The sequence below is a fragment of the Thamnophis elegans genome, chromosome 10, assembly GCF_009769535.1.
Source record: "Thamnophis elegans isolate rThaEle1 chromosome 10, rThaEle1.pri, whole genome shotgun sequence".
In the NCBI taxonomy this organism is placed as follows: domain Eukaryota; kingdom Metazoa; phylum Chordata; class Lepidosauria; order Squamata; family Colubridae; genus Thamnophis; species Thamnophis elegans.
In genome coordinates this window covers 21,274,468-22,189,778 of record NC_045550.1, presented here as the reverse complement: position 1 = coordinate 22,189,778, position 915,311 = coordinate 21,274,468, and the positions used below count along the sequence as shown (strand labels likewise).

The 915,311-nt window shown below is 40.0% G+C and overlaps 13 protein-coding genes and 1 long non-coding RNA gene across 28 annotated transcripts in view; 7 read left to right on the top strand and 7 right to left on the bottom strand.

Annotated features, from left to right (window-relative positions):
- The window catches only part of PDCD11 (programmed cell death 11), a 34,179-nt gene extending 1,919 nt beyond the window's left edge, over positions 1-32,260 (top strand). The window contains exons 2-36 of one of the 2 annotated variants that reach the window (XM_032225053.1): positions 1,724-1,835; positions 4,054-4,185; positions 4,653-4,820; positions 5,213-5,374; positions 6,349-6,472; positions 8,409-8,590; positions 9,703-9,810; positions 10,264-10,470; positions 11,259-11,383; positions 12,130-12,190; positions 12,533-12,679; positions 15,349-15,600; positions 16,409-16,552; positions 17,187-17,381; positions 17,803-17,973; positions 18,557-18,776; positions 19,455-19,607; positions 20,484-20,599; positions 21,312-21,823; positions 23,859-23,921; positions 24,620-24,719; positions 25,035-25,124; positions 25,283-25,385; positions 25,759-25,936; positions 27,039-27,095; positions 27,266-27,388; positions 27,774-27,896; positions 28,182-28,338; positions 28,423-28,536; positions 28,645-28,779; positions 29,391-29,641; positions 29,877-30,045; positions 30,837-30,990; positions 31,419-31,584; positions 31,869-32,260. In XM_032225053.1, coding sequence (XP_032080944.1) covers positions 1,734-1,835; positions 4,054-4,185; positions 4,653-4,820; positions 5,213-5,374; positions 6,349-6,472; positions 8,409-8,590; positions 9,703-9,810; positions 10,264-10,470; positions 11,259-11,383; positions 12,130-12,190; positions 12,533-12,679; positions 15,349-15,600; positions 16,409-16,552; positions 17,187-17,381; positions 17,803-17,973; positions 18,557-18,776; positions 19,455-19,607; positions 20,484-20,599; positions 21,312-21,823; positions 23,859-23,921; positions 24,620-24,719; positions 25,035-25,124; positions 25,283-25,385; positions 25,759-25,936; positions 27,039-27,095; positions 27,266-27,388; positions 27,774-27,896; positions 28,182-28,338; positions 28,423-28,536; positions 28,645-28,779; positions 29,391-29,641; positions 29,877-30,045; positions 30,837-30,990; positions 31,419-31,584; positions 31,869-32,040 — 5,436 coding nt within the window. In that variant the 5' untranslated portion in view covers positions 1,724-1,733 and the 3' untranslated portion in view covers positions 32,041-32,260. Of the gene's footprint in view, positions 1-1,723; positions 1,836-4,053; positions 4,186-4,652; positions 4,821-5,212; positions 5,375-6,348; positions 6,473-8,408; positions 8,591-9,702; positions 9,811-10,263; positions 10,471-11,258; positions 11,384-12,129; positions 12,191-12,532; positions 12,680-15,348; positions 15,601-16,408; positions 16,553-17,186; positions 17,382-17,802; positions 17,974-18,556; positions 18,777-19,454; positions 19,608-20,483; positions 20,600-21,311; positions 21,824-23,858; positions 23,922-24,619; positions 24,720-25,034; positions 25,125-25,282; positions 25,386-25,758; positions 25,937-27,038; positions 27,096-27,265; positions 27,389-27,773; positions 27,897-28,181; positions 28,339-28,422; positions 28,537-28,641; positions 28,780-29,390; positions 29,642-29,876; positions 30,046-30,836; positions 30,991-31,418; positions 31,585-31,868 lie in introns of both variants that reach the window. The other variant, XM_032225052.1, reaches the window with a different exon arrangement.
- Positions 32,261-34,133: 1,873 nt separating this feature from the next.
- On the bottom strand, positions 34,134-47,349 carry CALHM2 (calcium homeostasis modulator family member 2). Its single transcript, XM_032224878.1, has 3 exons — positions 47,183-47,349; positions 36,124-36,752; positions 34,134-34,617 (listed from the first exon to the last, which is right to left on the bottom strand). The coding sequence occupies exons 2-3, from the start codon at positions 36,664-36,666 to the stop codon at positions 34,201-34,203; spliced, it is 960 nt and encodes a 319-aa protein (XP_032080769.1). The 5' UTR covers positions 36,667-36,752; positions 47,183-47,349; the 3' UTR covers positions 34,134-34,200.
- Positions 47,350-53,136: 5,787 nt separating this feature from the next.
- Positions 53,137-56,790, bottom strand: CALHM1 (calcium homeostasis modulator 1). Its single transcript, XM_032225631.1, has 2 exons — positions 56,242-56,790; positions 53,137-53,601 (listed from the first exon to the last, which is right to left on the bottom strand). Exons 1-2 carry the CDS (start codon positions 56,788-56,790, stop codon positions 53,137-53,139), a joined length of 1,014 nt encoding a protein of 337 aa, XP_032081522.1.
- A 4,680-nt stretch (positions 56,791-61,470) lies between these two features.
- On the bottom strand, positions 61,471-64,176 carry CALHM3 (calcium homeostasis modulator 3). Its single transcript, XM_032225628.1, has 3 exons — positions 63,890-64,176; positions 62,926-63,187; positions 61,471-61,887 (listed from the first exon to the last, which is right to left on the bottom strand). The coding sequence occupies exons 1-3, from the start codon at positions 64,174-64,176 to the stop codon at positions 61,471-61,473; spliced, it is 966 nt and encodes a 321-aa protein (XP_032081519.1).
- A 12,765-nt stretch (positions 64,177-76,941) lies between these two features.
- NEURL1 (neuralized E3 ubiquitin protein ligase 1) lies at positions 76,942-278,759 on the top strand. The gene is made up of 6 exons (XM_032225715.1): positions 76,942-77,026; positions 221,295-221,536; positions 222,862-223,183; positions 265,182-265,862; positions 276,018-276,164; positions 278,399-278,759. Exons 1-6 carry the CDS (start codon positions 76,942-76,944, stop codon positions 278,638-278,640), a joined length of 1,719 nt encoding a protein of 572 aa, XP_032081606.1. The 3' UTR covers positions 278,641-278,759.
- A 12,105-nt stretch (positions 278,760-290,864) lies between these two features.
- On the bottom strand, positions 290,865-594,851 carry SH3PXD2A (SH3 and PX domains 2A). Of its 7 annotated transcripts, XM_032224775.1 has the most exons (15): positions 593,931-594,851; positions 549,655-549,735; positions 506,592-506,667; positions 478,918-478,994; positions 475,385-475,476; positions 407,249-407,277; positions 390,309-390,353; positions 374,006-374,137; positions 325,210-325,323; positions 322,531-322,614; positions 312,080-312,197; positions 304,468-304,802; positions 303,244-303,293; positions 300,665-300,784; positions 290,865-300,530 (listed from the first exon to the last, which is right to left on the bottom strand). In XM_032224775.1, the coding sequence occupies exons 1-15, from the start codon at positions 594,000-594,002 to the stop codon at positions 298,635-298,637; spliced, it is 3,321 nt and encodes a 1,106-aa protein (XP_032080666.1). In that variant the 5' UTR covers positions 594,003-594,851; the 3' UTR covers positions 290,865-298,634. The 7 variants fall into 7 exon arrangements, with proteins under 7 accessions (XP_032080666.1, XP_032080667.1, XP_032080668.1 ...); XM_032224776.1 differs by lacking the exon at positions 390,309-390,353; XM_032224777.1 differs by lacking the exons at positions 475,385-475,476; positions 478,918-478,994; positions 506,592-506,667; positions 549,655-549,735; positions 593,931-594,851 and adding an exon at positions 464,587-464,808.
- LOC116513623 lies at positions 479,270-480,019 on the top strand. The gene is made up of 3 exons (XR_004256020.1): positions 479,270-479,516; positions 479,649-479,774; positions 479,978-480,019. It is a non-coding gene; the product is annotated as an uncharacterized LOC116513623 (long non-coding RNA).
- A 6,651-nt stretch (positions 594,852-601,502) lies between the features above and the next one.
- STN1 (STN1 subunit of CST complex) lies at positions 601,503-626,561 on the bottom strand. Its single transcript, XM_032225443.1, has 10 exons — positions 626,479-626,561; positions 619,469-619,616; positions 618,185-618,280; positions 615,421-615,492; positions 614,664-614,834; positions 614,414-614,525; positions 613,143-613,311; positions 607,132-607,254; positions 605,863-605,935; positions 601,503-604,650 (listed from the first exon to the last, which is right to left on the bottom strand). The coding sequence occupies exons 2-10, from the start codon at positions 619,599-619,601 to the stop codon at positions 604,493-604,495; spliced, it is 1,107 nt and encodes a 368-aa protein (XP_032081334.1). The 5' UTR covers positions 619,602-619,616; positions 626,479-626,561; the 3' UTR covers positions 601,503-604,492.
- On the top strand, positions 626,509-672,195 carry SLK (STE20 like kinase). Of its 3 annotated transcripts, none has more exons than XM_032225440.1 (20): positions 626,509-627,010; positions 627,322-628,140; positions 640,984-641,148; positions 642,285-642,333; positions 642,934-643,083; positions 644,468-644,540; positions 644,754-644,948; positions 645,211-645,292; positions 646,745-646,873; positions 647,897-649,354; positions 656,535-656,665; positions 656,929-657,052; positions 658,083-658,262; positions 660,093-660,185; positions 666,048-666,177; positions 666,876-667,000; positions 667,109-667,297; positions 667,670-667,795; positions 668,343-668,456; positions 669,525-672,195. In XM_032225440.1, the coding sequence occupies exons 2-20, from the start codon at positions 627,991-627,993 to the stop codon at positions 669,669-669,671; spliced, it is 3,810 nt and encodes a 1,269-aa protein (XP_032081331.1). In that variant the 5' UTR covers positions 626,509-627,010; positions 627,322-627,990; the 3' UTR covers positions 669,672-672,195. The 3 variants fall into 3 exon arrangements, with proteins under 3 accessions (XP_032081331.1, XP_032081332.1, XP_032081333.1); XM_032225442.1 differs by lacking the exon at positions 626,509-627,010 and adding an exon at positions 630,431-630,544 and having other exon boundaries at positions 628,054-628,140; XM_032225441.1 differs by lacking the exon at positions 660,093-660,185 and having other exon boundaries at positions 626,579-627,010.
- On the bottom strand, positions 671,428-739,573 carry COL17A1 (collagen type XVII alpha 1 chain). Its single transcript, XM_032225439.1, has 55 exons — positions 739,516-739,573; positions 738,644-738,688; positions 737,462-737,560; positions 734,436-734,567; positions 733,959-734,006; positions 730,405-730,440; positions 728,432-728,479; positions 727,803-727,946; positions 725,207-725,362; positions 723,822-723,893; positions 721,854-721,925; positions 721,352-721,426; positions 718,833-718,997; positions 716,557-716,643; positions 715,545-715,589; positions 714,524-714,673; positions 713,922-714,101; positions 713,200-713,229; positions 712,715-712,741; positions 711,939-711,956; positions 711,117-711,170; positions 710,851-710,955; positions 708,217-708,279; positions 706,936-706,989; positions 705,627-705,662; positions 704,654-704,689; positions 704,155-704,217; positions 701,618-701,653; positions 701,144-701,215; positions 700,006-700,032; positions 699,243-699,278; positions 697,680-697,715; positions 697,499-697,579; positions 696,721-696,756; positions 696,155-696,232; positions 695,198-695,260; positions 694,206-694,247; positions 693,814-693,867; positions 693,547-693,606; positions 692,310-692,336; positions 692,183-692,224; positions 691,362-691,430; positions 691,012-691,053; positions 689,369-689,482; positions 688,025-688,156; positions 687,590-687,664; positions 686,934-687,071; positions 685,998-686,087; positions 684,947-685,057; positions 682,992-683,144; positions 681,526-681,882; positions 679,034-679,165; positions 678,619-678,681; positions 677,422-677,484; positions 671,428-676,959 (listed from the first exon to the last, which is right to left on the bottom strand). Exons 1-55 carry the CDS (start codon positions 739,568-739,570, stop codon positions 676,910-676,912), a joined length of 4,374 nt encoding a protein of 1,457 aa, XP_032081330.1. The 5' UTR covers positions 739,571-739,573; the 3' UTR covers positions 671,428-676,909.
- A 52,851-nt stretch (positions 739,574-792,424) lies between these two features.
- SFR1 (SWI5 dependent homologous recombination repair protein 1) lies at positions 792,425-795,639 on the top strand. 5 transcript variants are annotated; one of them, XM_032226041.1, is made up of 4 exons: positions 792,425-792,522; positions 793,297-793,406; positions 793,492-793,896; positions 794,978-795,639. In XM_032226041.1, the coding sequence occupies exons 2-4, from the start codon at positions 793,314-793,316 to the stop codon at positions 795,167-795,169; spliced, it is 690 nt and encodes a 229-aa protein (XP_032081932.1). In that variant the 5' UTR covers positions 792,425-792,522; positions 793,297-793,313; the 3' UTR covers positions 795,170-795,639. The 5 variants fall into 5 exon arrangements, with proteins under 5 accessions (XP_032081932.1, XP_032081934.1, XP_032081936.1 ...); XM_032226043.1 differs by having other exon boundaries at positions 793,294-793,406; XM_032226045.1 differs by lacking the exon at positions 792,425-792,522 and adding an exon at positions 792,529-792,734.
- On the bottom strand, positions 795,332-860,733 carry CFAP43 (cilia and flagella associated protein 43). The gene is made up of 39 exons (XM_032226040.1): positions 860,643-860,733; positions 859,352-859,605; positions 858,323-858,419; positions 857,207-857,374; positions 853,094-853,244; positions 849,858-850,017; positions 848,757-848,810; positions 845,662-845,741; positions 843,496-843,627; positions 842,268-842,384; positions 840,783-840,863; positions 840,006-840,157; positions 838,499-838,602; positions 837,221-837,361; positions 835,829-836,002; positions 834,484-834,620; positions 831,753-831,883; positions 830,437-830,605; positions 829,897-830,016; positions 828,302-828,379; positions 826,593-826,718; positions 824,440-824,544; positions 823,374-823,490; positions 821,743-821,949; positions 821,177-821,383; positions 819,736-819,825; positions 819,561-819,641; positions 818,026-818,151; positions 816,226-816,345; positions 816,037-816,144; positions 815,524-815,610; positions 813,661-813,749; positions 812,674-812,881; positions 812,273-812,385; positions 810,227-810,386; positions 809,638-809,802; positions 797,669-797,749; positions 796,427-796,580; positions 795,332-795,931 (listed from the first exon to the last, which is right to left on the bottom strand). The coding sequence occupies exons 1-39, from the start codon at positions 860,708-860,710 to the stop codon at positions 795,756-795,758; spliced, it is 5,088 nt and encodes a 1,695-aa protein (XP_032081931.1). The 5' UTR covers positions 860,711-860,733; the 3' UTR covers positions 795,332-795,755.
- Positions 860,734-863,901: 3,168 nt separating this feature from the next.
- Positions 863,902-878,012, top strand: LOC116514334 (glutathione S-transferase omega-1-like). Of its 2 annotated transcripts, none has more exons than XM_032225876.1 (6): positions 863,902-864,619; positions 866,574-866,682; positions 868,077-868,299; positions 870,884-870,985; positions 875,152-875,258; positions 875,462-875,650. In XM_032225876.1, exons 1-6 carry the CDS (start codon positions 864,541-864,543, stop codon positions 875,556-875,558), a joined length of 717 nt encoding a protein of 238 aa, XP_032081767.1. In that variant the 5' UTR covers positions 863,902-864,540; the 3' UTR covers positions 875,559-875,650. The 2 variants fall into 2 exon arrangements, with proteins under 2 accessions (XP_032081767.1, XP_032081766.1); XM_032225875.1 differs by lacking the exon at positions 875,462-875,650 and adding an exon at positions 877,530-878,012 and having other exon boundaries at positions 863,914-864,619.
- Positions 878,013-885,450: 7,438 nt separating this feature from the next.
- LOC116514175 (glutathione S-transferase omega-1-like) lies at positions 885,451-898,969 on the top strand. The gene is made up of 6 exons (XM_032225647.1): positions 885,451-885,718; positions 886,926-887,034; positions 888,539-888,761; positions 891,968-892,069; positions 895,725-895,831; positions 897,252-898,969. Exons 1-6 carry the CDS (start codon positions 885,571-885,573, stop codon positions 897,403-897,405), a joined length of 843 nt encoding a protein of 280 aa, XP_032081538.1. The 5' UTR covers positions 885,451-885,570; the 3' UTR covers positions 897,406-898,969.
- Positions 898,970-915,311: the final 16,342 nt, after the last annotated feature.

Below are 915,311 nucleotides of genomic sequence, written 5' to 3'. Positions count from 1 at the left end.
TCTTGGAAAACCAATTGTGTATTGGTTTCATCTTATTATGCAACCATTAATGACTTGGAGATTTAGCTAAGCACAGAAGTTTTCTAATTGTATAGGAATCAATAATATTAATAAAGAGATGAGTAGGAGCCCAGAATCTGAACCTTACAAAAAAAATTGGGCCTCTTAAAATCCTGCAACCCTATGCAGAAGAGTGACTTTATAAGGTTGAATTGTATTCTGCCCAACAATTTATTCTGTTTCAGACTTTATTTGGTGTTCTGCTTCTGTGATGATAATAACTAATGGATAATGTATGTAGCCAATAGATAGTATTAACTAATAGCTAGCAGGTAATACATGAATAATAGTGTTCTGTGCGTCTTCGGTGTTTAGTCATGCCGGCCACATGACCACAGAGACGTCTTCAGACAGCGCTGGCTCTTCGACTTTGAAACGGAGATGAGCACCACCCTCTAGAGTCGGGAACGACTAGCACATATGTCTGAGGGGAACCTTTACCTTAATACATGAATAAGACTAAGCGTGTACCTGAAAGACCATTCCAAACAGTGAACCAATCATATATTTTTATAGGAATGCATAAAAGCATTTTGCAGAATGTTTGTTTTAGATGCCAAGTGCTTTAGACATTGTGTTTGCTCAATGTTTTCTGTAATATGCTGAAAACAGGATCCCAGGTTTTTTACTTATTTTTTAAAATCATGGAGACAATGCTTAGTGGTGTTTGCTTTGGGTTGAAAAAGATCTGTACAAGAAAATAATAACAATGTTACTTAATGCTCAGAAATATAGTAACAAACCAAAGTAAATGTTAATTTTAGAATAACAGTTTTTATTGCAGTTTTATGCTGATAGTGAGATATAAAAATAGCTAATTAAATGTTTGAGAGGCAAACAGGTTAAAATAATTTCTTTGAAGCAGACATATAGCAAAGATATAACTTACTTTCCTTCTCTGTTACAAATTCATATTTATTTTTATTGGACTATTATTTCTATAGATAATAGTAATAGGGACACTGTGATGCTGTGCCAGCAATTTCAGGATCTAGATTAACTCTTCAGAATTTCCAGAATATTGTTTTTAAGAAAGTTATTAAGAAAATGAGCTTTTAAGAAAGCTCATTTTAACTACTTTTGCAAAATGAATTCAATCATTGACTATAAATAGTTATTCAGTTGAAACTATTTCCATACCAAATTGAAAAGCTTTAGTTTAATAAATCATAGAAAAATCATCTGTTAATCTTGACAACTAGCCATTGTGAAACTATAGCTCACTGAAAAAAGAACTTAAAATAGTCAACCTCTGCTAAAACAGTTCAATTTTAGAATATTTGTATGATGCAGTTAATTAAAATGTCTATGATCCCTCTGGCCCAGGACTTAGTTATTGATAAAGAATGAATCTTGATTATCTGTCCCAGAATTCATTGGCCTTCTCTTATCTCATGTCTTTTGGTTTTTCTGAACTTCCCATCATTACCCACTTAACTTACCCAGAAGATGACATGGGTATCATATATATATTTGGATGGTTCCAATTTTTGACACTGTTAGAATGGCTAAAGAGCTAATAATTTAATAAAATGAGTCAAATATTATATATTCTTATGATTTAATGTCTGTCATCTCATTCCTAAAATGAAATAAAACTTATGTTGTATGATTTTATCCTGATGATTTATAAACTCTAATAGTTTAGTTTCCTTTCATAAAGAAAGACAACCATGTCATCTGTGGAGGAGAATTTTCCAAGAGGTGGTACACAGAAGAAAGGACAGGAAGAAAAAACAGTCAGACAACCAACGGTAGATGACAATTTATTCAAGGTATGCAAATTAGGAACATTTAACTTCTGTTGTCTCAGACTGTTGATTCCTCCCAACTACAGTAGTTTTGTGACTGATATTAATTGCCTTATTCCTTGACTTTCTTAGAATCACAGGGCTGGATGGGATTTTGGAGGTCCAGTCCAATCCCCTGCCTCCTTATATCATACCAGACAAATGGTTGCCCAGTCTTTTCTTGAAAACGTCCAATGATGAGTACCCGCAACTCCATCAAGCAAGCTTTTCCATTCATTCATTGTTGCCACTTTTAGGAAATTTTTCTTTATTTCGAGATTGAATCCCCTTCTAATAAATTTCCACCCATTGCTTCTTGTCCTGCCCTCAGGTGTTAAATGGATGCCCTCTTCCCTGTTATAGATTGCTGTCATGTCTCCCCTGAGCCTTCTCTTAAGCTAAAGCAGGGGGTCCCAACCTTTTCTATACCTTGTACCCCTAGAATGCTTCTGATATATTCTCTCACCCTTAAAAAAATAAACAATGTGCCTATAATTATACGTATACATTATAATCTTGGTTTGATTTATTGGATTTATTGGATTTGGATTATAATATTGAAACTTCTAAACCAAAGTTTTAGTACCACTTTGAATATCGTCTCGCACCCTCAGTTGGGAACCCCTGGGGTAAAGCATACCTTGTTCCTTTAACATTCATCATACCCCTTATCATTTTTGTTGCTGTCCTCTGCACTCTTTCTAGGGCCTCAGCATCTTTTTTAAAAATCTTGGTTACTAGAACTGGATGAAGTATTCCAAATCACTAGTATAATATAGAACAATAGTATCATTTCCTCTGATCTTGATGCTATCCTCTGTTGATGCAGCCTTGGACTGTGTTGGCTTGGTAGCTGCAGCACACACTTAAAACGGTTTGTGTGTTTTAATGGGACGGGATATAACATTTTATATAAATAACTTTTAATCCAAGGAGATTGCTATGTTTTTAGCCATATATCATATGTATTCATTCCTGGATGATTCCTGTAATAACTGCCAATTAATAAAATCTTGTATTAGAAACTTTTATGTTTGCGCTGTATAAAAGTTCAGTTTGAGTATGTTTATGGAGCAAGTTTAATTCAGTTTGGCCCATAATTCAGCTTGTTCCAGTCTTACATTGAATCATTCACCTTACCTCTTCTGCCTTGTATAAGAGGAGGCAGCCAGAAGCATATACCTCCTAGTTAAGTTAACTGTTGTGTATAGATCAGGTAAAATTAGTTGATTTAAGCTATGCCTTACTAAAACGAACCAAGATCATTTCTGATCTGGGGTGCATTGGATAGTTCAGGGATAGTGTGTGTATGTTACAGTCTCTTTAATTAAGCAATGCCATTTATTGCAACCCAGAAAACATACATTCTCTCTCACAACACCTGCTTGCTGGAACAAAGCAACCAGGGATTTGTATGGCTCCTATCCCATGATGTAAAATATGTTTTTGGAAGTCTGACTATTCCCCATCCCTTTTGGATTAGGATAGACGTCACATCCCAACTGAATTCTCCAGTTGGTCCAGAGTTACTTTGGATACTGAGATGGGCGGCATATAAATTTAATAAATAAATAAATTGTAATTGATTATGGGTTGTTTTTCCCTGAATACACATAGTTTGTGTTTTTACTGTTCTAATTTACTGTTCTTAATTTTGTAAGCCACCCAGAGTATTTTGGAGTTCAGCAGCTTTTAAATCTTATTCATTCAATTATTCATTCATAATAAATAAATAAATAAATCATTTTAGGTTAACTAGAAAATCCATGTTTAGTTAACCATAGTTTCTCATTTTATATTGATAAGTTATGATTAATTAAAAATGGAGGTGAATATTTTTTACTTCTCTGTACGTAGGAGATAAAAATCAGAAAGAGTTGGCAGCACCTTTATACTAACAGATTTTATTATGATGCATAAGATTTCATGAACTGCAGCTCACTTCATGACATTTTTGGTTACCATATCTTGACATAGCTTTGCTTCTACAATGTAAAAGATAATATATTATTTATAGCCCAAGTCTCCAGTGATACATTTTGATAATATTGTGCTGAACTTTGTGGAAACCAGCCATCATCTTTTAACTTTTTTTCTATTTCATTTCCTGAACTTTGCATTGATATGTTGCTTTCCTCTCCTAGTTACTAATCTGTATAGAATTGGGGAAGCAACTTTTGTATTTTTATGTAATCTGTTTTAGACTCAACATGAAGAAGTAACTCGGAAAAGAAAGAAAAAACATGAAGATCAAAAGGAGCCAAAAAAACTTAAGTCTGAGAAGAAAGCTGTTTCAAAAACCAGTATTAAAGATTTTAAACTTTTGTCAGCAGAGGTTGGTTGGTAATTTGTACTGTAATTTATTTGTTGTGCTGTGACGTACAATTCTACTTGACTATCCCAATTGATTTTATTAGATGATATGTCACCATGATAAAATAATTCCTAAGCCCAGTTTACATGGCACAATAATTGAATGAACATCAGTGAGTTAGATTTGCACAAGCTACTAAGGACACAAATAAACCACATGTTGGTAGAAAGACAGATGTTTGAATCCAGCCAAAGTTTGATTATGTATACTTAAGATCAGTATAAGCTCTCAGTATAAAACAAGTTACAGATCTTTGATCTTGAAATAATGATTTGGTTTCCTTTCCACCTAAATGGATTTTTTTCTGGGTGCTTTGTTGCATCTCCTTAAATTCATATATTATCTGTACTAACAGAAGCTTAGTGTGCAAACCTATGTAAAAGTATATCTGTGATTGTTGCTTATTAGTGTTTGCTTGTCTTCAACAGTCTCTTACAGAAGGAACACTGCTGTTAGGATGTGTGAAAAAGAGTAATCAATTTGATCTGGTGATCAGCTTACCAAATGGTCTTACTGGGTTTGTGAAAATAACGTGCCTATGTGATGCTTATAGTGAACTGCTAAATAAGCAGGTGGCCACTGATGAGCCTATGGAGGTAAGATGATGAATTGATAGCTGAAATCTATGAAGATCAACAAAGCAGGCTTTCATAGTTGCCTTGTGATTTCCTTTGCTTTTAATCAAACCACATTTGAATCTGCCAAGTCCAGGTCTTGAACACATAGATATGGATGTTTGTTTGCCAAAAGAGTTGAAGACAGCCATTGGAATTAGCACATATGTACCATTTTTGAACTTAATCTTAATTGTGACATATTTTGCTGTGAGTCCAGCTTGTAACACCATTTGCTAGAATGTCAAAATACATTCAATTTACTGAATATACTCAGGGAGGGGGGAGTGTTATGTTACTTGCTTTGAAAGCTAGAAAACACCTTGCCACATTTTTTTTCTTATTTTTTCTACTCCCTCTTGACTTTTTTGCAGGAACTGAATTCTCTCTCAGACTTGTTCCCCCCAGGAATGTTGGTGAGATGTGCTGTGGTAGGCACAGAGAAGAATGCTATGGGACATCAAAAGATACACTTAACCGTTAATCCAAAAGATGTCAACAAAGGTTTGAATCCTACAGTTTTGAAAGAAGGCATGGTAAGTAACTCAAGATTTTCCTCATCTTATTTTTCATATTCCCAAATTGTTTGAGACAAATAGAAAAAACATTTTTGTTAAACTGTAAGCAAAAGAGTGATTACAAATGACAGCAGTGCACTTAAAGGAAACAAAGGTGGGTTAGAAAAAAAGTCAAATTCCAAAATAACATTTTTACTTGTAGAGCTTTGCAGGAAAATTCAGAGAAAGCATTAAAGACAGTACATATTGGTTTAAAATGCTGAAATATACAAACAAGTTTATAAGGTAATGAACAAGTGTCACACGTGACATCTAAGAAATAGGTTTCATGGGAATGGCCTCAACCTCACACAGATACTTAAAAGTTGCTGTTATAAAATGGATTTGTCTTGAATATGGCTACTCCTCAACTTATGACCAAATTGGGCCCCAAATTTCTGTTGCTAAGTGAGACATTTGTTAGATGAGTTTTGCCCCATTCTATGACATTTTTTGCCATCACTGCAGTTCTTAAATGGGTACATTAAAGTACCTATCCCAAGGCCATTGCTACTCTGAACAGCCTTTAAAATTAAACAATTGATTGTAAATCAAGGATTACCCGTAACTGCTGCATTCTGTCTTTCTGTGTGAGTGAGTGTGTGTGTGAGTGAAAGAGAGAGAGGGAGGGAGGGAGAGAATATATCTTGGATATAGCTGGATAGGTAGATAAATAGATAGACAGACACAGACACAGAAGTATTTGTTGCTAGGCATGCTCATTTGTCACCTGTTGAAGGATCCCAATGGCAATTTTGTTGTATAATACAATGACAATATTTTAAACTCCATTAAGATTTGGGCAATTAGCAATGAAGGTCTTGTGAAAGTCAATGGCTTTTTTCCTTTTCAGTGCAAACTTAGTAAATGAAAGATAGGGGACAAATAGCACTATGAATAACTCTATATAGTTCGTCATATATATTTAATTCAACATTTTTTTCTTTGAACAGCTACTCTCTGGATGTGTATCTAGTATAGAGGACCATGGTTACCTTATTGATATAGGTATTCCTGGAACAAAAGCATTTCTTCCTCGGCAGAAAGCCCAGGGCTCTCTGCAATCACTCATCAAAGGTAAAACTTTTTATAGTTGTTTTGAGTGTAGCATTGGGGCGGGGCGGGGGGGAGGCTGGAGGAGGAAGTAGGTAAGTCTAAGGATTATGAAAGCTTAGCTATGAAAATGAATAGTGACAAAAATCATTAAAAGCTCTGTGTGTCTATGTATGTGTATATTTAAATCAATGTACAATAACTATTTTCCATATTTGGAACCTAGGTTTTTTAATGAGATGCTTGTTTTTTGGTTATTTAAACATTCTACAGTGGGGCAAAAAGTATTTTGTCAGCCATCAATTGTGCAAGTTCTCCCACTTAAAAAGATGAGAGAGGCCTGTAATTGACATCATAGGTAAACCTTAACTATGAGAGACAAAATGAGAAAACAAATCCAGACAATCACATTGTCTGATTTGGAAAGAATTTTTTTGCAAATTATGGTGGAAAATAAGTATTTGGTCACCTACAAACAAGCAAGATTTCTGGCTCTCACAGACCTGTAACTTCTTCTTTAAGAGGCTCCTTTGTCCTCCACTCATTACCTGTATTAATGGCACCTGTTTGAACTTCTTAGCAGTATAAAAGACTCCTGTCCACAACCTCAAACAGTCACACTCCAAACTCCACTATGGTGAAGACCAAAGAGCTGTCGAAGGACACCAGAAACAAAATTGTAGACCTGCACCAGGCTGGGAAGACTGAATCTACAATAGGCAAGCAGTTTGGTGTGAAGAAATCAACTGTGGGAACAATAATTAGAAAATGGAGGACATACAAGACCACTGATAATCTCCCTCGATCTGGGGCTCCACGCAAGATCTTACCCCATGAGGTCAAAATGATCACAAGAACAGTGAGCAAAAATCCCAGAACCACACGGGGGGACCTAGTGAATGACCTGCAGAGAGCTGGGACCAACATAACAAAGGATACCATCAGTAACACACCACGCCGCCAGGGATTCAGATCCTGCAGTGCCAGATGTGTCCCCCTGCTTAAGCCAGTACATGTCAGGGCCCGTCTGAAGTTTGCTAGAGAGCATTTGGATGATCCAGAAGAGGATTGGGAGAATGTCATATGGTCAGATGAAACCAAAGTAGAACTGTTTGGTAGAAACACAACTCGTCATGTTTGGAGGAGAGAGAATGCTGAGTTGCATCCAAAGAACATCATACCTACTGTGAAGCACGGGGGTGGCAACATCATGCTTTGGGGCTGTTCCTCTGCAAAGGGACCAGGATGACTGATCCATGTACAGGAAAGAATGAATGGGGCCATGTATCGGGAGATTTTGAGTGCAAACCTCCTTCCATCAGCAAGGGCATTGAAGATGAAACGTGGCTGGGTCTTTCAATAGGACAATGATCCCAAACACACCGCCCGGGCAATGAAGGAGTGGCTTCGTAAGAAGCATTTCAAGGTCCTGGAGTGGCCTAGCCGGTCTCCAGATCTCAACCCCATAGAAAACCTTTGGAGGGAGTTGAAAGTCCGTGTTGCCCAGCGACAGCCCCAAAACATCACTGCTCTAGAGGAGATCTGAATGGAGGAATGGGCCAACATACCAGCAACAGTGTGTGCCAACCTTGTGAAGACTTATAGAAAACATTTGACCTCTGTCATTGCCAACAAAGGATATAACAAAGTATTGAGATGAACTTTTGATATTGATCCACCATAATTTGCAAAAAAATTCTTTCCAAATCAGTTGTTTTCTCATTTTGTCTCTTATAGTTGAGGTCTACCTATGATGTCAATTACAGGCCTCTCTCATCTTTTTAAGTGGGAGAACTTGCACAATTGGTGGCTGACTAAATACTTTTTTGGCCCACTGTATCACTCGTGATGAAATTGGTGAATCAATGAAATAGCAAGTGCTGAAAAGTATGATAATAACAGAAATGTTATAGCAAATAATTACTGAGGAGAGATTTTATTTTGTACGCTGGATTTATAGGGACTGAACTGATGATAGGCCAATATCTGAACTGCCTTATTGAAGAAGTAAAGAATGGTGGAAGAATAATCCGCATATCCATCAATCAGTCTGAAGTTGCTTCAGCCATTGCCACAGAGAAACAAAACTGGTCACTTGCCAACTTGCTACCTGGGCTAGTGGTGAAAGCCCAGGTTCAGGAGGTAAAAACATTTCTCTATTGTCTATAGGCATAGATAAAAAAATGTATTTATAGTGGGCATAGTTCATCCATATTGAAGTTAAGAACCAGTTTTTGATGTATTAATCCAAGAGTCTATGTAGCAGATAACTGCTTGATTGCAATTTTCATTCTTCTAGATTCAAAATGATTTTGGAAAGTGTGTAGGCAGATACAAACCCCCCTACTTAAATTTGTTAAGCAACAATTCTATATTAATTTCATTTCCTTCAAAGTGGGGGTGAGTTTTCAAGTGTATCTCATTTACTTCCCAGAATCAAGAGTAGCAGGAATGCCGATTCTCCTCCTTTCCCAAAGTCTAGTTCCATTCACTATTGGTTAAGGAGGAGTGATTGAAACTAAGCCGCCTGAACTGTGAACTCCCACAAGACTTGATCCTCTCAGTATTCCTATTTAATATCTACTTAAAACTGTTCGACAAGTTCCTCTCTCATCATGAGATCAAGGATCTGCTGATGATAAAATTAAATATCTTGACCCAGGCCTACTAAGTGAATCTGTCAAGATTCTGTTGTAATAGTGTGAGGATGTTGGGATCTAGATGAGAAGGAGCAACCTAGGATCAATTCTAGCTAACCTGAATGGCTGGGAAGTTATGGGCCATTTCTCTCTTGGGATTTTTCAATTTTAGTTCTAGAAGGAACTAGGACCCAGTTTGCAATTGGTCCTAGATTCACAGCTCTTCCTCAAAGAGCAGGTGGCAGCTATGGCTAGGAAGGTATTTCATTGTATTATCTTATATATCAATTGCTCCTTTTCCCATTTAAAACCCAGTATAACATAAGGATAATTACAAAATAAAATATTTTTGTTGGCAAATATACATACATGTTACTAACTTTCATCTTCTGGCTGGACTTTTAAACGATATATAATTTCACATATTCAGTAATACATGCAAAATTAAATTTAATTCAAACATAGTAGAAAATAATTAATAAAGCCAAATATATGAAAGTTCTAAAATGTCAAAATAAATACTTTGAAAGTTTTGTTAAGTCTTACTTTTCCTCTAGTTCTTTTAAGGAAATCCATCCACAAGAAGAATTTTTGTTCCTTTTACATTTTTTCCAGGTGACTACTTCTGGAATTTCTCTAAGTTTTCTCTCTTCCTTTACTGGAATTGTGGATTTCATGCACACAAACTTTCTAAAAACAGGGCACTTATCACCAAATCAGATGGTAAGTTGGTAAGCAACTATGTTTAAACTATGATGAAAATGTAAATGAATTACGGCATTTCTAAATAGTAGTTCTTCATATTCCTGGATTCTAGAATTTTTTAAAAAGTAAAAGTGATATTTTTAATGATCTTAGAAAGTGGCAGCATTTATCCATCCTTGTATAAGCTTAGAAATTCAGTGGGCATAGAGTTGGTTAATACTTGGTTGGTAGACTACCAAGTTAGTCTGACAAATTGATAAACTTCTTTGAAATAGTTAATACTTCTGTGTCACTTGTAAAAAAGACTGTATAGATGTACCCATGAAATCACCTGGGTCAAGAGTTTTAATATCTTTACTACATTCTGACAACTTGTAAATATATATTTTTCTATATTCCTTCACAAACCGATATCTTGTAGTAAATAGTAAATAGAATTAAAATACTTTCTTCCGCTTTTCCTCTTTCCAGGTGAAAGCCTGTATTCTTTCAAATAATCCTGCCTCCAAGGCAATTCGCCTTTCTTTGCGCCCAGTTTTCCTTCAGCCTGGCATCCAGCTTGGCCAACTTTCCAATGATCGGATTGGTGTGGTAGTGACGGACTCAAAAGTAGAGATATTTCTCAAAAACATTGGTGCTGTTTTCACCCTGGATGATGGCAGTCATGCTTTTTCACATGTAAGTAACATGATGGTAGCTTCATTAGTCAAAAACCATCACAGAATTAAATCAGAGTCCAAGGCAAAACTATGCTTTTTGTTCCAATTTAATAAGACAGGCATCTTAGGCACATCTGTGTTAATCCCAATACTGGAAATGACATCAGAATTCCACCCAGTTAAAAGTTCATGATCTTGTCCCCACACCCACAATCCATCACATGGTCCAATCTTCTTCCTCCACGCTGGCGTCCATGCCCAGCTTCTTCCAGTCAGGTGTGAAAGTGCGGAGACAAAGGATGACCTTGACTTCTAGCAAAGAATGAAAACAATACATTCCACAATTCTACTTCTAATCCCACCTCCCATTGATTATACTTAAAGAAACAGCATAATGAAATAAGAGAAAGTGTAGCAGGCCAAAATTCTAAAAGGAATATAAATGCAGGCCTGACAGTGTCCTTTTATAGGTATATTCTTCACTATGGTCTTCTGACCCTCCCAGGAGTTTGGTGCCCTCATTTTTTCAGCATCACACAATTTTTTTTTCCTCTGCTGCAGTTTAGACACCTGGTTTAGAGAGGGAAATTTTAATATGGAATAAATATTATTGTTACATGTATTATAAGGTTTTTTTATGTTTTGTTGTTCATTTTATTCCACAATCCTTAAGATATTTGTTGACTAAAATAAAGTCAGTATGGAGTTTTTGAATCTGGACAAGCATCTAAGACATCATTTCTTTTGTGTTATAGGAGGGTTGATGGTATACTAGAAATTGACCTAATCTTTATAATATATTTATAGATAAAGTATCTTCCAAAGACTTCCAAATCTTTCAAAACTGAGGTGTTTAAGCGTGGAACTAAACATACATGCCGAATTATTGACTACAGCTTGATAGATGACATGATCGTGGTGTCTCTCAAAGAGTAAGGTTCTTGTCTCATTTCATATATTTTGTTTGTATGGATCAATGATTTAAGTTCTGAACATAGTCTAAATGTATGTCCATTTCTGACACTGCCCAAGGCAGGAAGAACTCATAAATATCTGATACATTTCCGTTCCCTTGAGTGATGAACTCCCATTGCTTTCAAAAAGAAATACATAGATTGATACTTATGCAGACTTAACTAGCTATAACTATACATTCTTACTTTAACATCAATTTTATGTATTTTGAACCTTTGTATTTTAATTCAAGAACCACCAGTTTGGTAGAATGCTGAAAAAGACTAGCAAAGTGACTCACAAATTATTGTGTTTCGTTATTTTGATACAAATATCCCAGTTTTGCTGTTTACATGAGAAAAATTATGTTACCTGTAAGCAATTTATTAGTATAACATTTGAAATAAAGATGGTTGCAATACTGTAATAAATCATTTTCACCACTATAGGACACAGTTGCAGAAGGCTTATCATAGTTAATAATGCAATTTTTCGTCTTCCAGGAGGCAATGGTGGGGGCACAAAAAGAAAAAGAGAACATATGTTTGGTTAGAATTTTTAAGCTCTGAAGCAGCTGTTATTAGATGAGTGATATTAATTTTCTGTAGATTTAGATAGTTAATCTGAAGCCAACTTGATCAAATCATCATATCAACTTTTTACAGCATATTGTAAAATTTAATCACACCAAAAATAATTATTTTCTTTTCTTTAATGCTTGTAGACATATTGTTAACGCTCCATTTCTGAGATATCATGATATACATCCTGGGCAAGTGCTGGAAGTAAGTTCAATAAGAAAACAAATTTGTTTCTATATTTTCTGTGAATCAGTTATCATAACTAAACAAATTTCAGACTGAAAATGTTATTCAAGTACTTCTGAAAAAATATTAACATTTTTTGGTATATATACAGTATTTGAGTCCAAACTTTATATAACTCTAGTAGAATAGTGTTATTTTGTTCTGTTACATTTATTTCATAGATCTATTAGGGGAGGTATATAAATATCACTATGATGTCCACTAGGCGAGTTATCAATTGTTGCTGTGCTTAAGAAAAAAAGAAATGTTTATGCCTTGATTTTGATTTTGAGTTACCTGTTGTCCATTTTTGACTCTTAGGGAAAAGTGCTGACTCTGAAGCCATTGGGCATGCAGGTGAAGTTCACTGAGAGTATCAGAGGCTTTGTCCCCAATTTACATCTTGCAGATGTGAAATTGAAACAACCAGAGAAGAAGTATAGCACGGGGACTACTGTTAAGTGCCGGGTAAGATTTTTCTGTAAAACTCTATTTTAAATATTTTAAATTTAATTTTCTTAACTGTTATTAGTGTTTCTATATAACCTTTATTATTAAAGCTGTTGTGACAATGTGGGTAAACTTTCAAATGGATATGCAAACTTTCTGAGCCTTATTGCTTGCTAAGTACCTTTAAGCAAATTGTTATGCTTTATTTATATATATATATATATATATCCAATATATATAAATAAATAAAACAAATAAAAAAACACAAATATAACAAAGGCAACAGTAAAAATATTGGGTTTCTGTCATGATGGACTCTTATGACGAGCCGATTGACAGATGATGGAAGCAGTTAGCTTCCTCCCATAATTGGGGCTTACCAGGGGTTGTGACTCTAAATATATATATCAGCTGATAAGGAGGAGACCTGTGGCATAATGGCTAAGACGTTTGCCTGAGATGCAATACAGCACAGGTTCGAATCCCAGTAAGGGTATGGCTAGCTGATGAGAGCTAAATAGCTTGAAATAGATCTATACTAGTCTCCCTTTATTTATTTATCAGCACAAATAAAACACACACACACACACACACACATACACACACACACACACACACACACACACTACTATACTACTACATATATATATATATATATATATATATATATATATATATATATATATATATATCGTGTTTCCCCCAAAATAAGACAGGGTCTTTTTTTTTTTTTGACCCACGAAATATGGCCTTTGGCTTATTAGAGGGGGAGGGCTTATTATTTTTCAGGTGCAGGAAGCAGCAATCCACCAGCCCCACCCTCTCCATCCCACCATCTGCTTGCCTGCGGCCACAATGACCCAAGTTCTCCTTGCATCCTGCCTCTCCCCGTCAGTTTCACAGACTGAAAACAGGATAAGAGACAAAATCCTTCCTCCCATATGCCTTCAATCCTGGAATCCTGGATAATGTGAAGAATCGGAATGTGGCATTTTTCAAACCTCTTGAAAATGGGGAGGGGGGGATTTCATCTCTTATCCTGTTCTCAGTCTGTGCTGACCTTCAGAACAGGGGGGGAGGCAGGAATATCTCCCTCCCCATTTTCAAGCCATTTGCAAAAACGCCCCATTTTGAACTTTCAATGTGAATATGCAGGTGAGAAGCGACCTCCTGTAGGCATTAAAAGCCATACACTTGGGACATCGGCAGAAGCCCTGCAAGAAGACGTTGCTGCAAAATTGCAGGAAATCTTTCTCCCCCCCCCCCCCCAAACTTGCAGATCATCCTTTCACCAGGACGAAGAGGTGGCTGAAGGCAGCGTTTGTGTCGCCTTCATCCTGGTGAAACTCCTCTTTGAAAGGATGATCTGCAGGGGGGGGATTTCCTGCACTTCAGCAGCAGCGTGTCCTCGCAGGGCTTCTTCTGATGTCCCAGGTGTATTGATTTTCATGCCTTCTTTTCCTGTTCTGTGGACGGAATTGCGAGCTGTGACTGTCACCGTTAGACAAGGAGGGTATGAGGCATTTGGGTTGTGTTGCTTGGCCTCCGGCTTCTTTTGCAGCCGCAATTGGCTGCAAAAGCGACCGGCGTTTGCTGGAGGCAGAGGCCTGAGCGGCATCCGCAAATCAGTTGTTTTGTGAATGGAGCGGCCCAGCTGATCCGATTAAAGGGCCAAGAAGCCATGAGGTGACCAGGGAAGGGCTGCCGCCTGTTCTGGCTAAACCCACCCCTTCACTGGGGCTTATTTTTGGGGGAGGGTTAATATTTTTGTCCACCGCGAAAATCTGGCATGGCCTTAGTTTCAGGACATGTCGTATTTTCGGGGAAACACTGTAAGCTTCACTAAAAATAAATCCTGATACCTCTTTCTTATCAGGTAAATATTAATACACTACCTATGTCACAATCTTGTGCATGCTTTCTTAATACAGATTGCCTTTGACTTACATCCGTTCATTCAGTGACTCTTTATGGCACACTGAAAAAAATGGTGAATCAAAATTCTGGCCTTCATGGCCTCTATGTGATCACATGATTGTGATCTGGAGACTTGGTGTGCAGCTCATGATGAGGAAGTTACAGGGAACCGGGTATCACATAATTGCCATTTGTGAACAAAAGCCAATTGAATAGTTAGCCTTCCTTGTAGGCCTCCTGCATCTCCCTGTCATGGCCCTGCGCTCCTTATCTGGGACTCATACCTAGCCACCCACATAGCTTTGGTTTATGACGCCAACCAGGACTTCTGAGAGTGTCGTCTCTAAGTGATACAGTCACTTGAGTCACACTTTATGATTGCATCATTTAATGATGACAATCCGGATCCATCGTAACTCAAGGATTACCTGCACAGTTAAAATCTATTGACTTTGTTGACGGTCATTTCTAAGTAGGCAAGTGTAAAATTATTCCAAAGTATCTCAAAGGTACCAGTTGGGGAAAAGTTTCTCTGAAGGTTAATGATTACTTCCATTTAAAATTATTTACATTCAGAGTTATTTCATTATTATATTTATAATGTAAGGAAGTACATTACTTCCCAGTTTTCTTCCAGCTTTAGTGACACTAATATTTCTGAATTTAGGGAGTCCATCAATTGCATTTAACTCCTATTGCATAAATTAGTCATAACCTGGCTTGAAACTATTTTTGTTAACGAACATGAATCCAATCTCTTGCTTTTCCAGGTACTTGTCTGCAATCCTGAAACAAGGAAGCTTATTCTGACTCTTAAGAGAACCCTTGTTAATTCCAAGCTCCCTGTCCTTGACAGTTTTGAAGATGCCAAGCCAGGCCTGATCACTCATGGTTTTGTTGTGTGTGTTAAGGATTTTGGCTGCATTGTGAAATTCTATAATGATGTGAGGGGCTTAGTACCCACTAATGAACTTGGTTTGCTCCCCTTAACTGCTCCTCAAGAAGCCTTCTATGAAGGCCAGGTATGTGCTTAATAGAAGTAAAAAATACCCTTTAGTATTGCACTTAAAACAGCTACCTGAAATGCATATGTTTGTATAACAGGCTTGACATGCGTGCAATAATATTTTAAAATCTAAATAGCAATGTAGAATATTTTTATCTTTTTTAAAAATAGCACTTTTACGTTATCATTGTGTGAAAAAAACCATTAAATAGTAAGTAAAATCTATACAACTACACAAGTCCAAAGAACAGTTGTGGAATTTCCAAGTAAAGAAGTTGCTAATACAATAGAGATAGGATGTAAAGGGAAGCTTAAGAGCAATTATATAATGCTATCATTACGGAATACATAGCAATTGTGCATTTAGTATGTATAAAATATTAGTCAGAATCTAATAGCGACTATAAATGTGGTGATCAGTTGATGCTGGATCCATTGGTACCTGATGGCTCTGTCCACAATTAGTTATACAATTAATAATCCATAATCATGGTTTGGTTAGGCTAGCTAAGCTAAGCCTGTGGTATTAAAACAGGAATCTGATTTCTTTTGCTTAGAAGAAACTAGAAAATGACATCTTAAGTTGCAACATTTCTCTGAAAGCAATCAGAGAATGAAGCAGTATTTTTTAGTCTGTACTTTGTTTAGTCTTCATTCTCTGTTCCAAATGGATTAAGCTAAGGGTCCTCATTCATATCCCGCCTCATTGTGGATTGGTTCACAATTGCTACTAAAGCAGTTTCATGTGATTGGCAATTGCTTCTCAGTGTATAGACCTGGATATACTTAACTATAACGATTTTCTTTTTTAAAAAAAATCACAGGTGGTCAAGGTGACAGTATTAACATGTGAGCCTGAGCAGGAAAGATTGTTGCTGTCATTCAGATTGGAAGAGGATGCTGTTGCAAAGAATGCTGGAAGAACAGAAATTTCAAAGGATCGTGAAATGGCATATAAAACTGGACAGGTAATTTTCTAAAATAATTATTTTCTATTACTTGAGAAGCATGCCATTGGCAAACCATAAAGCCATCAGGGATAATTCAAGATATTTTTTCACCCTCTGATATGTGTGGGAGGAAAGATTCTAATTTCAGCAACCCTGACAAAATTATTAATTTTCTAGAGAAAAAAAGAAAAAAAGTGAGGGAGAGTGAGTTTTGAATAGTGACATGGAATTCAATTTTGATCCTTTCTCCCACATATCACTTTAAAAGATTAAAATATTTTTCTCGTGTAAGGAAGCAATCGAGAGGGTGGGATTTTGATTAACACAACCAGCTCTGGTATTAATCCATTTTCAGTTCCCTTGTTTTTATTTCTTAATTTCCAACAAAGAAACATGCACACAGGAAGTGCTAGAATGCCCCTTTGCTTCCGTAAAGATACAGTAATGTATCTTTAATGAGCTAATGTTGAGCTGCTTGATGAATAAAATAAAAATAAAATATGAGATTCAGTAAAGATTCTTACTGCTCCTAGACATTTATTTTTAAATAGCTAAACCCTGTTTGTTATTTCCATTGGGATTCTGGGTACTGCATTATTAACTGAAAATGGTCTAAAACCTCTGGTTTGTTTTTTTTAATTATGCTATTTAGATTGTAGATGTAAAAATTCTGAACAAGAAAGAAGATGGCTTAGAAGTTGCAATCCTACCCAACAATGTTTCGGCCTACCTTCCCATGGCACAACTTTCTGATCATGTGTCCAATAGCAGGTTGTGGTGGCACTGGCTCAAGGAAGGTGATGTTCTCCAAAAGGTTATATGCCTCCATAGCAAAGGAGGTCACATTGTATCCTTTTAATTCTTGCCAAAACTTGATTTAATCCATTTCCTACCGTATATAGTGCGATAGCATGTACCTAAAGTGGGTTCCTACAAAGCGTTGTGATTCCCAGCCAAATTTCTGGGTGGGTGAATAGAATTGGTTGGTTTCTCCTCCCATGGCATCTGACTTGTATTCAATTGGCTATCTGCATCATGATTTATTTCATATTTCCCCAGTCTCTTTTGTCCTTCAGATGGACCACACTAACTGGGAATTCTGGCTCAGTGAAGACATTAGATAAAAAAAGACTGATCAATGCAGGAAAGTGCTGTCCACTATAGCACTTTTTAAGCTTGTAATACATTGATAGTCTTGGGTGGAATGTTTTGTTTCTATTATCTAGTACAAGATATTTTTTTAAAAAAACCCTTAATTCATTATGTAGCTTTTGAGTAGAAAGCCAGCATTGATTTCCTTTATGGAGGATGAACATGTAGTGAAGAGTTTTGCTGATATCCAGCCTGGAATACTGCTTACTGGCTTTGTGAGAAACGTCATGTCTTATGGTGTATTTGTGGAGTTTCCCTATGGTTTGACTGGGCTGGCCCCCAAATCGGTAAGACTCGTTTCAGTATTCATTACAATGATGGCTTTATTCAGATTTGTTAACACAAATGTCATATTATTCTTCATAAAATCATAGAACTGGAAAGAGACTTTTAAGCCATCAAATCCAACCTCACATTAATGCAGAGGAACATTTGTTAAAGAGAACCCCACCATATCTTTGTGTTATTGGTTCGACTGTCAATTCAACTTTAGGAATTGAAACTTTTATTTTGAATGGCTTTAATATAAAAATTATGAGTAGAGACAGAGCTTGGAATTCTGCAGGCAAGGTTTGCATTCAGGAACCAAAAACAAAAAAATGCCAGAATTTCAAAGTATATAAAATTATCCAGCTTGGAATGGGATTATGCAACTTTCATTATCTATTAAATGTAAAGCATGAGCAAGCCTGTTGTATGCTGGTACATACTGTGGAGTAGAAATAAGTCAAAAGGCATCAGGTAGAAGAACAACTACTGCAGCAATTCATAGAATTTGCCCTAATCAGCCATTTGGGTTGTATTGCTGCCTTCTTAGAGACCTTGGGGTGGATGTTGATATAATTGTATCTTGTCTCCTTGTCACTGCAGGCAATGAGTGACAAGTTTGTGACAGACACCAAAGACCATTTTGTGGTAGGTCAAACTGTACTTGCCAAGGTGACCAGTGTTGATGAGGAGAAGCAGCGCATCTTATTGTCCCTGAAGATGTCAGAGTGCTCTGTTGAGGGGTCGGTTCCTGAAAGCTTTGGCCTACTGGAACAGTACTTTAATGAACTGCAGGAGATTATGAGTTTCATGAGCAATAGAGGTAAGAGTGTTTGGAAACACAAAGGTGGCATGTGAAAGTCTTGTATCTGCACTTGCTAGTGCAGTGGCTGCATTGTGAAGCTATGCAAACATTTATATATTTTTTTAAAATAATAAAAATTGAAAGCCAGGATTCTGTTTCAAACAAAAGTTGTTGCCTGATGACTTTGACCCCCACTCTTTCTAAAGAAAGAGAGAGAGAGGTTCAATTTAGCAATTTCTGTTTGCATTTACAATGAATTTTGACAAATCACAAAAAAGAAAATATCTCAGTTAATCTTTTGCATTTATCTCCATAATAAGTTAAACACAAGAAGCCAATTTTCAAGGGGCTTAAATGAATCAGTATTAAGCAACTTGTGGTCCACCAGGTGGCGCTACCTTTAGCTTGCTTTCTCCCTCACTGCTAGGAATTAATGCTTTGCCCTTTCAGCTCTTATGAGTACTATCCATATAGTGCCCTGCTGAATACTGTAGGGAGTTGAAAGGGAGTTGGAGGCCACAGATTTGTCTTATTCTGGGAAAATTAGCTTAAGGAAATTTTTTAGAAGAACTTAATTGCTATGACATTGAAACGTTTGTCAAAAGACGAAGGTAAAATGTACATTAACTTTATATACTTTCAGAATGAAAAACCAACTTGCAAATAAGATTTAATTCATGTTTTCCTTATTGGCAGATGATTCCAGTGTGGCTAAGAAACTCTCCAAATTTAAAGTGGGACAGAGGCTAGAATTGGTAGTTACTGAAGTTAAGGCTGATGGTTCAGCAGTTTTTAGTAGTCCATGTGTTTCTGATTTGATTGTAATAGCCATTCACAGCCAACTTGGAGGTACAGTATTTATCCCCCCCAGCTCTTGTTTGATCCCCTCTATCTTGTTTTTTACCTGGAAATGAATCACTGATTACCATAGTTACATCTTTTCAGAGCAAAAGGAATGAGATAAGAGCACACAAGTGATCCAGTTAATGTTGGATTTCCCTCCCCTGTGCTATAGCTTTTTATAGCTAATTATAGCACAATTAGATGGCAGCAGTTTTCCAATTTTGGCTGAACTCAAAAAGCTAAGCAGGGATGGACCTCTGAGTCCACCAGAAAAGCCCAGTGCATAGAGAGGGAAGTAGAAAAAAATCCTCAAGAAAATAATAGCTAACTACTTCCATATTGTTGCCGAATGGGTTCCACCACAAAACCGCGGTGGACTAAAGCGCGCTCGCCGAAAGCGCGTACGTGACGTCATCACAGCATGACGAAAACAGCACGCTGTGAGCGGGAAGCTTAAAATTAACGCGTAAATCTAAACCTAACCCCCCCAAACCTAACCCTAAACCTAACCCTTAACCTAACGCTAAACCTAACGCTAACCCTTAACCTAACCCTAACGCTTAACGTAACCCTAACCCTAACCCTAACCCTTACCTTTATGTGAATCGGCTTGCTTTAAAAGCACTTTTTAAAGCGCCCTTTTTTTTTCTTGTCACGCTGCTGATGACGTCACGTACGTGCTTTAATCGGGCGCGTTTTAGTGGACCGCAGTTTTGACGTGCCATGGCCAAATAAACTTATGTTTCTGAAGTCACTGGGAATTGAGCTTGTTCTTTATGTAGTAAGGATATAATTTAGCTAATTTATTAGGGCACCATTAATTGTTGCTTTCTTTAGCTGAACATGGAACAGTTATCTTCATCTAAGTATTGTCTTTTTAAGGCAAAAGTATTCTTGAAGGTCAAAAAGCAAAAGCTGTAGTTCTCTGTGTTGATCTTCTGAAATCAAAAATCTATGTATCTCTTCGAGAGGAACTGCTGTCTCTCAAAGCCAAGAAGGTATGATATCCTTATTCTTTTTTATATAGTACTTAACTCTAAAATAGATACATGCTTACATTAGTAATGATAAAACTACAGAAAATGCATTACTCTTTAACAGTTACAGATATGCACAAATCTATACAATGGAATGCTTGCGTAGGTTATATAATAACATCTTTTTAAAGATGTTATAAGATACTAACAGAAACGAAAAAAAATATTGGTTCTTTCTTATGTCTTAAAGGGACTTAAAAGTAGTGGTTGATTTAAGTTACAGTATTTCACATATTATTTAATCTTTAGGCACATGTTAGAATAAATCCAACATAGATGCCTGCCTGTAAATATCCTAAGGGCATCCCTTCATCGAAAACCTCAAGCATTTGTTGCGAGTCTTGAAAAAGATACGACTTTTTAGTCATATCTGGAAATTTATTAGAATTTTGTAGCATATAACATTTGAAACTTTTAGGCTACAGAAAAAGATCCCCCAAACATTAAAGATTATTATTTTTAATGTTTGTGGACTCTTTTCACAGCTTAAAAGTTGTGAATGTTATATGCTAGAAAGTTCTAATAAATTCCCAGAAATCACTAAAAAGTTGTGAAATTCCTGAAGCTTTTTCAAAGAAGGGTAAAATGTAAGTTTGAATAAAGCAAAGCAAATATATTACATGTAAAACAGACTTTTCTTTGGTTTTCTGACTGTAACTTCTATATATTCCAGTTAATCCTGAATTCTCAGTATGAGGCTATTGTTTACCACGTGGCTACAGAGCATGCAGTTGTTTCCTTGTTAGGAACAGGTCAGCTGACTGCAATTCCTGTGGCTTCTCACTTGAATGACACATTCCGATTTGATTCTGAAAAACTGAAGACGGGACAGTCTGTCAAAGTGGTTCTGAAAAGCACACAGATTGGTGATCATGGGATGGTACTTGCGATGCAAAGTTCAGGGAAGAAGTGTGTAATCAGATCACGTCATGAATCTGAGACACTAGAGGATACATCACTTGCAACAAAACAGTTGCCAAGCTCAGGAGACATAGTCAGGGGAATTGTGAAGTCTGTCAAACCCACCCATGTCTTAGTGGCGTTTAATGATCGGTTGACTGGCTCCCTTCATGCGTCCCAGATACTGGATGATGTTACCATAGGTACTTTTCCAACATCATTACTAAAAGTTGGACAAAAGATTACTGCTCGGGTGATTGGAGGAAGAGGCATTAAAAGTCACAAGTAAGATAACATTTTATATATTTATTGTATTGTGGTTAACGGTTATTTTCATTGTTGCTCAACAGGCTAGCAAGTACAGCATTTCTCATGCATTTGCTGTTTTGTTTTTAATTTTTACTCCTAGTTCCAGAAAATTTTCTTGTTAAGTTTACTTATTAGATTATTTACCTCTCCCAATTTCCTTCAGGAATACATACATACCTGTCTATCTCCTAATTTTCCCCAGAGCCATGCAGAAATACCAAAATCACCCAGTCAGCTACTATGAGTTTGGATTTAGACCCGAGTCTTCTCATGTGTGGCCCTGAGTTTTAAGTGCTGTGATCTCTATTCCCATCTAAGTACCACCCATTTCAATCTAGAATCATGATTTCCCCTCCCCTTCCCATCTGTATTAGAGTCACATCTTATACATAATAACATTGCTTGGTCCCTTTTGTATGGAGAAAATTCCTTGTGGCTGTTTATAAGCTCAGAGTCAGGGTGTCTTTTTAGGAGAAAGCAGAGATAAGGATTGAAAATCTGTCCACGTGATCACAATCAGTTGCCATGAACAACACTTGTAAAGCTTCAGTCGGTGTTTTAAATTTAAATGTGTTTTTCTGTATTTATGTTTTATATATTATAGAAATGTTTAAGAAACATTTCTTTAGTGTTTCAAATGTATCAACTAAATTAAAAATGTTGAGATTTACCAAAGAAAGAAATCTGAAATGTTTGTATTGTAATGTATTTATTGAGATTCAGGGTCTTATGAGCCAATTTGGTGTACTAGTTAAGGTACCAGGCTAGAAACTGGGAGAACATGAGTTCTAGTTCCACCTTAGGCACAAAACCAGCTGGGCAATTTTGCATCAGTTACACTCTCTCAACCCTAGCTAGGAAGGAGGCAATGGCAAACTACTTCCAAAATGTTGCCAAATAACTGCAGGGACAGTCTTACAATGTATGTTATATATGTTTCTGCAACCTGGAGAATAACTGTCAATGTGTTTGACAAATACTGGACATGCAAGCTTTTAGATTCTTGAAAATACGTTTTATATAATTGAAGAACAATTTTCCTTCTGGACAAAAATCAGTGTTTCAGATAGGGATAAGTATAGGAATTTCTTGCATTGTGTATTTTTTTCTTTTATTTCTTGCAAATGGTTTATTTTCCCTTTTAATCGTTTCCCTGAAAATGATTAATGTAATCTAAGATTAACAGGTGAAAAGCTATGGGATGGTGTATTTATTAGTGTGTTAGATGAATGCATTTGCTGTTCTATTTTTCAACAGATTTTTAAAATTATTTTTTCCCTTCTACAACACCTTACAATCATTACATCAACATTTTTATGTCATTATACCTGTACATGTATATAATATTTCACTTCTATATTTACACACTTTATACACAGTTCTATATATATTTATATATATTGTTTTTTGGCTTAATTAATTTTGTTCCTGTTTTGCAGCCATTTGTACCAATTGTTCCAAATTTTATAATATTCTGACTCTTCTTTATCTTTTAATTTCAGTGTTAATTTGTCCATCTCTGCACAATCCAAAGTTTGTTTTATCACTAATTCGTCCGAGGGGGTATTATTTTGTTTCCAGCATTGGGCAAATGCTATTCTAGCTGTAGTTAGCAGATGTGTTAATATGTACTTAATTTTCTTTGTATATTTCCCTTTGATTATTCCCAGTAGAAAGATTTCGGGTTTGTATTTTATCTGTTCTGCTGTAATTTCTTGCACCCATTTCCAAATTTTTGTCCAATATTTTTGTGTTTCCGTGCAGGTCTACCATATGTGATAATAGGTCCCTTGTACTTTTTTACACTTCCAGCAGGCTTCATGTTTGTACATTTTAGCCAATCTTGTTAGTGATAAATGCCAACGATAAAACATTTTGTATATATTTTCTTTAAGTGCTGCTGATTGTGTTAGTTTATAATTTGTGTTCCAAATTCTTTCCCAATCCAATGCTGTTCTATTTTTCATAATTCCAAATGATATTAATATGGTCATATGCTCTTAACTTACAGATATTTGCCCATCACCCACACCCACTTCACCCGTACATTCCTAGAACTCAGCATCCGACCAAGGTAAGGAAATCTTTCAATACAGTGCTTAGTCAGAACATATTTAAAATATAATCCATTCTGTAAACTTTCCTTTCTAGCCATTATTCATAGATTATGGTTGTGTTTTCTAATCTGAACAAGTATTTCTAAATAATCCATAATGTTAGATTTAAATAAATTTGTAATACAGGTAAGTCCTAGACTTACAACAGTTCATTTAGTGACCATTCAAAGTTGCATTGGCATTGAAAAAAGTGAATTGTGACTGTTTTTCACACTCACAACCTTTGTAGCATCCTCATGATCATGTAATCAAAATTCAGTTGCTTGGCTACTGATCCATACTTATGACCATTGCTGTTTACCAAGGTCATGTGATCAACCTTTTGATAAGCAAAATCAATGGGGAAGTCATATTACCTTAACAACCATGTTACCAATTTATCAATTACAGTGATTCACTTAACAACTGTGGCAAGAAAGGTAATAAAATGGGGCAAAATTCACTTAAATGTCTCACTTAACAACATAAATTTTGGGCTCAGTTGTGGTTGTAAATCGAAGGCTACCTGCACCTGTCTTGGGATTCGAATACACATGTGGCCTTGCAGCTGCTTGTTCCTAAATATGAACTAGAAGATACTTTGCCGAAAAGGAAACTATTGGAATGCCAAAGTAGAATGCCTGGGCATAACTATTTTACTTTCTCTCACGATCAGTGAACTGAAAGGAGAAAGCAAAGCGACCTTGAATGCTGAAAAAGACCGTCCAGAAGAACCACTGAAACCTGGGCAGACGGTGACATGCTATGTTAAGAATGTGAGATTTAGAATTTCTCAACATCTGTACCCTGGATATTTTTTCCTCTTACCTTTTAACTTTTGAGTGAAATACAGTGAGAAGTCTATAGTTAATTTTTAAAAAAAAATAATTTGTATCTTTTCCTCCAAAATTATTACTTTGAAGAGTTAAGAGTTTTACTTTTTGCTTTGTTTTATGTGCATATGTGTGTGATATTAAGTGCAGGTAATGCTGAAATTCTCAAAAGGTTTTTAGAACCTGTTGTTGGAGGTTACGTTGAAATTATACGTCTTTCCAATGAAATGCTGAAGTCTGTGTTGTATATTTTCTCAGTACAATGTGTTAAAGAAACGGCTGGAGGTGGAGATTAGTCCCACCATCAGAGGGAGAATTTTGCAGCTGCTGCTTTCTTCGAATCCCAAGGTAATTGCTGAAGGATAAGAGGATCAGTACCCTTAAGCACATCTTGGGAGGCTACTATGAAAATTTATCATTTTGTGAGAATCAATACCTTTAAAATATTTTACAGCAAGTATTGTGAGCACTTTTTGATAGTCATGTCTATATTTCTTTTTCTATAGGATATAAAACATGCCAGGAAATGCTTCAAAAAAGGACAGGCATTGATTGCAACAGTGATAGATTGCGATATTTCTGGAACCAAACTTGCTTTGTCACTAACAGGTATACTTAAATAGTGATCAATGTATTAAAATCAGATAAATAGGTATTTCCGTGCCAAATTGCAATAATTGGGTATGGTGCCTGGAGCCAGGAAAAAGCTGCCAAGTCTGGGATTAACTGGGATTAAATGCTACGGAGATTATAGGATATTTTGTTTCTGTTAGTGGTAATTTGATAGTCTTTTTGCACACTATGGTAGAACTTCTAGCACTCATAATTGGAAATGGATGAAACCTTTGGTATTTAGGAGTTGATCTAAGCTAAGGCATGCTTGAAAATTAAGACTAGAAATCCACAGTCTCAAATATCTTAAAGGTATAAGAAAATGTACTCTATAACAATTATCTGTAGTATCTGATCTGGATTTCCTCAGGCACTCGTTCATTGGAGAAAGGAACAATTGTACTGGGCACTGTGAAACGAGTGATTCCCCATGTTGGTCTACATATTATCCTTCCATTTGGGAGGATTGGCAGAGTCAGTCTTTTCCACCTAAACGATTCATACACAGAACAACCGCTTGAAGACTTCGGTGTTGGAAAAATAGTCAGGTAAGAGCCTTCTGCAAAAGCTTTAAATAACTGAAGGTAAAGATCTTTAGCAATGATCTTGTCTCCTGATTATTCCTTACTTTTAGCATGGAAATTTTATATTGTATTTTGGCTTGTAAAATACATCAGTGTAATATCAATGCCAAACAGCTTAAAATTAACCAGTTCATCTTGAGATGTGTGTGCTAGTTGCTTAGAGCAGTCTTCTCCAACCTGATGCATTTCAATCTGTTACGACCTTAACAGATGCAACCTTTAGAAGCCTAGGAAGGAATTAAGCTTCCAGAATACATGAAGGATGCCAAGTTGTTACAAACCTACATTTTGAATTCCCATTTTCAGATCATTGATTTTCTTAAGCTACTTTGAAAACAAGTCTTTTGTTTTGACTGCCAATATTTCAAGATGGATCCTTGCTCAGGAATAATGTTAGAAAATAATTCTTTTATTTTAAACACTCTGTGCTTCCCTAAAAAAACAACTTCAAGGTGGCTGACTATAAAAGGGAAGGGTGAAAGCATCAATTCACAAACTATTAGAATGACAACAAAAAATAATAACAGCAATTTCATCTGTGATTTTAAATATATAATTTTTAAAAACCAATTTTGAAAAGTTCATTAAAAGAGGGAGAATTTTAACCTTTCCTGGAAGCAATTTCCAAACCTTAGATACATTCTTAAGAAAATTCCGCTTCACAGTCCCAAACAGCTGGATTTCCATGGACACTAAGAAATGTAAGAGATTCTCTGATTATTATTGCAACAGCTTGAATTAGAAAATGTGATACTTCAACCACCCCAAGTCTAAACCCTTCCGAGTGCAGATATCATCCTTGGATTGCCTGAAAAGAAACAAATCAAAACTAGAGCATGAGTTTTAATAAAGGCATTGCATGATCCTTTAGACAACATTTGATAATTTTGCCACTTTATTCTGAACCATGTCTTCCAAATACCTCCAAATGCCAATAGCCAATAATTACAATGTTTTGGGATGCTCCAGCATGATACATCTAAGGCATATATAGTGTAATCAACTTTTTCTTTTAGTAGACATAATCACATCTGAAGTTACTTTCTTCCTCCCATCTTCTATATAGATGTTACATTCTTTCCATTGAAGACAATGCTGTAAAAGTATCCCTCCGACCATCCAGGTAAGAAAATACTGCCTCATCTACACTCAGAAGAGAAACCTGCTCTTAGTCCTAATACAATTCCATTGTATTATAAATGTGCATTTAGAGAAGAGTATGGGGTTTGTCATTCTAATTTATTTTGCCTATGCAGGAAGAAAGTTCTTTACTCATTCTCCTGTTTATTTTAGGATAAATCCTAAAGGCCATCAGAAAGTTGAGGATCCTGAAATTGCTTCTCTTGATAACATTCAGAATGATCAACTCATCAGAGGCTATGTCAAATCCATTACAGCATCAGGCATCTCTTTGGGGTGAGTTTTGTTTGCGATCATAAAAGTAAATAGAGATATTATTTCACTTCTGTGTATGCCTCCTTGTGTGTGTCTGTTTGACTTACCAGATTTAATTAATATGCAGATATATTCCTTAAAGCAGGAAGATTTTTACCGTCTCTTTTTGGAGAAAATTGTTTGTGCTTGAAAAAACACTGTTCCTTCAACCCCCTATGGCAACCAGAGAAATATAGACTTACATCCTTCAAATATATAGCATTCCCCACATAAGTGTAGCTTCTGTATTCTTGTTATGGCCATGGACTAGTTGTATTTTTTTAGCCGTATCATAGGCACCATTTCAAAGTGTGTATTTTATCTTTTGAAGTACACTTGAAGAAGTTACAGTCTTCTTTCTTGACAGGTTGTCTGATTCAGTGGTGGGTCAAATTTCCCTCCAATATGTCACCCCATTCTTTGTGCCAGATCATTCGCTCTGTATGAAGTACATACATACAGATCAGCTTCTCACTGCCAAAGTTCTCAGGTAAGTAGGGTGTTTTCCCAAAACCACGGTTCCTCTGAGGTGGCAAAATGAATGGGCCTTGTGAGCAATAAAATGTATAATTAAGAGAGGGTGTGGCACTATGGTGAATTGTGTATGTGTTTTATTTGATGTTAATCATTTTATTAATCATACTGCTACCTTACTGAAATGGCGTGAAGCTGAACAAATTAAAAATGTAAAGCATTTTAAGAGGACACTATAGACTGCATAATTATGCTGGTTCTTCTTTCTCCTATCATTTCCTATGTTCTACTCGTTCTACAGCATAAATAGACGGGAGAACCTTGTGGAGCTTTCTCTCCTTCCTGAAGACACAGGGAAGCCAAGCATTATTCCATGTGATGAAAAGCCATGTAGTGAAACGGATACACCCTCCCAGAAATCAAGAAATCAAAGGAGGAAGCGCTCTGAAAGCGAGCAGGTATCTATTCTGGAAGAGATTTTAGGCTTGATTAGGAAACATTTTAAAAACCAATGTTTAACACTTCCTTTTCTTCAATGACAGGAAGTAACGCCAGCAAAAAAGAGAGCTTATTGTACTGAGGAGGGTGATAGTGGTGTGGAGGTTTATTATCGGGAGGAAGAGGAGAAGGAAAAGAAGCATAAAAAGAAGTCTAAGGTAAAAGGCTGCAAGAAAGAGATAGGTCTTTTGGCATGGTGGAAGCCATGTTTTTGTACTGAGTGGGATGGTTGATGCGAGTATATATTTCTGATTGTTTATCAGCAGGGAAAAGAAGTTCCACGACTGAAGGTTTCAACCAGCTTTATGTGGGAGGAGGGCTTAAATGTGCTGGATGGAACCACATTGATTCCAAAGGAGCAGAGCTCAGACAGCGAAGAAGAAAATGATGCCGAATCCATGGTACAATATTTCTGTATTGTTTGCTCTTGGGATTAATTTCTATGCAATAGCAGTTAGTATGTAGTTGCCCTTCAGTTAACCTTTTGGTAAAAAGGTCCATCTAGTTGAAAGAGTGTGTGAGATACACACACACACACAAACACACACACGAGGGGGAGGGAAGAGATATTCCTTTCTTTATAATGTTAAATGATCATGGTGAAGAATGTCTTGGATAAAGCATTTCCATGCACATTTACATAATAAGATGTTTTGTGGTATGTAACTATGAAAGGAGAATATTTTTGTAGACATAGTTATTTTTATGTCAATTTTTTTAAAGTGCTGCATAGTTTTCACAACACTAAAAAAAACAAATGAAAAATTGGGACTCTTGTGGCACTACTGGTGCTAAGAATAGCTTAGAAAGAGACAGAGTGTCATCCTTCTGTAACAACAATAGTAAAATTCTGAGTCTCTAGTCTAATTGAGCCTGCTAAGTACCCCAAAGGCCCTAGAGTAGTCTCTGGTTCTTGGAGGCACCCCACTTTGTCTTATAGTATGTTATCCTGCAGCACTACAGGTTTTCCAGTCATGAAGGCCTTTCTTTTTCTCCCTTTTCTTTCTTTAAGGCCAAGAAACAAACAAAAAAGAAACAGGAGCTGGAGAAGCAAAAAGCAGAGAAAGAACTCTCTAAGCTGGAAGCTGCCCTGATGGATCCCAAGCGACAGCCGCAGACAGCAGATGACTTCGACCGCTTGGTACTCGGCAGTCCTGACAGCTCCATCCTTTGGTTGCAATTCATGGCTTTTCATCTCCAAGCTACAGAGATCGAGAAAGCTAGAGCTGTTGCAGAAAGGGCACTAAAAACTATCTCCTTTAGGTGACTTGTTTTTTTGTTGATTTCATTTTCCTTGGTAACAGTTCATATCCATGCTATCTTTTGCTTGGTGGATCTTAAAATACTTGCTGCGTAAAGGGAACATGCAACTTTTTTCTCTTACTTTTCTCTAAATACACAGGTATCCTGTATAAACCAGCCACAAGGAATATCAACATCAAAGGCAAAATCAAGAGCTTTGATCTTTGTAGTGAATGTTGCTTTCTTTCTCCTTCAGAGAGGAACAAGAGAAACTGAATGTGTGGGTCGCTTTGCTGAACCTGGAGAACTTGTATGGCACAGAGGAAGGACTGATGAAAGTTTTTGAAAGAGCAGTTCAGTACAATGAGCCTCTGAAGGTCTTTCAGCAATTGGCAGACATCTACAGCGCGTCTGAGAAATATAAGGTGATGCCAATTATAGCAGCATGGTAAAGAGAATGATCACTTTTATTCATCTGTGTGTATGACAGGAAGGATATCTGTTTTATTTCAAGAAAGAATGCACCTAGTCTGCTCTGCCTTGTCCTAGACTTCCCTTAACATTTTGGACTTGTGGATGCTGCCTCTGTTTGGAGCAGCAGAAATCTTCTCTCTGTGTGGTTCTTTTCAATGTCAGATTATTGCTCTCGTCCAGATTATTAAATGCAAAATGATGCACTCTTAAGACCTATGAAATCTATATTCTAAAATTGCAGAATTGGCAGTTGACAATGAAGAAACAGGACATGTAGTTGTATATTTAGCCTGTGTTGAGTGAAGCACCTTGTTGAATAAGGTACACAGGCTTAATGTATATTTTTATTTTTCTACATATGAGAGAAGATTTAGCCTTCAACTCTTTGGAACTGAATTTAGAATTTCTGGTCCAATTGTAGAATGGCAGTTAGCATTCTGAGCCTATGTTGAATAGGCTCAGGTAACATTATTATAGCATAGAACTTTTAAGGATGAAATAAAATAGAAGGCAGCTATTTTCAAGCCATGCCTATTTAGCTTCATCCCCACATAAATATCTAAATCTCCTAGCACAAAAGTAGCTACTACCCATTTCTATAATTATGGTAAGATAGGATTGGAAAACTAGGGGTATTTATGAGAACAAAAGCTAGATTATCCTTTGTAATTTAGAAGCAATGAAAATAAAAAGATTTTGCATATTTAGGATGATTCTTTATCCTTTCTTTTGATGTATTCAGGAAGCTGAGGACCTATATAGTACAATGCTGAAACGCTTCCGTCAAGAAAAGTCTGTGTGGGTAAAGTACACCACTTTTCTTCTGAAGCGTGGTTTGGTGGAGGCAGCTCACAGACTTATGCCACGGGCACTGAAATGCTTGCCAGACAAAGAGCGTAAGAGTTATTTGTTTTCCTTCTTTCTTGAATAGTGCTCTCTATATCTTCCTCATTGGACTTCCATTTAGATTGGAGTAGATTAATATCTGTATTATCTATATTCTATAATCATTCTTATCTTTGTCTCTTTCAGTCATTTTCTTCCATTTCCATTTCTTCACCTTCATTTCTTAATAAATACATCCTTTTTTCTTTCACGCCAATAGACAGAAACAAATTCAGCATCCCAAGGAACAGGACATATTTCACAAAAGAGTAGACCTTTCCATCTTGTTCGCTAATCTGCTCTGAAAATTCTTGTAGTGAGGATGTAGCTAACCATATATTTCTAAATAATAGTTACACCTTCAAACTTCAGGCAGAATTAATAATGACTGCTGGAAATAATCCTTTAAATAATCCTTGCTTCTTCTTTTTTGTTGCAGACGTGGATGTGATTTCAAAGCTGGCACAGTTAGAGTTTCAGTTTGGTGATGCAGAACATGGCAAGGCCATGTTTGAAAACATGCTGAGCACATACCCTAAACGTACAGACGTCTGGTCAGTGTACATAGATGTAATGATAAAACATGGAAGCCAAAAAGAAGTCCGGTGAGTACTAACACATGTAGGAAGGTTAGGATTCTTAATTTCCAGCAAAGATGCAAATGTAAGCTTGGGAATGTGTATTAGCTTAAAACTAAAGCACACAGAGTGACTTGATTTTGGCAAGGAAACATTATTAACAATTAACAATGAGAAGCCTAAAGAATTTGCTCTAGAAATATATCTCCTACACATAGGAGAAAGCAATCTAACAATTTTAGTCATTTTAAATAGAAATAAAATATCAGATTAAAATTGTTATTCTAAACATTATTTTGGATTTTTCATAGGGATATTTTTGAAAGAGTGATTCACCTAAACTTAACAGCAAAGAAGATGAAGTTCTTCTTTAAACGCTACCTGGAGTATGAGAAGAAGTATGGCACCGTGGAAACCATCCAGGCTGTGAAGGCAGCAGCATTGGAGTATGTGGAATCCAAGAACAACCTTGCTGAGAGCTAATAGACTTCAGGGTCTTGCTTACCCAGTATGTTGAGAAGGGAAGTGGATATGCCTCATCTGTAGTACGAAAAGCCCTCTTGCTTTTTTGCATTTCCCAACGAGCTCAATAACAGATTGGAATAGCCAGGACCACACATTAACAGTGTAAGTGATGTAAATGTTTTACAACTTTTATATCCCTCCCCCCAAACTCAAATAAAAAATTATATTTATAACCTTATTTGTCTTCAATTCTTTTTAAAATATACAATTCATAATTAGGAGAAAGCAACCAACTGCTTGGTTACAGTAGCAAGTAAATAGTTCTTCCCTCCCTAAAATATTTTGTATTCAAGTATAGGCTTAGAAGATAATACCACCGCTGCTTTCTAAGCATCCTGTAAAATATATTCAAGGCTTAAAGGCTAAATTAAAAGGCTGTTGTCTGCAGAAGCAAGGTTCTGCAATTCCATTTAATTAGCCTCATCATCATAGCTTAAGTATAAAATACTCCGTTTTTATTTTATACGCCCTATCCTGTTCTACATCTGCAATTCACAGAATTCTGAACTTCTTATAAATATGCTAAAATTATCAATGTTAAATATACAATGTCTAAACAATAAGCAGTTTCCATACATTTTTCCATCTGTTATTTTACAACCCAGTGTTCCTGATTCATTCTCCTACAGAAGACTATAGTCATTGCCTAAAAATTGCAGTGTCATGGCCTTTGCATAGTAACAGTACAAATGTCATGCACTGCCAGGAAAATAGGCATAATTTGTTCTTTTGCACTTAATTCCAATAACTGACAGTCATGCACCTTGGAGAAAAATGGTAGGGCATGTATATTTTGGCATCTGATATTTGACTAATTTCTTATTCATTTATTTTATAACCTGCTTTTTCTTTATGAATTGAAGGCTGTGTACATAGTATACACAGTACATAGTATACATTTTTGCCTGCATCAACAGCCCTATAAAGTTGGTTGGGTTTAGAGATACTGGCTCAAAATTATGCATTGAGTTTGTATGCCTGAGGTGGGATTTTCCCCAGTTCTAACCCAATATTTGACCATTATATCACTATTAGTTTTGACTTGCCATCCAACTCTGTAGCTTTTCATATTTTAGTCACTGATAATCCCACATACATCCCACAACAACTTAAAGGTCAAAGTGAATGTTAATAACTATTATGATTTCTAGCATTTAGTAGTGTTAAGACTGAGACAACAAATAACCTTTCAGTGTTTAAAATTTTCATTAACAAATCGATCAAATGTATACGGAAATGAAAGATCTTAATGACCAAGAGAAATTAGAACAGATTTTACAAATAAAATATTTTGCCAACTTAGTGTTGGCAGAGGGCCCAGCCATCAAAAACTTCAAACCGAAATCATAAGGAACCCTGGGGAGTCCGTTGTAACTTTGAATCTAAACAATCAGTCAAAGCAAGGACCAAATGTACATGTTTGCCAATTAGCACACTTTCTGAAATTATACACTGATGTTCAATTGGACAGATTTTTGGAAAAATATGGTCTCCCAATATTATTTGATACCAGACTATTAAACTGTAATATTATGTAAGAATATATCCAACTGAGCTTCTTAGGCCTTATTTCTGATGAGACAGCAACAATAGATTTGTATCACATGTGACATAATTCATTTGAAATCTATCAGCTATATATTTTCTGAGAGTTTAGTCAAAGTATAAAATCAATTATTGGATGCTTTCTAGCATAGTTGTCTTAAGTGCTCAAAATGATTTTTGTTAAGCTTGTAGGACAGCTGTTGAGTAGTTGCAGGTAGTCCTCAACTGATTACCACAATCGAGCCCAACATTTCTGTTGCTATGCGAGACAGTTGTTAAGTCAGTTTTGCCCCATTTTACAACCTTTCTTGCCACAGCTGTTAAGCGAGGAACACAGTTGTTAAGTGAGTCTGGCTTCCTCATTGATTTTGCTTCTCAGAATATTGCAAAAATATATGACGGCAACCGTCATAAATACATGCCAGTTGCCAAGCATCTAAATTTTGATAATGTGACCATGGGGAAGCTACGATGGTCATAAGTGTGAAAAATGGTCATAAATCACTTTTTTCACTGCTGTGATAAATTTGAACGGTCACTAAACAAATGGTTGTAACTTGAGGGCTACCTGTATTAGGTAGCTAGGAAGGCTGTTTCCTGGCTATCAGGATTAGAGGAGTTTCCCATTACATTTTTGGCCCACTTATGGAGGCGGCTATAGAGAGGGTAGCCACTATTCTCTCGATAGATGTAGACTCCAGTGATGGCATCCCATTGTGACCGGGGCTGAACATTGTGCACATTATATGCTTGGACCAGTTCCTGGTCCTCTTTATCTAAGTGTACAAAGCCAAAGAAGTTTTTGACGTTGTTGGCAGCCACAATCTTGGAATGTACTTCTGCAGTCCGTTGGAACAGCCTAGCTTCACTAGAGCGGTATTGGTTCCAGTAGGCTTCTTGGCGGTAGCTGAGTGGTGAGCAGCAATGCTTTAGGCACTTGGTGATGAAGACAAGAACTGCAACCCCACCAATGAGCATCCATCCAAAGAGCTGAAGGGAAAGAGAAAATATGAATAGAACATGGCTTGAATTGGTTTGATTTTTAACAAGTACGCTTTTTTAAAACCTACTTTTATTTTATTTCTTTAAAGTAAAAATTGGACCCCAAAGTATAATTGAAACTCTAATCAAGTTCAGTTACATTTGTAAGTGGATAATGGTGAAAGCAATAATTATAGTGTACCTTCATTTTTTCTGGTTAATAACTGCAAGGTTTGTGTTTAACTGCTAGTTGAGGATTTTTATGGATTAAATATCTGAAAATAATCAGTTTTGTTTGAGTGGACTTCCATGCAATCAACAAATTCCACTGTTTCCCGAGCACTCTCGTACTTGCTCTGGAGGCTACTAAAATTTAGGAGATATTCTTACAAACTAAATTAAAAACTTTTGGTAAAATAAAAACGGTTCAGATAGATAACCATTTGTCTTGCAATGAAGAATAGCATCTACCAAATTATGCTGTTTAAGCAGGCTTTTACAGGGGATATGCTATGGAAGATTTTTATTGTTATTCTTTGGTTTTTACTGTGGACTGAGCCAACATTCAGTTTTTGTTACTTTTTTCATTTTGATTATTTGTTTGTAGCATGTCATGTTCTTAATCTGAATTAATGAGTATTGGAGTTCATGTTTGGATTTTGTTTTATGATTATAGTATAGTATAGTCATATGTCAGCTCTCAACTGCTTCAAAACATGTCAAATTTGGTATTCAACGTGTTTTGAAGCAGAAATCTTGTCCTACCATTCGTCTTTCACCCAGTGAAAGAACTTGCTGATCATCTGCCTCATGACTTGCTATTTCTTCTGGGCGAAATAACAGGTTATGTAGTAAGTCACGTGGTCTTCTCACTACTCCATTTTAGTATTCAATGTGTCTTCCAGAATGAATTATTGACGAGGACCGAGGTACCACTGTATATTATATGTACATTATACATACATACATACATACATACATACATACATACATACATATATATATATATATATATATATTAATATGGTGTTTTTCCAAAAATATGACCTACCCTGAAAACACCCGTAGCCCGATTTTCATGCCTGCATGTAAGATAAACCCTACCCCAAAAATAAGAATGCCACCAGGCTCATCGCGCCTGGTGCCACCACTCTCAGCAGAATGTTGCAAGGCTCCTTGCACCAATGTCGTCACTCGCGTGCACAATGGCACAATGCACCACACAGCCTCCTGCAAGCGGCAGCACTGGTGCAATGAACCCCGTGCATCCTACTGTGAGTAGCGGCAATGGCATGCTGAGCCACGTGGTATCTGGCTGCAAGTAGTTGCAGAAGAGGTTTGGCAGCAGTGAGACAGTTGTTGGTTCGTGGGAGGTGTGGCTGCAGTAGTCCTAAGGTTAGCAGGTAAGACTCCCCCTGAAAATAAGATTGAGTGCTTATTTTGGGGCCGAAAAGAAAATAAGACTGGGTCTTATTTTCAGGAAAACATGGTATTTTTTATGAATAAATAAATTACCTGTGACTCGTATCTTAATCGTCTTGTAACTTCATCCTTAAAACGTGTCATGTTGGCTGGCTGATCTTCACAAGGAAACCTGGCCAAGATATCTGGTCCATAGCCAAGTGGGAAATGATCCAGGGAAGTGGGATCCACAAATTCACTTAAGGCACAGACATAGGCTTCTCCACGAAGCAGTGAGATCACCGACCATGTGACAGGAGCCACTGCAGCTCTTCCCATGACAGATCCAAAGATCAAGAAATTAGCTGCTGCAGAAAAGTTCTTGGTTCCTCGCTTGTGACACTCAGCCACTAAGTTCCAAGTGTGGTTGTTCCAGATTACACCGATTACGAACAAGGCCAGAGCAGGCACTCCTATGGCAGCCAGACCGTAGATGTAATTCCGAATTGGGGAACATGGACAGTGAAATGCAACCACCGAGAACAGTTCCTGGCTTCCAACAGTGCCTAGAGCCACCAAGCCATTGAAAATCATCACATCTTTACTTTTAAAGAAGAGTGAAAGAAAGCGGAAATTTTCAGCAATAAGAGCAGCCATTTTAATAGGGTTCAGTTGGAGCTTTTAATATTTTAATGCAGATGAGATGTCTATAGACAATCTTGGTCTTCTCAACTCTTCATTTACTGTAAAAACAATTGTGGATTTAATAACTCCACAATGTCAAAGATCACTAGGCATCCACATATATTTCAACTATATATATTTTAATAAGTAAACTAAACTGCCTATGAATCTTGTATTATAAAATAATGCATCCAGTTTACAATTCATGAATGCAGGGAATATCTTTCAGCATAGTTTTCTCATGTGCTAATTATACTAAAAGCAGGTAAAATTTTAGGAAATAAATTTGTAAATATTAATTATAGAAGAATTTATGCAACTTCAGTGTACAATATGCACTCTATTTTAAATGGTTATACATTTTATTACATATAGCCCCACTAAAAGTATTTATTCCCCATTTATGTACTGAGAATGTATAATAATAATAATAATAATAATAATAATAATGCCAAATCCGGCGAAACAACTGGCCGCTGTGATACAATTGTATAATAATAATAACAACAACAACAACAACAACAACAACTCCGCCATTGCCGGTCCCAAGCCCGGATGAGAAAGGAGGAGGGTTGGGGTCAGGTTGGCATCTGGTCCCGTAAAAACAAACCCGCCAACCCATACAATATGGTGAAAAAAACAAATAAGAATTCCATACCGCATCGGTCATCGCGTGGGTTAACAAGGGCCGCGGCGGATGTTGGGGTCCCTGGACATCCGTCGACAAGTGGGCTACAAGTGGACCAGCCAACAAAACGACAAAAATATAGTGCAGATGAAAACCGTGCCATAATGGCCTGTTACTACAACTCAGAGCCAGAAAAAAGAGGTTACTTAAAGCGAATGTATGAATTATGGAAAGAACAATATCCAGATTCAAATGTTAGTGAACAACGACTAGCAGATCAAAGGCGATTTATTATACGGAATAAAGTTTTTAGTGAACTTGAACATGAGGAAATTCAGGCAAATTGCAAAACCAAAAAAACAATATCACAAGCAGAAATAACTGATATTCAAGACACAACTAAAGACATTATAGTAGAACTCCCAGAAGAAGCTCTCGGGGAGGAAATAACATCACCACCACTAGAACCAGTTATCACTGAACCAACTGATGAACTAACTCAAAAACAAAAAGAATTGAAGGATAAGATCATGGAGCATTTTCTGCTTAATGAGGAAAGGCAACGTTTACCATCACTAAAAACTGTGCCTAAGAAAATTTTGGCCCCTATCATGAAAATGGTTAATGCAATGTTTTCAACAATTGAACCTGGATCCATCTTGGAAACAAACCAGTTAATGTACAGCACAGCTGTAATAGTCACTAATGAACTAGGCATTAAAATTAAAGTACCTAGTCACACAACAGAAAAAGCATCAAAGCCAAAGTGGAAAATCCGTTTAGAACAAAAAATCAAAAAATTAAGGGCAGATGCTAGTAACTTAAAGAACATGCATGAGCAACGGCTTAAAAACAACAAAATCATAGATCGGCTAATCAGAAGATATAGATTGGATACAAGAAACATCAATGAAGCTGTGGAGATTGTAAAACAGCAGATAACAGCAACAGCTAGAAAAATTGAAAGATATGAGGCACGAATCATCCAATATAAACAAAATCAGCAATTTCGATCAGACCAACGGCGTTTTTATCAAAGTCTTAATGTGAATGGTGACACCAAAAGTGAAAACCAGAAAAGCAGGCCACAGTTGAATTCTGGAAAGAATTGTGGGAAAATGCAAAGGATTACAACAAGAAAGCAAAGTGGATACATGACTTTGAGAAAAGCATTGGCAACAAACAAATGCAAGTATTAGAAATAACAACTGAGATGGTCAAAAATCGAGTTAAAAAGGTAAAGAATTGGACATCACCTGGAAAGGACCAATTACATGGTTTCTGGCTCAAATATCTGACCAGTTTACATGCAATATTGGCCAGGCAACTGAATGAAATTTTACAAAAGGGCCAAATTGATGAATGGTTGACAACTGAAAAAACATACTTGATTCAGAAAGATGCAACCAAAGGAACAACACCTGAAAACTACAGACCAATAACATGCTTGCCAACAACCTTCAAATTACTCACAGGCATTATTGCAGATAACATGATGGATTATTTGGAAACAAACAACATCTTGCCAGTAGAGCAAAAAGGCAACAAAAGAAGGAGCAGGGCACAAAAGATCAGCTTCTAATTGATAAAATGATATTAGAAAATTGTAAGAACAGAAAAACGAACTTGAATATGGTCTGGATTGATTACAAAAAGGCGTTTGACTCACTGCCACATAGTTGGATCGTAAAATGCTTAGAAACAACTGGCATTAGCAAAAATATTACATCCTTTACTGAAAAGGCAATGAAACAATGGAGAACTGAGTTAGCGGTAGGGAATGAGCTCTACAGAATGGTTAATATCAAGCGAGGAATTTTCCAGGGTGATTCACTTTCACCTCTTCTCTTCATCATCGCAATGATCCCACTATCAGTAATCTTAAAAAAAATGAAATTAGGCTACCAAACAGCCAAAGAAGCTGAAAAAATTTCGCATTTACTATATGGATGATTTGAAACTCTATGGAAAGTCAGAAATAGAAATCCAATCATTGACAAACACAGTCCAAGTATTCAGCACCGATATTTCAATGCAGTTTGGCATGGAAAAATGCGCCACTTATCCATAAAAAGAGGCAAAATCACTACATGTGAGGGAATTGAAATGCCCAATGGCCAATTAATTAAATGCAATGAAAATGAAGCCTACAAATATTTAGGCATTCTGCAGTTGGATAACATCAAGCATGGAGAAGTAAAAACTATTGTCAGGGGAGAGTACACCAATAGAGTTAGGAAAATTTTGAAATCTAAATTGAACAGTGGAAATACAATCAAGGCCATAAATACCTGAGCAATACCAGTTATAAGATACACAGCTGGTATAGTTAACTGGACACAAGCTGATTTGGACATTTTGGACCGAAAAACCAGGAAACTAATGACAATGCACTACAGTTTACATCCACGTGGTGATACTGATAGACTATACCTGCCCCAAAAATCAGGTGGCAGAGGATTATTACAAGTGAAGCAAATAGTTGAAGAAGAAAAACATGCACTGGCTGATTATTTAAAAGAAAGTCAAGAACATCTATTAATCGAAGTAAAGAACAAAAATCTATTGAAGGTTCAACAGATGAAACAATACAGAAAAGATGTGATAAAATCAAGAATGGAGAGTTGGCAGAACAAAGCATTGCATGGCCAATTTCTGGAAAAAATAAAAGATAAAGTGGACAGTGAAAAAACTTGGTTATGGTTAACAGCAGGTACATTAAAGAAAGAAACAGAGTCACTAATCCTGGCTGCGTAGGAACAAGCTATCCGCACAAATGCCCTTAAGGCCAAAATCGAAAAATCCTCTGATGATGCCAAATGCAGACTTTGCAAAGAAGCTGATGAAACTGTTGATCACATACTCAGCTGCTGTACAAAAATCACACAGACTGATTATAAATTGAGGCACAATTCAGTAGCACAAATGATCCATTGGAATTTGTGCAAAAATTATAATATTAAAACAGCAACAAACTGGTGGGAACATAAGCCTGAAAAAGTCACCGAAAATCAGATGGTCAAGATCTTGTGGGATTTTCGCATACAAACGGACAAAATACTGGCACATAATACACCAGACATCACACTGGTTGAGAAAAATAAGGTTACAATCATAGACATCGCAATACCAGGTGATAGGGTTGACGAGAAGGAACATGAAAAAATTGCGAAATACCAGGACTTAAAAATCGAAATTCAACTATTATGGCACAAACCAGCAGTGGTAATTCCAGTGGTAATTGGCACACTGGGTGCTAATCCAAAAGCACTGGAATTACATTTAAAACAGTTAAAAATTGACAAAATCACCATCAGTCAAATGCAAAAAGCCGCACTGCTTGGATCTGCACGCATATTACAAAAATACATTACGATGTCCTAGGCCCCTGGGTGGGGCCCGACTAGTAATCAATGCCAAATCCGACGAAACAACTGGCCGCTGTGATACAATTCTGTTTTTGCAAATAATAATAATAATAATAGCAGCAACTTTCATTTGTTCTTCCATTCCCTTCCCGGCTGTCTCTCAGCTGCCTGCTTGTCTATCTTCATTTTCCATCTTATAAAACAATAGTCAAGTGTGCCTTACCTTTTCCATGAATCTTGGATTCTGACTCTTCTGTTTTGCCATGTGATGCTGAGATTCTCATTTTTTCATGTCCCTACAACTAGGATATTATCAGCATTAAATAGTTAACCTGAGTTTGCCGTATTATTGTGAATAATTTGGGCCGAGTTTATAACATTTGATGAATTACAGGAAGTAAATAGTTACTGTCTGACTAACTTGAATCAAGAGGAGTAACAAGGACAACTTGAATTTACCAGCTTTGGTGACATGGCTCAGTGGCTAATATCTACAGTCACTGTTCATCTTCGTTGTAATGTGTATAAGATATCACTAAATGTTATTTATTGACAACATTAGCCGCCCGGAGTCCTTCGGGATTGGGCGGCATATAAATATATTTAATAAATAAATAATAAATAAATAAACATGAGTAATGAGGTATTTTTATGGCAGAAAAAAAGTCAAGGGAAAGAATCCTAGTTAGGGACTTCTATGTATAACACAAAATTTATTCCTTGCATTTCAGATCTTAAAATTTCAAACTGATGAAAAGTAACTGCTTGGAATGGGTAGTTTGATTATATCTTAGTTCAGGGAAAATTCCATGTCCTTCTTTCCTTCCCACTGATGAAACTTTTGGGGGGAAGAGTAATTATATTAATATTTAACCAAATGAAATTGATAAGATTTTCACTACTTTTCCATCTACAAGTGACTCAGAGGAATTATTGGAGAGTTAGATTCAGTGGTTTCTTTTATTGTATTTTTTTTTAAAGTTTCATTATAAAATAAAATACCAGAATTTTTTTTTAGAAAACTAAGAGAAAGAAAGGGAAAACGCAAAGAAAAAAGGAAAAAAGTGGTGACTTTTGATTTTTTTTCAACATGGTAAACTACAAAAAGAGAGGTCGTTTAAGTTGTATGATTACAATACCCCCTTTAGCTCTCCCCCCCACCTTGCTTGGGACAGCCGGAATTGAGTTAACCCAATAGCCATCTAACTGGATCTCTGTGGAGGCCCAGGTTTCCTGCAAGAAGAGGATGTCAAATTGTGATATATAGTCAAAAAAGAGTTGGTCTTTTGACGGGACAGACCAACCTGTTATATTCCAGGTTGTAAGGGAGAGTGGGTCAACTTTTGGAGCTCATCAGGAAACTTGATTTATACAAAGGGAAGTTGCCTGGTTGTTACCATGGATTGAGGTGTCCTTGCACACTGAATTGGTCTTCTTTAAAAATAGAGAGGACCCATCTAGGTCATGTGTAGACTCTTGAGAAACTTGTTCAGGGTAAGAGGTTTTAGCACCAGCTAGCAGAGCTTGCCATTCTGAAGCTTCTTCTCTGGTTGTAGGACAAGGCGTTATTATAAGGTGACCAGATTTTCAGATTGGTAAAGAGGGACACCATTGACCGGGGGGAGGGTTTGACTAAAAATTTTATATTTTGTCAAACATGACCCCAGGACACTGAAACCATCATAAATACAAATCTGTTGCCAAACATCAAAATTTTGATCACGTGACCATGAGGATGCTGCAATGGTTGCTAAGTGTGAAAATGGTCGCTAAGTGTGAAAAATGGTACTCAGTCACTTTTTTCAATGCCATTGTAACTTTGGTCACTAAATGAACTGTTTGAAAGTTAAGGCTAGCTTGCATTATAATGCCTTATGCTAGCTTATATTTTCAAGAGAGAGAAGCTAAACTCCTTGTTAGAATTGAAATAGAAATGAATAGAGTAAAGTAGAGTAAAGTAGAATAGAATAGTTTATTAGCCAAGTGTGATTGGACACACAAGGAATTTGTCTTTGGTGAATATGCTCTCAGTGTACATAAAGAAAAATAAAATAGTAGGATAGTGGGATCCTTGCTGCACCAAGCTCAGAAAGCAGCGATCCCACCATCTCCCCCACACCTCCTTGTTCTGAAAGAGGAGGTGGGGTGGGGGATCCTTGCTCACCAAGCTTAGAAAACCTCCTCTTTCTCCCTCTCGTTCTCTTTTTGGGGGGAAGGAGGAGAAAGGACAAAAAGGAGAAAGAGGGAGAAATGGCTGCAGAGAGAGCGGCGCCTGAGAGAAGCGGGCAAAAAAAGAGAAAGAAAAACCTTCCGACGGCTGAGCTACTTGGCCCGGGATCGGGCCTCCTCCTCGCCGCACTGCTGCCGCTGCCAAAAACCCGTCGCTTTCCCTGCAGAAAAACGGCGTGCGTCGGCACGCACACGCACAGGAGGGGAGGGAGCTTCGCCCCTCGTCGGGCGCTGCGAGTGAGCCGAGCGGAGAGAGGGAAACCACTGCCCTCTAAAGGCCACATCGGGAATGACACTTCAGAGAAATAAAAACTTTTTTTTTAACGGCATCCTTTTTAAAATAGTTTTCTTTCTTTTGGAAAATCGGGACTTTTTGAACATACTGCTCACATGTTAACCCTTTCCTCACCAAAGACACTGATGGGAAAGATTTGGAAGGAGGCTAAAAATGCCTTCATCTTGAATAACATCTGTGGTATGGTGGGCTGTTTGAAAGACAGAAGGATCCGCTTCCAATTTGGGGCCTCAGGTAACCACTCCACAGCACGGAGATCAGTCATGGTCCTGTGATAGTGAAGAAGCTGAAGTCCGTTGAAATGGATTCTAAAAGCTATCCTTTGTGTTTGTAGTGAGCGATGTGATTGTTGTAATTGAGGGAGGGATTCTTTCCTGATTTCTTCTTTATTGATACCTTTTCCTCTCATTGCCTTGTCTGGGGGAGGACTGTTTTTCTGAGAGGACTGCTTCCTTTTATCTGTCTCTTTAACTGTTTCTCTGGCTCTTTGCTCTATTTCCTTTTTCTTATCCTGCAAATGGAGTTAATCAAATCTTCTGCCAGAACTTTAGTGGGAGTACTTGGGGCCTGATATTGTATTTGAAGAAAAACAGCTAAATCTTTTTTCAATGACTCTACATCATGTTGGATGGCAATTAATTGTTCAAATATTGAAACCACCATTTGCACTGTGAGAAGGCATTGCTTTGCCATAAACTCAGTTGAATTTTCCCAGGGTAAACTCTCCATACTCTGGATTATCTGGTTGTTCTTTGCCTTTTTAGTCTTTAACTTAGACTCCATAAAGGAAGTTATTGGACTAGTTGTTTGTGATAAGAGCTGGCTTTCATTTTGTCCCGTCCCCCCCCAGATCGGAAAAGTCTAGTAAATGCTGATTTGCCATATCTTTTTGCCGGTCCTGTTCTAATCTCTCCAGATTGTTGGAGATGGTGGGGTTAGTTTTACTTACAGATCTCTTGCCAACAAAGAACTCCTCAATTCTTGGTTGTTTTGCTGTCTTCACTGGAGGGACAGATCCTGGGCTGGTGCCATGGAGTTTCTTTCTTTTTCCCATGCTTATTTAATTCTTTGGCAGCAACAAAAGTTTTTGTTTGTATTACGTTCTACGCTGTTATCTCCACCAAAAAATGTTAATTAAATAAAAAAGAATCCAGTAGGAGTACTAAAAATTGATAAAATAAAATAAAACCGGGAGGCACTACTGCAAACACGCTCCAGCTGCACCGGCTGCAGCTCCGACATTAAGTTGTATGATCAACCTGCCCCTTTAAAAATGAAATGGTGTAAAATGCCAAGTAGTTTCCAAAGAAAATCATCCCAGAGAACAGGGATGCCTGTATAAATATTGAAAAGCATTAGCTATTCTGCCTTTAATGTATTCTTCAGTATGGGAGTTATTGCTCTGGCTGTGATTACTGCATCTTGGATACTCTGATGTAATCATCCAATTCAAACTGGATTTTAAATACTTTACCAGTATACTTAATGGAACTGCTTCTCTTGTATGGTTTAATTTTTATCTCTTATCTCAGATTTGTAAAAATGTTCCATGTATTCCTCTTTTTTTGCTCCCTAATTTTTAGCTATAAAAATATTTCCCTGGTTTGTTTTACTGTTATTTTATGCAAAAGCACTGCAAGATACTGAATTGCAAGTACTTATATTCATTCAGCTTATATAGCTTCAGCAACATATCCCTAATGCTTTATTTGCTTGCTCTTATACTACAGGATATAAGGCTGGCTGAAGTTTCTACCCTTTCCTTTTCCATTGGCAAGCTTTCTGCTTTTTCAAGAGAGTCATTTTTATTTTTATTTTCCTTTTACTTAGCATGTTATTTTTAACTGTTCTAGGGCAAGTTCCTGCCTTTTCTAGCTAGAGTCAGTTACATTGTTCTCTTTTGAAACAAGTACAGTATAGTACACTTGAAGACCCATAAAACAGTATCTCAGCTTTCTTTCAATTTATCCTCTCTTCTGGAAGCAGCAAGAAAATTAAAATAATGTTAAAACACCATTTCCCTATTTTAGATGTCTGTGTATGGAAAGAATTCACCGTCTCCAAGCGCCTAACTAAAATTGTGACTTGCATCAGCTCAAGAGTGCCTGCTTAGCATTAGCTGAAATTTCCAGAAGAAAAGTTTCATACGTACATGTTTTCTTTGGACTATGGGAAGCCTTCCACACACCACTGCGTATCCATGATCAGCAAGCTCAATTAAAGCCGTCCTGGAGTAATGCTTACATTCAAGACATACACTATTTACTAGGCTTGCTTCTTCATTTAAATATTTAAGTGACTCATCTGCTATGTAAATGATTAAAACATGTAAATATGTATAATACAGACACTTCAAAGTGCACTCTTGCCAAAGAGAAGGAACAATGAAATAATATGTAAGTTGTAAACCAAAGATAAAAGAAGAAAATTTAGGTTTATTACCTATCTACAGAAGGAAAAGCTCTTGCTGTTTTATTTTCATTACAAATGTAATGGAACAGAATCAAACTAGCCTCAAAATAAACTTTCAATCTATCAGGTATGAACGTTGGCAGGATTAACCTAGGACAGATGATTTAGTATGAATGAAAAGGATATGTATAGTATATGGAGGCATTATGGTGAAGCAATATAGAAGCTTCCATTAGCAAAGAATTATCTGCTTTAGCTATGCAACTTATGGTGATAAAGGGTTTGGTTTCCCAACTCATCCTATTATTAGGACCTGGTCACCTGGAACATCTTTTTCACATGCATTAAGACTCCAATGTGTTAACCCTGCAAGAGTACATGCTGACTAAGAATTCTGGAGATTGAAGTCCTAGGAGATCTGGAGGATTCTTGCTCATAGTTATACAGTGAGCCTGAACTGTTTATATTTTCTTTTTCTGAGTAGCAACCCGGATAGAGTGGGGAATATTAAATAATCAGGCTTCTTTCAAATGTGGGTACCTCATAATATTGCTCCATTGAATTTGTTATCCTTGATTGAAATTGTACTCCTACCAGTGTTAGCTAGATAACATCTTCATTTATTATCTACCCATTAAGAGCTGTAATCTATTTATCTGTTTATGTGCCTGAAATCTTGTACTTGAAATTCAGTGTACACAATCATAATAATTTATACAGACAAACTCCTTTCTACAAATTAATATATATGCCTGAGTCACGTTCTCTTGAGGCTCAAGGACTGAAGCCAGATCAGTTCTCTTTTAGGCAATACTTTCAACTTTTGTTGCCTTAAATCTCCAATAAATGTGGAGACTGTAGGTTGGGGGAGTGAAAAGTGTAGATCCATTGTCCGTATCTCTACCCACATCCACATTTGTTCCTTGTTCATTGCAGTGGAATCACTACAATAATTAGTAATGTCATTTAGGACACATGCCAAGAAAAGCACATGCCAAGCGTTTCATGTGTCATCCTAATGCAATAGAGCCCCACCCTTAGACTAATGCCTAAAAGTTAGAAACTAGCTAAAATTAAAACCAGAACAAAACCAAACAAAAATCCTATCATGTCCATGATTCTAATTTGCAGATTTGAAAATATTTCATTTTCATTATTTTAAAGCTGAACAACATTGTAATATGCTAAGTGAATGGACTTAACACTTTGTTACTGCTATAACAAAGTCCTTCAGGATTGGGCGGCATATAAATGTGTCTAATAAATAAATAAATACATATAAAAAAAGCTTTAGTAACTCTTGATGGTTTGGGGGAAAAAAGAATCTGATCTATTTCTGACATCTGATAGCTTCTCAAACTAATTTCTGCCTAAAAATAAAGCTATCTTTATATTAAGGTGCAATACTTTATTTTCAGTAGGTGGAGATGGGTTTGTATTATAAACTGGTACACTTATTTCTCTGTTGTTCCTTATGTTTTTACTGTTATTGTAAAAAGTCTTGCTTTTTCTAAAACTGAAATGAAACATGATGAAAAATAATCTTTTAGCACTTACTTCAGGGGGTGGCTAAAGCAATGTCCGGGGCTTCTCTAGTGACCATATGGAGTCTGAATTTATTCCAGGTTTATCCAGATGTCCGGCACTTGAGCTGGGCATTGGGATGAGAGGCAAAAGTCGCTGCTGTCCGAAGATGGGTTAAAAAGAACGGGTGTGTTGATTTCTAGCAGTTTCCTTTTGCTCAGAAAGGGCCTTTTTTTCATTTGAGAGGGGAGGAGAAAGTTTTCCGTCAGGGTGGAGATTATGCATGCAGAGAAGGAGAGGAAAAAAAGGGGGGGGGGTTTGCTTCATTCTGTTGCTTTATGAGGAGAAAAATAGAAAAATTATTGGAAAAAATGAAACATTCCATCACTAAACTAAGATGACTCATAAGCAGAAGGAAGGAATTCCGTCCTTCAGCTGCCTCAAGATACTCAGTTAAGAAATTGAATATCCTCTTGTTTTTCTAAATAATGTTTGATCAAGAATGGATTTTGAAGTGTGTCTCTCCCTCTCCCTCCCTCCCCCCCTCTCTCCAACATTGTTTAGCTACTCCCATGAGAACCAATTATGTTCTCAGTTCATTGTGACATTTGGTCACTCGGAATCTACTACATCGTGCCACTTTTTGAGCCCAGCTCCTCCCTCTGGCAAGCTACTTAAAACAATACGCAGCCTTCAGACTGAAGAAGTTGGGAACATTTGTTATGCAGAACCCATAGCAGATTGTTAGAGGAGAAACTGCATACAAATAAAGATATTGTTAGACTCTGTCCCTGCTTATAGTTGACTGCATTAGACTCGCCTCTAACAATGAAAATTCCCCTCTTGTCTTCACAGTTTTGTCTTTATTTCAACCCTATTCAATAAGTGAGATAGTTATACATAATCATTACATTACATTACATACACAATATTTTTTCCTAAAGCCAATATTATTAAGATGTGCAAAATCTGTAAAGCTTTATTTCGCAGAAGAAGTTGTGGGTGATCTGCCCGAGGTGGAACCAGAGATATGTTTTGCGAGTCTTGGAAGATACCATTTCCTCTCTGGTCACTAACTTTTGTCCATAATTGCTTTCCATTTGTTTTCCCTCCTGACTTTTTTAAAAAACATCTATTGCCTTTCCATCTCCAAACTACTTTTGATGACAATGTTCCTCTAACCCAGAGGTCTTCAAACTTGGGAACTTTAAGACTTGTGGACTTCAAGTTGAAGTCCACAAGTCTTAAAGTTCCCAAGTTTGAAGACCTCTGCTCTAACCTTTTTCTCAAGAAATGCTATTTAACTCAAAGGGATTTTTTTGGTATAATTTTCTTCCAACCAGGTGAAGTGCTAACATGATGTCAGAACTCATTTTGACTAATTTAGATAACTACCTTGCACAAAATGTTAGCAGATTGTTAGTTACTTCAATTATCAATATTGTTATTGTCAAGGAAAGAAAGAGGCACTTCTAGAGTTGTCTGTTTTAGTGCAGACCTTTTGGGGTATAATGCAGTTAAATGTCAGGTGGTTATATGCAAGAATCTGTAGATGCTATTTGCTACTTTCACTCAGGCAGCAAAATGTTCTGAACTGACTCTGTTTTGACCATTTTCCCTGTATGCAATCATAAAAATCAATTTTCCATTTATAATCATAAAAGCAGATGAGACACTGATGCAATATATCTTGTCCAATAATTGCATTTGACTTCTATCATCATCATCATCATCATCATCATCATCATCATCATCATCATCATCACTTTGCCATTACAGGTTTTTTTTATTTATACAGGAAGAGGTTCCTAGTTTCAGTATGATTGCAGACAGCTGGAGTAACAGATAACAACTTAAAAATAAAGTCCCAGAGGTTTGTATTACATTAACTGTCACCACAAAAATAAAAAGAGAGAGCAAGAGATAAGAGCCCTTAGCCAGGGGCTGCCATGTTTATGTGGTTAGAACATTGCAGATAGCTAACATCTGCTATGATATTTGTGTCAGCAATTAATTAAAGAGTCAGGAGTATGTTTAATATCAAGATTAGTCTTGCTATTAGAAAGTTGCTAGAGAGAGTGAGAAGAAATGGCGGTAGTATACACTGGAAACAGAGAGAAAAAGAAGGAAAGAAAAGAGATGAAAAGCAGAGGGGTTTTTTGTATTTGAGCTAATTTTGCAGGCAAGATGTGATATCCCTAATATATGGTTGATATATGTTCTTGGAAGTGCAAATTAGGCTTGTGATTAATGCTTTACTTTACTTATCTTATTTACTATGCTTATTATCTTATTTTGTTGAAATAAAATAATTTTAAAATGAATTTGTATGATGAAGATATAGCTTTCCATTTCCTTTTTTAGAACTATTTTAGAAAGCGAGGCAGGAAGCTTTGCCAACCAATGTTGGAATTCAGACACTAACTCATAAAACAATTTATGTTCTTCTCTTTTTTTGGGGGGGGTAGTGGTGATTACCCTCTCTTGCAAATAGAGAATAGTTATGATGATAAGCTTTTGCATATTCAAAACCCAATGCATTTACTAAAGTGATAAGCAAAATTAAATGGCCATGCAATGAGTGATTACATTCTCATGTTGATTCAACCCCCTTGCAAAACTTGTTATACTGTACAGTAATTCATGGGTTCATTAGGAACAGAATGGATATGTGCCTCTGTATCTATGATCAGATAATTCTGCTCTGATAGCACTCTTTAAAAAATGAACCCTAGGGGTTATATATTGGATTTTTCAGTTATATTTCAGCTAAACTGATGGATACCACAGGCAGTCCTTGACCTTCGATCACAATTGACCCAAAATCTCTGTTGCTAAGTGAAACAGTTGTTAAGTGAGTTTTGCTCCATTTTATTACTTTTCTTGCCACTGCTGTTAAGTGACTCACTGCAGTTAAGTTAGTAACATAGTTATTAAGTGAATCTGGCTTCTCCATTGACTTTGCTTGTCAGAAGGTCACAAAAGGTGATCATATGACCCTGGGACACTGCAATCATCATAAATATGAGTAAGTTGTCAAGCGTTTGAATGTTGATCATGTGACGATGGGGATGTCACAATGGTCGGTAAGTGTGAAAAATGGTCAAGTCACTTTTTTCAGTGGTGTTGTAATTTCGAACAGACACTAAACAAACTGTTGTAAGATGAGGATTACATTATCTCTAAGAGAAATTGGTGTCAATAAAATTTCTTTCAGTGTTTTTTTCTCTCTTACATAATTACAAAGTTGATATGGCAATCATAATGAAGGTGATGATTAATTTCTAACCTGGCCCATAAAATTGCCAAGACTCAGACATGTCTGAATGGATAACATCATCACCTTCTTCATAATAATCAAATAGTCAACATTTTCTTTATGGGTGACAGGTATAATTGCATTTTTTGAAATATACATTTCATTATATAGAAAATTTGGTTCCTCTTGCTTAGGAAAAAAGGTACAGCCAGAAGATACAGAATTATTTTCACTTGGTAGGAAATATTAATAATAACAATAAACTATCAACAAAATGGTTATAACCAATAGTATGATATGTCAATATTATGATCCAATTAGTAAGCAAAAGTTCTAAATATACAACAATAATATCCTTAATACTGTATAGAATGTAATAAAAATGTTTGTTTATGCCAGGTTTTGCATTTTTTCTTGCAATGCTTTAAACTGTGGTTGGATACTTAATGATTAATTGTCATCAGCAAAACTTCTCTTTGATATTACTCTACTTACTAAGAAAAAAGTGATTCTGTGTATTGACAAAAGAAGCAAACCATTTGGAATACATTTTAATATTTTAATTTGTGTTATTAAATAAACAAACCATTAAATAAATAAACTTGGAGTACACTCTCATACTTCAATTTATTTTGCCTCATGCACATATTCTGTAAGTTAGACCGTATGATGTACCTTGAAACAAAAATTGTTGACTAATGATGCAACATTTTGCCCAGTTAAAAGTCACAACAACAAGAATTTGGGTATATAAATAGATTTATCTCTTACTGCAAAGAACTGTGCTGGAAAGCATAGTATCTGTGTTTGTTTCCTTGCCTGCATATTATTGGCTTATGGTGAGATGCCTGTTGTTGGATGTTGAGTATGCATTGAATGTTGAATGGACATGAATTCATTGAAAGATTTCCTGTACCTTTGAGCATTCCTGTAATACCAGCTGAACCTGTACAAATATTATTCTGAAGATCACAGCCGGTAGCTTTTTAGGAGAAAGGAGCGTATACAATATACTTAAAAAAAAGTCAGGAAAAACACATTCCTGTGGGCCTACTATAGCTTCAACCACTATTTATCAGTGACATCTCTCTCAAAACAAATTTCCCATCATTGTATTGATCAAAAGTAAGTCTTTTGAAGATCACCTGGAAAGCCTTAGCTGCCCATAATGAGGATGCTTTTGTGCTTAAATAGCAGGATTTGTATTGTAAAATCACCAAACTGCTGGGAACATTGAACATTTACTATATGTTGTGAAGTGCAATTCAAGGTGCTGATGTAACCTATAAAACATTAGATGGTGCTTAAAATGGCTCTATCCCTTTCCAGAGATACCTGTTGAAGGTTCCCTCCTGTTGTGTGATTTATTGCCTTTTTGATATATTACATTGTTTATGTAGACTAGTATTTGTACAGTATTAATTAAAATATTCTATTGTTTAGATAACTTGGAGTATTAATTTAGCGTGTCGATATCACAAGCATAAAATTATTTGACTTTTCATACAAAATTAAATATAATGTTGAAATAAAGAAACTTTTGGAAATTATTTCAAAATGTTTGTGACATAATGTGGTTTTGGTCTAGAGATGATTACTTGGTACTGAAGGCATTTCTTACTGGTTTATAACACCCTCTAGTGTCTTTGAAATATGTTTCTGCATTTGCGTAATTTATGCCAACTCATGAACATTTTATGATATATATATATATATATATATATATATATATATATATATATATATATATATATATATATATATATATATATATATATATATATATTAGTGTCACAACCCCTGGTAAGCCCCAATTATGGGAGGAAGCTAAGTCTCCCTTTATTTATTTATCAGCACAAATAAACACACACACACACACACACACACACACACACACACACACACACACACACACACACACATATATATATATATATATATATATATATATATATATATATATATATATATATATGTAGGTCTCTAGTTGTTCGGGTTTTCTCCCGCGTAGAATTGGAGATGTCTTGGCGACGTTTCGACGAAGTCTCATTCGTCATCTTCAGGCTGCTTCAGACTACTTCAGGTTTGGTGTTTCCAGGAGTAGTGTGAGATCTTGGCTGTTTGTTCCTTTTAACTGCCAGTAGGGGATTAAATTTTAACTGCCAGTAGGGGATTAAATTTTAACTGCCAGTAGGGGATTAAACTGATTGGGTGGGGGCTTGGCTGTGTCTTGATTAGGTGGAGGTGTGTCCTTATTTGGTGGAGGTGTGTACTGTTCTGATTGTTTGGGGGGTTGTGGCAATGTTCTGTTTGGCAATCAGAACAGTACACACTATATATGAAATGTCTGACAGTGTTAAATGGTAATATTATTTACTATGTGTTGCCCTTTATAGGTAAAATGTAAACATATATCAGTTATATGACTTTTTGATGCTTGCTGGAAATTCAGTATACAACCTTTCGATAAGTAAATAAATAAAAAATAATTTTTGGGACCATATGTAATAAGACCTTCTGCTCCTATTAATGTGAGAAAGTAGTCTACAGCTTGTTTAGTAATATAAAAACATTTCCAATAAAATAAACTATAAACTGTTGAGTGGTGGGAGGATGTGACTTCTAGCTATACATTTGGAAAAATGGCAAAATCTAGTCTACAACAGGATGCATCCAGAAACTGTTCCCTGTAATGATTTTGTGTCCTTTGTTCTCAGCCTATCTGTCTTCAAACTTTGCTGTAATAGACTGCATACTCTTTCTTTGAGGGGCAAGGCTGTGCAATTTCTCTTGTCCAACTGGTTCCATTTTGCATCAGCTCTTGATTGAGACACAAAGGGGGCTTACAGTTGTGCCAGTTCTTCAGGAGCTTGTTCATGGTTCCTTGATCTACGATGCCCAGCAGTTGTTCCTTTTCTTCCTCTGAGTCTGATGGTGCCTTCTCAGGAATGTGCATATGTGTGTGGCCCACAAAGGGGTCTTTGTTCATGTTCTCAAAGAATTGCTGGACACAAACTTTGGCAAAACTCTTGGCATGTTTTGTACATGTCTCTTCAAAGAGTTTCCGCTCAATGTCAATGTAGTGGGACCAATATTTGCTCTTCAAAAAGGCAGATTGAGTAAAGCAGGGACGTATGGCTCGGGCAAGGAAAGCCAGCAGAGTTACTAGCAGCACAAAGACCCAACCTGTTGCCTGCAAAGGGAAAGAAGAGTCATAATAATATACTAAGCTATTAAAGTGGGTAAGCTAGGGGTCCATCTTGATTTTACTCATAATTCTAAAGCTATGTATTTTGTTTAGTTTCCATTTAGTGTCTTTCCTGTTTTACACCTAATTACTTCATGAAAATGTCCTGGCAACATCATTTTTCTTCTGAATCTCTATGACATTGTCTTCATCTTATCATCAGCCTATGCGTGAGGTAGTCTGAAGTTCCATTAAGTTGGAGATAAAGTCAAGGGATCAGTACAAAACAATGCTAATTAGCCATTTTAGACAAATGCAGGAACATGCCCTCTCTCTAGTCTAGTCCAAGCTCAGCCTATCTGGCATATCTGCCCTTATTCTCATGTCATCTCTGAAAGAACTATGCCAGTGCTATATATTAGTAGCTTATTAGAATTGTACAATAGAGGTTCAATAGTTAGTACTGTCAGTATGTAAATAAAAGCATTTACCAGTTTAGTGCGAAGTGAAATGATGAGACCACAAACCTAATTACCCAGAAAAATCTGAAATTTAGCCTAAAAGAAAACAAAGAAAGATGAGACAAACCCTAAGTCCTACTTGTGACTTGATTCCCTTTGTGACTCTAATCTGATTCACCTTCGGTTAAAACAGAATGGACTATGGGAGGAGGAGCATAGGAGAGCTGATAGGCAGAACTGTATAGCCAGAACTACCCCATTCCTATGGCAGGTGGAATAATGTGCAAACCAAACCAATGTGTGGCTTTGTAGTGACAAACTTGATTGCTTTGAATTCTAGATATCTTAGGTTAGGGTTACACTAGAAGCCAGGTTTGTATTGCATGGTGATTTCATGTACAAAACAGCATCTCCATATAGTTGACTGTACAATTGCAGAGATTCCTATTAAGACAAGGCTTTCTTTAGGGTAGGGTGAAGTGGGTTGGGGTGAGAGAAGAGGACGGCAGCAAATGTTCTGTGTCCCCTTCGTGATAACAGAATGGAGTATTTCCTTTCTAATTCTATAAAGATCTGCTGCAAAATGCATTCAAGTCATATGAGCAGGCAGTATTCATTATGTGCGAAAAGCAATATGCTTTAATATGCAACATAAGAAGGATTAAGGCCTTTAGTGCCAGATTTTAAAAGTTGATAATGTCCTTATGGGTTGACTACCTGGAAGTAATTTGTATCTCATAAGAGGTGCAGGAAATGTGTGTTGACAACAAACAACAGAATATGCTTGCTCTGGCTATAAGGTGGAATCATGGATTATGTTAAACTTCTTTTGCATGGCAAATGAAATATGGAACAGGGAAGGGTAAAGTAGGAGGCAACATCCATTCTTTTATTAGCTTTGAAACATACATAAAACCATTAAATTGGGAATTAGTTTGTGCTTTGTAGCGCATATACATAGTTGAATACACAATCTTTCTTCTAATCCTCATCTGGTACAAATATATCTTCATTTTATTCTCACAAATATAAGTAGATCACTATGAAGAAAATATGTACTATAATAAGAGTAATTGGTTTCATGAGAAAAGAATCTTCATGAAATATTTTATGATTGCTATAAAGCTAGATCTAAAAAAAGATGAAGGCAGGGTGTTATCTCACTCAAGGCTTAAGTGTGGCTTGCCAGTTGATCTTTGGTTGTATATAACTTGGGAAAATGCTGAAATAATTGAAAATCTGTAATTTAGATCTTGCCAGATGGCTTCCTCCACAACCACACTTCAGCCATAAATAGTCCCAAAGTTGCTTTTTTTAGGAGGCAACTGGACTTTCCTGTTTTTTCCTTGAAGATCTTTCGCTTCTCATCCGAGAAGCTTCTTGATGAGAAGTGAAATGTCTTTAAAGAAAAAACAAGAAAATCCAGTTGCCTCCTGAAAAAAAAAGCAACTTTGGGACAACTATGACCTGGATGACTGAGAATCTTTACAGATCTTTATCCATAAACATTGGTTTTACCCTGCTATGCAGGACTTATCTATACTCGTCATCTTCTGTTGCTTAAGCTGGCCAAGGCTGCTGTCTGTAGTTTGTCAATAGAGGAGTATTAAAAAGGACAGCCAGCCTCAACTCCTTCTCATCAATCCTTCAGCCCAATTTCTTATCCCAGGTTGAGAGGAAAAAATTGCAATGGTCACAGAGTGAGGAACCAGTAGTTACTTTTTATTGTACAAATGAGATGACTATAAGCTTAATGATGCCTTGTCCTCTCATGGGGGAAGACAACCCTAAGAGTTTCTACCTATGGAAAAGTCCTTCCTCTGCAGCTCCAGAAGAGTAAGTTGATATTAATCATCTCAGTTTCCAACCCTTTGATTCTTTATCATGATGATTGGAGATGTGTCAATTTAAAGACAGTGCTGCCTCCTTATGTAAAAATCCTCAATGCCTTAGAAGTTATTTCAGAGGCTGTAGATAGCTAAGTCCAACTTCTAAGTCTTTGGAATCAAACACAACAACCTTTCCCATAGCAGCCTCCTCTAAACGTGTTCCTATAGCATTTCAACCCCCATAATCTGGCTGGGGGTTTATAGAAATTGAAGGCCAACACAGTAGGAAGGCACAGACTGGGTATTCTATATGAGCTAACTTGAATAAATTTCTATATTCATTATTGTTTGCTTACCTGTGAAATGCAACGTAGATACCTGATTGCCACTTCTCTGGCAATCAGTTCTTGACCAGTGTAAATATCATTGCAGGGTATCTGGGCTAAAATGTTCCTGATCTCCTTCTCAGGAAGGTGTCTATAACTGCTGTTTCCAAGTTTGTGCATGGGAACGGAGGTACTGAATGCACAGATAAAACATTCCCCATGCAACAGTGTGACTGAGATCCAAATTACAGGAGCAATTATAGCCCGCTGAGCCATGGAGCAGAACATGTAACGCAAGACAGCTGGGTCTTTCTGCCGTTTCCCTATGGGTCTTTTCCATTCTTCAGCCAACATGGAAACATTGTTATTCATCACAAAACCAAACAAGAACAAAACTAAGGGAGGCGTAAACAGGATACCCATCCCATAAGCCATATTGTAACCAGGTAGACATGGGCACTTGAAATCAAAAGCCACATAGATCTGTGCACTCAGGAGAGCCATAATGCCACATATGCCATTCATAAAGGATTCCTGGTTGGACTGGAGGAACTGGAATATCATTCGGAATTTATCCATCTTCTTTGTTGCTTTATGAGCACTCTCTTGTAGAAATATCAAAAGGGTCCCTCAATTTTCCAGACGTTACAAAGAAAATGACAATAAGTGTAACATCCAACTTTTTGCTTCTCCAGCCATTTTTTCATTATTCAGAAAACATGCCTCTTCAGTTCTCAATTGCAGTCTATAAAAAGTTACTTTACCTTTCACCTCTGTTCTTCCCAGGATCTGGAAGGTAGTGTATTAGCAGCTCTGAACCATCAGTTCTGGACCATTTTAGATAAATCTTGGCTTAATACAAGGAAGGTTTCTTCTATGTCTCTCTCCCTTCCTATCTTTTTAGTAGTCTAATGGTGCTTCTTTCTGGAGAAAGCAGATGTTTTGATTCTGTTTCAAACACTTTTCATTTGTATCAGGAAAGGCATCTCTCTGATTTTGGTGAAGATGTTTGCAAGATGGGCTCCTCCCACAGCCCCTAAAAAAACAGGATGCTCCACTTGCAGAAAGAAAGAAGAGAGCCTATGCAAAATGATGGGTGGGATGGATCCATTCTGCATAGACAGATTCCTAGGCAACAGAAATATTATTAAGTGGCTTTCTCTCTTTCTTTTTGGTACTGTTTTGAAATTGATAAATCAACCTCTCCTTGGTAGGGGAATAGGGTGGGCTGGTATTTATGGTTCATGAAAAAAGAAGTAAACGTACATACTTTCCCCCCCTAAAAATAGCTGTCAATAAATCAATTTCACTGAATGGAGACCAAAAAAACAACAAAAACCCCAACCACTTCAAACAAAGCCAAACAACATGCATGTAGCTCTAACGTGCCTGGCACTCCACTACTGCCTTAAAATAACTCTCTTGGGCCAGCATTACCCTTGGGCAGAACAAAGGTTTGTGTTGGGCTTGGGGAATCACAGAGCTATGTGCCATTCAGCCTTCCCTATGGCCACTGGGATAATTTGCTGGCTTTTCTTTGGGCCTTTTTCCACTGCTGAAGTGAAGCATAATATGCCAGTCCTTGAGCTGGTACTGTATCAGCATAATGTTGGGTACTTCTGCTTCCTCTATAATCACTCACTGCTCCTAAATGATAGGGTCCATAGTATAGAATCATAGGGCTAGAGGGACCTTAAAGGTCTTCTGCTACTGTGTACATGGCACATTGAGAAAAAGGATTAGTCAGTTCCTTCTTTTCCCTTCCCTTTTTTCCAAATAGTCACCAATCACTTCCCTTAATGTGGGAGGTGGATGGGGCTTAGGGTAGGGATGATTTCTCACACATGATGGCATCACATAGAAATAGAACTTCAACAGGACTAACAATTCAAATAAATAGTTCAATACATAATATAGTAACATATATAAGGAATCTAATTTACGTTTAGCTTCATGATTTTCTCTTGAAACTCCAATCCTTCTCCAGGTTAAGGTGCATTTCTTATCTGATAGGAGCCAGGCTAGGAAACTAGACACCCTGTTATTATGGAAGAACAAAGACAAAACAAGGTCCCCTTCCCTTTAAAAGTTTATTTGATAGAAAGGGAAACCTTCCAGCTCCTGTTTGTTTGCCCCGAGTTCAGGTATTCTAGTATCTGGTCTCAGTTTAGAATGAAAGATTGAGCTAGTTTCCCATATTTTAGCCTCTTGGGATACTACTACTGAAGCATTAATAATACATTCAGAGGAACAATGATTTAAGTCTAACAATAACAATGTCACTATCAGAAACCACTCTCAGTATATTTCCATTAAAAAAAAAATATTCTGCAATGTCTATAACAATGTAAAAATACCCTTTCAGGGAAATCAGTATGCAAATACAATTGATCTCCATGGGGCTTGTTCATCCTCAGTTTACTTTAGGAAATAGCCAATTTGATTAAAGCCCTTAGTAAATATGAAAGTTCAGGTTCATAATTTTTGTATTCACTGTGTGAATGTAATTAAATTAGAACAATCCCAAGATGCATAATAAGCTATTGAGCTGAATAGATTGGGATAGCTGTAGTTAAAGATGGTTTCATTCATTGCTGACCTACTAAGAAGATACGATGGTCCCGAGAGAAAGTGTATGTTTGATTCAGGCCCTTTAAAGCAAGTTTTAAAAATATTTATAGCTTGTTTAACTTCTTTTGATTTTGAATATCTGTGTAATAAATGTACCCTAGTTGGCAACAAGATGAATAATGCAAAATCTGTTCTGACAATAGTCAAAAAATAGATACAGGCATCCCTATTTTAGCTAAATTTGCACATTATGCAAAGTTGTTATTGGTTTAGTTGTGGTTTATTGACTGAAGTTAAACGTCATAGTAAACCATAACCTGGAGAGTTGCCAAAAGCTAATGGATATAGAAGCTTTTATCCTCTGCTCTTGCTAATTAATGTCAAGAATAATAGAGCTACATTTTTGGATATCTAGATTCCAAAAATCCTGACAACTAGCAGATGGCTGCAAGTTATATGGGAAACCTTCACCTGCAAGTGACAATTATTCAAAGTGCAATGCATCAACCTGTGAATGAATGAGAATCATCTTTCATCTCCATTTCAAGGGCCATTAAGCCAGTACTATCTAAAGACATTTCCAAGGTCATGTGGGCAATTATTTTCCTAATGAAATGGTACTTATTTATCTATTTGCATTTGCATGCTTTAGAACTGCTAGGTTGGCAGGAGCTAGTGCAAGGACAAGAGGTCACCCTGCCACAGGACTTTTGGGCCACGAACCTGAGCTGTTGGTTTTCAGCTGACAAGCCCAGTGTCTTAGCTGCTCAGCTATCATGCTACCCTTCACAACCATTTTAAAGAATACTAACTTTGCAAATCTCATTTTCAAATCATTTTGGGAAAACTTCTCATTAACTATTTGTAAACTATTTGAGATCTCCAGAATTAAAATTTCGAATGGGCCGATTGAGTTTACCTAATCCTGAATGAAAGAAAAATTTAATAACAAGTTTAAGAATTTTAAGAATCTGAAATAAAAAGCAAAAAGCTAAATAAGGCTTGGATCCTAGAAAGTTATAAACAGACTAAGGATACAGATAAAATTGGAAGATTGAAACTATATTTGGTTCAGACCTTAAAAATGTAAAACAATAGAAACTCTTTTTGAAACAGTACCATTTAGTGAAGAAGAATAGTTCAGGACAGAGTTGAGTAACACAATATATGCAGTCTTTACAACAGAAAATGCTAGTTGTATATTTATTTATTTGGTGCCAAACAACATGGAAATAGCTGGCAATTAGAACTATACCCTCCTAATTCCTGCATTGACATTGAATTAATTATGGACAGAATCATTTCAAGCCAGACTGATCTGTCTTCCCTGGGAGAAGAAATATTGCATCCCATTTCTTTTCCTTTCTATTCTAAAGTTGGGGGGGGGGAGTCTTTATTTTTAAGAGCGTTAGTTAAACAACACCATCTAAATAAATGGCACTTTGCTACTATGAGGAGCCTGCTAGGCTAAATGGCTTATTAACTAAAACAGACTCAGAAAAACAGCGATGGCATAGATAAACAGAGGAAGTTCAGCAAAAATACAGCACTTTAATAAAAAACCAAATAATCAAAAAATACAAGTTAAAGATAACTAAAAAATAAGCATGTTATTACAAAACAATTTTCTATTAACAGCATAAAGCAACCTTACAATTTAGCAGCCTCTCTCTCTATTTTCAGTTATTGTAAGGTCTCAGTTGCCCACTTCAGGTAAAGATATGCATTATTCTCTTACCTTTCACTCTAGTTTAAATGAGAAATGATTATTTAAAGTAAAAGATAAGCAAAATTCATATATAGACAGTCCCATACAGCAATAGCACTTAGACTTATATACCGCTTTACAGTGATTTACAGCCCTCTCTAAACAGTTTACAGAGTCAGCATATTGCCCTCAACCATCTGGCTCCTCATTTTACCAACCTCAGAAGGATGGAAGTCTGAGTCAACCTCGAGCCGGTGAGGATTAAGCCCCTGATGGTCAACAGAATTAGCCTGCAATACTGCATTCTAATCACTGCACCACCACAGCTTATCTCAAAAGATTTGTTTTTTTATTGCATGTTTTCATTATTCACTAACAATTACAATTGTTTTTCTAATAACAAAATGTGCTTGCTGTATTTGTTTTTCTGTTGGATAAGACTATCAATTGAAATAAACAAACATATTATGTCTTGTGCCTTTACAAGCAATTCTATTGCATCACTATAACTCTACCACATTTTCTTGTTTAATTCTGGTTGATGAACCAGATATTCACCGTGGGTGAGTTCCTGCATTGTACTAAGCCATTTGATTTTGTCCATTATTGGATTATTGCTTAGACAGTGGATAAACCCAGATAGTTGGGACTGCAGTATACCATAATTTTAAAAATTGTGCCTCTGAGTTATGTGTAAGCCAGTCTTATCTGAGAATCAATACCTCTGGACCATTTTGTGTTCTGTCTGATGATCTATGGACAATGTAGAAACAAAAGTGGTAAACTTGATAAAATAAATTCAATTATTTAAATAATTCCAGTTGCTGTTTAGAAAAGTTCAGCTTCTTAGTGTTGCAGATCAAGGCAGTAGACCCCTGTTGCTGTCGGGAACCATATGACTTGGGAATTTTCTAAGAGTGAGAAGCCCCTGTTTCAACTTACTTTTAAATATCTGTTTGATTGGCTGGGGATGGTATCGGTTAATTGTTATGCCTGCCCAAAGCAAAGGTATCATCTCTTTGCCTGTAGGCTTGGTTCAAATCCAGTGGAGGTTTTCTATTGTACCAGGACAGAAGAAATTTGCTTATTTGTTCCTCGCTAGTGATGCCCCTCAAATGAATATTTTCCTTTCCTTTTTCTCCCTTTTCTTTTGTGTAAGCATTAAACCGCCTGAGTTTGATTTCTGTCTGCATGCTCTCAAAGAAATGGAGGATACACTTATGTGCAAAGTCCCGCGTTTGTTCACAACAGGTCTCTTCAAATATTTTTTGTTCAAGATCAATGTAATTGCTCCAGTAGCGGGTCTGCAAAAAGGCGGCTTGATTGAAGCAGGGCTTGAGAGCACGAACAAGGAAGGCCATCACGATGATGATTAAAAAAAGACTCCAACCAAAAGCCTGGAAGAAAATGACAAACAGATAGAGAGGCTTTGGATTTACAGAAAGAAGATGGAAACCAACCCTAGGTTGACTCTACATCAGGGGTAAAATGGTACCGGTTCAGAACAGTTTGCCCGAACCAATAATAAAAAAAGCTACCAGTTCACCCGAATCAGTAGTAAAAAAAATGCTACTGATTCAGGCGAACTGGTATTTCTGATGATCAGCTGTGACGCATGATTTATATTAGCCAGAAAGCAGGATTTCCTGTTTTCTAGCTAATCTAAATCATGTGACATAGCGGATTCCCCCCCCCTCGCTGTTTTACTTACCTTTGCAGGTATGCTCAGTAGCAGACCCACCTTCTCAGACATAATCACCTCCATTTTTGATGCTCTGCGCATGTGCAGAAGGACACGCACATGCACAGAGGTGCACGTGCGAGCAGAGCAACCACGCATGTGCACTCACATTTGCGAACCAGTAGCAAAGGTAAGTAGATTTCACTCCTGCTCTACATCCCTATGCAACTTCAAGTTTCACGACAGTTGCCAGAGTCAATCCATACCATAATAACATAACTTTGTTTGAATCAATCTTGAGGAGAAATCACTTTTTGGTCAGGAAGAAATCCTTGCAAAAAAAAGAAAAAGAAAAAAGGGAGGTGCAGAATAGAAGCAAGGTGGTATAATATAAGTATAGAACATCCGTCTGAACCTGATGAAATTGCAATGGAGTTACAATTATTAGAACATCTAGGTTTCCAGTAGCAAATCTGGGAGTTGTAATTCCAACATGTTTGGAAAATCTGGTGCAGTGAATGGGGACAATGGAGTTTGACTCTTTTGAAAACTTACAGTCATTTTAGATATAGTTTTTATTTATAAACTGGAGTAAGTATCGTCTTCCAAGGTATTTTATACAGTTTTTTTAAATCCCCATTTGGCAGGAAGACGAGGAATGAAGGATTTGTCAGGAGCTCAATGCATTTATTGGGTGCTAGATTGGAAGAATATTTCTCACAGAACCCAATGCCAATAGATGCCCATTACTTACTTGGGAACAGCATTTGAGATACCTGGACACTGTCTTGCGGGAAGTGTTATTCCTCATCAACTCATCATTTTTGCATGGGATTTTGGCAAGGAAGTGTTGCAAGGCATCATAGGTAGTGATGTTGGCAGCAAAATCTGGAAATTTCTCAGGATCAATGGAATTGCTGAAGGCACAGACAAAACATTTCCCATCAAGGAGGGTGACTAGGATCCAAACGGTGGGTGCTATCATAGCCCGTTGCATAACAGAAGAACACATGTACCTGTGCATTGGACAGACAGGAACAGACTTGACTGTTATACCATAAACTGAAAACAACATAGGGGCCTTTACAAGAAAAGTGATAGAATCATCGAGGGTTATCATGAAAAAAAGAATGATATGCAAGTTAATACTGAATATGTTGATTATGCTATTAGTTTTGTCTGCATGAATCTAGTTTGCTTATGCATATTTCTGTGCAATCCTTCTAAAAAGACCAAATTATCTTTCTAGAAATTGGAACCATGTAACAGAAATAAACAAAAAGGTATATGGAGACCAAACAGAAGAAAAAAACAAATAGAAATGATAAGTTATAGAATGAATTTCCAGAAGAATTATAAAATAATGGTTTACCTAAATATTATTTTACAGATTGGTATATTAATGTCTTCTTGTATAAACAAATGCCAAAGGAGTTTAGCTATACAAAAACATAAGGCAAAGTAAAATTCTTAAAACCCTCCTCTTTCAGTCCTGATCTAAAAGATCCCTGCCAAATATGTTTAATTTTAAAAACATAAGAAATTTTATTTCCTGGAATATCTAATATAATATTCCAGGAATTAAAGTTCCAGAAAAACCATGGCAGAGAAAGAAGAATGTGCTTTAAATTGAATTATCTAAGTACTTTGCATTTTTAAAATAAACACATTATTTAAGTAATTGGATTCTTGCAGTAAAAATCATTGGAATCTCTCACCTGATAATTGATGGTTTCTTCCTTCTATCTCCAGTTGGTCTCCTCCACTCCTCAAGCATCATAACAAATTGCCTGTTGACAATGAGCCCACAGAAAAAAAGTGCTACTGGTGGGATAAACATTATTCCCAAGCCATATGTCATGTTGTATTTAGCAAGGCAAGGGCAATTGAAATCAAAGATGGTGTAAATCTTCACACTTGCCAATGCTAATAGCCCACAGATCCCATTTGTCACTGATTCTGAATTAGACTGGAAGTACTGGAAGACCATCTGGAATCGATCCATGCTGTTCGGGATATTTCCCTGAAGAAGGGCTGAAATAGTGTCAAAGGATTTCAGCACCAGCAAGCTCTGTTTTCCTGACAGTCCTCTTCAGCACTGGTTAGGAAAGCTCTACAAGCTCTTAAGTTAGTAGGACAATGGACAGGAAGAGCACAGTAGAGTAGATAGATTTTCACAGATGGCCTTTTTGGTTGTCCTGAAATCTCATTTTCATTAATATGACATTTTGTTGTGCCCTTCTTGTCGGTGTATTTAGAAGCCTTCTTAGTCAGTCCTCATCAGAAAAGTTGTTTATCTATGTGTTGTTGGATTATTAAAAAAGACTTCTCTCCACTATCTCCATTTAAAGAAAAGGGAGAAAATTACAGAATTCTTCTATATATCAACAAGCTACCACTACAATACCTGCAGGATTTCCTATCAGTTGCAGGAACTGTAGCTGGTGCACTGTAAAGGGTGTTTAAATGATCAGAGCTGTTTTTTCCCCTTTTCCCCAGCGGTCCCTGTGCACAATGGGGAAGCAGGATAATCAAATGAGAGAGTTTGTTTACAAGTCTCCTCCCTGTTCTTCTCAGAGAAGGTGCTGGAGGATTTCTGCAGCATTAACACTACGGCTGCATCCCTCGCATGAGCTCTCATCTTTACTTGCCTCCTGCTCTCACCATTTCACTTTTTAATACTGAATAGATAAATTTTCTTGTTTCATCGCAGAAACAAACCCATAAGGCAATGCCATGGATTGGGGCACATTGAACAGCATAAGGAAATGCTTTTCAATTGTATAGCACAAAAGACAGGGAAAACGAAATACAAGATTAAATACAGAAATGGGAATTCTGTGCCTCTTCAATGTTGCTGGACTGCTTTTCCTAACATCTATCGTAACCAGTCTATACTAGTTGAGACTGAGGAGAATTACACATCCTAATATCCAGAGGATTATAGGATTCCTACTTCTGATGTAGCTCTAGAAACATAGTTCTGTTCCCTCCATTCTCTTTCCAAGACTTAAGGCACTAGATGGAGCCCTACAGATTTTACAAGACTTGCCCAGTACACTTCTAAAAAAATTATTTTCAAAGTTGAATATGTTGAATTTTTGCTGCCTTTTAATAGGATTTTTATTTTCTGGATTTTATTTTCTTTTTCTTTTTGTATTTTATATAATAAAATAAAAATGATGAATGATGAATAGCTGTCTGGATTTTTGAAATGCAGATTTTACTAATGAACCTTTTCCAGAAGATTCTCCAAATCTGGGCTACAAAATATCTTCAGAAAATCAGCTTTGCCTTTTCTTTGGGAACTATTGCATGATTATCTGCCTCTCCAATTTCAAACCTGCAATTATATATACACAAACATATCTATCAAAAATGATTAATGAAGCATCTATCCTTCTTAGTTTCTCTTAAAGACTGGATATAAACTGAATTAAGGTAAGTTTAATATCTGTCTTGGCAGCAGGCACAATTATGTTTCTGCACTAATTCCAGCCACAAGGAGGCAGTGTCCAACCTGTATTGTTAGACTTTTCAGCAATAATTTATTGTTGTTGTCCATGTATCTTTATTTAATGTGAATAATTCTGTTGTTTAATTTACTGGTCATTTTAGAATTGATCCTATAAATTTTTATAGTTGTCATTTCATGAGTTTTAACTTTTCACTTACACTTCTCAAAATTAAATTTCTCATAGAGTGAAATCATTGCTCCCCCACCTCTAATGCATATAGATGCAAATTTGTGTTTCTCAAAATGATGCCTCAAATCCTGGTCTTGTGTCTTTTAGATCTGTTTCATTTTTATGGATCAAGGGCTCAAGCAATGATCCTTGGTGGGAGATTGACTCTTTTTATTAGTATGTGTTAGTCTTCCCATTTTTATCTGATAAATATTTTTGTTTTAAGTTCTTCTGATTTTTACCTAAGGCAGCTTCCTCAGTCTGTCCCTTTCCAGACTTCAGTGGCATAACCTCCATCCAGTATTGTGGCCAGTTCTATCTTGACTCTGCAGTGAGGTTCATAAATGCTCCTTTTCTTCCCAAATCACTGCAGGACAATTTAAAGGAAGTGATTGGTGGATTTCTTGAATTTCATTTCCCCTCTCATTGAGCATTACTTACTGGTGGGAGAAAACATTAGCAATTACTGTCCTTAGTGTGTGGTGTAATGGACTTGGGCAAGGATGGGCTGATGCTAGAACAGAAGATTTAGCCACTTTTCAACTTGCCTGTGATATGTGTGAGATCATTAACCTGTTTATTGTGCTATTTTTGAACAGGCTTTCCTGATCAGAAAAATCAGTAAATGCATGTTCAGAAATAGTCCAAAAGACAAGTCAGTGTGTTAGAAGTGGAGTCCATGGCAAAATGGCAGGAATGTCATATAATGCATTGAAAGAACTCCATCTATCCTGTCCTATTTCATCCCGGACACATCTTTTAGCCATTGACTATCAATTGACTATTCTGAGAAACTGTCTTACTGATTTTCCAGAAGACCAGTAGATCCTCTTCAGAAATATTTTAATGACATGTCAGAGTGCACTGGGGAGACTGCAAGGAGAATCAAGAATGCTTCCTTCCACATCACAACCTACACTTCAGCTATGCCTATAACCACAGACTAAAAAGGGAAACTGATAGATTTCAAAGCAATTTGACCGAATATCCCACAGAGTACAAATAATAGCATTGGTATAGGCAAAACAGTGTGTTCAGAAGTAAAAGAACTATGAAAATCCTGCCAGCAAAATCTACAGAAAATTTGTAATGGGCTCATTTAAAAGACATCTACACAATCATGTCATTCTTTCGCAGATTATTTCTGCCTTGGTGTCTGAGTCTCTGTGTCTATATATAGCTTCCTCATATTCTTCAGCTTTTTAAAATTTATTTTATTGTTTTTTTTACTTAATAACAAAAAGTAGAAAAAAAGCAAAACACAAAAGGTAATAGTGACGTGATACATACGGTGTCAAAGAAGAGAAAAATGAACACATAAAAGTGCTTTAACAAAAAAGTGAAAGAAATATAACTAAGAAAAAAAATCTGATACATCATTAGAACAATAAGCAGTTACAATTCTGTATATATATTTGTCTAATGCAAACATGATTCAAGTTCATACATATTTATAATACATTTATATAGATCGGTTTTTAATCTACTGTTTTCTGTATAAATGAGTTCCATATTTGCTTATACTTAACCACACAAAATCTATGTTCATAAACAATCTGATTATAAGTGGCAAGTACAATCAGTCTTCAATCCATTCAATAAATGGAGACATACATTTATCTTCCTGCAATATCAGTCTTTTAGCCAGAGAATCCATTTACATTGTTTGGTTGTCAGATTCTAGGTATATAATTCAAAAGAATACTATCCTCTGAAAATGTTAGCAATCCTATTTATATAATCCACTGTTTTGTCCCAAAGCTTGGTAAGTTTGTATTATAGAAATATTTTCTTTAAAGAGTTAATTTATTATTTGTGTGTGTATAGATTCATGTTTTGGTTGTGCTGTTGTATGTGTGTGTAGTTATGAGTTAACAGACAAGCCAGTTGAAGGAAGCCAAGGCTGAATCATGCAGCTGTGCAAGTAGGTGCAGTGTCCAGCTATTGGGGAACCTAAGGAATATTTCTTTTATAAAGAATGCTACTTCAGATGTTTTATCCTACTGTTAAATAATCAGATTTTGTAGGTGCAATAGTTGCCTTTTCACTACTTACCAAAAGCAACAACCTTGTTATAAGTCTTGATGTTTTTAAAACTCAATCCTTAATCTTTTCAGAGAGTTCTTGAGATAGTTGAATTGAGATGGGCCATGGTAAGGGAAGAGGAAAAAATATTCTATTTTTTTCCTGTAGTTATTCTTCTTTCAACCAACTGGCATGAAGCTTTAACACTTTTGCTGGTCATACAGTTACTAAAGGCTCACTGAGCATTCACTGAAGTGGAAATTTTCAGAGAATGCTATTAGTTTAATAAACTACAATATAGGAGTGAGGCTGGAGTACAATGACATGTAAATGATAAACTCCAGAAGAGAATTGCTGATCTCTAGCAAAGCTGGCCTGATAATTGTATGAAGGAGAAAGATGGTCCTTTTTTATTTTTACATCAGCAAAGTGTTTTTCATTTCATTGCACTTCTGTAATGAGGAATAAGTGAAGAATAAGCTAACTGAATTTAAGACTCAGAAACAGTTTGATAGTATCTTTTCAGACTAACACATTTTATTTAAAGGCATAAGTACTTGTGAGCTGCATTGTACTTTCTCAGATGCACGGAGTGATTCCGTGATGAAATGAGTTTAGCTCATTAAAACTTATGCCTTTTAATAAAATGTATTAGTTTGAAAAGATGATATCAGACTGATTCTGATTTTTCCCTACCATTGACTATCATGGCTCTCCTCCTATAATATATTTAAGAACAAACCTAATAAAAGAATGTGAAAGTTTGATCAATCTTACCTGGTTTTACTTTATCTTTGCCTCAATTTTTCCATTAAATTACCTACATATTTCATTAAGATCTTTGAAACTTGGCCTGTATGGCTTCAAGTCGGTATTGGTTCTTGGCAATTACCTGGATAAGTCCCTGCAGTTTTCTTGGCAAGATTTGAGAAATGACTTTCCAATGCCTCCTTCCTAGGTCAGGCAGAATGACTGGCCCAAGGTCATCCAGCTGGCTTTGTGCCTAAACCAGGACTGGAACTCGGGTTCTCTTGGTTTTTTAATTGGTGTTTTAACTGTTGCACCAAAGTGGCTCTTGTTAAGTTCTTTACCTTATCTATATACTATATGTATGTCCCACCTTCTCATTCCGGAAATGTAAGGCAGCGTATGTGGTGCTCACTCTTAGATCCCCCTCCACCAGCATAACTCTGTGAAATAGGTTAGGCTCAGACAGATTGGCTCAAAATATCCTAATGGTCAAGAATGGTGTAGCACCTGATCTCCTTCTAAGGCCAACACTTTAGCCCCTATACCACACTAAATAGCCCTTTTATATTCTTTTTATTTTCATGCACTATTGCTTTTGGCAGCTTGGGAACATGGAAACAGGACTGTCTCACCCAAGTTGGTGGAGAAGTTTGTGGATTTTTAAAATATGAGACAGTGTTCTTTAACTGAAGATTTTCTTTGGTTTCCTATTGAAAATCAGCAGGAAACTGCTGCTAAATTTCAGAGGTACAGTTCCAGAAGGCCTTGGAAACTGCTACAAAACATACATTTGAATGCCATACAGAGCCAGCAGTTGTGCACCCTATACTATTTCTTCTGCATGTTGGCAGGAAAGAAGTTTCAGAAATAATTCTGAATATGGAAAAAATGGAGATGGATGGTGTGCTTGCAATATTGGCTTTCCCTTGTTTACACAGAAAGCATAATGAAGGAAGATATATTTCTCTAAACAAGCAGCAAATATAGGTATTAAATTTTCCAGGTGTATTGACTTTGTAACTTCCTGAATTTGCAAATTCTAACCGGCAGGCCAAGCCCATCATCAGGTTGGAGAAAGGGATTATACAGTTCTAGAAACCAATATGCAGTTAAATGACTTTATGTCAATGTCCTTGTTAAGTTTTCTCCCCATCTGCTTCTTCTAGCTTCTGAGTTTCTCAATCTGAATTTCCCTGCTTATGTTACAGGACCCTGCATGATATTTGAAATAGTCATATATCACATAGCTTAAAAGTGATGTCAGGTTCATACATGAGATAATCTGTTAAATTCCAATCTCACACAATATATATTTTATTCCTCCCCCGACACTGTAACACTAACTATAATGCTTCAGAGAGAGATTTTGCTGTGGATTAGAGTGGTTTTGATATAGTCTTAAAAATAACTTATCCATACTTACTATTTTTTTATGTGCAGATCCTGATGGATATGATGGATGACAGCGTTCCTAACATAAAGATCGCAGTCAAATGTTGATTACAAGCACCATGCTGCCAGTGAACATCCCGCAGGGACTGCTTTTCATGACTCAATACAACAATGTTGGCAAACTGATAGAAAAATGAAGGTGGCTTTATACTGCTTAGGTGAATCTGCAAGGAATTATATCAAAGCAGAAAACTGTAAAGAGATTTATTTTTGTACAACTGAAACACTAATACTGATTTTTTTAAAGTGTCATATGGAATGGATCTAGGGACTACCAATAGAATACAACCAATTTTGTTGTATTTAATTAAGTACAATGACAATAAGGATTATACTTAGAAGAAATGGTGCTTCTGCTTTGAAAGCTACTACATGTGAGCCCCAGGAGAACCTCATGGATCACAGACCACAACCTTATGTGTGACCTTGCCCAGTATCCTGATAGAGCAGGTACAGTATCTTGAAAACCTCTGCAAGAGCTTGTGTTAAGAAATGGTTCAAAGGCTGAGAGAAACATATTGACAGGTTTCCGTTCTTTTAAGCAAAACGATTGTTCTAAATGGATAAAAGCATTTCCATTTGCAGAAGAAGCTTTGTTCTTGGAGAATGGGGGCCCTGCATTCAACCTGATATTGCTTTTAAGCGTGTTGAATTTGAGAACTGCAAAAATGCATTTACTTATGTGGAACTGTGTGAGTTAGTTCCGATAGATGTGCCAAATCCTACTATCACCAAGGGAATCTGTCCCTGATTTTTTTTCTCTATTGGAGTTCCTCATTACGTTGAACATATTAGTCAAACTTAATAGGCACATTAGGTATGTTTCACTGCCAAACTACAACTTCTGCTATTATTATTTGTCATAACATTTCATGATCTTGATTTACCATCCCTACCTCTTCTGCAGTGTTTTTTCCCCCCTGATTTTGGTTTTAAGATTTGCTTTTAGGGGTAACTGTGAACATTTTGGATACAAATTAGGAAGATGAACCAGCGGGGGAAAATGTGGCTGAGATTTAAGATTATTGGGTTGCATAATTTATCCAGAAGGCCTGGAATTTCTGGGTCTGACTGAATCAGACCCAGAAAGTAGGGTGACTTTGATGATATTCATTTCTTTTCCTGTAGTCCAGATTGGGTTTCTGGCAAGTTGCAATAAGAAATAATTGAGTTGTGATATTTTTTTAAAATTGTATTTATTATTGTTCGCATGTCTGCATCCATACCTTTGTGCCAAATGTTGGCTAATATATTTACTTGAAGTAAACATTCACCCTGTGCATGCTTTGACATTTTTAGCAAAAAGGGCATCAGATTCTGCATGATCAGATGGACCTTACATCTCTATGAGTTAGGAAGGCAACTTCACCTTTCCTTTTGGCTTCTGCATGAATGTGAAGCAGAAATGCTGCTATTTTAAGGAATCAGTCCCCTAAAGATAATGTGACTTTAAAGCACCTCCAATTGTTGGGCTGTTTAATGAATAGCTGAGAGGTGGTATGCTTTTATGTGCTTGGAAACATTTCCTCAAAATCATTTTTAAAGTGTGCTCAGTGAAGCCTTAGGCCTAATATAAGACATAGCCTTAGGCCTAATGTGAAAGCTCTCCACAATCTTCAACTAGGATTTCTAACAAGAGAAATATGCATGAGGATAAAAAGCCTGCTATGTGAGACTTAACAGAAAACAAGAAAAGAGAAAGAAAATGGGGCTTTTGTCCCATTTCTTGTTGTCTTGCATTCTGCCCTTCATTGAGTTTCAACTTCTGCTATCCTCAGTTTGCGTATACAGTAAGCTGTCTTAGAATGATAAGTGGTAATATAGCATGTCTGGATGGTATGAGCAGAAGACAGGCAACATACAAAGATGAGGAAATACTTTACTTTAAAATTAACTAAGAATAGTTTATTGAAAGTGGCTTATTTGCCCTTTTGCAAGCTAGTGGGCACATTATACAGGATGTACAGGACCTACTTACTGGTCTATTTTCATGAAAGTATGTTAAATATCAATATATTGCTTTCAGTAATACCTACCCATCCTGTTAAGATCCTGCAGGAGAGACATACTCCATATCTCATCTTCTAAGGAGTCTTGGCTAGTAGAGCCCAGGAACAGAGCCTCATCTGTCATAGTGCATACTCTCTGAAACATTGTTCCTCTGGATGTTAGATTGGCCCAATGCCCCTGCTTCTTGGCCTTTCCTAAGACTTGGCTCTGTGCTTGAACCTGGGTTCATAATGGAGCCCAGTTCTTGCCATATTGAAGGTGATTGATTTCTGAAATATTTTCCCTACTATATGTATACTTTTTACTCTTTTTAATATTGTTAGCAGCCTAGAGTCATGTACGTGATGAACAGCCATATAAATTTACTAAATGAATGAATGAATAAATAAATAACACAATTAATATCTTTATCAAGTAATTATTTATACCAGTTTGAAAACACTTGATTGAAGTGAACATTCAGGAAAACCAAACCAAACCAAACTTCTTGATCAAATGTTGCTATTCCCTCTTAAACTGAACCTAGGAGCTTTCTACTACTTGGCATGGTAGATCTTGAGAATTCGGAGAAATTTCTGCATTAACACATTGTACATATTAATTTAATACTATTAATCAAGACACACTGAAGAAATTTTGTTGAGGATTTACAGAAATAGCAACACAGTAAGAAAGATTTTATTGTTTCAGTATAGGATAGGCAGGAATAGTAGATGTTCACTTTTGATTCCATGTTTCTACACATCTTTGTCATATATTTTCAGTGGTTTTAACTGTTTTTCCCTTCTCCCATTGGTTTCATTTAACTAAAATATAAATAATGGTCTGGACTTACAACATGGGGAAAAGAAACTCTGGGGAAACAGTAAATGATATGAAGTGAATCCCTCTTTCTCCTCCTTCTATTTTTTTCCATGGCACACTTCCCTCCCAGACAATTTGCAGCAGGATATGGTTGTTGGACAGTGATGGAAATTAGAGCTACTCCATCTAATTTTCTCTTCAATTTCAAAATGATTTACTACTGCATTCTTCTGCCATGAGTTTTAACCTTCCACATCCATGTTGGGAACATTGTCCCCATTCACCAAACTACGTTCTTCCTGGTGCAGAACAGAGGATAGATCAATTGCTGCCTTATTTTCTATCCCTAGTCTGCTGTTATTAAATGCATAAAATGTTTAAAGTTGGAATAACCACTGAAGGCCACTTACCCACAGAACTGTATCTGATGGTTCTGAAAAGTCCTGTGAAGCTGTGCATACTTAATCAGCAAGACGTTTGGCTCAGAATTGGCACAAATTTTGTGAAGTTTCATACTTCTGACCTTGAGTAACAAGATTAGAAGCACCTTCCTCTCCATTTTCCCCCCAGAATTGGGTTGAAGAATGCAGGCCTTGGTAGAAGAGGTAAGAATTTTTCCAGGCAGGAGCAGATGTATCAGGAGATTCAACTGACTGTGGCAGCCTAGAATAAATCTATTTTATGCACGAAACCTCTGTCATGAGACTTTAAATTACTGCCTCCCTGTCCATTTTGTAAAAAGGACACTCCTCCCTATAAAATGGTTGTCCATTATGTTTTACTTTGATGATAAATGAAGGAAGGGCCATCAAACAAATTAATAGAGTTGTTGTATCTCCTAATTATTCTTGCAGATGATATAAAATAGATAAGAATTGTGACATAACCTGTTAGGGATAAGCAATAGATAAAACTAGACACCTTCCTTCCTTCCTTCCTTCCTTTTCTTCCCCTTTAAATCTTGTTGCAGACTATTATGATTAGTCTAATTGTTTATCACAGTATGCCACTTTCATACCTTATAATTCCAGTTAGTTAAGGATCATGTTACTTGTTCACCTTCTTTCTATTCTCAGCTTTTCCCAAAGGGAAAACTATAGAGATTGAAATAACTGATAAAAAAAAGTTCTAGGGAGAAACAAATATGCAAAAATAAGTCCTAGATTTATCTCTCCCCTAGAATAGCCCTATAGAACTGGAGCCACCAAAACAGAGTTATAACATTTAGTTGCTGTAATGCTATAACATGAATGGGTAGTATAGGATCTATTAGTACAAAATTTACCACATTGGAGAATTTGAGTGTTCAACACATTCAGAGGGCAACACCTAAAGATGCCCAAACTAGATAATAACAAAAGTTATTCACAATGTTATCTAATGTAAACGATGTGTCAGCCCTTCATTCAAAAATCAGGAAAGAAAACCACAGGACTCCATTGGTAGAAATCAAGTGTACTTTTACTAATTATAAATGAATAGAAGTGAAGCTAAGCTAAGTCTAGTTATTTAGGTGCAAAAGCGAATAATATATTGTATAATTCATTCCCCTCCCCTTGGCATCCCGTGCACTGTCCAATCATAATTCTCCCAAATATCAGGTGTGAGATAACTTCGAAAGGCATCACCAGGATGGAATGCTGGTCTGTTGGCCTTGGCGGGAAACACTCCTCCTCCACATGCGCAGTAAGGTGGACAGTTCAAAATCTAGAATCTTCCTCCAGCACAACAATGAGTCCCCTCCCAATTACCATGCCCCCCCTCCCCGTTTCAATGGCAGCCGAAGCAGTAGCAAAGCGGAGGCTGACACGATGCGTTTCAGATAAGAATGGATGGAATTTTCAGATATTAAGAAATAAGTTATGAAAGTCAGTTATTCAGCTAGCCTTGGTAGATACTTAGGATATGAAACTTCTTTTGCTATTCCTTTGCAAAGTTATACATCAAGCAATGTTTCTAAAATTGAAAATTATTTCTCATAAACTAAAACTAGCACGTATCCAATTGCATAAATCATAAATGGTAAATACATTCATTATATCATAGAGAAAACAAAGGAAAAAATAATAGAAAAAAGACAATGAGGAAACACTATGCATGTATAAACAACTTAATTTTAAGCACAGTGTTAAAACCTTGACCACATAGAGCAATATTGATCAATCTTTCCATGACATTGATGAAAAACCACTTTGTAAGCAGAGAACAAACACATATCATCAATCTAAGATTGTACATCTGGGTAGCCCTATCTTTCCATCACAGAAGCAATTTCTTTTGCTTCGAGTCATCTGGAATTATTTATATTCACAAGCTGAAATGCAAATACACCTGTTCTCAGCTACTTACAGAAATCTCATTTATATGAAGAAGTATGAAGTTTGGATAATTGGGTAGTCTTCATGTGTCTTCTGACTGCTAATTCTAAGTATTAAGGTGAAGTATATGCCTTTTCAGAATGCCTAATAACTATATAAATATTTTTTTAAAAAAACCTGGGAAGGTACATCACTATGTAGTGAATTGCAAACATACATTGTAATAAGGTTGTGTGAAGTTGAGACACATAGAAGCAGTAATAAAAGTGTGTAGTGTCCCCCCCCCCATGTTTATATAGTACATTTCATGTTTATGTAGTGTATATTAGAGGTGGAGAGCCTTTGCAACAAAATTTCATTCTAATGTATCTTGATTAGTGTGGATTCAAAACGACAATAAAGTTTTCGAGCCAGCATATTGGCGGGCCCCAGAATCTCAGTTCCTGATTTAATCCAATCAACTCTAAAAAAAAGGGTGGGGGGACAAATGGGTTAGCAGGGAAATATTTTCGGGACGTGCCCAGGACCACTCCTGTCCCTCATCCCTACCGTACTACCGAAAACATACACTGCTAGGCACTCGCTTCACCTGCCGTTTCGGGACTCGCGCCTAGGGCACCGTTTCGGTTTCCACGTGTAAAATTATTCGCCCCGCCGACCCTCTCCTCCGATTCCTCCCGCGGCAGCAGCCCGCGCCCGCATTCACCCGCTCGGCTGCCCATATTTTCCCCCTCGGGTCGACCTTTCATCTAGCCAAATAAGTACGCCGCGCCCGCCCTTTTCTCCTCAGCGTCCACCTCTGGAGCTGGAGGCGAGGCGGAGCTTTCACCGGCGGGGTTCTCTCCAAAAAGATTCGGTGTCTCCGCACCACGCCCGGTGTACGGCCAGGTACCTGTGGACCAGGTGCCGTGAAAAGAAAGAAAAGAAAAGAAAAGAAAAGAAAGAGAGAGAGAGAGAGAGAGAGAGCGAGAGAGAGAGAGAGCGGGAAAGGTCGCGCGCCTCACCGGCCGGCCTCCCGCTCCAGAGGTGGCACATCTGGTTGCCCACGTGACCCGTCCGGTCCCTGAAATGCCGAGCCTGAGGAGACAGCTATCGCCATAACAACCAGATTAGAAAGGGGCGCCACAGCTACCCTCCCCACCCCCGATAAGGAAGAAATGCCGAGGGAGGAGGAAGAAGGTGCCGGGGGGGGGGGGGTGATCGAAGGATGAGGGGACGCCAAGTTTCAGCAGCAGCTGATGGCTGAGCGAAGGCGGGGCCAGATGACATCCCTCCTCTTGCTTTGCCTGGGCAAGGTAAACTAGACGGAGTGAGCCAGCGGGAAAGGAGAGGAGGCGAGAAGGAACGCCGAAAGGAAAACGGGACTCGGAGCGAGGATTTGATGGGATCCGAATCCACCTGAATTCCCCGAGGGATACAAAGCAGAGCGCCGCAGAAGCCTTCCAGGCTATTAGAGCCAAGGCGGGAGACAGCTTCTTGCCGTTGGTTTCCCCATGACAGCCAAGGCGATGTGGACTTAGCTCAAGGAAAAGCATCATTGATGGGGAAAGAAAGACAAAGGAGATCTTAAGCCGAAGGGGTATCCAGAGAGAGGAGGAGGAAGGTCCGAAGAGGGGAGGGGAGAGACCAGCGCTTTCCTCCCCCACATGACCCCCTTCCTCTGGCCCAGAACAACAAACCTAGAGCCTTACAGTTCTTGTCACCCCCTCAGCTGCCTTTGGTGCCATGGGGAACAGTTTCTCCAGTATCCCAGCAATGCCTAGAGGGAACCCCAATCGCTTCCACAGGGTCCATCATCAACATCTCAAAGGTAAGAACTTCATCTGATCTAGAACTTAGTGTGTAACATGAAATGCTGACCGAAGCCCTTGAAAGTTTGGATATTATACGAGTCCTCGGTCAAAGCTTATACCCAATTAAATATCAGTCTCTAAACCCACTGACCCTCCTCTCCATTTTGTAATACATCCCAGGATGGTTAAAGTCACCCAAAACCCTTCCCCAATAAGAACCTTTTTTTTTGTTTTGCTTTCTCTCTCTCTTTTCTTTTTACTCTTGTGATAGAGAATCTTGTTGCAGAAATAGAAAAATCTCCTTGATTTCTTTGCTTGGGTTTGCAATCTTGTATCTGGGTACGTGGAAGTCAATGTTTTTCCTTGGAAATAAATCTCATTGGACTTTACTCCTGAGTTATTGCAGGGAAATGGGTTTATACCTCTCCAGTATCTTTCTTCAATTATGAATTGGGTGAATAACACATTAGGATGGCATCAAAAAGGAAAGAGGAATAACATGTCTTAAGGAACTAGGCGATATACTTCTGAATGAGTGTGCTACAGCTCCTGTTGTCTTGGTAACCCCAGAAATGTCAGCTTTTTGAGTGGGAGGATCCATTTTAGGAATAACAGATTTTATGTGCATCAATGATGTTTGTAATTCAGATTTGATTAAATATTACAATCCATTTTAGTTGCTGTTATGTTTAAAAATCTTCAGCTGGCACTATTGACATAATTCCCAATAGATTTGTTTACAAATCTAAATACCCAGCATATGAATCACCTGAGCTCTTTTAGTATACTGGACTCCTAGGCATTGCACAAAAATATCCTGTTGGGTCACAAAACATGTAGCTCGAGTATACTTATTCCATAAATTGTTTGGGACTAAATGGACATCATTTATACAAAATTAAGTTATTTCTCAATCACGGGAACTGTCTTATTTTAGAAAGTATTTCCATCTATTTATCTATTTACTTATTTTGTTGAACGATCTAGAATAGCAGGTATATATTGTATGCATATTACATTCACTCATTCAGTTTTAAAATAAGACAACCAGGGTTGGCTGTTAAAAAGACAATTAAAGAAAAATGAACCTTCTGCATCCTGTGTTTTCCAATCTTTCATATTTGCACTTTGGTTGCTTCGTTTGTTTACAACATAAGATGAAGTGATTAGGTATAGGACAATGTACAGATTGACAATGAAAAATGTTTGAAACCAAATTATCTATTGTTATTTTAATGAAGCTCCTATGTAGTTTCAAGAGTATTTTTGTCTAGTTATGCAAATGATGGTCAAGAAGGCAATTCCAACATGGACTGAGTCAAAGAGAAATCAGGGCAAGCAATTGCTCTGTTTAAAATTAGATGTGTAAAAAAGGAGGCAGGCAAATGAATCTTTCCCAGAACCATCATTCTGTATCAGTGCTGCGTTAGTTAGGATTCTGTTTTAAACTGCCAAGAAAGATTTATCATTAGAACAAGCTTCTCAACTGGGAATTATTCTGGGATAAATTTAAATTATAGAATCCATAGGCTGACTCCATATATCCTCATAAATATTATTAGCTTATACTTCTGGAACACAAATGCAGCTTGGAATAACCTGTCTTGAATTGCTTTCATATGACATGATTTTGGGTGCATTTCATCTTTCTTCCTGATCCCCAGTTAAACTGGGTTTGGTTGCTGGCTGTCACTACTTCTGGCAAATAAACAAAATGGTCCTTGTATAGTTTAAATGCTAGAGGACTGAAATCACTAAAACTAAGTGTTAACTAAGCTTTCTCTCGCCTTGTATTTTTAAAACAATCGTGCCAAGTAACTCCCAGGGACATTATGTGTTTTTTCCAATTTTTTTCCCCAAAACGAAGATTGCCTTAGGTCCTACATTTATATGAAGAATAAACAAGTTTGATTGCATTTGACAGATTCCTGTAAAATGCTTTGGAGGCATAGCAGCACAAAATTATAAATGTGACACTATTTTATTACACTTGTGGAAATAGATTTTAACTGAAGATGTATTTTATTTCAGTCTATTTTCCGAACAATTTTTCAAATTGGGAGGGATGCAGAAATCCTCATAACTTTAATGATGTCTGTTTGTCTTTAAAATGGCTTCCGGGCGTTTCACCAGCCGAGAGCCCAGGGCAAGGGTGGGGAGGGTGGCGATGGTTATTAGGGAAAGTCTCAGACCTCAGGAGGTCACTGTGCCTCAGGTAGGCGGGTGTGAATCTCTTTTTGTGAAATGGGGACTTGGAGTTCAGGTGTTTTTGTTACGTACCTGTCTCCCTGCTACGTTTCATCGGTCCTGCCAGAGCTGCTGGATGTGTTAGCTGGATTGGCGGTTGATTTCCCCAGGCTTATGATCCTGGGGGATTTCAATCTGCCTTCCATTGACGAGACATCTGAGTCAGCTCGGGAGTTTATGGCTTCCATGATGGCTATGGACCTAACTCAGTTAATTCAAGACCACACCCATAATGGGGGACGCACGCTCGACCTGATTTTTGTCTCTGGGCAGTGGATGAATGATCTAGATTTAGGGGATATTTCTATCCAACCCTTGTCATGGTCGGATCATTTTCTCATCAGGCTTGACTTCCATACTGCTACCCCTCACCGCAGGGAGGCGGAACCGACTAGATGGTTCCGCCCCAGGTGCCTGATGGACCCTGAAAGGTTCCTGATGGAGCTTGGGACTTTTCCTGAATCCCTTGCTCACAACTCAACTGAAGCCCTAGTGGAAGCCTGGGATAGGGCAGCCACTGGGGCTTTGGATCGTGTTGTGCCTTTGCGGCCTCTGACCCGGTGTCGATCCCGGGTAGCCCCCTGGCTTACCAAGGAGCTCCGGGAGATGAAACGCTGGAAAAGAGAGTGGTTGGAGGGCCAGCCGGTCCGAGTCTGATCGAATTTGTTCAGTATCTGCAGGATAAAATTGCTCAGATCTGGATAGGCTTGGACTCTGACCAGGTAGATTTGGGCGAGTAAACGGGGATGAATCTTGTGGAGACCATCTGGGATGAGTTTGATCCTGTGACCCCCAAGGGCATGGACAGGATTATGGGGAGACTCAGTGCTGCCACTTGTGTGCTGGACCCATGTCCCTCTTGGTTAGTTTCCGCTGCCCGGGAGGTGACACGAGGTTGGCTCCAGGCGATTACGAATGCTTCGTTGAGAGAGGGTTCTTTCCCACCGCCTTGAAGGAGGTGGTGGTGAGGCCCCTCCTTAAGAAGCCTTCCCTGGACTCAGTTTCTTTAGCCAACTATCATCCGGTCTCCAACCTTCGCTTTGTAGCGAAGGCTGTTGAGAGTGCGGTAGCACGTCAGCTTCCCCAATCCCTGGATGAAGCTGCCTACCTAGATCCGTTTCAGTTGGGTTTCGGGCCCAGATACAGCACGGAGACGGCATTGGTTGCGTTGGTCGATGATCTCTGGCGGGCCCGGGACAGGGGCTGCTCCTCTGTCCTGGTCCTATTAGACTTCTCAGCAGCTTTCGATACCATCGACCATGGTATCCTACTGCGACAACTCGGGGGGTTGGAAGTGGGGGCATCATTTTAGGGTGGTTCTCCTACCTGTCGGATCGGTTGCAGTTTGTGTTGACTGGAGGGCAAGGATCGACCCCGAGGCATGTCACTTGTGGGGTGCCCCAAGCGTTGGTTCTCTCACCCCTCCTGTTCAACATATATATGAAACCACTGGGTGAGATCATCCGTGGTTTTGGGGTACGGTATCATCAATATGCTGATGATACCCAAATTTTCATCTCTACCCCAGACCACCCAAACGATGCCCTCGACATGATGTACCGATGCCTGGAGGCTGTGTGGATCTGGATGGGGAGGAACAGGCTCAAGCTCAATCCCTCCAAGACGGAGTGGCTATGGTTTCCATCATCCTGATTTGTGCATCTTGTTCCATCTTTGATGATAGGGGGAGAAATTTTAGCCCCCTTAGAAAGGGCCCACAATCTGGGCATCCTCCTGGATACGCGGCTTAGTTTAGAAGAACACCTGACGGCCGTGACCAGGGGGGCCTTTTACCAGGTTCTCCTGGTATGTCAGTTGCGCCCCTTCCTGGATCGGGATGCTCTGTGCACAGTCACTCATGCCCTCATCCTTTCTCACCTGGACTACTGTAATGCTCTCTACATGGGGCTGCCCTTGAAGAGCACCCGGAAGCTTCAACTGGTCCAGAATGCGGCTGCGCGGGTTATCATGGGGGCACCTAGGTGCTCCCATGTTACACCCCTTTTAGGCAGCCTGCACTGGTTGCCGGTTGTCTTCTGGGTGCAATTCAAGGTACTAATTATGACCTTTAAAGCGCTCAATGGCTTAGGCATACTGCCACTGATAGCCTCCCATCGTCCAGTGCAATCCCACAGAATTGGCCTCTTCAGGGTGCCGTCGGCCAGACAGTCTCGGCTAGTGACCCCCAGGGGGAGAGCCTTCTCTGTGGGAGTGCCTTCCCTCTGGAATGAGCTGCCCCTGGAGCTTCGTATAATCCCCGACCTCCGGTCCTTCTGATGCGCCCTAAAAAGTTGTCTTTTCCAGCAAGCCAGCCTGGCCTGAACAAAACAAAATACAGTATTGATCACTGTTAATTTTAATTTTAATTTTTTTTAAAAAAATGTATTGTCAATTTTAATTGGGTTTGGGATATTCCATTTAATTTTTTTAAAAACTTTTATATCATGTGTTTCTTTTAATTGTTGTAGGCCGCCCTGAGTCCTTGGGAGAAGGGCGGCATATAAATCTAATAAATCTCAAAATAAGGATTTCTTGCTCATCTTTGTGAACAGTCTTCTCTAAAAAAGATAGTGGTACTAATACTAAAATTCAGAGTCCATAAAAATTATATCTGGAATTTCTTAGTCCCATATTTATTTTGTATATAATCGATCCATTTTTTCCAGTCTCGTTTATATCTCTCGTTTGAGTGGTCCTTAAGATATGCAGATATTTTAGCCATCTTGGCTAAATTTATGACTTTCAATGTCCATTCTTGAATTGTAGGCAAATCTTCCTTCTTCCAGTATTGCGCCATTTAAGTTGTAATACACCCCTTTCTAGGGTAAGAAGCTGTCTGTAAGTAATTATATCCTGTTTTTGTACTATGTTCATATTTTCTATTGCATGTCTAGGAATTGCCCACATGGGTATCTTATCATTTAATTTGTATTGATATTTTTTCCAGACCCGCAGTAAAGCATTCCTTAAAATATGACTTTTAAAATTCTTGTCCACTTTTTTGTTATATAGCAGGTAAGCATGCCAGCCATATACCAGATCATACCCCTCAATATTAAGTATCCTATCATTTGTTAAATTAATCAAATCACTAATTACAGATAAAGCTACTGCGTCATAGTATAGTTTTAAATTGGGTAATTTCAAACCTCCCCTCTCACGCACATCTTGCATTATTTTTAGTTTTACTCTTGGCTTCTTCCCTGCCCATACAAATTTATTAATACCCTTCTGCCATTCTAACAGGTTCACATCTTTTTTAAGTATAGGTAGCATTTGGAAAAGAAATAAAAATTTAGGTAAAATATTCATTTTCACTGCTGCTATTCTTCCCAGCAAGGATAACTGTAACTTTTCCCATTTTTTCATCTCTGTCTGTATACTATGCCAAAGTGGTTCATAATTATACTTATATAACTTCCTGTTTGAGGTTGAAATATGAACTCCTAAATATTTGACCTTTTTAACTATTTCACATCCTATCATTCCTTCTAGTTCTTCCTTTTGTTTAGTATTCATATTTGTAGCTAATATTTTTGTTTTCCCTATATTTATTTTAAATCCTGACACTTGACCATATTGATTAATCATATTCATTAAGATCATACTAGATTCCTGCGGTTGGGTTAATATTATAACCAGATCATCCGCAAAAGCACGCACTCTATATTCTTGCTGCCCAATCTTAATTCCCTTTAGGCCCTCCGAGCCCCGTAATTTATTCAACAATATTTCCAAAGTTATAATTAACAGTAATGGGGACAAGGGACAACCCTGTCTTGTACCTTTTTCAATTTGAAAAGAATCTGTTAAACTTCCATTAATTATAATTTGAGCTGTTTGCTGTTGATATATTGCTTTAATTGATTGTAAGAAACTTTCTCCTATTTGCATTTTTTGCAGTGTTTTCAACAGGAATTGCCAATTAACTCGATCAAAGGCTTTCTCAGCATCCAGAAATATGAGCGCAGCAGGAATTTGGTTATTCTTTCCCAAATATTCTAGTGCATTAACGATTAATCTTACGTTACTTCTCATTTGTCTCCCTTGAATAAAACTTGTTTGATCATTATGATTCAATTGTTGAATAACCACCATTAACCTATTTGCTAGTATTTTAGTAAAGATTTTATAATCTACATTAAGTAGTGATATAGGTCTGTAGTTTTTTGGCTGGGTAATATCTTGGTCTTCTTTGGGTATCAGGGATATAAAAGCTGTCTTCCAAGATGGAGGTACCTTACCTTCCATTTGAATCTTATTAAATAATTCCTTAAGAGGTTCTACCATTTCTAATTGTAAATTTTTATAGTAAGCCGCTGTCAAGCCATCTGTACCAGGTGACTTCCCTGCCTTTAACTGCTTAATTACCTGTAAAATTTCCCCCGAAGTTATTGGTTGATTCAATCTTTGCCTCTGCTCTTCTTTAACTATGGGTATTTTTTCTTTATCCAAGTATCTCTCTATATCTAGACCATTAATTTTGTCACCCTTGTACAACACTGTAAAGAATTCACGGAAAACCTTTTGAATCTCACCCTGTTGAAACACTTCTTTCCCTCTGTAGTGCAATTTGGCTATGTTACAAAATTTTTGTTTTTTCCTAATCTGATATGCTAACCATCTACCAGATTTATTTGCATTGCAGAAAGTATTATGTTTTGCATATAACAGACTAGTGGCTACCTGATCTGAGATCAACATATTAAATTGGTCTTTTAATAAGGTAATTGCTTCTTTAATCTTTATATCTCCTGCTTTTAAAGTTAACTCTTGCTCTTTCTTCCTAATTTCATCTTCCAGTTCTGTTCACTTTCCCCCTTGTTTACGTCTATGTAATCTATTTAGATTTATCAAAGCTCCTCTCATATACGCTTTACTTGCATCCCATACAATTTCCATAGATGTACCCTTATTCATATTAAAAACAAAGTATTCTGTTAACAATTTTTTACATTCATTAGTATATTTCTCATATCTAAATAAATTTTCATTCAATCTCCAAGACCTTCTTGCTTGCGTCACCCCTCCCAACTCCATCCAAACTGGATTATGATCTGATAAAACTCTGGCACATATCTTTGTCTTCTTCACCCTAGAAAGCAAATCATTGGTAGTTAGTATGAAATCAATTCTGGAAAAGGATTTATGTCTATCAGAAAAGAAGGTAAAATCATATTCTTCTGCATTTCTTTCTCACCAAATATCTCTCAGTTCGAAATCATCCATCATATCGAAAAAGGACTTAGGTAGTTTCGCTCGGATTTGAGTATTTGGGCGAGAAGCCTTCTTATCTTTCTTAATGTCCATAACACCGTTCCAGTCACCCAATAGTATGCAGGACCTATAATCCCACTGTACTAATTTAGCATGAAGCTTTCTATAAAATACATCTTGTTGTTGATTGGGAGCATATATTCCCAGTAGCAATGTCCTTTTCCCTTCTAATACCAAGTATTGCAATATATCTTCCGTGGGGATCTGCTTCGATTAATTCAGCTTTCATATCCTTCCTTAAATATATACATTTTTCTTCTCTGTAGCAGAAGCTATAAAATGTTGTCCAAATCTTGTATTAATCAGATATTTTTGATCAGTTGATCTAATGTGAGTTTCTTGCAAACAAATTATATCATTCTTGAACTGTTTAAGATAGTGATATATTTTCTTTCTTTCCTATGGAGAATTTAATCCATTGACATTCCATGTTAGAAACTTAGTTGTCATCTTTGGCTCCCTGAAGCTTTTTTAGAGCCACCTGAACAACCTGGAGTTTAACCTTTGGTCTGGCTCCTCCCACTGCTTCTAAGTTGGTGACTGGTAGTATCTTGACCGGTAACAGGTGTTTGTTGTGATTGTTGCTTTTTAAATTGTTGGTCCATTCGTCTGGTAATCACACGGGTTTGTCTTTGTTCCTTGGCGCCTTGTGCTTCTGAAAGAGAAAGATGATCCATCCTTGTTGATAATTGTGTAGTTTGCTGTCTATCTTGTCCTTCTTGTTCCCTTTCTCTACGTCCAGGTGGGGCGGGGTGTGTGGCCTTCAAAATATTATGGTAAAAATCTTGGGCCTTCCATACTGAATTAAGATGGTATCTTTGTCCCTCAAAAATGAGTGCTAGCCCAACTGGTGCATCCCATCTGAACTGTAGCTGACAATTTTTAAGCTCTTCAACTAAAAAGGCATAGTTTTTCCTAGATCTTAGCATTTGAGGTGGTATCTCTTTCAAAACTGTCACTTCCTGACCCCCAATTTGAAGCTTGGTTTTATAGGACTCTTGCATTATCATATTCCTCATGTCTCTTGTAGTAAAGTAAATCACAATGTCCCTTGGAAGATGTTTCTGTCTTGCCAGCCAGGAGTTAACACGATAAACCTTATCAATTTGCCAACCAAAATTCCCCCCTGGCCTTCCCATCAGACTATCGAAAGCTTCTGAGAGAATCTGTTTCAGATTTTCCTGGTTGTTTTCATGCAAACCTCTTATTCTTAGTGCAAGTTCCATTTGTCTATACTGTAACATAATAATTTCTTTTTCAGCATCTCCAACTTTTTGTTGCACCATGTCCATTTTGGATACCAAATTAATATTAGAGTCATTAAGATCTTCTAATCTGCTTTCAATTCCGGACACATAATCTGAAAACGAATTAAGAACCCCCAACATATCATCCCTGATCTTCTGAACCCGGGTCTCAAGTTTATCAGACAGTTCTTTATTAGCAATGGATATCTCCTCCTTAATTTTTGTTTCCATCGTAACTACATGATTTTTAAATCCTTCAGCCAGTTCCTTCTGAAAAGTTTCTTTAGTTAATGGCTCCCCTGTGGGGGGAGAAAGTAATGACTGTAGTTTTGTGCCAGGGGCGGGCGAACTGCCCGCACTTTTTGAAACCGGGAGGGGGGGAACCTTTTGGATAGGGTTTTGCTTAGAAGCCATTCCAAGTTTTAATCTTCTTCAGCCAATTAATAAGTCTCTGCTGGTCGATTGTGCAGCTGTTGCTATTTAATTTAGTATTAAATCACTCCTTTTCTTTGAAGTTTTAAACTCCGTAGAAATTAAAAGCCCGATCAGTGTTACGAAGCGCCATTTTGAATATCTCTTTAGCAAGTAAGATATCAGAAGGAATTCTTGTAAAAATGAAGCTAAGGATTAATACAAACAATTAAAACTTCACGTGTATAGGGTCTGCTCGTCTTGAATTCAATAAATCAAAATTTTGTTCTGAGGAAGGGAGGTTTGCTTTGTGTTGCCAATAAACAACAGGAATTCCTGGCACGGAGACAATTCTGCTCTCGGGTGCCCCTTCCTCCCCTCCCAGAGTCGATCTGAGAGAGTTAGTTGGCGCGTTGCCCAGCATAATTAGCTCACCTTATCTCCTTCACCCGAAGAAAAGGTAAACAAGCTGTCAGACGGCTGATGGATTGCTCATCAGACAGATAACGCGTCCAGGATTCCAGAGCTGTAACGACCAGCTCCCATCAGCAAGCCCCTCCCCCACCGGAAGTCAAGCTATCTCTCTTGCTTAAAGTCCATCTATGCCAATCTGTGGTCTACGAAATATGTTGGGACATTTTGGATCATATACTACTAATGGACCTAACCCATCTGGAAGAGATCAGATTGGGAAAGGTTGCTATTGTACAAATAGATACAATATCATTTTTCCAGCTACATCTTACTTATCCAAATTGTTTTAAAGAAAGCTACCTATACTCACATTTATAAGTTCAGGTAAATTTGGTGAACATCATCATTTTTTTGTTCTCAAAACTTTTTTAAAAGTATAAAATACAAAAAAAGAAAAAAAAAAGAAAAAAACACAATTAAAAATAAAAAGAAATGGGTAAGAAAGGGAGAGTGGGGAATGGAAACAGAAAGGAACAAAAGCTATACAAAAAAGTATAAAGTCAGTTTGATGTTTCAAATTGCTGTGGTTCAAATAGATTGACATACCTTTAGAACTTTTATGCTTTTGAATGTCGCCCATTGTAAATACTCATTGTATTTGTAACTTACAAGAAACATACAAATCGTCTGAAAAGTACCATAGCCAGGTCACGTATAAACATGACCTTGATGGGGGACTTCAGAGAGCTCATGGGGGCTAAGAAGGAAGCGTGTAAAAGCAATAGAACTGAGTGTGGGATTTTTTAAATTCAGTTTCTTGAACAATAGAGACATATCTGCTGTGAAAGACTGTCTTTATTTTTTCCCTTTGCCTTTACCTTATCCCAATGCTCTTCAATATGGTAGCATTCTATTGTGATTCATCACATATTTAAAAGTAAGATGATCATTTCAGAACGAATTAAGTAATAATAGTATACAATCAAGTCATTTTACAACTTGGCAAGTGGCTAGAAATGAACAAAATATGCAGCACTGAAAAAGGCCACCAAGATAGCTTGGCTTCCTATAGGGATTCAGAAATGCTCTTATCATTTGGAGATTCCTGAAATCATCTTCTCCAATCCAAAAATGTATGTAAAACTCTATATAGAGTATATACAGCATACCACCTAATACTCTTAATATGTAGCTTTTAGGGAAGTAAGGACAGAAATAGACCTATAAATAAAAATCAAAGTTGCTTTTCAATTTCATTAAATATATCTTTCCCTCTTTCTCTGTGTCATATATTATATGTATGTATGTATGTATGTATGTATGTATGTATTTTGTCATGTTTATATAGTGTATATTGGAGGTGGTGACCCTTTGGAACTGTATGCAATGACATTTCATTTAATATATGCTGATTAGTGTACATTCAAATTGAAAATAGTTATTATTCTATTCCATTCCATTCCATCCCATTCTATTATATTGTCTTTATTTTAGAAAGAAATAGCTTGTAAAAATAAATTTGGGGAAGACGAATTATTTTTGTAAAATTGGCTAAGTTTGAAATCCACATAGGTGTTTTCTGGCACAACCTGGGTTTATTTGTATTCCATTTTCCCAATATGGCATGTCCATTACAATTATATAAACACACACACACACACACACCTGCATACACTAAACAACACATAAATGTATAACAAATAAACAACATACAATTAAAATATCCATGTTAAAAATTAAGAAACTAATACTTGTACAAAATTAATGACTAATAATAAAATGAGATAGCCAAGGTATAAAATCAAAACCAATTAATTTGAAAAAAAGATGATAAATTTTCAGTTTCAATGAAATCCACTAAGGCTAAGAATATCAACACTTTATTAGACAACATGCAAAGTAGTTTTCCTTATCTCAGCATTTTGAAGCAAAACAATAATGAATGATTCACTTTCTTTTGTGCACATGCATGAATATACTTTTGGACTTCCTTTTCAGTCTGTTCCCAATTTGCTAACTAAATCTCCTTTGAGGATTTATGCTGTAGCTTGCAGAACGTCATTAAATATTCACATAACTTTTCTAATAGCAAAGCAAGGTGTTCATTGGGTGAAAAAATTGGGTGAAAATAAATAAAAAAAGAGAACAGAAGATACCAAACCCAAGATATATCAAGGATGTACACTTTATTCAGGGCACATACTTTACTGGACAATTTCTCATAGAATAAATTGCAAAGCAGAAAATCTTATAAATGTTAATGAACAATTCAAGAAAATGATTGAAAGAAAACAAGTCTCATAATTTAGAATATTTGTCACATTAAAAATGAATTTTGCCCTTGGGGAAAATTGCATGTTATGTGTAAAATTATAATAAATGTGAAAGTTGGATAATAAATTGCTTGGACTTGGTTTACGTTGGTCAGAGGTAGGTTGCTGCCGGTTTGGCCTGGATTGGGCGAACAGGTAATAGCAGCAGCAGGAGGTTCCACCCACCTACCCGGATGCTTTTGCCCATGTGCAGAAGCATCATGCGCGAATGGGAGCACGCACAGGAGTGTGTCCAAACCGGTAGTAAAAAAATTAGCAACCCATCTCTGGCCTTGGTGCTTCTTTCTTTGATAATGATAAAAAGAATATGATAAAGTACACATGAACTTAAATAAAAACAATGCCCAAACCTTCCTAAAATTCCATGAATGAGACAGATTAATTAAAGAATTAATGTCTCACTTGGAATCACTCTAAAATTGTGGGCCATTATTTCAGTGTTTGGGGAGTCACAAGAATAACAATTTTTCCACTTTATGCAAAGCTGATTATTTACATGAATTTGCCTTTGGAATATATGTCTATTGGGTTATACCAAAACCAGAATATGGCGTTTGATATTGTATGCATATGATTGGTTTGGAATATGTACACATTGCAAAATTATGGTCTCAGTACTGTATTTCCCATGTGCACAGACCCCTGAAATGGTAGTGGAAATAGGCCTTATGTCCATGTATGATCATGATATAACAAACTAAAATTCTTTTTCCTTTGTCACAGCTCAGAATCTTTGCTTTTATTTAAGAATTCTGAACATTGAATAAACATGATTCCAGGATAAAAAGAAGTTCAAAGCTTTATGTTAGCTATGATAAATGTATTGTGCAACTGATCTGCCTTTTTCCTGGTTCTAATAAGGTGTTTTTTTTTAAAGATACTTAAAAGTCAGCACTGCATTGTTTCATACCTGGTCTATATAATATTTGTGCCTAACATGTACCAACACCACCTAGATTTATCCCATATGGGTTTCCTCCAACTGTATGTGGGACAATTGCTGATAGTGGGATCCCAGCTGTTCTTTCCATTTGACCTTGTAACAATGTGCTTCGAATATTGTTTCTTGTCTCATTATTATTCTATTACTGTGAGCACAGCTTTAATTCCATTCTTTGCTTATGGTGAAACAAAACCATTCTTCTACCAGGTCTCTTGCCAAGAATCAAGAACAAAGAAAAATCTAAGGTTCCATTTCATAATGGGAATGAAGATAAAAATTGCAGAATTTTTGTTGCAGTTTTTATACTTTTCTAGAGTGCAAATTAGGCAAATTAGTTTTTAATTTCAAGAAACAAAATTTTGGGACAGGCTAATCATTTTCTCCCCTTTCCCCAAAAATTGGTGCCAATCAGAAGCAGAGTAATTTTTCAACATGGAGTTCCATCTATTTCTTCAAGCCCCACCAAGGCAAGAAAGGACATTCACTTACCTAATGCTGCACTGTGCTTCATATGTTTTTGAAAGTAGTAAAATGATTGCATTAAATGCATAAAATGATTGTAGTATTGCATTTTACTGTGACTGCACACCCAGGAAGAGTAACAGGAGCCAGGAAGATGGGGAGGGATGTTTTTTCCTGTTCACTGAATTCTCAATGGGTGGACAGAGATAGCCATCCTCAATCAAACACAAGGGAAACTACCCCAATTGCTCAGGGAAGAGGAGGTGTTACTTACCAGAAAGAGTAAGGTTGCCTTGCATTTCATATAATAGTTGAGCTATCTTGTTTTTTCAATGTTTCCATGGTTGGAGTACAGTAGCTACTAATTATGGGAGTATGAATGTGAGAGATATAATTTCCATTCATTTAACATCCACCTGCCTTCTGCCACCTTGCTAATTTTCACCTCCTGTATTTTATTTCAAGGCTGTAGCTTTGTTTTTTATTTATTTAACTGATTTGTATAGTTAATATCATGTTGTCCATAAGGGGGGGGGGAAATCCTCACTTTAGATCAGTCTGACAAGGCACACAGAAATTCACACTCCATTCCATTTTTGTGTGTTTCATATCTGGCTGGTAAGTACTGTAAGGCTTTCTGTTTCACAGGGCTGTAATTATTGCCCTTTTATTTATTTTATTCCTCAGTTTCTCTTTTTCCCTTTCCTTCTTCCTTAAAACCTCTGATACTGGGTAATCAGGGTAAAGGTTACTCAAGAGATTAAAGATGTTATTAAAATAATCCAGCATAGGAAAGACAGCATCTGTAAATCAATATTTGAGTGGCAAAACTGAAAGGTTAGAGAGAATTATTTTTCCCAGGAACTGAAGTAAGTGTCAGCCTCTGCTTTGCTGCTTGCTTTCAGTTCACCAGTTCACCTCTTTGTTTTGGAAGGAGTTTCTGAAATTAATTGGCTCCACCCAGGGCTTAAGCTCCGCCCACCACCCTCAGACTAATAGTGCTTGTGAGAGGACCAATTCTGTGCTGGAACATTATCTCCGCTGTTTCATCAACTACCAGCAAGATAATTGGGTGGAATTGTTGCCTCATGCTGAGGTGGCATATAACAACTCAGTGCACAGCAGGACGGGATTTACGCCCTTCAGGATGGTCTACGGACATGATTTTGTGCCTATCCCCGAGATTCCTCATGAGAAACCACAAGTATTGTCCCTTTCCGAGTGGAGTGACCGACTCCGGGAGAGGTGGCCTCTGGCTTATCGGGCGCTGGATGCTGCACATCAAGCACACAAGAAATAGGTGGATAAGAAGAGGGCAAAGCCGAAGGAATATAAGGTTGATGATCGTGTATATTTATCCACCAAGTTTCTTCAGACCTCTCAAAAGTCTAAGAAGTTGGGTCCCAAGTATGTTGGCCCATTTCCAATTATCAAGGTTATCAACCCTGTCTCCGTCTGCCTCCAGTTGCCTAAATATCTCAACCATGTCTATCCTGTATTTCATGTTAATCTCCTAAAGCCGGAACGCACTTCTCCGTTGAGGGCTCCTTTGATGGCTCCACCTGCCCCGCTCCCGATTGAGGGTGAGCAACATTTTGAGATCAAGGAAATTTTGGACTCTCAAAAACAAAGGAACCGTATTCAATATCTTGTGGCTTGGAAGCATTTCCCTCCCTCTCATGCTGAATGGGTCGATAAGTCCCATGTGCGGGCCCCTCGGCTTCTTCGCAAGTTCTACTCTGCCTACCCACACAAACCCTGACCTCACTTGATGTTTTTCTTATTTCCCCTTCCCTTTTCTCTTCTATGTCATATTGTTTGTTTGTTTGTCTGTCTGTGTTCTTTCTTTTCTGCAGGCGTGAGCGTCCTTTCTGGAGGAGGGCTGGATGTCAGCCTCTGCTTTGCTGCTTGCTTTTGGCTGCCATTGAAACGGGGAGGGAGGGCATGGTATTTGGGGAGGGAATCATTCTGTGCAGGAGGACTGTTAATTGGGGGTTGTTCTCACTGTCTGTTTGCGCATGTGGAAGGAGGGGAGTTTCCCACTGAGGCCAACTGTCCAGCATTCCAACCTAATGATGATTTTTGAAGATGTCTCTCACCTGACAGTTGGGTGACCTATGATTGGACTATGGACTGCGGTACCAAGGGGAGGGAATGAATCATGTAATGATATCTATTGCTTTCAGGGGTTTTTATTCAGATTCAGCTTTGCTTTGCTTCTCATCATTTATAATCAGTAAAAGTACACTTAATTCTGAAGCGGTGGACGTGATGAACCGGGGTCTCGAAGCCGTTAAAGACTGGATGAGAGCAAACAAGCTGATACTCAACCCAGACAAGACCGAGTGGCTGTTGTGTTTTCCTCCCAAAAATTTGACCAACATACCATCACTCAGGCTGGGGGGACAAAACTTACACCCCTCAGAAAGGGCCCGCAACTTGGGAGTCCTTCTGGACCCACAGCTGACTTTTGACCACCATCTCTCAGCTGTGACCAGGGGGGCATTTGCCCAGGTTCGCCTGGTGCGCCAGTTGCGGCCCTACCTGAATCGGGAGGCCCTCACAACAGTCACTCGAGCCCTTGTGATCTCCAGGCTGGAATACTGTAATGTGCTCTACATGGGGCTGCCCTTGAAGAGCATCCGGAGACTTCAGCTAGTCCAGAATGCGGCCGCGCGAGTGATCGTGGGCGCACCACGGTTCGCCCACATAACACCGATCCTCCGTGAGCTGCACTGGCTACCTGTCGATCTCCAGGTGCACTTCAAGGTCCTACTCACCACCTATAAAGCGCTCCATGGTATTTGAGAGACCGCCTTCTGCCAATTACCTCCCTGCGTCCCATCAGATCGCATAGAGTTGGCCTCCTCCGTATTCCATCCGCCAGTCAGTGCCGACTGGCGACTACTCGGAGGAGAGCCTTCTCTGTTGCGGCTCCGACACTATGGAACAATCTCCCCGTGGAGATTCGTACCCTCACCACCGTCCAGGCCTTCCGCACAGCCCTCAAGAACTGGCTAGCCCGTCAGGCCTGGGGATAAGTCTATTTTCGCCCCTCCCGAATGTTGAGTGAATGTTGAGTTTTATTGTTTAATTTATTTTTGTTCACATTTCTTTTTGTACTGTCCTACACTCCCTTTCCTTTTTGATTGTAAGCCGCCCTGAGTCCCCTCAGGGAAAAGGGCGGCCTATAAATGTCCAATAAATACAAAATACAAATACAAACATGGAGTTGAGTGGTTTCTTTCTTGGTTATTAAATGAAGGGGCAGTGACAGTAAGAATCTTAGCAGTTTATTATATGCCCCAGGCATTTATAACCTGTTAGTGCCTTTCCTAACTGGATACCTTCCAGCTGCATTATTTGCAGAATTCTCAGCCAGATGATCAATTTGGGGGTGATGCTATTCCAATATATTTCATGAGCACATTTTGAGAAACACAGGACTACAGAGATCTACATTTAGTGGAGATTTTGTGTACTGCTTTGTTTGCATATTTGTCAAATACAAGTAGTAGTCTGATTGTAGCTTTATTAAAAATAATAGCTAAAATTGATTCTACGGTAACTTTTATTTTCACTTCAATGTATTTGTAGGCATCTGCAAAAGGTGAAGGGAACAGGAGATTTTTTGCAGATTCTGTTCCTTATACACTAGCATGCAACGTTGTGACCAACTACAAAATTGTGGAGCTTGCTTCGTGATGTCATGTTGCACATTTCGTCATTTTGCTGCCATTGTGTTTGGCAGCATTGTATGTCTGGGATTGAATTAATATTGGTGATGGCTAAGAAAGTAAAGGACAGGAGAATGAAGAAATTGGGGAGCCGAAGAAACTGTTGTGTGAGGGTCAGGAAATTGTTAGATCTGTTGTTAGAGTTTTCCTTTAAAATACAGAGAGCTCTTTAGTCTTAAGAGTTTTGTGCTTTGAAGGCTGTTCTCAGATATTTTTATGGTAAACGTGATACGTATTTATGATCTGTGTATTTCTGGATGTTATAATGCTTTCCGGTTGGTTAGTGTATTTTATTATTGTAATATTTGCTCTTTTATTGTAATACTATATTAAACTTGATACATTGTATTGTTTTAATAGTACTATTTATGTAATATGTTACGAGCATTCTATTATTTAGAAAGCTTAGAGTATTGAAAATAAAAAGAGAACAATTAAAATTCTGCTTTTAATTGAAGTGTAGGATATCAATATTAAAGACATACGTTTATTTGATTTGTAATCCAAAGTTAAGTGTAATATAAAAACAAATGGTTGCATCAAAGTATTGGATTAGTTATATAATAATAGTTTGGTCTTGAATTAATTGCTTAAGATTAAGATCTCCATTGTATTATTACTTAATGTGTGTGCATTGTATTTCAATAAGAAAACAGCTTATTCATTGCTACTATTTCCTGATGTATGAATAGTATATAGATATTTTGTGAATGGGATCATATATAGGTAATCCTTGACATAACCATTCATTTAGTGATTGTTTGAAGTTACAGGATGCTGAAAAAGTGACATAATCATTTTTCACACTTACAACTGTTGTAACATCCCCGTGTAATCAAAATTTGGGCATTTGGCAACTGGCATGTATTTTCGACAGTTGCACTGACCTGGGGTCATGTGATCACCTTTTGTGACTTTCCCAGCAATGGAGGAATTCAGATTTACTTAATGACTCCTTGATTCATTTAACAACTGCTGTGGTTTTCTTAGCAACTATGGCAAAAAGAGTTGTAAAATGCGGCAAAAATCATTTAACAACTGCCTTGCTTAGCAATGGAGATTTGGGGCTCAGTTGTGGTTATAAGTCAAGGACTACCTGTAGCTATTAAAATATAGTCAAGATGACATCTATTTGTACTTTGTACATTATGACTCTATTGACTTTTGAATTCATTGCTGTTTCTTGGGAGTTGGACTCAGGCTTTCATTTAAAAAAACAACAGGGATATCTGCTAATATCCTAAACAAAATATTGGTAAGTGTTGAAACATTGTACAGTTACCCAAACAGACTGAATATTGTTAAGGTGTAACCAGGGAGAGAGCTTCGTGATAAGGAAGGGAAAAAACCCTAATATTATTTTGTGCATCTATGCATTTTTATTATCCTTTTATAAAGGACAACTGTAGTAGAAAACGCTCACCAAAATTCTTGTTTGTTTGAGTGCATATAGATTTTGGTGATAGGCTATGCTACAGTGTTGTCCTTTTTAAAGAATCTATCTGAAATGCATAAGAGATTGCTGATCAAAATTCCTCCTTCATGAACAAGGTGAGGCAGTGTAATAGTTTCATATAATTAGGAACAGAACACAATTCCCACTAAACCTGAATATAGTATATTTGTTCATATGATAGTTGTTGAACCATCTGATGACATTTTAATTTGATCTATTTTTTAAAATTTGAACACATTATAATTTCTTGTATTTAAATATTTTCCCAACCCACGAATAATAAATTTTAGATTTCCTCATCTTACATGAAAAAAATAGGTTGGAAAAGAGAGAACATGTAAGGTTGATGTGGCTTGCAATCACAACCAAGAAATTGAATTCATGCTTATGAATCAAACCATTCTCCCGAGAAACATATTTAAAAACAAGACTTGTGCTCCATTTATTTTAGTGTTTCAAAGATTTTCACAGCTATCTATGATCTTGAGTATCTGAAGAACAAAATATTGTAATATGCACAGTTGCTTAATGTCCAAGTTTAGTTTATACAAATCTGCTGCAGATGAAGAAATGAAGTTATAAATGGACTGAAGATCAAATAGAATGCAACTAATAAGCTTTCCTAAGATGTTTTCTGAGGGGGTTGGGGTGATGTCATTGATATTTGTGGGATGATTATTTCTTTAATCTTATTTCCCATGAGAAATTGAAGGGTACAGTTGAATATTGTGTTGCGTCCTCTTGACGCAGCCGGCAGCCAAGCCATGCCTTGCAGGAAGCTGATTGGCTGTGGTGCGGCTGCCGGCTGGGGGGAGAATTGCGGTCTCCCCATTGGACGGCCGCCTGACAGCTATCCGTATAAATAGCTGTCAGGTGGCGCTGTCCAGCGCGCGTATTCTGAACTTGTTGTTCGCATACCTCTGTTAATAAAGTTCTGGTTAATTTACCTCAGTGCCTCCTCGTACTTAAAACTTGGTAACGAGGATGAGCGACGTCGACCCAGTGCACGTCCTGGCCCTTGCTGCCGCTTCTTCTTTCTCGCCTTTCTGTCCAGAGGCTGAGAGTTGGGATGCCTTTCTGGAACGATTTGAAATCTTCCTCCAGGCTCTCGGGCTCACCAATCTTCCTGAGGGACGGAAGAGAGGGGTCTTCCTCCATTATTGCGGGGTGGAAATGTTTGCCACTGCTCGCGCCCTGTCAGCTCCTTTGCCGTCACATTCAGTTCCATTCGATGTTCTTCTGTCACGCCTCAAGGTTCACTATGAACCAGCTCCCTCCCACTATGCCAGGCGCCAACATTTTCATCGCTGTATCCAGTGGGAGGGCCAGTCCATCACCCAGTATGTGGCGGCTCTTTGCACCGCCGCCATCGACTGCGAGTTCCTTGATTTGGACGATGCGCTCTTGGAGGAATTTATATACGGCCTCCAAGACTTGAATCTCCACCGCTGCATCCTTTCCCACTTGGAGCTGTCAATGAAGATAGCCGCTGATGAGGCTCGGGCGTATGAAATGGCCGGCCAGTCTATGCTGGATCTTTGCCATTTTCCCCCTTCGGTCACGGCTTCTCTTCTTCCTGCTTCCATTCATTGCCAGATGGGCCCGGACGAACCGCAGTCCGACTTCGACCTCTTCGTGGATCGGCTCGGTCCCTCTCCTTCAAAGATGCTGGGGCCTGACTCAGTTGCGGCGGTCGCCATCCATGATCCTCCTGCCGGTTCCGGGCTGCACTCTGCCGCCAGTGTGGCAAGAAGGGGCACATCGCCGCTGTGTGCCGCTCCCCTGCTTCTACGCTGTGACCTGCCAGAGCTCCTGCCGGCCGCCGGCCTTCATCTGTGCCTTCGTCTTCCCAGTGCTATGCCGTCTCGGAGCCCGAGGGGCTCATGCCCGAATGGCTGCTGGACTCCACTTTGACTGCTTCAGGGGGCCGGGGTAAGATGCACCTCCGCGTCTTACTCGACAGCTGCCCCTGCATCATGGAACTCGACATCGGCTCCTTGAGATCCATCATCTCCTGGGACACGCTGAAAAAGCTCTTCCCCCGCTTCAAGCGGGATCGACTTTCTTCTGCCCCTTGCCATCTCAGGGACTATCAGGGAACTCCCATCCCTGTCCCCAGGTGCCTCACAGTGCCGGTCCAGTATGGGCAGTTCCAGGGTCCCTTGCTCCTCATCATGGTCAGGAATTCCTTGACCTCTCTCCTGGGGCTGGACTGGTTCCAAGCTTTTGGCCTGTCCATCGCCGGCGTTAATTCCCTCAGGCTGGCCTCCGATCTGGATCTCCTAATTTCAGAATTCGCTGATGTGTTCAGTGATACCCTGGGCCGTTATAAAGGCACTCCCATCTCTCTGAGTTTGGATCCCCTGGTGGCACCCATTCAACTCAAAGCTCGCAGGGTGCCTTTGGCACTGCGGGCTAAATTCGATGCTGAGCTGGATAAGCTCATCTCCCAGGGCATTCTAGAACCAGTGGATCATGCCCCTTGGGAGACCCCTATTGTCCTGCCCCTGAAGTCAGATGGCTCCCTGAGGGTCTGTGCTGACTACAAAAACACAGTCAACAAGGCGCTGCAGGCTCACCCCTACCCAGTGCCCGTCGTCCAGCATGTGCTGCATTCCTTGGGCCAGGAGTTTTGCCAAATTGGACCTGGCCCAAGCATATCAGCAGCTGCCAGTGGACGGTGCCACTGCCACCGCCCAGACCATAGTCACGCAATGTGGGGCATTTTGCTGTAAGCGCCTACAATTTGGCATCAGCGTGGCCCCTGGTCTTTTCCAGGGACTCATGGAGCTCCTGCTCCATGGCATCCCTGGCATGATGCCATACTTTGATGATGTCCTGATTGCCGCTCCGGACCAATCAGGACTCATCTCCACCCTCTGGACTGTCCTCTCCCGATTCCGCGCCTCAGGTCTCCACCTGAAGCGCTCCAAGTGTCAACTGGGAGTTCCCTCCGTTGACTTCCTGGGCTTCCGCATGGATGCCCGTGGCATCCACCCCTCTCCCGCCAAGGTGGAGGCCATCACCAACGCCCCCACCCCCTCCAGCAAGGCAGAGCTTCAAGACTTTTTGGGGCTCCTTAACTTCTATGCTGCCTTTATCCCACATAAGGCATCAGTGGCGGAGCCCCTTCACTGCTTGTTGGATTCCTCCGCGCCCTGGGCCTGGACCAGCCGTGAGGCACATGCGCTCGCGGTTGTCAAACACCTCTTGACAGCTGCCCCCATGCTCGCACAGTACGCCGAGCATTTGCCCCTCCTTTTAGCCCCTTATGGCGTGGGTGCTGTCCTGGGCCACTCATTCCCTGACAGCTCAGAAGCACCCATCGCCTTCTATTCGTGCACCTTGTCCAGGGCTGAAAGAAATTACAGCCACCTGGACAAGGAGGCTCTGGCGGCCATATCTGGGGTGAAGAGGTTTCATCACTACCTCTACGGCCACCCGTTCACCCTCCTTACGGACCATAAGCCCCTTCTCGGCATTTTAGCGGGGGATTGCGCCACCCCCCATCCTGTCACCCCGCATGTCCTGCTGGTTCGAATTCCTAGCTGCTTATTCCTACCGGCTGCACTACCAGCTGGGTAAGCATATGGGCCATGCAGACGCCTTGAGCCGCTGTCCGCTGCCCGCCCAGGTTTCCGACCCCGCCCCAATCCGTGGCCTCCGGCGTCTTCCTTGTAGACGAACTGGAGCTGTCACTCTCCGCTTCCGATATTACCCAGGCCACCTCCTCCGATCCCCTCCTTCACCACATTTTGGATGCCGTTCGCTGGGGCTGGACAGTGGATTCTCGGGCTCCCGAGTTCCTGCCTTTCCTTCGCCGCTGCACCGAACTTTCCATCCTCCAGGGATGCCTCCTTTGGGGCTCCCGGGTGGTCGTGCCACCTGCCCTGCGCCAGCTTGTCCTGTGTCGCCTCCACGAGAGTCACCCAGGCATTGTCCGCATGAAGGCCCTGGGCCGCGGTTATGTCTGGTGGCCCTCCATGGACACTGACATTGCTGGCTGGGTGCAGCGGTGCCCACCCTGCCAAACTGTACGGCCTGCCCCCCCTCCTTCCCAAGAGTGGGAAACACCCTCTGCTTCCTGGAGCCGCCTCCACGCGGACTTCTTTGGTCCGGTTGATGGGCGCACCTTCCTTCTTATAGTGGATGCCCTCTCCAAGTGGGTGGTGGTCATCCCCATGCGCTCTTTAACATCTGCCGCCACCATTCACACTCTCAAGTGCCTTTTCTCGACCCACGGGTTACCGGACATCTTGGTGGGGGACGAGGTATATGCCCGGAACTATTCAGGTGAACCAAAGTGGGTACCAGCCGTGATACAAACACTAACAGGGCCCTGTTCCTACAGGGTCCAACTTGCCGACGGCTGAGTTTGGCGGCGCCATATAGACCAGTTGAGCCGCCACGTGACCGCCCAGCCGGCCAGACCACAGGCCCACGCTGCTCCGGCCGCTCCACCCAACACTGGCCTCCAGCCGCAACCACTGCAACGCAACCAGCCAGGCGACCTGCCACCAACTACCACCGCCGCCGTGAACTTATCTTTAAATTCCAGCGCGAGGCAAGGGGCTGGGCCTCCGATTCCGCTCCGCCACTCCAACAGGTCTCCTCCTCCACCTCCGACATCTTCGGCGACCACACCCAAACTGAGGCGGTCTCAGCGCCTGCGTAGTCGGCCAAAGTACCTGGACAACTACACATGCACTATCCGGGGGGAAGAGGTGTTGCATCCTCTTGACGCAGCCGGCAGCCAAGCCACGCCTTGCAGGAAGCTGATTGGCTTTGGCGCGGCTGCCAGCCAGTGGAAGAATTGTGGTTTCCCCATTGGATGGCTGCCTGACAGCTATCCGTATAAATAGCTGTCAGGCGGCGCTGTCCAGCGCGCGTGTTCTGAACTTGTTGTTCGCATACCTCTGTTAATAAAGTTCTGGTTAATTTACCTCAGGGCCTCCTCATACTTAAAAAATTGTAGACAACATAAATTATTACTTCTACTCCCCATCATTTGCTAGATGAAAACAGCGAGAGAATTCGAAGTGGCCCTGTCTGGAAGTGTTATTGAAATGAACAGGATATTTATAAAAAATGTATGTAAACTTTTTTCATATGTAAACAACTTTTCTGTAAAGGAAAAATATACTTTTTAATGATTGCTGTTCCATTAACTCTACTCAGAGGTTTCAAACTCACAGTCTGCGGATTGTATGCGTCACACGCTTGCCATGCCTACCCCCATTTTAGTGAAGGGGAAAAAAGTCATGATACGTCATGTGACAAAAATGTGACGGCTTCAGTTTGAATCCCCTGCCTAGAATAAGAGGCAGAAATTAAACTAATGCTGCTTTTTTATGGTGCCTCAAAAAAGAGAACTATTGTACCTCTGTTGAATTTCTGTCTAAGTTGAAGACTTAGGCGCTCTAAAAAAATAAACTGGTAAAGCAATCTATTCAATATTCAATAATTCAATAAAATAATTTGTAGTACTTTTGTTGTAGGTAGCTTTTCAGACAGCATGATCATTCTGATGGGGGCATTACAAAAGTTGAAATCATGAAATCTAAAAGATATTATAATCATATTTGCAGATAACATTAAGCTGGTAGGAATAGCCAATACTCCAGAAGATAGGCTCAAGATATAGAAGGATCTTGACAGACTTGAACACTGGACTCTATCTAACAAAATGAAATTCAATGTAGAGAAAAGTAAGGTTTTTACATTTAGGCAAGAAAAAAACAAATGTACAAATATAGATTAGGGGGTATCTGACTCAACAACAGTAATTGTGAGAGGGATCTTGGAGTCCAAGTCACTTGAATAGGAGCCAGCAGTGTGCTCAAGCTGTCAAAAAAGCCAACATAGTCCCAATCTGCATTAATAGTGTGATAGAATCAAGACTACATGAAGTGTTAATACTACTTTATAATGCCTTGATAAGACCACACTTAGAATATTGCATCTGGTTTTGGTCACCACTATATAAAAAAGATGATGAAACTCTAGAAAGTGCAGAGAAGAGCAACAAAGATGATTAAGGGATTGAATCAGGGGTGGGTTGCTGCCAGCGTTACTTCTGGTTGGCTATGTGCACGCTTTGCACACATGCACATCCGAACAGTTGCCTATACATTTTTCTGTGCATGCACAGAACATGAAAAAAGAACTAGAAAACATGCCAGCAATGGCATCAGTGACCGGGGAACTGGTTTGGGGGCATGGCCAGCCTGCCGTACCCACCAGTTTGGTGACCCAGTCACAATTTCCACTACTGGTTTGCCTGAACCGGTGCGAACTGTTAGCAACCCACCTCTAGATTGAATGCTAAAACATATGCTGGAATTGGGTATGTCTAGTTTAATGAAAAGAAGGACTAGGGGTGATATGATAGCAGTGGTCTAATATCTAAGAGGCTGCCCAAAGATGAGGGGTCAACCTCTCTCCATAGCATCTGAAGTAGGACAAGAAGCAATGGATGAAAACTAATCAAGGAGAGAAGCAACTTAGAACTAAGGAGAAATTTTCTGACAGTTAGAACAATAAACCAGTGGAGCAACTTGCCTTCAGAAATTATCACTGCTCCAAAGATAGATGTTTTTAAAACGAAATCGGACAACCATTTTTCTGAAGTGATATAGCGAACCAATGGCATGCGTGCCACAGGTGCCCTGATGGCAAACCAATGGCATGCACTTCGGCCTTCTTTTGAGGCAGTTTTTCGCCTCAAACTAACTTCCAATTTGCCCATAGGGCCATTTTTTTGCACTCTGGAGGCTTCAAAAATGGCCTCAAAAGAAGGCTGAAGTCAGCTGGTCAGTGCACGCATGCGTGCTGGCCAGCTGACAGGGCAATGCCTCGCGTGCCCTGACAAATGGCTCCGCATGCCACCTTCAGGACACCTTCAGGAGGCTTCCCTGAAGGTTCCAGAGGTCAAAAATCGGCCCTACGGACAAACTGGAAGTCTCCTGCTTGCTCATAGGGTTGATTTTTGCCCTCCTGAAGGCCCCTGAAGTCTCTGGAGGATGAAAAATGGACCTAAGGAGAACCCGATGTTCGGGAATGGTGACTTCTGGTTTTTCTGTAGGCCCGTGTTTCGCCTTCCAGAGCCTTCAGGGAAGCCCCCTGAAGGCTCCAGAGGTCAAAAATTGGCCCTGAGGCCTCCAGAGGGTGTCCAGGGGGCAGGGCAGGGCAGGCTGTTTTTGCCCTCCCCAGGCTTCTAGAAAGCAAAAGCGTTCGCTGGTCACGGACATGTGTGCGCGTGAGGGCAGGTTGCCTACATAGCATTATGGGTGTGACACGCCAATGCATGACCCCCCCGGGTTCCCCCCACTTTTAGCATGGCAGTCAAAAAAGGTTTGCCATCACTGGTATAGGGTTTTCTGCTTGAATAGGGGATTGGACTAGAAGACCTCCAAAGTCCCTTCCAATTCTGTTATTCTTTTATATTCAGTGTGTGCTTGTGCTAATAACTATATGTTCTTTTGTAAAATAATAATAATAATAATAATAATAATAATAATAATAATAATAATACAGAAAAGATGTGATAAAATCAAGAATGGAGAGTTGGCAGAACAAAGCACTGCATGGCCAATTTCTGGAAAAAATAAAAGATAAAGTGGACAGTGAACAAACTTGGTTATGGTTAACAACAGGTACATTAAAGAAAGAAACAGAGTCACTAATCCTGGCTGCGCAAGAACAAGCTATCCGCACAAATGCCATCAAGGTCAAAATCGAAAAATCCTCTGATGATGCCAAATGCAGACTTTGCAAAGAAGCTGATGAAACTGTTGATCACATACTCAGCTGCTGTAAAAAAAATCGCACAGACTGATTATAAATTGCGGCACAATTCAGTAGCACAAATGATCCATTGGAATTTGTGCAAAAATTATAATATTAAAACAGCAACAAACTGGTGGGAACATCAGCCTGAAAAAGTCACCGAAAATCAGATGGTCAAGATCTTGTGGGATTTCCGTATACAAACCGACAAAATACTGGCGCATAATACACCAGACATCACACTGGTTGAGAAAAATAAGGTCACAATCATAGACATCGCAATACCAGGTGATAGCAGGGTCGGCGAGAAGGAACATGAAAAAATCGCAAGATACCAGGACTTAAAAATCGAAATTCAACGACTATGGCACAAACCAGCAGTGATAATTCCAGTGGTAATTGGCACGCTGGGTGCTATACCAAAAGCACTGGAATTACATTTAAAACAGTTAAAAATTGACAAAATCACCATCAGTCAAATGCAAAAAGCCGCACTGCTTGGATCTGCACGCATATTACGAAAATACGTTACGACGTCCTAGGCCCCTGGGTGGGGCCCGACTAGTAACCAATGCCAAATCCGGCGGAACAACTGGCCGCTGTGATACAATTGTATAATAATAATAGGCAGAATAATTATTGGGAGAGTTGGCAGAACAAAGCACTGCATGGCCAATTTCTGGAAAAAATAAAAGATAAAGTGGACAGTGAACAAACTTGGTTATGGTTAACAAGAGGTACATTAAAGAAAGAAACAGAGTCACTAATCCTGGCTGCGCAAGAACAAGCTATCCGCACAAATGCCATTAAGGCCAAAATCGAAAAATCCTCTGATGATGCCAAATGCAGACTTTGCAAAGAAGCTGATGAAACTGTTGATCACATACTCAGCTGCTGTAAAAAAATCGCACAGACTGATTATAAATTGCGGCACAATTCAGTAGCACAAATGATCCATTGGAATTTGTGCAAAAATTTTAATATTAAAACAGCAACAAACTGGTGGGAACATCAGCCTGAAAAAGTCACCGAAAATCAGATAGTCAAGATCTTGTGGGATTTCCGTATACAAACCGACAAAATACTGGCGCATAATACACCAGACATCACACTGGTTGAGAAAAATAAGGTCACAATCATAGACATCGCAATACCAGGTGATAGCAGGGTCGCCGAGAAAGAACATGAAAAAATTGCGAAATACCAGGACTTAAAAATCGAAATTCAACGACTATGGCACAAACCAGCAGTGATAATTCCAGTGGTAATTGGCACACTGGATGCTATACCAAAAGCACTGGAATTACATTTAAAACAGTTAAAAATTGACAAAATCACCATCAGTCAAATGCAAAAAGCCGCACTGCTTGGATCTGCACACATATTACGAAAATACGTTACGACGTCCTAGGCCCCTGGGTGGGGCCCGACTAGTAACCAATGCCAAATCCGGCGAAACAACTGGCCGCTGTGATACAATTGTATAATAATAATAATAATAATAATAATAATAATAATAATAATAATAATAATAATAATAATAATATTTTGCCTATTTCCCCAATCCAGTTTAAGATTGTAATAGGGAAGGCAGATGGTATTTTTTCATGCATCTTATATCCTAGTTTTTCTCAAAAACTATTTGGATTATATATTTAATATTGAGAATTAAATTTCTTTATTGGTTTGCATAGCTTGAGCAGGCTATGATGTATTGGAAGTATGAAACTTATAATTAATTATTTGTCACACCTAGAGCTGGGAAAGACTGATATGGACAGGTAAAGAGAGGAGCGGAAGGCTGACTACTCTACACCATTGCATTAAATGTAGAAATCCAATAGACTTTACTGCTGTGACAGTTTAATTTTTCTACCAGCACAAATGCATGTGAAGATTAAAAGCACAGTACCTAATTTAATCATGTTGCTTTAGCAACACAATGTGGGACAAAATAGTCTCCTTGGCAACACTCTTATCTGTTTGATTAACAATAGTCATAAACATGGGAGTTGATTTTAATAAGAAGCAGAATCATAGATAAGTTCCTTTTATAGCTACAGAGGTTATGATCTGATACAACATCCAATTCTGAAATGAATGGAAACATGATTATCTGTTGGCAAAGAAGTCATGTGGCTCCAATGGCGATCTCAGCTTATTTAAATTTGCTCTTAAAATAGGGGTAAAAACAGTTGCTTTGTGCCATAATAATATATTGTCCCAATTCGGTGGATATTTTTTTCTCTCTGAAAGTAAACCCAAATGAATAAAATAGACCTTATTTTGGATTGTCATATATAATATTAACCTTTTTGTTCTTTCTTTTAAAAATTGGAATTGATGAATATTTCATTAAAAAAATTTAGAGATTTTTTTAAACTACCAGTATTAACTAAAACATTTTAATATTTTAAGCAGCTTTTTATCCCTATTAGTGTTTTGTTTTCAGTCACTATTTTGTTCCTTATCTTTAAACTAAAATCAGTAGTTCAACTATATTGTAAAAATAATTAGCTATGGTAGATGGTCACAACAGTGTATGCCACATTAAAATTAATTTATCATTGGTGGGGGTGATAATTGCTCCAATGAAAACAAAGGATCCAACTATATCTAATTAGGCATTGCATTACAGTTACACAATATCAAACTAAACTAAGGCGTAGTCTCATGTATGCTAATAATAGTTAACAAAAGACGAAAATTATCACACTGGCTTGTGCAGTGAAATAACAGATCTGTGGCCTATACCACCACCTAAAACCAGGCACAACTCTTGTTCAAGGAATTAACATTCGTTGAATAAGAGTTTGGCCCTGGAACATTTGGATGAACAGCATATTCAGATTTGGAAATTATGATTATCAATATACCTCAGGTTTTAAAAAATGTTTAGATTAATTTAGGTCTATTTTTTAAAAAAATGGGAGAAAAGAGACATTCAAATAGAGCATCAGACAAAACAGTGTTCTGAATGTGCAGCAACTATTAAGTTCACACCAGAGGTGGTATTCAGCAGGTTCTGACCAGTTCTGGAGAACCAGTAGGGTAAATTTTATGTAGTTTGGAGAACTGGTAAATACCACCTCTGACTAGCCCTGCCCCCATTTATTTTCTGCCTCCCGAATCCCAGCTGAATTTTGCAGTAATCTTCCCCTGGAGTGGGATGGGAATGGAGATTTTACAGTATCTTTCCTCTGCCATGCCACACCCACCAAGCCACGCCACGCCACACCCACCAAGCCATGCCCACGCCCCGGTAGTAAAAAAATTTGAATCCCACCACTGCTTCACACATAATATGTTTTGGTAGTAAGTAAGCACAATGTAATTGTGACAAAATAACTTCACGATCATAACTTTAAAGGTTTGAGTTGATCCACCTTAATTAAAGCTAATTCTGTAGACCCACATTCAATTGTTTATGTTCCAAATGTTTTTTTTTCCCTGAGATGACATGGCATGGCTAACTATTCTGAAGAATTGTAGATATGTTTTCACCAAAACATTATTTTGCCTTTGGATCTGAATCAGTGCATGTCTAATAAACAGCTTTAAGACCCAGAGTGGAAAGTGAGGGAAGACAGTTCTTAATAATTAGTCCCTTGCATGCAAAAGTTGTTAATTTAGAAATTGAGCAAACCAATTGAACAAAACAGAGATAATCAAGAAAAACTGTTTTTGGAAATGAGTGCACCCGGCTGAAAGGGAATGGGTGTTAAGCTTTCATTTTATTGTCTTGTCTTTCCATATTATTTTACAATATGATTCTAAAGTAGATCGCCAAATGAGATTTCTCTACTCACTTTAGTTTTTGCAATGGTTTTATTTGCAGTGTCAACAGTGATCCTTGTACCAGGCAGATAATTTGATGAAAATACCAAATGTTGCAGTGCTATTAGCTTTAATTTGTGGTGTTTGCTTTTATTGTGAAACTGAGTTGTAACTCTTAAGTCCTGATCTAAATGTGGCAGAGGAAAATCCCTTTCTTTAAACTTGAGCCTGTTTGGTCATGTGTAAAGCATGTGTTTAACTGAAAATGCCTTCAGGGTGCACATATTGAAAGAGCTGAATTTAATATGTTGCAATTTTGTCCTCCTGACAAGCACATGAAATAAGTTAAGCTAAACCATAGTGACTGGCTTGAGGTTACTTGAGTTTCATGGCTCAGTGGAGATTTGAATATTACCCTAATCCAACAATGATACATGGCTTTGCCATTCCCTCCCACTGCAGTTTTCCATCATTTCAAGACTGCTTTTAAAATGTTGTTAAATCTGCTGTTGCTAACTATGCTCTTACAGCAGACTCTCAGAAGAACAGAGAGCTGATTCTATAGAGGAGAATTCAGTCGTCGCTGGAGCCCATGATAACAAGATAATTCAGGGGATCAAAAATGTAGCTCATGGTTAATATCCAGAGTACCAAAACCTACTAAACATTCTACCTTTGCCTTCCTATAACAATTTTATAGTTTTTTTAAAAAAAATTCCCACCTCTAAAATGATAAACATATACTTTTTGAAGCAAAACATACAAAACTAGTTAACTTGTTCCTCCTGAATATCCTATCCTTTCAAAATTATAATCCCATTTCAAAAAATAATTCAATAAAACAAAACAAAAACATATTTTTGTGTATCTATATATTTATACCTATTGTTAATCTTTGTATGTGTATGTGAACAGATGGATATATTAAAGGTTTTCTTCTGTTCATAGAAAGGCTATTGTTCACAATTTTCATAACTAGGATCAGAAGCAGTCTTTTTCTTTTTGTTTGATATAGGTTATGGTGATTAAATCATAGAATATAGGTTCATCCAAAGATAGCTTCTTCTTTTACAAAATGCAAGCAATTTTGCAATTGTTATGCTTTACTGGAGGATATTGTGCATTTTCTATATGTATATCCTATTATGTTCCATCTATTCCACTGCTTTTATTCATTTTCCATTATTTAAAAAGATTGTGATTTTAACTTGAAGAAGAGTGATTTACTGGGCAGCTGAAACAATGTTTAACATACATTACAGCCCTTCTGTAATTGAGTTCATCCACTCTGCTGCTTATTATCCATGTCTCCCCCCCCCATTTTCCAGTATTGAAGACTTCTCCAGAACCTTGCACAAAATGTCCAAAATACAATAGTTTGTACTTCGAATGATTTGTTCATTTGTTTGCTTTCCTGGCTATTCATGATATTCTCAGGAGTCTCCTCCAATACCAAAGCTAAAAAAATGTCAATACTCTTCTTATCCAGCATCTTAAAAATCCAACATTCACTTCTATAGAGTTTCACAGGGAAAATCATTGCTGCACAATTCTGATCTTTGTAGCTATGGACACACCAGGCATTTGAATGTGTTTTCCTTCATTGCAACTCTACCAAGTGGTAACTCTGTTTTCCTTGCTGTTAATAATTAATCCAAAAAGGCAAAAGCTCTCTACTATTTCATGTCAGTATCTTAATTGTCAATTCTATACTGGTTGTGGTATTGTCATCATTAATTTGGTCTTCTTTATATTTCATCTTAATTTCATTGCTTTCCTCGGTGCACCTTGATTTTATTTCTAATGAACTGCCCTTATTTGCTTAGCCTTAGGGCATTTTATTACTTTGTATTCAAGAAGGTTGACAGTCTGTTTCTAAAACATACAAATTTCTGGCAAAAGACAAAATCATATTCAAGTCCCATTTCTAATTTTTCCTGGGTTCAAGGTTAATACAGCTTTCTTTTCAACAAGATTTCATTCTCAAGCAAGTTTTGTGTTACTTGATTCTTTTCATTTATATCTTTTATCTTTCGTGCCAACTCTCATTAAGTATAAGAATTAATGCTATACTATATATAAAGCATATCTTTATGTAATAAACATACTTAAAAGATACAGTTAAGAGGTCATTCTTATAAGATCAGTATATCAATGACTTCAGCTTTTGAGAACAAATTACCAAACAGCTATTTGTTTACTTGAGTCCTAGGGAGAAATTATGATTTGGAATCTTGCACTATAACCTAAAACACTGACTTTACATTCTAATGCATTCTCTGTCTGTAGGAAACATAAGAAAACTTTGGAGGATTTTTTCTTTGTACCTCTTTTTTTCTTGCTTTCTGTGGCCAAATTATGGCCTTTCTTGTTTTATATTATTGTTGTCTTCCTATGATTGGGGGAAGACTGGTTTTAAAACGTAGTCAAAATGTATTCTTTTCTTTTTTCTTTTGAAGAAAACATTCAGAAGACTGATATAGACTTTAATTAATTGCTACTACTCTTGAATTGCTAATTTAGTATTGCCCCAAAGTGATTCATTATAATAAATGTAGGTAGGAGGTTAGTGAATGATTGTTTTTCATCATCAGCAATAGTCATGAATATAATTGACTGTGAGTACACCTATCCCCATTCTGGCTTAACACAATTCAGCCCTATTTCCACTGAAATTAAAATTAAAGTTGCATATTCTACTGTTCTGCTTACCAGAGTTTTTTTTAATAGTTTACAAATCTTGGAATAAGAACAGGCATTTAATAATTCTGAATGTACTGTTCTTTTCTCTACTGAATCATTTTTCATGGATTTCCCTTCTGCTTCACACTGTTTTTTTAATCAACAGTCTGTTAATCCCTTTTTAAATGTCCCCTGGATTGTTCCAAAATCATGTTACTGAAATTTGACAACAACCATTGTAAAATTGGTGTACCCTTTTCGGTATTTCAAAAAGAAAACCATACAAAAAATAGGCAACCTAAAACTTTGGTAAGCTTAATATTTTATTTTGAACTCCTCCAAACTCTGCAATATATTTTTTATAAAGAAAACAAAGTTAGCTTATATAAGCACTCAAGACAGCTTATAATAATAAACAGCATATAATAAAATCAATATAATTGGAAAAAGTTAAAATAAATGTAGGTAAATTCAACAGATGGTTGAAAGTTTAGAAAAAGACGTATTTTTTGCCATTTCCCTAAGTACTATGTGGGGTAAGGTGACCAGACGTCCCGCTTTTGGTGAGACAATCACGGTTTTTAATAATTTGTCCCGCGTCCTGGGGCATTTTTAAAAAGTCCCGGTTTTTGCAGAAAGGGTGCCCCACCCCTTTTTTCGCTCCACCACATGGCTTCCTCTTGCAAACATTTTCACTCATTTTTCCAAGTCTATCTTTCTCTATAGACTAGTGGCTGTGCGCCGGGAGGGCAGCCTGCAGGGCTGGAGGCTGCGTGGCAGCTGCACCCTGCCGAGCACTAGCAGGAGTCGCGGGGCAGGCTGACCGAGTGGCCTCACACGCAGCTCGCCTCGCTGCCCGATGGAGGCTGCCCGGCTGCTTTCCCTCCACCCTCCCCTTTTTCCTCCCCTTCCTCCTCCTCCTCGCTGCGATCTGGATGCCTGACGTGCCTTCCTTTCCTCCGCGTTTGGCCCTTTCGCGCGGAGCCGCAAGATTATGAGCAATGCGGGGTTGCTACGCTAAGGGTGCCCGGTCCCAACTGGGAACTGCTGCTGCTCCTGCCGCAGGGACCCAGCGGCACCCGATCCCTGCAGCAGTGGATGGCTATGCTCCCGGCCGCGGGCCCCTGCTGCGTCCAGTGCGTCTTTAACAGCAAGCGGACTGCCCACCTGGCTCACTGCCACTGCCCCTCTGTGGCCGGGTCATCCCAAACGCGCATGACCCGGAGCTCCCCTGCGCCTAGCTGAGTTGCACACAAGCGCGGGCATTCAAGGAATCCAACGTTTTTTTTAAAAAAGAATCCCGATCAAGCCAATCGCTCTGGCTCTTCCCGCCCGGATGCTCGCAGCCCAGGAGCCACCCGAAGCCTTGCAGCCCGCCTGGGGAGAGTCGGCCGCGGTGCAGCCGGTGGTGGGCAGGAAGAGCCAACGAGGGGGTGGCAGTGGCATCTTCGGTGGCGGAGCAGAGTCGCAGCAGCGCCAGCAGCCGGGTAGCCTCCATCAGGCAGATGGAGATTAGAAGCGGGGCGGCTGCTGGGGCTTTGGCTGCTCCTAGCTCCCGCGCCTCTTGTTGGCTGCCCTTCGCTGCCCTTGCATTGGAGATGGCCGGGATGCAGTAGGGTGTTTGCAGAGAATCTGGAACCTTTAAAAAAAATGAGCGATCGGGTTGATCGGGATTTTTTTTTTAAAAAAACGCCGGATTCCTTGAATGCCCGCACGTGTGCGCAACGCAGCTAGGCAGGGGAGTTCTGCTTGGGATGACCTGGCTATGGAGGGGCAGGGGCAGCAAGTCGGGCAGGCAACCTGCTTGCTGATGAAGATGTGCTGGACTCGGCCGGGAGCAGAGCCATCCACTGCTGCAGGGATCAGGTGCCGCTGGGTCCCTGCAGCAGCAGCAGCAGCAGCAGCAGCAGCAGCAGCAGTTCCCAGTTGGGACCAGGCGCCCTTAGCGTAGCAAACCCGCATTGCTCGTAATCTTGAGGCTCCATGCGAAAGGACCGAATGCAGAGGAAAGGAAGGCGCGTCGGGCATCCAGATCGCAGCGAGGAGGAGGAGGAGGAAGGGGAGGAAAAAGGTGAGGGTGGAGGGAAGCAGGCAGAAGCAGCTGCAGCAGTAACAACCATGCTGCCCGGGATGGGCATGTTTGGCACCAGCCTGACCGCCCGGGTCATCATCCTGCTTCTAAAGGACTAGGGCTTCATGGTCAAGGCGCTCTGGGGCTGCACTCAGGAAGAGGCAGAAGAACTGGCCAAGGAGATTAGCATCCCCTTCTACACCAGCCAGATAGACGAGGTCCTGCTGCACCAGGATGTGGATTTGGTCTGCATCAACCTGCTGCGTCCCCTCACCAGGCAGATCGCGGTGAAAACTCTGGGTGAGTCTCCGCGGAGAGCTTGGCGGGCAGCTGGCTGGACTTCCAAGAGGTGGGGGGGAGAAGGAGGCCGTGGAAGTAGCAGCAGTGCCTTGAAATGGAAAAAGGCCTGCGTTGCGCACACGCGCGGGCATTCAAGGAATCCGGCATTTTTTTTAAAAAAATCCAGATCAACCCGATCCCTCCGGCTCTTCCCGCCTGGACGCCCACCGCCCAGGAGTTGCCCAAAGCTTTCCAAGAGGTGGGGGGGAGAAGGAGGCTGTGGAAGAAGCGGCAGCACTTCGAAATGGAAAAAGGCCTGCTCCCCCCCCCCCATCAATGGTGTCCCGCTTTACCAATTTTAAAATCTGGTCACTTTAATGTGGAGAGAAGTACTATGTGGGGAGTAGTCACACAAAAGAAAATTCTTTTTCATACATACTATGTAAATAGCCAACCTTTGGCACAGGGGCATCTTCAGAAGGGTAACTGGGTAAGTTCAATACTGGGGATTGCTTGGATGGACAATTACTAAACTATTACTGTAAGTGCTTTAAATGTCAAGATTAATGCCAACATTAAATTGTAGCCAATTGGCAGCTAGTGCAAATATTTCAATTCAGGAAATATGTGACCCTATCATTTAGTGAATGGGCTGCCTCTTTTGCATCTCTTCAATTTCCAGACACCTTTCAAGGGTAGCTTCACATATCATGCATTGCAGGAGTTAGTAACTAGGTTAGTAACCAAGGTATGGATAAGTATTGTTGGTCTGACAAACTCAGAAAAATAACTGCAATTCTCCTCACCTACAGATCAGTGATAATTGGGAGTGAAGAAACAATCCTAAACCGAAACTACTTTTAAAAAAAGCTATATTTAAGCAAAGTAATATAGAGGCTCATCATTTCACTATTTCAGTTCACTGTTAAAATCAAAGCATCCAAGAAAGTTGTATGTACTGACTCATTTGCATTAGTAATGTGGTTCTTTGATCTACATGTTGGGAAAACAACATTAATATTGCTAAATAATAACAATGTTTAAATTTTAAAAAGAAAGTATTTTACACAGAGAACAGTTTACAGTTTTGGAAAAAGAAATTCTGAAATTTGACATAGATCTGTCTTTCCACTAAAAATATTTTGCAATAGGGGTTGACACTAGAATGAACAACTGATTCTTCAGTTTCAAATTTTGTAATTGTTTTGTTTCTTGAGGACTGCTTCATAAGTTACATTTCTACAGCTGTCTGTCAAAGTATTTTTAGATGCACATCTTATAATATATGCAATATATTATATAATATATAATATATATTATATAATATGCAATTAGCTGATATGGCAATATCATGGGGAAAACCTACTGTGCCTTATCAGTATTAAAGGTTCTGGCTGTCTCTGATCAGAAGATTGTATATGAGTCAAAATATCCCTAATATTCCGTATATCCCTAAAAAAACAAGCATATAGTCAGCTATCATTTCTGGTGTGGGAAAATAAAAAAAGAGGGAAATGAAATGCAGAAGGAACAGAAAGTAGAAATGTACTTCTCTGTGAACAGTTACAAAATCAGATTTGCCTTATCTGAATCAGATAAGTATGGTTTAATGTTGCATTGGTGAGCCAGTTAAGATATCTAATAAAATAAAAAACCTCATTAAAATATCAACAGAATAAAGAGATGAATCTAGATCAGTCACTTCTCACATTGGAAAGTCAACATGTTGCTCCATTTTTTTTTCAATATTGCACTTCTAAATATAAGATTTCTGTTGTCCATTTATCTGAGGGATAAACAATCTAATGGACCACAACTTCCACAGACACATGCCATTGTTCATGCAGGGCGCTAAAAATTAAAACCCAGAAGATAGAATAATTTTTGTTATTATTCTCAGCTTTTGTATACTATTGGAATATTATATTTGGAATATTATATGAGTATGGAGAGAGAGAATAGATATTATTATTTGATACTTTTTTTTACACTAATAGGACTTCTTTAACACTAATTAAGTCAGTCTTGTTGAAATCCTTGTTGTGCATGTCTCTGAAATATTACTGTCTTTCCTATTTTTCTTCTTAAAGTCTTAAACCCCAAAGATCTGAGCCCAATCTTCAAAGATCCTGTCTAGGAAAACAGCTGTACCTATTTAACTTGAAAAATATTTTGGTACTCCTGTTTTTTCAGAATTTTTACACAAATCTGTCAATGATTGCTAGACATGACAGCTATATACTCCCAAGTCAAAAGCTTGTATCTCTGGATTTCATTTTCTAGATTGAAAAGCTAGAAGATTTTGCTGTTGTTCTTGTGCCCTACTTTCCAGGTTAGTCATTGGGGAAACTGGATGCTGAACTTTGATTTAGTACAGAAAATGCTTACATTCTTTTGAGTGCTGCCATCTGGTCAGAATATCATACACAAATGCTTTTCCCTACTCTTACTTCTACTGTTTGGTGTAAGCACTATGCCTTGGCCTTTCAAGGTATGATTAATACATCACTCACCTTGTTACCATAGCACTACTGCCTCCAGGTACTACTTGCACCTAATGTGAAATACTTCAATGATCTGACAATTTAATTTTTCATAATTATGTTGTCTATTTTAGAAAAGAACTATTTTTATTCAGTGGTCATTTCTGTGGACATCATGTGCATTAGTTTTCAATCTCTGTATTTAAAGTATGTCTTCAAAAATGATGTGTTTATGCAGCTCTCTGTAGATAGTGATTCAGAGTCAAAATAAAAGCATTTAAATTGGGAACAAAGGACATTGTACACTTGTTTTTTTAATTTTATCTAGCTTGTTGTTCTCTACCAAATCTTTTTATATAGAGAGACAAAGGAATATACCTGTGATATGTTCTATCACTGTGTTGTTATGTTGTCCATTGAACTGTGATGGTAACAATGTATTCAATAGATCACAAGTGTCAAACTCAATCATGTCACGTGATGTATTGTGATGTATCATAACATTTTTTGCCTTTGCAGAGCCAGGGTGGGCATGGTCTGCAGGTGACACATCCAGCCCACAGGCCGCCAGTTTGACAGGCCTGGTCTATATGGAGTACAGGTAAAGGGAATTGAAATCCAAAACATCTGGAAACCTTTAGGTTGCTAATCCTGTGGCGATGTCAGCCTCTGCTTTGCTGCTGCTTCGGCTGCCATTGAAACGGGGAGGGGGGCATGGTATTTGGAAGGGGAATCATTATGTGCTGGAGGAGTGTTCTAGAAGCTGTCCTGACCATCTCTTTGCGCATGTGGAGAAAGGGAGTTTCCCACCAAGGCTAACTGTCCAGCATTCCACCCGGATGATGTTTTTGAAGATATCTCCCACCTGACAGTTGGGTGAATTATTATTGGACTATGGACTGGGGTGCTAAGGGGAGGGGATTGAACTATACATGATATTCATTGCTTTCGCGCCAATTTATCCAGACTCAGCTTTGCCTTGCTACTTATCATTTGTAATTAGTAAAAGTACACTTAATTTCAAGAATGGAGTTGAGTGGTTTCTTTCCTGATTATTAAATGAAGCAGCACCTGACAATAAGCTGAGTCTCACCTCGCATCCAACCCGGAGCGAACACCTTCTGAGGGGGGTGCCCTCACAGAAGAAAGAAAGGATGTCTCTACACGATAGCAACCAGGAAGAAGAAATGGGAGCAACGGCAGCACCATCAGTGACAGAAATGCTGGCCGACCTGAGAGTTGAGGAACCTACTGTTCAACCCAAGGTGGCACAGTGGTTAAATGCAGCACTGCAGGCTACTGCTAGATCAGCAGTTCAGCGGTTCAAATCTCACCGGCTCAGGGTTGACTCAGCCTTCCATCCTTCCGAGGTGGGTAAAATGAGGACCCAGATTGTTGGGGGCAATATGCTGACTCTCTGTAAACCGCTTAGAGAGGCCTGAAAGGCCTATGAAGCGGTATATAAGTCTACTGCTATTGGGTAGTGGGAGAGAAAGAGGATTCTGAAGAGCCACTAACTGGAGTCACGAGGAGGAGGCCCAGGAAACCAGCTGCTGACTGGCGTGGCTTTAAGGATGAAGATTACAAAATGTCCCAAGCCATGAAACTCCTCGAAGGGCATGGGGTGAACGCAGAGCTCAAGAGAGTGCCGAGAGAAAGGGACCTGGTGGAGGAACTAGAGAGAAGGTACCCGTTACTTAGCTTAAGGGAGACTGGGGGGGCCAAAGGGGAATGTGCACAAGAAAACCCAGCACTGGCCTCTCCCCCTGCAGCTAGAGACATTCTGAGAGCAGGAGAACCTGGCAGTTTGGGGTTGTTTATAATTCAGGTCTGGAATTATATGCAAATATATGGGCCTGATCTGGACTCTGATGAATCTAAAGCAAGAATAGTGTTAATGGCTTTAGAGAAGAAAGCAGCTGACTGGATGGTCAGATAACATAATAGTGACTCCCCTCTCCTGAGGAATTTTGATGAGTTTATGGCAGCAATGAGGAGGCGTTTTCACAACCCTCTCACTGAGCGCCGAGCTAGGCTGAAATTTACGACCTTCAGACAGGGGAAAAAGACTGTGCCTGAATATGTACAGGAATTCCAAGAATTATCGGTTTATATGAGGGAATGGTCTGAAGAAGCCTTGCTAGATCGATTCGCAGATGTCTTAAACAGAGATGTTTACCAGCAGTGCGTAAACAGACGAATTCCACGCTGTTTAGAGCCTTGGTACATGTACGCTGCAGATATTGAGCTTGATTTGGCTAGACTTCATTACAAGGAAGAGGGAGAAGTTGAGGATTCCCCTCCCCCCACTAAATCTCCCCTCCCAAAGGTGCAGAAAGGAGGAAGGGGAGGTTTCACAGGCAAGCCCAAGACATCTGCTTGCTTCCGCTGTGGGAAGGAGGGGCCACCTTGCTGTGAATTGCCGAGTCAAGCTGACCCACTCTGCTCCGCCCCCCCGGAGGGAGAAAAAACCTGAGAAGCCTCTCGGCAAGAAAAAGGAAACTGCTCTGAGAGGGGAGGAGACTTCTCAACGCTTCGAGCCAGAGGAGGGGGAGAGCGGAAGTCCCAGTTCGTCTGACGACAGTGACTATGAAGATGCTGACCACTGGATAAATTCCCACTCGGGACCCATGCTTATCCCAGTTGAGCTTAGAGTGCCCTCTTCTCACACAAAAGAGAAAATTCTGGCTTTTTTAGATTCTGGTTGCTCACGGTGCATTATAAGCCCTGAGATAGTTGAAAGAATGGGCTTGAAACTAAAGGCTTTGAAAATCCCTATTGCATTTTGCCAATTAGATGGCTCTATTGCGGGGGGCGGTCCTGCTCATTTTTCCACTGAACCCATTGAAATGTGGCTGGGAACCCACCAAGAAATGATAACTTTTATTGTAGCCCCAGGAATGGACCGGCCCCTTACTTTAGGACTCCCCTGGCTCTGTAGATGGAACCCACGCATTAACTGGAGAGATGGGTGGTTGCGGATTTGGTCTGCCACACACCCTGAAGGGAAAACGGAAGCTCCAGGGGCTGATGATGTTGTCCCCAAACTGGCGGCCAGAGGGCAGGAGAAAATAGAGGGGGAGGAAAGAATTCCGAAGGAATATTGGGACCTGAAAGATGTTTTCAGTGAAAAATCTTCTGATAAGTTACTCCCTCATAGAGCCACAGATTGCATCATTGATATTTTACCTGGGGTGAAGCTCCCAAAACCCCAAATATATTCAATGACCCCTAGAGAGATGGAGGAAATGAGTAAATTCATTGATAAAAACTTGGAAAGGGGCTTCATTGAACCAGCGAGGCCCAAGGTAGCTGCGCCAGTATTGTTCAGAGAAAAGAAAGATGGCTCCTTCAGATTATGTGTGAATTTCAAAAACTTGAACTGCATCTCTGCCCAAAACCTCTATCCTTTACCACTAATGAAGGACATGCTGGCCCAACTAGGGAAGGGGAAGATTTTCACTAAATTAGATCTACGGGAAGCATACTATCGGGTCAGAATTAAGGAGGGGGACGAATGGAAGACTGCCTTCAACTGCCTCCTTGGTTGTTTCCAGTTTCAAGTGATGCCATTTGGCCTCCAGGGGGCGTCAGCGATCTTCATGCAACTAATTAATGAGGTTTTGCATGACCATCTTTACAAAGGCATGATGGTCTATTTAGACGATATCCTTATTTACACGGAAACACGTGAAGAACACATGAAGCTTGTTCGCACTGTTCTGAAGAAACTCCGCGCTGCAGAACTTTATGCCAAATTGTCCAAGTGCGAGTTTCATCAAGAAAGGGTTGATTACCTGGGCTATAGGATCTCCCACAAGGGGATAGAAATGGACCCAGCTAAGGTCAAAGCTGTCACCGAATGGGAGGCCCCACGTACGGGTAAGCAACTACAGGGGTTCATGCTGAAGTGGCTTACAACAATTCAGTGCACAGTAGCATGGGCTTTACCCCTTTCTGTGTAGTATACAGGCAGGATTTTGTGCCCATTCCAGAGATTCCTCGTGAGAAGCCACAAGTGTCCTCACTCTCCGAGTGGAGTGATCATCTTCGGGAGGTGTGGCCTTTGACGCACCGAGCACTGGATGCTGCACACCGCACACAAAAGAAACATGCTGATCAGAAACGCTCTAATCCCCATGACTATAAGGTTGGTGATCGGGTCTATTTGTCCACCAAGTTCCTTCAAACAACTCAGAAGTCAAAGAAGTTGGGCCCAAAATATGTTGGCCCGTTTCTGATTATAAAAATCATCAACCCTGTTTCCGTCCGCTTCCAGTTACCTAAGCATCTCAGCCGAGTTTATCCTGTTTTTCATGTTAACCTCCTGAAGCCCAAACATACTTCTTCATTGAGGACTCCACTTCCACCTCTGCCTACCCCGCTTTTGATTGAGGGAGAGCAGCATTTTGAGGTCCAAGAAATTTTGGACTCTCATAAACGAAGGAACCGTATTCAGTACCTGGTGGCTTGGAAGCATTTCCCCACATCTCACACTGAATGGGTTGACAAGTCCCATGTTCGGGCTCCTCGTCTGCTCCACAAGTTCTACTCTACCTACCCTGACAAGCCCTGATTTTTGTATGGACTGCTAATTTTCCTTTTTCCCTTCCCCTATCTCTCTTCTATGTCATGTTGTCCGTCTGTTTGTCTGTGTTTTTTCGTTTCTGCAGGTGTGACCGCCCTTTTCTGGAGGAGGGCCGGATGTCAGCCTCTGCTTTGCTGCTGCTTCGGCTGCCATTGAAACGGGGAGAGGGGGCATGGTATTTGGGAGGGGAATCATTATGTGCTGGAGGAGTGTTCTAGAAGCTGTCCTGACCATCTCATTGCGCATGTGGAGGAAGGGAGTTTCCCCGCCAAGGTTAACTGTCCAGCATTCCACCCTGATGATGCTCTTTTAAGATATCTCCCACCTGACAGTTGGGTGAATTATTATTGGACTATGGACTGGGGTGCCAAGGGGAGGTCATTGAACTATACATGATATTCATTGCTTTCGCGCCAATTTATCCAGACTCAGCTTTGCCTTGCTACTTATCGTTTGTAATTAGTAAAAGTACACTTAATTTCAAGAATGGAGTTGAGTGGTTTCTTTCCTGATTATTAAATGAAGCAGCACCTGACAGACACATTCTTACACAAAACACCATGGTATCTATCCCTCCCATCTTTGAATGGAAAAGGAAACAACCTGGTAACCTCCATATATTTTGGAACTCAGCTAATTATACTGACTTTGTTGTTTAAAACATTTGAAGGGGATCATGCTTTATTGTTGCCATGCAGTTATGGCTCACATATATATGTCAAATAGCCATGGCTTTCTGGTGTGCTTATTGGAGTATGTGTGTGCATTTAGCATAAAATATTACAATTGTGCATGATGATATATTTGTGGTTACTAGTTTTGCGAGCATTTTTCATATAAGAACTGTTTGAATCGTATGAAATTCATGAAATTATGCATTGAGTTTATGTGCTATATTTAGAGAATAACTAAACAATGTAATTCTATAAAGTGCATGTATTACACATACATTTCCATCCAAAATCTGAGCAGTTTTGCATCCAATATTAACTTCTGAGAAGTTGTTTAGCTGAAACTGTGAGAAATCTGTGAACTCTGATCTAGGGGAACAGTATAGCAAACTGATAGAGGTAATTAGCATTGGAAGCACATGTTGTTTGACAATCATTTTGCAAGTGCCATTTTAATGCAGATGAACTCAGTTCCTTACCCCTGATGAAAAAGTTAATTAAAGTTCATTGGACAATTTATTTGCATTAATATTCTGTCTTTTAATATCTGCTCCTGAGATTTATCTTTCTTCTTTATAAATTACTTTTGGGCCACTTTCATTTAAATAATGAGAAAATATATTTCTTACTCTGTGTTTATGTCTGTGTGTATATACACACAGAATTTTCTTGATGATATTCTTCATAACTTTTAATTTTCACTTAACTTCAGCACTAATTAATTGGGCTCCATGGGACTTGCAGGAGTCTTCTCCAGCACCATAGAATAGAATTCAAATTCAATTCTTTGGCACTCACCTTTCTTTTTTTTTTTTTTGGTCTCTTTTTAGTTTTGAAAAATGTTTATTTCCATTTCATTCCATACAATCACATGTATACTGTGCATAACCGGGGCATATAACATTGAATAATAAACACAGCCCTCCCTTTTATAGACAATACCCCCCAAAATACAAACCCAATATACCACCTTGACCCACCATACACCCTCTTTCACCCCCTCCAACTTTCGTTCTTCCTTCCAACATTCCCCTCTACTTCCTACTTCCCCTCCCCCTCTATCCCTCCTCTCTCCCAATACATTCCCTCCCTTCCTTCTCCCCCTGCCTCCAATCCTCTCTCCCACCCTCTCTACCCCTCTTTCTTCTTTCGCTCTACTCCTCCCTTCGGTGTATTTCTATTGTCTATCAATATATTCAGCTTGTCCTATTTTTACACTAACATTAAAGAGCCACAGTATACGAGTGCAATCATGTGCTTTAGGATCTAACACATATTATATTTCCCCCCTCCCCCCCTCCCCCTAAAACCCCACCTCCCTTCCCTCCCCCCGACTTCCCAGAGCCCGTACACGGTATAGCTTTTTAACAAACACAGTTTAAAATATCTTAAAACAAAGGAGATTAAAGAAAAAAAAAGTCGATAAGATCTCTACGTTGGGCTCAGCTTCTTACTGTTACCCAAACTTTAAACAGTTTAACTTATTGCTAATCTTAAGCATAGGCTATCTGGAGTTTCTTAGTCCCATATTTGCTTTGTGTATAGTCAATCCATTTTTTCCAGTCTCGTTTATATCTCTCGTTTGAGTGGTCTTTAAGATATGCTGAAATTTTTGCCATCTCGGCTAAGTTTATAACTTTCAAAGTCCATTCTTGAGTTGTAGGCACGTCTTCCTTCTTCCAGTATTGCGCCACCAACAGTCTTGCTGCCGTTATTAAGTACAGAACCAAATTAGTCTCTACCGCTGTAAAGTCAGTACATATACCTAGTAGAAATAACTGAGGGGTGAATTTTATCCTTCTTTTGAAGATATTTTGCATGATCCACCACATTTTTATCCAAAATGCCTTAACCTTTCGACATGTCCACCATATATGAAAATATGTAGCATCAAGAGAACCACATCTCCAACATTTAGGCTGTACATTTGGATACATAGAAACGAGCTTTTTGGGATCTAAATGCCATCTATAAAACATCTTATAAAATTTTTCTCTCAAATTTTGTGCTTGTGTAAATTTCACATTTCTTACCCATATTCTTTCCCACATGTCCAGCATTATTTGTTCCTCAATATTCTGAGCCCATTTTATCATACAGTCTTTAATCAATTCCGTTTCCGAATCCATCTGTATTAGTACATTATATATCCTCTTTATATGCATTAAGCTTTGATCTCTTATTTGTTTAAACAGATTATCCTCAACTTTGACAAAACCAGTTTTTTAATCTATTTTCCACGTAGCCTGTAATTGGCCATACTGGAACCATGTTTGAACTACCTTCTCCTCTTTTAGTACCTCTAAAGATTTTAATTGTAACACCCCCCTTTCTGAAGTGAGAAGTTGTCTGTAAGTGATTCTATCGTGTTTTTGTTCTGTATTCATGTTTTCAATTGCATGTCTAGGAATTGCCCACATGGGCAACTTATCATTTAATTTGTGTTGATATTTTTTCCAGACCCACAATAAAGCATTCCTTAAAATATGATTTTTAAAATTCTTATCCAATTTTTTGTTAAATAACAAGTAAGCATGCCAACCATATACCAAATCATGTCCCTCAATATTCAATATTCTATCGTTGGTTAGATGGGTCCAATCACTAATTGCAGATAGTGCCACTGCATCATAATATAATTTTAAGTTAGGTAGTTTCAATCCTCCTCTTTTACGTACATCTTGCATTATTTTCATCTTTACCCTCGGCTTCTTTCCTGCCCATACAAATTTGTTGATACCCTTCTGCCATTCAAAAAGATTCGCATCTCTTTTAAGTATTGGTAACATTTGAAAAAGAAATAAAAATGGCACTCACCTTTCTTATGGTCCAATTTTCACAGCCTACATTGCAATTGGGAAAATCATAGCCTAGTAACTAGTTAGGTAATGTTAGATTGGTGGGGATTCTGAGGATAAATACATTTAACTTACTGGCTGGATTCACGAGCTATGTGTGGTTTTGGCTTAGAATATTGTATGAATTTGAGTGTCTGGTTTGTAAACCATGACTTGGGGCTTAGCATGCTGAATGAACAGATCAAATATTACAAGCTGCGTTGTTAAAATGGCTTAATGTATGTGACACCAATTAGTGTATCTAGAATGCAGAGAAGTAACTACAAGGAAAATATGACATTGGAGAAAGAATCCCTAACCTATTGGGGCTTGGTGGTCACATGGATAGTTTTGAGAGCATATACTTTCCAAAATGTGGGTTGGGAGGGGTTTGTCCATTCACAAGAGCATTGACAGGGGAGACTTAATCAGATACAAAACATAGCTGTGTGCCATAGTCAATCTTATGCAACATGCTTATGGCTGTTTAGAGATATCTTTAGAAATATTCTGAGGACTTTATAATAAGCGAGCTTTTTTAAAAAAAATCTTTAAATTGTAAATAAAATGAGTAGGAAGTCTTGTGGGCATCAAAGGAATTATCATGGACACCCTGTAATTTCAGGGGCTACATATAAATATAGAGCAATACAAAACATTACAACAAAAATCCCACACAAGGTTACTTTTCACTCCATATTTTTCCGTGCCAGTTAAGTGCAACATTTCATGTACTTTTTTCTTTTGTTTCTCATTTTATTTTCCCCCCTTTATAGAGTTCTTGTTTTGACAGATAAGCAAAATATACTATTCTGACACAGCCAAGCAAATTGCTAACCAGCAATCATGGAATCACTTTCTATATTCTAACTCTTGTATGCAGAGATTAGACTCGTGGATAAAGTATTCATTTGTAATTATTTAATTATTAAATCTTTGTGCTGCCCATCTTTCTGAGGCAACTGCAAGAAGATTACAGTTATACAATTAAAATTACATATAAACATTAAAACAATAAATAAGACCCATAATTTAAATTTCAGTTAAAATTCAGTTAACCAAGATGGAAAGGAAGGGAGCAAAGAGAGCATGGGGAGGAGGTGAGGTCTGACTAATCCATTAACCACCCCCAAGATGCCACTGCCTATTGGGGCCATAAGCCAGCTGGCAGAATCAGATATTCAAGCCATTTCGGAAGGCCAGAAGGATCTGCCCTTGAGGGGGAAATACGTTCCACAGAGTAAGTGCCATGGCAGAAGAGTCTCTCTTCCTGGACCCTATCAGCCAAAATTCTTTGATTGACCCAGTCCACAGCATGCCTCTTCTGCTGGAGCAAGTGGGACAGGGTCATCCCAATGGAATGACCTGGACCCATGCCATGAAGGGCTTAATAGGTGATAGCCAACACCTTGAATTGGACTCAGAAGCAAACTGGCAACCAGTGCAGCTCATGGAAGAGTAGTATAACATGGGCTGTCCTAGGGCCCCCAAGAACTGCCTGAGCAGCTGCACTCTGCAACAGCTGAAGCTTCTGGATACTCTGAGCACGTAAAGTATGAATAAAGATGGGAAAGAGAGGTCTATGTCCAACTCATTTGTGGTGCTTACTAATCATTGGTGAGTCACTGTTCCTTTGTATAAGCAATCTGTTAAGATGTGTGAGGAAAAAAAATGGAGAAAGTTAAGTTACACATCTAATAAAAAGAGATGAAAATGCAATTACTTCTTTTAACCATCATTACACAGGTCTTGTTCATATTTTAATTATTATTTTGTGGAAAGATAACTTTATTTTGTGGAAATAAGCAGTAGTATTTTAATGTCAAATTCATGCTTCTCCTGTCATGAATAGATTGAAACATTCTTCATGATTTAACACAAGGTCTTAGGGAAATCAAAACTTATGGATATGGATCAACTACAACTCCCCATATCTTTTGCCAAGCATCGACTGATGGTCTTTTCATTTGAAAACTGCTGCTAATTCATCTGGGATGTTCAAAATAGCATCAGGTCATCTGTTAGGCAGCAGACTGTTGGTGAAGCAGTTAGGTAGAGGAAAAACTGAGATGTTTACTGCTATTATTTTTTGGTGCTGTGGCATTATGAAGAAGGTGATCCAGTGTCAATGTAAGAACTAAATATGACTTAATTTCACCAGAAGAAAACTTGTAAAAAGATGCCTCCCCAACCACATACGTCAACTGTCAGTGTTCCAGCTTGACTACAGATGCAGATTTGTTTGCCTGCCATTTCTCCATAAGGTGAAATTAATGGGAGAGTCCCAATTGGCTGTTTTAACACTGACATTCACAGTGCTGTCACTAGATGTCACTCTGGTTTCATTTAGATACTGCTAAGAACACCATTTGTCCAGCAGTGAACTACTGTTAGGAGAAATGAATAAAATAAAGAAAATTTTGAAGGGTATGGATAATATTACACCCCACTTCCTGCTCATTGTGGTGGTGGGAATGTTCCTGGATGGGATGAACAAAGAACATTGGGAGTGAATGCCAAGGGTAGATACTCACAGTAGAGTCACCAATGCATGAAGTTCATCCTAGTTGTCCATCTAAAGCAAGCAGGTACCTTTATATGGCAACAGAGATACAGGAAGATGCTGAAGACAGATGATGACTTTAATAACAATGGCAATAAAGGCAACAATTCCTATTGCATGGGAGAAGACAGTGGTAAACCATCCCTGTATTTTTTTTATCAGGAAAACTATATGGGTAGAAAATATAAAATCATTGAACAGAAGGCATTATTACTGATGCCTTTCTCAAAAATTGAGAAAGTCAAAGAATACAAAAAAGAAATAAGTTTGTACTTCATTGATTATTAAAAGAGGTTTGATTGCATCAACCATGTCAAGCTGTGAAATGTGCTTTAAAAAATGGGAATCTCAGAGAATTTCATTGTCGTCATGAGAAACCTATACCACTATCTTGGACTTATGACCAAATATGTACCCAAAATTTCCATTGTTAACCAAGATAGTTGTTGAGTGAGTTTTGCCCCATTTTATTTTCTCTCTTGCCACAGTTTTAGTGCAGTAGTTGTTAAGTGAATCTGGCTTGCCCACTGACTTTGTTTGTCAGAAGGTCACAAAAGGTGATCCTGGGGCACTGCAACATGCCAGTTGCCAAGCATCTGAATTTTGATCATACGACCATGGGAATGCTGCAACAGTCATAAATGTGAAAAATGATCATAAGTCACTTTTTCAGTCTCATTATAACTTTGAACAGTCATTAAACAAATGGTTATAAATCAAATACTACTTGTATATACTGTAGATCAGGAAACCTGCATACAGAACACGGCCAAATCTGATCTGAGGTTCACAAAGGAGTGATACAAGGTTGGATAGTCTCATCTTATTTATTCAACCTATATACTGAATACACATTAAGAGAAACTGACTTAAAAGAAGATAATTATGGTTTTAAAACTGGAGATAAAAAACACCAATAATCCAAGCTATGCTTATGTCCTACTCCAATAGCCAAAAATGCAAAGGATCTACAAGGAACATAGTAAAAAAAATTAATTGCAAGAGGTACAACAACCAACCTTAGAATTTGTAATGAAAATATTGAAGTGATAGAAAACTAGGTTTAGGATCAACCATCAACAGTAAAGGAACAAGTAATCTCTTTATACTAGCATTTGGTAGAACAGCAATGAACATATTGAAAAAGATATTGCTATGATGAGTCTACATTTATAAAGAATAGAAGAATGCAAGCAATGATATCCCCTGTAACACTCCATGGAAGAGAAATAGGTCTTTAAAGAAGCAATTTAGGAAGAATATTGATGCTTTTGAAATTTGGTGTTGAAGAAGACTCCTGAGAATACTGTGGACAGCCAAAAACCAAACAAATCAACTCAGAGTGCTCATTGGAGGAATAAATTATCCTATTTTGGACACATTATATGAACTTCTAGCTTTCTAGAGAAGGCTTTAATGCTGGAAAGGTAGAAGGAAAAAGAAGAAGAGGATGGCAGCGCAAGGTGGGTAGTCTCTGTTGCAATAGGTGCATCATTTGTAGACCTGAAAGTTACAATTGGGGGAAGATGTTATAGAAGAAATCTATCTATGTGGTCTCTAAGAATCAATACTGATTGATGACACATAAGACTAACTGCCAATGCTAACAATAGATCTTTGGACCATGAATAATTAAGTGGATAACAAAATACAAAAGATCTCTCTCATACAAAATGAATCCTTTAAAAATTAGAATAAAATATTTTTTCCCACGCTTTGAGAAATATATTTGCATATTCCTCACAGGTTGTGATTTATTGTTCAACTGACTTTTTAAAGTACCTTTAAAAATAGTTTTAGTCTGAGACATTTTTATTCCTTTTGTTGATTTAGTGCCATTTTAAAAGAGCTGCCAATCTATGAATATACTGATTTACTATACATGGTAAAAGATTTGGTTAAGGCAATCTTACTTCATGTTGCAAAGATCACCAGTATTCCATTTTCAATCTTTCCATCACAAGGCTAGAAGGATACAGGAGAGTAGCAGTGTTTTCACTGCTTGGCTTCCTCTTCATCGTAGCTTTGGAATGCTTACATTTATTTTGTATTTTTATTCTAACCAGAAACATGTCCAAGAATGGATCTTTACCTGATCCAGGGCTGGACCAGTGGTTACTTTGGAGCTTTGTCTAAGAACAGGAAGGTAGTATACTATATAATGCCATTCTGTGCTCCCTTTGGTGTGCTTTTTTACTATCCCAATGTCAGAAAAGAATGCCAGTGGACATTCTCATGTTAGTTGAGAAGTGATATATGCACTCAGATCTTGTCTTCTGCAATTAAAACTTTTAGTTCTAAGGCTGAGCTCTTCCTGAACAATTGAGAGAATATGCTAAAACCTTAGTGGTTTTAATAAGAGAGACATTTAGGATATACAATACAATACAATAAAATGTACCTTCTTTAGAAAATAAATGAACATATCTGACAAGAAGCCTTTTATATGCTATCTTTTAAAAATCTTGATTCTGTTTCTTCTGTTTCTGTTTCTGCTGCCAAATTTGGTTTTGCTTTTCATCCTGTTACAAAATTATTTTTTTTGCTTTGCTTTTCCTTTCTTTCTTTCTTCCCTTCCTTTCTTTCCTCCCTCCCCCCCCCTCTCACATGCACACACAAACACCTACCTACCTACCTTGATTAGGTTGAACTCAGATAATTCTCAAATTTTGATACTTGGTTGGTCTGAATCACCCCAACATTATTTAGGATTAAATCTTAATTTATGACATGAAGTAAGCCTGCTGAATAATACTATATGTAGTCTAATTGTAGACATTGGTTTCAAACAGCAACCTATTTATTGTACCACACAGGAATTCATTGGCCACCCATAATTTTACTGGAATTCATAAACTCTGGTCTGTAAGGTCAAGGAAAACAACATTGAACGATTATATTTTATTCAGAGGAGGCAAAGATAATTTACAACTGTCATCTATTTAGATTATACTTTGATGTAAATCATTATCTTTTCAAAGTAGAAAATGATGAACTGGAAAAAGAACAGCACATCTTTTCCACATATAATTAATTAACTAAATTGGGACTATTTAGACTATAGTCACATATCTTTTGCTATTTGCATTGTGTTCATCTATAACTTTGCCATGGGGGAAAATCTTGTTTTTATTTAGGTGTTGGTTTGGTGGCTACATCCCCCAAAATATTAATTAAACACAGGAACACCCACAATAATGCAGAAATTTGGGCAGTATTGTATTATGCTGGTTCCCCTACTTCCTCCAGGACCAGTTCCAGTCGGTGTTGATAGAGAAAGAGAGGTCTAGCCTGTTACCCCTACTTTAGGGAGTGCCCCAGGATTCTGTTCTCCCTCCCTTTCTTTTAACGTTTATCTGAGGCCACTGGGTGAGATGATCCATTTGTTTGGACTGAGATATCATCAGTATGCAAGTGACACCCAGCTTTATATCTCTATCCCAAGCCCCTTGAGTGATGCTGCAGAAATCGTACTCCAGTGTCTTGGAGGCAATTGGAGACTGGATGGGAAAAAATGGGCTCTAACTCAACCTTAATAAGATGGAGTGGCTGTGGGTATTTGCCCCCCCCCCCCCAGACATGGTTTTTCATCTCTTGAAAGAGATAGAGCCGAGGTGGCACAGTGGTTAAATGCAGCACTGCAGGCTACTTCAGCTGACTGCAGTTCTGTAGTTCGGCTGTTCAAATCTCACCGGCTCAGGGTTGACTCAGCCTTCAATCCTTCCGAGGTGGGTAAAATAAGGACCCGGATTGTTGGGGGCAATATGCTGACTCTATAAACCGCTTAGCGAGGGCTGAAAGCCCTATGAAGCGGTATATAAGTCTAACTGCTATTGCTATTGTTCTGGATAGGTTGCATTGCCCCAAACGTGCCAAGTGTTTAAATTAGGCGTCCTCCTGAACTCACAGCTCCTGCTTGAAGAGCAGTTGGCAACCATGTCTAGGAGGCGTTTGCACACTTTGGGTGGTGTGGCAGGTGCGCCTGTAGTTGAACTGGGAGGTATGGTCACACCTTTGTAACCTCTAGATTAGACTATGGTAACATGCTCTACATGGGGCTCCCTTGAACATCATCAGATTTTGTTGAATCTGTTGTACTGAGAATTGAGCATGAGGGAGAGAACAGAGGAGTTGCCGTTCAAAATATCTGAATGGCATCAACTTGGGAAAAATGATATATCAATTCAGGAGGTACAAATGTAAAAGTTTTCAGAAGAATACAAGTTGAATGATCTTGTCTCCATCTGTGAGCAGAATGACTATTTCTGTTTGTAGTAGAAAAATAAATGAATCTTGAAGCTCCTCTAAATGTAACATATAAACTGTTTCTATTTTACAAGGCTGTTTACTGCTTTCAACTGATGAAGTAAGTGCTAGACCATGCAAACTTTTTGCATTTCTTTAGCTAAAATGGACCAGTGAGAGTATTTTTATTCTGTGTTTATGACAAATTAATCTGCAGGTTTGTTGTAGTAGGCAAACTCATGTTGTAGCCTTATCTAACAGGATAATGTGGCTGTCTGTAGAGCCAGTAGCCCCTGTGAGCTTGCATCTGATAAAATGGAGGAGGAAATGAGGGAATTTTAGACAACTATCAGAATGAGATCATCTTATCCCCCCCCTTCCTTATTTTTGCCAAATTAAATCTGTTTCTTTTATGGTGAAACTTGATAGGCTGAGTGATATAGTATTGTAAGGTCCAGAAAATACTTCTGGGAAAATAAAACTTTTCCACTTTCCTCCCTATTTCTTTCCCTCCCTCTGGAAACAAACAAGCAACTTTTCACTTTTAGTGGTTAATACTGAAAATATGAAGGTCTGTTTAGTCTTGTCTCACTAACATAAACCAGCCAGAACAAGGCAGCTTCAAGGAAGTCTGAAACAAGTTCCCTTATTTGGAATAAGAGCCATTGTTTGAATGTAACTTGTGTGAACCTTGTGTTGGGGGAGAAACATTCTGGATGAGAGAAACATTAGAAGCCCAAGAAGCAAGATGAGGAATCTTTCCAAGTGATCATTTTTAGAATATTTTTAGAAAGTAAAAAATGTGACTCTCTAACCTGCAGATGGATGTGTTGTGCTATATTAAAAAAAAGTATGTACCAGAGAAATGTGAGCACATTTTCCAGGTTGTAAAAGTTAAAAGTGGAGAAGGGTATTGCAGCAATCTGAGAGCTTAAATGTCTAGTTTCAGCCTGGTTTCATTAATGTTCTCTTCATTGTCAAAAAGAATGTAAAAATAGCCCCCGTGATGACCATGACCAAAATCATAGTCTCTTTCTTTTATTGCTTGTGAAGAGCCTTATATTCAACTCTACTTCTTTTTGCATCCAGTGCAGTATTTCTCTTTCCTCATTATGGTGACATATTTGAAAAACTATCAGTAGGAACATAAATACCTGCCTTATACTGAATCAGATCATTGGTCTCTTTGAGGAGGTTTTCCAATTTGATCTGGAGATGCTGAAGATAAAACCTGGGTTTTTAAGCAGGTAACACAGGTGCTTTAGATAGCAATAAAACATATGTATACAGAACAGCATTCACTGTGAACATAACTGACACAGAAATAGGGGAAAGGCGTGCAGCCTCCCACTATTTCAGGGAAAGAAATTTCTTTGTGTTCCTTTTTAAGTCTCTATGTAATTATCACTTTCAATCACCCCCTGTCAGCTTCTGCTTTGCTGTTGCTTCAGCTGCCATGAAACGGGAAGGGGGGGGCGTGTATGTGGGAGGGATTTAATTGACGTGCTGGAGGAAGGTTCTAGGATGTACCAGTCGTTGGGAGTACGCATGCGTACGTGTTTCCCGCCTGCATCAACGGCCTACACATTCCATCTTTGGCCTGTCTGTTTGAAGTTATCTCACACCTGACATTTGAAGGACTTATGATTGGACTGGAGCTTTGATCCTAGGGGGGGGAACGGGTTTCCCTATATATCAATTGCTTTCGCGCCATATTATTCAGATCTTGCTTCACTACTGCTCGCTTACCATTTATAATTAGTAAAAGTACTTTGGATTTCCAACCCATGGAGTCTCTTAGTCTTCTTTCCTAATTATGGAGTGGAGTGGGCCCTGACAAGAAGCAAGATCTGAATAATATCCCTTTCCAGGAGATTTACGTCTACCGAGAAGGGAAAGAATGTCTTCTCCGACCAGAGAGGAGGAGGGCGCAACTGGAGGGGATTCCAGTGAACTAGGACCTCCCGACCTTTCTTTACACCAGCCCAGCTCGTCTGACCGACCTTTGCACGAAGATTTATTTCAACTGCAAATTTCCAGTCAGCCTGAACCTTCCCCCCCACCCCGTTGGTCAATTTCCGCGGGGCAAAGAGAGATTGAGACAAGCTGGAATGCTGGGCTCACCCAAAGACCACCTCCACAAACTTCGCTGGAGCCAGGTGCTGTGAGAAAACCTCAGGCGAGTGAAGTCCCTGACTATTGGAGCCAAAGGTACTGTGGGGAAAGCAGAGGGGGCGATGAAGGAGAATGGAGAGGCTATCAGCACCGGGGCCCGATGAGAAAACCCCAGCGGAGTGAATTACCTGATTATTGGGGTCAAACATTTTTGGAAGAGAGAAGGGGGGAGGAGGAAAGAGACTGGAGAAACTGGCAACGTTACCCACGCCAGGATTCTCCCCCCCCCCTCGGCCCGTGTCTCCCCCTGCGGCTAGAGGTTTCGCTGATCAAAGAGGACCTCCCCCCCAGCCTCCCCCCCGAAGACATCGAATGGCTAAAATCCCTCCCTTGCCTGTACGTTTTAAGGGGGATTCTACTAGCCTTCCCTCCTTTCTTATGCAAGTGTTTAACTACATGGAAATTTATGGCCGGGACTTTGAATCTGACACTTTAAGGGTCAGAATGATTCTTTTATCTTTGGATGGTGAAGCGGCTACGTGGTCGACTGCTTTGCACATGTCTGGGTCTCCCCTCTTGGGGAATTTCAAACCGTTTTATGGAGGCTTTCCGTCAACGTTTTGATGACCCATTAACTGAGAAGCGGAACAAATTGAAGTTTTTAACCTTCGACCAAGACGATAGACCTGTCGCCCAATACATCCAGGAATTTCAGTGTCTCTCACAATACATGAGAGGATGGGGGGAGGACGCCCTTCTGGACAGATTTGCCGAAGGGTTGAACGCAGACATTTATCAACAATGTGTCAATCGTAACCTGCCAAGACGCTTAATCACGTGGTTTGAGCATGCTGCAGACGCCGAGCTTGACTTAATCCGTCTGCGTTATGCCACTGAAGAAAGAAGGAAGCGGAAGGAGAGGGCTGCCCGGTCCCTCCCCCCTCCTACTCCGCAATCGTTCTCCAAACGACGAGGCGACGCAAGAGGGCCCCCTTCTGGCTCCTCCAGACCGTTAACATGCTTTCGTTGTGGCAAGCTTGGGCACACCGCCCCCGAATGTCGGGCTAAACTGCCTCTCTCTGCCCAACCCCCTCCCAGACGTGATGACAAGCCTGCCAGAGGCTCTGACAAGAAGAAGAAGGAGACAGCGTTCGCTGGGGAAACCAACCCCCCTCCTTTTGCCCAGCCATTAAAGGGTGACGCAGATGCTAACTCCTCTTCTTCTGAGGACTCTGATGACGACACATCGCCTCGCTGGGTGAGTTCAAACAAGGGGCCCCTTCTCATCCCTATTGAATTAAAAGTTCCTCCTGAGGGGACCCCTGCCACCCTCCTAGCGTTACTTGATTCTGGCTGTTCCCGATCCATGATCAATCCCGCCATGGTAGAAAAATTGGGCATCAAATTGCGCACTTTGAAAACCCCGATTGTGTTTTGCCAAATAGATGGCTCGATTGCGGGGGGGGGCCCGCCCATTTTTTTACTGAGCCTTTGGAAATGAAAATGGGTACCCATACTGAATTAATCTCTTTTGTGGTCGCGCCTGGCATGGACAGACCACTCATTTTGGGCATCCCATGGCTCCGGAAGTGGAACCCTCACATAAATTGGCGGACAGGCCGCTTGCGTGTTCGCTCGAAGGTGCCTCCAGTGGGGGAGGGCTCTCCGGACCAACCTGAAGTCACTGACGTTCCTGAAGTAGCCGCTAGAGGGCAGGAGAGGATTGCAGGAGAGGAAAAAATCCCGAAAGAATATTTGGATCTTAGGGACGTCTTCAGCGAGCAATCTTCGGACATTCTACCCCCCCACAGGCCTACTGATTGCTCCATTGACATTTTACCCGGGGTCAAACTCCCAAAACCCCGCATTTACTCCATGTCACCCAGGGAAATGGAGGAGATGCGTTCTTTCATTGACAAAAATTTGAAACGTGGGTTCATTGAACCGGCTCGACCCAAAGTGGCTGCCCCTGTCCTATTTCGTGAAAAGAAAGATGGGTCTCTTCGTTTGTGCTGTGACTTTCGCAACCTTAACGCAATCTGTACTCAAAACCTCTACCCACTACCATTGATGAAGGACTTGTTAGTGCAACTGGGGAAGGGCCGCATCTTCACAAAATTGGACCTGCGGGAAGCTTACTATAGAGTACGCATTAAGGAAGGGGACGAATGGAAGACCGCATTCAACTGCCCTCTTGGTTGTTTCCAGTTCCGAGTTATGCCTTTTGGCCTACAGGGGGCTCCTGCTGTGTTCATGCAATTCATTAATGAGATCCTCCACGATCATCTCTATAAGGGCGTTATCGTCTATCTGGACGATATCCTCATTTATACTCGCTCTTACGACCACCACGTCAATCTGGTGCGCACTGTCTTGAAAAAACTCCGTGCTGCCAACCTATATGCCAAATTGTCTAAGTGTGAGTTTCACCAAACGACTATTGACTATCTGGGCTACCGTATCTCCTCGGATGGCGTTGAAATGGACCCTGAAAAAGTGAAGGCGGTCACTGAGTGGGACGCTCCCAAAACTCGTAAACAGTTGCAAAAATTTTTGGGTTTCGCTAATTTCTACCGTCAATTTATTCCCTCTTTTGCCAACATTGCTCTCCCTATCACTAATTTACTCAAGACTAAAGGCGACCCGAAGCCTAAACCCAATAAGCCTTTGGACTGGACCATGGAATGCCAGGCGGCATTCGAAAAACTTAAACGCCTTTTTGCCGCTGAACCAGTTCTTAAACATCCTGATCTCAACCAGCCTTTCGTCGTCCAGGCGGATGCCAGTGATGTCGCTGTTGGGGCCGTTCTGCTACAAGCCAATGACCAAGGTAACTTACAGCCTTGCGCGTACACCTCACGTAAACTCACTGACACAGAGCGGCGCTGGGCGGTTTGGGAGAAGGAGGCTTTTGCGGTCCGTTGGGCCCTCGCTACTTGGCGCCATTTCCTCGAAGGCTCTAAACACCCATTTGAAGTGTGGACTGACCACAAGAACTTGGAAGCGTTACGCACACCTCGTCGTCTCTCCCCCAAACAGATGCGGTGGGCCCAATATTTTAACCGTTTCAATTTCACTCTCAAGTATATCCCGGGCGGAAAGAACTTCATGGCCGATGCTTTGTCCCGATTACCTCAGTATAATTGTTCCAAACTGAGTATCGTCCAACCGCTCTTGGCAGCTCCGGTACTCACACGTCAACAGACCAAAGCTCAGGAGGTAGTGCCTCACGATCTACTTTCTGACCTCAAAGCGGCTCTTCATCGGGACGACTGGTTCCTGACCCATCGGGACGAGTGCACCATGAGGGACGATCTGCCGTGGATTGGTGCTAAATTATACGTCCCCGCTTCCCTACGACTTGTCGTCCTTCGTCGCGCTCATGACTCCAGGATGGCGGGTCATTTTGGGTTCGTCAAGACTTTGCACCTCCTGAAGAGACAATTCTGGTGGCCTTCTTTAAAAAAGGACATTGAACTTTATGTGGCCAGTTGCCCAGTTTGCGCGGCCACCAAAAAGCCGCCGGGGAAACCGCAGGGACTTCTACAGTCTGTTGCCCGCCCAGTTGCACCTTGGAAGGAGATTTCTATGGACTTTATTGTTGAGCTCCCCGAGAGCCAGGGCCACACCGTCGTCTGGGTAGTCACTGATTTGTTTTCCAAGCAAGTTCATTTCGTCCCTTGCCACAAAATTCCTTCCGCCAAGGCGTTGGCTAAATTGTTTCTTTCCCACATCTACCGGTTGCATGGGGTTCCCGACCGTATTATCTCCGATCGTGGAGTCCAATTCACATCTAAATTTTGGAAGGAGTTCCTTGCACGCATTGGTTCCACCCAAGGCCTTAGCTCCGCCTACCATCCTCAGACTAATGGCGGCTGTGAACGTACTAATTCCGTCCTTGAACAGTATTTACGTTGTTTCATCAATTATCAACAGGACGATTGGGTTGACTTGTTACCACATGCTGAAGTGGCCTATAACAATTCGGTTCACTCCGGTACGGGCTTCACCCCTTTCCGGGTCGTTTACGGCCAGGATTTTGTTCCTATTCCCGAACTGCCTACGGCCCAACCTCAGGTTCCTTCCGTTGCAGACTGGAGCGAACGTCTCAGTCGCCTTTGGCCCCTGACTCTTTCCACCTTGGACGCTGCCCATAAGGCTCATAAGAAGCAGGCTGATAAGAAACGCTCTCAGCCCTATGATTACCACGTTGGAGATTTAGTGTATTTGTCCACGAAATTCTTGCATACTACACAAAAATCGAAGAAATTGGGTCCCAAGTATGTTGGCCCTTTCCCAATTGTTAAAGTTATCAATCCTGTTTCGGTTCGTTTGCAATTGCCCAAGCATCTGAACCGTATCCACCCGGTGTTCCACATTAACCTCATCAAACCAGTTCGGGTATCCAACCTCAGGCCCACGGATGACCCTCCGCCTGCTCCCTTACTTGTGGATGGAGAACATCATTTTGAAATTCGTGACATTCTTGATTCCCGTAGGCACCGTAATCGCATCCAATACCTTGTGGCTTGGAAACATTTCCCCCCCTCTCACACGGAATGGGTTGATAAGTCCCACGTTCGTGCGCCCCGCTTACTCCAGAGATTTTATGCTTCTTATCCCGACAAGCCTTGACTTCCCTCCCCTCCCTTTTTCATTTGTTTTCTTATTTGTCTGTTTCGTTTGTTTTTTCTTCCAGGCCTGACAGCCTTTTTCCGGGGGACGGCCGGATGTCAGCTTCTGCTTTGCTGTTGCTTCAGCTGCCATGAAACGGGAAGGGGGGGGCGTGTATGTGGGAGGGATTTAATTGACGTGCTGGAGGAAGGTTCTAGGATGTACCAGTCGTTGGGAGTACGCATGCGTACGTGTTTCCCGCCTGCATCAACGGCCTACACATTCCATCTTTGGCCTGTCTGTTTGAAGTTATCTCACACCTGACATTTGAAGGACTTATGATTGGACTGGAGCTTTGATCCTAGGGGGGGGAACGGGTTTCCCTATATATCAATTGCTTTCACGCCATATTATTCAGATCTTGCTTCACTACTGCTCGCTTACCATTTATAATTAGTAAAAGTACTTTGGATTTCCAACCCATGGAGTCTCTTAGTCTTCTTTCCTAATTATGGAGTGGAGTGGGCCCTGACACCCCCTCTCCGTAAACAGATAAGTAAATAATGGTAGCTCAGCAGCTAATCAATTTCAGTTCTGCTTTACTGTTATACCGCAGTCTGTCCCTGGAGGAAACGGCTTCTCCAGGGTGGCACCTGGGCACAACAATCAAGGGGGGTCACCCACGAAGCCAATCCTAGAAAGAACTTGAGGACACGAGATCTCTCTGGGTGAAATGACCACTTTATTATGTAGCAAAGCTGAATATATAAACTTTCATACGCAAATGAGGTTTGCAAACCTTGCAAATGTCATTGGTTACAAATTATGCATCTAGACCAATAACAGAATTAATAACTGCGTGCTTCCTAAGTTTCACGTGTACCCTACCTTAGCGTTTTCAAGCAAGTACAAAACAAGCAAATTCTACAGGTGTCAAGAACATTTTGTGGTTGGCTATATCCGTCCTGTGTGGCTAGATGTGCAGACTCTGCAAGTCCTATCTAGCTACCTGTCTAAACCATTTCCTATAGAAGGAGGCATGCAAAGAAAGGCATTCTCAGAGAAATAGGATAGCGACACTTTACAGACTCTAGTTGGTTGCAAAATCCTAGCAGGGTTTGCCTTCTGCTAGGTGTCTTTTCATATATTTCTACATTTCATATTATTTTAAACTTGGAATATGTCTAAATAGAGCGTGGCAGAAGGAGAAGATAAGGAGAAGACAGGCTGAGTCCAATTTGGACCCAATCTTCTGAAGTGCCCTCATTGGGGAATATTTTCTTCTCTGACTAGTGATCTGCTGAACAGGAATGATACGATAGCAAAGCCAGAGGAGAAAACTTGTCTGCTTACTTTTATGAATTGCCACCACTTATCAGCTAGAGATTTAGAATAGTTACACAGAGGCAGGGTAAGGATTGGCAATGGGAACAGCCAATTCCAGGATTCCAATCTGTTTTGTGCTGAGTCAAGGATGCCAGAAATCTCCTACCCAGAATTTCCTATGAGCAGAGGGTCAGGGGAGGTTGCTGTGGATCCTGTTGCTAAATTTGGAAAGAGGGGAACGGCTAAGAGTCAATAGAAAGGAGAATTGCATGATCATAAAATCAAACTCACTTCAATATAGTAGAACGGCTCTTTTAAAAATACCTTACATGGACCCCTGTGACCATGTAAAACATGTTGGCAAAATGAAACCAGAGTTATACAATCTTCTTTTATTTATAGTTATCACATGAGATCTACTCCCTCTATGAGTTCAATACATTCCATTCTTCAGAGGCACATTTTTATGTATTTATTTATAGGTCACCAACTGGTTGCCGTAAGGCTGAAAGGGAGAATTTTTTTATAGATATTTGCCTCCCTTATCTGTTAATTGAACAGTATTAGAGGTGTAGAAACTGTAGTTTGAAGCAACCGCTTGCTGTCCTTGTCTCCAATTTGTATGCTCTGGTAATGAAGAGTTAAAGGGCTAAAAGAAAACACTCCGCTTGTGAGGAAGCAGATTAGGAATCTGTTTAGGCTGTTCTTATTTAAGCCTCACGCAACCTCAGCCATCTGTCACACATGGTCCAGTTCCTACACACGGTATAAGAAGGAAAAGACCTCTGTCCTGTGCTAGCTTCTTTTAGTAGCCTTTCCATGTGGTAATCTATCAATGCCAGTAATCAAAATATAATGCCTATTTAAGCTGGCACTTAGGAATGTACCTCTGAAATGTCTCTAGGTGTGGTTGTAAAAACAGGGCACTTGGCAGTTGGTGGGATTCCAATCTTGATTCGGTTGGTGTGAGGCTTATTCTCTATCACTGCACTACGATTGTGTAGTGCAAATCAGTACAAACTGACCTTTTTATTGTTTGCATTGGTACAATAGGTTTTATTTCCAATTTTTTAAAAAGGCTATAAAAGAACTATAAAAGCAACACGCACACATGATTTTTTCCCCAGAAGCTTTTCTGAATAATTTCTCGATAGGCATAGCCTTTTATGCAATTACCCTATTTTCCAGATATCATTTTATAATATAATTTTCCTCAAAGCAAATTTTTAAACATATATTTCTCCAATGTGTAAATGATTTCTCTGCATTGCTCTGTTTTTTAAAAAATAATCATTACTTTTGTATGCAGCTTTCAGAAATCCTTATTTCTTGGATATATCTTTGTGTGTCAATATTTGTGAGAAAGGAAGAAAGAGATAGAGAACCTTTGACTGGAAAAAACAAATGCTAATTCCATGCAGTTCTGCTCTGTGCTGTGGCAGAATCTATTTTGGCCATTCTTGTAAGTCCTTCCCTGCCAGAAATGTGACAAACTTCTTTTAAACCCTCACTTCATACAGGCCACTTCATGAAACTTGGAAATTGTGAGCAAAATAAAGAAGATTGAAGTCAAACTATAGTATCTATAGTATCTTCTTGTAATATTTCTGGATACTATGGTAAGGTGACCAGATTTTCAGATTGGTAAAGAGGGACACCATTGACCGGGGGGGGGGGGAGGGGGTTGAGTAAAAATTTTATATTTTGTCAAAAGGTTGCACAAGGCGATTACATGACCCCCAGGACACTGAAACCATCATAAATACGAATCTGTTGCCAAACATCAAAATTTTGATCACGTGACCATGAGGATGCTGCAACGGTCGCTAAGTGTGAAAAATGGTTGCTAAGTGTGAAAAATGGTCATCAGTCACTTTTTTCAATGCCATTGTAACTTGGGTCACTACACCCATTATACCACCTTTCTTGCCACAGTTCTTAAGTGAATAACTGCAGCTGATAAGTTAGTAACATACGTGAATCTGGTTTCCCCATTTGACTTTGTCAAAAGGTCACAAAAGGCGATTACATGACCCCAGGATACTGAAACCATCATAAATACGAATCTATTGCCAAACATCAAAATTTTGATCATGTGACCATGAGGATGCTGCAACGGTCGCTAATGTGAAAAATGGTCACTAAGTGTGAAAAATGGTCATCAGTCACTTTTTTCAATGCCATTGTAACTTTGGTCACTAAATGAACTGTTTGAAAGCTAAGGCTAGCTTGCATTATAATGCCTTATGCTAGCTTACATTTTCAAGAGAGAGAAGCTAAACTCCTTATTAGAATTGAAATAGAAATGAGTAGAGTAGAGTAGAGTAGAGTAGAATAGAATACAATACAATAGAATAGTTTATTAGCCAAGTGTGATTGGACACACAAGAAATTTGTCTTTGGTGAATATGCTCTCAGTGTACATAAAGAAAAATAAAATAGAATACATTCATCAAGAATCATAAGCTACAACACTTAGTGATAGTCTCTCTCTCTCTCTCTCTCTCTCTCACACACACACACACACAGACACACACACACACAGACACACAGACACACAGACACAGACACAGACACACACACACACACTCCTCCTCTGGATTCACTGGGACGTTTTTAAAATTCCCTCTCCTGTGCATACACACTCCTTCAGGCTCGCTCTCTCTCTCTCTCTCTCTCTCCCCTTCTCCCCTGGATTCACTGGGACATTTATAAAATTCCCCCTCCTGTGCATACACACTCCTTCAGCCTCTCTCTCTCTCTCTCTCTCTCCTCCTTGGGATTCATTGGGAAGTTTATAAAATTCCCCTTCCTGTGCATACACACTCCTTCAGCCTTTCTCTCCCCTCTTTCTGGATTCACTCCAGAAAGTTTTTAAAATTCCCTCTTCTGTATAGAGACCAGGTTATCAGCTATGTGAGACATACGCTGTGTTTCTATGACACACCCACTCTCTCTCTATGCAATTACCACTTTCTCAGTCTCATAGTTCTCTCTGGACTTTTCCTTCTAGTAATCCCTTCCCCAAACAACACGCAATGCCAATTTAGAAGCCCCGAGCAGCCGAGATGAAGCAGCAGCCCGGGGGGGGGGGGCTGAGCTTTGACAGCCTCAGAGGCAGCCTGCCAGCTGAGAGAGAGAGAGAGAGAGAGAGAGAGAGAGAGAGAGAGAGAGAGAGAAGTAGGGAGGGGCTGCTCAAAGCAACAGAAGAAGGAAAAATCAGTGAGGGAAGCCTGCGGTCTCCACATGGAATAAAGTCTTCTCCTCCCTCAGCCATTGGCAACAGCTCCCAAGGACGCGCGGGTGGGAATGCGCTCGGCTCGAAGAATATACACTCCCAGTTGCTAGGAGAGCCTCAAGGCGGCTGGAGGCCTTTTTTTTATATAGATTTTATTTGTCTTGTATGCCGCCCATTCCCGAAGGACTCCGGGCGGCTCACAATAGACAAGGGAAAGGGGGAAAACTAGACAAAGACAACACTTTAAAAACAAAACCGCAACATTCACAATTTCCGTGGGGCTGGATATTTCACAGGCCCCCTGGCCTTTTCGTAACTTAAAAAAAATCGGGACTTTTTAAAAAAACCCTGGGACTCGGGACAAATTGTTCAAAAGAGGGACTGTCCCACCGAAATCGGGACGTCTGGTCACCTTATACTATGGGGAGTTTAATAGTCTGTGGACTGTAGGGAATCCTTTTTCAATTCTTAAGCCCCCCAAATCTGAGAGCAAAATTGCAATTTTTTTGCATCATGATTCCTCCTTGAAAAAATGAATTCCTAAAATATTGCAGATGTATTATGTTTTTAATAGGCTTAATAAAACAGATTGTCCTTGCTTGCCCCCTCCCCCCATCAACCTCAAAAACGAAGATTCCTTTTCTTTCTAGTAGCAACACTACAGTATATTACCACTAGGCTTACTGAGTGGACCGATCCAAAAACAAAATAAAAATGGCTGCATTTCTATATCTTCTTCTGTTAATTATAATGATTCATGAACTAGCCAAACAAGCTAAATTTTTATAACATGCTACAGTTCCAAAAATCTAACCAAGGATAAAACCAACAAATGATTGTGCAAATGCAGTTGCTAAGTCTTTAACATGCCTAGATAAGCTTTTATGTCTCCAAGCAGAGAGAAATGGATTATTGCTGTTTTACTCTATTTTACACCTAATATCCTGCATTTAAAGGCACTAGCAACTCCAGCAGGTACCTATTTCCCTGCCACTGTGATGCTTCATGTCTCATTTCTTCCTGACTGTATGTTTTGCTTCAGAGTGTCTTTTAACATGACAATTTCCTTAAGAGACCAAGAAATATATCCGTGTTTCTAATATAAGCTTCATTAGATTCATTTCCAGACACTGCATTGGCTATTCATTTGTACAATACAAATTAATGTGTGTGCATTTATAAAAATGAAGGTGGAGAGATTGCCAAATAAGGTATGGAAGGAAATAGGAAAGTGGGGTCCCGCCCTGATACTCAGGTACTCCTGGTGAAACTAGTCAGCAGCAGAATGGAAATAGAAAAGTCACTTCAGAAAAGGAAACAAAAGGAAATAAAGCAACATCAATTATATTTATCTTGTCCCAGGATGCAAATATTTTATTTCAAGTTTCTTAAGTATTCTTGAGAACTATGGGTCTTTAAAAAAAGTCAGTTTACAGGTGCCATCATGTTTCAGCAGTCTGGATAGTAGCTTGGCAGGCAGGCATTTGCACATATTTTCAGTTCCATGGGAACAAGTCCTTTACATTTCCTCCACAGAGGAATTGTACAGACCATTTGGTTCTGACCTGTTTGCAGCCACCCAGGACATTCTTCTCTGTTCTGGCTAGCAACCTTCACGGTTATAGCTTGGATTCCTTTTCTAGAATAGACATTTTTTAGCCAAGATGCCATGGTATCATCAACAAAAACACGAAGAACAAGATACACGTGTACAGAGAGTTGGCATGTTCCAGCTTGTCTGAAGCAACATTCAACCCCCCCTCGTTTTATCCTTCTTTTTTTTTAAGTTCACGAGAAAGAATTGTTTTCTCTCCAGGACAACAGTCTTCAAAGCTGCTATCTTCTGAGACATTTCTATAGTGAATTAGACTGATTCATTTCACTACCCTGAGTCTGAGTTGTCCAGTAGGAGTTTCAAATGTGAACATTGCCTTATAGGCATAAAAATTATTATCACAAATCTAATTAGCCATAAAAACTGCTCTGTTCCCTTTCACCAGGTCAAATTTAACCCTGACCTAGGGCTTTGGCAACTGCTGCATCAGCTTCCAATATGTCTGACTCAATAAAAAGCTACTGTCCCTTTCCCCACTGTGTTTCTCAGTTGCTAAGGTCACTTTTATTCTCGCAATTTTTTTTATTGCTTGTGGTCAAGGTTTTTAATGTTAGGTTCAGACACTGACTCTTGTTTCAATTGTCTTATATAAAATAGACATTCTGAAATATTAAAAGCTGCCCTTGGTTTGTTATTTTTCAAGGAATGATGGTGGCAGTTGTATCCCCAATGTGACCAACAGAGATTTTAAGAATATTCTTTTCTTTTGTTCAGTGATGGCTGAAGTAAATATAAATTTGCCAGCATTCCATGAATTCAGGGATTATCACCCTCTGTAAAGGAGAATAAACCAGAAAATGGGTCTCTGTGTGTAAGTAGATATGTTAAAATAAATAGTTCATTACTATCGACTCTCTTACATGGAATTCATAGATTGTTCTTATGAAACAGTGATTCTATTGTGGCCATAAGATTAGCAGCCACTTGCTAGTCCTTCACCTTCCAAGGTGGAGTCATTAACCTTTGGAGTTGGATCTCCTCCCAGTCTTCACATTCACATGGTTACTGTTCTGGAATGAGTATATTGTAAGGAATTTGTACATTTCACAGCAACTGCAACATGAATTCAAAACCTCTCAGGTCATTCAAAACACAGGATTCCATAACTTTTTGTGAGTTTAAGATTTATATGCACATAGAGAACAAAGACAATCTACCAGTCCTACATACAATGTTGTGTTCTGAGCCCTTTGGAATGAATTCAGTATAAAATATATTAAGGAAATTTTTTTTGAGCTTTTAACAGTTATTGCTTTTTCAATTCAATCACAACTGCTAGAAATACATTTGAGACAAGTGGAGAATGTTGGTATTATAAGTGATAAAAATCTTTGGAATTATTACTCTTAGGTTCAAATACCTTTGTGTATAATAAAGTCAATTTTGTATGTATATTTTAAAAAACAATTTTTCATTTTTTCTGTTTTGAGAAGCTCTAAGCATGTGACTATGAACCTCAGCAAAAAGAGATATCTTAATAGTTATCTCTAGTCAAAATAATATGCAAGAAAACATAATAAAGTAGGTTTTTTTAAAAAAAAATCCTACAGCAGTAGGAGATAACCTTCAACCAGCTGGTTCCTAAGCTACTTTAATCATAATTCTAAGTAAAATCCTCTTTGATTATAGTATTACAGTCTTCTCTTTGACAGGTGGTTTATGGCTTGACTTCTGTCATCTGCTTTGTGGACCATTTATAGTTCTGTACAAAAGAATGTGCAGGTCAGAGAAGCAAAAAGTAGAGATACATAGAGATATAGGAAAAACCAAAGAAATGAATTCAGTTTATCAGATAGATGAGCCAAGCAGAATCCCAGTTACTGAATGTAGGTACAGAAAACAAACTCTTTTGTTGAGAAGCCTGGCCTAAGGTGATTAAACCTTGGTCATATCAGTTACAGCATTTTCAGTGTACAAAATTTTTCATAGGCTTCCCCTAATTATCTTTTTTTCTCATATTCTGCAGTAGAATGTTGCCGGTTGTAAGTGGATATTATAGTCTCTAAGGATCAAATTGCAAGCAAATAATGCTATCTTAAGAGTTGCTGCTTTTGTGCTGAGGACCACTTTTGGCTTTTCAGTGGTTGCCTGTGCTCCAAAAATATTAGAAGTTAGGCAGGTTGAAATATTTGTTTACATTTAACTGTTATTATACTTAAAACCAAATATGACTTCTTCTCAGTACTTAGTAATTACTCTATCAAATTTCAGGAACCACTTTTAGAAGGACTTTGAGCCATACCTAAGGATTTGGGAAACAGTAAATTGGGCCCTCCTGCTCTAGAGGCAAATATGACAGCAGAGGGTTAGTTCCAGACAGAAACAGAGGGGAACTACAATTTGCACAATGAGCCTACAAAGCTATGAACATGAAACATATTTTTATGATACAGCCAGATAATGTGAAGAAATTAAATTTAGCCAAGTTAATACTGGACACTTATATGAAGAGACAAGTTACCTGGGGGGTCGCCACTCTCGGGCAGCTCCCACTTGGTGCTGTGGCTCTCGATTGTCTCTGTGCCGAGCGGCGGTGGCGATGGCGACGCAGCGCTGATGGTGGCGCCTCCAGGTAGTGCCTTCAGCGTTTCCAACGTTTCCGGCAGTTTCAAAGGCAGCTGCAATGGCAGCTTTTCAATCGTGAGGAGCCTCGGGATTTGCGTCGGGCTATCCAGCGCCCCACGGAGAAGGCGATCAGTCGGGGACTATACTGGGTGAGAGGGGGTGACTGTTTTCATCTATAGCCATTACAGCTTTTCTGGACACTCCCCCCTCCCACTTTCCCTTCAGCTCGGCCTCTCCCTTCGATGCAAATTCTCGGGTGGCTCCCACTAAGTGCTGTTGCTGTTGCTCTTGTCTACTTCTGTGCCGGTTGGTGGCGGCGATGGCAGCGTTGCGCTGATGGCGGCGCCTCTGGGCAGCGTTCCCAGTGTTTCCGGCATTTTCAACAGCATTTTTCTAACTGTGAGGAGCCTTTGGGCCTGCGTCGGGCTGTCCATCACCCCCCCCCCCGGAGAAGGTGGTCAGTCTGGGATTATACCGGGTGAGAATGGGCAGCTGGTTTCATCTGCCACCATTGCGGCTCTTTTGGATGCCCCCCCCTCTCTTCCCTTCGACCTGGCCTCTTCCTTCGGTGCAAATTCTCCTGCACTTTGCCGTCGCTGCTATGGGGCCTCTCATTAACTGTCACCTGGCTCTTTTCAAACGTGGCTTTTGGACTGTATTTTTATTTTCATCTATCAAGCCCACCGCCACCCGAAGCTGTCCCAAGCCTGCGGCCTCAGATAGCGCCCCCACTTAGTCCATCTTACTTCTGGCGCTTCAAACCTTGGATAGGCGTGGCACTCAGAGACTGGCTGAACATCTTTCCCAGTGACCACCATCCCTGGCCCTGGTCGGAGCCTCCTCGACTTCTCCTTCTCTATGTTCTTTCTCACTTCGTCTTTTCAAGAAAAGGACGTTGGTCTTACCTGAACGTCTATTTTCAGAAGGGGGAGGGAATGGTCACACGTGGGTCATTCTCAAAGCCTGATTGGTCCAAAGACTGAGAGAAAACGCTTAAATACTGGTGCCTTCCAGTCCTATCCCAGTTTCCTCGAAGGCGAACGGTAGAACTGAAATGACAAAACACAAACACACAACAAAACCCCCGGGAACCACCCGGGCCCTCCCCTTGGCCCCGACAGAAAGGTCTCAGGGCGGGTCGTGACCATTCCCTCCCCCTTCTGAAAATAGACGTTCAGGTAAGACCAACGTCCTTTTTCCAGAAGAGGGGGAGGGAATGGTCACACGTGGGACATACTCAAGCTACAGTCCCAGGGAGGGAGAACGAGAACCACTAGGGCCCAAGGGGAGCCTCAACCGCCACCCCAGTGGAACCTACCACCAAGGACACACTCGCATCCTTGAAGGCCTCCAGACCAAAACGCCGGAGGAAGACGCCAGTCAATCAAGTGGCCGCGCGACAGACGGCCCCAACGGGCACCCCGCGGCCCCCGAGGCCGCGCTCGTGGAGCTCCTAAGAGACTGGGCCGTGAACTCCAACGGGGCCAGCCCGTCGACCCGAATCTCCGTAAGCATCTGCAATGGCCCGACGCAGCCGACGCCAATGGTAGCTGCAGACACACTTGAACCCAGCAACCCCCAGCTTGAAGAATCAGCCTACAAGGAATCGACCTACGGACCCCTCGGTCCGCCGGAGATGGAACCGCAGGGCGCGGTGCACGTCTGATCGATGCCAGAGCCGCCCCCCATCCTAGGAACGGGCCCGGGCTTGGCCGAGCCGGATGAACTCCTGAGCCTAACGAAGGGAAGTGGCTACCTACGGGAAGAAGGTATGAGCAAGGCGAAGCATCGCCCCGCCCTGTAGAGATGATGGGGCAACCTCAGAACAGGGTGCCCCACTCCATGTACACCGGGCAGAGACAACCGCCACAAGGGAGCCTGCAGACGAACCCCCCGAAGAGATTTGAAAGGGGCCCCCTTCAAGCCCTAAGCACCAGGGGAAGAACACACAGGGAACCCGTGGACAGAGGGAGACCCCAGAAGCCGCCCCCTACCGCGAAGCTTGATCAAGGGGACCTGAGAGGGGAAAAAGAACCCCACCCCCTCCAGGGCCGAAACAAAACCGCCACCAGGTGGCGCAACTCTTGTGGAGGTCCGACGTCAGGTCCCTCCTTCAGGAAATTCTTGACGTTAGGGAGAAAGGTGCCCTGCCGGGTGAAGCCAGGCGGAAACCCCACCGGACGACACGCAGGTGGAAGAACAGCTGCGGGCCGTAAGGCGCCCAGGCATCCCAAGTCGTGAGGGACCCCAGAGACCAGGCCAGCCCCCAACAGCTGCCGGACAAGAGTCATGGGACAGATGCAACCCCATGGGCCGGGCGAAGCAGGACCCCCCCCCCCGCTGCCAGGCCAAACCCCTCCCGCGGGAGCCTCCGCAGAGGGCCACCGACAGCCGGACGAGGTCCGCGAGCCAAGGTCCCTAGGTCACAAGGGCCCACCGCCACGATCGGGGCCCCCATGCCACCCCCCTATGGGGAGACCCGGAACCAGGGAGAAGGGGGGAACCCATACCGAAGGCTCGCAGGTCACCTCCTCTCAAGGGCGCTCGCGCCCTCCACAGACCAGGACAGGAAATGGGTGAAACCCCGGGGAGGAATGGAACACGCGGGCGAGCGAGTAGACACCCAGGGAGTGCAGTAGGCCCGCACCCCTGGTAAGGACCGCCCGATGCCGTCGAGCCGCCAGGAGGCAGGGGAGCCCGGGGAGAATCTCGACTCCGAGGGCAACCGGGGCCCCACCGCCCAGGTGTCCAGGACCAGAGCAGCCCAGCAGAGGGCCGGAGAAGGTCCCCCCCTGACAGAAGTGAGCCTCAACGGTCACCGTGTCCAACGGGAAGGCACGCAATGCCCCAGCACCGGGGCCCAAGGGAGCGCGGAGCCCAGCGTGCCGGCACTAGTGCCATCCCAGAGACGAGGGGTAAGACCCGAAAGCGACCACCTGTCTTGAGCGAACCGGGAGCCCACCGGGGCCTCCCCCGAACAGGTCCGCGTCCGTGATGACGTACACTCTGTCTGCCCCTCGAATTAGAAGTCCCGCTGAGTGGCCGGGGCAGACCCACCCCAGCGAGACCCGGAGGGCCCGCAGAAGAGTGTACCGTCGTCCCCCTGACCAGGACGAGGTTCCCCCGGAGAGTCCAAGGGTCCGGCGTGCGGGACTATCCCTGCGCAAGAAACGACTCGCCCAAAAATCTGATAGAGGGAGGTTGAAACCGAACGACCTCATCTAAGGCCCTTCGCCAGCAGATGTAGGCCGTAGCAGGGCTCCCTGGACGGACTCACCCCCTCCCCCGACATGGAGCCTATGACCGATGCCAGGCATGTGGAAGGGGAAAGGCGGTTGCTGGGGAAGCCCGCCAAGGAAAAGACGAGACTCTGAAGCTTCCAAAACGGGCGTCAAATATCCGAAGACCCGAATAGGCTAGCCCCGCCAAGGAATTGGAGCCCCCAGGATGGGGCGTGGACGAGCCCCCCCCCGGGCCGACAGGGCCTTCACGTAGGTCCGGAGGGCGGAGTCCAGTCCAGAGGGAAGGCTCTGTGGGGGGACCCCAGGATCCTGCGATGACCGGGCCGAGTCGCGTAACGAAGGTAGGCCCCTGAGAGAGCCACCGACGCCAAGGAGCCTCCTGCCCGATACCCCGAAGGACGGGAAGGAGGAGGACGCTCTCCTCGCCTGTGCATCACAGCAGTGCAGATGTGTGAGGGCCCGCTACGCCGTCTAGCTACCCGTTCGCAGCACGGACAGGTGGGAGAGGCGATCCAGGCCCGGGCATCCAGAGGAACCACCTGCACTGCCTGAGGGCCGAGGAGAAGGGTGATGGCCTGACTCCCAGGTAGCGCCCCCCCCCAGGCACCAAGCCGGGGGGAACCCCGAAGAGAATCGGTGTGGTGGAGCGAACCACGCGAGAGCGAGGCAAGCAGAGGCCGGTGTCCAAGCGTCCGACACCGACCGCCCTAAGGACTCGCCTAGCGGGATGATGGCCTCCGAAGGGACGACCCGAGGTCAAGCCCCTCCCCTCAGGGTAAGGGGCGCTCCCCCCCTTGTGATTGAACCACCTGGACTGGAGGAGGGAGCCGTATCCGCTCCAGAGGGATGAGCTGCGGAACTGCTAACAATAGAAGAGCGCAAGATTAATGACATAAACAGAACCCATACTGGCACTATGACAAGAACGAGACTCAGAGCCTCAGTGGCTATGAGTGGACGAACTGTCCCGTGTCTCACCCTTGGACTGGGACGAGGGCCTCCCCCCCCCAAGGGACCAGGCCCCTCGCAATGGTATGGCCACCCAGGGTAGGTGGGCCGAGCCGGCCCCAGCCATTGATGTCGTCACCGGAGCCCGGGCGGCATGACCGAGGAGGTCAGTGACCTGGACGCAAACGTGAGCGAGCCCCGGTCGCCCCAGGGAGGAACAGGCGGGCCGCCTTGAGCCAGAAGAGATCCAGGCGGCGGCGCTAGCCTGGAACGTGAATGCACTCCTGGCGCTGCCAAGGTCACATGGCAAACGGGAGGACATCTAAGAAGCTCAGCACGCCCGATGAACCAGGGCAGCCACCAGAAGGTGACGGACGGCAACTGAAACGCCCAGGCAAGGGCCCAGATTACTCTATAGCCAGTTGCCCAAGCCTCCAGAGCAGAAGTCGGAGGAAGGTGTCCACTGTATAGTCAGCGCCTCCGTGCCAAGGGAGGAGCCGAGATCTCTTTCCAGACCATGGCCGTGGCAGAAACGAGGTCATGCCAGGATCCCTAGGTGGAGGAATCAAGGACCCCCCCCACCTAGCCATGCACCGAGCCTTGCCCCAGGGCATAGCAAACTGTCTGAGCCAGGACGCCCCGAGAAATGGGCCCATCCAGGGGGCCACACCTCCATCACCAAGAATGAAATGTTTACAGATCTAAGTAGGCCAGGATAGAACCCCTGGCCTCAATGGAAGTAGTTTTTTTAAAAAAAATTTTTTTAATTTATTTTAATTTATTTTATTTTATCTTATCTTTAATAGTCACCGCTGACCAAGTAGGGGGGAGCATAGCCCAACATTGGGCGCGGCCCAGACCTCCATGTTTGGAAGGGGCGGAGAACAATCCAATCCTCCGTACCACCATAGGCAGAACCAGGCCCCGGGAGAGCCAACCTGCACACGGGTTAAGACCCCCGACTCACCCCCCCTGGATCCCCTGAGTGGGGGAGGGAGAGAGGGACCCCACTCTACCTGGAAGGAAGGGGAAACCTGCCTGGGAACCCCAGGGCAGGAAAAAACCAACCCCTAGGAATGATTTGGGGAAAAAAGACCTGAGGTGGGACCAACCCCAGACCCTGGGATAAAGGCCAAAGGCTCATACATGTAGATCTGAGGCATGTCCCCAGAGAGGTGCATGGCCCTCTGTTGGGCCCCACAGAAAAACAGTTCCCAAATGGCTAACCTCTGAAGGAGGAAGGCAGAGCCAACCCAGAGCAGGCCCGGGTAGAACCCCCGGGTGCCAGTAGCAAAGGAAAACAAAGGAAGACTAATATTGCAAGCCCTTAAGCTCTCATCTGCTAGTCATCCCTTACTGGCATTGAATTAAGTACAGTTGTAAAAGTGCGTTTGTGTGTGTGTGTATGTATGTGTGTGTATATATATATATATATATATATATATATATATATATATATATATATATATATATATATATATTTGTATTTGTGCTGATAAACAAATAAAGGGAGACTAGAATAGTCTATTTCAATCCATTTAGCTCTCATCAGCTAGCCTTACCCTTACTGTTAATTGCCATGTGAAAACCTCTGAGCCACAAAATACTGTTCCCGCACAATGCAGCCCCTGACCCCCTCCCACGAGAAGGACTTCAGGGCAGAGGAAGACATGGGGGGGGAACACCCTCCCCCTCCTCCTGCAAGGGCTTTCTCACCTGCCGCCAGGTCTGCCACCTGGCCCTGGGGAAACTCCAAGCCCCCCTCCATTTCCCCACTTACGCGTCCAGCCGGAAGGAATGGAGGATTCCAAGCCACTGTAGGCCCCACCGGGACCTGGGCCTGCTTTCTCTGCTGCCTGCCATGCCAAAGGAAGAGACCGCACCAGCCGCAATGGACCTGGGTCGAGGCCCGGTCCTCGCGCACGTGGCGACCAAGCCAACATGGCCGCCGGAACTTTCAGTTTCAATCTCGTGGCTCCGACGGCCCGCTGAAAGGCCGTGCTGAGGCAGGCAAGGACGGGGGAGGCCACGCGGCTCCCAGGCACGCTCCACCTCCCCCAGGAACGCTCGTAGCGGTCCGAGCCAAAGAGAGAACGCGGCAGCCGCCCGAATCAAACGGCGGCTCCGCAAGCGGCTCACACGGGCCTCCTGGCACTGCTGCTGCATCTCCTGGCTATTTAAGGGAGAAGGCAACCTCTCCAGCAGCTGAAAAGAGAGCTGGCACCCCCGCACCCGGGGACGGGCTGAGACTCTGGGCCTGCGGGGGGGAGGCAGCATGCCCCACAGGGCCCTCCCCCACTGCCTGGGGCAGTAAACTGTCCCTTGGGCCGCAGCTGCTGAATTTAGTAATTTAGAAACCTTTTAAAATGCCCAATTAAACCAAATGAGACCAAATTGAATAAAGTAAATCCTACCAGTAATTCTCAACAGTTCTTGGACCAGAAAAGACTGAGAGGAAACTGGGATAGGACTGGAAGGCACCAGTATTTAAGCGTTTTCTCTCAGTCTTTGGACCAATCAGGCTTTGAGAATGATCCACGTGTGACCATTCCCTCCCCCTCTTCTGGAAAATACCATCACTGCAGTGAACATGAAAAAGCTTTGTTATACTGGTAACAACTGCAGCTTGTTCCCTATATACAGACTTAGGACCTTCCGCCTTGGGTGCCTTTTTCGGGACCTGGAGGAAGGGAGAGGGACGGAGCAGCTCTCCCTTTCCTCCCCGCACCATTGACTATTTTATATCACACTTGCGCAGTGCTCCATAGATTTTAGGAATGTGGTGTGAATGGTGTACCTGGTTGATGTCTGTACCCACTTTTTAACTTCATTATCGCTGTATTTTTTGTGTTTTAATTGACTTACGTGGGGAATGCATGGATGAGTGGCTGTGTATGTATGAGAGGATTGAGAGTACAGCCTGGTGACTCCTCCACTGAGTGCTATTGCAGAAGTGGCAGGGGGCCCAGGCCTACCTCCCATCCCAGAATGAGTGTCATGAATCGCCTGCTGGATGGAGCGGAGGCTGTGGGAGGGGATATGGGGTCTACGGGTGCGGAGGTGGGCCGGAGCATTATGGTAACTATGGGGAGAGGCAGGTATGACGGGAACTTCAGGGCTAGCCATTACCAGGGAAGGAGGGTTCGCTACGTCACAGAGATCCCTCCTTCCGGCCCTGCTAGTTCCACTCCAGGGCCAGATGGCGAGAACTGTCAGGGCCCTGGTCTCAGGCTGTTGTTGCTAAATGCCAGGTCTGTGGTTCACAAAGCTCCCCTTGTCCAGGACCTAATTTTAGACGAGGGGGCAGACCTGGCATGTATTACTGAAACCTGGCTGGGCCCGGAGGGAGGAGTCCCCATCACTGAAATGTGCCCAGAAGGATTTCAGGTGCTTCATCAGCCGCGACCTCAAGGAAGGGGTGGGGGAGTGGCTGTCATCGTCCGAAGGTCTTTAGTTCCTCGTAGGATCCCTGCTCCGGAGCTTGTCGGGTGTGAGTCCCTGTTGATGAAGTTGGACCTTGGAGGTCAAGTGGGTTTGTTGCTAATGTACCTACCTCCCAACAGCGTTGCAACAGCCTTCCCCTCGCTCCTCGAGTCAGTAGCCGAGTTGGCTGTAGAGTTCCCCAGGCTTATGGTTCTGGGGGATTTCAACCTGCCTACACTTGGTGAACGCTCTGATGGGGCGCAGGAGTTCATGGCTTCCATGACAGCCATGGACTTGACCCAAGTAATTTGAGGTTTGACTCATTCAGCGGGTCACACACTTGACCTCGTATTCCTCTCGGAGCAGTGGAGACGTGATCTAGAGTTGAAGGGCATTAAGACCTTGCCCTTGTCATGGTCTGATCACTTCCTACTGAGGCTTGACTTTTGGAAACTAATCCCCCACTGTAGGGAGGTGGAACCGATTAGGTGGTTCCACCCCAGGCGCCTGATGGACCCTATGGGATTTCAGACGGCCCTTGGAGAAATACCTGACACTCTCGTCCACAATCCGGTGGAGTCCTTAGTCGCTGCCTGGAATACAGCGGTGGTGGGGGCTCTAAACCGGATTGCACCTTTGCGACCTCTCCGAGGCAGCGGATCCAGGAGGGCCCCTTGGTTCACCGAGGAACTCCGGGAGATGAAGCGCCAAAAGAGACGCCTAGAGCGCCGCTGGAGGGCCAGTAAATCTGAGTCAGACTGAGCACTGATGAGAGCCTTTATCAGAGCCTATCTCGTGGCAATACGGGCGGCGAAATGTTTGCATTTTGCCGCCCTTATTGCATCCGCTGAATCACGCCCAGCCGCCTTGTTTAGAATAACCCGCTCCCTCTTGAAAGGGAGGGATGGGGATGACCCTTTACAAGGTAGAGCTGAGGAATTTGTTCAGTATTTAACGGATAAAGTCGCTCGGATTCAGACAGAGCTGGACTCCAATTGCACGGTACCAGCCGAGGTACCGGGGGAAGGTCTTGAGCATATTTCATGGATCGAGTTTCAACTTGTCTCTCCTGATGAAGTGGACAAGGCCATGGGAATGGTGAGTGCCTCCACTTGTATACTGGACCCGTGCCCCTCCTGGCTGGTCTCAACCAGCAGGGAGGTGACACGCAGCTGGATCCGGATGATAGTTAACACCTCTCTCCGGGAGGGAATTTTCCCGCTACTCTTAAAGGATGCAGTGGTGAGACCCTCCTGAAGAAACCATCTCTGGACCCAGCCATTTTGAGCAACTATCGTCCAGTCTCCAAACTGCCCTTTGTAGGGAAGGTTGTTGAGAAAGTAGTGGCCTCTCAAGTCCGACGGTCCTTGGATGAAACCGATTATCTGGATCCCTTTCAGTTGGGTTTCAGGCCTGGTTACAGCACGGAAACTGCTTTGATCGTGCTGATCGATGATCTCTGGTGAGCCAGGGATAGGGGTCACCCCTCTATCCTTGTGCTCCTTGACCTCTCAGCGGCCTTCGATACCATCGACCATGGTATCCTTCTGCAACAGTTGCGAGAGGTGGGAGTGGGAGGCACTGTCCTTCGGTGGTTCTCCTACTACCTCTTGGACAGGTCGCAGTTGGTGTTGGTCGGAGGGCAGAGATCGACCCCAAGGCCCCTCAATTATGGGGTGCCGCAGGGTTTGGTCCTGTCCCCCCTCCTCTTTAACATCTACATGAAGCTGCTGGGTGAGATCATATGCCGGCACAGGATTAAGTACCATCAATATGCGGATGATACGCAGCTGTATCTGTCCGCCTCGTGCCAACTCAGCGAAGCAGTGGAAGTGATGTGCCAGTGCCTGGAGGCTGTTAGGGTCTGGATGGGAGTAAACAAGTTGACACTCAATCCAGACAAGACCGAGTGGCTACTGATGTTCCCTCCCAAAGATTGGCCAAATATTCCATCTCTCAGGCTGGGGGGTGAAATTATACGCCCCTCAGAGAGGGTTCGCAATTTGGGAGTCCTCCTGGATCCGCAGCTGACTTTAGAACACCATTTGTCGGCTCTGACCAGGGGGACCTTTGCCCAGGTTCGCCTGGTGCACCAATTGCGACCCTACCTGGATCGGGAGGCCCTTCAGATAGTCACTCACGCCCTTGTGACCTCAAGATTGGATTACTGTAATGTGCTCTACATGGGGCTGCCCTTGAAGAGTGTTTGAAGACTTCAGCTGGTCCAGAACGCAGCCGCGCAAGCAATCGTGGGTGCACCCAGGTACACCCACGTTACACCTATCCTCCGCGAGCTGCACTGGCTACCCATTAGTCTCCGGACTCACTTGAAGGTGCTAGTCGTTACTTATAAAGCCCTACATGGCATCGGACCTGGGTATCTGAGAGACTGCCTCCTGCCAATTACCTCCCTAGACCGATCAGATCGCACAGACTAGGCCTCCTCCGGATCCCATCTGCCAGCCAATGTCGGCTGGCGACTTCCCAGGGGAGAGTCTTCTCTGTTGCAGCTCCAGCCCTCTGGAACGAGCTCCCCGTGGAGATCCGGATCCTTACTACTCTCCCGACCTTCCGCAAAACCACTAAGATTTGGCTGCTCCGGCAGGTTGGGGGGCTGTTGAAATAGCCAGCCCCACGGTAACTATGAATGTTGTGTATTTTAAATCGTTGTTTGTCTATTTGTCTATTTATCCCCTTCCCTTGTTTATTGGAAGCCGCCCGGAGTCCTTCGGGAGTGGGCGGCATACAAGACCAATAAAATACAAATAAATAATACAAATGAAAATAAAACAGGACTTCAAAATAAAATAAAGCCGGATAAGGAGTTAAAGTATGCAGTGTCCTAGGGTGATGTATTTTTTGTTTCAAATGTTTTAAAGCCAGATTCCCTCTGGAAATGGTGACTTCGATTAATAGTGGTAAGAACAGCACTGGTTACTTTGATTTCTATAAATAGCTACCTCTACACTTCCACAGATGCATTGTTTGGAATGATTCATATTTACTGTCTTGGTGTGTTCTGGTCTTTTGAAATTGGACAGTGGCGCCTCTCTCTGATGAGCAGTCATGCACCACAGAGCCATATTTTAAGATTATAAACTCTAAAAAAGAATATGGTATAAAGTTTGTGTGTGGAAATATCAACATTATAAATGACCTGAGAGGAATTTAGCCACCTATAAGGCATGCATACTCTGACTCAAACATAGACTATGGGGAACCAACATATCTGGTAACCCACCACAAGAGGATAGAAGCACCAGAGCATTGTCTTGGTGATACTGGGAACCACCGTAGCATCTCAGCCACTTTTATGGCACCTCAAGACAGTCATTTCTTGACTTTGTGTTATACATTTATAGTTTTTTTAAAAAAGAATGTGAGATGAACCAAGTGGGATTTAAGCCAACACTGATAGAACAGATGAAAGTTTAGCCTCCCTCACTTTCTCTTTTTTGTGTGTGTGCCTTTGAGTCATTGTTGACTCTTGGCAAATGTCTGAATTAGTCCTTGTGGCTTTCTTGGCAAGGATTTTTGGAAGTGATTTACTATTGTTTGATTTCTAGGGCTGAGAGGGAATGACTGGTCCAAGATCACCTAGCTGACTGCGCCTAAAGCAAGATCAGAACTTGCAGTCTCCCAATTGCTAGCTTGATGCTTTAAGCATTGCAGCAAACTGGCTCATTACTTTCCAATTATTATCCCATACTTGCTTACGGGTCTGAATAAGGAAAAAAGAATAGTAAGAGCTCAATTTTGCCTTTTGTTTCCTGACTGCTGAACATTTAATGAGAGGGCTAAGTTAGACTGGAATACTGCAACGTGCTCTACATGGGGCTACCCTTGAAGAGTATTCGGCGACTTCAGCTTGTCCAGAATGCAGCCAAGCGAGGGATCGTGGGTGCGCCTCGGTTCACCCACGTAACACCTATCCTCCGTGAGCTGCACTGGCTGCCTGTTGATCTCCGGGTACGCTTCAAGGTGCTAGTTGTCACCTACAAAGCCCTTCATGGTATTGGATCTGGGTACTTGAGAGACCGCCTACTGCCAATTACCTCCACTAGACCAATTAGATCCCACAGACTAGGCCTCCTCCGAATTCCATCAGCCGGCCAGTGTCGACTGGCGACTACCCGGAGGAGGGTCTTCTCTGTGGCTGCTCTGACCCTCTGGAACGAACTCCCCGTGGAGATTCGTACCCTCACCACCCTCCAGGCCTTCCGCACAGCCCTTAAAACCTGGCTGTTCCGACAGGCCTGGGGCTAAAGACTTGCTGCCCCACTTCGAATGGTATGACTGTTGTGCTTTTTTTTTTAAACTATGGTTTTATGTTTTCTGTAACTTTGTTTGTTTTTCCCTCCCTTTGAGTTGTGAGCCGCCCTGAGTCCCCTTAGGGAAAAGGGCGGCATACAAATAAATTAAAATGAAATGAATGAAATGAATGAAATGAAGCTCATCTTCTGGGTCTGCCCAATTGGATAATCCAGAAAAATGGGCAGTAAGCTAATAGCTAACTATGAGTACAGTGTATACTAAAGGCACAATATTATGTCACTCTAGGCTTTTAAATAAATAGCTTTGCTTAGCATGTCATGTGTCTGATGGACTGAATGAGTAGGGGGTCTTACTCATTCAGTCCATCAGACTAAAAAATTATATATAACTTATCTCATAACTTTTCATATTTGATTATATGCACATATAAACTGATTTTTAAAAACTGCCTTAAATCTTTCCTCAGTCCTCTGTGATTGTAAAATGTGTAAAGAAATTCATGCTTTTCTCAGTTCTTTCTTTTCAAGTAGTTGTGGCCTGTAAAAAATAGAAACCAAACTCAGCCTGATCTTTGCTTGGAGAGTTTCTCTGAAATACTTAATACTTAATGATGCAAACAGGAAAACTTCTGTTGAAGGTATTTCTTACAATTAAGGTTTTTTCAATGAATAAATCAGTATTTATTACATACTTCCTTTATATCTTTTTTCCTAGTTATATATGTGAGATATATTTGTAAGCCACTTGGTTACTCTTTAGTGCTCATGCTTTTCTTTCTAATTATTCCATTCAGTCTAGTGATCCCATGTTTTAAATTCATATTATTACTTGATTTTTCAGTCTAGCTTGTCTCTCAGCATCTATGCAAGAGCAATTGGAACTAATTATATTTTGAAATATATTTTGGAAGAGGGTAGGACCAACTGACTGGTGAGAACTCTTAACAGGACCAATCCATACTTGAAGGATTAGATAATTGTTCCTTTTGTCTTTGGGGATTGGAGAATAAATTAAAAAATATTATTCTTAGCCCATAGCACTACTTCTTGAAGACAAATGACCACAAGCATTTTAATACAGTTTAGGGTCATTAGGATGAGATAAAAGAAAATTATTTTGGGACCACATTGAATCAAGAACTCTGAAAAAATCTATTTTTCCTTTTTACTGAAAAAGGCATTCATTTTTTTCCTGGATGGGGCTACTATAATGTTTCTCTTATTAACATTTTGGAAAACGTAGATGATTGGGAGTGGAATGGGACAACTCACCATGACTGATTCATGCCATCCGTCTTGCTACAGCTGACTCACTCCAGCCAATGCACCCGTTCAACTTGCCATGAGATAAGACACTGAGCTGACTCACCACAGGACAACTTGCTGTGGGACAAGTAGAATTGGAGCTCATCCTAGCCTAGAGGACTTCTATCTTGAGAAGATTCAAACCTAAAACAAGACAAAGGCGCTGCAATTCACTTGTCCCTCTCTTGAGTTATCTCTCATTGAATTGTCCTGTGGTGAGTTGTTCTGTGATGAATTGGCTGATGTGCGTCAGCCGGGGCAAGTTGTCCTAGATATTTTTGTGCTTCTTCAAATTAATCTATATTTGATGCAGTAATATCAAATGGATTATTTAAAACATATTTGAAACCAAATTTTGTAAGATGCAACCACTGGATTTTTCTTAAATCTCAGAAAGACAACTTGATGCCAAATTATAGGGATAAAGCACTTGACAGGGCAGAAATTTTATAAATACACATTTAAATAAGGACCATAATTTTACCTAATTAGGAAATTTTTGCTGTTTATCAGCTTGACTTTCTGTGAGCATTTCCACAACAACCTAGGCAGTTTGTGCATTAGAATTGTAATAGTTTTGAAAGTCATGAAGAAACACAACTGGATATCAATAGGGTTGAAAAGAAAGGGACTCTATTGCAGTGGAGAAAGTCAAATCAGAGTGTCAAACCAGACCCACAAACAGGAGAAAATATATTCCTGCTAATATCCATAACTGCTTTTCTCCCCTCTGTTTGTGTCTTTTCAACATGGCTCTAAGCTTATCTAAGCTTCACATCCTCTTGCCTCCATTGCCAACCATCTAGGTTTGCTGGTCAAAAATAGCATCATAGGTTGTTCCTATCTAATTAATGTTGATAGTCTGTGCCAAAATTTTGTCTTAACCCAGTATCTGGCCAGCCTAGAGTAGATAGACTAAAGAATGTTAATAGCCTCAATATTCAGTTGATGCTCCTCTATCAAGAAAGGTCATCTTTTAACAATTAGTTCCTTATTAAAAGACCACTTTGGAATGTGCTAAAAAGATAGAAAGACATTTTGGGGGAAGGTGACACATTCCTTCCATCTGCTTTGGAGGTAGGGGCAAGCTAGGTGTGAACAAAAAACAGTAAAATTGCTTTGGCAGATGGGCAATATGGAGAGACAGACTAGAAGAGATATTCAGAAGTTGCTCATCTTAGCTTTGAGCTAATGGAATAGCCCTTTTGTCAATGATGAAATGTTAAGATGCAATTCTGCTTATTGACAGTTTAGAAATAATAAATAAAACATTCATTACAGAAATAGCCTAAGGATCTCTTCCTGCAAAGCAGTTCAGCACCCTGTCTCTTTGTCAGCAGAATAATTAACTGAAAACAACAGCAACAAAAAAGATTGACTATATTCTGGAGGAGAGAAGTTTTAAAATGGATTGAAACCAGAAAATAACCTGTGACAAAAGCAATGGCAAGCAAGATCTCTTGCCAAGAAAACTGCAGTTTGCCAGAAGGCACAAATTGGAAGCATCTGATTTTTTAAAAAGAAAATAACAGAGATGGCAAAAAATGCATCTGAAAATAAGATTATTTATAATTTTGGATAACGTATTATATTGTCAAACTCAAAAGGCTTTTGATACTTAATTGTCGTCGTCGTCGTCGTCATCATCATCATCATCATCTCTCTCTCTCTCTCTCTCCTCCCTCTCCCCCTCTCAGAGGGACTGTCATCCCTTGTGGAAAACACAACAAGGAACGCCTCGGCTCCTTGCTCCCCCCCCCCCAAATCTCTTTTTTTGTTGTTGTTGGCCACTGGTGGTCACCACATATGGACCTCGGTGATATGATCTTGCCCGCCACCCCTTCGAAACACGCAAGGATGGAACAAAACGGCGTGGATCCTTTTATTAAAATGCCCTGTATTACAAAGGCATTTTAATAAAAAGATTGTGATGACGTCAGTGCCTCACCAGCCATAAACCTCACCACACGTCACTGGACATCATCCATCTTTCAGCTGATTTTTTTTCAAGATTTGGATGACTCAGAACTTTCCAGGATATCTTCCACACCAAATTTCACAGAGATTTTGCTTTGTTTTATGGGGCATAATATTCCCATGCTTTAAAGAGAATGTAACCATAGAGCCACTTACGCAGCTTTGTAGGAGAGCCATGTAATCATTAATAGCCAAGAATCAGAAGGGCTCCCAAAGTATGTTTTCAGTCTAACAAACTATATTAGTCTGAAGTACATCTAATAAAGTGATATGTTAATCTGAAAAGATGCTACTGGACTCCTGATTTTATGTGGCATTATAATGTAAAGCCAATTATAACCATAAGCCAATTGTTTTCCTCTGTCTTTCAGCACTGTGTTAAAATAGTGATGACATTTCAGTGTTAGTAGTTCATTCAGTGAAGGTTGTGCAAAGTTCAGTCCATTACCAGTTACTTAGCTTATCTGTGCTGAATGTATTATCCCCATTCATCAAATTGTTTCCTTCATGATGCAGAATGTGGGAGGGCTTAGCTGGTATCCATCTGCTGCCATTATGTAAATAAAAGGGATAAAGTTGGAATAATAAAAGTTGCTCCCTTCGGGGCTTTTCATGGCAATTATTTACAGTACTATTCCCAATGGTTCTGAAAAGATGGGTGTCTTTTTGATGTGGATATACAGTAGATAATATAAATTCAGGCCAGCCATGCATGTTTCTCTCTTTCCTTGCTTTTGTCTACATTTATCCCATTTTACTAAGTAACTGCTTTTTAAAAAATGTTTGCAGATATTTAAATAAATAAACAAATGTTAAGCTATATTTTTGAGTGGCATATTTGCTTGTTTTAATCTGTAATCATTTGTTATGGGTCATTATTTCATTTTCTAAAACTCTAAGCAGAACTTGACTGAACTAAGTTGTTCAGAACTGAAGAAGTTTCTTAGATGACAAACAAACCGTCTTCAAGAAAAACAAAGTCCAGTTGCCTTTTGCAAAAGCACCTTTGGGACATATACTTGTGAGTTAATATTTCTTTGGCAAACATAGCCCTATTATGGGGGGAAAATACCTGTTCATACACTTCTTCACAAAAACAGGCTTGATGTGGTTCTTGAAGGATTTTTTCTGGCCGTATTAATTTCCTTTCATTTACTGTAGCTGATATAAACTCAATGGTAACATTATACTAGCTAAATCCTGCAGACGAAAGTAATGCTTCCTCATTATATTTATGCTTAGCTGATACTTTCTGACATAAAACTGGCTATGCATCAGGAACAGTGGAACAGTATGCCTGCAGAGTATCCAAAGGGAACAAGTTTTCTAACAAGAATATTGCTGTAGTTTTCATATTAGCACCTGAAGTGCACCTTAAACAGTAAGCCGATAAAGGTTTTGAATAAATCATGTTGTGTCAAAGATAAGATGCTCAAAGAGCTGTGATAAAGTTCAAGCTGAATCCTGTTCTTGATACTACCGTATTAGCTGCTTAATGACTACAATGGCACACTGAAGCCTCCATAACTGAGTGATGGAATGATGCTTTCAGAAGCTTAATGAACACATTATTCATATAAAAGTACAGATTCTTAGTTGATAAAAATAAAATATAATTGTTCCTGAAAGTTATAGGTATTTAATTTTGTTCAATTAAATATACTTTATACTAAATGCAAAAGAAGATATCAAAACTCTCTTCTACCAGTAAGTAATGGCTTTTATTTCCTAAATTTTCATCTGGATCAAAAATGCCTTTATTTTGTAATCTGGGAAACAGAGAATTATGTTTACATTAATCTACTAGATTAATTGCAATTTAAATCTTAATAAATTAAACTGACTAAAATAATTGGCAGCAACCCTAAATTTTGGACTGTAAACATATATTGTGACTTCTAGGGGAGAGATAAAAAGGGGAAGATTTGTGAATGGTAAATAAAACTGAACCCCTAATTAACATTTAAAAAAAAATAAAAGCAGCAATACGGTCTCAACTTGAAGTCCTTTGGAGAGTAGGTGTAAAAAAAAAGATAATTTTTGCACATCCTGAGCCAGGTATCATTTTCTAATAAACATTCCATAAAAGAGGGAAGCAAACCAGGGACGTGCACTCACTAGAGGCAGGGGAGGCGGGGCCTCACCAGTCTCCTCAGGAAAGGAAGGAATTTTAAAGATTTTTTAAAAAATAATTAAGGCCAAGCTAGTTGCTACCAGACTTCAACTCACAGTGATTTGGAGTGTACATAGTGTTTAAGTATAGGAGGAGGCCAGAGAACTCAGGGCCTCCTTTGCATAAGGATTTTTTTTTGCCTTTTAAGGGTTAACCAAGGGTTAAAAAGCAAAAAAAATAGTATGCAAATGAGGCCCATAGTTCTCGGGCCTCCTCCTGCAGAGGGCACGTAGTGGCTTTAGGAGCCACTATCCTAGCCTGCCTGGCCCTGGAGCCTAGCTAGACCGAATCTGGAATTTTGGCGTAGCTGGAAGGTATGTTGGTCAGAGGGAGGGGGCAGGGGGGAGGAATTCAATTTATTTGTAATTTAAGTAATTGTAATTTGTTTTTATTGTCTCTGTGTGTGTGTGTGTGTGTGTGTGTGTGTTTCTTTCTTAACTTCACTCAAACAAACGCTCTCTCAATTTGAGAGACAGTTTGCTTGAGAAGAGAGGGAAGGAGCAGACGCAGGGAGGGGAGCCTTGTTTGTTTGAGAAGAGAGAGGCAGCCCTCTCCCCCCCATCCTGCTCCTCTCTTCCTTTCCTCTTCCTCCTCTCCCCTTTCTTCGCTGGCTGCCACCTCGCCCCCCGCCTCCTCCGTCCCCCCGCTGTGTCCACCAGGCGTCTTGCGTTTATGGCGGGCATAAACACAAGACGCCTGGTGGACACAGAGGTGGGGATGGAGGAGGTGGGGGGCGAGGAGGAACCGCGGAAGTGAAAGGCGAAGAGGGGTGGGGGGGTGTTTGCAGCCCTGGTTCCGTCTCCCAGCAGCTCCAGGAGGAAACGGCGAAGAGGGGTGGGGTGGGGTGTTCCAAGAGGCCCCCTCCCCTTTTGGCATTCCGCAAGCCAGGCCTGCAGTGGCAAGAGGATCCGCTCCACTTCTATCACCCCCCCCTCCGCTCCAGAGAAGCCAGCCGGGCAAGTCTCTGCAGCCCCGGTTCCGTCTCCCAGCAGCCCCAGGAGGAAACGGGCCAGCCCCGCTTCCCTCCCCCAACTTTATGGCAGTGGAGGACAGCATTCCGCTCCCTCTTCCAAGCCCCGAGTGGCCAGCCTTTTGCCTCCATGGCTCTCGCTCCAGCCTTCTCTGGGATCCTCCTCGGCAGGCCTGCCGGAGCTCTGGGAGAAAGTGGCAGGAGCAGAATGCTGTCCTCTATTGCTGGATAGTCCGGGGAGGGAAGCGGGGCTGACCCGTTTCCTCCTGGGGCTGCTGGGAGAGGGAATCGGGGCTCGTGGAGACTCGCTCGCAGCCGGCTTCTCTGGAGCGGAGGGGCGGGCGATAGAAGTGGAGCGGATCCTCTTGCCGCTGCGGGTCTGGCTTGCGGAGTGCCAAAAGGGGAGGGGGCCTCTTGGAACACCCCACCCCTCTTCGCCTTTCGCCTCCGCGGCTCTCGCTCCAGCCTGCTGTGGGGAGGGGGGGGGCAAAAGCCACTTTCTTTCTTTTTGCCTCACCATCCAGAAGCTTCACCGCACGTCACTGAAGCAAACAGTTTTGGACTACGATCTTCAGGTGTTTAAAAGTAGTTCTCATTGCTCCAAAATACAATAGAGAGTGCATTCAACAATTACTGTTCTGAAACATGCATTAAATATACAATACATAATGATATAAACATAGTCTGCATTGTATGCAATGATCTAACAGCAAGGAAGCACATTGCCCTAGAACAGGTTTCCCCAAAGTGGTCAATATCAATACCCAAGGACTGAGGAGACTATCCAATATGTTGTTATTATTTGTAGTATTATTGGTAAAGTAATGTTTATTACATTATTTTCATGTGATAAATATTTTAAGATCAATGAACAATCTGAATCATTAAGAGGTTGATGAACTGAAGAGTTTGGAGACCCCTGTCCCAGACCCATTTAGGTAAGGCCACCATATCTAGTTTGCCAAATTTCAAGTGACCAGTTGATGGCAGAAAAAACATTAACAAAAGTATAATTCTATACTGCTATCTATCAGTCATTTGAGTTTTTGCAATTTAGATGTAGCCATACCCTCATGTAATGAAAAAAACACCCTCTTATTCAGTACAAGCCAATGTAGAAACAAACAAATAGAAAACAAAAAAACTGAAACATTTTTAAAATAGGAAATGAGGAAAATAAAAGAGAATGGCAGAGGAAATTGAAAGAGCTGAAGAACTGCAGATAGACTGAAAATAAAGGCTATCAGGGATTATACATCAGAGAGATAGACAAGAATAAAGTAAAGACAAAGATTAAGGGGTATGGCTTTTGGAGAAAGGAGTAGTTAGAATAAATCTGGTTGTCTTGTTCTTCCTTTCTTTTCTATTGGATCCTACTTAAATACTTTTTAGCAATCTGCAGACCAGCAATTGTCCAAGTGACTTAATAGACAGTGTTTGTGAAGATGATAAAATTCATTGGTTGTGTCAGATGCGACTTCATTTAATAATCAGGAAAGAAACCACTCAACTCCATTTGTTTGAAATCAAGTGTACTTTTACTAATTATAAACGAACAGTAGCAAAGCTAAGCTGAATCTGGTTAATTAGGCGCGAAAGCTAAGAATATCATGTATAATTCAATCCCCTCCCCTTGGCACCCCAGTCCATAGTCCAATTATAATGCACCCAACTGTCAGGTGGGAGATAACTTCAAAAGACATCACCAGGATGGAATGCCAGACAGTTAACCTTGGCGGGAAACTCCCTTCCTCCACATGTGCAGTAAGGTGGTCAGGTCAGCGTCTAGAATCTTCCTCCAGCACATCATGATTCCCCTCCCAAATACCATGCCCCCCCTCCCCGTTACAATGGCAGCCGAAGCAACAGCAAAGCAGAGGCTGACAGGTTGGCTAAGATCAATATAAGTGATCCCTTCACATTCCTCAAACTCTCTCAGCTCTGTCTATCTGTAGTAAGAAATTTGCAAAAAAAAATTGAGTCCATAAGGTCAGAACAAGCATCCAATCTCAAAATAGCCTATAAATTTCTCCAAATCAATTTTATGGGGACCTGATTTGAATCAAAGAGAGAATTTGATTAAATCTTCCTTAAAGTGAATCCTCTTTTTTAAGCCTAATATAATTAATTGTCAAGTAATATAGGTCTTCACATTTGTCTCTTTCTGTTTACTTGTGGCAATAGCTATGCATGCCTCCTGATATTTAAGCTATATCTCTTGAAGTGGTTTGCGTTTCATGTGATTTAAGAAATTGCTTGACTGAACAATACGGATGTAACTGAATTGCAGTTGTAGAGAAATTAGCAAAACTCTAATTGCACCCTCCAGGCACAACAATTTAAGATAAAAATACATGTTCTTTAAAACTATTGTATGCTGTTTTGATATTAATAAGTATTTATCTCTTCTAAGATCAAAACATTTCCAAATACAAACCTTCGTTAGGTTTTAGTAAATTAAGCTTTCAGCTTCCTTCTCCTCTAATAACCTCCCATTGTGTGGTATTTATTGTACTTAATGAGTAAAAGTAAGAATATGCACTATTTGAATGTGACTATGGTACAATTATGATCAAAAAATAATTTCCAAAACTAAGTTTTTAAAAAATGAAATTTCATGATATTTTTTAATTTAGCAATATTAGAAAATACCAAGCATGGGAGTGATGAAGGAATTGAGGTATTTCATGAGATATAGTGATGGTATTTAGAATCAGAAAAGGCTGCTGAGTCTCTTATAAGAAAACGAATACACAAGATAACATTCGGCAGAGGTTACCAAGATGAAACTCTAGGGCAAAAGTGTTATCTTTCTAAGGGGAGTATTAAGAATGACAATAGAAGGTATTGGAACCAATCTATTTATTTGTCTCCATCCTTGTCTTCATCTATATATAACATTCTTATTGGCATTACTGGGTGAAATGGTGCAATGATTTTTTGACCAAAGGGTGTCAAATATATAGAATGTATCCAAAATTGGAATTCATGGTTCCTGGGCGAATGAGAAAGTTATGGGGGCTTGTGCTGTGGTCACATAACGGTAATTTTGAACATTGGTGACAGTTTGCCACTGTTGTGATCTCTCACTCCCTCTCCTGCCCCCCACAGCAAGGAATTAACTCATTATGTGGATCTTATAGAAGCAACAACTTTAAGGCACATAAAGAAAGGCCTGAATATTTCTATTGCTCTACATGCCCCTTCTATGGCACACAAACATGCACCTATATCTATATCCATAATTATCCAATCTTCATTTAGGAAGTCAAGACATTCACAGTGCTCCATTCTCCTATATTACTTAACAACAATTTTTCAAGGTCCATTGGGTGAAATTCACAAAATGAACTACTATGGCTGCAGATGGAGTAGAAATTGTATCTCTCTGATGTTAATCAAATACTTTAGCAGGTATTCCTTAGTCCTTGCCCACGCTGTTTCATTTTTTCAGCAGCTTCTGAAACTGAGAATAGATCAGTCCTCTTTTGGCTGATGGAGATAAGGTCCTGACCTAGCCCTCAGGAGGTTACATGATCCTATTTTTAAACTATCTCTGACAACTTCCTACAACTGAAAGGAGAAGCTGTCAGGCCTTCTGAACTGTTATGAGGTAACAACTATGACACTCAACATTGTGGTAATAAAAATGAATTAAAATAAAATATCATCAGCATAATTATGTCATATGGAAAGGAAGGAAATCACAAGGAACAGTAGAGAATAAAGAGACAAGAAGAGATGGAGGAGGAAAGGAAAGATTAACTCAAGAATATGTGGCAGACATTAAATTCTGCAAGAGTTCCTCAGCATAATTCCTGCCTTCAACAGCAATACTTTAACTGAGAAAGAGTGAGGCAAAATGCACAACTTGGACGACATAATATTTTTGATGATATTGGTGCCTTGGCCAAAGTTGATCCTCACTGTCATGTGTTTCTATTCCCTGGAGCCAATTTTTGCTTTATGAAGGGAAAGGTCAGGATAGGCAATTTGTAAACTCTGCCTAATGAACTCCTCAATTTAAATAGCAACGATGAACTCATTACAGCCAAGTTTAGGTATCAGAGAATGCAACTTCCTCTAACAAGTGATATATTTTAGTGCCAAAGAAATCCTTTCAATGAAGAACGAATGGACTCATTCTGTGATTATTCAAGGGTAAATCCAGAATTACATTGGACATTTAATGCCAGACTCAAAACAGCAAGCCAAATTTATTTAGATTTGATCCTGACAGTGTCGAATTAAGAATGGGTATGTTCTGTAAATATGGAATTCACAGTCTGTGCACACATACACACTTCCAGCCAATCTGCCTCTTCCCTCTTCCTGGATTCACTCAGGCTGTGAGTTTTAAAATTGTCTGAGTGAATCCAGGAAGAGGGAAGAGGCAGAGGGGCTGGAAGTGTGTATGTAAGGTGGTCAGTAATGTTGAAGACCGGCAAGGACAGCAAAATTTCCTCTGTAAGTAGCTGTTTTATTGTTTTGTGCACTTATTTTATTCTTATTTAAATAGTAAGCGCACAAAATAATAAATTTCCTTTTTTTATATCTTCTTTTTGTAAGTCATTCTTTTGGGTAAAGAATTCAGTGACATCCACTCCCAGCCAGTCACATGACTGCTAAGCTACTCCCACCTGGTCACATGACCACCAAGCCATTCCCACAAAACAGGCCACACCTACAGAATAGGTTCTAAAAAATTTGAAACCCACCACTGGATTATATGTATTAGATAACCGTTTTCTAAAATTTAATTATTTTAATACTAAACCTAGAAATGAATTCCTTAACTCTACTAGGGATGTGCTGGTCTGGATCATAATATATTTTCTGTTTCTCCCTTTTTCTCTCTAAAGTCTTTCTAGGTCTGAGGTTTTAAAAATGTTGTGGCAACTCCTTTGTGTACCAGAAATTATGAGAATTTGTCAGTCTTCTGTAAGTAGATAGGAGATGCCAACGGGACTGGGCCAAGTCAAACAAGTAAAAAGAAGTTTTCACCCATTTATATGTTTACATAACATATTAATAGGACTAGTATTTGGTTGTAAAATATTTGCCTTTTGAACCATTGTCTTCAAAATCAAAGACAGAACGTGAGAAACTTGGGATAATTTTTGGTAGTTAACTGAGAAAGAACAAGTAGAATTTTTCTGCAGGACTCTTAATCTCTTGCCTTGACTTTAACATTCTTTTTTTAAATATTAACTTGAGCTTTCTGTCGCTTTTAACTGAGAATACTAATTAGTTTATATGGGTTTATCCAACAGGAACAAAAGAGCACTGCTTTGTGTTTCCTTTATCTCCTGAGCATGATAACCAGGACAAAATTATGTTAACCAATTCCTCTGTCTTAATATGTGATATCCAAATATAGAGTGTCACACAACATAGTAGTAGATACCTGATTTTGCTTATCTGTCTGAATTAATAATCAATAATCAAAAGTATTAATCATCATCATAATAACTACACACTTGGTATGGAATTTTTTTATTGTTTGGATTTTTTTATTGTTCAGCAGTTGCATTTTAATAATATAAAGGAAATAATAATAATAATAATAATAATAATAATAATAATAATAATAATAATAATAATAATAATTATTATTATTATTATTATTATTATTATTATTATTACCCCCCCTGGGTGGGGCCCGACTAGTAACCAATGCCAAATCCGGCGAAACAACTGGCCGCTGTGATACAATTGTACAACAACAACAACAATAATAATAAGCACAAATGATCCATTGGAATTTGTGCAAAAATTATAATATTAAAACAGCAACAAACTGGTGGGAACATCAGCCTGAAAAAGTCACCGAAAATCAGATGGTCAAGATCTTGTGGGATTTCCGTATACAAACCGACAAAATACTGGCGCATAATACACCAGACATCACACTGGTTGAGAAAAATAAGGTCACAATCATAGACATTGCAATACCAGGTGATAGCAGGGTCGCCGAGAAGGAACATGAAAAAATCGCAAGATACCAGGACTTAAAAATCGAAATTCAACGACTATGGCACAAACCAGCAGTGATAATTCCAGTGGTAATTGGCACACTGGGTGCTATTCCAAAAGCATTGGAATTACATTTAAAACAGTTAAAAATTGACAAAATCACCATCAGTCAAATGCAAAAGCCGCACTGCTGGGATCTGCACGCATATTACGAAAATACGTTACGACATCCTAGGCCCCTGGGTGGGGCCGACTAGTAACCAATGCCAAATCCGGCGAAACAACTGGCCGCTGTGATACAATTGTATAATAATATTAGGAAAAGGGGGGATTTCTGTTCTTTTTTTTTATGTATTTATAACAATTTTTTCCCCTACAGTTGACAATATACTTGAAATTGCTTTCTTACCATCCCATAACTCCATCTTATCTTACAACATTCCTACTTCTTCTTCCTTCCTTCCCTCCTTCCTTCCCTCCTTTCTTCTCTCCTACTCTCCTTCCTTCCCTCCTTGCTTCTGTTCTTTTACCAGCTTTCTCTCTTGATAAGAATATATTTATACTGGAGTTTTGAATATATGTTCATTGCAGACTTTAACAGTTATGAGAAATTGACCAACCAAACATCTATGTAGTTTATTTAGCTGGTTTATTTAGTAATTTCATTTTGTATATTTATTTTGTTATATTTTAGCTAGTTTATTTAGTAAATTTATTTGTGTAAGTTTATTTAGCTATCTTGCTGTGGAACTTCTTTAATTGCTTATATATTTTAATTACTGATTTATTTTATTTGGTGTTGCTCCTGTACCAGTTCTGAAGATGGTATAATAAAAGATGAAGTAAAATAGTGTCTAGTATGAGACTTATGGCAGTTGACAAGAGCAGCATTGCACTATTGCTGATTTTCTGCTTCTTTAAGAACATTTATAAATTGGAATTAGCAGGTCTCAAGATAGGACACAGAGAACTGTTTTCCTTGTGCTTAATCTATTTCTTCTATATCCACTTAATAGCCTACATTTTTTATTGGTCTTCTCTATCAAGTGTCCATAATTTAAAGCTACAAACTACCCATATTACTGGTCTCCAGATGTGTTATATAATAATTGACACAGATAAAATGAGTTCTAGATCAAAATACGTGGATGCTATTATTGAAGTTGCCATATATGTGGATTTACCAAATATAAATGTGGGGATTTCAGAATCTGGCACAAGTGCTTGGATGATCATGGAGAAACCTTCTTAAAAGTTTGTCTTTCACTGTGAACATGGTTAAAAGATTTTGAGACCCAGTTTTTTTTAATGTTCTCATTTTAGTCTCAGTTCAATAGGTAGTCCTTGTTTAGCAACCTTTCAGTTACAACTGCGATAAAAATACCTTTGCTTCCAATCCTCACATTTATAACCTTTGCAGGTTTGAAAAGTAAAGTAAAACTGAAGTAAGATAATAAGCAAAGCTGTGGTCACTAAATGAGGACTATCTATAATAAGAATTATATTGTATCTGCTGAACATTTCTGAATCATTTGAATGTAACTTGACATAACTTGGCATAACAACCAAGATGATTCTGTCTATACACAACTATGTATTGTCTTTTAAGTCCTAAAAAGTTTCATATATCTCCAACAAATTTTCTTTGTGGTTATTCATTATGTTCACTTCAGAAGCAGAGGATCTTTTGTAGTTCCATTCTGGGAAATGTTTTGAGGGCCATATTCTCCCCCCCCCTTAAAAAAAGGGTAAAATAAACTGAATAGCCACAGGGGAAAAAGGCTTTTCCAGTGCAAGCAAGAACATCAACTAGATTCTCAAAAGTGAGAATCTAGTCTCAACTAGATTTAGTGTATCCTATTGCCAAATAATCTTATGTAAGATGTAGCCTCCTTTTAGGGAACGAAGCAATAGATTTGCTATACAAATTATTACATAGCAGCCACTTCTATCTATCCCTTTCTTTCTGGCTAGTTCAATATTTGACTGATTCTGTTTGAGTGTCAGCATTCCAAATATCATCCAAAATTAAATCAGAGTCCAAGGCAGAACTTTCCTCAAACTTCCAATTTATTATGAGAGACATGTTGGTACATCTGTGGAAATCTGAATTTGAGTTCCCTGGGTTACCCCACCCAGTTGAAAGTTCATGATCTTTCCCCCACACCCACAAGTCCATCACATGGTCAAATTTTCCACCTCCACTCTGGCCGTTCCACCCATCCAGTTCTCGTCAGGCTCAGCGGTGCAGAGACAAAAGATGACCTTGGGCTTCTGGAAAGGATTTTTTTATTTTGACAACAACACATTCTACTCCTTATTATTCCCCCTCCCAATTCCCTACTAATGAAAAAGCATAGTAAAATAATAGAGTGCGGCAGGCCAAAGATCCTAAAAGGAACCAGCTGCAGGCCTGACATTGAGATTGGATCATTATTGTCTTTTGCTTTAAATGCCTCTGAGTTCCAATTAATTAAGGCAGTGTTGAAGGAAAGTCCCGCAGGAGAGAGAGAGAAAAAAATGTTCTTGCCTTTGCCTAAGCTGACCTTTCTCTTTCTCCATAATGGGGGGGAGGAGTATCCAGACTGGGTTGACTTCATCCACTCAATGATTGGACTGAGACTGATGAGACTTTTAAACCACGCCCCTATTTCCAGGCAGATCCCAGCTTCGACTCAGTCCTTTAATTTGGACGGTTGGTCATCTAGTTTCTCCAGAGAAATTTTCAGTGTAATTGTGTTTGTTGTAATTTAATGGTATTTTCGAATCTGCCTAATTGTGAGTATTTCCCCAGTTCACACCACTATCCCTACTGGGGCGGTGTCCGTCTGCCTTTAACCCCTTGGGGGAGTGGCATAGGGAGCTGTTAAGGGGCTGTTAGCCTCATTAATGCACTTTGAGGGAAAGTGTCAGTTCCTGGTTTTCGGAAACAGCCCTCGTTACTTCCAGCCGCAAGCTGCACTCGGGGCTTAAAGTGTTAAACTGTCAAAGTGAATATGTATTGCAGCCGAAGAGATATTTGACAGAAGTGCCAGAGCGCTCAGCCGCTCCCTCTCAAGGTTGAATGGCGACCGTGGCTGTTTGAACTATCGTGGAGTGCCCGCATTTTTTAAAAAATAAACAAACCGGCTGGGAGGCTTGAAAAGGCAGAGGCGTGCGGCAACTTTACTGGCTTAAGCTGCGGAGGCGCTTTAAAGAGAGAACAAGGAAGCTGAGGCGTGCGGCAGCCCTTGAAGGCTCAAGCCGTGGTGGCGCTTTAATTATAGTTAAAGGAGAATCGCGTGTCAGCCATTAGAGGCTCAAGCCACTAGGTTGACAGACCGTTACTTTTGACAGTTGCTTTTGGCGTGAAGTGTCTTTTTGAACGAGGTTGCAGCTGCAGGACAACATGGCGGCCATAAGTGACAGCACGGATGCTGCAATGGATCAGGTCCTCACAGATGCAACCACCTGTCCTGAGGGAGGTCAGAGAGACCTCGTGCCTACATTGAGTCCTGCTACTCAAGAACCACCACCAAAGGCAGGGGACGCAAGGCTAGCAGAAAGACCAAATACGTCTCTAATTTGCCCCAGGGCACAAAAGCCTCTAAGCCCAGTTCCAAGTTTGAGAAAAGGAAGCATAAGGCTCTTGAGCGCATATACAAAAAAGCTCTTCTGCCCCATCTTCTGCGAAGTGGTCCTCTTTAGGACAACTGATAGGCACTCCCCCCCTGAGAGAATGACAGAGACAAATCCTTCTCTCAATCTAAGAATCCCATTTGACACTTCAGGGATCTGGGGGTCTACCCAGGGATGGAAGTCTCCCCCATGCACCACACCTTTAGCATATCAACCTGCCAGGGACTTAACACAGGATAATCCATCCACCTCTGCGGAGGTACCACCTGTGTAGATGCTTCCAATGGGTGTCCCAGATTTCCAAGTGAGGATCACTAGAGCCTTTCAGCAATGTCTAGCTGCTGCCTTTCAGCATCCTCAGAATCAGCCTCCCAGAGTGGTCCTTTCAGCACCAGCAGCTGTGGTTGAGGCCCAGGAGCAGGAGCTGCTTGACTCCCCTACCCAGTCCGAAGAGGACATGGATTCTGAGTCTGAGGAAGGAGAAATCAGAGAGGAAAACCACTCTGAGGATGAAGGCATGCCTTCCAAACCTAAGTTCTCCGATCTTTTCCAGCTTTCTCTATTCAAGTCAATTTTGTTCAAAGCTAAAGCCTCAGCTAAATTCAGTGACAAAATCCCAGACACGACTGCTCAACCACAAGGGATGTCTGCAGAAACCATTTTTGCTGAGCAGCCCATTGAGGCAGAGGCAGTGCCCACACCAAAAATCTTTCTAGATCTTGTAAAAAGACAGTGGATGACCTCCAATTTGGGGCCTATGCCGAATTCTGCCTATGCCTATGTTGAAGTATCCAGCCCCACTTTAATTGTGAATGTTGTTGTAATTTTAAATTGTTGTATTGTCTTATATATCCCCCTCCCTTTTTTATTGTAAGCCGCCTGGAGTCCTTCGGGAGTGGGCAGCATACAAAACCAATAAAAAAAAAAAAAAAATCTACAGATAAGACTTTCTTCAATGTAGATAAGGAAATGGCCCAAGTACTTCTACTTCCTTCTACCGATGCCCCAGTGTCGGTCTTGCATACGTCTGCTAATATGCCAGGGGCTCCCGACGACATACTGAAACCAGAAGACAAGAAGGCGGACCTTACATTGCAAAGGGGTCATCAGGCAGCGGCCTGGGCAGTGAGGGAAGCCACAACCACCTCCTTTTTTAACCTTTCTAGTCTACTTTGGTTACAGGATTTGCAGCAGAGAGTGCCCATTGCGGATGTCAGGGCTCACCAGGACATTAACAAACTGGTAGCTGCCATTCAGTTCTCATCTCACCTTATCAGCAGCCAGGTTTGCCTCCAGGTCCATAGCGTCATCTGTGGCATCCTGTAGACTGCTTTGGCTATGTCAGTGGCAGGCTGACGTACGCCACAAATGGCGTTTGGCCTCAGCGCCCTTCACTGGGGAGGTCTTTATTTGGGGCTGCTCTCGACCCCTTCCTAGTGGAAGGCAAGGACAAACGGAAGGTGCTTCCCACAACTCCAAAGAAGGGCAATTTCTGGGCGGTGCCCTACCCCTGGTGCTCTACCTTCCGTGGTCAAGACTATGGGTCCTCATTTTGGGGTCAGGACTATGGCTCTTATTTTAGAGGATCAGATTTTGGGTATTCTGGCTTTAGGCAATATCAGGGGAACTATCCCTCTAGGCGAAAGTACCAGACAGAAAGGCAACAAAGGGGCAGGCAGCAGAAGCATCCCCTCCTTTTTTATGTTAAAATGTTTTTATTTTCCATTTTTCATTTTCATACAGTCACATATATACTGTGCATAACCGGGGCCATACAACATTAAACAATAATCACAGCAGTTCCTTTTGTCAACAATACCCCCAGAAATATAAATAAAATAAAACTCAAACTCAAACTCAAATAGAAACCCAATATACCTCTTCCGCTCTCCATACACCTCTTTCTTCCGCCCCCTCCAACTTCCTCTCTCCCAGTCCACTCTCTCCCTTCCTTCTCACCCTCCCTCCCATCCTCTCTCCCGCCCTCTCTACCCCTCTTCCTTCTACCCCACTCCTCCTCCCCTTGGTGTATTTCTACTATATGTCAATGCATTCAGCTTGTCCTATTTTTACGGAGAAATTAAAGAGAAACAGTATACATGTGAAATCGCATTATGTTGAAATCTAACTCATAGTATATGTCCCCCCCTCCCCTCCCCTCCCCCCTAACACCCCACCTCCTTCCCCCCCTGACTTCCCAGAGCCCGTACACGGCATAGATTTTTAACAAACACAGTCTAAAATATATTGAGACAAAAGAAATAAAAAAAGAGGTTAATAACATCTCTACATTGATCTTAGCTTCTTCCTGTTACACTAACTTTGAACAGTTTAACTCATTCCTGATCCTAAGCGTAGACTATCTGGAATTTCTTAGTCCCGTATTTGTTTTGTATATAGTCAATCCATTTTTTCCAGTCTCATTTATATCTCTCATTTGAATGATCTTTAAGATATGCTGATATTTTAGCCATCTCGGCTAAGTTTGTAACTTTCAATGTCCATTCTTGAGTTGTAGGCAAGTCTTCCTTCTTCCAGTATTGCGCCACCAACAGTCTTGCCGCCGTTATTAGGTGCAGAACCAAGTTAGTCTCTACCACTGTAAAGTCAGTATATATACCTAGTAAAAATAACTGAGGAGTAAACTTTATCCTTCTTTTAAAGATATTTTGCATAATCCACCATATTTTTATCCAAAATGCCTTAACCTTTTGACAGGTCCACCATATATGAAAATATGTAGCATCGAGAGAACCACACCTCCAACATTTAGGCTGTACATAGAAGCCAGCGTTTTAAGATCTAAATGCCATCTATAGAACATCTTATAAAAATTTTCTCTCAGGTTTTGAGCTTGTGTAAATTTCACATTTCTTACCCAGATTCTTTCCCAAGTATCCAACATTATTGGTTCTTCAATATTTTGAGCCCCCTTTATCATACAATCTTTGACTAATTCTGTTTCCGAATCCATCTGTATTAGTACATTATATATCCTCTTTATATGCATTAAGCTTTGAACTCTTATTTGTTTAAACAAATTATCCTCAACTTGGATAAAACCAATTTTTTGATCTATTTTCCACCTGGCCTGTAATTGCCCATACTGGAACCATGTTTGAACTACCTTCTCCTCTTTTAATACCTCTAAAGATTTTAGTTGTAGAACCCCACTTTCCAAAATGAGAAGCTGTCTGTAGGTAGTTCTATCCTGTTTTTGTACTGTATTCATATTTTCAATCGGATGTCTAGGAATTGCCCACATGGGTATCTTGTCATTTAATTTATATTGGTATTTTTTCCAGACCCGCAGTAAAGCATTTCTTAAAATATGACTTTTAAAATTCTTATCCAATTTTTTGTTGAATAACAGGTAAGCATGCCAACCATATACCAGATCGTGTCCCTCGATATTCAGTATTCTATCATTAGTTAAATGAGTCCAATCACTAATTACAGATAGCGCCACTGCATCATAATATAGTTTTAGATTAGGTAATTTCAAGCCTCCTCTCTCGCATACATCTTGCATTATTTTCATCTTTACCCTCGGCTTCTTTCCTGCCCATACAAATTTGTTGATACCCTTCTGCCATTCTAAAAGATTCGCATCTTTTTTAAGTATAGGTAACATTTGGAAGAGAAATAAAAATTTTGGTAGGATGTTCATTTTCACTGCCGCTATCCTACCTAACAAAGATAAGTGCAATTTCTCCCATTTTTTCATCTCTATCTGTATACTATGCCAAAGTGGTTCATAATTATGCTTGTATAATTTCCCGTTTGAGATTAAAATATTAACCCCAAGATATTTGACTTTTTTGACTACCTCATATCCTAGCATCCCTCCTAGTTCTTCCTTTTGTTTAGTATTCATATTTATAGCTAATATTTTTGTTTTTCCTAAATTTATTTTAAAACCAGACACTTGACCATATTGATTAATCGTATTCATTACACCCATACTGGATTCCTGCGGTTGTTCCAATATTATGACCAAATCATCCGCAAAAGCGCGGACTCTGTATTCTTGCTGCCTAATCTTGATCCCTTTTAGACCATTCAAGCCCCGTATTTTATTCAACAATACTTCCAAAGTTATAATAAACAATAGTGGGGACAAAGGACAGCCCTGTCTTGTACCTTTTCCAATTTGAAAAGAATCTGTTAAACTTCCATTGACTATGATTTGTGCTGTTCTACATGGGGCAGCCCTTGAAGAGTATTCAGAGACTTCAGCTTGTCCAGAATGCAGCCACGCGAGCGATTGTGGGTGTACCTCGGTACACCCACATTACACCTATCCTCCGTGAGCTGCACTGGCTGCCTATTGGTCTTCGGATACGCTTCAAGGCGCTAGTCGTCACTTATAAAGCCCTTCATGGTATTGGACCTGGGTACTTGAGAGACCGCCTACTGCCAATTACCTCCAATAGACCGATTAGATCCCACAGATTAGGCCTCCTCCGAATTCCATCCACTGGCCAAAGCCGACTGGTGACCACCCGGAGGAGGGCCTTCTCTGTGGCTGCTCCCGCCCTTTGGAACGAGCTCCCCGTGGAGATTCGGACCCTCACTAACCTCCAGGCCTTCCGCAAAGCCCTTAAAACCTGGCTGTTCTGACAGGCCTGGGGTAATGCGTTTTTGTCCCCCCTCAAATGGTATGGTTGTTGAGTGTTTTAAATTGTGGTATTGTTTTGTTCGTGTTCTTTTTTCTTATTTGTACACCCCCCCCCCCCGACTTGGTTGTGAGCCGCCCTGAGTCCCTCCGGGGAATAGGGCGGCATAGAAATATAATAAACTCAAACTCAACTCAACTCAACTGTTTGCTGTTGGTATATTGCTTTAATTGACTGTAAAAAGCTATCTCCTATCTACATTTTTTGCAATATCTTCAACAGAAATTGCCAGTTAACTCGATCAAAGGCCTTCTCAGCATCCAAAAATATGAACGCAGCAGGAATTTGATTGTTCTTTCCCAAATATTCTAATGCATTAATAATTAATCTAACATTACTTTTCATCTGTCTCCCCTGTATAAAACCTGTTTGGTCAGTGTGTATCAATTGTTGAATAACCAGCATTAACCTATTTGCTAGTATTTTAGTAAAAATTTTATAATCTACATTAAGTAATGAGATAGGTCTATAATTTTTTGGTTGGGTAGTATCCTGATCTTCTTTGGGTATCAAAGATATAAACGCTGTCTTCCAAGATGGAGGCACCTTATCTTCCGTTTGAATCTTATTAAATAATTCTCTAAGAGGTTCTACCATTTCTAACTAAATTTTTATAGTAAACCGATGTCAAACCATCTGTACCTGGTGCTTTCCCTAACTTTAGTTGCTTAATTACCTGCAAAATTTCCCCTGAGGTTATTGGTTGGTTCAATTTTTGCCTGTGCTCTTCTCTAACTGAGGGTATTTTCTCTTTATCTAAGTATTTGTCTATATCTAAACCATTAATTTTATCCCCTTTATACAATTCTGTAAAAGATTCCCGAAATGCCTTTTGAATCTCCTCCTGTTGAAACACCTCCTTCCCTCTATAAATCAGTTTGGTTATATTTTGAGTTTTCCTTTTTTTCCTAATCTGATATGCTAACCATCTGTCAGGTTTGTTTGCGTTACAGAAAGTATTGTGTTTTGCATATAATAAACTAGTGGCTACCTGGTCAGAGAGCAACATGTCAAATTGAGATTTTAATATGGTAATTGCTTCCTTAACCTTTGTATCGCCTGGATTCATTGTTAACTCCAACTCTTTCCTCTTAATTTCCTCTTCCAATTCTGTTCATTTTAGCCCTTGTTTATGTCTATGTATTTTATTTATATTCATCAGCACCCCTCTCATATATGCTTTGCTTGCATCCCATACGAATTCCATAGGTGTACCCTTATTCATATTCAAAACAAAATATTCAGATAACAATTTTTTACAATCATTAATGTACTTTTCATGTCTGAATAAGTTTTCATTCAATCTCCAAGACCTTCTTGCCTGCACTGCCATTCCCAATTCCATCCAAACTGGGTTATGATCTGAAAGGACCCTAGCTGCAATCTTTGTCCTCTTCACCCTAGAAAGCAAATCATTAGTGATTAGTATAAAATCAATCCTTGAAAGGGATTGATGTCTATCAGAAAAGAAGGTGAAGTCATATTCCTCTGCGTTTCTTTCTCGCCAAATATCTCTCAATTCAAAGTCGTCCATCATGTCAAAAAAAGGTTTGGGTAGCTTAGCTCGCATTTTGGGCGAGAGGTCTTATCTCTTTTAGTGTCTATCACACCATTCCAATCACCCAGTAATATACAAGACCTATAGTCCCACTGTACTAATTTAGCATGAAGATTTCTATAGAATCCGTCTTGCTATTGATTAGGAGCATAAATTCCCAAAAGTAATGTCTTTTTCCCTTCTAAGATTAGATCTAGTGCGATATATCTTCCAAAGGGATCTGCTTCAATTAGCTCAGCTTTGATGTCTTTTCTTAAGTATACGACTATACCATTTTTCTTTTCCATAGCAGAGGCTACAAAATGTTGACCAAGTTTTGAGTTAATCAAATATTTTTGATCAGTTGATTTGATATGAATTTCTTGCAAACAAATTATATCATTCTTAAACTGTTTAAGATAGTGAAATATTTTCTTTCTCTTCTGTGGAGAATTCAGTCCATTGATGTTCCATGTTAAAATCTTAGTTGTCATCTTTGGTTACCTGAAGCTTTTTTAGAGCCTCCCGCATGGCCTGTTTAACCTTTGGCCTAGTTCCTCCCACGGCTTCTGAGCTTGTTGCTGTAACTCCTTGATTGATGGCCGGTGATTGTTGAGGTTGTTGCCTTTTAGCTTGTTTTTCCATTTGTCTGGTAATCATATGGCTGGGTCTTTGTTCCATAACACCTTGCCCTTCTGGGGAGGGGAGATGATACATCTTCTCTGGTAGTTGTGTGGTTTGCTGTCTGTCTTGTCCTTCTTGTGGTCTTTCTCCAGATCCAGAAGGGGCAAGGTGTCCCACCTTCAAAATATTGTGATAAAAATCTTGGGCTTTCCATACAGAGTTGAGACGATATCTTTGCCTGTCAAATGTAAGTATAATACCGAATGGCGCGTCCCATCTGTACTGTATCTGACGGTTTCTGAGTTCTTCCACTAAAAAAGCATAGTCTCTCCTGGCTCTTAGCATTTGCGGTAGTATTTCTTTCAAAACAGTCAAATCCTGGCCCCCAATTTGGAGCCTAGTGTTATAAGACTCTTGTAGTATCATGTTTCTGAGCTCTCTTGTAGTGAAATATATAACTATATCTCGGGGGAGTTGCTTCTGTTTTGCCACCCAAGAATTAACGCGATAAATTTTATCGATCTGCCAGTCAAAGTTAGACCCCGGTCTTCCCGCCAGACAATCAAAAGCTTCTGAAAAAATCTGTTTCAAGTTCTCCTGTTTATCCTCACGCAACCCCCTTACTCTTAATGCCAGCTCCATCTGCCTGTACTGTATCATAATAATTTCTTTTTCAGCGTTTTCAACTTTTTGTTGCACCACCTCAGTTTTGGATGTCAAATTGGTATTAGCTTCATTAAGATCCTCTAGACTATCTTCGATTCCAAAAACATGTTCTGTCAGTACAGTTACAAGTCCCAGCATATCATCTTTCATTTTAGCAACCCTGGCATCAATTTTTTCATACAGGTCAGCCTTAAGTTCTTTTATCTCCTCTTTTATCTCCCCTTTTATTTCCTCTTTGAACTCTTTCAGTTTGTTTTCCACTTTGTTTATCAGTTTGTTAGTCAGCATGTTATGAGCTTCGCTCATTTCTCTCAGAAAGAGTTCTGTCGTTAGTAACTCTCCAGTAGGGGGCATAGAGGGCGGTGGCTGTGACTTTGTACCAAGTATTGGCGATGTACTTCTGGGGGCTGAGGAAGAGGGTGGTTTCAGATTAGGATTTGGTTTTGATGCCATTCAAACTTTATCTTCAAGCAATTAGGAAACCTCTACTAGCCCGCTATACAGTTGTGGAATGAGGTACTTTTTTTTTTATAAACTTCGTAGGACTTTGCAGAAGGTTTGCAGAAGGTTTCAAAAAATAAGCATTGTAACGAAACAGTTCAGCATATTCACCACTGTTTTGAATGTCTCTATATTAGCAAAGAGTCTTTTAAAACTTTAAAAGTGAAACTAATTAGTAAAGATCTGTTGGCCGGCTGTGAGGCAAAATAATTCTTTCTTTGAAGTTTTGAAACTCCGTATAATTAGATAAACATTGTTACTCAGCAATTCAATTGGCTCGTCACCATTTTAGATGCCTCTTTAAATAGATAAAATAACGGAAGAGGATCTTGTAAAAAAGAAGCTAGGATTTAAATAAACAATTAATGCTCTTGCATACGAATTCTGCTCGTTTTGAAATCAATAGCAATAGCAATAGCAATAGCAGTAGACTTATATACCGCTTCATAGGCCTTTCAGGCCTCTCTAAGCGGTTTACAGAGAGTCAGCATATTGCCCCCAATAATCTGGGTCCTCATTTTACCCACCTCGGAAGGATGGAAGGCTGAGTCAACCCTGAGCCGGTGAGATTTGAACCGCTGACCTGCTGATCTAGCAGTAGCCTGCAGTGCTGCATTTAACCACTGCGCCATCAAGTAATTCAATCTTTGAACTGAGTGGGAGGGAAGCTTACTTGGGGCTGCAAAGCAGCCGGAGAATTCCAGCATGGAGCAGTTCTGCCTTCAGCTGGCCCCCCTTCTCTTCACAGACACAGAAGCTGCAAAGATCAGAAAGGCATTTGCTTGACAAAACTTCTCTCCTTTCCCTTCTTTTCCCGAAGAGTAAGGTGTCCGTCAGATGTCTGATAGATGATCATCTTAACAGATAATGCGACTGGTAACACGGGAGCAGCTATGTTTAGCTGCTACCATCAGTAAGTCCCGCCCAGGAAGTCCCAGAAGCATCTCTTTTGAGGGTGGAGGAGGTGGCGGCAGGCGCTCCTATCACAAGAACTAATTCTAGGCCCAGCTCTCCTCCCATCGGGGGACGCTTGGCGTATTTCGCCAACCATTGGGATTCATTTTCCTCCGATGCATGGGTTTAGTCCACCATTAGGTCAGGTCTCTCCATTGAATTTCTCTCCAGCCCCCCAAGCTTTTTTTGGATCTGTCTGGTTTCCAATAACCCGACCTGGAGGCAGCTGATGCAGGAAGCCATTCAACACCTATTGGGCATAAGGGTTATCCAATTGGTGCCTCCAGACCAACAGGGCCAGGGTTATTATTCCATTCTTATTGTGATCCCCAAAGCCTTGGGTGGCTGGAGAGCTATTCTTGATCTGAAGCGGTTAAACCGGTTTGTGCGCTATTGGAGGTTTAAGATGCACTCGCTGCATTCCATTATTACACAGGGAGATGTCCTCACTTCCCTAGACCTCAGAGAGGCATACCTGCATGTACCCATAGCCCCTGAACACCGACAGTACCTCAGATACTGGAGGTCACCTACTATCACCAAGGGGGAATACACAAAGGATGCCAGTCTGTTTGAATGGGGTGCCCATCTACAGGCGCACATGGTGCAGGGACAATGGAGCCTGACGGAACTACTCACAACATAAACTGGTTGGAACTCAGGGTGGTCCGCCTGGCTCTCAAGCAATTTTGTCATCATGTCAGTGGCAAACATTCTGGTCCTCACAGACAACATAGCCACCAAGGCAGGGAGGAACCAGGTCAAAGGCTCTGATACTGGAGGCCAAGAGACTGGGGCTTTGGGCCAAAAGGAACCTACTTTCTATAACGGCAGCGCATATAGCAGGGTTTGACAATTTCAGGGACAACTGGCTCAGCCGGACCGAGGTGGACAATTCGGAGTGGCAGCTGCGGCCAGCAATTTTCCAGGCAATTGTGGACCTTTTTGGCCACCTGGATGTTGACCTATTTGCCACCCCTCTCAATGCTCAACTCCTGAGGTTTTACTCCCAGTTCCCATCACAGAATGCAGAGGGGGTGGACACTCTCCGCTGCACATGGCCCCGGGGACTCCTTTATGCCTTCCCACCTTTGCCCTTTATTGCCAGGATCATACAAAAGATCTTGTAGGAGGGGAGAAGGTGGTGATGATTGCCCCAGATTGGCCTTGGCAGCCATGGTTTGCTGCTGGAACATCTGGACCCTCAGTGGCTCCAGTTGACTGCCTGGCACTTGAGTGGAGCATCCTGAGGGAGGACAAATATTCCTTCAGGGTCATACAGACTACTCAGGCTGTGCGCAGACCATCAATGGAGCACATCTATAGTGCTACATGGCGCTCCTTCTGCACATAGTGCGACACTAAGAGCTTGGACCCAGTAACAGCTACAATCACACAGGTCTTGGACTTTCTTCAAGTGGGCCTGGACAAAGGGTTGGCTCCTAAAACTATTAGGAGACAGGTAGCTGCAATCTCTTCTGTGCTATTGTGCGGTAGGTAACAAACACTGACTCAGCACCCTATGGTCAAGTGATTTCTCAAGGGTGCTTCTAATCTTAAGCCACCCACGGTACATAGGTACCCTTTTTGGGATTTACACAAGGTGTTGGACACTTTAACAGGTGCCCCCTTTGAACTGCTGCGAAAAGTAGATCTCAAGTTCCTGACACTCAAGGTGGCCTTTTTTTGTGGCCATCACTTCTGCTAGGTGGATATCTGAATTACAGGCATTGTCTACCAGGGCTGATTTATGTGTATTCTACCAGGATAGAGTAGTTTTAAGGCTGGACCTCTCCTTCATACCCAAGGTGTGCTCTTGATTTTATCTATCTCAGGAACTGATTTTGCTCAATTTCTGTCCGGATTCTTCTCATCCTTTAGAGAAAAAAAGGAAAGCTCAGAGGATTTATCTCAAAAGAATATTGTCGACCAGAAAGACAGAAGCATTGTTTGTTTCTTTCCAGCCGGGATCCCTGGGGAATAAGGTGACATCTACTACCATAGGCAGATGGTTAAGAGCCTGTATTGCTACCACCTACCAAGCACAGGGGGTTCAGATACCGGAGTCTATCACAGCACATTCCACGAGAAGTGTGGCTACATCAGTGGCCTGGGCTATGCAAGCTTCTTTGACTGAGATTTGTAGGGCTGCTACATGGGCATCTCCATCACCGCAGGGTGTTACAATTTCCCAAGGGACAATATGGCTTTGTTATGTTCCAGTCTTGTCCCCCCACTATGGAGAAAGGGTGTTGGTTCTTACCTGATATGCCTATTCTCATAGTGGGGGACTATCCAGCCCCACCCTGGAATTATCATGGTTCCTTGAATGCCTTATTGCTGTTACTATTTGATATTTTTGGGTGGGTAATAAAAGAAGGTATTTCACTGCAACAATCATCTGGAGAAGATGACACATCGATTCTGATAGAGTCATTCGTTGAAGATGGGGTCTGCCTGGCTATAGGGGCGTGGTTTAAAGGTCTCATCAGGCTCAGTCCAATCATTGAGTGGATGAAGTCAACCCAGTCTGGATATTCCTCCCCCACTATGAGAATAGGCGTATCAAGTAAGAACCAACGGCCTTTTCATTGCCAACCTTTAAAAAAAAGAAAAAGGTTAATGTTTTTTCCTTAAAATCCTGGCATTGATATTTGTCCATGTGCTCCAACATGTGATTATACCAGACTTGCTTCATCTCAATATCTTAATTGGATACAGTTCAGATCTAGATGCAGATGATAAGTTTGAATTTTTTCAGTCTTCACATACTACTAGCATAATCAATGCTTAAATCTGGGTAACAATTTAAAATAAAGAATAGCAAAACTTATTTGGAATATGAAGAAAATATACCTATGCCCTAAATATAGATTTCAGATAAAAATACAAAGAACGTTTAGTAAAATGTGTTCAGAAAATCAAAAATGTGATTTAACCATAATATGAATATAAGAAATGTTACTCATATAACATACTTTTTAAAAGTTATTTTCCTTTTTTAATTTATATCTGCTCAAGGCAGCATATATAAATAGTATTCTGTCCCATAAATTCCCTAGCAATAGCAACCTTGTGCTATAGGTTGAGATTGGCTCAGGATTGACCAAAATTATCCAAAAAAACTTCCATGGTTAACAATAGAACTAGGGAAACATAGTTTCCCCTATTTCAGTCAAATACTTTAACCACAACCTCATATTGACTCTGAACATTTTGGTTGCAGAATGCATATTTTTTCAGAAAAGGTTGGGAATTATTTAAGCTGCTATTGATTTGATCACAGAATTTGTCTTATTGATTGCAGATTGCTTAATACAAATATGGGCAACCTGGTGTTCCTTCACAGTCCCTTACCTTTAGTGATGCTGATTGGGATTGGTGAATGTGGGATCCAAAATCTGTAAGACACTTATTGTAATGTGATTTGGAATTGGCACATGTTGCTATCAATCCTTTGCAATTTGCACCTCCCTGCAGAGAGGCAAAACGTATTCAAACATTCCTACTGGGCCCTGTTGGTTCCAGGAGAAGCTTGGGATTGTTTCTGGGACTCTGATATATATAAGGTTTGACTGAGGCAGGGGTGGGTTCCTCCTGGATCGCCCCGGTTCGCACGAACCGGATGGTCGGTGAACCCAGAAGTAATTAACTTACGGTACGCTCCCGGCCCCTGTCACTGCAAAGCGCCCTTGCCGACAAGGCAGCACGACCCGCTCGACATGTAGAAACAGCAAAAGAAGGAACAGGAGAGGAGTTCCAAGCCGGGCTTTTCAAACAGCTGAACTCCTCTCCTGTCCCTTTCTTTTGCTCTTTGAACAACCAGTGCGGGTTGTGTTCCCTTGTCTTTCATAGCCAGCTCGTTTCCAATTGGGGTGGGGATCCATGGAGAGGGATGGAAAATTTGTTTTCTTCCCCCCTCCCCCAATTGGAAACGAGCTGGCTATGAAAGAAAAGGGAGTGCAACCCACACTGCATGTATAGACAGCAAAAGAAAGGGACAGGAGAGGAGTTCCAAGCCGGGCTTTTCAAACAGCCGAACTCCTCTCCTGTCCCTTTCTTTTGCTGTTTGAACAAGCTGTGTGGGTTGCACTCCTGGTTCTGGGGATTCCCCCCCCCCCCAAAAAAAAGACTGGCTGCCCGTCTCTCCAGATCTTGTGCTTTTCAGGATTTTCTTTTTAAAAAACGCCTCTCCGGGTGATCTTGAAAACCTGCAAGGTTGTTTTGGAAGGGGACAGATGGGCAGAATTTCCCCCTGCCCCCCTCCCTGGGTTCCTGAAGCCTCGGAGCCTGCAGCCTTAAAGCAAGCCTTTGCACAGTAAAGAAAATCTCACAAGCGAGAGAATTTCTTAATTGCCTTTACTGTGCAAGTTGCTGCAGGCTCTGGGACATCCTGTGCTGTGCCCTCTTCCGCTGCCGCCACCTCCGTTCCCAAACGCAACTGTCAGCTGCGAACAGGTGCCTGAAGCTGCTGCTTGCAGTCATTTACGGCTGCAGATAGATTGTCCCTGTAGCGGGAAGCCCTTCGCCCTGTTAGAGATCCTCTCCAGCACTCCTAGTTTGGTAACATCATCAGTGCTAGAAGGGAGTGGGGTTGGGGGGGGGGGAAGAGAAAGGACAAGCAGGAGAAAGAAAGAGAGAAAGAGGAGGTGGGGATAGTGGGATCCTTGCTGCTTTCTGAGCTTGGTGGTTTTCTTACAGGCATTTCATTACCAAACTAGGTAACATCATCAGTGCTAGAAGGAAGTGGGGGGGGGGAGGAGAAAGTTAGGACAAAAAAGAAAAAGATAAGGAGGGAGAGGACTGTGGTGTTCTCTGAAATTGGTGGTTTTTAATTATTTTAGGGAAATTTTATTTATTTATTGTTTATAGAAAGTTTATTACAAGAAATGTTATTCCTTTTTGCACCACAAACATATTTGTGATGCAATATGTTGCTTTTAAGTGTTCAGACAAGGTTTATGTGTCTCAAAGTGGCTGCTTTTCTATGGGCAGACCAGCTGGTGCAAGGCAGCTTTGCCAGATTTAGTGTGTTTCACCTTCGTTGTTTAGGTAATTCTGAGGTGGTTGATGGTTCTGTGAGCGCCTGTCCTTTGTAATTTTCCACATTGCCTTGATGGTTTTTATTCCAGTGACTTTGTCTTTCCTGTCCTTAGGTTTAGGAAAAAAAAACTGGTTTCATTGGCAGTCTTTTTTTTTGGGGGGGGGGGATTCTTATTTTTTTTGTGTTTTCCTGGCACTGTCATAGTTTGTGTGTGTGTGTGTGTGTGTGTGTGTGTGTAATGTCCCGCAGTTATCTATGCATTAATAATGATCCAGTAATATTAGTAATATCTAGTAATTAGTAATATCTAGTAATAACATAATCTTGGCCACTCCCACCAGGTCACATGGGTGGCAGGCCACTCCCATCTGGTCACATGGGTGGCAGGTCACCCCCATCCGGTCACATGGGCAGCAAGCCACTCCCACAAAAGAGGCCACGCCCACAGAGTAGGTTCGAACAATTTTTGAAACTCAACCCTGGACTGAGGTCTTGGTTGCTACTTGGAATGAGATAGCAACCTTGGCCTTGGATTGGCTTATGTCTGTGCTGCCTCTCTCTGCAGGTGGATCCCAAAGGGCCTTCTAATTTTTAGAGTAGCTTTGAGTGATGAAGTGCCATGAGATGTACTTAGAATATTGCTGGAGGAAAACAAAGAGTGTTCTTAACCAAGCATGTACTCCAGGGGGTAAGAGTGCTTCTTCGGGAATACTTCATTGTGATATGACTCACTCAAATATAGCTATTTCTCTTCCTTATGGTGTCCACAGAGTGCCAAATATTGGCCCTCTTCAGAGTAACCTGGTCCATCTTTAGTAAAACGAGTGTGTGGGAATGCCTACGGGGCCACTGTGAGAATTATCCTAGCCATCTGTCAGATAAAGATTCTTGGATTAATGCGGAACTGGAACCTGTGGGACCTGATGAAAAGACAGGTTCCTTGCTATGAGTTGGCTAAATCACGTGTTTTAAATTTCTGTCCCTCCTGCTTAATTAATGTCACCTAGGAGATGGCAGGTCCAGGCATGGTGAATGCATCTCTGTGAAGAGGGTTAGTTTCATTCACCTTGAAGGAAGCTGTTGCTTGCCTCCATCTTAAAAGACCATTGCTGGATCCACCATCCCCCCCACCCATTTTCAATGCCCACCCATTTTCAATGCTCCCTTTTAGGGAGGCCCTTTTAGGGCCTACTACTTCAAAAGACTTTGGAAGGATTATCAAGACCTTTAACAGTCAGGATTCAGGGCTGGCTATAATACTGAGGCACATTCATTGTTCTTGTGAATGATCTCTGGTGATTTCAGGATTGATATAGTATATTTATAAGAGAGCTAATTTCAATAAACTTAGAGAGAGCTTGGGAAAATTCCATGGATGAGAATCCTCAAGAAACCACAAAAGAAGCTTGGGAAATTTTGAAAAATGAGATTACAAAATCCCAGTCTAGCACAATACCAATGAAGAAGAAAAATAACAGCTCCCAAAATAAACCAGCATGGCTGCATAAATAACTCTCTGACAAATTGAAAGACAAAAAAGATAAGTATAAAAAGTGGAAAGGGGGGGACATAACTAAGGCAGAATATCAGCAAATAGCCCGATCATGTAATGATGAAGTGAGGAAAGCGAAGGCTCATAATGAAGAAAGGCTTGCCACAAAAGTAAAAAATAACAAGAAAAGCTTCTTCCAACATGTTAAAAACAAGAAAAAAGGTTAAGGAAACAATTGGTCCATTGCTGGGAGAAAGTGGCAAGAAGGTGACAAGCAACAAGGATGAGGTGACCAGATTTTCAGATTGGTAAAGAGGGACACCTTTGACCGAGGGGGGGGGGTGTTGATTAAAAATTTTATACAGAGCAACAAAAATTTTCATATAATGCAAAAATAGTATTGTAATATTTTTTTTATTTCAACATAACTACAATTTACAAATATAAATTGTAACTGTTGCCAAACATCAAAATTTTGATCATGTGACCATGAGGATGCTGCAACAGTCGCTAAGTGTGAAAATGGTCGCTAAGTGTGAAAAATGGTCATCAGCCACTTTTTACAATGCCATTGTAACTTTGGTCACTAAGCCCATTATACCACCTTTCTTGCCACAGTTCTTAAGTGAATAACTGCAGCTGATAAGTTAGTAACATAAGTGAATCTGGTTTCCCCATTTGACTTTGTCAAAAGGTGATTATATGACCCCAGGACACTGAAACCATCATAAATACGAACCTGTTGCCAAACATCCAAATTTTGATCGCGTGACCATGAGGATGCTGCAATGGTCGCTAAGTGTGAAAATGGTCGCTAAGTGTGAAAAATGGTCAAATTTGCAGATGACACCAAGCTGGCAGGAATAGCCAACACTCCAGAAGACAGGCTAAAGATAACAGAAGGATCTTGACAAACCTGAACATTGGGCACTATCTAATAAAATGAAATTCAATGATGAAAAGAGTAAGGTTCTACATTTAGGCAACAAAAATGAAATGCACAGGTACAGTATAGGTGGTACCTTGTTCAACAGTAGTAACTGTGAAAGGGATCTTGGAGCCCTAGTGGACAACTATTTAAATAAGAGCCAGCAGTGTGCAGCAGCTGCCAAAAAGCCAACACAGTTCTAGGCTGCATAAACAGAGGGATAGAATCAAGATCACGTGAAGTGTTAATACCACTTTACAATTCCTTGGTAAGGCCACACTTGGAATACTGGCACACTTGGCACATGAGGGTAGAACAAGAAACAATGGGTGGAAACTGATCAAGGAGAGAAGCAACTTAGAACTGAGGAGAAATTTCCTGACAGTCAGAACATTTAATCCGTGGAACAGCTTGCCTCCAGAAGTTGTGAATGCCTCAACACCGGAAGTCTTTAAGAAGATGTTGGATAGCCATTTGTCTAAAATGGTATAGGGCTTCCTGCCTAGGCAGGGGGTTGGACTAGAAGACCTCCAAGGTCCCTTCCAACTCTGCTATTGTATTATTATATTGTATTTATTCTGATATTCTTTGATTTCTCAGAAACTTTCAATACCATCAATCTTGGTATCCTTCTCGCCTGGTTTAGGAAATTGGCAGGCATTGTGTTATAGTGATTCTTCTTCTTCGAGGTCGGTCCTACTTGGTCTTTGTAGAGAATGAGAGGTCAAGCCACAGGCTCCACCTGTATGGGGTGCCTCAGAGTTGTACATTCTCATCACTCTGTTTAACATCTACACGAACTTTTTGGGTGAGATATCTGCCAGCATGGGGTACAGTATTAGCATCATGCTGATGCATTTCTACCTTTTGCTAACTAAGTGATGCCACAGGGGTCTTTTCCCAGTGCCTGGCGACTGAAGGTCTAGATAGGGGAGAACAGGTTTCAGCTCAACCCTGGTAGGAATGTCTGTGGATCTAGAAGTTTTCTACTTTTAATTCTGCTTGGGAAAGCACTTCCCCTGACAGAGTCAGTGTACAACTTGGGCTCATGGGTCTTACTTAAAGAGCAGATGCAGCCATGATTGGGAGAGCCATTGCTCAGGTTTGGCTTGTGCACCAATTTTTAAAGGGCAGAGCTTATACAATTGCGTCCATATCTGGATTGGGAGATCCTCCTAATGGTGCCTCATTCCTAAGGTGACCAGATTTTCAGATTGGTAAAGAGGGACAGCTTTGACCGGGGGGGGGAGGGAGCTGGCCGCGGCGGTTACTGCCAGCCCGCGGCCTCGCTAGGGACGTCTGGTCACCTTAATTATACACATCCACTCTCTCTCTATCCATCCATCCGTCTGTCTGTCTATCTGCCTGCCTATCTGTCTATCTAGCTATGGTATCCCTCTCCCTCTTTCCCCCTCTCTTTCTCCATCCATCCATCTATCTGCCTGCCTACCTATCTCTCTCTCTTTCTCTATATCCATCTGTCTATCTGCCTGCCTATCTGTCTATCTAGTTATGGTCTCTCTCTCTCCCTCTCCCTCCCTCATCTCATTATCATCTATCTCAGTGTTTCTCCACCTTGAAGACTTGAAAGTATGTGGACTTCAGCTCCCAGAATTCTGGGAGTTGAAGTCCACACACTTTCAAGTCTCCAAGGTGGAGAAACACTGATCTATCTAATTAATATAATTATTCCTCCCTCTCTTTTTCACTCTCTCTCCAGCGCACACATGCAAATGCATAGGGCAGCCCACCTCACACACAGGTAACTCCGGGCGGCTTACAACATTATGATGCACGTCTCCCCATAGGAGAGGAGATGGGGAAGCCGGGGGCCCAGAGATCACACGGGGGATGCCGAGGATGCCCCAACTCAGCCCCTCTTCCCGCTCCAATCATGTGCCGCTACTTCCTCCGAGCGCGGCACTTTACTCACTCCTCGGAGCGTTCGCAACTTCGCTCCTTCCAATTTCTCGGCCCGGGAGGGTCGCCGGGCTCCGCCTACCCCGGGCCCCCATTGGTCCAGCGGGCCGAAGAACACGAGAGGGGTGTGGTTGGGAGGGAAAAGCACTTGGCGCGAAGAAGGACTTTCTTCCAACCAGCGGAACCCCCTGGTGCAATCGGGCTGCGATCGGCGGGCGTCCCTGCTGCAATCCGCGCCGCCCACCGCATCAGCGGAATCTAATTCAAGAGATCTTAATCTTGACAGCGTTGTTGGTGTCTGTGGGTGAAGAAATTACTTTAATCAGTGGGGTAAAGTTCTTTCTTTCGCTCGCCCGAGCTCTGATGAGGGGGAAAGAGAGGACTTTCTTTACACCCGCATCAGAGCTGGGGGGGGGGGAGAAAGGACTTTACCCCATTGATTAAAGTAATTTCTTCACCTGCAGACCCTAACAACGCTGTCAAGATTAAGATCTCTTGAATTAGATTCTGGCTGATGCGGCAGGGGCTGCGCTGGCGGGGATGGGCGGAGGGGATGGGACTTGGAGCCCTACGATCTTGGCCAGTGGGGAGTCCCACCCCCCCCACCCATCCCCACCAGCGCAGCCGCGCTGCAATCGGTGGTCGTCCCTGCTGCAATCCACGCCGCCCGCCGCATCAGCGGAATCTAATTCAAGAGATCTTAATCTTGACAGTGTTGTTGGGGTCTGCGGGTGAAGAAATTACTTTAATCAGTGGGGTAAAGTTCTTTCCCCCCCCCCCATCTCTGATGAGGGGGAAAGAGAGGACTTTCCTTACGCCCGCATCAGAGCTCGGGTGACCGAAAGAAAGAACTTTACCCCACTGATTAAAGTAATTTCTTCACCCGCAGACCCCAACAATGCTGTCAAGATTAAGATCTCTTGAATTAAATTCCGGCTGATGCGGCGGGCGGCGCAGATTGCAGCAGGGACGCCCGCCGATCGCAGCCCGATTGCGCCAGGGGCTGTGCTGGCGAGGACGGGCGGAGGGGATGGTACTTGGAGTCCTACGATCTTGGCGAGTGGGGATTCCTGTGATGGGATTTGGAGTCCGATGCCCCTGGCGATTGGGGGTTCCGCTGGTTGGAAGAAAGTCCTTCTTTGCGCCAAGCGCTTTTCCCTCCCAACCACACCTGGGGCGGCCTCCCTAGGGAAGGCCTTCGCAAGGGAAGGCCTTCCCTTGCTAAAGGCTGCCGCCGCCCACCCAAAGCGGCACCCTTACTCACCAGTTAAGCAGCAAGAAACGGTGAAGACGAAATGAAATGGAGACTCGTGTGGCGTGCTAAGCGTGCTTAAAATTTTCCATCCCAGCCAGCTCACTGATTGGCTGGAGTCCAGGCCAATCAGTGAGCGGCAGGCTGGGCTGGCTTAGATTTTTAGTGTAGAAGGGAACGAGTGAGCGAGCTAGCAGATGATGGGCGGGGGAGCGAGCGAGCTGCGAGCACAAAATAAAGCAGGTTTTTTTGAGAACGGCCCAGGACGCGGGAAAAATTATGAAAAGGTGTGCCTGTCCCGCCAAATGTGGGGCGTCTGGTCACCCTACTCATTCCTTAGTCAATTCCTGTTTGGATTACTATGATATACTGTACATGGGGCTGCCCTTAAAGAACACGAAGCTGTAGCTGGTCCAGAATTCAGCGGGATATTTTCTTTTGTCTCTTGCAATACTGCTACTCCATGCTCCACTGGCTCTCAGGCTTCCAGGTGCATTTCAAGGTGTTGACTGTTACCCATAAAAGCCCTGTATGGCACAGAGTCAGGCTATTTCAGGATCATCTTTCTCCCATTGTTTCTGCTTGCCACATTAGATCTAGCAGAGGGGCCTATTTTGGGTCCCTTTCATTAAACAATGTGACATTGTTAGACCCAGGACTTATACTTTCTGTGTGGCAGTGCTTGCCTGTGGAACAGTAGTCCTCTCAGAGAGCCAATAGCCCCTACTCTGCTAACTTTTTTTAAGGCCCTGAAAGTATCTGGATCAGGTTAGGAAAACTCTGTTGTACGTGGGATTTTACTTTTAATGATTGGGTTTGTTTTTAATCTTTGTATGCTATTCAGTGATGGGCAGTCCTACAAACAAACAAACAAACAACAAACAAGGCCTGCTGTTTGATTTAATCTGGAATTTTCTAGATCTAAAGGGTCTATCAAAAGCCAACCAAATTTTCTTTGTTTTTTCGTGAAGATGGCTCACTTGTCACCCAACTGAACTCTTCTTCAGTTCTGACTGATTCTCTTCCTGAGAATCATTGAGGCCACTTGGAGATTTATCTGTATTCTCAGGGTCACCTAAATAATGCAAATGGCTGTGCATTTTTGTTTTTGTTTTTTGTTTTGTTTTTTCTTCCCTGCCTTGTCTTTTGTTCTTTTTGTCTTTTATTTTTATTTTTTCTTTTCCCACTGGTGTGGGCATGTATTGTTTAAGATTATTATTTTTATTAATATTTTTAAATAATAATTACAGTCAAATGAAAATGGATATATGATGATGGTGATATTTATGAATATTTGAGTTAAAATGCTCGAGTTAACATGAGTTATGTTTGTTGACTGTGGAGGAGATGCACAAAAGTTTATTTGTGACCGACTGACACACTTTCTATAGCATGTAAAGAAAGATGTTGTACTTGTTTTAAATTAAAAATTAATAAATAAAAAAAAAAGAAAGAGTGCGAATGCCCACCTGACTGCAAGGAACATAAATCCTTCCATTCAGTCAGAAATGCAGAGGTTTCTTGTATGGGCAGCAAAACGTCTTCAAGGAAAAACAAAGAAAGTCCAATTATCTTCTTTTTAAAAAGCACTTTGGGACAACCATGACATAGATGACTGAGAATCTCCATAGACCTGTGATGGCAAACCTATGGCACATGTGCCACAGGTGGCATGCAGACCCATATTTGCCAGCATGCGAGCCGTCAGGTCCAACACACATGTGCATGCCAGCCAGCTGATTTTCAGCCTTCCAGAGGGCCGGGGGAGGCAGGTTTTTGCCTTCCCCCAGTCTTCAAGAAAGCCTTCGGAACCTGGGGAGGGTGAAAATCCGGCCCAATGGGCCAACCGGAAATTCATTCCCAAACTTCCGGTTTGCCCATTGGGCCTGTTTTTCACCCTCCCTAGGCTTCAGGAAAGCCTCTGGAGCCTGGGAAAGGCGAAAAACGGGGCCAATGGGCCAACCAGAAGTTCTGAAGCAATCCACTTCTGCCTTCCAGAGATCCTCCGGGGGGGCAGGGGAGGCAGTTTTTTGCCCTCCCCAGGCTTCCGGAAAGCCTCCAAAGCCCGGGGAAGGTGAACCCCCCTGCACATGAGCAGATAGGTGGAACCCATTCCATTGTGGGTATAGGCACCTACACACAATTTTGGCATGCCTTTACAAAAAGATTGGCCATCACTGCCATAGACTGTTCTACATTATCCTTCACTGCAGCAGAAAGGTCAATTGTTAGGTTATGTATGGTCAGGATTCTGCTTGTGTTTTAATTATAGATCTATTTCTTAATAAATATACATCCATAGATTTGATTGATTTAATTGCTTTTTCAGTGCATAAACTTCAGTGTACTCATCCAACTATAGGGGATGACTGGGCAGGTTTTATGCAGGATTGTCACATTTTTGACAGTATTAGATTTATAGTTGATCTAATTTGTGTGGGTTTTATGCAGGGTTGTCACTTTTGTTATAATCTCAGATTTATAGTTGGTTTAATTCTTGTTTTAATTCATTTAATTCATATATAAGGCTGTCTTGTACATTTTGTACAAAAAATATAAACTGTCATATTATGCCTTTGGTTTTAATCTCTTTATGTCACCTAATATCATCTTGATGAGATGAGTGACTATATAACTATTATAAATAAATAAATAAGTTAATGATGCCTTATGTTTTTTAGAAAGACCAGAAATCCCTATTTCTAATCTCATTTTAATAATACCTAAATTTAGTATCCTGTCTTGTTACTCTACATATTGAAGTAAATCCAAAATGATACTATATTCAGGAAATAATTCAAGAAATAATACCTAGGGTGGGTGGGCTTGATTATGATCTGACTCTTTCACCTGGTAAATTTGAATTTATCTCCCTTGATGCAAAATGAAATATGACCTAAACAGATCTAGAATTCTTTTATCTAGGGAAGATAGAAATATGGTTAAGATGAATGTAACTCAGAAGTTGATTTGCATTTGGGGACGCCATCCCACATTGATTCTATTCTATGATTTTAAATTTACTGTATTTACAGGATGCTGAATATATTTCTTTGGCAAAGACATCATGTGTGATTTCTACTGCACAGTTTGTAATATCAGATTGAGGAAGGTTGATTTAACTTTCCACGTTTTTCAGGCTTATTGCTGTGTTATTTTTCTAGCTTTGGTTATTGGCTAGTATAAGGAATTTTAGAATCCACCTCTTTCTGGAAATCTTTTGCAGAAATATTATTTGACTTCACTGAAATCCTGGCATGTACTGAAATCTGTTTATTCAGGTATTGATGTCAGGTCTACACATAATGCTGAAAGACTTACATGGAAATGGTTAGGCCACACATATTATTTTGATCCTTTTTATAACCCCCATCTTAAATTATATGATAAACCCATTTTTAAAATGGCATTTACATCTTTTTTAGGGGAGAGAATGATCTGGATTTCTCATAATGTTATTACTTTGGATGAACTCACTTCTGATGAAATCTTTTAAAAAGCTTTTGCAGAATTAAAAAAAAGTTTGATTTAACTCAGAGTGCTTTTTGGTAATCTATTCAATGTAAACATTTCTTATTCGGTTTATTCCACATCTAAAGTGGTCAGAGGTTTTGAAAGAATTGACTGGCTCCTAGCTAGAAGTCTTATTAAAATAGGAAGGTAATAAAACTGATATCGGACAGCTGACATGACCCATAAAATAAGCTTATATCTCATATCCACATAAATCAGTGCAAGTTTCCTTTACATATGGAATTAATGTTGTATGATCTTAAAATGAGATTACTTCAACAACACACACACAAGTTTCATCTATATTAAACATTTCAGTTAACTGTAAAAGGAGTTTATTTACTTGTTTTACATGATACACATCTACTGAAGGGTGGTGAGCAAAATTAAAAATGGAATCAAAGCCACTATTCATTACATGAAAACAACAAAAAATAAATCCTAAGTAGGGTGTATCAAAAATTCAATAGCAGCAAATTCAATAGACACAGTTGTGGGCTGCTGCTGGTTCAGACTGGTTCAGGTGAACCATAATTCTAACTGGCGGATGGCTGCCCACGCGCCTGGCACTATTTCGGCCATATATCACCATTTTTGGAGCCAGGTACATGCGTGGAAGGCTGTTTACATGCACAGATGGCACGCATGCTCACATTTCCTGGTTGAACCGGTTGTTACATTATATGATGCCCACCTCTGAATAGACATAACAGCATCCTCATCAGAGATCCATTAACACAACAGCCAAGTTCTCATGGCCTTATGAAAGGCCAACAGTCAGGATAATCTCTATCTCAGCCAGGAAGCAGGCACAACAGAGAAGACATGGTTCTTAGGACTCGCTAAGTTCACTGCTTCACCAATGGGTGAACAATGCATGTTTTGACCAAACTGGTGGAAAACAGAAATCAAAACAAAGAGACATCCCATGAGTAATTTAGCCACATGCCGCAGAGGGTTTTAAAGATGACAAGCATTCTGGGAATCAATGTACTTCAGGTAGCAATAATGTTATGTGGATGGTGTACCCAATGCTGCACAGATGCTATGATTTGTACCAGTTGAAGCTCCAAAGGCTCTTCAAAAGTTGGGCAAATGTGAACTCCTCACCTAATGACAACCTGATCCTGGCTTAATGACTGCAAGCAGGAGTACCAGAACTGCTGTTGCTAAGCAGTATGATCACTTAGCAATGGAAATTCCAATGCCAAGTAGGCTTCCTCTATAGAAAATGGACAATGGCTGTCTGTGGTTGGTACAATTTTGATTTCTGGAATCAAGGAAATAGATCCTAGGGTACATGTTTGAAAACAATAGAACTGATTGGTTCCTATTTGGATTATTTTGCTACAAATGTGCCAAATTCTGACCTATCGTCCAGGGACAGAAGCTCAGGTGCTTGAGCTCTTCCTGCCCCCAAATCTGCTACCATAGTTTTGTACTTTTAATAATTATTCAGCAGAGATAATGGACTAAAGTGGAGGCTGCTTTCTGCCTGAGTTAAACTGCAGTCCTACCAAAAAAGCCAGTTTGAGAATATGTGTGCAGAAGATAATGTTTCTGCTGTTACCATCTAGAATGAATCATGCTGCATTTCAGAAAATGCTTTCTTGCTCTGAAATGTTGAATAATTAAGCACAGAGGAATCTGAGCCAACAGTGTTTGGTAGTGTGAATATTTAGAACTCAGTGTTACTGCAGCAAATATGTGATAAATTGATCCTTCCTTCCTTCCTTCCTTCCTTCCTTCCTTCCTTCCTTCCTTCCTTCCTTCCTTCCTTCCTTCCTTCCTTCCTTTCCTCTTTTCTAACAAAAATCTTTAAATTGCACAATGATGGAGGTGGATAGCAAGTTTAATTGACAGCCAGACATTTGATTTATAAACAAATCTGGTTTATATTTACAGTGAAATTTGCAGAGGCAGCAATTTTGTTCTGCTTAGAAACTAGAATACCTTTGGGTAGAGGAGCAGGCACACTGCCATCCCTTTGCCAACCAAGAAATCCACTCTATTTCACCCAGTGATTTATCTGAAGTGTGACCCCAAGTGAGGGGAAAGAGAATGGGCCTAGGGTGTGTTGATTGCCCTTGACTCACTTCGGGACTGGGATGTATTGTATGTGTAAAATGCTTTGAGCCGCTGGAGCTATTTCAGAGTCATAAGTCTCCTCCTTATGTAAATAATCATGACATATGCCTCTGCTTACTGCTGAGCCTGAGTGGGGTCGGAAAGTGGGTGGAGGCTGATTGCTGGCTTCTGTCGTATGTTCATGAGTATGTATTTATGGAGAGTCGTTCAATCCTCTCTCCTGTTGGAGGATCCATGGCTCTCGGCTGCCGACAATACCTGCCTGCTTAGAGTTCTGCACCTCCGTCCTGTGAAAGAGAAAGCTGCAAGGTAGCCAAGCCACCTTGCGCAGTACGATGGGGGGACAGCTAACGAGAAGCACAATATACGGTAAGGAGCTGGCCAGCAGCACTGATGGTTAGGCAGCAAATTCTTAATGTTGGTAGATTGATTGCCTTTTGCCTGAGCCTTCTGCAGCAAGGGACAATATGGCTCAGAAAGGTAAGTGAGTTATAGCAAGGAGCTGCAGTCTCCCCTATCTCCTTTGTACTCTGTGCCTTTTCTTTTAGAGACAATCTTTCTAACGAGAGACTTTATTTAATCCAGAATCCACAAGGGTGGGAGGAGAGAGAGAGAGAGAGGGGGGGGGGATGAATACCCATGTGCCTCTTTTATCTGATCGTATGCAATATGCTGCTTTTGTTTTATTAGACAAAAATATTTGTCTAAAGAATATTGCTTCCTGTGGGTTGACAGATATCCTGAATAGGAAAAGAAAAAAGAAAAGAGCACTGGGAGTGTTTGACAAGACAGTCTGAAGGCACAGAAGATGCATCCACTTAAGAAATGGATCAGAGTTTTATCTTAACGATTTCCTGGATAGTGGGAGATGGTTCTCTCTGGCTGTAATGGCATTTGCTTTACAGTACAGCTTGTTAAGAGCTGATCCATTGTAAAGCCTTTTAGCACAGAATGCTGCTTGCCTTGACAGGATCATGGAGAAGAGTACATAAGAGAAGAGGGAGGGGCATTGCAGGGACAAAAGTTTCAAGATGATGAGCAAGATGGAATATTCTCTGCATGCTTGTAGTCCGTGATTTTGGCACACATTAAGGCATATCAGCCTGAATAATTTCAATGGAAAAGTTAAGCATTGCTTCACACTGATATCAGTTAGGCTGAACAGTGGATGGAACAGAATATACTTAACATAGAAATTATTTATTCTTCACAGCTGTTCTCTGTTACTTTTTTATATTACATAGGAAACTCTTTTATTTTAAAGTATTAATACAAATGTCCATATTTCAGCTTACAATAGAATGAGAGTAGATTCCATGGATTTATTTTTGTTTATAAATATGGTATTAATGTGGAAGGTATCATTTGTTTTCCACAATGTTATATGTGGTAGCGTATCTAAGATGCTTGCATTGATTTTTTTATCTTTACAGTTTGCTAATTAAAGCTCAAATCAATTATTTGTCAAATGATTAGATGTTTAGTGTCCATATTTTATTCTCAACGTGCAATCATAATATTTTAGAATACAGCTGGTACCCATTTTTATAAGCATATCACATGTTACGTACTGTTTGCAAAATAACTTTCATGTATTTTCACAACAAAACTGAGGAACCCAATAAAAAGTGCTGGGTTTTCTTCAGATTTTAAAGGCTATGTGGAGCTGTTAATCTAGGTGAATAATTACTATCATGAATCTCTCTTAAATCTTTGCCCTAATTGTGAAAAAAGAAAATGGAAATGGGAAAAATTAGAGTTTAAGTCACAGATACATTTCTGCATGCTATGTCATTTATTGTGGAGCACCAAATTATGGTCAGCATGCAAATGCAAGTAGATTAATAGGTACCACTTTGGTGGGAAGGTTACCGCATTCCGTGCACCTTTGGTGCTAGCCATATCACTACAGAAATTGTCTTCAGACAATGCTGGCTCCTTCAGCCAAGAAATGGATGAGCACTGTGCCTTAGAGTTGGGCATGACTGATAGGGAAACCTTTACCTTTTAATGAATTACTGCCACAAAATACCAACTTTCTACTTTGTTTTTCATTGCCATGAAAAAACCTAGTTTTGCTTGGAATAAACAATTTTATAGCATAAAGTCTTCATGCATATTCCCCATGGCAGACTTGACACATAATTTTTATGTATACAGCTAGCCTAGCTGGTCATCATACGTTCTGGATTTGGTAACTTCATAACTTTCATTTGGGATATCCTGTTTTCTTTTCATTGATGCATGATTTGAATCTCTAGAGAATCATTGATTCATTTCTCTGCCAAATGCATTTTTAATGGAAGTTTGTCTGGGATTATGCAAATTATGCTGGAAGTTTGCCTGTTTGGTCTTCAGCTTCTTCCAAATTTCTTAAAACAAGATTTAGAGATTGAATGGGCTTTAATATACTGCAGTTATAAAAGTTCTTAAAGCAATATTTTAAAATGAGAAATTATGATAGGTTGATAGTAGTTGATCCTTCCTCCCTCCCTCCCTCCCTCCCTCCCTCCTTCCCTCCCTCCCTCCCTCCCTCCCTCCCTCCCAGTGTTGACTCCTGGTCATTGCAGGGACTAGTCCCAGCAGTATTCTTGGTAATATTTTCAGAAGTGTTTTGCTATTGTCTTGCCATTGCTTTCTTCCTAGAGCTAAGTGAGAGTGACTAGCCAAAGTCTCCTAGTTGGCTTTGTGCCTATGGTAGGGCTAGAATTTAATATCTCTCAATTTCTAGTCAGATGTCTTAACGACTACACCAAACTGCCTTGATAGGTCTCATAATCAGGACTAGAAAATTATATTATTGTTTTGAAACGTTACTGAATCACATAAAAAAGGAATACAAAATAACAAAAAGTATTGGAATCTTATACTCCTGAAGAAGATAATTTGCATTCATTCTTGGAAGTTATATCCATGTTATTGACTGGAGATTAAGTCTTGAATCTTCTCATTGTGCACAGAGCAGATAAACAATGGACAGACTATTCAGAGTAATAATACACTAATTTAATTTTATGCAAACAGAAATTGTCCTTTTCATATGCAATATGAATCAAAGTATTTTCTAAAAAAACCCTCAACAGAAGTGGTTATTTTCTTAAAATTAGGCAGTCAGTTGGGTCCTTTCTTCCCCTTTCTATTAGATTATCCTGAATTTGTTGACTAAATCTACATAACATACATATGGTATTGATTTGAAGTGTAGTTGCATGTATAAGTATACATTTAGGTTATATTTCAGAGTAATAAAAATGGGCACTGTTTCTATCATAGCTGATGTTTTATCTTTCTATTATTTAGAGATAAAGCCGCTAATTTACAAGGAGTTTGATTTCTATCAACTTTTCTTATTTGTTTTAAGGAGATGTGTATAACAATTCATGGACAACTCTTGCTTTTCAAAAAGGGTTGAGACCCATGACACCTCTTTTTAGAGGAAGATTTCAATTAAAAGTATGAAATACAAGACTTAAAACATCTGTTTTATCTCCCTTACAAACTCCAAAAGGGCAACAAAACCAAACCCATTCTATAATGTTTTACCCAACCACTTAAGGAAGATCTGGCAGAACTCATAAAATGCATGATTAGGGGCTATGCATAGTTTTCCGGAGCAAGGGACAGGAGGCTCCAATGGATGGTATTAACATGCCCAATTGGCCATGAGACTGGGATGAAGCTGAAGTCATGCCTCTGTGCTCCACTCTTTCCTTCCAGTTTCATCTCAGCCCAGCCAAAAAACGAGACCTATTTAATTTTTCTTCTGCGAATTTTATCTCTACTGAACTCTCCTTGCCTCTGTAGCCTCTGGAAAATATCTCTCTCCTAGGGCCAGTAAATACCTCTGTGTGGTTTCCTTCCTAGCCATGAGGGAGATTGATTTGAATTGCTGGGGGCTGGGAAGGCTCAATCGGCATTGGGGCAGCCATTTTGGACTTTGCAGAGCACATGGCACCGGTCTCTGCCCCCCTGGGCGATTGGGAGGCTTGCGGGTTCGGGATTTCCAGCCCCACGGCCTCCCATCACTCAGTTACACTGGCTGAAGTCTTCGGGGCTGGATTCAAGCCACGGCAGCTCCAGAGTGCTGGAAATGGCACGAAGAGGGTTTTTTTGAGGTTTTTGGAGCCACGGAGCTGTGGGAAGGCATGTGGGCATCCGGGGCTGAAGCAAGCCTTGGCGGACGCCCCTAAAGCACACCATGCTCAGTGTTGACATAGGGGCTGCCTGTATGGGAAGTTCTCTTTGCCCTCTCCATTTCCTGTGCAGCTGAAGAGGGAGATTTGGAGGCTTCACAAGGAAGGTGAGCACTATCCCATGTGGCTAAGACGGTGGAGGAGGCGGGAAGGTCCCCTTCACCCCCATGTTCCCCTGGGGAGGGCCCATCTTCCAGGCAGCTGCCTACTGCCTCTGCCAGGGCTTCTCGTACCTCACATGCCACCCAGAGGGATGAACTCAGGAGGCATAAAGGCATTTCCAAAACCTTCTCTAGAACAGAGAAGTTGAGGGCCCAACAGGGTAGGCTCAGTACTTCTCCCCCTCACTCTAGATCCCCCTTGGGGGTGAGTCTCATCCTGCCCCCTCAGGCTCTCCGGATTCCCTAGGAAGGTTCTTTGGGGGGATTTCCCCATCACCACCCCTTTCCCTGGAGGAACAGGAAATGGGCCTGGAGGATTCCTGTATTTATGAGGATCTCATAGGGGATAAGGCCTTGCCTAGGCCTATTCTGGCTCCCCAGGCTGAGGCAGCTCAGGATCCTGGGAATTCCAGCTGGGATTCCCTGGATGTGGATGATCTTCCCAGGGGGTTGCAGAGCCTTATTGAAAGAGTTATCTTCTCTGGCATTGTGGCAGGCATCCAGCAACAGGCAGCTAAGGCCCAGGTAGTGGATCAAGGCAAGGCCCCTAGGACTAGCTCCTCTCAGGCACACCCTCCCCCTGCTCCAGTGAGCTGTCCCATCTCCTCTTCCTTGATTAGTGAAAGTAAGGTGACCAGACGTCCCGCTTTTGGCGGGACACACCCGCCTTCCAACGCATTTTCCCGCGTCCCGCCCGCCTTTTTAAAAGGCACGCTTTTTTTGGCGCTCGCAGCTCCCGCCCATCAGCTGCTAGCTTGCTGGGCTGGCTCATCATTCTGTTCTCTATCCTACCAGATGAGCCAGCCCAGCAAGCTAGCAGCTGATGGGCGGGAGCTGCGAGCGCCAAAAAAAGCGTGCTTTTAGCCTTTTACCTACTACCTACAAATTTAAGCCAGCCCAGCCTCCCGCTCACTGATTGGATTGGCCTGGACTCCAGCCAATCAGTGAGCTGGCTGGGATGGGAAATTTTCAGCACGCTTGCGCGAGTTTCCATTTCCTTTCTACAAAAGACGAAAGAGGTTGCAGCTGCGCTGACTGGTGAGTAATCTAATTCTAATCGAATTTTCCGCTCGCCGCGGCAGGAGCAGAGGGTGGGGGCAGCTGCAGCCGCCCGCGGCAGAGAAGTTCCATGCGGTGCAGGGGCTCCCGCCGCCCGGCAGAAGCCCCTGAACCGCGTGCGGGCGGTTGCCCCCTCCTCCTCCCTGTCCTCCTGCGGCCGCGAGGAGTAGTCCGTTCGTGCAGAAATTGCCCGCCCTGGCTGAGTGAATTGGGATCGCCTGCGGCCGCGAGGAATACTCCGTTCATGTAGGAGTCCTCGCGGCCGCAGGCGATCCCAATTGAATTCACTCTGTGCGGGCGGCAGGCGCTGCGCCCACGAGGAGCTGCCTCTTCGTGAATGGGATCGCCGCCTCCGAGAGCATGGGCGCAGCGGCTGCCGCCCGCACAGAACGTCGTGCGGGGGTCCCGCCGCCCGGCAGAAGCCCCGGGACCCAGTGCAAATTCGCTGCGCAAGGTGAAACGGCCGGCAGCAGCCTCGCTCTCCTGCTGCGGCTTCTGTTTCAGTAGGGAAGAAAACTTCCTTTCGCTTCCCGGGCTTCTGCCGCCCTGCAGAAGCCCCGGGACCCAGTCAAATTCGGGAAGCGAAAGGAAGTTTTCTTCCCTATTGAAACAGAAGCCGCAGCAGGAGAGCGAGGCTGCTGCCGGCCGTTTCACTTTGCGCAGCGAATTTGACTGGGTCCCGGGGCTTCTGCCGGGTGGCAGAAGCCCGGGACCCAGTCAAATTCGCTGCGCAAGGTGAAACGGCCGGCAGCAGCCCTGCTCTCCTGCTGCGGCTTCTGTTTCAATAGGGAAGAAAACTTCCTTTCGCTTCCCGGGCTTCTGCCGCCCGGCAGAAGCCCCGGGACCCAGTCAAATTCGGGAAGCGAAAGGAAGTTTTCTTCCCTACTGAAACAGAAGCCGCAGCAGGAGAGCGAGGCTGCTGCCGGCCGTTTCACTTTGCGCAGCGAATTTGACTGGGTCCCGGGGCTTCTGCCGGGTGGCAGAAGCCCAGGACCCAGTCAAATTCGCTGCGCAAGGTGAAACGGCCGGCAGCAGCCCTGCTCTCCTGCTGCGGCTTCTGTTTCAATAGGGAAGAAAACTTCCTTTCGCTTCCCGGGCTTCTGCCGCCCGGCAGAAGCCCCGGGACCCAGTCAAATTCGGGAAGCGAAAGGAAGTTTTCTTCCCTACTGAAACAGAAGCCGCAGCAGGAGAGCGAGGCTGCTGCCGGCCGTTTCACTTTGCGCAGCGAATTTGACTGGGTCCCGGGCTTCTGCCACCCAGCAGAAGCCCCGGGACCCAGTCAAATTCGCTGCGCAAGGTGAAACGGCCGGCAGCAGCCTCGCTCTCCTGCGGCCAGCGTCCGTTTCAGTCGCTTCCCTTGTCCGTCTTGATTGCTGGAAGCAGTAACAAACGGCGCGTCCGCTCCGCATCGCCCTGACAACCACCCCAGCCGGCGGCTACCGGGCCTCGCTGGAGTCAATTGCAAAACTGCGTTCAGCGCTTTGAGGACCTGAGGCATCTTGGGAAATGTAGTTCCCTATCAGAAAGAATGGAGTAGCTGCGAATTTGTAACAACATAATATAACTTGGTGCTTCGCAGGTTACGAAAATCTCGTTTGATTTGCACACTGTTTTTTAAAAGTTAGATAAAGAAATTATGCTGTGAAAGCGACTAGATAGCCCCCCTCCCCTTCCTGTGTGTGAGAAAGGGAAGGAGAGGAAGGAAGGAGGGAGGGGGGAGGAAAAGAAGAAGGGAGGGGGGGAGAAGATGGAAGGAGAAAAGATGGATGGAAGGAGAAAGAATGGAAGGAGAAGGAGGAAGATGGAAGAAGAAAGGAAGAAAAAGAAGAAGGGAGGGAGAAGGAAGGAGGTAGGAAGAAAAGGGGAAGAGAGGGAAAGAGCAGAAAGACAAAGAGGATGAAGTTGATAGGCAAGAGGAAGGGGGAAGGAAGGGAAAAAAGAGGGAGAGAGGAAAGAAGAAAGGATGGAACTAGAAAGGAAAGAAGGGAAGGAGGGAGGAAAGGGGAAGACAGGGAAAGAGAAGAAAGACAGAGAAGGTGAAGGTAGATAGGCAGAAGGAAGGAAGAAGCAAGAAATAGGAAAGGAGGGAAGGAGAAAGGAACAAAAGCAAAGAGGAAGGGAGAAATGGAAAGAGCAGAAAGACAGAGAAGGTAGATAGGCAAAAGAAATGAAGCTGAAAGAATGGAAGGAGGAAGGAAGAGAAAAAAGGAAGAAGGGAGTGAGTGAGGAAAGGAGATGATGGAAGGAGAAAGGAAGGAAGAGAGGGAAAGAGCAGAAGATGGATATGTTGGCATGAAAGGGATCCGGGCACAATCTCACCTGTTCCAAGTAAAGTTGCCTTTTGCAATTGGCTACCGGTAATCCTCGACTTACGACCAGGATTGATCCCCCAATTTCTGTTGCTAAGGGAGACGTTTGTTAAATGATTTTTGCCTCATTTTGCGACCTTTTATTGCCACGTTAAGTGAATCATGGTGGTTGTTAAGTCAGGAACATGGCTGTTTAGTGACCAAAATTACAATGGCATTGAAAAAAGTGACTGATGACCATTTTTCACACTTAGCGACCATTTTCACACTTAGCGACCGTTGTGGCATCCTCATGGTTACGCGATCAAAATGTTGATGTTTGGCAACAGATTCGTATTTCTGATGATAGTTTGAAATGGTGACAGTATAAATTATTGCTGGTGTAATACTTAACAATGGTTTTTAAGGATTTCTTTTATTTATAGAATACCTTTTTTATTATTTTGGGGGGATTTTTACTTTTAAATTGTTTATAAAATGTATTTACTACAAGAAATGTTCCTTTTTGCAAATGTGATCTTTGCAAATCTTTGTGATGCAATATGTTCAGACCAGGTTTATGTGTCTCAAAGTGGCTGCTATTCTATGGGCAGGCCAGGTTGGTGCAAGGCAGCTTTGCCAGATTTTGTGTGTTTCATCCTCATTGAATTTTATATCGTATAAAGAATGGAAGGAGGAAGGAAGAGAAAAAAGGAGGAAGGGAGTGAGTGAGGAAAGAAGAGGATGGAAGGAGGGAGGAAGGAAGGAAGAGAGGGAAAGAGCAGAAGACAGATAAGGTGAAGGTAGATAAGCAAGAGGAATGAAGGAAGAAGTGAGGAGTCTCGAGGAGGGGGAAAACATTTAGTGACCAAAGTTACAATGGCATTGAAAAAAGTGACTGATGACCATTTTTCACACTTAGCGACCGTTGCGACCATTTTTCACACTTAGCGACCGTTGCAGCATCCTCATGGTCACGTGATCAAAATTTTGTTTGGCAACAGATTCGTATTTATTCTGGTTTCAGTGTCCTGGGGTGACCTTTTGACAAAAAAAGTTTTTTTTAACAACCCCCCCCCCCCCCCCCCCCGGTCAAGGGTGTCCCTCTTTTCCAATCTGAAAATCTGGTCACCTTAAGTGAAAGTTCAGTGTCAGGGGACAAGGCCCAGAGGGATCATGACCTGTCTGAGGTATTCTGATCTCTTCTGTGCAAGACGCGTGACACTGCACAGGTAGAAGAGGGGAAGGGGATTAAGGAAGCAGCCAAGAATGAGGCTAAGGAAGGAGCTACAGAGGGGTCTGCAGCAAAGAAGCCTCAGGGGCCAGTTTTGTCTGAGCCCAAGGCTGTTAAGGAGAATATTCCTGCTCTTCACTTCTTCCTGGAAGTGGTGAAGAAACAATGGGAAAAACCCACAGCTTTCCCTAACCCTGGCAGTAATGATAGGCATTTTTATAACATTGAGCCAGATTTTTCCCAAGCCTTGCAGCTACCCACTGGGGACCCATCAGTGGTCGCATTGGCGTCTCCTCCTTCTCTGGTGGCAAAGGATGTGGCTGACAATCCGCACCCTCACCACGATCCAGACCTTCCGCGCAGCCCTCAAGATCTGGCTCTCCCAGCAGGCCTGGGGATAGGCTTCCAATTACCCGCCCGAGTGTTTGATTGCTGAATGAAAGTTGTGTTTTATTATTTTTCTTTTGTTCACAAAGTGTTTGTTTTGACCTTGCACTTCCCCTCCCCTGTGGTTGTAAGCCGCCCTGAGTCCCCTCAGGGAAAAGGGCGGCATATAAATCCCAATAAAACCTAAAACCTAAACCTAAACCTGACAACCTGAAGGCAGATGACAGAAAGGCAGAGATGACGCGCTCAGGAAGATGTTCCAGTCTGCAGCCTGGGCCATCAAGGCTGTGGCATTGGCTTTATTCTTCAATCACATGGCTATCTTGTGGATGGAGAAGCTCCAGGAGCGCATTCCCTCGGAAGATGTGCGGCTGTACCAGGACCTGAACAAGTTAGTGGTGGTGGCTGAGTTTTTGGCGGATGCCTCGTTGAATGCCATGAAGTTCGCTTCCAGGGCTATGGTGTTGTCCGTCACCTCTCGGCACCTTCTTCGGCTCTGGAGTTGGCAAGCGGACAACAAGTCAAAGTGGCAGCTGGCGTTGGCTGACTACATGGGGTCTCCCTGTTCGGAGCTGCTCTTGACCCGCTCCTCGTGGAAGACAAGAACAAGAAAAAAGTCCTACCCACCTCAGCAAAGAAGGCGGAGCAAACGTCTACTCCCTTCTACCGCAAGCCCTCGTACCGGCCTCAGGAACAGGAAGCTCAGCAGAGCAGGTACTCTTGGCCCAGGTCAGAGAGGCAGCCCGAGCGCAGTTACAACGGTTTCAACAACAGAGTAAGTGTCCCTTTCAAGGGGGAGGTGGTCACCCTTACCGCCGGGGCAAATAGGTCGGTCCCAATCCCACCCATTGGTGATCGCCTGGTTCTCTTCTCCAAGGCCTAGACAGAAATTTCAACAGATGCCTGGGTACTCAGTACAATCACCCATGGCCTTCATTTAGAGTTCCTTTCCATTCCTCTTAATTTCTTCCATTTCCCCCAGCCCAATGCATAGAAAAATGCAGGTAGATGCATCAGGCTATTAAACATCTGCTTGACATCGCTGCAGTGGAACCGGTCCCGATGGACCAGGTGGGTTGGGGGTTCTATTCAAATCTGTTTCTTGTACCCAAGTCTTCGGGGGGTTGGAGAGCTATCCTCGACTTGAAGCTGCTGAACCAGTATTTGGTTTACCGCAAATTCAAGATGGCCTCCCTTAAATTCATTCTGGAAGGTATTTGGGAGGGGGATTACATGACTTCTATAGATCTTACGGAGGCTTATCTCCATATCCCCATTCTTCCAGATCACAGGTGTTTCCTCCGGTTCTCCTTTTGGGGCACCATTATCAATATAGGGCCCTGCCATTTGGGTGGTCTTCTGCACCCAGGTCTTTCACCAAGGTGCTGGCGGTAGTGTCAGCATACTTGAGGGGGTTTCCCATTAGGTTACACTGCTACCTGGATGAAGTCCTCGTCCTGGGGGTTTCCCCGGACCAGGCGAGGGTGGCCCTTTCGCAAGTTATAGACACACTACAAAGGTTAGGGTTTTCTGTTAACTTTGAAAAGAGTTCTCTTTCCCTATCCACTAGAATCCTCCACTTGGGGGCAGTTATTGATTCCCGTTCAGGAAAGGTTTTTCTCTCCCTGGACCGTAGGTCCAGTTTGGTTAAAATGGTTAAGCAGGTCCACAGGGACCATTATGTTCCCATAGCCCTTCTCTCCAGCTTGTTGGAAAAACTCATATCCTGCATCAAGGTAGTGCCGTGGGCGAGACTGCACGCCAGGACTTTGCAGTGGCGACTCCTGTTGTTCCAGAGAGCCAACACCAGCAGCTTGCCAGCCAGGGTCGAGGCTACCCCCAGGTATTGATCTCTCTCAAGTGGTCCAGGGTGTGACTTCAGGGACCAGGAGTGCCTTGTCCTCACCATGGATGCCAGTCTGTTCAGCTGGGGGGCAATCCTGGAGTCTCAGTTGGTGTAGGGTTGGTGGTCTTGGTGGGAACTTCGACACAACATCAACTGGTTGGAGCTCAGGGTGTTCCATCTGGCTCTTCGACACTTTCGAGCCTCCATCGAGGGTTGTCACATCCTGGTTCTCACCGACAACGTGGCAGCAAAGGCACATATCAATCGGCAGAGCGGCACACATTCTAAAGCACTGCACGCCAAGGTGATGGTGCTGGGCACCTGGGCAGAGAGGCACCTGTGGTTGATCTGGGCGGAGCACTTCATAGGGGTCAACAACCATCAGGCCGACTGGTTGAGTTGAGAGACGGTGGACAACGGAGAATGGAGCCTCTCCCAGGAGCTGTTTCAGAATGTCTGAATGACCGGTTCGGATGACCAGTGGTGGACCTCTTTGCCACTCGGGCCAATGCTCAGCTTTCCCGGTTCTTTTTGGTTCCCAACTTGGGGAATGGAGGGGGTCGACACACTTTGCATGAGGTGGCCAGAAGGGCTGTTGTATGCTTTTCCTTACCTCCCCCTCATTCCTGGGGTAGTTTAGAAGCTAGTCAGGGAACAGGCAGAGCTGATCCTGGTGGCACCGCATTGGCCGCGAGGGCCTGGTTTGCGGATCTCATGATTCTGTCATTCTGGCCTCCATGACAGATTCCAGAGGGGGAGATAGAGCTGCGCCAGGGGAGGTTAGTTCACCCAGAGCCATACTGGCTACAACTAGCCATGTGGAGATTGAGCAGCAGCATCTGATGGAAGCTCACTTGTCGCTACGAGTGATCAGGATCATAGAGGCTTCGCACAGACAATCCACTAGGAGGATCTATGACTCCACCTGGGCTTTCTTTGTGGCCTTGTGCCAGGCCGCTCAGGTAGTGCCCACTAGTGCCTCCATTCCACAGGTCCTGGACTTTGTTCAGGGCAGATTGGTTAAGGTGCTCTCCCTGGACCCCTTGCATAGGCAGCTTGCTGCGCTTGCTACAGTTCTTCCAGGTGAGGGCCCTGTTTCCCTCATCCAATTACCCATTGTTAAAAGGTTTCTTAAGGGGGTCTCCAACTTGCGATCTTCAGTGATCCATAGGTTCCGCACATGGAACCTCCCTACTGTGTTGCGGGCCCTCATGGCTAAACCCTTTGCGCTCCCTTGCTCCGCCCCGCCACCCGCCTTCCCTATCTAGGGGCTCCTCCGGCAGAAGTAGCAGAGTCGCATCGAGCGCCGCTCTGCCTTCCTCCGCGCTCTTCTCACCCGGATGCCCAAAGCCTCCCAGCCCGCCCGGCCCGTGGTGAGTCAGCTGCAGTGCAGCGGGCGGCGATCCCACTACCATCCGCCCGCTCACTCGCCCTGCCCGTCACTTACTCTGAGTTCGGAGAAGAAGCGGCGGCCCCAAGTGGCTCTTTTCGCGGAGGCTTTCCCACGGCTTGTCCGGAAGTGGAGTGGAAAGGCGAGCTTGCTTCCCTGCCCATCCGCCCGCTCACTCGCTACGCTACCCCGCCCATGCGAGCGGCAACGGATGGGCGGGGGAGCGAGTCGAAGAAGGCGCCAAAATTATGCGGGATCTTTTGGGAATGGCCCGGGACGTGGGAAAAATTATGAGAAGGCATGCCTGTCCCGCCAAATGTGGGACGTCTGGTCACCCTAAATTAATCACACTTGTCAAAGGCCTGCACAAAGAGCCAGCTCTTCACCACACCAGTAGTGTTTGAATCTCAGTGGAATCTCTGATTCAGGGCTATCTGAATCTCTGGGGAATGCCCTTTCAGAGATCTAGCTCTGCTATACAGAAGGTGTGTTTCTGGGATCCTGATAGATGCTCAAAGGAACCCAAAGTGTGCCAAAACCAAATTAATAAAGACAGGACTTCTTAAACCATTTCCAAATTCAATTAAAATCTGTTTCTGGAAGATACAGCAATGAAGCCAACCTGAGCAGTTTTAAAGAGCATTAGGAAAAACAAAAAGGAAATTAATTTTTCAATATTATTTCAGTGGTGGCCCCCGGGCACGATTAGTTACCTTGAGATCAAGAATATTGAAGTAGCTAAGTCTTTGGTCTTATATAGCACAGCAATTATATACTCATCTAAAATGAACATAACCAGGTGATTTCAGCCTTTCCGAAGGCTGCCTAAAGATGCCAGCTCCTTTATAAGTGTCTCTCATACTAATAAAAGCAAAACGATACATAAAACCTAACCAGCTGGAGGAAGAAATAAAAATGACCACAAATGTTTTTAAGAAGAATGACTTTTTTGTCAGATGTAAAAGGGATTATTATTTTTATTATGATATCAGATATAATAGCAATTGCAGATAATAAGAATAACATGGACTGGCTACCCTAAAAAGTAGCATTCATTCTTGGAGCAAAGCGTGCTGCAATTCTATTATACTGTTTATAGTAATTGGCAACCAGTTATTGTGCAAGACAGCAGATGTCCATAATAAAATACTGTATGCATGGAGTTCAATATAATTATGGTGAAAACAGCATAAAGAGAAGGGCACAAAAGTTTCAATAGTATCAGTTCTGTATTCTACCCACAAGAAAAACATCATTTCTTCTTGAACATTAAAAAAAAGACTGTCTTTCAGTTATGTGATACGCTTCCTTTAAGAGTATTTTTGTGTGGATAGTTTTTTAGAGAATAAATGTTTGTAACACAGATTTCTCAGAACAAGTCATATAGTATGAAAAAAGCAGATTAAATAGCTGAATCTCTTTTCTAATTATATAGTTATATGACAAGAAAATCACAAAACTCCCTTACTTTTTTCCTTTGTTACCTACATATATACTAGATAATCCACAACCAAAAATATACAGCTTCAAGTTTTTCTTCATTTTTATAATGGAGAAAGGGAATTTATAGTAGTAAATGAGTAATCTTTTAATGAAAGATAAAACTGAATAATATATGAAGAGCCCTGCTGGATCATATGCCAGTTAGTCCCAAATAATGTACATAAATATGTTTGAGAAGCTCACTGATTTTTATATGGGTATTGTACATTTTTTAAAATGGAATTTTAAATAGAGTGGGAGTGATAAGAAAAAAGGTGCAAAAGATAAGTGAAAAAATATTGAAGGGTTACTAAAGGGAGACAATGTTATTTCAGCATCTATTATATTGGATGATCCAAAACTGATTTGAAGCATATATATTTTATTACATTTTCATTTTGTACACTAACTGTATCAAATCATATTAACATTTCTCAATTTAAATGGGAAATGTCCTATTTAATTCTATTAGTCTCAGATGTATAACTAGTTGTTTATATCCATATTCAACAATACTATTTCCATAATAATTTGGCTTTCAAACACCCAAAATGGGAACAAGGATAGGCTAAGACAACACTTTATTGAAATTGACTGTGAAAACTTGAAATGCATATGTGAAAACACAATCTTAGGGTTACACTTTCCATAAAGTTGAGGGAGAAAGCTAGTGCAATAGGTTATAATTCTAGGTAAAGATATAGATACAAGAATTGCTGCTCAGGGATTACATTCTCTAAAGGAGTGCTGTTTGTTTACTTTTATAAAAACTAATTCATGCCTCAACTGGATTAATCCATTGTCTGTCTGTCTGTCTGTCTGTCTCTCTCTCTCTCTCACACACACACACACATACACACACTAATATAGTAGTAGCATTTAGGCTTATATACTGTCCCATAGTGCTTTCCAGCACTGTCAGGGGAGCTTACAATGTAAGCATTATTTTCATATTGCCTTCAACAATCTGGATCCTCCTTTTACCAACCTCGGAAGGTTAAGTCCCACCAGAATAAAACTCCAGGTTGTGGGTAGAGTTTGCCTACAATACTGCACTTTAACCACTATGCTACCAGGGTCCATCTATAATCTATCAATCTATCATGATATAATGAACTTGCCTAATTAAAAAATTCTGATGTTCCCTTGAGTTGAACAGCATTACATTTTCAAGTAAGATTAATCAATATCACATGTGTATTTTGGAGCTTATCTGACAGATGTGTTAAAGAATAGTCTGCTTCCAATCTAACATTTAGGGTAATTTTTGCCATTCAACACTTCTTCCTTTTCCCCAAATACCATAGAAACTGAAAAAAAGGCACAATAGCATTTTCACCAAAACTAGACAAGCGCATATGCTTTCAGTTTTCTAGCAACACTTTCTTCCCATTCTTAAAAAGAATTGCACTTTTTATCAGTCCAAAAAATGATTCTTCATTTTCTCCAAACTGGTCTGATACTCCAGTACAATAATTAAACTATCCTCAAACAATCTATATATGAAAGAAAAACCTGCCACTATCCCTGAGTTTATCCTTCACTTTCTTGACAAAAGAGATGAATACACATTCATACCAGTAACAGAATTTATGGGGAAAATATGTTTTGCAAGTTGTTTTCCTGTGCCTATAAGTTGTGGAAATACCGTATTTATCGGCGTATAACACGCAGTTTTAAAACTAAAATTGCAAGCTTAAACCCTGCCTGCGTGTTATACGCCGATACTCCGGGTGGCAGAAGCCCGGGACCCAGTCAAATTCGCTGCGCAAGGTGAAACGGCCGGCAGCAGCCCTGCTCTCCTGCTGCGGCTTCTGTTTCAATAGGGAAGAAAACTTCCTTTCGCTTCCCGGGCTTCTGCCGCCCGGCAGAAGCCCCGGGACCCAGTCAAATTCGGGAAGCGAAAGGAAGTTTTCTTCCCTACTGAAACAGAAGCCGCAGCAGCAGCCTCGCTCTCCTGCGGCCAGCGTCCGTTTCAGTCGCTTCCCTTGTCCGTCTTGATTGCTGGAAGCAGTAACAAACGGCGCGTCCGCTCCGCATCGCCCTGACAACCACCCCAGCCGGCGGCTGCCAGGCCTCGCTGGAGTCAATTGCAAAGCTGCGTTCAGCGCTTTGAGGACCTGAGGCATCTTGGGAAATGTAGTTCCCTATCAGAAAGAATGGAGTAGCTGCGAATTTGTAACAACATAATATAACTTGGTGCTTCGCAGGTTACGAAAATCTCGTTTGATTTGCACACTGTTTTTTAAAAGTTAGATAAAGAAATTATGCTATGAAAGCGACTAGATAGCCCCCCTCCCCTTCCTGTGTGTGAGAAAGGGAAGGAGAGGAAGGAAGGAGGGAGGGGGGAGGAAAAGAAGAAGGGAGGGGGGGAGAAGATGGAAGGAGAAAAGATGGATGGAAGGAGAAAGAATGGAAGAAGGAGGAAGATGGAAGAAGAAAGGAAGAAAAAGAAGAAGGGAGGGAGAAGGAAGGAGGTAGGAAGAAAAGGGGAAGAGAGGGAAAGAGCAGAAAGACAAAGAGGATGAAGTTGATAGGCAAGAGGAAGGGGGAAGGAAGGGAAAAAAGAGGGAGAGAGTGAAGATGAGGAAGAGGTTTTTGGTTTTCCAAAAAGCAGTGATTCTGATTAAGTTCTTTTGCTCAAAGAGGTGTTTTTTCATTTCATATTTGCCTTTTAAGAGGAGTTAATGTTATAATTCATGTTCTAATGTTATAAATTTTAATCCAACATTAAGTTCCGAGCTTCCAAGTCATTTATTTTTAATGAAAAAAATTTTTACTCAAATTTTTGTGTTAAAATGGGGGGTGCGTGTTATACGCCGGTGCGTGTTATACGCCGATAAATACGGTAATTGAAAAGTTGGTACTGGTTGAATTTAGTTTTATTTCAACACTTCTAAAGGAATGACAGCAGGCTAGTTGGGGGCAAAAGCTGAATGGAGCATTTTCCTGCCTCTGTCTGCCATCTGAAATTGATGCTTTTAACGATAGCTCTGCCCTTATAAATCTATATCAGATGAACCTAGAGAAATACACAATCTCACCACACCTCTTCCTCTTCTACCAGATGAATTTTTTCTACTACAAATATCCCTAATGAGATTCACTACACATGTATGAATTACAGGGAGTCCTGGATTTACAACAGTTTGTTTAGTGATCAAAGTTATAATGGCACTGAAAAATGTGACTCATGACCATTTTTCGTAGTTATGACCATTGCAGCATCCCAATGGTCACATGATCAAAGTTCAGCAGCTGGGCAACTGACTCATATTTATGATGGTTGCAGTGTCCTAGGGTCATGTAATCACCTTTTGTGACCTTCTGACAAGCAAAGTCAATGGAGAAGCAAGATTCACTTAACAACCATGTTATTAACAGAAACTGCAGTGATTTCCTTAACAACTGTGGTGAGAAATGGGGCAAAACTCATTTAACAACTGTCTCACTTAGCAACCAAAATTTTGGGCTCAGTTGTGGTCATAAGTCAAGGATTACCTGTATAACTTCAACAATTTGCAGACAGTGGGAATGGTAATCCAAGATCTTGAAAACATCAGGATTGGAAAGGCTGAATGCTATCCATAAACTGAAGAAAGAGACAAAACCCAGTCAGATTGTCTGTTTTGTAAAATTTAGATTCAACAGTTTGTGACACTAAGTAGAAAAGAAGTAAAGGCATGTTGGTAAAAAGGTTCTCCACATATACTTACAAAGACTTTTGATATATGTGTGACCTCGCCGAGACGTTGCCAAGACAATCTCAATCTTACATACTTATTTTGGAAATGCTGCAAAAGTCTTCTATCCTGTTGATAGGTTTATTTACGAAATGCTTGATTTCTTGTGTCTTTATTTTATTTTATTTTGGTGCTTTCAAGACAGCTTATAACTCCTGGCGATTGCCTGGAGAAGATTGTGCAGTTTTATTGACAAGATCTTTCAGAAGTGGTTTGTCATTGCTTTCTTCCTAAGGCCGAGAGAAAGTGACTGGCTCAAGATCAGCCAGCTGGCTATGTGCCTAAGGCAGAACTCAGGGTCTTCCCATTTCTAGCCTGGTGCCTTAGCCACTACATCAAAGTGCTTACTTTAAAGTTTTACTGATGCATAACAGGAATTCTAATTCTTTATTCACTAATCGACCCTTTCTCAAGTAGGATAAATTTTATGCTGTGGTATTGTTTTTTTAAAGCGGAACTTGAAGATCCATTAACCACACCTTGGTACAAAACAATTGTATTTATATTTAATTTCAGAACTGAATAGAAATTTTAGCTCTTCTTAACAAAATTCCATTCCTTGTTATATCAGGCATCATTCATTTTAACAGGATAATTTAAGGTACTGTGCATATGATTGGGATACTCTTTTTCTGCTAATATTGGAAAATTCAAAATCAGAAACTTTTGCTAATAACATTAGAAAAATTAATAAATAATAAATGTAGAAATACTCTAATTCTACAATCTACATTTACTCAAATGTATTACTGGTTCCTAACCTACTATCTGCTTTGCCAAAATCAGGAGAAATGAGTTTAAAAATGAAAGTAATGTTCATTTATTATTAAGCTTCTATGTCACCCATCTCGCCAAGACAAGTTATGTTGATACTGCTTTAGACTAATCTAAGAAGAGAATGGTAAAAATAACCCTGCTTCTTAATTACCTGAAGAGAATGCTAATTCATACATACATATTTCTCTTGCTACTTTCTTTGGGGGCAAGCAATATATACAAAGCAGAGGTGGGTTGCTCCTGGTTCAGCCCAGATCGACCGAACAGGTAGTGGTGGCGGTGGGAGGCTCCACTCACCTGGACACTTCTGTGCGAGGGCACAAGTAAGTATGAGCGAATCAGTAGTGCTGGGATTTGAAACCCACCTCTGATACAAAGCACAAAAAAAGTAAGAGCAAAACCAAGAATAAATCAAAACAGAGAAAGACATGGTTAGCTCATCTTGTATCTTGGCATATTGTTGTAAAACACTTGCTTTCACCATTTTTGGACATAGGTTTGCATGCCTTTAAATGTCATCTCTCTGTTTAGAAATTCATGAATTAAATAATTATGCTAGCTGATAGTACTATAATTATATTAATCTCTATGTATAAACTAAATTGTTTTCAAAATGACTCCATTTTAACTTGTCAGTTTTTAAAAACTGATTTTGCAAAAAGAATATTGGAAAGGTTGGACATGTTTTCTGGATCCAAAAATCAGAACACCCACCATAAAGAGGCCCAGTTTTGTTTAGTGGTTAAGGCACCAGACGAAAAACTAGGAGACTGTGAGTTCTAGTCCCACTTTAGCTGTGAAAACCAATTGGGTAGCCCTGGGCCAGTCACTCTCCTCTTCTGCCCAAATATTGCATGAATTCTTAGTCTTCAGATAAAAAGATCCACTTTAATAATAGATACTTTTGTTAGAGGGTCATATATAAAAATTATAAATAAATAGTTATTATAATTACCGTATTTTTTGGTCTATAAGACACACTTCCCTCTCCCCAAAGTGGGTGGAAATGTCTGTACGTCTTATAGAGCAAATGTTGTGGAAGCCCTGCCCACCCACCGGCTCCCACCCTTCGGCCTCTGCCTCTTAGCAATTTGCTTCCTTGCAGCAAACAGCCTGGTCAGCTTAAGCACAGGCTGATTTAACAAAAGTAGCTGATTGGCAGTTGTATTGGTCTCCCGGAATACCGCTGATCCGCTTTTCCAGGCTGTGGGGATCGCTGCTGCCGCCACCATCTCTGAGCGGAGGCCGAAAATGAGGCATTGGAGGCTGAAAATGGGTCATGTGGAGGTGGCAATAGGTAGAGGTGGCAATAGGCAGCGATGGTGGTGATAGGTGGTGGCGATCCCCGCAGCCTGGAACAGCTGATTGGTGGTATTCTAGGAGGCAGATCCAACCGCCAATCAGCTGCTCATGCTAAATCAGGCTGTGCTGAAGCTGACTAAGTTGTTTACTATTTGCTGCAAGGAGGCAAATTGCTGGAAGGCAGAGGCAGATTTTTTTTCTTGTTTTCCTCTCCAAAAGCTAGGTGCGTCTTATGGTCCAGAGTATCTTATAGTGCGAAAAATATAGTATTTTAAAATAGAGAGCTAATTTGGTCTAGTGGTTATGGCACCAGGTTAGAAACCAGGGGAGTTCAAGTCCTGCCTTAGCTATGTCAACTGGATGACTTTGGGCCAGTTACTCTATCTCAGCCTAATTCACCTCACCAGGATATTGTGGGGAAAATAGTAGCAGGAAGGTGCATTGGATAAGTTTGCTGCCTTGAATTAGTTCTAAAACTAATAAAGATGAAATACAAATAAATAAATAAAAATAATTTTTCATTCTGCAGTTAAACCTAGAACACACCCTATTAAGTATCTATTTTTGAGCAATCTTCTTGGGCAGTGAAGAAAATCCAGAAGACTATATAATTTTTCTAATTTTTCTCTCCAAGATAAAAAAAGGGTTGTAGCCTCAGAAGGAAAATTTGACATGGCAGGTGAAGCATTTAATCTAAGAGATGTACTTTTAGCAGCACTAGTTGTTTTGAATGAAAAAAAATGAAAGGGTCTGGAGAGTTCTAAACATCTTCAACTTTAGCTATGTTCTTAGCCTAGAAGAAAACATAAACCAAACATTCATTCTCTTCCATTGTTTCTCCCTGAAACAGTAAATAAATACCATTTATTCTGGCACCAGAAGCTCTGAATGAAACAAGGTCTCTTCTCAAAATGCTTCGTAGCTTATCACAGATATTAGTCCTTCATTTTTTTTAGCAGAATGCAAATATCAGTTAAGAAGATTTTGCTCTTAGTAATCTTTCTTCATTATTATTTTAAACTACCATATACACAGTAAAATATATAAATATGTAGGTTCTGTACAGGTCTGTATCCCTTAACAGAGTTTTCCCTGTCATGTTCTAGTGGTCAGTTCAAAGTTTCTAGCACTCTGATGTATTATATTTATTTATTGCTTGACATAATATTTTGAGGAGTAAGTACTCCAAATATTAGTTCCCCTTCCCTTAAAATCTTTTTGCCAGAATGTCTATTCCCTCTTGTCTCCTTGATTTGGGCAATAAAAAAGATTTATTGAAACATAGAACATATGTTAAAATAGAAAATAAATAACCTTGCAAGAAAATTTTCTTGCTCTTTAAAACTTTATTGGTTCTCTTCTATCATTTGGGACTTGTTTATTACTTCTTTACGTTTATCTCAAGTTAGATTATTTTACATTGAAATAATTTCTGGAAGAGTTCATTTTCCCAGAAATATAAACATTTGCCCTTTTGCTTTCCTTTTCTTCTGAGAAATTCAAGATCCCAGTTTTTTTTACTTATCAATATAATTCCCATTGTGGTATTTTTGTTCATGAATAGATCAGTAGAACCATTCACATATATTTCTTGGTTCAGGACTCTGCTTTATCTTTGAATAGCATGTTAAGGACCATGCTATGAACTAGTGAGTGGATCAGAATGATTGAGACCAATAAATGTATTATTTATTTTTGTGCCTTAACAAATTATTCAGCATTCAATGTAATTCCAAAAGACCTCATTATTTCTTTTTTGGTATGCACTGTCGCCAGTAAAATTCATAGCTGTTCTTGAATTTATACACTGCACCATTGTCATGTATTTCTATATGAATTCTTATTAAGGTTCTTTATCATTTCATATCTTCCTATTGTTCCTGGCTTCTTCCATCTTTTCCATCTCTGAACCAAATTCTGATTTATAATCTTGTTGAAATTTAATAGGATAGCTTCCAAGTTACAGCAATCTGCATAGAAAATATGCCCGAGATAAGCTTTCCATTACATTGTAATTAAACTAGAACACTGGCACTTTAAAAAATATTCCAGAACTAGATCCCCAAATACTATGACCAGCATTTTTTCTTTCTTTCTTCCAAAAGATTAACTGTTAGTTTATATTTAGCAACAGAGTGATTTTTTTAAAAAATCTGCACTACTTGAGAGGCCTATTGAAGGAAAGCAGACAACATTCACATTGATTTGTAGACCACGGAAATAAACGATGATCATTAAATATTCACAACTAGATTCTCCTTTTACATGGCTGGTGTTTCCAATGTCAATTTCTGTTTACACTCAGTGAGAATTCTACACTAATGAAAACTGAAGGTTTAGCGTATCTCTATTCATCTGCACAACACTACTGGACAGGAAAGAGAAACAAATATTAGGTATCAGTGTTCAATACTATTTACTTTCAAATTGATTTGCCATGGTATTTCCTGTATTTAGTGCCTGACCTAAAATTCATTACTGTGTGCAGAATTCAGATCAATGTGCAATGCTTTTTTTAATGAACCACTGAAAATCACTGAAAATAGGCTATATATTAAAAAACATATGTACCACATCACGAAAACATTGCATAGCTTCAGCAGACTTGTTGGTTCAAGGAAAGAGAATACTGCTTACCATTTTGAGTCAGATCACACTGACATTCAACTGTCTGCCATTCCATTTGTAAGTATGAGTTGTCCATAAATTGAATGTTCTTAATCCAGGGACTGCCTGTATGTCATATTGTATTTGGTTATCCTAGTGTTATTTCCAGGTTTTCATGGCAAACCATAAATGCTATCCATTCATTGAACTATGGAGTCCTTGGTGCTCTTTGAGCTTCGTTGTAAACCTGAAGACGTTTCACTACGCAGCTAGGTAACCTCATCAATTTACTTTGTATTTTTACTATATACTCTTATATATTTTCTATCAATTTCTAGATTTAGTTAAAATCTGGAACTAATTGCTGACAAATACAGTAAATACAGAAAATGCAGTACACTTATTCTTTCCCTTCTATATGTAGTTTCAGCTAGAATTTATTTTACAAAATTTATTCTGAATTACTGATATTAAACAATTGTCACCAAAGAACATTTTGCAATCTACAAAAAGTGTTTTGAATGCCATATAGTCCCTTGGCTTAAATATGTATAGTTATATTGTGGCTATTTATGTTGTTTATATTGTAGTTTATGTTATACTGCATTTTTTATAAGTTGCAATAGTCTCATAGCTAAGCAATGATTTCAGTCAATGTTTTTTACCAATAGTGGTTCATTTTTGTTTTATTTAAAGATCAGATCTCTCTCTCCTTAATTTTGTCTAAGATTCCATTGGTGGGTCCTTTCCTGCTTCTTCTCATCGATGCCACCACAAGCAAAAGCACTGTCTACCCATTTCACAGTGTGGGACTCTCTCGGTCAGCCCACTGCTTTTCCATCCTCGCACCAAGGGATCACAGATCATCATGGATACCACTCAGAAAGTGGTCAAGCGACAGGCAAGTTTCTGCAACGCCATCACCTTCAGCAACAGGCCAATAGTCATCTATGAGCAAATTAGACTTAAGGTGAGTTGGTGCTTCTTTCCACTTTCTGTATTTATAACACAAACATTGGCTTGATATGCCAGTCTTTGCAGTATTTTCTCATATGTTTCCATACTGAAGGAGATTTCGTATTTTGCAGAAGCAATTTGATTGGTGAAGTTGGTATATTCTGAGTTCTCTCAATTTAGCAGGAAGCTGTCCCTTCTCTGTTATGGTGCCCATCCCTTTGAATGAAGTTGTCCATGAGACCTGGAAAAATCTTTTGTTTTTCTTCTCTTTCTAAGAGAAAAGATGGAGCATTCAGAGATTCAACATTCTCTTCAGATAGCAAACGTTCCTCTAAAAATTATTATCTTGAGAAAAAAATTAGTTTTAGCAAATTGTACTATCAATTCTGGTCTTGAATCAAGATTGTATCAAAATTTTTATTCTTTTTCTCCTCTATATTTCAATAACAAATTGAATTAGCTGGGAGTATGATTTATGTCTAGAGTTGATGATGCAGCAATAAATTATTTGCTCAGCTAAGGAACTTTACTCAGCTACAGATAATAGTATTGTGGTACCAATAGCTGGACTTTCTTCAAATAAAATCTCTATTTGCCCATTTTCTTTTGAGTGCTGGAGAGGAGGGCTAGATATGTTTTGTTTCTCCACATCTGTAAGCTTTATTTTAAAATGTCCTAGCACATGCTATTTTCTGTGTGTGTGTGTCACTCTCTCCCATTAAAATTTTCCATTATAGATGTGAAAAAGGATATATTATATTAAATAAACGTGGAACCACTAATCATATTTTGTTGAATGATGCTTCAATAACAGTAAAAATCTTTATTCAAACAAGTGCTCAAGCAATGAAACAATGCCATGCTACTTAAGCATTCCCCCCCCCCCCATTACTGCATTTTCCAATTTCTGCAGCCGGGTGTTATTTGTGCATGGATGGGACAGCAAAATATATCCCCGGATTGCATTAAGTCACCACATTTGCCAGGAACAGGCAAGTTAGATTTATAGACAAAGATTGCATTATATGGATTAAATCATGCTAACAATGGAATTACTGTGAAATTGCCTCTAGACATCACCATGATGCTTGCGAACGACACACAACCTATTGTTACAATATTTTGTATCACATCCTCATTCCTTTCAAAATAGATTTCATAACATATTGTATTCATATTTGCACACTTTATGCAAGCACAATTTCTTCCTCTGTATATCTCCACCATCAGATTGTTAGATATGTTAAACTTCCTTATGCATTCATATTCCTAATCCTATGCATACCTAATAAAGAGGCCAAGTAATTATATTGTTCTTGTTCTGTTTTTCCCTTTTAGATCACAAAGAAGCAGTGTTGTTGGAGTGGAGCTCTTCGACTGGGATTTACGTCCAAGGATCCCTCTAGGATTAATCCAGAAACTCTGCCCAAGTATGCATGCCCAGATCTGGTTTCTCAAAGTGGATTTTGGGCAAAGGCTCTTCCAGAAGAGTTTGCAAACGAAGGAAATATCATAGCGTTCTGGGTGGATAAAAAGGGACGTGTATTTTATCGTGTGAATGATTCTGCTGCCATGTTATTCTTCAGTGGGGTAAGGACAACTGAACCATTGTGGGCTTTGATTGATGTCTATGGACTCACTCGTGGAGTGCAACTCTTAGGTAGGTACATAGCTGTAAACAATATAGCATTATTATGAGTTGCTACAGTACATCCTTGTATTCTTGAGCAGAAATACTTTAATTCTTGCCTTATCTGGATTATTAACGATTCTCCAGTGGCTGAACAACAGAAACAAGCCGTTTCTAGTGATGTAAGTTTCTGAAACAATATAGCCACCCATGCATTTTTATCTCTTGATTTTTCCCCCTAACTCCATATCCTGTTATGCTTATCTTTTAGACACTGTTTCTTGTTCTAGTTCCAAAGGTCAAGAAGATCACAAGCAATACAGCAGATTGTCAGTACACCTTAAAACTGTTTGTTCTGGGCATGAACTGTTAATGAGCTAAGGACTCAGCTGGCATGATAAACTTTGTATAGAGTTATTTCAGGCCTTTTCCATTTTATTGTCATTTGACTTTATGGCACACAGAAACAAAGAAGACTTCTTTAATCCATGCCAACCCACTTCCATATGGTAGATATGGAGAATGTCCTTGATTGGACTATTATCTCAAAAGTTGGAAGTGAAACACTTTTAACTTAACTGACTAGAAAATCTATAAAACGTTCTTTTTTAAAAAAATCCAGCTGGAAAATAGGTAGCTCAATAATGGAAAATCTCTCTTCCCCACCCACCCAAGTGTGTGCACACATGAGTGTGAAACAATTTGTGTCAGATTTCAAAATAGGATATTCTGCATGTCAAGCAAATGTCATAAATGGCGAGGCACTCAGAAGCTTCATCAAGCCATTTTGAAGGAAACGAAGAGAAATGAGATAAGACTGTTCCTACCTTTGTGCAGTGGCTAATCAAATTAAAGTGGGTTGCCTAAGACAATGTAAAACCCAGCATGCAAACTGAACTACAGAACTTGAGCCAGCATAAGCCAAAAAACATTATTTTCATCTTGACATAGGAAAATACAGGCAGACATTCTATTTACAATGAATTGAAGGTGAATAGAAAGCAACATCATTTATTCCTGCCCTCCAGAAATGGTTGGTGGCCCAAACTCATGAGAGGCAAATGTGGCCAATGTCACCCTAATCCCTAGGGCAGGTTCTGTCACTGAGGAGAATGCAGGCTAATGTCAGTCTCTTTAAAGTTATTGGTAGACAACGTCTGCATTATTTTTATTGAACCTGTTATTTTCTACATGCAAAACTCGTGCTCTTTCATTGATACCTAAAAATGTATCATCATATAATATACAATCTCCAAATACATTTCTGTAGTATTTAAATCATACTTTGCTTGAACATACATAATTGGGGTGGGTTACTGCCGGCATTGCTGCTGGTTTGCTTTGCACGTGTGCCAGACATGGGCAGCCTGCGCATGCGCAGTAGACTTCAAATTGTTCTGCACATGTGCAGAACATGAAAAAATGACTAAAAAACAAGCTGGCAGCGGGAACCGGGGAACCGGTTCGAGGGCGTGGACATCCCTACTGGTTCAGCGACCCAGTCCCAATTTCCACTACCAGTTCGCCCGAATTGGTGCGAACTGTTAGCAACCCACCACTGAACATAATGAGACGTACCAGACAATAACAGACAATATTAAACCACATTTGTTGTTAAAAATGATGCTTGGTGCCCTTTTTACATGTTTATATTTTGTTTATAAGGACATCCAAGATCAAGCAAACATTTCCAGGATTTAAACCAGAAATTACTATGAAAATAAATATCATTAATAAAATAATTTTTATGACGGGCCATTGGTGCATATTTTAAAATATGGAATGTACTTTGTTCATTCCCCATGTATTGCATATCTTTTTTACAACTGGGATAGGGAAATTAATTTCGCACTGCACCCACAAAAAGATTATTGGTTATTGCTTTATATAAATCTTAGATTTTAAGTGCAATTACTGATGTTAAAACTACTAGTTTACCAATTTTGAATCTGTTTATTCAATTTTGGACTCTGAAAAAAAAAGTACTCTTCTGCTTTATTGCATAGTAAAGAAATGACAAAGAGTGCTTCTTTAGTGAAAGTCAGGTTGATGCTCACTTGTGCATTTAAGGAAATAAATGAATTCATATATATTAGGGAATTATATAATTTCTTGTGTTTAATGTGTTAAACAGGCAATTTTCAATGCTATATGAATAAAGAGCACTGAATGACTTAGATTAAAACAGGAGACTCTTTGGGGACATAAAAAGGCAATAGATTGAAAAAGCAAAGAGTAAAGGCAGAGGATTTACTGTAATACTATTGCCTGAGATCCCAAAGAGTCAGGGGAATCACAACTAATTTGCATTCATTTCCATAAAACATTTATTGTTCCAGTAGAGGACATAGTGACCCTGAATGGTCAAAGGCTTGTTCAGGAATGAAAGGAAATAAATTCAAGAATTGATTTCTATAGTTTGTGTGTGTGTGTGTGTGTGTGTGTGTTTGTTTGTTTGTTTAAAATTTATTTGCCACTCATCTTATGTCCAACGACTTAACAGTTATACAGAGAATTTCTCTAGGACAATCTGTCCCTAATGAAGTGCCCATTGACAATATAATTGAGTCTATCTACCTTGCTTTTGGCTTTCTTCGTCTCCTCTTTCCTTCTCCTTTTTTCAGCATCAGAGCCTTCTTCAGAGAACTAGGTCTTTGCATAATGTGTCCAAAACAAGATAATGTGAGCCTGCTAATTAATGCCTCAAGTGAGAACTCTGGTTGGATTTGAGTTTTTTGATAGATTTATTTTCTTGGCTGTCTCATGGTATTTTCTCAACACCAAATTTCAAAAATGCCAATACTCTTTTCTTCAAAGTCTAACTTTTTCACTTCCATAGAGTATTAGAAGGAATACCATTGCTTGCCCTAGTCTAATATTTGTAGATTTAGGACACTGCATGCCACATGGAATGTCTTTTCCAAGGCTTTCATTGGAAGTTCACTGGTGCTACTCTTTCTTCACTAGATTATTCCTTTTCTCCTGATGATTGAGCCTAAAAAGCAGAAGGTATCTATTGCTTCTGAAACTGCTTTAGTATCTTCATTATTGATTGATTGATTGATTGATTACATTTATATGCCGCCCTTTTCCCCGAAGGGGACTCAGGGCGGCTCACAATTCAATCAGGGAAGGGGGTACAGACAGGGGGATAAAAAAGACAAGACATAACAATACAAAATTTAAAAACACACAACAACCATACCATTCGAGAAGGGGGGCAAAAACTCTTTAGCCCCAGGCCTGTCGGAACAGCCAGGTTTTAAGGGCTTTGCGGAAGGCCTGGAGGGTGGTGAGGGTTCGAATCTCCACGGGGAGCTCGTTCCAGAGGGTCGGAGCAGCCACAGAGAAGGCTCTCCTCCGGGTAGTCGCCAGTTGGCATTGGCCGGCGGATGGAATTCGGAGGAGGCCTAATCTGTGGGATCTGATCGGTCTATTGGAGGTAATTGGCAGTTTTATTTGGAGGTAATTGGCAGTAATTATCAGTTCTAAGACTGGTTGTTGTGTTTGTTATCTACAGTATTAAATTATTCCTCTTTGTACTTCATGTTAATCTAATTATTTTCTTACTCCTTGATTTTCATTATTAGAGATTGCAGATCAGTTGCATTTTTGGCTATCAGCATAGCACATGTTCTTGATATTACTTATTTTAAATTTTAAAACGATGTTGAGACTCTAGAAAGAGTGCAGAGAGAGCAACAAAGGTGATTAGGGGACTGGAGAATAAAACATATGAAGAACAGTTGCAAGAACTGGATAATGAAAAGAAGGACTAGGGGAGACATGATAGCAAGGGTTGCCAGAAAGAAGAGGGAGTCAAGCTATTCTCCAAAGCACCTGAGGGTAGGACAAGAAGTAATGGGTGGAAACTAATCAAGGAGAGAAGCAACTTAGAACTAAGGAAAATTTCTTGACGGTTAGAACAATTAATCAATGGAACAATTTGCCCCCAGAAATTGTGAATGCTCTAATACTGGAAGTCTTTAAGAAGATGTTGGATAACGATTTGTCTGAAGTGGTGTAGGGTTTCCTGCCTAAGCAGGGGGTTGGACTACAAGACCTCCAAGGTCCCTTCCAACTTCGTTATTCTGTTCTATTTTACCTTCTCATAAAATATACTCAGCATAAATGTTGAATAGATAAAGGGAGAGTGTACAGTCTTGTTTCACTCCTTTGCCAACTGGAACTAGTCTGTCTCACTGTGTTCTGTCTGTACTGTGGCATCCAGACTTGTACATAGGTTTTGCATCGGAACAATGAAATGTTCTCAGATTATCCTTTTTCTAAGCACATTCATGACTTGATATGACTGACACAATCAAAGACCTTTCTCTAATCATTGAAGCACATATGGGCTTGTTTTGGTATTCTTTAGCTTTTTCAGTTACTGTACCAGTGGGCATTAACTCATGTTCCTGAGTCTTTTCTTAAACCAGCTTGAACATCTGGCATAATAGGCGTATCACTGTTCTGGCATCTTGTCCTACTGAAGAATGCCTTTCCATAACTCCTAGGAGACTAACATTTTTTTTAATTTACTTCACATTTTCATTTCAGAATATTGTAGAATTTATTTTAATATTTTATCATCTGACATTAGGGACTGTCAGTCTGAGATCTGAAGATGACTCTGTCTACCAGGGAATTTCTCTAATAATTTTTGCTCTGATTTATTTTGTCGATATTTAATGTAGTTTACGCCTGCTTTTTTTAAATTAATGTCACAGAGACAACATCCCATCCCAGTAGGAAAGAACATCATCTTTCTTATCACTCTGAGAAAAGCAGTTCTGAGTGTACATCTTAAAATCTTTCTAAAATATTACCCCACCACATCTTTGAAAGAAATTTCATTCTAAGGAAACTTTTCTTTCTATAACTTTACATCTTTCCCAGTTTTATGTTGAGTGATAGTTTATCTTAAAACAACTTTACATTTCTTTTCTTCTCCTTGTCTCAGCTTTGAGATGGAACACTACCATCTGAAATTGTTAATTTGATCAGATAGTAAATATCAGCTATAAAATTAATGTGGGTGAGTTGAATCTCCATTAATAATTTGCTATTTATAGAGTCAAACAGTGTGCCCAAATTTCCTGGCAAATGCTACATCATACAAGAAAATGAGCAGTAGTTCAAGATGACCGATTACATGGGCAAAGCATTAATTTTTTCTAATGTCATATCTTGTCTCTAGTTGTCTGATGTCTTGTCTATAGTTATCTGATGTGTCAACCGATCTCACATATGTGGCAGGCAAAGGTTGAGTACCCAAAGTAGATGCCTACTGTGGGACTGCCACATAGGATTTTACTTCCTGACTTTCTATATATGTTATTCTCTACCTTATCTTGGCTTTGGTATGATCATGAGTTAAGGCTAATGTGGCTTCCAGTGAGACGTACAGTAATTAAAAATTATTATTACCATTTGCTGATAAATTTCTCAGAGGATTAGACCATAGGGACTCCAATCAGCTAGAAATAATATTTCCCAAGATCTGTAGAAGTTTTGAATAGCCAAAGTTGATCCTCCTGAATTGTGTATTCTAAAGCTTTCTGAGGTATTTTATTACCCAGGTACTTAACTTGTATGGCCTGTTGCATCTCATGACCATTTAGTGTACATTTATAGTCTATGAACTTTATGGCTGTGCAATATTATTTTCATAACTGATCTCAAAACATTCTCAGAGCAGAACTCTGAGAAGAACGTAGCCTTTCCCTACTCCTCCCTCCACCATTTGTCAGGATATGTTATGCTTTAATCTAATTAAACAGCTTCCTTTTAGAAGAATGACATACATTTTGTGGATAATATTAAGTAAGTTAATACTTAATCCCAGAACCTTATAACAATCCATCCACTCATTCAATAGCAATAGCAATAGCAGACTTATATACCACTTCATAGGGCTTTCAGCCCTCTCTAAGCGGTTTACAGAGTCAGCATATTGCCCCCAACAACAATCCGGGTCCTCATTTTACCCACCTCGGAAGGATGGAAGGCTGAGTCAACCCTGAGCCGGTGAGATTTGAACAGCCGAACTGCAGAACTGCAGTCAGCTGAAGTAGCCTGCAGTGCTGCATTCAGCCATTGAAGTTTCTGGAAACCCAATAATCAGAGACTTTCTTTCCAAACAAGCAGCCTCCAATTTATTTGCAGTGTCTTTCTCTCACCTTGTAACCGGACCAGATTTCTCTCCCCCCCCCTCAATTATACAGTAATTCCTGATAATCAGTTGTATCTGTTTTTCACCCTGACACTAAAATACAATGCTTATAAGTTTGATATCTATAACATTTATATCCATTGATGGCATCCAAAATCATCTCCTTGCAATATGCTGAGTGGAATGGTAGCCCTGAAGGAAAGGATTGTGGTGAAACCACATGGAGATCTTTTTTATTCATTTTTCCTATTGTTTTTATTGAACTGTGATTAACAAACAGTTTCAAGTCCACGATGCATATGGAGAAAAAAAATTAGAGAAATAAAAAAGAACTATTCCTATATAAACAAAGAGGCAGGTATTGTACATGTACAGATTACCATATGTAAAGTTTACCACATTACTGCTATTGAGGTAAAATCAATCCAAATTTGATAAAATTGTGGTTCTTGTCTAAAACGTTTCATTATTTTAACATTATGATTTTTTTTTCTAACATGGCAATTGAAGAGATTTTATTAATCCACATCTTAAATTTTATGTTACCTAGAGTTTTTCAGTGTCACACAAATATTATTTTGGCTGCTAAAATTAAATAGATAAATACATTCTTAATTTTTAAGCTTGAGGAATGGTCCCATGAATAGCAATAGACTTATATACGGCTTTACAGCGCTTTACAGCCTTCTCTAAGCGGTTTTACAGAGTCAGCATATTGTCCCCAACAATTTGGGTCCTTATTTTACCCACCTCGGAAGGATGGAAGGATGAGTTTGAGCCTAGTGGGATTTGAAATGCCAAATTGAAGTCATCCGGCAGGCAGCAGAAGTAGCCTGCAGTAATGTTGCGCCACCGATAAATAACTACTGCGCCACTGATAAATAGGCCTAACTCTGGGGAACATTCAATTTTTAGCGATGTTATATTCCCTCAAAATTTTATGCCAAAAGTGTTCAGATAACCATCACAAATGAAAAAACAACCCCTAAAAAACCCTTCTCTAACATATGTGCCATTCTAATAAAAATCAATTGCCAGTGATGCATAATCCTCCTTTGCAGTTACTGCATTGTAGCTGAGGTAAATCCATCTTTCCATAATTTCTGCCAATTTATCTCCTGAATGGGATCACCAATACCCCAAATTTACTTTAAACCAAATGGTGGATCTCCTATTTCTAATTGCAGTAATAACCTATAATTTTTTTGTAATTATTCCTTTTGGTTGTTCTTAAATAGTACAGTATTAAATTCTCAAGATTTATGTCCCAAGGGTGCTTTTTCAAAAGGCAACTGGACTTTTTGGTTTGTTTTTTTTCTTGAAAACATTTCGTCATCCAAAAAGTTTCTTCTGAAGTTCGCCTCAGGAACTGAAGAAGCTTCTTGGAGAAGAAGCAAAACATTTTCAAGAAAAAGTCCAGTTGCCTTTTGAAAAAGCACCTTTGCGAAAACCATGACCTAGATGATTAAGACTCTCCATAGACGATATAAGACCATGTTGCTAAAGCTCTTTTTGTTACACAAAAAGATATGATACCCAAAGAGCCATATCATTTATCATCTATTCATTGGTCTATCTGATCTTTATAGAGAGTTTCCTTATTATTATAAAAAAATAGTTTATGAAGATTGGACTATCTCAAAAATTTCATTTTTAGTTAAACCATAATAATTATTCTAATATACATATGTTATTTAAGGAGTTTAAGAAGAATTATCTTTTTTCAAAGCTTCCAAATTTGAAGCATCAATTTAGTTAAAACATTTTCAAGCTTCTTTATTCTAGAAAATATTTTAGATAAAAAAATTGATTTACAAAATTATTTGGTTATAATATAGTTTTAATCTGAATCTGTTGTTTAGAAATGCCTTCCATAATGAATGGAATCATATGTCCTAACTGTGCAGCTTCATAATACATTATTAAATTGGACATGCCTAAGGCGCTCTGTTTCTGAGGCCTATATGAAACCTTTTATTCTCTCTCTCTCTCTCTCTCTCTCTCTCCCCCTCCCTCCCTCCCTCTTCCCTCACCCTCTCTCTCTGTTGCTGTCAGATCCTCTCCATTAGATAATTAGGAAAGAAGACCACGAGACTCCATGAGTAGAAATCAAGTGTACTTTTACTAATTATAAATGATTAAAGGCATAGCGAAGCAAAGTCTGATTATTTAGGCGCGAAAGCGATTGATATATAGAATAGCCCATTCCCCACCCCTTGGCCTCACAGTTACAGTCCAATCATAATTCTCCCAAGTGTCAGGTGTGAGATAACTTCAAAAGGTATCACAAAGATGGAATGTCGGTGCCGTTAGTCCTGGCGGGAATCTCCTACGCATGCGTAGTCCGACAGGCAACTGAACTCCAGAACCTTCCTCCAGCACAATGAGTAACCCCTCCCAAATACCATGCCCTCCCTCCCCGTTTCATGGCAGCCGAAGCAACAGCGAAGCAGAGGCTGACATCCGGCCGTCCTCCGGAAAAAGGCATTCAGGCCTGGAAAACGACAAAACACAAACAAACAGATGAACAACAAAAAACAGAAGAGAAAAAGAGGGGGGGGGAATCAAGGCTTGTCAGGGTAAGCAGAATAAAACTGTCGAAGCAGTCGGGGAGCACGGACATGGGACTTGTCCACCCACTCGGTATGAGATGGAGGAAAATGCTTCCAAGCCACTAGGTACTGTATCTGATTCCGCCGCCGTCGAGAGTCCAATATCTCACGAACCTCAAAATGTCGTTCACCGTCAATCAACAGGGGGGCAGGTGGAGGGTCCACAGGCGGACGTAAAGAGGAGACATGAACTGGCTTAATGAGGTTAACGTGGAAAACTGCATAAACACGGTTGAGATGTTTGGGTAGCTGCAAACGAACCGAAACAGGATTGATGATCTTGATGATGGGAAATGGGCCCACGTACTTAGGCCCCAATTTCTTAGACTTTTGTGTAGTTTGAAGGAACTTCGTGGACAAATAAACCAGGTCACCCACTCTGTACTGGTAGGGTTGCGCACGCTTCTTATCAGCCTGTTTCTTATGAGCACGATGCGCAGCATTCAAAGTAGTAAGAGCCAAAGGCCAAACATGGCTTAATCGCTCGCTCCATTCAGAAACAGAAGAAACTTGTGGCTGCTCAAGGGGAAGTTCAGGAATAGGAACAAAATCCTGACCAAAAACAACACGAAAAGGAGTGAAGCCAGTGCTGCTATGGACAGAATTATTATAGGCCACTTCGGCGTGCGGCAACAAGTCCACCCAATCATCTCGTTGATAATTGATGAAACAACGTAAATATTGTTCCAGAACAGAATTAGTCCTCTCGCAAGCCCCATTATTCTGAGGGTGGTGGGCGGAGCTTAGTCCCTGGTCGGAGCCAATGCGTTTAAGAAATTCTTTCCAGAAAACAGAAGTGAACTGGACACTTCTATCGGAAATGATGCAATCAGGCACCCCATGCAAACGGTAAATGTGAGAAACGAAGAGCTTAGCAAGTGCCTTCGCAGAAGGAATCTTGTGGCATGGAATAAAATGAACTTGTTTTGAAAATAAATCAGTAACCACCCATATGACGGTGTGCCCCTGGCTCTCGGGAAGTTCGACAATAAAGTCCATAGAAATTTCCTTCCAAGGGGCGACAGGGCGGGCTACAGATTGGAGTAGGCCTTGCGGTTTCCCTGGTGGCCGTTTAGTGGCTGCACAGACTGGACAACTGGCAACATAAAGTTCAATGTCTTTTTTCAAAGAGGGCCACCAAAACTGCCTCTTCACCAAATGCAGCGTCTTCACAATTCCAAAGTGACCCGCCAACTTGGAATCGTGAGCCCGTTGGAGAACGACGAGACGAAGAGAGGCAGGGACGTAAAGCTTAGCCCCAATCCATGGTAAATCGTCCCTCATTGTGCATTCACCCTGATGCTGCTGGAACCAGTCATCCTGGGGAAGGGCCCGTTTGAGGTCAGAAAGGAAATCTTGAGGCACTTCTACTTTCGAGCGCGCCTGCTGCCGAGTGACAACTGGAGCAGCAAGGCTGGATGCGGGAACTACAGGTTGAACAATACTCAGCTTAGAGCAGTTGTACTGAGGGAGTCTGGACAAAGCATCAGCCATGAAATTCTTCCCTCCCGGGATGTACTTGAGTGTGAAATTGAAACGATTGAAATGCTGAGCCCAGCGCATCTGCTTAGGGGAGAGGCGTCTTGGAGTCCTCAAAGCCTCTAAGTTTTTATGGTCAGTCCACACCTCAAACGGGTGCTTAGCGCCTTCTAGAAAGTGGCGCCACGTGGCCAAGGCCCAGCGTACTGCAAATGCTTCCTTCTCCCAGATTGCCCAATGCCTTTCAGTGTCCGTGAGCTTACGGGAGGTGTAAGCGCATGGTTGCAAATTACCTTGGTCGTTGGCTTGAAGCAAGACGGCCCCAACAGCCACGTCGCTGGCATCAGCTTGGACGACGAAAGGCTTGTCCATGTCCGGATGCTTCAGAACTGGTTCCGCCACAAAGAGGCATTTCAACTTCTCAAAAGCAGCCTGACACTCCATGGTCCAATCCAGTGGCTTGCTAGGTTTAGGTTTAGGCCCACCTTTGGACTTCAACAAGTTAGTGATGGGAAGCGCAATTTTGGCAAAAGAAGGGATGAACTGATGATAGAAATTGGCAAAACCCAAAAATTTCTGCAATTGTCTGCGTGTACGGGGCGCCTCCCACTCAGTGACTGCTTTCACCTTAGCGGGGTCCATCTCAATACCAGCGGGGGAGATACGATACCCCAGGTAGTCAATCTTCTCCTGGTGAAATTCACACTTGGACAACTTGGCATACAGTTCAGCGGCGCGGAGCTTTTTCAAGACAGTGCGGACCAACGTGATGTGTTCGTCATAAGTCTGAGTGTAAATAAGGATATCGTCCAAATATACGATAACGCCTTTGTAAAGATGGTCATGCAAGATCTCATTAATTAATTGCATGAAAACTGCAGGCGCCCCCTGCAGGCCAAAGGGCATCACCCGGAACTGGAAGCAACCGAGGGGGCAGTTGAAAGCAGTCTTCCACTCATCCCCCTCCTTTATGCGGACTCTATAGTATGCTTCTCTGAGGTCCAATTTAGTGAAAATGCGGCCCTTTCCCAATTGGGCCAACATGTCCTTCATCAATGGTAACGGGTACAGGTTTTGAGCAGAGATACAGTTCAGGTTTTTGAAATTAACACATAATCTCAGGGAGCCATCTTTCTTCTCTCTGAACAATACTGGTGCAGCTACCTTGGGCCGTGCTGGCTCGATGAAGCCCCTTTCCAAGTTTTTATCAATGAATTTCCTCATTTCTTCCATCTCTCTAGGGGACATTGAATATATTTGGGGCTTTGGAAGCTTAACCCCGGGCAAAATATCGATGGAGCAATCAGTAGGTCTGTGGGGCGGAAGCTTATCTGAAGATTTTTCACTAAAAACTCCTTTCAGGTCCCAATATTCTTTTGGAATCTTTTCCTCCCCCTCAATTCTCTCTTGGCCCGTGGCGGCCAATGCGGGGCTGGAGCCAGCAGGCTCTGGGGAATCACCCTCCCTGTCTGGAGCTGTGCTTGTGCGAATGCGCAGCCATCCCTCCCTCCAATTAGTGCGAGGGTTCCATTTGCGAAGCCAGGGGAGGCCTAAAATCAGGGGTCTGTCCATCCCAGGAGCCACAATAAAAGAGATCAATTCTACGTGGGTGCCCATCTTCATCTCTAGAGGTTCAGTATAGAAATGGGCCGGGCCACCCCCTGCAATGGACCCATCGATTTGGCAAAACACAATAGGGGTTTTCAAAGTTCTTAATTTGAAGCCTAGTTTCTCCACCATTGCAGGGTTGATCATACATCTGGAACAGCCCGAGTCAAGGAGGGCGGGAAGCTGTTCTGACACCCCATCGGGCGGTACCCTTAATTCTATTGGGATCAACATGGGGCCTTTATTTGAACTCACCCAGTGAGGCGAGGCGTCGTCATCGGAGTCATCAGAGGAGCTGGCGGTGGCGTCAGCTTCTTCCTCCACGTCCTGTCTGAAGCGTGGGGGGGTGTTATCAGCAGCGAAAGCAACCTCTTTCTTCTTCTTTTCTGGGGCCCTGCTCGTCTTCCCTTCCCTCTTGGCACGGTGCGGGTGGTCACGGGAAGTTTAGCGCGGCAATCTGGGGCGCGGTGGCCTCCCCTCCCGCAACAGAAGCATGTGAGCAGCTTGCCCTTACCGGTGGAGCTTCCCTTTCCTTCACTCTTGATTCGGAAAGGGGGCTTCTGAGTTGGGGGGGGGGTGATTTTCCTGCTTTCTCTTCCCTCGCACGTTGAAGTCTAATCAAATTGAGCTCAACGTCTGCTGCATTTTCATACCAAGCTGTAACGCGCTTGGGAAGGTGGCTGTTAACACATTGTTAATAAATGTTCTCATTTAATCCTAATGCAAACTGGTCCAAAAAAGCATCCTGAGACCAGCCTCTCATATAACAAGAAAGTTGTTGAAACTCCTGAATATACTGAGTCACCGGTCTATCTCCCTGCCTGAGAGTCATAAATTTCAACTTTCCCCGTTTCTCAATTAGAGGGTCATCAAATCTTCTTTTAAACGCAGTCATAAAAGCGTCAAAATTCCTCGGGGGGGGGGAATTGCTTTGGTGCAGGCTGATCATCCATTCGGCCGCCTCTTCCTCCAAAGCAAGTAACACCATTCGCACTTTCATTTCATCTGATTCTAAATCGGGCCCATAAATTTCCATATAGTTATAAATTTGTATAACGAAGAGACCCAGTTTTTTGGGATTCCCGTCATATTTTACAGTTAAGGGAGGGACCTTTGCCATTCTGCGTCTTCTGGGGGGGCCCCCCTGCTCTGGCAACCGCCCTGGCTGGGGGGGGGGAAGAAGCTGTTTCTGGGTTAGTTTGCTCCCATCCTCCCTCGGCCTCTTCACCCTCCCTAAATTTTTGCATAGAGTACCTTTGTTCAAAGTCTTCCGTTTGGTCTCTTTCTCGGGGTTTTCGTTCGGGCAAGATTTCCTCCAATTCGACTGGCTTCGCCCTTTGTTTTCTCCTAGTAACTCCAGCATCCCAACTTTCGCTGTCCTCTTTTTGCCCCACATTTAGGGACCATCGAGGGGGAATCGCAGGGTCCGCTATTCCCAGTCCAGCCATTCTTCCAGGTAATGATGGGTCTGCGCTTTCAATCTCTTCATCGCTTGCTCGCAAAGACATCTCCCTCGTTTCTTCTTGTAAGTACACCCCCCACGGAAGGTTGAAATCTCCTGGTGGGGTGTGAGTGAGACTTCGCTTACTGTCAGATCCTCTCCATTAGATAATTAGGAAAGAAGACCACGAGACTCCATGAGTAGAAATCAAGTGTACTTTTACTAATTATAAATGATTAAAGGCATAGCGAAGCGAAGTCTGATTATTTAGGCGCGAAAGCGATTGATATATAGAATAGCCCATTCCCCACCCCTTGGCATCACAGTTACAGTCCAATCATAATTCTCCCAAGTGCCAGGTGTGAGATAACTTCAAAAGGCATCACAAAGATGGAATGTCGGTGCCGTTAGTCCTGGCGGGAATCTCCTACGCATGCGTAGTCCGACAGGCAACTGAACTCCAGAACCTTCCTCCAGCACAATGAGTAACCCCTCCCAAATACCATGCCCTCCCTCCCCGTTTCATGGCAGCCGAAGCAACAGCGAAGCAGAGGCTGACAGTTGCATCAGAACAGAAGCTTTCTATTTTTCCTCCCAAATGCTTAAATCTTGTTCTGAAATTTCCATTGGGAAACATTAGAATAGAAATTTGAGCCATGAAAGGATTTTCATTTTTACCACTGCAGTTCTCTCTAAAATGTTAACATGTTTTCAAGTACAGTTTTGCATTTCTTACTTAACCTTTTCCATGTTGGTATATAATTATTGGGTAATAATTTGTTAACATTCTCAGCAATTATGCTGCCTAATATTTTTTAAAATTATATAGTGTTCAAATCTCTAACACTGTAGAAATTTGCTTTTGAGTTTTTGGGGGTGTATGAAAATTAAAAACAGCAATGGACAAGTAGTGAATAGAACCAAAGATATAAGTAAAGAGTTCAAACTCTTTTTCAGCAATTATATTTTCAAAGAATCCATCACTAGTAAAAATTAATCAATATTTAAATAAATATTCCCAGAATTAACTTCAGAAGATATATAATTTAGGGAATCACCCTTTTCTATTTCAGAAATTTCAGTGATAGTTAATTCAATTCAAAGTGGAAAGTCTCTGATGAACTGTTAGGGGAGTTTTAAAACTTTTTTAAAAAATTAAATAGTCTATATTTCTATTTTTGGGCAATACTTCGCACAAAGGAAACTTCTTACCAGTCTTACTAGAAATCATCTAAGATAATTTTGAACCTTAAAAAATTCACAAGAATTGATATCTAACAGGCCCACCTTACTTTTCAATGTGGATTATTAACCAAATAATTGGCTATACCGTTAAAAATAATTATGTAGAATTATTCATATGGCTCAATCTGGTTTTACTTCAGATCTAAATAGTATATGTAGCCCTGTCATGAAATCATTAAATTTGTACAAATGAGATATTTTTAAATTCATGAATCTGTGTCTGCATGTTCCAAGTGACCACTCAGCCACATAAATGACAGATATGATGGACATTCTGCTACATGAAGCAGAGAAGTATTCCAGAAATTGTTGTATGTATAGAAAATAATCTGCTTTAATGTAGATATAAAAACTAGAAAGTAGCCAACAAGAAATGATCATAGATGGGTATGGAAACTAGATTATATACATTATTATATTATCTTTAGAGTGACAAAAAGTATAACCATTACAAGTTTTTAAACGCTGTATGTTCTTGAATTATCTCAAAGGACTCTTCTCAAAATGCTTGGATTACTGTTACCTTGTTCTTAATACTGGTCATCTAGTATTTATTATTATCTGTGACACTTAATTTACAATTTGGGGAATTATTTAGGTTCTCATATTTTGATTTGCCTTTGTTTGTGATGTCTGACTATTTCAGGATCACAAGACACATGGAATTTTTGTAGTGCTCTGTTCTGTTTTGCTATTTTTAATTAGCAGATCCTATAACTCTGGAAAACTATCAGGATCATGTAAGGGAAAGCGCTCTTCCTAAACAGTTCATCTTTCCTATGCTGAATACATTTATTCTCCTGTGATCATGGAGACAGCAGCCAGACTGGTTTTACTTCATCCAGTAACCAATTGGACTGAGTTTATACTTATGATGTCATCGGGCCCTTGTGGCTCCTCCCCAGTTCAAACTCGGTCCAACCAGGACTAGCAGTGAGAATTGATCTCTCCTCCATATTTTAGCTTTATAGCATTAATTGGCGATTTTTTACATTTTTTTTCCTTTAAATTGGCTTTTTAAATCATTTTTTTTTCTTCTGACCAAATTGGAAGGAAATTCAAAACTGCTTCCAGGCTGCCTCTCTTCAGCCATCTGACTGCCTGCGGCCATGAGTTCGCTCTGGAAGCCTGCCTTGCAGTCGGATTGGCCAGCTCATGAGCTACGGCTACATAGCTGTTTCTCCAAGGCGCTCCTGGACTCTGGGCACTTGAAGAGACGCGCAACCAGCCCTTTCACACGCAGCAATTCCAAGCGAGGTCTGTAGCCATTCTGTGGAGCGCCTGACCACTTTGAGTGTCGGTGGCCATTTTGCAGGTCAGAAAAGCCCACGAAGATAGCAGTGGCAATTTTGAGGCTTGGAAAAGCCTCGGAAGAAAAAAAGTCAGCCATTTTGGACACTTTGAAAAAGGCCCGAACTCTGCAGCAGCTGTTACAAGTGCCCAGAGACCCAGGATCATTCCAGGTGGACCAGCCATCGGGGGTGAAGAGCAGTAGGAAGAGGCAAGCCAAAGAGGCTCCTTCCTCAGGGGTAAATCCCAAGGTCTCTAAAGCCACTACCAGGGCAGAAGAGCAAAGGCAGAAGGCTCTTGAGAAAGAATTTCAGAGGGCCCAAAAACAACAACAAGTTCTAACTGCCCAGCCCTCCCCTCTTCTCCCAAGGATCTCCAAGTTGTCTCCCCAGATCCACCTGTCTTGCCTCCTATGGGCCCTTGCTCTTCACTGGCAGATTCAGATGGGGAATTGTCTTCTTCTGAGTCCTCTTCTTCTATAGAACCTGACAACAGAGGCAATTTCTTTAATGTCCCTCTCAATAAGGAACGCACCTTTAAGCAGGCTTCCTTCCCTATTGTGCATGATTCAGGGATTCCCCAAGCAATGTATACCTCTCCTGCAAATATGGCAACCATCATTGCTGAAACCATCAAACAGGTCATGGCTGCTGGCCTACAACAGAGCATCCAACCTGCACATAGCCACAAGCATAAATCTTCTGCAGCTGTTCAAGAACCTGATCCCTCTGCTTCTACTTATCAGGCCTCAGTTGGTGGTGAACAAGAAAATCTGCGGGATTCAGATCTGTCTGATGACGAGGTAGTCACCCCAGATGGCCTTTGCCTGATTATTTAAAACTGAGCGTTTTAAGTCCCTACTGCTTAAGGCCATTAAAGCTGCTAACTTACCATCTTCTGCTTCAGCTTCTACTTCACAGGAAAAACTAGTAGAACTGGCTACAACTGAGGGTCCCAGTATTCCATTCACCAAATCTACTGTGGAAAAGGAGGTGATCCCTGTTCCCAAGATCTTCCTGAACGTGATCCAGAAACAGTGGGAGTCCCCCGGCACGTGTCAACAGCCAACCAACCTCGACAAACGTCTCTATAACATTGAACTGAAAGTCACCAAATTCTTCAAGTCTCCCCCAGTGGACGCACCGGTTGCAGCACTTTCATCCCTTACTGCAGTCTCCAGAGCCTCTGAAGAGGTCCTCAAGCCTGAGGAGAAAAGGTCAGATCAAACCTTAGTCAAAAACTATCAGGCAGGGGCCTGGGCCTCCACTTCCTTTTTCTCTAGAGCGGTCCTAGTCTGGATTGAACAGCTTCAGGAGCACATTTCTCCTACTGACACTAGATCGTATAAGGATCAGATTAGGGCAGCCGTTGAATTTGCGGCTGATTCTTCTCTCAATACTGCCAGGTTCGTTTCCAAAGCCATGGCCTCTTCGGTCATGGCCAGGTGTCTGCTTTGGCTCAAGCCATGGCAGGCGGATGTCCATACCAAGTGGCACCTGGCAGCCTCCCCCTTCAGTGCACCCAATTATTTGGTAGCCCTTTGGATCCGTACCTCACGGAATCTAAAAACAAGCGCAAGGTCCTTTCATCCATCTATAAAAAATAGGACAGTTGTCCCGCTCCTTACTATAGGAGGTTGCCATTTTGGCCGGTGAATGGGGGAATATCATTCTCCCATCCACAACATCAGTCCTTCACTCCCAGTCAGGATCTCACCAGGACAGATCTAACAGAAACGCACAGCGTTTTCCCCCCAAGAAGTCTTACCACGGAGAAAGCAATCGCCAATTTTCACAATCTGGACTCTCTTCCGATCGGAGGCCACCTGGCATTCTTTGCCCACCACTGGGAAAAGACCTCAACAGACAATTGGGTACTCAAAACTGTCAAATTTGGCCTCATGCTGGAATTCCTCTCCATCCCCCAGGAACACTTCGTGCCATGCCCGGTCTCTCGGTGTCCTCACAAGAGGGTACTGATGGAACAGGCCATTCAGCACCTGTTGGAGATCTGGGCCATCCAACCTGTTCCTCCCCATCAGGAAGGGCAGGGTTTTTATTCCCGCCTATTTGTGGTACCGAAGAATTCCAGGGGATGGAGAGCAATTTTGGATCTAATATCGTTGAACCGCCATATTGTCTACTGGCTGTTCAAAATGTATTCTCTGCACACCATCCTGCAGGTAGTCAGGAAAGGCGACTTCCTCACATTGATCAAAGCTTACCTCCATATTCCCATCTACATAGACCACCATAAATACTGTATTTCCATTTCTCTTCTGGGGGAGGCACTTCCAGTATTCACAAAGCTGCTGGCTGCCCTAGCTGCCCATATCAGGTCATCTCCAGTTCTGCCTCCTGCTCCAACATTTTCCGAATTACTCTCTGAATGAGGGGAAGGGGTGGAAATGCGTACAGGAGACCTTTGGGTCAATGGCACCTGAGGGCATCTATGCCTTCTGCCATGGGATCCATGAACCGCAAGTAATACCTGGGTACCTGGTTGTTGTCTGCCATCGCAAACAGGTCTAGGACTGGGAGACCGAATCGTAGTGTCAGTCGATGGAAGAGGTTTGGATGGATCTATCCTGGTCCGGCTCAGCCAGTCTGCCTGGATGTTGGAGGCCCCTGAGATGTGCTCTCCCCTTAGAGATAACAGGTGAGATTCTACCCACTGGCACAATAGGTTGGACTTCTGCATCAGAGGCCAGGAACGTGTTCCCCCCTGCCTGTTTGTGTGCCAAATTGGCCACGAATTGGCCACACCGGCCTTGGTATGCCGACTTAGTGACTTTGTCAATCTCCACTCCATGGCACATTCCACAGTCTCTCCTGTCTCTACACCAAGGGTCAGTTTGTCATCCCGACCCCCAGTGGCTACAATTAACCGCATGGCGATTGAGCGGCAAGCCTTAACAGCTGATAACATCTCCCTTAATGTCATTGCTACCATTCAGACATCATGCAGAAGCTCTACTAACTGCATTTACGATGCCACTTGGCAGGCATTCGCACTGTGATATACCAACAAGACTATTGACACACTTGAAGCGTCCATTCCACAGATATTGGACTTCTTACAGAGGGGGCTTGATCAGGGCCTTACCCCTGATACGTTACACCGACAGGTGGCTGCTTTGGCTTCTGTCCTAGACGGTCTTGCCTCCAACCATCTACCGTCTCATCACTTGATCTGGAGATTTCTCTGTGGAGCATCCAACCTGATCCCCCTATCATCCATAGGTATCCGACTTGGGACTTGCCTCGTGTCCTAGAGGCTCTGACTTCCTCGCCCTTTGAACCTATGAGATCCACTTCTTTGAAACTATTGTCCTTTAACACATTATTTTTGGTGGCTATAACATCTGCCAGACATATTTCTGATTTGGCTGCCCTTTCAGTCAGGCATGACTTATGCGTGTTCCATCCAGACCAAGTCGTTTTAAGACTGGACCCGATATTCATACCAGAATAGTGATGGCCCAGCAGTGGCAAGGGAACTAGTTTGTGGGTGTGGCAAGTCTGGGTTTCTGCTGGTTCTCCATAGTGAGGGGGGAGGAGTATCCAGAATGGGTTGACCTTGTTCTCTCATGATTGGATGAGTAAGATAAACTCTTTGGGCCATGCCCCCTGGCCACCGGGTATTCCCCATATTTGACTCATCCACTCACTGGAAAGGTTGCACCACTCTGGACCTCCAGAGGATTAAGGAAAATAAGCTTGGACCCAGCGAAACCTGCCTCCCTACATCGCACACAGCCTCCTCCTGCAAGGACTGGATTGCCACAAGCCCCCTGGGGCGGCACGCTGCCCTGGCCACTGAGTGAGACAGAGTCACTCTGTGAGGACCTTTGCCGGACAAGCAGGAGGACAGGGCACAAGCCTCTTGCAGGCAAGCCCTTGCCGCAGAGGCTTCTCAGGAGCAGGAGCGCTCCTCCACTCCCCTCAGGGGTTGAGCCACGAACCGCGGCTTGTTAAAACGCCCTGGAGAGCCTGCACTGGCAGCAATCACCAGTGAACAAGGTGAGAACCTGAGAGGCTCAGAAAGAGCTGCGGGAGGCAGGGGGAGGCGAGAGAGAGAGCCTCCAACGGCAGCGGCAGCTGCATGGGCAGCCTGCAAAGGCACAAGCCATTTCCATGTGCTCCAGTAAAGAGGAGCCTTTTGAATTTGGAGCCGGGGGCCATCTTGAAACCACGTGGTCCAAGATGGCGGCCCCTAGCAGCTCAGAGGAGGCCAGCAGGAGTCCAGCTCTCAGCCCTGCAGCAACAACATTGGAGGCTCTGAGGAGCCCTTAAAAAGGTTAGAGACCATTGCAGAGGCATTAGCCAAGAGTGGGAGAGGCAGGCAAAGGCCAAAAGGAGGCATATCTCCATCAAGGGGGTTAAAGAGGCAGGCGGTGAATCAATCCCCCCCTCCAGCCTACCTCCAAGATGAATCACAGATGCAGCTGCCACAAGGCCTGCAGCAGGAAGAACCCCCCCTCCCCCCCAACCTGAGAAAATATTGCCACTCGGGCAGGGCGGAAGAAAGGAACTCCTCCCCCCCCAGGCGAGGATCCCCTTCGGCTTTGTCATCTGGTGTTCCAGCAACCTTGCCTCACGATTTATGCAAGCCCTATTTGGCCCCTTCCTGATCCAGAGACTTCTCCTTTAAGAACACTCCCCTTTAAGTAGGAGAAAGAGGAGGGGGGGTGAGAAGCCTCTCAGCACGAGGCGGCAGCTCTTAGTGGAACAAGCTGTGGGTTTCTTTTGTTGCTAATTCTTGAGGGCGGGGCTATGGTATTTGCCCCGCAGAGCATTTGGGAAGAAGGGGGAGGAGAGGCCCCACGTGGCCCAAGATGGCAGCCCCCTGCAGCTGGGAGGACACAAGCAGCTCCAATGGAGGAAGAGAAGAGCCTCCAATCAGGTTAGAGATTACCCCTGAAGGCCCTTCCAAAGGTGGGGGAGACTAGGCAAAGAGCAAAATACAAGGCAATACAATACTATACAGACAATAGTAGAGTTGGAAGGGACCTTGGAGGTCTTCTAGCCCAACCCCCTACCTAGGCAGGAAATCCTATACCATTTCAGACAAATGGCTATCCAACATCTTAAAGACTCCCAGTGTTGGGGCATTCACAACTTCTGGAGGCAAGTTGTTCCATTGATTAATTGTTCTAACTGTCAGGAAATTTCTCCTCAGTTCTAAGTTGCTTCTCTCCTTGATTAGTTTCCACCCATTGCTTCTTGTTCTGCACTCAAGTGCCTTGGAGGATAGTTGGGCTGCCTCTTCTCTGTGGCAACCCCTGAGATATTGGAACACTGCTATCACATCTCCCCTAGTCATTCCTTTCAGTAAACTAGACATACCCAGTTCCTGCAACCGTTCTTCATAGGCTTTAGCCTCCAGTCCCCTAATCCCCTCTGTTGCTCTTCTCTGCACTCTTCCTAGAGTCTCCACATCTTTTCTACATTGTGGCGACCAAAACTGAATGCAGTATTCCAAGTGTGGTCTTACCAAGGCATTATAAAGTGGTATTAACACTTCACGTGATTTTGATTCTATCCCTCTGTTTATGTAGCCTAGAACTGTGTTGGCTTTTTTGGCCGCTGCTGCACACTGCTGGCTCTTATTTAAATGGTTGTCCACTAGGACTAGAAGATCCCTCTCACAGTTACTACTATTGAGGAAGGTACTACCTATACTGTACCTGTGCATTTCGTTTTTCTTGCCTAAATGTAGAACCTTACTCTTTTCACCATTGAATCTCATTTTATTAGATAGTGCCCAATGTTCAAGTTTATCAAGATCCTTCTGTTATCTTTAGCCTGTCTTCTGGAGTGTTGGCTATTCCTGCCAGCTTGGTGTCATCTGCAAATTTGATGTGTTCCCCATTTATTCCCTCATCCAAATAATTGATGAAGATGTTGAAGACTACTCGACCTAAAACAGAGCCTTGGGGTACTCCACTTGGGATACTTCCCTCCATGTAGATGCAGTTCCATTGAGGACTACACGTTGAGTGTGGTTGGTCAGCCAGTTACCAATCCATCTGGTGGTGATGCTGTCCAACCCACATTCTTGTACTTTATCTAGTAGTAGGTTATGGTCTACCTTATCAAATGTCTTACTGAAGTCCAAGTAAACTATATCGATGGCATTCCTCTGGTATACTAATTTTGTCACTTTGTCAAAGAATGCAATAAGATTAGTCTGGCATGATCTGTTTTTGACAAACCCATGTTGGCTTTTGGCTATTACTTTGTTTACTTCTAGGTGTTCGCTAATTTGTTGCTTATCTTTTCCAGAATCTTTCCTGGTATTGAGGTCAGACTGATAGGTCTATAGTTTCCTGGATCTATTTTTTTTCCTTTTTTGAAGATGGGAACCACATCAGCTCTTTTCCAGTCCTCTGGCAGTTCCCCGGTGCTCCAGGGTCTCTGAAAGATATAGTTCAGTGGTTCTGAGATCTCATCTGCCAGTTCCTTCAGAACCCTGGTGTGTAATCTTGTCTAGGGTAGACAGATGCTCACTTACCATTTTCTTCCCTATTTCAATTTGTCTTCCTAATCTGATTTTTGCGGTGCTGTTTTTGATAGGTTGGACTGTTTTATCCCTTTGTGTAAACACAGATGCAAAAAATGAGTTAAATAGTTCTGCTTTCTCCCTGTTGCTTGCCACCTTCTTCCCACTCTCTCCCAGCAATGGACCAATTGTTTTCTTAACCTGGGGGAGAGAAAGACAAGGAATATCAACAGAAGCAATAGATTGCCTAAACCTGTGTGCCAGTGCCCTTGATAAATCTTACTTGCTTGTATGACTCTCCATAGCAACTCACTTTCCGCATTAAACTACTCATTCAGCTGAATAACTGTTAGCGTGGGTGCTAATGGTACTAGTGCTTAGGAAACCTGATGCTCACATGAGGCAGCTATGAATGAGATTAAAATGTTCTTCAGTTGCAAAACAAATAAGTCAAAAGGCTATTTATATATTCATCATTTCTATTTGGCCAGGAGCAAAATAAAGAATCAGCACATTTGATTTTACATGAGCTTTAATCCTTGATGGTCAGAAAAACAACATAATTATGCAGATGTAGATATATATTTAGTACTTGTAGAAATACTGTATGGTAGTAGTTATGGGTTTACTGACCTAAAAATGAAATTTGAGGTATAGTTATTTTCATTGATAAATTCACAAAACTGAGACATATCTCACACTGAAAACATTTTTTAAAATTTTGGTGATTAAATGTTTGGATAGTCAGTTTTATTATGCTCAACAAAAGTTAAAATTGATTATATTGAACATATAATTCTCTGTGGAAATTTTAATTTAGCTTTTTATTTGTTAATATACTCCAAGGAAGTTTTAATCATAAATATGGAATCTACTTAAAACATACTGTATATATTGGAATTTAATTTTAATATTTGGCAGTGATTAAATATAAATCTGAAAGAGTTTATACAACTTTCTGTCTTATATGTTATGCATATAAAAATGGGGGAAGGAAAAGATATTTTAATTTTTTCCTACTTCGTATTTTGCTTACAACATGGTGTTATATGTTTTTGTTTTTTCTTTTTCTGTTCTTGTAGAGGGATTTTTTTTTAAAAGAGTCATTCTCAATTACCCATCAATCAACATATTACATGAATTCATCAATATTTGAATTCTTCAGAATATCTTTGAGCACAAAAAAATACCTATATATGGCTTTTCTTGGTACCATTCTAGTTTTCACTAGACGATTGAATTTAAGTTATCGAATTAGAGCTACTATTTCAGCTATTTGCTTTGAATCTGTTTCTAATGCAAGGAATTCTTAATTTTACATTTAAAAAATAAGATTACCCAATGTTTTTCTTCTTTTACTTGGAATACAGTTTAAACGAGAGCATATTTTTCCTGGTATCATCTTAAACTCTGTAAATAACTGACTAAAGAAATAGGTGACAATTCTCATCATAGATGGTAACTTAAATTGCTTCGGTTTAAACATGTTTGGCTCCTATCCATGTATGTTAAACATCTGATCATACCTTTCTGCTCGAAAATAACTTTGAAAGTCTCAAATGGGCCTTGAAGAAACACATTTAAGCACGTGTAGAAACTTGTTTTCCCATACCTGAATTATAGCCAAATTGATGAAGTGGCATAAAGGAAGTATGAAAACTCCGAACATTCCCTATAGACTGATGTTGGTTGCAAACTAAAAATTCTGAATTATGCTAGCATTCTCTGAAGTGGCACTGAATATCGTCTGATGACATTTTAGTACAATTAAAGATGGTCAGAACAGCTCACATATCTGATATCTGAAGCAGTGGTAGGATTCAATTTTTTTTACTACCAGTTCTGTGGGCGTGGCTTGGTGGTCATGTGAGTGGGTGGTCATGGCCCACTTGATCTCACTCCCACCCAATCACATGACCTCCCCACCCCAGTCACACCTACCCAGGTTTTGTGGCTCCCTGTGTTTTCTGTGGGAAATAGGTCATGTAATTGGGTGGACATGGCCAACTTGATTGGTCTCACCATTAGGAAATTTCTCAGTCCAGCTCACAATAAAATAGCACAATAAAATAGCACTGTTCCAATATTTAGAACAATGTTCCCTCTAAGCTGCAGCTGCGCACATGGCAACAAAAAACCGCGCAGCAGTTTCCAACTGCCGCGCAGTGGGTTTTGTGAGACTCCTTCCACGATAATAGGAGAGGAGAGCCAGCCTGGAAACAGCAATCAGTTCTAGGTCCACAAGGCAGAAAGTAGCTGAGAGGAGTGTGGGGGTTGGGAGAAGGCATGGGATGGGCTCCCAGCAGCGGCTGCTCGGATTTGCCACTTGAGAGATGGGTGGAAGGGGAAGAGCGCGAGCTTGTGTATCCCTCCTTCCTTCAGCCCAACACTCTCACTGGCATCCCGGCCAGACGAGAGGGACTGCAAAGGGTCTCCTCGAATCTAGGGCAACGAGTCATTCGATGGGAAAGTTGCCTCTTGGAAGGAATGACCTGGCTTGGCTCCAGCTTCATTTCTCCTCAAGGTTCAAGGTTCAAGGTTTATTACACTTGTATGCCGCCCTATTCCCGGAGGGACTCAGGGCGGCTAACAAACCGAAGGGGAAGGGAATAATACAGACAAAAAAAGCAAAAACAAACAAACAAAATACGAAAACAATTTAAAAGCAGTCAACAGCCACACAATTCGAGTGGGGATGGGAACTCATCAGCCCCAGGCCTGTTGGAACAGCCAGGTTTTGACGGCTTTGTGGAAAGCCTGAAGAGTGGTGAGGGTCCGGATCTCCATGGGGAGGTCGTTCCAAAGGTCGTTCCAAAGGGTCGGAGCAGCCACAGAGAAGGCCCTCCTCCGGGTGGTCGACAATCAGCATTGGCCGGCGGATGGAATTCGGAGGAGGCCTAGTCTTTGGGATCTGATAGGTCTTTGGGAGGTAATTGGCAGCAGGCGGTCTCCTGCCTTGTCTCTCCTTCCTCTTCACTTCTCCGTTTGGTCGTTGGACGGCAGATTGAAAGCGGGAGCCAAGCCGGGTCATTCCTTCCAAGAGTCACTTTCTTCTGTCACTTTCTCTCTCCTTCTCCGTGTCTTTCTGTTTCTCTTCCCTCTTTTTTCTTCCTCTCTTTCTCTTTCCCACTCTTTTATCACTTTCTCTCTACCACCCAACCTGTCCCCTTACTTATCTTCGACTGATGATCATGTTTGCAATAATTTACCTTTTCTAAATAGGCGCAGTTCCCTTACTGGATCCCTCGCTCACTCAAACACACACACACACACACACACACACACACACGCACACAAAACCATTTTTCTCCATTCCAATTCAGATCCTACAAATCAATTGCTCTGTGAAACATCTGTGAAAAAAAATCAGGTGCTTAGGCATGAAAATGTGCCGCTCAAACACCATACTTTTCCGTACACACTGAAAAAAAAAATAGAGGGAACATTGATTTAGAATAGAATAAAAGCAGGGGTTGGACTAGAAGACCTCCAAGATCCTTTCCAACTCTGCTATTGTATTGTATTGTATATGTTGCAACAGAACAAAGACTAAGTATAGCAGATGGGTGATTGCTGGATTTCCCTGTTGTTTATTGATTTGATTCAGTGTGTACTGGCTGCATTCCAGCTCCAACTGTTAAGTGGAGCTATTAACTGAAGGGAGAGAGAGGAAAAAAACCTCTCTTGCACTTTATTTTTAACCGGTTCTCCTAACTGCATAAGCAATTAACTAACAGTTCGGGTGATTCGGTGAGAAACGGTTGAATCCCACCTGTGATCTGAAGTATATAGTATTAAAAGTATATTGCTATACAGTTATTTGTCTTAGCCAAACAATCATCATATAGCTCTTGTGATCTACTGCACCAAGCGTATCTATTTAAGTAATAGCAATAGCAATAGCAATAGCAGTAGACTTATATACCGCTTCATAGGCCTTTCAGGCCTCTCTAAGCGGTTTACAGAGAGTCAGCATATTGCCCCCAACAATCTGGGTCCTCATTTTACCCACCTCGGAAGGATGGAAGGCTGAGTCAACCCTGAGCCGGTGAGATTTGAACCGCTGACCTGCTGATCTAGCAGTAGCCTGCAGTGCTGCATTTTAACCACTGCGCCACCTTGGCTCTTACTTCTATTACATAGAAGTAATTCTATGTTTCTTTATGTGTTATTTATTTCATTCATATTTCTTTTCTGCACACTTCTGGCAAACCATGGGAGATAACTACATCAAAAATTCTGAATACTACCCAGTAAACAATAAATACTAAGTTTATCTCAGTGGTGGGTTTCAAAATATTTTAGAACCTATTCTGTATGTGTGGCCTACTTTGTGGGAGTGGCTCAGCGGTCATGTGACTGTGTGAGAGTGGCTTGGTGGTCGTGTGACTGGGTGGGCGTGGCCAACTTGGAAAATGTGGTGAAACTCACGTAGTGACGCGCTTGCTTACCAATCAAAATTTGGGACTCAATTGTGGTCATAAGTTCTCCTTCCTTCCTTCCTTCCTTCCTTCCTTCCTTCCTTCCTTCCTTCCTTTTGTCTCTCTATCCTTTTTTGTTTCCTTCCTTCTTTCTTTATTTCTTTCTTTCATCTCTCTCTCCCACTTTCTTTTTCTTTCTTTATTCTTTCTTTTTCTTTTTTCTTTTTTCTTTCTTTTTTCCTTTCTCTTTTTTTTTCTCTATTTTTGTCTCTCTCTTTTTTCTCTCACTCTCCCTCCATTCCTTCCTTCCTTCCTTCCTTCCTTCCTTCCTTCCTTTCTTGTGTGTATCTCTCCCACTTCCTTCCTTCCTTTCTCTTTATTTCTCTCTTTCCTTCACTATTTCTCTCTCTGCCCCCTCTCTCACAAACACACATTCCTTCTAATTATATTTGTAATTATATTCTATGAACTAAAACCACTGCCCAATAAACCCTATGATCAGGGCATTCTGTGTCCTACAAGCCAATTCACAGAGCTCCCAGTTCAGCCTCTTCCTGCTCTGGGGGCTAACCGAATGTGGTTAGTCATCCTGTTATCTCTTGGCCTTGGTTCCCACCTTTTTAGCAGAGTGGCAGAGAGGGCTAATTTCAAACACCTTTTTTTCCTTTCGCCAAAGCCAGATTTCTCTGCCACTTAGTGGGTGACCTGGTGGGTGTCTGAAGGTATTGAGCATGCCACAGAAGGCATGCATATCTCTCTCTCTCTCTCTTTCTCTCTCTCTCTCTCTCACACACACACACACACACACACACCGTACATGCTGCAATGCAAGGCACATGTGTAAGTGGGACTGGATCAGCTGGGAGGCTGGCAAAGAAGCCTCTGTTTCTCCCCTGCTGTGGCTTGTAAAAGGAGGCAGGGATGATGGGCAGCGCTTGCCCCTTTGCTGCTTTCCCGGTCAGCCACCCACCTAAGCAGTGCAGGCAGGGCTGCAGCCGGCAGGCCGCAGAGGTGACGGTGGCGAGCAGTAAGTGAAGTGAGTGCCGGCCAGCATCGCTGCCTCCTTCCTCTGCAAGCGTGGCCAGGGAGAAATCAGGGAGAGAGAGGGAGGAGACAGCTGAGCTTCTGCTAGGGACGACCTTCTCCTCCCTCTCTCCCCCTGATTTTTCCCTGTCTGTACTCCTGGAGGAAGGAGGCAGGGATGTTGGCCAGTGCCCTCCACTCCTGTTCCTTCTTTGACTGCTGGAAGAATCAGTACACGTTTTACTCCCATCCACATAATTCATGGTCCCGTATCGACATGGTTTGGTCAAACTCGGAGCTACTCATGGATACTGTAAATATTGAAATAATAACCAACAAGTGGGCCGATCATCACCCAGTCTTATGGCAATGGAAAGGGAAGGCAAGGATAAAAGCTAGGTGGACATTAAACCAGAACATACTACAAGAGAAACAATTTGTACAACAAATAGAAAAGGAACTGGGCTACTTCTTTAAAGAAAACGGTAAAGAGCAGACCTCAATACAAAATGTTTGGGACACGATGAAGGCAGTTGTGAGGGGAATTTCCATAGCCTATATAATAAGAAGAAACAAAATGCACAGGGAAAAACTTAATACACTGAACAAAGAACTAAGAGAGACGGAACTGCTGACCCAGAAAGAGCCAGAAAATAGTAGACACAGGGAAAAAGGAGAGTTAATTAAACACCAAATAAATTTGATCTCCCAAGAGGAAATAGCACAAAACATTAAGAAAATGAAGCAGAATTATTTTGAACATGCAAATAAAACTGGGAGATGGTTGGCCCACAAAATAAGAAAGGAGAAGGTCAAAAGAATTATTAAACAACTGTATGACGAGGAGGGGAATCTGAAACAAGAAATAGGAGAAAAGAAAAAGATAGTACAGAACTATTATAGGAAACTATATAAACAAGACGAAATTAATGAACAGGACATTAGAAAATACCTTATAAAGCAGAAGCTCCCAGTCTTGTCGGAGGAGATGAGAGAGATGCTCGATAAAGAAATTACACAAGAAGAACTGAAAAAGGCCATTCAAAAACAAAAAAACAATAAAACACCTGGGCCGGATGGGCTCCCGTCGGAAATATATAAAAAACTTCAAAATACCATAGAAGACAAATTATTAGAACTATGTAATGATACATTGCAAAATGGTAGGGTCCCAAAATCATGGGGGGAAGCCTACATTACCCTAATACCAAAGGAAGAGGCGGACAGTAGCAAGGTCCAAAATTATAGACCCATATCCCTGTTAAATGCAGATTACAAAATCTTTGTATCAATATTGGCGGAAAGACTAAAAATAATATTAAATCAAAGTATCCATTCGGATCAAAACGGCTTTCTCCCAAAAAGACATATTAGAAACAATACAAGAATAATAATGGACACCCTGGAATTCTATCAAACAAGATCCGAGAAACAACTCGCATTAATCTTTGTCGACGCTCAGAAAGCCTTTGATAACCTAGATTGGAACTTTCTAATCACTCAACTAAAAATGATGAAATTTGGCGATAAATTTATTAAGATTATAGAATCTATATATTCACGGCAATCTGCAAATATTATAGTCAATGGGGAACTAACGGAGAGGATACAAATTGGAAAGGGTGTTAGACAAGGGTGCCCGCTCTCCCCACTACTATTTATTACGTCTCTAGAGGTCCTTTTAAATCGGATAAGATCAAATCAGGAAATTAGGGGCCTGACCATAAAAAAAGAACAATATAAAGTACAGGCCTTCGCGGATGACATGGTCTTTATCGTGGAAGACCCCTTACTTTCAGGACCGAATTTGATGAAGGACATTGAGAACTTTGGGTGTGTGGCCGGTTTAAAAATAAACAAGGAAAAAACAAAAATGATTATAAAAAATTTCCCCAAAAACCAGATTGGAGAACTAGAGGAAACAATGGAATTAAAGGTAACTAAAAAAATTAAGTATTTAGGGATCTGGCTGTCTGCGAAGTGCTCTTCCATAAAAGAAGACAACTATGATAAGTTGTTACAGAATACCCAAAAGGACTTAAAAACCTGGTCAAAACTACAACTATCACTGATGGGAAGAGTCGCAGTAATTAAAATGAATGTTCTCCCAAAAATCCTCTACCTATTTCAAACGGCACCGGTTAAGCTAGGGGAAAAATTTTATAATGATTTGGACAAAATGATTCGTAACTTTATATGGAATGGTAAAAAGCCCAGAATAAAATATATGCACCTGCAGGATAAAAGAACTCAAGGGGGAATGGGATTACCGGAATGGAAAACATATCATCAAGCAGCAACAACTATGTGGATAAAAGAATGGGTAATGTTAGCTAATAAAAGAATCTTAACAATAGAGGGCCACGACCTGCAATACGGGTGGCACAACTACTTATGGTGCGAGGGAAATAAAATCCACAATTATTTTAGTAGTCACCATTTAAGGGGGGTATTGATTAAGGACTGGCTCGAAATTAGAAGGAGATACTATACGCAACTACCTAAATGGATATCTCCGACGGAAGCCCTGATATACCCGAATTTGATAAACTTGGATAAAATTGTTACCTACCAACAGTTGCTAGACGACCAAAACAAACTAAACCCCAGGGAAAATTTGGCTGATAAGGGAATAAACATCGATTGGTGGCCATATCTTCAAATTCAAAACAAACATAAATTCGATCTAGCACAACCTGGCTTCCAGAACAAGAACCAGGAATTAGATAAAATTTTAATTGGACCAGATGAGAAATTAATTTCAAAAATATACAACTGCTTACTGATTCGAAAAACGGAAGCAGAAAGAGTAAAAGAAGTCATGGTAACCTGGGCCCAAAACATCGGCCACTCAATAGATCTAGACGACTGGGAAAGAGTCTGGGAATGGAATCTAAAATTGACAAAGTCGACGGCCTATAAAGAAAATATATATAAAATGTTCTACCGCTGGCATCTTCCACCGACAAGACTGGCGAAAATGTCTTCAAAAGTTTCAGCCATATGCTGGAAATGTAAAACGGTGCTGGGCACGTACTACCATATGTGGTGGACGTGTCCGGTAGCCAAAGCATATTGGAAGCAAATACTAGGATGGCTGAATGGAATCCTGTCAATTAAACTATGCTTTAAGCCGGAAACTTTCTTATTAGGAATAATAGATCAAAAAATTTGCAAATCTGACCAATACCTCCTAGTCCATATTCTGACAGCGTCAAGGATTGTTTACGCACAGTGCTGGAAGAGTGAAAATGCCCCTACCAACACTATGGTGATGAATAAAATTTTAGAACTAGCAGAAATGAACAGACTGACGATGCGAATTAATGACAAAGAAGACACAGACTTTTATACAGTCTGGGAGAAGCTATACAAATGGCTTGATGAGTCAGTGAAGACCTAGACATAAAAAGAGATAGCTAACTAACCTATCACGATTAAACCAATAACTCAAATGAACAATATACAACAACTGAGAGATAAACGAAAGGAGAAATGTATCAGGGGCGAGAACCCACCGTCGAGCAATTTTGTCACGCTACAATGCTGGGAAAACTTTAAAAAGCTGATAGGAAATTCGCTATAATTACCTGCATGAAATTAGTGATCAAACTTCATTTTAGATGAGGCGAGAAGACGTATAATCCTTGCCTCTTCAAGCAAGGAAAGGGAAAGAGAACCAGATTGTCCTCAGCAGAGGAAAATACGCAAATGTAACAAAGGTTAGAAGGGAGGGAAGGAGGATAGTAGGGAAGTCTGGATGGAGAGGAGAAAGGAGAGGAATAGGAAAGGCAGAAGAAGGGGGGAAGAAAGAGGAGGAAGAGAAAGAAGAGAAGGGAAAGAAGGTGGGAAGAAAGAAGGAGAGAAGAAAGAGAAGAAACTGGGGGAGGAAGGAGGGAGGGAAGAAGAGAGGGTAGTAAAGAGGGAAAGAGGGAGGGAAAGAAAGAGAGAAGGAGAGTTGAAAGGAAGGAGGGAAGGAGGGAGGAAAGGAGGGAGATTAAGAGAAAAGGAAGGAGGAGGGAAAGAGGCAGGGAAGGAGGGAAGGTATGTGTGAAGGAGGGGGGGAGCGAGGGAGGGAAAGGAGGGGGAAGGAAAGGAGAAAAGGAGAAAAGAAAGGAGGGAAGGCAGGGGAGAAGGAAGTAAGGGGGGAGGGAAGAAAAGAGGGAGGGAAAGATACCTAACCTTTGATGTTTATAATGATTTGATAGTATGGGAATATCTCGAAATGTAGTTGTATTGTTTTGTTACAAGTTATGGATGTTGTATTTTCTTTTTACCAATAAAATCTATAAAAAAAAAAAAAAAAAAAAGAATCCCATGCGCTGCGGGTTTCCTTCTCTTTGACAGCCGTCTGGTTTCCAATGTGGGGGGAGAAGAAATCCATGCGTTAGAGAGGGAGGAAAAACACATGGATTTGTTTTCCCTCCCTTTGGAAACCAGGCAGCTGTCAAAGAGAAGGGAGTGCGCGCAATGTGGGCTTCTTCCAACAGCCAAATCTCCTCTTCTATTCCTTCTTCAGCTGTTATAGAAGAAGCCCATGCACCGTGCACTCCCTCCTCTTTGACAGCCACCTGGTTTCCAATGGGGGGGGGGAGAAATCCATGCAGTGGGAGGAAAAACGCATGGATTTCTTTCTCCCCTTTATTGGAAACCAGGCAGCTGTCAAAGAGAAGGGAGCATGTGCCACGTGGGCTTCTCCCAACCGCTGAATACTTTGCTCCGGCAAAGGAAGTGGGTGGGCAGGGCAAGCCTGGTGCAGACAGGCAGGGCGAGAGAGCGAGTGGTGACTGGGCGGACAGGGGAGCAAGCAAGGGGGCAGGCTAGGGGAGAGAGTGTTCTGGTACGGAGCCTCTGAAAGACCCGGTACGCAAATGCATTCTGGATTTCTGGATCCTGTACGCGCATACCACACCATCTGAAACCCACCTCTGGTTTATGTGTATTCATAAAATACAAGTATCATAAATAATTATCTTGTGATCATTAATGATTTTATAATCTTATTAGATCATAAAAATATGTAAAACAGCCTATAAGCAAATAAAAAGCCTAGAATATAAAAGATATTTCTAAAATTCTTCTTAAAACAAAGTTCAGAAAGCAGATCAAGCTTTTAGGGGCAAGAATTGCAAAAAGCTGGAGCTCCCACTAAGAACACCTTGTATTACGTTCCTACTGCGTCCTCTCCCAGGCTGGTACACCTTTCTGTAGCTGGTGTTAGCTGCTTCCTTCAGAAAGTATATGACACAACTCTAACCACTATGTTCTGGACCTGTTGTAATTTCTGAGTTCCCTTCCAGAAGAAGGTATGGTGAACTCCTAATTATTATCCTATGTGGAACCATATTGCAGAATGCATAAGATACAACAGGTTATAAATGAGAGAGATTTGTGGTTTGTGTCCTTAAGGGGATATCTCAGTTAACAGAACTTCAGGATTCTTCCTGAAGCTGATGTGGTTAATTTTATAGTTGTTGAATAGTAAGGAGAGAGAATATACTCACAGTACAATGACTGAGCTGGAGCAATATTTAGATAAATAACCAGACAAAATCTCAATAGTAGGAGCAGTGGAACAGACTTCCAATGAAGGAAAGTCCATCATCTCCTGAGGCAATGTTTAAACATATTGCACGAGATCAGATATGGTCTAATTGTAGATTCCTCATTGGAAAAGGAATTGGACTACATGAACAAAAGACTCTCCAACCTTATATTCTTTGATTCTACTCCAATCTTATCTCTTTATGGCCTGCCTGAAAGCAGCCAGAAATGTATCTAAAAAAATAATTTCATCCATGAGTGCTTGGAATTAATATGCCACTACCTACTTAGCTACACCGACAAGGAATTTTAAGTCCAGCTTATATCTATTTCTATCTATGTACCACTGTCTTTGCACCCTCCTCGATTGAAGCAGTATTAATAATCTAACCAAAATAACCCACCTCCCTCAGTTTGTTCCTCCTGGATAGAATCATCCAATAGGCAGGTAGATCTAAAGTAGTGGTGGCTCAAATCCTTCCAAGTACTCCAAGTCGCTCAACATACACAGAAACCAACTGTATAAGTCAGTGTGTTTGTTGGTCTCCTCCTGATCAACACCCTAAGGAACATCTGCCTCCCAGCAACTATAATGACTGTGAAAAATCCTTTAAAAGCTGTGTGGTGCATAGATCACATTAGGAAGTCACACACAGTAATCTTTCAGAGGATTTTCAGGAGACACAACAGAAGCAACTAAAAAACATTTCTTTTTCAATGACACATTATTGGCCCTCTGTTCCCTTTTCTGTTTTATCACCTATGCCCTTGATATTTGTTCATCTGCTCCATGAAGCACATTTCCTTAGTAAACCAAGATGACCTGTAAGCACATCAAATATGTAGAAGTTGCTTGAGAACCACATAATCAAAACCCTAATCACTCAACCTGCCACCAAGGCTTATTGTGCATATATATTTCTCTCTTCATCTAATCATTCAATTATAACTGTTTGTTCGGATTTGCTTCTGAAATATACGTAGCTTTCTGCATTGTGATATTATACAGACATGCCTTATCTATTTTTATTGCTGTGATCCATGTCCTTGATAATCTGAAGATTATCAGATCCTATTCTACACTTTATGTAGCTATTTCGCAACTGGATTTGGTTTTGATTATTATCTGAATCACAATAACTAAGGAAGTTTTTTGAACTGCACAGGGAGCTACTAATTTCTTACAGTAAGAATATAGAAATAATTCTGGATTATACTGAAATGAAACAAAGATTCTTGAGTTGTTTAACAATGCAGTTGTTTGGAGTTTGTATCTGTGCAAATAACTGAAATTTCTTTTGCATTAATAAATAGTTAAAATATATCATAATTGTAACTGTCCCTTGCGTACTGGAGTATATACCATAGAAACTACAGTTATCACGATAGTATTTATTGTGATGAGATGACAAGACTGAAATATGAAGATATACAATATTTTGGATAACTATTTGCTCAGAATTTTAAAAACATTCCTCAGATAGAAAACGTGAACTAATATTTCAGTCAAGTCCATGTAGTTGATTATCTTTCGATAGTAAAGTGCCTGTGTGTTAAATATATCTCCTTTTGGAGACTAGAGTTGAGTAGCAGAAGGTAGCAAGGAATGTACCGCTAAATAGTCACATCCACTCCAGTTTTAAGTTTATATATCCATTTGCAGCCTATCACATGTTTACCTGAAGGTAATTGAGCATTTTCAAACACTTCTAGATCCCGCAATGACTTAAATTCCCTATCCATTACAGATTGCCATACCTTTTGATCCTCAGTGGGATATGTAGTCATTTCATGGTAGGTAGCAGGCACCTTGTGATATCTGTCAGGTGGCCGAGTTACTCGAGTTGAACGTCTGGGTAACTCAGGGCTTATAGGTGGACTATCCTGTTGAACGTCCTCCTGCTTTATTACCTCCTCCTGCTGAGTAGACTCCTTCCCTTCATTACTTGTGGTATTTCTGTCCTATTCTCATGGTCTATTTGGGAGTCAATGACTACTCCATCATTGGTTTCTAGTCTATTCCACCCAACATTTTCTAGAAATTTAGCGTTAGCACTATGATACACCTTAGTTGTGCCTTGCTCCCCAAACCTATATGATCTGTAGTTAGAGTTATAACCCACAAATATTAATTGTCAAGCTCGATGTTGTCCCTTTAGTCTAACTTGTGCGGGAATAAGAACCCATGCAGGAGCTCCTCCTACACAGGAGGTCCGTGTGTAGGTAGCTAAGGTCAGGTTTCTTGCCATGCAACCTAATAAATGGTAATTCACCAGTAGATGCATTAACTACTTTGTTAAGAATATGGTTACCACACATCATTGCTTCCCCCCATAGTTTGTCCGATAAACCTGAATCTGACAACATTGTCTGTAACATTGCCTGTAATGACTATCCTCTCTGTTCCACAAACGCATTATGTTGTGGCCTATAAGGAGTGGCACATTTATGCTCAATTCCAGTTTGCTTAACCATAGTTTGAAAACTCTGGTTTATAAATTCAGTTCCATTATCAGTTACAATGGTAACTACTTTAAGTTTTTTCCTTTCAGCAAATTTCATCCAGTTATAAAATTGCTGAACGTTTCTATTTTGTCCTTTAGTAAATAGCAGAAACCATATCTAGAATAGCGGTCCATAATACTTAATACATAACGAGCACCTCCGATACTTTGTTTCATAGGACCAATTAAATCAGCAAATACAACCTCTAAAGTTTCTTAGTTTTAAAACAGTTTAGCCTGTTTGCATGAGTAGCCTTACTTTTTTCCTTATTGCAAACATTACAGTTTAAATATTTATTACATGGCTTTAATTTGACTCCTTCTGCTAATTTAGCAGTTTGCTGTAATGGTTTAAAATTAATATGCCCCAGGTGCCTATGTAACAAATGTACACATTCATCATGCGGTTTAACATTTGTATACACCAAATTAACTACACATGCATCAGGCATTACATACAAACCATTTCTCAAATTAGCAGTAACCTTTGTACTTGATTTCTTTATAATACATGTATCTCCCCTAAATGTTATTGTGTAGCCAATATTGACTAATGCTCTTACGGAAACTAAATTAAACTTAAGTCTTGGCACATATAACATATGTAACTGCTCCTCTACGCATGCAGAGTGTGCAATACCTTCACCAGATGCCTTTAGCTTCCATCCGTTCGCCAAAGACACATGTTGTCTGCTGGCGGACATTTTTATGAAATTTCGTCTGTTTCTAGTGATGCACAGTCAATTGCATCCACTATCAATTATCCACAAATCGTGGGTTACTGGTGCATTTCCTGACTTAGCTAAATGAAGGTTAGTATTCTTCCTAGTTTCTCTGGTGTTCTGTGATTTTGCCTTTTTACAGAACCTAGCTATATGCCCGCTAGCACCACAAGCAAAACATTTTTAACAGTATATGCAGATGGAGCTAAACCCATGTTCTCAGGTTGTTTCTCTCTCATTTGTTCTCTTTCCACCCTTCTTCTTGACTCTTCCAACAGTCACAAAGTCACATCAGTTAATGTTAGGTTTTGTCGGATTAGAATCTCAAGAGAAGATACAAACTCATCATAGCTTTCATCCAGCGAAGAAAGAATAATGTAGACCTGGTGTAGCTCAGAAAAAATCAACTCCTTTTCATGTAGCTCCTGGAAAACTGCTTTCATAAAGTTCAGCTGAATCTTCACCACGAATATGAACCAGTTGCTGGTCAACTAATGTTAGTCCAATGATACACATTGCTCATTCCTTGGCACAGTGAAACTCCGCTATCTTCTTGGCATCATCATCATCCTGTAGATCCCAGGCAGATACATTTGGTGGGTTCCGTACAACATCCCATAGTCCTTCTCTACGCAAGAGCAGACTGCACTTCGTGGACCAGGAAACATAGTTTGTGCCATCCAACTGGGTGACCAATGACAAATTTGTTGCTTGTTCGTGCGCCATCTTCATAGGGATAGGTGTAATCACGAACAGCTATCTGGATACAGTAATGTGCAGCGACTCCAGCTCCCCTAGCGCTACTAATGGTACTCAGGGCCCATAACCATTGTTAAGTATATCTCCTTTTGAAGACTAGAGTTGAGTAGCAGAAGGTAGCAAGGAATGTTCCGCTGAATAGTCACACTATCAATCACAGCCGCCGAAGTTAAAACAAGGATAACTTTACTTGCGTTAACAAAAATAAAGTAGAATAAACATTCTCCAAAACAAGCGATAAGTAGTCTTGAATTATATATACAGTCTATGATACGACACGTTGGTAGTTCCTACTCCCTCTTATGGCTGATTAAAGCAACAGCATCCAATTGCATCTCACTTGAGCATTTAAAGTGACAGATACATTATTTCAATCATGGCATGCATATATATATATATATATATATATATATATATATATATATATATGTGTGTGTGTGTGTGTGTGTGTGTGTGTGTGTGTGTGTGTGTGTGTGTATTGCATTTGTGCTGAAATGCAACAAAGACAACAGTAAAAATAATGGCTTTCTGTCTGGATGGTCTCCTGTGATGAGTCGATAGACAGAGAAAGGAAGCAGTATGCTTCCTCCCATATTTAGGCAAACCAGGGGTTGTGACACAATATATATCCAACTCAAGATTAAGATTACATCCCTAACACTGTGGATTAGAAAACAATTCAGATTTCTAAAGAATTCTAAAATGGAATTTTCACTTTGATCATGAAAAATATAATAAAACCAAGTTATAACTAAATCTGTTATATTTGAGACGTGTATATAAATTTAATATATGTAAAAGTGAATTGTAAAACGTTGAGTGGCAGCTAATTCTTAATGTATGTGTCAGACTATATTTATAGCCTTAGGAGCAAAACAGAAGTGTGAACAAGGAAGGGCTGTAATTGAAGACTTTATAAAAGACAGAACCACAATTCAAACATGGTTCCAGTATGGACAGCTACAGGCCAGGTGGAAAACAGATCAAAAAATTGGTTTTATGCAAGTCAAGGATAATTTATTTAAACAAATAAATAAAGGCTTGACAAGGGGTGTTAGATTTTAAAGTAATATGATTGCATATGTATACTATCTTTTCTTATTTTTTCTTTAAAACTAAGATATGTTAAGTATATTGATATGGAAGCGTAAATACCATCAACATAGAATGGAGTTTGCTCAGAAGTTGAAATACACCAAGTGAATGAGAGGAAGAGAGGGAAACAGAGGAGAGAAGAAAGATAGGAAGAGAGGGATAGGAGAGAGGGTAAGGGGGGAAGATGAGGAGGATAAGGAGGAGTGGAATGAAGAGAGAGGAGAAGGAGAAAGGAAGGGTAAGTAGAGTAGAAAAGGATGATGGAGGGAAGAAAGGAGGTAGGAGAGAGGTAGAAGAAAGAGGTGTATGGAGAGCAGAAGAGCTAATAATGGGTTTTTATCTTTCTGGGTGTTGATGGCAAGAGGAACTGATGTAATTACTACTTAATACAATAGGATATTGGCTATGTAATAGTATACATGTGATTATATGTTATGAAATTGGAAAATAAAAAAGTATATTTTAAAAAATAAGACAGAACCACAACTATCAGGAGTCACTTGGGATATATTTTATGGTCCTAACTTTAACAATATAAAAACTTATTAAAAACTTGCAAGATTCACTTAGATAGTGATAAATTTGTATCTGATTCACTCAGATAGAGGGTATCTTTGAAGTACAATCTGGTATTTTGATACAAACTTTGCAATTTGTATCTCAACATACATTCAACAGATAAACTTGGAGAAGCTTAGGTTCCCTAAATCCAAAATATTCTCCATCTTCTAGAACATTCCTAAAGTAGGGAGTTTTTGCATTAAATTTCTTCCTTCCTATTTCAGCAATAAAGGGTCATATTAAATATGCATGCACACCTATGCGCACCAGTGGTGGGTTACAACCACTATGCCCTGGTATGGGCATACTGGTGCCTGTGGGAGCACCAGGTACCATTCTGGTACGATGCTCTGGAGGACCCACCTGCCTGCACTCCTACCGGTATTTAAAGTTTTTGGGGCTTCCACACAGGTGCATGAAGCGCATGGCTCCTGCGTGATGCTCCACCGAGCAGCTGGAGCCTTGCGGAGGTGTCGCAGAGTGTCATGGACAGTACGTACGCATGCGCACGCTGCACGCATTCATGTGGTGGGTGCCCCGCCCCATTGCATCGTACCGGTTGCAAGGGGATCCAGAAGCCACCACTGATGCGCACACACAGACACACATTTAGGAACAGAAAGTAACAGAAGATATTTTCTTATATACTTTTGCTCTAGAAATCATGGAACGTTTCATCATGCCAAATGTAAAAAACTACACACCTTGTAAAACAGATATGGGCAAGCTCTGCTATATATGCTTCATATGCAATATGTGTCACTGCTTTGTAGTACTTTGCAAAAGGTAGCAATAATAAAAGCCATTGAGTAAAAATAGCCCTATATTCTGCTATATTTTAGCAAAATAATACATGTGTTATGCCTCAAATAAACTATCAGTCAAACAGAGGCTGAAAAAATTGCTGTGCCTTCTCAGATGTAAATGTGTCATTTGCTATGACCTTTAAAACTATTATCTAATAGAAAGCTGTTAATTTTTTTTAAAGCATGGCAAAAGTTATATATTAGAACTGAATATTTGTTCTAATTTGAGTGATATTATTTCAGTTTCCTGAGTGTTTTTCAATGATGTCAGCCAGTAAATGTTAAACTAACACAAAATTCATAAGTTTAATATTAGTCTTACACACTCCAGGAATGTCAGTACTTTTAGATGCAATTAGATACAGCTATACTTTGCTTGATTTATGATAAAAAATTATTGGAGAAATCTTATTCTGGTTTTTTATAATATCACCTGCTCTTACTTTATGTGAATGGACCCCTTGACTAGTAAAAAACATTAAAAAAGAATGACTTTTTGCTTTGCTAAAAAGAAAAGCAGGAAATGAGTCTCAGAATCAAATATTTGTTTTGCTTTAGGTTTACTTCAATTTCCTGTGCTCTTTTCGATTAATATCAGCTAGACATTCATTTAATATTGCTGTTATTGCAATATCGAGTTACAGTAGCCATTATGGAAACTTCTGAATAGAATTCTGGTAGAAATTTCAGAAGGCTTTACTGTTCCAACATGTTCAGCTTTGTACTTCATGCTATAGTATTCCAATAACAATGGGACACTTTTTTGGTTTTCTGTGCTTCATGCTTATAACAAGGAACTTTGTGCAGGAAAAATAGAAATCAAATATCAATGCAGGTAGTCCTTAATTAAGCCACCACAATTGAAACCCCGCAACTCAATTGCAGTCCTAAGTAGAAAATCACATGACTGTGACAGTTGATTTTACTTCGGATTTCCCCCTCCGCCCCTTTGAAATGCTCACCCTGGTGCTCAAATAATTAGCAATAAAGGAATTAATATTTGCATTTACCTTCATTGGAGTATAAGGGTTTAGAAGAGAATAAGCAGGTATACACATAAAAATAAATGCATCACTTGTGGACCCAAGCATGTTAGGTTAAAACCAGAGCCAGTGCATTTCTTTAGATGTGAATTCCCCATTGTTGCCTGCTTACTCTCTTGTAATGCCTTACACTCCAATCTTTCCACTCTGTAAGTGGGAAGGGTAAGAACAAAACAGGCATAGAAAATATTGCTTAAAATAGGTAAAGGCCTGACAGCCCTTTAAAATTGACCAGGTCAAGAAGCCACTACAGGGATTCCAAGAATGTTATTTTATTGCTGTAGGGTATAGTAGCAGCATCTTGAATGTTTATTGTAGGGTGGGGTAGCAGCATTTTCTCTTATACTGAACAAAATCAAGAGATGCTATTTTTTTCATGCTTCCTTGTATCTCTGAACTATTTAATCCCTTGTCTAGGTTCTGCCGTAATGACTGATTCCTTCCTTATCAGCTCTCTTATACCTTCTCCAAGGTTACTTCTACATTTCTTTGTAAAAACTGACTCTTCCAGAAAGATTGATTGAATGAACAAATTGTACCATGAAAGTCTTTTATTTATTTAACATATTTATTACAATTGCTTTATTTATATTATTATCTATAAATAGTAGGACTCTATTAATGGATTGATCTTGCTCCAATTTATTTCATTTTTGTCATTTTTTAACTAATTTAATGTCACTATTTAGTGTTTTAACATTGTTTTTAATTATTGTAAGCATAAAAAAATGGGCGGCATATAAGTTGAATAATAAATAAATAAATGGATTGAAGTGATGATAAATGCCATAAATAAACCAAATAAAATATGACCTGAATCTGCCATTTCTATGCTATTGGGATTAAGACATCTCCTCCTTTTCTTAAAAACTTTTAAAAATCCAACTATGTACTCAAATATTCTTGCCACCCTATCAGTGAAACTGGTTCTAAGAACAAATTCAAAGCACCGCTTTCAGGACTGTGCAGCAATCTTCTAAGAGGTTTCACACAGGAGCCTACTTATTCTTGCCCAATGTTGTTCCCTATTTCAGCAATTTGCTGTTTGAGAAGAACAGAAGAAGAGTGACCAAAATTATTTTATGTGTTGTGGCATTAAAAGAAAGCAAGATATTGCATTCCGTTTTTGAACAACTGATAACAAAACTGAAATACTTTCCTCACCTTAGCTTATCTTTTCCTTCTCTTAATTGCAGATAGTGAAATTATTCCTCCTGATTGCCTCCGTCCAAGATCCTTCACAGCTATCCGCCGACCCTCATTGCGCAGAGAGACTGAGGACACCCGTCTATCTGTAAGCCTTTGTGATCTCAACTTGCAGGAGGACAATTTCCAAGTCATGACTGCCATGTGTCCTATTCCACAGAATTCCCTCAATTCTCAGCATTCCCACCTCCTCCCATCTCAACTTGAAAGCGATCTCCGTTTCCATCAGCTCAGGGGAGCCCATATTAAAATTCTGGATGACCACACTGTGGCTCGTCTGGACCATGCTCGAGATGAGAGAACTTTAGTTTTTACCAGCAGATCGCTTAGAATCAGTGAGACTATATTTGTCAAAATCAATAAATCCAACACTTCACGTACTGGAACACTATCATATGGGGTAACCACTTGTGATCCTAGCACCCTGAGACCCAGTGACCTTCCTTATAACCCAGAGTCTTTAGTTGATCGAAAAGAGTTCTGGGCAGTCTGTAGAGTGCTGGTGCCTCTCCAGAGTGGAGACATCTTGGGATTCATGGTGAATTCAGAAGGAGAACTGCACTTGAGTCACAATGGAGCAAATGCAGGCATGCAAGTATGTGTGGATTGTTCCCAACCATTATGGATGTTCTTTGGTTTACATGGAGCGGTGATGCAAATTCGTGTCCTGGGTATGTTTGTCTCTTCTTATATGCATGCTGTTATTTTGTCAGTTAATTAAATGACCAGTAGCACTAAAATACTGTATTGTATAGCAAAGAAAAAGTTCTTTAGATTATGAGATGTGTTAGAATGAGAAGACTAAAAAGGCATATCTGTTTTCCAAGCTTCAGCCAAATCTGAGCTTTGAATCAGCAGATGGAGAAGATAGTAATTATTATTTATTCTAACATCAAAATCACTTTCCAGTCTTTCTTTTCCAATACCAATAAAATCTACCCAAAATAGTTTCATAAAGGACCCATTTTACATACAAGTGATAAGGAACAAGCTTTGAATAAATGATTTTTTGTGACTTATGATAGTTTCTTTGCATTGTACCAATTTTGTGATGGGTCCTATTGCAGTTTCTCACATTTACAAATGTATCTACAGGTATAATCAGGTTAAAGTTACATTTACCCAAAGGAATATAATAACTATGGACTTTTGATACTTGTACAATAATTGGCCTGGAAACCAAGCAATCAAATTCTTATATCCCTTCATCTGTAACTGTAAGCATAATAATATATAAGAAACATATTTTCTATAGGTTAATAATCTGGTGTAGTTGCAGTTGCAGTGAGTAATGTTTTTGCAAGTGGGGTTGGCTTTTCAAAAATATATTTTCATCCTCCACAAATGATACAAATTGGGACAATTGTGTGATGATGTCTTTAGAGTGGTGAATTTGCTTTGCTGAAGTTGTTTCTAAGACGTATGCTAAGTCTAGCAATGGCTTAAAGCAGTGGTCCCCAACCTTTTTATTGCCGCGGACCGGTCAACGTTTGATAATTTTACCATGGCCCGCTGAGAGGGGGACATTGATTGTTTATATTTTAAATTATTTTGATTTAATAATTTTAATTTATTTAAACATACCTTCAAAATAAAATACAGTTACACCAAAAAATGAATATACCGTATATACTCGAGTATAGGCCGACCCGAATATAAGCCGAGGCACCTAATTTTACCACAAAAAACTGGAAAAGTTATTGACTCGAGTATAAGCCTAGGGTGGGAAATGCAGCAGCTACCGGTAAATTTCAAAAATAAAAATAGATACCAATAATGTTTTTGAATATTTATTTCAAAGAAAAACAGTAAACTAGCGGTGTATTCAATGAAATACTTCACTCACCTCATGATGCTGATGTCCCGCTGTGATGATGATGTCCCGTGCAGCCGCGGGAGTGATGTCCCGCCTCCTATGACACACGGCACAGTGATTCCTATCATTGGATCACTGTACCAGAGGAGGTGGGACATCGCTATGTGGCTGCTTGCCATAACAAGGAGGAGGTGGGACATCGTTGCAGAGCGGCAGGAGGGGGAGGAAGGGGAATCGTAAGACAGCCCTGCATTACATTAGAAGGTGAGGAGGGGGGATGGTGCGGTGCGCGCTGCACGGCAAACTGACACAGAGGGAGGGGAAACTCACAGGGGCACTGGGCCATTCACGAGTGTCACCCAGCGGCATGGCCCCGCCCCTTTTTCTCCTCCATTTTGGGCAAATTTTTCACTGACTCGAGTATAAGCCGAGGCGGCTTTTTTCAGCCCAAAAAGTGGGCTGAAAAACTAGGCTTATACTCGAGTATATACAGTAAAGTGATTTAACATTTTAACTCACTAGAACGCTAAATCAATGAGAACCCTGAGCTTGTTTTTTTGCAACGAGACGGTTCCATCTGGTAATAGGAGACAATGACACCCGAAGTGTGTTGCTTATGTCTAGTTTATTCCATTATTTTGTTTTGGTTGCTGTCACTGCAGAAAACCCCGCTTCACACAGATAGGATGTTGGAAATGGCAATAGGGATTTAAGTCCTGTGGTGGCAATCTCAGGGTATTCCTCCATGACTTTAATCCAGAACACCGGCAGAGTTGTTGTCTCGAACGTAGTTTTAAGGCCGCCGTCATTTGCAATCTCCAACAGTTGATCTTCTTCTTGCACAGACATGCTAAATTCGCCTGGTTTATTGACAAATGGGTCGCGGATCCATTCCTTACCAGTTTGTGGGTCTTTTGTGGTTGGGAAATAGCGCTCGAACTCTTAAAAGCAAAGACAGATGATGACCAACTGGGAGAATGAATGCTCAGGCTCAGTCTCGCCTAAAATCCCTGCTAATGTCTGAAACATGTCCAAAATGCCTCTGCTCACGAGCTGTCCCCACAACTCCAGTTTGGCTTTAAATGCAGCTACTTTGTCTGCCAACTTGAAAACAGTTGTCATTTTCCCCTGAAGGGACAGATTGAGTTCATTGAGCAGGCTGAATATGTCACACAGGTAAGCCAGTTTTGCGACCCATACCTTGTCACTGAAATGTGCTGCCAACAGTGACTTCTTTTCTGAGAGAAATCTTTGCAATGACTCTCGTAATTCAAATACTCTGGTTAGCGATTTTCCTCTGAATAACCATCTTATTTCTGTGTATAAGAGAAGGCATCTGTGCTCTGCGTCCATCTCCTCACAAAGCTGCTTAAACAGGCGCAAGTTAAGGGCGTGTGCTTTGATGTGGTTAATAACTTTAACAACATCAATCAATACGCTGTTAAATTCCGGTGACATTTTTCAGCTTGCCAGCATTTCCCTGTGAATGATATAATGCGTGGATTCACTCTCAGGTGCAACCTCCTTAATCCGAGCAGTTAAACCACACAGTTGTCCGGTCATGGCAGCAGTTCCGTCTGCGCATATGCCGACACAAAAGGACCATTTTAGTTGTCCTGATATATAACCATACAGTGACTTGAACAGTTCTACTCCTGTGGTGTTGGTTGGCAAAAATAGTGCACATAAGAAATTTTCATGCACATCCTTCTGATATAGATATCGCACATAAACAAGTAGTATTGCCTTGTTGTCGATATCTGTAGATTCGTCAACCTGGAGTGCATATCACGGTGATGTATTAATCCTCTCCAACAATTGTGTCTCCATGTCTTTGGCTATTTCCTCAATGCGCCTAGTCACAGTGCTAGCTATGGCATATGTGCTATCTTTTCCACAGCAGCCTCTCCTAGAAGTTCATGGCAAATGTCTTTAGTGGAGGGCAAGATCAATTCTTCACCGACAGTGAATGGCTTTTTAGCCTTAGCAATATGATTAGCCACCAAATATGATGCTCTCAGTGCATTCTCCTTTATTGATGTGGTGGCCCTCATAAATTTCTTCTGTCCTTTGTTTTCCCGTTTTTTTCTTTCAAAATACTCCAGGGGCTTGTCTTTTAATCCAGGGTGCTTGGCGTTCAAGTGGCGAAGCAGTTTTGAAGGTTTCATTGCCTCATTAGAGAGCTGGTCGCCGCAAACTATGCAGAGCGGGGTTGGTGTGTGGGAATCACCTGTCCTGATAAATCCATATTTCAAGTAGGACTCATGGTATTGTCTGTTAAAAGTTTTATGTTTCTTTGATGTTGAAGGCTCTTCTTCTGTCTCTTCACTGGGCCTTTTCTTTTTTCCAAGGAAACTTTCTAACGATGTCTGTTTTGTACTCATTTTTGCTAATTAAATTGGAGCAAACATAATATACACATCACCAAGCACTGTTAAACATGAGAAAGTACCAGTGAACAGAGAGAAGAGTGCCCCGATATCACAATATTTTGTGCATGTGCAGTATTGGTGCAGCTTTAGGTGACGTCTCTCAGCTCCCGGTTAACCTCTTGTCCATGGAAAGTCGAACAAACGTGAGAGAAATACACCACAGTAAATAAAATGGAAATAATTTAATGTTCCTTGGGTGGCCCGGTACCATTTGATCCATGGACCGGTACCGGTCCATGGCCCGGGGGTTGGGGACCACTGGCTTAAAGCATAGATTTTGATTATTGTTTACTCTTTTTTTTTTTTTTTTACAAATATGCCATCTATGGACCACAGAAAAAGGATTGCAGTGCTGCATAGAATTCACAAAGTCCGGATTGTCCTCCCTTATTTCAAGTCTTGTAAATATATATAGCAAGAATATATACAACATTTTAGACAAAACCCAGGGATATGTGCTCCTGAGTACTGAGGAACTGGAAGTGTTAATAAGAAAGGGAACAGACCGTGAAAGGCTAGTGCTCAGTTGCACAAAGATGGAGCTTTTTGTTTGTGTCAGATGCTTTTTTCTAAAAGGACTCTGTAGACTTTAAACAACATATTAGTCTTATTGGAGAGCCTGTTTGCTAAGCACATATATCAACTCTTCTCCATATGTAGTGTAGCTGGAGTGTTTTCAGTTGTTCAACAGACAGTCACAGGCGTACTGCTATGGTTATCACTGAAACAGCCACATTTCTTTTAAAAAACCCTGTTCAAGATTGTAAAAGGCCCTTTTAAATAGCAGATTAGAATGACTTCATCACAAGGAGAGTTTGGCAGATACAAAATATGAAGTGTTTTTAATGAATCTCTTTATCTCACATTTTCTTTCAGGTGCTTTCTCTGGCTTTTAGGAGCAATCTTTTTAATTTGGCATTATGGATAAATGGATATGTTGAAGAGACAGAAATTTAATAGATCCATCTTTTGAGGCAATCCAAATGGATTTGGTGGAAATCCATTTCAAAGTAGCTTTCAGAGAATAGGATTCTGGCACATGTCATCTGCCTTTGGTATATCTTAGAAAGGAATTAGCCAAATGTGTGACATACTGACTGACCCCATCCATCAGGCTCATGTTTCTTTGCATGTTAGTCATATATTAGTCAGATAATTTGAAGATACAGATATTTCTAATAAATTTAATCTTCAAATTTCATTATTAATATACATTTGACATTACATAGTGTCCTAAATTCGTCTTCTGTGGCAGCATCATTTAAAGTAACATTACTGTAAATTTGAAGCTGCTTTGTTCTTGCAACAGTAGAAAATTTCCTTTGCAGTGAACCATCTATCTTCTGAAAAAGATTAGACATTTCTTGTTCAATACTGTATTTTTTTTATTCGTTAATTTGAAGACCATATCAACTTATTTTAGTCTGGAATAAGCATTCATATGCTAATAGAAGGTAGAGAGCAAAATAAAGCTTGTTCAAACTAAGGTTCATTTTAAAACATGTATTCAGAAATGCATTTGAGCATAACATTTGAACATCATAAGTGCTGGAATTGAAATAACTAAAGATTTACCTTACTGCAGAATCTGACCTTGAGATTCCCAAATTATCTTTTCCAGTTTTTCAAAGGTAACATGATTCATAAGTTCTTCCTTGGTTGGCATTTTTATATGATTACCCATTTCTCTCTTGATGTTATCTGTGGTTTCAAGAAAATAAATATAGTTCAGCTGCAATTTTAAGCAATGAGCTGCATGTAATAACTGGTTGTCCTGGATTATGCATTGCAAGGGCATCTTGATTAGTTGGAATCAGGAATATTCCTAACAGAGGGTGCTATGATTCCAGAAGTGCTATTTATCAATTACGAATGAGAGCTTGTTTCCACTCACAATTCTTCTTTAATTATTATCATTCAATCTGATAGGAACCATGGTATCATTGTGAAGCATAACTCAGAGACAAGTAAATATGGAAGATCCTACTTCCATAAAATGTCAGGAAGGTCTTTTTCTGACTCTGGAGACTGCTGGTCTTCAGTACAGATTAGATAGTTGGGTTAAGGCAGGTTATAACAGCCACCTCTGGAAGCCCTGAAAAGCTTCTGCAAATAGGTAACCCTCTTCCACCCTCCAGCTTTTAATGCTTGATCCAAGTATTTATGCAGACAGCAGTTGATGAAAGACCCCTGTACATTTCTCCCAGCCAGGGAGAGAAAAGAAATACAGAGGGTCCTCCTCTTCCTTTCCCATCACCAGTTTACAGGGATATGAGTGGAGCAGACCTGATAGCTGATGAAATATTATTAAAGGTAATAATAAAAATGGTAAGTTACAGTAAAGAAATTTTCAACCAGTATATAAAATTTAACTTTTATACCTCTGTGAGAGTAGAAGTGAATAACTTTCAGACTCGGAATAATAAAAATAGCCCTGGTGAAACCAAATGTTACTAATTAGTGAACTTGTTTCCTTAGTGTTCCTGACATCTTATACTTGTATACAATAAATTGAATACAGGGTGATTTATCATCTTTGTAAATTTATTTGTAACTAGTAGGACATATAATGTGTATCTATTTCTTCCATGAAAAGTTGGTTGACTTTTCTTTTGCTTTCTTACAAGAGTGACAGAATAGACTAAACTTTTTAATAACTGCCAAGTTTGTACTTCCAGCAAAGTGTGCAATACGAGTTTAATGTTTAATGAAATTTGTATGCCACCCACTCCCATTGGGACTATAATAACACATTTTTATTATGTTTACATTTCTACTTTGTTCATCTACCTCCTCTACAAAAAAAACTTCTTTGTGTACTTGTGAAATCAAGGATTTTTGAGACTGCACCCAAGCTGCCATTACCTTGATATATTAGGACTGCAATTCCTAGAACTCTCAGCCAACGTGAATCTCAGCCAAATTGGAAAATTACTGCACTGCTATGCCTGATGCATTTTTTTTAAGTAGATCCCTTTAAATTATTTGTGATGCTCCAGAGGTCTTAGTCCATCTTGTACATGCTTGTATGGGATAAGCTTTAGTTGACTATAATCCACCATTACTTTGTGGACAGCAGCACATTCATAAATGATCAGTAGATGTGCCATTGATGAAACAAAATGTTCTTATCATTAGCTTACAAATACCAGACCATTTTAGTCATAAGTAACAACTGTTATGTAAACAGTCACAATGAAAAAAAGACAATTAACACTATTTGTACCTTAAAGATTTTATTTCCTTAAGACCTTATTATTTATTGTTTCCACACAACACTGGACAATGAATGTGCACATATTCTTTCCTACAGAATAATACTTCATACATCTGGTGAACTTTTAAAGTGCATTTTTCTCTTGTTGCAATAAACTTTCACAGTTTATTATATATGGTGCAAGAGGGTACAGAAAAGTGTAACTAGTGGTCTGTAATTTTCTAGCCCAGTTGTGGTGGGCTTATCCTTTTGAACCAAATTTATAATAAAGAATCTTTTAAAGACTTTTCCTATTCCCCTGGGTTTGTGGGGGGGGGAGTTGGGGGGAAGGATTGGGCTTTAAAAAAAAAACATGAGTAGCTCAGGAGCCTCTATATTAATCTGCAGAATTCTCCCAGTGTGATATTAGTAATTAAAACAGTGGATCCAAGTGGAATCATTTTAATTTCTAAAAATATCTTTCTTTGGAATTATTTTGGAAAATTAAATAAGGACTTATTAAATGCACTGTTATCTCATTTAGTCAAATATGATTGGAAGGCTTTTGGTTACATATTTTTGGTTGAACATTTGTAGCTGCTGTTTAGTCTTTCTCTTTGTTGTGTGTATATTAACTGTGATGCAGTCTGTCCCTTGCTGTGATGTTTACAGTATACAGTTTAATTCTTTTCAACTGAACATATTGTGAGATAGGGAGACAAGGATAGGAAGAAAGTGTGGCGGGTCCTGAACGTTTGGATAACACTTGCTGGAGGGAACTGAGCCTTGTTTATACAGGACTATGAATAGGACTGCAGCAAACCATTCCATGAAGCTGATAGGGATAGAAGTTATTTGGAAGCAGTAAGGAAACTATTATGTTGGAGATTATTCTGAGCTGACAATACTGTTCGCATCCTGTAAGAATTTCCCAAATCTCCAGGATAAATTAGTATGGCTAGAATAACTTCATAGTTCATTTCAGATAACCACCATAAGCCTTTTTTTGCAAATGCTCCAAAGCCTCCAAGATAGCGAGCATTGCAACAGCAGAAAAATAAGCATTGTCTGATAATACTCTAGACTTTAAATGCTTGATGTGTGACAATATCTGCAGAAAATTAGGAGTTGAGATCATAATTTCCTTTCTGCGTTAGACACTATGAGGTCAACACAATTGATGCCTGTAGTTGGTGTGCAACCCATTCTTTACTTTAAACTTATGTACAAACAATAATACGCTTGTTCAATAAATCAGAGTTAAAAACCAGACCACTGTATTATATCATGGGTTAATTGGAATTGCTTCAGGAAGTTGACATAATAACTTATCTCACATGCATCTTTGGTTGAAAACTTTATGTATCGGGATGAGATTTTTCTGACTCATTTTGAAACATCTAAACCTGTTCCATTAGTGGAATGGTTTTTGGTGGGTGCAGGTTTAGCTTTAAAGAAAACAAAATGAGATTTCTTGAATATAAGTTGTCATTCTATTGGGACAATGCAAGGTTCAGAGAATATATAATCTAGAACAGGTCAACATTTGCCTGCAAATGAAAACAGACTCTACTCGTGAATTTGGTGGAGAATAGATACTCTGGCTCATATTTTAAGCTAAAGGCTATTGTCTCCCCATTCCTTTCCTCTTTCTCATTATTAAACTGATGGTAATCAGTTAACATTTTAAAATTATCTACAAAAGCAGAGCCAAAAACTCACTGCCAAAAGAAAATAGTCAAGCACTGCCCGGATTGGCCAAAATTTGTTGTTAATGAATGGTCCATTAGAAACAGCTGACTTTTGTCAGAACAATGTCTTCAGTGATCTTGGCATTTTGAGTCGCTTTATTGATTTCATTGCCTTTCCTCTACTGCCTCCTTTTTAAAATGGTAAAATTAAAATAAAGGAATAGTTTTGTGATACATTAAGTAAGACAGAAAGTTCAAATAGTTACTGTAAAGTCAGTTTATTATTGTGAGATCTGTTTCTGAAGAACTGACTTGTGAATGTGATTTGAATATTTAAGTATTTACTGATTGATAAAAGACATTATGGAATATAACTGAAACTGTAAGTTCCACATTAGTGTTTAGATTTGCTAGACTTTAATTCACAAGGCTGCCCTTATATATTATTAAGAGATTCACAGAAAGAAAAACAATTGCAAATCATTTTGTGAAGGGCGAAGTATAAGCATTGTGATCAGAAGGAATGATTTTTTTTAAAGATACAGTGACATTCACATTCAATGAATATAGATTATAGATAACATAGCTGTGAAGTAACCATCCTCTGCTACCATATTGTACTATATTACAACACATAGATGGTGTGATGTTGTTTTAGTAAATACAGAGTTAACCCTTTGGAATCTTGCCCAGGCTGTGTTTGTACCTGTCTGTTTTCAAACGTGTAGTTGACTTTCCCATGTAATGGTAGGTATGCACTTTTAATTGGGAAGATAGGCCTCCAGCTCTCTAATCTTTGCTCCAGGTGTTACTAATGGAATTCCAGTTGAAAAGTGATGAATTGTCTGACTTGCACAAAGTCAAAAACTAGAAGAAAGTTAGACATAGTGTGGCAAGATTGGCAGAAAACATTCCTATTGACTATGAGCAGGGTATTTTTGACTGGAGACTTAACAGGCTGAATTTGAGATTAAACTCAAAACGTTATTCATCAATAAAGTATATGGTTAGCATATTAAACTATGCTAACCATATACTTTATTGATGAATAACATTTTGCCATTTGTTATTCTGTTCATTGAATGTTAGGATGTGAAAGTAGCTAAAGGTTATATAAATACGCTATGTAAACAGAAATAAGGTGATATAGACCAAAAGGACATAAAATCCAGATATTGGATACAGGCTGTTTTCTCTCTCATTTTCTCCCTCCCTCTCCCTCTCCCTTTTTCATACACACACCTGCCTATTTTTGTTCTCATTTCACATATTTTAAGCATACTCTGTTAATATTCCAAGGTTCTCTTTAATCAAAGGAAAAGACAAATAGTAAGAGCAGAGATGAGAGTGGAGTAAACTATTCACCTGCTTACCATATACTTATATATTATCTGCTTCCAGAATAATCAGGCCAGTGTTTTGGAACCCTTTGTTCTAAATCCAGTATTGTTTCCTATCAATTTCATGAATTCATTTCTTACTTATTTTATTACAAAACTTCCCAAACTCCTTTTTTTAATTATAAAAAAGTCATATTTTTTCTGTTTTATCCAAGTGGATTATAGCACTAGGACTGACTCAAAGACAATCCACAAACTTTCTAGTATAATGAGGATGTGAACACACATATGCTCCAATTATAGCAGAATAGGGCTATTTGAACTGCTAAATTATATTACTCTCTTTTACAGGTTCTACTTTCATGGCTGAACACCTGGGGCCATCAGCACCAAGCTCACCCACCTCATCTCCCAATTCATCTTCCATTCTTTGCAACGAGGGTTCTGATCCTGTCCTATGTTTATCTGGTTCTGGCCCACTTGGCAGCTCAATCAGTGGTGAGTATTGCTCCCATAGCATCAAGCTGCATGCCTTCCAGTTCTGAATATTTCATTATCTTGTAAGACTGAAAATCCATATTATTGTTTTCTTTGTGGGAGAACAACCGGCTCTCCCGAAGTGGTGCGAACTGCCTGAATCCCACCACTGATTTAGACACTAAATGTTTTTGTCTTTTAATGACCCTGTGATCCCTTGCAGGATGGAATTGGGGCAACTGAATGGAGCTGAGTGTTTACTGGCTGGATGCCCTTCCTATCACCAATGCAGAGTTCGCAGCAAATATATTCTCATTGTGCCCAGAGAGAGAAATATCTGCTTCTATTAGGATTGAACTCATAGCCTCCTGGTGGTGAGGCGAGAGCTTCACCTCTAGGCCACACTGTTCCCTATAAGGTGCGTGGCTACGCGGCCGCGCACATGGCAAGAAAACCCCGCGCAGCAGTTTCTAACTGCCGCGCAGGGGCCTCAAAAATCTAGGGTTAGCATGGGCGCGGGGATGGCGGCAGGAGCTTACGCGGCACAGCTGGTCTCCTAGGATGTCCTAGGCGCTGGCTGCACCACTCATTACCATCAGTTGCCCCGTGTTCAGCAAAGCAAACATGGGGAAGTCCTTTGCAGGTGGCTAGAACTGGCTGCCCGCAAAGGACCTCCCCAGACTTGTTTTGATGAGCACGGAGCGACTGACGGTAGTTTGTGCTGGCCGCGGCCGCTCAAACTAGTGTCAGTCGCCCCCGTGTTCAGCAAAGCAAGCCCGGGGAGATCCTTTGTGGGCGGCCAATCCTAGCCACTTGCGCCCGGCGCTGCAGCTGAAGTAAACCCCCAAAGCCCCTGCCACCACTGGAATATCTGCTGCCTCCTCCTCCTCCTCCTCCAACAGCACTGCCGGATTTGCCGCCCGACGCTGGGGCTGAGGTGAAGCTGCCAAAGCTCCCGCCAGCATCCCTGCCCAGCTGAGGTGTTCTGAGCGGAGGAGGAGGCACCGCTGCTGCTGCCATGGGCGGGGGCGCCAGCGGGAGCTTTGGTGGCTTCACCTCAGCTGCAGCGCTGGGCAGCAAAGTTATTCTAGTGGCGGCATGGGCTCGTTAGCATCTTCAGCGGCAGCCCTGCCCCCAGTGAAAAAACCGAAGATGGAGCAGATCCACACAGATGATGTCGCCGCAACATGTCTGGAGGAGGAATTCTGGGAGTTGAAGTCCACAAGTCTTAAAGCTGTCAGGTTTGAAGACCCCTGAGGTTTTTTTTCCTAAAGGGTTATGGGTGCAAGGATCTTGTAACTTGACAGCTTTAATACTTGCATGCTTCAATGCCAGAGTTTCTGAGCCAACGTGACTGGAGGAGGAATTCTGGGAGTTGAAGTCCACAAGTCTTAAAGCTGTTTTTTTCTAAAGGGTTAGGGGTGCAAGGATCTTGTAACAACAGCTTTAAGATTTGCGTGCTTCAAATGCCAGACTTTCTGAGCCAACATTTTGGTTGCTAAGCAGGAGCGTTGTTAAGTGATACTAATATTATATAACACTTTTAATTAAGTGGGTACCTTGAGTAAAGATAACTTTGAGTTTCAAATAATACTGATTTCGTTGTTGTCTTAGGTGACATCTGTGAAAAAAATTCAGGTGCTCAGGCATGAAAATGTGCCGCTCAAACATTATACTTTTCTGCTCACACTGAAAAAAAATTAGAGGGAACATTGCTAGGCCGCTGCACCAATCTCTTAGATACTAAATATTTCTGTTAATAATAAATTGATAGCAAAGGAGAGGAAAAATTGTAATTTCATTATGTATTTTGATAGTAAGAATAACATATGGTAGGCACTCAAGTACTTTTCATATACCATAATCCAGAGTATAGTAAATCTGACTGGAAAAGTCATTGTAGAAAAACATGGCATACAAAATTATAAAAACAGTAGATTTCGAAGACTATATGTTGTTTCAGTAATGATATAAGTCATCCAAGAGATAGTAATGTACTTCTGTAGTATTTTGGAAATAACACACACACAACAAACATAGAGAAATAGAATTTAACACTTCTTTTTATTCAAATGTTCTACCTAGTTTAGTATTTGTCTATTGTTGCTCATTAGAGGATGCTTTTTGGAAGTTTTGTGAAAACATGGACATAATCTCCATATTTTAACATTTGGCATAGAAATTCTAAACTAGGGCAGCTGTAAAGCTGATTAGAGTTTAAAATCTAAAAAGTAAAAGTGTCTCTTATTTTGCAGGTACGGCTCCAAACTCTCCAATTAGCATGCCAGAATCCCCCCTTTCCTCTTCCATCTCAGGATCTTGGAATGATGAGTGTACTATCTGTTATGAGAATATGGTGGACACTGTGATTTACTCTTGTGGACATATGTGTCTGTGTTATACATGTGGGCTCAAACTCAAGAAGATGGCTAATGCCTGTTGTCCTATCTGTAGACGTGCCATCAAGGACATAATCAAAACCTATCGCAGCACTTAAAGTTGCATGGCAGAAGGGTACGACCTAGGAAGAGGATCTTCATAAAACTTAACTAGGATAAGGAAGGTGGGAGGAAGTGGTTCCCTTCTTTAAATATGTAGCTAATTTTGAATGTGGTTAACCATGGGTACAGCCTTCTTCCACCTGAAATTCGAGGGCTAAATATATCTTTCCTTGGCATCTAACAAAATGCTCCTGTGAACATTTAATATGTGTAGCCAGCAAGAAAGGCTGGATTTCATGTCTACCTTTCTTTGGCTCTCAGTTGTGTTTTGACTGTGCTTTCTTCCTAGTTGAATGTTACAAGGATCAAAGGAGAAAATAATGTGAAATAAGCAGAGTTTCATGTTATGTTAAGTGAACTAAATGAATACTTGGAAACAAGAGTAGAATAAGGAGAAATCATTTCAATATTAGAACTACTTTGATAGGCAAGAGAGCCTCACATAGGATTTTTTCCCAGTTTTCCTAATCATATCAATGGCTGCCATATTTTACAAATAGTTATAGTGCAGCACATGCTGCTACTAAGGAAGATTATGCTTGGATTGTTTTTTCTATGCTGTGCTGTGCAGAGAGGGCCAGCAGCTAACCATTGACTTTGATTCTCGCCTATTTTTTCTAAGCAGAAGCTGTTCATATCTCAGAAGCATGATATCACTTCCTTCTTTAATCAATTTCTGCTTTTACTGTTATTTCCAAAGTTCATTACACTAGGAAATGGTGCTTTGGGGAAATGATGGCACATGATGTCAAAGCCATAAGGATGAAAGTTGGCAAAGTTTTATTTTTAATTTGTCGTCAGGACATTCATTATCTATCCCAGGTTTTAAAGGAAAGAAAATGATCAGTTGTATAACCTTTTATCAAAATGAATGTGTGTTACAGAGCTGGATTTATATTGTTTGAAGGAAAAGAAATCAGGACCAAAATGGGTTTTATTTTTTATTTGCTTCATTGATTTAATGAAGGATTCATATGAGAAGAATATGTGAAAAATATATTAATTTCACTTACTCATAGAACCATATGTATCCTTGGCATAATTGAATTCTTGGAATTTTTTTCTGGTCACAAGTAATGTCATATTTTATCTTTCATTTTCAATAATTAATTGTTTTCTTATTTTTAGCTGTTCCACTTAACAAATCTTAAATCAGAAATTGCATTTCACAATTAATATATTCCAAGTGAGTTATGTCTGAGATGGTTGATTGAAAAATGACAACAATGTCATACCTTAACTCACAATTTCAGTTCCCCAATATGGACAATCCAGGTTTAGAGAGTGAATTGTTAAATTAAGATAGAAATCTAAGAAAAAAAAAAGATTGACACACCATTTTTCGTCCAGTTCAAATAATAGTGTTTGTACCGAACACTTCTAGTACATATTTTTCATTGCAGAGATTTTGCAGTACTGTATGGTTGACATATTTTATAATTAAGGTGATGCTTCATAGAAACTTTCCCCTCCATTTTATAGGACAAAATAAACCTCAGGATTCAAGAAGTCACATTCTCTTCTCATTTGATATCTCAATAATTAGAGATAAACTGCCATTTGGTTATTTTTCATCATCTATGATTGTGGAGGACTACCCAAATCCTCAATTAATTTTTTTCTATATTTGGGCTTCTTCAAATTACAATAACCATATGGTGTTTAACAGAAACAACTCATACTATGCTAGTCCTACACCCCCACTGTATGAAATTAATGCAAGTGCTGGACAGTTGTTACTGTCACCTTGAATGATTTTCATCAATTCTAAAATGGAATAATTAGTTGTAAAGTATTTGCTTGTTCCAGGAAATTCTGCAAGAATTGTGTCCTAGTTTTTTTTAAAATAATCTCAGAAAGCACTGGGTTATTTAATGTAAACTGGACATTAAATTTATGCCATTTAGCTCAGGAACTCCACCTTGCTGTGCTATTGCAAAGTCCTTTGCACCAAGAGTTTTTGTTCAAGCATCCAAGTAATACAACTGATAGTATATGCCCTATTGCAGTGTTAGCAAACCTTTTCAGCACCAAGTGCCAAAATGGGAATATATGTGTGCGCATATGTGTGCACCGGAAGCCAGAAGAACAGCCACCCAGTGCGCATGCACGCGCCGGGAAGATGATCTTCCCGTTTCCAGCACATGCATGTGCACTGGCCAATTGGTCTTCTGGTTTCTGGCATGCATGTGCACATAAAGATCAGCTGACCAGTGTGCATGTGTGCACCGGAAACTGGAAGATCATCTTCCTGGTGCGTGCATGTGCACCGGTTGGCTGCTCTTCTGATTTCCAGCACTCCCTCGCATGTGAAGACCAGCTGGCTGGCACCTGAGAACCTGAAAGAGCAGTGGGAAGCGGCTCGCATGCCAGAGAGATGGGTCTCTGTGCCACTTCCGGCATGGGTGCCATAGGTTCATCATCACGGCCCTATTGCTTTCAATGAAAAGATCTAAGTAAAGAATTTTAATTTGAGATTGCAACCTTAAGCCACTTGAATTTGGCAGTGTTTCTGCAGAAATCAGTGGGACTTAGTTCTAAATTAGTATTGTTAGGAATAGATTATATGTTTCCTGCAAAATTCATAAAGAAGGTAACATGTTATGTACATTTGTGGAATCCTACAAGTACAAAATAATGTTTGAATTGACAATTAGTTAATGACAATTTTTAAAAAGATAGTATCAATTTTCTGGGCAAGAGTTAAAGATGGCATAAGATTTCATGCAGAACAAATTTGATTTAATGAAATTTCTCTAAAGGAACATGCCACATTACCACTCACAATAATATTTTCAGTTATATTAATGGAGAAAGAAGATCTTCAGACTTTTTCTCAAAAAGGCAGCAAAAAGGATTTTCTGGGCATCCATATTTATAGATTCCTTGGATATAATTGAGGATTTCAGAGGTGAGGCAACAAACCAGCAAAGACCAATCCAGGTAACAGTTGAAGATTATACATAATGTCCATATCATAGGTAAAACCTTTTTTTGCTGTAAAGATGTTTAGGCTAGCATGTTCAACAACTTGTAACATTATTTAATTATCTCCTTTTTATGGAATGCTGTTTTGATAGGATATGATGTTTGGGAAAACTTAACCATAGGTTTTGTGCTTAGCAATTACTTAATATATTATATATAGCTGGTACTATGCATGGGAAAATATTGGCTTCATTTAAAAAATGCTAGGAATTTACTAATTAGGACTGTACAGTATTTTGGATTCAAAGAGAGAAAGGATATTTTGAAGCACATTTAGAAAGTCAAATATCATGTGTGATCAAATCCTTAAAATAGCTGCCTCTTTAAGTAGAGCATGATCCCAGAAAAAGACATAGCTACTTTAATGATACTACTTTAAGGAGTGTTCTGCAATTAGTATGTGAGTGTCCCATGTGCCTTTGGAATCCAACGTGCGGCAAGTTTCATCTTTTACACACTCCCCATACTTTACATAGAGTTTTGGCTATGAAACAATATTGCAGACAAAAGCTAGGGAAAATGTGCAAGAAAGATATTATAGTCCGCTGGATTTCACATTTTCAGTCCAATTTATTTCAGTCTCCATTTGTTTGAATTGTATTGATTTCTTTCTCCATCAAGTCTAATGGAAGATTGAAGTAGTCTTCTGATTCTTGTAATGGTCATGGATATGATTAATTTATGAATATATGAGAGAGACCTCCCAGAATTAGGTCAAAATAATGGTCTTCACTTTACATACTACAATATTTTTTTTAAAAAATGCACAAGCACAGCCTGAATATCAAAATTAAAAATGCATTTTTGCACACTAACAATTTCTCTGCAGTCTTTCTCATCATGTCCTTTGATATTTCTATAAATTATGCACTAAGTTGTTCCTCTACCCATTTTCTAAGTACAAAAGTAATGCTTATAAAACTAAGCAGTTCAAAAAAGTCTAATAAAGTTTTTTTGTTGGTGCATTCTCATTCATTCAAATTCCTATTTCTTCATATCATGAACATGAATGAATGAATGGAGCATGTAGGTGAGATGTGTGGGGTTTTTTTACACCTAAAGTCCAAACAGCTAAAACTATCATTTTTTTTATGTAGCACAAAGAGTAATTTTAACCCTTAATTCAAAATTGTGCATGTGTAAGTCAAGTCCCTTTTGAATTCATGTTGTCTTCTGGTGTCTTCATGGACAATGCATACAGATTATTTTGGTTACAGTGTGGAAGTGGTTTTCCACTGCCATCTTTCTAGATTAAAAAAAATAGTCTAGTTTACAGCCCTAACACTATCTATTAACTTAGTATGCAAGTTTCTGAGCCCAGAAAAAGTTGGTCAGATGCTGCCATCAGTAAGAATGACATAATTTTCAAATGAGTAATTAGTTAACAGTAACCAAAAATCCAAAAGAATGAATCATGAAAAGTTTTTGCCTTATAATAAAATATGTTAGTCTTAAAAGATGTATCAAACTTTTTATTGATTTTTGCCCACTATCGCTTGTCTCTGTTTTAGAAAGAGGGATGTTAGCAACATAAGGCAATCCAAATTTGTTTGACATCAAGATAAAGAAACCTTGGTTTAATTAATTTTGTTCTCTCCCTGTAAACAGTTGAAATACCAATTGTTAACAACTTATTATTCACTGACCCCAAAATATTTCTTCAATATTTTCATAAAACCACTTGTCTAATAGGTGCGGTGCAATTCAGTTCCTTATGTTTAGCTTATTATACTCCTAATGATATCACACCAAAGCAAACATTGTAAATATCTATGTTGAAGAAAAAATGCCAGCTTGTAAGCCTGCCACCATAATAATTAAGAGACAAGGAAAGATTGTTTTAACTTGAAACTATGGCCTGTTTCCCCGCTTAAAAATAACATTAATCCCCTAATTATCAATACCCCCTGTAAATATCTTAACATATTTTTGAAAGACTTAAAAAAAAAAAGAATCCAAGGGTACAAAAGGTATACTAGACACTAATCCTAGCTAAGTTGCTTTGAGGATCTGAATATCCCCCGTTTTGTGGCCTTCTGGAGCAAAACTAAGATATCTCACTGATATTGCCTTCTTCAATCCAGTGTTTCTCAACCTTGGCGACTCTTAAGTCCTGTGGCTGGGGAATTCTGGGAGTTGAAGTCCACGGGACTTAAAGTCGCCAAGGTTGAGAAACACTGCTCTAGTCTATTATATAACTTAAGATCAATTCGGCTTTTTGCCAGAATCATGTAGCTGTTTGTTCCAAGAAAGCATGGGAGGGAAGAATCACCAGAAACTCCAACTGCAAACGCTCATAGAACAGAACCACAGGAAAATAGTAGGGTCCTCTGCTTTTCTCACTTGCTTGACACTGTATGCATATGTAGATCAGAACCCAGTTCCTTAAGCTGCTTTTTCTCCACCTCCTTCCCATCAGCAGCATTTTTGCTCATGGAAACCAAAAATATATTCTCATGGAAAAAAACCAGCTCAGAATGGTACTTGGGAGTGAGGAGAAAGAAGTACTAGAAAATAGTCTTCTCTTAACTATTATTATAAGAGTAGAACTTTATATACTGATGACCAAAGGTGGAATAGGCTAAGAGGAGCCAAAAATGAAGATGAAGCAAAGGCTTTTTGCGCCGGAGAGGAGCACTACACGAGAACAGCAGTAAGCTCAGAGTTTGACTTCTGTTCCTGTGTCCCTGTGTAAAATCTGAAATAATTCCTGTGATTCAATGTTATTGACAAGAACATTTCAACTTTTAAATGCTTTATTTATTTGCATGTTTCTGTTTTCAATACAGATAAAAAATATCTGTTCTATTCAGTGTGACAATTGTGTAGTTGTAAATAAAGTTGATTTAGGTAATCTGTGGAATTTCAGATGTGGGCTGCTTGTGGCATACAAGGTAAGTGTCATGGGATGAGCCTATAAACACAGAGAGCTCCATGTAATCAGTTACCTGGTCATAGGTACAAGTATTTGCATGCACAAGTGTCACATCACATAATTTCAAGGAGTTGAAAATTGTCCCTACTGTCTAGTCACTTCCTGATGTACTTGTATTTGAATTTTTTTTCTGAAAAGCCCACCAAGTATGGAACTAAAGACTATGGTTGCTGTGACTACTGGGCACACACTTTCAGAAAAATAAGAAGCTACACGGAGTAAATTGTGAGGTACTGGTGGGGTCTATGCTGCTTGGAGCCCTTGAATTGCCTTTCATTGAGTAAGGATTTTCAGGTGACAGTACAATATAGAAGCTATTTTTAATAGGAGTTTGTTTTCAATTAATTTACTTCCAAGGCATAAAGAGTCTTATCTTTGTTGTAAAATGACTTTTTTTGGAGGTTTTGCTTCTTAACAAGATAATGCTTTTAGTAGAACAACATATATGTGGTGGCATTTTGATTACTTTCTATATATCTAAATTTCATAGACTTAAAATTTTTATCATCACTTTGACAAATCAGTGCAGGTATTTGAACTGCATGGTTTGGTGTTCTGTAAAAATTAATATATTGATAAATAATATCTATACATGAGGAAGTCTGTGTGAAGGTGTCTAGGGTAAAGTTTCATTTTTGTTTGTTTTATAAATGTATTTCCTCTCAAAACTAATCCTAGCTAAGTTGCTTTGAGAATCTGAGCATCCTCTGGTTTGTGGCCTTCTGAAGCAAAACTAAGATATCCCACAGATATTGCCTTCCTCTATTATATAACTTAAGGCAGCATGTTTTGAGCTCCTAGATGGTTTTCCAGCCATGCATGAACAACAGTTGCTACAATGTGCAGTTAGACATCATCATGTTCTTAAGGATTTCTCAGTATTGCTCTTCTCTTATACCTCATGTCCAAGAGCCTATTGACTAATCTTATTGTGCACTTTACTTGAGATTACAATGAGTTGTGAGTTGTTGACACCCTCCCCCATGCTTATCATCTGGTTTCTTTAAAATTCCTGCCACATATTTTTGCTTCATGCATAAAACCTACAGAACAGGCAAGAAATAACAAAGCAAACATTAATGTTGAATCACTACTATCTAGTGGTTACTTTAATGATTGGCACATGACATTCAGAATGACTGATAAAAATGTTTGAAAATGAAGAGACAAACTATCTATTACATATAGAATATGTGGCACATATCTTGATTTTTTTTCCTCAAAGAAAAGCATATGGAAGGAAATGACTAACTCTGTTGGTTAGTTTCTCTTAAAGGGATTCCCACTAAAACTGATATTATCCCTTCTCTTTCCATAATATGCTAGTTTACTTCAAGCATATGCTAAATATTACAATTTTTGGAATAGCAGCTTGGAGATTTTTAAAATAATTATTACATTTTTATACCACAAATCATCAGAACTGCATGGCAGATTGCAATTAAACCAATCTAACCTAATTGAAAAAAATAGCTTTTGGGTGAAATCTGTTGCATGATATGCAGTATGTAGTTTACTCTTAAATAATTGAGAATTACATTTGTGCTATTAACATTTTCATGTGTTAACTATCACCTACTGAGCAAAGAAAATCTTTGTTGTTGCATATTTGTAACACATAAATAAACTAGGTTTATAAACATTTCCATGAATAAAACCTTTAGATAAGTAGTTCATGTCTTGGTCTCCAAGATGCTACACCACTCTGGATTGAATCAGGCATTTAAATTAGTCATGTGTACACGCATTTCCATTTATTTTCAGTGGATTTATCTAAGTATGACTAAACCTGGATGTACTATTTCATTTATTTGTTAAATTGTTTTTGTTTCGATAGTTATACTTTTATAGACTAAGGTTGTTGTATGCATCATCTGAAATGAAGATTGATTAAAAAATAACCCATGCTATAATAAATCTACTATATGAATATTAAGATGCCAGGAGAAAGCTCGTTTCCCACCATATGTGATCAGAAGTAAACTAGCTTTCTCAGACTTCACCAATGACTGATAATGTGAAAACTTTATTTAAAAATGTTTTGGGCTGTTGACAATGTATATGCAAAGAACACATCTGTATTCATTGGTATACATAAAACAACAAAGCTTTTTGGTAGAATCTTAGACAATCCTTTCTAATGATAATACTTTGCTCTCCCTATGTCAGTATATAAAACTGGCAGCACCATATAGTGCATGCTTCAAAAATTATTTGATGTAAGTCCTTTGGAAATGTAAGCATATTCATTTATTATTCTATGCTATTCATTAAAGCAGTCTTATTTTTTTTATAAAAATGCGAGAATGTATTCATTAAAATCAATACAACTTTTATAGAAGTACTACTGATTTATATCTTTTAAAGTGAAAAAAAATGTAGGGCTGCTTTAATAAATTCTCAGAATTTTGAAATGTGCAGCCATTGAACCACACTATACACAAAACTTTCTTGTGTAAGGAGTGAACACCAAGTCTTATATTTTATAAATAATATTCTATAGTATCAAGTTTATTCAAATAGATCAGTAGTTAACTTGAGTCTGGATATTCTAATGTTTCTAGTCGACTTCAACAGTATCCTGGGAGAGGCAGATGTACCTAGAGATTACTCGAATCCCATAAAAGGTAGGGAACAGATATTTCACCCAGAGTGCCACAATCCTGTATGAAATTTCATGGATTCAATATAATTACTTGAATTCTCCGATCCTGAAATTGATGCCCAAACTTTGGAATGTACCCTCAGACCCACCACACCTTGCAGTTACAGGCTGTCATAATCTTATTTCTGGCCGTTGGTGAAGGATACATTAATCCTTCAGAAACGTACAAGTTATACCTGCAAAGAAAAATAAATTTCCCCAAACGCTAGAAAAAATAGGTTCATCAGTTAGAGGAATCATTAAAAGTGAAAAGGTAGCTTCACATATTCCTACCATTGTCTCATGTATGATGCCACTAAGAAAACAAAGAATTCTGAATTACTTTTAAAAACGTTGCTTTTGAAGATTTCTAAAGATCCTTTCCACCCACACTGCCTTCTTCAAGAAGATTCCCCATGTCATGGTAACCCCATTCACATGCTATTAATGACTTATGTAATATAGGTGAAATATTTTCAAGTCAAGCTTGACTCTTGGTGGCTTCATGGACTCAACAATGTAAGTTCTTTTTGGGAACAGATGGAAAATGAGTCTTCTAGGAGGATTTTTAAAAGTGTTTTATTCCCTCAAGTAACTCCTTCAAATACTCCCTGGTATTTTGAGTCTCCAATCCATGTTTTTACTAGTACTAATCTTGTTTAATTTCTCAGCCCAAGTTAGCTCAATGTCACTTGAAGATTTTAATTTTTTTGTGAATTAACAGTTTTAGGTGATATTGATAATTCATTAAGAAATCACTTGGATGTTAAAGTGAAGATATTAAGATGTTTTTGTAACAAGTTTATAGTTTTTTAATGCTAGAAGAAATGAGTTCACTAATAACTGGAACATAGATGACAGAATAAAAACTTAAACCCTTCTGACACAGCATATATAATGGAAATAACTGGAAATCATAAAAAGAAATACAATTTGCAGTCATTTGAAGGATATGCTTTATTCCTCCCCTTTAAAAAAAAAGAAGTATGGCCAGTTAAAACACACAGTAATGTCTAAATCGTGAATCATTTTTATGGGTTTCAAAGAATCTTTTTTCAAGGGTAAAATCTTTTTTAATTAAACAAGACATTATGTCTTTGATTTTAAAAACAAACAAATATACACACAGGAAAACTCAACAACGAAAAACATAAATATAAAAATTAAAGTTCATATTAGCACCACCTTTGGTCCAAGCAATAAGTAAACTGGGAGATTACTGTGAGGTATAGTTAGTTATCAAGTTCTGTCTTGTGAGACATTTAATATTGTATTGTGTTTTTACATTGCAAGAACCTTGGAATAAAACAAGAGAGGCTGCAGACTAGATTCTCTTGGAAGTGCCTTTAAATGATTTCTTGTATGAATGTATGATCTCAGGGTTGGATAATAAAAGATGCTGGCTGCAGTTCAGTTTATCTTTAGCTGCATATGACCTGAGAGTTGTGCCTTCGTATTCACTAGTTAAGATATAACAAGGGATTTTGGAAGCACATCTCTTAATTTACCTATTCATCAAGTACCTCTAAGGGCTTTCATGGATTTTTGTCCAGTTGGCACCTCACTTTGTTTTTTAAATCGTTGCATGTATGTAGTGTTTTTATTGTATGGAAACTTGCATAATACAGTCTTTATTCAGTTCAGATGCCCTGATGGACACAAGACTACATTTCATGCTTTGCAACATCATTTGCACAATTACTCCACCATGCCATTCCTGCAAATTCCAATGGAGCACTCTGAAAAGATGAATCATAAACCATTAAAAATATAAAGTTGGGGCAAACATGTCCCCAAACACCTAGTTTTCAATGACTGAAACTGACAAATTAACTCAATTGCTAAGCAATACTATTGCCAGGTGTCTACCAGTAAAAAAAATTGTACATATTTCAATAATAATCAAGTATGTGGATGCCAATGAATATTGCAGCACAAAACTAAAAAGATGCAACATTTTTGGTTGAAACTGTACACTTATCTAAATTTCATCTTTGGAAATTAAAGACTGACACTGTTCTTAGAAAGGAGCATTTGACCTTTAGGTATGATTAATTTATATTCAAACTGACTAATTCAATTTAGACTTGCACTTTTAATTCCAATTAGCAGTCTAAATATAGACAATATCCTTTGCTGCCAGTTTGTTTTATATAGGTTAGTGTAATAAATTTATGGCTGACCAATGTCTTTGTACATAATTAATGACTAGTTTGCACTCATGTAAATTGTTTCCCCAAATGGCTCTTACCAATGTGACCAACAATTTTGCAGAAAAAAGAATATGTAAGGATCTAACATTCTTTAACTTAATTATTTTCTTCCACTTTTGAAAACAGTGAATATCTTTGAGCTCTTTTTTTCTTGTTCCCAAAGTGCACTCCAAATAAGATTCCTTTCTGGATCCTTCCTTAATGCAAACAACTCAAAACACCTCAGTCTTCTCTATAAATCAATATCTATTCTAACTTGACCTTTCTCAGGAAACTAAACAAACAACATTAAGCACATCCTCCACCATCCATTTTGATCACACAGCTCAAGGACCAGCCATACATCTTTCATCATCTCCTTGTCAACATACTCTTCTCAGACTTTTAATAATTACGTTCTCTTTATTCTAGATAACAACAATCACAATAAGCCCATTAGAAAGACAGCACTGGTTTCTATTCTTTCATTGGACGTTCTGTAGTGACCCATGACAGAAAATTCCAATGACTTACTTCATGCTAAAAAAAAAGCAGCTTCAGTTCATGTTAGTATTTGTTTTATATTAAAGAGGATAAAATTTGTTTTCGTCAAACTTTTAGGTCCTTACATATCTTACTATTCTCTTAATTTTAGAACTTTTAAAATAAGTAAGATGGTCACTTTTTTGTACATTTTGGTTTTATACAATCTAATATATAACTGCAGTTTTGCAAAGCAAGTTTTAAAATGTGAGGGTAACAGCTGGTTTTATCTTTCATTTCTAATTATTCATTTATTTTGAACAATGCATTGTCCCTTAGTATAAACACTAAGGTTATACGGTCATGCCATTTTCAAATCATTTCATTTTTTCCTCCAAATGTAAAAGACATTACTTCTTCCAATTATAGGCATTCATTAACTAACTTATCATGCACAATATAGAAATATCACATTTGACAATAATTAGCCCTCAACTTGCAACCATTCATTTACTGACAAAAATTACAATGGCACTGACAAGTGACATGAACTTTTTCACTTATGACAGTTGCAGCATCTCTGTAGTCATGTGATTAAAATTCAGATGATTGGCAGCTGACAGTCATACCTGCATGCCAAGGTCATGTGATCACTTTTTGACAAGCAAAGCCAGATTTACTTAATTACCATTACTAACTTAACAACTGCAGTGTTTCAGTTAACAACTGCCGCAAGAAAGGTTGTAAAGTGGGTTAAAACTCACTTAACAAATGTCTCATTTAACAATGGAAATTTTGGATGCAATTGTGGTCATAAGTTAAGGAGTACCTGTATGGGGAAAACATAACAGAGCCTAACATAAAGAAGCATCACACAAATACACATAAAAGGAACTCATAAAATCAAACACTTGGAGGGGGAGATAATGATATACATATGCATATTAACTCATTTTTGAAACTTTTTTTTATTTAATCCAATCAGCCTTTCCTAAATCACAATCCAGTTATTTCTGACCATTAAAGAATACTACATCTATCCTCCAATTTGGTGTCATAATAAACAGGTGTCTCAACACAGGGCAGTAGTAGCTGTTGTATTGGATGTGGAACATGTACAAAAACACCCTTAACAGTGTGAAACTTTCTGTTCATTTTTTCCTGAAAAAGTGCACTCTACAACGAATTTAAACACTTCATGGGCCAGCCCATCTGGAAAATTTAAAGGCCAGATGTATTTGCCTCTGTACCTGCTAGGCCTAAATGATTTTATCACCCTGAAAAGAGGGCTTTGAGTCAAATCAGATTGGGCTGTCTGTCTCCAAAGTGAGGCTCTGAATTCAGCGAAACTGTTCTACCGCCACTTTACTTAACACAATTTATACAAGCCCCTCGCAAAAACTGAGGGTTCTCCAATTTGGTGTTCTAAAAACCAAGTGGAGACTGAAGAATATCAATTCAAGGAACTGGAGTAATTCATGGACTTCCAAGGATGCTTGAAAAAGGTCACGATTCCCAAGTCCTTGATTTAGAATTTACAATTAACTAGATGAACTGAGATAACAGCAGTAATCATACAAGTCTAGAAGGTAATTTTGGAATCTGACCAGCTTTTCATGTACTTCCAATTAATCTGTACACATTTACTAAAAACGTAGGCTACTTCCCCACAATCCTCCTGAAAAAATATTTACAAAGAAATTTATGCTCCACCAATTTGTACCTGTTAAATGCCTAAGATTATGTAAAGTACCCCCGATTTAGCCATAAAATATATGGCTGGCTTTTCTGAGATCTGATTTTGACTATTTAGCAGCAAACTATGGTTGATATTAAAGGTATTGTTAAAGTCACAAATTTTCTTTGCATGTGCAGAGTCTGAATCGGATGAGACTAAAAAATACTACTGTTAACTACAATATTCTAAAAGCAAACCTAACGAGTCCGTTGCACTCAAGTAATCAATGAGAATATAAAAACAAAAAGTGATTTTAGCAAGACACTGATAGCCTGAAGAAAGGCATCCTTGTATCACTTCCTTAATTTAGAAATGCAATTCTAGGGAGGTTCTTTTGTTAATCTATGTATTCCTGTGTTAAAATAAGGTGTCCAGTAGATATGAAGTGGCTAAGTTGTAAGACTATTTTCTGCTTATTCATATTCCATTAAAAAGCTTATGTTGTTTATGGAAATCTATTTTAAAAAAGCATGTTTTATTAAAAAATTGAATAAAATTATTTATATATAAAAGAATTTCAAAATAGGAAAATAACATTCTTTGGGGGAAAATTCAGTGATGTGAAATTCAGACCTGAGTTTGATTTTCTAATCTCACATAGTATAGACATGTCCCAGTTTCGGAAAACTCTTGCTTCTGGAAAGGTTGATTTATAATTCAGGCTCTGTATGCATATTTGACATTTCACTCAGTTCAGTGTGCTGAATTAGATAAATGGATATGATAATTTCCATCAAGTGTTAATGTCAAACATCTGAACATAAGCATTTTATTTTCAATTACAATAAAGCCAGAAATACTTTCATCCAGCCACTTTATTTATATGCTGCCTTAGTGATGATGGGTTAATAAAGTTCCGCATCTTTTCTTCTTTAAGAAAAGAGAGATCAAACTGCAACTTCATAGAAGTTTCTGGTTTTAAACAGTCTAATTATGGAATAGACTATTAAGATACCATGCAATACAGACATACTCTAATTCAAGTATTTACTTCTTGTGTTTCATGCACACTTAAACAGCAAGTACCCTTTGTCAACATGCCTTCAATGTGGCAACTTCTGTCCAGGATCTCTTTCATGCTTCTATAGCATGATAAACAGCACCTACATATCAATTCAGGAGTAAAGTCCTCTGACATCAGTGTAAATCAGATAAGAATTTGGAACTTCTGCTTAAGTTAAAGAGTGCATACGGCTACAAAAAAGATGGAAGAATAGTAAACATTGCAAAAAAAGAAAACAGTACAGTTGAAGAGCTAGGAACCATCAAGTTGTCATACTTGAATGTGATAAACTTCTACTCCCAATATCAAAGTTACACAGCCAATTTTTTTCCAAAAGTTTTCGTCATCCACTTCCTGCTTACTTCTGCGGTTGTTCAACTTTCCTCAATCCTCATGTTTTTTTGTTTTTTGTTTACTTAAGAGTGCATAATAAAAAATGACAGATGTTTAAAATCACACTGTTCATCCACTTCAAGTCCTGGATGAGGGACCTGTTTTTGCCCTTTCAATATTGCACTGATCCTCTATTTGGACACTATACTGAGAATGCAAATATTGGATAAAATGTAACAATAATTAAAAAATATATAATGGACAAATTACTCAAGATGATATAAACTTAAATATTACTATTGCTATAGTAATGCTAGTAAATGCTAATGAAATAATTATTTACCAGTTTCCCTTCCATTTTTCATAAATCACAAAAAGCAGTAACAATTTTTTTTATAAATGGAGAGAAGCAATAAGTATAACTTTAAATTAAAATAAGCTATTCTAATATTCAAAAGTAGTTCTAAAAAGCACAATTCTATAATGCCATCGTCAAAATGTTCAGTGTTGCTTCTGAAAGGAAGACTTTGGAACCAGTTCATTGGAACAAATGCAGTTGCTACCGTAGGATAAATGCATGTGCAGTAGTTGTTTGTTTCAGCTTCTATCAATGGAACACAAATCTGTTAAACAATTAAAGAGTCTAATTTTTTTCATAAAGGTAGATTTCATTAGAGCACTATTGTCCAAATGTGGCAACTTTAAGAAGTGTGAATTTCAACTCTCAGAATTCCCTAGTCAGTGCTGGCTAGGGAATTCTGGGAGTTAAAAACCACACACATCTTAAAAGTTGTCAATTTTTTAAAAACACTGCTCTAGAAAGTCAAAGAATTATGAAACTAATTCCATGAACCCAAGGAATACTTAGACTGGTTTTTCTCAGTCTATATTTCTGTTCCCCTCCTTAATGAATGGATTCAGGAAAATAGAACAATTTCAAATTTGTAAAAAAAAGCACCTGTGGTGGTAAGCCAAGCTTACTACCACATCTTGTGAGGGAACTCATTACTTAAACGTAACTCACCAAAATGTAGAAATTAAGAAAAAAAAGCAAGAGTATTTTTTTCAGGCATTATATAAATCCGCAATAACGAATTCAGAAGTGCTCATTATAATTAAAGTTGCAGTATACAGCAGAAAAAAAGTTTTCATTGTTTGGGTTTTGTCAAAATATCAATCTGCATTTTGAGTTGTTCTTGTTGAAAACCAAGGCAATTTAAAGAACCAGGAAATGACCAGAACGCACTCTTCTCTAAGAGTGCAATCTTTGGCTTAATATTCAATTAGTCCCCAGAATATTGAAAAATTGAGATCTAGATTATTTTGAAAGTACTATATAGTTTTTTTTAAAAAAATTATCAGGCTTATGATCAAAATAATTTTAGAATTAGCAGATAATATTTTGACGGGGAAAGCTACAGCCCTTGTGAGTGGGATTTCAATGTATTTCTTTGTGCATTAGCCTGGCACTGAAATTTGAATTTTCCAATCCTTAAACACCTCCCTAATAGTTACAAGGGCAAGTTATATTACATGTGGGAAACAGTGAAACTGACTAAATTAAGAAGGTGCTTGATAGTGCTCTTTGCTTATCCTTCTCCCTGTATTTGAACCTAGATATTACTTCCATATGCTATAAAACCAGCTACAATGTCCACTACATAAAGGTTCTAGAGATGTGACACATACTTACATAAAGATTTAAAATAAAAAAAAATGAAAAACTAGTTTAACCCAAAAAACTACCTATCCAATTATATTTATGTAATTTTTTATATTATTGGGGCAGTTTTATAGGACAAATCAAGGCTCACTTTTATAATGTGTAAAATGCAAATTGATAAGCAAATTGATTTATTGGCTGATAACTGTTCTAATTATAAAGAGGCACTTTAAGAAACCAGTCCTTACATGTGCCAATTCAATATTACTATTGCATAAAAAATGTAGCTTTGAAAGAGAATATGGAAAGCTATTCTCCTTACTGAAAGTATGGGCAAATCATATTTATGTAACTTTTTTTTTCTTAAGAATTTGCAGAAGCATTCTAGACTTAAAATGAACTCAGTGACTTTCTTACCCCGAAAACCTGCAGCTGCAACAGAATTAGCTGAAGGCTGGGTAGCACTAAAGAGATATACTACTAATCCCAAAATGGCTGGAAATGATTAACCCTTTTAGGGAATCTGTAAAAGATATTTTCAAAATCTCTTGACCCTTTTTGGTTCAATTCTGTACACATAATTCCCCAGTGCTGAGATGATAAAGAATACTACAAACCAATTTGCTTCTGTACAGCAAGAAATACCGATCCCTTCTTGACCAAAAATTTGACTCTGGCTACCTGTATCTCCTGTATTTGAAGAGTCTTGATGGCTCAGTGCAGGATTTTTGGGAGCTGCACTTTTAGCTTTCCCAAGAGATGATGGCATCTTTGGAACAAAACTGTATAGTACAAATTTTAAATAATCATAAATTATTTTAATAAATAGATGTTCTTAAAATGACAATTTATACTGCATCTTTAAATAATGCACTTGATTTTCCTGCATTTTGGTTTAAAATGGTTAAAGTGCACTAATTCAAAAATAATGAACCACTTCATCATCATTATTGTTATTTTTAATCATAAACATTAATATGTGTTGCTAAATCACTAATATTAGTACTGCAATCTAGCAGATAACTTGATGATTTTGCTCTACTTAATACTGTCCAGCAGAAGAAAATAATACTATTTTAAACTCAAGCAACTTTGGGCAGTCTCTTAAATTGCTGCTCACTTTTTAACAAAATATAAATATGAGGAAACATTTGAGATGTAAAGTCTTATGGAAAGGAGCTTTGGGCAAAACCACACCATTTTCAAATGCACTGTGGTGTATGTCTTCTCCTAATGAATTTATTATTACTGATGTTACAGAGGCCTGTTGTGTTTCCTCTTCATCACCAGGCCTCTTCTTCCATGCTATTTCACTGTATAAGCATGGAGAGTAGCAGTGAAGATGCACTGTAATAGATCAGCTTGAAAAGCATCAATCACACAAGCATGGAAATCAATCCCTCAAGTTATTTTTATAATGTAATATACGTAACACAAAAAACGAGGCAAGAATCAAGTGATAATTATGTAATTTTCAGAAATCTAAAACATCTCAAAATATGCTTAATTTTTAATTGTTCAGAAAAAGAGTTGGACCTTATTAAAAATCTTCCGATTCTTTCATCTTCTAGTGGTAGAATGTAAGACTGTGGCTGGAGATAACCAGATTTTCTCCCTAAAAACCCCAACTCTTTTTCTTCATTTTCCATATAAAATATTGGGCTTCAAAGTGGCGATAAATCTGTTGTCTGATTTCCATATTGTTTAAATAAAGGCCTTCTGGTATTGTTGTTGCTGTTGTTTACCAATTACAAAGTTCACTGCAAGGCTAGTAAATGAAAATGCATTAAAATATAAACACACTTTGTACCCAAAGCCTTTGCACAAACCCCAGTGGTTTTAATCTTCATGCTTTTCCACAAAATCTCATTTTTTTAAAAAAGCATCTGAAATCATAAATAAAAAGGCAAAAGAGGATACGTGACTACAGAATTCCTGCTTTGTAACATTCCCAGTCTAATGGTGCTCTGTTCAATCACCCTTTGACAACAGCTATCAGTACAAAACTAACATCCAAGTGAGAAGAACAAAATAATTTGTACTGCTTGTACTTTAAAAAAAGTTGTTCAGAAGATTGGTGTTGACTAATAAAGATCTCTCCCTTCCTGCTCATGTATAAACTAAAACAAAGAATGAAGTTGGTAACATCCATGGCGTTTGCTCATTCCCATTCTGATTTTGAAAACATAAGGCGCTTCTCTGCCAGGTAAGAATCGGCATTGATTGGATATGAAACGAAGAGAAACTTGATGAATCGTCAACATTCAGATGTGCACACATAGCACCTATTTTGACACTCTTCTTTTTATTGCAACATGAAGCTAATTCTGGATGGCCTATGTTCTTCTCAGTGAAGTACTCAAGGAAGAAAATAAATAATTTTCCATAAACAAACATTGTGCTGGATTGGGCAACTGCCTCCTTACATGCTGTTATTTTCATGATCTTGTCTGTTCATATACATTGGTGATACAAATGTTGTAAACATGCCAAACCCTTCCCTTCATAACAAAAGAAGCCAGACAACGTCCCATTGTGTGGAAGCAAATTTCGTTTGTTTTTTTCAGTGTGGGCATAGTTAGCTCAACTCAGCTCCACCATTTTTATTTTTCTCTTTGTGATGGTAATGCTAATTGCCACGATATGTTGAGGAAAGTTCTATTGATTTGAACTGTCCTCTTTCACAAAATGGACATGGTGAGGAGTCACACATAGAACCTGTACAATTGGTTCTGACAATAGCACAGTGAGAGGAGAAGCATCATCTGCATGGTTTCTCTAATGGAACTACGCACCTCCCTCCACTCCTCCCTCCAGGACTACAAGAGCAGGGAGTCCTGCAGGGCTTGGGATAAAGAGCAGCACAGCAACACCAATGCCATGATGAAAGCTGGGCATGTGCAACCCAGTGCAACTCTGCCACAGCCAAAAGATAGAACCTACGAAGAGGAGAAGAAGCAGATGTTTGAGAAAGTTCTTCCCCTCCCTTAGAAAGCTAGCCAAGCCAAGTTGTAACAGGCCATAAACTAACAAAAAGAGAAGCAGGTTGCACTATAGGTTTTCCTCTTCTCATCTTTGAATCTGGATGAAACTTGATTAATTCTTAGTTGATATCCGAAACTCTGAATAACTGAGTTGTCTGGCAAGTACTCTCAAAATAATTACAGTACATATTGTTCAGAAGGCCACAAGAGGAAAGCATTGAAGTTGAAAATGATATGCAGAAGAGGTTGTGTGCAACTCATAGTTTTAGAGTGTTTAGAAACATTAGGGAACCACATAAAATTGGATTAAACTTCAAAGTCCACTAATAACTTTTAAAAAAATACCCCTCCCCATTCCTGACCCAGCTGACAAGTAAGGGATACGAGAAGAAAACAAACCAGGATGGATAGTAGTGGAGGAAAAAGAACAATAAGTGATTCAAATCCAATACCAGAAATGAAAAGAAAAAACCACCTTCTCAGATCTTCAATCTAGAGACCAGAATGCAATCGTTGAGTGATGGTTTCTTGAAAATTTTCTCCACTTGCTCTGTTCCCCACACACCTTGGGTGAAGGGGGGATCAACCAAATACTAATTATGGCCACATCACATGGGAGCAATGAACAAGCAGAGGTTTTTTTAAAAAAATAAAATGTTTAGGTTTGGCATCAAACTCCCAATCAATCCCAAGTAAACCCATAATTCCAAACTAGAATGTGAAAGGCACATATCTGGTTTCTAAGTATTAAAATCAGGAGATAGGGTAATGTACCCTGATGCACATCTTTGGGGGAGGGAGAAAATAAAAGGGCATTAATTCCAGCTGGATTTTCTTGATACTTGCAGAATGAGACCTTTCCTTCAAAACATCCTAAAAGATGGCAGACTTTCTGGGCCACAAGCAAAACTGAACTGTCCTGTGTATGTACATTAGTGTACAAGAAATACATCTGTGTATCTTTTGCCTTTTTCCAAATGTACACCATAGGGAAGTATAAATTAGTGAATTTAAATACATTGCAATACTATTTCTTTTTTTCCAAATAATTGGAGGGCACCCAGCCTTTAAATGGTTTCCCACTGTCCATGATCTGGCAGTACCACCAACCATTTGGGTTCTTTTCCAATACCTCCATGCAGACACCTTCTTGAAACCCAGCACTTTCTTCATCTCCCTCATAATCTGCAATGGAGATATAGATATCCTTAAGGTTATTATGAATGAATTGGGATTTTTCAATGGGCTTGGGCCTGACAGTAGACACTGGAATTCCATTGCGATCTGTTGATATGTAAGAGGCATTATCTGACCTTTCAGAGCCCAATCGACTGTCATGTTTTACTTTAGACTCATTCATTTGGGATTGAACAGCACTGAAAGATGAATTACGACGTACGGCCCTCAAATGATCTGTGGCAGAAAGAGACTCATTCCTACGCAGGGAACAAGGCAGATTATTATCCTTGGGTGGTGGAGAAACAAACACTGACTGTGGTCTCACTGCTAGCTGTCTAACTCCATTTCGCAATTTGACAGGCCCAGATGTTTTGGAGAAGCCACCAGGTGGCTTATTAGGAATAGGGGGTGTTGTTCTTTTGTTCTGGTTGATAGTATTCAGTGCCTGGACCTTCTTTTCTATTTTCTCCAAGCTATTGGATTTGCTTTCATTTCTTCTGTTTCTTGCCTGCGATATGTTGGATGTGGTATCTTCTCCACTGGAGGTGTTTTCTTGTTGCTGGTTATCAAAAAGCATCAGATAATGAGAAGGAGCCCACCCTTCTATTTCTCCATATTTCAAATACCACCATCCACTTGATTGCTTTTCCAATACTTCCACTTCTATTCCAGCAGGGAAACTGATTTCAGAATCTTGAACTTTTTGATAAGAATCCGTAGTTATATACAGACATTTAGAGGGGTTGCCTTCATTTTCTGTTTTGGCTAGCTGGCCGGCATAAAATAAGGTATGGGAAGGGGATGTAATGAATTCTGTAGAATTTCTTCTGAAAGACACTTCTGAGTTTCCAGAAGTTGTCTGAGGTGGACTTTCAGACTCCTCACTTCTTGAACCTTTAAGTCCGCCTCTGAGTTGCCCAGTTGGTCTCAGATGATGACGTAAAGTACTGATGTTCATCATTTCTTGACTTTGAGAATCTGCTTTGTTCAGAAATGGTTTTGGCCTCACCATTGGTTTTGCTCTGCTAGACATGAGCTCTCCAGTATCCCTCTTTGTGCCTGATTTGGGTATACTACTTAGGCCAGCATCTGAAGCTGATCTTGGCTTTGTCTCCTCGTTATGACTGTAATGGGACTTCCCAAAGTTTGTTTGAATATTTTTGGGCTTCAGAAAGGAAGATTTAGGAGAAAGTGAATGTGAAGAATTTATTTGGATCAAAGATAGTGAGGAACTTCGAGAATCAGAATCTCCACTAGATTCCTTGCTTGACAGTGCATCTTCTATGTAAGGTCTAAAGCCTTCATTTTCATATATTGTTTCCTCTTCATGAGTCACATCATCAGAAGACTCTCCAACTCGAAATTTTGCTCTTTGGAGAGATGATCCAGAGAAAGGTTTTGGAAGGTGGAATGAGCTTCTGTCTGAATTACCATCTTCTCCATGGCTCAGCTCAGATTCTGAGTCATGACCAAAGGCAGGCACATCATACTCTGGTTCCTCATACTGCTGCTTATGTGGGGAATCTTGGCCATCTCCTGAAGCTGTGGTACTAGCAGCTGTTACTTCTTCAGAATCCTTTACTTTATTAGGAGGAGCAGGGGGAGGAACTTTGGGCCTGGTCAGAGTACTTGTTCGCCTATTTAAATTGGGTTTCTTCCTTTTATCAATATATGATGCTGGAGCCCAGCCTTCTTTTTCTCCAATCTGGACATACCACCAGCCCCCAGAATTCTTGTCAATAACCTAGAGAAGGATTAAATCATAAATTAATTACAGATGCAAAACATTAATACATTTTTTAATCCAAGCTTCTCTTTGATTTTTGCTCAGTATATGACAACTATCCATCATTGGCTCATTTCCTATTTTAGTCTTACCTCTGCTTTTTGTCCTCCATGGAAGCTTATTCCATCAGAAATACAAGACTGGAACTCTGCAATAGTATAATATTCAACTTCCACTGATGGTGGCTCAGGAGGTTTAGGTAGTTGAAATCCCTGTGGCAATAAACAGTGACATAGAGATTAATTAAACATGTCAGAGAACAAAGGAAGAGAACATCTAAAATCAAATTATTAGAAATCTACTTGCAAGCGACAAATGAATATAAATTGTGGTTGCTAAAACTCCCTAAGCAAGAAAATCAACGTGACATCAGTAGTGGCATAACCAACCAAAACCAGAATTGGACAACTCACTGTGGCCAACTCACCCTGGCTGACACACCCTGGCTGTCTCTCTGCAGACAACTCGCTGTGAGACAATTTGCCATGGGACAATTCAATGTGGGATAACTCAAAGGACACTGCAATTAACTTGTCCCTCTCTTGAGCATGGACATGCAGTCAGGGAAGGCGGGGCCTCACCAGTGTCATGAAGAAAAGAAAAGAATTTTTAAAATAATTAAAAAGGCTAAGGTAGTTGCTGCCAGACTCCAAGTCACAGTGACTCTGAGTCTGCTTAGTGCTAACTGTAGGGGGAGGCGAGAGAATCACGTGCCTCCTTTGCATAAGGAATTTTTCGCATTTTTAACCGTTGCTCAGAGTTAACCAAGGGTTAAAAGACGAAAAATTCATTATGCAAAGGAGGCACGTGATTCTCTCGCCTCCTCCTGCAGAGGGCGCTTTGTTTAGAGGCTTTTTTTAAACAGTTAAGCAGAGTCATTCACATGGTGACTCTAGCAGCAACTATCCTAGCCTGCCTGGCCCTGGCCTGGCTAGACCAAATCTTGCATTTTTGACGCAGCTGGAAGGTATGTGGGTCAGAGGGAGGGGGCGGGGGGGGGAGAAATTCAAAATTATTTGTAATGTAGGTAATTGTAATTTGTTTTTAATTGTGTGTGTGTGTGTGTGTTTGTGTGTGTGTGTATGTGTGTGTGTTTTGATGTGCTCCATCCCGGCGGGCGGAGAAGGTGAGGGAGGACTGGAGGCGACGGGCGGGCGGGCTCATCAGCGCTGCTGCACCAGTAGAACCAGCCTGAGGGACGAGGGGCGGCCGAGCCTCCGTGGCGGCAGGGCCCCGGCGGCAGGGCTTTAAAGTTCCAGTGCTGTCCGCCATAGAGCGGGACCAGGACCTGCTCTATGGCAGACGGCGCCGGGACTTTAAAGTCCTGCCGCCAGGGCCCTGCCACCACTTTAAAGCCATGCCTCCGGGCACCGACTGCTCCAATGAGGCTTCCAGCTCCATCCTGCGGGTGGAGAGGGTGAGGGAGGATTGGAGGCGATGGGAGGGTGGGCGGCGAAGTGAGGCTGCTTTGGAGGCTGAGGCTCGGCCACCCCTCGTCCCTCAGGCTGGCTCTGCCGGTGCAGCAGCGCTGCTGAGTCTGCCCGCCCTCCCTCCCGTCGCCTCCAGTCCTCCCTCGCCCTCTCCGCCCGCAGGATGGAGCTGGAAGCCTCATTGGAGCAGTCGGTGCCCGGGGGCATGGCTTTAAAGTGGCGGCAGGGCGGGCACCAACTGCTCCAACAAGGCTTCCTGCTCCATCCCAGCGGGTGGAGAGGGTGAGAGAGGACTGGACACGATGGGCAGGCGGGCTCAGCAGCGCCGCTGCATCAGCAGAGCCAGCCTGAGGGATGAGGGGCGGCTGAGCCTCAGCCGCCTGAGCATCCTCGCTTCGCTGCCCGCCAGCCCGCCCGTCGCCTCCAGTCCTCCCTCGCCATCTCCGCCTGCCGGGATGGAGCTGGAAGCCTCGCTGGAGCAGTCAGTGCCCGGGGGCATGGCTTTAAAGTGGCGGCAGGGCCCCAGTGGCAGGACTTTAAAGTCCCAGCGCTGTCCGCCATAGAGCGGGTCCTGGTCCCGCTCTATGGCGGATGCGGCGCTGGGGCTTCAGCGGGGCTTTCGCACTTGCCTCACCGGCCATGAAGCTCACCGCACGTCACTACTCTTGAGTTATCCTGTGTTGAATTGTCTCGTGACAAGATGTTGTGCGACCAGTCAGCTGGGGTGTCCTAGACCCATCTAAAAGTCCTACTGGTCAGAATTGGAAATGTTGGTAGTTATATAGAAAACACTGAAGAGCACAGTATTGGGAAAGGTTGTTTTAAATTCTCTTAACTCTGATATATACTAAATTGCCATACTTTTGAATAAAGAACACACAGTAGAATCTGCATACTACAAAATTTATAGATATGAAGTTAGAGCTTCACTTTAGTACTTTGGTTGAAAGATTCAAAATAAGTATAAATAACCCCCATATAAAATCATTAGCAATACCTTAGCTAACTTTATAGGAATCTACCTAACCATCTTCATGGGTGAATTCAGTCACCCAGATCATAATACCTTCCCTTATGATAAAAAAACCTGTAACCTATTAATGTACCACTTGTTTCCATAATTGCTCAGTGGAGAAAACCAAGGGCTGGTTTCCTGTACTTAAGCTCTAAATATTAGGCAATGTGTTTCTGTAATACTAAATATTTAGTGACTTAAATATAAAAACAAGATCACTGCTCACCAAACTAGATTCTCTTCTTGGAGGAGGTTTCATACGCAGATTTGGCGAACCTTCACAAAGAAGGAATGTTTCCAAATTATTGTCAGTCAAATTGTAAGCAAAAGGGAAAAAAGTGATTTACTAAGATGTTTATTAACTCTAAGCCCAAAAGTCCCCCCCCCCCCACAAATATTCTAATAGCCACAATATTTAAAAAACCTGAGCAGATGAAAAGAATCTGCTCTACAGGACATTCTAGAACAGACCATAATAATATACACTATACTGCCAAAAGTATTCGCTCACCTGCCTTTACTCGCATGTGAACTTATATTCGCTCCCAATAGATGTTCAGATGCAATTCAAGTTTCCTGGTTATTGCCTTTAAAGCTTTAGATACCATAGAACCAAGCTACTTGCTCCCCTCAACCTCTGCCTGCCCCACGCATTCCCATATGGACATGCCGCATGCATGGTCCAGATCTCTGCTGATGTCTAATGGATGCTGGAGAAGGAAATCGCTGACAATCTGCAGTACCTAAGATTTTATTTCTGCTGGCACAGCACTTGATCAATCTAATTCTCATCAATTAGTTAAAGAGCTTTCCAAAAGGGGAAAAAAAAACTTTTTGCACTCTACAAACCCCCCCAAAACGGCCCGTTTTTCACAAAAACGCCCCCCCTTTAAAGGCATGAATAGCCTTTGGGGGGGCTTGCAGAGTGCTCTTGTGGGGGTGGGGTGGGGCCAAAAACGAGCAAAAACCGACCTGTTTTTTGTCAAAAAAATTGCATGCATAGCCTTATAGAGGCTTATAGAGTGCTACTAGGGGTGAGGGTGGGGCAAAAAACGTCCTGTTTTTTGCTCATTTCTGCCCTCCCCAGCCCTCAGGAGGTCTCTGAAAGCCTCCATAAAGGTATGCACGGCCATTTTGTGAAGGGGCGGGGCTTGGGGAGGCAAAAAATGCTGTATTCGATGTATAAGACGCATCCAGATTTTCAGCCTCTTTTTTGAGGAAATAAGGTGTGTCTCATACTATGAAAAATACGGTAAATTAAATTTGGAAAAATTAACAGCTGAGAAATATCAGAATGGACAGATGCATTCATGAGGCAATAAAATGTTTAAATCATAAGCCCTCTACCTCTTCCAAACCACTGTCTTCTCAATTTACAGTCCCATTTTATCTGTGTTTCTAAATGATAAGCTTTGGGAGTGGGAAAGTTAGAAGATCATCATGCTCTTACTTATCTGAGCTCTTTGTGGGGCAATCCGTGCTATGGCAGGAGATCCCTGCACCTGCTTCGAAATCTGCTTATCTTGGGTCATCATGAAATTGCCATTGGAGTCATTGCATAAGATGGGCAAGCTTATTTCTTTCTTGGCAACATGGGATTCTGTCGTTTCAATTTCTGACTGAGTTTCCTTGTCACTGGAAGATTTCTTGTTCAGCAAGTTGCTGATCTCCATGATGTTTCCTATAATTTCCACTGGTCCTGTAAGATTCTTTTTCCGAGTGGGAAGCTCATCTTTTGCTTTCTTCAGATAAGACGCTGGGGCCCAGCCTTCTTTGTCTAAATATCTGGAAATACAAAAAATGATGGCAGTTTAGCTGCTTACACCATAATTACACAACGTGGTGCAGAAACTGAGTTAGCATTACAGATAGTCCTCAACTTGCAACAGTTTGTTTAGTGACAGTTTAAAGTTACAAAGGCACTGAAAAAGTTGGCTTATGAATATTTTTCACATTTACAACCATTGCAGCATGGCACATGATCAAAATGCTTGGCAACTGACTCATATTTATGATATTAATTGCAATGTCCCAGGGTCATGTGATCACCTTTTGCAACCTTCTAACTACAAACGTCAAACGGGAAGCAGATTCACTTAACAACTGTGCTACTAACTTAACAACTGTGGTGATTAACAACTGTGCTACGAACTTAACAACTGTGGCAAGAAAGGTTGTAAAATGGGGCAAAACTTATTTAAGAAATTCTTCATTAGCAATATAAATTTTGGGCTCAATTATGGTCATACGTTGAGGACTACCTGTATAAATATGTTTGAAAAGATGATTAAAATGCTTAAAAATAGCTAAACTGTTAAATAATCTAACCTGGTTTCCTCTAATTGTTTTCTTATATTGTACCAGTTTGATGCCTAGGAACATTTCTATAAATGATATTTCTTTGTAACCTCTCTATCATGCTTCTCCTCCAAAACTTTAAGAGATCATAAGAGGTCGCTAAGAGATCATTTTCATCTTATGTATAATCAAGCAAGATATTGCCTTAGTCTTTGTCTCAGGAACTCTACTTTCTAAACTATCAAAAATATAAGCATACAAAATGATAACAGTACAATATTAATATATTACCAAAGATTGGGAAGTACAGATAGTCCTTGACTTATGACCACAAATGAACCCAAAGTTTCTGTTGTTAAGTGAGACACTTGTTAAGTGAGTTTTGCCCCATTTTACAACTTTACTTGCCACAGTTGTTAAGTGAATCACTAAAGTTTATAAGTAACCTGGTTGTTAAGTGAATCTGGCTTCCTTGTTGCCTTTGCTTGTCAGAAGTTTGCAAAAAGATGTTAACATGACTCTGGGACACAGGAAAGGTCACAAATATGAACCAGCTGCCAAACATCTGAATTTTGATCACATGATCATGGGGATGCTGAAAGGTCATAACTATAAAAAATGGCCATGTCATGGTTTTCAGTACCGTTGTAACGTTCAACAGTCACTAAACAAACTGTTGTAAGTTGAGGACTTCCTGTATCAGAGCAGAGAAGCAGATCGTGAGAACACTGCTTATTCAAAATAAAATATTGGTAATTTAAATTAATTCTTAAGTAAATCTTCAAGAATCCCACTCTGAAATAGGGAGGAAAACATTAGTTTTGTATTTCTCACATTTTAAATCAATATAAAAGAAGGACTTATTTTTAATCAAAGCTAAATAGACAGTTCAGCCCCAAAAATACTTCATTCAGAAGCCAATATCAAAGTTTCACGTTTATTAAACACAGAAACTTTAAAAAAGAACCTATTTGAGAAATGCAGAAGAAATTAATCAGAAATTATTAAAAAGCATGTTCAGTTTGCCAATGACTCCTGGCCAACTGAATAATATTGTTTACACTCTGAAAGATAAAGAGTCTTGAAGAATCATGAACACCAACTAGCTTTAGATGACATGATAAAAAGACTCTTTAATTTCACAGCACATCAACAGACTTAACCATAGTTAACTGAGGATACTCGACCAAATTAAATCCAAAGATGCTAGGGAATTCCTAGAAGCTTGGCACTCAGATATATCAGTCATTAGTAACACATAAAGACAAAGAACATTTATATACCATTCAAAAGAAACCATACAAAAGTAAGTAGGGATTAATACCAGGATGAACACCAAACAATTGAATAATGAACTAAACTCTAATCAATGAACCACCAATTCAAACAATCAAGAAGTAAACAAAAGTCTAAAAAGGAACTACCAAGAAGAAAACAACATTCCCACCAATATTGATAGGGCAATCTACTGTATATAAATAGAAAACAAACTCCACACCCTTCTAGCACAAAAGATGTTACCTAGCCTAAGAATAAAATGAATGTCTACAAGAAAACAGCCAAGCTCAGAGAGCACCAAAGACTCCAAAGATAAGAATCAGCAACTCTATAGCAGCCTCTTGACAACTCCAAGGACAACAAGGAGAGATTTCTCTGTAAAAATCAAAGGCCCTGGTGTGAGGTTTATAGGACCAAGGCTGAGAGACAAGGACTTTGGGGAAATGCAAAGTTGTTCATGGGAGACAGCAGGCACTATTTTTGTGATTTTATCTAAAAAACTCCTCACATTTTCTTGCTCAAATCCGTGAATGAAAACAACAGGCTAATGGAAAGTGTCCTCTTACTTCCTGAATTCCAAAAGAAAACAAAACTGTTCTCTTTCATGCAGTGACTATTAACATAATTAGTTTCATTTTAAACATAACTTATGTTGTCAGTGTATATAGACCCGACAAATGAATCAGTCACACAGATTCAGTGAAGCAGCTGTGTTTTTCTTTTGAAGTTTTCAAGAATCTTCTCACTTCAGCTGAAAGACTAGAAACTGAGATCTGCAAAAACATAAGTCAGAATAGGATTTAGGAATAACCCTAGGCCATCATACCCAGGACTAGCACATCTGACAAAGAACTTTTGCAGTCGCAATATTCCTAAGCGGACCATCTAAGCACTAAAAAGCAGCCTGCTGCTCCTTCCATGTTACCTCAGGAAATGGCTGTGCAAGTGCCCTTCCGGTGGCCCTGCAGGCACCAGAATTCTTGTTAGGATCAAGGCACTCTAGCTGTGACAAAATTAAAGAGGAAGATCCAATTTAGAAACCCAAAATTTCAAGGTTCCATATCTTCCTTCTCAGCACAATTCAAAAACGTCCAAGTCTACATGGTGGACAATAGAGCAATCATGTGTGGGAAGTTATCATCCAGCCCTCTCCCAGAAAAATGAAATATCCTAGGAAATATTGAAAAGGCAGAATATTTTTCTGGATATGAAAAGAAACATGTTTTAAAAGACAGAATAGTTGCCTGTAGCTTCCTGCCCATCCCCACTGTTAATGGGCCATTGAGAAGGCCAGACTAGTCACTTTTACATAATAACAACTTCTCCACTGCAGCCCCAGAGGGGATGGGAGTAAAGGCATGATAATATTGGAACTTTACTCAACTGACCACATGGAATCTGAGAACTCATCCATATCTGGATTCAAAACACAGCCTAGAGAGTAGCCCCTGCATGGCCCATGGGAGTCTGACAACCAATCAGAATACATTTCTTACACAGGAACAGGAAACAGAGAGGTGGGACTAAACAGGGTATAAAAAGCCTAGTAAGCCCCTCCTTCAGCCCTTCTCTTCTTCTCCACCAACATTGAAGCATGTGATCACCTTTTCTGTTCAGGGCTCAAGCCATGTGGCTCTGTCCAACAATAAACCATCTTTCCAAGCAGCCTCCATGTCTCCAGTGTCTTTTTCCCCACTTGGAGCTGAACCCAGAAGGACATTTCTTTCATCACATGGACAGCAATATGATGGAGTTAATCTCCCAAAACAGCCTTCTTGATATCTTTCCAATAAATGGCACTGGACACAATCCACCTCGTTTATTAACCATGTGATCTTATTGGACAAATTAGCCATTAGTTTTCATAGCTAGCTTTTATGGAAAACTTGTTGTTAATGCAACAACTATTGGCCAATTTTCTGAACAAGTATAAAAAAGAAAAAAATGAGACAAAAGAGGATTTTTTTCTTGTTCTGAAAGTGGAATACAATCAGAGGACTGCAACAAGGCAGAGCAGAAAAAGAGGGCTAACTATGTTTCTATCCAAAAATCCACTGTTTTAATGCTCTTTGAAGGTAAAATTCAGTCCTCCGAGATTGGGTGGCCTATAAATCTATTAAATACAATACAAATACAATATTCCAACCATAATACTAAAGGAAAAAGGAGAATGGTTAAAATTGCCTCTGTTTGAGCATTTTCTTTCCCTTCTAAAACATCTGCTTTCCAGCTCCAGAACACTGGAATTATTCCAGAGGGAAGAAAACCAGGAAGGGAGTGGAAGGGGGAGAAAAGTGAAAATCAGAACAGAATCAGCATTTGTATTTATGTTTAAGGAGGAGAATATTAAGAGCTTAAGGTGGAACTTGCTACACCATTATTTGTACTGGTTCCTCCTGTGGCACCTCGCTATCATAAAAATCTTTCTTACAAGTACTTATAGCAATTACCCTCCTAGTTAACAGAAATCTACTGATTATCAGTTTTCAAAGCTACTTGTGATGCCACAATGTATGTCCTTTTCAGTGTCCTTATTATCCCTAGCAACATTTAATGTAATCTTTTATGAATCTCTGTAATTATCTGTTTAGTGGATGAAGGAAAGCATAGCAGAGGATTGGATGGAATACAGAGCCACAAGAGAAGATAATTAAGAGTGCAAGAATTTCAGTATTTGTGACTTTACCAGATGTAAGAAATACATAATGGATATAATGAAATATTTACATCCTTCGTATTTACATTTGGGTATATCTGGAATTTGTTGTTTTGGTGCTACTTTTAGAAGCATTACATTCATAATCTAAATAGAAAAGTCCTATCCTTGATTAGCCTATAAAAAAAATCCTTCTCATTAATTCAATTATGACACTAGAGGAAGAAGAGAATAGGAATTTCATATCTCAGAATAATTTAAACAATACGTTCTCATTACCGAGCTGGAAGAAAATGTGAAGCGAAGCACATTCCTCACAGCTGTTCATGAAGTTTATTATATTTGGGTAGCAATGAAGTCTGAGCTGCTGGTCATAATCCAGCATTATGCATAATGGTTAACATTATGCAAAGGAAAGTGGTGGGATTAAACAGATTGAATGGACATCTAACTTCTACATGAATTAATTCTATATAGGCTTTTCCTATCCATGTTATTACAGTCCAAGGCACAAAGTATACATCTTCAAGTCTTGAATAATATGAGCAGTTTTGCCATTTAGCTTCAAACAAACCTTTCAAGTTTTGAAACCCATTAACTATTTTAAAGACCAATAAAAGGCTAAATTAAATCTCAGAAATTATGTGTGAATAAAAAAATATTTTTCATTATAATATTAGGGTAGCTGAAGTGGTGTTTAAGTCATACCAGATGCGACAAACTTTGGCAGGGTGTTATTTGGGGAATAGATTATTTAGACCTTCTCCACCTTCCACCCTCAATTTAGTGATTATGTAAACATCAATCTGTTGAAAAAAATAGTCTGAATGTAAAATTGCCAACATGATAACATTTCATCATGGGAATTTTTAATAAACTAGAAGAATAGCAGCAAAAATATTGGTGTTCTCTTTTTCTTTATATTCTTTGTAAGATATCCTCCTTTTTTTACCGTTTCCTGCAAAAGCAAGCCCTTCCCTCCCCCACCCACAAACCACCAGATATATTGATACATACATACATACATACATACATACATACATACATACATGTATATGTATGTATGTATGTATGTATGTATGTATGTATGTTGTATTTGTGCTGATAAATAAATAAAGGGGGTTGTGACACTATATATATATATTGTGTCTGTCTGTATGTATGTACATATATGTACATACATATATATATCATCAAGCATTCCATCTATATTAGTAGTTAAGAGAACAGGATACAAAATGCCATTCTCTGTGTATTTTCAAGATTGGCATAAGAAAAAGAGAAACATGGCTTATTTTTTAGACTGCAATGGGAACAATAAGAGAGGATGAACATTCTAATTATAATATCTACATTATTATAGTGTAGTCATCTTAAATGAAAATACTGAATACTTTAAAGCCCTCTTAGGTTTAAGATAAAATAAAATTTGCTTGTACAAAAATCAATCTCTAAAAACAAAAGGGGAGTTCAAAAGTAAAATCAGGGAGAATTGAAGACATTGTTTTTCCTCCTGCAAATGTTGTGCACTCTGCTCCTGCACCCTTGGCTTTGGATTAAAGTCCAGAGAATGATTTAAAGAGAGAAGAATGCAGAGTTGACACAAGGCCAACCATTCTCTGCTCACAGTGTTAAGAGTCTACTCCCACTCTATCAGCTTTCCTTTATTGTTGATGGAAAGCTAGTAGTGAAGATGTTACAGTCACTATGTTTACAGAACATGTAGATCTCAGTATGTTTCAATTATTTGAACCAGAGGTGTTGTTAGATGGTCAAACTTCAAAAGCAAATGGCAAACTATGAAACTTATCTATTTTATATGCAAAGTAAAATGAACAGAAAATAATTTGCAGAATCCAGGGGTGAAATGGGTCATCCAGAAGAAGGTTCTGTTAATAAAGGTTCTGTTTATTACAGGTCTACTTAAAACCATTGAGAAACCAGATTTCCTGGCTTCTTGATCAAGCACATTCTTTTTTCCATTTGAATTATAGCGATTTTACTTAATAAACTATTTTACTTTATCACCCTTTGGGAAAATACCCAGCTAAATTCTGTAGGATATTTCAAAGAAAGTAAGGAAGCAAAAGCGTTAGGATCAGTTTGTAAACCTGAGTGTTACAGTTAACATTGAATAATTTTATATTTTGTGTGCTTTTGATCTTTATTGCCTCAACCAGAAATAGGAGTGTATTGTGCTGAGCATAGCAAACGCCTACATGGCATTTAATATATCTAGAAGTGTATCATTAAAAATAAGCCCTGGGTTTCTGCATGGAACTAATCATTTAAAGCTACCAGAAGGAAAGTGTTTGAATTACAGCCAAGATTACCTCTTCTCTGAAAAAAATCAACACATATGCTAGCAGAACATGCTGCTCTTTAAAAAAAAAACTTCTGTTATAGCTGAATGCAAATTACATACATGTATACACACAAACACAGTGTGCTAAAAGCTTTCCATAGTTTAAAATATCATATTACAAACTTATGGAACACTGCTTTAATTGGAAAAACTAGGAAAATCCATAGAAAATTCTCTTGGAAAACCCACTTAACCACCACCCATCTTTCTTTAATGCAAAAACAGCTATACTTGGTTTTAATTGTTTTCTCCAGTTTGTAAGACAGAGGTCTTCTATTCTCTCCCTAGCTGAAGAAATCTACAAACTGTAAATCTTATTTTACATACATTATCAAAATAGTTTAACTGGCTTTCATAACATTATTAGCATTTCTTTATTTGAAACATTTTTGGGTCCTATCTGTGATAGAAATATACAGAATTATATTGGAAGCAAAAGCCTTGAACATGCCTAAATGACATTACCTTATGTACCACCATCCTTCCAGGTTCTTTTGAACGACGTCCACAGTGACTCCCTTGTCGAAACTAATTTCATCCTTTCCCTGGCTGGTATATGACTGAATTGTGACATATTTCTCTTCTAGCAAAGAGAGAGAAGACAACATCAGTTAAGATCAAACAGCTGTCTCTCATTGTGATTTCAAATTATTTTGCAGGCAATTAAAATCCTTGAGCATTGCAGAGGTGGAGTCTTGCTTGTGAGATCATAGACCTATTAATTATCATACTGTAAGCATGCCTGTGTCAGCACCATCACCACCGCCCAGCTCCTTTCATGCCAACAAATGAGACAGGGTGTCTAGAGAAGGGGCTCCCCTGCATTATACATATGGAATTGACAAAAATCAAACAAGCTGCCAAAGAAGCAAAGCAGCACTGGATGAACCTTCTCCAGCTGGCTCCATTTAGCACACACATGATTATAGTAATCCTGCATTACTGGAATCTGTACAGTGAAGCTGGAGCATGACCAAAACTCCTTCAACCCAAGAGGAACAGACTGAACTATCCTTTTCACACTCCTACAAACAATATCATGTTTCAGTACAAAGGAGCCAGGATTGGCTTTTGTTCATTAGATCGTATTCTGCTTTCCAGGTTGTCTCTACTCATAAAAGAAGAGCAAGTGCATCTTTTTAGCCTTTTAAAAAAATGCTAATTCATTGTTAACCTCCTGGATTACTTACTGCAGACTATAAGCACGTGCACCATTAGGAAAACCCATCCCACACTTTAGTTAACCAGGTTCACAGGAATACTCATCCTTTTAGGCCAGCACTGGTTATATCGCGAGGAGGATTTTACATTAATAAGAAGTTGTGGGCCTGAAAGTGGACCTTCCCTACTGAAGGCACGTAGTCTCTCTCTGAAGTATACAGGGCGGGGCATAACCTTTTCCTAGGGGGTCACAGCAAGATCGACAGCAGTTTACAACTTCCGCGACACCTCATTTTAAAGCCCATAAAAAACTGAATTGAATGAGCTATTAAATGTTAAATTTGCTTTAAGAATGGCTGGAAAATTCGATTCGGAAGAACAAAGGATCATTGACAGAATAAAATGCATTGCCTTTCGAGAGGCTCGCGATGCTGGAGCCAGATCTCAATTCGCCAGATCTCAATCCGGCAGAGAACATTGGGGCCATAATTAAGGATGAAGTGGAAGCTCTGATGATTCAGGAGCAAGGTCAAAATCGATATTCGGTTGAAACTTTGAGAATGAATTTGGAAACTGTGTTGAAAAATCTGGAAAATCGAACGGAACTGTTTGAAGATTTGTTGTGTTCTTATCCACCTCGTTTGAATGCTGTTCGAAGGGCTAATGGTGGTCATACTGACTATTAAATCGTGTCAATAAACTCAGTTTTTGATGGGCTTTCGAATGGTGTATGAATTATTTGTGTTGTTATTACAAGTGTTGCTGTGACCCCCTAGGAAAAGGTTATGCCCCGCCCTGTAGTTCTGTTAACCTAAGTATTTCTCACAGACTTTAATAAAGGTATGATTCTGAGAATCCAGAAACACTCCTCCTGATATTGTTTCTGGATTATAAGGACAATTTCTGTCCTCACTTTAATATTTAAAGTGAAAGATCCTTATTTATTATTTGTATACCCTGTTTTCTACTCAGGGAACTTGAAAACAGCTACGTTATATAGTTTTCCAATTCTATAGTTCTTATAAGAATTGAGAGAGGGAGAATAAGCCAAGGCTATAGATAACCTTACAAATAAGATTTGAAGCAGAATTCTTTCACCTTAATTCTAGTTTGGCTTATGCACACAGTTGGTCTGGCAGAAGTGGTTGTCCCTCCCTATTCCATGAACAGCTTTCAAGAGATGCTGTACAAGTGGTGGAAAGGACTCTACTGAATATGATTACTTTTCTCCTAAGACCTCAAAGAGACACATTTAGAGGTTTCCTTTCCTGACAACAATTCCATAAGGAAAGTTGGCTGATCAGGCCAAAGTCACCTAGCAAGCTTTATGGCTAAGCAAGGACTTGGATATGGCCATCCTTAGAAATCACTGCATCACACATTTAAGACTATGTCAGGATGGAGATGAATTTACTCAAATCTCTTATCAGAAGAAGCCTAAATTGTGGAAATTGTATACTGGTACACTGATGCCTATTTCTAGAGCATGTGTCCTAAAAGAAGTTATAGAAGCAAAATATCCCCACATTAACTTAAGTAATACATCTGGATATGGTTGAACACTCTGGATAAGGAAGACTCTAATTGCAATAGACAAAAGAAGATTTCTTATGTAAAATGTTTTTAAAGAAATGAAGGATATTGTTTCAGAGGGAAATAAAGAATTTTAAGGGATAGTATGACATCAACTGGATTATTTGGAGCTGCAGAAATTTGCACACAACAAATTAAAAAGGAGAATAACCCCAAGGGAAAGGGGTTTGCTATTAGAGCCAATAAAGGCAGATAAAAGCAACCTCATAAAAAAGATCATAAATGGAAGGGATGGGGGAAATTATGAGTATCTGGAGTAGATTAGTCTCAGCTGTTTTAAGATTGAAGGATGGTGTGTAGGACATAATTAGATATAGTGTAGTTTGCCAGGACTCATGAGATTTCAGGCCAATTCAGATAACATAAGGGTTTATTGTGGATGCTTAATCTACCATTACTGCTATAAGGATTTCTCATTTTTAGCCATAGAATTGAAACTGGTTTAACTTCTTTTGTAACTTGCACATCAGCAAATCTGGACTATAGTCAGTAGCATTGGTTGAACCTAGGTGCCTAGCATAATTTGAAGAGTCTTGATACTTTATTGAACAGCTGTGAGGTTTTACATATTGCTAATAAGAGGACAGGAGATAACAGCAATGCGGAGAGGATTACTCTTGCTTCCTGTTTACAGACAGTTTTACCATGCTGTTTCAGCAGAGCTTGTGAAATAGCTATTTTCTATTGCTGGTTAAAAACAAGGAAAACTTGAAAGCCTATGTGAACAGAATCAGTCTCAGTTCTGTACTTTCTGACAACGCTGGCAATGCATTTTAACAAACTGACAACTGTGACTCGTTAGAATGGCTGCTTTTGATTTTACATTACAATGAAGGAACTACAGTTACAAGCAGCAAAATTGATAGCTCTGCCCTTTCAAAATATGTATTGTAAACCTCTCATAAACCACCTCTGGGTTTATACAATTTAGTAAACACACAGGTCTTTCCCATATTTTATTTATCAAATTTAGAAATCGCACATCTCCCTCACAGAGATGGTATACAAATAAACATAACATCTATATGCAAATATTCTGGTAAAAATAGTTAAAAATAATAAAATAAAAAGGCAAGGAGGAGCTTGATGCTGTTAATATGGCTCTGCACTACATCCTACAACATCTTGAATCTCCAAAGACCTACATAAGGGTCCTCTTTGTAGACTTTAGTTCAGCATTCAATACCATAATACTGGACATTCTTCTAACTAAACTAAATCAGCTAGCAGTACCTGAACACACTTGTAAATAGATCACAAGCTTCCTAATAGACAGGAAGCAGCAGGTGAAGCTAGGCAAAATCACATCAGATACCTGTACAATTAGCACAGGAGCCCCGCAGGGCTGTGTGCTCTCTCTCCAATTCTCTTCTTTCTATATACCAATGACTACATCTCAAATGATCCATCTGTTAACCTACTGAAGTTTTCAGATGATACCACGGTGATTGGTCTCATTCAAGACAATGATGAAACCGCATACAGACAGGAGGTTGAATAACTAGCCTCATGGTGTGACCGGAACAATCTGGAACTGAACTCATTCAAAACCGTAGAAATGGTGGTAGACTTTAGGAGAAACCCTCCCATACTACCACCTCTTACAATACTACACAACACAGTATCAACAGTATAGACCTTCAAATTTCTAGGTTCTACCATATCACAAGACCTAAAAGGGACACCTAACATCAAAAACATTATCAAAAAAGCACAATAAAGAATGTTCTTTCTGCATCAACTCAGGAAGCTCAAATTGCCCAAGCAGCTGCTGATACAGTTCTACAGAGGAATCATTGAGTCAGTCATCTGCACCTCTATAACTGTCTGGTTTGGTTCTGTAACGCAACAAGACACAACTTTAGAGGATAATCAGAACTACAGAAAAAAAAACTACTGCCAACCTGCCTTCCATTGAGGACCTAATAATAAATAATAAACAAATCAAATCAAACCTGTTCACTGCACGAGTCAAAAAGAGGGCCGTGATCTCTCGCATCCTGGACATAAATTGTTTCAACTCCTACACTCAAAACAACACTATAGAGCACTGCACACCAAGACAGACACAAGAACAATTTTTTCCCAAACGCCATCACTCTGCTAAACAAATAATTCCCTCAGCACTGTCAAACTATTAATTAAGACAGCATTATTATTACTATGCTCATCGTTCCTATCACCCATCTCCTCCCACTTATGACTGCAGGACTGTAACTTTGTTGCTTGCATGTTTATGACATATTGATATTGATTGTTTCCTGATTGCTTATTTGTACCCTGTGACTATCATTAAATGTTGTACCTTATCATCCTTGATGAATGTATCTTGTCTTTTTATGTACACTGAGAGCATATGCCCCAAAAACAAATTTCTTGTGTATCCAATCACACTTGGCCAATGAAGTATTCTATTCTATTCTATTCTATTCTACTATTCAGGGCACTGTCATCTCTAGATACATTTGGAATGATGATTGACCATACTACCTGGAGATGATGAATAGTTATATTCTAATACAATCTGGAAGATCCCACTATAAGGAAAATCTGATAGATATTTCAAATGCAGCCATGTTATAAAACTACAGTGGACCTGTACTAGATCATTCCTCATGACACAAGTGCCCATAATGATACCAATTTGATTCCCAGAGGTAAATGAGTTTATGCAACAAATATAATGAACATACCGTATAGCTCTCTCATCCCCTTCATATGAACTAATGGCATCATTAATATTTCATACAGAGTAAACTGTTTTTCATTATACATGTTTTGGTGGAAAACAGAAGGAAAAATTAATTCCAAACCACTTTTCATGCACAGCCGATTTTGAAAGGTGTGATATAAAACATAAGCACTTTTGATGAATAATGAGGTTATCTATCAAGTGTTCATTTAAATAAAAACATAAAAATTCTTTCCAACAAAGGATTCAGCAGCATTTTAGAGGAGCTACTACAGCTGTTTTAAAGTTCAGAATAAACCAGTTAAACATTACAATGTTTTATGTGACTTGTGTATAATAACATTTTGCCTGCTTTCTAAGCCTCAATACTTAAGCATAAGGAATTGTCTGATTGTGTAGAGGATACAGGAGTATGTACTTCATATGACTACTCTGTGTTGACAGAAAAGATTTGAAGAAAGGCTGTTATGATATTCAGCTAAATGGGATATGAAGTATTTCCCCAAACTGCTGTTTTTGTAATGCACTATCCACTGAGAAGAGCTGAATGATCTGTGGTCTCTAGATTCAAACTGTGTATCTCCAGATTCTCATATTGTCTGACTATTATTACCCTTGAAGAGATGGACTTGGAATGTAAGATTTTGAGGGTTAATATATTTCCCAACTCCTCTTGTCTCATGCCTAATGTCTCGTGCCTAATGGCGCCTGTCAAAACTGCAATATTTGAAAAGGAGGGAGATATCAGGAGCAAGAAGAATATTTTTATATAATTCTTAGCAGATATATTGGAGTGGCAATTTATACCCTTAAATCCAATGTTGTGCTCATAGCAAAAATCCTAAATCAAAGCATTCCAGATGGCAGCTGTATGGTCTCCACTTAAGCATGTCAGCTGAAGGAGAGCCCACCATCTCCCACTATGTTTAGTTCCATTGTTCATCTGCTGTTAACATTTGTTCGCCCTAAAAAACATAACCTACCTCTCTGTAACTTAAATCCATATTTATATGTATTGAACCTTTGGACTAGAAAGCAAAAAGGTTCTGATTCTATGTGACATCCTTTCTATATTTGAAGGGTATTTCCATATTCTTCAATTAACCTCCAGCTGAAACGTATCTTGAACTTTCAATGTCTCTTCTCAAGACATAGTTTCTAGATTCTTTTCTAGGTTCTTTTCTGAAACTTCCATCTTCTCTACATCTTTCTTAAAATGTAGTGTTCTAGACAACTGGTAGATAAAGTTTCTCTGGTATGTTCTGAGCTGCACTCTATCTAGTCAATTCCTATGCAGATGATCCCTATAAAGATGAAATGAATTTTGGGATGAGTTCAAGCATACAGCAACTTGTATATTAGATTCATTTTTATCAATCAAAAACTGGTCTTCTGTATCCCAGAATTTTAGAAATTTTCTTTGTGCTCTGTAGGGTACAAAATGAATTTGAAATAAAGAATCTGAATCAAATTGTTATTGGCAATGTAACAATACATTGTGGTGGTTATTATTAGCTGTACTTCTTGCTACAATTACCAGTTCAACATTTCCTTTGGCAGTTTTATCTTTTTTTTTTAAACTAAGTTTTACGATAAATACACAAATGGCTGAAATAAGCCATATTGCTACAAAAAGCTGACACACAGCAAACCTTGTTTTAGAAGAAGATTCAGATAGTTCAAATAAGGTTTGGGCTTGAAGTCAAATATGCAACTGCTAAACAGCTGAGGTTTGCCCATCACCAAGTCTAGTTTCCAAAGATTCATTTCTTTTGGAAAAATGCCATCAAAAATTGAATGTGAATTCTGAAACATTTTCTTCGTTTATTTAAAAAAAGGAAAAGCAAGGCATAAAAAGACTAAAGGATAAAAGGATGAAATGCTTATAACTGTAAAAGATTAAACTTCTATAGATATTAGAGCTTCATTTATGGTACGGTTATGTGTTTTATTTTTAAGCATTCTAATCTGTAACAGGAAGCTATCATTAAAGTTTCTGTTTGCAAAGTGATTTTGCAGCAAAATACTATAACATTTCCCAAATTACATCTATTTGATTTCTTGCTGTGATGGAAAAGAAGAGCCCACAAACACACATATAAATGAGATTTAGGCAGTGAATTTTGACTATTGGTCTCCTTTTAAAACCCCAAAGCAAGTTGGGATAATCCTGCCTCAAGGCTAATCATGAAAAATTATAATATCAAGTTATGCAAGTTGGCATTTATGGGAAAAAGCAAAAAAAAACCCATTATCATGAGGACCCAGATTGTTGGGGGCAATATGCTGACTCTGTAAACTGCTTAGAGAGGGCTGTAAAATACTGTAAACCGCTTAGAGAGGGCTGTGAAGTGGTATATAAGTCTAAGTGCTATCATTCAGAATGATTGGTATTATTCCAAAGAACTGACTAAAGAAGCTTTAGCAATTCTGAATATGACAATGCTTAATTTAGTACATTTACTTTTTTTCCAAATAAAACTAAAGCCAACAATATGGTCTTTATTGTTCTTAGTTATGTGATCTATTTAGAAGAGATTGTGTGTGTGTGTAAAATCCTTTTATGGCTAATTAATTATATTTTCTTTTAAAGGATATTTGTATATTTAAAGGAGTGATGTTTTCAGCTTCTCCTATGTAGTACTTTTCACTTATTTTCAGACATAACTCCTTCCTTTTTGTCTCTAACTTGCTTACTAACGTTCCAGACAGCATTAACTGTGTACAGGTAGGGAGCTTGCTAGGATCTCATTAGCTTTTGTGAATCCCCGAACTCTTCTGGGTGCTTTGAAATATAAGATTTGCTAAAAACATGGAGATCCAAATAAATTGCTGACAATCTAAGAAATGTTACTTCCTTTCTTCAAACAAACATTGGATGAGGTTCCTCACTTCTCCCACTCACTTTTTAAGGTAAGTGAACACCATGTTGTTATGTATATTACTCTTCTGCAACAAACACAGTATTTAGCCTCTTAGATTTTCTGAATTTTTGCATATCTTTGTCACTGAATGTTATTCGTTGCATGTGAATCTTTCTGATACAGAAAGGAGCTTAAGAAAACAACAAAATTTGGGTGTCTATTTAATAAACAATGTCATCTAACATGGAAAAAAACACTCCATTAGTTTAATCAGTTAAAGTTAAATCAATCAAAGAATAAATAGGTGCACTAATACAAATACTCAAACAGTCAGGACTGATCTGGTCATTCCTTCCCCTAAAAATGTCACTCTGGCTCCCCTCATCACAGTCAAGTTCTTGCCAGGCTTCTTATAGGAGCCTGTCACACCCTGCTCACAATAACATTTTAAACTTCTGTGCTTAGTCATAGATGCTAATCAGTATAGAAAAGGTTACAAAATAATTTCTAACACTTTGAGGGCTTTTACCCATCCACAAATCTTGAAATGGAGAAGGGGTATGACAATAGCAAGTGTCCCTCAAAATGGCCATCGTATCAAATTTGGTCAAAGAGAACAGCATGACATCTCAAAGAAGACAAGAATATAACTTGCCTTGACCTCACATCAGAAAAATACTGGTTCAGAATAGGAAAGTAGGGAAGTGGAAGCAGCAGTTCACCAAGAAAAACTGATGCTCTACTCAAATTTGCCCACAAGTAAATGTCTTCATATAGCACAAACCAACCAACCAAGAAATAAATCTATCTTACATATTGGATTACATATATTCAGCAAATCTAGCTATTTCATCTACACTGATACTTCCTGTTAAAAAAATAATAATAATGCTGGATATACAAACCAATGCAAGTGGCTGCCATACAAAAGCCTATCCACCAAACTCCATCTTAATGATTTTCTAGGTAAACAGAAGAGCTGAAGCAAGGACAAGTATCCACTTGTTTAATTTGTGATGTTGTATCAGCAATGGAACATCACTATAGGATCTGAGAGTGTGTGAAAAGGTTGGAAGAAAAGGCATGCAGTTTAGGGTATTATCTAATTAAGGTTCCCACGCAAAATGCAACAGTTCAAATTCTATGTTTTTCAAACCACAAAATAATTCTCCTTAAACACACTTTCTTCTCAGTCAGCAGTCTTTCCACTCTACTGATTCGTCTTTCTTTAAATCAGTTCATTTAGGCGAAGTTTCTGTACCTAAGAATTGTTTTTCAGCGCTGACCCAATACGAATGTTTTACAACATTTATGATCTAATAGATATTCTTCTATTGGGATCCTTGTGGGGATGTGTCCTTTTAACAAATACATGATTCCAAATGGCATTAAATCTATAACTCCAGGCTTCAAATACATGCAGTAACTATCCTGTTTCTTTCTTAAATGACTGTGCCACAACTAGGAATAACAAATTTCATAACTATAAAAGACTTTAAGTTTTTTTTAAAAAAAGTCATACTCTTTTCTCAAAAGTATAAAGCAAAAGCATTAAATGCAAGAAGTTTATTACTGTATTGCTCTACCCAGTGGTTCCCAACGTGGGGCCCATGCCCCACAGGGGGAGCAGTTTGATTTTTAATGGGGGCAATTTGAACCTTGTTTAAAGTAAGTTAATGGCATTTTAGGCTTCCTCTGCATGAGTATAGTTCACTTCTTGAGTAAAGTAAGAATTATATGTCATGGGAGAGGGGAATCAGAATTTTAAAGATGGTTAGTTAATATAAACTACTAGCTGAAGATTTGGAAACATTTTATTTTTAATCCAAATGCCAAATGCGATAGTTAACTCATTTTTAAAAACAATTTTAAAGTGAATTCTAGATTTGTACAAATTTCAGATGTCAAATGGGAAAGATAAAATGACTTCTGCAATCAAATTGTTTTAGTAATTTCTCAAAGGCAGGTCTTCCCCTTATGAATAATAGCAATGCTTCTAGTGAAAAAAAAACCTGAATTGGAGGAAGTAACTCTTGATCTCTTAGAATCTCCCTAGGGAAGCAAGGAAGGTCAAGGAGGTTACAGATCACAGGAAAGATCATTAAAAGCCTGACCATTCAAACTCACCTACATCTTGCCCCTCTCATAACTGTAAGATTGCCACATACCTTTTGAGAAGGTTTCCAAAATGTACATTTAGAAGAACTCTTAATGTAATGTTAACCGTTTTTTTAAAAATAGAAAAAAGTAACTATATCTTTTTGTATGAAGCTAGAAGAAATATTTATTCTGTATTTGAATAAATACAGAAAAAGATTCTCAACAATCCAAGTTTCAGTATAGATTAGACTACCAGAACAATTGTTTGTAAAAACAGAAGTGTCTTTAATGACTTTAATTGACTCCTATGTTGTAATGTTATCAGCAGGTAACATTACAATACTCTCTATCGTCACTGCAAACAGATTTCTTTCTGCTGCAGGGAAACAAGGCCCTATCAAAGCTTATGCAGCTGCCAGCCATTCTTAGCAGCATCAGATAGCAAGAGAAGCAGCAGCAACCAGCATGTGCATCTTTCAAGGGACCACAGCCCAGAAAATGTTCACCTCGACTCTGCTGCCTGTTGACCATCCCTCCCAGTGTCCATCGCCGGTCCAAGCGCCTCAGATGAGCCTTGCGTCTCTTAGAAACTATTTTGGAAAAATGGATGAAAGCATAAAAAAAGGAAAGAAATATAAAATGTGATGGGATGGAGAACACAAACTGAACAGAAAACAATGATCATTGCATAGCTTCACCTTGCATTAACAAGGATGTGATAAATAATGTAATGAGATTACTTTACAACATGTCATTAAGTAAGGACCTCACATGACCATGGCGTTTGACTTCCTGCTGGCTTCCACATTGACTTTGTTGTGGGAAGCCTGGCGGAGAAAGTAACAAACTGCAATCACATGACCCTGGGATGTTGCAACAACCAGAAGTATGAGATCTTGTTGTGACTAGCACTGTTAGTAGCACTATTACAAGTTTGAAAGATTGCTGAATGAATGGTCATTAAATGAGGACCTCCTGTAATCCTAAGAGGCTGCATGTTTTTGGGTCTCTTGGAAGCAAAATGAGCCTTTAAAACAATGAATATCCAAACTGGTTCTTTATTTAGATTTCAGACATTTTGAAAAAGATTTTTTTTAAACCTAGCATATTGGAAATAAAGTCCTGGAAACAGGTGACATCATGAGGGTGTGAACAGGATAAGGAAGGAACACTCCTGATCTATTCCCAAAACAGATAATTAAAATATTTTAGGTAATTATGAGAGAATAGTGTAAGTAATCTGAGAAAAACATGAACTGAGCCAAAGCTTGGAAGAGTTAGCACACTCAATTTCTATCTTGAGACCAACTTTCTGATTCTTTAAAAATGACATTTAGAGAGATCCAAGGCATTTATATGTGCTGTCAGATATGACAATCTCATCTGTTCAATATGCAGACTCACTTGTGTATAACAAGAAAGGATTCTTTGTGACAGTGTAATTGTTAAAATAGCTGAACACAGAGGACATTTCACTGTTGCTTCTCCCCCTTTCCCTCAGGAAGTAACATGTTTCTTGCATTTATAACTGAATATTTTCAAGTTCAATGTATAAAGAGAAAGAAATAAATCTTTCTTTTACTCAGGACAGATTTAGTCCTGAGTAAAAAAAAATAAAGAATTCATGTGAGGAAAACAAATGTAAGCTTGCATTAAAAGCCCTACTTAAATTTGGTTGTGTTTATTATTTTATTTTTATATTATTTGTATCCTTTTTTATTTTTACAAATAATTCAAGATAGTGAACATATCCAGCATACCTTCCCCTTCCTATTTTCCAAACAACAGCAGCAGAGGTGGTATTCTGCCGGTTCACCTTGCTTCAGGCGAACTGGTGGCGGCGGGAGGCTCTGCCCACCTGCCCAGACATCATCACAGATGCTCTGCGCATGTGCAGAAGTGCCGCGAATGAGCAAAGTGAGTGCATGCACTCCCGGTTCCAAACCGGTAACGAAGATCAGAGCATTTCTTGCCTGAACAGCAGCCCTGTGAGCTGAGCCAAGTTGAGAGAGACTGAAAGGCCCAAAATCACCCAGATGGGCTTCCATGGCAAGGTAGGACCTGAACTTGTGATTTCCCACTTTCTAGCCTGGTGCCTTAACCACTGACCCAAACTGCCTCTTTATAAATCTACAAATGGATTCCTGAAATTCCTAGTCTACTAATCAAACATCATTTTGCCATACCATTGTCTACTATCCAGCATCCTCTAATAGGTGAGCTGAATCTTTCAATTGTATAGATTTTTTCTTCAACTGACTGAAGACCAAGGTGCTCTCCAAGAGGCAAATGCTGATGAATTACAGAAAACTTGCTTTCTGCTCTCCACAACATTTATACTTCCATTTAAACATCGCTGGCTTGAAATTAGAGTATGGACTATGGACTATTAGCTACCTGTACTCCATTATTTTGCTGTTTTTGGTTTTTTATCTCTAGGTATAGTTCAGTGGAATATAATCAGACTGTCACTGCCCTGGGATCCTCAATAAAACTTAATGGCAAGCGTCCTCTATGCACAGTTACTCGGGTTTTAAATGATGAACAACTTATACATGAATGCAATGAGAAAAATATATGCTAAAATGGAGCAAATACATGGGAATAGATGGATTCAGTTAGCACCATCCAAATGAGGTTAGCTAAAGCACTTTTTGGAAAATGGGTATTTGCTAGATTTTATAGCATACTGTAATCAGACAAAAATGCTTGTGAAATAGAAAAGTACAATAACCTTTATATTGCATATGATTAAAGATGTACTTCATTTTTAAAATATTTTAAAATTGAGAGTTTTATAGACATTACATAAAGATTCTCTCAACTATAAGAAATTAAAGAGAAAATTGGAATAAGAAGTTATTAAGATCCTAAATCTCTTGCCAATTAATAGGAATACATTACCAATATATATCACTGTTATAATTATTCCAGCTAATTGCTAGAAGTTTTACATTGCTATTATACAGAATTAACATTTATGTTGAATACCTTTATTAAACTTTCTCAATTTTTTTGTATAAATAAAAAATGAATATTTCTTATATTCCTTATCGACTCCATTCTTATAATCAAGAAGCTCTAGATCACAGTAATAAATTTTTACACTTCCTTGCTTCTTCATTTTCCAGCTGCACTATATTTGAATGCAGAAAAGTGCCTGAAAGTGCATCAGGTTTTCTTACCTTCTCCTCTTTTGGACATGTTAATTTCAGAATCATCTCTAACTCCGCTTTGGGATTCCAAATAAGTTGCAGGGACCCAGCCTTGCTCTTCTGAAGTACTTACAAACCACCAACCTGTAAGGACACAGCAAAATTGTTGTTATAGACAAGCAATTTCTTAGAAACCATCATCATGGGGTAAAATTGATGATAGAGGAGATATAGAAGCCAGATAGCTGTCATAGAACCTGCTGGAAACTATTTTTGTGTATTTCACTTTTAAGGTTCTACAGAGAGATTTAAAAAAAAATGTGGGTTGTGTTTGTTCCTTTCCAGAAGTATTGCTGGAAGCCTTCCTGAGATTCCTTGTCACAATCTCTCAGCCTTAGGAAAAAGGCAGTGGCACATCTGAAAATCTTGCAAAGAAAACTGCAGGGACTTTATTCAGTCAGTTGCTGACAGTCAAGACTAATTCAAGGCATATGTGCACATGTGCACAACGCATGCACATGCGCGCGCGCACACACACACACACTTTTTTTGTGGAATTATATATATTTCCATTCCTAAAAACAGATACTTCTTCTTTAAAATGAACTAATATTTATCCAGAAACCTGATTCCCACTTTAGTTGACTAAAATACGCTGAAATACAATTTATAATCCTTCTTACAGTCCAGTGTTAAAAGCAATCTTTAACTTTTGGCAGGTTTTTTCTGCTTCATTCACCATTAAATATAAAGAAAAGTGTTAGTATTGAGAAGTAAAATATATCATTTGATTACTTTGTTTTATATGTATATTGATCAGTAATTTGTGAATTGGGAGTTGGACAATATCTACTGTTACAGCTATTCAACTGAGAGATGAGGAATAATATAAACCTTCTCTTTTAAAATTCTCTCCTTTCACATACATGTTTGCCAATGCTAGGCCTTTATAATTATGGGGCAAGACCACCCAACTCCAAATTAAGTCGTGGAAATGAATATGAAGCACTATATAGTGTTTATTATCTGATTTATCTTCCAACTTTTAGTCTAGGGTTAGAAATAATTTGACCATAAATGAAGAGGAGCAGTTGGGACATAGCTGGAAAACAAGGCCTGGATACTGTATTTTTCAGACTATAAGATGCACCCTTTTCCCTCAAAAAAGATGCTGAAAATCCGGGTGCATCTTATATACTGAATACAGAATTTTTTGCCTCCCAAAACCCCGCCCCCTTCACCAAAATGGCCGTGCATAGCCTCTAGGAAGCTTTTAGAGAGATCCTGGGGGCTGGAGAGGGCAGAAATGAGCACAAAATCTACCCCCTCCAGCCCCCAGGAGTACTCTATAAGCTTCCTAAAGGCTATCCAGGCCTTTTTAATGAAAAATGTGCCCGTTTTCAAAATAAATGGGCTGTTTTTTGCTTCCCCCCCCCCCCTTTACAGGAGCATTCTGCAAGCTCCCTAAAGGCTATTCATGCCTTTTTTTGGAGAAAAAAAAAACGGGCCCGTTTTGTGAAAAATGGGCTGTTTTGGGGAGGTTAACAGAGTGCAAAAACTTTTTTTTATTTGCCTCTTCAAAACCTTGGTGCATCTTATACTCCGGTGCGTCTTATATTCCGAAAAATATGGTAATTGTGAGGAATCTATCATGTATCTTATTTCATTGTATGTAGTAGTCTCTATAATAAATACATGGTGTGAGGAGGAGAAAAAGATGGTTGTATAGATAAACGGCAACACTTATTCAAAAACATTTGCATATAGTCAAAAAGCAAACTATTATTCAACTTAATAATTTCACCTACCTGACTGGTTTTTGGCATTACTGTGCTTTAGCATTACTTCACTATGAAACGCAGAGAATAGTTTGCAGATGGTACAAATAAAACACAGAGCATAAGAGTGCATGCCTTTAAATTTATAATAATTTGCTACCTCTGACTGATTATCATGTTTAATCCCCTTTTTCTGCTTGCAGCACATTTGAGTCTGTCTGAATTGCTTTGGCTCTACATTGTATTCAATGACACACTGCTACACTGAGTGACTCTACCTTCATTCCACTTATGAGCTCCACTACTTTTTCCCCCCAGTTAGGCCAATCCTATGGTTTTCTATTTCATCTCTCAGGCTTTCCATTTATTTCCTCTCCCTAGAGATCAGCAGAATAAACTATTTATATAAGGAGTAATCAATAAATGTCGAAGTAACACCAAGGCTCCTTGCCACTGTAAGGAGGTAAGGAAGTCATAGTTGAAATCGCAGGAGTTACATAAAACAGGCCATGGTCCAGGGACGTGCAGTCAGGGGAGGCAGGGCCTCACCAGTGTCATGAGGAAAAGAAAAGAATAATTAAAAGGAAAGACTAAGGTAGTTGCTGCCAGACTCCAGAGTCACAGTGGATGACTCTGAGTCTGCTTAGTGCTAACTGCAGGGGGAGGCGAGATAACTACGGGCCTCCTTTGCATAAGGAATTTTTTGCCTTTTAACCCTTGCTCAGAGTTAAGCAAGGGTTAAAAGGCGAAAAATTCCTTACGCAAAGGAGGCACGTGATTCTCTGCCTCCTGATCTGGGAGCAGCAAATCGTGCCTAAGTTGCCTTTTTATTTAAGTTTTTACATTTTCATCATGGCAGGCGGGCAAGAGGAAAGTTGAAATCCACAGCTGGAAAAGGTATGTAGATCGGACGGAGGGAGGGGGGGGGGAAATTCAAAATTATTGAAATTTAATTTGTAATTTTTTATTGTCAGTAATTTGTGTGTGTGTGTGTGTGTCTGTGTGTGCGTGTGTTTCTTCACTCAAACAAACTCTCAATTTGAGAGTTTGTTTGAGAAGAGAGGGGCAGTTCTCTCCCCCCCACTGGGAGCCCCGTCCTGCTCCCCTCTCCCTTTCCTCCTCCTCCTCTCCCCTTTCTTTGCCGGCTGCCGCCTCCCCCCCCCTGCTGTGTCCGACAGGCCAGGCGTCTCGTGTTTATGTCTGCCATAAACGCGAGATGCCTGGCCTGTTGGACACAGCGGTGGGGTCGGAGGATGCGGGGGCGAGGCGGCGGAGCGCGGCAGTGGCAGGGATGTTCTCGCCGCTGTGTCCAACAGGCCAGGCATCTCATGTTTATGTCCGCCATAAACATGAGATGCCTGGCTTGTTGGGCACAGCAGTGGGGTCGGAGAAGGTGGGGGGCGAGGTGGCGGAGCGCGGCAGCGGCAGGGACGTTCTCGCCGCTGTGTCCAACAGGCCAGGCATCTCACGTTTATGTCCGGCATAAACATGAGACACCTGGCCTGTTGGACACAGCGGTGGGGTCGGAGGAGGCGGAGGGCAAGGCGCTGGAGTGCAGCAGTGGCAGGGACAATCTCGCTGCTGTGTCCAACAGGCCAGGCGTCTCACGTTTATGTCCGCCATTGGACTGTTGGACACAGCGGTGGGGACGTTGCTTCTTGCCGCTGCCGCGCTCTTGCCTCACCAACCATAATCCTCACCGCACGTCACTGCCATGGTCTATTAAATCTAAGGGAGACCTTGCTCTCTGAGACTGACTACTTCCAACCATTTTGAAAAGAACTGGATATATAAGGTCTATCTTGGAGCTTAGCCAGACCGATTTTCAAAACTATTTCTAATGTCCCTGGCTGTTATAAAAACACTAAATAATGCATCTCTTTGCCCCTTCATTTTTTTCTGTTGTTGCCATACTTTTTAAAATCATAAACATTGTTACTGATTTATATTTGTATTAATCAAGTGTACATCACTTTTTTCTTGGTACCCTTATCACCTGCAGGCTAATTTTTCCAAGTTCTTAAGTCCTAATGTATAATTGTGAGAATGTATATGACTCAATATTCAGCACTATGGTTTTCCAAATCACCTATAATATACCATAACCCCAAGAAATTTTCCAAAGCTTAATCTGTTTTTCTCTGTTGGAGAATTTAAATTTAATTAGATTGTTACACAGTAGGGGAGAGATTCTCCCAATATGATATTCTCCCATGGCAGCTGTCTATACAAAATAATACTAGAAAGATAATTGACACAGTCACTTTATTTCAAAACAGTTTCACATAGTTTTCTGCTCAAAATGAGGATTTTTTTTTGTGATAGAAAGGAGGGGGGGGGGGACACAGTGAGTTGAACATACATTTGTAATTATGGCACAGAAGTAAATAGACCAGAAGCTGATGTACATCTGATCCTAATTAGATGGAAATGGTCTTATGAATTGTTATTCATAAGCAAATGCTGGATGAGTGAGAAGGTCTGTACTATAGTTAGCACTGAAAACCCATAAACTTTAAGTCTTTCATTTCACTCCACATTTTGGTTTTTTATATATTTCTCAAATGCACTAAGCCAGAAAAGAGCTAAAAACCATTTTCAACTCTGATCAAAACCAACTTATATCTCTTAAATAGACAAGTTTTTCCATTCCATACTAATTTTCTGTAAGGCAGAGCACTCTTAGGAGACAAAATATATCTGACCCAAAGGAAAAATCCTTTTCTTTCCACTCTATTGTAAAACTACTTTGGAGGTCCAGAGGAAAGGAGAGGGAAAGAATCAGTAATCTTCATGATTTAGAATGCCATAATAAAATCAGTCTCTAAAGATATGAAATTACACTGGGATTACTTTCATATATAGCAGCAGACTCTGTGCAATCTTGTTTTACTCCAACAGCTTTTTCTGTTGTGACAATACTCTTGGAATTTCTGCTTCTTGGCCGACAATTGGACTGTGGGTCTTGGACTCACTCAGCCATACAACTGCAAATCCAAATTTGCTAACAGACATGTCAGTATTACTAAATTTTTCCTCATTCAAATTAGAATGATGTCAAGATATAATCCTAAGAATTTGATTAATAGAAAGCATAATTGGAATTTGGAATAAAGCTTAGGATCAATTATCTTAGAACTTCATCAAGTAATTGGCCCATATAAATCAATGCAGAAAGATCTAATTTACATGAGTACAATGAGAGCATCTAGACACACATTTTAAAAGCAGCACATAATTAAAAGGATTAATGCTATAGTGGGGAACCTGATGGGTCTATTTTTCTAAACAGAGTATTATTAGCATTTACAACTTCAGGAAGTATATTGAAGTTAGATTTCTTATTGAATAAACTCAAAAGAATTACTTCTATAAATAGTCAATTAAATATTCACATACTGCAAAATAGAAGAAGCCTTTTTTAAAAAGTGCAGAAGTAATGTCTGGGATATGTTGGGAAGCACTTGTGTGTATGCAACCGATTAAAGACAAAATCAATTGAACCTAAACTCAAAACCAAATGCTGAACAGAGGGACAAATAATCTGAACTTTATGGTGATAATTTTATAAACCATTCAACAGAAGTAAACTCATGGGAATCAAATTAATCTTATGCATTCAACAGAACACAAAAATCCAGCTTAAATGGATACATACCGCAAACATCTGCCTTGCAGGTTGACTCCCAATTGCCCCAATAAATACATAAGTAGGCATCACAATTTGCTTTGTTCAGGTTAAACAAAAGGCACTGTTCTTGAAGCTCTGAAATGCTATTTATCATTTTTAACACTTTGAAATGAACTGTTTGCAACTGAAAACTTTTAATACCAGAATTACAGTAGCTTTCTTGATAATGCTGAAGTCTAACTCCAGGAGTACTAATGTATATACCACCTCAAAACTTTCTATAAATCATACATGCATCTCTGTTCTGAAGCTTTTTTCTCTTTCATAGTGATGAGAGATCAGTGCCCTGCAGCTCTTACTAAAAGCCATAGTTGTTCTCACCAGTGGCATGTTGGCTAAGGCTGCTATGGATTGTAGTTCCACAAGACTTTGATACTTTTATTTTTCCTAACCCCAAACTACTGAAGAACAATTAGGGGCATACATAAAAAGAAGTGTTGTTTAAATTACAGCTTCCCATATGCATGTTCTTATGTACCACAAATTCTTATTGACTATGCCCTGATTGGAACCATACGCCACAATTAGCTACATACCACACAGTGGTTATGCTTGGACCATTCTGCTTGCCTACAAAATTGCATCCCCCTCAGAGAAAATGTTTTCAATAAATAAACATCAGGTCAACTGCCTGGTCCTTCATCTTTCACAAATTGTGTAGCCATTTAAGCAAAATTGTCTAGCTAAGAAGCAAGGATCTAATTTTTCAGAAACCAATATATTTTTTATTTGTTCCTTCTCTCTCATTCTTTCTCCACCCTTTACATCTCCATGCGAACCTGTGCAAAAAAACAAAGACAAAAAAATGCAGGAGATTATATAATTTTTTTTCTGCATGGGTTAATTAATTATGGAGCTTATTCCTGCTTTTCTGTTGATGGCAGCTACGAAAGATAAATGTCATCAACTCTCCAAAATTAGGTTAAGTACACATATCTGCCATCAGATCTATTTTCTTCTTTTAATTACAGAATTAAACAATTTAAAATTATAATGCAGGTCTGCATACCAGTTCCACACACATTCAAAGTCAAATGATAAAATAATTATTAGCTTCACAAATTGCTTAGCTAGTCTATAGCCTTCTGCAGCTGTTCAGCCAGATTGTCACTGTATTATACAAGTTTGGTGGGGAAAACCATTCCCTCTTAAACTACTGTGGTGGATAATCAGTTCTTAACAATAAAGTATCTGCTGAGCCTTGGCCAAGAGAAAGTTCTTCCACTCCAAGTTCACCCTTTTTAAATAGCTGGCTTTTCTGATATTCCCTTTTCCTTACTGATACAAGGGACACATTTTTCATTTTAGATGCATTCAAGAAGTACACAAAATTTCAAAATGCAGTAATTTCACATAATGGATGTTTACATTTCAGAATAATCCTTTTTGTCTGCCATTCAAAGAATGTTGGGTACTTGTCCAAAATTTAAGGGCTGACTAGAGAACATGTTATCTTTTTTAAAAAGATAAGGGAGCCTGGCATAGAGGAAGGTTTAAACTGTTCCTTGTATCTTGGGCAATAGATCAATAATTAAATCTAGCCTGTCTAACAATGGGTCTCTTTGGGGATTTATCCCAGCCATTTTGTTATGTGTGCTTTAGGCCAAATAGCTATTACAAATGTCTCCATACCTCTAGCAGCAATTGCTAAAACTTACTATTAGTAGTAATTGCTCTAGGCATTATTACTTCCTTGTAGAAAGACAATAAGAGGGATGAAACACAACAATGTTTTAAGAAGTTGGTATAGGCTATTATTTCTAAATATTATTATATGTGTTTATTTGCATATTGGCCCTGCTCTGCTTTTAATTTTCGGGTTTCAAAACAACACTGCACAAATAGTGTTTAGATATCTGAACTTTTTTCAAAGTACTTAAATCTAATTGCATTTTATCATAACACAGCATGGTGGATGATTCAGAAACTGCACCCTTGAAAGAATAACATTACACTGCACCTGAATGTTAAGTTCACATCAGAATTAACCCATTTTCAGCTATTCTCTTGCATGAGGAAAACATGCATAAGGTGAAAGGAAGGTTATTAATGCAAGATAGTCAATCATTTGTCTCTACATATCAGCTAAGTAATTTTGGCAAATGATTAGAACAGCTGCAAAGTATATCAAATTGCTGCTTTCTTGTTAAGTTTAATTCTCTGTAGCTACAAAATCAACAACTTAAGGCAGCAAAACTACATACTGTACACATACCATAGCTTAGAGATAGAAAAAAGGATTGGTTGTTACTGTTATTGTAACTATTAAATTCCACCTTTCTTCTAAAAGTGAAGGCTGTGTACACTGTACATCCTCCTATTTCTTCTCAAAACAATATTGGACAGCATCAGCTAAGAAAATACAAACTTTCATGGCTTAGAGATGGACCTAGAAACTGGCTCTTCCCAGTCCTTTTCCAACATCTTAATCCCTGTACTATAAAAGCTCACTGTTCTATTAATATTGAAAACAATAGGCAACATAATATAAAATGCAATTACTGAAAAAAGCTAATTAACATTACTTCTAAATGGAATAAAATATAGGAAAAGAACCAAAATATAATACTAAACAGTAATAAAATATGTGGCAGAAAGACTATAATCTAACTAATGATAAGGCTGCTTCATATAATTTCTACCTTTGCTTTCCTTCAGGCTTGAAGATATTATCTTTTTGATATCAGCTTCTGTTTCCCAGTGTTTGAAACAAGGGAACTTTCCCATAACCTGCTATCTCAGAATCTTTTACCCAGGGATAACAGGGATTGAACTTGGTACTTTCTCCCAGCAAAGTGGGTATCCTGCCACAGAAATACGATTCAAAGTATTTGATTCCAAAACTTTTATATAATGTAAGCTTTTATTTTAAGCTGTTCGTCCAAACTATACAGAAATAGTTCATACTTCTATTTATATCCAAAAAACTGAATTTAAGAAATCACAATATTCTTATTCTTTTAATGGTGGGAATTTCTAATAATTTTCTTTGGGTTGGTATGTTACTAGTATGCAAAGGACACTCTTTTTTCATAGTCTAATCCTAAAATGGTAGTAGAAATGAAATACCCCAGTCAGGAAAGATCTAAAAATGGATGAAGCCTAACAAATTGAAGCAAAACATGAAGCAAAACAAGTATGAAGCAAAGCATACTAGTGTTGTAGGTAGGATAGTCTGGCTATTCTAAATGGGACCATATTTTTTTGAAGAAAGCAAATGCAAAGACTTGTTCAACCACTGTTCCTCTGTTGAAGTAATGGTGTTGCTAATGATGTTATATTAGATTTCACTGATATGTGAACTACAATCTTATCTGCAGATCCATCATCAATGTTGAAATTATTTCTAACCTTTAGTTGGTTTAAAATATAGAGGCCAAACATTTTCAAGTTGGTAATGTGCGATACTAGTTCAATGATCTCTCCGCTGCCTTCATATTTTTCGATTCAAAGTGCTGGTTGTTGTATACATGTGCCACAATACCTTGAAACTTGGAAGGCTGATGGTCTTGAGATTAAATATCCATATTGGAGGAATTCTTTTAATTCCTTTGCAAGCCATTTTGTAATTCTGGACACCCTACCAAATGAAATCCTCATGTGACATTGTTCAGAAAACAGCTATTTTGCTACCTTATGTGTATCTAGACCAGGGCTGTTAAACTCGTAGCTCGTGGGCCAGATACGTCATGCACCAGTCACACCCATGCCGAGTTATAGTGAAGGGGGGAAGTCACAATACGAGGATACCATGATGATGCAAGTTTGACACCCCTCATCTAGACTAAGTTTATTTTTCTGTTTATATTCTGTTAATCTCGCCCGAGGTGTTTCAACAGGAAGAGATTCAAAAGGCATTTCAGGAATTTTTTACAGAACTGTATAAAGGGGATAAAATTAATGGTTTAGATATAGACAAATATTTAGATAAAGAGAGAATACCTTCAGTTAGAGAAGAGCACAGGCAAAAATTGAATCAACCAATAACCTCGGGGGAAATCTTGCAGGTAATTAAGCAATTAAAGTTAGGGAAAGCACCAGGTACAGATGGTTTGACAGCGGTTTACTATAAAAATTTACAGTTAGAAATGGTAGAACCTCTTAGAGAATTATTTAATATGATTCAAATGGAAGGTAAAGTGCCTCCATCTTGGAAGACAGCGTTTATATCTTTGATACCCAAAGAAGATCAAGATACTACCCAACCCAAAAATTATAGACCTATCTCATTACTTAATGTAGATTATAAAATTTTTACTAAAATACTAGCAAATAGGTTAATGGTGGTTATTCAACAACTGATACACATGGACCAAACAGGTTTTATACAGGGGAGACAGATGAAAAGTAATGTCAGATTAATTATTAATGCATTAGAATATTTGGGAAAGAACAACCAGATCCCTGCTGCGTTTATATTCTTGGATGCTGAGAAGGCCTTTGATCGAGTTAACTGGCAATTTCTGTTGAAGATATTGCAAAAAATGCAGATAGGAGATAATTTTTTACAGTCAATTAAAGCAATATACCAACAGCAAACAGCACAAATCATAGTCAATGGAAGTTTAACAGATTCTTTTCAAATTGGAAAAGGTACAAGACAGGGCTGTCCTTTGTCCCCATTATTGTTTATTATAACTTTGGAAGTATTGTTGAATAAAATACGGGGTTTGGATGGTTTAAAAGGGATCAAGATTAGGCAGCAAGAATATAGAGTGCGCGCTTTTGCGGATGATTTGGTCATAATATTGGAACAACCGCAGGAATCCAGTATGGTCTTAATGAATACGATTAATCAATATGGTCAAGTGTCTGGTTTTAAAATAAATTTAGGAAAAACAAAAATATTAGCTATAAATATGAATACTAAACAAAAGGAAGAATTAGGAGTGATGCTAGGATGTGAGGTAGTTAAAAAAGTCAAATATCTTGGAGTTAACATCTTATCTTCAAATGGGAAATTATATAAGCATAATTATGAACCACTTTGGCATAGTATACAGAGATGAAAAAATGGGAGAAATTGCACTTATCTTTGTTGGGTAGGATAGCGGCAGTGAAAATGAACATCTTACCAAAAATTTTATTTCTTTTCCAAATGTTACCTATACTTAAAAGAGATGCGAATCTTTTAGAATGGCAGAAGGGTATCAACAAATTTGTATGGGCAGGAAAGAAGCCGAGGGTAAAGATGAAAATAATGCAAGATGTACGTGAGAGAGGAGGCTTGAAACTACCTAATTTAAAACTATATTATGATGCAGTGGCATTATCTGTAATTAGTGATTGGACTCATTTAACTAATGATAGAATATTGAATATTGAGGGATACGATCTGGTATATGGTTGGCATGCTTACCTGTTATTCAACAAAAAATTGGATAAGAATTTTAAAAGTCATATTTTAAGAAATGCTTTACTGCGGGTCTGGAAAAAATACCAATATAAATTAAATGACAAGATACCCATGTGGGCAATTCCTAGACACGCAATTGAAAATATGAATATAGCACAAAAACAGGACAGAATTACTTACAGACAGCTTCTTACCTCGGAAAGGGGGGTACTACAATTAAAATCTTTAGAGGTATTAAAAGAGGAGAAGGTAGTTCAAACATGGTTCCAGTATGGGCAATTACAGGCTAGGTGGAAAATAGATCAAAAAAATGGTTTTATCCAAGTTGAGGATAATTTGTTTAAACAAATAAGAGATCAAAGCTTAATGCATATAAAGAGGATATATAATGTATTAATACAGATGGATTCGGAAACAGAATTAGTTAAAGATTGTATGATAAAGTGGGCTCAAAACATTGAAGAACCAATAATGTTGGATACATGGGAAAGAATCTGGGTAAGAAATGTGAAATTTACACAAGCTCAAAATCTGAGAGAAAATTTTTATAAGAAGTTCTATAGATGGCATTTAGATCCTAAAAAGCTGGCTTCTATGTATCCGAATGTACAGCCTAAATGTTGGAGGTGTGGTTCTCTCGATGCTACATATTATCATATATGGTGGACCTGCCAAAAGGTTAAGGCATTCTGGATAAAAATATGGTGGATTATGCAAAATATCTTTAAAAGAAGGATAAAGTTTACCCCTCAGTTATTTTTACTAGGTATATGTACTGACTTTAGAGTGGTAGAGACTAATTTGATTCTGCACCTAATAACGGCAGCGAGACTGTTGGTGGCGCAATACTGGAAGAAGGAAGACTTGCCTACAACTCAAGAATGGACATTGAAAGTTACAAACTTAGCCGAGATGGCTAAAATATCGGCATATCTTAAAGATCACTCAAATGAGAGATATAAACGAGACTGGAAAAAATGGATTGACTATATACAAAATAAATACGGGACCAAGAAATTCCAGTTAGCCTATGCTTAAGATCAGAAATTATTTAAATTGTTTAAAGTTAGTTCAGCAAGAAGAAGCTAAGGTCAATGTAGAATGTCATTAATTTCTTTATTTCTCTTTTCTCAATAGATTATAGACTGTGTTTCTTAAAAATCCATACCGTGTACGGGTTCTGGGAAGTCGGGGGGGGGGGGGAAGGAGGAGGGGGTTGGGGGGGAGGGAGGGAGGGGCATACAAAAAAATTGTACTTCGATGTTTTACTGATTGAGGAATGATGAAATATTTGTGTTTGAAAGAAATAAAACTTTTGAATCAAGAAAACTCGTAGCCCGTGGGCCAGATACGTCATGCACCAGTCACACCCATGCCGAGTTATAGTGAAGGGGGGAAGTCACAATACGTTACATGAGGATACCATGATGATGCGAGTTTGACACCCCTGATCTAGACTAAGTTTATTTTTCTGTTTATATTCTGTTAATCTCACCCAGTCAAGCATTGCTCAGTAGCAGTTTCTTCAAAATACCCTGCCCATGTGTTTTAGTTGTTAAATTTTTGAAATTGTACTAAACCACTCAGATGGAAAAAAAGAGTCAATTGCACGAATTGAGAAACACAGTTGTCACAATGACAATGTAGAGTAATTTTGTGAAATCTGTGACCCACCCAATTAAGAATTCAAGCTATTTTATTTAAAAAGCACCTGTCCTTCAATTGCAAATTCCACTTTTTATGACATGATTCCTAGATACCATTAAAAGGTATTGGAGCAACGATGACTGACAGCTTTTCAGCTGTTCCCTTGGAACTTTCTGTTCTCTTGAAGGAAAGAACTACATATCTTAAACAGGACCAAGGTCTTATGAATTAAAGTATCTCACTGTCAGCCTTCAAGGTAGAAGATACAAGAAACCAGAGTTATAAATGCTAATACAACTTTTATTGTAATATTATAGTAATACAATCTTACAAGACTGAATGCACATCCCCCTTCCTTTTTCTTCATGAGAACCAGAGACATCATGTCCGAGATTCTTTCTCAAATTATATTGCTGCTTCAAGCTCAGGTTTTGTTTACCTGACTATTACCTTAGTGGTGGTTCTACCGCCTGTTTCTCAAGGTTATTCCTACTGCCTATTATTCATTTGACATAAAAGAGGTATGCTAGTTGATCAGCAAAATAAAATAAATATGTAAACAATTGCCTGCCATTTGGTTTGGATTTTGATATTGAATGAGGGAAGTGTGCACTCTTTTTGCAAAGCATCTTGGGATAGCTCTAGTATTAGATAACTATCATACTAACTGGGTAGCAGTGGTGGGTTCCGGATCACGTTCCAACTGGTATGTTTGGAACCGGCCTGGTGTCGTCCACATGGACACGTGCGGTGCATGTGTGCCTTAGCGCTTCCATGAGCCTCCAGCTGCTCAGCGGAGTGTCACACAGGTGCTGTATGTGCCGTGAGCATAAGACTTAAGAGACCAGTAAGGAGCTCGGGCGGGTGGGCGGGCCCTCCAAAGCACCGTACTGGAACGGTATTCGGTGCTCTGGGCAGGCTCCGGTACGCCTGTACCAGGGTGTACTGCCTGCAACCCACTACTGCTGGGTAGGATACGTCATTGATGGTGATAGTGGTATTTCTGAACAACAGATATAACAGGAACTCTTCTATCCACCTACTTGCTCATGGAACTTGGACAACTCAGACCTAAGTAGATTTACCTTTGTGTAAAGCATAAAAAATAGTATTACTTGATGTATTTTCTACCTTGCACAGTCATTCACACAAAAAAGGAGATTAGGTTCTAATCTTAACAGATATAATCATAAAAAGAAATACCCAATTTGTCAGACAGGATCATCATTCCAATCGCAAACATACAGGAAATTAAAACTCTTGTTCTTAATTTCCAGGGTTCGGCGAAACAGGACCATTTGAATTTGTCACACACACACACGCACACACACACACAAACATATATATTTGTTATATTTGTGCTGATAAATAAATAAAGGGAGACTAGTATAGATTTATTTCAAGCTATTTAGCTCTCATCAGCTAGCCATACCCTTACCGGGAATCGAACCTGTGCTGTATTGCCTCTTAGGCAGGTGTGTTAACCACTGAGCTACAGAGCTCGACTCCTTATCAGCCAAGCCAGGGTGAAAGGTATATATTTAAAGTCACAACCCCTGGTATGCCTATATATATATATATATATATATATATATATATATATATATATATATATGTGTGTGTGTGTGTGTGTGTGTGTGTGTGTGTGTGTGTGTGTGTGTGTTTTAGTGTCACAACCCCTGGTAAGCCCCAATTATGGGAGGAAGCTAACAGCTTCCATTATCTGTCAATTGGCTCGTCACAAGAGTCCATCACGACAGAAACCCAATATTTTTACTGTTGCCTTTGTTACACATTTTGTGTTATATTTGTGCTGATATTTATTTATCAGCACAAATATCACACACACACACACACACACACATATATATATATATATATATATATATATATATATATATATATATATATATATATATATATATATATATATATATATATATATAATTTCACAAAGACCCCATCATATATTAAAGGGAGTAAAAGGAAGTCAGAAGTGGAAAGGGAGCTATATACTGGCTTTAGTCATGAAGCAAATATCTTCAGTCCTGACAAATCATGGACCATTCATTAGTCAAGCATGCTTTTGTGTGTGAGCAAAATGCCTTTATGCTTCTTCCATGTACAATTGCATTAGACCAGACATTTGCAGGAAATGGGTGGCAATAGATCATCCTTCCTTAAAGAGGCAGTCCAAAGATATTTTCCCTCCAATGACATTTTCAGTTATGTTTTCTGTTCTTCCTGGACATTTTTCTATGCAACCAAATTCAAATGGAAGTGCATTTTTCAGTTGGTGTTATATTTATTTTTGCTGCATCAAAAATGAGGAGGAATAAAAAAAAAACAAATCTATCTGAACTATGTATAAATCAGGCAAGAATACTGAAAATTGGTTTTTGATTATATTTTAGTTGTTTCATAATGTATTTACATGTTTAAATAAAAATAAGAGATGTTTCCATTTTTAGCCTTATGAAGTAGGAATGAAAACATGCAGAAAATGTTATAATCATAGAGTAGAAATAGAGTTTATTTTGCTCAGATGGCAGTTTCTGTTCCTTACTTCTGAAATTGTAAAACTGTCAATCTCATAAACTATTTTTAAATTGGACATGGTTTGTACCAATTTTCTATCTAACACTAACATGCCACTAACTAGAGGCATGTCTATAACACCACAAATATTATTTTATTTCAGAGGCAACCACATTATTGGGCACTACCTAACATGGCCAAGGAACATAGAGAAAGCAGGCATCACTTCTGGGTTTTTTTGGTCCATATTTATTACCAATCCAAAATAGCTTTAAATGCATCCTCCAGATTTTTACCTGTCTACTCACTTCACAAATAGTTTCGTAAAAAGTTCAGATTCAGCCAGGAAGTGCTGGCTGTATCTGATTTTCAGCCAACATCTACCAGAAAAAATGTAACAGTAGTTCCATGTGCCATCCCATCAACACTGTGGCAGAAAATCCCCCTTCATTTCTGCTGATCAAAAATACAGGAAAAACCTTTTTTTTCATATTCTGAGGATTAATTTTGAGAGAACTAGTGAACTGATACATGAAAGATAAAACTATTTCAAAAAAAATATTAATCATGTTATTAGTATAGATTACTCAACCAGTGAGCAAAATGTGCTAGATTTGCTTCACGAAGTTATTAAATTGTTGGCTGATATCAAACTTTTGTTCCTAAAGTGAGGCTTTAATCTTAGTAATTTAGGGTTAACTTAGTACCTTAATAATTTAAGATAAAAATTCTAAAAGCTAGTAAGTTATGTCACTTGGAGATTTTTGTCGATGCAGTAAAAATGAATGAAAATCTAATTTAATAATTATAAAATCTGCAAAAACATAGTAAGTGATTAATACTTTACAGCCCCAAAGAATCCAAATGTACTATAACAGTTCAAACAGTTCAAATATGTTTAATACTAGATTCATATGACAATCCAATAAGTAGTACCATGTGTTTTATCCAAACAAAGCTCCATTATGAGCCAGTTTGTTAATTTTTTTAGTAATCAGACTAAAATACAATTTAATCTATGGACAGATTATCAGGAAATCTGCAGAGTCTCATCAGTATTATTTTACACAGTTTGCATCTAACCCCTTCTCTCAACACTAAAATAGCAGAAAGAAGAGCAGAATACAGCCTACCAAACTGCCGACGCCATTTCTTGAAGCAGCCAGGGGCTCCTTGAACATCCCCCATTCACACACCTCTGCCTCACCTCTATTCTTGGCCAGCAAGCTCAGAGAAGATGGAAGCAGTCCCTTACAAAACTACTCTCTTCTCTCTCCCTCCCTCTCTTTTGCTTTCAATTTTTCTTCCAGGATTGGCTCCTTAAGTTTATTCAAACAACTTCTCTGGTTTGGAAGCCACGCCTCAAGGAACGGAAACAACAGTCAACCATTTGGAAATGTTTCTTAGAAATGAGAAAGCCGCAGAGAAGTCAGCACATCTAGCGAACTGCCAATTAACCAAGAAAGCTGCATTGCACAGAGAAATAAACTGGACGATCAGAGATAGCCGCTCCCAAAAGCAAGACAGTAATCTGAATCCACATTTGCTTCCAAGAATGTACTATTTTTCTAGCCTGATGATTATAGCTGGTAAAACACACAACTAAAACACACCATTACAGAGCATCTACAAATATACAGAGGATAAAGATAAAAAAATGCTTAAAGGAAAAGGCAAATCTTATTTTTAAAAAGTTTAATGTTATGCAAATCTGTTTTCAAACAGCTAAAAATTCTGATCCTGAGTTGATTGTCCATATATGCAGCATTGGTAATATAATGTATGATGTATGATATAATGATTCTCTCTTTGGAAATGTTTTCATGTCCTAGACTGCTAACTACATTCACTTATTTTCATAATTCTACTACAGATTCATGGTTTTACCTTTTCAGATACTTACTGTCTTTTTAATGCTATCTTACATGAACTGAAAGTAGCTAGATCTTAGATATAGTAATGATTAATCCTACCCTTTTATTTATCCATCCATCTCTGCAATATCCATAAGTTTTATCAAAGCTGACTTTCCCCAACCTGACATCCTTTCAGATGCCTTGAGACTGGAGAATTCAGTTCCACCAGAGAAGAGGATAATAGGCAGAAGCAGCTGCCAGGATGGTGAAACTCAGAAAAAAAGGGCTCCAAACATTCGGAGGACAAATCACAAGAAAGCAATGCAAAGGGGGAGGGTTCATATGTTATACAGTTACACTCCTGAAATGAGTTGGGATTAAATTCTGAATTTCTCTGTGTTATGGATTTGCTGCTTGGAAATTCTGGGGATAGGTAAGGAATGTACCTCTGAACATGACTAACATGACAGGTATAGCTATCACTTCAAATGTTTTTTTCTCATACATTAAACAAAAAGAGATTAGATACTTTTGCACTTTTGGTTCACCTTTATCAGTATGTCTGTGTATTTCGTAACATTCAGACAACCTCTGTTTAAATACTTGAGTTTTTCTTTCATCTCTGGCCTCTTTCAGCTCAGGTAAAAAATAACACAGAATTCTGTGACCAGGATCTGTTACTGTGCCAAATTTATGGAAAGAGGCATAAAAATGAAGTGACACTATTTATTTTTCAAGGAACATCAGAAACAAGCTAAGTAAAGCCCCATGGCAATATAATTATTTTAGTTAGAAAATAAATCAGTTGCGCAAGAAGAGTTGAAGTTATATATTTGATCAGAATTATAAAACTGCAATGAAAATGCAAGAGCAGACTGTTGAATGTCTCACAGATAATCATTAGTTTAGACATTTTATAAAGTCTTAAGAAATTATTTCATGTTTTAAGCATAAATCAGCCTATCCATTAGAGCAGTGGTTCCCAAAGTGGGCGGTACCCACCCTGGGGGGCAGTGGGATGACTTAGGGTGGCACTAAGAGGCAAGGGGGCGGCAGGAGGGCTCTAAGAGGCAAGGGGGCAGCAGGGGGGTGCTAAGAGGCAAGAGAGGTGGCAGAGGAGTGCTGGAGGTTGCCCCCTCGCAGGGCGCAATTCTGCCTGGGGCTCTGTTGACCGCCAGTCAGCTAAGCACTTCTGGCAGGGGTGAAATTTAGTCTAACATCCCAAAGACTGGAAGGATTTTTCGCTCGCTCGCTCATTCAAGAGGCATACAAGCATGTCAGGCCGGGGGGAGCCAAAGGGGGGGCAGAGAAAGAAGAGAAGAGCCTTTTGCCTGCATTTCTCCTCTGATACGACTCTGCATGTGTTGTGCACGGAGAAGAGATGCAGGACTGAACGGGGCTGTCCTTGGGCCTGCATTTCAGGGATTGGGAATTGGCGCTGCATTACGCAGCGAGTCTGATGTCACTGCACAAGAGCGCTCGCCTGCCCGCCAGCCTGTCACACTTTTATAAATGGCTTTACTTCTGACTCCCTTTCTGGGGCCTGCACTGCGAGCCGCTTCTGCGAGGATTGTGCCGCAGTGCGCCTGTGCAATGGAGCCACCCCCCAATCCCTCTTGCACCCGCTCCACACGGACACGCCACTCTCACCTATCTCTACCCCTCCCACCTTACAAATGCAACACAGGTAAACATGCGGCGGGGGGGGGGAAGAGAGGCTAGTCACCCTCTGCCTCCTTGCTCCATTCGTAGAGGTGGCCTTAAAAAGCGAGGAGTGGGAGGAAGGGCACTTGGGGTGGTTTCTCAAACTTTGAATTGCAAAGTAATCTCATTGAAGGCTGAAATATAGGGGAGGTTGTGGAAAAGGGATAAGCATTTCCAACATATACTGTTTTTAAAAAAGTAAATAAAAAAGTGGTCTAATTACTGTCTAAAGTTGGATATTGTCACATACAGGAAAAAGCAAAGCAAAGCAAAACAAAATTATGATAGAACAACGTCCCATATTAGAAGAAAATGCTGTCTAAATGTTCTAGTATTCCAAACAAGATGTTTTATAATCAAATGGACACTGCAGTTTTTTTTAATAAAGTGCCCTTCCTATCTTGATATTTATGCACAGTGAGACCTTTGTCACAATAAATCTGGATAATGGCATCACTCATATGTTGTATGAGTACACATGAGCTGCAAGGCTTGTATTTTGCCACAGTATCATCTACAGTCCCATAAGTACTACTAGGGTTTTGACCAGCTGCTGGGCACCAATATATTGAGGAATACGGAAAGACTGATCACATGGAGCAGTCTAAAGAACATTTCTGAAATGGCAGATACCACAAAACAAAGTCTTCTTCCTTCTCTACCCTCATCCCACCCTGTTATTTTGGGGGGGAAAAACAAAAGGCAGCAGTGTGTGTGTGAATGATCAAGCATATACTGTATTACACAGAATTTACTGAACAGTGAAGTAGTTACTAAATTTTACTGAGTTTACTAAGTTACTAGTTACTAAGGTTCTTGATAAATGACTATCAGACTTTTAAAACCTGGTATCACTGGATCATGTTCAACAATTTTGTTGAATTAACATTAAAATGTTTTTAAATTGGATTTTGAATAAATGTGCAATTAATTGTTACAGTTTTGAATTTTACTGTTACTATCTTCCTTCCGTCGTGCAAACCGCTCAGTCACATGACCCCCCCACCACACCCACCAAGCCACACTCACAGAACAAGTAGTAAAAAAAAAAAATTCCATTATTGGGTGGGGGGCACTGAGGATCAGTTTGTAGCACCAAGGGGGCGGTGGACTGAAAAAGTTTGGGAACCACTGCATTAGAGCATCACTCACAACTATGTTTGTAATTTTACCATGTTAAAATATGCAAGTTTTGATAAATTTACACAATTATGGCAATTTTTCCAGCACAGTTTTCATCTATTCTGCTAGCCATGATACTGGAAGGATAGACATTTTCACAACGAAGAGCTTTTCATAAGCATCTTAATGATGGTTGTGGGCTGTAGTTTTAAAATTCTACGTGGGGGAGAATGAGAGATTAATAATCAACCTTAACTCGGGCTGGGAATTGTGTTATATAAATATGCTACCTATGTATGCAGTGAAATCAAATTTAGCAGATGTTTATTCAACTGATTTGAAGAGTTGAATAGTTAATTAACACTGTTTATTCAAGGAAAATCAAGCTTTTTAAATAGGGATTGTGCAATTAATTAGAAAGACTGAAAATGAGTTTGTCTACATTCCAGATATACGGTTCACTGGCCTGGCCTGGCCTGGCCTGGCGTAGACTAGACTAGAACTTTATTGTCACTTTAAATGTACACTAATGCATACAAAATGAATTTTCATTGCATTCAGCTCTCAAAAGATCCTCACTATGCATTTATTCACATACACACACTTATATGACACAGAGAAACATTGCAGTCTTGTTTGAATGTATACATATATATGGAGAGAGAAAAAAAGAATCCTGTAAATTTAGAATGTGGAAAGCATAAGGAACAAAGCTGTTAGATTTCAATTAGACTCTCAAGCCTCTGTTTTGCAGCCTTCAGAACTCCACTGATGTATCATTGTTGAAACTATGCCAGTTTACAGTAAGGAATGAATATGTGCTCAAAGAAGTAAAATAGCTTTGTACATTTATTATCATGCTGATACAACAAGGAGTGATACACTCAAAAATGAATAGCAGATAAATGAATGTAAATGACCACAGATGTAAATGCCACTGAGTATGTAAGAAATACGGACATGCAGAAAAAATGAGTTAGGGTTGAGTCACAAAACAAATAAATGAAGAATGATTGAACTTGTTGAGAAGAAGGAAAACTTGCAGAAAGTTGGAGTTGGGTGGAGCTGATGAGAACCCCAGAAAGACAATGGTGAGAGATATATAAAAAGGCCTACAGTTGTAGTGGCAGCAAACGCTGTTTGCAAAGGATTAAATGTACGTAAGCTATTATGAATGGTGCTCAATTTAAATTAGGTATAGTTTAATTTAGCTGTGCTTTGTATCCCCTCATTTTATCCCTTTAATGTATTTTGCTTATGAGTGTTTATTGTTTTCTACACTTTGGATAAAGTTGTTTACTCCTAAAAGGAATAATAAGATGCATGCATGTATGGTTCAGTTCCATATGCTCGGGACTTTAAAGTGGAGCCAGGAAAAAAGAAAAAAGTTTGATACAAGTTGTTTAAATCTGACTTGGGGGCACATAGTGCCTATGTGGCAATTCATAGTGAATAGAAAATAAGTGATCTTATGCTTCTCCAGAACATTCAAAATACAAGACAAGATAATTGTTGGTCTATGGTCTGAAGTATGGATGAATCAACAATGGGGTATTTGATCCAATTTTAATTTTTGGTTCTTGGTGCCAGACTTGCCTGCATTTTCTCCTCAAGTACACCTCCGTCTGCCAGTGCTTATTTGTTCCCCAACTCAGCTTTCAAATATACTGACACCAAGCCAATAAAGTGTAATTGTTTTAGCAGATTATGTGTTTTGAAGTTAACTCTGCAGATGCTGAAAAGAAAAGTGGAAGAGGCTCTTTTTCCTGGGGAAGATAAAGCTTGTAGCTGCTGAATAAGATTAAACATTTTAAGAGCAATCTTAAAGAATGAATTAATACAATCAGATGGTAATTTGGTTGTCATCCCCAAAAACCAATGAATGCAGGATGGACAAGAAGTCCTTTCCCTAACCATAAGCAGAAATAACCCCTTTCCAAACTTTCAGATGATTTTTTTTAAAAAAAGAACTAGATTCATGTGGCTCATATTTATGTGTTTGAGATCATCTCATTTTCTTCTTCTTCAACAAGGTCATTGTACTGAAATTGATTTGAGAAAAATAATCCCACGCAAAATTTCTAGCATCCACCTTTTTATATGTGCCTTTGGCCTACATATGCAAAATTAATAACATTTATCAGTTATTTCCCAATTGCTTAATTAACAGAAGGTACTCTAGTAAAACTATGATGTTTCTAGTGTATTGAGATATGCATAGCTGAGATCTTGTCTTAAGCAAGACTTATTTTCTCTATGTGTGTCTTGAGGGATGAGATAAATTACATCAGATATTAAGAAGATTTTTGCAAGAATGGTTCTGCCTTGGCATGCCCACCTTCTTCAAAGGGGGAAGCTACTGTAATATGATCCTGCTCTCAAAAGGAACTCCTCCCAAAACTGAATGACAAAACAGGGGTAGAGCTTAAATTTGAATCATAGTGAATTGTCTGGTTACCACAACTGAACAGCAAGCTATTTAAACATTGAAAAATTAATATTATAGTTTTAAGCTATGTTTCTTTCTGATATTTTTACTGCTAGGCTTTTAAAAAGCCCCTTTCTTTTATTTTCAATATTATTGTGCCCTAATCCTGACTGCTCTGGGTTATAGGTCCTTTCATTAAAGGTCCTTCCATTTATTAAGATCAACAAGGTAATAAAAAATGAAGTGTGATCTTGACTGAAGAAAAACAAATTAAATGAACCAAAAACCATGTAAAGTGATGCCTGTACAGCAAACTAAGAACATTCAGCTCTTTGTACAATATTTTGAAATTAGCAAAAGCAGAATAATTAAAGCTACAAGCTCACATATCAAAAATTCAAAATGCAGAGGGGGAGGTTTGAAGCTGCGTCTATTCTCTTTTGCATGGAAGAGTATCAAAAATAAAATAAGAGGTTCTTCCAGTGTCAATGCTCATTCCATGTACAGTAGAAGAACATACATTTTCACTGTATAGACTTATAACAAATGTACACAATCTCTGACCATAATATTTCTCATGTAAAGGCCATAAATCATACACAGCTCAATTTAGAGGAAAACATGTCTGGAAGAAATGGTTTATGAAAAAATACTATCTACCACAGAATACCAGAAGGTATAATGAATCACTCTTTAGTAATTTAATTGCAGAACTCACCAGTCTGTAATAGTGACCCTTTTGAAATACAGACAAAAATGACTGAACAGCCTGAACTATTGTTATAGCCTGAACTATTGTGCTGGGCTCTAATTTAGACGGCCATGAAGATTCATTCTGGTCATAATAGCAGGCTGAAAGCCCCACAATTAATTTGAAGAGGATGCTTAATACTGTATTTTTCAAACTGAACAAAAGAGATGGAATGTGCTGTAACTTTAAGGAAAAATGAAATCAGTTGGGCTTCTTTTCTAATCTTGGATGTCTTTCCCTTGAGTATTATTTTGTCACAATGATTTCTGGCTGCCAAGACACACTCCAGTTTTAAGCAGGAGTAACTCTATCCAAACCAAAACAAATGCAGAGCTCAGATGATACTTAGTCCAAAAGATTACATTGCTTTAAAAAAAATACATGTATTGCTCTTGGGGAAGCACACTTTTCCTCTCTGTTTATTAATATTTGCTGGTCATCTATCTACCCAAACAATCTCATAAATCAGGGAGTATTTGATTTTACTTAGGATATTTATTTACTAAATTTATATGTTGCTCACTTCCCCAGAATGGTAACTCTGGGAGATGAGTCATCATGAACCAAATACTGGGCAAGAATGCAGAGAAGAACCTGAGAGAAGAGAAATTACTCTTAGGCTTTGTTGTCTACACTCCAAAAAGATACAGGTATGCAAGAAGAAGGAACACTTGAACCACTTAATTATGTAACTGTTAAAAACATGCTAAGTGAATCAGTATCTCTCTGATGGTGGAGATTTTTAATTTGTCTGAGAAATAGCCATCTCCTTTCCCTGATAAATGTAGAGAAGAAAACATGTTTTTGATATCTGACCTGTATTATCAAGTCAATTTTCCCCCATTCTGCAATTCATTCCAATCCACATGTATTCCAAGATCTTTTGGTGAGAAAGTAGCATAGAGTTCATTTTGAGTGAACTTATTGACATTATTTGTATATTCATTTGCACTTATTGGCTGGATTCCCAGGTGAATTAAAACAAACTACAATGAATTGGTTTTACATAGAACATTACGTGAAAACTAGAGACAACACATTATGACTTAGTCTGTTATGTCTAACAGGCCTGAGGTAACCTGAAGGCTTTTTATCAAGTTTATTCTTTTCCAAAAATATTCTACCTTTTGGATAACGTTTTCTTTAAAGCTAACCAATATATCAGCTAAGAGAACCATCCATTTTAAAATAGGTTTGCAGAAGTGCAGTGCTAGCCATCTCTTTTATGGCTTTCCCAAACAATTGTTAAAAAACTAATTATTTTGCAGCAATGTACCTATTGTATTTGCATTTAAGGAACAAAACAAGTGCTGTAAGTTTCTCAGATGCTTAAGCACTCTTTTCGTCCATTAAAAGGCCTAAACTTCTGTTACGTTCTCCCGACGCAGAGAACGTAAGAGCTGCCGTCAGAGCCCAAAGCAGCTGATTGGCTCTGACGCGGCTGCCAGCTTGCAGGAAAAATGCAAGCCACTGATTGGCTGCTCACCTGACAGCTGTCAACTATAAATAGCTGTCAGGCAGGCTATGTTCTTCGTTCGCGTCCTGTTCCTAAGTTGTAGTTATTCAATAAAGTTGAGTTCAGATTACTTCAGACTGCGAGTCTTTAAAACTGGCGATGAGGATGAGTGACACGGACCCCGTTCACGTCCCCGCCTTGGTTCCTTCTTCTGTTTTTGCCGCATTCCGCCCTGAGGTGGAATCCTGGGATGCGTTCCTCGAGTGCTTCAAGGTTTTCCTTCAAGCCCACGACTTGTCTGACTTGCCTGAGGGAAGGAAACAGGGCACCTTCCTCCACTATTGCGGCCCTGAAATGTTTGCCACCACCAGGGCTCTTTCAGCACCGAACCCGATGCATACCATGCCCCTTGACATTTTGATGGCCAGACTCAAGCTTCACTATGAGCCGATGCCGTCCAAATACGCCCGCCGGCAGTACTTCAGGCGGTGCATTCAACTCGAGGGCCAATCCATCAGCCAGTATATGGGTGCTCTGAGGGCTGCCGCCATCCACTGCGAATTTGTGGACCTGGAAGACGCCCACCTGGAGCAGTTCATCTATGGCCTTCTCAATATTAATCTTCATCGCTACATCCTGTCCCGCGCCGAGCTGTCCATGAAGATCGTAGTGGACGAAGCCCGCGCCTATGAGATGGCCGGCCAGTCCACCCCAGACGTCCGGCGGTTCCCCGCGTCCGCTTTGCCTGCGATGCCTCACTCTATTGTCATTGCCAGATGATGGCCAACGAGTGTCGCTCTGACTTGGACTCCTCAGTCGACCGCCTCAAGTCAATGGCCATTCGGAATGGCGGTGCTTGCCTCAGCTGTGGCAGCCGCCATTCCAGAGCGTCTTGCCATTTTTGTTCTGCCCTTTGCTGCAAGTGCGGGAAGAAGGGCCACATTGTGGCCATTTCCTGCTCGGCTCCTGGAGACTCTCGCAACCCGAGGCCTCCTCCTCCTCCTTCGTCTGCTGCCTTCCACTGTCCTGCTTCGGTCTCTTCTGCCACACGCTTGGGGTGCTACACTGTCTCTGACCCGGAGGCTCCGTTTCCTGAGTGGCTTCCCGACTCCGCTGCCTCTTCTTCCGGGGCCCGGGGTAAGATGCATCTCTGCGTCTTACTCGCCGGCCGCCCATGCATGATGGAACTGGACACTGGCTTAGCTCGCTCGATCATGTCCTGGGACACTCTCCAGGCCTTGCTGCCGCATCTTCAGCCGAGCCAGCTGTCACCTGCCACCTGTCATCTGAGGGACTAACAGGACAACCCTATCCCCAGCCTGGGTTGTGGGACATTCCCTGTCCAGTATGGACAGTTTAAGGGTTTCTTGCCCCTCGTGATAGTCCGCAGCCCCCTCGCTTCCCTTCTAGGGCTTGACTGGTTCAGGGCTTTTGGCCTCACTATTGCTGGCATTAACTCCCTGTGCCTCGCATCCTCCCTAGACTACCTCCATTCTGAATTTGCTGACGTCTTCTCGGATGCCCTGGGTTGCTACAAGGGCACCCCTATCTCCCTAAATTTGGACCCTATGGTGGCGCCCATCTGCCTTAAGGCACGGCGGGTTCCCTTTGCCCTCCGGGCTTGGGTTGACGTGGAGCTGGGCATCTTAGAGCCTGTGGATCACTCCCCTTGGGAAACCCTTATTGAAGTCCGATGGATCCCTGAGGATCTGCGCGGACTATAAGGCAACCGTCAATAAGGCCCTACAAGCTCACCCCTATCCGGTGCCAGTCGTGCAAAACGTGTTGCACTCCTTGGGCCAGGGCAAACTTTTTGCAAAGTTGGACCTGGCCCAAGCGTACCAGCAGCTGCCTGTCGACGAGGCTACTGCTGTTGCCCAGACAATAGTGACACACCATGGTGCCTTCAAATGTCGCCGACTACAATTTGGCATCAGCGTGGCCCCTGGCATTTTCCAAGGATTAATGGAGTGGTTGCTCCAAGGCATCCCAGGGGTTGCCCCTTATTTTGACAATGTCCTGATTGCCGCGTCTGATCACTCAGGACTTGTCAAAACACTCCGGGCGGTGCTGATGCATTTTAGGAACGCTGGCCTCCACTTAAAGTGCTCTAAGTGTCAGCTGGGTGTTCCCTCTGTTGAATTCTTGGGCTATCTCGTGGATTCCAGAGGAATCCACCCCACTCCCGCCAAAATCGAGGCCATTGTCTCCGCTCCTACCCCCTCCACCAATGCTTAACTTCTATGCCTCCTTCATTCCCCATAAGGGTTCCATTGCGGAGCCCCTTCACCGCCTCCTAGATGCCTCTGCCCCTTGGATTTGGACGGACCATGAGGCGTATGCGCTCACGGCGGTCAAATCCCTCTTGACCGCTGCCCCCGTGCTCGTCCAATATGATGAGCGCCTTCCTCTCCTCCTGGCCTGCGATGCCTTGCCCTTCGGTGTCGGGGCTGTCTTGAGCCATTCGTATCCCGATGACTCCAAAGCCCCGATCGCCTTTTACTCCCGCACCTTGTCCAAGGGTGAGCGCAATTACAGTCAGCTGGACAAGGAGGCCCTGGCTGCCATTGCGGGGGTAAAACGCTTCCATCCCTACCTTTACGGCCACCCCTTCACCCTCCTGACTGACCACAAGCCCCTTCTGGGCATCCTCTCTGGGGACTGGCCCATTCCCCCCATTCTCTCCCCCCGCATGGACCAGTGGTCTGAGTTCCTCGCCTCCTATTCTTACTCCCCCCTCTACTGCCCCGGCAAACACACGGGCCACGCGGACGCCATTAGCCGCTGCCCACAATCCATTCCTGTTTCGGACCCTGCCCCGGCGGTTATGGTTGTCTCGTTAACTGACGACCTCGCTCTTCCCCTCTCCGCATCTGACATCGCCCATGCCTCCCATTCCAACCCCCTCCTCCAGAAAGTCCTGGATACTGTTCGCTGGGGCTGGACGGCGGACACTCACTCGGCTGAGTTCCTCCCATTTTTCCACCGCTGGGACGAACTTTCCATCCTGCAGGACTGCCTGCTCTGGGGTTCCAGGGTCGTTGTCCCTGGGACCCTCTGTCAGCAAGTGCAATGAAAGCTCTTGGTCGCAGCTATGTCTGGTGGCCCTCCATGAATGCTGACATTGCCGCCTGGGTCCAGCGGTGCCCACCATGCCAAGCAGTCTGTCCAGCTCCGCCCCTGCCCGGACCTGGGACGCCCCCTCCGCCCCATGGAGCCACCTCCACCTCGACTTCTTCAGCCCCGTTGATGGACGCACCTTCCTCCTCGTGGTGGACGCTCTGTCTAAGTGGGTTGACATCTTCCCCATGCAGTCCATCACGTCCAGCGCCACCATCCAAATTCTTGATGCCCTTTTTACCACCCATGGCATCCCGGACGTCATCGTCTCTGACAACGGTCCTCAATTTGCCTCCGCTCCCTTCCACTCTTACCTTGCCAGCCTGGGCATTCGCCATGCTCTGGTGGCGCCCTACCACTCCGCGGGCAATGGCATGGCTGAGCATGCCATGCGCTCCGCCAATGAGGGCCTTGCCCGTCTCTCCCACCTGGCTGGCCCGCCTCCGGACATACCTCCTGGGACAACATACCACCCCCTGCCAGGCCTCCAGCAGGTGTCCACCTAAAGTTCTAATGGGATGGCGCCTCCGGATGACCCTTAACCGCCTGCACCCCTCTTTCGCCCCCACTGCCAGCCCTCTCCCTGCGCCCCCTAGGTCTTTCCTGGTGGGTGAGGGGGTTTCGCGCAGAAATATGCTGGAGACCCCAGGTGGCTGCTGGGGGTCATATTAGAACTAACTAGGCCCTGCTCTTAAAGGGTCCAGCTCGACGACAGAAGACTATGGCAGCGCCATATAAACCAGCTGTGGCGCTGATCACCCGTGATCAGCCGGCCACACCAGGATCATCATTACCACCACTGCAGCCGGGGCCTACCTGCCCACCGGCTGCCCAGCCTGCCCAACCGTGGCTCACCAGTTTCAATCCATCTACCCCGCTCTGCTCCGTCGCGCACCACCCACTGCTGCCCCGAACGGTCACCTACCTTCAAACATTCACGCTTGTCCAGGGGCCGGGCCTCCATCTCTGCTGCGTCACAGCAAACAGATCTCCTCCGCCAATGACGATGGACACTCCTCTACCTAGGCGTTCCCAGCCCATGCGCAGAAGACTTCAGTACTTAAATGATTACGCATGCGCAATCTGGGGGAAAGGAGCGTTACGTCCTCCCGACACAGCCAGCAGCCGCCGTCAGAGCCCGAAGCAGCTGATTGGCTCTGACGCGGCTGCCAACCAGTGGGAGAAATGCAAGCCGCTGATTGGCTGCTTGCCTGACAGCTGTCAACTATAAATAGCTGTCAGGCGGGCTATGTTCATCGTTCGCATCCTGTTCCTAAGTTGTAGTTATTCAATAAAGTTGAGTTCAGATTATTTCAGACTGCGAGTTTTTAAAAACCTCCCTCCCAAAGTTTTTGGAATATGTCATTCACAATACCTCCCAAAGCCTGATTGGTTTATTATAGAATGTTAAGCCACTGTAATTAGTCATTCTAGGGTATGATGGTATTCATATTTTGCCAGTCCATAAGATTCATATTTTTGCTACCATGTCCCAGCATTGCTCACTATATGCAGTCCTATAAGTGAAAAGATAAAGTCTGAGTCTGAGTAGTTTATTTATATGCCACCCTTTTCCCTGGGGGGACTCAGGGCGGCTTACAACTCGAAGGGGAGGGAAAACAAACAATTAACATTTAAGACAGTACATCATTAAAAGCACAACATTCATACTATTCGAGTGGGTTACAGTCTTTAGCCCCAGGCCTGACGGGAAAGCCAGATATTAAGGGCTGTGCGGAAGGTCTGGAGGGTGGTGAGGGTACGAATCTCCACGGGGAGATCGTTCCATAGGGTGGAGCTGCCACCGAGAAGGCCCTCCTCCGCGTGGTTGCCAGTCAACATTGACCGGCAGATGGATAAAGGATTCCTCAGCAAACACATCTTGCTAGAGTTAATGTGCTGAGAATTCTACTTAGGATTTTAGTTAACACACTTTTTTCTAGCCCCATTTTCTTTCCTCGGGTGACAGTTCCTGTAACCAATATGCAAGAGAAATCCTAAAAACTAAAGCCTCAAACTAGAGAATTTAATTTATTTTAAACTTTTACAAGTCATCCATCATTATGTTCCTCCCCCCTCCTCCTCTGATGACTCTTAGGCATATAGCAAGACTGGATATTGCTCCACACTTGAAATACAAGAAAGTGAAAGGAGCGGAGGGAAGAATTTGGTGGTAGCATCAACATGTATAATACTACCCTAATCCTCACAGTGCTAGCCTATTCTTGAAAATTAGCTGATGTTTTCTAAAAATAAAGATACTGGAGAATATATGGGGGGAACCTTTTCAGCTTTTTACAGAACTCCCAACTTGGCATATCAATGTATTCAGAATGAGGTACAGGAAAGAATCAGACTTCTGCTCAAACAAGATAGACAATGCTGGTTGCACAAGGGTCCACCAGGTTTGAGAAAGAAGGCTAAAAAGAGTAAACAACAATATCAGTTCTGTGATAATATGTGCAACTATCTTTACTCAAGAGACAGAAGTATTTCCAAACTGTAAAAACCACTTGGGGGGAGAGAGAAAGTCAGACTACACAAAAGAATGAGCAAACCCCTTTTCAGAAGTCTTTGTCCTCTTTCTAGGAGCCTTTCTCATGAGGCAATTCTGTTTCCTAGAACTCCTTAATCTCCTCCTATTGTGAAACCATATTCCTTCCATAGCCTAAGGACTGCAACATCGGAAAAGGCAGCTTAGCAGCTCATGAAAATCTAAAATGTTTACAACATTTACAGCTAAATGTGTAAGGATTTCCAGTTTCCCCATTTTCTAATTCAGGTCTCACAGCAAAAAAAATAAATCATAAGAAATATAAGAAAATGCCCCCTAGTGGAAGTATTTTAGAAATATAACCTTCTAAATAGATAACATCTCATGTATTTTTAAAGGAAGAAATTCTGCATGGAAAAAGATTATTATGGTATTCTTACCATAATAATTTATTACCTAATAACTAAGGTAGGAAGAGGCATAAAAATGTTTCTAGCCTTTGCAGTGTTTGCATGTGCTTATTAATCAGCCAGTTCCATGAAGTTAAGAAAATAGTATTCAAACCCATCATTTTCCATAAATACTTCTAGCCACTTTTATTTCAAAATATGCATTTCAAAATGTAGGCTCAGAGTTAGTTTTTGGGTGCATCTTGGTTAAGTTTCTTGAAATAAAAATTATATTGCAAAATTCAGAGAAATGCAAAAGATAACAGGATGCATATTCATGCTACATATTGGCAAATTAAGTTAATTTGCTTTAAAATGAAAAAATGGAGAGAGACCCTGGAACATAATTACCTATAGCACAGCCTTTATCTGTGGATGACTTCAGAAAATCTCTTTATAAAGGATTAAAAGCCTTTTGAAATCTTTTAGTTGGTACATATCTTAAAACCACAACTATGGTCAACAATTTAAATTCAACCAGTAGTTCTCTGAGATACATGGCATTGGAAAGCCTTGGTAATATTAAAAGTATCCATACCTTCTTATTTCTCAGTCAGTGCAAGACAATGCTTCTAACACTTCATTCACGAACCAAGTTCTGCCACCAATAATTTCCTAAGGAGAACCAGTTAATCTCAGAGGAGTTGCTCTGAATAAATATGGAAATGATGAATTTAAGTTTCATGGCAAGTTCTCTCAGCATATGTAGGTTGCAAATTACGTACATTGTTATGTCAAATTTAATTCTCCTTAGATTAGATATGTTAATTGGAGTTAACTGAAATGAAATTGTGATAGAATTAACCCGAGTTTACAAGGGATAAATTCATACAACCCTACTTGTCTATTTTCTTATTTCCAGACCAACTACTGCAGCTGACTTTAATCTCTTGGCTTCATTCAAACTTGGCTTGCTAGTCAGAAACTAATCTGGACAGCTCTTTGTTTTCACACACCTATCAAGACTTCATTTAGACCCAAAGGCCATAGAGTTATTCAATTAAGTTCTTAAACTGTACTAAGGTAAGAACTGTGTCAAAAACTTCTGAAGAAGCACAGGATTGGAATGGCCACTCCATAAAAGCCAGTTTGACTTCATATCATTCATGCTGAGAAAGGCAAAAATCCAATTTCCAATCTATAACCTTCAAGCATGAGCCAAGATTAAAAACATAGAATTTAGCAACTGAGATGTTCAAAAGATTTATGAATACAGAACAGATTTAACCACTTTGGAAACTGGGGTGAGGTGGGGGTTTCTGAAGACATTGCAGCTTTAGCCATGTGTAGGAAATCTTTGATGGAGAAGTGTGAAAAAGAGACAGCGAAAGCACTGATGTACTGGGCTCAAAAGAAAAAAAAAGTTGGTGCAGAGAACCAGAAGAGAAGGTAAATGGGTGAATGAACGCTTGCTGCTGCTTGCTGAGGCTTCCCAAGGCATATCAAGCAGCTGCAGAGCTGTGGGTTCTGAGGCTGTTTGCCTCCCATGCCAGGCCAGATACAGGGAAATCAAAAAGACATAGATGGAGGCACAGTAGTAGTAAGGAGTGAGAAATTGAAGTGCCCCAGAGGTCTTAGGAGTGGGCATTCTGCCAAGTGTCTGGATTTTAATCACAGGATTGCAGAGGTGCTACAAAGACGATAATTTTGGACACACATTGTAAGTCCATTTTTGAATACTGTATATACTCGAGTATAAGCCTAGTTTTTCAGCCCACTTTTTGGGCTGAAAAAAGCCGCCTCGGCTTATACTCAAGTCAGTGAAAAATTTGCCCGAAATGGAGGAGAAAAAGGGGCGGGGCCATGCCGCTGGGTGACACTCGTGAATGGCCCAGTGCCCCTGTGAGTTTCCCCTCCCTCTGTGTCAGTTTGCCGCGCAGCGCGCACCGCACCATCCCCCCTCCTCACAATGCAGGGCTGTCTTACGATTCCCCTTCCTCCCCCTCCTGCCGCTCTGCAACGATGTCCCACCTCCTCCTTGTTATGGCAAGCAGCCACATAGCGATGTCCCACCTCCTCTGGTACAGTGATCCAATGATAGGAATCACTGTGCCGTGTGTCATAGGAGGCGGGACATCGCTCCCGCGGCTGCACGGGACATCATCATCACAGCGGGACATCAGCATCATGAGGTGAGTGAAGTATTTCATTGAATACACCGCTAGTTTACTGTTTTTCTTTGAAATAAATATTCAAAAACATTATTGGTATCTATTTTTATTTTTGAAATTTACCGGTAGCTGCTGCATTTCCCACCCTAGGCTTATACTCGAGTCAATAACTTTTCCAGTTTTTTGTGGTAAAATTAGGTGCCTCGGCTTATATTCGGGTCGGCCTATACTCGAGTATATACGGTAGTTGCTGAATGAACAGTGATAAGTTGAGTCACATGTAGTCACAAAACAAAGAATACCTAATTATACCATATCAGAAGCATATTATGTTTGAGATGAGAATAAACATCAAATATTGTTCTAGGGTTCACTATCAGTTGCAAAAGAGCTTCTTCCTCTTAATTCATGAAGCTCTTAGGAGTTCAATGGTGATGGGTAGTTATTTCATGTGATTAAAGCCCCTTCCATCAATTTTCATGCAGAGCAAAATGTGTATGGGTTTTGCCTTAAGTTACTCACTACACAGAGATGAGGAACTAGAAAAAAGGTTTTTTAAAAGTTATAAAGGAGCAATATAGTTTGATTATTCCTTAATATAGCAGGTTTGGGTAGAACTATAAATATAAATCTATGGAATGATTTGGAATAAGAACCAAATTGTTATTCCAGTTCTGGGTCTGGGAATATTGCTCTCCCTCGTCACTAATCCCCTCCCCCCCTAAAACCAAAAACTTTTCTGACATAATTTGCATCATTCCAAAGCAAAGGCAAATTTGGCTTTCAGTTGGAAAGGAGATGATAACTTCATTGAATAATCTCACATGTATTTGTGCTTCCTTAAAGATTAGTTTGATATTTAAAAATGATCTAAGGCCCTAGCCACTTTGAACATATTATATCAATTTATACAGCATTAAACCACTCACCCATCAAATACTCCTGTATTGAACAGGATAAATCCTACCCCAAAAGAGCAAAACAAAACATAAACCTGTTAATTAAAATGGGCAGGCATATCATAGCACTCGAACATCAAATTTTGAGACCACACACACACACACACACACACACCCTTCAGAAGGTAAGAGGGTTCAGAACTGTCTGTTTACAGATCAGCTAACAACCAGACAAGGAAATATTCAGATGCTGGAGCTGCAGTCCTGTTAATTACACAGTTTTCTATCACTTCCTACGTCTACCCCATTTGTAAAATGCATGACTTGAAGATACATCCTAAACACAGAAAATCTTTTCCTGTTCTGTTTGTCATATATCCTATATACCAGTTTTAGTTTTGGAAAACGACTTCCACCATTGTGTTTCCACTGTAAATTCTGCCCAAGGGAATGGAACAAGGGGGAGATGAGAGAAAGACAGAATGAATAATTCTGGTTGAAATCATAACCACTCTTAAAATGATTGCAACTTCTATGCATATCAAAGCCTTACTGAAACTGCTTATTTGCTGGGCAGCTCAGGGGAGAATAAAATCAACTTTCCATGCTTTATTATTCTTGTCCTCATCTGACATAAAAATCATCATCATTTTTGTTTGATATTTTCAGAGCAATTTGTCAAAAAAAATATGCAGAAGTCATTAATCACTTCATGTGATTAAACAGAAGGATTGAAAATGAATTGATATATGTTTAACCCACACCGAATACTTTTAGATATTTTTAAAAACGTTCTTTGGGGAGAAAAAATATACACATGCATGCACACAAAATTTTATGATGTAACAAGAGCTTGTTGAAACAATAGCTTTTTTTTGTATACCCTATAAATCGAAACCATAAGGTAATTACCAAAGGGAATGGGAAACCTTTGTAATATCCCTCAGATCTTTCCGGTTATTGCTCTCTCAACAAGACTGCTGAGATAGTGACCTATTTGGCGGATATAGAAACACATTATAACATTGGAGTACTCTAATATAGAAAGCAGATTTTTTCTGGGGAAGCTTCAAGGTCCCTAAGCTGGCAATAGCTCCATAAACAGAGGGGGAAATGTGTAAAGGGGCCTGATGGGGAGGAGGGGGAAAGGTCCAGCATATAATTTTTTCCCTTTTGAGCTGCCAACCTGAGCAGTTAAGGAGTTTTACTTCTCCGTGGGAAGTAGGAAGAATGAGCCAAAAAGCTTGACAATTGGAAAGGGCCAGGAATGAAAACGAAGGGAGAAATTAAAACCAAGTAATGAAGTTTCCAGTTAGCCCTTTCCAACCCAAAATCTGGAAAGCAAAGAGGAAAAATGATAATGGGCTGCCACTTTGTATAGAAAAGGTTTCAAGTTCTACACCAAACTGATCTTGAGTTGCATCTGCCTTTCTTGAAATGAGAGTTAAACTTTTGTTTGTTTTGGAGATAGATTAATTTTCTGTTTATGGAAATGAATTTAAGATGATGTGAATCATCGTTATGTAGAATTGATCAGGAATCTTTCTTAGCCCTACCTAGAAATGCCAGAATTGAATAGAAAATTTTGCATGCAAAGCATATGCCAATACTTTTTGTTAGATTGAAGGCAATTCAAAAAATCTATTACATTTTGTTTTCAGAGTTGCACAATACTGCTAATTTGCCAACCCTAATAATGACTATATGGACAAAGTGCTGCTCACAGCTCTCAATTTCATAATAGCTTACTATGTTTTATTTTAAATATTCCAATCCATTCTCAATGCTGCATGAGGAGGCTGGGTTAATACTCCATATTTAAATCTGAGAATTTTTAATGAATATGTTGTGTATTGCTTATATGTATATAATATCTTGTATTTTTTTCCAGGAAGGAAACTTACAAATTTTCACAACTAGAAATTCATATGGAAACAAGGACTAATGTGTCTTGTTTATCATATTAAACTGAAATGGCCAGGTAGTCCTTGACTTAACAGTTCATTTAGTGACCATTTGAAGTTACAGCGGCATTGAAAAAAATGACTTATGACCATTTTTCATGCTTATGACCATGGCATCATTCCAATGGTCACATGAACAAAATTTGGACACTTGACACATGATTCATATTTATGATGGTTGCAGTGTCCTGGGATCATGTGATTTGCAACCTTCCAACAAGCAAAGTCAATGGGGAAGCCAGATTCATTTAACAATCGTGTTACTAGCTTATCAACAGCAGTGATTTACTTAACAACTGTGGCAAGAAATGTCGTAAAATGGGGCAAAGCTCACTTAACAACTGTCTCACTTAGCAACAGAAATGTTGGGCTCAGTTGCAGTCCTAGGTTGAGGACTACCTGTAATTGGCTCAGCTTATAGCATTATCATTATGCATCCATTCAATAAAAGAATATGGCTATTCACTGACACCTCAGTCCCCATGGGACTATAGCCGTGATGGTGAACCTATGGCACACGTTTCATAGGTGGCATGCAGAGCCATATTTGGTGGTACACCAGCTGTCACTTCCGGCGTGCATGTGCAACTGATTTTTCACACTTCCCAGAGACTGAGGAGGGCAAAAAACGGCCTCAACGGGCCAACCGGAAGTTCAGGTAGGGCAAAACGGCCTCCCTCAGCCCTCGGAAACCGATCAATTCTGAACTTCTGGTTGGCCTGTTGGGACCATTTTTCACTCTCCCCAGCCTCGGGAAGCTTTCCTGAAGCCAAATACATCAGTATAAAAAGCATTAAACACAAACCCAGTGTGTCTTTTCATGAATATGCTTAAAGAGACAAAATCACCAACTGTGCTGACTTGATAAAAACAAAAATCAAGAGGGCAGAATAAATACCTGGCATGGCAAAATAGAAACATTAGCAATTGGGCATGCCAAAATACCTGCCTATTTATGTTCAGAAAGGTTGATCACATGCATTCTGTCCATATTTGAAATAAGATTTTCTGTTGAACCAGTTTTAGATAAAAAGCGTTGATGAAATATAGTGTTATGTTAATTGCAACTATATCTAATACAACATTTCTCTATAAAAAGGCTTTAACCTCTTTGCACTTAAAAAAATCATTTTTGGTCATAAGAATTCTCTTTCTGCTGACAGTTATATAATGTTTTTTACGTACTGTAGTATTTGTAGTAAGTTAAATACTGAGAAAAATAAATTCCCTATTACTTAGCTGATATTGAGATAAGGAGGGATTTTGATCTAGAGCCATGGGCCTAAAAGACTTGTTTTCTTCTTATTGAACCTCTGTCATTTGCATTATTTCAACATCCATGTTCCATGTTCTTCTGAATTCCACTAAAAATCAGAAACATCACAAGATTGCAGCATGACACATTTAAATATGAACAACTATCTTGCTTAAAATTTGACTTTACAATGCCAAGTGATAGGGTCCAGATAGGATACACAGAGTAGAATTTCAAAATTCTGAGATTTACCTTTGTCTAGAGAGAGGTAGCAAAACCAGAACTGCTACTGTACAGATAGCAATAAAGCGTGAACATGTATTTTAACTCCACAGAACCCTGAAGACATAAAGTTTCATGTATGTGCATACTCCTTATAATAATGGGTACAATGATAACGATTGTTCAATTTTCCCTACTACATGTACCTCCCAAAAACGAAAATATGAATATAGAACACTCACTCCTCCCCATAGGAAGAGTACATGAAAGAAATTTTATATGTAATCTTGTCCAATGCTGTACATTATCAGCTAGTGTTTCTATAATCATAGAAATCCTGCCGTAATTTCTTCATGCGACACATTTATATAAGGGTGCCCACAGACACACGCTGCACATGTGTGTACCCACAAAGACAATAGGCCAGAGGCCAAAGTTCAAAAAAAGGGCAAAGCTAGAACAAAAGGAATGGAACTGTTTAGCCTCCCCCTCCCCTTCTGTTTACAGAAAGGACGGACTCAGAAAAGATTTTGTGCTGGGCTGCAAGCCCAAGAATTCATTGCATGTGTTCAAGCACAAGCCAAAGAGCCATCTGACCCTGATGCTTTAACTTGGATTCTTTCACTGAACAGGGGTTAGGACTCAACGGTCCCTTCCAATTCTTTAATTCTAGACTGAGTTATATGGTAAATTTGATTCGAATTTCTGTTTACTACATTTTAAATAATGTATAGACCACTTTGCATTAAATGAAATCACAATTAATCCTGTCAGGCAGCAGGCTGGTTTTCATGCATCCCTCATTCTTCTCTTCCTATAAAGAAAGGAGTAATGTCTATAATGCAGCACCTCTCCATATATAAGAGTCCTCAGGTATTGAGAATCCTGATTTTCCAGAGCTCTTATTTGTATAGAGTGCCTTCACAGATGAGAAATTCTCCTCTGCAACGGTTCTATATCTGGAGGAAAATGAGATGACAGTAGGGCTAGTATATTTAAGACTTAGGAGAAATCTTATCTATCATTTAGCTAAATATGGCATATTGTTTTAAAAGAATAACACAAGAAAATAAGTTAATTCCAAGGGATCAAATATTCAACAATATTCCAGAAATGGTTACTACTTCTGCAAAAGAACATTGGCAGTAGCAATTAGCAAGCCAACATGAGCCAAGGTGGTGCAGTGGTTAGGGTGCAGTACTGCAGGCCACTTCAGCTGACTGTTATCTGCAGTTCAGCAGTTCTAATCTCACCGGCTCAAGGTTGACTCAGCCTTCCATCCTTCCGAGGTGGGTGAAATGAGGACCCAGACTATGGGAGCAATATGCTGACTCTGTAAACCGCTTAGAGAGGGCTGAAAGCCCTATGAAGTGGTATATAAGTCTAACTGCTATTGCTATTGCTAACAAGGAAAGAAATCTGTTGTGACTCAGCAGATGTCTGCTGTGAGTCTTTTCAGGATACAAGATTTATTATGCAGCTGGGGCTTGTGAGAGGCAGGTTTGGAGATAAAAGGACGGATGCTGCCACGCCCTAGTTGCAGGAGTCAACATACGTTCTGTCGTGCGTACAACATTGCTTAATACACTTGGATAAGTGTTTTGGTGTTTCCTATAACCCTGATTCATGGAGACTTTGGAAGAAGTGCATTGCTTGCAAGAGTTTTGTTTTGCATTCTTGTCGGAGACTTGTATTTATGTTATTTTTGGGCTCGAAGCCAGTTTGAACTGAGAACTGATAAAGAAAGACTTCCTTTTAAGTTTGTCTGCTTGCGTTTGTTAAGAGCCGTGAAGGGGGGACAGAACAGATTGACTCCTGCCTGACAAGCCTTAATCTCAGTAATTATGGAAAAGATAATGGCTGAAAGTAAATTAATGGCGCAGCAAATAGCAATGTTGTCGGATCAAATTCAACAGTTGCAGAGAGCTGCAAACCCCCCCCCCCAGCCTAGGAGGAAGTGCCCAGTAGCCATGCCAGATAAATATGATGGGAGTCTGGCCATGTTTGCAGCATTCTTGGGACAATGCCAGCTGTTTATTAGCCTGAGAGTGGAGGACTTTCCCACTGACCAGACAAAGGTGGGATTCATGATCAGTTTGCTCTCAGGCACAGCTGCCCGGTGGGCTACCCCCTTGTTAGTTCAGCAGAGCGCTTTGTTGGATGACTTCCAGGGCTTCTGCCAATATTTCAGACGGATGTTTGAAGATCAGATCAAAGGGGAAACAGCTGCCAGAAGTTTGAAATCACTGCAGCAGGGGACTGGGTCATTGCAGGAATATGTGTCTGAATTCAGGATGCGTAGCCAGGATTCCACATGGAATGAACCAGCTCTAATGGACACGTTCCAGGATGGATTGTCTGAGGCCTTGCAGGATGAACTGGCAAGGGTGGACAGGCCACCGACGTTTGACGCGTTTGTCCACCTGTGCCTCCAAATAGACGCCCGGCTGCAGAGGTGAAAGCCTCGCCGTGTATTCCAGGAGACCACCAGCATGCCAGTTCAGCAAGAGACTGCAGTGGACTGGGAGGAGCCCATGGAGTTGGGTGCTGTCCGAACTCGAGATGGACACTTGGCAGGGTGCTGCCCCAAGAAGAATAGAAGGGTTGTGCGGACTGCAGCCGTCCCTCAGCAACGCATGATCAAGTTGGACAATCAGCACATTGGTGTGGCTGTGATACCCCATTTGCACAAGATAGCGTGCGTTCGGGGTGTGTGGAGTCCCAGGGCGGATGCCCTGCCGAGTAAAGTAAAGAACTCCAATCCTGCGAACTCGCTTCCACCTCGGACTGTTCTACCCATTGCATCCTGCGCTGCCGTTTGTCATCCCGTGAGCATGCAGGCTCTTGTACGGGATGCGCAGCGGGGTGACGACTGGGTGGAGTGACAAAAGGCGGAAGTGGGGCCGGCGTCCCCATGGACTTTGGAAGGGGATCTTTTGAAGTGCTGGGGCTGGTTCTATGTTCCCGCGGGGCACATCCATCAACGGGTGCTCGCGCATTCATTGCGCGTCTGCATCAAAACATTGCGGTTTTGTTCGGACGTTGCGCCTGGCCTCCCGTCAATTTTGGTCGCCCCATCTAAAAAATGACGTATGGAGGTGCGTGAAGTCATGTGCTCAGTGTCATTGGGCCAGGTCTACAAAGAGAACTCCGCCGAGATTCCAGCCATTGTCGACTCCGGTCCCCGCAACACTGGACTTTGTCTCTAGGTTCCCAGTGGGGTGCCAGTGTCTTGGACCATGTTCCGGGGAGGCCGTCACCAACTCTTCTGGGCCACACCCCGATCATCGAAACTGGGGGAAGGGCTCTGCGGGAGGGGATTGCGTGGTGGTTTGGCAGGAGTCGGTAGAGCTGCCGTCAACCTCCGACGGAAAGGGGGTTGGTGGGTCAGCCTTGCAGAGGGTGGAGGACCCTGGACAGGGTGTTAAGGCTCGGCCGAAGTCGGTAGAGCTGCCATCAACCTCCGACGGTAGGAGGGCTGGTGGGTCGACCTTGCAGAGGGTGTTTGGAATGTTTTGGAATGTTTATTATAATTTATAGGCCGCCCTTTTCCCTGAGGGGACTCAGGGCGGCTTACAAAACACGGGGAAGGGGGTACAAAGACAAAAAAACATAAGACAATACATAATATTAAAAATAGAGCACAACATTCATTCATCATTCGGGAGGGGACGAACTAAGATTTTTTATCCCCAGGCCTGACGGGATAGCCAGATCTTAAGGGCCGTGCGGAAGGCCTGGGCGGTGGTGAGGGTGCGGATCTCCACGGGGAGATTGTTCCATAGCGTCGGAGCTGCAACTGAGAAGGCTCTCCTCCGCGTAGTCGCCAGTCGGCACTGACTGGCGGATGGAATTCGGAGGAGGCCTACCCTGTGCGATCTGATGGGACGCAGGGAGGTAATTGGCAGAAGGCGGTCTCTCAGATAGCCAGATCCACTACCATGGAGCGCTTTGTGGAGGACCCTGGACAGGGTGTTAAGGCTCGACCGAAGCTGGTAGAGCTGCCATCAACCTCCGACGGTAGGGGGGCTGGTGGGTTGGCCTTGTGGAGCGTGGATGACCCTGGATGGGGTGTCGACGCCGGGAAGGGCGGAAGGAAACATGGTGGCCACCGGATACCTAAAGAGTTCCGATTCAAGGGGGCTATGCCTCCAGAGGTTTGGGATTCATGAAAAAGGCACCAAGGGAAATGGGCGCGGGTCATCTTGTGGACATGACATTCCCACCGCAGCCAGAACATCGGACCCCGGGGAAAGGGCCCTGCCGTGGGGGATAGTGTTGTGACTCAGCAGATGTCTGCTGTGAGTCTTTTCGGGATACAAGATTCATTATGCAGCTGGGGCTTGTGAGAGGCAGGTTTGGAGATAGAAGGATGGATGCTGCTACGCTCTAGTTGCAGGAGTCAACATACGTTCCGTCGTGCGTACAACATTGCTTAATACACTTGGATAAGTGTTTTGGTGTTTCCTGTAACCCTGATTCGTGGAGACTTTGGAAGAAGTGCATTGCTTGTAAGAGGTTTGTTTTGCATTCTTGTCGGAGACTTGTATTTATGTTATTTTTGGGCTCGAAGCCAGTTTGAACTGAGAACTGATAAAGAAAGACTTCCTTTTAAGTTTGTCTGCTTGCGTTTGTTAAGAGGCGTGAAGGGGGGACAGAACAGAAATCTATGCAAAATGAGTTACATTTTAGTGCAGTATTATAGCAGTTAGACTTATATACCGCTTCATAGGGCTTTCAGCCCTCTCTAAGTGGTTTACAGAGTCAGCATATTGCCCCCACAGTCTGGGTCCTCATTTGACCCACCTCAGAAGGATGGAAGGCTGAGTCAACCTTGAGCCAGGAGATTTGAACCGCTGAACTGCAGCTAACAGTCAGCTGAAGTGGCTGCAGTACTGCACTCTAACCACTGCGTCACCTCGGCTCTTGCCACAGAATTATCAACAGATTGGTATTAAAATGTTATTTTCTGAACATGTAATTATTTGTTTGGCATAGAACAGTAAAACATTAAAAGTGGTAGATCAAGTACGGCAATCTTTTCTAGCGTAGGAAGCAAACTTAAGGTTCCAGAACCCTTGGAAGACACATAGTTGGGAAGATCATAATGAATCTATTGCATTCCTCATGAAATGGGGAATAAATTAAAAAAAAATTTTTTTCCAGGGGCATGAAGATAGTCACTTTCAAGCTGTTTTTTTAGCTATAATAAATGATTATCTTCCTGTAGTCCAACTAAGCACTGAGGGAAGTGGGGATGTTGTTTAGAACCTCAGTGAAAAGAAGGTAAAGACTTCATGTGACATATATGTTTGGGTGAACCAACTTATGATGTAGAAGCAACACTGGATTTTATTTTATTTTGCTTTTGTCCCTTCAATAGCACTGGATCATCCACTCAAGATTTGAAAGTGAAAAGACCAGATAGATTAAAAAAAAAAATTATTCCTTCCTAGTCTCTGTATTTATATGTATTTCTCAGTGTTAAAATGTTTCTCTCACACACATTATGTCAATTGGTTATTATAACATATAAGCACCTAAAATCAATTGTATGACTTGTGAATTAGTTTACACAACTAATTTCCTCTTAAATAACGAATAATCATTTACGACTATACCGTAGTTTATAACCAATATATGATCTGCTATCTTTATCCAATTATATTAAATCATTAATCTTATATTCAAGCTGTCACACCCGTTATTGACTAATTTTACCATTAAAGAATTGATAAAACATTAAGAGAGAAGAGAGAAGAAGAGATACTTTATTTGTATGCTGCCCTTTTCCCTGGGGGGACTCAGGGTGGCTCACAGTTCACGGGGAGGGGAGGACAAACAGAGTACATGCTTAGAGATTTATATTCTTCCATCTATACAGTATATTTTGTTGGTCAAAGATGGGTTAATAAATAAGACTATTGACATGATCTAACAATAATGTCTCCTTGAGTCAAGCTCATCTTCTGATACATTTATGGCAGACAGTTTTCTTGGCAACAGCACAGAATTCGTTGCCAGTGAAACCACTGATATTATTGCTAGCCTTTAAGATTTTTTTTGTCATACTAAGATAGTCAAATAGTCACCTTTTAATAGCTTATCAAGTTGCATGGCTGCACAAAGGATAAGGAATGAAGAAGTGATGCATGGCAGCTCATGATGCTCTTAAATTACAATGTGTAATCTGTTTTTGATTAAGATATTAAATATCACATATCCCCTTCTCTACTTAATACAGAAGAATACCTACAGAAAAATTGTTTGCTGAAATATTTGGTAATGCATCAGTCACTATAATGTGGTTTAAGACATAACTGGAATACCCCTTATCACATCCAGCACACTCTCACTCTCTCTCTCTCTCACTCTCTTTAATATGACAAAGAAACAATATTATAGAAAGAAATTAAAGAGCTAATTTGTATTGTCTATTCTCAATGTGCATGTAAAGATTCTTAAAAAACCAAGTCCTTTGACACAATATAAGGCATCTTTACACATTGATCTATTGGTGAACCTTTTCGGCACTGAGTGCCAAAACAGGAGCGCACACATGCTGGAAACCAGAAGAGCGGGCGCCCGATGTGCATGTGTGCCACCTGGCCTTCCGGTATTTTGCACGCATGCATGTGTGAAGACCAGGTGCCTGGTACGTATGCTTGCACCAGGAAGATGCTCTTCCGGTTTCCAGTATGTACATGCACACTGGTCACCTGGTCTTCGCGTGCATGCATGCCAGAAACGGAAAACCAGGTGGCCCGTGAGCACCGAGGCTAGGCCAAGAATGTATTACATAGATACATCAATCAATCATAATTTTACAAATATTATATAAGAAAAGCTTAGGCATATTAGTACTTCAGTTTAAAGGTTTTTTAATCACTGTAGAGTCACAAGATGTTAGATACACGTAAGACAAATTATACAAAGTAAAACTGATATAATTTAAAAAATTCATTAAAATACTGATTTGAGGAATCAGCAGCATCCATAATCAGCTAATTTACAGGAATGAGATGCTCCTTAAAGAATAAATGAGATTTTAAAGAATAGTTATGGAGATCCATGACAAGAGAATCATTAGAAAGGAAGCATATTTTTACATTAGTAAATATTGGTAAAAGGAGTCAGCTCATATTCAATAAGCATAATAAGTACATTTATCAAGGTGCTATAACCCTAGCAACAGTGACACAAATAAAGACTGTGTTCTGTTTAGTCTTGGCATGTCTATTTGTTTAACATATATAGTCTGATTAAATAAATACAATATTGGTAGATCTTTCTAACAATAAAGCAAACATTAATTAATATTTCAGTAGGAGCTAGTTTGATGTAGTGGTTAAGGCATCAGGCTAGCAAATAGAAGACCAAAAGTTCCAGTACCACCTTAGGAACAAAGACAACTGGGTGATCTTAGGCCAGTCAATCTTTTTCTGCCCTAAGAAGCAAGAAATGGACAAGCCACTACTGAAATCTGGCCAAGGAAACTACAGAGACATGGTCACTAGTAGCCAACAATGACTCAAAGGCACACACACAAATAATGAATAAGCATAATGTAAAAATTATCATAAACCATTCTCAAATTGGGGTGGGAGAGGAATGAAAAAATTGAAACTTACAATCCGTTCCTTTTCTCTCTCCTCCCCTTTCCTTTCATGCAAAAACCTCTCAAAGGGTGATTAACTTACCTTTGGTTTAATAAATGTCTTTACTGTTATTGCAGTACATTTTAAGGAAAATAATGACTTGGCTACTGGAAAACACTACCAATCCAAATGTGCTTTTATCCAAATTAATGGGATTTTCTGAAGAAACCATTCCGAGCCCGGCCACCAAGATTACCGTATATACTCGAGTATAGGCCGACCCGAATATAAGCCGAGGCACCAAATTTTACCACAAAAAACTGGAAAAGTTATTGACTCGAGTATAAGCCTAGGGTGGGAAATGCAGCAGCTACCGGTAAATTTCAAAAATAAAAATAGATACCAATAATGTTTTTGAATATTTATTTCAAAGAAAAACAGTAAACTAGCGGTGTATTCAATGAAATACTTCACTCACCTCATGATGCTGATGTCCCGCTGTGATGATGATGTCCCGTGCAGCCGCGGGAGCGATGTCCCGCCTCCTATGACACACGGCACAGTGATTCCTATCATTGGATCACTGTACCAGAGGAGGTGGGACATCGCTATGTGGCTGCTTGCCATAACAAGGAGGAGGTGGGACATCGTTGCAGAGCGGCAGGAGGGGGAGGAAGGGGAATCGTAAGACAGCCCTGCATTACATTAGAATGTGAGGAGGGGGGATGGTGCGGTGCGCGCTGCGCGGCAAACTGACACAGAGGGAGGGGAAACTCACAGGGGCGCCGGGCCATTCACAAGTGTCACCCAGCGGCATGGCCCCGCCCCTTTTTCTCCTCCATTTCGGGCAAATTTTTCACTGACTCGAGTATAAGCCGAGGCGGCTTTTTTCAGCCCAAAAAGTGGGCTGAAAAACTAGGCTTATACTCGAGTATATACAGTATGTTAGTATTTTTTATTATAAATTATTTTATAACTTGATCATTTTGGTGTAGATCCAGTGTAGATTTGGCATAGTCACAGATTTCTCCCATCTTTTCCTTTAAAAGTTTGAACTGTATATGTATAAGAATGTATAAGAATGATAAATGTAAAGAAAAATAACAATCATGTGAATGTATACTTAAAATGGTATGTAAGAAAATAAAAAAATAAAAAAAATATTTGAAAAAAAGTTTCAACTGTATATAATGAAAAGGCAGCAAAGTAGGGGAAATTGTTCTAAAAACATTTAAGGATTAAAAAGGAGCTTTTCAAATTATATTCAGTGTAAAAAGGTCTCCATTCATTTGTCTCTGCAACTATCCTCCAGATGTGGTTTTTGAGAAACCATATTGCCCTGAATAGAGAGGAGACACAGTTCAGTAAACTGACACCTCCCTTGTCTTAACAGCAGACTCTTTTCCCCCAATTGCAACCAGAGGAGTTTTTCAGCTTTTTCTTTAAGCAAAGGAAATAGAAACATTCAGTTTAATCTCAAGAATGGAATGAAATGAAAAATAGGGGGAGAAACAGACTAGCCCAGACAGAGAACAAACTTGCATGTAATTGGAAAGAAGTCTTATTTCAAAAACAAATCCCATCCTCAAGATATTTCTCATCTTGCCTCCTTAATTAATTCCTAACCTCTTATGTCTTTTATTTTGTAAATATGAGAGCAAGACCCTATTGTTTAGGGAAGGGAATGTAGACACAATGTGAGCTTTGATTTCAGAGTGAAGTATAAAAGTTTTAAATTAAAAATTGTACACTATAACTGCAAAACAGAATCATACAAATGTTACTTAGATGTATATTATCAACTCTAAAACAGCAACAACAAAAAGCACCATGAATAACCTCAAACTTATTTTCTTTGTCTTTTAAGCAAAAGCACAGAACTAGTATTACTCTGCAAAAAATGCTCCACAAAAATACAGCAAACTATAAAAGATGGAACAGAAGAATAACTGTTTGATAGTATTTATTTTATTTTAGTCTGAGGCAAGATCCTGTAAGTGGAGAAAAGATTTATGCTTACAAGTAATCATATATGTTTCAACAACAACAGTAGTAAATCTATTGATTTATAAGAAATCATGTAGGAAATTACACTCCTTTCAAAAGCCAGGTATGTGTATATGCCCCTAGAAGTTAGGTAGAAAATTTCCAAGAAACAAACAATAAAAATTTGTATCTAAGCCTTTGTGTAGCTTAATGCAGTATATCAAAAATGTTCAATCATTGTTCCCAAACTAAAGGAAAACAAAATTTCAACTCTTATACTCTTCAATAACATTATTTCATGTTCAAAATTATTTTAAAAAGTGTGGTTCTGAACTGCTAAGTTTCAAAAGTCAGTTTGTGTTATTTGGAATTCTGGACCTCCCAATTCTTGTTATGTCTGAAGGTAAATAATCAATACAGGAAGGAAGAAGAGAAAAAGACAAGGAAGTTTCTGAAAATGGCCAGTTGGTTGCCAGATGTCCACTCTAATGGAATGCCTGTTGTTTTCCTGGATATATTCTTCATCTGCTCTTCATCATGAGTCTTTCCATGAATATCACATTATTCTCCTTCAGTTTACTGTCCCACCCACTCAGCTGGCTCCCTGTATAATTAGTACCTTAATTATATTCATTTGAAGAATTTCTATGTCTTTTTTTGCTTTTCTTCATTTTACATTCTTGTTTTTGTAATTGTAACCAACCTTATCTCACTTTCAGTCAAGCCATTTTCACATGCTATTCTCAGTGAATGGACCAGTGTTGATTTATAAGTCTTAAATTCTTCTTCTGCACCCTCCCACTACCTTTGAGCCACACATCATAAATCTATTTGTTAAGAACTTATAAACTTCCTACTCCTTGTGATCTGCAAATAGTAATTGGAGCCATGTTTTATCCCTGAATATAGTTCTCCAAAATAATCAATTTAAATAATTATTCATTTATACTTCACAGCATTCCATGCTCTTGACAAGAATTCCATTTGAGAAATATTCTATGTGAATCTATCATTCCATGCTATACTCCTGAACAAGGGATACCTCAGATGCCATCGTCCTATTTCTTTTCTTACCCCTGAAAGCTACCTATTCACCTGACCATCTCATTTAGCCTTTTCACAATAACCCATGGAAAAAGATCCAATGTATCTGCATTTACATCATATCATCCAATGAAAAGTATAGAAGTAAGGGGTTCATGAATTCTTGGTCCATACTAAAGGATTCTCAAAGGATGATATAGAATATTTGGATCAGTGAAAATGCAATTTACCAGACATTCCATAATCACCTCAGATTTTGTACAATTTCCATAAGTAAATGATAGAATTATTGGCATTCATGTATAGTTGATTTAATCCTTTTGACTATGTAGATTTCTTAAGTGGCTAATATTACAATACTGTTTCTTTATATGAAACTTAAGCTGAACCCACAGAATATAGGATAGGACCTTTAATCAACCTATAGTTTAAATATATTCCAATTTAGAAAGATAACTGTAGTTTTCCTGGAAGACTTTACATTGTCTCATAAAATGATCCAATCCTTTGGGGTTGCAAAAGTCAGATGGAAAACTGATCTATACACATGCCCACTCCCAAATCTATATCTATATGCCTTATCTATTTTGAACTTTGATCAGATATTATTCATCAGAGAGTAGAAGGATGTGCTCTAATCAGACCTGTCTCTTGTTAAAATGTTTCAACTTGAATTGCATTTAACATTAAAGATCAGTCTTCCCCAACCTGATGCTCGCCAGATGTTTGACCTGCAACTCCTATCACTGCTAAACAATACATCAAGTTGCTTTTTCATTTCACTCCAACATAAATAATTTTTTAATGAAGATAAATTGCTCTTTGCTAATTAGCATACAGATTGTACTACTTTACTATGTATTGTATTAAATGTCACAATTCACAGTTCTTAAAAAGTATTTTAAATCTTTCATGCCATATAATCTATTACAGTCCACCTTTCCCCTTCAAGTTTGTGACTGACAAAGATGGAGTTACCATGCAAATTTTTCACTCCTAGAGTGAATTGTTTTAAAGCAGCTCATACAATAAATCTTTAAAAACAGTGGGAGGAAATGGAAATAGTGACATTTTCTCCAATAGAGCAACTGTATAATACTAATAAATACATAACATACATCACAGGTTCTCTTCTTTCCCACATCCCCAAAGTTTTCCATTAAAGTACAGTGAGTAATTAATGAAAAGCCGAGGAGAGGTTGTTAGAATAGAAAATCTGGCCCTAACCCAAATCAAATGGTGCAGGAGAGATAAATCTACATGCAATGCAGAAAAATTCAGGAAGACTGACGAGCCTGTGGAGAAAAGAGAGTGTTAAGAAAAAGAAATATATATTTTCCAAAAAGTAACCTCTTACCACTTTCATTCTTCTCTATTACATCCACCACTTCGCCGGCCTGCAGGCTGATCTCCGAGTTCTCCTGTTTCTCATAGTTAGATACCACCACATACTGCTCCAGGATCATAGGCTCAGAGCTAGCGTCAGTACCTGGAGAAGGGAAAAAGCAAGCTGTGAGCCAGCTTCCAGCCATGGCTCCTTGAGAGTCACCTCTGTCCATCCGACTCAGGATAGGCTGACTTGTCACCAAGGCCAAGCCAATCAGAACACAAGTGTGGCTCACAGCGTATCCCCAAATGGCTGGCCATAAAGGAGTAGTTTCCTCTGGCCCACAGCTCAATAGAACAGAGGAACATTGGAGAATGACTGAGGAAGGGACAAAAAACAAAACAAAACCAAAACCCACGCTCAAGTGTTTAACACAACAGCATAATGCAGACATTAAAATGCAGGATGGAGTTTGAAAATAAACCTCTTTCCAACATGGTTCCACACCATACTCATTCCCATTCAGAGAGAAAAATCCATCCCAATCACAGCCAACATAAAATAACAGGAAAAAATGGAAAGCCAGGGCTGCTCTGATAAAACGGGGGGGGGGGGGGGAAGAAACAGAACGGTCTAGTCCTCAATTTCTTCCCCGTATAGACTGAGCTCCTGCTTGCGTTTTACAGGCTTGAGACAAGCAAAAAACGATTGTGGACGCCAATCATATTTGCCTCTCGCTGAAGCCCTTAAATAGAAAACACATGAGCAATGTTGAAAAAGGGAGGAGGGAATGGAGGAAGGGAAGAGGGGAGGGTGCAATGGTCTGTTTACGTGAAACAGAAGAGTTATAGCACAGAGTCCTGCTTACACAGCCCCCCACCTCCTGCTCCACTGTTCACCTTCTTCTAAACACAACTCAAAAGAAGTGTTCCTTTAAAGTAAACTGCAGAGCAAATCTCTTGCTACAACTCTAGCATTGCAAAGTGCTAGCAAAACCTGCTCCCTTATTTTTCCACCACCTCCTTCGATTCCTAAGTCTCCTTCTCTTTGCTTCATTATTTTTATTATGCATCATTTTTGCTACATTTCCCCCAAATTGATTATATGACACAGAAATAATAAACATATTCTGCTACTATGATCAGGTTTTTTTTTTTAATGCTTTCCACAGCACGTTGCAGCAGAAACATGCATGGCCTTTGCTCATCAGTCACTCAGAACATAAACAAGGGCTTAGCCCGCCCACTTCTGAACACCCACAGGAAAATCGACTCTTATACACTGCCCTTTGGCGCCTGCAAGGAAGAAATATGTGCTATAAAAGCATTTTTTTAAACTGGTAACTTTTTTTTTCTTTTTTGAACTCTTACCCCACTTCACAGCATACTGGCATACTTAGGAATAAGCATACTTAGGAACAAAAGACTGAAAACCCCCAAAGAAGCCAAGAATTTCTCTCTAAAAAAAACAACTTTGAAATACTTAAAGTTTGAGAGATGTTTACTAACATATTATATCAATCTAATTGTGCAGATCAAATCCCCCCCCCCCAATTCCTACCGCAACTTTTGGCATCCTTTTGTCCCTTGTATTCTTGCCTACATCTTCAAAGCCATGCTTCTGTATTTAGTTTTTTCCCACTTGCAAGGGTGGTACACATGACCATATATATATTACAGGTAGTCCTCAACTTACAAGTTTATTTAGTGACCGTTCAAAATTACAATAGTACTAAAAAAGTGAGTTGTCACTGTTTTTCACACTTACGACTGTTGCAGCATTTCCGTGATCAAAATTCAAACGATTGGCAACTGGATCATATTTATGAGAATTGCAGTGTCCCAGAGTCATGTGATCAGCTTTTGCGGCCTTCCAACAAGCAAAGTCAATGGGGAGCCAGTTGACTTAAAAAAACGTTACTAATTTAACAACTGCAATGATTTCAATTAACAATGGTGGTGAGAAAGTGTGTAAAACAGCAAAAGTGAAACCAGTGCTTATCTTACAAAACCTACATTCTTAATGCTTCAGAGTTCTTTCAATGCCAAACACACAGAGTATAAAGTATTTGATATGGACTTTTCAAGTATTTTAGGGTAGGGAATTATTATCCCAACCATGAGGTACTAACCAGAAATCTATCATTATTTCCATAAAGCACTTTGTCCCTGATTACAAAGGGATGTTAAAAGGCTTTTAGGGGAAAAAAAACTGTCACTTGATGCCCTAACGGATGCTTTTTCTTCTAATTAAAAAATTCCTTGGGTGGAATTGTAGTGAAAAAAAGAAACACGTGCACAAAGCCAACAATGACGTGCAGTCACTGGAGGCAGGGGAGGCGGGGCCTCACCAGTCTCCTGAGGAAAAGGAAACAATTTTTAAAATAATTTAAAAGGCCAAGGTAGTTGCTGCCAGACTCCAAGTCACAGTGACTCTGAGTCTGCTTAGTGCTAACTGTAGGAGGAGGCGAGAGAACTAAGGGCCTCCTTTGCATAAGGAATTTTTTGCTTTTTAAGAGTTAACCAAGGGTTAAAAAGCGAAAAATTCCTTATGCAAATGAGGCACGTGATTCTCCCACCTCCTCCTGCAGAGGGCACTTTATTTAGAGGCTATTTTAAAACATTTAAGCAGAGTCATCCACGTGGTGACTCTAGCAGCAACTATCCTAGCCTGCCTGGCCCTGGCTTGACCAAATCTTGCATTTTTGACGCAGCTGGAAGGTATGTGGGTCAGAGGGAGGGGGCAGGAATTCAATTTATTTATAATGTAAGTAATTGTAATTTGTTTTTAGTGTGTGTGTGTGTGTGTGTGTGTGTGTGTGTGTTTTACCCGCCTCTGCTGGCGCGCGGGCTGGCACATCTATTTTTATTTTTCATTTTTTCATTTTATTTTTTAATTTTTTAAAGCTATGCCACCTCAGCGCTCCATAGAGCGAAACATGTCCTGGTTTGTGGCCGGGCGGCATGCACTTTAAAGTGCCAGCGTGCCGCCCGGCCACAAACCAGGACATGTTTCGCTAAATGGCAGCCGAGCCAGCCGGCACTTTAAAGTGCCGGCATGCATTACGGGCCGGCCATTCAGCGGGACATGTTTTGCTGAATGGCGAGCGAGCCAGCATGCACTTTAAAGTGCATTTGATCATGCCTTCCGGGCCGGCCATTCAGCGCTCGCACCCAGCGCTCGCATGCCCACTGGACGGCACCAGGGAGGAGAGGAACCGCGCGGGTCCCGCCGCTGACGGTACGGACTGAGGGTTGGCCAGCTGGGGGGGTGGTGGCTGCTGCCGAGGCCTCCAGGCTTGCAATCCTGGATGGGAGAGGCGAAGGTTCGCTCCGGAGCTGCGGAAGACCGTTGCACCGGGAGGCCTCCGCCCTGGGGATCCCCCGCTCTCCCCATTCGGATCACCCCCGAACCCAAAGGAGCCTGGGCGGGTTGCGTTGCATTGCATTGCATGCATTGCACGGCATAGCATCGAGTTGCGCGTTTTGCTCGCCTTTCCAGCGCAGGGGTGCAGGCCAGGGAAGACGGGGTTTGGGGGTGCAGAGAAGGAAGGGGCGATCTCCCCCTCCGTCCATCTGTCCCACTGCAGAGCTCCTCCTGGGGGAGGGGGAGGTGGCGAGTGCGCTTATCCCCGTTTGCAAGACCAGCCCTCCGCCTTCTTGTCCCATTGGGAAGGAGGCATGGGAGACAAGAAGGGGACAGGCTGGCGTTACCGCTTGCATTCCCCCTATTCCCCCCCTCCCAATATAGGTGCAGAGAAAGAGCCAGGCTTCAGAAAGGAAAGGATATTTTTAATAATTTTCTTTGTCTGAATATGATTTCCCATTGAGGAAAAGGGGAGTTTTAATTCCCCACCAGTAAAAAAAAAGTTTAGTCTTTGAAGGGCCCTTGTGTGGCATCTGCCTCTGTGTTTGTGTGTGTGTGTGTGTGTGTGTGTGTGTGTGTGTGTGTGTTTGTGTGTGTGTGTGACATCAGTGCCTCACCAGCCATAAACCTCACCGCACGTCACTGAAAGCCAGACAGCCACTTAGGAAGAATTTATTATAGGATATACATTTAAAAAAACCTCATGACACTCAGTGTTTATTACTGTACTGCAAACACTCTAATCTAAAACCATTCAAGCAAAAGAGAATTGATATAAAAATGGTTTTAAGGTTGCAAAAAAAGTGAAATATGTACATATTACTATGACAAACTTTAATTGCATGTTGTATGAGGAATGATATGTGGAATGAAATCAGGAAGGCATATTAATATGGGAGAAATTACAACTAATGTTGGGGAGAATTTCTGTGAAAAAGTCACTGTTTTGCCAAGAAGGATGTTTTTTTGAATGATACTTATTATGACAACTGATGTACCTTTTAGCAATGGCAGAAAGTTATATACGGCAAAAATCAAGAGTTACATATAAAATACTTAAGTTGCAAAGGAATGGGAATAGGGATCGCTTGATTTGAAACAGTATTTTGCAGGCTGCTATTCAGTCTAAATAAAAGAGTGGGTTTTGCTGAGAAATAAGATAATATTAGAATTAGAAGAGCATGGATCCGAGGTTCAAACGGCATGGTTTTCTATGGTTCAATAAAGTTAAGTAATGTGCATGAAGATTTTCAGAATCATATTAGAAGTGCTATATCAAGACTATGGAACAGGTAAAAAGCCAGACTTGCCTAAAATACCTTTATGGGTCTTGGAGCAAGAAATATTTTATAGGAAAGAAACAGTAATTAAAGAAAAATGGTTAACTTTTCAACAGTTGTTAGAACAGAAAAATGGAGAATATAAGATGAAATCAAAAGAGCAATTGCTTGCAGAGGGATTTAGCTTTTGAGTTTATTGTAATATACAATACAAATAAAATAAAGATCAAAAGGGCGGGAGAAAGAAGTTATGATAGAAAGAAAAAACCAGTGACTTCTATTTTCAGTGCAATAAAATACAAGGTACAATTACAACCTCAACTGTTTGCTTTACATTTCTGATATATACAAACCATTTCTATAACAACAAAGTTAACCTAATCATCAAAGCTAAGATCAAATATTCATATATGTTTTCTGTTTTGAGCATAAAGTCCAAAAGCGGTTTCCAAGTAGAAACAAACTGGAAAAGACCTTCTATCTCATTAAAACAGTTAGCTTTGCCATTCCGATCACTTTTTCCACCCATTTTTCAAAATTCTGAAATCTATTGTGGTCTGAGGGGTTTACTTTTCAATGGTTTGGGCATAGTTAAGACAAAGATTTAAGATAGATAATAGGATATTTGGAATTGAGTAGCAGAAGACAGAATTTGACTACATGCAAAAATAATTGCTAAAGTGTGTACACTTCTATTGAAATTTGAAATGGAAGAACAAATGAAAGAATGTAATAAAATGGGGTAAGAACTTTAGACACAATATACTGACAGCACAGTGTGAAAATATATGGTTGAAAGGACTGAAATTTGCATTAGAACTTAAAAGAGAATCCAAATAGTGTTTATGATGTTTGGATGATTTTCACAAAGTCATGTACCACTGCTGACTTCAGAGAAATTGTCTAGAATGTATATGTGCTGTCCCAACAGTATATAGCTAATTTAAGAATTAGAAGCTGTCTCCTTTAAGCAACTATCTCATGGGAAATGTAACTACCTTATGGGAAATGTAGTCCCATAACATGTGACCACATCTGTGCTCCCTGATTGGGCAATGGGGTATTTTGCCCGGGAAATTGTTTTATTACTGCACACTCACTGAATCGCCATCAGCACTATCAGAAGCAGCTTTGCACCAGCGGCATGGGTTAGAGGAATTAATGTCTTTTTACACTACGTGATGGGACAGATCAGAGATAGTCAGAAGAATCTTAACACTGAACTGTAAGTTTTGCTATTAAGGATTCCTGACAATAAACGTGATCTGAAAGATATTCCCAAGCGTGGAGTTAACTGGCTGCCCGAGCAGAACCTCATTGCCCGGGGCAGAACAGTATAAAATACTTCAAATTTATGCTGGAAATATGCATGACATGCATGGTTCATTTTATCATGCCTAATATACGGTACTTGTAAAAAAGCCATACATTTCTGGGTTCAAATACATAGAACGATACAACAAATTTTACAGATCAACATTCAACTGAAATCAGAAATTTTCTTGCTGGGATTAATGGACAGTCAAATAGAAAAGAGCCATGGAAGATAATTCTCATAAATGTTTACTGTTGTAACACTATTATATGTGCAAAAATGGAAATACTTTGAAATACCCACAATGGAGAAATGTTTGGTGAATATGACTGAATTAGCAGAGATGGCAAAATGAATTTGATTAAAGACCAACAATTACATTTATCAGTGACTGGAAACTCCTTATGCACTTTTGGCTGAAAGTAGAGAAAGATGAACTTGTGATTTATGGGTCTGAAGATTAGAAAGGGTGGTTTATGAAAGAAAGACATTATGATATAACCTTAGAAAACGTAAACTATAAATCCACTTATAACAGCTGTCAAAAAAATTGGATGCCGCTTCTATATAATCTTTTTCCTTTCTTCTTTTTAATGTTTCGTTAAATATTTTTTCTTATTTTCTTTCTAACATTCACCATGCTTTTTATTTTGTTAAAATTTCTTTTTATTGGATATTATTAGATAGTTGAGTGTCCAAATGACAAAGAATATGCATGCTCATTCTAGATCCAATTGTTCTCTGCTTAAGTGCATCTTTTCTCACCTTGCTTCTCACCTGCCCCCCTCCTTCTACTTTTATTTTCTGTTCATTTTGCTTTATTTTTCACTTATTAAGAGTTGGCTTGCTGCAATCTCTCAATCTTGAGCTGTAACCAGCTTTAACTGTGGTTTGGAAAAAAATCCAAGCATACCATCATATTTTTCTGTTTTCAAAGGTTTCACGTTTTTGAGATAATTGCATTTACAGTGGGCACAAAATCTAGCAAAGCAGTGGGATTCACTTACCTTCCCGGTTCACAAATGTGAGAGTGTGCATCTACCATCAGCTGGCCTCACCCTTTGGCCCCTGCCTCCCAGCAATTTGCTTCCTTGCAGCAAACAGCAAACAGCCTGGTCAGCTTCAACACAGCCTGATTTAGCACGAGCTGCTAATTTGTGGTTGGATTGGCCTCCTGGAATACCGCAATCAGCTGTTCCAGACTGTGGGGATCACCGCTGCCCATCGCCGCTCTCACTGCCTCCACACGTCCCATTTTGGGGCTCTGCACGCCCCATTTTTGGCCTATGGACGCCCCATTTTCGGCCTCCCCACATCCAGTTTTTGGCTGTTCCAGGCGGCAGGGATAGCTGCCACATTCAGCGGCAATGGCAGTGGCGATCCCCACCACCTGGAATGGACCGAAAATGGGATGCCCAGAGACTGAAAACAGGGCGCATTGAGGCTGAAAATGGGGCACGTGGAAGTGGCGATGGTGATAGGTGGCGACAATCTCCACAGCCTGGGACAGCTGAATGCCGGTATTCTGGGAGGTCAATCCAATCACCAATCAGCTGCTTGTGCTAAATCAGGCTGTGCTGAAGCTGACCAGGCTGTTTGCTGTAAGGAAGCAAATTGCCTGGCTCTTTCTCTGCACCTATATTGGGAGGGGGGAATAGGGGGAATGCAAGCAGAGGCACAGGCCAAAGGGTGGACACTGGCGGGTGGGTGAGGCTTTGGCAACATGTGTTTTATAAGATGCACAGACAATTCCACCCACTTTGGTGGTGGGGAAGTGTGTCTTATACACCGAAAAATATGGTGCATATTTTGCAAGTTTTATGCAGCCGCATTGAATGTTGTCTTTGATTGTCATTCATGTGCATGCATAAGCCATGCTTCCTACTGGAATTATCAGTAAAGAAAAAAAAAACTGTTCCTTCATTTACATATAGAAACTTTCCAAAGCACCTTTCGGGTGTCCTAAAGACATGGCTGTTTTAATGCTTCAAAGAGAGCTCCTTCATTTGCATTTCCATATGTCCACAGTACTTCTTTTGCATTCTTTGCACAGCTCTGGTTTTGCAGATATTTTTGATAGTCTGTATTCATGAAACATCTGGTCTGCCTTCTGTACATATCTTCAAATAAAATCTATTTGCTAGAATACTAGCCACTACCAGACTGATCTTTTACAGTATTGTTTGCTAATCTTAAAAATTAATCCAGCCAAGGCAAAGTTGAGACAGAGGAAAGGGTGAAGTCAGACTTCTTTCCCCAACCATCTCAATTTTGTGGAAAATTGGCTCAAACTCTACAGAATCCAATCAAGGTTTGCATTGCAAGTTTTTTTTTTAAAAGTCAACGGCATTCCACATACAGGTTTGTGAAACCATTTGGAAGTTATCCAAGAAACTGCCAGACAAAGTTCTCCAACAATTGAAAAGCACCTAAGTGCTTTGCCATTTGATCCATTTCAACTGGCTATAACAATTGTAGATTCTTTAGCTGGAAAGCCAAGAGAGAGCTTGATCTTTTGAGAGAAGGAAACTCAAAAGACATTTCTATAAAGTATCAGTTTGGCTTGCAGAAGTTAAAAAGAATAAAACAATTACACCAGCTGTTCCCTCTTTGGTTAAATCAAGAGCAAAATTATGCAGTTTGGCAGCTACTCACCTCCTGAATCGGTTTTACAGAATCTACAAATATTGGTCCATTTGAAGCATGTTTAATCCTAAGTTTAGTTATTTACCATATTTTTCTCTACAAATGCTTCACTATTTGGCCAACTGCAGACAAGGACATATATACTGTACATACCTATACACACACAGACACAGTATATAAAACACAAAAGTACAGAGAATATATACAAAGGAGCACTATTTGCTAATCAATATTTCCACCTCCCCATATATTATTACAGAAGAAAACACTAATAGAGCCAGAATTCCAATTTAAAAGCCAAAAATCGCCTTTCATAAGTTGCACCTCACTTCCACACATGCCTGGAGTAGTTAAACTGAGTCAGGATTTAAAATGGGACTAAGGGGGTCAAAGGAGAAGACAAACTGGTTATGCAGGTTGCACATGAAACAGATTATGAGTACCTTTTCAATTAACAATTGCAATGTTAAACCCATTGTTATTTTTTTAAAAAGTGCTATCAAATTATTCTGATTTTTGCTACCATAGACTAAGAGAATCTCCTCTTGCGAAGTTTAGCTGAATGTAAGGCAGCCAAATAGCCAAGCTCCCACATTAACTGCTTTTTGGGAGCAGCTGAAATTGAGATTTTCTGGAGGGCATCTGGCACATGACATTTTAGTATCTTGGGTTTGGTTGCTGAGGGTTCCTATGTTTTACATGCATATATTGTATGTTCTAATTTTACTCTAAACTTTAAAAATGTGTTGCTTAATATCTATAAAATGTTGAAAATCCATTGAGATTATATAATAAATAATAAAATCAGCTAGCATTGATGAAGTTATCTAGTTGGGTAATGAAATGTCTGCAAGAAAACAATGAAGTTCAGGGAACATCAAGGACTCCACAATAAAACAAATAAAGAATAATTCTGAATAATGCAGAAGAAATCAAGAGATTCTTCAATGCATACATAATAAAAGTCTTACCCTTCCAAATACTGTATATCCACATACATCCTTAATTATTTGTATACAGTATTACAAAAAAATAAATCTGCCATATTTTAGAATGCAATCTAGTGGTGTGGGGGGAGGAATCAAGATTATACTTTTTGAATAATGCAGATGTACTCAATGTCTCTATGTTAAATAAGCACACTCAATTTTATATGGATCAGTTTAGGGAAGAACGTAAGATGAAAAAATGGCATAAAAAGAAAGAAGCTGCGTTTGCCGTTGATTCCAAACCCCCCCACGTCAGCCAGGCTTTGGAGGGAGAAGCGGATGTCTCCACCAGCTCCTCTGATGACTCCGATGACGACGCCTCACCTCGCTGGGTGAGTTCAAACAAAGGCCCTATGCTAATCCCCGTAGAATTGAGAGTTCTGCCTGATGGGGAGGCCTTTCCGCCCTCCTTGACTCAGGCTGTTCCCGCTCAATGATCAATCCTGCTATGGTGGAAAAACTGGGCCTCAAGTTGAAAACTTTAAAAACCCCTATTGTCTTTTGCCAGATAGATGGGTCCATCGCAGGGGGGGGGGGCGCCCATTTCTTTACTGAGCCCTTAGAGATGAAAATGGGATCCCACACGGAACTAATTTCTTTTATTGTGGCTCCTGGGATGGAAAGACCACTCATTTTGGGCCTGCCTTGGCTTCGCAAGTGGAACCCTCGCATAAATTGGTTACGGATTCGCACGGCCACACCTCCGGAAGGGGAGGGAGCTTCTTCGCACCCTGTTGACTGCAGTTCTGATTTGGCCGCTAGAGGGCAGGAGCGGATTGAAGGAGACGAAAAAATTCCGAAAGTATATTGGGACTTGAGGGGAGTTTTTAGTGAGAAATCTTCCGACAAACTTCTGCCCCATAGGCCTACTGATTGTTCAATCGACATTTTACCCGGGGTTAAGCTGCCAAACCCCAAATATATTCCATGTCACCTAGGGAAATGGAAGAAATGAGAGAGTTCATCGATAAAAATTTGGAACGGGGATTCATAGAGCCGGCCCGCCCTAAAGTCGCTGCTCCAGTGCTGTTCCATGAAAAGAAAGATGGCTCTCTGAGATTATGTGTTAATTTTAAAAACCTTAACGCCATATCGGCCCAAAATTTGTACCCGCTGCCTTTGATGAAGGACATGTTGGCCCACTTGGGGAAGGGCCGTATTTTCACTAAGCTGGACCTCAGGGAAGCGTACTATCGAGTCCGTATAAAGGAAGGAGATGCATGGAAAACTGCTTTCAACTGTCCTCTTGGTTGCTTCCAGTTCCGGGTCATGCCTTTTGGCCTGCAGGGGGCGCCTGCAGTCTTCATGCAATTAATTAATGAGGTCTTGCATGACCACCTTTACAAAGGCGTTATCGTATATTTGGACGATATCCTTATCTATTCTCACACTTATGACCAACACGTCGCTCTGGTGCGCACTGTTTTAAAAAAACTCAAGGCTGCTGAACTTTATGCCAAGTTGTCAAAGTGTGAGTTCCACCAAGCTAAAATTGACTACCTTGGTTATCGCATCTCTCCCGCCGGCATTGAGATGGACCCTGGGAAGGTTAAGGCGGTCACTGACTGGGAGGCGCCCCGAACGCGCAGACAATTGCAAAAAATTTTGGGTGTTGCTAACTTCTATCGTCAATTCATCCCTTCTTTTGCCAAAATTGCACTTCCTATCACTAACTTGCTGAAGTCCAAGGGTGGGCCTAAACCTAAGCCTAGCAAACCTTTGGATTGGACCATGGAATGTCAAGCTGCTTTCGAGAAACTTAAACGCCTTTTTGCTGCGGAACCGGTCCTGAAGCATCCCAACATAGAAAAGCCTTTCGTCGTCCAAGCTGATGCCAGTGATGTCGCCGTTGGTGCCATCTTGCTACAAGCCAACGACCAAGGTAATTTGCAACGATGCGCTTACACCTCACGCAAACTCACAGACACTGAGAGGCGTTGGGCCGTTTGGGAGAAAGAGGCGTTTGCGGTGCGATGGGCTTTGACCACATGGCGCCATTTTCTGGAAGGCGCCAAGCACCCGTTTGAGGTGTGGACTGATCACAAGAATTTGGAGGCGTCGAGAACCCCGCGCCGTCTGTCCCCTAAACAAATGCGATGGGCCCAACACTTCAACCGTTTCAATTTCACGCTCAAATACATCCCTGGGGGGGAAATTTCATGGCGGATGCTTTGTCCAGATTCCCTCAATACAACTGCTCCAAACTGAGCATTGTTCAACCAGTTGTTCCCACTTCCAGCCTGGCGGCCCCGGTGGTCACTCGCCAGCAAACACGTTCAAAGATGGATATGCCTCAAGATTTTCTCACTGACCTCAAATGCGCCCTTCCCCAGGACGACTGGTTCCAGGGGCATCAGGATGAGTGTACCATGAGGGATGATCTACCATGGATCGGGGCCAAACTTTATGTCCCCGCCTCTCTTCGTCTCGTCTTCCTCCAACGCGCTCACGATTCCAAGTTGGCGGGTCACTTTGGTTTCGTGAAAACTTTGCATCTCGTGAAGAGACAATTCTGGTGGCCCTCCTTGAAAAAGGACATTGAACAGTATGTTGCTAGTTGCCCCGTTTGTGCGGCCGCCAAACGACCACCTGGGAAACCGCAAGGGCTGCTCCAATCTGTGGCATGGCCTGTTGCCCCGTGGAAAGAAATTTCGATGGACTTCATTGTCGAGCTTCCTGAGAGCCAGGGGCACACCGTCATTTGGGTCGTTACAGACTTATTTTCTAAACAGGTTCATTTTATCCCTTGCCACAAGATTCCTTCCGCCAAGGCTCTCGCTAAGCTTTTCATTTCCCACGTTTACCGGTTGCATGGAGTGCCTGATCGTATCATTTCTGATAGAGGTGTCCAATTCACCTCGACCTTCTGGAAGGAATTTCTTAAACACATTGGCTCCGCCCAGGGGCTTAGCTCTGCCCACCATCCTCAGACTAACGGGGCCTATGAGAGGACTAATTCTGTTCTAGGACAGTATTTACGTTGTTTCATTAATTATCAGCAAGATGATTGGGTAGACTTGTTGCCGCATGCTGAAGTCGCCTACAACAATTCTGTTCATTCCAGCACTGGGTTTACTTTCCGAGTTGTTTTTGGTCAGGACTTTGTTCCTATTCCATAGGTACCTCGTGACCAACCGCGAGTTTCTTCCGTCGCTGACTGGAGTGAGCATCTCAGCCGTCTTTGGCCTTTGACTCTTGCTACGTTGGATGCCGCTCATCGCGCTCATAAAAAGCAAGCTGATAAGAAGCGTACGCAACCTTATCAGTACAAGGAGGGCGACTTAGTCTACTTGTCCACAAAGTTCCTTCAGACCACCCAGAAGTCCAAGAAGCTGGGACCTAAGTATGTCGGTCCTTTTCCCATCCTCAAAATCATCAATCCTGTTTCCGTTCGTTTGCAACTGCCTAAGCATTTTGACCGTGTTCACCCCGTGTTCCATGTTAACCTCATTAAGCCTGTTCGCGTTTCCACTTTACGTCCGCCAGCAACTCCTCCACCTGCTCCTTTGTTGATTGATGGCGAACAACACTTTGAAGTCCGTGAGATTCTGGACTCCCGCAAGCGGCGTAACCGCATCCAGTACTTAGTGGCTTGGAAGCATTTCCCCCCCTCCCATACGGAATGGGTTGACAAGTCCCATGTTCGTGCTCCATGGCTGCTTCGGAAGTTTTATGCTGCTTATCCTGACAAGCCTTAATTTTCTCTTCCCTCTCTCCCCTTTTTCTTTTCTTTTCTGTTTTTTGTTGTTCGTCTGCCTGATCGCCTTTTTCCAGGGGACGGCCGGATGTCAGCTTCTGCTTTGCTGTCGCTTCAGCTGCCATGAAACGGGGGGGGGGGGGGAGGGCCTGGTATTTGGGAGGGGTTACTCATTATGCTGGAGGAAAGTTCTGGAGTTCACCGACTGAGCGGACTGCGCAGGCATGGGTATTTCCCGCCTGGACTAACGGCACCGACATTCCATCTTCGTGATGCCTTTTGAAGTTATCTTACACCTGACACTTGGAAGACTTATGATTGGGCTGGGACTGTGATGCCAAGGGGTGGGGAATGGGCTATTCTATATATCAACTGCTTTCGCGCCTAATTAATCAGACTTCGCTATGCATAGCCTTTTAGCCATTTTTAATTAGTAAAAGTACATTTGATTTCTACGCATGGAGTCTCATGGTTTTTCTTTCCTAATTAATAAATGGAGAGGAGCTGACACTGTGTTAGTTAAAAATCCATACCGTGTACGGGTTCTGGGAAGTCGGGGGGGGGAAGGAGGAGGGGGGTTGGGGGGTGGAGGGAGGGAGGGAGGGGCACACAAAAAAAATTGTACTTCAATGTCTTAATGATTGACGAATGATGAAATATTTGTGTTTTTTAAAAGAAATAAAATAAATATTTGTAAAAAACAATCAGACAGAAAACATACATGATGTAAGAAGAATTGGGAAATAATCGATGGAAGCTAAGCTATTAACTACTGTATTTTTAGGAGTATAAGACACATCTTTTTCTGTCAAAAGAGAGGGTAAAAATCTGGATGCATCTTATACACTGAATACAGCATTTTTTGCTGTATTTTCCCCAAACCCTGCCCCCTTCTCCAAAATGGCTGTGCATAGCCTTTAGGAGACTTCTAGAGTGCTCCTGGGGGCTGGGGAGGGCAGAAATGAGCAAACAACAGGCTGTTTTTTGGTCAATTTTGCCCTCCCAAGCCCCAGGAACACTCTACAAGCCTCCTAAATGCTATTCATGCCCTTTAAAAAAAAAAAAAAAAAAAAAAGGGCCCACTTTCGCGAAAAACAGGCTGTTTTTGGGAGGTCTGCAGAGTGCAAAAACTTTTTTTTTAAAAAAAATTGCCTCTTCAAAATTTTGGTGCGTCTTATACTCCGGTGAATCTTACATTCTGAAAAATATGGTAGTCTTTTCATTAATTTAAGGAAAACCCACTAAGGGGGGGGGAATACTCTTTATATACAAGAAGTTTCTATATACAAGTAGTTTCTGTATTATGCAAGACCCAATTTGTATAAACTCAAATTTACACAAAGGGTGCAAAAATGTGACTGCCATTTTTAGATGCACACATTTTGATGTATGAAAGAATGTGTAATGATTCCTGCAACAGATTTCTTATGTTACCCACGACTGCCAGTATTTGATACTAAGAAACACTGGATAGGGTTGGAAAAATCAGCAAATCCTAGCACAGCCTAAACTGAAATATTAAGCAATAACAATTTTACAAGAAAAAAATGAATCATTTGATAATATTATTTGTAAATAATATTGGAGTCAATCTAGCAGATCACTTTGTTCCTGGCTAAAGAACATTAGAATTTGCTCAACATATTCCAGTTACTACATCTTGATTCAGAGAAGCAGTCTTCCAAATTACAAACTACTACTTCCAAGTTATTTATATCATTTTTCCCTAATTTTCATGTGTATTTTGCAAAATTACACAACTTTATTTTATTTGTGTGATCTAGAGATACAAGTGGCATTCAGCCATGCAAGGCTAAGCAATAAGAGGTCTGTGGTTGCTTTGGAGTTGGTGGAACAATTTGTCTGGAATAATCTCTAGAGATAGGCTCAACAATTAGCAGTATTACTAGACTTTGCAGAGTGGAAGAGTTCTTGTCCTTTATGATTGTAAAGGAAAGGAACTAAGCACTAGCTGGAAGCTCTTTCTCAGGCCAGTGCATACTGCTCTCTTCCCTAATTCTCCTACACTTCCAAAATCTTACTAAGAAAACTGCAGGGACTTGCCAGGGGTTGAAGGTGTACATGTGTGTGAACAGGGTCTTAATTTCCTTTACAATGAAGAATCCCAGCATTTGTCTCCTCCTCTGTGTTTCTGCTATTTTCATTCTGTCTACTAAGTCTTCCCTATTGGTTACGATCAAGTCAAGGATAGCTGATTCTGTGTGCCTTCCTTACTATCTGAAGAAAAATTTCAAGCCAAGTCATGCGATTTCTTAAAAGGACCATGCTTGTCAGAATTTTCTCCGAACATATATTGGAATAATTCATAGCTCCAATCACAACCATTTTATATCTTTTTAAAAAAATCTACATGTTCCTTTGGATAGGTGATTGGGAATGGAGAGTTTCCAGCAAATGTTTCATTTTCTAAATTATATAACAAGAATGTGTATTTAAAAACAATGCAGTACTGCTATTAGTTTTCAGAGTCACCTTTATCTAAGAGAGACATTATGATAATAATTTTCTCTGTCTAGAACAAAGATTAATCAGAAAAAAATCTATCTGCTTCTTCTGCTGTATGCTTAGTGAATTTAAGAAATCCTCACTTTTGGTTTTAAAGGCAGACTACAAGTAACCCTCGACTTACAACACAACTGACCCCAAAATATCTGTTACTAAGCAAAACAGTTGTTAAGTGAGTTTTGCCTCATTTTAAAAACCTTTCCTGCCAGTTGCCAAGCATCCAAATTTTGATCATGTGACCACTGGGATATTGCAATGGGTGTAAAATGGTCATAAGTCACTTTTTTCAGTGTAACTTCAAATAGTCACTATAAGAATGATTGTAAGTCGAGGACTATCTATAGTATTTTACTTATTATGATTGTAACTACTGTTAGGCAAACACAGCTAATGTTGATATGATTAAATGTAATACTACATACAATCTTGCTAGAATATTTCTACAACAATCACTTAATTTTCTTCATTCCCAGAAAAAGCAAACACAATTTTACATACAGAAATAATGCAATACCTGCTATAGCTTTCTTTGGAGAATCAGATAGGCTTGACATCCAAACTTCAGAGCCAAGAAAAGAAGCAGCAGAGAAACAAGAAAAGTAAAAGAGGGATTAGAGATAGAGAGAAGCAGTTTTTAACCATGCAAATACAGAATAGTTTTAATTCTATATTTGTTTGAACGTATACAGAGAAATTGTCAGCATTACAGTCTCAGCAAGCAAACAATAAAATACGTCGCTAAAGGGAACATCAGTTAATACAAAAGTGTTCCCATGGTAGTTTTGCAAACAACATATGTGTTTGTTTTGTATAAGCATGGAACATTTCTCTTAGTCAGAAGGTTTGTTGTACAACAGTGAAATCATTCACATTTGTGGCAATACCTTGAAACCATTCAAGAATCCTACTTGGTTTTTGAGCGCAGATCAGAGGCTACATTTTCAAAATTGTAAAAGACCAGGACAAGATTAAATCTAATCTAATTTATAATTTATTTAAACTAAAATACAATTAAATACAATTACAGGATATACTTTCTAGGTGTTAGATCATTTCCTCCTTCTGTCTCCTTAAAAATTAAAATGTGACATAAATATTTGGAACATTCTGAAAGCCACACTGAAATCTTGAGGGCTGCATGTTATGTTCATGGTTTGCAACCATTTTTGTTATAAAAGGAGGCGTTCTTGGTTTAATTTGCATTCCTCAGATAAAGTATCACCTAAAAGAACATACTGTAATCAGGTGCTTTATCATTCAATATGTTCTCTTTGATCTTGGCCTGATTACAAGTTAGTATGACTTCTACAACCATGTCTTAGCAGTCATCTCAGAAATTATCTATCATCCATCTCCTTTATAGAGGGGCTATTATAAGATAAAATACAGCACTTTTTCTTGGAAATTACTGGTTTGCTCACAAAATCCATTGTCTTGATTAAAAGACAATTTTTTGAACAGACATCTATTGTACCTGGAAAGCTTTGACCATACTCTTATATGTACAAAGGTAGACTTGAAGCAATTCATGAAGAGCAGTTAAAACACTAAACCCAACAATACATAATGTGTTGCTCTTTTGGGATTTGTCTGGATAAAGAGAAACTGAGGTGACAATATAATGAAATAAAGCCACAAAATAATTGCAAGCGGGGGGGGGGGGGTCAGCACTCCCCAACTACCCCTAACAGAGTTTGTACTACCTCTGCCAAAACAATAATGAAAAAAACAAAAAAACGGGCAATGATGAAAAATATCTGGAATAAGAAAATGCCTAAGGCTTAGGCTATATTGGAATCATATGCTCTTGCAGTGGCACAACACATAGTTTTTAAAATAGTATGCAACTGACCTACTTCAGAAAGAGAATTTAGAGAAAAGAAAAAGAAAGGAAATTTTTAACCTTGAACTGCATTTGCAAGAACAGCAAGTTGCAAGTTTTTCACACAATTGCCATTTAATCAGATTGCCCTGAATGGTAACTGGTTGTAAATTTTTAAATGAAGCATCTTTCTCCTTTTGCACATGCTCCATCAATAGTAACTGAAGCAAAACAATACAAACAGCTCCCAACACAAGGAATTAGGAACTGAGAAGTGAGTACCTGGCAGAGTACATTGTAGATTGCCAATGAAAAGATACATTTGCCTCTGGTAAATTTAGCAGATCACCTCCCCTCCCCAAACTCATCTGATAGCTCTAGACAGAAATAAGAGTTAAGAAATAAGAGTACTTCTGAAGAGGGAAGACAGCTAGTATATTTTAGCCTTAAACATCTGTTTAGCATTACTTCAAAGGATTTCATTTTTAAAAAATAGCATGACAATCATACATATTCTAATTGTTCTCAACACCTAAAACAGAGATTGGCATCCTGCAGGCAGCACTCTGCTTGTTTCATTGGAATAGAAAGAACCCAAAAGAAGGAGAAGAAGAATAGTTACAGAACTTGCTAAAAGTAATTTGTTATTTTCTTAGCAGCCTTCTGGGAAGAAAAGGAAAGGAATACAGATAGTTACAAGGAAGGAAAGGAGGAGAAAGAATGATGAAATATGCACTGCGATAATATGATACAATATTGTGATCTGTGCATTTGCAACACAACTACAAAAAAACTTGGGTTTCTGCCATGAGATGTTGAACCATTTTTATATCATTTATTTTTTATTCTGCCTTTATTTTAATTTATAAATAACTCAAGGTAGCGAACATACTTAATTCTTCTTTTTTCTCCTATTTTCTCAACAATCTTGTGAGAGAAGTTGGGCAGAATGATTGATCCAAAGTCCCCCAACTCACAGCTTCTTGGTTCCTAGACCAGCACCTTAATCACTAGACCAAACTGGTCTAGTTGTTTTGCAGTTTAAACTGCAAACAGTTTATATAGTGCCATTTATAGTCATGAAAAGAATGAAAGAACAGAAATGAAAATGAATCCACCATTCAATTATTAGCTGTAAAGGGATTGGACTCCTTACTCAGGTTCCAATCTGGATTGCTCAAGTAATTTTGTTTTACATTCATCTTAATAAATGATAATCTAGTTAGTTATATAAATGAAAATACCTGGATTACTTATTACATTTTGCCATAAATCAGGATTATCACAACCACCCCAAGTAACAAAATAATAAAAAAAAATAAAAAATTATGCAGTTTTCATGTTCTCTGCTATATTTTTGATTGAACTGAATGTTCAGTTTATTTCCAGGCTCACATTACAGGCTGAAAGGTAATGAGGAACCATAGTGCTGACTATTTAATCATCATTCTGGAGTGGGTACTGGAGACTCAGAGGTTACACTTGGCCTAGGACTGTCAACCTTCCACTTAATATGTCTAAGCAATCATTCATTTTCAGAGTTGGTTTCCATAGCCTAAAAAGAATTTCTGTTCCTTCTCTGTCTTCTGCATATGGAAAGGAAATTTGAAACTGTTTTAAAACATGGATACAGGGGTGGGTTGCTACTGGCATTGCTGGTTTGGCACGCAAAATGTTTTGCATGTGCAGAACATTAGAAAAGGGGGGGAATGCAAATTTTTGCAATGAAGATTGTTCTGTGCATGCTCAGAACCAAAAATAAAAATGGCGCCGCTGACAATAGAACTGGTTTGGGGTGTGGCAGGCTGAGTTACTACATGCTTGGCCGAACTGGTAGGAACCCACGTTTGCATGGGTACAAGTAGCTCTCAATCGGCAACCAAAATTGTATCCAAAATTTATATTGCTAAACAAAACATTTGTTAAGTGAGTTTTGCCCCATTCTTCTATCTTTCTTGCTACAGTCGTTAAGTGAATCACTGCAGTTAAGTTAGTAACAGAGTTGTTAAGTGAATCTGGCTTCTCCATTGATTTTGCTTGTCAGAAGGTTGAAAAAGGAGATCACATGACCCTGGGACACTGCAAACTTCATAACTATGAGTCAGTTGCCAAGCATCTGAATATTTATCTCATGAACATGGAGATACTGCAATGGTTATAAGGGTGAACAGTCATAAGTCACTTTTTTTCAGTGCTGTGTAACTTTGGTCACTAAACAAAGTATTGTAAGACAAGGACTACCTGTATTAGTTTCTTCAGAATCAGAAGACAGTTTTCATCTTTAAAAGACATTCATTGTGTTATTAGCTTTATATTAAACAGCTCTTATATCTTGAAGATCAGAATGACAAGAAAATAAAAATGTCACAAAAGCAAATATTTAATTTAATTAATTAAAATATTTAATTTTAATTTTAATTAAAAGTCCCTTTTGCAGCGTTTCAACGTGAAACAAATAACCATGCTGCCACTTCATAAATCCACCAGATCACACTTTGAACATGCCACATAGAAAAATAAAAAAAAAATAGAATTGGCTAGTTTTGCACACTCTTAGACACACAAAATGTTTGGAAATATTTGCATTTTGTATTTATGTGACTGAATGGTGCTTCAGAACTGATCATATGAACTGCAAAATGGGGAGAAGGAAACAGGAAAAAATATATCAGGATTGTCTAATTTTTCTTTTTGCAGAAGAGCCATCTTTCCAGACTGTAATTTGAGAGGATTACACACACTTTGCATAAATAAGGCGTATTCTGCATTATTATAATTGATTTTCAGGCATATCATTCCTTCCTGGGAAACAGAGCCGCCTAGTCCAAGGATAATTAAGGTTGAAAATTACCATAAATATGTTTTTTGAATAACATATTTGCCCTTAATCCTCCAGAGGACGTGGAGAGGACCCACCCTGATCTTATTTAAGACATCAGGCATCTATAGGATTATTTTGTTTTGTCTGGGGGAGGTTAGTCTAGAACTGGGGGAGGCTGGCTTAGGGAATCAATACAGACTACAACCTCCAGCCTGCCTACCCACACTTCATAGGGCTGCTATATTAAGGAACACACATTCAGATTTCAAGGAGCTGTAACACCACTATTTTAAGGCTTTAAGTGCTACAGCTGTATGCTGCAGAGAGCCTGGATAACTTCATTGCCATCAATAACATTTACAGCTATGCAGGCTAGGAGGAAAATGCAGGAACTTTGGCAAGAGCCAAATGCCTGCTAAAGGGGCGGGGGTGGAGGGGAGGGAGATCTTGGCTTACAACCAGACAGTATCACTTAGCTGATTGGAGTCTTTGCAAACGTACCTTACTAATATATAGATTGCTAAGATACCACATTCTTGGCTGGGCCAACAAAATCCAGATTCTTAGGCTGTTATTTAATAAAATATGCATGTGCTTATTTCTGTTCTGGCAGCCGTACTGTTCGATCTGATCATGTGCAGCATTTTGTTTCCCAAATTTCCACGAGCTGAAGTACACTTTTTACCTAATTTAAACTAGTCCAATTCCCCTTTAGAGTGTAGTTAAGAAGTGACTGTTCTCACAGAGGGGCCATCCTTGCATTTCTACAAAAATAATCTTTCAAGCACATCTTGTCCGAGAGGTAAGATGGTATAAGAACAGCTGACAAATCCCATCATTTCCAGTTTACTAATTGGAAGTGACATTTATAAAGGCTACTGAAAAGACTCTCTTTAAAACAAAAACACCTTGAGAGTTGGCCCATGCCTTCTGGAATAATAATTTGCTTCTTTAGGACCTCAGTCTTTTTTTAAAGGAAATGAAACATTATAAATGCATCTGATTTATTAAAATGTTAATCAAGCAGAGGATAGAACCAATGAACATAGAACTAATGAATGAACTAAGTACATTCATCTGTTGAAGTTATTCTTCCACATATTGACTCCATAGCCAATTAGAACTGGTGAGGCATCAACCAAAGGTTTTGCAATGTCATTCTCCTAAAGAGATCTGACCCTTTTCCTTACTTTAGCCATACCTGAAATTCATGTAATCTTCACCAAGTTTTAATTATGCAGTATTATAATTCACAATTCATAAGCATTTTGCTTATAGCATACAATCTAGCAAATCAGTTGTAGAGACTCTATCGTTCATCCATAGTAGATTTATTAAACATAAGAGGCAGGTTGACTTGTCTGCTTAGTGTTAGCATTACCACTTCTAATTAGGAGTCTGTTTCCTGGTTGTGCTGATGTTGTGTAATTTCTCTCATGTGAGAGAAATGTGAGAATCATTTTCTTGTATATACTTTTACTGTTCTTAACATTGTTAGCCATCAAGAGTCATGTATGTGAGATGGGTGGCAGAATAAATTTAATAAAACCTACTCAGATTCAGTATACCATACAATACATTATTTCTACATCTGTGTCCTAGTGTGATGCTTAGTGTATATGCATGTTTTTAACACGACTTGCTGAATAAACCACAATTAGCTGAGTTTATATTTTTGGTGCAGTTTGGAAGTGACTTGTAGGATCAGGACCAGCAATTTTTCCTCTGCTCTGAGAAGGAAGCAGTGGACGTTCGTTCCCACAGGTTCCTCTGTCGGGAACGCAGATGAAGCTTCCGGAAAAGGTAGAATACAGTATGTGTGGACCATAGAGGTAAATGATGAACTTTCTAACCAAGTGGAGAGAATCTGCTAACCGCCCCAAAACCTTTGGATCTGGGTAGTGTAAGAATAAACTTCTTGAAAGGATTCAGTGTTCTCTTTCAAGAGACAAGTGCATTTTTGATCTGAGAGCATGTCTATCCATGCCTGACTGCCAACCACACAAACTTCAATTGTAGCTTCTTGTTTATATTTCTTTGTAACTACTTTGCAGAGGGGTGAGGGAAAGACATAGCTTGGGATGGTCAAGCAAAACTCTCCATTGAACCCAGAGTAAAATGTATTGTATTTAAAATGGTCTGAATTCAAGTGACTCCCTATACAGTATGTATATATGTTAGAATATGGGATATTCAAAAGGATCAATCCTATATGCCAGTGAGAGGTTCACAGGTTGCCAATTGTATTCCTCACATCTTAATTTTCTCTTTGCAGTCAAAATAAGACTCAATTTATCCAGGATTAGTATAGCTTGAAGATCATACTTCTTCAGACTCTGGTGAAATAGAATTCTGATATAATGTAACTTCTATTACTAAAGAGGGAAGACATTCCAGGGTTCTCATATTGTGATTTTATGACTTGATTTATTATATTTTAAACCGTGTATGACAGGGAATAGTATGCTGGGCCCAGTCATTTGTAATTAGGGCAGCTTATAAGACCACAAAATACTATAAAAATATAATTAGCTAATCAGCATTAAAAAAAAGGAAAAAGTCAATAACATTTTATTTCTGAGACATTTCACTTAGTCTAATACAAGTACCTTTTGGTAGCTAGAATAAAAAAATCAGAAATGTATCTCATTCATTCTTCAAAGATCTTTACTAGTTACTGCTTTCTTTCTTAGCACAATGCAAAGCACTGATATTTAAAACTCTGTTTCTACACAAATCTGCTGTAAAACAGATTTTGGCAAAAGGTGTCAATGACGGTTCTCCATTTATAGAATTCTGTCTCTAAGAAGTCTACTTTATTATCTTTTCACTCTCCTGTAAAATAATTCAGTTATTAAACTCTTTAACAACGATTGTTGCTGACAATTCTATTAACTTTTATCATTTTTGTGTAAACTTCCTTGAATATGTATACATTGAAGGATGGAATAAAAATGTAAAGAAAACTACTCAAAATTATAAAACTCTGCATTCCCCTTTTTCCATTTTCAGTTGTAAGATCTAAATCTAACACTTTAATTGAGACCAGATTTCAAAAAGGACAGTTTATAAAGTTTTCAGTGAGAAGGATTAATGAAATACAGTTTGCAAGCAGTCCTTTGTTCCAATTGTATATCCTACCTTTTTGAAGGCCCACAAAAAAATTACATTAATCACTATTCAGAAAGATCTACTGGAGAGTCCATATTTAGTCAACATTAATATTTACTATTGCATTTCAGACTTAACACACTCCTCCTTGGAATAAGATTAAGCAGCCTGTCTTGAAGCTATTATTAAACTGCCAGCAAACTATGGAACATTTGTCCAAACTTAACTAGTGAAGTTAGACGATCCTTGGCAATGAAAAACTTTAGCAGGATATGAACAGTTCACAACAGTACTGTGAAGAGTTAGTTGGCATTAGCAGACTTGCCAGTGAGGTATGTACCTTGCAAAAATCATATCATGCACTGACAGCTCATAAAAATAAATTAAGATTTTCAAATGATGCAAGCCAGCTTTAAGAAAAATCACACAGAAAGGAAAATATTTCAGAAGAGGACTGCCAGAAAGAATTCCAGCTGCCAGAAAGCACATACCTTCTCCCTAAGCCTGCCTTCCAGCATGCTGCACGACAGTCATTTCAAATGAAGCTGAGATTTCTCAGAAAAGTGCACAAAGCAAAAAGATTACATTGGTTTAATTTCTTCTAATTTGTTCGGGTGTTTCATTCTGGATTTTTCGTTTGTTGACTGCAGTGGTTTCAATTTACATGACTGCTATTCACTTTATCTAGAAACAAAAACCCCACCCTATTCTAGGAAGCAACTACTAATTCAGCCACACAATGCAAGGTATGAGTACAGGTTCTAAGTATTAGTCCTAAATGAGTCTCTCTGAGCAATCATATCACCCAAGAGGTTCCTAACCTACATAGTACAGATAGTCCTTATCTTATGACTGGTCAATCATTCAGCCCTGGACTTTCTCAGGGCTACTTATGACCTGGGTTCAAATTTCTAATGGCTTCTTCCCCTCCACCCCCGCATGGGCATATTATTGCATTTTGGGCACTCTCAACTGTCCAATATATGATCAGTTGCAGTATGCCACGATCATGTCTGAAACCAACATTTACTTCTGGTTTCCAGCAAAAAACACTCAGTGCAGACCAAGGGTTCACTTAACAACTGCCAACTTAGCATGGTCATGTGGAGACCTATTTAATAACCAGCATAACCCATAATGCAAATTCTGCGATTAATAATAGTTGTAAATTGCGGATTAGCTATAAGGTTGTCAGTGCTTCAAAAATAGTTCAGAAGAAATGCTTCAGAACTTTCAGGAGCTAATTCACTTCTCTGCCTCTCATTAAAACAGTCCATTTTTTCTAGGCTTTCACATTGGCATGAAAAAAAAATGTCTGGCTATTTTATAGAATGAATTATATTTTATGAGTTGATACCTTGAAGCAGCAGCAATATTTTTCAGGACAGGCTGCTTTAATAGAGCACAAAGATGCTACATTCAGAAGTCTAAATAATTTCTTCTGAATATTTGAACTAGTTATAGTTTAGACATCATTTTTCCAACTTACTGGCCAGTTTAGAGTCCATAAGCAGCCATTCCCACTTGTGAACAGCAGCTTTCTCAAGTTATACAAGTAACTTGTGTGTGTGTATATGTGTGTAAAATAAATGTTTAATATGTATCCTCCTCCTGATCTAGTATGTAATGAAAAGAAGCAACTTCATATTACCCTGCTTAAGTTTTGTTTTGTTTTCTTGAAGGAACTATATGTGAAGGATGCTTTCAGTTGGCTTTTTTCACATACGATTCCCTTCCTGCTCAACACAAGCAAACAAACACGTATACACGTATATGTAAATAAGAGAAATTCCAGCTGTTTTATTGCCTAACCTTAGACGAGGGGTGTCAAACTCGCATTGTCGCATTGTCACATTGTCGTCATATGATGTATCGTGACTTTCTCCCATTTGTTAAAATAGGGGTAGGTGTGGCCAGCGTGTGACACATCAGGTCTGCAGGCTGCGAGTTCGACACCCCTGCCCCAGACCATAGCAAAACCAGGTAACTTTTTGTAGACAAGAACTACATTTAACTTTTTTTCCCAAATGAATGTGAGCACACATTTGAATAGGTTTTCAAATGATATGGTGGTAGCCATATGTAGATCATATATAGCCATAACATTATTTGCTTGTTATGTATGTGTATCAATTTACCCATTTGTTGCTTTTGAGAGAGGAAAAGTGAGAGACACAAAAACAGTAAAACAAAAAAAGCATTGTTCAATAGCAGAATACATTTTTAAAAGATGAAATAAATCTGAAGGAGAATCTCTTCCATCCCCAATTTAAGAAGTTTCACTGGCAGATACATTAAAAGGTGTTTCCTCAAGACTCTGTTTGCTTAGGCTAGTTTTTATAGGTTATCCTAGACCAGGGGTGTCAAACTCAATTTCATCGAGGGCTGCATCAGAGTTGTGTTTGACCTGGGAGTGGCCATGGTGGGCGTAGCACAGGACTTGTGAGGGGTACCTGTGACGGCCAAATGCTAAGGAAGGACTTCCCTAATACCCTCACTCACTCTCATTATACAGGTAATCCTCAAGTTACGAATGTAATAGAGCCTGACAGTTACCTTCGTAACCCAAGGAATTGTTTGATTGAATCATGTTAAATGAATGTGATCACTTCCTGCTTTCCTAAGGTGACCAGACGTCCCGATTTCAGTGGGATGGTCACGCTTTATAACAATTTATCCCGTCTCCCAGGCTGTTTTTAAAAAGTCCCGATTTTCTGGCTTCATGTTGAAAGCCCAGTGGATTTGCTTAAGAAATCCTAACCCGGGCAAGACAAAAGACACCCTGTCTAATCTCTCTCTCTCTCTGTCTCAGTACTTTCATTGAAGATATTAAAACGTTAGAGCAACAAAACGGAACCCCCCCTGCGCCCCTTTTACTCACTTTTATAAGAAAAAAATGACCAAATACCATAGAGCTCTAGGAAACACGTGGCTAGAGAGGTCGGGAGTGTTACTTCCGGGATTTTCCGGAGGGGAGGGGCACGGAGGTTGGAGGTCTGCTCCAAAATGGTGGCAAAGTTTCTTTGAAAAATATTTCTCTGACTAATTTCACCGTTTCAATTTGCTCAGTTCTTTGTATTAACATCTACATCATTCTGGGTTGACTTGTAGTGCAAGCCTGCTGGTAAGTGAGCTGGGTTTCTTTTATTTTTTTAATGTATTTTAAAATAATATTTTATTTATTGTGCATAGGATTTTTTAAAATTCTGTGTGGATTCTTTTTTTAAATTGTCTTAGACTATTTAAAAAAAGATTCTATCCAAAATAAATTGAAGTGAAACCATGTTTAAAAATTCTATGCACAATACTTTGAAATATATTGTGCATAGAAAGAATAGTTTGAAATGTTTTACTTCAATTTATTCTGTGTGGATTCTTTTTTTAAATTGTCTTAGGCTATTTAAAAAAAGATTCTATCCAAAATACAAAATACCAGCTGCAGTTATTCACTTAAGAACTGTGGCAAGAAAGGTGGTATAATGGGCTTAGTGACGAAAGTTACAATGGCATTGAAAAAAGTGACTGATGACCATTTTTCACACTTTCCGAACATTTTCACACTTAGTGACCATTGCAGCATCCTCATGGTCATGTCATCAAAATTTTGATGTTTGGCAACAGTTACAATTTATATTTGTAAATTGTAGTTATGTTGAAATAAAAAAAATATTACAATACTATTTTTGCAAACTAAGCCTGCAGGCCCTCATGGCAGAGAAGCCAGTCTTTTATTCAGATGGGGAAAGCTGTTTTCCTTACCTCTCACCCTCTTACAGCTTCATGGGCTTCTGAATAAAAGACTTTGACTTCTCTGCCACATGGGTCAAGCTCTTCTGGAGATCTTCGAAACGTAAGTACAGTAAAGCCATGGGAAATGGGGTGGGGAGAGCAGAATCCAGCCCACAGAGGCTCCATTTTGGCCAGCAATGGGCCAGGGGAGACCTGTGGAAGCCCCCACGGCTCGTTTTGGCCAGCAGAGAGCTACAGAAGGCCGTCCAGATAAAAAATGAGCCATGGGGCGGGGGTACTCTAGCAGAGGCATCGCAAGCCGGTCCTTTGCTATTTCCAGGACGTCTCAGGGGCCAGTTCTAAGCATTCTGCAGACCGAATTTGGCCCGCGGGCCTTGAGTTTGACACCCCTGTCCTAGACTCCATCAAATTCCTAGTTTTCTGCAGATTATATGTCATTACAAAGAGAGAAAAAATGGTTTTTTGGATTTTACAACACAGGTAAGAAAAATGAAGAATTCGGCAATTTTGAAAATATACTCTCCTCAATGTGAATTTCAATGTATCTATACACTGAGAGATATTCTGTTGTATATGAAAACATCTCTTTTCATCACTATGATCCAAAAATTACATGGCAGCTCCGAGTTTGTTGGGAGTAACAAAATTCACAACCTTTTCTACAGTGACGTGTGGTGAGCTTCATGGCTGGTGAGGCAAGCACGAAAGGCCCGCCGAAGCCCCGGCGGCGGCAGGGCTTTAAAGTGGTGGCAGAGCCCCGGCGGCAGGACTTTAAAGTCCCGGCGCCATCTGCCATAGAGCGGGACGCAGTCCCGCTCTATGGCAGACAGCGCCGGGACTTTAAAGCCCTGCTGCCACTTTAAAGCCCTGCTGCCCGGTACAAGGCAAGGAAGACTTCCTCGGTGGGGCCCAAGAGGGACGTCGGGAAGAGCTACATGTGGCGGGTGGCCTCGAGGGCGCTTGCGCTCAGGGCAGGAGCCCCCTCTAGCCTGCCCTGAAACTCCTGGAGTGAAGCAGAAGCCGGCCCGCCTGATTGAGTTCCCAGGGAGCCGCCTCGGGCACCACGACTCACCCTGCAGCTGTCCGGCAAGAAGACCAGGCGAGTGACGGGCCTCGCGTCCAGTGCGAAGCGGTGCAGCGCTTCCCTGGTGAAGAGGTCCCACCAGTTGACGCAGGAGTCCCGGCTCCCGGAGAGCAGACAGCAAGGCGCCGCGGGCAGCATCAACAGGGCCATCACGCCACTGCCGCAGCTCAGCATGCGTGCCACGGCGGCATCTGTGAGAAAGAGTCGGGCGGGTAGCAGCCAGTACCACCAGGATCACCCCCCTCCCACCCCGTGTTTCTGCAGCCCAGGAGCCCCGGTTGAGGCGGGCATTGCGCGGGGGCTCCCGCTGGCCCCTGAGAGCAGGCGGGAGAGGAGTCGGTGGCACAGAATGCTCCCCAAGGGGGAATCCAACAGCAGGTCTCCCAGACCGGGTCCCGCAATGCCTGCCTCAGCTGGGGCTCTTGAGCCGTAGAAACACGGGGCAGGGGGTGATCCTGGCAGTATTGGCTGCTACCCGCTCGACTCTTTCTCATGGCCCGCCCGGAAGGCAGGCCGCCTCGGCCCGCCATAAAGCGAAACATACAGCGGGGCGGCGGCATGCACTTTAAAGTGCCAGCGTGCCTCCCGGCCACAAACCAAGACATGTTTCGCTCTATGGCGGGCTGAGGCGGCATGGCTTAAAAAAATAAATAAAAAATAAAAATAAATGTGCCAGCCCGTGCGCCAGCAGAGGTGGGTAAAACACACACACACACACAAAATAAAAAATTACAATTACTTACATTACAAATAATTTTGAATTCCCCCCTCCCTCCGTCCGATCCACATACCTTTTCCAGCTGTGGATTTCAACTCCTCTTGTCTGCCCGCCATGATGAAAATGTAAAAAATTAAATAAAAAAGCAACTTACTTAGGCAAGGCTGCCAAGGCATGATTTGCTGCTCCCAGATCAGGAGGCGGGAGAATCACGTGCCTCCTTTGCATAAGGAATTTTTTGCCTTTTAACCCTTGCTTAACTCTGAGCTAGGGCCCATAGTTCTCTCGCCTTCCCCTACAGTTAGCACTAAGCAGACTCAGAGTCACTGTGACTCTGGAGTCTGGCAGCAACTACCTTAGCCTTTTTAATTATTTTAAAAATTCTTTTCCTCATGATAATAGAAAAGCAGGGATGTGCAGTCCAGGGAGGCCCCGCCTCCCCTGCTTCCCCTGACTGCACGTCCCTGCTTTTCTATTATCTCACCATTACATGGTAGCGTAGTGCCTAGTAGGGTGAGGGAAGCAGAGATGATGCGTTAATATAACTTCATGTGAAAATACTACATCAAATTCTATTACATCAATTTCCTACTGCTGGATCATCTATGAAAACTCCCAATAACTTTACCTATCCTAGTGATCTCCAACTGAGTCCCATTGGCTAGAATAATTGAAAATGGTTAAAAACAAATGATAAAGCACAATGTGTGATCTCCGATAATGGTTTTCAAGAAGTAGATCTGCATTAGCGATCGTGGGTGCACCTCGTTTCACCCACATAACACCTATCCTCCACGAACTGCACTGGCTACCTGTCGATCTCCGGGTAAGCTTCAAGGTGCTACTTGTCACCTACAAAGCCCTTCATGGTAGTGGATCTGGGTACTTGAGAGACCGCCTACTGCCAATTACCTCCACTCGACCAATTAGATCCCATAGATTAGGCCTCCTCCGAGTTCCATCTGCCGGTCAATGTCGACTGGCAACCACGCGGAGGAGAGCCTTCTCGGTGGCAGCTCCGACCCTATGGAACGATCTCCCCGTGGAGATTCGTACCCTCACCATCCTCCAGACCTTCCGCACAGCCCTTAAAACCTGGCTGTCCCGTCAGGCCTGGGGTTAAAGACCGTAACCCACCCGAATTGTATGAATGTTGTGCTTTTAATGATGTCTTGTCTTATGTGTTAATCTGTTTGTTCTCCCTTCCTTCCGAATTGTAAGCCGCCCTGAGTCCCCCCAGGGAAAAGGGCGGCATATAAATAAACTACTCATACTCATTAGAACCTCTGAATTGTTTCACTTGGGGTTTCTTCAGCAGTAGGAAAGGAACATTAACTAGTTTGAAACATCAGTCTATAATTCTACGATTTTTGTTTAAATCTGAAATTGAATTTGGACAAGATACTCTCATTTTTTGTTTCTGGAAAGATAAGAGACTAAGCTATCAAAAATAGGCTGCTGTGGCTTTAACATGTCATCAGTATTTCTAAAAGTATTTCATACTTTTCCATCTTCTAATGATATTTTTGGCTCCTTTAGACCGCCATTTGTTTTTTTCCTAAAATAAAAATCAATGTCTTTTTTTAAGTGTTGGCTAGCCATCCCTTGCAAATTGTAGGAAAACCAGCAAAACATGGCTGGCTATGGTTTGTCGTGTCACCTGTTTATTTTTGCCACCAATACACAAGTTGTTGTCCCATTGATAGTGCCAGACTTTAATAAATCATATGAACACATTTTATGGCTTAACCATAGCATATTGGACAGGTTACAATTTGCTATGCTTATATAACATACTAAACCATAAAATTTAATCTACAAGCCCTAACAATCATCCAACTCATTAAGCTTTAAAATCATAGTATGATCCCTCATGGAAAAAAGAACTTAGATGGATTTTTTTTAAATAGAAAGGTAGTTCTTACTATGTGATAGTTTTATACTATGCTGAATTTTAAGTATGACACAGAATGTTTTGAGATTTTTTTTAAAAAGAAGCTCAGGTATGTATTTGCCATGTCTTCTCACTGTATCCTGAATAAACCACCTTATGACATGCATTTCAGAGTTAAGGACTGTTTTTGGTTCTGGCATAAGCATCTATAAGGCTGTTTCAAGATTGCTAGGAAAAGAAAAAATATCCCATTTCAACAGTTAGGTTTACACCACATGGTGAACTACAAATAGTATGTTTTAAGCCATATTTGAAGTTAGCTTCTATGACTCATGTTTGAGTGTAGGCTAATCAAACTCAGAAAACTAGATTAATTAAACCACAATTGTATTAATCCTGAAAGCTATAAGAACACATCGGATAAAGTGATTTACTGCTCTTTCATATTCAAATGATATACTTGATTGGATCAGAAGGATGCATGTTTTAGTCTTGAGATGTAAATCTAATCAAGTTAGTTTTTTTAAAAAAGAACAATCCCTGGAATCTTAGAGGTTAAGACAATGCTTCCTCAATCTTATGGCAAAAACTATTTTTCAGGATTACATTATCTGCCTCCTTCTGAGGCAAAGTGATGGGGTAGCCCCCAAATGGGCCTTCTGTACAGTAAATATTTCTATATTTATTTCTCTATGGCATAGGAGGGACAATAAACAATAGGCTCCAACATTATCAGCTTATGATTATATTGCTGATTGATTTATTTGCACCACTCCAGTTGGGGACAGCTAATTTCCTAGCTTCCTTGAGGTTGAGAGAGCTCAGAAAACAATCACTGCCCACTGACAAAGTCACCCACCCATAGTTATGACATAGTTGATCACTGCACAAGGGAAAGTCAAATGAATTATGGGGAATGGGTTGTCAAACATAGTAAATGCAGGTAACCAAAAGTATGAGTTATATGGGGTGTATATAAATTATAACAAGCCATGGTCCCCAAATATAAGCAAGAATTTATATCTAAGCTCCAGTTTAGATCTCTCTCTCTCTCTCTCTCTCTCTCTCTCTCTGTGTGTTTGTGTGTATGTATATATACACATACTGGTGAGTGCACTCAGAATAACTCAAAATCAAATTACATTATTACTGATACATGTGTGAAAGCAGTCTATGGGAGAAATTATTAGTACACATTTCTCTATGATTGCATTTCTAAATTAAGCTGCATCTGCGATTTGCTGTCTGCCATGCAGCTATATAAAAGGGAAATTCCAAAGCAGAATTTACTTTACAACTAATCTTGGCAGAGGTGTCAGGAATAACTATATTTGCAAATGGACTGTACATATTATTCAGAAATAAATCCCAATAGTTCAGTATGGCCTCCTCAGAAACAAGTGTTGGATGGTGACTCCCTGTATGGATGTAACAGCAATACTCAACTGCTTAGCTATGTCTTCTCATCCTTTTTACAACTGCATAGCTATTTCTTCCATTCATGTTGGTTTTCTAAAGTATGTAAAGATATATAAAGTATTCTTGGCTTCTGCAGGGATCCCTCAAGCAAATCAAGTTTAATCTTTAAAGCAGAATAGGACGATTATTCCAATCAATATATTTCAAGTGTCACAATAGAATAACCATTATTCTTATGGTTAGCCCTACAAGAAGACAAACATTTAGGGGGTGTGGTGGTTCTGGTTTGTTGCCAAATGTTATTTAACTGCATATTATTAATTACCCTCTGCAGTGCTTTAGTAGCTATTTCAAAATCCATTGCCTCCACAGCAGGATATCTTGGCCCAGTTCTGTTCAGAAAATAAGAATACTTGATAGTAACACGTGAATTTGTCTCATTCAGTTACTAAATCCACAGCAAACTATTTCAGTTTGTAGGGTTGGGCCAAGATATATGAGCTTTGGGAGAGAAGACTAGATTATCTTGCTTTCAAAAAGATTCTAGTGTAAGCAAATTTACAATACTGCAAAATCAAATATCAAACCATTCTTTGATGAATTAGCTGAAGTATAATATGCTTTTATACAAAAGGGTATCAGTTCAATAAGTTGGAAATAGGGAGGTTTATATACAGGAAATATCTATTTAACTACAAATTTTAGTAACTCTTTTCCCCATTGCAGCAAGTGCATTTCAAACAGCAGACATTTTATTTTAAAAAAAGCTTGCATATATCCCACTTCCCATTCAAAAACAAGCAATTTATGTGTAAAAAAGAGTAGGCTCTCCTACCTGATTTCCTTTTCGAAGATCCATAATCCCTAAAAAAAAGGCAACAACAGATAGACATGGTTAGATCCTGGAGCATAGGAGGGGAAAAAGTGAGATCCCGGGCTCCTATCGGCTTATTCAGAGATACATTGTAGGATCCTTCTGTTTTAAATTGGAGCTGGGGACCATAAGGCATTGACACACTTAAACAGCCGCGATGTAGTTTCCTAGATCAGCGGCAGCAGCTGCTGGTGCTCTTGCAGCAATTGAGTATAAGAAAGCCCATGTGATCTATCAGAGAGACCAGACCATCCAGGCAAAGGAAGGGGGAGAGAGAGGATATCAATTCTTTCCTCTCTTTAAATCAAGCTTCTGGTAGAGCTGTTGCTGACTCCTTATTGTTCTCCTCTAACTCAGAGGCATAAGGCTGCTGGCTATTCTCTGTAAAGTTCCTACATTTTGCTTTAGGCAGCATTTTGTGATGCTCAAGATCCTCTGGTTTCAAAAGCTGTTTGCCATCTGCATTGCCTGCAGCTCCTTTTAGTTATCTCTCCTAACACTTGCCTGTATAAAAAGAGAAAAACCGCTCTGGCTTCTTTCACATAAGAACAAATACTGGGGTTGCTTTTCTTTCCTCACTGGCAAAATGAAAGCTAGAGCAAGCCAGTTCTCTTGACAAGGCGCCTTTTAAGAAAGAAAGATCAGGCTTATCAGGATGTCACATGGTGCAGAACAGCATGGCTAGTCCTTAAGAAGAATCTCTTGTATGTCTAGTAGAACAAAATATTTTTTTAAAAAGTATTAAAAAGCACAATCCCATGTCTAGTTTTTGTGTAACTGTGAGAAGAGATTCAGGGATACAATTTTTAAAATCAATGCATATCAAGAGTTAACTCTTCTATAAAGTGCTTTCCCACAAGAAATAAACGTGGCCTTTAAAAAAAAGTTTGCTAGCATTTCGTTTTTTTCTCCCTGCCTGTTATCGCTTTTCAGATGGATCTAGGTATATTTTTCAACACTGAATTAAATATGTGTAAATGACTCACAGCCTCTGAAAACAATCTGAAATTGATATGAATGTTAATGTTAGTAATAACATTTGAAAATTAATTACTCCAGTATTCCAGTAAGTGAGATGGTTTTATTCACCATATTACAAAATGTAATGTGGTGTGGGAAGTTATCATCCAGCCCTCTTCCAGAAAAATGAAATATCCTATGAAATATTGAAAAGGCAGAATATTTCTCTGGATGTGAAAAGAAAGAAACATGCTTTAAAAGACAGAATAGTTGCCTGTAGCTTCCTGCCCATCCACACTTTGTCAATAGGCCATTGAGAAGGCCAGGCTAGCCCACTTTACATACTAAAGGCTTCCCCACTGCAGCTGTAGGGGGAAGGGATATTACTCAACTCTCCACATGGCATCTGAGAACTCATACCTGTATTCAAAACAGCCTAGAGATAAGCCCCCTGCATGGCACCATGGGAGTCTGACAACCAATCAGAATACCTTTCTTACACAGGAACAGGAAACAGAGAGGTGGGACTAAACAGGGTATAAAAAGCCTAGCAAGCCCCTTCCTCAGCCTTTCTCTTCTTCTCCACCTACACTGAACCATGTGATCACCTTTTCTGGTCAGGGCTCAAGCCATGTGGCCCTGTCCAACAATAAACCATCTTTTCAAGCAGCCTCCATGTCTCCAGTGTCTTCTTCCCCACTTGGAGCTGAACCAGAAGGACATTTCTTTCAACAGTGGAATGGGAGAAAATGTTAGGTATAATTAGATTAAAGCCATCTAAATATAAATATAATCTCAATAACTAATTTCATTGTGTTTAAGTACAATGACAATAAAGATTATACTTATAATCCTGTATTCATATATTCAGTTTAAAAGTTCCATTGGTCCTATACGCATAAGCAATATGATCTAAAATAGAGTAACCTCCATACTTCAATGCAAGATTTTGACATTTAAATTTTGGCAAAGCAAAGGAGTTGTGGTGGTGCAGTGGTTGGAATGCAGTATTGCAGGCTACTTCTCTGCCCATAGCCTGAAGTTTGATCCTAATCGGCTCAAGGTTGACTCAGCTTTCCATCCTTCTGAGGTCAGTAAAATGACCCAGATTGTTGGGGGCAATATGCTGACATTGTAAATTGCTTAGAGAGTATAAAGCATTATGGAGCAGTATTAAAGTCTGAGTGCTATTGCTATTTTTGGTAGAGTCTTCAAAAAGGAAGCGAAACTCCGCTTTCGTATCTAGTTTTAAAAATAAATGTTAGATAAATCATCTTTTTCAGCCCTAACTGTGAAGCTTCTTCTGCTAGAGGAGTGGTCAGGAGATGGGGGAAATCAGAATGCTTTTCTCTTTGCCTATGTACTGCTACATATATATATACATATACTACATATACATATACATATACATACATACATACATACATACATACATACATACATACATACGTACATACATACATACATATATATATTGCTTGTAACTTTTAATTTGCGAAATTGAACATTGTTGGGCAACACTATTTGTTTCAAGATACTTCAAATTAGCTAACTCACAGAATGCATCCAAAATCTGAGACTGAAATTTGGCAAATTTGTGGTTGCTGCAATGCTGCCACCAGTTCAGTAAACTGATCCTGTCCTAGTTTTTCAAAAGCCAGATACGCTGACCCCTACTATGGCCACTATATATCAGGTAGATGGTCCAGTCCTGACTCTCTGGGTAAACTGGTCTTACCAGTGGCTGCCGGAGAGTGGTTAGTTGTGGTCAAGCTGGCAGGAAGTTTGAGCTCACTCCCGTTCCCAATGCTTTTTTGCCCTTGGTCATTCTTTTTCTGTTTAGGTAAGGAAATATTTTTGAAACATGTCACAGATTGTCTAGCTTTTACCAATATTCAGATTCATTAAAACTACAATTGTAGAAGTCCATATGATCTTTCCAGCTTGTAGACATATTATAGGAGAATCAACGTATAAAACAAGCTATAGCTGTTTCTATTCAAAGCTCATGGCTTGTCTGTATGAAACAGTTGCAGAAGAATAGAACTTATGATGATTATTCAAAGAAGGGTATAGGTGAGAAATGTTCAATGTAATGACTCGTATATTATTTCTATTTATGATTTTCTTTTTCAAAATCATATTTAATTAGCTCCCTGATGTAAAATTATATGATTCATAGATGAAGAAGAAAACTTTGAACATGTAGTGTGTGGAGTGGCTTGTATGTAAACCTAATATTTTCATTGCACTGGAGCCTTAATGAGATATTATTCAGGCAGGCAAGGAGAGTACCGTGCTTTAGGGTTATATGCATATCCTTCTTCCAATGAGAGTTTTCATTCTGCACTTTCTGAAATAAACAGAGACTATCTCAAAAAATGCTGTCTGCTTCATCTGTTCCTTTTGCTTGAGGCAAGGAATTTGGAGCTCTTGGGCTTAATGTACCATACAATGGGAACCATTCTGAATCTAAGGAAAAACTCAAGCCAGATTGTGAAGGGACAGATTGAAGAGGGTCCACAATGCAGCGATTTAGATCAGGAAATGAATAGAACATTTCTTCCTTCAATTTCATTGGTTTGTCTTGGAAAACAAAGGAATAGATCAGAAGCACACACTGCAGCAGGCTCTATTCTGCCTAGTTAGCTGTATTCATCTACTCTGATATATAACCTTGTTTCTACAAATATAAAAAAAAACAAGAGCCAAATAAATAACCTTTTGCCTAAAACTCCCAACCAAATCAGTGGCCTGCTAAATAGTCCGGATGTTGCAATGCGTGAACTTCAGCCATATGCTCTGTGGTACCTTACTGTTCATAAACAGTCTTTTGCTTCCATGTGCACTAGAAGAAAGATGGCCTAATGGGAAAGTGCATCTTCTGAATGCAAAATATTTAATCCCTAGTGTTTATACATAGAGATAATAGCAGTCTTAAGTCTGTGCATGTATGTATGTCTCCCACTATGCTGCCCCAAGACTCTTATTCAAATCAGAGAGATAGAACTGAATAGTTAGGAGCAATATACAAGGGATAAATAAATAAATAAATAAATAAATAAATAAATAAATAAATAAATAAATAAATAATAAAAACAGCCCTTGCTAAACAACTGGTCTTTCATGTCTACAAATAAGTCTAATAGGTTATAATTGGATTTAGATCTGTGTAAGTATCATAGAGTCCAGTATTATGAATATTTACTTAGAAATAAGATCTACTCTGTTCAGAACTAAATTGTATCAGATGATAACATGCTCTGAATATAATTTTTGCACAATGTGAAAAGTTTTCCTTCATTGTTTAATTATGAAAAGTGTTAAATAGGTGAAATAATTGAAATATATAAAAGGAAAGAAACAGATAGTCATCAACTTACAACCATTTGTTTAGTGACCATGTGAAATTACAACAGCATTGAAAAAGGTGAATACAACCAGCCCTTGCCATTGCAGCATTCCTATGGTCACATGATCAAAATTTAAGTGGTTGGCATCAGCTTGTATTTATGATGGTTGCAGTGCCCTGGGTCACGTGACTGCCATTTTCACCCTTCACATTTATCTTCTGGAAAGCAAAGACAATAGGAGAAGCCGGATTCGCTCAGCTACTGCCCCATTCACTTAACTGCAATGATTTGCTTAACAAGCATGGCAAAAAGGTCATAAAATTGGAGCAAACCCCCTTAATCATCTTGCCTAACAAGTGAAATTCAGGTGTTAATTATGAGAGTAAATCAAGAACTACCTCTAATACAGAGAATACAAAATGGATCACAACTAAGATTCCGTATGAGTAAAATTACTACTTTGTTGTGGAGGGAACAGGATGCCGGCACATAGAAAATATTTCAATGAATGCTCATTTGGAAATTCTGGGAGTTGAAGTCCACAAGCCTTAAAGTTGTCAAGGTTGGATATCCCCAGTGTTGGGATTCAGTCGGTTTGGACCGGTTCAATAGAACCGGTAGCTAATTTTTTGTGTAGTTTGGTCTGAATAGCATCTGAATAGCATGCCTTGCCACATCCCTGCCTTGCCTCTCCCCTCCCAGCCACTCTTCGCTTTGTGCATGCACAAATGGCTAATTCATTCTCACACAGTTCCTCCCCAAGCCAAACCTCCACCTCATCTGGGACATGATGACATGATTGGCTCCACCTCCTTGCTTGCTCCATCCTCCCAATATTGTACACTGCCTCATCTGCTCCGAGGTGAAGATTCAACTGAGCGACTCCATAATAAATTCTTGGCAAGTCACACGGTCAGGAAAACGAGGAGGGGTGTTGGTGGTAGTGGCATCATCATGGTTTTATGGAAGCAGTACAAGCAATGAGGTAGGCGATGGTGCCACTTCCTCCAGCCACAGCAGTGTCTTCCCCCACATCCCCCCTCATGCCTGAGAGTCTGAATGATCCATTCCAGCTGGGGAGTCAAGCAAATATGCTGTCTGACGAGCAGCACTGCACTCCTTGTCCCTCAGCTCCAGACGTGAAGCTTGCACCACAGGGCTATGGGGTACAGCTGTCGTGGCAGAAGAAACTGCGCTTGGGCTTCCCACCTTTCTTTTTCTCCCCACTTCCTCTGAGGGATGCACTTTTCCTGGGATTCTCTCCCTGCAGCCGGTGTTCACCCGAGCCCTTCGCTACCATTCTTGAGGACACCCTCAAGAGTGGTAGCGAAGTAATGCAGAGCGTGCTTGCGTGGGGAACCCTCCTGCCAGATCCAGGTTGCCATGTGATCATTAATCAAAGCTCTCCAATCTTTTGGGCGTGCTTTCCCTCCCATTCCTGTGGCTTCAGTCTTAGGAGGATTTGGGTAGTCTGGTGAGTGCGATGCAGGCTGGTCCCATTCTCATCTCTGCTGGGTGGGTGATTCATCACTGCCTGCTTTGCCTCGGAGTCTCTTGCCATTTAGACTTTGCTCATGCTGGTGAAGAAGGGGAAGAAGGCTTGTATCACGTACAATCATGTGTCATGTGCTGAGGGATGGGGTATTTCTCCTGCAGAGCCAGACATTAAAGGAAGTGCCGTCCTCCCCCTTCGGGAGGCCAGGTGAGTGGGGGGCTGGGAGACAAGGCAAGATTAAAATGACAGGTATCTCTAGATATTTCACTGATAAACTGATACACAGAGCTCCTCCCTATTCATTTTGTAACTTTAGCGTTTCCCAACCTTGGCAACTTTAAACTGCGTAGATTTCAACTCCCAGAATCCCCCAGCCAGCATAGTAGGGAGAATTCTGGGAGTTGAAGTCCACATATCTTAAAATGGCCAAGCTTGAGAAATGTTCAAGAAATGATCAGCTCTATCTGTCTCTCTGGATTGGGGCTAACAAGCCATCTCAGCGCATGCTGCCAATGGAGGCAAGCAGAACTTCAGAAAACCAGCAAGGAAACAGCTTGGCTTAAGTGAAGGGATATTTCCAGGTTAGGCAGTTCTTTAAGACAGATGGCCTTTCTTCTCCCCGAAGGGGACACAGTAGCCTGCTCTCTCTCATCTTCTCTCAGAGGGACTGAAAAGTCACCTTAATTGAGAGCAATGGGGAAAGCAAAGTCACACCTGCTTCTCAATCCCTCAAGGTTTTTCCGCACCAAATGTAGAGTGAGCCCAGCTCTGACAAGGAAATCTATCACTGTGAAATTGGTTATTTCATAGCTGTTGTTACATTAGCTTCTAGTGAGAACTCTTTTCTTCACATAGTTTACACATTTTCATTCTCAGTTTTAAGTGTGTGAAAGACCTCGTGTGTGTTTTAAGAAGGAAAGAAGATCTCTATGTCTCTGAAGGAAACATCTCAGCCCTGTTGCCTAAGCTCTGGCCTTTTTAAGATGTGTGGGCTCTAGTGTTGTCTGGAAAATTTGGTGAATTGAAATTTATTAATTTATTAATTTATTAATTTATTGATTTATTGATTTATTGATTTATTGATTTATTGATTTATTGATTTATTGATTTATTGATTTATTGATTTATTGATTTATTGATTTATTGATTTATTGATTTATTGATTTATTATTATTTATTTATTGTTAAAATTTATATGCCGCCCAATCCCAAAGGACTCCGGGCAGCTTACAAAGAAGAAAAAAATTAAAAAAAGATAGTTTAAAAATTCACAAGACACGCATTCGTTCTAATTGGAGCTGGACCTTAACAATGAGGTCAACAGCCCCAGGCCTGCCAGAACACCCAGGTTGTAACAGCTTTCCTGAAGGCCATGAGAGTGGGTAAGGACTGGATCTCTGGGGGTAGCTGATTCCAAAGGGTCGGAGCAGCCACAGAGAAGGCTCTCCTCCGGATGCCCACCAGCCGACACTGTCTGGCTGACGGCATCCGAAGGAGGCCCAATCTGTGGGATCTTACCGGCCATTGGGAGGTATATGGCAGTAGGCGGTCTCGCAGGTACGCTGGCCCTAAGCCATGTAAGGCTTTAAAGGTAATAACCAACACCTTGAATTGCGTCCGGAGACCAATTGGTAGCCAGTGCAGCTCGTGGAGGACAGGTGTAACGTGGATGTACCTCGGTACACCCAGCATCGCTTGCGCGGCTGCATTCTGGACTAGCTGTAGTCTCCGAACGCTTTTCAAGGGTAGCCCCATGTAGAGCGCGTTGCAGTAATCCAGCCTTGAGGTGACAAGAGCGTGAGTAACCGTTTGAAGTGCCTCCCGATCCAAATAGGGCTGCAATTGGTGCACCAGGTGAACCTGGACAAAGGCCCCCCTGGTCACAGCTGACAGATGGTGTTCCAGTGTCAGCTGTGAATCCAGGAGGACCCCCAAATTGCGGGCCCTCTCTGAGGGGTGTAAATTTTCACCCCCCAGGATTAAGGACGGACTCTCTGGGCTGTCCTTCGGGGGCAACGTCCAAAGCCACTCAGTCTTATTGGGATTGAGCACAAGTTTGTTCATCCCCATCCAGATCCTGACAGCTTCCAGGCATTGGCACATCACGTCCGCCGCTATACTGAGCTGGCATGGGGCAGATAGATACAGTTGTGTATCATCTGCATATTGATGGTATTTTATCCCGTGCTGCCGTATGATCTCACCCAGCGGCTTCATGTAGATGTTAAATAGGAGGGGGGACAAAACCGAACCCTGTGGCACCCCACATTTGAGGGGCCTAGGGGTCGACCTTTGCCCCCCGACCAACACCGACTGCAACCTGTCAGAGAGGTAAGAGGAGAACCACCGTAAAACGGTGCCTCTCACTCCCACCTCCCCCAGGCATCGCAGAAGGATACCATGGTCGATGGTATCGAAGGCTGCTGAGAGGTCAAGAAGCACCAGGATAGAGGAATGTCCTCTATCCCTGGCCCGCCAGAGATCATTGGTCAGTGAGACCAAAGTGGTTTTGGTGCTGTACCCAGGCCTGAAACCAGACTGAAATAAATCTAGATAATCCGCTTCATTCAAGGTCTGTCGGAGTTGAAGCGCCACTACCTTCTCAACAATCTTACCCAGAAAAGGAAGGTTGGAGACAGGATGGTAGTTATTCAGAATAGCTGGATCCAGGGAAGTCTTCTTGAGGAGGAGTCTTACCACTGCTTCCTTCAATGGTTGCGGGAAAGACCCCTCCTGCAAGGATGCATTAGTGATTGCCTGGAGCCAGCCTCGTGTCACCTCTCTGCTGGTCGAAACCAGCCAGGAGGGGCACAGGTCCAGTAAACAGGTGAAGGCACTCATCGCTCCCATAGCTTTGTCCACTTCCTCAGGGATGACAAATTCAAACTAATCCCAGGAAATCCGATTAAGACTCACCCTCGGCATCTCGGCCGGTATTGCCCAAGCGAAGTCAAGGTCTGTCCGAAACTGAGTGATTTTATCCAACAAAAACTGAACAAATTCCTCAGCTCTTCCCTGCAGGGGTTGCCCCGCCTCCTCACCTTTCAGGAGGGAACGGGTCACCCTAAACAGGGCGGCTGGGCGGGATTCCGCGGACGCAATAAGAGCGGAAAAATGTATACATTTTGCCGCCCGTATCGCCACTAGATAAGTCCTGATAAAGGCTCTTAATCGTGTTCGATCAGATTCAGAGTTACTAGTCCTCCAACGCCACTCTAGGCGTCTCTTTTGGCGCTTCATCTCCCGGAGTTCCTTGGTAAACCAAGGTGCCCTCCTGGATCCACTGCCACGGAGAGGCCTCAAAGGTGCAAACCGATCCAGTGCCTCCGTCGCCGCAGCATTCCAGGCAGCGACCAAGGACTTGGTCGGATTGCGGACAAGGGAGTCAGGTAACTCTCCAAGCTCCCTCTGAAATCCCACTGGGTCCATCAGGCACCTGGGGCGGAACCACTTAATCGGTTCCACCTCCCTGCAATGGGGGAATAGTGTCCTGAAGTCAAGCCTCAGCAAGGTGTGATCTGACCATGACAAGGGCGAGGTCTCTATTCCTCTTAATTCAAGATCATGTCTCCACTGCCCCGAGAGAAATACGAGGTCGAGTGTGTGTCCTGCTCTATGAGTTGGGCCCTCAACTACTTGGGTGAAGTCCATGGTTGTCATGGAGGCCATGAACTCCTGTGCCCCACCAGAGTGTTCACTGAGAGATGGTAGATTAAAGTCCCCCAGTACCATCAGTCTGGGGAACTCCACCGCCAACCCGGCTACTGCCTCTAGGAGCACAGGCAGGGCTGTCGTGACGCAGCTGGGAGGTAGGTACGTCAAGAACAAGCCCACTTGAACCCCTAGGTCCAACTTCACGAGGAGAGACTCACACCCCACAATCTCTGGGGCAGGGATCCTGCGAGGAACTAACGACTTTCGAACGATAACTGCTACTCCCCCACCCCTTCTATGTTGTCGTGGTTGGTGGAGCACCTGGAACCCATCTGGGCACATTTCTGAGAGGGGGACTCCTCCCTCGTGGCCCAGCCAGTTTTCAGTTATACATGCCAGGTCTGCCTCCTTGTCTAATATTAAGTCCCGGACGAGGAGAGCTTTGTTCACAACAGACCTGGCATTTAGCAACAACAACCTGAGGCCAGGGCCCTGATCTTCCATGCCACCAGGTCCTTGAGTTGAGCCTGAGGGGCCGGAATAAGGAATTGCTGTAATGTAGTGAGTCCTTCTTCCCCGGTAATGGCTAGCCCTACAGCTGCCATCATATCTGCCCCTCCCGGTCGTAACCGAAATGCTCCAACCCTCCCCCATTCCTGTAGGTCCCCCCCTCTCCCATAGCCCCCATTCCTCCCGTCAGGCCACACACACCATTCATTCTAGGACAGGAGGCGGGTCTGGGCCCCCATCCATCTGGGGGACTTCAATTTGCCATCGCTCGGTGAACACTCTGATGGGGCGCAGGAGTTCATGGCTTCCATGACAGCCATGGGCTTGACCCAGGTAATTCGGGGCCCAACCCACTCAGCGGGTCACATGCTCGACCTCGTATTTCTCTCGGAGCAGTGGATGTGTGATCTTGGTCTGAGGGGAAATGACACCATACCCCTGTCGTGGTCAGACCACTGCCTACTGAGGCTTGACTTCCGGAGGCCAATCCCCCACCGTAGGGAGGAGGAACCGACCAGGTGGTTCCGCCCCAGGCGACTGATGGACCCCTTGAGGTTCCAGACGGAGCTTGGGGTTATTCCTGATACTCTCGCCCACAGTTCGGCGGAGACTCTGGCTGCTGCCTGGTACTCGGCGGCATCGGAGTCTCTTGACCGGATTGCGCCACTACGGCCCCTCCGGGTCAGCGGATCCCGGAGACCTCCTTGGTTCACCGAGGAGCTCCGGGAGAAGAAGCGCCGGAGGAGACGCCTAGAGCACTTGTGGAGGTCTGATAAGTCCGAGTCGAACCGAGCACTATTAACAACCTGCACCAAGGATTACATCAGGGCACTTAGGGCAGAAAAAAGATCTCATATTGCCACCTTGGTTGCGTCCGCTGAGTCCCGCCCAGCCGCCTTGTTTAGGATAACCCGTTCCCTCCTAAATAGGAGGGATATGGGGGAACCCTTGCAGGGTAGAGCTGAGGATTATGCCCAATTCTTAGCGGACAAAGTTGCTCGGTTTCGGTCGGACTTGGACTCCACCGCAGCAGATCCAGCCGGGACACAAGAGGATCACTTGGCAAACCATCTCTGGGTTGAGTTTCAGGATGTTGCCTCTGGGGATGTGGACAAGGCCATTCGAGCTGTGAGCGCCTCCACCTGTATTCTGGACCCGTGTCCCTCCTGGCTGGTTGCCAACAGCAGTGAGGTGACACGTGGCTGGATCCAGGCGGTCGTAACCGCCTCCCTTCGGGAGGGGCACTTCCCCGCCGCACTAAAAACGGCGGTGGTGAGACCCCTCCTGAAGAAACCATCCTTGGATCCAGCCATTTTAAATAACTACCGTCCTGTCTCCAACCTTCCCTTTGTTGGGAAGGTTGTTGAGAAGGTGGTGGCCTTCCAGCTTCAATGGGCCTTGGATGAAGCTAGCTACCTTGACCCCTTCCAGTCCAGCTTCAGACCCGGTTACAGCACAGAAACCGCTTTGGTCGCATTGACCGATGATCTCTGGAGGGCCAGAGATGGAGGCCATGCGTCCATCCTGGTTCTCCTTGACCTCTCGGCGGCTTTCGATACCATCGACCATGGTATCCTTCTGCGACGACTGCGGGAGGTGGGGGTGGGAGGCACTGTTTTGCAGTGGTTCTCCTCCTACCTCTCGGACAGGTCGCAGTCGGTGTTGGTGGGGGGGCAGAGATCGTCCCTGAGGCCCCTAAAATATGGGGTGCCACAGGGCTCGGTCTTATCCCCCCTACTATTTAACATATACATGAAACCGCTGGGCGAGATCATTCGGAGGCACGGGATAAAATACCATCAATATGCGGACGATACGCAATTGTATCTGTCCGCCCCGTGCCAACTCAATGAAGCGGTGGACGTGATGAACCAGGGTCTGGAGGCCGTTAAGAACTGGATGAGCGCTAACAAACTGGTACTCAACCCGGACAAGACCGAGTGGCTGTTGTGTTTCCCTCCCAACAATTTGGCTAATGTTCCATCTATCAGGCTGGGGGGTCAAATTTTATACCCCTCAGATAGGGTTCGTAACTTAGGAGTCCTCCTGGATCCACAGCTGACTCTCGATCATCATCTGTCGGCTGTGACCAGGGGGGCATTTGCCCAGGTTCGCCTGGTCCGCCAGTTACGACCCTACCTGAATCGGGAGGCTCTCACAACAGTCACTCGAGCCCTTGTGATCTCTAGGCTGGAATACAGCAATGTGCTCTACATGGGGCTGCCCCTGAAGTGCATCCGGCGACTGCAGTTAGTTCAGAATGCGGCTGCGCGAGTGATAGTGGGCGCACCGTGGTTCGCCCACATAACACCCATCCTCCGCGAGCTGCACTGGCTACCTGTTGATCTCCGGGTGCGCTTCAGGGTGCTGTTGACCACCTTTAAAGCCCTTCATGGTAGTGGATCTGGGTACTTGAGAGACCGCCTTCTGCCGATCACCTCCCTCAGACCGATAAGATCGCACAGACTGGGCCTCCTCCGAATTCCATCCGCCAGTCAATGTCGACTGGCGACTACACGGAGGAGAGCCTTTTCTGTTGCAGCTCCGACCCTGTGGAACGATCTCCCCGTTGAGATACGCACCCTCACCACCGTCCAGGCCTTCCGCGCAGCCCTCAAGACCTGGCTCTCCCAACAGGCCTGGGGATAAGTCCTTAATTTGCCCCACCCGAGTGTTGAATGTAGAATGCATGTTGTGTTTTTACTACTTATTTTGTTTATATATTGTTTATTTTGTATTGTACCCCCTTCCTAATGGTTGTAAGCCACCCTGAGTCCCCTCAGGGAAAAGGGCGGCCTATAAATCTTAATAAATACCTCAAATACCTCCACTTCTGCTTCTGCACTCAGTGGAGGGGGCTCCAGGTAGCACTCCCAGTCCTATCATATTCAGTAAACAATCACTCTCCTCAAACACACCCCACAGTAATCATTAAAATACAATACAATAATACAAAATTGATTAAGTTAAAAAGTGGACGCATTCTCTCACATTCATACAATCATTCACTCAACAAGCTAATTAAAAACGCAGTCCATGCCTCTTAAAATTGTAGAAGTTGGGAAGCACACAGCATCCACCAGGAGAAGGCTTCCCGATGCAAACGCAGTAATGAACCCACCTCCAAGGGAACAAAAGGCATAGACCCGTGATAGCGAACCTATGGCACATGTGCCACAGGTGGCACGTGGAGCCATATCTGCTGGCACGTGAGCTGTCAGCTCCAGCATGCATGTGCATGCCCACCAGCCAATTTTTGGCCTTCTGGAGGGCCAGGGGAGGCCATTTTTACCCTCCCCAGGCTTCAGGATAGTCTCCGGAGCCTGGAGAAGGCGGAAACAGGCCCAACAGACCTACTGGAAGTTCAGAACTTCTGGAAGGCCTGTTGGGCCCATTTTTGCCCTCCTCAGGCTCCTGAGGCTTTCCTGGAACCTGGGGAGGGCGAAAACGGCCTCTCCCAGCAGACATACCAAGCTCAGCTTGTAGGTGAGCAGTGCAGCGCATGTGGGGGATTGTGCATGCCCATGCATGCACATGTGAAAGCGCACTTTTGAAACCCCCTTTTCTTTAAAAAAAAGGGTTCAAGCACTACAAAGTATAAAGATGGGAAAGTAAACAGGACTGAGTTATTTCTAGCAGGTCCACATACGTGTCACTTTGCTCTGAGGGATAGAAGATGGAACACCTGAGTTGTAGAACATCTGCTCATTCTCTAGGATTTCCAGACAGGTCAACTGGTTCCCTTGAAACGCTGCAGAGCAGCTGCCACACTGAGCTCAGTGAATCTTCATAATAGAGGCTGACATGGTGAGATGCCCCTTGATGTGAGTGATATTGAGTTGGCCACGCCTACCCAGTCACATGACCCTCCCCCCAGCCACAACTACCCAGGCGGTCCTTAGGGCAGAAAACTGCTTGTTAAATTATTTGAATCCAACCACTGGATATCCCTGCTGTAAAATATGTCTGAGGTTACACTTTTATGCTGATTTCTTTTTCATCTTTGGAACTGTATTACTATTCTACATGAGGGGTTGATTGGTTTATTACATTAAACTATTATGTATTTACCTTATTTATACTACAAAACACACACACAAACACACTGCTCCATGAGTCTTGGAGAAAGCAGGGACTAGTAAAAAACAAAACAGAAGGCTTTGGGAGACCATAATGATCAATTAAAAACACATGACTTCCTCCTGAAAAGATCATCCAACATTGGGATATGCAACACTGATGTTTACTGCCAGCTTTTTCTTGGAAAGATGAAGCACAAAAATGCAGCAGAAGAAAAAGACAATCTTACTTAAGAATTATATCTTCCATCTGGTTTAGTTTTGCTTTGTTTATCCTCTTGGTTTGTACTTTTCACATGCAAAGAGAAATTGATTTTTTTATTAATCTCATGAAAGACAAATGCTACAAAACAACCTATTTTGCAAAGACATCTTTGTAATTATGGCTTTCATAAGAGTGTGCATACATGTGCTTATCCTAATGGCTCCTGTAGCTTTTCTTGAAGATAGTTTTCATTGAATGTAATAATGACCAAAAAAAGACAAAAAACATAATCCTGAAGGACACTGTTTTCTTGATTTTTATTGTTTGAAATATGATTGTGAACAATATATTTGATTATGAATAATAAAAAGGTTTGTTATCGTTTAAATTAACTTTAAATGAATGCTTCTAATATAAATGGGTTTTTATAGCTGTTAAAAATATCTACCAACAAATTTAAACTTCTGAGAAAGTGATTCCTGAAATAGTTGCTATCTCCTGACTGATTAAATAAATACATGTGGTTGATTTCAGCCTGGATTAACTGATGTGAAATATAAATATGTGCTTAGGTCCCCAATGGAAGGAGGGCACCACAGAGTTATTTTTTCATTTAGCTATCATGGTCTCAACTAATTCACTGCCACACTTTACTTTATTTGTTACTTTAATCTGCATTGTTAAAAAGTATTTTCTTTGGCATGGTGAATGATGAAAGTTTAAAAGATTGGTTTGAAAGGGTCATTATAGTAGGTACAAATTTATTTCCCTTCTCATGGCAGAGAGCTTTGCGTCTATTGAGGGGTTGTACTTAGGGTATCAATTAGCCTTAATCCAGGCCTGAGTAATTGGCATATAACACTAAAATCTATTGATTTATGTGTTCACCCAAAAATCTTAACACAAAAACAAACAAGTCATTTATAGTGCTAGTTGTGCCATATGAACTGAGGTTTAAAGTACTTTCATTACTTTTCAAAATGTTTTTGTGATTCAAAGTATGTAGTTTTACATTGCACGCAGAAATACTGGTTCTAACAACATCTGACTAGTATTATAAGTATTTGATTAGACAATATTTAAAAATGTCTCTCTTGTTCATCATTTGAAAAGCAGTTTTTAATTTATCAGGCTTCCTGGTTCTGCAAGACAAAGCCTATTTTTATCTGCAATTGACACTATATCTTGTTTCTAACACACACACACACACACACACACACACACACACACACACACACACGAGAAACAGAATTACTGCCACTATCTGATATCTCATTGGATGTTGGTATACAGGATATTTATCCAATCAGCAAGGTTTGCAGCCTTCATTATTCTTCTCACATATCTATATGCATTTAGGCCAACTTTTTCATCATGACACGTGACAAAGGGATGGAGCTTATACTGAAGCATAGCTTTAATCTTTTGCCCTTATGACACACACAGATCCACCTCTGATCAAGATTTTGGTGCTCTATCATTTTTGTAAAAACAACAACAACAACCCTATTGATACAATTTATAACATTAAAAATGGAAATCTTTGTTGATTATGAATAATAAAAATAAAATCTTAAGAGATAGGACATTGCTATAACATACATTTTTGCATCGCAGGTTTTGTGTCCATTTACTGCAATATTCTTTCTCAATCTGCTTTCTTCAATTCAATCACCAATGAAAACTTAGCTAAATAATGTTTGTTCTTGGGCTTTTTTGGACTAAAGACATGAACAGTCTGTAGGCTTCAGATTAATGAAAAAATATGTTTCAATAAAACAATATCAACAGTAATATATTTCTGGATATAAAGCAACCAGAATTTCTCCATATATGTTCTAATCTAGAATTGTGATTAATATCAATTATGTTTTGGAAAACAAGCCAGGATAAAAAGCTGCTAGTCTCTTTATTGATCTACTGACCAAAGTCATCCTTTTTGGATAGAATGACAATATGCACTTTAAAATTGAAGCAGATTATTCCAATTGCCTCACATCAGAGAAGAACAGAGAAGGAGTTTAAAATTCACCAATACTCATTCCAGGTATAAGACCCGGTATCCTTTCCTTTTTACTTCCATTGAGGGCTACATTTCCTTAGTAATTGATGTACCCATTGGCTCTTAAATTCAGACCTACTCCCCTTCTTCTGATTCCCATGCAGCAGAGGGCATGTAGACATCTCTACTTAGAGACCCAAACTCTTGCCGAAGATAAGGTTGGTGTGCTGAAACAATCTCCTACTCTGTCTTTTCTGTGGCAATCCAGAGTTATTATCTAAGTTAAGAGTCAGTCATACATTCATAACGGCACTGGGAGTAAAGAAACATTTGTTAGCACTGGTTCCTTTGCTTATTTCTCCTCATCGCTTATTGTAAAAGGTCTGTGCTGCTAGCTCTAGAGAAAATACTAGAGCCACAAAAGAAAATATTCTTTCTTAGAATACCTTTAATCTCTTTTTAAATGAAACTCAGTGAACTTTTCAGAACTAACGGTTTATTTGTACTTAATTGCCTGATTTTTAGAATGAACAAACCAACAACCATCCTTGGAGGACAAAAGTGGATATTGTTGCTCTGTACTCCTTTATCACAAGTATGATTTGCAGGCATATTTTGCCAATGATTGTTTTTGAGGTCCTTTTTTCTCCTTTAGATTGCTTCACCATTCCTGTTTCTTTTGGTTGGTTGCACTTTCAATGTTTCAGATGTAACTCATCATAATATGAGTACACATACTAGAACATCAATTGAAAGAATAATATACCACATACAAAATAAATAGACCTACTTACTGCCAAAATCCAAAAGACAGATAATTATAATAAAAATGATCAACATAAGACTTGGGGGGGGGAGGGGGGAAACCCTATGAAAAATGAAAACCTTCCACAAAGATGGACATTAAATTAGGACTAATTGAAAGATGGAAAAAGACAAGAGGTGAAATTATTTATTCAGTTTAAATTCTACAAAACTTAAGACTAAGAAATAACAAGAACAATATATGGGGGTTTAAGATTTATCTAGAATAAAGATCTCTTGGAATTATAAAAATAATTCAGAAGTTAAACAAAGCACAAACAACTGGTGTTTTGAAACAAATTAACATATTAAGTTATATGATCATACAACATTCAAAATCCTTCCATGGCTCTGTAATTGCAGAGGTTCCAGTAACATTTTCTGTGATTAGAAGTCTTTCAGCTTCTCTCCTTCTTTTATTGCCCCCTTCCCAGAAAAAAAAATGAAAACAGTGGCTTTACCAGATACAGTGGTTGTCTCAAACACTGTAGTAGTCTATGGTTTACTTAATTGTGATTTTTTTAAAATAAGCCCCAATGAATGAATTTGTGTATTATTACTGTAAATAATCCATAATCCATATTTTAAATATCTAGGCTGTAAAAAAGTTGGACTATCATTAGAGGCACAACAAACTAAACCCTCTTCTTCCATATATTGGTCACCTGCATTTCTGCAGATCAAAAATGGCAGCCCTAAGTGCAGACTACAAGACATTGATCAAAAGTAAACAAACTTCCAGATGGTATTGGATTCCATCTGTATCTTCAGTTTCATCAATAATCAAGAATGATAGAAATAATAGCTCAAGATCATATCTTATTACAGATATTGTGCATATCCCCTTTCCAAGATCAATCCATTTACCAAATGGATCAGGATTGCAATTTCCAGAATTCCCAACTACAATTCCCACACATTCAGAAGATGCCAAGTGGATAAAATATGCAGAGAATACCAATTACATTTCTGGAGTTTTTGTTTTTAATATCCAATGCATCCCTGAGCAAGGGCCTATATTCCTCCATGTAAATGTTTGAGACACATAAATTACCACCATCCAGAGCTGTATCCTGGCTTCCCTTGTGTATTTTAGTTCAGCATTTCAGGCTCCAAGCTGTCTTCTGGATAGTGATTTAGAATGGAAAAGCTTTTATCTAATTGTAAGACAGGATTTTTGCCAGACACCACTAATGGATGAGACATACAGCAAAGCCGGCTGCTTGGTCATTGCTTTATTTTCTCCCGTTTTGTAAAACGGAGGAGTGAGACTATTTTCTGCACAGCTTTGCTGACTTTGCTTTTCACCACATGGTAAATGACCCTCACTTAATGATCTTAGTGGTTTGGGATTTGACATAATTATGTATGATAAGAAGCACATACTTGCACATAAATTGTTACTGAATGTGCATCAGGTTCTTCTTCTACATGAGACTCTGAAGTAAAACAAACAGATTAGAGTCCAGCTGTTCTAATTGCATCTAGACAACAAAACAAAGATTGTCCACTGAATAGGTAAGGATTAAGCTTCATCTTTGTTCAATCTGCCTTGAAGACAATTTAGGGTATTTTCACATTTACAGATTATTAAAACAGCTCTTGTTTCCATCAGCTTGTAGTATAAATGTCAAAGGCAATCTGTGTAAAAATGAAGTCTCTAGATAGACACTATGATACCAGAAGAGAAAGAGAGTTCTTTTCTTCTTCACAACATAATTATGCAATATTTGCAAGTCTCATTAAATGCTATTTATTCGGACTGTGGAAAGTTTAGGATTTGATTTTGAAAGGGTATTTTGAAGTACACAATAAGATGAAGGCAGCATATGTCAGAGGCTTACTTAAACCAAAGACATTAAGGATTATGCAGTTCTTTAGAAAAACAAGTATCTGTGCTCTCTGCACATTTTTAAACAACTTTTTGCAGTCATATTAAAAGCATTGGATGGTCTTCACATTTTGCAGGACTGTTTATTCTCAGAACTGGAAAATGTGCAATTCCTGCAACAAAGGCCATATCAGACCAAGGTTCCAGGCCTTTTTAAAGTGAGGGAGGGGGCGAATAAAGACAATTTTCCTAACTGCAAAGAATCTTTTTTCAACAGCGCAGATTGAATAGATAACTTAATCAAGTAGGAAGTGGGCTTTTTCTGAATCATTTCCATTTCACAAATGAGCTTAGCAGATCGTAACTCTCTAAAGTTTTAGTTCTTGAAGAAGTGAAAAATAATATTTATGATTGCCCATAGCTTTTTGCCATGTGACTGCAGTGGAGAAGAAAACAAAATAGATGCAGCTGAGAGAAAAAGCCCATTTTTATGAAGCCCTTTGAGGACCTTGTTTTGAAAGTGCAAAAAGACGATATTCCCTCTGGAAAGTAGTTCTGGTTGGCCAGGGATATTAGTTTCCTTCCACTTAATTAGGACTGCTTTTGGATAAAATTAAATCTTCTGCATTAGTTGTTTTAGTTAATTAAGTACCATACAATAATTCCTTCTATCCTAATTACATGTGTTGTGCAAACAGGGCCAATGAATGACTAACACTGGTTTTAAGACTAAAACTCCATGGTCTTAATCCGACTCAGGAGTAGTTAACTTGTTGGTGGTTCTTACACTGTTACCAATCTGTATACTGTATATACTCGAGTATAAGCCTAGTTTTTCAGCCCACTTTTTGGGCTGAAAAAAGCCGCCTCGGCTTATACTCGAGTCAGTGAAAAATTTGCCCGAAATGGAGGAGAAAAAGGGGCGGGGCCATGCCGCTGGGTGACACTCGTGAATGATGGCCCAGTGCCCCTGTGAGTTTCCCCTCCCTCTGTGTCAGTTTGCCGCGCAGCGCGCACCGCACCATCCCCCCTCCTCACGTTCTAATGTAATGCAGGGCTGTCTTACGATTCCCCTTCCTCCCCCTCCTGCCGCTCTGCAACGATGTCCCACCTCCTCCTTGTTATGGCAAGCAGCCACATAGCGATGTCCCACCTCCTCTGGTACAGTGATCCAATGATAGGAATCACTGTGCCGTGTGTCATAGGAGGCGGGACATCGCTCCCACGGCTGCACGGGACATCATCATCACAGCGGGACATCAGCATCATGAGGTGAGTGAAGTATTTCATTGAATACACCGCTAGTTTACTGTTTTTCTTTGAAATAAATATTCAAAAACATTATTGGTATCTATTTTTATTTTTGAAATTTACCGGTAGCTGCTGCATTTCCCACCCTAGGCTTATACTCGAGTCAATAACTTTTCCAGTTTTTTGTGGTAAAATTAGGTGCCTCGGCTTATATTCGGGTCGGCCTATACTCGAGTATATACGGTATGTGTCCAAGTCCATTTGATCTAGTGCTTAAGGCACTATGCTAAAAAGCGTGAAATTGTGAGCTCTACTCTCACCTCAGCCATGAAAATTAGCTGGGTGATCTTGAGCCAGTCACTGTCTCTCAGCCCAGCTCAGCTCACAGAGTTGTTGTGGGGAAAACACGAAGAGTTGGATATGTTTGCTACCTTGAGTTATTTGTAGAAGCAATAAAGGTGGGATATAAAGAAATTAAATTAGATAAATAAATTAAATAAATAGCAACAAGACTAAACTTCACGGGCTGCATCCAATCCACTAGTGATTTTTGTGAGTATTGCTATCAGGAAGGAGCTTTTTTATCATCTTCTAAACAAAACAGTTAAATGTCTAATTCTGTTGCTTTGTGTTGGTGTGTGTCATGGCATAAAATCTCCACACCAGTTACCATCTGCCTTACTACCTGTGCAAGCTTGTAGAGGAGGTTAGCTGAGAAGTAATAGATTGAATCTATTGCACTTTGTTATCCTCAGTCTGAAAAACTAATATCATGGCATATTCTATGGCTACAAGTAATGATTAGTACAAGGATATGTATTGGGATGTACTCATATTGGAAATAGCTGCATTTGGTTCTCATATACCAAAATTCAACTGAGAACTCAAACATGCCAATACTGTGGTGTGATTTTATACAGTGGGTCCATGTTGATTCTATGCTTGCATGCTGTCTGGTCTGCAAGAATTCAAAAACTGGTAAATGCCTGTTGGAATATAGCCTAGCTGGAGGCTTGTGTTGTGGAAGAAATATTGTTTTTTAGCTAGCTTCTCTCTTGTGTTTCTTATTCTTCCCTGAGATGGAATGAACTGAAATGTTTTAGTGGCATATTTTCCAGGCTCCATTCAAGGAACTAACAATAGCTTACTTTGTGAATAACTGGAGGCTGGGAGATAATATATTGCAAAGGGCAGCAGTAAATAAGACAAAAATCTCTTTTTATGATAAATACTGAAAGTGTGGGATATAAAGGAAATCAAAAGTTTTGTTCACAGCTTACTTTTTTACAGGCATCTGCTGAGATAACTTGAGGCAAGAAAATATCTCTAGAATTGGAACAAAGAATATAAGTTAAAAAGTGTAAGTTATGATGTGTGTGAACGAAAGATGACGGTGCAGGATGATTTTGTTTAAAGTATGTAATACTAGATTCTTGAGACAATAGAATCAATTACCCAAACCTATAGAAATTGCAGGTTTCCAAGCAGAGGGTAGAGATTTCTTTCCTCAACAAGGTTTGAAACTAAACTAAATGATTTACAAAGATATTCAAGTTCCATATCTTTTTTTAAAAAAAAGTTCAATTGCCCTTTAAGGGAAAGTTGCATAAAATACATATCTTGAATAAATTCCTATTCTTTCTCCTAATCATAATTATTCAAATTGCACAATACTGTAAATTAAACTATTCTGTCTAATATTAATGAAAAAGTATGCACTGCATCTTCCACTCTGCAAAGACCCCTCAACCAGGGTATCATATCCAATTATTGATGGTTTCAAATTCTAGACTGCTCCAAGATGGCATATTTAAACATAAGGAAATTGCTATTTGTGATTAAGTATGTGGTGTGAAAGGTGGCAATATATAATTCCTAGACCAAAGTGTTAAAAGTGTTCACATGAAGATACTCAACACAGACATGAAATGGTTTGGAAAGCAGAAAAGCTTTGATCTTTGCTAGTTCACAAGAGAAACCATAAAAGGAAATTGATGAACACTGTAATTCTGAATTGCCACAAATCTCACAGATTGTCAGACCAAAAGTTATTCCCACAAAAGAGGAACTGAAGCCAGCGTCAATGAGTCAATTGCAAAGGCATTTGGAATCTAAGGCAATCACCAAGCACACTGATGCCCCCTGCTGGAACTTCTTGAACCACGGGGGATAAATGATGGTCAACAACTAGTTTCTATCTTTCATGCTTTGGCTTGATGTTATGTTTATGAAAGAATTCTTTGTGGCTTAAGTAAGGGATACAAAAGATATATAATGTATCAGCAAGAATAATGGATTGAAAGCAAAACCACAAAAGTAATCAAGGCACTTCAATGAGCTGGTTATAAATCAATAAATGGGGGGGGGGGGGGTGTTCGCTTCCACAATAAATTCTGGCCTTTTACTCTCTTCTCTTCCCACTTAGTAGGGCAGGTCACACCAGTTGTGAATATACCAATGCAAAAACAGGCTTGAATTTTAAATTTCAAAAAGGAACAGGGAAACAGAAAGATCCCTTTAAAAGTCTTGACTTAACAAAGAAAAAGCAGTCTGTTTTGGGTAAATTCAGTCAAATCAGGTGGGGAAAATATCTAATAAATGCAGAATATGTATAGTCAAGAGAGAACAAACTCTACCTTGTATTTTCCTTCTAAACTACTCCCTTCTTTTTCATTTTTCTCCACATGGAGGATATGCCTCAATAAGACAAAGACATCTTTGATCATCTGATTGGCTCTTTTTGAATATTATTTTGTAAAATGAGCATTATGACTCCACAATACCCTGTTTGAGATACAGTCACTGCATTTGTCTAGAACAGTGTACAGAGAAGGAAGAGACATACTGTATATTCTTCCCCTGCCATGAAGGAAGGAAAGTATTTTTTAAACACTATAAAATCTCTACCCTGTGGTCAGTTTCAGAAAAGAAAGAGTAAATAATGACTTACTGGTATTCTCTGCATCTAATGGCTAGCTTGGACTGAGTAATGACTAACAGATGCTGCTCTCTTGTGTTAAAAATTAATAAGCATATAAAGAGAACAATGTTGAAATTATTAGGGAACTGTAGATGATGAAGACAATAGAGGAATTGTGGGAGCATTGAAAATATTTTGCAAATAGAAAACCTCACTGTATAACTTTAAGATGATACAATACAATACAATAGCAGAGTTGGAAGGGACCTTGGAGGTCTTCTAGTCCAACCCCCTGCCTAGGCAGGAAAGCCTATACCATTTCAGACAAATGGCTATCCAACATCTTCTTAAAGACTTCCAGTGTTCACAACTTCTGGAGGCTAGCTGTTCCACTGATTAATTGTTCTAACTGTCAGGTAGACTCACTCAACTCTCATTTTGAGCATAGTAGTTTGTAATTCTTGAGACTCGAGTAACAGTATGATGTATTTAGAAACTGCAAGGGATTACATAGAAAAGTCAAGTATTAATTGTCATCAAATGATTGACAATGCTTATTGACTACATACACATGTTCACATGTTAGTTGAGGAAAAGCTGGGGAATGCCAAGAAATAAAGAGGCCAGATAAAATGCTTCAAATATTAGCCCACTGGGTTAAGAAAAAAAATAGGTAAATGAGCAGAAGAAACTTAAAACTGCAGCAAATTATACATTTTTATCTATCTATCTATCTATCTATCTATCTATCTATCTATCTATCTATCTATCTATCTAATGATAAAATGACTTTGGCAACAAACAACAAAAATGCTATTATTAAGAAATATTTAAAAAGTATAAAACAGTTAAACAGGAATAATAAATGAATGGATGTTAATAGTAAAGGAGCCACCTCATTAGTTCCCTTTCTCTCCTGAGGTCCCCACATCTGTTGGCATAACCATGTTTTTAGGGACCTTTAGAAGCTAAGCTAAGAATGATAAGGCATCCTCTCCAGAGGTGCAGATGGGAAAGGAAATTCCACAGGATGAGGGCCACAGCAGAAAAGGCTTGCCCCTTAAGATCTGCCAAATTCCTAGTCAATGGAATTCATAACATGCCCATTCTGTGAGGTCTGGTGGGACAGGGAGATTAAATTTGGAAAGACTATCCCACCAGTAATCCAAATCCATGCCGTGTAGATATATATATTATTATATATACATTATATATATATATATTATTTATCAGCACAAATACAACATATATATATATGTATATGTATATGTATGTGTATGTGTGTGTGTGTGTGTGTATGTATATATATATATATATATATATATATATATGTATGTATGTATGTATGTATGTATGTGTGTGTGTGTGTGTATATATATATATATATATATATATATATATATATATATATATATATATATATATATATATATATTTATATATATTTAAAGCCACAACCCCTGGTATGGAGGAAGATCACTACTTCCAAGAGGCAATACAGCACAGGTTCCATTCCCAGCAAGAGTATGGCTAGCTGATGAGAGCTAAATAGCTTGAAATAGATCTATACTAGTCTTCCTTTATTTATTTATCAGCACAAATATAACAAATGCACACACACACACACACACACACACACACACATATATATGTGTGTGTGTGTGTTTTATTTGTGCTGATAAATACATACATACATACATACATACACATACACATACACACACAGACACAAATATATATACATATATGTTGTGACTCAGCAGAAGGTTGCTGTGAGTTGAGTCGGGATGCAAGATTAACAATGCAGCTGGGGCTCGTTAATTCATCTTCTGGTGATAAAAGGACGGATGGTGCCACGCCCTGGTTGCAGGAGTCAACGTTCATCATCGGTCGTGGTTTGTTTGTGTGAAACACTTGGAGAAGTGATTTGCTTTCTGTAACCCTGATTCAAAGAGACACTTGGAGAAGTGCTTTGCTTTCTTTTTGGACACCTGGTTTTGCCGTAAGAGAGTTTTGTTTTGCATTCTGTTATCTTCTTGTCAGAGACTTACTTTATGTTTATTTTTGGGCTCGCAGCCAGTCTGAGCCGAGGACTGATAAAGTTCTTTCCTTTTAAGTTTGTCTGCCTGTCGTCTTTGAACGAGCGGAGAAGGGGGGACAGAACAGATTGATTCCTGCCGGACAAGCCTCCATTTGATTGATTATGGAGCAATTAATATCTGAAAATAGGCAAATGGCCCAACAGATCGCGATGTTGGCGGACCAAATTAAACAGCTGCAGAGAGCTGCAAACCACCCCCCCCCCCCCAGCCAAGGAGGAAGTGCCCAGTAGCCATGCCAGATAAATATGATGGGAGTCTGGCCATGTTTGCAGCATTCTTGGGACAATGCCAGCTGTTCTGAGTCTGAGAGCGGAGGACTTTCCCACTGACCGGACGAAGGTGGGATTCATTATCAGTTTGCTCTCAGGCACAGCTGCCCTTTGGGCTACGCCCTTGTTAACTCAGCCGAGCCGTTTGTTGGATGACTTCCAGGGCTTTTGTCAGTACTTCAAACGGATGTTTGAAGATCCTATCAAGGGGGAAACATCAGCTAGAAGTCTGAAGTCACTGCAGTAGGGGAGTGGTTCATTGCAGGACTATGTTAGTGAATTCAGGCTGCGTAGCCAGGATCCCACGTGGAATGAACCAGCTCTAATGGACACGTTCCAGGATGGATTGTCTGAGGCCTTGCAGGATGAACTGGCGAGGGTGGACAGGCCACTGACGTTTGACACGTTGGTCCACTTGTGCCTCTGGACAGACGCCCGGCTGCAGAGGCGAAGGCCTCGCCGTGCATTCCAGGAGACCACCAGCATGCCGGTTCAGCAAGGGACTGCAGTGGACTGGGAGGAGCCCATGGAGTTGGGTGCTGTCAGACCTCGAGTGTCACAGACAGAGATGGACAGACGACGTGCTGAGAGATTGTGCTTCTACTGTGGGGATCTTGGACACCTGGCAGGGAGTTGTCCCAAGAAGAACAGAAGGGTTGCGCGGACTGCAGCCATCCCTCAGCAACGCGCTATCATGTCAGACAACCAGCACGTTTGTGCGGCCGTGATACCCCGTACGCACAAGGTAGCGTGCATTCGGGGGGGGGGGTGGAATCCCAGGGCGGATGCCCTGCCGAGTAAAGTAGAGAACTCTGACCCTGAGAACTCGCTTCTACCTCGGACTGTTCTACCAGTTGCATCCTGCACTGCCGTTTGTCATCCCGTGAGCATGCAGTCTCTGATACGGGATGCGCAGCAGGGTGCCGACTGGGTGGAGCGGTGAAAGGCGGAAGTAGGGCCGGCATCCCCATGGACTTTGGAAGGGGATCTTTTGAAGTATCGGGGCTGGCTCTATGTTCCCGCAGGGCACATCCGTTGACGGGTGCTCTCGCAGGTTCATTGCGCTTTTGCATCAAGACATTGGGTTTTTTTTCATACGTTGCGCCTGGCCTCCCATCAATTTTGGTGGCCCCATCTGAAAAATGACGTGCGGAGGTGCGTGGAGTCATGTGCCCAGTGCCAATGGGACAGGTCTGCAAGGAGAGCTCCGCCAAGATTCCAGCCTTTGTTGACTCCGGTCCCCACAGCACTGGACTTTGTTTCTAGGTTCCCGGCGGGGTACCAGTGTCTTGGACCATGTTCCATGGAGGCCGTCACCAACCCTTCTCAGCCACACCCCGATCGTCAGAACCGGGGGAAGGGCTCTGCGGGAGGAGATTGCGTGGTGGCTCGGCAGGAGCCGGTGGAGCTGCCGACGGACTCCGACGGCAAGGGGTCATGTGGGTTGGCCTTGGAGGAGGTGGAGGACCCTGGACAGTGTGTTAGGGCTCGGCCGGAGCTGTTGGAGCGGCCGCCAGTCTCCGAAAGTACAGGGGCTGGTGGGTCGGCCATGGAGATGGTGGAGGACCCTGGACAGGGTGTTAGGTCTCGGCCGAAGCTGGTAGAGCTGCCGTCAACCTCTAACAGTACGGGGGCTGGTGGGTCGGCAGAGGATGGAGGACCCTGGACAGGGTGTTAAGGCTCGGCCGAAGCTGGTAGAGCTGCCATCAACCTCCGACAGTACGGGGGCTGGTGGGTCGGCCTTGCAGAGGGTGGAGGACCCTAGACAGGGTGTTAGGGCTCGGCCAAAGCTGTTAGAGCTGCCGTCAATCTCCGACAGTAGGGGGGCTGGTGGGTTGGCCTTGCAGAGGGTGAAGGACCCTGGACGGGGTGTCAACACCTTGAAGGGCGGAAGGAGACATGGTGGCCACAGGATACCTAGGGAGTTACGGCTCAAGGGGGTTATTCTGCAGAGTTTTGGGACTCATGAAAAAGGCACCACAGGAAATGGGTGCGGGCCATCTTGTGGATACGCCATTCCGACCGCATCCAGACCATTGGAACCTGGGGAAAGGGCCCTGCGGTGGGGGATAGTGTTGTGACTCAGCAGAAGGTTGCTGTGAGTTGAGTAGGGATGCAAGATTAACAATGCAGCTGGGGCTTGTTAGTGTCTTCTGGTGATAAAAGGAGAGATGGTGCCACGCCCTGGTTGCAGGAGTCAACGTTCATCATTCATTGTTCATCGGTCGTGGTTTGTTTGTGAGAGACACTTGGAGAAGTGATTTGCTTTCTGTAACCCTGATTCAAAAAGACACTTGGAGAAGTGCTTTGCTTTCTTTTTGGACACCTGGTTTTGCCATAAGAGAGTTTTGTTTTGTATCTTCTTGTCAGAGACTTTATTTATGTTTATTTTTGGGCCCGCAGCCAGTCTGAGCCGAGGACTGATAAAGTTCTTTCCTTTTAAGTTTGTCTGCCTGTCGTCTTTGAATGAGCAGAGAAGGGGGGACTAAACACACACACACACACATACACACACACACACACACACACATATATATACACATACATACATACATACATACATACTACATACAAACACAAACACACACACACACCGTATTTTTCGGAGTATAAGACAAACCTTTTTCCTCCAAAATATCCTGAAAATCTGGGTGTGTCTTATACATCGAACACAGCGTTTTTTTGCTTTCTGAAGCCCTGCCCCTTCACAAAAATGGCTCTGCATAGCCTTATGGAGGCTTTCAGAGAGCTCCTGGGAGCTGGGGAGGGCAAAAATGACCAAACAATTGGGGCTTTTTTTGCCCCCCCCAACCCCCAGCAGCACTCTATAAGCTTCCATAAGGTTATGCATGCAATTATTTTGACAAAAAGGACCCATTTTTGTGAAAAACTGGTCATTTTTTGCTCGTCCCCCCCCTCCCGGAGCACTCTGCAAACCCCCCCATGCTATTCATGCTTTTTATTTGAAAAAAAGCAGGCCCGTTTTTGTGAAAAACGGGCTGTTTTGGGGAGGGGGTGCAGAGTGCAAAAACATTTTTTTTTCCTTTCGGAAAGCTCTTTAATTAGAGTAATTGATGAGAATTACATTGATGTGCCAGCAGAAATAAGTCTTAGGTGCTGCAGGTTGTCAGCGATTTCCTTCTCCAGTACATGGATAAATACACCTGGAAACATCTACCTACCTACCTACCTACCTACCTACCTACTTACTCTCTCTCCCTCCCTATCTACTGTATTTCTCTCTCTCTCTCCTTCTATCTACCTACCTACCTGTTCTAACCCCCCCCCCTCTGGCCTGCGAATCACCCAGACACAGGCTTGGCTGTTTGCCACTCTTTAATCATGGAGTTATCAACTCCTTTGGCTGAAGGCCCAGACAAGACTCACATGCAAGAATAGTTGGCAGCAACCCAAAATCCAACAGGCACGGATACAAGACAGACAAGAGTTTTCCAATACTGTTTCAAACGGTTGTGTCTACTTATATACTCTCTTGGGAGGGGCCAAGCCATAACGACCTGGGCTTAATTATCGTCTCTGAGTTTGCCTCCGGAGCTGCTGCTTCCGTTTCTCCGCTCTTCTTAATCTTGCGTCGGGGACAAACTGCCTTGTATCCTCCCCATTGTTCCATGCCTCAGGCGCCTCTTGATGGCTAACCAGCCTCTCTGGTCCCTGCTCTGAGTCTGAACCCTGCCTAGGGTCCTCCACATCTTCCCTGGCAGACTCATGACTCCTCGCTATCCAAGTCCATCAGCAGCTCAACCGGATCCTGCTGGGCCACAACACCTACCTACCTACACTCTCTCTCTCCTACCTACCTACTGTATTTCTCTCTCTCTCTATCAATCTATCTACCTATCTACCTATCTACCTATCTACCTACCTACCTACTCTCTCTCCATACCCATCTACTGTATTTCTCTCTCTCTACCCCTCTACCTACCTACCTACTCTCTCTCCCTCGATACCTACTGTATTTCTCTCTCTCTATCCCTCTACCTACCTATCTACCTACTCTCTTTCTCCCTACCTACTTACCGTATTTCTCTCTCTCTACCTACCTACCTACTGTATCTCTCTCTCTCTCTCTCTCTCTCTCTCTCTATATATATATATATATATATATATATATATATATATATATATATATATATATATATATATATATATATGTTTTATTTGTGCTGATAAATAAATAAAGGGAGACTAGTATAGATCTATTTCAAGCTATTTAGCTCTCATCAGCTAGCCATACCCTTACTGGGATTCGAACCTGTGCTGTATTGCATCTTAGGCAAACGTCTTAGCCATTATGCCACAGGTCTCCTCCTTATCAGCTGAAGCCAGGGAAGAAGGTATATATTTAGTGTTACAACCCCTGGTAAGCCCCAATTATGGGAGGAAGCTAACTGCTTCCATCATCTGTCAGTCGGCTCGTCACAAGAGTCCATCACGACAGAAACCCAATATTTTTACTGTTGCCTTTGTTATATTTGTGTTTTATTTGTGCTGATAAATAAATAAAGGGAGACTAGTATAGATCTATTTCAAGCTATTTAGTTCTCATCAGCTAGCCATACCCTTACTGGGATTCGAACCTGTGCTGTATTGCATCTTAGGCAAACGTCTTAGCCATTATGCCATAGGTCTCCTCCTTATCAGCTGAAGCCAGGGAAGAAGGTATATATTTAGTGTTACAACCCCTGGTAAGCCCCAATTATGGGAGGAAGCTAACTGCTTCCATCATCTGTCAATCGGCTCGTCACAAGAGTCCATCACGACAGAAACACAAATATAACAAAGGCAACAGTAAAAATATTGGGTTTCTGTCGTGATGGACTCTTGTGACGAGCCGATTGACAGATGATGGAAGCAGTTAGCTTCCTCCCATAATTGGGGCTTACCAGGGGTTGTAACACTATATCTATCTATCTATCTATCTATCTATCTATCTATCTATCTATTTATCTATATATATATATGTGTGTGTGTGTGTGTGTGTTTATTTGTGCTGATAAATAAATAAAGGGAGACTAGTATAGATCTATTTCAAGCTATTTAGCTCTCATCAGCTAGCCATACCCTTACTGGGATTTGAACCTGGGCTATATGGCATACTAGGCACATTAGGCAGAGATCTTAGCCATTAGGCCACAGGCTCTTATCCGTTATCAGTGAAGCCAGGGTGAAAGGTATCTATTAGATTTTTACAACCCCTGGTAAGCCCCAATTATGGGAGGAAGCTAACTGCTTCCATCATCTGTCAATCGGCTCGTCACAAGAGTCCATCACTACAGAAACCCAATATTTTTACTGTTGCCTTTGTTATATTTGTGTTTTTTTTCTATTATTTTGAAATAGATCTATACTAGTCTCCCTTTATTTATTTATCAGCACAAAATACAACAAATGTAACAAAAAGGCAACAGTAAAAATATTGGGTTTCTGTCTGGATGGTCTCTTGTGACGAGCCGAAGGACAGAGAATGGAAGTAGTGATCTTCCTCCCATATTTGGGCATACTGGGCGGTGTAACTCTAAATAGATACCTTTCACCCTGGCTTGGCTGATAAGGAGTCGAACTCTGTAGCTTAGTGGTTAACACATCTGCCTAAGATGCAATACAGCACAGGTTCGATTCCCAGTAAGGGTATGGCTAGCTGATGAGAGCTAAATAGCTTGAAATAGATCTATATTAGTCTCCCTTTATTTATTTATCAGTACAAAATACAACAAATGTAACAAAAAGGCAACAGTAAAAATATTGGGTTTCTGTCTGGATGGTCTCTTGTGATGAGCCGAAGGACAGAGAATGGAAGTAGTGATCTTCCTCCCATATTTGGGCATACCGGGGGTTGTAACTCTAAATAGATATATATCTACCTACCTACCTATCTACTCTCTCCCTCACTCCCTCCCTACTGTATTTCTCTCTCTATCCCTCTACCTACCTACCTACCTACCTATCTACCTACCTACTCTCTCTCTCTCTCTCTCTGCATACCTACCTACTGTATTTCTCTCTCTCTATCCCTCTACCTACCTACTTACCTACCTACCTACCCTATCTCTCTCCCTACCTACCTACTGTATTTCTCTCTCTCTCTATCCTTCTATCTCACTACCTACCTACTCTCTCTCTCCCTACCTACTTACTGTATTTCTCTCTATATATATCCCCCTACCTACTTACCTACTCTCTCTTTCTCCCTACCTACCTACTGTATTTCTCTCTCCCTCTATCTACCTACCTACTTTTTAAAAAAATTGCCTCTTCAAAACCTTGGTGCGTCTTATACTCCAAAAATACGGTACACACACAGTGTGTGTGTGTACCTATATCTATATATCTTACTTAGTTCATCATTACCTAATTCCACAAAATAGAAATGTTTATTCCTATTCTCTAATTAATGAAGGAAGACAAGTTTAATTTACTAGAGATGGAGAAAGATGTGATTCCATCTACCTGAGGTGGAAAATATAGATTATATCTGGCTCTTAAATCCCTTTTTCTGCATTTCTCCTTATTTTAAGATATAAATATTTCCCTATGAGCAGATTTTGATTTTTTTAATTAAGGATAAAAATGAGTTGACAAGAACTTGGGCCTGTGATTTTATGTATGTTACTGAGGCATAACTTCCAGTTTGTCTTACCATTGCTGCCTTTACTTCCTAGTGAAAATAACAACTGTAGTTTAGCAACTTCTAAATTCTAACTCCCAATATCAGTTATCTATCTCTACCCATCTTATTCTTGCATTTTGTCTGTCAGCTTGGAATTCCTGTAAATGAGCAAACAAATAAGAAGGAATTCACATGATGAACAGGAGGAGAGTCACAAAGAAGCTGAGAGCAATGTATTTGTTTTATATTTTTCTCTTTTTAATGATTGAACAAAGTTCTTTTCAGAACAATTGCCAATTGTAATGATTTTGTGGGTAAAAACAAGGAGTTCCATTGTGTAATACATCAATTTACCACACGATGGAGACAGAGACCCAAAAGAATCTTAGACATTTAAAGGAAAACTCTTTAAAACTGTTCAGGGAGATTCATATTGCCCTGTATCCATTCATGTACTTCCTATTCAATTTGTGTTAATTTCATGAAACGAAAATGGCAAAATCTAACAGGCACTGAGCTAAAAGAACACTGTACCTATTGAAAATAAGAGGAAATTAAAAAGAAGAGAACAATGGCTAACTAAACGTCTTCAGAAATTCTGCTGTTTTTCATTGCTTCTCTTTAATTTGCAGTGACCCCTTATAATTATGGAAATAATTATAATTGCTTTTATTTTCATCTCTCCTTGCTTTTCCTTTCATCTGCTAAAATCCTGGGTCTACTTTTATCCTAGAATTTCTTTATAGTCTAAAATGCTATTTACATGGGCAAATTTGTGAATGGTGGACCATTTGTCAATAGATAGATCCACATTTTCTCTTATTCCCTACAAATATATATTCCAATTTCTCAAAGTTCCACAATTTGTTATCATCAATCTATGGTTCCCTGCTGCCTTGTGTATCCCAATTTTGCAAACAAACTTCATTGCAATGATCTTAACTATTCTTGTTTTAAGTCAAAGAGCATTATAATGTATTAATCATAATTACTGATAGACACTGCTGTTTTGAGAGATGTGATGCAACAGCTATCTATTTACTTTGGTAGTTAGTTAGTATTGTGTTATGGCATGAATAATATAGGGAAAAACCAGGTTCAGAACAGGTAGTTGGTTAGAATTACATCTGACAAATGTAAGAATCTGTTAGCTCAGTATCAGAATCCGTTTGAATGCCAGTATCCTGTAACATCTGAAATAATATGGAACAAAGGTGACATTGTGGAATTCAGTTCTCACACAACTGGGTAACCAAATAATACTTATTATACTGCCAATGAATTCTTTTCCATTAGGAAACAGAATATTTTCTCATCTTTCTCCTGGTTATTGACATTAGGTTCTGAAAAATGGGAATCAACAAGGTTGTCCATCTGTTCTTAAAGAGGAAATTATAGATATTTTCATTCCACAAAATATAGACTGATCAACACTAATAGTGCCTTTTGTTCATGTTTGGCTTTAATCATGAAATATTATGAAAGTCATAGAAAATAATTTTCTGGTTTATTTATTTGGATCACTTGGTTATAAAATACAGCATCCACAGTAACCAAGCAATACAAGGCTATACAACAAGAAAATGAAAAAAAAACCACTTGATTACAGGTTGTCTTTGTTTAGTAACTGTCTCCTTTAGCAACCCTTCACAGTTATGACGATGATAAGGGAAAAGGGGGAAAAAAATCCAGGAAACTACAGACCTATCAGCCTGACCTCAATACCAGGGAAGATTCTGAAAAAGATAATCAAGCAATGAATCAGCAAAGCAAACAAACTAATAACCAAAAGCCAACATGTGTTTGTCAAAAACAGATAATGCCAGACTAATCTTACTGCATTCTTTGATGAAGTGTTAAAATTAGTGGAACAGAGGAATACTTTCAATATAATTTACTTGGACTTCAGTAAAGCATTTGATAAAGTAGACTATAACCTACTACTCAGGGGTGGGTTCCTGTACCGGTTGGTACCTGTTTGCTTCATGTGCGCATTGCTCGCACATGCACAGTTGACTGTAAATTGTTCTGCGCATGCACAGAAACATGCTGGCAACGGCAGAAGAGACCAGAGAACCAGTTCGGGGGCATGACCAGCCTGGGTCACTGCCTGTTCTGTGACCCAGCCAAATCACCACTACCAAACCGGGAGCAACCCAACTCTGCTACTACTAGATAAAGTAGAAAAATGTGTGTTGGACAACATCACCACCAAATGGATTCGTAACTGGCTGATCAACTGCATTCAGTTCCTCAGTGGAACTGCATCTACATAGAAGGAAGTATGCAGTGGTGCTTGGAATACTGCATCTGGTTTTGGTCGCCACAATGTAAAAAAGATGTGAAGACTCTAGAAAGAGTGCAGAGAAGAGCAACAAAGATAATTAGGGACTGGAGGCTAAAACATATGAAGAACAGTTGTAGGAACTGGGTATGTCTAGTTCAATGGAAAGAAGGACTAGGGGAAACATGATAGCAGTGCTCCAATATCTCAGAGGCTGCCAAAAAGAGGGGGAGTCAAGCTATTCTCCAAAGTACCTGAGGGCAGAACAAGAAGCAATAGGTTGAAACTAATCAAGGAAAGAAGCAACTTAGAACTAAGGAGAAATTTCCTGACAGTTAGAACAATTAATCCGTGGAACAGCTTGCCTCCAGAAATTGTGACTGCTCCAACACTGGAAGTCTTTAAGAAGATGTTGGATACCCATTTGTCTGGAACGGTATAGGGTTTCCTGCCTAGGCAGGGGGTTGGACTAGAAAACCTCCAAGGTCCCTTCCAACTCTGTTATTCTATTATAGAATAGAAATTCAATAAAAAATAACTATAAAATCAATCCTTGTATTTAATGACTTTATCAGGTCTGTAAAACAAAGAAAGTTTAAGTAAAATCAAACCACAGTTGTGATTTCACCTAGCAACTGTCTTGCTTAATGACCATATCACTACCCCAACTGAGTTTGCTAAATGAGAACTACTTGTAATAAAGAAATAATTACGGTAAAAACATCATTTTTCCATGGTTTTCTGGAAATAAAGGTTTTATATACTTCCAGAAACAGTTGGAAAGAACTATTCCATTACAGGTATATGAATCATGCAAGATCTGATTGAATTGGAAAATTAATATCTGTACATCGATTTGGAACTTTAAACCGATTTAGAAAAATATGTTTTTGTACATACCTAAAGTCATAAGACTGTTCCAAATACATTTGGAAAAGCTCAGTTTGATTAAACAATTCAAACTGTCTTAACAATTCAGTTTGGAAAAAAATGATTAAATGATTAGATTGCATCATCTTCAAACTGAATCTTTGCACACCTCTAGTGTCTATCTTTTTAAGAGAATTAAAAAACAGAAAGTGGACAAAGGTTTTTGCATAAAAAAAAATATTTTCCAAGAAAGAAAGGAGGGAAGAAAGGAGGGAGAGAGGGTGAGGAGAGAGGTGGAAGAAAGTGTCGGATAAGGTATAAATATGGTGCATGGAGAACAGAAGAGCCAATAACTGGTTTTTCTTTTTTTTTGTTAGTTGATGGCAAGATGAATGGATAATATGATAATTGATTATACATCAATTCATCTTGCCATCAACTAACAAAAAAAAAAAGAAAAACCAGTTATTGGCTCTTCTGTTCTCCATGCACCATATTTATACCTTATCCGACACTTTCTTCCACCTCTCTCCTCACCCTCTCTACCTCCTTTCTTCCCTCCATCATCCTTCTCTACTCTACTTCCCCTTCTTTTCTCTTTCTCCTCTCTCCCCTTACCACTCCTCCTTATACACCTCATCTCCCCCCCTTACCCTCTCTCCTATCCCTCTCTTTCTATCTTTCTTCTCTCCTCTGCTTCCCATCTTCCTCTCATTCACTTGGTGTATTTCAGCTTCTGAGCAAACTCCATTTTGTGTTGATGGTATTTATAATTCCATTTCAATACACATAGAAAAGAAAAAATAAGGCATAGCAGTATACATGTACAATCATATTACTTTAAAATCCAACACCCATCCTCCAAGCTAGTATACTTCCCTCCCTCCCTCCCCCCAACCCCCCCTTCCCCCCGACTTTCCAGAACCAATACAAGGTATAAATCTTTAACAAAAACAGTTTAAAATATACTTAAAGAGAGAGTAGAAAATTAATAACTTCTTTAAATTGAGCTTAGCTCCTCCTTGCTAGGCTAAGTATAAACAATTTGTATCATTCCTGATCTTAATCATAAGCTATCTGAAATTTCCTAGACCCATATTTATTTTGTATATAGTCAATCCATTTTTTCCAGTCTCGTTTATATCTCTCATTTGAATAGTGCTTAAGATATGCAGATATTTTAGCCATCTCTGCTAAATTTGTAACTTTAAATGTCCATTCTTGGATAGTATGCAAATCTTCCTTCTTCCAGTACTGCGCCACCAACAATCTAGCTGCAGTTATCAAGTGCAAAATCAAGTTGATCTCTACAGCTGTACAGTCAGTAATTATACCTAACAAAAATAGCTGAGGGGTAAACTTTATCCTTTTTTAAAGAACATTTTGCATAATCCACCATATTTTTATCCAAAATGCCTTAACCTTTTTGCAAGTCCACCATATATGAAAATATGTAGCATCCATACAATCACATCTCCAGCATTTAGGTTATAAGTTCAAATACATGGAAGCCATTTTTTAGGATCTAAATGCCATCTGTAAAACATCTTATAAAAATTTTCTGTCAAATTTTGGGCCTGTGTAAATTTTACATTTCTCACCCATATCTTTTCCCATGTAACCAACATTATTGGTTCTTCAACATTTTGAGCCCATTTAATCATACAGTTTTTGACTAGCTCTGTTTCCGAGTCAATTTCTATTAATATGTTATATAATCTTTTTATATGCATTGGACTTTGATCTCTAATTTGTTTAAGTAAATTATCCTCGACTTGCATAAAGCCAATTTTTTGATCTATTTTCCATCTAGCCTGTAACTGCCCGTACTGAAACCATGTTTGAATTACCTTTTCCTTTTTTAATAAATCCAAAGATTTCAGTTGTGGTACACCTCTTTCTGCAGTAAGAAGCTGCCTGTAAGTAATTATATCCTGTTTTTGTACTATATTCATATTTTCTATTGCATGTCTGGGGATAGCCCACATAGGTATCTTATCATTTAGTTTATATTGATATTTTTTCCAAACCCGTAGTAGAGCATTCCTTAAAATACGGCTTTTAAAATTCTTATCCACCTTTTTATTATATAGCAAATAAGCATGCCAACCATATACCAAATCATACCCTTCAATATTAAGTATTCTATCATCTGTTAAGTTGATCCAATCACTAATTATAGATAGAACTACTGCATCATAATATAGTTTAAATTGGGTAATTTCCAGCCTCCTCTTTCACGCACATCTTGCATTATTTTTAGTTTTACTCTCAGCTTCTTACCTACTCATACACATTTATTAATACCCTTCTGCCATTCTAACAGGTTTGCATCATTTTTAAGTATTGGTAATGTTTGAAAGAGAAATAAAAATTTAGGTAGAATATTCATTTTCACTGCTGCTATTCTTCCCAGCAGAGATAACTGTAATTTCTCCCATTTTTTCATCTCTGTCTGTATACTATGCCATAGTGGTTCATAATTGTACTTACATAACTTCCCGTTTGAGGTTGAAATATAAACTCCTAAATATTTGACCTTTTTAACTATTTCACATCCTGTCATTCCTTCTAGTTCTTCCCTTTGTTTAGTATTCATATTTTTAGCTAATATCTTTGTTTTCCCTAAGTTTATTTTGAATCCTGACACTTGACCATATTGATTAATCATATTCATTAAGACCTTACTAGATTCCTGTGGTTGGGTTAATGTTATAACCAAGTCATCTGCAAAGGCCCGTCCTCTATATTCTTGCTGCCTAATCCTGATTCCCTGTAGGTCACCTGAACCCCGTATTTTATTCAACAATAGTTCCAAAGTTATAATAAACAATAGTGGGGATAAAGGACACCCCTGCCTTGTGCCTCTCTCGATTTTAAATGAATCTGTTAAGCTTCCATTAACTATGATTTGGGCTGTTTGTTCCTGATATATTGCTTTAATTGATTTTAAAAAGTGCTCCCCTATTTGCATTTTTTGCAATATTTTCAGCAGGAATTGCCAATTCACTCGATCAAAGGCTTTTTCAGCATCTAAAAATATAAGCGCAGCAGGGATTTGGTTGTTCTTTCCCAGGTATTCTAATGTATTAAGGATTAATCTTACGTTAGTTCTCATTTGTCTCCCTTGAATAAAACCTGTTTGATCATTATGAATCAATTGCTGGATAACCAACATTAACCTGTTCGCTAGTATTTTAGTGAAGATTTTATAATCTATATTAAGTAATGATATGGGTCTATAATTTTTTGGTTGAGTAGGATCTTGATCTTCTTTGGGTATCAAAGATATAAAGGCTGTCTTCCAAGATGGGGGTACCTTCCCTTCCACTTGGATCTTATTAAATAATTCCTTAAGTGGTTCTACCATTTCTAACTGCAAATTTTTGTAGTTAGCCGCTGTCAAGCCATCTGTACCCAGTGCTTTCCATGCTTTTAGCTGTTTAATTGCCTGGAGGATTTCCCCCGAGGTTATTGGTTGATTCAGTCTTTCCTTCTGCTCGTCTTTAACTATGAGTATTTTTTCTTTATCCAAATATCTATCTATATCTAAGCTTTGAATTTTATCGTTCGTATACAATCCTATAAAAAATTCACGAGAAACCTTTTGAATCTCCTCCTGTTGATACACTTCCTTTCCTTTAAAATGTAATTTTGATATGTTACGAGACTTCTGTTTTTTCCTAATCAGATATGCTAACCATCTACCAGATTTGTTTGCATTACAGAAAGTGTTGTGTTTTGCATATAGCAAATTGGTAGCCACCTGATCTGACATCAACATGTTGAATTGTTCTTTTAATAATGTGATTGTTTCTTTAATCTTTTTGTCTCCTGGGTTTAAGATTAGCTCCTGCTCTCTCTTCCTAATTTCATTCTCAAGTTGAATTCTCTTTTTCCCCTGTTTGTGTCTATGTAGTTGTTGGGATCCATTACCAGGTCTGTGTATAGGGCAGCTTTAGTTGCCTGGAGACACTGACACGGGGATGGAGAAACACAGTATCAGGAGATGTGCATAACATTCCTTTTAGCAATATGTAAAGCTTTCCTATTAATTAACGTGCTGCTCTGTACCAGCCTCTAGCATCTGGCATGTATCAATTAGCAATCACCTCAAACGGACACAGGAATGCGAGCTGCTTACCTCTTCCCCCCCACCTTTTCCCCCACTTCCCCCCACCTCTTACCTACCCCTCTTCTCCTGCCCAGAGATGAAGTTTCTGCTACGCTGCAACATTATTATTGGACTTAGTTAATCATGTGCCTTTTGATGTAATCCAACCCATGGGGGCCCTGCAGTGCGGCCTCCCCAATCCAAATTTGATTCCCCAAGAATGCGATCTCATGATCATTGATTTAAAATATGCCTTTTTTTTCTATACCACTCCATGAGAAAGATCGCAAACTGTTTGCATTTACTGTCCTGGAATTTAACAACTCCAAACTGCTTCTCGCTTTCAATGGACGGTCCTGCCTCAGGGAATGCTGAGTAGCCCCACCATGTGTCAATATTTTGTAGATAAAACTTTGCAGCCGTATCGGACGGCACACCCTCACTTTTTAGTTTACCACTATATGGATGATATCTTGGTAGCGGCATGTGGGCCCCCAGGTACAGTTTTAGCAACATTACCTTTTCTGACTAACCTTCTCCATAAAAATGGCCTGCACATAGCTCCAGAAAAGATTCAAACAGCACAACCTTTTTCGTACCTGGGTCATAAGCTTTTGGCTTCTCATGCTGCACCTGCACTGCCAAAATTGGACTTGCCACTTACTCCCACATTAGTACAGTTACAGCAATATTTGAGCTCCATTAAGTGGGCACGCCCATATATGGGGCTCACAACCCCTCAACTAGCTCCATTGTTTTCTGCATTAGCAATGGGCAAAAACCCTGCGGATATTATTAAATTAGATGAAACACATCAGCAAGTGTTAAAAGAGGTAAATGAGGCTCTTGCTCAAATTTGGGTGGATCGTCTTCAGGACGACACCCCCTTAGCTTTCATTATATGTAACACTCTTGGGCTCCCAACGGGGGCCGTGGTGCAAAAAACTTCAAAATTATTAATTATTGAATGGGTACACTTGTCTCACACCCCAAAATCTACTATTTCTCAGAAACCTGCTCTTTTTGCAGCTCTAATTACAAAAGCCCGTGTCAGAACAAAGTTGTTGGCCGGAATTGAACCTTCCACGATTTTTGTCCCTTGTTCTTTATCAACTTGGGAGACTTTACTTGCTAACTCAGAAAACCTTCAATTCGCACTCGCCGACTGGCCAGGTGAGATTTCTTGCCATGCACCTCCCGACCCTAGATTGGCTCTTTTGAAAATTGTTCCCCTGCAATGGCACACTCCATATTCCCCTCTCCCGCTTCCTCAGGCCATGACTATTTTTGCTGACGGAAGCAAAACATGGAGTTTGTGCCTGGCAGCAGGATGGCCGGTGGTGTACAAAAATTACCCCCACCCCCACCCCGCAGACTTCCGCTCAGCGTGCGGAGCTTGCTGCCTCTATTTTGGCTTTTTCTACTTTTCCAAATAAACCCTTCAACTTGATTTTGGATAGCCTCTATGTAACTCAGATTGTGAAATCAATCTATGAGGCCTATCTTTCTCCCTCATTGGAACCACAATTACTCTTGCTCTTTTTATCTTTGCAAAAGTTAATTTCTGCCCGCACCAATTTTTTTCATGTTTCCCACATCCAAAGTCATCAGCCTTTCCCTGGGCCTCTCCAGGAAGGCAATGATGTGGCCGACGCCGCAGCAGTGGCTGCTACCAACTCTTCTTCTCTTTTAACTTTGACAGCTCCCACCCCATGGGAGAGTCATTCCTATTTTCACCAAAACAAGAAAGTGCTCATAAAACAATTTGGCATTACTGCAAATGAGGCCTCTGCCATTGTTCAGCAGTGCCCTACCTGTAGCCAGCAGGCAAACTCTCTCCCTATGGGGGTAAACTCCAGGGGGACAGAGTGTTGCCAAATTTGGCAAATGGATGTTACCCAATATCCTCCATTTGCCCCTTGGAAATATTTACATGTTTCCATTGATACATATTCGGGCTACATTATGGCATCCCCCCAAAGGGGCAAAGCCACCAAACACGTTATTAATCATTGTATTGGGACCTTTGCATCGCTGGGACGCCAAAAAGAATTAAAAACAGACAATGGCCCCGCTTACACAGGTGCAGCCTTTGCTGCCTTTTGTAACCAATGGGGCATTGTGCATAAATTTGGCATTCCTTATAACAGCCAGGGTCAGGCGTTGGCTGAGCGTGCCAACCAGACATTAAAATATGCCCTGGACAGATATATTGGCAATAGGGGGAAAATGCCCCCTGGCCTCCCAGCAGTGCAAAATACGCTTAACCTTTGCCTTTATACCCTGAATTTCTTAAATCTTACCGGCAGCCTACCATCCTCAGCAGCAACTCGTCATTTTGCAGCTCCACCTACTGCAGACACCCCCCGTCCACCTGTCTACTATCGCTGCTTGCCTGACCTGACGTGGCAAGGACCTGCTGACCTGATTACCTGGGGAAGGGGCTACGCTGCAATCCAACTAAAAGACAAGGTTCTTTGGATCCCAGGACGGCACGTAAGACCATATTTACCCAAACCACCTATACAAACACAGACGCAGCCTGACCATGGTTACCCAGCAAGAACCACCGCTTGAGGCTGTCTCTGTCTCTGACCTGGAAAACAGGGCAGAGCACCCTCCACCCTACACTCCCCCAACTGGCTGCCCTGTGTTCCACCGCAGGTCTCCCTACTTTCGAACATGGTGGGAGGAAGTTTCCAAGCCCGTGGACTGCAGAGCGTTTTCATATCACATGGTTATCTTTGCTTTATTGATGGTCATTTTGTTTTTGCTTATCTGGGTTGGGGAATGTCAGGCAGTTCCTGCTGGGGCAAAGGATGCCTCCACCCCACCTCATCGGCCCAAACGCACAGTGGATTGGCATGTAAATGAATTTCATCTTCTTATACATAACCTTACCCGTATTAATAATCTATCTGATTGCTGGGTTTGTACGCACGGCCCTTTCTCTAACATGCAGGGCTGGCCCATTCTAGTCTCTGGAACCTTAAACCTCACAGGCTGGATTGTTACTGTTTTATATGCTACAACTAGTGATCATGCACATACTATCTACGATTCTGCCCAGTATATCTTGACACATCGGGTTTTACCCCCTCTTGCCCCCATTTGCATTACATGGTGGAATGTTTCGCATGAAGGTTATGAAGCAGTAACTATTGGTGGTATCACCAAGCAAATCCCTTTGCCCTGCTTTTCTGTCGGGGATTATCCCCACTGCAATGCTACCTTCAAAATTACGGAAACTGGCTACGATTGTTCACACTTATCATTACCTGAGCATTTTAAGTGTAGAAAAGAAGATAGTATAATCATAGACTTATTTTCTAACAAAAGAGGGATGGTTGCCTTTAACAGAATACAGGAACAAATCATGGGTATTATTTATATGGGTTACCACCTGGCCTATATTGGCTTTGTGGTCACTGGGCCGGTAAAGTATTGCCCCCTGTATGGAATGGTACTTGCACTATTGGAACTCTGGCACCTGCCGGAATCTCAGCACATCCCATGTCTCAACCCGATAGTGCCTGGGAAAAACAATTTGGATGGGCCAGACAGAAGAAAGCAATCGATCCAGCTTTAGGTTATGATCCTGATAATACCTATCTGACAGAGTGTGAAAGATTTATTGATATAGCCCTACCACTCTTGGGTGTCGCATGGAACATTAAACAATTGCGTATTCTATCTGCCCAACTGGAAACTCTAGCTAACACCACGATATTTGGGCTACAAGCCCTGCAGGCCGAAGTTGACTCTTTAGCTGGAATTTTAACTCAACATAGATTAGCTTTGGATTACTTGTTAAGCAAAGAAGGAGGCCTATGTGTTTGGTTGAATGCTACCTGTTGTCATTATTTGAACCAGTCCGGAGAAATTGAAACCAGTGTGGAAAAATTACATGATATTGTTCAAACATTTAGACAAACATATAAGGCCTCGGACTCCTGGTGGGATTGGCTGACCTCTTGGTTACCCAATTTTAGCTGGTTGGGAAATGTTGCCAAGACCATTATAACCCTTGTTGCTTTGCTGGTATTGTTGTGCTGCTGTATTCAATGCCTGCCTTCTCTTTTTCAGCTATGCAAAGGTCTTTTTTCCTCAGCTAGGAAAAATATTTTGATCAACGAAACCAAATCCCTTCTGGACGCTGAGGACGAGCATGAGCTGGAGAACAACCTGTCTATAAAGGTGTTTGCTATAACCAGTGATTATGACGATTCTGCATTTTGATATGTCTGTTTTCCTCCTTGTCATTTTAAAACAAAAACTGAGGAGATGTTGGGATCCATTACGAGGTCTGTGTATAGGGCAGCTTTAGTTGCCTGGAGACACAGACACGGGGATGGAGAAACACAGTATCAGGAGATGTGCATAACATTCCTTTTAGCAATATGTAAAGCTTTCCTATTAATTAACGTGCTGCTCTGTACCAGCCTCTAGCATCTGGCATGTATCAATTAGCAAGCACCTCAAACGGACACAGGAATGCGAGCTGCTTACCTCTCCCCCCACCTTTTCCCCCACTTCCCCCCACCTCTCACCTACCCCTCTTCTCCTGCCCAGAGATGAAGTTTCTGCTACGCTGCAACATTATTATTGGACTTAGTTAATCATGTGCCTTTTGATGTAATCGTATACACCTTCTCTTTGTTTGTAACTAATAAAAGAGGCCCCCCGAGCCTCGCTCAGGGCCAAGCCTCATCCCGAAAAAGCATTTGTCCGGTGTCTTTCTTCTCATGCGGCTAAAAGCATGAGCGGCCAATCAGGAGCGTAAAAGCCGCATGTAGTCGATTCATATTTATCAGAACTCCTCTCATATACGCTTTACTTGCATCCTATACCATTTCCATAGATGTACCCTTATTCATATTAAAAACAAAATATTCTTTTAACAACTTTTTACATTCATTAATGTTTTTCTCATATCTAAATAAATGTTCATTCAATCTCCAAGACCTTCTTGCTCGAGTCCCCACCCCCAACTCCATCCAGACTGGATTATGATCTGATAAGGCTCTGGACCATATCTTTGTCTTCTTTACCCTAGAAAACAAATCATTGGTTGTTAATATGAAGTCAATCCTAGAAAAGGATTGATGTCTATCAGAGAAAAAGGTAAAGTCATATTCTTCTGCATTCCTTTCTTGCCAGATATCTCACAATTCAAAATCCTCTATCATATCAAAAAAGGACTTAGGTAATTTTGCTCGCTTTTGGGTATTTTAGCGGAAAGCCTTCTTGTCTTTCTTGGTATCCATAACGTCACCCAGTAATATACAGGATCTATAGTCCCAATGTACTAACTTAGCGTGAAGCATTTTGTAAAATTTATCTTGTTGTTGATTGGGAACATATATTCCCAATAGTAGTGTCTTTTTCCCTTCTAAAACCAAATCTATTGCAATATATCTTCCATGAGGGTCTGCTTCAATTAATTCAGCTTTCAAATCCTTCCTTAAGTATATAACTATACCATTTTTCTTCTCAGTGGCAGAAGCTATAAAGTGTTGTCCAAGTCTTATATTAATCAGGTATTTTTGATCAGTTGATCTAATATGAGTTTCTTGCAAACAAATTACATCATTCTTAAATTGTTTAAGATAGTAGTTTATTTTCTTCCTTTTCTGTGGGGAATTTAAACCATTGACATTCCAAGTTAGAAACTTAGTTGCCATCTTTAGCCCCCTGAAGCGTTTTAAGAGACATCTGAACACCCTGGAATTTAATCTTTGGCCTGGCTCCTCCCACTGCTTCTGAAGTAACACCTGTAGGCTCCTGAACTGTGGCTTGTGCTTGTTGCTTTTTTAATTCCTGTTCCATTCGTCTAGTAACCACGCGGGCTTGTCTTTGTTCCTTAGCTTCTTGTGCCTCTGAGAGAACAAGTTGGTCCCCCCTTGTGCTTGAGTGGTTTGCTCTCCATCATGTCCTTCTTATTCTCTTTCTCTGGATCTAGAGGGAGGGGGGTGTCCAGCCTTCAATATGCTGCTGTAGAAATCTTGGGCCTTCCATACTGAATTGAGGTGATATCTTTTTCCAAGGTAGCTAAATGCAATGCCGGCTGGCGCGTCCCATCTAAACTGTATCTGGCGATTTTTAAGCTCTTCGACTAAAAAGGCATAGTCTTTCCTAGATCTCAACATTTTAGGTGGTATTTCCTTCAAGACAATCACCTCCTGGCCCCCAATTTGAAGCTTAGTTTTGTAGGACTCCTGTAATATCGTGTTCCTCATATCTCTAGTGGCAAAATACACCACTATATCTCTTGGTAATTGCTTTTGTCTTGCCAGCCAGGAGTTAACGCGGTAAACCTTTTCGATTTGCCAGTCGAAATTCCCTCCTGACCTTCCCACCATCAGGTCAAAGGCTTCAGAGAGAATCTGTTTCAGGTTCTCTTGTGTTTTTTCCGGGAGGCCCCTTATCCTTAAGGCAAATTCCATTTGTCTATACCGTAATATTATGATTTCATTTTCTACATCGCTGACCTTTTGCTGGACCACATCCATCTTCATTACCAGGTTCGTATTAGAGTCACTAAGATCTTCTAACTTTTCTTCAAGTCCGAGTGTATAGCCTGAGAGAGAATTCAAAGCCATCAGGAAATCCCCCCTAATCGCTTGATTACATGTCATAAGTTCTTCGGACATCTGTTTGTTAGAAGCAGCTATCTCTTCCTTAATTTTTGCTTCCATCATATCAGCATGATTTTTTAACGCATCAATTAATTCTTTCTGCAAAATTTCTCTTGTCAAGGGGTCCCCTGCAGAAGTAGGAGGAAGTAATGACTGTAATTTAGTGGAGGGCGCTGGAGAACTCCTGACACTTTTCGATGCAGGGGGAGGAGGGGGAACTTTTTGCTTAGAAGCCATCTCAAGTTTAATCTTCTTTAGTCAATTAAAAAGTCCAGGCAGTCCAATTATACAGCAATTGCTATTTGGTTTGATAATAAATCACTTCTTGATAATAAATCACTTTTAGGCTTCACAAGAATGCTATCGGCGTCTCGCCCCTCCTACACAGCTCCTACACAGCTCGGCGCCATTTTTGTAGAGCTTTCAGCAAGTAATTATCAGAAGGAATTCTTTACAAATGGAGCTAAGGATTTATACATACAATTAGAAGTTCACAAATATTGGTTCAGCTCGACTTGAAATCCGCAGTAAATCATTCATTGTGCTGAGGATGAACGAAGACCTTCATTCTGCAACAAAAGGCAGAATGATTCCTGGTGCGGAGCTGCTATGCTGCCAGTGCCCTCCCCCTTCCTCCCAGATTTTAGGCTGAGAGGATTAGTTAGAGGGCTTCCCATGCATAGCCCGAAGAGGGGGTAAACAAACTGCTAAACAGCTTAATGGATTGCTGTTTAAACAGTTTAACGACGCCAAGATTCGAGAGCTGTTAAGAATAACAACTTCCTGTCAGGCCCCGCCCACCGGAAAAGCTGAATTTGATTAAACAATTCAAACTGTCTTAACAATTCAGTTTGGAAAAAAATGATAAAATGATTAGATTGCATCATCTTCAAACTGAATCTTTGCACACCTCTAGTGTCTATCTTTTTAAGAGAATTAAAAAACAGAAAGTGGACAAAGGTTTTTGCACTTCCTTTGAATATCATGACAGAGATGTGTCATACAATTTAATTAATAAATAAAAACTACAAAAACAAGAGAAATACAGTGATTTTCCCCCTGAAGATTTAGATTTAGATTTAAAGTTTATTTATATGCCGCCCTTTTCCCTGGGGGGACTCAGGGCGGCTTACAACTTAAAAAAGGGGGGGGGAGACAAACTTTTAACATATAAGACAAATACATAATTAAAACACAACAGTCATACTATTCGGGCGGGTTGTAGTCTTAACCCCAGGCCTGACGGGATAGCCAGGTTCTGAGGGCTGTGCGGAAGGTCTGGAGGGTGGTGAGGGTACGAATTTCCACGGGGAGATCGTTCCACAGGGTCGGAGCTGCCACCGAGAAGGCTCTCCTCCGCATAGTTGCCAGTCGACATTGACCGGCAGATGGGACTCGGAGGAGGCCTAACCAGTGAGATCTAATAGGTCGTGTGGAGGTAATTGTCTACTGATCCACCACTTTTAGCTTTCATTTCTCTTCACCAAATGTTTTGATCTTCAGAGTAGATAGATGGATATAACTTGTATTATATTTCAGGAGGTAATTAAAATTGTCACATTTTTTCCAATCATATTTATAATACTATTTTCTGTATTCATAAGCCATCTCAATAGGAGGAACATCCAGACCAGTTCTTGCTATTTTAGATGCAATTGATCTTGTCAATTGTTACAAGAACATATTTGCTCATCAAGAGCAATTTAACATTATAACACCCATGCTACCAGTCTGAGCTCGCCTGTCTCTTGCACAATTTTTGTAGGAATTTCTCCTATGTATAATTTCTGAAGGCCTTTCCCCTGTGCATTACCAGTTCACATGAATGAGTTGCTAGACAAAAGGAAGTAGCATATCATCACAGGCTTACAAGCAGAGTGGTTGCACTTTGAATGTTTCATTAGTGGCTCAATGACATTTGAGAACTGAACTTGAAACCATGGAGAGACAACAAAGTTCACCACACTACAAAGTTTTCCAATTTGCTAATCTTACTTAACATACTTGAAAAAGAAATCATAATTTCTCCATAATGCATATTTCCATTTATAGCTCTCAAAGCTTTCAGTGTGGTGTATTCTATACACTTGTAGGTCCAGAGCTTCTGAGGCGTAGCATTAAACATTATTCAATTTAAGCTAGTCAGAATCTGAGCATGGGATGGAGATATGCAGCTTGATAATGGTACTTCTAAAAACAAACAAACTTCAAAAATGACTTCCAAACCACTAAAGGTTCTATTCTATTCTGTCTTAATCAGATCCCATCCATAGCATCTCAATAGTGGAATCAATTATCTAGAGGAGTTATGGGCTTCATTTAACTGGATGTTTTCAACTAAAAGCTAGTGACCAACCAGTCTGGAATGCTTTAATTTGAATTCATGTACTGAGAAGGGGATTGGATTCAGTGGCCTAAACTCCTTTCTCCAGCTCCGATTCTATCATTTTCAGTTCTATAATTCTTTCAAACTATTCAGTTGAAGTGAAAAAAAAAAACCCAAAATGTTGAGAGAGGGGGGAGCCAACGTCGCGACGACACACCACACACAGACTCAACAGTCCAAGTCCGCCGATGAAACTTTTGTCTTTGGATGGTCCGGTAGGACCAAACCGTCCCGAAGAGATGGTGACAGGGAAGCCAAAACCTTGCTGGTCACAGGGACATTGCAAAGTCCCTGATTGACCCAAGGGTAGTGCTTCCAACTGAAGACAAACAAGCAGCCCCCTGGCTGGCATAGTCGGAGATGGCTCCCAAAGGAAAAGACGAAGCGAAAGCGTTCCATCTGGTGAGGTTTTTTTCTTTTTTTACTTTCAGAAGATCGCGTTAAGAAACTTAAAAAAAACCAATAATAACTAGTCCTCAAAGTAAGAATAAAGCGGTGAATTTAATACTATTGGACTGCTACTGGAAAGTTTCCTGCTCTGGTTTGTAACGATGTTTTGTGGATTGAAGTAATTGCAACATTTCCTGTTTCCCCGCTTGAAGTCTATGGACTGATCTTTTTTTCTCTATTTTTTTTCTACCCTAATTTTTTCTGTTGCCTTAAATTAAATTTCTTCTCTTATTTCAATAAATTCTTCCTTCTATTGGTTAAAATTATATTAAAGGTATCTAAGGAAAAAGCATAAAAAATAATAATTGAATAATTATTGAATCTACCACTTGGAAGCCAAAACCTAAACTTTGTTTTTCTTTGGACACAATGTATCCTTTGTTCTGCTTTATTTGGCTTTACTCACCTTACAACGGAAGGATTTGGAATTTGCTTATAAAACCTGATAAAGGCTCAAAAGCACGAAACCTGTTTTGTTAGTGTTCCTGGAAAACATCTTGGCAAGAGAAGGAAAAGACAAGAAAGAGATAAGAACCCTTCTACTTTAAAAACTTCGAAAGAACTTGTGTTTAAGATTTAAAATAAATACAGACATATCCCCTAAAATTTTGACAGGCTAGAGTGGCAGATTCCTTTTCCTATTTTCTTTTTCTTTATATTCCTTTACATTTTGAAAAATGGATCAATATTCAGAGGAAGAAAACCTAATAATCCAAAACATCCTGGCTGGACTTCAAAACATTTCAGAAGGACTTGAGAGATTTGACAAGAAATGGGACAGTCTATGGGGTGCTACAGTAAAAGAGGAGGGGGTTGGAGCCCCAGAGACCAAAGAAGGGAATGGAAATATAGAAAACAAAGATAAGACGTCAGATGAACCCATTAATGGAGTAAATATGAGTGAAAGCGAAAAGAAGGGAAGCTGGAAAAGTGTTTTTGACAACTTGGAGCCTTTTCTCCAACTTCAAGATGCAGGAGGAAAAAAAGAATGAAAAGGATGGAATTAAGAAAACAAATATATCCAGAAATAAGTTTGATAACCAAAGCTAAGCCTACGTTAATAACAATTAAAGAGCAATGTAACTACATGACATTTTAGACATTTTTTTTTTTTAGACATTTTATTAGGATTTATAGGCCGCCCTTTTCCCTGAGGGGACTCAGGGCGGCTTACAATCGCAGGGAAGGGGGTGCAATACCAAAAGACAAACAATATGTGAACAGAATAAAATAATAAAACACAACTTGCATTCAACAGTCAACACTCAGGCGGGTAAATTGGGAATCTATCCCCAGGCCTGATGGGAGAGCCAGGTCTTAAGGGCTGTGCGGAAGGTCTGGATGGTGGTGAGGGTACGGATCTCGACGGGGAGGTCGTTCCACAGGGTCGGAGCTGCAACAGAAAAGGCTCTCCTCCGTGTAGTCGCCAGTCGACATTGACTGGCAGATGGGATTCGGAGGAGGCCCAGTCTGTGCGATCTGATCGGTCGGAGGGAGGTAATCGGCAGAAGGCGGTCTCTCAAGTACATGAGAGAAGAGAGAAGTTTCAAATGCTGAAAAGATGCCAATAAGAGAATTGACACAACTGCTGGCGAGAGAGAAAGGACCATTTTGCTACTGGAAAGACACTGGTTGATAATGCCAGTTGATGATAAAAATTAGCTAATTTTTGATGATTAATAAGTAGGGATTTTAGTATTTTGTAGACTGTCATAGATTATCATTGAATGTTTATTCATTAACATATAACTTACCATGATATTAACAATGAAATGATAACCTTAATTAGGATAAATTTGCGGGCCACAAATTGCAATTGAGATTTGGTGAAAAGATTTATAAATCTTATAAATTTGTGTTTAGATCCTGCTATGAAGGTATAAATAACTTGGATTAGAATGAGAGGTGACGTGACATAAATAGCAAACAATTGTTTTTTTTTTCTGTCTTCTTTCAACTGCAATAACAAAAGGGAATGTTAATGTATATTTTGGTGATTATCAACTAGAAATGTCAACATTTTTTAGATTGTTTTAGATTTTAAATGGTTATTTTGTTAACACATATTAACAGATTGTTGTTTAGAGATTGTTGCTTTTTTGCGCCTGTGGAGAGGAGAGGTGTGAAAAATAGTAAATAACCTCTAGTTAACTATAATAATAATAAAGATATGTTAGGGAGAGGAAATGTTAGATGTCCTATTAATTGACTTTCTTTAGAATATGTTATAAAGATATAAAGATATGGCAGATTTATTGAGACTGGGGGAAGAAAAAAAATGCCAGCAAGTGGCTGTGTTCTTGAAATCTTAATTAAATGAAAATGGTGGTATGGTGATAGTAAAATATATAAATTTTAACATATACAATTCAAACTGAATGGAATATATGTGATTATGGAAGAAACACATGAAATATACTTGTGACTAATGGATATGCTTTCTACAAGATGTAATGAAAGATTATTCTTTTTTTGTGTGTGTGTTTTTTCTGTAATAAAGCCAATAAAATTTTTTCAAACCCCCCCCCCCCAAATGTCTAGTATTCCCTTCCACATAGACATGTATGCATACACACATACATATTTGTCTATGTATATTTGTGAGATCTGTCTGGTGATAAGCAAAACATTCCTTCTAATAGGTTGCAAAGGATGGTCATTTTTTAAAAAATAGCAATGCTATAGCAAAATCTTTCTGTTCCTTCATGATACCAGATCAGCAGTGATAAGATTTTATTCCCAGACTGATAGAAATTATTACATAGTTCAGTTTCTGGCCTTCTTTTACTTATAACATAATAAATAACATATTATTTATAACTATGCAAACATCATGCTTGGAAAATAATAAATAAAATGTTTGGCTTAGAGGACTGCTAAATAGCCTGACAGCACAGAAACTTGTATAGATAGTATTCAGGTGAGCCTTGGCAAGATATTATGTCAGCAACTCTTAAGGGTACTGCTTGGCAATATGCCAAATGGGAGTGGAATGCCAAGATATTTGCATTTAGTGTTTTTTTCCTAATTGGGTTGAATAACCCAGTAAGAGATTGGTGATGCATCTACCATATATCCCCCCCCCAAAAAAAGAAAAACAAGTAAAAACACTGTGTAAGTTCACTCATCTCAGAATCAAGAGGCAAAAATGCAAATAGGAACCTTGATGATACATTTGGAATGTATGCATTGCATTAAAACTGGCTTGTAGGAGATCTTTTGAAATGGATGGGTGTGTACCAAACAGTAAGAGGAAACTGGAATCTGGAATTGCTCATAAGATGTTCCTTTTGTAAATGACAAGAATGTACTCAGAAACAACTTAAGTCATGTCATTTTCACCAGAAAAATATGGAAGCCCTAGAAGCCATAAAAGAAGCCACAAGAAAGAATAAGCAAACCACAGGTTTTTACTTTTTCTCTTGAGGTATAATTAACAATCAAAAGGTCACAACTTGGCAAAAAGATTAAATGTAGGCAGGAGAGATCTGAAATTTCAATGGTGGTATGACAAAGTTTACAAAATAATTACCATCAAATGAATCATATTAAATCACTCTTCTCTTTACTGAAATGATGTACAAAGGAGTTTCTGTTTTTCTGACTTAATATATGGGTATTATGTGAGAGATCAGATGAAATGTTCTTTTTTTTGTTTCTTGTAAGTTTGGCTTTGTTAAACTTGTTGCAATAAAAACTATGCCAACAGGCTCTCTTTCTTTCTTATGATTGTTTTATTTTGCTTCACCAACATTTTCCATTTAAATTTCATTTTGCCCAACAAATGTCATTTAATTAAATATATATATAATTTTCATGATTATATGTAAAAACTTGAAAGTATGTATGGCAGCCTTTCTGAGTGTCCTCTAGATGTTAGAATACCATTTCATAACTGCTGGGGAAAATGGGAATTCAACACATCTAGAGTGTAAAAAGAGGGTTTGTGGTTGTTGGTTATATAAGAAACCCCCCTGCCCCAAATCTAAATTAGCATTATTTACAAAACTTCTTTTCCTGAACTTAACACACCATCCTTTCTTATTATTCTCCCTCAAATCTTATGAAAATTAGCTAATCTTAAAGATACTATCCTGGAAAGAAACCAATTTACCCTAAAAGACAAGGTAAATTGGGATAATAAGGATTATCTGCAGGGTTAAAAATGGCCCCACAGATGCACAAAGGTCGCCCGCCAGGATCATAATGGTAGTCATTCTATAAATGAGAAATCACTCCTCATGGTGCTCATGAGAACATCCAGGCTATACTCTCAAACTTACCAATTGCACACAGCGATTCTTATTTTTATATATCAACCATCAGGCATGAATCCCAACATTAACAATAAAACAAAATAATTTTTCATAGTAGAAGATTAAAAACAAAATAAGCTGCATTATTCTTACTAAATTGTGGAATAGGTAACTAGAGCTTCACTGATCTTAGGATACTACCTGAGTATCAAGCAACTTTCTGTTCATTATTTAAATATGCTTGGATTGATATTTTAAAGGTATATAGTTATGATAATGATTTAAAAACTCAAAATATTGTGTAGGTCAATGTTACTTAATGTGCTAGATAAGAGAAAGAAAATAAGGACAGACTATATCAAAAATATGTGACAACTAAGCCTATTTATTCCTCAAAAGGAGAACTGAACAGTTTTATATTTTCAAAATAGTTCATGTGATATGTAGATGGAAAACACAAACATATTAACAACTCAGTTGGTCATAAAAATAATTTTACCAGCCTCTCCCAAATATATTATTTACCACAACTAATTGATAAAATGTGTTGAGCACTGATCTCAAAAGGAACTTCTATTGTCTTTGCTAAATGAGTAACTGCCAAACTAGAAAGGAGTGGATATCAAACTTTCGACAACTTCTAAATGAGTAAGAGGAAAATGTAAAATTAACTATATGCTTCAGTTTTTGCTATTTAGGAAATAAGACTTAATTGCCATGCAAACATTTCTGTGATAACTGCTGTACATATATATATGGAATTGTGTTATGAGTTCTATTAACCACCACAATTTTTTAAAAGAAGTATAGTCTAGGATTCCTTGTCAGTTTTTTTATTCAATCATAAACTTTATCTAAGTAGCAGAAATTGAACATTCAATACAAATTTGATATTTAGAAATATAACAAGTTTTAAGATCATATCAAAAGATTTTATATTAAGTTGATGGCAAAAGAGAGCCCGCACATATCTTACTTTGTTTCATTATTACATAGGATCATCTATCTATCTATCTATCTATCTATCTATCTATCTATCTATCCATCCATCCATCCATCCATCCATCCATCACCTACCTACCTACCTACCTACCTACCTACCTACCTACCTACCTACCTACCTACCTACCTACCTATCTATCTAATATATATCAACACATGTCAGTAGATTTACTTACATGAGAGTTCTCCTTCTTTAAAAGAATAGCTGGGAAATACTCAGCTGTTTAGCTTATCTATACAAAGCGTCTTTGTATTTGTTAAAGTTGGAATTGGGGCGTGCATCTCAGCGTACAGAAAACAATGCATTTTTACATGCAAGGCCTCTTACTCCCACTGGTACTTGGAATGAGAGACAGATTGGAATAAAACATCATCGGCAACCAGTGACAACAGCTGAATAAAAAAGTAGGAGCTTTGGTCTATCAGGAATTATAGAAGGGTACCTCAGAGAGTAAACACAATAAAATTGACATATCAGAAAATTTAAAATAAGGGAAAGGAATATAAAATTATTCCACGCAAAATGAAAAACTGCTAACTGCAAAAAGAGGTTACTCTAAATCTCTATCTACTTTGTACCAAATTACTACATTCAGGGAGTCACTTTTTTTTTATGAAGGGCTCTGAAGAGTATGATAGTCCCCACTAGATATCAGAAGTCCAAAATTCACATTTAATCCTTTAGAACAGTGTTTTTCAACCACTGTGCCGCGGCACACTAGTGTGCCATGACATAGTGTAAGGTGTGCCGTGGGAAAATTACTTTATATATAGTCAATATAGGCACAGAGTTAAATTTTTTTAACATTTTCTAATGGTGGTGTGCCTCGTGATTTTTTTCATGAAAAAAGTGTGCCTTTGCACAAAAAGGTTGAAAAACACTGCTTTAGAAGCAGTAGTATCAACATTACAGAATCAAAACTGGACAGTTTGCTTTTTAATCTGACTATGTCTGGAATTGATGTTAAGATTCATCCATGTTCTTTTTTTAATGATTTCAGCGATCAGATACAGTCATGTGTCTTTCTCTTAAATCACTATTAATTGCCTATGTATGCTCACACAAATGTGGCTACAACACCACTGTCATTAACAACCTTAAGTAACACCAATGTAGAATCTGTTTCCAGAATGGAAGGGGTGGGGAGCAGGAATGATCTTATACTTTATATTTTGCAGTCTAACTTTGAAGGACAACTCCCATCCCATATCAAAAATAGGTTCTACCAATCTAAAAAAAACCAAGCAAGTTCTGGTTTGGGCACAATAGAAGAGTTGTCACATACTATTTAAGGAATGTCTTGTAATCTTTTTTTGGCTGTTAGAGATACTGTGCTTTTCTTTCCGAAGTCACATAATATGTCAGACATACATGAATGTTTTAATGCATAATTTTTTTATAAAGGCATGGCATACCACCAGTCAGAAAAAAGACCTAGATAGAAACATAATGGAAGCTTATAACTTAAGGTAAATAATTTAGCACTACTCCAAGTTATTGTGTCATCCGACATTATGTCTCAATACTTTTTTCTCTATTTTTAAAAGTTTATTCTAATAGTAACTTTTGCATTCATTTATTCTTCCACCTTTATGACAAGGATAATGCTGTAGAAACTTGCTGGAAAAGTTAAAAAAAAGATGTTTGTATCTACATAACTTTATATATGCACAACACCTCATTCAGGGGTGGGTTTCAAAAATTGTTCGAACTTACTCTGTGAGCGTGGCCTCCTTTGTGGGAGTGGCTTGCCACCCATGTGACCGGATGGGAGTGGCTTACTGCCCATGTGACCAGATGAGAGTGGCCTGCCACCCATGTGACCTGGTGGGACTGGCCAAGACAATGTTATTACTAGATATTACTAATTACTAGATATTATTAATATTACTAGATCATTATTAATGCGTAGATAACTGCGGGACATTACACACCCACCCACACAGACACACAAACTATGACAGTGCCAGGAAAACACCAAAACATAAGAATCCCCCCCCCAAAAGACTGCCAATGAAACCAGTTTTTTTTTCCTAAGCCTAAGGACAGGAAAGACAAAGTCACTGGAATAAAAACCATCAAGGCAATGTGGAAAATTATAAAGGACAGGCGCTCACAGAACCATTAACCACCTCAGAATTACCTAAACAATGAGGGTGAAACACACTAAATCTGGCAAAGCTGCCTTGCAAGAAACCTGGCCTACCCATAGAAAATCAGTCACTTTGAGACATATAAACCTGGTCTGAACACTTAAAAGCAATATATTGCATCACAAATAAAACATTTGCAAAAAGAAATAACATTTCTTGTAATAAACATTCTATAAACAATAAATAAATAAAAATTCCCTAAAAATAATTAGAAACCACCACGTTCAGAGAACACCAAAGGACCCCACAGTCCTCTCCCTCCTTATATTTTTTTTTTGTCCTAACTTTCTCCTCCTTCCCCCCCAAACCCACTTCCTTCTACCACTGATAATGTTACCTAGTTTGGTAATGAAATGCCTGTAAGAAAACCACCAAGCTCAGAAAGCAGCAAGGATCCCACTATCCCCCACCTCCTCTTTCTCCCTCTCTTTCTCCTTTTTGTCCTTTCTCTTTCTCCCCCCCCCCAACCCCACTCCCTTTTAGCACTGATGATGTTACCAAACTAGGAGTGCTGGAGAGGAGCTCTCACAGGGCGAAGAGCTTCCTGCTACAGGAGCAATCTATCTGCAGCCGTAAATGATTGCAAGCAGCAGCTTCAGGCACCTGCTCACAGCTGACAGTTGCATTTGGGAGCGGAGGGGGCAGCAGCGGAAGTGGGCACAGCACAGGATGTCCCAGAGCCCAGGCACTTTTGGAACCTTCGCAGGGCCAGGAACCACTGGAAAACAAGCCCACCACCATTTCCAAGTGCCACATCTTCGCTCCGCAAGCGGCAGACGCGCCTGTTGCGAGGCTGTCCCATGCTCCAGCCTGGCCAGAGAAGACAGGAGCCCTTCATGCCCGCCAAGCCTCCACACGACATGCCACCTCGGTCTCACCAGGGCAACCTTCCGCCCACCCGCCAGCCTGCCCACCGAGTGGTGGCTGGGTGGTCGCCGGGTGAGCCCCACTGCCCAGCCACGTGGTGCCCACTGCTCACCTTGAAGGCAACGTCGTGGAACTCGCCACTGCTGCTGAGTGAGGACTGGCTGGGCAGCACCCCCCATTAACCACCCTCTCCTGGGCCATGCCCGCACCCCTACCTGGCCCGCCTGCTGAGTAGGAGGAGGAGGCGGGGATGCGTTGCTAGGCGGCTGGCAGGGCGGATGTCGGTGCGGCGCTGCCGCACTTCCCCTTGGAGCTTTTCTTATGGACATGTTGGCTGGTGCTGCTTCAGGGCACCCTGGGTGCTGGCTTCTCTGAGCGCAGCCCATTCCCCCTCCCAAGAAGACTGTTTTCTTTTTAAAAATGCCTCTGCAGACGATCTTGAAAACCTGTGAGGTTGCTTTGGGAGGGGGAAGACAGGCAGCATTCTCCCCACCCTATCCCTGGTTGCCTGCAGCCTCGGAGCCTGCAGCAACTTGCACAGTAAAGGCAATTTACTGGGGAGGGGGGAAGAAATTGATTTTTTCCGTCCCTCTTCATGGATCCCCACCCCAATTGGAAACGAGCTGGCTATGAAAGACAAGGGAGCACAACCCGCACGGCTTGTTCAAACAGCAAAAGAAGGGACAGGAGAGGAGTTTGGCTGTTTGAAAAGCCCCGCTTGGAACTCCTCTCCTGTTCCTTCTTTTGCTGTTTCTACATGCCGAGTGGGTCGCGCTGCCTTGTCCGCAAGTGCGCTTTGCAGCGACAGGGGCCAGGAGCGATACCAGCGTTCCCAGAAATTAATTACTTTTGGGTTCACCGACCATCTGGTCCGCGCGAACCAGAGCAATCGGGGAGGAACCCACCCCTGACCTCATTTCTACTATTTCATAATATTAACAGATTTCAAATTGGAATTTATCTCCAAGAAATCTTGTCTACCAAGATTAAACTGGAACTGTCTCCAATTCACTCTTCTCAGGTCTACTTTCCCCTGTTGCTGGAAAATTGTTAATGGTCCATTTGCTTTTTGTATTGGATTGACCATGTCCCAAAGGATCCAAGGAAAGACTATTGGATTGACTTTATCCATCTCTCCCCTTCCGTTCCTCTTCTATAGAAGTAAAATTTGATACAGAATATGTTTTCTGCACACTGTAACTAATTCTTGTCCCCTACCAGTAAGTATTTTTTTTAAAAAAAAATCTAGTATCATGTATAGAGGAAATTATTTTGTTTCTTCTTTTTAGTATGTTATTGATTCAACCTATGCAGAACAATCAGATTCTCAATTTGCTATATTTGCCTTTCTTGCCAGGCATTTTGGCCAGGAGATGTCAAACGAAAAATAAACAGGCTGAACAAATCTAGCAGTGTTTGCAGAATGAGCTGGTAGTTGTCCATTTACAGGAAGAAATCCATAAATCACTATCTTAGATGAACTAGGAATTAGTGGTAGACAGAGGGGAAAAACCATGGGCAAAGAGGGATAGAATCAAGATCACGTGAAGTGTTAATACCACTTTATAATGTCTTGGTAAGGCCACACTTGCAATACTGCATTCAGTTTTGGTCACCACTATGTAGAAAAGATGTGGAGACTCTAGAAGGAGTGCAGAGAAGAGCAACAAAGATGATTAGGGGACTGGAGATTAAAACATATGAAGAACGGTTGCAAGAACTGGATATGTCTAGTTTAATGAAAAGAAGGACTAGGGGAGACATGATAGCAGTGTTCCAATATCTCAGGGGTTTCCACAAAGAAGAGGGAGTCAAACTATTCTCCAAAGCACCTGAGGGCAGAACAAGAAGCTATGGGTGGAAACTAATCAAGGAGAGAAGCAACTTCGAACTGAGGAGAAATTTCCTGACAGTTTGAACAATTAATCAGTGGAACAGCTTGCCTCCAGAAGTTGTGAATGCCCCAACACTGGAAGTCTTTAAGAAGATGTTGGATAGCCATTTGTCTGGAACGGTATAGGGTTTCCTGCCTAGGCAGGGGGTTGGACTAGAAAACCTCCAAGGTCCCTTCCAACTCTGCTATTGTATCAATAGTTTTATTCTCCTCAATAGCTTTCAGCATTTAGAAAGAAGTCATATGAGCTAGACAAAAATTAAGTTTTTTAGGCTTTATCTGTGCATAAGTACATCCAATATGTTCTGTTCTGCTGTATAACACTGCTAAGGAAGAAAAGGAGAGAGAATATGGGTCTTAAAGATAATAAGGATGATCTTTAAACATCAAAGAAGTCATAACTGTCTATGTAATTAATGTAAATATTATTTCACATTTTAACCATTAATATTAGAAGACAACAGTATACAGTTAGCCCTCGGTTATGACTACATATGGGAGCAGAGTTTACATGTTGCAATCATAAGTCAAATTGATCATAATTTCATAAAAGTTTTTACAGCAGTGTAAAATCCATCATGTGATTGTTAATCAAATCGAGTTTCCCCAATGGGCTTTTTTGCTGGAAATCAGCAAAAAATGTCATAAACAGTCATCATGTGACCATAGGATGCTGCTACCAGTCATAAATGCGAGTCAGTTGTCAAACTCCCAAATTACTATCACATGAAGGTGGGGGGAGGGGTGTGATAGTTGTAAGTCACTTTTTTCCAAGGCTGTTGTAACTTTGAACCATCATTAAATTAATGATTATAAGTCAAGGACTCCCTATAGTAGTGTATAATACAGAGAGCAAATTTGTCTAATGGTTAAGGCATCAGGCTAAATAGAAGTAAGCTGGGTGATCTTGGACAGTCACTCTCTTTCAGCCCAACTCACTTCACAGGGTTGTTGTAGAGAAAATAGAGGAGAAAGAAGTGTGGGATATGCCTTGAGCTATTTGTACACATCATAAAGGCAGGATATAAATAAATAAATATATAGTTCAAATTGAGTTCACATCGTGCCTGCTATTATTTTTCTGGGTTGCCTAAAAACAAAGCACATCTTGTTTTCTGACAAATTAAGAAGTAACTCTCTGGGAGAGTCTATCAAAGGAAACATAATGCTTTAGAGTAAAATGGGATAGTTTCATTTGAAACTTTATACTGAAAGACCCAGCTAATAACTCAATATATTTGCAAAGTCTCACCTTTTCTTTACACCATCATCATTAGGTGTGCAAAAGCACCAGTTATCTCATGTAAACTGAGCCTTCAATGATGCAAAAGGTGTTAATTTTCATACATGAGGCTAAGGCCACAGTTTTCAAACCTCTCCTTGCTGCTATTCAGAGATGGGCTGGAAGCCAACTCAGTGCTGCTAAATTTGTTTTCCTATTTAAAGTGCTCATTTGTATTAATAACCTCTTAATTTCTAAATGCAAGCAATGTTGGGGTTGTACTTCCATGTCATGTCATTGGAGGTATTTAATTCCTATGCCCACAAATCCATATGGATGTCATTAAATGCATATAGTACAGCATTAAACCTCTGCCCCACAATGACCTTTACAAAAATAGTAATTCCTAACCCCCATTCGAGGTCATGGGAAAGTAAAAAAGGCAAGGAAGAGAAATGCAACTGTATATTGCCTTAATTCTAGAAGCAAGTCTAATACGCTTTCACTTTTCAACCTCAATACATTTTGAGTTATAACATGCAAAATTTGAAAATGCACCAAAGCCAAATCATATCACCCTTCCCATATTGCCAAAAATAGAAGAAAAGTGACTTGCATGTGAACTAACTAAATATTTAATGTATCAGAATCCAGGTTATTGGAATACACACCACTGGGAAAAGTCAAATATGTTTCATAATAATTATTGAGAAATATATTTTCAATAATATATTTATTATACATAATCGTTTCTTTGTGTGTTGGGACATTACTTGATCAATCTTTGGGTGCTGAGGGAAAGCTATTTAGGTGCAGGAGAGCCATAATAGTTGGTAGTCCTTGGTTAACAACAGTAATTGGGACCAGTAATTGTAACATGAAGTGATGCTTTCATAAAATTGGATGTCACATGATTATGCCACTTAGTAATAGCAGTTGTAGCAGTCCAGAGTTACATCATTAAGTGAAGACAGTGTGTGTAAATAAGTAAGGACCTCACGTGATAGCAATTTCCAACTTTCTGCCATATCCCAATTGATGTTGCTTGTCTGGGGGAAGCTGATAGGGAAAGTTGCAAATTATGATCATGTAACTGCGGGATGCTGCAACGTTCAGAAATCGTTAGCACCTGGATCATAATCATATGCCTGTAGGGACATTGGACCAGCTGGGATTTTTAGGTCTGGTTGTAACTACCACTTCTTAAATGCCATTGCAAGTTTGAACAGTTAATAAATGAACAGTTGTTAAATGAGGACTACTGTACTGCCAGTGTTTACTTTGTGTGCGGAGAGATAAAGAGAGAGATTCAAAAATAAAGTCTACAAGAATTTTTTGAAAAATAGTTGGGGGCAGGACAGAAAAATATTTTCCCATAGAACATAGTTCATATATATCCAAATTTAGCTTAAATGTCTCATGAGTGAGAACACAGTATTAGTTCTAACATGAAATCAGCATGCATTGGATATTCCTTCTGTTTTTATTTACTTCCTCATATAATTTGACTTTTGCATGGGGTGCTATAAATTGAATATATCAAATGATTACTGACCATGAAGTTAGAAGAAACATATTGAAATATATTAGATCTATCCCATAAGAATAGAGTAATATTCAAAAACTATTTCTTTTTCCTAACCCAGAAACACTAAAGCTCGCAGAAAAGTCTTTATACTTTGCAAGTATCCCAGCCTACTATCCAACAACTCCTTGATATTTCAATCTAGAAGAGGCAAATACTTCGACATTAAACTGTCGTCCTGAAGAGTGAAAATAACCTTTTAATCTGTTTCCCGCTAAGCTAGTTTTTTCCAATGCTTGCTCTCATACATTTGCAGTTCCACACTCCATGTGGATTTCAACTTTTTGTTTTGTTTGTTGCATCTCAGACTAGGGCCCATTGGAATTAGGAGGCTAATAAATTCAAATACCTAAAAATAAATAAGTAAATTTTTGTACCACAATTTTATTTATTTATATTTCTTATTTCTAAACTGCCGATCTCCCTTAAAGATGATGTCTATATTGTGTATAACTGTATTTAAAATTAAGTTTAAATTTTAAAAATCTCCCATTTAAAAAAGGCAAAAAATTCAGTCCATGCTTCCTCTCATGATATCCCTTTGTTGCTACTATGCCAAAACTGTATCTGTAAAAAAGTTGCTCGCCTTGATCTAATTCCTCTATTAATTTAAGGCTCAGGGTATTGCAAAGGTACTGATACTTCCTAAAGTGGCAACAATACACTTTTGTCTTTAAACATAAATTTGCCTCAATGTCTGGTGACTTACAAGCTAAAGGACTGATTATGCCTATTTTTTTCAGGGTTTTTTTTTTTTTTTGGACATCCTAGTCTAGACTACAGTCCTGGATATTTCAGAGATCCCCATCAAAGTACTAACCTAACAAGCCTAACTCTATTTGGCCTTTTTAGATTAATCAGAACCGATAGCTTCGGTATATCTTCCTTTCCCAGTGAATATTCTAATATTAAGAAAAAACCCTCTCTATTACTGATTTAAAAGATCAGTAAGAAAAAATTATAAAATAAAACAAACGTTAAAAGCATATAAGTACGAAGGAAGATGTCACGTTCTGAGCACGCTCAATAAAATTGTGTTTAAGCGGGAGTTATTCGACAGCTGATTGGCTTACCATCTGACAGCTCCGAGTATAAAAAGGGAGCTGTCAGATGAGAAGCCCCTGTTCCTGTCTGAAGCCGGTTCCACACTGTTAGCTTGTTACTTTAAGGAATAAACTTGTTAGCCTCTTTATTCCTGCCTCCGCCTCAGTCATTCCGGCCATAGCCCACGGTCCTAGTACACAATACTGGCGACGAGGGTGGGATCGCCGAACTGAGGCGTGAGTTAGCTGGTCACTACCGCTGAAGTCACTAGCTGAAGTCACTAAGGAACTGAGCTTATCCGTCGCGACGAGACGTCGCTACCAATCTGACAGGAATGGCCACGTTAATGTTCGCGCCATTCAGCCAGGGCTCTGAATGCAGATTCAGGCAAGCCCTCTGCCAACGCTGCGGCAGGAAAGGCCACATTGCCAGGGTGTAAAATTGTACTGTTTTCCACCAGTACAGTAACAACAAAAGTACAACTCTCCATCTCTTCCTTAAGTCTTTTGATTGTATAAATGGTGGAAGAAGAAAGTGAAGGCAATACCATTTTCCAGAAAACTCAATAGCATCATTTGCTGAATATTGAAAACTTTCATCCCAAAACTATAATTGCTATACGTTATTGAAAAGAAAGAACGTTATTGAAAAGAAAGAACCAGCTCTTCTGGTTGCAACTGATATATGCCAGAGAAAGACACAATAGGAAAATAAATGTCTTAAACAAAAATAGGAATCCTGAAGTAGTTATTTGACAATGGAACAAGATCAAATAAATGCAAGAATTCTTTATAGCCTACCAACTATGTTGAATAGAGGTAGTGTATCCTAAGTCAAATTTTTACAAGATATTAACTTCCAATTAACCGAAACATATTTTATAGAATTAATCCAATGACACAGGCTCACACTACCCTGAGCCAAAAACTAGTCAATCATTTTTAGCTATGCACTAACATACCGTATTTTCACGACCAAAAGCCGCACCGGATTATAAGCCGCAGTATCAATTAACGTTAATTTTTCAGACTTTTTCCATATATAAAGCGCACCGGGTTATAAGCCGCACGTTTCCCGACGCTTCTGGACATCTGTTGCAGTCGTGAGGAGCGGAGAAGAGCGCGAAGGTTCTTGGCGCTCCAGGAAGCCGCGAAAGCAGCTGGGAGAGGCGCACGGCTTGGTTTATCCTCCCTGGATGTCGCAGCAGCAGCCCCAAGCGCACCGATCTCTGTGTTTTTCGCATCGGGGCATGCTGCAAGAGAGAGTGAGTGAAGACCTTTCCGGATTGCTGGTGGTGGAGGTGCGGGCCCGTCACCCTGTGCTCAGCAAAAAAAGTCCGGGGGAGTCCTTTGCGCTGGCTGGAAAAGGTCTTCACTCTTCACTCATTCCCTCTTGCAGCACACCCCGATGCGAAAAACACTGAGATCAGTGAGTTTGGGGCTGCTACTGCGACATCCAGGGAGGATAAACCAAACCGCGCGCCTCTCCCACTTCCCGGAGCGCCAAGAACCTTCGCGCTCTTCTCCACACTCTCCTCGGCTCCTCACAACTACAATAGACGTCCAGAAGCGGCAGGGGCTATCGAGCTGGAAATCCAATCCCCATTAGCCCCAAAAGCCGCTTCTGGACATCTATTGCAATCCCGAGGAGAACGCGGAGAAGAGCGTGAAGGTTAGGGTTACTGGGCAACGTGGGGGTGGGGGAGGCTGGAGCAGTTTCGTTCTGAATGGAGGGAGAGGAAAAAAGTTGGGATTCTCCCTGCTGCAGCCTTTAAATGGCAGAGAGAAGCCAAACTCTTTCCCCTCCATTCACAGAGAAGCTGCGGCTCCCTTTATGCCCCTCTGGCTGGCCCCCTCCCTCCCGGGGGGGGGGGTCAAAGTACCTGAAAGGGGCATGCAGGCTGCTATAGCTCCACTGAGAAGACATTTCTGAGAAGAGAAAGGGCTCCGGTCAGGCTGCACCCAAGCTGATGGAGTGCTCGCAACCGCCCGCCTATCGCCAGGGAGACAGCCAGTGCAGGTGAGCCGCGCGATTGCTCCGATCGCAAGGGCGCTTCACCAGCTCGGGTGCAGCCAGACCAGAGAACTTTCGGTGGTGCACCGATTCCAGCAGCTGCGTTTTTCCTTGAAATTTGCTGTCCCGGCAACCCGAAGTGGACATTCTCCCAGCGGCGTCTCAGACACTCCCATCCTTAACCAGGACGAAGTGAGGATGGCTGGGTGCAGTTTGGTGCCTCCCGGCTAAGGAGGGAGGGAGAGACCCAAGGGACGTGTGCGTGCCTGCTCGCGGTCATTCGCTTGCGAGTTTCAAGTTTGAGCATAAAATCGGGAGGGAGAGATTTTCGATCTTTTTCCATATATAAAGCGCACCGGGTTATAAGCCGCACTGCCGGTTTTGGATCAAATTTTAGGATTTTCAGTGCGGCTTATAGTCGTGAAAATACGGTACATTTGATAAGCACCTAAAATGAGAACTCACACAAGATGAAAGGAGTCCCTTTCCCTAACCCCTTTGTTAACATAATAGTGCTGTTTCTTGTAAAGATGGGTTTTAAGATCTTTTAAACTACTTTCCAATATATAGTTCTTTCCTCCATGATATATGAGTTATTCTCTGTCCTAGTAATACAAAAATTATTTGTTTTGGATTCTTACTTTAAGCCTATAATTTTCTTTCAAAGATCAGAACACTAGTAAGTAGCTTCCACTGGAACGTTGATGGTTTTTCAGATTGCAATTAAAAGTAAATGCGATTGGTCATATGTAATATCCTGCGGTTTGCCACATTGCTTTGAAGCTGACCTTACAGGAAGGTTGCTGAAGCCTTTCAGGGTGTGATACATATCGTAGCTGGCCTTCATTAGTGTAGGGTTAGAACTTCAATGTCATTATATAATTACAACTGAAAATAAATCAGAAGTGCTTGAAACTTGGCATTCTAATTTCAGAGTAGTATCTATGGAACAAATGTAGTTAGAAATTCAATCTTGAAATGTTATCTATATTGAAATAGACCAAGAGTTCATCACAGATTCCAAATGAGCTCTTATTGAGCACTTAGGATTTTAAAATATGCTCCATGAAACAATAGCTACCCTTCCCATGCTCACCCTATTCTTTAGTAACTTGAACACATCACTGATCTTCCTTCCCCTTCTTAACTTATTGGGGTTGACTGCTTCCCTCACTGTCATGGCCATTCTTTCAATCATCAGCTGTCTAAGAACAGTTCCTTCTCTTATATGATCACACTTTTAATGGAATTCCTCTGGTAGCTGAACCTTTGTTCTTAAAGGAAGGTCTCAGGTTATCTCTGAAATTTCAATTAAATTAGAAGCCTTGATAATTCAATAAGCTGCCTGTCGTTTTGAGTCAAAACATGAGGTTATTTGATCTGCTGTTTATATTTCTGAAGACAGAAGGCATCAAAGCCATCAGTGCAGACAGCTTAAAGACAGATGGTGTAGCAGTGATTTTATCAAGCATTTTTCAAGACATTCGGTACAGACCAAAAGGTAGTTATCTACCATTTGTTTATATAATTGAGCTTATATAGTGTTCTTTAAAAGAGCCTTTACCAATCAATGTGGTGAGATCACAGGCTCCAAACTATCAAGCCAGCATAGCCAATAGCCATACTGTCTGACTATTTACATAGAACCAAATTATTACTTGAAACAGAGTAGAAATGGGAACATACAAATCCTGTCCTCCATTACAGATGGAAGCTGGCAGCTGACATTGGACCAGTCTGAGTGGAAAGCAAGTTGAAAAACATCCATGTGCCAATCATGTTAGACCAGCAAAATAGATTATAGTCATAACCTTCAGAGAAGAAGCCTTCCTCTCGGAAAGGTCTGATAGAAATCTTGGTTAATTAATTGTATGAGTTTAAATAATTCATTTGTTAACCCAACAGCTTTGCTTACATATGATTAATACAAACTTTTATTTAAATTTCCACATAATAATTTCAGGTTAATTATCAGTTGCTTAGCAACCTTTCAAAGTTACGATGGACTTTCCCAGGGCTACTGATGACACATTTTTGATGTTCCAATAGCTACACCCCCTACCCCATGGTTACATGATTGTATTTTGGATGGTTGGCAAATATTAGAAATAATGTGGAAGTGACCATGGTCAAAGAGCTTGATTACTGTAATTTGAACAAAAGAAGATATCATAAAGATTACTGTATTTCTCTATATTTATTCATTAATTTACTATCTCTGCATAGTGAATTAAAATATGCATTTTCCATTTTAAAGAGGATATAATGCTCAAGAATTAAGGATATTTTATCTGACTTGTCTCAATCTTATTCTTAGGCCTTGACATCTTGACTGTTTCTTTGGGTGTTAGGGCAAGGATGCTAGACTATCTTGTCCCATAAGGTGGAGCATATATCGGTATGCCACAACTGGTCATTAGTTGAACTTGTAGCACTCTATTTATAGCCACAATTGAGCCCAGCATTTCCATTACTAAGCAAGGCAGTTGTTAAATGAATTGTACCTCCATTTTATGATCTTCTATCCACACTGCAGTTGCCAAGTGAATCATGCAGTTGTTAAGCAAATCTGAGTTTCCCCGTTAACTTTGTCAGAAGCCCGCTGCTCGGAAGGTTACAAATGGTGATCACATGACCCCAGGCCAGTTCAACTGTCATAAATACATGCCTTGGTCATTTTTTGTAAAGTCTTTCAGAATTCCCAACAAAAGCAATTTGTAAATTGGTGACAGCCTGAAGGATATACATCTAACTACTATATAGAGAGAGTTCAGAAGCTCTGCTCTGTCTCTAGCAGGATCTGTACTCCCCTCGTGACTCTTTTTGCTTTGTTTCCAAAATAATAGTGTTTCAGAAATTACTTGTGACATGGATGATAATCAAAGCCTTGCATACCATCTTTGAGCACTAATGCATCAGGAAAATTGAATGCAATTAAACGTTTATTGTTAACTGGCAGGATTTCCCTCAGGATATAACAAATAATGATTCTGCAAATCACTAAAGCGAGAAAAGTTACTTTGGCTTGTGATGAATCAGAGGGCACATTTCTTTGAGTTTTCTTCTTGCGCAACGAACACACGTCTATTCCTCATTTGTATTTGTCAAATTACAAGCCCATGTCCCTGTGATATGAAAGGATAAAATAAAATTAGGTGCCCTTCTATCCTTTGAATGTGATAAAATGTATTTGACCTTTAGCTTCCTTCCTTCCTTCCTTACATAGAAGAGCAACAGAAATCAACAGAAGCTTACTCTTTAGGAGGGTTTAGGTCCTCTGGTCGGCTCTCAAAAAAACGGAAGACTTCATCACACTGTGAGATGTGAGGTGGAAGCTTTACCAGTGCCTGTTGAAAAGACAGAGAAATTAACCATACAAGCAGCCTAAGAATAAACAGATGAGAAACACTGGGATTACCTTAACTGATACCTATGGGTAAACCAAACAGAACTTCCCAAAAGCTTTAATAAACAAATATTTTAATTATTTAATCATTAGTATTGATTTGATTTTTAAAATTATCTATATTAATTTTACAATTATGTTTTACATTTTGCATATTTTAACATTTGTTGAGCTGCTTTATTTAAACAGGAATATCAGAAAGTAAATTTAAAATTTTCAGTTTATTAACATGGTTAACAAGCAAATTTAGTACTGTCCCCATTTTTCATTGCTGCTCATAATAAACATTCTGATACTTTCAGAGGCATCATTTAATGGTGGGCACTTCAGTTCTATCATCCTAACCAGCAGAAACATTGGCAGGAGATTTTGGAAATTACAGGGTTGCTCCATTTGTGGTGCTTCTAAAAAGGCTGATCAATGACATATCAACGACATATCAACATCACAACTGAATCATTCAAACAAGCAAAATATATTTTTTATATTTAAACAAGCAATGAAAACAGTAATTTCATTAGCTTTGTAATTCAAATACTGTCTACTAGAAATATAAGAAATTAAATTGTGTACGTGTGTGAGTCAGTGTTGATTCCTGGGTGCTGCTTGGACAAATCCCTATAGTTGTTTTTTTTAAAACCAAGATTTACGAAGTGGTTTTCCATTGAGAGAAAGGGCTGAGAAGCTGTGATTGGCCCAAGGTCACCAAGCTGGCTTTATGCCTAAAATAAAACTAGAACTTTATTTGAACTTTATTTGTATTTCACTCATTTTTTGAAAGGTGCAGAGAAGTTACTCACAGCATATTTTCAGCACAACAAACAGTAGCTTGACAAATGGGAAATATTTTACGAAGTCAATAAGGTTGAAGAAATACACACAGTCATAGCCTATTTCCAATTTTTCATGAGAGAATCTGAACTAAAACCTCTACTTCAACCATTAAGTTGAGCTAATTGAAGAAGAAAAAATATAATATTCCCGAGAGCCTTCTTTGATAGTACCCAACAAATTTCCTCTACAAATGAAATAGCTTATATTCTTATATTAATTGGTAATCTAACATGCTATCCCAAACCATTAATAGACTTTGCTACAAAGAAAAGTGTTGATGTAAATTACAACCAAAATCTAAATTGCTTTTTATTTCATGCACAGCAGAAAATTAACACACAATATTCATGTTTCAATGAAAAGGTCAATGAAATGCCAAAGACTGTTTGAAAGAAAAGGGCAGCCTTGTCCCTTTGCCATTTTATAAAAGGTTAGATGATCCCTCTAGGACTTAAGTAGACAGAAGGGAATAGGGAGGCCTCTAAACCTTTTTAAAAATTAATCAAAATCACAGAAATTCAAGGAGTAAACATTTACAATTAAACAGACTAATGTAAATATAAAAATAGGCTGCAGATTGTGGGTCAAAGATTGCAGATTGCCACAGTTGAGTTAGGTACTACATATTCTAAGTGAAATTATAGAGGAATATGGTGTCAATGTTAAAGAAAGAGTACAAGTCCTGTTATGTAAATGTCAACTTAGAAGGCAGAAAGAAATTGAAGATTACCGCAACTTGATTCTGTTTTGACTGAAAAGTAGACAACGGGAAATTCTGATTGGCTTAGAAGTTGCTGCTTCCTTACAGGATTTTTTTTTACTTTCCAATCTAGCCAATAACCCTGGAATTCCAAACTATTCTCCCTTTCAAGTACCTCCAGGTAGCAATACCCTCACTAGTTTTCAAGATCAGCCATGGTTGGCTAGGTACTGCCAACTGCCAATAATTCTTTTTAATCTGCTCTAGAAAGAAAAAAGCAGAAATAAATCTTGTAGAAAAGAAGTCAATTAAATATTCAAAAGATAAATAATGTCTTGTTAAAGACAGTGATCCACTGGTAGCCTGATATAGTTGTGGGAGATGGTCTAAGTTTGTATGGAAGTCAGCTGCATTCATAATTCATAGTGTATGCATTCCAAAAGACAAATTTAACTCATATATTTTCCAAATATACACGACTTATAAAAGGATCTATAAAAAAGAAAACATACTGATTTGAATGATAGATTATGCTGTGATGTTAAATGCAGGATATTAAAGTTTCATTAGTATGTTAGACTAAAATGCAACTAGACAAAAATTCTGCATGATTTAGAAACTGCTGTGATCCTTATGTCAGCCCAGTGCATAATTATTCCCAAATATGCAATTGAGGTGAATGGATAAAGAGATTGTAAAAGGGTAAAAAACTAGCAAGCCTATACTATTGTTCCTTATGTCACAACTTAAAGTAGTAAATTACAATTAAAAAACAAATGCTTATTAAACTAGTACTCCCAGATAATATGTTTCCTCTTTGAACTTTATTATATAGCTGTATTGCCAAGTGTACCTAAAAATATTTATCTGGATTCCTTCATATTCATGCTATTTATTCAACTTGCCACATAAGGAGTATCACCAACTTCAATCTGAGAAAGTTTGCACCCTCAGATGAGTAACTAGAGGTCAAGAATAGCTTCTGGACAAGGCACAAAATGCACTTAACAAGTAACACATCACAAATCGAAATATTTAGTTTCTTTTATAATAAAATTATGTGTTATATACAGTCATTTTCACAAGTACTTTCAGATTTAACAGATACATTCAGAAATTCAAACTACATAATTATTTTCCATAATTATTTTGCAAGCTTTGTTGAGAGTTCATTCTAGAGTGCTATTTGGTTTAAATGACTAATAATAATTTTGAAAAAGAGGCTCCACAAGTAAACCAGTGATGTAAAACGGATCTACTCCCATTATCTGTTTCCAAATATATAAAATATATTTGTTTAATTACTTAGGGAAGATAGTTGTGAAATAAAAAAAAATTCAGGCAAGCATGAATAGGAGACCTAATATAAGCCTCTGAGACCTTTATTGGAAGCATAGATGTTGTCTGAGTTCTGTGAGGTTCTCTAGCTTTGATGAAAGTTTAAGGAGCTCAGTGAAGTCTCTCTCATAAACCTATATGTGATATTTTTAACCAAAATAGTGCTTGATCTGAATTTATTATTTGTTTCATTGGTCTCCAATTTTTAAATTAATTCTCAAAATGTTTTTGTCACCCCAGTATGGGACACCATGACTGCTAGGGCTGCTAGAATGTTCCCAAGGTCTTGGGAAGCCACTTAAGATCTTATTTTTTGACAGGTCATTTGAAGGAAGCTGGTGGAAGGGGTGCCTTAGGTAGATGAGATATTGTTTCATTTGTTACTTTATTTGGTTTGGTTTTGATTATATGCCAGCCTGAGATTTAGAGAATAAGCAATATATTGAAATGTGTATAAATAAATAAATGTTATACATTTTTCAATGAGTTTTAAGAGGAAGTGTCACTTACCCTGCAGTATTCATCAATTGGCTTTAATCTCTTCACAGCTACATCTCGAATGTGACTTCTTCGGAATAGGATTTTCCCTGGTGACAAAGAAGATACAAAGATTAAATATGTATCTTGTCAAAAATTGTTTATAACTCGGTCATCCTGATTCACATATAGATGGAAATAGTTGATGCATTCTACTTTGCATGTAAATAGCATAAAAGGGTTTTGCTAAATTTACTTATTCTGAAATTTTTAGAGAAGGAAAAGTGCACAATTATTCATATTTATTTCTGGAGTTGTTTTAATAAACATGATGTTCAAACATAACTTTCACTTATTTGTGTATTATTACACACATTTTGAACTAAGAATTTTTACATATTATTTTGTTTAATAGTACACAGAAACAAACAAACAAACAAATATTCTCACTGATTCATTCACCAGTTCATTATTTCTTTCCACTCCATTTCCTATCTTCTAACAAAAGCTGTATGTTTCTTTTCACAGAAATAACATATATACATGCATACATATTCCAGAAATGGACGGCAATCTATAAAATCTTGTTTAAAAAGCAGACAAACACATTTCGACAACATCCTTTAAAGAAGGTAACCAAGTTACCTTTAGCTTGCCATGTTTTTCAAATCAACACAAATCCAACCCAAATGGATGGAAATTTCTTGTGAATTCATTGACAATATTACCCTAACAGACCTATATCTATTTTTGTCTATTGACAGATGCGTATTTCATTCAAAAATACTCCAAATTCAGCCATATTCTGAATTCAGCCATCCGCTGAAGAAGACGAAGATATAATATTAAAGAAGCAGTCTTATTAAAATTAGTATGCACAGGCACGAAAGGTAATACAATGTATATCCAAAGGTTTATCTAAGATTAAAAAAAGCATGAGAAGTAAAAACCTACTAAATTATTAACGGAGACTAAAAAACATGTAACTACAATGTATTTAAAAGGCATTGCTGATTGAGAAGATAGTTAGAGCTAAGATTATTACTATGGACATAATTTAATGGTGTCATTTTTATTGTCCTCCACTTGACAGTTAAGAGTGCAGTACTGCAGGCCACTTGAGCTCACTGCTATCTGCAGTTCGGCGGTTCAAATCTCACCAGCTCAAGGTTGACTCAGCCTTCCATCTTTCCGAGGTGGGTGAAATGAGGACCCAGACTGTGGGGGCAATATGCTGACTCTGTAAACCGCTTAGAGAGGGCTGAAAGCCCTATGAAGCGGTATATAAGTCTAACTGCTATTGCTATTGCTATTGCTATTGCTAAGATTTGCTATCTATTTGTATTAAACTCTTGCTCAGAGTTCAGTATTCTGTACAAGGAATTGTCAATCTGGTAACCACCATCACTATTTTAAAAAGTCTTCATTTGGCTGTTGCAATTTGTAGTTAGTTCTGGAAATATTAAAGCACACCCTGAGTCTGTAGAAAAATAGGTTAATAAGATCTTATGTAGGGTTTACCCTAGTAAGATGAAAAGAGAGGAATAAGAAAGGAAGGATAAAGGACTAAAGTATGTGGGCTAGCAGTAACAATAGGAAAGATAAACGATTAGGTTCTGGACTTAGTATTTTCAATTATATATCAAGCATGCATATAACAATTCTGCAAACCCTATTAAGCTTTAAATATAATGTATACAACCAATATGATTCATTCAAAGAAGATCATAATAGTTCATGTGTATAAATGATTGGATTTGCATTCAATTCATTCAAGAATAACAAAACCAAAGCTACTGTTTACAGATTTCTAGAAAACCAGGAAAATAATGTATTTATACACATTGCCAAAAATAATTACAATGAAGCATATTGGTCTAGCTCCAGGAAAGGAAAAGAGTTCATCTGGCAGATCTCAAGTTGGCTTTCCGTTAAGCCTTCATTAGAGCCATATGATCTACTTTAGCAATAAAAGGAGGGATTTTGTTCCTAACTTTAGAATAGCAAGTATGAAATGATGAATACATGGGACAATAAAAGGCCTTCTCCTTTTAAAGAAAAACCTTTCTCCCTTATCTGTAGCTATTCTTACTATGCTCTGAAGAAATATAAACATAGAATTGGTACTGCGGGACAATCTTCTCACCAGGAATTTTTTTGCAAGAATCTAAAAGACAATGAACAGTTAAGTCTCTGTTGCATAAATAAAATTTGCAAAGCATTAATATTAGCAGATTGCTTGAAGCAAGCTGGCCACAAACAAGTGAAAGGAAGTGTTGGACAGAAAGTGTTCTTGTGACTAAATAGAAAATTCATCCATCTCAATAATCAACAAACTGCAATAATATATACAATTTGTGCTCATAATGATTTCCTAAGGTTCTTAGAAGTGCCCATCACTTTATTGCAACATCACTCTGATCTCTCTCTGAAGCCAAATAAAGCAGAAACTCGACAGATAAAAAGACAACATATAATACTAGTAAATAGTTGCAAAATCACAAGGGCTTATCTGACATGCAGTTTGAAATGTTGAAATCATACATTGACTGACTAATGAAGCAGATTATTGAGCAGTTACAGACTAAAATACCAGACAGCAATCAAATGTCATCCACAATTTTAAACAAGAATATACTAGAAGAAATATATTTTAAACTCTAACACAATTACAATTATATTCTGTATTCTACTTGGCTGCAACTGGCACCTAACTTAAAATTCATCAGGGCATCCAAGAATATTCCTAATCAGTGATAATGTGATTCTTACAACATGTCAACAACAACAACAACAAAAGATCTTAAATATGACCAATGACTCCAAAAGGCTTACAGATCTGCTCAGGCTTCTTCATTTCAGTGTTGATGCATCTTAGAGAGCACAATTAAATAGGAGTACATATGTTTTGAATTGTGCATTTCATGAGGAAAATGAATAGATGCTGTTGCATCATTTCATTCGTGCTGGCCTCCCAGTAGCAAAAATTGAACCAGTATTCTGGTAAGATCCAGCAAGGCTGTCCTTATTATTTTACTGCAGAAGGTCTCAAATTCAATTCTTTCCACAACAAAACCCTGTTTTAGTCTGTGTAGAACTGCAGGAAGTTAAAATAGGCATTGTAGATGAACTAAACAGCTGCCTGCCTGGCCTATGTGAAAGCTGGCAGGAGATACAGTTCAGCATCTGTAGAACCCCAGGTTACCTACCCATGAAACAAAAATTGAAATGTAAGAATTAATGGCAAAAAGTCATGAATCTTCACACTTATAACAGTTACAGTGTCCTGGAGTAATGTGATCACATTATCCCCTTTTGTGACCATCTAATAAGCAAAGTCAATGGGGAAATCAGATTCACTTATTAAATGTGTTACTAATTTAAGAACTGCAGTGATTCTCTTAACAAATGGGGTGAGAAAAGTCATAAAATGAGGCAAAACTCAATAAATTTCTCACTTAGCAACAAAAATTTTGGGCTCAATTGTGTTCGTAGGTTGAGGACTAACTGTAGTTGGAAAAGGTGCTACGGATTCCTTTTGATTTTTTTGCCACCATAGATGAACATATCTTACTGGGTGTTGAAGAATAACTAATGACTCTTTTGATATAAGACAAAGTAAGTATAACTTGGATGTCAGGTTTTCATTCATTGACACTTTAGCTTATAACAGCAACCTGTTATAACTGCAAATGTTCATATCACAAGAAACACGATCATGCCACACTGAACAATCCCATTTTCTAACCAAAGCAAAAGCATTTAAATATTTACTCAGGGATTGTTTTTCTACCTAATACTTCATTGTGTCTTATACAGAATTCTGTCCCTACCAAAATGTATTCCTCTTCATCTTTGTTCCGCAGTTTTGTGATTTTAAAAAAACTTTACAAGACGGCCAGGTTTAGGTAAAATGAATACTGATAAACCTCAGAGGAAAGATATAAATTGACAAATGTGGTTTTGGATATTGAGTAATTGCACATGAATCTACAATCGTGAAAGAAGCCAAACTGGTTAGGCTGCTACAAAAACACTGGCCCAATCAAACTGAGCCTTCTTTCTAAGCCACAGCAAAAAGAAGCAACAACTGCTGAAATACTGCTTGCCTTTGTTCCCAGGTGCTGCTGTGCTATGCAGAGCTGGCTATCGTTTATAACATTCTGACACCAGGAATCTTACTTACCTCTCAAAGGGTGGTAGACTTATGGTCTCCAGTTCCCACCTGATGCTGGATAGATGCCATCATCTTTACAAGCACATGGCCTAAAGACACTGAAAGATCCATTGAGCTCCCACCTCATACTTCCACTGAATGTCACATGGACTAGACTGGACATACTTTCTGAAATCTTCATCTCCTAAATAGGCAGAAACTTGTCCTAAGAAGCAGGATTTGACACGAGACAAATATTGCAAAGAAATCCATAATTTTAGCACACTGTTATTTAGTGTGTAAGGGACTCATTGTTTTCCTTCTAGTAGCAAGCTTAATCAGATAGTGATTCATTTTTTTAGCTTTAATTTTTAAATGGATGAAAGGGAATGGTGCAGACAGGAAATGGTGGAGCCCACAGAATCCTTGTGTTTTTTATTTTACCTCTCAGGAGAACCTTATAGCTGGAAAGGTAAATGGTAAAGTCTCCCCTCGCACATATGTGCTAGTCTAGCGGGTGGTGCTCATCTCTGTTTCAAAGCCAAAGAGCCCGCGCTGTCCGAAGATGTTTCTGTGGTCGTGTGGCTGGCATGACTAAACGCCAAAGGCACCCGGAACGCTGTTACTTTTCTACCAAAGCTGGTTCCTATTTTTCTACTTTCATTTTTAAATTTTTAAAGAAGATAACAGATGAGTAAATGTCATTGAATGAGCACCAACTAATATGCCTGCCTTTAAAAAAAAACTTTAGGTAAAAAATCCTATTTGCTTCATGCCATTTTACTTTGTGCTGCTATTTTTATCCTACAAACAATACATTTTGCACATCATCCAAAGGTTTTACAAGTTTGGTATTGAGTACTGAATGTACTCAAATGCTTCTGTTAATTCCTAAGCAAGGTATAACGTAGAAAAGATCAGGTTCAATCCCAGGTAGAGTTCAGGGTAGCAAAATAGTAAAATACTTCAATAAAATCCCTGGAAAACCACAATCAGTTACACTAAAAGTGGAAATTACTAGGAAAGAGTCTAACTCTACTCTATGTCAACAACTTAATTTATATTGAGTAAAATCATCTAACAAGACTTCATCAAATCAAAAACAGCAGATTCCAAGGCTTGATCCCAACAAAAGAAACTAATCTTTATCAAAATATCTCTATTGTTCTACTGACTCCCATAGTATGATTTAAGGTTTCTAGGCAGCAGATGTGTTTAAGTAATGTTAGCTAATTTTGAAAAGTTAAGCAGAGTCAGACCTAATTTGTATTTGAGGACTCAGGACTGTTTTAGGAAAGAAAAACATGAACCAAGACAATCAACTTGCTCCAGCAAATTAATAGGTAACAGTGGAACTGCCAACTATTATTCTAGTTTATAACAAGAATATTGTGGAAGTGAGTCACCTTACTATTACTGTCTTTTCGTCCCTAAACAAATTAATACTATGTACCGTATTTTTTGGATTATAAGACGCACCTTTTTCCCTCAAAAAAGAGGCTGGAAATCTGGGTGCATCTTATACACTGAATACAGCATTTTTGGCCTACTGAAACCCCGCCCTCTTTGCAAAAATGGCCATGCATAGCCTTTAGGAGGCTTCCAGAGTGCTCCTGGGGGATGGGGAGGGCAAAACTGAGTGAAATTTTGCTCATTTTTGTCCCCCAACCACCAGGAGCACTCTACAAGCCTCCTAAAGGCTATGCATGCCCTTTTTTTTGACAAAAAGGGCCTATTTTCACAAAAAAGGGCCATTTTGGGGAGGACTGCAGAGTGCAAAAAAAATTTTTTTTTAATTTGCCTCTTCAAAATCTTGGTGTGTCTTATACTCCAGTGCGTCTTATACTCTGGAAAATATAGTATGTACCGTTGGTGATTGTATGTCTCTGTTTGTGTTTTCAGGGATATAACTATCTCTAAATATATCATTTCTGAACTTTTTTCAGAATAAAGCCTAGTGAAGGATTGTACACTATCACTTTTATATGACTGCTGAGTCCACACACCAGCCAGATATTTTAGAAACTACAACCTGAGTTTTGGATCAGTGAAACCTGTCTTATTAGCTTACAAACTTCATATCTTGAGAACTAAAATAATATGTAGAATTCCATATACATTACAGATATGAAACTGTTTGCACATTAAAACATTGATAGAAAATATTTTTTTAAAAGAAGGCATTAATGTACAGAGACACTATTTTCTATTCAGAATAATAGCTATGATTCCACAAAATTGCTACCCAAAAATATAACAAGCTCAATACCTCAGACAAAACAAGGTCATATTGTGTCAGTCATGCAGAACAAAAAGAAGAAAAGCTGTTAATAAAATTATCTTCTTGCTGCTATTTCAGAAGGCACAGATGGGCTGTAATGGGATAGCTTCTACTATAATATATATGTACATCTGTCACAGATAATTTTCGAAAAGGAATAGTGATCACATCCTGCCCATTTAGACAGAATCCCATATAGCTTTACTGAGAAACAGTTTTGTACATTTGGCAAGCATTCACCTTATCGCCTTCAGTTTCCATGCAAGAACACCATTAACATTCTTACATGAAGCAGTAATTACTTTTTTCTTCCATCTTGCTATTTTATTTTACTACTTAGGCTACAATCACATAGAAATACTTAGAATGAAGGTCCAAAGGACTGGCTGAGATTTATTCCATGTAAACTTACATCAGAACAATGTTGGGTGCTTCCAGTTCTTTGCTATCCAAACAATAAATGCTGCAAATTTAGAGGCGAAATTTCAAAAAAAAATAATGAAGCTGTTTACTGATTAATTGTATTGCAGTAATGACACTTGTGGATGGGTGTGATGATTCAGTGGTTAAAGATGCTGAGCTTGTCGGCTGGAAAACTGACAGCCTAGGTTCGAGACCCGAGTAGTGTACTATAGAATGAGCTCCAATTACTTGCCCAGCTCCCACCCACCCAGCCGTTTGAAAGCGTGCAAATGTGAGAAGATAGCTAGGTACCACTTCATTGGAAATGTAACAGCTCTTGTGTGGCTTGGCATATAGTCATGCTGGACACATAACACAGAAGAGTCTTTAGACAACCTGGCTCCCTTGGCTAAAAACAGCGATGAGCACCATCCCCTTTAGTCAGATACGATTGAACAGGAAATATCTTTACCTTTACTTTTATTGATACTTATGGAGGAATCAACCACCAGGGGGCCCCACAAGATTTGGGAAGCAATGCAGTGCTGGAGCATAAATGAGGCTGTATCATTAGAGCTATATTTTTTTCAGGCAAGCATTTGATTATTTTATAAATTACGTAATGGTCCTGGCCAAACCTGTTTTTGCAAATTACATTTCTATCCCAGATTCAGATTTCTTTTATCTGACCATTCATTGTCTTCGTTGCAACACTTACTTCTGTTCCTCAAGGTAATTTGTTCTACCCACTACATTTGCCTTCTCTATCTGGGAATATAATATTTAAATTAACAAGGTAATTGGAGAAAACACAGGTAGTCCTTGACTTAGGGCTACAATGAGGACTGTAACTTCCATCACTGAGCAGGGCACTTATTAAATGAGTTGCACCCAATTTTTTATAAGTTTTGATGTGGTCATTAAGTGAATCACTATGGTGAATCACAAGATTGTTAAGCAAGTCTGATTTCTCCATTGCTTTTGTTTGTCAGAAGCCAGCTAGAAATGTTTCAAATGATAATCGCATGACCCTGGGACTTTGCAACTGTCATAAATGCCTCCCTATCCAAGCACCCAAATATTGATTATGTAACTCTCAGGACATTACAATTATTATAAGTGAGAGGATCAGTGCCTTTGTAACTTCAAGTAGTCACTAAATAAATGGTTGCAAGTCAAGGACTACCATTACTGTGCCATGTCTGAAATTTAGTGGGATGACCCACATGAATGGAATATAACGATGGGAGGATACAACATATTTGGACAACAGTTCATCAGAAAAGGAGGGGTTATCATGTTAGACATAAAGAAGTCGTAGGCTTGCAGAGACATTCACCAACTGGAACTTGAAAATCCTTTTGAAAGCATCTGAGTAAAAATAAAAGGATACAAAAACAAAAGTGATATCATAACTTTTGAGCTTATTTTAGATTGCCTGGCAGATGATGAAACCTTTCTGTGGCAGATAACCAAACCTTTAAAGAGGCACATGAGTGACAAAGGGAGATTTCAATTATCCCAACATCTGCTAGGTCTCAATCTCTGCCAAAAGCCCAACAAATTCCTATTCTCTCTTGCTGACAATTTCATTTGTCAGGAGATGGAAAAAGGAGCAAGATGATCTGCTATTTTGGACATAATCCTAACGAACAGAGATGAACTGTTTGAAGAAGTGAAGTTAACTGGAACCTCAGGAGAAATTGACCATATTATGTTAAGACTTTATTACAACAAGGGCAAGCAAGATACCAAATTTCAGAACAGCTGACTCTGATGAACTCAGACAAAAGCCAAATTGAATTCAATGGCTTGAAATTCTGAGATGAAATGGCTCTGAGAAGGAAAATACTGAAAATGCACTCACAAATAATTCCTATTCAAAGAAAAATAGGAGATATCTAAGAGAGCAGCTTAGAAGTGTATGGAGCTCTTTGCAATGCTGAAAAAAAGAAATAGAGCATATATAGAAAATGGAAGAAGAGCATTACCAGAAAAGGGTATAAGGCAGCCACAAAAACTAGAAATCATATTAGAAAGGTTAAAATTCAGAATGAAATAAAGGTATGATTTTAAAAAAAGAAAATGGCAATGGGTGATGGCAAGAAAGCAGTATATCTTACCCTGTATTTTGCATTTTCCTGAAGGAAAATAAAGCATCAGCTGCCCTTTGTACTGTCAGTAATGGAAGAAAGAAGCTGTACCCCAGGCTACAACAGAACAGCTAATTTAAATGAATTCAAGTCTCCATTGCCCTATGAATTACATCTCAAGATACTAAAAGAAATAGCAAGATCACTGCAAAACTGCTAACATAATCTTTGAGAACTCCTGGAAATTTGGCAAGGTTCCAGAAGACCAGAAAATAAACACTCTTATCTTTTAAAAAAATGAAGGCAGAAGACCCAGAAAATGACAGAACTATTACCCTGCCATTTATGCTGCCATAGTTCTTGAAAATATGATTAAACAGTATATTTGTGAGCACACATGCAGGAAAGCAATAATTAAAAACAGCCATGAGTTTCTTATAAACAGGGCCTGCCAGACTAAGTTTATTTCCTTTTTTTGAAAATGTAATTGGTTTAACAGATGGGGGAATATCATGGACACAGAATACCTTGACTTCACCAAAGCAATCAGGATTCAACTTTCTTATGATGACTTCACTAATGACACAGTAAAGTATAGGGTGGATAATGTAACTGTTAGATGGATTTATAATTGGATGAATGACCATAGCCAGAGAATATTCATAAATAGTTTCACATCAGTTTGGAAAGTAATATCAAGCAGACAGTCACACAGTTCTGACCTGGGCCCTGAACTGTTTAATATTTTTACTAATGACTAGCTAAAGAGGCTGACAAGACAATTATCAGATTTTCATATAATACGAAACATGTTAGAAGAGAAAGAAAAGATTTATAGAATTCTGGAGAGAGCTTTTTGAATTCAATAGAAAGAAACATAAAATCCTCTTATCTAGGGAGAAAAAATGAAAAGGATAAGTATATGATGGGGTAAACTAGTAGTTTTCTTGGTAGAATTTTAAAACTAGACAATTCTAGAAAATTACAATAAACATGAGCCAAAAATATGATGCTGATGCTAAAAAGGGAATGGCTATTTCGAGATATATTTACAGGAACGTAGAATTCAGATCACAAAATTGTCCCACTCTACCCTGTCTTTCAAGCTTGTATATCCATCCATATTGAGGGACAAAATGCTGGAAGTCTTTAGACATCTAAAAGGTTGTCTCTTGTCCCAGAAGGCAACCAAAATCAATAGACTGAAATAATAAGAAATAGATTGCATTCTTTCTTAGCAAAGATTTCCTCGTAGTAAGAGCTGTCAACCAGAAAAATAGTCTTCCTGGGGAAGTGGTGTTCTTCAGTGGAAGACTTTGCTGCCAAAATTCGGTGGCACAATCCTAGAATCTCCCAAATGGTTCAGCAAAATGGTAGCAGTTAACAGAAGGGGCAGCCTTCTCTCTTTCCCAGCCCAGCTGCTCCCAGAAATTATGAATCTTGATAGCTGCAGAAATCTTTTACTTAGGCTGAACTGTCACTATTTACACTATCCACATATTATATACTATTCACAATGCAGGGAATGTACTATTTAAGACTGTATGCATAATACTCAAGTTTAAATTAAAAGTAATTTTCTGTTTCTTCCTTCTTGCAATCAGTAGCCTAGTCTGATGAGCAATGAGCTACAATATCCAGGGTCTTTCGTGAATCAAAAACTTGAATCATTTTTTCTTGTGGACTGTTTGACTTATTTAATACAAGAGCAACATCTCAACCAAGACATCTAGGCAGGATCTAAGAAATGTGGAAGAATTTGACAGTTGGCAACAAGGTTCAGAATTTCTGCGAGATCATGGTTTGTTGAACAAGCTATAATGTTCTGGTTCATATATAAGATTAAGCCATAAAATTGTTTACAAGTTATAATGATTAAGCCAAATCAAATCAGACTTTTCTTTTATAAATACCAACTGTATATTCAGCCAAGAAGAAGACTGGAAATTGGGCGAGGTATCTCTCTGAATCATAATAGGCTGCTCATGCTTAATGTTGCAGTACTCAGCTAGTTTGGAAGGAGACTGTAGACAAGAAAGCTTTTTGGAGAAGGTTATTTTCCTGGGTCAGCAGGACTTTTTCTACTGCTTGAAACAAAAGCAAATAATTGAAGTGTCTAGTCTCCCCAATCAAATATATAGTGAATGTAAAATAGAAGCATGAGTAATTTTATACATAACCTTAAAGCAGGTTTCTCAGATATTTGGGGAATTTTCATTCAAGACTTGGGAATTCTGAATGTTTCAGTTTCAACATATTAAAAAGGCATTAGCTTGGAGAAGTCATCTTTAAATTAACAGTGCTCTGTTTCTGTTGGTTTGTGATCTATCTCTAATGAATAAAAAAATCCTGTGATACATATGAAAATCAATAAAGTTCACCTTGACTGGACTCTTTCCCCTCTTTTTTGACCCATTTGAAGCTTTGTTATGATAATTATAAGACAGCTTGTTTGATGACACTGAGCTCTATTGACCTAGTGCTCATCTGGAGACAAATGTCGAAGAAACTAAAATGTCTAGAATTACATATGCACTGATTTGTTATAGAATTGGGAGGTGTATGTAAAGATTATGTACCAAATGGCCATTGCAACAGCTGAGATGGGTTTCAGGGGTGGGTTGTGGGGCTGTTGCTACTGCTGGTTCGTTCAGGAATGTGCTGCACATGCACACACACACACACTTGATGTGTATGCGCGCATGCGCAATACTTTAAAAACTGCTTCTGCGCATGCACAGAAGCAAAAAAACAAGATGGAATTAGTTCAGGGATGTGGCAGGCCAAGTTACTACCTACTCATTCGAACCGGTCCAAACCAGTAGGAACCCACCTCTGGGGGTTTTCACAGTACAATGTTACTCCCACCTCAAAGGTCTCAAATATCCTTTGGTTTAATTCTGAAAATAGAACAAAATCATGAAACATGCTAAACAAACAAACAAACAAGCACATAAATATCTCACCAGATTACAAATAAAACAATAAGACTTGGAGGGGAAAGCCTCATCAAGACTCTAGCACTTATGTTTTAATTTTCCTAAATTAAGAACTACTTTAGTCCTATTGTTTATGTATATATGGAGATTTTCACTCAGATTTTCAGATATTGCTTATGTAGTAATATAATTATACTATTATTTCTATTATTACTACCATTTTTAATCATTTCATATATGTTTGTTTAATAGTTTTGGTATGTATATTAAGAAAAGTTCAGTGGTAAAAAAGTAAGTTTTGCAGCAAGCATCTTGCTTTAATTTATTCTTTTTCTAACATGTCTAAGATTCAGATCTAGTTTCCTTGGCAGTCAAAGAGTTCCACTATACCAAAACCATGTGATCATAAAGAACAGTAGAAAGTTGAAGGCACCCTGAAGCACAGATAAAATAACATTTATTGCTGCAGCAGTGCTGCTTATCATGACTAGGATTCTGAAAAGTATATTAAAGGGAAAGCATATGTACCTTATTTAGGAATTAACCCCATTTATATGCATGCATAGCAATCTGTATATTCACTCAAATTTCAAACCTCCAAATTTGGAGTACACAGAATACTGTGAGTAAGGCCTTTCTCTCTTTAAAATACTTTACTAGGAAGAAAGCTTCATGAAAGCATCAGTGACTGACAATAGCTAAATCCTGCAAAACTGGAGATGACACTATTGAAAAGTAAAGTAAAAAGTAAATGTAGTTAAGGCTTTCTTTTTCTTAAAATGTTCTTAACTTAAAATGTTACATATTACTTTTTGTAATAGGCAAGAAATAAATTTCCTACCAATTAACATACTTTTGTTCCCAGAAAATACACTTTCTTTTTCTTGCCTGTTTTTAAAGACGAGGAAGGTTTAATATGTTGTTAGAGATGAATATCTGAAAAAGTGCATAAGTGGCTGACAATTTACAGGATCAAAACCTACTAGAAATATTGCTGAGTAAAAATTCACAGAATTAGGTGCAGATGAAATCATACATATGGGTCATTTCAGGAGCCCTTTGTATGCTAAATATGTATTTCTCTATTGGAAGTGGAAACAATCTGTATAATATTTATATGTGGGACACTAAAGACAATCTCACTTATAAACAAATAGTTGCTAAAGCTGAGGGAAAAATTATAGAAATACTATTACGATGGGAAATATTTTGTGATTCTTTTTTAAAAACAAAATACGTATTCATGTATAATCCAACTTTCTTCCAACAAGAGATTTTATAAACATTATCTGTGTTGTTAAATCTGCTGTTGAGACCAAAAGTCCTCCATAACAGACAAGAGCAAAAGGAACTTCAGAAGTTGTAATCTGCAACTTTTTCTTAACAATAGAAACCAACTAATTCCCACTGTTTTTGTGTATTAAGCAGTTGAATTGAAATAGCCTTAATAACAGCTAATCTTGTACTTCTATTCACTTCAATACATTATTCAATTCTACCCATATGAGTTAAATCTAGATCCAGTCATTTAAAAGTATATGCACTGAAATAAGAGGACACACATTAGTTCTGATCAACTTGTTAAATTTCTGGGCCCTAGTTTTTTTAAAAAAATCCCACTAATTTCTGCAACACTGAATATCTGTCTATCTCCACTGAACAAACCAGACTGCCACCATGCAAGCAACCCGAGAGAACTACCAATATATTTCTCCATGCTGTTAAAAATGTGTATTGCTTGAGCAAATCCTCAAATGTTGTTGTTAGAGAAAGGAAATCTCTTAATTAGCTGCCACCCGATTGTAGTGTGTCCTTGGTAAAAACATTTGTCTTTTACTTATCTTGATGTTGTTTCTATCAAACTGTGGAAAAATACCTTTAGCACACCAAGAGGTTTTCTTAAAACCTTTAAAATGGGTTTGATACTTAAAAAATTACTGGAGCAGTTAGTAAGGGCTCTATCACCCTCAGAACAAACTCTTAAAGGTCTGCCTATAGAAATAGACATTATTCAAACATCTTGGCGAGTCTAACATATTCTTTAACTAAGCTATAGCTATATGTGCTATTTCTATTATGAGCTATTTTTTCAAAGTTTATGTCTACATGAAATAAGAATTCTTAGTGTGGTTTTATTATCATCAAAAAAATTAGACAACTGATGGTGTAATAAAGACAAATTTACAAATATATTTCCTGAACCACAATTTGCAAGGAACAATTCAATCATGATTACATGTGAAGATTTGACTTTTTTAGAATAATACTTTTAATAAAAGGACCTGTTCACTGATAGAGGCTACCTAAAGAAAATAAGACTCCTATACAATTAATGTAGCTTTTTAACGCTTATTATTTTACAGCTATATTTAAAGAGTCTACATCTGTGAAACTTTCACTCTTCCATGATCCCATAATCCTCCCCTGCTAGTTTATAAACATGATTTATTTTAACCTAGTACATTTAAAGGAACCATAACAAATAAGAGTATGCATACAAAGAATTATTGATTGCAGGAGAGAGGGAACTAGCATTATAATTAACATTGTGGAAATATTTCCCTTTATTTTGCCAATAACTCAACAACTAAATTGCTACATTGTCCATTCTACAAAAGAAATATAAAAATATAATAGAAAGAATTGTAGATGAACCGGTTTATGAACATAACTTCCAATTCTAGATGAACAACATTCATTAACATAATAAGAGCTACAAAAGTTCCTAGGGAGTTTAACTGTGCCTGACTTGTCATATGAAGCCTTCCCCCATTTTTCTACGTGTTGACAGAAAGAGCAATGCCGTTGGCAGCAAAACAAATCTTCCCACAATCTCAGTGTTTAAATTTAGCTCTTTTGAAGAATCCATCTTATCTTCATTAGATTACATTGCCTGTGACAAGAATTTGCAATATTAACACCTAGAGAGCCTTAGCTCTTAAAATGAGAACAAACACTAGTGTCTCTTCTGTTATTCAGGTTGGAATAAACTGAACAGTTTGGATTTCCTTCATTCCATTTGCCTAGACCAGAGGTGGGGAACTATGGGCCATTTGTGACTTGTGAACTTCAACTCCTGACCATGGCTGGCTCAAAAATTCTGGAAATTGAAGTCCCCAAATCATAAAAAGTGCCATAGACCCCCATCTCTGGTCTAAACTCTCTTTCCTGAACCACAAGCCTCAAGACTACATAATACAATAGCTTCACAAACATCTTTTTTCCTGTGACATTTCAACAATAACATAGTCTCCTAACTGGACAAAAGCCAAGTTCTAAAAATATCTTTGGGCAGAGAAAGTTTTACCTAGCTATTCCTATCTCATTTTACATTCAGATATTTTGACATCACAAAAGTGTAGCCACTTTCTTCTAATATAATATACGTTCCCTATATGCTTAGAGTTGATAGAAAATCTGTTCCTGCTGTATATAGAATATATTTTACATTTTCTGTAAGGTGTTTTTTTTTAAACATGGAGAAAAGACAGAGTTATCACAGCAGCTAAAATGGAACAGCAAATCTTTAAAATTTTGCAGAAAGACACACACACACACCTCAGCCATACATACAAAACACTTTCCTCATAAACTAAGGCACCACATTATCCTATTTCAGCTACATTATGCAAAGACTAACTTTCTGGGGAATGCTGGGAAAGATAGAAAGTGATGAAGACAAAGAGCAACAAGAGGGAGGGACACAAATTGCAGGGGTGTTGAGGACACTATTGGAACATCCAAAGGACCAGTTAGGGGCATAGGATTGTGGATAAAATCTATCTATTGACACCAACATATAATCAATATTTAAACAACCTTTCCAAATGTTTTATTAAGGAGACAAACTGACAGAAATCTTGTGGAATTCTCTGAACAGATATATGAAATTATATATATTTTGTGCTCGCAGCTTCCAGGAAAGCCTTTCATGAAAGGTATAACAATAGATCCCAGAAAATGCTGTTCCTCCCAATCATTTTTGATTGCTACCTCTGGTGCTTTACAAAGTGAGTCACTTCCTGCTTGTCCTTGAATAAGATCAAATGCCTTCCCCAACTCCAAATGTCACAATTTTGGCACAAACGGACCCCATTATCAATAAGAGAGTGTTGCACAGAACATCTAAAAGAAATATGGCATAGCTATGCATGTTATATGGAACTACTTTTGGTTTTGGTCTGAGTCAAATATGCAGCAATCAAAATATTGATGGGTCCTGGACATACACATAGTATTCCAATGCTGAAGCAATCCTACTTCATATTAGCATATAATTAGTATATATAATTAGCACATAATTAGCATATAGCCCTGATTAAGTTGGAGTTGTTGGCAAGTGGCCTCTTCCTTTGTATGATTACTAAAAACATACAGCCTATGGTCACTGACACTTTTTGCTGATTGTAGCACAACTTTCACATTGCTATTGACCCATTATTAAAAGAGGTTCTTCTCCATGACACTATTTCTACAGGTTTTTGCAAGATGCCAATTTTGGTGTATTTTAAACATTTGGTCAAAATTTATCCATTAACTCTATGTAAATATTCAACCTTCCAAATGAGTCCAGACCTATTCAGTCAAAACCACTCAACAAATCATACTGGCAAATATGTTCAAATCTCTTCAGACTGAATTGGATCTAATTCAAGACTCCTGTTATTTCAGTGTTCAAAGGAACATTCTTATATAAATGTTGAATATTAATTTGAATACAATACTTTGTCTTTCTTCAATTTATAAATTTAAATACTGAGATATTAACTTTATAAGATTTATGTTTAACATTTTTCTTCTTGTATTCCATTTTGATACCCTCTTGATATGGAAAGAATTATAATAACCCATTGTTAATAACAGAATATTTCAATAAATAATCTATAAAATATAAAATATATATTGGAACTATGTATTAATAATCTGAGCAGACACAACAGAAACTATATGTATATGATTTGCATCTTAATAACAAACATTATTGCAAAGCTGGGCACTATCTTAGGCACTATCCTATCTTAGGAGTGCCACATTGTAAAATTTGCCAATATAACATTAAGAGCAGAAATATCTATATTCCTATCATAGGCTGTCAGTGTGTAACTAAGACTACACTAACACCTTGAACTCAGGATAGCTGACTTGTGTATAAACTTGTATAGGCTTGTATTATGAAGTATTATTGGGTCAATACAGAAAGAAGGCTGGAAGCAGAGAAACTGGTTGATCCCCTACATCATTTCCAACCCTTTTTTTTAATAGAATATGGTAGCTACCATACCTGAGTGGAAAAAATGGACAGTGCAAGTCACAGGCAGAGCAGTACTCTACCAATCCAATAAGACAAACTTTGTACCTTGGAATGCACAATAACTGGTTTACATGTCTGGAATAAATGTCTGGAAATGCAGAAATTATATTTAGTACTTTAGAGGTTAACCTGAAACAGTCTGTTTTAGAAATGTTGAATCTTTTACAAAATTTGAAATAACTGAAAACGTGGATCTCATTAAAATATTAATTACACAGTGGAGGAAAAGAAATGCTCTGGTTATGCTACAGTATTTATCAAAAGATAAAAGTATTTTAATACTCTACATTCAGTTCTATTAACAAGGGATGAGCTGATATGAAACCTGAAAAACAACACAATCCAATCTCAGGAGAAAAGATAGCATTCAAGTAACTATTTACACCATATAGATGTTGCCATGCAAACGTTTGAAAAGCTCATTGCGTAACTAAAGACTGTATCTTGCCTGAGTTGCTTTATTCTCCCCATTTTTTTAAAAAAAAAGTAATATAATGCATATCCACCTGAGATGCAGTTCATTGGCTAGAAGTTTGCTTTTCCTGTGAATGAGAGATGAAGCAAAATCCAGGCACGTCTTGACGAAGGAAAAAAGATTCTTTGCAGTTATTCAGGTTCTTGCAGACTTGTTTAAACTAGGGCAGTTCCCAGCGTCATAGCAGTCCTCGCCTATTGCTGTTGCCAGTTGCAGGAATTTGGGTGGAGCATAGACAAAACTGAGGCAAACATATAGGTATGGGGGAAAATGTTTCTGAGTAATTAATGTTTCCATGGAATCTGGAGATCATCCAGAATTATGAGTTAACCACTGCCAGTTTAAGGCATTTCATTTTCATTTGGAAAATCTGATGGTACAGTGCAAGGAAATGTGGAATACAGGTTATTGGGTTCATCACAGCTCTGTCCTGTTTACTCCTGATCAGTTTCCTCTCTGCTTACTCCTACTATACTCACAATGCAATTTAGGAAACAATCTTTAAAGGTTGTTTCCTCCTCCCTCTCAAAGCTTCCCCTTTCAAATGTCTTTCCATTATTCTCCTAAATTCTAGAATTAATTCACAGTGATATTGTTCCCTTGACTTCTCTTTATTTACATGTGTTACTAACAACTAAAAATTAGAGACCCGCACAGTACAATTATTTACACCAGGGATGTCAAACTTGCATCATCACATGATGTATCATGACTTCCGCCCCCCTTTGCTAAACCAGGCATGGGTGTGGTCAGCACATGATGCATCCAGCCCACAGGCCGCGAGTTTGACAGCCCTGATATACACTGACCATACACTAGTTCCGCAGGGAGGCGGAACCGATTAGATAGTTCCACCCCAGGCGCCTGATGGACCCTGGAAGGTTCCTGATGGAGCTTGGGACTTTTCCTGAATCCCTTGCTCGCAACTCAACTGCAGCCCTAGTGGAAGCCTGGGATAGGGCAGCCACTGGGGCTTTGGATCGTGTTGTGCCTTTGCGGCCTCTGACCCGGTGTCAATCCTGGGTAGCTCCCTGGTTTACTGAGGAGCTCCGGGAGATGAAACGCCGGAAAAGACACCTAGAGAGTGGTTGGAGGGCCAGCCGGTCCAAATCTGATTGAACACTATTAAGAATTCATATTAAATCCTACTTAATGGTGATAAAAGCGGCAAAATGGCAACATATTTCCGCTCTTATCACGTCCGCAGATAACTGCCCAGCCACCATGTTTAGGGTGATCCGCTCCTTACTTAACCAAGGAGCTGGGAAAGACCCCTTGCAGGGTAGGGCTGAAGAATTTGTTCAGTATCTGCAGGATAAAATCGCTCAGATCCGGACAGGCTTGGACTCTGACTGGGTAGATTTGGGCGAGTCGATGGGGATGAATTTTGTGGAGACCATCTGGGATGAGTTTGATCCTGTGACCCCCGAGGGCATGGACAGGATTATGGGGAGACTCAGTGCTGCCACTTATGTGCTGGACCCGTGTCCCTCTTGGTTAGTCTCGGCTTCCCGGGAAGTGACACGAGGCTGGCTCCAGGCGATTACCAACACTTCGTTGAGAGAGGGGTCCTTTCCCACCACCTTGAAGGAGGCGGTGGTGAGGCCCCTCCTTAAGAAGCCTTCCCTGGACCCAGCTTCTTTAGCCAACTATTGTCCGGTCTCCAACCTTCGCTTTGTAGCTAAGGTTGTTGAGAGTGCGTAGCACGTCAGCTTCCCCAGTCTCTGGATGAAGCTGTCTATCTGGATCTGTTTCAGTCGGGTTTCAGGCCTGGATACAGCACGGAGACGGCATTGGTCACGTTGGTTGATGATCTCTGGTGGGCCCGGGACAGGGGCTGCTCCTCTCTCCTGGTCCTATTAGACCTCTCAGCGGCTTTCGATACCATCAACCATGGTATCCTACTGCGACGACTCAGGGGGTTGGGTGTGGGGGGCACTGTTTTACGGTGGTTCTCCTCCTACCTGTCAGATCGGTCACAGTTTGTGTTGACTGGAGGGCAGGGATCGACCCCAAGGCATGTCACTTGTGGGGTGCCTCAGGGGTTGGTTCTCTCACCCCTCCTGTTCAACATATATATGAAACCACTGGGTGAGATAATCCGTGGTTTTGGGGTACAGTATCATCAATATGCTGATGATACCCAACTTTTCATCTTTACCCCAAACCACCCAAACGATGCTCTCGACATGATGTACCGATGCCTGGAGGCTGTGCGGATCTGGATGGGGAGGAACAGGCTCAAGCTCAATCCCTCCAAGACCGAGTGGCTGTGGTTTCCGTCATCCCGATTTGTGCATCTTGTTCCATCTCTGATGATAGGGGGAGAAATTTTAGCCCTCAGAGAGGGCCCGCAATCTGGGCGTCCTCCTAGATACACGGCTTAGTTTAGAAGAACACCTGACGGCCGTGACCGGGGGGGCCTTTTACCAGGTTCGCCTGGTACGCCAGTTGCGCCCCTTCCTGGATCGGGGTGCTCTGTGCACAGTCACTCATGCCCTCGTCCTTTCTCACCTGGACTACTGTAACGCTCTCTACATGGGGCTGCCCTTGAAGAGCACCCGGAGGCTTCAACTGGTCCAGAATGCAGCTGCGCGGGTTATCATGGGGGTACCTAGGTGCTCCCATGTTACACCCCTTTTAGGCGGCCTGCACTGGTTGCCGGTTGTCTTCCAGGTGCGATTCAAGGTACTAATTATGACCTTTAAAGCGCTCCATGGCTTAGGCCCAGAGTACCTATGAGACCACCTACTGCCACCAATAGCTCCCACCGTCCAGTGTGATCCCACAGAGTTGGCCTCCTCAGGGTGCCGTCGGCCAGACAGTGTCGGCTAGCGATCCCCAGGGGGAGAGCCTTCTCTGTGGGAGCACCTTCCCTCTGGAATGAGCTGCCCCCGGAGCTTCGTATAAACCTGACCTCCGGTCCTTCCGACACGCCCTAAAAAGTTGGGTTTTCCAGCAAGCCAGCCTGGCCTGAACAAAACAAAATAAATTATTGATCATTGTTAATTTTAATTTGAATTGTTTTTTAAAAATGTTATTGTCAATTCTAATTGGGTTTGTTTGGGATATTCTATTTAATTTTTTAAAAACTTTTGTATTATGTGTTTCTTTTAATGTTGTACGCCACCCTGAGTCCTTGGGAGAAGGGCGGCCACTGTTCCCTCTAAGGTGCGCGGCTGCGTGGCTGCATACGTGGCAAGAAAACCCCACACAGCAGTTTCTAACTGCCGCGCAGGGGCCTCAAAAAATCTAGGGTTAGCACGGGTGCGGGGATGGCGGCAGGAGCTTACGCAGCACAGCTGGTCTCCTAGGACCTCTTAGGCGCCAGCTGCGCTGTTCATTACCGTCAATCGCCCCGTGTTCAGCAAAGCAAATGTGGGAAAGTCCTTTGCAGGCGGCTAGTACTGGCCACCCGCAAAGGACCTCCCCAGACTTGTTTTGATGAGCACGGAGCAACTGACGGTAGTTTGTGCCAGCCGCGGCTGCTCAACGTAGCATCAGTCGCCCCTGTGTTCAGCAAAGCAAGCCCGGGGAGGTCCTTTGTAGGCAGCCAATCCTAGCCACTTGCGCCCGGCGCTGTGGCTGAAGTAAACCCCCAAAGCCCCTGCCGCCACCGGAATATCTGCTGCCTCCTCCTCCTCCTCCAGCAGCACTGCCGGATTTGCTGCCCGACACTGCGGCTGAGGTGAAGCCGCCAAAGCTCCTGCCAGCACCCCTGCCCAGCTGAGGTGTTCTGAGCAGAGGGGGAGGCACCGCCGCCGCTGCCATGGGCGGGGGTGCCAGCAGGAGCTTTGGCGGCTTCACCTCAGCTGCAGCGGCGGGCAGCAAATGTGGTGGTGCTGTTGGAGGAGGAGGAGGCGGCGGCAGCAGTTATTCTGGGGGGGGGGCTCTTTGGCATCTTCAGCGGCAGCCCTGCCCCCAGTGAAAAAACCAAAGATGGAGGGCTGTAAAGCACTGTGAAATGGTATATAAGTCTAAGTGCTATTGCTAAATGAAAGCATTGGGTGATCCATTGGCCTGAAGTGAAGTTTAACCAGTATGCTGATGTTATACATCTTCACCCTAGGTCAAACTGAAGATGTTATAAAAGTTGTGAAACAGTGGCTAGTGGCTACTATAGACAGGATGGAGAAAAGAAGTTCAGACTGAATAATGAAAAGATATAGTTGCTGGTCATCAGTAAACAATTTGGTCTTCCATAAAATTCAGTTCTAATGGCTGCTTAAGAAAGAACTGTACTCTACATGAAAGAATAGGTCAGAAATGTGGAGAACATCCTGGATCCATGTTTCCTGATTGAATTACAAGTGGAGGCTATGGCTAGATAGTTTTTGTCCAGCTTAGACTGACCAACCAGTTAAGGTCCAAACTGAGCTTGGAAGCTCTGAGGAGTGTAACTCAACCCTGCATAGCCACACAATTGGACTATTATCATATAAACTATATGAGAGTTCTTTAAGAAGACAGGCAAAAGCTAAAACTAATTTAAATGCAACATGTAAGGAGGGGAGGTCCACCATTTGTAGAGTTATTCCTACCCTGAAGTCACTGCACTGATTATCATTGGTTTCCTGGCACTAATTCAGAGTGCCAGTTATTAATTACAAAGCCTTTTTTTAACGTGGCACCAGAATATATCATAGTCTCTCTTATTAACATGAATGTGCCTGTCCTGCTTGATCCTACATAGAGTCTTCTTAAGTTTCCTTCCCCTCAAGGAGGCTTCTCAGTCATGGTTATGTAACAAGCTCCTGTGCAGGTACATTTTGTATGGATCCAAAAGCCATTTTGTTACAGTAGACTTGGCCCTTTAAGACTGTAGGTGACTATGTTACACAAATTATATAGCATATTAATGCTTTTTTATACTTCCCAGATGGGGGTGGCATATAGCTGCTTATAAGAAATAAATAAATAAGTGACCAGTCAACATTAATAGAAATATCTCCAGGAATAGGTATCAAATTTTTAGTTTTTTAAAACTTCCTGCTTAAATTGCAATTTATTTTGAATTCAATGGCTTTAAAAGTCCATGGAAACATTGAGTATTCAGAAATATTACCCTGATACTTTCCAGGCTTCGTTTTTTATAGATTACTATGTTGACCACTTGTAGCATTCAGCACCATAATTATAAATCCTATCACTGAGGAAGGAGAAGAATCAAGTCATAGTACAGTTTTGCCTGCTGGGAAATTTCCATGGGACCTTTGTGACAGAAAAAAAATAGCTAATGACTATTATGTAAATGAAAATGGAGATTAAAGAAACTGAAGGAAAAGACAAGGAAACAATGAAAAGATTTCATTTGGTACATAGAGCCATGAGCAATGGCAGACAGCTTTATAAATAGAATATACAGAAGTATTTGTTTCTAAGTCATCATGTAGCTGTTTTATTGGAGATCCAGAATAATTACAGAAATAATATTTAGCCCTTCATTTTGTGCAGTCACCAAGAACAGTGACTGCACAAACCATAACACTATGTGTTGTAATCTATTATAACTCTGTTTTTCACTATTCTAAAAGCAAAACACAAATCAGTTTGCAATTGTTTGTTGAAGACTTACAACTGTAGGAGACTGTCTGCCTTCTGGCTTATTGTATGATAGCTATTACTAGTCCAACAGTATTTTAAATATTTCAAGCAATTTATCACTTTCACTTTGTGGTAACCTGATCTGATATAATGTTGGATGCATCTATGATAATCAATTGTCTTATGTATATGTAACTTAGCACCAGGATGAAGCCGAATTTCTCAAGAATTCTATAAAGCAAACTTCTACAGACTAGAAATTGAACTTTAGAAACAAAATGAAAAAAATATTGTTTATTTATTTATACAAATTACACAATAAGTCAGAATGCTTTAGTATTCTATCTTAGCAAATTTGAGTAAACTTGTCATTCCCATTTAATTTCTGCTAGTTCCAGTGTTAAGGCAAGCTAGAAAGGCTATTTTCCAGGATTATTTTTGCCATACAATCATAACTGGATTACAGCATGGTTCCTCTGGTAAACATTCAGAGTCATAAGTCAAAAGATAAAAGATGGCTTGTTTATAATAACACTGCTCTATTTGTAATGACAAACAAACCACAGACAGAAAGTTTGTTTAGCAACTTCCACCCAAAGGATAAGCCAAGAATGAGCAATATTGGCATCCCCTGACATACTTGTTTGATCACAAGACTTGTAAATAACCCTTTCAAGTGTTTGTTGCATGAAATGCTGGTGTGCACATTTTTTTGCCATAAAGACGGCACAGAAAGGTGTATGGCCAGTATACCTGTGTACCCTCCAGACCCAGGCAGAACCTGATTTTCTATAGAGATTTTGAACTACAAGCTAATCAGCTACAGAGGAGCAAAGTAAGATTTTTTTCTTACACTGAGTTGCTAACCAAAAGCCAACAGACTAGAAAGGAAAAGGAGAGAATATTGTAGATTTGTAGTGTGTGTGCATACTGGGGAAGGACTAAATTTTTTTATGGAGTCTCAATCCTCCTTCCCATTAAAAAACAACCAGTTTGTAAACAGAATATTTGTGTTATCAATGGGCTTTGAATTGTATTCATCTGACTATCTTTTTAAAACTATCCATATGGTTTGGGAATTGATGCATGTTCTAAAATCCAAACTGCTTTGAGGAAGCTGACTTGTGCTGAGCAGACCTATGTTCCATCTATCTGTTGTTAAAACATGTTATATTCATAATCTCAGCACGGTGAATTAACACAGTTGCCTGGTTTTTTAAAATACAAAGAATCGTAAATAAACTGCACTAGATTTGCAAACCTAGCTAGCCACAAACTAATTGATCACATTTTATCCAATCTGTTGTGTATACCTAGCCACTGAATAGAAGCAACTCTCCAAGTTTCCAACTGGAACCTTTCCTAGTTCTCCATGGAGATGCTGAAAGTTGAAATTGGAACCTTTGATGTGCAAAGCAGATGTTCAACACTGAGATAACAGTCTGTGAAGGGTAGAAGGAAACACACTTGCCAAGTAAGCAGCTTTAGATAAGGAGAAATGAGTAATTCAGCTGGAGCCAGTCAAAATGATGGTGACAAGAGTAAACATTTTGTCAAAATAAACATTAATTAATGTCTACTGAAGATATACTAGAAGCAGCAGTAATAATTCTGAAGATACATAGATGTATACCTATTGGGAAACTAGAAGTGGTAAGAATGGGAATTCCAGAAGAGCAATATGTATTTTTCAACACTTGCTGAGGAAACTTGCTGTCCCTGTTTTTAAAAATGGGTATTAATTAATACCTTAGGAATGACATAGGACTTTACTTCTTACGCAGCATAAATACTGGATTGCACTGTTTGTCTAGAAGCTACTAGTTATTCCTGCTTTTCCTGAAGACAAAGTAGTTTGAGACAAGCTTTCATGAACCTTTGTGTTTCTACATGCTTCTTTCATTCTCTCTCCAACCCCTCTGGTATAACTTGTTCTTACCCTTGAGTTAAAATAAAAAGTTAATCTTTTAATGAGCTTCAAATCCACATGCATTCACCACAATGAGTCAAAGTAAGTCATACTGCATCTAACACAGGGGTGAAATTCAGCAGGTTCTGACAGGTTCTGGAGAACCGGTAGTGGAAATTTTGAGTAGTTCGGAGAAACAGAAAATACCACTTCTGACTGGCCCTCGAGTGGGGTGGGAGCGGGGATTTTGTAGTATCCTTCCCTTGGAGTGGGGAAGGAATGGAGATTTTGCAATATCCTTCCCCGGCCATGCCCACCAAGCCACACCACAGAACCAGTAATAAAAAAAAGAATTTCACCAGGTGATCTAACACCTAATAAAACAAGCGAAATATGGTCTAAATTGTTACGTATACCATAGTTAATGATAAGCTCTTGGAATTAATAGAATTCTAGGGACAATCATATAGAGACAGATGAAACCACTCTTAATGAAACAACCTGTATTAACATATATTTCTTTATTCAGCAAATTAAGAAATAAATAAAGGAGATTAATATTATTGTTACTGTTGGCTTGAACCACTGAAACTCTCAAGTACACATCAGCTTCCTTTGTGCATAAGTAATTAAAAGGATATATGTTAAATCACAGCAATGCAGAAATAATAAAAGGATGAAGGAAGGGCCAAAAGAAACTACACCCATATCAGTTGCATCCTTTAGTTTTAATGCTTCAGTAGTCACTTCCAAAATAGATATATTTTATACCTGCAAAATACTTATTCAACCTTATTTGCCAGCACAATTTTCTATGGTTCATTTTAGAGTCTTACCCTCAGCAGTACTAAATGGGAGGCATAGTAAGATGCCATTCATTAACTGATGTTGTGCCCCGCACATTTATCCAGTGTCATTTCTATGCTGATTTACATGCAGACATACCTTTAACCCCTCTAACAAAAAACAAATCTGTAACCAGAGACAGCTGGTTAATTTCTCATTTGCTAATTGAACCCCACCAGCACCAACAGAGTTGCTAAATTTATATCTACAGTGATTTTGATAAAAAGGCATAAAATGGAGTGCTGACATCAAGTTTTTTCCTTATCTTTTATATACATTTACCTTTTTAAAATTTCATCTTTAATTTAATTCCATTGTATCTTGTACAATTTTTCATTTTCTCCATTTTCTTAAATCTTTACTTCGGAGTTTTATATAACCAATGCACTGCTTTGTTCAAAATCTAGTCATTATTTCTGTATTTTCATCTTGCTGACCACTGATTATAAATAAACTTAATTTGATTTAGTTTTAATGTGTGTGTGTGTGCCACTAGAAGACATTTCCAATTACCGTATTTTTCGGAGTATAAGACGCACCCAAGTATAAGATGCACCACGCTTTTGAAGAGGCAAATTAAAAAAAAAGTTTTTGCACTCTGCAGACCTTCCAAAAATTACCTGTTTTTCACAAAACTGGGCCCGTTTTTTTTTTCAAAAAAAAAAGGGGCAAGAATAGCCTTTAGGAGGCTTTTAGAGTGCTCCTGGGGGCGCCCCCCCCCCCAAATGAGCAAAAACCGGCCCATTTTTCGCTCATTTCTGCCCTCCCCAGCCTCCAGGAACACTCTGAAAGCCTCCTAAAGGCTATGCATGGCCATTTTGGTGAAGGGGACAGGGTTTTGGGAGGAAAAAAATGCTGTATTCAGTGTATAAGACACACCCAGATTTTCAGCCTCTTTTTTAATGGAAAAGGGTGCGTCTTATACTCCGAAAAATACAGTAACTGATATCTTCTTGGAATCAGTTGAACTTTTGCATGGATTCTATTTCACAATGGCAATTTGATATGGGTAATTCCAGAAAACCTGCTAATAGGAATTCACATTATTGACCCAGATAATTTCCAGGTCTTTCTCTCCGGTTTGGCATCATTTTAGACAAGGCTGTCTGGTTACTTTAAAGTGAAATTTCAGTAATCATCATTTGCCACACAGTGATGTAAATTGAGAGACCTCCAATAGCTAGAAAGCAAAAGTTGGTACTATCTTTTTTAGTTTAATATATAATTATAATATATCCTATTATTTCTCTCTGATCTGACATGTTTTTTGAATTGGCATGAGTGTTCCAAATTTATAGAATTATATACACTATTTTAAATATATACTATAGATTTAAATACTTTTCCATTTGAAAATATTACTTTGAATATCTTGAACAGTGCATTTAATGTGTACTTTTTTGCTATAGAGATGTTTCACTGAACTAATCGCCATAATCTCAAAATGTTTCTCCTGACTATTAACTACATAAAATCCTGTAAATGGGTTGTAAGCATAACTTTCTTTTTGTACACTAAATCATCCCCAAGCAAAGCTTAAAAATCACCCTCCCAACTGAACAAAAGATATTGTAGATCTGGTTTTATATTCTGCTCTATATTCCAATTTCTACAGCAATTTAGGAATTGGCCTTGCATCAAACAACTTGCCTAAAATTTAATCTCTACCTGAAGCATAATTTTCCATTTTTTCCTAGTGATTTTAATGCTATTTGTCTGTCAGAATACTTAAATAATCACTAAGGTATTACCTGGAAGAAATGGGATGATTCTCTGTTTGGGATCTTTTTGGCCTCCTTCAACAGGGAATTTATCCAAAAGTTGCATCTGCAAAAGAAATATTTACTATGAACTATCATTTACCATACACTTTTCCCAAAACCCAGCTTCAGCATGGCCTATTTCTTGATTATACACATTTAGAGAATCAGCTGTAACAAGAACACTTTTTTTTTTTTAAAAAGTAACTCATGGATGGAATTCATGTTCCCAAGAATCAAGGTGAATTACATCAGAGCTGGCATAGAATTAAAGTCTGGCATTCCAACAATTTCTATATTGGACATTTTCTACTTCATGGAATAACAATCCAGCTTGGTTCACACACAATTTAAGACAGATCACCTACCTAGTAAAAGGTACGGCCTCAGAACCACCAGAGAATTTCAGTGAAGCATCAAATACAGTTGTTGGCAAATTCCCTTAACCCCCACACAAGACCTTGCTTCTCCATGTATCTTGAGAGACATATATGAAGCAGAAAAGTTTCTTAGGGATCTGGAAATACTGACTCATTGAAATTGCTGAACTTTATTGGAACAAAATGTGTTCTTACAAAGTTGAAGGTTGTATCACCCTTTCTGAAAGACTCTCCCTTTCCTGCTGACCACACACTTTCTATATGCTTAACTCAGTGTGTGGTCATAGCAAATGACATACAGCACATTCATAATATATAGAACATTTGGCCAAACGTTTACTCGCAGGATGGATAAATGTTTAATCTATATACATATTATAAGTTAAGTAACATCCCCCAAAATAAAGAAAAAGAAAAAGAAAATCTTCTCAAATAAAATTTTCAGTGACTTGCTTTTTACTGAAGCATCACAATAAACCTAAATACTGAAACAACAAAATTGCTATAAACGTAGTGCAGTGTTCATGACATTTTTGGCTTTACGGACTGGCGGGGAAGGATGGTTCTCTGTGTGCGCAGCTGCATTTGTGCAAGTGGCTCCATTTGCACAAATGGAGCATGTTTGCACGCTTTCATCCACTGCATGTGTGAATGGGGATGTGCATGAATGCACAGCCTGGTTCCAAAAGACTCAAGGCCACGTAGGGAGCTACGGCCCAGAGATTGTGGACTCCTGATCTAGTGTATACATGTATGACCACATTTATGTACTTAAGAATAAATTTTAAAGTGTGGATATTTAAGAAAGCCCAGGTGGTAAAATCTACAAATTAAAATGGGTTTAGGATGCTAAGGTCATGTCCATGTAAGGATTCTGAAGCAGTTTTAAAACAATTTTCCTGAATTCGTCTTCATTCCACAAATGCAGCAATATTGAAGAGCTGAGCATATTTATTATCATTTCAGCTATGGTTACAAGGTTTTAGTGAGATGCGGAAAGGTGGAGTGAAACTGAACAACAAAATTAATCTACATTACAGCCTCTACATATTCATTTTCTAAAGGTTTGCCTATTCCCATACACCAATGGGAAAAATAAAAGCAAGAACATGATTGGAGAAACTTTACTATGTATCAGTATATTATATCTTATGCACTTATACAAAGTATTATTGATTGCATAACCATAATATAACCATTGGTCCAAGTTCATACAACATGCCAGACAATGATAATGCTAGGTAGCCCATAGCAAGATTTGATTACAAACATTTTAATTTATAGCATAGTTGAATGACATATTAAGCTAAACTCACATTGAGTGTACAAAACATGTTGAACTTCTCTATGGCAACACAATATATTGAATCAGAAATTAAATGTGCTAGATTCACATAACATGCTAAACCACAAAGAACTGAATTAAGGTTAAAAGCCACTGAGCTCAGCATATTGTGTGAACATAGCTGATAGTTCTTTCTGATCTGGTTAGAAGCACTATATGAATCTAGCCCATGGCTTGGTATGTCAATTGAATTAATTTATAGTGGCCTCTCCCAGCAATCCAAAACTGCAAAGTTTCCACATATATCGACTAATGAAAGTGACTTCAAATATATTCCAGTAATAAAAAAACGATTTATCCTCTCATTCTTTTTTGCATAATCTAGCTGGCTAGGGAAAGTTAGTTTAGCTCCAAAGTGGTACAGAGCTATTTGAGCTAAAACTAACTCCCTTAACTTCAGTAGCAACCGGTCTTAACTCTTCATGCAATATTTAGTCTTCCTTCTTGATCTACACATATTATGTATACAACCAATAACTGAAGGTTTGGCTTTGACAAAACTAAAAATAGTCAGTACCTTGGAGAGCTCAGTGCAGGAAGACACAAGCTTAGAACTTTTATTAGTAGAACTGTTGTCTAGGCCTTGTCTTGGACAATTGAGGGCTTAAGAAGGCTTAGTTCCACCATGCTTATTGCTGTCTTTAGACTTAAGTCCCTTCTGAAGTCTCAATTTCCTGCAAGACTGCAAAATTACAGAAGCTTTAGAGATAATCTTCTGAGGCTAAGTTATCACTTAATTGGAGGATGTCTTTATTTTTAAATCTTAGGTCAGGAAGGCTAAAAAGAGAAGGGTCATAGCTTCCTTTGTGCTAGTGTAACTTGAAATTAATCATTGCTGAACTCCTGACCATAGGGATATAATATAATGTTTCTTTTCTTTCGATGGATGGAAAATTTTGATGGTTCTGTATTTTTATGCTTTGGTTTCCTATAGACAGTAAAGACTGTCTCAGGTCAATCAGTCCTTATACACTACTTTAGTTCAAAAAAAGAACAAAACTATACCTTCTGTGTTTTGCTGTCACTGCATTTTCAGCCAGGAAGATAGATCTTACTTATTCTCAGAATTATTTGACTCTCTGGCAAGAACTGACCCAAACACATTCCTAGCATGATTCTTAGAAGTATGCTTGTTTGGCTGACACAAGCCTTTTCTACCACATCAAAGTGGTTATATGGCAAGTATATAAGCACTATTTATCCACAGCATAGATAACAGAGGCAGAAAATTAAAACTATAGAATCCAGAAATCTTCCATTAGCACAATAAATATGACTAATGTGGAAGACTGATGCTAGAACCAATAATTATTTATGTGTATTGACAGTATTGAAGTGGCTTATACACCACAAATTGTATTGGCATATGGAATCAACAAAAATCAGCCAGAACTGCTTGCCCTTTATAATCACTTAAAGGATACAGCAATCTTGCAAATACCAGAAAAGATTTATATTTAATATTTAAAAATAGTTATGGCAAATACATTAACTGATATATAGTAGATCAAGTGAAATTAGTGAAAGGAGACAGTAAATTAACACAACAGGAAACTAAATCGCCCAGTGTTAATAGCTGAATCCTAAAATGTGTAAATCGATAAAAATTGAGGACACCTTTCTTTTTTAACCAAAAAAATGGTTTATATAACCATTACCTCTCCAAAACCCCAACTGTTTTGATCCCTCAGAAAAATAAAATACAAACAGTCTTATTGATAAAATGGGTTGGAAGTCACAAAAATTTTTTTTGCAGGGAAGGACTGTAAATGAAGAACCTAGTAGAATTGATGCTTTCCACATACAAAATTCTGCTCAATCCCTGACATTTCTAGGAAGAGCTTAGAAAGCTGAAATGCTAAAGGACTGTCCTCAAGTGTACTGTCACATTGATCATGTCTGCTCATTACAATAAACCAGATTATCACTATATCAAAGGTTTTTTCATACCTTTCTCCAAAGATGTAGAATTTCAATGTACCGTATATACTCGAGTATAAGCCGAGTTTTTCAGCCCACTTTTTGGGCTGAAAAAAGCCGCCTCGGCTTATACTCGAGTCTACAACTGGATCCGGCAGTGCTGTTGCCTGTTGGAGGAGGAGGAGGCGAACCAGCCTGCCATCGCCGGCCACCGCTAGCCCCGCCGCTCTTCCCGACCCCTTCCAAGCCCCACAGTCCAGCGGATGGAGCAGCGAAGCCCCGGGGCTTCGCTGCTGCTCCCCGCATTTGCTGCACGGGGATCCCTTGGAGAGGGGATTCCAGCCTCCCATCGCCAGCCACCGCTAGCCCCGCCGCTCTTCCCACCCCCTTCCAAGCCCCACAGTCCAGCGGATGGAGCAGCGAAGCCCCGGGGCTTCGCTGCTGCTCCCCGCATTTGCTGCACGGGGATCCCTTGGAGAGGGGATTCCAGCCTGCCATCGCCAGCCACCGCTAGCCCCGCCGCTCTTCCCACCCCCTTCCAAGCCCCACAGTCCAGCGGATGGAGCAGCGCTGCTCCATCCGCTGGACTGTGGGGCTTGGAAGGGGGTGGGAAGAGCGGCGGGGCTAGCGGTGGCCGGCGATGGCAGGCTGGTTCGCCTCCTCCTCCTCCAACAGCACTGCCGGATATCCGCCCAACGCTGCGGGGGCGCCAGCGGGAGCTTTGGCGGCTTCACCTCAGCCGCAGCGCTGGGCAGCAAATGTGCTGGTTCTGTTGGAGGAGGAGGAGGCGGCGGCAGCAATAGCACCTGAGGACAGGACAAGAAGCAATGGAAACTTGTCAGAAGGAGACTCAAGCTGGAAATAACGAGAAATCTGACAGTAAGAACAATTAAAATCCTAGGAAAATGTCCTTTCATGAAAAATTACTTTTTCAGTTAACTCTGCCTGACATTAGTTGGGTGAACAGAAATATTAGTTGGCCAATTCTAAAAGGGAGCACCAGAAAGAACTTAAAATATTTTTTAAGAGAGCTGGGTTTTTCATTTATATTATATGTATGAACAGAATTAACACAAATTGCAGATACCAATCAAACATAAAGAAAAAAAGGATGAAATAATGCTCATTTTTAAAAACTCAGTGAAAATAAAAACAATATACCAAGAAGGTGGCATACTGGTTGTGATTTGATCTCTTCGGGGGATCCCGGGGATCCCCTATACAAGTATTTTAATATTGCAGACTTGCAGTATTATAAGTCATACTGATATTATAGAACACTTTAATTAAGCGGGTCCCTTGAATAAACATAACTTTGAGTTTCAAATAACACTGATTTTTTATTTTTGAAATTTACCATAGCTGCTGCATTTCCCACCCTAGGCTTATACTCGAGTCAATAACTTTTCCAGCTTTTTGGGGTAAAATTAGGTGCCTCGGCTTATATTCGGGTCGGCTTATACTCGAGTATATACGGTAATGAAAGGTAAACAGTTAATATGATATTCACCATTCAACCTGAACTAGCACAAAAAGGTATTATTAGGTTTGTGCTCTTGGTAGTCTGGGTGTCAGCCTCTGCTTCGCTGCTGCTTTTCGGCTGCCATTGAAACGGGGAGGGGGGCATAGTATTTGGGAGGGGAATCAATATGTACTGGAGGATTGTTATTAGGAGTTATTCTGACCATCTCTCTGCGCATGTGGAAGAAGGGAGTTTCCCACCGAGGCCAATTGTCCAGCATTCCAACCTGATGAAGATTTTTGAAGACATCTCCCACCTGATGGTTGGGTGAATTATTAATGGACTATGAACTGGGGTGCCAAGGGGAGGGGATTGAATCATACATGATACCTATTGCTTTCACATCTTTTTACTCAGACTCAGCTTTGCTTTGCTTCTCATCGTTTGTAATTAGTAAAAGTACACTTAATTCTGAAACATGGAGTTGAGTGGTTTCTTTCTTGAATATTAAAGGAAGAGGCACCTGACATTAAGCTGAGTCTCACCTCGCACCCAGCCTGGAGCGAATACCTTCCAAGCAGGGTGCACTCAACGGAAAAAACAATGTCTTTCCATGGCAGTGACCAAGAGGAGGATATGGCAGCAGCTGCAGCACCATCATTAACGGAAATGTTGGCTGACCTGCAAGTGGAGGAACCTACTGTTCGACCCAGGTAGACTTGGGGAGTGGGACAGAAAGAGGAACCTGAAGAACCAGTAACTGGAGTCACGATGAGGAGGCCCAGAAAACCAGATGCTGATTGGCGTGGATCTGAAGAGGAAGATTTCATGATGTCCCAAGCCATGAAACTTCTCGGAGAAGCGTGGGGAAAACGCTGGGCTTGAGAGAGTGGTGTGGAAAGAGGGCCTGAGGAGGAAGTAGAGAAAAGGTACCCATTGCATAGTTTAAGAGAGGCTGGGGGGACCGAAGGGGAATGTGCACAAGAAGACCCAGCACCGACCTCACTCCCTGCAGCTAGAGACATTCCGAGAGGGGGGGGGCAGGCGACGCCGAATGGCTAAGGTTCCACCCTTAAGCGTAAAATATGCTAGAGAGCCCAGAAAACTGGGGTTGTTCTTAATTCAGGTCTGGAATTATATGCAAATATATGGACCTGACCTGAATTCAGATGAAGCTAAAGTAAGAATAGTATTAATGGCTCTGGAGAAGAAGGCAGCTGAATGGATGGTTGGATTACATAATAGTGACTCCCCTCTCCTAAGAAACTTTGACAGGTTTATGGCAGCCCTGAGAAGACGCTTTGATGACCCTCTCATCGAGTGCCGGGCTAGAATTAAATTTACGACCCTTAGACAGGGCAAAAGGACTGTGCCTGAGTATGTACAGGAATTCCAGGAATTGTCAGCTTATATGAGAGGATGGTCTGAAGAGGCCTTGTTAGATTGTTTCGCAGATGGCTTGAACAAAGAAGTTTACCAGCACGGTGTGAACAGGAGACTCCCCCGCCGCTTAGAACCTTGGTACGAGGCTGCAGCAGACATTGAGGTTGATTTGGCCAGACTTCATTACAAGGAAGAAGGAGAAGCTGAGGATTCCCCACCTCCCACCAAATCCCCCCTCCCAAAGGTGCAAAAAGGAGGAAGGGGAGGATTCACAGGCAAATCCAAGCCTTCCATCTGCTTCCGCTGTGGGAAGGAGGGCCACCATGCTGTGAATTGCCGAGTCAAGATGACCCACACCGCTCTGCCCCCCCCCCCGGAGAGAGAAAAAGCCTGAGAAGCCTCTTAGCAAGAAAAGGGAACCTATTTTGACGGGGGAGGTGATCTCTTGATCTCTTGAGGAAGAAGGGAGCGGAAGCCCCAGTTCGTCTGACGACAGTGGCTCTGAAGACGCAGACCGCTGGGTAAGTTCGGGGCCCATGCTTATCCCAGTTGAACTTAGAGTGCCCTCTTCTGGCACGCAAGAGAAACTTCTGGCTCTTTTAGACTCTGGTTGCTCATGTTGCATTATAAGCCCAGATGTAGTTGAAAAAATGAGGTTGAAACTGAAAACTTTAAAAATCCCAATTGCATTTTGCCAATTAGATGGCTCTATTGCGGGGGGCAGTCCTGCTCATTTTGCTACTGAGCCCATCAAAATGTGGTTGGGAACACACCAAGAGATGATAACTTTTATTGTAGTCCCAGGAATAGACCGGCCCCTTATTTTAGGACTCCCCTGGCTCCGTAAATGGAACCCACGCATTAACTGGAGAGATGGGTGGTTATGAATTTGGTCGGCCACACACCCTGAGGGGAGGATGGAGGATCCGGAGTCAGATAAAGCTGCCCCCAAACTGGCAGCCAGAGGGCAAGAAAGAATTGAGGGGGAGGAAAGGATCCCGAAGGAATATTGGGACCTGAAAGATGTTTTCAGTGAAAAATCTTCTGATAAGTTGCCCCCTCACAGGGCCACCAATTGCACCATTGATATTCTACCTGGGGTGAAGCTCCTGAAACCCCAAATTTATTCAATGACCCCTAGGGAGATGGATGAAATGAGAAAATTCATTGATAAAAACTTGGAAAGGGGCTTCATTGAACCAGCGAGACCCAAAGTAGCAGCCTCAGTGTTATTCAGAGAGAAGAAGGATGGCTCCTTTCGTTTATGTGTTAATTTTAAAAATCTTAACTGCATTTCCGCCCAAAACCTCTATCCTTTACCACTGATGAAGGACATGCTGGCGCAACTAGGGAAGGGGAGAATTTTCACTAAATTGGACCTGCGGGAAGCATACTATCGGGTCAGAATTAAGGAGGGGGATGAGTGGAAGACTGCATTCAATTGCCCCCTTGGTTGCTTCCAATTTCGAGTAATGTCATTTGGCCTCCAGGGGGCGCCAGCGGTCTTCATGCAATTAATTAATGAAGTTTTACATGACCATCTTTACAAAGGCGTGATGGTCTATCTAGACAATATCCTTATTTACACGGAAATGCGTGAAGAACATGTGAAGCTTGTTCGCACAGTTCTAAAGAAACTACGTGCAGCAGAACTATATGCCAAATTATCCAAGTGCAAATTTCATCAGGAGAGGGTGGATTACCTGGGCTATCGAATCTCCCACAAAGGGATAGAGATGGACCCGGCAAAGGTTAAAGCTGTCACCGAATGGGAAGCCCCACGCACACGTAAGCAGGTAAAGAGCTTTTTGGGGTTTGCTAACTTCTATCGTCAATTTATTCCCTCTTTTCCTAAAATCGCTCTACCAATCACTAACCTCCTAAAGTCAAAAGTAGGGGCAAAGCCCAAACCTAGCAAACCTTTGAACTGGACTATGGAGTGTCAGGCTGCTTTCGAGAAATTGAAACGCCTGTTTGCAGAGGAACCGGTCCTAAAACACCCAGACATGGATGCACCTTTTGTGGTCCAGGTTTATGCTAGTGATGTGGCAGTGGGGGCAGTACTGCTTCAGGCAAATGCACAAGGGAAATTACAACCCTGCGGTTACACCTTTCGCAAGCTAACCGACACTGAGAGACGCTGGGCTATTTGGGAGAAGGAAGCTTTTGCTGTTCATTGGGCTTTGATGACCTGGTGTCACTTTCTAGAGGGCGCAAAACACCCTTTTGAGGTGTGGACTGACCACAAGAACTTAGAGGCGTTGAAGACCCCCAGACCTCCCAAACAGATGCACTGGGCACAACATTTCAATAGGTTCAATTTTACTTTGAAATACATTCTGGGAGGGAAGAATTTTATGGCTGATGCTTTGTCCAGGCTTCCGCAGTACAACAGTTCAAAGCTCAGTGTTGTCCAACCTGTCATATCCACAAGAAGTCTGGCTGCTCCTGTTGTCACCAGGAGTCAGACGACCTCTAAGTTAGAGGTCACACAGGACTTTGTTTCTGAACTCAAGGGGGCTCTTACAAATGATGAGTGGTTCCAGCAACATATTTCATTTCATTTATTAAATTTATAGGCCGCCCAATCCTGGAGGACTCCAGGCGGCTTACAACGAAAGAAGAAAAAAAGAAAAGCAAAATAAGTAAAAAAAATAGTTTAAAATTCACAACACACATATGTTCTAATCGGGGCTGGACCTTAATACTAAGGTCAACAGCCCCAGGCCTGCCGGAACAGCCAGGTTTTAACGGCTTTCCTGAAGGCCATGAGAGTGGGTAAGGTCCAGACCTCTGGGGGTAGCTGATTCCACAGGGTCGGAGCAGCCACAGAGAAGGCTCTCCTCCGGGGTCCCGCCAGCCGACACTGTCCGGCTGACGGTATCCGAAGGAGGCCCACCCTGTGGGATCTTATCAGCCGTTGGGAGGTGTATGGCAGTAGGCGGTCTCGCAGATAGGCTGGTCCTAATCCATGTAGGGCTTTAAAGGTAATAACCAACACCTTGAATTGCGTCCGGAGCCCAATTGGTAGCCAGTGCAGCTCGCGGAGGACAGGTGTAATATGGGTGTATCTCGGTACACCCAATATCGCTCGCGCGGCTGCATTCTGGACTAGCTGTAGTCTCCGAACGCTTTTCAAGGGTAGCCCCATGTAGAGCGCATTGCAATAATCGAGCCTTGAGGTGACAAGGGCCTGAGTGACCGTCTGAAGTGCCCCCCTGTCCAAGTAGGGCCGCAATTGGTGCACCAGGTGAACCTGGGCAAAGGCCCCCCCTGGTCACAGCTGACAGATGGTGTTCCAGTATCAGCTGCGAATCCAGGAGGACCCCCAAATTGTGAGCCCTCTCTGAGGGGTGTAAATTTTCACCCCCCAGGATCAAGGACGGACTGTCTGAACTGTCCCTCGGGGGCAACATCCAAAGCCACTCGGTCTTGTCGGGATTGGTTTCTTTCTTGATTATTAAACGAAGAGGCCCCTGACACTGGGACATCGAAGTACATCTTACACATTCAAAAGGTAGGTAACATTGGCTTTATGGCTTTATGAATAGCAGGATTAATTTGCAATATGATATTTAATTCTCAAATCTTAAGCATAACCTGATATTCAAGTTTAATTTCTTGCTTTCTCTATATTACTTTTTTTCATCAAAAGATTTTTAAATCTCTTGAGGAGACTGGTAGATTAAAGCCCTATTAAGATAATAACTAGTTTTCTTTCCAGTGGAAATAATGCATGTGGAATCAGACTAGTGAGAGGCAAAGAGTTAATAGCTCTTGTTCTCTTTTCACCAAACAAATATGAGCTTCTTAGTCTAACAATCCATTCATGGAATTGTTAACTCTCTGAAAAGCATTATATCTAGCTTTGTCCTGAACTTTTGTTTAAAAATAAAAATAAATGATCAAGATTTATTCTATTTTTTTTAAAGAAGCTCATATTTGTTTGGTGGAAAGAGAACAAGAGATATTAACCCCTCAAGGTTCTAGTTGTCACCTTTAAAGCCCTTCATGGCTTGGGACCAGGTTATTTGAGGGTCCGTCTCTTGCTGGTCAAATCTATCTGACCCATCAGAGAAGGGAGGCAGGGAATGTTGTAGATCCCATCCCCAAGAGATAAACCTGGTGGGACTCAGAAGAAGGCCTTCTCCATGTTGGCTCCCCCTCTCTGGAACATCATTTCCCTAGAGATTAGAATGGCCTCCACTCTAATACTCTTCCAGATGGCCCTGAAGACCTGGTTCTGCCAGCGGGCCTGGGGAACCCAGAGCAGGATGGAGCCCATTAAATGGCTCATGTGATCTGCTGTCACTGGGGCAGGGGGTGGGAAGTGATTTTGTTCAGGGGTGGGTTCTGGCTTCTGTTACTGCCAGAAGGGACTCAGGGATGTGCTTTGGGGGGGCATGCACGCACATGCGCAGTAGTGGAAAAAATTCTGTGCATGTGCAGAAGCAAAAAACAAGATTGCGACGCCTATCGCACTGCCGATACAACCGGTTCAGAGGCGTGGCTGGCCAAGTTACTACCTACTCGTCCGAACTGATTCAAACCAGTAGGAACCCATCTCTGATTTTGTTATATTGTACTATATTGATTTATTTGAATTTTTTCTTAGTTTTTATTGTTTTAAATGTGTAAGCCACCTTGAGTCACCATGAGTGAATAAGCAGTAATATAAATGTATACACACACACACACACACGAGTACACATGTGACTCATTCAAATGAATCCATTCTTTGTCTAATTTTCTTGTGAAGAGAATAGGGGAAGAAGAAAAAGAACTATAATTCTTTTTCTGGAACAATAAGAGAGATTCCCCCCAAAGGGCCTTCTGTATTTCATAAGATAAAACTGTTCTAACAAATCTAAGTATTGTAAGAACACTGTTCTTACAATACTTGGGTCTTAATTTACTCAGATGTTAATCTCTCTGAATTCAAGTAAACTCTGCACAAGATTGCAGCCTTAAATCAAGACAGAAAAGGAAGAGAAGGAAATTGGAAACAGGATGTCTGCCTTCTCCAAAAACAAAATCAGTTAGGAAAACATGACACTGAAGGTAAGTATATCTCTCCAGAAAAGTTCAATGAATTGGATTGAAAGCTCAAATAGTCTAAACCTATCTTGCCTTATTAGATGTGGAGGGACAAATTATGATTATGTAACAAGATAAACACAGATAATAAAACACCAATTTATTTTCAGCCAAATGCAGGAAACAATTGTGAAATCCTCTCTCATCACCCTAAAAGCACAACTTCTGACTACTATTCCCATAGCAATGAATAAAATATATGGTCTAAAACAGCCACTTTTTAAAAATCCTTACAAGACAATCAGCTGTCTTTTTTTCTTCTATTACTACATCTGGCTGATTCAATAGGCCCACCCATCTTCAACAGTATTTAAAATCAAATAATCATTTTCAGCTATCAAATTAGCCTTCATTTAGATCTATGAACAAATAATCTATAAAATAACAAATAAAACTAAAATCAACCAAATATCTGGTTCAGTATTCCTCAGATCTGTGGTTGTGCAATTGTGGGTCACTAAACTTTGAAAAATGCAGATAGTAGATCTTTCTACACTTTCATCTTTAAAAGCAAAGTAGTTCACCTTTTAAAAAATTCTTATAGTCTCATTTCAGCTTGTTTTTCCATCTGCTCCATTTCTAAAATGCCTTGCTAGGTTTTCATTTTTTTATTGAATTATTTTGCATATACTCCACATCAGCAGCAATCCTTAGCACAAATTTGCACATTAAGAATTGATTTCCAGTATAAATATCTGAGTATTAAAGACATAGGGATAAATAGATCTCCAGCTCAATGAAAACCTATCTTCATATTGTACTTCCTATTGGTACTGTGTTTTCCCAAAAATAAGACAGGGTCTTATTTTCTTTTGATTTCCCCCAAATAAGCGCTTGGACTTATTTGGGGGGAGGTCTTATTATTTATGAGGTGCAGGAGGCGGTGAGTGTGGTCACCTCATGGCTGCTGCTGTGTAGCAATATTTTCGGGGAGGTCTTATTTTCAGGGGAGGGGTTATTTTAACACATATGCTCAAAAGCTCAATTGGCCTTATTATCTGGGGAGGTCTTATTTTCAGGGAAACAGAGTACTTTTGGAATTGCTCATGTGTGGTCCATTTAGAACAGCAGCTTTAGTTGATAATTACACCCAATGTCTTTTCACTATTGTATTACCATTTTCTGAACATGTTCATGTTGCTACTATATTATTACAGATCTACTCAGTGAGCCATTGAGCAACCATTCAACCACTGATCTAACTTTACAAAATGACTGTCCAGGCCCACAGGGATGCAGAGCTGAGGTGATGAATAGGCTGTTATCATGTGACTGCAATGTGCAGAGCAATGCATAGGCTGACATGACAAATAGGCTGATGAACATGAGAAAGTTGCAACAAAGCATCTAATTGACTATTTAAGAGTCTGCAGACCCTTTCTCAGAATCAGTAATCTGTAAAAGAGAGCCTTCCAATCAACCTAGCCTATCAAATATTCCAAAGCAGTTTTGGGATTTAATTGACTAACTAGTTCATGTGGGAGGAGATTCGAATCATGTGGCCTTTCAGATGATGCTAAACCTCAATTCTCCACTGCCCACCCAAGGCTGCCCAAAGTGAAACATGCTGAGAGCTATCATTAAATCCCTATTTCAATATGGTGATCATAATCAGACCTATTGTAATATCTTTCTCTTTTAAATGATCATCAAGTTTTTGGGAAAGCAATAAAAAGGTCAGTTTCACATCTTTATCCTTTTTTCCTATATGACTAAGAGAAAAACACAGGGAACCATATACTAACCACAAAATTTTTACAGCAGACATTAAGCACTACATTTTAGCTTAACTCGTTGTCAATCTTCACACTTGTGCTTGGCAGATATCACTGATCTGATACTTATTCCTTAGTTCAACTTTTTAGCTTAATTTGGCAGTGAATTCATATATTGCAATCAACAATGAAGTTTCACACATAATTGACTGCCTATTGTAATTCAAAGAGTCAAAGATTTACATATATCCTCAATGATTAAAACTCTGAGATTCTTCTTTTAATCCTTCTAATTAAACAATGCTTGCAAGTTGCTTAGTAGACTTTGGTGATTGCTGTCTATTTACAGAAGTAACCTGAAACAGCTGGTTTGCTTATATCAGCCCTTTCAGGTGTTGTATACATTCAGCCAACAAGTTAAAGTAGAAGTGAATGGCTTACTTGAGCATAAGCCTCACTGAGTGTTACTGAAATCTCAAAAATTCAACCAGATGATTGGGGGGGGGGGAGTATGAATAAGAAGCCTTTTATTATTTCAGTGAAATTTTGGAGGTTTTGATTAAATATTATTAAACCATTAAAATAGTATTGCAAGCACAAATATTCATGAAAACATTGTATATATGGAAAAAGAAAGAAAACACAATTTGAAATCTTTTTCGGGCAGGTACAGAACTGTTTATTCTATGATCTTTCTCTGATGTGAAATGGCAAGATAAGAAGCAGAGGGAATCTTTAAAAAGTCTCCTTGGGCTGGAGCCTTGGAAATTAGCACTGATGCAGAAAGCCAAATATGACAGGAAAAGGAAATGGTTTGTTGGACTTTGATTGAGTTTGGAGGCCACATAAACTTTCTCCAGGATGATCTATGGCCAAAATGATCATTTAGATCTTTCAACTATGCACCCACTGACTCTGTAATTGCTGCTGACATTGTCTTCTTTTCTTTCTATCTATCTTTCCCAACATTATAGATTTGCTCAGAGAGCTGGACATTTGCAGAATGTGTCCAAAGTATGGTAACTTGAGCCTGGTCATTTGTGCCTTGTGCATAGAGAACAATTCCCCATCTTCATTTGGAATTTAAGAATGACTCCAGAAAACCATATGTTTCTTTGGTTAGTAACACTTTTGTATGCAACTAAAGAGCCACAAGAATGAAATGCTGACTTTCCATTCCACACACAGAGAGAATATTAGGTCAATAGGGTACATTTTGGGCATACTGATGTTCTCATGTTATCTCATAGGAAGCCTATTAAAAGAAATAATTTGATATATCTTGTGAGAAACACAGAGACTGCTCAATCATTTCATGTGGGTAGTTTTCATTATATGGGGAAACAGTTGTGGGCAATGACTCATCACCACAAAGAACAAGCTTCACAATAGCAAATACTGTTAAAAAGGCTTATAGAAACCCAATCTGCATAGCAATCTCCTATAACAGAATGTCATAATACTTCTCTATAGTTTATTTAAACATGGCTTATACAATTAATCTATTTTCAATGGTCACAATGAATCATAAACTGACTGAATTGAGTACATAAAGTACACAAAACTAAAATGTGATTGAATAACTTGCATTTGAGTGTATCATACAAATATCTGACAAGCAATGCAATTTAAGCAGTTTTTACATATTTGTTTCATGGTATAAAGCATCTCTGAGACACGATGGATCATTTAGTGTTCTACTTCCTCATATACTTTTTCATTTATAATTGGGCATAATCATAAATGGTGGTGCTAATTATATTTTTCAGCAATGTTAAAATTCTGCCCAAACCAGATTAGAATAGCCAAACATACTTCAATGAAGTCTGATCACATTTGAAGGAAATATATCTGATAGTATTTTCTAAAGATAGTATTTTCTATTTGGTCTATTGTGCCAAGTAAATTCAGTCTTTATTGTATGACACACACACACCTCCCTGTTATTACAAACCATGATTTGACTTAATGAGATGTGTTAAAAAACAATTTTGGCTTATTCAACAAATCACAATTAACAATGGCTTAGTACAATGTATCTCCCGGATATATAATTTGCTAATTTAAATGCTACAACAGTTGTCCAGTGATTTATTAAATCTGTTTTTCCTAAAGAATGGGGTTTTTAATATCTTCTAATGGTAGCTAAAGCTGGTCCATTGGATACTGAGATCATTCCATCTCTGTCTTTCCAGCTACCTGTTACCATTTAAATTATTTTGTACTGAGAAACAAGACACTTTTGTCAGGTTAAACAGATTTTTTTCAGTCAAATTTGGCTAACAGAACAAAAGGCAGCTGTCCATTCATCACATGATGCCCACACTTCTAAGATTTTTTTTCTGATTGCTCCAGTATGATAAAGTACAACTCAACTGTAAAATTTACCCCCCTTTCCCCTCCCTCTTCCCTATCATAATTTCTTCTGCATCTCAGTGGAAGGAGGGAGGAAAGGAGGAAGGAAAGAAAAATCTTAGAATCTCATGTTGGTCTTCTGGTTATAAGCTCCTAGCCAGTTTTTATTAGGGTGTGAAACAGGAAACTAATCCAAAGATACTATGGGTGTAAAAAAAAAAGCCTTGCAGAAAACTTAACAGAATTGCAAATTTATCAGAGTCACAAGGAGAAAAGGGAATTAACTTTACCCTACCCCATATATGGTGACTTTGATCCAGACAGAGTCCCTCAATCCTACTGGCCAAACACTGTAAAAGTACCTGGGATGTCAGCCCAAAAATAACAAAACTGTAAAATTACAGATAGCAGTACTGTAGTTTTGCCAAAACCTCTAGCATCTGTGGATTGTGGGAATATGATTCTTGTGGTTTAATACAATCTATGACCTGAGAGAGATGCAATGGCAGATCAGGAAAATAATAGCAATTAAACTTATATACCACTTTACAGCATATTTCCCCCCAACAATTTGGACCCTCATTTTACTGACCTCAGAAGAATGGAAGGCTGAGTCAACTTTGAGCGTGGTGAGATTTGAACTGCCAAATTGTGGTCAGCAGAAGTAGCCTGCATTACTTCACTCTAACCACTGTGCCCCCCCGGGGCTCATAATACATAATGCATTTTGTTTTTTTATGTACACTGAGAGCATATGCACCAAAGACAAATTCCTTGTGTGTCCAAATTGAAGAATTCTATTCTATAATATTTTTATTTTATTAAAAGAAAGCAATCTCAAAGGACATTACAAAAAAAAGATTTTTTTTAAAGAATCTTTAGTATCCTAAAGAAAACTGTGTAGCTTCCTTCACAAACATTGTGCAACAAATGGAAACTCAATCTAGGAATCATATTTGATATATTTAACACCCAGGTATCTCTATCCTCCAAGCCTTCATTTGTGCTAATTAAAGAAAACAACAGCTGCTAGGAAGAGTAAAACTGGCTCAGCAGTCCTGGATCAAATGGAATGATTAACAGCTCCAGTTTCTTTTTGGAATATTGTGGCTTCCAAGAGACTTGTTTCAAGCAAACAAGGCAGTTGTGAAATTGTGGGAGGAGAAAAGGTTTCAGCAGCAGCTTTGTCAGAAAAAGGAATTTCTAGACATTTATAAAGATATTTTATTCACCTTCATCTCTGCCATGGAATGTTGCTCATTTTATTCATACTATACTCATTAACACATTTCTCATGGGAAAATCTAATTTGGCAATTTTCAGCATGTATACATAATCCAGACATGCAACAATATAGAATGTGGAAGCAGAGGCATTTATAGGCATACCTTGGTACACCGTGTTACACTTCTGCTTCATGAACTACACTGATTCAATTTCTTATTTGTTACCTATAAAACCTTTCATATGCAGGGCCAAGTTCTTTGTAAGACTTCCTCTCTCTGATAGTTTCTACCTGCTCCTCCAGGTCCAATAAAAGAGATGTACTCTGGGTCCCATCTATCAGGAGATGTGATCTGGCCCTGGTGATACAGTGGTTAGAATGCAGTATTGCAGGCTAATTCAGCTCACTGCCAGGAGTTGGATCCTCACCAACTCAAGGTTGACTCCGCCATCCATCCTTCAGAGGTCAGTAAAAGGAGGGCCTAGATTGTTGGGGGCATGTTCTGACTCTGTAAAGGGGTGTCAAACTCATGTGGTCACAGCAGCGTCACATCACGTATGGAGACTTTTTCCCCTTTGCTAATCCAGGCAGGGGCATGGCCTGTGCGTGGCATATCTGGGCTGCAGACTGCGAGTTTGACAGCCCTGAATTAGAGGATGCTGTAAAACATTATGAAATGGTAAGTAAGTCTAAGTGTTATTGATCTAGAACAGGGGTGTCAAACTCAATTTTATTGAGGGTCGCATCACGGCTGTGGTTGATGTTGGGGGGCATGGCTGAAAGGGTGGGTGTGGCCAACTGGATGAGCACGACCAACTGGATGGGCATGACCAGCTGGATGCCACTCCCAAAACTGCTGGCATGTTTCCTCTTGGCATTGGGTAGATCGGGCCGAAGCTACATTGGCCTGATCTTTACTCTTTACACTGGATAGACCAGGATGACCCCGAGGGCCAGATCCAACCATATCAGTCTGTGGGCCTTGAGTTTGACACACATGATCTAGAAGGACTAGAAATGGGCATTTTCTGATGAAGTGACTGTCCTCTGAAATACAATAGTCCCCCATATCTGCTGGCATTTTTAAAAGTCTTTTTTTTTTTTAAACAGAACTTTTTTATTTTTCTTTAAAAAAAAAACACAAATATGTCATCATTTGTCAATCATTAAGACATTGAAGTACAATTTTTTTTTGTTGTGTGTGCCCCTCCCTCCCTCCACCCCCCCACCCCCCCCTCCTCCTTCCCCCCCCCGACTTCCCAGAACCCGTACACGGTATGGATTTTTAACTAACACAGTCTAAAATCTATTGAGAAAAAAGAAATAAAGAAATTAATGACATTCTAGATTGACCTTAGCTTCTTCTTACTGAATTGACTTTTAACAGTTTAAATCATTTCTGATCTTAAGCATAGGCTAACTGGAATTTCTTAGTCCCGTATTTATTTTGTATATAGTCAATCCATTTTTTCCAGTCTCGTTTATATATCTCATTTGAATGATCTTTGAGATATGCCGATATTTTAGCCATCTCGGCTAAGTTTGTTACTTTCAATGTCCATTCTTGGATTGTAGGCAAGTCTTCCTTCTTCCAATATTGCGCCACCAACAGTCTTGCTGCAGTTATCAGGTGCAGAATCAAATTGGTCTCTACCACTGTAAAGTCAGTACATATACCTAGTAAAAATAACTGAGGAATAAACTTTATCCTTCTTTTAAAAACATTTTGCATGACCCACCATATTTTTATCCAAAATGCCTTAACCTTTTGGCAGGTCCACCATATATGATAATATGTAGCATCGAGAGAACCACACCTCCAACATTTAGGCTGTACATTCGGATACATAGAAGCCAACTTTTTAGGATCTAAATGCCATCTATAGAACATCTTGTAAAAATTTTCTCTCAGATTTTGAGCTTGTGTAAATTTCACATTTCTTACTCAGATTCTTTCCCATGTATCCAACATTATTGGTTCCTCAATATTTTGAGCCCATTTTATCATACAATCTTTAACTAATTCTGTTTCCGAATCCATCTGTATTAATACATTATATATCCTCTTTATATGCATTAAGCTTTGATCTCTTATTTGTTTAAACAGATTATCCTCAACTTGGATAAAACCATTTTTTTGATCTATTTTCCACCTAGCCTGTAATTGCCCATACTGAAACCATGTTTGAACTACCTTCTCCTCTTCCTGTATACTATTGGGTGACTGGAATGGAGTGATAGACACTAAGAGAGATAAGAAGATTTCCCGCCTAAATACCAAGATGCGAGCAAAGTTACCCAAATCTTTCTTTGACATTATGGATGATTTTGAATTGAGAGATATTTGGCGAGAAAGAAATGCAGAGGAATATGACTTCACTTTCTTCTCGGACAGGCATCAATCCCTTTCAAGGATTGATTTTATCCTAACCACTAATGATTTGCTTTCTAGGGTCAAGAAAACAAAGATTGCAGCTAGGGTCCTTTCGGACCATAACCCAGTTTGGATGGAGTTGGGAAGGGTAGTGCAGGCAAGAAGGTCTTGGAGATTGAATGAAAACTTATTTAGATATGAAAAGTATATTAATGATTGTAAAAAATTACTATCTGAATATTTTGTTTTGAATATGAATAAGGGTACATCTATGGAATTTGTATGGGACGCAAGCAAAGCGTATATGAGAGGAGTTTTGATGAATATAAATAAAACACATAGAAATAAGCAAGGGTTAAAACGAACAGAACTGAAAGAGGAAATTAAGAGAAAAGAGCTGGAGTTAACAATGAACCCAGACGATACAAAGGTTAAGGAAGCTATTAACATATTAAAATCTCAATTTGACATGTTGATCTCTGACCAGGTAGCTACTAATTTATTATATGCAAAACACAATACTTTTTGTAATGCAAACAAACCTGGCAGATGGTTAGCTTATCAGATTAGGAAAAAAAGGAAAACTCGAAATATATCTAAACTGATTTACAGAGGGAAGGAGGTGTTTCAACAGGAAGAGATTCAAAAGGCTTTCTGGGAATTTTTTACAGAACTGTATAAAGGGGATAAAATTAATGGTTTAGACATAGACAAATATTTAGACAAAGAGAAAATACCTTCAGTTAGAGAAGAACACAGGCAAAAATTGAATCAACCAATAACCTCGGGGGAAATCCTGCAGGTAATTAAGCAATTAAAGTCAGGGAAAGCACCAGGTACAGATGGCTTGACAGCGGTTTACTATAAAAACTTACAGTTAGAAATGGTAGAACCTCTTAGAGAATTATTTAATATGATTCAAACGGAAGGTAAAGTCCCTCCATCTTGGAAGACAGTGTTTATATCTTTGATACCCAAAGAAGATCAAGATACTACTCAACCCAAAAATTATAGACCTATTTCATTACTGAATGTAGATTATAAAATTTTTACTAAAATATTAGCAAATAGGTTAATGTTGGTCATTCAACAATTGATACATATGGACCAAACAGGTTTTATACAAGGGAGACAGATGAAAAGTAATGTTAGATTAATTATTAATGCATTAGAATATTTGGGAAAGAACAACCAGATCCCTGCTGCGTTTATATTTTTGGATGCTGAGAAGGCCTTTGATCGAGTTAACTGGCAATTTCTGCTGAAGATACTGCAAAAAATGCAGATAGGAGATAATTTTTTACAGTCAATTAAAGCAATATACCAACAGCAAACAGCACAAATTATAGTCAATGGAAATTTAACAGACTCTTTTCAAATTGGAAAAGGTACAAGACAGGGCTGTCTTTTGTCCCCATTATTGTTTATTATAACTTTGGAAGTATTGTTGAATAAAATACGGGGCTTGGATGGTTTAAAAGGGATCAAGATTAGGCAGCAAGAATATAGAGTCCGCGCTTTTGCGGATGATTTGGTCATAATATTGGAACAACCGCAGGAATCCAGTATGGTTTTAATGAATACGATTAATCAATATGGTCAAGTGTCGGGTTTTAAAATAAACTTAGGAAAAACCAAAATATTAGCTATAAATATGAATATTAAACAAAAGGAAGAATTAGGAGTGATGCTAGGATGTGAGGTAGTTAAAAAAGTCAAATATCTTGGAGTTAACATTTTAACTTCAAATGGGAAATTATATAAGCATAATTATGAACCACTTTGGCATAGCATACAGACAGAGATGAAAAAATGGGAGAAATTGCACTTATCTTTGCTGGGTAGGATAGCGGCAGTGAAAATGAACATTTTACCAAAATTTTTATTTCTTTTCCAAATGTTACCTATACTTAAAAAAGATGCGAACCTTTTAGAATGGCAGAAGGGTATCAACAAATTTGTGTGGGCAGGAAAGAAGCCGAGGGTAAAGATGAAAATAATGCAAGATGTACGTGAGAGAGGAGGATTGAAACTACCTAATTTAAAACTATATTATGATGCAGTGGCATTATCTGTAATTAGTGATTGGACTCATTTAACCAATGATAGAATATTGAATATTGAGGGACACGATCTGGTATTTGGTTGGCATGCTTACCTGTTATTCAACAAAAAATTGGATAAGAATTTTAAAAGTCATATTTTAAGAAATGCTTTATTGCGGGTTTGGAAGAAATACCAATATAAATTAAATGACAAGATACCCATGTGGGCAATTCCTAGACACGCAATTGAAAATATGAATACAGCACAAAAACAGGACAGAATTACTTACAGACAGCTTCTTACCTCGGAAAGGGGGGTATTACAATTAAAATCTTTAGAGGTATTTTTAAAAGTCTTAACAACATGACTTCTTTCCTAGTCATGGAGTGCTATTTCAGCTTTGTTGTAGAAAAACAGGCTCAGGCTACTGATTCTATTCATCATATAGTGGTATACATTGAAATAGTCATGAAATAGAAAGATGCAACTTAAGTTGGGAACAAATTCATCCTATGCTCCTTTATTTGACATTTATAGCTTGTCCAGGCTATATGAATTGATTCATTTTATAGTCTTCAATGTATATTAAAATGATCATCTGTTTTATCCTAGCTTTGATTTTACACTTTCTGAAGAATACATTTGAAACTAGTTGGTGGTTCAGTGGCTGGGATGCGCTGTAAAAAATTGTGTAAAATATAGCTGATGTCTTAAAATACTAAATTAAACCACCCAAGTGTGGTTTGTTCCATTGCTCATGGTTAAAATAACAATTTATCAGTCATAATTTGACTTATTGCCTGATTCCAAGATTCCAATTAGCTTTTTTTCTGACTTTTTTTGTAGCAAAGCTAGCATCAAAAATTAGGGTGATTTATTCTTCTGGATATCCTTCTAAGGCATCTTACTTCATTGTTTTCTTGTTGAGTTTCACATTCTGCACTGTTCTTTAATCAGAGCTACGTTGAGAAAGAGTGAATCTCCAAGTGCCATGCTTCAAAGAAACTCTTAATTAGAATCGAAGGAGATACTAAGTGGAAAAACCTAGATCATTGATCAGATCCCTAATGGAAAACGTATGAGATCATTGCACCTTTCCTGTGTTTTCTTACAGCTTCTTCACACGTACTTGGTTATTTAAATATGCCAAAGAAATAGCATTTTACCAAAAATGTATTTCTTAACTGAGTTTTCAGCCTGATATTTTGGTCTGACCCACAAATAAAGGCCAATGTTAACAAATATAACACAGAATTATTAAATGAAGATATTTTATATCATATGAAGGGGTTTGTAAACTAATTAGAGCTAAACTTTAAATTTTAAACCATGATGTGTTTATACAGCTGTTCCTCTGAACTGCAGGAATCTGGTATTTTCAGTTCTTTGATCAAGGAGTCTACAAACTAATTGTGCAAAGAGAGAACAGGAAGGAAGAAAATAGGAGGAAGAAAATGTAGTGTTAAGAAATGGTGAATTATTTTTTGCCTCACAATGAACATTGATAGGAAGAGGAGTTAATAAATTATTGATCTATCTTTTGGATCATGGCTCACATAAACTCCAGTGTTGGAGGAGTACAGCAGTTTAGACCAAAAACAAGATTGTCAGATTGGCTTTCACGTTTCAAGAACAATTGAATTAGTGGGGAAATCAGGTGAAATAGAGTTTATAGAGTTTATTGGGATTTATAGGCCGCCCTTTTCCCTGAGGGGACTCAGGGCGGCTTACAACCACAAGGGAAGGGGGTGCAGCGTCAAAAAAAACAAAAAAACAAAACAGAATGTGAACAAAGAAAAAATAGTAAAAACACAACTTTCATTCAGCAATCAAACACTCGGGCGGGTAAATTAGGAACCTATCCCCAGGCCTGCTGGGAGAGCCAGATCTTGAGGGCTGCGCGGAAGGTCTGGATGGTGGTGAGGGTACGGATCTCAACGGGGAGGTCGTTCCACAGGGTCGGAGCTGCCACAGAAAAGGCTCTCCTCCGTGTGGTCGCCAGTCGGCATTGACTGGCAGATGGGATTCGGAGGAGGCCCAGTCTGTGCGATCTAATTGGTCGATTTAGGGAGGTAATCGTTATGTTATTCCTAAGCCGTAATTGGAAACACGTTAAATACTATAAATATATCACTATATGATTAAATACATCACTGGAGGCTTTTAAGAAGAGACTGAACAGTCACTTGTCTGGAATGGATTTGGTATAGGGTCTTCCACTTGAGTAGGGGGTTGGACTAGAAGTTCTCCAAGATCCCATCCAACTTTGTTATTCTGTTAATTTCATGTTACTCTGTTAATTATGCTATACTCTGTTTTATGCTATTCTGTTAATTAAATCAAAATCATGATTTGTAAAAAAAAACAATTAAAGGTTCACAAGCCAAAAGTAAACTGACCCCATTATTGCTTGGTATGCAAGACTGATATTCTTCCTTTAAAATGTTGTGGACATATTACCATGGCATAGTTGTGGAAGCCTTGCAATGAGGTAAGATTTTGATGACAAACAATAGAATGAGGAAGTATATCTATGGAGGTAGTTTGAAAAAATGGCAGCTGCTTCTCCCCAGTTCTATTTTTCTCCTTTGAGCTGACTATATCCACAGACATTGGCATTTTTAATGCTGTAGTCCTACACCCACAACTGACAATAAGCCTACTCCAAACTAAACTCTGAACACAAGTTAAATGTAGTGAATATAATGTACTGTGGTACCTTGATTTAGAACTATACATTCTTAGCAACTAGATTTGAAGAAAAAAAAAGAATGGTGCATGTTTCTACTTTTACCAAGCCCATTCCATATTCTCCAAATCTCTCAATTTTCCGGAAATCTCCAAAATTGTTGGCATTCCCCATTGCTGATACTCTTCCTCTGTTTCAGAAGGGATTCACACACATTCATGTGGTTTGGCATATTCATCAAACTACAATAAACAAAACTGGATTAATAAACACTTTAAATCTGGCCAGTTATATAGCTAATTCTAAACTTGGTTTCTTAAGGAGATTTAAAATAGATCACAGCTGTCCATCTGAACATTGCTGCTGCTGTTACCACCAGATACACATTTCAAGAAATGCATATCCAAACCCTTTTAAAAAGTAAAACATCATTAGGATGTATATTACTGGGTCAGGTTTTTTTTACCACTATACAGTACAATGTACAATACAACAAGCTTCACAGTGTCACTCCAAACAGCTAAATGGATAGTAGATAAATGTAATAAATGAGATAAAAAAATTAAGTTCATTTTGATTCCTAGCAAGGTAGGTATTTCTTTTCTGTGGTTCATAAAACAAGCACTGAAGAACATCTACACCACAAAGCTTCACAGTCTAAATACCCTATAAATTTTGAGTGAGAACCATTTATCCTGAGATGTTAAGTTAAACAGTAGTTCAGACTTCCATTCTGGAATAAAGAACAGAAACTGTCCTTTATCTCAGGCAGAACAAATTTGGGTATCAGACTCACCTTTGCTCTGCGGAACAGTCTCTTTCCTTTGATCATTCTTCTTGTAATAAGTTTTATAAGCTGTTTTCAACAGTTAAAATTGCATGGAAAATGCTTCTTTTAGCTTTGCCCCTTTTTTCACTCTCATAAGAGTGTTCACACTCAGCCAAAATTCTCTTCTTGTTTACCTTCAAATACTTTATATTTTATCACACTGAAAGAAAACCCAAAGGCGGTAACTCTACAGGTAACACTGGTTTGCCTAACACACCCCTAACAACAACAAAAACAGGAATTGGGTGTAAGTTCCATTAAAAAAAACCTGTAACTGCTGGAAGGTGGGAGGAGGAATCCAAAACATAACAACTTACAGCCCCAAACTTTTGGAAAGCTTCATGTACACAATATAGGAGGCCAGTAAGAAAGTCCGAATTAGCTTTCTAATATTGGGAAACAAATGTATATTAACCCTATTAATGTGCATCAAGTATTTGAAACAAAGACTAAAATTGCGATTATTCTTTAGCTTGGTACCTTCCAAATGTAAAAGACTACATCTTTTATGTGGATAATGAGAACTGAAGGTCTAGATCAGTGTTTCTCAAACTGGTCTGAATAGCAGGTCAATAATTTCCAACAATTAATTTCTAATCAAATAGGTTTTTTTCAGTCCTGCAAAAACAGTTTAAGAAGGGGTAATAAATAGGGCAAAAAGACAGACACAAACAAGCAGGATTTGAGTTCTAAAATTCTATCTACCACTAGATGGAGTAGTAATTTTTGCAGCCCTGATATAACTAGTCCTAGCAACAGAAAAACAGTGGATCTGTCATATTACTTTCAAGATTATTAAAATCTTAGAAAGGCCATTATATTGTCATTTATTTTCTTTCTTTTTTACCAAGGCCACAATTATTTTTAGTAGTTTGTTTTGTTTTAAGCAAAAAAGGTTGAAACCAGAGAAGTGAAGAAGATACATTTGAATCAGATATGTAGCTATCTTTTGTTTCTCTGTAGGAGGTAAGGATGGAAACAAAAGTTCAATTAAAATGGAATGTTAAATTAACTTCAATAATGACAATATTGCTGACAATAACAACTGGGCAGGTTAGACTTCACTTGAAGTTATACAAAGCTGTTTTCAATTCTTCTGCTAGATGCGGCTAGATATTTGCTTCCTGGCCTGCCTACTTCATTTTTTAGAGTATCAATTAATAAGAAGTATTGGTGACTTCATTTTTATTGAGACCAGAAATCCTGAGAAGAAAAGGTTTACTATAATTGTCTTTCAGTTTGATCCTGAAGAAATTGTTCTCCTACCAGCCCTAGAGGGAAGCTTCCATTAGAATTAACAGAACTTTCTCCAGGGATCAATAAATGAAGAGGGGGATATTTTCATCAGGACTGCCAACCGATAATGTCATTAGGAGATATATCCCCTCTTTTATTAAATGAAAAAAAAAGGTTCAGCTCTATGACTGTGTATAGAAAATAAATGCAGTGACATATGTAGCAGGTAACCTCAGAACTTCAATTTCAAAATATATAGCATAATTCCCACTCATAAAAACATTCAGGCACTCCATTCCTATTTACAAACCCCAGAAAATGTTTCCAGACAATAAAAGAGAACTAAATGCCTCCTGGAAGAAACATAGCTTCCATCCACTTTCTATAGCAAAGCAATGTTTGAAGAGGGGCAGGATTGCAGGCAAAAAGTTTATGATGGTGCAAAAGAAACAGTAATTTGCAGCTTCCCTGGTTACTTTTCCAGTCTTTAAGGGGAAATTTCCAAATAGCATTTACATTGGAAAAATATAAATACTCCATAATCTTGTGTTTGATGTTTCTGAAAGCAAAGAGCTTCTCTCCACGTAAGCCAAAATTATGAACACAAAAGGTACTCCTCATCTTGTTCTCTGCACCCTTTTACAAAAGTGAATGACTGCATTCACGGCACAAAAATGGAATTGTGTTTTCGGGCTGTGGGTGTCAACTGCATATAATTTTCTGGCACCATAAATAACTGACCACACAGCAGTTAGCTGAGCAAAAAAGTGCATGATTTAAAGTTGGAGGATGTGTTTTCACTTTTGCTACTTCACGAAGGAGTTAATACATCATCATAATTCTTTGGTTGGCACCATCATTCTGCAGTTGCTAACTGCATGAATTAATTTTCCATCTGATGTCATTAGCCTCTGGGCCTCTTTCAAAATAACTCTTAAGAGTATGTTCTCTGATTAGATTTTGAAAGAGAGTGCATGAAAGTCTACAAGTTCAAATGAAACAAGGGAATTGGGGAGTCATGTGATACTTCTGGAACAGAAACAGCTTATTAATAGGATCGATAAAAATCTATGTCCTGCAGATGAATCTCTTAGGGAAAGGCACAAAAGTACCACATCACATAGCCTTGGGCATTTCTCCAAAAAGTAAAATGGTCTCAAAGTTCGATTTGTATTCCACTTGGTACTATGCCAATTGGCTCACTGATTTTGTTCCATCTGCTACAAAGGAGTGCATGTGTATATGTATGTAATGTATAAATACATGTCTTCTATCACGCATAACAATTTTTGAAAACATTTATGCAAATACATTTAGTATTTCAAAATCTTTGCAAACTCTTGTTTTCTCTAATAAGAATTGGTTGCACCTTACCACAAGAATTCAGAAGATATCCATATAAAATTGAAGAGTTTTTACAGAATCATCATGTCTGAAAATTCTGTTTACCTCAGGGCTAAAAATACTGCTTCATTAATAAGTGAACACTTGCGAAAGAGGCCTCAGATGGCAATATCATGATCTGATCTAAACATGAAACATGAGCTCCATTTCCCCACTGGCCTTCACATATTTTTTTTTCTTTGAAGTCAATCTCAGACTGGAAAGTTCATCTCCAAACCTGCTTTCTCACTATTATTTGAATTTGATATCTTTGATATTTTTCATGTAACATGTTGCAGAGGACCCAAACATGTCTCATAAAATTGCCCTGTAAATGGAAAGAGTGGTGGGGACAAGGTGAACAAGTGAAAATGTGCATTATTATACACTTTCAAAGCTCATGTTTTAGATATGTGTTAGATGTTAGCATGCATATATGGGATTTGTACTGTCATATCTGCTACACACAGGAATGAACACGTATCCTATTCTGTCTGCCTATGGAGATTCTCAATCATCCAGGTCATGGTTATTCCAAAGTACTTTTCCAAAAGGCAACTGGATTTTCTTGTATTTTTTCCTTGAAAATGTTTACTTGTCATCCAAGATACTTCTTCAGTTCTGAAGCGTCTTCACTTCTTCAAAATACGTATATGTTATGTTGTCTACATCTGTATTTGTATAGTATTCTAAATTACAAGCAACTGTTTACAAACCACAGCATCTGGGTTTACATATAGTTCTAAACCATATTGTGGCTTATTTGATTTTGAAACAATGTCCAAACCCAGGGCAGCTCTAAGTTATAAAATGAATTCAGCATAATTTGTACCTAATGATTACATTAAAAAATACTATTTTTTCCCCTTTGGATTATCACACTAAGATATCGAATTGTTGAAGTAAACCAAATCTCTGTCAGCTCATTTTCAGAGTCAATCAAAAACTTTTTCATGGAGCTGCCTTGATGAGGTAGAAAGCTCAAGCACATCTCGTGCTTGAATGATTCATGATTCTGTTATCTCCAAGCTTCCTCCAATTTCTTTCTGCCGAAGACCTAAATTAAACCAAAGCTGTTTTATCTCACAAAATGACAGTGTTATATAATCACAGGATGCACTACAACCTTCTCTGCACGTCTAATAGAGGATACTTTTTGTGTGCTGCTGGTTCCTTTCTCACTTGCAATCTGAACTGCTGCATAGTTTTTATTTCAGGACCTTATACAATTCCCCATGATTTAGGGACCATAACTGACAAACCAACAAAAGCCCTCATAATCTATCTAGTAATGACTGTGTCAATTCCTAATGATAGCACCAGCTTTGGAGATTGGCTGCTTTCCAAAAGCCTTCCTGAACTGCCAGGTGCTTTTGGTTCCCTAGAATCTCAAGAATTGGTATATGGGGGCCAGCTCTTCTACAGAAGGAGGGGCATCATAGAGAGAGCTTGTATCATCCAGACAATGGGTTATCCAAGCTGACATTGGAACATCTAAATCTAAAACATTCAGCACACCTTCTGCAATATAACAGAAATATAATACCCTGAATTTGGAATTTGATTTTGTATTTCAAAAAACAAACAAAACAAGGTCTGTGTGCCACACGAGGCTTTGGTTTCTGGACATCTCATACCTGGTGGCATCAGACTTCTACTGCAGCAAGACACAGTGGTCAACGGATATCACCTGTCCTACCATGCTTGTTCTGCTGGCCGTCTGAAGACTTCAGCAATTCTTGGTTTGCTACAGCAGGAAAGATGCAATATGTCTTTCCATCATCAGTGCCTGGTCAAGCAACCCTACCCTAAGGAAAGACTCTTCAGAATTCAGGTATTATTTCATGATCACGACAGGACAGAATCATAGTAGTAATAATCAGATGGAGAAATCTGTTTGTTTGGTGGTGGCAACAAGCAATTGTCTTGTCTATGAATGGGAAATATGATCCATCATCTTGCTTGATATACTGCCTTAGGCGAGGATTTTAACCTCTCTCATGGGAAGTCTCTTTGTTCAGTGCACAGAAATCTGAATTGAAGATATTTCAGGTCCTTTTCTCTAGAAGGTATGCTTTGCAAGACTATGGTAGTTCCATGATATTCTTTCTCTTTAGGCAGCCTCACTGACTTCAATAGGTTTCCATTCTAAAGAAACATACTTAAGACCAAGCAGTTCATCATTCAAAAGAAGAGCAACATAAATCTCAGAGTTTTGTGAGAGAAAACTAAAATCACCCAGCAGTAGGCCAAAATGTGTTTTTTTGTGGAGCTTAGTATGATTTGCAAACTTAAGTTAAGACCAGCACTGAGGATGTTACTTGGTTTGGGTAATGACAGTTCTGTGTTAAACTATTATTGAGCTTCTTTGTCTGAATTTTGTTTTCGTGTACTGTAATAAAATATTTTATGCTACTTTAAACTGAGTGACTATTTGAAATTGCCATCAATGTGGCTTTGAGATCATATCCATTTTTAGATGAGGGTAACTCATCTAAATTTACACTGCCATGACATGTTTCTATAGTTCTAGGCTTGGAGTATATTATGCACCCAAACATAATCAGTTTCAAAGGTTAAAATATAGTGGAAGCGTACCTCACAAATATGATCTTGCCCAGAGTGAGTTCTGGGAGAGTACATTTGTGCAAAAATTAGATTTACAAAACTAAAAAGCTAGTTTTCTTTCATCAGAATGATACTCTCTTCAGTAAGTGTTCCACCATGTAGTTTTGCTAGGGGGATACTATTTTAGGGATATGTAGATTATGGATTGTAATTTTAAACTATTCTTCAATTAGAGGGTGGTATTTAAAAAGAAGAAAGAGCAAGGGAAAGAGAAGGCATTGCATAATAAGGTTTAGCAAACACTGAGGTTGTGGTGGTATCTCAAACTGACATGTTTAGAAAGAACAGCATTTCAGCTAGTAATTACAGATTTTATGGCTATATATCTTTTTCTTTAGTATGAGCTTAAGTGCTCTGTAGCGCATTGTTATATTAATAATCAAGGCTATTTTAGGATTAATTGGTAATGTTTCATATTCATTTTCCAAAAGGCCTACAACATTTTAATGTTCTGTTTTTCCTAGTACAGATTTTTTTTGCATCTTTTTGAATATTTCATAGAAATGAAAAGGTCATTCACTGTTAACTGATACATAAAAACTGAGTATGCAAAATACACCTATCCATATCCATATTTTGATACGTTACAATGTCAGCAGAGCATAGTATGTAGCATGGTCAGCTTTAAATTTTCTGTCTATTTGAAATTATTTGGGCTACAGGTTAGATAGGATGCCCTTGGTTTTGTGGCTATGCAACCCTCTCGACTCATAGCCATTACAATGTTTAGCCATGCTGCTCCAGCACAAGTCCATGGTCTGCTATTATCAAAAAGTACTATAGAAAATAAAACATTTAACATGGCCAGCCACTAATAATATTTATTTTTCCAATTCTAAGGGTATAAATAAAGATAATGAATGTCCAAGATACAGCAGTAGCAATAGCACTTAGACTTATAAACCGCTTTACAGTGCTTTACAGCCCTCCCTAAGCAGTTTACAGAGTCAGCATACTGCCCGCAACAATTTGGGTTACCCACCTAGGAAGGATGGAAGGGTGAGTCAACCTTGAGTCTGGTGAGATGTGAACTGCCAAATTGGAGGCAGGCAGAAGTAGCCTGCAGTACTGCACTCTAACCACTGTCTCACCATGGTTCATAAAATTATAAAAATTATCATGGAATGTACCAAAATTATTGACCTCATTCACACATTGCTCTAGGTCAGGGGATGTCAAACTCGAAGCCCATGGGCTGTATGTGTCACGTGCTGGCCCCACCCACCCCCGGTTTTGCAAAGTGGGCAGGAAGGACCATTGGACTTACCTGAAGGGTCGTTTTCAGGGCGCTGCGAAGGGAGTCCAAGCAAGGGTTAAATACAGCCAAACTGCCCAGAACTGAATTGAAACTTTAAGCCACGCCTCTGGTGCTGATTATCTTCAGATTTTTTCAATGAAGATGTGGAACTGTTGCGCGCTGAGAAGTCCAACAATGGAATCCAACAATCACAACAATACACAAGTCCAACTGGAACATCCAAACAAAACTTGATAACAGCGGAGCCAGACCCCCGGGTGGGGTGGACTCTCCTTCGCAGCGCCCTGAGAACGACCCTTCAGGTAAGTCCAATGGTCCTTTTCCAGGGCGCTGCTCAGGAGAGTCCAAGCAAGGGACATACCCAAGCAAAATGTCACTAGGGCGGGAAGCAGAAGTAGTCAGGGTCTCTCCGCTGGAATGAATGCCCTGCAGTACACGCCTCCCAAAGGCCCCTTCCGCTGAAGCAAACTTGTCCAGCTTATAATTCTGCACAAACGGAGACAAAGAAATCCAGGTGGCCACTCTGCAAATTTCCTCAATCGGAGCCCGAGTCGCCCAGGCTGCCGTGGTGGCAGCGCTCCTGGTCGAATGCGCCGTAATGCAACTGGGTACCAGTTTAGACTCCAGAACATGAGCGAGGGCAATGCAGGCACTAAGCCACCCAGCAATGGTGGACGAAGACACCTTCCTGCCCTGAGATGACGGCTGGAAGGAGATGAACAGTGACTCAAAACGTCAAAAACTGGCAGTATGCTTGATGTATCTGCGGAGCGTTCTGCGTACATCCAGCTTGTGCCAGCATTTCTCACGGGGATGTCTGGGATGCGGACAGAAGTCAGGGAGGATGACCTCCTGAGCTCGGTGGAACCAGGAATTAATTTTAGGAATGAAGGATGGATCCAGCCTGAGGATCACTCTGTCTTGTTGAATCAGGCACAAGTTCTCATGGACAGACAAGGCAGCCAGCTCAGAAATAAGCCTAGCAGAAGTGATGGCAATGAGAAAGGCGGTCTTAAACGTCAAATGCTTCATGCTGGCCGTCCGGATGGGCTTGAATGGAGACTCGACAAGGGCACGTAAGACCACATTAAGATCCCAAGTCATATATCTGTGAACAGTCGGGGGACTCAGGTTAGCAGCCCCCCTGAGAAAACTGGATGGTGGGATGACGACTGAGAGAATACTGACCGTCGGGAGCCAGGATGGTGGAAAGCGCAGCCACCTGATGGTGGAGAGTGTTAGGCGCCAAACCCCTGTCAAGGCCGTCTTGCAGGAAGTCCAGAATGACAGGAACCAAAGCTGAGGGAGCCAAAACACCATGAGAAGAACACCAGCCAACAAAGGCCCGCCAGGTAGCGTCGTAGATCCGAGTCGTGGAAGGACAACGTGACGCCTGGATGGTACAGATCACCTTGGTGGAAAGGTTGTCCCTGCTCAGGAGATCCCTCTCAAGTGCCAGACGGCTAATTGTAGCCACTGGGGCTCCGGATGTTGAAGGGCCCCCTGACTGAGAGAGATCTCATGCGGTGGAATCCGCCATGGATCTTCGACGAAGAGACTCACCAGGTCAGCGAACCAGGTTCTCCTGGGTCAGAAGGGAGCCACCAGCAGGACCTCCGCTGCCTCCGCCAGGATCTTCCTGATGACTTGGGGAAGCAGAGGTAACGGTGGAAAGGCATAGAGCAGTCCCTGTGGCCAAGGGCAGTGCAGAGCATTGACCCCCTCAGTCCGTGGGTTGTGAAATCTTGTGAAAAACCTGGGAAGGTGCAAGTTGGCTGCCATGGCGAACAGGTCCACCTGGGGGCAACCAAACCTCTGAATAATGCGCTGGAACAGCTGCGGATGTAGGCACCACTCAAAGTGGTCGACCATGGCCCTGCTCAGCCAGTCCGCTTGGGTGCCGGAAATGTGCTCCGCCTGTATGGACAACAGATGTTCCTCTGCCCACCGACCTAGGTCATCGGCCTCTGACATCAAGGACCTAGAGCGCATGCTCCCCTGGCGGTTGATGTGCACCTTCGTCGCGACGTTGTCCGTCAACACCCTCATGTGACGTCCCCGAATGCCAGCCTGAAACCGAATCAGGGCCAACCAGACCGCTCTCAGCTCCAGCCAGTTGATGCTGTGCGATGCTTCGGCTGTGGACCACCTGCCCTGAGCTATCTGATTGCAGAAATGCCCCCCCCCAACCGTACAGACTGGCATCCGTCATGATGGTGAGCCGGGTCAGCTCCTTGAATGGAGATCCCTTCGTCAGGGCTGGAGACAACCACCACCTGAGTGAACGACGCACCTTCATGGAGATCGGGATGAGCCTCAGCAAGCTGCTCTCGTTGGCCCATTGGTAAGGGAGCAGGAGCCACTGGAGGGGACGAGAGTGAAGACGTGCCCACGGGATGATGGACAGGCACGAGATCATCTTGCCTAGGAGTTGTGACAGCTGAACGACCTGGGCTTGGGGAGACCACTGCACCTGCGCGACCCTCTCCCTGAGGCTCGCCACCTGCTCCAGCGATAGGAAAACCTGGCAGGCGACGGTGTCGATGATGGCCCCTAGATGTTGAAGCCTGGTTGTTGGATGAAGGTGGCTCTTCTCCAAGTGGATGGAAAAACCATGATTTTGAAGCACCTGCATCGTGTATTGCAGGTCCCGGACTGCCTGCTGGGGGGATGATGACTGGATGAGAACATGAACTTCCATGAATGACTGGATGATGCATCCTAACCGGATGGGATCCTCACCACTGCTGCGAGGATCTTCGTAAACATCCTGGGGGCCGATGACAGGCCGAACGGCAGGGCCCGGTACTGGTAGTGCTGACCGGCATAAGTGAACCTCAGGTATCGGCGGTAGACTTTGCGGATGGGTACGTGGAGGTAGGCCTCTTTGAGATCTATAGCGGTCAAGATATCTCCCGGCCTGATGCAGCCCAGAATGGATTGGAGGGACTGCATCTTGAACCTCCGATAGGTTATGTGATAGTTTAACCTTTTTAGATCTAGGATCCCCCTCCACCCCCCGGAGTTTTTGGGGACCAGGAACAAAATGGAGTAGAACCCTGTCCCCTCCTGTCCTTCCGGGACCGGCTCTATGGCCCAGATCTCCCTGAGATGCCTGACCTCCTGTTCCATGAGAGACCTTTTGACCGAGCACGAGGAAATGGGGCACCTGATGAAGTGACCGGGGGGGAAGGGAGAGGAACTCCAAGATGAGACCCAGTCGGATCGTTTGTAAGACCCACTGGTCCGACATGATCTGCTCCCACTAAGCGTGGAACAACCGGAGCCGCCCTCCTATGGGAGCTGACCTCCGGCAGTCATTTATACCTTTTGAAAGGATGGGAACCAGATCCCCCCCAAAAGGGACATCTGGAATAGTGCTGTTGGCGACCCCTGGGACCTATCTGCCTGCTGGTTAATGGAGCGGAGCTGGAGGAAGGCTCCGCATTCCGAAAGGGCTGCCTCCTGTAGGAGTAGAAACCTTTTTTGTCGGATTTCTTAGTAACCAATGGCATCATTTTCTTTTTGTTCTTGTTTTCCACTAGGACCGGGTCCAGGACCTCCCCAAAAAGCTTGTTCCCCTTGAAGGGAGCCGAAACTAACTTCCACTTGGAACGCATGTCCACGTTCCAGTGCCTCAGCCACAAGAGATGTCTTGTGGTAACATTAGAAGCTAGAGTCAGAGAGGCGAACTTGGCCGCACTCAAGGTGGCATCGGTGGTATATTCCATGGCCGCCATGATCTTATTTATATCCTGACGTAATTTGGTATCCCTGACCAGAACCCATGCCATTAATTGCCTCAACTAGAGAAGGGCAACCCTGGAAAGGAAGGAAGCCAAGGCGGACGTTTTAATCGCCCATGCAGCCACCTGATGAGTTTTATGGCAGGCATTTTCAGATTTCTTATCCTCAGTCTTGAGGCCCTCCAAGAGATCAGGTGGAAGTACAGAAGTTGAAGTCAGAGCTGCCACTGGAGGATCTATAGGGGGCAGCTTAAGCAAATCCTCCAGGCTGGCATCCACTGTATACAGCTTCTTATCATTGCTGCTAGGGGTAGCCATGGTAGCTGGTTGAGCCCACTGCTTCTGAACCAAATTAAGAAAAAGTTTAGGGATGGGCACGATCTCCTGGGCCGTCACAGGCTCCTCAAATAGGTCCCCAGATAAATCATCCGGGTCAGCAGATGCCTGAGCTGGTGGTGTAGACCCCATACGGATGGCTAAATTAGGCTTATCCAAAATGGTTTTGAAATTGGCAACTTTAAATAGGCCCGAAAAGGTAGATTTTTCGGTGGCACCACCTTCCTCCCCAGAAAACTCACCCTCCTGTCTAGGAAGAATATCCTCCCCCTCCTCCCAGTCCGAATCATCAGAACCCAAGGAGGAATGAGGGGAATGCGAAATACATGGGGGAGATGCGGCCCTTGGAACAGCCTGGGGCTGGAGATGCTTAGTCTTGTGGGTGTGTTTGTCCTTTTGTAACATGCCCGCTTCAATGCCCTGGGAGATGGCCCTATTGATAACCTCCTGCATCTCAACCGAAAGGTTAGGCCCTAGATCCTCCATGGGGCGAGTCCTGGGTCAGGCCTGGGAGGTGGGAGTTGTGGAGCCAAGTTTCCCGGAGCAGGGCCTTCCTCCAGATCCGAAGGGCAAGCAAAAAGGTCAGCCTGATCCACCATTGAAGGCCCAGGAGAAATAGCCATGGCCATAGAGGCCGTGGGCGAAAACTCCTGGCCCTCTTCCTCACTATCCAAAACAGGCCATGCTTGAGCTGGTGGAACCTCCAGAGGTTTGTGCTGTGCTGGGCCTTGGAGAATTGCTTTTCAAGGGCCTTTTGGCGTTCTTGTCTGAGCCTGATCCTTGCTTAGGCCCGGGCCTGGAGTATGGTTTAGAGCCCCTGATGGCCACCCTGGCAGCCATGCCGGCCTGCCTGGAGAAAGCCCTGGATGAGCCCCCTATTTGGTTGGGGTCCTCTGGTACCCGATCAGCCATGAGATAACTAGTACCTAACTGATGAATTAGGGACTATCTCCACTCACCTTGCAAAGGCCTTGCAGACCAACAAATGCTCAAAGAGAGACACAGAAGGTCGTAGCACCAAATTCCAGCCACGTGGTACTATGCATGAGTGTTAACAGCTCCCAGCGCTTGCAGGATCAGTAGGTTTGTGACCGGTAGGCCCCAATCCTCGCCGCTCTAGGAAGAGAAAAGCAGGCCAAATTGCCAGACAGGCCGGACAAAGAAGGCAACGCATGCTCCTGCCGTGAGTCAGGCTGTAGGCAGCTGCGGCACGCGGTTTAAAGTAAAAGCGAAACCGCAAGTGGCTCCAAAATGGTGGCCAGAACCTAGCGGTGCCTGGATAGTAAGCACGATGCCTGGGGGACAAGCAGTGTGAATTAAATGGTAAATCACTGGGAAAGGTAAACAATCTCACTAAGCCTGCTCACCATTCAAATGCAAACTACTTACAATTAAGCTCAAAGAGAGTCCAAGCAATACTGTTAGAATGAAGAGAAACTCTAAGCGCGTCCACTGGGCTAGCTGAATTGAAAAAAACTGAAGATAATCAGCACCAGAGGCATGGCTTAAAGTTTCAATTCAGTTCTGGGCAGTTTGGCTGCATTTAACCCTTGCTTGGACTCTCCTGAGCAGCGCCCTGGAAAAAGTCATGATATGTCACATGACGACGTGTGTTTGACACCCCTGCCATAGGCTATACTAAGGTTTATGTCATTTTGGTTTAGCATGTTGTACAATTTATGGTTTAATGTTATAAACCAGCTACTGTGGATTATTCAACAAATCAAGATTAAAACAAGCAGTGGCTTAGCATAATGTGTGTATCAAGCTACAATGGTAGCTAGGGTCCTTTATAGAAATGAATACCAGTAATGGCATTCATAATACCAATGCTGAATGGGAATTGTTAAATACATATATTGTATACCTATCTGTATATCAGATATTATAATATAAACTAATAGCTCAGTGACTTTCATTCTTAAAATTTTGAAAACAGCAATGAAGCATTTGAGATTTCAATAAAAATATTCATTAGATTTTATCTTAACCTTTTTTCCAAAGAGCCACATACAGCATATTTATTTATGTTATGCTTAAAAATTAGAGTATTTGTCACAGAGCCTGAGATCACTCAGTTCCACCGTTAAGTGATTGTTGCTGGTTCAAAGGTTCCCATCTTTTGGACGCAATGGGAATAATTAATTTTAAAAACATCCTGTGGGCTACCATGCATATTGCAGCCAATCATAAAACAGTTCACATATTCAAACATTTCTCTGCCATGCCTTCTTGCTCTCCAGGATCTGCTAATCTGATTACCGTTATCTGTTTTTTTTTTTGAAAGTCTGCCATTCAATAAATAAAGCACTATGCAGCAAAATGTGTCATTTTTCTCATCTAAGGATGCCTTTGAAGATCTTATGGCTCTAATAAATATGTTTTAATTTGAAGCATGTTAACTTCCTTTAAAAAAAGCATAAAAATATAAAAAGTTGGAATGTGAATTTCTACAAACAGCAAATTCATGAGGATCATAACTGTTCATATTGGAGCGCCAAATAAATTCATAATAGCAGATTATGGTTGTTCAAGTGAAATGTATCTGCATTCATTTTTCTAATAGGTGGACAATCATTCCATTAGTTTGTTTCACTTTATTCCCAAAGGAAATAAATCCATGTTATTTAATTGGCTAATTAAAGTCAGGAAAACCATACCCCAAATCACTGAAGCAAAAGCTGTAACTAAGCTGATTTCCAACGTTTTCTTCCTTAATTGCTACTTGATCCTTTCCTACTGGCTTCCCCACTCCCTTCCCCATACCATCCCTTCAGGCTATCTGAAATCAACCAAGAAAGTGGACTCAGTACTCATGGAATAGGACAGAGCCAAGTCCAGAATAGGAAACTATAATCCAATGGCTGCCCTAAAAAAGATGTGTGGGAACCTGCATCTTCAATGATGACACAAGCATAAAAAATATTCAGTACTGCTTGAAGATGAAAAATTATCACTGAGTCATATCCAACAAAATTTTACTTCCTATATTGCTCCAATTTATGCTAAATTCTTAAAGCTGGCTGAATAGCTAATACACTTTCTGACACCTGATTTCCTTCGGAGGCATTGTGCTTCAAATCCCTCATCCCAACTAGCAAGACTACTGTCAATGCTGGCTAAGGATTATGGAAGTGATCTTCCTTCCTTAATTGTTTGTGGCAGGATTGTGGAAGGCCAATCCAGTAGATTACTGTTCTATATCAAAGAGGTTATTTTTATATTCCACTTAATTTGGACTTAATCATATTCTAAAATCTCTACTTAGTGCCCTAATTCACAAGTAGTATTAAGCCACAGTCATCTGATTCATGTAACACAATTGGTAGAGTTCACGCAGAATATTGAGACAGAAGACATGATTTCAAAAGATCATGGATGGGCTCATAAAAATACAATATAAACTATGGGTTGTGTTTTATGTGGTGTAAACTTTTTTTAATATGGTTATTCATGTGCAATGTATAAAGTACAGTTATGGAAACCATGACCTAGCAGTGTGTGTTTTATGTGTGGAGAATGGTAGACTTCACACAACACTCAGAGTAAAAAGCAAAATGCAGTAATACCAGCATTCAAATGGGGTCATTCATTGGTGGATGAATGACGTTACGAGAAAACATATAAGTATAGGGGTGAGTAGGGGGAAATTATGGAACATGCATCACATTGTCAATAGGAAAACCCAAAGCTATAAACTTGCATCTGTCTGTCATCCTTATCGAGGGCTGGGGAGTGTTACTATTATTTTATTAATATATACCCAGAGGCTCAAAGAGTAGGAATTTTATTATGACCTATGCATCACCACTTTTTCATCATTATGATAAGCTGAGGGCACCTAGTTAGTAAATAACATTATTTATCAAGTAGCAGATTCTAAATGAAAACTGAAAAACCTTTTAGAGCAAGGATTACATAACATTTTTAAGGATGTCTATTGAGCGGGAAGGGTCAAATCACCCCATAATTGGGAAGGCAGTTTTGAGGAAATTCTTAACTACATTGTCATATGCTTTAATTACACTACAATATGGTTTTTTCAGGTTTATAATACAATTCTTATATATTTACCATCTCAGAATGACAGGAAACGCTTCTATTAATTTTCAGCAGTTACAGTGAAGAGGCTCTATAAGCTATAAAAATGGGACTTCTGTTACAGATAATGGGACCGTAAGACAGAAATAAATTTGACCTAAGAATATTAATGTCATACAGTCATTGGATCAAGAGATAGTTGTCCACTCATGGAAAGAGCCCTTGTAATAGTCAAAGGCTCCTTTCATGAGTGAAGGACTCTTCAGGACTTAATTTTCAATCCACAATAACACATTTTTTAAAAATATGAAATATATTTATAACATTGGTCTGCAAAAGTTTTCATAAAAACAAATGATCAAGTTAAGTAATCCAAAAAAATATAGAAAACACAATACAAGTGAATTAGGAAGGTTCTAGGAATGTTTTACAAATAAACAAAGAAAGAGCATTATATCATAGGAATGTTAAGACAGGAAACGATGGAACAGATACGAAGGGAAAAAATTAACATCTACAAGGAATGAGATAGATAGTACAATTTTCCTTCATGGTATGATAATATAGAACCGAACCAGCCCTTCTTCATGACATATCATTGCAGAGTTACTAGAAAGATACTATAGATATAAGTGATAATTGCTCCTTAGAGAATATTAAGTGTGACTTAAAATCAAAGAACTCATTGTGGAATAAATCTTTGAAAGTTAAATGCAGATAGCACTTAGACCTATATACCGCTTCACAATGCTTTACAGCTCTCTCTAAGAGGTTTACATAATCAGCATATTGCCCCTAACAATCTTGGTCCATTTTATAACACTGACTCAACTTTGAGCCAGTGAGACTCAAATTGCTGAAATGCTGGCAATTGGCAGTCAGCAGAAGTAGCCTGCAGTACTGCATTCTAAGAACTGTGCCAAGATGGTTCTTCTTCCAATATTCTTGACTTTAATGATATTCCTCAATTTTTACAAAATAAGATGACATATTGTGTCTTGCCCTTTAGATGAAATCCATAGATCAGAGAAACCAGTTACTGCACTGAATTTTTAGGAACAACTTAATCTGCTGAATTCTTGTATATTTTTTTCAGTGCTGTTGGAAGCCACTTTGGAACAACAAAATAAAATGTTTTCAATAAATACCTGTAAATGAGCCTACACCAAACATGAATACTGCTTATTAAACCATTCAACTTGTTGTGGGTTGGTGTCCTTCAGTACAACTTGCAGAACAGTGACATTTACAATATGTAGTAACAAAAGGATTAAAATAAAAAGTTATTGGGGATGGTGAGAACATTCAATATGTTTTCAAGAAGGAATGGGAGAAAGATGCATATTATTCAGTAAATGTTTTCCACTGTTGCTAAGTCACCCCTCCCTTTCTACTTATCAATAGGACCTTTCAAGACTCCTTCTCCCAATTGGAGACATCATTTCCTGCACAACACACTAACCCTATTGATAACTTTAGTTGATGGGAACTTTTCAAACCAAACGGAAAGTCTAGGAGACTTGCAGGAACACAGACAAGGTTGTGGGAGGGGAAAGCTGCTGTTTAATAAAAAGAAAGTACTTGAAAGTGAAGGGATAATTAGTTTTTTTTAAGCGTTATCAGATGAAGAGAAACCGTGCCTTCTTCATATCTATTTCAGCTTAGGAATGCTAACAGAAGGAAATATAATGGAGGATTTGCCTTCTTGGGTTTTACAGAAATCTTAATAAGAATTCATGAGCTGGAGTCATAAAACTAAAAAAAATATACATTTGTGAGAAATGCAAAATGTCTCCATGTAAAAGTAAAAAAAGAATTATTAGAGTTGTTTAGCTCTTTGGACAGCTATTTCCAAATGAACTTTCCTAAAGGGACTGTGAAAGAAGATGCCCATTTAAAAAAATAATAATACTTTTGTTATTACATATTGTGGGACTGAGTTCATATTAATTCCTTTTTTCAAACTCAATATGATGAATGCAATCAATATTCTGCTGATATGTCTTTGATCTTTCCATACAACTACAGAAACAATTGCAAACTACATTGGTCTAAATTCTGAGCAGACAAATGCCTTTGCCATGTTTATCTGATAGTGATCAAAGTTTCCTTAAATCTGTAATCTAACCAACTACTGTATGTATTACCAGTGCTCCATTGATTTTTTCTCATGAGTCACATCTTAGTTATTTCCTGTTTCCACAGAAATAGCTACAGTGACTCGATTGAGACGTATCACTACTGATTTCATTAATAGTAATCAGCTTTTTTATTTAACTTCTGGATATTCATGAAGGATATTAAGACAACCTTGTATCTGCTCAGAGGGATTTTCCATATCAGTCATTCTACCTCTCCCCCTTCATGAGGAAGCAAACTTTGCAAAGCTGTGCATGGCCTGGCATCCCTAGATAAAATGCCTCTTGACTGAAAACATTTTTCCAATAACCATTTTAAGGTATAACAGCACACATGAATAGAACAGAATAGAATTCTTTATTGGCCAAGTGTGATTGGACAAACAAGGAATTCGTTTTTTGTGTATATGTTCTCAGTGTACATAAGAGAATAAAATACATTCATCAAGAATAAAAAGATATAACACTTAGTGATAGCCAGGTTATTAATAAGCTATCAAATCATACTAGGAAATAAATAAAAAGCAATATAAATTGAAAGATACAAGCAACATGGTTATAAGTGTGGAGAGATAGACAGAAGAAACACAAAATGAGGAATACAGAATAAGAGGGTACATTCAAGTGTGTCTGTAGAATACACCAGCAAAGTAAGTTTTTAACTCAGCTGCTGACTCTGTGAAACGAGGGAGCAGAATTTTCATCTGTGTCCCCAGCCAGGTTTTTCTCATCCCCTTTTGACCCCATTATTTTCTGTTCATTTACCCTATAAATGAGATCATGTGAGAGAAACCCAAAATATTGAAAAAACTAATGTTACTGCCTTAAATGATCCAATCCTACAAACATGGAATTATATTCTGGGAGAAGCCCCTTTCAACTGTGAAGCTGAGGCTACTGTTCCCACTGACCATCCACTCTCATTCCCCTCCCGATCACCAACTTATTAGTTCAAATTTAGATAAATATACTCAATGCTGCTCTAGAGCTGATGAACTCTGATTATATTGAATCCTTTGGATCTTTTTATTGAGAAATGGATTCGCACTGAACATGAGTACATACAGGTCAAAAAAAGGAAGACCTCAAGGAAGTCACTGGGAGACACAGAAGATAACCAATACATACTATCAGCAGAATCACAAACAAAAGGAAGTTTAATTTAAGAGGGAAAGTGTTGGAGTCTCATGGGACATATTCTTTCCACAATGAAGGAAGAGGATGCACAGTTTCCCACAAGGAAGACTACAGAACCATCTAGTTATGCAAGCCCTTCTCCATGAGAACCAAAGCAACTTCTTTCAAACAGTATTTTCAAGTATTCTGGAAGCAATTTCAGCAACAATACAAAATCTGCAGTGAACTGTGATAATATTAGATTCAAATCATTATTAACAGCTCTAAGATGGGCTATGTCAATTCTACACATACTTGTCTCAACAAAGAAAAAGCAAAATTTATTCATTACCTGCAAGTCAAAGAATTTGCTGTACCTCCGGTAGATTGTCTGGCAAGTTGTGTCCGACCATGTTACTTTGATTATATATACCTAGAATTACAGAACAAACAAAAAGAAACATATTATACATTTATTGTATCATAATTATTTTTATTTCTATGCTACCCTTATATCATAAGGACTGTACTATAGTTCAGTAACCAAGATCAAAACTGCAATACCATGAGCTTCTCTAATTCCAATCAAATGACTCTGATTATTTTATTTCCATACTTTGTAATGTTATCCAAAATGTTATCCTGAAATAATTGAATTACCCAGCATCATTTGATCTGATCTGCAAAATGAGGAACATGTTTCCTGTTAAATGTGTTTTTAGGCCAAAGCTCTCCTCTGAAATAAATTGTGCTTAGCATTACACATAGCACCTCTTCCAAAGCTACTGAAATTAAAAATTGGAGATAGAGTGAATGATATAAATTAATAGCATAAAATAGTTGAGCAAATTTTTTGGTTACAACTTTGAATTATCTCCTAGATCCGTGATGGCGAACCTATGGCATATGTGCCACAGGTGGCACACAGACCCCTCTCTGTGGGCATGCAAGTGGTCATCCCAGCTAACCTCCGCCTCCCACCAGCCAGCTAGTTTTCGGGTATCTGGCACACATGCATGGGGTGGAGTGCATACGGGAGATGCATTTGCATGCACAGGGAGCATGTAGGGAGGTGCATGCACATGTGCAAGGGCTAGGGCATGTGCAGGGGTCACAGATGGGGAGCGGAGTCACACTCACATGCACAGGGGTGAGTGCGCGGGTGGGTCACATACACATTGCATTATGGATATGCGTGTGCACGCTTTCAGCACTCATTGCTGAAAAGGATAGCCATCACTGTCCTAGATGAATGGTTGTACTCATTTTTTGTATGATTTTTGGTGGATTACATCTTTGGAAGTTTTCATTCTTTGATGTAGGACTAGAAGATCATGGCTATTACATTTTTGGTTTTCAATGTGATCTGTGATTTGATGCTACATTTAGGTAATCTTATATGAAAAACATTTTTTTATGAAGCTTCTTATTCTTCTTCCATATTTTGTTTCAGGTGGAACCAGAAATAGGCAGCTATCTATTTTTTTTAATTATTCATGGACAGGAAATCTAACTATAGATTTTGGTAACACTATGGCTAAAAATACATCAAAGATGTGGGTCATAGGTTATATCATGGCAGCACAGCTAAATCTCTGGCTTTTCAGGTGCCAAATTCATTTTTGTTATATTATCCATCATCTCAGATGAAGCCTGAAGCTGTGTTTGACAAGCACCTATTTAATCTCAAGACCATTTTTCCTTGCTGTTGTTGCTGCTGCTCTAAAATTCAGAATCTGAACATGATTTAGCATGAATTGATGGAACCCTGCAATGGTATGTGGAAATGACTTTGAAGACTGGGCAAAATAGCACAGCCAAGGGAATGATCAGAAAAAGGTAACTTAGCCCATAGTAACAATGTGGGAGGGGCAAAGGGTTAGAAGAGACCCTCTCTAATTTCTTGGTCTGCAAGCTAATGGAATGGGGTCTGTTATTTGGTTGGGTAGTTGGTGGTAGTATGGTAGTTCAGACTTCAAGTTGAAGATTTTGGTCCACTTTCAACTTACTTGCTCAATTTGTATGTAAGACCCATGTTTACATATAGTTAATATAGTTTATTTCTTACTAAGTGTAGGAGTAACTTCCCACAACCTCCATAACAGTTCAATTGTGATGTTTATTTTGTTGTTTTTAATAAAAGTTTTTAAAAGGCTTTTGAACAATATTTTGAAATATATATGTTATACAGCTAGTCAATGAGAAGTGAAGGAATTCATGATTAGCATGTTAGCTAAGTATTTTTTAGAAGTAGCTTTCAAGCCATAAGTGATGTAGCAAGCCCTGTAAAACATCTGATTAACACATGATGATGCAGTTCTTTTCTTTCTATAAAAAGCACACAAGTAAATAAATTGTGCTGTAACAGGTCACAAATATCCACTTAATGAGTTGCTAAGTAAGAATTCATCATCAAAATAATTATTTTCTCTGGAAAACACCCAGCTATGCTTGACACTGATCCAGAGAGTCACATGACATCATGTCCTAATGTCAATCCCTGCTTTTCTAAAGAGGATACGTGCATCAGAAGGGAAGCACTGCATTAGCAGAGGTCATAAGTTCCTCTGTTGAAAGACCAAATGCCACTTCCTACATCAGCAAACCCTCAAATAATCAAAACTAGTAAACTGAAATCATTAGCTAGCCTTATGTAGAAACCTTGCCCTTTCTTACAGTGACAGCCTTTCATACTACATGTTGTGAGCCCTGAGTTAGATATCTATTCTGAAATCGTTCCATGATTAAGTTGCTTTTTAATTTATTGCTTATAGTTCTCCAGATGATCTTGCAGGAGGATTGGAACTTCCAATTCCTATACAAGAGAAATATTTGGGTAAAGTAAAGGTGTCAGGTAACAGTCATCAGCATTTAACCAGACCCCTCTTTACTTCCTACATTTGTTTCTGGAGGATAGTTACTATAAAGATATTTCTCACAGCTTTCTTCTGACAGATTTGCTCACCTATGATCTCACACTTCAGAGTCAATGGTTTTCAAATCATGCACCTATGAACTTTAATGATCCCTGTCATTTACAAGTCCTACATAATTATGTGCCTATTTTAATTATGAACAGCCAATAAGTATTTTCATGGTATAACTTGCTCTTGATAGTATATGTTAAAATATGTTTAAGATTGCCTTGTTTCCCTAAATCAGCCTGGATTCACTACAGATGTACGGACTTTAATTTACACAGTTTTCAGCAATGGCCCAAAATTGCTTATGCCAGAGAAGAAGCTCTAGACTGTTCTTTCATAATAACTTTTTTTTGTTTGACCCTGTATTAGAGCTCTGGGAAGCCTTATTGTAAAAACTTGTGCAATTCATATGAGTATGAACATCTTCCAGCACTGACTCTTAACCTTGCAACTGAAGTCCAAATACAGTGCCTTGCAAGGGGACCCAGGGCCTGGGAAAAACAAAAGCACATAGTCCCAAAGTTCTTTGGCCACTGTTGAACAATATGGAGTCTCTGGGGGTTTCCATGTACTAGGCAAATGGAAATTCTTCAAAGGGTATCTTGCTGAAAAGAAGTGTTCCCCCCTCTTTCTGACAAAAAATAAAGTTCATTTAATTTCCAAGACCCTTGAGGCAAAAAACTCAAAACTACTCCTTGTCTTTAACTCTGCACTGTTTACTAAGGGGAAATGTAGCTAGTATGCATCCAATTGTTCTTGCTTTCAGTGTTAACTATTTCAGTCTTTCCTGACCATAAAAGTCAAAAGCAGCAAATTACTAAGTAAGCCTTTGATCGCCACCCCCAACTGTAATAAACCTAGTTTACAAACTAGTGTTAAACACATAGAACAACTTCTCACTGGCAGAAGGAGATGGAGTTGAAGAAGAATTCAATGTATTTCAACTTCTATAACTGTCTGACTCTTTCCCAGAAATACTTGATCGAAACAAATATAAGTTATAAGTGAAATTTCAGCACAAATGTCTCCAAGTATTACATTTTCTATAGGATTTTACAAAGCACGTTTTGAATAATCTGTCTGTAAGAACATTAATATCCTTCTTTGCTTTGCTTTTTCTCTATTCAGAAAAGGAAGGAGATGAGTAAAGAGATTGATTGCTTTTGTGTATAATTAGCGTGGCATTAACCGCTAGAGGACAAAATGAAACTAAGGATTTGTTATGTTGACAGCAAGTTGGAGTCCTGGGAAACAGGTTAACCCTTTGTGGAGCCTTTCTGCATAGAAAGCAACTCATCATAAAATATAAGATGTTCAGGCCTCAAATGATTCTGCAAATGACACATTCTATTGGAAAAAAAAACACCTAGGTATTCCCTCCCCCAAAATAGAATTATGACTTAATTATAGACTGGAAAAACATCACAGGATTACAATATCATGCAAATTTACACTTAAGGAACAATTCCGATATTGTTTAGAATATCTAAAAGAGACTTAATTACTGATACACAGAACATTTTCCAAATCTTCCATCCCGTACAATTCACATATCCCCAATTTGTTGGCTACCAATTATGGGCATGACATCCAAGCTATAGATTATGATAGTTGAAATCCAAACATGTGAAAGGCAACAGTTTTATAAAGGCTGATGCATTAACAGAGAATTGTATTTCCTCCTGCCTCTCCCCTCATCTTTGATGAAATAAATAAATAAATAAATAAATAAATAAATAAATAAATAAATAAGCAAGCAAGCAAGCAAGCAAGCAAGCAAGCAAGCAAGCAAGCAAGCAAGCAAGCAAGCAAGCAAGCAAGCAAACAAATCTTGAATACATAGCTCAGAAAATATAGCTTAATATTATTCAGTCCAGGACTGCATTCATATAGGGCTCATCTTCATCAGCTTGGAGATGTGTGGACTTCCCCTGGGTGGTGAATTGTGGGAGTTAACCTCCACATATCTTCAAGCTGCCATTGTTGAGAAACACGAACTAAGAGATTAAAATAAAAGTTTTTCCACATGTTATAGCACTCACAGAAGCTGATTTGTGTGTAGACCTGCTGATATCCATTTCAGTCATTTTCACAACAAACTTCTCTTTGCAAACAAGAACATGTGGTGAATCATTTCCACCCCACTGTGATCTGAATGGTGAGGCAATCCATGTGAATGAATGGTCCTCATAAGATGAATTGCCACAATGACCACTTCAAGCACCCACATGTCAACCATATGAGACCAACTGCCTCTGACTTGAGTAAACATTAGCTTGTCTTCTGATTACTCAAGCCACAGGATGTTTTTCCCCGTGATAGTTCAACTAGATTACTATCATGCTAATAGCAAAGAAAGAGACACAAGAGTATGAACTCTGGAATAAACACTTATTTTCAGTAAGTAACACAATGCAATGCAATGCAATAGATCATTGGGGTTTATGCATTCACAGATGCCACAGTTATTAAGGGGATAGTTTCCAGAGTATTTTTAATAGAGTTAAGAGACTGTAGTTGCTTTAACTAGTTGGTAGAAAACTCTTTTACAGAGACTGCAGCATTTGTCACTTAGAAAAGTCCATTTCATAAACTTGTTATATAGTAGTCCTTGACTTACAGCCACAATTGAGACCATTTTTTGTGTTGCTAAGTGAGGCATTTGTTAAGTGAGTTTGGGCCCATTTTATGACTTTCCTTGCCACAGTTGTTAAGTGCACTGCAGTTGTTAAGTTAGTAACATGGTTGTTAAGTGAATCTGCCTTCCCCATTGGCTTTGCTTATTAGAAGTTTGCAAAAATATCCCGACATACTGCAACCGTCATAAATAGGAGTCAGTTGCCAAGTGTCTGAATTTTGATCACATGACCATGGAGATGCTGCAACAATCATAAGAAGGAAAATTGATCATAAGTCACTTTTTTAGTGCTATTGTAACTTCAAACAGTCACTAAATGAACGATTGTAAGTCAAGGACAACCTTTAATTGTTTCTGGCCTTTTTGAGGTGAAAAATATAATACTATACCATCAACTTTAAAATAGGCTTAATTTCAAAACAAAGATCTCAATTCAATAAAAAAAATCAAAGAAAACTATAGAAACCTATAGTCCTTCCATACCTCACAACCTTTGTGTTATTTTCAGTGTGGCAGAAGATGGGGCATGACTAAATAAATAAGTGCTGGCTTTGTTCTGTTTCTACCATTTCTTTACCCTGTCTCCATTCTTCTGATACAAGAGGCCAGATTCATCAAAATTGAAGACATGTCCGTGGCCTAAAAATACTTGAATCCTAGAGGTACAGCAAGAGCTAAGATTTCCCTTCCCTAAGTCAAATTATCCCCACTGTTGAAGCTTTGCAATGCAGTAGGTCACTGGGGTTTATGCATTCACAGATGCCACAGTTATTAAGGGGAGAGTTTCCAGAGTATTTTTAACAGAGTTAAGAGACTGCAGTTGCTTCTAAAGCAGTAAAATGAGACTGCAAGGACATTTCTATATAATTAATAACTGCAGAATTCCTTTATACTGTGGACTTGCTAAAGTCCAGTTGAGACCATTTGTTTTAAATGCTGTAAAACTATATTCATTGGCTATAGTTAAGCCAGTCCAAAGAAATTATAAAACAGAATTCCTGTTAATGAAGCTGTTGTTCCATTTTCTTCTTTAAGTATTTCAAATTTGTGCAGATGAGTTGAGTTATGAAACAGGAAAAATTTGCTCATTTTCCACTATATTATAAATAAACTTCATTCTGTATATTGTCATTAATTATAGACAGAAACCCACTTTAAGTTGAAGCTGAAGTTCATGAAAAAACCACAGACTGTATCTGACTGCAATAGTGAACTGCAATTGCCCATTTACACTTCTAAACCACTTCAGTTAAGTATGCTTTTAAAAACCTAACACTCTACAATTGATTATCATCACAGGTTTTAAGGTCAATTAAATCAAAACTTACGCTGCCCCAGACTTCCCTAGATGTCTACCCTCTGGATGCAGTAAACATCAACTCACAATTCCCAGCCATCATTACTTATTAGCTATGAATTCTAAATTGCTCCCTCTCATTTTAATGAACTTTGCAAAATGCAGCTGCTCATAATTAAGGTCAAATCACTGATGTTTCTTCTTCAAGGACAGGTATGAGCAAAACAGTAAAACTGTTTTCTCCTTTACCATGTTCTTAAGAAGGCAATATTTCAGGGCACCGTGGTTTTTCCAGATTTTATTTCTAAAATCCACATGAAACTATTTACGATTTTTACAACATATAGGTCTCTGCATACATTTTCTAAGTTATATAGCTATTAACATAAATTGTTTAAGCATCATTTTTATGCAAATCACGTTGTTTTCATTCTTTGGTGTGCAAAGAATTATCAGATTTCCCTGATAATTCTTTAAAAGTTACATTTCTGATCTAAGGATTTACCATTATTTGGTAGTGAGGAATAAATGCATATAATATTGCATTACATGTGTGCCTCAGTATCACATTTTCATGAACAAATCAGAAACAGAAAGGATACACTTATCGCTTTTTACTCTGACAAATCAACATAACTCATGTTATTGCCTAACTGTGAAAGTGCCAGGAAACTGTCCAAATAAAAAAGCCAAAGAAGATACTAGCAGGGTGACTACATGATTTGAAATACAACACATCTGGAGAGCACTAAGTTAGGGAAGGCTGCCATAAAGCAATCTCAACATGCTTCTATGTTGTCTTTAATCACTACGACTAATGGATTTGAAAGGAGTCTAACTGAAGAATCCCAATTCAGAATATACTTTAATTATGATTGCCAAAGCCTACAAACAGGATGTAAATGAAGCTGTGAAATCTCTTGTAGTAACCTAGTGGAAGGGAGAGATTACAATGCAAATGTCACTGCCCCTTCATTTAATAACCAAGAAAGAAATCACTCAACTCCATGTTTCAGAATTAAGTGTACTTTTACTTATTATAAACGATGAGAAGCAAACAAAGCTGAATCTGATTAAAAGCCCACGAAAGCAGTAGATATCAATACATGATTCATCCCCCTCCCCTTGGTACCCCAGTCCATAATCCAATCATAATTCACCCAACTGTCAGGTGGGAGACATCTTCAAAAATCATCATCAGGAGAGGGAGGAGCCAGCGTCACGATGACACATCGCACAGACCCGATAGTCTGGGTCCGTCGATGAAACTTTTGTCTTTGGATGGTCCGGTAGGACCTAAACCGATGTATGCTTGCTTGGAGGTACATTGCAACATATCCAGCATCACTTACTTTCATGTAGAGGTGTAGGACTATAGACTGTAATTTTCAACCACTACATCCCATTTCATCTACATGAAGCTCTGGCAGAAGGCATCCATTGGTTTAAAGAAGAGAGGAAGGAGGTCTACAATGGGCAGAAGAAGCTATTGTCTTTCTGAGAATTCTGTAGCCCCTATAACTTTTTTTAGTGAGAAACTCATAATGATATTCTAAGGAAGTAATTGTCTGCAAAGTAGTATGTGATTGTCACTAAACATTTTTGCTTGATGAGGCATTTTGCCAGCACTTTAATGCTATAATTATTTTCTTTCCCATAAGCTGTAAAAATACAAGAGATGTGTAAAGAAAAATACAAAACAAAATACAGCCTCCCTTCAGCTCTGCAAAAACAGATATCAATGCACCAACTTCCAAAATCCCTGAATCAAAGGCATTTAGCATTTCACAGGATTAGGTTTTTTTCCCAGCTGAAACAAGCAATTCCAAAATTCAGAACTTAGATTGATTTACTCATATCAAAACAATGAAATCTCTAGTGTGCCAACTTAGAAGAACTACTTAGGGTTCAATATTTGGAATGCATGTTTACTCCAGGAAAAAAAAAATCATTGTCATGTTCCATGAACACAGACAACCCATCATAGTGTTTTAAGGCAACAATATTGGAGTGTATATGAATAGCAATGAGAGGGTAAATGGTTCTGAGAGCCAGTATAGAGTAGTGGTTACACTGCTGGACTGAGAGAATGAAGACCTCATTTCTATTCTATTCTTAGCCATGTAAACTCATAGGCGATTTTGAGCCAGGCATTCTATGTCCAGATACCTCATAAGATTAAGAGAAAGACAAGAAAGAATGGTACATGCACCACCTTGAGCACCTTAATAAAAGAGAGAATAGAAAACAAATCAAATGTAATAATGCTTACTCTTCTGAGTAAACATGTAGAGTAAACATGTACATGCACCACCTTGAGCACCTTAATAAAAGAGAGAATAGAAAACAAATCAAATGTAATAATGCTTACTCTTCTGAGTAAACATGTAGAGCAATGATGTTGAATCTGAGACTGAAAGTCTTGGGTGTGGACAGCTACTAGGGAATGTCAAATGTGTTACCAAGTTGTATTTTGTTACAAAACGGGGAAATTATTAAACATAGAACTGGAACATAATTATACTACCTTATAACTACATACTGCTATAATTCTTGTGTCTGGTTGTTTGCCATTTTCAACTGGGCAAAACTGTGCATTATAGGACAACTATTTTTATACCAACAAGCTATAAAAGGGCTCAGTAACAGAATGCACCCAAAATACAAAACTCCTATGGGACTGAAGTTTGACAAAGTTGTGGCCACCTCAGTGCTACTGTGTTGCCGCACCCGCATAATTGACATTTCCACTGTTCTCTGCAACCTTTCTTCAAGGAAAGTCAATGAGAAAGCCAGCAAGAAGTTGGAAGTCATTCCTGCTCCCACTGTCATTCTGCCCACCAGTAGTCATTCTGTTTATCTATTTAGTAAGGAAACATGTCTGAAACAATGACCCAATGAGTCATGAATTGTTTAGTTAAAAATAAATTAGACTTAAATCAGTACCTATCCGTTATTTTTAAGAGTATGACCCCTAAATGCCAGTCAAGACCTAAAAATGCCCATGACATGGACAAACTTGAACATTGGACACTATCTAACAAAATGAAATTCAATGGTGAAAAGAGTAAGGTTCTACATTTAGGCAAGAAAAACAAAATGCACAGATACAGTATAAGTGGTACTTTGCTCAATAGTAGTAACTGTGAGAGGGATCTTGGAGTCCTAGTGGACAACCATTTAAATATGAGCCAGCAGTGTGCAGCAGCTGCCAAAAAGCCAACACAGTTCTAGGCTACATAAACAGAGGGATAGAATCAAGATCACGTGAAGTGTTAATACCACTTTATAATGCCTTGGTAAGGCCACACTTGGAATACTGCATTCAGTTTTGGTCGCCACAGTGTAGAAAAGATGTGGAGACTCTAGAAAGAGTGCAGAGAAGAGCAACAAAGATGATTCAGGGACTGGAGACTAAAACATATGAAGAATGGTTGCAGGAACTGGGTATGTCTAGTTTAATGAAAAGAAGGACTAGGGGAGACATGATAGCAGTGTTCCAATATCTCAGGGGTTGCCACAAAGAAGAGGGAGTCAAACTATTCTCCAGGGCACCTGAGGGTAGAACAAGAAGCAATGGGTGGAAACTAATCAAGGAGAGAAGCAACTTAGAACTGAGGAGAAATTTCCTGACAGTTAGAACAATTAATCAGTGGAACAGCTTGCTACCAGAAGTTGTGAATGCCCCAACACTGGAAGTCTTTAAGAAGATGTTGGATAGTCATCTATCTGAAATGGTATAGGGTTTCCTACCTAGGCAGGGGGTTGGACTAGAAGACTTCCAAGTTCCCTTCCAACTCTGCTATCGTATTATATTGTAAGATTGTATATCCCTAAAATCTTTGATTGTATTTCTGTTGATTGACTTATACCTTACAAAAACATAAGGAAAGAAGTTATCTACAGGGAACACTATCATTAAGGGAGTTGTAGGTTTACAAAGAGCATTCCCACTGCTGATATCATCTGAAACTACAGCTGGAACAAAAATGAATGTGCTCCACTAAAGTTCTATCAAAACAAAATTGTTTTATTTATTTCCCCTGTGCTTGCTTTTACTTTCCCCACCAAGAGGAAACATGGGCGAAAAGAGTTGTGATGTTTTATCAGCATTGTTTGAGCTTGGCTTGCAAAATCTAAACACTTCAAATGGAATATTTATTTTAAAAAACAATAATTCCTGTTTCATAGTATTGTACTAAGGGATAAATCAAGTTCACAGATGAATGAAAAAGGTAATGGTGTCAGGTACTCTTGGAAACATAAAATTAATATGTAATTTAAAGTTTGGCTAAGAATAAGATAGTGTTTTCCTAAATCCAGAATATAGCTGGCATATACATATAAATGCAATCTTATATGGGATACCTCTTCTCCCATTATCTAAATTCCTGAAGATTTTCCTCAAACAAATAGCATTTCCATCCTTTCTTTCACCCATTTTTTACATTTGTTTTCTTATCTTATTCTAACATTTAAAGTTACAAAGTACCATTCTTTTACCATTCTAAGATTACTTAGGGATAAGAGAGCCTTGAAACTAAATGACAATAGCAAGGAGTAGCAGAGAATAAACATTATTTGATATATTTCTCCAGGTCGTTACAAATTGTTCATGTGCATGCATTATGCTTTTAAAACAACCTAAATCTTAGGGGTTTATCTTAAAAATGTAAGATATGTCACAACCTAAAAACATAAAAAATATAATACTCTAGAACAGTCTACTTGGTTCCTGCAGTATATCTGTACTGAACCATACAATCCTGCAACTTAAATTACTTGTATAAATTTAATTTGAAGGGGGGAAAAACCCTGCTTAGTCACTGCATATCCTAGGGGTAGCAGAAGACTCTTTCTTCAATCTATTTTAGTCATCTTTTTAGCACTTTTATTTCATGTCATTTTTTCATCCCAGATCCTAGGTTCCAAAGTGCTCAGTTTTAGCTAGGCAGAAGGTGACAAGAGTCAGTTTGTTATAGGGAAGTTCTTTCAAACAAGCAGGCAATGGCAAGCCACTTTGGGGAAACCTTGCCAAGAAAACTACAGGCACTTGTCCAGTCATTCTTCAAGAATGGGGCACGAGTGAACAAAATAAAAAAGTGGCATTAAACAATCTGACAGCATCTCTAGGTTAGGGAAGAACAATTTATAGCCCATTATATATCTATTTTTATTTATTGATATATTGCAATATACAAAGAACAGCAACTTCCACATAAATGATTACTATAAAATGACATGGTACATTAAAAACCTACTAAGCAATACAATGGCAAACAAAATGAAACACTTCTACAATTTCCTATTGGGGAGGCCACTTCACCTAACCGCAAAGTCAGGGAAACTGCTATCATACCATCTTGGGAAAGAAGCTGTATCAAGGTATTTCTATTGTGCACCAATTTCCTCACATGGTCCGAATCAACTACTCGGGACGTGACTGTGATGTGGCACAAATCTCAGTAAGGAGAAACATCTTTGTGATCAGTGTGTCACTACTCTTTGATCACTCCTCTATCTTCAACAAGTTTACTGAAGAAAGACATAGAAGTTAAAGCCTCACAGTCAGTCCCCAGCAGTTATGTTACCACTGCTAATACCTACCTCAGTTGAGATCACTTTAGAGAAAGGCTTTTGTTTATGAACTCACACATATTTAGATAAGTCAAGCTGAATATAGTCTTCAACTGCCATCATGTATGGTAACAGAACAGTTGTTAAATAATCATCATAAGGAGTGTGTGTGTGTGTGTGTGTGTATGAGAGGGGGGAGGGAGGGTGGGGAGAACTATTCTATTTGCAAAAAATTTCCCTTATTTACTTCAGCCTCTTTGTCTGTCCTTCATAAATTTCCCAGAAAGGAAATATTGTCACCCAGAGCTACTTAAGCTTAAAGTGTTTTGGAATACGTTACTTACCAGGGGGTCATTTGTTATTGTTGATACCCAGAAGAAAAATGTTTTTGCAATTCTCTTATCTGGGTCTCTGAGCTATGATATTCCTCTATATTCCCTCATCCCTTAACCCACAAAACGTAAGTATTTAAGATTATAATCCATGTGCCAAATTAGATAAAAGTTGCTTTGCTTCTGTCCTTATATTTTAAATTGCAAAAGAGCATTTTCTGTTTCTTGTAAGTGGCTCTGATACATTGTAATGGCCTAAAATTGATAGATGTCACATGCAATTTCCATATAGATTTCTGAAGACAAGACTGAAACTATCTAGTTATCCTCGGTCTGGAATAACAGTTTTCAACTTTTTTCAGATGACAAATGTTTTAATGATACCTAATTATATACTTAGAAAAAGTACACTGCATAAGCATCACAGTACATTTCTTGGATATATTTATTTAAGGAATTTGCAACATTCTCAATTCTTACTTTATGATACGGGGCGGCATACAACAATAAAAACAGTTAAAGTCAACAAAAATATAAAACCAAGATAATGAACCACAATACCACAAAGCCGAGGCTGCACACAACAGAGTGGACTCAATTACCATCCTGGCCCACTGCATATAAGAAAAACATTATATCTTATTTGGGCTTATGAACGATTTTACATCAATGGTTAACACAGCACATTAAGACAAAGCATGACTTTTAGTTTCACTTACCATGTAGATGAGTTAAGGCAAACTGTGATTTATGCCTTAGCATGCTATATGAACATGGACAATTGTGATTTATTCAGTAATTGTTTAACAGGATGCAGATGCCTGAATATCTATGTTTATTGCTGACTAGAAACCTCTTATAAAATTTTTGCATGCAAAGAAAAAATACACTTATGATATAAAGTTTTAATGATTACACAGATTATAGAAAGAAGAGAGCTATGTAACCAAGGAAGAAGTAAATTATTAATTGTACCCGCAATTGCTGTAAAAATCAGAACTACTTCTTTGAATCTTTATTTTTCTTTAACTTTTTCTTTGATTTCTTTTTCTTACTTTATACTAGCTTGTATTAATTTTAATCTTTTTTAAAATCTTTAATAAAATTCAGCAAACTGAACATTCTGGAAACTGATTGCCTTGCTATTCTCATCTCAGTTATAGAATTTGTGATATATATACTTGAAAAAGCTGAAAATGGTTCCTAAATAAGAGGAAATACATCTGAAACTCTTGTTAAGATGCTATTTTCTTTCAAAATGTAACAATATTTAACTTATGTTAAATTTTTAACATTTATAGTTTTGGATAGCCTGATGATTCCATACAGACACTAATGCTAGAACAGAAACAAAGGCAAAATACTTGTATTCGTTGTTATATAATCTTAAGGACAGTCGTTAATTACTAAAACAATTGCTCTTGGCAATCAACTCTACACCTCCCACTAATTCCTAGTAAAATTCTCAGGACTGAAACCTCTACAGCAATATAGTGTAGAGGTTACAGATATGAGTTGGAAGTGCACTTTTGACTCTGATTTCAGCATGGGAGTCTAGATGATTTAGCCAGTCACTGTCTCTCAATCTGATTTTTATTCATTATTGTGCCTCCTTGGATTCTTGGAAGAAAGAGGGGATATAAATATAATCAATATCTCAGGGGTTGCCACAAAGAAGAGGGAGTCAAACTATTCTCCAGGGCACCTGAGGGTAGAAGAAGAAGCAATGGGTGGAAACTAATCAAAGAAAGAAGCAACTTAGAACTGAGGAGAAATTTCCTGACAGTTAGAACAATTAATCCGTGGAACAGCTTGCCTCCAGAAGTTGTGAACGCCCCAATGCTGGAAGTCTTTAAGAAGATGTTGAATAGCCATTTGTCTGAAATGGTATAGGGTTTCCTGCCTAGGCAGGGAGTTGGACTAGAAGACCTCCAAGGTCCCTTCCAACTCTGCTATTGTATTAATCAACAAGCAAACACATCTATCCACTTTCTAAAGTATCAGGAATACTTGATTTTGTAAACAAAAAATAAACGACATTCATTTACTATTGTCCTCTCTGGCAATATTTAGCTGAAACCATGTTATGAAGTTCTAGACACAATTGGTCTGCATGTGCATTTGTACATCTATATGCAGCTTCAAACAATTTTTGCAGACTCCAAGAAGTTTATATGTGATGAGATCTCTTCACTTGGTAGTCATATCTCTTCAAAGATCATACCAGTACCAAGTGAAGAAACAGGGACAGAACTGATATGGGAAAAAATTGCAATTGACCTCTTTGCTAGCTTGCTGATGACTTCAAACTCCTGGAAAGTCTCCAACTACAACTGGTCAGCAATAATAATGCATAATCTCTTGGATTGCTTGCAAAGCCTATGGATTTTTTTCCCCACAGAGACACTTCTAATAATTGTTGAAACATCCTAACTTGCCAAAGTATCATGTATTACATTTACTTACAGCTTGGCTTACCAACAAACATGTTTCTACTCTTGTCACTGGAAGCCTGCTCCCATGAGGTCATCAGTCTGTGTTCCCAGGAATCTTTTGCTAAACACTGCTCACAAATATGCAGTTTTCTTTATTTATACAACTGGAAAGGCCCAGCAAAGCTTCCTGGGAAAGCTCTAACATCATTAAGCTGAAAATGAAATATCATCCTATCACATCTTGCACAGAATTCAGCATACGTGTGGGTATGTGTGCACAGTTCTTTTAGACTGGTCTTGTACATTATGAGCGTTTGTCATTTATTCTAAAAAGTATGATAAAGAACGTTGGTCTTACCTGAACGTGTCTTTTAAGAGGAGGGGAGGGAGTGGTCACCTGTGGGTATTCTCAAAGCCTGATTCATCCAAAGACTTAGAGCAAAGACTTAAATACTGGTGCCTTCCAATCCTGGCCCAGTTTCCTCGAAGTCGAATGGTAGAACTGAATTAACAAACACAACAACAACAACAACCCCCCCCCGGGACTACCCGGGCCCTCCCCTTGGCCCCTCAGGGCGGGTTGTGACCACTCCCTCCCCTCCTCTTAAAAGACATGTTCAGGTAAGACCAACGTTCTTTTTCCAGAGGAGGGGAGGGAGTGGTCACCTGTGGCACATGCCCAAGCTATAGTCCCAGGGAGGGAGAACAAGAAAACCACTAGGACCCAAGGGGAGCATCAGCCGCCACCCTCTGCAAGACCCTCCGACCAAACAACATGTCCGCAGACGCGAAGGCATCCAGACGATAGTGTCGGATGAAAGGCATCGGAAAAGCCCAAGTGGCTGCATGACAAATGTCCTCAAACGGGGACCTCATGGCCCACGCCGCCGTAGTCGCGGTACTCCTGGTAGAATGGGCTGTGATGCCCAATGGGGCCGGATGACCAGCCGCCTCATAGGCCGCCATAATGGCCTGATGCAGCCACCGGCCAATGGTGGCCGAGGACACCCTAGAACCTAGCGTCCCCGGCTGGAACAAAACAAACAAGGCCTCCGACCTACAGATCCCTTCAGTCTGCCAGAGGTAAATCTGCAGAGCGTGCGCACGTCCAACCGATGCCAAAGTTTCTCCCTATCATTGGACGGGCCCGGACAAAGGTAGGGCAGGACGATCTCCTGAGCCCTATGAAAGGGAGTATTAAACTTCGGGATGAAAGTAGGATCAAGGCGAAGCACCACCCTGTCCTGATGAAAATGGCAAACATCATCCCTGGAAGACAAAGCGCCCAGTTCTGAAATACGTCGGGCGGAGGTAACCGCCACCAGGAAAGCCACTTTCAGTGACAAGAACTGGAGATGCACAGACTGGAGAGGTTCGAACGGGGCCCCCGTCAAAGCCCTGAGCACCAGGGGAAGATCCCACATGGGGAACCTGTGGACGGGGGGAGGCCAGAAATTAGCCGCCCCTTCAAAAAACACTTGACCAGGGGAACATGGGAGAGGGAAGAACACCCTACCCCCCCCCCCAGGACTGAAGACAAAGCCGCCACCTGGTGGCGCAAAGTGCTCTGTGAAAGCCCGTCGTCAAGGCCCTTCTGCAGGAAGTCCAAGACATTGGGAATAGTGGCCCTATTGGGAGAAATGCCAAGAGGAGAACACCACCGGACAAAGGCCGCCCAGGTGGAATTGTAAACGCGGGTCGTTGATGGACGCCAAGACGCCTCGATGGTACGAATGACCCCAGAGGACAGGTTAGCCCTCCTCAGCAGCCGCCATTCAGATGGCTCTGGGTGAAGCAGAGCCCCCTGCCGCAAGATCACCTCCTCCTGTGGAATCCTCCACGGAGCGGCCACCAACAGCTGGACTAGGTCCGTGAACCAAGGCCTCCTGGGCCAATACGGAGCCACCACTATGACCAGGGCCTTCTCCGCTACTACCTTCCTGATGGTCCCCGGGACGAGGGGAATGGGAGGGAAGGCATAAAGAAGGCCCAAGGGCCACCAGCTCCTGAGGGCGTCCATGCCCTCCACAGACCTGGACTGGAAATGGGTGAAAAACCGAGGAAGTTGGGAGTTTGCGGATGAGGCGAACAGATCCACCAGAGGAGTCCCGAACCTCTGACAGATCCTCCGAAACAATGACGGGTGGAGCTGCCACTTGCCATTGTCCAGAGTTGCCCGACTCAGCCAATCTGCCTGGACGTTGGAGAGCCCGGAGATGTGTTCCGACACCAAAGACAACAGATGCCTCTCCGCCCAGGCGCCCAGCCGCAGAACCTCTAGCCAGAGAGCCCGCGAGTGGGTCCCCCCTTGACAATTGATGTGGGCCTTGGTGGCCACGTTGTCCGTCAGGAGGAGCACGTGACGCCCCTCCACCGAGGACTGAAAGTGACGCAGAGCTAGGCGGGCCGCCTTCAGCTCCAGCCAATTTATGTTGTGGTCTAGATCCAAGGCCATCCACCTGCCCTGAGCCATCCAAGAACCCACTTGCGTCTGTGGTGACGGTCACCCTGTCCGGCTCCCAGAAGCAGCAGCCCCACTGAATGGCTGGGGAAAGACCCGTACCCCCGCCAAGAGATGGAGAGTCTGAAGAGAATTGCTTAATCGCCCGCTCTAGAAGGGGATGAGTTCTCACTGGAGAGGCCGAAGGTGAAGCCTGGCCCACGGGACGATCCTGATACAAGAGACCATCTTGCCCAATAACTGTGATAGAGAGAGGATCGAAGCTAACCGCCTTCCGTGAACGCTTTCTGCCAGTTGACGAAGGCTGCTCTGACATTCCTGGGACAGGCGCACCACCCCCGTCACGGAGTCTATGACCATCCCCAGGTGGAGAATACGCCTAGAGGGGGAAAGATGGCTTTTGGAAAAGTTCACTGAAAAGCCCAGACTCTGAAGGCTCCGAATGGTGAGCCGAAGGTCCGAGATGGCCTGAGGAAGAGACCCCGCCTGAACCAAGACATCGTCCAAATAACATTGGAGCCGCACTGGGATGCAACGCAGATGAGCTGCCAGGGCTGCCAGAACTTTCGTGAAAGTCCGGGGAGCCAAGGCCAGCCCGAAAGGAAGAGCCCTGTACTGGTAGTGACGGGTCCCGTGCGAGAACCTCAGGAACCTGCAGTGAGCGGGCAGAACAGGTATGTGAAGATAGGCCTCCATGAGGTCCACGGAGGCCAGGAAGTCTCCTTTCCTGATGCCCTGAAGGATAGATTAGACATTTTGAAACGCCTGTACACCAGGAACCGGTTCAGGAGCTTGAGGTCTAGAATCGCCCTCCAGCCCCCCGTGCTCTTCGGAACCACGAACAGGTTGGAGTAGTGGCCCAGGCCCCGTTCCCCTAGAGGAACTGCCTCCACCGCCCGAATGTCGAGAAGGTGGGCGATCCCCTGATCCATCAGGCGGCGGCGCTCCCGGCTCTGAGACGGAGGGAACAACCTGAAGAAGTTCAGAGGGGTGGAGAGAAATTCCAACCTGAGACCATGACGAACCGTGGCTTGGACCCACGCATCCGATGTGATCTCGTCCCATTGATCCGCATAGAGGGAGAGGCGGCCGCCGATGGGACAACTCGGGTTCGAGTCACTTCCCCCTGTGGTAGGGACGGCCACCTCCTCCACGAAAGGGCCGCCTGGACTGGTTCTAGAAACGACGACCTTGGGGAACTGCCTATCAGAGTGGAAAGAAGAAAAACGCTGGTTATAGCCATAATCCGCAGCCCTATATCTTTGCCTACGGTAAGGGTGAGACTTAGTCTCGGGCTTCTTAGCGTTAGAAGGAAGAACCTTCTTGTTGTCCTTATCCTCTACTAGAATGGGGACGAGGGCCTCCACGAACAGATTGGGCCTCTTGAAAGGGGCGGCTGCCAAGTCCCACTTCACCTTGTTATCCATCTGACAGTGACGCAGCCAAGGAGCCTGCAAGAGGTGACAGAAGTGGCTAAGGCACTGGATGCAAACTTGACCGTGTCCAGAGTCGCATCAGCGGAGAACTGGCAGGCCTCCATGATCTTGAAGAGATCCTGGTGGAGCCGCTCGTCCTGGATGGGAATATGCTCCTGGAGCTTCCTAAGCCACATGACAGTGGCACGGTTAAAGTAGGAGGCCGAGGCTGCGGACTTGATAGCCCATGCCATGGCATTAAAATTCTTCCACAAGGTAAGCTCCGCGCGCTTATCCTCCGGCTTCAATTTATCCGCTGCATCGCCTGATACCACTGGAGAGGAGGAAACAAGGGCAGCCACCAGGGTCAATGGCCGGCAGCTGAATGGCTTGGGCAAAGTTTGCTCCACGTTATAGTGCCGGTGGTCATTACTCCAGGAGCCGAGAAATTGGAGGGGTGAGCCCATTGGTTGGTCACGACCTCCAGAAACAGGGAAGGAGCCGGAATCTCCTCCTTGATCGTGGCCGTGGCAGAAAACATGGCCATGTCAGGATCCCTAGGAGGGGGCACTAAAGGATCCTCCATCCCCACCTTGGTGGTCTGCCGTGCCTTGTCCAAGAGGATTTTGAACATGGCTGGAACAAAGAGGCCCGCATTCTCATCATCCGAGAAGCCCATGTCCTGGAGGTTCTCCACTCCCAAGAATGAAGCTTCGCTAACCATGGAAGGAGAGGAAGCACAATACAGGGCCCTGCCTAGCCCCCCATGCCTGGAAGAAAGGGAGCCCTTGTCCCGCTGGGCAATGCCCCATGAAATGGCTGCAGAAATAAGCCTTTTAAGACCTTCAGGGAGGTTATCCAAATCTCTACATCACCATAAGCAGAACTAGGCCCCTGAGGTGCCAACCTGCGAGAGGTGCAGGGTCCCCTAGACGTGCCCTCCAAAGGATCACCTGAAGGAGAGGGGGAGCCCCGCCTTCTGGAATAGGCCTGAGGCCTATTGGGGGAGCTCGAGGAAGAAGAAGGGCTAAACCCCCTAGGGGAAGACCGGCTAGAAATAGGCCCAAGAGGAGACCTGGACCTGTCTCGGGATGAGGGCCTGGCTGACCTGGCCTGCCTCTCTGCCCTGGCAAATGTCTTCTCAATTGCCCTATGCCGCCTGGCCTCCTCCCTGGTGGAAGACCTAGATGGGCGCTAGGCAGCCAAGGATCCCGGGGGGGAACCCCCTGCACTACTTCCAGCTCCATCACCCCTGATCGGGCCCACCACCTGGCCCTGGGGGATCTCCGCTTCCTCGTCCATAGTTACTCACGTGTCCGACGAGGGAAGCAGGAACACAGGCCTCTGTAGGCCCTGCCGGGACCAGGGCCTAAAGGCCTGTGGGGGATCTAGGCCAAGCTCTCCTTGTCAGGCCTCACCCTCATTGCAGGCTGAAGCAGAGGCCCCACGCACATGGCAGCAGCCAAAATGGCCGCCGGAGCTCCGTGCGAGGGCGAGAGGCCTCCAATAAACACAAGCGGGTTAGCCACACTTCCAGGGGCCGGCACCGCACCCAGCACAATCAGGGAGAGCCACACGGCACCCAGGCACGCTCTCCTCACCCCCGCTCGTCCCCTTCAACAGACAGAGAAAATCCGGTGGAGCAGCAGCCGCCCAGAGCGATCGGCGGCTCCGCAGGCAGCTTGCGCACTCCACGTGGCGCCAAAGCTGCTGCTGCCGCTGTTCCCTTAAGGAAAGCTGCTCCTTTTGCAGCTGAAATCAGGAGCTGGCACCCCCGCAATCCCGGGGATAGGGCTGAGGCTCTGGGCCCACGGGGGAAGGTTAAAACGCCGCACAGGGCCCTCCCCAACCGCCCGAGGCAGAGAACTGTCCCTTGGGGCTGCAGCTGCACAATTTAGAATTTAGGAAAACTTTTAAAGTGCTCAATTAAGCCAAATAGAAAGCCAGATCGAATAAAATTAAATCCTACCTATGGAATATTCTCAAACAGTACTTGGACCAAGAAAGACTGAGAGAAACTGGGCCAGGATTGGAAGACACCAGTATTTAAGTCTTTGCTCTCAGTCTCTGGACCAATCAGGCTTTGAGAATACCCACAGGTGACCACTCCCTCCCCTCCTCTGGAAAATAAGGTTGCTATTAACCCTTGATTTTTTATTAGAATAGTCTTTCTCTAAAAGTAGCATGTTTGAAAACATTTCTCTTTTAAAGTAGTCAAGCCATATGCAGATAATTTCAGTTTTGCAGCCCAGGAATAAAAAGAGAAGAAAACAAGGGTAGCAAATAGGGAAATTATATCTACCTATTACTGACAAAACAAAGCTTGAGCTTGTGATCAGGGTAATTAAATGTTCTTCACTGCCATTTTAACTTATATTTCATCATATTTCTTCAATCACTCTAACAAGGAAACTTGCAAGAAAAAATAACGGCATATTATAACTTTTTTTTCATTTTAATGTTTATATCAAGCAGTATGCAGCTAAAATGTGCTGTTACATTATTTTTATTCCAAAATGTTCTTATCTTGCAAAAAGTAAACAATCATATGCTTTGTGTATTCCGCAAAGAAATGTTCATTACTTTATAATTTAAATCTGCACCAGACAATTAGTAGACAGTAGCATGGTAGAGCATCAAGTTTTAGAAAAACTACAAGAAGGGTAGGTGAATGGATTACCATTATATCTACTTAATAGTGTAACAGAAGCTAAGAAGACAGATATGAACAAAAGCATTATGTAATCCACCGAGAGAATTCAGAACCAGCTACTATTTTTACTATCAATGTATAATAGTAAGACTTACATTTGGTACTATATATGATTTTCCTACTGGATGGAGGTAATGAGTACCAGTATTCCTTCATTTATATACTTGGACAATAACATTTTGGAGAATCCAATACAACCATGTTTTTGTCTGTTGATTGATAAACAATCCTATGACATCTGACCAATACATGATCCAACTGAATTGAATGAGATATATTCTCAGATAAGGATAGATACGGGTAGTCCTCAACCCATGATCAAAATTTCTGATGCTAACTGAGGCAGTTGTTCAGTGAATTTTACCCCATTTCACAATCTTTCTTGCCATGGTTGTTAATTGAATCTGGCTTCCCCATTACTTTGCTTGCCAGAAACTGAAAAAGATCACATGAACATTGCAGCTGTGCTAAATATGCGCCAGTTGCCAAGCATCTGAATTTTGACCATGTGACCAAGAAGATGTAACTATGAAAAATAGTCATGTCACTTTTTTCAGTGCTTATGTAACTTTGAATGGTCACTAAATAAACTGTTATAAGTCGAGTAACTCAAAATCATTCAACCAAAAAGACACATATTCTTGCTTCTTCACTGCCTCCACAGGCAAGCAATTTGATGATGGCTTCACCAGTCACCTCAGTAGAGGTGGAGCCACAGACCATCTGGAAATTGTGGTGGCTGTCTGGTCTCTAGTTCCTATAAAGAAGACTACCAACCTGCATTATTTACAGTATTAAAACTAACCCAATTAGCTTGATTCTACAAGCTTAAGGAGAAGATTAGCAAGGGAACATTTACCTCATCCTACTTCCCCATTCTTTCCTGAATTAAGTCTTGGCTCAACACTTCCCTCCACATGGATTACACATGGACACTGCAATTACCCCATTTTAGAGAGATTGTGAAAATCAGCTGTCTGCAAGACGTCCACCTTACAATATCACAATTAGCAGAATCTTGTATTAAAAATGATGCCTTCACAGTGGGGTAACTACCATATGGAATGCTAGGTGGTTGGTTATTTTTATTTGCATGTGGGGTACTGTTTGTTTGTTTTTGTTGCTGCAGGAACTGTAGTAGTTTATAGGACTAGAAGTGTTTTGGATTCATTTTTGAATAGCTCAAAGGAGAACTAATTGGCTCATAGTGTTCATGGTCTGTTTTAGCATTTTGAGGCTCAGAGAAGTGAAGATGCAAAGGTGGATTCAAACTGGTTTATGAAGGATTATAAAGTGGAATCAAAATGAAACCTATGTTGTTTAGAACTGCTTTAAAAGTGCAGAAAAAGCTAAGAGAGTTAGGTGGGATTTTCACCATCTATAGGTAACTGCCTCAATCAAAACTGCCTTATAATAGTAAGGCTCACCTGGTAAATGTGTCTTGATTTTTAGGCTTAAACTAAAGTTCTATTGTCATTTCAGAAGGCGTATTAGCTAAAGCTAAATTTAACTGTGGCCAAGGTCGCAGCCTTCTGGAAAATATTCTGAATGTTAAGTCTTTATTATGAAATAATATTTCTAGTCATACAACAGCACATATGAACATTCCGTTGCCTCAGTGAGCAGGCAGCATATCTCAAGTTTCTTTTGCCCAGTTACATTTTCCACAAATATATTTGGCCTATACCAAGAAGCACATGGCACCAAATAAAGAGGCCATGCTGCTAATCTTGCCTCTTTACCAACCCTTAAGGGGGGGGGGGGGAACATAGCTGAGAATACTCATATAAATTGTAGGATTGTATGTTTATCAGATTTAGCTTGATTAGTTTCTGTACTCAGTGCCAAGTCTCTTTCTCATGTGACTGCATAAGAGGGGGCAAAAACCAAAATGATTACAGAGATCCAATATTTAGAGAGAAAGATCATAGCCTGGGCTCATCTATGACTTTATCTTTGTTGTGAATGACGGTGTCAGCCTCTGTTTTGCTACTTGCTTTCGGCTGCCATTGAAACGGGAGAGGGGGGGGGGCATGGTATTTGGGTGTGGGAAATATTCTGTGCAGGAGGACTGTAAAAAGGGAGTTGTTCTCACCATCTACTGCGCATGTGGCAGAGAGAGGAGTTGCCACCAAGGCCAACTGTCCAGCATACCAAGCTGATGATGATTTTTGAAGATGTCTCCCACATGACACCTGTGGGGTGTTTGGATTGGACTATGGGATGGAGTTACCAAGGGGAGGGGTATGGGTCACATATTGATATCTATGATTACGCGCGCTTTTGCCTCAGATCTTACTTTGCCTAGCTACTATCTACTCATAACCAGTAAAAGTATCCTTAATTCTGCAAAATGGAGTTGAGTGGTTTCTTTCTTGGTTACTGAGCGAAGCAGTCCTGACAGTTGGTCTTACCTGAACTGCTATTTTTGGAGTTGGGACAGGAGGCTCCAGTAGTGGTATTAACACGCCCAATTGGCCATGAGACTGGAATGAAGCTGAAGCCACGCCTCTGTGCTCCACTCTTGACCTCCAGTTTCATTGAAGCAAGCTCCCCCGAGACCTGAAAACAAGGCACAAAGGAGAACTCCCTCCACCCCTGCTAGACTAATTAACCTAGGGCGGAACTGGAGACTCCTGTCCCAACTCCAAAAATAGCAGTTCAGGTAAGACCAACTGCCATTTTCTGGAGCGAGGGACAGGACACTCCATTAGTGGGACCTACCAAAGCTAAGTCCCATGGGTGGGAAACTAATGATCTGCAATCATCTGCTGTAGCACCCTGTGCCCAAACGCCTCATCAGCCGATGCGAACACATCCAACCTGTAATGCCGAATAAACGGCAATGGTGAAGCCCACATTGCCGCTCTGCAAATGTCATCTATTGGAGCCTGGGAGGCCCAAGCTGCCGAAGAAGCGCCTATGATCCACGAGTATGGGAATATGGAGGTATAGATCCGAAAGATCTATAGATGCCATGTAATCCCCCTCCCGGACACATACCAAAATGGACTTAAGGGAGGCTATCTTGAATTTGCAGTAAATCAAATGTTGGTTCAACAGCTTCAAGTCTAGAATAGCTCTCCAGCCCCCCGAAGACTTGGGCATCAGGAACAGGTTCAAATAGAACCCCCGACCCACCTAGTCCATCAGGACTGGTTCTACTACAGTGATGTCAAGCAGATGTTTAATAGCCTGATGCATCAACCTGCGTTTCTCTATGTTTTGGGCCGGGGCAAATGTACAGAAGAAATTTGGGGGAATGGAAAGGAACTCTAAGTGAAGCCCATGAGTGACCGTGCTGAGCACCCAGGCATCTGAGGAAATTTCCACCCAGGCTGTGGAGAAGAGAGCCAGGCGACTGCCAATGGGTGGAGTCGAATCCAACCTATTTGCCCCGGTGGAAGGGGCGACCACCTCCCCCTTGAAAGGGACACTTACTCAGTTGTTGGAAGCGAGACCCGTCCCTGTTGTAACTGTGCTCGGGCTGACTCTCTGACCTGGGGGAAGAGTACCTGCTCTGCTGAGCTTCCTGTTCCTGAGGTCGGTACGAGGGCTTGCGGTAGAACAGAGTAGACTTTTGTTCCGCCTTCTTCGCCGAGGTGGGTAGGATTTTTTTCTTATTCTTATCCTCCACAAGGAGCGGGTCAAGGGCGGCCCCAAAGAGGGAGCCCCACGTGTAGTCAGCCGATGCCAGCTGCCTCTTTGACTTGTTGTCCGCTTGCCACTCCTGGAGCCAAAGAAGATGACGAGAGGTAATGGACGACAGCATGGCCCTGGAAGCAAACTTCATGGCATTCAATGTGGCATCAGCCGAGAACTGCGCCACCACCACTAACTTGTTTAGGTCCTGGTGCAGCCATACATCCTCTGGGGGAATGCGTTCCTGCATCTTCTCCATCCACAAGATAGCTGTGCGATTGAAGAACGAAGCCAATGCTGCTGCCTTGATGGCCCAGGGCGCAGACTGGAACATCTTCCTCAGCATCACTTCTGCCTTCCTGTCATCCACTTTAAGGTTGTCAGCCACATCCTTGGCCACCAGAGAATCAGGGGACACCAAAGCGACCACAGGTGGGTCCATAGTGGGCAGTTGTAATGCCTGAGAAAAATCTGGCTCAATATTATAAAAATGTCTATCATTACTGCCGGGGTTAGGGAAGGCAGCAGGTTTCTCCCATTGCTTCTTCACCATCTCCAGGAAGAGATGAGGAGCCGGGATCTCCTCCTTAACAGCCTTGGGCTCAGAGAAAACCGGGTGCCAAGGTTTCTTCACAGCAGTTCCCTCTGTAGCACCATCTTTAGCCCCATCCTTCACTCCTTCCTTACCCTCCTCCCCCTCTTCCACCTTTGGGGTAGCACGCGCTTTGCGTAGAAGAGATCGGAATAAATTAGGGGGGGAAAGGCCAGTAAACACCAGAGGATCCGGCTTGGCATCCTCCTCATCCTCAGATAGGTCAGGGTCCCTTTGGGCCTTATCCCCTGTTAGCGAGCCTTCACTAACCAGGGAAGGGGAGATGGGGGAGCTCACAGGAATGGAGGAGGGACGTGCCTGAGAGGAGCTGGTTCTAGGGGTCCTGTCTTGATCCGATACCCGGGACCTGGTGGCCTGCTGCTGGATGGCAGTTGCAATGCCAGAGGAGATAGCCCTTTCAATAAGACTCTGCAACCCCCTGGGAAGATCATCCACATCCAGGGAATCCCAGCAGGAACTCCCAAGATCCTGAGCTGCCCCAGGCTGGGGAGCCAGAATAGGCCTAGGCAAGGCCTGATCCCCTGTGGGATCTTCATGAATACAGGAATCCTCCAGATCCATTTCCTGGTCCTCTAGGGAAAGGGGTGGAGATGGGGAAACCTCCCTAAAAAACCTCCCTAGGGGATCCAGAAAGCCTGGGGGGACAGGTGGAGACCCACCTCCAATGGAGATCTAGAGCAGGGGGAGAAGTGCTGAGCCTACCCTGCTGGGCCCTCAACTACTCTGCTCTAGAAAAAGTTTTAGAAATGGCCTTATGCCTCCTAAGCTCATCTCTCTGGGTGGCATGTGAGGGACATGAGGCAGCAGCAGTCTTTTGAGCCCTGGCAGAGGCAGTAGGTCGCTGCCTGGAAGAACAGGGGAACAAGGGGGTGAAGGGGACCTTCCCGCTTCCTCTGCCACCTTTCCACTCACAGTCCTCCTTGAGAAGCCTCCTCCACACTCCTCACTTCGGCTGCAGTAGAGAGAAAGAGAAGGAGAGGAAGAAAACCTCTATCTCCCAAGCTTCTAGACAGCCCTCACTCCAACGCTGAGCACGGTGTTATTTGGAGGCTGCCGCTGAGGCTTGCCTCGGCTCCCAGCACCCACATGCCTTTTCGCCGCTCTGCGGCTCACCTGCAGCTTTAAAAAACTCTTTGTGCTCTTGCAAGCACTGCCGGTGCCAGCTGCTGAAGTCCTCAGCCAGTGAATTTTGCTGATGGGAGGCGGTAGGGCTGGAAATCCCAAGCTGCAAGCCACCCAATCACCCAGGAGTCAGGCAAAGCCACCACATGGTCCAGATGGCCCAAAATGGCCATCGCAAGGGCGACCAAGGCTTCCCCAGCCTCCAGCAAAGAGATGAATCTCCCTGGTGGTCAGTAAAGGGAACCACTGCAGATCACTTACTGGCAAGATAGGAGCCGTTTTTCCCGGAGGCTGTAGAGGCAAGGAGGATTCAGTAGTAGTATTAACAGGAGAAAAGTAGTTTTACGTCTCGTATCTGGCCGGACTGGGGTGAAACTGGATGTCAAGGATGGAGCCCAGAGGTGTGGCTTCAGCTTCATCCCAGTCTCGTGGCCAATTGGGCGTGTTAATACCACTACTGAAGCCACCTGTCCCTCACTCTAGAAAATAGGAAAATAGTTAATTAACATGACTGACTGATTTTATTTAGTGCCAAATAAACTCAGAGCTGTTTAAGGGCTCCAAGTAATTTTGTCAGGGATAACTAGCTGATCACCAAATTAGTGTGCTTCTCAAGTAAATAGGATAACTGAATTAGGATATCTGAAAAACTTTAAAGCTCAATTGGTTCCTAGTTTGAAAGAAATGCTACAACCAATTTAATTGATGAGGCTGAAATCCTGTTAAATTCTTAACAGCAGAAACATCTGCAAAGGCAAACTCCAAATGGTACAAAGCTTGTTAAAAGTAGAGGCTATTGTGGTCTTTGTTCTCTACAGCTGAAGACAGACAGAACTCCAGAATTATTGGATTATAAAGTACCTTTTATTTGTTTATATTCCTTACATCTGTGGTATTAACTTCTAGATTCTTCAGCTATAGCTAAAGCCTTTTGAATTTGCTCTTATACTTGGATTAAACCATGTATGATTTGTATTTTAACAACAGAATAAGTCTGAGCTAGCAAGGCAGGACATATATTAAAAAAAATAACTTAATCCTGAATCTTTTGCATGTGGTGGGTAGCATTTGTTTGTTTGTCCATATTGTTTCCCATTCTTGAAGTAATTAATAATTAAAAATACTAGGCAAGCACTTCACAACACCCTCTTTGCATATGTATCTTAGATTGCTTTCCATATTTTTCTCTCATAGTATGAGAGAAATTGGAATTTCTGTCAATTAGTTTTCAGTCATATGTGTATATGTGTGTAGATATACCAGTAGATGTTTATTTATAAAATGTATTGGTTGTCCATCCTACACAGGGTAACTCTGGGTGACTTACAGTCATAAAAAGTAGCTTTTATTGTAATCTAAATATGTACCTTACTGATTTATATCTTTTCTATACATTTCTATTTTCACTAATACTCAATGGTTGTTGATCTATTCTATAATTACAACTTTGTCATAACTGTGAGGAGTTACTCCTCACATGTCAACACTAATTTTTCTTGTCTCTACTTTTCTCTATATCAGGGGTGTCAACTTCGATTTCATTGAGAACTGCATCATTGTTTGACCTTGGGCCTGGGGTGGAAGGGCCAGAATGGGTGTGGCCAGTTTGATGTCACTCCTGTTGGGGACGCCTGTGGTGGCCCATATGGTCTGCCATTGAAAAAGAGCTCCGAACTCCATTTTCAGCACCCACAGCCTCCTGCAAGGCTCTGCAGGTGAAAAGGCATACAGCCCTCCCAAGATTCGTTTTCACTGGCAGAGGGTTACAGGAGGCCATGGCAACTGAAAATGGAATTCAGAGTTTTTTTCACTGGCAAAACACTTGGGCCACCACATGAGTGATATCAAACTGGCCACACCCACTCTGGCCCCTCCACCCCAGCCCATTTTCACTGGCAGAAGCACCATGGACCATTCCTTTACTGTTTCTTGGACAGCCCCACAGGCCAGATCTAAGTACCCCCTTGAGTTTGACACCCCTGCTCTATATCTGTTAAGATTAAGGTAGTCTTCAACAGTAAGAGCACAAGCAGAAGATCTAAGTCTGATCAATGTGTTTCACACAGAAACAATGCACAGGAGAATAAAAAAGAAAAGCCCTATGCCTATTTGTAGGATAGTTGCTAACAAATGACTGTGTCAGACAAAACAAAGCCACAAACTATGAGCCAACCCCCTTTATTTACAAAGACAAATTACCTTCAGTACCTGAGGCTGAAACCAAGTTGGTAGCTCAGCTCAGACACATCAAAGCACTTGGTGATGTTTATATTAGCACAATATTGCAAACTGCTTTCCAGAACACAATCCTGTTTTGCTAAGTATGAGCAGTTTCCTTTCTCATGGACACATGGTTGTGAAGAGGAAGCAACATAAACACGGCTATTCACCAAAAACCAGCGTATATGCTGTCTAAGAGCAGTTGTTTCCACCAAAGAAAAGTGACACGGTTAAGTACCAAGGATCATTACTGAACTGTAGTTCACAATTACGTATAGAAAATGTAATTTTTAGATTGCAATAGCATCAAAGAATCCTAGATTCTAGGAGTTTTGTTACACAATGTTCCTCTATCAGTTCTATTAGAAAGTTACGGTAGTCTGAAAGAGAAAAGAAAATATTACTTTCAGAGACCAAAGAGCAACATACAAAGCTGAGTAACTTACTAAATAAATAAATACTTTAATACATGTCAGATTTTTAAAAAAGAAAATCCTTTACTAATGCAATAAGCGGTCCTAAATTTAACATGTTTTCCATACGAAGATGATGGGATGCAGACTAGATTTTTTGTCGAAAATGAAGTACTCACATGTATTGTTATGTGTTAGGGAAAGGAAATAAACAAAGAATTCTTTAACAGAAAGATGGAATATCATAGCCTAAGAATATATTTAACATATAGAAATAATCAAGTACAGGGTTTAAGAAAGAAATCCATTTATTCCATATTGGTTTTCTAAAGGATAAAATGACATTTCCTTATGCTGTGTCCATACAAACATGCCGCCTGAGTAAGCCTTTCAGCTTAAGATGCACCTTGTTCTTTACTGAACTTTTTTTTTGCCTATAGTCTCCATCTTTCATTTCTTCCTTCAGTTTGGTTTAATATTCTTAAATAATCTTTAAGCAAACTTATTCCCACCTCAATAAAATACTTGAATAAACAAAAATATCCACAGAAACACACACATTTTGAAAGCCCATGAAGATCCCATGAACAGGGCAGTTCTGTAAGCTGCTCACATTTCAGCCACTATTTTCAAAGATGTGCTTTTTATTTTGTGCCATCAATGACTGAAATTGAACATGTTTTACTATTTGTAAAATATTCCTTTCATTTGTAGAAATGGAGGAGACTCTGTTAAGTCTAATTTTTGTCACTTTTTGTACTACCAGTTGTGTTGTTCTGGAATGAACCTGACTCCTCAGATTTAACTAGTTATGGTAATTATAGTTATTACAAGATAGGCTGTATGGTGGTTCTAATTCATGGAAGTGCTAGAAAAACGATGCAGCTGCTTCTTGAAGATGCTACATTCCCATCCACATAGCATCTTCTAAGAATCAAATCTAAAATACCTCACTGCTCTACTATAATATTTCTCCTTGTGTGAGAGCATTCAATAAATGGAACACTTTTTACATAAATCTTTGGATGAAATCTGGTTAAGGATATCTGCATAAGGAAAAAAAATCACATGTCCTAATGAAACGAAGATTTGAGCAAAGAATTCAGTAAGTAAAGGAGAGGCACAAGATAAACATCTACAAATGAAATTACATATATGTAGACTTTCTTAAGTTTGATAACATCTACATTTCCTGGTACATGATAAAATTTTAGGTGGATTTTCATGATTCACATTCACAAATATTTAAACATGTTGTTCCCTGTATGCTCCCTAATATCTAAGATAAAGTAGGAGATATGACGAGCAATTATATACTTAAAGTGACCTTTGTGCAGCAGTCACCTTGAATTGGAATACCATAAAAGAGGTATGGTTTTTTTCCCCCCAAAGCTAACTAAAATAACAAAAAGCTTTCCACACTGGAACAGAGATACTCAAAAAGACCAAACAAAGCACATGAAAAAGCCCCGAAGCAAGCGTTATAACAGCAGCTGGATTCACTAAGCTGGCACTAATGTAGAGAAATGAAGAAAAAGCATATATCCATGTGAATTTGGTCCATATATGACTTTTGCACATTTTGTTTAATACATGTATATATTTTAAGAGCATCTGTAATGAACTCTGCCAAAATCAATCTGTTATATCAAGCAATATGGTAGAAGTTTGAGAAATCAAAGACCATCCTCTGGGCATTTTGAATGGAAAGAACAGAAACTGAAGCTCGAATTAAATTATAGCAGCATTAATCATTTTATGTAGAAATATATCTCAGCTCAACAAGTTCTAAGATTTCTACTGTTTGACTGCATTTCTACAATCAGAAGTCTAATTATCTGCATATCCATAAAATCAAGATAATATTGTTACCAAATAATGGATTTTTTCAACTTTCTACATAAGAAAATATACAAAGGTGGTTACAGGCTTGTATTCAATCAGCCCTTGAAATTAACAGCATTAAATGGAGAAATCTAGCAAAGGTATTGTCATGAAATTAAAAGAAAATATGTGTATTTAATTCACTTGTCTTCTTAAGGACAGAAATGCTTTACAAAGGTAAAATACTGGTTAAAGGCACAAGGATCTCAACTTTCAAAGCACAATACTTTGAAAAACTTCTAAAGGAAAAACCCAAAATTAAGTTACTCAGCCCCACACAGCCTTAACACATGCAACAGAAATGACCATTGTAATATTTAATATTTAGTGCCATTGCCTAAGTCTAATTCTCAGTGCAAATTCAGATCTTTCTATATGTGTCTCAATTTGAAAAGTACTGTGGTCACAATCCAATCAATTAAGTATAAAGAATCAAATATTGTCTATGACTGAGAATAAATCTAATTTGCAGAGAAATAGTCATACTAGTCTGTTGCAGAAAAACCAACAAAAGACCTTCAGCACCTTAAATTTCAACCCATCTTAAGCCAGTGATGGCAAACCTTTTCTGGCTTGCGTGCCAAAAGCGGGGGGAGTGCAGGGGGGTCATGCATAGGTGTGCCACACCCATAAGGCTAAGGTGACCAGACGTCCCGCTTTTGGCGGGACACCCCCGCTTTTCAATGCAGTTTCCCGCGTCCCGCCCGCCTTTTTAAAAGGCACGCTTTTTTTGGCGCTCGCAGCTCCCGCCCATCAGCTGCTAGCTTGCTGGGCTGGCTCATCGTTTTGTTCTCTATCCTACCGATGAGCCAGCCCAGCAAGCTAGCAGCTGATGGGCGGGAGCTGCGAGCGCCAAAAAAAGTGTGCTTTTACCTACCTACAAATTTAAGCCAGCCCAGCCTGCCCGCTCACTGATTGGATTGGCCTGGACTCCAGCCAATCAGTGAGCTGGCTGGGATTGGAAATTTTCAGCACGTCTGCGCGAGTCTCCATTTCCTTTCACCAAAAGACGAAAGAGGTTGCAGCTGCGCTGACTGGTGAGTATTAAGAGCCGCGAGCGGATGGTGTGAGATCGCCGCCAGGTAGCCGCCAGAAGCCGCTCCCGGCCGCGGGGCCCTGCCCTGCCGCGTCCAGTGTGTCTTCAACAGCAAGCGGGTTGCCCGCCCGCCTAGCTGCGTTGCCCACATGCACGTGGATTCAAGAAATCCGGCTGGATACTTTGAATCCCCGCGCGTGTGGGCAATGCAGCTATGCGGGGGAGGGGAGCTTCGCTTGAGATGACCATGCTATGCCCTCCATAGCCTGGTCCTCCCAAGCAGAGCCCGCCTAGCTGCGTTGCGCACACACGCGGGGATTCAAGAAATCCGGCTGGATACTTTGAATCCCCGCGCGTGTGGGCAATGCAGTTTGCGGGGGAGGGGAGCTTCGCTTGAGATGACCATGCTATGCCCTCCATAGCCTGGTCCTCCCAAGCAGAGCCTGCCTAGCTGCGTTGCGCACACACGCGGGGATTCAAGAAATCCGGCTGGATACTTTGAATCCCCGCGCGTGTGGGCAATGCAGTTTGCGGGGGAGGGGAGCTTCGCTTGAGATGACCATGCTATGCCCTCCATAGCCTGGTCCTCCCAAGCAGAGCCCGCCTAGCTGCGTTGCGCACACACGCGGGGATTCAAGAAATCCGGCTGGATACTTTGAATCCCCGCGCGTGTGGGCAATGCAGTTTGCGGGGGAGGGGAGCTTTGCTTGAGATGACCATGCTATGCCCTCCATAGCCTGGTCCTCCCAAGCAGAGCCTGCCTAGCTGCGTTGCGCACACACGCGGGGATTCAAGAAATCCGGCTGGATACTTTGAATCCCCGCGCGTGTGGGCAATGCAGTTTGCGGGGGAGGGGAGCTTCGCTTGAGATGACCATGCTATGCCCTCCATAGCCTGGTCCTCCCAAGCAGAGCCTGCCTAGCTGCGTTGCGCACACACGCGGGGGATTCAAGAAATCCGGCTGGATACTTTGAATCCCCGCGCGTGTGGGCAATGCAGTTTGCGGGGGAGGGGAGCTTCGCTTGAGATGACCATGCTATGCCCTCCATAGCCTGGTCCTCCCAAGCACAGCCTGCCTAGCTGCGTTGCGCACACACGCGGGGATTCAAGAAATCCGGCTGGATACTTTGAATCCCCGCGCGTGTGGGCAATGCAGCTATGCGGGGGAGGGGAGCTTCGCTTGAGATGACCATGCTATGCCCTCCATAGCCTGGTCCTCCCAAGCAGAGCCCGCCTAGCTGCGTTGCGCACACACGCGGGGATTCAAGAAATCCGGCTGGATACTTTGAATCCCCGCGCGTGTGGGCAATGCAGTTTGCGGGGGAGGGGAGCTTCGCTTGAGATGACCATGCTATGCCCTCCATAGCCTGGTCCTCCCAAGCAGAGCCTGCCTAGCTGCGTTGCGCACACACGCGGGGATTCAAGAAATCCGGCTGGATACTTTGAATCCCCGCGCGTGTGGGCAATGCAGTTTGCGGGGGAGGGGAGCTTCGCTTGAGATGACCATGCTATGCCCTCCATAGCCTGGTCCTCCCAAGCAGAGCCTGCCTAGCTGCGTTGCGCACACACGCGGGGGATTCAAGAAATCCGGCTGGATACTTTGAATCCCCGCGCGTGTGGGCAATGCAGTTTGCGGGGGAGGGGAGCTTCGCTTGAGATGACCATGCTATGCCCTCCATAGCCTGGTCCTCCCAAGCAGAGCCTGCCTAGCTGCGTTGCGCACACACGCGGGGATTCAAGAAATCCGGCTGGATACTTTGAATCCCCGCGCGTGTGGGCAATGCAGTTTGCGGGGGAGGGGAGCTTCGCTTGAGATGACCATGCTATGCCCTCCATAGCCTGGTCCTCCCAAGCAGAGCCTGCCTAGCTGCGTTGCCCACACACGCGGGGGATTCAAGAAATCCGGCTGGATACTTTGAATCCCCGCGCGTGTGGGCAATGCAGTTTGCGGGGGAAGGGAGCTTCGCTTGAGATGACCATGCTATGCCCTCCATAGCCTGGTCTTCCCAAGCAGAGCCTGCCTAGCTGCGTTGCGCACACACGCGGGGATTCAAGAAATCCGGCTGGATACTTTGAATCCCCGCGCGTGTGGGCAATGCAGTTTGCGGGGGAGGGGAGCTTCGCTTGAGATGACCATGCTATGCCCTCCATAGCCTGGTCCTCCCAAGCAGAGCCTGCCTAGCTGCGTTGCGCACACACGCGGGGATTCAAGAAATCCGGCTGGATACTTTGAATCCCCGCGCGTGTGGGCAATGCAGTTTGCGGGGGAGGGGAGCTTCGCTTGAGATGACCATGCTATGCCCTCCATAGCCTGGTCCTCCCAAGCAGAGCCTGCCTAGCTGCGTTGCCCACACACGCGGGGGATTCAAGAAATCCGGCTGGATACTAGTCTCCGTGGAGAGCTTGGCAGGCAGCTGGCTGGACTTCTAAGAGGTGGGGGGGAGGAGCGGCAGCTCCTTGAAATGGAAAAAGGCTTGCTTCCTCCCCCTCCCCCAAATGAGACCGGGCTCCCAGCAGCGATTTGCCATTTGAGAGAGAGAGAGAGAGAGAGAGAGGGAGGGAGGGGGAGAACGCGAGTGTGTGTATCCCTCCTTCCTTCAGCCCAACACTCTAGCTCGGCTTGGCTCCCGCTTGTCTCTCCTGCCTCTTCGCTTCTCTGTTTGATTGTTGAAAGTGGGAGCCAAACCGGGTCATTCCTTCCAAGAGGCAAGTTTCCCATTGATTGAATGGCTCGCTGCCCTAGACCCTCTGCAGTCCCTCTCGTCTGGCCAGAATGCCAGCAAGAGTGTTGGGCTGAAGGAAGGAGGGATACACACACTCATGTTCTCCCCCTCCCTCCCTCCCTCCTTCCCCAGCCAGTCCCATGCCTTCTCCCAACCCCCGCCCCGTTCTCTTAGCTGCCCCGTTCTCTTAGCTACGTTCTGCCTTGTGATTGCTGTCTCCAGGCTCTCCTCTCCTATTATCGTGGAAGGTATCTCATTTGGGGGAGGGGGGGGCAGGCCTTTCTCCATTCAACAGATCCAATATACAGAGTTTTATTTTTTGGCCCTAAAAATATTGTCACTGAGGATGAGAGAAATTTCTTCATCATTGCTATTGGCCTCAAGTAGCAAATAATTAAACATGGTTTTTAGTGTACTTAGTTAGTGATCTGCTTTTTAACATTACATGGTATCAGTTTCAAGAATGCATGCAATCCTGAAAATTTGTAACAAACTTGTTGAAGGGCCTATGAAATATTTTCTAGTTTAGTGTAGAATAAGTATTCTTAATAAAAGAAAAAGTCATTTTTATTTAATCAATTGCATTCCTGTTTATAATGGCATTAATTAACTAAACTGGAAATAAATCTATGTTTTGCTAGAGTTTTAAAATTAAAAAACCTTACATTTTGTTGCTATTATTTTAATCAGAGTTTTGCCAAGTGAAATTATATAATGGTTCCTCATGTCTCTGTAATTTTCTAAATCTCATCCAGAAGTACCACAGAATCTGGCATTTTCAGCAGAATGATGCTGATGCTAATAAAACATCCTGATTTTTGGTGAAAGGATGGAAAGAGGAAGGAAGGAGGAAGAGAGATCTAAAGTGCAGAAAGACAGAAGGCAGATAGGCAACAGGAAGGAAGGAAGGAGAAAGAATGGAAAGGAAGGAAGGCTAGAAGGAAGAAAGAGGGAGGGAGGGAGGGAGGGAAGGAAGGTGAAAGGAGGAAGGAAGGAAGGGTACGTCCACTTGTAGGCCTGGGACTGAATGCAGGAGGAGTCTCTCCATAGGATCAGCTGCTCCTCTGATCATGGTCTATGAAAATGTTACTGCCTGCCTGATGCAAATTTAGACAGATGGTGCTTTGGGCTGCCCCTCAAATCCCCCCTTTACTCCTCCCCCTGTAGAATTCAGCCCCCTGAGTTTTGCCTTTGAGGGGCATGTGTGGTTATGGCGGATGGCAGAGTCAGCTGGAGGTTGAGAGGGGATTGGGGCTTTTGTCCGCCTGTGGAGTTCTCCCCATGGACAGGATGGGATGTTGGCATGAAAGGGATCCGGGCACAATCTCACCTGTTCCAAGTAAAGTTGCCTTTTGCAATTGGCTACCGGTAATCCTCGACTTACGACCAGGATTGATCCCCCAATTTCTGTTGCTAAGGGAGACGTTTGTTAAATGATTTTTGCCTCATTTTGCGACCTTTTATTGCCACGTTAAGTGAATCATGGTGGTTGTTAAGTCAGGAACATGGCTGTTTAGTGACCAAAATTACAATGGCATTGAAAAAAGTGACTGATGACCATTTTTCACACTTAGCGACCATTTTCACACTTAGCGACCGTTGTGGCATCCTCATGGTTACGCGATGAAAATGTTGATGTTTGGCAACAGATTTGTATTTCTGATGATAGTTTGAAATGGTGACAGTATAAATTATTGCTGGTGTAATACTTAACAATGGTTTTTAAGGATTTCTTTTATTTATAGAATACCTTTTTTATTATTTTGGGGGGATTTTTACTTTTAAATTGTTTATAAAATGTATTTACTACAAGAAATGTTCCTTTTTGCAAATGTGATCTTTGCAAATCTTTGTGATGCAATATGTTCAGACCAGGTTTATGTGTCTCAAAGTGGCTGCTATTCTATGGGCAGGCCAGGTTGGTGCAAGGCAGCTTTGCCAGATTTGGTGTGTTTCACCCTCATTGAATTTTATATCGTATAAAGAATGGAAGGAGGAAGGAAGAGAAAAAAGGAGGAAGGGAGTGAGTGAGGAAAGAAGAGGATGGAAGGAGGGAGGAAGGAAGGAAGAGAGGGAAAGAGCAGAAGACAGATAAGGTGAAGGTAGATAAGCAAGAGGAATGAAGGAAGAAGTGAGGAGTCTCGAGGAGGGGGAAAACATTTAGTGACCAAAGTTACAATGGCATTGAAAAAAGTGACTGATGACCATTTTTCACACTTAGCGACCGTTGCGACCATTTTTCACACTTAGCGACCGTTGCAACCATTTTTCACACTTAGCGACCGTTGCAGCATCCTCATGATCACGTGATCAAAATTTTGTTTGGCAACAGATTCGTATTTATGCTGGTTTCAGTGTCCTGGGGTGACCTTTTGACAAAAAAAATTTTTTAATCAACCCCCCCCCCCCCGGTCAAGGGTGTCCCTCTTTTCCAATCTGAAAATCTGGTCACCTTACATAATGCAATGCGTGACCCAACACACATGTGCACATAACCAGCACTCCCCCCCCCCCCAATTTTTGCATGCTTTTTTCGCCCTCTCCAGGCTCCAGAGGCTTTATAGGAGCCTCGGGAGGGCAAAAACAGCCTCCCCCCCCTGGAGGCCCTCTGGAGGCTTCAGGAGCTTCCCTGAAGCCCCCAGAGCGCAAAAAAGGGCCCTATGGGCAAATTGTAAGTTTGGGAATTGACTTCCGGTTTGCTTGTTGGGCTGGTTTTTGTCCTCTGGAGTCTTCAGGGACCTTCAGGAGGCTTCCTTGAAGGCTCCGGAGAGCCTTCATAGAATCCTCTGGAGAGCCTTCATGGAATCCTCCTGAAGGCCCCTGAGGATGAAAAATGACTTATGAACAAACCAGAAGTTAATTGCTGAACTTCTGGTTTTCCTGTAGGGCTGGTTTTTTTGTGCTCCGGAGGCTTCAAGGTAGGTCCTGAACCCTTTGGAGGGCTTCAGGGGGGGGGCAGGGAGGCTGTTGTTGCCCTCCCCGGGCTTCTATAAAGCCTCTGGAGCCTGGGGAGGGCAAAAAATGGAATGAGCCACATTCTCTTCTCTTGATCTATTTACAGATCATCTCGGATAATCCATCCATCCATCCATCCCCTTTTAAAGGTATAACCTGTCAGAAAAACAATGCTTATTTGTTGCTTCTTCTACTTGACAAGGACTGTCTTCTTAGGTGGTCCAATTCTGAGCCTCTATTTGATCCACTTACACTAAAGATTATTGCTGATCTTAGTGATCACCAAGGTTAGTGTACTTGTATTACATCAACATTATGGTTATCTTGTTTTCCTGTATTTTATGCTTTCTTTTAACTTTTATCTTTAATTTTAAGTTTGTTTATATGTAGTGTTTTTTGGCTAAAGGTCATAGTAAATATTTGTTGTTATGCATTATGGCATAAGCTTTACTATCATCTTATTCCCAATCTCAGGATGATTGATTCGAAGGGCCTGTCAGGGAATGTGGGGGCTATGGGGGTGGGTGGAGGGACCACGGACACAGGAGTGGGCCGGAACATTACGGTCTTAACAGGGAGGGGCAGATATGGCGGGGACTTTAGGGCTGGCCATTACCGGGGAAGGAGGGCTCGCTACGTCACAGAGATCCCTCCTTCCGGCCCTATGAGTTCCACTCCAAGGCCAGATGGCGTGAGTAATCAGGACCCTGGTCTCAGGCTGCTGTCGCTAAATGCCAGATCTGTAGTTCACAAGGCTCCCCTCATCCGGGACCTAATTTTAGACGAGGGGGCAGACCTGGCATGTATTACTGAAACCTGGCTGGGCCCGGAGGGAGGAGTCCCCCTCACTGAGATGTGCCCAGAGGGTTTTGAGGTGCTTCATCAGCCGCGACCCCAAGGAAGGGGTGGGGGTGTGGCTGTTGTTATCCGAGAGTCTCTAGCTCCTTGTAGGATCCCTGCTCTGGAGCTTGTCGGGTGTGAGTCCTTGCTGGTGAAGTTGGACTTCAAGGGTCAAGTGGGCTTGCTGTTAACGTACCTGCCTCCCAACAGCGTTGCAGCAGCCCTCCCCTTGCTCCTCGAGTCAGTAGCCGAGCTGGCAATTAAGTTCCCCAGGCTTATGGTTCTGGGGGACTTCAATTTGCCTTCGCTTGGCGAGCACTCTGATGGAGCGCAGGAGTTCATGGCTTCCATGACAGCCATGGGCTTGGCCCAAGTAATTTGGGGCCCGACTCACTCGGCAGGTCACACGCTCAACCTCATATTCCTCTCGGAGCAGTGGAGTTGTGATCTTGGTTTGAGGGGTAGTGAGATCTTACCCCTGTCATGGTCGGACCACTACCTACTGAGGCTTGACTTTCGGAGACCAAACCCCCACTGAAGGGAAGAGGAACCGATTAGGTGGTTCCACCCCAGGTGCCTTATGGACCCTTTGGGCTTTCAGACGGAGCTTGGCGTTGTTCCTGATACCCTCACCCGCAGTCCGGCGGAGACTCTGGTTGCTGCCTGGAATTCAGCAGCGTCAGAGGCTCTCAACTGGATTGCGCCTTTACGGCCAATCCGAGGCAGTGGATCCAGGAGGGCTCCTTGGTTTACTGAGAAACTCCGGGAGATGAAGCGCCAAAAGAGATGCCTAGAGCAACGATGGAGATCCAGTAAGTCTGAGTCAGACCAAGCACTATTAAGATCCAGCATCAGAGTCTACCTTCGGGCAATTAGGACGTCAAAAAGAACACATATTGCCTCTCTGATAGCTTCCGCTGAGTTGCGCCCAGCCGCCTTGTTCAGGATAACCCGTTCCCTCCTGAACAGGAGGGATACGAGCGATCCTTTGCAAGGCAGAGCTGAGGAATACGTCCAATTTCTCGCGGCTAAAGTTGCTCGGCTTCAGACGGACCTGGACTCCAATTGCGCAGAGCCAGCCGAGGAACCAGGGGAGAATCTGGAGCGACATCTCTGGATTGATTTTCAAGTTGTTACCCCTGAGGAAGTGGACAAGGCCATGGGAGCTGTAAGTGCCTCCACATGTGTGCTGGACCCGTGCCCCTCCTGGCTGGTTGCTAACAGCAGGGTGGTGACACGGGGCTGGATCCAGGCGGTTGTTATTGCCTCCCTTCGGGAGGGGTTCTTTCCCCCGCTTTAAAGGCGGCGGTGGTGAGATCCCTTCTGAAGAAGCCATCTTTGGATCCAGCCGTTTTAAATAACTATCGTCCAGTCTCCAACCTCCTCTTTGTGGGGAAGGTTGTTGAGAAAGTGGTGGCCTCTCAGCTCCGGCGGTCCTTGGAGGAAACCGATTATCTAGATCCCTTTCAGTCGGGATTTAGGCCTGGCTACAGCACGGAAACCGCTTTGGTCGCGCTGACCGATGATCTCTGGAGAGCCAGGGATGGGGGTCATGCCTCCGTCCTAGTGCTCCTTGACCTCTCAGTGGCCTTCGATACCATCAACCATGGTATCCTTCTGCGACGACTGCGGGAGGTGGGGGTGGGAGGCACTGTTCTACGGTGGTTCTCCTCTTACCTCTCGGACAGGTCGCAGTCGGTGTTGGTCGGAGGGCAGAGATCGACCCTTAGGCCCCTGAATTATGGGGTGCCGCAGGGTTCGGTCCTGTCCCCCCTCCTGTTTAATATCTACATGAAGCCGCTGGGTGAGATCATTCGACAGCACGGGATAAAATACCATCAGTATGCGAACGATACACAGCTGTATCTGTCCGCCCCGCGCCAACTCAGTGAAGCGGTTGACGTAATGTGTCAGTGCCTTGAGGCTGTTAGGGTCTGGATGGGGGTTAACAAGCTTGCACTCAATCCGGATAAGACCGAGTAGCTGGTGTGTTTCCCTCCCACTAATTGGCCAAGTTTTCCATCTCTCAGGCTGGGGGGTCAAACAGTACGCCCCTCAGACAGGGTTCACAATTTGGGAGTCCTCCTGGACCCACAGCTGACTTTTGAACACCACTTGTCAGCTGTGACCAGGGGGGCATTTGCCCAGGTTCGCCTGGTGTACCAGTTGCATCCCTACCTAAACCGGGAGGCCCTCACAACAGTCACTCGTGCCCTTGTGACCTCTAGACTGGACTACTGCAATGTGCTCTACATGGGGCAGCCCTTGAAGAGCATTTGGAGACTTCAGCTTGTCCAGAATGCAGCCGCGCGAGCGATTGTGGGTGCACCTCGGTACACCCATGTTACACCTATCCTCCGTGAGCTGCACTGGCTGCCTATTGGTCTTCGGATATGTTTCAAGGCGCTAGTCGTCACTTATAAAGCCCTTCATGGTATTGGACCTGGGTACTTGAGAGACCGCCTGCTGCCAATTACCTCCTCTAGACCGATTAGATCCCACAGATTAGGCCTCCTCCGAATTCCATCCACTGGCCAATGCCGACTGGCAACCACCTGGAGGAGGGCCTTCTCTGTGGCTGCTCCGGCCCTTTGGAACGAGCTCCCCTCACCACCTTCCAGGCCTTCCGCGAAGCCCTTAAAACCTGGCTGTTCCGACAGGCCTGGGGCTAATGAGCTTTTGTCCCCCCTCGAATGGTATGGTTGTTGTGTGTTTTTAAATTGTGGTATTGTTTTGTTCGTCTTTTTTATTCCTTATTTGTACCCCCCCCCCTTGACTTGGGTTGTGAGCCGCCCTGAGTCCCCTTTGGGGAAAAGGGCGGCATAGAAATATAATAAATTCAATTCAATTCAATTCAATCTTCATCAGCTGTATGGAACATTGTGATCTGCAAGTTAATGTAGGAACACTGAAGATTAGCAAAGAATTGGAAAGACAGATGAATGGGAAGGAAATGTTCAAAGTGGAGACAGTGATGCTTATACAATGTCAAATGATAAAACAGTCATTGAGGATGGTTAATGAATAACAGAACTTGCTTCTTTATCTAATAAAATTTGCATGACTAATGTAAATATCCTTCTTATACAATCTTATGCACATTATTCCAAACTTAACTGGAAGGCCATTAAAATGCTAATGTTACCCCTTACTTGGCCTGATTTCTTTCATCCCAGCTAATATATTTATTAAGCCTACAATATTTTAAATGCTTTCATCAGCATCATCTACAACAGGGTTGTCAGGAGGGTGGGCACCACCCCCTCATTTTGGCCAACAGGGTGCTACAGGAGCCATCTATACTGTCTCACCCCCAGCCCCGCCTGTGGAGAACTACAATGCTGATCCGGCCCTCGAAGAAATCCGGTTTGATACCCCTGATCTACAAGCACACAAATCCCAGAATTGTGGAAGTTACAGTTCCAATGCTATGTTAGAGAGAAGCCTCTCCACCTATCCTATAAAAGAACTGAAATACTTGAAATACTTATCCTGCAGAATACAACAGCCTTTCAATCTCTACATTCACTTCAGTTGCACTTTGCTTTATATATGCAAAACACGTGATTATTTCTATTAATGGGGTAACATCTGGACAAGTGATATTATTGATTTTAATAGTTTTAAGGAGGGGCGCACAACAAAAATTAAATGTCATAGGGATGAAAAATTAGGGATGCCCTGGATAAAACCTAGTTTTGATTTAATTTAATTTATTTTAATTTTATTATGAAGTACACATTCTTTATGTGATTTCTCGCATATACTTCTCTCACATATCGATCATAAGGGATAATCAAGGGATTTTTCCAAGGGATTCTGGTAAAACCCAAAGCTTTTTGGATAGGGGAGCATGGCTTTTTGGTGCCTATTACGCATTTCTAATTTAAATGGAGATGAAAAATATAAACATACAGTTATGTAGCTATTTATTACTTATGACTACCAAATAAAACCTTTATATATTGGGTAGCATGTTACTGAATTACAGGTTTTGAAAGGGAGAATAAGAGAAGGGAGAACTGTTTTCATGCACAGCTTATGAGTTTGCAGGAAAGGTCTGACTAGTTTACCATGTAAATCATTGATTGATTCTTCATTTATTCTGGAATCAATTATTTTTATGCTCTTACATTTTAACAAAGTGTCCTCAACATCAGCAGTTGAAAACCCAAGAGCACAGTCACAATTTGCACTATAGGTGAGTTTCATCCTAACAGTACCACGCACATGTCCTAGCTTGCACTCCACTGCTTACTGCTCAAGCTGGCTCAGTTAAAGTGAATTTAAGTTCATGCATCATCATTGCTTAGATCCACATTAGAAAATCCTGCAATGTCATTTAGTAACTACAGGCTGACTGAAAAACTAGGACTCTCACTTTGGAAAATTACAAAAATTATACTTCTTAATTTAGGTCAGACAATATGCCTTTTTGATTGCTGATTTGTGAGGCTGAAGTAAGTGATCAAGCAAACATATATTGAATTCTAGAAGAATAGAGTTACAAAAAATGTTTCACAAAGAGAGGACAAAGAGAACCTAAGGGCATTGTACCAAATGCACAATAAGGTTACAGCTATGAAGTTGGGTGAAATAAATTGGTATAAAAGTGCCAGATGCACTTCATGTGATTCCCTAGGAACAGCAATTAACGGTCAGTCTAAAATACTCTTGATTAATGTTGGCCCAGCCAATAATAAAAGTCATAGATGTAAAATAATTTTTCAACAGTTCCTACAGTGTTTCTCAACCTTGACAACCTTAAAATTTGTGGACTTCTACTTCAAGAACAGCATTCTGTCTGGGGAATTCTGGGAATCCATGCCCACATCTTAAAGTTGCCAAGGTTGAGCAATGTGTCCCACATTAACAAGTCATGCCAGTTCCTAGCATCCTCGGCTGAAATACTGTAGTCAAGGATTTCATACAGGTTCCAATTCCCATTTTAAATGACACCACAAGGGGTCTCATTTTACACTTATACTCATTTGGCATGCTTTTTGGATCCCATTGGAGAGGCTTTTACCCCCACCTGTTCCATAAATTTCTGATGCCCAGTACTCAGGTTCTCTCATCACATGAAACTTATTCCAGAGACATTGATTGCACTGTTAGTGGCAACTGCCCAAAAAAGAAAAGCCCCTTTGCTGTCCCCTTTGCCATACCAGAGGGGCTGCTAAGGCAGGTTTGCAAACGGGAAGGAACACATACCAAAGTGAACCGACTTCCACCTGCCACCCTTCTCAAATTCTGTCTGGCTTACTGTAGTAATAAACCCAATAGCCAAATCGGTCAAAGGCTTCTTTCCCCTTGTCAGGACCCGCAGCATTGTGTACTAATAGGCACCCGGGCCTTCACTGGAAGCATTATTCATCCTCTACTCACATAGTGTTTGGAAGGATTTCGCCTTTTTTCCACGTCCACCACATTAGCATCCAGTACAGTGTAGGACAGCATCTTCGCAACCCCAGGAAAACCAGGAAACGCAAAAACAGTCCAGATGTATCCTTGTATTATGATGACTGCGCTTATTCTTTGGCTCCTCGGCACTCAAGGAGGATTTCCTAGGAAAACAGAACCTCCTCTGCCCCTCAGCCTCGCTTTCTTTCCCTTGCTGGTACAAAACGAACAAACGAAACGCCTTCGACTTAGTTTTCCCGAGTACTTTTTTCCCTCCTTTAAAAAAAAAATCACGCGGGAAACGACCTAAATACGGCCATAAGCCAGCGCGTCCCGCAAGCGCAGGAGCACACACCCACACCCACACCCACACACTTCAAACTCTTCTCCCTCCTATGCAGGAATATTTGAATTGTCTGCAGTTACTTCCAATGTTTCATCCTGGTGGAAAGGAACTCTTCTCGTCCGGACCGCATTGGAGCGGACGGGCGGCGGGGAGGAGTTGAGTTCTGGGAAAGGATCAAGTTCTGCACACCCCTTACACAGATCTCGCGTACTGCGTGCGTATGTATGATATGTGTGTGCGTGTGTGTCTGCTCCTCTTATTCGCTCTCCCTGCCTACCTACCTCTTTCCCCTCCTCTTGCCCCCTCCCGCCCTACACCGGAGTGAGTCGCCGCCGTGCAGTTATCCTCGCCGCAGCTCCTTGTCTGACAGCAGCTGATCTTTGACAAGGCTTCCCGCTGCAGCCCCGACTGCCTGGGGGGTGAGGGCGGAAAGGGAAGAAACGGACGGAAGATACGGAGGGGGCTGGTTTGGGTGGGGAGGCGAGCGAGCGCGCGGTTCTCTTCCCCAGCTCCGGATTCCCGCTGCCGTCGTCTTCGCGGCCAGGCGAGGGGCTGGGAGGGCGGGGCTGGATGAATAGGAGGGCCGACAGAGGAGGAGGAGAGGACGGCGCTGCCTACCCCCACCCACCGGCAGGAGAGCGGAACGGGGAGGGGGCGATCACCTCTCCACGCCCAAAGCCCCAGGGAAGCTGAGATGGGCGGCGGCCACTTAGAGCGACTAGTCGGCTGGCAAAGGTTTTGGCATGGGCAGGAGGAGGAAAGAGGGAAAAAATTGGCGTTTCAGGCGCTCGCTTCTTCTCTTCTCCCCCCCCCCCCCGGTCCCTCCCTCAAGCTGCCTGGCGACAAGAGAAAAAGTGAGACGGCGGCTGTGTGGCAGAAAAGGAGAGAGGGGCTCGAATCTCCCGGATTCTCACTTTATGCAATTTAAAAGAAACCCACGTCGGATGCTCTCCCCACCCTTACCGGGTGCTCTCCAAAGTGCTCAAGAAACCAAAAGGGTCTCGATTGTATTGTATAGTCTAGTTGGCCTGCATACATTCTAGTCAGTTCCCCTCGAAAACATCCCCCCTTCTCTCTCTCTGCCTCCCTCCATGAAGTTAATAGCAGTAGACTTATATACCGCTTCATAGGCCTTTCAGGCCTCTCTAAGCGGTTTACAGAGAGTCAGCATATTGCCCCCAACAATCTGGGTCCTCATTTTACCCACCTCGGAAGGATGGAAGGCTGAGTCAACCCTGAGCCGGTGAGATTTGAACCGCTGACCTGCTGATCTAGCAGTAGCCTGCAGTGCTGCATTTAACCACTGCGCCACCTTGGCGCAGTGAAGTTACCCAATCCGGTATCCTAAATGTAGAGAGAGGCAGGTAGGCTGCCCACCTAGGGCTCCGAATTTAAAAGTCCCTGCTGGTGATCTGCTCTAGATAATGAGACAGACTAGATTTGACTTAGAGATTGCAAAACCTATTTTTGATGACAGAGGCTGCTGCTCATGCTGTGGAGTGCAGACCAGGTCTTCCACTCCAAAGACTCCCACGAAGAGAGTTGTTTGCTGAGATGGACAGTTATAGAAATCAATTAAATAAATTTCCAAATACATATCCAGAAGATTTACCCATGACATGAGAGAATTCAAGAGCCACAAGCTAGGGGGTTCCAAAAAGTTGGATGATATTTTCCAATGACCATGAGCCATTTATTTGAGTGGAAAGGGGGATCTGTGGCTCTGCAGATATTACTGAATTAAAATGCCCAACATGCCATCAACTAGCTGGGGCAGGAGGGAATTGAAGTTCAACAATTTCCAATGGGCTGGTAACTTTCCAGCCCATTGTATACCTGTTCAGTAGGCTGCAGCATAGGCCAAATTGATTTGTAGGACATTCTCTAAAATTGCCAATGAAAAGGGCTTAGTTCAACCGGCAGCCTTTTTATCAGTTGAGATGGGAAGCAAATCCCTTTCATCAACTGTTCTCTGTTAAGCTCATCCTCTCCCTAAATTGCATGCAACCATAATTTTATGGCTTATAGGAGGAGGAGCTTAGATGTCTGAGCTTGTGCTTTTCTGCCCTTCCCATTCTCCCCCCCCCTTTTTATGTTATATTTTTTTAGATCCTGTGGGTAGGAACTTGGTTTAGGTTTTCTTTCTTTCCATTGATTGTAAACTTTTCAGTGGGCCTTGGAGACTGAAGAATGGGGTATGTAGATGCTTCACATATTTAGATGAATTAAAAATTCAATAAATACAAGTATATTACAAAGAATCTCCACAATTTATTTCCTCATCAGTTAGATCCATTTTTGCAATTTTTTTAAATGCCAAAAGCAGGAATAAACAAGCCTTTGCCTACTGGCTGAAAGACAAGAAAAAAGGGAATTCCAGTGCCTGAAGCAGACGTCAAGATCTTTCCTCATGCTGCCATCAAACAGTCCACTCAGAAGCTGTTTCTTCCCCCCACCTTTTTTAGTAGGTAGATGCTATTAAATAAGTTGTGAATTACTTGGAGTCTCTCATTTAGTAGCATTAGTTTTTTTACATCAGGATTGATAAAAGATAGATCATGCCTTGCTAAACTGCTATTCAACATACCCACATTCATAACTAAGAAATATAAGTAATGCGCTACACACACCGTATAACAATTGGGTCTGGAATTTCAGTCCCTTAAGTGAAGCAGTCTAAGTCATCACATGACCAAAGCCAATTTTGCAATCATGTTTATTGCAGTTAAGTGAATCACCAGTCATTAAGCGAATCACATGATGAAGTGAATCCAATTTCTCTCATTGACTTTGCTTATTGGAAATAGAATAGAATAGAATTTTATTATTTGTATGCCGCCCTTCTCTGGGAGGACTCAGGGCGGCGAACAATTCAAAGGGGAAAAAGGGGAACATAAAAACGAATACAAATAGTAAAAATAAGCAACAGTCACACAACCATACATGTCGAGAGGGGAGGGAACTCATCACCCCCAGGCCTGCCGGCAAAGCCAGGTTTTGACAGCTTTTCGGAAGGCCTGGAGAGAGGTGAGGGTCCGAATCCCTGGGAGTTCATTCCAGAGGGCCGGAGCTGCCACAGAGAAGGCCCTCCCCCGGGTAATAGCCAGATGGCATTGGCTGGTAGATGGCACCCGGAGGAGGCCAACCCTGTGAGATCTAATGGGTCTGTGGGAGGTAATTGTCAGCAGTCTCTCAAGTACCCAGATCCAATACCATGAAGGGCTTTATAAGTTACGACTAGCACCTTGAAGCGTATCCGGAGACTGATCGGTAACCAGTGCAGCTCGCGGAGGATAGGTGTAACGTGGGTGTACCGAGGTGCACCCACAATCGCTCGCGCGGCTGCGTTCTGGACGAGTTGAAGTCTCCGAATACTCTTCAAGGGCTGCCCCATGTAGAGCGCATTGCAGTAATATATATCTGTACATATATATCTGTATGATATCCACTCCCAATTCTCTGCTCAAAACCCATGGTTTTTAAATTCATGTTAATTTATTGTAATTCAATGTTTGTGTATTTATAATTGGATAGTTGTATATTTAATTACATTCAGAGTCACCTTTAACTGTGAAATGAGTGGCAAATACCATACATTTAATAATACTAAATTAAAGAACTTGTAGTAACAGCAGAATTGGTAAGAATGGTAAAGAGCAAGAAAAATAAAGAATTGATCAGCACCAAGTATAGAACTGCATGGATTTTGGTGAAACATTTGCCTGGTCTATGCTCACTATTGCCAAGCAGTTCAACTATATACTGCAAGGAGGTGGAATTGAAGAGTGATAATGAAAGATACAGCAAAAGGAGCATTACTTGCCTACCAAAAACTTTCAAATTGCTAATTGGTGTGATAGTTAATATTGTCCAAAAGCATCTACTTCAAAACAAGCTCTTTCCATCTGACCAGAAAGGCAACTGCCCAAAACAGCAGAAGAACTAAAGATCAACTCAACTGACAAGATGATTCTGGAAATAGCAAGAAAAGGAAGACCAACTTGAAATGATTGATTACAAAAACACCCCAGACTTAACAATTGTCAATAAGAAAGACAAAAAGTCTGGGTAGTGGACATGGAAGTACATGGAGAAAGCAGAATGGAAGAGAAGGAACTGGGGAAGATAACATCAAGAATGCAAAGATCTGCAAAAGAAAGCAAACATAGTACCAATAGTAATAGGCACCTTGACTATCACAAATATGAACCAGATGTTAAGCATCTGAATTTTGATCATGCAACCATCGGTATGCTGCAATGGTCATAAGTGTGGAAAAGAGTTATGTCACTTTTTCAGTGCTGTTGTAATTTTGAACGGTCACTAAATTAACTGCTGTAAGTCAAGGACTACCTCTATATCTCCTCCATTGTTTTTTCCTTTGGGGAGATAAGCTATTGTATGATCTACCTCAAAGAAAATCCTCTGGTCTTCAAGATATATTTGTATGCTATAAAAATCTAGACCTTCTTAGAGAAATATTTAGTTAGGTGCTAATGCTGCCTTAGGGCATTTCTTCCACCACTGAGTTAAAATACTATTCACCATCTAGAGATGGCGCTAAATGGTGCTGACATAATTTTTGCCATTTTTATCCCAACCGTATCATATCCTGCCTCATTGTTTCTGGGTCATTGTCCTGATCTATGAATATGACACTCATTACAGGCAAGATTATTGTTTTTCTCTTCTGACTTCATTGCCATCCTCTTTACAGAGTCACCATCCAGTAGTTTAAACTTCCAGCAGTCACAGCATTGCACAGGGATGGGGAAGATTTGCCTTCAGTTACCTGTTGGGATGTCTCTAGGCTATTTTGTCAGTTCCTGTCACAATTCATTTCAGCATCTCCTAAGAGAGAGTGGTGACATAAAGAAACATATTGTAATACACCACAGCAAAGATAATTCTAACAGGTACTCCATGTACCCAACTAGAATTGGGGTAGGATTTTCATTCATAAATCGTAACAATCATAAGTTTCATTTTACTATTTATGGAAACCATTAATCCAATCACACAGTCATTAGTCTGAATCACACAGTCTTAAATCTAAATTCATTCTCCCAAATGGGCATTTTTTGCTTGCGGAAAGCATTGCAAATCATGGTCATGAGACTGCAGTATGCTGCAAAGAGTTACAAATGTGAACCAGTTGCCAAGCTCTTGAAATGGAGTCATGTGATTGGGGGGTTGGCAGTACATTTTATGATGGCCAGGCTGCAAAGTGTACTTTCCAAGGCCATTATAACTCTGAAACGTTATTAAATCAGTGGTAAATAAAGGATATGCTCCTCTTTTATATCTGGTTCAGGAAAGAAATGATTGAAAGTGTCAAAAAAAGAGGAGGAAATTTAGAAATAAACTGTATGTACAATTCACAATAACAAAACAAAAACTAAACAACCCACTAACCTATGTATCAGTTTTAGCCAGAAATTAGTTTGATTCTTCGGCTGTTTTAAGAATCAATTATATTGTATGAACACAGCAAACTACAGTTTATTAATAGTGGTATATAGTTTAGTGTTTTGTATGAACATAGGCATTATATCCTCCAAAATATATTTTGTCTGGTCTCAATTCTTACGCCATGGCTCCTTTTTTTTAAAAGGTTATAAACCAGTGATTCCCAAACTTTCTTTGACCATGCCCCACCTAAACATCTCTAAAATCCTGATCCTCCTCCTGTGACATATAATTCTTACTTTACTCAAAAAGTAAACTCCATTTACCTGGAAGAAGCCTAAAAGGCCATTAACTTGGTTTAAACAAGGTTCAAATTGCCCCCATTAAAAATCAAATTGCCCCCGTGGGGCATGTTGGGAACTACCTTTTATAGACTATAAACTAGCTAATTTTTATTTAATTAATTTAATTGCAAGCATATAAATAATTTGAGCATATTTTGTATGGCATCTAATTGAATCCCAGTCTAAGCTTCCAAGGCCAACATGGAAATATATAATTTGAAATGCAAGTTGTCGGGAGTAAAGTTACAGCATTTGTCTATTCAGAAGAGTGTAGATTAACTGAATGTATAACTCAATTAGTTAGATTAAAATTGGCTAATATAAGTTACCTTTCATGAAATACAAGTTTATACCCCTCTATCTTATTTCAACAAACAGGAAGTTAAACCCCAAAAAATATTTTTATTTGACTTTTAATAGAATTAATAATTAATGTTAGGTTATTCCCTCCTTTCCAAATCTTTTGCACCTGTCACAGTGACTGGGTTTTAAAGATGAGTGAAATATAGTAGGGAAAGGGATCTAATATCCAACATTTAAGAGAAAGGTTATCCAGGTATTTACATTAAATTAAAATGAAATTAATTAAAGTCTCGGTTCTGAAGGAATTTGCAAAATTGTTTTACTGTTTTATTTTATCGAGGAAGAGAAAATGATACATTGTATATAAAAGTATCCATAGGGAAGAATATAGTGATTTAACCAAGCTCTATTGCAAATTGCGAATTTAATCAGGAAATGATGGAAAATAAGAACAAAAGCCGGGCCTCCACTGTATGAAAGTATGAAAACTATGAAAAATCACCCGATGAGGAGATGGGTGGCAAACAAATTTAATGAATAAAAATAAATTAATAAAAACCATTAATAAAAAACAGGTACAATACAAGGGATCATAATATCACTTTAGTAAGACTCATATCTTTCTATAAACTGGATTGTAGAGTTTATACGTTATATTAAAGATGAAAATAATTTTGAAGTGATTTATCTTTGTCAGATTTTTTTTTTACATCTCATAAATCTGGCATTTTCACAGAAGTGTGTAGATTTGAGAGACCGCCTGCTGCCAATTACCTCCTCTAGACCCATTAGATCCCACAGATTAGGCCTCCTCCAAATTCCATCCGCCGGCCAGTGTCGACTGGCGACTACCCGGAGGAGAGCCTTCTCTGTGGCCGCTCCGACCCTCTGGAACGAACTCCCCGTGGAGATTTGAACCCTCACCACCCTCCAGACCTTCCGCAAAGCCCTTAAAACCTGGCTATTCCGACAGGCCTGGGGCTAAAAAGCTTCTACCCCCTTCTCGAATGGTATGACTCGTGTGTTTTAAATTATGTATTGTTGCGTGTCGTTTTAATTTTTGTCTGCATCCCTCTCCCTTGGTTGAGTTGTGAGCCGCCCTGAGTCCCCTTCGGGGGAAAAGGGCAACATATAAATAAAATAAACATTCAAACATTCAACATTCAACATTTTTTATATCCACTATATCTACATATATAAAATACAAATTCAAAAACCAGACTAGAAAAAAGTCAATATTGAAAATGCAGTTTAGTAGAAATATATATGTTAAATATATTAAAACTCTTTGCAGTGTGCTTTTGCAAAAGGAAATTTAAAAAATACTAGCCAGATTTTTTAAATTATATTACTAAAGTTTCATGAAGCATATTTTTCTCAGTCATGAAGTACATACAGGTCTCATTTTGAACATGGAAAATCACCTTAAATTTAAATATGTATTTAAATAAAATATTTAAACATTTACATATGTAAAGAAACTTCATTACAAAATATAAGTTCCATGATACATATAAAGAAACTCCTATATTAAATATAAGTTTTCCAAGTTTGTTTCAACAGCACCACACAGTGGCAATAAACATAGTTGCAAGTTAGGTTACTTTTGTTTCTGTTAAGATAATTATCAACTCATAAAACAGATTACCATGAGAATCCAATTTTTATGGAAGAATAAAAATACATGATGCTTTTGTCATCAAAGTTACAAGATAATGAAATGGAGAAGCTTTAGATTTCAGAATAGCAGAAATGTTTTTTCCTTGACTAAATTGTTTTTATGAACATCTTTGATACTGTATTATAAAAGAAAGGGAAACTAAACTTCCCGATTATTAGATGCTACAGTAAATATTAAATAAGAAAATACTTTGTAATTTAAAAGTTAAGTATTAAAATTTTAAATATTTTAAGAAAAAGATCTGAAACTTTATTTAGGAAATCTGTCTTCCTTACAGTCCAAAAGACTTGAAGGGTCTTTGGATCATACATTGTAGAAGACCAGTGGCTTTTAGAAGACATACAAAAGGCTTTTGGTGACAAAATCAGATTTGTGGATAAAACAAATTACTCTCAACCGATAGCATCACTTGGAACATGACTTACCTACTGAAAATCTGATGAAAGGATGTGTTAAACTGTAGTAATTTTAGGAACCTATCATTGCTTCTTCTTTTTTTTTCTAGGAAGAGGTTATCCTTCTCAAAGGTCTCTGACTAAAATAATTCCATCATTCCATTGTTCCTGGGTAGATTATTTTAGCTACAATCTTTACACTGGCTTCCTAAAATAATTCCAAGTAGTGAAAACATGGTTGAATTTGTGTGACATATGGAGACACAAGCCAAGCAATTATTTTTTATAATATTCTGTTGGGCAAAGCAGCAAGTCTGGTTAATTTATGGTCTAATACAGTGATGGCAAACCTTTTCAGCTTCCAGTGCTCAAATTGGAACGTGTGCATGCATACAAACTTGGAAACCAGCTGGCCAGTGCATATGTGCGCGCCGGCCACCTGGTCTTCTGGTTTCCAGCGCACACACTTGCACCAGCCAGTTGATCTCTGCATGTGCCAAACCCCAGAAACCCAAAGACCAGTTGGCCAGTGCACATGCGCTCACTGGTCACCTGGTCTTTGGGATTGCTGGGTTCCGACACACACGAAGATCAGCATGTGTGCCGGAAACCAGGAGAAAAGCTGGCGACGGTGCGCGTGCCCACAGGGAAGGCTCTGCGTGCCACCTCTGGCACACATGCCATAGCTTCATTATCACAGGTCTAGTATGTCACATGAACCTAGAAAACTTAATTCAGTTAGCTATGTTCATTTAACTATGGATGAGTAATGTGCAAACAACCAGCATTGAGAGAAAAAATGAAACAGTATTTGAATTCTGCTTATTTAGGTAAGAAATGGAAAAGAGGGTACTGATGCTTTGCTAATTATACTGTTACAAAGCAGGCCTTAATAGTGACTCAAACCCATGGTTTGTTTGAGTTTGTCCCGTTGAATTCCAACAACACTCTATATGTCTCTTCTCTCATTTCAACTCTCTTAACTCTTCTGTGAACTACAAAGTCTAATGGGATCCACAAGAAGGAAGAGGTCGCTTAGGTGCAACATGATGCAATATGTCAACCACCCTCTTATCCCAAGTGGCAACTGAAGCTTCAGATTGGCCGTGCAGCAGACCAGTAGGAATATCACAGTCCCTCTGAAATCCATCTGGATCCATCAATTGTTGGTATGAACCAATCTCATGGGTCAACTCTCTTGAGATAAAAGAGGATTTTCAACCAAAAGTTTAGCTAGCTGAACTCATTGTTGTAAAATAAAATAACACCTTGATTGACTCTAGCTCTTTTAGGAATCATTTTTTCATTCTCCATATTGTGGTGGAAATCTGGTTCTAATCGGTCCCAAACTTATTTATTCAGTTTTGAACTGTACAGCCAGCAGAAGCAATAACCATATGCCTAATGACAGTAATATCCTTAGGTTTGCCTCTTCAAATAAGAAAGAACTAATAAAGAAATCCAATCAACATTTTTAAAATCTTGTCTGAATGCCTCAGAATATGTCCAATTCTTTCTTGAATCTGGATTATTTCTATAGGGGTTCATATGAAGCTGTCACTTAGATTTGGGGGTAAGTTGATAATTCTTACACCATTTTGATTCTGCTGGATGTTTTTCAACTTCTATGGAAAAAAGGATCCTAGATTTTAATCGGCATAGCTTCTCAATTTAACATTGAATTTCAGTAAGTTTTGAGGGAGCTAATATAACACAGAACTGAAACAAGGAATCTCTGATATCCTTCACAGTGTCCAGAATACTACTTGCTAAATGAGGAATTATATCCACAAATTGTGGTTCAAAGGCGAAGTTTGTTCTTTTTAATTGTATCCAACCACAAGGGGGCAGTTGCGGCATAATTTTATATGAGTGCTTAGTATCTTTTTCTCTTAGAGAAAGGAGAAATGCTTCAGACCCTGATATCTACTGGGAATATCACGAAACAAAATGATTTGTATTCTGCATCACCTTCTAAATTAGAAAAATAGCTGAGCAGGTACACAGTAAAATCTTTGATATTGTAGATCACTGGATAACATTTGACTCCAGGCTTCCATTCCCTTAGATTAAAAGACTATATAGTATTCTTCCATGGTAGTGACAACTTCACTGTTAATCTCCAACCAATCAAGGAGACAACGGACAACAGCTTCAGTGATATAAGGATTATAACTTTGCTGAATACAGCTGAGTATGTGACGAAGGTGGCACCCTTTTTCAGCATCTGCAAATAGAAAGTAAACACAGGATTACAAACGGTGGACTGTTGTCCTTTCTTTCTTAAAGAATAGAATTCTTGGTGCAACTACAGAACCCATCATTCGGTTAGGAGGCTGGTATTTAAAGGTTTGGCAGTTTCATTCTTCCCTTTTAGTACTGATAGTAAGGATTATATGAATAATTTAACAACCTCATTCCCTGATTCTTGTATTTATTACTTTCCTACATGAAAGTCTATGTTTTAAACAAAGAAGTGAATGATCAGGAATAATTGCATTCTACTTAGGATATTTTCTTTCTAACAAGAGGAAAAATGGATGGCGATAGGGAGAGGGAAGCCTGTTGTTTGGGAAAAAATATCCAGATAGTTGGTGCTCATTCATCACATAATTGATACTATTTCTTAGCTTTTAGGTGGGGGTACATTGTAAGGCAGATGTGAAATATTTGCATCTTAGTATAAGGGCTTTTGTAACTTTTGTTCAGGGAAAAGAAAAACCGGTAATCTGATATTCTTGTGGCTTAGGATATTTATCAGGAATTCCAGTAGATATCCTAAGGCACAAGGCAGACTAGTAACATTGCAAAAATGTGTGTGTTTCTTTAACAAATATAATAAATGTCACAAGGCAAGCATTTTATTGTGGCTGGTAGAGATATCTATGATTCACTGATGAGGAAAGACAATATGCAAGGTCATTCTTATCCTACCTTGTTTTGATTCTTCTCCCCTGTCCTAAAAGAAAATGCAATTCTCACATATTCCTAATTTTGATCTTTAGTATATTTCTTTTCTACCTTGATCTATTAAGGCATTAAACCTTTCTTAAATGAGCTCAAATTTTAACATTTCATATTGCTAAATACATAATAAAGAAAGTTTTTCAGTGTCGTGCTTTCCTATCGCCTTCAAAGATGCCTCACTTACACTCCTAGAAATGAACAATGGATCAATGTATTTAGATCAATACAGAATGCAAAGAATCAGCTGGGAAGAGTAAAAGAGACAGTAAAAAGAAATGAGTATGGGCAATTGATCTAAGACAAATATTTTAATACAGAAACCAAAGAAGTATCTAAAATTATAAAAAATATGTAAAAGAACTTCCAGCAGGAGTTTTCAAATAATTCCACTTTTTACATTGTGTGAATTATACAAATAAGAAATAATAAGAAATATACTTCTGCTTGCAGTTAAGATAGTGAGCCTACTTACATTTTGGTCTCTTACAATCAGTTCCGATAACTTCAAGAGTTACTTTGTGCAATTCTGTATCCTGTTCAGTAACCTAAAATATAAGGATAAATTGCTAAATAAAATTTTAGGTTTACAATTAGACACTGCAACATTCTCATCTCAAAAGAATATAATATGGGAAGAATATGTAATCCTCATGCAGTGATATTTCATCTTTCAGATTTCCCATTCAAAATCAATCCCTATTTAGACACTACAGCCAGCTTCATACATTGTGCTAAGCCATCATTTATGGAATAAATGATGATTTATCAGAAATTTTCAAACAACAAATTCTAATTTAAATCATCATATACAAACTACAATCATGGGAGTCTTATATTACCTATTTATTACTAAAATGATTGTGACTTTAACTCTTAATTGGGCAAAACTATGTATCATAGGGCTTCCCCCCACAAAAAAATGCCTAACACTTAAAATTTGGGGAATTTGTGATTGCTTCACCACTACAGGGTTGCTGCTTCAGCATCACTGCTGCACTGATTCAATCAACCAAAGTAAGATGATTCTCATTTTCAATGTTCACTGACAGCTTCCCAAATTCATGGGAGTGCCAGTACCTACACTAATACTGCACTCCCTTATTGCTTCCTCCAGCTGGTAATATCCACTTATTGGTCTTCTGGAAAGAGAAGGGAAGGGGACAGAAAGAAAAAAGGGGAGGGAGGGAAGGAGGGAGGGGAGGAAGGAAGAAGGAAAAGATTTCAATGCTCACTGCTAGCTTTCCACAAGGAAACTCAATGGGCAAGCTGACAGACAGTTGAAACTCATTCCTTCTCTCACTGATTTTTTTTTGCCCATCCATATTCATTTTGTTTTTCTATTTAGGTAAGGAAATATTTCTGAAATGCTGAGTCAAGTACACACATTATCTAGTGCTATGCTAAAATACGGCCGATATTATATGCTGATCAGCATATAACAATACTATTCAACTCCAAGATTTCTACTTATTGTTACTATATGCACTCAGCTCCAATTTCTTCTTGCAAGAGAAAATGATTCTTTCCTTCTACATTTTTAATGAATGTACCCAATCTGCATCTCCCAGTTATATGTGAAATTAAATCTGCTTGTATCTAATCATTCTATTTATTTCAAAACAGTATTTTCAAACTCTGCTATTCATTTTCCAGTAGCATTAGCTTGCCATTAACATATTCCATATAACTGAAAGTAAATATAGTAAGATGCAAGAAAAACTATATGACCTTCAATACTTACATAATATATATTTTGAGAAGTCTTTGATTTTTGAAAAAGAACACCATCTTTCTGCAATAACTTTATTGCTTCCATGAATGACTTTCTAATCAATCTGGAGCAAGGACCAGCTTTGGAATCTGTCTGATGGGAAAAGAGTAAAAAGTAGATAACGTAATTGCATAAGAAGGTACAGAGGCAAGTAATATGCTTGTTTAGGCTGTTTATTTAGAGAAATAAAAGAGTGAAAAGATCTTACCTTTAAATAACAGCAAAGTCTTTATTCTTATGATTAAATAGACTGCAGCTAGCAGTATTTAGAAAAGTTTGCTGCCTAAGCAATTTACCTAAAGAGATGCTGATGAATTATTAATAGAAACAGTAAGTGACTGAACTAAAAGGTTTACCAGAGCAAAGAAAAGAGCTTCTTAATTATTCCTTTGGGATAACTGAAAATAATATAACTGAAGTCAAGCTGTAATTAAAATCATATAAACTGGCATAAGGCTCAGCTTGGAGAGCTCCTTTAACAGAGTTGTAAATCATGAAATACTTTGGAGTCATAGAAAAAGTATACAAGACATGAATAGCAGCTTAGGAAAAACAACAGAGAAGCATCTTGGGAAAGCTGAGTTTTGTGGTTTTCTTAACTTTATGTTCCTCTCTTAAAGAAGTAATGCAATATGGGTGAGCCAAGCCACACTCCTTTGTTTTTATTATTTTTATTCTCTGAAAGACACAGAACAGCATGGTAATGATATGGCAGTGCAGTGGCAGGGTTGAAATGTTCTGTTCTGATTTGGTTTTACTAAAAATAGAAGCTCAGAACAGCATGCATATTCCTCTTTTGTTCATCACAATCATTTCATAAGCTAATTTAGGACTAGCTCAAGGTCAGTTTCCTTATCTTCATGGCTGACGAGGACTTTAAAATGTTATCTTCAAATTGTAAATCCAATACTCATCCACAGAAACTGCTGTGTTGTTCCACTACATTGTAAGCTCTGCCAGCTTGGGTGTGTGAAATATTGCAATACATGGAAAAAATGATGTAGCTTATGACTCTGAGATGTTCCTGACATCAGTCTGACCTCCTACAGATACTCCTCATAACTCTTGCCTGCTGTATAGTATTATCCTGATCTAAGTTTTAGCGACTGAAAGAGTGGCTGAAAGAATAGGAAAGAAGTATCCGGAAGTAATTAGATAGAGAACATATAGAAGATAGATTAGAAAACTCAAAAAGGAAAAGATAAATTCTGCTGAACACTGCATGTATAATCAAAAGTAAAAATCTATATAGTCTTTCCTAAATTGTATTTGATTAGTTATTATAAGGAATAAAATATTTCTATAATTCTTGTATACTTTCTTAGCTCAAGAGCAATCTGTAATCTTAGCTGTGTTTTATTACAAGAACATACAGATAATATATAAACTGTACTACACTCTACTGAACTTCATGTTACCCTGCGAAGTTGTATCATTTTGGTATTGTTACAATCAATAAATTTTGCTCTTTCAAAACCTTTGTGAGCCAAGATTCAGGCCAGAATGGTGTTCGTTCTTATTAGAAGTGTTCATGAGGCCATGAAACACCAAAGCATACATGACCCAGCGTAAGTAGTTATAGTCTTTTTATATACCGTATTTTTCAAAGTATAAGATGCTCTGATGTATAAGACATACCTAGCTTTTGGGGAGGAAAACAAGGGAGGGAAATCTGCCTCTGCCTCCCAGCAATTTGCCTCCTTGCACCAAACAGCACAGAAGATATACACTGTTTGTGGTACATTTCAGACTATACTTGTACAGATGCTATTAAAATTGATGTGGCTTTCTGGAAGTATACATTATTCTCCGCTATTTAAAAGAAGATGCTGGGCCTCTTAAAATCAAGCATTTATTTTAAAAAGCTTCTTCATTTTGTTAAGTTGTCTAGAACAATAATAAAATAGTCTTTTAAAAGTCTAATAACTTTAACATTCTATAGGCATTTATAGCTATTGACTTATGGTACCTCCTTACAGCCAACAGCCTGTTTCAGTTTAGCCTGATTAGAAGAAAAAAAATCTGCCTCCCAGCAATTTGCCTCACTGCAGCAAACAGCAAGTTTCACTTTCAATTTCAACACTGGCCTCCCATAATCAGCTGTTTCAGGCTGCAGGGATTGCCATAGCCTATTGCTGCCTCCACAAGCCCCATTTTCTCCGTTTGCTGCAAAGAGGTAAATTGCTGGGAGACAGAGGCCAAAGGATGGATGCCGGTGGGTGGGCGGGGCTACATTCGGTGTATAAGACACAACCAAATTTTCACCGTCTTTTAGGGGGCAAAAGGTGCGTCTTATACCCCCCCCCAAAAAATATGGTACTTTTCATTGATACACATATTAGTACATATTATATATATAAGATTTGCTAAGCTCAGTAAGTAATTTATTAATCCAGTGATATCTATAGACATGCATGGTATAATAAATGTATTTCTCTTTAAAGTAGTACAAATGTTGGTCAATAAACATATAGATAGTCCTTGACTTACAATCATTTGTTCAGCAGCCATCTGAAGTTGTGACAGCATTTGAATAAATAATGCTTAAGATTGATTCTCCAAGTTTCAGCTGTCACACCCTGACATAGCATCCCCATGATAACATAATTTTGATTTGGGTACTTGGCAACTGATTCGCACTTATAACTAGTTGCAATGACTCATAAACACATGATTGCTATTTGCAACCTTCCTTAACAACTTCTCCACTGTTCCTGGGCTAAGTCGCCTGAACCTGCACAGTCTTTCTGTACTTATGCTGCATCAACCACTCAAGCATCCTCCTTGGCCTGTGCTGTACCTCTTCTGCACTTTTCCCAACGTGTACCACAACTTTGTGCACTCCCTCACACCCTCCCAGACCCTCACCATTTCTGCCCACACTCCCATGGATCCTTATGCTTCCTCTCCCACCCAACCATAGCTACTTGCCTGCCTTCTGGCTTGAGACTTAGAACTTTCTGTTGGCTTCCTCACTGGCTTTGGTTCTGACTTTGGTTAAGCTGCCTTACCTAACAAGCATACAATTCTGTTAATAACCGAAACTGGGACTGCAGAGATTGCAGTTTATGACTGCATCACTTAATGACAGAAATTCCAGTGGCAACTGCTGTTATAAATTAATTATTATTTGCACACTACATTTTTGATAACCTGTACTATTAACACTGAAATATCTGAAGACTGACTATATTGTGGAATATGCACAATTTCTATTTCTTGTCCAAACACAAGAGTGCTCAGAGGTAGATCTGAAGTGAGTGGTATGCTTTGCTAACCTTTGAAATTCATCTGGGGAATAAAGAAAATCATCCAGTCAATTTCCTATCATTAATCAAATTCTTTAAATATGTTAAATAAATATTAGTATCCTGCAGCCTTCTTAAACAATTTGAGATAATTTAGCTGTTCTCATAGTAAGGAAGTTTTCCTTAATCTATTTTAAAATTTGCTTTCTTGTAATTTAATCAACTTCCTCATCTATAGTTCTAATGTACATTTGTTCTATTAAATATTTAAAGATTGCTATCAGACCAAATTTTTCAATTCAGTCAACTTTCCATGGGGATAAAGTGACATAGTTCACTTCCCCCTTCCTTTATTAGTGTCTTCCCAATGCTTAAAAAGTCACAATATTCCAACTATATAATGACAGGAGACAGATTGAAAATTGACCTTCAGATGAAAACTGCTCCTTCTTTCTGTTCCTTCTCATGTCATAGTTAGTAGATTGAGATTATATTATATGATTATGCAAGAGCTCTTACTATTTCCCATCTGAGAGAGTACAAGAAATAAATACATTACAAGAAAAAGATTAATTTAGCTGTAATATGGAGTGTTTCTGTATGTTGTGTTTAAAATTTGAAAAGATAAATTAGTCAAGATATTGGAGCCTTAAAAAACGAACAGAGAAAAATAGAATTGTTGATTCTGTGGATGGAAGATTAAAAGTGAGGAAGACATTCTGCAATAGCTATTGCTATTGCTATTCTGTCTCCACAGGAACTGAGCTTGCAGTTCCAAATGAAGATGGAAGCAGAAAGCTCAAGAAATTCAATATCTATCATGAAAGGTCAACAGACCAAACTGTGATGCTTTTAGAAGGTAAATCTATAATTTGAGTTTTAAATACCAGTACTATATAGATGGGAAACTCAAAGCCAACAAACAGTATGCCTTAAAAGAAAATTCAAGACAACAAAAGAGTATGGATTTAGAAAGTGAAGGGGAGTGAAACAAGAAAAACCAAGAATTAGATGTTCATAATAAACATTCCATATGAAAATGGCAACCATTTTGGCTGCATTCAAAAAAGGGTTGGACCTGTTCAAGAAAATCATGGGAATCAATGGCTATAAGCCTTGATGGCAGTGTGACTGTCTCTGAAAAGCATCTGCTAGGAGGCATGTGGGTTTCCTTGTGCAGTTGGTTGGCTGCTGTTAAAACAGACCAGATGTACCAGATGAACTAGCATTGCTTATATTATGTTCTTATGTAACAGGAATGTTCCTAAACCAGGAAAATACTGTCTTCTATAGGGAACTTGATTCTGATAGGTGTGCTTGGACAAAAATAATATCATTTAAAAAAAACAACTGAAAAGGATATTATTCACAATTTTAACAATGAACAGCTGAGACTAAGAAATGGGGGTTGGTAGAATTGTGAAATATATATGCATATGTGTGTGGTCTCAATTGAGTGGTCATTTTTGAGGGTTGACATTAAAAAATATAGTTTAAAGAAAATAAAAACTTAAACATTTTTATTCTCTTGAAAGAAAATTATAAGATATAAATTAAACACTATCTTGCTATAAGGCCACAAAAAAGATTTTAAATATTTGTTCAATCCAAATTTTCAAATGATACAAATATGAATAACATCACATATATTAACTTATGCAAATCTGTACCATGGTTATGTGGCTCATGATCTTATTTCTGCATACTATGAACTTTTTATAAGCTTTTTATAAACTTTTTATAAATTCCTATTTAACCAGAAGTGAAATATAAAACAGAAACATTATGCTATTGAAAATCAGTGTAACTTTCAAACAAGAATTTACTTTATTAACAATTCTGATTTCAATTAGAGGTTAGTGGCTTGGAGCCTCCCAAATCCCTTACCCCTATGTCCTTCCCAAACAAGTTAAAATGCCCAAGAAGAATAAATATAATGTGATGCAGATGTCAGAATGCTCTGACAGAACATTACACTGAATGTCCCATCTTTGTAAGAAATTGGGGCTTAATTAACCTGCCCTTAAGTTCAGGAATATTTGGTCCTGTTATTCAAATAACTTAAAAGCATTACTTGTAAAAAACATAAAATTCTCAAATACTCCCTAATAATATAATAAAATTAACAGTGAGTTAAAGCTAAATGTTGAAATTCAACATATGTTGCATTGTAGTTTGGTTTATATATAATAGTTTTTATCAAAAGACACTTAAAAATCATGCATAATATCAGTTATTTCAATACAGCTCCTGATTATTAAAATCTCATTAAAGCAAGTGCCTAGATTAAAACACTGTGTTTAAGGATGAGCCACAGCTAAGAATGGAGCCTACTGTAACAGAATTTAAATACACAGTGATTCAGGTTTAATACATATTGCTCCAAGTTCATTTCACAATAGTACTTAAATAATAGTTATACAATGATACTATTCCAGCTTACATACAAATTTAATTTAAGAACAGTTTTTGGAAATGGAGCTCATTCTTAAACCGGTTACATCTTATAGTAATTTTTTTAAAAATAGTTTTTAATTGTCATAACTCAGGCTTAAAACTAGGACTATACAAATTATTAGGCTGGCACACCATTAATAGATGTGAACTTTATTTTTTTAAATATGGAACATTTGTCTAGCCCTAACACTTAGTTCATTTTTAATTAGTTAATTAATTAACTTTCATAAGTTCGTCTCACAAGAGAAAAAGTCTTTCAAAGTTAATTTTACTCACTTGCTCAGCACTGGTACCAAGTTCATCCTGTTTGACCAATGATACCAAATCTTCAACAGTTTCTAATTCCTGCGTATAGAAGCTCTGAATTTTGTTCCTCAATAGAAAATCCCTTATTTTTTTACTCAGATTCATAACACAACCCAGTTTATCTGATGCACCAAGATTACTATTAATAGAGAATAAATAAAATTTTAAAAAAGTTTGAACAATAACCAAAATAAAAAAGTGTCTAAAACTAATAATGAAACTATAGAAACCTTTCCAGAACTGTAGCTATAATATTCTTTACAGGTAAAAATGCATGCATTGATTTAAAAACATAATACATAATACATTTGTCAAATTACATATATAACCAATCCTTATTTAATGATTACCTCAACTTTTTACAAATGTAATGGCAGAAATAAATGGTAGTAAAAAATAATTTTCTCACCAATATCCATGCTAAGGACCAAATTTCTGTGCCTGACATTGCACACAGGAGTTAGAAAAACACTGTTGTTGCTGCACAAGACAACTTTATCTAAATGGAAATTGCAGCATCTAGTAATTTTTACATCTGCCAATCATGCAGTTTGCTTTGTTGCTTACTGCCATTTCATTGGAATGGATTACAATGGCTAAATGGGGTCTGCATATAATTTTGGAACTGGATGGCGTGATTATTACCAATCATATTACGATGTTGGCACACGTGATGAGAGAGTATACTAACCTCATATCTGCTTAAAATGTGGGTGACACTTTCAATTACTATCAACTACTGTATTATTTTGACCTCTTTTTCTGGCTTCTCTAACATGATTTGGATGATTGGAAATTATGGGAGTTACACAATATATTTTGAAAGAATTAGACTTGATTGGGATGTGTCATGGAATATATGAAATGCAAGATTGGGCTTGAAAATGAGAATATAAATGGCATGAGGAAAGATCTCCATTTATTTTGCTCAATGTGGTAGCCATCTTGAAAGCCCAGTGATAGTCAAGGGTTTAATACTTTTTTAAAAAATTTGCCCAAGTTTTCATTACATATTTAAGATGATTTTGATGAATGCATCTAAGAATTATTTAATACCATATGTACTCTGGGTTCATCAATTATATATCTTTCTTATTTCATTCTACATTTATTCATTCCTCATTATTCTTCCTCTGTTTCCATACAATGCTTCCTGTTTCATTGTGTCTAACTGGTAGTCACATTTTCACGAATTAACAACTAAAAACTCAGTTATCAATATATATATAGTTTTCACTGACCACTGTGTTTCTTCTGGAAACTGGAATCTCTTATCATAAATATCCCTATATAAATGGGGAAGTTCTAGCATTCTGGAAATTTGATTTTCATACATAGGGTCATCAACTTTATCTGAAAAGATATGAGAAATGTAAATATGTTACTACATACCAGAAAAAATCTTTTCTGAAAAAATTATCAGATTACAATTTGCAACTTTAAAATAAAGATAAAAATGCATACTGCTATAAGATAATTAGCAGTACTCACAATATATAGAAGCCTTGATTTCCCGTTGTTGCCTGTAAATTCGAATGCAACCACGGACTCTGATTAGATCACCAATTTCCAGAATTGTTTTTTTTCGAATTGCTATTTGGAGATTTCTTATCAAGTCACTTAGATTCAGACCACTTAAGGTACTTGGCTGAGATTCCAAATCTGCAGAGAAATATATACATTTCATAAGGTGCTATGTTATTAATAACAATGTTCACTGAATACAATAAAATGAAAAACATTTTCTCAAGTACTACAATTATGCAGGACATGCTTCCACAGAGATGTATTTTTTTCTCACTTAAAAACTGACATTCTGCTGTTTAGGAAAACTCCTTAAGCAGCAGCATGATGAAAAACAAAAACAAAAAACAGGGATAGATAAATTTCTTAATTTTCTTTTCTTTTTTCTTTCTGTGACATTTATTTTTAAGATTTATTACTCAGCACATGTGCTACCCCAAACATTATCAACATGGAGTAGCATACATTCCTGACATCCAAATACCAGATTAAAACAACACAATTATTACAATAAAAACAATAGCATAAAATACAGTAATACCTATACTATATTTAAACCTCAAATATTCCATATCTCAAGGGCTACTACAACAATCAAATTTTCATGAGTAAGCAAGATATGAAAAGGCACAGGTAACTGTAAAAAATAATATCTGAAAACAACCTTGGCGGCAGCATATACTAAATATCCTTAAAGAGGAAAGCAAAGAGGAAGAAATATTACCTGACATTTTTTTCTTTTCTGCTAATGCATTTTTCCAGCAGGTGCAGCTTATTACGCCAGTGCCATCATCCACTGGAAAATAATAGTGATCATTTAGGTCATTTTGATATAAGTTTTTCCCCTTGATCCCACAAAGACGGAAGCCTTACATTTTAGCCAATGATATTGGTGTTTAATACTCTACCAGCTTCCTTTCATCTAATTCTGTTAGTTCTAAAGGTTACTATTTCCTATTATAATAATAGGAATTAATATAGAAAGTATCTTTCTAGTCATAATAAATAATGATTCTGTCTTCTTGCAGTCCTAAACTGATTGATAGGAGCATTTATAAAATGATGCAGTAGAGAAGAATATCAAAGCAGATTAACAAGAATTTGAGGTAAGATGAGCATATCTGTTTGTGGATCAATATATATCATTAATGCTAGTCTCCTCATAAGCTGAATATATATTGAAGAGCAGCTGAGAAAAGTGTTAATCTTGCTCTTAAACCTTTCTAGTAGTTCAGCAGTCCTTGGTTTGAAAGACTGCTTCTATTATGCATGGCTTTCTATTTTTGGTCATTTCTATTTTACTCTTAGTCTGTAAGGAACCATTCTGAAAATTCTGCAACCACCATCCTTCTCTTCTCTAAACCAGGGGTAGTCAACCTTTTTATACCTACCACCCACTTTTGTATCTCTGTTAGTAGTAAAATGTTCTAACCGCCCACCGGTTCCACAGTAATGGTGATTTATAAAGTAGGGAAGTAACTTTACTTTATAAAATTTATAAAGCAGAGTTACAGCAAACCCCTACCGCCCACCATGAAAGCTGGAACGCCCACTAGTGGGCGGTAGGGACCAGGTTGACTACCACGGCTCTAAACAATAGAGGTGCATTATTATGTTAGGCCTGTAAGTACCATGTTTTCCTGAAAACAAGACAGGGTCTTATTTTACTTTGATCCCCGAAATAAGTACTTGGGTCTTATTTTTGAAGAGGTCTTATTATTTTTGAGGTGCAGTGATCACGATCACCTCATGGCTGCTGCTGTGTTGCAATATTTTTAGGGAGGGCTTATTTTCAGCGGAAGGCTTATTTTCGAGAAAACAGGGTATCATTGTGATTCTTGAGAATGGTTAAAATCTAGGCAATGATTTAGCTCTTCATTTTCCTATGCATTTTACTAGTTGGCAGTAATTGTGAGAGTTTCATGAATCATTTGGGCTTGGCAGCTGCTGCAATACTTGCTATTCAGCTCACCAGCTGCACAACCTCATTTTTAAGATGAAAGGGAAGTTGCAACTTATTTTGGGCAACTCAGCCTGACTGTAGCTATGAGAACAGGGAGGGGCATATTAGTACACAGTACGAGAAATGAACTAAAAATAGTCTGACTATGTGGAGAAATAGAGAATTAGATAAATATTCCCAAGAAAATACTTATTTTTGCTAAATTCTATTTTGGGTAGCAATAAGAAGCTGGTTACAAAAAGAATCATGGAAGGTTGACAATGAGAGTAAAAGGGTAATCAGAAAGAGAAAAGTATGCATAATAGAGTCACATTTCCTCTCTTTCACACTCAGAGCTTCTGAACTACTAGAAACATTCAAGGCAAGAATAATACTTGCATTCCTTGCAATATGTTTGGATATGCGTGAATTCTTGGCATCAAGCAAGAGCTATAGTTTTGCATTTAATTTAGGTATACAATACATATCTTCTTATACATTCCCAGAAGGCAGTACTAGAAAAAAAATATTCCATTTCTACCCTATACTCCAAAGCTAAAAAACAGCACTTGCTTTAAGCCAAAAATTTGGATATATCAAAACTGAATGTGAGGAGTGCCTGGGGAAAATGTTTGCCTTTGATTCATAAGATCAAAGTTTCTGCCTTTTAGCAACTATCTGAAATCAATGGCTTTCGTCACCAAAACAATTAGGTTGAAATATTATTAGTATATAAGTAGGCAGGTCAATCTTTTATTTTTGTCTTCCATCTCTTAGAGCAGGGGTGTCAAACTTGCGACCCGTGGGCCAGATGCATCATGTGCTGGCCCCGTCCCCGCCCAGCTTAGCAAAGGGGGGAAAGTCCCAATACATCACATGACAATGCCATGACGACTCGAGTTTGCACCCCTGTCAAATCTAAAAAGAAGTCAGAGAAAAGTTTGAAGGCGATGTGAATTAACAAACTGAAGGTTACTTCGGATGTCAATTATCACACTCTGTTTGATATGTGCCATTGAACATAAATGGACTTGTTTCTGAGTATACGTGCATACACTTTCAGTGTTAATGCAAGCAGTATTTTGACTGATATAAAATGGTATAAGAAGATAAACTTAATGGAAATATGCAGGATCTGTTGCTTAGGAGAAGAGCTTGAAGCATTTTTTAAAGTTATAAACAAGAAGCAACTTAGACACATACCTCCCTAAATCATTGAACTATAAAGAGAAGAAGTGGATACAGAACTATCAGATTATATTAACCAATCTTAATATTGGTTAATATAGTTAAAATTAAACTTTCCTATAGAGGTGATTTCCAGTCTGGTCTACCTTGAGGGACTGAGACATCTACATTTCTCTTGATATACACATACATACATACATACATACATACATACATACATACATATTTCTTTAGAAATATACATATACATTTTTCTAGAAATATTGATTCTACAGAATTCTAGAGTAATATTCAGAATATTAATCCTACTAAAACTGAAACTAAAACTAAAAAACAAAAATCTTGAATTATTTATTACCTCCACAAATATAAAAGGAATCTTTTTCTTTTATTAGAACCACCATACCAAAAATATCCACTTGTCTTATTGGATGTCTGTTGTAAAAGAATATACCTTAGGGGAAAAAAAAGAGTAAAGTCCTAGATTTAGTCCTTTAAAAACATAGTGTCATAATCCCAAATACTACTAACATTTTTTTTCTTAATCAACTGTTAATTTTAATAACAATTTCATATATCCTGATCAAGAAATCCAAAGGTTATGACCATTGATATAAAACAATTGATTAAAGTACAGTATTACAATATTTTGATAGATTAGTTTCAAATTCAAATTTGAATATGACATACATGGAATATTTAATTCAAATGTTTTAAATTTTATTTTGTAATTAAAGACAATGAAATTTGATTAAAGTTCAATAAAAAAGAAACCAACCACAGATTCACAATTTATGGGATATAGACAACTTGCCACCATGATCAGTACCCACCCCAATTTATTTGTGTACCATAATTTGTACACATAAAATTATCTCTTAAATTTTCCTCAGCAATAGCTATTTTCCACATGAAATATTATTTTTCAGTAGCAGCTCACAATATAAATTACTGATAGCTGCAGGGAAAGTTAAAAACAGTCAAGTTGGTGGCTGAGGCAATGTAATTGAAGCCCCATTCCTCTGTATGGGCATGCAGTTCATGCATGACATTCTCATTCCCCTTTCCATATGCCACTGATAGAGACTGATCTGGAACTCACTTAAATGGCAGTTGTTTCATATTCTACAAACTTTCCTCCCTACCAATTAAAAACAAAGATTTATTTTGAACTTGCCACCCCAACTGATGATTATAAAATGTCACATATAGTTATATAGTACTACAATTGAAAACATTCTATTTTCATAGTATGATTCATTATTTCATTTGTGTAGAGGTGGAAGATCCTGAAGCTTGCATGAAAAGTATCCAATGATTATTTTTAGGCTGTTGTGTAAGAAATACAAATGATGGAAAATAGGAAATCAGATAAGCATATTACTGGCAGAAAGACTGAGCCATTACTAATACGTTTTTTTAAAAAAAATTCAAGTTTTTCCCAATGTTTAAGATATTTAAGATCATGTACAATAAGACAAAAAACTGTTATACAGTAGTTTTTTCTTGGTAGTGTAGGAATTGTACAATCCATAGCATAGTCTATGTTATAGATTGTTTAGTTTACTTTATTGTCATTGCACCCTTATTTAAAGTTATAAAACTTTATAATTATAAAGTTCATAGCAATTTCACTACTTACCTGGAACCTGTTTAGACTCTTTCATTTCTAATATGTCTTTAATGTATAGTCTTGCAAAGGATGAAAAGATTGGATTCAAACCCCACAAAAGTGATGGTACCTCATCTTCTGATTCCATAGCTGCAGCACACATTCTGAAATAATTTCGCTGCAAGAACAGATTAACCAATCATCTATCTTACAAAAATATTATATCCAATTATGTAAAAATTTACTGTTATGATAGGGAATCTGGAAAATAAAAAACATATATTTTAAATTTGGAGTAGTCAAATGCAAAAATTCTACATAGGCCCTCAATCATCATTAGAAGGCTTAGACCAGTTCAACCAAACTTATAAATTTTGGCAGCATTCATAAAATAGGATACCTTTTTGGAATTACATATGTTATAGGGAAACAAAGTTAAATCCATCAAGTCCTAAAATTCTATTGTTTAGAATATATGTAAAAAGACAGCTATTTGAGAATTTAGGCAGCTTCCATTTTGGTTTCTCTTGTTTAATGTTATTTGAATAGAGAGAGAGCACAGCTATTTTTACTTGTTCCATTAATTAATATTCTGACTTTAATGTCTCTAGCTCCGTGATGGCGAACCTATGGCACGCATGCCGGAAGTGGCACACAGAGCCATCTCTTCAGGCATGCAAGCCATTGCCCATTGCTCTTCTGAGTTCCGGTGTGCCGGCCAGCTGATCTTCACATTCACAGGAGTGCCATAAACTGGAAGAGCAGCTGCCCGGTGTGCATACGCACGCCGGGAAGATGATCTTCTGTTTTCCAAAACTTGGAATTCAAGTTTTAAAATAGAGTATAATTAGCTCCATAGTGGCTAGTTCACCTCTGAGAAAATTGATGGAAAGGCTTATTAAGGAAGTATAAGCACATACACAATTAAGATCCAGAAGTCTTAGCATGATTTCTAATAGGGAATTGCTACTTCACTTAATAATCAAGAAAAAAACCACTCAACTCCATTTTGCAGAATTAAGAGTACTTTTACTGATTATAAGTAAATAGAAGCTAGGCAAAGCTGGATCTGAGCAAAAGCACGCGGAAGCATTAGATATCAATACATGATTCATTCCCCTCCCCTTGGTACCCCGGTCCATAGTCCAATTGTATATCTCCACAGCTGTCAGGTGGGAGACATCTTCAAAAATCATCATCAGGTTGGTATGCCGGACAGTTGGCCTTGGCAGGAAACTCCCCTCCTTCCACATGCGCAAACGAACGGTGTGAACAACTCTCAATTAACAGTCCTCCTGTACAGATTATTTCCCTCACCCAAATACCATGCCCTCCCTCCCCGTTTCAATGGCAGCCGAAAAGCAAGCAGCAAAACAGAGGCTGACAACTACGTTGGACAGTGTCAAGCATACATACATAAAAAAGATAGACAAGTAGGGCCAGAAAGAGCTATCAAACAACAGCTAAAATTAGCTTTATATAATGCAGAACTGACTTTAAACAAAAGAAGCTGTTTTTTCCAATGCTTTTAGCTGAAATATTTCACTTAAGCCTAATCCCAGTTTTAGTAGAAATAGAAATGTAGTAGAAGTAGTAGCAGAAATGTCTTCTGCACTCACACCTCACTACTAAAGTTTGATATGAGTGGCTTCCATGTGTTACAGCAGTTCCAAATTGGTGCTTAGAAGTAGAAAATATTTGCAGGCTTCATTAAAATGTTTTATTTAAGCATTATCAAAACAAGACATCCATATGAGGCTTCACACAAGTTTACTTATCTACTCCCCTATACTTAATACAGCATCTACAGAGAAAACATGAATATGCAAGTTCATACTTTTGTATTGATGAATGGAAAGTTTAATATCCGCAATAATAAGGATCATGAAATTGATGGTGTAAATGAAAAGATAGAATGTAATATAGAATTTAGATAAGAACTGCAGGCAGGTTATTGCATACTTTGCCAAGGTGACCTGTCCTTCATGCTAGATCAAGATACACTTCCAGTGACATTAATAGAGCAATTAGGAATATAACACCAGTCATTAAAGAATGACTACTGTAGTTTCTCTGCAATTTTTTCTCTTAATTAGCTGAACCTCGACATGTTCTGTATTTGCTACACAATCTTCCTTTGACCCATTTGAAGTGAAACAATAGTTCAGGCTTGTTTTATTTTCCAGCAACAGGGAGACAAAAATCACTGTCAGATTTAAGAAATTAGAGATAGTATGTAAAGCAAAGTGGCATAGGAGAGCCTACAAGCTACCCTCTGATCCTACCAGAGAATACATTGGTGTATTATTTTGAATCTGGAAGCAAAGAGTGCTTTGGTTCTATATGAGAGCCATACGGTCCAATTTGCATATTTCCCCAATACTGTACATCTGTCTTTTCTCCCTCCTGAGGAAACACACATATACAGAAAACAGGTGCTCACTCCACACAATTCAAAGCACTGACCAACCATACTGGCTCATTTTAAGACACATTGACATGTGCATATAATACTAGCTACTGCACTGAAGTACAATAATGAATATATAATATTAATATAATAATGTTGATTCTGACTTTAATAAGCTGTCTCACATATTTTTAAAAACTCTCACATTTTTCACTTTTTTACCTAATATTTTTCATGTATAAAATTTTCTGTCCTTCCAAAGACAAGCCTAACTCTTGCAGATTGAATGCTACATTCAATCTCACAAAGTTTGACAATATAGAAATATAGCATGTAAACCAAAAATATAACCTTAACTTAATGGTACAATATAAAATATATTCTATGTTTTCAATTATAGCAACACAATTGAGCCTAATTGTTACACACCTCAATCTTAATATGATTGCATTACTAAGAGCACAATCCCAAATATCCTTAATAGGAGCTTAGAAGGCTTAACTCTTGAGAAATCATGTGAAGACTTAGTTTACAGTACAATTAAAAAGCTCAGAAATACTGTATATGTTTTGTATTTGCTGAGTCTAGTTCAGATAGCATGCATACACAAATATATATTAATAAAAAGTATCTATTTAAGACCACTGTTTATCTAGCCAACTAATCTTTAAGAAAAAAAAATAATGTAAATATCAGAGAACATGTCTAACTATATTTTTGCCTCATCTACTTTAAAACTACAGTATTTGAAATTCTTTATTCTCTTCATCATCAAAACCTTAGGAAGATTTGTGTTCTGATTAATCTATGCAAAAAGAGCTTATCACATGAAGTACAACTACAATTAAGAGCTCAGTTGACATTTTATCACCAGGAGAAGAATTTAATTGCTTTATATGATAAGTTAAGGTGCTTACTTTCTATGAAGTAAAAGAATAATTTCACTGGCTTTAAAAGTATTTTTGCTTATAGTGGTCAATCTTTACAAAATGATAAACAATGCATTATTTCTACTAAAGAATATTAAAATTAAATGCTACTGTGCAAGAAATATTAACATTGTATACACTTATTAGGCAAGCCTTTGGAGATTTGAGTTCAACTGTATTTAGGGGAGTATCTATAGGACTGATGCATTACTGGAATATAAAGCATCATTGTGGGGGGGGGGGGGAGGACAGAAAAAAATGTATGCTTTAACTTGAATATACTTTAACTTAAATAAACTATCTTCCAAAATCAATGTGTTTGGCTCTTACTAATTGCCAAATAGGATCAGTTCACTCCTTTTTAAGAAGGAGATCTTCAGTTGGTTCTCTGCACGGTTCCACCACAAAACCGCGGACGACAAAATCGCGCTTGACGAAAGCGCGCATTTGACGTCATCACAGCGCGATGAAAACATCGCGCTGTGATCGATAAATGTAAAAATAAAGCGAAAACCTTACCCTAACCCCCCCAAACCTAACCCTAAACCTAACCCTAACCCTAACCCTTAACCTAACTGCTTTAATTTTATTTTTATTTCAATTTTTAATTTTTTTCATCGCGCTGTGATGACGTCAAATGCGCGCTTTCGTCGAGCGCGATTTTGTCGTCCGCGGTTTTGACGGGTCACACTCTGCACAGTTGTATAATCCACTGTTTTTTTTTAGTTTCCATATTAATATAGGGATCTAATTTCTACAGCAGCTGAATTAATTTGTCACAGAATCCAGAGACATGAACTCAAATCAGGCTACTTGTACCATATGATCTGCTTTAAATACCTATCTGGATTAACTTAATTTATAAAAACAAGAACAAAAAAACACATTACCAAATTACTGAGCAAATGAGATATTAATTGATCAGATACAATTGTTAATACCACTTTATAATGCCTTGGTAAGGCCACACTTGGAATACCGCATTCAGTTTTGGTCGCTATGATATAAAAAGATGTGGAGACTCTAGAAAGAGTGCAGAGAAGAACCACAAAGATGATTAGGGAACTGGAGGCTAAAACATGAAGAACCATTGCAGGAACTGGGTATGTCTGGTTTAAAGAAAAGAAGGACTAGGAGAGGCATGGATAGCAGTGTTCCAATATGTCAGGAGTTGCCACAAAGAAGTGGGAGTCAAGCTATTCTCCAAAACACCTGAGGATAGAACAAGAAGCAATGGAAACTAATCAAGGAGAGAAGCAACTTAGAACTGAGGAGAAATTTCCTGTTAAACAATTAATCAGTGGAACAAATTGCCTCCAGAAGTTGTGAATGCTCCAATACTGAAAGTTTTTAAGATGTTGGATAACCATTTGTCTGAAATGGTATAGCGCTTCCTGTCTAGGCAGGGGGTTGGACTAGAAGAGCTCCAAGGTCCCTTCCAACTCTGTTATTCTAAGTAAATTGAATGAAAAAAGGAACTGCACAATGAAGCAGCAGAACCATTCCAATTTCACATGTTTGATTTTATCTAAAAGTGATATATAACATTTAGAACAAAACTGTATCATGTTTCTATTCAAGAGGTTACTTTTTCTACTGCCTTCACATGAGAAATTGCCCATCTATATGCCAGTACACAAAGATTTTTGTTTTCCTCATTTGTGTCCCAGCAATCTATTCTTATGAAGTTTCTTTTACATCTCATATTGCTCAGTTGGGTGGATTCCTTAAGTTGTTCAGAGAAAATTGCAGCTCTATGGTATTTAGATTTTTGAAATTAAAACTGGTAATGCCGTATCACTATTATAATACTGGCAATTTTCATTAAGAAAAATTTTCCATCAAGAAGAAAGAATGATTCCCTAGTCAGAAAGAGCAGAGAGTTGAAAAATGGAGGCTTTTATGTACAGGAATTTAACAAGCTTAAGACATGTTAAAGCCAAATATAAAATATTTAAAGCAGGGGTAGTCAACCTTTTTATACTTACCGCCCCCTTTTGTATCTCTATTAGTAGTAAAATGTTCTAACCGCCCACCGGTTCCACAGTAATGGTGATTTATAAAGTAGGGAAGTAACTTTACTTTATAAAATTTATAAAGCAGAGCTACAGCAAACCCCTACCGCCCACCATGAAAGCTGGAACGCCCACTAGTGGGCTGTAGGGACCAGGTAGTGACTACCACTGATTTAAAGTATGCTTATGAAATCAGAATAAGTTATAAAATGAAGTCTACTTTAAAAGATGAACAAATTTTCACTTACAAGTTTGAAACTTGTAAACAATTATGTTTTTCAAGATCAGGAAATGAGAAACTAGCACTTGCAAGGTAAGCGGGATTTAATAAGAGAACTAAACTCAGGAAAACTGGGAATGTGGTAGTCAAAATATAGGCTTTAAAAAACTTCTTAAAGCAGGACAAAAATCTCCAGTTCTCAAATAAAAACCAAAGAATTTCAATTAAATGTTATAATTATAACATTTAATAAACATTAGTGAAAAGTGGGGAGCTATACACTATGTTCAACCAAAAACAGAAATAGCAATGGAACTACTCTGAATTTCCAAAACAAATGATAAGAGTAACCTAACATTTTTGCTTTAAGACCAAGAATGGAAGCAGCAACCCTAATTATTTTCCTAGAATAAGTAGCTTTGGACATTCTCTCAACATAAGCCTTTACATAACAAAAGTATTGTTATAATGTTTCATTGCCTATTGAAACTAGTGTATTTATATTTATTCCAGTAAAGCTCTTTTGAGGTCAGCAGACACTTGCTTTTGAATCAACATCCAGGCACAAAGCTTTTTGTTATTTAAAAGGTATACAGTGTAATAGTCTATGGAGATTCTCAGTCATCCAGGTCATGGTTGTCCCCAAAGGTGCTTTTTCAAGAGGCAAACTGGACTTTCTGGTTTTTCTTGGGAGACATTTGGATGAGAAGTGAAACCTCTTCCAAGAAAAACCAAAAAGTCCAGTTTGTCTCTTGAAAAAGCACCTTTGGGATATACAGTCTAATGTTAATTTTTCCACACACGACTGCAGCTTCATCAATCGGAGATAAAAGATTTTACAAGTATAATCTTTATTGTCATTGTACTTAAATACAACGAAATTGGTTTTGATTCATGACTACCATAATTCGGATATGATATACATGACCACGCCTTTTCATGTAAACATTGTCCAAGTTTTAAAATGTATTTCCTCTTGAACCGATTTTAATGTACGTTAAGGTGGCTCCAAACCGGCTGAGGACTGAAGGTTAAACTGCAGAGTTCCCCTCAAAGTTGTCACGACTAACCGCACTCATCCAAGCATTCTCAGTTTACAAAGAAAGTGATCCATCAGAAGAGTAAATGAAGCCTCAGATTCCCAGCCCAGCACACCAGTCGGGTGTGACTTTAAAGCAAGGGTCTCCAACCTTGGCAACTTTTAAAACTTGGGGACTTCAATTCCCAGAGTTCCTCAGGTTTGCCAAGGTTGGAGACCCCTGCTTTAAACGTTGGGTTCCTGCTTTCTAATCCTGAGCGGTTACAGAGGAAGCGACTAAATAAACCGACCCCCCCCCCCCCCGGGCTTTCGGTAGTCACGAAACCATACTAGGGCCTCCTCGCGCTTCCACTCAGGTCATCCCCTCCCCCTCTCCCTGCGCCGCCAGCTCTCCTCTGACCTCAATTCTAAACCCGGCCAGCCTTACCCTCCAGAGACCGGCGGCGCTCTCATTGGCTTGTTGACGGAGGCGGAACGGTGTCCGACAGGAGGAGCTAGCGCAGAGAAACCGGAAGAGATTTCATCCTTTGGTTTGTTTTTTTCTGTCCTGCCTTTTGTTTGTTGTAATATCCGGTGGTTAGGGAGGGAATTACGGCGAAAGGATACAAGCTTGGGGAAAGACGAACTCGAGGCAACTTGGCTGCCAGAGCGTAACCCGAAAGAGAGAGGGGGAAAGGAGGAGGCGCCGTCTCCGTCGCGTGGGGGTGTGGGCGAAAGCGCTGGGAGAGATTCTAGAGGCGTTTGCGTTGCGTGCGGCGGCGGTTGAGAGAACAAGAGCAAAGGAGATTGGGAGGGGGAATAGAGGAAGCGAGACCGCCGAACCTCCTTCTTGTATGGCTCCGCCCACTTATCTGAGGGAGGCGGGGGAAGGCACAGGAAGTACGAGCGCTTAAGGCGGCGGGCGTCATCATCTCCATCACCTCTCCTGCGGCGGGGGAGACGAGAATCCGTCTCGGCTGGTGAGTTTCTCATTCTCATCTACCCCCCCCCCCTTTTGTTGGAAGAGATCAGCAGCTGCCATCATTGAGAGTCGCTGCTTTTCCTGGAATAACTCTTTACTCCCAATCTATTTTTCTGCCAACTTTCTCCAACGAAAAATAGGGAGGGGCGGTAAACGGAGGGGAGTAGAGGGGGCTGTTTCCCGGTAGGGAATAACTTTTCATTTAATTTTTAATAAATATATTGTTTGATGGCGGGGGGGGAAGAAATTTTAAAAAATGGTTGAGGAGTATATTATGCCAATTAATTTCTCGTCTCTCTCTCCCAATAGACAAAATGCTCTCTTGAAGGCAAGTCTTGTCGTGCCTAGGGTAGGAAAGAAGATGCGTATTTTCCGTTCTCGCGGATTGCCGAAGTTTTCAACCACCAAGGAAAGGAGGGTGGTGGCATCTGACGCGATGTTAAGCAGTCTGTGCTGTTGAATAAGGAGAGGCAGATCTTGAATACAGCTGCCTGCTTTTTTGCACTCATGCTCACCATTTAATATTGGATCCTTTATCTGGAAGAATCTAGTGGGCTTTTTTTGTTTTGTTTTGTCACTCCTCAACATTCAGACTGTTAGGAGCAATACATCTTTTGGGGATAGTGTCTCTGGAGCCTGGCCATATGTGTTGAGTGATTAGAAGAACTTAGTGAGAAATTATATGATTATTAGGTTGTTAAACCTACAGCGATAAACTTGTGGGAAACTGCATGTGAGAAACCACATGTGGCTGGCTGCTACTTGTTCTGGTTGTGAGGTTGGATTATTGTGTGCTGAATCGAAAATCTAGACTACAAATTGTCCCTATCCACGCCTTTCTTAGCATCGTTGCTGACGCATAGCAGCGAAGTCACACTTTTGTACAGTTTTTCTTTTAGACCATAACAGCAGACACAACAACTGCTTAATTTTTTTCTGAAGATTTTTAAAATAGTTTTTTAACTAAAAAGGGCAAGTATGTCCTTTTTTAACTTCCGTAAGATCTTCAAGTTGGGAGGTGAAAAGAAAAAGAAACAGTATGAGCATGTCAAGAGAGATTTGAATCCAGAGGACTTTTGGGAAATCATAGGAGAATTGGGTGATGGTGCTTTTGGCAAAGTATTTAAGGTAAGGAATGCTTCTTATTTGATGCTGTTTTGGTAAATTGTATTTTTCTGGGCCCTCTTACATATGAATTTAACAACACCATAAAATTCATAATCCATAGAATAATGAGTGTTGGGCTATTATGATACAGTAAAAATTATCGATTTCTCTTGGATATAAGTAGCTATCAAAATTAGTGATAAGTCAATTTTTATTTATTTATTAACAAACATGTAAAATACACACACACAAAACTTAGATGTACACCACATTTACACAATACAATACGAACAGGAACTTCCTCTTCTTTCTAATAGCAATTATCAATCGATACCACTCACGTTATATTATTTCCTCTTCTATTGTATTTCATTTGGATTTCACCATTCTTAACCCTCTTATTTTACTCATAACTATTATTTTTTTGAGTTTTGTTATATTCCTTCATTGATTCTTGTTTCTTTCCTCCATCCACCTATACCATTTATCCCATATCTGGTAGAATTCTGATTCTTCTTTTCCCTAGATTTCTTTAGTTAGTTTGTCCATTTCAGCACAATCTATAACCTTTCTTATTATTTCATCTTTGCTTGGAATTAATTTGTTTTTCCATTTCTGGGCAAAGGCAATCCTTGCCGCTGTAATTCTATGTAGTATTAAATACTGGATTTCTTTTTTGTATTTTGCAGACCTTATTCCTAATTAAAAAAACTTCAGGTTTCCATTCTGTTTTAACCCCTGCTATTGCCTTCAGCCAATTTTTGATCCTTTTCCAAAAAATTTTAGCCTCCTCACAGGTTCACCATAAATGGTAATATGTTCCGTGTATTGATTCGCATTTCCCCCCCCCCCCCCAAAAAAAAGTCAATTTTTAATTACTGCTTAAAATAAACTGAAAAAAGTCCTTGGAACATAGACCCATCCTCCTTCACTACATTTTGCCAAGGGTTTTTTTTTTTTTTTTTGGTCTATTTTTCTACTGTCTCTGCTCATTAAAAATAGAAGTATGGTGTCTATAGATAAAAGAAAAAGTGCTCTTCTTCGATTAAGTGTTTGGATTTTTCATACAATACATGACTTTCTTCACCCTAAAGGCTTCAGTTTGATACTGAAAATATATTTAGAAAACATATTCTGAAAAGATTATGACTTTGACTTTATTTGTTTTTGAAATCTTACACTGCTGTTTTATAGAGGGTGGTGAACATATCTTAACAGAAATTTCATCAAAACCAAATGCTTTTAAATAATTATATGATAATGACTTAATATTGTTCCTTCAAAGTGTGGGAAATGAAGTATATTTAGAATAAACTATGATGTGAGATAGGCTTTCCTCATGTGTTTTGTGGATAATCCTAAAATGTTAGATTCACAATTGGTCATTGATGATGATATCAACAGAGATTAACTATTACACATCAAATACTTAAATTCCATTAATTAATGGCTACTTTCAGTGTTACAAATTGCTATGTATATGCATGCTTTCTGAATCTCATTGAACTTTCATGTTTCCATAAACATTCATAACCCAGCAGTTTTATCCTACCAATTATTTGGTCTGGTGATTAGCTGCCAGTTAGTGATTCTAAGCTGTTTTATTTTCTTCCATAAACTTTACTAAGCTTTTTTTAAAATATTAAATAGTAAATATTTTTTTTAAAATCTTATTAAGAAAAAATGTTAAACAGACCATTTTAAAAATAAACTTAAACCTTTTTTCATTGTTTGGATTTAATTGTCAACAGCTTAAAAATATGGCAACTTTTTAACAGAACAAAGTTCACTTAATGGAAAGATTTCAATCTACTCCTGCAGGCTTCTCAGCCCATTGGAAAACTGAGGGACTCCTTTCTTGGTGAAAGTTATTGAAGATGCAATGGGGGTGGGGTGATGGACCATGGGCAGTGTTAGTGTAGCTTAGAATCCAACCCATATTATTCAGGAAGAAGAAGCTGACAAGCATGGCCAAGAAATTTTGCTACAAATAATTTACTTTTAATAATTATGATAGCTTTGTGATTTCATTTTTTTATGCTGGTGGTTTTCTTTCTACTTCAGTCATCATTTGGACAGCAGTTTGTGCATGTCAGTCATAAAGCTGCTCACTGTCAATGTCTAATCTTAGATTTGAATTACAAATGGAGATTTTGAATTACAATGACTATAACTTTGTGGAGTGGCAATATTTATAGCTGTGATTCAGTCCAATGAATGCAATTGTTGCTTTTGTTTTAATTCCACAAATCAAGGAGGCATGGTAGGCAAGTTGATTCTTGTATTCTTATATTAGTCATTTATATTCCAGGCACATATTGAATAATCTGAGGTCTTCTTTTCATTTTGAATATATTCTGTGTGTCAGCTCACACATACATGCTGGTTCCACCCATTCTTTTATGCAGCAGTCATCTTTTTCAAGGTATAAATTAAATCTTATCTACCTCAAACATTTATTTAAAAAGGAGGAAGCAATATGTGTACTTTGCATCTTTACCTTTTGCTTTAATGGACTTCTCCTGGGAAGGACTTTTTGCTTCCTTCCAGTTCTGTTTTATACTGGATACATTTCCAGGCAATATTTTAAGGATAGTTTCCTGACTATGCAAATTCATCTTTTGGAGCTTGTGATATTCTGCAATATTGATAGAACAATTGGATTTTTTTTCTTAATATATTTAATTGAAGACATATTTATGACAATATTTCCTTCAGTATGGAGTTATATAATATTTAATAAATAAATTGAAAGGAATTGCCTGAAACAGTTCCCTCATTCTCCTTCATTCTGTATCCTTGCCCATCACTAACTATCATAAAAGTTGCTCTAGAGTTCTGGTAAGATCCATTTAGGACAACAAATGAATGAAATCAAGTTGCTTATTCTAAAGCCCATTTAATAATAAAATGGAAGCTATTCCAAAATAGTTCAAAGTAAATTGACTAACTGAACAGAAGTAGCAGCAATAGTAAACTAAATAAACAAAAATGTTTGTTTATGTCAAAATGGTTAAAAATAAACAAAATATTTATATTAAAAAAACTTTTTATTTGGAAAGGATTCTGCTTTGGTTTCTTTTTCTCTGTATGATAATAACCTGTTGTAATCATGGAAATTACTGTCCATAGGAGGTAAATAAAAGAATTGTTCGATTTAGTATAATGTATCTGTTTTTGTTTACCCCTTTATAGCTAGCCTTGTCATTTTATTTATTCTTACAACTGTAAGAATGCTGTATTTTTAGAACTGTATACTGTATTGTTGTCTTTTTCTTAACTAAAGTATTTGGTTTTTATGACATACATATAAAATCTTTTTGTTATGATCAAAAATCATTGCACGTACAAAAGTTAAACTAAAACTGCAGCAGAATGAACTTTTCTAAATAGAACAATATTTCTGCCAAGACGAGATTGTTTTATAATAGTTTCATTAGATAAGAAATATTGTTCTTGATCATATTACAAACATGAAGTTTGTATGATAAATATTTGCTATGGAGTACAAAATTATTTTTTTCTTCAGGACTAACAAATTTGAATCGCTATAGTTTTGTCAGCTAACATTTAAGAATAAACAGTTTAGTTACAAAGACCGTTGACTGTGATAGATGATACAAAGCAGATAAGTTGCATCTGACAAAGGGAGTTGGAACTCATGAAAGAATATACTGCAATAAATATGCTGTTCTTTAAGGAGATGCATATTGTTTGTAGATAAATGATACTCTATCTGAATTAGTATGTATTTTCTAAATTTTGAGTTGCATATGCTAACATCTATGGGCTATGTGTAGAAATTTGAAGGTTGCATGACATTATGGCCAAAAATGAACATTCTGATTTTGTTGATGTTATCAACAGAGAAATGTTATTGAATTTATTTTTGCATATTATCCTGCTTCTGCTCTGCAGAGCTGAGGAGAAGCATACTATATCTTTACATTGCTAATGGAGTGAGTTTCATCTCTTAACTTTCATGGAAAATAAATGGTAAGCAGGAGACTAATCTAATCCCATCTAACAGACAAAGGAAGAGTAGCTTTATTACAGTGACTTATACTTTCATTTTTTGTTACAAAGATTTTTCTTCCTGAACACTTGGGTGTATTTTATAGATTTTTGACTACTAATAGTGAGAATAACTTGTAATTTAACCTATAATGGACTGTTTTATAGAAATCTTCTGTTTTTACACAATGTACACCCTTTTATATCTATTGGCTATGTTGCCAACATAAAAGAAACATGAAAACATGGAATTGTTGAAGCACATCCAGTAAGATCCCACAGATTGGGCCTCCTTCAGATGCCGTCAGCCAGACAGTGTCGGCTGGCGGGCCCTCGGAGGAGAGCCTTCTCTGTGGCTGCTCCGACTCTCTGGAACCAGCTACCCCCAGAGATCCGGACCATACCCACTCTCATGGCCTTCAGGAAAGCTGTAAAAACTTGGCTGTTCCGGCAGGCCTGGGGCTGTTGACCTCACTGTTGAGGTCCAACCCTGATTAGAATGAATGTATGAGGGTGTTGCTGTTTTTAAACTGTTTCTTTTCTCGTTATGTGTTTTTCTTCTTATTATTTTTTGTAAGCCGCCCGGAGTCCTTCGGGATTGGGCGGCATATAAATATATTTAATAAAATAAATAAAATAAATAAATAAATAAATAAAATAACTATGGAGACCTAAAAGTAGTGGCTCTTCTGCTTGGCTATACCAAGTATGTTATTATATATGCAAATGAGACAGATATATAAGAGAGTCAAATAACATTAAAAGAAATGGTCAGTATGAAAAAAATTGTTTCCAGGACAGAAAAATGTAGTACGCTTATTAATCCAACAAACAAATTTTTGCCTCTGCTTCACATAAAAGTCAAGACTGATGAAAAATTTGTGAGAATGTTGAACAAGGAAAGTGAAGATTTTTGTTATTTGGAAAAGATGTTTCTAAGAAAAACTAATGCCAAGATTAAGGAAGACGTTTTTGTTGGTCCACAGATCAGATATGTCATCAGTGACACACTTTGAAGATCTGTTAGTGGGGCCAGAGAAAATCACCTTGAAAGCATTCAAGAATGTTGTTGAGAGTTTCCTTGGCAACTGCAGACTACATTCAGCTGGTTGACAAATTTCTTATAGTATACAAGACCATAAGGTGTAACATGTCACTAAAGATTCAGTTTTTGCATTCATACTTGGATTTATTTTCCAAAAATCTAGGTAGAGTCAGTGATGAACATGATGAAAGTTTTCACCAGAACAATTGTCAGGCATAAAAGGCCAAGCCCACACCTGAAAGTTCAATTAACTGATTTATTGATGAAAGAGTGGACCTAGAAATCTTCTCAACAAATGCTCAGCATTTGATTAGAATTAAATAAGAGGCAATAGAAGCCAAGGGTGGTTTGGCTAATTCATTTCTGCCCATGTCATGTGATGATTCTAGGCTGATCCCTCTTTTCATTTCTCCCCCTGGCTCTGCCAGTTCGTCTCCTACACAATGGAAAAAATGGCATCAGGACAACTGGAATCCATCAATGCTGACTGACTTGTTGGACACTGCAGCAAGTTATATCAGATGCTGAGTACAAAAGAAAATTGGCAGCAAAAGCTGTTAGCCCCGTTGAACTCATTCATGTCGGAAACATTATAGAATTAAATGCATTATAATCATTAAAAATAATTTCATATTTTTCAAGTTTCCTACATGATACAGTTGTTTTGAAATTATATTTGGGTTCATTTTGAAGGTGTCTATCACCAATTTTTTTCAGGAAGCAAATCTTTTGGAAAAATGTGTTATCCAGTGATACTGTGGTTTCCTTAGAACCAAATTTTAGGAGCAATAATATATTCCTAAAGTATATAGGAGCTCAGGAAGCAGAACATTTGAAAAAAAACATCTATTGTTATAGTTTATTCTTAGTTTCTTGAATTTCATTCATTTGAAAAAAAAGGATGAATAAATAATGAATTGGAAAAGAATTAACCTAACATTGGAAGAAAAGTTTTGAAAGAGCCTTGATAGACCGACAGAAAGACAAGCCTTCCAAAGCACTTGGAAAGTGTGTTTCATAAAGCATGATAGCATTTTCAAACCATCTGATCCTCTGGAAGGTTGAGTCAATTGTTTGAAAAGCAGTCCTCCATATCTGTAGATGCAATGATAAAATTTATCCTGGGACTTTGCACATTGTGAGTTACTTCTTTGCAGTCTAAAGCAGGAGCAATTGTTTAACACTTAAGAAAAAAATGCCTTTTTCGCACACTATGAAACTTTTGAATGATTGTGCAGTATAATGTAACATCTTGCAAGTTACATATCTTGTCAAAGTGACTTACAAATATTACAGTCTTTATTAAATATTACAATACAAGGTGCCCCAATTGCAACCCTGTTCCATTCTATTTAGTTTCTACACATAACGTCTGGTGAGGTTATTGTCATTTTGGGATTAGTACCATCAATACATTGATGATACTCAGTTGTACATTTCAGCTCTGGGTTCTAGACTTACACTTCCCAATCGATGAGCAGGTGACAGACATGGCCAAGAGGGCCCTTGTGCTTCTCCTGGAACACATGCCTTTTACTTCCTTGTTTGATTATTGCAGTGTGCTTTAAATGGCCCTGCCATTGAACCAGTTTAGAATCTGTCCCAGAACACACAAATGTAGGGAGTTTTGGATGCAAACCGATAACACTAGTTATAGTTTTTTTTTATAATAACATCTTTGTTTTGTGGGATGCAAAGCTTCCAGGCTTAATTTAGGGTACTGTTTAAAATCTACAAAGTTTTCCAGAGGAAGGGAGGGAGTGGTCACGTGTGGGTATTCTCAAAGCCTGATTGGTCCAAAGACAGAGCAAACTTAAATACTGATGCCTTCCAATCCTGGCCCAGTTCCTCTCAGTCTTTCTTGGTCCAAGAACTATTGAGAATATTCCTGGTAGGATTCTGTTTATTTCAATCTAATCTCTCATTTGGTTTAATTGGGCATTTTAAAAGTTTGTCCTAAATTCTAAATTGTGCAGCTGCGGCCCCAAGGGACAGTTCTCTGCCTTGGGTGGTTGGGGAGGGCCCTGTGAGGCATTTTGCCTCCCCCCCCCCGGCGGGCCCGGAGCCTCAGCTCTATCCCCGGGATTGTGGGGGTGCCAGCTCCTGTTACTGCTGCTATAACAGCAGCTTGGCTTGTTTGTTTTGCTGAAAGAAGCGGCTGCGGTGCCACGAGGAGCGCACGAGCCGCCCACGGCACCGCCGATAGCTCAGAGCGGCTGTCGCGCTTCTGTCTTGATCAAGTTCGCTGCTAATGACCTGCGGGGAAGGGAGAGCATGCCTGGGCTCCACGTGGCCTCCCCCGACTTTTCCAGAAGCAGCGCGGGCTGCTGGATGCCTGGCTGAGCCGCGAAGGTCTCCTTTCAGCCACTTCTTTGCACGGAAGGTTCTGGTGGCCATTTTGAATCGCCACTATGTGCGTGAGGAGCGCGCCTTGGCCTACGGCAGCTAAGGCCTCTTGCAACACAGGAGACAGCGGGCCTGGATCTCGTTGGGGCCTGCGGCCTGGGAACACGGTTCTGGCACTTTGGGCACGTGAGTACGACATGGAGGAGAATTCTGAGATCCCCCAGGGCCATGTGGTGGGCCCGATGAAGGAGGGGGAAGGCCTAGTGCAGGGAGCGGAGCAAGTGGTTCCCCCCGGGTGCTCTGGCTGCCCAGCGCCCATCTAGGTCCTCCACTAGGGAGGAAGCCAAGAAGCACAGGGCAATTGAGAAGATTTTTGTCAGGGCAGAGAGGCAGGCCAGGCCTTCTGGGCCCTTATCCCGAGATAGATCCAGGTCTCCTCTTGGGCCTCTTTCTGCACGCTGTTCTCCTAGGGGGTTTAGCCCTTCTTCTCCCTTGGTCTCTCCAGACAGGCCTCATTCCTATTCCTGGAGGAGGAGGTCCCCCTCTCCCTCCCCTTCGGGGGATCCTTTGGAGGGTACGTCTAGGGCAGTGGTCCCCAACCCCCGGTCCGCGGACCGGTGCCGGGCCGTGGAGTACCTGGCACCGGGCCGCGCAGCGGCCGGGGGCCATGATCGCTCTTTTAAATCCGCTCCTCTTAAATGCATTTCTCTCCCCCCCCCTTTGGTCCCACCCTCGGCTCTCTCTCCCTCCCTCCCTCGCCGTCTCCTCCCTTCTCTCTCCCCCCCTCCCGCACCGATCCATTGCCAGGGAAAGAGAGAGTGAGAGAGTGAGAGAGGAGAGAGAGAGGGAGAGAGGGAGGGAGTCAAGAAAACTGTTCCGGCCGCCGCTGAAATGACTCAGTAACTTTTGCACTTGGATCTGCTTTTTCAAACCTCCCCCAATCATCATCGCCACCCTCTTCCTCCTCCTCCACCACCACCGTTTGTTCCGCTAAAGCTCCTAAAGCTCTCTCCTCAGCTTTTCCTGCTTTCTCCCTGTCACCCAGATGCATGCTGTGGTTCGCGAGTGCGGCTCGGTTTTATGTGTCCGCTTCTCTCCCTTTCTCTCCACACACACCCCACCTCCATTTAATTATTATTTTTTAAAGAAAGAAAATCATAGTTCTGCCAATTGCAAAAAAAAAAGTGTGTGTGCGTGCATATCTGCCGGCGGGTGTGTGTTTGTGTGGGGTGTGTGTGTGTGTGTATGCGCGCGCGGAGAGAGACTGGTTGGAAAGGAAGGACAGGACTGGTGGTGTGTGTTTCTGCAGCCCCTCCGTTGGAGGCTGCACTAGCCGTCAGATCTGGTGTTTTTTTTTTCCCCCTCTCCTTTTTCTGGCAGGTCGTTTTAATCCTTGCTAATTACTTTCTGTTCTTCGCTTGCCAGCTTCCTTCCCACCCTCCTTCCTCCTCCTCCCCCCCCCCTGCTGGGTGCGCCTCCCCGCTTTTACTCCCAAACAGTTATATATTTATATATATATTTATTTTCTCTCTCTCCACGGCATTCGCGCGCGCGCGATCTGTTCTTTGCCCGCGGAATGTGGTGGGGAGGGGGAGGGCGGGCAGAAAGGTTGGTCCGGGTTGAGGGTTCAGGATGGTCTTTGAGGAACATAAGTCTGTCCGGGTGGGGGGGGCATATTAAAGCACTTTATATTTATGTAATTGTATTTTATTTTGTAAGGCATGTTTAAATACAATAAAATAAAAGTTGTTTAATCAAAACAATCTGATATATAAACAATCAATGTGTCGTCGTGAACAACGCCCCCCCACCCCTGCGCGCGCTCAGCGGGCCACGGTAAAATTATCAAAGGCTGACTGGTCCGCGGCGATAAAAAGGTTGGGGACCACTGGTCTAGGGGACCCTGCCCTGCATGCAGGTTGGCTCCCCAGGGGCCTAGTTCTGCTTTTGGTGATATAGAAGATTTGGAACAACTCCCTGAGGGTCTTAAGAGGCTTATTTCTGCTGCCATCTCGCGGGGCATTGCCCAGCGGGATAAGGGTTCCTTTTCTTCCAGGTATGGTGGTGTTGGCAGGGCCCAGTATCGTGCTTCCTCTCCTTCCATGGTTAGTGAAGTTTCGGTGATGGGGGAGGATAATCTCCAGGACATGGGCTTCTCGGATGACGAGAATGGGGGGCCCTCAGATGAGCCCTCTTCTGCAGGTCTCTTTGTCCCAGCCATGTTCAAGATTCTCTTGAGCAAGGCACGGAAGACCACCAAGGTGGGGACTGGGGATCCTTCGGTGCCACCACCTAGGAATCCTGACATGGCTATGTTCTCTGCCACGGCCACGAATAAGGAGGAGATTCCAGCTCCTCCCTTGTTTATGGAGGTCCTGACCAACCAGTGGACGCGTCCCTCCAATTTCTTGACTCCTGGGAGTAATGACCGCCGGCACGATAACGTGGAGCAGACCTTTGCCCAGGCCATTCAGTTGCCGGCCATTGACACCCCAGTGCCCACCCTGGTCTCCTCTCCGGTGGTATCGGGCGATGCGGCAGACAAATTGAAGCCGGAGGATAAGCCCGCTGAGCTTACCTTAATAAAGAATTTTAATGCCACGGCATGGGCTATCAAGTCCGCAGCCTCGGCCTTTTATTTCAACCGTGCCATGGTCATGTGGCTTAAGCAGCTCCAGGAGCGAATTCCCATCCAGGACGAGCGGCTCCCCAGGATCTGATCAAGATCATGGTGGCCTCCCAGTTTTCAGCGGATGCGACCCTGGACACGGTAAAGTTTGCGTTCAGTGCCTTGGCCACTTCGGTCACATCTCGCAGGCTCTTATGGCTGCGCCACTGGCAGATGGATAACAAGGCCAAGTGGAATTTGGCGGCTGCTCCATTCAAGGGGCCTAATCTTTTGGGGGAGGCCCTCGACCCCATTCTGGTCGAGAATAAAGACAAAAAGAAAGTTCTGCCATCTAATGCTAAGAAAACTGAGGCTAGGGCTCATCCTTACCGTAGGCAGCAGTATAGGGCTTCAGATTTCGACTATAACCAGCATTTTTCTTCTTTCCGCTCTGACAGGCAGTTTCCCAGGTCGTCCTTTAGGACAGAAACCATTTCCAGCACCAGTCCAGATGGCCCTTTCGTAGGGGAGGTGGCCATCCCTACTACGGGGGGAAGTGGCTCAAACCCGAGTCATCCCATTGGTGGCCGCCTGTCCCTCTATGCGGATCAATGGGATGAGATCACGTCGGACACTTGGGTCTGAGCCACGATTCGTCACGGTCTCAGGTTGGAATTTCTCTCCAACCTGCCGAATCTCTTCAAGTTGTTCTCTCCGTCCCGGAGCCTGGAACGCTGCCGCCTGATGGATCAGGCTATTGTCCATCTTCTCGACATTCAGGCGGTGGAGGTAGTTCCTCTAGGGGAACGGGGCCTGGGCCACTACTCCAACCTGTTCGTGGTTCCGAAGAGCTCGGGGGGCTGGAGGGCAATTCTGGACCTTGAGCGCCTGAACCGTTTTCTGGTGTACAGGCGATTCAAAATGTTCTCCCTCAAATCTATCCTTCAGGGCATCAGAAAAGGGGACTTCTTGGCTTCCGTGGACCTCACGGAGGCCTATCTTCACATCCCTATTCTTCCCGGTCATCGCAGGTCCCTGAGGTTCTCGCATGGGGAACGTCACTACCAATACAGGGCTCTCCCCTTTGGGCTGGCCTCGGCTCCCTGGGCCTTCACGAAGGTTCTGGCGGCCCTGGCGGCTCATCTGCACTCCATGCCGGTGAGGCTCCAATGTTATTTAGACAATGTCTCGGTTCAGGCGGGGTCTCTGACTCAGGCCATCTCGGACCTTCGGCTCACCATTTGGAGCCTTCAGAACCTAGGTTTTTCGGTAAACTTCCCCAAGAGCCACCTTTCCCCCTCCATACGCATTCTTCACCTAGGGACGGTCATAGACTCCATGTTGGGGGTGGTGCGCCTGTCCCAGGAACGTCAGAGCAGCCTACGTCGACTGGCAGGAAGCGTTCACGGAAGTCGGTTAGTTTCGATCCTTACTCTATCGCATTTATTGGGCAAGATGGTCTCTTGCATCGGGTTTATCCCGTGGGCCAGACTTCACCTTCGGCCTCTCCAGTGGGTGCTCATTCCCTTTCAGAGGGGGCAATTAAGCAATTCTCTTCGGACTCTCAGCTGGGTGGCCTTTGTCCGGTGGTATTCTCCTCTTGGCATTTCTCCCAACAGAGCCACTATTCCCAACCTCTTGGACTTCCTGCAAAAGGGCCTTGACGACGGGCTTTCTCAGAATACGTTGCGCCACCAGGTGGCGGCTTTGTCTTCGGTCCTGGGGGTGTGTGGGGTCTTCTTTCCTCTTCCATGTTCCCCTGATCAAGCGTTTCCTGAAGGGGGCGGCTAATCTCATGCCTCCCCCCCTACACAGGTTCCCCATGTGGGATCTTCCCCTGGTTCTCAGGGCTTTGACAGGGGCCCCATTCGAACCTCTCCGGTCTGTTCATCTACGGTTCTTGTCTCTGAAGGTGGCTTTCCTGGTGGCGGTTACCTCCACCCGACGTATTTCAGAGCTGGGCGCCCTGTCTTCCAGGGATGACCTTTGCCATTTTCACCAAGACAGGGTGGTGATTCGCCTTGATCCTACCTTCATACCGAAGGTGAACTCTCCCGTTCATAGGGCTCAGGAGATCATCCTGCCTGACTTTTGCCTGGGCCCGTCCAATGATAGGGAGAGGCTCTGGCATCGGTTGGACATGCGCCGCACTCTGCGGATCTACCTCCGGCGGACCGAAGGGGTCCGTAGGTCGGAGGCCTTATTTGTTCTGTTTTAGCCGTGAATTTTAGGTTCTAGGATGTCCTCGGCCACCATTGGCCGTTGGCTGTGTCAGGCCATTGCAGAGGCCTATGGTGCGGCATTGGAATATTAAGAATTATATAAAATTTATCACAGTTCTTTCAATTATCAAGGTAAAATACTACAAGAATATTATACAATAACATTATACAAATAAAATTATATACTTTGTATATAATACAAAGAAACCATTGCATAGTGGTAAATCACATGTTTTTTAGATCAGAGAATTCCTGGTGTAACATTTTGTTTTAATGTGCTTTGTGTTTTCTACATTTTGGTTTCCCAATTAATTTGGGAATAGAATAAGCCTTAGTGCTGATACTTGGAAGAAATAGGCAGATTATAATCCTATCTAGACAACACAGATGTGTTCTGCTTTCTTCCTTAGCTAAGACTGTTTTCAGTAAGATGGAGTCAACTTGAAGGCTTTGCAGAAGGAAAGGTTGCATTGAATAAATCAAAGAAGTGCTAATAATATGTTAGATGATCCAGTATATTTTAGTATGTAATTACAAAATATCCAAAACATGGAGGAAAGCTTGAATAAAATGTCTGCAGTATAAAAGAATAAAACAACCAACCAGTTCTGCTTTAATGTTTTCTGCAGGCTCAGAACAAAGAAACAAAAGTCCTTGCTGCTGCAAAGGTCATTGATACTAAATCCGAAGAAGAACTTGAAGACTATATGGTTGAAATTGATATCTTAGCATCCTGTGATCATCCTAATATTGTCAAATTGCTAGATGCTTTTTATTATGAAAATAATCTTTGGGTAAGTGGTTACTTTTGTTCCACCGCTTGTGGAGGTACTGTGTATTAAATCTTAACATTGCCTCCATGCAATCTGCATTTTTTTAAAAATACATTTTTAGAGACAGATTTGCAATTCCCTGCATTTATTGAGCATTTTAAACAAAGCATAACGGATAGCTGATTACTAAGGCAAGTCAGATTGGGTGACCTAAGAAACTCAAAAAAACCATACTCTGTTCTATTAATTAATCATGTCCTGGCTTAATTTCATCTAATAACAGAAATAGAGAGGCAAGGCTGCATGACTCTTTTCTATTTAATTCTCAATAGAAATAATTTGGAGAAATAAGCAGCTCTTAACAAATATAGGCCTAAAAACAAGTCAATTATTTTTTGGAGTATAAGACGCAACTTTTCCCCCCCTAAAAGCGTGAAAATGTTGGTGCATCTTATACACCAAATGCAGCCATTTTTGGCTACCCGAAGCCCCGCCACCACATCTCATTTTTGCGAAAAACAGGGCATTTTTTACAATAACGGAGGCTTTTTTGCCTTGTTTCAGCCCCCAGCAGCACTCTGCATGGTTCAGCAGGGCAAGGCAAAAAAGCCTCCGTTTTTTTCAGGGGCAAAAAGCCTCTGGTTTTGATCAGCAGGGCTGGGGCAAGGCAAAAACGGGGCCATTTTTGCCTTGCACCAGCCCTGCTGAACCCTGCAGAGTGCTGCTGGGGGCTGAGGGAAGGCAAAAACTTTTTTTTCTTACTTACCTCTTCAAAATCTTGGTGCATCTTATACACTGGTGTCTCTTATAGTCCGAAAAATGCGGTAGTACATCATATTCAGGTTTCACACCACATATCAAATGCATCCATTACGTTTAATATATTCGTAAGACATATAAAGATTATGATCCATTTTGATTTTGAATTACAGCTGATTTGGGCCTTTTAATGAAATTAACCAAACTTATTAATTTCCTCAAAGTTTAAGCAACTCTTTCCAACTAAAAGTGGCCATTTTGAGTTAAAATGTTTCATATTCAAACTGTTTTGCATACTTCTAACCCGAAGTTTAGTATAGGTGATTAAGCTTAATTCCTGCTCTTCAATAAGCCAATTTGAAAAGTAAACATCTATATTACTTTCTTTAAATATGCAGATCCTCATTGAGTTCTGTGCTGGTGGTGCAGTTGATGCAGTAATGTTGGGTAAGTACAACAACATTCAAAATGTTGGCAAAATAGATAATTTCATTGGTAGGTTCTGTTATTTTTAGAATATGAGTACAGTAATGCCTAGTACTTTTTTTGTATAATTTACAGAGATAGAATACACATGAGCGCACAATGTTAGATTATGATTTTAAGTAATACTTTTAATTTTAAAACCTATGTGTGATGGTAGTGGGAAAGGTCTTGGGTGGTTGAAGAGATGCTGCCTAAGGAACAGATAAGACACAATAGATTCTGCACTGGTTAGTGGGTAGGCCAAGAGTTTCAGAAGGGCCCCTCCTTAGTTTCTTGGGCTGTAAAGGATATGGTGGAAGAATATCATTTGCAAATTTGCAAGATTTTGTTAATGTAGCTTTACAATAAAATTATAAATTATTGCTTATTTGGTCATATTTCCTGCTGGTCTACCGGGTAAAACTTGGCATTATATCATTTTAATATTGAAATCTATATAATTTATTTTGGATATTTTGACCTAGCAACACTCCTCCCTCAACTCCCTGCATATTTCACTTTAATTATCAAGATTTTTGGCAAAAGAAGATATTTAAATGTAAGAGTATGCTTTCCTTGTAGAACTGGAAAGACCGCTGACAGAGCCACAGATCAGAGTAGTTTGCAGGCAGACTCTTGAGGCGCTGCATTATCTGCATGAAAACAAGATCATTCACCGAGATCTGAAAGCTGGCAATATTCTTTTCACTTTGGATGGAGATATCAAACTAGGTGAGTATTCTATTTCTTAATATAGGAGAGAGTTACATTGTTTTAATTCTAGTGTAGTATCAGTAATAGTTTCTCAATAAATATAGACAGCTATTTCTAGGTTATAGGACCTTAATTATTAGATCTGCTTTAGCTGATTTCAATTTCAAAGAAAACTTTTTTTCCATTGCATGAAGTACCTTAATACAGATAATGCCAATAGAAGAAACTATATGTAGTTCAGGCTTGAACTTTGGGTCCTTGGTGCTTTCTGAGCATGGTTATTTGTTTGCAGAAGTTTTGTTACCAAACTAGATAATACCTTCAATGCTAAAAAGAAATGGAGTTTGCTCTCTGTTTGTATGCAATAGCTTTGCCCTGTTAGTGTTGGTAGAGGAGTTATTTTCTCATTGGTAGTTCCTTGGTTAGGTTACTGTTTACTTCTTGATTGTCTGGTGTCAATCCCTGCTTATAATGTTGTTTATCTTTATGTGCCTATTGATGGCTGATTTGTCTGAGTTGGAAGATTAATCTTCCTCACTGCAGAAGATGAATTTTCTCATGTCTTTTGATAGCTAGTTGGTGCTCATGCATATACTCTGTTAATTTTCTGCATGTTTGTGTTACATAGTGTTTACAACATTCCTTACCCTGTATGTTGTAGATGACTTGTGTTTTTATTTCTTGGGCTGCTGGGCCTTTTTGTTTATTTGACATGTTTTAAAGAGCTTTGGTTGATTTGTGTGCTGTGATGATGCCATGTGGTTGTAATACTCTCTTGGTTGTTCCTGGGGTACCATTTAAATCCTGAAATTGTCATCTTAATGGAAATTGCTTTCCTGCCATACATGCATATGGAATTCTATTAAAAAAAATGGTCAAACGTATCATACTCATACTTGCTTTTTATTATAATGTCTTGCAGTTATAGATACAGGCTTGATTATTTGCTTTTATGCTTTTCCCTCTCCTTTCCTTTTACTTATTTAGTATTTTAATTACCATTCTAATTTACATTTAATATAGTGCATGTGTCAAAGACAGCAATAAAAGTTGATCTACTTACCATAAGACTTTTGACAAGTTATACTGAATCTCACATTAAATCAACATAAAGGATATACATCTCATTTGTCTCTTTATTTTTTTAATTTATACCAATTAGTAAAATATATATGTATTGAAAATAACTTTTACTTATGAGATATTGACATGTTTTTTAAAATATTAAATGCATGAAGTAATTGTTCCAAATATATATCTTGGAGAAAAAATGGAATCGAGATAGCTAAGAATGAAACAATGTTTTCTCATTTGGGAAGGTAGGAAACAAAGCAGATAGCTTTGAAACATACATGCAAATTGCTACTTGTGATTCTAAATCAATATTTTTTATTTGTTGAAGCGGATTTTGGAGTATCAGCTAAAAATACACGTACAATCCAGAGACGAGATTCTTTCATTGGCACTCCATATTGGTAAGGCATTTTATAGCCTTTTGAGAATAAACTTTATACGTATAACATTGTATATTTTTAGATGAGATATATATATGAGATAAGAAAAATGACAACATTTTTAAGTAATGATAACATAAACAATATTGATGTTACATTCCTTAGTTCTTGAATTGGGTCTTAGCTCAGGCCTTATTTATTGCTAACAATGTGGGGTTTTTTTTCTTACCCTAGGATGGCTCCTGAAGTGGTCATGTGTGAGACATCTAAAGACAGACCTTATGATTATAAAGCTGATGTTTGGTCTTTAGGTGTCACTTTAATAGAAATGGCTGAAATAGAACCACCTCATCATGAATTGAATCCAATGCGTGTTCTGCTGAAAATAGCGAAGTCTGAACCACCTTCGTTGGCACTACCTTCAAAATGGTTATTTTTCTCTATCTATTTATATATTTATTATCAGCACTAGAATAAACTGACAAAAAGAAATACTTGCTGCAAAGTTGACAAAAACTTTTCCCAAAGATATCTTAAGCCTATATTCTAAAGTACTGTAATAAAAGAAAACCACCTGTTATAAATGAATGGAAATATCAATTATTTACATTTTATTTCTACCATTATTTACAATTAACTTATAATTACAATTTTATCTTTATAACTTACCAATTTAATTGCTTTTATGTAGGTCTGCTGATTTTAAGGATTTCTTAAAGAAATGTTTGGAAAAGAATGTCGATGCCAGATGGAACATTGCTGAACTTCTGCAGGTATGAAGAATGAAATATTTTACTATTTGGACTTCTGTTTTCAAATCATATACCATTCAGAAGGAGCAATTGAAGACATAAATATGCTAAAATGAGACATGTAAAATGTTTAATATTGTAATAGCATCCATCAAATCTGAAGCACTGGTAATTTATGCTCTATTCCACAGCTAAATTATAACAAAAAGAATTAAGAATTTTTAATGCAATAATAGATATAGTTAAATGTACAAATAGCACTTTGCTTTAAAATTTAATTAAATGTCCATTTGGAGAAAAACAGGATCAGACATACCTGTCAATGCTGCTTCGCTTATTAACCAAGAAAGCAACCACTCAACTCCATTTTGCAGAATTAAGAGTACTTTTACTGATTATAAGTAAATAGAAGCTGAGCAAAGCTAGATCTGAGCAAAAGCGTGCGAAAACATTAGATATCAATACATGACCCATTCCCCTCCCCTTGGTAACCCCAGTCCATAGTCCAGTCCAATATCTCCACAGCTGTCAGGTGGGAGACATCTTCAAAAAGCATCATCAGGTTGGTATGCCGGACAGTTGGCCTTGGCGGGAAACTCCCCTCCTTGCCACACGTGCAGAAGATGGTGAAAACAATTCCCAATTAACAGTCCTCCTGTATAGATTATTTCCCTCACCCAAATACCATGCCCTCCCTCCCCGTTTCAATGGCAGCCGAAAAGCAAGCAGCAAAACAGAGGCTGACAATACCTTTCTCCCATACTGGTATGGAAAAAGGACAGACTTGTATTCATTTTTAAGATGATCTGAAATTAATACAGGTTAATCTAGTCTAATTATTGTTTAATAATTTTGGCATCTATTTTTATGTTTGATTTCACTACTATAATTTAAAAGGATTATGTTTCATATTTATAAGGATAATTTGTAAATTAGGCTCGCAAGAATTTCTGGACTTAACAGCTTTGAAATCTTTGAATTTAGTAGAAATGTTTTGAGAAAATATATTCAAATACAGGATTTCTAATTCTATTCAAGTAGTGTTGGATGTTGTTCAAAAAACTAGAGTGCTTGTAGATTCCATTCATAATTGTGGAATTGAATTAGCCTATGACTTACTTTCTTCCCAAATTCTTTGTTTTATGATAAAATATATCCATAAATGAAACCATGCAGAGAGGACAGTTTTCCAGAAAAATAATTTCTGCTTTGCGCCTGCAATATAGTTTTCTTAAGCAGAAATAAATAGAAACACATTTAGACTTCCAAATATAAGAAGTTACTGAAGAATAAAATGGTTTTTTAAATGAAAAAAAAATATTGTTTAGAATTTTGTACAAGAATGGTTCAGTGGAAAAATTAGTTGTAAGCTTTTAATAGAAACCTATTTTTTTTTACTTTTCTTGCATCATTTTTTTCATTTTAATTTAAAGCTTTTTAATTTTGATTAAATTCTATATGCTTTTTTTCTAGCACCCATTTGTTACAGTAACTTCCAATAAACCAATCAGAGAGCTGATTGCAGAAGCAAAGGCTGAAGTCACTGAAGAAGTAGAGGATGGAAAAGATGAAGATGAAGAGGAGGAATCCGAAAATTCTCTAGTGAGAAATTTAAAATGTGTACATTAAAAAGAAACTTTGCATTGCAAGCCTAGTGTATAAATTATATTAATTTTTGTTAATGCAAAATTTTTATTATAGAGTTAAATGTCATATAAGCTAATTTCGTCTTCCAATTACTGTAACCTAAAATATTGTCCAGCTTTCTGGTATAAATGCTAAGTAACAAGTAGTTTAAATAGCAAATTGGACCTAGAGCAATTTATAATATGCTGTCGTTGGCAACAGTGAATTTCTATTAACAAGTAAACTTGCATACTAAAATAGATTATATTAGTTACATAATATAAATATCTTACACACACACAGTTATATTTATATTAAGTAAATAATATAATCTATTTATATTATTATTTAATCTACATATATAGGAACATTACAACCTGTATTTTGGAACTTTATTCCGTTCTTCAAACAAGACCAGTTGAGTGTAGTTTGTTGATTTGTTGTTTTGAGTGTTCTGATGGTCTTCCAAAGCATAAGAATTTTTAGATTTCATTAGCGATAAAATGGCAGGTACCACTTCCAATCATGTTGCAGTTCATCAGAGCTAGTTGAATGGGTGTCCAGTGGTATGACGGATAACCAATAAATTTAATAAATAAAATAAAATGACATATTTTGGTCCTATGTAAGCTGTATGGGTTCTAAGCTGCATTTCCTTTAAGGAAAGTTGCCAAATTCGAAGTGTACAGTGTGCCTATTTATTTATTTATTAAATTTTATACAACCTCCCATCATATTGAAGGCAGATACTGTAATGCAGAAAATTTTAAACACAATATTTTTTTCTGTCTGGTATGCATATAGATTCTCAGATTCAAAGAAAATTTGGATTACAAAAGGTGCATATTGGGAAGAAGCTTGTCAGATAATTTGTTCTACTATAAATTATTTATACTGTTATTATAAGTTCTGTATAATCTTAACTTCAGTAATAGGGTGAATATTTAAAATTGAAGTAATTACATGTACAACTAATAATGATTTCAATATCCATTTTAGCAATTACCTGCCAATAAGCGAGCGTCATCTGACCTCAGTATTGCCAGCTCAGAAGAGGATAAGCTTTCACAGAATGCATCTATTCTGGAATCTGTTTCGGAGAGACTAGAGCATTCATCCATGGAAGACACAATTGAAAAAGAAAAGATAAGTATGGAGCCTGGCAGAAATAAAGATGAAGTATTCACAGAAAACACAAGTGATGCCAAGCAGAGCCATACTGAAAAAGGAGAGAATGAATTAGCATTACAATATGCAGTTGAAGAAGCAAAAAAGAGCAAAAATGCGGATCAAAATGTAATATTGAATGAAGACACTATAGCACAAAAAGAAGAAAAGGAAAGCAATACAGTATTATCTGTAATAAATGTCAAGCCTGATCTAAAAACAGAAAAAGAAAATGCTTTGTCAAATGAATCATCAGTTGAGAACAGAAATAAAATTAGTCTTGAAATTCAAGCTAGCAGTGCAGAAATTAGAGAAACAATTTCCAAGGAGACTGATATGCAAGAAGAAAAGCAAAGCTTCATAGTTATCCAGGAAAACAAAGCCATGGAGGAAATGTCAACAGAAAAAAGTAAAGCAATTAAGGAATTACAAGGAAATGAAAAATGTGAAGATGATGTTCTGAAAGAAATTGAAAAGCAGAAATATGAAGCAAATGCCAATATGGAGATGACAGATATAGAGGGATCGTTTGATAAACAGCAGAAACAAATAAAAGATAATACCAGTAGTGCTCAAGAGGGAGGTATTACTACCAAGGTTCAGATCACAGATTCAGTTAAAGTGATTGAAAACAGCCAACAGCCAACAATGTATACTTCTGAGGATGCTCAGGGACAAATTACTTCTGAACCAACTTTTACTCAGAATGATGTGGATATTGATCAGCAACAGATAGTGGGAGATTATGATGATTCTAACCAGAGAAACACAACAAAGGAAACTGTGGTCAACATTGCAAAAAAAATGGAGGTCATGAAACAGAAGCCAGGATTGAATGATGAAAAACAAAAACATGCTGAAAAACAAAAGAAAACTGAAGAAATTGACACAAAAGATGAGGTTTATGTTGTGCAACCTGGTGATAAATTAGAGATCAGAGCTGAAGAAAACTACAAGAATAATTTTCAAATAAGCACAGATCCTGAGGTGGTTTCCAGTGATTTACCTATTAAAAATCACCTTGGAGATAGTGTAGTGAAACAACCTCTTGAACATGAGGCATCTCCAGTACCAAGTATTAATGTTAGCTGTGTAGAAAATGAGACGGAAAATAAATCAAAGAATCAGAATAATATTGAACATACACAATATCTTGATCCTGAGACTATTAAAGAAAATGATACAGATTCAGGCACTGGTTCTGCAGCTGATAACAGCAGCATTGATTTAAATTTGTCAATTTCCAACTTCCTCACTAAAAACAAAGATAGTGGATCAATATCTTTACAAGTAAGTGTTGTAATTTAAAATTAAGCCCCATGTGAATTTGAATGAATGCAAATTATAGACTGAGGGTCCCTTCTCTATTTACCATAACTACTTACAAATTTCTATATCATTGTGTCCTTAGAATGTTGCAAATTCTGTATTTCTGCATAGTCATATTTTCTTCTTTTTTATTGAAAATTTTAAAAAGCTTTTACAATTATTTATCTCCCTCCCCCACCCCCACCCCCACCCCCCGATTTCCCAGAGAAATACAGGGTATAAAATTTTAACAATCATATTCTAAAATAAACTAAAATAAACTTGGCTTCTTCTTTCATTTGTGCTTTAACTCCTCTTTTGTTAAACTAACTATAAACAAATTATATCATTCCTTTCCCTTTCAGTCATAAGCTATCTGAAATTTCTTAGACTCATATTTATTTTGAATATAGTCAATCCAACTTCTCCACTCCAGTTTGTATTTCTCATCTGAGTGCTCCTTAAGGTATGCTGATATTTTAGCCATCTCTGCTAAGATGGTTACTTTTAATGTCCAAATCTTCCTTCTTTCAGTATTGCACCACCAACAGTCTTGCTGCTGTTATTAGATTCAAAATCAATTTAGTCTCTATAATAGTACAATCAGTAGTTATGCCTAACAAGAATAACTGCGGGGTAAACTTTAGCCTCATTTAAAAAATATTTTGCATAATCCACCATATTTTTATCCAAAATGCTTTAGCCTTTTTGCAAATCCACCATATATGGTAGTATGTAGCATCAACACAATCACATCTCCAGCATTTAGGTTGCAAATTCGGATACATGCAAGCCAGTTTTTTAGGATCTAAATGCCATCTATAAAACATCTTATAAAAGTTCTCTCTCAGGTTTTGGGCTTGTGTAAATTTTACATTTCTTACCCATATCTTTTCCCATGTATCCAGCATTATTGGTTCTTCAAAATTTTGTGCCCACTTTATCATACAGTCTTTAACTAATTCTGTTTCAGAATCAATTTCTATTAATGCATTATATAGCCTTTTTATATGCCTTTGACTTTGATCCCTGATTTGTTTTAATAGATTGTCCTCATCTTGCATAATACCAGTTTTCTGATCTTTCTGCCATCTGGCCTGTAACTGTCCATACTGAAACCATGTTTGAATTACCTTTTCTTCTTTTAGTACATTCAAGGGTTTTAACTGCAATACACCTCTTTCTATAGTAAGAAGCGGTCTGTATATAGTTACATCCTGTTTTTGTGCTATACTTATGTTCTCTATTGCATGTCTGGGAATTGCCCACATAGGTATCTTATCATTTAATTTATGTTGATATTTTTTCCAGACACGCAATAGAGCATTCCTTAATATATGACTTTTGAAAGTCTTATCCACCTTCTTGTCGTATATCAAATAGGCATGGCAGCCGTATATCAAATCATGCCCCTCGATATTCAGTAATCTATCCTCTGTTAAATTAATCCAATCACTAATTATTGATAAAACTACTGCTTCATAGTATAGTTTTAAATTTGGCATTTTCAAGCCTCCTCTCTCACATACATCTTGCATAATTTTAAGTTTTATTCTTGGTTTTTTCCCTGCCCAAACAAATTTATTAATGCTCTTCTGCCATTCCAGCAAGTTTGCATCTTTTTAAAGTATTGGTATCATTTGAAAAAGAAATAATAATTTAGGCAAGACATTCATTTTCACTGCTGCTATCCTTCCTAACAAAGACAATTGTAGTTTTTTCCCAATTTTTCACCTCTACCTGTATTTTGTGCCGGTTCCACCACAAATGCGCGAACGACAAAAGCGCGCCTGACTAAACCGCGGTGACAAAACCGCGACGACAAAACCGCACAATGAAGGAGCGACGAATGAGCCCTGAAGCGCGCCAACAACAGCGCGCCGACAGAAGCGCGCTGTAACCTAACCCTAAACCTAACCCTAAACCTTACCTTAACTTAAATCGCGCTTCTGTCGGTGCGCTGTTGTCGGCACGCTGTTGTCGACGCGCTTTTGACATCGTGGTTTTAGCGCCGTGGTTTTGTCGGCGCGCTTATGACGTTCGCGGTTTTGTCGGGTCACATCTTGTGCCATAATGGTTCATAATTATGTTTATATAGCTTCCCATTTAAAGTTGTAATATAAACTCCTAAGTATTTAACCTTATTAACTACCTCATATCCTGTTATTCTTTCTAATTCTTCCCTTTGATTAGTGTTCATATTTTTAACTAGCATCATTGTTTTCCTTAGATTTATTTTAAACCCCGATACTTGACCATATTGATTAATCATATTCATTAAAACCTTGATAGATTTCCCTAGTTGGGTTAAAGTTATAACCAAGTCGTCCTCAAATGCTCGTAATCTATATTCGTGATGTCTAATCTTAATTCCATGTAAATCTTCTGACCCCTGTATTTTATTCAGCAATAACTCCAAGGTTATAATAAACAATAATGGTGATAGCGGGCAACCCTGTCTTGTACCTTTCTCAATTTTAAAAGATTCTGTTAAACTTCCATTGACTATAATTTGTGCTGTTTGTTCCTGATATATTGCCTTGATTGCTTGTAAAAAATACTTTCCAATTTGCATTTTTTGCATTGTTTTCATTAAAAATTGCCAATTAACTCGATCAAATGCTTTCTCTGCGTCTAGAAATATAAGCGCTGCGAGGACTTGGTTATTCTTTCCCAGATACTCCAATATATTAACAATTTGTCTTACATTACTTCTCATTTGTCTCCCTTGTATGAAACCAGTTTGATCATTGTGAATCAGTTGCTGAGTAACCACCATTAACCTATCCGCTAGTATTTTAGCAAAGATTTTGTAATCTGTGTTGAGTAATGATATAGGCCTGTAGTTTTTTGGCTGAGTAAGATCTTGGTCTTCTTTGGGTATCAAGGAGATAAAAGCTGTTCTCCAAGATCGGGGTACCTTCCCTTCCATTTGGATTTTGTTAAATAATTCCTTAAAGGGTTCTACCATTTCTAATTGTAAATTTTTATAGTAAACCGCTGTCAAACCATCTGTGCCCCGGTGCTTTCCCTGCCTTTAACTGTTTAATTACCTGGAGGATTTCCCCCAAGCTTGTTGGTTGGTTCAATCTCTCCCTATGCTCTTCCTTAACTATAGGTATTTTTTCTTTGTCCAAGTATCTATCTATATCTAAGCCTTGTATTTTGTCACTCTTGTACAATCCTGTGAAAAATTCAAGGAAGGCCTTTTGGATCATGTCCTGTTGATAAACTTCCTTACCTTTGTAATATATTTTTTGTATAATACAAGATTTTTGCTTCTTCCTGGTCATGTATGCTAGCCATCTACCTGGCTTATTTGCATTGCAATAAGTGTTATGTTTAGCATATAGCAAGTTAGTAGCCACCTGATCTGACATCAGCATATTGAATTGTGCTCGTAATAAAGCAATTGCCTCTTTTTATCTTCTTATCTCCTGGGTTTGATATTAACTTCTGCTCTTTCTGCTTAATCTCTTCCTCTAGTTCCTTTCTTTTTCCCCCTGTCTTTGTCTATGTAATTTATTTAAATTTATTAGGACTCCTCTCATATACGCTTTGCTTGCATCCCAAACCATTTCCATAGGTGTACCCTTATTCATATTAAAAACAAAATATTCTCTCAGCAATTTTTTACATTCATTGACATTTCTCTCATAGCTAAATAAATTTTCACTTAGTCTCCAACCCCTTTTAGATTCCTTCCCATGTTCCAATTCCATCCAAACCGGGTTATGATCTGTTAAGGCTCTGGAACATATCTTGGTCTTCTTTACCTTAGAAAACAGATCATTTGTGGTCAACATAAAATCAGTCTAGAGAAAGATTGATGTCTATCAGAAAAGAATGTAAAGTCCTGTTCTTTAGGATTCCTTTCTCGCTAAATATCTCTAAGCTCAAGATCATCCATCATGTCAAAAAAAGACAGGTAATTTTGCACGTGTTTGACTATTTTGCGAAGACCCTTCTTATCTTTCTTGGTATCCAAAACTCTGTTCCAATCACCTATTAGTATACAAGATCTATAGTCCCACTGTATTACCTTGGAGCATCTTGTAAAATGTGTCTTGTTGTTGATTGGGAGCATATACTCCTATTAAAAGTATCTTTTTCCCTTCTAGTAATAGTTCTATTGCGATATATCTACCTTGAGAGTCTGCTTCAATTAGATCAGCTTTCATATCCTTTCTCAGGTATATAACTATACCGTTTTTCTTCTCTGGGGCAGAGGCTACAAAATGTTGTCCAAGTCTTGCGTTTATCAAATATTTCGGGTCATTTGTTCTAATATGTGTTTCTTGCAGGCAAATTATATCAAATAATGGTCTATTTTCTTCCTTTTCTGAGGTGAGTTTAAGCCATTGACGTTCCAGATTAGGAATTTAGTTATCATCTTTAGCTCCATACGTCTAGTAACCGCTCGGGTTTGTCTTTGCTCCTTGGCTCCTTCTAGTTCCACCAGGTGGGTCTGAACTTGGTCCACCTGCAATGATCCTTGATATCTTGCTGTCCTGTCTGTCCTTCTTGCTCCCCTTGTCTGGGTTCTGGAGATGGGAGTGACCAGCCTTTGGTCCATTGCTGTAAAAATCTCTAGCCTTCCAAACTGAGTTAAGACGATATCTTTGTCCCAAGTAGTTGACCACTAATCTGGCTGGAGCTTCCCATCTGAACTGTAACTGGCAGTTCTTAAGTTCTTCCACTAGAAATGCATAGTCTTTTCTGGATCTCAACATTTTGGGTGGGATTTCCTTCAAAACTGTCACATCCTGGCCCGCAATCTGCAACTTGGTTTTGTAAGACTCTTGTAGTATCAAATTCCTCACATCCCTTGTGGCAAAATACACTACAATGTCTCTTGGGAGTTATTTCTGTCTAGAAATCCATGAATTAACACAATATATCTTGTCTATTTGCCAGTCAAAGTCTCCTCCCAACCGGCCCATCAGTTGATCAAGGGCTTCAGAGAAAATCTCCTTCAGATTTTCTTGATGTTTCTCTTTGAGGCCCCTTAGCCTTAAAGCAAATTCCATCTGCCTATACTGCAGCATTGTGATTTCATTTTCTGCATCATTAATCTTGCCTTGGACCGCATCCATCTTAGTTTCCAAATTAATATTAGATTCATTAACATCTTCCACTTTGTCGTCAAGTATAGATACATGGCCAGATAAGCATTTAAAAACTTCTAAAATATCTTCTCTGATTTGTTGATTATGAATCTGCACCATTCCTAACACCTCCTCTGACATCTTAAAAGCAGCAGAAATCTTTTCCTGCATTTTAATTTCCATCACAGCTGCGTGGTCTTTTAAAGCATCATTTAAAACTCTTTGCAATATTTCTTGAGTCAGAGGTTCTCCAGCAGGAGGGGGGGGTGTTGGGGGGGGGCAGCAAAGACTGTAATTTAGTTGTTGGAGCAGGGGAGCTCCCTGCACTCTTTGAAGTTATAATTGGTTTAACTTGCTTGGACGCCATTTCCTCAGTACAGACCGCTTGTTCCAATTATTACTCTAATAAATCACTGCTGATTTAATGATCTGTAAGTAATTTAACTCTGTGGTAGATTACAACATTACAGCGTAACCCCGCTTTCAAAGCTCTTCGGCGCAATCTTTTTTCTTTCTGCCACGTAGTTTAATAGAAGGAATTTTTAGAAAAATGGAGTTAAAGCCTGTTAATACACACAATTGAAAGTTCTCCAGTATTCCTCTGCCTGTCTTGGATTCAGGTCTAAATCAATCATTGAACAAGGGGTGGACACATGTCTTTGTTTCTGCCAAAAGGCAGAATGAGTCCCGGACACGGAGTTTCGCTGGGTTGCAGGGGAGTTCGATAGCAATAGCAGTAGCAGTTAGACTTATATACCGCTTCATAGGGCTTTCAGCCCTCTCTAAGCGGTTTACAGAGTCAGCATATCTTCCCCACAGTCTGGGTCCTCATTTCAGCCACCTCGGAAGGATGGAAGGCTGAGTCAACCTTGAGCCGGTGAGATTAGAACCGCTGAACTGCAGATAACAAGTCAGCTGAAGTGGCCTGCAGGACTGCACCCTAACCACTGCGCCACACCTTCCACTCCCCAGATTTATCTCCTGGGGGAGGTTAGTGGAGCACTTCCCAAGCTCAGCTGCTCACCCCTCCTTTGCCCGAAGAAGAGGTAATCAATCTGTCAAACAGCTGATAGATGCTGTTTAGACAGCTTAACGCAGTCACAGGGCTGGAGCTCCTGAAAAAAGCAGCTCTTCAGACGCCTTGCCCAAACCGGAAGTCCGTCATGTTTTCTTCTAATGCTGTATATCAATTACATGTCTCTTAGTCCAAATGTTTGTATGATACTTTATGTAAAAATGAATTCTGAATATGGAAAGAATTACTGTACTACAAAAATCTAAAGGCTACAGTTCTAATCATAATTAGTGTAGACTATCATCAGACAATGTATGGTGTAATCTGTATATAATGTCTCTTTGTGGTAATATTCGAATTTTAATTTCTCCTGTAAAATGGAGATTTGATTATCTACATACATAGATGTCCCTGTAGTCTGAATCAGCAGTGTTATGGAAACGGCAGAAACTGAGTGAGAAGTAGCAAGCAAAGTAAACTAAAAGAAATAGATAAGAGAACAGATATAACTGAATCAACTTATGCCTTTACCATACCTACTTCCTCATATCCTTCCATCCTTGCAAGTATTCTTCCTGCTGTGTTCATATGTTAATTTATACTCTCCTTTTTCTTTTTTTTAAAGTTCTTGCCTCTGTCTTTTTGAAGATTTTAGCAAGTCCATCCAATCACAACTTACTTGGTTTTTCTTTTCCTCTTAGCTTGTTCATTCTTCCTTCATATGTTTAATTTGCAGTTTCACTCTCATTCATTATTTCTCTGTGACCATTAGAAGATTTACCTAATAAGTCATATAGCTAGCTAATAGTCGATATTTATATGGGTTGATACAGGTATTTTACTGTACATAGTAATTATTTAAGAAATTATTGCCATCTTATTTATATTTCCAGAAATATAAAGACAGGAAAAATGAATTTCCTTAAAGGAAATATATTAAATATATTAAAAAAGATTTTACTTAATCTTGGTTATAAAAAGAATAGATTGAGACCATATTTTTAAGAGATCAAGAAATAATGTGTTATCTTTTATTTAGGAAACCAAAAGACATAAGAAGACTTTAAAGAAAACTCGGAAATTCATTATTGATGGTGTAGAAGTAAGTGTGACTACTTCAAAAATAGTCACTGACAGTGATTCTAAAAGTGAAGAACTTCGGTATCTTCGGTGAGTTTTAAAATATCCATTTCAAATGAGAAATAATCCTTATCTCTAATACATATTCACATATGGACTCACAGATACAGAAATATGCACATACAATATACAGTGGACTGTATTAGACTGTAAGAAACAGTTTGCATTATCTCAAGTCTTATAAAATTCAGTAGTTCAATTCCACTCCTCGTATTGGTCATATTATTTCAGAATTCTAATTTCACTTTGGTTACTGATGACTCTAAAATTACTTCCCTCTTCCTTAATGCCAGCCGTCAAGAATTACGGGAGCTACGCCTTCTCCAAAAAGAAGAACAACGAGCTCAGCAGCAACTCAGTCATAAGCTATTACAACAACGAGAACAGATGTTTAGGCGCTTTGAACAGGAAATGACAGTAAGATTCCAGTTTCCTGCTGCTATTATATTTTTGGGCAAGCTCAACATTTTCTGTTTAGTGCTCTGTGATGAAACAGTAGATTATGACATTCCACTAAAGTAAAGAATTAATTATGCCTCCTTATAAAGGGCAGGAAATCTAATTGGTAGGGGAAAAGGAATGGAAAAAGAGATAATTACAATGAAAGGAATAAAATACAAGTGGGCCTTGTGATAAAGTAAATGTTGTTTTGAAAATAAGCACAGGGTTTGTATTTCTAAAGAACTTATATCCAATATTATCTGTTCATACAGCGCTACAGCTAAACAGAGTCTTAATTTTTAAGAAGAAGTGGTTCTTAAATGAAAGTAGGAACATAATAATATGCATGATACTACACTCCATCTGATACATGCCACAGGAAAAGTGTTGATAATAGAGAAGATAATATCACTATTATAAAAACTAGGGTAAATGTAGCAAGATACATTTCTTCAATAATATAAAAACGATAGCATTTTTATCTTAAAAATAAATTTAGAAATACCCAACTCATGACCAAACAAGTACTGTTGTCATAAATATTTTAGCTGTATGATTTTAAAATTTGGGGGGGGGGGTATAAAACCATTTCAGAATTGCTTGACCTTAAAGAAGAAATGTATGTTTTTGCATTTAATATTCTCTGTCTTTCTGAGTAAGAGATTTACTTCTGCTGATTCAATTCTAAATATACTAATAGTTTCAGCAAAATCTAGAAGCATTTTTTATTAGAATCACTGTTTTCTTGAATTTAAGTACTTGAATTTAATTACTTATACAAATGAGTTAAGGTAGACAAAAAATGCCTTGTTAACAGATGGTGTTCTCTCCCCTTCCACTACAATCTATCACTTAATAAACATTTTACAAATTTAATGAAGGATTCAAGCAGTTACCAGAGATTACTATTTTTCATGAGATTCTTCTGTTTTGCCTTAATACTTCTCTCAGAAGAGTATATTGTTCACTCAGATAATCAGTGAAAATAATGCTATTATTTTTTTAGAGCAAGAAGCGGCAATTTGACCAGGAAATTGAAAACCTAGAAAAACAGCAAAAACAGACAATAGAGCGCTTAGAACAGGAACATACAAATCGTTTACGTGATGAAGCTAAGCGCATCAAAGCAGAACAAGAAAAAGAATTATCCAAGTTTCAAAATATGTTGAAAAACAAAAAGAAAGAGGTAAAGCCTTTAAATAATTTCGAAAATATGGTGAATGTTTTTGGCCTCAGTGATGTTTACATTTTCATTCCATAATTATGCATACATACTAAATGCACACTTAGGGTCTGCAACACTTTATTTTCAGTAATAAATTATAATGGGCTTCACTGTATATTTGGAGTAGTAAAAAGTATTATTTAGTCAAGACCTTTGATAGAATTTTTGTGTATGTTATTCATTCAGAATAATTGCTAGAACTGTTTGCAGAGAGATTTTGCACATGTGCTTTTATGAAAATTGCACATGGCTACTTATTAAGATTTTTTCAATTGGCTGCTTTATAACATAATCACAAGTAAAAGTCATGGAGACTTTCATGAAATACATCATAACAGAATTTTTAAAATTTTGTGCAGAAGGATGATCTTTATATCAGAAGAATCAAGAATAATGTGCTGTAGAACACTGGGTTTTTTTCTCAGATTACCCTACATACAATATAAAACAGTTTTACATTTCAAAATGATTGTGGTAGAAAAACTGTAGTATTGATATCTCTGCATGAAATAAAAAAGGGGTTGTTATGCAGTATGTTACTAGGATAAGTTTAAAAATTGAAATAGTGGTTAAATTTACCATTTTGGTTTTATTTGGATCTAATCCAGTTTAAATGGTAAGAAATTCTATGGCTAAGCAACTTAAAACTCAGTATTTGAATATATTGTTCCTAACTTAAAAGGAGGCCAAAATTATGCAAAATGAAGGAATTGTATCTCAGGTCTTATTTTCTCAATTTTTGTTGATTGTCTGACATTAATATTTCACTTTTTATTACCATTTTTGACAAAAGCATTTCTGTCCTCCAAAATCCCTCCAGCTTGATGATTACTAGGCTATTATATTATTACCTGCAGAAAATAATACTGTATAATCACAGCAGAAATTTCTTGACCCTCTGTTTTGATATATTTTATTTATTATTTGTTTAGATTACATTGTTCTTAGACTAACTTTGATATTATTACAATACTATTACATCTAGTTGTTTTTAAAAATGGTATAATATTAACTTCTTTCTTTTGCCAAATTTCTTGCACTTTGAGTCTCTAATGGTGATTGGATCTCAAAGGGGAAAGCTGGTTAAAGTTTTAATATACTCACAGCAACAGGAATAGCATGTGGTGATTTGGGCTTTATTTCCTATGTATGCTTTATGTTTTAAAAATAGTCATTTAATCTTGGATAGCTAGACAGTCCATCAGAAGTATTTTAATTTGGTTTCTATACTGAATAAAGGGTTGGGCTTGATGGCCTCCAGGGTCTTTTTAGCTCCAGTATAAAATTGAATATTTGATTTATTTTTCCAATGACATGTGACTATCACTTTTGAGATGATCATAGCTTTTCATACAAGTTGTTCTTTTAACAACTATTGTCTGTACTTTTATATGACAAGTGCAGAGGTAGCTGCTCTTGTGTTGTTTTATTCCATATGTTTTATTATTTGGAAAAACAAAATTCTTTTTATTGTCATTTCAAAAAGCTTTATTTTAATGACTGTCTCTACTGCATAAAAATTGATTATGGAAGCAGTTTATTAGTACTCGGGTGCAAATAGAAATTAGTTATTGGGCTGCTATTGGCATGTCACTTTTTTCTGGAATGCAATCAATAAGTACTTCGTGCATGTACACTTCTTCCTCCATTTTCTCACAAACTAATTCTTCTGGCTTTGCATGCATTTGTAACATCCTCTGAATGCTTATTGCTCCTCTTCATTCACCATAAATGCTTGCTGTGGAGAAAAAGGGTTATTTTCCCCACATTCTGCATGCTTGTGCACTATAGGTTTTTAATGAAGTGGAGAAAGCACCAAAAGAGCTGAGAAAAGAGCTCATGAAACGCAAGAAAGAGGAGCTTACTCAAACCCAGCATGCTCAGGTAACCATAGCAGCTTCCTGCTTCTAAATCCCCCAAACCAGCTTTGTTCGCATTGCTTTAATAGTTTGGTAATGATTGGGCATTTCTCCCTCTGAAGGAATCTATTCATTGGTAGAGATTTCTTAGAATCCAGAACTGCAGATGAAAGGGTATTAGATTTTAATGTTAAAATCAATGTAAAATGTTTCTATTTAAGAAATACATATTTATAGAATAGCATCCAAAGTAATTAAATTTCAGTTTATGTTGTATATTAAAATGTCTGATGTATACTTTACATCTGCTTTAACTGAAGCTTGTAATATCAAAAATAATGGAAAGGTAATTGTTATGATTTTGCTTACCTTTTAAAAAAAAATATCACTGAAATCTATAATGCCACACAGTGACTCTGGTGTTAATTAGGTGAATATTTATGAACAAGATAATCAAAGCTTTCTTCCAAATATTCTGCTGTACATGGTGTATTTCAATATTTTTACTGTTTGAAACAAAATTTGCATTGAGCTTGCTGTATCTGTAGTTGAACTTTTGATGTTAAATGGTAGCTAATATCATTAACCTTTAATTTTGAAGAATACTTCTGATACAATAATATGCAATTAGAGTGTAGCTGGTTTGCATACACATATAGGACAATGGTAGCTTGGGCTGCACTGGTTCCAATGAGAGAAGTCCTGAATCTTTTTTCCATAATCCTGGTGTCAAAATTCCCGGAGGCAACTGATTATATTATGCTACCAATTTGTCAGTAAGAAGGCAAACAGCAATCTCTTCAGTTATTTGATCTCTCAGGGAATAATTTGCCAAAGACTAGAGTTCATTTTTGTAGATTGAGCACCGCTAGCCCATGAAATTATTATATACAGCAAGGTTGAGAGTGTTAAAAATAAAACAGGAAAGGAATGAACAGTTCCTTTCTGAAGACCAAGGTTCTAGTCAGTTGCTGGAAACCCTAACTCTTAACACAAGCAAATACCTCAGGAAAATTCACAGATGGATGGAGGAAATCTGAATAATTGCAAATCTGTAATCTAAAACACAATCTGCACTGCCGCTGCCTTCATAGATCGTAGTATGAGGTCCACATCCACTAGATTCTAGCGTGGCTTCTGTTGGCTACAAACATTATCTGGTTGGATAGGTCACCAGATGTTCTTTTCATCCTTGCAACATCTGGACATCTCAAAGTGGATTTTCTCTATATGCATTACATAGACCAATATGATGTTTAAGTTTATATTTCATTATTTATGTTACTTAGTAAATAGTGGAGGAAAAAAATAACTTCCCAGTAGGATCATAATATTAAATAATGATATATCAAAACTTATATGTGACCCAATTCTCCATGATTCTGGGTGGCTGCCAAAAAGCCAGAGAAATTTCAGTAAAATCAATACATGATTTAAAAGAACAATAAAAGATAGCAAATGCAATGAAATGAAGGATCTCCTTCTCCATTTCTAAAATTTCTAAAAGCTTGAAAAGAGTATGAAGACCTGTTGAACAACCGTGTATTCAGTGTTCTAAACAACAGGGATTGAGGGGATGATAACCATAAAAAACACTAAAGTATTTAGAGCAAGATAGAGAAAACTTAGGCATTGCTAAATTGCTGAATCTTTCCATCCCATCCATCTAGCAGAATCTTGCTTTTAATAGGCATTTTTTTTTTCATAACAGTGTATCATATCTTTTCCCAAACTTTACCAATCATACTTTTCCATAGATGGTGTATTTTGGTAAGTGTCCTTTTTGTGTGACTGTCTTATAATTGCAGTCCTTAAATTATTAGAAAAAAAATAATATCTTTTAACACAGCAAGTGAAGTTACAGGGTGTGACTGAGAATGGGTTATTGAGTATTAGGTATAGAAAATTAAAGAGTGATGATGATTCTTTTTTTCTCATTTAGTCTGTGATTGGTGCCTGCATGCATAAATGCTCAATTGAGACAATAAGTATAAACAGTGATTCAGAAATACTGTATTATAAATAAAGATGAATTATTGTTACAATAGTGTCTGGTAAAGAGGTAGTTGCTGAAGTTGTAAGTTCTTTTGATGTTTTGCTTCTGTGTAGTGTGGAAATGCTTTGTTTGTGGTTATTTTCACACGGGAAGTACATTGTATTCTGCTCCACAGGCCATTGCTCAGGTTATGATTCAGTCATTTCAGTTGTCCTCATCTGCTCTCTTCAATGCAGTAATGCAGGATGTAAGTTTATATAACCCTCCCATAAAAAGCATATGACCTCTGTCGTGTTGGCTTTCTTTTTTTTTCTCTTACATACATGTGCTGTTAAATTATTTTTATTTAAATTACTATATAAAACATTATTAATGTGCACGAAGAAATAGAACAAATTAGATCAATTTTCAGCACATGTGTAAAACTGAGTTATTGTTGTTCCCTCTGTGTGTTGTGAAACTTGGCTGTTCTTCAGAGTGCTTTTAGATATAATTTGACAGTGCATTTTCCTTCTTTACCTAATAACAGTTCTCTTACTGTTTGATTATAGGACAAAGAAATGCCTTTATTCCCACCTTCTTTTTTGGTAGTTTTTCCACTCTTCCTATTAGTATTTAGAGGTTTAAGAAGGGCTTGCATCTTATCTATATATTTCTTCGCAATGTAAAATTTTGATATGGCCTTTTATTATTGAGCTTTAAAAACATTGCATACCTTATAGGCAATCCCTCTGTTAGTATTAGATAGTTGCATTTATGCAGTCATTGATCTTCTCTAAATAACAAACAGGTGATCATAAAGTTCTTTTTTTCTGAAGAAGTTTAGAAGTTCTGCTAATTATTTATTTGCAGAACTATCTAGTAGATAATGATTATATTTTGATGACATTTACATGTTCAAATATTTTGCTTAAATACTTTTAAACTATTATGGAGACGTCAAACAAGAGAACTGTAAGGTAAAAGAAGTAGCCTTTTTGTGTTAAGTAATTTCGGTTTCAAGTTCTGGTTTGCATTCAGGTTCTACATCTCTTTGCTTTCCATTATTCCATGGCACTGTGTTGCCAATTGTGTTTATTGATCCAGAAACATTACAGATTCCTTTAATACGCAGGAATATTGCTTTCCATTATTCCATGGCACTGTGTTGCCAATTGTGTTTATTGATCCAAAAACATTACAGATTCCTTTAATACGCAGGAATATTTTTAGATAAGCTACACAAAAAGCAAGGGTAATAATTTCATATGAAGTATGGGTGGAAACTTTTCCGACGTCTGTTTCTTAACCATTTCTAGTTGTTGGTGGAATAGCTTTGTAGTAACATTTCACAGGAATGGCATAATTTTTCTGTGGCAGTCTGAGAAATTATGATATTTGTCTGGGAAATCCCCTATATATTTTCACAGATATTTTTGAGGATAAGGTCCAAGAAATATAAATGATTTTTTAAAAAGATGTTAAATTTTAACATTTTCTTAGAGTTATATAAAAATGAAGGCAAAATTTCACAAATCATTTTTAGTTGTTAAAGCAGTAGTTCAAACTCAAGGCCCACAGGCTGGATCCGACTCGCAGGGATATGGCCCGCAGGGCCACCCTGGAAACAGCGAAGGACCGGCCTGCAGTGCCTCTGCCAGCAAATACATAGCTGAGGAGGACTGTTTTCACTGGCAGAGAGTTGCAGAGGTCATTGCAGTTGAAAACGGAGCTTGGGAATCTGTTTTTGCTAGCAGAGCACTCTGGCCACCATAGGTGCCCCACAACATGAGTGATGTTGAGCTAGCCATCCCCCCCCCCCCCAACACAACTCTGATGTAACCCTCAATGAAATTGAGTTTGACACCTCTGTATTAAAGTATTAGTCTGGATAGTTGCTGAAGAAAACTAACCAGAATGAGCAAGTATAATTTAAAAGCCTGTTCAGTGATAGTTCTTTTTCTATGACAATGAGCGTCACCCAGAGTTGCATTCCAGTTTTCTTTTAAGTGCCACTGGCACTAGGCAATACAATGAACGCTCTGCAAACTCATTCTAATGTTTCTATAACTGACGTGTTCTGTAATTTGGTTTGTGACCTAAGACACTCCCGTAGATTGAGACTCGTAAGTTAGCTCTGAGAAGAGAGAAACATTTCCAAAATAACTGGCAAAAATTATAGAAACTTCAGGGGAAAGGAAGTTTCTAAGTTTCCATAGCACATTTCATACCTTACATTAAAATATTGTGATTATATTTTTGAATATTTGCAATGTAAATGAAGTATTGATGTGCAAATACTGGACATTTTAATTTGTTTGTGTTCTGTTGGTTTATTAGTAATTTCAGGTTTATATTTTGACTTGGATTATCTTTGTTGTTTCTAGACTTAGATTATTTCTTTTAATATCTGTACCATCTTTAAATGCTATATAATTTCACAAAGTGTTTTCAATTTAAAATATTGAGTTCAGATACATTTCTGAATCAAAAACTTGTAGTTATGTGCTAGGTTTTGGAATATTTGGAAATCTAATTAACTATACATTGTCCCACATATTATACATGTTTATAAGCCATTATATAGATCAGGGGATTGCATCATAGGCTGTATTGTGACATATTGGGCCATATTGCGATGTATTGGGATGTTTTTGCCTTTCCGGAGCTGGGATAGGCATGGCCTGCGCAGGCTGTATTTGGCATGCAGGCTGCCAGTTTGACAAGCCTGATATAGATGTTTTAAATAGTTTAAAATCCTGAGGATTTTTTAAAGTTTGTTTTTCATATGAATTGTATTCATATGAAGCACAAATCTATTTTTGTTTTAAGGTACATTTCTTACTTTTTCTGAAAACGTTTTAAATGATCCCAGTTCTTTAATTACTATTAAATACTGTGTATAATAATGTCACAGCACTATATTTCCAGGGATTAACTACTTGCTAATATTATTAATGGAGGCCAAATCACACTTGGGGAAAACATTGTAAGTCCTATAAACTTCTTATACAGGCCCTGGAACAATTCTGTTTTCTTAAGACTCATAAAATTGCTACTTTCTCAGCTTCTTCTGCAGTTATCCACAAAAATAACCACCTGAAGACTTTCAGGGTAAAAGGCTGAATTGATCTCAATAAACCTGTTGTGGAGCAGGACTCATTTTTAGTTCATCCCAATTTTTATTGGTCATATCTTCTTTCATCTACCATACCAATTAAAAATTAGTTTAATTGGTAACTCAAAGCTATAAACACTTGTGTAACATTTTAATAATAATGTTATATGTGAAAACTGAATTAGTTCATTGTATGAGAAAACTTGATTAGTCCATTGCTACAAATTTTCAATTTGTGTTTTTCTTTAACCATATGACTTCATGAAGCAATTTGCTTGTAAAACCTACAAATACATCAAATGGATTTTAGAGAAATTACTGATTTGGAGAGGAAGAATTAAATTTAACAAGTCATTAAGTGTAAGTGTATGTGTCTTCCTCCATCCATCCATTTCCATCTATTGGATTGGGTGTTGCAGCTTTAGTATATGCAGGAAGCCTTCTGAAAACTGAGGTTATTTGAAGCATTGAACTGTAACTTGTAGCATCCATCATACTTCTCACTGCAGACTGCAAGTTGCAAAATCTGAAAGGTTCAGCACACCTTCTATAAAATATTAATTAGCCTTTAGATAAAATGATGAGTCTGAATCTTAGAAGCACACATTCATAGCCCCTTTATTTATGAAACTGTTAGGTGGCCCTCTGGGTATTCTTAATGTCTTTCTGTTAGTGTACCTCTCCTTACACAATGCTTTTTTGAGACTTCAGTGCTACTTGAAGCTACTGTGGGATGCAAATCAACATTTCTTTGAACTCTGTGTGATTACTGAATTTGGACTCATTTTTAACAGGAGCAAGAGTTTGTGCAGAAACAACAACAAGAACTGGATGCATCATTAAAAAAAATAATTCAGCAGCAGAAAGTAGAGCTGGCAACCATTGAACGAGATTGTCTTAATAACAAGCAGCAACTCATGAGAGGTATTTCTTCTTTTTTCTCATAGTTGAACTGAGCCTTTATGAGTTCATAGTAGGATTAGGGGCTCTATCCACCATGTATTGCTGAAAAGTAAACCCCATGAAAATGAGTAAGAATATTTATGGACTGACATCCTAAATTTCTGTCTGTTTGATACAAGGGGGAAACCAGGAAAGACTGTAACTGAACTTTAAATAAAATTCATTCAAATGGAAGTCCTCATTCCAAAACAGAAAAAAGTGCTATACAAAATCCTCTTTCAAGGCCATTTTGTTATATGCCGAATATACAGGTGTGTCAGTTCAAGTCTTTGTTGGAAAATATATTGGAAACAATTCCTTCTTTTTTAAAAAAAAAAAAATCTTTATTGTTTATACATTTTTAATAAGACATACAAATACAGCTTTAAACATACAAACCTCCCCCTCCCCCGGTGACAGTCGTTCATAGCCCAACATTTTTTCTTCCTAATTATTTAGTCTCTAACCAGCATCTTCTTGTTACAAAATTCAGGGATCTATTACAATACCCACATTCACTTTTAGTTTTCATTGTTAACAGCTTCCTTCTTAACTTAATACCACTACAGTATTTTACTTGGGCTTTTCATTAATTAAATCACTGTATGAAGTACAGAAGTTGCAGAAGACCTGTTTTGGACCTGTTTTCTCAGTCTCAGAAGCCATTTTTTCCATTCTAGCCAGGGAAGCTGCAATATGGGAACTTGAAGAGCGACACTTGCAAGAAAAACATCAGCTGCTGAAACAGCAGCTGAAGGATCAGTACTTCATGCAGAGACACCAGCTGCTTAAACGGCATGAAAAAGTTAGTGCAATTTTAATTTGGTTTTTTTTTTTAACCTAATGCTCAGGAAGGTACCTTTAGTATTTAGCTGGCATTCCTTTTATTAATGGACATTTATCTGTTTTTAAGGAAACTGAGCAAATGCAGAGATACAACCAACGACTGATTGAAGAGTTGAAAAACAAACATACTCAGGAAAAAGCTCGGTTGCCCAAAATCCAGCGTAGTGAAGCCAAAACAAGAATGGCCATGTTTAAGAAAAGCCTCAGAATTAACTCTTCAAGCACTCCAGACCAAGATCGTGAAAAGATCAAGCAGGTAAGAAGTAATAATATTGATTTAAATTTAAATTATCTTTATCTGTGAGAGTATACGTTCTGTGAAACAATCTTCTCCAGAGTTGAAAAGTTATTACATTTAATCTAAGCTATTTCTATGAAACTCTTGACTCCTTTGACAGTTTGAATGAATTTGGAACAGTTAACCATTGAAGATATGGAACATTATAAGTTTGATCATTATGAAAATTGCAAAGTACTATAATGTGTACCCAAATTACCAGAAATTGTTTTGTAAATAGCATGTAACAGATGCATGTTATTATTATACTGTATATTATGTATCATGTGTATGTGGTTAAATATAAAAGTATGATGTCTTATTTTAATTTAAATTCCATTTTTGTACAAGTTTGCTGTTCAAGAAGAAAAGAGGCAAAAAAATGAAAGATTGGCTCAACTTCAGAAACATGAAAATCAAATGCGAGATCTTCAATTGCAATGTGAAGCTAACATTAGAGAATTACATCAGCTGCAGGTCAGTTATATAAAATGTTGATTGATTTATAGTATAGAATTGTACTGTCGTATATTGTGCATGGAATAGTTTTTAAATATTATACATCTATAGTGTCATTTATGTTACTTGTTTAAATGAAACACTCCTATTTGAAAAGGGCTTTTGCAATACTCATCTAACAGTTAACCTGGGAATAAACATATTATCTTAAAGCAATAATTCTATGCCACTATTTTCCCAAAGAAATGTGAAAGTAGTCAATAAACCATAGTATTAAGCAGTACCTAAAAACTCATAATCTAAATGTCACCTCTCATGAACTGATCTTGCTGCATTAGTGTTTTAGATTATTTCTAATAGAGTGCTAAACTCATGTAACTCTACTTTGTATTACATTTCGATTTAAAATAGTGACAACTGATTTTCCAGTGACTTGATTCTCACTGTGGTCTGAATGGCAGGAACATCCAGACTAAACCTAATTTAAAAAATTAAGTCAGCATATACCTGTAACCAAATGGCTATACCATCCGGTTTGATTTACTAAATGATATCCCATTTGCAGAATGAGAAATGCCATCTACTGGTCGAACATGAGACTCAAAAATTAAAAGAGTTGGATGAAGAACATAGCCAAGAGCTTAAAGAATGGAGAGAGAAACTAAGACCAAGGAAGAAGGTAAAACTTCAAATTGGGAAATACAGAAATCTAAACAGAATGCTATATCTTGAAGAGAAGTATTTAGAAAAGAATAAGAGAGTTGGATGGGACCTTGGAGATCTTCTAGTCTAAAACCCTGCTTAGGCAGGAAACCCAACATCATTTCAGATAAATGATTTGTTTTTCTATATAATGATCCAGTGTGTTTTGATACTTTGATTCAGAATCTTACTAGGAAAAGTGCACATTTTTATAGTTACATACTAGTGCAAATGTTGAAATACTATATCAGATAGATAGATAGATAGATAGATAGATAGATAGATAGATAGATAGATAGATAGATAGCATAGAAGCTACAGAAAAGGCAGATTAAAAATATTTTCTGCTGAATATTAATAGTAAACAGTATGACAAAGTAGAATAATTAGGTACATTTAAGTAAACAAAAATATTCTGCATTTCTTACATGAAGCTTATCCTTGCCATACAGTGTAAAGTTTCACACATGATATGAATAATTTGTTTACTAAACATGCAATTGGCCATGGACAGCCCATACAAAGCCCTGGTTAGCAATCCATTTTTTAAGTAGAGAGGTTGCAAGAGATCTCTTTTATATAATGTCAGAGCTTAAGTCATTTAACAAATTTAGTTGCTCATCAATATTTGACTATTTTGGTTTCTGTGTGGTTATCAGTAGTTCAGACTCCTTTCTTTAGGAATTGTTTTTATACATTATGTTATTTTTACCTTTATATTTTTTTGTGATAATTGAACTACAAATTCATATTAGAATCTTGAGAAAAATATGGAAAGACTTTGTAAGGGAACTGGGGAGGGTAAGCTAGCTTTGCAGATTTTGTCTAAGTATTTAGATAATCAGGTATATTAGAATATAAGGATATTTTGTGTAAATAATAAATACATACATACCTGTGTGTCAAGAAAATCACTAGTGCTTCCCCCCCCCCGCCCCTACTTACTCCTTGATTGAATAAACTATTGCATTATTTCAAGATACAATGTCTTCGATAAATCTAGAAAAATCCTAAAGTTATTTGTTTTTCTGTGTTTAATCATTAGACATTAGAAGAGGAATTTGCCCGGAAACTTCAAGAACAAGAAGTTTTCTTTAAAATGTCTGGAGAATCTGAATGCCTTAATCCTTCAACTCAAAGCCGAATTTCTAAATTCTACCCAATTCCTAGCCTGCATTCCACAGGATCATAACAGTTGAACCTCTGTGAGGTGGCTTTCAGTGTGCTGTTGACATTGGCAGTTTACCATATTCTGTTTCTGTATTTACACTCACACTAATACACAACACACAACATATCAAACTTCCGCTTTCAGCAGAGACAATCAAGGATGTTAGAATTTTCTTTCTTTGCTTTTGCTTTCTTTTGTTTAAATGCTGGAAAACAATTGAAATTAGAAGCACAGAGGTGTTCTTAAAACAGAATATGGTATAATGTGTTTCAGAAATAGATACCTGTTTGAAAACTGATCTAAAAACTATATATCCAATATATTTGCACTGGGAAGAAAGCCTAACCATTTAATGATCATCTGCAATGTCCCAAGAATCAAAGATGATTCTTAGACAAAGTCAGTACTGCTAATTCAACCAAATCTTGTTTATGAGGCAACAGCTCTCCAGCCTCATTTTATTCAGTGCCTGAAACAATTAAACATACTGCTCTTTTATAAAAGATTTGTGATTATCACATAGTAAGCTGTTGATGTTAATATCTGTTGCTGTTATAGTGACAGTGTTTGTCAAATCCTTAAACTGAGCATTCCCACTCAACTTTAAAATGTGTAGTTTATAGTCTCTCCCCTCCTCTTTTAAATTTTCTATTTGGCTTTTAATATTCTACAAAATGAATTGAAATTGTAGAATTTATATCTTTTTAAAAGAGGGGAAATGCATTAATTTTCACTCCCCCTGAAGCTCTGCATGATCACATGAAAAGCAGAGTTAGATGATCAGAGCAGCATTATCAGATTTCAATGTTGCAAAGTCTTTGACTGCCCTTGTACTTACAAATTAATGTTTTGATTTCCGGATATGAATAATCTTTTTGTAAAATTTCAGTATGTACATTGAGCGAAGGATTTACGTTAAGTACTAAAACAATTTAATCTGCTACTTCATTTGCTAAGAAGTAAGTAGATAGTTTATTTCTAAAATTCATAGCTCCACTGTAATTTATTTTTTTATATTTCTATCAGCGGGAGATTTATCTTCATTCAGTAAGACAAGCTTTTCAATACTGAAGCATATCAAAAACTATTGCTTTTGATATGCCAAAATTAAGTTTGTAATATAAATGTCCTCAATAGCGCAATCCTTTAATAGGTAATTTTGGATTATCATCCAAACATTTTCATAGTTTGCTATCTTTCATTAAAGGCAAAATTGGTTACCTTTTATACAAAGGAAACAGATTTTTAAAAAAATACAAACTGCCTTAATGGAAATGTGACCAATACTTTGGCTACTGAATTCAGATGCTGAGTTTGATTTTATTCGGTTGTTCAATTGCTTCAATATAATAAGTATAGGCTGAAGATGCATATTTTCAGTTAAATTCTGTTCATCGGAAATAATAATTTGCTTGCAACGTATAGCTAGCCTTAATATCTGATATCTTATTTTATAAATATGTAATGTGTACCAGGTTGTAAATTCCTTTATATGTTACTAGAGTGTTATGTTTGCTGTATTGCATCCTAAAAACCTTTTGCAGAATTGCATAGATGAAAGAACACCCATCAACTTTTACGTTTTTTTTTAAAAACTTCACCTTGTGAAACAACTAGTACTGACTGTAACATTAAATTCTCTCTGTTTAATCAACATATAAGTCTGCTTTAAAAAAAACTAAAGTCCATTGACTCCTTTGAGGAATGTTTTATTTCTGTATTCATTTTTCTTATTTGGGTTTATTTTTTCAATCATTTCTTGTTGTTAATACATCTGCTTTTTGGAGATAAAACAAACAAACCTGAGTTTGTTCAGAATCAAATAATTGGACAGCATGATTAAGGCAGAATTCTGAAATGTACAAATGGAGGCATTGTTTGCTAATCTGAATGGTTTTCCTTTTGGTGTGTGGTGTTTTGTGGGAATTTATTAAATACCATCTGTATGTAGAACTAGGTAATCAACATTTGGAATACATTAATTAATACTGCTTGGTATTTTCCCATGTTAACGGTTATCTGTGGTGGAACTTTCCTCTTAGGAGCTTTATTTCAATATAGTTACAATTTCATGACATAAATTGGGTTTGAGATCCATTGACCCCCATAATGGTCTTCGGTTATCTATTTCAGGTCTTCATTGACAATTGTTTCTTTGACATCATGACAGGAAACCTGGCTTGGATATGGGTCAACTTGGACCCATAGTTTCCTATTCTAATTTGAAAAGGTTTCTATTTTTCAGTTACAGTGCTCTTATTCTATTGGAACATAATATCAAATTGGCTATATGATCCAACGGGGAAGAACAACTCACTAATACCTCAAGAAATATGATTGTTGGATGACAGAATAAAAAGCCTAATAATTGTTGCCTATGATTCAACTCTTTCAACTTCTCTATATTCAGTTATTATTCTGCTCTACATTTTGTGATCTTTTTGTGGTAAGGCTAATGCATGATATATAAAAGCCTGTAAAATTCACACAATTTTAGAAATTGAATTAAGGGCTTCAAGGATACTTTTAATAATAAAGAATTCTTTCAGAAAGAAACATCAAGTGACATATCTCATTATGAATATATTTACATAAGGAAATATTTAGCAAGATATTTTCTAATATGTTCTCATTTTATTGTATGCTGCCTCATTGGTTTAAGTGGTTACACCAGTTGGAAGGAATAACTTGATATTCTGTCTATCAGTAATCATAATTCTGTCAGTATATCCCTTCATCAGATAACATGACATATTATGGATGGTGCTCTTATATAATATCTGAAGAATAAATATGCAGAACTCCATTGAAAAGTATAGGTTTATACAAGAGAAAAATATCATATTCTTCATGGGCCTGTAGCTTTGGCATACCAATCCTTAAGCAAAAAGGCATGGTGAGTTTCTAACACAAAATAGACACAATGTGGGTATGTTACTACAAGTGTATTTTTGATCATATCATTAGTTTCATAAATCTATACAGCATTGATGCTTCCTGTTGAGATTAATATTGTCAAAGCAACATTTTAAAAATCATTTTTAAAAACTCATTTCAGTTTTATTGTGTCAAAGGAATAAAATTGAGTTAGTCAGATACTGAAGCTTTAACATCATACAAAATAAGCCAACTTATTCTGTATGATGATCAATTCAAATATTGATTTTATTTATATTGTAACTAGTGAAATATATTCATGAATATAGTTCATGAGCAGGTGATTTGGTGTAGTCATTAAGGCATCAGGTTAGAAACTGAGGCACAAAGCCAGCTGGGCCAATCGCTGTCAGCCCTAAGAAGGAGACGGTGGCAAATAACTTTGGAAAACCTGATAAGAAAACTGCAGGGATTAATGTAAGAAGTTGACAGGATTCAACACTGACTCAAAGGCGCGCACACGCACACACGCACACCTGTATTCAATGTTGAATACAGGTGTGAATTCAATAGGGTGATATCAGTTGTGATAAATATAAGAATCTCTGTATAGAAAAGAATCAGATAGGAGACACTGAAATATTGGTTTGGAAGAAAAATTCGGGAGAAGAATCAAGAAGTACTAATGTACCTGCAACTGAATATGAGTGCTAAACAAAGTGCTAAAATGCTTATCCTATCTTGGACTGAAACAGATTTCATACAGGCTATGGAGAGTAATTGTTCCATTGTATATTGTACTACCATACAATATACATTTAGATTATCCCATTTCTGGGCATTACGTTCTTGAAAGGATGAGAGAAGCTGGAACAATTTGCTACTAGGGTACTAAAAATTGTCTGATTGGGCCAATTAGGAAGAATTTCTCATCAACAAAAAACACATAGAACAATCTGCCAAGAACAGGAAGAAATGATGCTGTCTTGGAGTTGGCTAGCAACCTGTTAGGGGAATTAACCAGATTCTGGCATTGAGTAGGGTGCGTGTGTGGCTGCCATAATGAAATCCCTTCCAATTCAGTTTCTGTGTCTCAATGACAAGTTGTTAGTTTTGCCTCACTAAGAATGATGAAATCTCTCAGCTCAGTCATCATAGTTATAAGGGGGGAAAACCCATATGTGCCACTGTACATTCCCAGATAAAAAGTTGGAATGGTGGTACCATACATAATAAACGGTTATTAAGCTCTTGCTGTGTATTTGCTTGTTACTTATTCTAAGGATGCTGTCCAATCATGAGACCTCAGTCAACTAGATTTTTCTTTTTGATGTTTGAACAATAAATAAATCAGATAGTGTGTTGTTCTGATCATTTCTTTCCAGTTAGCCCTTTCTAAAGAGGTGAGAAGGAAAATTCTAAAGAAGCCTCACCGTGAGATTTTGACACTCAGAGATGTATCAAAAAAAGTATAACCAGCTCTTGAGTTGGTCTATGAATATATTTTCTATTGCTGCCCTCTAAATCTGCTAGATGATCCTAAGAAGACATTGCTTCTTCATACCTAGATAATGATTTTTTTAAATTAATTTTTATTAATGATTTACACATATGTAAAAGATAAACAAAATTATATAGTGAATTTTTATTTTTAAAAAGTAGTAAAGTTCAAGTAGAAAAAAAGATTAAAGTAGTTCTTGATCTTTATAGCAGCTAAAAAATCTCTACCCTCTTTAAAGTTATAAGATGATTCTTTTTCACATATTCAACCCTTTTTGATTAGCAAATACATAAATCATCAATTCGAATGAAAATGATTTCTAATATTGTGACTGAATATCTCTGCTTCAAACTTTACTAAAAATGTTTGTTCCTGATCAATTTGTACTAATTGCTGTTTACTCAAGTGGATACAGCTGGTTAATTGTGGAATACATTTATTAAATGTCAATTAGATCAATTAAAATGTAAATTAAAGTCAATCCAATTTTGTTCCCTTTTGTAATTGTGCCCTGCTGGATTTTGAGAAAAAACACACTACAGAATCTTAAAGTAACTTTATTTTTTAAAAAACAAATATTTCATTTACAAATAACATTTGAATTAAAGCACAGCCTACTTCTGTGGCAAATAGCTCAAACGGATTCTCATTTCAAAATCCTTACAACTAATTCCCATGCCTGGATTTTAGTTACAAATTATTCATTTTATCCTGAATAAAAACCAGTACTTAAAATTTAAAAAGAAAATTTGGAATTCATTTTCCATGCTAATGATAAGTTCAGAAAAGTATTTAATAAACTTAAGGATTTATGCTTGACGCTTAGGGTATTTTCAGAAATGGGCAGCTTGCTAATCCAAATTTTAATTGCAAATATGGCTTGCTGGTTGTCAAATTGCTGGAATATGGCCTCCAGTCCTTTTTAAAAGGAGAAATACCTGGTTTGAGGCCAAAAAAAAAAAAAAAAGATAAAGCACAGTTCTTCATCTTGTGTGTTTTTTGGGGGGATAAATCTCTCCAATCTGGTGCTTTCTAAATATACTAAATTTTCATCCATGCAACTTCAAGAATTGGAGATTAGTACCATCTGGAGAGAACTGGAAATTAGTCACTTGACCACTTGCAACTTGTAAATGGGCAATCTAGCATTGGTGTTAATCATCTACATCTGTATCCTTTTGTTACCAATCGAGTTGGCAATGACTTGATGTCACAAAAGCAATAGAACATCAGGATTGCTCATGTAGAAAATAAAAAAATAGAGGATGAACTATAACTGAGTATAGTATCAAAATGTCAGCTATCATTTCAGGATTTAAAGTATAAAAGATTACAGTGTGAATCAAATCTGTTGGAGGGATATGTGTGTGCATACGCGCATAGACAGATTGAAAAAGAGACAAGCAGACAGTATATCTGTCTAATAATTTCAGTATGAAATTATCATGTTTACAGGCTTAGGAAAGCTGGATTTCATGTCTATAATTGCAATACATTAGGTTTTCATTTTGCAAATATTTATAAGGAAACAGGTTCCACTAAATTCAGTGGAAGCTTTTAGACATGCACAGAATTGCACAGTACTGTACCATTTACTCTGTGTGCATGATTATGTCAGGTTTAATTTAACTGTTCATACCAATTGTTTTGCAAATACTACTACAGTGCATTTTGATGGGATCAGAGAATTTAGGCAATACAAAACAACATTGTCAAATTGACTGATCTGAAGCTATATGAAAATAAATTTTACGGATAAATATGCTTATGTCCTTTACCTATTTTGTGCATATAATTCTATGATGAAATTAATTGGGGTTGTAGATTCTTATTGAAAAAAGCTTGAAAGGTGTTCATTGTAAAGGTAGAAGTGTTTTTATGTAAGATTATTCCATTTTGAAGGACATGATACTGAACTCAGTATGAAATTGTACTACCGTAGTTACTATTATGAGAGCCAGTTTGATGTTGTGGTTAAAGGTACCACACTGGAAATTGAGAAATTCTCAGCCCTAGGGAGAAGGCTATGGCAAACCACCCTGAGAATGTTGCCAAGAAAACGTCTGGGACTTGTCCATGTAGTTTCCAGGTGTCAAGACTGACTTGAAAGCACCAAGACCAAAACAAATCAATAGTTCGCTTAAAAACTTCCCTTCTAACTATGCCGGAACAACACACTACTTTAACTTTAGTAGAAACCAAAGGCTAGAATATATATGAGAGCTAATGAAAAGCTGGATATTAAAAAGGCATTTCATGTGATAAAAAACCATAGCAAGCTTTTTTTTATCAGTTCTAACAAAAATGCTTAAATATCATTAATTCCAATATTCTTCACAATGCAGTTAACAGGGTTTGAAAGAATGGAGAAATACAGTATATAAAATATAACATGTTTTATACATCCTGCTGGCAATATTTTGATTTTAGCCCCCGTTTTAAATGCAGCACTGTTAGATACATCCCTTGCTAGATAAAGTACCCACCTTTAATCCTTTCATTTTCAAAATGAAAATGGTTTTTAAAAAAAGGTTTCAAAAATTATATGAAAATGTTCTAGTATTTATCTGAAGGAATTCAGATGTGTCTGGATAATAAGATGAATTGGGCAGGGTATGCAGATATAAAATCCTCATATTTCAATGATAGATCTCCAAATTAATATAGAATTATAACAAGTGACTAATTAAGCCTCTGAAAGCCATCGAGAATCTAGACATAAGAGAACATGTTAGTAAAATAATTCCCCAAATACCAAGTCTTTGTAGCAGATTGATGTTTCTTTAGTGAAAGTCAACAGCCATTGGTGTTTCACCTCTTTTGGCATTAAGAAACAACAACAATATTTGGGATAATCTGTGTCCTAATTTGTGTTCTTAGTTTAGGCTCTTGTACTTTGTCTTCTACTTCGACCACTGTACACTGATTCACCTGATGGAGACAAAAGAAGCAAATTAATTTAATTAATTTGCAATTAATTTATTAAAATCCCAAATGGAGTTACTGTCCTGACACGTAGAGGTGCTTCTGCTATTAACCACAATGGTAAAAAGAAGAAACATGTGACATGTCACATACCCCACCCATTTACATTTCCATCCTAACAGACCCAAGAATGTAAGTCATGAGGTTTGGATTGTGATATCACAGGTTTGTCATCACATTTGTCACCACTCCTCACGAATGCTTATGCTAATCTGATTTTCTCTATTATTTGGATCTAATCTATGCAGGGGATTTATAGTATAATAGTTATTCCCTATATTGTAGATTTCCAAAGGTTATGAAAGGAATTGCTCACACAAAATTAATAGTTCAGAGGATTATAAATCTCAATTATGATTAAAACTTTTTGATCATAATGCTTCTCTTTATTTAAAGATAATATCATACCTTTTTCACCTTTTGGACCCCTTGGTCCTTGGGGGCCTGGTGGGCCCATTGATCCAGTATCACCTAAAAGAATAAAGGGGGGGGGGAATCAAATAACGTAATGAATCTAAGGATCTAAACCAGGACATTTGACAAAAGGTTAAAAAGACCTTTGTTAAATCATTTAACAAATTCAAAGATTAATCAATCATAGGCTTTCCAATTCCTTGTCCCAAGAACACTCCCAGCCATTTTCTTATGAAGGTATCAAGCAAACTGAAAAATGTTTCATTTGCTTCCTTTTCTGCCTCCAAATTTTCCAGTAGTTTTCAATTATGTAAATTATAAATTACATTATGCATAAGATTATCAGCATTTGATCGATAATACCATGTTTCACTGAAAATATTTTCTTTTGACCCCCAAAATAAGCACTGGGCCTTATTTTCGGGGGAGATCATATTTTAGCGCATGCACGCAAAAGTCCGATTGGACTTATTATCCAGGGAGGTCTTATTTTCAGGGAAACATGATACCTGCCTAACTACAAACAGCCAGAATGAACCAATGTTTAGTATTAGTAAGCAAAAGATTACTATTTAAACAAGATTAAATACAGGAGAAAATGCTTTCATATTTGTGTAGAACAGGGGTGTCAAAATGGCGCCCTGTGGGCCAGATGCATTACGCACAGGCCACGCCCACCCCAGTTCTCTCAAAGGCAAAAAGTGTCATGATGTCATGTGAGTTTGACACCCGTGGTGTAGAAGTTGCTTTACTTTTTGTGTATGTGACTTTGCTTTATTTTTATATTTTTAGTATAAGAACGAAAACATAAGTGAAGGCTGTTATAGCCAAACCGGTAGTACCTGCAAAGTCAACTAAGTTTAATATGCATACTAAACTGAAAGAAATGTTACCATTTTCTCTAAGGGTGAAAAAAATCAAAAGTGAAGGTATTTGTGTGCCAATAGAATTGAGGGCCAAAAGGCCTTCCCAAGAAACAAGCATAAAGTATTGGCACTCTCAAAGAAACTCTTAGGTTTACGGGGGGGGGGGGGGGGCCTTTATTTTTTAATTCATCGCTCCCAGTAGGTCCTAGCAGTATTGATTAAAAAACATCTTGCCTGACTTTCCAACCTGTTAGTTTATTTTGAATGGTATGACATCACTGCACATGAAAGCCAATCTTGTTTTTTAAAGAGGCATTTAAATTACCTTTACGGCCTGGGTATCCCATCAGTCCTTGTGGTCCAGGTGGGCCTGGAATGGTTCCATAAGCTGTAGAAAACAATCAAAACCAACATTTCTAGATATTCTGCTTATAAATATAAAATAAGTGCTATTTATGCAAGTATTTCCAAAACAAATGAACTATTATGAGTTAAGTGCCATTAGCCCTTTCAGCCTTTTCTGTTATGCTGAATCAAAGTAAGCTATTTACGTTTTCTCTGATAGTATTTCATATATTGTTTTTAGAAAGGCCCAGAGATCAAATTTATGACAAACGTTTACTTCTACCATTCACAGTTATGCTACTCTAGGTATATAGATATTGATATAGATTAAAAAAAGAAAAAGAAATAGGAAATGGTATATAAAAGTCTAGAGTAAATTAGAGATTATTAGTTACCTCTGAAGAAATCCATGAGGTCTGCTGTGATATTGCCATAGGATGCAAACACTTTGCTAATACCAGGGGGCCCAGGTGGTCCAGGTGGGCCTTGTGTATGATAAGTGAAAATGTCTTGAAGAAGGCCTCGGCCTGGGAAATAAATTGGTTTTTTAAAATTATTATTATTATTATTCATTAATTTGTATGCTGCCCATTCATGTACGTCTGGGTTGCTGATAAAAATATATATATAACATACGATTTTAAAACACTTAAACAGCTTGCGTATATAAACAAATTTTAAGATTTTTCCTAAATGGGGCCAGCCTTGGCTCTAATGGTAATCACAATCGCAATTTATTTGACAATATAGGTCCTTGTGTGGAAAAAATTAGGCCTTTTCTGTGGATAAATTTGTGACGGGACATACAAAAGATGCCCCATTAAATACCTAACATTCAGGATGGGCTATACAGATGTAGATAATTCTGCAGAAGATTTGGGCCCAATATACTCAAGGCTTGTACAATAAAGTGAATTGGACCATGGGAAGAAAAATGGCAATGAATGAGGCTATTTTAATACAGGGATCCTTGAAATACTACTTAACCAACTGTGTTGATTCATACCCAAATTTGTAACACACCCAGTCTTGTAAAGAAAGATAAAATTAATGAGAACTATCCTTGCTCCTCTAAAGAATTACATTTATCTCTTGGTCATAATTTTGAGTGCTATTATAAGAGGCTGCACTAAAGTCTCACAGAAAACGCACATAGGTAACTTAAAATCTTTACCAAAATATTCAATGTGAGATTGAATCATTGTTCTCCATGCATGGATGCTAACTGATTGATTGATACAAACACACACACACACACACACACACACACAATGTCAAGTCTTAATGCAAGGCTTGGTATGTAAAGTGCAACATTCTCCCACAAAGTCCACAATTTAGATCCTACACAATGACTTTTGTCCTACTACTATTACTATATTAAGATTTAAAATTCTTGCCTATTTAATTTATGTTATGTAAGAAACAGTATTCTTCCACTGTTGGAGCTAGTCGATGTTAGGTCTTGGTTTTCATTTCTTGAGGCACTTATCATTGCTATATTCTCAATATGGGATATAATTTGTCCTAACAACCCCATTTATTCTATCCTTTTCATGTATTCATAATCTTGTATGTACTTATATCTATTATCTTTTACATGCTTGACAAAACAAACAAACAAACAAACAAACAAATAATTTTATAACATGAACCAAAGATTTTAACTTTTTGTAGGTTCTATTGAAAAACAATTTGTTGTGTGCTGACTCTTGAAAATAACCCTAACCATAATCTAATCACTCAAATCTGCCGTCATTTGCAGAATTAGCTTTCATCGAGTTTGAGCAAATACTTAGGACAGGGTTCCTTAAACCCCCAAGCCGCCGTCCACTACTGGACCATATCTATTTTGAACAGGGCCGCTCAAGCGGCGCACCCTGCATGTACACCAGCCTGCCGCTTGCGCAAGTGGAGCTGCACATACATGCCAGCCTGCTGCTCATGTGGCCCAGTTCTCCTCTCACTGCCCCAACCAGGCCACCAAGCCGTAAATGTTGAGGACTTAGGGAATTAAGTATTGACAAGTACAGTACTGAAAACAATCCTAGGCATGATTGTGAGCATATACTTCTATGGTACTGCTTTATCCTTTCAATGCATTGGTTTTACTGCCATTCAGAAATGGATTATGTGTTGAGCATTTTCCAAAAATGCTTTCTATGAAATCAGAGATAAGCAACATTTGAGGGGGATGGGTAGCCACAATTAAGCATCCCAATGTTTTGAAGAAAGCCATTTGGTGTTTCTGTGATATCATTTGGAAGGAGTATGACCAAATATTTCCAATCCTATTCTAGGTGTATCAGGTCTCCCAGGTGTAAACTATTCCCAGTCCCATGTTTAAAAATCATTCCTGAAAGGCCAAAATCATGTTGCTAAAATCCGGCTCTTCAAAACCAACACCATTTCTATAGTAGAAACTCTGAGTGCTGGGGAATTGCTAAAGGAGTGCTGGGGGGGGGGGGTTCATACAGCCACAGGCTACTGATCTTGAATTAAATATTCAGGGTGGCATGGATATTTTTAAAAACCCATATTTAGTGCAGCAATAAAAGGCCTATGAGCTGCATGTGATTTGCAGCCCCAATTCATATCTTCAGGTATGATTTCCAGTATTTTTAGTAGCTCCCCCCCAAAAAACAGTGGACAAAATTGTTAATTAATCTGCAAGGTTCAACACACACACCATTTAATCCTCCAAACTTTACAAAAGGACAACAAAAAATGAAAATTTTGGGATCATTAGATGTAATTTCTGAGTCCATAGCAAAAGAACATTGCCTATCAATGATTCAGTGAGCTTTAGTTATTAAAATGTATTATGTTTAAAACTACATCTATTTCCCCAAGCTTGGCACAGATGGAATATACTATATTGTGTACTTACTCTGTATGTTTTCAGAGACCCTGGATGCTAATTCATTGTAATCCAATGACCCATCATAGGATCTCATATAAGATCCTTTTTCACCTATTAAACTCATTTGTGATCCTTCTCTTCCAAATGTTCCAGCATAAGATTCATCTGCACGTAATCCACCATTGCTTCTGAACAAATTGCTGCTTGATTCTCCTGTGGCTAATGATGCATCATACGATAAGCCAGAACTTGTAGATCTGCCATATGTTCCTTCTGAATTTACAGAACTTCTATAATTTTCAGCCCTAAAGCTGCCATCTCCTCTTGGTCCAGGTGGTCCTGGAGGTCCAGGTGGTCCTCTGATGAAGCTACGTACATCATCACCTACAAATCATATCGTGCATATTAATAGGACTACATCAATTAACATAGATTCTGATGAGCTATAGTTTTGCAGAATTGAGAGGAGAAGCTAAACAACAACAATAAAAATATACAATAGAGATCAGAAGTGAAACAATCTGCTGTATGCAGTGGATTGCTTATTTTGTAGTGATGGAAAATTGTATTGAATATAAAACATATGGAAAATCCCAGATAATTGGATAACTTCAGATGAATAAGGCCCTGCATCCTTTCTCATAACCTCTTTGTGGCTCTTCTAAACAACACCAGATTGGGGGCCTTTCCATATCTTGGAGGGAACCTCTTTCCAGAAGGCAGGTGTTGCTACAGAGAAGGCCTGCTTTCAGGGTCCTGATAGATGACACTGGAGCACAACAGCAAGATTGAAATGGCCAGGTAGCTGTTATGGGAGACAAGAAATCCCTCAAGTAACCAGGCCCTATACCATGCAATAGTTATAATCTCTGACCGTGAATCTGAAACTAAAGTGGATTTGTTGCTTATTTTCTTTATCAAGAATTCAGAGCAATACATACCATTTGTATTGGAAGGATGTTACAAATGAAAATCAAGAAGAAAGGTTACTTCCATCATCAAGATCAAGAACCGTTATGGATGTTTCAAATGTTGATACTTCAACATTTCAAAACATAAAACTGCTTTTTGTGTGTTTCCCTTCATTACTCTAGAAATACTCTCAAGGACTTTTCACATGAAAATAGTAGAGGATTCTTATTCTTTTTTTATGAGACAGTGGAAAAAGCATTCCACATGGTGAAATTAAGAATATTTTCTAACTCTGGTCATGCAGAATATATGTCTCTTTGTATGTATGTATATATGTATGTATGTATGTATGTATGTATGTATGTATGTATGTATGTATGTATATGTTATGTTATGTTATCTTGAAGGCCACAAAGATAAAGTTTTAATAACTAAATTTAGGATAAATGCAATTGCCACATAAGAATCTAATTTGAAACCCCAAAGAACTCTGAATTCAGTCAGATCATGAACCAGGATGAAGTCCAAATCTTGAATTTTCAAGTGGAGCAAATAAAACTGTAGAAGGAGTATATGCTTACTTGTAAGGTATTGGATCAATTCACTCCTGAACTGGTCACTCCAAACTCCATACTCAGGAGAGATAACACCAGTTCCTGAAAAACCAGGTGGTCCTGGGAGGCCTCGGGGGCCTGGTGGCCCAGGGGGACCAGCACCCAAGGAATATCCCATACCTTGAAGGGAAAAGAAAACACTATTTAATTAAAAAAAGAGGCTTTTTACTTTTTACAAGCGTTAGGATGAGGTTTATTTAAGACAAGCAATTAAAGTTTTAAATTTAGCTCCCATATCTGTGTTCTGGTTCTCTCTTTCCCATGTTATGTCATGTATTTTAAAACCATAGTCATAAAGGCAATAACTCTAAAATAATTCCACTGTATTGTGGAATTTATTATATACAGTGATACCTCAGTACCTGCCGTTAATTAGTTCTGGGAGGCACGATGTGTACCAAAAACAATGAGTACCAAACAAATTTTCTCATAAGGCATAATGTAAAGAAATTTAATGTATTCCCAAACCAAAGACAGCACACATTTTAAGGCTATAGTTAAAAGATAGGGTGGTATATCATTACTTCTACATCAGAAATAAACTAAAAATTAATAAATACTTAGATTAAGTAAAATAAAAGTCTGCAAGAGGATGTGCACAGGGCAAGATTAACACTTCACCCTTTGTTTCAGCTGGAAAGGATAGCAAGTCATGAGGCAATCGACACTGACAAGTTCTACTTATGCATTGAGTATCAAACAAATGACAAGTATTGGGACAAAATGTTCATGGCAAAATGAATTGAGTATCAAATTCAATGAGTTTCAAAGCAATTGAGTACTGATTGAGGTACCAAAGTAGTATGACAGCAATCATATTCTGGATTATGTCATACTGAACTCTATGAATTTACTTCTCAGTAGGCAAATATACCATGCTTTTCCAAACTTATTGCCTTAATTTTAATCAGATAGTAAACAGGGATTTCTTCACAATAATGTTATCAGAATGTGATTTTTATATTAATATTTGCTAAAAAGGTATTGAGGACTTTGGTGTAGTGGGTAAGACAGGCTAGACACTGGAAGACAGTGAGTTCTAGACATAAAACAGCTGATGGGCTAGTCATCATTTTTGAGCTCCTGAAAATAGGCAAAGGTAAATTACTTCTGAAATCGTGCCTTGAAAATTGGAGGGACTAATCCAGATAGTTTCTAGAAGTCAAAAACTAACTAGAAAGCACATACACAAAAGGATTTTTTCCTTAAATAATATCACAACATTTTTAATACTGATTTCATTTTTTAAAATTATCTTGAAATGTTTTGATTCAGTTTGGAGGGGATAAGGAAAATCAAGATGCGGTTTTACTAGTTCCATCTAAGCATAATTTCTAGGGGGGGGGATAAATTATCACTTGAAATAATAATAATAACATGGAATATTAGTTTGCGCCATGACAGTCATAATTTTTAGAAAGTTAGATCTGGCCTAAAACACATATCAATGTAGTTCTGTTAGCAGTTTTTACCTTTTTAAAAATGTAGGTGAAACCCAAGTAGACTTTCTGACTGATTCGTCCACTGTGCTATTTGGTCATTTTAACCATTCAAATTTTGTGCTATCACCATCCCTACATTATCTTATCTGCCCTGTAAAGTTACAGAAAATTTTCCTCTTCAGAAGCCTTATCTCATATCATCTAAATTCAGCATTTTTCAAATTTGGCAACTTTTAAGATGGGTAGACTTCAGCTTCCAGAATTCCCTCAGCGAATTTTAATTCTTTTTCTTTTAATTCTTTTGAATCAGAAGTACTGATCTGATGGACCCCATTAAATCCGAGAATTCAAAACCTTGATTTCAAAAACACTAGTGCAACTTCTAGAATTTTCTGGATGGAGAATTTTAGACATTGAAATTGCCAATTTGAAAAAAACTGATCTAGCCAACCAAACACAATCTGTATCAACTTCTCTTACTTTGTAGATATGTGGAGATATCCTCTGCAGTAAGGGTGGAAACAGAGCTACCTGATCTTCCTGGGGGGCCTGGAGGCCCAGGTGGCCCCACAATGCCTCTGAATTCTGAATCTGAAATTATAAAGGAAGCAAATAAATAATACTAGCACCTGATTTACTGCTTTTCCTGCTATCTTCTCCAGCCCACATATAAGCACACCACTTCATACTCATTTACATATCCACCAGGTCAAAATCACTGTTGCCTAGAGATAAAAACACCCCTCTGCAGTCCCATTCAATTATCTAACTATAGGGTAAGGGATAGACAAACTTTTGCTGTGTTTATTTTTTTAATGGTCTTAATAATGATAGTGCAAAATGAATAAAGCTGTCTCATACACAAATGGGACTTTTCATTTTTTTAAAATTTTTGTTGGGTTTTTTTTTTTTGGCTGCTTTAGAGTTAGAGATTATTTTAGCACCTATACTATAGCAGTTGTGTTTCTGATGCCAACTTGTAGAACTCTGCTGCCAATTTGGGTCACTGTGCCAACAAAATTAAGCAGTCTGATCAGAAAGGTTTTGGAGTTTTTCATTTAAGGAAGTGAGGATAGAACAGAAGAATCAACTACATCTATTATATGGTGAATATTTTAGGACTTCACATTCAAGACCTGATGCTGAGGTTATGGAACCTGTAAGAATGTATACCATGCTGGAAATGCCATATCTGATAACACTTTTATAGTTCATTCACATATGTCCCTGTGCTGTTCCCATTTTCTTCTGTCGTGAGTAATAGGGTTAAATACTTCACTTATTCTCTGGCAATATTTTATATAGCTATGAGATGGAGCTGAATTTTCTGCTGCCTGCTTCAATTACAGTAACAGAAACCTAGATGTTTGAAATGTAGAGAAAGAATCCAAGATGGCAAATTCAAGGTGAGTGATAATGGACCTGTAATTGTAAGGAAATTGAGAGAGGAAATCTTAATATGCAGGTCCTTCAGCTGTTCAACTATGAGGATGACTTTTTTAGGATGGTATGAATGGATGACAAGGCTCACCTTGAAGCAAAGTTAAGATATCACCATAAGATGCTCCTGGCAGACCAGGAGGACCAGGTGGTCCAGGAAGTCCAATAGTAGTTCCAGAACCTAAAAAAATTAATGAAAGTTGAGTTATGAAATCATGTAAGAAAACTGGAAAGAACCATGTTATATATTTCCTCAGAAAATATATGCATCTAATGTTCATATTGATTTAATTATAGAGTATGGACAAAAGATACAAATTAGTTTCAGGAGCATCTTATTCTTACCAAAAACAATTTGGCTAAAAAAAGCTTTCACATCAGACTTTTATGATACTGAAATGATTCTAGGAATAAACTAAAATCTCAAATCCTCTTAACAATTTCCTCCTACCCTACCTATTCTATTTTTGCAGGAATTGGGTTTCTCTAGTCTAATGAAAAGAAGGACTAGGGATGACACGATCACAGTGTTCCAATATTTGAGGGGCTGCCACAAAGACGAAGAGGTCAACCTATTTTCCAAAGCACCAGAAGGCAAGGAAAGAAACAATGGATAGAAATTAATCAAGAAGAGAAGCAACCTAGAATTAAGCAGAAATTTCCTAACAATGAGAACAATTAACCAGTGGAATGGCTTGTTTTCAGAACTTGTACAGTGGTGGGTTCCTACTGGTTCAGACCGGGAATATTACAAACTAACTCGAAATAGTTTCCACAATGTTGGCTACACTAAGACAACTTCATTATAGTGAGGGAAACTGATGCCATAACAGATATAGAGCAGCAACAATTGGTTGGGATATTATTACATTCCTACAGAGTATCTGGCAATCGACTTTTCTAATAGGATTACAATGAACAGTACAGAGCATTCAATTTATCTTTCATGGTGTATCATTGAGAAATTCACCTATGCAATGGAATCGCTATGCTTACTTATAAAGCTTGTTATAAAAGAAGACATTACTTGTCATGTAGCTGATAACACGTCTTGTTAACTCATCATAGTCCAATGACAAAGCTAAACTATCTCCTCCAAGTCCAGGTGGCCCAGCAGGACCTGGGGGACCTCGAGGTCCAGTAAGATATGATCGAATGTCCTCTCCTAAGAAATGGATTTTAAAAAAAGGCAATGTTTATTTTTCTGAATTTTTGGTCTTTCCCAAACCAGCAATATTTCTGGGTAGCTTCCAAGCTATTTTTAACATACTTTATATTTTTCAACTTCTATAAATGTTTTCTCCAATAATTCTAGTTTTATTAGATTTATTAGTACTAATTAGTTATACATAAGGTAGCTTGATATTCTTTAGCATGGAACAAAGGAATGTGAAACATGATGTTCCTTTAAACTTAATAAATACAGTATGTTTAATTTTGTTTCTCATATATCCAACATTTGTGCGTATTTCCTGTTCTCTTCATTGAAAATTTGGTGAATACTGTAACTTCTATTTTACTGAATTTTTCTGAACCAAATAAAAGTTATTTGTGTGAACTCAACATCCATTTGGAGATTATTTCATGCTGCAGTAATTAATACCACAGAGTTTAAAAGGAGACATATGTACTTATTTAAAATAAAACATGGCATGGATAACTAGTCTTAGAGTATTTACTTACTCTGCAGCATGGCAAGAAGATTTTCATAAGACAGTGATGAGGAGAATGAAGATAGAGAAGATGAGGAACTGGAAGCTGGAGAAAGAAAAAAATATTCAAAAACAGAAATTGTAAATTCACAAAGAAACTAAAACAAATTATTTCCAACATATAACAAAGAAAGCAGATGATGATGAGAAAACAGGTTCTAAAATATCTGATAGAAGTGCATCAGTGTGGTAACACAATCTATTCAACACATCAAAATTATTTCCTATTCCTGATAAATTTACACTGTGCAGCAGGCATTGAAAAGAAGCAAGCCACTCAACTTCAGTGTGGTAGCAGTGTCCAAATAATTTATATATCCCAGACAGATCAGTTCTGTATTTTCATGTGCAAATATGAAGAATAACTAAATAAATGGAAACAGTATAAAAAAAATATGGGCCTTACTGGATAGGTAGCTCATAACACGATGGGCCAATTCACCATAGTCCAAAGATTCATCACCAATGGTGATTCCTGGAGGTCCTGGAGGACCAGGTGGGCCTTGTGGTCCAATCAGGTAACGGCCAATACTATCACCTAATAAATGTTAAAAAACCAAAGTTAAATCACTACAGAGATGGGTTAGTGCCATAATCTCCAGGTTCTCTTGGAAATATATCAGCATAATCTAGGGAAATTCTAAAGATAATTTTCCACAGCATTCTTATATAATTAGCCGCTACCTCAGATTCAAGAAATACTTGACTGGAGAGCATTTAGGAATCCAGATTCTAAGTTCCTAACATGCTATTTTCACTTATGCTTTATGCAGCATATAAGTGCAGTTCATCTTTTTTCAACATGAGGCCTTTTATTGTTAAACCGAGGAAAGTGTTGTCTGTGAGTTGGAAATTGCGAAAAGCTTTGAGCCATTTCATGCTTTATATTAAATGAAGTAGTAATAAAGGGCGTAAAATTCTTTACAGCAACTCTCAGACTTCAGGGATTAAGTCATATTTTTAAAATGTTATTCTCCCCTCCCCATTTAAATTTTCCTTGTAAAGAGCAAATGAAAACAAGAAAGGGTGTTTCTATTAATATGCTATCTGTGACAAATAGAATGTTGAGGGTTTTTTCCTTTTGAAATATAGAAGGGTGGACCATGTTAGATCTAATCTCATCCCATCCTCATTTTCAAACATTGCAGTGCATAATATTACCACTCTGATATCATACATATCATATGCAATTTCTGGGTGCCCTTTTTCCAGGCACTATCTGCCCACTGCACACAAGCTAGCCAGAAGAGGATACTCAGGGCTTAAGGCACGCAGGAGGTTGGAAGCCAGGGAATGATATTCTCAGGTTTGATCTTCACACTTTAGAAAAGCTTCAGAGGTGGGTTGCTCCCAGATTGGCCCAGATCAGCCGAACCAGTAGTGGTGGCGGCGGAAGGTTCATGCACGAGCGAACCGGTAGCAACAGGATTTGAAATCCACCTCTGAACAGCTTGCTCCCTGCAGTTGTAAACTATCATTTTTTTATCCTTTAGGAAAGTGGTCAAAATTGAGCTTGAACTCAAGGTGTTCAATATTTGTTTATTTTTATTTATTTATTTATTTCATCAAGCATGAATTAGATAACAGATATAAGTATAAACATGATTATGTATACATGAAATGAATACAAATACAAGGGAATATTAGGACAGAGAAGGTAGGCATGCTGGTGCGCTTAAAGACTTCTTAGGAATGGGGTGAGGTCAACAGTAGACAGTCTAAGGTTAAAGTTTTGGGCATTTATACTCACTCTGTAGGTACTCAGCGACATACTGTTGGATCTCTTGCATTGAACTAATTCCAATTCCTGGAGCTCCAGGAGGACCTGGAGGACCTGGAGGGCCCTGAGAAATTCTGGATCCAGCTGTTAAAAAAAAATTACTTTACTTATAATACCTTTCGAACAGTGGTGGGTTCCGGATCCCGGTGCAACCGGTACGGTGCAATGGGGCCGGGCGTCCACCACATATACACGCACAGTGTGTGCATGCATACTTACTGCCCATGATGCTCCAGCTGCTCAGCGAGCATCGTGCAGGTGCCGTACACTCCATGCGCATGCGCGGAAGCCCCAATCGGCTCAAATACCATTAAGGAGGATGGGTGGGCAGATGGGCCCTCCGGAGCACTATACCAGAACAGTACCTGGTGCTCCCAGCAGGCACCGGTACGCCCACACCGGGGCATACTGGTCGTATCCCACCACTGTTTTTGAAGTTCTCCTTATTGGATTTCCTCCACTCCCTCCCTACTCCTCCACACCCATTTTTTAATTCATATTGCTGTACTTTCATTATTTTTATTGTTTCATTGTCATATTTACATTTTTATAATTATATGTCTACTGTTGTAAGTTGCCCAGAATAGACCCACAATGCGATGGGCAGCAAATAAATTTAATAATAAATAATAAAATACATTTCCCCTACCCACCCTATCTAAAATTCTCATGGAAATAAAGGGACAAAAAGAAAACATTCACAGGGAAAAGATTTGGGCATGTTAGTGCACCAGTGGAGAGCATCAGCCCTTTGCTCCTCTTCCTGGTTAATCTGAATCTGATCAATTACATGAAGAAAATCTAAGTCTGATTTGCAATGTTTATTTGAGCACAGACTTTCTTCCACCCATGCCAGTAAGAACATACTCATGAATTTGAATCTCTAATTCTAGTGCTTATTTAGTTCACTTCTGGACAAGAGTTTTCTATACAGCAAGCTGTTGTTTCTGAGCTTTTGAAAGTGTTTCAATTTTTTTTTAATGTTAGTGTTAAAATAGAACAAGCTGAATATATTGGAAGGTAATAGAAGTAAACCGAAGGGAGGAGTTGAGCGAAAGAAGAAGGAGGGTGGAGAGGGTGAGAGAGAGGAGGAGGAGAAGGAAGGGAGGGAATGGATGAAGAGAGGGAGTGATAGAGGGGGAGGGGAAGTAGGTAGTAGAGGGGTATGTAAGAAGGAAGAATGAAAGTTGGAGGGGGTTGAAAGAGGGTGTATGGTGGGCCAAGGTGGTATATTGGGTTTGTATTGTAGGGGGCATTTTCTATATAAGTGAAGGCTGTGTTTATTACTCAATGTTACATGCTCCGGTTATGCACAGTAAACATGTGATTGTATAGAATGAAATGGAAATAAAAAATATTATGTGATAAAAAAAAAAGTGTTTCAATTTTATTACAGCTATTGTGCTAAAATAGCCCCACCACTTTTTTAAAGGCACGATAGATTAAGAATATGGCAGTTCAATTTCAGGAAAGTTTTTCCTGGTACCGATGTATGGAGCTGTTATTCACCTACAAAGTTCTCAGAGAAATTAAACTCCAATTATATTTACCCTTGCAGAATCTCTTATCATTGTAGCAAATGTGTATATATTAAATAAAATAGGCTTCCTTACCTCCACCAGGGATTCCAGGGGCTCCTGGTACACCTGCATCACCTAAAAAAATTAATGGGAAGAATGAAATGGCCCAGTATGTAACTCACCCTTTGTTTATATAACACTATTACTGTTCAGCAGGATAGAACAATTTTTATTGCCTTATTGAGGAAAAATAGGAGTCAAATGAGATTCTCAAATGAGAATCTAGAATTATTTATATCATTTTAAACATTATTTTTTTAAAAACTTCAGTCAACTTCGAATGAGAATACCCACACAGTACCAGAAGCACCAGGCTCTACCATTTGGCATTCAAGACTCTGATAAAGGGGTCTGTGGGAAGAGCCGCCTCTCTTTGCACAAACCTTTGTCTCCTTTAGGCCCAGGTGATCCAGGATGTCCAGGTGGTCCTTGGACAGAAATTCCAGAACCTGCTAAAAAAGATGGGAAGGAATCAGAGAAAACTGAAGGGGAACTGGGACTAAGGGAATAAAGGCATATAGGTCATTGTATCATTATGCCATACACAGGGATGGGTTCCTGCCAGTTCTAACCTCTTCTATAGAAGAGGTTCCACAAATCTACAGTGTCGTTTAGAACCGGTTCCAGCTCCCTCCCCCTGCCCGTCCACACATCATCAAGATGAAGAGCGAGAGGAAGAATTCTGGGAGTTGAAGTCCACAAGTCGTAAAGCTGTCAAGTTTGAAAACCCCTGGGTTTTTTTTTTCTAAAGGGTTAGGGGTGCAAGGGTCTTGTAACTTGACAGCTTTAAGACTTGCGTGCTTCAAATGCCAGAGTTTCTGAGCCAACATTTTGGTTGCTAAGCAAGAGCATTGTTAAGTGAGTTTCACCACATTTTACAAGTTGGCCATGCCCACTCAGTCACATGGCTGGCAAGCCACTCCCACCTGGTCACATGGCTGGCAAGCCACTCCCACAAATCAGGCCACACCTACAGTAGAGGTTCTAAAAAATTTTGAAACCCACCACTGGTCGTACACCTTAAATGTTTTAGGTAAAGCGTACATTTGGAAAGATATACCTCCTCCAACCCAGGTATTCCCCTAAAGGTGACCGAAATCGGCTCTGTTAAGTCAAAGCGACTCATTATTATTCTGAGTACAGTAGCCAAGTAAAGGACTGCATTATAAAATCCTGATAAGGAAGGAAGCTAATTTGGATTCACCTTGAACAGAGGCTCCTGGGAGACCTGGCTGACCTTGTTCACCTATGAGAAAGTTGAATAATCAGGACAAGGATTATATTACTGCCTTTTCATACCATCCAATGAACAAACCTCTCATTTTTATTACCTTTGAATCCTCGTGGGCCAGGCAACCCTGCAAATAAAAAGCTCTATTAGACTCGCAATGCTTATGCAGTGGGCACTCACTCAGGATTTCTTTGGCTAACGTCACTGCTATTGGCACAGATACTCCTCATCAGTTTCCATTTCCATTCTTTTTGTTGGTACGGATGCTGCTTAAGGCAGTGTGGTTTACATAGCAGACATTTTCTCCAAGGCCTGTATTTATGCATGAAGATTCAGTCACTTTGTACTAATGACTCCTGCCAAATGGCATGACATTAAATCTAGATAGGAATCTGATTCTACCAGCCTACTAAATAGTAGTAGTAAACTGTGTAGCTGCCAATAACCTGAGAAGAAACCTGTCTGAGGGAAAGGAAGGGATAACATCTTTGATGACAGGGGAAGGCTGAATTATTTTATAGGGTGCAGCCTCACTGCAAGCTATAACACATCCTCAGAACAATTTCTGAAGTTTAACATCTAGGTGTATGCTGCAGTGTGAAATAAATCACAAAAAATGTATTTAAAGAATATTAAGAATGGCTAGTCCTGTTTCATTGGACATGTGATGTACACTTAGATTTAAGGGAGCATCTGTTATCTGTCAACTTCAAACAGTTCAGGCCTGCCACAGCCATTTTTCCATTTCTCAGATTGCCACACAATATGGGAGAAGGGACGTCTGGAATGTCAGACCAGACAACAACAACCAATCATCCTGTGGGAACCATGGTCATTTCAACAGGTGCTGGCCAGAGACTGAGGGGAGTTGCCAAGGAGATGCCAGAACACCTAACTGAACAATCTGACCTGTGACCATGAGGGAGGGAATTATTCTTTTCTTTAATTATACTGAAACCACGGGAAATATTTAGAGTTGGTTTTACTTTCATTCATGCTTATAAATGATGAACTCAATAAAACAGTTCTTTGAGAAATCTGAAAGTCTTGGAGTGCTGAATTGGTTGGGTTCATTACTCGGAATCTTGACATCATTGTAATTTTTTTCCTTCCTTCCTTCCTTCCTTCCTTCCTTCCTTCCTTCCTTCCTTCCTTCCCTCCTTCCCTCCCTCCCTCCCATCCATCCATCCATCCATCCACCCACCCACCCAGTTTTACATTGGTCTCATGTTTCTCAGGCTAAAACTCTACTTTGCTGTAGCTTTAGTAACTTTGCAACACTGGCTTTCCCAGTCTAATCATTTTCTATACTCAAAAGCAGATTTCAAATTACTCACCTTGATCTCCTTTTGGACCTGGAGGACCAGGGGGTCCTGGTGGGCCAGCAAAGAAAGTTTCTGTAGTAAAAGAACATCATTATTATTTTCAGCAACAACCAAGACACATTAACAGATACAGGCTCAGAATCCTGGGCTTTCTTTATTGATCAGAAGGATCTCTTCTTAATGTAAAGTTTGTCTTACTTATGTTGAGGCACTTATAGTATAATATTTGCTTCAGGATTGTAGGGAACAGAAACTTCAAAATCAAATGAAAATAGCTACCTGATGTGGGAACAAAAGAACCTGGTCTCCCAGGTGGACCTGGTAAGCCTTCTCCTAAGTATCAGAAATATTATGTATTAGTGCTAATTACTACATACATCTCTATGAAAGAGCATTCAAGTTATTTTTATAGGAAGTGCAATATGACTGTTTTGCAGAAGCTCAAGAACCATTTAAGCACACCTGGCTCTGTGGTTTGGGGGTTCATATTATACTTCCTTCATTACTTTTTGATCACAGACTTCATTAATCGATTCCACTGCAACTAGAGCAGAGAAAGCATCTATTGTGTGCTTATGATATATTATGAATTGATTGGAATTTGTCTTTGAAGACAGCACAGCTGTTGAAAACATAATGAATGTGTTGATTCTGTGAAAATAAATGTTTACCTGGTGGGCCACGGGGCCCTGGTGGGCCCTCAACAGAGGCACCTGTTAAATGGAGAAAAAACCCAATTACTTTGGATTCAGATAATACTGCATTATAGTATGGTATGCTGGTTTAACTGCTGAGCACAGGAAGGCACTACAGAGAGTCATCAATTTGGCATAAGAAACCATTGGTTGCCCTCTAACACCACTGGATAACATCACCAGGTCTCACTGCTTTAGCAGAGTAAGGAAGATACTCAGAGATGATTCACACCCTGGTCAGTATCTCTTCGCACTTCTATCATTGGGCAGAAGACATCAAAGCATAGCCAGCCGAACAATTCATTCGGTTTAAAAATAGTTTCTGTCCTTGGGCTATCAAAGTCTTAAACACAACCACAATCACTCCACGCACGCACAGAAACGCATGACTAATTTTTCTTTTTCTTTCTTCTTTTTTCTTTTCTCCTAATTACTTGCATTTGGATTATTCATTATACTATTTATGTTGTTTGTATTTGTTGTCATGAATTGCACCAGTGGGCTAAAACCAATTTTGTTGTATTTATTTTGTACAATGACAATAAAGGCTATACTATGCTATGCTATGCTATGCTATGCTATGCTATGCTATGCTATGCTATGCTATGCTATGCTATGCTATGCTATTGCTATTGCTATTGCTATTACTATAAAATAGTAACACAGTTGTGCCTTGTCTTCTGCAAAGATATTTTAGAATTATAGCAGCTCAACTGTCACTTCTACCAAACAGAATTTTACACACACACACACACACACACACACCCCTACAATAAACTACAAATATTAAGGAATAAAGTTTAGGACAACTAGAAAACTTCTAGCTTTGGGTTTTTTTCTCAGAAATAGCAATTGAATTTATGATATTAGTGACCATTAATGGAATCTAATAGACAAAGAGGACTTAAATCATGCTTCATCTTACAATCTAATTCATCTTCTTTTTCAAACGTATCGAAAGTATATACCTGGGGATCCTGGTGGACCTGGGGGTCCTGGAGGTCCTGGAGGTCCTCTAAGTTTTGGCAATGCTAGACAAAAAGAGGCAAGTAGAATTAGTATTTTTCAATGTACAAATTAAATATTAGATACATTTTAGAGATGAAAACACATTAAAAAAAGAATCAAAGTAATTTCCCCAATCCTTCAGATTACTGGCCTACTGCCACAGCTGTGAACTTTTTATTCTTCCTGAGCAACAGGCACATTCAGTGAAGTACAACTACTAACAGTACAAATTGAGTTTCAATCAGTTTTAGTGCAGTATGGAGATTCAGGGGACATGGCAACTTGAATGAAACCAGGAGTGCCTCCGTCACATGTGCTTTGTCAAAATGGTACTCTGGTAGTCAGATGTCTTGGTCAGGCAGGCAACATGATCCTCTACAGAATCTGTGGAGGTGGGCAGAGGCAGGACGTGCTTTGTTCTCCAAAGTTTGTAACCATGACTACAGTTTCCTAAATTGCCAGCTAATGTGAACAATGGGCATGTTGGCTGAAGAAAATAAGGGTTTTAGTTGAACAAATCAAATTAGATAAACTGAATTAAGAGTATCTCAGATAAAGCTTATTCTCTTTGATCCTGAGACATTTGTTCTTCAGAGTCTGCAGACTTTCATCTCAGCTAGAAGTACCGGTAACACATATATGAAAATATTGTCAGTTCATCCATACAGTGCACTTAACTGATATGCAGTACTTCCAATCATTAAATCATCAATACATTGTTTTGTCAATTGTTTTAGTTTGTGATCTAAGCTGTTGATCATGAGGAATAGGAAGAATAGGGAAGTGAATGCCAGATTCTTAATGATTACAGAATCTGGAGAGTCATAGTTAACATCCTAACGGCATAAGCCATCTCTTTGCTATTCTCAATACTGTTAGAACATTTATGTCTATCGGGGGGAAAAAACCTGTTCTACCTTCTAGCGGAGCAACTGCAGGATTAGCGGTTTCAACAAAGGTGGTTTCTCCTTGAATGCCTCTCTCACCACGAGGACCTGCATCAGAACATAAAAAATGTCACATTTCTTAATTATCAGAGCTGGGGTTTGCAGGGTCTTAGCAGGGTAAAGCATTCCTCACAAGTGTAATTTGGATTTGGCAAGCTTCCACCTTATCATCTGAGCTCAGAGGAATTTTCAAGGATCCTGAGAATAATTTCAGAAAAGTATAGATAGTTTTCATGTTCTATGTGGAAATGGCTTAACATCCCACTTTAAAGTTTTTTTTAAAAAAAAATAGAATACTTTCATTTCTAAAATACTACAATATTGCAGTATTGATTCACTGCATAGTGCAGATAAGACTATTTCAGGCAGTAAAAGAACAAGGCTGAAATCATAAGGAAAGAAATAAAAAGTATAAAATGTAAAGAAATATTAACCACACTGATCAAGACAATCTAAAAAGAAAGAACATCACAATGAGAGTAAATTGGCAGAAGAGAAAGGAAACAATGTTGGGTTTTCAAAAATGTAATTAATACCTTGAGCTCCAGGAAGACCAGCTGGGCCAACAGGACCTGAATTAAGAAACAAAACTGAACCACTGTTCTTACAAATGAAGCAATTGTATCTCATCTTCAAAAAGGAAAACCAAGTAGCCTATTAAATAATGGTTGTGTCTGCAAGATGCAATTATTTTTTTAAAGATTTCAATTTCACGTGCCATGCTATCACAACACAACAATCTGTGCTTTCTCTCATTTCCTTCTATTAAAATGGTATTTATTTCTTCTAACAAGTGATGAAAAAAGAAGGTGTCTGAATGAAAAAGTTCCACTGCGGCAATTCTGGCTTTAAAGAAGATGTTGTGAAGAAATGTTTTGTTTATATTTCTTCCGCAAAGGGAGAAAAATTGGACTTTTAACTATAAAGGAATTTGCTTCACACAGACAACTATGGAACTTTTGACACTATCATTTGTAAAAATGGAATGGACTAATTTTAATAACTTAAAGCTTCAATGTACCTATATCATTTCCAAAGCATCTGGAAATGTCCCCTGTTCTAGTGATGATCACTCCCCGGACCCAACTGCTAGTCACTGTGCTGAAGGCTTTCACCATCCAGGAGGGACAAGGATCTAATTAACACTGTGGTGGCACTGACAGCATCAAGGACTCTGTCCACTTCATCAGAGCCAACAGAGTAAACTGTATCATTAAAGTTAATCCCAATTTTTAAACACCAATGTACTGGTCCAACACTAAGACAACAGAAATAATCAAGAGAAACTAGTCAAGAATGAAAGGAGATACCCACCTGGGACACCAGGTGGGCCAGGAGGGCCAGGAGCCCCTGATGGACCTGGTGGGCCAGGAAGTGCAACAGTTGCTCCACCATCTGAAACAGTTTAAAAAATTACACATAATTTCATGCAGAAAGATTGCCATGGAATAAGAAAGCTGTTGAGCAGAAATGAGTGTTCCTTCTGTGGCATTACCTGAACTAGTGACCTGGCCAGGTACTCCGGGTTCACCTACAGAAACAAGAAGAGATATTAAATTAACTTTAAATAACAAATTATTGAACGGTGGAATATACATTTGTTTAAAATGATATAACACTGCAATTGGGGAGAGAATTATGGCATTAATACAATCTGTTTCTCTGAGGATGAATTAATCTTTACATTTTATACATGGTCATTTTCTAACTTCCCCATGTTCAGTTTCTAGATCAGTTTAATAAAAATCACCTCCGAATAGCTACACCTTTCTGTATTTTTAAAATTTTATATTTTTGCAAATGATTTTCTTTTTAAAAAACCATGTGTTAGGATTTTATGCACATATATGTTTATGCACACATCTTTAGAATAGAGAAATACATCAAATAAATCAATGTCTTTTTCCAACATCGTCTCTTATAGATTTGATCTTAGACAGTGCTTTGCTATAACAACATGGTGGAAAACTGGGGAGAAACCCTTTGCTAGAATACCTAATTACTCAATGGTCTTTTGGGACAATTCTTTATATCAGGCCATGTTATATGTGGCCCAAGGCCACTTGTACCAACCCCAAAGATTAGGGAGCAAGTCCAAATCCTTCATCATCAATTTTTATAGGAAGCATTTTAAATACACAGAGAACAAATGTGCTAATTATATTTGGTTCAGTTAATTCAATTGGCATTCCCTTAATTTGAAATTAAATTAAATGGGACCTGTTCCGACCCCCTCCTCCATCCAGTAACGAATGCCGAGACAAGCTTAACTGGAATGAACTTTAATAGCAAGACACAAAGACCTTGGTGGCTGAAAGCCAAGCAGACAAACTCAGGCAGCAATAAACACAGATAAGGCTTGGCAGCAATCCAGCCTACCAAGCTCACAGTAATGTCCTCCGACATTCAATCCTGCGTTGACTTCTGCAAAGAGGGGCGTGTACACAAGTAGCTTTTTATAGTCTGGAGAGGAGCCTAATGATCACCAGCTGAATACAGTCACTTCCTGTAATTGCGTAATTGTTCCTGACGCCTAGTAGCTCTTTGATGGCGTGCATCCAGGAACAACTCACTACTGGCCTCCGGCTCACTCTCCCTTTCTCTTCCCCACTGGTCCAAGGCTCAGGTGCCTCCTGGTGGCCAACCAGCCACTCTGCGCCCTGCTCAGAGCTGGAACCCTGTCCAGGGTCCTCCACATCCTCCAGAGCCAACTCAGAGGGCCCCTCACTGTCGGAGTCTGGTGGCAGCTCCAACGGCACCTGCTGGGCCACAACAGGGATCCAATGTTTCTTTTGGCCCTTCCCATATTTGGACTGTAGGACTTGGTTGGAAAAAGATTAAAGCGTTTCAGCTTTGCTTTATAGTCTTATTTTAGGAGAAAAGGAGTCGGATAGAATCTCTTGATGATCAGGAATTTACACGGAAGTCTCTACTATTTTTCAACCCAGTAATGCAGCTGCATGTGCCTCTGGAAGGGAAGAATTTCGGCTATTGCTCTGGCATACCATGATAACCTGCCCTGTCCTGATGTTGCGAGAAAAGACATAGCTAATATTACCTTTAGGACCAGGTCGGCCTGCAGCTCCTGTCATACCTGTGAAATGACCACATGGAATGAATAATATTCTATATCATTGTTTAATTAGTATACTGTAGCATTTTCATGCTATGAAGTCTCTGCTTCATTGCTTTTTGTTTGTATCTGTAAGATTCCCCTTGGGCCTCCAATGTAGATGAATATAGTCTGTTTTTTTATCTATTTAAAATTCATCATTTGGCAACAAAAAACCAGGCCATTCAATTTCAGGGATTTCCAGAATCAGAAGATAGACATGTAGGCATTATTTCATGTTGTTTCTTCATCCACTATGTTGAACATGACTAATGCACATGCTATGCATCCAATGGAAGTAAATGTTTCCTTTCTAGGAATAGCTCTGCAGCACTAAATGTGGCTTATATCTAAGCAAACAGATATAAAATTGGAATGCAAAATTCCATTGCTACCATCTCAGAAATTACTTTGAAGAAAAAGCCATTTCTGTTCCAGCTTAAATAAATAAATAATCTGTTCAAATTAAACAAGAACTATCCTATTTCTCATTACATTATTGCTCTCTTGAGTTCATAAAGACATATTATATTTATGGATTATATGTGCAATTTAATCAATAAAATGTAGTTAAACAAATTATGGTTTGGTTTAGTTTGGTTCAGTGAAGGAATTTTGCCAATTAATTGTTTGTTACTTCCTCATCAAGATCAACATTTTAATCTACATATTTATTCATTAAGCATTTGTTTCCCTCCCGGTATCTTACCTGGTGGGCCTTGTGCTCCGGTAAGACCTAAGGAAACAGTGGTATTATATGAAGGAAGGCAAATTAGTAGATACAGTAATAATAATAATAAGAAGAAAAACCTTTGATTTGTGAAAGTTTAAGTTTAACAACAGACATCTTTGTTGAAGGAGTGAATTCTTTTTCACTTGATTCAATGGCATCTTTTACTTCCCTCCTGATATGAAGACAATCAGCTTTTCGGCATTTATAAGATATGGGCTCCCAGAAACTCTGGAGATTGGATTTCCCATTGGCTAGGCTTAATCAAACCTGAATAAACTTTCCTTGGGAAGGAGAAGTCCTCAAATTCACCCATCTCTTTTTGGGAACTCATCAACTCCAACCAATAATGATTTCTTGATCTCCCCCATCTTTTCAGCCCTTTCATTCCCCTTTCATTAATTTGTTTTGCACTTTGATCCTCTCTATATGACTGAAACATGTCAAGGGTATCTCTTTGGTACTGTTCACCCCTTTTATATTCAATCTACATTAATTCATCACCTATTTATTTTTGATCTTATCTCTTTTTACTTTATCATATATTCTTCTTGAATGAATTGTTATTGCATTTTTTTTGTTGCTTGTGATATCTAATTCTCAATTATACAACAGTGTTTTTTTTGCTTCTTTAGATCAATATTTACTATTTGTAACATATCACATATTGCATACTCAAATGTTTCTCACTGTCATCTCTTGCACCTCTTCAATCAGAGCCCTTCTCAGCCACAAAAAATTGAATGTGTTTTGTTCTTGTTATTCTTGTTATGAATCCTTTTAGAAAAAGGAACTACAATGGCATTCCTCCAGTCATCAGGCATGGACCCAAGCTTATACACATGTTAACAACTCACTCAGCTATTCCATAAGCAAATCACAATCATATTTAATTGTTTTTTTCATTTTCAACCTTTATACTGCCCAGAGTCACTTGTTTGTATTAAGAATACAAATTGAATAAATAAATATATACCATTTTTAACATTCTCGCAATGTTTGCGCATACCCTAGTCTGACCCTTAGTCTAGAACACTCCACAGGCAGAGAGCTATAACCTCCAGATAGAAAAATAAATTTCCTTTGCTGCAAATATTCTTCATCCATTTTGTATTACCTGGCTGTCCAGCATCTCCAGCAGGCCCTGGTGGTCCTCGTGGACCTGGGATACCCATAGGTCCTTGTTCCCCTACAAAAAGGTGAACAAGATATAAAATTAGTATTCTTTTTGAAAAATATGACCATTCAGAAAATGGAACTGATACTGATTACAACTAAAGACTACTCTAATATAATCTGAGATTATATATATAATCACCTGACTTGAGATGTACTATTACCATAGGTTGCAGGTAGGGTTTGGATGTGAGGATAGGACCAAAATGACAAAAAGGGAGATAATGAAAGTATGTATATCTCTTTTGCCCCAGGATAATTTAATGATAGGTTTGATTTGAAACATTTGAGGCTGTGACATGCAGTGAATATATAAAAGATGGCAATAAAAGCTACTAAAATTGAACTTCACAGTTAAAAAGCTATGCTTATGGTATTCTTTTCTTTTGTTAGTGGAAATATAACAGTTATTTACCTCTGGGACCTTGATGTCCATCTGGGCCAGGTGGACCTATAGAAATATAACAGCCTTTCAGATACTGCAAAAATACTCACTGAGTTCAATATATTTGAATAATACTGTTTTTCTTTTTAATGTCATAAAATTGTTTAGGCTGAACTTTCACAAACTCTCTTGGGTGAATTTTTACAAAAACTCTAATACAGCCTCGCATCTCACTATTACAACTAATATAATCTTGGGAGTAGAAAAAAGGTAAAACAGATTATATATTTATTTATTTCCACTCATCATTACATTATATGTGGATCAAATCGCACAGGACTCAAATTGATCTAAATGTTTGCATATTTGCATGTACTGTACACACCTAAACTGCAAAGAATATTTATACAGAACTCTTTTTAAATTCATTCCCGCTTTCTTTTAATGAGTTTTACATTTTCCTTATCAAAACACTTTTAATTCTGGGATGTAGGTTTCAAGAGTTCTAAAGGCTAAATAATTAATTTGAAATAGATTTTCTAGAAGTGTCATTATGGAATAGTGCCTCTCACCACTGTTCCCTCTAAGGTGCGCGCCTGCACGGCCGCGCACCTCGCAAGAAAAGCCCGCGCAGCAGATTCTATCTGCCGCGCAGAGTTTTCTGTAAAGCAAACGTGGGGAAGTTCTTTGCAGGCGCCTAGAACTGGCCGCCTGCAAAGGACCTCCCCAGACTTGTTTTGATGAGCCGCCAGTCCTCTTGCTTCTTCTCCTTCACCAGCAAAGCTCCCGCAGTGGTGCCTCTCCCTCCACGCGGAGCACCTGAGCTGGCCCCCGCGTTATCCCTCCCCCTTCCTCCTCTGCCGTGCTTTTGAGGCCGCGGGAGCTAGTAGGAAAGCGGCGGAGGTGGAGGCGGCGGCAGGGATAACCCAGAGCCCAGCTGAGCTGAGGTGCTCCGAGCGGAGTCAGCTGGGCTCTGGGTTATCCCTGCCGCCGCCTCCACCTCCGCCGCTTTCCTACTAGCTCCCGCGGCCTCAAAAGCACGGCAGAGGAGGAAGGGGGAGGGATAACGCGGGGGCCAGCTCAGGTGCTCCGCGTGGAGGGAGAGGCACCAAAGCCATGGGCCGAGAAGCCAGCGGGACCTTTGCTGGTGAAGGAGAAGAAGCAAGAGGACTGGCGGCTTTGAAATGCAACCCCCTGGTCCCGCCGGCCGCGGATTTGATTCGGCGTAAGTGGGGGCCGAACACATGCTGAGCCGACTTTGCACAGTGAGGCGGAGTAATTCAACCCCCCCCCAAAGAACGTTTGTGTGTGTGTGTGTGTGTGTGTGTGTGTGTGTGTGTGTGTGTGTGTGAGAGAGAGAGAGAGAGAGAGAGAGAGAGAGAGAGAGAGAGAGAGAGAATTGGATCAAAATTGGTGGCCAAAGGAGTGGAGGGAGGGAGGGAAGGGAGGAAGGAAGCCCTGCCCCCTGTGAAAAAAACTGAAGATGGAGCAGTGAATGAATAAACCATAAAAGCAACAAACAGTTAATGCGTAAGTAAGCTGAGGAGCAAGTTCTCAACTAAGGAAGAAATATAAGAAAGAAATATAAAAAGCTCAATATGCCAAAACACTTATTTTAGTCTTCATTTAATTACTTGTATTGTAGTCTGATGTAACATCTTTATAAGTTAACGTTAGTTAGAAAAGATAGGGTACAAAACTTAAATAATAAAAAAATTGTACATTCATTTTGAAAAATAAATGCAAGACTTGATTAATTTCATATCTTTATTTAAAATAGTTTTGGCATGGCATATGATTTTATTGACTCAGTTGGAAATGATGTGGATGTTGTATCTGATTCTGAGGTATATATATTCTTAAGTAACATAACATATAGCATATTGTCCAAACTTGCTAGACTATTTAATTGATCTTATTACTTTAAAGGGGGAGAGTTTTTTATGTTGCATTTATATATTATATTTATTACATTTATATTCCACATTATATATTTGTATTGTTATTTTAGTGTATATTGTCAATTTCGATAGATATTATATTGATATATCAATACTGATTTTAATCATACTAAATAACAATTACTGCTATTATTTATCAGCATTACATATTTACAGTTTTTAATATTGAGTTAGTCATATTTTAGAATAATAGCGTTATTTTTTAATAGGATAATTGGCAAAATCTAATTCACATGTGATGGGTTGCATTCCAAAGGAATGTGAGAGGACAGGTTGCCTGCAAAATGCCAGGACCCAGGACCCTGTTGGTGCCATGTCTCTCTCTAGCCAGTCTAACAGTCTAAAAGCTGAGCAGAGAGCCTTTTTTTTCAGGGTGAGGGGAAAAGTATAGTGTTTGAGTGGCACTTTTCATGTCTGGCATTCATCGGGCTGAAACCTCGCTCGCAATTGGCGCTTGACGCTTGGAAGGTTGCGCAAATGTCCAGCAGACGCGACAGCAGTTCAAACTGTGGCTCTCTTAGGTGCTCAGGCATGAAACTGTGCAGCTCACACACTATACTTTTCCGCTCACACTGAAAAAAAATTAGAGGGAACATTGCCTCTCACCTGCTGATCCTTTAGATCCTGGTTCACCTACTGGCCCAGGCAGTCCTCTGGATCCTGGTTCACCTGGAAATCAAACATACAAACATACATAACCTCAAACAGGACAGTCCTCCAGAATTATATTCAGCTTTAGTCCTCCAGAATTATATTCAGCTTTGACTCAGGCCTTTGAGTGAAGTACTTGGTACATAATGAACACAGATAGGTAAAAATATGCAGACACGTATCTTCCTCCACACACATTTGTGTCCACACTCTTCACCTCCTATTTATATACACATTTATAAGCATTTCCTTTTCCTCCTAAAGATGCAAATACAGCAATTTTTAGCTCTCTTACTGGAAGCAGCAGATTGTCTCTTGCATTTCATCAAGTAAGTAGAGTGCCTGGAAACCAAAAATCTTCATACAAATCCTTTGATAAATCAGAATGCTTATCTCTGGATAAATATAAATATTCATGTAGCAGTTTCAATTTTTTTGATAATGTTATATATACCTGTAAGACCACGGGGTCCTCTCTCTCCTGGATCACCTAAAATACACATAGAAATAAAATGAAACTAAATTAATCTGTGTTATAATCCCATCATGGTCAGGAATTTTAAAAAAGACAGATTTGGTAAATTCCGGGTGGATGGGGGAAAATCAATAAAGAGAATTATAACAGAATACAGAATAACAGAGTTGGAAGAGAGTTGGAAGTCTTCTAGTCCAATCTCCTGCTCAAGCAGGAGACACTATACCATTTCAAACAAATGGTGGTCTAATCTCATTTTAAAACCTCCTATTATGGAGCACCACAACTACTGAAAGCAAACAGTTTCACTGGTTAATTGTTCTAATTGTCAGGAAATTTCTTCTTAATTCTAGGTTGCTTCTCTCCTTGATTAATTCCCATCCATTACTTCTTGTCTTGCCTTCTGGTGCTTTGGAAAATAGGTTGGCCCACTCTTCTTTGTGGCAGCCGTTCAAATATTGGAGCAATGCTATCATGTTATCCCTAGTCCTTATTTTCATTAGACTAGACATACCCAATTCTTGCAACCATTCTTCATATGTTTTAGCCTCCAACCCCTAATCATCTTTGTTACACTTGTCTTCACTCTTTCCAGAATCTCAACATCTTTTTTATATCATGGCAACCAAAATTGGATGCATTTTTCCAAGTTTGGTCTGACCGGAACATTATCAAGTGGTATTAACACTTTACCTGATCTTGATTCTATTCCTCTATTAATGCAGCCTAGGACTGCATTGGCTTTTTTGACAGATGCAGCACATCCCATCTCATATGTCAGTGATTATCCCACTAGCACTCTAAGATCCTACTTCCAGTTACTACTGTTGAGCCAAGTATCACCTATTCTATAACTGCATTTGGTTTGTCTTGCAAAGTTGTAGAACCATACTTTTCCCACTATGAATGGGAAAAGAATTTTGTTAGAATTAGATGTAAAAAGCACAGCTACCTTTGGATCCAGCTATTCCCATGGCTCCTTTTTCACCTAAATAATAGAGAGAAAAGGGTTTAAAACAGAACAATACTGGCAGTAACATTCCTCAGCTATAGTGGGCTAAAAAGAAGAGTAAAGAAAGCCTACTTTTTAGTGAATTGGGCACATTAATTCCTTCTAATTTATAGATTATACATATAGGTAGTCCTCAATTTACAACCATTTGTTTAGTGACTGTTTGAAATGATAATAGCACTGAAAACCCATGACCATTTTTCACACTTACAACAGTTGCAGCAATCCCCATGGTCACATTATCAAAATGCAGGCACTTGGCAATTGGCCATTTGTTGCAGTGTCCTGGGGTCATGTGACTTTTTGCAATCTTCTGACAACCAAAGTCAATGGGGAACCCAGATTCACTTAACAACTATGTTACTAACTTAACAGTTGTTAACAACAATTACTTAACAAATATTACTTATATTAATAATAAAATATTTTAGATGTACAGAATCCTTAGAATGTACAAAATATATTTATTACACAACTTAGTAAAGATTAGACTATGCCTAATCTATAAACTAGATGGAATTGATACTCCCAATTTACCCCAACTGCAGTGGAGAGAGATATGTTAGAGCTTTTCAATTTGTCTCTTGCTTTTTCTTAATACTCTTATTCCAATTAATAATTATAAGGACTATTGTGTACATTTAAACATTTGTGTTTTCTTGCTTGCTTGTTTCCATATGCCTCTGTCTTTTGTAATGTGCATTTTAAACTCTAAAACCATAATATGAAAAGCCTGATTTTTACTGATATAATCCATTTTGGAACTAAAGAGCAGAATAATGCACATAGACATATACACAGATTTACATACACACATATTGTGTATAGCAGCGAATAAACAACATTGAATTTGGAAAACAATGTTAGGCATTATATTTTTTTTAAATTGCTCCATGCATGTTTATAGTACAACTTTGCATCCATTGAAATCCTTATATTCTTAATTTCATTATTTGTTATTAATATTGAGTTATCACATCAATGCCCAATGCCTCCTTCAGATGAGGTTTCAAAAAAAAAGGCATGCATGTTCTAATATCATTATGCAAATGATGCAAATTAAAACTGTACATCATTTATGTCCAAACTGACACCATTTACATCATTTTCCTCATGACAACATAATGATACCTTGACTTTATGGCTTCTTCTCCACGCCTATGTTCAATACTATGTTATACATGTCCAATATATGATATGTTTTTGGATCCCACTCCTCAAACACAGAAGAATGGTTTGTGAGTTGTACCTTTAGAACCGGGGATACCTGCTTCACCTCTAAATCCTTGAATTCCTGGAGGACCTAAAGAAAGATCAGGAATAATTAGGAAGATTAGGCAAAAGATAACTGACAACATTTTTGAAAACCAGGAAATAAGTAACACGGAGATTTCAATTTAATTTTATTATGTTATGTTTATACAGATTTTACTACTTGTAAGCAAATTGGATGATGCCTACGTAGTTGTAATATCTTGATTTGCTGCATGTTTTAATATGCAATACTTGTTTTTTTCCTGATGGGCTACATTTCTTAGCTGCCCTCAAGGCATGGCATCAAGAAGGCAATAATATGTTCAGACTGAAAAGATATATTTTACCAGGAATGCTCTGGGCTATTGTATTTAATGTGGTGGAAAAAATCAATGGAGAAGAAACCTAAATTGATATTAGATCAATTTGGGAGTAAAATGTTGTGCCTGGTAATGATAGTGGTAGTATTCAAATTAATATTCTGCTCCAGAACTCTCTGTCCTAAAAAGGCACTACATCGAATAGGCTGAGCATATCTATTTACAATCCCCTATGATATCTTAATAGGAAGAGGCTCAGCATACCTGAATCTGATAGTATACTGGATGGGAAATTTAAACCGAGTCTTAGTCTTGACAAGGTGGAGAGGTTGTGGGTAGGTAGTTCTGAGGTACAGAAACTGAGGAATCGGTTCTAAACAGGATAGCATCCCCTCAGAAGAGACAGGAATGTAATTTGGGATGTTAAATATAGTATTAATACACACACACACACTGCTGCCTGGTTTACCATAATGTGCTCTATGTAGGGCTATCCTTATAACCAATCTGGAAGCAGCAGGTAATGCAAAATATAGCAGTCAGATTTCTGAATGGGACATCAGATCATACACAAATGTCCTTCTTCTGAAGCAACTGCATTGGTTATCAAGTAGATCCCAGCGTAGTTCCAAGATCCAATAAGCTCTGGCCCCAATTTCAGGCACTATAATTTCAAAGGTTCAGATTTCTAGGAAGGTGGAGCTATTCCTCCTTTGGTAGCCTTTTGGTCAAGGAAAGAAAGAGGAGCAACAAAAAGATGGACACATAAGAAGAAAGTAGGCTAGAAAGAGAGGAAAAGGTCAGTCTGATCCACTTTTGATTCTGGCACAAAGTTCTAAATGTTGCTAACATGCAACATGTTGAAGTGGAAGAAATGTGGTCTTTGAAGGAAACATTTCCTAATTCTTATCTTTTTTTTAATTTTTACTAGGTTTTTGCATCAGATTTACACTTACCTTTAGGACCTATAGAACCTTGGACACCTGGTGGACCTTGCACACCTGGTTCCCCAGCAGAACCTGCATAATAAATGCATTAGGTCACTTGATGAAGTTTGCTTTTTTTTAATCCCCTAATATGAAAATCCACAATTGTTATTTATAGCAATAATATACGTTGCAGTACTGGGAAGATGCTTCTCTTCTTCATTCCCTAAAAGGAATATTGTTTCCTTTCAGAAATGTTTATAGGGCACAGTTATAACAAATACTCAGTGGCAATGTTCCCTCTAATTTTTTTTCAGTGTGTGCGGAAAAGTATGGTGTTTGAGCGGCACATTTTCATGCCTGAGCACCTGAATTTTTTTCACAGATGTTTCACAGAGCAATTGATTTGTAGGATCCGAATTGGAATGGAGAAAAATGGTTTTGTATGTGTGTGTTTGAGTGAGCGAGGGATCCAGTAAGGGAACTGCGCCTATTTAGAAAAGGTAAATTATTGCAAACATGATCATCAGTCGAAGATAAGTATGGGGACAGGTTGGGTGGTAGAGAGAAAGTGATAAAAGAGTGGGAGAGAGAAAGAGAGGAAGAAAAAAGAGGGAAGAGAGACAGAAAGAGACGGAGAAGGAGAGAGAAAGTGACAGAAGACTCTTGGAAGGAACGACCCGGCTTGGCTCCCGCTTTCGATCTGCCACCCAACAACCGAATGAAGAAGTGAAGAGGCAGGAGAGACGAGGCAGGAGAGATGAAGCGGGAGCCAAGCCGGGTCATTCCTTCCAAGAGGCAACTTTCCCATCGAATGACTTGCTGCCCTAGACTCGAGGAGACCCTCTGCAGTCCCTCTTGTATGGCCGGGATGCCAGCGAGAGTGTTGGGCTGAAGGAAGGAGGAATACACAAGCTTGGGCTCTTCCCCTTTCCCCCCCCTCTCAAGTGGCAAATCCGAGCAGCTGCTGCTGGGAGCCTGTCCCATGCCTTCTCCCAACCCCCATACCTCTTCTCTCAACTACTTTCTGCCTTGTGGATCTAGAACTGATTGCTGTCTCCAGGCTGGATCTCCTCTCCTATTATCATGGAAGGAGTCTCACAAAACCCACTGCACGGCAGTTGGAAACTGCTGCGCGGTGTTTTGTTGCCATGTGCGCAGCTGCGCACCTGCGCAGCTTAGAGGGAACATTGCTCAGGGGGAGCCTCTTAAAAGTGGTTGGTTACAGGAACCCAAGGCACAGAAATAGCTTCTGGATGTCCTTTTTCAATTCTGTCTTAAAGTTCCTTAATTTTCAGTGCCAGGTGCAGGGACACATTTGAAAGTGACAAGAGCACTGTGGACAGATAAGGCATTGTTTGCCTGTTACAAAACAAAGTAGCAGATGGCTTTCTTTTATTGTATCGCATTACTCATTAGAAATGACGAAGGGTTGGTTGGCATCCCATTTACTTAGTATCTGACTAGAATACTGTTTTCATTTCCAGCCCTGCTTGCATTTCTGATTAGCAAATATATAAAGAACAATAGGCAATATAATATTTTTTAAAAACCCTCAGTCTTATCTCTTTTGGCCGAGAAATTCAGCCCTTGTGATTTTCATATCACTTGGACAGATGACACAGTTTTTGTAGCCTTTGTGGTAAAAGCAATGATTCTAGCTTTTTGTTTTGTTTTGGTAAGTACTAAAATTAAGAATGGAGCATTGTCATATGCACTAAAGAAATGAATTGGGATCATAGTCCTTGAAATCTAATCTGAAATTCCTATGAATATAAGTAAGAGTCGGCAAGTAGTTGCCCAAAAGTAATTTGGCTGCAATGAATCATCTTTCCCTGCACACATAGATATGCAGTAGGTGTCTAAGAAAGCCTGGAGTCAGAGGTTCAAAAATTTCAGACTTTTGCCAATGTCCAAGAAAATAGGGAATCCCTATTCCAAGGAAATACTACTGTTTTCTTATTTCTCTCCTCACTTCATTTCCAAGTAATGCAAGTTTGTACTGTTTGTAATGCAGAGGGAGGAATCTATCTTTTTGATCAAGTGCTGTTAGTCATTTAAATCTTCTCTTATGGTTTCTCTCTGTCTGAATCTGTCCGCCAGAAATAGAGGGGCATTCCTGGTAAACTTAAATGGTGGGCACCTGCAGTGCTTGCTACTTGCTTGTTACAGAGAGCCAGTTCGATTCTTACCAGCTCAAAGTTGACTCAGCCTTCCATCCTTCTGAAGTCAATAAAATGAGGACAAAGATTATTGGGGTCAATAAGCTGATTCTGTAAACCGCTTAGAGAGGGCGGTAAAGCACTGTGAAGTGGTATATAAGTGCTATTATTATATGTTTCCCTTAAGATAAAGGGAAACCATGGAAAAAATAAGTGGAGACATAGCTGCCTATGCAAAGCAAGGGCTTCACTAATGAATAGCAAAATAGCATTGCTGGGGCTTTGGAACTATAGTTGAGCTTCTTCAAGAAGAAGGATTAAATATTTCTCAAAATCTTCTGCAATGCAAACAGCTATCTCAACAGACATCATGGATGGCTAGTGTGAAAGTATTTCTGAAGACAGAATGCATGAAAGTCACAGATATAATATGTTCACAATCTTGAAAACTCTTCCAAATAATATTTTCTAGGTTATTTGTGGAAGCAGAAAAAAATCTTACCTTTGTCACCTTTCTCTCCAAATCCCGGGGAACCAGGCTCCCCACGGAGGCCTGGAGGCCCATCTCGTCCTCTTGGCCCTATGGGGCCTTCCTGGCCAGTTTCACCTGTAAAGAATCAATTATTCAGAATATAGGTCCACCACAGCCTGTGTTTCACCCAATGTTTCTTCTCCTGGACTATAATTGTTATTACAGAGAATTACATATATTGTAATGACAAAACGGTGCCCCATATAAGATCCAAAATAAAGAAATATTTTGCTTACCCATGCTGCCTTTTAGTCCCCTTGGTCCCTCTGGCCCAGGGTGACCTATTAAGCCTGGAATACATGTTATATAGAAAATGCATGTTCAAAAAATGATATGTGTCATTATTTATGCTCAGCTACAAGGAATCATAAGGAAAAAAAACAATTACCTACATCTAATTTAAATTAATTTTAAATTAAAATTTATTTGAAACTTGAAATTTTGATTTTTGCTATAAGAATCAAATGAATCACAAAAGGAATAACCCTTTGAATGACTCTGTCATTAGCTTAAAAATAAATTATAAATCTTATAATTGATGTTGGACTAAGACACTAATTTCTTACAACACACAACTATTCCTAACATTGGCATTGCTATTTTAAGACCATCACAATTTTCTGTATTTCATTTCTGACCTTCAAAATCCATATTATCTATAGAAATTTTAAAATGATACTTTAAATAACATTTTAAAATAGATTGCATTAATTTCAGTGCAGGAAAAGGCACTGTTCCAATCTGGCAATTTGCTGTTGCATATGGATTCCAGATGCTATGAAAGCATGATTTCAGAATGGATGAATATGGAAACAAAAAGTGTCTTATAAGTTCAAAATGTGACTTTTTAGTAATTTAGTAAATGCCACTTTTTTCTATTGAGGTAACTGAGTGATAACTGTTAGCTACTTTTCTCTTTAAATCAAGAATGAAGTATTGGATTCTTGGGTAATATGAATGTAAGAACACCACTAACGCTGACATTTACAGTAATTACTGGTGCAGCTCAAGAAGATGGGCTATAGGAAATTGGGATACTGTTACTAAGTTCCACCTACCTGGTATGCCTGGGTCTCCTATAGAAACAAACAAACAAAAAGTGATAATAAGTAACATAATTTTCCAACAGCAATTTTCTGGTCTTTTGAGTTCCACATTATGTCAGTTACACTTGCAACTGCAAGGCAAAGGAGATTTAAATACTTTCACACACAATAGAAATGATAAACTTGAATTAACTCTGTGCTTGTGCTATTCAACAGATACCTAGTTTCAAGGTTCTCAACAAATCAAAATCCCCTTTGTACCATGGAAAGCAGATAAAACGAATAATGCTTTTCCTGGAATGTTCCTGCTTAGCCATCTTGACTTCTTAAAAAAATGTAAATGTCTTTTTCATCTAGATTTTTCAAGGTACAGCATTAAACTCTTCATATAAAATCAGCACTGTTTCACCTGACAGGCACTATGCTCAACTTTTCATTTTTACCAACTATTATTTAGTATCCATTGTTGAATAAGTTGGGTTTTAGATTGCTGATTTTTAAGAATATGTGGCTAATTATATTTTCCTAATCTTGCAATTCCTGATAGCCATTGATATTCTATTGTGGATACATATAAATACATATATGCCAGAGGTGGGTTGGGAATTTTTTTACTCCTGGTTCAGGAGTGCTCCTGCGTGCGCAGACATGTCCGGTCAGGTGGGCAGAATTTCCTGTCGTCCAATCTAGGCCAAACCGGCAGCAACCCACCTCTGATTTATGCCTAATGAAAAGTTATGTCTATATTGCTTTCACAGGGCTAAGCGTCTAGAAAAAATTGAACTTACCTTTTGGTCCTTGGATCCCAATATCCCCTAGGGAAGAAAATGGGAGAAAAGCATAAATATTATAGAGGGATTATATCCAGACTTTCCTTATTTTGTTTACCTTTCTTTAATTCCTACTATACTTAGAATATGTTCGAGAAGCTGGTGAAAGGCAGAAATATCATTGGCTCTATATCAATTAGTCTCAGGTGGTTTATTTTTCAAGACATTGCTCCATATATTTCATAGTAAAAAACACAAATTCCAAGGGTTCACTTAATTTTATATAAAATGCATGCCTAAACTAGAAATTCAAATGTGTCTGACTATTAGTGTTTTTTCCTAGAGAAACACAAAGTATGCATCTTCCCATGGAATCATGCTAATTTTTTTAATGCTAAAGACAGAACTAAAAGCCCCCTTTCAACCATATACTGTTTAGAATACAAATGAACAATAAAAGATACTCTTATTCAAATATTGAAACAAATCTAGTAAATTGCTACCTTTTGGTCCTGGTTCTCCTCGGAACTGACCTACATGGGTATATGGAATGACAGTCAGATGCTTGTACAAAGGATGCAAAACTATTTCTGGTTTATTACTGATATGGCAAGATAAGTGAATGGAAATATGTGTGGCTTAGAAAGTATATTATATAAAATATGCGTAGAAGGTATTGCTAGACCTCTAACATTGTGTATCACTCACTTAGTATGACACTATCCAGCATGAATTTCTCCAAAATGTTTAAGAAAACATTTTAAAAATGGCATAGGCTATTCTGGCACCTTGAAAGGAAGCATGCTACAGAAATACAAGATGCAAGTCCTTTCAGCTACATCTCCAATTACCTGTGTTAAACTAGGACAGACTAATGAACACTAGTGCTTGGTAGCTAACCAGTGATCTGATTGATGACCCTGTTGACCTTTTACAAAGGACTGAAAACCTAGATGTACTCCAATACATGGAGGTTAGAAACTTAAATGGCCCGTGAAATAAGATGTTATTGTGTTGTTTATTGTTTGTTCTTAACCATTGCAGGATTGTTTTGTTGATATTGTTTTATGAATTAGTTTTTGATGTGTTAATCACCCAGATATGTATTTGTGAGATGTACAATCATATAAATTGATTTAATTTTAAAGAGTGACTGTGGAATCTGTATTCTGTTCCTTTTCATAATTTCATGTCCTAATCAATTTGATTTTTGTATGTTTCTCACCTTGTTTCATCTCCACACTTATTAACGATTTCAGATAATTCCGTAGTTCATGTTCATTCATATTGCTGAGTGTGCCTCCCTGGCTGACTAACTTTTCTGAGTGAGTGCCAATTCCTTGTCGGGACTCAATCGGTGATTCAAGGCTCTCCACTCGCGATTTCAACTTCCGTACTTCCTCCACTGAAATTTTAAAGTAAAATAGAGAATTAAGTTGTCCTTATACCTTGTAGTTTCGTGCAAAATTTTCAAGAAGTAATTATTGCACAGAAAATAACTGTGAATTGAAAGAAAATTCTAGGCAGTTCTTTCAGTGAGCCTCTTTCAAAAATGGAAACAATTGTTTTTGTTCAAAATCTGGTTTACACATTACACAAAATTATGATGAGCTTGCTTTGCTCTGATTTTGGATTAGCATGCTGTATAAATGCAGCCCCTGTTGTATACAGTACAATCATGGATCTTAATACTATGGGTAACCCAGACCATTATAAAATGTTTAACAAAATATGGTTAAAATAAATTGACAATACTTATTTTCTAGGACCAATCATTTGAAGAGATCTTGAACTTTTTGCATCTCCCATTCAATGATAATATCTTACCCAAAGCAATAAGTCCAAAAAGAAGACCAAGAAGGAGCAGCCAGGCCAGTAGCAAACCCAGGAGCCACATCCACCAGTTGCAACATGAACTACAGGGGCACCAGGCTGGACAACCCCCGGCCCCTCCACACCCATTATCACCTCTGCCTCCTGTAGAGAAGGATAATAAAAAAAAAACAAATTAGTCCCTGGAAAGTGAGATTGCAAAAGCCGATGGTTGTGGGGAAGGGGCAAAAGTCATACCTTTGAGTCTTATTCAGAATCTAAACTCAATATTACAATAATTAGCATTAAATAAGTATTCACTTCATATTTAAAGAACCTGCACTGAGAACCAATCTTCAGTTTTTGAGAAACATTGGGCTTTAATTAATACAAACAGCAAACACACACACACACACACACACACAAATATATGCAAATACATATACAGAGATACACCATACATAAGACTGTATTACTGACTTTAGTTTCTAAAAACTCTTTAAAGAAATCTTTGTAACTTGTAGCATGAAGTAATATTCTATTATTGATCAGCTATGGCACATAAGTATTACACTCTCAAAGGTGTATTTTTTCTTTTAAGTTTAATAGCAGATCAGTTACGAGACATCTGGATAGCTTGTGCTTCAAATATAGACATCAAAATGATAAATGGTCTGCTGTGTCACAACTGTTCAACACAACCTGGTCCAGTCAGAAAATTTCCCCAGAAGATTATGATTGTACAATTATAATCACCCAAGTATAGAATATTCCTAAAGGTCATTTATTTCATTATTTCATTTAATTGGCACAGAATAAAGTAAATGTGCTTTGGATTTTCTAAATCCTGAATATGTGGTGTAAAGATTCACATAAAAAAATAATGTTAGCATTTGTCTATAGAAAAAATATCCCCCACATTGAATAGCCTCCAATTTTAAATAAATATATTTCCATAAAAATCTATGAATCTAGTATTATCCGTCAATGGTTTCTGCACTATATCAATCAAGAACTAATGAATATGGGTATTCACCTGCAACAGCGGTTTTGTCTTTTGCGGAAACAGATTTAAGGCCACCTGTAACAACAAAAAGAATGTAAGGGTAACACTCTTCTGTGTTATTTGTTATAAACAGAGTTTAATGCACAGTAGTAGTTGTTAATCCAAATAAGGACGTGGGACAATATTACAGTGTGGCTTCAGTGGGCATAGAATAAGGACATGACTTTGAAGAATTACTGCAAACCATACTGTAATTATAAATTAAGATTTGTTTTTCAAAACTCTCAAAAAGTGGAGTAGAAATACTGCATAGTAGGAAACGAATTTCATTCAATATTTTGGGAAGGGGATTATTTGCTCTGAAGTATTTTTCTCATCTAAAAGGGAGAAACATTTTCTGTATCCTAATAGTTCCATATGCACAATATTTTTCTGCCTAATATTCAGGCGAATAGATGAGTGAATGCAGATTGGCCTCTTTTACTATATTAAACAGTTGGCCAGGAATTCTTGATGCATATCTGGTGATAGTCATGTGCACTTCTGCTGAATTGTATGGGTAAATGGACACCAGCTTGACCTCTCCCTGTTGATGATCCATAGCTTTTCCAAGGATGGTTCAGTGATCTCTTTGAAGTTGCTCAGCTACTTTATTGTTCTCTTTCCCTTCTTCTATTATTTTCAACTTTGTCAAGAATAATTGTTTTTTCTAGTTCATCATCCATTTGCATCACATGTCCAAAGTATACTAGTTTTTGTGTTCTGATTATCACTTCAAGGAATTAGTTGGGTTTTTTATCAGCTAGTATTAATTGATTCATTTTATAGTTCATATTAATCTTAACAAATATCTCCAAATTCATAATTCCATGGTGTCTATTTGGCTTCTCATTCTTTCTCTTTGTCCAGCTTTCACAGCTTTGTCACTAGCATAACCATTGTTTTAATTAGCCGGATCATTGTTATCATACAATGTTTGTGTGAGACGTATTTTTATTCTTCTCTTAATTAGTCAAATCAAGACAGAGAATCAATGACGTACCATTTGTTTCTGATTTCAGATAGGAATCTCCAGCATAATAAGAGCTAGCCTTTTCGCCTTTTTGTAAGGTGTCTTCTGCATAATAACCTGTGGTGGGCCCAAATAAATCATATTTAGGGTAAATATGAAATGGCTTAATACCAGTTTATCTCCAAATTTAAAACAAAAACAAAGAGAATATCTAAGTCTGATTGATTTTTTAGCCAAGAAATGTTAGAATGTGTGGAGGATGAGAGCCTTACGCTTTGTGTAAGTGTACAGTATTTGTTAAGCCCTTTCAAAATCTTGATGTACTCCTAAATTAAGCGAATATTTTTACTTCAGGGCCAAATCCCCTTCCTCCAAAACCTATTCAACACTAAACCTCTTTGTAAAAAGGATATTAAAAAATTAAACCCTGTGGGATATCATAAAACTTGTCCAACAGTATAGTCTGGATTATAGTCTAATACACAGGTTGAAAAATATATCCATCCCTGGATTGGACTATGCTGAGAATTGGAGTCTTAATGAGTTCATTTCACTGATATCATTGTGGTATTGAAATATTCATCCAGTATTGATTAAACAAGGAAAAGGAGTGGTGTGGTGGCCTAGAGATGGAGCTCTCACCTCACAATCAGGAGGCTGTGAGTTCAATCTTAGGTAGAGGCAGATATTCCTCTCTCTGGGCACAATGAGAATGTATCTGCTGTACAAACCTCTACATTGGTGAAGGAAGGGCATCCAGCAAATAAACACTCTGCTAGCACATACTCTACTCAATTCTTATGACTTTAGGGAGTAAATGTGGCATCCTGGGGCCAGTCTAAAAAGTAATTAGGTAGCAACTACAGAACTGAATGCAGCTGCTGTTATCTACTATATAAGCATAGTTGTTAAAGTGGTACAGTAATATGAGATATTAACCTGAAGGTTTATTTCCACAAACACTTCAGTATACAATAACCCCGGATTTTTTAAAAATTCATTGGAGCTTTCAGCCCGTGAGAAACTAGTCATAGTGAAGTTCAGGCTCAATAGATTAAATTTCCTGTGAGTTGTTTGGGATTGTGCTCCACTTCCTCCCTTTCTCCAGTCATATCCCAGCCAGTATTCTTTCACAAACATTCACAACAGTCTTTCTGGAATATTGCCATTTCCTTGCTCATTCATCCGCCTAAGTAAGTTTGATGTTTCTTCTCCTCTGTGAATATGTTTTGCTGATTGGCAGAAAAAAGCAACAGCCAGTCAAAATCATCTCACTTGAACAATATAAAACCTAGTCAGATTTCTTTTTTTCTCTTTAGATCTATTAAGCTACAATAATTTACCTCACTTTATAGCTATACCAAAAGGGGATTTGATGGCTCAGCAGTTAAAGACGCTGAGCTTGTCGGCTGGAAAGCCAACTGCCTGGGTTCAAGTTCCAAGTGCCGTGTGATGGGGTGAGCTCCCATTACTTGCCCCAGCTACTGTTCACCTTGCAATTCGAAAGCATGTAAATGCAAGTAGATATTCATGCCAGCCACATGACCACAGAAGTGTCTTTTGACATTGCTGGCTCCTTGGCTAAGAAACAGAGATGTCAGGAACAACTGGACAGGGGAAAACCTTACCTGTATTGGTATACCAAAACTAGCGTTTGCTTTTATGTTTCTATAATTATACTTTGCATCTTACTACCTTTCTGCTTTGTCTTCTTCTTGTTATCCTTTCAATGAACACTTTTTAAAAAATGACATGCATTTCTTTATAGCATTACAATATTATGTTCTCCAACATTATCATCTTTCCCCAAAAATAAGATAGGGTCTTTTGCTGAAAATAAGACAGCATCTTATTTTCTTTTGACCCCCAAAATAAGCACTTGGCCTTATTTTCAGGGAGGTCTTATTATTTTTGAGGAGCAGGAGGTGGTGAGCGTGGTCACCTCATGGCTAATGCTGTGTTGCAATATTTTTGGGGAGAGCTTATTTTCAGGGGAGGGCTTATTTTAGCGCATGTGCTCAAAAGTCCAATTGGACTTATTATCTGGGGAGGTATTATTTTTGGGGAAACAGGGTACAGATATGTCAGAAACACTGACTTGAAAATGAATGGTTGCTATTGTTTGTGATTCAGTGTATCACAAAAACAGAAAATATTTACTTCATGGAAATGAATTGTGCCATTTTCTCTGACATTATCAGATGATATAAAACAAGGTTGGAGGGAAACAGATCCCATATAAGTAGTGTACCCTCTGAACTTATATGAAATCAATATGTGGTCTCAAGAATGGGAACAAAACTGACCTCCACTGAGCCCAGTGCCTGATGCACTAAAAACTTTTCCACTGTCCTTGGACATGATCAATAGTTCCATTTCTTTCTTGGGAGTTACATTATCTTTTTCTATGAGCACAAATTTGCAGTCTTTGCGTAGGATGTCATCACTCTGAGAGTTTGTGGACGCAGCAACTAAATGTCAGAAAAGACAGGAGAAAACAATCATGTATATATTGGATATTGCAGTTATCCTCCTTTGGTGATACTGCTTTCAAAGACTGATTGATAATTATGTGCCATCAAGTTGGTGTTTGACCACATAGATTTTCTCCAAAATATTGATGATTATTCTGAACTTGTTAATTATTAATTTAAAATATCCACTTGGATATAAACTATAATAATTAGGTGTTACTCTGGGTTTAGTAATAGCAGTATAACTGCAGGTAACACTTAGCTCACTTTTTTGTGATCCTTGCATGGTAAGTAAGAAACACACATTTCCCTTTGTAATGCAGCTGAGAAATCTAACAGAACAGAAACTAGCTTTCTGCTTGATTTATGCAGCAAGAAAACATAGAAAGAGGGTTTATAGACTTGCCATTAGGCAGCATGATATCAATTAAAGAAAAATTGCTGTAAAATAAAGTAAATTTTCCATGTTTTGCTTTTATTTCCATTTTCTAAAGGCAGTAGCTTCCTCTAGTGGACATCTCATTTACAGTGTCTCCTGTAAGTTTATTTTGTTGGTAACATAAGCCTTGCTGGGTCAGATCAAAGCCTTTGCTAATCTGCATTTTGTTTCTCACAGCGGCCCAACAGATTCACTGGAAAGAGGTGAAGACATACCCTTTCTTCTACTGTTCGCTCCCCTCAACAAGTATTTGCAGACAAGCTACCCAAACTCTGAGAGAATGTTGAATCTTCAACATTAAAAGGCTTTAGTTGACTAATCCACCAGTCCCAGTTTAAAGTCATCTATGTCAACTCTTTTACGGCATCCATTGGAACCAGTGGTGGGTTCTGGATCCTGTTGCAACCGGTATGGTGCAACGGGGCTGGGTGTCCACCACATGAACGTGCGCACCACGCACACGTGTACTTATCGCCCATGATGCTCTGTGATGCCTCCGCAACGCTCCAGCTGCTCGGCTGAGCATTGCGCAGGTGCTGTCTATTCCGTGCATGTGCCCGCCCTGAAAACTTCAAATACCGGTAAGGAGCATGGGCGGGCAGGCGGGCGGGCAGGCTGGTGGGCTCTCTGGAGCACCATACCAGAATGGTACCTGGTGCTCCCGGCGGTCATAATCCACCACTGGTTGGAACCCTGACAACCCAATTGAATAGCTATCCCCATCTCTTGTGTAGTCAATTCCCTATGTTAAATATATGAATTTCTCCACTAAATAGGGGATCTCAGACAGAGGTAGGGCTAATACAGCACTGTGATTTTTTTTGTAATGATAACACTAAGTTCTCAAATCACATCAAGAAAAAATGGTTTATAAATTTCTGTAGCTGGACTTACTCAAATTATAAATCAAATTGAAATATTGCCCATTATTTTAAGATTTAACATTTAATGTAAACCTATATAAAACTCAGATAGCTTAAGAAATGTGCAGTGCTATCAGAAGATATGTTTTCAAGCAGGTATTACATCTGGGCTTTTTTAGATGCTACATTAGCCAAACCATATCAAGTCCTCTCCCCAAGATAATGTTTAGGAGGAATTGGAACCTTCTTAAGGGAAAAAAGCTAGTATGATGTTGTTGCTTTACTATGAAGGTTGCAAAATTTGTTAGTTTCACATACTTGTTTGTACCTACAACAATACAGTGAAGTAGAAACTAAATACATTCCTTACACTTTCTTCTAGGCTTCCTTTCTACAGATCAATCACAGGGCATCCCTAATTTTGAGCAAAATCCTCCCTTTCCCACCATGCCTTGTTGGTCATAGCAGCAAAACTAATTCAGGCCTATTTCATATTTGGATGAAGCCTTGCCTGAAACAACAACTTTTCTAATATCAGTAAATCTGAAGATTTACACATACAGAGAAAAAAAAGTTTTTAAAATAAGTAATACATTTGATTAAAACCCACAAGCACCAGCACAGAAAAGGAAAATTGAAAATCCATCCAGGGAAAGTCTATGGAGATTCTCAATCATCCATGTCCCAAAGGTGGTTTTCCAAAAATTAACCAGACTTTCTTGGGTTTCTTTTTCTTTGAAAAAGTTTATCTTCTCATCCAAGAAGCCTCTTCAGTTCTTTTTCAGTTCAGAACTGAAGAAACTTCTTAGATGAGAAGCGAAACAGCAAAATAAACCAAGAAAGTGCAGTTGCCTTTTTGGCAAAGTACCTTTGAGACATCCAGGAAAAGGAGACTGGCAGATGCTGCTTTGCTGGATCGCAGGCAAGGCAGTAAGGCAGAAGCACAAGTCCTTCTCCCCATCATGTACTCCATAGATAGCACAGAAAGGGGCATTGTTGGTTCTGCAGAGTCTCCTTTGCTGTTCCATGTGAAAGAGATGAAGACTCACCAGTTGTAGATGATGTGGACACACCTGTACTAGTCACACCAGAGCTTTGCACTGCATTTTTCTTTGTTCCATATGCTGTTGAAAATGAAAAAGAGTGAGGGATAAAGACACAATTCTAGATTTCCAGAAGCCCAAGGAAAAGATCTAACTATGTATGTATTTCCCCAGCTTTTGGGGCACTAATATCATGGAATGGAACAGCATCCTTTAAAAAGTTGAAGTAGTGATTATTATCTGTATCTCGATACACAACTATTCTTTATCCAGCTATAAGTGACTTACTGAGAGAAAAAGTGATTCAGGACCTCACAGAGATTAGTAGATATGCAAGCTGGCAAAACAATAGAATTACTTGAGATATATTATGGAGATCTACATGAATTGCAATATTTTGAAATAAGCAAAAGGAAATAATTTTTCAATATTCTTCCATCATTTCTAAGGCAAATGAATCTTAGCAAAAATGCTTTGAATTCCACATATTTTCATCAAGTGTTGTTACCTGTGGAAGCTGTGGTTGTGGTACTTGTGACTCCAAGTGTGTTTGGAGCCAGGTTATTTTGAACACCATATGCTGCAAATAAAATATTTGAGGGTCAGATTTAAAATTTATGTATAATCATAGTCAGCAATTTTTTGTATGGATGGTCTTAAATTAATCATCTACAATTAATGCAGTTATAACATATAAACAGACCTGCTTACTTATGTTGTCTTTTTCCTCTCATGCTGGAACCAACTTTTATCATAAGGAAATATTCTGGCAATTATCTTTAAAATGCCAAGATTAAAGATGGAAAGAAATTGCTTTCTTAGTGCCATGACAACATTTCTGGCAGTGATAATTTGTACAATTATCGGAATAAAATTAATGGAAAAGATATATTAGTTGTTTAACAGCTGACCTTTGTTTTTGTTTATATTTTTATTATGGCTTTTTTATAGGTTATTAAATGTATAAATATATATAGCAAATATCTGCATCTGTGTTTACTGGGGCATTGATTTAACCTTTTTATACCTACTGCCCACTTTTGTATCTCTGTTAGTAGTAAAATTTTCTAACCGCCCACTGATTCCACAGTAATGGTGATTTTATGAAAACCTAATGAAAATTTTTAAATAATGCTATGAAATTTTTTTTTAAAGTCAATTAAATTTTAAAAAAGGAAAGTGCTTCAGTATCGGACAAAACCCTATCGCCCACCATGAAAGTTGGATTGCCCACTAGTGGGCGGTAGGGACCAGGTTGACTACCACTGATTTAAAAAGCTTGCCTCTATGTATCCAAATGTTCAACCTAAATGTTGGAGATGTGGTTTCTGTGATGCTACATATTTTCATATATGGTGGACATGTCGTAATGTCAAGGCATTTTGGATAAAAATATGGTGGATCCTACAAAACATCCTCAAAAGAAGGATAAAATTCATCCCCCAGTTGTTCTTACTGGGTATATGTATTGACTTTACAGCAGCAGAGACTAATTTGGTTCTGTACTTAATAACGGCAGCAAGACTCTTGGTGGCGCAGTATTGGAAGAAGAAAGATTTACCTACAATTCAAGAATGGACTTTGAAAGTTATGAACTTAGCCGAAATGGCCAAAATTTCAGCATATCTCAAAGAACATTCAAACGAGAGATATAAACGAGACTGGAAAAAATGGATTGATTACATAAAAAGTAAATATGGGACTAAGAAACTCCAGATAGCTTATGCTTAGTATCAGTAACAATTTAAATTGTTTAAAATTTGGGTAACAGTAAGGAGCTGAGTTCAATGTAGAGATATTTTAGACTGTGATTGTCCAAAAGTTATACCACGTTTGGTCTTTGGGAAGTCGGGGGGAGGGAAGGGAGGTGGGGATTTAGGGGGAGGGGGGAGGGGGGAAATACAATATGTGTTAAATTCCATGATTGCATTTGTATACTGTGGCTTTTCAATGTTAGTGCGAAAATAGAACAAACCGAATATACTGGAAGATAATAGAAATATACCGAAGGAAAGAGTCGAGTGAAAGAAGAAGGAGGGTGGAGAGGGTGAGAGAGAGGAGGAGGAGAAGGGAGGGAGGGAATGGATTAGAGGGAGTGACAGGGTTAGGGTTAGAAAGAAGGGGAGGGGAAGTAGGTGTAGAGGGGTGTGTGAGAAGGAAGAATGAAAGTTGGAGGGGGTTGAAAGAGGGTGTATGGTGGGCCAAGGTGGTATATTGGGTTTGTATTGTAGAGGGCATTTTCTATATAAGTGAAGGCCGTGTTTATTACTCAATGTTATATGCCCTGATCAAGCACAGTAAATATGTGATTGTATAGAATGAAAACATAATAAAATATATATATAAAAAAAAAAAAAACAGGAAATTTTGTTTTGGATATGCCTCCTCTCTTGTGCCATTAACACAGATTACAAATCAATAACAAATGCGCGAATGCTTCCTTTTCCTGAAACAGGGAAGAATGGAGAAAACAAACCTGTGGAAGAATTGCTAAGACCACCATTCAGAGTGGATGAAGTTGGGGCCAAGTTGTTTGGAACGCCAAATACTGCAAAAGAAAATAATAGAAATAAAAGGTGTTGAAAATGTTGAAAACATGAGTTCACCACAACCCAAAGTTCTGGAACTGGTGTTTGAATGGAAAGAAAAATGGCTGTGTCACATCTCAGATGTGTGACCCAGTCATTCTTTTTCTTGTAGTTATTCAACCACCAGTACTGAAACTTTGGTTTATGGTGGACTCATGTCTACGTTTTCAACCCTCAGATGGGTCTCCATTAAAAAAGACACAGCGCCTAAAGAAAGCATGGAAAATATTTGATAAAAAAATTCTCATCAGGTCCATTTTTCCCAGGTACGGTTCCTTTTTTTAAAATGACAACCCTTTTTACACACATTTCTAGTCAGCTTTCCTTACTTTCCAAAGTCCTGGCAGCTCTATTTTAATCAAAATAGTGAGCCACTAATTAATCAAAGCTTTCAAATAGCATCCATAAAATTCAAGATGGGCTCTCATTATATCATTCTGATAGTTTATTTAATTGAAGGGACTTGGAAGGCACTGATTCTTCCTTCCTCTACTCTACTGATTCTTACCAGATGGGAAGAAATTATTAGAGATAGCGGATCAAGTAAAAACTGGCCCTGTACTATGAAAGACTTTACAGGTGATAACCAGCATCTTTAATTTCACCCAAAAGTCAACTAGTAACTTGTGCAGCTTATGGAATAATGGTGTCACATTGCAACTCATGCCACCACATTCTGGACAAGCTTTAGTTTTTGAGTTGCTTTCAAAGCAGCCCCGTGTGGATTGAGGTATAAGTGATCATCAAGGGAGCTTCCCTACTGGATAGTAGAACAGTAAATGCATGAATCAATATGTCTATGGTGATTCTCCATCATCCAAGTCATGGTTGTCCAAAAGATACTTTTTCAATTCAGACTGCAGAAGTCAGAACTTCAGTCAAAACCGAAGAAGCTTCTTGGATAAGAAGCAAATCATCTTCAAGAAAAAACAAAGTCCAGTTGCCTTTTGAAAAAGCACTTTGGAAATGAATCAATATGAAATCCCTTTCAGGCACAGCTACTCTCTATTCCTTGAGCAGGAGTAGTGAATCCCAAAAGATTCCAGATTGCCCATCAGTCTTGAATAGAGATGTACAATCCCATCCTAGTCTAGTAATGAAAGGTCACCAGGATAATGGGGGGAAATACCCACAGCCACTTGGTCTTGCTAAGATTGAGCTTCAGTCTGTTTCTCGTCATCCAGACTCACAAATTTTTTAACTATGAGGACCGGGCATCAACGGCATCATTTGGCAACCAGCATTGCAGAGACTTTGATAAATGAATGCATACCTGATCCAGTAGAATGGGCTGCAGTGTTGATCAAAGATGAACTTTGGGTCATGTTGTTATGGTAGCCACCAAGAGATGACCCTGCAGGCAGGGTGGAGGACCACATGTATGGTGGGAGGGCAGCATTCAAGATTGTTGTGTCATAAGTCCCTGACACTGCAGAAAAATTTAAGAACATTATCCCAAACTGGATTTTAATATTATATAATTATATACAATATATAATGAAGCTTTTTTATGTTACTTTCATATAAACCAGATAAGATAACATGAATTTTGTAAATATTCTAGTCTCATGGAAGTAAAGTTGGGTTTTAATGAACAAGGAAAAAAAACTATTGAACCTTTTGAATTTTGCTATTGGAAAAACAGGTGTATCTGTTTGTGTGTCTGACCATCAATTCAGAGATGATCACTCAAGACATACATCACCAGGCTCGTATTATCATATTTTGGACACATTATGTAAGGATCTAGCTTGTTGGAGAAATCAATAATGCTTGGAAAAGTGAAAGAGAAAAAGAAGATGACCAGGAGCAAGGTGGATGAAGTAAATAAAAAGGCAGATTTTCTTTATTTCTAATATGCAAAGTTTTGCCAAACATTGAATTATAACTTTTAAAATGTGAAGAATTAAAATATATGTGCAGTATGCAGGGTGTTCTTGCTTAAAACCTTTAAATACACTTTGCAAAATAGAAAATAGAAAATATTTTTATATTTTGTATTTTGACTTGTCTATTTTGTCCATTTTGAGGAGGGTGATTGTCCTATCATCCATCCATCCATCCATCCATCCACCCGCCCGCCCACCCACCCACCTGCCTACCTACCTACCTACCTCCTACCTACCTACCCCCTATCTATCTATCTATCTATCTATCTATCTATCTATCTATCATCTATCTATCTATCTATCTATCTATCTATCTATCTATCTATCTATCTATCTATTTATCTATTTATCTATTCAAAAATTTTACTACCGGTTCTGTGGGTGTGGCTTGGTGGGCATGGCAGGTGAAGGATACTGTAAAATCTCCATTCCTCCCCACTCCGGGGGCAGGTTACTGCAAAATCCACATTTCCTCCCAATCAGCTGGGACTCGGGAGGCAGAAAATAGAGTAGATACTATTATGTCATTTCCTTCAGTAGTGGAATGCCTTGATCAGTGAAGACTTTTTCTGTAATACTGTTATGGCTTGTAAATGAGATATAGGTAGGGGTAAAGAACAGAATACTAAAGTGGGAAGGACATAATAGCAGTCTTTCAATACTTTAAAACAGCCACAAAAAGAGGCTATAGATTTAATTTCCATAGCTCCCAAGGGCAGAACAAGAACCAAAGAGTGGGAGCTTTACAGAGGAAGATCCAATCTTGAAATAAGAAAAAAAATCCTGATGGTGAGAACTATTAAGCAGCAGGAAACCTTTTTTAGTAGCATGGCTCCATCATTGGAGGTTTTTAAGCAAAATTTAGATAGCCAAGAGGGTTAGGGTTAGAACTAGATGGCTTCCAAGGTCCCTTCCAATATGATCAATCTATTATTCCTCAATGATCAAAATAATATATTTGTAGTATCTTCCTTCCATCCAGGGTCTGGATGGGAGCGAACAAGCTTGCACTCAATCTCGTCAAGACTGAGTGGCTATTGATGCTCCCTCCCAAGGATGGTCCAGTTATTCCATCTCTTAGCCTGGGGGGTGAAATTATATGCCCCCTCAGAGAGGGTTCGCAATCTGGGAGTCCTCCTGGATCCGCAGCTGACGTTAGAACATCATTTGTCAGCTGTGACCAGGGGGGCCTTTGCCCAGGTTCGCCTGGTGCACCAGTTGCGACCCTATCTGGACCGGGAGGCCCTTCGGATGGTCACTCACGCCCTTGTCACCTCAAGACTGGATTACTGTAATGCGCTCTACATGGGGCTGCCCCTGAAGAGTGCTCAAAGTCTACAGTTGGTCCAGAATGCAGCTGTGCGAGCAATAATGGGTGTACCGAGATACACCCATGTTATACCTATCCTCCGTGAGCTGCACTGGCTCCCCATTGGTCTCCGGACATGCTTCAAGGTGCTAGTCGTTACTATTAAAGCCCTACATGGTTTAGGACCTGGCTACCTGAGAGACTGCCTCCTGCCATTTACCTCCCAAAGACCGATAAGATCACACAGATTGGGCCTCCTCCAGGTGCCATCGGCGGGTCAATGTCGGCTGGTGACCCCCTGGGAGAGGGCCTTCTCTGTTGCTGCCCCGGCCCTATGGAATAATCTCCCTGTAGAGATCCGGACCCTCACTACTCTTCCGGCCTTCTGTAAAGCTACTAAGACCTGGCTGTTCCGGCAGGCCTGGGGCTGTTGATCACTATCTAGCCCCATTTAAATGCTATATATGTTGTGTAATTTTAAATAATTGTATTTCTATTTTTAATTTTTTTATATTCCCTTGTTGTCTGTAAGCCGCCCAGAGTCCCTTGGGAGTGGGCGGCATACAAATGCTAATAAACTTGCAAACTTATTGTTTTAATAGAACCCTGTAGCTTCCCCAGCAATTCAAGTTTCTCAATGGACTTTATTTCATTAGATTCAGCACAAGTACCTGATTGGGAGCTTTCTGTCACCATTTTGGTTTCAACAACAGCTTTCTTTGGAATAGGGAGTGTGCCTGAATGGGAACGAGTAGGACTAGCACTCGCTGATCGACTTCCCCGTAAAAGTCGCTTGACATCATCCAATTCTGTCCCTAAAGGAGAAAAAAGATACTGGGAACTTAACCATATCAACTGTGTTCAGATATAAACTGCGTCTGAAAGGACAATGAATTGCTTAATCAAATTAACTAATCACCATACTAAGCGCGAGGTTTTATATTTTGATCAATAGATGGATCTGAAACCAATGATAGAAGTTTTGATGGATGTCTGAAGTTGAACATTAAGCGAAAAGGAACTTGATTCTGTGTTAACTGGCATTTCAATATTAGTATTCTTTTCTCAGCATGATCATGCCATATATAATTCAGTAGCCACTATAATTATTCTAGCTATCTATTTCTATTCCCCATTTCTGGGCAACTGCTTACTCTGATGATTAAAAGTATTATATGACATACTGGGTGGGGAATTGTAGTTGAAGAAAAAGATTACTGATGAAAATTGTGAATTGTTTACCAAAGATGCAACTACCTTTGTTCAAATTAGGAACATAGACAACAGCGATAGTACTTACACCTGGTTGATGGAGAAGCACTCTGCAACCGCACTCGGATTTCACTCTCTGTGCAAGACAAAGGGAAATAAAAAGCTTATTTTAAAGTAGAAAGTGTATTGGTTATCTGATATCCTACAGCTGCAGTGTTTAGTGCTGAATTTTAAGACATTCCACAAAGCTATAGATGAACATGATCTAGTTCATTGTATTTAGTTCTATCTGATTTCTTTTTTTTTATTTCTTCTTGCTACTCATCTATTACTTGAAATTGTTGGTCCCCATTCTGATAAGGATTCAAAAGTCAGTTTTATCAACGTCCATCTTTCAGTTCTTTTATTGGTGACTAGATCTGTCAGTTCACAGAAAAAAAGTAAAAAAGAAAGCAAAGAACACTCTGTTTTATGTATATTATGGGATACATTGATTAGATATTGGGAAATAGTTCAGTTGCTGAAACTCCTGTATCAACAGTGATTTTTCCTTACTATATCATCTGAAAGAGTTGCTAGAAAACATGTGCTTGGAATTATTTTCACTTTTAGACAGAAAAAGGCTTACTTTTTCTATTATTTAATTTTTTCTAATAATCAAAAGTATGTTTGTGTGTGTGTGTGTGTGTGTGTGTATTATATATATATTGGCTAAGAAGTCTGCCTAGTATGTAATATAGCCCAGGTTCAAATCCCAGTAAGGGTATGGCTAGCTGATGAGAGCTAAATAGCTTGAAATAGATCTATACTAGTCTCCCTTTATTTATTTATCAGCACAAATACAACAAAATGTAACAAAACGGCAACAGTAAAAATTTGGGTTTCTGCCTGGATGGTCTCTTGTGACGAGCCGAAGGACAGAGAATGGAAGTAGTAATCTTCCTCCCATATTTGGGCATACCGGGGGTTGTAAAAGAAACTATATATATATATATATATATATATATATATATATATATATATATATATATATATATATATATATATATATACACACACACACACACACACACACACACACACACATATATATATATATATATATATACACACACACATATATATATATATATACACATATATATATATATACACATATATACATACACACATACATACATATACACACACATACATACATATACATATACATATACACATACATACATACATATCTACATACACACACACACACGCACACATACATATATACATACATACATAATATATATGTGTGTAAAAAGTTAGTGTAGATGTTTTCTTTAAGCAAGAATTAACCAATTGAGCTATCTCTGAAAATGCTATCATCTTCACTATGTTGTGGATAATGTTGAACCTTTCTGCTTTTGAGCATATGATAATCGTGCTACAGTTGTCATATATAAAAACAAATTCCATAACTTTTTTTAGCTGAATGTAATCCTAAAAGAAAAGCCCCTGGTTTCAATTGTACATTAGCTTTTAAAAATTCTGAACTACTGTATGTACCCAAACTTTTGTAGCTTTTTTACACAGCCACCATACATGTCAAAATGTCTCTTCATATTGTTCATATTTCCAGCATAAATTCAAAATATATTTATTAATTCTAGACAATTTTTCTTTGACAAATACCAACAGTTTCTTTGAATTTTTTGGAGCAATAACTTGCATTTCCAAATATCAATCCAAATTTTAAATGGAATAAATATTTAAGGATAGTTTGGGACAAGGCAAATGGTTTGTGGCCCAGCATATCTATATCTATATCTATATCTATATCTATATCTATATCTATATCTATATCTATATCTATATCTATATCTATATCTATATCTATATCATCTATATCTATATCTATCTATCAATCATCTATCTATCATCTATCTATCATCTATCTAACTATCTATCTATCTATCTATCTATCTTCACACACACACACACACACACACACACACAAACACACACACACACACACACACACATACATACATACATACATACATACATACACGATCTTACCTCGGGTTTGGCTTCGTCCCCTAGTAGCAGAAGAACCTATAAAAGAAAAAAAAATCACTCTTTGAAATTTGATTTGGGGAAAAAAAGAGAGTAGATTTCTAAAAACTAACAGCAACATTACCGAGTTTATACTTAAATACATATATAAAATAACCAATACAATAGATTCTCAGTGAAGGTGTTCAGCATCTTGCTTTAAAAAAAACCAATACCAGATAATATAACCCTATTTAGTTTAAAGTAGGCATTATTTTATTGGGTGACAAAGTAATATAGGATTGTTGATAATTTTGGACTTTTGTTATTAATAGCTTTTATATTTGACTTTGTGGTACAATGAATTGATGCTCATGTTCCTACTTTAGGCAAGAAAACAACTTGCCTTGAATGTAGTGAATAAGCAAGAATTTCATGAATTATTTTTTCTAAATAAAAACCATAAAAAGGTGTTGTGACTCAGCAGAAGTTTGCTGTGAGTTGAGTCGGGATGCAGGAATAACAATGCAGCTGGGGCTCATTAGTGTCGTCTTCTGGAGATAAAAGGACTGATGGTGCCACGCCCTGGATGCAGAAGTCAACGTTCACTTGTTCATTTGTGGTTCGTCGTTCATCAGTCGTGGTTTGTTTGTGAGCGGAACTTGGATAAGTGATTTGCTTTCTGTAACCCTGATTCAAAGAGACACTTGGAGAAGTGATTTGCTTTCTTTCTGTAAACCTGGTGTTGCTGTAATAGCTCTTTGTTTTTGCATTCTGCTGCGTAACCTTTTTGCCAGAGACATTATTTATGTTTATTTTGGCTCGCAGCCAGCGTGAGCCAGGACTGATAAAGTTATTTCCTTTTAAGTCTGTCTGACTGTCGTCTGTGAATGAGCGAATAAGGGGGGTCAGAACAGATTGACTTCTGCCAAAACAAGCCTCCATTTGATTAATTATGGAGCAATTAATTGCTGAAAATAGGCAAATGGCCCAACAGATAGCGGTATTGGTGGACCAAATTGCACAGCTGCAGAGAGCTGCAAAAAAAACCCAGCCAAGGAGGAAGTGCCCAGTAGCCATGCCAGATAAATATAATGGGAGTCAGGCCATGTTTGCCGCATTTCTGGGACAATGCCAGCTGTTCCTGAGTTTGAGAGTGGAGGACTTTCCCACTGACTGGACAAAGGTGGGATTTATTATCAGTTTGCTCTCAGGCACAGCTGCCCATTGGGCTACCCCCTTGCTAACTCAGCCGAGCCCTTTGTTAGATGACTTTCAGGGTTTTTGTCTATACTTTAAACGGATGTTTGAAGATCCTATCAAGGGGGAAACATCAGCGAGAAGTCTGAAGTCACTGCAGCAGGGGAGTGGTTCATTGCAAGACTATGTTAGTGAATTCAAGCTGCGTAGCCAGGATTCCACGTGGAATGAACCAGCTCTAATGGACACATTCCAGGATGGATTGTCAGAGGCCTTGCAGGATGAACTGGCAAGGGTGGACAGGCCACCGATGTTCGACGCGTTGGTCCACTTGTGCCTCTGGATAGACGCCGGGCTGCAGAGGCAAAGGCCTCACCGTGCATTCCAGGAGACCACCAGCATGCTGGTTCAGCAAGAGACTGCAGTGGACTGGGAGGAGCCCATGGAGTTGGGTGCTGTCAGACCTCGAGTGTCACGTACAGAGATGGACAGACGATGTGCTGAGGGATTGTGCTTCTACTGTGGGGATCTTGGACACCTGGCAGGGAGTTGCCCCAAGAAGAACAGAAGGGTTGCGCAGACTGCAGCCATCCCTCAACAACGCACTATCGTGTTGGACAACCAGCACATTTGTGCGGCCATGATACCCCGTTCACATGAGGTAGCGTGCATTCGGGGTGTGTGGAATACCAGGGTGGATGCCCTGCCTAATAAAGTGGAGAACTCTGACCCTGCGAACTCACTTCCACCTCGGACTGTTCTACCCGTTGCATCCTGCACTGCCGTTTGTCATCCCATGAGCATACAATCTCTGATACGGGATGCACAGCGGGGTGACGACTGGGTGGAGCGATGCAAGGCGGAAGTAGGGCCGGCGTCCCCATGGACTTTGGAAGGGGATCTTTCGAAGTATCGGGGCCGGCTCTATGTTCCCGCAAGGCACATCCGTCGACGGGTGCTCTCGCAGGTTCATGGCACGTCTGCTTCGAGACATTGGGGTTTTTTCTGGACTTTACGCCTGGCCTCCCGTCAATTTTGGTGGCCCCATCTGAGAAATGACATGCAGAGATGCGTGGAGTCATGTGCCCAGTGCCAAGATTCCAGCCTTTGTCAACCCCGGTCCCCGCAGCACTGGACTTTGTTTCTAGGTTCCCGGCGGGGTGCCAGTGTCTTGGACTGTGTTCCGTGGAGGCCGTCACCAACACTTCTGGGCCGTACCCCAATTGTCGGAACCGGGGGAAGGGCCCTGCGGGAGGGGAGTGTGTGGTGGCTTGGCAGGAGTTGGTGGAGCTGCCGCCAGACTCCGACAGCAAGGGGTCATATGAGTTGGCCTTGGAGGAGGTGGAGGACCCTGGAAAGGGTGTTAGGGCTTGGCCGGAGCTATTAGAGCCACCTCCAGACTCCGACAGTACGGGGGCTGGTGGGTCGGCCTTGGAGAGGATGGAGGACCCTGGACAGGGTGTTAGGCCTTGGCCGGAGTTAGTAGAGCCGCCGCCAGGCTCCGACAGTACGGGGGCTGGTGGGTCGGCCCTGGAGAAGGTGGAGGACCCTGGATGGGGTGTCGAAGCCGTGAAGGGTGGGATACCTGGGGAGCATTGGAGCAAGGGGAATGTTCCTGCAGGTATTGGGGAATCACGAAGGAAGAAATACAGGAAATGAGTGTGGACACTTCATTCCGACCGCATCCAGACCATCGGAACCCAGGGAAGAGGCCCTGCGGTGGGGGATAGTGTTGGGACTCAGCAGAAATTTGCTGTGAGTTGAGTCAGGATGCAGGAATAGCAATGCAGCTGGGGCTCATTAGTGTCTTCTGGAAATAAAAGGACTGATGGTGCCACGCCCTGGGAGCAGAAGTCAACGTTCACTCGTTCGTTCATGGTTCATCATTCATCAGTCGTGGTTTGTTTGTGAGAGGCACTTGGATAAGTGATTTGCTTTCTATAACCCTGATTCAAAGAGACACTTGGAGAAGTGATTTGCTTTCTTTCGGTAAACCTGGTGTTGCTGTAATAGCTCTTTGTTTTTGCATTCTGCTGCGTAACCTTTTTGCCAGAGACATTATTTATGTTTATTTTGGGCTCACAGCCAGCATGAGCCAGGACTGATAAAGTTATTTCCTTTTAAGTCTGTCTGACTGTCGTCTATGAACAAGCGAAAGGGGGGTCAGAACAAAAAGGTGTACATATTCATTCATTTGCTGCCCCCAGTGGAATTTAGAAGTATAGCTCAATAGCATTTATTGAGCAATTGAGGCAAAGGGAATACAGTTCTATCATTGGAACAGAAAAGAAGAACGTTAGGAAAATCTGCACCACTTTCTTAATTCATTTCAGTATCTATACTGATACTAAGGTCATTCTCAAAAATGGAAAATGTACCGAAATCTTTGCGTGGAAACTCTGGCGAGGAATTTGCACTGGAGCTTCCTGAAAAAGAAAAGTTTAAATTAAAAGAAATTTGAAAACAGTATTATGTAGTTTACTCCACATACTGAATTTCCATCATATTACAATATGTAATAAAGCATACTTTGAAACCTAAACTATTCCTGAAGAACACATGCAGAAAATTTATTAATTAGCCTGCAACAGAAGTGTGTGTTCAATGAAACAGAGATAAATTAATATCATCACTGGAATATTATGCTAGAAATCTGAATCATAATGAAAATGCCTGCAAAGATCATGAATGGAACTGTTGTACTGAACAACAGATCAATCCAAAATTTACCGAAAAGAGCAAGCCATACGGTATCTGGTTCCTAAGAAAAGTTGGGATTATCAGTTAAAATTGTCCTAACCCTGGTTTCTTTGAAACTCTTTAAAATCATTTAACCCTGCTTCTTTTTATGATACCTTCATATGCTGGATGGTGGGTAGCATAGGTTTTTCGTTCAAAAGTGGAGCCAGGTGATTTGGTAAGAGTGGAAGAAGGAGAGGTGGCTTGCTTGTAGGAGGAAGAGGAGGTATTCATTCTAGCATTCCCACCTAGAGATGAAACAAAACCTCCTCAGATTCACATTTGGTGGACTGAATTATGTGGGAAATGATGTCTTTTCATCATTTAACTTCCCACTTGTTTGTCTTATCTAGATAGCCACAATTACATGAATTTGATCTCTCTAATTCTAGAAAGATCACCCTACAATCAGAATACCTCTGGAGAGCCTGTGAAACACAAATGACTTAAAAGGTGTTCAGTAGACACTAACTGTTGGCTCACTTCTGAGTGAAATGTAGCAAACAAAATATACAGAAAAATGCATTGATAAACATATTTAACAACATTTACAATTGTTATAATTTTATAACAACATAATAATTTTTGACAAATAAAAATGTGAATTTTTCTTAAACCCCCTTTAATTCCAGCTAATTCCTTCCGGGAAAAATCAATTTACATCTGAGCTGTCTGTTGTAAAGTGTAATAAAGATTTATGCTTCATTGGGATTTATATTTGAAGTAATAGATACTGGCTATTATATGCTATCTATATAGAAATATGTATAACATTTATATGGCAGATAATATATATTAACACACATACTTTTAGTATGATATATAGCCCGGGTGTCAAACTCATGTCATCATGGCAGCATCTTGTCATGTATCACGACTTTTTTCTCCTTCGCTAAACTGGACATGGGCGTGGTTAGCATGACACATCTGCCCCACAAGTCGTGAGTTTGACAGCCCCAATATATAGTATATACCAGTGGTGTGCTGCTGCTGGTTCAGACCGGTTCAGGAGAATCGGTAATTGCGCTCTGCGGGTGGACATCCCACCCAACCAACCACGTGAAATCCCATCCTATATCGCTGCATTTTTTAAATGCAGCATGCATGTGTGGACGGCGCGTGCAAGTGAATTGCTGTGTTTTTTCATGCCACACACATGCCCGGACAGAGCATGTGAGCAAGTTGTCGTGTCTTTTGACGTTGCACACATGTGCGGACAGCACGCGCGCTCACATTTCTGATGCTGGGCGGACTGGTTGTTACAGTATGTGATGCCCATCTCTGGTATATACTGCCGTTGAATAAGACTTTTAACATATTCCTCAAAAGGTTTGGCTAGCATCTGCTCATTTTGGACAATGTCCTAATATCAGTTTTTCCTAAGGTCACTCTGATTACCAGTTTACCTTATTCCATTTTTTTAATTTATTAATTTTATCAAAATCAAATAACAATTAAAAAACACATGAAACAAACACAGTAGTCATGGCTAAAAACAAACATATCAATGAAACACAAAATACAATACGACCACACAAATGTATTACCCCCAGCCTGGGAACATTCTATAACTTTATACTTTTAAATGCTATCAGAAGTCTTTATGCGTTCTAAAATATGTTTCCTAAAGTGAGATCCAAGGCCCTGAGGTGTCCCCAAGATCCTATTAAGGGTTTGTAAAATCAAAATGATTTGCCAAAAATATTTGCAAAAATTTAAAACAATGTCACTCTTATCATTATTTATTTGTTAAAAATATATGTTTGTGTGAAAACTACTGTATTTTATTTATGTTAGCATTTAATGGGTTTAATTTTTACCCAATAAATAAATAAATATTTTATGAATGTGCCAACTTTAATTTATAATATGGCAAATATTGAGAAATATGGCCTAAACAAATAAAAACTCCAATAGGAAACTGCAGCTGATGTAAAATACAGCAGTGAAATAGCAGATGAAATACATTGCATTAGTTGCCAGTAGATTCCTTGGCCCAGTGTCAGTGTCAAGTCCTCCATAATTTTTATACAGTAAGTGCAAAGGCATTCTGAAAGCAGAAAGTTTAAGAAAAACTGATCTAAAATTATTAAGGGGTTTCAGAAGCATTTTAGCTCAATAATTTTGTTAGATTTTTCTCACATTCTAAGCTTTAAAATGCTATTTTTAAAAAACAAGGGAAGCATAAAACAGAATTGGAAAATAATCCATGAATGTGTTTTAATCATTCCAGCTTCCCAATGTTTATATAATTATTGTGGTTTCTTACTGGTGAAAACTTCAATTTTGTTTCCAATTTCTAACAGCTTCAAAACCGACACTTTGATATTTATTGGCTAACTATGCAGATTTAATGAATAACCGGTCAAGGCATACTTGGAATAATTTATTTAATATGTGGCTTATCAAAATCCTTAAATATCTTTAGATTTTTGTCAGATCTCCATACCAAAGATTAACGTAGATCTATCAAAATAAGAACAGTGTGTAAATAATAGGAAACTGCAGCTGGTGTAAAATACAGCAGTAAACCTGCCAGGATAGAATGAATGAAATACATTGCATTAGTTGCCAGTAGATTCCTTGGCCTAGTGTCATTACTTTTAAAGCCCTAAATTCATCAGGTAATGCCTTGTCAGAACTAATTCTACTTATTCAGTCTAGTAACAGAGAGGGCCTGTTCAAAGTTGCCTGATTGCATAGGAGATTATATGTGGGTGAAATGGACAGCAGGCCTTCTCTGTCATAGCCACTAGCCCATGGATGTTCTCCCTCTAAAAGCACAGGCAGCCCTCCACTTTGCTGCAGATCCAGGAGGTTAAAATTGATTATTTCAATGAACATTTGGCATAGTTGCCTCACTGTAGGTTGGGCTCCTACTAATGAATGGCAGCATTTCCTGTGAAAATAAACCTCATCATCCCAATTAAGAAATGTCACCCAATATCTATAAGTGGTATCTTTATATTTTTATGATAATCACTCTTTAGTAAAGAATCAAAAGAATGTCTCATCTTCCCCACTTTTGACATTTTCCAGCAGTCAGCATCTCTGCCAACCCATCCATTCTTTGGCCTTTCCATTCCCATGTATGACTTTCACTTTCAAACTCTTATTTGCTCTTAGATTGAAAACCACTTACTGGCTGCGGTATAACTGCTGCCATGGCCATATGTCCTCCTTTCCATGCTGCTTCCTCCACTATAAGCTGTTGATTTATGTCCACTACTACCAGCTCCTTCTGTCAGAGAAAACACAACAGTTTGTGAGTCAGAAAAGGCAAAAGGTTGAAACAGATGCACCAAACCCATGTACAATTTTACAATTTTGCAAAAGTTGTAATACTTTAGTCTCTCAATATTTGATCATTATCAGTAGTTCAAAATGGAATAAATTAAAAATGGCAAGAGCAAAATATTCAATCAAACAATGTTTGGCAATGTTCTATCTTGAATAAGTCTTGGAGAATTAATTCTACAATTTTGCAGTGTTTTCACACAAAAACTACTACTGATGCTATTCCTGCACTACTAATGCTATTCCTGCACTATGGTTGGTATCATTTATAGATTTTTTTTCAAATATGGGTTATTTATCTATATATCTGTTGAACTAGTTTATCTAATAATCTGTACTGATAACCAGAACAGTTTAAAATAATATATTCTTTTATCCCTATTTTTCTCTAAAAATAAACTTAAGGCTTTCAACTTTTATCTCAACAACCTTATGAAGTAGAATAGGATGATAGAGTTTTGTGGCAACATAAACAATGAATTGAAACATTGTTATCTTTAAATGGCACTTTAGTTATTGCATGCACAGAACAATTTTAATAGAACTGGGCATGTGCAGCACACATCCAATGCATGCATGAGTGAACCAGCAGTAAAGCTGGCTAGAACCCACCCCTGATACATACATACATGCACATACATACATGCACATACATACATGAGCCATGGTGGCATAGTGGTTAGAATGCAGTACTGCAGGCTACTTCTGCTGACTGCCAGCTGCCTGTAATTTGGTGGTTCGAATCTCACCAGGCTCAAAGTTGACTCAGCCCTCCATCTGTCCAAGGTCGGTAAAATAAGGACCCAGATCGTTGGGGGCAATATGCTGACACTGTAAAATGCTTAGAGAGGGCTGTAAAGCACTGTGAAGTGGTATATAAGTCTAACTGCAATTGCTATTGCTACATACAAGCATATAAGGGGTAAAAACAACCCATAAGCCAGCTGGATAGTTTTTTTCCGATTCCAAAAATAAGGTGCAAGGATGTAGGCATAGCCAAGGAAAACACTTTACCACAATTACTTACTTGGAGGGAGAGACGTCAATCTGGTGGTAACCGTTTCCGTAATAACTGAAAAGAAATTTAAAAAGAAAATAAGAAAATAAAATAAATTTTAAGCCAGGAACCTAGTGTACCAATTCTGCTGAGACAATTAGTATTTCCCTGAACAGAGTCTTTTTCAAAATTGTCAGACTGAAATGAGGAGAATAAATGTACTGCTTTCAAAATGTTTTTGAACATTTTGACTGATTCCACAAATAATATTTTGGTAATTTAGAGAAAAGCTGAAAACTCTTCTCTATAAGAACAATTCTTAACAAAACATAACAAAATGATAAATGTTTAAAGTTACCAAATACTGATTTATTAAACAGGGAAACTGGTGAGATTTCTTTCAATTACTTACTCCACTCTTGGTAGTTCCTCTGACTTGCTGGAGCGGGCAGGAAAGGGCAATATATATACTGTACTTCTAAAGTACAAGGTTATTGACATCCAACTTTTATATTTTCTAGGAATACATATTGAATGCAAAGATGCCCTGAGAAAAATGCTGATGTTAAATATTAGCACTTTGTTTTAAAGCAATTTTAGAACCATCTTTATTGGGGGGGAAAAGATAATGGGTCATGGAACCTAAAAGGTATTTGAAGACACAGTGATGTCTATATGCTCCATACTATCTCTACTATAATACTTTGAACAGCCTAGAGTCAGAGATATGTTTGGGCTACAACTCTCAGAATTCTCAACCAGAAAGCTTACACCATATGCATATTAATTAATATTATCTATTAATATATGCATATTGATCGAGTAGAGTAGATGTATGCTTTTACCCAAGATTGAAAGTGGGAGATAATGTAAGGGTCCTAATATTTCTAAAAAATACTTACGTCGCTCTGTAACTTCAGTTCCATCCCGCTTGTTTTTCTTTGTTATGGAATCCATATCATTGCTACTCACATGTGAAGAAAGAAAGTAAAAAAATTAACAGACATTCAACAGTTTCGTTGCAAGGACAGTACAAACACTTTCTGTGCTAAGTCAAAGAAATGCAATTCACATGTTTCCATAATTACTAACCACTTCATAGGGACTTTTAAAATCAGAACACATGACGGGTCACGAAATAAGATGCAACTTTGTAATGGTATTTTTTGGGGGAGGGAGTTAATATATTTCCTATTAAATATTCACTATAAATATTCAGAAAAGTTGTGGTTCCTTTCTATTAAAACCCTTCACAAAAGTTTCCTTAAGATAGCTTGCATCTTCAAACTCCTAAACTGGTAATTATTCTAGTGAAGTTCCAAGGCCAGGATTTTTGGAGACAGTTAGCAAAACTGGATGCATGCAAAAGAACCATAATCTGGTAAAAGATGCAATAGATTTTGCTACAGTATTCCCAAGCTTGTTAATGTTCAGTTGTGTGGACTTCAACTCAGAAATCTCAGCAGTGGCCAAACTACTGAGGAATTCTGGAAGTTAAATTCCATACAATCAGAAGTTGTTAAATTTGGTAAATGCTGCAACAGGGCCATCTAGTGATAATTTATGAATATTTAGTCAACCTTTTTCTTTATTCACGGCATAGTAAATCCATAGTATGAAGAAAAATTTGAATTAAGTTTTGTAGAATGCATGATAAATAGATTTGTTAATCATGAATTTGCATTGGTATAAGGTGATCAAAACCACACATGTCTAGCAATCTGTAAGATTGATCATGACTAATTTGCCTATTACCAAACAGGCAAATATTTAACAAATTACTTTTTAAGCTCAGAAAAAGAGAGCACGTTGGTGGGTGATTCACAGTTAATCATCACTTCAGGAGTTCTGGGGGGCTTTTATGTACTTACCTTAAGATGAATTCTATGTCTTTATAGGGTTTTAGTTACTTTTTTATATCTCAAGAAGCTCTTAAAACAAATCCCTCCAAATCATCTAAATCCTTAATCCATTCACAGATCATGCTAGCTAATGGCTTGGCTTTTGTTCCTCCAAATAAAAGATGCCTGAAGCATCTAAGCAAGCCCACACCTTTTTCATCTTTGAGTCATATTCAAACTCATACTATGAGTTCACCCCAGACAAGCACTGACAGTGAAGGAAGATGCTTGAAAGATGCACATGAAATGGTAAAACCCTGGAGGCAAACCCAGCTCAGTTGCTGGGGTCATTGTGAGCTCTTAACTACATCCCTACCATATTATTGTTGATTGTCTTTTTAAGCCTCTTCTTCATGAGCCTTTCTTTGCTTCGATTGGCTTTAAGGACTCTATTGAACAGTGGTTAAAGCAGCTTGCCTCAACTTGGTCTCTAACAATATTTATATAACAATATGTATAACTTCCAGCCATGTTCTAGAGACAGCAGCAAGTTGAGGTGGAAGTAATAACATTTCTTGATGTACACACATAATACCCTTGATCTTAGTCAAAAGGCCAAGGAGGCCTTTCTTGGTTAGCCTTACAGTGCAAATTCTGCCTTAACACATTGAACATTCAGACTCTAGGCTATTCACATACACAATACTCATCTAAGGAGCCTCACAAGACAAATGTGGATAATAAAGATCATAAACCTATGATTTCCTGGACTCTTCTGAAAAGATGGGATTGAAATATGTTAGAATCAGATCTTAACTATAAAATAAAGATAAAATAAGGATCATTATTCTTCAGTTTGTCTGAAAATGATGTTCTCTGCTCTAAAAAAAGTAAATATATATCTACTAATTATTGCTTTTTGGCCATGGGAAAAACAATAGTCTCTTCTAAATAATATATATATATATTGGCTGCCAGTTAACCCCCTTATTACTCCTTGGCGTAAAGGTATTATTTATTTATGTATCATATTTGCATAGCTGCCCATCTGACATGAAAGTGACTCTGGGCATGGTACATACTGGAAGAGGAGAAGGAGGAATTAAATAAATTGTTACTTGAGTATTAGGTTTTTTAAAATTATATGTTAAAGTGTGGGACAGATATTTAAGGCAATGATTATTAGCAAATCTTTCTCCCTCTCCCCCCCTCTCCCTCCCCCCCCAAGATCATGGCCTTCTCCAACCATTGCTCCTTCACCAGTCCTAGACAGTTTATTGTTTATTTAATCTATTTATATGGCCATCCATATCACCTAAATGACTCTTCAGTACTGCTGATATCATTGTTCTTTTTTTCTCTCTTCACAACTAAGCCCTTTCTGCTTTTGATGCATTTAGTTAAAAAGAGCATGAATTTGAAAACATTTGGGGGGCTTTGCTTCTTCTGGGGAGCAGAAGATATTACAATCATTAGAAACTGGATTCTGAGTATCGCTATCCAGATAGAATAAACCTTAGGTTTTAAGACCTAAATTATGCTTATCTTGAGAAGAGAATTTTTGGCAAAACATCCTCAAGTCCATTAGGTAGGACCCAATATTTCAAATACAACAAGGCTTATATCCAATGCTTTAAATATGACCATCTACTTAAATGTATCAGGATTTATAATATTAAATTAGCTGTCTTCCATACATTGCTAAATAGGAAATTAATATTTGTGTGAGAGTTCCAATTAAGTTATAGTACAAACAAAAGACCAGGAGGCCGAATGCATTCTGTTGATATGAACACAATGTTGGTTTAATATACAAAATATATGCTTCTATAATATGTTAAACCTAACATATACAACTAATCTACTTTTCTGTGTCTAATAAGTAACAATGCTTAACTATCTTACAAATTTTCATTTTACCCTGTGACTTCTAACAGCCCACCTTTTCCAGTAACAAGGCAATATTGCTAAAATTCTTCCCCAATTCTCATCTTTATGGACTGGAATTTGTGCTTAATGTCCTTTTATTTTAGACTTGATCCTAAATGCTCTTCCACCCTCTAGTTCTTATATTTCGGTACGTCTTGCTGAAACTTTAAATTAGCACTGTACTTTTACCCTTTTACTAAGCTGCAACTGTGGGTATCAGTCAGTACCTGTTGCTCAGTCTCATCTAGAGAACAATCATTCAGACAAATCAGGTGTATGGAAAGAAGCAACTCTCTGCTTCATCAGTTCCATAATGTATAATCATCTCCTCTTATTTCTTCTGTGGTCATAACTGATACGTTAATTTAAAATTCACAGAATATCCCTCTGCTCCACATCAGCTAAATCAGCTTCTCTTCACCTGGCACCCTCAAGATGGGTTGGGAAACTAATTTCCTGAAATCCAAGCCAAAAGTACATGATCTCTCATGGATTCTGGAGACTGTAGTCCCAAAACATCTGCTGGGCGCCAAATTGGGAGAGACTGGTTGTTGTATCACTTTAAATCATATTTTTAGCCATCAGAAAATTTTACCTTCTTTCAGCAAAAGCTTTTTGTATTTATCAGAACATATATAACTTATATTATTTTTGTATTTTTGATGAAAAAAATCTAGTAGATAAAAGTGCATGACAAAGGTCACACGTTTTGAGGACAAAAATGCTACAACAAAGAATACTTTATATCTTTTAAGGAAAATCCTCATTTTAATTATGCCAAGAGTTTACTACTTCAAGACTGGTTTCCCAGATACACAAAGAAAGAATACATTGCTCCTGGGTAGTGAAAAAAACTAAGCTTGCTTACACTCTTTAGAAAAGGTAACACATAGTCTCTTTGCTGCAAAAGAATTTTGACTGTGTGTAGAGATTCAGGCAAGTATGCACAGAAACAGAATACATACCCATAATACACAAAACAATATGTTATAAATACATACGTATCGGAAAATGATAAATATAAATAGGAAGAAGTGCTGTCATCCTTCCTTTCTTCCTTGACATGCATCTCAGTCTCCCCCTCTCACCCAGCATTCTAACTAAACACCTCTAACTATGGCTAACATATACTCATTCTTCTGCATTAATAGCTGTTAGACATTTTGGTTCTCGGTGTCAGACCCTGTTAGTTGTTGAAATCTTATTCCAAAGAATCAGAGGATAATAGAAAGTGGATCCTTTCTGACTGATTCTTTGCTTGTATTGCATACCTGAATTCTGGTGGTGATTGCTACTGTTTGCTTCGTAGCCAGTATTCCAGATGTTCCACAAGACCACAAGTATAACAGCACTGCTTTAATGGTAAGTTGTTCCTGAGTGATCCACAAAGAATGCTGAATTGGTCTTGTATTTAATCTATTTTCCCCACCCTTCCAATGGGTAGGCTCTGTCTCTCAAAATGTTTCTCTTAAACAAGTCCTGACAATGGTGTATCATAGTTTCCTGCTTTACTCCACCCTATAAATTACCTAAAACAGCAGGCGAGAAAGAAGGCAGAAAAAAAAACCTGCCTCCAGGAATCAAATTTAAGTACAGGGAAGAAAAGCAGCAACTTGAATTCAGCCATTTCAAATATAAGGAGGGTTCTGTTGGATAGGACCAAAGGTCTCTTTACTTCAGCACCATTTTTATTAGGCTGACATCAGTTAGCATATGAATGCAGAATCAGTTGAATCTTGAGACATTGGGAATAGGTAAGAAGCTTTCATAGAGATAGTGTAAAACATCAAAGAATTTGTGTGGTAGAAAAGATAAAACAGAATGGCAGCAAATTGAAGAAGTGAATGGTGAAATGGACAGAAACATTTAACTTCATAGCCTTGATAAATGGATGCTTGTGACTGGTAATTTAGTTGGATCTTTTGGATGCTAAAAAGAAATCTCATACTTCAGACATATTACATGAACTTAATATAAGACAGAATATTTTTACTCTGGACTTCTCCATTGCCGCACATGTCTGAAAGTTTGTTCTACATCATCCCCATTTTCAGTATATGCCATTATCAGCAGAAGTGAGGAATTTACATTATGTTAGAAGTATCATACAGGCAATAAATTACTTGTATTACATATAATGAGCGACTAGTAAGGAAGAAACTGTATCAGATGGTGCAAGCCTGGGACAAATTATCAAGATTATTAAAATTGCCTTCATATAGCTCAACGCCATTACATTACTTTCTTATGGAATCCTTATAAAGAAAGCTAAGAATTACAAGATTGTTTAGGACTATCAACTCATCTAAGTCAGGGTCTGGACTGAAGACAGGTTTTGAGGATTTATCTTTTTTTAATTGCACTTCATGGTCACCAACCAGAAAGATGGAAGATATATACCCCTAGAACGAGTAAATTTTGACACTGAGAATCTCTTTAGAGAACCAGAATTGATTGAGTCCCATTTTACATGCAAAAATCCACATTTAATGCCTTGTCTTCTTCATTTAAGCACTATAAATTGAGCTAATGCGGTTTTGTCAAACATCAGTGGTAGATTTAAGAGGGGCAAACTGGACAATTGTCCAGGATCCCGCATTTCAGCATCTGTTCAATTTGGTACAATTTTAGTAAATAAAAAAGGAGACTTATGGTGAAGAGTGTGCTGGGACTCTTTCTTTATATTTCTTTATATATCTGTACCAATATATTTCTATGATTGCATTTGACATAATTTATTTTTAATAGGTAAACCCTCTATCATTTTAGTAAATTACAGTCATTCCATTAACGTATCAATTTATCAATACCAGAGTAAAATATATGAAGACAAAATCAGGTTTTCATCATGAAAGAATACAAATAGTAATGGGGACATGATGGCGCAATGAATTAATGACATTGGGAATGCCAATCTAAAATGATCTGCACTCCAGTGGTTTAAGCCCAGCTCCGCGAGACAGGGTGAGCTCCCGCTGCTTGTTCCTGCCCACCCAGCAGTCTGAAAGAATGATATATTGCAAGTAGATAAATGGGTATCATTTCCATGGGAATAACCTATCTACATTCATGTGTGTGGAGAACAGAAGCCAGTGCTGGACCGGCCAAACGAAAGGCCACGCAATATGAGGTGAGACAAGGCAAGACTGGTGGAAGAGCCCAGAAGAGCCAGCAACCCAAGTTCCATTAGTCAGCTAGTGTAAGATAGTTTGCTCCATGTGGCGCATAAAGGATAGGCATGCAAGTACCAAACAGAATGAACTAGCAATTTAGGTTGTCAGGATTGCATTGTGTCTAGCATTTGTAGATTTCCTTGACATTGTATGCCATACATTAAATAAACAAACAATATAAATTAATTTTTTTGTTATTTGCTTTCCTTTATGAATCATGATAGTAGTAATATTAGGGAACATGGGTTGAGTTGAGTTAGAATCAGGTTTCTTAGAGGTGAAAACTACCATGGATGATTCCCCGATGACACTCTTACCCAGTTTCCCGCAAACTTTAAGACTATTGCAATGATTCCAAATAATAACCTTATTAGTTGAAAATGAAATCTAGATTAATTTTTGTATCTATTATGTATCTAAGCCAAACAATATCTGATTGACGGTGTAAGTTGCAGAGTGAAGGTATTTCAATGTACAAGACAGAGGTGGGTTGCTGCCGGTTCGGCCGAACCAGTAGTGGCAGCGGGAGACTTTACGGGTTCTCTGAACTATTCAAAATTTTTGCTATTGATTCTCCAGAACTGGTCAGAACCTGTTGAATTCCACCTCTGGTGCATGATTTAAAGCAACAGGTATAGCATTGTTACATGATTTATATATTGCCAATCCAACGGTTAGATTATATTCCTAACACCTTCTTTGCAACAGCACCTGCCCTCTGGAATGAGGTTCTACCCCACTCCCAAGATCTGCATGGTCCCCCACATTGCTGTTATTTAGAAGAGCAGTGAAGGGCTTTTTATTGCTTTTATTGTAATTTCTTTCTGGCTTAATAATATCTAATATTACATGTATTGTTTTATATTCTGGTTCTTATTATGTTTTTCTCATTGATGTTATGGTAATAAAATAAAAATATTTAAATTCATTAAGGTTTGCATACAAAAAAGAATTAAAGCAGTTTTTCTCTGTCCTTCCCTAGGCTATTGATTCTACTGTCATCATCAATATAAAACTCTTTTTCTGGGACAAACTTATATGTCACATTTATATAGCAATATTCCATAAGACCACATTTAACAGAAAAAAATAGCTTTTCAAGCCACTCATTTCAATCATGAACACTATCCTTTCCATCTTTATTGGCCTGAACTACAGGGGAACAATTTTGCAAGGCAAATGTTGAGGGAAAGATTTTAATTTTCCTGACCTGATATTGTATCCTGCACCTAAAACCAACTCCAACATGGTTATTTTAATGTAAACAAAACAACAACAAAAATAGAATCAGTTGCACACTGCATGTTTAATGTAACACTAAATATAACTCTTCATTTTAAAACTATTTTTAAACTGTCATATATAAAACCAATATAGCCCCAAAATGCAGTGAAAGTGCCTTGTAAAGTTTCATCTAAATGCTGACACAAAATAGGTTCCTTCTCTACTCTTTGCCACTTTTGAAAGACACCTGTGATTCTCCCTTTCAAAATAGGTGGATGTATCATCCAACATGTAGCTTCTGTTTTGACCTTTATACCCATTCAGTGCACTGATGACATTTTGGTAGCCTGCAGGCTGGATTCATCCCCCAAACAATTACACTTGACTTCCATCCAAGTACACTTACTAAAAGTACCGTGGACTGCAAGAAGAAAGCATCAGTAGCTCCTAAGCCAATTAAAGGCTCACTACAACTCTGAGGTGATGATCACTAAGAAGAACCTTACATTATTGCAGACATGTGATGTAAATGATGGATTAAGAGAAATAATTTTGCAAGGTTTAAGGGAGAAAATAATAGCTAGATAGAAATTCCATGTTTTTGGAAGAGCTTTCAATTAGTAAAAACAGGTAAAATTGCAAGCACCTGTCCATACAGAAGTTGAGCCACACTCAATGGCATTTACTAACCCATTCAAGTGACTTAAAATAAGCCATCTGTTCTCTGCTACATACTGTTTCTTAGATTCATTTTGAAATATGATTTAGATGCTGAATTATGATACAATACTGTAGGAGACACATGTGGAACACAAGATCCATCCTATCTTTCTTCATGAACCCCTTCCAATAAGAGAAGAAATAGTTGCAAAAGCAAAATAGGCTTATCTGAACTCTACATAATTTTTTTTTGAACAAGGCAGGGTGAATAAAATTAAATAAGTAACTTCATCTGGAAATGTTCTTCCCCACCCAGACTCTTGAAGTTATGGTTTTGGCATTTGCTACGTTAAGGAAGGCTACTTCTGTGTGACCTCCCACTACCTGAATGTGTGATCTTTATACATGTGAAGGTCTTGTTGCTGCATGATAGAGAAGTTAAATGCCTTATGAGGGGACTGCCATTGTAGGGTATATGACTGATACATGAAGAAGGGTGCGGCCTCTGCAAAGAGACAAGCTGAACATGCCTGTTCAAGCTGCGATTTCTCACAATGACTCCAGGTTGGGGGAGGGGAGATGCAGATAATACAGACCACACATCTGCTTGGATACCTGAAAATGCACTCCAATACTTCACTAGGCCACGTCTGTATCCAAATATACATAGACATATACCCTCCCCTCACATAACATGGACTTAGAACAGACAACATAACTGGTTTGCCGATACACTGGGCTGACTTAATAGCAGCTGAAAAAAGAAAATTCAATGATGGCTAGAACTGAATCCAAAGGCATATTTTTCATGTTCTCAAAGGTAACCCAGAAGCAAAATTTGGGTAACTGACTTTATAACTACAGGTAGTCCTCGACTTACAATAGTTCACTTAGTGACCATTCAAAGTTACAATGGCACTGAAAAAAGTGATTTATGGCCATTTTTCACAATTATGACCATTGTAGCATCCCCATGGTCACATGATTTACATTTGGATACTTGACAACTGACTCATATTTATAACAATTGCAGTATACCAGGGTCACCTTTTGTGACCTTCTGACAAGCAAAGTCAATGGGAAAACCAGATTCACTTAACAGCCGTCCATGTTACTAATTTAACAACTTCAGTGATTCACTTAACAAATGTGGCAAGAAAAGTTGTAAAATGGGGCAAAACTCACTCAACACATTTCTCACTTAGCAACATAGGTTTTGGGTACAATTGTGGTCGTAAGTTGAGGACTACCTGTATGCAATAGCACCCCATGATGTATGACTGATACAAAGGATACAGGCCTGATTCATAATCTGACAGGTTTATGCAACATCTAAAAATCACACCTTAAGCATTTTACCTTGCGAACTATAGCTGCTGATAACAAGATTGTCTGGAGTTCTTTGTTCATCTGTTGAGTCAGAAAGGTATTGAATTCGTCTTTAACATCACATGAAGCAAAATGTGCAGTGGATGATGACAAGATTGTTTGTAGCCTGGGCATGTATTTTGCTATACAAAATCTAAATGGAATCTAGCATCATTTTTTTAAAAAGCAATTCCCTTCAAAGTTCACATATTCCAGTTGATGTGGTAGCAGAAAATGTCCAGACCTATCTAAACAACTTAATCTTTTAATTAATATTGGTTCATATAAATATTAGTTACTCCTACTATCTGTGTAACTGTCCCAACTGAATGTTAAGCCTAAGCCTCATTATGCTACAGAAAAAAAATATAGTCATTTCAGTTATTATTTATAAAACCATTTTGAATATTAAGGAAAATTTTAAGCACAAATTATATTTTTGAATACCCAATTACTATCCAGTAGTTTAAAGTTAATATGTTAATGTTTGGCTGGAAATACGGAGTTAGAATTAGACACCTTTGAAGAAATTACATGCAGAGGGTTGAAAGAATCAGGGATTCAGATTTCCTTAATTCCTTTTCCATTACCGTATGTACCAGGGCTGACTAGTATCATTTTATTGGGTGATTATTTTATTCTAAGGGGCTTGTAGTTTTCCTGTTGGCTCTTGCCTGCTACTGTTGCACCTGTTTTTCCTGGGGCATAGAACTTTTTCTACCATGTGTAGACTTGCAACACTGGCAATCCTTTGTCAAAAGGTACATTCCAGAGGCATAAAATACTACCAACAAATTCACATGGGGAGGAATCCTCAAATGCCATTTAACACAAGATGGGACATGAAATGAAAATGCCAACACTTTTATTGTGCCTGCCTCTTTCATGTCAACAGAATGTTTTGTCTCATACAGTACAGTCATAAACATACCTATTCAGGGACAATTATATGGTTTATTCTCAATCCCACAGCCTTCTCTGATTTGGCACCCACCATAAACATAAGATTTCAACTTCCAGCATTCCACAGCAGTAGACTGATTGCTGACTATTTTGGGAGTTGAACATTACATACTAGGAAGATTTTGTCAGCGTCTATATCGCTTGCTTGCTATAGGCTGCGATAGTAACAGGGAGGGAGGGGGTTCATGGTATTTGGGAGGGGAATTGTGCTGGTGGAGACATCTTGAAAGAGGGAGTTTTGTTCTCACAATCTTCTGTGCATGCTGAAGGCTTGTGTTTGGGTTTGGACAAGGCCAGGTGCCCCTGCATACCAGTTGGATGAGGCACCTGAACATGAACCCCACATGACACCCTTGGGGGTTGGAGATTGGACATTAGGCCGGTATCAGGTTCCGAAGAGTTAATGAAAACAGCCAAACACAGAAACTGTTTATAAATGCAATTTGTATTCTTCCTCCGGCACGAACTGACAAACAAAGCATTAAGGCAATGAATAAATTGTCAGAGCTGCCATTTGGTGCTCCCCACCACCTTTTATAGTTACTTGATAATTAGGATAACCTGCACCCCGCGTGTGCGCACACCCATCCCCTTGTAACCGAGAACAAAAACCACCTGGCAATTAATCATGGATTGTTTTCAGTCAGTTATCAATAGCTTTGTAGATTACTCAGCTGCTTGTGGAGGAGGAAAGCCTGGTGAGTCTTGGCAGCTGGCCCGGTTTTGTCCCCTAAATGGCAGCTCTAGGCCTCTGGGCTGGCTGGAGCTGACATGTGGTCCCTTACCACAGAGACAGCGTTTAAAAATTACAGTCAATTAGGAATCAAAGGACCCCTTCCCCCCAGTTTTATGGGATGTCTGCAGTAGAATCTTGCTATCAGGTGAGGCGCCCTACAGTCCTTGCTGTGAACCCACAATGCCTCTGACAGGGGATAACATTTCCATAAAACAAGGTATTGTAACCGTCCCCTGTGCCACCTGGTATCTAGTATATCTTGCACTACATAGTGCTGTTCCCCATCTACAGTAACTGGGGCTGGCAGTCGTAGCGAGTCTCCTCTAATATCAGATGCCTGAACTGATTAGAGGAGGCTGCAGTGGAAGACTGGATGTGTTTTCCCCAGTAGAGGAGGGAGTCTTAGCTGCACTGTGACTGGATTAATAACTCGCACGATTGGGAAAGGCCCAATGAATTTGGGCCTGAGTTTCTTACATGGCAATGGCAGCCTGAGATATTTAGTGGAAAGGTATACCCTCTGGTCTACGTGGAAAGGTCCTTGAGCCTTCCGCCTTTTATCAGCAGTCTTTTTATATGTGGCAAAAGAGTAACGCATCCCTCACCACCTTCCAAACTTTTTGTATCCAGGCTATCCACTCTTGCGAGTTCGTGTCATCTGGGTGCACCTGAGGACACTCCGGAATTGGGATGAACTCCTGCCCTGTAGCCACATGAAATGGGGTAAACTTTTGTGCACTGCATTGTTATATGCAACCTCTGCAAAGGGAAGGAATTCAGCCCATCGGTCTGTTGATACTGGACGTAACTTCTTAAGTAGCGCTCCACCATCACATCTGGGCTCTCCACGCACCATTGGTTGCGGGATGGAAGGCTATACTAAGTCCCTGTGTCCCCCACCATTGCCACGAATCTGCACCAGAACCGAGCAGTGAATTGCACTCCCCTGTCTGAAATTATTTTGGGGGGCATTCCATGGAGTCTATACACATAGGTAATAAACAGTTTGGCCAGCTTCCTAGCAGATGGAAGGCCGGTACATGCTATAAAATGAGCCTGCTTGGAGAACAGGTCTATCATCATCCAAATGACCTTGTTCCCTTGGCTGTCCGGTAAATCCACGATGAAGTCCATGACTATCTGTTCCCAAGGCCAAATTGAATCTGCCACCTGCTATAAAAGTCCATGTGGCCAGCCAGGCTGGGAGCACCAGGTGGCAGCTCTGACAATCTATCAGGTTCCGAAGGGTTAATGAAAACAGCCAAACACAGAAACGGTTTGTAAATGCAATTTGTATTCTTCCTCTGGCATGAACTGACCAACAAAGCACTAAGGCAATGAATAAATTGTCAGAGCTGCCACCCGGTGCTCCCCACCACCATTTATAGTTACTTGGTAATTAGGATTAACTGCACCCTGCGCGTGTGCACACCCATCCCCTCGTAACCCAGAGTGAAAACCATCTGGCAATTAATCATGGATTGTTTTCAGTCACTTATCAATAGCTTTGTCAATTACTCAGCTGCTTGTGGAGGAGAATAGCCTAGTGAGTCTTGGCAGCTGGCCCAGTTTTCTCCCCTGAATGGCAGCTCCAGGCCTCTGGGCTGGCCGGAGCTGACAGCTGGGGTAACTGGTGGGAGGAATTTGGGTAAATGTTTGGTATGTACAAGTTCATGCCTTTTTGGCACAAATCTTGCTTCACTTCCACTGTTTTCATTTCATATCCAGTAAAAGTACCTTTTCTCTAAAACAATGGAGTTGGGGGTTTCCTTTCTTGGATGTTGAAGGAGGCATGCTGGACATTAAACAAGATCTCTTCATAACCATCCCGGAGTTAAAGCTTTCGAGGGGGTTGCTCCAACCATGTCTAATCCATGCAGCAACCAGGAGGACCTGAGTGCGGTTGGATACTCTCCACCCTCTGGGTCACTCTGGCAGGGAAGAAATGGAGTGGATGGCTGAACTGAAACTTGAGGAAAAATCGGTCTGGCCCAGATGGTCGCTGGGAGTGGGACAGATGGATGCTCCAGAGTAGATTCCCACCAGAGTTAAAGCCACCCGACACTGGTGAGCAAAGGCTGCCTGGCAGGAAGCAGAAAAAGAAGTCCTATCACTACCCACACTTTACAACTTCTGCAAGAAAGGGGTGTTAGTTTATCTTGATGATATCCTCATCTACACAGAAACGCTAGAGCCCTGATGGCAAACCTATGGCACGCGTGCCAAAGGTGGCATGCGGAGCCATTTGTCAGGGCACACAAGGCATTGCCCTGTCAGCTGATCAGCGCATATGTGCATGCTGGCCAGCTGACTTCAGTTTTCTTTTGAGACTGTTTTTCACTCTCCGGAGGCATCCCTGAAGCCTCCAAAGCGTGAAAAACTGGCCCTACAGGCAACTGGAAATTCAGGAATGGACTTCTGGTTTGCTCGGAGGACCATTTTTCGTGCTTCAGAGCTTTCATGAGGAAGCCTCCTGAAGGCTCTGGAAGTTTGAGAATGGTGACTTCTGGTTTGTCCATAAGGACAATTTTCGACTTCCTGAGACTTCAGGGAGCTTTAGGCAGTTTCCCTGAAGACTCTGGAGGGCAAAAACCGGCCCTACAAGCAAACAGGAAGTAACTTCCTGTTTGTCCGTAGGTCCGTTTTTCACTCTCCAGAGCCTTCAGGGAAGCCTTCTGAAGGCTCCAGTGGTCGAAAATTGGCCCTACGGACAAACTGGAAGTCACCATTTCCGAACTTCCAGATTTCCTGTAGGTCCATTTTTTGCCCTCCAAAGGCTGCAGGGAAGCTCCTGAGGCCTCTGGAGGGCATCCGGGAGTGACAGGGAGGCTGTTTTCACCCTCCCCAGGCTCAAAGAAAGCCTCTGGAGCCTGGAGAAGGTGAAAAAACTGCTGCAAAAGTGAGGGGGGTTCGCTGATTGCACGCATGCTCGCCTGCTGGGGGACAGGCACACATAGCATTATGAGTGTGGCACACCGGCGCACAACTCCCCTGTGTTCCCCTGCTTTTGGCATGGCAGCCAAAAAAGGTTTGCCATCACTGCTCTAGAGGAACATGTGAAACTTGTGCGCTCAGTCCTGAAAAAACTCAAGCTGCTGAACTTAATGCCAAATTATCTAAGTATGAATTCCACCAAGAAAAAAAAATGACTATTTGGGCTACTGCATATCTCATGAGGGTATTGAAATGGACTCGGAGAAAGTTTGGGCTGTTAGGGAATGGGCGCCTCCACACACCCGCAAGCAGCTACAAAGTAGCGTTTGGCTAGGATTTGTATATTATCTATTGAGGAGAGGAGAAGGCAGGTATTTACTGTTAGTGCCTCAGTCCGTCCCTGGAGGAAACGGCTTCTCCAGGGCGGCACCTGGGCACAACAATATCACGTGGGGTCACCCACGAAGCTAATCCTAGAAAGAACTTGAGGGCACGATCTCTCTGGGTGAATGACAACTTTATTATGTAGCAAAGTTGAATATATAAACTTTCATACGCAAATTAGGTTTTCAAACATTGCAAATGTCATTGGTTACAAATTATGCATCTGGACCAATAATAGAATTGATAACTGCGCGTTTCCTAAGTTTCATGTGTGTGCCCTAGTTTAGCTGTTTTCAAGCAAGTACAAAACAAGCAAATTCTACAGGTATCAAGAACAATTTGTGGTCGGCTACATCCGTCCTGTGCGGCTAGATGTGCAGACTTTGCAAGTTCTATCTAGCTACCTGTTTAAACCATTTCCTATAGAAGATTTTGCTGCCAGTTACGGCCTAGCAAAAAGGCCTGCTGACAGACAGTGAAGGCATGAAGGAAAAGACATTCTCAGAGCATGAAAGAAAAGACATTCTCAGAGCATAGCAACATCTCCTCCTTTTCTTTTTATTATCTTTTTGTCAAAAAGACTCTTCCTCTTCATCTACCAGGGCTAATCACAGCATTCTACACATAAACCAATAAAAAAATCACATCATGGCAAAGGGGGAATAGACAGTTACAGCACAGCATAGGGGGGGGGAGAAAGGGCATGTGTGGGAGTTGCTGGCTCACATACTTCATGTTACATGAGGCTGCATAATGAGTCCTGGCCGTTTAGGCCGGAAGGATGCTTCTGGTGCGATGTTTTTGCATCCCTGTGTATGTGTGTTTCAGACAGCAGAAACTGCCCTGCACACACACACCCGGAATGAATTCCAACACTGTTTTTGTTAAAAGGCAGCGTCTCCCTCTTCATTGCTGGGCATGCGGAAGGGAGCTTTCCCCATGAAGGGGTTGACTGTTCATGTAACTCCATGTGGTTGACAATGTGAATGTTCTTCTGTGGAGCCAAGCTAGAGAGTATTCTTACACATAGTGAATAAAGAGGGTGCACATTAAATACAGCAACACAACAGTATCAGCAAAGCAACAAGGGTTATAACGGTCTTGGAAACATTTCCCAACCAGTTAAAATTTGGTAACCAAGAGGTCATCCAATCCCACCAGGAGTCCAAGGCTTTGTATGTTTGTCCAACTGTTTGAACGGTATCATGTACACTGGTTTCAATTTGTCCGGACTGGTTCAAATAATGACAACAGGTAGCATTCAACCAAACACATAGTAGGGGGATCTGCGGTGAAAGACAGGGCAGCCGGTCGGGGGAGTGGAGGGTGCTCTGCTCTGTGTTCCAGGTCAGAGACAGAGACAGCCTCAAGCTGTGGTTCCTGTTGGTTGGTCATGGTCAGGCTGCTTCTGTGTTTGTGTAGGTGGTTGTATAGGTGGTTTTGGCAAATATGGTCTTACGTGCCGTCCTGGGATCCAAAGAACTTTGTCTTTTAATTGGATTGCAGCGTAGTTCCTTTCCCAGGTCAGCAGGTCAGCAGGTCCTCACCACGTCAAGTCAGGCAAGCAGCGATAGTAGACAGGTGGACGGGAGGTGTCTGCAGTAGGTGGAGCTGCAAAATGACGAGTCGCTGCCGAGGATGGTGGGCTGCCGGTGTGTTGCACTGCTGGGAGGCCAGGGGGCATTTTCCCTATTGCCAATATATCTGTCCAGGGCATGTTTTAATGTCTGGTTGGCACGCTCAGCCAACGCCTGACCCTGGCTGTTATAAGGAATACCAAATTTCTCTTTTGGGCGTCCCAGCGATGCAAAGGTCCGAATCGAATGATTAATAACATGTTTGGTGGCTTCACCCCTTTGGGGGGATGCCATAATGTAGCCTGAACATGTATAACATGCATTTGCCAAATTTGGCAACACTCTGTCCCTCAGGGATTAACTCCCATAGGGAGAGGGTTTGCCTGCTGGCTACAGGTGGGGCATAGTTGAATAATTGCTGATGCCTCATTTGCAGTAATGCCAAATTGTTTTATGAGCGCTTTTTTATTCTGGTGAAAGTAAGAGTGGCTATCCCAAGGTGTGATAGCAGAACAAACATTGACGTGGGTGGGGGGGCTGATGCCGCAGCGTCAGCAACATCATTGCCCTCCTGGAGAGGCCCAGGGAAGGGCTGACTTCAGATATGGGAGACATGGAAAAAATAACAGCGAGAGGAGACAAGACCTTGTAAAGTGAGAAACAGAGACAAAAGTTGTGAATCAACAGAAGAAGAGAGATAAGACTCACACAAAGAAGTTATAATCTGAGTCACATAAAGACTAGCAAGAATTAAGTTAAACGGTTGTTTGTCAAATAACTGAAAGGCCAAGATGGAAGTGGCCAATTCATCTCTTTGAGCAGATTTTTGTGGCTCTGTGAGCTGGGTGTGCCATGTACCATCCTCCTGCCAGGCACATGCTCCCATCGGCAAAGACAGTTATAGCGTCTTTGATAGAAAAAAGCTGTTGAAGGAGGCTTCCACTGGAGTGGAAGGGCTTTTGTAATTAGGGCTGCAAAAAGGGTGGGTTTCTGAGAAATAGTGGACAAGTGTCTGAGATTTTTCAGCACTCTAAAAGGGAGGGCTTCATAGACGGGAGCAGCAGCGCCCGTTAAGTCAACGGGAAAAGCAGAAAGAAGTTCCAGATCATCTGGGGTAAGAGAAGGATCGGCTCGGGCAGAAGCCAAACCACGGGCCACAGCACTGCCAGCCATAGTAGGGAGAGCGAGAGAGGATGCAAAATAAACGCCGGCAGGATCAGAAGAAGGAGGGGGAGGTGATGTGAGCGAAATGTCAGAAACAGAAGGAGAGGGAGGGGGGGAAACAGAGGGAGAGGAGACAGACGGGGCAAAACTTGAAGGGCGATCTAAATAAGGAGGTGGGGGAGTAAGATCAGGGGGTTCTATGGGAAAAACAGGAGAAGGGTCAGAATGATGGAGTCTAAGAGCAGCAAGTATAACCTTCCAAGTCAGGAGCATCGGAGTAGGAGCACGAGGTTCCTGATGGAGATATGTGCCTATTTTCACCCATGGTCCAGGTTTAAGGGAGCCATGGTGAGGATAGGAGGGGCAGTTTTGCCAAATGTGCATTAACAGTTGGCGTAATTCAGATTTGGTAGGAAAGACAAATTTCTTTGTTAATTGACTTTTAGAAGCTCTGAGAATCTGGCCAAGTTCTGAGCTCCCTGCTCCTTGGACAGATCCGCCCCCATACTTACGAAAGATCAGTCGTTTCCACGAACGACGACGAGTGCGCGGGTAAGCGATGGGGTCTCAGGCACGCAGCGGCGAGGCTGCGTCGGTCCGGCGGAAAAAATCACGTCGGAGGTCACCACTTGTTGTTCACCACAGTCCGTCCCTGGAGGAAACGGCTTCTCCAGGGCGGCACCTGGGCACAACAATCAAGGGGGGTCACCCACGAAGCTAATCCTAGAAAGAACTTGAGGGCACGATCTCTCTGGGTGAATGACAACTTTATTATGTAGCGAAGCTGAATATATAAACTTTCATACGCAAATTAGGTTTTCAAACATTGCAAATGTCATTGGTTACAAATTATGCATCTGGACCAATAATAGAATTGATAACTGCGCGTTTCCTAAGTTTCATGTGTGTGCCCTAGTTTAGCTGTTTTCAAGCAAGTACAAAACAAGCAAATTCTACAGGTATCAAGAACAATTTGTGGTCGGCTACATCCGTCCTGTGTGGCTAGATGTGCAGACTTTGCAAGTTCTATCTAGCTACCTGTTTAAACCATTTCCTATAGAAGATTTTGCTGCCAGTTACGGCCTAGCAAAAAGGCCTGCTGACAGACAGTGAAGGCATGAAGGAAAAGACATTCTCAGAGCATGAAAGAAAAGACATTCTCAGAGCATAGCAACAATTTACTATTTCTACAAAAGGAATAACAGAGCCCAAAACAAACTCTTGCACAAGAGAAACAAAGTGATATGTATTCAAAATGTTAAGCTTACAATCCATATTATCCAAAGATAGTCACTATAGACAGGGTTCCTTGCAATTCTATAATTTGACAGAATCCATAAAAGCCTTGACTGAACATATTCTGATCGTATACCAATTAAAATGGTACAATAGGATATGATTATACACATGCACTATATTTTCCAGCAACAGAAAATTTAGGTAGTGCCATGCTAGAGTGTTGGCAATTCAAATTCTTATATCTCATGCTCAGTTTGCATGTCAACAGAAAAAATACATCCCCCCCTTCCCCAAAATATGATAAATTGTCAGTGATCTTCTCAAAAAAACTAAGTAAGAGGTGCCAACCCTTACTTTAATTTTTGGAAGAAGATCACTAAAAATGAACGTGAGTTGTAGGAATTTGAATTGCCTACACTCTAGCATGGCATTACACTTAGCTTCCATAAGGCAAAAAAAAAGGGAAGAATGGATTTAGAGAATTAAAAACTATTTTCTAGAGGGAATATGTATGCAATTTATTGTTCTGCCTAAAGCTTCTGGTAGCTCAAATTTTACAGGCAATTAAAAGAAGCTGCTAATCATGAAAATAAGTGAAAACAAGAAAGACTAATTTAAGAAGTTTCTTCAGAGTTTCTTCAAAACAGATCTGAAGAAGCTTCTTGGATGAGAAGCAACACGTCTTCAAAGAAAAAACAAAAAGTCCAGCTGCCTCTTGAAAAAGCACCTTTGGGACAACCATGACCTGGATGACTGAGAATCTCCACAGACAAGAAAGACTAATATAATTATTTCCCTTTTATGTCAGGTGAATATTAATTAAAAGATTTTTGGAGAAGGAAGCAAATAAGGACTTCAGATTGCACAGTCTCACAGGACTACCATTTTTAATAATAAAACAATAGAACAACCTCACACTATCAAATTCAGCTACTGATTTCAATGGTAAGGTGACCAGATTTTCAGATTGGTAAAGAGGGACACCATTTACCGGGGGAGGGGGGGTGTTGATTAAAAAATTTATATTTTGTCAAAAAGTCACCCCAGGACACTGAAACCAGCATAAATACGAATCTGTTGCCAAACAAAATTTTGATCACGTGACCATGAGGATGCTGCAATGGTCGCTAAGTGTGAAAAATGGTCGCAACGGTCGCTAAGTGTGAAAAATGGTCATCAGTCACTTTTTTCAATGCCATTGTAACTTTGGTCACTAAATGTTTTTCCCCTCCTCGAGACACCTCACTTCTTCCTTCATTCCTCTTGCTTATCTACCTTCACCTTATCCGTCTTCTGCTCTTTCCCTCTCTTCCTTCCTTTCTCCTTCCATCCTCTCTTCTTTCCTCACTCACTCCCTTCCTCCTTTTCTCTTCCTTCCTCCTTCCATTCTTTCAGCTTCATTTCTTTTGCCTATCTACCTTCTCTGTCTTTCTGCTCTTTCCATTTCTCTCTTCCTCTTCGCTTCTGTTCCTTCCTCCTTCCATCCTTTCACCTTCCCTCCTTCCTATTTATTCCTTCTTCCTTCCTTCTGCCTATCTACCTTCACCTTCTCTGCCTTTCTGCTCTTTCCCTGCCTTCCCCTTTCCTCCCTCCCTCCCTTCTTTCTCCTTCCATCCATCTTTTCTCCTTCCATCTTCTCCCCCCCTCCCTTCTTCTTTTCCTTCCCCCCTCCCTCCTTCCTTCCTCTCCTTCCCACTCCTTGCAACTGCAATCGGAACCGCAGACAGGGAAGAAGAGGAGAAAGCGGCGGCGAAATTGTAGTGATCGAAGGGTTTGATGGCTGGCACAATGAAGGTCTTCTTCATCTCCTTGACTTCCGCAGCATCCCCCATTTTCCTCCCCTCCCCTCCCCCACCCACGGAGCCTATTCCCCTCCCCTCCCACCCCTCCCCCTACAAGGGATATACATGGCTCTCCGGCCGGAGGGAGCCGCGCGGGGGGGGGGGGGAAACGGGCATCTGTCAAAACCCCGAATCCCGTCTCGGCCTCGGTGTGGCTGCAGCAGAAGCAGCGAGCGCTGGGGTGACGCTTCACCAGGAGCGACCTCTCTTTCCCCTCTGCATAGGGATGTGGGGAGAGGGCTCGGGCGCCCCCTTTTCTCTCCCCCCTTCTTTCCTTCTCTCTCCTCGGGCGCTTTGTCTCGGTGCCCCAACGCCGGGCGTGGAATAGCGCGAAATAAGGGCCACTTCGGAAGGTTCCTCCGGCGGATCATCTTCCCCGCATGCCCTTGCTCTGGGAAAGGAGCAGCTCTCCGGCGAGCCCCAAAAGATTCCCCCGTTCTCTCTCTCTCTCTCGCTCTCCCGGCCCTTCCAAGCCGAGGCGGCAGGGGCGGGAAGAGGAGTCCGAGGGGGAGGGAGGGAGGAAGGGGAGGCTGCCCGACCAGCCTGGCGCGCCACTGCAGGGAAGAGACGCGGTGGGACTGGGTGTGGCGCATGCTGCTCTTTCCATCTGCGCCCAGGTCCTCTCCGTTCCCAAGCAGCCCCAGCTGGGCGATGGCCAGCAGCGGCCGAAGCAGGTGGAGGGAGAGCGAGCGCAGGTTTTGGCGAGGCGGCCGTGGGAAGGACCGAGGGAGGAGGGGTAACGCAGTGCCCAGCTCAGGTGCTCCGAGCAGAGGGGGAGCCACCCTCTCTGCCAGCGCTGGGCAGCAAAGCTGAGATGTTAAGCTTTGCTGCCCAGTGCTGGCAGAGGGGGCGGCTCCCCCTCTGCTCGGAGCACCTGAGCTGGGCACCGCGTTACCCCTGCCTTGCCTACTCAGACCAGCTGAGCCTCCCTGGACATCACAGCAACAGCTGCCCCAAGTGCGCCGATCTCGGCGTGTTTCGCATCGGGGCATGCTGCAAGAAGTGGGAGTGAGTGAAGACCTTTTCTAGCCGGCGCAAATGGGGCAGGCTGCAAGAGGTAGGGAGAGAGTCTGGATTGCTGCAAAGCAAGTCTTGGGAAGTCCTTTGCGCCAGCTAGAAAAGGTGTTCACTCACTCCCTCTTCTTGCCAAATTTCATTCTGGGACAGCTTAATTGCATGATTTGGTTTCAATTATTGCTTTGATTTAGGAATCTGGCAATCTTACAACGTTTTTAAACTTGTACCTGTAGATACAAGATATTGTGTTTTTCTAGAGAAGGGCAGGCTGTGCCAAGTTCTAGCACAGCTCACTGAAATTACCAGCAAGCAGGGTATTTTTCTCTCCTTTTGACTTTGCAGGAAGTTGCTTAACATCACAAAGCAAAATGAGTCTTTGGAACATTACATGTGGAGAAAGAACAAATTCCTAACAGCCTCTAGTTGTGGTATTTTATATTGAAAGCAAAACCAGGCCAATAGTAGCTCAATTAAAGGGCTGTGAGCCATCATTTCTTAGATCAGGATATCTATCTTATATCTAGCTTCTAAGATAAAGAAACAGTTTTGCAAGGATATACACATACGAACATATATAGGGATGTAGAAGGGGCTAATTTTAGATGGTAAATATTGCATTTACCATGGAGTGAGCTCCCGTTACTTGTCCCAGCTATTGCCAACCTAGCAGTTCGAAAGCACGTAAAAATGCAAGTAGAAAAATAGGGACCATATTTAGTGGGAAAGTAACAACGTTCTGTGAGCCTTCGGCATTTAGTCATGCTGGCCACATGACCACGGAGACATCTTCGGACAGCGCTGGCTCTTTGGCTTTGAAACGGAGATGAGCACCGCCCCCTAGAGTCAAGAATGACTAGCACATTTATGCGAGGGAAACCTTGACCTTTACTATTGCATTTATCCAAAAGAAAAACTACCTATTTTGAATTTAAAACAACCACTCATTTGGAAGAAATTATGCCAAGCAAAAAGGCTATAAACACTTAAGTTTTATGTTTTTGAGATCCTTTGTTTTCTATATGCAAACTGCCAATATGCATTGAATTTAGTCCTGGAAATTTCTCTTTCAGGAAACATTTCTTTTTTATAGATCTACAGTACATATATTGTTATATAGATACCTACATATATATGCATACATTAAGGTGACCAGACGTCCCGCTTTTGGCGGGACACCCCCGCTTTTGAATGCATTTTCCCGCGTCCTGCCCGCCTTTTTAAAAGGCACGCTTTTTTTGGCGCTCGCAGCTCCCGCCCATCAGCTGCTAGCTTGCTGGGCTGGCTCATCGTTTTGTTCTCTATCCTACCGATGAGCCAGCCCAGCAAGCTAGCAGCTGATGGGCGGGAGCTGCGAGCGCCAAAAAAAGTGTGCTTTTACCTACCTACAAATTTAAGCCAGCCCAGCCTGCCCGCTCACTGATTGGATTGGCCTGGACTCCAGCCAATCAGTGAGCTGGCTGGGATTGGAAATTTTCAGCACGTCTGCGCGAGTCTCCATTTCCTTTCACCAAAAGATGAAAGAGGTTGCAGCTGCGCTGACTGGTGAGTATTAAGAGCCGCGAGCGGATGGTGTGAGATCGCCGCCCGGTAGCCGCCAGAAGCCGCTCCCAGCCGCGGGCCCCTGCCCTGCCGCGTCCAGCGTGTCTTCAACAGCAAGCGGGTTGCCCGCCCGCCTAGCTGCGTTGCCCACATGCACGTGGATTCAAGAAATCCGGCTGGATACTTTGAATCCCCGCGCGTGTGGGCAATGCAGCTATGCGGGGGAGGGGAGCTTCGCTTGAGATGACCATGCTATGCCCTCCATAGCCTGGTCCTCCCAAGCAGAGCCCGCCTAGCTGCGTTGCGCACACACGCGGGGATTCAAGAAATCCGGCTGGATACTTTGAATCCCCGCGCGTGTGGGCAATGCAGTTTGCGGGGGAGGGGAGCTTCGCTTGAGATGACCATGCTATGCCCTCCATAGCCTGGTCCTCCCAAGCAGAGCCTGCCTAGCTGCGTTGCGCACACACGCGGGGATTCAAGAAATCCGGCTGGATACTTTGAATCCCCGCGCGTGTGGGCAATGCAGTTTGTGGGGGAGGGGAGCTTCGCTTGAGATGACCATGCTATGCCCTCCATAGCCTGGTCCTCCCAAGCAGAGCCTGCCTAGCTGCGTTGCGCACACACGCGGGGATTCAAGAAATCCGGCTGGATACTTTGAATCCCCACGCGTGTGGGCAATGCAGTTTGCGGGGGAGGGGAGCTTCGCTTGAGATGACCATGCTATGCCCTCCATAGCCTGGTCCTCCCAAGCAGAGCCTGCCTAGCTGCGTTGCGCACACACGCGGGGATTCAAGAAATCCGGCTGGATACTTTGAATCCCCGCGCGTGTGGGCAATGCAGTTTGCGGGGGAGGGGAGCTTCGCTTGAGATGACCATGCTATGCCCTCCATAGCCTGGTCCTCCCAAGCAGAGCCTGCCTAGCTGCGTTGCGCACACACGCGGGGGATTCAAGAAATCCGGCTGGATACTAGTCTCCGTGGAGAGCTTGGCAGGCAGCTGGCTGGACTTCTAAGAGGTGGGGGGGAGGAGCGGCAGCTCCTTGAAATGGAAAAAGGCTTGCTTCCTCCCCCTCCCCCAAATGAGACCGGGCTCCCAGCAGCGATTTGCCATTTGAGAGAGAGAGAGAGAGAGAGAGGGAGGGAGGGGGAGAACGCGAGTGTGTGTATCCCTCCTTCCTTCAGCCCAACACTCTAGCTCGGCTTGGCTCCCGCTTGTCTCTCCTGCCTCTTCGCTTCTCTGTTTGATTGTTGAAAGTGGGAGCCAAACCGGGTCATTCCTTCCAAGAGGCAAGTTTCCCATTGATTGAATGACTCGCTGCCCTAGACCCTCTGCAGTCCCTCTCGTCTGGCCAGAATGCCAGCAAGAGTGTTGGGCTGAAGGAAGGAGGGATACACACACTCATGTTCTCCCCCTCCCTCCCTCCCTCCTTCCCCAGCCAGTCCCATGCCTTCTCCCAACCCCCGCCCCGTTCTCTTAGCTGCCCCGTTCTCTTAGCTACGTTCTGCCTTGTGATTGCTGTCTCCAGGCTCTCCTCTCCTATTATCGTGGAAGGTATCTCATTTGGGGGAGGGGGGGGCAGGCTTTTCTCCATTCAACAGATCCAATATACAGAGTTTTATTTTTTGGCCCTAAAAATATTGTCACTGAGGATGAGAGAAATTTCTTCATCATTGCTATTGGCCTCAAGTAGCAAATAATTAAACATGGTTTTTAGTGTACTTAGTTAGTGATCTGCTTTTTAACATTACATGGTATCAGTTTCAAGAATGCATGCAATCCTGAAAATTTGTAACAAACTTGTTGAAGGGCCTATGAAATATTTTCTAGTTTAGTGTAGAATAAGTATTCTTAATAAAAGAAAAAGTCATTTTTATTTAATCAATTGCATTCCTGTTTATAATGGCATTAATTAACTAAACTGGAAATAAATCTATGTTTTGCTAGAGTTTTAAAATTAAAAAACCTTACATTTTGTTGCTATTATTTTAATCAGAGTTTTGCCAAGTGAAATTATATAATGGTTCCTCATGTCTCTGTAATTTTCTAAATCTCATCCAGAAGTACCACAGAATCTGGCATTTTCAGCAGAATGATGCTGATGCTAATAAAACATCCTGATTTTTGGTGAAAGGATGGAAAGAGGAAGGAAGGAGGAAGAGAGATCTAAAGTGCAGAAAGACAGAAGGCAGATAGGCAACAGGAAGGAAGGAAGGAGAAAGAATGGAAAGGAAGGAAGGCTAGAAGGAAGAAAGAGGGAGGGAGGGAGGGAAGGAAGGTGAAAGGAGGAAGGAAGGAAGGGTACGTCCACTTGTAGGCCTGGGACTGAATGCAGGAGGAGTCTCTCCATAGGATCAGCTGCTCCTCTGATCATGGTCTATGAAAATGTTACTGCCTGCCTGATGCAAATTTAGACAGATGGTGCTTTGGGCTGCCCCTCAAATCCCCCCTTTACTCCTCCCCCTGTAGAATTCAGCCCCGTGAGTTTTGCCTTTGAGGGGCATGTGTGGTTATGGCGGATGGCAGAGTCAGCTGGAGGTTGAGAGGGGATTGGGGCTTTTGTCCGCCTGTGGAGTTCTCCCCATGGACAGGATGGGATGTTGGCATGAAAGGGATCCGGGCACAATCTCACCTGTTCCAAGTAAAGTTGCCTTTTGCAATTGGCTACTGGTAATCCTCGACTTACGACCAGGATTGATCCCCCAATTTCTGTTGCTAAGGGAGACGTTTGTTAAATGATTTTTGCCTCATTTTGCGACCTTTTATTGCCAGGTTAAGTGAATCATGGTGGTTGTTAAGTCAGGAACATGGCTGTTTAGTGACCAAAATTACAATGGCATTGAAAAAAGTGACTGATGACCATTTTTCACACTTAGCGACCATTTTCACACTTAGCGACCGTTGTGGCATCCTCATGGTTACGCGATCAAAATGTTGATGTTTGGCAACAGATTCGTATTTCTGATGATAGTTTGAAATGGTGACAGTATAAATTATTGCTGGTGTAATACTTAACAATGGTTTTTAAGGATTTCTTTTATTTATAGAATACCTTTTTTATTATTTTGGGGGGATTTTTACTTTTAAATTGTTTATAAAATGTATTTACTACAAGAAATGTTCCTTTTTGCAAATGTGATCTTTGCAAATCTTTGTGATGCAATATGTTCAGACCAGGTTTATGTGTCTCAAAGTGGCTGCTATTCTATGGGCAGGCCAGGTTGGTGCAAGGCAGCTTTGCCAGATTTGGTGTGTTTCATCCTCATTGAATTTTATATCGTATAAAGAATGGAAGGAGGAAGGAAGAGAAAAAAGGAGGAAGGGAGTGAGTGAGGAAAGAAGAGGATGGAAGGAGGGAGGAAGGAAGGAAGAGAGGGAAAGAGCAGAAGACAGATAAGGTGAAGGTAGATAAGCAAGAGGAATGAAGGAAGAAGTGAGGAGTCTCGAGGAGGGGGAAAACATTTAGTGACCAAAGTTACAATGGCATTGAAAAAAGTGACTGATGACCATTTTTCACACTTAGCGACCGTTGCGACCATTTTTCACACTTAGCGACCGTTGCAACCATTTTTCACACTTAGCGACCGTTGCAGCATCCTCATGATCACGTGATCAAAATTTTGTTTGGCAACAGATTCGTATTTATGCTGGTTTCAGTGTCCTGGGGTGACCTTTTGACAAAAAATTTTTTTTTAATCAAACCCCCCCCCCCCCCCCCGGTCAAGGGTGTCCCTCTTTTCCAATCTGAAAATCTGGTCACCTTAGCATACATGTACATTAAGACTACAAAAAAAGCACAAGGGGAGACGATGACGAGAACTTCAAATAATACCTGAATTAATGATTATCTATTAAACTTAACCGTCTATAAAATGAGGCATTCAATTTATAATATATATGCTTGCATAGACTTCTCTCAGACAAAACTTTCATACAGAACTCAGAAAACATATATCCAAACATGCATATTTTGTAATAAGTCCCAATGCATCCCACAGTTCCTGCTATTCAGCACTGTTTACATCATATAAATCAGGGTAAAAAGGGGGGTAGATTGGGGAGACTGAGCTGTTCTTTTATTCAATTTTACAACCGCTAATTTTGTTTAGTTAATATGTCATCTCATTTTCCGTTCATTTCTCTGTGCAAGAATGAATATTTGCAATGAAAAGTCTCAATTCTCCCCAATGGAAATTTCACGATGATAAGTCATTCTTTATATAGGGAGGACAATAAAAAGTGGGAAAGGCTGATATGCTGGTTCTGTCTCCCACAAAATCACAAATATTTCTCTTGCAGCCTGTGTACACATTCCATGTATTAGCGTCTATTCTTCTCTTACCATATTCTTCCCTCCTCTCCCCTCCCCTCCCCTCCAAGTACTTAGTTTTCCTTTCAAGTCAATATGCTACACCATTTTTTTATAAACATTGGCAGCCTCTGTTTCAGAATGAAAATGGAAAGCTAATGGTTGTGTTATGCATTCTATTTCTTGCAGAAAAACAAAATGTTTTCTGAAATTTTAAAAGCAAATTAATGCAATTTGTGGAACTAAAATCCCCGTCATCCTGGACATATTAAGCATTTTCCTAAATAAATATATAAACATAAAAAGAATAAGAGACAGGGGAAGCAGTAATTGAAAGGCAAAACTTTTGAAAATACATTTTTTTAAACAATGGATGGATAATTTGTAAATATATGTATTAGAAAAGAATTGCTTACAGAAATTTCAGTTTGAGGATGTATCACATTGCTAGGCAACTAAAACTTTGATAATCTCAGTGGACAACTGAAAATTTGATCATCTAAATAACTACTCTTTTAAGTTTCCTGTTCTTCAGTATTGAAATGGTATGGTGTTGATGTAGTAACATATAATGTTGTTGGAAGAAATGTCCTTCTGGGTTCAGTTCCAAGTAGGGGGAAAAAAAACACTGGAAACATGGAGGCTGCTTGGAAACATGATTTTAATGGTGGACAGGACCACATAGTTTGAGGTCCTGTGGGAAAAGGTGATCACACACTTAAGATGTTGGATGAAGAAGAAAAGAAAAAGAAGAGGTTTGCCGAGAGTTCCTGAGTTTTTTATACTCTCTGTCTGGTCCCACCTCTCTGTTTCCTTTTCCTGTGTAACAAATGTATTCTGATTGGTTGTCAGACTCCCGTGGGACCATGTAGGGGCAACTCTCTAGGCTGTATTTTAAGTCCAGGTTTGGTTGAGCATTGTTTCTTCCCATGTGCCCTGTGGTGAGATGGGTAAAGGGCTAATGCCGTAATCCCATCACCCTGGAGCTGAAGGAGGGAGATAAGTATAATATTTATTGTCATTATACTTAAATACAACAAAATTGGTTTTAACCTCACTGGTGCAAAATTATAACAGAAACCAAAAAAGAAAGAAAAAGAAAAAAAACTAGCGTGTGCATGGAGTGATTGCGGTTGTATTTAAAAGTCTTGCAGCCCAAGGATAGAAACTATCTTTAAACCTGTTTGTTCGGCTGGCTATACTTTGATGTCTTCTGCCTGATGGTAGAAGTGCAAAGAGACACTGACCAGGGTGTGAATCATCTCTGAGTATCTTCCTTATTCTGCTAAAACTGTGAGATCTGGCGATGTCATCCAATGGTGTCAGAGGGCAATTAATGGTTTTTTGTGCTGAATTGATCACACTCTGTAGTGTCTTCCTGTCCGCAGCTGTTAAACCAGCATACTATGGTATGTAATACAATATGTGAGGACACTTTCTATGTTGGACCGATAGAAAGAGGTCATCAGCCATTGTTCCACCTGATATATTTTTTTTGCAGGACTCTTAAGGAAATGAAGTCTCTGTTGGGCCTTTCCAATCACCAGAGACGTGTTGTTTTTCCAGGTGAGATCTTGACTAATAAGCACTCCCAAGAATTTAAAAGAGAAAACCTTCTCCACACAGCCTCCCTCGATATACAGTGGGGCAGGTTCCTCTCTGTGCTTCCGGAAATCTAGCACCATCTCCTTTGTCTTACTAGTATTTAGATGTAAGTTGTTTCTTGAGCCCCATGCGGATGCCTTCTGGACTTCTTCCCTGTATGCTGATTCGTCCCCTCCAGTTATGAGACCCAGCACTGTTGTGTCGTTTGCAAACTTTATTATGATGTTGGATGGATCCGAGGATATGCAGTCATATGTATACAGCGAGTACAGGTATGGGCTGAGCACACAGCCCTGAGGGGAGATTGTGCTGAGCTTCAGCATGGAAGATGTAAAGGACCCAACCCTTACTGTTTGTGGACAATCCGTCAGGAAGTCTTTGATCCATTCACAAGTAAGGGGAGGGGAATTCAGGTCAGTCAACTTTTCAATGAGACTCCCTGGTAAGATGGGGTTAAAGGCCAAGCTATAGTCTATAAAAAGCATTTTGGCATAATTCCCAGATTTTTCAAGGTGGCTCAGTGCAATATGTAGAGCAGTGGTGATGGTGTCCCCTGTCGACCTGTTGCTTCTATAAGCAAACTGGTGTTGATCAAAATTTGGTGGAAGACAGGACCTAAGGTGTTGTAGGACCAATCTCTCAAAGCACTTCATCACTATAGACGTCAGTGCAATGGGTCTATAGTCATTCAAGCTTTTTATGGCTGCTTTCTTCAGAACTGGGATAATTGTGGCTGCTTTCAAGCATGATGGGACTCTAGCCTATTGCAGGGAGAGGTTAAAAATCCTTGTCAGGACTCCTGTTAATTGGTCAGCACATGTTTTTACCACTTTCCCCAACACCCTGTCTGGATGTGCAGCTTTGTTGGGATTTACAGTCTTCAACTCAGCTCTCACTTGATGTTCATCCAGGGTGAGTGGCTGGAGGTCAGAGGGCCTTTGGGTTAAAGCCACAGAGACTGATCTTTTGACGTCAAAGCGGTGAAGAAGCTATTTAGCTCCTCTACTAGCAGGGCATTAGCATTGGCTATTTTTTTTTGTATTGCCCTTGTAGTTGGTTGGTGTTGTAGCCCCTGCCACACCTGTCTTGAGTTATTATCTTCCAGATACTTCTCTACCTTTTGTTTGTATTTCTGTTTAGCCACCTTAATGCCTCTTCTCATGTTTGCCCTGGCTTCATTGTATTTGTCTTCATTTCCTGCCTTGAAGGTGGAGTTTCGGGCTCTCAGAAGTGATTGTACCTCTGCTGATATCCAGGGTTTACGATTACTGTAAATTCTGATGTGCTTATTCATTGTTACATTGTCTGTGCATGTTTTAATGTATGAGAGTACAGTATCAGTGAATTCTTGCAGCTCCAAATGTTCAAATATACTCCACTTGATAGTCTCAAAGTAGTCCTGCAACTGGCAGAGTGCTCCCTCGGGCCAGATTTTGACAGTTTTCAAGACTGGTCGTATCCTTTTCCTAAGGGGGTTATACTTTGGGCACAGTAGCAGAGAGATGTGGTCAGACATACCCAGTTGGGAGAGGGGGATTGCTCTATATGCCTGTGTTAAGTTTGAGTACATATAGTCTAGAGTATTCTTACCTCTGATGGTACACTGCACATACTGCACAAACTTAGGGAGAACAGACTTTAGACTGGCTTGATTAAAATCCCCAGCCACAATAAAAGCATCCTCAGTTTGCTGCTGCCTCTTGATGGCGTCATGTAATTTAGAGAGCGCTGCACTAACATTTGCATCAGGTGGAATATAGACAGCAGTGATAACTATAACAGAAATCTCTCTAGGTAAATAAAATGGCCGACAAATGACAGTCAAGAATTCCACATCTGTAGAACAATGAATATAAGCAATTCTACTATTAGTACACCAGTTATTATGTGTGTAAATACAAAGTCCTCCATTTTTGCCTTTACCAGAGTTGCTATTTCTGTCAAAGCGGTGTGTGGTGTGGTTAGGTAGCTCCACTGACGCATCCGGTACAAGCGGATGAAGCCAGGTCTCTGTGATGATCATCACACAGCAGTCATGAATGAGCTTATTCACTGCCATCCATAGCTCTAGTTCATCAGTTTTGTGGACAAAGGATCTAGAGTTGGTTAGAAAAATGCTTGGTAATGCTGGTCTGTGAGGCTGCTTCCATAACTGAACTAGCAAACCAGCTCTGCATCCCCACTTCTGCTTTCGCTCTCTTCGCTGCCTCTTGGACTCAACAATGATGCATGGAGACCCTGGCAGTCTTACTATGTCATTTGTTATATTATGAGACTGCTGGAAGTCGCTGGTAATATCTAGTCGACTAGAAGATCCAATCTTTAATAACACCCTGTGGGTATAGACTATTTTTTGCCTAACTCTACTGTGGCACCAGGAGCTCAAAGCCGCAGCGTCTAAGCGCGCTGCCATCTTGGGGAAAATATCTTTGTTATGTAGAATAGACTGACTTAGGCATTTTAATGGTCCGTTGATATGGCAGCGTTTTAACTTCCTACAACGTACATTTTTTTCACACCTGCAGACAAATATTCAGACAGAGCAGCAGCTTAGCAAGAGACATAATATTTACCTTCAAATTCTGTGATTTCTAAAAATATTTTCAGTTCTTTTATCTTCCACAATAATTTGTAGATAAAACAAATTGTAGCTTCATGGGGCTTGCCTTTACGTCATTGTTTATTATCCATAGGCAGACAATGCAAACATCTTTTTAAAAAATACCTGTCAGATTGCTTGCACAAAAGTCCCCAAGTTAATATCTATATGATGTCCAATGTTGATCTATAAGTCACATCAGAACCAAAGTGGTGTAGAAATTAAGTGTTGTGCTAAAAACAGGGAGGACCACATTCTAATCCACCAGTGGTGGGTTTCAAAAATTTTTAGAACCTATTCTGTAAGTGTGGCCTGTTTTGTGGAGTGGCTTCGCGATCATGTGACTGGGGGGGAGTGGCTTGATAGTCAAGTGACCGGGTGGGCATGGCTAACTTGGAAAATGTGGTGAAACTCACTTAACAACGCTCTTGCTTCGCAACCAAAATTTTGGGCTTAATTGTGGTCATAAGTTCTATTTCTTTTTCTTTCTTTCCTTCCTTTTGTCTCTATCCATTTTTCTTTCTTTCTCTTTCTTTTTTTCATCTCTCTCCCACTTTCTTTTTCTTTCTTTTTTTCTTTCTTTTTTCTTTCTTTTTCCTTTCTTTCTTTCTTTCTCTTTCTTCCTTTCCCTTTCTTTCTCTTTCTATCTTTGTCTCTATTTCTTCTTTCTCTCCCTCTCCCTCTCTCCATTCCTTCCTTCCTTCCTTGTGTATATCTCTCCCACTTTCTTTCTTTTTTCCTTCCTTCCTTTCTCTCTTCCTTTCTCTCTTTCTCTCTCCCCCATCTCTCTCACACACACATCCCTTCCAATTATATTCATAGATATATTTTATGAACTAAAACCAGTGCCCAATTAAATCCTACCGTGATTCCATGAAAATAAGACCCTGTCTTATATTTTTTTAACTCCGAAATAGCCACTTGGCCTTATTTTCGGGGAGGCTTTACTATTTTGGGGTGCAACTTGGGGGTGGCAGGTGGGGGTGAGGGGCAGGAAGCCCTGCCGTGCCCAGCAAAGGGGGTGGGAGAAAAGACAGCAAGAATTGTAGCCGATTAAGGCTGCAAAAGCAGCAGGAGGCCCCACGCACCTCACGCCTCCTTCAAGAACAGTCTTACCTCAATTGGTTGCCAAGAGCTTGGCCCCAATTGGGCTCCCTGGGGAGGAGCCCAGCACTTGAGAGGGTTTTGAGAGGGAAAGGCCCTTTATGCAACCCAGCCTCTCTTTCAAGTGGACAGGAAGCTCCTTCCTACCATGCAACCGGCTGGTTGAGAATCAGGCAGTCTGGGGAATTGCCTGCAATTCTTGTTACTGTGAGAGGCTGCACGTTGCAAAGAATGGAGCAAGGTGGTGGGGGGTGGGGGTGGAGAACGAAGCAAGGCAGGGGCTGCAGAAGCAAGTTTCCGAGCTCATCTTGTCAGAGGTTATTTCTTAATTACTATTACTTATAATATACTGCTAGTGAACAATGATTTTTTTTTTAATAACCATTGGTTTGGAAGTGAGAAATATTTGAAAGTTTCCCCCTCATTTAGAAGCACATACTGCTCTAGCTCAATCCTGATTTAACTTTAAGCAGTAAATGTCTGCCTATCAAGATGTGATGGAACAGTTGCTTCTCATGTTGTGGAGACATTAACTTCATTCTTAACACAAATAAGACCAAGGAGCTTATAGGGGACTATAGAAGGAATAGATTGGAAAAGCAGCCCTTGCTTATCAACGGAGACCAAGTGGAGCAGGTGGCCAGTTTTAACTTTCTGGGTGTTATCTTAAAAGAGGGCCTGACCAGGGTTGCTCACATTGCAACACTGGTCAAAAGGACCCAGCAGAGAATATAGTACCTGAGACTTCGCAGGACTGTTGCAGAAAATGAGACAAGACCAGCTCTTTGTCAAAGGGAAAGGTTTATTTGCGCAAAGGTTCAGGAGCAAAACCTGAACCCCGAATGGCAGTTCCGTACAGTCTTTTATACTCTTTGACAACTTATCGATCATCCCCAAATACCTGGCCTTCCTGTGTCACGTAGACCCCTTTCCTGTGTCATGTAGACCTCTACACAATCTCCCAAAACAGAGACATGACATTCATTACTCATTTACCTCCCCACAGGGGGTATTGGTACAAATATCCTGTTTCATTTGTTTTAGTTAGGGGAAGCAAACAGAACAACTAATCTTAAGGGTAATCATTCCTTTATCCCATTCCACATGGTAAAGAAACTTTTAATACCCAAAGAATCTGTCTAGTTGTCAAATTCTCTTTTATTCCCCCCATTGAAACTCTTCCGCCTTTTAGGAGGAGTTTCACAATGTTATGTACCCGTCATTCTCTCATATTTCCACATTGCCATCACCTGTGTCACTGCCTCCCTTTTTGCTAATAATGATAGGCTGTTAGTTATCGTTTTTATGAAGATGGGGAGAATGCATAGGATGATGATACCACCTGTGGCGATTAAACCTATTAGAGCCACTATAGCTTGCAGACCAGGCAGTTTAGGGAACCATCCACTAAAAGATCTCTTTAAAGTTATATCCACTCCATTTCTGGTCAGCATTATGAGTGAGTTGTCTCATTTCAGTGGTCAATTGTTTAATGACTTTTCCTGTTTCATCCATTTGTAAACAACAATTAAAAAGGTTAATTTTTTTTCCACACACACCTCCCTCCTTAGCCAGGATATAATCCAGGGCCAATCTATTTTGGTATACTGCTCTCCTGAGTTTGTCCGTGGCTCCAGATAATCGTTTAGGGCTTTATTTAACCTTTTACCAGCCAGATCCAACACCGCTTGTAATCGGATAATTCTGTTTAACATATAGATAGGTGTCAGGTATCCATATGACCCATTCTCTGCCCAAGTAATTCGCCCATAGGTACAGACTATTCTTTCCGAGTCCCAAACATCAGTCTTTTCATACTCGACCAACACTTTACAGGGGAAATTGGAAAATGCCGTTTCCATGTCCCTTCTACGCCTTTGCAGGCCTACAGGGTCATAAACAGGGACTCCCAGTACCTGCCTGGACTGGATGGGTAATAGGAAGAAGGAGGGCTTGATCCATCCAAGAACACAGGATCCTGACTAATTTCTTGATAATCTCTCATATGCAAGGTTGCCACCTATCCAATACATATTATCTGGGGCAATCCACACTTCTGATTTACTACCCAGATAATGAAGTATGGTGGTATCAAAGTTTTCAGGCTCTGTTCCATTATTGGATGACGTCCAGAATTTATATTCCTAGTCCCAGAGCCCTAAACATATGAGGTCTCCCACCGTTACATTCTTGTTTCTTGTAAAACAGTTCCTTCCCACTAAGTTGGTTGACAGAGTCCAGATAATCTAAACATATTATTGAATATCTGTGGGATAGCTTCCAAGACTTCCCATGGCCACTGTTCTCCCATTTTTGTACCACCGCACATAAAACAGTTTTTTTTCTTTCGTAAGAGTTTTCTCTTTTTCAGCCAATTGTACAAACAGATTTTCAACTCTCATAGGGAATTCAGGCAATTCTAATGTTTCAAATTCCCGATATTATAACTAAATATACTTCTATGTATTTGTTTTAGTTTTTTTTTCTTCAATTCTAGCCAACCCTATGGATCTTTTCTATCTATTCCAATTCCAAATTCTTTATATTGTGGTCCATTTTCCAGTGATGAATTGGTGTATAAACACCTTATACCCAACACACAAAACACAATCAATACAATGAGAAGAACAACAACAATATCCACAAGTACAATTACAAAACCAAGACATCTGGGAGGGCACGCAATGGAATTTGTTCAATCATAGTTTTCTGCAATTGAGGGAAGAGCATAGGCAACCACTCTGCTCTTCATAACACAAAAATTAGTCCGAGTGCAAATATTTCCCTTCCTATCAGTAGCATGATTGTCCACCAGTCCATTAAGTCCATTGAAACTTCAGCTTCAGTGGGTCTCCTTGGTGAGACTCCACCTTCCATTCCTTTAGGGCTGGCACAGGCTCTCTCATTCAGAGGTAATGAGTCCCTTTGTCAGTAGTTTGAAATGCAGTCTCAGTAGTTTACAGGACAATTAAAGGTCCTTCCCAACTTGGAGTATGTTTTCCATCTCTCCAGGTCTTCATCAGCACCCACTGTCCTGCTTTTAACTGGTGCACTGCAAAGTTCAAGGGTGGCATTTTGCACATGAATGCCTTTCTGTCTTAAGAGAGAAAAACATCTAGACAGTTCCTGTACATATTTTCTAAACATTTTGTCTTTTAATTCAATGTTTGGTAGACCTTCCCTCCCCACATTTGGTATTCCATATAACATCTTACATGGTGATATTCCCACTTCTTTCCTCTGGGTACAATATGTTCCAACAAAATTCTAACAATAGTATTTGCATTTGCATTTCCCCCATTGAGTCAAATGATCCACAACAATCAACAAACATTTCATCCTTCCCATCCTATTCTTCATCCTCATCCATCAGTCAATATACTTGCTGTTCCCTCTCTCTTTCTATTTTCTTTTGTGGACAGTTTCTAGAAAAATGTCCATCCTTTTCACATCTAAAACACCGAGTCCTTCCACTTTGTCCTGCCCACATTCCTCTTCCCCTGCCTTGCCACCTTCCTTTCCATTATCCTCAATTTCCAAAGTCCCTTCTCTTTCTTTTCTGGTCTCCTAACCTCTTATCCATCATTACTCCTACAACTGACAACAACACTTTCTTATCCTTTCTTCCATCTCTGTTCACATATACTTTCTGAGCTTCTGTCACAATTTCCATTCCACATTTCCCATCTTTTAGATTTTTTTCTAAAAGGGGCAACAACTTGTGTCTTGAATAAATATCTTAAATAAGATCATTTGTTTTAGGTGAGTTTTGCTGGTTGGATTAGACAAATTAACTCTCCCACCGCAATTCCAGTGTTAATTATTAACTAATATTTTGAGTGTAAAGGGCCTGAAATATAATTTTCAGATGTCTGCTCTGCTGTCTCATTTATGGAGGACTGACATTGAAGGACGCATCAGAATTTTAGGAACAATGTGCTTGTTATTTCAAGTCATGGATCTCCACAAAATTGTACATTCAACATAGTATTGAGGTAGTTAAAAGTATGGAGAATTGTATGAGCAGTATTGCAATTTGAAATCAGTATCATTCCTTTTCTGACGTATTTTGCAGTCCTTCATCCCCACATAAAGTGAAATTGTGAGAAATGACATCATGTAAAAAGATACCTCAGACACTCAATTCCGTTACCCAATCCATTTCCCCCCTCAGACATGCAAATACAGTAATAATAAAATATGCTTAGGAAGGAAGTAGCATTTCCGCAGTGTATAAAATGTTTTCAGAAAGCTTTACTTCCTTCCCTCAAAATTCCTCATTTTTATAAGGAGACACACAAAACACATTATGGCATAAAATAATTACTACGGAGGATAGCTTCTCCTCCAAATTAAAGAATATTTTCTCATAGCATGATCAGCTCAAAGAGAGCCATTTTAAGGCCATTTTTCTTTAAATGAAAACTATTTAGGATGATCTCTTTTTCATTAGGGAAGGTCTGTCTATCCTCAGGTTCTCCATCCACTTATCACCTCCATTCTCAGTCATCTCTAAATACTTGGATGCACACCACTGGAGAAAAAAGTATATCAAATTAGTCACTCCTCAATCTTAAATGCTGGCAAGGAGAGACTCAAAATTCTTTACTACCTATTAATTCAAATAATTCTAGTTTGGGTAAGGATAGAATCTAAGGACTTAAAGACACTACTGATGATCATATGTAGCACCCTTATTACGACTGCTTAGCTCACATTATAAAAATACCTGAATTGCAGCTGATGTGGCCAAAGAAATAGAAATATGGAAATACAGTTATGCTGTAAGAGTCTGAGAACTTCCATTTCTCATTCTGCTCTTTGGCCAACATAAATAAGGCTTTATTTCTTGTAAGCATTTCAATTGTACCTGGAAGCCAGAAATCAATACAATGAAGGAAAAAAAAGCACCAAAACTTTTTGGACACAAATAGTTGGTTGCATAATAAACTGCAAACAAAACTCCATTTTTTATGGTATAGTACTGGCTTCATTTAAATACAACCTGCCTATTTTTCCCTGTCTCATTGCAAAGCACATTTAGGTGAAGGGAGTACTTGGATCAACATCTCGACTCCCTTTGGTATTTGCTAATACAATTACCCTGAGAACAGAACCCGAGGCAATCTAAATAGAGTACTTTGTGTCCATGCTCTGAAATATATTTGGATCAAACTTTTGTGTCAGTTCTCTGCTTTTAGTAAAATGTGAGTTAGTTCAGATTCCATTCAGATGGAAGCATATTCTCATTAAGTAGGTTAAAACACGTACAAATGCAAACAAAATCTTTCAAAATCATTTCTTTTTATATAGGTTTAGTTTTACATCTTAAACCTCAAAACTTTCCCAGAATTAATTAAAATTATATTCAGAGCAGAAAAGAAAATATAAGAAAACCAAAACAATGCAAAGCTACATGAGCAGTCCACCCAGTAGCCCCTCCTTTCTCAGACAGAAGGGTAAAGAGAAAAAAAAATGTTAAAGAGAGCAGAAAAGCCAAGCCGCACTTCCCCCCTTTCCTGATACTTGCTCTTTAAAGGAAAAAAAATCCTTAAGTTAACAACCAACTTAAAATGGATTAGCTCAGAGTTTAATGATTCATTGACAAAGAGGGGGAATGGACAGGAAGCTGCAGACAGCTATTCTGCCTTTTAAAACATGTTTCTTTCTTGTCACATCCAGAGAAATATTCTGCCTTTTCAACATTTCCTAGGATATTACATTTTCTGGGAGAGGGCTGGGTGATAACTTCCTATAATCCCTCCTTTTTTTTCAAAACATGTGAGTGGAACGCACATGTTCTTGACAAAAGAGTAAAATTGGTCAGATGAGGGAGACCTAATTCTCCCAATGGAAAGGCATTGAGACAGCAGAAGGATCCCTTCAGTGGCTCCCAGAGAGCTTTCAACCATGAAGGTCTAGCAACCAGGGCACAATTTCTGGAAAGAAATTTACAGTATCCAATTTTCCATGCCAATTAATATCAAATATCTCTTCTGTAAGCTTCCAAACAAGTTTCAAGGAATCAGAAATTCCAAAAATCTTCACAGCCTTGCTTTCCCTTTAAGTTACAGGCTGCCCATTTCGAAGGGATTGTTCTTGAATCTGCCCTAGCTCTTATTTTTTGAGGCCAAATTGAGTTTAGCTAATGTGCAATCCAGGCTTTTCAGTATTTTTTATTTTAAATTATACACAGTGAGCCCGGGGGACTCCTACTCATGAGACCACCAGTGCAACATAATTCTGAATGGGATCTCTCTCTCTCTCTCTCTGTAGCTACTTCTACAATACAGATAATACAGACATTTTGGACAAACTTTCCCTCCCACTAGACAGAAAGAGGACAAAGGGGAAAAAATTAATAACCCACACCGGAATTCTCACTCCTTTTTTCCCACTCTGCATTCTCTCAACAAATTTTCTCCGTTTCTTTAAGCAAAAGGGAGTCAGTACATTCACACTAACTTTTACCACCAACATGCTCACCTTCGCACTGCAATCAGACTGCTTGTGTAAATTAATTTCACATACAAATATCCCATTTCATTTTTTCTCCATGCAAAGCAGTTATTACAAGTATTTCAGGGAGCTGTACATAAGCCAATGAGCTCCATTTTCTATTATTAAGGGATCTCAACTTCCCTCCAGGTCTGAAAATGATTACACACACACATATATATGCACACATATCATGAAACAACACTTTCAGGCCTGGGGGAGGTTCTGCCCCTTTAAATCTTCAATTTTTTATTTTTTTATTTTTATCTGGGGAACATGTGGCTCATTCTCCAGGCAGCGGGGAAACTCAGAGAGCAGCTTAAATCCTAACTACGCTCCCATTTCCCACAGCTTCAAGCCCAAGCTGAGAAGCTTATTTATTCTGCTAGCTTGGTTAAACATATCACAATCAATTCAACGCCATTCAATTCTACATGTTATTAGTATAGATTCACATCTAAGAATTTTTAACAGACATTACATCAAATTAATCAAGTCCAATTACCTAGGTCTTCCCATTCAGTCAGGCTTTACCTTATTACCTGCTAAACTTCTTACTTTTGCTCGAAGTTACGCCCGTTGTTCTATCTCTTTAAGCACTATTTTGTTAATACCTGTCTCTGCCCTGTGATGTTCCGTTTCTATCTTGATCTCCCAGCAGAGCGCTGGCATATTTTTAAAGATCCAAGATTTATAGAGACAACTTTCATTAACACATCACTTGCATCTGGGTGGGGCTTGAGCTCCACTTTCCTTTTTAAAGACAACTATTGCTGCTGTGGCAGCTTTCTAACTATCCCTGTGGACTCCTCAGTCATTTTGGGTAATAAAAAAAACAACAACAACAACAACTAAACAAAACTCAGATAGAACTTCTCTTCAGTTCATCTGATGGTGGCCAGTTCCTGAGTTTGTTACAACTTGATGGACTAAGCTTATAACCCTAGGATTCAGAGTTCCCTCTGGGGGCCATCCTACACAAAAGTGGGCCATTCTGACTCACAAAATATTTTTAAATTAGCCTGGGTTGCTGGGGGGTCCCCATAATCCCCATTATATGCCTTCTTAAAATTCTTCAACATACACTGGAGGGGTGTTCTCAGGACACTACCTCCTCCTCCCATGTTCTAAAACACTACCACTGACCCGCCGTGCTGGATACTCGACAGTCACCAACGGAAACTGCAGTGGTTTAACCTCCCATACAACCTAACACGGACTTCATTAGGATCGACGTCCCGAGTCCAGGGTGGTGATCAGGCACCCTCTTCTACTCTCTAGAGGAGTAGGTACACAACACTATATTATACTTGCCTGCCAGCAGGTCTTGTATTCCCTCTCGTCCTGGCCAGGATTTGTTCAGATTTTCTCCTTTCCCTTACTCACACAAAGGGTCCTTGGGCTGACTTGGATTTCCCTCGATGGTGGAAGGTGTCCTCCCCCGTTCCTCCGAAGCAAGAAGCCTCGTGGCGCCTGAGGTACCCGGGGCTCGGATCCTTCCGCCAGCGTGGGGTCCTAGTCATCCGGAGTGAAAGATCGCCTGGTTGTCCCATTCTGGGGTGCCAGAAATGTTGCAGAAAATGAGACAAGACCAGCTCTTTGTCAAAGGGAAAGGTTTATTTGCGCAAAGGTTCAGGAGCAAAACCTGAACCCCGAATGGCAGTTCCGTACAGTCTTTTATACTCTTTGACAACTTATCGATCATCCCCAAATACCTGGCCTTCCTGTGTCACGTAGACCCCTTTCCTGTGTCATGTAGACCTCTACACAATCTCCCAAAACAGAGACATGACATTCATTACTCATTTACCTCCCCACAGGAGGTATTGGTACAAATATCCTGTTTCATTTGTTTTAGTTAGGGGAAGCAAACAGAACAACTAATCTTAAGGGTAATCATTCCTTTATCCCATTCCACATGGTAAAGAAACTTTTAATACCCAAAGAATCTGTCTAGTTGTCAAATTCTCTTTTAGGACTGCTTTCCCCTTGTAATCAATTAAAACATTAGATGTTGATGTTTCTTATTTTGTACATAAATGACATCCAGATTTTGGGGGTAGACATACTGACATGGCCTCTTTTACAAATCAACTGGAAATTAGTAATAAGAGTTGGGTAGAAAGGAGCTTAGCAAAACACTTGCATTAATACTCTGTTTATTAATTTCCCAGTTCAAAGCATGCTCAGAATGCTAAACTTGATGGCCTTTTAGGGTAACTGAACTGACAAACTGTTTGGTTTGTCTCGTTTCTCTAAAGGCAATGATTTGATCTCAATGGTCTGAAATGATATAAGTGGGGAGTCAGACCAATTTCCTCAATGTGGTAACTTAAGTATGGAAGCCTAAAATTTATAGTATCTGCATCCTTGAAATACATTAGGAGTGTTGTAGGCCATATAGAGATCCTGAAAGGACTGAATCCTGAAACACACTGGGTTTTATAGTTAGCAACAAGTACCTTGAATTGTACCTGGATACCTACTACTAAGAAATGATATTCCTGCAACTAAAATATATGTCAGTGCATTCTGTAACAAATGAATTTTAGGTAATAACACCATGTAGAGTAGGACACATTAATCTGATCTAGTGATGGCAAGCAGAGGCTGAGCATAATATCTCCCTGAATGCCGGAACAGAACAGAGATTAAATTAAACAGCCTTTAAAAATAGACTAATTATTGAACAAAATGTAAATTGTTTCATTGGTATTACCAGTTGGGCTGTCCTAATCCATTTTCAGAGTGTACTTTATTCGAAACATAAATTCATCCGTAGTCACTAAAAACAAGATGGTGGCGCCTAGCAGCAGCGAGGGAATCAGTTCGGGTGTGTGGCAGGCCTAGGTCACTGCTGGTTCTGTGACCAAGGCCTGAATTCCACTACCGGTTCAGCCAAACTGGGCCAAACCGGCAGCAACCCACCTCTGGAATGGGGATTTCTCCAACTCCAGAGATGTATCCAGCAACAGACAGATTGTTGTGGTCCAGTATCCCCAATCAATAGGCCCTCTTTTAGGAATTCTTAATCTCTTTTGCCCTGATAGATAGACCGTTGACTTATCTGAACGGTCCTTCTATGTGTGCTGTGAGGGGAATCCAAGCATGGGTTAACTTTGTCCATTAGCCTAGAGACTGAGTTATGTAAATTGCTGACCATGCCTCCTCTGACCGGATGGGCTCAGTTTCGTGCGAAGTCAGCCATAACAAGAATGATAACAATAACATAACAATAACAGTAGCAATAAAGGCCGTAGCCAAAGGGTACATAAATATCGTCAGAAGGAACACAAAGTACAAGTAAATAACATCCGGCACAGACCGGTGACATATCAATGAGTACATCCAAGTTCAAGTCACAACCACCCTGGCCAGCCGAAGCTGCGGGCGGGTTTGGATTCCCCTCACAGCACACATAGAAGGACCGTTCAGGTAAGTCAACGGTCGTTCTCCTGTGTGCTGCTTGGGGAATCCAAGCATGGGACATGCCAAAGCAATTAAGGTCCAGGGCTGGAACTAGGCTGGCCAGGGTCCCCCGCAGGGGGGAGCACCTGTTGCAATACACGCCGCCCAAAGGACGCCTCAGCCGAGGCAAACACATCAACCTTGTAATGTCTGATAAATGGTGATGGTGTAGACCAGGTGGCCGCTCTGCAGATTTCTTCCACTGAGGCCTGTGTGGCCCAGGCTGCCGTAGTGGCCGCACTCCTGGTAGAGTGAGGGGTGATGCGCTTGGGGACCTGCCGGGATTGACTGTCATAGGCAAGAGCAATGCACGCCTTCAACCATCGCCCTATCGTGTGAGAAGAGACTTTCTGTCCCATGGAAGATGGTTGAAAGGAAACAAAGAGTGCTTCAGACTGCCTGAAGGACGCTGTACGCTTCACGTAGCGACGAAGAACCCTGCGAACATCCAAGTGATGCCATTGGCGCTCCTGCGGATGAGAAGGGTTGGGACAAAAGTCCGGCAGGATGAGTTCCTGAGGTCTGTGGAACAGCGTGTTGATTTTTGGTAGAAAGGCTGGATCCAAGCGCAGAACGACCCTGCTTGGGTGGAATAGGCAGAGATCCGCCCGAACAGACAGAGCCACCAACTTGGAAACCCACCTGGCCGATGTAATTGCCACCAAGAACACTGTCTTAAGAGTCAACAGACGAAGACTGATGGAAGTAATAGGTTCGAAAGGAGAGTCCATAAGTGCCCTGAGCACCAACGACAGATCCCAAGTAGGGTAACGGTGCACGGTCGGAAGTCGGATGTTGGCTGCCCCTTTCAGGAAGGCCTTGACTTGAGAATGTTGTGACAAGGAACGCCCCTGACCTCCCCCAATCACTGTGGCAAGGGCCGTGACCTGCCTGCGAAGCGTATTGGGTGCCAAACCTTTATTAAGACCAGATTGCAGAAAATCCAATACTCGGGACACCGAATCCTGGAGGGGGTCTGCCCCCGTCCGGCGGCACCACCTGCAGAAGGCCTGCCAGGTGGCCTCGTAAATTCGAGTGGTGGAAGGCCGACGGGCCACCTGAATCGTGGTGATGACTTCGTCAGAATTGTCTGCTCACGTGCCACACGGCTAATTGCAGCAACTGGGGGTTCGGATGAATGAGGGCCCCCTGATGGAGCTGGATCTGATCGTCTGGTATCCGCCACGGGCGAGAGATCGACAGGTGTACCAGGTCCGCATACCAGGTTCGCCGAGACCACATTGGAGCCACCAGGAGGACTTCCGCTCGCTCCAAGAGAATCTTCTGGATGACCGCCGGGATCACTGGAAGAGGCGGGAAGGAGTAAAGGAGGCCGGCCGGCCACGGGCTGCGCAAGGCATCCACTCCCTCCGATCCGGGAGTCACATACCTGGAGAAGAAACGGGGCAGCTGCGCATTGTGAGGTTGCACAAACAGGTCCACCATCGGACAGCCGAACCGGAGGCAGATCTGCTGGAAGAGGTCGGGATGTAACTGCCACTCCGCATGATCCACTGTGGCTCTGCTCAGCCAATCCGCCTGGACGTTGGCTACGCCCGAAATGTGTTCCGCCCGAAGGGACAACAGTCTGGACTCTGCGCAATGATGCAATTTCTCCACCTCCATCATGAGGGCTCTGGAATGCGTGCCCCCCTGGTGGTTGACATGCGCCTTGGAGGACACATTGTCTGTCAGGATCAGTACGTGTTTGTGAGTCACAATGTCCCGAAATTCTCTCAGGGCCAGTCTGATGGCCTGCAGCTCTAGCCAATTGATGCTGTTGGATAACTCCCGGTCCGACCAACACCCTTGCGCCACCCAATCTAGGGCATGGCCGCCCCATCCAAACAGGCTGGCATCTGTTGTAACCTGGATTCGTTCCGGTTCCTTGAACGGGCATCCTTTGAGGATCTTGGAGGACACCCACCATCAAAAGAATCTGAGGGCCTTGGGGGAAAGACGGACCTTGAGTTGAGAATGACTGGTGTGAGACCTTTGATAAGGGAGCAGGAACCATTGGAGTGGTCGTGTGTGAAACCTGGCCCAGGGAACGATGTCGATGCAAGAAATCATCTTCCCTAACAGCTGAGAAAGCAAGGCCAGGGGCACGAGTCGTAAGGCTGAAACTTGAGCTGCCAGTGGCGGAGTTGATGACGGTCCCTAAGTGAAGCAGTGATGTAGTTGGCTGCAGATGGCTCTTGGGAAGATTCAGGACGAACCCATGCCTCCGCAGGGAGTTCATTGTCACCTGAAGATCCCACAGGGCCTGGTCCCGGGATGATGACAGGACCAAGATGTCGTCTAAATAGCAATTCACTCTCACCGGAACCGAACGAAGAGAGGCCGCTACCACCGCCAGGAGCTTGGTAAAGGTGCGGGGCGCTGATGAAAGACCGAAAGGCAAGGCCCGGTACTGCAAATGACGGCCCGCAAATTGGAAGCGGAGGAACCGTCAATGAGCTGGATGAATGGGCACATGGAGATACGCCTCCTTGATGTCGATTGATGTCATCATGTCGCCCTGGAGGATGGATGCTAGAATGCTCCTTAACGACCGCATCTTGAACCGCTGATATTTGATGTACCAATTGAGTCTTTTTAGATGTAGAATGGCTCGCCACCCTCCTGAGCCTTTGGGTACCAGAAAGAGGATGGAGTAAAACCCTAGACCTTCCTCCCCTGCGGGAACTTGTTCTATTGCACTGATTGAGATGAGATGATGTATTTCGGCTTCCATGAGACGCCGCTTTACTGAGCACCTGGGTACGGGACACCTGATGAACCGTCTTGGGGGGATGGAGAGAAATTCTAGTGTGAGGCCCAGCCTCACCACCTGAAGGGCCCAGGCGTCGCAGGTGGTTTCCGCCCACTGATGAGAGAAGGCCAGCAGACGCCCGCCCACTGATTCATCCCCCTGCGAGTCACCAGTACCTCCGAAAGGACCGGTTCCCGGAGCCATGAAAGGACCTCCTGTTGTGGGATTGCGTTTGGTGCTGTTGGCACCCCCTATCCCTGGCCCCCCACGGTCCTGGCCGTGGTCCTGGGACTGGTGAAACACCCTGTTGTAACTGGGAACAAATGGGGCTGCTGAGTAACCAGAATAGCCTCCCTGAAAGGACTGGCGTCTGTTATATGGATGCTGCCTCCTGGTATTGCGCCCCCCTGAAGAGGGAAGCACCTTGCACTTGTCCTGCTCTCTATAAGTATGGGATCAAGAATGGATCCAAACAAAGCCGCCCCCTTGAAGGGCGTGGATGCCAGGTGCCATTTAGACTTAATGTCGGCCTGCCATTGGCGAAGCCACAAGAGGCGATGAGACGCCACATTGGACACCCCAGCGCGAGAAGCGAACTTGGCAGCATTAAGTGTGGCATCCGCCGAAAACTCCAAGGCAGCCATGATTTTAGTAACGTCCTGGTGAAGACGTACTTCATCAGGGGATAGCCTCTCTTGCAACTGTTTAAGCCAGAGAACAGAAGTTCTATTAAAGAACAATGCTGCAGTAGCAGCATGCAAGGCCCAGGCCGCAGCCTGATGAGTTTTCCGAATTACTGTCTCAGCTTTACAGTCCTCTGCCTTTAAACCCTCAGAGATTTCAGATGGAATCAGGGCAGGAGATGCCAGGGCTACTACTGGCGGGTCTACTGTTGGGAATTGTAAAATCTTTTCTAGGTCAGGGGTGGAAGTGTACAACTTCCTATCTCTGTGGCTGGGCGGGGTAACCGCAGTCGGTTGATCCCACTGCTTCTGAATGAGATCCATGAACAGTTTTGGGGAAGGAATCACTTCTTGCAAGGAGACTGGTTCTGCAAAGAGGCGCTCAGTAGTGTCGAGGCCTACAGCTGAACTGTCCTTGGAAGCAGCCTCTCCCATGTGGGTAGTGGCCTTAGCTTTAAACAATAAAGATTTGAAAAGAGTAGGTCTAAATAGGCTAGAGGAATTAGGCTGATCAAAGACCTTCATCATCAGAGAACTCCCTATCAATCAGCTCCCCTTCCTCCACCAAGGCCGAATCCTCACTATAAGTAGAGGGGGGAGGAGAAGAAGAAGGCCCTGCTTGCAGATCAGGCAGATCTACCTGAGGAGGTGGGATAGGAGGGCCACTATGTGAACTAGCAATCACCGGGGCCTGGTGCCTTCGAAGCAACTCGGCATCCACCCCCCTGGAAATGGCTGCAGAGATCATCTGGTAAATATCAGGGGATAGGCCCTGATCATAGCCTTCCATAGGCCTTAAGCCTGCAGCAGTTGGAGTAACTGTAGCTGAGGGCCCAGCATGAGGCAACAAGAAGGCCGAAGCAGCCTGGGCCTCAGGCAATACAGAAGATAATACAGAGGGGGGTTGGAACCCCACCCACCCAGTCCAGTTTCAGAAATAGCGGGGAGGGATCGATCCGGGGACCAGGTCTGATGCCCTGCTGACTGAGGAACCGGCGAAATATGCTGAGGTAAAGGCACGGGGGGGGGGGGGGTGAAACCCTCCCCTCCCCCGAAGCTTTGGAAGTTGATTTAGACTTATCTTTCTTTTTATGGCTTTTATCAGGGGCCCCGGAGGCCTCCCTGGGCCTCTGGCTGGTTGTTCTAGATGCGGCCCTGCCAGGCCTTGAACTAGCCCCCGCGTGGGCAGTACCCTGGTTATCAACAGAGTGTGTTCTCAGCTGAGGGATTCTGAAGCCCCCAAGAGAAGGGCTAGAAGAAAGGTTGGCAAAGGGCAGGAATCTCTACCCCCCACCTCTGCTAACAGCAGAATGACTCAGGCCCTTCGTTCTCTCCCCAGAAATGAGAGCTCGTTGAAGTGGACACCATGGCTCACTACAATTTGGGAGACCTGCACTGAGTCAGTAAGGCCAGACCAGCTCCTCCCCATGGTAATGGCAGAAGCCCTGACTCTATGAATTGGATAAAATACCAAGAGACGGAATATTTGCATTCTTATTGCAGGATCCATCGGAAGAATTCCAACCGATGGGGACGGCTCTGAGCCCAAGGGACGTGCAGGAGGGAAGCAGTGACTGTCTTTCAGGGTAGGTATCACTTTGGACATCTCTGCCTCTGCTTCTGCTAAAGGAGGAATGACTCAGGGCAATCCCACTGGCAGGGCAAGCCCCTTGGCAGGCCAGCCAGAAGGGTTCCTAGATCCTCCACATGACCACTCTTACAAAAGGGCCCATGGCTTCTTTTGATCTTTGGCCCTTTTGTTTTCTCCCCCCAGAGAGGAAAGGCAGGAGCACTGCAGGCCGTGGCTGTCCACCGTTTTGGAGACCTTCACTGAGTTGGTAAGGCCTGGACAGTTCCTCCCCATGTGAAAAGAAGAAGCCCTGTCTCTGGGAACCACAGGACCAACCAGTGGAGGAGGAACTCTCTCCTGGGCAGGACACGTCTTCTCCAGAGGTAAGAAAGTTTTGGCAATGGGGCCGATGGTTAGGGTTAGGGTTAGGGCTAAGCCACAACTCCTGATGAGAGTGGGAGAAATTGTGGTATGAAGAGACAACGCCTGCGAGGGTGCAGGGGTCTCCCCAACCAGTGGTCCACTTCACGGTCCAATTCCTAAGATCATGCTCAAGAATGACAACAAGGCTGCGATCTGGGTGAAATGGCAAATCTCTGTTTCTCCAGAGTGCCTTTTTATTAGAAAAAGTTAGTTACAGCGTCATCAAAAAGGAGCGTATCAAAAGGCATATATAATCACACTTGGCACAAGTAAACTAATAAAAAGTTCACAGCATTCTACAAATCACATCATGGCAAAGGGTGGGCAAAAAGGGGGGACAGAAGATTTACAAGCTGCATGGCATTGAGAGGGGGAGAAAGGAGATAGAAAGTTATAACTCAGCATAGGGGGGAGAAAGGGCATGTGTGAGAGTAACTGGTTCACATAGTTCTTGTTACATGAGGCTGTATTTATGACTGTTAGGCCATAAAGATGTTTTCTGGTGCAAGGTTTTTCATCCCTGTGTATTTGTGTTTCAGATAGCAGAGTCTTGTCCTGCACATAAACACCCGGAATGAATTCCAACACTTTCTTATCTTTCTCTTTGACACGGCCTTGGTAAATTTCCACTAGGTTTCTTAAGTCAGATAGCTTTGTCTATTCTTCTTTGTTTCCTAGCTATTTTACCTAGCCTGTTATGGCGACAGTTTGGCTCCCACAGTGGTATATATCTTGCTAAGCTTAAAGCTTGCAAAGGCTCTCTTCCTGTTGGCCCATAGGGCCTGAATGCACCCTATCTTCTAGCAATCTTATTGGCATGCAGAAAGCTTAGGATTTAGCCTCCATATTGTCATTTGCAGGATTCGCTGACTGTCCTGGTGGGATCCAGGACCAGCAGCCTCTGGGACGTGGATTCCCTTGCTGACCTTCTGGAGGAGGAATCTGAGGATAGCTGGGACCAGGATGCGGAGGCCAGCCCTTCTTCCAGTCCATGGGAAAGAAAGACAAAGTGTTTTCAGTTGGGCAGGGATAGAGTTCCTCTAGTCACTTCTCCTAACCTGAGGGAACTGTGCTGGAGCACACTGGGCAGTGGCGGAAGGGGACACCCGGTCCTTGGGACAATGTACTTAGGCTAACTATATGCATCCAAGCTCTGGTGCGACTGGTTTCTTTGCCGCAAAGCATCAGGGACCGGTGTTCTAAATGGGAAATATGATCCCCATTCAGTAGACCTTCTTTTAGAAATTCTGAGTCTCCTTTCCCTGATTGCTAAAGAGGAATCATTGTGGTTCAAAGGATTCTCCAGAGGAAGGAGAAGGAGAAGAAGCCCTGGAGGATCTCAGCCTAGAAGAGAACATCCTGGACTCCCTGGACCGTCTTCTTCAATGAGAAGAGGTATGAACCCCTCAGATAGGAAGGTGTCCAATATGCTACCTGGGAAGAGCGGAGGGCAAGTACAAGTAGCTCCAGAAAGAGCAACATGGTACTAATAATAGCCTTTGATTCCTCCCCCAGATACTTCCTCAGATTCCCCTCCAGAGGTCAGCTTGGAGGAGGAGAAACTAGCCCCAGGCACCTCAGGAGGTGAGTTGGTCAAAGGTCCCGAGCAGCCTGTCAAGAGTGATTTGGCTGAAACAACAGCTGCAGCAGGGCAGCCCTCAGGCTTTAGGTGGGGAAAGCAGACAACTGCCAGCTAGTTAGTGAGGAGGAGGAGGAACTGCCTTCTGCACCTGAACTAAGACAGGGCAGACAAAAAGGAGGAGCAGCAAAGGTCAGCTCCATTACTTGCGAGGAGCCAGTCTCACCCTTCTTGATGAGCTGCACTAGAAGCTGGCTCTTTAGCCTAGCAGACAGATGGATGTAATGCTGGGAATGTGTTCATGAGGAGGGGGTTGGACTAGAAGACCTCCTAGGTCCCTTCTAATTCTGTTATTCTGTCTGCCTATAGGACGGCTTCAGCAACGAAGCATATGCAGATAGAGGACAGAATCTCCCCAACTACAAAGCCCTGCATGGAGCCGCTTTCCCATGGAATGTTGTTGTTATTGTTATTGTTTGTTCTTAGTTTCTTCAATTTGTTAATTTATTTATATTGTTAAGTGTTAAAAAATAAAACCAATGGTTAAATAAAGTTTAAAGGACTCAAATGTCTATACACCAATGCACAGAATGCATTAGAGTATGAGGAATAAACAGGGTGAATTAGAAATTCAAGTAAATGAGGACAGATACGATATTGTTGCCATTACAGAAACTTGGTGGGATGAAACCCACAATTGGAACATACAGCAAGAAGGATTTAAATTATTTAAAAGAAATAGACCAAATAAAAGAGGAGGTGGAATTCCACTATATATAAGAAATAACTACATCTCTACAGAAATAGAGCACAACAATGAGAACTATCTTGAATGCATTTGAGTCAATTTTAAAGGGGGGGGGGGGGGACAACATTGCCATAGGTCTATACTACAGGCCACCCAACCAAGCAGAGGAAGTAGATGAACTTTTTGCTAGTCAGCTAACTAAGGTATGTAGGAAGCACACCACAATAGTAATGGGAGATTTTAACTACCCTGACATCAACTGGGAAACAAACTCTGCACCAAGTGGAAGATCCAACAAGTTCCTAACAAACCTAGCAGACAACTTTGTTTCCCAAAAAGTAGAAAAGGGAATAAGGGAATCAGCCATATTGGACTTAATTCTCACTGAGAGGAAATGATAGAAAGTGTTGAAGCCACAGGAACCCTGGGGGCAAGTGACCCTGCAATATTGGAATTCAACATTATGCAAACACAAGTAGAAGAACAAAGTCAAACTAGAATCTTGGATTTTAAGAGAGCTAATTTCAATAAACTTAGAGCTTGGGAAGAATTCCATGGATGAGAATCAGTGGTGGGTTTCAATTTTTTTTAGAATCTCTTCTGTAGGTGTGGCCTGCTTTGTGGGAGTGACTTGCCAGCCATGTGACTAGGTGGGAGTGGCTTGCCAGCCATGGGACTGAGTGGGAGAGTCTTGGCAGTCATGTGACTGGGTGGGCGTGGCCAACTTGTAAAATGTGGTGAAACTCACTTAATAATGAAATTTGCTTAGCAACAAAAATATTGGCTCAGAAACTCTGGCATTTGAAGCACGCAAGTCTTAAAGCTGTCAGGTTACAAGACCCTTGCACCCCTAACCCTTTAGAAAAAAAAAACCCAGGGGTGTTCAAATTTGACAGCTTTAAGACTTGTGGACTTCAACTCCCAGAATTCCTTCTCTCGCTCTTCATCTTGATGATGTGCGGACAGGCGGGGGGAGGGAGCTGGAACCGGTTCTAAACGGCACTGTAGATTTGTGGAATCTCTTCTATAGGTTAGAACTGGCAGGAACCCACTCCTGTAATCCACCCTCCAACATAGAAACACACTGGTTACATTCTCTCAGTCCTCTCTGGTTGACAAGAGTTGCTATGAGGAAAATAGGAGGGAGTGCTATGTACCCCACCCTCAGCTCCTGAATGAAAGGCAAAACTATCAATCTGATATATCAATGACATTTGCAGGATCCTGTCACTTCCCACCCACTCGCAGATACTGCTGTCAATTTGTCCTATTACAAATTCTGCTTGTTTCTATGCAGAAAATGCAAAACCTCCAAAGCTCCACCCAGTTCATATACAAGCAAATCCAGATGACGCTGTTGTTACTCACTATCATGTTTAGTTCATCCAATTAAAACTAAACATTAAGATTTATCTTGACACGCAAAGCATACTACGTATTAATTTTTATGTCCTGAAGCATAAATTAGGAGCAACATGTGTACAGTACAGTTACTAAGCAACGGAAAAGGTCTTTAGCCCTTCCCATTCAGGCACGGTCTAATATTTATTATTGTTGGCAGAACAATATTTTAAATATTTTCTGTATTGCAATTTGAATTACAAGGGTAGATGACTGCAGAAACTAGATATCTAATTTCTTCCCAACCCAAATCAAAATGCCCATAGTGAGTTGTCCTCAGTGCTGGGAATCAGCATATCGATAGAAACCTCCAGTAGCCCAACAAAGTTGGGCAGATGTCAATTAAACCCTGGCAACAACCACAGTGCAAGACAAAGCATAATATTGTGTCCATTGCCAAGGTCACATCAGGAGAAAAGGAAAAGAACTATTAGAAACTGAAATACCTATTTTTTTACTTTAAGCTGCTTCATCTTAATGAAAACTATTATATAAAAACAATTACCAGAGTTTGAAAAATGTGAAAATCAGTCCGTTTATGTTGAAAAATGTATCTGAAAATAGTCAACAGACTGTATAACTGTTGATTAACTAGGTGCCTTCAAATTCCTGTTGGCCACAAACCACATAGACTTCCTTTCAGAATAATCTATCCTCAGCCTGGCCCTTTCGATCGATTATATTTATTACTACCATATTGAATCCATCCTTACTTCTAGTTCTCTTTGTTTTCATTCCATCTTTTCTACCATTATAATTTGATTAATTAGAACTGGATCTTTGTATAACGTATCCAAAATATAGCTTGAGAACCATGTTTTTTATGTTGAATAAAACCTCTATGTGATTTGTTCTGTGATGCATGTGTTCAACAACATTAAAAAGCATTAATGCTCTTGAGTGTTTAAATTGTATACGCAAGGGCTTGTGAGACAAAAACTCTAGTTCTTGACATATCCCACTAGCCAATAAAAACCTCAAAGATTAGATAGAATTAAGAATCACTTTTTAAACAAACCAACAGCTGCCTGCCAGACTTTTACCTAACTGTGGTTTTAAAAATGGAGGAATCAATGTGAGAACATAGAAAAATCATATATGAAAATCAGAATCTGAACCATTTAGTGCAGATAAATTATAATTAAAAGCCTTGCCTAGAAATATTAATAATTGCTAAGTGGGAAGAACTATAACAGCACACCAAACCTCAGTCTAGGTCCTTGAGAATAAGCTCCTTTGAACATAAGGGGATTTATGTTCGAGTTCGAGCGCGCCTAGAATCCTAAAGAATTACATTAAACCAGAGTTTTTCAAACTTGGCAGTTTAAGGTGTACACAGTATTGACTTCAACTTCCAAAATGCTGACTGGAGAATTCTGGGAGTTGAAGTCCGCGCAGCTTAAAAGAGGCCAAATTTTAAAAACGCTGCGTTAAACCCAACGTGGTGCAGGGGACGTCAGCCCCGCCCCCCGCCAGTGTCCCGTGAGCGATTCTCCGGTTCTTCTTTAATTCGCTTCTTCCGCCGCGCAGCTGAGACCGTGACGCAACAGGCCTCGCAGAGAGGTTACGTCTTGCCGGGTGCGTTTAATTCGCTTCCGCTTGAGCGGGTACTACAAACAAGGCTGTGGGTGTTTAAGAGTGCCCAGATTTTGGATTGTGTTTTTGTTTCTGGGGTAATTTAGCGCGAGGCGAAACTATTCTGCTGTTAAAGAAAATGTGGCGGAGCCTTTAGTGCAGCCTGAGTCTCTCAGTTCCTCTGAAGACAAAATTCTTTTCGTCCCCGACGAAAGGTACTTGGAATGCTGCTTAATGCTCAGAAAGGTGGGAAGGATTAGAGACCTTTAAAGCTAATGTGGAAAGCAGGTCACATCCTATCCCACCTCATCGTGGGTTTACTAGTTCTCGGTTCCCTATTGTAAGAGATCTAAGGCGGCCAGATGTTGTCGAATACATGCTCAAGTAAATAGGTGACTATTTCAGATCGTATTTCTGTTTAGCCAGTTGAGTCCTGCAGAATAGACAATTCTGCTTCAAAAGAAGCTTAGTTAAAGCTTGTGAAAGAAGCTTTATCCACCAAGAGTATAGAGTTTCGCATGCAAGTTACAAATGTATATATGCAACAAAGGAGATGTGTCTGGGAATGTTAAAAGACTTGTGGTTTTAACTATTCTAGTAACAAATGTGCAAGTTGCTAGCTTATGATTTAGATTGTTCATGAGATCAATTAAACAGAGTTTCCTACTTCAGTACTATAATTGAAGACTCCAGAATTCAAGCAATACTTTATAACATGATTTTACACTGATAAATTGCCATCTTAACCCTGAAGTAGTCTGTCTATCTTTCAAGCAGGTTAATCAATTGTCAAAATGGGGACACCTATACTGAACAAACCTAAATCATCATCCTCCACTCCAGAGGATTGTGAGAATTCTGTTCAAAGCAACAGGTTAGGGAAACAGGTAATAAATATATCAAGAAATGCATTTTAATATATGTTTATATATTTAGATTGTTTTTAAAAGTTCTTAATTACATTTATGTTAGTTAATGAGTGCAACCCTTCGAGAACGGTTGAAGAAAACAAGAAGATCCTTTGATTCAAATTTTATTGTCGCCAAACAACTTAAAATAGATGATGAAAACAATAGTAATTGGAAGGAGAAAGCTTTATCTAAGGAAGAACCATGTTTTGTTTCACATGCTGAGGATAAGTGCTTGAAAAAAGTTCCTGATGAAATTATGTGTTCGGAGAGTTCTGCAGAAAACAGATCACTATCTGAATACAATGAATATATTAAAGCTACGCACACTTCTTCAGAAATTAATTTGTTGGGCACAAACTGTAAACAATGGGAGCTGTTGGAGGAAAAGATGACAATAATGAAACAGCTTCAGGAAAAAGAGGACATTCTTCGAAGACTTAAATTGGTCAAACTATATAGAACAAAGGTGAGCAAAGTAAATATTAAATCTTCAGAAAGAGTTTTAAATACATTCAAATATATTAAAAACAAATCCTGCCAATAAGGTTGTTTTTTAATACTTTTATTATGCTATTGCATTCCCAAATACTAAACAATCTTATCATGTCATCAAGCCAATTTCTGTTCCAATTCACTCTTGCACAATATATTTGCTTTCATGTATTCTAGAGATAAATAAGTCTTTAACTGTAATGGAAACTGGCCATTTCCTTAATAAGATACTATTTCTTGCCAATGTGTAAAGTGCTGTCTATTTTTAATTTAAAGTTGAAAAGACTTCTTTTTATGTAATACTAATTGTATATAAACTATACGTACTCAATGTCATTCACCTATTCTTGTCTTTTTGCACACATTAAAATTATCCTTGCACAAGTCATATTCATTATTTAAATTGCACCTTTATGTACTTTGTTCTAGAAAGTAAGAAACATTTTTTCAAATAAATATGTTATAATTGTACACCTAAGTAAGATACATTATATTGTATGACACAAAATTTCATTTTAATGTTTGCCAATTAGTGTACATTCAAAGTGACAATATCGTTAATCTAAGTCTAATAAGATTTTTTAAATAGTTTTTGTATATGATACTTTCAAATGGAAAGTACATTACAAACATGGGGCGGGGGGGGAATCCTCATATTTATACTTTTAAATTCTGTGAATTTCTGTTCTCTATTGCAGGAGTCTCCAACCCCCAGGCCATGGCCCACTACCAGGCCATGGCCTATTCAGAATTGGGCCGTGCGAGTGACTAGCTGGAGCACATGAACGTGCACACACAGCTCAACTTGCAGAAGTGGTGGGCTGGCAGACACTTGTGTATGTGCGTGCCAATCCGCCGCTTCCGTTAGTCGAACTGCATGTATGTGTGCCAGCCCATTACTCCCACAAGGCCCACACAGCCCAGTTCCCCTCTTCCCCTCCAGCCAGGCCAAACTGCAAAGCTTGGGAGCCATTGCTCTATTGGAGCAGTATCTAGGTTATCCATTTCAGCTACATCAACACATTATAAGCTGCTTTTTTTCTATTTCCCTACAGAATAACCCAGAAGAGTTACAGTTTCTGATATCAAAATGGAGAAAGAGTTCCCAAGCAATTCTATATGAGCTGCAATCAGCCTTACCTACTGATAACAAGAAATTAAGTCTGACTCAACTGATTGACAGTTTTGGATTAGATGACAAACTCTTACATTATATCCGAACAAATGAAGATTTCACAGATCCATAAAATGAGTGTTTTATTTCACTCTTAAAAATATATCAAAAGATGACTATTTTCAAGAATTGAATCTAAGTTCTGAACTGTATGAATCGATTATTATAAGAACCTGCTACCTCTTTCTGTTTCTTTTTTAGTCCAACCTCTATATTTAAATTCTGGACATCTATCCCTCCTTATTTAATACATTAAACTCCAAAACTCTGCTATTATGTCCCTTCTCATTTGTTCTTAACTCAGCCTCTTTTCAAACTGCAATCTTTCAGCCAATTTCTTTTGCCAAGTTGCTTTAGGATACTTCTCCGTATGCAAGGATATATTTGTTCCTTTATGAGTTTTTTTAAATTCCATTGCATGTCTTTTGGTTTTGTAAAAGTGGAATGTCTAAATATACCAGTTTTAGTATGACAACATTAATCTGTTACAATACAAACTGGTACATTTATTTAAAAGCATTGTGAATATAAATATGTTGAAGTGATCAAAATGAATGATGACACAATATTTATAAAACTATCTTAATGTAATAAAGAATAAAGTTAAAAGAGAAATTCAGAAGGAGGGGAAAAACTACCTTGCTTAAGAGTGTTTATTGCTAAAATTGTTGCACATCAAAGAAAGCTGGAAATGTTCTCATTCTCAATCTTTCCACTTCAGCTTGAAGGACGGCCAACTCCTGGGCTTGTGCTTTTGCAAGATCTACTAGTTGCTGTCGTTGTAGAATGTCCTCATAATGCTCCTTAGCAATGGTTTGGTTCAGTAGTTCTGAGTCTGGTTTTTAAACAAAAAAACAACAATAAAATAAGTGAACTGATTACCAGTGTTCCCCAACTTCTTTCAAATTTACTAATAGGACTATGGTAACTATCATCTTATTGTTATGAGCTGTACATCATTGTATGATTGATGAAACAGTTACTTCATTTGCACACGAAACAGTTTTTATTTATTTATTGGATTAATTTGCTTCCCATCAGTATTACTGTAGGCTCACTGAAAGAAGTGATCTATTTGCTAGTGTAGACCTCAAAACTATTGAAAGAAAGTAAAATAACAAAATGGAATTAATAGAAATGTCAGAATATATTGCAATGCTTAACAAAGTTATGGCAGTTGGTAATTGACCTAGGAAAATATACACACTTTGATAACATCCACATTATTTGGGGGGGATTATTTTTCATAAAGAGTGCATAATGTGAACTCACTTGCTACGTGATCATCATGAGTTTTTTGGGTGATATCTGATCTTTGCATGTAACTTACCAGTAGCCTCATAAATGTGCCGCCTTTCTGATACAATAACAAGCATTTCTTGTAATTTCTTGCTGAACTTCTGGTTTGATACCTCTTTTAAGTGTATTTGTTTTTCTAATTCTTTAATTACTTTTTCTTTTTGTTCTATATTTTTTTTGTGAACCTGGTAATTAAAAACAATTATTAAAAAGGGATCTTTAGAATATTAAGTGAAAAGATGCTAAAACAAATTTTATTTCTTCTGTGAAAGAGGATAGTTAGCTTTTAATATGATTTAATTAAGAGTTTAAACATGTAGCCAGTAATACAATTATTAATAGAAAGTGTGGGGTCCCAATGACTATATTATTTTGGTAGGTTGCTTCTTCCTCAGTGAGAAGCTGAAGTATTTGTATTACTAAAACAGAAGCCCTCAACCATATAAAACATTTGGATCCAAATCAGGAAAAGTGCTTTTGATCTTTGTCCAAAATGGTCTTATTTTCAGTCTATAAAAATTTCATTCATTGTGGAAATACTTCAGAACTGAAGTAATATTTTTTCAGTTATATTTTAGACTTCATATACTATATTCAGTAATGCAAGATGAACATTAAATTGAGGAGACCACTAAGTTAAGATCTATAATAGACTCTTAAATATTTGAAGAAAATTGATAAGGTAGTAATAAAAATAAAATAAAACAAAGAACTAGTATAAACTATTCTTCAAGGTTTTCTTTTGATACATTATAAATAAAACAACTAATAGCTAGAAGGAGAAGATTAACTGATGCTATAGTGTATTCAGATAGAGGGGGAAAATTACAGTTCATTTATATGACAACTCAAGTAAGTAGAGGTAGAATTGAAGAGCATATGTATAAATAAATCCTACTGACTCAAACTCCCAAAATAATCTCATCTATTAGCTGGTGAGGGACATTTGTGTGCAAACAAGTTTGAAATAAAATTGTTCTAGTAAGAGTTAATCCTGTTCATGTAGCAATACCATGAGAAAAATAAGGATTGGGAGGTCACTAGAAAAAAAAAATTCAGGTGACAAATTAGGACTGTAGTCTGAAGGTTACAGATGTGGTAAAAACCAAAAGTAGAAGTGATTGGAAGTATTTTATAGCATTAGCAAGAACTCAAAATTGTTTTCCTTTAGCAAGTATAAATATGATGACATCAGTAAGTCTAAACTAAATATGTTGAGTATGTAGCATGTTCCATATTTCTTTATTAAAGTTTATTCCATAAGAGAAATTACCTTGTCTAGAAAGTTAAATGTTCCTTCCATTACTGATACTTCATGATTCATCCGCTTATCATAGTTTAAGACTGATAAGAACTATGAAATCAAAAAATAAAAGATCAAGTTAATATAGCTGATGCTTCCTGATGTTAAATCCTAGATCTGTAATATTAACTTAGCAAAAACAAATTTTCAAAGGAAGATTGTTCTGCTTTCCAGTAACAAACCTTAAGTAAATTCACATTTATCTCGAAAAGCTTTTATTGAATGAGCAGGCTAGTTTCCAGTCTCAGATATAATGCATATACAGTTATACTTAAGATTGTGAACCCTCTTGAATGTTAAATATTTGTTTGATCTGTTCTCCAGTGCACTGCTCAGAGAGCCCAAATGCTGGGTTAACACAGCCTATCTGCCCTTGGACTGAGTGATGTTTTTCTTGACCACGCCTCCCTTTGCCTGCACATGCTCAATTCGAAAACTCAGTCCGCCCGAGTTAGGGCTGTTTTGGGAGAGCTCCAGTCTAAGAGCAGAAAGGCTGGAAAAAGTTTCCCAATTTGGACCACGTTTAAATTCTCAGATAGAGGAAATCACGCTTCTACATCAGGTCTGTCTATTTGCCTCCAGTGAGGCTTCCGTCGCTTTAAGAGAAAGGCTGCCGGGTTTTCCCTGCTGTTGCTAATTGCAAGCACTGCAGGGGGTTGAAAAGGCTTGCACAGCGGGGGCTGGCTAGCAAGGGAGCAATTAGTGGGATAAACCAAGTTCCCTGTTGGAACAGGGGCGTCCCAGGGGGAGGAAAAGTCCAGCAAGGCTCTGAGAAGGCTCTAAAGCAGGTGAGCCGGATTGCTAGGATTCCCTCGCCTGCTCCATTTTGCCCGGCAACAGCAGCGACGGCTGGAGCCTTCGCGCGCCTTTCAGGGCTGGAAAGAGCGGGAAGCGGCTGCGTGCGCACCCCCCGCCATTTTGGATCGCTCCGACTCACTGGGCAGAGCGGCAGAGCTCAGAGCGTGCTAGGAACAAGGCAGCAAGAAGAGCCCAGCCAGCCAACGGAGCCTCAGCGAGCCCTCAACGACTGCAGAACGCCGCGGGGAGGCTGGGGGCTAGTCTGGGAAGCCAGCTAGTCTCTCCCTCCGGAAAATAAGCTAAGTCTCGGGGAACCGAGGGCGGTGGGAGGAAGGAAATCCGACCCCAAGGCGGCCCTTCCCTCCTGGAGATTCTGCCAGCGCTTTTGGACTGCAAAGGCCAGCGCGTGCCCATCCCAACTCCAGCTATCTTCCAGGCCTCGTGGGGACCTGAAATGGCTGAGGAATGCAGGGAGGCCTTAGGGGATCAGGTGGGGCCCTCCAGCAAGCGCTGCAAGCTGGATCCCTCTGTAAATAAAGGCAAAGGGCACAAAGGCTCACTTGGAAGGTCTTCTCCAAGAGCCACAGTGGATCCCAGGGAGGTTTCAAGGCCCCTTCAGCCAGAACCTAGCCCAGACCGTCGCAGCAGGGAGTCAGCTTCCCCTGATCGTGAGGCCCAATCCCCCGGGGACAGTGAATTCTTGTCTGGGGATAACTATGCATCCAGGGATCAATCTCCTGAAGCATCTTGGGGGTACCCCGACTCCCCTAGCTCCTCCATCGGAGAGGAATGAGATTCTGTCCAGAATTCCCCCTTTGGGAAGGGTGGATCCAGCTCAGGCAGGCCTAGCCAGCGCAGGACCAGTAAGCAAAAGAAAAAAAGGGGGAAAAGTCCTGCTCTCTCGGATGAAATGAGGGAGGTAATTGCCTTAGCCATCTCCCAAGGGATAGCTGAAGGCATCAAGCGCAAGGGCTCTCGCAAGGGCAAGGCCCCAAAGGAGAAACGCAAACCTCGGGCCTCCACCTCTAAGGAGCCTGTATCCTCCTCCCCATCTTCAAGCCCCTCTCACTCTGGGTTATCAAGTTCTGAGCAGGAAGAAGGGGAGATTTTCGCCCTTTCCGAAGACGAAAACCCCACCCCTGACAAGCCAAAATTCTCTGGCCTGTTTCAACCGTCATTATTCAAGTCTATCTTGCACAAAGCCATGACGGCCACAGAGTTAGGCCCCACTTCCAGACCTGAGGCCTCTCAGGCTTCCACTTCCAAGGATCTTAAGCATGGGTTGTTCAAAGAGACAGTAGAAACTCCCGAGGTTATTCCTGTGCCAGACCTATTTATGGACGCGGTACGGCGCCAGTGGCTACAGCCGGGCACCCTGACCAACCCCAGTGGGGGGGATAGAACTCTATATGCAGTAGAAGATAAAATGGAGGAAATCCTCAAATTCCCAGAAGTAGATGCCCCAGTCGTGTCTCTGACTTCCAATTCCAACCTGCCAGCTGAGCTCCTAGAGGGACTTAAGGCAGAAGATAAGAGGTCAGAAAAGGCATGTCAGAAAACACACATGGCGTCTGCCTGGGCCATCAAGGCATCCACCTCTGCCTCCTTTTTTATTAGGGCCACCCTATTCTGGCTGCGCCAACTCAGGTCCAGACCCCCGCCCAGGAAATCTAGGTGGCGCCATGAGCTAACCAAGATTATTACCGCTGTCGAGTATTCGGCGGATGCCACCTTGACAGCAGCAAAATTCTCTTCCAGAGCTCTAGCTTCCAATATCACCTCCCGCCGCCTCCTATGGCTCAGGCACTGGCAGGCCAAAATGAAGGCTAAATGGAAGCTGGCATCGGCCCCATTTAAAGGGGGCTTTCTGTTTGGAGAGGCCCTGGACAAGTTTGTCACCGAAACCAAGGACAAACGCAAGATCCTTCCGGCAACCTTTAAAAGGGGTGACCGGAAAGGGGCGGGGTCCTTTCGTAAGAGACCCTACAGGAGCCAGGAAACAGGGCAATCTTCTCACCCTTCCTCCTATCAGAGGCCTTTTCAGGCAGGGGGGGATAGGCACCAAGACAGATCCTTCGGGGCTCGTGCCAACCAATCCCAGTCTTCCTTTCGGAGACCATTCTGAGGAGGAGGAAACAACAGTGGTGGATCCCGGCCCTTTCATAAGGGAAAGTGACGGTCACAGGGATCCCCCCATCGGGGGTCGGCTACGGCTGTATGCCGACAGGTGGGAGGAGATAACATCGGACAAGTGGGTCCTCAACACCATTCGCAAGGGCCTTCTCCTGGACTTCCTATCCTTTCCCCAAAGAAAGTTTATCCGCTGTCCTACCCCCAGGAACCCAGAAAAGAGGGAACGCATGAGGGCAGAAATCTGCCATCTCCTAGAGATAGAGGCGATAGAGCCAGTCCCCAAGGATCAGCAGGGGAGGGGCTTCTATTCGATCCTCTTCCTAGTGCCCAAAAGTTCAGGGGGGTGGAGGGCCATCTTGGACCTCAAGAGCCTAAATCAGCATCTAGCTTACAAGAGGTTCAAGATGCAGTCACTCCACTCCATCCTGGGCTGTGTGAGGGAGGGGGACCTATTGACATCAATAGATCTCAAAGAGGCCTACCTGCATGTCCCCATCCATGTGGCCCACAGGCGGTTCCTGAGGTTCTACGCGGAAGGGAAGCATTTCCAGTACAGGGCTCTTCCCTTCGGGCTATCATCTGCGCCCAGAACATTCACCAAAATTCTGGCAGTGCTAGCGGCTCATCTCCGCAACCATCCGGTTCGTCTGGAATGTTATTTAGACGACATAATCATTCACTCTCTCACCACCAAGCAGGCACACCGCGATGTTTCTCTAACTGTGCAGACCCTGCAGTACCATGGCTTCTCTGTCAACATGGAGAAGAGCCAGTTCCGACCATCCACCTGTATACAGCACCTGGGTGCGGTCATCAACTCCACCTCCTGCCAGGTATTTCTTTCGCCAGACCGGCTGTCGAACCTGAGACGCAGAGTGAAGCACTGCAGCCTTGCCAGGTCGGTACCCATCATTCAGCTGTCCCAGCTCCTAGGGATAATGATCTCGTGCCTGGGGGTGGTTCCCTGGGCTCGCCTTCACGCCAGGGAGCTGCAGTGGTTTCTGCTGCCAGTGCAGAGGGCCAGGAACAGCAACTCACTCAGGCGGGTTCGGCTTCCACGAAAGGTGATCCGGTCTCTGGCATGGTGGAGGTCCAAGGCAGTCAGGAAGGGCTGCCTGTTCAAGGAGCCGGAGAGACTAGTTGTCACCACGGATGCCAGCCTCCTGGGGTGGGGCGCCCACTGTCAGGGCCACCTAGCCCAAGGCCGATGGACTCAGAGGGAGGCCGCCCACAGCATCAATTGGCTGGAACTGAGGGCAGCTCGCCTAGCGCTGAGAAAGTTCGCATCTCTAGTAAGAGGGGCTCATGTACTGTTGATGACAGACAATGTGGCGACAAAAGCGCACATAAACCGGCAAGGGGGCACTCGATCAAAGGCCCTCATGCTCGAGGCAGAAGCGCTGGGCAGGTGGGCGGAACGTCATCTGGCTTCTCTCAGTGCAGATCACATCTCCGGCGTAAGCAACCGGGAAGCAGACTGGCTGAGCCGCCAACGCATCGACCACTCGGAGTGGCGCCTGCACCCGGACCTGTTCCAGCAGATCGTGAGGAGGTTCGGCAAGCCACAGGTAGACCTGTTTGCCACACACAACAACACACAGCTCCCACGCTTCTTCAGTCGCTACCACTCGCCCCAGGCGGAGGGAACCAATGCTCTGAGGTCAGCGTGGCCTCAGGGACTTCTGTATGTCTTCCCTCCACTTCCGCTCATCCCTCAAGTGGTGAACAAGCTCCTGACCGAAAAGGCAGACCTCATTCTGGTGGCTCCCTTCTGGCCCAGAAGGCCCTGGTACGCAGACCTGGTCAGCCTCTCAGTTCAAAGACCTTGGAGAATCCCCCGGGACAAGATTGCCCTCAGCCAGGGGGCCATCACCCATCCGGAGCCCCAGTGGCTGCAGCTAGCCGTTTGGCACTTGAAGGGGAGCTCCTGAGAAAGCAAAAATTCTCTGACCAGGTCATTCGAACAATCCAAGCGTCCAGGAAGCCCTCTACGACTAGAATCTACGATGCCACCTGGGCCGCCTTCTCACGGTGGTGCAAGACTAGGAACATAGAGGCCTCCTCAGCCTCGATCCCCCAGACCCTAGACTTTTTGCAAGAGGGTCTGGATAAGGGCCTTGCAGTCAGCACCCTCAGACGCCAGGTTGCAGCGTTGTCTACCATCCTGGCAAAGGGCTCCTCTCGCTCGCTGAGTCAGCTCCCCCAGATCAAGAGCTTTCTCAAGGGAGCAGCGAACATCAGCCCTCCAACTGTTCACCGGTATCCGTCATGGGATCTTCCATTTGTGCTTAAGGCCCTGACCAAAGCCCCATTTGAGCCTTTGAAAAAGACCAGTCTGCGCTACCTCACCATCAAAACCGCTTTCCTGGTGGCCATTACATCCGCTCGCAGGGTAGCCGAGCTTGCTGCGCTCTCTGTCAGGGAGGATTTGTGCGTAGTTCACCCGGACAGAGTAATATTGAGACTTGATCCGTCATTTGCTCCGAAAATTAACTCCCTGTTTCACAGGACTCAAGAACTTATTTTGCCCAACTTCTGTCCCCATCCTTCTCACCCTAAGGAGCGTGAGTGGCACAAGCTGGACGTGAGACGGGCCGTGCGCACGTATGTAAAGAGAACAAAGGACTACCGCCGGTCAGAGGCTTTCTTTGTCTCCTTCCTCCCTGCGTCCCTGGGCCGCAAGGTCTCCTCTCACACTGTGGGACGTTGGCTACGTGCTTGCATCAAACTGGCATATGAGCACCAGGGCAAGACGGCTCCGAGACGAATCACCGCTCACTCCACCAGGAGCGCTGCAACGTCTGCAGCCTGGGCAACCCAGGCCTCTATCCTAGACATTTGTAGAGCGGCCACCTGGGCTTCCCCCACGGCCTTTATTAGAAACTATAAGATTGACACCTTTGCCTCAGCCGAAGCCTCCTTTGGCAGAAGAGTATTACAAAGAGTGGCTGAAATGCCAGAGGCTTCGGCGCTTCCCCACCCTGGGACTCAATAGCTTGGGCATGTCCCAGCATTTGGGCTCTCTGAGCAGTGCACTGGAGAAAGACCGTTGGCTTACCTGAACGGTCGTTCTCGGGGCACTGCGAAGAGAGCCCAAACCCACCCGGGTGTTTGTATTTTGAACGATGTGGCTGTATTGACTGTAATTGATTACAGGACGGTTCCTTCGTTTTCGAATTGAGCATGTGCAGGCAAAGGGAGGTGTGGTCAAGAAAAACATCACTCAGTCCAAGGGCAGATAGGCTGTGTTAACCCAGCATTTGGGCTCTCTTCGCAGTGCCCCGCGAACGACCGTTCAGGTAAGCCAACGGTCTCTCTCTCTACGTAAGTCATATAATAGATAAAAATTTACCAAATGAGTAAAACAGATACTTTTTCCCTATTGAATAAATTGATCCAAAGCTACATATTTGTATGTGCAAAGATATTTGAACCTTTGCTTTCACTAAGTAGTGTATTTTCTCAATCTTGTTTGTCTACAGCCGCCTTATATACTACGTACTTTTGACTTGGTGGCTAAGGACATCTCCCCAGGACATAAGAAGGGAGACATAAGAAGGGAGAGGAGCAGACCATTGCTTCCTCCACTGTTTCCATATTATTATATATTATAACTGCGCAATTTTAATTAGAATGTTGAGTGTATGGGAGTTGCTTGGAATTGAATGAATGCCCACTTTTAGTAATTGTTACCTTGTATTTTATATGTTTTAAATTCTTACGTGGGATTTGTTAGAGTGGATAAATGAGAATGCTTGACTCGGAGGACCTGCTGGGGAAGGCGGGAGGAACTGGGGTGGTTGGGGGGACCATGGACATGGGAGTGGGTCGGAGCATAGCGGTCGTGACAGGGAGAGGCAGATACGGCGGGGACCTTAGGGCTGGCCATTACCGGGGAAGGAGGGTTCGCTACATTACAGAGATCCCTCCTTCCGGCCCTAGGAGTCCCACTCCAAGACCAGATGGCGCGAGTAGTCAGGACCCTGGTCTCAGGCTGTTGTCGCTAAATGCCAGGTCTGTTGTTCACAAAGCTCCCCTCGTCCGGGACTTAATTGTTGACGAGAGGGCAGACCTGGCATGTATTACTGAAACCTGGCTGGGCACAGAAGGAGGAGTCCCCCTTGTAGAGATGTGCCCAGAGGGATTTCAGGTGCTTCATCAGCCGAGAGCCCAGGGAAGGGGTGGCGGTGTGGCTATTGTAATCCGGGAGTCTCTGTTACCTCGTAGGGTCCCTGCTCCGGAGCTTGTCGGGTGTGAGTCTCTGCTGATAAAGTTGGACCTCAAGGGTCAAGTGGGTTTGCTACTAACGTACCTGCCTCCCAACTGCGTTGCAGCATCCCTCCCCTCGCTCCTCGAGTCAGTAGCCGAGCTGGCAGTTGAGTTCCCCAGGCTTATAGTTCTGGGGGATTTCAACTTGCCATCGCTCGGTGAACGCTCTGAAGGGGCGCAGGAGTTCATGGCTTCCATGACAGCCATGGGCTTGACCCAAGTAATTCGGGGCCCAACCCATGCAGCGGGTCACATGCTCGACCTCGTATTTCTCTCGGAGCAGTGGATGTGTGATCTTGGTCTGAGGGGTAATGAGATCATACCCCTGTCGTGGTCAGACCATTGCCTACTGAGGCTTGACTTCCGGAGGCCAAACCCCCACCGTAGGGAGGAGGAACCGACCAGGTGGTTCCGCCCCAGGCGACTTATGGACCCTTTGAGGTTCCAGACGGAGCTTGGGGTTATTCCTGATACCCTCGCCCACAGTTCGGCGGAGACTCTGGCTGCCGCCTGGTACTCGGCGGCGTCGGAGTCTCTCGACCGGATTGCGCCACTACGGCCCCTCCGGGTCAGTGGATCCCGGAGAGTTCCCTGGTTTACCGAGGAACTCCGGGAGAAGAAACGCCGGAGGAGATGCCTAGAGCACCAGTGGAGGTCCGATAGGTCCGAGGCAAACCGAGCACTCTTAACTACCTGCACCAAGGACTATGTCCGAGCATTAAGAACTGCAAAAAGATCATATATTTCTTCCTTGGTTGCGTCCGCCGAGTCACGCCCAGCCGCCCTGTTCAGGATAACCCGCTCCCTCCTTAATAGGAGGGATGCGGGAGACCCCTTGCAGGGTAGGGCTGAGGATTATGCTCAATTCTTGGCGGACAAAGTAGCTCGGTTTCGATCGGACTTGGACTCCACCGCAGTAGATCCAGCTGAGACACAGGAGGATCATTTGCCACATCAGTTCTGGGTTGAGTTCCAGGAAGTTGCCTCTGGGGATGTGGACAAGGCCATCCGAGCTGTAAGTGCCTCCACTTGTATTCTGGACCCGTGTCCCTCCTGGCTGGTGGCCAACAGCAGGGAGGTGACACATGGCTGGATCCAGGCGGTTGTCACCGCCTCCCTTCGGGAGGGGCACTTCCCCGCCGCGCTCAAAACGGCGGTGGTGAGACCCCTCCTAAAGAAACCATCGTTAGATCCAGCCATCTTAAACAACTTTCGTCCTGTCTCCAACCTTCCCTTTATTGGGAAGGTTGTTGAGAAGGTGGTGGCCTTTCAGCTTCGACGGGCCTTGGAGGAAGCTAGTTATCTTGACCCCTTCCAGTCCGGCTTCAGACCTGGTTACAGCACAGAAACCGCTTTGGTCGCATTGACCGATGATCTCTGGAGGGCCAGAGATGGAGGCTATGCGTCCATCCTGGTTCTCCTTGACCTCTCAGCGGCTTTCGATACCATCGACCATGGTATCCTTCTGCGACGACTGCGGGAGGTGGGAGTGGGAGGCACTGTTTTGCGGTGGTTCTCCTCCTACCTCTCGGACAGGTCGCAGTCGGTGTTAGTAGGGGGGCAGAGATCGTCCCTGAGGCCCCTAACATGTGGAGTACCTCAGGGTTCGGTCCTATCCCCCCTACTATTTAACATATACATGAAACCGCTGGGCGAGATCATTCGGAGGCACGGGATAAAATACCATCAATATGCGGACGATACGCAATTGTATCTGTCCGCCCCGTGCCAACTCAATGAAGCGGTGGACGTGATGAACCGGGGTCTGGAGGCCGTTAAGAACTGGATGAGTGCTAACAAACTGGTGCTCAACCCGGATAAGACCGAGTGGCTGTTGTGTTTCCCCCCCAATAATTTGGCTAATACACCAACGCTTAGGCTGGGGGGTCAAATTTTATACCCCTCAGATAGGGTCCGCAACTTAGGAGTCCTCCTGGATCCACAGCTGACTTTTGACCATCAGCTGTCAGCTGTGACCAGGGGGGCATTTGCCCAGGTTCGCCTGGTCCGCCAGTTGCGGCCCTACCTAGATCGGGGGGCCCTCACAACAGTCACTCGAGCCCTTGTGATCTCTAGACTGGAATACTGCAATGGGCTCTACATGGGGTTGCCCCTGAAGTGCATCCGGCGACTACAGCTAGTCCAAAATGCAGCCGCGCGAGTGATAGTGGGCGCACCTCGGTTCGCCCACGTTACACCTGTCCTCCGCGAGCTGCACTGGCTGCCTGTTGGTCTCCGGGTGCGCTTCAGGATAATGATGACCATCTTTAAAGCACTCCATGGTAGTGGATCTGGGTACTTGAGAGACCGCCTTCTGCCGATTACCTCCCTAAATCGACCAATCAGATCGCACAGACTGGGCCTCCTCCGAATTCCATCTGCCAGTCAATGTCGACTGGCGACCACACGGAGGAGAGCCTTTTCTGTTGCTGCCCCGACCCTATGGAACGAGCTCCCCATGGAGATCCGCACCCTCACCACGATCCAGACCTTCCGCGCAGCCCTCAAGATCTGGCTCTCCCAGCAGGCCTGGGGATAGGCTTCCAATTACCCGCCCGAGTGTTTGATTGCTGAATGAAAGTTGTGTTTTATTATTTTTCTTTTGTTCACAAAGTGTTTGTTTTGACCTTGCACTTCCCCTCCCCTGTGGTTGTAAGCCGCCCTGAGTCCCCTCAGGGAAAAGGGCGGCATATAAATCCCAATAAAACCTAAACCTAAACCTAAACCTATTTTCTTGGGCAGCAACAACATCAAACTTTTCTGATAATTTGATTAGACCTACATATCAGCTTGGGGGAATTTTAGTACATTCCTCCTTACAGAACATTTCAATTTGGTGAGTTTCCTCATGTGAACTGCCTGCTACATATCCTTTCACATTTCTATAGAATTAAGGTCAATACTTTGACTTGACCATTCCAGAGCATTAACTTTCTTCTGCTTTAACTATTCTCTGGTTGTACAACTTGTATGTTTGGGGTTATTGTTTTGTCGTTATGATCCACTTCCTCAGTTCAAAGACACATACTCCGATATTTTCCTTGAGAATTTGTTGGTATAATTCAGAATTTCATTAATAATGTCAAGCTATTCTCCATAGTAGTGGAGGTATCATCCAGACTGAATTGACATCATCCGCTCACTGATAGGACTGAGTCTGATGACAATTGTTATTAAGCCATGCCCCTGTTGCTAGGCAACCCTAGCTTTTCGACTCATTCCCTCAATGAGGACGGATGCATCACCGTTAGCTCCACAGCTAACTTTTAAATTTGAGATAAGTAGGATATTGGTTTAACATCAGATTGTGTGTGGATTTGTCTTGGGAAACACTGTATTGAGGCTGTTAATTTATGCCTTCAGCCCCTTAGGGGGTGACGTGTGTGTTTGCCTTTAAGGCAAAGATTCTGGTTCAATGGTAGCAAAACATGATACTGCCACCAACATATTTCACAGATGGGATAAGGTCCTCCACAATGGAAGGCAGTGTCTTTTGTGAAATATAAAACTTTTCACCTAGGCCAAAAAGTTCTATTTTGGTGTCATCTGTCCATTGAACATTTTTCCAATAGTCTTCTGGCTTAACCACATGTTTATGTATAAACTATAGCAGGGACATGCAGTCACTAGAGGCAGGGGAGGCGTGGCCTCACCAGTCATAAGGAAAAGGAAAGAATTTTAAAGATTTTTTTTTAAATAATTAAAGCCAAGGTAGTTGCTACCAGATTCTAAGTCACAGTGACTTGGAACAGTGCTTAGTGTTAACTATAGGAGGAGGCCAGAGAACTAGGGGCCTCTTTTGCATAAGGAATTTTTCGCCTTTTAAGAGTTAATCAAGGGTTAAAAGCGAAGAATTCCTTATGCAAATGAGGCACGTGTTCTCTCGCCTCCTGTAGAGGGCATTTTTAGAGGCTTTTTAGAGTTCTCTGGGAGCAACTAGCTCAGTCTGACTCAGAGCTCTGGCCTTTCATGAGGGCAGAGTTGAAATCCTCTCTGAAACAGCTGGAAAAGGTGCGTGTGTAGGGATGGGGGAGGAATTCAAAAAGTTTGATTGCATGCAGAACCCACGTTGCCTTTTCAAACACACACACACACACACACACACACACCACACACACACACACAGCTGGATAAAAGTATATAAGCCCAGCTTCACTGAAAAGGCAACGTGATTCACCTGCAATCAAAGGCTCCGATCGGAAGGCAGCAGGGGAAGGTGGGGGGGTATGGCAGAGGAGCTGCTTTCAAGCCTTTGGAAAATATATCCAATCCAACTTCTGTGTTTGTTTGAGAGTGAGTGAGTGAGAGAGGGATCCAAGTTCTCTGTGTGCGTGTGTCTGTTTGAGAGAGGGGGGAGGGAGGGAGAGAGGGAGGAAGGAAGGGGAGGGAGAAGAAAAAGAATGGGAAAACTTATTTTGCAAGGAGGAAAAATCCTGTCGCTTTAAATCGAAACTGAGCATGCCTGGCTGTGGAATTCTGGGAGTTGAAGTCCACAAGTCTAAAAAGCTGCCTCACCAGCCATAAAACTCACCGCTCGTCACTGAACTATAGACAGTTTGGAAGAGTAGTGGCTTTCTCAATATAGGGAAGTCTCGTGCAGGTATTGATGAGATAAGTAGAATAGCAATAGCACTTAGACTTATATACCAGTCATAATGTTTACAGCACTCTCTGATATGCACTTTCTAATATAGTTGCATATTTTATATCATGATTAAAATTTGAAAATATGAACTTACAATCTGATGATCTTTTGTAACATTTAGTTTTTGTATATCTCGAGCCTTTTGATTCAGATCTTGTACTTGCATCTGCATTTTTCGATGTTCCCATTCCAGCTGAAATATCCCTTTACGGAAATCTTTACTTTCTACCATACTGGCAATCTTTTTTTGTCCTTGAGCCTTGAAAAAAAGAAATATTTCTTCGTGCAATGTATCATTTTAAAATTACATTCTGATAACAGATGAGATTTCGTAAAACTGAAGGTAAAATGGCAAAGTTAACTCTTCAAATGAACAACATTTGTGAGCTATTTGAATATGATAGATTTAAAAGCAAAGACAGCCACATTGAATAAGAAAGAAAAATCATTGAGGCTATGTGCTCACTGGTAATTTAGTTAAGTGTTAGAAGAATTACACTAGTTGGGGCATGTAATATGTGATAAGAGAATTAAAATAAGGTTGATTATGTCACTTAAAAAACTATAACTGTATTTAATTAGAAGTTGTAATGCAAAGAAAATAACTTTTCATATAGGTGATATGCAGAGGCTTTATCTTTAATATCATTATCTTTTTTCTTTGAAAAAAGAAAGATTGTTACCCAGATCATGCTGTTTAGCTCTTCAATAATAGTCCTGTTGATCAGAATAGCATCTGTGTAATCTGGTATTAAGTTGGTGCCTTCTAGTTCCACTTGTCCTTGTTTAAAAAGGAACTGGACCATCAAATCTAATTGAAATCTCATTTTCTGCTCCCGAAGCCTAGAGTTATATAATATAACTTATGTTAACATTTTACCATGATTAGGAAAAAACCTTATCTAGATTATCTTATGTACTGATTTATCTAACTATACAGGTAATTCTCAGGTTATGTCCATTTTGCAACTGTTCAAAATTATGATATTGAAAAAGTAGTCTTAACAACCAGTCCTCACATTTATAACTGGCACAGTGTTCCTATCATCAAATTACCAAAATTTAAGCATTTGGTTGCTGGCCCACATTTATGATCATTCCATGATCCCGTTCTCCTGCCTTGCATGAACTCCATCCCCCACCTGCTTCTCTCCATCTCTGCCCTTTGGCACAACACAGCCAAGAGAAAGAGGCTGCTGTATTCTGCTGCCTACTTGTGGCCCTCTTGCCACCCCAACTCACCTTTGTTTTTTTCTTTGCTTTACTTCCCCTCTGCAGGACTTGGTGACACTGGCTGGCCTCAAGCTCCAAGGTTCAGGGGCTCTGTTGGCTTTGGCCTCACTTTCTTTTCTGACCCCTCCTGGTTGCTGCCTCTATGGGCACTGACCTCCTGGCAGGCCTGCCCCACTCCAGCAGTCTTAGCTTGAGACAGCCAGTGTTAGCAAATCCAGCAAAAGTGAGGTAAAAAAAGACAACAAATATCAGTTGGAAGCAGTGGGGTGGTGAGAAGATGATGAGGGACCACATGTGAGCCACTCTGTGGGGTAGTGGTGGAGAGCCCTATGAGTTTTCCCCCCAAAGGTGCGCTCATTGGCCCCAGTGCATGGCTATGCTAGCATTTGACTTTCACCTACGTAGTTTCTTTGGGACTGCCGGGGCATCAGCAATGACCATGGCAATGACACTGAAACTGAGGAGCAAGAGTGCTTTCCCCAACAACCATGTTTCCAGGCAGCGGGAGCATGTGTTCATTGCTATGGTCCCTTCTTCTCTAGTGTGCCTTCCTCTTTCCTACCACTACCTATGGTACTTGCAAGACAGGGAGTCATGTCCCTTCCTGCTCCCAGAGCCACAAGAAGACTGCATCTGCAGAGGGAGCTGTCTCAACCCAACTGCCCTCTGGGCTGCTTGCTTGAAGAGTTCAAAGAGGGTAGATAAAGGCCAGGTGAAGGAGAATAGTCAATTCCAAAACTGGTACCATTTCTGCATTCAGCCCAATGTTGGGCCTTTTCCATCCTGTGCCTGCCAGGTGTGTGGGGAAGAGAATGGAAGAGAATTGGCTCTTTTACTAGCCTGTGCCTGGTGATTCATCTGAAGACAGTTCCTTCCACTAAAAGGCTTTCTGACCTGCTGGGTGGTGGCAGTAGAATATAGCAGTCTTTTCATCTCAGTCATGGTGTGCAGTGCAACAGGCAAAGATGGGGGAGAGATAGGCAAGTGGGAGGAGTTAAAGCAGAGACAGTTCATATAGGTAGAAGAAGCATGAAGTCCTCATCTAATGATCATATTGTTCCCACTTAATGATCACAATTGCTGTTGCAGTCATGTGGTGCTTCACTTAATGACCAAGCACCAGTTCCAATTAGCATCATAACTCAAGGACTGTCTGCACTGGGAAAAAGTAATCTTTTAATCTGATGGGTCCTGCATACAGTAAGGTAAGAATGACTCGTAGATGCTTCCTTTTCAGAGGACAATTTTTCCATTGTCTGTGCTAATGTTGAATAAAGAACATGATTAACAATTATAATGTTTTTAGACTTTTAGCTTTTCTCCATAACAAAAAGGGCCCTTACACTTTGGATACTGTAGGTAGGTTTATTTAGTTAAGATTACTACAACTATATTATTATGGTATACTGTAGTATATATTGTTATGAGATAGTATACATGAGTTCAATAATAATTAATATACGCTTTTATAATATAAAAGAAAAAAGCAAACTTACAAATTGATCTCAGCAAAAACATGTTCAATGTCTTTCCGCAGCTGTTCATCATCTTCCATTCTTTTTTGAAGGAAAGTTTGCATCTCTGCTAGTGTCAGTACTTTTTGCTTCACCTTTACAAAAAAGAAAATAACCTTTATTTTAGATTACTACTTTCAAATCACATTACATAGTTTTTTTTACATTATTTAATAGAGAGGCTGATAAAACATTTGAGACCCATGAAAATAACAAACCACTTCTTGCAAAATGAAAACTAGAAAGGATTTTAAAAGCAGCCACCTTCCTATGCATGATTGGGACACTGTGTGGTTCTCATTAGCTCAGTTCTGAGCGAATTATTTATTTGTATAAAATATAAAGGTCAAATTTGATTTTAAATAATGAAATCTTATACATACTTGCTGTTCACTTTCTACTTTCGCTCGCCTAGCTGCACAAAAGCGTTCCCAGTTACTGATGTCAAGCCCCTCAGGTCTGTTTTCAGGATTGTCCATTTCATCAATTGCTTTCATTAAATGGGCGAGAGCATCCTGATACATTTTGGCAGAGCCTGGCCGTTCCCCATATGGGTTTGCAGTATCTGTTTGTACTTTCATCTTCAAAGCCCTTCCATTATTGAACACAACAGGCAAAGAAAAAATGTAATTTTTTCCTGTGACATGCTACATATTCAACAGAAAAACTTGTATATCGCTAGCTTAATTTTGTCTTTAAAAATCTCTGTACTGTGTATTAACTAGCATTTTTTTTAAAAAAAACTTTGTATTTAATTTCTGAAGTTACTGATGATGGGCACTGATGATGTTAACTAGAATGGGTAATGAAACATCTGGAAGAAAACAAGCAAGCTCAGAGACCACTAAAGACCCCTCATGTCAACCTTGAGTTACAAATATTCTCTTTTATTATTTAATTTCTATATATAGACCAGGAGGAAGGTTTGCAGTCTTCCTTAATTTAAACAGAGATTATTTGGCTCTGTGTTACTGTCATTTAGACAGTATATTGTAGGTGTTCTTTGTAGACCATGTGTTATTTTGTTCTGTGGTTATGGAGCATATCATATTTTGCTCTATATCATATTCAATTTATTTAAAAAATATGTTGTAAAAGAAAAAGGAGTGTGGCAGGCTGAAAGAGAGACTTTAATGATAACACTAGTAACTGGCTGCCACTTCATCTCATTTAACAGTGATTGCTTCATTGGTATTTTTCTTGTCATGTAAATGCCCTTAGAATTGAAAAATGAACTAATTTAATAAGCTTCAACGATTTTCAGTTTTTTTCAGATACTATACAACTTCATTTTTTGCTTATAAGATTATGTCTGTAAGAGGAAATTCATAGATTTTCAGAAAATGATTGAACTAATGAAATTTTTCTACCTTGGTCGACGTTTATAAAGTTTGAATAGTTGATCAACATGATGAGTTTGAAGATCTGAAAATTCCTTTCTAAAACCACGTTCCATAACCTTTTGGTCAGGGGGAAAACAGAAGTTATCTAAGTGTCAGAGTTTATTATACCAATTTCCAGTTCTGCTGTACATAATGATTACATTTACAGAAAATGAGCTTTAAATTAAGGAATGTTGAAATTTATTTCATTGTCATATTCACTTTGCAAAGTATTAGTTGACTTCAAGGTGACATGGCAAGATCTTTCCAAAATAAGCAGCATACATAAAGAATTGAATGAGAAAGTGTGGTCAAGCCAGCTTAATCAAAGCCCTGACCCTTTGTAGCTTTGTGCAACATTGATGCACATACAGAAAAGTCAGGGCTTCAGTTATAGTGTTACAAATGTTATCTTCATTTTTGAGCTCCCTTAATGCTGTTGCACTTGTTGGCTGCATTTTTTTTGTAGGCAAAACAATAGTCAAGATGGGACTTGTGTGATTGAAGTCCTATCAACCTGTATGTGTAGACAACATCATGATAAGTACAAAATGGGCAGAGATTCAATTGCAGTCCTAACCAACATCTTGATTTTTTTTGCCATATAACCTACTTTACAGATGCTGCTGTCTTGCCCTTAGAACTGGATCCTTGAAAGAAGACAGAGAGAACCATAATGATAGTGATGTCTCACTGGTTTAAAGAAAGAAAGAAATGACTGCTAGTTGGATCTTTTGGCTTATGAAGTAGGTTATTTATCCATGCTATGACAAAACAATCTCCAAGACTATTATTGCTGTGACCTGCCAACAGCCAGCGGAACTGGCAGCAGAGTCGGACAGAAAGGAGGTTGGGGAGGAACATGGGCCAGTCCTGGGGGCTGAGGAAAACTCAGTCAAGGGCTCTGCATCGGAGGCAGAGGGGGAGCTAGACAGCAGTGAGGTAGAGGAACAGCTGGAGCCTGTTCCCAGTGTACGCATGCACAGAGCTGCAAAAAGACAAGAACAACTAAGAAAGCAGGGTTGACTTAGGAGTAAAGCCACATCTCTGAAAGTGAAAGGCCTCTCCCATAGAAAACAAAAGAGCGAACAGGGAGTGGGCTTTTGCAGAAAACAATTTGTTCATTTGGTCATTTCAAGAGTGAAAAGTGCTGTTTGTGATTATAAGAAACTCTGTGCCAAGTTTTGCCTTGCCCTGCATTTGGAAACTAGTTATTTGGCAGCTCTCTAAATGAGATAAGGTCCATGTTGATAAACATTCCTCTGAAGACTGTTTGCTAAGCCTTGCGGACTGTGAATGAATGGAATTCACAATTGTGTAAATAAAAGGGTTTTTGCTGGGACCAAGACTATGCTTCTTGCTTTTTAAGGAAGCCTGGGTCAGAACAATTATGTCCACTAATAATGAGCAATTACTTCAATATTTAAATAAAATATCTACATAAACAATCCCAAATTAAACTGGAAGTTGTTAATTGTCTAGCTTAGTCTAATCCATTAATCGAATTCAATAAACTTCAATAATTCAGTAATATTAAATGCCACAGATTCAGATGAAAAGCTGTGTTAATCTAGACTGGTGCTTCTCAACCTTGGCAGCTTGAAGATGTGTGGCTAAAGAACTCTGGAAGTTGAAGTCCATAAATCTTCAATTTGCCAAGGTTGAAAAACATTGATCTAGAGCAGTGATGGGTTTCAAAAAATTTTGGAACTTCTTCTGTAAGTGTGGCCTGCTTTCCGGGTCCACTGGTGGAACCTCTTCTAACCGGTTTGGTAGATTTGACAAACCGGTTCTACCAAATAGGTGTGAACTGGTAGGAACCCACCTCTGATCTAGAGTTTAAAGTCTTACTTTGTCTTCAGCAATTAATATGTCGTAGGCTTCTCTAAAAGCATCCACTTCTGCTTTAGCTGTCTTTACTGCTTCACTGGATATTGCCTAGCAAAATAAACAAGTTGGGTATGATTGCCTTTCATTGGAACATAAGATGTTAAATCACGTTAGCACAATTAGACGGGTGATTATATGCAGGAAACATCCCCACCCCCACCCGACTAGCTTTATTGAGTTCAGCATGTCCCTGCCCTCATTCAGAAATGTAAGACATTTTCTTAATCACATGAAAAACTACAAACAAGCAAAACCTATTTTATCAGTGGTATGTGAACCAGTATATGTGAACTTTTGTGAAATGTAAGGGATATTTATAAAGAATTATTGATGATATTTTCAAGAAGTTGAGGGAATTTTATAAGATAATTATTTGCTGAATGGGCCACTTTGACTCTAAAAGGGCAGGTGTCATGAGAAACAAATATTTTCTCAACATCTCCCTCCCCCCCCCCACGCCTCACATGTTCTTGCCTTTTCCTTCCTTTTTTTATTAAGGTGGTGATGGAGTGCAACTTCTCTTGAGGTCAGCTCTTCATCCAAAAGCAGTGAGAAGAGGAGGTTAGTTATTTTGAGTTCTTCCTAGTAAAAGGTTTGAAAAGGGAACAAACAGTAAGTGCTGCTTATATGGAAGCAAGGATGATAAATATTATTCAAACTCACCTGGTATATAACCATTTCACAGTGGACTTTTTTGTCAAAGAGCCTGTTCAGGATTTCATCAAATCCTTGAGTATTTTCCTGAATTGAACCCTGAAGCTTTTTCAGTTCAGTTTCTAGAATCTGTGAAAAGAAAAGGTGCAGTGTCTTTATATATGACAATTTTAATGGTAGGTAAGAATAATACATAAGAAATGCCTTTTCAATCCTAATAATCTCTTTTTATATTTTTCCTAGACAATTATGTTTGCAAGATGGAAATATGGAAATTAAAAGACCAAAAAGAATTACAGATGTGAAGTTTATGAGCCAGAATGACTGAAAAATTCATCAGCTTCTATCTCTCACCACTCTATAATCAGAGGAAGCTGAAAAGGTCCTGAGCAAACAAAGAGGAGAATTGGAATCATCCATCTAACTTGCTGCCAATTTAACTATTTATTTAGCAGCTCATTTTCACTCAGTTAAAGAGTTAATGAAACATATTTTGAGAAAAAAAGTTTTCCAGTGGCTTTAATTTCTTTGAGAATTTCCTTGTAAACTCTCCTGTTTTCTCTTCCAGTATGTGAAAAAGCTTTATATAAAAATAAAGCCAATATATAAAGCCAATTTGATCTAGTGATTAAGACACCAGGTTAGAAAGTGGAAGACTGTGAGTTCAAGTCTCACCTTAACTATGAAAGTTAGCTGGGTGACCTTGAGCTAATTACCCTCTCTTAGCCCAATTCACCTCACAGTGTTGTTGTATGGAAAATAGGAGAAGAAAGATGTGTTAGAGATGTTCTTGAGTTAATTGTAAAAATAATAAAGGCAGGATAGAAATAAAAATAAACAAATATCCCCAATAGTTGCAATCTGATTTAAATATATCAGTTTCTGATTTAATTAAAGAAATTGGATTGGCATATCAACCTAAGATGAACTGATGGATGTCCAATGACTATGGTTTAGTTCAGATAATGCATTAATTCCAGCCAAACAAACTACATATAATTAAGACCTAATATGGTCGGAATTAATACCAAGCTATTAATAATATAAAAGAAAAGTCCCTTCATCAAAACTCAGGTTTGTAAATGTACTTTACAAGGTGGCGCAGTGGTTAAATGCAGCACTGCAGGCTACTGCTAGATCAGCAGGTCAGCGGTTCAAATCTCACCGGCTCAGGGTTGAATCAGCCTTCCATCCTTCCGAGGTGGGTAAAATGAGGACCCAGATTGTTGGGGGCAATATGCTGACTCTCTGTAAACCGCTTAGAGAGGCCTGAAAGGCCTATGAAGCGGTATATAAGTCTACTGCTATTGCTATTGCTATTTAATGACATTAAGAAAAACTTAGAGAAAAGCTACTCTTAGTTTCTTAGTCATTTAAGTTGAATGGAAATTTAATTTGTTAAGATAATTGGTCCGCTAGTTTCTTGTGAATTGTACATTATAAAAGAATAGCACTTAGAAAATAATAAAAGTAAACAACTAAGATGGCATGTTGGTGACATCTAATTCTGTCTATGGCAGAAAAAGAAATTAAACTGAATACAGGAAAACTGACATGATCTTTGTCTTATGAGGGAAAGTGAAGACTGCCTCATTCTTGCTTAGACATATTACTCATTCCTATATACTTAACATTTTGAATATAAAATGTAATTCTTTTTAAATGTGGCAATGGAATATTTGGAAAAGGATTAAATTGGTCATATTTCACTATGTTTGATTTAAAGTAGTCAGGAAGGCTTTCCTAATAAAAAATGTTCCACCCTTTAATGAAAGAGAAGCTTAATAATCTTTCTTTGTATCTGTTTACCTTTCGATGTTTTTCTCTTTCTTCATTCAGTTCCTTAACCTTTTTTTCATACTCCTTATATATTTTTCTTTCTTCTTCACTCCAAAGGGCTTCTTCTTTTGATACAAATGGAGGTGGTGGAATTTCCTGAGTATATCAAAGAAAGCATTTCAGAAACAACAGTGGACATTGAATATTTGCAAAAACTACAAGATTTAATTAAGTTCCAGAATGTATTTTCAAATGATATTCAACAATGCATCCATCTTCTATGTAATATGAGAATAACATGCTTTCCAATCCCTCTTTGGTATCTGTTGAATTCTATAGAAAGCCAATTTTTAACAGCTGAAGTTTAAAATAACTTTAAAAATAAATGTTTGTAACCTTTTAAAATTTTGGGTTCTTTGCATTTTGAAAACTCCAATTTGTTATGACAGGGTCATGGAATCAGAGCATGAAATCTCTCATATAATGTACTTTGTGATACAATTGGTCCTAATGATACTTTGGAAGTACATTGTTGCCTGTCCACCCTTATGACTCTGACAATACTTAAGGGGCAGGTTAGTCAGCTTCTTCTTCTGAGGAAGCAAGTAATAATATACACGTTGCTGTGTTCTTCAGGATTGTTACAAGTTCAACACAGGATATTTCTGATATATGTGCTGCTAGCACACTTCTATGAATACATGTGGCAATTGCAGCTTTTGAAATTCTATGGATGATTTAGGAATAGTGATGGTGGTGGTGGTGGACATGTGTCCCCATTCCTTTCTTTCCCAGAGATGCATCTGTTGATTATAGTTCTTAAAATGTTGTAGTTTATATGATTACCCTCTCCCCTGTACAGTTCCTACCACTATGCAATTAGCCTGAATTTCTACAGCATCAGAAAAAAAAATCACCAAATCAAACAGTTAATTTTTCATTTGGATTATGCAGGATTGAGGTAATGTTAAGATATTCACAGCTGTGTTCTTCTCAAGGTACCTTAAGAACATACAGTGTCCATATTGCTTTAACTGTTAGTCTGGAGGGAGTAGGTTGCACTTATTGCCTAAGCCATTGGGAATAACTTCCTCAGTTCTGTAAGTTCTGTGTTTTATGACCTTTACTCTTTATAATTCAGAATGTTTGCTGACATTCTTATTTTTTATTCATCCATTCATTTTATTGTATTATTTTTATTATTTTGTATATAAGAACATGTACTCTAATATATGTGGACACCTGTGGATGACATGCTTGTAAATTTAATATTTATTGCATGGTTTAATAATTCTGTTGCCTGCATACTGAAATTCTTTATTTTTTTAATTCTGTGTGTGCAAACTCAGCAATCTTTCCCTCATTCTTTGTCTTTTACATGCATTTTGAGGTAAATCTTCTTTCTATTATCTTCCTCCTTGCCTGCCTATTGTCCTACCTAAATTTTTCAATTGCGTCTCTTTTGATCAGAGATAACCTTTGGGGACACACACTGATAATGAATATACATTACATTAGTTGTTAATCACATGAAATCTTTATGATTTAATACAAACATAACTCACCATCTTCAAAATATCTTCCTTTTTTATTTCAAGGACACCATTCATCATGTCCATAAGGCCACGTTCTCTTGCATTGTCACTCTGAAGAATGGCATAATAAAAGATCAGATAAAGATTAGAGAAAGGATCAAACTAGAAAAACCATGGAAAATAAGGCTCTGTCACATCAGGCTACCTGGGCAGCAAGTCGTCTTTTATATTCAATCCGAGCCATGATTTTGTTTTTTGCCTTCTGCACTGGAGTTAAGTACTTTTCTACTTTAATCTGTGGGAACAAAAGATGAAGTTTGGCTTCTTCTATAAGCAAGTAATGCACATTTTTCCTAACAAGCTCCCCAGTACAATTTTCTTTAAATTTTTACTTAATAACAAACATGGATTCTTTTAAGCCATGAGTACCCTACAAGATTTAAATACTGGAATTCTACAATGAGAGAGCATACTTAAGATTGTAGAATAAGTTAATAATTGTGTTATCCTGGTTTAAAGATTACTTTTATACATGAGGTACGACTATTATATATTAGTGTAATTGGAAAGAAAGGTTTGTCGCTATCTTAATAATGTTTTAATTATTAATAAGTTTTTATCTGAGCCACATAAATGTGTAATGATTTAACTTTTCTAGCTAAGTAAACAACTAGTATCTCATAAGATTAAAAATCAAGATAGAAAATATTAAAAGCCATAACAAAAACAGGCAACCCTATGCTCTGTACATTTCACTTGTCACCCAAGAAGCTTTTTCAACTGTGAGAGACGAAGAAGCTTCTTGGATGAGAAGTAAAACATCTTCAAACAAGCAAGCCCAGTTGCCTTTTGAAAAAGCAACTTTGGGACAACTACGACATGGATGACTGAAAATCTCCATAGACAATTAACATTGCTATACACCCGGCATGGCGAACCTATGGCACGCGTGCCACAGGTGGCACGTGGAGCCATTTGTCAATGGCATGCAAGCCATTGCCCTGTCAGCTGAATTCATCCTTTTTAAAGGCATTTTCGCCCTCCCCAGGTTCCAGAGGCTTTATAGGAGCCTGGGGTGGGCAAAAAGAGCCCCCCGGATGCTCTCTGGAGGCTTCAGGAGCTTCCCTGAAGCCTCCAGAGCGCAAAACGTCCCTATGGGCAAACAGGAAGTTCAGGAACAGACTTCCAGTTTGCTCGGAGGGTCTGTTTAACCCCTCCGGAGGCTTCAGGAACCTTCAGGGGGCTTCCCTGAAGCCTCTGGAGGACTAAAAACTACCCTACAAGCAAAAAGTGACTTCTGGTTTGCTCAGAGAGTCATTTTTTGCCCTTTGGGGGCTTCAGGGAAGCCTCCTGAAGGTCCCTGAAGCCTCCGGAGGGCCTCGGGGGGGGGGCAGGGGAGGCTGTTTTTGCCCTCCCCAGGCCCCTATAAAGCCTCTGGAGCCTGAGGAGGGTGAAAAAAGCATTGAAAAATGGGGAACACCTCTCATGCATGCATGCACACTGGGGGGTCATGCATTGCATTATGGGTAGGGCAAGCCCGCACAGGACCCCCCTCTACTCCGCACTAAGCCAAAAAAGGTTCGCCATCGCTGCTATATACATTCATTCTATCAAGTGAGAAGCATTAGGGATCTCAAATACCTGACCTCTGATTCTTGAACCACCAGTGCTCGCTCTGGTTTCTCATTGTCTGTAAGAGTTGGCACCCAGATTTCTTCCTTAATATCAAGCTGGTTAAAGATCTGTGATATTCTTATGTTCTTCTCTTTCACACGTGCAATTTCCAGCTCTTTCATTCGTGCGACTGAATCAAAATCCTTATTGAAAGATCTCTTTATGTTATAAATGATGTCCTGAGGTATCAAGGATATCATGGCAGTATTACAAGCAAATAGTATATAGTAATATTGCATGTGAAATAACTGAGTTTCTTAAGTGACCTCAGTTTAAAACTGCTTGCAATTCTGACCATTGGTCTCTAAAGATTCTACATTGATTTCATTGTTGAAGCTTTCTCTCCTGAAAACATGACATGGACATCCAAACGTGGCAACACACAAATTCCAGAACACTTAAATATGATTTGTGTAAAACCCAATTTATAACTACCTGAGTTATTGCTCAGTTATTCTTGCTATAAGATATAGAATACTTTACAAGAGCAATCCTGCCTATGTATAGTGGAATAAATAAACAGATATGACAAACTTACCCGTAGCAATATAATTTGACTTATTTTCTCCTCTCTAGTGTGCAGTTCCAGTTGGTTATATAAAAGAGATGTGTTCCCACCATACGTTGCGCTCAGACTCCCAACCAGAGCATCTATTTTTTTTTCTTCTTCTCCTTCTTCTGTCTTTTCCCCTTCCTCTTTAATGCCTGAAGGTTGGGCATCAAATTCCACAATCTTCTTTCGAAGCTGAGTGAAATATATATATAGAGAGCGAGAATGGAAGCAGTGAGCTTCCTCTCATATTTGGGCATACCAGGGGGTTGTGACACTAAATATATATATATGTAATATATGTAATATATGTAATACACACACACACACACACACACACACACATGTTGTATTTGTGCTGATAAATAAATAAAGGGAGCTAGTATAGATCTATTTCAAGCTATTTAGCTCTCATCAGTTAGCCATACCCTTACTGGGAATCGAACCTGTGCTGTATTGCATCTTAGGCAGATGTGTTAACTACTAAGCCACAGAGTTCGACTCCTTATCAGCCAAGCCAGGGTGAAAGGTATCTATTTAGAGTTACAACCCCCAGTATGCCCAAATATGGGAGGAAGATCACTACTTCCATTCTCTGTCCTTCGGCTCGTCACAAGAGACCATCCAGACAGAAACCCAATATTTTTACTATTGGCTTTTTACCCTGGCTTGGCTGATAAGGAGTCGAACTCTGTGGCTTGTAACAAAATGTAACAAAAAGGCAACAGTAAAAATATTGGGTTTCCGTCTGGATGGTCTCTTGTGATGAACCGAAGGACAGAGAATGGAAGTAGTGATCTTCCTCCCATATTTGGGCATACCAGGGGTTGTAACTATATATATCAGAATATTGTTAATATCATAAACCATAGTAAATTTTTCAGAAAACATTTATCTGAAATAGAAGTTGTATTTCAAGACCCAGAAGGCAAAACAATGGAATACTGTAAGTTTAGAAGAATAGAATAGAATAGAATTTTCTATTTTTTTCTATTTTTCTAATTTTCTATTTCTATCTGCAAATTTGATGAGTTCCCCATCTATCCCCTTATCCAAATTATTGATGAATATGTTGAAGAGTACTGGGGTCTAAAATAGAGCCCTGGAATACCCCACTGTGCACCTCCCTCCAGGTAGGTGCAGTTCCATTGAGGGCTACACTGAGGTTGGTCAGACAGTTACAAATCCATCTGATGGTGATGCTTTCTAACCCACATTTTTCTATTTTATCAAGTAGTAAGTTATGGTCTACTTTGTCAAATGCCTTACTGAAGTCCAAGTAAATTATATCAATAGCATTCCTCTGGTCCACTAGTTCTGTCACTTTGTCAAAGAATGCAATAAGATTAGTATGGCATGATTTGTTTTTGACAAACCCATGTTTGTCAAATATATTTATCTTATATATTTATCTTTGGGGGGTGTTTTCTGTTATGTGAATAATGTACGTTAAAAGCTATGAAATCTTTTATAAACTAGGCTCTAGATGAATAACCTACCTGAACCATTTCAGCATAGGAATAGTTAAGAGAAACACTGGAATATAAGAATCATTAGACAATGTAAACCTGACAATGAAAATTATTTATCCTTCTTAGGAAAAAAAAACAAGATTCTACCTTCATATCTATTGATTCAATCTTCTTTAAATACAAAATTCTTTCTAACATTTGATTTTCTTCTGGGCTCCGTCCTTTCATTGGATAATTCTGAACTTCACAAGAAGAATGGAAAGTCTTTGGAAAGAAAAAAAAAGCAAGTATAACTCATGCTGTTTCCAAATACAATGTTTAATATAGTTCTAACTTACAAAAGCTTTATGTTGTACTATTAGAGGTGTATTATTCTACTATTAACTGATTCTTTCTTTTTAAAGCCATCTTCTACTAAACAGTAGGATGTTCTCTCATATGAATTACTTTCATGATGCTGTTCATAATTGGGTAATAGTTTTGGATGAATTATAAGTAATTAGTTAACAACAGTATTTGGGACTTAAAATTCCATCAGTTATAAAGTACATCATTACGTGAATGCAATGACTTACAATAACAATTCCAGCAGTTCCATTGTGGTCATTAGGCAATTCTTGCATGGTCATTAGGTGCAATGTCATGTGATCGCCATCTGCTGGCTTTCCATTAAATTTGCTGTTTGGAAGCCACCAGTGAATGTCGCCAATGGTGGTCACATGGCTGTGAGATGCTGCAACTGTCATAATTTTAAGCCTATTGCTAAGCACACAAATTATTATCAAATAGCAATAGCAATAGCAGTTAGACTTATATACCGCTTCATAGGGCTTTCAGCCCTCTCTAAGCGGTTTACAGAGTCAGCATATTGCCCCCAACAACAATCCGGGTCCTCATTTCACCCACCTTGGAAGGATGGAAGGCTGAGTCAACCTTGAGCCGGTGAGATTAGAACCGCTGAACTGCAGATAACAGTCAGCTGAAGTGGCCTGCAGTACTGCACCCTAACCACTGCGCCACCTCGGCTCTGTAAATGACCACAGGGGTGCTGCAAAGGCTGAGGAACAGCAGTAAGTCTCTATATTTAGCATCATAACTTAAAACAGCTGCTAAACCAAGGACTACCTGCAGTATTTTCCTAGATTTAATTAATTTAAGCAATGATTGACTTTTAGTTAAAGCAGAGTAAAAGTGAGAAAGGGAAAAAAATTACCTTAATTGAACGTCCTTTAACCAACATGGTATCCCAACACTCTTTTTTGATCATCTCACGTAAATAGCAATTGGCTAGATTTTCCATCTCTATATCCTTCCTCACCTTTATCATAAAACAGAAAACAAATGAGGATGCAAAATCCATTTGGTTTATATGTCACTCATGTTAACCCTGGACTCATGTAAATCATGCAACATATAATATTAATCAAAATCTTATATATCACAAAAATCTTAGAAAGCATCCAGATTTAAACATTTGCTGCTTGAATTATGTTGATAGACAAAATATCAATTTGAAAAATCTGTATATAAAGTAAAAGAAAGCTCTTTTCCTTAATATCGGTGACATTAATATGGTGGCCTTTCAGCTCCAACGGTCCTTGGAGGAAACCAGTTATCTAGATCCCTTCCAGTCCGGCTTCAGGCCTGGCTACAGCACGGAAACCGCTTTGGTCGCGTTGACCAATGATCTCTGGAGAGTCAGGGATGGAGGTCATGCCTCCATCCTAGTACTCCTTGACCTCTCTGTGGCTTTCGATACCATCGACCATGGTATCCTTCTGCGACGACTGCGGGAGGTGGGGGTGGGAGGCACTGTCTTACGGTGGTTCTCCTCTTACCTCTCGGACAGGTCGCAGTCGGTGTTAGTTGGAGGGCAGAGATCGACCCCTAGGCCCCTAACGTATGGGGTGCCACAGGGTTCGGTCCTGTCCCCCCTCCTCTTTAATATCTACATGAAACCGCTGGGTGAGATCATTCGACGGCACGGGATAAAATACCACCAGTATGCGGACAATACACAGTTGTATCTGTCCGCCCCGTGCCAACTCAATGAAGCGATGGACGTGATGAGCCAGGGCCTGGAGGCTGTTAGGGACTGGATGGGGGTTAACAAGCTTGTTCTCAATCCAGATAAGACCGAGTGGCTGCTGTGCTTCCCTCCCACTAATTGGCCAAGTTTTCCATCTCTCAGGCTGGGGGGTCAAATTGTACACCCCTCAGATAGGGTCTGCAACTTGGGAGTCCTCCTGGACCCACAGCTGACTTTTAAACACCATTTGTCAGCTGTGACCAGGGGGGCATTTGCCCAGGTTCGTCTGGTTCACCAGTTGCGCCCCTACTTGAACCGGGAGGCTCTCACAACAGTCACTCGTGCCCTTGTGACCTCTAGGCTTGAGTACTGCAACGTGCTCTACATGGGGCTGCCCTTGAAGAGTATTCGGCGACTTCAGCTTGCCCAGAATGCAGCCACGCAAGCGATCGTGGGTACGCCTCGTTTCACCCACGTAACACCTATCCTCCGCGAGCTGCACTGGCTGCCTGTTGATCTCCGGATTCGCTTCAAGGTGCTAGTTGTCACCTACAAAGCCCTTCATGGTATTGGATCTGGATACTTGAGAGACCGCCTGCTGCCAATTACCTCCACTAGACCAATAAGATCCCACAGACTAGGCCTCCTCCGAATTCCATCAGCCGCCCAGTGCCGACTGGCGACTACTCGGAGGAGGGCCTTCTCTGTGGCTGCTCCGACCCTGTGGAACGAACTCCCCGTGGAGATTCGTACCCTCACCACCCTCCAGGCCTTCCGCACAGCCCTTAAAACCTGGCTGTTCCGACAGGCTTGGGGCTAAAGACTTGCAGCCCCACTCCTAATGGTATGATTGTTGTGTTTTTAGTAGTGTATGGTCTTTTGTTCTGTAATTTGTTTGTTTTTCCCCCTCCCTTGAATTGTGAGCCGCCCTGAGTCCCCTCAGGGAAAAGGGCGGCATACAAATAAAGCAAATTCCAATTCCAATTCCAATTTAGATGTGTAAATCTTGTGTTACTTATATAATAAAGTAAAAATTGTACAATTGTGACAAGGATAATTTTCCTTTCTTAGATTCTACAGCTGAAGAAGAAAATACAAAAATGAAGGCAGAAATAAATAAACCAGTTCCTTAGGATAAGCCCATTCCAACTTCTGATTTGTTTATTTATTTGAATGGTGATCTTTATAAATATGTAAATCTAGCCCTAATGAATAATATATACTGTATAATTCTGATTGACTTTTAAGCATTTTAGAATTCCTCTTATTCTCCATACAAACTTTTTATTTGTTCAGGACAAATAAAAGTAAATTGAACCCCAACAAGTTCACCATACCCTTTCCACTTCTGAAGCACTGTGTATTTGCTGTTTCTCTTGTTCCTCTACATCCAGATTGAATTCCTGTTGGTCCAGTTTCTCAATTTTAGGTGCAACTGAATTTTCGAACATCATTTCTTGAATCTATTTTTGAAATGATAGAAATTAATAGTGAGGAAAAGATGTATTTGTAAAAGAATGGTGAATCTATGTCTATCCTAATATACTGTGTGTTTGAAGTATAATTTACAAACATGCAAGTTTTAATAATAATAACAAATCACTAGCCATGCTAAGTTTAATGTGAGTGGAAATGCAACGCCATTGGACATCATAAAGAGACAAGGAGTATGACTAATATCTTTCCAAATAATTGAAAGACTGCATTTCCATATAGTTATCCGTGCCGGTACTACCTTTTCAGCAACTACACAAAGCACATTATATCTTTAAACACAAGAATAATACAGATCCATTTCATATCAGGAAAGTAATGGAAATTCTGAATCCAGAAATATATATGTAATCATTTGATAGTATAAGTGCAAAGAAATCATTTGCACTGTGAATTAAAACTGACGTAGTCATTGCGAAGAACAAGGGACTCTAGTATGAAGATTGCTAGTTTAGATTCATAGAACCAATCTAAACAGTAAGCAGTTATTTCACACAGCAGTTGGATTTACAAACAGATCATTTTCTGTGGTCTCAAAATAACTGTCAATTTGAAGGACTGCAATAGTTATTTTGCAATTATTATATAATTCCCAATATGTAGGAAATTAAGTATACATCTGAAAATAAGCACCTGAGGCCTAAATAAGGATATGTTATCTATGAGAGCTAGATGGTGCACTGTCTCTCCAACCAATATTATTAACACAGGTTTTTTTTAAGGTTGAAATATCACCAACTTTCACAAGGTTCTGGCATTGTGGTGTGAGATCATAGAAAAATCTCATGAGATTTTGCAATTTAAAAAGATATCAAATGATTTGTTTTCCTGAAAAAAGACACCAGATCATCATATTTGATGCATGGTGATTGAAAGGACATTTTCTCTGCAGATGTTACTAGGTGCAAGTTAACTTTAGCTATAGTTATTAGATGAGTTTGTGTGCTGTTTTACTATCTTACATTAAGTATCAAATAAAAATGACAATGTTTAGTTAGAACACCTTTCTAAAAATTACATTTTTAAAGTTATAATATTATAAAATTGAAACGGGTGGTTTAGGCCAGAGTCCAAAACACTGCTCAGTACAGGAATCCAAAGTAAAACACAGAGTGAACTGAGTGATTAGTTTTTGCTAATCTGCTCTCAACTGACCTTCATATACAGCTGCAGTGGTACAGATGTTTCCCAACTAAATATGAAAGATATCAACATGCATGGAAAATGTCCCTATTATCTTTTCAGGTAAATAATTTGGCTATTTATATTCAACCCACATCCTTGTGGAATCCCACTATATGAATCCTAAGCAAGTTATTAACTGATGATTTTACCTAGTTTGGGTACTGAAACATCTGTGAGAAAACTTAGACAGCACCAAGGACCCCTCATAAGCAAGTTATGGCTGTATGGCAAAGGGAAAACAAAGGATTTAAAGACTGTATAAAAACCACAATCAAATAAGCTATGTTATGAAAGTAAGTATGAGAAACATAAAAGTAATGTCCTTATAGCACTTCTGGAAGCAGACTGGGGATTTATCAATGCACACCTTTTTACGAAGCACTTTAATTCCATGTTTTAGTTCTTTTCTCTTTTCATCAAAACGGTCAGTTTCATCCTTGATTGCCTGAAATTTCACAACAGACAGAGGAATGGAAACACTGCAATTTTTGACATACAAAGCAAAAAAAGGTATACTTGCATTAAAATGGGAAAACTACATTTTGTAAAAGTCCATAGAGATTCTCAGTCATCATGGTTGTCCCAAAGATGCTTTTTTAGGAGGCAACTGGACTTTCTTGTTTTTTTTCTTTGAGGACATTTCACTTCTCATCCAAGAATCTATATTTTGTAAAGTAAAAAAAAACCAACCACAACCAACCACTATCCCCTACTAGCTCTTTTTCCCATATTAAGATTAAATAGTACAAAACCTGAGAAAAATAGCGGATCAAGTCACTTCTAATCCATTAATCTATAAAAGTTCAAGCTTTAAATAAACTTCCATATTTCATGTAGAATTATGTGCTATTTCTAGTTTGGACTGCAAAAATTCTAAGGAACAACTGGACTACTTACTCAGACAAAGACCTAGTTTACACATCTAGTACCTCATCCAAGAAACTATTTATTTGTAGAGAAGGAATTAGCAATGAACTAGGAACCACTGACTGCTTCCTTTTCCTAGTCCTTCTAAAATGCCTATATCTCAGTACAAGTAGATCTCAATTTACAATAATTCATTTAGTGACGAAAGTTACAACAGCATTGAAAAATGGGACTTATCACCATTTTTCATACTTACAACCATTGCAGCATCCCCATGATCATGTGGTTAAATTTTAGATGCTTGGAAAACTTATGATGATTGCAGTGTCCCAGGGTCATGTGATCACCTTTTGCAATCTTCTGACAAGCAAAGTCAATGGGGAAAACAGATTCACTTAACAATTGTCTTACTAACTTAACAACTGCAGTGATTTAACAACTATGGCAAGAAAATGTCTATGGAGATTCTCAGTCATCCAGGTCATGGGTTGTCCCAAAGGTACTTTTTCAAGAGGCAACTGGACTTTCTGATTTTTCTTTGAAGATGTTTCGCTTCTCATCCATGAAGCTTCTTTAGCTCTGACTAGATCCTTTCATTCCTCACCATCCAGTCAAAGCTGAAGAAGCTTCTTGAATGAGGAACATCTTCAAAGAAAAACAAGAAAGTCCAGTTCTCTCTTGAAAAAGCATCTTTTTGGCAAGAAAGGTAAAATAGGGCAAAACTCACCTAATCACTGTCTTGCTTAACTACAGAAATTTTGGGCTCAACTGTGGTTATAAGTAGAGGACTACCTATAATGGAAGGGACTAGATTGGGAAAAATAAAATATTCCTACACTCTGCTTTTTCTTAATTCTGACTTTTTCAACATACCATGGCTAAATCAATCATGGCATTCTGTAGTAAATGAATGTATTGCTTATGTAGAAGTAAGCATGTGTCCTATGTTGCTTGGTTTTATTCATAGTCAATTTCATAGGGCAATGAGTTATCAATTTTAATAAAACCACAATAAACAAAGAAAGAGACAAACTGCTACCTGTCCATTTTACATCTTACTATAATACTTCAGATTTTACTATACTACAAACGTACCTTCTCTGCTTTCTGATCTAACCATGAAGTCTCCTCAGATTTTGCTTGTGTAAGTAAATAGTATTCATCTTCATCAGTCACTTCTATGCTTGCTTTTCCATGTAACTTGAATGAAAAGAGCTCATTTACAATATAGTTAAATAACATATTGTATTGTGTTTTAGATAGATATATAATCTATATTTCAACTATGTTTAGTATCAGTTTCTTAAGTTTTTGCTATATATTTAATTTCAGGGTGGAAAGCACAAATTAAATTAATCTAAATGAATTATTTTACTGATCAATTATTACAGAATTAAGTATGCCATTGATTCAAGGGTGTAAGGACAGGCATCTTGATAGTTATGATTCCCTGTGAATGACCACACATCACAGGTCTACATAGCTAGTTATATTACTAATGAAATGAAAAAGAAAAATAAGATTCAATCACAAAGATTTTACAGCAAATAATTAATCTAATTCTAGCTCCCATTTTTATCTTCTCAATATTTATTCTATTGTTTATATTTGCTATATATTTAAATAGTATAAGACCTGTGGAGAACTAGTCTCAAATGATATGCTATATGTGGGTTTTGATGTTATTGCCCATTCTTCCATAGTTTTTATAAATGAGTTTTCACTGAAAATAGAGTGGTTAAGTTTGACTAGAAGTTGTGTCCCAAAGTCAACTGCATCCTTCATTTTGCGTTCCCCAAGCTTCCTAGAAGAATTAAAGAAAAAAAAAGTCAAAGAAAAAAATGTGGGTAAGATTGTTAAGCAATCCGTAATAGATGGGTCAAATATGATTTATAAAATAATCTTATGAATCCTTAAGAAGAACTTCAAATCCATGCTTTGTTTATCTTCACAAAGAAGAAGCTTTTTTGTTTTTAAAAGAAAGCATTTATTAGTGGGAGACAAGAATATACCCGATTCCCCAGTTTGGCAAATTTTCCAATGTTCAATAGGTTTACAGATTTTTATTGTAATATTTAATGCTTGCAGATTTCATCAAGCACTGAATATACTTTAAGTATCATAAAAGTGATTTAAATTTCCTTTCTTGCCTGAAGAACTTCAACCTGTATCTATATACTTTCACAAGAAATTTGGGCAACCTAGAATATCTTATTCTCAGGACAGACGACTTACCTTAAATACAAATATACCTCTTTTATGCTTTATTCATAAAATATTTCCACAGTTTGGTCAGTAATTGTAGAATTACAGCCCTACTTTGCAGAGCAGATGCAAAACAAGAGTAGAAATGGTCATTTTTCCCTTAAATGTTCTAGTATATACTGGTACTATACTATACTACTTTTTCTTTTTTTTTCATCCTTCTAGTAATATTAATATATACAGAAGCAGACACATCACAGCCAAATTTTGTTTGTTCCTTTTGACAGCATCCCACATCCAGGCCTTCCGCACAGCCCTTAAGAACTGGCTAGCCCGTCAGGCCTGGGGACAAGGATAGCCGCCCCTCCCGAATGATGAATGAATGTTGCTTATTACTTTTATTATATGTGTCTACGTCATTGTTTGTATTCCCCCTTCCTGATTTTATGTGAGCCGCCCTGAGTCCCCTCAGGGAAAAGGGCGGCCTACAAATGTTAATAAACATTTAAACATTTAAACATTTTGAATAAACACATACGTAGTTATTTCTACAGAAAATTGTGAGTATTTAGTCAAATATTGTCAAGTTAATCAAATTAAAGCATCTCTCAATTGGGTTGGGGGATAAATAATCCTATCAGTTGGTCTAATGCAAATCACAATATATAAAGGCAAATAGCCATGTTTTTGAAAAGCAGCAGTCAGCTGAAAATATATCATCCTTTTATCCGTCAATATGTACATACTTCCATTTTAGACAAACAAGAGCTCCATCTTGGGTTCCAGTGACAAGTATATTTTGGCTATCCAATGAGAATGCCAATGATTTAATTCCTCGTCCATTATATGAATGGCAGTATTCAGAAGTCAGAATATCCTTGAAGAAAGATATTTAAGAAAAAATTACTGTTTTATCTGCTGGCTAAGGAATTTATTGTGAGAAGACTGGAAAGATGTAATGAAAACTTTTGCAGGTTGCATATAGTTTAACTATGTGAGAAGACTAAAAATGTTTTAGTAGCATTGGTCCTATTTTAGGTATTGGCAAATGTTGTAATTGTAAAGTATATCCCAAATATGTGATTTATATTTATTTACTAATTCTAATAAATATATATCAAATGGTCCAATTTCAAAAAAAGAAAATTCCATAGTTTACAGATAAAGATCACTACTAAGAGACACAGATAAACTGGTGATAGATGGAACTTTGAACTGTGTAAAACTCTTAATCTTTTGATCAATTTTAACAACTGATTAAAACAACTGATAAAACCATACACTCAAGCATTGTATAAAATATACAAAATAAGCAATGAAAATAATAGTCAAAAGGTTTAAATACTTAAGCAGAATCAGTACATTAAAAGGCATTTGAGAGTAAAAATGACTTTGCCTGGAACTGAAAAAGGAGTAAGTATACCTGGTGGGAGGACATTAAAATTTGGGGGGAGCTCTCAGGCAGACATTTGCTGTACCTCAGTAGAAGAGGGCAGCCAGTTAAAGTCCTCCAAAGATGACCTTAGGATATGTTCAGAAACAAATGGGAAAGGCACTTGTTCAGACACTGTACTGTGTTCTCAAGCCATTAAAGTATAAATTAACATCCTCACTTTGGATTGGCACCAGAAAATTTGTATGATTTCGAATTGCCCTGTTACAGTCAGTCTGCTTGATATTATTTTGTATTAAAATTTCTGAAGCATATTTAGGGGCAATCCTTCATGTCAATAATTTAACAGTGAAGTCATCTGTGCATGTATTACTGTAGTGAAGCTATTTTTAAAATAACATCTGTGGTGTCACCCTAAAGTAATAAAAAGTGCTTTGTATCACTGACGCCATTAGAGCCTGTAATGTCAGAAGTGGCTCCAAAGCAACATCAAACTACCGTATATACTCGAGTATAGGCCGACCCGAATATAAGCCGAGGCACCTAATTTTACCACAAAAAACTGGAAAAGTTATTGACTCGAGTATAAGCCTAGGGTGGGAAATGCAGCAGCTACCGGTAAATTTCAAAAATAAAAATAGATACCAATAATGTTTTTGAATATTTATTTCAAAGAAAAACAGTAAACTAGCGGTGTATTCAATGAAATACTTCACTCACCTCATGATGCTGATGTCCCGCTGTGATGATGATGTCCCGTGCAGCCGCGGGAGCGATGTCCCGCCTCCTATGACACACGGCACAGTGATTCCTATCATTGGATCACTGTACCAGAGGAGGTGGAACATCGCTATGTGGCTGCTTGCCATAACAAGGAGGAGGTGGGACATCGTTGCAGAGCGGCAGGAGGGGGAGGAAGGGGAATCGTAAGACAGCCCTGCATTACATTAGAACGTGAGGAGGGGGGATGGTGCGGTGCGCGCTGCGCGGCAAACTGACACAGAGGGAGGGGAAACTCACAGGGGCACTGGGCCATTCACGAGTGTCACCCAGCGGCATGGCCCCGCCCCTTTTTCTCCTCCATTTCGGGCAAATTTTTCACTGACTCGAGTATAAGCCGAGGCGGCTTTTTTCAGCCCAAAAAGTGGGCTGAAAAACTAGGCTTATACTCGAGTATATACAGTATGATGTCTTTTGGGAAGAATATAGCACCATCTGGAATAGATTGAGCAGCACCCATCATCTACTATCCATCTTGTCTACTAACAGCAAACCTTCCTTGTCTGTATTAAGTTTTAATTTATTGGCTCTCATCCAGTCTGTTAATATAGATAGGACAAACTGAGGACTTCCTCTGACTTACCTTGATCTGGTAAAAAAAAAAAGAGATAGAACTGGAGAGAATCAGCATATGGACATTTTAAATTTCCAAAATGATATCACTAAGCAGTTTCATGTAGAATCACAAAGGAGATAAAATTGGAATTTGCAGAATCCACATGAATGCCATAAAATCCTATAGAAATTCCTCACCTTTACTTTTTCTGGAGATGGAAAGCTAGATAATTAGCAAAAACACTATTCTATCCATGTCTAGCTTTGACCAACTAGGACAGCATGCTTGATGAATTGAAAACTGCCAAGTGGAATCAACAGGATGCATATTTTTTTTGTTTCTCACTTGGCCAAACTAATCCAACAAATTTATCAAGGCAGTTCAGTGCAAAATCCAAGTCTAAAACTCCATTTCATCCAGAATGTCAATTTAATTCAAGAATGTATGGATATGATCAGCCATCATATGCTGAAGCACCTTGTGCAGAACAGAATATAAAATATTCAGTCCCTTTGATTGTTCTAGATGCAAACCGAGACATCTATAAAAAAGATCACTCATTCCTTCTAACTTCCAATTTTTTCAGTTGTTCAGTTGCATGTTTCAGTCACAGTAGAACGGGTAAAATGAAATCATCAGAGTGCATTTTCTTAATACTGTTTGTAAATATGTACCTTAAACACCAAAGAAATTCATTTGATGACTCAAAGGAACACAGATTAAATGAAAACTAAGTTGTGACAATTACCAGAGTTGAGGCATTATGAATAAACAATAGCCCACTCTCTGCAGCTGAAGCTAGCCATTTGTCATGAGGCGACAAACACAGGAATGCTTGTCCAAACTGTTTGCTTGGTATCTTCTTCTCTGACATGATTGGTTGGTCTTTTGATGTCATCTGCTGTAAAGCCACCTGCTATAAAGCAATGCCATATACAGTAACTGATGTGGTCATAGGAATATGGAAGGTAGCTCCTGTCAAATTAAGAAAACTAATACAATATAACCAAACATCCTTTCAATAAACCTAGAATAAAATTGAGTTGGAAGGGACCTTGGAGGTCTTCGAGTCCAGCTCAAGCAGGAGAAACTAAACTGTTTCAGATATGTGTCTAGACTCTTCTTAAAAACCTCCAGTGATGGAATGATGGATTTCTGAAGGCAAGCTGTCCCACTGGTTAATTGTCCTCACTGTTAGGAAGTTTCTCCTCTTTCTTCTTTCACATCTCCCTTGAAATTCCATCCACAGAAATATTCTTTATTTCCTCATAATCCCAGCTTTTCTGCCCTGATACTAGTTCAATTCTTGTTCAACTTTACCCCATTTGATACTTCTCTCAGTTTTTATTATCTACCAGTACTTATTCAGTCTTTTATTTCATATACAGCTCAGAGCTACATAAAGCAGTGGCAGTAATCCTGGTCTGATGAGCTGCCTTTTTATTCAAAAAGATCTTTTCTCCTCAAATGCCCTCTATAAGCATAGCAGTTTCTCACTGCACTTTTCAGCTGCACAAAATGAACATTCCCAGAATCTCTCCATTTTTAAAGGACAAAGTTGGGAAAATGAAACTAAAGGCTAATTTATATAGGAGCATTTTAAGATCCAAAAATCCAATCTAGAGGAAAATGAGTGTTTAATAATATTGTGAATAAATAGAGTGTATTGAATAAATTTAATTCTTTAAAAAAATAACAGGCCAGGGGCCAAGTTAGATGACATATTAAGTGTGTTATCATTTTTAATCTCTCTGAATTTTTGTGTTCAATCAAAGCATCTCAACTTATGGATAGGCATGTCCGGGATCAAGAGATGTTGAATAATTGCTCCCCCAAAACCACTTTCCTTTAAATATGCTATTTTACATCCTAACAGGAAATATCTGTTGTAGGTAGAGTGGGGAAATAATTTTTATTGGGAAATTGGAGCAGAAGATAGATTTAAACTTTCTCCCATTTGTTCTACAATTCTGGTTTGGACTGTAAAATCCAGAAGTGCAATTTCCAAGAAAAGTGTTTAAAGGAATTGCATACATTTGCATACATTTTGTTTAGTTTGACCCATAATTAAAGTCTACTTGTAAAAGGAAGACATACTTTTTCAATAAGATGATATTTACAGATGTAGGAAGAGGGGCTAGTACAGGCAAGTACTGTTTCATCCTTCCGCTTGACCAGAGAAAGTAGTGGGAACTCTAATTCATACATATGCTTCTGAATAATACTGTCTTTCAACAGCCCTCTTTCTGTAATACACATTTCATTGTCTGCAGATTTAAAAAAGATAAAAAGGAGAAATAACTTTGTGTAATATTTTTTCTCTTAGAGAATATTTGTTAAGAAAAAAAAATACCAGATGTAATTGGGTCTCCCAAAATGTGTATGTAATTATCTTGGATTATTTGTATTTAACTTTTGTAATTGGCCTTTTGAATGCAACAATATAAAAAAAAATCCACAAGTATATGTTGAGGGTTTCAAAGTCAAATTTTCACAAGACTCTTTCATTAGTTTGGGGCATAACATAATTTGAGCACAACACTTAAACCATTTCATACATATGAAGAGTATTCCAATATTAAACGCACACTTATTAATTTTAAAAAAATCTGACAAACAAAGTGACTTGCGAATCACAGCTGCAAAACAGAGCTATTTCACCTTGACATGAAGTTAATAGTGCTTTTTATTACCAGAATATTAATATTTTATCAATATTATTATTGGGCTGATACATATTTCAAATCATTATCAGTAGGGTGATAATCTAGGAAAACAGTGTTTGGTATAATGATTAACGCATCAAGATAGAAACTGGAAGAACATGAGTTCTGATCACATATTAGGCATGAATCTAGGTCAGGCACTAGGAAGTAGATAATGGGAAACCATTTCTGAAAATCCTTCCAAGAAAATTGTGGGGACTATTACTTGGAATCGATACTAACTCGAAGGCTAAATCAATCAGGCGCTCTAAAAAACTCGCCCCACTAAGAGCTGCCAAAATCCTGCTTCTCTTTTCTTCTTTGCTGAGCAGAACAACAGTCTTTTTCTTGTTTACTTTCTCTTCCCTTCTTTCTCCTTGCTTGGAAAAGATTTTCCCTCTCCTCCTTGGCTGCTTTTCCTTCCCTTCATCAGGAAGTCCCAGCTCCGTGGCCTTTTGGCCTGTCTTCAAAAAGTGGTTTTGAACCTCTGAAAATATTTTGTATATGATAGCTTCTTTGTTTGTTTATATTTCATACTTTTAAACCAGCTGTCTCTCTCAAAGAGGGGCTGGTATACAATATAATATAATTGATCAATAAAACAACATATAAAAACTTAACATTAACATTGTTAGCATTTTAAAAAAATATATAGAACAATGACATTATAAACATGTTAAGAACATAAGGATCTATTCACACTTTGAAGTCAGCATATATTACTTTCAAATGGTGACTGCACTTTGAAATAACAGAACTCAGCACTAGATTGATTCTTACCTGAAATAATATTTAGAGGAAGTGTAAATATCTCCACTCTTCCCCTTTTGAACTCCGTTGGAGAAAGAAGTGCAATCACTTCAGTTAATTCATTTTCTTCATTATACTGTAAAGTTATGTCCACAATCTCACCAGACAACACTACAGTGAAAAGAAGACAACATTCAAACCACATGTAACATCAAAATAGATTATCACTTTTTTGGGGGGCTAAAATAGTTTAGAAGTCCTTGGAAAGACAAATTAGATATATTTTTAATATCCTGTCTTACTTTATCATTGAGCACTAGAATACAAGACTTATTTAGTGTCCTATCTAGCCAATGAATAGACCCTAAATTTATTGATTTCTAAGAAAATAATACACATAATATGCCTTATAACACATGGGCTACCAATCTAGCCTGTAGTTCTTGAATACTGTCAGTGTAGCTTCACAATTTTGACTTTTCAGCATTCCATCTTGATGGCAAGATAACATGGGAAACGTCATCCCAGCCTATATTACCCATAAAGACTACCCTCCTGCCAGCTTTTGATAAGTTGCCAGGATAGTAACTGTAATATGAAATGTATTACAGATATTTTGTAATCTTGAGTCACTGCATCCCCTTTTACTAAGCGTTATACTGAAATTTTTAGAAATTGTTTATATAAATATACAAGTAGTGAGTATGTTAGGCAACTATAATTCACAATTACAGTGGTATGAAAAAGTAATGAAAAAGTAACTTTGTGACCCATGGCCACATTTATGACCTTCACTGAGTAATGTTAGTTTGCATTGTCCTGAGCTTGATTCATTTTTTTCTTGCCCCCACTCTTCCTGTATATATGCTTACTCTCTTGTTATCCTTTCCTGTCTAATGAATGCAAATACAAACACTAATCCTCTTCTTGCTATATTGATCAAAAACAATCAAATTATATGCTTATCCTTTTAAAATGTTTCTCATTTATAACAATCTACTTTCTTGCTTACAGTGGATATTCTTTGTTGCACCTATTCATGCTATTACACCTATTCATATTATAATACAGATGTTTCTCCACTTTTTTTAAAGCATATGTTTAGGATTTTACCAAAAACCTACAGACTCAATAGATGATTATAAAAAGAAATATATTATTAAGATCACACAATATTCTCACTGATTTAAGAAAACTGATCATTCTGAAATAAAATATTTGGGTTTTGACATCTAACATTTGTTCTAGGAAAAAATATTGTCCACATACATAGAAGAAATAAGACATCCATAAATTTCTGTATATTACCTATATATCCCAGTACTTTAAACAATGTTGATGGGAGAGCATTTAAAATAAAAACATTTCCATCTGTAGAAGCTGCTATGAGAAATTGGCCAGTTTGTTCATACCTTAGGAGGGAAAAAGAGTAAATAAGATGATAGCACTTGATCAGCAACCAGGATAATGGGATCCCTATTATTTCAAAGGAATTACAGTATATATATTTTGAACTTGGCCAAGAACAAACTTTAGGGGGGGGGATCAATTTAGCACTAGTAAGCACATGCACCAGCATACTCCAACACGATTCCTTTCAGGTACTGCAATAGGCCATGTTAGAAATTGTGGTTCTAATAGATAGGTCTAATAGGTTCTAATGGGAGAATTTAACTACCCTGCTATCAACTGGGAGGCAAACTTTGCACCAAGTGGGCGTTCCACCCATCACTTCTGTGGTCATGTGATTGTGATTTCAGTGTTAGGCAATTACAGTAGCTCTCACTTTTAATGGCTGCAGCATTTCATGGTTATGTGATTGCCACTTGAACCTTCCCTTCTGGATTTCCACAAGCAAGGTCAATGAGGAAGCCAGCAGGCAAGATTGCAAATTATTAGATTAAGTTGCTCCTATTTTTTTACCCAAGGAGTATGAGATCTCAGTGATCTCCTACTCTGTAGCACCCCTCTGCCCACCTGTACTCCATAGTACATGCCTACCTGCAAACCCTAATTCACATGTGGTTCCTGCCAGCCTAGCCATTGTACCACCAGCCTTTCTGGGCTCCATACAGCCATCCAGGTATCCACATAGCTGCCATTGGCCTGCTCGCACTCTTTAGCACCTACTTGTGATAGCCATTAACCTATGGTCCCTATGCACTCCCACATTCACCCACTTCCTGCTTAATGACCCTCCTGATCCTGGGGCAGTTACAACAGCAACTGAGGATGTTAGGATTTCCATCAGTAAGCAATGAGGTGATGTGACATTGTACTTTATGATTGTTTCGGTTAGCAGTACTTAATCCTAGTCCTTATTGCAGTTGTAACCTAAAATAATCTATAGCATCTGGAAAAGGGAATGAAGGAGAATAAAAAGAACCGTAAGGACATCAGGAAAGGGGCAAATCAGAAAGTGAGAGCAGAATTAGAATGAATAAGACCGAATGAATCAGAGCAAGAAAACTGATGGGGGTGATTAAAAAGGGGAGAGGGAACCAATATGTTTTTCCCAATCCACCCAACTTTGTAAATGCAGTTCTCTGGAACCCCACCTCAGTTTTGTAATCATATCCTCAGGTAAATTATATATTTCTGAACTTTCAATCGCTTCTTTCTTGTAAGATGGGTGAGTGATAACTGGCCATATTGTAAATAGATGTCATCTATATTGCATTAGTAACATTTTACCATGATGCAACACAACACACATTCAAAATGTTAAAGGTACCACATGTCTGAAAATTCTGAGAATCTTGCAAGTAGTCTGGATCAGACCACCTTCTTTGCTCTGCCAATTTTACATACTTACCGCAAAAACTGCACAGTCATGTTCTCAGAAAGGAGAATTCGGTGAATTACTCTAGGAGTTTCAACATTTGTAAGATCTACAAAAAAGACACGGCCTGTTGGAGTTCCTACTGCAGCACTGTGAGAGGAGAGGCTACAAGCCATCGCAGTAACCTTGGAAATAAACAAATGATAATGATTTTTTTTCATGTAGATCATTTGAGAAAAGATACTTTATTTTTTCTTTCATGGATTTTTATTAGGCCAGCCTCAATTTAGAGCAGAAGTGGGCAATTAATTTTCCCATGGGGCTATATGAGAAACTGGGACTATTGTGGAAGGCTGCTACCCCCCTGCTGATGCTATTGTCTTGTCCCCTATTGCCACCACCACAGGGACAGCCAAAGGGCCGGATATGGCCTGCAGACCATAAAATGTCCAGGCCTATATAGAGAAAATCTGTTACCAAACCAAATCAAACCCAATCTGTTTTGATGATGCAATAAAAAACATTTCATATGAAATAATAATCTATACATAGTTTAGATTCTCAGCAGAAATAATTCAAAACAATTTGATATTTATTAATGTGAACAATTAAACAATGTAATTGTTTTATGTAGGAATAAGATATTTTAAAAAATCATTTCATAGATTTAAAAAAGGAAAATAATATTTGGGGTATTTTAATATATGTTTACCTTAACTCTCCATTTGGTTAATTGTATTGATGGCAGTATTAATATAGAATAGTAAGTCAGATCCAATACATTAAAACTCAAATTCTATTTGTACGTACCACTGTATGTAAACACAGTGTGCTGATAAAAGCACCATTATCCAGCTCCCAAACTTGTATCTCTCCTGATTTTGCTGCAGACTATAGTAAAAAGGAATAAAAATGTGATAAAACTAGGAAACAAAATAAAGTTTCTATTATTTATGTATACATTTTACTAATTTATTTTGAACATATTTCCTAGTTCCTTGTCATTATATTTATTTTATTTTTAGTTGTAAAATTTATTGGCTGCCGATCTAACCACAGGGTAACTTTAGGCAGCTTACAATAAATAATAAAAACATAATACCCCCTCCCACACCCACATCCCTAGTTCATATGGGTCAAATCAAAGAAATGCATCAAAATAATTAAAGAAAGGATGGAACAGATATACAATGTCTTAAATATAATATACAGTATAGAAGCAAATTATTTTATATCCTAGCATTTAATATTAAGTCAGTAGGTGATTTGGTACTTGTGTTGGTCACTTAGTCTGTTTTATTTACATTATACAAAATTATTTCACTAGTAAGTGTGGTGATAGCCCTCACAATATCCATCAATAAGTGTACTTTACATTATTTCCTCACAGTACACCCATTAAGAAAAATCCACCAAGCTGACCTCAATTACTGCATTATGCTGATATCTTTCATCCATTTTCTCCTCTGGTAAGTAAGGCCAAACTTTTCAGCCACATTAAAGGTTTAAGGGGCAAAAGGAACAAAAGGGATTACTTGGATCTTTTTTCTTATACACACATTTTTTTTTGTTTTTAATTTTGCTTAATCACTAATTAAATCCCAACTTTAGAATTCTCACTTTAACCCTTGCTTCAGTCTAAAACTTAAGCAACATAAAAATGTCAATGAAAGAAAACCGGGTTTTTTTTTACTTAATAAATATAAAATGTCTGAAAAAGGGGCAAAAAATAACTCTTTAACTTGTTGTAAGAATTCCTTCAGAAGAGTCATATTGTCCTTTCCTACCTTTGAGTGTGTTTCCTCACATACTGCATGCACTTGAGCAAGTTTATGAATTTTTGTATGTTTGTTTGTTATCCTTCCTTTGGATAAGATTTTTCTAAAGGATTTTTTTCTTTTATTTTGATACTAGCTGATGGTCTTATAAGCTTGGAGTTCCTTTGCTATTCTATTTTAATATACTATATTATGGATATTATTTTCCTTCTGCAACAGCTGAATTGAACAAAACTGGTTTGAATCTGTTCAAACTCCATATGTGCTGAAAAAACAAGCCACTAATCTGTTTGCTTAGAACCATAACGTGCCTTATTTAAATGAGCAGATTAAATTGTTTGGGAAAATGAGAAGAATAAAAAATTAAGCAACCAATACAGACATATGATTTCAAGCCTCATTTAGAAATTGCCATAGTGGGAACATTCATCGAATGATATTGCAAAATGACACTAAAAATTCTGGAAAAAAATATTTTTTTCTTCTCTGCTATTTAATATAAATGAAATTTTCTTACCACGCAGTGCTTGTTGCCTGGAACAATAAAATCAGCTGCTAAGAACTGACTCATACTTGCATCCAGTAATGTAATAACATCTTCATTTGAATTTGGATTAAAGATATAAAGTGATCCCTATTAATTAGAAATGATCCACAATGGAAAGATCAGAGAAAGCATTTATACATATTCTTAATTATTTTAGGAAAATATACATCTTATTTCACCACTTGTGACTGAACTCAGGGTGAAGGCATACATCATATTATACTAACTTTCTTAAATACTATATACCAGTCTCAAAACTGTCACTATTTCCTTTTGGCAAAAGTATGAAATACTAAGTTCTTGAGAATGTCTCTAGAAACTTTACCTGAATGGCTTATTATGTGAAAAATGGTTATTTGAATCAATTACTTCAATACTATCTCTTTCATTGAATGTCCTCCCCAAAACTGTCATCTCCACCCAATTTTTTTTTTTTAGTAATTTTAATGTTTTGCATTAAAATCCAATAGAATGCAAAAAATATTTATTCTATTGCTTAAAATGCTTCCAAAATGGATCCAAAGTGATCAAAATATATCTTATGAGACAAACCGATTCTGAGCTTGAATTTTTCAGCATCATACAAATGTGAATCATCTCACTACAGTAACCAGGAAAATCTACACTCTAATGTGAACCTTTATATATCAGTTTTATGTTAAAACTAATCTGAAGATATCTATATAACAGAATGGTCTAAAAATATTAAAAAGTACAAATCCATCCAGTCTAATCCTGAGTGGATGTCAGAAATAGAATGTCCAAACAATTGTTTCACTGGGAAATTTGGAAGGGTTTTTAACTTTTAAGTGTTGATAATTGTTTCACATAGAATGACTACTTGTGCAATGTTTAATCTGAAACAGACAAAAACCCTTTAACTACAAGATAATAACATAAGAAAATAAATGGTACAACAAATAATGTTGAGTGAAATAATTCAATTAAAACTGTTATTTTTTCAGTCCTTAATTTTACTAAAACTTCATCCAACTGGTAACAAATCAGCCTGATCTCAGGTTATTTGCTTCTGATCTGAAGAGATCAATCCCTCATTTGATAGTATTCATTTGTATTCACTGAAAGAATCACCACATTAAATCATGTTAGGCTTGATTTTGTTATATGGAAAAAATGCTAATAAATACATATTTATCTGGGTATATCATATAATAAGATGTTTGCCTGGCACAAGTACCTTTTCTGTTTCTACTAGCAGGTAATTGTAATCAGGGGAGAAGAAAAGAGTTGTTATTGGCTCTTCAATTTCAAAGCAATCTTCTGCTTGAAAGTTTGTGCCCTTGATTTTGTAAAGGCGAACAAAACCGTCCTAGGGGATAAAACATACAGACACCGTAAAATGCACAATTCATACCAACTTTTCCAACCCCTTCCGCCCCCCAAAAACTCTAGGTACAGCATTGTGTTATTTGAAAATTATTTTGTATGAATATCAGAGAATATTTGAAACCTAACTATATTGACATTGGAAAGTGAATCTCTCAGCTCTCTTTTACTTTCAAAAGTGGGTGGATGAAAAGAAGCATGTGAAATTAGGTTATAATTGTGCAAAAGGTTATGAGATTTAAAGTCTTCCTTCATTTTTCTTATTTAAATTGTTCCTTCCAACACCCAAGATTAGAAAATGCATATAGGTGAACATTAATTTAGGGGTAATTTATACAGGAAACATCTCTTAAAGCAGTAATTGATATTTGCTTTCCAGAACAATTATAAATTCAGTACAATTTATTTCTTCCTATGCCTATTTTGTAAAAAAAATAATTCATTAGATATCCAAATATATACAGTATATATTTAGATATCCATTTGATACATGGATATCCATATCATATTACAATTGTAAGTACACATAACTAATTTCTTTGGTTTAATAAGCTTCTATGCCACATTTTGGGGAAACAATGATATTACTTATTTTTCATTTGTCTCTCATTTTAACATCTAGAAACTGAATATAACCCTTGTAAAAATAACCCCATTTTCTATTTTAATGGCTTGTTAAATCACAATTTATCACACCACAATTTATCTCATTCATGGAACTTTCATACTTATTAGAATGCTCTTCAGAATTAAAATATATGATAAGCTTGTCTACATTTGGTTACTTTTTACATAAAACTTTTTTAATAAGGTTTTTAGGTGACCAGCATCTAAAATTCAGTATCCTGATAATTTATTTTTTCATTGCAAACTTCTAAGAGTTCCTAGTTCCTAAAAAGCAATGAAGCCTAGTTAACAAGTTGATGTGCAGAAAATGCCTGTTGCAATGTGTGAATAATGCCTACAACCTAGTGTGAAATGGTGATCAAGTAAGTCTAAAGCTTCAATCATGGGCTCAGCAGTAATTCTTCTGACACTTCTCTCGATTACCTGGTTTGACCTGCCAGAAAAGTCTCAAATGTGGTTTGACTAAAATAAAATCTTCTGTACAGACAAGGAGAGAAAAATATACATAAAGTTGATTGATGGCCAAAGTTCAAAGACTTTTGAGAAGTGAGGTTTTTTTCCTCCTCTCTTTCCAAATTAACAAATACTTGGTGCAGCACTTGATGTAAACTTGAAACTGGACAAGAGATTATTTCAAGGCTGGGAAAAGCTGGTTTCTGCCTTTCCAACTTCTATCATTTGGCAACTGAGATATAAATCTGGTTCCTTCAATAGGATCTCCTTTAAGAACTTAGCAAGTTTTTAATGTTCTTAGTCTCAGCCTCTTATTGGTGATAATAACTATTTTGCAGACATGGTATAATATAAATAATACATGTGAAGAAATCTGTTCCCAAAAACATTTATAAAAATTTTAATTACTATTACTACTATAGCAGAAACTAGGTAAATATTGGAATAGTAATAGATCTTCTGGACATCTCTGCATATTTATTGTTCATAAAACTTGCAGAAGGGGGTGATAGATACATATGTACTGAAAATGCATATTTAATCAATTTGCATGGTTAGATAGTCCACAGAATCCATCGGTTACTAACTCAACATTTGTGTTCTCAAAAATATTTTCCTGAACATTTCCTGTATCACATTATATATTAAAAGGCCATGGGAATATATAATATATTTTTTGTGGTACAAAGAATATTACCCTGAAATTATAAATACGATTTTCTAGTATCTTGAGCAGTACCTAATTGGCAATTAGAAGGAAAAAACCTTCCTAGTTCTTAATGTTTACAGCATTGTTGTTTCTCTTTATTGATTTCTTTATTTCTAGGATTATGGGATGGGTTATGAAAAGCATTTCATTCTGAAATGTTCATAGCTGAGGTTTAATGTAATTTATTAGCAGTGAAACATTATAGGACTCGATAGAATAGTGCCTTACAGTTCCAGCTGCATACAGTCCATCCTTATGAAGTGCCATAGAAAGTAGGATCACATTTTGAGATTCCTTCCTTGGTTCACCTATAGAAAGTATTAATAAAACATGAGCTATTTAAACTATGCATTGTCTGTGTAATATGTGTGTATGTGTATATCTGTCTGTCTGTCTGTCCGTTCATCTATCTATTAAAATCACAATGCAAAAAATTACAAGAGGCATTAGATTAAAAACTGTGAAGTATGCAAATATTTAGCAGACAAAAGAACTGAAGAGTACCCCCCTCCCCATTGGTAACAAATAAAATCTCAAGTTGGAAAAGCTATACTTCCTTTTTCTACAGCAAAAGATGTAAGCTTTTTGTAATGGGATTATGGGTAATAACAGCCAAAAAGCAGAAAAGGCCACTGTTGACTTTATGTCACTTGAGGGATCTTTGAGCAGATTGTTTCGAAGTATATGAGAAAAAATAAAAATGGAAGGAGTCTGGTTTGGGGGATTTCCAAACAAAATAAAACAAAATAACTGTTTCTTTACATCAGTCAGTCAGAAGACTATCTCTTCTGTTTTATTTTATCTCCCTTAATATTTTAAGTTATAGAGCAATTAAGTGTGGTAATATACAGATTGCATAGATTATTTAACTTGATTACCTCCATTAATCAAGTACAGATTTCACTAAAAAATAGAAGCCTGTTTTCTGAACAGACTAGTGGATGACATTGAAACAGGCATAATTACACTATGCTTTCTAATATGCCCTAATTCAATAGCTGTCAAGTAAAATATGCTTATGACTGTTTAGTGAGAATGGTAAGATCAGTTTCCTTTTGTTCGATTCCATGTGAGTGTCAACAACAGAGAACTTCCTCACTATTCACACTCTTGAGTCATATGAAGAGCCTGTGTTGATAGCAGTGCTTTAGTGTAGAATAGGAGGTTACAAGAAAAGGAGGACTCTAGCATGGTCATCCCAAGATCTGTTCGTTCTTTCAGCCACTTGACTTTCACTGTTTGCCCCTTCTACGTTTCCTTATTTTCAATGATATTTTCGTCTCTGCAGCATACTTAGTAATTCCATCTTTCCTACACACAAGTAATTGATGGCGGGGGGACCTTTTTCTTTCTGCATGCAAATTACATGTGTGACAGGTTACAAGTACCTTATCAGTTAACACTGCAATTGTTCAAAATCTATTGAACAATGAGATACCAATAGCACTTACTGTATTTTTCAGACTATAAGACGCACTGGAGTATAAGACGCACCATGATTTTGAAGAGGTAAATTTAAAAAAAAATTTTTTTTTGCACTCTGCAGGCCTCCCAAACCTTCTGCACACTTCATTTTTTGCAAAAAGGGGGGGGCATGCAGAGGCTTTGGGAGGCTTGTAGAGTGCTCCGAAAAATATGGGAGATTTATATACTGCTCTACAATGTCCTCCCTAAGTGGTTACAGAATCAGCATATTGCCCCCAACAATCTGGGTCCTAATTTTATCAACCTTGGAAGTATGGAAAGCTAAATCAACCTTGAGCCGGTGAGACTTGATCTGGCAAACTGCTGGCAGTCAGTAGTCAGCAGAATTTGCCTGAAATAGTGCATTCTAACCACTGCGCCACCATAGTCTGATTCCTTTTGATGTATTGATTGAGATTGCTGAGCGCTACCTGCATAACCAATTTGCCTTCCCGTGCCTTCTCCTTCCCTTCCCTCCTTCCAATTTAAATCCAACCTCAGTTTAGCTACTCTATGAATTTGATGAAGTAAGCTGATGCTCACAAAAACATATGTCTTTTAGTAAAAATTGTTATTTATAAAATTTATTAGTGGACTGTTCCTGTTTTTTTAGCTAATATAGACTAGTATGGTTCTCATATAATTCCTTTGGGATAAATACCTTGATATGTTTTGAACAGCTGAATGCCTTATATAAATAAAATTTACATCATCCTAAGTGCACAAACTTCTTATGATTTTGATCCCATTAACTATGTTATTCTTTCTATTAGAAATCCTATTGTTTGTTTGATTGCATTTGAAATCTAAAGAGGGGATAGAAAAGCAAAAGGAAGGGTTCCAATTTCTCAGCAATGATAAATACAGGGCACATACCCAGTTATTAAGACATAGACTTTCAACTACATCACTCCCTTCAAACTGATTTTTATATACTTATGTCTGTGTGCATAAACACATCAATTTCATTAATTTCTTAAACTGGAAGACTTTCTCCAACTTATAATACCTATTCAGTAATACCTACTGTATTTTTAAGGTATAGGATCTATTCCTATTAAAATAAGTAGTAAATCATGGTTTTTATAGGAGCCATTTTCTTTATTGTAATACTTAGAAAGCCATCCAAAACAATCTACATCAAAAGACTCAATAGGCCAAGAAATAAAAACAGGACACATCTACAACATATAAGGACTAAAACTGTCACTACGTAGGAGAGATACAGGCAAAGGGCTTCTATGAATACCAAGCAGTTAGTAAATATGATGAAAACTCTTTAATCTCACAATATATGGACAGACTAAGCCACAATTCCAACTGGGAAACTATAAGCAGTTAAATTCAAAGTCCCAAGGGAAGTCCTGGCAACTCAGCATTCAGACAAATCAGCTCTCAGTAGACACACAAAAATAAACTAGAAGACATTCTCTCCAGCAACCAAAGCCCAGGTAAGCAGGGGTTAACACCTGACAAAAAATCAAGCAGAAAATAAGGAACTAGTATTAAGAAATATCTAATCAAAAAACTGAGGAAAGGAATCAAGGAAAGAAAATCATACTCCTACCAAAACTCACCAGGTAAGCTATTATATAAAAACAGGAAACAAATAACCTCACTTGCACTGATGCATGCTATCAAGTTGGGCAACGAAAAGTCTGCAGGCAATAACCAAGCCCTGAGAGCACCAAGGACTCCACAGTTCTCAGAAGTAGAGAGGTTATTGATGCAGACATGTACAATCCCTCATTTCATATGTACTTTCAACATTCATTTCCTATCTAATAAAGTGCACTAGGATACATACCCAAAGTAACAAATGTTTTCTGTAAAGGCATTTAGTATTAAAAAATGAATACCTTCCATTTTCCTTGAACTGTGTGACATTGAGTGAAAAGTTGTCCGTTTTTGCGCTGGAAAGGAAGTGAGTATGTAAACTGCAACTTACATAACTTATTTGCAAGTACATTAGAACCAATTACCATTAAATCAGCAAAAATTATATGATTATTATTTGTGTTAATAAAGTGAATAATGTGCATAATATAAAACTACAATAGGGCTCACAGATGAGGTTTGTCTACAATTCCAGAGAACTAGTCTGATTACAACTTGGTATTGAGTCTTTTCTATTATATACTTCCTCCAGTACTGATGGGTCTAACATCTTTAGATTTTTTTAAAGAGCCATAACATATATCTTTTGAAACCGGCTTTTAATTGATGATATGATAGCCTATTTTAACTATCAGTATTTATATATTTTACTTACCCTTTCTCTCCTCCCCCCTCCCTCCGCCATGCAAAAGAATCTCTGTAGTTTTTCGGAAGCCTTTATTTCTAATTATAGAAATAGTAACTTTAAAAATTAACTCTCCTTAAGAGGTTTTCCTTGGATTTAGATGTGTTTGATAAATTTAGTAATAATTCAACATAATTCATCTAAAAGTTATATAGTACAGCAAATTATTTGGAAAGTTAATAATAATATTTACTGTGAAAATTTTATTTAAAGTTTTCATATTTCAAAGCTACTGGTAAACTCACAGTTTTTCCCATAAAGAAACCAAATGCAATTTTTGTGACAGTAGAATAGTACTGCTACAGTATTGAATTGGCAACATGAATCTATTGCATTTCAGAGGATGCAATTTAACTGCTCCTTCCAGTTAAACAGGCAATGTCAGTTCACAGGAAAAGAGAATGGTAGGAAATTAATATTCCTAATGTTTTTGAATAGTCTTCTTTCTTTAAAAAAAATCCATCAAATTAGTTATGCTCGTCATGTATTTTTTAGGTGGAACTCTCATTTTTTTTTACAACTCTGGCTATTTAGCACATGACACAATTTCATCAGGATTAACTATTTTCCCAAAATAATTACTTGAGGAACAAGAGAGAGATAGCATCCTCCCCTCTTTTGTCTGAATTTCAATGAATCAGAAAAAAATGCTTCTCACCAATAGCATCTGGAGAAAGTTTTTGAGTGAGAAGAGCAGCCCTATATGTGTCTGCACCTATTTTCAGGAAATATCCTTCTTCGCAGCCCAAATACAGCTCTGAATCTGGAGTCCAGCAATGGACAGTCGGGTGAATACAAGGTTGAATATCATCTTTAGGCTATCATTATGAAGGAAGAAGTTTAAATTACAAAAGAATTACCAATACAAAAATCGCAAACTACATACACAGACGGACATAATTTGATTTTATTCAAATATTTATAATATGGCATATATAATACACATGTTTTAATCAGGATTATTCATCCTTCATATCAATTACTACAAGCACTTTAGACAATATATTCTTACCTATCCTTAAATTAGGCTTAATGGCCTAGAATTGCACACCTACAGGGAAGCCATTTTTTTTCATTCCAGAAAGTTCTTATAGAGAGCTTTAATTAACTTCTGGCATTTGAAAGAGAAACTGGCTGAATGTGTGAATAGTACCTTACTCACTATTCCCAATGCTTGTGAGACAAAGTTTTTAAGAAGCTGACTAACAATTATTATGCAAAAATGACTTGATTGGAAACCTAATGAATGATTGGCCTGTGTTGGTTCCCATTAATCTCCATTGCTAATCTTGTCCTCTTAGCTGCTCCTGGGTGAAGGTTATGAGTACAAAGACACATCATTAGTATTCCCTCAAGCCTGTTAACAACTTTACATCCTATTTATTTTAAAATATATATATTGTTGATGATTATATCATAGTTTCACTTTTAATTTCTGTTTTCCTTGCTATTCTCCCCATATGACTTGAATACTTAGAAAACAATTATGGTACTCTGTTTCAATTTAGCTATGAAAACAGAAGTCCATATAAACAAAACACAAAAATATATTAGCAAGAAGGGAGTTTAGTTATTACATGTAGTCCCTGACTTACAACAGTTCATTTAGTGATTGTTCAAAGTTACAACAGCACTGAAGAAAGTGACATATGACCATTTTTCACACATGGCCATTGTAACATCTCCTGATATGTGGGTATATATGCAAAATGTTGTATTTATTTATTTATTTTGTTATGTTTATGTAGTGTATATTGGAGGTGATGACCCTTTGAGAGCTGTATGCAATGAAATTTCATTTTAATATATGCCAATTAGTGTACATTCAAAGTGACTATAAAGTTATTCTAAGTCTAAGTCAAATCATGTTCATGTCATCGAAATTCAGATGCTTGACAAATGGTTCATATTTATGACCGTTGCTGTATTCCAAGGTCATGAGATCCCCTTTTCTCACCTTCTGATGAGCAAAATCGATGGGGAAGGCAGATTCACTTAACAACCATATTACTAACTTATAAACTGCTGTGATTCACTTAACAACCATGGCAAGAAATAAAATGGGGCAAAACTTACGTAACAAATGCCCCACTTAACAACATGAATTTTGGCTCAATTGTGGTCATAAGTCGAGGACTACCTATATTAACGCCTGGTCCGCAAACTTAATTTGCTTAACGTAAATTATTGATGGGTTCATACATTATTGTATCTTAGGTGTCTGGGAAGATAATGACTTTCTCAAGTTGAGTTAGATTCCTATCTACCCGATAGACAAGCATTTATAATTTTATTGAAAATAATATAGATTTCTAATTGACTTTTTTTAGGATTTATTTTTTTCAATCTCCCAAGAAAGAGCTCAGTTCTGAGCTGCAGTCCTTATCTAAATATTATCTAGGTTCAACAAGCTTTATAAAAGCTCAGCCAAGGTCTGTAGGTGGTGACCCCTAGCATGACCAAAATACTAAGCCAACAAAACTTTAATAGGTTGTTAGAATGAATCACCTCACATTCTGTGCTTGGATATTTTTGATATTATTTATTCAGCTTGTTTCTATGAACCATCCATCTCAAAAATGAGACTCACAAATGGACAGCTAGGGTTAAAAAAAAAACATTTCACAACTAAAACCCAAAAGCACTCATGAAAACACTGCTTTTCAGTACTGTGTTTTCAGAGCATTATGAGTTATGCTTTAGACTAAGATGTTAAAAATCACAGAAAACCATCACAAATCAGTTCTGTAATGCAGCCAATAAAATGTCATGAATATATTCAGTCAATCTGCCTTTACTATACTTTCACATCAGTACAAGAAACACATTCTTAAATAGTCTATAACAACCTACAGTTGCCCAGTTTAAGAAACCAATAAATAAAAATTCATTACCAGAATTGAATCTATAAAGTGGCTTTTTTTGGACTCATATGTATAATCAAAGAAAAGTAATCTAAATCTAAGGCATGAATTTGATAATATCCAAGATTAATATAATAGATAAAATTACACAAAATACGCATATATAGCAGGAGCTTGAGCTATAAAGATACATGCAGGCATGCCTTCACAAAAACACTCTTAAATTTTAATATATTCTAATTTTAATTTTTAGAAAATAAAATTAAATAAAAATTAAATCTATTTCTTTAAATTTAATTCAAAAATGAAATAAATTGAATTTTGGGGAATAAATCTGTATCATAGCGCAGTGATAGCAAACCATTTTTGCCTTAGGTGCCGAAAGCACACACATGCGCATTATCATGTGTGTGTGCGTGCCCATCCCATAATTTAATGCCCCCCGCTGCCCCATGCATGCGCACATGGTTTTATTGGAGTCTGGGGAGGAGGAGCAGCCTCCCCACCCCCAAAAGGCCCTCTGGAGGCCGGAAAGGGCCCATTTCCCAAATTCCAGTGGGCCTGGGAGGTCCATTTTTTTCCCTCCCAAGGCTCCAGAGGCTTTCTAGGAGCCTGGGGAGGGCGAAAAATGGCCCAACACAGAAACCGGAAATTTGGGAACAGACCTCCAGGTTCCAGGGTTCAGGCTTCCCTGAAGCCTCTGAAGGGCAAAAAACAGCCCAACGTGCAAACCGGAAGTCCATTCTTGAACTTCCAGTTTGTGCATTGGGCAGTTTTTCGCCCTCCGGAGGCTTCCTTGAAGGGCAAAAAATGGCTGGAAATCAAGGCCGAAAATCAGCTGTCCAGCACGTGCATGCGCGCTGGAGCTGACAGGATAATGCCTCATGTGCCCTCAGAAATGGATCCACATACCATCTGTGGCACACGTGCCATAGGTTCGCGATCACAGTCATAGCATATTAATCTCTATGATACTTAACACAAGCAGTGATTTCTGATCATAAGAAAAAATATTCAGAATCAAACTAACCTTAAACGTTTCAGCCTCATCTCCTACCAAGCCAGCTATGGCTGAATTGGGTAGAACAGGACCAAAATAAAGATCACTGACATTAGGATGGGAAAAGAAGCTATTTTCCTCATCTGTTAAGGATCCATCTTCAATAGGAAGTTTGACAGGCCTGAAACCGTATGGAAAATAACTTGGAACAATGATTCTTTTAATATGAATTATAAACATGAAGGTTTGTTTTCAGTATAACATAATCACCTTATTTATAAAGCATATTTTATAATATGTGAAGTATGACAAAACTGGATTGAGGGCGCGGCCTGGTGCCTCCCCCACTGAGTGCATAAGCAGAAGTGGTAGGGGGGCCCAGGCCTACCCCTCATCCTAGAATGAGTGATAGATGTGACTGCCGGAAAGAGCGTGGGCCATGGAAGGAGGGGAGGGGCCTTCTGGGATGGGGGCGGGCTGGAGCATCCGGTCATGTTGGGGAGGGGCAGGTACGACGGGGGCTACAGGGCTAGCCATTACCGGGGAAGGAGGGCTCGCTACGTCACAGCGATCCCTCGTTCCGGCCCTGTAAACTCAACTCAAGGACCAGGTGGCAGGAGAAGCCAGGGCCCTGGTCTCAGGTTGCTGTTGCTAAATGCCAGGTCTGTGATTCATAAAGCTCCCCTCGTCCGGGACTTAATACTTGACGAGAGGGCAGACCTGGCATGTATTACTGAAACCTGGCTGGGCCATGAGGGAGGAGTCCCCCTCTCTGAAATGTGCCCGGAAGGGTTTCAGGTGCTCCACCGACCACGACATGAAGGGGTGGGGGAGTGGCAATTATTATCCGAGGATCATTAGCTCCTCGCAGGAGCCCTGCTCCAGAGATTGTTGGGTGTGAGTCCCTTCCTTCTTTTGAAGTTGGACCTAGGGGTTCAAGTGGGCTTGTTTTTGACGTATCTACCTCCTTGTTGCGTCACAATAGCTCTGCCTGCGCTCCTGGAGTCAGTAGCTGGGTTGGCGATTGAGTTCCCCAGACTGTTAGTATTGGGGGACTTTAATCTGCCGTCCTTAGGCGAACGCTCTGATGGGGCCCAGGAATTCATGGCTTCCATGAAGCCATGGACTTGACCCAAGTAATTCAGGGTCCAACTCATAGAGCGGGACACATGCTCGACCTAGTGTTTCTCTCAAGGCAGTGGAGACGTGATCTTGAGTTAAGGGAAGTAGACATCTCACCCTTGTCATGGTTGGATCACTTCCTGTTGAGGCTTGATTTTTGGAAGCTACTCCCCCACCGCAGGGAGGTGGAACCGATTAAGTGGTTCCACCCCAGACACCTGATGGACCCGTTAGGATTTCAGAAGGAGCTTGGGGAGATATCTGACTCTCTTGCCCACAATCCGACAGAGTCCCTGGTCGCCGCTTGGAATACAGCGGCGACTGGGGCCCTAGATCGGATTGCGTCTTTGCGGCCTCTCCACGGCAGTGGATCCAGGAGGGCTCATTGGTTTACTGAGGAACTTCGGGAGATGAAGCGCCAAAAGAGACGCCTAGAGCGATGCTGGAGGGCTAGCAACTCCGAATCCGACACTACTAAGAACCTTTGTTAGGATTTATTTAGTGGCGATACGGGCAGCAAAATGTGCACATTTTTCCGCTCTCATTGCGTCCGCAGAATCTCGCCCAGCCACCCTGTTTAGGATAACCCATTCCCTCTTGAAAGGGGGGGAGAAATGGGGGATGCCTTACAGGGTCGAGCTAAGAGTTCGCTCAGTTTCTGTTGGACAAAATCGCTCAGATTTGGACAGACCTGGACTCCATTTGGACAGAACCAGCAGAGATGCCGAGGGAGGGTCTTGTTCAGACTTTCTGGAATGAGTTCCAGCTTGTCACCCCTGATGAAGTGGACAAGGCCATGTGAGCGATGAGTGCCTCCACCTGTTTACTGGATCCGTGCCCCTCCTGGCTGGTTTCGACCAGCAGGGAGGTAACATGAGGCTGGCTCCAGAGAATTACGAACGCCTCCTTGCGGGAGGGATCTTTTCCACAACTTCTGAAGGAGGCCCCTCCTCAAGAAGCCTTCTCTGGACCCAGCTATTTTTAAAAACTATCGTCCAGTCTCCAACCTCCCTTTTTTAGGGAAGGTTGTTGACAGGTGGTGGCCCTCCAACTCCGACGGACCTTGGATGAAGCAGATTATCTAGACCCTTTTCAGTCTGGTTTCAGGCCTGGTTACTCCACTGAAACCGCTTTGGTCACACTGACCGATGATCTCTGGCGGGCCAGGGACAGAGGGCATTCCTCTGTCCTTGTGCTCCTTGACCTCTCAGCGGCCTTCGATACCATTGACTATGGTATCCTTCTGCGACGGCTGGAAGAGGTGGGAGTGGGAGGCACCGTTTTACGGTGGTTCTCCTCCTACCTCTCCGACAGGTCGCAGTCGGTGTTGGTCGGAGGACAGAGGTCGACTCCTAGGCCCCTCAATTATGGAGTGCCGCAGGGGTCGATCTTGTCCCCCCTCCTATTTAACATCTACATGAAGCCACTGGATGAGATCATTCGCCAGCACGGGATTAAATATCACCAGTATGCGGACGACACTCAGTTGTATCTGTCCGCCCCGTGCCAACTCAGTGAAGTGGTGGAAGTGATGTGCCAGTGCCTGGAAGCTGTTAGGGTCTGGATGGGAGTGAACAAACTCACACTCAATCCTGACAAGACCGAATGGCTGTGGATGTTGCCCCCTAAGGACAGTCCATCTAGTCCGTCCTTAAGCCTGGAAGGAGGAAAATTTGCTCCCTCAGAGAGGGTTCGCAACTTGGGGGTCCTCCTGGACCCGCAGCTGACTTTGGAACACCACTTGTCGGCTGTGACCAGGGGGGCCTTTGCCCAGGTTCGCCTGGTGCACCAGTTGCAGCCCTATTTGGACCAGGAGGCACTTCAGACAGTCACTCATGCCCTCGTCATCTCAAGACTGGATTACTGTAATGCGCTCTACTTGGGGCTTCCCCTGAAAAGTGTTCAGAGACTACAGTTAGTCCAGAATGCAGCCGCATGAGCGATATTGGGTGTACCAAGGTACACCCATACTACACCTATCCTCCGTGAGCTGCACTGGCTTCCCATTGGTCTCCGAGCATGATTCAAGGTGCTGGTTATTACCTTTAAAGCCCTACATGGCCTAGGACCCGGATACCTGTGAGACCGTCTTCTGCCACATACCTCCCTTAAACCAATAAGATCGCACAGGATGGGCCTTCTCCGGGTGCCTTCAGCGGGACAATGCCAGTTGGCGACGCCTAGGAGTAGAGCCTTCTCTGTTGCCGCTCCGGCCCTATGGAATGAGCTGCCCCCAGAGATCCGGGCCCTACCCACTCTCATGGCCTTCCGCAAAGCTATTAAAACCTGGTTTTTCTGGCAGGCCTGGTGCTGTTGACCTCTTGACTGAGGTCCAGCCCCCCTCTGATTGGGTGCATGTTGTGCTTTTTCTTAACTTTGTTGTGTCCTATTGTTTTTAAATTCTTTTTTAATATTTTCATTTCTGTAAGCCGCCCGGAGTCCTTCGGGATTGGGCGGCCTACAATTCAATAAATGAAATGAAATGAAAATATTTACACCATGTGACCTATAATAAAAGATCTATATTTCATACTGTATATTCTACTATGACACATCGAATAGACCAGGGGTGTCAAACTCAAGGCCCAGGGGCTGGATCCAGCCTGCAGATTTGGCCCATGGGGCCACCTTAGAAACAGCAAAAGACCAGCCCATGGTGCATCTGCCAGCAAAAATAGAGCTTGCGAGGGCTGCGCACAGCCCCCACCCCGCTCCATTTTTGCTGGCAGAGGGTTGCAGAAGGCTGTTGCAGCCAAAAACAGAGGTTGGGAGCCTGGATTTTGAGGCAGAGCGCTCAGGCAACCACAGGCACCCCCGATATAAGTGACGTCAAGCTGGCCATGCCCACCCCAGCCCCTCAAGGTCAAACACAACCCTGATGCAGCCCTCAATGAAATCAAGTTTGACACCCCTGGACTAAATGTTACTCTTCACAAACTACAGAGCCTAGTCAGAGAGCTTATTCTATTTTTTCTAGCATATCATTGTTGTTTCTAACATAAAAATCATAATCATACTTACTTTGAAATCAAGATGTGCTCTTTGTTATTCCTTTCAATACTCCAAAGGGTCATAGAGGTTGCATTAAATAAACATAACTGATGCCAATTCATAGGATTAAAACTCATTGCAGTTATTTCTACCTCAGGTTGCGACTTACTACATAATAAGACTTTGTTCTGCCAATCCCTAATTAAAAATGAAAAGAAGTATTTTTTTTATTTATTGTATATGCAAAATATTCTGTCAATATGTATTTTATCTCAAAAATCCAGGAGCTATTCCAATGGTCAAAACAAAAACAAAAATATAAATAAAACAAAAAGGAAAACTGACTTGCATCTTGCAATATAATATTAATAGACAGCAATTAAAAAAGAAAAAAATAAAGCAAATGAAGCCTCAATATCCCTGCTGCACCGAATGAACTTTAGGTTCCTTTGAAAAATGTATTAGGCAAGTATAGCAATAAATAATCTCGGCCAATTTATTCAGACTTATGGCAGGAAAACAAGTCAGTTGTAAACAATCTTTTCTTAACTGCTGTTTTCTACAATGTGTCCAGGTTGGTTCAACATGGTACACTAAAATATTGACCATGATTTGGGGGAACACCACAACTCTGGTTATTTTATTATTGTTTAGATTTAGATGGTTTCCTTGCAATTAGGCAGCTATGGCAAAAGTTTGCCAAATCTAAGTTTAAAAACAATCACTTAGATAAAATATGCCAGGAAAAATTTTTTTAAGCTTTAAACATAATATTTCCACTTTTCCTTGCCCCTTCTTTTCATTTGGGAGTCAACAAACTAAACAGGAAATTACTATAAACAAAAAGGTTATCTTGAACCTGAATTCTGACTTTTTGCTCTCTAACAGACTTGGAACCAGAAACTATCTTGCGATTCTGGTTTGTAAGAATCTAGATTTCAACATAATCTATACTTTTCTGCATACTGTCCTGGTAAATGTCTGGTTAGTGTAATCACTTCACTTGCAAAAAGCCAAGCAAAATGATATGCACATAAGCACACTAATTCATGAATACAGCAGAAAGGTAGAGAATTCTGATACATAATTTGTGTGACTGCAATTCTGACCCACTTGTCCCTATTAAAATATGCTATCAATACTTACCATATTGAAAGGCAAAACTCAGGCAGCGACGAATAACTGGCCAGATAGGGACCTGTGTGACTGAATGCAAGCAAGGAATAGTCTAGACTGGCTTGCCCTAAAAGTTAAAAGTAGCACAGACTTTAAAGCTTATTAAAATAAGTTTATTTAATATTTTAATGTAGTTTTTAAAATTTAAGATAGATTTAAAAATTTCCCAGTCCATAATAGATGCTATAATGTGTTATTCCAGCCTCATATTATTGTTACTCTATTCCTGCTTGCCCTTCCCATCACATTATGGTACAGTGTGATGATAGATGAATCATCTCTGAATTAAACTCATTAAAACTGCTTTGACGCCATGTAACATGGTTTTTTTTAACCCCTCAAAAATTTAAACAGCCACCTGATGATGCTCAAATCAGAATTTTAGGAGAATCTTGAAAGGCAGCTCCATGTGTCATATAGATTTTTCCCAACCTTATTTCCAAATCTTATACAGTGTTTAAATTTAATCTTCAGTTTTCACCAGTTACTAGTTTTTCATCTCACTTGCCATTCTGCTCCATCTTTACAAAATCCATGCATCATACATTAATTTTTGACATATTTTGTGATTATCATAGAGAGCGCCATCCAACCTAAGGACTTGCATTTTATACATATACCAGTAGGATTGCCCTTGCACTTTACCTCCAGTCACTATGGTGTCCTTTGGTTTTTGCAGTAAATTGCTGGAATGGTTTAATATTGCCTTCTTTTACATGGTATGAAATGTTTTACTGTTGTCACTGAAAGGGATCATCTACTTTCAGCATCTTTCTCTATCAGTACTGCCTGATATAAATGCCTGCTTGCTTTAGGTGGGCAGCTGCAAATGACCTTTACACCTTGGGCAATTCTACTGGGTGTATGTATTATTGGCATACATGCCTGCATTCTTCACCCATCCCTCCCAGGAACAGAAATATGTTGGCTTTTTATTTGACTGAATGCTGCCATAAGTATATGGAATAATACTATATATAAAAGTGTCCTCATACCCACCTTTTAATTTTGCTATTTTCTTTTGTCCTGGAAAATTGTAAACATAGATTCTAGGATTCAACTGCCGATCAGAAAAAGCAACAAGATTCTGGCTTGCATTCACTGCAAAGGCTCCAATATTGCCATGGTGACATTGCAAGAATGATCTCTCTCGAGTTTCCATGTTAATAAAGATAATGTAATTGCCACAAGGATAAGAAACAGTCCTGTTGTTGATAAATCCAACTTTCCTATTGGTGAATCCTTGTACCCACCTTGGGGAAAAATATATTTTAAGGGAAATATGTTTAATTATAGATGACTAATCTCACATATTAAATAAAGTGCTTCCTAGTGGGGGTTGTGTACCCTCAAGCCAGTTTTGACTCATCATGTCTACATGGGTTAGTTCCTGTGGTTTTCCTGACAAGGTTTTTCAGAAGAGGTTTGCCACTGCCTTTTTCCCAACTGGTTTTGTGCCTAAGAGAGGACAAAAAGTCACAGTCTTCTGGTATCTAACCTGGTGCTTTAACCAATAAACCAAACTGGCTCTTTTTGGTAGGTGATAGCTATCTAAATTCTCAAGTTGCTACTCCACAATGTGAGAAGTATGACAAGATATAAAAAATCAGGATATGAAAAGTCCTTCTGGGTGAGGACATTTGAGACCTTCATCTTTCCACCTTTGTAAGTTGTGCCAAGTCACTACATTATCCTTACTCTCATCAGATCTGCTTCATAGGTTGCACCTTCCTTCTTTAAAATTCTCACCTCTGCACTTTTGAAAATGTCAACTTCCTCTAACCACAACTCTTCCTTCACATACGTTGTATTTATTTAATCCCCATGAATTTTCTTCAGTTTCACCGTTTGCAGCAATATCAAACTATTTATTTATTTTTCACCTGTCTTTTTTCCTTGACAATTTATTTATTTCAACCCCACTCTTCAATATAACACTATGATTCCCATAGAAACATCCGAAGTACTCTTTCCAACAACCTCAGGACTGTCTCCAAGGATGTTGGCATGAAAAAGAAAACAAACAGCTGGGCTTGCATTTAAAAAACAACAACTATGCGCAGCTGGTAATTTTGTTTCCTTGAAAAACACATGATAGACTAAAAAACCAGTGGTCCTTATCTTAACAAAAACCCAAACTTATTTGTTTACGGGGCAAAAAGAAAACCGCGCTCTTCTATATGGCCTTTTCCCCCCGGATAAACTTTAGGGAAGGTAGGAAATTTTTAAAAAAGGTTTTTAGGAAAGCACATCTCAGAAACACCAGAAAGCCTCTCCTATCCCTTCGTACTTGGGTTCCAGCTCGGCTTTGTGCGTCGCGGATACCGGGCGACGGCCGCCCGCTTTCAGAGGGTCCATGGTGCCCGCTGCTTTGATCTTCGCGCACCCGAGGCTTGCCGTTTACATTCGTATCCCAGCAACCGCGAGCTGCACTTTTGCCATTGGCTAAAGCTAATATGCTCCTCCTCCTTCTGCCATTGCAGTCCACATGTTCCAAGTGAGTTATATGCAATTTCTTTCCATTCCTTTTTTTTTAATGTGGTACGCTAAGTGTTAAAATAAGAGGAAGTTTCGCTACCGGCTGCAGTAGCCTACGTGGGAGGAGCAAGAATAAAGAAATGAATGTTTGTTTTTTTACTTTTATTTTTTCCACCAGTTACCCTTTCAGACTCTCGAAAAATAGAGCAATAATTAAATAAAATGAATAAATGAAAACATTTAAAAGAAGTCCTATTTTAACAAGCTTCTGTGAATAATTGGCCACTTCAACAGAACAACTTGAATTTGAGCGATGATGTATTGAATAAACTGAAAATAATTAAGTTTACGCATGTTAAGCCATAAATCATGATTTATAAATTAATAGCTACATTCGCACACCATACTGTTCCAAAATTAGACAAGCCACTTAATGACGTTATTTGAATCTTTAAACTGTGTTATGGGTTTTTTTAAATAAAGGTGATATTAGCATTTTAGGCATTCATGCCCCCCATTTGAAGTTAGGAGACTGTTTTCTTTTTAAGCAAAATCATTTCTTCTTTTCCTGTGTGAGAAGCCTTTTCAGCAATCCCCGACACTAACCAATAGGGAGCATATTCTAGAGTCCTTGAGTATTCTAAGTGTTAAAGAAAGAAGCAAGGATGACAAAGCAAATATACAATTTATTTGTTAATTAATTGATTTACATTTCATATTTCTAAATTGTCCCTCAGAGGGGACTCTGTCTTTTCTCATGACTAATCAGTGTCTTTTCTTGTTGCTTTTTGATGCATGACAAATATTAATTTATATATAATTCTTTACCTTATAAAAAGACATGACATTCCCCCCCTTAAGAACTGCTTTTTGCTTTTCCCTTGGTGATTTATATTATGGCAGAGAGGAGCCACTTTGCAAAGGTTAATGTTTTCTCTCCCAAATTCAAGGAATATTTCCATGCAAATATTTGTTTACATGTTCCTGGTGCATGATAAAATGACTCTTCATATTTTTCACATTTCCAACCTCAATTTGAAGTAGCTCTTTATATGTTCTTGATAATTTTTCTGGTGACATGTACCAACGGTAATTTATTTTGTTAAAATTCTTATAAGTCATATCATAATATAAATTTCAGTCCTTTCAATCACCTCTTTTCCCATTGGTCCATCTGTATATGATAACCAAAATTTTGATACTATTTAAACTTGTTCTTTCATTTCAAAACTTACACATTTTGGTAACTGCATGTTACCAAAGTAAAACCAGATTCACTTAACAACCATGTTATAATTTAACAACTTCAGTGATTCACTTAACAACAGTCACAAAATGGGTCAAAACTCACTTAACAAGTGTTTCACTTAACAACAGAAATGTTGGGTTCAATTGTGGTCCTAAGTCAAAGACTATCTGCAATCATCAGTCATAAATAGAGGTACAGAATTAGACAATCTAGGAAGATTTCTAGCAAGTTTTCTAGAGCATTTTTGTAGGAACACCAACCTATAATTATAGGTTTTGCAGTCCCAACAAGATACCTATTTGGTAAAAAGCCTGTCATATTTGGATCTGGAAAATCCACACATTTTCTTTCGTTGTTAATATTTCCTATAACTGGGATTTGGTTGCAAGTTTAAATTGTTAAAGTGCTGATAATTGTAGTTACTATTAGTGGAAAAAATGCAAACAGCTGTTTGATGAAACTTATTTTGAAACTATGTGGCAATAATGTGTGTTACTCTGAAAATTCAGTGATCTACAATTTAGAATCAACCAAGTTTGAGTTCCTTTGTAAACCAGGAGTAAGAGGAAAACATATTTCAAAACTGCTGCTAGACAAACAAAAGCTTTGAAATTAAGGATCCTGAAATCACTATGTAATATTTTCTAAATCTGGGATTTAAAACTGGTTGCAAGTTTAAATTGTTAAAGTGCTGATTATTTAAGTTGCTATTAGTGGGAGTAGGGCAAACCTCTTTTTGATGACAAACTCTATTTCAAAACTCTATGTGGCAATTATATGCAATACTGTAAAAATCCACTGATCTACAATTTAGAACCAGTTTGAATTCCTTTGCAAACCAGAAATAAGAGGAAAACATTTCAAAATTTCTGAGAGACAAACAGAAGCTATTTATCTAGATGAATAGATATTGGCCGTCCTGTTATTTTCTACTGCTGAAAGAGAACTTTATGCAATCATTTTTAATGCACTGAAAGAATGAGTGGTGTTTTCTTAGAAAAGCATTCCTCTAACTAGTAATAAAACACTTGTATTTGTAATTTTTAACTGTGTGTACTTGTGCATGGTAGGACAAAACATTTTCAATAAAGGTATCTCAAATGGGCTAAATTACAGAATGTATTCAAAATCCAGGACCCATGACTCCCATGGAATTGAAATTTGGCAAATGTTATTAAGCTATCACCATAAAATTATCATAAAGCATTTTACATAATACAAAAATGTTATAAAACATTTCCAGTTGTGAACTGCTGATATTTGGCTGTGCTATACAGTTCAATAAGGACTATTGTTCAAGGCAGATACATCTCTAAATATTTAAGAATTTCCCAATACATTAAAAGTTCTGCTATTGTTGAAGGCATTGAGCATAAAGTAGCATCTCTAAAGCAATGACCCAACAAGTTGTCTATTTCTTCTATCTGTCAGAAATGGTGCAGGGTCCCCTGCTTGGATGGGGTGTGGGTTGGACTATATGACTTGCAAAGTCCCTTCCAACTCTGTTAATCTGTTAACCTCTTCTTATTCCTATGTTTTTATTAACTTGTGGTATAGTTTTAAAATATATTGTGTACCTTATGAGATACATCAATTACAACCATCATTTTACAGATATACAATATAACTTAGAGAGGGGGAATTTATTTTCCATTTCTGGTCATAATTTTAAGTCTGCACAGCCAGTAAACATTGTTTTAACTTGAAATGACTTGCAAGAGACAAAAAAGTTTTACTTGTTTATTTATACAAATATTAATATATCACCTCAACCGAGAGATTCTAGGCATTTTACTAAAGTTAAAAAACGCCCGACCCCAACAACAAAAATAATCCAATATTCAACAGAAAAAAATGCACTAAAACATATCATATATCTGCCGAGGATAATTGCAGATTTATCTTTCTATGTTGGCTACCTTTGCGTGTCATCAGGCAAGTTGCATGGTTTACACATTAAGTTGAATCACAGGGCTTAATAGAAGTCCAATGTTACTGGGGTTTACATGACATTTAGCGTGATGTGGAACGTTTTGAATTCCGCTATCCTAAGAAAATGACGCGCAATTGTCTAAACGCAGACAAAGGGAAACTAAACACGGGCAGAGAACTTGGCAGTAGAATCCATTTGCCGCCCTGTTTTTAGACCTTTTAATCCTTGTCTTTGATCTTCAAACGTATGTTTACATAGAAGATGGAATTTGTACTCTTCCTAACTGTACTTCAAATGCACAGACCCTTACAGTTCATCCGCAGCTGTATCCGAGAGTTTGCTACGCCGGAAGTATTTGCCGCGATAGAAGGCTATCAGTTCGCTCTGCCCTCCGAGCCATTTGTTTCGCGTGGAAATCTCTTAAGCATCCAGCGGAAGAGGGAGATGACCCACTAACGAAGAGGGAGGAGCCAGACTGCGTCGAGGGGCGGGTGGAGAGAAAAGGCGAAGTCTTAAGGGAAAATTCCGATGTGCACAGCCGGTTCCGTTTTTTCTCTGGTGAACCGAAGCAAGATGTCTGGGGAATTCGCTAGAAGCTTGGGAAAAGGTGAGCAAGCGTTCTGATCCCAAGGAGGAGCACCTTCTCTAACAATCCAACTGGCTTAAGGCAACCCTCCTTTCTAGGGATGTTATAGAATTATTCCTTTGGTGGAGGCTTTTTCCGTGACCTTCCCTAAGGCGGTTGGGTGTCGTACAGGGCTGGTCTTCACCCACGCCGTTTTTCAAGAGCTGGTGAACGACATGCAAGGGAGTTTCATGGGGAATATCATGTCGATAAAGATGTTAACCCCTGACCCCTGGTCTTGGGTGGCCAGAAACGATGAATGGTTTCTCTATCATTAAGATTAAAAATGCTACATATCGAAAATTGGGGCGGTGGTGATGGTTGTGTATCAGTGGTGGGTTTCAAATTTTTTTAGAACCTCTTCTGTATGTATGGCCTGCTTTGTGGGAGTGGCTTGCCGGCCATGTGACTGGGTGGGAGTGGCTTGCTGGCCATGTGACCAGGTGGGAGTGGCCAACTTGTAAAATGTGGTGAAACTCACTTAACAACACTCTTGCTTAGCAACCAAAATGTTGGTTCAGAAACCCTGGCATTTGAAGCACGCAAGTCTTAAAGCTGTCAAGTCATAAGACCCTTGCACCCCTAACCCTTTAGGGTAAAAAACACCCCAGAGGTGTTCAGACTTGACAGCTTTAAGACTTGTGGACTTCAACTCCCAGAATTCCTCCTCTCGCTCTTCATTGTGATGATGTGGGGACGGGTGGGAAGAGGGAGCTGGAACCGGTTCTAAACGGCACTGTAGATTTGTGGAACCTCTTCTATAGAAGAAGTTAGAACTGGCAGGAACCCACCCCTGTTGTGTACACTTCTGATATGACTTTTGGTGGACTGTATGCTCTGATATGCAGCCTTGCCCTAGTATATTTACTGTTTGCATGTTTGTTTATTTATAAATTTTATATTGCCGCCTATTCACACATGGTGGCTCAAGGCAGCTTACAGGAATATAAAAACACCATATATAGAAATTAAAACTAAGAGAGAAAGTAATCAAATAATAAATTTATTAAACTAGTAAAATAATATAAAAGCCTTCCACCCCCCACACCAGCGACAACATAACACACAAGCCATTTAATGGCCTCCATATCACTCTTAATGTTAACAGACATTAAACCTGCGTGCATAAAATTGTTTAAAATTTGGCCAGTAATGATTACTCTAACAAAAGGATGTATTCTTGGTACTCATTCCTTTCTATTATGACTCAGATGTAGATATTTGTATTTATAAAACACATGAAGCTTGGGTAGTTTTAATCCAGGTTTATCCGGTTACCATTATTTGGTTTTTTGCAACAGACTATACTCAAAAAACACTGGGTAAATAGTTGCAATAGTTTTGGGTAAAAAGCAGTACAACACAGAGGCATAAACACACTGCCCAAGCGTAATATATTGTATGAAGACACGGTGTGTAAGATAAACTATTGAGTAACAATAATGAGAAAGTATAGTAAGAAGATAGACAATGCTTGTTTTGAGAGTTTTAATTCCTGCCTTTTTTTCTCTTTTTGTATATTATACACTTTAATGTCATGTTTTTGCTGTTGCCTTCTAGGTGGAGGCTTTGTGGTATCTGAAGCAGAACAACTAGGTTCTGTAACAGCTTTGTTCCATATACTATTAACCTTGCTAACAATCAAGACTCTCTTTTCCGCTATGTATGTACTGTGATTAATATAAGTTTTGATGTCATTGTTGTATAGCTTGGCATCTTTTTTGTTATATTGTTATCCTTGGGATGGTGACATTGTTTTGTGGCATTCTTCCTTTTGAGAGTGGGGGGCATCAGAATTACATTTTAATGTGTGCCGTTGTCTATACAGCTATATGACAATAAGCGTTACCTTGTTTTTCGGATGGCTGATTGTTTGTCTTCAAGATAGAATCTAGTTTTTGTTAGTTCTGACTGGAAATTTGAACCTGTCTTTCAGGAAATCTAGCCCCAGGGCCAGTGCCTGAAGGAATCATTCGTCTGTACAGTATGCGTTACTGCCCTTTTGCACAGAGAACTCGACTCATCCTAAAAGCCAAAGGAATCAAGTATGAGCAAATACCTTTCTCCTATATTCATTACAGCTTGATGTAAAAATATCAAATCCTTTTTTTTGTTGAAAATTAGCAGATATTGTCTTCAAAACATGTTACTTTCCTTCGTTTAATATCATAGAACATTTTCAATTTCAGATTTGTTCCTAGGGGATTCTGCTGCAGAAGGATTTCATCTGAGAACTTAAGTTTAGAAATATAATAGGGAGATTGATGGATAGCTAAAGGGAAGGGGTGGTTGTTTTCTTTCAAATTCTTGGTATTTCTATTATGATTATGTAATATGTTTTCTTAATCATTTCCAAGATTTGTCTTGTGATGATTGTAGGTCATCTTGCATGAGTAGATTATTGGATTAGAATATAATGCAATATTTCAGGCATAGACATGCCTGAGTTACATTCCTTTTGGATTTCAAAGCAACTTGAAGGAATATGGCATTTAGTTATTTTTCTAATATGTCCATCACTCTTTTTAAATAGTGAATGAGCATGTGCACATGGTCCAATTTATTATAATGGTTAGCTGTTTTTGTATGAACAGCCATAGGGCATCTCTTTAAATAATTTTTTTTTTTAAAAAACCTGTCCTCCACATCATACCAGTTAAGATAAAATCAGGATTCTAGAGATGGGCTTAACTTCTGTTGGGTTTATAAGTAGGTCTGTTCATGCAGATTTCTTGGCGACCATATGAAAGTGATTAGCCTTTGCTCTTCCAGGGTGCTCTAGTTCCTCCCCCTATTTTTATTAGGATATGTGATTTCCTATCCTGATGCTAATGAAGACTACTCCTGTTAACTTTCTGAGATCATTTAGGTAAGTTACCAAAGGATGAAATTTGCTTAACCATTAAATATATGGTGATTGTATTTCAGGGAAAGGTTAGCATGAAGTAATCCAAGGGACAGTTATTCTCCTAGCCATGCCATGCAATCCAATAGGATGGACATAATCTGAATCTTGTTCCACAACTTTGTTGAAAGAAAGAAAGGAACATGGAGCCAGGCTGCAAATGCAAGCCATGGACACTAACTTCTTTGGTTGTCCTGTTTGAATTAGGTGGAGACAGCCTTATGTCGATACACACAAATTAGAACCCTAAAACCAGAATTTAAGAGTCTTCTCTTCCAGTTTCCAAGAGTTAATATTATCATATTATATTTTTCAAACAGCATATAGCAGGAATTACTACTCGTATATTTTATTTTTATTTATTTCTATTCCATCTTTATTATTTTTACAAATAATTCAAGGTGGTGAATGTACCCAGTATACCTTATCCTCTTACGTTCCCCACTACAACAACTTTGAACAACCTTGTTTTTGCATAGCCTGTTTTAGCCTCCTAAAAGAATTAACCTGGTGATTTCATCTCATTTTACTTAGCCATGAAATAGTTAATATCAATTTGAAAAACAAACCAGAATGGTTTTTTGAGAAGAACCCATTTGGAATGGTACCTGTGCTAGAAACAAGCAAGGGACAGCTGATCTATGAATCTCCAATCACTTGTGAATATTTGGATGAAGCTTACCCAGAAAAGAAGTTGTACCCTGCAGACCCTTATGAAAAAGCATATCAGAAAATGCTCCTGGAATATTTTTCTAAGGTATTATTGAAGCATAGCAATAAATTCATTTTAGTGTGGAAGATTATAATAAAACTGGTAGATTACCTGGTAAAACAGGCAGGAGATAAGTGTATTCCTTCCCCTCTGTTGAGAAATGCTGTTCAATTAATTGATCAATTAATTAATTCAGTCAGAACTGAAGACACGTCTTGGATGAGAAGTGAAATGTCTTTCTCAAAGAAAATAGCATAGTACAATGGCCTTTTGAAAAAACACCTTTGAGACAACCAAATTGGTAGGCACAATTAGTCCTAGAAGATCTGTCTGTCTCAGCAACCTGTAGTCATTTGATCATGATCTGACAGCTTGCCAACTGGCTCTCACAACAGTTGTAACATCCTAAGTGATCGCTACCTTCCCTACTGGCATCCCAGAAGCAAAGTCAACAGGGAAGCCAGCAGAGAAGTCCCAAGTTGCTTGGGAAAGACTCCTCCACCTGTGCATTCTCCCTGACTGTTGAGCTCACGCCCAGCCTCTCCAGCCACTCACACATCCTCTGTGGCTGTTCGCACACTGTTGGGCACCTGCGCTCCAACGGGGCAATAGGCACCCCAGGCCCTGCCCCTTTTGGATTGTATTTCTTTTACCACTCATGTAGCCTTGTGAACTCTTTCCCCCCTTGCACATCCTCCCTACCTGGCTGCAGGCACCCTAGGTCCCACTGTGCCCACATGGTGCACATCCTTCTCTACCACGCCTATCTGCCACAAAGGAACACTTGTGCATCCTCTTATCCAGCAGCAGCTATCCTAACCCACTGCATTCATAGCATGCCTCCCATTTGTGCACTCTCAAGCATCATCTCCCACCAAGCAACAAGTACCCCAAGCCCTGATGCCCTTGGGCCATGCTTTCCTGCCTGCTCCCTCTCCCATCTGGCAGTATCCACTTACCTGCCTGTCAGCCTGCTTGCAAGCCACCTATTCTACCATGTTTCCTCAAAAATACGACATGTCCTCGTAATACAGCCATGCCACATTTTTCTGGTGGGCAAAAATATAAGCTCCCCCGCATATAAGCCCCCTGGACAACCACCCACCTCCGGCCAGGCAGAGCGCCGCTCACCAACCTAGCAGTATTCCAAAAGTGCCAAACCGCGGGAACCTGGGGGGAGGCAAAGGCGATCGCATTGCTTGGCACCTTTGGGATACCGCTAGGTTGGTGAGCAGTGCTGTGCCCAGCTGAAGAGGGGAGTTGCTGGGCGGCTGTTCTCTTGCGAGCGGGCTCCCAAAGAGCCTGGCACAGCCTCATGGGCGAATGGCTGTGTTGCGCTGTCGCAGCAGTGCAACACAATAGCCATGAAGCGACCACGCTCACGAGCAGCCATCCAGCAAACCCCCTTTGCAGCCGGGCACAGCGCCATTCACTGACCTAGGGGTATCGGCAAGCCGCGTGAGCACCTGTTTGCCGCCACCCGGCTCCCGCAGCTTGGCGCCCTCCAAATGCCAGTGAATGGCGCTCTGTATGGCTGGAGAGGGGAGTTGCACGAGTGGCTGTTCCGCTCTTGCTCAGCCACCTCCCAATGCATGGTCCAGCTGTCATTACAGAGCCAGGGCACCTCCGCCATCGCCACCATCCCAGTCTGGCTTTTTCCACGGCTTCCAACCCAAGTTTTTCAGCAGTGGCTGCTCTGGGTACACACTCTATGGTTGTACGTTCTGCAGGCAGCTGGCCCAGAACCATAGAGCGAGCGCCCAGAGCGGCCACTGTCGAAAGACTTGAGTTGGAAGCCATGGAAAAAGCCAGGCTGGGATGGTGGCGGAGGTGCCCAGGTTTCATAATGAGAACTGGGCCATGCATCATGAGGCTGGGAGGTGGGTGAGCGAGAGTGAAACAGCCGTGGACACAACCCCCCTCTCCAGCCGTGCAGAGCGCCATTCACTGGCATTTGGAAGGCGCCAAGCCGCAGGAGCTGGGTGGCAGCGAACAGGCGCTCACGTGGCTTGGCGATACCCCTAGGTCAGTGAATGGTGCTGTTCCTGGCTGCAAAGGGGGTTTGCCAGGTGGCCTGCTCGTGAGCGTGGTCGCTTCATGGCTATTGTGTTGCGCTGCTGCGACAGTGCAACATAGTCATTCGCCCATGAGGCTGTGCCCAGCTGTTTGGGAACCCACTCGCAAGAGAGCAGCCGCCCAGCAACCCCAAAACAATAAACCCTCCCCCAAAATAAAGCCCAAGCCATATTTTGTTAGTAAAAAGAAAATAAGACCCTGTCGTATTTTCGGGGAAACGCGGTAGAAATTTCCTGCCACCTTTCCTGCTCAACGTGGTTGTTGGAAGATGGCAGTGGTGAGGAGATAGTTTGCCTAACAATCCACAATTCTTGTTTAACAGCAGGGATTGCTGACGATATGGCAATATGACACTTTGCCACATTATTAGCAATGGAAATTCTGGTCCTATTTGCTGTTATAAATAAAAATTGGGATAATATATGTTACCAGGACAATTTATTGTTTGTTGATGGTATTGTCTCTCTATATTCCCATAATAATTTTTTGTATCTTGAATGAAAATCCTATATTTTTGTGGGTCTTGGTAATGTATCATTTCTAATTTACTTAGGTGCCTCCAATAACCTACAAGTATACTCTGGCTATCAGGAATGGTGAAGATGCATCAGCACCGAAGAGTGAATACCAGGAGAAGCTTCTCAAGCTTGAAGAGGTAAATGGTTTATGATCTTCATTCTTTAAGAGAAAAAAGCAATGAACTGTCATAATCAATTATAGCTGCCTTCCAGATTAGAATCTTATTAAATGTGGTGGCTTCGAGATTTATAAATTGTAGGCAGAACCGTTCTGGAGGACTTGAGACTTGGAAAAGAATGAAGTAGAGACTTCCCTGCATTCTTTGAATGCTGATTGACATACTATATGCTAGGTTAACTTTTCTATTCTATTCTGTTCCCAACAGTTGCAACCATTTTAAAGACAAAGTTGTTTTGTATTGTTTAGGGGTGCACTGTCAGATCTAGTTTAAATAACTTCATTCTATGTATATGAAGTTGCATGAATCTGTCCCCCAGGGGGAGCCATTCTCATACAGTACTTGAGTAGAAGTGCTTTTGTCTATGTCTAAGACTATTGCAGGCAAGTTACTCTTTCTACAAGGAAGTTGCATGGCACAAGTCTTAACAACTGTGTGTCCCTTATGTTTCTTGCATTTTTAAAAAACTTATTTAACATAAAAATATTTTTATTTTAAGAGAATGAAGAACTAGACCAGCACAAACTCAGCTGGTGTACATGTTTTTACCACTTTCCACAGAAAAGGAAGAGAGGAGCTTATACAGGTGAAACTCGAAAAATTAGAATATCGTGCAAAAGTTCATTTATTTCAGTAATGCAACTTAAAAGGTGAAACTAATATATGAGATAAGACTCATTACAAGCAAAGCACGATAGTTCAAGCCGTGATGTGTCATAATTGTGATGATTATGGCGTACAGCTCATGAAAAGCCCAAATCCACAATCTCAGAAAATTAGAATATTACATGCAATCAATAAAACAAGGATTGTACATAGAACAATATCGGACTTCTGAAAAGTATAAGCATGCATATGTACTCACTACTTGGTTTGGGCCCCTTTTGCAGCAATTACTGCCTCAATGCGGCGTGGCATGGAAGCTATCAGCCTGTGGCATTGCTGAGGTGTTATGGAAGACCAGGATGCTTCAATAGCAGCCTTCAGCTCTTCTACATTGTTCGGTCTCATGTCTCTCATCTTTCTCTTGGCAATGCCCCATAGATTCTCTATGGGGTTCAAGTCAGGCGAGTTTGCTGGCCAATCAAGCACAATAATCCAACAGTCATTGAACCAAGTTTTGGTGCTTTTGGCAATGTGGGTAGCTGGAAAATGAAGTCAGCATCCCCATAAATCTCGTCTGCGGAAGGAAGCATGAACTGCTCCAAAATCTCCTGGTAGACAGCTGTGTTGACCCTGGTCTTAAGCATAGTGGTCCAAAGTCCTGTTGCTCAATGGTCCAAAGTCCTCTTTTCTGATGAGAGCAACTTTTGCCAAAAGCACCAAAAACTGGTTCAATGACCATGGCATTACTGTGCTTGATTGGCCTCTCCATTCTTCCTCCATATTCTGGGTCCTTGGTTTCCAAATGAGATGCAAAAGTTGCTCTCATCAGAAAAGAGGACTTTGGACCATTGAGCAACAGGACCTTGGACCACTGTGCTTCACTAAGACCAGGGTCAACACAGCTGTCTACCAGGAGATTTTGGAGCAGTTCATGCTTCCTTCTGCAGATGAGATTTATGGGGATGCTGACTTCATTTTCCAGCTACCCACACTGCCAAAAGCACCAAAACCTGGTTCAATGACTGTTGGATTACTGTGCTTGATTGGCCAGCAAACTCGCCTGACTTGAACCCCATAGAGAATCTATGGGGCATTGCCAAGAGAAAGATGAGCGACATGAGACCGAACAATGCAGAAGAGCTGAAGGCCGCTATTGAAGCATCCTGGTCTTCCATAACACCTCAGCAATGCCACAGGCTGATAGCTTCTATGCCACACTGTATTGAGGCAGTAATTGCTGCAAAAGGGATCCAAACCAAGTACTGAGTACATATGCATGATTATACTTTTCAGAGGTCCGATATTGTTCTATGTACAATCCTTGTTTTATTGATTGCATGTAATATTCTAATTTTCTGAAATTGTGGATTTGGGGTTTTCATGAGCTGTAAGCCATAATCATCACAATTATGACAAATCACGGCTTGAACTATCTTGCTTTGCATGTAATGAGTCTTACCTCATATATTAGTTTCACCTTTTAAGTTGCATTACTGAAATAAATGAACTTTTGCACGATATTCCAATTTTTTGAGTTTCACCTGTAGATTCAGAAGGATGTAGAATGGAAAGAGAACTAAAAAGAATCCACAAAGCAGCAGCACTAGGAATCAAGCTGTAGCTGTCTTTCTGTCACTGCCCCAAGCTTCAATAATGTGGACTTATTATTCTCTTCCTGAAATCCAGCAAATTCATGCATGGCTTTTGGAGAGATGTAAAGTTCATGTCACTCTCAGTGATTCACTGTTTCTCTACTCATTACTTTTTAGGACTCCTAACAATTTCTTCTTTGGACCCTATTGGACAGATTCCTATTTACAGTCTTTCCAGTAGTCCTAACTGTAGCTAGGAAATTAGGCAAATGAATGGTAATCTACATGAGATGTGACCTGCATGTATTTCATCAAGATAAAATTTGTGTGAAGATTAGATGTTTTGTTTTAGGTCCAAGATTAATGTGCAATTCTACTGAGCACAAAAGATCTTCTCTATCCAGTCCGTTCTTACAGACTGAATACCGCATTTTTTGCCTCCTGAAACCTCTCCCCTTTTGCAAAATGGCCATGCACAGCTTTTAAGAGGCTTTCAGAGAGCTCTTGGGCTGGGAAAGGCAGAAATGAGCCTTTCCCATAGTTTTTAGGAAGCTTATAGAGTGCCCCCCCCCCCCAGCCCCCAGGGGCACTCTATAAGCTTCCTAAAAACTATCCATGCCCTTTTTCACGAAACACAATCCCTTCAATGACTAGAATAATGCTTCAGAGTAAGCCACATTGCCATTGATAAATACATTTAACCATGGTGATGTGATCTGCAGATCAAATTTCTGAAGAGAGCAAAAAAGAAAGCAATACATCTACTCTCTGTATAGGAAAATGTGCACTTGTAAAGCTGTTTCTTCTGCTGGCCTCCTTTATTGATCAATGTCTTCTTTTTGTCCCTATCCCTTCCTCTTAACAAAATATTACAAATTAGAATTAAGCCCTCCTGATACATTAATACATATTCTTAAAAATTCTAACATTTTAGTCATCTCAAAGGAGATGGAATATTCCTGCTAACAGACTTGCACACGAAGAAGCATAGTCTCATTAGTGGAAATATGTAATAGGGATATACAAAACACTTTGTTTCAAAACAGTCTGAGTGCAAGACTTGGAAAAATTTCTTGAAACTCAATTTTTCAAAATGAGTCATTTCTGGCATTTTAGCTTTAGGTTTAGGTTTATTAGATTTATATGCCGCCCTTCTCCCAAGGACTCAGGGCGGTGTACAACATTAAAAGAAACACATAATACAAAAGTTTAAATAAATAAATAAATAAAAATTAAATAGAATTTAGAAGCTTGGAGAATTAACTTAAAGCAAAGATGGTCTGAACTCAAAACACTTCCAAGATACTTGAATTGATCAGAGATTGAGTTTTATGAAGATCCATGCTTGAAACTATTTACAGTGAAAATGTCTTCTTACTCTTAATTTGTACGAATGTTTCAGGTGGTGGTTTCTGCTTTTGGAAAAGATAGATCCTAAATACTATAGGCAAACTATTTCTCCATGGATCCATTTTTACTGTCCATCTTCTGCTCCATTCCCTCTCATTTTTACAGTTACTTCTATTTTAAGCACTTTCAATATTTTTTTCCTTCATACTTCTTTAAAATCTGTTTTTACAGTATTCTTCTTGTAACATTTCCACATGTTTTACTTTTAACTCTAATAGCTTAATTTCACATAAAAGATTTTGAATTTTGGGGAAGTAAAGATGTTCGCACTAACACCTCTGGGTCTACCTTGCATTTTTTATAATTTGGATTTGATGTTTCCTGTCCAACCAGTGTTAACACAATTGGGCAGCATGGAAATACTTTAAAGAAATACATCAAGTTATAGACAATCTAGAATAAGAATTGTAGAGAATAATCTTTATAATTTTTCTCATCTTTCTGTATTTTGTTTCTGTAAATATGGTGTCAGGCCTTTCATTTTATTTAGAAATGTCATATCTTCCTATATCTTAGATGCTTGCAAACCACAAAACTAAATTCTTTGGTGGAGATTCAGTATCCATGATTGATTATCTAATCTGGCCATGGTTTGAACGGATGGAGGGCTTCCAGTTACTTGAGTAAGTGTTTTGCCTCTTTTATAGTTTTGGCTCTTAAATCTTGGGCATGGTTATTTTTGCAGATTACTGTCAGGAGAGCTATATTAGCTCTACATGTTTTATTTCTAATTTACATGGAAGTGATGTCATTAGGAGGCAAAAGAGAGTAGGACAGGAGTTGAATTGGGTGTGATGTCTCTTGACATTCTGTTTTTCTAATTTAGCAAATCAGAAATTAATAGCTTTGGAACAAACAAGAATACTGAGAGTCTGTGGAGCTTCTCAGACATCTGGAACAATCTTCCCTCAACAGAGGAGTAAGACAGCATCTAATTTCCCGTCTACAATGCAGTCCTTTTAGTACTGTATATACTCAAGTATAAGCCTAGTTTTTCAGCCCACTTTTTGGGCTGAAAAAAGCCGCCTCGGCTTATACTCGAGTCAGTGAAAAATTTGCCCGAAATGGAGGAGAAAAAGGGGCGGGGCCATGCCGCTGGGTGACACTCGTGAATGGCCCGGTGCCCCTGTGAGTTTCCTCTCCCTCTGTGTCAGTTTGCCGCGCAGCGCACACCGCACCATCCCCCCTCCTCACGTTCTAATGTAATGCAGGGCTGTCTTACGATTCCCCTTCCTCCCCCTCCTGCCGCTCTGCAACGATGTCCCACCTCCTCCTTGTTATGGCAAGCAGCCACATAGCGATGTCCCACCTCCTCTGGTACAGTGATCCAATGATAGGAATCACTGTGCTGTGTGTCATAGGAGGCGGGACATCGCTCCCGCGGCTGCATGGGACATCATCATCACAGCGGGACATCAGCATCATGAGGTGAGTGAAGTATTTCATTGAATACACCGCTAGTTTACTGTTTTTCTTTGAAATAAATATTCAAAAACATTATTGGTATCTATTTTTATTTTTGAAATTTACCGGTAGCTGCTGCATTTCCCAACCTAGGCTTATACTCGAGTCAATAACTTTTCCAGTTTTTTTGTGGTAAAATTAGGTGCCTCGGCTTATATTCGGGTCGGCCTATACTCGAGTATATACGGTAGTTCCAAGAAGATGCCAGAACCATTTGCAATCTGTATCAGGTGATCTGGGAGGGCACAGATAAACTCCCCAGTGGCTTCAATGGCTCTCAAAGAGATACTAATGACAAGATGACTGCCAAAAATTGAATCCTTCCCCACACCACCACTTTCCTGTCAGAACCTATCCTTCCATTCCCCCACCATCCAGTCACAACAGATGAAGCTTTTTCGGATGAAAAGAGAAACATTCTCTTCTTCTTCCTCAAGGAAAAAAATGCTCCAGTTGCCTTTTAAAAAAGCACAAATAATCATAGAGTTTCAAACAAGAGTCCTCTATTCCTCTTAACTCACAAGTGGAAGTAGAAAGCTTAGGTTGGATTATTTTAACACTGTATTTACTTCCTACTATATAGTAATTGTCAGCAATATTTCTTCAAATGCTTCTTTGAAAGTTGGGGAAGTTATCATATACAGGTAGGCTTCAACTTACAACAGTTCATTTAGTGACCGTTCGAAGTTAAAATGACACTGAAAAGAGTGTTTGATGACCATCTTTCACACTTATGACTGTTGCAGCATCTCCATGGTCATGTGATCAAAATTTGGGTGCTTGGCAACTTCATATTTGATGGTTGAAGTGTCCCAGGGTCTTGTAATCAACTTTTGCAACCTTTTGACAAGCAAAGTCAATGGGGAAGCCAGATTCACTTAACAACCATGTTACTAACTTAATGACTGCAGTGATTCATTCAACAACTGGAGCAATAAAGGTCATAAAATGGGGCAAATTCACTTAACAACTGTCTCACTTAGCCACATAAATTTTGGGCTCAACTTTGTGGTCATAATTTGAGGATTAACTGTATGCTGAAAAATTTGAATGATAGAACTTGGGAGTAATGAAGTAATGAAATCATTTATTTGATCTAAACTACAGCTACCTACAGCTACAGCTATCTGTAGCACTTTCCTTTAGGGAGGTCAACCCCAACCCAAGTTGAATATCATATTTCTTTCTAGGTTCACTTAGGAATGTAAAAAAGTATTTAGACATCTAATTTAATATATTCTCCATACCAGTTACTGATGACAGGGCTTCAGACAAAGGTCTTTCCCAGTATTACTTGGATATTGAACCTGAATCCATTCTATACTATTGACCTAGGAATGTCACTGAACACTATCTTAATGACAACATGTCCAAAGATAGTTGCCTGAACGTTTCACTGTTACCTCAAATCTTTTTCTGTTCTTTTCCAGATGTTTGGACCATACTCCAGGGTTAAAATGCTGGGTTGATCTGATGAAGTTAGATCCAGCTGTTCAGGCCACAATAACTGATCCTCAAATCTTCAAGGGCTTCGTTGAACTGTATTACAATAATAATCTTGAGGCCTGTGATTATGGGCTCTGAAAACTATGGGAAGCTTTTTCAGTAGATGACAAGGGATATTGACAGCTATTGCTGTAGCATGTCATCTGATATCGGAAATGCTTTAGTTTTGTTGTGTATTGTGTTGTGTTATGGAATGAGTATATAATTGGACTATTACCTGCAATATGTTTCCCTTTGAAAAGGAAAATGGCCAATATTGATCAGGAAGAAAAGTTTTTTTATCGTTATCTTTCTATCAATTTAAATGATGATGTTGAATTTTTTGCATTGTTTATCAATTTAGAATAGACATCAATTTGACTTTGTCTCTGTTATTGCCTTTCAAGAATAAAAACACTTCAAATGCATAGGTTTCGTTTTATTTGCAGTAGCAAGTAAAGATATACAGGTGAAACTCGAAAAATTAGAATATCATGCAAAAGTTCATTTATTTCAGTAATGCTACTTAAAAGGTGAAAGTAATATATGAGATAGACTCATTACATGCAAAACAAGATAGTTCAAGCTATGATTTGTCATAATTGTGATGATTATGGCTTACAGCTCATGAAAACCCCAAATCCACAATCTCAGAAAATTAGAATATTGTGAAAAGGTACAACATTCTAGGCTCAAAGTGTCCCACTCTAATCAGCTAATTAAGCCATAACACCTGCAAATGGTCTCTCAGTCTGGTTCAGTAGGAATCACAATCATGGGAAAGACTGCTGACTTGACAGTTGTGCAGAAAACCATCATTGACACCCTCCATTGAGGGAAAGCCTCAAAAGGTAATCGCAAAAGAAGTTGGATGTTCCCAAAGTGCTGTATCAAAGCACATTAATAGAAAGTTATGTGGAAGGGAAAAGTGTGGAAGAAAAAGGTGCACAAGCAGTAGGGATGACCGCAGCCTTGAGAGGATTGTCAGGAAAAGGTCATTCAAATGTGTTGGGGACTTTCACAAGGAGTGGACTGAGGCTGGAGTCAGTGCATCAAGAGCCACCCCACACACAGCCGGATCCTGGACATGGGCTTCAAATGTCATATTCCTCTTGTCAAGCTGCTCCTGAACAACAAACAACGTCAGAAGGATCTTACCTGGGTTAAAGAAAAACAGACCTAGTCTGTTGCTCAGTGGTCCAAAGTCCTCTTTTCTGATGAGAGCAACTTTTGCATATCATTTGGAAACCAATGACCCAGAGTATGAAGGAAGAATGGAGAGGCACATGCTGCATGATGCTTGAAGTCCAGTGTGAAGTTTCCACAGTGTCTGTTGATTTGGGGAGCCATGTCATCTGCTGGTGTTGGTCCACTGCTTCCTTAAGTCCAGGGTCAACGCAACCGTCTACCAGGAGATTTTGGAGCACTTCATGCTTCCTTCCTCACACGAGCTTTATGGGGATGCTGACTTCATTTTCCAGCAGGACCTGGCACCTGCCCACACTGCCAAAAGCACCAAAACCTGGTTCAATGACTGTGCTTGATTGGCTAGCAAACCCGCCTGACCTGAATCCCATAGAGAATCTATGGGGCATTGCCAAGAGAAAGATGAGAGACATGGGACCGAACAATGCAGAAGAGCTGAAGGCCGCTATTGAAGCATGCTGGTCTTCCATAACACCTCAGCAGTGCCATAGGCTGATAGCTTCCATGCCACGCTGCATTGAGGCAGTAATTGCTGCAAAAGGGGCCCAAACCAAATGCTTATACTTTTCAGAAGTCCGATATTGTTCTATGTACAATCCTTATTTTATTGATTGCATGTAATATTCAAATTTTCTGAGATTGTGGATTTGTGGTTTTCATGAGGTGTACGCCATAATCATCACAATTATGACAAATCACGGCTTGAACTATCTTGCTTTGCATGTAATGAGTCTATCTCATATATTAGTTTCACCTTTTAAGTTGCATTACTGAAATAAATGAACTTTTGCACGATATTCCAATTTTTTGAGTTTCACCTGTATAGCAGGCTATGAGATTGTGTATTTCATTACCAAGCTATAGACATTCTAATATGTATTCCCTTATTTAGGCAACTGGATAGTAAATTTGAGCAAACTCATGCATAGAAAACTATTGCCCCTAGAGCAAATGGTTTTTGGTCTGGGAAATTACTTTGGTTTTCTATACTGTCTTCTAGCATGGCAGAGAGATGAGCCATGATTAGTGTGAAAAATCGGTATATAGGAGGCATTTTGCTTTGTCGGCTGGTACTTAAACTGAGAATATGATAAAAGCACACTTCTAGTTTTGATTTAGATGCACTTAGATACACTTGAATCAAACATGAATCCCCACATAAATGATATGTACATCTACATGGTACAAAGTTGCACATATCTTTCTGCAAATTTGAATGCATGCTTAACAAAGTTACAGGTGCAAAATAACAAAACTATTAAAAAGTCAGGCAAGAGCCATGGTGGCACAGTGGTTAGAAAGCAGTATTGCAGGCGGACTGAGCTCATTGCTAGGAGTTCGATCCTCACCATCTCCACTGGGCCTTCCATCCTTCTGAGGTCAGTAAAATGATGACCCAGATTGTTGGAGACAATATGCTGACTCTAAATCGCTTAGAGAGGGCATAAAGCACTATGAATCTGTATATAAGTCTTAAGTGCTATTGCTATTAGTTACTTGTATGTTTCTGGGTACAATCCACGATGCTGATTATCAACTTTAAAAATCTAACTGGCTTGAGACCGAGTTACCTACTGGACTGCCTTTTTCCAAGTGTATCATCCAATTCAATCTAGCAGATTGGGCACATTGCAAATTCTGTCTCAGGCAAAGATTTAACAGCTGGGGGGCAATAGAAAATGGGCCTTTTCTGCAGTAGCCCTTGCTTTGTGGAATATCCTGCCCTTGGAGAATGGCCCCAAATGTTAGCCTTTGGTAAAGCTTTAAAATCCTGTGTTTGAATTTGCTAAGAGCCTTTTTTCTTGGCTTTATAGCTGACTGGACATATAAACAAATTATTTTCTCACCCTTATGGATGGTATATGTCTTTCTTAATCTCATGTTCTTTACCAGATGCCTGGGAGTTTGAGGGTTTTGCAGTATCTTAGCTGTTTCTAGCACTTTACAGTATTTTATTTATTTGTATCCCATCTTTAACTATCATTAAGTGTTGTACCTTATGATGATTCTTGACGAATGTATCTTATCTTTTTATGTACACTGAGAACATATGCCCCAAAGACAAATTCTGATATTGCTGTCACTTTGCACTGCTACATCTTTTAGCATCACTCTTCTATCTATCAGTGCTACCACAATGTCTGTTTAATTGGCCAGTAATTCCCTGTATATCTGGATCTGGAAGTTTCACAGGATGTGTTAGCTTTCTCATTCTTCACATCTTTCTGTGAGATCTATCTTGATTTAGGAGAATCTAGCCTAGATTATGTGCAAATATTCCTTTAGACAATGCCAGTTATATATATGTACGTACATACATACATATGTGTGTGTGTATATATATATGTGTGTGTATACACACACACACACATATATATGTGTGTGTGTGTGTGTGTTGTATTTGTGCTGATAAATAAATAAAGGGAGACTAGTATAGATCTATTTCAAGCTATTTAGCTCTCATCAGCTAGCCATACCCTTACTGGAATTAGAATCTGTGCAGTAAGGGTATGGCTAGCTGATGAGAGCTAAATAGCTTGAAATAGATCTATACCAGTCTCCCTTTATTTATTTATCAGCACAAATACAACACAAATGTAACAAAGGCAACAGTAAAAATATTGGGTTTCTGTCTGGTTTCTGTCTGGATGGTCTCTTGTGATGAGCCGATGGACAGAATGGAAGCAGTGAACTTCCTCCGATATTTGGGCATACCAGGGGTTGTGACTTTAAACATATACATACATACATACATACATACATACATACATACATACATATATATATATATATATATATATATAGTCACAACCCCTGATATATTTAAACTCACCATATTCAGGCTGGTGTTTTTGATTTCGTGTTTGTGTGAGTAAAGTGTGGTCGGAGCTGCCGTCTTTCTATAAATCTTGGTGGGGCTGTGTGGATTGCTGGCTTTGTTTAGTAAGTGGATTGATTGGCTGTGTGGTTGTATCATGATTGGTAGATTGGTGCTGATTTCGTGCTGGCTGTGTGTCCGTTGTTGTTTTGTGTTGTAATGGCCTTAGTGGTGGGTGGGGCTCGTTTGTTGAGTAGGGCTGGTTTCCAGATGTCTGGTAAGCGGGAGGTATCGTCACGTTTATTCATGTTTTGGGGGTGTTTCTCTATTTTGATAGTGTTCAGTTTTGGAGATTAACTTGGTTCCTTCAAAATTAATTTCATATAGCTTTAAGGTGCTGGAAAAGAGAGCCAATCAATCCACTTACTGAAACAAAGCCAGAACTCCCCCCCCCAAGATTTATAGAAAGACGGCAGCTCCGACCATGCTTTACTCACATAAACACGAAGCCGAAAACACCAGCCTAAAGATGGTGAGTGAGACCTCGCCGAAACGTTGCCAAGACAATCTCAATCTTACACGGGAAAAGACCCGAATACAACAAGACCAGCATACCCACACCCATGAAAATCTAAGAATATATACATACATACATACACACACACACACACAGACACACACACACACACACACATATATATATAGTGGGGCAAAAAAGTATTTAGTCAGCCACCAATTGTGCAAGTTGTCCCACTTAAAAGATGAGAGAGGCCTGTAATTGACATCACCTATGATGTGGAAAGAATTCTTTTGCAAATTATGGTGGAAAATAAGTATTTGGTCAATATCAAAAATTTATCTCAATACTTTGTTATATATCCTTTGTTGGCAATGACAGAGGTCAAACGTTTTCTGTAAGTCTTCACAAGGTTGGCACACACTGTTGCTGGTATGTTGGCCCATTCCTCCATGCAGATCTCCTCTAGAGCAGTGATGTTTTGGGGCTATCGCTGGGCAACATGGACTTTCAACTCCCTCCAAAGGTTTTCTATGGGGTTGAGATCTGGAGACCGGCTAGGCCACTCCAGGACCTTGAAATGCTTCTTACGAAGCCACTTCTTCATTGCCCGGGCGGTGTGTTTGGGATCATTGTCCTGCTGAAAGACCCAGCCACGTTTCATCTTCAATGCCCTTGCTGATGGAAGGAGGTTTGCACTCAAAATCTCCCTATACATGGCCTCATTCATTCTTTCCTGTACACGGATCAGCCGTCCTGGACCCTTTGCAGAGAAACAACCCCAAAGCATGATGTTGCCACCCCCATGCTTCACAGTAGGTATGGTGTTCTTTGGATGCAACTCAGCATTCTCTCTCCTCCAAACACGACGAGTTGTGTTTCTATCAAACAGTTCTACTTTGGTTTCATCTGACCATATGACATTCTCCCAATCCTCTTCTGGATCATCCAAATGCTCTCTAGCAAACTTCAGATGGGCCTGGATATGTACTGGCTTAAGCAGAGGGACATGTCTGGCACTGCAGGATCTAAGTCCCTGGCGGCGTAGTGTCTTACTGAAGGTAGCCTTTGTTATGTTGGGTCCCAGCTCTCTGCAGGTCATTTACTAGGTCCCCCTGTGTGGTTCTGGGATTTTTGCTCACCGTTCTTGTGATCATTTTGACCCCACGGGGTGAGATCTTGCGTGGAACTCCAGATCGAGGGAGATTATCAGTGGTCTTGTATGTCTTCCATTTTCTAATTATTGCTCCCACAGTTGATTTCTTCACACCAAGCTGCTTGCCTATTGCAGATTCAGTCTTCCCAGCCTGGTGCAGGTCTACAATTTTGTTTTTGGTGTCCTTCGACAGCTCTTTGGTCTTCACCATAGTGGAGTTTGGGGTGTGACTGTTTGAGGTTGTGGACAGGTGTCTTTTATACTGCTAACAAGTTCAAACAGGTGCCATTAATACAGGTAATGAGTGGAGGACAGAGGAGCCTCTTAAAGAAGAAGTTACAGGTCTGTGAGAGCCAGAAATCTTGCTTGTTTGTAGGTGACCAAATACTTATTTTCCACCATAATTTGCAAAAAGATTCTTTCCACATCAGACAATGTGATTGTCTGGATTTGTTTTCTCATTTTGTCTCTCATAGTTGAGGTCTACCTATGATGTCAATTACAGGCCTCTCTCATCTTTTTAAGTGAGAGAACTTGCACAATTGGTGGCTGACTACTTTTTTGCCCCACTGTGTGTGTGTGTGTACATACATACATACATACATACATACATACATACATACATACTGTGTAAATTCACTGATCTACAATTTAGAATCAAGTTTGAATTCCATGGCAAACCAGAAATAAGAGGAAAGCATTTCAAAATTGCTGAGAGACAAACAGAAGCTTTGGAATACCTATCTAGCTATTTATCTAGATAAATAGATATTGGGCATCAGGTTGAGTTATTTTCTACTGCTGAAACAGAACTTTCTACAATAAGTTTCAATGTAGTCAAAGAGTGGTGTTTCTGAAAAAAGCATTTGTCTATCTACTAATAAAACTCTTGTGTCTGTAACATTACTTGGGTATAACAGTGCATTGTAGGCCAATACATTTTCAATCAAGGTACTTCAAATGGACTAAATTACAGAATATGTTCAAAATCTGATACCCATGACTCCCATGGAATTGAAATTTGGCAAATGTTTTTTAAAAAGCTATCACATAAAAATGATCATAAAATGTTTTCTGACATAATACAAAATGTCATAAAGCATTTCCTGTTGTGAACTGCTGATGTTTGGCTGTGCTATACAGTTCAACAAGGACTATCATTCAAGGCACATTCGTCTCTGAATATCTTCCTGACTTTTAAAGAACTTTTTTAGTACATTAGGAGTTCTCCATTGTTCAAGGGAGTGAGGAATCTGATTTAGGTGGCATATCTCTGGAACCCAACAAACCCAACAGGTTTGTTTACTTCTTTTATAAACTTTCCCTCAGATAATTATCTTATTGCTACATTTTTATAGATTTGCTATATAGTCTTAATATATGCTGTTTACATTACTTTATGAGGCAGAACAATTATAACCAGCATTTTATAATATAAAAGATATCTTAAGAAGGGGGATTTGTAGGGGGTGCCTAAGCAGGGGGTTGGACTAGAAGACCTTCAAGGTCCCTTCCAATTCTGTTATTCTATATTCTATTTTCCTTTTCTGGTCATGATTTTAAGTCTGCACAGCCAGTAAGCATTATTTTAAATTGAAATGACTTGCAAGAGACAAAAGTTACACTGATTTATTTATTTATACAAATATTAATATACCACCCATCCAGAGATTTTGGCACTTTGCCAGAGTTCAAAAATACCCAATTCCAACAACAAAAATTATCCAACAGCATAAATAATAAAAATACACTATAATACACAATACAGCTGCTGAGGACAGTTGCATTTTACTTTTCTGTGTTAGCTGCATAGCTACCTTTGCGCATCCTCAAGCAAGTTGCCTGATTTACACATTAAGTTGAATCACAGGGCTTAGTATAAGTCCTATGTTACAGTGGTTTACATGACATGACTTATATCGTTTAGTCTGATGTGGAACGTTCTGAATTCTCTCCTATGAAAATGACACGCTGACGTCTGAACACAGACAAAGAGAATATAAACACAGGTAGAGGACTTGGAGTAGACTCCATTTGCCACCCTGTTTCTATACTTTTTATTTCTTGTATCGGATTTTCAAACCTACATTTACATAGCAGATGGAATTCGTACTTTGCGCTTATAGGCATGTGGCCTTAGAGTTAACTAGTAACTGCGTCCCAGAGGTTGCTCTGCGGAAGTTTACCGCCGTAGTAGATCAATTCGCTCAGCCCTCCAAGTTGTTTACTTCTTGTCAATCACTCAACTCGAAGCTCTTTAGCATCCAACGGAGGGAGAGCTGCCCATTAATGAAGAGGGAGGAGCCAGACTGCGTCGAGGGGCCGGTGGAGAGAAAAGGCGGCGTCTTAAGGAAAAATTCCGACGTGCACAGCTGGTTCCGTTTTCTGGTGACCCGAAGCAAGATGTCTGGGGAATTCGCTAGAAGCTTGGGGAAAGGTGAGAAAGTGCTCTGATCCAAGGAGGAACACTTTCATCTAATCCAACTGGCTTAAGGCAACCCTCCTTTTTAGGGCTGTGGGCTGGTCTTCATGCACCCCGTTTTTCAAGAGTTGGGGGACGACATGCCATGGAATTTTGGGGGGAATATGTCATTAAGGATAGCACTCCTAATCGCTGGTCTTGCATGGCCAAAGGCGATGACTGGATTTCACTATAATCAGGATTTTAAAAGGCTACATATCTAAAATTGTACAACCAAATATATGTTGAGGGCGTGTATGCCTTTTGGTGGAATGTATGTTCCTGATATGCAGCCTTGCCCTAGTATATTTACTGTATGCATGTTAACAGACATTAAACTTGAGTGCATAAAATTGCTTATAATTTGGCCAATAACAATTTACTTTAACAAAAGAATGTTTTGTAGTCTTCATTCCTTTCTATTATGACTCAAATGTAAATATTTGTATTCATAAAACACATGAAGTTTGGGTAGTTTTAATCTTGGGTTATTGAATTAACTTTATTTGGATTTCTGCAAAAGACTGAACTATAGACTAAACACACTGGGTGAATTTGTACAACACACTGAAACATAAACAGAGTACACAAGCTTAGCATATATTGCATGAAGGCAGACTGTGTAAAATTAAACTATTGGAATGAGTAACAATAATTACTAGATAGACAATATTTGCTTTGAATGTTTTATTCCCTACCTTTTTTCTTTTTTTCTTTTTTTCTTTTATAACTACAATTGAGCCTAAAATTTCTGTTGCTAAGTGAAACATTTGTTAAGTGAATTTTGCTCTGTTTTACGACCTTTCTTGCCACAGTTGTTAAGTGAATAGCTGCAGTTAAGCTAGTAGCACAGTTGTTAAATGTCTGGCTTCCCCATTGACTTTGTCAGAAGGTTACAAAAGGTGATCACGTGACCCTGGGATAGTGCAACCATCATAAATATGAGCCTAGCTTCTGAATTTTGATCATGTGACCATGGAGATGCTGCAATGGTCATAAGTATGAAAAATTGTCGTAAATCTTTTTTTTTTCAGTGTCATTGTAACCTCAAAAGTCATTAAATGAACGGTTATAAGTTGAGGGCTACCTGTATTATACGTCTTCATGCCCTATTTTTGGGTGTATTATTGTTTGCAGGATAGAATATAGTTTTTGTTAATTCTGACTGGTGATTGTCTTTCAGGAACTCCTGCTCCAGGACCAGTGCCTGAAGGAACCATCCGTCTGTACAGTATGCGTCACTGCCCTTTTGCACAGAGAACAGTACTCGTCCTAAAAGCCAAAGGAATCAAGTATGAGCAGATACTTTGCCTTCCATATTCATTAGGGCTTAATGTAAAAACACCAACACCTGTTTGGTTGAAAATTAGCAGAGGGTTGGTAGGTATTTGGGTTTATAGAAATTGTATTTAAAGACACTTATTTTCCTTCTCTTAATGCTATAGAACAGGGGTGTCAAACTCATATCGTCACGGCATTTTCATGTGATGTATCAGGACTTTTTTCCCCTTTGCTAAACCGAGTGGGGGCAGGCCAGCACGTGACGCATCTGGGCTGTGAGTTTCACACCCTTGCTATAGAATATTTTCAATTTCAGATTTATTCCTTATTTATTTAATAGAGGATTCTGCTCCAGAAAGATTTCATTTGAACACTAGTTTGAAAATACAATAGAGAAAGTGATGGATAGTTTAAAGGGAGAGGTAGTTGTTTGCTTTTAAAATCCTGGCAAGTGTTTCTATTGTTCTGATTATATAATATGTTTAATCATTTCAGGATTTCTTGTCTAGTGATGATTGGAGGTAATCTTCTCAGGACTGATTGCATGAGTAGATTATTGGTTTTAGATGATGAAATATTTCAGGTATAGACTTGTCTGAGCTACATTCTTTTTGGATTCCAAAACAATTTGAAGGAATGCAGCAATTAGTTATTTTTTTAAATATTGTCCCCTATCTCTTTTTACATAGTGAGCCTATGCCTGTGGTCCATTTTATTTATAGTGGTAAGCTGTTGTTTTGTACAAACAACTATAGGACATGCTTTTTTTAAAAAAATAGGCTGTCCTCCATGCCAAACAGGTTAAGTTAAAGTCTGGATTCTAAATATGAGTTTAATTTCTAGTGGCTTCATAGATGGGTCTCTCCATTTAGATTTCTTGGCAACAGTGTGAAAATAATCAATCTTTGCTCTTTCAGCATGCTTTTTTTTTATTCCCAGGTGATTTCGTATCCTAATGCTAATGAAGATTGCTACTGTTGAACTTCTGAGATTATCTAGGTGCTACTAGAGGATAAAACTTGCTTTACCATGAACTTAATGTAAGGTGATCACACTAGGGAAAGGCTATTACGAAGTAATTCAAGTGCATAAAGATCAAATTACTTTCCGCTAGGATGTGCCATGAAATCCAAAACTATTATGGACATAGTGTCAGTTTGAAAATGCAAGCCACAGACATTAACTGTTCTGATTTCATGGTTGGATGGCATAGAGACAGACTTATATAGAGACACGTGGATGTATCCATAAAATCAGAATCTAAAAGTTTTTTTTTTCCAGTTTCCAAGAGTTAATATTACCATGTTCTATTTTTCAATCAGCATATAGCACGAAATTACTAGTTGTATTTTTTATTTTTGTATCCTGTCTTTTATTATTTTTACAAATAGGTTAAGGTGATGAACATATCCAATATACCTTCCTCCTCTTATTTTCCCCACAACAACTTTGAATAACATCATTTTAATAGCGTGTCTTAGTAATAGATTCTTGGTTTCATCTCATTCTATTTAGCCATGAAATTGTAAATATCAATTTGAGAAACAAACCAGACTGCTTTTTTGAGAAGAACCCACTTGGAATGGTACCTGTGCTAGAAACAAGCAAGGGTCAGCTGATCAGTGAATCTCCAATCACTTGTGAATATTTGGATGAAGTTTACCCAGAAAAGAAGTTGTACCCTGCAGATCCTTATGAAAAAGCTTATCAGAAAATGCTTCTAGAATACTTCTCCAAGGTATTACTGAACATAGCAAGAAATTCATTTTAGTGTGGAATATTAAAATAAAACTAATAGTTGATATTTGATATTGCATCGATAAATCTGTTTGAAAGTATGGCTTTCTTCTTCTTCTTTGAGTCTTAATATGTGTATGAATAGGCAAAATGAATTCTACAAAAGATTAGATTCATTGATGGAAGGAAAGGTAATGAGCCATCTTAAGATAACTGGGCTCATAACTTCATGCTAGGTGGAGGTCTAGGGTTTAAATTATGAGTGGTTCAATGCTTTAAAAACCAGCTGCTTCTGCTATAATATACTTTCTATGATATCTTGCAGAATTAAAGCTTAAATATGGTAATTTGATTTCTTTTTTTTTTTTAATAGCAATAGCAGATTTTTATATACCGCTTCATAGGGCTTTCAGCCCTCTCTAAGCGGTTTACAGAGTCAGCATATTGCCCCCAACAACAATCCGGGTCCTCATTTTACCCACCTCGGAAGGATGGAAGGCTGAGTCAACCCTGAGCCGGTGAGATTTGAACCGCTGAACTGCTGATCTAGCAGTCAGCTGAAGTGGCCTGCAGTACTGCACTCTACCCACTGCGCCACCACGGCTCTTCTAATCTCTTCTGATTAGATACATTATTAGAAATATATGAGGTGAAGTTGAGAAAATAGTTAAAAGGGTCTGTAATAATGATGTAAGATTTGTGTCTCCTAGGGGAAAGTGGCATTTTATTATCTAACTATACTCTTTGAACCAGACTTGGAGCAGCATCAATTTGAGTGATGTACTGAACGGCAAAGATTTTGTTAGGTTAGGGATTTGTTTCACATTTAATATCCAAATATTAAATCATTCCATGTCTGGGTGGAAGCTGTGTCAGGCACAAAAGATCAGGTCTCTGAGTTAATTGATGTATTGCTACTCATGCCTATGAACAGGGATATACTGAACTAAGGGTAGCACAAGCTTTGAGTTAGATAAGGGCAATGGAATTCAAGAGAGGTTGAACTTTGTTCACTTGATTCTAGGCTGACTCTTCTATGAACTCTTCCCCCAGTCCAGCCAGAATCCCCCAGTTAGCATTTTGGAAGCTGAAGTCCACACATTTTAAAGTTACTGAGATTGAGAAACACTGCCTTAGATTATTTACTATAAGTATGAAGAACACATCAAAGGTTTTGGGGTCACTGAGTGAAAATTCTATTGGTTTGAAAAAACATTTGGAAAGATAACTGTTACTCTTTGAAGTGTAGGCAATATGGTGAGTTTCAATGTCAACAAAGGAATAAGTAGGTAGTTTAGAGATGAATTGGGACTATCATCTATATCTCGTATAAGGTTATAATTAAAGGAACATTATTATTTTTACTTTTTTTCCCTAAGTTCTCAATGTCTGATAACTCCAAACTACACTGGATCTGATTAATGCTGCCTTATTCAAAAGGATCTCAAAGCTATGATCTTGGGATTATCTATAGGAGCTGTTAAGTAAATACAGGTAGTCCTTGGTTAATGGCCACTTGTTCAGTGACTATTCAAAATTACAGTGGTGTTGAATAATGGTTAGTTACAATTAGTCCTAGAAGTTCTGTCTGTCCCAGAAACCTGGGGTCACTTGATCACGATTTGGGAGCTTGGCAACTGGCTCTCACTTACGACAGTTGTAGCATCCTAAATTCACATCTCCCCTGTTGGTATCCAAGAAGCAAAGTCGAATAGGGAAGCCAGAAGGAAAGTCCCAAGTTGCTTGGGAAAGTGTCCTCTACCTGTGTATTCTCCCTCACCCTTGAGCTCATGCAAGCCTCTCCAGCCATTCACACATCCTCCCTGGCCACTCACTCACCATTGGGCACCTGCCCTCCAAAAGAGGGCAACAGCCACCCCAGACCCTGCCAAATTTGGATCGTATCAGTGATGGGTTTTGCTTTGTTCGCAAGCCGAGGTCGCCCTCTTCCAGCGGGAAGCCTTTTTTCCTGTGCACTCATCTCACAGATGGGACCTGACTGGCCTGGCGGCCTAGGTCAGCACACCAGCAGGAGCGGGGTGCTGCTGCTGCAACTGTGAAGAAGGCCCATCAGAGGTGAGAAGGGGGACTCCTTCTGCGGATGTTGCAGCAGCAGCCCAGGCAAGCCGCTCCCTGCCTCCTCAGTCCAGGCCCACAGCTCGTGCCAGATTGAGACTGCAGCCACCATCCAGTCTCTTTGTCTGCCCAGCCAGCAGGAGCAGCAGCGGCGCCAGTCACAGCTGAGAGCTTTCTTTGCCAGCTGGCCACCAAAAAGTTCTCCTTTTTAAAAGCCTTCAGTGATGGAACATTAGAATCCAACCCACACTTTAACCAACCAACTGGTGCTTAGTTTGGAAACAGCCGAGTGAGCAAGCCAGGATCTGTGTGTAGATCTTACCTGTGTGTAGGCAGGAGGCCGCAGTGGATGCACATGGCGAAGGCAAGGCAGGGTGAGTGTCCGAGCAGCCAGTGGTCACTACCAGTTCGGCTGAATCAGTCCGAACTGTTAGGAACCTACCTCTGAATTGTGTTTCCTTCACTATTTATGTAGCCTTGTGAAGTCTTTCCACCCTTACACAATCTCTCCTCCCGCTGTGCTCATGTGGTGCTTCCCTCTCTATTCGTACACCCTTGCGCACCCTCTTCCACTCCATTCCTATCTGCCAATTAGGAATGCTTGTGCATTCTCTAATCCAGCAGCAGCCATCCCAAGCCCACTGCGCTTGTGCCTACTCTCCACTTGTGCACTCTCAAGCATCATCTCCCACCAAGCAGCAACCACTTCAATTCCTAATGCACTTGAACCATGCTTTCCTGGCCTGTTCCTTCTCCTATCTGGCAGCACCCACTTACCTGCCTGCCAGCCGGCTTTCAAGTCACTTTGTACTAGCAACTTCCTGCCAGTTTTCCTGCTGAAATTGATCGTTGGAAGACGGCAGTGATGAGGAGGTATTTGCCTAACAATCCACAATCCTTGTTTAACACCAGGGATTGCTGACACTAAGCAATATGACATTTTGCTTTGCAATGGAAATTCTGGTCCCAGTTGTTCTAACACGCATGATCCTATTTTTATTTATACAGACAATTTATTGTCTTCCTTGTTGATGATGATATCACTGAATTCCCATAGTAATCTTTTGTTTCTTGAATGAAAATCCTATACTTTTGTGCAGCTTGGTAATGTATCATTTCTGATTTATTTAGCTACATCCAATGTGCTTTGACTATATTCGGGCTTTCAGGAATGGTGAAGATGCATCAGCATTAAAGAAGGAGTTCCAGGAGAAGATTCTAAAGCTTGAAAAGGTAAATGGTTGATGACCTTATTTGTCAGAATAGTTCTGGAGGACATGAGGCTTGGGGAAAAAATGAAGTAGAAAATTCCCTGCATTCCTTGAATGCTGATTGAGATACTGTATGTTCTAGGTGAACTTTCCTATTCTGTTCCCATCATTCCTTGCCATTTTACAAACAATGTTGCTTTTTATTATGTGGTCTTAACGATATCTTTTATAGAGGTACACTGAACTGTCAGGTCTTCTAGTTTAAACAACTTCAATCAATTTATATGAAGTTGCTTGAATCTGTCCGCTAGGGGGAGCTATTTTCATACAGAACTTGAGTAGATGTGGTTTTGTATGAGGCTATTGCAGGATACTCTTTTTACAGGGAAGTTACACGGCACAAGTCTTAACAACTGTGTGTCCCTTAAGCCAGTGTTTTTCAACCTTTTTTGTGCAAAGGCACACTTTTTTCATGAAAAAAATCACGAGGCACACCACCATTAGAAAATGTTAAAAAAATTTAACTCTGTGCCTATATTGACTATATATAAGGTGTTTTTCCCACGGCACACCTTACACTATGTCACGGCACACTAGTGTGCCGTGGCACAGTGGTTGAAAAACACTGCCTTAAGCTTCTTGCATCTTTTAAAGATTTATCTAACTTATTAAAAATATTTTTATTTTAAGAAAAACCAAACCAGCACAAACTCAGCAGGTGTACATATTTTTACAACACTTCTTCCATAGAGGGGGAGGAGAGATGATGTGCATGTATTTCATTAAGATAAGGTGGTGTGAAGATCAGACCTTGGTTTTCGGTCCAAACTGAACACACAAGATTATATCCCTCATTTCTATCCAGTCCTTCCCCTTACAAAACAAATCTGGTAGAAGTTGCATGTTTACACAGTGATAAGAGAGCACCTCAGGTATACTCTAGACCAGCAGTGCTCAACCTTCCCAGCATGTGGACCGCCGGCAGCGGGGGAGAGGAGATGGTTTTGCTCATGAGCCTGCCACTTCCACAAAAGGCACTTCATACACTCACCCGCCACTTGTGCAGCATAGTTCCCAATAAACTGCAGACCAGTACCAACCTGCTATCCGGGGGTTGAGGACCTCTGCCCTAGGCAGGTAATTGTCTATACCCTAGATCAGTGTTGGCGAACCTTTTTGGCAGAGTGCCAAAATGGGAGTGCATGCGTGCTGGAAACTGGAAGAGGAGCTGCCCTGTGCATATGCGTGCACCAGGCAGCTGCTCTTCTGGTTTCCAGCGCATGCATGTGAACTGGCCATATGTGGGCAAGACTAGCTGCCAATGCACATGCGCGTGCCAGAAACTGGAATATCATCTTCCCTGTGCGCACATGTGCACCAGGCGGCTGCTCTTCTGGTTTCCGGTGTTCCCATGCATGTAAAGACCAGTTGGCCAGTGCACCGGAACCCGGAAGAGCAACAGGTGATGGGTCGCGTGCCCAGAGAGATGGCTCTGTGTGCCACTTCTGGCACGCATGCCATCGTGGCCCTAGATGACAGGATACTTGGAGTGCTGTGGGTTAATGAATTTAATTGATGCCTTCATTTTTGTCCCTATCCCTTCCTGTTAATAAAATAGTACAAATTAGAATTAAGTATTACTGGTGCAATAATGCAGTGGTCCCCAACCTTTTTATCGCCGCGGACCAGTCAGCCTTTGATGATTTTACCGTGGCCCGCTGAGCGCGCGCAGGGGTGGGGGGGCGTTGTTCGCGATGACACATTGATTGTTTATATATCATATTGTTTTGATTAAACAACTTTTATTTTATTGTATTTAAACATGCCTTACAAAATAAAATACAATTACATAAATATAAAGTGCTTTAATATGCCCCCCCCACCTGGACAGACTTATGTTCCTCAAAGACCATCCTGAACCCTCAACCCGGACCAACCTTTCTGCCTGCCCTCCCCCTCCCCACCACATTCGGCGGGCAAAGAACAGAGCGCGCGCGCGCGAATGCCGTGGAGAGAGAGAAAATAAATATATATATAAATATATAACTGTTTGGGAGTAAAAGCGGGGAGGCGCACCCGGCCGGGGGGGGGAGGAGGAGGAAGGAGGGTGGGAAGGAAGCTGGCAAGCGAAGAACAGAAAGTAATTAGCAAGGATTAAAACGACCTGCCGGAAAAAGGAGAGGGGAAAAAAAAAACACCAGATCTGACGGCTAGTGCAGCCTCCACCAGAGGGGCTGCAGAAACACACACCGCCAGTCCTGTCCTTCCTTTCCAACCAGTCTCTCTCCGCGCGCGCATACACACACACACACACCCGCCGGCAGATATGCACGCACACACACTTTTTTTTTTTTGCAATTGGCAGAACTACGGTTTTCTTTCTTTTAAAAAAAAAAATTAAATGGAGGTGGGGTGTGTGTGGAGAGAAAGGGAGAGAAGCAGACACATAAAACCCAGCCGCACTCGCGAACCACAGCATGCATCTGGGTGACAAAATTGCAGGGAGAAAGCAGGAAAAGCCGAGGAGAGAGCAAAAAAAGAAAAGAGCCAGACCAAGCGCGGCAGGGCGGGAAGGAAGGAAGGAAGGAAGGAAGGGAAGAAAGGGGGGGTGCGAAGGAGAATGTTTCTTTTGGGGGGGTGAGAAAGCTTTTTAATTATCTGGGCGAGGCAGAGGGGTGAAGAATACATCTCGGAGCTTTAGCGGAACAAACGGTGGTGGTGGAGGAGGAGGAAGAGGGTGGCGATGATGATTGGGGGAGGTTTGAAAAAGCAGATCCAAGCGCAAAAGTTACTGAGTCATTTCAGCGGTGGCCGGAACAGTTTTCTTGACTCCCTCCCTTTCTCCCTCTCTCTCTCCTCTCTCACTCTCTCACTCTCTCTTTCCCTGGCGATGGATCAGTGCGGGAGGGGGGGAGAGAGAAGGGAGGAGACGGCGAGGGAGGGAGGGAGAGAGAGCCGAGGGTGGGACCAAAGGGGGGGGGAGAGAAATGCATTTAAGAGGAGCGGATTTAAAAGAGCGATCATGGCCCACGGCCGCTGCGCGGCCCGGTGCCAGGTACTCCACGGCCCGGCACCGGTCCGCGGACCGGGGGTTGGGGACCACTGCTTTAATTGATCAGAGCTTGAGTTTTATGGTTGAACCGTGAAGATTCATGGTAGAAGCAGTTTACAGTGAAAATGTCTTTGTGGTCCTAATTTGTAAGATTCTTTCAGGTGGTTGTTTTTGCATTGATCCATTTTACTGCCCATCTTCTGTTTCATTCTCTCTCACTTTTATAGATGCTTCTATTTTAAGCACTTCTCTAAGATCTTTTTCTTTCATATTTTTTTTATTTAAATTCTGATTTTACAATATTCTACAATGTGTTTAAGTTTTAATTCCAAATAGCTGAAATCTAATAATAGATTCTGAGTTTTGGGGAAAGAAATGTGTTGGCAGTAACACTTCTGTGTCTATTGTTCATTTCTTAAAATTCTTGTTTCCTACATCAACCAGTGTTAACACAATTGGGTAGCATAGAAATAATGTAAATAAATACATTAATTCACAGATCATCAGAATAAGAATTGCAGTGAACCATCTTCATAATTTTTCTCAACTTTCCGTATTTAGTTTCTTAATTATGGTGTCATGCCTTGCATTTTATTTAGAAATGTCACATCTTCCTATATCTTAGATGCTCGCAAACCACAAAACTAAGTTTTTTGGTGGAAATTCAGTATCCATGATTGATTATCTAATCTGGCCATGGTTTGAACGGATGGAGGCCTTTCAGTTAATTGAGTAAGTGCATTGAACCTTTTACAGTTTTTGCTATTAAATCTTGCGCATGGTTACTTTTGCAGATTACTGCCAGGAGAGCTATATTAGCTCCATGTGTTTTATGTCTAATTTACATGGAAGTGGTCATTAGGAGGCAACAGAGAATAGGAGTGTCAAACTCACAACGTCATGGCAGCGTCATGTGACATATCAGGACTTTCCTCCCCTTTGCTAAACTGGGCATGGGTGTGGCCAGCATGTGATGCATCCGGCCCAAGGGCTGGGATTTTGACAGCCCTGAAATAGGAGAATCGTCTTTTTTCTGTTTTGAATGTATCCATTAATCTAACTTTGCTGCCTAAGGCAGGAATATGAAATACATTTTTCTGAATCAGAATTTAGTAGCAATTCAGTTCTGTTCAATTTCGATCATTACTTTTCTTCTCATGACAGATGCCCATGTCCATATTTTGAATTGGGTATAATTGTAATTAAAATCTGTTGTCATTCTGCTCTTCTGAGTTAGCAGAATGTCCTCAGTTCCTTTAATTCAAAGGTGGAAGTAGAAAGCTTTGGCTAGATTATTTTAACACTGTATTTACTTCATAGTATATGATAATTGCCAGCCATACTTTTTAAGGTAGTGCTTTGAATGTTTGGGAAGCCAATCATATATGCTGGAAAACCCCTATAACTTGAACTGAAATTGAAATAATGAAATTATGCACTTGAGCTAAGCTACAGCTATCTGGCTATATCTGAAGCACTTTCCTTTAAGGAGGCTGAGCACAACCCAAGTGGAGAACCATATATCTTTCGATGTACAATTAGGAATGTAAAAAAGTGTTTTAAACCATCTAATTCAATACAGGTAGTACTAGATTTACAACAGTGCCTTTAGTGACCGTTCAAAATTACAGCTCTGAAAAAAGTGACATGACTATTTTTCTGTTGCGGCGTCCTCAAGATGACATGATCAGAATTCAGATGCTTGGGCGATTGATTCATATTTATGATGGTTGCAATCTCTTATGGTCATGTGACCCCTTTTGTGACCTTCTAACAAGCAAAGTTAATGGGGGATCCAGAATCATTTAACAACCGTGCTACTAACTTAACAGCTGCAATGATTCACTTAGCAATGGTGGCAAGAAAGGTTGGAAAATGGGGCAAAACTCACTTAACAAATGTCTCTCTTAGCAGCAGAAATTTTGGGTTTAATTGTGATCACAAGTCGTGGGCTACCTGTACATTCTCCACACCAGTTAATGATAGTAGGGCATCAAAGTTCTTTCCCAGTTTTACTTGGATATTGAACCTGGATTCTTTCGATATTATTGACCTAGGAATGTCAATGAACACTATCTTAATGGCAACATATTCAAAAATAGTTGCCTCAAAGTTTCACTGTTACCTCAAATCTTTTTCTGTTCTTTTCCAGATGTTTGGACCATACTCCAGGGTTAAAATGCTGGGTTGATCTGATGAAGCTTGATCCAGCTGTTCAGGCCACAATAACTGATCCTCAAATCTTCAAGGGCTTCCTTGAATTATATTTCAATAGTAGTCTTGAGGCCTGTGATTATGGGCTCTGAAAACTATGGAAAGCTTTTTCAGTGGATGACAAGGGGTATTGATACCTATTGCTCCAGCGTGTCATCTGATATTTGAAATGCTTTGCTCAGCTTTGATATTTTTTGTGGTATGCTATTCAACCAGTATATAATTGCAATGAGATGGTAATTATCTGCAATAAATTATCTGCAAAGATGGCATGAATTAAGCTTAGAAATTAGTAGGCTGTGCTGTGAACTAAATGCTTATGAGCAAATCCAGATTTTCCTGGAAGGATGTTTTAAGAGAAGGAGGCAGGAGAATTCCAAGAACATTGGAAGTACTGTAGATTTATATTCAATCACTAATATATGTGTATCAACAGCAAGTCAAAAGATTGAACTATGGAGGCTTTGCATGAAAAACCTGTGCTTTATTATAGCTATAGCCTTCCATTTTGTATCCCCTTATTTAGGCAACTGGATAGGAAATTAGAACAAAGTGGCATGCATAGAAAACTATTGTCCCTAGCCTAGAGCAAAGGGTCCCTTGGTCTGGGAAGTTACTTTGGTTCTTCTGTATTATTTTTCAGTTTGGCAAAGTGATGAACTATGACCATTTTTGAGAGCATCTAAAAATATAATTCTCACAGTTCCCCAGATGTTTTCAGTTTTAGGTTTTGCATAAAGAGCCAGCATATCCAAATATAATGTTGCTAAGACAAATTACAGGTATTCCTCACTTATCAAGCTTTTCTTTAGCAACTGTTTGAAGCTACAACACACTGAAAAAAGTGACTTATGATCAGTCTTTGCCCTTACAATTGTCAGAGTCTCTCCACAATCATGTGATCATCATTTGAGATCTTGGCAGCTGTTGTACATTTATGACGGGAATAACATCCTCAGTTGCCATTTGTGATCTTCCCAGACACTTTCAGCAAGCAATATCACTATATTAGTATAGTATATGTAGATGAAATCAGATTGGTGAAGGCAACTATATAGAAAGCATTTGGTTTTGTTGGCTTGCACTTAAATTGAGATCAGTATGATAAATGCACGTTTCTAGTTTTGATTTACTTGCATTTACCTCAGGACACAACCTGCTATCTCAGGCTTGAACTTACCTTTGTCAGTTTCAACCATAAATTTATTGTTCCATATTTAAGTCTTGACTTTAAAGTAAAATTGAAGTATTAGATAGTGTCTCTTTAGTTCAGGTGTTAGGGTTTGTCTAATCAAATTTGGCCAAATATTCTATTCAATTCAATTCAATTCAATTCAATTCAAATTGAGCGCAATATTCTTTTCTAACCCATGTTCCCATCTGGTTCAGGAAACTTTGCATTTGGTTCAAGAAATTTTGCATACTTGTTTCCTTACCTGGTGCTGGTTTGTAGCAGCATGAGTATTCTCCAAGGTAATAATGTTTGAAAAGCAGGTTAACTTAGATAAGTACAGTTGCATCAAACATGAAGCCCCATATAAACGAGATGTACACCTACATGGTACAAGGTTGAACACATTTTCCTGAAAATTTATGCATACTTAACTAATGCATAATTACAGGCTCAAAATAACAAAACCGTAACAAAACCACGAACAGGTACAGGTCAGACACAGAAACTTTCATTTGTTATTTAGTTATTAAAAAATGGCAAAAATAGCAGCAGGAAAATATTTCGTGTACCCAGCTAAAAGTAACTATTCTTGTTTCCGGAATTTCATCCTTATATAACTGTCTTGTTCTGAAATATTTTAGATCTCTTTGTACAAACTGCATGTTTGAATTTTTTAATTATGTTCAAGTTGGGGACTGTGAAGGTCATGGCAAAATCTTTATCAGTCAGTCATGTAAATATTGCATAATTAGGTAGGCTTCAAATCAATATCTCACTGAAATACCCACTTGTATTTCAGCTTGGCTTTGGGACATTTAGTTGAATCCATATTTGCTTCCACTTGTACATCATTGTCTATGGCATTGGTTGCCACAGAACCCTCAAAAATTAGGGCTGCCCGAATGCTTAACAGTTGGGAAGGTTTTCTTTAAATACTTCACTCATTTTTCTCCAAGTGTATCTTGTGCAGCTGTGAATGAAGAGTTTAATTGGTTTATTAGTTCAAAGAGCATCTAATGTTTAAAGCATTTGACATTTACCTAGATTTTATTCTACATATATAGACAATGAGGTGTGCAATAATTGAAGAAAAGGTTTCCTTTTGACACATGCACATTGTGGTTATATAAGCAATAACGTACAACTGTGTGGACTACTATTGCAGTAACAGCTAAATTTGCAGTGATTTATGAGTTCTGGAACCTTACTAGGTGGAGCTTGTAGCAGATTTTTTTTCTTGATATTGATGTCTTCCACAATTCCATGTAATTTCAATTTCTTAATGTTTCTCACAGCTGCAAATGTTACCTGGAAAAGTCACAGATGTTTCAAAATAGACTTTTCCTCCCTTTTTTAAAGTGAATTATCTTCATTTTCAATTGCCTAGACACCACATGTTTTTTGAAAGTAGAAAGATCAATTCAACCTGAAAGTTTTTTTCATTTGTGAAATTGTCTTGAATGGGTAATTTAAGTCTAATGAATCAATCACATTCTGAAGGCTTAATGACCTTACTGCCAAGACTAGGGGAAAAAAATCAACTGGCTAAACATCTGCACTTGCTATATCATTTTCTTATTTTAAACTTATAAAGAATCCCATGTAAATTGCAAGTTATGAATTCTAATTTGCTAAATGAAATGTTTATCTTGTAGTATGTAGATGGTATTAACTCCTGTTTACTGAGGGATTCTGTAAGGGGTATGATTTGTTTAAACAGTACTTGGCATGCAAATGTACTGGTATATCAGCTTGTAACAAAATCATCTTTCAACGCTATGGAATGGAACTAAGATAGTTAGTCCTTTTCTTACATTCAAAATACTTTAATACTTAAATGCATTTTTTTGTATCAGGCCCTGGATGGTAGTGAAAAAAAATTGTAGATCCTGCAAGTCTCAGGTCTACTCATCTCAATGTAGACAAATCTGAGTTGAATGAATGGCATTTTGTATAGATTTAAATCAATTTTTAATCTCTGTAAAATTAAAACTAGTCGTGTTTGCATTGCTGTGGAAGGAATTATGAAGTAGCAAGAACTAAGTCAGTGATAGAGATACATTTAAATGGAGTCTAATGGCATAAAGTCAAAATCAATTCACTGAGCCCACATCAAGTGGAAAACACTTTGGGACTACCTTGTGTGACTGTTCAGACATGTTTTATGAGCTTTTGTTTTAGCCTGCAATGTGGGAAGTTTGCCAGGGGGAAGGGAAGGTGTGGTGCTGGGAACACTGCAAAGAAACCCCTTTTGGTTAGGTATACTTTTTATTATATGGCCTGTTGATGGTTAAAACATATAGCAACTTAAGAAAGCAAAGCTACCTTAAACAGACCAATCCTCAGTGCTGCTGTGGCACAGAGAAGGAGGCGACTACAGGCAGCCATCCTCCTCTAGATTATGCCCAGCTGGAAATACACTTGATGTGATTCCAGAACATCTGCACAAGACTGCCCCATCCTCCCTCCAAAAAAGATCTAATATCTGTTGAGTTTAGGATAGTGCAAGATCTATGATTGTTGTTAATTTTATTAAAGATGTAATTTTTAAATTAATACATTTATGGTATATCCTGAAAAGGAAAGAATGTGAAGAAAAAACAAAATGGAGACACTATCAAGAATTTTTGTGTAATGCTTAATTTTTGTTGAAATGTTTTCAAAATGTTTTACTTATTAAATGTGTATAGCGCATTGACAACTGTAGGTGGCTAACAAGTAAAAAGAGGGACATGGTGGTGCAGTGTCTAAGATGCTGAGCTTGTTGATCAGAAAGGTCAGCAGTTCAGTGGTTCGAATTCCTAGTGCCACACAACGGAGTGAGCTCCCGTTACTTGTCCCAGCTTCTGCCAACCTAGCAGTTCGAAAGCATGTAAAAATGCAAGTACAAAAATAGGAAACATGTTTGGTGGGAAGGTAACAGCGTTCCATGAACCTTCAGTGTTTAGTCATGCTGGCCACATGACCACGGAGATGGCTCTTTGGCTTTGAAATGGGGATGAACACCGCTGAAGCTTCCGAGCATTGTTGATTCTAGTTAGCAGTGACATTTTATAATCCATAAAATGTATGTGTAGAGCCAGTTGGGTGTAGTATTTACAGTGTTAGGCTACACTGTATGCTAGTCCTGCTTTAGGTGGATCCCTCTCTCTCAGCCACTTCTCAAAATGTTGCCATGAAAACTGCAGGGGGCAGTTGCCAGCAGGGATGAACAATTTCAAGGCCCAACTTTTAAGTATGTATGTGACATACTCTTACTTTGTTTCTATAATCCATAATGTGACTATTTTAACTTGCTGCTACTACAGGTATTTGCAATTTATTTGTATATTTATAATTTGTACTCCGTTTTGGAAAAGCTGCGCAAATATTTTTCCTCCCTCTACACAGCAAGACAGGAATTAGAGAGAACGTTGGTTTTACTACTCAGCTACTGTTTGCTTTTGGCTTATTGTATGGGTATAGACCATGCTTAAGGATTAAAATGACATGAAAATGGGGCGTTGGTTCTTACCTGATACGCCCCTTCTCTGGGCAGGTGGAGACAGCGGTCAACTCAGTCAGTAACCAATAGAACTGAGTCTACCGAAGTGATTTCATCGGCTCTGCGGAGCATGCTCCCGCTTTTCCTGATTGAGATTAGTAGTCTGCTGTGTGTGACCAATCGCTTTCTCTCCAGACTCAACCAAAAATGCTCAGTGTACACCCGTGCGAGGTAGGCCAGAATACTAGGGTGGGGATGACCACTGTCTCCACCTGCCCAGAGAAGGGGCGTATCAGGTAAGAACCAACGCCCCATTCTCCTAAGTTGGTGGAGACAGAGGTCAGGCATGGGACGTACCAGAGCTGGCGTGTCCTCAGGAGGGCATGAGACTGGCCTAGGAGCTGGAGGACAGAAGGACCTGCTGGAGCACTCGCCGCCTGAAAGCTGCATCAGCCGATGCATACCTATCTACCTTGTAATGTCTGATAAAGGAATTAAGGGTAGCTCAGGTCACTGCCTTACAGATCTCCTCCACCGAGGCCTGTCGCGCCTATGCCGCTGACGTGGCTGCGCTGCGCGTAGAATGAGTCATAATGTTGGGAGGAGGAGGGAGATGATGCACAATGTAAGTTTGCGAATGGCTGATCTGATCCAACGTACAATCATGGAAGGAGAAGCTTTTAGGCCCTTGTTGGTCAGATGAAAGGAGACCAAAAGGGCTTCGCTGCGTCTGAAGGCAGCCGTCTTGGCGATGTAAGTTTTAAGGGCACACCTGACGTCTAGTTGTGCCATTTGTGCTCCAGACTGTGAGATGGAGCCGGCAGAAATTTGGAAGGGTGAGATCCAGAGAACAATGGAATGCTGAATTCACCTTCGGAACAAAGATGGGATCAATGCGGAAAACCACATGGTCTGGGTGGAAGACACACAGGTCAGCCCGGAGAGAGAGGGCCGCCAACTCTGACACCCTCCGTGCTGATGTTATGGCCACCAGAAAGGCAGTCTTGAGAGTGAGGTGGTGCAGAATTGCCGCCCTGAGGGGCTCAAAGGGCAGTTCTGTAAGGAAGTCGAGGACCTTGGTCAGATCCCAGGAGGGGAATCGATGCATGACAGGAGGACAGATATTGGATGCCCCTTTAAGGAACCTGCGGACGTGAGGATGCAAGGAGAGGGGCTCATCTCGGTGGAGAGAGATAACTGCCACCTGCCGCTGCAAGATATTTGGAGAACCCTAACCCTAACCCTTATCAAGACCCTGCTGCAAGAATTCAATAAGCTGGGGTACTGCAGCTTTCAATGGGTCCTCCCCTCGCCCCAGGCACCACATTACAAAAGTCTGCCATATAGATTCATATATCCTATTGGTAACTGGGCGGCGTGAGGCTTGAATGGTATGGATCACAGTCTTGGAAAGGTTATCTGTCCTCAGGACCGCCTGCTCAGCCTCCAAGCGGTTAGACGTAGCCAGCGCAGATCTGGGTGGTGAATGGACCCCTGATGAAGGAGGGACGGAATCATTGGCAGGGGCCATTAAGGTTCCACTGAAAGATCCGCGTACCATGGTCGGTGCGGCCAATTGGGGGCGACCAGGATGAACTCGGCCTCTTCCTCCAGCATTTTCCGAATCACCCTCTGTATCAGGGGGAAGGGAGGGAAGGCGTACAAGAGACCGCGAGGCCACCTGCACCTGAGAGTGTCCGTCCCTTCCACGCCTGGTGTCATGTATCGAGACAGGTACCTGGGCAGCTGGTTGTTAGCAGATGTTGCGAAGAGGTCCAAGGCTGGAGTCCCATACCTGGCCAACAGCTGATGAAATATGCAGCAATTCAAGCTCCACTCTGCTGGGTCGATTGTTGTGCGGCTCAGCCAGTCTGCTGCAGTGTTGTCTGACCCCGAGATGTGTTCGGCGCGTAGGGAGAGAAGGTTGGCTTCCGCCCAGGTGCCTAGTTGAAAGGCAGATTCCATGAGAGAGACAGCTCTCGTTCCCCCCGGCGGTTGACATGCGCCTTGGCCCTGGTGTTGTCCATCCGGATCAATACTTGTGAGTTTTGGAGAAAAGGCTGGAAGTGAAGGAGAGCTAGATGGATGGCCCTCAACTCTAGCCAATTCATACTGTGTGATAGGTCTGAATTGGACCAAAGACCCTGCGCTACTTGTTCCTCCAAGTGAGCTCCCCAGCCCGTGAGGCTCGTGTCTGTTGTTACCACAAGACGTGGAGGGTCCCCGAAAAGGGAGCCCTGAGCTATGGCCGGGGAGATCCACCATTCCAGGGATGACAGGACTTCCAGGATCAGGAGGACCATATAAATGAAATAAACCTATAACCTTCACTGAGGAACAGCTGCTGTTGGTCTTCTGGAATGGCAGAAGAAACCACTGGAGGCAGCGGCTGTGAAGCCGTGCCCAAGGGACGATGGAGAAGCAGGAGACCATCTTCCCCAGTAGTTGAGACAGCTGGAGAGGAGGGACCCACAGCCTCCTTCGTACCTCTCTGGCTAACTCCCTGAGACTGCTCTGGTGGTCCTGGGACAGGAAGACTTTCTCCTGGGATGAATCTGAGGGCTCCCATGTGCACCAGGCGAGGAGTGGGGACAAAGTGACTCTTCTCCCGATTGATGGAGAACCCCACTTCCTCTAATACCTGAAGGGTGTCCTGGAGATCTCTGAGGGCCTGGGTGCATGACCTGGACAACAAGAGGATGTCATCCAGGTAGCAGAAGATCCAGATGGGCCTGGCCCGCAGATGCGCAGCTACGCCAGACAGAAGTTTCATGAAAACCCTTGGAGCTGAGGACAGCCCGAAGGGAAGGGCCCGATATTGGAAATGGAAGCCCGCACGGACAAAGCGGAGAAACCTCTTCTGCCGTTTGTGGACGGGCACATGGAGGTAAGCCTCCATCAGGTCCACTGATGTGAGGAGATCATGTCTCTCTAGAATTGATAGGAGAGAGTGCATCTTGAATCTCCTGTATCTGACGAATTGATTTAAAAATTTTAGATTGAGAATTGCCTTCCAGTCCCCCGAAGACTTTGGCACGATAAAAAGACGAGAGTAAAGCCCCTGTCTCTCCTGGCCTGGAGGCACAGGCTGAATGGCCCAAATCTGGAGAAGGTGGTGAATGGCCTGTTCTACCAGGAGCCTTTTTTGTGGGTCCCTGGAGATAGGACACGGGACAAAGTGGTTCGGAGGGCTGGAGCGCAAGTCCAGGAGAAGGCCGAATTTGATTGTGAACCTGAAACATGTGTCGTTGGTGATGTCGTCCCAAAGATCCGCGAAGGTCGTTAGACGCCCCCCTATTGGGAGATCCTCCAGGCAGTCACTTCTGCCTCTTAAAGGAACAGTTGGAATTGTCCTTGAAGGGATTTCTGGGCTGGAATCTCTGATTGTTCCTGCCTAATCTATAGGAGAAGGATGGGGCCTGTCTAGGAGGGGCCTGTCGCTGGGGATGGGAGTTGGAAGTACTACCCTCCTGGCTATGAAAGGACTCCCTACGGTAAAAGGATTGGTTCTGATCTTCCTGCTTTTTAGTGGCTGGTTGCAGAACCTTCCTCTTATCTTTGGACTCCACCAGAAAGAGGACCAAAGAGAAGGGATGCAGAGTAGGGAGAGGATGCAAGCCTCCACTTGGCCCGCACTTCCGCTTGCCACTGCCTCAGCCAGATAAGCCAGTGGGTAGAGCTGGAGGAGGCAATGGCTTTGGGGGCAAAGCGTGCTGTGTCCAGGGAGGCATCTGCAGTGTATTCTAAGGTGGCCTTAATCTTATTGATGTCCCTGCGAGCCCTGAATCCCTGGTTGGAAGGCGAGCCTGAAGCTGTCTCAGCCAGAGAAGAGCGGATCGACTAAAGAAGGAAGCTGAGGTGCTCGCCCTAACAGCCCAAGCTGAGGCCTGGTGACCCTTGACCAGAGTTTGCTCTACCCTCTTCCCCTCTGGATGTAGGGCTTTCTCCAGAGCTGCTGAAGGCGCGTTGGGAGAGAAGAGGGCAATTACTGGCAAATCAACAGAAGGTACCTCTAAGGCCTTGGCAAAGTCAGAAGCAACGTTGTACAGATGCTTGTCCGAGGCATTGGGAAGGGTTGCAGTACCTGGAGATGCCCACTGATTCTGGACAACGTTCATGAAGAACCGTGGTGAAGGGATCACCTCTTTTTCCACCGTAGGCTGGATGAAGAGCGGATCGGTGGTGTCATTCTTGTCTGCTTCCGCACTCTGGGATGCTTTTGGGGCTGGGATGCCTGCAATTTTCCTTGCCTTAAACAGGAGAAAATGAAAGACAGCAGGTTTAAACAAACCGGCAAAAGGAGGGGGGTCGGGTGGAAGACCCTCATCCTCTGAGAGGTCTGAGTCTCTTGCCGAGTGCTCTTCTTCCCCGAAGACCAACTGTTGGTTGGAAGTGCCAGGTAGTTCGTGTGACGAGGAAGCCGAGAGATCACCATCCCTGCTCCTGGAACTAGAAGAAGAGATGGAGATACCTGCGAGAAGCAGAATGGTTAGAAGACCTGTGTTTAAGGCCTGCTGCAATACCACACTCAATGGCCTCAGAAATCATGTCCGCCATGCCTGGTGAATAAGAACGGCATTGGCGTGAAGAGTGAGAAATATTTTCCTGGTAGAGGGGATCTTCATCAGGAGTGACGCTCCTGTCACAATCCGAATCATCCCCACTATTGGCCAATGTAACTGTGCCTCTAGCATCCTCGGGCTGCAAGATGGATGCAGCAGGAGAGAGGTCATCCTCTGAATCAGGAGAAAATTCAGGGGAAGGACTGGAATGAACAGGTCTCTGGGCCTGGAATATGCAAGGTTCAGCGTGCTTAGTCTTGGATCTGGCCTTCTTAGCTGGAGCCTGAGGGGCCCTGTCTTAATCCCTAAGGGCTGGTTCCTGCACTTCCCCCTGAACACGCCTTGGATCCATGGGAGGAGGCTCGGTGTTTTCAGCAGGAGCAGGCCTGCGCTTGCGACCCCTAGGGGCAGGGGGCTCAATATCAGGGGCAGAGACCAAGGGCAGAGGAGGCAATTGAGGCTCCGGAGGGGGAGAGGAGGCCATAGCCGTTACTCAGTTAGTTTGTTGCTTCAAAATGGCCGCCAGAAGTTTTCGCGCCAATTTCAATGGCCACTGAGGCTGCAGAGCCTATGGGCCAGAGCCACGAGGTAGCCGAGGCCTCGTGGTGAACTTGGGCGGGTTAGGCTCTGTGGCAAGGTTGTGGAGGCTCGCTGCTGTCCTTGGAGCGACAAAGTGTGAAGCTCAGGAGCTGGAACAGCATTCCCCAGCCGCCAGTGAATTCTTCAGCTCTAATTAGGCTCCCTGCTGTGTCTGGAGGCTCCTGCAAGCAGCGGCGGCAATTAGCAGTGAGAGCGGCAAGGCAGCAACCTGGGAGTCCCCTGCTGAGAGGATTAGGGCTTCCCTCGGCTATTCCAGCAAGCTCTGCTGAAATCCGATCCGGCAGAAAACCCGAAGGCTTTTAGAGGCTAACCTCCATGAAGCGTGGCAAAAGCTCTCTAGCCCAGAGGCTTTAGAGAGTTTATCAGGAGCCCAGACTGGAATATCAGCTTAAAGAAACAATTTGCAAGTGAATTCAGAGAAAAGTCAATTAAAAACCCAATCAATCAATCAATTTTAACCAATTAATCTAGGAGAGAGCGATTTAACACAGCCAGTTCAATCGAATGGAGTCTTAAAAAGCGGGAGCATGCTCTGCAGAGCCGATGACATCACTTTGGTAGACTCAGTTCTATTGGTTACTGACTGAGTTAACCCATGCACGACCGCTGTCTCCACCAACAAAGGAGAAAGGAATACTCATTATCTTTAGAGAGAGTCTATGTATACACATTTCTTGAACCACTTATTTTTTCTATGAATTCAGCTTTGCTTTCTTATAGTGTAACTTTTGAAATAGGCAAATTAAAATTAAAAGAAGTTTTTAAAAGTATATTTCTTGCTAAAACTTTAATAAAGCTTTTCACAGATGTTCAATGATACCCTGAAGGAACTTGTGGATTTTTTACAATGTATTTTGTTTCTCCTGAGAGACTTGTTACAAGACTGTGACAAAACTAGAAATAATGCTGACAGGGAAAGATGACAGGTATTTTCCACTTCCATCATGTAATTACTTAAAATAACTGAAGTCAGAGGGTTGTTTAATAGACCTATTAACTGGAGGCTGTATTTTACAAGGAATCAGTTATATAGCATATTGTTGACATGAATACAAGAAACATTTTTTAAGTGCAGAAATTGCCTGCAAAAAGAATGCTATCAGAAAATGGACATTTTGACACCATTGATGGCCCAAAGGATTTTTCAATCTTTTTAGCAAAGTCCAGTTTTGCAGAGTTATGGTTTTTAAAAATGTAGACACAAAGTTTTCAACAGTTTTTCTTATTCTTGGGATTTGCATTATAGAATTTCAGTTCTCCATGCATGGAGGAAAAATTCTTCAATGGGCTGCAGAAACCATGCTGAAATCTTCAGGTTTTGAGCTCCATTTCTATAGCCTTCAGAAGAATTTGGGCTCCCCTCTATTCCTGCTACTTGCAAACCTCCTTGGCAGCTTCCTCACTGATTTTCTGGGAAAACTAGCAAAGATTGCAAATGGCAATCTCTTGATCCTGCAGTGTTTGGCAACCAGTTGTAAATGAGAGCCAATCACCAAGTGCCTAAAATGCACTCAGGTTATGGGGTGGGTGTGGAGGAACACCTTTAATTTGGCTGAAAATGTTTATAGGCCATAAAGCACTTTTTCCAAGGCCATCATAACTTTGAATGGTAGCTAAATGACCAGTCATAAGTCAAGGACTGTGTGCTGTATATTTATTTAATGAGATTGCCATACTGTTTGCTGTTGGAGATTAGACTTGTTTAACTTTTATTCTTAATCTAAACAAAAGCCTCAACAAACAGCCTTGCCCATTTTACACTGGAAGAGCAGCTATTTATATGGGGATGGATGGATCAGATATACCGTTTATGATGGGTGAACAGATCCAATATACCCGTGATGGCAAACCTATGGTACGCGTGCCACAGGCGGCACGCGGAGCCATTTCTGAGGGTACACAAGGCGTTGCCCTGTCAGCTCCAGCGCGCATGCATGCGCTCACCAGCTGATTTTTGGCGGTTTTTCGCTCTCCGGAGGATTCCCTAAAGCCTTCAAAGGGGGAAAAACAGCCTAACGCAAACCAGAAATGAGAGCTGCCTGCATGGGGGGGGGAGGGGACAAGCGGAAAGGAAATAATAAAAGAGGCTTCTTTCCCTTTCGCTGGCTGCTCTGTTTCCCCACCCTCCCCCGTGCTACTAAAGGGGATTCTGCCTGATCGCTGGAATCCAATTCTTTCCTTGCTGCTTGTCTCCCCCCCTCCCGCTTGCAGGCAGCTCTCTCCTCATTTCCCTTTGGATTCCAGCGATCAGGCAGGATCCCCTTTAATAGCATGGGGAGGGGGAAAACAGAGCAGCCAGCCAAAGAGAAAGAGGACCCTTTTCTTCTTTCCTTGCCGCTTGTCTTTCCCCCATGCAGGCAGCTCCCTTCCTCATTTGTCTATTGACTGTAGTGCCCAGGATCCTCTTTGATAAGCGGGGTGGGGGTGGCAACTGGGCTCACACCTGTCGGAATATAAAGGGCCCAATCTTTACACAGGAGAATAAGGGAAGGTTTTTGACACAGGAGCTCAATTGAGCATCTCCCACCCCAGTCTCTGCCCATTTGTGGCAGAGCAACTTCTCGCTGGGTGTTAGCCAAGGGGAAACAGCCAGAGCAGTGAGTGGCAGAAGCCTTGAGCAAAAATGCACGGTCCACAGAGTTGACGGGGGGCATTAATTTATGTGGGTGGGCACTTGAGTGCGTGTGATAGCACGCACACGGGTGTTTTTGGCACCCGCGGCGAAAAAGGTTCGCCATCACTGCAATATACATTAGAATCTAGTGATCAGAACTGGAATTTATTTTTTTATCGCTAGATCTTTTGGGAAGATTCCATAGAAGTTATCAATATAACTCGTGACAGAAAATTTCAAAGCTTAAATATTAGTCACATGAAATGTTTTCCAAAATTTGTTCATATTATAGGACAGAGATTGCATAATTTTCTATTTCTTTATAAAGTTCTCCATTTGCCTCCCCCTCCCCCAAGCCACTAGGAACATTTTTTTACAGGGTCCAGTAATGTCATCACTTGGTGACCCTTTTTGGTATCTTCTTCATACCTTTGTAAAACTTGTGGCCGCAAATGTCCACTGTACTGTTAAAACTAATTTAACACATTGACTAGTGACAGATGTTTGTTATTCCTGAAAATTCCCACTACAGCATTTTAGTCAAAATTTATGTCATTGGCATAATGACATCATATAAATAATATAAACTGTTATTGGTTTAATAAAGTCAGGCAAATAGCAAGAGTTTTGACAAGTCAAGGTCTGTTCAAGCAAAGATTCATTGTATTCCAAGAGTGCATGAACAGTTTACATAGCAGCATTATTTAGACTTATTTAAACACTGTTAAATCAGATCAGGAATAATTTGACTATTTCTGTTGGTAAAGAGAAGCACTGCATGAAAGATGGACTAAGGATAGATATAATTTAGTATTTAGTATTTATTAGGATTTATAGGCCGCCCTTTTCCCTGAGGGGACTCAGGGCGGCTTACAATCATTAGGGAGGGGGTGCAATTCAAAAATAAACAGTATGTGAACAAAGTAAAATAATAAAAACACAACTTGCATTCAACACTCAACACTCGGGTGGGGCAAATTAGAAGCTTATCCCCAGGCCTGTTGGGATAGCCAGGTCTTGAGGGCTGCGCGGAAGGCCTGGACGGTGGTGAGGGTGCGTATCTCGACGGGGAGGTCGTTCCACAGGGTCGGAGCTGCAACAGAAAAGGCTCTCCTCCGTGTAGTCGCCAGTCGACATTGACTGGCAGATGGGATTCGGAGGAGGCCCAGTCTGTGCGATCTTATTGGTCGGAGGGAGGTAATCGGCAGAAGGCGGTCTCTCAAGTACTCAGATCCACTACCATGAAGGGCTTTAAAGGTGGTCAACAACACCCTGAAGCGCACCCGGAGATCAACAGGTAGCCAGTGCAGCTCGCGGAGGATGGGTGTTATGTGGGCGAACCGCGGTGCGCCCACTATCACTTGCGCGGCCGCATTCTGAACTAACTGCAGTCGCCGGATGCACCTCAAGGGCAGCCCCATGTAGAGCACATTGCAGTATTCCAGCCTAGAGATCACAAGGGCTCGAGTGACTGTTGTGAGAGCCTCCCGGTTCAGGTAGGGTCGTAACTGGCGGACCAGGCGAACCTGGGCAAATGCCCCCCTGGTCACAGCCGACAAATGATGGTCGAAAGTCAGCTGTGGGTCCAGGAGGACTCCTAAGTTACGAACCCCATCTGAGGGGTATAAAATTTGACCCCCCAGCCTGATAGATGGAACATTGGCCAAATTGTTGGGAGGGAAACACAACAGCCACTCGGTCTTGTCCGGGTTGAGTACCAGTTTGTTAGCACTCATCCAGTACTTAACGGCCTCAAGACCCCGGTTCATCACGTCCACCGCTTCATTGAGTTGGCACGGGGCGGACAGATACAATTGCGTATCGTCCGCATATTGATGGTATTTTATCCCGTGCCTCCGAATGATCTCGCCCAGCGGTTTCATGTATATGTTAAATAGTAGGGGGGATAAGACCGAACCCTGCGGCACCCCATATTTTAGGGGCCTCAGGGACGATCTCTGCCCCCCCGACCAACACCGACTGCGACCTGTCCGAGAGGTAGGAGGAGAACCACTGCAAAACAGTGCCTCCCACCCCCACCTCCCGCAGTCGTCGCAGAAGGATACAATGGTCGATGGTATCGAAAGCCGCCGAGAGGTCAAGGAGAACCAGGATGGACGCATGGCCTCCATCTCTGGCCCTCCAGAGATCATCGGTCAATGCGACCAAAGCGGTTTCTGTGCTGTAACCGGGTCTGAAGCCCGACTGGAAGGGGTCAAGGTAACTAGCTTCCTCCAAGGCCCGTTGAAGCTGGAAGGCCACCACCTTCTCAACAACCTTCCCAACAAAGGGAAGGTTGGAGACAGGACGGTAGTTATTTAAAATGGCTGGATCCAAGGATGGTTTCTTCAGGAGGGGTCTCACCACCGCCGTTTTAAGTGCGGCGTGGAAGTGCCCCTCCCGAAGGGAGGCGGTTACGACCGCCTGGATCCAGCCACGTGTCACCTCACTGCTGTTGGCAACCAGGCAGGAGGGACACGGGTCCAGAATACAGGTGGAGGCACTCACAGCTCGAATGGCCTTGTCCACATCCCCAGAGGCAACATCCTGAAACTCAACCCAGAGATGGTTTGCCAAGTAATCCTCTTGTGTCCCGGCTGGATCTGCAGCAGTGGAGTCCAAGTCCGACCGAAACCGAGCAACTTTGTCCGCTAAGAATTGGGCATAATCCTCAGCTCTACCCTGCAAGGGTTCCCCCGTATCCCTCCTATTTAGGAGGGAACGGGTTATCCTAAACAGGGCGGCTGGGCGGGACTCAGCGGACGCAACCAAGGTGGCAATATGAGATCTTTTTGCTGCCCTAAGTGCCCTGATGTACTCCTTGGTGCAAGTTGTTAGGAGTGCTCGGTTCGACTCGGACTTATCGGACCTCCACAAGTGCTCTAGGCGTCTCCTCCGGCGCTTCTTCTCCCGGAGCTCCTCGGTGAACCAAGGAGGTCTCCGGGATCCACTGACCCGGAGGGGCCGTAGTGGCGCAATCCGGTCAAGAGACTCCGATGCCGCCGAGTACCAGGCAGCAGCCAGAGTCTCCGCCGAACTGTGGGTGAGAGTATCAGGAATAACCCCAAGCTCCGTCTGGAACCTCGAAGGGACCATAAGTCGCCTGGGGCGGAACCACCTGGTCGGTTCCTCCTCCCTACAGTGGGGGTTTGGCCTCCGGAAGTCAAGCCTCAGTAGGCAGTGGTCTGACCACGACAGGGGTATGGTCTCATTACCCCTCAGACCAAGATCACACATCCACTGCTCCGAGAGAAATACGAGGTCGAGCATGTGACCCGCTGAGTGGGTTGGGCCCCGAATTACCTGGGTCAAGCCCATGGCTGTCATGGAAGCCATGAACTCCTGCGCCCCATCAGAGTGTTCACCAAGCGATGGCAAATTGAAGTCCCCCAGAACCATAAGCCTGGGGAACTCAATTGCCAGCTCGGCTACTGACTCGAGGAGCGAGGGGAGGGCTGCTGCAACGCAGTTGGGAGGCAGGTACGTTAGCAGCAGACCCACTTGACCCTTGAGGTCCAACTTCACCAGCAGAGTCTCACACCCGACAAGCTCCGGAGCAGGGATCCTACGAGGTACTAGAGACTCCCGGATAACAATAGCCACCCCGCCACCCCTTCCCTGGGCTCTCGGCTGATGAAGCACCTGAAATCCTTCTGGGCACATCTCTACAAGGGGGACTCCCCCTTCTGTGCCCAGCCAGGTTTCAGTAATACATGCCAGGTCTGCCCTCTCGTCAGAAATTAAGTCCCGGACGAGGGGAGCCTTGTGAACAACAGACCTGGCATTTAGCAACAGCAGCCTGAGACCAGGGTCCTGATTACTTGCGCCATCTGGCCTTGGAGTGGGACTCATAGGGCCGGAAGGAGGGATCTCTGTAATATAGCGAGCCCTCCTTCCCCAGTAATGGCCAGCCCTAAAGTCCCCGCCGTATCTGCCTCTCCCTGTAGTGACCGTAATGCTCCGACCCACTCCCGTGGCAGTAATCCCCCCAACCACCTCAGTGGCCCCCGCATTCCCCAGCAGGCCCTCCGAGTCATACATATTCATTCACTCACCCAAACAATCCCCACGTAATAGTTAAAAACAAAACAAAATACAACAATTATTACAATAAAAGTGGGAACATTCACTCAAACAGGCATAACACAAACATATCCCATACTAAGGCAGAAGGAAGAAGAGAGAAGAAAAAAGGAAGAATTTGTTAAAAGAGTAAAAAAAATAATGCGCAGCTCTTAAATTAGGATTGGATTGCGAGTTCAAAGAGTTCAAGGGGAGCCAAATGGCCCTCATCAGGTGGTTCTGCAGCTAATAGTGATGACGTAGGGACAAAGCCTGAGTCACGGGGGAACAGGCGTCCGCGAGAGTTATAATAGTGGTGGTCACAGTCACAGTTCCAATTAGTCTCATAGGATGGCCAGTCCCTACTGACTTCCCAGTCACGTCCTCTCGAATAATCCTGGTTTGCTAGGGAAACCGGGAGTTCATCAGGCCGGGCAATGTTAGTCAGAAAGTTTAGCGGGAGTTCAGTAAGAACATACAATGCCATCATCTGTCTACCCGCAGCACAGTCCCAGAATCTTCTTTCGGGGAGTAAAACCCCCCCAGGGAGTTCCCAGAGGCTTCCCACTAAAAATAAGTAGGGTGACAAGATGAAACCGATGTTAAAGTTGTCAGAGGGGGCTACCGCTGTTCGCAAAATAAGACTTACTTCCTCAGCGTCAAATGGCTGAGATAACACGAGAGCCACTGGAGTCACCAAAGCCAATGGGGTCATCAAGATCTGCACAGTCCAAGAGTAGTCTCTCTGATTCTTCGTCCCTGCTACAAGCAAACAAAGCAGGGGGGTGGAGCGGGCGATGGAGCCGCCGGGAAACGCCGTCGCCGCCACCAAGCTGAGGCCCCTCTCCTCGCCGCCAGACAGCTGAGGCAGTCGGAGCAGTCCGGAGGCCGCCGGAACTGCCAGAATCTGCGTGGTCTGCAGTCGCACGGTCCATACGGTCTGGGGGTGGTCCCGGGGATGGTCCCGCAGTCGCAGGATGTTCTTGCTGTAGTCCGGCAGGATGGGGAGGCAAAATAAGCAGTGGAGCGGCCGGCAAGCACCGTCGTTGATGTTAGGTTGAGACTCCTCTCCTTGCTGCCGGGCGGTCAAACCAGCATAGGAGCTGCTGAAGCCGCTAAGATCTTTGCGGTTCGGGGTTGCCCCCAGAGTGGCAACCCCTGCCGCTGGCTGGTCTTTTCGGGACCCCTGGGTCTTAAGCCTCCCGGGCCGGCTTACCATATTATTTTTAGCGTTGCTGCTCAAGGTTTTTTTCGGCATTTTTCGTCAGATGGCTCAGGACGAAAGGAGCCTCGCAGCCATCTTGAACTCGCACATGCGCACAGACTCAGTGATTTCCAGAAGCTATAGAAAATTGTTGATTACATTCTGGTAGAACACAAACAAATCTTAAAACCAGTAGTTTGCTTTTAAAAAACAGTGGTTTTTAGTTATACTGACACATAATTCTGAATAAATATTGATAAATATATCAATTGATAAATATATCAATTTATAATTTGAT

What these genes read in the sequence shown, in the direction of transcription:
- CALHM2 (XM_032224878.1), bottom strand. Translation starts at nt 36,666, where the DNA reads ATGGCTGCTCTTATTGCTGAAAATTTCCGCTTTCTTTCACTCTTCTTT. An exon ending in GATTAAGATACGAGTCACAG is followed by an intron (nt 34,618 to 36,123) that starts GTAATTTATTTA and finishes CTTTCCCTTCAG; the next exon opens with CTCTTTGGATGGATGCTCAT.
- CALHM1 (XM_032225631.1), bottom strand. Translation starts at nt 56,790, where the DNA reads ATGGATAAATTCCGAATGATATTCCAGTTCCTCCAGTCCAACCAGGAA. An exon ending in ATCTACGTTGCATTTCACAG is followed by an intron (nt 53,602 to 56,241) that starts GTAAGCAAACAA and finishes TTCCCTTTGCAG; the next exon opens with GCAACAGGTTGGGTCTTTGT.
- CALHM3 (XM_032225628.1), bottom strand. Translation starts at nt 64,176, where the DNA reads ATGGATCGATTCCAGATGGTCTTCCAGTACTTCCAGTCTAATTCAGAA. An exon ending in AAGAAACCATCAATTATCAG is followed by an intron (nt 63,188 to 63,889) that starts GTGAGAGATTCC and finishes TCCAATGCACAG; the next exon opens with GTACATGTGTTCTTCTGTTA. An exon ending in ATCTCAAATGCTGTTCCCAA is followed by an intron (nt 61,888 to 62,925) that starts GTAAGTAATGGG and finishes ATTTTCTTCCAG; the next exon opens with GCTTTTGGTTGGAGTCTTTT.
- NEURL1 (XM_032225715.1), top strand. Translation starts at nt 76,942, where the DNA reads ATGGGGAACAGTTTCTCCAGTATCCCAGCAATGCCTAGAGGGAACCCC. An exon ending in ATGAGCAAATTAGACTTAAG is followed by an intron (nt 221,537 to 222,861) that starts GTGAGTTGGTGC and finishes TTTCCCTTTTAG; the next exon opens with ATCACAAAGAAGCAGTGTTG. An exon ending in GATGCAAATTCGTGTCCTGG is followed by an intron (nt 265,863 to 276,017) that starts GTATGTTTGTCT and finishes TCTCTTTTACAG; the next exon opens with GTTCTACTTTCATGGCTGAA.
- SH3PXD2A (XM_032224775.1), bottom strand. Translation starts at nt 594,002, where the DNA reads ATGCTGTCCTACACTGTACTGGATGCTAATGTGGTGGACGTGGAAAAA. An exon ending in CATGTCCAAAAGAGGAGAAG is followed by an intron (nt 322,615 to 325,209) that starts GTAAGAAAACCT and finishes TTTCCAAAATAG; the next exon opens with TTTCTAAGAGACGCAAGGCT. An exon ending in CCCACAAAGAGCTCAGATAA is followed by an intron (nt 303,294 to 304,467) that starts GTAAGAGCATGA and finishes TTCTTTGTGAAG; the next exon opens with GTTCGCCAAATCTGCGTATG.
- STN1 (XM_032225443.1), bottom strand. Translation starts at nt 619,601, where the DNA reads ATGTGTGCTGCAGCTATGGAATCAGAAGATGAGGTACCATCACTTTTG. An exon ending in AGAGTCTAAACAGGTTCCAG is followed by an intron (nt 618,281 to 619,468) that starts GTAAGTAGTGAA and finishes TTTTCCCCTAAG; the next exon opens with GTATATTCTTTTACAACAGA. An exon ending in CTTCTCAAAATATATATTAT is followed by an intron (nt 605,936 to 607,131) that starts GTAAGTATTGAA and finishes CTTATATTTTAG; the next exon opens with GTTACTGAACAGGATACAGA.
- SLK (XM_032225440.1), top strand. Translation starts at nt 627,991, where the DNA reads ATGTCCTTTTTTAACTTCCGTAAGATCTTCAAGTTGGGAGGTGAAAAG. An exon ending in AGTTGATGCAGTAATGTTGG is followed by an intron (nt 642,334 to 642,933) that starts GTAAGTACAACA and finishes CTTTCCTTGTAG; the next exon opens with AACTGGAAAGACCGCTGACA. An exon ending in TGAAAAACAAAAAGAAAGAG is followed by an intron (nt 658,263 to 660,092) that starts GTAAAGCCTTTA and finishes TGTGCACTATAG; the next exon opens with GTTTTTAATGAAGTGGAGAA.
- COL17A1 (XM_032225439.1), bottom strand. Translation starts at nt 739,570, where the DNA reads ATGGATTCCATAACAAAGAAAAACAAGCGGGATGGAACTGAAGTTACA. An exon ending in GGGAATAGCTGGATCCAAAG is followed by an intron (nt 704,690 to 705,626) that starts GTAGCTGTGCTT and finishes TGTGTATTTTAG; the next exon opens with GTGATCCAGGAGAGAGAGGA. An exon ending in TATCTTAACTTTGCTTCAAG is followed by an intron (nt 685,058 to 685,997) that starts GTGAGCCTTGTC and finishes TTATAATTTCAG; the next exon opens with ATTCAGAATTCAGAGGCATT.
- SFR1 (XM_032226041.1), top strand. Translation starts at nt 793,314, where the DNA reads ATGGGGACACCTATACTGAACAAACCTAAATCATCATCCTCCACTCCA. An exon ending in GCAACAGGTTAGGGAAACAG is followed by an intron (nt 793,407 to 793,491) that starts GTAATAAATATA and finishes CATTTATGTTAG; the next exon opens with TTAATGAGTGCAACCCTTCG. An exon ending in TCAAACTATATAGAACAAAG is followed by an intron (nt 793,897 to 794,977) that starts GTGAGCAAAGTA and finishes ATTTCCCTACAG; the next exon opens with AATAACCCAGAAGAGTTACA.
- CFAP43 (XM_032226040.1), bottom strand. Translation starts at nt 860,710, where the DNA reads ATGGACCCTCTGAAAGCGGGCGGCCGTCGCCCGGTATCCGCGACGCAC. An exon ending in CTTGTTTGTCTAAAATGGAA is followed by an intron (nt 830,606 to 831,752) that starts GTATGTACATAT and finishes TAATTCTTCTAG; the next exon opens with GAAGCTTGGGGAACGCAAAA. An exon ending in TTACAAAAGATCATCAGATT is followed by an intron (nt 797,750 to 809,637) that starts GTAAGTTCATAT and finishes TTGATTTCATAG; the next exon opens with TTCTTATCAGTCTTAAACTA.
- LOC116514334 (XM_032225875.1), top strand. Translation starts at nt 864,541, where the DNA reads ATGTGCACAGCCGGTTCCGTTTTTTCTCTGGTGAACCGAAGCAAGATG. An exon ending in CGCTAGAAGCTTGGGAAAAG is followed by an intron (nt 864,620 to 866,573) that starts GTGAGCAAGCGT and finishes CCTGTCTTTCAG; the next exon opens with GAAATCTAGCCCCAGGGCCA. An exon ending in TCCTGGAATATTTTTCTAAG is followed by an intron (nt 868,300 to 870,883) that starts GTATTATTGAAG and finishes TAATTTACTTAG; the next exon opens with GTGCCTCCAATAACCTACAA.
- LOC116514175 (XM_032225647.1), top strand. Translation starts at nt 885,571, where the DNA reads ATGAAGAGGGAGGAGCCAGACTGCGTCGAGGGGCCGGTGGAGAGAAAA. An exon ending in TTCTAGAATACTTCTCCAAG is followed by an intron (nt 888,762 to 891,967) that starts GTATTACTGAAC and finishes TGATTTATTTAG; the next exon opens with CTACATCCAATGTGCTTTGA. An exon ending in GAGGCCTTTCAGTTAATTGA is followed by an intron (nt 895,832 to 897,251) that starts GTAAGTGCATTG and finishes GTTCTTTTCCAG; the next exon opens with ATGTTTGGACCATACTCCAG.